This window comes from Lissotriton helveticus, chromosome 1_1, assembly GCF_964261635.1.
Source record: "Lissotriton helveticus chromosome 1_1, aLisHel1.1, whole genome shotgun sequence".
In the NCBI taxonomy this organism is placed as follows: domain Eukaryota; kingdom Metazoa; phylum Chordata; class Amphibia; order Caudata; family Salamandridae; genus Lissotriton; species Lissotriton helveticus.
In genome coordinates this window covers 459,933,332-461,086,764 of record NC_136057.1, presented here as the reverse complement: position 1 = coordinate 461,086,764, position 1,153,433 = coordinate 459,933,332, and the positions used below count along the sequence as shown (strand labels likewise).

General features: G+C 44.3%; 1 protein-coding gene across 2 annotated transcripts; it reads right to left on the bottom strand.

Annotated features, from left to right (window-relative positions):
* Positions 1 to 342,088: 342,088 nt before the first annotated feature.
* SHISAL1 (shisa like 1) lies at positions 342,089 to 1,014,008 on the bottom strand. Of its 2 annotated transcripts, XM_078673855.1 has the most exons (5): positions 1,012,843 to 1,014,008; positions 748,473 to 748,572; positions 716,151 to 716,364; positions 592,973 to 593,260; positions 342,089 to 346,522 (listed from the first exon to the last, which is right to left on the bottom strand). In XM_078673855.1, coding segments are annotated over exons 2-5 (570 nt in total). In that variant the 5' UTR covers positions 748,540 to 748,572; positions 1,012,843 to 1,014,008; the 3' UTR covers positions 342,089 to 346,521. The 2 variants fall into 2 exon arrangements, with proteins under 2 accessions (XP_078529981.1, XP_078529980.1); XM_078673854.1 differs by lacking the exon at positions 342,089 to 346,522 and having other exon boundaries at positions 592,969 to 593,260; positions 1,012,843 to 1,013,981.
* Between the last annotated feature and the right edge of the window lie 139,425 nt (positions 1,014,009 to 1,153,433).

The following is a 1,153,433-nucleotide window of genomic DNA, read 5'->3' as shown; positions in this document are numbered from 1 at the left end:
CTTCCTTGATAAATTAGATTCAACCATTACCAATTATTTTAACGAAAATGGCAATTCGGCCTCTTCTCGCCTAATAGAGTGGGATGCATTTAAATCAATCAGTAATACGTGTCGCAACTATAGGGACGACAGTGGCAGCCCACCAGGAAATACATAAGAACCTCACAGCACTTGAGGCCTCTTTACATGCGCAAGAATGGGAAGCGAGTGACAATCCCTCCAAACAAGAGAAATTACAAGAGGGGTGACTTTGACATGCCAAACTCCTTGAGCACCTTCGTCTCATTGATTATCGGGCATACACCCAACATACACACGCAGAAGCAGACAAATCAGGCACCCTATTGGTGCCACTCTTATGAGACACACACCCCCATATCAATACCGGAAGTGGCATTACCGGATGGCACTATAGTGCATACTCAAGCGGAAGTCAACCGCCCCTTCAGTAATTATTATTTATGAGGCGCAGTACAGTGCCCCCACAGTTGTAAAACCGGAACATATAGAAGCTTTTCTGGATGGCTTGGCTTACCCCAAACTAACAAAGGCCACCCAAGAGGAATTGGACAACCCCATTACTAAGGCTGAAATGAAAGTCGCCATCAGGGACCTTCTCCAAAATAAGACCCCTGGGCTGAATGGACTGCCAGCAGAATTTTATTCTACCTTTGCAGACAACTTGACTCCACACCTCGAATGCTTTTATAACGCAGCACAAGAGGCCCATTCCCTCCCCCAAACTACCATGCAAGCGTTAGTCATCACCCTTCCCAAGCCTAACAGAGACCCATGAGGCATGTCAGGGTACCGCCTGCTCTCCCTGTTGTCCAGTGAATACAAGGTACTTATCAAAATCCAGGCCCACCGTCTCCTCCCTAATCTTTCAAAACTCATTCAGGTTGACCAGTGCAGCTTGTCCCAAGTCGTAACACATCCCTTAATATAAGGCACCTGCACTATGTCATGGAGGCCGCCTCCAAGATCTCCTACAAGACAGGTTGTATCTCTCTTGACCTACAGCAGGCGTTTGACACACTAAATTGGGATTACATGATCACAACCATCAAAATATTTGGCATTCCGCTTGGCTATGTGGCATGGGTCAAACTCTTCTACACAGTCCCTACTGCCCGGGTCCGTGCAGGTACCCACATATCTCATCATTATCCAGTGGCTAGGGGAACGAGACAGGGTTGTCCCCTGTCGCCAATACTATTTGTGTTAGAGCTAGAACCCCTAATCGTTAAACGGTATGCTGAAAACAAAGGGATCTGACTGGGAGGAACAACACATATAGTGTCAACATATGCTGATGACCTCATATTATATATTAAGGACCTAACAGATGACCTGGAACCCATCCCAAATATATTCCGACAATTTGAACATATCTTGGGGCTGGCAATTAATGCTAAGAAATCACACGCGTTCTTTATGCAATATAGAGGAACCCCAGAACCTGTCAACTTTGGTCAATTCACCCTGTTGGTTGAACCACAAAGTTTCAAATTTCTGGGTATACAGAAATATAGAACCCCTCAGGACCTTCTAGAAGGGAACCTGATGAAAACGATTAGATCACAACGGGCCCAGATCTCTTTCTGGACATCATTACCTCTCTCGGTGATAGGTAGAATAGCCATCTCTAAGATGGTGTTGCTCCGAAGATTATTATATTACTTTACTAATTTGCCAATCCTGATTCCTGCCACAGTCTTCCAAACATTAGACTCCCTTCTCACGGAGCTTGTATGGGGAAAGGGACACAGGAGTGTGAGGCTGTAAAAATTACAACTGAGGCCAGAGGAAAGGGGACTAGGGGCTCCCGACTTTCGTGCATACTGCATGGCTAGGCAGCTGCAATGGCTGTCATATTGGCTTGCTGGACACAATCTACACGAAATTGGATAGACGCCACAAAAGTTTGATCAAGGAATGCTACATACACTACTGCTGCCTGACTCCAAAATACCACCCGCCACTCCCCCTTTACTTAAAACAGCCCTTCTGTATTGGGGACAGACATCACAATATACCAAACAGATTCCCCCATATTCACCCAATGTCCCATTACTTGGAATCCCCACTGCAACGGGGCTAATTACCAGACAAAGAATTTCCCAATGGGCACAAGAAGGCGCAACAACGGTAAGAGGCCTGTTTATAGACGGTATATTAGCAGACCATGACAATTTCACCCACACTCAGGGAGTGCCTCATACACTGTTCATATTATACACTACCAAAAATACTGGTCCCTGAACAGGAATGAACCCTCTGCCCATGGAATGGTCCATGCTGTGTATTTGATGGGGGAAGGACATCACCTAATCCGTTGGCTCTACAGAGGTACTAAAATACATGTGGGGGCCTCTCTCGTGCTGGTATCACAAAAAGGAAGAGGGATAAAGATAAATCATAAAAGATTTCTAAGAGTAAATACAGGGAAAAGCACCTTATTTTTAAAACTGCCCTCACACACAGCAAGCTGTGTCATACTTTATCATAGGGCTGCTAACACACCTCCGTGTTCATACAACACTGGATGTGGAGCAATAGGGAGGGGAAGACAATACAACATATAGTGAGTGGTTAGTGAAACCCCAAAAGGTGAGAAAATGGTGCAGAATCAATGGTAATAAAACCTGGTACACGGGGAACCTTACTACAATTTTAATACTAGGTCCCCAGTCCAGAATTTAAAAGGAAATCATGGATGCTAGGTAGAGGAACTTTATTTATGAAATTCCACCTGCTACACTCTGCATAAGTGTCAACATGTTTCAGCCGGCTATTAACAGTGCCCCGGCTTTTTTCAGGACTCTCACCTCTGTGGCCCTGAGTGACTCCCCTTACCCTTCCACCAATTTAGAATTGAAAAAGGGAAATGTCACCTTCTAAAAAAGAGAGCCCTTTGCATTGTGAAGGGGAACCTGTACACATAAAATAATAAAATGACAAAACAAACATATGAAAAAAATGTCAATGGTTCTTATTCATATTCATATATAATAAACCCACTAACTTACTACAGTCTAAAAAGACATATGTCTTTGGTACCAAAATTCACAGTAACCTACATCTATTCTTTGAAACCTTGGGCTGCTCCCGCCCACAATAAATTTCGTGGGACCTGGGTGCTCTTCCAATGTGAAGACCCTCACTTCATGTATTTGATGAAGCTCAACATATTCAAATGATATTGAATTATACCCATCTCCATTAATAATAATAAATTCAAATGAGATCAGGTATAACTATTTTTTGCATAAATATGTGGAGACTCCACTGTCACCCAAAACCAGAGTCCCCTCTGAACCACTTACCGAGTTTATTATAATCAAAAACCCAAAATGGCGGGGGAGGGGGACAACTTCCTATTAACACTCTCTGAAAAGCAAGTAGAAATATTAATTAATACCAGACCCCTTTTGATAACCTGTCAGGGGCTAGTCTTAACATAAATGTTGGCGAATTAGAAAATGTGTCTTCTGCTAGCATCTTCTGTAAACCTTTGACATTCTAGGGTGTAACAAAGCTTTTTATCGTGATCGTATTCAGACCCTCTTTGCCTCTCTCGTGCCCCTGCATGAAAAATGGACAAGGGGCTTTTGTAGAGATATAACGGACAGGGAGTGGGCCTCCTCTTTGGAGCTCCCTAAAAATGTGTCCCGTAATGCTAAATTTAAATATATTCAATACATGATCCTATATGGGGCTTATCTTGCCCCACACCGTCTCAATTGCATATATCCAGATACACACGTTTACTGCCCTAGGTGTCAGACATCGGATGGAGATATATTACACATGTTATGGGAGTGCCCGTGCCTGAAGGGATTCTGGCTTACAGGAAACGATAGGCACCTCTGTTTGGGATACAGCTGATAGCTGCCTACTGGGAATACACCCCGCCCGAAAGGACAGAAAATACAGTATAACTTTGGCTATCCTAATAGCGAAATGTGCCATCACAATGAGGTGGAAATCAGCTTTTACCCCAATGTTACACACCTGGCACACGCAGATGGTCCGGTGGGGTGGGAGGAGAGTGCCATTATTAGAAGAGCCGGAGTATGTGGGTTGCGTAAAACACCCATTTCCATGGAGTGGGATCTGATGCTAGAAACACTAAAGGATATAGACCCATCTGAACCCCCTGGGCCCCACAGAGCGATGTCCCCTCCCCTGTAAAACACTGAGTCTGTGCAGTACTGCACCCTTCATAATGTCCTCAAATAGGAAAATGATTAGTAAACACACCAGACTAAGCACGGTAACCCAATATAGGAATGTGCAACCTTGTCCTGAGATATAAATTATGGGAGTGAGCCAGACAGAAGGGTGGGGGGAGGGAATTCTGGGATTTGGGGTATGTTATCATGTTCTCGAGTAGATTCCCAGATAGCGGAAGTATTAAGATTTATATGAAGGCATGACCACTTACAAGAATGAAACAAAAGGTAAATTCTATTACGTCTTCCCCAGAGCACCCCTCTGCTTCCATTACGTTTAGACGTTGGCTTGACCCCAATTAGGGATATAATTGCGAATCTCCCCCTACTCTTTTGGAGACGTTTTTGGAGCACCCCCGAGCTTATCCACTAGAGGGAGGAATTGAAGGACTTCCTACTAACTCAGGGTGCAGGGAAGATCCCTTGGCTTATGCACATTAAACACCTATGCCACTCACTGAGAAGGGTTGATTTATGGCTTACACCAGAAAAGACATGTCCCTGTATCTCAAAAAAATCTCTTGCACTAACACTGAAGGAATACCATCTGGCCAATCTATTACAGAATAGTGCTACAGGGGTGTTAAGCTCAAGATTCTTGGAGGTTAAGTGCACATATCGTTTTGAACAATTCTTGAACAGTATCCAGCCCCCCTCGCAAAAAAACTTTATGTGCAATTTAGACATGGAACACTTCCAGTAAGGGACCTCACGAACAAGTGGGCAGGTGCAAACTCCCCACCCAAGGGCTGCCCAGGTTGTAACGCCACATTTTACTTTTCTGCCCTTTTTATGCTAAAGCAAGAGCCAAATGGATTATCCAACTCTGTAAAAACCTAGGCATCAGGTACTACCAGGAAGTGTATCGTATTCTAAAATATGATTCCTCCCCCTTACTGGTATTCGTGACCTCCAGGTTTCTATTTTCCATGTGGTGTCACAGACGTGCCAAGCTTAAGGCACTTGATATTGCTCACAGCGCCTAGGTGGTCCTTATTTCTTACAAATAACGAAGGGGGTCGGCAAGCGGCCAGACTTATAGTTTAGTCTTTCTACCTAGCATTTAATGTCCCAATTTAAGTAATAGAACTGCTTGTGATGAATAATTTTTACCAATATTTTAAAACCAATCTTAAGGTATTTTATTTGATATCATGTAGTTTTAACCACAGTGTTGTATACTAAAAACGTTCGTTATTTACTCTTGTATGTCGTGTCCAGTCTAATGTGTTTTATTTATGCATTGCTTTTAGGGTCTATGGCCGATAATAAAGTTTGATGACTGACTAACAAAATGTAAATGCAAATATCAGATGCTTATAGTAATTACACCAAAAAAATGTACAATAATGATGATACTGCTAACCAGCAAACTGTAAAACAAATGATGTCCTCTGCTAAACAAAATACTGCCATAATATGTTGTATTATGTACACAACCAAAATCAATAAAATGATGTTTAAACAAAAAAAGTCAATCCAGTATTGGTGAAAGCAAATTGAGCTGAAATAAACTTTAGATTCAAATATTATCTCTATTATTTGATTGGGCATTTACTGGGCGGTTATACTCATTCAGGTCTCAAACCTCATCTGGTCTCACCTCTGGAGCCAAAACACACCTCCAAAACCCTGGATACTTCCTACAGTGAGTGCCTCAACCTACCTCACGATACTGATGTCTCCCGAGTAACTCCAGGCCTCTCAAATAGGGTGGACCTCGCGTGGCAGGTTTATCAATGGCTTTCAAGGTCTACAGATAGGCGTCCTAAAACCTTGTCGGGGTGCACCCAGTAAGACCTGGAGTGATCCTCCCTCCACAACTAAACTCTTGCTCACCAAGGGGGAAAGGCGATGTTGCTCAGACTACGGATGATACTGAAGGCTCCAAAGAAGTCAGACAAACCCCAAGACACAGCCTGGCCCATAGCTCCTTAGGGACATGGACATATTGCTGCTCAGCTGGCTCTGAATCTCCCACTTATTTTTATTGGGCTTTTATTCCTATATTCTTTTGTGAGATCTTCAGGCAGCTCAGAGAGAGGCCACCAAGGGGAACAGGAGCTAATGTTTCGCTAATGAGTAGGTAACCTCAGTCATGCGTAATATGTCATGTTATATGCCAAGAAGGTGAGGGAGGGTTTACTATCTTAAAGATCAAAAGATCTTGCTTATGGAAATCATTCAGAAAATGAAAGATACGAAAAACATGAAAACGGCTGAGTCACCACTCACATGGCATTCTGCTTCTGGAGATGAACATGCAAGGTCTGTCTTACAGGTGCTGGTAAAACCTTCACTCTGAAAAACGAAAGTAATAGACAGAAGAAATCATATTGAATCTTACCCTATGTTACTTAATATTTGCATAGCACACTCCTACTGTATCCACGCTATTATTATGTACGTATTTTCCTACTACTAGTAACTATCCAGCTCCAATCACAGTACTGAGTCTGTACTTCTGTTGCTCCCAGTCCAGATGTGTTCCTGCCCAGTGAAATTTTGCTAACTTAAACGAATAAGTGAAGTAGAAAACATGGTTCTTTTAACTTATAGTTAAATTGTTCAGCATCAGTGGCCGTATTACAGTAAGAATGCACCATCCATCTCTGCACCGAGGTGCACCTTTAGTTAAGTGTGCAGGGCACACACATGGGTAGTGCACCCTATTAATGATATTGTGTTGCCCCCAGGGCAGCCACAAGCTTGTGTTATCTTACAGGCAGAACAGTAGTGAAAGACTGACCTGTTAATTGAAGCATCAGTCTGCCTTTCACAGTGCTGGCCACCCCCGGCCTAGAATTTTATGGGAGATAGAGATTCCCCTGCAGGTGGTTGCAGTAGGTGAGTGGACCCACCAGCAGGGGCCTGTTTGAGGGGTCACTGGAGAGTCAAATGCAACTCCAACAAAGTGATGGTTGGAATACTTGAATTAGTTGCAACCACTGGCAATCGCTCAGGCCGGATCCCAATCCATCATTTTTCACCCACCATGACACCTCAGTTTGAACCAAGCCTTATGCAAATCAGTCAACCCTATTCCTCATGGGAACAGTCCAGACCAAACAGCCAGGTCAGGTCCTCCCTGAAGCAGAACACAAGTAACATAGGACCAGTTTCGTACTAGTTGTGACTCTTCAGCCACGTATAGCTTGGTTTCAGCGGCACAGTGAGCCCGGGATTCACACCTGGGCATACCCGTTGCACTTAAGGCATCAAATGCAAATAAAAAAATATTAATAATTGATGGATAGAATGTTTGAATTAATTTTAGCCACTTGCAATTGCTTGGTTAGAAATACCAATACATCATTTTCGCCCACCATGCCACCTCAGTTTGAAGCCAGCCCCAGACATATGCAAATTTGCCTTGACACTGTTCCTCGTGGGAACAGTCCAGCCAGAACTGCCAGGCCGGGTCCTCCCTAAACCAGAACACAAGCAACCTAGGACCAGTTTCGTTCTGGTTAGGGCTCATCAGGCAGGTATAGCTTGGTTTCAGGGGCACAGTGAGGTCGGGACCCATGTCTGGGCATACCTGGCACACTTAGGGCGTTAAATGCAAAAAACCAAGGTAATGGATGGAATGCCTGAATTAATCCCAGCCACTGGCAATACCTAGGTCCAAATTGAGGTGGCATGATGTGTAAAATAACGAAGGACTGGGATGCGGCCCCAAGTAATTACCAGCAGCTGAGATCAATTCAAGCATTCCATCCATCACTTTTTGTATAGTTTAGTATGTTTCCCTAAGTGGGATGGGTATGCCAGACTTGGGTCCCATGCACTCTACATCACAGGAACAAAGCTATACCTGTCTGATGAGCCCATAACAAGGGGAAAACTGTCCTGGGTCGCTTGTGCTTCTGTTCAGGGAGGACCTGGCTTGGCAGTTCGAGTTGGACTATTCCCATTGGAGCTGGGTCAAGACTGATTTCCATACAGTTGGGTCCAAACTGAGGTGGCCTGGTGGGCAAAATAACGATGGACTGGGATGTGGCCCTGAGTAATTATCAGTTGCTGAGATTAAGTGAATCATTCCATTCATCACTTTTGTAGACTTTAGTATGAGGTTTACCAGGACCTCTTTTCTCCACTCCAAATGGGCACCCTTTGGGGCGCACTAACTGTGTGCTAATTCTTTGTAGCATACAGTCAGTGTCCCTCCTAATGGCCTCTCTGTGTCTGCTCCCTCGCCATGCACAGTGTTTGCCATCAATGATATTCTATCAGATGTCAGATTGATGTCATAAAACATTTCATGAGTGATGTAATACATGAGGTAATAAACAGTGCATGGTGAGGCCAGGAGTAATAATTACTTCATGTTAACTGTAAGTGGTGATTTTTATTGGTCTTTTAAGTTTAAAATATATCTTTTTAACAGACATTTTCCCATAACCCATAGCCTCACTTTAACCTTTGTTTTTGTGTAAATGTCTTTTTTTATTTGACCCCAAGGGATGTCCTTCTGGGACCCTCCAACCAGGGCCAACAAGAATATGGGTGTTTTTGTGTTTAAAATGTAAAGATTGCCATACCCAATCCTTTACTGGCAGCCAAGCCCCTGCCATGTGCGGCCTCAGCCATGTGCAGTATGAGGTCGGTGGCATGGCCTGGTCTGTGACCGGGTTCCACACCATACCCAGCACCAATCAGGCAGCAACTCAATACAGACACCCACGTCACTTTTTTTATTTTTTATTCTCTTTTTATTTCTCTTGATGGTATCGTGGGAGTTTCACAGGAGAAAGCTTGGCTTCAAGAATCTCATGAGCGACCTGCAAACTCAACCTTCCAGATATCTGTACATTTTAAAATTGAAATCTTCAAAAACTATCGAACAGATTTATACCATCACTTTTTCTGAGTAAAGATCTAGCATTCTGCCAAATGTTGGTGTAATTCTGTTCAGCCATTTTGGCTGTAGTGCTTTTCAAACTTTCCTATGGAAACTGCATGGAGGTTTCGCCTTTTGGGCCCCTCCCTTTTTATTGGCTTCCACTTCACAGATCACACTTACCAGGAATGACCAGATGTGAATGATTTTTTTGGGGGGTGTAGGATTTCAGTAACAATTTGTCAAACTGCACCAAAGTTAGCAAAACAAAGAAGGTGCTTCCTTTGGAAAGTCTGCCTTAACTATAACTACACATTGGTGACTGCTAATCTACACTGAATTCCGTGGCTTCACGGAATCCTTTGCTTGTTCGTGCTTTCAAAATGCGTGTTCATGAGATATTTCTCCCCTAGATCGCAAACAGTGTTCGCAAACAGGAAAAAAGCATTGTGAACGGGGGAAAAAGCAATTCTGTGTGTTCACTGAACTTTTGCGTGCTCACGGAGATTTTCTACCATTTCGCAGAGCTTTGCGGAGCGCGACTACAAAAGGTCCGCCGACCCCTACTCTGCACCCTGTTTTTTCCCTTACTTTTTTTCTCCCCCTGCACACTTCCACTGTGTGATCTCAAACTTTCTCCCCTAACTCCCACCATTTATTCCATTAGGTAGCTTTGGTCTCTATTTCCCTCTCTTTATCCTCCGCTCTGCCCCCCATTTTTCTCTCTCTTTTTCTCTACCTCTGCACTCTTCCACTACTGTGTGATCTTGAACCACCCTCCTTCACCCGCCATTTACTTTATTTAGTGAATATGCTCCCCTTTCTTTGATCTGCTTTCCTTTTTTTCCAGCCTCTATTTCCCTCTGTCTGTTCCCACTTGCTTTCTCTGTCCCCTTGCTTTTTCCTTTCACAGACTCCTTCTGACTACTTGAGTTCTGCTTATCAGCCCAATAGCTGTGTACTCTCAAGATTCTAATCAAACTGCATTTTAGAGCTATATAGCAGCATTTGTATGACAAACTGTGCTTGTGTTAATTATAAAGGTTTGTACATTTTGTGCAATTCTGCCCGCCACTAACAAACTACTGTGCTAGACTGAGTTTTTATCATCTCCCACCTCTCCAGCCATTTCCCTCTTCCTACCAGCTCTCACAGACAGAACTTGTGGATTAGAAAGTGGACCTTCCTCCAGGTCCACTCATTTGGTGGTTTCTGGGCAACCTTTCGGTTGGGCCTATAGGTGAGCCTAAGAGTCTGAGAGATGGCCACATGACCACACCACCAGTCTTGACAAGCCCTCTCCAGGGCATCTCAGCCTGAGTATGGAGGACAAGGGTAGTTACCTCTTTGGGCCTGTTCAAGCTGGCAAGGACTGAGCCCCAGAAATGTTGCTCACTTCACTAACTACGCACTCTCTCCAGAAAACAGCCACAAAGACAGCCATGTGCACAAACTCACAGCAAATACATGCCTCTCTCTACCAATAAACAAGGTGCAGCCATCCACCACACTCTCACCAGCACTATCCACTAATATACCACACTCCTACATTAACCACAACTCTGCTACAACACAATTAAAATCACATGTTGCTTATGTATCAATAATCCACAAACCCTCAACCTCACAAACACTTTTCACAAACACCCACCAGATACAAAGTCATTCCACTACCCTCTGCCTTCTCCTAAAATTGCCTTTGCCACTCCTCTCAAAACTTTCTACCAACAACTATCATACCGCTTCACTACACAACCCTCTCTCCTTGCCACACAAAACCAATGACAACACTCTTTAACTACTCCCCTTCACCAATAAGGCAAAATACTACCCAGTTTACAGCCATCACTCCAAATCCCTGTGTACATACTCTCATGCTAAACAGACACTTTCCTCTTACACCTAATTCCACCCTCTTCTCCTTCAACATATACAGTTCACAAGTCCTTCTCATTACATTCCTATAATGCAAGTCATTACCAAAATTTCACATTACACTACTACACCAAAGCAAGGCCAAAACACGCAAACAAAATCTCACACATTTCAAAATTATCAACCATCCCAAAATATCTATGCACATCCACTTTGATCTGAATACCAATTTTAGTAACACACAGTTAAACTCATCTCTAACTCGCACGTTACAACCAACAAATTTACCAAACACTCAACCCACAGACACATAATACTTACTCGAACGTCTAACATCCAATACTGAATTCAGAACCATAAACATGACGCTCAGGCTCCACCTCCATCACTCGCCCATACATCTTCCACATTCAATACACGTAAAACAAATCTACTTCACTACACTCTTTATCCCCTTGTCAATCACATACCAAGTGTATCTATTGGACACAACTCCTTAGCCCAGTGCCCTCAATTTGAACAAGTCTCACCACCAACCAAACTTGCAGAATCAAAAAATATCTTCTAAAATGATGAGAAACAAAAAACGCTCTATTTATTCTGCTACAGTTAACACCACCAGTTATAGCACACCACCTAAAAACTTCAGAGGACAATACTCACTTGCCTTTTGCATAAACTTACACCACCTCCAAAAAACATCTTTAGGCTGTCTACCTATAAATGCTCATTCTATTAAAAAAAGAAATTTCTACATATTCAACCTATTACCAGAATGTGACCTACTTTTCATAACGGGATCATGGCTAGGGAAAATAGAGTACCAGTAGTGCATGAAGCAGATCCATCAAACTGTGACACAAGGAAACAACAAATCTCACCAAAGCTGATGTTTCTTTACAAGGTTCTGAGGCCCTCCTTGTCAGATGCAACCCTACACCAACCTTTTCATCTTGCAGTCTCCTCCTTTACAGACTACCACCTAGCAATAGAACATTCTCAGACATATTTCTAGACACAAATCCAAACCATCTTACAATATATTCAACCATATGCATCCTAGATGATGGGAACAGACGGTTTGACAAGCGCAATATCTTATTACACAGATCCATCTTCACTGGCCTAGACACATACAACCTACAAGAGCTCATTCTCAATCCCACAAACATCGCAGGACCGACTTTAGATGTCATTTTTGGCAACCCAGAACTAATCATGTTCCAAAGGATTACTCCTGTAACATGGTCATTAAGCATGGGCGGAAAATCCGTTACGCTCGCGGATTTTGCGAATTTTCGGTAAATTCGCGATCCGCGAACTCCCGCGAATTTACCGCGAATTCGCAAATCCGCGAGCGGCGGATTCCGGGGGCAAAAGTTCAAGCCTTGCTGGCCTGTTGTAACTATTTTACGATGGCGCCAGCAAGCTGCCAGCGCCATCCTAAAATAGTTACTAAGTTAGCTTCAACAGGAAGCTCTAATAGATAAAATAAAGCAGGTGCTCGAGCACCTGCTTTATTTTATCTATTAGAGCTTCTTGTTGAAGCTAATTTAGTAACTATTTTAGGATGGCGCTGGCAGCTTGCCGGCGCCATCGTAAAATAGTTACAACAGGCCAGGAAGGTGTGCCTTCTTCCCAAATCTACCGTCGAAAATCAGCTGTGATGCTGGATAGAGAGGCCATTGCATCCTTGACTTTCACGAGCGCAATCCTCGTACTGTTCCTGTGGCCAGGAGCTTCTGTATCTTCATCTGCTGCTCTGATCGGTCTCTGACCTTTTATACACACAAGAGGCATGTGCACTCGCATGGAAGCCCCGTCCGTTTGGCCCCGCCCACACACTCGCGGTGTGCACCGTCTTCCCGCCATTTACCCACTATGATGGACAGCTCACTCAAGGGACACCTGCGCCCTTCGGCGCGATTGCATAGTAACACACACCTGGTCGCTGTAGACAACTCTATGGCACTTTAGGCAGCTGTAGTGTAGTAAAAGCACTATACATCTACCCAACGAGGTAGCACTTACTGATTATCCAGTAGATAGTACTCCAGTTGAGTAGAGGTATGGCACAAAACGGTGGCGTCTTCTTGAATAAATATGAAGGGCAGGGTTCATTCTGGCACGATGGTCCTGGCACAAAAATTAAACCTCAACCGGAGGCACTTACAGATATCAATTAAGCATGTGCCCTAGTTGAAGCAATCGTGGATCCGCAAAATCCGCCCATGCTTAATGGTCATACCACTATCTGGTTCTCACCAGCCAAACTCATCTTACACCCAACACGTATATATTGACCCTGGAACATTTGCACTAACTAAAAACCTGCTTATCTCCATCAAAGATCATAATCTGTCTGAACACTCTGTGGATAGCTCCATGAAACAAATGATCTCTTAATTCTACTGAAAACATCTACACATAACAAAAGAAAATACTCCCTTTTGAATGCATGCAGAATTGAAGAAGATCAAAAAACAATTGCTAAGCTTAACTCAACTGACTCAAAGCGAACAACCCAAGACAAAATATGTCTGCACAGACAGAATATACAAGTCAACAATCAACATTTTTTTTAAAATTTACACTATTCCAGCCGAATCCACAATTTTTAGCAGTACTAATACAGAATTACATAAAATACTCACAGGATTCCATAAGCCAAAATGACCATAATGCACCAATCTAATTTTTCAAGATGTTTGTGACAAACTGGCAAATCATTACACAACTAAAGTCAAACATGTTGATTTTTAAATAACTAACAAAGAAACAACAACATTATCACATTTACAACAAACCCCTTCAGGGGAAACCTAACACAGCCTCTAAGCTCCTTCAAAGAAATACAATCATCTGAATTTCTGATTTTTTTCAGAGCAAGCAAGCCAGGACTGCCCCTCTGACCATTGTCAACTTCAAATCTTCAAAAACATTCTTTTAACAACTTCAACGGCCACCCCAGGCAAAGCACACATCAAAAACTCCTTAACAACAGGTGTTCTCCCAGAAAATGTAAAAAAGGCATACAAATGCCTGTTATTAAAGAAAACTAACCTGGAAACTGAAGATCCTGACAACTACAGACCTATAGCAATCATACTATTCCATGGCAAACTTCTAGAAGTGGCAGCCTTCGCCCAGATGCCAAACTGGATTCCGTCCAGGAAAAGGCACTGAATCAGCCCTATTCTCACTCTGGGATGACCTTAAAATCACAGTAGACAGGATCATAGTTGCTACCCTTCTTTTCTTCTCTTGGACCTCTCAGCAGCCTTAGACACAGTTGATCATGACACACTAATCCAAAGACTTGAGGAAGCCAAATAGAGAGCACAGTTCTCACTGGGATCACATCATATCACTCCAATAAAGCAAATATAAACAAATATAAATAATTCTCCTCCATTTTCTTGAAAACCATACAGCATTAAAGCAAGAGCCCCTCACCTATATGAAAACATTACCAGAACTGATAAATGAGTTTCACTTCACCTGCTATAACTACGCAACCCACACACAGAGAATTCTGAAATTGGAAAGTCCCAAGGACATTGCAACATTCAAAATATTCAGATGCGTTCGGGCCATTGACCAATGGATGACAAGAAGCAATCTCAAATTGAATGTGTCCAAAATAAAAATACTCACCTGCGGTGATTGGAAAACACATGGCCCTCTCTGTGCATGACCTGATGATCTAGGACCACTACCAAAAATATCAAAGGAGGTAAGAAACCTCGTAATTACAAGGGACACAAAGCTGTTAATGAACTCCCACGTAGACAACAAAGCCACATCAAGCTTTCTTACAATTAAAATGCTACTGCACATTTTTCTGCACCTAGAATTCCCCCATAAGTACCAAGAGAATCTCTCTTGTCCTATAAAAACTGATTACGCTAATAGTCTATATTACAGCTCACCTTTATCAACTATATAACCACTGTAAGAAATCTGATTATTTGCTGAAGGGGGAGAGAGCCCACATCAAAGAATACTCACCATTCTTGTCAGGGTGAACTACCAAAGTTACTAAATAAGCCTGTGGCTAGCCCTCTGGTATTTTGGCAAAAAAACACAATTTAACTTAAAGGCAATGTGTAAAGTATTTATGCAGCACTCAAACAGCAATAAAAATAAACAACACAACACCTTGTGTTGCTCTGCATCAGATTAGGAGCTGCGGGGCTCAGTGGGTCTCTGCAGGGTTTTGCATGGGACCCGGTGAAACTTTCAGTTAGGCAGGGAAGAGCACTCTCTAACTCAAGCCAAGGGTCGAGGACTTGAGGACAACATTTGAGGTCAGGACTCACTCCCACAGAGGCCAGTAGAGGGGACCCGGCCAGGTCCAGTTTGGTCTGGTCAGCTGGAAAGCAGGAAAGGCCTCTGGAAACTTGTTGTGTCCCTGTAACTCAAACATGAGGGCCACCAACTGACCCTTGGAGCACTTTTGAGGTCTTGGGTTCAAGACAAGCAGGTGCAGTCTTCCTTTAGAATCTTCAGACAGCAGGGCAATCCTTCTTCTGATCTTATCAGGTCCAGGAGTGTTCTGATTTTAGGTACTTTTAAAAATCGGAGCACTTACTCCCACTCACGCACCACACAAACACCGCAACTCTGGTGTGACGATCTAGACTGCCATCTCGTGAAGGGCGCGCTCTAGTCGTTAGGGGCATTCACCATTTGAACAGGTGTGCAGTATGGATGCGAGTGCCTAGGTGAGAGGAGGAGTTATTCCTGTCTCTCTCGTGCTGAAGTGTGTACCACAGGGCGCGCTTAGAACCAGTTTGGTTTTTATTTTCGCTGCAATTCTTTGTAGACTGATTGCTGTCCCTTGCTCAAAAATATTTGCTGCCACTATTTTTTAAAATTCGGAGCACTTACTCTCACTCACGCACCGCGCAAACATCGGAACTCCGGTGTGACGATCCAGACCGCCATCTTGGGAAGGGCACGCTCTAGTCGTTGGGGGCATTCACCATTAAAAACATGCGCGCTGCACGGATGCGCAGCGGACGCGTGCAGTGGGTGAGCTGCTGGCCCGCCTAAGGCAAGCCCGTCTGCACCTGGAAGCGTCCCGGAAGTACCCAGCGCCAGCGATGCTGCTCGTTTCCTGTTGCGTGACTTTGACACGTAGAGCTTGGAGTGGAGATGAATTGAGGTTGATTGGGGCATCATTGAGTAAGTGCAGCCATGTGTGGGCAGTGCTGGAAAATGTTTGTAGCATTTTCCCAATCTGCAGGTTTCATTTTAATCATAATGCTGATGTGATTTCTACACCTATTTATACTCCCTCTGCCCCTATGTCTGTTATGTTATGTTATGTTATGTTATGTTATGTTTTGTTATGTTTTGTTATGTTATGTTATGTTATGTTATATGATCTTCTATAGCGCACGGCTGCCCCACCAGAGGGGCGTCCCGGCGCTTTCACAGGAAGTAAAAGAGACAGCCACAGCAGATGGAACAGTGGTAAACATATAACGTAGCAGTTTAACAGAAAAGATGGGGTTTAATGGCCTTTCTAAATGACAGAACGTCCTTTAGTCCACGAATCTAGAGAGGAAGGGCGTTCCGGAGGATCCCAAACCACGTAGCAGCAACCTTTTTGGTCAGATGGGTAAAGTTGAGAGAGGAGTCAATCCAGACTCCAAGGTTTTTAACCTCACTTTTGGGCGCAGGTGGGTTGCCGAGAGTTTCGGGCCACCATGTGTCCCCCCATGCCGCAGCCTCCTTACCTACTAGCAAGACATTGGTCTTGCCAGCATTTAGCTGTAGGTAATTTGCTGTCATCCAATTGGTTATAGCCGTAAGGCCCTGCTAGAAGTTCTGCGCGTTCAGTCCCGCTACGTCCCTCAGAGTTACCACTAACTGGGTGTCGTCAGCGTAAGATACTATTGATAGTCCCCATTTTTTGGTGACCTCAGCCAGTGGTTGGACGTATATATTAAATAGCGTTGGGCTGAGCGCAGAGCCCTGAGGCACTCCCTGTTTGATGGAACGTTCTTTAGGAAGGAACGGAGGAGTGGAGACCCGGAAGGATCTTCCAAACAGGAATGCCTTAAACCAATCCAGGGCCTGCCCCATGACTCCTGCTTCCTCTAACCGAAATAGCAGTACCTCGTGTGAGACCGTGTCGAAGGCAGCACTGAGATCAAGTAATAACAGTGCTGCCATCTGGCCGGAATCCATAATGGACCGGAGGTGTTCCGTCACATTCAGGAGTGCCGTTTCGGTGCTGTGGCCCGAACAGAAGCCATGCTGGAATGCGTCCAGAATGGCATTGGACCCAAGGAATTTCATCAGAATGGTATTGACGTGGGACTCGGCCACTTTGGCTGGCCAGGGGAGCAGTGAGATAGGCCTGAAATTCTCAGGCAGAGTGGGGTCCAGCATTGTTTTTTTTATAATGGGGGATACCATTGTCTGCTTCCATCTAGTATGTATTATGGCAGTAGAAAATGTGGAATTTATAATGTCACGGAGGGGGTTGAGTATAAGCATGTCTGCAGCTCTAAATTGCACAGGTTTTAGGGGGTCCGTAGGCGAGCCTGATTTGATTTTTCCACAGAGTTTGAGAAAGTCCTCTTGGCATAGCTCAGGTATGTTAGTAAGTTTGCAAGTTGGCTTAGTGGCTGAGGGATTAAGACATGGTGTAGCTGGGAAGGAGTTGTATATTTTCCGAATTTTGTCAATGAAGAAGGAAGCCAATTTCTCACATAGTATAGGCAAGCTGATCAATGCGTGGTCCATGGCTAAACATGCCTAGGACATCTTTGATATACTGGTCAATAATAAGCTTTATCTGCTATTTATATCTGAGACCTGGCTTAATGGGTGCTCAGCCCCTGTCATTGCCTTGGCCATCCCGACAGGGTATAAAATTACTAGGCTTGACCGCAAATCAGGCAAAGGAGGTGGGGTGGCGGTAGTTTTCAGGGAGAATTGTACTCTCACTTTGGGACAGTCGCAGGATATTAGCGAGGGGGAAGCATTGGATTTCTCCCTAACTATCTCTCCTCACTTTTTATTGGGAGCCACGCTTGTTTATCGCCCGCCCGGGCCTGCGAATGCCTTTTTAAAAGCTTTTGATGAAGTCATTGTGCCCATAGCTCTGCACTTTTCTAATTATCTTTTGCTGGGCGATTTTAATATTCATTTTGATTGTACAGAGGCTTCTGAGACACTTGCTTTCAATGAGTCCATGGATCTTGCTCAGTTGACTCAATGGATTAAATCCCCTTCTCCTAGCGAGGGTCATACCATTGATGGGGTTTGCTCCAACTTCCCATTAGTTATACAGGATCCCCTCCCTGTTGCCTGGTCCGATCATTTTTTCATTACATTTTCTTGGACCATTAAACCACCCTATTTTACCATAAAGACTTTAGCGGCGAGAATGCCTCCTCGCATTGAATCTGATGCATTTGGTAGAGTCTTGGTGAATACCCGCCCTAGTAGGTTAGGGGGTTTGGCGGAGGCAGTTGAGGGATTCAGTAACTGGCTATCTAGTGCAGTGGAGCAGTTCTCTACACCCCTGGGTCACAAAAAAGCGAGACAATCCCGTCCCAACCTTGGTTATCGAAGGATTTAAAAGACCAAAAAAAATCCTGCAAAAAATTAGAACGCTGCTGGAGATTGGCTTAGTGTCTGCTCGCTAAAATTGCACTTAGGAAAGCCCAACACAATTATCATTCTATGATTAAGTTAGCCAAAGGCAACATCTTTGCAGAGCAGAATGTTCAATCAAAAAACAATTCAAAGGAAATCTTTGAAATTGTACAAAGTTTCAAAGTTTCCTGAATCCTTGTGCAGAACAGCTGACCACGCCAGACTCGAATGATTGGTGTGAGCAGCTTTCAGGTTTTTTTATTGATAAAATCCAAGCTATACAGGACAGTTTTGGAACTGTTGCTCATCAGCAGGCGATTTACTCGCTTCAGTCGGCTGCTGCCCCGGATCCTGTGCGTCCATGCCTAATGGCATTTACTCCCATTCCGCTGTCAAATACTCTGGCTATATTACAATCGCTTAAATCAGGTTCCCCTTCGGATCCTTTCGAGCCAGGCTGCTGGCGTCTGTAGCGGAAGTGGTTAACCCCGAAGTTAATGAAATCGTTAATCTGTCTCTTAGGGATGCCACAGTTCCACCGGAGCAGAAACAGGCAAAACCCCTTCCTTTGCTGAAAAAGCCCTCACTCAACCCTGCTACCCCGGCTAGTTACTGTCCAATTTCACTACTTCTGGCTGTGGCTAAGGTATGTGAAAAGGCCTCGCACAGACAGCTTTCGGAGTTTGTGGAAAACTCGGACACTCTTCATCCCGCCCAGTCAGGTTTTAGGGCATCACATAGCACTGAGACGGCACTAGTGGAGGTGTCAGAGGCCATTAGGGAATGCTTGGATGCTGGTGGCAGAGCGGCTCGTATTACTGGACCTCTCTGCCACATTACCAACTGTTGGCTCGGTTGTCTCAAACCGGCATCTCAGGCCAGGCATGGGAGTGGGTTAAATCCTTTTTAACCAATCGAACGCAGAAAGCTTAGTTGCCGCCTTTCGCCTCTTCCCCGCGAAGCCTGATGACAGGGGTTACCCAGGACTCAACATTGAGCCCTCTTTTGTTCAATGTCTATATGATGCCCCTGGTTTACCTGGCATAGGAGCTGATTGCTAAGATCATAGCTTATGCTGATGACACCCAGCTCCTCTTCACATAGAAGAAAACTGATTTCTCCCCGGCTACTGCCAAAAATTGTCTGGCAGAAGTGTTTAAGTGGCTTGCACAGGCTCAATTAAAATACAATGAAGAAAAATTAGAGGTGCTCCCTTACGGATCCTTCCCCCCACGTTTTAGAGAAGATATCTGGCCCGTGGGCTACCTCATTCCTAAATCGACAGGGAGCCCGGCTAAAAATTTGGGGGTATGGTTCAGTGAGGAACTGAGAATTATGCCTCAGATTAACATGCTGGACGGTGCGTGCTTTGGCACATTGAAACAACTCAAGAAGTTTCTGCCACTTTTGCCCAGAGGGGCCAAAGAAATGGTGGCCCGTGCTCTTATCCTGTTGCGGCTGGACTATGCTAATGCCCTGTACATCGGCCTTCCAGAAAATCAGCTACAAAAGCTACAGGTTGTCCAGAATGCAACAGCTAGAGTCTTGTTGGGTATCCCAGGAAGGTCCAGTGCGAGGCAGCCTCTGGTGGATCTGCACTGGCTCCCGGTTGACCAATGCATCCTGTTCAAAGCTCTTACGCTTGTCCATGGTGCGCTCTATAAGTCTAGGCCTCAGTATATCAGATGTTGGTTCTCATTTTCTGTGCCACCCCGGCAGTTGTGTTCCACTGGTCAATGCCTCGCTCATGTTCCCAGGTATCGCCTGGCCAGTATGGGAGGCAGCTCCCTCTCGGTCAGAGCGACCATGGTTTGGAATACTCTGCCCTTTGAACTACGGAACACCGGTGACCTCAGGTTGTTTAAAAAACACCTGAAAACTTGGTTATTTGAGTAATTTGTCAGCCTGGCTGGTCTATATCCGCTCACGCCATTTGGCTATTGCGCTGGGACACTTCCGAGCGCGCTGAAAAAAGTGAATACCATAACATAACGTAACTGGGGATGCCACTTTTATGTCCAGTTCCAGCATGTGGGTGGAGGACACGCCTTTCTCAAAATCTAAAACTGGTTCTGTCTGTTTCTTCCTTTCCCCTGGGTTTGTCACTAGTCTGGCTACAATAACAAAGGAGAGGCAGGCCTAGATGTGGGCTTCATCTGCTAGTGCCATGGTTGGCACTCTCGGAAGTCAGGAGGGGGCTGGGTAGAGCCTCAGACTACCCTTTGAAGTGCAAGCAGGATCTGGGTACAGGAGAGGAACACACCTCCCTACAAACAAAACCCTTTGTCCACTGTCTGGGAGCAATACACATCTCACTACAGGAAAGTCATTAACAGTCTGGTGATCCTGGACACTGGCAAAGCATATTTGGCTTTAGCCAGGAAAATAGCAATTTGATAAAATTGGCGTTTTAAAAATAGTAATTTAAAATGTGACTTAACCATTAGGTTGGATTAATAATTCTTATTACAATGATTCTTGTAGCTAGCCTCAGACTGGAGTTTTGCATTATAAAACGTTATTCTGTAATCCACTGCTTGTCTATGGAAGAGCCAGCCTTGCTGCAGTTTAAAATATAACGACTTTGGAGGTTTTTCACTGCCAGAACATGTAAAACGTAAGTACCTATACAGTACTTTTTAAGTACCATGCACCCCACCCTATGTCTTTTAAGGCCTACCTCAGGAGTGACTTACAAGTAATCAAAAGGAAGGTTTAGGCCTGGCAAAAGGTTACAAGGCTACAAGTGCCGACCTGGGGGCTTATTTTACAGGGCTACATTAATGGGTGGTACAATGAGTGCTGCAGACCATTAGTAGTATTTAATTTAGAGATCCTAGGTTGCAAGAGAGCCGAAAGAGTTTGGCGGAAGGACTACAACCCTTCGGCTAAAGCCAAACTTAAAACTTTGACTAGATATTACCACAAATTGATATGGAATGAAAAAAAACTTCATCTGGAACGTCGTATTGACGACGCGGGAAACACATGCAGGGAAATCTTCAAAATTGTTAAGGACTTTACTGCGCCGTCCCTGAGTACCCTGGCTCAATCCCATTCAAAATCTTGGTTGACTGAACTGGCACACTATTTTGTCAAAAAAATAACGACTATTCAAGATTCCTTGGCCAGTTACTCCAATGGTACTAAGGTGGATCTATCGGGTGCTCTTTCCCTCCCCAACCTAGCTGTGGCTCCCACTCTCTGGGAATTTCCCCCGATAAGTCTTGATTCTTCGTTAGTCCTTCTTACCGGGCTGAAGTCTGGTTCACCTTTGGACCCTTGCCCGGTCTCCTGTCTCAAGAAAATAGCCCCAGCCTTAAATGGTCCCATTAACTCCATTCTTAATTCCTCTCTGTCTTCTGGTGTGGTTCCCCCGGCGTGGAAGTGTGCGCTTATTCTGCCACTCCTAAAAAACCCAGCTTTAGACTCCACTGTTCATGCCAATTATCGGCCTATATCTCTCCTTCCTGCCTTGGCGAAGGTGGCAGAAAGACATGTGCACAGAGCGATCTCTGACTTCATCGAAGGGAACGATCTGTTGCACAACACCCAATCCGGTTTTCGTGCAAACTACAGCACGGAGACCGCATTGCTGGAAGTCACTCTCGCCATCAGAGAGGTGTTGGATGCGGGAGGAAAGGCCATGTTGGTCATGTTGGACCTGTCGGCGGCGTTCGACACCGTTCCCCATGAAACCCTCCTAATACGTCTCTGGGAATGTGGTCTTCGGGGGACGGTGTGGAACTGGCTTAAATCCTTCTTAGCCGACCGCCGACAAACGATCTGGGCGCCTCCTCATTCTGCAGTTATAGCACCTCTGGAAGTAGGGGTCCCTCAGGGGTCTATTCTTAGCCCCCTGCTTTTCAACATCTTTTTGGCCCCCCTTGCAGAGGTAGCGGAGTCCTTCGGCGCCCAGATCGTGTCCTATGCCGACGACACCCAACTCTTGTTTACCCATAACAAGAACGAGGTGTTTGATGGGAGCCGCATCAGAAGCTGTTTAGAGGCGGTTTTCGACTGGTTCAGGGAGCATGGTCTAAAATGCAACTCCGATAAATCGGAGCTGCTTTTTTTTGGATTTGCTTCTAAACCAGTCTGGAAAAGCTGGTGGCCTCAGGATTTGTTTCCACCTGTTAAGGCAAACGCAAAAGCCAAAAATTTGGGAATCATTATTGATAATGATCTTTCTTATGGGCCCCAAATATCTAGCCTTTCGGGGAAATGCTTCGGCATCCTCCGGATGCTTAGAAAATTTTTGCCCCTGATATCTATCAAACACAGACGGATCATTGTTCAGGCACTTGTAGGGTCCAGATTGGACTAGGCGAACGCCCTCTATCTAGGGCTTCCCAAATACCTGGTGAGGCGGCTTCAAGTAGTCCAAAATTCAGCTGCCCGTGCCATCTACGGGCTCCCTAGACGTGCAAGTGCCTCCGTGCTGCTTAAAGAGCTGCATTGGCTTCCCATAACCAAGAGAGTTCAGTTTAAGAGCCTGACGTTCACCTTTAAAGCTCTTCACGCCATCGGTCCCAGATATATTAGGAAACGTCTGGCTCTGTATAAACCCAACAGAGCCTTACGGTCTGCCTCCCTGTCTAAAATGGTAGTCCCGGCCATTAAACGAGCTAGACAGGGCGGTCGCTCTTTTCATCATTTGGCTCCTCGTGCTTGGAATGAGCTTCCGCTTTTTCTCAGACAGATTTCCTGTCTTATGTCCTTTAGAAAGGCTTTAAAAACTTGGCTCTTTACCAGATAGGCTTGCCACTTTCCTCAGCTGTTGTGTTGTGTTGCCGCCTTGAGGGCTTCCTTCGCCAAAGCGCCGGGACACTCCTTCTGGAGTAGCTGTTGCGCTATAGAAGAACCGAAATAACATAACATAACATAGGTGCAAATAGGCCAATGGGTGATTTTTATCATCTTTAGAAGAGAGACAAGCACTTTGCCATAATTCCATAATGGGTTAATAAACACCTGATTGAACAACAGTCATGTTTGTTTATCATTTCAGCGTTACAAAATATGCTGGAAGTAATTTGAAGGCTCAGGTAATTTCCTCTTTTTTGTTGAATTTACGGCCCTACCTGATCCTTGTCCCATCGGCCCAACTCCTTTGTTGTTTGTTAGATTTTTAAAAGTGGCATTTTCAGAATTGTAATTCAAAATTCGACTTCACCATAAGTTAAGATTTTAAGTTGCGATCCAGCAACACCAAAACATTAAGAGGTTACCTGTTCCTGTTTGGAAATTGGAAATTACACTTATAAAATGTAATAAGTTCATTCCAATGTTATCCTATGGGAGTGGTAAACCATGACATAGTGAAAAATGCATTTAAGAGTTCACTACTAGGACATGTAAAACTTAAAAGTACAAGGCCAACTTTTTAAATACACTGCATCCTGCCCTTGGGGCTGTCCAGGGCCTACCCCAGGGAGCACATATGTATTAAAAAGGAAGGTTTGGGTTTGGCAAAAGGTTTATTTTGCCAGGTCGAAATGGCAGTTTAAAACAGTATGTACACAGGCTGCAATGGCAGGCCTGAGATATGTTTAAAATGCTACTTAAGTGGTAGGCACAATCAGAGCTGCAGGCCCATTAGTAGCATTTAATTTACAGGCCCTGGGCATAGATAGTGACGCTATACAATGGACCTAGAAGTAAATTAAAGATGCCAGGGGGATGGATTGCCCTCTTGTACTCTGGACCATCAGCTCAACAGCTCAACAGCCTACTTCATCGTTTGTGGCCCGTGGCAGAAGAGCCCGCTGACACCATTTCTATTTGCACGGGCAGTGCAGCCACTGGCTTCAAGACTCTGGCAGCACCACCGCCATTATGCACTCAGGTATCCCACCAGACATCTATTATTATCATTATATGCTGATGACATCACCATATATCTTGGTAACCCCCAGCAAAATCTGAATGCAGTGCTCAGTGAATTAGTCACTTTGGAAGCCTATCGGGAATCCACATAAACTGTGAACCTCAAATATCTTTCTGCTAACTTACTCCACTCAAAGTTTCAACTGGATTACCCACTAAAATGATGTGACTCAACTCTCAGATATCTGAGTTTAGAGGTGTAGAGAGATAAACATGAACTTATATGGGTGAATTATGACAAGGTCCTGACCAATATACCAGACATTATTACTAGCTGGCTGTCCCTGTCCCTTACGGGGTTAGTTTGAATTATGAAAATGATCCTCCTGCCAAAATGTTTTTATTGGTTTCTTAATATTCCCTACTCGCCGGACCGACACTTCTTTACAATACTTAGAACACAGTTGATACGCCTGGCCGGGCAAACAATCCAGCATGAACTAGGAGATCCTTATGCTGCCCTTCGAAAGGGATGCTTTACTTTCTATGTGCACATGAACATTATGCATTTTATTGGTAGAAACTAAATCCGTACATGCCACAGGGATACATGACCCTGATCCCTGCTACTGCTTATTTAGGGACCTGGGCATGTACGTCTGACCCATCTGACTCTACTGTTGCATGTACTAATGCAGCATGGGACAAACTTGTCAAAAAGGTAAACAAACCACGATTGTATTCAATGTTGCTCTCAATAGTCTATCAGACATCAGCTCCAGTCACTTGCATGTCGAAACATGTTACTCAGGATGGAGATTGCTACCTAGGGAGATGGCTTACTTATAGATCGCGACACTTTGTTCGCTGACAAGCAGCCATCGCCTTTAAATGTTTTTTTATAACTCAGACTGAGACACAAAGTAATAGTTCCAACTACAGATTTTATGCAGACTCCCCCCACCCATAACACGTTACACACACCGCTAAATTCTGAAGGGCCTAGGCGCTTAGTGTCCCTTCTGTATCACATGGCCCAAAGAAAGAGACCTGACATAGGCAGGGGAGCTCGAAGCTGAGATCTGGAGTTGGGGGCTCCCATTACTGATGAACAGTGGCTCTACTGATGCCAGCAGACAGGACAAATAGCATCAAGCAGCAGGCTGCACATCATCCAATATAAATTCTTACATAAGCTTTATCACACACCCTTAAAATTATACCGCTATATTCTCTGACCAGATGAAAGGTGTGCATGGTGTGCCATGGAACGTGCTGACTTCCTGCATCTCACATGGTCATGTCCTCAGGTTTAAACTTATTGGAGGGAGATCGAAGAGGCATTAACACTAATGACTAAACGAATACTCATACTCACACCATTGGTAGCGGTGTTTGGACATGCTGGAGAAGTAGAGCCGCGATATCGAAGATATGTATCACTTTGTCTCCTATTAGCTGAAAGGCGGATTGCATGTCAATGGGTAAGGGGACAGGCACTGAAATTCAAAGATTGGCTACAAGACTTAATATACTGTAAGGATCAGCTACTCACATAGGCAGAAATGCTGTCACCTTGCTGTAGACCCAGGGATATATGGGGGCTGTTAGAAACCTACCTTCTAACCTGGGAGCAAGACAATATTGATGTCCTCACTCTGACACGGTAGCTCAAAAGACAGTCCCTATGAACCTTTATCACAGGTACCTATGTATTCTACTAACCATTGGTATAGTCACTCCATCACTACAACTCTCCGCACGCTTGCATGAAATATTACAATAATCCCAACTCCATAACTATTGTGAGTGTACTGTATATCACACTTTTTCGCAGTTTCGCCTGTGGATGCCCTATTGTCCCTTGGCTGATCTGCTATGGGTGAATGAGGCTTTAATCCATGTCTATTGCACTACGTAATACGATATGATGTTGTACAAGATTGTTCTAAATGTTATTTGTGGATTATCTCTCTTTGTACAAATCCAGTATGACTGTATCTTTTTTTGTGAGTTTAACAAAAACTATAAATAAAGAAATAAAAAAAGATTCCAGTTGGGTATAAGCCAATGTCACCATGTTTTGGGGAAGGAGCACAAACACTTTAGCACTGGTTAGCAGTTGTAAAATGTGCAGAGTCCTGAGACCAGCAAAAAGGAAGTCAGCAAAAACAGGTGAAACGTTAGGGGAAACCACACCAAGGAAGCTAGGTCTAACAGTTACTACGTTTTTAGGGAGTGATCACATGCACTTTTGCACTGGTTAGCAGTGGTAAAGTGCAGGGAGTCCTAATGTCAACAAAAAACAGATCCGCAAAAATAGAGGAGTAAGGCAAAAGGTTTGGGGGAAGACCACCCTAAAGCTGACAGGTCTAACACACCCCTGTCCGGAAATGGAACTGGAGAAATGGCAGCATATCAGCTCGTAAACAGCGCTTGTCTACTATGAGACAAACAGAAAAAAATGATCCGGCTTTTCTCATTTAGACAGGACATGTGCGCTTTTTCCACCTTATGGAATGCTTCCGAGTAGCCATGCGCTATATAAGAACCTTTCAATTCCAATTCCAATTCCAATGGATGCCATTTGTATTAGAAAACCTGGTTGTGCATTTCTACCCCAGAGTATTAGGACACGTGGATAATTAGACTTATCTTGAAAAGGATTCTATGCATGCAGCTGTTCTTGCCCAAATTGTATGCCCCTCCCCCCCCCAAACCAGCAAAAAACTCTGCTTGTTTCCAAAGGATTATGGGAAAACAAAAATGTTGGTCAGAGCCTATTACCAACTTCACTTTAAATGTCTTCTTTCTTGCAGCAGGGGTGGGTGAAAAAGTTCGAGGACAGGAAATATTATTGTTTTTTCATATATATATTTTTTCAAATAGGACAGCAAATAGATTTTAAAACAGATCACCCCAAACTCTGCCCTTTTTAAAACTTTGCTTTAAAATTTGCTGAATGATTTTGCCCACTTTCACTGAGCCCTAACGCCACGCCTGAAAGGAACATATAATGTGGATCGCTGTGCACTTCTGGATATAAGTGGAAAATGTTCTCTTATAACAGTATTTTCTCCACAAAAAGAAAGCAATCTGTCAGCAAATATTTAGGTGGAATTGTGGGTTTCATACACATAATAGAGAAAAAAATGATTGGTTTCCTTACACAATGCTGAAAGCTTTTTCCTTCTGACAAGAGATAAAAGCAACAGAGAAGGTGCCGGTTATGTATAAGGTTATAATTACTGTCTTTCGTTGGTGTTTACACTCAGATCCTCCTGTTAAAACCACATGTTGCAATAGTGAAGCACATGCCCTCGCTGTGAAAGAAAAACTTTTATTTCAACCTGGTATTTTTGAACGTAACTCAAATGGCAAGTCCTTTTATGTTACAAGCCAATGAGGCATGCCATTATGTGCACATTTCAAAGTGTACAATTGTTGTTCGTACATTGATTCTTGTGTGTGGCAGTATATGAAACAATGGCTTAAATGTTATAGGGGAGGGAAGAAAGCTAGGACTCCGCCAAGAAAATTCACTAACAGTGGAAGTGGATTTTTCATACTGTCGAAGGGGTGAGCTTTTTCCTATAGAGTTGCTGGCTTTGCTAGCTATCTGGAGAGAGGTCCAGCTCAGGTGGCCCTGGGCAGGCAGTGCTGGAGGCATGGGCCCAAAAGCTGATGTCTATGAAGCTAGCTGGGAAGAGTGGTAGGCACAAGTTGATTTTTCAACTAGTTGGGTATGAAGGTCCCAGAGGCGCGTATGCCGTGGTTGAGATTTGGAAGTGGTGGGTCAGTTGCCTAGGAAGTGACTCTGTGTATCAGGAATTGATTACAAGTGGCTGGCGGGAGAGTGGGCATCGGGCTCTCAGTACTCTGAGGCATTGAAGAAGCCTGGGTGGACAGCATCAAAGGCTGTACAGTATGTATGCTACAGTGAGGGTAGGTACTTGGCGCTCTTGGGTGGGTGGTATTTGGCAGTTCATAGTTTGGGCTACACTTACTCATACTAGTATATCTCAAGAAAGATGACTGCTTCAAGCTTTGGTGTGTGGTGGAGTATCTGGAGGTTTGCTAGAGGATCACATGCCCGAGATGTTCCTTGAAGCCCTTCAGAAGAAGGGTTGGGAGTAAAGCGCAGTTGGATCAGGTTGGTCTCTTCTGGCGGTACGCCCAGTGTGCAGTAGTGGACAGGACATAATGATGTTGGCACCTATGAGTGGGCAAGTGAGAAAATGTACAGGTATGACCATGCATAGTGACTTTCGTCATGAAATCTGGAGTGGGATAGCATTAATATGTCAAAGAAGCTCAAGGCTGCACATATGGAAGTTCAGCAATATATATTTCCTCTTTATAGAGTCCGTGTATATTCTGAGGAATATTCCTACAAAGTCCTCTCCAATTGGTACAGTCCCATTCTTAAAGTGAGCTACAGCCCCCTTTTAGTTTTAAGGAGTTCTCTCCTCTAGTTTGACTTCACTCTGTGGTCACCATCCTGAGAAGGCATGGGTCAGGTATCTCACTGCCCTTCCAAAATGTATTCCATGCTAGCAATCTGTCTACGGTCAATTTAGGGAAAGACGAGGGGAGTGTATATGAGTAGGCTCTTCCCTGATGCTGGACATGGGTTGGCAAGTGTCTTTCCACTTTCCACTGAAGGCACTCTTGAGGTGTCACTCCTCTAGCTCCACCCCTTTGAAAAATACCCTCCATCCCTCTCTAGCTATATAATATACAGTCAGTGCAAGAAGCACACCAATGTTTGTTTTCCCCTCCTAATAAAATGGTGTGTGCTAAAATTTTACATTTTTTCAATGTTTTCTAAATTTGTACTTGTGTTTACCATAAATAGTTGTACGGCATATGCCAAGTATACAAGTTTTATTCATTCACATTCTGTATGTTGAATTCATGATAGCACTTTGTACAATGTCTATCGTGTCCTTGGTCCCCACAGAGTAAACGAGATACCGGTAAGGGATTACAATACCTTTATTGATTGCTTCTTGTGGAACTTATCACGTACACGTCTGTCCCTCTTTGTCATCCCTCTACAATGCCCATCCCCATACCCCTAACCGGATGTGGTGTCCAGTTTTCCATGTGTCCCCATTGCAGGGTCCTAGTGCCCTTCCTGTTTGCTGCTTGAAAAGGTAGGTTGCTGTGTGCTCCTGTCTCTTCGTTCAGGTTTTCATGTGCATATTTGTTTCAGCCCAACTGGTTCTCATACAATAATTATTTAAAGGTTTGTTTGGGAAACTTCTTATATCAAACAAAGACCTTGCTGCCGGACCCGAGTAGGGTTAGGCTTTCTATTGGAAGTAGGGACTAGGGCTACCTGTACCACTGGCTGCTTGGACTTGGGTTGGGACTAGTGGTAGGGCTAAGGCCTTTATTGGATGTAGAGATCAGGGTTTTTGAACTGATTGAGTGCTTGGACTAGGGTTAAGATTGGCTGCAAGGTCCTGGTCTCCTATTGGTTCTAGATGTTAGGGCTAGTGTTGTGATTGGATAGTGTTAGGGCTAGGGTTCCCATTGGCTGAAGGGGTCACCTGATTACTAGGGCTACAAAAAAGGCCAAGCTTAGGGCGTCTCAGCCCGGGCGTCGAGGCGAAGGGCGGAGAAGACAAGGGTAGTTGCGTGTTTGAGCCTGTTCGAGACTGGTCAGAAATGCTGCCCTTTTTCTCATTTAACAATACCCAGCCCACACCATCCACAACCACAAACAGAGCAACACACTCACACCAAATATACACCACGCACAACACTATGCACAGATTAATGTACCAGCATGCACCACCAACCCAACCAAACCACATCTACACACCCTACTATCCCAACTACCACACATATCCACCATCACCCACAAACAGTACACAACTCTATCCTATACCACTAACCAATACACTCATTACTAACACAACGCCAATCAACACCATACATAACTACATCCCACTCAGACACACTCTCCCTGCTGTAATTACGCCTAACAGTCCACCTTTTATCACTAACAAATATATAATGATCCTTCCATCAGTTGTCCAACAAACACCCTCCTCTCCCTTCTACCATAATAACACTAACACACAACACACACACTGCACACCACCACACTTTGTAACTCTTGAAACAAACCAGTCTGAGATAAAAACTCTCACCTCTACTTCATTCCCTCCTACACACAACATACGCTTTACACATAAACACATCACCACCCCCTCTACGTCAATCCCTCTCTAAAAACAAGCATCACATCTACGACCTTCTCACTGATGCAAAACCAGACCTACTATTCATAATCGAATCATGGTTCAGAGAGGATATGGCTCCAGTCCTGCATGAAGCCATTCCTCTAGGCTATCAAATAATCACCCAAAATCGTATAGCCAAAAAAGGAGGTGGTCTAGCTGTTGTATTCAGGCAAACAATACATATCACTAAAGTTGACAACATCTCCATAAAGAATTGTGAGGCTCTTCTAACAAGATGCAATCCTACACCGTCTTCCACCTGTAACTTCCTTCTCCTTTACAGACCTCCACCTAGCAGGGCAACATTCCCAGACGCACTTCTAGACACAGTTTCAAACCTGATAACAATACACTCCAACCTATGCTTTCTGGGTGACCTTAACATTTGGTTTGATAAAACCAATATGACCCATCCAAAAACAGTAATCACTGGCCTAGACGCATTGAACCTGCATCAGATTGTCCCCAATCCGACACACATCACTGGACATATCCTAGATTTCATTTTTTCTGATACTGAACTAGTTACCTTTCAAACGATAACTCCAGTCACATGGTCAGACCACCACTTGCTTACTTTCCAACATAAAACAACACTAAGCAACTCACCTAAAACTACCTTACATCCATCCACCTATCGACCGTGGAACAAACTCAATTTGGAACACTTGGAAACACAACTAACATCCAGTATAAATCTGGAAACCATAAATTCTGTTCAGAATCTATATGAGTGGCTACAGGAAGCTTTTGACATCCTGATACCACTCAAAACCACACAACAGAACAAAAGAAAAGAGCGCCTTGGAAAAACATAGAAATAAAAGACATAAAACAACAAATTAGAAAGCTGCAACGTACCTGGCTCAAAACAAACACCAAACAAGACACACTTGACCTACAAAAAATTAACAGATTATATAAGTCGGCTATGAAAAAAGCTAAGAAAAGGTACTATTCAGACAGAATTCAAAACGCTAAATATGCAAAGAAAGAATTCTATAAAATACTCAATGAATTTCGAAAACCAAATTGCCTAGAAGGAACTCACCCTGTTACTCAAGATTTCACAGACAAACTGGCAAATCATTACACGGACAAAGTTGGACTTGTACTTACAACAGAAACAAAGCACCAGCACTAACCCTTGTACAAAACAACTATCCAAGAATGCGCTAATCAAGCCTCTCCTTTCCTTCCAACACATCTCACACGATGAATTTATGGACCTGGTCAAAGCAAGCAGGCCTGCCGGCAGCCCTTCTGACCCCTGTCTGCCACAAACTTTCAAGACAATTCTTTTAACAACCTCTGCTGCCATTCCAGTAAGAAGAATCATCAACGATTCCTTAACTACTGGAATATTTCCAGAAGAACTCAAAAAGTCATACATACGCCCTTTACTGAAGAAAACAAACTTGGACCCGCTGAACCCCGACAACTACAGACCCATTAAAAATGGACCTTTTCTGGGCAAACTGATAGAAAGAGCAGCGTTCGCCCAGATGTCACAATTATTGAAGAGAATTACATACTTTCAGATTTCCAAACAGGATTCCGTCCGGGAAGAGGCACTGAATCTGCCCTCCTTGCCATCTGCGATGACCTAAAGAATACAGCTGACCGCAACGGGGTTGCTGCGCTACTCCTCTTAGACCTCTCAGCTGCCTTTGACACGGTTGACCATGACACTCTGAAACAAAGACTTTATGAAGCCGGCATAGAAGGAACTGCTCTAGACTGGATCGCGGCCTACCTTCGAAACAGAACTAATGTCATCCACACCCCACCTTTCTCGTCCAAACCGTACTCCACAAAAGCAGGGGTCCCTCAAGGTTCTATCATCTAGCCCATGCTTTTCAACATCTACATGAAGTCTTTACCAGTACTGATCAATAAAATTCACCTCACGTGCTACAACTATGCAGATGACACGCAACTACTCCTTCAACTGGAATGCCCCAAAGACATTGGAAAATCACCAATTTTCAGCTGTCTCAGAGCTGTGGATCAGTGGATGACTTGAAGCCATCTCAAATTGAATGCTTCAAAAACTGAAATACTCACGTGTGGCGATTGAAAAAATTAACACCCGCATGCCGCATGGCCTGATGAACTCGGATCACTGCCTAAAGTATCGAAGAAAGTAAGGAACCTCAGAATGACCATGGACTCCAAGCTGTCAATGAATGTCCAAGTGAATAAACTAGCAAGATCAAGCTTTGCTACTATAAAAAAACACTAAGACAAATTTTCCCTCATTTGGGATTTCCACACAAGGTCCCAGCTACCATCTCCCTTGTTCTATCCAAACTCGATTACGCCAATAGCCCCTACCACGGATCACCTTTAACGACCATGAAAAGACTATAACGGATTCAGAACTCGGCTGCCAGACTACTCTTGCATATCAAACCACAAGACCACATCTCCTCTGCCTTGAAAGCCCTGCATTGGTTACCGGTTGCCAGAAGATCCACGTTCAAGCTGCTTTGTATTACCCACAAAGCAATACAAGGAATAGGACCACTCTTCATCAGGAATAAAATCACCAAACACATTCAACAAAGGAACCTACGCTCTAAAGGAGCATCTCGCCGTAAAATCCCACCATACAAGAAAAAAAACATGGGTGGCACATCCTTCTCCGTTCAAGCAGGCAACCTATGGAACTCTTTACCCCCAACATAAGATCCACCGACAACCACCTTATCTTCAGAAAACTACGCAAGATCTGGCTCTTCCCCACATTAGCACCATACGGAAATAGAAATTTACAGCATATCCCTCTGTGTATAAGCATTTGTTTTCACTATAGATATGTACCTATCTTTGTGTATTACTTTATAAAACATGTAAAACAATTATGTTGTTGAGAGAAAAAAAAAAGAAATAATAATAATAATAATAATATTCATCAATAAATAAAAATCATCTTTGGTCTACATGTACATACTTCCATTGTACATCCATGTACCTTCCATGTACTTGGATCTGTGTGTCTGTTACTTTTCTCCTGAAAAAGCATATACATGGCACTACCCTATTTCTCATCCTGTGCCTCTATCAATATATTTAATCTAAATATACTTACTTCCTTTATGTATCTATATACTTTCAATGTACTTATGGATCTATATATTTATCACTTTCTTCTAATTTAGCATTTCCAATGCACTAGCCTATTTCTCAGCCTATACTTCGCTCAATATATCTTCTAGCCCAACCTTCTGACTCATCTCAAACTTCTTTCTACTACTCCTTCTAATGCACTACCCTATCTCTCATCCTACAGATCTATCAATATATCCTCTACATCCACTCTCTCATTTATCCCAAACCCCCTACCACTACTATGATCACCAAAATAACCTTTTCTAGACTCTCGCCTGCTCTACCCCTCCTTGCATCATCTGACACCTCTTATTACTACACCGATCCCCTAAAACAAACATTTCTAAACTCTCCTCCCTGACTCCTTCCCTCCAAAACTCCTTTTTACTCAAGTAAATTCCTACTGCTACGACTTAAAAAAATCAAAAAATCAAAAATCCTTCACTCTTTTATCCCTCCACTATCCTTTTTCAATCAAAATTAACAGACTAACATGTTCACTTCTCAAATTCCATATTCCATATTCAACTACACTAATATACTGCCCAAATAACTGAATAACATATCTACTACTCAAATTACTTCATATTTATACTATATTAATTTTCAACACTAATCCTTTATGGGTTCCGGTCCCGGAGTGGCGTGCTACTCGCCAGAAAATCGCTTCAACACTCATCAGGGGTAACAAGTGCTATATGAATGCACATCTTTCTTCCCCTTTTATCCATCCACTATCCTTCTCACTCCAAGTAACAGACTAATATCCACCACTGAAATTACCTCATATTTCACCATATTAATTCACCACTAATCCTTTATAGGCTCACTGAATAGCATGCGTCAACAAGCGAGCGATAAATAAATACAAACCTTTGTCCTACTCTATCCTTCTGCTATCATTCCAAATCCAAATAACTGACTAACCTATCCACCACTTAAAATGTACTTGCATGTTTCACTAGACTAATTCAACACTAATCCTCTATGGGTCCCGGAGTAGCGTGCTACCCGCAGAAAAAGCGCTTTGGCGCCTCGTCAGGGGTAGTAAGTGCTATATAAATGCAATTACAATACAATATTCCTGCTTGAGCCCTCCTGTCTTGAAAGCCAGTTATTATCACACCTTTCAAAACTGGACAAAACGGGTACCAGCATTTAAAAAGTGAGATCAATTTCGCCTATTACAAGTTATGCCCTTTAATATGAGGCACAACATGCTTAATCTGTATTTAACACACAGAATTCCTCATGTTATGCCTTTTTTCATGAGGCAATTCCCCCGATAAATTTCGACTTGTTTGACCCCTTGGAATTTATCAGGGAAAAGCTCAGAGGGTGTGATGATTTTATCACACAACTTGGATTTCCGATCACTATGCATCAGAATTTGGCCCTGCACCTGAAATCAGGGCCTAGGTAGTGAGAAAAAGATCTGGCTTGATAGCCGAGTGGTAGCACCTAGCCTCCTGCGCACGACAATCAACGCATTCACCAGGTTCACAGATTGTCGCCAGGAGACTTGCAGAGATAAATCTTGGCTCCTTGGAGATGAGCATGGGGAAGGGAATATAATTGTGTTTGCAGACTCACATGCCAGATGAGGACTGAGTTGCTGTTTTTCCTACTGACATCCCTCATGAAGGTATTTTTCTCCTGAGATATAATGCCCCTCTCTGGGTTACTAAACCTGTACCAGCTATGAAGTTGCTGTTTCACGGGTAGAGTACCAAGGACTAGAGATTTTTTCTAGTAGAAGCACAAAGTCAAGGATTTCTTATGTAGAGGGTAGGGTCACAGGCAAAAGAGACACATTTGTTGGCTGATTTGATGAGGGGACACACCCAAGATTTTCATGTGAGGGACTGTGAATTGAACCCTGAGTGGGTTGAGTGCTGGATCGTGGACCCAAGATAACTTTTAAGGTTGCTAGGATCTTTGGACAAATGATTAGAACAGGATCAAATAAGGGTGCAGTTCATCACCACCATGGTACAATTTCCTCGCCTCCAAGGTGGATAGAAGGTGTCAAGTCCAGAGTGGCTTGCTGGTAGCAGACAAATAGAGGGATGGACACTGTACAACTTCCTGACAACAATTGGCTAGGCAATAACATTAGCATTTGTTGTGGGACAAAGAAAGACGAATAAGATGATTATTATATTGAAGTCTCACAGGGGTTCTTCATTGAATAGGTCAACAGAGGTCACTGTGGGGCAATCTAATTAGGGTTCATAAAGGCACCTAGGGAAAAGGGGTAACAACCAGGGTCTGAGGGCCTGCCTATAATTTTGGTGAATGGGCTACTCCATCACAAGCATGACGGATATCCCGTCTGCCGTATTGCAAGTTCCTTAGGATATAATGAAACTTGTAATATGGCGGACGGGATATCCGCCACATTTGTGACAGAGTATCCCATTTGCCAACATCATAATCAGGGCCTGAGTTATGGAGTGGGTTTGTGGTTAATGAAAGTTGTAGATGAGATTGTGGTTTGATACTTTGAATGGTTTGTAGAGCCTTTGAAGTTACGGGGCGAGAATCACAAGGAAGATTATTTTGCAGTAGGCACATGAGTCTTTGTTTTCAGCAGTTAGAATGCATTGAGAGGAGAAGCATCTGCACACTAAGCTTCTAAATGCGAGCGTTCTGTTGTCTCCTAATATAGGTTATGTTCATGCTTTGGGAGTCGCTAAAGGGGCTGTCCATTATTAGGATGCCATCTGAATGCCAGTGAAAAATGCTATGGGCTTACTTTTGCTTGACATGGGGTTAGAGAACAATGGGGATCATTACCAGGTGAGGATAGGTGGAATAGGTCATAAGCTGAGTGTGCCAAGTACCTGGAGGTAAAAGGGAATGGGGTGCTTGAATATTTGGATAAGAGGCACATGGATTAAGATTCTTAGTTCAAGGATAGTGGAAGAGATCAGTGGGGGATAGAAGGATACCATGGAAAACCAGCCTACACTCATGGCAACGGGGTGAACTACCAATGTTTGGCAGCAGTTCACCACAATCCCTACTCTTAGTTGTTCACACAAGGTTTTGTGGTTGTCCAGGCCTCCTGCAGCCTGTCTTACCTCAGAGATATCTGGAAGCCCAACTGTCCTGCTCCCTGTACCGACACGCACAGACTCTCAGCAGACCCTCTACCAATCACCTCATCCTCATAGATTTATATCACATTTCCAATGACATGCGCCAATGGCAAACTGATGATAAACACACATTTCTACCATTATGACAGGACTCTACGTGAACAAATAATACCAAGGGGGGAACCTTTACTCGAATCTTGGAGGGCTTGGAGGATGGAGCTCCTCCTCTGACACTGCTGTGCTTGAGCCCACCTGTTTGAGGACTGCTGAGAATCTTATGCGATTGCAGCTGATACGATTGCTGCTACGGAGTTACTAATCTTGGGGTTAAGTTCGGCTGCTGAGGCTGAACTTCGGCATTTTTACTCTTTGACTCTGCTGCTCTCCGGACTGTGTGCTCCGCTGCTCGAGTGATGCAGTCCAAACCGGTTGTTCCTTTTGCTGGTTCACAGCTACCGTGGTCAGCTCCTCAGAGGAGCTAGGGGAGTCGGACATGTAGGCTAGACAAGGTGTAAGGACAAGGTGTACGGGCGGTCTTTTGAGAGTGTGCTTCCCTGCTCCCATTTGCACTATTCAGTTGAAACACCTGATGGAGCAGGGTTTTGCAAAGAAGAAAACCTTCTCGAATTGATACCCCTGTAATATTTACTAACAGTGTGCAATGGAAACTAACGTAGGAATTACATAAATACACGGAAAACCGCTTTGCGCATGCGTGCACTAAAGTGAACTAATGCTTGAACGAACTAGGCCGCATTACGCATCTTGCTTTAAAAATAATCATAAATAATATTGACATGGGATAGTACAATGGTGGGTGGTAACCAGTGAAAATTGCATTTCATGTAATATTAAATGCCTATGTTTTATTCATCATAGTGTGCTGAATGAACCTACATTTCCTAAAATTGACAAGATAGATGGCGGCTGGAGATAAGCATGAATAACCCAATAAATAGACAGAAAAGCTGAGCACTACAGAAGAGTGCGAAAGGTCAAGGTTGATCAGCTATGAAAAAACATGGTTTGTCTGCCAAGAGACGAGACTGGCCATGGGACCAGATGTCAGTGTATAAATGTCTTCCACGGATACAGCAAAAGGACTCATATGAAAGATGAAACTTGTTACATGTTACATGTATCCTGAATGAATAAACAAGTATATACAAGTCAAGGATCACGTAATGAGAACGATGTAAAAACAAAGAAGACTGTAGAATTATGAATGTGATCATGATGGTATGATGGTATGATTGACCACCCTCCAAACCATCCAGTGAGAGACTGAGTTCCAACAATTGTTTCAACTATTGTGGGTTGGACATGTAGGTTTTAGGTTATAACTTGGGTGCCCTGGGGGTGGGGTAAGCATCTACTGCAGGAGAGAGAGAGAGAGAGAGAGAGAGCACATTCGAGAGATGACCTACTTTACTCCTGAGGCGGAAGCCGGGAGCTGTGTTTGTTTATTGTTGTGTAATTTTAACTTTATTTCTGTTGGCAATTTGCTCATCTTTTAATTCTCTGCGCCGCAATCTCCCCACTCAGCCGAGTAGGCGCTGAGTGGATATTTGATCTCAGAGGCAGCCGATAAATTCCAGCGGCCATCTTGGGAAGGTACAGAGGGGGACAGGCTAGTCTTTGTGACGCGCTCGGCAGCACTATAAAGGACGTTACTTGCATGCAGGCAGCAGACCTACTTTACTCCTGAGGCGGAAGCCGGGAGCTGTGTTTGTTTATTGCTGTGTAATTTTAACTTTATTTCTGTTGGCAATTTGCTCACCTTTTAATTCTCTGCGCCACAATCACCCCACTCAGCCGAGTAGGCGCTGAGTGGATATTTGATCTCAGAGGCAGCCGATAAATTCCAGCGGCCATCTTGGGAAGGAACAGAGGGGGACAGGCTAGCCTTTGTGACCCGCTCGGCGTCATTATAAAGGACATTACTTGCACGCAGGCAGCAGACCTACTTTACTCCTGAGGCGGAAGCCGGGAGCTGTGTTTGTTTATTGCTGTGTAATTTTAACTTTATTTCTGTTGGCAATTTGCTCACCTTTAAATTTCCTGCGCCGCAATCACCCCACTCAGCCGAGTAGGCGCTGAGTGGATATTTGATCTCAGAGGCAGCCGATAAATTCCAGTGGCCATCTTGGGAAGGTACAAAGGGGGACAGGCTAGTCTTTGTGACGCGCTCGGCGTCACTATAAAGGACGTTACTTGCACGCAGGCAGCAGACCTACTTTACTCCTGAGGCGGAAGCCGGGAGCTGTGTTTGTTTATTGCTGTGTAATTTTAACTTTATTTCTGTTGGCAATTTGCTCACCTTTTAATTCTATGCGCCGCAATCACCCCACTCAGCCGAGTAGGCACTGAGTGGATATTTGATCTCAGAGGCAGCCGATAAATTCCAGCGGCCATCTTGGGAAGGTACAGAGGGGGACAGGCTAGTCTTTGTGACGTGCTCGGCGTCACTATGAAGGACGTTACTTGCACGCAGGCAGCCGACCTACTTTACTCCTGAGGCGGAAGCCGTGTTTGTTTATTGCTGTGTAATTTTAACTTTATTTCTGTTGACAATTTGCTAACCTTTTAATTCTCTGCACCGCAATCACCCCACTCAGCCGAGTAGGCGCTGAGTGGATTTTTGATCTCAGAGGCAGGTGATAAATTCCAGTGGATATCTTGGGAAGGTACAGAGGGGGACAGGCTAGTCTTTGAGACACGCTCGGCGTCACTATAAAGGATGATGGGCATGCCTCCGCGCAGCGGACGCGATCAGCGGACGTGCCTCCAATGTGCCAAAGGAGCGCCAAAGGAAAGCCCGTCTGCGCCCGTTAGCGTCCCGAAGGCGTCGGGTGCCGGGCGGGTGGATGGATCTTCAACAATTTCCATCGATAACTTGCTCATTTATGAGTCAGAGCACTTAAAAACATTGAGGAACATCATTGGTTGCTGTTGTTTGCTGTCCCCCAATAGTTTTATGGGAGATTTACACTGTTCCAGCTGCGGATGGACACATTCTATTGGTTCACCTAGTAAGGATGTTCCGGGCTCCTTTAATCTCATTGCCCCGGACCAGACCGGGGAAAACCTCCAAAAGAATCTCCCTTGTATACTCCTTAACACGCGGTCCTTGGACAAACATGCTTTAGATCTTTTCAATTTATTAACGGAGTCCAAGCCCGCGTGTCTTTTTTTGACTGAGACTTGGCTGGGAGATTCCTCTTGTCCCGACTTATCTAATGCTCTCCCCCAGAACTACTGTATTTTGAGAAAACACCGGACAAAGGGCAAGGGCGGAGGAGTTGCAATTGTGGTTGATAGCTGCTACACTTGCTCAATTGTCCCTACAGAAGATATTCAGGGGGTGGAGTCCCTCGGCTTCTGTTTGTCTTTCTCACCCCATCACTCTTGTTCTGGGCTACTATTATATAGGCCACCGGGCCAGGCTGGCTCCTTTCACGAGGAACTTCACATGGCTGTCTCCTCATTAGTTATGAAGTTTAAACACTGCTTGCTTCTGGGGGATTTCAACATCCACATGGATGTGCCAGACGCGGCAGATACCATTAAACTCCTCGACGTCACAAATCCACTCGGGTTGATCCCTTATCTTAGTTCAGCCACCCACAATAAAGGCCACACATTGGATCAAATCTTTTCCACTATTCTAATTGCTTTTGCTCCACTTTTACCTGTGGTGTGGTCTGATCACTATTTAGTGAATTTTGATATCCTGCGCGTGCTCAAAACGACCAACAGCGGTCCTAGTCCGCCGTCATCTGCCTCCCGCTCCTACCATCGTGTGTCGTCTGACATGCTAGCTCAATCTCTGGCCTTGCACCCGTGCCAGCTCACAGGTGATCTGGATGCTGATTTAGATCTTTTTCAGACCTGGCTTACGCACCGCCTTGATGAGCTGGCACCTCTTTCCATCGGCCGCAAAAACAACTCCAGTGCCTCTGCTCCTTGGTTTACTCCGGTGCTACATGAAAGTAGAAGGCTCTGTAAGAAAGCTGAGAGAGCGTGGCGCAGAAATTATGATGTGCTACTAAAGGAGGCATATAAGGGCCGCATTAAAATCTATCATAAGGATATCATCCTTGAGAAAAAATCTTATTACGCTAAAAGAATTGAAGCAGCGGCTAACACTAGCAAGGAAATCTTTATTATAGTCAAGGAATTCACCTCCCCTTCAACCTCAATATCCAAATTTTCTCCATCGGAACTTTGGATTAAACAATTGGCCAATTTTTTTGCTAGTAAAATTAAAAACATCCAGGCTTCATTCAGGTTGACATGCCCACCGGGTGATCCCAGCTCCATCTCCCACGCCCCTTCTTCTCTCCCTGAGAGTAATTTGCTCACAAATTTTCCTCCTCTTTCCCCACAAGTATCACTGGAATTTTTTTCCAAATTAAAATCTGGTTCGCTGACGGACCCTTGCCCTGCAAAGTTCCGTGCCAAGATAGCGCACGTCATCAATCCCATAATTAATCCGGTCCTTATTCACTCTCTCAATTCGGGCATTGTCCCTTGCTCCTGGAAAAAGGCGCATATCCTCCCTTTATTGAAAAAACCCAACCTTGACCCCCTCGCCCATGCTAATTATAGACCAATTTCGCTACTTCCGGCCTTTGCTAAGGTCATGGAAAAACATGTCCACTCCTCCCTTTCCAATTTTCTTGAGGCTCATGATATCCTCCACCACACTCAGTCCGGGTTCCAATCTAATATGAGTACGGAAACGGCGTTGCTGGAGGTTACTGAGTCTATTAAGGAGGTTCTGGACAACGGAGGGAAGGCGATGTTGGTCCTGCTCGACCTGTCGGCGGCTTTTGATACCGTCCCTCATAACCGTCTTCTTCTAAGACTCCAGGAGATTGGTTTGAGAGGGACGGTATTCAGTTGGTTTGTGTCTTTTCTATCTGACCGCCAACAAGCAATCTGGGCCCCTCCATTTTCAGCTCCGGTCCCACCTCTTGAGGTGGGAGTCCCACAGGGATCAATTTTGAGTCCTACTCTTTTTAATATATATATGTCCGCCTTGGCAGCACTGGTTGAGTCCTTTGGAGCCCAGATTGTGTCATATGCTGACGACACGCAGCTTCTTTTTATTTGTAATAAAAACACTGCTTTTAACGGCGATAACATCAAGAGCTGCCTCAAGGCCGTTTTCGCTTGGTTCCAAGTGAATCAACTAAAGTGTAACTCTGGCAAATCAGAGGTTCTCTTTTTTGGCTGCCCCCCGAATGCCAACTGGAAATCCTGGTGGCCCGCTGATATGTTCCCTCCATCAGCTGCCACCTCCATGGCGAAAAATCTGGGTGTGAAGGTGGACAATGGGCTCACTCTCAAACCCCAGATCTTGAGTCTAGAGGGACAATGTTTTGGCCTGCTAAAAATTCTCAGGAAATGTCTTCCCGTCCTGTCACTGGCCCATAGGAGGATTACGGTACAGGCCTTGATCGGATCTCGGCTAGACTATGCCAATGTTTTATATCTAGGCCTCCCGGAGTATCTCCTCACCCGTCTACAAACTGTTCAAAATTCAGCCGCGCAAGCAATCTTTGGCCTCAGTCGCAGGTCCAACACTTCTGTTCTTTTAAACTAGCTCCATTGGCTGCCAGTGCGAAGACGCATTCTTTTTAAGACTCTTACCATGGCATTTAAAGCTCTTCATGGCACTGGTGCCTTTTATTTAAGAAAAAGAATATGCTTTTACCATCCCTCCAGATCCCTACGTTCCGCCTCCTTAGCGATGGCTACTGTCCCGGCAATCAGACGAGCGCGCATTGGGGGACTCTCTTACAGACTTTTGGCACCCCAATTGTGGAACAAACTGCCTCTGTCTCTCAGGAAGTCAGATAACCTGCTCTCACCACCCCCTTTTGTACCACTCTTTTAGGAAGGAGCTCAAAACATGGTTGTTTGGACAGTAGCCTTCAGCGATTTACGGTCTTTGTGGCCCGACAGGTCTGATAGCGCCGGGACACTCTGCCTGAGTAGCTGAGCGCTCTACAAGACTCCCCCTAACAAAACATAACAGAGGGCTGAATCGTCGGTTTGCAGAGAGGCCTAACTGATCCTGTCCCTGTCGCATTCCTGTATCCTGAAATCTTTGTTTGCTGACTACCGCCTTGGCCAGGGGGTTAGTATTTCCAAGAGATCTTTGGATTAGTATAGTTTCATGTTTTCCTTCATTTTGCATAATCATTTGCAAATGTATTTTTGTCTCTGAAACGTATGTCTCTTCATCTATCCACTCCTTCATATGCATTACATTCATTTGATGAGTATGACACTGTTTGCATTTTTGTTGATGTTTTTTTTTCTTTTCTCCCTTTTGTGAATTTTCTGTGTTTGCCTTGTAACTTGTATGCAATGAGCATTCTTTCTCTCACATTATTTTGCACTAAACTTTATTAATCTTACCGAGGGTCCATGATTATTCAGCTAACTAGATAGATAGATAGTACTATTATTACCCTCAACTTCTCAACTAATGGTCCATCGACCAGAGGAAAGAGAGTTGACATGCAGGTTAAGTTATGTATTTAGAAATGTCAGATATGAACCTGCAGAAGAAAACAATTGATCACGTCATTGAAACTTGACCCCCAGCGCATAAGGGATTTGGATGAATGTGTAGGGGCCATTTATAAGTGATTTTATAGAGCATTGATCCCTGCTTAGGACTCATGCTGGCTCAGTTTTCTGGTAGGAGAGGATGGTTTAATTATTGATTAGTTTGGTAATAATTATTGAATATATGTTCTTAACATGAAAAGTTAGTGTCCTGTTCTATGTTGTCTAGAAGTACAGGTACGGAGTTACCTGAGAGATCCCGGGATGGAAATTTTGCCTGAAGTAGGCAGAGGAAGAGTCTGGATAGTGAAATCACACTACAGATGTATTTTGACTGTTGTTATAATACTGTACGGTGAAAGGCTATAGGTGTTATTTTTAGGGACAATTTCATATGTGAGTAGAGTGCCTGAAATAGTGAAAGGTCCGCTTACAAAACTCTGGGGCATATTATCAAGGGGGTTTATCTCCGCTTTTTTGGCTTTAAAAGCCAAGAAAGCGGAGATAACATTATCTCCCTATTACCTAGCTGTCGCTAACACCAGTTAGCGACAGCTAGTAGGAGATAGCGACCATCTTGGGCTCCACTTTGCATGTCAGTGATATTTATCACTAATGACATGCAAAGTGGGCGTGCCAAGATGTTAGCGACTGGAAACAGTCGCTAACATCGCTATCTCCTATTACCAACTTTTGGAGATATTCGCGCTAAGCGCGAATATCTCCAAAAGCTAACACCTCCCCTGAGTAGTTCTTAGCCATGTTATCCAATGGGAGGTGGATAACATGGCTAAGAGTATTAGCTCGGTAATGCATGAATATCGCTGACTTTTCAGCGATATTCATGCATTGCGGCCGTTTTTTATCGCATTTGCGATAAACCTTGGTAATACCAAGGTTTATCTGCGGTAAAAATAGCCGCAGCTCAGCGGTAAAAAATTGTCTCTAACCAAGCAATAGCGATAATTATCGCTATTGCTTGGTAATATGCCCCTCTGTCCTTATCCCCAGAGGAGTACCAAGACCTCGTTTACACCAAAAAGTCCTCTTGCAAAACTTTGGACTTATTCGTAGAGGAGTACCAAGTTTACCTGTAGCTTGTTTGGACATAAAATAGCGCTGGTCGTTATTCTTACTTGTAGTGAAAGAATTCTCTTTGAAAAGGTGTAAACTATCTCTTTATTTAGTGGAGCCAACAAAGTAGCATTGTTTTATGTTGTTTCTAACAAGAAATTTTATTTAGAAAACTTAGAAATACATTACCATATTATTCTGTAACGGGAGGGTCAGTAGCAAGAGTAATTCTGATATCACAAAAAGGCCGTGCTGGCATTGGTCAGGCAGCGGGCGTGAAGTAAGTTCGGATTGGCCGGTTGGTGTGAGCAATGCTGGTAGTGGTTGAGATAGTAGATACATAGGGAACTTTGATTAGACGGTTGATGTGAGCCACGCTGGTATAGGACAAAAACTGACAAATAGAAAAAGTCGAATTTCGGAAAGGCTTTCCTTGTTTGACACATTAGCAAAAAGAGTTAGAAAAATGAAGTTGCTTAAGAAAATAAAGAATTTCTTTAAAAAGGACAAACCAATAGTGACAGGAAATTCCTTTTCCAGCTCCAAGAACGCCTGCTTCCTTTACGATGTTGGAGCGAGGATACCATATGTGTACTTGGTTAGAAAATTGGGTGGAATATACAAAGGATGATGGTGGTATAGCTTTTCCACAGCATGGTTCGTTTAATGTAAGGATTTTACAGAATTTGAGAAATCGAATGAATTCACTAGAGCCAAATTCCAGACCTACACAGTATGAAGCGTTAGAGGAATGGGAAGTAGAGGCATTCGAAAGAGAGAAATATTGAGGTGGCAGGAGATATAGAAATATAATTTCTAGATATCCTTTTGAGAAAAGGGAAGGTAAAGAGAAAAGATGGAGGAGAGCTGTGATAACTGAAGGTTTGTTCCCGGTTTTAGTTGCTGAAGATCAGACAGGAGGCAAATGTATAGAGAAAAGGAAAAATATAGAGACTTCGAAATTATGCTATGACCCGAACGAGTCTAATGATGAGTTGTTAGACGACATTTTGACCAAAAGACCTGGGCCATATCATCAAAATACAGGTGACGTGACTCCAAATGCCCCACTAATGAGAACCCCGTTAATTCCACGAGTTCCTACAATAGATAGAGTAGTATGAGAGAGTGAAATGGTTATGTTGAATAAGGCAAGGGAAAAGTTGACTAAATCAGTTGAGTTTGAATGCGGAAGCATTGAAAGTACAGTTAACAATCGGTCCCATAGTTCCATTGTATGCAGCTGCGGGCCGTGGAGGGAGTTACGGTGGGGCAGGGAGGCGGGGAGGGGGAGGGCAGGGTGGAGAGGGCTAAAAACCGGCGTATGGATAATTACAGGTAAGTAAACAATTTAAAAAATAAAACAAACTTCGTAGCGCGCACTACATCGCAAAATGCGATGCAGTGCGCGCTACGAATTTCGTAGCTCGCACTGGATCGCAAAATGCCAGGGGGGGTAGTATTTCCAAGAGATCTGTGGGTTAGTATGGTTTCATGTTTTCCTACATTTTGCATAATCATTTGCAAATGTATTTTTGTCTCTGAAACTTAGGTCTCCTCATCTATTCACTCCTTCATATGCATTTCGTTCATTTTATGAGTATGACACTGTTTACATTTTTGATGTTTTTTTTTCTTTTCTCCCTTTTGTGAATTTTCTGTGTTTGCCCTGTAACTTGTATGCAATGAGCATTCTTTCTCTCACATTATTTTGCGATAAAGTTGACATGCAGGTTCAGTTAAGTATTTAGAAATGTCAGATATGAATCTGTAGAAGAAAATAATTGATCATGTCATTAAAACTATACCCCCAGCGCATCAGGGATTTGGGTGAATGTGTATAGGCCATTTATATGTGATGTTATTGAGTACTGATCCCTGATTAGGTGTCGTGCTGGATCACTCCTGAAGGTTTCGTGTCAGTGGAGGTGGGGCAGCATGGATGAGGAGGTAAGTTTATGAGAGTAATTTATTTTTCCTCCAATTTATTGATCAGTGTCAGTCTTGTGAGTCTCTTGTCCATTTGGACTATTTTGCCCAATTTGGAAACTATTTGGACGTCTGATTTGATCCCAATTGACTTTTGATTCTCATGGCTTAGGGTACAGCTGGGACAGCTATATTTTGACATTTTAATCTGAGACACTCTTGGTTCCATGCTTGGTGTTGAGTGGTAGGTGAATTCGGCACTAGGCACTCTGTGGTGAGTGGAGGTGGCCGGCGTTAGGTTGTTGTGGCTTCTTCACTCAGAGGAGCTTTGTGGAGTCCTCCTGCACCCTAGACCTTAAGGGTTATCTTTTTAAGGTGAGCTGTGGAGGGTTGTAAAGCTTGTAAAAGTCGCCCTGGAAAATCTATAACACCACTGGCTTATCTCTCCCATCATTCACTTGGCATAACATTTTTTTTATTCCCGAACGTTTCAGAAAAGGAATATGACAGCTCAGAAACTTCGCTCAGGCCAGCTGATCCATCTCAGGGCCTGCAAAAAATCACAAATCGAATCCCCTTAGGAATTGAGCTGCACATGCAAACCTAATGCAGAGCCTAAATACTATACTTTCCTTTGTCCAAAAGGAGGCTGTTGACACTGGGGTTGTTAACACAGGGCCGGGGTAGTCCTCTAACAATCTAGAACTAAAAGTTAATATAGATCGTGTCCCCTCCTCCGCCCCTAATGGGTAGGTACAAATACCACAAAATCTGTGGTTGGGGAGGCTTATATTCATCTGGACGATGATTTTAAATATCATGACGAGGATTTTACTGCTCCAGACATTGAAGCAGTTGTGAGAAATCACTCTCTGAATGAGAAAAGCCCCCTGTCAACTTCCCTGGCCTGCCTCAGATTCCACGGCTGAAGTTGTACAGTAGTACCCTACCGAACCCTTCTCAGCAGGCTTGGGAACTTCAGACACCCAGACTTGGAGGCACTCATGAATTCATCTTGTAATCTCCCAGGCCAATATGCGCAAGTCTTTGAATCTCTCAAATGCCTCAAATGAATCGTTGGGTTATAAGAGTGATGAAGCCCCTTTATATCTGCCTGTGCAATGAATGAGTAATGAAAGGGGAAGCCTCCAGCCACTTGATCATACACAGCAGGCAAAGCTTGAAACCAAAGGTTGGGATGTACAAGAAGATATATTGGTGCACGGGGAGGTGACACTCTTGGAGATGAAAGATAAAAATAAAAGCTGTGGTTCCCAAGCGTTCACACATGGAATAACAAACACTCTGTCGGTGGGCCTAGTACACAGAAGAGTGTGTAAAGTGCAATACACTATGTAAAAACTCTTTTTAGTCCAGGCTCCCCGAACCTAGTAGCTTGCATTGATGTCCGACGCTTTCCCAATATTTAGATTTAAAGAGCTGACAAAAATTACCATGGATGAAGCCCCAGAGCCCATGCAGTCCACAGGGAAACCTAAAGTATTGTGTGTGTTGTTTGCGAAAAAGCAAAGGTTTCCAAATAAGGGTCCAGAAAAACCTAGGGCCTCATTTATGAGACTCCTTGCACCTCCGGAAAGTCACTTTTTGTGACGTTCCGTGGCGCAGAAGCCTGCGTGATATTTATCAGGTATCACTAATCCATTTTTTTTGGCTTAATTCTGCCTGATAAATATCAGTCCTTTTAATGCAGTGTCTTTATTTCTCCTTGTTTTTCCTTTTTCTACATGTGCTGCAATCTGCAGCACACATAGAAGGAGGAAAAAGCCTCTTTTTGGTACAGAAAGGTTTCCCTTCCTGTACAAAAATTCCCAATGCAGGCACCCTTGCACCATGGTGCAAAGGTGCCGGCATTGGGGCACAGCAGCCCATTGTGCGCCGGCGCAGGGGAAAGGGACAGGACTGCGTTGTATCTTATAGATATAGCAGCTGTTTCAACCACTATTCCCTCTTTGAAACCTCTGTCAACCAAACTCAACCCAGTTGCGGGACCCTTTTATGTTGAGCCACCGCACAATATAATTTCTATTGGGACCAGAGACCAAGATCCCTCTCTCTCCTCTCTGCCAGTAGCTATAACTACATCAGACTGTGTAGCTTTATTTGATCATGATGTGATTTTGAACTGTTCCCATCTATTATCTTGTTTTTCAGACATTGTAAATTTAAAGATGTTCCAAAGTGGTGACATATCCCTTATAACGATATTGTACTCTTTATTAGTAAGTAAAACAAGAGCACTGTTTTAGTCTAAGATAGTTGCACATTTGGTACTCTGAACAGTGATTCACTCTGATCTAGAGGGATCGACATAATTTCCAGGGCAAAAATTGCAATCAACTTTCTGATAGCACAAATCGTTCTTCTTCATAGTGTCTTTTGGAAACAAATAAATTATTTGGTGAAAATCTTAAGTTCCTACAGATCACAGTAGTGGACGGATGAAGGCATGTAGTTAATCATGGCATTTGGGGGCTTAAATCTGTTCCTTCTATAATGGAAGATGAGTGTTCCAAATGGGGTTGCCTGGCTGGTTCCCTAAACGTTGCCTTTTACAGTGGGACCTCTGTTTAAACCGCATAGTTAACGATAATTTAACAGTGGCTTCCTGGAATGCAGCAGACCTACTGAATATATTGGAGAAACTTGAATTTTTAAATAGTTTGAAGACCGATGTAATCTGCATCCAGGAATCCTGGTGTTCCTCTCACTTCTCTTTTGATGGCTATTATGTACTGAGCGGTAATGAGGTACCATGTAGGAAAGAGCATGCAAAGGGAGGGAAAGCTATTTTGCTAAGCAATACATTCAAATAGAAATATAGCAGCTTCATGGATCCCTCTAATCTATTCCAAGCCATAAAAATGTCTCCTGTTTTGGGTAAGAGCATTTGGAAATCTATCCTAGTGGTAAATTCGTATATCCCACCATACCCACGCTATAATACACTGCTAAATTATACTTTTTCTGTAATAATCGAGTTTTTAGCCCTGGAGGAAGATCTTCATGATGTGTATGTTTGAGATTTAAACACTATTAACCTGTTTGCAGATGTCAAAAAAGAAGAAGCACTACATATTCCTCCGATTCTTTTTACATAAAAAAATGAAAACAAATAAAATCACTCCTCTCTCTTTTAGGGAAGAATGATTGTGTTATCCTAAACTTTAGGTTTGCTCTTGATTCACCTACCTAATATATCTATAATTCCCCACTGGGTTTCACTATAATTGATTACCGCATAGCCTTGTATTCCGCTTGTAAACTCATATCTGATTTGTAAGTTATAAATTCCCCGCTTAGTGAACACAGAACATTATTATTCTTTGTTGATTGCAGTATGACTTTAGTAGGATTGTGGAGATTTAATGGTTCCAAGTCTCAGTTTAATAAGAATATAGAGAGAACGCAATGGTCCCCTTCTAGGATATCTAACTTAAAAGAGTTTTTGGAAAAGGACAGTTAATGTTATAGGCCTTTGGAAAGAGAATATATGTGACCTATTTAGCACACTTTTTAGGCTGATTACTTTGACAGATTCCCATGCTTACTCCAAAGCTCCTCACAAACCTCAATGCTGACTGCTCCTCTCCTTGAGCAAATAAATAAATAAATTGATTCGAACTCAGTTTTCCTCCATCTCAAAAGAAAGAGCCAGATTAATGTATTTGCTTAATAGGAGACAATACCACACAAAGATCGGATTAATAAAACAAAACTGTGATCATAAGTGGATTGATTAAAGAGAAGCTGCACTTAGAAAAAAAGCAAGAAAATTCTGAGAAATCATTACTGATTGAAGTGGGACAAGAGTGAGATCCCTCCCCATTTCCATTAGTGAGGAAATATGGGCCAGGTTTATTAAGGACATATATGGGAACAATCCTGGCGTTGGCTTTTGTGTTGAAGATCACTCCACAGACTCCGAGCTGACGCTGGGTAGCTATGGTCTGCCCTCTTCGAGTGAGATCGAGACCTCGATCAGGTGCAATGGGTCCCGATTAAGCCCTGGTCACAGTCAAAAAAAGGAAAATACAACTTTGGGCACTGATTCTCCTACTGGTCTTTGACTATTGTTATAACAACTCATCTGCCCCCTCCCCCCCCCCCCCCCGGAACAAAAGTGTTATTCTTCCTCTATTTAACAAAGGTAGTAGCAATATACCCATTAACGATTGACAAATCACACTACTACACTACTAGATGCTGTTGGTAAAGTTTTTACTAGATGCCTTTTTAATCACCTTAATGCCTGGCTTGAGGATAATATCTCATTCCTCCCAATCTGGTTTCCGCAGCAATCACACTACCGAATTGCCTGATCACAGCTATCGTTGACATGCGGACTCTCCTCGACTGAGGAAAAACAGGAGCTCTGATCCTCCTCGACATCTCAGCAGCCTTTGACACTCTATCCCACCAAATACTGATTGAAAGATTCCACCACATCGGTATCCAAGGGGATGCACTCAGATGGATCACCTCCTTCCTCACTGGAAGAATCCAGAGGTTCCACCTCCTACCTTTCACCTCCACCTTTCTGTAGGCCATTGGTCTCTGTGCCACTCCCCCTGACTGGCTCCTCGATACCGGGACTCGCCTCCCTGTCCCAGTGACTCTGGTTTGTGCCTGCAGTCCGAACTCACCCACCACCTGAAGGACCTCCACTGGCTTCCAGGTCAGAAGAGATGCCACTTTAAGCTCCTGACCCATGCCTATAAAGCCCTCCATGACCAAGGACCTGTGTACATGCACCACAGCCTGCACTTCCACCTTATACCCAGTAACCTCCACTCCGCATACTTCGCAGAAGTCCCCTACATATGCTGCAGCCACAACAGAGGAAGATCATTCTCCCACCTCGCTTCCAAAGCCTGGAACACCATCCCCCTCAACCTCTGCAATGCACCCTCGCTCACTGACTTCAGGAAGTGGCTCAAGACCTGACTTTTCCAATGTGCCTGGAAGCAAGTCCCTGGATACCCTCATGGGTGACAAGCAGTTCTATGCAAATACTGCTTGATTGATTGTTTTTTTCTCCGAACCCAAGGAGATCACCTGCAGTGTCCCCCAGGGCTCATCCTTCAGCCCCATGCTCTTCAACATATACATGACCCCGCTGGCCAACACTGTCAGATCCCATGGTCTCAACATAATTTCCTATGCAGATGACACCCAATGTATCCTCTCACTCACAGATGACCCCAACACCAGCAGAGCCAACTTACACAGAAGCATGACAGGCATAGTCAACTGGACGAAGTGCAACTACCTGCAGCTGAACACAGACAAGACAGAAGTACTAATCTTTGGCATCAGCAGCAACACATGGAATGACTCCCGGTGGCCATCTTACCTAGGGCCTGCACTTACCCCCTCTGACCATGCCAAAAACCTCAGAATCATCATTGACAACATGCTCACAATGAAATTGAAGATCAACGTGGCCTACTCTGCCTGCTTTTCCACTCTGTACATGCTACGTAAAATCTTCAAGTGGCTACCCCTACACACGAAATGCACTGTGACATAGGCCCTCATCACCAGCCAACTTTACTAAGGCAATGACCTCTATGTAGGGATTGCCACACACCTCCTAAAGAGACTTTAGACCAAACAGAATGCCACAGCCAGACTCATCCTTGGCCTTCCCCGATGAACCCACATCACACCCCACCTCAGGCACTTCACTGGCTCCATGTACAGAAGAGATGCTAATTCAAGTAGCTAACCCATGCACACAAGGCTCTACACAACCAAGGACCTGCCTACATTAACCACCAACAGAACTTCCATCAATTGTCGCAAAGACTACAGTCCGCCTCCCTTTCACTTGTCTATACTTGCCACATATACCGAAGCAGAAGTGAAGGACGCTCCTTCAACCACATCTTAGCAAAGGCCTGGCACAGCCTCCCCATGCAACTCTGGACCATCACCTCACTTCTGGTATTCCAAATGGCCATCAAGACTGGCTGTTTGGATAAGTCTACAGCACCGGCAAGTACTTGGCTAACCTACTGGGTGATTAGCCGTGCTTTATAAATCCTGATTGATTGATAATATGACAATACCATTTCAGAAAAGAGCACTGCACTTTGGATAACTTTGCAATGTATTACGGAAAAATGCGCGACTATCAGGAGCTCCCCTGTTTATGCTGCTTTTATTGGCTGTGACACAGCTTTTGATAAAGTTGATCGTCCCACCCTGTGGAAAAAACTGTATGATCTTGGAAAGCCTAGAAACTTTTTGCGTTTAATTATTGCTCTCCATTCTTCTACCTGGTGCCAGATACTGTTAGGTGGAGATCGGGGACTACCTGCAGTTATCCCCACAAAAAAGGGTTTGAAGCAAGGGTGTCTGCTAGCACCACTGCTCTTTCCCTTTATATATCAGATCTTCCGAGCTTTTTATCTAAAAGCGCAGGTCTCCCACCTAGTATTGTGGTTGCTCAGTGACCTTCCTGGTATATTCAGATGATATTGTGGTCCTTGATTTAACTCCGGATGGCTTAGATTGACACCTAGGTGCTCTACAACAGTAAGCTGGAACAAACTTTTTGAAAATGAACTCTTTCAAAGAAAAATAGGGGGCACCCATTCTAATTATTCGTGGTATCTTGGTACACAAAAATTGGAGACAGTTAAATCCTACACCTTCCTAGGTAAAATTATGTGCAGTACACTAAATGATTCAGAGCACATACACAATTGAGTCCTTAAAGCATAGTCTCAGGACAGGGGGCTCAGCACTATCTATAAGGCTGTGGTGCTAAGGTATTTTTCTCATCTTCTGTGTGTGTATCGGGTTCAAATTCCACCTACCCCTCTTTATGCTGTTGCATTAAATTGCGAGGTAAAATGTAGTTTTTTAGATGAGATTGAATGAAAAATATTTAGGCGATTACTATCAGTCAATACCGCCATACCCACTTCTGCATTAAGGCTGGCACTTGGTCTGAGATGTGGCGGAAGTAGTGCGATGGGGTCATTGCCTCATGAATAGTGATTGTAACTCCCTATGACACCTTATGTTTAAAGGGATTTTAGAAATGAAAAGAGGCAAAGCTTTATGTTTTAGGAATTTTGAACATGCATTAGAGCAGTTTGATCTTGACATAAGTGTGGTCTCATACATGTTCTTGGTACAGCTTAAAGCTCCTCTTAAGCAGGCCTCTCTTAAGTTACGTTTTCATTTAGATTTGGACTATTATCCAGTGTATTATAAGTATAAAGTACATTTTGATTCAGCAATGAACTCTTTTACTTTGAATACATCACAGCCTTACGTGTCATGGCACATGACCCATGGGGTTAGACTCCTCTGGGCCCTGGGCACTAATCCGTTTAAATATTGTTCTGTTAAATGTTGTAACATCTAAATCTAAATCTAAACATCTAAATGGTATGGTACATCAAGCACATGTCACTTTTGTAAAAAAGGAAGACATTTGAAACATGTTCTGATTAAATGACATGCCCTACCGTTATATCGCCTTAAGTGGCTGAAATGTTTTTTATTCATGTTTTTAACTTTTTTAAGTAATTTTTCCTTTGTACTGAATTTAGTTGATGCTGTGCATTCCGGTTTTAAGAGCCTATGTTTTTTGTGTGTGTATTTTATACTTTTGTGTTTAATGTCGACCTCCTTGGAGTCCAAAATCATGAAATAAATTAATTTGAATTTGAATACAATTGAGCTGTTTGGACAATGAGCTTTATTTCTAATAATCAAATACTATATTGCTTGAGAAATGCAATGCCCCAAGCCGAAGCATACATTTGTTTGACATACGATTTATGAATCTATATTTTCTTTGCTGAGTAGATTCTAAAGCCTGGCTCAAAATAGTAAAATATGACTCCTGTTAGAAATTAGGTCTCTAGTTAGCAGTGATTGCATCCTGTCCAAGTGGGGACCCTCACTCTAGTCAGGGTAAGGGAGTCACACAGCTAAAATAATCCATGCTCACCCCCATGGTAGCTTGCAGTAAGGCTTATCTCAGATTCAATGTGTAAATCATTTGTACATGTGGAAAAGTCAGTCCATAACACACCTGATGCCCAGGCTGCTGGCGCAGGACGCCTCTTAGTTCCCATCTTGAACAATTACCAAATAAAGAGACGGGCGCTGGAAGCAGGAAAACAAGAACAGAGTTTTATTTCTCATGAGGAGAGCCTGTCATTTCGGACACTCGCATGGTGTCTTCAGGAGGTGCTCTAACAAGTTTCTCTGAGGCTTCGTCTTTTATACACATGTTTATGATGCACAAACATTCCTTATTACAATAAAGACACTTTGAAGTAGGAAAAAAACATGCTTGGAATCCCAGCTTCAGGCCTATTCCCATACCAGTCGATCAGATGTCATCCTCCCCTCCTGAATGTAACAAGAGATTGTGATCTCTCAGCCGGACATTCCTACAGGACACGAGGGCAGGAGGGGATGATCAAATCAAAGGTTGGGCAGGCGATAAGATCGGGGACTTCGGCTGGTGTATCATGGTTTTGTTATGCTGGGCAGGAAAAAGGGGGGGGGGTGTACATCCACGAGGCTTGGTCGTAGGACTTGGGACCAGGTCAAAAAGGCCAAGTGCAGCTGGAGGGGGCTCGTCAGCTGAGGGGAAGGGTGTTCTTGGGAGGAAATGGGGGGTGAGTCAAGCAGGAGTGCTACTTCTAGAGTAGGGTCACGCAGAGGGAGAGGGTCTTGTGGCCGATGCATGAGCAGTGCGCGCGGGGAGGGGTGCCGGGAACAGATGGGCAGAGAGGCCATGGTGTCTAAAATGGCTGTCGTGTACGTGTGTGCATGGGTCTATGCTGGCGGGATAACACAGTCAGTGTTTAGTGATATCCATTCTGCTTACAACAAGGGGTACAGTGAACACAAATGAACGCCGCTTATGTACATATACATTGCCATTTTCAACATACACACACATAATACCACAGTGAAAACACTACAAAAGAAGTCCATACCAGTTTGGAAACATAGCCAATATGTATCTTAATAAAACAAGACCAAAACAATAAAAATCCAACATACACAAGTCAAAATATCACTTTTAAATGTTTTAGCAAGGCCAGTCCATAGAAATCAATGGATACATTCATTTCAGCACTAAGTGCCTTACATGCGTCAAAAATCAAAGATGGTGCCAGGTGCAGGGGAGGCGAGGGGCCGGAAAACAAAAGTGATACCTCGGTTCCTTACTACATTCTGAATTTTGGGTGGTAGAGGTCCAGTAGTTATACCCCTTTCTGCCTTTGAAGTAGGCAAACTTCAAAGGAAAGTCTTGTAGTGCACAAGACCCTGCCTTTTCCTGACCAGGCTCCAAACACACTACAGGGGGGTGGAGACAGCTTTGTGTGAGGACAGGCACAGCCCTATTCCAGTGTCAGCGACAACTCCACCCACCACTCTAGCTCAGGAAGGCCCATTAGCCCAGTGATGGGCTATCAGCAAATGAAAGGAACGCCTCTGCTCTCTTTGTGAGATGTCTAGAGTGACTGCATAAGAGCACAACTGTCAGCCAACCCAGACGTGTATTAGACAGGGGCACAGAATGGTTGAAGCAAAAAAAATGCCCACTTTGTAAAAGTGGAGTTTTCAAACACGCAATTCAAAAACCAATTTCACCAAAAGATGTGTTTTTAAATGTTGTGTTCAAAGACTTCAAACCTCTATCTGCTCCCAATGGGAAATTACACCTAAAAGTTATTTCAAGGCAATCCCTATGGTACCCTATGGGAAAGACAGTCCTTGCAATAGTGAAAAACAAAATGATCAGTATTTCACTATGAGGACATGTAAAACACACCAGTATATGTCCTACCTTTTGAATACACTGCACCCTGTCCATGGGGCTGCATTTGACCTACCTTACCAGTGACTTACATGTAGTAAAAGGAAAGTTTTGGGCTTAGAAAGTGGGTACACTTGCCAGGTCGAAATTGTAGTTTAAAACTGCACACACAGACACTGCAGTGGCAGGACTGAGACATGTTTGCAGGGCTACTCATGTGGGTGGCACAATCAGTAATGTAGGCTCACTAGTAGCATTTGATGTACAGGCCCTGAGCACACTTGGTGCACTTTACTAGGGACTTATTACCAAATTAAATAGGCCAATCATGGACGACCCAAAAGCAGTCCAAATATGACTTTGGGATCTGCAGAATACTTATTTTCACATCTGCTACACTATCCTGAAGTGTGTGTCTGGAATCTGTAGGCCTTGTGGAAGTCATTTTAGCCATGGGCCCCACATCCCCATAGGGAAATAATAAAGTGAAAACACAATAAGACACACTGACTTTCCCTGGCATGTTCCTTTCCAGTGTATAAAGCCTATTCAATGTCACCACCCAATTCTGCATATGTCCTGCCACACCATTCACTCTGTCAATCAATCAATCAAAGCATTTATATAGCGCACTACTCACCCGGAGGGTCTCAAAGCGCTGGGGGAGGGAGTCCGCTACTGCTCGAACAGCCAGGTCTTGAGCTGCTTCCTGAAGGCGAGGTGGTCTTGGGTCAGGCGGAGGTGGGTCGGAAGGGAGTTCCAAGTCTTGGCGGCCAGGTAGGAGAAGGACCTTCCTCCTGTGGTGGCTCTTCGGATGCGGGGGACGGTGGCGAGGGCGTGGCTGGTCCATCGAAGCTGGCGTTTGGGAGCGTAGAAGTTGAGGCGGCTGTTGAGGTATACTGGGCCTTGGTTGTGTAGGGCTTTGTGTGCGTGGGTGAGGAGCCGGAAGGTGATTCTCTTGTTGACCGGGAGCCAGTGCAGGTCTCTCAGGTGTCCGGAGATGTGGCTGCGGCGGGGGATGTCCAGGATGAGTCGTGCTGAGGTGTTCTGTATCCGCTGGAGTCTCTTCTGGAGTTTGGCGGTGGTTCGGGCGTAGAGGGAGTTGCCGTAGTCCAGACGGCTAGTGACGAGGGCCTGGGTGGTCTTCCTGGTCTCGGTGGGGATCCATCGGAAGATCTTACGTAGCATGCGCAGGACGTTGAAGCACGACGAGGAGACGGCGTTGACTTGTCTGGTCATGGAGAGGGAGGAGTCCAGGATGAAGCCCAGGTTGCGAGCGTGGTCTGTTGGTTTGGGTGCGCTGCCCAGGGCGGGGGGCCACCAGGAGTCGTCCCAGGCGGAGGGTGAGGATCCCAGGATGAGGACTTCCGTCTTGTCCGAGTTCAGTTTCAGGCGGCTGTTCGACATCCACTTGGCTACGTCTGTCATCCCTTCGTGCAGGTTGGCTCTGGCCGTGTCGTTGGTGAGGGAGAGGATCAGCTGGGTGTCGTCGGCGTAGGAGATGATGTTGAGGTTGTGCTGGCGTGCGATGGCTGCGAGGGGGCTCATGTAGACGTTGAAGAGTGTTGGGCTGAGCGAGGAGCCTTGAGGAACGCCGCAGATGACTTCGGTGGCTTCCGATCTGAACGGGGGGAGGCGGACTCTCTGTGTCCTTCCGGCGAGGAAGGAGATGATCCACTCCAGTGCCTTCTCCTGGATTCCGATGTTGCTGAGGCGCTGCACGAGGGTGCGGTGGCAGACGGTGTCGAATGCCGCGGAGAGGTCCAGGAGGATGAGGGCCGCTGTTTCTCCGTTGTCGAGCAGGGCTCGGATGTCATCGGTAGCTGCGATCAGGGCGGTCTCGGTGCTGTGGTTGGCCCGGAAGCCAGACTGCGAGAGGTCGAGGGAACCGTTCGTCTCGAGGAAGGCGGCCAGTTGCTTGTTGACGGTCTTCTCGATGACTTTTGCCGGAAACGGGAGCAGCGAGATGGGGCGGTAGTTCTTGAGGTCGGTGGGGTCGGCTGATGGTTTCTTAAGTAGAGCGCTGAGTTCGGCGTGCTTCCAGCTCTCCGGGAAGGTGGCGGTGTCGAAGGAGGTGTTGATGATGTCCCGCAGGTGGGGTGCGATGACAGCGTCGGCCTTGTTGAAGACGTGGTGACGGCAGGGGTCTGTCGGAGATCCGGAGTGGATGGAGTTCATCGTGCGGATGGTGTCTTCGGTGCTGATCGGGGTCCAGGCGCGGAGGGTGGTGGTGGGGGGCGGAGGTTCGGTCGTGCCGTGCGTCGGTTGAGTGCTGAAGCTGTTGTGTATGTCCGCGATCTTGTTGTGGAAGTAGGAGGCGAGGGAGTTGCAGAGGTCTTGCGAAGGGGTGATGTCGTTGTTTCCGGCGTTGGGGTTGGAGAGCTCTTTCACGATGTTGAAGAGTTCCTTGCTGTTGTGTGCGTTGTTGTCCAGTCGTTCCTTGAATGAGGTTTTCTTGGCGGCGTGGATCAGTTGGTGGTGTTTTCGGGTGGCGAGCTTGAGGGCAGTCATGTTGTCCGGTGTTGGGTCTCTGCGCCAGGTTTTCTCGAGTGCTCTGCAGTTCTTCTTGGAGCTCTTGAGTTCGTCGTTGAACCATGGGGCTTTCTTGCTGCCGGGTCTGCTCGGCGGGGTCTTCAGAGGGGCGAGGTCGTCTGCGCAGTCGCTGATCCATTTCGTGAGGTTGGTGGCCGCTTGGCTGGGGTTCGTTGTGCTGGTGGGAGGGTTCTTGCTCAGGGAAGTAGCGAGCTGGTCGGCAGTGATCTTGTTCCAGCTTCTGCGTGCAGCCTGTTGCTGGTGATGGTGGATCGTGGTCCTTCTGAAGCTGAAGTGGACGCAGCTGTGGTCCGTCCAGTGGTGTCCCGTGGCGTGGCTGAAGGCGATGTCCTTGCTGGATGACAAGACCGGGTCGAGTGTGTGTCCGGCGTAGTGGGTGGGGGTGGTCACCAGTTGCTTGAGTCCGAGGTTGGCGAGGTTGTCCAGCAGGGTGGTGGTGTTGCGGTCGTTGTTGTTCTCCAGGTGGAAGTTGAGGTCCCCGAGGAGGATGTAGTCAGCGGAGGAGAGGGCGTGCGGGCTGACGAAGTCGGCGATGTCCTCGCTGAATTGTGTGCGTGGTCCCGGGGGTCTGTAGATGAGGGTGCCTCTGAGGGTGGTCTTGGGGTTGGTGTGGATCTGGAAGTGCAGGTGCTCGGCGGGTGTGAGGGTGTCGTCGGTGTTGGTCGTGATGCGGATGGTGTTCCTGTGGATGATGGCGATGCCTCCTCCAGTCTGGTTGATGCGGTCCCTCCGGATGATCTTGTAGCCGTCCGGGATGGCGATGGCGATGTTGGGCGCTGAGGAGGCGTTCATCCAGGTTTCCGTGAGGAAGGCGACGTCTGGTGAGGTTGTGTCGAGCAGGTTCCAGAGCTCGACGGCGTGTCTGTGGACGGAGCGGGTGTTGAGCAGGATGCAGTTCAGGTGGGCGCTGCTGGAGTTCGGCTTGGTGGGTGCTGGTGTGTTGTGGGTCCGGTTGCAGGTGAACTTGCAGGAGTGGCAGCTGAAGGGTCCGTGGGTGCGTCTCGGTGTGGCTCGGTAGCATCCCGGGGTTCGGCCGGTGTTGAGAGCGATGAGGTCGGTGGCGTCGTAGGTCCGTCGGGTCGGCTTCCGTCGGTGGGGGCCAGGGGTCCTGGCTCTGGGCTCTGTAGCTGCTCCTGGACTGCGCACGCTAGGAATTTCCCCTGCGCAGCCCCTACACGTTTGTACATGCATGTACACCCTTCTCTCTATGTAACCAGCACGGTGTCCCATACTCCAGCTGCTGCGTAGCGGCCTTGTCAAGCCAGGGGGACACTAGTAAAATCTCCATGCAGTCTCCTTCATTATGAATTTACTGTGGGTGAGTCCCAGATTATGAGGCTCCCCCACAGTAAAAGCTCAACATTTAGGTGCTCAAAAAGTGAACAATCGGGGGGAGGAGCTTGGCGGGCATCCGAGATGGCCGCGTGAGCACAGCGCTCCCCGGACCCCCGCCGCTCCCGGCATAATATCCTGCATGAATCCTGATTTTTCGCGAGGATTTGTATAGAGGAAGTTGGGCTGATCTACCTGGACCTTACAGAAACTGGTTTGGACACCGGGTGCCTGAGTTATGGTGAATTGAACTTTTGGGCTCCGCCCTCGCGGTGCGCCCGGGACTGGGTGAGGTTCGGTGGCCGTCTTGGAGTTGAACAACAACGGCAGGGGGATTGGACTTGTGGGTCCCCTTCTTAAGTTTCGGTTTCGATTCTGCCTCAGACTGGGACGTTGGTGAGAGGGTCGGGCCAGGGCTGCTGCCAGGACACGTGTCGGTGGTCGGGCCTTAGGCAGGACTATTCTCCTAGTTGGCTGCCTCTATCCTAGTGGTGCCCCTCTTGTGGTCCTTGGTCCCGGGGCCTCCATTTCTGGTGCCCGGTCCGTCGACCCTGGTGACTCTACTTGTGACGCATCTCCAAAATGGCGGGCAGAGGGGACGAGAGACGCGCAAGACGAAGACACCTCTGCGCGGGGGTCCGGTTCAATCTAATGTTATGGATCGTTATACCCACTCTAAGGGGTCCCCCGGAGCTGCCCTGCCCGGTCCCACTGCGTCTGACCACGTCGTGGATGCGTCGACGGAGCCCTCCTTGCAGGACATCATGGGCGCCATTTCTGGCATGAGGGAATCCATAGGCCAACAGTACGAAACCTTGGCCCACAAACTTGACACTGTGGCAATTGAGGTGAATTTAATTCGAGCCGATCTCTCCAAGACGAACGAAAAGGTGAAGTCGTTGGATATCAAATCATCCAGCCTCACGACGGACGTCTCTGATATACAGACGGAGATTGGCAATCTCCGTAGGGTGAACGATTTCATGACCCGGCGCTTGGAGGATTTTGAGAACAGGGCACGTCGCTGTAATGTTCGCGTGGTTGGTGTGCCGGAGAATCCGGAACCCCACTCGGTTGATCTCCTGGTTGAAGACCTGATCCAGAACCACCTTTCTCCATCTGGCCTTAGTGAATTTTTCACAGTGGAGCGTGCACATCGTGTTCCGGGGGGCCAGGGCAAGCCAGGCGCCCCGCCGAGGCCTATTGTTGCGAAGCTTTTCCACTATAGAGATCGGGACGCTATCCTGCAGGCTTCGCGGGTGAAGGGCCCGGTGGCCTTTGAGAATGCCACGGTGAACTTTTATCCGGACTTTTCCCAACAGGTCCAGAAGCAGCGTATGGGATTTCGTGGTGCCAAGAAGCGTCTTAGGGACATGGGGATGCGTTACGCTATGCTCTTTCCGACCAGGCTGCGGGTTGAATATAATGACCGAACTTTCTTCTTTGATCGGCCAGAGGCTGTGAATGACTGGCTAGACTCCCTGCCTAGCCGACCTCCTGAGACTGAGTCCGATGCCCACCCGGGCGGTGCTGAAGGTGGTGTAGAGAGCTGAACGTTTCGTCTTTGCCTGATGCCTTGTTTTGTATAACTTCTCCAGGGATGTATGCCTAGGTTCCTCTACTGCTTATGTGTTTTGATATATGTTCTTTTTCTCGTTATTGGTCTTGATCGGGGGGCGGGTGGGACGGAGCCTTTCCTCCTCCGGGGTCTTTGTGTAGAATAGGGGTTCTTGGGCGACAGGCACACTGCAGGTTGGGGTGGCTTTTTAGCTTTTTGCAGGGGTGCAGGGTGGGGGGTGTTTTCTTGTTATTTGGGGGGAGGGTGGTTGGGATGTTTGTTGTTTGTGTGTTCTGTGTTCAAGGCGACTTTATCCTGTATTTGAAAATGTTTCTGTTGTCATGCTCATTGGTGGGGGGTTTTGGCTTTGTCGGGTGGGATGGGGGGTAGCGGGTTGAGATTTGTTTCGTGGAACGTTAACGGTCTGGGAGATCGTATCAAACGAAGTGTGGTGTTGAAATGTATACGACGTTTATCTCCTGATATTGTTTTCCTGCAGGAGACTCATTTGGTAGGCAATGTTTGTCATGCAATGAATAGGTGGGGCTATCGCCTCGTAGCACATTCGGGGTTTACCTCGGGTTCCAGGGGTGTGGGTATCCTTGTTCGGGCTTCCCTCCCCCTGGCTATTGATGATGTGATTCAGGATGACCGGGGGCGGTATGCTGTCCTTGTGGGTCGATATGAGGGCCGTGCCCTCTCCTTACTAACTGTTTATGTGCCCCCTGGCTTGCAGACTTCTACCTTTTCAGATTTGGGCCGTGTCTTGTTGGACCTCCCTGATAGTACTCTCTTTCTGGCTGGTGACTTTAATTCGGTGTTCTCCGGTCTCCACGATCGCCACCCCCCTAGGGATACTCCTGCGGCTCAGCAGTGGTTGGGTGGATTTTTGGATACCTTTGGCTTGGTGGATTGCTGGAGGCTTTTGCATCCTACTCAGCTTCAGTACACCTTTCATTCTGGGGCCCATGGGAGTCTATCTAGGCTGGACTATTTCCTGATGCCTGCAGCTCAGTCCCCAGCGGTGCGTGAGATTGTGCACCTGCCCAGGGGTATCTCTGACCACTCTCCGCTCTGGCTTCGTTTTGAGGTTGGGGTGGAGGCAGTGGGCCGGGTGGCTCCCATTAATCCGTGGTACCTTACCTCCCCCGAGACCCGCAGCCTGTTGCTTAAGTCTTTGGACGCGTATTTTCTGGATAACGAGGGGTCGGTTTCCTCGGCTGTGTCCCTATGGGAGGCTTTTAAGACGGTGATTCGTGGGCAGGCCCTCTCCCTTATTGTTGAGGCTAAGAGGGCGAGGAATAGAGAGGTGGTGGATCTTGAGGGGGAGATTTCTGCATTGGAGGAGGATTTGGAAACTGGTGTCACGTCTGCGAAACTCCATGCCCTGGGTCTGAAACAATTTGCTTATAAGTCCATGGTCACGGATGCTGCCAAAGTGATGTTTCGGGAGCAACAGGGACGTTTGTATGATGTAGGTGACAAAGCGGGTAAGTTGCTGGCATGGCTGGATAAGAAGGAGAGAGCTAATCGTGTGGTACCCGTGATTCAGTCTGCGTGTGGTGTGAGTGTAACGGACCCGATTGGAATAGTTGACCGTTTTGCCGAGTACTTCCGTGTGGTGTATACCCCTGTGTCTGTGAGGGATGTGGCTGACTCTCGCCTTCTGTTGCGTGATATAGCCCTGCCCAGTGTCTCTGATTTAGATCGTGTGGCGTTGGACTCCCCCTTTACTGTTGATGAGATAGCTACTGCCATCCGTTCCCTCCGTTCGGGCAAAGTATTGGGCCCGAACGGGTTGCCAATTGAATTGTACAAGTTGCGTCCCGACAGGGTGGCTCCGTATCTTCGCGCCATGTTTCTGGAGTCCCGGGAACGGGGTATTCTCCCTTATGATCAGCGACTGGCCACGATAGTTGTCATCCCCAAGGATGGTAAACCGCGTGATCTTTGTTCCTCCTATAGGCCCATATCCCTGTTAAATGTTGAACCCAAGGTATTGGCGAAACTCCTGGCATCCCGTCTCTTGACGGTCATTAGTGACTTGGTCCATCCGGATCAATCCGGATTTATCCCGCATCGCAACACGGCTCTGAACCTACGTCGTCTTCACGGCGCGATTGCGAGGGCGGGGCTTCTGACGGAGCCGGCCATTTTGGCATCATTGGATGCCTCCATGGCCTTCGACACGGTGGAGTGGCCTTATCTTTGGGCGGCTCTTGAGAAATTTGGTTTCGGGCCTGAGTTTATTAGTTGGGTCAAGTTACTATACGCGGAACCTCTGGCACAAGTAGTGGTGAATGGTAGGGTCTCGGCTCCTTTCACCCTTGGTAGAGGTACCCGTCAGGGATGCCCCTTGTCTCCGTTACTGTTTGCTCTCGCCATGGAACCATTGGCGGCTTGGCTTCGGTGGGAACCTTCACTCAAGGGGATTCGCTGGTCTCCGGACTTTGAGGACCGCGTTTCGCTTTACGCGGACGATATTCTTTTATATCTCACCTCCCCGCGTAAATCTCTGTCCGTTTTATTTGACGTTCTTGCTTCCTTTGGTGCCAACTCGGGCCTTGTTATTAATTGGACCAAGTCCTGTGTTTATGTTCTTTCGGGTGTTTTGCCCCCATTGCCGAGCAGACTTCCTATCCAGGTGGTCCAGTCTGGTTTCAAATATTTAGGGATTTTCATTACGTTGGACCCATCTCTCCGCTTTGAACGTAATCTCCTCCCCCCGTTGCTTAGATTGCGCTTGGATGTGGCCCGTTGGCGTAAGCTTCCTTTGTCTCCTCTGGGCAGGGCGGCCCTGTTTAAAATGATGTCCTTGCCGCGGTTCCCTTATGCGCTCCAAAACTCCTATGACGCTATCCCTAAGACTTATTTCCGAGAGATCGAGAGTCTTCAACGGCAATTGATTTGGGACGGGCGTCCGCGTATTGCACTCGCGAAGCTCACCATCCCTTGGTACGACGGGGGCATGGCGCTCCCCGATATCAAGCGATATTACTGGGCTTCCCAGTTGTCTGCTATTAATCACGTGATGTTTTCACCGGGTCGTAATCCTGCATTCGAGATGGATAGACTCCAGCTTCCGGGTGGGGACTTTAATAGAGCGCTTTATTCTCGATCGGCCGGGCGCCATCTTGTGGGCCCGTCCAGGATTGCAGTAACTGTGTGGCGAGCCGCGAATGTGAGTCTGGGATGGGAGGATCGACTAACGCTAGCGACGCCGCTTTATGCCTCGGAACGTTTGGGCGGTCTCTGGTCTACCAAGGGTTTCGACCGCTGGGATATGATTGGGATTTGTAAGGTGGGAGATGTGTGCTCGAACGGTTGTGTGAAGTCGTTCCAGGCCCTCCAGGCGGAATATGGTTTGAGTGGTAGGGAATTTTTTCGCTATCTCCAGGTCCGGCACGCCCTCGCCTCAGTTTTGGCTCCTGATGAGGCCCCGCCTGAGTCTTCCCCCCTCGAGGACCGTGTCCTTGATGGGCATCTTCCTGACAGCACTATTTCTCTGATCTATAAAACACTGATCAATAATCGGGCGGACTTATTGGTCCGACTTCGGGAAGCTTGGGTCGGCGATGGGTTGGAACTGGACGACGAGGATTGGCAATCGGCACTCTCTTCTCCCAAGGAGGTAGCCATTCCTGCCCGTCTCCATTTGGTTCAACTTAAGATCCTTCATCGAGTGTATGTCATGGGTCCGCGTCTGGTGACGATGGGCTTTTCCTTGGATGGGTTATGTAAGCGTGGTTGTGGGTCGAGTGCTACCTTTTTGCATATTCTTTGGGAGTGCCCGGCTGTAGCGGCTTACTGGACTGCTGTGCTTGAGGTGATGACTGACGTGACTGGTGTGGCCCTGCGGCCGGAGCCTCGACGATGTCTGTTGAATGTGTGGGAGCCCACTGACTATTCTGTGGCCCAGACCAGATGGGCTACCCTGGGTTACATGGTTGCAAAACGGGATGTTGCGCAACTCTGGGGCGCTTCCAGGCCCCCTGAGGTCTCTAAGTGGGAGGCCAATATGGACTGGTCCATGTTTCGTGAGAAGACGGTTTATGTGGCCAGGGGCAGACCCAGGGCGTGGACGACGATTTGGGGCCAGTGGAATGAATATCGTGGGGGTATCTGCACCCCTCACTGTGGAAAATTAGTACGGTTTGGTGAACATTATCTGCGCCATCTTGCCTTTTCCCCTGATGCCACACTTTTGTCGTGCGCGCCCGCCATTTTAGGTGCCTCGATCAGGACCATCCCTTTTGCATGCCACTGGCCCCCGACATAGCCCTTCGCCCTCACCAAGCCTGCACGCTGACCAACCCCCCCCCCCCTCGCTCGCACATGCCTTTGAGTCATAAACCCCTCTTCAGCGCAGCTCTGCCTCAAGGCCCCATCCTGTTCCCAGCGCGACCCCTCCCTTCATTCTTTTTATAGTCCCCGGCCCTTTGATACAAAAACCCCCTTTTCCTGTGCCCGTTTGTCTTCCTTGCTCCCAGGCCAACACCTAGCTCTGCCGATACTATTCCTCGCCCCTCTCCGTACAGTAGGAAGCTTCCCTCATCAAAGGACCAAAGGACCCCCGAGTTGATCAAAGCCCCCACCCCTCGAGATCCAATCGAACCTCCCACATTCCATGAATCGGCGGAATATCCAGCTGCGCGATAACCATCACCTGTTGTGACCGGGGTGGGGACTTCTACTGTAAATGTGTGTGGGAACGGGCCCGTAGGGGAGATCCCGGGAATGTCTTTCCGTACATCAAAGCATTGCCATGAATATGTAAACTGTAATAAAAGCCATGAAACCTGTATATAAGGGGCCAGGCCTCGGAGGGGAGGTTAGAGCACCTCATGACGATACCTGCTGTCTGTTTTGTTGTGTTCTCCTCCGGAGAGAATAAAACCTTGTTTCCTGCTTTCCAGTCTCCAGCGCCTGCCTCTTCATTGATTAATAATTCGTGGGTTACAGAGGCAATACCGCCGGGCAAATATCGATTGTCCCCGACCCTAGGTTTTACAATTGGCGTCCCAAGCGTGGGGCCCATCAGCGACTCGTGGATCCAGTGGGAGAGGTCCCGACGACAGAGTGAACGACTGCAACGATCGGGAGAGCTCTTGCCCAATAGACCCTCGTCTGGCAGCCGATCATCCGAACTTCACTAGTTCCGAACAGACCTCTCTCGAGTGATCTACGGTCCTGACTGGGAACCATTAGGAGTGCCGTGAGAAATACGAGAAGAAGAGGACGAACGGGCGCTGGATTCGGAAGACAAGAAACTGTCCATACGGTCCGGGTAAGGTCGTGTAAGCACGACAAACTGCAAAATAATTGATTGATCGTTCGGAAAATACTAGTATTACTCTTTGTTAACTTATTTGGAGATTCACTGTCTGCACGCGGAGAAACAGTAGGCTCTTTCCCTTTTGCAAACAGTGAAGGATAGGTAACGCAGCCGTCGTGCCTATTTTTCTCCCCCACTGATTCTATTATTTATTAACGGTTCTCAGGAGATTCCCTCTCCCACACTGATTAACTGGGTTCTTTGACCCCGAACTACTGTTCACGGATTGTCTTCTGGAGATTCTCTGTCTGCAAACAGGAAATAACAGATTCCTCTTTACGGATAGTGAAAGGGTAGAGGACGCAGACTTTTGCGCCCCTGCTTACTCTCCCCATTGATTTTATTCTAGTTATTTATTATTGGTTGTTCTTTATTATCGGTTGTTCTTTATTATTGGTTATTCTTTATTATTGATTGTTCTTTATTATTGGTTGTTCTTTGTTATTGGTTATTCTTTGTTATTGGTTCATGAGGTATTCACTGCCTGCAAACAACGTAGAATAGAAATATTCTGTCTAGTCTTTGCACACAGTGATAAGATAGGCAGTGCTGACTTTTTGTCCCTCGTTGCGAGCCGTCATGTCTGTCTTCTCCCCACTGATTGATAATTGGTTCAGCCCGGACCGTTTATTAGAGGTGGATCATCTAGCTCCGCTGGAAGGTACCCCTAATAAGGACATGTTCATAAACTATGGATTAGTCACCATAGCCTATAATAAATTGTGGCACAGGTATACCAAAGAAAGTCAAGACAAACAGTGGCCACTGGTAGGATCCTTCGACCTTGATAAAATAGAAACGTTAGAAATAGCCCTTCGTAATAATAAGACAACGCCTATTATGCTCGACAGTCTCGGTATGTGGCGAAAAGAGGCAATGCAACGACAGAAAAAAGACGAGGACAGAGCAGGTAGAGGAACATATCAACAGGACAACCCCTGGACACCACGACCCGAAGGTTATCCCCCGACACTACGCACAGGACGGCCAGACTTAGGGCCAGACCAATGTGCTTTTTGTAGATATGTCGGACACTGGAAAGCCCAATGCCCGACTCTACTGAGCGTGAGTAGGGACAGAGGGCCGACAGGAGTAACAGGCCGACAGAAAGGGAAAAGGCGCGAGACAAAGAAGAATCAGACTCACATGGACAGACCAGATAGAACCACCACGTTCGATTATGCCCGATGGCACAGATTTCGCCAGAACAATTTCAGCGACATGTTCGAGTTTTCCTAGGTCGGACAATGTAAAGACGGGAACCCAGCCTAGCTCTAAATTAACAGACGGAAAAAGATAATTATGGCCGATAACTGTTTTTATGCTTGTCTTTGGATCTTGTATGTCATACTTTTACTGTCTCCCCGTCTGAGTTTGTGTGTACGTAATGTATGAATCTGCGTCATCCCACTACACGTGCTTTCGTGTTACATAAACTCCGTTAACAGAAATTTAGCTTGAAACAACCTGGAAAGAAAGGAATGGGAAACGAAATCAGTAAGCCACTGATGAACACGAACTTTTATTTTTAACATAACAAGCAAGAAACAATAACGCTAGAAACAAGAACGGTAAACTGTAGAAAATGAAAGTCAACAGAACATTCGCCCCCCCCCCATTCTGGAACCTTCCAAAATAGGGCAGGGTTATGGCTACGCCCAACCGGCGGCAACCCATATAAGGCGGGCCCTGCTGCCAACACTTGGTCAGGAAATCTTAACGTATGGGGAAGCCGGAGGAGAGGCAGGGGCCAGCGGAGTCCGGCCACAGCGGCCCTGGGTAGTTGCCGGTAGTCCCGCCACATGCCTCCTCGGCCCAGCCGCAGCGGCCCTGGATAATTTTAGGCAGTCCCGCCACATGTCCTCCCGGTCCGGCCACCAATGGCCAGAGACCGGGGCCAACTGAGTCCGGCTGCAGCCGATAACCTAAGGAAGCCCGGTCCAGAGAAGAACGAGACACCTCTTTCTTTTCCCCTCCGTGACAGCCGCAGCAGCTCTGGACGGCGGGACGTCCTGTTCGTACCTCCATGGAATTTAGTCCAAGTTGGGCTGGGAGGGAGAGGCGACGCGGACGAGCCTCTCCCACCTCCATAGATAGGAGGTCTCCCAGCCCCCGGCCCAACGCCGAACTCCCCCAGCCAGGCGGCGGTGCCAATACCTGCGTAGCACCGAACGTACCATGGTGGCGCCCCAGTACTTGCGCAGCACCGAACGTGCAATGGTGCCCATATTTTCGGAGCACTGAATATGCAATGGCTGCACCGATACTTGTGCAGCACCGAATGTGCGCCGCAGGTGGCCATACTCCCACTAAGAAACAAAGGTATGGAGGGTCAAGGGGAATATTTAATGACCTGTCTGCTCGCACCCCTATTGTTGAGACATGAAACACAAAAAAGAGCAGAACAGGTCGGGGAGTGGTGTATGACTAAACCAGTCACTAAGGGCCAGTAGGGTATGAACGCAAACTAGTGTCGTTGAGAGTTATTGGGAAACAAAACGCTAGAACAATTCCCATCAGACCACCCATTCGGTGGAATTCACGTCATGTGGGAGTTGCTGATCAATCCAGAGCACATCCAGCCATATAGTGCCGGTGTAGAACTAGATGTCAGAAAACTAGCATGATGTTTTCCATCAAGTGGACTAACATTAATGTGCAGTGCGAAAATAAAGATAGTGGTGAAGAATAAAATTAACTACACAGATTCCAAGAGAACGTACATATAGAAAGCTGTGTGTTAAAAATTAAAACCACGCCTGGTAGTGAGACTACCTTTTGGCGCTGTGCAAAAAATGGTCAACATGTTTCAGCTCTAGGGGCATTGCCCCAGCTTTCTTCAGGACCTACAGAATAGACCAGCTACTGCAACTATAACTACAATTAGTATGTTAGATGAAAATTTGATTAATTCAACAAAAGTTTACTGTTAGACTGATACATATCTACCAGCAACTTCAAAGTTTGAGCGTCCACTGGGGAGGAAGCATGTCTTCTTCCTGTCAACAAACAAAAATTATTGTACAAACAACACCAATATTACAAACACAACCACCTGAATACAAAGAGGCCGTCTAGTCAAAAACACCTGCATGAATAAATGACATTCTGCATATATATACAAGAAGCATAGTAGCTTAATCACTCAGAGGCATTTCCTCGCAGTGATACTCACCCAGCTTTGTGTGGGTGAAGGCCTCACCTCACCCGGCAACCGCTCGGGATTCTGAGGCCCCGCTCTGCGGTGTAGAAAGAAGGGATACAGTGAGCACAAAACTCTACTATTCCCAAGCCAAATGCTCTACACACATAACCCAACAAACTTGTGATATGTAACCCGTCCTCCAGAGAACAACCACATAGACCATCCCCTGTGACACCTTCAAAAACCGCATGTACTGCGCTGTCAACATGTTACTAAGTAATCTTATGTTAAAGGTGAGATCACCTCTTGTGAACATTAAAAAGTGCTCTTTAATATTCAGTGCGGTGTAAGATCTCATCACTTGTTCACAAATGTGAGCTGCTATAAAACCCAGTCAGTAAACAATGATGACCTGGATTAATAAGTATCAAAAATAATGGGCAACCAAGTCCCCCTTACTTTGTTAAAAAGGCAGTTATGTAAATAGTTGTACCATCAAGGCTAGATCTTATCTAATATTGCCTATAAGTACTAGCAGGAAATGTTTCCCCTGCAAGAAAATACTCAGGGAAGAAAAGTGCCTGCGACCTCACCTGTCCGTCGGTGCCCCCATCTGGATGCCAAGCGGTCGTGGAGGTGACTACCTGGACGCCCCTCGCCCTTATATAAACGCTGATCGAGTGGACACGGGGCATAAAGGGCGTGCCCACAATCTCGGAGCAAGCGCGGAGGTAGACACTACTCCTTCGCGCATGCGCGTATAATGCAAAATGCCGAGAGTCACTTGTAATTTAGGCAAACGAGATCGTTTCTTAAAGCGGTGAGGATGTTAGATCACCTATGTTAGCTCACCTATGTAAACTACAATATTCTGAGCTTTCTACGTGAAGGCTGTAACATATATGAAAGAGCTGGAATCAACCCCCAAATCCACACGCATGCCCAGAGCGGAAGACGCTGCTCACTTGGGCCTGCGCCTGACAGCAAACAATTTGTTTAGCATCAGTGTGAACTGCAATATATTGCGGGTGTTACAGATCCTGATGTACTAAAAAAGAAGTACCCATTGCAGGATGTGAGTATGTTCTGTATTATAGTGGTAGGAAACCTGACCAGTTCATAACGCTGAGATAGCTTTAATTCTAGATAAAAAATTAGTTATCCAATTGGCAACAACTGATGGAGGCGAAGGTACAGGGTATGCCTAGATGTATATTCCAAAGTAGAGACCGACAAACTCAGAGGAGTATGAGCCCTTTCAGGATACATTCTATAGTAGAACGTCATCCACCCTAATGGTGGGTTGACACAAAGTTTTGAGCGCAGAATAATATTGCGCAAATGCAGACTAGAAGTGATATTGCTGGCATCAGGTGTCACAGAAGGAGGGGGATAGTGGTAACTAGGAGGACAAGGGCAACGCACACACTTAAGTTGGGTGAGCTGGAGAGATGCAAACCATTATTGTTCGCATTCATATGAATAGACCCGCAACTAAAAAGTTGCTCAAAATACTAAGAAACAAAGCTATGGAGGGTCAAGGGGAATATTTAATGACCTGTCTGCTCGCACCCCTATTGTTGAGACATGAAACACAAAAAAGAGCAGAACAGGTCGGGGAGTGGTGTATGACTAAACCAGTCACTAAGGGCCAGTAGGGTATGAACGCAAACTAGTGTCGTTGAGAGTTATTGGGAAACAAAACGCTAGAACAATTCCCATCAGACCACCCATTCGGTGGAATTCACGTCATGTGGGAGTTGCTGATCAATCCAGAGCACATCCAGCCATATAGTGCCGGTGTAGAACTAGAAAATATATATTGCAGTTCACACTGATGCTAAACAAATTGTTTGCTGTCAGGCGCAGGCCCAAGTGAGCAGCGTCTTCCGCTCTGGGCATGCGTGTGGATTTGGGGGTTGATTCCAGCTCTTTCATATATGTTACAGCCTTCACGTAGAAAGCTCAGAATAATGTAGTTTACATAGGTGAGCTAACATAGGTGATCTAACATCCTCACCGCTTTAAGAAACGATCTCGTTTGCCTAAATTACAAGTGACTCTCGGCATTTTGCATTATACGCGCATGCGCGAAGGAGTAGTGTCTACCTCCGCGCTTGCTCCGAGATTGTGGGCACGCCCTTTATGCCCCGTGTCCACTCGATCAGCGTTTATATAAGGGCGAGGGGCGTCCAGGTAGTCACCTCCACGACCGCTTGGCATCCAGATGGGGGCACCGAAGGACAGGTGAGGTCGCAGGCACTTTTCTTCCCTGAGTATTTTCTTGCAGGGGAAACATTTCCTGCTAGTACTTATAGGCAATATTAGATAAGATCTAGCCTTGATGGTACAACTATTTACATAACTGCCTTTTTAACAAAGTAAGGGGGACTTGGTTGCCCATTATTTTTGATACTTATTAATCCAGGTCATCATTGTTTACTGACTGGGTTTTATAGCAGCTCACATTTGTGAACAAGTGATGAGATCTTACACCGCACTGAATATTAAAGAGCACTTTTTAATGTTCACAAGAGGTGATCTCACCTTTAACATAAGATTACTTAGTAACATGTTGACAGCGCAGTACATGCGGTTTTTGAAGGTGTCACAGGGGATGGTCTATGTGGTTGTTCTCTGGAGGACGGGTTACATATCACAAGTTTGTTGGGTTATGTGTGTAGAGCATTTGGCTTGGGAATAGTAGAGTTTTGTGCTCACTGTATCCCTTCTTTCTACACCGCAGAGCGGGGCCTCAGAATCCCGAGCGGTTGCCGGGTGAGGTGAGGCCTTCACCCACACAAAGCTGGGTGAGTATCACTGCGAGGAAATGCCTCTGAGTGATTAAGCTACTATGCTTCTTGTATATATATGCAGAATGTCATTTATTCATGCAGGTGTTTTTGACTAGACGGCCTCTTTGTATTCAGGTGGTTGTGTTTGTAATATTGGTGTTGTTTGTACAATAATTTTTGTTTGTTGACAGGAAGAAGACATGCTTCCTCCCCAGTGGACGCTCAAACTTTGAAGTTGCTGGTAGATATGTATCAGTCTAACAGTAAACTTTTGTTGAATTAATCAAATTTTCATCTAACATACTAATTGTAGTTATAGTTGCAGTAGCTGGTCTATTCTGTAGGTCCTGAAGAAAGCTGGGGCAATGCCCCTAGAGCTGAAACATGTTGACCATTTTTTGCACAGCGCCAAAAGGTAGTCTCACTACCAGGCGTGGTTTTAATTTTTAACACACAGCTTTCTATATGTACGTTCTCTTGGAATCTGTGTAGTTAATTTTATTCTTCACCACTATCTTTATTTTCGCACTGCACATTAATGTTAGTCCACTTGATGGAAAACATCATGCTAGTTTTCTGACATCTAGTTCTACACCGGCACTATATGGCTGGATGTGCTCTGGATTGATCAGCAACTCCCACATGACGTGAATTCCACCGAATGGGTGGTCTGATGGGAATTGTTCTAGCGTTTTGTTTCCCAATAACTCTCAACGACACTAGTTTGCGTTCATACCCTACTGGCCCTTAGTGACTGGTTTAGTCATACACCACTCCCCGACCTGTTCTGCTCTTTTTTGTGTTTCAGGCCATACTCCCACAGCACTGAGCACGAGACTTGGGGAGCACCGGATGTGGAGAGACCTTCGTGCAGGCCGATGAAAAAGAGCAGCATGGAGTAAACCAGGAGAAGGAGACGGCGCGAACGAGTCTCCCTCGCCCCCCAGGTGGGGGCATCACAGCCGCACCCCAGCCGAACGTCCCGCTTCCACAACACAGAGTTCCATCCCCTATTTGTCCTCAGAAAGGTCTCTTCCACTCTTGCAGACTCGACGAGAGGGGACTGCTGCAGGGCCTCAAATTGGCGTCTGGGCCCGCTGGAAGGCGGCCCTCGGCCGCTAGAGTAACTTTGAACGGCAATGTAACTCGGTCGCTTGCCCACCGGAGCACGAGCTCCCACCTCCGACAGCATCTCCACAGCCTTGGAGAGTCTACGAAGGTCCCCGGCGGAGCCCTCGGCCCCTGCAGGCTTCCGGTAAGGGACAACTGCCTTGATCACCAACAAAATAAACATGACATTGCCACTCCCTCTGTTAGCATGAATTCTAGAACTGCCGAAAAGGACTCTGGTCCAACCGCCGGTTGTAGGAAACTTTTTCCTGATGCTACTTCCGGACTAACCCGGCCCCGCCCAAAATGGCGCCGGTATCGATAGGAACTTACAAACACCTCGTGGTGTTCCTTTTTACTAATACAAAACTTGATGTTCTAAGACATATATGATCCTTTGTACACTTGACAGGAAGAAAGGAGAGCTCACTCGACGAACATGTAAAAAGGATCCCGTTAAAAATGATGATTACAAATGTACAATGTATTATATTTTTTATGTATATATAGCTGATGTATAACCTCGCTTATGACGCACGCACACGGTATGCATATAGGAAATCCGATTGCAATTAGTCTGACTATGCTTCTAAATTATGAAGTAAATGCCCCCGAACCCCCCAGCCAATTGATAGACGTTTTAGTTTGCTACACATGAATTGATAAAACTTTCTAATGTTTTTATTGCTGCAAAGCAACACCCCCCACCGTACGCACTTTAGCCATTGCCGTGTCCGGCCAAATACGATTGCACCCTCATAAATCCACGTACTGAAATGATTTTGCAAAATAAAGGTTTTCGAAATTATGAACGGGTACTGCATGCTTTATTTAAAAATGTGGGATCGGCGGGAGAGTACTTTTCTGTGCACCCTACTCTGCTCTCTCTTTAAGGTTATTAGAAGATGGTTGCCCAGCCCCGGAGGAAGGATCGGATCTACGACTCGATACTCTGCCTTCGAGGTATGCGACTGACTCATGAACGCTCGCGTGGAGAAAGACCTCGACTTCTGAGGATGGGTAAAACAAAACGGTATAAATGATGGAATGTAAAAGTAGGGTAAAATAAAACGATGTAAATGTTACAAGGTACGACGCTCAAAGGTATTAGGGAACAGAGCGGACCTAAGAACTGAAGAACCTCAGAACGTCACAGCGTTGAAAGAGATTTAAGGACCCCGATAGTTAAATACACCTGCCAACTAGAAACTTCGGGCTAGGTACTTCTGATTCTCTAACGTTTTCCTACTCACAGCCCATAAGGACACACTGCCCCCACCCCCCCCCCCTGGCTCCAGAAACCACAACCTCAGGGATTCTATCCCGAGGAGATAAGACGGGTATGAGGTAAGTAAAGGACCCTTGAATCCATGTATTTGATATGCGCGAATGTTGTCCCCCTCCCTTCCCCTCTTTTCCCTCCCTCTGCAGGTTACATCAGAGATCACAGCCGAGGTGTGGCGAAGATCTGAAGCCTTGCCATGTCTGATACACGAAGCAGACTAGCGCCGCAAGGTGGCACCTAAGCACACCCACAAACTACTCACGTAGCTAACGAGCCCATAAATTTAGTATGATCTGATGAAAAATGATCACCCTTAACCCATGCTGCACGAATGAACCCATGTTACGTATGTTCGAAACTCTGAGAGAATGTGTGTGTGTGACTGAAGCGTTGACTCAACTGGTCGAAGGACCAAGAATGTAAGAAAGTGCGACACAGTGGTACCCTTTTTCCTTTTCTCAAAGCATGTCCCCTCTACCCTGTCTAATGCTCGTCCGCCTCAAACTGCATGCTTTCACGATTCTAACACAGACCCGTAAATACCCTTCACTGTGTAATGCACTAAATAGCCTTTCTTAAATACACTGCCACTCTCCATGTCGCACGTGTACTATTTAGCCTGCTGTAGCACTCTCTCTCTCTCTCTCTCTCTCTCTCTCTCTCTCTTTCTCTCTCTCTCTCTCTCTCTCTCTCCTTCACACTCCCACTCTTCCGAGCGATTAGCACCTAAATTGGCAAAACCGCCGCCCCTAGCACACCACCCAATTGGCTTCAAATACCGCCAGTATTTGCTCAAAACTTGTCTTTAATGCAATCACCCTAACGCTGTGTCACCACCTCTCCTTTCCGAAAAAATATTTCGATGAAACCAAGATTTGGCCATAAAGGAAAGGACAGGTAAGACGACTGAGGTTCCCTAATCTGACCCGTAATAAGGGAACTACATGTCAGCGGCTCCCCTGATGGAATAGAGTGCCCCAGATAACGCGACCTTCCCCGTTCCGAATTGTCGCAATCCCCAAATCGTAAAGGTAATCGAAACCTTCCCATCTTCCCAGGACGCACCCAGTATTGTGTTCAGTTGCCCCAGATAAGAGTTTTTAACTATCCTCCACCCCCGATTGTAAAAGATGAGCCGACTTGCAACTAACGCAGGCCAGCTGTGGTTCCTAGAAGTGATTTTTGATAGGCAAATTTCAGAGTTTGGAATTCGAGAAATACCACTGAACGCTCACCAACTGAACTGTGGCCTTCTGCCGATAGTACCCTTATAACCCAAAAAGTAAGGTGATGTCCCCCCCCCATCGCAGTTTTCCATGTCACTAGCTATTTTCCCATGAGACCCCTGTCTGTTCTAATTTAGTAATCAGGCCGTGAGAGACTGCATAGGAACCAGAATGATGGTTTACAAAGTTAAAGATTAGACCGAAACGAAGAAAATCATTGCAATGAATCTTGTGGAAAGCGAAAATGTTTAGTTGAAAGGCAGGATGCATTGATAAAATGAAAAATGTTTAGCCTATGTTCGTCCCTCAGCGAGATACCTATTAGTACCCTGTTGATAGCTCACAACACCCTTTTTTAAATATGAACCCCTAGAGAACGGTATAGCTTTGTCAGGCTTGTATTACGAAGGTGGGTCTCCATCAGATGAACTGTCGAAACTGTAATAAATAGTTGTAAAGGAAAGTCATAGTAAATCCAATAGGCCCATCACCGGCCATTTATATGTTACTTGTGAATCTTAATATAACGGACGTCTTCATTTCGTGCCTGGAGCTGGAAGAGAAATAGACTTATGTGTTTACCTTCCTCTACCAATTCTCTAAAGACTGTCTTTTCGAACTCATTTAAGGGTACGACTGTCGGAGGAAAGAAGAACCGGATGTGGGAGCACGTGGCCTGACTACAGATCTTGGAACACCTGCGACGTTGGCTGAGGCGAGACCGCGACAGAAAGGAGCTGCAGGACGAGGCACTATTTCCGACAAAGTGAGAGGAAAGGGCTAACCTGATGCCCCTGCCCGATGTTCAAATGTGTGCCGAAAGGTCCCCGCTCCCTAAACTCGGTCATGAGCCCGCCAACCTGAAATTTTCCGTTCCCCTAGTCTGTCCTCGGTCTGGCCTTTGCTCCATCCCCCTTTTTCTCCGACCTACCCTATGGACTATTTTTACACTCTTCTTCCATCTGAACTTTTTGACTATCGACTCCAAAGGACACAGGGCGAAAAGGACCTTTTTGACCAGAAACGCGAGGAAAAGGTCGTGCCCTGCAACACGGGACCTAGAATAGAGCTGGACCCTTAGCTCCACCGCCGGTGCTCCACAGCGCCAACAAAGGACGACAAACAGTACTGAGAACTCATTAACTTCGAACATTGACACCCTCAATCATCGTTTCTGCTACGTCTCGTTTATTTCCCAGCCACCATTGTATTGATTATGCTCTAGCCAAATATATGTGGAGCCCGTATATAATAACCTGTATGCAATGTACTCACTGCTCGCTACAGAATCATTTTTGTATTACATTACTGTGACTTTCCTGCAAACAAGTTTATCAAAGTTTATCAATAGACCCGCCTCCTAAAAACTAGAGATCTTAAATGTAATGTTTACGACTCCTTCACCTGGGTTCCTACTGCTTTTTCTTATGCCCATCATAATAGACTTGAATAGGAAATAGATCAGCAAGATGTCTTGAATATGTTAAAGGGAGGACTGTGGAAAATTAGTACGGTTTGGTGAACATTATCTGCGCCATCTTGCCTTTTCCCCTGATGCCACACTTTTGTCGTGCGCGCCCGCCATTTTAGGTGCCTCGATCAGGACCATCCCTTTTGCATGCCACTGGCCCCCGACATAGCCCTTCGCCCTCACCAAGCCTGCACGCTGACCAACCCCCCCCCCTCGCTCGCACATGCCTTTGAGTCATAAACCCCTCTTCAGCGCAGCTCTGCCTCAAGGCCCCATCCTGTTCCCAGCGCGACCCCTCCCTTCATTCTTTTTATAGTCCCCGGCCCTTTGATACGAAAACCCCCTTTTCCTGTGCCCGTTTGTCTTCCTTGCTCCCAGGCCAACACCTAGCTCTGCCGATACTATTCCTCGCCCCTCTCCGTACAGTAGGAAGCTTCCCTCATCAAAGGACCCCCGAGTTGATCAAAGCCCCCACCCCTCGAGATCCAATCGAACCTCCCACATTCCATGAATCGGCGGAATATCCAGCTGCGCGATAACCATCACCTGTTGTGACCGGGGTGGGGACTTCTACTGTAAATGTGTGTGGGAACGGGCCCGTAGGGGAGATCCCGGGAATGTCTTTCCGTACATCAAAGCATTGCCATGAATATGTAAACTGTAATAAAAGCCATGAAACCTGTATATAAGGGGCCAGGCCTCGGAGGGGAGGTTAGAGCACCTCATGACGATACCTGCTGTCTGTTTTGTTGTGTTCTCCTCCGGAGAGAATAAAACCTTGTTTCCTGCTTTCCAGTCTCCAGCGCCTGCCTCTTCATTGATTAATAATTCGTGGGTTACAGAGGCAATACCGCCGGGCAAATATCGATTGTCCCCGACCCTAGGTTTTACATCCCCTTGTAGGCACTGCTGAGGTTGTCCCATCTCCCTATGCGAGCGTTCCCGGAACCCCTCCATACTGTTTTTTTACATTTCTGGTTCTCCCCGCTGCTCCCCTCCCCCCCGATCTTGTTGGAGCCTCAGGGCTCTGGGTGTGTTCTCCTGATCGTGGACCATCCCCTCCGTTCTTTGGGCTGACCTTATTTACCGTGCAATCGCCTTTTAGTGTTTGTTTTTCTTTTTGTATAGTATAAAATAAAATTCAAATTGTTCTGTGATATGTGGGGAGTAATGCGTTGTGCTCGATTTGTGCCTGACCACGGGTGTACATTTTTTATTCATGCCTTGTGCCTTATTATTAGCGGCCAGCCCGTGAGGTTGTAGGCCCATTCTTGTACTCTTATATGCTTACTCAAATAAAGGTTTTTGGAAAAAAAAAAAAAAAAAAAAAAAAAGTGAACAATCTGGGCGGCCGATAGTGTCAGAACTACCTTCTAACACACGCCATGCCCAGCTAATTCCTACAGGGAAGAAGTAGCCACTCTACATAGGTACACTTCCCGTAGTCAGCGATAACTATTTATAAGGGGTTCTGACCAGACCCCCCTTACTCACCAGTTATCTGCTCAGACCACCTGCTCCTCCCATCCATGAAATCTCCACCCATGACAGGGATCCCAGACTACCCTAAGAACCCTCCAGGCTCTAGGTTAGATACCTAAAACAACACAACAATGGGTCAGAGCTATTTTGTGCCTGCACACTATTCCACTGTATACAGTCTTTTATCTAGTGCTCAGAAACCTGTGCGTATTGGTCGAGGGTGTGACCCGTAAACATCCCCTAAATGGTGATGCAGAACATCACATATAATAAGAAAAACAACGTGACCCGCACAAGGAAAATTATATACAATTTGTGTGTTTTGCTAAATAATGCAATAATATTTTCAAGATATATAACATGAACGCTTTCCAAAGAGAAGTGAAGTCCGAGTCTTGAAGGTTGTATTAGAAGACTTTTTATTCATGAAACAGAAGTTCAGAAAATTGCAAGCTGCCAACGCGTTTCGTCACCAACGTGACTTCTTCAGGGCTCTAAAGTCAGTGGACCTGTAATAGATAGAGCTTGCATCGCTTGGACATAAAAACACATCAAAGAGAGGACATTTAAAGAGAACTGTTTCCTAGTCCCCCTCGTATTCGGTCTGGTTTTTTTAAGATATGTTCTACGTTGTACAGCAGTTTTCAGTATTTTACATGTGCATCACATGAATAATGTCAAGGGTAATCTGATATGTCCCTGGAAATGTCTTGCTTATTTTTGTATCTTTTTAGATCTTGTAGTGTTTTGGGGCCCTTCCGGAATCCTTCAGTAGATAGCGGGCATTTTCAGCGTGCCGCCAACATCGTGTGCATGGTCCCTTCCTAGGTTAGATACCTCCAGGTCTCTCATGGTCTACACAGACTTAGCCTAACTAAGCCCACCTTTGCCCAAAGGCATGCAACACTATGCCTACCCCTTGTCTGGATAAGGGTACAGTGCCTCAGCACTGATGCGGTCTCCTGGGATAGGTCTACATCCCATCCCCGGGTCACTAGCTGGTCTCCCTTCCAGAGTTTGTTCCAACCAGGACCCTCTCTCCGTTTTGGTCCTTGCACCCTAAAGATGCTACCTCTCTGGACCCTCACCCTCCCGCTGAGGTCATTTTCCTGCCACCACCCTTTCGGGATGACTGGCTTCCCTAAAGAAAGCACAACCACTCATGCTTTTCCAACACAGAAAAGCTCCTCTGACCACTATCCTGACTCCAGAAATAGGACCTCAGGCCGATCTCACTACCACACTGGCAGTGCTAGGGAGGAACAATGAGGGTGCCTTGTGAGACCCCCTAGAGCTCATTCCCTCGTCAGTAGCTCCACACGGAAACTACCCCGGGAACCTAGATCCCTTCCTTGTTCTCCGCTGCGAGAACAGGGTCTATGCACCCTTCCCTCCGAAAGGCACTGTTGGAAACCGGCTATTTCTGGTAGGCTAAGGCTTATGCCAAAGCCAGGCATAAACCACCATTCCAGTCAGGGCAAGGAAGTCACACGCCAAGATAACCCCTGCTCGCCCTCTAGGTAGCATGGCGCGGGCAGTCTAGGCTAAACTCGGAGGCGATGTGTAAAGCATTTGCGTCAGCGCACGACAGTAACAACATACTAGGCACACCACAAAAGAGACTCCACACAAGGTTATATTAAAATAACTTTTGTATTGTCAAAACATATCAGATAGAAATCACACATGTACATTGTGCCAACTGGCACGGCAATATTCACAAGGGATTATGTACACAGGACAGGGCCACATAGGCCACTGTCATAATCAGCACTTCTAGAAATAGAAATAATACTTATAGAAATTTGAATAAAAGTATATAAACTTCACTGTAACACAAAGTAACAGTTATAGATCACATCCAGTAACTACTGGGAACAGGTAAGTACCACCTACGCAACCCTAAACTCCTTGGGAGACTGTCACGCAGGGGACCAGGACCTTACTAGGACTACCTGTACTAAGAAAGAAGAACCACCTAAGTATCACACAGCATTTAGGGGTCTAAGAAAGAATACATTACTCATGATGCAATAAACCTACATTCAGAGGAGTAGAAAAGACAACCACCTAAGAATAAACACATTTAGGGGTATAAACCAGAACACCTTACCCATGATGCATGAACACATTCAGAGGAGTAATAAAGAGAGACACATGAGGCCTAAAGCATTCAGAGGTGTTAAGAATAAAGCACATGATGCAATAAAATACATTCAGGGGTGCAGCGCAAGAAGACACATGATGACTAAACATTCAGAGGTGCAGCGCAGGAAAAGTAAGACACATGATGCATAAACCTACACATGCAGAGGGGTCAAGAGTAAAGCGATAGCGCAAGAATCACATGATGTCTAAAAACATTCAGAGGTGTAAGATGAAGGTGCGTAATCATACTAAATGCATTACATTTCCTAGCACCACATCACAATGCGCAAAACTCACATTAGGCAAATACTATCACATGAGCCACTACCTGTGGCAGTCCCTAGGCCAACGGCCTTGTTGGGGCTCAGACGCCCTGAGTCCAAAGTCAGGGTGCCAGTCTCAAAGTACGAAAAGCCTAAACGTGGCAGGTGCCCACAAAGTGCTGGGCACCTGGAGAACAACAAACTTGCGCCCGGGCCCTCACTGGCCCTTAGGCGCCAACTGCGCCACTGATGGAGCCACACAGGCTCTGGGCATATCACACATGCCCCAGACGTTGGAGCCACAAAGGCTCTAAAAGCACCATGCCAACCGTTGGAGCCACACAGGCTCTTAAAACACTGATGCCCCCAGGAGCCTCACCGGACTCTAGCCCTCACACTCGGGGGCAGGAGGGGATGAGCACCGACAATATGCCCCGAAGCCCCCCCCCTCTTGAATATGGCCCTCTCTGGAGCCAAACGGGCTCTACACACCGCTGGGGCGGCCCGATGCCATCTGGGGCCGCCCTGAAGCAGTGCCTCTAACCCGGCACCCACACGAAGCAATGCGGGCCCTCAAGAGCCCCTCGTGGGCTCTTTGCTCACGGTGGGGCGACCCACTGCCATTCGGGGCCGCCCTTCCTTGGTGCCTCTACCGGCACCACGAGAACCCATCTGCTCCCTCACGGAGCAGCAGCATCATGGAGCCCCCGTCTCACCCGGTCCACACGGAGCCCCCCAGCCCTTCAACTCACCGGGCCTCAGGGGCGGCTCCTCCGGGCGGCGGCTCTCTTCGTCTGGCCAGCGCGGGGCTCCTCTTCCACCACGGAGCCCCGCCGGGCCGCTCAGCCGCTCGCGGCCGCTCTCCTCTCGCTGCAGGGCTCCCTCGGCACACGGGAGCCCTGTTAACCGGCCGCCACCTTTCTCGTCTTCCCCATTCTTCCACGGCCTCAGGGGCGGCCCAGCCAATCGCGTCGCGGCTCCTGCGACGAGCCCCTCATGACGCGAGGCCGCCAACCAATGGCAGCGCGGCCTCGCCGATGACGCGACTATCCACCGGCCAACCAGAGCGCGCCCCTCCTCGGGTCTCGTCCAATCCGGTCGCGGCCCCTTCGTGGTTTGTTTTCACCGCGGCAGATCGAGGTGGGCACTCGTAATTGATTAAGTAAATACGGCCAGGAATCCTCAGCGCCTCCAGCGCTATAAGCGAGCACCAAAAGCGCTCCTAAGCACTAGAAAGTCCAGCGACAGCGCTCTCATGCGCTTGGGGGAAATGAAGCGCTCCAAAGTGCTAGACAGCAGGCAGAGCGCTCCCAGGCGCTCAAGGCGAAGCCCAGCGCCTCTAGGCGCTAGAAACCAACTCCAGCGCTCTCCACAGGAAAAAGGCAGCTTCTCCATGCTGCCATGGTCCCAGAACTTCCCCAGGGGCAAAGCCAAGTCCCCCCTTCAGCCCAGGCAGGCAGAAGGGTCCCCCAGGAGTCCAGGAATCCAGGTGTCCAGGGGCTGGGCAGCGCCCAACCCTGGTAGATCCCAGTCAGCCACAAGAGCAAAGACAAGAACCCTTTGGAAGGAGACACCGTCCCTTCTTATACACAGAAATGCCTTTGAAGTACTTTGAAGCTTTCGTGCAAGGGGCCCTGAGTACTGGAATGTTTCTGGTTTACGTCTCCCTGACAGCTTCAGGGCCAGAGGTGACAGTGGGCCGCCAGGATGGAGAGCCAGCAGGGTGGGCGGCAGGCACAGCCCGGCACCACCAGATGCTCTTTCCTCCCATCCCTGACAGCAGAGGGGCCTTTCATCTACCCCCTCCTCCGGGGCCTTGCAGACCCTGCAGACCCTGTTCTACTCAAACCAGACAGTCCATCTACTAACAGGCCCAGGCATGCCTGGGCCAGGCCCATCAGCCAATCACGTGCTAGCAGACTCACTACACAATTATGCCAACTTCTAAAAGTGGCGCTTCTAGACTACACACAGCCATGCCGCATACACCATTCTGCAGCATTCATTCTCACGAGTTCATACATATCAAACTCGCCCCTGCACTCCCCACGCATCAGGAATCTACCATGGGCATACATATTTCCCAGTCATTCCTATGGGAGGACAGGTCACTCACCATCCATACACAGAAAGCACACGCACTTTATACTGTACCACAGTGAAAAAGTGCGCAGAGGCCTACAATCACCAATCCAGGTTCCAAAAACAGGCTAGGAAAAAGCAAAAAGTCACGGGGTAAACCTGCCCAAAGGACCGGGTCCAACACATCCCCCTTCCAGCCAAAACGCAGGGTAGACCAATCACTACACTGATGGTCTTCAATGCTTTGGGCGACAAAACCACGGAGACGGGCCTGCAGGGCAGGGCCACCTTACAGTTTTTCGCCACTCTGAACCCACAGGGATTTCCCTCACAAAAGCTCTCTGACACAACTAGGATACCCCACTGGTACACACTAGTCATCCACAGCCAGGACCAGGCCCTAGGCCACCCAACGATCACAGGTCCTAACCAATCTACAGAGTGGGGGCAGAAGCCCCTGGCACACAATAGCCAATCTCCACTCTCTCTCTCTCAGGGTAGCTACACTACCACTGATCCTACACCCTAGGGACCACACCCTCAGGCTGACTAGAGGTCACAGCAAGAATGCCCGATACGACCTCTACTCCACCAATGTTAGAACTGGGGGTCTCTAGTTGGCAGAGGTAAGTACCTTAGACCAAGTAGGGACCCTCGCTTCCAGTCAGGGTGAAGGAATAACCGTCACAGGGAAGCACTCACCAGAACACAACTCTCCTACCAGACCAGGACATTCCACTTCTGAGGTACAAAGCACACAGCACAGTCCCTCTTCAAGCAGGTGGGGGGACACAGCACACAGCAAAGTCCCCTTTCCTCTACCTTAGTGGAAACAACAAACTGCAGGCGGGCCCCAGAACACACAGCAATGGCCGCCTCCTCAGTCTCTTCAGCTGATCCACCTTAGTAGAGACTCCTCTTGACCTAGAAGTTTCCTAATCTCCCAACCTAGGATTTACACCCTTAAGTTGCACCGGGGTCAGAAGTACACCGTCCTTCTGCACCTCCTTCCAGTTCCACTATCACAGGCACAGTATGTCTCAGGCTAGACAGAGCACACGCCAGCGGCGTAGCAGCGACACACTCCCCTCCAGTACTCCCTATCACAGGGTGATTCTCAGTATGTTCCCGGCTAGACAGAGCACACACCAGCGGCGTATCAGCAACACACTTTCCTCCCACCGGGGTCAGAAGTAAGGACACCGTCCCTCTGCACCCCCCTCCAGAGTTCTGCACCCTCCCACCTGGGAGCGGTACCCCTGGAAGCCAACAACCGGTCAGGACACTAACTCCAGATGCCCTTCCCTCCAGGTCAGGCTGAACCTGAACCTGGTCTCCCCCCTCCTCGGGGAACAACCTCCAGAGGCCCCAAAAAAAAAATGGTCAAGCACTCTAGACTGTCAAATGCTCAGCGAGCCAGGACTTCTGCACCCTCCACTTAGAAGTGGTACTGCCCAACACTAGGACCGCCGGAGTTCTGATTACAGGCACTCCCCGTCCTCTTGACACAGGAAGATCCTCCTCAAATGACTTAGAAGTACAGCCTAGGCCCCTGACCTGGCGCTCCCTTAGGGAACCCTCCAGGCCCTGAGATAAGGTTTCGGGCTAACGTGGGACACACCGTCCCACACTCACTCCGCCTCCACTGAGACAGGACGTGAGCCCCTACACCCCTATCATCCTAATGGGACATAGCTGGGCTACACATGAACCTCTTCACCTACACAGGATCATCAGATACACAAGCCACTACTTTTAGAATCACTTTCTAATGTCTCTGCACGACATCCAGCACACCACCAGAGGTACACCTCACGTGCAAGCTCCTTAAAAAAACTCACACCAACTCCTCCAGTTCAAGACACCACTCATCCACACACTCCCCCTCCAGACTGGTGAGACAGTTCCTCACTGCCTCTGACTCTCAACCTGTCACTCTCTTACTGAGCACCAGGCACCATACTCTGGGAACTGGGAATGGGACTTCACGCACTGGACACATTTAAGCTGCCACCACTGGATCCTACCATACTGGGGAATCCAGACACACACACTACACTCAGGGAATAACCACCCTCCTGAGTAAGCAATTTCTCCTCCACCCTCCCTCTCTTCCATCTACCCACACAGGGACAGGAATAGGGATTGGACACTGGACCCAGCAAGGGATTCCTAACCTATGGGAACCTCCCCTATCTACTGGCGTCCCGCCCTGTCATTTTCTCTCATCTGCCACTTAACATAAAGCGCAGGAACACCATCTGAAAATGACACTTTTGAGGAAAAACAAAATCAGAAACAATAATCCCAAATATGTGACTATCTGAAAAACGCAGAGTTTTTGTAATGTAGCCAGTTGTCGCCATGGCACTAGGCAAACGCAAGTCCAAATCCACACCGCTGACCCACCAATGTTGGAAACCGGCTATTTCTGGTAGGCTAAGGCTTATGCCAAAGCCAGGCAGAAACCACCATTCCAGTCAGGGCAAGGAAGTCACACGCCAAGATAACCCCTGCTCGCCCTCTAGGTAGCATGGCGCGGGCAGTCTAGGCTAAACTCGGAGGCGATGTGTAAAGCATTTGCGTCAGCGCACGACAGTAACAACATACTAGGCACACCACAAAAGAGACTCCACACAAGGTTATATTAAAATAACTTTTGTATTGTCAAAACATATCAGATAGAAATCACACATGTACATTGTGCCAACTGGCACGGCAATATTCACAAGGGATTATGTACACAGGACAGGGCCACATAGGCCACTGTCATAATCAGCACTTCTAGAAATAGAAATAATACTTATAGAAATTTGAATAAAAGTATATAAACTTCACTGTAACACAAAGTAACAGTTATAGATCACATCCAGTAACTACTGGGAACAGGTAAGTACCACCTACGCAACCCTAAACTCCTTGGGAGACTGTCACGCAGGGGACCAGGACCTTACTAGGACTACCTGTACTAAGAAAGAAGAACCACCTAAGTATCACACAGCATTTAGGGGTCTAAGAAAGAATACATTACTCATGATGCAATAAACCTACATTCAGAGGAGTAGAAAAGACAACCACCTAAGAATAAACACATTTAGGGGTATAAACCAGAACACCTTACCCATGATGCATGAACACATTCAGAGGAGTAATAAAGAGAGACACATGAGGCCTAAAGCATTCAGAGGTGTTAAGAATAAAGCACATGATGCAATAAAATACATTCAGGGGTGCAGCGCAAGAAGACACATGATGACTAAACATTCAGAGGTGCAGCGCAGGAAAAGTAAGACACATGATGCATAAACCTACACATTCAGAGGGGTCAAGAGTAAAGCGATAGCGCAAGAATCACATGATGTCTAAAAACATTCAGAGGTGTAAGATCAAGGTGCGTAATCATACTAAATGCATTACATTTCCTAGCACCACATCACAATGCGCAAAACTCACATTAGGCAAATACTATCACATGAGCCACTACCTGTGGCAGTCCCTAGGCCAACGGCCTTGTTGGGGCTCAGACGCCCTGAGTCCAAAGTCAGGGTGCCAGTCTCAAAGTACGAAAAGCCTAAACGTGGCAGGTGCCCACAAAGTGCTGGGCACCTGGAGAACAACAAACTTGCGCCCGGGCCCTCACTGGCCCTTAGGCGCCAACTGCGCCACTGATGGAGCCACACAGGCTCTGGGCATATCACACATGCCCCAGACGTTGGAGCCACAAAGGCTCTAAAAGCACCATGCCAACCGTTGGAGCCACACAGGCTCTTAAAACACTGATGCCCCCAGGAGCCTCACCGGACTCTAGCCCTCACACTCGGGGGCAGGAGGGGACGAGCACCGACAATATGCCCCGAAGCCCCCCCCCTCTTGAATATGGCCCTCTCTGGAGCCAAACGGGCTCTACACACCGCTGGGGCGGCCCGATGCCATCTGGGGCCGCCCTGAAGCAGTGCCTCTAACCCGGCACCCACACGAAGCAATGCGGGCCCTCAAGAGCCCCTCGCGGGCTCTTTGCTCACGGTGGGGCGACCCACTGCCATTCGGGGCCGCCCTTCCTTGGTGCCTCTACCGGCACCACGAGAACCCATCTGCTCCCTCACGGAGCAGCAGCATCATGGAGCCCCCGTCTCACCCGGTCCACACGGAGCCCCCCAGCCCTTCAACTCACCGGGCCTCAGGGGCGGCTCCTCCGGGCGGCGGCTCTCTTCGTCTGGCCAGCGCGGGGCTCCGTGGTGGAAGAGGAGCCCCGCGCTGGCCAGACGAAGAGAGCCGCCGCCCGGAGGAGCCGCCCCTGAGGCCCGGTGAGTTGAAGGGCTGGGGGGCTCCGTGTGGACCGGGTGAGACGGGGGCTCCATGATGCTGCTGCTCCGTGAGGGAGCAGATGGGTTCTCGTGGTGCCGGTAGAGGCACCAAGGAAGGGCGGCCCCGAATGGCAGTGGGTCGCCCCACCGTGAGCAAAGAGCCCGCGAGGGGCTCTTGAGGGCCCGCATTGCTTCGTGTGGGTGCCGGGTTAGAGGCACTGCTTCAGGGCGGCCCCAGATGGCATCGGGCCGCCCCAGCGGTGTGTAGAGCCCGTTTGGCTCCAGAGAGGGCCATATTCAAGAGGGGGGGGGCTTCGGGGCATATTGTCGGTGCTCGTCCCCTCCTGCCCCCGAGTGTGAGGGCTAGAGTCCGGTGAGGCTCCTGGGGGCATCAGTGTTTTAAGAGCCTGTGTGGCTCCAACGGTTGGCATGGTGCTTTTAGAGCCTTTGTGGCTCCAACGTCTGGGGCATGTGTGATATGCCCAGAGCCTGTGTGGCTCCATCAGTGGCGCAGTTGGCGCCTAAGGGCCAGTGAGGGCCCGGGCGCAAGTTTGTTGTTCTCCAGGTGCCCAGCACTTTGTGGGCACCTGCCACGTTTAGGCTTTTCGTACTTTGAGACTGGCACCCTGACTTTGGACTCAGGGCGTCTGAGCCCCAACAAGGCCGTTGGCCTAGGGACTGCCACAGGTAGTGGCTCATGTGATAGTATTTGCCTAATGTGAGTTTTGCGCATTGTGATGTGGTGCTAGGAAATGTAATGCATTTAGTACGATTACGCACCTTGATCTTACACCTCTGAATGTTTTTAGACATCATGTGATTCTTGCGCTATCGCTTTACTCTTGACCCCTCTGAATGTGTAGGTTTATGCATCATGTGTCTTACTTTTCCTGCGCTGCACCTCTGAATGTTTAGTCATCATGTGTCTTCTTGCGCTGCACCCCTGAATGTATTTTATTGCATCATGTGCTTTATTCTTAACACCTCTGAATGCTTTAGGCCTCATGTGTCTCTCTTTATTACTCCTCTGAATGTGTTCATGCATCATGGGTAAGGTGTTCTGGTTTATACCCCTAAATGTGTTTATTCTTAGGTGGTTGTCTTTTCTACTCCTCTGAATGTAGGTTTATTGCATCATGAGTAATGTATTCTTTCTTAGACCCCTAAATGCTGTGTGATACTTAGGTGGTTCTTCTTTCTTAGTACAGGTAGTCCTAGTAAGGTCCTGGTCCCCTGCGTGACAGTCTCCCAAGGAGTTTAGGGTTGCGTAGGTGGTACTTACCTGTTCCCAGTAGTTACTGGATGTGATCTATAACTGTTACTTTGTGTTACAGTGAAGTTTATATACTTTTATTCAAATTTCTATAAGTATTATTTCTATTTCTAGAAGTGCTGATTATGACAGTGGCCTATGTGGCCCTGTCCTGTGTACATAATCCCTTGTGAATATTGCCGTGCCAGTTGGCACAATGTACATGTGTGATTTCTATCTGATATGTTTTGACAATACAAAAGTTATTTTAATATAACCTTGTGTGGAGTCTCTTTTGTGGTGTGCCTAGTATGTTGTTACTGTCGTGCGCTGACGCAAATGCTTTACACATCGCCTCCGAGTTTAGCCTAGACTGCCCGCGCCATGCTACCTAGAGGGCGAGCAGGGGTTATCTTGGCGTGTGACTTCCTTGCCCTGACTGGAATGGTGGTTTCTGCCTGGCTTTGGCATAAGCCTTAGCCTACCAGAAATAGCCGGTTTCCAACAGGCACGCTCTCCTCCCGGAGTACCCTTGGAAAGCCAGTGGGCCCCGGGTTAGCTAGACCCAGGTCCACTTCTCATGACTCTCCCTGGTCTCCCGGCAGTGCCTTGGGAGACCGTCCAGGGGCCTACCTGGTCCCTGGATGGCCTGCACCACCCCTTCTGAAGAGCAGGGTCCCTTCACTTAAGATACCCTGCCCTCAGGGTAGTACTACCACTCTCAGCCAGGGACCCTAAAGATCCCGGCTAGGCCTGCACCACCCCTTCGTGAAACACAGTGTCCCTTCACTAAAGATAGGCCCCACCTTGCAGAAGGACACCTCCTGCCTCAAGCTATGGGAACATCCCCATGCTCCTGGTCCTTGGGTCCAAGTCCCACAGGACCTACCTGACTGGTTACCGGCTAGGCATCGCCCCAGCCACCGCTTCAGGTTCCCTCCACCAGCTCCTGGTCCTGGGGTTCAAGTCCCACAGGAACTACCAGACTGGTCACCGTCAACCACTAACCCTTCACCTGGAAACTAGGGACCACAACCCCCACTCAGTTCTCCACTGGGTCAGTTACTTAGCCCACCTAGGGTACCTAGGGGCTACCACAACACACCATCCATCAAGAACTACCCTCCTTTGGGGCCACCCACTACCAGGAGCTACCCCTGGGTTGCTCACCTCCCCTCCGGTTAACCTGGGGGGGCCTGCCGGACACTCAACTCTACCACACCCTCCTCCCACCGGGGTAAAAGTTTATTGGGGTCGCCCACCATGGGAACCCCTCGGGTGTTATTACCCGGGGTGAAGAAACATCCTGCCCCACTCTTCCCGTGGTTTTGGCCTACGCCAATAGCAAGAACTTTCAGCGGGGGAAGGATATCTGGGGGACCCTTCTGTTGAATCCTTCCCTGCCCTTAAAAAGCGCACAAACCTCCCAGGACCCTTTTTTTTCCTCTCCCCCATGAAGGTCAATCTACCCCTACACCCCCCTCTGTGATGTAGGTATCAGTTGCTGTCCCTATCTCTTGAGGAGACACCCTCCTCATGCAGGTGTAGTGCGTGTAGTGTTAGGGTTCAAAGGTGTACAGTATGGTTTAGAACATTTGTTTGTAATCATTTCCTGGAAAGCACCATCCCGCTAGCACATGATAATCAACATAGCGCGGTCATATCAATACAGTTTTCATTTAAACTATAATATCTTCACATGACACTTATGGGCGCGGGGCTTTCCTTTCCCATAGCTTTGGTTCGCATAACCAAAACTTTGAACCCTTCTCAGAGCCTTGTGCTCTTCCATTTGCTCATTACTGCATAGGTAATGTGTGGCTAATCTGGACTTATCAATTTCTATAAATGCGCACCAGAATGGGATACTATGTTTCCCGCCGCTAGACACCAATGATGGAAAACGAGGCAGCATCTGTGAGGCCTACACAAATAACATGACACATTTGTCCTTCACTGGGAACCAAACACCCTAGGGCAGCGCCTGACTCTCAGAGTGTAGCGTTGCAGTGCAGTCTGAGGCTTACTCAAGGGAGGTGATGTGGGCTACTAATCGCCATTTGCAGGTGCGCAAAAATAACACTCAGTAATTGATTGTCCAGTCTGTACTTTGTTTTGTAAAAGTAAGAGTACATTTATTAAACCCACACACCACTCAATACTATACACCAATTTACAAATATACATAAGCTGATTGCTTTGTGACATTGCATTGCATCTCCACCTCTCCCGCAGGGGGGTGGGGTCTAGTACCACCACTCCCATGTCTGCACATCATCTTGCCCCCAATGCAATTAATTGGACTTAACCTGGAGCTAGGGCCCTGCGGACTGGCACCATCCCAGTGGTGACCCCCCCCCATTACGCGAACCCGCATTAAACAGGATACACCTGCCTTGGTGACACATGACCCTGACTGAGCATCTCCTACTGGCCATAAAGTATGCACCCCTACATCTTAAGGGCTAATAGTCTGGGGTCTTCACCTAAACGCAGCAACAAGAATTCTTGTTTACGCACACTTTAGAATGACCATACTCCTAAAATTTGGATATCACTAGTGATGCATTGCAATTACAGCCCCAAAAGGCATCACAGATGATCACAGGATTAAGTAAATACAGTCAGACACCCTAGCAGGAGTGTCTAGCCACTTAAATCCACTGTGCTTATGACATCACCTTACAAACTGTGAAATTCAGTCCCTCCAAAAGAAATAACCATTAGTAAATGCATTTCAATGTCATTACACCATTTCACCTCCAGGGGATGCCCTTCTCGAGACATCTTCAACTCAGCCCTTTAATCTTTGATGCACTTCTCAATGAACCCCCAGCTGTAGAACAAAAGTTCCTGCCTAGGAGGTGATGCAATCTTCGCCGAGTGTTGAGGGGTTATTCTTTTTAAAGCCTCAAGAAACTTAGGGTGGGACTTAGCTTTGAGCTGGGGGCGAGACTGCGCTTCCCCAGCAGCTCCCCCCAGCACCGATTCACACTCAAGGGTGACCCCTCTCCTCTGGGGCCACCAAAACGCCAAAAACGATCCAATCCCCATGCCTTGCAAGGCATTATGGGGCGCTTCAGCTCCTGCTGCTGAATAATAGAGGAGCGGCTCTCCCGCTGTCCCGGAGGGAGCCGTGCTGGCGCTTTGCCACTTTCAGGGCCTTGGTGGGGGGCCCGGTCCCACCCGGACCCCCAGGTGAGCACATACGGCTCGGGGAGCGCACACCCCGCCGCTCCTCCTCTTTTCTGGGGCCCGGTCCCACCCAGGCAACTCGCACTACTGACGGTCTTCCCTTGGAGCCCTGGTCACACCCAGGACCCCAACGGTCATCCTTTATTGGAGGGCAGCCTGGGGAGCCCACCCCCAGCTGCCCCAGCCAGCTTCCTGTGTGGCCAGTACTCTTCTGTGCTGCCACGGGAGCCGGCCGATCTCTTCTGGTCTGTCTGCTCCGGCAGGTGGGACCTCGGGGGAGTGCGGCGGCACTCTCCCAGCCTCCTCCTCTTGGCTGGGCACGGGGATGGGGTCCTGGACCCCCGGACATCTATGTGGGGCGCGACGGTGCTCCCCTCCATCCTGGACACTTTGGGCCTAGAGATTGGGTCCCGGGCCCCTCCTCCCGCATCTCTTCACAGGGAGCACAACGGCACTCCCCGGGGCAGGATTCAGCGGGGGCCAGGGTGGGCTCCTGGCACCCCATGGGGGCCTCATCACGGGGTGCGCTACGGCACACCTCGGCTTTACTTCTTTGAGGGGCAGCCCCCGGGACCTGACCCACCGCGGGGGCATCTCTGAGACCGGCGGCAGAGCCCCACACTCTTCGTCGTCAGTCTTCTTAGGGGTCAAAGTTCGCCTACCTTCCGCGGGCCATATCTCAGCCCCTGGTGGTCCGATCTGCCCATTTGCGTGTCTTCTCAAAAATACAGACCAATCTCCCTGCCTGCTCCCGTTCCCTGCGAAAGTTATCGAGAAAGCCATCAACAGCCAAATCGCCACATTCATCAAAGAGCACAACATCCTCGACTCCTCCCAATCTGGCTTCAGGAAAAACCACAGTACGGAAACCGCCCTCCTCACCGCAACAGATGACATTTGCACCATACTGGACAAAGGAGAAAAAGCAGCCCTCCTCCTCCTCAACCTCTCAGCGGCTTACGACACAGTCTCCCACCACACCCTAAGACGCAAACTTCACGACGCAGGGATCCAGGACAATGCCCTTGACTGGATCAGCTCCTTCCTCTCTAGCAGAAAGCTGCGGGTCAGACTCCCCCCTTTCCTCTCGAACCCTACACCAACAAACTGCGGAGGCCCTCAGGGGTCCTCCCTCAGCCCGACGCTCTTCAACGTCTACATGGCTCCACTCGCCCCCATCGTCAAAACCCATGGACTCAACAGTGTGTCACATGCAGACGACACACAACTCATTCTCTCCCTATCCAACGAACCCAACACCGCCAGAAACAACTTTTGAGATAGCATGGAAGCAGTCACCAAACGGATGAAAAACAGCTGCCTACAACTTGACCCCAACAAGACGGAAGTAATCATGATGGGCCCAAACCCCGACACTTGGCATAACACCTGGTGGCCCCCTGCCTGTGGAAACCCGCCCACCCCCATGGACCACGCACGCAACCTCATAATCATCCAGGTCTCCGAGCTCAAAATGGACTGCCAGATCAACTAGTCTAGTCCTCCTGCTTCCACACCCTCGCCTCCTACGTAAGACCTTCAAATGGATACCCCTTGAACTCATGCCCTGGTCACCAGCAGACTTGACTACGGAAACGCACTCAATGCCTGAATAAACAAAAACCTCACCCCCAAGCTACGGAACATCCAGAACGCCGCCTCAAGACTGGTCCTCAACCTGCCAAAACACTGTCACACTCCACTGGCTCCCCATTGAGGGAAGAAACACCTTCAAGATGCTCACCCATCCACACAAGGCCCTCCACGACACCCTACCAGCAAACCTGAACAGCCGACTCAAATTCCAAGCACCCCTAAGGACCCTACAATCAGCCCAGCTCTCCTACACTTTGGTCCCACGTACCAGAAAAAACAGATCAGGAGGCTGCTCCTTCCTCGCGGCCAAGGCCCGGAAAGCCCTTACGCTCCACCTCAGACAGACAACATCGCTTTCCATCTTCGTAAGAGACCTCAAGACCTGGCTCTTCGATGGACCCCCTCCTTGATGGACCGGAACCTGCACCCCCCACCCCCACCGCCTTGAGACCCTCACGGGGGAGTAGTCGTGCTCAACAAATGCCTGACTGATTGATTGATTGACCTAAAAAAAAAACTCAAGGGCGCAGCCAGCAATCAACTTTCCCCAGGGCTGGAACTTTTGTTCTGCAGTTGGAGGAGGGCTAGGGGGCGGCCTCAAGGATTGCCTCGATGTGTGGAAGGCTGTGCTGAGGATGTCTGGAAGATGGCATCCCCTGGAGGTGAAGAGGTGTAATTGCCCCAGAAATGCATTTAATAATGTTATTTCTTTTAGAGGGATTGAAAGTCACATGTATTATGCGAGGTACCTGTGTAAGGTGATGTCATAAGCCAAATGGGGTTATGTTGCTGGACATTCCTGCTAGTGTGTTTGGCTGTAAATGCTTAATCCTGTGATCTTACCTGTGATGCCTTGTAGGGGCTTTAATTGCAATGCATTATAATTGTTATCATCTATGATAAGTACCTCATTTAAACTGATTCCCAAACATGTATTCTTGCTACTGCTTTAGGGTAGGAACAACCCAGACTATTAGCCACAAGATGTAGAGGTGCATACTGTATGGTCAGTATGAAATGCTCAGTCAGGGTTATGTGTCCGCAGGGCAGGTCTACCTTTTTTTAATGATTGTGGAGATGATGGGGTGGGTCGCCACTGGAATGGTGCCAGTTGGTAAGGCCCTCGATCCAGGATGTGTCAACCCACTGCATTAGGGGGCAAGATGATGTGCATACCTGGGAGTGGTGGTATTAGAACCCACCCCCCCTGTGGGAGGGGTGGAGATGTTATGCAATGTCACAAAGTAATTCCAACAGCTTATGTATATTTGTAAATTGGTGCATAGTATTAAGTAGTGTGTGTGTTTTATAAATGTACTCTTACTTTTATAAAGCAAAGTACAGACTGGACAATCAATTATTGAGTGTTATTTCTACGCACCTGCAAATGGCGATTACTAGCCCACGCCACCTCCTTTGAGTAAGCCTCAGACTGCTCTGCAACGCTGCCCTCTGAGAGTCAAGCGCTATGATCCAGCGGTCTGATTGAAAAACTGTCTCAAAAACACTACCTATCACTCACCATTAATCATGAAATACATATAAAGGCCCATAATACCAATGAGACAATTTTTGAGCAACGGAATCAGGTGGTCTGATTAATTAAAACTACTCTCATATTATTTACACATTATATACATCTGCAGTTTTATCTATTTTCACCATGGTTTTAAACATTTATCATTTATTAATCAGGCCACTATGGCGATTGGATCAACTGATGGAAACTAGACCATGAATAAACAAGACCAGCTTGTTTTTCAAATCTAATTTTATTAACTTTATTTTTCATAAAGAAGAAGCATTAACGTTTGAAATCTTTATTTTATAAGCAAATAAGAAAGCAGCATTTTAATAAGTAAATGAATTAATGAACTGACATTTTTAAAGCAAGCTCAGAAACATGGATTATTAGCAAAATAACAGTTTCCATTCCCTAAATCTATTTCCCTGTCTATTTCTCACTTCACCTAGAAAAGAAAAATCATTTAAAGTCTGCTGTCCTTACGTGCGCCAAAAGTCCAACAGCATGTCACGTCATTCAGGAATCGAGAGCGAGAAGCACCTTCCTGCTCATAATGTCAGGTTTTATACCTTTCTTTCTAGCTAAACTTTCAACATTTTACATTCTTTTAACCAAATCCGAGCTTCTCGTTGGCTGTCCTGTGGCAGTCCATGATAAAATGTATTAGGTCATCTCTGATTCTTGACCAAGTCCAGGCTTTACATAAGCCCTATTGTCTTTCATTTCCACATCTTTCAGCTTCCTCAAGAAAGTTACTTTTCCTCGAGTTTCGAACATTTACTTCCTAGCCTTGGCAGACACTTTAAGTTCCTGTCCTTAAACCTTTTCTTCATGAGCACGTTCAACACAACCAAAGAACTGCTTTTTCAATTAACGATAACAGTGAGGTAAAAATCTTCACAGCTACGCATATGCAAGGCTTCACTCTGGACAAGCTTTTGCGTCTGCAGCTCTGTCAGCCATGTTTTCTGAACCACCTTTAGTCCTCACTTTGGAATCTATTATTAAACAAACACAAGACATTAATTAATTAAAGAATTGAAACCCATTCTGTTACCCACCCCCTTTACTAATTAATCCTGTTAATTATGTTACCTAGCAAAAGCACAATCAGGCAGCATTATAATTACTTTTCCTTTAGGAACTGCAGGAACTCCATGAGCTTTTGTCACAGAAAAGAAATAACATAAGCACACAAAATAAGCACATGCCATTAGTTAAACAGCCGCATTTAATACTGACAAAGACAATAGACAAGGTTAGTTTATTATTTATTTTTCTTTGCGTTTGCAACATAAAGCAGATTAGGGTATCCCGTGCGTACTGATGTATGTATTCTTAAACTAAGTTGATTAGTAATTTCACCACAAGGTTATTATTTAATTACTGTTATGGGACACTGACTTCACAAGTTTGAACAAAATCTTGTTCTTCACCTTGCTCCATCAGCTACAATAGAGTGTTTGGTTCCCAGTGAAGGACAAATGTGACACCCTTTCACGCTGATCTTGCCCGGAGAAGGAGTAGAGGCTGAACTAAATCACCGCCTGTCTTCCCTGAAGGCTAATAAACTGCTGTGTCTGCTGTAAACGTGGGACACCCTTTCACGCTGATCTTGCCCGGAGAAGGAGGAGAGGCTAAACTAAATCACTGCCTGTCTTCCCTGCTGCTCGCCGGACCCGCTTCGTGGGTCCCGCTTCGCAGAAAGAGGAAGAGAACAGAGTCTGCACCTGAAGCGCCGAGGATTGGGAGAAGAGAGGGCTAGGTCTGAAGCAGGGCTGAGAGCGCTGCCGCAGGGACTCCGACTTCCAGGAGCCCCTGCGCGACCAATTGCCACCACCTGGTCCGCTCTCACTGCCTGCCCCGCCCCCTGTCCACGAAGGCTCATAAACTGCTGTGTCTGCTGTAAACGTGGGACACCCTTTCACGCTGATCTTGCCCGGAGAAGAAGGAGAGGCTGAACTAAATCACCACCTGTCTTCCCTGCTGCTCGCCGGACCCGCTTCGCGGCTCCCGCTTCGCAGAGAGAGGAAGAGAACAGAGTCTGCACCTGAAGCGCTGAGGATTGGGTGAAGTGAGGGCTAGGACTGCAGCAGGGCTGCGAGCGCTGCCGCAGGGACTCCGACTACCAGGAGCCCCTGCGCGACCAATTGCCACCACCTGGTCCGCTCTCCCTGCCTGCCCCGCCCCCTGTCCACGAAGGCTCATTAACTGCTGTGTCTGCTGTAAACGTGGGACACCCTTTCACGCTGATCTTGCCCGGAGAAGGAGGAGAGGCTGAACTAAATCACCACCTGTCTTCCCTGCTGCTCGCCGGACCCGCTTCGCGGGTCCCGCTTCGCAGAGAGAGGAAGAGAACAGAGTCTGCACCTGAAGCGCCGAGGATTGGGTGAAGTGAGGGCTAGGACTGCAGCAGGGCTGCGAGCGCTGCCGCAGGGACTCCGACTTCCAGGAGCCCCTGCGCGACCAATTGCCACCACCTGGTCCGCTCTCCCTGCCTGCCCCGCCCCCTGTCCACGAAGGCTCATTAACTGCTGTGTCTGCTGTAAACGTGGGACACCCTTTCACGCTGATCTTGCCCGGAGAAGGAGGAGAGGCTGAACTAAATCACCGCCTGTCTTCCCTGCTGCTCGCCGGACCCGCTTCGCAGGTCCCGCTTCGCAGAAAGAGGAAGAGAACAGAGTCTGCACCTGAAGCGCCGAGGATTGGGAGAAGAGAGGGCTAGGTCTACAGCAGGGCTGCGAGCGTTGCCGCAGGGACTCCGACTTCCAGGAGCCCCTGCGCGACCAATTGCCACCACCTGGTCCGCTCTCCCTGCCTGCCCCGCCCCCTGTCCACGAAGGCTCATAAACTGCTGTGTCTGCTGTAAACGTGGGACACCCTTTCACGCTGATCTTGCCCGGAGAAGGAGGAGAGGCTGAACTAAATCACCACCTGTCTTCCCTGCTGCTCGCCGGACCCGCTTCGCGGCTCCCGCTTCGCAGAAAGAGGAAGAGAACAGAGTCTGCACCTGAAGCGCCGAGGATTGGGAGAAGAGAGGGCTAGGACTGCAGCAGGGCTGCGAGCGCTGCCGCAGGGACTCCGACTTCCAGGAGCCCCTGCGCGACCAATTGCCACCACCTGGTCCGCTCTCCCTGCCTGCCCCGCCCCCTGTCCACGAAGGCTCATAAACTGCTGTGTCTGCTGTAAACGTGGGACACCCTTTCACGCTGATCTTGCCCGGAGAAGAAGTAGAGGCTGAACTAAATCACCGCCTGTCTTCCGTGCTGCTCGCCTGACCCGCTTCGCGGGTCCCGCTTCGCATAAAGAGGAAGAGAACAGAGTCTGCACCTGAAGCGCCGAGGATTGGGAGAAGAGAGGGCTAGGACTGCAGCAGGGCTGCGAGCGCTGCCGCAGGGACTCCGACTTCCAGGAGCCCCTGTGCGACCAATTGCCACCACCTGGTCCCCTCTCCCTGCCTGCCCCGCCCCCTGTCCACGAAGGCTCATAAACTGCTGTGTCTGCTGTAAACGTGGGACACCCTTTCACGCTGATCTTGCCCGGAGAAGAAGGAGAGGCTGAACTAAATCACCGCCTGTCTTCCCTGCTGCTCGCCTGACCCGCTTCGCGGGTCCCGCTTCGCATAAAGAGGAAGAGAACAGAGTCTGCACCTGAAGCGCCAAGGATTGGGAGAAGAGAGGGCTAGGACTGCAGCAGGGCTGCGAGCGCTGCCGCAGGGACTCCGACTTCCAGGAGCCCCTGCGCGACCAATTGCCACCACCTGGTCCGCTCTCCCTGCCTGCCCCGCCCCCTGTCCACTTCCCACCCTTTATAGTCGGCACAGTTTACCGCTGCGCGGGAGCGTCCCGGGAGAAGCCCGGGCAAAGGGTGGGGCCCTCTGTGGCCCTCAGAGGCCAGAGAAGGTCGGGTCGGGACACTCATCTTGGTCGGTCTCCCGGGACTATTGACATGAACTACGGTATGCCCAATCAGAGACTAACCATCTAGAATGTAACAACGATTGTCCTTGTTTACTGTTATTCAGTACCCTTTTAGTCTACCTAGATACTCACTGGTCCTGTACTAGGTGTGTGTAGCTGGCACCCAAGCTTGTTGCACCATGACCACCAAAGGGCCATCTAAACAAGCCGCCTCTCAAGGAGGGTCACTCAAGGGGACATTGGACCTATATTTAACTAGGGTGTCTTCGGCTTTTGAGACAATTGAACACAGCCTATCCAAAGACACCATATGTTACGAACGATCCCCCCCAATCTTAACCGACTCGCCAAACTCTTTACTTCAGAGGGAATTAAATGCTATTTGCAACACCAGGTATATACCCATAGAACAGGGAACTGAACAAACCGGTTCCCCATCATGCCCTATGGGTATCGGAAGCCCCCAGCCCAGGAATCTGGATCAACCTAATAAAAGCCCAGTGGAGACTCCCGCAGTAATAACAGATAAATTTACCCCTCAGGGGATAGCACATCCTCAGGCCCCTACCCAGAGTACAAAACGCAAGGGTATTAAACTCAAGGGAAAACCAGCTAAATTCCCAAAAATTAACTTAAGCTCCCCTCTGGTTACTGCCACCATCACCCCCGAGACACCCAAAGAATGTCAAATACTGGAAACCCCTATACTCCTTTTACCATCTATTTTGTTGGCCCACTTTGAAGAATTGGTAAAAACCCTATTATCCCCGCTTATTGACAGGATAGAGAGAATTGGGGAAAAGCTCTCAACAATAGATGAAAACACCAAGCCAACCAAGTTAAACAACCAATCCCAGGGAGTAGTTGCCTTAAAAACGTCTGACTCCACTGTACACAGCAAAATTGCTCAGATTAAGCCACCATATCCTGTACCAGCAGTCTCTAAAAATAAGGAGGTAGTCAAAGAACCGACAATGGCCCTTAGCTCTGTCCCCCGAGCTGGGTGGTCGAAAGTAGGCAAACGTTCTGAGGGGTTAGCTGCGGGTAATGAATCCATAAATTTACCACCAGAGGCAGCACCCTACGTGTGTGTCCTCTCGGGAGTCCCTGAGCGAGCTCACTACCGGAAAAATTGAAGGACACCAGGACCTTAAAAACAAAGTCCAGTTTTGGATGACAAAGAACAGACCGCTTACATCCAATATTAACGGGACAATCCTAAATGTGAGAAGGGTGGGGTGGATAGGCTCCCGTCCCAGGAACACAGTGGGAGACCTGGTTATTGTTAACTTCCGGGACAACCAGGTCGTCCCTTATTTGCGAAGCTGGGAGCCACAAAGAGGAGATGGGCCTATAACAACACTTAAACTGTGCGATTTTTACCCTAGATCTGCGTATTCGCCAATTAAAAGGTGGAGTGTGGAGGGATGCCACCGGGGTGTAGAAGGGGGCCTGCATCATTTAGTTACCAGCAGATACCCACCTATAATTACCAGAACCTACTCCCTGGCTCAGATCTATTACTCTGATAGGACAAGGATATCGCTCCCACCAATTCTGTATTGTTTGATTGTAAGGAAAACTGAAGTACTTTTCTTTTAAATTCTACTGTTATTCCAATGTTAATGATTTTTTGTAGTTTGTATGCTTTGATGGTTAATAATTTTAACCGAATAAAGTACTTTTGATTGATTGATATTGATCCTGCATCATGCACTTTAGATTTTGTACCTTCTAAAGCCCGTGTGATTCGATCCCTCGTAATCATAACCATACTATGCTGCTATGAGTCTATTGTTTACTTCTAGAGTTATGTTATAATCTATGCACTTTAAACCGCACTTTGTGAAACTCCGGTGTTACTCTTAACCCTAATTATTAGAAGCTGTAATGTGTTTAATGTTTAGGGAAGTTTTATTGATCATGCACCGTACACTTTAGATCTTGTACCTTCTAAGCCCATGTGATTTGATCCCTTGTAATCATAACCATGCTATGCTGCTATGAGTCTATTGTTTACATCTAGAGTTATGTTATAATCTATGCACTTTAAACTGCACTTTGTAAATCTCTGGTGTTACTCTTAACTCTTATTATGTAAAGCTGCAATGTGTTTAATGTTCACATTAAGAGAACTGATGTAACATAGGACGAATAATGGAAACTTGTAACTGTATGCCCTTTTAACATGTATGTCGATTTATATCAATTTTAAACTGTCATGTGTTATAAATTGTGCTTTTATGGTTGTATGTCCTAACCGTATAAAGCGGTTTTGAATTGAATTGACACGTTATTTGTGCAGGCCTCACAGATACTGCCTTGTTTTCCAACAGGAGCACACAGTCAGAACCAGGAGGTCAGAAGCAAAACGACAGGAGAAAGCACACCAAAAAGATGCCAGGTCGAACAACTACAATAACTGGCGAGGCTGAAATCGGTCTGGGCTTGCTTATTGTTTCTGTTCAGAGGGGAAGTCAAAAGGCAATCCAGGCTGGCCTGTTTCTAGGGCAGCAGGATAAAGTCTGGTTTGCATAACTCAGGTCCTTGTTTATAGCAGCACAGTGGACAGTGCTTTGGAATGCGGTCAAGCGTAATTAATTACCAGTAGCGGAGATTAATTCAAACACTCCACCCAGACATTTTTTGTTTTCCTCAGTTAGAAATAAAAAAAAAAAATGCAATATACTACTGTGAATGTTGCAATCCGGTGTGACTGTTTTTCTCATTTTCCAGCAGTTTCCTTTATTTTTGAACTTCTCGCTCCCGATGCGCCTCTGAAATGAGGTGAGTCATCCAGTCTTCAGTTTTCCACGTTTCCACCTCACAGCTGTCGATTTCTGGCACGATATCAATGTGCTAAGAAGTTTCGTGTCCTCTAATGGTTATCGATGTGCTGCGCGCTAGGCCTCGGCTGCGCAATAAAAGCTGCGGCTAACGCGTAGTTCAGAGAAAGAGCCCCGACTGGGACCCGGGGTGAGACAGCCGGGCGGCTCTCCTCCCATCTGAAGTGATAAATTGGATATCTGGAAATAGCAAGGCTCTTTGAGCGGAGAAGCAGGCCTAACGCGAATCTCTTTTCTGGAGAAACCAACCCAGCGTCGCATGTGCAGCTGCCGCGACTGATTGAGGGAACACTTGGAAGTTTAATCAGATGAAGCCTGTCAGACGGAGCCAGGACACTTCATTTCTATTTAGAAATAGACTTGATAAGCATGGCACGCGCTCGGTGGCAGGAAAATAAAACGAAAAAAATAATAAGGTCGGGTCTGCAAGTATTTGTCATCACCGTCAACTCAAAATACAGAATAAACGCAAGCGAACTTGTCAAAAACATCTAGGCCCCAAGTTATGAAAAGAGGAGTAACTTAGAATTGTAAACTATGTGTAGGTTCGCTTTTAAGTTGCGGCTCCTGTTCCCGAATGTGTAACGCAGCTCAGTGGTATTCACTGCGGATAGTTTTCGTTGTCGTATTTCATTAATATGGGTAAATATATATTTTAGGTTATAGGAAATTTCCACATATTTAAAATAACTCAGAAAATATTTTTTTCGCTCACTTTAAAATATTTCCCCGAATTTACTTAATCTTTCTCCACCCTCCCCTGTGCCTTCTGGGGCCATTGGTGCTTCTTTAAACACTTACTGAAGCAGTTACGTCTTGATTTCCAAATTGTAATTTAAGTTTAAGTGTATAGATAAGTATGGGAAATACACGTAAAATTGTCTGTGAATCTCAAAAAGTTACACCTCAGTGGGCGTGCAAATCATGTTTATTAGATTTCCTTAACCATTCACCACACACAGCCCTAGTAACAACCGCAAGTAACACGATAAAACATTACAGTGCAAAAGTTAAGTGACTTCAGACAGTTTCTAAACATTTGTAAATACCAGATAAATTACTCCCAATTACAGGCGTAAGTCAGATGAAATCCTGCTGAAAATGTTGGTGTAAATCAGACCCTTACTCCACCAACACTAGACAATGTAACCAACATCGGAGGAATAATCCATCACAGAGGTAGAATTCAAACATTACAATATTGGCAAAATATTGAGGTAAAAAGTTAAAGCAGTCAACAAGCTCGGGCGGTTTTAATCACTGAAATAAGTATCATATTGGATTTATAGTTTTCAGAAGCTTTCAATCATAAATATGTCACAGCCTACATTCCTCCCTTCTTTCTATTGATAGTTCTGGTGAAGCCAATGCCTCCAGCATGTCCCCCTCAAAATCAACCTCCTCTATCAACCAATTGTTCCTCATCTATTCTTAATCTGGACGGTATGGTCATCTTGAACGATTGACCAATGTGAATCCAATACGGCATTAAATTAAATCCTAGAAACCAAACTTCATATAGTCTTTTCGATTATATTAAGCAATGCTTTACATCTATAAATGGTGCATTGGTCTGGACGTTAATCCTCCTTGGATATCAAGGTGATCTTGACCTCTATAGTGCGTGTGACTTTGCATCAAATGAGGATTGATTGAGTAAGACAATGTGATCTCAATGTGTGCCAAGATGTTAGAGAACAGGAGTTTGTGCATACGTCGGAATTTCACGAGGCACTCATAAGGCCTTACACTGTGATGCCCATGAGATTCTGAGACAACACAATCTTTTGAAGCAGATGTGTTGGAAAGTGGAAACACAATGACCTTGATATTAGTTCTCTGTATTGTGTAACCCAAATGTCCATAGTTTTAACCTGTTTTGACACTGATTTTTACTTAAATGCAATATGGGTCTCAAAGAGACACAGAAAAATGGGGGAAAGTGATTTTGCACACTGAATCGCCAATTGTCTGTTTTTTTTCTGATTACAAAGACCATTTATATCCCAACTAATACATTTGCGAACATTAAGAAGAGATACATAAGCCAGAGTAATCAGGCTTGGTACTTTATAAAGGCATGAGAAAATGACGAATACTCCTCTTTCTAATTACTTACATCTGTATTCAGTTCAAACAAAACAAGTTCCACAGTTCTACCCATTGCTCTTTCACAGGGAGATCTTCGTTTTTGAACAACATTATTGGAATGGTCTCTTGCTATTGCTGTGCAATGAACTGAACAATGCATTGCCTTGTACTCATCATGGCAGGATGAAGAGCAAAGCTGTGCTGTGCACCAAGGGGCCGGTTTCATGCATAACTAAGGCCCGACTTACAGTGTGGTGGATAGGCTACTCTGTTACAAACGTGACAGAGTATGCTGTCCTCCAAGCCCTCGGTCCACCTGTCCTATTTATAGTTTGGTGGACCACAAGCTTTCTGTCGGTGGTGCCCCCCTTGGCTCCATCAAAGGAAAGCTTACTCAGACTACCTAACGCTGGATGTCAGACAACGTGTTATAAGAGACAACAGTCCCTCTAAAAAGCTTTGAACCAATGTTGTACAGAACTGCATTGAGACCTATGTCATAATCCTCCAAATGGAGAGACAATTAATGTATTAGTTACACACATATGAAACACAATGCAAAAAAATATACAAAGAATTCTGTCGGACGAAAGGTTGGAAATCAGCAGATTTCCAAACCTCCAGCATATACATACATAGTGGCTACGTTGAGTATTACAGATTAGGAACAGTCACAGTACAGGAAAACATCTTATGCTCCCCTTGAATCCGAATGAAACAGCTTGGAGTCAAGATTTGTGAGTTTATGACGTTTTGATCCCAACTAAGAATAGGGGTTCATCATCAGGACCACAGATATATGCCTGAGAAGGGTCTATGCAAGGCAGTGGTTGAATGAGGGGGAAAGGAGGAGAGGGAGAAGAGAGAGGAGAGGTATCCGAGATGGAGGGGAGAGGAAGTGGGTGGAGAAGGTCAGGAAAAGAGGGGAAAAGGAGGAGGAAAAAAAGAAACAGAGGGATTAAATTAATGTTAATTAATTAATGCAGGTAAGGTAACAATTCAAGGGCATATTATCAAGGACCTGGTGTTAAAATTATCGCCGTTTTATCGGCAGAAAACTGGCGATAAAACGGCGATAATGGGCTTGATAATACGCCCTTGTTCATTCCCATAGAAGCCCATATTAACATCAGAACGTGGGCTTCTATGGGAATTAACAAGAGCGTATTATCAAGCCCATTATCGCCGTTTTATCGGCAGTTTCCTGCAATTAAGCTGCAGATGCGGAGCCCTGCAGCTGAGCCCAAATACAGGAGAAGTTCAAGGAAGGTATTGCTGCTAAAAGGAAAATTAAATAAACCAAGAAATAAGCTGTAGGTACAGAGAATGTACGTGTGTCTCAAAAGTGAGCAATTGGTACGAAAATTGTGCGAGTGACACAGGGGTGAGGCAGCATACGGTAGAGGCCCGGCAAAACAGTCATGTGCACTTGGCAGTGCCCACTACCCCTCTCTCTCTCCTCCCTGATGCTGCAGCATCAGTATGGGAGGCCATGTCCCTCCCACGGCACGAAGCCTGCAGGGCTAAAAAGGAAAAGATAATAAAAATGCTTTATTAACATTTTATTTTTGTTCTTTGCCTCTGCTGGCTTTCAGTGGGAGGACGAGGGAGGTGATGCTCCTCTGCATAACTGAGGAGCCGCCCCTGCTGTCACCGCCAGGAAAAATTCAGCAGTGATGAATAGAAACATTAAAATAATAAAAACCCACAACCAGGGAATAAAGACTTTCTGGGTGTGGCGTTAATTAGTTATTGTTTTACTTAAACTCCCAAATTGGGACTTTGTTTTTGGAAGATAAAAAATGTGGTGGATGATTGTATAGTGGTATAGAGATAGACGTTGGGCCGGTTGTGACCTCTAAATATGACCATAAGGGTGACAGATGTAATGTCCTCTGTGACCTTGCCAGAGAGAGCAAAGACAGCAATACCATATATTAGGCCCTAAGGCTCAGCTGGTAGTGACTTTTCCTGCAGTGACTGCCAAACCATTTCATTATCTAATTTGGAAGACTTCTGATAGAGACTTCTGATAACTCCCCTGCAGACATTGTTGGCATTCTGTTTATTGTCTTGGAATATCAGTAGTTGTACGTACTGGGCGACGTGTGATGTAGACTTCTTGGCTTTCTTGATAACTCACATACAGAGTTAGCATTAAATATCAAATATATATTGTTTGGCCGGCTGGGTTAACCTGCAGATGAAACACAAACCGCAAACCTGAAACTAAATTATCATGGAGATAATGGATAAAGTACATGACATTTTAAAAGTAGCAATACACTGACAGGCAGCGGTTCCTCAAAAGTTCCCCAACGGCCAAGTTCAAGAGCAATAAATACCAACGAACAGTAGAGCTAGAGTTTACAAAGTTTTATCACAAGAAACTTCATAAAACTTACATCAACGCTGTTCTAATTTAGTTAAATGCTATGGATTGCAGTACACTATTTTATGTTATTTACATTCACCTCCCGGAAAGATATGTAGGAAGCTGCTGTCCTTTGATGTTAATATGCAATGGTTTTAAGCATGGAACCACCAAGGTGGTCAGGTGGAAGGAAGCAAGATGGCGTCTGGCTGACGGCTCTCGAGAACACTCCCGATGCCGGCGCAACATAATTGGAAAGAAATGGTGCATTAAACTCGCGTACCTTCGATGGAAGCAGTTTGCAGCGGTGGCGACTTCTTGTGGGCAGCGGAAAGGCTGATCGTGGAGCTCCTGACATCAGCGGCAGCGGTGGTAGCAGAGCTACGGGCTTGGCAAATAGAACAGACCTCAGACGGAGTCAACGGAGCTAGCGGAGTGGCGAAAGGCGGATGCAGAGACAGCCGGACTAGCGGAGCCCCGAACGCCAAGACCAGAGCATCTTTGGTGATTTCTGCCGGCGAGAGCGGCTCACTGACTCAAGGATGGCCCCGAAAACAACTAGAAGAGGAAAGGGAAGGGCCCCAGAGATGGAGCAACAAGCAGCAGTGCCCTCAAAGCCCCCAGAGCAGCCAAAAGACCTGGGGAAAGGTGACATGAAGGAAACTGGGAGGGACGCTGATAACACCCCAGGTGAGAATGGCGAAATACAGAAAAAGAATGATGCAGGGACTTGGAGCAATACTAGGGGCAACAAAATAGGGGCTGCGAATACTGGGGCCCATAAAAGTGTCACAGGTTTTTTTTCCCTGCTAGTCAGACCGATCTTGCAAAAAAGAGGGTATTAACACCCGATAAAGCTGTGGTTACCCCCAAAGAGAAGAAAACTATGCAGCAAGGGCCAGGAGAAGTCCCAGGCAGCTCCAACTGCCCCCAAATCACAATGGGGAGAGATAATTGAATCCGGGGAGGCCAGGGAAGACCTAGCATTTAGCACGGGCCAGAGAGAGCCGGATCCAACAGCTTTAGCCCACGAACAGCCAGAAGATCTCCCAGACCAACGGGAGGCGGCGGTGGGGGAAACGGGAGCGGTAAATTCAGTGAACGCTGCAGGCGCAGAGTCGCTAACAACCGACATGCTAGTTCAAGAGGTCACAGCAAGCAGCGGCCCTAGTGGCCCCGAGGATACCCAGGAATTTGGCGATAATTTCTTCTTGGTCACGGACGGGTCGGAAGGCACCCCCTCTGATATCGAAGAGAGCGAAAGAGAGAATGTCTCAGATCCTAGCCTGATCTCCAGTTCAGAGGGGAGTAATCGAGCCTCATCAAAGGAGAAAGATACAGTCATCAGAAGAAAGAGACTGTCAAGGAGACAAAGAGACTCACATTCCCTGGAAAAAGCTAGCAGTGGACAAAGGCGGGCAAGCGGGGTCAACTCAGAAACCGCTTTGAAATGGGATTATTCCGCTACTCGGAACACCTATCCAGAGCAAACATCACAGGGGGGAGCGGATGTGGAAGCTCCCTCACTGCCGCCGATACTCGACTCAATCAAGCAACTACAAGATGAGACAAAGATTGAGGGGAAAAGGAACCGATTGGCAACTAAGAACCTGCAAGGTGCAATTAGAAAAGTGGCAAATATCTGTACAGACACAAACACGAGGGTGACCCAATTGGAGGATCGTACAAGCCTCCTCGAAGATTGCCAAGCCAAAGATTCAGCAAAGCTAAATGGATATGAGAAACAATTTACAGACGTCCAATGGAAGCTGGAAGACCTAGAAAACTGCCAGCGGCGAAATTATCTCCATGATAATTTAGTTTCAGGTTTGCGGTTTGTGTTTCATTATTGTTTGGCCGGCTGGGTTAACCTGCAGATGAAACACAAACCGCAAACCTGAAACTAAATTATCATGGAGATAATGGATAAAGTACATGACATTTTAAAAGTAGCAATACACTGACAGGCAGCGGTTCCTCAAAAGTTCCCCAACGGCCAAGTTCAAGAGCAATAAATACCAACGAACAGTAGAGCTAGAGTTTACAAAGTTTTATCACAAGAAACTTCATAAAACTTACATCAACGCTGTTCTAATTTAGTTAAATGCTATGGATTGCAGTACACTATTTTATATAATTTACATTCACCTCCCGGAAAGATATGTAGGAAGCTGCTGTCCTTTGATGTTAATATGCAATGGTTTTAAGCATGGAACCACCAAGGTGGTCAGGTGGAAGGAAGCAAGATGGCGTCTGGCTGACGGCTCTCGAGAACACTCCCGATGCCGGCGCAACATAATTGGAAAGAAATGGTGCATTAAACTCGCGTACCTTCGATGGAAGCAGTTTGCAGCGGTGGCGACTTCTTGTGGGCAGCGGAAAGGCTGATCGTGGAGCTCCTGACATCAGCGGCAGCGGTGGTAGCAGAGCTACGGGCTTGGCAAATAGAACAGACCTCAGACGGAGTCAACGGAGCTAGCGGAGTGGCGAAAGGCGGATGCAGAGACAGCCGGACTAGCGGAGCCCCGAACGCCAAGACCAGAGCATCTTTGGTGATTTCTGCCGGCGAGAGCGGCTCACTGACTCAAGGATGGCCCCGAAAACAACTAGAAGAGGAAAGGGAAGGGCCCCAGAGATGGAGCAACAAGCAGCAGTGCCCTCAAAGCCCCCAGAGCAGCCAAAAGACCTGGGGAAAGGTGACATGAAGGAAACTGGGAGGGACGCTGATAACACCCCAGGTGAGAATGGCGAAATACAGAAAAAGAATGATGCAGGGACTTGGAGCAATACTAGGGGCAACAAAATAGGGGCTGCGAATACTGGGGCCCATAAAAGTATCACAGGTTTTTTTTACCTGCTAGTCAGACCGATCTTGCAAAAAAGAGGGTATTAACACCCGATAAAGCTGTGGTTACCCCCAAAGAGAAGAAAACTATGCAGCAAGGGCCACGAGAAGTCCCAGGCAGCTCCAACTGCCCCCAAATCACAATGGGGAGAGATAATTGAATCCGGGGAGGCCAGGGAAGACCTAGCATTTAGCACGGGCCAGAGAGAGCCGGATCCAACAGCTTTAGCCCACGAACAGCCAGAAGATCTCCCAGACCAACGGGAGGCGGCGGTGGGGGAAACGGGAGCGGTAAATTCAGTGAACGCTGCAGGCGCAGAGTCGCTAACAACCGACATGCTAGTTCAAGAGGTCACAGCAAGCAGCGGCCCTAGTGGCCCCGAGGATACTCAGGAATTTGGCGATAATTTCTTCTTGGTCACGGACGGGTCGGAAGGCACCCCCTCTGATATCGAAGAGAGCGAAAGAGAGAATGTCTCAGATCCTAGCCTGATCTCCAGTTCAGAGGGGAGTAATCGAGCCTCATCAAAGGAGAAAGATACAGTCATCAGAAGAAAGAGACTGTCAAGGAGACAAAGAGACTCACATTCCCTGGAAAAAGCTAGCAGTGGACAAAGGCGGGCAAGCGGGGTCAACTCAGAAACCGCTTTGAAATGGGATTATTCCGCTACTCGGAACACCTATCCAGAGCAAACATCACAGGGGGGAGCGGATGTGGAAGCTCCCTCACTGCCGCCGATACTCGACTCAATCAAGCAACTACAAGATGAGACAAAGATTGAGGGGAAAAGGAACCGATTGGCAACTAAGAACCTGCAAGGTGCAATTAGAAAAGTGGCAAATATCTGTACAGACACAAACACGAGGGTGACCCAATTGGAGGATCATACAAGCCTCCTCGAAGATTGCCAAGCCAAAGATTCAGCAAAGCTAAATGGATATGAGAAACAATTTACAGACGTCCAATGGAAGCTGGAAGACCTAGAAAACTGCCAGCGGCGAAATTATCTCCATGATAATTTAGTTTCAGGTTTGCGGTTTGTGTTTCATTATTGTTTGGCCGGCTGGGTTAACCTGCAGATGAAACACAAACCGCAAACCTGAAACTAAATTATCATGGAGATAATGGATAAAGTACATGACATTTTAAAAGTAGCAATACACTGACAGGCAGCGGTTCCTCAAAAGTTCCCCAACGGCCAAGTTCAAGAGCAATAAATACCAACGAACAGTAGAGCTAGAGTTTACAAAGTTTTATCACAAGAAACTTCATAAAACTTACATCAACGCTGTTCTAATTTAGTTAAATGCTATGGATTGCAGTACACTATTTTATATAATTTACATTCACCTCCCGGAAAGATATGTAGGAAGCTGCTGTCCTTTGATGTTAATATGCAATGGTTTTAAGCAGGGAACCACCAAGGTGGTCAGGTGGAAGGAAGCAAGATGGCGTCTGGCTGACGGCTCTCGAGAACACTCCAGATGCCGGCGCAACATAATTGGAAAGAAATGGTGCATTAAACTCGCGTACCTTCGATGGAAGCAGTTTGTAGCGGTGGCGACTTCTTGTGGGCAGCGGAAAGGCTGATCGTGGAGCTCCTGACATCAGCGGCAGCGGTGGTAGCAGAGCTACGGGCTTGGCAAATAGAACAGACCTCAGACGGAGTCAGCGGAGCTAGCGGAGTGGCGTAAGGCGGATGCAGAGACAGCCGGACTAGCGGAGCCCCGAACGCCAAGACCAGAGCATCTTTGGTGATTTCTGCCGGCGAGAGCGGCTCACTGACTCAAGGATGGCCCCGAAAACAACTAGAAGAGGAAAGGGAAGGGCCCCAGAGTTGGAGCAACAAGCAGCAGTGCCCTCAAAGCCCCCAGCGCAGCCAAAAGACCTGGGGAAAGGTGACATGAAGGAAACTGGGAGGGACGCTGATAACACCCCAGGTGAGAATGGCGAAATACAGAAAAAGAATGATGCAGGGACTTGGAGCAATACTAGGGGCAACAAATTAGGGGCTGCGAATACTGGGGGTCATAAAAGTATCACAGGTTTTTTTTCCCTGCTAGTCAGACCGATCTTGCAAAAAAGAGGGTATTAACACCCGATAAAGCTGTGGTTACCCCCAAAGAGAAGAAAACTATGCAGCAAGGGCCACGAGAAGTCCCAGCGTCCCAGGCAGCCCCAACTGCCCCCAAATCACAATGGGGAGAGATAATTGAATCCGGGGAGGCCAGGGAAGACCTAGCATTTAGCACGGGCCAGAGAGAGCCGCATCCAACAGCTTTACCCCACGAACAGCCAGAAGATCTCCCAGACCAACGGGAGGCGGCGGTGGGGGAAACGGGAGCGGTAAATTCAGTGAACGCTGCAGGAGCAGTGTCGCTAACAACCGACATGCTAGTTCAAGAGGTCACAGCAAGCAGCGGCCCTAGTGGCCCCGAGGATACCCAGGAATTTGGCGATAATTTCTTCTTGGTCACGGACGGGTCGGAAGGCACCCCCTCTGATATCGAAGAGAGCGAAAGAGAGAATGTCTCAGATCCTAGCCTGATCTCCAGTTCAGAGGGGAGTAATCGAGCCTCATCAAAGGAGAAAGATACAGTCATCAGAAGAAAAAGACTGTCAAGGAGACAAAGAGACTCACATTCCCTGGAAAAAGCTAGCAGTGGACAAAGGCGGGCAAGCGGGGTCAACTCAGAAACCGCTTTGAAATGGGATTATTCCGCTACTCGGAACACCTATCCAGAGCAAACATCACAGGGGGGAGCGGATGTGGAAGTTCCCTCACTGCCGCCGATACTCGACTCAATCAAGCAACTACAAGATGAGACAAAGATTGAGGGGAAAAGGAACCGATTGGCAACTAAGAACCTGCAAGGTGCAATTAGAAAAGTGGCAAATATCTGTACAGACTCAAACACGAGGGTGACCCAATTGGAGGATCGTACAAGCCTCCTCGAAGATTGCCAAGCCAAAGATTCAGCAAAGCTAAATGGATATGAGAAACAATTTACAGACGTCCAATGGAAGCTGGAAGACCTAGAAAACTGCCAGCGGCGAAATAATCTCAGGGTCCTGGGCATTGAGGAAGGAGCTGAAGGCGACGATATAAGAGCCTATGTCCTAAAATTGATGAAAGGAGCGTTTCCAGAGCTAAGCCACTGGGAGTGGGAAAGGGAAATCCAAAGGGCACACCGTTTCCCAATGGCTATGAAGAAGAACCAGCCTAGGGCTCAGGGAGGAACCCCGAGAACAATATTGATATATTTTGGCAATTTTTTGCTGAGGGAGGAGGTATACTCTAAAGCCTGTCCTAATGCCAAACGTTCATTTGAGTCTTAGACCTTTTTCACTACCCCAGATTATTGTCATACGACAGTCGAAAGGCGGTGGAGACTGAGGGAACTGGTGGACCCTTGTCAACAGATGGGCCTACAGGCCTTTCTAATTAATCCAGTGAGGCTGAAGATTATATACAAAAACAGTACCAGAGTCTTCACCTCTGAAATACAAGCTAAAGCATACATGGACACGCTAAAATCAGGAAAGGTGGACACTGCCGCCTGTGACTTTCTTATAAGTATAGCTATATCGGTGCATTTGAACATAAGGATCAGGGTCACGGGAGCAGATCGGGAGGAGGGTGTCAGAGTAAATATGAGTAAATAAGGGGTAGAGGGCAATTGTAACATGTCATGGCCTACCCAACTGGTAGTTCTGGGTGTACGGGTCAATATCGAGGGGCGTATCAATCAATGCACATGAGTGGGGAAAATGCACAAGTCATGCAAAGAACGACAGAGGGAGGCTGACGGCCAGACTTCGTCACAGAGACCTTAAGTCTGCTTGCTTCATTAGGAGGGGTGGAGGGGGGGACAAGGGATGGGAGGGCTTGCAGAGAGGGGGAGGGGTAGGGGGGTGTGGGGGTAAAAGCAGGGATAAAAAAAACATCATCATTAGGGAGTAAAGTAAATCAGAGTTGTGTACACAGGAGAAAGAATTGTGAAATTAAAGAAAACTCATGCGGATAATTACAATTAACATATGTGGGTTAAACGATGCAAAGAAAGGCAGGGATCTGAAAGAATTTTAAGGATAGTGCACGCAGACATCATACGTATGCAGGAAACTCACGTTGAGGTTTCTCGCAAATTCCTATTAGAACAACTGGGATACCAGCTTTTAACATGCACAACACAGGGAATTAGAACACGGGGGGTGGCGATATTGGCACGGGCAAAGATGGTTGCAGTGAAAAAACAGATGGCAGATATGTATGGCCGATGGGTCATGGTTGAATGCCAAATGCAGGGATTTAACTTTATGCTATGCTCCGTCTATGCTCCCACAGTGGATGACCCGGAGATTTTAAATCACATCAATACACAAATGACTAATTGGCCCTTGCCAATAATAATGTGCGGAGACTTGAATATAAATGGCCTAAATGGCCTATGGAAAAATGTCCCCACCAGGTTCACTAGCCAGAAGAAGAAAAGCCATAGAGCTCTGATACAATTAATGCAAGATAATGGATTCGTTGATATGTGGGAGCAGAAAAATGCAGGCGGGGGGGGGCAGCACATACTACTCTGCACCTCACAAGGTTGTAGCACGTTTAGATTAGTTCCTGATATCGCCCTCGTTAATATCTATGTCCAAGATCAAAAAGCTACCGCGGGTCATGTCAGACCACAACCCCCTGATCTTAGAAATTCTAATTCCAAACTCCCAAAAAGAAATAACTAGTTGGACATTCGAGAGAGCTCTACTACAAGATGGTAAATATGTCGCTCATATGGAAGGTTGGCTAGGGAATTTCTTGAGATAAACAGAGGGTCTGCATCACCAGTGGTAGTATGGGATGCCCTGAAGGCTAGTATCAGGGGAGAAACCATCAGCTTTTCTATAAAACGGAACAAGCTGGAGAAAGAGGAGATAGAGGGGAAGATAAGATCAGTCACTATATTAGAAGAGGAGCTGACTAAAGCAATAAGCGCAAAACACGATGCCGCAATGATAGTACAGAACCTGGCTATAGCCAAGGCAGCGGTAGGGGAATTATTCGCCTCTAGGGCAGCTGGAAAATACTTAGCTTGTAAGCATGATCAATATGAGTATAGCGAGCAAATCGGACGTATCCTAGCCATCAGAACTCGGCAGGCCGCAACTAAGGGGGAAATATCAGAGCTTATATCGGAGGTAGGGGTTACAGCTACTACACCAAAAGAGATCTGTTCGATATTTCAGGACTTCTATCAAAAATTGTATAACCCTGATAAGGGGACGGGTAGAGATGAAATAGAGCATTACTTAGAGGCAGCATCAATAGAGAGGTTAACATCAGAGGATAAAAGAACAATGGAAATTGGTTTCCATTTAGAGGAAGTACAGGGAGCAATTAAAGATCTTCCCGCCGGAAAAGCTGTGGGGCCCGATCTCATCCCACTTGAGTTTTATAAAAAATTTCGTCCCATTTTAGAAGAAGATATCAACAAACTCATGGTCTCCACACAAAGGGGAGCGGCACCCCCTCGGTCTAGGGGGGGATACAATGGTGGTATTGCCTAAAAAAACAAATCCCCCACCGATCCTGGGTCTTACAGACCAATAAGTCTCATGAACAGTGATACTAAGATATATTCTAAAATTTTATCAAACCGCTTAAGCTCGATAATTGGCAAGATTATTTCCCTCCGACAGCATGGGTTTATTCCCGGGAGGGGTACCGCAGACCATATATGGAGGGTATGGTTACTATTCGATGGCACGGCAGCCTCACAAGACCCTATGGCTCTAATACTGTTAGATGCAGAGAAAGCGCTTCATAGGGTCTCGTGGGGTTTCCTATGGGACGCATTAGGGAAGGCAAATATCGGGAAAGGTTGCTTAGGGGCCTTGAAAGCTCTATATAAAAACCCGAGGATCAGACTCAGAGTAATGGGTGAGCAGAGCGGGGCAATCAACATCGGACGGGCAACCAGACAAGGGTGCCCCTGCTCCCCGCTACTCTTTGCCTTTTATATCGATTCCTTTATAAGGAGAATAGAGCTAAATCGGAACTTTCTGCCAATAACTCTCAATGGGCACGAAACAAAAATATTAGGGTATGCAGATGACCTAGCAATCACGTCGTCTGATCCTTTCTCAGCATTAATCGAAGTAGAAAAGAGGCAGAAATCTATGGAACATTATCCGGCTATAAATTAAATCAGGGCAAAACACAAATTGTAGTCAATCAAAAGATAACGATGGTAGATCAGAGAGTTACATTGGCAGCCGTTTATCTTGGAATAACCATAACATCAGAATTAACGGAGGTCGTGGAAAAAAACTAGGTTCCAGTAATCAAAAAAGCTAAAAAAGATTTAGACAGAATGAATAACCTACATTTAACAACAATAGGCCGCTGCAACGTAATACATTTTTTATTCTTGCCTAAAGTTTTATACCTATTTCGGACTATTCCCTTAAAATTTAATAATAACTGGTTCAAGGAAATCGAGGGGATCACAAATCGCTTTATATGGGCAAAAGGTAAAACACGAAGGGCTATAAAATTCTTGTCATTATCGAGAGACCGTGGTGGCTTGGCGGTACCAGATTTTAAGGCATATTATTGGGCGGCAGTCCTGCAATACATCAGAGGATTATTGGGTGGGAATACGAACGATAGGTGGAGGGGTAATGAGGATATTCCAGACATTTATGAACTAATAATAGCAGAATACAACAAGTGGTTTCTTTCATTTAACGAAGCGAACTATCACAAAAAAGTAAAATTTAAGACACTAGGGACTGCAATGTCAGTTTGGTCCTTGACTCGGAAAAAAATCAAACTTGGGAGGATGAACTTCTATACTCCTTTATTTAAGAATCCTTCATTACCAGAGGTATTCCATGACCATGTAATGAAACGATGGGACATCCTAGGGGTTAAAACCATGGGGGACCTTATCGACCTCACAGGTTTAATAACTTTTGATAAAGCACAACAGCTATATAACCTAGAGCGCAGAGATTTCTATAAATATCTGCAGATCAGGTCGGTCCTATTAAAAAAACAGGGGGGCAATATGAACTTCAAAAGAGAGGAAGTTATGGAGCAATTGAGAGATGAGGAGGGCTGCTCGATATCACAATTATACGATGAAATGTGCCAGCATAAAGAGGATGATCGTGGGAAAGTTTTTGAGAAATGGAGAATGAAGCGAAACTTACTAGGGAATGAGGCTGAAAAATCGCTTAAACTAGCAAATACAGTACCAAGAGTAGCGAATCTCCAAGTACAACATTATAAGACCTTGTTTGAGCTTTATAGTACACCGCATAGAATAGCTTGGTGGGGCGGAACAAGTGGGACAACATGCCTGAGATGTCAAAGTTCACAGGCAGACACAATTCATATGTTTGCTTCATGCCCCAACTTAGATCCATTTAAACGCTATTTAGAACAGTTCGTGGATGGTGCACTGGGGCTATCTATCAGCCTAACAAATGAAGTTATGGTCTTAGATGTAACAAGAGACAGGATAGAAACACCTCAACATGAATTTATATTCCTGGAAATGACCTTAAGTCTGCTGTGCAACTCTATGGAAAGATCCAACTCCACCAACCTTCCAACAGTGGATGTCACAGTTGGTAGCCGTATACACTATTCTTTTTTTCTTCTTTTCCCTTTTGGTACTCTCCCACTTGTTTTTACATTTATTTATGTCTGTATTTTTAGTCAGCACCCCAAGAGGGAAATTTTTGATCTATTGTATATATTCTGTGTAATAATGAAATGATAAAGTTTAAATCCTGATGATGAATAAAAAATATAAAAAAGAAAAAAAAAGGAACCACCAAGGTGATGATAGTTAAATCATAGGTCATTTTAAACATCGTATTGTATGACTAGTCCCTGTTCCTTAATGCCCCTTGATGTTCAAGTTCAAAAACAAAAACCCAGACCAAAATTATACATTGACACTTACACATGGAACAGCAAAGTGTTTTATCAATGCTTCAAAAAAATTCTAAAATCATAGTAGGGTACACAGCAAACTCTGTTTTTTGTTGTTGATTTTAAATTTTTTAAAAATTTTATTTATTCCAAACAAAATATTACAATGTAATAACTTATATTCCCAGAACAAGAGCCCCCCTCCCCAAGTCCCAAAACAATTGTCAATATATAATACAAGCAGTGGAAATCGATTAATCAAATTAATTAATTATTAATTAGACAAATATATCAAAAAGGAAAAAAACGTAAGGAGAGCCATGAAACACAGAGAGAACCATAACCGGAGACGAATGGGAGAGGAGAGAGAGGATGAATCCAAACAAGTGGGGGAAAAGGCATGAGCGGAAAGGAGGACTAGGAGAGTAGGAAACGAAAGACAAACAGAAAATAAGTACGTAACGAAAACATTATTACACATCACCAAACATTACTACGCCTCCTGTACATTCAATGTGTTGAGCCACCTGGTTAGGGTAGCCCAAATCTCTAATCCCTTTTTTTCCCAGCCCTACCTTTTCTAGCATATATAGCTATCTCAAGATTATAAGTGGCGAGCAATCAAGCCTGCCATTGAGCAAAAAAGGGAGGGTTCGGGTCCTTCCAATATGAGGCAATACAAATCCGAAGGATAGTCATAGCCAAAAACAAGAAGGCTCCCCCTGATTTTATGTTGATCGTGTTGTTTAATCCTAGCATTACAGTAATAGGCTTCAGTTGTATATCTTGTAGAAGAACTCTACTAATGAGCGGTAGCACCCTTTCAAATAATGGGACCAGTTTTGAGCATGTGGCAAACATGTGTACTGAGTCTGCACCATACTCAGAACATCTCGGGCAAGTTGCTCCGCTGCCGGTACCCCATTTGGCCACTCGGCTTGGTGTTATATATAAGAAAAAAATGGTTTTATAAAATTGAGTCTGCAGCTTCGATGACAATAAGTACGTTTGTGCAAGGCTTAGAGCGTGACAAAAGGTATTAGGTGGCACATTCAGTTTCTGCTGCCACTTTTCATCCATTTTACTAATGTCATCCCACCTCCGCTCATTTAACATTATGTAGATACTTTCGATCCGTGGTATACTGGGCTCTAGAATTTTGTCTATAAGGGCTATCTTAGCAAACCATGCTGGACCGCCAGTTTTATTTGTTAAATATCCTGCAATGGCATTATACTGAAATTGCTGACTATTGCCCAGGTTATACCAGGTTTTCAAAGTACTGAAAGGCCAAATGCCTTCTGAAGTAATCACATCTCCCAATTTGGAGAACCCTCTTGATATCACTGTGTTAGATATGCATTTTGAAAAATGAGTGGTAAATTACTATTGCTCCTGGTGGGAGTATAGTAATTTAATTTAGCAAGTCCGAGTACTTTACGTATATTAAAAAATACTCTGTAAGCGTTCATGAGAGACTTAAATCTAACCCGTTTGAAATAACAATAATCCTGCTGACGCCAAAGGCATCCCCTTACCCTTTCCCCTAGTAGTAATGTATATGGGTACGGAAGACCAGAGGGGTTCTCAGTAGGAAAATCATGCAGAAACACAGAGCTATATTGCAGAACAGTCGCACAGTAATATAATTTTATATTAGGGAGAGCCCACCCTCATCTCTCTCTGGGTAATGAAAGACATCTAAAAGCTCTTATTGGTTGTGCATAAGCCCAGATAAACTGTGAAAAAATGTGATTGAATATATGCAACATTATATTATTAAATTCTAACGGGATGGTCCTAACGAAAAATAGCAGTTTGGGAAAAAAGGTCATCTTTAAAACGTTGCTATTGTCAAGTGTATGTTGTTAATCCTTTTAAGTGACTTTTTCATATTGGCTGCAAGCGGGGTCAGATTTTCTTTAACAATTAAATCTAAATTAGAGACTATATCGACCCCAAGGTATTTAGCCTTCTGGGTTACTCTATCATCATCCCAACGTATATATTTGTTTAAAACAATCTGAGTTTTAGTTTTATTGAGGGCATAACTGGATATCTTCCCAAATTCTTAGGCCTCTTGTTCCATAGCCTTAATAGCCCTTTCAGGTTCTGGAGTTACTAAGGCTAGATCAGCGGCATAGGCCATAATCTTCGTGTCAGTGCCAAACCTGCTCACCACTACTGTTTCAAAATTAAGTTTGATTTTTTTAATCGAAGGGTCGATGTACAAAGCAAATAGCAGCGGTGAACAAGGACATCCTTGTCTTGTTCCACGTGTTATCCCTATCTGACGTGTCAGATGTCCATTGATCGAAATTCTAGCCGTGGGGCCGTGATATAAAGCCTGCAATGCTGCAGAATCCTGGGACCGAAACCAATTCGCCTGATAACCCCCCACAAATATTGCCAGGAGACCCAATCGAATGCTTTTTCAGCGTCTAAGAGTATTAGTGCGATCGGGTCTCCTGTTACCTTAGCAGCATCGAATAGGGTGATGGTCCGACAAACATGTTCCGTGGTGCCCTTTTTTGGTATAAATCCATGCTGCTAGTTGGAAACCAAACACTCAATATTTGAGGACAATCTAGATGCGAGAATTTTAGAAAATATCTTAGAGTCGGTGTTAATGAGGGTTATTGGTCTGTATGAGGACATTTCCAGAGAAGGTTTGTCTTTTTTGAGAAATATTACTATTTTTGCCGTAGACTAAGACTGCGGTGGGTATGACCCATTAAAGATGGAAGAGACTACATTTATAAATCGGTCTTTTTTTGTTGCGAAAAGATTTAATAAAATTCAACAGGAATATTGTCATCTCCCGCAGCCTTGCCATCAGGGAGGCTTGCTAAAGCAGTTGCGATTTCCTCCCAAGCTGGGGAGATTTCCATTTGGTCACTACTCTCTCTATTAAGCTCAGCTACCGGAATAGCATTTAGATAGTTATTAATCTACGATTCTCTAAGCTCTCTAGACTTAGTGATTTCTTCTGTGTATAATTTCTCATAGAATTCTCTGAAAGCCTCCCCAATTTTTGGGGATCATTAGTTACCCCTTCAGAGTTTGTTTGGATTGAAGAGATTATATTAGCAGTAATCTGTTGCCTGGTAGATATGGCCAATTGATGGCCGATAAGTTCACTGCATTCGTAAAGCCTTTCCCGGGACAAGACCCATTTTGCAGCAGTTCTTTCTGCTAATATGGTCCCCATCTCTGCCTTAGCAACTGTAACGTTAGTCTGTGCCTCTTTGATTCTGGTTCCCAACTGCACAGCCTGTATTAGTTTTCTTTCAGCTTCTATCATTTGATTGAGTAAAAAATCAGCCCGTGCTTTCACTTTTTTGTTCCTTCTGATTGAAAATCTGAGCGTCTGCCCCCCTTATAACTGCCTTTAGTGTGTCCCAGACAACCATTACCGAGGCTGACCCAAAATTTATCTCTAAGAACTCATTTATCCAGCTTTTCATGTGTTCTCGGTAATCATTATCGTGTAGGAGGGCTTTTCCAAAGGTCCAATTAGAGCTTTACCCACGATTTACCAACCCCTCTATATTAATAATAAGAGGGTTGTGATCTGAAAGAAGTCGAGGAGCAGTGTCAATAGCGCAATCATGAACCAAGGATGTGGAAACAAAAAAAAATAGTCCAGCCAAGCAAATGACAAATGAGGAGCTGAGAAGAAGGTATACCCGTCCTGGCTAGGTTTCAGCTTTGCCCACACGTTTTTCAGGCCATCGGTTCTGATCAAGTTTAACACAGCCTGGAAAACCTTAGGTTTCCTACCCCTGTAATCCCAGGACCCTTCTGAGTTCCAGGTACTAGGCAAATTTAGATTTAAATCACCACATAGTATGATTGGCAATGGCCAATGTACTAGCTCCTCGTTTACTCCATGAATTACCCCTGGATCGTCAAGGTTGCTTCCATAAACAGAGCAGATTGTAAAAGCAGAGTTAGAGGGAAGAGAAGGAATAGAACATCCTGCTATCACCCACTGCCCTAGAGAGTCAGTTTTACCTGGTTAACGACTAAGGTTAATCTTTTTGAGACTAGAATCCCAACACCTTTGAACCTGGCCACTTGGAAGGTTGCCCCGATAACCTTGTGTTCAGCAAAGATTTCTGGGCTCCTTCTACGTGCGTCTGCTGAAGGCAGACAATGTCTGCCCCCATTGTTCTCAAGACTTGAACAGTTTTATGCCTTTTTGCGGAATCATTCAGACCACAGATATTGAGCGAGACAATTCTAAGTTTGTTTAACATATTAGTTGTTAGATTTTATGTACATTAACCCGGTGAAATCATCAGTAAAAATCATACTCCTGCCAACATCTAAACAATAAATGCAAACTAAATAGGCTTTTCCTGTCCTCCACGTCCTCCCTGCCCATCCCCTCCCCTTCCCCAGTCCCACCTCCTGACTCATTGCTACCCACCCAGCCCCCATTCCTATCAGTTTTACCAGTTTTTCCTATCGGTTTTAACCTTCCCAAAAATAACCAGCAAAAAGTTTAAACCAATACAACAATTCTCCTACCACTGCTTATATCCCAGACCCTCAACCCTTCCCTCCTCCCTCCCAAAAACAGGCAGTCAGGAAAAGCCTGAATGATGGTGAGCATGTGTGAGCTCCGTTTGCCAGACCGCACATTATTTTTATCAATTGGTCGGCGGCCTTTTTCTTCCCCTCTTCTTTTCCCCTTTTTTATTCTTTTTTTTTTTGGTGTGGTGCAAACTTGATCAAGCAAGAACCATAATTTCCAAAGAGAGAAAAATAAGTGTATGTGTATAGTATAGTGTGAAGCGTAGAGCATCTATAGCAAATATGAGAGAAAGAAAAGGGAGAGTAGCAAGTAAAGCCCATAATGGGATAGTTCAAATAAGCTTAGTTCAGTCTTTTTCTTCCCACAATGTCTTTCAGATATTCCTCAGCTTTAATCTCCAACAAAAAAAACTGTCTAGTGCCTTCGAATATTATTTTTTAACTTGCCGGGTTCATAAGGTATACTTGGGCACCATGCTGTTGAAAAGGTGTAATCAGTTGACGTAACCTCCATCTGCGTTTAACTTTTGGGTGGCCAAAGTCAGGTTTAGAAAATAATTTTATTCCATTGACTTATTTTTGACAATTCGGAATGGCTTGATCATATTCCAACTGCCGCAAAAGAAAGTTCCCAAAAAAGACCAAGAAAACCCTGGGTTTCTCGTTTCCGGGGCGGCTACATCTCTTCGCAACTTTAAGTTGAACGGAAAACGGTGCGTCCTCTGGACATCTTGGTCCCAGTTCCAGCTGGACTCTGATGGAAAGGCGGCACGGAGCAGTTAAAGAATATACCCTCTGGGGTCGTCACCCTCGACACCTTCCGGGACACCCAGCAGCCTTAGATTGTTTCTCTGCGGTCTGCTTTCCTGCTCCTCCAGCTTGGACATTAGGTCAGATGTGCAAGCCTCATGAGATGAGCCTTGCTCTTTCACATTAGTCATATCAGTTTCCAAAGACTCTGTCTGGCCTTCAACCACTGAGACTCGATCACCAATATCCATACAGATTTTATTCAGTTTCCTGATACCACACTGGAGTTTCTTAGAGGACCCCTTAGTAGCAAGACTGTCAGATCTTGCTTCATTACAAAATTGTTTAATTGAATCCTGTATGGAAGCCAGGGAAGGTTCAACTGGACTCCCAGTGATTGTATTTGGACTCTCCTCAGTCTGGAGATTGGGGGAATCCTCCAGGGGAAATGATCCGTGAGAATCTAAGTAGTCCCATTTCAGCTGACTCCGTCTTCTATTCTTAACTTTCCTTTTTTGCTGAATGGTTCTGGTTGTTGGGTCAGATTCATTGGCCTCTTGTTTGCTACTCTCGGAAGAGCTGAACAGAGCATCTTCATTCTCAGTACCAGATAATGACCCAACAGAGACTGAGAAAAAGTTTTCGGTAGCTAGATCAGAAGTCTGTGGGTCTGTTAGCCCAGGGCAGCCATACCCCTTGAGTTAATCACTACCCACAGTTTCATTCTCCTCCCGGGTGGGGGTCTTACTGCACAGGTGGCGGTGTCTGGAATGACCAGGGTGTAATTTAGTGCCTCTCTAACAACCGGTATATATATATATATATATATTTATATATTTACAACAAGGGGTGGTGATGGACAGAGTCTCTGAATTAAGCAGAATACTCTCACCCAGTCAAGAGATCAGGGCTAAATCCAACACCGTTTTTTAGCTCATTGCACCATCCCAGTTTCAGAACCTGGCTGTATGCAAATTAGTCTGTCCCTGGCCCAGTGCATCATGGGAACAGGGCAGACCTGACTACAAAAGCCAATTCTTACACTGGGAAGGAAACAAGCTTCCGGGGACCGGTTTCTGGCATTTCAGCCGTCTTCGGCCCGGCTTGCTTGAATCCTGATGGTGCAATGAGCAAGGGACTCACATCTGAGTATACCCTTCCACGCTTAGGGTGGACAAAAATATTTACAACAAGGGGTGGTGATGGACAGAGTCTCTGAATTAAGCAGAATACTCTCACCCAGTCAAGAGACCAGGGCTAAATCCAACACCGTTTTTTAGCTCATTGCACCATCCCAGTTTCAGAACCTGGCTGTATGCAAATTAGTCTGTCCCTGGCCCAGTGCATCATGGGAACAGGGCAGACCAGACTACAAAAGCCAATTCTTACACTGGGAAGGAAACAAGCTTCCGGGGACCGGTTTCTGGAATTTCAGCCGTCTTCGGCCCGGCTTGCTTGAATCCTGATGGTGCAATGAGCAAGGGACTCACATCTGAGTATACCCTTCCACGCTTAGGGTGGACAAAAATATTTACAACAAGGGGTGGTGATGGACAGAGTCTCTGAATTAAGCAGAATACTCTAACAACCGGGACAAATTTTAATGCCTCTGGAGCTAGCGTTCAAATAACAAAAGAAAATGCCAATACTGATACGTTTATTCAATGATCAAACTTATCATCCACATCAAGAAGAAAAATTCCAGATCGGGTATTGCTACTTAGTCGCAATTTTATTTTATAGAAATTTCAACCATTATTACAACATTTATCTGTTCTTAAAAGGGAGAAACATAAAGAAAAATTAGGACAATTTGGGACACCTCAAACTACATTCATAAAACACTTCATATATCCAAACACCCCAATCATATCACAGTCACAAGGGACATTCAACACTTTCATACCAAAATCAAACATGACACATCATTCGGGTACACAAAAGGCAAGGATACAAAAATATAAACTATAAATTAGGTCTGCACAAATTAAACAAAGCTTTTTTGTTCAATACTTTGAAACTAGTACATTCCAATGGATTTTTTAAGTTTTACATCATTTTTAAAAAAAAATCAATACAATGCTAAGCAAATGTACAATAGGTGGTCCGGAGTGTAAAATTACTAGTAACTCCTGAACCCTCAAGCAGACCAGTTCAGAATGGCCTACGCATTTCGAATCCCCTTCTATTCCACAGGGATTCTCATCAGGGCCTCAAACACTGCAGATGTGAAGAAACAAAAAACATAAAAAGAATATTTACAATCAGAGAAATTGCGTGTGTAGAAGGTTCAGTTCAGAGAGTTTATATTGAACAAATATTAGGGAGTGCACATCAGAAATCCAACAACTTAGTCCAGCACCTGTCAGAAGTATACACTAAACTGTAGGCAATATAATTATATAGAACGATCTCTGGAAGTACACCCTTAACGCCTGTAGGAGTATGGCATAAAGAAGGGGCTACGGGCAATGCCTCTGCAGAATTCGATATTTAAAAGGGGTTCCTCAGGACATACGAAGTACCTACTTCACATTAGATATTATGATTACTTACCACCCAAAACAATGGACATTGGTCCTGGGGGGTAAGAACAGAATGAGCTTCTCAGGAAAAGCAAAACCTATAAAAAGAGAAAGTAAATTGTAATCGGGTGACATGCGGAGTCATCGTTCTGCTGGGTAGCTAATGTCCGGGTACCTTGAACTAAGCCCTAAACTACAGTGGAAACATTGGCCAACTGGGGAATGAAAAACGCGCCCTCGAGGCCACATAGTAAGTAATGCGTCACAAGGTACAAATTAGCTCTGTGTCAAACGTTATAAACAGCGGTGAACAATGTATAATATACGAGAAAATCACAATACCTAATAAATATTCAGGGGAATATAAGGTCGAGGAGTAGAACCGGACTCTCACGGTGTATAGCGTTTCCCGGCTTAATCAAGGGTGTCAGATGCTATCAGGTTGTTTCTACAAAGGGCGGAAGGATAACAGGGCTTAGTAAGGGAAGGTGGAGTAGAGAAATGGAGGGGTAGAAATTTCTAGAGGTGGTCTCACCTTCAAATACAGACGAGCGTAGTCAACTGTGTGGGATTTCCCTCTGCGGCATTCATGCGATGGGAGAAGAGGAGGGCCATACCCCTTGAGTTAATCACTACCCACGGTTTCATTCTCCTCCCGGGTGGGGGTCTAACTGCACTGGTGGCGGTGTCTGGAATGACCAGGGTGTAATTTAGTGCCTCTCTAACAACCGGGACAAATTTTGATGCCTCTGGAGCTAGCGTTGGCATTAACATACTCTCCCCAGTCCCCTCACTCCTGGCATTGTTTGAGGCATTATCTTAGGCATTGACTGAGGCAGTTTGCAAAGTTTGTGGCATGGCATCCGACTCCTCGATACCCTCGACCAACTGGTTAACCCCACTTGAGTTAATGAGCCCCCTCCCGTCAGGTGTATTAGAGTCCATGAGAGTGTGAAAGTAATCGACCGTGAATACATTGTTATTATTATTATTATTGTTTGGATCAAATTACAAGGTACTTTGTGGGCAATGAAGAGTGGTGCTGACAATGCCATCATTTGCTTTTCCCAAAACTATGCAGGACAATGAGAGTCCCTTGTCAGAGTTGTTAAAGTTTTCCGTGAAGGATGCAGTAGGGTTGCATGTCCTTTCAGGAATCGTTCTGCAAGTACCTGAGGTTGATGCAATGGGAGAGTCAGCTGCACTTATTGATGTTCTTTTAGTTGGTAGCAGACATAGTGGGTGTGATTACTTCTATATAAGCACCGAGGATCGTCTTGCAAGAGACACTCCTGACGAAAAAGAAGTGGCTTGTATTACAAAACCACTGGAAAGGTCAGATATATTAAACTCACTTCTCAGCATTTGCCAGGGAGTGTATGAGTAAAATAGGATAATATAATTAGATGGAAGGGACATTGCACTGGCAAAAACATATGCTCCCAACACAAACCAGGCCCTTTTCGTGCATGAAGTATCAAAGCACCTCATTAAACTCATTCATTATCCAGTAGTGATAGGATGGGAGTTAAATGGTGTTGCACATAATAATCTAGCTAGATCACACCCTCTCCTCCCTGCATCTATGACAACTAATACATCAAAAGCACTGACTATCTGGCTGACACAATGGCACTTGACAGGTTCTTTGAGACTGTGCAATACAGACACTAATCATACATTTAGGCATTCATGATTTAGATACTTTTGTGTGCTCTCATATTGAGTACTGCTAGACCTGAAATCCTTGGCACGGTATTCCCCCAAACAATTTGCCTTCACCCCTCCTGTTTTGCTCAATTTATTTTTGTTGACTTAAGGACATTTTGCACCTTACCACTACTAACCAGTGCTAACGTGCGTGTGCTCTCTTCTTCAAACATGGCAAAACTGGACTACACATAATTGGCACATTTAATTTACTTGAAAATCCCTAGTAAATTGAAGCTGAAGTGAGAATGATGATGGGGTGGAAGAGAAAAGTGAGCCTTTCCCCAATCTCCTATCTTCCAATGAGCATGATGGTTCAGTAGGAGTTGTCCTCTCCCCTACACTGACCCATGACGGACTGTATTCACTTGCTGGGGCAGTTTGTCTGACTATTCTCACTTACCCCAATGCTCACAATATGGTGATATAGTCACCAAGGACAGCATGCCTGTCTAAAACAAAATTTACAGGCTGTCTGACAAAATAAGAGCAAGCATCAATAAGGAAGTCCCCACGATGCTGGGGTTGTAGGTGAGTGAGCACTCCCACAGCCCTTGTAGTCCTTTGGTTATGGTACCAAAGGCCACTTCACCAGGTGGCACACCAGAACTCAGGATCTGCATGGATTACAGAGGGATCAAATGATGAGTCACTAAGATTGATGCTCACCCCATCCCCAGAGCTCATCGACCAGTTGGGGCCTTCCCAGTTCCTAAGCACATTTGACATAACGCCCCGGTACTGAGAGATCGCCTTAACTTAAGGGGCTAAGCAGAGGTCTGCATCCTCCACCCCAGAGGACCACTACCGGTTCTAAAGGGTGCTCATTGGATTAAAGAATACTCCTGGCACCCTTCAGAGTTTGGTCAACCGGGGCCTGGCTGGGATGGAGGCTTTCAGTGCCACCTATCTAGACAGCATTGCAGTCTCTAGCTCCAGCTGGGAAAACCACCTGTTCCACATCAAAGAAGTGCTTCAGCCCCTGCAGAAGGAAGGTGTTGGACTTGGCACTTTCTGCAGGGTCATCCCCAAGCTTTTTGTCTTCCTTGGCCATTTTCTTTTTTGTGAATTCGTTTTTGTTGACCTTAGGCCTCTACACACTTTACCACTGCAAACCGGTGCTAAAGGGCTTTTGCTCTTTGCTTAAAAGATAGGAGACATGTCTTACACCCAATTGGCATATTTAATTTACTTGTAAGTCACTAGTAAAGTGGTACTATATATACACCCAGGGCCAGTAAATTAAGTGCTACTAGGGGGACTGAAGCACTTAGTGTGCCATTCACTTAAGGATCCCTCTAAACATGTCTCAGGCCTGCCATTGAAGATTGTGTGTGCAAATTCAAACTGTCATTTCAACCTGTGAAAATAATCTGTTGCAAGACCCAAACCTTCGTTTTTAATATGTATAATAAGCCCCAACGATAGGCCCTGGACAGCCCAGAGTTCAGGGTGCAGTGCAATTCAGCTGTGGGGGGAACGCAAGTTAAACCTGACATTCCAGTTTTGGTATTCACCCAAACCCGTTGCATTCTCCCCCCATGTTTCACTGAATTTGTTTAGTTACATTAGCGTTAGAACTCTGTACACTTTACCACTGCTAACCAGTGCTAGGGAACTTGTGCCCTCTCCTTCAAAGATGGTAAAATTGGCCGACTCCCAATTGGCCCCTTTGATTTACATGTAAGTCCCTTGTAAACAGTACTACATGAACCCAAGGCCTGAAAATCAAATGCTACTAGTGGGCCTGCAGCACTCGTGACATGCACTAAAGTAGCCTTTCAAAACATGTCTACGGTCTGCTACTGCAGCCTGCAATGCTGTTTTAATCTGCCATTTCTACCAGCAAAATAAGACTTTTGCCAGGCCTAAGCCTTCCATTCTAATACCTATAACTCAACCCTAAGGTAGATCCTTAAGGCTCATAGGGTAGGGTGCATTGCATTTAAAAAGTAGGACATATAGGTTACAAGAAGGAATGTTTAGGCCTGGTAAAATGTTTATTTTGCCAGGTCGAAATGGCAGTTTGAAAATGAACCACAGACTGCAGAGGCAGGCCCGAGACGTTTTGAAAAGGCTGGTTTAGTGGGTGCTGCAGACCCACTAGTAGCATTTTATTTACAGGTGCTGGGTACATGTAGTACCATTTACTAGGGACCTATCAGTAAATTAAATGCAACAATCAAGTATATGCCAATTGTATCATGTTTTAGGGAGAGGGCACAAGCACTTTACCACTTGTTAGCAGGGAAAATCTGCACAGAGTCTCCAAGCCAACACAATGGGTTCAGCACAGAAGGCAAAAATCTGGGGAAGACCCTGCAAAAAGGGCCAGGTCCAACACTACCTACTGAATTTTATGCAGCATAAATAAACCAGCTGGTGCTAGTTTTAGAAGAGTATAAAGAAGCAGGAAATGACTGCACCGTCCACCCCGCCAACTAGAAAACCCATAATTACATCTCTATTGAAGCAATGTTTAGATTAAACGGAAATGGCATCATATAGACTGCTCTCTATACGCAATACTTATAATTAGGTGCTGAGCAAATAATAGGCTGCCAGACTCCTACCATTGATGCAGAGGCTAATACTGTCAGGTCAGAGTGGGTTTATACTGGGTGCAATAAAGCAAAACATATTAGAAGACCCATTCATATACCCAATACATTAGATTACCCTATACTTGTCTTCCGAGCACTCGAAAATGATAATCAGTCTTGGATATGTAATTATTCCAATTTTTAATGTCCAAAACAAATGCACTCCAATCCGAGTTCCATGATATAATTCTATGCAGCCAACACGTGTTTCGTCCAGTCAAATTAGACAAATGACTTCTTCAGGGCTGCAACCCAAATAACATAATAAATAACATTCTAACACTATTAGTTTTATATAAAGTTATCCCAACATTGTTCCATCATATATTAGGAACTGAGAAATTAAAAATAAGAAGGGGACACCCCCAAATTCTTGCCCGAGTCACCACCTAAGACCTATAAAATAATCTGAATGTGTATAAGTACCAAACGTCCCAATTATAAAGTAAATAAGATAGATCATACTATATGTCTATGACAACTAATACATCAAAAGCACTGACTATCTGGCTGACACAATGGCACTTGACAGGTTCTTTGAGACTGTGCAATACAGACACTAATCATACAATTAAGCATTCATGATTTAGATACTTTTGTGTGCTCTCATATTGAGTACTGCTAGACCTGAAATCCTTGGCACGGTATTCCCCCAAACAATTTGCCTTCACCCCTCCTGTTTTGCTCAATTTATTTTTGTTGACTTAAGGACATTTTGCACCTTACCACTACTAACCAGTGCTAACGTGCGTGTGCTCTCTTCTTCAAACATGGCAAAACTGGACTACACGTAATTGGCACATTTAATTTACTTGAAAATCCCTAGTAAATTGAAGCTGAAGTGAGAATGATGATGGGGTGGAAGAGAAAAGTGAGCCTTTCCCCAATCTCCTATCTTCCAATGAGCATGATGGTTCAGTAGGAGTTGTCCTTTCCCCTACACTGACCCATGACGGACTCTATTCACTTGCTCGGGCAGTTTGTCTGACTATTCTCACTTACCCCAATGCTCACAATATGGTGATATAGTCACCAAGGACAGCATGCCTGTCTAAAACAAAATTTACAGGCTGTCTGACAAAATAAGAGCAAGCATCAATAAGGAAGTCCCCACGATGCTGGAGTTGTAGGTGAGTGAGCACTCCCATAGCCCTTGTAGTCCATTGGTTATGGTACCAAAGGCCACTTCACCAGGTGGCACACCAGAACTCAGGATCTGCATGGATTACAGAGGGATCAAATGATGAGTCACTAAGATTGATGCTCACCCCATCCCCAGAGCTCATCGACCAGTTGGGGCCTTCCCAGTTCCTAAGCACATTTGACATAACGCCCCGGTACTGAGAGATCGCCTTAACTTAAGGGGCTAAGCAGAGGTCTGCATCCTCCACCCCAGAGGACCACTACCGGTTCTAAAGGGTGCTCATTGGATTAAAGAATACTCCTGGCACCCTTCAGAGGTTGGTCAACCGGGTCCTGGCTGGGATGGAGGCTTTCAGTGCCACCTATCTAGACAGCATTGCAGTCTTTAGCTCCAGCTGGGAAAACCACCTGTTCCACATCAAAGAAGTGCTTCAGCCCCTGCAGAAGGAAGGTGTTGGACTTGGCACTTTCTGCAGGGTCATCCCCAAGCTTTTTGTCTTCCTTGGCCATTTTCTTTTTTGTGAATTCATTTTTGTTGACCTTAGGCCTCTACACACTTTACCACTGCAAACCAGTGCTAAAGTGCTTTTGCTCTTTGCTTAAAAGATAGGAGACATTTCTTACACCCAATTGGCATATTTAATTTACTTGTAAGTCACTAGTAAAGTGGTACTATATATACACCCAGGGCCAGTAAATTAAGTGCTACTAGGGGGACTGAAGCACTTAGTGTGCCATTCACTTAAGGATCCCTCTAAACATGTCTCAGGCCTGCCATTGAAGATTGTGTGTGCAAATTCAAACTGTCATTTCAACCTGGGAAAATAATCTGTTGCCAGACCCAAACCTTCGTTTTTAATATGTATAATAAGCCCCAAAGATAGGCCCTGGACAGCCCAGAGTTCAGGGTGCAGTGCAATTCAGCTGTGGGGGGAACGCAAGTTAAACCTGACATTCCAGTTTTGGTATTCACCCAAACCCGTTGCATTCTCCCCCCATGTTTCACTGAATTTGTTTAGTTACATTGGCGTTAGAACTCTGTACAATTTACCACTGCTAACCAGTGCTAGGGAACTTGTGCCCTCTCCTTCAAAGATGGTAAAATTGGCCGACTCCCAATTGGCTCCTTTGATTTACATGTAAGTCCCTTGTAAACAGTACTACATGAACCCAAGGCCTGAAAATCAAATGCTACTAGTGGGCCTGCAGCACTCGTGACATGCACTAAAGTAGCCTTTCAAAACATGTCTAAGGTCTGCTACTGCAGCCTGCAATGCTGTTTTAATCTGCCATTTCTACCAGCAAAATAAGACTTTTGCCAGGCCTAAGCCTTCCATTCTAATACCTATAACTCAACCCTAAGGTAGATCCTTAAGGCTCATAGGGTAGGGTGCATTGCATTTAAAAAGTAGGACATATAGGTTACAAGAAGGAATGTTTAGGCCTGGTAAAATGTTTATTTTGCCAGGTCGAAATGGCAGTTTGAAAATGAACCACAGACTGCAGAGGCAGGCCCGAGATGTTTTGAAAAGGCTGGTTTAGTGGGTGCTGCAGACCCACTAGTAGCGTTTTATTTACAGGTGCTGGGTACATGTAGTACCATTTACTAAGGACCTATCAGTAAATTAAATGCAACAATCAAGTATATGCCAATTGTATCATGTTTTAGGGAGAGGGCACAAGCACTTTACCACTTGTTAGCAGGGAAAATCTGCACAGAGTCTCCAAGCCAACACAATGGGTTCAGCACAGAAGGCAAAAATCTGGGGAAGACCCTGCAAAAAGGGCCAGGTCCAACACTACCTACTGAATTTTATGCAGCATAAATAAACCAGCTGGTGCTAGTTTTAGAAGAGTATAAAGAAGCAGGAAATGACTGCACCGTCCACCCCCGCCAACTAGAAAACCCATAATTACATCTCTATTGAAGCAATGTTTAGATTAAACGGAAATGGCATCATATAGACTGCTCTCTATACGCAATACTTATAATTAGGTGCTGAGCAAATAATAGGCTGCCAGACTCCTACCATTGATGCAGAGGCTAATACAGTCAGGTCAGAGTGGGTTTATACTGGGTGCAATAAAGCAAAACATATTAGAAGACCCATTCATATACCCAATACATTAGATTACCCTATACTTGTCTTCCGAGCACTCGAAAATGATAATCAGTCTTGGATATGTAATTCTTCCAATTTTTAATGTCCAAAACAAATGCACTCCAATCCGAGTTCCATGATATAATTCAATGCAGCCAACACGTGTTTCGTCCAGTCAAATTAGACATATGACTTCTTCAGGGCTGCAACCCAAATAACATAATAAATAACATTCTAACACTATTAGTTTTATATAAAGTTATCCCAACATTGTTCCATCATATATTAGGAACTGAGAAATTAAAAATAAGAAGGGGACACCCCCAAATTCGTGCCCGAGTCACCACCTAAGACCTATAAAATAATCCGAATGTGTATAAGTACCAAACGTCCCAATTATAAAGTAAATAAGATAGATCATACTATATGTCAGTATTGATGAGTCAATCAATACCTCTAAGAGTATCAGCATGTGGTTATAGGTGACACCATTACACCCACTTCAATATCTTAATCAAAATGCGAGATCTTATTTCAAATAATTATAACGATCACTCACCAAGTTAATCTTTCTGATGGTTCCACACCATACTTCTTTCCTCGTCAACCCTAATATACAAGGTAAACACCGTCCCTCTGTTACCCATAACCATATTCATTACGTCAAAATATATTCTGTTGATCTAGTTATTTTCAATACGAGCCCTCACCTTATCGAGGCTCCGTGATCAGATTCAAATAATCTCATCTGATGTCAATCAGTCACAAGTTAAAGTGGAGACAGGTTGCGTCCTGCAAGCAGAAGTAAATATACATTACATTACGAATAGCCCCTTTTGAAATCAAAATGAGATAACGAATTTTTGCGAATAGCCCCGTTCGAGATCAGAATTAGAAAATGAGTCTTAACAATAAACGTGAAGTTATATGTAAGTAAGCATGGGCGTATTTTGCGAATCTGGCGTACGCGAATGTGCGTATTTACGGATTCGCAATCCGCAGGATCCGCGAACTCTCGCGAATTTGCGGATTTTTTTTTTGTTCGCAAGGGTTTCTGCCAGTTCGCGAGGGTTGTGTACCAGTTCGCAATTGCGAACTTACTTGTCGTCTCGCAACGGCCGCGACTATGTTGTTTCTACGTCTGGTTCATCATCACAGGTTTGCGAAGTTACCCTAGCGGTCGTACATGGGCGCGGCCATCTTGTTTGCGTGACGTAATTCCGTTTCCGGGCGCAATGTGTAATCTCGCAAAGTGTGCGGCTTGCTAGTACAATTTCGCATGTGCTCGCAAGGAAAATCTCGCGCGAACTTACCCACGCGGTCGTGAACGGGCACGGCCATCTTGTTTCTCATTCATTCCTATGGTTCTGGGCATGCTTTCTGAATCTGTATCCTCTCTGAATGTCTTCCATCCTTTGCTTGTTTGAAGCTTTTTTTAATCTATTTTACTTATTATCTATCCCTCTATTTTTCTCGCTCTATATTTTTGTGTTTTCTGCTACTTTTTGTTAATTTTAAACTACTTTTTTAAACTCTTTTCTTTTCTTCTTCCCTATTCTATTTCTTCTTTATTATTTAGCTTCCTTTCTGCCCAGACCATGGTAAAGGGAGTTGGGAAGCAGCCCGCGAAGGGGAAGGGTCCCGCACCCCGTGCCCGGCTCCCGTGCGGGCGTTTGAGGGGGGAGAATGTCGCGCCCCGGGAGATCTTCAGCGTGGAGGAGGTGGCCGCACTAGTTTTTTATGTTCAGCGCCGCCTCCCCAGGACCATCATGGCAGGCGGCAAGATCGCTAGCGGCTACGGGCTCCGGGAGCACCTGAAGCGGTGGGAGAAGGTGTGCCGGTCCATGTACCAACAATCTCGGGTCCGGCGCACCTACAACCAAGTCACCCACCATTGGACGGATATCCTGGACCGGGAACGCGATCTGCTGGACCTGCTCGGCCTTGAGATCCCCGGGCTTGGTGAGTAGTAGTAGCTATTTCTTTACTACTCTGTTTTCTCCTGCTCTGTGTGTTATTATCTTGCAAATTTTAGTTTTTTACCAAGAGCAATAATGCTGCTGATTACATTGTAGGTAAATTATATTTCAAAATCTTCTGTGCATTTCAGGTGCACTGCTCTCCTTCTCAGTAGCGCTGCTACTATGCTTATTTGTTTTCGATTTTGTGTTCATTTCATTGGCCTGTGAAATTATGCATGAGTGTAGTTTAAAGAACTGTGTAATGCTAGACACTAAGGGTCAGATATTTAATTACTGGCGCATCCCTGCAAAGTAGCAGGGATGCGCCAGTAATTGTGCGCCATGCCACCACCACCCATGGTGCACCGTATTTACAATGCGGCGCACCATGTGCCCAAAACGTCACCGAGGCGTTACGCTTCTGTGCCGTAAAGGCGGCGCATTGCTGGAGTTGCGTCGCAACGATGGTGCAGCTCCAGCAATGCTCTGGGGTGCTCTATCTCCCCAATGCTGCGTCAAGCCGTACGTCTGCTTCAAGCAGGCGCAGGGTTTGAGTCACGCATCATTGTCCTCAAAGTGACCGATTGAAATCTTGTAGATGTCACTCAGCCACTTTTAGGATGCGTTCCTGCGCAGGAACGCCCTCCCTTGCACCGGAACGCCCCCTGATGACACAGGGCTTTACAACGTGATGCATCTCCCATATGCGTCACGTTGTTAATATACGCCGCACCATGGCGCCTCTTTTGTCCTGCCGCTGCGTCACAAAAGTCACGGAACAATGGAGCAAAAGAGCCGCAAGGGGCTTCTAAATCAGCCCCTACAGACTCAAGTTTAGTCCTTCTTTTGTACACATGGCGATAAGAAGAAATAGCGGTGGAGGATTGATAGTTTGAGTATTTTAATGACTGGTTAATGTAGTAGGAAACTTTTTAGTGTTGTCGCTGATCTGCAATCACGATGGACTTTGTCTGTCACTTTGCGTGCTGCGGACTGCTGCCTGCCAGTCCTAGGCTAACCTTTTTAGTAGTTTGTTTAGTGAGTTACATATGAACTTTCCAAGCCGACGGTCAGCAAATCAAGCAATACTAATAACGTAGTAGACCACATGGGATCGGTCAATATATCCCGTGGAATAGTTGTCTATTTGCTATTTCGTCAGAATATTTTGTTATTGTTCTTTTGGAATGTTTGATTTGGTTGACAACAATCATCCATGTTTTAGTTTATTTCTTTCTTTCATGTTGTACATCAGCTCCCCCAGGGGCAAGAGGACAGAGGAGGAGGTGGTTGCTGCTGCTGCTGTAGAAGAGCAGGATCGGCCAGGCGAGGGCTCCATTGCTGGCCCCAGTAAGTTTTCATTTTAATATAGAGTACCTATTTTTTCCTAGCGTTCCTCATTCGATTTTTTCTAAATCGTCTTTGTTCTTCTTGTAGACTGTATCTAAATTCTTATCCTGCCTCAACTATGACTCCCTGTGGTATTACTAGATTATTCTTATTAGTCTGTCTATGTAGCTAACTAAGGTTGCACATTTGGCAATTCCATTGGACTCCCATTCTAGTCAGCAATAGCTCTATGCACTGAGCCTTCCCTGGAAAAAGGAACATTTTTACTTTAGATTAGACAGTCACAAATTATTACATTGTTTTCTGTTTTTTTTTCACATTTCTTTATTCCTAGACCAAATATTATATAGTAGTGAGTGGTGTATTCTAACAATCTTAAATGTACTTTGTAGGTGGAAAATCTGGTGGCAGGGCCAGCGCGGAGGTGGTGGTAGTGGATGAGGAGGACACTTCTGGGGAGGAGGCGGTGCAAGTGCCGGACAACACCAATGTGCCTGTGAGGGTTCACACGGTGGTGGCGGGCAGAGGTAAGCTATATATTCCTTACTTGAGATTGAAGACTGCAGAGTGTGCTTTCTGCACGGGTGTATTATAAATCAACCAGGTAGTAGCCTCCTCTAAATGTACTTCGACTTAGCTGTGAAGTTTTTGGCGAGAAGAATCCCAATCAGATCTGAGATGAACTTGGTGGATGGGATGAACAAAAAGCGAAAGAAGGGTGTAAGTAAGTGTGGAAGGACGAGAAATTTAATGATGACTGGCAAAGAAGAATGATATGTGTTTGCTTGGTCCCCGAGGTGGCTGGGAAGGAAAGAATATGGTATGGTGCATGGCTGGGTGAATGATGAAGCAAGGATGGGTGGAAGGAGAACAGCCTTGGTGGGTGAAACAGAAACTGTATGTGTGCATATACTTTGAATGGATGGATGCCTGGATCATGGTACTATCTGACTCTTAGATAGCATATGTGTATCTAGAGAGAGTAGATGGTCACTGGATGAACAAAGTGTTACTTTGAAGATCATGTAACACCGCACCCGCACGTCCGTTCCAGTGTAGGAAAGGCAAGGAAAAGAAGTTGTAATTTTGTCCAAATACTACCATGAATAGTAGCAGTAGTTTGTATTGCAACTGCAAGCACAGCATATATCCGGTTATTATGGTGGACACTCCCTACCTCCCTTAATAATTTTAGTTTGGTAGTAGTACGTCATTCATGTGTGGGTGTATCACTGTTCACTCAATAAAAAGCAAAGCACCTAAAGTCATCCCATATGTAATCAAATACATCCCATATGAAGTGATAGATAATCAGATTATTTAGTTTCTTCTTTTTCCTTCTCTAGTACTCATTTGCACTGTAGGGTGAAAGTTAAATTAATTAAGCAGTAGCCCTTTTAACAGAGTATTCTCAGTGCCACCTGTAATAGAAAAATATGAGCTTCACCACCTGCATGTACTCTACCAGTACAGTAACGCAAGTCTGTCTCACTCATCATGGTGTGCGTCTGTTTTTCTCGGGTGCAAGTTCACTGCGCTGGCATTATGCCGGCTTGCAGAAGATAACGTACCAATTTTCCTAAACAAGAGAGAAGAAGAAGAATAAGACTGGTGTACTGTCATAGTTGACTGTAATGGAAGTCCATAGTGCTCATAGAATTTGTTTCTTAAACTCCCACTAATGTTAGAGCAAGGATGAAGAAGTGGGAGGTTAGATAGATACCGGCCTCAATAGTTATGTACTGTGCTTTTAAGTTGCTAGTTGTACTGTGACACAACTTTCTGCTCAATCATTTTGTGTTAATCTTAAGAGCATTGGTTACAGACTATGTCTTTCTTTCTTTATATAGTTGCTCCTTCCAAATCCAACAAACCAACAAGGAAGGAGCAGGTTCGAATGGCCCGGCAACGGAGGCTGGATGCCACTGTTGCAGAATATCGGCGGCTGCTGGCCCTGGAGGAGGAGGACACGCAGTCTACTAGTACATCTACTGCGACAGCTGCATCCTCCTCCGGGCCCACACGGGCAGCCAGCCAGCGCAGTGCTCCAGCGGTACGGAGCCGGGCTACCAAAGCCAACCGCCACCGCCGAGCAGCAAAGACATCAGCTGCCCACCACAGGAGTTGCAAGGCCCGCCAGCGCCGCTTATCCCTCAGAGTGTCCTACTTGGAGCAGGAGGTCTTAACTTATAAGAACTTGGTGGAGGGCCTCCGCTCCGACCATGCCACCCTCTGCAAGGAGTATGATGCCCTGGCCGCTACAGTGAACAGCATCCTGCCGTAGTGTCCCTTGCCCCTTTTTTAGAGACTTTTGGGGGGTGGGATTTGGGAGTTGGGTTCTTTTTGGGACTTTTGAAGGACAATCGTTGGGGTTAGGGAGAGTCTTGCGGGAGATTATTTTGTTAGGGCTATACAAATATACTTTTTGAAACTTTATCAGAGCATACCTGTTTTTTACTGCTTTTGAGTCTGGTGGGTGGTGGTTTAACAGTAAGTTTGTTTTCCTGAAACTTAAGTCTGTAATTTTCTTCCTTTAAGTGTAAATGGCTAAATGTTTTCAACACTAAGTGCCTCTAACAGAGTAAGTGATCCCCCCTTTCCCACCATGGATTTTCTTCAAATCACTTCCCACGAGTGCTCTAAGACCCCAGAACTCAGTTGCAAAAATCAAGAACACCCTGAAACACATGCAATCCTGCTGCTAGGGCTAACCCTAACGAACCCTAAGTTACAAAAAGTGCCAAAACCTTTTTCCTCATTTATGTTGTCCAAACCAGTTTTATCCGGTATTAGACCTTCGCAGCAATGGCCCCAGAGCCGTCAACCCAGGCGAAAACAAGTAGAAGACCCCCCAACAGCCAAAAAGCAAAAGTACAAAAATGTGGACGTAGTCACTTTTCTGAACATTTCCAAAATCATTCAACGCACGCTCTGCAGCTAGGCCCTAACTCCCCTCTGCCTCCATGGATTTCCTTCAAGCCTCTTGCTATCTAAACTATCCATACCCAGTAGTGCTCCCAGACCCTGAAACCCACCCACAAACACCAGGAAGCCCCCCAAACAGGCCCCCGAAAACGCTACATTGAGCGAAAAGTCAGAAAATGCAAAACCTTTTTCCTCATGGATGTTGTTTAAACCAGTTTTATCCGGTATTAGACCTTCCCAGCAACGGCCCCAGAGCTGTCAACCCAGGCGAAAACAAGTACAAGACCCCCAAACAGCCAAAAAGCAAAAGTACAGGTGATTAAAGTTTTAATTATATTAACTGTGCAAAACAAAGAAAGACAGAAACACAGGAATAAAAGTGAATAAGTACGAAAAAGAAAATTTCTGAATTCATTGGCTCATTTTCAGGGCTCGGTGTCAGGGAAGAAGAGTTCGTCCTCATACTCTGCAAATTCAGACAGGAGTAAGCATGGGCGGATTTTGCGGATTGGCAATCCGCGAACTTGCGTATTTACGGATTCGCAATCCGCGAAGATCCGCGAACTCTAGCGGATTTGCGGATTTTTCCGGTTTTTGTGTTGGCGCGTGTTCGCGCCGATTTTGGGACAAGTTCGCAATTGCGAACTTACTTTTCGGCTTGCAACGGCCGCGACTATGTTGTTTCTACGTCTGGTTTATCATCACAGGTTCACAGCACCCTCTGTTTCACCACTGCCACCCTCTGGGACACCCATGCCACCCTCTAGTACATCCTCACAGGCACCTATTAGGTTTATTTATTACTGTAGATTATGGTGGTTGAAAAAAGCTAGCACACCTGCCCTTCTTCAACTGCCATCAATTAATTTGTGTTTCATTAATGTGTCAGTAATTTTGAAAGTTCCAGTCTGGCTGGCACCTGCTTCCTTCCTTATCTGTAATTTGCTTTTTGTTGCAGTGAATTTTTTTTTTTACAGGACCTTTATGGTGCTATTCTATGAGCCTGCTGTTTGGGTCATAGCAGGGTCATAGAATTGTTGCAAACTCTGGAGGGGCCCATCAGGAAGCACTACCTTGAATGTTACTAATGTTAAGTTTGAACTTTTGCACCTGCTCATTGCTTTCATTTTAGCTAAAATCGTTTTTTTTGCAATTTCGCGCGTTATTTGGGGCGCGAATCCGTGCGAGATCGATTTCGGAAGCCGCGAATACGTGCGAATACAAAATTGTTTTTGTTGCGACGTGTATGTTCGCGTGATCTTGCGCGTGTTCGCGAGGCGCTTCTAGCTATTCGTTTGCCAAGTTACCCTATCGGTCGTACACGGGCGCGGCCATCTTGTTGGCGTGACGTAATTCCGTTTCCGCCCGCTATGTGTAATCTCGCAAAGTGTGCTGCTCGCGAGTACAATTTTGCGCGTACTCGCAAGGAAAATCTCGCGCGAACTTACCTACGCGGTCGTGAACGGGCGCGGCCATCTTGTTTCTCATTCATTGCTATGGTTCTGGGCATGCTTTCTGTATCCTCTCTCAATCTCTGCCATCCTTTGCTTGTTTGAAGTTTTTTTGATCTAATTTTACTTATTATCTAACCCTCTATTTTTCTAGCTCTATATTTTTGTGTTTTCTGCAGCTTTTATTTACTTTTAAACTACTTTTTTAAACTCTTTTCTTTTCTTCTTCACTATTCTATTTCTTCTTTATCATTTAAGTTTATTTCTGCCCAGACCATGGTAAAGGGAGCCGGGAAGCACCCTGAGAAGGGGAAGGGTCCCGCACCCCGTGCCCGGCTCCCGTGCGGGCGTTTAAGGGGGGAGCAAGTGGTCCCGAGGGAGATCTTCAGCGCGGAGGAAGTGGCGGCACTGATCTTCCATGTCCAGCGCCGCCTCCCCAAGACGATCCTGGGAGGCGGCAAGATCGCGACCGGCTATGGCATCCGGGAGCGCCGCCAGCGGTGGGAGAAGGTGTGCCGGGCCATGTACAAGATCTCTGGGGTCCGGCGCACATATAACCAGGCCACCCACCGCTGGACCGATGTCATGGACCGGGAGCGGGACTTGCTGGACGCGCTCGGCGTAGAGGTCCCCGGGCTTGGTGAGTAGTAGTAGTAGTACATTTACTACTCTGTTTTATCCTGCTCTGTTATTTGCAAATCTTTGTTCTTTACCAAGAGCAATAATGCTGCCGATTACATTGAGGTAAATTATATTTCAAAATCTTCTATGCATTTCATTTTCAGGTGCACTGCTCTCCTTCTCAGTAGCCTTGCTTGCTACTATGCTTCTTTGTTTTGTATGTTGTGTTCAGAAGCATTTCATTGGCCTGAGAAATTATGTATGAGTGTACTGTAAAGAAAAGAACTGCGTAATGCTAGACAGTAAGGGTCATATTTTCAATTACCGGCGCATCCCTGCAAAGTAGCAGGGATGCGGCAGTAATTGTGTGCCATGCCACCACCACCCATTGGCCCAAAACGTCACAGAAGCCTTACGCATCTGTGCCGTAAAGGCAGCGCATTGCTGGAGTTGCGTGCCAACGATGGCGCAGCTCCAGCAATGCTCTGGGGTACCCTATCTCCCCAATGTTGCATCAAGCCGTACGTCGGCTTCAAGCGCGCAGGGTTTGAGTCATGCATCATTGTCCTAAAAATGACTGATTGACATCTTGTAGATTTCCCTCAGCCACTTTTAGGATTCGTTCCTGCGCAGGTACGCCCTCCCTTGCGCCGGAACGCCCCCTGATGGCGCAGGGCTTTACAACGTGATGCATCGCCCATATGCCCATATGTGTTTTTTTTTTTAATATATACGCCGCACCAACACCATGGCGAGTCTTTTGTTCTGCCGCTGCGTCAGAAAAGGCACGCAACAATGGAGGAAAATCAGCCGCAACTTCCGCAAGGGACTTATAAATCAGCCCCAACAGACTGAAGTCCAGTGTCCTTCCTTTAGACAGTCACATGGCTATCAGAAGAAATAGTGGCGGTGGTGGCGGGTGGATTGATAGTTTGAGTATTCACTGATCTGCAAGCAGGATGGACTTTGTCTGTCACGTGTTGCGCACTACTGCCTGCAGTGCCAGGCCTAGGCAAACCTCTTTAGTAGTCTGTTTATTGAGTTACATAGGAACTTTCTAAGTCAACGTTCCGCAAATCAGGCAATACGAATAACGTAGTATACCACATGAGATAGATCCCGTGGAATAGTTGTCTATCTATTTGCTATTTTTCCAAAATATGTTGTTATTGTTCTTTTGAAATGTTTGATTTGGTTGAAAAATCTCATCCATGTTTTATGGTTTTTCTTTCTTTCATGTTGTACATCAGCTCCCCCCAAGGGCAAGAGGACACAGGAGGAGGGTGCTGAGGATGCAGGCCAGGATCGGGCAGGCGAGGGCTCCTTTGCTGGCCCCAGTAAGTTTACATTTTACTAAACAGTACCTATTTTTTCCTAGCGTTCCTCATTCGATTTTTTCTAAATCGTCTTTGATCTTCTTGTAGACTGGATATAAATTCTTATCCTGCCTCGAATATGACTCCCTGTGGTATTACTAGACTATTCTTATTAGTCTGTCTGTGTAGCTAACTAAGATTGGACATTTGGCAATTCCATTGGACTCCCATTATATTCAGCAATACCTCTATGCACTGTCTCCTTACTGACTAGATAGTGTGGCAGAGTCATTCAGCTCCCGAAGTCACCGATTATAGATCCCCAATGATCTCTAGATTATCGTACGCAGGACAAGAGAGTAGTACGGAGTCACAGCACAGTCAAGAAGTGTCAGAGGCACTCATGCTTGCAAAAATTCCAAAACCTTTAGCTCATCCACTCTAGTCTAGAGGAACAAAAACCACAGAGTCTATTTAAGTGTAAAAGCTTTATTAAAAGTAAACACATTTATTAAAATCTACTTTGTCATAAAACTATTTAACTGTAAACGGAAAAGTGGTTAGTGCTGACGATTAATTGGACACATTTCTTGTGGTCGAGCCGAACTCTCACCTAGTTTGAACTTGATCCTGGTCGTGTTCTTAGGACTCAGGAGTCAAGCTTCTGTCTGTTAGGAGAAAAAGTGGTGCGTGTTAAAAATCAAAAGCAAGCATTCATCAGTTGTGCATAAAAGTGCAGCAAGACAACAGCCTTCCCTGGAAAATGCGACATTTTTACTATGGAGTAGACAGTCACAAATTATTACATTGTATTCTGTTTTTTTAACATTTCTCCTAGACCAAATATTATATAGTAGTGAGTGGTGTATTCTAACTTTCTTAAATGTACTTTGTAGGTGTAACATCTGGTGACGGGGCCAGCGCGGAGGTGGCTGTGTTGGACTTGGACTCGGAGGCCTCTGGGGAGGAGGCGGCGTTAGAAGAGCTGGTGGCCGTTCCTGTGGGGGATCAAACGGTGGTGGCGGAAACAGGTAAGCTATATATTCCTTACTTATTGAGATTGAAGACTGCATAGTGTGCTTTCTGCACGGGTGTATTACAATTACAAATCAACCAGGTAGTAGCCTCCTCGAAATGTACTTCGACTTAGCTGTGAAGTTTTTGGTGAGAAGAATCCCAATAAGTTCTTAGACGAACGTGATGGATGGGATGAACGAAAAGCGAAAGAAGGGTGTAAGTAAGTGGGACGCGAACTTGTATGATGGCTGGCAAAGAAGAACGATATGTGTTTGCTTGGACCCAGAGGTGGCTGGGAAGGAAAGAATATGGTATGGTGCATGGCTGGGTCAATGATGAAGCAAGGATGGGTGGAAGGACAGCAGCCTGGGTGGGTGAAACAGAAACTGTATGTGTGCGTATACTTTGAATGAATGGATGCCTGGAGCATGGTATTCTCTGACTCTTACATAGCAAATGTGTATCTAGAGAGAGTAGATGGTCGCCAGGTGAAGTAAGTGTTACCTTGAAGAGCATGTACCACCGCACCCGCACGTCCGTCCCAGTGCAGGGAAGGCAAGGAAAAGAAATTGTAAATGTGTCCAATACTACCATGAATAGTAGCAGTACTTTGTATTGCGTTTGCATTCACAGCATATATCTGGTTATTACGGTGGACACTCCGTACCTCTCTTAATAACTTTAGTTTACTTGTAGTACGTCATTCATGTGTGGGTGTATCACTGTGTTCACTCAATATTAAGCAAAGCACCTAAAGTCATCTCATCTGTCATTAAATACGTCCCATGTGAAGTGATAGATAATCAAATTAGTTAGCTTCTTCAGTTTCCTTTTCTAGTACTCATTTGCACTGTAGGGTGAAAGGTAAATTAATTAAGCAGTAGCCCTTGTAACAGAGTATTCTCAGTGCCACCCGTAATAGAAAAGTAATAGCTTCACCACCTGCATGTACTGGACCGGTACAGTAACGCAAGTCTGTCTCCATCATCATGGTGTGCAACTTTTTTTCTCGGGTGCAACTTCACTGTGCTGTGTCCATGTCATTCTGCCGGCTTGCATAAGATAACGTACCCATTTCCCTAAACAAGAGAGAAGAAGAAGAATAAGACTGGTGTACTGTCATAGTCGACTGTAATGGAAGTCCATAGTGGTCGTAGAATTAGTTCATTAAACTACCACTACTGTTAGAGCAAGGATGCAGAAGTGGGAGGTTACATAGATACTGTCCTCAATAGTTATGTACTGTGCTTTCAATTTGCTACTTGTACTCTGTGACCCAACTTTCGGCTCAATCACTTTGTGTTATTAATAAGGAGCATTGGTTACAGACTATGTCTTTCTTTCTTCATATAGTTGCTCCTTCCAAATCAACAACAAGGAGGGAGCAGGCTAGATTGGCCCGGCAACGGAGGCTGGAGGCCACAGTCGCCGAGTATCGGCGGCTGGTGGCCCTGGAGGAGGAGGAGGACACGCAGTCGAGCGGGGCAACATCTTCGACTGTGACCACTGCATCCTCCTCCGTGACTAAACCAGCGGGACCGAGCCGGGCTAAGAAAGCCGACCGCCACCGCCAAGCACCCGAAATACCAGCTGCACCCCACAGGAGCTGCAAGGAACGCCAACGCCGCCTACGAGTCCGCATGTCCAACCTGGAGCAGGAGGTCCTGAGGTATAAGACCTTGGTTAAGGGCCTCCGCTCCGAGCTTGCCACCCTCCGCAAGGAGTATGATGCCCATGCCGCATCATGCACCAGCACCAGCACCCTCCAGTAGTGGAGTGTCCCTTGCCCTTTTTTTATAGACTTTTGGGGGGTGGGATTTGGGAGTTGGGATCGTTTTGGGACGTTTCAGAGACAATCGTTGGGGTTAGGGTGGGTGAGGGAGATTATTTTGTTAGGGATAAATAAATATATTTTTCAACTTTATCTGACCATACCTGTTTTTTACTGCTTTTCAGTCTGGTGGGTGGGGGGCGGGGGTGTAACAGTAACTTTGTTTTCCTGAACAGTCGTAGGACTTTAGTAGTACAACCGTCAATCTCTTGTCTACTCCGAAATAATACTCCATTATACTACCTCCCACCAAACGCTTATCTTACCTGTAATTTGTGTTAGAAATTAGGGCTAGGCCCAGGGCTGGCTCCAGGTGAAATGGGGATTAACGTTGTCATTCCTGGGCGGGTGACATTTCCTCATTGCGGTGTTACTAGTGGTGTGACACAGTGGCAGTTGCATGCCTATGGAAAAAAAGAAAACGAAACCTTGTTTGTACTCCTTACTGTAGCATTACAACGGTTACGGTACGATCGAGAAAATAGCAGGTGACAGTACACTAGAACAGTGCCATAATGTAGCCTAACAAATGGTAAAGTATTGCAAGTATAACTAGTACTTGCGTTGAATTTATTTGACATTGGCTACTACTACTAGAAGATATAGTACTGAAGCTGAGTAAGTCTAGAAGATATCCTCGTATTCCTTCACCAGCCTGTTGCTGCTATCACCTTATCCTCCCCAGCAAGTGTGTGGAATTATTGATGTCATTTTAGTCAGACATCAAGCAAAACAACACAGCCCGGGGGAAGAGGGTTAGGGTTTGTAAAATGGATGGGAATGGGGGTTTCTTTTTGGGTAGGTTTTGTTGAGAGAAGAAAAAAAAAGCAGAGCATGGACAAACAATAATTGAAGATACAGAGTTTACAGACAATCTTTGGTTACAAACTAAAGGTAAGCACATGCAGTCACACTCATAGAATAAAAGACAACAATGGATACTGTATCTGTATTGCGTATGTTGTTGGAGTTGTCCTGTTGAAATTGGTAAGTAAGTTGCATGCAGCAAACAATTCCTCTTATTGGCGGCACTCCTCCATTCCAGCTGACGCTTCGTCCATCAATGTGGTGGTGACCACTGACAGAAGAGACACCCTGTCCACTGCCTGCCTGGCAGATGTTGACTGAAACCCGGCCTGTAATTATTGAACGGAAAACAGGAAGTGCTATTACAATACCACTGATAAATAAATAAAAGGTATGTACGCTGTGTGGTTCAAAAAGTGACACTTTGATTTCCCTAATAGACAGTACAATATTTTTGAAATTGCGTGCTCTGTCTGAGTCACCTTTTTAAGGATCAATAAGTATGGCCAAAATATTATAGCGGATCTTTCCCCTCAAGGTGGGTGTACTACTGTGTTTTAGAACAAAATTTGACCTTCCCAGCAATGCTCCCACCAAGACCCTTACTAAAGCCAGTCGCAAAAATTTAGAAGAACCCAATCATATCTCCAAAAACGATGCCTAGCAGAAAAATGGTTACAAAACGTACTTTGAAAGTAACAGTAGACCCAAATACAGACCGTGGATTGTATTCAAACCACTTGCCTGCAAGCAAAAGTATCCATAGCCAGCATCGCTCCAACAGTGCTCTACAACAACAGAACCGCGTTGCAATCGAACCCCCCTAAACACATGCAATCCTGCTGCTAGGGCTAACCCTAACGAACCCTAACTTACAAAAAGTGCCAAAACTGGTGTTTCCTTATGGATTTTGTCCAACTAACTTCTAGCCGGTATTAGACCCTCCCAGGAATGCCCCAGGCAAGACCCGCCAACCCACCCGCAAAAAAACACCCGACACAACACCACCAAACAGCGAAAAAGCTAAATCTCATACTTACAATGTCTCTCGGCCTTCGGTCCAAACGCGGCGCTGTGCAGCTAGGTCGTCATCATCATCAATCATCATAACTCCTGTTTTCCACCACGGATTTCCTGAAAAGCAAATGCAATCAAGATTAGACTGTCGCAGCAGTGCTTCGACAGAGACCCCGGCCGCAACCCACCCACGAACAGCAGGAAGCCCCCCAAAACGCTACATTGAGCAAGATGTCTGAAGAAATGGCAAAAAAAAGGCTGTTCCTTATGGATTTTGTCCAAAACACTTGTATCCGGTATTAGACCTTCCCAGGAATGCCCCAGGCAAGACCCGCCGGCGCCAACCCACCCGGAAAAAAACACCCGACACAACACCACCAAACAGCGAAAAAGCTAAATCTCATACTTACAATGTCTCTCGGCCTTCGGTCCAAACGCGGCGCTGTGCAGCTAGGTCGTCATCATCATCAATCATCATAACTCCTGTTTTCCACCACGGATTTCCTGAAAAGCAAATGCAATCAAGATTAGACTGTCGCAGCAGTGCTTCGACAGAGACCCCGGCCGCAACCCACCCACGAACAGCAGGAAGCCCCCCAAAACGCTACATTGAGCAAGATGTCTGAAGAAATGGCAAAAAAAAGGCTGTTCCTTATGGATTTTGTCCAAAACACTTGTATCCGGTATTAGACCTTCCCAGGAATGCCCCAGGCAAGACCCGCCGGCGCCAACCCACCCGGAAAAAAACACCCGACACAACACCACCAAACAGCGAAAAAGCTAAATCTCATACTTACAATGTCTCTCGGCCTTCGGTCCAAACGCGGCGCTGTGCAGCTAGGTCGTCATCATCATCAATCATCATAACTCCTGTTTTCCACCACGGATTTCCTGAAAAGCAAATGCAATCAAGATTAGACTGTCGCAGCAGTGCTTCGACAGAGACCCCGGCCGCAACCCACCCACGAACAGCAGGAAGCCCCCCAAAACGCTACATTGAGCAAGATGTCTGAAGAAATGGCAAAAAAAAGGCTGTTCCTTATGGATTTTGTCCAAAACACTTGTATCCGGTATTAGACCTTCCCAGGAATGCCCCAGGCAAGACCCGCCGGCGCCAACCCACCCGCAAAAAAACACCCGACAACACCCCCAAACAGCGAAAAAGCTAAATCTCATACTTACAAGTTACAATATCTCTCGGCCTTCGTTCCAAATGCCGCGCTGTTCAGCTAGGTCATCATCATCAATCATCATAACTCCTGTTTTCCACCACGGATTTCCTGAAAAGCAAATGCAATCAAGATTAGACTGTCGCAGCAGTGCTTCGACAGACACCAAAAATTACACACAAACCCCCGGAACCCCGCCAAAGAGCACCTCAAAGGCAAGCAAGTCAGCAAAAACGGCAAGAAATTTCCACCTCATATTTGGTCCAAAACACTTTTGTCCATTATTAGAGCTTCACAGCAATGGGCCCAAAACCGTCAACTCACCCGCAAAGAAGTACAACAACCCCACAAGTGCTGAGTCTTTCTTCATTGTGCGTAATCCAGCACTCTGCTTGGAGGTAAATCGCAGTCTGGAGGAGGAGGATAGAGGAGCATGTTCTTCAGAACTTGTGAACCTGAGGAATGTAGACTGCGGCACCTTCAAATCAATAAGCAAACAAGTGAAGACAGTTCTGATGATGGTCTTGTTTTTGGGATTAGGTGATTAAAGTTTGAATTAAATTAACTGTGCAAAACAAAGAAAGAGAGACACAAAGCACACAGGAATAAAAGTGAATAAGGACGAAAAAGAAAGTTCTTGATTGATTGTCTCATTTTCAGGGCTCGGTGTCAGGGAATAAGAACAAGATTTCGTCATCATACTCTGCGAATTCAGGCTGGATGAGGTCAGTGGCACCGAACAGAGAAAAAATCCCCTCATCTACGTTGCTGTCCTCCTCGTCTTCATGTGGCGTGCTTTCTCGCACTTTGTAATCTGGTGGTATGAGGTGCTGATTCATCTTGATCATTGTCAGCCGCTCCACATTTTTGGGCGATAGGCGGCTCCGTTTGGGAGTTACAATGCCACCAGCAGCACTGAAAACACGTTCAGAAGACACACTTGCGAGTGGGCAAGACAAATAGTTTATAGCCAGGTTGTAGAGCTGTGGCCACAATTGTTTTTTGCCATGCCAATACTGCAATGGCTCCTCATTAAGAAAGACCACTGTTGAGTCATTCAGATAGTCCTGCACCATCGACTCAAGGTCATCAACTGTTCCTCCACTTTGCTTACTTTTTGCTGTGCCTGTGACATTTTTTCGAGAACCATACCCCATCAAACTTAGCCAATCCTCCTCCCCAGCCACTGTTAGTGTTGTCATTGTGTGTGGTGCAGATGATCCAGTTGCCGGTGTCTTTAACGGCTGAGAGGTCACTTGTGCCCCAGCCACAGGTGCAGAAGTGGATTCTTGTGACTGCGGATGGCCTGCTGATGCTGATGTACTGGCTTCTCCTTCAATAACCTGCCGTTCTTTTTCAAACCTCTTGGCTGACCAGGCTAACCAATGTTTGTACTTTTGAACATCTGCATCAGCGAAAGGAAAGAATGCGTTGTCTGCCAGCGCCTTTTTGTAGCGTGGATCCAGAATAGTAGCACAAATGTAATGCTGATCTGAGTTGATGTTTTTAAGACGTTCATCACCACGTAGGCGATGTAATAATTTCTCAGACAAAATGAAATGGTTTTTTTTTTTTTCATCTTTTTCAAACTCAGAAGAAACCGCCATCAGTTGGTGCTCCAGTATGCACAACAATGGGATAGCTTTTCCCAAATTACAGTCCTCCTGGCTGACTGCACGCGTGAAGAACTCAAAAGGACGAAGCATGTCTGTCAGGCTTTTAACTATGGCCCATTGCGCCTTACTCATCCGCAGGTCCTCCTTCTGAGATGTAGCCTCTGTCAAGAAATAGTGATCGAGTACCGTATACTGCTCATGCAGACGCTCAAGCATGTAGAAGGTTGAGTTCCAACGTGTTGCCACCTCCTGGATGAGTGCTTTCACTGGCATTCCACGTTGAAGTAGCAGTCTCCGCAGATGCTTCCGGGCCTTAAAAGAATGGCTGAAATGGTTGCACATTTTGCGGCAGGTGGCCATTACCTCGAACGCTGGACTCTCTTTATCACTCAAGAATTTTTGAACTACCAGGTTGATACAGTGCGCCAAACACGGCACTCTAACATGGTCACCCTGTAACATGGCCTTAACTACATTGGCGCCATTATCCGTGGAAACATAACCAATCTTGCGTTTTAGGGGGGATAGCATTGTCAAGACCTTTTTGTTAAACTCTTGCAAAAGGTTTTCTGCTGTGTGACTTTTCTCCAAGCCAAACATGGCTAGTGTTGCATGTTTCCGAGCAGCTTTGAAAACTTGGTCCGGGTCAACACCTGCGTTTAGCTTTGCTATAACACCTGAAAAAGAGACCCAGTGTGCAGTGATGCACATGTAATCATCGCCTGGGCCACTGGTCCACATGTCTGTTGTCAGATGTATTGTGTGAACAGCACTCTTCTGCAAAGCTGCCCCAATCGCCTGCAGCACATCTTCATGTAGTGCTGGAACCGCAACTCTGGCAAAATAGAACCGGCTCGGAACCTTCCATTTAGGGCAGAGCGTTGCAACTAATTCAAGAAAACCCACCGCTTCTACAAAAGAAAAAGGTAGAAGGTCCACAGCTAGCATTTTAGCCAGCTTAGTGTTATACAGACGCGTCAGTGGGTGGTTGCGTTCATATGGCACCTCTGAAGTAAGCATTGTTCTAATGTTGCCCTGGACCAAGCATTTACGGGCTGATAATGACTTCGTTGACCCAATTTTGCTCGCTGGTGAACTTTTGTGCGTTGGTGTCTCACTCGCTCCAACACTCTTAGTGTGCCTCACATTGGGTGTGCTGCTGAGAGGGGTACTGGGTGTAAGGGAAGTGTTTGACACGTCTTCTTCCTGCTCGTCAACATCAGATGAAACATCAACGTTTCCTTGATTTTGGCCTTTCTTGATCGCAGCTAGGTGCGCAAACCATTTGACAGCGTGCTTTCTCTCAAGATGACCACTCTGGCCGCCGGTACCATAGTTGCTACCTGGCTTACCACGACTAACTGCAAGCTTACAAAGGGTACAAATGGCAAACTTTGGATTTTTGGGACAAACAGTAAAGAAGTCCCAAACTGGGGACTTGAAGTGTCTGTGGGACCTGGAGGAGGCGGCGATACTGGTGGTGGTGGTCATGAAGCTAATGCCAGATGAAGTGGAGGATCTGGATTGGCCAACTTTTGTACGTTTTCCACTTTCACCGCCACTAATTAAGGTCGAGGTTGACGCAGGTCTCTTCTTGCCAGAAAGAAATATGGAAGCGGGACGAGTTGGTGTACTACTTAACTCCAATGATTGTGGTGTTTCCACTGCCTCCTCATCGACAACATCATCATCATCATCATCACGCGCAGCAGCTCTTCGGGCTAGGGTCAAAATGTCTGTTTGCTGCATGCCCGCTGGGGCTGCAGTGACCTTTATGATGACTGGGTCGTCGTTGGCAGAGTCTTCATCAGCAGCAGTATCCGCCACTTCTTGTTGAGCCTCATCACACTCCATAAGTCTGAGACTTTGGACGAGCTTCCTTTTACGCTTAAGTACCTTTGTTGGATCATGGTGTGCCTCACTCTCAGACGGCTGTGGTGCTGGTTCCCAAGTTTGATCCGTATCATCAGAAGGAGGTGTGCTTGAAGAAGATGTAGACACCACCCTTGATCTCTTCCTTGCTAGGGGTGTGGAAGACAATGAAGGATCATCAGGAGGAGTGGCTTCCTCAAATGATACCTCGCCTTGATTGTCGATTTCCTGATGTGCCCCTACTTCGGGAGGAACAACTATTGTGGGCACTTGTGACCCTCCATGCACCTCTGCTTGCGCATCTCCTTGCGCTGCCTCTCCTTCCACATGTACTTGGGCTTGTACTTGCACATGTGATTGTTGTTGCGGCTGTGGTTGTTCAACACTCGTCAGATGAGCTACAACAACCTGTGTTGATTGAGGGACATTGCTGCTGCTTTCTTGCGATGAGCCAACATCACTGGTCGATGGTGATTGAAGAACTATACTGGCTGCCTCTGCAGCACTCAAGGGCTTGGACTTAAGTTGGCGTGGTGGTGGCACTGAGCCCAATGGAGCGGGGGTGCTGCTGCCAGCTTGGTCCCCAGCAGATCCCGCTGCTGCTGCAGGCATACTTTTTTTTTTACTCCCAAAAAAAGGGGCGGGCGGCACACCAGTGTCCTTGGTAACTTGCTTCTTCTGCTCCTTACTGGCACCTTTCTTGCTAGAGGAGCTACGGGTTACTTTTTTTGGGGCCATCTTCTTCAGAGCAGGTCAGCAGGCAGCAGTTGCACGAGTTGCAGAGGGTTCTGTGTCCAGACGTGACGTCGCGTGACGTTATGCTGCACACACACACCACTGCAGGACTTCTTCCTGGCACTGGTGGTTCTCTTGAGTCTTCTTGTGCACCTAAAAGCAATGGAAGACAGAGGAACATCAGTTCAGTTATACACCCCAAAAAATCGACAAAACACAGAAAAATGAGCACAATCCCATGCCATCCATGATGTTTACATTGAAGACACCCCACAGAAAGACTACGGACATGCAAGTATGCAACACTCACTACCCCTGGGCATAATGGATGAAAAGTAGGCAAAATAAGTGCAGGCCTCAGACACTGCCTCTCCTCAAAATGGCCCCTTACACCCCAGGCACATGTTGCCTGTACCAGCCAGCACTCAAGATGGCCACCACCACCACCCACATGACCAGTCCACATCAACAGTACACCCCCAAAAAACAGAAAAACAGCCAGAAATCACCACAATCCAACGCCATCCATGATGTTTACATTAAAGAGAGTGAGACCACACCACAGGCACACTCAGTCCATGCACCACCACCCCTGGGCAAAAGGCCACACCAGCAGCCCCCCAAAAACGACAAAAAACAATAAAATAAGCACAATCCCAGCCCATCCATGGCCTCTATTATGTTTAAATTCAAGAAGACACCCCACAGAAAGACTAGGCCCATGCAACACTCACCACCCCTGGGCAAAGGGCCCCACCAGCAGGCCCAAAAAACGACAAAAAACAATAAAATCAGCACAATCCCAGCCCATCCATGGCCTCAATGGTGTTTAAATTCAAGAAGACACCCCTCAGAAACACTAGGCCCATGCAACACTCACTACCCCTGGGCATAATGGATGAAAAGTAGGCAAAATAAGTGCAGGCCTCAGACACTGCCTCTCCTCAAAATGGCCCCTTACACCCCAAGCACATATTGCCTGTAGCAGCCAGCACTCAAGATGGCCACCACCACCACCCACATGACCAGTCCACATCAACAGTACACCCCCAAAAAACAGAAAAACAGCCAGAAATCACCACAATCCAACGCCATCCATGATGTTTACATTAAAGAGAGTGAGACCACACCACAGGCACACTCAGTCCATGCACCACCCACCACCCCTGGGCAAAAGGCCACACCAGCAGCCCCCCAAAAACGACAAAAAACAATAAAATAAGCACAATCCCAGCCCATCCATGGCCTCTATTATGTTTAAATTCAAGAAGACACCCCACAGAAAGACTAGGCCCATGCAACACTCACCACCCCTGGGCAAAGGGCCCCACCAGCAGGCCCAAAAAAACGACAAAAAACAATAAAATCAGCACAATCCCAGCCCATCCATGGCCTCAATGGTGTTTAAATTCAAGAAGACACCCCTCAGAAACACTAGGCCCATGCAACACTCACTACCCCTGGGCATAATGGATGAAAAGTAGGCAAAATAAGTGCAGGCCTCAGACACTGCCTCTCCTCAAAATGGCCCCTTACACCCCAGGCACATGTTGCCTGTACCAGCCAGCACTCAAGATGGCCACCACCACCACCCACATGACCAGTCCACATCAACAGTACACCCCCAAAAAACAGAAAAACAGCCAGAAATCACCACAATCCAATGCCATCCATGATGTTTACATTAAAGAGAGTGAGACCACACCACAGGCACACTCAGTCCATGCACCACCACCCCTGGGCAAAAGGCCACACCAGCAGCCCCCCAAAAACGACAAAAAACAATAAAATAAGCACAATCCCAGCCCATCCATGGCCTCTATTATGTTTAAATTCAAGAAGACACCCCACAGAAAGACTAGGCCCATGCAACACTCACCACCCCTGGGCAAAGGGCCCCACCAGCAGGCCCAAAAAACGACAAAAAACAATAAAATCAGCACAATCCCAGCCCATCCATGGCCTCAATGGTGTTTAAATTCAAGAAGACACCCCTCAGAAACACTAGGCCCATGCAACACTCACTACCCCTGGGCATAATGGATGAAAAGTAGGCAAAATAAGTGCAGGCCTCAGACACTGCCTCTCCTCAAAATGGCCCCTTACACCCCAAGCACATATTGCCTGTAGCAGCCAGCACTCAAGATGGCCACCACCACCACCCACATGACCAGTCCACATCAACAGTACACCCCCAAAAAACAGAAAAACAGCCAGAAATCACCACAATCCAATGCCATCCATGATGTTTACATTAAAGAGAGTGAGACCACACCACAGGCACACTCAGTCCATGCACCACCCACCACCCCTGGGCAAAAGGCCACACCAGCAGCCCCCCAAAAACGACAAAAAACAATAAAATAAGCACAATCCCAGCCCATCCATGGCCTCAATTATGTTTAAATTTAAGAAGACACCCCACAGAAAGACTAGGCCCATGCAACACTCACCACCCCTGGGCAAAGGGCCCCACCAGCAGTCCCAAAAAAAAGACAAAAATCAGCACAATCCCAGCCCATCCATGGCCTCAATGGTGTTTAAATTCAACAAAACAGTTGTATCATGCACCCCTAACCAACCCTGGTCCTACTGGATACTGTGGCTACCCACAATATAATTTATTTAATGTTCTGAAAAAGTTCCAAAATTTTACTTGCAGCAACTGTAATGCCCCAAACAAACTTACTTGTGAAAGTTGATTTCTAATCCAAAAGTGATCCAAAGACAGTCAAAAAGGCCTCAAATCCAAATATCCAGCAGCACCCACAAAAAGTAATCCTTCCAGCTCCAGATCCAAATGAAAGTGACCAGGAGATGGACAAAGCACTGGGAGGAGCCTGCTGGACAGGAACAGGAAGTTGGAGACTGTGGGGCACTTCCTTCCTCCCCCCCCCCAAAATGGACTCCTTGCAAAAAAAAAAAAGCCATGCAAATGTCAACCTGAGGAGTGATTCTGATAAAAATCATAATTTTCTGAAGGTTTATCCTGTTTGCTGGTGATTTTCTTGTGCGAAATTGCAAAATCTCTATTTCGCAAGTGCGAGATTGTTCCTTTCCGCCGCAACTACGTGTTCGCAATTGCGAACTCTCGCGAGGTGTGCTGTGCAAGGTGGCAAGCCGCGAGTACGTATTCGCGGGCGACAAACTCCCGCGGGAACACGCAGCAAGATCTAAAATGGCGCGTCACTCGCAAAGAAAAACAACTCGGCAAACGCTAAAATGACGGAAAGTGAACGCCGTGCACCACGCCGCGCGCCGCAACCAAGCAAAAAATCCGCCGCGAGCGGATTCACGGATTTTCGACAAATTCGCGAGCGTTCGCGGATTGCGGATTTGCCGAAAATCCGAAAAATCCGCGAGCGGAGCGGATTTTACGCCCATGCTTAGACAGGAGTAGGTCAGTGTCACCTAACACAGAAGAAATTCCCTCATCTAAGTTGCTGTACTCCTCGTCTTCTTCCGTCGTGCAATCTGGTACTTTGAAATCTGGTGGTATGAGGTGCTCATTTATCTTGATCATTGTCAATATCTCCACATTTTTGGGCGAGAGGCGGGTCCGTTTGCAAGTTACAATGCCACCAGCAGCACTGAAAACACGTTCAGAAGACACGCTTGCGAGTGGGCAAGACAAGTAATGTATAGCCAGGTTGGTGATCTCTGGCCACAATTCTTTTTTCCCATGCCAATACGCCAATGGGTCAGCATTAACATAGACCTCTGTTGAGTCATTCAAATAGTCCTGCACCATCGACTCAAAGTTCTCCACGGTTCCTCCACTTTGCTGAATTTTTGCTCGGACCTTTTGAGAACCATACCCAATCTCAGCTAGCCAATCCTCTTCATCACCCGATATTTCTGTTGTGTCTGGTGCAGATGATGAGGTTGCCGGTGTCTTTAACGGCTGAGAGGTCACTTCTGCCACAGCCACAGGTGCAGAAGTGGAGTCTTTTGACTGGGGATGGCCTGCTGATGCTGATGTACTGCCTTTTCCTTCAATTTGCTTCTGTTCTCTTTCAAACCTGATGGCTGACAAGGCTAGCCAACGTTTGTACTTTGTAACATCTTCATCACTAAAAGGAAATAATGCACAGCCTGCCAGCGCCTTTTTGTAGCGTGGATGCAGAATAGTAGCACAAATGTAATGCTGTTCTGAGTGGATCTTTTGAAGACGTTCATCGCCAAGTAGGCGCTCTAATAATTTCTCCGCCAAAACAAAAGCTTCTTGCTTTTCTTCATCTTTTTGAAACTTTGAAGACACCGCCTTCAGTTTGTGCTCCAGCATGCGCAACAATGGGATAGCTTTTCCCAAATTACAGTCCTCCCTGCTGACTGCACGCCTGAAGACCTCAAAAGGACGAAGCATGTCTGTCAGGCTTTTAACTAGCTCCCATTCCGCCGCATTTAACCTCAGGTCCTCCTTCACAGCTGTACCCAGTGTTAAGAAATACTGATCGACTACCGCATACTGCTCATACAGACGCTCAAGCATGTAGAAGATTGAGTTCCAACGTGTTGGCAGCTCCTGGATGAGTGCTTTCACTGGCATTCGACGTTCATGTAGCAGGTGCCTCAGATGCTTCCGGGCCTTAAAAGAATGGCTGAAATGGTTGCACATTTTTCGGCAGGTGACCACTAACTGGCATGCTGGACTGTCTTTATCCAAGAATTTTTTAACAACCAGGTTTATACAGTGCGCCAAACACGGCACTCTGAAATAGTCACCCAGTTCCATGGCCTTAACTACATTGGCGCCATTATCCGTGGAAACATAACCAATGCCGCGTTTTTTTGGAGACAGCCAGTGAAAGCCCTTTGTGTTGAACTCATTCAAAATGTTTTGTGCTGTATGACGTTTCTCCAAGCCAAACATGGCTAGTGTTTCATGTTTCCGAGCAGCTTTAAAAACTTGGTCCAGGTCAGCACCTGCGTTTAGCTTTGCTTTAACCCCTGAAAAAGAGACCCAGTGTGCAGTGATGCACATGTAATCAGTGCCTGCGCCACTGGTCCACATGTCTGTTGTCAGATGTATAGTGTGAACAGCACTCTTCTGCAAAGCTGCCCCAATCACCTCCAGCACATCTTCATGTAGTGCTGGAACCGCAACTCGGGCAAAATAGAACCGGCTAGGAACCTTCAGTTTAGGGCACAGCGCTGCCACTAATTCTAGAAAACCAACCCCTTCTACAAAAGAAAAAGGGAGAAGATCCAGCGCTAGCATTTTAGCCAGCTTAGTGTTATACAGACGCACCATTGGGTGGTTGCGTTCATATGGCGCGTCTGAAAACAACATGGTTTTAATGTTAGCCTGGACCATTTTACGGGATGATGATGAGTCTGACTTCTTCGACCCAGTTACGCTCGCTGATGAACTTTTTCGCATTGGTGTCTCACTCTGTCCCACACTCTTAGTGTGGCTCACAGGGGGTGTGCTGACAGGGGTACTGGGTGTAAGTGAAGCGTGTGACGCTTCTTCCTCCTCGTCATCATCAGATGGAACATCAACGTTTTCTCGACTTGCAATTCGGGCTTTCTTGATCTCCTCTAGGTGCGCAAACCATTGGACAGTGTGCTGTCTCTCAAGATTACCTCTCTGGCCTCCAGTCCCATAGGTGGTACCAAGCTTACCATGACTAACTGCAAGCTTACAAATGCTACGAATGGCTCGGTTTTCCTTTTTTGTGCAAATACTAAAGAAGTCCCAAACTGCGGACTTGAAATGTCTGGGGGGGCCGGAGGAGGCGATACTGGTGGTGGTCATGCTGCTAATGCCAGATGAAGTTGAGGATGCGTATTGCTGAACTTTACTACGTTGTGCACTTTGCCCACCACTAAATGAGGTCGAGGTGGATGGAGGTCCCTTCTGGCGAGGAAGAAATATGGAAGCGGTAGGTGGTGGTACTAGTTAACTTCAATGATTGTGGTGTTCCCATTGCCTCCTCGTCGACTTCATCATCACGCTCAGCAGCTTGTCGGGCTAGGGTCAAAATGTCTGTTTGCTGCATGCCCGCTGGGGCTTCAGTGACGTTAGTGATGACTGTGTCGTCGTCGTGAGAGTCTTCAGCAGCAGGAGTATACGCCACTTCTTGTTGAGCATCATCACACTCCATAACTATGAGAGTTTCAACGATCTTCCTTTTACGCTTAGCTACCTTTGTCAGATCATGGTGTGCCTCAGCCTCACTCTCAGACGGCAGTGGTGCTGGTTCCCAAGTAAGATCCATATCATCAGAAGGAGGTGGGCTTGAAGAAGATGTAGACACCACCACCCTTGATCTTTTCCTTGCTCGGGATGTGGAAGACAATGAATGATCATCTTGAGGAGTGGCTTCCTCGAATGATACCTCGACTTGATTGTCGATTTCCAGATGTGCCCCTTACTTCGGGAGGAACAACTATTGTGGGCACTTGTGCCGCTCCATGCACCTCTGCTTGCTCCTCTCCTTGCGCCGCCTCTCCTTCCACATGTACTTGGGCTTGTACTTGCACATGTGGTTGTTGTTGCGGCTGTGGTTGTTCAACACTCGTCAGATGAGTTACAACAACCTGTGTTGATTGAGGGGCATTGCTGCTACTTTCTTGCGATGAGCCAACATCACTGGTCGAAGGTGATTGAACAAGTAGACTGGCTGCCTCTGCAGCACTCAAGGTCTTGGACTTAAGTTGGCGTGGGGGTCGTGGCACTGAGCCCAATGGAGTGGGGGTGCTGCTCCCAGCTTGGTCCCCAGCAGATCCCGCTGCTGCTGCAGGCGTATTTTTTTTTTTATTCCCAAAAATGTGGCGGGCGGCACACCAGTTTGCTTGGTAACTTGCTTCTTCTGCTCCTTTCTGCCATCTTTCTTGCTAGAGGAGCTACGGGGAACTTTTTTTGGGGCCATCTTCTTCAGATGTCACTCAGAACAGCAGACCGCAGTTGCACAAGTTGCAGAGTTGTCTGTGGCCACACGTGACGTTGTGCTGCACACACCGCAGCAGGACTTCTTCCTGGCACTGGTGGTTCTCTTGTGCACCTAAAAGCAATGCAAGACAGAGGAACATCAGTTATACAACCCAAAAAATCGACAAAAAACACAAAATTCAGCACAATCCCAGCCCACCCATGGCCTCAATGATGTTTAAATTCAAGAAGACACCCCACAGAAAGACTAAACCCATGCACCACTCACTACCCCTGGGCATAATGGATAAAAGCTAGGCAAAATGGGTGCACCCCAAGCACATGTTGCCTGTACCAGGACTCAAGATGGCCACCACCACCCACATGGCCAGTCCACATCAACAGTACACCCCCAAAAAAACGAAAAACACACACAAATCACCACAATCCAATGCCATCTAGGATGTTTACATTAAAGAGAGTGAGAGCCCACAGGCAGACTCAGTCCCTGCACCACCCACTACCCCTGGGCAAATGGCCCTACCAGCAGCCCCAAAAAACCAACAAAAAACACAAAATTCCGCACAATCCCAGCCCACCCATGGCCTCAATGATGTTTAAATTCAAGAAGACACCCCACAGAAAGACTACACCCATGCACCACTCACTACCCCTGGGCATAATGGATGAAAGATAGGCAAAATGGGTGCACCCCAAGCGCATGTTGCCTATACCAGCACTCAAGATGGCCACCACCATCCACATGGCCAGTCCACATCAACAGTACACCCCAAAAAAAACGAGAAACACACAAAAATCACCACAATCCAATGCCATCTAGGATGTTTACATTAAAGAGAGTGAGAGCCCACAGGCAGACTCAGTCCCTGCACCACCCACTACCCCTGGGCAAAAGGCCCCACCAGCAGCCCCAAAAATTCGACAAAAACCACAAAATTCAGCACAATCCCAGCCCACCCATGGCCTCAATGATGTTTAAATTCAAGAAGACACCCCACAGAAAGACTACACCCATGCACCACTCACTACCCCTGGGCATAATGGATGAAAGCTAGGCAAAATGGGTGCACCCCAAGCACATGTTGCCTGTACCAGCACTCAAGATGGCCACCACCACCCACATGGCCAGTTCACATCAACAGAACACCCCAAAAAAACGAAAAACACACAAAAATCACCACAATCCAATGCCATCCAGGATGTTTACATTAAAGAGAGTGAGAGCCCACAGGCAGACTCAGTCCATGCACCACTCACTACCCCTGGGCAAAAGGCCCCACCAGCAGCCCCAAGAAATCGACAAAAACCACAAAATTTGGCACAATCCCAGCCCATCCATGGCCTCAATGATGTTTAAATTCAAGAAGACACCCCACAGAAAGACTAGGCCCATGCACCACTCACTACCCCTGGGCAAAAGGCCCCACCAGCAGCCCCAAAAAAATGACAAAAACCACAAAATTCAGCACAATCCCAGCCCATCCATGGCCTCAATGGTGTTTAAATTCAAGAAGACACCCCACAGAAAGACTAGGCCCATGCACCACTCACTACCCCTGGGCAAAAGGCCCCACCAGCAGCCCCAAAAAATCGACAAAAACCACAAAATTCAGCACAATCCCAGCCCACCCATGGCCTCAATGATGTTTAAATTCAAGAAGACACCCCACAGAAAGACTAGGCCCATGCACCACTCACTACCCCTGGGCATAATGGATGAAAGCTAGGCAAAATGGGTGCAGGCCTCAGACACTGCCTGTCTTCAAAATGACCCCTTGAACCCCAAGCACATGTGGAGGGCCTGCCTGTACCAGCACTCAAGATGGCCACCACCACCCACATGGCCAGTCCACATCAACAGAACACCCCAAAAAAACACTAAAAACACACAAAAATCACCACAATCTAATGCCATCCAGGATGTTTACATTAAAGAGCCCCACAGGCAGACTCAGTCCGTGCACCACTCACTACCCCTGGGCAAAAGGTCACAACAGCAGCCCCAAAAAAATCGACAAAAAACACAAAATTCAGCACAATCCCAGCCCATCCATGGCCTCAATGATGTTTAAATTCAACAAAACAGTTGTATCATGCACCCATAACTAACCCTGGTCCTACTGGATACTGTGGCTACCCACAATATATTTTATTTAATGTTCTGAAAAAGTTCCAAAATTGTAGTTGCAGCAACTGTAATGCCCCAAACAAACTTACTTGTGAAAGTTGATTTCTAATCCAAAAGTGATCCAAAGAAAGTCAAAAAGGCCTTAAATCCAAATATCCAGCAGCATCCACAAAGAGTAATCCTTCCAGGTCAAGGTCCAAATGAAAGTGACTAGCACATGAAGAAAGCACTGGGAGGAGCCTGCTGTACAGGAACAGGAAGTTGGAGACTGTGGGGCACTTCCTTCCGAAATGGACTCCTTGCTAAAAAAAAGTGCAGGCAAATGTCAACCTGAGGAGTGATTCTGATAAAAATCATCATTTTCTGAAGGTTTATGCTGTTTGCTGGTGGATTTTTTGTGCGAAATTGCAAAATCTGTATTTTGCGAGTGCGAGATTGTTGCTGCCCGCCGCACCTACGTGTTCGCGAACTCTCGCGATGCATGCTGCTGTGCAAGGTGGCAAGGCGCGATGACGTAATCGCGGTCGACAAACTCCTGCGGTATCCCTCAGCAAGATCCAAAATGGCGCAGCACTAGCAAAATATCGAGAAAAACAACTCGGCAAACGCGGAATGACGGTAAGTGAACGCCGTTCGCAGCAAAATTGTATCACCCAAAAAAAAAATCCGCCGCTTGCGAATTTACGGATTTTCGGCAAATTCGCTAGAGTTCGCGGATTGCGAATTTACTGAAAATCCGCAAATTCCGCGAGCGGAACGGATTTTACGCCCATGCTTATATGTACGATATAGTGAAGACATGAGAGCATCAGCAGTAAGGAACTGCTAAGACTCAATATATTTACTTCTGCTTGCAGGACGCAACCCGTCTCCACTTTAACTTGTGACTGATTGACATCAGATGAGATTATTTGAATCTGATCACGGAGCCTCGATAAGGTGAGGGCTGGTATTGAAAATAACTAGATCAACAGAATATATTTTGACGTAATGAATATGGTTTAGGGTAACAGAGGGACGGTGTTTACCTTGTATATTAGGGTTGACGAGGAAAGAAGTATGGTGTGGAACCATCAGAAAGATTAACTTGGTGAGTGACCGTTATAATTATTTGAAATAAGATCTTGCATTTGGATTAACATATTGAAGTGGGTGTAATGGTGCCACCTATAACCACATCCTGATACTCTTAGAGGTATTGATTGACGCATCAATACTGACATATAGTATGATCTATCTTATTTACTTTATAATTGGGACGTTTGGTACTTATACACATTCGGATTATTTTATAGGTCTTAGGTGGTGACTCGGGCGCGAATTTGGGGGTGTCCCCTTCTTATTTTTAATTTCTCAGTTCCTAATATATGATGGAACAATGTTCGGATAACTTTATATAAAACTAAAAGTGTGAGAATGTTATTTATTATGTTATTTGGGTTGCAGCCCTGAAGAAGTCATATGTCTAATTTTACTGGACGAAACACGTCTTGGCTGCATTGAATTATATCATGGAACTCGGATTGGAGTGCATTTGCTTTGGACATTAAAAATTGGAAGAATTACATATCCAAGACTGATTATCATTTTCGAGTGCTCGGAAGACAAGTATAAAGTTTATTATACCGCTTATGTGGTTTACTATTGGGGGTGTGGTAACCATCCCCGTTCTTCCTGAGCACCACCATACGAACTGTCATTAAACTTTGACCTGGACTTGCTGTGCTCTCGTTTTAACTGTTATCACTGTTTTGGAACATTAGATTACCCCATAGACCCACACACAAATGTGGCAATCATTTCTATTGATGAGGAGAAAGTCTATGGTGGGTATATTTGCAGTGGCGGCCCATGCAGGTAAGGGCGGTGATCGGAGTCAGCAGACACAATAATGAAAATTAAATAAAACCACTTACCTTGCGCTGGCTGCGTTGCTGACTCAGCAATGCGGCAAGCACAAGGTAAGGTGTTTTACTTTTTTTTATTTTCACTATCGTGTCATATGTTGACTTACACCACACCAACTCGGCCCAACCCTTACCTCACCTGCACGGGCCGCCACTGAGTATATATAATCAGTAATGGAAAATATGGGATCGGGAGCAGGTTTCAAAAGGTGGAGGAAATTGTTATTACATGAGTCCCACGGAGCTTGTGCTGATGGGTAAAATAATGTAAAATGCATATACAGTCGGAAAAGTAATACGACAGAGGTGCCTTGTATGACTGTCATATAGCTACTGTTTATCTTTATGATGTGTTAAGTTAGCATGTGCTTATTAGATGTTTAAACGCCATTTTTCCTTTTGCTGCTTCTGCACACGACACTTAATTGTTGATTTAGCTTTCAACCTAGTAGCCCGTTGTGGTTTACATGAGAATAATATGTTATTGCTCTGATATCAGCTTTGCTTAATAAACTATGTCTGTACAGAGAGTGCTGAAGCTTCAGGAATAACACGATACAGAATTGTTATGAGGTCTGATCTCCGCACCTTCATAGACATAACATAAGTGCAGCTTCTGCCAACTTTAGGCTTTAGGCGGGTTTTTATATTGCTTTGCTTGGGGCACAGATACACACTTGATGCGGTTCGCATGCAGAGAGAGCTGGTGGAAGCAGATGTGATCTCTTCATTCTAGGATCTTGAGGTATGGGCCCGCCCTGCTAAAACCCAAAGAGACCTTCTTAGCTATTAATATAATATGTGAGTTAGGGAGGGTGAGAAATAGGTGTTGTTAACCCTTATTCATTACAGCATGTCAACATGCTGTCACCTTTTGCTTTCTATGGACTAGTAACTATGCTGATAACTTTGCTTCTGATAATATGTTTCCTTGTATTATCTAAGATACTGCGTTTGAGAAAACGGTATTAGTAAATAAATATTTCAAATGTGCACGTGTCCTCATTTACTCCACGTTCTGGTTTGAAATGATTGTATAGCGAAAGAGTGCTCATGTGTTCCACGTAACCTGAGGTATTGTAAGTTCATGTTCTGGTTTGTCTAAACATTGGGAGTTTGTTATGACCAATGAGACACTGCAGCTAGCCTGGTAAGGGGTTTTGGGTACTGAGGTGAGTTTTGGGTCACCCTAAGTCACTGAGGTTCCAAATCTCTATGCACAGTTCTGTGGGAGAACGGAAACCCTGCTACATGGCGCCCATACGTTGGTGGTCTTATATCATGACACTCGAGTAGTATATCGTTCAAACCTTAACCCCGTCACTGTCGTTTCCGGAAAACGGTGGTGTCGGAAAAACCTACCTATTTTTGAAATAGGTCTTTTCAAGCTTGAATCTATCTAAAACGGTTTCTTTGAATTACTACCCAGTTGTGCTACAAAGTTTCCTTTGTTTTTCAGTAGTTCCGGTGTTTTCATGGCGCAGGCTGTGAACATCCCGCAGCATAGTCGCATTGCGGTGCGCAACCATTAACAGACTTTCCAGGTCCCAGTGTATGGCTTAGCTGTGATTTTAGTGGTGTGTGCAGATCCGGCGTACCCTTACGAACTGTTTTATTCGTGGGTAACGTTTCCGGCAGTGGACGCAAATTCTGGTGTGTTCTACACCTACACACCCTCACCTGTACCGGCTGAATATACACCGTACAGGGCTCTGGAAATACCTATTGATCATTGGCAGCATCGCGTTTGGTTTGATGGTGCCCTACCCCACTTTTTGTCCCCGGCGAGGTTGGGTCCTTTGTCCATTCCAGGCACAAATTGGCCTGCATTGGGTGGATTCACCCCGCACCCGAATCACGGCGCTTGTCCCCTAGCGGATATTCGCAGACTACAGGTTGTTTTGATTGCCGTGATTCGTGCGTTAGTGCAATACATAGGTCGTCATCTCCCGGGTGGTCCCCCGGGGGGTCCGGCTGTTCAGACGGAACATGGCGGTTTAAAGCTCAATCCGGTTATGGTCAATTTGGTTTTTGGTAAGCGCCCCGATGATAAAGATGAGTTCCCTTTCTGGCTTGCCGAGAAATTTGACCAACTGGAAGCTGTGTTTCTGAATTCTACTCCTGCTGATAAACATAGAATGTTGACGATTACTTTGCCTAAGGATTTAACTCCTGAACTCGTTGACTGTGAAAGTTGGGGGGAAACTTTTGCGGCTGTTTATGCGAGGTGTTTCGGCACCCCATCTATGTACGTACTGCCTACAATCGTTAAACGTGTTCAAGATGATCACGGACCGGAAGCAGCGGTTGAATTGGGTATGCGCCTGTGTGGTTCTTTTGAGATTGTTAGCGATCTCATACTCTCCAATATAACGGGAGATGCGGTGAACTTTCAGGTGTCGAATGCTTTGGCTGCTCTACCCGATGCCGAAAAACCCCGACAGTTGGCTTAGATAGTTGTGGCCGCATATAAAACTATTGGTCGCACAAGTAAAGGTCTGAAGTATTTTGCTATCAAGGAGAAAAAACAACCACAAGGGCAGTCTGCTGAGGCAGATGTCCAGCCCAAGTCCAAAAAACAAAATTGGCCTAAAAAACAGAAACAGGGGAAGCAACAACAGCAGACTCAGGATTCTTATCCTGCGCCACAAGTTTCTGTGCCGACAGAGAGAGTTTATGACTTGCGCGATCGCGCGATGATTAAATCACCTGATAGATTTCAGGTTTCTGATCAACGCTCTCCTCGTTCCTTTCAGGACTCATCGGCCCCGAAGACCGGTGGAGGAGGAGGCGGAAGGGGACGTGGTGGCCAACAAGGACGTGGCCAGCCCCGCCAGACAGACGGCGCAGGGAAGCAGGAGGATTCTACGCCAAAGAGACCGCAGTTTGCGAAAAAGAAAGTCGCAGCCTAAACAGCGCATCGATATGCCACAGATAGTGAGAACGCAGCTTCGGAATCTGACGTGGGCTCTGACCTTGCTGGACAGCGCGGCGGAGATTACCATAGTGAGAGAGGCGCTGCGTCCACTACTGAGGGTGACAGCGACTGATGTCTACGTTGTAATAGAAACAGCCGATACAGGACTTGCTCCCCCTGATAGACTTTATGAAATTGTCCTGTTGATAGAAGGGGACATACAACGTACCATCAAAGGGGTATTTTGGGAAAATCTTTCATCTACGTATGACATTTTGCTTTCGGAGGCTGACTGGCCCCCACCTTTTGTGCTTGCGGCGCCACGAGGGGAGGAGGTGATCCTCCCCAGTTTCGCGAACACTGTCTCGAAAGAGCATGCGCAGCATTTTGCAGAAGAGTGGGCTCGGGCTCTCGCACCGGCTCTGTACCGTAACCAATGTGGTTGGGATAAATTATCCCCATGCCACGAAATACTATTGCGGTCTCAGCCGCAGCCTCAACCTCAATATCCCATTCAGCGTGAAGTCAAGGCTTCCGTCGCGGAAATCCTTGAACAATTGGAATATCAGGGAGTTATTGAAACTTGTGTCTCACCGATGAATAATCCTCTTTTTACTGTGACCAAGCCTGACGGATCGTATCGTTTGGTATTGGATTACCGGCATTTGAACTCGCATTGCCGTAACTGTGCAGTACAGAATACTCACGGCTCTGCCCTGGTGGATAGTCTAGTGCGTAAGCGTTTTAAAACAACGCTTGACATATCCAACGGTTTCTATGCCCACAGATTGGATAGCTTTAGCTCCCAATGGACCAGTTTTACATGCGCTGGGGTCCAAAAACAATTCCGGCGTCTCCCAATGGGCTATAAGAATAGTCCTGGTATCTTTACCGCCCGCATAGTCTCTCTTTTGGAGAGAATCGACCCAGATGCTTGCTCGTATGTGGATGACATATATCTCACGGACGACGAAATTTGGGAGCATCTGTGTTGTGTTAATTCGATTATTTGTACCTTTGCAGACATGGGTTACAAATTGAACTTTGCAAAATCGCACATTGCTGAGTACACAGTGTTGTTCCTGGGCTATGAGCTCAACAATGAGGGTAGAGGTTTGGCTCCTCACTTCTTGGAGAAATGCGCACAGTTGCGCTCCTACAACACTGAAAAAATTACAGTCTTTACTGGGCTTTTTAAATTTCGGGAGAACTTACATTCCGGAATATGCCCAGCGTATCAAGCCTTTGTATGCTTTGATACAACCAACTTTTTCCAAATCATGCTGGCTGCCTGAGCACTCGGCCATCTTGCAATCCTTGCAGGCTGATCTGCTCGCTTCTAAATTCTTACTGACTCGTGATAACCACACCAACCTGGTAATAAGAATAATTCCAGGAACAGTGGGTTTCACGTACCTCACTTTTAATGAAGGATACACAGTACCTATTGCTTACAAGTCACACTTGTACACTTCGGCTGAAATGCGGTTTCCTACTGTGGAAAAGGTTTTAACTGCTGTGCAGATGGTGATTCTTAAGGAACGAGGTCTGTCACAGGGGAAACGCATGTTGGTTGTTACACCCTGTCCTCATTTAGAGGCAGTCACGAAAGCCAGTGTACCAAATTCAAAAGCTTTGCACCCTCGGTGGATTCAATGGGCTGCGTCCTTGACGTCCACAGATGTCACGTTTATTTTTGACGCCTCATTACAGTCGCAAGAGTACTTGCAGTATGAATTCGTTCATCCTGCTCCTCTAGCTATGCGACCTTTGGAGGACTTCCATTGCATCATTTACACTGATGGTTCGGCGCAGGTTGCGCATGGCTCTAAATACGCCTACGTTTCCGCATGCGCCATTGTGGTCGGTGCCATGGTGAACGATGAGTTCCAGTCCAAGGCAGTACACACGCAGCCTCTAGGGGACTGCACCGCACAATTGGCAGAGCTTTGTGCTCTCTTACTAGCGTTGGAGTACGCAGATCCTAGTGTAACTACTCTTATTGTGAGTGATTCTTATTACTGTGTCCAGTCTTACAATGAAAACTTGTTCTTTTGGATTCAGAATGACTTTCGTGATTCCAAGGGTAGCACAATAAAACACAGGATGATCTGGGTTTGAGTGGCGGGGCTTAAGGCTACGTTGCCACTCGTTTTTGTGATTCATACTCTCGGCCATCAGCGTGTAGGAGTCCACGCTGTCGGTAACTCGCTTGCTGATGAAGCAGCGAAATCAGCGGTTTCTACATACTTAGTTGCAGCAGTTACTAGGTCCAAAACTAAAATTGATGGTGACATCTTGGCGGCTGTTGCTGCCACTGAGAAGGGAGGTAAACATCCTACGGGATTCCCTTCGAAGTACACATACCACTTAAGTCCCGAAAAGGTTCCTTTTGTGAAAATTCCTGATGTTGGAGAACGTTTGATTCCTAACTCGGATCGCAGGGCTGACTTGATTACAGCGGCACATGAAGGTGTGGCGTCTGCGCATGCGGGCGTCTCGGCCACTGTAACTCACTTACAACAACGTTTCTGGTGGAGGGGGCTGTACAAACAGACGCGTGATTATGTCCTTCAATGTGACATTTGCCAGCAGATTAAACCTTCGACTGCTGCGCGTCTGCCACAAACACAGTTGTACATTTCTAATAAACCACTGGGTTGTGTTTATTTAGATCACTGCGGTCCTTTTTCCTCTGATACTGTGTATAACTACATCTTGGTAGCAGTTGATTCATGCACACGCTTTGTGTGGGTCTGGCCCCATCGCAGCGCTGATTCACGGACTGTCATTAGAGATTTGCGTATCTTTGTAGGGATTTTTGCCTGTGGTACCTTCCATTCGGATCAGGGTCCGGCTTTCGCCTCTAAGGCGTATAAGGATGCCATGACTTCGATGGGGGTCCAAGTCAAGTTTTCGTCTCCCTACAGACCTGAGGGTAATAGTGTAGTGGAGCGAATGAACCGTGATTTAAAGCAATCTTTGACAGCTCGAGTTATAGGCACTGGCAGAAACTGGCTGGCCCACCTCAATGGCGTGCAGCGTGCTCTTAATAATCTCCCTAGAAGGTCTCTGGGTGGGCGGACCCCATACGAAATGCTCTTTGGCATCAAGATGAACGTCCCTGACCTTGACAGGCTAGACTGCGTGGCTCGCGCCACGACCTTTGACGTAGATGAACATTGCAATGTTTTACAGGATCTACAAAAGACCAGAGACAGTCTTGCGAAGGATCATTTGCCCTCCACATCGGATGTTGCGTTGCAGATCCCGGTAGTCGGCTGGCTACCCCGAGTTGGAGAACTGGTTCGTGAGAAGATCGATAACAAGAAAGAATTTGGTCCTTCCTATCGAGCTCTGGTTCCAGTGCTTGGCGTGAAGGGCACAAGAACAGTCATTTTACCACCACTTCCTGGTCGTAAGGAAAACAGGTTTATCTCAATTGACAATGTCAAGCTACACAGAGTGGCCGATTCTTCTTAGCATGACACCGGCAGTTTCCTGTCCTTCCATTGTGAGAAATTCAGTTTTGCCCACTGCTTCTAATCATGAAACTGAAGTGGCCATCGAATTACCTGCAATTTCCAGTCCTTTATTAAGTACTTTGCCCGGTACAGACCATGATGAAATAGACTATACTTACCCCACTGACTTGTCCATGCCTGACCTGCAAGCACGTTTGGCCACAGAATCCAGATTTTCTTTTGACACTGTTTCCAATGCTTCGAAAAGACCCTCACGTTTTGCAGTTTATGCCAGCTTATTTAAAAAACATATTTTGATTCCCCCTTGGACATATATTTGGCTGGTGCTTTTTTCAATTTACCTTTTTATGTCAATTGGGTTTGTGTTTTATTTTTTCCGAATTATGAATGGACACTATGTCGAGGAAAGAACATGCATTCGACATCTAAATGGAACTTTGGCCCCCCTCTCCTCATCGCATTCTGCACACAGATTGAAAAGAGACTTGACATTTTGTTAACATCACTGCTTGGCCTGTCCTTGATGGGATAGTGTGGGATGCCGTTAGATTTCAAATTCATGGCCCTACCGAGGTTGTTAATGTCCCTAATGTGCTCAGAGTTAACATGGGGGATGTAGTGAAACAAAACATACGTTCTGATGATTGGGATGTTCAGGCTGTAGAGTCTTTGTTTTCTGATTTGAAATACTATGCTGCCTTTGATGCGGAAAATTTGTACTTGAATCTGCTAATTATGGGGATTTGTTTTGCTTTCAACATTTTGGTAATCACTTCTTGCATTAAACAACATCCAGAAGGAATACTGTAAATTATACACAATGGGAGCATTGCCCAGCTCCTAAACAAGGCAGTTCAAGTACTTTTTTGAAAAAGTACACTTATTTTACTGACTTCAATCAGTCTAATCCTGAGTCCTTTTATTTCAAAATGACACAGATGCCTATGTCCAAGGTTAGACTTACCGATACCAAATTATTGTACTCGAAGTCCTTTCTTGATCAGCTGGCTGTTGGCGGCTATGAATTATGGAAGGAAACTATTGACTTAAAATCTGTTTGGGGTTCTAAAAGCTGGCAGGTACAAGGCACTGAGGCTTTGCACCGTGCTTGTCTCACCCCGAATCAAATGTTGTTTTTGAATTCCTCTATTTCACAAACAACATGCTTTGGATTGGCTACTTCTAAAAAATTAAATTCTCCGACCATCCCAGAGTTAGAAGGATATTCTGGCTGGAGTAATTATACTCAGTCTTCGATTAGGGACTTACAGTCCCTATTGCTGAATTAATCCTTTAACATATCCAGTAGGGATCCAAAAGGTTGGCTGATGTGGCACAGAAGTGCTGATTCATGCCAGTGCCGTTTTCTGGGTTTGTCTGATGGCTTTACACAGGTCAGACCTGATCCACGTTTTGAATCTGATCATTCTGTTACGACTTACTCAGTGGGCAACTTATGTCAAAATTGGCTGACACATGCTAAATTGTCTGCAGTAAAATTACATCTTGCGAAGCTACATGATGATGTAGATTTAAATGATTTCATAAAAGGCCCGGCTAGTGGTAGGTCAAAAGGTGGATATATGCTGTTTACAATAAAATCTGGAAGACATCACAGATTGAAGCGGCGACACGCCTTAGAGCTATAGATCAAGCCAATCTAGAAAAAGTGCTTGCTGTGGTAGATAATATTATTAACATGCTTTCTTCCCGCATTTACACGTTAGATAATATTGTGTCTTCTGTAGTGGATAGTGTGCAGGATGAAGTGTCTGTATTGTACCATGGTCAAAATCAATTGCGTTCTATCATGCAATTTGCATGCACCCTTCAAACACTTAAATCTTGCAAGGTGCCATGGACCTACATGAATGTTTCTTCGCTCTTTGCCCCCTTTAATTTAACTGACAAGCAGCGCTTGCTTTCCATGCGAGATGTTTCCTTTTCTATGTTACATATTGAGAGATTAGAGTCCTTGCCTTTTTCTGTGGCAGAGGCCACCGCTGCAACGTGGCTTATCCACGGTTTGATAACATTGCCTTTTGCTTTGTATAAATTTACAAATTGTATGAGATATGTTGCCATAGGTCGCTATGAGCCCTTAGGTAGTGCGTTTCTCCATGAAGTCTGGTCCCTTCCTTTCACTTATAGATGTTTGAAAGACGGACAGGAGGTTTATCTGAATGGGGAGGAGTGTACAGAAACACCAGATCACTCGCTAATGTGTAGGCACATACAATTGCACGGTTCTTGTAACCGGGACCGGCCAAACTTAGCCTGTGTTTTAAAAGGGACTCCAGTTCCTGCAATCACCCCGACTTTTACCTTGCTGGGAAACGGAAGTTATTTACTTTTAAATAATGAAGATTGTTGCGGGTTAATTAAAGGTGTTGCTTATGTGATAACCGTAACTGAGCGTGTAGTTTGCTGCAGAAATGTCCTGTACCCACCCACACATGAAAATAGGGATGTTTCCATCTGGCCACGCATCCCAACCTTGACAGCAGAGTTCAACGGCATGAGCAGAATAAGAGCTCTATTGTCCCAGAAAGAAGTGGCCTTGAGTTCGGCTCGGGAAACTTTCGTGCTTCACATAGCTAACACCCGGACTGAGGTTCAGGCCCTTTTAAATACTGATTTACCGCTGCATTTCAGCGAGATGGTTCATTCTATCTTTAACGCGTCCTCCACAACTAGGCTGGCGCATTTTTTTAAATCTGTTAGCAGCGGTCTTGTAACTTCATTTGAAAAAATATTTGGAGTCATCCCTGCTTTCTTTCATTCCATTTTTTTGAGTTTGTTTGGTGGATTCCCGGTTTTACTGGCACTAGCGGCAGGTGTTCTAGTGGTTGTTTGCTTCCTTAAATATGGATGCCCCACATGTGGAAGGAGCCGCCCAGCCCCTTCTGGCGCTGTTTCGCAACCGGATGCTTGAGTACTATGGCACGCTGTCGCTTGCGATTTTAAGCACGGCATATGGATTATCGTTTCGATTTTCCTAGTTCACCTGTGTCCAGCCTGTGTTTCATTGCCTAAGCTGTGATTTTAACTGGGCTATTGATTTGTGTCTCTGCGGACCGGTTTCTCCTGATGTGGACTTTAATCAGCTGATGGGTCCCGTCGTTACTCACGAGTTGGTTTGTACTGGCGAAAGGATTATGGCCTTGGCAGCGATGCATGGACTAATGGGTCCTTGGAACATTCTCGCAGCAGCGCAAGATTTCTTGGCACTGAGCTTTCTTGAAAACCCACCGAGTTCTCCTCTGATGGTAATAGAGGCTCCGGTACTAGGAGAACATGTATGTTCTTTTCCTCTTTTGAATTGGATGGCTGAACTGTTTTCGGATGAAGACGGTGATTTCATGTTGGAGGCTGTTGCTGCATATTTTGCATATTCGGTCTTGCCTTGAATACCTTTATTGGTTTATGATGATGCCACCTTTTTTCTTTGCATTTTTTCACCTCCCAGTCTTATTGACTTGAGTGCTGTTGGATACTAAAATTGACGTTTTGAATTTTTGCTTTGGTTCATGTAGTTTTTTCCATCGCTTATTATGATTATAACATTGTTCATAGATCTTGAACTCTGCTCTCAAGAAGTTGCCCTTATCTTATCTTATCCGTGCTCGGATCATGGGGGGGTGTCATATAGCTACTGTTTATCTTTATGATGTGTTAAGTTAGCATGTGCTTATTAGATGTTTAAACGCCATTTTTCCTTTTGCTGCTTCTGCACACGACACTTAATTGTTGATTTAGCTTTCAACCTAGTAGCCCGTTGTGGTTTACATGAGAATAATATGTTATTGCTCTGATATCAGCTTTGCTTAATAAACTATGTCTGCACAGAGAGTGCTGAAGCTTCAGGAATAACACGATACAGAATTGTTATGAGGTCTGATCTCCGCACCTTCATAGACATAACATAAGTGCAGCTTCTGCCAACTTTAGGCGGGTTTTTATATTGCTTTGCTTGGGGCACAGATACACACTTGATGCGGTTCGCATGCAGAGAGAGCTGGTGGAAGCAGATGTGATCTCTTCATACTAGGATCTTGAGGTATGGGCCCGCCCTGCTAAAACCCAAAGAGACCTTCTTAGCTATTAATATAATATGTGAGTTAGGGAGGGTGAGAAATAGGTGTTGTTAACCCTTATTCATTACAGCATGTCAACATGCTGTCACCTTTTGCTTTCTATGGACTAGTAACTATGCTGATAACTTTGCTTCTGATAATATGTTTCCTTGTGTTATCTAAGATACTGCGTTTGAGAAAACTATATAAACAGCGAAGAGTTGGCTCCTAATCAGTTAGGCTGAGCACTTGTACACAATAAACCAAAAGATATGCCAGAACTGATATGTGAATTCAACACTAAATTTTACTCATAAGGTAGAAAAACTCATTCCAACCTGAGATGTTGCTAGCAAATAGCAGTTTATTCATTTAGTTTAAGAGAAATTATTTCAAAAAATTGTTTACATTTTATATACAAAACTACACCATTATTTCATACGACACTCATTCAACTGGTCATCCATATCACAATCACACAAAATCAGACATCCATATGTACACCAAATTAAGAAGTTGTCACAAGGAAAAAGAACGTGATAGTAGAAAGAAAGAGGCAAAGGCTGCTCAAACAATACACATCTGTAATATACCATCTATCTATACAAATATGTACACTAAGAAATTATTCATAATTAACTTAGATGATGTAACACACTGTATATATACAGATTAGGGCATTCAAGTTAGCACTTGTTTGAACTTTTAAATTTGGAAGGAGCAGCACTTTGTGAAGGGGCCTAAGCGTTTCGAGTCCTATACAACGAGAGGACTCTCATCAGGGCCAAAGGTAAATATCTGGAAAGAAAAAATATATATCTCCATGTCAGAATTTAGCTCGAGACCTTTTTGAGAAACTTTTTAGCATAAACACCAATTCTCTCGCACAGCTTACCCTACTGGTCTGCAAGGCCACTTAACGGGTGTAGAATGCAGGGACTTTTTGTAAAATGGCGTGGTCACACTAGAAAGTAAAGGGCAACACTTAGCCTCCAGTGTTCACACTAGACAGGTGCGCATTCAAACGTTAAGGAGAGAATCAGGGTCTTACCTCGCTGAGTCTAAGCGGACCCCCGGAGTCAGGGACGGAGTTGTTCTCCACTGTCTAATTCAACAAATGGACACAGACGAGGTCAAAGGGCGGATGGCCTGAAGGGGAACCAAGTGGCAGTGTGTGAGAATTTCAGAAGCCCACCCAGGTGTACTGGCACCCACATGTGAAAGAACAGGGTCAGCTGGTAAGAAAAATCACCTGTGCAAAGTCGGCCTTTGGGCTCAGATGGCAACCGTCCCATACGTATTCTGACGAATGCTGAATTATATGCTTGGCTCCTGCAATAGAGACCAAGGCCTTAGTCACCAAATCCCTTCAACAAAAATAATAACCAGAGAGTAAATAATCACAGCGTTTGTGGCAAAGTGGCACCGCACCTAATGGAAGAAAAGTCCTCGTCTCGTTCGGCGTCTCCTGAGCGCTGATCCTTCGCGCATGCGCCGTGGATAGCGGGCCCGGTATTGGTAGTCAGCTAATGTAGCGCTGTCCACAGAAAACGCTAATCTCTCGCGCAAGCGCGCATGGGTGTGTCCAAAGCTAGTGGCGCCAGGACTAGAGACAAGTCACCGGCGCATGCGCCCTGCAGTCTATGGACAGTCTACTGATTGGGCACCCGGTACTAGTAAGAGTACCTGATTTCATCAAAAATTGAAAAGGTTATAACAAATAGAGGCAGACAGCGTGGATTTGGCTGGCCATAGGCAGGACAGGAAGGTTTAAAGTTTATAAATCTCTGATAGTTCATTCAGGCCAGTGACGGCCGTGTTAAACTTTACAATGAGGAGTGCCTCCCTTTTGGAGAGTCTGGCATCCCAGTCTCCTCCTCTGGGGTCGCACTCCACCTTGGAAATTATGGTCCATTTAAGGTCCTTAATTTGATGGGACAATCTGTTCCAATGGTCTACCAGTGGAGCTGTTTCAACCCGATTTTTTAGTCTGGATTTATGCTGAGAAATCCTTTGTCGGGCCTCCTGATTCGTTTTCCCGATATACAGGAGTCCACATGGGCACAAGATTCCGTACACCACATATTTTGATTTGCAATTGCTGTGGGTGTCGTGTTTCCATGAAATACCTCTGTATTGGAACAGGGATCCCTCTATTGTAGACTCACAGCAAACACAGGTGCCACATTTGTGGTGCCCTGTGATCGGATTTAACCCCATCATTTGTCTGATGGTGGGAGGTGCTTGTCTAGGAGTAGCTGCTCTTACTACAAAATTGGCGATGCTCTTATCTTTTTTGAACGCTAACAGAGGTGGTTCCTTTAAGCATTCTTCAAGGTTCTTCACGAGGTGCCAATTTTGATTTATCACTTTTTTTAGCTGATTGGCATTTGGACAGAACGTTGTGACGCACACCTGACGTTTTAGCTGTGGTTTATTGCGTCGTTCCAGAAGGGTTTCCCTTGGAGTCCAACGTGCCCTTTTCATACAGTTGGAAACCAGTTTCTTCGGGTATCCACGATCACATAGCTTTCTCACTAGGTTACTAGCATGATGCTTATAATCGTTATTCATTGCACAATTCCTTCGGATACGAAGGAATTGCCCTAGCGGTAAGTTCTCTCGCAGACTCCTCGGGTGGTTGCTTGAAAACAAAAGGGCTTTATTCCTGTCTGTTGGTTTAACAAAGAGCGATGTTGATAATTTTCCTTCATTTGGAAAGACTTCCACATCCAAGAAGGGTATTTTTTCTCTTGACGATGATATGCTGAATTTGATATCCATTGTCCGTGCGTTCAGCCAGTTGTAAAAACATTCCAGTTCGTCCTCATTGCCCTTCCACACCATAAAAACATCATCAATGAAGCGTAGCCACGCTCCAATGAGATCTTTAAAGGGGTTATTGTTGTAAACAAAAGTGTCCTCATAGAGAGCCATAAAAAGAACTGCCAATTCTGGGGCGAAGGGACACCCCATCGCTACTCCTTTTATCTGAAAATAGAAGTCCTTCCCAAAACAAAAATAATTCTTTTTTAGGGCAAAGGATGCCAGATCGACCAAAAATTTGGTTGGTACCTGTACCGGTCGTGTTCTTAGCTCCAAACAAACCTCCCGGGAGACCGATTGTAGCAGGCTGTGATTCATTACTCGAGCCCGTCGCTAAATATGTCGACGTGTTCTTGAAGGAATTCATGAGCCTAGTGAAATCGTACCTGCAGGACACGACGGATTTTATTAATAAACTGGATAACATTGAATTCTGTAAGGGTAGGGACATCTTGGTCACCTTGGATGTCAATGCCCTCTATACCCAGATACCACAGGATGAAGCCATAGCAGTCCTTACTTATTTTTTGGAGCTAAGAACACGACCGGTACAGGTACCAACCAAATTTTTGGTCGATCTGGCATCCTTTGCCCTAAAAAAGAATTATTTTTGTTTTGGGAAGGACTTCTATTTTCAGATAAAAGGAGTAGCGATGGGGTGTCCCTTCGCCCCAGAATTGGCAGTTCTTTTTATGGCTCTCTATGAGGACACTTTTGTTTACAACAATAACCCCTTTAAAGATCTCATTGGAGCGTGGCTACGCTTCATTGATGATGTTTTTATGGTGTGGAAGGGCAATGAGGACGAACTGGAATGTTTTTACAACTGGCTGAACGCACGGACAGTGGATATCAAATTCAGCATATCATCGTCAAGAGAAAAAATACCCTTCTTGGATGTGGAAGTCTTTCCAAATGAAGGAAAATTATCAACATCGCTCTTTGTTAAACCAACAGACAGGAATAAAGCCCTTTTGTTTTCAAGCAACCACCCGAGGAGTCTGCGAGAGAACTTACCGCTAGGGCAATTCCTTCGTATCCGAAGGAATTGTGCAATGAATAACGATTATAAGCATCATGCTAGTAACCTAGTGAGAAAGCTATGTGATCGTGGATACCCGAAGAAACTGGTTTCCAACTGTATGAAAAGGGCACGTTGGACTCCAAGGGAAACCCTTCTTGAACGACGCAATAAACCACAGCTAAAACGTCAGGTGTGCGTCACAACGTTCTGTCCAAATGCCAATCAGCTAAAAAAAGTGATAAATCAAAATTGGCACCTCGTGAAGAACCTTGAAGAATGCTTAAAGGAACCACCTCTGTTTGCGTTCAAAAAAGATAAGAGCATCGCCAATTTTGTAGTAAGAGCAGCTACTCCTAGACAAGCACCTCCCACCATCAGACAAATGATGGGGTTAAATCCGATCACAGGGCACCACAAATGTGGCACCTGTGTTTGCTGTGAGTCTACAATAGAGGGATCCCTGTTCCAATACAGAGGTATTTCATGGAAACACGACACCCACAGCAATTGCAAATCAAAATATGTGGTGTACGGAATCTTGTGCCCATGTGGACTCCTGTATATCGGGAAAACGAATCAGGAGGCCCGACAAAGGATTTCTCAGCATAAATCCAGACTAAAAAATCGGGTTGAAACAGCTCCACTGGTAAACCATTGGAACAGATTGTCCCATCAAATTAAGGACCTTAAATGGACCATAATTTCCAAGGTGGAGTGCGACCCCAGAGGAGGAGACTGGGATGCCAGACTCTCCAAAAGGGAGGCACTCCTCATTGTAAAGTTTAACACGGCCGTCACTGGCCTGAATGAACTATCAGAGATTTATAAACTTTAAACCTTCCTGTCCTGCCTATGGCCAGCCAAATCCACGCTGTCTGCCTCTATTTGTTATAACTTTTTCAATTTTTGATGAAATCAGGTACTCTTACTAGTACCGGGTGCCCAATCAGTAGACTGTCCATAGACTGCAGGGCGCATGCGCCGGTGATTTGTCTCCAGTCCTGGCGCCACTAGCTTTGGACACACCCATGCGCGCTTGCGCGAGAGATTAGCGTTTTCTGTGGACAGCGCTACATTAGCTGACTACCAATACCGGGCCCGCTATCCACGGCGCATGCGCGAAGGATCAGCGCTCAGGAGACGCCGAACGAGACGAGGACTTTTCTTCCATTAGGTGCGGTGCCACTTTGCCACAAACGCTGTGATTATTTACTCTCTGGTTATTATTTTTGTTGAAGGGATTTGGTGACTAAGGCCTTGGTCTCAATTGCAGGAGCCAAGCATATAATTCAGCATTCGTCAGAATACGTATGGGACGGTTGCCATCTGAGCCCAAAGGCCGACTTTGCACAGGTGATTTTTCTTACCAGCTGACCCTGTTCTTTCACATGTGGGTGCCAGTACACCTGGGTGGGCTTCTGAAATTCTCACACACTGCCACTTGGTTCCCCTTCAGGCCATCCGCCCTTTGACCTCGTCCGTGTCCATTTGTTGAATTAGACAGTGGAGAACAACTCCGTCCCTGACTCCGGGGGTCCGCTTAGACTCAGCGAGGTAAGACCCTGATTCTCTCCTTAACGTTTGAATGCGCACCTGTCTAGTGTGAACACTGGAGGCTAAGTGTTGCCCTTTACTTTCTAGTGTGACCACGCCATTTTACAAAAAGTCCCTGCATTCTACACCCGTTAAGTGGCCTTGCAGACCAGTAGGGTAAGCTGTGCGAGAGAATTGGTGTTTATGCTAAAAAGTTTCTCAAAAAGGTCTCGAGCTAAATTCTGACATGGAGATATATATTTTTTCTTTCCAGATATTTACCTTTGGCCCTGATGAGAGTCCTCTCATTGTATAGGACTCGAAACGCGTAGGCCCCTTCACAAAGTGCTGCTCCTTCCAAATTTAAAAGTTCAAACAAGTGCTAACTTGAATGCCCTAATCTGTATATATACAGTGTGTTACATCATCTAAGTTAATTATGAATAATTTCTTAGTGTACATATTTGTATAGATAGATGGTATATTACAGATGTGTATTGTTTGAGCAGCCTTTGCCTCTTTCTTTCTACTATCACGTTCTTTTTCCTTGTGACAACTTCTTAATTTGGTGTACATATGGATGTCTGATTTTGTGTGATTGTGATATGGATGACCAGTTGAATGAGTGTCGTATGAAATAATGGTGTAGTTTTGTATATAAAATGTAAACAATTTTTTGAAATAATTTCTCTTAAACTAAATGAATAAACTGCTATTTGCTAGCAACATCTCAGGTTGGAATGAGTTTTTCTACCTTATGAGTAAAATTTAGTGTTGAATTCACATATCAGTTCTGGCATATCTTTTGGTTTATTGCGTTTGAGAAAACGGCATTAGTAAATAAATATTTCAAATGTTCACGTGTCCTCATTTACTCCACGTTCTGGTTTGAAATGATTGTATAGCGAAACAGTGCTCATGTGTTCCACGTAACCTGAGGTATTGTAAGTTCATGTTCTGGTGTGTCTAAACATTGGGAGTTTGTTATGACCAATGAGACACTGTAGCTAGCCTGGTAAGGGGTTTTGGGTACTGAGGTGAGTTTTGGGTCACCCTAAGTCACCGAGGTTCCAAATCTCTATGCACAGTTCTGTGGGAGAACAGTAACCCTGCTATATGACCATTACTGTTTGTCACAGCAATAGCAAACCTATCAAAAACCATTAGATGAGGGGATTACATATATGCATCTCCAATGCATCAGTAACCACCACATTTCATTATATGCAGATGGTATGCTGTTATTCCTAAACAATTTACATGCAGCCAATGAGAGGTCTACGGGTGCTCTGGAAAGAATTGGACAGGTCTTGGGACTATAGGTTAACTGGAACAAGTGTGTAACCTGTACACCATCCATCAGGAGAGGAACAGACCACTAACATAACAGCAAGATCGATGTGGGAACCCGCTACTAAATGACCCCTGGGGTGCAGATCTATAGAACTGAGGGAGGTAGGAACATAAAGTCAGCAATGGAGGAGATAAAAGTAGTATAGCATTCTTGAGAACATTACTGCTTTCTGTTGCAGGAATGGTAGCCCTTTCCAAAATGGTGGTTTTACAACGGTATTGTTTTACTTTTCAACCTCACCTGTCAGAACTGCAAAATAAATATTCCATGATCCTGCCAGGATACTGTTCGACCTAATAGGTGCCACAGGTAAACATAGGATGCTGTTGTCCTACCTTAGGCGCCCAGTAGATAAGGGTGAATTGGCCACACCAAATTTGGAACTCTACTACTTAGCAGCACATATGCAGAATACCACAAGGTGGATGGAGGAGGGAATATCACGCCTTGAGGCGTAAGCTCCTACTTATCTCACTCTGATAGGCTTATTGAAGCTATGACTGAGACCTAAGAAGGAGCCTAGAGATGACAATAAACTACTGAGTTATTACATATAACAAGATGTATGTATGTCTGAATGCATGTGATATGTACGCAAAGGTGTATCAATATTCAAAAGCTTTAAAAATTCACTAGATACACTTGATTTTTATGCAGTACTTTACACACATCTGTGTGTTGCTTATTTCTATCACACACATTGCTCTGAATGCAGGTCATTACTCAGCCTCCTCTAATGGTTGACCAGAACCAAGGCCAGTTCTATGTCCTTCACGAGTGCTATGGTCACTCTTACCTCTTCCATTGCTAGGATTAGATCTAGGGTGAGCCACCTCTAGTTGCGGTTGTTTTTTCAGTTATATTCTTTATTTTATTTCTTTATTTATTTAATGTGATTTTCTATAGCGCAAACATTACCCGAAGGTGTCAGAGCACTTTACAAAAGAACCAGTTGCGATACATAAGGAATTAGGATTACACATGCAAATGTACAAGTTGTAAAGTCACACAGGGAAGAGATACAAATAGAAAACATTGCAAATGTACAAGTTGTAAAGTCACTCAAGGAAGCGATACAAATGGATAAACTCTAAGAATCACATAGGAATGGTAGTGAGTACAAAGGCCTACTACATATACTAGTGGTTAGAGTTATCTCTATATACATATATATACAAATAGTAGATTTTCTCAGGATTACATTTTACCAGTGATTTGGTTTGGACAAGTATATATCACATATTTACAGAGTAAAAAGAGAAATAAAAAATGCTTTACTTTTTTTTTAAATAAAAAGGGGTAGAGAGCGGTATGTGGGGAGAAGACTTGGAGGCTCAGATTGGTGAGAGGAGAGAGGGGGACCTGAGGGGGAGAAAGAGATAAGGCAGTCCAGCGTAAGAGAAATGTCTGAAGGTCAGCAGGATGGAATCCAAGGGGCCAAAGGAAAGGAGAAGAATCAACAAAATGGCGGACTCGGGTCGTGGGCATAGATGGAAACCATCTCAACATGGCAAGATGCACCCAGGGCAAGAGCGACAACAGGAGAGGGTCCCAAAATAGCGGGGCGCACACAAGTTCCAGTCCAAAAGTTACGAGGGCCAAGTCCAAAGAAAACCAGGGAGCCGACCCAACGGAGGAGGAACAAGAGGGGAAAAGGAGCCAGACAGTCAAAAGGAGGAGCATCTTCAGTATTTGCACCTCCTTTCACCACTGCTGAACACACATGATCCCTGGTCTAAATGCTCCCACGCTCCTGTACTGGGCACCACAGTCCACCCGTGTCATTAGCTGGAGGGGTGTTAAAATAAATCCCCAGGTCTCCACCCAGCTTTCATGCTCAACAAAAAGCTGATGTCTATCTTGGCTCTCCCAGGGGGGGAGTTAGCAGCTTCGTCATATGTAGGGGCTGAGCGCTGTAATTAAAATCCTCTCCCGGACGTGTAACCTGTCCCGCCCGTCCGCTGTGGCCACGGGCCCCCATCCACACACTGTGGTCGGGCCACACAGGCGGATTCTCATGCACTCTATTATCTATGTTGTTTTATCTTGGGCTAACGTTGGACTGTCTGGGTCTTACTGTAATGGGAGTAAGTTTCTACATGATACTCCTCCAGATTGTCACCTTTGGGGGTGCGGTTGGAGTTGGAGATCTTTGGGGTGACACGCATAATAGTATTGCTTCATATGTGCTTTTTAATTTCACTTTCACCCTTTTCATTACTTTGCTATTGTGCTTGTATCATCAGTGCAATCTGTTTCCTGGACAGCTTCCGCTGTGCTATATGATACATTTTTCTCACCATACTATGTGAGGCCCTTGGAAGATTTGCTGAAGACTTGCATAAATTATCCTATTTCCTGGAAGCATATATGACTTCCCATTGAAGTATTATAATAATCGATCCTACTGAACTGAAAATAGTGTCATAGTTTCTCTATTTCATTTTTCCACACTTTAGTGGAAATTAGTTAAACCATTTCACTGATTTATCAACACTGATTTAGATTCTAACTTATTCATATTCTTAACTGTATTGAATATTGCATTGTTGAAATCCACACCACTGGTTCCTCTCTGAAAACTTGACTTTGGCATGGTTCATGCACTAAAAGTGTGAGACAAGATGCCTCCAGGTCTGCTCCGGTGGAGATTTTCGTTGAAGGGTATCTAAAATGCAGATACTGGGACTGATTTACAGTTTGGTGAAGAAGGCACTCCGTCACAGAGCCGATCCAAGCCGATGGTACTCCGCCTGCTGAATTCAGAGACATTCATGTTAATTTGTTTATTTATTTATTTAGTGTTTTCTATAGCGTGAACATGAACTAACGTAGGGTACCAGAGCACTTTACAGGAGTGTTTCGACAAAACGAGACATTTAGGAAAAACCGGTCATTACTCTTTTACACTTCAGTATAGCATATAAACATACGTACAGTCAATAGTTAAATTACCATAACGCAGCTAAAGAACAAAGATAAACTTATGTACAATCCCAAGGTTAGCAGAGCCGTGAACACAAGTGAGCAGTTTATAGACAGAAGTTCTGCAATAAAGCTTTATGGGAGACATTTACTCATATAATACGATTTTGCTTCCTTTTTGAATGTTGCCTAGAAGACATCTCTTGCATTAGTAGGAACCACCACCATGGTGGTTCCTGTCAATACGTTGAAAGTTTGATGGACAGCTCTGTCAACATGACAGACCCTTTCCATCTGACTAAAGTTCTGTCCACCTCATTTGGAATCAGGCAGAACTGAAGCATGCCAGAGATGAAGACTACTCCATATCCGCCACTGACATACACCTCTGATGGCCCGACAGAAAGGGCTGTCAGAGGTTTGGGCATTTGACCACTCACCCGATGTAGAGTGGCTGGGCAAATAGCCAGTTTTCACTGTCCATCAACTTCAGGTAAAATCTGGTGGTAAGGGGCAGTAAAAACTTGTAAATTACCCCATGTAATGGGAGAAATCCCCTATAACAGGGGGTATTTTTTTTTAATTGTCAAAAAGGAAATTCTGTCTTGGGATTTTGAGGGATGGCCAAACAGTCATTGCGCACATGGAGTGGGCAAAACACTCCTCTCCAGCTCAGAGAGCAGAGCAGGCCGCCAGCCCCGCAAAGCTGTGGCAAAAAGAACAATTGATGGACAGAATGCTGATCAATGTCAAACATTCACCCCAGTACCGAAATCTGGGCCTAAATCCATTGTTTCTATGCTCCCGATGCCATTCCAGTTTAAGCCCAGCCATACGCAAATCAGTCTTGACCCCGTTCCCCATTGGAACAGTCCAGCCCGAACTGCCAGGCCAGATTCTCCCAGGACCGGAAACAAGCATCCTAGGACCGGTTGCGGGGTTTCACACCTCATCAGCTAGGCTAGCTTGACTCCAGGTTCCCTCCCCTTAGCCAATCACATTGCTGCAATGCAGTGCATTGGTTGGTCTGAGCGCCATGGAACGGTGCACAACCAGGAAATGGGGGCCTAGGCATGTTCTCCACGTAGGCTGTAATGCAGCCTACATGGAGAACATGCCAAGTGAGCATGACTGTTTGACTGGCCAGAGAAGGCCGGCCAGTCATTGCGAACTTGGAGTGGGCAAACCACTCCTCCCCTGCTCTGAGAACAGAGCAGCACCACCTGCCCCGCAAAGCTGTGGAGCAGGAACAAATACAATTAAAGTAACCTCGAGTTATTATCATTTTATTTGTTCTTTCTTTCACAGCTTTGAAGCAGTGGGACGACACCCCATAAGAAAGGAGCCACCACTGCTCACAGAATTGAAAGTGACATGGACACCGGAAATGTGCACAGATTGGAGAAGAATGCGGGACACCAGTAAACATGTCTAGGCACATATCAGTGAGTTTCAAGTGAAATAGCTAAATATAACTAGAAAGACTTTAAAAGGTGGATGGCATCAGCAGTGGTGAGAACTTCCCGGAACGGGTGGCATTAAGTGAACCACAGCATTACAATAGAAGGCATGAAAATATATTGAAGCACATTTTTAAGGTTAATAGGTAGGCAATGGCTAGGATACTGGTTGTTAAAACTGACGGTCTTGACATACTGAACTATACAATTCATAGTGGGATGCAACAGCACAGCCAACTTTCCATGATTGCAGTATAATTTTGGTGCAATCTGTATTGCCTAACTGCTAATGTGGATAGCAACTCATCAGATGTGGGAAGGAGCCTACAAAGTGTGTCCACTATTAGGTGCAACAAAATGAAGAGAAACACTGTCTGGTCACAGGGTTAAGTAGATCTGTGAGGGTGAAGCAGCCCTCCATAGTGCATTGCCACACACCTCTCCAGTTCCCTCACAAGCACTTTGGGAAGAGATATGTGCAAGTCTCTCACAGATGTGGCCATCGAACGGAGTGACACCCTAGAACCAGGCCTGTCAACTTCTAAAAAGTTTTCACCTGGTTAGAGGAGAGGCGGGCTTTGTGTCAAGCACTGCCTGAGAGACACTGTTACCCCAATTTAAAAAAAAGGTTCTGAGGATGTCATCGATGTATTGCAGAGGTTTCAAATCCCATATAGGGCATCAGTTGTGCAGAGCATCCAGCCATGATGTGGAAACCCAACCCGTGCAAGAGTTTCCAGATCTGATTTGGTTACACCGTGTGATATCAGATGGTGACCATGTGAAGTTGGACAAAATTATGTTGAGAAACGGTGGCATCATGTGAGTCAAAACTTAGTGATGGGTCTGACTTTAATAGAAAATCTAAAACTAATTGTGAAACCAGAAGAAGAAGGGTTTTACTGCTGTACCCTTAGATTCCTCCAGAGCTTTGTCTACAGTCTTAATCAGCGGGTAGCCGTAGACCGCTGCTTCCCATCAAATAAACATCATCAGTGCGGGTGTTAGCTGGTTAGTTCAGCTGTGGTCTGTAAGGGCATAATCACACCAGGCTATTTGGTTTACAGACGAAGTTTCTGCTGTGGACTTGTATTCAAAGGTTTGAGAAGAAATGGAGATAGATCTGAATCTCCTTAACAAACAGCTCACTGCTGTGCCATTGGCAATAGCTCCAAAGACATTCATTGCAGCTGAAGGTGGTCATGCCCGAAGCACGTGTTGTACTTAAAGTTGGTGGTATCCGCTCCATACAAAAAAAGGCAGATTGTTATTTGGAGTCAAGCATTGTCGTAGGAACGTTTCTTCGTATGATCAAATATGTTAAGTTCTCCGCCTAAGCTTCCCGACACTCAACTCGGTGAAAGGGGTCCTGCTTGGTACTCTATAAAGCAAATCACACAGCAATTAAAATTGTGCTAAAAATGCAATCTAAGTTGAGGTCTTTCAAACTGTGAACTGTGCATTCTTAAAGCATCTATCCCTATCCCTGCCCTGGACCTAGCTGTTATTACAAGTGATTCTTTTCAGCACCATCTCCACCATTGCGATGTGGTCCAAGAGTGCACAGGTTTGTCACTTGCAGTACAAACCTATGAGTCCTACACCTCAAGAGGTCAAACATTAGAGGGAGACTGTGTGGCAGAACAGTTTTCTGCTCGCCTGCTCCTTCAGATCCCTCGTAGGCAATTTGCGAAACCAGCATTAAGGAGCCTTCACTGGCTCCCTATCATGGCAAGGAAACAGTTTAAGGCCATGTGTTTGGCTCACAAGGCCTTTTAGAGGAATGGCCCGGTCATTACCCACTCCCTCATCACCCCCTACCATCCTTCCAGAAATCTCCGCTCCAGCTTTTCTTTTTTTACCGCCTGCAAAGAATACGAAGAACTAGATTGGCGGGTGCTCCTTCTCTTTCAACGCCACTAACCTCTGGAATACCCTTCCTCCCACTTTGCGGAAGGAGCCTAACCTGTTGGCGTTTCGAAAGCACTTGAAAACCTGCCTCTTCAAGGACTCGCTCTAACTCTCTGCTTCTTGTCCATCTGCGTCTGCCCTCAGCGCAGGGAGGCCTCAGGGTAGCCATGCGCTATATAAATATAAATTAATTCATTCATTCATTCACTCAGATGTCCCCACTTTTCACTTCACCCTGACGCCCATCTATCTCATTAAGTTCTGCATTCTTCAAAGTAACTTACTACAACATGGATGCCTTTATCCCACACTTTGTTTTTCCATAAGGGGTCACGGTGGCTGGGCCAGGTGTTGCTAGTAGCCTACCTGGTGCTTTGATGAGCTCTTTCTTTCTGGCCCTGCAGATTGAGTGTGCTGACATGGGCTGGAAGTGTTGTTCTAAGTTTGTCTCTTCGCATGCCTCTGCAAGCGATACTATGATGTCAAGAGTGGCATGGCCACTTGCGCAGAGCTGCAAAATCTTGCTCTGCACCTGCAAACATTTGCACGCTTTGCCCCACGTGAACGCCGATGACATGTTAGTAAATAAGCCCCTATGAATCTTTAGACTCACCTGCTTCTTCAGTTACCTTGTTGTTGAAGTTCAAAAATAGAGAAAGCCCTTCTGCACATTTAGCTAACAGTAAGGCAAATAAAAGGTTTTTAACATTGCATATAGTTCAATGAAAGCAAAAAAAAATGGCAGTGACACAAAAAATGCAGCCTCATCCATTGAACCTTTTAAGGGCACAATCCGTCCCTTTTTGTGTTGAATATGTCATCATTCTGGATAAAATGTGCGCGTAAGTCTGTTGCGAGTAGACGTGTACCTTTGTTTATTTGTGTGGGGGTGTGTTTGTGTGTGCTGGCAGCAATACAAAGTACTTTTCCCACTGTGCCGAAGTGCAATATGTTTCCACCAAGCAATTTGTGATGTCGGTAGGGAAGGGGGTTTCAGTAGCTATGGAGCATAGAGAACCAAGGTTTAAAATGCAGTTACATTTTGGACCGTAATTGTAAATCTGTTTTTCTTTCAAGTTAGCTCATGTTTGAATTTGGCAGGATGTGAATATTGACTTTTCCGTATTGATGTCAGGCAAAATGCAATCTTTTGAATGCTTGCTCGGTGCACTTGATATTTCCTGCCAGAAGTTATTACAGTGCTTGACTCCAAGCCTTTGAATGTTGGCAGATAAAGTATGTCGAAAACTCTACTCCAAGCTCAATCAGCTAAAGATTACAGAAATCCCCAAACGGGTCTGGTGATGCGCTCCTGTAGACAGAAGGACTTACCTTGTGGTCTAGTAAAATCCCAAATCGAATTAATCGACCCTCTGTAGTTTAATATTGAGAATTGCCTGCTAGACCTCCTCTGCAACTAACTGTTTAACTTATGTGCTCATTGGTCTCAGCACCAACACGCATATCAAGAGCGGGTGCACACTGAATATCGACCCCAGAATATCGTTGGGACAGAATATCAAAAACAAAATATAGAATAAAAAATTATGCCAAGGTAGGTCTTGATTTTGACACATCTATGTAACTTCTCGTATGTAAATGTGGAGTTAGAAACAGTAAATCTATAATTCCCTATAGCACGTACCGTTCGCAATTTTGCCCCTCAATATTCGGTCCTCAATATTCTTTTTTTATTATTGTTTTTATTGTGGTTTACAGCAAAGAAACCATCAACAGTCACGTTTATCCAGACATTTGAAAGGTAATTCTAGTTCCATGTAATGATTAATATCATCTCTTCGCAGCATTAACAAGCCCTCCTCTCTTCCTCCTTTCTCTCCGATCCACTTCTTTCCCAGGCAGTGCAGCCTCAACACAATGTTACGATTGTAAGGTCCAAGTTCTGTCTCCCTGGAAAGTGATGCTTATTCTTTTTTAGCGGTATGACGCTACCTCGAGGTTTGGACCTTTCATGCTTCTATTATGAGCAAGTGTAACCGCCACTAGGTGCAGGGTGAATAAAGGCATCTGTCACATTCAGGGTGCAATCGAAGTAGTGAGTTGTTATCTTGTGACGAAACAGGAGGATGCTGGCTGTCATGCGGCGTGTACATTGCCTGCTCAGTGGTCAGTGTGTTGTTGCTACACGTAGGGAACAAGGATTGACAGGGGTGTTATCGAATTTGTTATGATCATGCAAAAAGATGTTATGGACAGGTTTTAGTGTCGAGCAATCCATGTATTGCCTTCACCATAGTCTGTGTAATTGACTTATTGCATGGGACTAATACTTGTGGTATTTGCTTGGGTCCTGGTCACTGTTCCTTGTAAGGTGCACGCGCACCTCTGCCCCCCAAAGCGTGCTGTGCCTGGTATGAGGCGCGCGCACACAGCACTTCCCGCAAGAGCGTTTGCGCCGTTGCTTTTAAAACACGAGCGGCACAAAAAATATCCATTTTCTGGTTGTGGGAGGCGAGCAAGAGACCATCGTGGAAAGAGAGAACACGAGGGAGCCGCACGTAAGTGTTCATCTTAGGGTAGCCTGTAGGGTTAAGGAGCATGGGCCCGATTCACAGAATGAACTTAAGACTCAATCCTAAACTTACTACTATTTTGGTATTCACATAATGCACTAACTACTTTTGGCATTCACAGAATGCACTTACTACTTTTGGTATTCACAGAATGAACTTACTACTTTTGGTATTCACAGAAGTTAGGATTTTGTCTTAAGTTTGTCTTAAAACAGACTTAAGACAAACTTAAGACAGACTTAAGTTAGGATTTTCTCTTAAGTCGGTCTTAAGTCTGTATTAGGTCTGTCTTAAGTCTGTCTTAAGTTTGTCTTAAGACAAAATCCTAACTTCTGCGAATACCAAAAGTAGTAAGTTAATTCTGTGTATGCCAAAAGTAGTAAGTGCATTCTGTGAATATCAAAATAGTAGTAAGTTTAGGATTGATTCTTAAGTTCATTCTGTGAATCGGGCCCCATGTGTCCAACAGCAAGTGTCTCCTGCACTTGCTGCATTTCTTCACTTAATAAAGCACATCAGGGGTGCTGATTGTGGACCTTTTGAAAATATATTTTTAAAAAACTTTATTCACCAGTTTCTCGAGTACAATATTGAATATGTTAATAAAAAATTGCTTATTTGCATGACACAATGTAAAATCTGGACTTAAAGAAAGTACAGCCCCACCGTCCGTCACATTTGACAACTATTACAAAGTATGATAGCATATCAGCCATTATCCTCCGACCCATCTGCCCTCTCCCCCAAGCCCGTCTCACACTTCGCGGCAGTGCCTGCAAGGTAGTGTCAAGTAACACAGATGCCGTTAAATCATTGGATTAGTCTAACCCCGTGCGTGATCTTGTTCGCCCACACCCACTGGGACAATCCCATGTTCCTCTTGTGAGGTATTTAAGGACTGTGATGTGTCTGCATAGTTTTTGAGGGGACCCCAAATGTCCTTTGGATGGGAAGCCCTGGGTAAGGTCCTGCAAAACATTTAGCTGTTGGTATTGTAATATGTAAGACTACTTAACCAAGTTGGTAATATAGGAGATACCTTTGTCCCCCACCTGAGTGCAATCTCTCCCTTTGTCAACAATCCCAAGGCAATGAATTTTCGGAACCCCTTTGGAAAGTTGACCACATACCCCATTAATTCGACCTCTGGCATGGGTGTAATATCCATTTCTACCATGTTTCCCAAGACTCAAAATATTTCTGCCCAGTATGTTTTAATTTTGCCGCAGTTCCAAGTGAGATGTGCAAAGTCTGCATGCAGGGCCCCGCATTTCAAACAAAAGTGGAGTCTGGTCGGGTCTATCTTATGAAGTTTCTCTGGAGTGACATAGAGCCTACGTAAAAAATTGAAATGGATTAGTTTATGGTGGCTATTCAAGGAAATTTCCTTTGTCTGCATACAGCACACAGTCCATTGGGCGTCTAGGATTGGGTGTCCCAGATCAACCTCCCATTTCTCCCGAACTTTGGTATCATCAATTGGGATGATGTCTGCACATGCTCTATATAGTTTGAAAGTGAGATGTTCTCCCTCTTACACTCAGTAACTGTGGAGAGTGGTACAAATGGGTCTGGCTCAAGTGGGAAATCCGGCAGCAGCGGCCTCATCGCTGAACGTACCCAGTTAAGAATAAACTTGTCCATGAATGTTGCCTCCTTGAATTTCTCTTCTTCTGATATAGAGAAAAATTGCCCGCCAGTGAACAAATCTCCGGCTTTACCATTGTCATATTTGGAGAGCGTTTTTTGCACCAGTAGTTCGCCGGTGATTGGGAACCAATTTGTATTAATTATCGGAAGCCCAGGTGAGCATAGTATGGGGGCCCTCAGAATTCTGATCAGTTTTTTCCAGGCTCAGCTGGTGGTTGAAACAGTTTGCATGTCTTTGGGGTCACGGAGTGAGCCCTGAGGGAGCACTGTGTTTAAGGAGCCTGGGAAGACTAAGTCAGCCTCCGGACGTAGGTATGGGATTCTGGCATCGGGATGAAACCAGGAGGGTGTGTAGCTGCATTGGGCAACTAAATAATATAGCTGAATATTGGGTGCCACAAATCTGCCTATACCATAAGGAAATGTCATAACCTCCCAATGGGTCTGCGTCTCTTGCCACCTCGGCTAAGCCTAATAAGGTGAGTGCGTAATGTCAAGAAGAAACTATTGGGAAGCGGTATTGGGATGTTATTAAACAAATAGAGAAATTTTGGAAGGATAACCATTTTAACATAAAGCCACTCGGCCGGCAATCAACAGGGGGTGTCGCAGCCATTTTTCAACCTGTTCCTCTAGTTTATGCACTGCCTGGCCAAAATTTAGTCGGATTATTTGGTCAGTATCCAGATGTATATATATTCCAAGATATTTTGTCGAATCATCGCACCATTCCAGGGGAAAATTGCAATTCCAGAAGTAAGAGGAAAATTAACTGATTGTGTCAATTTATTCCCAGACCCAAGAAGTGCCCAGACCTAATGATTTCCCTAATCAAAGGTTCAAGGTTTGCCTGTGGGTCCCGAACGTACAAAATGACATTGTCCGCATAAAGGGAGACCAGCAGAGGGCCCGTATGAAACTGGAGTCCTCTCTGCAGATGTTGCTCCTGAAAATGTCAGACCAGAGGGTCCATTGCCAAAATGAACAAAAGTGGTGATAACGGACAGCCTTGCCTGGTGGCTCTCGAGAGGGAGAAGGAGCGAGACACAGTGCTATTGAGACAGATTCTGGCCATCGGGCATCGATACATAAGAGCAGTGTGATTGATAAACCCCTTGGGCGTACGCATCCTGCACATTATAGAAATAAAAAACGGCCATTCTAAGGAATCAAAAGCCTTCTCGGTGTCTAAAAGGATTGCAGCGGCGGGATCTCAGGATTAATTCTGTGCAATACCGCAAATAGCCCCCTTAAATTTAGGGAGTTGAACCAGTTAGGCACAAACCCCGATTGAGCAGGGGAAATTATTTTGTCCAGCAGCAAAGAGAGCCCCAGCGCTATCATCTTCGCTAGGATTTTGTAATCTAAGTTTAATAATGATAGCGGCCTGTAGGATCCACAGAGCAGAGGATTCTTCCCTGGTTTAGGGAGTAGAACTAATAAACACTCTCGGAGAGTGGACGGTGGCTCATTCTGCTCCAGTGCCTCATTGTAAACTTCTAGTAGTCTGGGAGCCAGTAGATCTTTGCAGGATTTGTAAAAGTCGCCAGTGAAACCGTCAAGGCCTGGTGCAGTGAATCCATTTAGTGCTTCGATTGTGCTTATAATCTCATCAGAGGAAAGGGGCTCAGCCAAAAAGTCTTGCATGTATTTTTCTGGGTACACCAGAGCTATCTTTGAGAAATATTCTTTCTGCTCAGCCAGATTGTGGGTGGTTTTGGAAGTATACAGTTTGCTGTAATATGTCAGGAATTCATCCCTAATATCAGCAGTATCAGTGAGGAGTTGTCCCGATAAGGAGTTGAGTTCTGTGATATAGGATTTTCCATAAGGGGGTCTCAACAGACGTGCCGGGGTGCGGCCTGGTCTCTCCCCCTCGCCATAACGGAGGGCGGTAGTGTATTTGCTCATAAAGTGAATTTCCCTATCGGTAGCCTCACAAACATCTGTGAGTAGTGCCAGGCGTCGCTTGGTACTGTCCGGTTGAGGGGAGTGGAGTTGTGCTAGGTTTATGGCATCCAATTGCTGCTCAAGGCAGGCTAGAGTCCTTCTAAGGTCTTTGAACACTCCTGCCGGTTTGGCAATGCTAACTCCACTGATGAACGCCTTAAAGGCCTCTCAAAGTACTGCCCAGGTGTCTACTGATCCGGTGTTTAATTCGAAATATTCAATTATTGCCTCTCTAATCTCAGTGAAAAACAGGTCATCATTCAAGGCCTTTCCCAGGAACCGCCACGGTCTCTCGTGACCTTCGGGCCTAAGGACTCGAGTCTGTAGCACCACAAGGGAATGATCAGAATATGTTCTGGGGAGCGTCGTGGTGGTAGTGTACCATGTGGCTAAGTCCGGGGAGCATAACCAATAGTCCAACCTGATCCATGTATTATGTTGTGCAGAGTAATGCGTGTAAGAGCTAACTGTGGAATTACGGCGTCTCCAAAAGTCAAATAAGTTCAATGAGTCGCACAGTTCTATGAGGGCGCGACGTGCTTGAGGCTTGGTGTCTGGGGCAGCAGAAGAGATGTCTAATGTAGGATGTAATAGTAGATTATAATCTCCACCCATCAATATGAGATCTGAGCCTGTGCGGAGTACTAGAGAATGGAGTTCATGAAAATATTCAGGACTGTCAGTATTTGGATCATATAAGCACACCAATGTGATGGTGTGGTCCATCAGTTTTTCTGTCACTATGGTGTGGTGACCGTCTGCATTGCAGTGGGTGTTGTGTAACTGGAAGGGGAGTCGCTTATGTATCAATATCACTGTGCCACAAGCATATGAGCTATAATTGGAAAAATAGCAGTGTGGGCTCCAGCTAGCTGCACAAGAAATGTTTGTGGATTTCGGGAGGTGGATTTCCTGCAAAAACGCCATGTCTATGTGATGCCTTTGTAGGTATTGGAGAACATGCTTTCCTTTTCTGTTGATATTGAAGCCCCTAACATTCCAGGTGATTAAGGATAGGGAGGTGTGGTTGGCCATGTCAGGTGATGTTGTCATTACCATGATTGATGTGAAAGAGCAGAATGACAGTAATGGAGACGTGTAGCACAATATAGCAACAAGCTTTGTGCAAATTAGAACCGGAGAAATAAATCTGTGAATATCTTCGTCCCCCCCCACCCAACCTCACGTCCATAGACGTAAGGAACCAACCCCATCAAACCATAATCAAATGCATCCAGTAAACATCCTAGTTGTAAATGACATTGTACAGTACGATGCATTACTATTAGGAAACAAAGCAACATGAGAAACACTCAGGGAGGAGGCAACGCCCCAACAGACCCCAGCATTGTAAAGTAATGATCAATGATACGTAATCTGTCAAACATCAATGAAAAGTTCCAGTCTGAAGAGACTGCAGTCATGAACTAGTAGAACACACGATTCCATGGAAAGAGTTCGACTGTTTAGCCCTGCCAGATGGTCTCACCTCGTTCAAGGTGCTATATGGAGAGCCGTATCCCTGTCTCTGAAGTTCATGATTCTAGCAATAATGGGTCTCGGCGGGCAGCCAGGATTTGGATACTGGCCTAAGAAGCGGTGAGCACACTCTACAAGAAACCCAGGTGTAAAAGGATCTTTTTCAAAGAGGTCGGTGAGCAGTGTTTCCACAAAAAGGTCCATGCGGTCAGTGTTTGTGGATTAGGGTACCCAGAGAATGCGTAGATTATTGGGTCTACTACGTGATTCAAGATCCTTGTTGTTGATAGCTATGCCCTTTAGGATTTTTCCATACGTTCCAATTGTTTAGTGGATTGCGCAGCTCCACTTCAAGATTGGACACCCTCCCCTCAACTGTGTCCAGTCGACGGTCATGGGAGTCAATTTTGGCCCCCAAGGTATCTAGTCACTTTTCGAGAGTTTCGAACCGGCCATCCAAGGTTCGGAATCCGGCTCTCAGTTCTGTCAAAAGGGAAGACTGAGTGGCATTTGGATCGGTTGTGGGGACCATGTCTTGAAGCCCTCCGCCATATTGATGTTGAGCTTGCTTGTTCTCTCCACAGGCTTATCAAATGTTAGCAGTCTTTGCTTAGGGTCGTTACGGCCCATTCCTCCCTGGTCGTGGGTGAGGGGGAGTCAGTGCTGGTGTGCAGAGAAAAGTCGGTGGTGCAGCTGGACCAGAAGGGACTCTGTCAGCAACTGGTACGTAAGGCTGAGTAAGTGGTAAAATTAGCGGAAGCTGGTTTGGCAAAGAGCAAATTCTGGGTATAATAGTAGTGCATGGCAGGCAACGGAGCGACCACAGTAAGCAGCGGTAATATTGGGTTTCTCTATCGTGCTGTGTGCAGGGTAATCACGCCAAACTGGGCAGCAGGTGTTGATTTCAGGAGCAAATCAAGGGGAGGTAAAGCCAGTGGTTCTCCCGTGTTGTCCAGTTCTCATAAAATGGCAGCTGTGTTGCACACTTTTCCCATGCTACCCAGGGATCCTCAGTTCGCTGCCCGATACATCCGTGGCAGTCGCAGGGCACCGTGCTCCAGTTCCCACAATGCAGCGTAGAGTCTGCCGGTGGTGGTCCCCAGGGTGCCACATCCCCCCAATAGTGATGCAAAAGCAGCTACGTGGCTGCCTCCCAGGCTTTCCCGCGGTCCATGGCGAAGGCCATGTACGAGGCCACGCTGGGCAATCATGTGCGGCCATGCCCCAGGCTGGAACGGGGCACGAACAGGGATGATTTCTGGTGTTTCTCTGAGGTATCGACCTCCACGAGTCTTCTCCGCCATCTGGGGATCACAGGATCTTGTTCAGGACACAAACCACAGTCATTGTGGATGCGACAGAGAGCATTTGCTGTTTGCGACTGGTGGAGCTTCAGCGCAGCCATCGCGGTCGGCTGCCTGGCCACACCCCTGGCCTTTTGAAAATATTGATGTTATCCACAGCACCCATCATGGGGCTACATTTAATATAAATACTTTCAAGAGGCAAACAATCAGCCCTGCAGCTGCACTCTATTTAGAAAAAGAATGCATCAAGTTTTAAAGCATGAACGTCTGCTTTCCGATTATCCTAAAAGCCCACGTTCGTGCTTTTATTTGATCTTTGAAAGCATTTATGTTAAATGCAAAACACACAAGAGGATCGACGGAATGTTGCACATTGGCAAAACATTCACCCCAGTCACAGATCTGGGTTTAATCCATCGTTATTTTGCTCACCATGCCACCCAAGTTCAGAAATGGCCGTATGCAAATCAGTCTTGACCCTGTGCCTCATGGGAACAGTCCAGCCCAATCTGCCAAGCCATGTCGTCCCTGGACCGGAATCAAGCATCCTAGGACCGGTTTCTGGCTATCAGCCATCATCAGCCAGGATAGCTTGACTCCAGTGACGTAGGGGTCACGGGACCCACATCTGGGCATACCCTTTCCACATAGGGCGAACAGCAAAACACACAAGGTGATGGATGGAATGTTGCACATTGGCAAAACATTCACCCCCAGTCACAGATCTGAGTTTAATCCATAATTATTTTTCTCACCACGCCACCCCAGTTCAAACATGGCCATATGCAAATCAGTCTTGATCCTGCGCCTCATGGGAACAGTCCAGCCTGAACTGCCAAGCCATGCCTTCCCTGTACCGGAATCACGCATCCTAGGACCGGTTTCTGACTATCAGCCATCATCAGCCAGGATAACTTGACTCCGGTGGCGTAGTGAGCATGGGACCCACGTCTGGGCATACCCTTCCCACATAGGGCGAACACCAAAACACACAAGGTGATGGACGGAATGTTGCACATTGGCAAAACATTCACCCCCAGTCACAGATCTGGGTTTAATCCATCGTTAGTTTGCTCACCATGCCACCCCAGTTCAGACATGCAAATCAGTCTTGACCCTGTGCCTCATGGGAACAGTCCAGCCCGAACTGCCAAGCCATGTCTTCCCTGGACCGGAATCAAGCATCCTAGGACCAGTTTCTGGCTATCAGCCAGGATAGCTTGACTCGATGACGGGCACTATGATTAACATCAATACTTTCAAAAGGCCCCCAATCAACCCACAGCCACACTGCATTAAGAAATGCAGCAAGTCTACTAACACAAAGTGTGCTTTCAGGATCACCTCAAAGCACACATGCTTTTAAACTTGATGTATTTATTCTCTTAGAGCACGGCTGCGAGCCTGATTGTGGCTTTTGTGAAAGTATTTATGTTAATCACAGCGCCTGTCATGGGCTGCATTTTACATAAATACTTTCAGAAACACATTGCTAGAACATAGTCAGTTTAGGGTGTGTAGTGAAAATATGTGTCCCCTCTGTGCTGTAATTGACATGGCATGCACCGAAATCTGCCACCTGACTGTTATCACCAGGTGGGCACTTTAGCCAGAATAACATAAAAATAATGATTTTGAAGTGTTGCTTTTCATATTTGGTAGTATTGGTGGTTCGAATGTGAGCCAGTGTACTGAGTTGGTGAAAGTTGAAATTGTCATAGGGTCAAATAGCCACTGATTACTCCTCTCTAGCCATTCACTTATATTTGGGACCAGAGAATAAGTCAGAAATTGGTATATGAGCACAGCTCTAAGTTGAGGCTCTGATCTTTCCTGTAGAGTTCTTGATAGAACTCTTGGAAGGTCTTAAGGATATCTTTGTGTCTCGTGTGGGTTTTGTTATTTGAGTCTGTGATGGATGAGACAGCAAACTGGTTGTGTTTGTGTTTTAGGTAGGAGGCAAGCAGTTGCCCTGCTTTATTGGCCTCGCACAGGTTAAGGGCTTAGTATTTATTAATCCACAGTCCCGCTCTCTCACTTAGGATTTTGTTGTATTCATACTTCTTCTGTGTTAGTTTAGTTAGGAGCTTGCTATCTTGTACAGTCCTTGCATGGGTCAAATCTAGGCCTTTGATCTCCTGCTCAAGCTGTTTTAATCTCAGGTTTGTATTCTTGTTAATTTTTGACTTAATCTCAATTATTGTGACTTTCACTGTCGCCTTCAGGGCATCCCAGAGTGTGTTCATGCTAGTCCCCAGAAAAGGGGGTGGTGATGAACAGAGTGCCTGAATTAAGCAGACCACTCTTACCCAGTCCAAAGATCAGGGCTTGATCCATCACCGTTTTTTAGCTCACTGCACCATCCCAGCTCAGAACTTGGCTATATGCAAATTAGTCTGTTCCAGTCCCAGTGCATGATGGGAACAGGGCAAACCAAACTACCAAGCCAATTCTTATACTGGGAAGGAAACAAGCTTCCGGGGACCGGTTTCTGCCATTTCAGGCGTCGTCGGCCCGGCTTGCTTGAATCCTGATGGTGCAATGAGCAAGGGACTCACATCTGAGTATACCCTTCCACGCTTATGGTGGACAAAATGATTCAGAAAAGAGGGTGGTGATGAACAGAGTGCCTGAATTAAGCAGACCACTCTTACCCAGTCCAAAGATCAGGGCTTGATCCATCACCGTTTTTTAGCTCACTGCACCATCCCAGCTCAGAACTTGGCTATATGCAAATTAGTCTGTTCCTGTCCCAGTGCATGATGGGAACAGGGCAAACCAAACTACCAAGCCAATTCTTATACTGGGAAGGAAACAAGCTTCCGGGGACCGGTTTCTGCCATTTCAGACGTCGTCGGCCCGGCCTGCTTGAATCCTGATGGTGGAATGAGCAAGGGACTCACATCTGAGTATACCCTTCCACGCTTATGGTGGACAAAATGATTCAGAAAAGGGGGTGGTGATGAACAGAGTGCCTGAATTAAGCAGACCACTCTTACCCAGTCCAAAGATCAGGGCTTGATCCATCACCGTTTGTTAGCTCACTGCACCATCTCAGCTCAGAACTTGGCTATATGCAAATTAGTCTGTTCCTGTCCCAGTGCATGATGGGAACAGGGCAAACCAAACTACCAAGCCAATTCTTATACTGGGAAGGAAACAAGCTTCCGGAGACCGGTTTCTGTCATTTCAGGCGTCGTCGGCCCGGCTTGCTTGAATCCTGATGGTGCAATGAGCAAGGGACTCACATCTGAGTATACCCGTCCACGCTTATGGTGGACAAAATGATTCAGAAAAGGGGGTGGTGATGAACAGAGTGCCTGAATTAAGCAGACCACTCTTACCCAGTCCAAAGATCAGGGCTTGATCCATCACTGTTTTATAGCTCACTGCACCATCCCAGCTCAGAACTTGGCTATATGCAAATTAGTCTGTACCTGTCCCAGTGCATGATGGGAACAGGGCAAACCAAACTACCAAGCCAATTCTTATACTGGGAAGGAAACAAGCTTCCGGGGAATCGTTTTTGGCCACTATAGGTGTGGCAGGGTATACTCAGACATGAGTCCCTTGCTCACTGCTCCATCAGGATTCAAGCAAGCCGGGCCGACGAGGCTGAAATGCCAGAAACCGGTCCCCGGTAGCTTGTATCCTTTCTGGTGAAGAATTGGCTTGGTAGTTTGGTCTGCCCTGTTCCCATGATGCACTGGGCCAGGGACAGACTAATTTACATATAGCCAGGTTCTGAGCTGGGATGGGGCAGTGAGCTAAATAACGGTGATGGATCAAGCCCTGATCTTTGGACTGGGTAAGAGTGGTCTGCTTAATTCAGACACTCTGTTCATCACCACCCCCTTTTCTGAATCGTTTTTGGCCACTATAGGTGTGGCAGGGTATACTCAGACATGAGTCCCTTGCTCACTGCTCCATTAGGATTCAAGCAAGCCGGGCCGACGAGGCTGAAATGCCAGAAACCGGTCCCCGGTAGCTTGTATCCTTTCTGGTGAAGAATTGGCTTGGTAGTTTGGTCTGCCCTGTTCCCATGATGCACTGGGCCAGGGACAGACTAATTTGCATATAGCCAGGTTCTGAGCTGGGATGGGGCAGTGACCTAAATAACGGTGATGGATCAAGCCCTGATCTTAGGACTGGGTAAGAGTGGTCTGCTTAATTCAGACACTCTGTTCATCACCACCCCCTTTTCTGAATCGTTTTTGGCCACTATAGGTGTGGCAGGGTATACTCAGACATGAGTCCCTTGCTCACTGCTCCATCAGGATTCAAGCAAGCCGGGCCGACGAGGCTGAAATGCCAGAAACCGGTCCCCGGTAGCTTGTATCCTTTCTGGTGAAGAATTGGCTTGGTAGTTTGGTCTGCCCTGTTCCCATGATGCACTGGGCCAGGGACAGCCTAATTTGCATATAGCCAGGTTCTGAGCTGGGATGGGGCAGTGAGCTAAATAACGGTGTTGGATCAAGCCCTGATCTTTGGACTGGGTAAGAGTGGTCCGCTTAATTCAGACACTCTGTTCATCACCACCCCCTTTTCTGAATCGTTTTTGGCCACTATAGGTGTGGCAGGGTGTACTCAGACATGAGTCCCTTGCTCACTGCTTCATCAGGATTCAAGCAAGCCGGGCCGACCAGGCTGAAATGCCAGAAACCGGTCCCCGGTAGCTTGTATCCTTTCTGGTGAAGAATTGGCTTGGTAGTTTGGTCTGCCCTGTTCCCATGATGCACTGGGCCAGGGACAGACTAATTTGCATATAGCCAGGTTCTGAGCTGGGATGGGGCAGTGAGCTAAATAACGGTGATGGATCAAGCCCTGATCTTTGGACTGGGTAAGAGTGGTCTGCTTAATTCAGACACTCTGTTCATCACCACCACCTTTTCTGAATCGTTTTTGGCCACTATAGGTGTGGCAGGGTATACTCAGACATGAGTCCCTTGCTCACTGCTCCATCAGGATTCAAGCAAGCCGGGCCGACGAGGCTGAAATGCCAGAAACCGGTCCCCGGTAGCTTGTATCTTTTCTGGTGAAGAATTGGCTTGGTAGTTTGGTCTGCCCTGTTCCCATGATGCACTGGGCCAGGGACAGACTAATTTGCATATAGCCAGGTTCTGAGCTGGGATGGGGCAGTGAGCTAAATAACGGTGATGGATCAAGCCCTGATCTTTGGACTGGGTAAGAGTGGTCTGCTTAATTCAGACACTCTGTTCATCACTACCCCCTTTTCTGAATCGTTTTTGGCCACTATAGGTGTGGCAGGGTATACTCAGACATGAGTCCCTTGCTCACTGCTCCATCAGGATTCAAGCAAGCCGGGCCGACGAGGCTGAAATGCCAGAAACCGGTCCCCGGTAGCTTGTATCCTTTCTGGTGAAGAATTGGCTTGGTAGTTTGGTCTGCCCTGTTCCCATGATGCACTGGGCCAGGGACAGACTAATTTGCATATAGCCAGGTTCTGAGCTGGGATGGGGCAGTGAGCTAAATAACGGTGATGGATCAAGCCCTGATCTTTGGACTGGGTAAGAGTGGTCTGCTTAATTCAGACACTCTGTTCATCACCACCCCCTTTTCTGAAACGTTTTTGGCCACTATAGGTGTGGCAGGGTATACTCAGACATGAGTCCCTTGCTCACTGCTCCATCAGGATTCAAGCAAGCCGGGCCGACGAGGCTGAAATGCCAGAAACCGGTACCCGGTAGCTTGTATCCTTTCTGGTGAAGAATTGGCTTGGTAGTTTGGTCTGCCCTGTTCCCATGATGCACTGGGCCAGGGACAGACTAATTTGCATATAGCCAGGTTCTGAGCTGGGATGGGGTAGTGAGCTAAATAACGGTGATGGATCAAGCCCTGATCTTTGGACTGGGTAAGAGTGGTCTGCTTAATTCAGACACTCTGTTCATCACCACCCCCTTTTCTGAATCGTTTTTGGCCACTATAGGTGTGGCAGGGTATACTCAGACATGAGTCCCTTGCTCACTGCTCCATCAGGATTCAAGCAAGCCGGGCCGACAAGGCTGAAATGCCAGAAACCGGTCCCCGGTAACTTGTATCCTTTCTGGTGAAGAATTGGCTTGGTAGTTTGGTCTGCCCTGTTCCCATGATGCACTGGGCCAGGGACAGACTCATTTGCATATAGCCAGGTTCTGAGCTGGGATGGGGCAGTGAGCTAAATAACGGTGATGGATCAAGCCCTGATCTTTGGACTGGGTAAGAGTGGTCTGCTTAATTCAGACACTCTGTTCATCACCACCCCCTTTTCTGAATCGTTTTTGGCCACTATAGGTGTGGCAGGGTATACTCAGACATGAGTCCCTTGCTCACTGCTCCATCAGGATTCAAGCAAGCCGGGCCGACGAGGCTGAAATGCCAGAAACCGGTCCCCGGTAGCTTGTATCCTTTCTGGTGAAGAATTGGCTTGGTAGTTTGGTCTGCCCTGTTCCCATGATGCACTGGGCCAGGGACAGACTAATTTGCATATAGCCAGGTTCTGAGCTGGGATGGGGCAGTGAGCTAAATAACGGTGATGGATCAAGCCCTGATCTTTGGACTGGGTAAGAGTGGTCTGCTTAATTTGTCGTGTATTCCTATAGGTTCTGAATCGATCCCCCTATTCCTGACCCTATTCTGGTTAAACTAACTATCAAGTTAACTAACAGTCAGCCCATGAGGCAAGAACAGCCCCCATGATGCAGATACCGTTATCTGACGCAGTCACACTACGGCACAGGAACGTGTTATCTGATTAGGTCATAACGCTTGAGATCTAATTAGACAAGCGACATTCCTCCAGCCCCTGATAAGGCATACGACGTTCTCATAACAAATCAAACCTATGACAACCTGGAAAATCCGTGCGGCCATTGTTTTGATTTCACAGACAACTTTAGTAAAGAATGTGCTAACGAGCAAGTCGTATGACATCTTTATTGACGTATCTATGTCCATCCTTACGTCAATCTCGGCACCTTTAAGGTATAAATATTGCCGATCTTGCCCTATGCAAACACACGCGTGGTGACAAGACGGAGCAGCCACACTTGCCGAAGCCGAGAGCAGAAGCAGACCCCGCTGGCAGCAGCCCCGCCTTCCTGACGCGCTGAGAGACGCGCTGCTATCTCAAGCCGAGAGACCCAGCACCGGCGTTTCTGGGCAGCCCTCGCAGGCAGCCTGGAATATCGAGAGCAGAGAAAGAGATACCATTCCTCATTCATCCTAACTTCCAGGTACAGAACTGAATAACCCCTCACAGAGAATTCTTTAGTTATTCACTTGACAAAAACAAACTTAACTTAAACTGTAACTTTCTATTCCCGCCCACGCATTAGACTTAGGTCAGGTACACGGGGTAGGCGTATTTAGAAACACCAGTTGAGTACGTTTAGTCAAATGTATATGTGTATGTAAATATATTTTAATCATTTTAAACATCATATGGCTCAGAAACCATATCAATGTTTTTACAGTATTATTTTATACTATTGCTTGTAATGTATGCACTTTACTTAACTATAAGTATTGCAATAATATCGATCCATTTCTCTTGTACGAGAAAAGAGACTGATCAATAAATAACACCTTTTATTGAACACACCCGTCTCTTCCTTTTCTCTACATTCTGATGAGACTAAGAATGCACGTACTGACTGAGTAAAATAATTGCCTTGTGCTCACACGACTGTCGAGATTGACTCTTGATTAGGGGAGAGCAAAGTTGTCATGTTCTATGGTTGTCAGAAACTAAATCCCTTCTTGTCTAATCAGGGAAGTTAATTCCTCCTTGAACATTCGAGAAAGTTTCTAGCGAACTCTGAGCTACGCTGGCAAACCCAAAAATGAAGTCTAGTATCGACAGTAGTAGACCTAGTTAACGTCTGATCTAGGCCTTTACTGCTGTAGGTATTATTCCAATGCGCAGAGCCTATTGGGAAAATAGGAGCTACACTACATGGCGCCCAACGCGTTTGGAAAGGGCGATAAAACTAACGTAAGACATTTAGAGTAACTCAGTCGTGCTTTCTCACTCAGACCCCTTTTCCCAAATACTCCAAAGACGTCTGGAGTGGGTGAAAGGTAATATCCTCCAAAACCTCGCAGGAGGGAACTCCTATGTATGGTTCTTGGTATAGTCAACGTTGAAGGATAAAAACAGTCCCAAAATATTGTGCATCTAATCTCTGTTTCCATAAAGAAACCTGATCTGCAAACAAACATAATACCATCCTGTCTGTAAAATGGCAGAGAGTGATGATGAAAGAGAGACAGTTAGATTAGCAACTGAACTCGCAGATGCTGATGCTACCATGCAAGCAGCAGACCCGAATATAACACTCATTCCGGTCATTAAAAGGAGATCTATAACCTTAAAACTTATAGAAAATGGACTGACACCTAGAGGTGGCACAGTCATATTCGTAATCGAGGCACACGAATATCGGCAGACAGAGGTATACTATTCATGGATACATTTTCCAGCAGCAAATGCTGTAACAAAGTACTTCCACTATTACAAAGTAGAGGAACCTCCTGAAACGTACACTCCTTTCGAGGAGGTGGAAGTACCACTCAAATTCCAAGAGCATTTGCTCTTATTTGATGGCGCCCTAAAACATAACAATCACATTACAAGACTCGGTCCTTTAGGAAGACCAGGAGCAACGTGGCCGGTCTTAGCCGGATACACACCACATCCAGACATCGAAAGAATGCCTGCAGCAAAGCTGTTAATACAGCTAAAACAACTACTAAAAATTCATAGACAATTAGTTCAGTATGTAATGCGGACTTCAACAATTCAGCCAGCGATTAAACTTCCACAGCTGACCCCTCACCAGGGGAACACAAATAAAATTACACCACAGAACATCCAATCCTGCCTAGGTAAAGTTCCAGCTAAACGGGAACAGATACCATTCTGGTTGGCACAGAAAATCACCCAAATAGAGGCGGTGTTTCCTGACACCACCCCATTAGAAAAACACAGGATTCTGACTATATGTCTCCCAATGGGAATCGCACCACACATTGAGGACCGTGACACTTGGGGTACAGTCTTTGCTTCCATCTACACAAAAACGCACGGTGTTCCATCCATTTCGGTAATACCAGATGTGCTAAAACAAATTCAAGATGAATACGGTCCAGAACCTGCTTTAACTCTTGGTATGAAATTACTAAAAGACTTCAAGCAGGTCTCGGCTATATTATTAGCCAACATAAAAGGTGAAGCAGCAAACGTGGCGATCCGCCAGAGGTTAAAAGAGACAGATATAGCAGACCAACCAGCTGAAATTGCCAGAATCATAGAAAAATCCTATGAAGAACTAGGCAGAGATAGTCTAGGTGGAATACCAGTAAAACCGCAACTGACTACAAATCCAGAAAAAATATTTTTTAATAATAATTCACCAAAAAAGAACTGGGATGGAAAAAAACAATCCAATCCTAAAGAAAAGAAATTCCAGTCCCGAGGGAGGTCTCCCAGGCGAAGAGAGAAATCTCCAAACCAAAGACAGAGGTCACCGCAGAGTGACCCCTCTGGGAATAGATATAACCTTAGAAATAGGGATAATATTAAAAAACCTGATAGATATCAAGACATTGATACACGTCCCTCTCAATCTTTTCAGACTTCCTCGCAGAAATCGGAAAGAAGAGGACGATCAGAAGAGCACGCCAAGTCCAAAGACAAGGAACCTGCTCAACTAAAAAAGAAATTACAATTTCCAAAAAAGAAGGTAGCCAGTATCAAGGTAGTTAAAAATGCCGAGAATACTGAGGACACAACTGAAAAACGAGAGTGGGCTCAGACGATGCTAGACAGCGCAGCAGAGGTGAGCATAGCTCGCAAAGTCCTTATGAATCATCTGGAGACAGTGGACACGAATGAATACCTTCAAGTGGAAACTGCAGACACCAGAGTTAGCAAGCCCCACAAGATATACGAGATAACATTACGTATAGAGGGAGATAAGACTAGGAAAATAAGGGGACTATTTTGGGATAACCTCTCAAAGGGTTATGACATCCTTCTAGCTGAAAAAGACTGGCCACCAGAGTTTGTCAGGGAGTGCCCTCATGGCGAAGAAGTAATTATGCCTGCCTTCTCGAATCAAATCCCGATTCATAAAAAATACACACTTGCTAGAAAGTGGGCAGTGGCCTTAGCACCTGCTTTATATAAAAATCATGTAGGATGGGATGAGGACTCCCCTCCTCACAAAATCCAGTTAAAATCACAACCTACTGCACAAAGGCAGTACCCAATTAAGCAAGAAGCTAAAAAACAGGTAAATGAAATACTAGATCAGCTAGAATACCAGGGGGTGATTGAAACTTGCACCTCACAAATGAACAATCCTTTGTTTCCGGTCTCCAAACCAGACAATTCATATCGTCTAGTTTTGGATTACCGACACCTTAACACATGTTGCAAAACCTTTGCAGTGCAAAACTCACACAGTGCTGCACTAATGAATAACATAGTGCGCAAAAAATACAAAACAACCTTGGACATCTCCAATGGATTCTTTTGTCAAAACATAGCACCAGAGAGCAGATACTTAACTGCATTCTCAGTAAATGGCACTCAAAAACAATTCTGTCGGTTAGCCCAGGGGTACAAGAACAGCCCGGGGGTATTCTCAGCGAGAGTAACAGAATTACTACAACTATATGATGATGAAGCATTATCTTATGTCGATGACATTTACTTAACAGATGATGACTTGGAGACTCACTTGAAAAGGGTGAACACCATAATACTTGGGTTCGCTGCAGAGGGTTACAAATTCAACTTTAAAAAGTCCAGAATTGCCCATCTGACGGTCCTATTCTTAGGATATGAGTTATCAAGTGAAGGCAAAAGCTTGGCTGACAATTTCCTAGAGAAATGTGCCGTAATCCAAGCTCCTAAAACACTAAAAAACCTACAGTCGATTCTAGGTTTCCTAAATTTCGGAAGAACATACATTGCAAATTACACAGAAAGGGTCAAACCCCTTTATGATCTAATTAAACCAGACTTTAAAAGATCCAGTTGGACTCAAACACACACAGAAATTTTGAGATCCTTACAAACAGACATGCTAATTAAAACAAAATTAGAAACACGTGATAACACACGCAATCTTGTGATTCGAGTCATCCCAGGGAGATGCGGATTCACATACCTGACTTCTAATGAAGGAGAAAAGGTACCAATTGCATTCAAATCACACTTGTACACAGAAGCTGAACAGAAATTCAGTAATACAGAAAAAATCATTCGTGCAGTTCAAACCGCAATAGCTAGAGAAAAAGACATAGCTGACGGTAGACATATCACAGTCAGAACAGCAGAATCAGCCTTTGAGGCACTAACAACACCTTGTAATTTACCAACAACAACATTGAATCCGGAATGGATACAATGGGTGAATTCAATCACAACGGATAAAGTATACTACTACTTTGATCCAGAACTAGAAGAATTAAAAAATCTAAAATATGAAAAGACGTATCCTCTGCCAATCGACATTCTTCCTCTACGACATTACGCCTGTGTAATCTATACAGACGGACATGCTCAACCCTCCGTTTGGGGAGAACATGCATACAACCCCACATGTGAGATTACAAAAGAAGTGTGGCGCGGAGGTAAACTAAGACCTCTATTAACAAAATCACACTCAGTAGAAACTAATTCAGAACTACAAACTGAAATAATAGCTTTGAAAATGGCGCTAGATAATGCGGATCGCGAATTCCCGACACTTATAGTGTCAGATTCATATTACTGCGTCAAAGCATATAACAAGGATTTGCAGACATGGATTCAGAACGGTTACAAAGATGACACAGATGCACCAATAAAACAGAAACTGCTCTGGGAACAAGTAGCTCTTTTGAAAAAAGAACTACCAAAGACTCACATGACACACTCACTGAGTCATCAGCGTGATGGCGTTCACGTTGTGGGGAATTCATTGGCTGAAGCAGCCGCAGCGGCAGCGGCAGCCACTAAACCGGCTCCCGTAGATCGATAAAAGCGTACATTAAAATACATTGACGGTGAAACAATGCTGGCGGTGAAAACGTCATCAAAAGGCGACTGCTCAGCGTTACCGATCAACTATCCACTCAATTATACATACATAATCGATGCGAATTCCGTCCCTTTTGCTCGAATCCCTGGAGTGGGGGATAGAGTGATTCCAAACATGGACAGGAGAAGCTTGTTAATCGCAGACGCACACATGGGCGAGGGTCACAGACACCTTAAATTAAAAGATTCTCTGGAAGAATTACAATCACGGTACTGGTGGCCAGGCATGAGCCTGCACTACACCATGTTTGTAAAAAACTGCCCAAACTGCAACAGAGATCGCAGTGGGGAGAGAAGCAGTTTAATACCTCGTCGTATAAATGCAGATAATATTACCAGCAAGAAGAATGGCTTGCGATTAACATATACAGGCTAGTTTCCACTTATAATGTAGATCACCAGCACTCGGCTGACGCCAGAACTGTTATAAAAGATTTGCGAGTCTTTATCGGCACATACGCAATTGGCATGCTGCATTCGGACAATGGTCCTGCTTTTAGCTCTCGGGCTTATAAGGAGGACATGGTCAGCATGGGCGTGCAATTGCGGTACTCTTGTCCATTTCACCCTGAGGGGAACGGAATTGTTGAAAGAAAAAACCGTGACATAAAGCAATCTATAACTGCAAAGGTATTAGGTTCGGGAGCTGGGTGGGTCAAACATCTAATAAGTGTCCAACGTAGTCTAAATAACTTGCCAAGAAATTCTCTGAAGGGATTCAGTCCGTACGAATTATTATTTGGAACTAGGATGTTGATCTCTGACCTTGATAATCAGACTTCAGTGGTTAAAGAAAAAAGCTTTGATGTCAAAGACCGTTTGGCTATTTTGCAGGACTTAAACAAAACAAGAAAAGACCTGAGCAACATACAGTTGAAACAACAGCCAACGACCACTGAAGAATCACCACCTGTCCCAGCAAGACCTGTCTGGACTCCAAAAGTCGGGGATCTAGTCAGGGAAAAGATCGCGGTAAAGAAGGAATTTGGGCCTTCCTACAGAAAAGCAGTTCCTGTCTTGTCTGTCAACGGGACAAGATCAGTTGTACTACCGCCACTTGCTGGTAAAAAGGAGAACCGAGTTGTATCCATCGACCTGGTAAAACCACAACATGTGGCCGATAACAAACAGTAGGCCAAGTGGACTCCCAAGTAGCAGAACACCAAGGTTTGCTACCAGCACAGAGGTCCTAACAAAAAGGCTCATCACATTCGAAACGCCTGCAGAAGAACAAGAAGGACTATGCAACAATGCAATAGAACTCAGACCTCTGAAAGCCCAAATAAAGACATTTAGCAGAGACACACCAATCTATACTGAAGTACCAAGTGAAAATGCAAAAAACAGAAATCCTGAACCAATTGGAACAAATGACAGAACTGCATCCGGTTACTTCATCAACTTCGATGATTCCTCTGACGGCTTCAGTGAATCAAAGACACAGCCATCATCAAAATCCTTTAAAGACAAAGCGAAGGAACTTTTGAAACATCTGAAAGAAACATATCTGGTTTCTCCATGGATTGAATTTTGGGTGGGTTTTGGTGCATTTATCCTCATACTTTGGCTCATCATGGTATTTACTTTGGGACGCTTCATTGAGGGAAAATATGCTAAAATGGACACAGCAAGTCAGAACATCAACTTGGTCCTCAAACCACACACATCTTCACACGTCGAGAAAAGAGAACTTTCTTCAGCCAACTTCACAGCCAATCCTATACCTGGTGGGGTAGCCTGGGACAACACCGACTATGAAATTTATGGTCCGGTCGAGATCCTGAAATATCCACACCAAATCAAGATCTCCTTGAGTGACTTTGCAAAACCAAACTCATTTGCTGATGATTGGGACTTCGAAAGTATTAACAACATGATGTCTGACTTAGTAATGTCTGCTAAATTTACAAAACATGATTATTTGCAAGGTTCTACAAATTATGATAGTATGTATTGCTATAACCATTATGGTAACCATTTTTTACATAAATCTGCACAACCTAGAAATGTTTTGAATTACAATCAATGGGAACATTGTGCTACACCTCCAAAAGGGAGCTCAAGAACCGTTTACGACAAATATTCATATTTTTCAGGTTTTAACACAAGTAATGCTGAAACATTTTATTTTAAATTGTCAAACAAGACAGGGATGAAAACCATCATAACCAACACAAAATTGATATATTCAGATTCATTCTTTGAAAAAATGAATACATTTGGATTTGATTATTGGGACAAAAATGTTGATTTGAAAAGTGTTTGGGGTACAAAAGAATGGCAAGTACAGGGTATAGAAGCTTTGTTTAGAGCCTGCATGATCCCAGAACAAATGATATTTTTAAATGACACTGTTCAACAAACCACCTGTCTTGGCTTAGCCAAAATCAAAGATTTAATTAAACCGTCTATTCCAAAGCCAACAATGTTTAGCAATAGCTCTGATACAGATGAAGAGATAGACGTAAACCATATACTAAACCAAAACAGAACACATCCTGATTGGAAACAATGGTTGATCTGGCCCACAGATACAAATAACTGTCAAGATAGATTCCTGAATAAAACACAGGGTTTCAAAATGACCAGGCCAGACCCTAGATATCCCCAAAGACATCACCCAGGGATAATAACAACCTACAGTGTGGGCAAATTATGCCTTCAATGGCTACAAACTTCCACACTGCCTGAAATTAAGCAACACCTAACTTTACTTACTGATGGTGCTGACTTGCGTGATTTCATAATGGGACCACGCAAACAGCGTCAAAAGCGTTTCATAGCAGCCTCTGTATATGCAGCATACAATGAGGCCTGGAAGGTTACTCAAATTGAGACAGCAGAAAGAATACGGGAAATTGACCGTATTAATTTGGAAAAATCACTATCTGTAGTGGACAATGGGTTAATGACTCTGTCCTCCAGAATTTTTTCATTGGACAGCATTGTGTCTTCAGCAATCGATATATTATCGCAAGACTTACTGTTATTACAACATGGTCAGTCACAATTGCGTTCCATTGTACAGCTTGGCTGGACGTTACAAAATCTGCGTTCAGGCTATGTGCCTTGGCGTTTAATCAACACAACGTCACTATTCCAAATCTTTAACCTTACTGATAGACAAATCGGTATGGCGCAAAAGGGTGCTGATTATACAATCTTGAGCATTTAAAAACTAGAAAGATTACCAATGACAATGTCAGAACGACCTGTCAGTGAATGGATAATACACGGAATCATAAATATTCCAATCTCAACCTTCAGGTTTCAATACTGCCAAAAATATATACAGGCTGGCATGTACGAGAAATTGGGAAAGGGGTACCTTAAAACAACTTGGAACCTGCCTTATTCACATGCATGTGTCAGTAATAAAGGACAGAAAGTGTTTCTTAGTGGCAACAATTGTGATATGTCACTAAGCGGCACGCTTCTGTGTAACGGTATTAGTTTGCACGGAGCCTGTGAAGGGAATTCATACAACCTTTCATGTCACCAGCAAGGCGCACCTGCAACTGAAATAGAACCATTCTTTCAAAGACTCTATAATGGGAGTTACATTCTTATTGTAGACCGCAGATGTTGTAGTCTTATGCCCGGGACTCCTTATCTAGTCACTACGACGGCGAAGGTCAAGTGCTGTGGACGTTCTTTATTCCCCAGCTCCTTTCCAGACAGGGAGGCAAGGGCATGGCCCAGTTTGAAAATTACTTCTATTCGAATAGATACTTTAAGCAGAATGAAAACAGTGCTTCTTCAGACGCCTACAAGGCTCACGTCATCAAAAGAAACGTATGATCTACAAGTCGCAAGGACGACTGCAGAGATACATACATTATTATCAACTAATTCCCCCGTACATTTCGCAGAAATCCTGAGCGAAATCTTAAATATTTCTGATACCAATGGGATCTCAGGGGTATTTAAGACAGTATTTTCGATGGCATTAACACCATTCAAAGCCATACTGGGTATTTTTCCAGATTTCGTCCATTCGATTTTTGGCGGACTTCCCCTGATCCTGGGACTAATTGCAGGAATCCTATTCTTAGTCCTTATTTTTCGTTATGGCAACCCATGTCACAGATCAAACTCTCGCGACAATGGAAGATACGATCCTAGCCATTGGATACCGGGACCGGATATCAAAAATCCTGGGACTCTCCCGGCTTAGAGACCTAAACATGACCTGGTTTCTATCATTTCGACCAATGTGGCAAAGGTGTGTTTTACCTGTACTAAGGTGTCTGCTATGCGGAGAAGAATGCGTGTTAGACACCTGTCTGACGCTACAATCGGATGCGCCAGTGGATGCAGATACACTGTTGGTTCCTACCAAGGTTCACGCTTTGTGCTGCCCTCAAAGGCTGCCAATCCTGATGAAGGCATTCCTGGAATCTTCACCACTACGATTGAAGAGTAGTGAAGTTCAAGATGAGAACAGCATTGAACAGGTACGACCTTCTGTCAGCAATGCGAATCAGAATGTCAATGCAGACAATCATGCGCACGAATGCATGGTTACCCCTATTTCCGACTTAGTGGAACTTTCCCATGAAGCTGTTGACAGTTTTTCGAAAGCCTGAATGATATGATGTTCTCTCCAGAACAGAAATAGAGACTTTTGAGCAAGCTCGCACACGGCGTTCCCTGAATTCGACCTTCAACTTTAAAAATAAAGTCACATGAACAATTCTTCCCACCAGTTCACGGACAACAATTTTTTAGCAGCCCCAAATTATTTTTCACAAATTTTTCGGGTCACTTATCTTCTGCTTAAAGTAAGAAACTATTCCTAGAGAACTAAGATTTCTATTTTTAGATACTTTATAAAACTTTAGTTGCCCGCTGGGATGTTCACAAATATTTTATTATGTGATGAGATGGTCTCGAACTTCCTTTCTGTATAGCTATATTAAGAGCCATTTCATGTGTATTTTTCAAATACCAAATTAGCAATAATGCATACAAATGCGTGTTTACTTTTGCATTTAATTCATAGCTTAAGTGCATACAATATATATGACTGCAATTTTTCAGTATATTTGAAAATTTCAAAATGCATTTATGTATTTTGGGGTGGTAAGGTATACACTATTGTCTATAGTATGTTGTACTATGTTATACTATGCATAGATTAGTAAATATGACCATAGTTAGCGTGGAGTGGGTGTCGTGTATTCCTATAGGTTCTGAATCGATCCCCCTATTCCTGACCCTATTCTGGTTAAACTAACTATCAAGTTAACTAACAGTCAGCCCATGAGGCAAGAACAGCCCCCATGATGCAGATACCGTTATCTGACGCAGTCACACTACGGCACAGGAACGTGTTATCTGATTAGGTCATAACGCTTGAGATCTAATTAGACAAGCGACATTCCTCCAGCCCCTGATAAGGCATACGACGTTCTCATAACAAATCAAACCTATGACAACCTGGAAAATCCGTGCGGCCATTGTTTTGATTTCACAGAGAACTTTAGTAAAGAATGTGCTAACGAGCAAGTCGTATGACATCTTTATTGACGTATCTATGTCTATCCTTACGTCAATCTCGGCACCTTTAAGGTATAAATATTGCCGATCTTGCCCTATGCAAACACACGCGTGGTGACAAGACGGAGCAGCCACACTTGCCGAAGCCGAGAGCAGAAGCAGACCCCGCTGGCAGCAGCCCCGCCTTCCTGACGCGCTGAGAGACGCGCTGCTATCTCAAGCCGAGAGACCCAGCACCGGCGTTTCTGGGCAGCCCTCGCAGGCAGCCTGGAATATCGAGAGCAGAGAAAGAGATACCATTCCTCATTCATCCTAACTTCCAGGTACAGAACTGAATAACCCCTCACAGAGAATTCTTTAGTTATTCACTTGGCAAAAACAAACTTAACTTAAACTGTAACTTTCTATTCCCGCCCACGCATTAGACTTAGGTCAGGTACACGGGGTAGGCGTATTTAGAAACACCAGTTGAGTACGTTTAGTCAAATGTATATGTGTATGTAAATATATTTTAATCATTTTAAACATCATATGGCTCAGAAACCATATCAATGTTTTTACAGTATTATTTTATACTATTGCTTGTAATGTATGCACTTTACTTAACTATAAGTATTTCAATAATATCGATCCATTTCTCTTGTACGAGAAAAGAGACTGATCAATAAATAACACCTTTTATTGAACACGCCCGTCTCTTCCTTTTCTCTACATTCTGATGAGACTAAGAATGCACGTACTGACTGAGTAAAATAATTGCCTTGTGCTCACACGACTCTCGAGATTGACTCTTGATTAGGGGAGAGCAAAGTTGTCATGTTCTATGGTTGTCAGAAACTAAATCCCTTCTTGTCTAATCAGGGAAGTTAATTCCTCCTTGAACATTCGAGAAAGTTTCTAGCGAACTCTGAGCTACGCTGGCAAACCCAAAAATTAAGTCTAGTATCGACAGTAGTAGACCTAGTTAACGTCTGATCTAGGCCTTTACTGCTGTAGGTATTATTCCAATGCGCAGAGCCTATTGGGAAAATAGGAGCTACACTACAAATTCAGACACTCTGTTCATCACCACCCCCTTTTCTGAATCGTTTTTGGCCACTATAGGTGTGGCAGGGTACACTCAGACATGAGTCCCTTGCTCACTGCTCCATCAGGATTCAAGCAAGCCGGGCCGACGAGGCTGAAATGCCAGAAACCCGTCCCCGGTAGCTTGTATCCTTTCTGGTGAAGAATTGGCTTGGTAGTTTGGTCTGCCCTGTTCCCATGATGTACTGGGCCAGGGACAGACTAATTTGCATATAGCCAGGTTCTGAGCTGGGATGGGGCAGTGAGCTACATAACGGTGATGGATCAAGCCCTGATCTTTGGACTGGGTAAGAGTGGTCTGCTTAATTCAGACACTCTGTTCATCACCACCCCCTTTTCTGAATCGTTTTTGGCCACTATAGGTGTGGCAGGGTATACTCAGACATGAGTCCCTTGCTCACTGCTCCATCAGGATTCAAGCAAGCCGGGCCGACGAGGCTGAAATGCCAGAAACCGGTCCCCGGTAGCTTGTATCCTTTCTGGTGAAGAATTGGCTTGGTAGTTTGGTCTGCCCTGTTCCCATGATGCACTGGGCCAGGGACAGACTAATTTGCATATAGCCAGGTTCTGAGCTGGGATGGGGCAGTAAGCTAAATAACGGTGATGGATCAAGCCCTGATCTTTGGACTGGGTAAGAGTGGTCTGCTTAATTCAGACACTCTGTTCATCACCACCCCCTTTTCTGAATCGTTTTTGGCCACTATAGGTGTGGCAGGGTATACTCAGACATGAGTCCCTTGCTCACTGCTCCATCAGGATTCAAGCAAGCCGGGCCGACGTGGCTGAAATGCCAGAAACCGGTCCCCAGTAGCCAGGGGCGTAGCTAGAGCTTCTGGCGCCCGGGGCTATCACTCAGATTGGCGCCCCTGATAGGTACTGGGGGGGGGGGGATGCGGGGGAAAAAGGACGACAAGTAGTGGAGGTGGATTGGCAGGATTTCAGACACTCCAGGCTGCTATCTAGGCTTTTCTTTCTGTTCAGTCCAGGAATTCCAGCTAACTGGGTGATTCCTTACAGTTTTCCTGCGAACGATCTGCTCTTGGAAGGGTCCTCCTATTTGATGGAGTTGCCCAATCCATGGGATTGAGGCACACATAAATTACAGCCAGCCAGAGCGGTGTTGTGTGTAAAATGGAATGTCCAGTTATGAGAAAATCCAAACATGGCAGATGCTGACAAACCAAAAGAGGACAGGTTAATGTTTTGACATAGGCAACAAAAGGGGTGTGCAGTTGCATTATTTTTTTTATTAATCTACCATACGTTTTCGCAGGAGGAGCACTTCTTTATCAGTTTCTCAGCTGATGATGGATGTCCCACTAATGTTAAACACAAAAGCCTGGAACAACTATTAAAGTCAGAAAGACTAATGGTAATAATGTGGAAAGTGTCTAGACTAATGGCCATTCAGAAAATGACATTCCCTATTTGCAATGGAGACGTCATGTCATGAGCACAAAGAAAGCTATATATATATGTACTGTAGCACATAAACAGGTAAGCGCTTTCAGCCAAAACAGAGAGAGAATACAAGAGAGCTGCATTTGAGACACAGTGAGTTCAGGTACCTAATGTCTGTGGATTGATGCTGGGCTGCATGAGTTGCCTTAGGTGATAAAATATAATGTTCACTGTTTTAAATCGCTTTCTGAGCATGTATTTGGCAAGAATAACTTTCTGAATAATGTTGCTCAACAACACTAATGTATGTTGCGATTTTCAGTGCTACAGGATGGTGAACGCAAAAGCAGAAGAGCTAATATAACATAATACAGGTTGCGTTTTAAATTGATTTAGGAAGCAGTCAATGTATGGGACATCTAATCAGGAAAAACACAAACCTTTCCCTCCCATAGCTTGAGGTTAGCACCTCTCAGTATGTAAGTCACAGTATCAATTTATGAAAAAAGTGTCTTACCATCATGAAGTATACAAGTCAAGTGCCTGCTGATGAGACCCTAAACACTGTCCATAGCTGCCAAGGTTTCAGATTGCTTATGTGTGACATTTTCATAATTTCAATGTAAATATGAGTGACATTTCAATGCCAATGAGTGACACTTCCGAACAAGCATATTCAAGCAATGAAGATGACTGAAGCATATACATTTAGGAAATTGCACCCATTTGAGCAAGAAGAAACTCTTAAGAAGATCTGAAAACTGCTGCAAATGACGAACCTGTGGCTTTGCTGTTACTCAATATTTGTGATTGCTGTAATTTATATTTGTATGCTCTTTGTCTATCATATATGGCCCAACGCCATTGTGTGGTATCATTTATATGCCTTATATCTTTATTTGTAAAGCACTGTATTATCTTTCAGCCCCTCTCACACATTGTTCATTTGTTCTATAGTGCTGCTCATACCAATGTAGGGTGCCAGAGTAGTTTACATCAGACACACATTACACCAACACAATGATTCTTTCGTAGGTATTCCAGTCTAGCAAAATGTTATTTGTAGCACATGTCCCCTGACAACAGCAGAAGTGGTTTCATAGGTAGTTAATTATGATTATGAAACGGAAGTGATTTGCAGTGTTCACAAGCATTTGGCCTGGTGTACTTCAAGAAATATAGCACACATTTAAAAATAGCAACTGGGGGTACAAAGGTCAATTCAAATGATGTCATCAGTATCCTAATGACCATTCTTAAAACTTCATAAAGCCTTTCTATTGGAAATTTTGAACGTGACAAAAGCGCGCCAGATATCACACACCGGCTGAGAAAGTGTGCCACCTCACAATGATCTCGCTGCCTGACTGCAATCTGCCATTTATTGTGTAAATCAGAGGCTGGTGGCACTTACTTGGGCAGTGGTTGCAGAGTCCTGAGGAGTGTGGCGGTGGCGCTCCGAGAATTTCTTGACGCTCTGTCTTTCAAGGCAGTGGCTGCAGGCTGTAGATTCGGGTTTGCAGACCGCCTCATTTAACAGTCAGCCTCGGGCTAGCAGGCCGTGAGTCCCTGGGCGGACGGGGCCGGCTAGTGACACGCAGGCTATGTCCTGGCGGCCGCTGCCTTCCCCCCTCCGCCACTCACTTGATTTCTCTCCGGTCTGGCATTATTAAATTAGGGGGGGGGGGGGCGTTAAGGAAAATAATACGGCTGGTGATAGCATTCGGCGGGGCCGGTGCGAGTGGCATGCAGCAGGCTCTGGTGACTCTGCAAGTGCAAGCACCACATTTGCGGAGCCCTGCAGCAGGTTGCACGCCGGGACCCCATAACGGCAATTCTGGCCTTGCACTTCTATAATTGAAGCCATCGACTCACTCCGGTCTGCAGAGGTGCAAGCAAGGCAGATTGAGGCCGTGAGTTACAGGGGGCCGCGGCACTTTGAGTTTGCCGCCTGGGTCCGGACCGCCTCCAGTGACAGTCGTACTGCGTGGTGATGGAGCGCGTGACTCATCACTCGTCACGACGGCGCTTCTTTTCAGCGAGGGCTGGCCAAACACACGTTATGCCCAGGGCCGTCATTGGTAGCGCTTTCGCGCGCTAGAAGATTGACGGCCCTGGGACGGAACTCACAAGCCACATTAAACAGGGACAGGTTCGTAGAGCATGCTGCACTTGCAGGCAGCATTTACAAGCAGGTGCGTTTGCCTTGCTCTTTACACGGGGGCAGGCCTTTATAATTTATTTGAGGACACGGACTTCAGTCACTGACGGTGAGTGTCCCACAAGAAATTATAAAGGCTGCCGCCTGCAAAATAGTGCCGCCTGGGGCGGACCGCCCCCCTCGCCCCCCCCCTAGCTACGCTAGTGCCGGTAGCTTGTATCCTTTCTGGTGAAGAATTGGCTTGGTAGTTTGGTGTGCCCTGTTCCCATGATGCACTGGGCCAGGGACAGACTAATTTGCATATAGCCAGGTTCTGAGCTGGGATGGGGCAGTGAGCTAAATAACGGTGATGGATCAAGCCCTGATCTTTGGACTGGGTAAGAGTGGTCTGCTTAATTCAGACACTCTGTTCATCACCACCCCCTTTTCTGAATCGTTTTTGGCCACTATAGGTGTGGCAGGGTATACTCAGACATGAGTCCCTTGCTCACTGCTCCATCAGGATTCAAGCAAGCCGGGCCGACGAGGCTGAAATGCCAGAAACCGGTCCCCGGTAGCTTGTATCCTTTCTGGTGAAGAATTGGCTTGGTAGTTTGGTCTGCCCTGTTCCCATGATGCACTGGGCCAGGGACAGACTAATTTGCATATAGCCAGGTTCTGAGCTGGGATGGATCAAGCCCTGATCTTTGGACTGGGTAAGAGTGGTCTGCTTAATTCAGACACTCTGTTCATCACCACCCCCTTTTCTGAATCATGCTAGTCCCCAGGCAGTCGTTATATATGAGATAGTCTGTTATGGCCTCCTCAATCTTTTTTTTATTCGCGGGGTCTGACAGCACCTCACTGTTAAAAGCCACCATAAAAACAAGACAGGTCAGCGAAACACACCCTGGCACCCCTTTTGTATGCTCCACACTGACAATGGAACTTAACCGGGCCCTACTGGTCTCAGAAAATGTGGTCCTCTTGGGCCCGTATGTGTGCCATCATGTGTAACAACACCCCCACTGCTTTGTCAGATGTAAATAATAAGTAATGTAACTCTTAGTGCCTGCCCTGTATCTCTTCTTTCACCCTTTGCTTTCCTGCCTTTTTCTGTCTTCCTTTCTCTCTTTTTCACCAAGTAACGTCATGTTGGGTTAGCTAAGAATCATAATCTCTCAGGACACTGATGTTTACACAGCGCGTGTTACACCCTATGCTAAACCTGTAACAGAATTGCTAAAGCGTTCCTGTATATAAAATAAATAAAGCACGGGGATTGTATCAATCAGGCTACAGTACGCGCCCTATGATGGCTGCTGCGCGACACCTTCTGGGTCTCGCACTGAGAGGAGCGGCAGTCACAGAGATAGGATTTAACGTCTTAATGAGCGGATCCACGGCCATTTGCCACTAATCATCCGTGTGCCTGAAGTGATCTGCCAGGAAGACTTTTATCCCTTTTGGACCAGCCTCAGATTTCAAATTTCAGTTTTTAAAAAAAAGGCTAATAGTTTATAAACAAACATAACTTAGTATAACCAAGCAGCCAAGAAGGTTTCGCAAGACACTGAATTCAGCAGTGATTCCGCAAAATTCCCGAGAAGGATCAGTCTAAGAGAAACAGTTATTCATATTGCATTTTTGGATACTTGCCCTTTCGACTGAAGGGACCAAATGAAGGAAAAGGAAGAAAACAGTTGTATGTCACATATATGGGATTAAGAATGTTGACCTCCATATACATCAACTTCACAAGGAAAGCGTGCATAGGAACAATATAGATTTACTATTCTTTTTTTTTTTTTTTTTTAAAACCTTTATTTGAAAACAAGGCAGATACAATCACCAGCCGGCAAGAACACGGCCGGCTATTATCGGAAGACGGGCAGTACAAATCAATAAGTCAATCCACATACATCCCGCCCCGAAAAGTCCGGATCAACAACTAGGATACTGTCGCACCCTAACGGCACTAGGATAAGAGAGGTTTGATTTTTACTTTGCAAGGAATCAAAAATAGAACAGGATCCGATGGCAAACAATATAATAACACCAGGGGAAGGGGACGTCACATCAGGATACGCACGATAGGGACCACTGCAGGCGGGGCACATGCTAGAACGCGCATTAAAACAGGATAAACAGTAAACAATACAGTACTCCCCCCCATGCAGCTCCCGCCCCAGGATCCAAAAAAGGAAGGTAGTATAACATCCCCCATACTGGTCGAAGACTTAAGAGTAAACCCCACGCCATGCAGAAACCCATAGAGAAAAGGGAAAGAAAGAAAAGAAAAAGGCAAACAAAACAGAAAAAATAGAGGCCCTAGAAACTGAAAAAGAGAAAGAAAAACGAAGAATACCCCCCACCCTGCAGCCCTGCCTCCAGCTACGGCCCCCCCCTCAGCAGAGTGCCTGTCGCCCCTGTAATGAAACCCGAAATGTAGAAGAAGAGAAAAGAAACTACCACCCACCTAGACTAAAGTCAAGCAAAAAGAAAAGGAAGAAAGAAGGAACCATACAAAGCCCCCAGAAGGGCGAGAAGCGGAGGAGGAGCCCACCATCAGCCCCCCGGCATCACAGTTCCTTTAGTCCAACATAAATCCAGGATGCACAGTCCGGTGAGCAACACCATTACTAACTTACAGAATAAATGTCACAGAAGAGGCACATTGCGGCATACAAAAGTCAATACGCCCCACACCCGGTCTAGAACGAGGAGAACCACAGGACAACGACAAGAAGCGGTCACCCCTGACCCGTCTTCACGCACCCCCAACCCCTAGCAGAAAGAACCCAAACGGGCGTGAACTGTAATCCAAAAAGGAAATTTTGCTGCAAATACACAGGTAAGCCAAGAGCACTGGAGTACATCGGTTCCTTGCTGAGCCAGAAGCATATAACCCTCGAAGCATCCAGCGAATCAGAACCAAAGGAAAAAGTCGCAATGTCCCGTCCCTTCTGGAAGGATCCTCGGGTAGCAGGGGGGAAGACGTGGGGAAAGGATTCCAATCGCGGTCGCGATCCATGTGTCACATCACGATCAAGGCTAACATCGTCCGTCGCGGGGACAGCCACGAATACCGGAACACCATAGCCACCAGCAGTACACGAGGCCGCCATCTTGTATGAATCAGGAGCGGGGCAAGAAGGAACGCAGTGGTCAGGTAGGTCCGCCATTTTGGAGCACCCCCGTGGAATCAATAGTGCGTCAACCTTATTGATCAGGATTCGCGCAGAGTAAACTATGTCATAGTGAAGGGAGACGATAGCCGCCAACAAAACGTCGTATCCCCAAACACCTCCACGGTCTACGTCAGTCGTGACCCACTGCGACACGCATCCTCGATCACACCATGGCCCCCCAAGGCTATGCGCCATTATGTGCCTTGCTGTTTCAAGGAAAGCCCAGCCGATCTGAACGGCCGCCGGCAGTGTTCCAGACGCAGCCGCCCCTGTCGAGATCAGTGGGGCGAAAAATTCGGGAGTCCCCCGCTGGCAGCGGGGCAGCACACAGGCGGGCACTCGGCAAAGTACAGGAAAGGTTGTCACCGTCACAAAAGAACCCCACCGACACTCACCCGGTACAAACAATTCTGCACCAGTAGTCAAGTGGGGCGCGCAGTTCAAAGTCGGCCGCACCCACCATAGAGGGTCCGACCGGAGCAGGAGAGCTGACGATGTCCGATGTTGTTCGCTCCGTGGCCGGTTCCAGCACTAAATTGAGGCCCCGGTCGCATGGTCACTGCGGGCCCCAAACTGCCGCCGAACTTTTCTCCCGGTCGCCAAGGGGCCCGGGCTTCAGGATTTCACCACTGGTCGTCGGAGCATAACCGCCACCGCAATGCGCCTTCAGAATGCAGGATCGCCGGCAGGATAGTCGCGAGGAAGGAGACGGTCCTCGGAGCCGAGGGACTACACGTCCGACCCGGTCGCCATCTTGGCTCCTCCTCCAGATTTACTATTCTTAACACCACTTCTACTTACCTCCACAATATATTGCAGGTTGTTATTTTACTTTTGATATTACAGAAGAAGACCAACAAAATATAAAATTAAATTAAAGTATTAAAAAAAAAATTATGGTATGAAGAAAATAGATTAAAATGGCAACATTTATAATAGACAAATAGAACGTATTCCAGAACACTGTAAGCCTGAGGCACTTCTCACTTCAACTGCAAATGGATCCCACTCTGTAAATCACACTTGAGTAGTCTTGGCAGTCCACTGTCAGATGGTTATTCTTAAGCGGTGTAACCAAAGAGTGCCACTTGTCCACTGATATCACGCCTTGCCATGAGAATGAAGTGCTATATGAAAGCAATTGTAAATCAATACCAAGTGAACACTGAACATCCATTCCTGTTGTAAATAAATACATAAATACCAGAAATTGGTATATGTAGCTACTTCTCGAAATCATCTCGGGGGTTGTGGGGGATGGCAGTTCAATACTCCATTCTACTCTGCATTCAATTTGAAAAGAATGTCGAACCTGAAGAGATCTGTAAAATTGATCGGAGCTTTATGATTCTGTTGCTTTGTTCAGAGATATTAAAAATGCCTGCTATATTTGAAAACATTTATCAAATATCTTGTACTTGACATGTTTGCGAAACTCACCCACGAGATACAATTAAACCAAATAAAACAGCTTGTGTGACATAAATTACAGCCTGCTACTATAATGAAGCGTGAGCATCTACCTTCATTAATTAAATTATTTGCTGGACCACAACAGTCCACTAATAGAACCAGAGACAAGGTAGCGCCCACCCACTTTGCAGGAGGATATGTGGGTATTCCATAGACTGACGAGGTCTCCAATATTTTCAAATTAACATTAAAATGGAAGAATTCAAACGATTAACATTGTTTCTTACATAAATGTAAATGTATTGCAACTTATATAGCGCACGTATCACCCGAAGGCATCAAGGCGCTTGCCTTGGGAACCCGTCCTGGCTTTTCCCTGTGAGATAACCCCTACTGGGTATCCCCAGGGTGAAAGCCAGGCATCCCGCAGCGGGTGGGCCGCCATAGTGGAGATTAAGCAATTATTGCCCAGAGTTGCAGCGTGGGACCCCATGATTAGAATAGGCACCGAGGCAAGAATTATCAAGTCCGTGGACATTTTGGGCTCAGGACCCTGCCGTGTCGGGAATTGAACCCTGGTCCCGGGCCAGACCTCTGCATCAGGGTCTGCCGCTCTAATCAGTGAGCCACACTCCTCCATACAAAAAGTGGCAGTGCTCTGAAAAAAGATAAAAACTTAAGAAGTAAGGTTACTTTATTTTCAGCATCTACATGTATATGCTTTGCTTCCCCCTACACCCACCCTCTAACCAATGCCCCCCCAAACCCTCAGCCCGATTGCACCCCGGTGGTATCAATGCAGCCATCAGTCACATCAAAGACCACAGCTTTTACCCCCTGTGAAAAAATGTTCCAGGCCATCTGCTTTAGGGCCTTCCTTAGAGGTGACTAATATGCTTTTAAAAGGAAGCATTAGGGCTGGCAAAAGGATTATTTTGCCAGGGCGAAATGGTAGTTTAAAACTGCACTACGGGCTGCAATGGCAGTCCTGAAACTTTTAAAGGCTACTTTTAATGGGAGGCTTGATGAGTGCTGCAGTCCCATTAGTAGTGTTTAATTGTTTAATTTAATGGCCATGGTACATATAGTACCACATACTCGGGACTTATAAGTAAATTAAATGTGCCAACAAGGTGTTGGGCAATTGTACCATGTTTTAGGGAGAGAGACCAAGCACTTTAGCACTGGTTAGCAGTGGTAAAGTGCCCAGAGTCCTAATGCCAACAAAAATAAATTCAGAAAACAGGAGGGTTGAAGGCAAAAGGTTTGGAGCTGAACCCGCAGAGAGGGCCCAGCCCAAAAGGTATTAAGAAGACCAGGATGCTTATCTCCTAGAATTATTTTTAAAACTTGATTTTAAATGCAGACATTCACAACATTCAGAGGACACATGAAATTTACTATGAATAAAGATTTAATTTTGTCACATGCATTTTTTTCAGGAACATCTGTATCATCAGAGTTCCATTTATTGTACACCACAGATTTTTTTTCATAAAGCCGTCAAGGACCACCTGTTCAGTTAGGAGATTCATTTGACATATTTTTTCTGCTGTTCTTGTGCCAAGATGCCTGAGGGTAAAGCTGTGCTGACAAATGTCTTGCTTACTTGGTACATCCAATGTCCTTTGCAGAGCAGGGGGAAGCTTTTTGTGAGAGGGGTGGTGTTTTATGGATTGGCTTTGGATAAAAGATAGAATCATCTGAAAGCACACATTGTGCTTCTAGATTTTCTGCATGCCATTTGTTTATAGGGGTGTGGCTCAGGGGCCGATTGTGTGCCCTTTTGAAAGTATTCATGTGCACCGTTGTGTAGAAGCATGACTGGCGCTGTGATTGCATGAGTACTTTTAAAAAGGCACACAATCTGCCCCACAGCCGTGCTCCTGTTAATGAAAGGAATGCAGCCAGTCCAGAACCACGATGGGGGCCCTGGTCCAAATGTATTTTTGGGGCCCTATTTGGAACAGCTTTCATTTTATGATCCAGTTTCAGCTCTTTCATGCCCACTTTGGTCAAATTCTAAATGTGTATACATCTGATATTCAAGGATAGTGATGTGTGTTTTCAGTATTGTAACACATTAGCAGCTCAGTAATATTACTGCAGGTAAACTCTGTGACACCCTCCCATTTCTCATATGTGAGGTCCTGTATCAATATAAAAGAAACTTTTGATACGGATGTTGCATGAAACATGAACACATTTAGGGCCCGATTAGGATCGTGGTGAATCCGCATCCTCCGGGCCGACGGAAGCCACCGCCGGCCCGGAGGATGCGAATTCACCGCTGCGGACACCGAAAAGACCCCTGCCAGATTAGGATGGCAGGGGGGGTCATGTTTCCGTCCGCCGCTTTTTCCGCCGCGGTCGTCTTCCGACCGCGGCGGAAAAGCTCTAATATGGTGGCGGTGTCTATCAGACACCGCCAGCCATATTAGGATGCCGGCGGAGACACGCTTTTCCACGGCGGTGCCTGCCGCTTTGTGCATGAAAATGTAACATATGCAGTTTTAACATTGCGGTGAGTGCTGCTTCAAGCAGCACCCGCCGCAATGTTAAACATCCAGGATGTGACCGCCAGGGTGGCGGTCACATCCTAATTTGCACGGAGGGACCGCCGCTGCCCCTGCGGACGGTCCCTCCACCTCTGGGGTGGCGGACGGACGCAGGTCCGTCCGCCATCCTAATCGGCCCCATAGTCTGCAAAAAAATTTAAAAAAAAGAAAACAAATGCTATTTAGAATAATCTGTTTAAAATTTATTCAAGGTCATCAGGGCAAGACTCTCTACAGAACATAGCTGGCTCTAATAGGGGCCCTCCCGAAAGGCTGGGCCCCTAGGCCAGAGTCCACTTTGTCCATGCCTCAAAACATCTCTGTTACAAGGTATAATTCTTTATATAAAAATCACAATTACGTAGTTCCATAAGATATGGCTGTGGGGCTGCATGTTCTTTGTCAGTCCATCTGCACTATTTCACTGTAGATTTGTAACCTGCTCTTCTCCATTCAGCCACACTACAATTATTAGAACTAAAAGTGCTTAGAAGTCAGCATAGAAGTGAAGTGTTTTTTATATGAGCAGGACAAGCCACCTGTCTTAAATAGTTGAGCTCTATAACATATTCTAGTTCTTGTTGGAGGATTTATACAACCGCCTGTGGTCTGAAGTATCTGGATAACCTTATCTAGAGCTGCATTATTTTTTTCAGTCATGTTCAGTTTGTGGTAAGCATTGTTAATTATGTCTAACTTTCACTGAAGCCTGCCTTCACGCCCTTTGATGTTATGTAATTGTAATTCTGAAGCTTATAAAGCGCATGGTTACACTTACCAGTGTGTCCCTGTGCTGAATAAACCGCTGAGGAACCCGTCCTGGCCTGTTCCTGTGAGGGGCCCAACTCCTGGGCACCCCCCTGGTGAAGCCAGGCATCCTTAGTGATTAGGGCCGGTGTGGAGACTAAGCAAGCTATTGCCCAGAGTTGCAGCGTGGGACCCCATGATTAGAGTAGGCACCGTGCCGAGAATTATCGGGTCCGTGGACATTTGAGCTCAAGACCCTGCCGCGACGGGAATTGAACCCTGGTCCCGGGCCAGACCTCTGCATCAGGGTCTGCCGCTCTAATCAGTGAGCCACACTCCTCCACAAGTATGTTATATCATAGTTGCTGTAAATCTAAGGTCTAAGTAATACGTGAAGATCTGTTGTATAGGACTTTTGCAAGGGGAGAAAGATTTTTTTCTTCTGTTTTTAAATTTGAGGTAAAGCATTTACCAAAAGTTCTAGCGATTTAAAAGAATTTAAAAATAAATAAAAACTCATATCTAGCAACCAGATTTTTTGTGAATACATCATGCTTTGAGTAGGTTGGGAAATTATTGTTCTTCCACTATTTATGTCCTGCGCATGTGATGCCAAACACACAATGGGCAACAAAGTGATATAAAATAATTGCCTAGGATCACCCAGTTTAGTCAAGTGTGGAAGCCAGTATTGATTCCATGTTTTCTGGTACCACATTGTGCAATTTAGTTTAGCCAGTAAATGTACATGCTTCCCTTCCCCAACACCCATCTTAATAACACCTCCCAACTCTTTGACCACCACCCTGCCATCATCAGTGCGGCCCTCGGTCACACCACGTCCAAATATTTTTAGCCCCCAGGAAAATATTTGCGAGTACCCATGGTCTATTGTAACTATGATTACATGGAAACCTGTGTGAATGGGACGCACAGCTGTTAAAACATTGACATGGCAAATGGTAAAGAAAATGCAGGTGAGTGGGTGGATTGTATGGGGGATTAGTGTGGTGAAGGTGATACAAGAAAATAGAAGTGTTTGAAGTGGAATCCCAGGTAACTATTTTGTCGCTTTTCCTATTGGAGTCTGTGGCACAAGCACATACATTGTTTGTAACTCATAGAGCTTTTGCTAATGATCTTGTCTTCGATTGCAGGTTTGCAGTCTGTAAGGTGGAGAAGCGTGGCTCAGTGGTTAGAGGCGGCAGACCCGGAAGCTGAGATCGGCCGTGGACCAGGGTTCGATTCCCCGCCTCGGCGGGTCTCGGGCTCAAAAATTCCACGGACTCGACAATTCTCGCTCCGGTGCCTACTCGACTCACGGGGTCACACTCTGCGACTCTGGGCAATAGCTTGCTTAATCTCCACTACGGCCCCTCGCGGCGGGATGCCTGGCTTTCACCTTGTGGATACCCTGCCGGGGTATCTCACAGGGGAATACCAGGACGGGTTCCCTAAGCAAGCGCCTTGATACCTTCGGGTGATACGTGCGCTATATAAGACGCAATACAATAAGGTATTTGGAATTGAATGGTCAGGCGTGAGTATCCACTAAACAAGGTAATTCTGTTTATGTTCCTGGTTGGATTTGGGGGTTGCTGGGTATATAGATTCACAATCTGCACCCTTTTTCATTTGCAGGTTTCTGAGACTGTACTATGGATACAGCTGCACAGGCAGATGTGAGTACAGGCAGAGCAAACAGGTAATTGTCTGGTAGAGTTAAACTGTACTAGGGAGATACTCAGAAGGTGATGGACAGCGACTGGGGGCAACATTACAATTCTTACTCTGCCAGGTACATATTTCAGGGAAGGTGCTTGACAGTGTCTGCGTGAAAAAATACTATTCAAACTCTGCCAGGTACTTAACTCAGGGAAGATGCTAGACAGTGACTGGAGGGTAAAATAACTAATGTAACTCCACCACACACTTACCTCATTTCCTTTTTCACAGACCTTAAAAGCAAAAACTAAATTGGAAAATCCCATAGAACACAACCAGTAGAAATTCAGCTTCCATCTTTGCAAAACCATTCTACAATAACAGGTGAGCTAAATTATGAATATGAAACACAAAGGAAACAATAACAACACATATAACAGTAATTTCACCACTTTTCTTACTTATATATTTAAACAGAAAATCTACAAACACAAAGTTCCTAACACACCGTAAGACCAAATAAAGCACACCAGCCCATAGCAGACTAGAAAAGAAAAGAATAACGATTTGTCAGCTAAATATTCAGTTGAAACCAATGAATAAACAAATCTAACAACTTTTATCTAACAGGCTCCAGAAAATGATAAATAAGCTTCCCTCATTTTTTACAGGAATAAAAATGTGTTTCCATTACAAACATGTCTCAAATAAGTAAACAAAACTTTGTACAAGGTACATTGTTCACAAACAAAATAAAGCACAGTTTCAGACCATTACATTAAACAAACTTCTCTTTTTTATATATATTAACAGATCACTGAACTGTTGCAAGCAGAAACTGGGCAACTATGAAATAGTCTGCTGAAATATGGTGGTTATTTTTATTGTAAGGAGAGATTAACTGAGACCAGGAGCCAATGGAGGTGTGTGCAGTATTTTTCATACGATTACAAAGGCAGAGCGATTACGCTGGATGACACTGTGGAAAGGATCTCAGAGCATAACCTCTGTGCCAAAACAACGAAAATTTTTATCTGCTGCTAAATTACTTTAAGGACACATGGATTGGCCGTCTAAGCAGGTCAGGTCACATGAGGAAGCCAAGGTTTCCCATTGAGTGGAACTGTTACTCGACCTGCTTAGAGGGAGGTTCAAAGACAAACAATGCGATAAAGGTGTGGCACAATTCCTTCAACAAATCAATTGGCGGACCTCACCCTAACCTTTATCCTTTTTTGGACATTTTAATGAAGGAACAAAGTTTCCAAGAAATGAGAACAGCACAGTCATTTTCAGGTAACCTGATCCCTGATGTTTGAAAAAACAACCTAATGAAATGTTGCGAAAATGTTGGCTAAAATCAATTTTTCATTGATGGGAACTTCAGACTACCAGGACAATACTGCTTACATCCCTCTACTTCTAACTCACACTAACAACTTGTAAAATACTTGCTTGTTTTGACTACACTTTATCATTAAATTGGCATTTTTTAATGCTTTTTTAACACATTACAGGAATTTAGGGATTCCTACCTATAGTTGTCTTCTTTCTTCAACTCTTGGTGATTTTTCATACCAGCTATCACCAACAGTCTTCAGTACTTCAATATTACAAATAGGGAAATGATCATCCAAATAAAACTCAAGAAACATCTTTCTTGAAAAAAAAAACCCTCAAAATCGCGAAATACAAGATTTTTAAAAAAAAGAATCGCAAAAAGAAAATCCATTCTCCAAAACGTAATTTCCAGAAATACCCAGTAGTCATCCATCCACAACAAAAAACAGTAATCTCAAAAATCAAAATCCCACAAAATAAACGTTTTATAAAAATTGCAAAAAAGAAAATCTATTCTCCAATACGAAATTCCAAGAAGAAAATCCAGTAGTAATCCATCCACAAATCCAGATTTTTACCTGCAACAACATGTTCTTTGTCCAGAAAATACACCAAAGTCTTTAAAAAACACTACAACCAAAAATAAAAATGTTCCTTTTAATTTAAATAGGTTTAAAAAGTAATAACCATTTTATAAACCTAATTTGGAGAACAAAAACGTTGTGAGGTTAGCATACAAGCACAACCTGCATGAGGATGTAAAAGTGGTAACCAGCAACGAATATACGAAACTACACTGTACAACTTCTATCTACTTCCCCCACCTCTACTTACATTACATTTAACCACCTATATGTTTTAAAATGTAAAGTAAACTTTCTTACCCTGACCACAGCTCTTTCTTGCATCCGAATTTGACCGTGATGGTCCACCCACTGTAGAGTCAGATGCACAACTGCAAATGTCAGGTCTAAAAGTAAAAAGAAAAAAGAGTACATTTTTGCATTTAAAGTCAAAGGAAAAGCATGGAAAAATACATTTAAAATTATAGTTCTATATGTTATGACGTGTAATAAAAATATGTTATATTTATACAAAGTAAGTTTCATTTGATACTATTTAATAAAATGACATAGCTATTTTTAAATCATTTTAAATACATATTTTAAATAATAAACATCCTATGATTTTTCATCTCAAGGTTTAAAAATATTATAATGCATTTTGTTTCACCAAATATTATTTTAAATATTATTCTGTGTATTAAAAATAATGTAAGCATTTAAAAAATCCTACTATGTTTTTAATTATCTAACATAATATGTAATGAAAATATCTTTAATAATTAAGATTAAGGTATTAAAACACTTCCTCACCATATATACCTGTATCCCTTGCATCCTGTCACTAAAGATTAGTGTGAAAGCCCTTTAAATAAAGTCGGACCAAATGAACTGTGGGGAATAATCCTTTGGGTTGCCGTTGAATTGTCAGAAGCGCAACTTACCTGGGTGTACCAGCCTTTGGGTAACTTTGGTGAAAACAAATTTGTGGCTGACCCGGCCACGGCTCGGCATCACTGCGGATTGAAGCGGGTCTGCCCCCGTCTCTATGGCAGGAGGTCTGCACAGGAGGTGCTCTGTTGAATGTTTTGAAAGCGGCAGGTAAAGTATCGATTCTGTGCCCAGTAAGAACATTGTCGAATGGATTGATGGCAGCTTGTGACCCACTGGGGTATAATTGACACTACTGATCCCATCATGCATTATTGTTGTTCATTGGAACGTGCACTGGTGAAAAAATTGAAATAAAAGAGGGACCTTATTAGTAGTTAACACAGCTGCTGTTATGTTTTTCTAGGTCCATGAGGAAGGGCGATATGCTTGAAACGCGTCGGACCAAATGAACTGTTGGGAATAATCCTTTGGGTTGCCGTTGAATTGTCAGAAGCGCAACTTACCTGGGTGTACCAGCCTTTGGGAAACTTTGGTGAAAACAAATTAGTGGCTGACCCGGCCACGGCTCGGCATCACTGCGGATTGAAGCGGGTCTGCCCCCGTCTCTATGGCAGGAGGGCGGAACAGGAGGTGCTCTGTTGAATGTTTTGAAAGCGGCAGGTAAAGGATCGATTCTGTGCCCAGTAAGAACATTGTCGAATGGATTGATGGCAGCTTGTGACCCACTGGGGTATAATTGACACTACTGATCCCATCATGCATTATTGTTGTTCATTGGAACGTGCATTGGCGAAAAAATGGAAATAAAAGAGGGACCTTATTAGTAGTTAACACAGCTGCTGTCATGTTTTTCTAGGTCCATGAGGAAGGGCGATATGCTTGAAACGCGTCGGACCAAATGAACTGTGGGGAATAATCCTTTGGGTTGCCGTTGAATTGTCAGAAGCGCAACTTACCTGGGTGTACCAGCCTTTGGGTAACTTTGGTGAAAACAAATTAGTGGCTGACCCGGCCACGGCTCGGCATCACTGCGGATTGAAGTGGGTCTGCCCCCGTCTCTATGGCAGGAGGGCGGAACAGGAGGTGCTCTGTCGAATGTTTTGAAAGCGGCAGGTAAAGGATCGATTCTGTGCCCAGTAAGAACATTGTCGAATGGATTGATGGCAGCTTGTGACCCACTGGGGTATAATTGACACGACTGATCCCATCATGCATTATTATTGTTCATTGGAACGTGCATTGGCGAAAAAATGGAAATAAAAGAGGGACCTTATTAGTAGTTAACACAGCTGCTGTCATGTTTTTCTAGGTCCATGAGGAAGGGCGATATGCTTGAAACGCGTCAGACCAAATGAACTGTGGGGAATAATCCTTTGGGTTGCCGTTGAATTGTCAGAAGCGCAACTTACCTAGGTGTACCAGCCTTTGGGAATCTTTGGTGAAAACAAATTAGTGGCTGACCCGGCCACGGCTCGGCATCACTGCGATTGAAGCGGGTCTGCCCCCGTCTCTATGGCAGGAGGGCGGAACAGGAGGTGCTCTGTTGAATGTTTTGAAAGTGGCAGGTAAAGGATCGATTCTGTGCCCAGTAAGAACATTGTCGAATGGATTGATGGCAGCTTGTGACCCACTGGGGTATAATTGACACTACTGATCCCATCATGCATTATTGTTGTTCATTGGAACGTGCATTGGCGAAAAAATGGAAATAAAAGAGGGACCTTATTAGTAGTTAACACAGCTGCTGTCATGTTTTTCTAGGTCCATGAGGAAGGGCGATATGCTTGAAATGCGTCGGACCAAATGAACTGTGGGGAATAATCCTTTGGGTTGCCGTTGAATTGTCAGAAGCGCAACTTACCTGGGTGTACCAGCCTTTGGGTAACTTTGGTGAAAACAAATTAGTGGCTGACCCGGCCACGGCTCGGCATCACTGCGGATTGAAGCGGGTCTGCCCCCGTCTCTATAGCAGGAGGGTGGATAAGGAGGTGCTCTGTTGAATGTTTTGAAAGTTTTGAAAGCGGCAGGTAAAGTATCGATTCTGTGCCCAGTAAGAACATTGTCGAATGGATTGATGGCAGCTTGTGACCCACTGGGGTATAATTGACACTACTGATCCCATCATGCGTTATTGTTGTTCATTGGAACGTGCATTGGCGAAGAAATGGAAATAAAAGAGGGACCTTATTAGTAGTTAACACAGCTGCTGTCATGTTTTTCTAGGTCCATGAGGAAGGGCGATATGCTTGGGTTGCCTTTGAATTGTCAGAAGCGCAACTTACCTGGGTGTACCAGCCTTTGGGTAACTTTGGTGAAAACATATATATATATATAAATTCACTGAAAAAACCATAGGTTATAGACCATATATAGTTAGGAATTAGCATTTAAAAAACCTTATTTTACTCACACAAAACCATTGAAATTCCATATATAGTTAGTTGCACTAACTATATATCGCGCACCCGCAATCCACTGCTGATCATGTCACATATTACATCATTCATGACATGGTCAGTGACATCACTGATGACATCACTGATGACATCTCAAATGACATCACTGATGACATCACTGATGACAACATCCAGTGACTGTATGTTTCTGTAAAGTTAAAATATGTCTTACATATTGAAGAATGAGTGGATGTATAAGTGTCTGGATGAAGGATTTAGTAGGTGCGTGACTGACTGTATGAGTGAGTGATTAAATGTGTCTCACTAAATGCATGGGTTAGTGACTAAACTGTCTTAATTTGTGCATCATAATGTCTGTTGTGATGTAAACTGCTGCATGTGTTGATCATTAGCTATACGAGAGGCTATATGTGTTATTGATTGGTTGCCCAAATATTTGTATGGGAGATTGAGTTTGTGTGGGGGTGGCTGGGAGGTGTGTGACTCTGTGCATAGATGTGTGAGCAGTTGATTCACTAGGTGTATGAGTTCAAGAGTGCATGTGGAAACAGCTACATGGGCAGTTGACTGTCTGCATGAGTGTATTGATGAGTGAATGGATATCTCAATGCTACATGTCATAGTAAGTACATATGTAAAACACAGTACATGTGAGAGTTGGCATATATAAATAACTGTGCATGAGAGCCACTGAATGTGTGAGTGGTTGTATGGATCATTGTGAACTTGTATCAGGGATTGTATAAGAGAGTAAATATGTGTTAGTATATGTTTGAATAAGTAAGGTGTGTATAACTGTATAGTTGAAGAAATGGAGGTGAGATTGTTTATTTGCATGACTGACTAGGTGTGTGAGTAACTCCATGGATGAGTGACAGTGTGTGAGTGTCTGTATACACTGAGTGTATCTAAGGTTATATTAGAGTCTGAAGAGGTTTATCGTATTAGCACAAGAATGATGTCAAATGAGATGTCATCATTGATGTCATCAGTGATGTCATTTGAGATGTCATCAGTGATGTCATCAGTGATGTCACTGACCAGGTCATGAATGATGTAATATGTGACATGATCAGCAGTGGATTGCGGGTGCGCGATATATAGTTAGTGCAACTAACTATATATGGAATTTCAATGGTTTTGTGTGAGTAAAATAAGGTTTTTTAAATGCTAATTCCTAACTATATATGGTCTATAACCTATGTTTTTTTCAGTGAATTTTCAAGGTTTTGTAAATGCTAATTCCTAACTATATATGGTCTATAACCTATGGTTTTTTCAGTGAATTTCAATGGTTTTTTAATAGCAAATATCATACACTGTCGAATGTCAAGTACGTGGTAAGTAAAAACATTTTCGTGTTTATGCACACTGATCTGCTTTGAATGCTGCCCCCCACCCCTCATTTCTATTAGGAGTACTCTCTCTTTGCAGATAGTGAAGGGTAGTTAACGCAGGCCTTTGCCCCCGTTGTAATCCGTCGTGCCTGCTTCTCTCTCCATTTGATTGATTGTTCTCTTTGGTTCATTCTCTATTTACAAACAAGCACAGAGTCGCAATACTCTGTTTAGTCTTTGTAGATAGCGAAAAATCGTGTAAAAAAACAAAAGGAATCGAGCAAAATCAGTAGGCCACTAATGGGATCTCTTTTTGACCTCGCTAAAATAGAAACATTAGGAACAACCTGTTGAAAATAGCAATGTGTATGTACATAAGCGGCGTTCATTTCTGTTCACAGTACCCCTTGTTGATTGTTTGAATCGAGCATTGAATTGTTCGAAGTTGGTTCTCTTAAGGATCTTCTCTGCCTGCAAACGAGGAAGAATAGGAATATTCTCTCTCCCTTTGCAGATAGCGAAGGGTAGGTAACGCAAGCCTTTAACACGTCGTACCTATTTCATTCCTCATTGATTGATTGATTGTCCGAACATTGACTGTTTGGGAATTAGTTCTTTTTGGAGGTATTCCCTGTTTGCAAATAAACGTAGGAAAATCTTTGCAAGTAGTGAAAGGGTACGTAATGCGGACATTTCTCCCCCGTTGTAATCTGTCATGCCTATCTACTCCCCACTGATTGATGCACCTGTTTCACCCAGACCATTTACTAGAGATAGGTCATCTGGCCCGACCAGAGAGCACCCCTAGTGAAAAGGACATATGCAATAATAACGAAGTGATCACTGTATCCTGTTAACAGAAACTTTAGCATGAAACAACCTGGAAAGAAAAGAATAGGAAAACGAAAATCAGTAGGCCACTGATGAACTTTTTATTAAATAACAAACAAAGAAACGATAACAATACGTAATGATAAAACCTATTATTGTCCTAGAAACAAGAAACGTTAGAAGTAAGCCGGTAATAAGAAACCTGAAAACATCGCCCCTCACTGCCCCAAAACGTGTCTGTCCCACCGCCTGCAACGGCCAAATAACGGCAAACTGGGAAAGATAGAAGTCAGCAGACATCCGCCCCATTCTAGAAACTTCCAAAGGGCAACAGGTTTTCGGCTACGCCCAGCCGGAAGCAACACATATAAGGCGGGTCCTGCTGCCACGCCTCGGCCAGGAGATCATCACGTAGGGTGTAGCCGGAGGAGAGGCCGAGGCCAGCGGGACCCGGCCAGGGGGATTGACAACACTGGAGAGTTTCAGGGGGGGGAATGTCCCTCTCCTCGACCCTCCCCTCTCTCTCCCAGTCCGGCCGCGGTGGCTCTTGAGAGTTGCAGGTTGTCCCTCCACACTCTCTCCCGGTCCGGCCACCAACGGCCGGGGGCTGGGGCCGACGGGATCCGGCTGCAGCCGATGAGCCAAGGAACCCGTTCATGGGGCCAGAGCAAAGGGCGTCCGGCCGCCATCCACCGGAGGTGCGGCCCAAAGACGGACGGGACATTTCTTCTTTCTTCAATAATGGCTTTGACAACACTGGGGGGGATGTCTTGCACATGCCTCCGACCCCCACCCCTCGTCCTCATCGCCTGGTCCGGCCATAACAAATGTCAAGCGAGACGCCGTGGGGTGCACTGGGAGGGAGAGACGATGCGAACAGGCCTCTCCCGCCTCCCCAGGTGATGGCTTCCCAGCTGCACCCTCAGCGCTCCAGGCGCCCGGAAAAGGGTTCTTCCACTGTGGCGATGCTGCAACGTCTCGCCCGGCAGGGTGGAGCCCGTCCGCTCATTTGACCCCGCGATCGCCAGTAGCTACCGAACTCTCAAAATGGCGGTCGACCTGGCAAGAGCGGGCCCAGCATAAAGAAATGGCCCGGTCACTGGTTGACTCCACCACCGTAGTCCTCCACGACCTTGAAGATTCTAGAGGAGCCGCGGGAGTCTCCGACCCCCGCAGACACCCCCGATGGGGAATGACTGCCATGATCGCCCGTGGAGTGACGAAACTGTAGCCGCGGGACGTCGGCGCTCCCATGCTGCCACCAGCCTCAGTTTGAATGACTAGAATCCTGCAGACCTCAGTTCCGGTGAAAGCACAGTGTGACCCGGTAGGAAAAATTGTTGCACCCCCTCCCCTTTTTGACTGATAGTTCAAACCACCGATCCTTTCCTTTGCCCTTTTACCGGAACTATGGACTGCCTCCCCCTCTTTTACATTTTCTAGAGAAAACAAAACATTAACCACTACATTAGCATAGCAGTTGACACCAGAACTGTTTTCAAATTGAAAACCAACAACATCTTCAACAGAATCCTTTTTGTTTCTGCTGTGACCCTGCTACAGCACAGGCATTGTCCCCAGCAGTAATTCTGCAATGCCGATAAGTATAGCTGTGGTGCCTACTGGACTCACTCACCCCCGCGGCACCCCACGCCGTTATTTGCTGGGCGGCAACTTACTAGACATCACCTTCGTGACATCCAGATTTCAGCGCGTTCTGCTGCCTTGGAACTATTCGCACAACAGACCGCTACTGACAATCCACCCCCCGGGACGCCCCACGCCGGATACCCAAATCAGTGCGGCACCCAGGCAACATCTTCTGAATTTTCATAATTTGAAAGAACTAGTAACATGTCCTCATCAGGAATTTCCTCATGAAAAGTCTGCAATGATGATTCTTGTAACTCTATGGTCTCCAAACATTCGATAAATTCGCCATCAAGAGATTGATCAAAAAAATCATTCAAGTCATCTCCTCCTTGTGAGAATATTTCATTATTGGTGCTGTCAATTTCAATAAATGTATTGGATAATTCAAAAGAAATTGCCACGGTCTCTTCATTGTGAGCCATTTTATTTTGAAATTGCTTACTGTAAATTGCAGAAAAAAATAATCACTTTCATTTATCGTTTTTAGTAATACATAATATAAAACTAACTTTATCAAGTATTTAGTATAACAGAAGGACTGTAAATAAATAACAGAAAACATTTTTCAAATTATCTTCAAGTGTACAACATAGTTCCCCATACAAATTAACAACTCACCTTTTTAAAAGTAGGAGAAGTGTTAGTACTGTGTAAATCAAACACCAGCAATTGACCACCAAAAATTCCTCACAAATGTACCTCAGACAGTAGTATCACAAAATGGCTGTGGTTTCCTCTCATTTTAGATATATACATAACCAATTAACTTTCATCACACACAAATACAAAACCAAAGTAACATTTTAATTGGTTCTAAATTTCAACACTTTCAAATGTGTTTTCCCCATGCAATTTTCCATAGGACATTTAGATACGTCTACAGCCTGAATGGCTGAACGGAATTACACCAAACTTGGCAAAATGGTACATCAAACCTAAGAGGTCAGGGAGGATCTACTATGCCCCCTTATGGTCATTTGCCCCTTCGCTTTGGCCTCCTCTTGTCTCTCGATCCTACCGAGAGACAAGATGGCGGCCGCTACGGACTGTTTGGAATGTTTACAGACGCCGGAGAACCAATCAGCTTCGCAAAGCTCCGTAACGCGAAAAGTACGCGAAGCGGAGCGCTGTTACAGATATATATCTTTTTTTGAACGTTAATTTCTCAAAATCCACTGGAGCACATATATTGAGACCTAGCAAAGGCACATCGGGCTACCAGTCCCTACAATTTTGCCAAGTTTCGTGCAAATCCATTCAGCCGTTCGATTATTATTATTATTTTTTTTTTTGCCCCGCGGGGCCCTTTTAAAACCTCCACATCAAACCTAGAGGGTCAGGGAGGATCTACTATGCCCCCTTATGGTCATTTGCCCCTTCGCTTTGGCCTCCTCTTGTCTCTCGATCCTACCGAGAGACAAGATGGCGGCCGCTACGGACTGTTTGGAATGTTTACAGACGCCGGAGAACCAATCAGCTTCGCTTCACAAAGCTCCGTAACGCGTAAAGTCCGCGAACCGGAGCGCTGCCTGGTCCGCTGTTACAGATATATATCTTTTTTTGAACGTTAATTTCTCAAAATCCACTGGAACACATATATTGAGACCTAGCAAAGGCACATCGGGCTACCAGTCCCTACAATTTTGCCAAGTTTCGTGCAAATCCATTCAGCCGTTCGGGCTAAAAGTGAGGCCAACCGCCCTATGGAAAACTCAATGTTAAAAACACATTTTGGGACCCCCCTTTTTTCTCGGCCCCCCCTTGACGAACCCCCCCCCCCAAATTTTCAGGGGCTGCTCAGAAACAAAATGTTCCATTTTCCTGAAAATTTCAGCCAATTCCGTCCACAAACGCCAAAGTTATTAGACATAGAATTTTCCAAAATCCCATAGAGAAAAAATCCTAACTATATATACCTACTGGCGACCGCCAGTAGGTAATATATATATATATATATATATCTATATATATATATATATATATATATATATATATATATATATATATATATATATATATGTTAATTAAGTACATTAAATTATCCTTAATAATTAATACTCAGGTATTCAAAGTATTACCCGAGTATTAATACACTCCACCACCCAATGCCCCTATGATCCTTGCATCCAGTCCCTAAAGGTTAGTGTGACAGTCCTGAAATTAATTTACATAATTAACACTATTGTAAATCACATACATTAAATATTTTAAATATTAATACTCGTGTATTAAAAGGTATATATGAGAATTATTGGGCTTCCTCACCAAATACCCCAATATCCCTTGAATCCCGCTCTATAGGTTAGTGTGTCAGACCTGTAAATATTTTAAATAACTAAAAATATATTTACATTATATTTGTTTCATTTTTTGATTATTAATACACAGGATTTAAAATTAGTTCCCAACTATTAAAAGACTTCCTCACCCAATACCCCTATATCCCTTGCATCCCATCCCTGATGGTTAGTGTGACAGTCTTGTAAATAATTTGAATATTTAAAAATCTATATAAATTACATACATTAAAATCCTTATATATATATAATCCTCAGGCATTAAAATTAATTCCTGAGAATTAAAAGCTTCCACACCTAATACCCCAATATCCCTTGCATCCCATCCCTAAAGGTTAGTATGACAGTCCTGTAAATAAGTTAAATATATAAAAATATTTTTAAATTACATACTTTTTAATTTTTAAACATGAATACTCAGTTATTAAAATGAATACCCGAGCATTAAATCACTTTCCCACCCAATACCTCTATATCCCTTGCATCCCCTCACTCAAGTTTTTTTAATAAAATCATTCATATTAATTTATTAAATTATATTTCATATCATTTCATTATATTCAAATATCTTCAATTTAGTAAACCATATATCTAAGTATAGACTTACCTACAAGCTTATCTATATACTTACCAAATGATGGATCATAAAGGCATGCATGATAAGTATATCAGTCAATATTTCATGGTTAAGGCATGCGTGGTAAAGTAATATGCATGGTAGTGGTACGCATGGTAAACATTGATGCATTGTAAAGACTGCGTGGTAAATGTATTGCGTGGTTAAGGCTGCATTGTATTGGCTTTTTCCCATGAAGACACAACATGCACAAAATATCAGAATAGCTCCTATGTTAAAATATTATTTACAACCAATTAAAGATCGCTCTAGTGCTTTAGGGAAATAAAAAATAAAATGAAAACAGTAAAGCAACATAACAACCATTAAAAGCTATGTCCTTATTTATTCCTATAAACGGCTAGATAGTGCCTACATGGGAGCCAAAACAGAGCCAATTCTTTCACCCAATCTGGCGTTCTTCAAAATGCATGCCTGTCAAACGATGGGCAGAAGCAATCGTGCAATATGGCCATGATTTAGAGTTTGGTTGAGAGGGTACTCTGTCTCAACGTTTATGCAGTACTTTTCTGCAAAACTGAAGTTCTCCTCACCTCATTTAGAGCTGGGCAGAACTTCAGTATGTCAGCGACTGAAACTACTTAGTTTTTGCTGCTCAGATACACTTCAAATATTCCAATAGAGTAGAGGCCATCAGAGGTTTGACCATTTGACCACCCGTGTGATTTAGAGTGGGTGGTCAAATGGCCAGTTTCCACTCTCCATGACCATCAAGTAAAACCTGGCGGCAAGGGGAAGTGAATTCTGCAAAATGACCCCCAGACTATGAAGACAACTCCTGTGGCGAGGTGGCCATTAGTTTTTTAATTTTCAAAAACAAAATCCTGCATTGGGAATTTGCTTTTCAAAATAAAAAGAGCAGCTTAAAAGTTTGAAGCAAGGTACCATCATATTGATGGAGCTATCTGTCAAACTTTTGATAAATGTACAAGAAATACTGTGACAGTGATTCCTGCCAATGTAAGAGATGTCTGCTGATGAAGGCGGACATCTCTAGCTTTGGAGGATGAGTACTCCATGAGGGTGATGGAGTATTTTACTCTATCGCTTTGATGGAGTAATGGCAGTCCCCTGTGGTCTAAATTGGTTCCCTAAAGGAAATTCTTTTTCACATTAAGGAGGCAAGCCTGCTCAGCTAACTTTAGATGCTCCTGCAGCCAACCTAGTTAAAGATTATGCCTTGTATGAAGCCTATTGATGTGGCTTTAGTAGGCCCTAGGTTCAGGGTATTAGTGTGCCCTAGTATGAATCCATTTGCAGCTGCTTGTATTATTTCCTGCCATTACTCTGTAAGGTAGGGGAGGATGGGTCTGAATATTTTGATTTTATACAAACATGCTGAAACAATTACAAACACTTGATGTTTCAAACGGTGATCAGCATCCTGGGAGTGGAACAGATATCTCATCTCCGTGGGCCAATATTCACTTCTATTTCACAAAGAGTACTCCCCTGATTATTTAACGTTGTTAAATGGTTACGTTTCTTGGAACAGTTCCTGAACTAACACTTGGTGGAGCATCCTATGTGAATCTATGAATGTTACACCACTACAGAGTGGGAAAGGAGGCATGCCCTTTAGTTTTATATTCTCTCACACACCCTAGTGGTGTCATGCTTCATCATCGGGACACCCTGACGCCTAGAAGTCAGGGTGGGCTCTACCATCTTTCTGGGAGCACTTAGTGAGATGTGTTTGGCCAGGGGATAAAGATTCAACACTGTCAGATCCCAGTTTCCATTTATTCTTGGATCTGACAGGAACATTAAAAATGGAAAAAATGGGTCAGAAGGGATGCTATAGTCCTAAGACCCTATTGCCAACATGTTTCAGTCAGCTGCTGTCCCATGAAGGGTGCTGGACTTTCTTCAGGGCGGGAATTGTTAACCCCTGGAACAAGGAATAGAAAGAGAATTTCCCTATACTATTTTGAATAGGGGCAGATAGCTGCTCCTTAGTTAACTTGGACTTTTGTGTCTAGTTTAATCACTCCATCTGTGGAAGGAAGAGAAAAAGACAAAACAAACAACTGTTGTATTTATGTTAAAAAAAAATCCAATTATCATGCGTTGTGCTGTTACCCCCCATGTTGTGATGTTACGAAGGTGGCAAACGCAGCAATGCGTGTGATATACTTGCATTTGTCTATCACACACTCAAATTTGTTTATTGCTTGTTTTGGTGGTGGCTATTTGCTGCATCCTATTCCTGTCTCCTTTCACTCACTAGTGTGTGTTCAACACTAATGAAACATCAATGTCATTCTCACTAATTCAAACATGTAAACATAAAAACGCTGTGCCTCTCATCACTGTGGTAATTCTTTAAAACAACTCTTTCTATATTCACTAATACACACATTGTCCTTACCCCGTTCTGGCAGAGGTTGCACTCCACGTGGGACCTCACCTTACATTGGGGTAGCCCTGTAGTCAAACACTGTTTGTGCCAGGATAATGTATGTGGGCATGTAAATCAAAGTTTTTCTGCAGCAAGTTAGTGTTCCAGAGTGACAAACCCAAAAGGGAAGAGAGAGAAGGAAGAGAAATGGAAAAAGTGGTGAGTTAAAGATGGGGGAGCCACTCCCGAGTGGGGTGGAGCTCGCTCGTACCTGCCGGCTGTTATTTTGTCCGTAATTACTCACGCCATCAAGGGTCCTGCCCGGCGTTTCGTCCTATTAGGAGAGGATCCCGACCGCTTGGAGCAAGAGGGTTCTGCGGTCATGGTTTAAGAAGGAACTCGTCTCTGATTGAGGACACTTAACCCCGCCCCTTTCCGGGGTCGCGTTTCTCGTGTCATCGCGCCCATCGGTGGTTTCATGGGAAATGAAGTTCCTGCTTCTATTCTCTACGCTTACATGATATTCGGGTTCTCATATTGTACTGCAATATTGCAGGATCTCATAGCGGTGTTAATGGAAAGTGGTAGTTCTTTCAATAAGAAATATTTTCGTCTCTTATGGTGAAAAATGCATGACTCAGCCTACTCTAGGGTGCGTCATGTCATATCTGCAAGGGATGGTGGGAAATGTAGTCCTAGGTGCCCTCTACTTAAAATTTGTGGTATTAGTTTTGGTAACATATTGGTACAAATGGGGAAATGTAATACCTTTGAAAGGGATGTTACTACAGATTCCTTTTAAAAAGTGTGACCTCACTTGGGTCCCTGGTGTTGATGTTGTGGCAACACGCCACAAGAGGGAAGGTGGGGAATGTAATAATGACTGTCTGCCGCCTTTGCTCTTTATTAATATGTGTCATAACCCTGTATCTGTTTTATGGTTGGGGGTCCTGCAGATTTTGTGAACAGGTTGATATGTGCCCTAATAGGTGTTCTGTACACGCGCACCCAATGTAATTATTCTGGAGCATGTGATAATGTGCTGCAATGTATGTTAGAAATTCTTGGGTAAAAAATGAGAGTTAAACAAAAATGATGATGGTTTAGGTGTCTAGTGACTAGCCTTATTTCAGAGTAAATCAATCTTCCGAGTTTGTTTGGTGTGGTGCATGCAATGTCCATCTTTTTACACTTTTGTCAGGTATTGTGTACACCTCCCCTTGCATGAGAATCATATCGATTTTTAAACATATATTCTGCATCCTCTGTTTGTGTTAAGTTGATTCCATGGTATGGAATCATTTAGTCCAGAGATATGGGTTTTTAATCTGTAGACCCATCGTTGTTCACATTCCAGGAGCATTTTTGTAATGTCACCATCCCCCTTGACCATTTCAATTACTGTCCACCATAGGTCTGTGTCTGTATGTTTCTTCTCCATGTAGTCACTTCTCCAGACATACATCCATCACAACCACTGATGGATTTTTTTTATCTTTAACTAATTATACCCATCTAATCCTTGATTGGCCAAAGAATCTCTTGAAATGTGGTTAACAACGATGTGCTGGCCTTCAATTAACAACATTAAGTTTATCTTTTGCATAAAAGTAACAGTGGATGCTCAGATGGAAATGGCACAGGAGATGCATAGATTTTCAATAGGTAAAGTGAGACCACAGAACCCTGGTGCACATTATAAGAAGTGGCAAAGAGTCTAGAGGAAAAGAGGGACATGAAGACATGTGGCATCCAATCAGCAAGAAACAAATCAAAACAGGCAACACAATTCATCCCAATCCTTTGCTTTTTAACTTTCTTTTCAAAATTCCATGATCAAATGTGTCAAAGAAGCTGACATTTCTAATAGTATTGATGTATTAGAACTCCTATCATCAGCTGCCAGACACATCAACACAGCTGACAGATGCCATGCAACCAGAAACATAGGTCTAGACTATCTTTAATCCTTGGACAAGAGCATGCTACTGTCTTACAAGATATGAAAACAAAGGGTAAAGGTCTTCTGATAGATGCTCCATACCCAATTCACACACTACAGCTCGTCAAAACCTAAGACTGCCTCACAACCAGCAATCAAGCAGAAGATATTACACAGAATGTATCTTCAGAGTCAAACTATTAAAAAATGATCACTCTCCGGTCTATTTTTCATCCATACTATTTGAAAAAAACAATCAGACTTCAAACTAACATCTCAAATTCCTTCAAAATATTTAGGATACTGACAAGTAAGGGAGGTGGAAAATTATAGTGGGAGTGGAGCTAAAGTAATGTCTTCTAGCTCGATTGGAAGCTTTGACCGCAGGGCTCCACTATGTGCTTAGACTGAGAGACCTTCCCAGTAGGAGGCTACAAGGTCCATACGTCTGTGTTGGGTGACGTCTGGCTCTCTGGGAAATCAGATGGTGAACAGCCATTAGTACACGTGGCATTACTTTGCAAGCATTACTACGCTTGCGATGTAGCAACGCATACCATTAGTACGCATTCAGTTACATCGCAAGCGTTGTAACAACGCATGCGTTGTAATTGTATGCGCTATCGCCATCGTTATTTTTAAGGCGCATTCGTTTCAAGATGCATCCGTTTCCAGACGAGGACGGAAGCTGGAGCAGAGAGGAACCATGCAAGACGAGAGGGACCACAAGGAGAGAGAGGTAAGTGGGGCTGTGTAGTTTTCAGGGTCGTGCAGGGGGTAGTGCTTAAGGTTGTAGTGTTGTGTTTGTGTAGTGTAGTGTACAGTAGTGTAATTGTGTTTAGGGTGGTGTAGGGGGTTGTGAAGGGTAGTGTTTGAGAGTAGGTAGCGTACAGGAGTGGGGGAAGGGGAAAGGTTGTGCTTAGGGTAGTGTTTTAGGGTTTAGGGTAGTGTTGGGGGTTATGCAGGGTAGTGTTTCAGTGTAGGGGATGGACTGGGGGTAGGAGCATGGCCGTGCTGGGGTAGTGTTTTAGGATGAATGGTAGTGTAGTAGTGTTTGTGTAGTGTAGGGTAGTGCTTTATGGTTGTATTGTGTGGTTGTACAGGGTAGTGTTTCAGTGTTTTGCTGGTCGTGCAGGGTAGTGTTTAAGTGAAGGGGGCGTACTGGGAGTAGGGTCGTGCTGGGGTAGTGTTTAGGGTTTAGGATAGTGTAGTAGTTTTTGTGTAATGTAGGGTAGTGTTTTAGGGTTTAGGGTAGTGTTGGGGGGTTGTGCAGGGTAGTGTTTCAGTGTAGAGGATGGACTAGGGGTAGGGGCATGGTCATGCTGGGTAGTGTTTTAGGATTAAGGGTAGTGTGGTAGTGTTTGTGTAGTGAAGGGTAGAGTTTTAAGGTTTAGGGTAGTGTCAGGGGGCCATGCAGGGTAGTGTTTAAGTGAAGGGGATGGACTGGGAGTGGGGTAGTGTCATGCTGGGGGTAGTGTTTTAGGGTTTAGGGTAGTGTAGTAGTGTTTGTGTAGTGTAGGGTAGTGTTTTAGGTTTTAGGGTAGTGTCAGGGGGTTGTGCAGGGTAGTGATTAAGTGAAGGGGACAGAGTGGGACTAGGGGTAGGGTCATGCTGGGGGTAGTGTTTTAGGGTTTCGGGTAATCTTGTAGTCTTTGTGTGGTGTAGGGTACTGTTGTAGGGTTTAGGGTAGTGTCGGGCGTCATGCAGGGTAGTGTTAGGGAGTAGGGACAGGACTGGGGCTAGGGGGAGTGTTGTGCAGGGGGTAGTGATTTTGTGTTTAGGGTAGTGTAGTGGTGTTTTAATAGTGTAGGGTAGTGTATTTGTGAGGGTTTTGGTATGTTTTTATCTTTGGGTTGTGTAGTGTAGTTTATTTGTATGTAGTGTTTGGTTTTACTATTACTAGGCAAGCTTTTAGTTCGCATACATTAACACTTTCAATGTAATGGTATGCGGACTAAAAACGTGCGTAGTAACAGTTTTTTGCTAAGAAAAAAACGTGTAGCAATGGCATGCAAACTAATTGCATTAACAAAAACGACTCATATTCAATCAGATTGCTTCAGGCAATATTGCAGATAAGCGTGAGGGACGAGCTGAGAATCTGTGCAGAATATGTACAGCTTAGCAGCACAACAGGGAAGTCCAAGCCAACAGAAGAGTGATGGTACCCAGGGACTGTGGGGAGAATGAGCAATAATGAAAAATGTCCTAGCTAACGTTACGGAAAGTTTCAATTCTATTAAGTACTCAGAGGCGAGGATTGTGCCTTCTTTCTCCGCTTTATTGCATAGCAGCAAAGATATAACAAAGACTGCATTTCCCATGGAACAAAGGGAACATGTAGTCCAACAAGAAACAAGAAAAACACCTGGTAACAATCAATCACAGGTGTGACACCAATGTCCAATCAGGGCCCAGGCAGCCCAACATAGTCCTGCAACAGTGTCCTCTCTTCCTCTTTCTGAGCGCGTAGACAGTCTTTCTCCGCTCTTCAGGCGTCTTGTTTGTTGGAATCCAAGCCTGCGGGTAAGAGGAAACACATTACCAGAGGAAGCACTGAGGAATTGCAACAAAAGTCAAACACAGTGCATCAGAAGCAAAAATTCAAAAGCATCAGAATTAACCACATTACTTACTGACATACGGGGAGGGAACTCCTCCAGGAAGCCAGAGCGGGATAATCCTCGCCTCCGAGTCCTTAATAGAATTGAAACTTTCCGTTACGTTAGCTAGGAAATTTTTCATTCTATGTCAGGACTGGAGGCGAGCATTATGCTTGTTCAAAGCTTGCCCACAACCAAATGAGCCATATTCAAAATCGGTTTGTAATAAAACTGCTTGAATGTGGAGTCTGAAGACCAGTCTGCCGCATTGAGAATATCCTCTAGACGCGCCCCTAGACTAAAGGCCTTCGAAGCCATGACACTCCTTGTGGAGTGTGCTCCAAATTGGCTAAGGTTGATGCCTGCTTCCTGCATTGCCCAACGAACCCTTCTGGCAATAGTGGGTGAAGAAACCGCCTTAAAGAGCTTTCGCAATGAAATGAGGAGTTGTCTCTCGCCTGGAGGGCTGAACTCTTCCGTCATCTCCTCATAAGCCTTAAGGCAATGAACCACACCGAACTTCGGGGAATCAGGAAACTGTGGGTAGGAAATTGATCTAGTATGGCACTTAGTGCGTCTAAGCACAGTGAACGTCACTCCCTCAGGAGTAAAAATTCTGCTAGAGATATCCAAAGCATGCACATCCGACACCCGCCTACAAGAGATGAGGCATAAGAGCATGGCCAATTTAGCTGACAATTCTTTCCTGGAGAGCTACCCATTGTGCTGCCAGGATAAAAACAGGTTAAGGACTTGATTAACGTCCCAAAGAGCGGAATAACGCAGCTCCAGGGGTAGTGAAAAGTGAATGCCACGCAACAATCGACAGACCTAGGGGTGTTCACCCACCGGAGCCCCATCCAGAGGGACATGTCCGGAAGAAACAGCCCACCTTAAAGTGTTAATAGTCCGATAGGCGAGACTCTCAGAGACCAGTTGGGCCAAAAAGTTCACTATGTGGACCACATCCGTGACCAAGGGATCAAAACCCCGTCACAAACACCAACGGGTCCATCTGTGTCATCCAGATCTTTACCTCTTGACAGAACTGTCCACCCACCCTTTAGAGAAAAAGGACTCAGTCTCTCGCGAAAGGCCAGGTGTTTCGCATCGACCCCGGATATCTGCCACGCCCTGAGCCTCTGAGAGTTCGTGGACACTAGAGGGTGAGGAGACCCATTCGGACTCAGGAGGAGGGTCAGAAACTGGGGGAGTAGGATTGGAAAAACCCAAGAAAGTTCCAGAAGAACTGGAAACCATACTTGTGACTTCCATAGCGGGGTGATCACCACCAGCTCCTCTGCTTCTCTGTGAACTTGCGCAGTCACCCTCATGATCATTGAAAAGGGCGGGAACGCGTAACCCAGCTCCGCACTCCAATCCTCGAGAAGCACTTGCGTCGCAGCTGCGAGAGGATCTGGTCACCAGCTGAAGAAACGCGGAACCTGGTGATCCAGTCTGGACTCAAATAGGTCCACCGAGAAAGGACCCCAAAGGTTGCTCAGCCTCTCGAACATCGACTGGTCCAAACACCAGAGACTGGAATCCCGGAAGTGGCGAGATTGGAAGTCTGCTTCCAGATTGTCCCGGCCTGGGAGATACTCCACCGTGACTGAGACCTGATTGTCGAGGCAATACTGCCAAAAACTTGCCACCAGAACCGACAGGGCTTTTGACCTGGTGCCCCCCAAATGATTCACATAACGGACCACCGAGATGTTGTCCATCTTCAGGATCACACAAGATTGCACTGAATCTTTTGTCCAGCAATGCACTGCGAAGGATCCTGCCAGAAGTTCTAAACAGTTTATATGTAAATTCTGTTCGTCGGTAGACCACAATCCTCCTGTAGAGAGATCTCCGCATCTGGCCCCCCCAGAGGGGACACGAAGATCGCTCTCCCGTTCACGCCTCCATGTGGTTCAATCACCATTGGATTTTGGACCTTGCTTCTACCGACAAGAAGACTTTGTGAGAATATGGGTACCCTTTGCAAAGGAAGAAACCTTTGAGGCGTTGTAGCGCTCTGTAATGGAGCAGGCCCGGGAAGATTGCTTGTATGGATGCAGACAAAAGTCCCACCTCTCGAGCCGGCTGGTGGAGGGAAATCTGTTGTTTGGACAAAACCTGCCGCAGCTCGTGACGGATTTTGGTCACTTTCCTGCCCGAAAGACTGAGCGTGGATACAGTGGAGTCTATGACTAACCCCAAGAATGTAATGCTCTGGGTCGGTTGCAACAGAGATTTCTTCTCGTTGATCACGAATCCTAGGTCCTGAAGTAGTGACACCGCCGTGCGTAGCTGTTGCAACAGGCGGCCTGGGCAAGCCGCCATCAGGAGAAGATCGTCGAGGTAAATGATCATCCTGACACCCCTGGACTGTAGGAATTCCACTACCGGTTTGAGTACCTTGGTGAAGCACCAAGGGGCCGCTGAGAGGCCGAAAGGGAGAGACGTGAACTCGTAAGTCTGGAGGCCCCAATGGGACTGAAGAAACCATAGGTGGGGCGGGAAGATTGGCACCACCAGGTAGGCATCTTTGAGGTCCAAATGGACCATCCAATCGAGGGGTCGGAGCACGTCTCTGAGAAGATGGATTCCCTCCACCTTGAAATGGCGATAAACAAGCCATTGATTGAAGTCGCTCAGGTTTATCACTGGCCTCTTCCTGCCATCGGTCTTGTCAACCAGGAAAATGTTGCTCAAGAAATCCCGGGCATGCTGTGTAGTGCAGGAAATAGCACCCTTCCGGAGGAGAGAATAAACCTCTTTGTCTACCAGGAGGGCGTCCTGTTGGGAGAACTGGATAGGATGGGGCAGAGACATTTGCACTGGTGTTCCCTCGAACTCTATGTGAAAACCCCTTACAGTCTGTAGAACCCATGCATCGTGCGTGATGGATAACCACACCTGAAAACATTGTGCCAACCGCCCTCCTATGTCTTCTAGGGAAGAAGAGAGAACTATTGAATATGTGATTCCAACTGCCGTTGGAAGCATCCCCTGGCGCTCAACTCTTTGTTGCTGGAATATTCCAGATAAACCAAATATAGAAGTACAAATTCAAAAACGTCTTTGTTTTAAAGTAGTCTTATTTAATTCATGAGTTCATGTTTTATCAAGATAGTTCATCTTCAGAAGAATATTATTAGTTCAAACAATCATCTTTTTAGGTCCAATGCATTTCGGGCTGCGTCGCCCTTCATCTGGGACCTCACCCTGAAAGCGAAGGTAAAATAATCTATTCAGTATTTCATCATACACAGCAACATAACAGTGACTTAAAAATAATCTTTGCATTTGATACTCAAGTAGCAAGTGAAATTGTGACCATTAGGTACACCCAGTGTACATGCTATGGTGAACAAACCACAAAGCGAAACTGTAGAAATATAAATATAAACACTCACATGATTGCTCTCAAAGCGATAATCAATTATGTGAACAGCTGAAATGAAATACGCCGTATTACCAAAAAACGTGACATTCTCAATCAATTATAAGAAAATATATCAGGCTTCCTATTTTCCATTTTGACCATGGTTTTCGAAAGCAACTTACTTTTAGAGACGAGAAGCGTCTTCTATAAGTCCGTTCGAAGATAGATTTCCTTCCGTTGTGAAGCAACCCAGAGTGGGGCCGCCACTGACAACAGAAGTAAAGATCTTCGTGACCGGCTGTCGAGCATCGAGTTGCGTGATTGGTTAGAGTTCCGATCACGTGATCGGAAGTCAGCCAATGGGAACATGGAAGAAGTTAAAGTTGGATACTATGGGAAAACAATGTCTGTTCTTCATGACAACGTGCTGATAAAGTTTTCTTAAGACAAAATGAATGTTGAAAATGAAAAAATGATCAAACTTCTTATATGAAGACAATAATATAAAAAAGACATGGCTCATACAAACGTAACAAATGAAAAGGAAAATTAAAAGAATGATGCTGGTTTGATGTTCAGACCAACCTTAAGTCTTCACAACTTAGAATCAAGGCAATACTGTACCCAAAAGGTTTCAGTTATTTCTAGTCTTACAGGTAACATGTAAATTCCGTGCGGTCATTGAGACCGTGTGGTTTGCTGGAATTCAATCGATAAATCCAGCTGTTTTCTCTTTGAAGCAAGAAGCAGTTATTATTTCTTCCTTCTTGTTTCTCCACAACTTCCAGCACCAAAAACTGTAATGAGAGACATTGTGATGGGCTTCAGTAAAGTGTAAGGCCACTGATGATTTCACATTTGCAAGTCTAATGTTAGATTTGTGCTCATTGAGTCTTGTTTTGATTTTCCGCTCCGTCTTGCCGACGTACACTTTGCCACATGGGCATTTCAGCAGGTAAATCAAATTGGTCGTATCACAAGTAGCATTGACCTTCAACTTTATTTTGTAGCCTTTCATCGGATGAGTTATGTGATTCCCTCTTATAATGTTATTACAATTTCCGCATTGCAGACAAGGACGAGTTCCATGATATATTTTTGGAGGGTTAGTTCTATTTTTCAACAATTCGCCAAGATTTTTGTTTCTAGAAAAAGCAAAGACGGGTGGATTCTCAAATGTTTGTCTGAAATCTGGTTCGGCCTTTAGGATACCCCAGTGTTTTCTGATCACTCTCTTGAAGTCTATGCTTGAAGTGGAGTATTTCGACACTACCGTCATTCTGTTTGCTTGATGCTTGAGTCTTTAAATAATATTTATATTGTTGTCTTCATATAAGAAGTTTGATCGTTTTTTCATATTCAACATTCATTTTGTCTTAAGAAAACTTTATCAGCACATTGTCATGAAGAACAGACATTGTTTTCCCATAGTATCCAACTTTAACTTCTTCCATGTTCCCATTGGCTGACTTTCGATCACAGCCGGTCACGAAGATCTTTACTTCTGTTGTCAGTGGCGGCCCCGCTCTGGGTTGCTTCACAACTGAAGGAAATCTATCTTCGAACGAACTTATAGAAGACACTCCGCGTCTCTAAAAGTAAGTTGCTTTCGAAAACCATGGTCAAAATGGAAAATAGGAAGCCTGATATATTTTCTTATAATTGATTGAGAATGTCACGTTTTTTGGTAATACGGCGTATTTCATTTCAGCTGTTCACATAATTGATTATCGCTTTGAGAGCAATCATGTGAATGTATATATTTATATTTCTACAGTTTCGCTTTGTGGTTTGTTCACCATAGTATGTACACTGGGTGTACCTGATGGTCACAATTTCACTTGCTACTTGAGTATCAAATGCAAAGATTATTTTTAAGTCACTGTTATGTTGCTGTGTATGACGAAATACTGAATAGATTATTTTGCCTTCGCTTTCAGTGTGAGGTCCCAGATGAAGGGCGACGCAGCCCGAAATGCATTGGACCTAAAAAGATGATTGTTTGAACTAATAATATTCTTCTGAAGATGAACTATCTTGATAAAACATGAACTCATGAATTAAATAAGACTACTTTAAAACAAAGACGTTTTTGAATTTGTACTTCTATATTTGGTTTATCTGGAATATTCCAGCAACAAAGAGTTGAGCGCCAGGTGATGCTTCCAACGGCAGTTGGAATCACATATTCAATTGTTCAAAGAGACGCCCTTGACAAGAGACGCCACCCGGGCAGCACCCTCCAAATCAGACTAACTGGCTGAACTTTCAAATCTGACACTTTTGGAAACTTTAGCTGTGCACTTCTCCTTTTGTTTTAAGAAGAGAGAACTCTCACCTGGGCTAGAGGCTGCAGCTCCTCCACGGTACCCTCTCCCTTTACCCCTTTTCCCTTATGTAGGGTAAAGTTCCCAAACCTGGACTGGTCCTGATAGGTTCCGGAGCCTCTCTGGTTGGTCTGGCGTTGTTGGCGACGGGCCGAGCGGCCCCGTCCTTGGCTGGCCCCACGAAAAACACAGGGGAACACCTTTTTTATCATGGATTGAGCACGGTCTAGCGAGGTGAAGGTGTTAACGAATTTGCCGAATTTGCCGAATGTACCTTGACAGCGCCCGCCTTAGAATCCGCCAGGGCTCCCAACTTTGGGTCAATCTTTATAAGAAGGGACCGGCGGCGTTCTGTGGAAAGGGCAAAATTAGCATTGCCCATAAAAATCACGACTCGTTGCCCCCAGCCTGAAAGAGTCTCGGGGGAAATCATAGACCCGGACTCCTTGGCCTGCTCAGCTAAATCCAGGATTTTCGTGATCTGTCCCAGGGCGTCCAGGAGCTTAACCTGGCAGGCCCTCCAGGATCTGTCTATTCCCTTCTTGGGGTCCCTGTTAAATTTTTGGAGGAAGGTGCCCATCCTCGGGTCAATTTCCAGTGTCAAAGCTACTTTCCCGTCAAGGGGGGGGTGATGGCACTCTGCCCGCAAACAATTGCGAGCTTCCTTTTCAAAGTGGCACCGGATATGGGCAGCCACATAAGCCGCCACCTTATCCGCTGGGGTCCATTCAGAGGAAGGCGGGTGGACTATATCGTTGGGGTCCAACATGTCTGCCGTGCATGGTGGCTCTTGGGATGTCCACGGAATCGATTGCGGGGCTGTGACTGGGGCTGTGGACAGGGGAACCTGATTGAGCAGAGAAGACGGTCCTGGAACTGGGGGTGAGGGAGCTGCAGGCCGACTGGCCATAAAGGCCTGTCTAAGGCGGTCAAAAGCATCCCCATCCACACCCGCTTCACGGGAACGCTTAGGTGGAGCAAAGAGAGTCCTGGGACGCTGTCACAGAAGTCTGGGGGGGACGATCTGCTGAGAGAGCTTTGAAAAGGCCTGCTCTATTTGGCATGACAGCCTATCCTCTAAGGGAGAAATGGCCCTGTCGACAGCCCTATAAATAGAGGTATCTACCGCCTCATAAAAGGCGTCTCCCCAGGGCATGTCAGCGAGGCGGTCTTCCTCCTCCTGATACTCGTCATAGTAATCCATGACGCCACATAGCGAGTAAACCTGCAAAAAATTAAATTAAGTGGACTCCCACTGGCCTGCAAACAAGGGATTTGTAAAGGCTGGGTGACAGCCTAACACTTTATCATGCTGGAAACTGTCAATTATTGGGTTCAAGCCCAGGGACAAAAGCTGCCAACAGGTAACTAAAAACCCTTTTTTCTACTGGTCTGGGCAATGTCCCTTTTACTTGTGGCCCCCAAATAATACTAGACCAACAGACGTTTTACAGCTTCAGGCTGTCAATACAGGCTCTGCCCTATTTGAAAAAACTAGTCGAGGCAACAGAGCGTGGGGCCCAAGAATAGCTGTATGAAAGGCTCTGTGAATACCGCAATACACCACACAGGCGTTCTCCTCAGATCAGGGGCTCCCAAACAGACGCGTGTGCACCATTTGAAACACTCTGATGAGAGATCAAGTGGCTCGCCGCGCCCGCACTGCCTCTTGCGCCCTCTATAGGCAGGAGGACCGGGAGCACCGCCAGCAACCAGCCGTGTAAGTATGGGAAACCCGTAGCCGCGGCAACTCCTCTCCACGTAGCACACACGCTGCGGGAGAGGACAACAAAAAATAAACACCGAAGTAGAAACAGGGAAACAAATCACAAGAAAGAAAGGCCACGGCACAGCCACGGGGCATACCAAACGGCATAATATTCAGCCAAATACATCAAAGTAAACACAGCGTGAAGACGCGCTTGTTAAATTAAGTACATCAATGAAAAAACACAGCGTGAAGTCGCACTTGCCAAATAAACATGTTAATTAACCCCAACCGATACAAGTAAAGCATGATGGGTACTTGTCTTGCTGCGTAGCAGCGAAGAAAGAGGAGGAGAGGACACTGTTGAAGGACTATGTTGGGTTGTCTAGGGCTGGGCGTAGTTTGCGAAGTAGCGCTACGCGAAGCTACGCAAAGTGCACATCGCACTACGTGAGCTACGCGTAGCACTACGCGAACTGCGTAGTACCCTGTTTGCACTGTGTAAGATGCCGTTTTCAATGATTGCACAGTGAGGACAAGCATCCGGCACTGTGCAATCATTGAAAACCTGACCTCCCCGTGTTGAGAATCTCGCGGGAGGTTTATTTTCTACTTGATGTTGCTGATCGCGAATGAGGAAAAAGTCTCGCCGGGATGTCATTTTTCTTGCTCGCGGTCGCAAACTTGACGTTGAGGACCGATAGCAAGCAAAAAATGACCACTGCACTACGCTACGCCACGCTAGGCGTGTTTGCACTGTGCTACCTGCAGTTCGCCTAGTGCGAAGTAGCGCAAACTTCACAAACTACGCTAATGTAGTGCTTTGCCCAGGGTTACTGCCTGGTCCCTGATTGGATATTGGTGTCACACCTGTGATTGGTTGTTACCAGGTGTTTTTCTTGTTTCTTGTCGGACTACATCTTCCCTTTGTTCCATGGGAAATGTAGTCTTTGTTACATCTTCGCTGCTATGCAATAAAGTGGAGAAAGTAGGCATACTCTTCGCCTCCAGTCCTGACATAGAATTGAGTAATTATGCCTGTGGAGGGTGGTGGCCCATGGGCATGCACCAGTGGCACAGCTAGTCCCTGCCTTTGCCGGATGAGCAGGGGTATGTGTGCTGGCGATTCCTGCGTTTGCCGCCCTGCGGCGGCCGCATGCAAGAGCAAGGGGAGGCGGCCGCCCCCAAAAACGTGTGCTGCCCGAGGCAGACCCCCCCCCCCCCCTTTGATACACCACTGGCATGAACTCTGCAAATGGAACCCTGCTGTGCTGGTGGCACCTCAGATAGAAGTCTAGGAGTATCTCAGTAGGAAATCCACTGTAATGGGAGACTGAGAGAAGAGAAGGCAATGTTCTTTGCTCCCTGATAAAGATTTTACAGTTCAGCAGAGAGAGTTCCAGGGGTGAAAAAACACATAAAGCACTCATGATCTTTAGCTAGACTACAAATATTCTGACACACAAGATGTCCTTCTGGCCTCCAGGGAGAACAAGATGAAGGTTATGATCAATAAGGTGATGAAAGTGTATGAGGCAGTTCTGTGTCAAGAAATCAAAATTGACATCCTCAAAGAAACCTTGGAGCAAGCAGCTGTTTGAGCTGTGGGGCTGTGCCATGGAAAATGCCTACTATCTGGAAAACTGGACAGAAATACCAAAGAACACGGTGATAGCATCAAACCTGTGGATTACATGGATCCCAATCGAAAGAGGAGGTGAAAAATAGCACACACCTGCAAACCCAGCTGACGCAGTGGAGAATAACCTCAGAACATTGCATGCACAATCTGCTGAAGGAGATCTTGGAGTCCAAGGAAGCACATGATGAAGAATTTGAACTCGTATATGATTTTAGTCAACTGACCTAGAACCATGTGAACATACTGACCAGATGTGGAACAATTCTGGCAATAGCAAGACACTCTGAGAGATGGAACTGACACTGATTGCATAAAAGAGGAATACTATCCTCAGCAGAGTTCTCATTTTCTTCGAACATGAGCACTGAGTTATAAAGCATGAGATGAAGTATTCGAGCAGTGTGAAAAGGGGTGGTAGCAATGGAGTTCAATGCAACCTTACAACATTTAACAAGATTAGGAGGAGTCCAGAGAGAGAGAGACAAACGACTTCTTACTAGTCAAGTCAACACAGTATTATTCTTTTCCAGTTTTTAATTTGATGATTAAACAATTGTTACAAAATTCATTTCGGTGAACTACGAAAGTATAAAGAAATTCTTTCATTATTCACAAATGCCAGATTATTCACAATTCATTCAGCAATTGAAAAAGGAAATACAATTCACAAAACGTGTCCTATTGGCTAATAGTCACTAATTGTTGTCCAGAGTTAGAGTTTTTGCTTAGCAAAAAAATGCAGTGCAGCTTCCGAACAGACAACTGAACGGTGCTTCAATATACGTTCACCCAGTACTCCGATGCATTATACCAGAGGTTTACCCTGAGCAGTACTTTCTCTCCAGCTAGCTCAAATAACTAGTGGGTGCAAAGTCCAAGATGTTATGGGACAGAATTGCATATAGGTCAAACAAAAAAAGGTTTCTGTTTCCAGATACCTAAGAGCCTTGCTAGAAACAGCCAGCACACATTGGGGTTGACTGTGAGAACTATGTTTGAAATGTAAAAAAAGGAAAAATTTTTCCTTTTTTAGGTGTCCCCTCACTCACCGGGGTTGCCCCACGGTGACATGCTTCATCATTGGGGCCATCCCAGTCCTCTACGGGCTGGGGCGTGCTACGACTTGCGAAGTTACGTAGGAGCACTTTAAGGTCTATGTGTGGTGCATGTGTATTTGTGGGGAGTGGACTATGTGATATGGGTTAAAAAACACCTGCCCAGTGGGTTCTCAATAAACTTTATTCTGACCTCTAGGTGGTAACATTAAAAACGGGGTGGGGAGATAGGCTGCCCTAAATTTAATGTGTCCAGATGTACCTATCCACTCCTAAGTCGACATGTTTCGTGCATACCCCAAGCACTTCTTCGGGACTACACAGGGACCAGCCCTGTGTTCGCCACTCCTTAACTCTTTCAATGAGAGTATAGAAATTAGAAATTTACTTTCAACTGCAGCGAACTCTACTAAGTGCATGCAATAATACCTACGTATTTTGTTCCATAGAAACACGTGGTTCCTGAAAGATAAAAAACAACAACAACAAAGACCTAGCTGGGCCCCTCCGACTCCATGGGGCCCAGCTAGGTCTCTTGAAAAGTATGTATGAGTGTGTATGACAGATGAATGCTTGGGTATGTCACTGAGTGAGGTGTGTTTTTTAATCACGTTAAAAATGCACGAAATGAAACACGTTTTTGTGCATGATAACAACCACGGTCAATCAATCCGCTTTCAGATCACAGAAAAACATCACATTTTCTGCCTACAAACTGTGTGTGATAATATAGGGGGTGATACACCCCGTGACTTTTCAAGTTGTTTTTTATCTTTCAGGAACCACGTGTTTCTATGGAACAAAATACGTAGGTATTATTGCATGCACTTAGTAGAGTTCGCTGCAGTTGAAAGTCAATTTCTAATTTCTATACTCTCATTGAAAGAGTTAAGGAGTGGCGAACACAGGGCTGGTCCCTGTGTAGTCCCGAAGAAGTGCTTGGGGTATGCACGAAACATGTCGACTTAGGAGTGGATAGGTACATCTGGACACATTAAGTTTAGGGCAGCCTATCTCCCCACCCCGTTTTTAATGTTACCACCTAGAGGTCAGAATAAAGTTTATTGAGAACCCACTGGGCAGGTATTTTTTAACCCATATCACATAGTCCACTCCCCACAAATACACATGCACCACACATAGTCCTTAAAGTGCTCCTACGTAACTTCGCAAGTCGTAGCACGCCCCAGCCCGTAGAGGACTGGGATGGCCCCAATGATGAAGCATGTCACCGTGGGGCAACCCCGGTGAGTGAGGGGACACCTAAAAAAGGAACAATTTTTCCTTTTTTTACATTTCAAACATAGTTCTCACAGTCAACCCCAGTGTGTGCTGGCTGTTTCTAGCAAGGCTCTTAGGTATCTGGAAACAGAAACCTTTTTTTGTTTGACCTATATCTTGGAGGGCGAGCCTAGCTAATAATCCTCTAACCCCCTTCCTTATTTATTGACAGAATTGCATATAACACTACATTTGCTACAGCAAAAATGAAAGGCCTATAATAGTGTAAAGATGGACCAAATATCCCACTTAATAGGCCACAAACGAATCAGAGAGACCTTTTTAAACAGAGAGGGTATCCAGGCTGGAAATGGAACTCAGTGGCGGCTGTTGACATTTGAAAGTGGTGCGGCGTCTTTTTTTTGCCATACTGCACCGCGGCGAGGGAGCGTAGAAAGCAAGCCTGAACAACCTACGGAGATTTTGGGAAGTCCCAGAGAAAATTTTGGAAAAAAAGTGGATAAATGGTGCATTTTCAAGCAAATTTGAGGAAGCAGGAAGGTTAATAAAGCAATGACAGGCTGCTACAGTTTGTCTCAAACCCTTGCACAAGCTTCTCGAATGGTCACAGAAAGGTGGTCAAAACATGCTGTCCCTCTGCTCTATGACAATCAAATAAGCACAGCTTCTTGTGATCAAGCCAAAGAGGTGGTGTTAAGTTTTGCCTGATTTTGAATTTCGACGACAAATATTGAAGTGTACAATGAGTGGCACCTCTAAAGTTGAACCCCAACACATAATGCATAAAAGCTGTGAAGGAACGGTACATTATTAAGTTCACCCAAAAAAACGTCAGCATGCAAGATGCAATCCATCCAATGTTGTCCTGCCAAACAGAATTGACGCAGATGCATGGTGGATCGATTGGACTATAGCTGACGGCTCATGCAAACAACATCTTCGGACTATGCAATGCCACAGTAGAGCCACTCACACATGGTGTGTTGCAATCTTATAGTATGCTCAACAGTAAAATGGCAATGCTATAAGTGCACAGACCCTTAATTGCCTTCATTCAAGTGTGTTAGACAACATGGGTCTGAGAAGTAAATGTCACTGTATATGTTTCCTGTATGGGTACGCACACCACTATGTCCATGTATTTTGTTCATACTCATCAATTAACTAATTAATCAAAGAGCCCTGCACCACCGGAATTCCACTTTATTAAGTTTCACCCAGTGACTCACACTACTAACAGCAGCTGAAATCTTTCGGTGAAATAGCTTTGGCGTAAGAGAAATTACCAGTGGAATCATACTAGGTATTCCTGAATTCCACGGTAATTCCTCACTTGTCAGTAGAGACCCAGTGTTCCACTTTTACTCCTTGTGAATTCTACATGCCCAGAGTAAGCAGCACCTTATTATCTCTAAACTGAAAGTAGGGCGCAGAGTTACCGGGTGAATTACCATGGCACTTGGAATGTGGCTCCTTGCAGTCTATCTAACGGTCCAGCTTGTGGCGGCAAAGAGTCTGTACTTTTTCAGCAAAGCCTTTTTCCCAACAAGCATTTCGCCTCTGTGAACTTTGAGTTTTCAGGCAGTAATTTCCTTCTTAGAGAATTAAAACTTCACTGAGCTCCATATGCTCTCCCTGGTACATCTAAGTCAGAGCCATTGAAAATGTATACAATTGACGAGCCAGCGGTATAGAGAAAATGTTTTTCAGTATCCATTGACACCACTGATGCAAAACTTCTTAATAAAGCAAGCTAAAGACCATTCTAATATGTACTCCTGTCCTTTCTTCCTCTTTTCATTTCTAAGTGCACTGAGTGCAATATTCAAAATAAGCATCTCTTTCTTCTGTTTTTAAGAACTTACCAGCTATACATATCTCTCCTCCTCCCCCATTAATACGGCACAGAATTTATAACCAACAAACGTCAAAAAATACTGTGCCAGGTTAAAAAAAAATGTAATTTCTAGCAGCTTTGGCTCAAGTGTGTTTTTTTTGTTCTCAGACGCCTCCCTCCCCTGCTGCCTTTTGTGGGCCCCTTCGACCCCCACTTTGGTTTCTTCTACATCCAGCTGCACATTACTCAGTTCATTACCTGTCTCCCTGGTAGCAGTCCTGACTGCTTGTGCTAGACTGCGGCCCTTCGCCCTACCTCTGTAAGCACCGTGGAAAATAATAACTTTTCTTAATACAATGACTGAAAAATGCGTGGGGAGGAAAGGATCAACCAACAACAATCTCACACGAGGCTTAATGTTCGCTCTCTCTCGACACATTTAGGTGTTCTCAGCCTTCGATCAAAAACAGCCAAACAGCTGTGTACTTACCAGACCCATGCAGTGTTGCAAAAATGACATCCAGCTCTCACATATTAGAGTGCTGGGCCTAATGGCATTCTCAGACACCGTGACTGAAATCGAGTCTGCGCAGAATGAAATTCTTGCCTTCCCGCCTGCCACACCCTTTCCTATCTCATCACAGGGTGCGGTTCCACCCACACACTGTAACAAGTTAGGAAAGGGTGGGGATACAATGCTCTTCACTCCCTGATTGATGTGGTGGCTAAGCTCTACGGGGCTTGTATCAAAACATGCCTGGGCCGAATTTTACCTCCACACCATCAGAGGGTGGAGACTGGGCTTTGTTGCTAAGTGTTTGCCGAGCTGATGACCTCACAGGCCTCAGGGCAGTGAGATTGTCAGACAGCCAAATACTTAGACTTAGGGCCTATTCAGAGGAGGGGTTAAAGTGCTCTGTGTAGTGTCGCGGTCTAGTCCTCAGCGAGCGCGTGATGACGCGACACGCTAGGACGAGACAGCGGGAAGTGGTGCGCATGCGCGAGTGGCATAATGCGCATGTGCAGAGCGGCTCGGAGCGCGATATGTGTAAGATGCCTGGCGCTCTTTCTGTGAACTACGAAAATAAAGAAACAAGCTTCATAAAGCTAACCCTGAGTCTGCCTGGTACTTCTGGCCATAGAAAGAAACATTACAGTGGCGACGAGGTCGGGATAATTCCCACAAGAAGCACAAGCTGCTTCACAAAAAACAAAAAAAAGGGAAAGAAGCACACACAAGGGCAGCAGCCATTGGAAGAAGACTGCAGTGCACCGGTCAAAGAAAAAGGCAAAGAAGCACACTGGCAGAGAGTGCAGGAAGAGTGTGGCAGTGGCCCAAATTCGTGAGACACCCCCCACCACGTGCACTAGGGCCAAGAACTGAAGCACACAAGGAAAGGAAGCACGGTAAGAGGGTAGAGACACCCCACTGAGGCCCTGGCGGAACGGGGATAGAGTAGAGAAGGGGGAGAAAGAGAACCCCGAACCAACACGGCACAAGGCGGAAACGCAAGCGCGCCTGGGAGCCCTAGAAATCAAGGGGGAGACCAGGAGGAACAGGCCAAGATGAGTACTCAAGCATCTTCCCTTACAGCGCCAATTCCATTTCTGCCCAAACCAGGGGAACCCCAGATGAAATGGGAAGACTGGAGGGAATACCTCAAGAACTATCTAGAAGCCCTAGAGGATGAAAATGGAGAACCCTTTCCCAACGTAAGGAGAAGAAGGATACTCTTACATAATCTGGGTCCGGAAGGGATAAGAGTTTTCACGAACTTGGTGCCCACGACTAGACCAGCAGCCGATGATGACATTTTCAAGCATGCCCTAGAAGATCTCGATAATCACTACCTACCTGCAGTGATCGTTTTAACTTCCAGCAGAGGAGCAAGAAAGGGGAGAATCAATCGACGACTACGTTGCGGCATTGAGAAGGTTGGCGATTACATGCAAGTATGGGGCACTACAAGACGACTTCATAAAAGACCAAATCGTGATGCACACCATGAATAAGGCGGTACAGGACAAGTTGTGGGCGCACGGAGAGGCAACGCTGAAGGAGGTAATAGCGATGGTAAAGAAGGCGGAACTGTCGAAGCGGTGCGCTGACGCAGCAAAAAGGGAGAACGCACAGAGGCCCATGGTGAACAAGGTGGACGATGCAGGACGAAACAGAATGACGGCTGGGGATAATAAAGGAACAAACAGATGGCCAGGAAAGTCAAGTCAAACGTGGAAACCGTCCCCGGAGAATAAATCCACATGTTACAGGTGCGGAAGTACGAACCACGCGGCCCAAGACAAACGTTGCCCAGCATTCCGGGCGAAATTATGTCACTATGAGAAGGTATGTCGCAGGAAGGGCAAGAAGACAGTCGTGAATTACGTGACACAAGACCGACCGAAGGGTGAAGAAGAGGAACTGGACAATGACGATCTGGTACTGTGCATCGAAGAACAAGTGCTGGGAATAGACAACAGACGCTCGAGTAAGCCACGGGCTGACATGCTGATTGGGGGAGTGAAGATCAGAGTTGCAATAGACTCGGGCTCCCCGTACACCATAGTCCAAAGATCCGTGTGGGAGGAAGAGTTCAGACCCAGCCTGGGTCCCAATTCAGAACCACCAGACATTCGGCCGGTATCATATACCGACACCCCCGATCCCCATGGTGGGTTACCGGATCCTGAAGTTTGAATTCCGGGGAAGAGCGGCAGACTGCAAACTGTATGCTGCGGAGAAGGGCCCGTCGGTGTTGGGATGGAGAGATCAAGGAGACCTGGGGATTAAGCTGGACCCGGGAGGCAGAGAACAAATACTGGTAACAGACTACGAGTGCTGGCCAAATCTGGAGAAGATGAGGAAAGACTTCCCGAAGGTGTTCGGAGGTAAAGTTGGGAAACTTGAGAAATTCACGCACAAAATCCTGCTCAAGGAAAACTCTTGCCCGGTGTCCCACAAAGTCCGGAACGTGCCCATAGCGGCAAGGGAAGCGGTGCAACAAGAACTACGAAGACTGGAAGAACAAGGGATAATTGAGCCCATAGACAGTTCAGAATGGCTATCTCCCTTAGTCGTGGTACGAAAACCCAACGGCAAGGTGCGTTTTTGTGTGGACCTGCGAGAGTTAAATAAATGCCTGATTGTGGAGAAGTTCCCGTTGCCCAGGATTGAAGAAATGCTAGCCAGAACAAGGGGAGTGAAGTGGTTCTCCACCATTGACTGTCATGTAGCTCCTGAATATCTTTATATCGTGTTAAGTTAGCATAGGCTCATTTGAGGTTTAAACGCCATTTTTCTTTTTGCAACTTCTGCACACGACACTTAATTGTTGATTTAGCTTTCAACCTAGTAGTTCATCGCGGTTTACATGAGAATAATATGTTATTGCTTTGCTATCTGCTTTGCTTAATGAACTGTGTCTGTACAGAGAGTGCTGAAGCTTCAAGAACAACACGATACAGAATTGTTGTGAGGTCTGATCTCCACGACTTCATAGTCATAACATAAGTGCAGCCTCTGCCAACTCCGGGCTTGAGGCGGGTTTTATATTGCTTTGCTTGGGGCACAAATAACACACTTGATGTGGTTCGCATGCAGAGAGAGCTGGTGTATGCTGATGTGATTCCTTCAATCTAAGACACTAAGGTATGGGCCCGCCCTAATTCAACCCAAAGAGACCTTCTTAGCAAATAATATAATATGTGTATTAGGGAGGGTGAGATATAAGTGTTGTTAACTCTTATTCATTTACAGCATGGTAACATGCTGTCACCATTCGCTTTTTATGGACTAGTAACTATGCTGGTAATTTTGCTACTGATAATATGTTTACTTGTATTATCTAAGATACTGCGCCTGAGAAGACGGCATTAGTAAATAAACATTTCAAATGCACATGTGTTCTTCTTTACTCCATGTTCTGGTTTGTAATGATTATATAACGAAAGAGTGTTCATGAGTTCCACGTATCCTGAGGTACTGTAAGTTCATGTTCTGGTTTGTCTAAACATTGGGAGTTTGATATGTCCAATGAGACACTGTAGCTAGCTCGGTAAGGGGTTATTTGGGCACTAAGGTGAGTTTTGGGACACCCTAATTCGCCGAGGTTCCAATCCTCTGTGCACAGTTCTGTGTGAGAACAGAAACCCTGCGACATGGCGCCCAACGTTTTCGGTGGTCTTATATCATGACACTCGAGTAGTATATCGTTCAAACCTTAACCCCTTCACTTCCGTTTCCGGAAAACGTGGTGTCGGTGAAACCTGCCTATTTTTTGAGATAGGTCTTTTTCAAGCTTGATTCTTTCTAAAATGGTTTCTTTGACTTACTACCCAGTTGTGCTACAAAGTATTCTTTGTTTTTCCGTATTTCCGGTGAAATCATGGCGGCAGTGGCCATTGCGCAACATAGTCGCATTGCGGTGCGCAACCACTTGCAAACTTATCTTGTCCCATTGGAGGGCATGGCTGTGATTTTTGTGGTGTGTGCCGATCCGGCGTTCCCCTATGAGCTCTTTTACTCCTGGGTTACGTTTCCGGAAGTGGATGCGAATTCTCGCCTGTTCCACCACTACACACCCTCCGTTGTACCGGCTGAATATACTCCGTACTGGGCACTGGAGATACCTATAGATCATTGGCGGCATCGCGTTTGGTTTGATGGCGCCCTCCCCCACTCAATGTCAGCTGCGAGGTTAGGTCCACTCTCAATTCCAGGTACAAATTGGCCTGCTTTAGGTGGATTCACCCCGCACCCGAATCACGGCGCATGTCCCCTTGCGGATGTTCGTAGACTACACGTTGTCGCAATAGCCGTGATTCGTGCTTTAGTGCAATACATAGGTCGTCATCTCCCGGGAGGTCCTGCCGGGGGTGCGGCCACCCAAATTGAACATTGCGGTTTAAAATTAAACCCGGTTATGGTCAATTCGGTTTTTGGCAAATGTCCAGACGATAAGGATGACTTTCCTTTTTGGCTTGCGGAGAAGTTTGACCAACTGGAGGCTGTGTTCCCAAATTCTACTCCTGCTGATAAACATAGAATGTTGACGATTACTTTGCCTAAGGATTTAGCTCCTGAAGTAGTCGACTGTGAAAGCTGGGGAAAAACTTTTGCGGCAGTTTTTACGAGGTGCTTCGGCACCCCGTCGATGACGCAGCTGCCTGAAATCGTGAAACGTGGTAAGGATGATCACGGACCGGAGGCGGCTGTTGAATTGGGTATGCGCCTGTGTGGTTCGTTTGAAATTGTATGCGATCTCATTCTCTCCAATGTTAAAGGAGACGCAGTGAACTTTCAGGTGTCTAATGCTTTGGCAGCCATACCCGATGCCGAGAAACCCCGACAGTTGGCGAAGATTGTAGTGGCCGCTTATAAAACAATCGGTCGCACAAGTAAAGGTTTGAAGTATTTCGCAGTCAAGGATAAGAAACAACCACAAGTACAGTCTGCTGCGGCAGATGTACAACCCAAGTCCAAGAAACAAAATTGGCCTCAAAAACAGAAACGGGGAAGCAACAGCAGCAGACTCAGGTTTCTTATCCTGCAACTCAAGTTCCTGCGCCGACTCAGAAAGTTTATGATTTGCGCGACCGCGCAATGATTAAATCACCTGATCGATTTCAGGTTTCTGATCAACGCTCTCCTCGTTCCTTTCAGGACTCATCGGCCCCGAAGACCTGTGGAGGAGGAGGCGGTAGGGGACGTGGTGGCCAACAAGGACGTGGTCAGTCCCGCCAGACAGAAGGCGCAGGGAAGCAGGAGGAATCTACGCCACAGCGACCGCAGTTTGCGAAGAAGAAAGTCGCCGCCTTAACAGCGCATCGATATGCCACAGATAGTGAGAACGCGGCTTCGGAATCTGACGTGGGCTCTGACCTTGCTGGACAGCGCGGTGGAGATTACCATAGTCAGAGAGACGCTGCGTCCATTACTGAGGGTGACAGCGACTGATGTCTACTTAGTCATTGAAACAGCAGACATGAGACTTGCTCCCCCTGAAAGACTTTATGAAATTGTCCTGTTAATTGAAGGTGACATACAGCGTACCATTAAAGGGGTATTTTGGGAGAATCTTTCTTCAACATATGATATTTTGCTTTCGGAGGCTGACTGGCCCCCACCTTTTGTGCTCGCGGCGCCGCGAGGGGAGGAGGTAATCCTGCCCAGTTTCGCGAACACTGTCTCGAAAGATCATGCGCAGCATTTTGCAGAAGAGTGGGCTCGGGCTCTAGCGCCGGCTCTGTACCGTAACCAATGTGGTTGGGATAAATTGTCACCTAGCCACGAAATTCCTTTACGGTCTCAGCCGCAGCCTCAACCTCAATATCCCATACGGCGAGAAGCAAAGTCTTCCGTCGCGGAAATCCTTGAACAATTGGAATATCAAGGAGTTATTGAAACGTGTGTGTCACCAATGAATAATCCCCTTTTTACTGTGACCAAACCTGACGGAACATATCGTTTGGTATTGGATTACCGGCATTTAAACTCGCATTGCCGTAACTGTGCAGTACAGAATACTCACGGCTCTGCCCTAGTGGATAGTCTAGTGCGTAAGCGTTTCAAAACAACGCTTGACATTTCCAACGTTTTTTTTGCCCATAGATTGGATAGCTTCAGCTCCCAATGGACAAGTTTTACGAGCGCTGGAGTGCAAAAATCCTTCCGGCGTCTTCCAATGGGCTATAAAAATAGTCCCGGTATTTTTACCGCACGCATAGTCTCTCTGTTAGAGAGAATCGACCCAGATGCTTGCTCGTATGTGGATGACATTTATCTCACGGACGACGAAATTTGGATGCATCTGTGTCGTGTAAATTCGATTATTTGTAACTTTGCAGATATGGGTTCCAAATTCAATTTTGCAAAATCGCACATTGCAGAACACACAGTGTTGTTCCTTGGCTATGAGCTGAACAATGAAGGTAGAGGTTTGGCTCCTCACTTCTTGGAGAAATGCGCACAGTTGCGCGCTCCTACAACACTGAAAAAATTACAGTCTTTACTGGGTTATTTAAATTTCGGAAGAACTTACATTCCGGAATATGCCCAGCGTATCAAGCCGTTGTATGCTTTGATACAACCAAATTTCTCAAAACCACGCTGGCTGCCTGAGCATTCAGCCATTTTGAAATCCTTGCAGGCTGATCTGCTCGCTTCTAAATACTTACTGACTCGTGATAACCAAACCAACCTGGTAATAAGAATAATTCCCGGGACGGTGGGTTTCACGTACCTCACTTTTAATGAAGGAGACACAGTACCTATCGCTTACAAGTCACACTTGTACACTTCGGCTGAATTGCGGTTTCCCACTGTGGAAAAGGTTTTAACAGCTGTACAGATGGCGATTCTTAAAGAACGAGCTCTGTCACAGGGTAAACGCATGTTGGTGGTAACACCCTGTCCTCACTTGGAGGCAGTCACGAAAGCCAGTGTACCAAATTCAAAAGCTTTGCACCCTCGGTGGATTCAATGGGCTGCGTCCTTGACGTCCACGGACGTCACGTTTATTTTTGACGCCTCATTACGGTCGCAGGAGTACTTGCAGTATGAATTCGTTCATCCTGCTCCTCTAGCTATGCGGCCCTTGGAGGACTTCCATTGCATCATTTACACTGATGGGTCGGCGCAGGTTGCGCATGGCTCTAAACATGCCTACGTTTCCGCATGCGCCATTGTGGTCGGTGCTATGTTGAACGATGAGTTCATTTCCAGTGAGGTGCACACACTGCCCCTGGGCGATTGCACCGCACAATTGGCAGAGCTTCGTGCTCTTTTACTAGCGTTGGAGTACGCGGATCCAAGTGTTACTACTCTCATTGTAAGTGATTCTTACTACTGTGTCCAGTCTTACAATGAAAACTTGTTCTTTTGGATTCAGAATGAGTTTCGTGATTCCAAGGGTAGCACAATAAAACATAAAATGATCTGGGTTCGAGTGGCGGAACTGAAGGATAAGTTACCACTCAATTACGTAATTCATACTCTTGGCCACCAGCGCGTGGGAGTTCACGCTGTCGGTAATTCGCTTGCTGATGAAGCGGCGAAATCAGCAGTATCTACATACTTAGTTGCGGCAGTTACTAGATCCAAAACCAAGATTGATAGTGACATCTTGGCGGCAGTTGCTGCCTCTGAGAAGGGAAGTAAACATCCTGCGGGGTTCCCTTCGAAGTACAAATACCACTTAAGTCCCGAAAAGGTTCCTTTTGTGACAATTCCTGATGTTGGGGAACGGCTGATTCCCAACTCGGATCGCAGGGCAGACTTGATTACAGCGGCGCATGAAGGTATGGCGTCTGCGCATGCGGGCGTCTCAGCCACTGTAACTCAATTACAACAACGTTTCTGGTGGCGGGGACTGTACAAACAGACGCGTGATTATGTCCTTCTTTGTGACATTTGCCAGCAGATTAAACCTTCAACTGCTACGCGTCCGCCACAGACACAGTTGTACATTTCTAATAAACCACTCGGTTGTGTTTATTTGGATCACTGCGGTCCCTTTTCATCTGATACTGCGTATAAGTACATCTTAGTAGCAGTTGACTCATGCACACGCTTTGTGTGGGTATGGCCCCATCGCAGCGCTGATTCACGGACTGTCATTAAAGATTTGCGTGTCTTTATAGGGATTTTTGCCTGTGGTACCTTCCATTCGGATCAGGGTCCGGCTTTCGCCTCTAAGGCGTACAAGGATGCCATGACTTCAATGGGGGTCCAAGTCAAGTTTTCGTCTCCGTACAGACCTGAGGGTAACAGTGTAGTGGAGCGAATGAACCGTGATTTAAAGCAATCTTTGACAGCTCAAGTTATAGGCACTGGCAGAAACTGGCTTACCCACCTCAATGGCGTGCAGCGTGCTCTTAATAATCTCCCTAGAAGGTCTCTGGGTGGGCGGACCCCATACGAAATGCTCTTTGGCATCAAGATGTACGTCCCTGACCTTGACGGTCTAGACTGTGTGGTTCGCGCCACTTCCTTTGACGCAGATGAACATTGCAATGTTTTACAGAATCTACAAAAGACCAGAGACAGTCTTGCAAAGGAACATTTGCCCTCCACGTTGGATGATGCGTTGCAGATCCCGGTAGTAGGCTGGCTACCCCAAGTTGGAGAACTGGTTTGAGAGAAGATCGATAACAAGAAAGAATTTTGTCCTTCCTATCGAGCTCCGGTTCCAGTCCTTGGAGTGAAGGGCACAAGAACAGTCATTTTACCACCACTTCCTGGTCGTAAGGAAAACAGGTTTATTTCCATTGACAATGTCAAGATACACAGAGTGGCCGATTCTCCTTAGCATGACACCGGCTGTTTCCTGTCCTTCCATTGTGAGAAATTCAGTTATGCCCACTGCTTCTAATATTGAACCTGAAGTGGCCATCGAGTTACCTGCTATTTCCAGTCCTTTGTTAAATACTTACCCGGAACTAATAATGATGAGTTAGACTATACTTACCCAGCTGATTTGTCCATGCCTGACCTGCAAGCACGTTTAGCCACGGAATCCAGATTTTCATTTGACTCTGTTTCCCTTGCCTCGAAGAAACCCTCTCGTTTTGCAGTTTATGCCAGCTTGTTTAAAAAACATTTTTTGATTCCCCCGTGGACATACATCTGGCTGGTCCTTTTTTCAGTTTACCTTTTTATGTCAATTGGTTTTGTGTTTTATTTTTTTCGACTCGTCAATGGACACTATGTCGAGGAAAGAACATGCATTACACATCTAAATGGAACTTTGGCCCCGCTTTCCTCGTCACATTCTACACACAGAGTGAAAAGAGACTTGACTTTGGTTAACATCACAGCATGGCCAATCCTTGATGGAATTGTGTGGGATGCGGTTAGGTTTCAAATTCATGGCCCAACGGAAGTCGTTAATGTTCCTAATATTCTTAGAGTAAATATGGGGGATGTGGTGAAACAAAACATTCGTTCTGATGACTGGGATGTTAATGCAGTAGAAAGTTTATTTTCTGATTTGCAATACTATGCTGCCTTTGATGCTGAAGATTTATATTTAGAATCTGCTAATTATGGTGATTTATTTTGCTACCAACATTATGGCAATCACTTCTTACACAAAACATCTTCCCGAAGGGATACTGTTAATTTTACACAGTGGGAACATTGCCCAGCGCCTATCCAAGGCAGTTCTGAAACATTTCTGAAAAAGTATACCTATTTCACTGATTTTAACCAGTCCAATCCCGAGTCCTTTTATTTTAAATTTCTAAAAAAGCCAATGTCCAAGGTTAGACTTACCGATACTAAATTGTTGTATTCGAAGGCCTTCCTTGATCGATTAGTTACTGGAGGCTACGAGTTATGGAAAGAAACAATAGACCTTAAATCAGTTTGGGGTTCAAGAGCCTGGCAGGTACAAGGCTCCTGAATATCTTTATATCGTGTTAAGTTAGCATAGGCTCATTTGAGGTTTAAACGCCATTTTTCTTTTTGCAACTTCTGCACACGACACTTAATTGTTGATTTAGCTTTCAACCTAGTAGTTCATCGCGGTTTACATGAGAATAATATGTTATTGCTTTGCTATCTGCTTTGCTTAATGAACTGTGTCTGTACAGAGAGTGCTGAAGCTTCAAGAACAACACGATACAGAATTGTTGTGAGGTCTGATCTCCACAACTTCATAGTCATAACATAAGTGCAGCCTCTGCCAACTCCGGGCTTGAGGCGGGTTTTATATTGCTTTGCTTGGGGCACAAATAACACACTTGATGCGGTTCGCATGCAGAGAGAGCTGGTGTATGCTGATGTGATTCCTTCAATCTAAGACACTAAGGTATGGGCCCGCCCTAATTCAACCCAAAGAGACCTTCTTAGCAAATAATATAATATGTGTATTAGGGAGGGTGAGATATAAGTGTTGTTAACTCTTATTCATTTACAGCATGGTAACATGCTGTCACCATTCGCTTTTTATAGACTAGTAACTATGCTGGTAATTTTGCTACTGATAATATGTTTACTTGTATTATCTAAGATACTGCGCCTGAGAAGACGGCATTAGTAAATAAACATTTCAAATGCACATGTGTTCTTCTTTACTCCATGTTCTGGTTTGTAATGATTATATAACGAAAGAGTGTTCATGAGTTCCACGTATCCTGAGGTACTGTAAGTTCATGTTCTGGTTTGTCTAAACATTGGGAGTTTGATATGTCCAATGAGACACTGTAGCTAGCTCGGTAAGGGGTTATTTGGGCACTAAGGTGAGTTTTGGGACACCCTAATTCGCCGAGGTTCCAATCCTCTGTGCACAGTTCTGTGTGAGAACAGAAACCCTGCGACATGACCTAGCATCTGCTTATCATCAGATAGACTTGCATCCATCTAGCCGAAAATTCACGTCCTTCATAACACCGTTTGGATGTTATTAATTTCGCAGAATGCCCTTTGGGCTGGCATCAGCCGCGGCGGTGTTCCAAAAGCTGATGCACCGTCTGTTCAAGGACGTGGACGGCATCCAATATTTCCAGGACGACATCTTGGTGATGGGGCTAGACCGTGAAGACCATGACCGGAAACTGAACAAAGTTCTGAGCGTGCTACAGGAGAAGGGTTTGACAGCTGAATGGGACAAATGTCGGCTAGGAATGACATCTGTCACCTACCTAGGTCACGAAATTGGAGGACACAGGATCACCCCTAAGAGAGAAAATGTGAAGGCGATCTGTGATGCCAGAGCTCCCGTCAGCAAAGAGGAAGTGAGATCATTCCTAGGGATGGCCGAATACTATATTAAGTTCGTTCAGCACTTTGCTACAAAAACACATCAATTGAGACAGCTCATAAGAAACAAGATGACGTTACACTGGGATGAAGAAACACAAAAAGAATTCGAAGTGTTAAAGAAGGACATAAGCCAGGCGGTGCCGTTGCATGGACATGATCCCTGTGGACAGACCATACTGACCACTGATGCCAGTGAAAAGGGACTAGGGGCGGTTCTTGCGCAAGAAAGAGAAAATGGCACTGTGGAGACTCTTAGCTTCGCATCCAGGGCACTATCCCCTACTGAACAAAAGTTCAGTGTGATCGAGAAGGAAATGCTGGCGGTGGTATGGGCCATGGGGAAGTTTAGGCACTTCCTGTGGGGCATGAGATTCCAGCTGCAAACGGACCACAAACCGTTGGTCAAAGTACTCACCTCGAGTGGGCATGCAACTGCCACCCCACGCATAGCCAAAATGACGCTGAAGCTGCTGGAATATAGGTATGACGTGGAGTACATACCGGGGACACGCAACAAGGTGGCTGATTACCTTGGTCGAGCCTCGGCTATGGAAGAGGCGCCAAGTGGGTCGCTGGAATATGAAGAGATGATAGCTGTAATGGAGGATTCTGAAGGAGTAATCAGTGGGCAAGAATGGGCGCAGGCATATGAGGAGGATGAAGACATGAAGAAGGTCAAAGACTGCGTCCTTGGTGGGTGGCCAGAAAAAAGGAGGATGAAGGAAGTTCTCCGGAAATTCTACGAAGTAAGTGATGAACTGTCGATGAGCGACTCTGGAATCTTCCTATATAGAGGTGACAAAGTGGTGCCTCCCAAGAAACTGATCCCGCTCCTGCTGTGCCAGCTACATGAAGGACATCTGGGCATCGTTAAAACAAAATTGCGTGTGAAGCAAATGTATTGGTGGCCGGGACTGGACAGTCAAGTGGAAAGGCACATGAGGGACTGCGACCAGCACCAAGGAGCAGATAAGATATTGAAGCCATTGAGACCTGCGTTAGGAAGGTTTGACCAACCGCGCAACCCATGGGAGGATGTATCGGTTGACATTTTGGGACCCATGTTGGATAATCAAGGGATGCCAAAATACCTGTGTGTCTTGGTGGACAAGTATTCCAAATGGCCAGAGATACATGTGCAGGAAGAGATGGACACAGACACAATCATCAAGTTTCTCACCTCAGTGTTCCTGAGAGAAGGAATCCCGAGGACGATCCTCAGTGACAATGGTCCACAGTTCACGTCGGAGAAGTGGAACAAGTATGCGGAAAGGAATGGAATCAAAGTGAAACACCCATCAGTGTACCACCCGTCGAGCAATGGACAGGTGTAGAGATTTAATAGAGTCCTCATGGGATCCATACAAGCTGCCATCACGAAAGGAAAAGATTGGGAAAAGGAAATACAAAGCATGTTGTGGGCGTATAGGATCACCCCCACCTCCACAGGATACAGTCCTTTCCAGATCCTAAGAGGCAGGCACCCGTTCACGAAGGACAATGTGGTCTGGAGAGAGAAGACCATCACAAGCAAGTGGTCGCCTGCTGTAGTCCAGCACAATCTCGAAAGAGCCCAAAAAGTATATACTGAACAGTATAACCGGAGGAGAAATGTGAAGGAGGCAGCTTTGGAAAAAGGGGAATGGGTGAGAGTCAAGTTGGCAGTGCTAAAAAGGAAAGGAGAAAGCAAGTACAGCCCACCCATGCAAGTGGAGGAAGTACCAAGACCGCATGGCTAAAATCAACAAGATTCTACAATGGCCTGAGGAAAAAGAGAAAAATCAACAAGACCAAGGATTAAGAAGCACAGGAGAGATAAAGATGGAAGAAAGGGAAAGCCAAGAGGAAGGACCGGTGTATGCAGAAAGGATCTGGAAGCTCCGATGGTAGAGGAAGAGAGGGTTGAAAAGGACTTGACACCCCAGGAAAATGAACTGAGTCAAATGAGAAGTGGAATGTTGAGCCCGGTGAGAAATGGTGGCCGAGAAACTTCTACCCCGGTAAGGCGTACACGTGCTGGGAGAGCGGTAGTCTTACCCGCTCGTTTCAGAGACTTTGAATTGGGGGGTTGTTGAAACCGTGGACTTCTAGCATGTTTTGTTGGTTGTAATAAAAGAGGGAGATATGTAGTGTCGCGGTCTAGTCCTCAGCGAGCGCGTGATAACGCGACACGCTAGGACGAGACCGCGGGAAGTGGTGCGCATGCGCGAGCGGCGTAATGCGCATGTGCAGAGCGGCTCGGAGCGCGATATGTGTAAGACGCCCGGCGCTCTTTCTGTGAACTACAAAAATAAAGAAACAAGCTTCATAAAGCTAACCCTGAGTCAGCCTGGTACTTCTGGCCATAGAAAGGAACATTATACTCTGTCAGTCACGTGTCCGCATTTTTATTGTTGAGCATCGCAAAAACACTGCTGGTGTCCGTGAGTGGAGCAGGCAATGCCCCCCGTTTAAACTTACAGCTGGGTATTTTTCTTTTTTTTAATTAAAAAATGTAATTTTCCTTTGATTGTTTTCCTTTCGTTTTTACTGTGAAGATAAAGGGGGTGGAGCTCCGACGCCCGTGCACAGAAACCGCCACTGGGAACAATCCCTGGTAACGTCTCTAGTTTTTTCTTACTTCCAAGCAGAGGATCAAATGCTGTTTACCATTGCAGTTGTTCAATTCTTTGGTTGCCATGTCTATATATTTTTACAGTTCGATAATCCATCCCTTGGATACATGCAGTTATGGCTTTTTCGACTGTGCTTACTTAAATCCTTATAAAGCAGGGCTGTGAAAGCCTTTTGCTCAGATGCAGCAAATAAGGACATATGCAGATAATACACGTCAATGACTCATGGATAACCATAGCCTCTAATGCATTTACGTTGTTTGAGTGGTATTTAGTGTAGAGATAGGACTGGAACAAGAATGAATCTTAATCCAATGAACTTTAATCTAATGGTTTGCCTTCTAGAGGCATGGTCAGATAACGCGGTGGCAACTGATAATATTAATAAGTTCCCTCTAGGCAGCTTTGATGGATAATGATGTAACGGACAAATGATTTTTATTTGTAGGGGTGCATATAATCCTTTGTCATGTTGACATAAAGTGTTAGGACTTTTAAAGGTAACAACAGAAATGTGATGTATTTAGGGTATGGATAGTAAACCTGAAGAGTTAATCTGGAAACCAAAAGTAACGAGCAAAAAACACTAACGAGAAAAATGTGTGTTGTGCAACTGACAAGCATTCATTATTAAATGTGTTTATTAATCGTGTCATTTTATATGTAGGTTGGAATATTAACCCAATGTGCCTTATTTTCCATGCAGTTTCATAAAGTTCATGCTCCATTTCTCTTACTTTAACTGAATCTTGTAGGCCTGAATTGCATTTCCCTGGAAACTTTCGCTTTAAAATTAACAGTTTGAGTTTCATATGTGCAGTGTATTTAGCTCTTTCTCGGTTTTATGTTGATGGTGGAAGAAGCGCCCTTGTTAGTTAAAATAATGTCTTTGTTTTAGGAGTTAGACAAAGAAAGAAGAGAATGCATTGAGTGTTAAGGCCGAAAAGGAGAGCTGTTGTACTTTTACACTGACGAATGCCTGGGAATCAATGTCAATATGTTGCTGTTCAGGCACATCACCTTCCTGTGGAAAAATACTTGTGAGAACGTGGTCAGAGTAGATGGCGTGTCATGAAAGGAATCTTGTAAAGACACCTGTAATATTGGAACGTTGAAAGTAGGGAAAGAGGCCCACTTCTTCTCTGCCTTTAGAGAAAGAGCATCTCAAACGAGCTCTGCTTCGATAGCTTTATGCTATTTGACCCATGCTGGTGGAGATACGTCTTAGGAAGACATGCTGACACATTTCTATCTCTTTTCCGTGAGGATGCTTACGTAGGTATGTCACATTAGCGTTAGTGTTAGTGTAGTGAAAGACTGATGCTTTATATTCATCAACCTTTAATGCAGGGAAATTTGGACTCAATTTGGACTCATGCTTTTTGATCCTCTGCATCCTATACCTTGAGTTAATTGTCTTGTGCATGTTGCACCGACTCAACTGTATTCACAGATTTGGCTTTATGTTGATTCCAATGTATTTCTCCACTCTCATCTTGAGGTGTCTTTATGTCCAGTTATTTTTGGCTTTGTAATAAATTAACCAACCTTACTTAGTGGTCTGTGGTTACTATGTGTCAGAGAATTTCCTTATTGAATTGATTAATTTGATAACAATTGTTTTTCACTCTACGCTCAAATGCTGCAAAAAAGAACCATCGAACTGTGACTCTAGAATTGATCTAGAACTTGCGGGCCCGGCCCTTTCAATAACCAATGGTTTTGCCAAATGAAATGGTGATTTCAGCAATTCGAGACACTTTGAGGTTTTGCCTTGACAGGCTGTGTGCTGTCTCTGCAAGATTTTTGTTTAAATATAGTGGGATTACAGCTCGCCCATAGCGTACCATTTTTTAGTTTCAGCATCGCTCCCATTTGCTTCGCTCCCATTTGTCACGGCATGCGGGCATCATGTCCTCTTCTTGGATTTGGCCCTCCCTTGGAGAATGGACTAAGTAATTGTGTATATCCACTGCTGCCATTTTTTGAGCCACTTTTCTCTTTGTGTTTAAGCACTCCATATGAATGCTTGTGTTTTCATTCCATCTCTCATATCGCCGTCCCTTCTTTTTCCACCCACCCTCTGCCCTGTACTCTTTGCCACTAGACTCCACTCTGTATCACTCTACTCTACGCCACTGTACTCTATGCCACTGCACTTAACTCTGCACCCTACTACTCTATGGCACTGCACTGTACTGTACACCACGTCACTCTACGCCACTCTGCTCTTCTCTGCACCACTCTACTCTATGAACTGCACTCGACTCCATGCCTCTGCAGTCTGCAGCACTATACTCTATCCTGCAACACTTAATGCCACTGCACTTTATGCCACTACACTCTACTCGGCACTACTCTACTCTACACATCACTCTATGCCACCCAACTCTTCTCTTCAGCACTCTACTCTATGTCACTGCATTCTACGCCACTGCACTCTGCTTTGGACCACTCTTCTTTTCGCTATTCTACTCTACTCTACTGAATCTGTGCCAATCTGCTCTACTCTGTACCACGCTACTCTAGGCCACTCTAAGCTACTCTCACCACTCTATTCTACACCCCTGCACTCTACGCCACTGTACTCTATGCCACTCTGCATCACTGCATTCAAGTCACTGCACTCTATGCCACGCCACTGCACTCTACTCCATTCTGTTCTACTTTGCACCACTCTACTCTATGCTACTGTAATGTACACCACTCTACTCTATGGCACTGCACTCTATGCCACTCTACTCTATTGCACTCTATCCCAGTGCACAATACGCCACTCTACTCTGGCCCACTCTATGCCACTCCACTCCACACCACTGTACTCTATGCCACTTCACTTCACTCTGAACCATTCTACTCTATGCTACTGCACCCTACACCACTGTACTCTACACTGTTCCATTCTACTCTACACTACTGTACCCACCACTTCCGCCCTGCCTCTCCACATCGCAGGTTAGCGGTCTAGTGGCTGCAGACTATTTTCCTATTTTAGGCACGACTATTGCACCTTTTCCCTGACAAACGCGGCGAGTGAGGCTGCGGGTGTGTGCTGGTCTCGCGGATCTTTTTAAGCTGATTTTAATAGCTATATGGAAATGTTATTGTAATTGTACAAACTTGCTCTGTGTACTGTGCTAAGGTTACTAGAGCCTCCTTACCTGTTCTTTTATCGCTCTTGACCCCGTTCCAGCCCGGCATTGTGCCGTTTGTGCGGAGGGTCGTCCAGTCGAGCGCCATTTCCTGCTCCAGGACACCACTTCCGCCCTGCCCCTCCACATCGCAGGTTAGCGGTCTAGTGGCTCGCTTCTGGTTAGCATATAATGGTGACCTGGCGGAAGCGCAGTGGACGAGCGCAGCGGGAGCGCCGACTCCACGCCGAAGTTGCGCCTAAGTTAAGCCCGTCTGCGCCCGTCCGCGGCCGACCGGGCCCTGGGGCCAACTATAATGCCCAAATTATCACCTATTCTTCTGCTGACCTCCTAAGGCTCCGCCACGCGGTGCCCCTACAGCCCTGTGCTGTTAGGGCTGCCCATGATTGTGGCATCTCTGTTTCCTTGCACACTCCTGTCCTCGAAAATCCCTCCGTATGCCCTGAGCTGATACTACCTCCCCGCTCTACGTTAACTTCAGGGACCTCCCCATTGACCGTGATATATCTCAATACCCGGTCAATGGTGAAACACCAGCTTGAAATTTTTCAGCTATTAGACGATAGAGCTGTGGATATTCTACTCCTATCAGAAACTTGGCTGACTGAGGACTCAGTCCCTGATATTCTTGCCGCCATCCCTGCCGGCTATTACATCTTGCAATCTAATTGCCCAGCTGGGCAGACCGGGGGCGGGGTAGCAGCTATCATTCGCACTCAGTACACCTTTACAACCTTAGCCTGTGCTGTGATCCCCAAAACAGAAAGCCTCATTATCAAATTCACTTCTACCAGGTCTTCCTTCATCTGCGTCCTTGTGTATAGACCCCCTGACCACATGCCCTCCTTCCCTCTACAGTTTGGTGACCTTATCTCTCAACTCATTATCAACCACGCTAAGGTTATCATTATTGGTGATTTTAACTACTGGCCCTCTGACCCCCGGGAGAGCCGCCTATCGGAGGAATTTTCAGACCTCCTGTCAGGTATGAACTGTCGCCAATTTGTCAAAATACCCACTCACTGCAAAGGCCACATTTTAGATGAAGTGTGGACGGCCAATCTCGAAATTTCGCCTCCTATAGTGACTCCTTGCTCCTGGTCAGATCATTGTTTTCTTTCCTTCTCCCTTAATCTATCCACCCCCACTCGTCCCACAACCAACTTCACTGCCCGGAACTGGAAGAGAGCCAATTTTACGGAACTTCATTCCATATTGGCTTCTACAGTCCCTTCGCCCTCCGCCTCGGTGACTTGACAGGATTCCCTTCTCGAACATCGGCTGTTGTCTGTTAGACAACTACTGAGGTCTTTTAGGAGAACCAGATGGAAATGGGCGCACACCTGAGTGACCGCTAGATATTGACAATCAGAAGTAGATGGTGTAGGCAATGGGGCGAGTGGTAATCCCTCACAACCACTCAGAGCGACCAGAAGGCTGGTCTACAATAAATGAGAAACAACTGTGCCCCTGCACTCACACAATACATAGAACCATGCCAAAGTTTCAGAGTTAAGTTGTATACATTTGATAATAAAGTATAATATCACAATCCAAAAAGGTAGTGGAGCTACGTAATTTAGTGTCCAAGAACAGAGTAAGAGAAATATAAGTAAGTTGGTAGTCAGTTCATAGAGTATCCATTTTCTGTTTATTGTTCCTTTTCATGAGCCAACACGTGTTTCATCGCAGGGAACTACTGCGAATCTTCAGGGCTGGAAGGAGTGGCTCTCAAGCTAGGATAAGCTTATTTGACAAAAACAGACGAAAAAAGGGGCAGGAGAAGACCGGTCAGTGCGACGACTCTAGGTATGTGTCGGGAAATTCAAAAAATAGTGCTTTTGATTTTTCTTGCCAAGGTTTTGGCCACTTTTGGGACGTCGTCGGGAATCCGAATGTAGGATTTTTTCGTACTTAAGGTTTGGAGATAGGATCTCGGTATTTCGTGTGTAGGATGAAAACCGGGAGGAGTCGGGTCTTCGTGGTCTTGGCGGGTACGCTTAAGACCACAGAGGGCTTTGTCGGTATGACGGAGTTCTCCCTCTTGAAATTTCCCGGCGCCGTGTTTCGATGACGGACTGTTGTCTGCCTGTAAAACTGTTGCCCCGCTGAAAACCATAAAAACTATGCGCCCTTACGACGCCCAGGGGTGGTTTACAGATCAACTTAAACTTGATAAATTAGCTCCCTGCCAGGCCGAGCGCCGCTGGCGACGTAACTATGATCAACAACTTAAAATTGAGTTTGTGTGCCGTCTAAAAGCCTACAAAAAATCCATTCTTCTGTCCAAGACAACCTATTTTTCCCATAAAATCATGGAGTCTGCCTCTAAGGCAAAGGACATCTTCTCCATAGTGAATGAGCTCTCACTCCCAGATCGTGTTACCCCCCAACCCCAACCTACACAGGCTTTGTGCGACTTACTCAATACCTATTTTATTGATAAAATTATCACCATTAAAAACAATATCCCCTTGCCCTCATCTCCCTCTCCTCTTCCTTCACCCTCCAGAAATCCTCACTACCTGAATGTCTTTCCCCCTATCTCCCTTATTGAGTTTTATTCGTTATTGCACAAAGTCAGTTCTGGCTCCCCCAGTGACTGCTACCACCCCCCAAATTCTTAAAGAAATCTTTCTTGCCTGTCCTGACCCTCCACTGGCTCTACTCAATAACTCGCTGGCTACCGGAGTGGTCCCGGTCTCCTTTAAACAGGCAGTTGTGATACCGATCCTGAAAAAAAACCAATGCCGATCCTACGGTCCTGAGTAATTATAGGCCCATCTCCCTTCTCCCCTATCTAGGGAAGATGTTGGAGACATATGTCACTCGCTGTCTGAGTACCTTCTTTTCTGGATGCCCAACAAGCCGGTTTCCGCCCACTCCACTCTACTGAGGCGGTCATCGTGGCCGTGATGGACACCCTGAGAAAGGGCGCCGACAATAACATCTCCCAAGCACTTGTCCTTTTGGACTTGTCGGCGGCCTTCGACACGGTCGATCGTGCAATACTGATCGACCGTGTCTACAATGCTGGCATCCAGGGCGTTGCTCTCGATTGGGTTAGATCCTTCCTGGATAAGCGATCCAAGGCCGTACACTTGTCTACCTTCTCTGCTTCCTACTCCCCCCTATCCTGCAGAGTCCCACAGGGCTCCGCCCTATCCCCTTTACTATTTAATTTGTACATGCAGCCCCTAATAGCTTCCCTCCACAAATCCACTGCCACAATCTTTAACTATGCGGATGATTTGCAGTTAATTTTTCCCATTGATCCTTCCCTACCTTCCCGTACCAGCTTTCAATCCACCATGCTGGACATATTGGAATGGATGAATCACAGCCAGCTCAAATTAAATCCCACCAACACTGAGCTTGTGCTAGTGGGCGGGTCAGCCAATCCATGGAATGACAGCTTTTGGCCTTCGTCACTAGGGCTTCCTCCTCGCCCTGTCAACTCTGTGAAAATTCTTGGCTTAGTAATCCCAGGTGATCTATCCATGAGGCCCCAGATTAGTGCTGTCATGTCATCCTGCTTTTTCCACCTGCGTAGGATACGTAAAATCAGTAGATTCCTCACCAGAGACGCACTTATCCTTGTCATCATGGCTCTTGTTATGTCTAGAATTGACTATGCCAACACTCTATACGTTGGTATTCCTGCATACCATCTTCAAAGGTTGCAGCTGGCGCAAAATCAGGCAGCTCGCCTGGTTTACCACCAGCCTAAGCACCAGCACGCCTCGCCACTGTTGCGGAGCCTGCATTGGCTACCGGTGGCTAAACGTTGCGCCTTCAAACTTGGTTGTACGATATTCAAGGCTCTTTCTGACCAAGCGCCTGTCTTCATCTCCTCCAGTCTGAAGCGATACGTAACTACGAGAGACCTTCGCTCCACTTCACACACCCTTTTACTCACTCCGAAAATCAAACGTAAAAAACATGGTGGTCTTTGTTTTTCTTTTCTGGCCCCTAAATTTTGGAACTCCCTTCCGCCTTCTTTCCGACACTGCCCTACCTACGATTGTTTCCATAGGACGTTGAAGACGTTCCTCTTCCAGTCAGCATTTGAGTAACTCCTGTCTTTGCCCTCCGCTTTTGTTATGAGCACCATGAAACCGTTCCGGTGACCGAGCGCGGTACAAATAATTTTAACATAACATAACATAACATAACAGTGCCATTCCTCTATGGTACTCTGCGCCACTCCACTCTATCCTTCTCCACTGTATACAACTACACTCTTCAGAATGCCACTCTACATCACTCTTCCCCACCCCACTCCACACAATGCCCCTCTACTCTATGCCACTCTACTCTAAGCTACTTCAGGCCACTCAGCTCCATAAATCTCTTCTCCACTCCACAGCACTCTACATCATGCCACTCCAGTCTACCCCACTACACACAACTCTACTTTTTGACAATTACTCCACACCACGCTATTCCATTCTATGCCACTCTACTCCACTGGATGCCACTCCACTTTATGCCACTGTACTGTGTTCCATTACACTCTGCTGTACAACATGGCTAAAAGACATTGGCAAAGCCAATAGCACTTGCATTGGCAAAATCTGTTGACTCATGTTAAATAGATTGTACCATTTGTTCATTTTTCATTCCTCCTTTAGTGTCACACGCTAGTTTCAGAAAGAACTGACGAAGGAGAGAATTTAAATAACAATCCTGATAATGATCCATGGCCTAGTCTACAGTGCGAACAAAGCAAACACAGGGAGATGATGGACGGAGTGCTGAAACTTTTCAAACACTCACTCCCAGTCAGAGATCTAGGTTGAAGCCATCATCATTCTTTAGCTCACTTCACCACCCCAGTTCAGACACAGCTATATGCAAATCAGTCTTGACCCTGTGCCTCATGGGAACACTCCAGCCCAAACTGCCAAGTCATGTCTTCCCTGACCGGAAACAAGCATCCTGGGACCGGTTTCAGGGTAACACCTCTCATCAGTCAGCCTAGCTTGAATCCAGTGGCAAAGTGATCAAGAGGCCCATGTATGGGCATAGCCTGCCAACTTAGGGCGAAGAAAGCAAACACAAGGAGATGATGGACAGAGTGCTGAAACTATTAAACACCCCCAGTCACAGATCTGGGCTGAATCCATCATCATTCTTTAGCTCACTTCGCCACCCCAGTTCTGACACAGCTATATGCACGTCAATCTTGACTCTGTGCCTCATGAGAACAGTCCAGCCCGAAATGCCAAGCCATGTCTTCCCTGGACCGGAAACAAGCATCCTACGACTGGTTTTAGGGTAACACCCCATATCAGTCAGACTAACTTGAATCCAGTGGCAAAGTGATCAAGAGACCCACGTATGGGCATACCCTGCCAACTTAGGGCGAACAAAGCAAACACAAGGAGATGATGGATGGAGTGCTGAAACTTTTCAAACACTCAACCCCAGTCACAGATCTGGGCTGAATCCATCCTCATTCTTTAGCTCACTTCGCCAACCCAGTTCAGACACAGCTATATGCAAATCAGCCTTGACCATGTGCCTCATGGGAACAGTCCAGCCCGAACTGCCAAGCCATGTCTTCCCTTGACCGGAAACAAGCATCCTGGGACCGGTTTCGGGGTAACACCCCATATCAGCCAGGCTAGCTTGAATCCAGTGGCAAAGAGAACAAGGGACCCACGTCTGGGCAAACCCGAAACCGGTCCTAGGATGATTGTTTCCAGTCCAGGGAGGACCTGGCCTGGCAGTTCCTCCCATTTGGCACAGGGTCAAGACTGATTTGCATATGGCTGGGTTCAAACTGGAATGGCATGGTGAGCAAAAAACAATCGATTTAGCCCTAGATCTCTGTACTGGGGTGAATGTATGACATTGGTCTGCATCCTGTCCATCAATTGGTTTTTTTGCATTTGTCTCCCCGAATTGGAAGGGTGTGCCCAGATGTGGGTCCCATGCTCTCCATGCCACTGGAGTCAAGATATCCTGGCTGATTAGAGGTAAAACCCAGAAACCAGTCCTAGGATGCTTGTTTCTAGTCCAGGGAGGACCTGGTCTGGCAGGTCGGGCTGGACTGTTCCCATTGAGCACAGGGTCAAGACTGATTTGCATATTGCTGAGTTCAAACTGGAATGGCAAAGTGAGCAAAAAAAATCAATGGATTTAGGCCCAGATATCTGTACTGGGGTGACTGTATGACATTGTTCTGCATTCTGACCATCAATTGTTCTTTTTTCACTAGTCAACAGTGCCCCAAACCTCAAGACGAACCAAGCTGAAGAATGAGCTTTAAAGCCATAAACAGCTTCTTGGCAAAAATACACTTATATGTTCTCCCTTTTGTATACCACTTTACCAGTGTGGCAAACTTTGTTTACACGCTTAGATACCCAGAAGGGCCATCAGTATAGATAATGATTCCTTGTACATTTACATCAGTTTTGCCAGATATTTGTGCTTTCTAGAAATGCTGGTGTGACTGTGAGCCTAGCTAAGGGAAAGGAACTGAAACGAAAAGGATCTGGACATTTAATAGCTTTTTTTAATGTCCTAACCTTAAACAAACACATTTTTTGAAACACATAGAATATACACGTCACGGTTACAGAAAACTGCTATATGTGTGTACCATATCCACACACATTTTCCTTCTGATAAACAAAACTTACACCAGCAGGAAATTTTGGGGGAAACCCCAAACAGGTTTAGCTTACACCTGTGCAAGGTTGTAACATACGCATGTTACACCTGTTTTCATAAGTCGAAATGCAAGCCTTTCTATGCTTCTCTTTGTAGCTCTCAATATTTCATAGTTTTTTTAGTTGCTCAGGTTAGCAAACTAAGCAATTAGCAGTCCTCACTATGAGTATAAGTAAGAGGTATTTTATATACATGCATATTTATAATATTATTCACTCTTAAATTAATATCAACGCATAGTTTACTAACAAAAGCAGCCCAGCCTTCTCACGCTAACGTACAGTGCAATAACAGAAACTGCCCAGAAGCCTACGCTCACATATTAAAATCGAACACTTCAAAGGCAAGTTGTGCATTTGTATAACATGCCTCAATTCCTTTTTAAGAAAAGTTAATAGTTATCATTGATGAAAACATCTGTCATGAATTAAACTATTGTTTCAGTGACATTCTAAAGTAATATAACAAACCACAATCCATGCCTTTTCATAAAAAATAAACGCATGTTTTCAATGTGAAAATAATAATTTTTATTTTACAACTTGATGCAGTGCTCTGAATGCTCTGAGGTTTATTCTTCATCATTATCATAGTTTTGAAAGTACAAGGGTAAGCTCTACTCTGTGAGTGGCATATTAATTTCACAGACTAACTGCATTGATTACCAAAGCTGATTCGACCTGATCTATGGCCAAGATTGATAGAATCTGATCCACAACCAGCACTCATGTCATGAACATCAGAATAATCATCAACACACAGCAAAAAGGGCATGAACGTACAAGTCTACACAGACACTGCACCCTGCTTCCACAGCCTGAAAATGCTGATTAAAATCATCCAATTGATCCCAAGCAACACTAGAAAAACTGTCACTCAAGCCGTAGTCACCAGCAGGTTGGACTACAGGAACACCCTCTGCACCGGGATCACCAACAGCTCACCAGAAGACTACAAACCATCCAGAAATTGACAGCCAGACTCATTCTCAATCTCCCACGTAGAACTCACATCACACCACAAATCAGGGAGCTCTACTGGCTCCCAGTACACAAGCACACTCATTTCAAACTCCTCATACATACATTTACATTTGGCACCACCTACCAGAACAGTCGCATCCCCTTCCACAACCACCCAATCACCTCTGCACCACAGGACTGTACTCCCAGACATCCAACGCATACACATAATTAGATCAGGTGAAAGGGCATTCTCTTACATTGCTTATAAAGCATGGAACAGCCTCCTACTTCATATCAGGGCTTCCTCCTCTCTTCTGGAATTCTGCAATAAGCTGAAGACCTAGGGGCATATTATCAAGGGGGTTTATCTCCGCTTTTTTGGCTTTAAAAGCCAAGAAAGCGGAGATAAAATTATATCCCTATTACCTAGCTGTCGCTAACACCAGTTAGCAACAGCTAGTAGGAGATAGCGACCATCTTGGGCCCCACTTTGCATGTCAGAGATATTTATCACTAATGACATGCAAAGTGGGCGAGCCAATATGTTAGCGACTGGAAACAGTCGCTAACATCGCTATCTCCTATTACCAACTTATGGAGATATTTGCGCTAAGCGCGAATATCTCCAAAAGCTAACACCTGCCCTGAGCAGTTCTTAGCCATGTTATCCAATGGGAGGTGGATAACATGGCTAAGAGCATTAGCTCGATAATGCATGAATATCGCTGACTTTTCAGCGATATTCATGCATTGCGGCCGATTTTTATCGCATTTGCGATAAACCTTGGTAATACCAAGGTTTATTTGCGATAAAAATCGCCGCAGCTCAGCGGTAAAATTTTGTCTCTAACCAAGCAATAGCGATAATTATCGCTATTGCTTGGTAATATGCCCCCTGGATTTTCATTTAACCAACCTACCATAGGCAGGGCCAGCCACACACATTTGCTCAACACCAGGATACTCTTGGTGGTGATAGTATGGTTTACAAATACATATAACATAACATAGTAGGTCTTAGTATGATAAAAAATATGATTACTTAGGGGTCCATTATGAAGTAGGGTGAATCGCCACCACCATGGGAGAGGTGGTGATCCGCCCTACATCATACCCCGCCCGCCTCCTATTTCCTCCTGCCATATTAGTATGAGGGGACCCCAGCAGACGGAAAGACCATCTGACGGTTTTCTGGGTGGAAAAGGGGCCTGATATGGTGGCGGTGTCTGCTAGACACCGCCATCCATATTAGAAAGACAGTGGGAAGCAGCCTTTCCGTGGTGGCATTGCTGCCACGGAAAGGCATGCAGTTTACTGATTTGGGGGCCCGTTGCCAGGCCCCAGGATGTTGGTGGGTGAAGGGGACACAGGAGGGGTACCTATGGTACCCTCTGCATTTGTGTGGACGACGTGGCAGGCACCGCGTGGTGCCTGCCACGTTGTGCTTGCAAATGCACACATGCCTTTTTTGAGTTAAGGCGGTGCTGCTGATAGCACTGCCCACCGCAATACAAAAAATGCGGATGCACCCGCCAGTGTGGCGGGCGCATCCTAATTGTGCAGGTGGGACCGCCGCACCCATAGCAGGTGGTCCCATTTCCCGTGGCGATGGCGGGTGGACAGAGTATGCCCACCATCATAATCGACCCCATAGTGTGGGTATTAATGAGTCTTAACCAATCTCCTCTTTTCCTTGTCACAGTCCATATTTCGCTATTGGGAGTCAGCGACCCTGTAGTCTTACCTTCCTATGTGCTTAGGTTTCTCTGCCACTTTTCCCCTCATATTTTGCCCCCAGTGGAGTCTTCCCTCCCTTTTTCACTACCATTTACAGTTTCTATTTAACAACTTGATTGAAAGTTTGGACCCTTAGGCAACCTCTGTTTCAAAGGGAGGAAAGAGGCCTTAAAGGCTGGAAACATATCCCCAAGTTTCACCAGCAAGCATGCACCAAGTGCACTTTTTGTCTTTCGAGAACATGGTGCTGGAGTGTGTGATGATGTTAACTTTGTTAAAATAAAAATTAAGTTACAAAAAACAAACATCTCAGTTTGACCCATTGTTGGAAATTGGGTTTCTGGTTGGCAGAGATATGCACCCTGTCCAAGCAGGAACCACAAGCCTAGTCAGGGCAAGTCACAAACACACCCTAAATTAACCAAATCTCAACCTCTGGTAGTTTGGGATTAAGAAGTCAGTCTCAACTTAAGAGGCAATATGTAAAGTATTCGTGCACTACTTCGAGCAGGACAACCGGAAATAACGCCACACAAAACAATTCCACACCAAGTTAGAAAAGTAGTTCTCAATTTAATAAATATGTAATGAGTAGAAGTCAAGATATGAATTTTTAAAGTTCATAAGTGAAAACAGTTCTTAGAAATAATAAGTACTTATGCGGTTAATATTTAGCGTTGGACCAGAACAAAGTCGAAAGTTGAAGCCAACCGTGATGGAACTTCTTCTTGGCAGATTGGTTTCAGGTCCAGAAGTGTACTTAGATGGCAGGGTGGGGTTGACTTCAAAGAAGGGTCTTTAAAGTGCACAGAAGCCCTTTCTTCTTGCCCTGGCTCCAGACTCACTTCATGGGGCGCATTGAGCCCTTTGTGTGTGGACAAGACACAGCCAATTCAGTGTGAGGCTGTGCCCAGCTCCTCTCTCCCATCCTCCCAGGAAGATGCATGACATCAGGCTTTCTTTGTGTGGCTGCCAAGAGGGAATATACAAAGTCCAGCACTCACCCAGCCCAGCCACTGATCAGAGAAAGGCAGTAGACACCAAATGGATGAGAGCAGGAAAATGTCTATCTTTCTAAAAGTGCTATTTTCAGAATAGTAACAACAAATCCAAATTTACCATTAAGGAGAATGTATCAATATAATTCCATATGTACTAAACTTGACAACTCCACCTTCTCTCCATTAGGAATCGCAGCATATGAAATGTAATAAGGAATTCCAAATGTTAACCTGTGGGAGGAGTAGGCTTCCAAGGAGAGAAAAAACGGATTTTGGAGTTTTCACTACCATGACATGTAAATCTTAGAAACACATGTCCTATTTTTTAGTCACATACCATCCCTATCTACGTGCTACCTAGGGCATACCTTACGGGTGACTTAAATGTAATAAAGGGGAGTTTAAGGCTTAGAAATGTGTTTTAAATGCCAAGTCGACATGATAGTGTAAACTGCACGCACAGGCTCTGCAATGGCAGGCAGTGACATGTTTAAGTGCTACTTGAGTAGGTGGCACTAGCACTGGCGCAGGCCCACTAGTAGCATTTAATTTACATTCCCTGGGCACATGAAATGCAGTGTACTAGGGACTTATAAGTAAAATAAATATGCCAATTGTGAAGACATCAGTAAAACCATGTTCAGGAGAAAGAGCACATGCACTTTAGAACTGGTTAGCATGGAGTAAAGTGTTCAGAGTTCTAAGCCCACACAAAGAATTGAGCAACAATATGAGGCAAGCAGGCAAAATGCTTGGACAAGACCTTCTTAAGGCTGTCAGGCCTAAAATTCAGAACCTATGTGTTAGAACTGGGGGTCTCTAGTTGGCAGAGGTAGGTACCACTGTCCAAATAGGGACACTTGCTTCTAGTCAGGGTAAGGAGGAAACCCTCTGAGATAACCCCTGCTCACCCCCTTGGAAAGCGATACAAAAGGGGATGATGGACAGAGCACTTGAGCAAATCAAACACTCACCCCCAGTCAACTGATCTGGGTTTAATCCATCACCATTCTTTAGCTCACTCCGCCACCCCAGTTCAGACATGGCCATATGCAAATCAGTCTGACCCTGTGCATCATGGGAACAGTTCAGCCCGAACTGCCAAAGCCATGTCTTCCCTGGACCTGAAACAAGCATCCTGGGACCAGTTTCTGGCATTTCAGCCGTCATCAGCCATGCTAGCTTGAATCCAGTGGCAAAGTGAGCAAGGGACTCACCTCTGAGCATACCCTGCCAACTTAGGGCGAACATAGCGATACAAAAGGGGATGATGGACGGAGCGCTTGAGCAAATCAAACACTCACCCCCAGTCAACTGATCTGGGTTTAATCCATCACCATTCTTTAGCTCACTCCACCACCCCAGTTCAGACATGGCCATATGCAAATCAGTCTGACCCTGTGCCTCATGGGAACAGTCCAGCCCGAACTGCCAAAGCCATGTCTTCCCTGGACCGGAAACAAGCATCCTGGGACCGGTTTCTGGCATTTCAGCCGTCACCAGCCAGGCTAACTTGAATCCAGTGGCAAAGTGAGCAAAGGACTCACGTCTGAGCATACCCTGCCAACTTAGGGCGAACAAAGCGATACAAAAGGGGATGATGGACGGAGCGCTTGAGCAAATCAAACACTCACCCACAGTCCCTTGGTAGCTTGGCACGAGCAGTCAAAGCTTATCAGAGGCAATGTGTAAAGTATTTGTACCAAAACTCACAGTAACACAGTGAAGACACCACAAACTGACTCCACAGCAGTTTAGAAAAATAAAGGTATTTAATCTAAACTACACAAGACCAAAACGACAAAAATCCAACATACACAGTTCAAGAATATGGTTGCAAAAGAGTTCTTAATGTTAGCGTTAAAATAATCCACAGTTGCATGAAAGTTCACAGTAGCGTCAAGTTTAGACAACAGTACCTTTAAATGCCACAAAGTGCCAAAACAGAAGCTGTTGCGGTGGAAAACAAGCGATGCGTTACTCCTGAGACCCTGGGGAGGCGTTAGCAACAATTCCGCTGGCTGTAGCGGCATGTAGCGACGAATCCGATCTGTATGGGGAGGAAGGCGTTGACTTGTATGGATTCCGGTGCGGAGGTTCCGTAGGAAAATGCTCGCAAAGGCACGATGCAATGATTCTCGGAGCTCTGCGACGAATCTCGCAGCGACGTGATGCGGTGATCTCACCCAGCTATGACAGGCTCTGCGATGATGTACGCAGCGGTGGAAATCTTCCTGCTAACGAAGGGTGCGATGTCTTCATGCAGCGGCGACAGGCGCTGCGCGATCTCGGTCTTCGTAGCGACGGGAATTTTCTCGCTCAGCCCGGTTTGTGACAACACTTGCAGAAAGTTCTTTAAAAAACATGGGCCACACACTTCAGGAAGGACAGAACCCTCTCAGTAGAGTTCAGGGAAGCTGGGGGTGAAGTCTTTTTGTTCCCGGGACTTCATAACAGGGAGCCAGCTCTCTCTCAGGCCCTTGGAGATTCCTTCAAGCAAGGGGACACAGCACAGAGCCAAGCCCTTCCCCTCTCCTTGGCAGCAAAGAAACAGCAGGTCAGTCCAGCAGAGCAACAGCAGGACAGTCTTCCTTCTTCAGTTTCAGCTTTCTCCTTGGCAGAGGTTCCTTCTTGATTCCAGGATGATCTAATTTTCTGTTGTCAGTGATCCTGTACTTATACCCCTAAAAGTACTTGTTCTCTTTGTGCAAGTGGGCCCTGAGCTCGGTCTGAACCATTTCTGGGTGTTACTTGAGCAATTTGTTTTCCTAGCTTCTCCTTTCCTTTCAGAGTGAGGGGCAGGGTCGTCTGCTGCCCAGCAGGAGGTGGAGCCAGCATTGTGGAAGGCAGGCACAGCCCTATTCAGGCCCAGGTGCTATCTCCTCCCACCACTCAAGTTGCAAATGCAGTCATTCAGCCCAGGGCTGACCCAGCCAGACTCCTGGGGGCTTCCCAGCCCCTGTCACTCTCAAACCAGACAATCAATTCACAAACAGGCCAAGGCACACAGAAAGGACAGACAAGAGAACAGCTACTTTCTAAAAGTGCTGTTCTCAAACAGAGGATTTAAAAACAACCTTTCCTAAAAGATGTGTTATTAGTCCAGGGACACCAGACTTTTATGTCATATCTTGTTCCTAAGAGAAGATATGCGGGTTGACACTGTAGCCAGCATCCCCCATGATAGCCTATGGAGCAAGATAGCTTTGCAGCAGTGAAAAACGAAAATGGCTGTAATTCACTACCAGAGCATGTCACCTGCACAAGGACATGCTCTACCTTTCACATACACTGCACCCTGCCCAAGGGGATACCTTGGGCCTTCGATAGGGGTGACCAATGTGCACAAAAAGGGAAGGGTTAGGCCTGGTCAGCGGGGACACTGACCAGGAGGACATGGCAGTTCACAGATTGCACATAGGCACTGCATTGGCAGGCCTGAGACACCATTTTAGGGCTACTTATGTGGGTGGCACAATCAGTGCTGCAAGCCGACCAGTAGCATTCGTCATCACCAGCCCTGGCACACCCAGTGCACTTTACTAGGGACTTCTTGGTGATACAAATATGCCAATCATGTATATCCAATCACAATAACAATTTACACAGGGAGCACTTACACTCTGACACTGATCAGCAGTGGCAGAGTGTCCAAAGCATCTAAACCAGCAAAAACGAAATCCAGCACAGCATCAAAAATACTGGAGGTAGAGGCAAAAAGATATGGGAAAACCACGCCAAGGATGCCAGGTCTAACACTATGAGTGTCTTGGATTTTGGGGGGCGTGGCCAAGCCAGCCAAGATGGCGGACGCACTCTTCTAGTGCTCCGGTCGGCCGCCCGTACATCAAAGATATATGCTGCCGAAATGCCCATGAAACACCCCTCACCCCAGTGAGGATTGCCGACACACACCTCCGGCGCTGAAGCGGGGGTCCGCGCGGCCACGGTGAGCCCGGAGTGACCCGCAGCGGCCGCCACCGAGAATCGGTCAAAATGGCGGCGCCCAACTAAAGGAGCCGGAGATCCCGGGAAGCGGGACCCAGCCTCCGGGGGACAGGATCCGCTCTCCCCCGTTGAGCGACGGCTGACGCCTCGGGCGCCCTGCGGGTGCTCCCGCCCCAATTCCAGGTGACGACGAGACCTCCCGGCCCTGGACCCGCCCGGGTGAGCAAGCGGGTGTGGGGCGATTGTGTGGCCGTCGGCGGGGGGAGTGAGCGGACCCCCCGACAGAGAACAGGGATCGCGTACGCCCCGGTGGCTGCCCTTCAAAGTGTTCCTGCAGCCCCCGGGTGAACCTGGAGTGACCGGGGAGTCCCCTCCAAAATGGCGCCACTCAGTTAGGGGCACCGGCGAACCCGAGACGCGGGGCCCGGCCTCCGGGGGGCGGGATCGGCCCTCCAGGGCAATTGCTGACACCCGGGCGCCCAGCAGGCGCTGTTGCCCCCACTTCCGGACGGCGGCTGGGCGTCCCGCTCCCGGATCCGCCGGGTGTGCCAACGGATCGGCGAGGGAGGCCTACTGGACACCGAGGGGGTTGTGCTTGTGGGCGCCCCCGGGAGCGACCATAAGTGAGATCCTACGGCCTCGCGGCCGCGAAGTCCCGGTGGGGCACCTGTGAGGTGACGAGGTGGTGGCCGTGCGGGCCAGTTCGACAACGGCGCCACACAGCTAACGTTGAGGAGGGGCCCGACAGTGGGGCCCTGTGGACCCGCGGATCGGGGGCGGCGACGCCGGAGATCCCGGTTATTGGGCCCCCTTGGAACACTCCGGACACACCGGACGGGCAGCCGGGAGGGCACGCACGCTCCTGACACCGACAGCCCTGTGGCAACTGGGATCCGCCTGAGAAGCTCTCGAGTGTCGCCATCAACACCGAGACCCCCGGCGGCCCGAACGGCAATCGGCGAGCCCCAGGGGACCACCGTGGTCGCCCCCCCCATGCGGAGTGACGGAGCCGAGGGAGGGCACACCGGCGGCGGGCACCCCTGGCCCCCCGACCCACCTAGACAACCCAGAGCACGCCGGGCGACACGCGAGGAGCCAGCGTCGGCCCGGCGACAGCCGGCAGTACGGGTGCAACACTGGAACGGGCCCACGTGGAGATGCGACGGGGGGAGTTCCAGCACGCCTGAATCGATTCACCGGGCAGAGTGAGTGGCCACGGCGCTTATCACTGAGAGGAACTGTGTGACCGGGGTTGAGTGACCCCCCTACCAACGCTGCCACAGGGGGGGAGACCCGCGGGTGTGCGCGGGTCACGGCGCCTTCGGTGAATCATTCCGAGTCGGCGAACTGCTCGCAAAATCAATGGGGAGACCTCAGAGAATACCGAGTACGACGCCGGCCCAGAGGCGCTCGCCCTCCCCGGGCCCCTCGCGCAAGCTAAAGACCGGAGAGCCACCGCAAGAGGCAGATATGTCCGTAAAGCTTGACAGAGTGCTAGCGGCTATTGAACACTCCCGGATGTCCATGGAGACCAAATTTGGAGAACTGGCCACAGACATCTCCCTCCTCAGAGACGACCACAGGAAGTTAGCGGATAGAGTGAGCCAGGAGGGACAAACACTGCACGAACTGCAACCACAAGTCCAGCTTAACCAAAAAGCCATCAAGGATCTACAGGAGAAAGTTAACTTTCTGGAACGCAAGGCGGACGATTTGGAGGGGCGCTCCCGTCGGAGTAACATATGCCTACTCAACCTGCCGGAGGGAGTGGAGGGGACAGACCCCATACAGTACATTGAAGCATGGATAAAAACGTTCACCCGGACCCAAGATCTCACACCATTCTTCTTCGTGGAGAGAGCACATAGGGTTCCGGCCCGGCGACCTACAGTCGGCCTCCCGCCCAGACCCTTTTTGCTAAAACTGTTACACTACCAAGACAGGGACGCGATCCTGCGGGCGGCCAGACAAGCGAAAGTACTCAGGGTGGAGGACAAGAACGTGATGGTGTTCCCTGACTACTCCCAGGTGGTTCAGCACCAACGTGCCACATTCCAGGCGGTGAAGCAAACCCTGCGCCAACGCAAGATACAGTATGCCCTCCTCTTTCCGGCCCGCCTCAAAATCATATATGACGACTCAACACACTTCTTCACCGACCCAGCGGAGGCGAGGCGCTGGTTAGACCATCACAACCAAGATCGGTCGGAGCGAGGGTCTCCGCCGTCGAGCTCCTCATCCAGCAGGCGCAGGCTGCGCTCCAAAAAAGTCACCCTAAAACAAATGAAACGACCTACGACTCCCACCTCTAGAGGGGCCCCAGACCTAGAACAGATCATAGCGGACCGACAGAGGGCCCTACAGGCGGCGACAGAGATCCTGCGGACTGGAGCCGACCCGGAGGAGGATCGGGGCCCCCACATCTTCACGTCTGACGAGGGCGATCAGAGTGACGCCCGCACATCCAGAGACGGTTCGGCTTCTCCGCCATTGGTAACTCCGCAGACGGCGGATACACTCATCTGAGAGCGACGAGCACAGACTGTGGTAAGACCAGGAAACCCAGAGGGGTTAACCAACGGGGGACATCGCGATTCACCGTTTAAGGTAAAAGCGGCAGCGATTACACCCACAGAGACATGATGCTACGGGCGGCCAGACCCTGCATGGCAGTGCAGCAGTCCCGCCCTCCCACATGAAACGAACTAGAGACAGTACAAGATGCACGGTTTGGACTTATTGCACCAAGCATTAGGCCCTTGTTTGTTGGGACTGTTTCCCGGACATTGTTATGGTTCTACCCCCCCCATTACTTCCCGACACCCTAGCGAGAGCGGACGGATGGTCTCTGACTACACACGTGTGGGGACAATATGAAAGCGGGAATGGATCTGGTCCTGGGCAGCTGGCGGCGGGAGGACCGTTCTACACATCCTGCAGCATCACATGACGAAAATCCCTAATACAGACATCACATTCATCACTTTAAATGTTAGAGGTCTACACACGGCAAGTAAACGCTACGCAGTATACACATATTTGAAAAGACAGCAGGCCCACATAGCCCTCCTGCAAGACACCCACTTGACGCCGACAGTAGTTGGAAGACTGCAGAAAAAATGGAGGGGCATAGTATGCGCCTCAGGGTACTCTGCATTCGCCAGGGGGACATTGATTTGGGTCAGACCGGGAGTACCTTTTAGAGAACAGAACAGGGTGGTAGATAAGGAGGGGCGCTATGTACAGTTAGAGGGTCAATTAGATGGTCAGCCAATGCTAGTAGGCAGCATCTACGCCCCTAATATAGAACAACACGTATTTTGGAATCGCCTCACGAAAACGCTGGCACACCACACTCACGCCCCCTGGATACTGGGAGGAGATTATAATTGTGTCTTAGATACGACCCTTGACCATTCCCGGCCCCCGCCGCCGCGCTCACCGCTTCACAAACAAACGGAACTTTTCAATGCATGGGTGCAACACTGGGCATTGACTGACACATGGAGAGCATTGCACCCCACTACAAAACTTTATTCATTCCATTCCATCCCGCACGACCTCCGAGTGCGTCTCGATAGATTCCTCTGTTCGGCAGTTCTGCACACTACAGTACAGCACGCAGACTATCTCGGGAGAGTACTATCAGACCATGATGCTCACGTGCTGACCCTTAGATGGAAACCACCCCACCCCCCAGTGCCGACGTGGAAACTCTCCCAGGAGTGCCTCACAGATCAAATATTCACACACGATCATGGGGAACATCTACAAGAACATTTCACGTTAAACGCACGGTCCGCATCCTCTAGCCTCATAGAGTGGGACGCACACAAAGCGACAGCGAGTGGCCACTGCATACAACAGGTGGTGGGGGTGCGCAAGGTATTAGGACGCACATTACAGGATGCAGAAAGCGCGTTGGCTACCCTGCTAAAGGCGGATGATCGCGGCGCAGCGACCCAGGAGCGCATAGCTGAGGCCAAAACAAAATACGTTGAAACACTGAGGGATTTGCGTAAATACAACTTCCGGAAATATGCAGCCAAGGTACACCGGGAGGGCAACAGGGGGGGGACCCTGCTGGCCTGGTTAGCTAGACAAGAGCCCGACTTGCACCCCATCACGGAACTTATAGACCAGCACGGTCGACTCCAAACCTCCCAACTCGCAATCATGCAAGTCTTCTACACATATTATTCACATATATACCGAGCCCCGAGCCAGCAAAACACCCAAGCCACAAACGGTTTCTGCCTCACGCTCCCAATCCCACAAATCTCGCCAGAAATGCAGAAGGACCTCGATCGGAAAATAACTCCGGCCGAGATCAAAGTAGCGATAGGAGCACTAGCCAGGAATAAGGCCCCAGGGCTGGACGGCTTCTCCATTGAATACTACAGTGCGTTCTCAGCCCTCCTTGCCCCACGATTAGCTACCGTGTTCAATGACGCGCTTGTGGCGGGAACCTTGCCACGATCCCTCAGGGAATCGGTAATAGTCTCATTCCTGAAACCACACAGAGACCCACAGCTCCCGGCGTCCTATAGACCGATTACACTGCTTAACTCGGACTGCAAAATCTTGCTAGCGGAGAGATACGCCCAGGTCGTGCCCCAGTTGGTCCAACCCGACCAGAATGGGTTTGTGCCAAACCGCAACACATCCCACAACCTCCGCAGACTGTTCCATGTTCAAGACATGACGAGTGAACGGTTCCCCAATGCAGCCTGCCTCATATTAGACCTCGAGAAGGCGTTCGATACTCTCCTATGGCCATACCTGTTCGGGGTCCTCGGAAAAAACTATTTTGGCCCACGCCTGACCGCATACACTAGCCTCCTCTACACACAGCTCACGTCCAGAGTCCGGATGGGCAGCTACATATCACAGGAGTTCGGGGTGGAAAGAGGGACCAGACAAGGGTGCCCGTTGTCACCCCTCCTGTTCGCTCTGGCGGTTGAACCCTTAGCGATACGCCTGCGTCGGGAGGGCGAGGACTGGGGTATCCCCCTGGCACACACTAGGCACTGTGTGTCCCTATACGCCGACGACCTTTTAATCTATGTCAGGGACGCTACGGCCGATCTGGCCTGCATTTGGATGACATTGGAAGAGTTTGCGGTCACCTCAGGCCTTAAGGTTAACTGGGGGAAATCCACTCTATACCCGCTGAGCCCCCACATGGCCCCCTTCGAAGCCCAAATAGGCACTCGGGTGCTAGCATGGAATGCTGAAGCCCCCCGGTACCTAGGAGTGCGGTTGTACCACACCCCAGAAGACATGTGAAAAGATGTAAATAAATGTAAAAGAATGATGTAGGTTTAAGCAAGGTTTATTCTTAACACCCTAACCATCAGCTACAAGGCAGCAACTGAATACTGCAGGAATATTCATCATCTTAACATTCTAGGTTCCAAGGTACAGACATACAATAGATATAAAGAGAATACTACACATCCTCTTTCTTATAACAAGATAAAACTTGCAAATGAATACAAACATGACAGCTTCACGAGGAAAGCATCAGTATAACAGAATAAAACAGAATGCAGTACAAAGAATCATAGCATAAGAAAATAAAGAAACTTTCAAGTAGTGTAATCCTTGAGATAAGTTGGAACCTTCTTAAAACGAGTGCTAAATCTAATTGGAGGGACCACAGCGCTATTAGAAGAAACAGAATGATGTACACTAGTATCCATATCAGAATTGCATCTTTTAACAATAGCAACATGATTCAAATTCCATATCTTACCATTTTCCAATTTCACAGAATTACTAAAACATTTGATAACCTTCATGGGAGAAGAGTATTTAGACCAGGTCAAATAACCAACTGGAGCTCTGACCTTTACTACATCCCCAACCGCAACTTTTCCTTCTTTTACCCTTTTTCTTTCATCAAAGCACAACATATTTTTTAAACGCAGTTTAATCTCCATTAGTCTCCAATCACCAATACCATTTTCCTTTACCCCTTTGCCCCAGAACATCCATGCCGGACTTGAACTAGTATTAGGTGTTCTACCTTTAAATAATTCAAATGGAGTTTTCATGGTAGACATCTGAGGAGAAAACCTATGTGCCAGAATACACTTTTGTAATTCTTCCTTCCAATCTAACGCATTAACCCTAGAAAGTTGAATATTTTCCTTTATCACCCTATTAAACCTTTCAACGGTTCCATTGGTCTCTGGGTGATAAACAGATGATCTTTTATGTTGAACGCCACACGATAACAAAAAATCTGACATCATACCTGAGCAAAACTGAGGACCATTATCTGTCAACAGCGATTTCGGAAAACCTTCTCTTTTAAAAATGTCCTTCAAAAAATCTATGACACATGAAGATGTTACCTCTGAAACAGAAGAGATCTCCACCCACTTTGAATAAAGATCAATCACAACAATTAAATAAGGAGTTCGATGTTCACCTGAAAGTGGACCCACAATATCCATAGCTATGTCTTCCCAAGGTCCATTAGGAAGATTACGACAAATCATAGGAGCAGTACGAGAAACTAAGATTTTATCACTTACTTTACATTGCAAACATTCCTTTACCTCCCTTTCAATTTCCAAATCCATCCCTGGCCACCAAAAAGAACAACGAATCCTTTCCTTAGTTTTTATAATTCCCATATGACCTTGATGTGCCTTTTCAATCAGTCTTTTCCTCAAAGAGCTTGGTGGAACCAACTTAGAACCCCTTAAAAGGATACCATTCTCCACAGACAACTCATTTTTAATCAAATGCCACACTTTAGATAAGACTTTGTCAAAATCAGAATTGCTTGTAACTGAAGAAATTACACATTTAATCTCACAATCTTTGCTACACTCCTCCAACCATTCCTCTTCAAGTATGACACCTGAGGTAATTTCACAAACTTTTACCTCACTTTCACAGTCAACTTCCTCATATACAACTCCTTGAGAGACATCAACAAGACGTGAAAGACAATCCGCAGATACATTCTCCACACCTGGTATATAGTCAATGCCAAAACAAAATTCCTGAAGACCAATCACCCATTTTCTGCTTCTTCAAGAAACATTATCCAAACCTTTCACCATGAAAATCTCTCTTAGAGGTTTATGATCGGTACAAACTTTAAATTTCTGACCCCACAGAAAATTCTTGAACTTCCTTAAAGCCCAAAATATAGCCAAGGCTTCTTTCTCAATACCCGAATAATTCAGTTCTGCACCTCTCAAACTCGTTGAAGCACAGGCAATAAGCTTCTCTTGACCATTCCTTCTTTGCTTCAAAATTGCTCCCAAACCCTTTGAACTTGCATCCGTAATTACATACGTCTCTTCAAAAGGAACAAATGCTTGCAAATCTGGAGCAGCAACTAAATCTTCCTTGATATCCTCAAACTCCCTTTGACATTCATCCGACCACTTAAACTCCTTGTTTTTTCCTAAAAGATCTCTTAATCCACCAGATTTACCTGCTAAATTTTTGATGAACTTTCCATAATATTCCACCATACCAAGAAAAGAAACAACCTCCTCCTTATTCTTTGGTGATACCAAATTTTTAATAGTATCAACCAATTCTTTCTTAGGTGAAATACCAACCGCTGATAAACAATGACCTAAATAATTCACCTCAGTAACAGAAAATTTACATTACTCAAATTTTAAAGTCAAACCAGCATTTTCTAATCTTTTAAGAACTGTCCTTAAAATTCTATCATGTTCTTCTTGATTCACACCATAAATCAACAAATCATCTTGATAGCATTTTACAGATTTTATACCTTTCAAAATGGATGCCATGACACGCTGAAAAACCGACGCAGCAGACACAATACCAAACGGCATTCTCTTATACTTGAAAGCACCCATCGGAGTGATAAACGCTGTAAGGTCTTGTGAATCCTGCGTCAACTCAATTTGATGATATGCCTGAGTTAGATCAAGCGTTGTAAAAATTCTAGCATCACCTAAAGATGATAATAATTCATCTATATTAGGCAAAGGAAATTTGTCCACAACAACTTCCTTATTAAGTGACCTCAAATCACAACATAATCTTTTATCGCCATTAGGTTTGTTGGCGACAACAATTGGAGCCAACCATTCAGTTGCCTCAACAGAAGTAATTAGATCTTGCTCTTGCAATTTCCTCAATTCTTGTTCAACTTTTTCCTGAATAGTTATAGGAATCCTCCTAACCTTAGCAACCACAGGAACAGCATCCTTTCTTAACTTTATACAATGTTTATAGCCTTTAAGACAACCCAATTCTGATTGAAAGAGTTTGGGAAACTCTTCCATAAAAGAGTTATTTTTTTGATACAATCTCCTGAATTTAAATTTGAGGATTAGAATTTGGATTCAGTATGACCCCCAACAAACGTTGATGTGGCCACCCAATTAAACAATCACCAACTTTGGAAACATAAACTTTTCCAACAATAATTCTTTCCTTGAATTCAATGCAAGCATTGAAATAACCCATCATGCTTATAGGGGCACCACCGTAACCTCCTGCACTTACATCCATTTTGATAAGTTTGTTTTTCATCTTTAAACATTTTTCATAAAACTCTTTTGATACAATTGTTATGCGTGCACAAGAGTCAAATTTCATTTCAAGTTCAATACCTTAAATTTTAACTATTCCAGTTGGATAATCCTTTTCATCTTTGTCCTTCACTTGACATATTATTTCTTTTATTTCTTTACCAACCATTTTTTTTTCCTTAGATTTGCAAAATTTTACAAAATGACCTTTTTTCCCACACCCATGACAGAGAAAACTCATTGCCGGACAGAACTTTGAATTTGCCTTATGACCAGATTTTCCACATCTATAACATGTTACAGCTGACAAAGAAGCCTCCTCTTTACTTTTATAATTTACCGAGGCCTTACTTTCTTTTACCTCCTTTATCTGCGAAACATCTTCCTTCACTTCTAACTTTTCTACTTTTCCTCAGTCCTCCCTTTGTCATGCTTTAATCCATCAACACATTTGATCATGTGTTCAACCCTCTTGGCTATACTTACAACTTCCTCAAGAGGTGGTTCATCCTTGAGCCACAATTCTTCTCTAATTTTATCCTCTCTACATTTCAACACAAGCTGATCCCTTAAACGTTCCTCGTTGGCAGGACCAAACTTTCAAGTAGAAGATAATTTTCTCAACGCAGTTAAAAATTCCACAACTGACTCGTCTTTACCTTGTTCCCATCTGCCAAAATGATATCTTTCCATTATAGTACTTACAGGTGGTAAATAATGCTTGTCAAGTTGTAACAAACATATCTCATATTCATCCAAACCTCTCTGTTCCTGATGAGACAAAGCAGGCAAATTTTCTAGAACTTCTTGCCCTTCCCCACCAAGACAATGCATTAACAAAGAATATTTTCTTTCCGCACTTAAATTTGCACCACAAACTCTTGCATAATGCGCACATTTTTTTTCCCATTTACTCCACTTTACCTTTGGTTCTCCCGGATCTCTCAAAAAAAACAGAGGTGTTGTTACATTCTGCATTTTTATGAATTCAAATTGGATAACAAGTAAATTCGCAGTACTAGATATCTAATAACTACTTGTCTCAAAATGCCTATAAACTAAATTAAATTGATATCCTCCTTTTCTAAATATACAATATTACACACTAATTCGCATTACATAAACATATTCCTTCACTTTTGAATGAAAAGAAAACAATCAAACTTCCTGGGATAAGAAAACAAAAATAAAATAAAGTAATTATCTTTTTCTCGAGTTACCACAACAATTTTCCTTCGTGGTTTGCTCACATCCGTTAGTGTTCGTCACATTTAAATGAAAGACTGCCACCCAATTGAAAATGAACACGCATAAATGACACGAAAAAAAGTCCAGGCAGTTCAAAGGTGACGTTTCCTTGAAAGCGCGAGGAGAAACAGCCGCTTCAGATCTCACGATGTCTCATGCATGCCCTTCGCCAACTCCCGTTTCACGTTCCACCACGTCATCATTCCTGAAGAAACGCCGACGAAGGAAGAGCTTGTCCCGCAGATTTACAGTTCAAATCAACAAGTAAACGGTAACGGAAACTAAAGTTTCTTCTTCTTTAACCCAACAGCATTTTCTTCTTCACTTTAACGCTGCAAAATTACACCTTCGCTTCCATTCCTTCCCAACACGAACATTCAAACTGCCACAGGAGAAGTCACTATTACGATATCTTAATTAAATAAATAAAAAATTCTCTTTGTACCATCCCGCCGCTGTGGAAGGAATAATATTGAGTTGGCAACAAGAAAATGACCGTTATCTCTCCTTCAACCTTCAGAATGCTTCCTCTGATTTAACCAACTGCCGCTGGGGAAGATCTTTATTCTCCCATTCAAAATTTCAGCCGCTGGGGAAGCTCAAAGTCGATATAGATAATGATAGTAATAATTGTAATTCACCAACTCTTCATGTAAATATAATAAATGTTAATTTACATTCCGATTTCTCACAAAGTCTTAAAATAGCTCAACAAACGTGTCAAACTACTTAGCTTGATGTTAAGGTGTTCTTCTTCTCTTCTTTTCTTTTCTTTCATTCCATCCCATCCTCGTTGCCAATGAAAAGATGTAAATAAATGTAAAAGAATGATGTAGGTATAAGCAAGGTTTAATCTTAACACCCTAACCATCAGCTACAAGGCAGCAACTGAATACTGCAGGAATATTCATCATCTTAACATTCTAGGTTCCAAGGTACAGACATACAATAGATATAAAGAGAATACTACAACATGTATGAGGGAAACCATCGTAAGGCCCTGGCCGGACTACAGTCGGCAGTGAGCTTCTGGAAAACGCTCCCGCTGGCACCTATGGGCCGCATGCCACTGGCAAAAATGGTCATGGTCCCCAGGCTCCTATATCACTTCGTGAACCTTCCGGTGATTCCGCCACGCTCGTTCTTTACAGAACTGAACAGCCTCCTGACAGAACTGGTGTGGGGCGGAGGTCGGAGATGTGTGGCGTTGTCCACTCTTTACCTGCCCGCAGCGGAGGGAGGACTGGGAGCGCCGGCCTACGAGGCTTTCTTTTTGGCGGCCCAACTTCAATGGATGTCCTACTGGACGGCTGGGCGCCACATAGGAGAGACTATCACCACCAGGCCAATGCCACAACCAGCAATCCACCGAATGCTGCTGCCGGGCACTAAGCCTATACGGACTCGACCACTACAATTATCTATAGCCCGCACCTGTATGATGCGTATCCATCGCATGTCCAAGACACAACCGCCATATTCACCCCTGCTGCCATTGGTGGAATTTCCGCAGGGTGATATATATTACACTCACGGAACGCTTCGAGTCTGGACGGAGTTGTCGGTCACGGAGGCGGAGTCTTTGTTTGAGGACGGACAGTTAAATACATTTGCACAAATGATGGAGCAATACGATCTCCCCCCCGGACAATTTCTACTCCATAGGCAACTAATAGACAGTAGTCGTAGATTTTGGAATCCGGATGAAGGGGAACCCAAACCCTATCCAGTGATCCACGCGCTTCTACACATGGGGGTAGGGCGACCCTTAGTATCTTGGCTCTACAAGGCGGTACGGTCACTACTCCTTCCATCCCTCCAACCCCTGCGCCAGAAATGGGAGACGGACATTGGCAGAGTGGTCCACGATAAAGAATGGAGTACCCCAAAAAAGTATCCAGAAACGCCAGATTCCGTAACATACAATTCAACGTCCTCCACAGGGCATATCTCACACCGAGCCGCCTGCAGCGTTTCTTCCCCGACACTCACTTTGAGTGCCCCCGCTGTCATTCCCCAGCAGCGGATTTCAGACACATGTTCTGGGATTGTCCCACACTCCGGGGATTCTGGGACTTGGTCCATCGAACCCTGGTGGAGGTCACGGCCATAACGTCCATGACCACATGGGAGGTATGCACGCTCGGGATCTTCGGCAGAAGGAAAACCGAGAAAGTACAGAACCGATTCCTCTCACTGGCCCTCCTTTTGGCGAAACGGGGAATAGCCATGCACTGGAGGTCCCCCACGGGACCACCGGAAGCGGCATGGATAGGTGCGGTGCATAAGTGGGGGCAAGACAGAGGAGGAGATACTCCAAGAGGAGGAGGTACGGGGACACCGCAAACACCCCATATCCTTAGAGTGGGCTCAATTAATGTACAAATTTACACAGACGACACGACCTGATGCATCACCCATTGCCTCACAGTCCCAGACATACCTAGCCACTCCGGCCCCCACATCCCCATGATACGGCTACGAACCTTACCGGATTGCCACCAGTAGTGGTATCCCCGCAACACTCGTGATCGGACGCGAGTCAATAACTCCTCACGCACAACCAATCTCCGTGATCCAGGGGCGCCGCCATGGTGCCCCCCAAGTTAGCGACCCATTCCCTTCCGCTCACCCCCCCAGGCTCTCCCCCCCTTGTTACCCAGTCCATCCCGAAGTTCTTGGAAGAGTTAATAAGTTTAGATCGGGGGGGCCCCTTTCTCCCCCCCCCACCTTTGGGTTCATTGGGAGGACATACAGATAACAGCGACACGACACCATACACACCTGCGGATCACGCCAGCATAGCCAATACTCGGTGCGACACCCACATAACAACTGTCACATCATGAATCCATCACCTCGCAGACACCAGTAGGTCGCACACCACGGACAGTACTGCCCCCCATATTGGGGACCCCATGAGGGGTTAGAGGTGACCGCTACAGGAACACACGGTGGGATGCGGTCGTGTGTCATGGGCTCCCTGTAGCAGGGAAGCCGCTAAGTGACGATACCTGAGACTATGTAACTATGGTCATGCATTATCTGTATTTCATGATTACTGATATGTTGATTATCAAATGTACACAAAAACCCAATAAACAAATTTAAACAAAAAAAAAATTAGTGTCTTGGATTTCCACAGCTTATCAGTTGACATCTATGCCACAAGAAACTGTGGTCCTAACATTTCTAATTAAATCTCGTGAAAAGGTTGTGGCTGAAAATCAGTAACACTAGAAAAGCCCAGTCAGAGGAAAAGAGCCCCCACAATTTTGTAGAAACTGGGGGACATAGAGAAGACAGAGTAGAAGAAATGAGCTTAAATTAATGCCATAATTTATACTAGACAGTAACATGAAAATCCTTAATAGAATCAAATGTATGAAAAGGTGCTTTTTCTTAAATGTGCGAAATTAAATGGGAGCATGATCTTTACAGTAAGCACTCCTTCCTATTATAATTACACTACTAGGCAGACTAGGACTCTTCCATCTTTCCTTCTTTCAGTGAATATTCTTCTTTAATAAATGATTGATTTTAGAAAATGCTGGACTTTGCAATATGATTTGATAAATGATTCACACTTGACTTGCTTAAACGTGTCATCTCCGTAGAATGTGCTGACTTAAAAAATGTAGTTCTTCTTTTCCTAAGCTACATAGTCTCATCATATTTAGTTCGTTTTCTAGCTGCCGCATATTCACATGCTGAATAGGATATTAAAACAATAATGCTTCATGAAGACTTGAATCTCATGACTTAATCTTGTTGGTTAGAACTAGAATGTTTCTACGGCCTTTATAAGTATTCATTTTTATGCAGAGGAATACTGAATAGCTAATAGTTAAGACTGCAGGGTTCTCATGGAATCTCAGAGTGAAGCTAACGCACATGACTGTTTAGCAACTAAGTTGACACTTGTAGAAAGCACCTTGCCAACTTTGTATGTCTACTGTGGGAATGAAAGAAGAAGCAGCAGACCATCAGACGATCCTTCCTTATTGACTTAAGGTGAACTAACATCAGTATGGATTGTTACGTATGTTTTATGTTTTATAATATATGCGTTACTAGTTGAAATTAAGGCGGTGCAGTCCAGCCCGGTCCAGGTAATTCTTCTGTAACCATCCCTTTTCCCTTAGCACTTCTCACCCTATTCACTGTGAGCTACTGCTGACAGTCATTTTGTTGCCTACTACTTTTTGAATGTCTATTCTCTTTAACGTTTATGGCTACTGCTGTGACTAATTTTCTAGCTTAACGTTGAACAGTTGTTACTGCAACTGTTTGCTGATCCTGATTTGGGAGTTGAGACTCGGAGGAGTTTCTGGAATTACTGCTTCAATCTTATTCTATTTCAATGCTCCTTTAAGTCTTGCTCTTTTCCAAAAGGACTCTTATGGGTTTTGGTAGGTTGAGGTCTGCTTAAAGTAGAAAAAGGATTTATTTCCTTCATGAAACTCACTGGAATTTAAGTGATTGATTGCAACTATGCCATTTCTTAATATTTCTATAACCAGATTTATCTGTTTTACTAATTTGAATAAAAAGACAAAACAAATACTAAACTCTTATTGATAAATAAAGGTTTCCGAACTGATCCAAAACTCTCTTCTTTGACTGAACTAAATTGGTGATGTCTATTGAGATTGTTTTAATTGATGCTCCATTCTAAAAAGGTGGCAAAGATCCATTGCAGAGAAGATGATTTTTTTGCTGAGTTGGAGACCCCTATTGTAAATTGGGGAATTAACTGAAATTATTAAAGAAAAATGTTTCCATCCCAGTAGAGATAGGCAGCTACAACTTTCAATCAGTCAATCCAATAAGGGTCTCATGCCTCACCAAATCATAAATCTAATGGAGGCCACAGACAAAGGGATAAATATATGCTTTAAAGTGGATAGTCAATAAGACTGTTGGACAGTGAAGGCCACTTCCCGTGGTGTGACAGTGCCTCGGAATGCCTAGTTGTTGAGCTTTTAGATCAACAACTGCAGATAGGGGAAGAGGACATGGAAAGATTCCTCACCTGAAATACTGCTATATTATGAAGAGGAGGAAATAATCTGGTCTGGTCTGCAATGGGACTATGACTACAATATTACCGTTTTGTCATACCAAAGAGCTGCTCTTCACCTGAAAATTGGAATTACCCAGGATTCCCTACTTTCTTTTTTGCATAATTTATGTGGCACTACAAGGATATTTCTTTGACATATACTGGGTGCACCCTTATGTCTGGAAAAATCTATGGCTCTCTTACAAGCTCCAACGAGAGTGAAACAGGTGTCGGGGACTTCTTTTATTCTTTACAGATTGGTGTGGATGGCATTTTACTATTCCACAGCTGTAATAATGTTTCTGGAGAGGTAAAACGCATTTGTAATTTTTCAACTCCACATGGAGGGCACTTGCTAATAATGTGCTTAAACACTTTGCTGAAAGAAACATCAAGAGACTCTAGCTCGGTGTGGATGGCACTATGTTAACCTTATGCTTTAAACCTCTGCTAGAAAAACAGACATTTGAGGTGAGCAGTTTTAACGTGTCAGCGATGTTGTAGAGCACTCTATATAACGTAGCTGCTCTCCACCTAAAACTTGTGTGTGTATGTGTATGTAAATACACATTTTATAGATATACATGGCCATGGTACATATAAATGTAGTTAGTTATAGTAAACTTTTACTACATACACTAACATTAACGGTATTCTGGTGGTAGATATACTAAACAGTGCTTTAAATGGGAATAACGAAGTGGAGGTACTCACTATTTGGAGTACGTTTGCTTCTGAGAAAATGATGGTACTCTCCCATTTATGTACTGCAGCAGTGCTGAGAAGATAAGGTACTCTCCCTGTGAAATTGAAGAAGTGCAGATAGTCAGTAGAGTTACAGCGTCCACCCGCACAAGCGCTTTTCTCGCATGAAATGGGCATGCGCAGGCAGCCGCGCATGCGCATTTCGATGGGAGAAGTCGGCGCAAAATAGAAGAGGGAGCCCCGGGACGCCGTGGACCAGGTAAGTGCTTTTATGTACTTTTATTGTTCTTGTTACTTAAAATTATGTATGTAGAAGAGGGCAGGAGGAACCGGGTGGCGCGTAGTGGGGCTACGCGAAGCGTGTGAGCGGGCGTAGCATCATGCCCACTTCACGTAGCTTCGCGTAGCCCCACTACGCATACTATGCCCAGGGTTAGTATTTATCCATTCGGTCCGCGGGTTGGGGATTTCTTGGCACCACCGGATCGGCAATCGCAGAGTAGCTCGTCAGGCTCCTCACTTCCGGCAGGATAGAGGCGGCATCTATCCTTTTCCACAATCCCTGAGGATTCAGGGTTGTCATGTTCAGTGGTTGTCAGAGACTACCTACATCACTGTAGAATACAGGGGGGAGGTAGTGGCACTGTAGAACTAGCTGGTCTAACGGCTGACATATCCTGTGGGGGTGTCTGGAAGCGGGTGGGGCTCCAAGCCCTCAGTTGAGGTCATCCAAAATGCGCAGGTCCTGGGGGTTCCTAGGAACTACATAACAGTCTCTTTGGCTGGCTGTCTCGGGACAGCCAGCCAAACATGCGCATTTTTAAATCCTCTAACCTAGCTATTTTTTACAGCTAGGTTAGAGAAAGCACAGGCCTCCAGTGCTCTTAGGAGTACTGAGAGAGCCTGCACTATCCAATCCTGGTGCTGCTCTCATGCTGTGAGAGCAACACGATGATTGGGTAGTGTTGTTTCCTGCATCCGGAGCTTCCAGAAGACACCAGAGGGAGGTGGTTGGCACGCTGCAAGTTAGGAAGGTAAGTCTATTTGTTATTTTTTGTGCACATGACCCTTGGTACAGCCAGCCGCCACTGTCAGTGTGATTATCCCCCACATCACAATAGTTTTTGTAAATGATAACCCAGGAGCAATTTCAGTGCCCATTTGAGAACTAAAGAAATTGTTTGAAGTTATTTCCCCATGGAGTACAGGTCTGTACTCTGAGCCTGCATGCTGAACATGTTCAGAGGTGACAGACGTTTTAACAGGCAATAATCATCTGTTTGAAAACAATCTCTTGACTTGCCAGCCAGTGAGGACCAAGCCTTGTTATGGGGATGCCAAGCACCACAGTCACTGAGGCCCTGCTTCTCTCCATTTGAAGCGTTTACATCCTTGGCCTGGCAGCTCCTCGTCGATGCCAAAGTGGTTCCTTTCCTCTGCTGCCAGACCACTAGTGAAACATCAGTTATATTTTATTTTTTGCTTACATAACTCTTTTCACCAAGTACCCTCTCACTGTCCCCGGTATGTTATGCCAACTCTCCTAGAGAAGTACCCTAATTCCAAGATTAAACATAGACATATCGCACATACAAAATCAAGTCACTAATTCCAAGATGGAGGATCAATAGTATGTGGGGCCATCATTGATTTGCTTATGAATATTTGACTGAAATGTATAGAACTCTTTCTTCTGTTAATGCATTTGGAGGGAAATGGCCATAGTGTTGTTGGTTTAAAGAGTGGGAGAAATAATTCTCTTATAAGAGTATGATATGTTGTAGGTGCATTTACTTGTTGTTATTGCAGTATGATGTTTCAGTAATCGTCAACAGATGGACTTTGGAGATTTGAGGATTTGAATGACTTGTATTTCAGGCATGAAATGCATATAATGGATGTAAGTAAAAGGGAATTTATTGTATTGGGATACATTTGCTCAGTATGCATGAAGTATATGACATTTTTTCATTCTCTTAACTTGTGATGTTGTTATATAATATTTTTTATATTGTTGTGCTGATAGACCGTATATTAGACTGAGTAACTAGTGATGTATGCGACTATCTTGAGTCTTTGGAATAACCACTGGAGTATTCCTAGTTGGGATATGTGCTCATGTATAAGAAATGTCTGCTGTTTTTGGATTTGCCTAACTGTTTATTAATGGCCCAAGAAAATGTGGATTGGAATGGAAATGAAAGGGGCTAATGTGCAAACGTTCAGCATATTGGGTGATTTTAGGCACTCGCTATTATTAGATGAACAATTGGGTGATGTATATAATTCAGGTTTTTGGATGTTTTTAATTGTAAATAGTTTTTATATATGTCTCTCTGCAGTCCTGATGAAGTCCGAGTGAAGGGACATGACTCGTTTGCTGGGCTAAGATTTGAGTCGTTAAAAAATAGGCAGAAGAATGAAGAACAAACGGAATATAGAATGAATTGTCCTTACACACATTAATGTACTGATTTAGGAATATGTTGTTATTATTACAGATATTGTTAGTGAAATTGAACATATACTGACTGGTAAACAGTGGTACACATTACACAAAGATGTTTGAGTGCTCCTCTCCTATTTTTGAAACATTTTCTATAACTTTGAGGTTGATGTGTGGCAGAACCTCATGGAGTGAGCATCAGAGCAAAACATTTAAGAGAATTTATGATAAGTGCGTTGGAAAATTACCACTACTGCCTTGCTTTTTGCTGGCATGAGAATTCACATGTCACTAATAATGAAGGCCTTAATAATGTGCAACCAAGCTAACATCTTAGTCCAATCAATTGTGTCCAATGACTATAGAGATATCTTTGTTCTGATATCATCTATAGTCATGCATACAAGGAGGGTAGCTCAATAAATAAGTCTGTACAAGCACAGATGAAAGGTGCAGAAAAGATAGTGAGGAGCAGGTTATAGCTTGGCCCACATACAAACCTATGCCACTGAAATTAAAGCCTATGACAAGCTATGTAGGAAAGCTAGAGCCTCCTAGTATGCCTCCACTATTCTAGCAGCAAATAACTCTTATCAGAGATTTATTTTTAGATTGTAAAGGACCTTGCCAATCCAACTCAATCAGTACTATCTGTATCTACATCTCCAGAGTTATGTGACAGGTCTCCTCCTGGTTTGAGGATTAGATCCTGAAGATTTGCCATTCAGTCGGAAATGAGGATACCTGTTTGTCACCTTCTAGTAATCCAGTCAGTAATGAGGAGGCATCTTCTATTTTTTCACATTTTTCAGCCTTTTCAATTTGTTAGCCTTCTAAAATGGGTACATAAGGTGAAATCAATAATCAACCTGTAACTCTATTGCTAGAACTACTTCTCTGTGTGTAATTTCTCATTAGAAGAAACAGTGATTCCTAACTCGTAAAAGGCTGCCATGGTCATCCCCCTACTGAAGAAATCAACTGTGGATCCATCGGATTACCTAATTTTTGAATGATTTTGCTTCTGTCGTACCCTCCCAAAATACTAAAAAGTGGTATTAATCTACGGCTGTCTGATATTATAAAATGCAATAACTTGTGTAAAACTTGAGTGTACTTTCACAATAACTGCAATACAAAGTCCACCCTGTGGTACTGTGCAACCTTCGTCGCTAAAATGGTACATGGTACAATTACATGGTATAGAAGTGGCCTTCTAAAAGTAGCTTTTGATATCAGTTTGATGATGGGTTAAAGGAAGTAGCGCAGCACTTTTGGTACTGACTTGGACACTGGGTCCTATAAGAAGTTATGTGACTGGCTGTTGTTAATAGGGATTTGTGATCAGACTTTGAAGTGATTTTCATCTTTCCTTTGCAGCTACCCCAAAACAGTCATTAAAGGAACCATGCCACTCCAACCTTAAGTCATCTGTTTAAGGAGTACTTTTCCATCACCTGAATTCTTCTGTATTGATACCCCTCTCTAAAGTTCTATCAGCGTTTCTTGCAATGCCAATGTTTCTTCAGATTCATCTAAAGCTTCCTTGACTTCCTATTTCTACAGAAATTCCATCTCTCTGGTTTCAGCAGCACTACTCCATTTCCTTGATGACCCCTGTAGCTTGTGCTTCCCTCCAGGCTCCAGTAGCATTTCCATTCTTACTAGCTTTTGCAGGGTTCCCTTCACTCTTGGTTCCTACAATAGTCCTCCAGTGTTCCTTCACTAGTCCCCTTTTACTAGATTCCTCCAGTTCTTTTCTATGGAGCACGTTAAAGCCATAAGTATTGGCTTTGCCAATAAATATTTTTTTTTATCTCACTGTTAAACACGATTGCCGTTTCCAGAGTTGGAGTTTATTAAAACAGTACAGCAAATGTGATACGTAAAAATCACCTTTACAGCCTCACAGATTGCACGTAACAATTACTTTACACATGGGTACAACGCTCCTAATAGTCAAATGTCTCTTGAGTGTGATTTTACCTTGTTGCCCAGATTTAACCCCTTGACAGGCTCTACTGTGTAATTATAGTTACCTCCGAGTTTCCATAGAAAGCACATTCTTGTTTCACTAATTATTTTAGTGCTGTGTTACGAATATTTGCTAAACATCCCCCCAAAAAAACGTTTGTGAGCCTTTGCTTGCTTGCCTATGGAAAGTTTTCCCTCAAATGGGGAACCTAAACAAAAGGGGGTGGGGAGTCTAAAAACATTGATGTGAAATGAAAATTCTCATAGGAAACTTTGCAATCTGATACAGAAAGAACGGCTAAACAGAATTACACTAACTTTGATAGACAGGACTCATAAAGCATGTTTTTGGTGATCTGGTGTAAAAGTGTTCAACCGTTTGAGAAGATAGGGCGATATGTAGGTAATCTCAATTTACCTATTCTTAAATACCAGATTTTACCGATTCTGTATTTAAGAATAGGTAAATGGGATGTAGTTAATTATTCGGTAAATTTTACCGAATCGGTAAGATTCAGGTAATTAAGAATCGGTATTTACTGATTCGGTAATTCCCATTCATTCGTATGGGCCTGGAGGCCCATAGGAATGAATGGGAAGCCATTCAGTATTACCGAATTGGTAATAGGGGGAACATTTTCAAGGGTGGCAGGGTGTCTCATTGACACCCTGTTACACCCTTGGATAGGGACACCCAGTCCCCTAGCCACTTGTGAGAAGGGTCTCATAGAGACCCCCTCCCAGAGGTTAAAATAATAATACAAAATTGTGTCACAGGTACCGCAGTTCTCCTGCTGGACCCAGCAAAGTTCTCCTACAAACTACCACAGTACTCATTGTGGTACTCACTGTTCAAGCTTTGCCCTCATGGTACCACAGTACCATGTAAGCGAGTAAGGTTGCACAGTACCGCAGTACCACGGGTGCAGTTTGGATTGCGGATATCATGGAAATACAGCAGTACCTCAAAATGTTTTTTTAAAAGAAAACCATAGGGGAATTGTTTGCATGGCTCAGCCCTGCACAGAGGGATGGTAGGTGGCAGCAGCAGGGTTGTGTGCAGGCCCTATGGCTAACCCCAAACTGCACAAAGCCTTTGGCCATGTGCTCTGGGCAGTTGAGCACCTGAGGTAAGATTTGGTGCCCTTCGACTGGAACTCTGCTGTGCAAGACCAGATGCATTAATTATGTCATCAATTATATAATTTAAATTGTCATGAGTGATGTAATATGTGGGGTCATAAGCAGTGCATGGTAGACGCACGTTATAGGTACCACAGTAAATTATAATTTGAATACCTAAATACAACATTTTAAACTTTTTCAGAGAATATATATATAGTCACTGAAAAAAACCACAGGTTACAGGAACGTTATAGTTAGGCTGAGAATTCACACATACAAAACCATTAAAATCCAGAAGTTATAGTTACATGGGCTAACTATAACTTATGTCCCAGCAATGTACTGCATATTTTCAGTGAAATTCTAAGAGTTTTCAAATTCTATTTCCTAACTATGACATCCCTGTAAACTTTGTTTTTTAAGTGAATTTTTATGGTTGCTTAACTAGTAGTAGTGTTTGCGGAGTGGTGGAGAAAGGGGGCAGTACCTCCGATCAGCTCTTAGGAATCCTGCTGTAAGGGACTTACTGGAGGTAACAAGAGGGTTTCTTGTCTCCTAAGGTCTCTCAGCAGCCGAGGGTACTTCATCCTCCAAGCAGTAGTGCACCAGGAGGCGCGTTTGCAGAGTGATGGAGAAAGGGGGTATGGCCTCTAAAGTCCTTACAGCAATCGTACTATGTGGGACTTACTGAAGGTAACAGATGGGGTAGTTGGCACCCAAGGACCCTCTGGAATCAAGAGGACTTAATCTTCCAACCAGCAGTGTGCCAGGAGGGGCATTTGCATAGTGGTGGAGAAAGGGGGCGTGGTCTCCAAAGTCCTTGCAGCAATCCCACTGTGTGGGACTTGCTGGAGGTAACAGGAGGGCTTGTTGAACCCCAAGGACCCTCAGCAGCCAAGGGGACTTCGTCCCCCTATCAGCAGTGCACCAGGAGGCACGTTTGCAGAGTGGTGGAGAAAGGGGGCATGGCCTCAAAAACCTCCCAGCAATCCCACTGTGTGGGACTTGCTGGAGGTAACAGAAGGGCTTGTTGACCCCCAAGGACCCTCTGGATCTAAGGAGGCTTAATACCCCAACTGGCAGTGCACCAGGGGGCGTGTTTGCAGAGTGGTGGTGAAGGGGGCTTGGCATCTGACGATTTAGCAGAGGTTTTTTTAAATAAAATAATTAAGGGAGGGGGGCTGCATGGCCCCCTTGCCTGGGCCATTATCAGACATGGGGAACCCATCTTCCGGGGCCGTGCCTTTTTTCAATGGGGGAGGGAGACCGTGTGTCCCCTCTCCTCAGACCGATTTTGGCCTCTGGGCCCTCATCCGCCAGGACCTGGCCTTTTCTTTTTCTTTTTTTATGATTTAAAGGGAGGGAGGCCAAGCAACCCTCCTCCCGGGCCGATTTCGGCCCAAGGGACCCCATCCCCCAGGGCCAGGCCTCAAATCTGGATACCCTGGTCTCATCCAAGGCACCCATATACTTTGTTGGGGACTGTGGGCAGAGCCTGAAGGCCCCCGCAGTTTCCAACGGCTCCCCACATCCTGCAGCAGCTGGCTCTGCATATGGAGAGAGGGAGCTGCTGAACATGCAGCTCCCTCTGCCCAAAAGCAATTCTGCTCCATTTCTAGTAAGCAAGAGCATTTTAAGCGGAGCAGAGTTTGCTATGGCTTGGTGGGAGCAATAAAGCTCCAGCCAACCCATAGCAAACTGCAATGCCCCAGGGGGGTGGGCAACCTGGGGCACTGCAAGAGTCAGCGCGGGGGGAGTTGGTCCCCTGGGCCATCTTTGGCTCCAGGCAGGGGGGGCCTCCTCCTTTGTTTCATTAATACCCAGGGATGTGGTGGGCCCGGTGGTCCACAACAGACCCCCTGAATTATATTACTCATTGCCTCGGGAGCTGGTGGTTCCTGGGGCTGCTGGGGGCAAGCCCCGGCATTTCTATTTATTATTCATTGACCCAGGGAGGTGGCAGTCCCTGGGACTGCAGAGGGGGCTAGCATGCCCCTGCAATAATACAACATTAACCCTGGTGAGTTGGCTGTCCCCCGGGCTGTGTGGGGGCCATGCAGGCCCACCTGCATCACTTTACTTGTTTGCCCCAGGGAGGTGGCAGTCCTTGGGGCACAGGAGTGCCACATGGGCACCCACCACAAATTAAAAACATACCCCCAGGATTTGGCCCTACCAGGGGCTTCTTATAAAAGAGTGTTTTGTGCCCCTCCTCCCCCACTTGACAGATCACCCCGAAACTTTCAACAGAGCAGCTGAACCAAAAAGGGGGACTTTTTAAAAATTTCATGTAGATACGTCAAGTGGCCCCAAAGTTATTGGTTATTGCCAAAATAAAAAATGCTTTACTTATGGAAACTTTGGAACTAACTATAATTATATATATTTTCTAATGAAATCCATACCTCCATCATTTTCTGTGGAAGGGTGTTGCGGTATCAGTAGTTGGCAGGTCATGTGTTGTGCTGGACTTACTGTTTCTGTTTTGGCAGTAATATTTTACACTTGAAAGTTTGGCTTCACCTCCTGTTTTGAGGGGTGGAGATGGGTAAGTCTGCAGTGTTGATTAAGTTTACACTCAGAATATGTGGATATCCAAGAGTAGTAAAGTTAATTTAATGTGCAAGAGTAAAGTTACCTATGTACTTTAAAATTATACTTTACCTTTGTGAATAGCCCCAATGAAATGTAATATGGGTAATATTCTGCTGTGTGTGTTTGCAGATAAGCAGAATAATGATATGTTATGTCCGGTATTTATAGAATCTCCATACACAAGATTTTCATGGCACTGTGGAAAACGTTCATGTAACCACAGAATGGAGGTTTGCCTAAATCAAAAGAGAATGAAACAGAAAACCCAAGAAATTACAGATAATAAAGGAAAAACTTTCAGCTTCCAATGGAAGACTATCAGCGTAGCCATACAGTGAAACTTAAAAGGCTATGTACTCCACTCTGGAGCTGCCACAGAAATTGCCCTGTCACCGGAGGGGGCCAGGCTCATGCTTGGAATATATACAGCACCACTGTCCTGAAGTGTGTAATGTTCACCCTGGGTCATGGAGCTGAAACTTCAAAACCATTATGAACTAGCAGCATTGATCTTAATGGCACATGCCAGGTAGCCAGTGAAAGTTTTGAAAATAAGAGTAATATGGTCCCTTTGCATGCGTCCAGAAAGAAGGCAGGCCTCAGCATTTTGGACTAGCTGGAGACTTTAGATGTTTATGTCAGAGAGTCCCTGGTACATCAAATTCTTATAGCCAAGACGAGACTGGAACAAGGCTAGGACTACCTTGGATTGGGATTCTGAGGCAATGAAATGTAATTATTTTCTTGACTGCTTGATCTGCTATTGACAGGAGCTGTCCAGCTTTGAATTTGAAATTCCAGGGAAATACTGAAATGTATACAGAGTCCTCAGTTTCCAACCACTGGGGTAGGTGTCAGAGGAGGCCCTCAAGAGAACTTTAAGTGGGGATGATTTGCATGGGGTATACAATCAACATTCCTACAATTACCTCTGACCCAGACAGAGAACCTAGGGCCAACTTCAGATCCGTTAATAAGGAAAATGTATTTAAGATAACCACTTTGCACCAGGAAGTGGTCTCTAACAACTCTCACATTAAATAGAAGCTCCTCAACTGCAGATCTGCAGTATAAAATGCAGCGGATATTTCTGAACTCATCATTTCGCATAATTTGGACCTCTTGATTCTCATTGAAACCTGGCTTAATAATGCCTTCTCTGCATTTCTCAACATCTTAATCCCTACAGATTATGCCATTATCAGATGCGATCGACTTGTTAAAACTGGGGGGGGGGGCATTGCTTGCGTTCATTGTCACAGCCTCACTATAAAGCAATCTCAAAATGTGTTGGTGTCCTCCTGTGAGCAACTAATCACCAACATCTGGAATACTGGCAAGTTTGTCTGTGTGCTCCACACTATTTATCATCCACCTGGAGATAATCTGCTCTTCATCGAAGAAATCACGGAGGCATTAGCTCTTGTTTGGACTAACCCTACCATATCTTCCTTGGAGACTTCATTGGAATTACACAAATGACCCTTTAGTATGCTCCTTTAAGGTTTTCCTCTCCGATCTAAATTTCACTCAGGTCTGTAAAGGACCTACACACAACAAGGGCGCCACCCTCGACCTGATCATAGCTAAAGATAATATCATAAAATTGGTTGACATTCTACCCTGTGACTGGTCGTATCATCATTAAATTTCCTTCCACATCCTGGAAAAGATCTTCCGTAGACAGGGCCAACCTCTTAAAGCTAAACAACTGGCTTGCAATCTGAGAGACAGCGACATTAACATGCTAACTCCCATCACCAAGAACAGGCTTCAGCCACCCCCTAACATGACCAAAATGGACGATCTTTCTGAGCTCTACATTAGCACTTTGGCTAATATTTTCGACACTATTGCACTGAAGCAACTCAAAGGATCCAAACCATGGTTTAATGGTCCCCTTAATGATGAACGTCGCAAACTTAGAGCTTCAGAGAGGCTTTGGAGAAACTTTCCCTCCACTTCAAGGCTCTTTCAATTATATATATATTTCTTTATTCGGTTTTACAAAATAGAAAACCATAAAAGCAGTGTTACAATCAGATAAAAAAGCGTTTTAACAGTTAATACACAATCATTACAGTTTAAAAATAACTTTCCACGCTAGCATTGTGGATCACTATTTGGACAATGATAAAAAATTATCCAATTCATAAATCGTAAAAATACTCTACAGATTTGTTCTGTGTTTAAAAATACATTTCAAAAAATTGACGACGTGATAACAAGTGCATTCAGACTCTAAAAACTGTAGTCGCAACATAGCTGGGCGACGTTGCCTAAAACCCCACTGTTTTAACAGAGGTAACAACCAAAGTCTCCAATGAACATGATAACATTTGCAGAACAGAACAGTGTGTAGCTCTGATGTGTCATCGCAGGGGCAAGGCATGAGAATCAAATCCCAGCTATTTCTCATTGGGAATGCTACTAAACGATGGAAGAGATTTAATCTAAATCTCGTCAAAAGAAGTCGCTCGAATACTTTAAACTCATATGTTAAGTAGGGCTGAATTGACAGGGTGATCTGAACAGCAATTACATGTTGGGCGGAAGGTTTCGTTGCTTCGCTAGCAAGCCTTAAGCTTTCTAGATGGCTCAGTGCCCTTGCTTTCAGGTCCTTCTTCGAGATTTCACCGATCTTCTCAGGTGTTGTATAATAAGACTCAAACTCTAAGTCAGTAAAAAAGTTTTTCACATAGAGGAGCCAACTAATATTCAGTGAGTAGTCTAATTCCATGCAATCTGCCATAATTTTCTTTCTTATTAGGTTCTTTTCAGAAATCCATATTCGTCGCCAAAGTAGAAGTGGTTGGATTTTTACCAAGTCCCCTAAAAATGATATCCCCAATTCCAAATGACAAGCTAATGTGGAAATTCGCTTGGGTGCCGCTAAGAGAAACCTTAAAAAAATATTTTCTGCCACCTGCAAGGAGCTAATGTTAACATGCCCCCACACTCCAGCCCCGTACAGGGCTATTGACTGGCATTTAGCACAAGAGATTTTTAACAGTTCCGCGGGGGGCCTTTTTCCCAACCTTTGTGAGAAGTTTATGAGGGCGGTGATGGCTCTCATAAAAAGGTGTTTTCTTGCCTCAACCGCGGCTTTCCAATTCAATTTCTGGTCTATTATAATGCCCAATTAGGAATAATGGGCCGTTGATGCAAGTTTCTGATTACTGAGCAAAATATCTTTAACCCGTTTTTTCCCTGTGCCTGCTGTCATTACATATGTCTTTTTTGTATTTATATGTAGATCAAGGCTCCCCATGAAGTGTTCATACCTATCCAAGGCCTTCTGCAGTTCGTGTGGGGTACGAGCCAGTATCACGGCGTCGTCTGCATAGAGCAGAGTGGGAATCGGACGCTTTCGTACTTGGGGCAGGTCTTAGGGCCCCCCTCAGCATCTCCACCTCTAGGCCATTTGTGTAGAGGGAGAACAAGAAGGGGGCCAGGACACAACCTTGATGAACGCCACGCTCCACTCCAATTGACGCCGATAGTTCGCCCTTTGTGCCGAAACGTACCCTCGCGGAGGCCTTGGAATATAGCTCCCTCAAAAAATCTACGAGGGGAGCATCTACGCCTATTTGTCTCAGAACAGTCCAAAGCTTTGCATGGGAGACACAGTCAAACGCAGCGGACAAGTCTATGTAAACCATATGTAGCTTGCCCTGTTTTGCCTGAACATATTTCCCCAGCATCATGGAAAGGTTTAAGGCCTGTTCTGTTGTGCCAAAACCCTCCCTAAAACCGAATTGGAGGTCAGAAAGGACCCGCCCGTCCTCAGCCCACGACTGGAGACGCTCGAGCACGACTCTGCCCACTACCTTGCCCAGCATGTCCAGCAGTGAGATAGGGCGGTAGCAGGATACCTCTTGCCGGTCTCCTTTTTTAAAAATTGGAACCATAATAGATTTGGTCCAGGAGTCTAACAGCCCTTTCTCTGTAACTGCATGACACACCCTGGTCAGTATTGGGGCCCAGAGGTCAGTGTTGTGCTTAAAAAGATCCGCAGGTACCCCGTCGGGAAACGGGGCTTTCCCATTCTTACTAGCATTTAGGGCCAGAAGCACCTCAGATATGTCAAATTCTAGGGGAATGGGGTATAAAACTGCAGGGGAGGGAGCGTCTGTGCCTATTAGAACAGAGTTCTTCTGAAATATTTTCGTAAAATGGGACACCCAGACTGATTCCTCAATTGCAACTTCTATTTTGGGGAGGATATCATCTGCTAAATACGGGGATTTCACCACTCTCCAGAAGGCCTTGCTATTTTTCTCTAGGGCGCTTTTGTGTAGTTGATCCCACAGGGCTTGTTTTATTTCTCCCTTTCTCTTTTTCCGCGCAGTAGTGTACTCTTTCCTGAGCCCGCTAATTGCCTGGGGGTCTCAGGTGGTTTTGTTCAGGGCTACTTTTTTAATTTAGTATGGGCCGCCGTACAACTATGGTTAAACCACCCAGCCTTCCTAGATTGATCTGTTTTGAGCTTTGCTGTCAGTAATTCCTTTGTTTTTACTAGAATTACGGCAAATTTACTGAGGACTTCTCGCCTGTGGCTGCTAAATCAAGGCATCTCAGGATATATGGATAGGCTACTCTGATCAGCTTTTCAGTGATTTGCCCGGGGTTTATCTTATCCCATCGTATAGAGAGCCCATTTATCCTATCTATATGTAGAGTGTTCTGACTTAGTGCGTTTGCTATAATCTGTGGGGGTGAGTGTGAATGTATCAGGTGCAATTCAAACCTGAGGGCAGAATGATCACTTAATATATTTGGTAGCACCTCAAAGTTCCTTACTCTATTAACAAGAGAATTTGATACCAAAACATAGTTGACTGTTGTTTCAAACCCCCTCCCTAAATATGTTGGTAACAGCCTGTCCAGGGTTGGTGCAAAATTATTAACTATTGTGAGACCTAAGGCTGACATAACTTCGTTCATGAGGGACCCCATCTAAGTATGGTTAAAATGAACGAGGGGGCTATCATATTCATCCACTAGCCCGCAGATGTTATTGCTGCTAAGTGGGCAATGGTGCAGATTAAAGTCCCCCCCATACGATGTTCACCGTTCCTTGTTGTCCGTGATCCTGACTGAGCTGGGTGAGCTTATCATAAAGGTTAGACACGACCATCAAGACCTGTCCTTCCGCTAGATTGTTATACAAATTAAGCAAGAAGATGGTCTCTTTATTATTGAAAATGAGACGGAGGAGCTGAACGTTAACATCCAATTCTACAACTGTTACTTTTACGTCTTGTATTGTGTTTGTTATGAAAATGGACAGTCCTCCCTTGGGCCTGCCCATAACTCCCGCTAGAGCTGGAGAAAAATAGGTTCTATAACCTAGAAGATGGAGTTCACTCGTAGACCACGTCTCCTGGAGACGAAAAATGTGGTACTTTTCCAGGAAACTCAGGGCACTACCGTCTTCAACCTTAGGGCGAAGGCCCGCAATATTCCAAAAGATGACACTTAGGGCTTGGAAGTCCTTTGTTAAAGTGCCGCTTGATGGAATAGTGGGGTCTGAATTTTCCCCGTGACCCCCTGGGGAATCCTCATCCGGCTCTTTCAATTAAGAAAGTTGAGAAGCACTTAGAACAAACACATTCGCAAGGCCAAAACCTACCATTTCAGGACTCATCTTGACAGCACTAAAAATAGGCCCAGGAAGCTCCTCAAAATCATCAAGCAACAATCTAACCACTCTTCCAACCATAGTGCGACACCCTCGATCCTCCTTCCTCGTGGGGAGGACTTCTCAGTACATTTCTCTGAAAAGGCAAGAAAAATTGAACTGGAGCTTCAACCTGCCACTCCATTCTTACAGCCGCTGAACTACACTGCATCATCAGATGAACACACGAAAACCTCAGTAGGGTCTTTACTATCCTTCCATTTTGGTTGTTCTCCCAAAAACAACGCCTCTTGGAATTCTTTCCTGCTTTCAGATGACTCAGAGCTGCCCCTCTCTATGGCTTCCTTAAAACCTTCCAATCACTTCAGCGATCCCTTCTCTTACCTGCTACTTTTTTTAAGGACCTCAATTTGTCCATTCTCCCTGTTTAGTCCCGGATCATTCGCGAATCTCTTTTGCAGGGGAGGATCCCTGACTGTCTCAAGATGGGTCAAGTCACTACTATCTCTAAAAAGCCTAACACCGATCTAGCTGATCCTAACAACTTACGGCCTATCACCAATATCATGACTCTAGCTAAATTGCTCGAGAAATGCATCCACAGGCAGCTCTGCAACCACACAAAGAAATTTCAACTCCTTGACCTCCACCAGTCGGGTTTCAGAGCTGGGCAGAGCCATCTCCTGTTAAACACTCTCAAAACAGAATTTCTTCTGATTAACCCCCGCAACCACTGTGTACCTACTCTGGACTGGCTTAAACAACTCACTGCTCTTACACTCTGCATTATGTTGACTCTGCTAAATCGTTAGGCATTACCGTAGACAAATACCTAAATATGCAAACACACATTAGCGCAACTACTAGGAGAGTCAATCTTCAGCTCAACATCCTCAAGAAAATCCAGTCTTTCCTTCCGTCTGACGACATCCGGCCGGCAGTACAATCCTTGGTTATCTCTCGGTTGGATTATAGCTTGGTGACCCTTTCAGGGCTTCCTAAAGCTAATTTAGTGCCGCTTAGAGCCACTCTAAATGTATAGGCCGGGCTCATCACAGGCTCCAGAAAACATGACCACATCACGCCAGACCCAATTCAAATAAATTGGCTGTCGATAGAAGCTAGGATACGTTTCAATATAGCTTGCTTGACGCACAAAGCTATCCACCACAACACCCCGATTTACTTGCCTAAAAAGTTTGAAATATCTGGCCTGAGTCGGAACTTAAGAAGCACAGCCAACCTACTTTTGAAACCTTTCAAATTCAAAAATTAAAGAACTTACGATCGAGCTTTCACTGGTCTTGCTCCAAGAATTTGGAATGCTCTTCCTCCAGAGATCAGATCAAACCCATCCATTGAAACTTTAAAAAAACAGGTCAAATGGCTAATCTTGAGTGAACAACAACAATAACCAGACTTACCTTCTCCAGACTCCTCTCTACCAGGAATTGATACTTCTTTTGTACCGTGGGGTTTGAATCTTTGCTTTCTGTTTATTTGTTATCTCGTTCTATGGTCCTACTGAAGCTGTACTGGCTCCTCTGATCGGGCTGACTCTATTCCCCCTTGATCTGATTGTTTCCCCCTCTGTTTGTCTGTGTGATTATTTTACAACCGTATTTGCTCCATTGTGTTGTTTTATTCTTGCTTTCGCCACTCTTTACAGCGCTCTTATACAAATAAGGGTCATGTTTGCGCTTTATAAAACTTTTCAAATAAATAAATGCAGTGATATGATCTAATCTATCATACTGAAACCCTGACACTCAAAAAACAACATATTTTCAATCTGGCTGAGATAATTATATTTTTAGAGGACCTTAGCTGTATCATTTAAATGCTTAATCTTTTGATGACTTGGCTCTCTTTGTTGTTTTCCTGGCTTTCTCAATCTATAAAACATGAATACACCCACACATAAAACGAGGAAAGTAAATATATGATACTCATGTTAGTGAGTCGCCATTAGTGGAGGACATACTGTAGGTGTTTAGATGTTTTTTGCACTAGTGCCTATTAGATTAACTGCTGCAGGCTCTCAAATTTAAGGTGACTTGATACCAGCCATTGTGACACCACTTTCCCTGTTCCGCCCTTAAGTTTTTCTAATCAGTATTATGAGGCTCAGTCCAGTTGGCTCAGTTAAAGAGAACAATGGCAACAAGTCCTGGTATGTACTAATTAGTAAGTGGCATGGAGTAGTCTAGCCACCCTGGCGATCGGCTGAGACCGGAGTGCACGCAATGCTCCTACCAAGCTCCGAAATTCTAATCTAAGAGATCTCGGGATGGAGAGCAAGATGGCGGTCGGCTGAGACCGGAGTGCACGCAATGCTCCTACCAAGCTCCGAAATTCTAATCTAAGAAATGCCGACATATGCTGATATGCCCTCGATGTAGCTATTCTACTGAATAATGAGCTCTCACACTGATCACCTGATCACCCCGATTACCCTGAGGAGGTGGTTACCAAAACTGAAAAGTGAGCCACCATCTATCACAGAGATAAGCATCACGGAAGATAAAAACCAGGAATTGGAAAGGCCGCTATGTAAAAAACTGTCAGTGCTCTCCTCTATCATCGGCCTGGCGGTGCTGCGATTTATCTATCAGTCTATTCCTAAGGCAGCAGTAGAAAAAGTAGGAAGGACCTACCGGACGGAGTGCAGCGTCTTCGAGGAGATGGCGCCCAAGGTAGCAACACCAGCCTCTTCGACAGTGGCGGCTCAAGCTCGTGCGGCAAGACAAGCACACGCGCAGGCACTCCGTGAGAGCCAGGAGCGAGCCGGTAAAGTGGATGGAGCAGATACGGCTGCAACTCCGAAGCATGGAGGAGCAGCAGCAGTAACCCAGAAGGGAATCCCGACCGGCCCGACACTGGCTGATCTCTTACGCAGAGGCCCTGGATTGCTTTCGGAGCGAGGTGGGAGTCCGTGCCAGCAGCAACAGCAGCCTGCGATGTTGGGGAGAGCAGTTCCCGACACAGGGGGAGTACAGAATAAGCCTCAAGAACGAAAGGAGCATCTAGCCCCCAGCCTTGTGGGGAACACGTTACAGTAGATAAACAAGACGGAAAATGAAGGTATGCAATCTCCTCTACATACAACAGGGGATGATGATACTGTCCTGGGGGGTGACGTGGAGACAGGAACACATGATGCTAACATTCTAGAAGCTCAAACATTGCCCCAGGATATTGGTATTAATGATATTATTGGCTTGAAAGGGTCCCGATGTTCCCAGCACTCCCGGCCCATGGCAGTTTGTGCTAGCGATGTGATAAAGGCAACGGATGGTGCTGATCTTGGGGGGGGTGACAGCCACTCAAGGGGCTGGGAACATCAATAACACAACTGACAATGATACTGAAAAAGATCCCAGTGATTTGTATTCTCTCTCCGAGGGAGCAGAATGGTTTGATGATATTACTTCAGAAGTCTCAGATGAGAGTGAAAGTAGCGATAAAACAGAAATGAAAGCCCCGAACTCTAGGGCTAAAACGTCTGTCAGGCGGAAAAAGAAGCGCGCTGAATTAGACTGGGAGTATACACCAACCAATCTACTCCTGAGTCCTACATCTGTGCCTACTCCCGCAAGGCAACCAACTCAATCTGCTCAGGCTGACCCGCCGGCCACAACCCTTGACACAGTTTTACAAGCCATTGCCTCATACCGCGAGGAAACCTCACAAGACAGCCGCAGGGCTCAGGCAGCACTATGCAAAGTTCAAGGGGTGGTTTGAAAATTAACAAAGACATGTAGTACCTTTGGGGATAGACTGACAGAACTGGAATCCAGGATAGTCTCTAATGAGGCAGAGATCACCTCGAACCAACAATGGGTAGAATCCCATGAGTCTGAGCTGGTAGACGTAAGGTGGAAGCTCGAAGAGTTTGAAAATCGACAGCGCAGAAACAACCTGCGCATACTTGGAGTTCCCGAGGCAGTGGAGGGAGACGATATTCGCCTGTTTGTGGCAAAACTTTTTCGAGACTCTCTCCCAGAACTTTCTAATTGGAACTTGGATGCAGAAGTCCAACGTGCCCATCGTATGCCGTTTACACTAAAGATGCCACTAAAACCTGGAGCATACCCTCGCGCTATTTTAGTATTTATCGGCAATTTTTTGCTCCGTCAGGCAATTTTTGAAAGAGCAAGGCCTGAAGCAAAGCGCACTTGTAATGATATTTCCTATTTTGTGCATCCAGACTTCTGTCACTCCACTGTCGAGAGACGGCGGAGGTTACGTCAACTAATTAAGCCTTTTCAGGACAAAAAGGCACAGGCCTACCTCAATAAGCCAGCAAGGCTGAAAGTAATTTTTTAGGGTCAAACGAAGTTCTTTATTTCAGAAATTAAAGCTAAGGAGTATCTAGATGGGCTAGGCTGAGCTAAGCTAGATAGCTAAACTATACTAAACTAAACCTACTTTGATCTTAACCGTAGCTATCTGAGTTATTTGTATAGAGTGACGCTAAAGGCACACTGAACTGAAACTGGAGGGGACAATATCTAATTATCTGTTTAATTATGTTTACGAGGGGTAAACGAGGTGAAACTAAACTGTTGAACCGAGGAGCTACTTAGGCGAAGGGGGGTGTTAGGTAATAGATTAACATTTTCTTTTTTTTTTAAGGATAAATCTGCATTTCGAGTGTTGTTGAAAAATGACTACTAGGTAGGAGCTAGGAGCATGAGTGGCATGCCCATCACTACCAGACTCTAATTGGAGTCTGTTTGCCTCACTAAGGGTGTGGGGGGGAGAAGGCAGGGGGGGTTAGGGTGAGGGAGGGGGGTTGGGGTCGGGGAGGAGGGCAGAGGGGGGGAAACATAAAATAAGCAATAACTCCAATTGGACAATAAGACTGGTACAAAATGTCATTGATATGGTGAAATTAATAAAACACATGCACAAATTTGAGAAGTTTAAAACAGGTTCTTTTGGCCTAAGGAAAATCTTTAGCAGAGTAAAATGGGGAAAATAGCAATTTGTACTTGGAATGTGGCTGGATTAAATGATAGTAATAAACGTGCCAGGCTAGGTGAGATAATTAAACAAAATAAAGCTGACATAATCTGCTTTCAAGAAACTCATCTACCCTGGGACAAGAGAGATTTACTTACATATAGATGTTATAATTTATTGGTCTGTTCCACACAAACATCTAATACCCGTGGTGTAGCTATTCTAGCCAAGACACCCCTGGGGGAACCTAAACGCAAAGCAGCAGATGCACAAGGGAGGTGGGCAATTGTTGAGCTGGTCATGGGGATAACCATATGTATGGTATAGGGTCAAACCAGGATGATCCTTCTGTTTTTGAAACCCTTGAATTAGAACTTGCGTCCTGGCCGGGCTCACTTGTATTATGTGGGGACTTTAATATTTCACTGGGCCCGGCCTTAAGGAAGCAACAAAGGGATTCAGGTCGTAAACCAAGAGTTTTTAAAGCAGTCAGCCAACTTCGAGACAGCTTTGAACTTGTGGATATATGGGATTTTAAAAACCAGCCTGATCCAGGGTATAATTATTACTCACATCCCCTCAATAAGTATGTCAGGATAGACTATATATTAGTCACAAGGGACCTAACCAATCAAGCTGCAATACATAAATAGCCGAAATTAATTTCGGATCACAATGCATTAATCTGTTTTATCAATCTAGCTGGATTCAACAAACAACGATCTAGCTGGACTTTTGACCGGAAACTCTTGGTTAACAGTGAATACATAATTTTCATTACTAAATGTGCGCAAGAATATTTCGATCTTAACCGCTACAGTGCCTCAAGAGTGGCAGTGTGGGATTGCTTCAAGGCCGCACTGAGGGGGGAAACAATTAGCTATGTGGCCAGGACTAAAAAACAACTTGACAATAAAAATCATTTACTAATGACAGAATTAGCTAAAATTGAGGAGGATCATGTAGTATCAATAGCTCGGGGAGAGGATGGGGCAGATACAATGAGACAGATGCTGTTATTAAAAACAGAGCTGAACAGTGGCCTTACACAGAAAGCAGCAGAAACCTATCAAACACATAGAAAGGATGTGTATGAGAACGGAGAGAGGACTGGGAAACAGCTTGCTCTACGTACTAGACAAAAGATCTCCTATAACACCATTACGGCTATAAAATCAGAGGGCCTTGTCTATACTGACCCAACAGACATAGCTGAAGTATTCCAAATATACTATCAGAAACTGTATCATGAAGACAAATCAACTAACAGTGCTGAAACAGGATTATTTCTTAGGGAATTTCTAGCTGATACAGGATGGGACAAGGCCTTAGATAGTACAAGGAGGGAAAAAGAGATAACCCTAGTAGAAGTGCAGAGTGCCCTTTCTGATCTTGCCTCAGTAAAGGCAGCCGGCCCAGATAAAATCCTCTTAGAACTATATAAGATCTTGGGAACTCTAATTAAACCTTTCCTACTCGATCTCTTTATCGGTATACAGTGGAGTGGCATTACGCCAAACTCATGGAAAGAGACCAACATAATTATCTTTTCAAAAAAAGGCAAACCAGCGGACCTTCCATCGTCTTATCACCCAATTTCCTTGATAAACTCTGACTCCAAGTTGTATGCAAAGATCTTGGCTAACCGGCTGGGAGGGGTCATCGAACATCTGGCCTCCCCCTGGCAACATGGCTTTATGCCCGGCAGGTCTACCACCGATCACACTCGTAGAGTGATTTCACTCTTCGATGTCATGGCTGGGACCGGGGGCCAGATGTCGATGATCCTTCTCCATGCCGGGAAAGCCTTCGACAGGGTGTCATGGGAGTTTCTTTGGAGTATATTGGAGCAAAACAACTGTGGCCCTATATTTATTAAGGCTATTAAAGCTATGTATCAAAAATCAACAGCTAAGATCCAGGTCATGGGCATCGAATCTGAGATAGTTAGGATAACAAAAGGAACAAGGCAAGGCTGCCCATGCTCACCGCTATTGTTTGCACTATATATCAACCCATTGATTGTTAAACTCATGCAGACCCCCTTGATTAAACCAATCACCTGTAGTACTTTTGATACTAAAATACTCGCCTATGCAGATGATGTGGCCGTACTAACACCTGACCCTTCTGAAGCAATCACTGAAATCGAGGCTATTATGCATAGGTTTGGAAGCTATTCTGGGTACTCTCTTAATAAAGATAAAACCATCATCTTATGCACCGAGAATATATACATTAGCGATCCCAGAAAAGCAGAACCTGCAGTATATCTCGGGGTTTGTATAAGTACAAAGGTTCAAGATATATGCAAAATAAACTATGAACCTCTACTATTTACAATAAAACAAGATTTAATGCGGGTTAATAGTATACACTTGTCAATAATTGGAAGAGCTAATTATCTTAAAATGAACATACTTCCCAAAATACTATATCTGTTTCGGGCAATACCTTTACTTATTGATGATAAATTAGTAAAAACCCTCAAATCTCAAATGGCTAAATTCATGTGGCAGCACGGTAAAATCAGGAGGTCGATGAAATATTTATCATTACCACAGGAAAGGGGGGGTCTAGCCACTTCAAACATTATGCTCTACCTATGGGCCGCCCTCCTTCAACAAATGGTCCTCATTTTTACCTAAACAGGTTAATGATACTATCGCAAAAAAATGGGAAAATCTAGGAATTATTACAACAGGGGATTTTCTCGCTGTGGATCCTAGTACCAGTTTCCGGAACCTTCAAAGAAATTTTAAAGTTTCTAATTGCGACTATTTTAAATATATTCAACTGAATACAATCCTGAGCTTGAAAAGACCTAAGATTACATTAGATAAGATCCCTCTCCTAGAAACATTAAGCAATTATACGTCTAAAATTCGCACCTTCTATAGTTTACTTCTTGTGAAGCTTCAAGACGATCTCGAACATACCGAAGTCGCATGGGCTGACAAACTGGATAATTCCAATGTGGATATAGATATGAGCCTGCTATTATCATCATGGCTGCTCCTGAGCTCTAATCTCAGGGCTCAGATTTATAAGACTATCTATAATCTCTATTATACCCCGGCTAAACTCTACGCCTGGGGCAAAAGGGCGAATGTTGAGTGTCCCAGGTGTGGAAGAGGCCCGGCCACATTAATTCATATGTTTTATGCATGCAATAAATTAACATCCTTTAAAAGAATGGTGTCTGAATTTTGGGAAGAAGTGTTTGGACATAGACTCGCGGAATCTTCCACGCTGTATCTTCTAGGGCATGTTATCTCTCTAGAGTTAAGTACAGAAGAGGAATCATGTTTATTTATAGGAACAGCAGTATATAGAATTATACTAGCAGCAAGATGGAAAGAGGCTGATCCACCTACTTTTCAAATGTGGTTAGGCCGTTTCCTAGGTGTCTATAACCAGGAAAAAGCTCTCTATGCTACTAGAGGTAGGCATGCTAGAAGTCGTGGGGCTAGGATCTGGTCCCCTATAGATAGATGGAATGTGTCTACTAGGAATGTTTGAACTATACCATATTCTTTATAATTAACTTTTTCAGAAGGCTTATAATGATTGCATGAAATATTTGATCTGTCTATATGATTTTTGTAACTTATTGATGGACTCAAGATCTGTATCTGTCTCGATTATTACATTACTTTCTGTATTTGTATTATTGGATTTGCTTAATAAAATATATTAAAAAAGGAGTAGTCTAGCCACCCTATGTATACTGTTGACATGAGTTTTCTGAGCAGAGTGGGTACCATGGTTTAGGTCAATTGCAGAGCTTTGATGTTACCCAACTTCAGTACCAGTGGCCTCCCTGTTCCAGAAATTTTCTTTGAATTCTAGGAATTGTTGTCCTGGGTGTATAATGCAGTACTGGACTGAATTAAAAGGAAGACTGGGTGTGTATCTGTGTGCAAGTGTAAAGGAGTGTTAGAAATTGGGAACCTAGTTGGCAGATGTATGCACTCTGTCCAAGTGGGGACCACAATCCTAGTCAGGGGAAGTCATATACACACTCTAAATTAACCTGTGCTCACCCTGTGATAACTCTGCACAGAGCAATCAGGCTTAACTGAAGAGGCAATGTGTAAAATATTTGCAACATTTAAAACAGTGAAAAACACCACAAAAAATCTCCAAACCTGCTAAGAAAACTAGAAAATATTTTCTATGAGTAAAATATGGCCAAAATGACAAGAATCTAATAATTATAACCGGAGTTACTCATTTTGAAAGCTGTTTTGTAGTGTTTCAAAACAAAGTGCCAGCCAGGGCTAACTGGTCGCGCTTGTCCGGTTCAAATCCAAAAGTTCAAGCTGACCGTAATGGAGAGTGGGTTGGATACAGGGACCAACTTTGTCCCATGGACAAAGTATCATGGTGACAGTCCTTACAGCAGCACAGTATTCCTTCTTCCTGTCAGAATGTCCTCGGGTCCAGAAGTGTACTGAAGTGATGATGTCTTGGGTCCAATACTTATACCGAGCTGTGCCTTTGAAGTGGGGGAGTCTTCACAGAGAGGCCTTTGAAATACACAGGTCCCTGCCCTGGCTCCAGACTCACTACGGGGGTGTGCAGCTCTTTGTGTGGGGACAGGCACAGCCCATTCAGGTGTAAGTGCCAGCTCCTCCCTCCCATTTTGCCCAGAAAGACATATCATGATGTTGTTGGCCCATCAGTCACACCTAAGCTCTCTTTGTGCGAGGCTGTCTGTATGGAATGAACAAAGCTCTGCTGTCACCCATCCCAGATGTGTCATTAGAAACAGGCAGAAGGCGCAGAATGGTTAAATAAAAAAAATGCCTATTTCTAAAAGTAAAAGTGGCATTTTCAGACTTGCAACTTAAAATCTAACTTTATCATAAGTTTTGATTTTAAATTGTGAGTCCAGGGACACCAAACTAGAAATGTCTATCTTTTCTCGATTGTACATTACACTTATATAATGTAATAAGGTAATCCCAATGTTAACCTATGGGAGAGATAGGCCTTGCAGTAGTTAAAAAATCATGTAATAGTTTTTCCCTACTGCATCATATCAAACTTAAAAGGACATGTCCTACTTAATACACTGCACCCTGCCTTTATGGCTGTCTGAGACCTACCTTAGGTGTGACTTAAATGTATTAAAAAAGCAGAGGTGGGATTGCCAAGAGGGTTAATTTGTCAGGTCGAAATTGCAGTTTAAAACTGTACCCGCAGGCTCTACAACAGCAGAACTGAGACATGTCTAAAGGGCCACAGAAGTGAGTAGCACAATCAGTGCTGCAGGCTCACTAGTAGAATTTAATTTACAGGCCCTAGGCACAGGTAGTGCACTTTACTAGGAACGTATGTGTAAATTAAATATGCCAATTGTGGATAAGCCAATAGTACCATGTTTCTCTGGGAAGAGCACATGCACTTTAGCACTGGTTAGCAGTGGTAAAGTGCCCAGAGTCCTAGAGTCAGCAAAAATGAAGTTAGCAAAACAGGAGGTCAGAAGGCAACATGTCAAGGGAAACCACACAAATGATAGAAGGTCTAATAAGAATGTTGGCTAATTTGATATCCTTTGAGTAGTTTGTACTTGCTCCTCACCTCCACCGTCCTAGTTCTGAACTTATCGGGATGCTTGTTGTTGCTTTCGTACATATAAAGCAATGTCAAAAAATTCGGCAAGGACTGTATGGACTACCACAGGCAGTTGCACCTAATCTCTACTTTTAGAAAGCTACAGCGTTACTAATTAGCCCCACATCGTGGGGCTGACTTTCAGACAGTAATGATTATTCAGTAAACAGTGTAAAGTGTGCTAGGATTTATATGATCACTCATATATAGACTGTGGGTCACCCACTGCATTTTGGTTTCCCTTTCTCCCATGTGACTATTCCAGATGAGCCAAGGTGCATTCCGGGTCACTTCTCTAATCTTAACGTCACCCTGCACATGCAATGGCCAGGACAGAATCGGGCGTTACCCCCTCCATCCAGGGAGCAAGGCAAACTACACTTGTCATTGACAAAACTAAGGCAACCATCCACTGATCATATTCAACCTCTACGTAACATCCCGCCCTCATTCGGTGTTTCACAGATTTTGGAAAAGGTTACAAAAAGTTGTGCACAAAACACTTTTATTTACTGTGTAAGGATTCAGCAACATAACGGTATAGCAGTCTGTTAACCAGACCTATTGTTTCCAATATAGTGAATGGATTTTGGGTCAACCTCTTGCTCATAAATGGATGGCTTAGTCTCTCCTTGATTCAACGGAGTTCCTTCCTATTTTTGTCTTTATCCCATTTAGATGAATTTCAGTCTCAATATTCAGATTGACTGACTTGTATCCTTCCACTGCTGATGTTGCTTAAATGCAGGGAACTACTTTTTTCTTTTCTTTTGTGCACTCCATGGGAATGCATATGTTCTCATGTATCTACCCCTTAATTCTACCCTGGTGTTCACTTTCTCTATGTTTCTTTCCCTCTCCTTCCATTGCCCCTCTATGGCACCCCTACCTCTTACCCTTGTCATAGCCATCCCCTGCCCCGCTTCCTGTTTTTTTAAAATGTTTTGCACTCACTGTACTTTCAGAATGTGTACATCTTAAAACACTATTTTACGTTTTCAAGCTCACTTGCCACAACTCTGCATGTGCCTCGTCTGCACCAAGAAATGGGTTTCTTTTATGGCCACCACAGACATGCTCGCATCCACCGTGGATATCCTCGAATGGGTTTGTTTCAATAATACAAGTGCACTCAAAGATGGCTGGCCTGTATGCAAGTGCGACGTGCTACATTGCTCTACTTGGCATCATTGCTGCGGCATAAGGTTGGAAAAAATGTTTTCCCCAAACGTTTCCAACTTTGCATGTATGCTGCACTATGCAGAACACTTACAAAGTGGTAATATATAGTTAAACTTTATCAAAGCATAATATTTTGTACTGTTAGGGTATCATTCTCATATAAAACCTATGCTTAACATCTCACACACACCTTTGCACTATGGTGCAAGAGTGTGTACATTGGCACAATGCAGCCTCAAATGCAATAGAACTAGTGGAGAGAACAACAGAGCCACATATAAGTAGATATGGTGCTGTTATGCCTCTCCCTTTCACATAAGCACAGCAACAGATAAAGAAAGCGCTCGTTTTTTTAAAACTTCCTTATTTTATGTTGTAATTTGAGAAACTTGATTTGCGCCTTGTGAATATTGTGACTTTTTTAAAATTCACTTTCCCCCTGCACCACACGCCTTACTGACAGTTGCTGGAGCCGCCTCCCTGCATCTCCTCGTAGGGGCACTTCCGGTCGCCCTGCAGGAAGAGCGGTTAGCGCTCTAGTGTTCTACTTCCTGGAGGCTACTTAGCCCTCGCAGTCCCTCGGGTGCGCAGCCCGCCGAAGACCCGCCAAAGAGCTGCCCGTCTGCGCCCGTCCGCGCTAAGGCAGCGCCAGGCGCCAGTCATCTTGGTCTTTTCCTCTGCTGTTTTAGCGGTAAGATGTGCTATTCCAAAGCTGAGCTGTTGGGTCTTCAGCACCCCACCTGCTCCTGTGCTAGACGCAACCCGGCCCATATACGACATCCTCTATTACATCCCTCTCAACTATGCTCCACTATAAAAACTAAACCCAAACCTTCCAAGACCCACACTTTCAGGATAGGTCATCTTAATGTTAGATCTATGCATAAGCACCATTCCGAAATTTCTGACCTTCTTACTGACCACTCTCTCGATGCCCTGTTCATGACTGAGACGTGGCTTCTTGATGAAATGGACTCGGTCTGCAACCTAGCGACCCCCACGGGATATACCATTCACACGGTGAATAGGAGCACGAGAGGGGGGGGGTTGGCGCTTATAATCAAATCCCATCTTGATTGCCAGTTTAGCAAAGTGGACACTAAAGGCAGTGAAAGCGCACGGTTCTCGATCAAAGTTAACCCACAGTTCTGCGCAACTGGCCTTTTGATCTACAGACCTCCTGGCGCAGATACTCCTTTTATTAATTCACTTTTACAGTTTCTGGACACTAACATTCTCAAAACAGCTAATTTTACGATCATAGGGGATCTCAATCTTCATCTTGACAGGGAATCCGAGCCCAAGATTACCACCTTTCTTGCTGATCTTGCGGCCTTCCAACTTAATCAACTTGTGATTGGCCCCACCCATAGAGCGGGACACCTTCTTGACCCCATATTTTCCAACATCACTAGTTGTTCCGTAGGATCGCCAATCCCTACGACCTGGACTGATCACCATCTAGTAACTCTGTTTATCTCTTGTAACCTGAGACCTGTAGCGGTGCCTACCCCATTAGTTCAGAAACGGCCATGGAGAAAACTTCGTCTTGAAGATCTACACAATCTCCTGGTATTAAATCCTCCACCCCCTAGTGATGATCTGGACGTAGGTTATGATCAGTTCTGCCTCTGGGTCACCCAGGCACTGGATACCTTGATCCCGGCCAGATGTACCAAGGTTCGCACCCATACAACCAGCCCTTGGTATAATACCGAACTAGCGACTTTGAAAAAGGAATGCAAAAAGGCAGAGAGGTGTTGGAGGAAAAACTACGATGTTAAACTCAAACAGGATTATGTCCTGCTTCAAAAAACCTATCATCGTAAGGTTTGCAGAACTAGGGCGGCATATTATGCCAATGAAATCAGCAACAGCTCCAACACCTCGAAAGCTGTATTTAAAATCCTGAAAGACCTGACTGCAAAAAAAAACGTTAATACCACTACCATTTCTCCTGACCTTTGTAATAATATGGCTAATTTTTTCACTAATAAAATCAAGAACATTTATGACACCTTTTCTAAATATCCGCAGCCATTGGCTAGCTCTGACCCTACCAGGCCCTCTCTCTCCTCCCTACCTACGCTTGAGCGAGAGAGTTTTCTTAAAATCTGCTAAAAGATTAAATCTGGCTCCCCGGCCGACCCCCTAAAACCGGATACCTTTTGTGAAGCCCACGAATTTATCATCGAATACATCCGAGACATCATCAATATGTCCCTTTTGACCGCTAAAGTTCCTTCCAAATGGAAGCAGGCTTGGGTTTCCCCCATTTTTAAAAAAACCACTTTAGATCCCTCGCTTCCTGAGAACTTCAGACCCATCTCCTTGCTTCCCTGGCCTGCCAAAATCATCGAGGCACATGTCAACAACATTCTATCCGACTTCCTCCTCACCAATAACATCTTGGATGACTCCCAACACGGGTTTAGAGCCGGTCATAGCACCGAGACCGCCTTGCTCAGTGTTTCAGAGGATCTCCGCACCATCCTCGACACCGGCGGTACGGCAGCACTGGTCCTGCTGGACCTTAGTGCTGCCTTCGATACGGTGTCGCACGAGGTCCTCTTGACGAGATTGGAGGAAGTTGGAATTACAGGGACAGCCTTGGGATGGTTTAGAGACTTCCTCACCAACAGGTCTTTCAGAGTCTCTACCCCCCCCTACATCTCTGAGGAACATAGCATTGGACAGGGAGTGCCGCAAGGCTCTTCCCTGAGCCCCACCCTGTTCAATGTATATGTCCGCCCTTTGGCGGAGGTGGCTAAAAGAAACGGTCTTGCACTTGTATCCTATGCAGATGATACCCAGTTGGTGGTGTCACTTAATGACAACAGTGGTCTGGAGGCTCATCACTTTAAACAGACACTCACTGACATCACCAACTGGATGACGGCGAATTTTCTTCAATTAAACGCCGGGAAAACTGAGATACTGCTCTTGGGGAAAAACACTTCGTCCTGGGGTGACAACTGGTGGCCTGATGTCTTAGGCCCACCCCCTATGCCGAAGGAATGCGTCAAAAATTTGGGAGTCTGGGTGGACTGTGCTCTAAAGTTCACTCACCACACTAAAAAAGTAGCTGCCACGTGCTTCGGCATCTTGCGTAACATCAGGCCCATTCTGAAGTTTTTTGACTGCCGCACCCGCCAATTAATTGTCCAGGCAACCATCCTTTCCAGACTGGACTATGCTAGCTCTCTTTTATTGGGGGCAAATCTAGCTGAAATCACTAGATTGCAGAGAGTTCAGAATGCGGCAGCCAGGGCTCTGGGAGGTCTCCCGCGCTATTCTTCGGTATCTGGAGCCTTGAAAAAACTGCACTGGCTCCCGGTGGGCTAAAGGGTCCAGTTTAAGGCATTGTGCCTGGCTTTCAAAATCCTTAAAACCTCCTCTCCCCCAATGCTTCGCCCGCTTCTGTCAGAATACATCCCTAGAAGATCTCTCCGTTCAGAGGGGCAGCATCTTGCGATCATTCCCCGCACCAGACTGGCTAGAGTGGGCGGCCGATCCTTTAGCTTTCTGGCGGCCAAGTTATGGAATAGTCTGCCTGAAGCTATCCGTGGGATACAGGATCTCTTAGCCTTCAGAAAGGCTGTCAAAACTCATCTCTTTCAATAACTGTTCCATTTTAAAACTCATCTCTTCCATAACTGTTCCATTTCTGTGCCTCTCTCCTTCTATAAACTATTTGTTCACAGCGCCGGGACGCCCCTTGGCTGGGGCAGCCGTGCGCTATACAAATCACCATAACATTAACATTAACATTAACATTAACATTAACATTAACTGAGGAGTAAAGTTGTTTGCTGCGCTATGTTTGCATGAGAACATTTATCCCTTGATTTCTCCAATCAAAAAAATTTCTTAAAATATAATACCACCTTTATGAATCCCATGTGACTCCTAAACCTTGTAATTCTGATTGTCTTATGTAATGCCTACCTCCGTGGATCACATGTGACTTCTATACCTCATTGTCTTATGTAACATTTCCTGTATATTATATTTTCACACTTGTATGATTCATTGTCTTTTTATAAAGTATATGTGAGATATGAAGTGCCCTGCCACCCTACATTGGGAATGTAGCACCATAAAAGAAATTAAAATGTGAGAGGGGTGTAAGGAGTGATGAGGGGAACCACTGGAGAGTGGTAGTGAGGGAATCCATGGTGAAGGAGGTCCTAGAGGAGCAAAGGTACATCAACAAAGATTATCACACAGGGCGCCCCCAACTCAAAAGCTGGCACTGGTGAATGGTGTTGTTTCGGTGATAGAAGAATGCGCTGTTCTCGGTGTTTGGTAGTGAAGTGCTGTTTAGTTGTATGATGTTGAAATGTGTGGCTTATGATGAATTTTAAAGTATAAGTAACTTGACATGTGGTATGGTGTGGCGGGGTGTAATGTGATGGTATGTTGTTCAGTGAAGAGCAGTGTTGTGTTTGTTGGCGTGATATGGAGATGTGAGACATATATACTGCAATATGTCTGTGTATATGCACTAATTGTATTAACATATGAAAAATGGTTGACATAAAATAAAGGAAGAAAGATACGTTCAAACTTTTAGAACCAATACGTGAATCCATTGAAATAGATTTTATGGAAGTCTTTGTGACCCCCCCCCCTGTAAAGATAAAAATATAATTATTTTGAAATAAGTACACCGTTTTGAAACATTAACGCAAATTTTATTACCAGGATATTTTCACATGTACACTCTCTCATGAAACCTAAACATCAATCTTTATAAAAACGATAGTATAAAGACAAAAGCAGTGCAAAACACGTTTTTTTTGGTTTTCCTGGCTGTCACTTCAGAGAGACGACATGACTAATTACATGAAGTCAAAGAACACAGCAAAGATAGGACAGGATTCCATCTAGACTCAGACCAGCAAGTCACAGGACAGCTGCAACCTATTGAATTACACATCGACTGGCGTAAAATCGACATTTCACTCGACTTGCTTAAAAAAGAGACCGTACAGTTTTAGACCCTAAAACATGTTGAATATCAACCGCATAAAATGTTCTAAACAACTGTTTAATCGTAATATTAGCAAACATATTTAGCCAATAACCACAACTGAATTCTAAAGGTTCTAGTCACAAAGAGCCTTTTCCAAGGTTGTAGCCGCAAACAGCTGTGGCGAAAGATGGCGGAGTAGTGCCTTAAAGAGCCAGTCCTCACACTTGTGAGTTTCTTTTGTCTTATTGTAAACTAAGGTGTTTTGTTGTCATAAAAGGATTGAATGGCATACAAGCAATTACAAATATGTGAAACCAAAGGGCAGGATAAGCAAACCCATGTCTATGAAATGAAAAAAGGCGAAAGAAATTAAGCGTACCAATAAATGCAGGTCATCATCTGTTTTTATTAGTATTAAATTACTTGTAGTGGTATACAATCTTTACATGCTTAAGAGTTAGTCTGATCCAGATGCTACTCAGACTAAAGAGAGCTGGTCTGTGGCTGCTGCCATCACCTCTCCGAAGCCCTTCACACTTCTCTGTTAGTCTGTCATTCCTTTGATTTCAGTAGTCTTTTTGAACAGTTCTTCAGTGTTTGTATCTTTGTGGGTCAGTACATGCTTTACCTTAGTTTATAACTTCAAGGGTTAGAAGTTGTTAGAGCATTGTAACTTATCGTGTCTATGCTTTGAACAAATGACTATTCATTGATTGCTGTCCTCCAGGCCTGTTGTGAGTAGGGACGTAAGCTAATCTTCGCAGCAAGCCCCAGAGAAGCGCAAACATCCCTGTGTTTGATTGCTTCCTGTGAAGGGAATTTCAGTCATTGGTATAGGCATGGTGTTAGGCTAGGGTGCATATAGTTGGTACTGTCTTGTAAGGGTATCCCAGGGCGCAAACTAGAAACAGAATTTACCTGAGAAGGTCTATACCTTGAACATCAGCCACCCCCCTCTGGCCTTCTAGAAATGGCACTTTAACTTCAGCTCTGAGTTTCCAAATGACACTTATCATAAAAGTTTGAAAATGCCCCATTCCATAAAAAGCTAATCTGTCTCTGAGGCAGAAAATGCTAAATTTAGATAAATGTTCTCCAAAATCAGAGTTGTAAACACATGAAGGACACATTTTCACATTCGCAAATCCCTGCTTTAGCCAGGTAGAAAAAATCTGAACAATCTTCAGATTCAACCTTGAAGGATATTACCTTTACGTCAACCTTTGATCTGTCAAGAAACTTGAGCTGTTGAAAGGTTATCTTTTAGGATATGATCAAGTGTGAAGATGAGATGGCCCGAAACTTTGAGGGGCACGTGCTATTAATGTCCCAAATGCAGAATCATTTCCTGGGCCTTTGTTCCTGAATTGGAATTTCCTATAGGGAACACTTGTTTAGTGTGGCGAAGAACACTATAAGAATAGTTGTTTTTCTGTCAGTATATACCCGTTACAAGTTCAAAAAACTCAATAATACACCAGTAGAGATTCCTTACTTAGACATTAGCACCTATGAAAAACTTAAGGTTAATAATTATTTCCAGACAACAACTGAATAGATGTCATAAAGACCATGTATAATGCTTATCCAAAATATCACCCTCTTTCAAAATCCAATTAGCTTCACAAGTCACGTCACCTCAAATTGTTGGCTGGACACCATGTTCATCAAAGCTCCCACTGGTCAATATCTAAATGTGATGTACATTACTCGTAAAGCTTTTGTCCAAGTGTGGGCATGAGCTAGGGCCAACTGTACAAAAAGAGTGGCCACAAAAAGTGGTTGTACATTGCACACCAGTCTTTAAACTTGGAATAATATGACCTATATACTAATAGGTGGCATCTCAAAATATCCAGTTTCAGAAAGTCACAGAAGGACCCGCCTTATGAATATTAGCAGATCATGGTCCCTGTGTTTGCATTCCCAAATAAGAAACTTCACTTTTTTATTAAAATTAGCCCATGTTACTTAAATTAATTCCCCTCCCTAATTTTGATTTAGAATGTGTTGATAAACTTATTTTGTGAGTCAAAAGTGCTTTTCCAACTAGAAAAATTGGTTTAGTACATGGCAAAAAGCAATTCTGTAATCACAAACCCTTCGATTTTACAAAAATATCTTTGTAAAATGTAATTGTACATTTGGATCTTGCACCTGTAAGTTCAAAATGAATGCTCTAAGAGTAAGTCACAAAGACTAACGGAAACCCATTTGCTAATCAAGCCCATGACCTTGTTTTAGAACACCAGTATGATCCTAATTGGAGCTTTGCAGCAAAATGGTCTTCCTCTGGGCCAGTTCTGTGGAGCACATGTTTCTATCTGCAAACCAAGCTGTGCAATGTTGATGATCTGTGTTTGCACTGAGACCTAAATGGAGGCACATATTCAACCCAATGTGTCCTTCAATTGAAATTAGAATGCTGAGGCGGATAAAGCCTGGCTAAACAACGTACTTATCACTCAATCAGGGTTTTCAGGGGAAGGTTTTGAAAGTAATCTAAGAATACGGATTGCATCCCTTTAAGTATTGGCTCTATGTAAAGCTCTGCATTCAGCAAATTAGGAGCAGCATGTAATTAAGAGCAAATGACTAGTCGTGTTCTACTGCCCTGCATCTGCATAAGATGCCCTCAGTGAAGATAAAGGTATGCCTGAATAGAGGTGTACAATCTGGTTGGCTGTGCAAGAGACCCACGTGCCACATCCATTTAAAATTACACAAACAATATGCAGCAGGGGGTTCTTAGCTTGTCCTGAGAGACCGGACACTTTATAACATTTCATTGCTACACAGTACTTGCCGTCGTTATGCAGCGTGTATTGAGAAGAACAGAAATTCCAAAATGTGTGAATAGCAGGTCTTTGGAAACCGGGTGTTGCAAGTGAGTGGCCAAGCGGGGATATGTTAAGGATGAACGCTGAACGCCAAACTAAGCATTTAATACTGGTGTTAATCCAATTTTCCCGTGCTAGCATTTTGACAGGTAATGCCATCTGATGCAAAGGAGGACAGTGCCTTTGTTGCAACGTTAAGTTACATAGGACCCAATTTAAAAAGCTTTCTTCAATCACTGTGTCCAACTCCTTGAAATGCTTAAGTAAGTTACATCTATGTAAGGAGTAAGGGACTGTAATGTACAGAACACGCTCTGTGAATGGTGTGAATAAATATTTTTTTCTAATAGCCTCCCACTTTTTTATGAAATCTTTATTAACATAAAAGCAGTGTTGCATGCCTACATTACATTCACCCTGCTTGTTGTGGTGTGGTAAACCGGTGCCTAGGATGTTTGTGCATTTATGACCCTGTCTTTCCTAGAAAGGTTTTGCAAATCCATGTATGCAATATTTTGTTCTTGCTAGAGAGGATGACCTTGTGATTCTCATCACTTTTGATTGTACTAGTTTACCGTTATTATAAACAATATTCTGCGCCTATCACTTTTAGGATTACCCTCAATAATGCAAGATCCTGCAATACCCTTCCATACCCAGGTGAGAAAACAGCAACAACATCTAGATAGTCTTCCATTGCAAGATATAAAAAAAAGGGGAAGCAGTATCAGCTTCTTTCTTCTCTTACCCAGTGCTTTATTTGTAAAAGAATGTCAATGCAATGAATGCCAAGGCTGTGGGGCCTTGAATCCACCGCAGTCCTCTATAACCCACTACCAGAGGCCCTCTCCTCTTCATCTCACTCTTGTGGGTTCCCACTTTCTCTCTTTGTAACACATTTTCCATCTTTCTCTTCCTTCTGCTTTCTGTATTGTTATCTTGGGAAATGTCTGAAGAGGAAAAATAAGTGTTGGTGCTCAAAAATGAGTGCTGGGTGGCCACACCAGCTTAAATTAAGAATTGCTCTTGCAGTATATTCAGGGATGGTTCCTCCATTGGGGCAGCTCCTCGGTAGGAGAGGAGGAGCGTTGCCCCACTTAATTGCCCCCGAGCCCCTATCTGGAAAAAAAAAAGGTAATTCATCATTACCATTTTATTTTTCATCCTGGCATCCTCCTGTCCTGAACGAATGTCAGGACATGGTGGGGCCACTGCTGAATGACAGCAGCAGCGACTGGGAGGAAGGTAGGTTGTAAGTGCACTTTTCAAAGTGTGCATGTATTTTTGGCTGACTCTCCTGCGACGGCCAGCGAGACATGCACACTTTGAAACCTCCAACCCAGCTGCCTTAAAACAGCTGGATTATCATAAATGCGGTCCTCCTGAGCGCTGTGGAGCACCGAGCGAGGCCCCTCCCTCCAATCAGGGCGCTGCTCTCATGTTGTGAGAGCAGTACCCGGATTGGTCAATGAGGTTTCCTGGTGGCCGGGCTGCAGTGAGATGAGGTCCACAGTAGCAGGTCCTGTTGTCAGGTAAGTGATTTCTTATATTTTAAGTTTATATTTGCAAGCACTCGTTTTATTTATTTTTATTTTGTTTGCGTGTGCGGCCTCCCACCCCCAGTGATGCCAGCTGCCACTGAGCATACTATGCAGTGCAGTGCAGTGACAGAGGTCCCAGAAGGGAAAGCTTTACCTGCAATGGAAGTGGGCAGTCCAACTGGCAAATAAACCGTTGAATGCCAAATGCAATCAAGTGGCATTTATCCGATTGGACATAAGATCATCTGCAAACACCTCTGGTACCAAAATGCTCGCTGCACCGGACCTGGCACATCAGAGCAGATTTACACGTAAGAGCTCTGAATGGCCCAGTGGCTTCTGAATTTCTGAGCTACTAATCTTGCCACCCAGTGCATTTCGTGTGCACTTCTTGCACAGCTTGCCCCTGAAATACGCCCCCCTGTGCCGCAGACCTACTCCGGTGTCCTAATTGAGGAGCTGACAAATGCACTTTTGCCTCAGTTTTGATTATTATATTTTGAACTTTAAAAAGTACTCTAAATCACAGAACAAAGGAAGCAAAGCAGCACTGTACAACTTAATTCCCTCTGGGCCACCTTTTGTATCTTGGACCACTCTACCATGAAGCAATTTGAGTGGAAGCTGTAACTAGCATTGTTAGCTATTCAATGGCTCGTACTGGTGACTTTCAAATGGATGACAAAAATCATTAGAGTAATAATTAAAATGCTGCCAGTATAACGTATTTTAATGTCAGAATCCCCTTGGCCTTTCTAATCTGAACAGAGCAGAATGTGCTCCGCACGACAGCTTTCCAACTGGGAGAGAGTGAAGGAACGATCGTTCGGTTCTTGCTGTCCCCAACCATTGTGAAGTCATTTGGTATTCATTCAACCCACTTGCAATTAATTCATTTTCAATGCCTGGAATAATCCCTTCGAAGTAAGTACGGCTGCCCTTTGATGCCCTGCTTTGTTTCTCCTGACTTAACATATCTTTGAAATAATGAGTTCAGGTTGGAACTCTCCACATTTCTTTGAGCAATAAGAAAAAAAGGTCAACTACTAAATCACATTGTGCTTTTATAATGTACAAACAATGTTTTGTTGTCACAATGGTTGGGAAAGGCAACTAAGCCATTGCAGCCGGCGGACAATTGCACCCCCTGGAAGCTTGTGGCCATTTGGCAGCCTGAGATGGAAGATATCCATTAGAAATCCTCAGGTGGGGGGGCTTGACAATAAATAATATAGCACGGTTTTAAAGCTACGTAAGCTTATATGTACCTTGTGTCCAATGTTGGTTTGGACTTTGAGGTAACCATAGACGTCTATTCTCTAAAACATCTCGAGTAGTGGAAGTGGCATTGTGTGCCCTTTCAGCATTATTGATATTCCAGGGATTACCCCTCATCTCTCGTAAAAGGGATTATTCCTTATCCCTACCAAAGTCCTTCAATAGCCTTCTATTTAATCCCAAGCAGCTCCAGTTGTACAAGAAGAGCACTCCCTGAGTCCTAAATTAAAGTGGCAACATAAATTTTCTATTCATGCTATTGGCTTCATGATCCCGGGGATTGGGGATAGCAAGAGCCGCGTTTGGGGCAGCAAGTGCTGTCGGTGACCACCTCTATTTTATGCCCATGGTGACAACAGTGATAGAAATAGACTGGAAGATGACTAGTTTACAAATCAAGATGGCGTAAGCCTCAATTAATAATAAAGTAATTTATAAAGTTCCTTGTTACTTATAACAAAGTGTTCCAGCGTTAAGGTTTCACTCTCACATAGAGCCTTGCAGTCCCGCTACAGACAACCTTTGCAACAGAAGCTAGAACTGTGCTTCTGGTTTCCAATAGCTCAATTTCCCCATTATTGAGTGAGAGCAGCAGCCACTTTTTTTAGTTCTGGGTTTTGACTGCACAGCTGTCAAACAAGCTTGCTGCTAACAATTTACATAGAGCTTTGTGTTTGACCCATCTATTAGCTTTCTTCGACCTGCCTCTTTCAACCATTTGGCTTCACACTTTGTCAGTCTATTTTTAGCTCAGTCCAGTGGAGTATAAACCCATCACCTAATACTGTTGGGTTTTTAGGTGTATCCATCCTTCTCCTCGAGTCCTTTCCTTCAACTGTGTAAAGGGCTACTTTACAATTATAACTCCCTGTCTTCACTCCTATTCACTCCCTTCCTTGTGTCACGCTCTAATGTTTTAAGGCTGCACACGAGACTCTGCCCTCCTAGCTTGGTGATGCTTGTTTTCTTTTATTCCAGTACTGGAATCATATTTGTTTAACAGAAACAGCCTAACTGCAAACACTAAAATGCACGGTGAAACCCAGGACTGCATCAGCTATTCACACGACTTGATTTTATTTTGGAGATTTCAGGGTTGTCTTCCTGTCCAGTAGAATATTATTAGCACGTTCAAAGTCTGGTTGTTTTCTTGTTTTAAGAGTATAGGATGGAAGAGGGCATTACCCAGTTTGAATATGTCTCCATTTAACGGATGCTGAAAAGTGAGACATAATGTTTAGCATGGTCGTTTGGCTTCCAGCAGCCGATGCAGATATAGACAATGTCTGATCGGCTAGTCAGGCCTATTAATATCTTTGTTAACCGGTCGTGCACATTGCGTTATTCCTCAGGTCTGATTGAGCAGGCCATAAGAAATGTCACAGGCAGGTCAGACTATTTGTTGATGGAGACACCTTAAGCATGAAGCAGTTTCATAAAGGCTTCGATATGTTTCCCACTGACAGGCAAAGACAATTTAGGGGCTAATTCACAACACTAAGGGGAAAATTACTACATTATGAGCATCATAAATTTTACTGACAAGCTGGATAATGTAATACATCTCCGTGTGACTCTTGCATTGGTGCATAATGTATGCTCTGCAGAATATACTCACAAACGTGTATTATATTCATGTGGAATGAGGCGTACTCACATTTTGTTAACTTTACCTGCGAGTAATAAACGCAATTTGTAGATTATGCACGGGTAGTGTGTGGAATAGTCAACAATAGTCGTTATTTTGAAGTTACTCATTTTTTCTTTGATGACCACCATTCAGACTCAGATCTTATTTAATACTAGATTGGTCTGTGAAGTTTATCCCAATGTCTCAGAACTTGACAGATCCAATTCAAGTGTAAATTGGGTACTTAGATGGGAGTAGCAAGCGCATTCCTTAACATTTGTGAATGCCACAGAAGATACTACTATATGGGTGCAAATTAATTTGCATAATTTGCCATTTTCCAGTCATTTCAGACTCTCTCTCCAGGTGCAACCACTTTACAGTCCCAATTCTGTTATGATCTGCTAAATATTCACACACTTTCGCATGTCAATCTGTCAGCTATTTCTTTTGTCAATTATGCAGGTATACATTGTCATTTTTTCTGGCTTAAGTGTACATTCTGCCAGGAAGAAGCTTAGCGAATGGGCACCCTAGAATTGCTACCGCCTCTGTGTGAGGGACAGCAGCCACGTGGCGACAGAAAACATACACAGGTAGGAAAAGTGCGACCCACTCTCTCATCAGAAAACACGGAAAACGTCATATTCATACAGTGGCATAATTAGGCTCTTGACGACAATGCTCCAAAGGGGGAGGCAAAACAGGTGGTCCACCACAGCTTCATGCTCTTGCCAACCGCGTCTTGACTAACATCTCCCGCGGCACGGCCGACAGTCGCCCATCGTCCTTGACAGCAGACAAGACAGTGCATTTCCCACAGTCTGGAATGTAAAATATTGCTAACAAAGTCCATCCTTCCAGGGGACGTCAGACGCTCTATTGAGCCCAGCTGCTTGTTGTCACGTGGTGGAATGAGGACATTCCGCTACTGCGTCATCCTTCCCGCCGTGTCACTGCCTTCACGCTCTGCCGCGTCAAAGCTGCTCGCGGGGCGCAGCTCCCCCAACTCCAGGCACATTGTTTTGCATTCTGAAAAATACAAGTAGCCAAAATGAGGGTCATTTCCTTGACTGCATTTCAATATATCTTGATTTCATGATACGATCTTAATTGTGCACAAGCAGTTGAAGGAATGCAATCGAAAACATTAATTTGGACACAAACAGAGGCACCGCACACAGTATTATATTTTTCATAGCATCTTAGGACGTTTAGCAATATGACTATCTCTTTCATAGTTGCCATAGAAACTATGGTGTTGAACTGGATACCGTATATGGTTCCTGCCTGTGCCTCGTTTGTAATGTTCTAGTAGTGATTTTTGTTAGTGTCTGCTTTGTATTAAATTTCGCAACCATTCTGGACCCTCAGCTGGATTTGGTCAGATTTATCGGGAAATTTACTTTTTTTCTGTTTCATGGTAACAGTCATTAAAGGATGAATCCCTAAATAATAACATAAAAGAAGGAATATACGGTGTCCTGTCCTCCCACATTAGAGCTCTTTGCAACTGAGGGGACACAGCTAGAGGGGGCAATATCCTCGTAACTGGTATTTAGAGCCTGAAGGAGTCATGTGCACTGCTCACTGTTCGGAATTGAAAAATGTGCAGTATTTTTTTTAGTAATAAATAAACAAACACATAAATAGCGCACAGACCAAAGCATTTCTCAGGAGTCACAAGTCGTGCTGAAAATTGGAGTTGCTGAATACAAATACTGCCTATAGTTGATTCCACCACATGCTTTTTTCCCCACTACACTCTGATTCTTGTCCAGTTATCCCACCCTTACAGATTTTTCGTCATCCTGTCTCCCTTTGTTACTGTTGTCATATCCCTCTCTCCTCTCTTTTCCACATTTGGTCTGAGGATGAAAAATGTGCCCCAGACCCAAAAAATGGAGGCCCGCTGCCTGCAGCCACTCGCACAAATAACGCACTTACTGATATGCATACTGAATGAGACAAGCTTGCGCCGCTCTTCAAACACTGGTTGTATTTCTAGGGGTCCTGGCAATGGGCCGTGCAAGCAAAGGTGGAATTAATAAAGCAAGGCAAATTAAATGGCAACAATGGACCTCTTCTTTCTATAGCCTCCTGTCACCACATACATTTATAGTATCATTAGAAACCCACGAATCCCACAGAGAAAGTCCCTGCTCTCCCTCGATGCCCCTGAAGCTTGGCTTGGACATGGTTTATGGCTACTTAGTGGGTGTCAAAACATGGGCCTGGGCTTGCTTGTACCTGGTCAGCCTGGAATGGTCATGTGACATTGCCTTAGAATGAACACTAGTTCACACTTTCCTGTCTCTTTCACATTCCCAGTTCCTTTACCCCTCAATAATCCCCGAAAGTATAAGTATGTTTGAACACACACACACACACACATATATGTATACACACGCATACATTTAGATATGTATGCGTGTGTATATATATATGTACATACATAGATATATTAGTGAAAGCTCTGGGAAACATTTTTGAATCTAAATCTAACATTCTCAGTTGATTGATTGACTTAATTTTTTCAGGTGTTGTATTGAATAGTGTAGAAGAAAATCGCATTACTAATCCGCATTGCAAGTTGAGTCCTGGCTAATTATGCATTTTGACAAAATGTGCACATTACCCTCCTGCAATGTGCAAAGATGGATATGAAATTGGGAAAAATATACAGTACTGGGTCCAGTAAATGGGTCCCAACAAGTTTTTCCTGTTTCCAGACTAGCAAATTCGTAATGACCTTTGACGGATGATTGGGGTGAAACTTCTGCCCGAGATCGGCCTGTACCTCCCCAGTACCTCCACCTCCCATTACTGGCTGACTTGCAATAGACAAGGCTATGAAAAGTTTCCTGCGAGGTTTCATCAGATGAAAAACAGTACCTGCCTAGTCTTATCCATTACAAGTAATAGTCTACTACATGTAATAAAAGTAGGAACACCATACTTTAATGCCTTACAAAAGTGATTTATAATCTAAAATTCGTAAAAAATCGGGTTCCGTGAGCTTGTCTCACTCTCGGGACTCGAATTATTCCTCATCTTTCATGATTACAATAGGACTAAAGATTCCCTAGAACGGGCACCTTCTAAAATAAAGACACTGTCTGAGCTCTCTATTTCTGCTACTAACTCGCCCTTCTCGTGTATCATGCCCCAATTCTGGATTTTTTTCTTTCTCTTTAATGTCACTTAAGCTACAAAATGTCCTGCCATAAATATTAACATTGTGGGCGACTTTGACTGTGTTTTAAAATGTGTCAAAGAATATTTATTGCAAGCTGTGTTTTAATTTTTTACTTATGGTGGAAACATTCTGTTTACTTGTAATGTTTCACTTGTTCTATTATTGTAATGTTAATAAGAACCGAAATGTCTTAGCATGACAATATACACATGGAAATGAATAAAAACAAACCCACATAAATAAACTTTAATTCTTCTTGCCAAATTATTTTGCCACCAAATAGTTTTTCATCCCACCTCTCCATATTACAATCGCTTAAAAATGCATGCATAAGGGGCATAACATACAGCACTGGTGAAATGTTATGATACAGCATATGAATGACATTAAAAATATTAAAATCTGCCAGGAGTGCAGTATGTAGCACTGGTGGATGGACGCAAGTGTGAGTCACTCTAAGGTTGACAAGGTTCCTCATAGACACCAAAACATGATAGGGGCCCTGTAATTCCTTAAGCAATACTTCCCAAACTTTTTTTACCCACAACCCAATTTTTAGAAAAAAAAACTTTCATGACCCACCTAGCTTTAATGGAGATGAGGTGGCAGCAATTTTATAGTGTAATAGTGGACATGCTTTCAAAATGTTGTGAATTAGCAAAATAACACACACCTCTACTATTTGTTTGTTTCCTCTTTAACAGATATTGTAAATATCACAAACTTGACAATGCCCTTTGATATGTCTTTATCAGACTGTAGCCAAGATATTGATTAGTCCATAAAATTAGCAGATGATGAACTGCACTGGAACTGGGACACTTATCAAAGTGAAGTGCTGGCATGTGTTCACTAAAATCACAAGCCACATATTTAAATCCCCTTTAGCAGCAGAGTTTTGGGGAGTGGGGGATAAGGTCTTGTATCCAATTTTGTGTTAAAACAAGGCCCTGTGGTGCATTTGGCTATGCTTAGGATGAACTTTATCCCATAGATACAGCGTTTTTTGTTTTGCAAATAACTTTGGCGTCGTTTGATTTCTGTACACAAACATTTCAACACTAGTGTACAACTTATTTCAGCTGCTGTCTGGAATGTTTTGGGGTGATTCGTGAGGTGGGGCCGAGAAAAAGGGGGGGTAGGGGGATCTCAAAGGGCCTTTTCCACAAGCAACTACTTCTATGGGGATTTTGCACGGTTTAGAGACAGCTACAGCCTGAACCGCTGAATGTAATTACACAAAATTGGGCAGAAAGCTAGATCTTGCTCCACAGATTGTGCTTTTTGTGATTTGGGGTATATCTGTTTAGTAGTTTGGGAGCTATTAAAGAAATACATTTATAGATATCTAGGGAGGTGGAGACTCTGCAGTACCGCGGGTACCCGTTCCCAAATGGGGAAAAGAAACCTCACCCACTCACACATCATACCTCCACCGGGCACGGCCTAAATCTTGTAAAGGATGGTGTTGGTTGCAGGCCCTGCCATCATCACCCGCCACCTAAAGCCGGACGTGGCAGTGGTTGTATGAACATCCGGTTATTATATATAACTTTACGTTAAAAAAACATAGAAATTCACTGAAATACCCAATGGTTATAGAGCTGTAACTGTAAAGCTGATGTTTTACCCACAAAAACCCATAGAAATTCATCTGTTATAGGTATACTTATAGTTATGCTTATCTGAAGAAACTATAACATGTGCCCTTAAGTAACTTGAAACCACAAGTTAGAGTTTCTTAAGATCAATATAACTATAAGTTAGTAAATTGCTATGGTTTTGTGTGGGTAAAACATCAACCTAACTATAATGTCCCTGTAACCTTTGTTTTTTGTGTGTGAATATATATATATATTCACTTAAAAAACCATAGGTTTCAGGCCTTATATAGTTAGGAATTAGCATTTAAAAAACCATTGAAATTGCTCCTATATAGTTAGTTGTACTAACTTTATTTCGCGCACCCGCAATCCACTGCTGATGATGTCACATATTACATCATTCATGACATGGTCAGTGACATCACTGATGACATCACTGATGACAGCTCAAATGACATCACTGATGACATCACTGTTGACATCTCATTTGACATCACTGATGACATCACTGATGACATCATCCAGTGACTGTGTGTTTCTGTAAAGTTTAAATATGTTTTACATATTGAAGAATGAGTGGATGTATAAGTGTCTGGATGAAGGATGTAGTAGGTGCGTGACTGACTGTATGAGGGAGTGATTAAATGTGCCTTACTAAATGTATGGGTTAGTGTCTAAACTGTTTGAATGTGTGCATCAGTATGTCTGTTGTGTAAGCTGCTGCATGTGTTGATCAGTAGCTATATGAGTGGCTATATGGGTTATTGATTGGTTGCCCAAGTATTTGAATGGGAGACTGAGTGTGTGTGTGGGTGGCTGGGAGGTGTGTGACTCTGTGCATAGATGTGTGAGCAGTTGATTCACTAGGTGTATGAGTTCAAGAGTGCATGTGGAAACAGCTATATGGGCGGTTGACTGTGTGCATGGGTGTGTTGGTGAGTGAATGGATATCTAAGTGCTACATGTGCAAGTAAGTACATATGTAAAACCCAGTGCATGTGAGAGTTGGCTTATATAAATGACTATACATGAGAGCCAGTGAATGTGCGAGTGGCTATATGGATCATTGTGTACTTGTATCAGTGATTGTATAAGAGAGTAAGTATGTGTTAGTATATGTTTGAATAAGTAAGGTGTTGTGTGTATAGTATAGTAGGTAATATATATATATATATATATATATATATATTTGTGTGTGTGTGTGTGTGTGTGTCTATGGACACACACACATATATATATATATATATATGAAAAAAAGCAAAAGGTTAAAGGGACGTTATAGTTTGGAAATAGAATTAAATAAAGTAGATATTCACTGAAAAAAACAAGGTTATAGGGACAATATAGTTAGGCTCAGATTTCACTCATGTAAAACCAGAAAATGTCAGCAGTTATAGTTACCTGATCTAACTATAACGTACGCCACCTGAATGCACTGCTTATGCCCTCACATATTACATCACTCATGACATGGTCAGTGACATCACTGATTACATCATTTGCACCTAATTACATTTACTATATCGCTGGACATACAAAAGACCTGGATACATAATTTGTGTTTTGTGCAGAAATCATAGTTGTATTGTTTTTGTGTCCTCTAATTAGAAGTACATATGGGTTCAATATGTACAGTGATTACTACAGATTGCTGTTTCTTGTGTGAATACATTCTTTTTGCATGGTGCTAATCCCCATACAAGTGATAGACTTTGCCTCACACTGGGGAAATGGAGGGCCCACGATGCTACTTACTGCCAATCCCACTGAAGTGCTGTAGGCAAATACGACACTGTTTGGGACATCCCTGTCCCCCTTCCACAATTGGTCTGGGTCAGATACTACTTGTTCCAAAGGTGCTTCAACTTCGATTACTGTACTCTTCAGGTATGTGTGCTGTATTTGAGAGGCCTAGCATGGGTGGATGCATAGAAAAGTTATACACATCTTCTAAGGAGCCCTCAACCAATCCAAGAAGTGCCCGGAAAACAACGAAAAAAATGAATTTGTGGGGTTGTGATATCAACCCTCTCTCACTGTGTATCCGGCATTGTGTAGTGCAGATCCACATTGAAGCAGTGTGCACCAATGCTCTCAAGCCAGGCATGATTTAAATAATGAGGTATTAAATCAGTGTCTACGGGCCTGTTTATAGGTCAGGAGGAGCAGTATCCCTTGGGTGGAATAGCACTCTGCTGGATCATGTGTCCCAATGTTTCTGCCTCCACAATTATTGGATGTGTGAACATTAGGCCAACATCTACCAGGTGGAAATGCATGCTGATAAGATTGAATGAGTTTGGGCGGCAGTTCTTGACAAGTGCAATTGGTCCCTGCCTTCCCAGCTCCCTAGCCAGCCCCCTGAATTCCCTGTCCACTAACACTCCCCAGCAACCTCCTACCCCACATCGGCATAGGCACCCACAGTCATATTTACCACATGCTCAGAGCAGGTAGTAAATAGGACACATGCATCAGATTTGACCCAGAAATTTCAAGTTCACATGGTTATTCCCCATTGTTGGGAGAAAAAGTCATAATTGCTCTGTTGTAGGGGTACAATTACCCACCTGAATAACTGATTCTAGTTCTGGAAATGTTGGCTGCTAAGTATTGTGCAACTTGTAATAGGAGTCTACTCCCATTTGTTCTTCACTTTACACAGAATTCTATCAGAAACCCTTTCTGTAGTGTACACTTTGCTTTCTCAAATTATCATTTAATTTTATTTTGGCCATTACACAGAATAATGTGTTACAAAAACAATAAGAATGTGTGATTACTGATCCGACATAGCAGGATGATGCAGACGGCCCGAGAGGGGATGTAGGCGAGTGACACTGTACAATTAACTGTTTCCTTTGATCAAAAATAAACAAAGAAAAAAATAAAGAAAAAAAAAACAATAACATTGTTTGTTGGCTTTAAACAGACATAAAAATAAATGTATTGGTGCTTACACTTTTTTTCAGCCACTTAACGCCACTCAAATTGGAGGGACAATACATGAAGGTTGAAAGGTTATGCACAACAAGATGGACATCGTGCTGAAACTTTTCAAACACTCATCCCCAGTCAAGAGATCTGGGTTAAATCCATTGTTCTTTTGTTGTCCATGCCACCTCAATTTGGACCCAGCTAAATGCAAATCAGTCTTGATCATGCTCCCCATAGGAACATTCCAGCCCGAACTGCCAGACCAGGTCCTCTCTGAAACGGAAACAAGCATCTTGGGGATCAATTTCGGGGCTTCACCCCTCATCAGCCAGGCTAATTTGAATCCAGTAGAACAGCGAGCAAGGTACCCACATCTGGTTTGAGGATGCTTGTTTCCAGTCCAGGCAGGAGCTGGATTGTCACTGTCAGTTCGGGTCAGAATGTTCCCATGAGGATCAGCGTCAAGACGAATTTATAAATGGCTGAGTTCAAACTGGGGTGGCATAGTGAGCAAAAGAATGATGAACTCAACCCAGATCTCTTGACTGTTGGTGAGTATTTTAAACGTTTCACCACTCTGTCCATCATTTTGTTGTGGTTGAAAAGTATGGACATTAAATACAAATCAAATTCATATATTTGTGGCAAATTAAAATTGTATTAAAGTACATTACTTTTCCATAAATCCATAAACTTGTTATTCAACTTCCAAAAATCGCTCTTTCAAGTGAAATCTGCATCGATGGTTGTGGATCATTTGGAAAGTTATCTTGTTTCTGCAATCTAACAAAGCAAACTGTGCATTACTGGGCTCTTTAAGAAATCCAATAAACATTTGAAGAGCCAGACTTGAGAACGTAAATGCAAAAGGGTAGTGGAAATGCAAGTACAAATGCAAATACCAACGCAGATCCCGGAGGGCCGGAACTATCACTGATTTTTAGGATAAAAACTTGTTATTCAAATTAGTTTCATTTGATTCATAGGTTGTAAATGTATTTCCTAACTTTCAAAACCCAATGGGCTAATACCACAACTTAATATGCAGCAGTATTGTAATGTTTAAGACGTGTTGGGCACTATAAATGTAAGTAAAAGTCTCTCAATTAAAACATGAAAGTTGCTTGAGGCCTAGGGGAAAGAGGAGACAGCATTTAGAGTGAAAATTTAATAAATCTGTGTGTTAAATACTCCAGTTTGTCAAACCTGGTAATATATTGTTCTTAGGAGGCAGTAAAAAGGATTTCAGATCTGAAAGATATTGAACTTAATGCTTCTATCTTCAATTTAGGTAAGGATATAAGGAGTATTTGCTTATGATACCTAAGGTACAAAGTGAGATATGTAGTTAAAATAAATGTTGCACAAAGCATACGGATGGACTAGAGCATACTTGATAACCAACAACTGGCACCTTTAGAGCTACAATACTGATGTACCTAATCTCATCTGATCTAAGATTTACCCATTGTTTTAGTATTACAGTCAGATTCTTTGAGTAATTTGGTACTGAATACAGTTCTTGGACAGTATCACTAAATGGGATTATTATCCCATACTCTTAAAAAAATGAACACCTATGCATTGATGTATCCTCCAGAGATCGGTCTCTGTCCTTTGAGAAGTGATGAATTCTAAGTGGTTTCCCCAATGAACTCTACAGATCACAAAAGCACACACCTCCAGAATATATTCAGCTCAGATTACAAGTCAGCCATGTTAAAGCTACTTCATATCATTTTTAATGCCATCTTTCTTATAGTAATTTACTCTATCTGCCTCTTCTCAGACCTAGCCATTGACAGTTTCATCTAAAATTGGCAGAAACAAACGTCATTCAGATTGCGGTTGTATTTAGAAACCCCACCATGCTTGATCAAAGTTGATTTGTTTTCATTAAAATTATAGTATATTCAATGAAGTGGTCTTAATGCCAAATACATTTATCATAAAATAAATATTTATTTGAGCATATCTACAGAATAGAAAACTGAAAGATGCCAGCAAGACTATCATGTGATCAATTTTGTATTAGCTGCCAGTCTAAGTTATTGATAAATACTGCTGCAGTCGTTATTTATTTCTAATGTGATCAGAGGCATTTGCATATAAAATGTTTGTTGTCCATAGAATGTGCCTGGGAGTACATTACACTAACACAGTACAGGTTTTGCTTTCTATTAAACCTGGAAGGTTATTTCAGTAAAGTTGTGTCTTTTTTACAGGCGATTCAGAGCCAATCAATACCTTAAGGTCTTTTCCGTTCGAGCGAGTGACAAAGAGGTGGTAATTACCTCAATAACCACAAAGTCATGGAAATGAGTTCCAACATTTTTGTGAGGGTGAATTATTTCTTAGACGGTGAAGACCATGTAAAGCTTCTTCCTTTAAGGGTATAGGCCTCTACTTAGACAAATAAATACATTTTCATTAAAAAAATGGTGGTTTAACAAGAGAGATCACAGGACTTTCACAACTGAGAAGCTTTCAGAAAGACTTCAATTAACAGAAACATATCCATGGATACAGAATACAGTTGTAGGGACAACAGTGATATTTTTGTCGGTCTATTTTAATGAAAATTTGTGATATTGCTTACAAAGGTTATGCATCGCTTTATTTGTAAATGTTTAATGAAGGTTACCCTTTTTGTTGCCCCCCTTCGACCCACTGGGACCACACGTCTGCATAAGATATTCTTCATGGCTGACATGAGTTTTCTGGTTTCATTACTGACCAAAGTGCAACTGAAACAGAGCCTGATGGCTCTCTATCAGTATTGTACAACATACCTTTTGTATCTTTCCTACCCCTGCTGCGCCCCGTACGCCCTCCTGCAGCTTTGACTCGCCGCACACTCCGAATCGAGGAATGTGTCATGCGTTCTTTTACATTGTCCGGCAGCCTGAAACCCCCACGAGGGTGCAGATTCCTTTTAAAATAAAGAAATGAAAAAATCAAGGATACAAATACCTATGCCCTCTTTCATCATCTAAGATGTAGATGGTGGTATTAGTTATACTATTCTTAGATATTGAGCTGCATACTCAACAAAAGTACCAGCAACACTTGAGGGAAGAAAGTAAATGCACTCAAAGATGATATGTCTACAAAATTTTAATCAAAGTAATTGATCAGTTTTATTTTATTTGGCGAAATATCATCATCTGAATGAATGAAGCATGTTCATCAGCTATGCAAATTCATGCTATGCAAATATAATGAGAACAGAAATGAGCTGACGTAGATCACATTTTGCGCAACTCTACCATGAACAAATTGCACTCCTAAGTATTTTGATTCAAAATAGGCATCGGACTGATGAATAGCAGTAACTTCCTGTGAATGTTGTACAGAATCAGAACTAATGACAAGTGGAATTAAAATGCACCTTAATGAACTTGTGATTGGATAGCTGTGTTCAAACTATGCCACGTGTCAACTCAAAGTTTAAAGAATTAGTTTTCAAATAAGAATTGACCAAAATAGGCATGAACATTTTAAAAGACAAATAATTTATCATTGTCAACTGGGAACGTAAAAACTAAATGCAGGAAAATATATGAGGGACAAGGAGTGAATGCTATCAGGTATTCAGTGTGACGGGTATACCCAGATGTGTACCCCATGCTCATCGTACCACTCAAATCAAGATTTACCTGGCTGGTGAGGCCTATTAACGGCAAAACCTGCCCTGGGTTGCTTGTGTTCGAGTTCAGGAAGGACTTAGTCTGGGAGTTTAGGCTGGACTGTTCCCACAAGAGCAGGTTCAAGACTAATTTGCATATGGCTGGGTCCAAACTTAGGTGACATGATCGGCAAAAGACGATGCATTGGGATGCGGCCCGACCAATTGCAAGTAGGTGATATTCATTCGAGAATTCCACCCGTTGTTTTGTTTTTTATTGCCGAAAGATGGAGTTGGTGGCAATTGTGTGCAAGTACATTATTAACCTTACACATGAGATAGGGCTTTTAATTGCATTATGCAACAGTCAAATGTTATTGTGCCCAAACTGGTTACAGTATCAAAAGAGCTGGTGAATTTCCTGTGCACAGCTAATACTTCTAAGTATGTTCAGCCCACCACAAGCCAGAAGAAACATGTTGGTAATTCATTCTGTCAATGAATATCAAGATAACTGTGCACAAACTCTTGTCAACCCCTGGATTTCACCAGGTCTACCTTCGATTAAACTTTCAATACGTTTTAGGTTAAAAAATGCAAGTCAACATAAGTTGTGCTAGTTTGGTGCATATCGTGGGTTGCTGCGGAACAATCATCCCCCTCGCGGAAACCTAACACCAAACTTTGGAGTCTGCTCGATTCATTGGAACTCTGTTATGATCCACCTTAGGTGCACTACCAAGGATCCAACATGCCACTTCCTGGACGCTGCTGCAACATTGAGCATTACTACAAGCCTACATGTTGTCTGCCCGGAATCAAGCAGTTTCTTCAATCCTTATTGCTGCTGCTAGATCTCTCTAGTGCTCTCCCCTTCTCTCTGTCTAACTTCTTCCCCTCTCCTTTTCCTTTTGATTCTGTGTCCTCTTTGTCTTTTTAGTTACCCCCGCTCCATGAAACAGTGACTATATGTATGGATATCTGGGACAACGCTATCTCTGCTACACAATCTTATGGACCGATTGTGTATTTCCCACGAGTGTAATATGACATTAGCATCGTGTTGTTTCGTGCTGACTGCACTAACTGTATTTACCCATGCATTATTCATTGTATCTCTCCCGCGAGCCCATTACTGTATGTTTGCTTTCTATCTCTTTGTAGTCTTTTGTTTTGAACTTTAATAAAAAAAGATTTGAAAAAAAAAAAATGCAAGTCAACAAAACCTTTACAGGCAATTCAACTAATTTACAAAGAATTTACTTTTTGTTGATAAGGCTTTTCATTGACTCTAGAAAGAGGTGAAGGGTCCAAGTTTGAAATGATGAAGTGATACAGTATCATGCAAGTATGAATAATTTGCATAATAAGGGAATTAGGTTTTATCTGTAAATTCGAGCAGCTTTTGGGTGGAATAGAATGGGTCCCAAGAAATAATGAAAATTGGGTGTGTTGGAAACAGTATGGGACTGCATATAAGTCACTGTTAAAAAAGAACATTTGTTTCACGAGAGAGGAAGAGGCAGGGGCATGTTGCATCCAAGACTTGGCACTTATTATTGCTCTGTCTTTTTGAGATATATGTAGGAAAGCAAAAAAAGTATGAGCATCTTATGGATATTAACTCACAGGTTCCAGATCTGGATATTAAGAAGGCGACCTCCTGCTGTGACATTTACAAAGCATTTTCTCTTTATTAAATAGGCCTTTACGTTGGCTGCTTTCAATAAAAAAGCAAATCAATCGTAGGGCCTCGGAAATGAAATGAACCAACTGATTCAGATTTCTCTACAGGGGATTGCAGGCAAAAGTGAAACAGCAGTTCTCTGATGCAAGCTTAAATGGGTTTATATTGCTTGTGAGAGAGAGCCGGGGATGATAACTTCCCATGCTTCCACAGCTCTTAATAAGCTTTCCTATTCAAAGAATTAGTCATTGTCCGTCCATCCCAAGGACGTAGCTAAGACTGGTGCAGCAGGTGCAGCGGCACTGGCCCAAGGCTGTGAGAGGCCCACTGGACCCTAGTAGAGGTTGTGTTTTCTTTCCCAACCAAGGGTGACTGGTTCAATTTTCTATGTTTGTATTAGGGACCCTGGAACTCTTGCTACACTACTCCTCCGTAGAGACGTAAGGTATCAGAGGCGCAACACGAGATAACAGACTGCAATGATGGTCACTGCAGACAGAAAACTGATCTAAATGCACCTGATAAGAGCCAGCAGGTATTAATTTTAAATTCAACTCGCTTAAGTGAGCCAGAGCTAAAACATGCATTTGCAAATGCTTCCCACAGTAAATGATCAAAATAACATTAATGAATTTAAAGATCAAGGAGTGGCGGAAACAGATACATCTGCAGTACCCGCTTAATGGAAAGACCCAAACACTTAACACAGGTGGCCAGCTTACAAAAGAGAGTGGTGAAAGCAGGAGATAAGGGTCACCAGCAGTTGTAGCTACATCACCTCTGGCATCTCTGGATACTGATGTTGTGATCTTGAGATGGCCACTTTTCCAACTTGATTGCCGACCACCTGTATGCAACAGCATCATAAGGGGTCGCCAATGGTTGAGCCCCTTTGCTCTTCCTTGCAAGCCTTTTATTTGCTTCTGTAATAGTTTGAAAATTGTTATTCACTTTACAGCTAAATATAGATTGCGCCACGCCACTGTTTGTGATGTTATTCGAGGGCAAAATGCAGATAATGTCATTTCCCGAGGTATTAACAAGAGATCAGAAAAGTATGAGGTCAATTCAGTTACACATATGATTTAGATTAAATGGCGCCATTATTTTTAATTACGGTTTACTTATATTGTGCATATAGGCTTTTCCTCTGCATCATAGGGTTCATGCACCTTTTTTAATTTTCACTTCCCTTGATCATGCAGTTTAGCCATCTGCTTTAGAATTGGACTGTTGCTTAAGAACATAAATCATTCGAATTATTATTTTCGTGATCCAGCTGTGTGCAGACTTATGCATTGTAATTTGAAAGAGGCCATATAATGCAGCTTTGTGTAAATCTTTCAGCTAATTTGCTAATGCCTGTTATGGGAAAACACAAATAGATTTACAATGCGAACCTAATAGTCCCACATGTGCATTTCCGCAGAGTAATTATTTTTCTATTAGGACCTTCATTTAAATTCACGTTAATCGCATGTTATTATCTTCCAGATATCAGTTTTCTATTTCCCAGATGCAACTAGTGCTGATATTTCCGCTTAGCTAACATAGAGCACAATTAATAAATAAAGCTTAACATTTTCCTCTTTGTGTTTCGAAATGAAATTCTCTTAAATCTGGTTGGATGGCACCACAGTGATGGAAGCCAAAAGGGTGCTTGCCACTCAGAGTAGTTCTCCCTTGGGCCTCGGATCCATGTAGTCTTGCAGGGTGGGAAAAATGAACATGGATCTCGGTGGGGCTCTCATGGACTAACTATGGTGATTACCTTTGGCGAGGACCCACTTCGTATTTAAAGTCAAGACATATGACAACAATATCGTTACTTATCTCTACTGCATGCACCATAACGTAGTGTCTAAAGATAATTGTGTAAAAGCATTTGCATGGTAATTTATTAGTAATTGTTGGACATGGCCCTTTTGCAGGGTTATACCCAAACGTTTTGCTTTCCTCCTACTACTTTGTACGACCTGTGTTTGTTGGTTTTAGGGCTCTGGGCACTTTACCACTGCTGACCAGTGCTAAAGTGCAAAGGCTTCCTGTGTAAAATGTATTGGTGATTGGTGTATCCATGACTGGCATATTTGATTTACTAGTAAGTCCCTAGTTAAGTGCACCTGGTGTGCCCAGCGCCTGTAAACTAAATGATACTAGTGGGCCTACAGCACTGATTCTGCTACCAACATCAGTAGCCCTGTAAACATGTGTCAGGCCTGCCACTACATTGTCTGAGTGCAGTTTTAAACTGCCATTTCGATCCGGCAAGTGCACACACTTCCCAAGCCCAAACCTTCCCTCTCACGACTTGTCAGTCATCTCTAAGGTAGGCCCAATGCAGACCCATGGGCAGGGTGCAGTGTATTTAAAAGGTAGGACATGTACTGATGTGTTTCACATGTCCTGATAGTAAACTACTGGTAATTTAGTTTTTAACAATGCTAAGGCCTATTTCCCCCATATAATTACATGAGGATTGCCTTCAAATATATTTTTACTTTTGATTCTGTCGCCCGCAATTTACTATAGGCTAAGCTATCTGATTGGGGTATCCCAAATCAATTGCTCGACATGATTAAATTACTATATACTAACACATGGGTCTGTGGCCCCTTGTCCAGAAAACGATGCATCACCTCCCTGCCAGTTAGAAACTAACACATCATATCTCTTGCCCAGCAGTAAGGTACCGATCCAACCCCTCCCCTGCCAGTAAGGAACTGATGCTTCACTCTGCTTTTCCAGCGCCTCACCTCCCCTGTGTCTTGCAACACCTTTGACTTTTGACGCATTTTAGCTGCTTTGTGATTAAAAGATAGCGTCTTTTGATTTCTATGGGCTAAACCTGCTTCACATTTAAAAGTGACATTTTCACTTGTGTATGTTGGATTTTTTTCGCTTTGGTCTTGTTTTATTCAGATAAATATTGGATATTTTTCTGAACTTGTGTGGACTCTATTTTATAGTATTTTCACTGTATTACTGTGTGTGTGTGAGTACAAATGCTTTATACATTGCCTCTGAGATGAGTCTGACTGCACGTGCCAAGCTACCAAGGGGGTGTGCAGGTGTAATCTTAGCTGTGCGACTGCCTTATCCTGACTAGATTGCGGGTCCCTACTTGGACAGGGTGCAAACCACAGCCAACTAGAAACCCCATTTCTAACAGTACTGTAAACAAAAAATAGATACTAGCATTTAAATGTGAGAAGTTGGCCTGATATATGATGCTCACTAGTTCTAGTGATCACCTTGTATCAGTCCAAACAACCCTTAAGGTGATTGGTTGTAAGTCAACCTTATAGACCAGCTATCCTAATGGTAGATTGGACAAAGCAGTCTTAGGCTAAACTCTTTTGGCATTTGAAGCCAGCTGTTTTACCACAATATAACCCCTTGAATACCAAGTGAAAGGACACCACACAGGTTGTTATGAAAATAAACAGTATATTTATTAATAACAAAACCTCTGAGCTCTTTATGAGGTCAGAGGGCTAAGCACATGACAATCTCTTACGAAAAACACTACAAGTTGCACAAAATTACAATGGTGCCCTAGGGGCACGACAAACCATATACTAAGTAAGTGTAATATGAAAGTCGATAAAAGGAATGGAGCTGTCCAGAGGCTGTAGGATCGATGGGACCACGCTATACTAACTTCAGGTAAGTAATAGGAGGCCCACGGAACGCGTGTGCAGAGTGTGAACTCACACGCGAGATGCGTAACAACGTCTATGGACAGTACAGTTCAAGTTAAAGGTGAGTACGGACAATCCTGACTAGGTAGGACTAAAACGACTGTGGAACTGGACACTAGGACAGTTAAACTACCCTTGAGCACCGAAATGCTCTTGTTACCTCACCCATGGGCCGCGGGTGCATAGGTGTCAAAGTGCGTCGGGTTCTCGCGTTGAAGTCAATGGAGCCTGAAAGAAAAGATGCTGCAGGCGACCAGGAGGAAGATGTCCGGTGCAATCCAAGGGTGGATTGTTGAAGAAGGAGAACTGAAAGCAGAGGGGACAATGTTCACAGTCACTAGCCAGTGACTGGAGTGGAACCAGGAAGGAACCAGATGTCGTCGTCGCGATCAGGTGAAGAGTGGACGCTTGACTCTGCAGCCACGTGGACCAGGAGGCGTCTTCGACGACCAGGATGGAGGCACGAGCTGTCCCACACAGGCTCTCGCTCTCGGCGGTGTCGGATCCGGGATTGGACTCAACAGGCCTTGGCAAAGGCAACCCAGGCGGTGAAGGGAAAAGGCATCTGGTGCGGACTAGGAGAGTCCGGGGTGCCCCTCTTTTGGAAGGGAGCAAGGGCCAGTCTGGAGCAACCAGACCAGCAGCAAATATTCAAAGGTTCGTCGTCTAGGAGGCCACTAGCCAGCCGGCAAATGACCAGACAACGCGTCGAGCAGCAACAAAGCAGAAGGGCCCCACGCAGATCTCGTGGATGCTGGAGAGCTGATCTTCGGTGCAGGGGCTGCTCGGGGCTGGGGCTTCTCAGTCCCCAAAGCACTTGGTCGAGTTTACCTCGGGAGTCGTGCTGGAAGCGAAGTGCAGGTTCGTTCAAGATAGCCGGTCCCACGTGTCTCGTCACACCCACGGGTCTCAGCTTTGCTGCAGATGTAGGTAGAGGTCGGAGAGGTCTGGGAATCCGGATCTCGTCGGGCTCTGAAGTCTGGATCCTCGAGGGAAGACGACAAAGTGAAGCCGCTGGACGCTTGATGGTGCCTGCAGTTGCAGGGTGGACACTCCTTGTCCACAAGGGAGATTCTTCAGTCTTCTGTGGAGCAGAACGTCGAAGGCCAGAGTTTCTTGTTGTTGAATAGTTCAGGATAATCTAATTTGGAATGGGACCAGCTCCTACCTTTATTCTCCTAAAGGGGGCTGCACTACTGACTAGGTCCCTCCCCTGGGTGGGACCAGGAAGGGGGGTGGTTACACCCCCTATCCTTTGTCCGGTTTCCCGCCAGAGCTGGGGCAGGGATGCCCCAGCAACTGGTTTGAACGGGTGTATGCACAGGGCACCTTGTGTGCCCCAGGCATGTCTCATTCCTTTCAGGCCTCCCTACCTCAATACACAAAATCCTGTCTGGGGTGGTGCTAGCACCTCCCAAGGCAGGAAACCCTTTGTCCAGGCCATCCTCGCTGGAAAGACTCCCAGCAGCAGGAGGTCAGACTTGTGTCTGTGGTGGCAGCATCCATTTTGTGATGCTGAGGCTCGAGTTAACTTTAACCGGGGTTCACAGTTACATACATGTCATGTCCCTCTAGAAGGGTGGAATGCTACCCCCGTCGCCAGAATTGGCGAGGGGGTAGTATTCCAAATTGTATGACACCTTACTCGACATGTTTTGATAATGTTATACCAGAGTTAGCATTTAACCGCGAGGTTGATAATGTACTTAAGAGTATATGGTATAGCGTTATCATGGAACAGCTATTAGGACTTGGTTCCGCAAGCTGCAAACGGGCTCAGCTCATGCCAGAGCACCATTTCACATAATTCCAAGCACTCTGCCTTCAGGATTGATAAGGCCTTCCATAGGAGTGACTGATAGGAATATATGTGTCCATTTTAGGGTTAGATATAGGTATACTATATCTACAGCAAAGGGTGTTTACACCACCTTGCCCCAGCTGTCATGCAGCCAGTTGTGTCAGATTTAGATGGCCAGCCAGGGGTGGCATAATACATGCTTCAGCCCCTGGTAGGCCCTGGATACACCTATGCCCTGGGTACAGGGACTGATAAGGTGTCCCAGTACCAATTGGTAAATGCACCTAAAGTACATGGTTGTCAATTTAGAGAGAGAACAGCTAGGCTGTGGGTCTGATTAGCAGGCCCACAGCCAGGGAAAGTCGTAAACCAGTGAAGCAAAAAGCAAAAATCTGGGGTGACCATAGGATTGCAGACCCCACTCTCCTACATTAAGTAAGTGGCTAAAAAACGTTTTTTTATTATCTGCCTTTCTTTGGAACTCAACTTCAATCCCTGCATTTATTTACACTGACTTTCAGGGAAAAGTATTGCAATTGCGTTGTTTCAGATCCATATTAATGGGCAAAATCACTCATTTCACAAGATCCTGGTCCTCTTTGTCTAGCAGGGAAAACCTAGAGATATCATACAGCGATTCACACAAAAAATGTTAAAACAGTGCTATCAAGCTAGTTATGAGAACGTGGCAAGAAAATAATGCATACAATGAAAACACAACACGTGAACATCACACAGACCTATACAGAGATTATTGGTGATAAATCACTGGTCATAATCCGTGGCAAAAATGGTGACACTCTCAACAGAGGAGTAACATCCTCTGCTTTATGTGATACATTTTGAGAGTGAGATACCAAGAGGTCTTGAAACTTCATCTAAGTACATTATGACTACAGCATCAAGAGGGATACCAAAGATTGAGAATGCTTTCTGGAATGGAGAAGACTTCCTTTTAACTATTATGGGGAGGGCCGCTATGTACAAAATGATTACACTTCCCCAGCTGCTATATGTGTTACAAAACACAAATCATAAGATTCCAGACATGATGCTCTGAATTGCGCTTGCTCCTCTGAGCCGGGCCCTCCACGTGTGGCACTCCAAACTCCACAGAGAAATCCATATAATGGGGGTTTGGCCCTCCCGGACATTAGGGCATACTATAGAGCGTCTCACCTCATAGTTATCAATGACTGGATCCATGCACCAGGAGGTCACTCGACATATCAGCTGGAAAGGTTACAGTTTTGTGAAAGTACACACCTTCACTATATGTATGGGGGCAAGGGAAGTAGGCGCTTATTACAGGTGACCTAGAGATCCTTAGAGGCATGGAAAAGCTCCGAACGACATATGCAGTGGGACCGGAGGTGTACCAGGGAGACACCGCTGTGGGAAGTGAATAGGTTGACCGAGGTGGGGAAGCTAAGCGGCTTTAAGAAATGGGACCTGATAGGCATGTCTAAAATAGGGGATATCTTGGATACGGGTGAGTTGGCCTCTTTTACCACACTCCAGGACAGGTACCAGCTACACGACACTCGGGCATATGCATACCTTCGTCTGAAACACGCGTGTATTCTGGAAGGACTGGAGGGGGAGACACTGCTCAAATACGTCCCGTTAGAAAGTTGACTCCTGCAGGAGGAGATCCAGGCTAAAGCCATCTCATCTACCTATAAGACGTTACTTAACAATATGCCCGACAAATTAGGTCCACTCGGAACAAAATGGGAAACCACCACCAGGGTCCTGGAAGGCATAGATTGGGAGGCTGCTCACATGCATCCACGGGAGGTGGTTATTAAACTACGGTTATGTCTCATTCAATACAAAATCCTCCATCGCACCTACTTTGATCGAACACGATTGCATAAAATAGGGAGGGCGGAAATTCCAGAATGCTTTAGGTGCCATGTAGCAAACACTCTCTGTGGGAATGCACAAGGATCCAGGTATACTGAGGAAAGATTGTGAGGGAGGTTAATAGCATCCTTGAAGTCCAAACAGAATTAGAGCCAGGGTTTCTTCTCCTAGGACTCCCCACAGATATTGATATCCCGAGACTCAAACTTATATTAGCTAATTTTGAGTTAGTGGGGGCCAAACAGGACATAGCAAAATATTGGGGTGCCCAACACATACCGACACTCAAGGAATGAAGGATGAGTCGTGATCTCTATATGGTGGCGGAACTAGTGCTGCATAGGTCTAGGGGCTGTCCGCTGAAATTTCAGAAGATATGGGCACCATGGATAAAATACTATGACCTGGAGGTGGAAGGGGAAGCGGAGGGAGGAGGATTGTTCTCTGGACAACGGGGGAGAAGCCTTGAAAGTTGTACTGTATGTCCCTGCGGTAGGGAAACAAGTGCATTATTGTCTCAAATTGTTCTCCATGCCTGCCCGGCTCGTTCAAACTCGTCAGCAGATTCATTTACAGTGCATTGTGTATTCCTGCCTTGTTCAATGTGCTATTTTTCTGTTCATAACAAAATTAAAATATTTAAAAAAAAATCGAGAATGCTTTATGGCAATATAAAATATGTCGGTAAGCAATGTTGACAAAAGATTATCTTTTTCAGTTACTGTATTACTATATTTATATAGCCTTTCATCCATCTAAGGTCGATAAAATGAGTACCATTGAGTTGGGTAACAATGAACATCTGTTATTCAGCGCCAAGATACCTCTGAGTGAATGTGCGCTTTACAAATACACGATATGTTATGTTATGTTATACTTGAAAAATAATTGCACCTTGGAGAACCATGCTGTAGAGTAAATCAAACAAAATCGTGTTTATGGCATAGTAAGTACTGACTGCAGCTTCAAGGCAAACCAAGGGCCCTACAGTCTTCCTAAACAGATGTTCTTTTTCCTTTAGCTTGATTTGAAGATTGTATACATAATCTCAATAAAAGGCAAGTCACTAAAAGAAACTAGGAAGGCACTGGGGAATGCAACATCATAGAATAAGTAAGATCCTATAAATCACAACTCAATATCAAAGCAAAGTACTACAAATGAATCCTAGAAACAAATTAATCGGAATCAACAAACAATGCTATCGGTAAATGTATTCTTCTAAAATACCTTGCTATAATAATAAGATTTTTCGGTAGCAACCAACTCATATTTGAGAAGACTTTCATCAATGCCACAGTATACTCACAGAACTATATTATTCAAATATCCTCCCAAAGGAAAATGGCATCATAGAAATCAACGCTGACCTTCCAAGAGAATGTGAAGCTTCAAGAACACAGATGTTCAGGCAAAGTCAGCTTACACTGGGTTCTCCCTGTTAAACCTCCTCCACACATATACTCTTGTTCCCTTTCTCGCTCTCCTATTCTTGGTACTAGCACCCCTCCTTGTAAAGTACACCAAAACCCACCAGATGTGAACCGAAAGTCAGTCTGAGGATGTCTAATTTGAAGTAAATATTTAGATTAGGTGAGAAGATTCTGGAACACTTTTTCGATTCAAGGACCACTGGAGAAGCATTTTCTAATTTATGTTGTTAAAACTATTTCCATATAATTATTGTGTCTTGTGATATTATCAACAATCTTCTGATCTTCATTGTCACAGGTTATTTCTTGAGCTAGTGTGATAAGACGTTGTGGAACGAATGAACCTTCTGTCTGACCAATGACTGGAATTGTAGTATGTGATGAAAATCATTGTTTCAGGATGATCAAAGCAGGAATTGAACAGATCATCACAGTAAAATAACTGAATACGATTTCCATGTACATCTTGTAATCTAATTGATCCACAGCCAAGCCGCAGTATGCTACATTATCAAAGTGCAAGTATAAATGTTGTGCAAAAGCATGTTTTTATTTGCGGTTTTCATTAGCTTTCTCGGCTCAAAAAGTGTGTCTTAGAAACATTTAAAGGTTATGAGCTAAACGTTCATTGATGTGTTCGCAGTGCAGAACAGCCCATTCTACTGAATTGCAATTCTCATGTTTGTTTCTAATAAAAATCATTTGCAAGCAGGTGTTTTGCAGATTAACAGTCTTATTGGTTTACTTTGCAAGACACATTTTATTGCTGCCTTTTTACGTAATGCCATGCTATGAAATTGTGTAGGTGTTTCTCTGAAACATTAAAAAATATGTGCCATTTGAGGAAAAGTTTGCTGTTGTACTAGATAGGGATCGACTAAATGATTAATTTGTCATCTGAATATATATACAAACTGATAACTGGAGGGAGCCTAGTAGTGCACATTTTTCAGCAATGGTCTTGGCTGATTATTCTCCTTTTCCTGTGAAATGACGCTCCTTAACTGTAAATGAGTGGAGTGTCAACAGTATCATGGGAAATATAATGACCAGGGCTGGGGATTATGACTGTTCGTGCCTCCTTAAAGGATCTTTGAGCTTCACCCTTTCAAAAAACATTACCAGTGTACTTTCATGTCTGTTATTATTTCTTACTTTCATACTTTGTGAAAGTTGGCTTCCATACCAATAGACCTAGGGAACATGCCACTCTCCATGATCTAATGATCACCAACAGTCCTGTTATGTCAAAGAGTAAATGTCTCTGTGCCAGCCAAAGATTAGAGCTGAACATTTGTCCCACACATCATAATTGTATTGTGCTCTGAATTCCACCAGATCTCACAATGATGTGGCCCAAATGAATGAAACAGAGCAATACTCTTACTTTGTGAGGAATCTGGGAGCATGGAGAGAAATGGAGAATATCCACCGCTGAGAAATTCTGCAGACATCAGCTGAATTTGTGACACATGATGTCTGGATCAATATTGTATGAAGTAAACAGAAAGAATGAAGCTATCATCCCCACAGCACACTTCATCTTAAGTTCAAGACTGCAGAGAAGTTATAGAACCAGCCTATAAATTAGAAGGCAAGTAAGCACACCAGGACGGAATCCACCACCAGGTGACGGATCCAAGGAGGACACTGAAGGGCACCAAAATGTTTAGACTGAATTTTGAGTAAATTGTACTCCTGGGGGCCTCCTTTAAACCAGGAGCACAGAACATGTAAGTTGCTTTTGCATAATAATGCAAATCGGAATGTGGTTCTATATTTTAGAGCAAAATGCATCCTTGCATCCACATTGGACTTCAGGATGCAATATGCAATTAGCTGGTAAATAGATACTGCCTACTGGACCTACCATTGCAGATAAAATAATAAAACTTTAGAAACAACCATGTAATAAAAAATAAAGTGGTAGATTGGCAAATCTGCTCTGCAATTCACCTACTAGATGTGGTGGTAAAGATTTCCAAAGAACCAGATAAATGAAGCACTACCACGAATAAGTGTGTGAGATTCTTAACCCGTTTCGTCTTATACATGCCCCAGCAACTTAGGGTTATGAAAAGTAATTCTAGATATGAAGATATCACCACTGCGGATTTAACTGTTAAAAAAGAAAGGGAGTTGATAGCCTTCTCTTCTTAAATTCCTCTCACTCATCTCAGTGGAATAGGGTGATGGTGTTAAGGTTGTCAACTAGCAAACTAGCATTGGTTAAGGAATACCACAGTACAAGGTTATGAGTGAAAGCTGGTTTCTGTATTAATGTCATCATAACATGTTTGGACCTCTTTGCCAATTTATAGTTTCGACGTCAATCCTGAAATAAAAGCAGAGCTATATCGGGTTGGAACTTAATCTCATGTGATCCTTAAATAGTTAGCATCGCACTGACTGGACCTGCTAGATCATATCATGTGTTTTGCTGTCATGATCCACTGCATAACCAGCTTCAACGGTGATGTTTCAGCTGATTCTCTTGATGTGTTACTGTTCTATTCTCCTAGATTTAAGAAAAAACGTCTCAATTCTTACGGTATCTTTCTCAATGAATACTATATTACTGTGACTCTGTTAAATGGCCTCCGAAAGGCAAAGCAAAAGTTGATCTTCCACTCAAGGCTTTGCAGATATAGAATTATTTGCCACTGTTGTTCCTGGAAGTTATTCAATTGGTAGTGTTCTGATGGCATTCAGGAGGTTTTGCAGTTGTAGCTATTTTTTTTCTCCACTCCTCTTACACATTTGCAGCATGGTATGTGGATAGTTGCATGGGTTGACACCTGGAAGCGAACGATTTCGAAAGAAATCACCTTGGAGCATATTTTGTGATCAAAGCATAAGATACAAAAATGCTGGGATTGGATTTTTGTTGCTCAGCCAAAAACAATAAACTCTTGGTTGTCAGTACTTAGTGATCCAGCAATACATCAGTAGTTCATTAAACAGAGCACATTGTATTCTTTTCATTGTTCCGAAAGTGATGCAATTGAAAATGCACCAAAACACCTAAACACTCGTGCTCTCAGTCATGTGCAACAGATTCTTGGCTAATGCCACCAAAGGTTGTCTCATATTCCACATGTGAAAATTGTGCACTTTACAGAACCTTCAAACAATTTTAAATTACAAAATATGCTTCAAAAATATCTAATGTGCCCTTCTTTCTACAATAATGAAGATTGGAGCTAATTTAATAACAATCATTCAGATGTGCAAATTATTTTGTTTTTTAAATCTCTTTCCATTTACACTGAATGTTCTGTATGATAAACTCCATCACTATAGATGTGACTAAGTTTAATGGGGTTCTTTAAAAATAAAACTCTCCTTTAAGCTTTGGTGATATTCTAAAAAAAAATGTTGGTCAAAGGAAATCTTTCTTTTTAGGAATTTGACTATCAAATACATTTAAATGTAGCACACTATGGTGCTCATTCCGAGTTGGCCAGATTCAGGTATTGCAAACAGAGGGGCCAGAATATTCACTTATCTAATTCTGGGCAATATTCCTGCTCATAAATTTAGCATATATGACGTTTTGTTCCTGGAATGAGGAATAACCATGCAATCCATTGTGTCCCTTTCTTCTGGGCTTAGGGTCACAAGCAGGTGGCTGCAGTCAAAGTTTGCCTTCTTGGGGCTTCTACTCTGCAGAATTCATTTTTCAAATGGTTTTGTCTCTGCTCGCTCCTCAGTACACAAACAAGCATTGGCAAAGCAAAGCCACATGACACAAACACCACTTATTGAGTTTTCTAATGCTTGACTGATGGACTTGACCCTTTTTGCAAGGTCATCCCTTAACTTTTAGCCTTCCTCCTATATTTTTTCTGACCTACTGTTGGCGGTTTTATGACGCTGGGCACGTTTTCACTGCTGGTCAGTGCTAAAGTGCATATTCTCTCTTTTGTAAATTGTGTAATGGATTAGTGACTCCATGATTGGCTATTTGATTTAATTGTCAGACCCTAGTACAGTGCACCATGGGTGCCTAGGGCCTGTAAATCAAATGCTTCTGGTGGGCTTGCAGCACAGGTTGTGCCATCCACAGAAGCAGCTTATAAAATATGGCTCAGGCCTGCCATTGCAGAGCCTGTGTGCAGTCTGGAACTGCCATGTCGACGTTGCAAGTGCACACACTTGCCAGTCCCTAAACCTTCCCTTTTCTAACTGTTAGTCACACCTAAGGTAGTCCCAAGCTACCCCAATGGGAAGGGTGCATTGTATGTGAAAGGTAGGACATGCCTTGATGTGTGTGGCATGTCCAGATAGTGAATTACAGCCAAATTCGTTTTTCACAATTGCAAGGCTACCTGTTCCCAAAGCCCAGAAAGGGCAGTTTGATTATAACATCTTATAATCCTAACTGGCCCAGGGAACAAGGTAGAAATTTGAGTTTAGTATGCCTGAACTCAGAATGTTAAAATACATCTTTGAGTGAGGGGGGTTTTTACATTCTCTGTTTGAAAATACCACTTTTAGAAAGAAGTTATTACTTACCTAATCATCCAGTTGTCTCTGCTGGGTTTGTGTATTCCATGTCTGGTTTGTGAGTGACAGGTGGCTGGAGAGGGCCTTGGCTCCAGCAGTCTGATGGGTCAGGCTGGGGTTAATAGGACCTGCATAGGGTAGAGGTTAGGGGGCAGAGATTTCCTTTCACTGACCTGAGCCCTCACAGATTGGAGAGTAGGGGGGAGGAGATTGCCTTTCAGTTATCTGGGCCTGGTCTGCTCTCAAACAATGCTGTCTCCACCTCCTGCCAGGAAGCTGCACCCAGGAGGACAGAACTGGTTTTGACTAGGTACAGACACTCTCTGCCTTCAGGGAACAAAGGATTTTGCAGTATAAATATCGGGGCCCAGACCCCAGAACTATAGATCACTTCTGGGAATCAAGACAAACCTTTGCCAAGGAGAAGAACCAAGGAAGCTGAAGGAGGAGACTGCCCCTGGGATAGTGACTGTTTGAGATTGGCCTGCAATGGCTACTTTATTGCCAAGGAAAGGAGAAAAGGAACTTTGTTTGTTCTTTAATCATGTTGGAGAATATCTGCAAGGGCTTGAAGTTGAGTTTGCCTCATGTTCTGAAATCTCAGGGCCACAAAGATTTTACCACCAGCTCCCCCTGAATTCTCTAGTTAGGAATCCTACCTGCAGAGAGGTGCCTGCTGTTGTTTGGGCCCTCTGAGAAGACTGCGTGTCACTGGAAGCTGGAAGCGCGACACAATGAGGAGAAGCGTGTCGCCACTGCAGCAGTTGCCGTCGCATCGCCAAAGAAGCATGCCACCGCCACAGCTGGTCACAGTCGCATCGCAGACGAAGCGTGTCGCATCACCGGAGAAGTGTGCCGCAGAGGTTGCCACTGCATCACTGAAGTAGCGTGTCGCAGGCCCTGTCGCGGCTCCAAAGTTCATCTATTTTGCCGCACCACCGTTGGGCATGCATCGCATCCACGTTGTTGCATCGCACCGGACGTCGCATCACATTGAGGTGCCATCTTATCGCACCGGATCACAGTAAGAAACCGGCGCATCACCTCATCTCTGGTAAGGAACCGACGCATCACATCCCCTGCGCTGTAGTAAAGAACCGATGCATCACCTCCCCCGAAGCAAGGAACCAACGCATCACCTTCCCTGCAACACTTTTTTTGTTTTGCGTGACGCATCCAAGGTACTTTAAGAGTAAAGTGTTGCATTTACCACCTACATTAAACTAAGCTATTTCTTCCATTTAAAAGTCATATTTTTGCTTACAGTATTGTGGATTTTTGTCATTTGGTCTTGTGTTAAGTCTTGTAAAGATTACTTATTTTTCTAAACTGATGTGGTGTCCATTTGTAGTGTTTTCACTGTATTACAGTAGGGGTTCACAAATGCTTTACACACTGCCTATGAGATAAGCCTGTCTGCTCTTGCCAAGCTACCAAGGCCGTGAGCAGGGGTTATCTAGGAGTGTATCCCCCCTTTCCCGGACTAGAAGCAAGGGTCCCTATTTGGACAAAGGTACAAACCATTGACAAACAGAGACCCCCATTTCTAACATTGACTCAAACTTCCTGTCTACTCGTAGAATCTTCTATTAAAGCTTTCTTCTTTGGGTTACTTTCTCTATTGTTAGCAATCACTCATCCAAACCTTTTCTGACATACGATTGTCAGAGCCATTCAAAGATGTTCTTTGATATTTCATTCCACTATCACTATGTGAGACATTTCTTAGTTAAGATGTTATTTTCGTTCACCCTCCTACTGCACAATCGTCCCGAAAGACCATATTTCCACTTCCTTTGCCCGCAATAAGAGGCAACTCAAATGGATGACACCTTGTCAGAGTGGACCACCTAATTTTGCCTCCACCCAATAGCTCCACATGCCAGTCAGCTATCTGTATCAATCCTCATAGCCCTTGCACGTATTGCTAACTCTACTCCTCCCTACATGTACCAGCACCCAGGAAATCCCTGCACTGGTGTGGCAATCGTATTAAAGCAGTGATCTAGACTTATTTTTTGCAAGTTGAACTGGTCGGTCCTAAATAGAAAATACAATTTAATTATTTATTTATTTTGAAGGTCTGCATTCATTGTTCAATTAACAACTGATCTCGGATTCACAGGAAGGATTCAGAGCAGGAATGCACCAATGGTAAGACTTCTTTGCGCCTTATGAACCAAACAAAAACAATGTGTGTTAGTGTGGACGCATGAAATGTTCCAAAACGTGCAGGTGCAATGAAGGAATGTTGAAAAGCTATAAATGATGTTTACGTATGCAGTGGTTTCAGTTGGTGTTCCTTGAATGGCCCTAAAGCTGAACAAGGAATCCCTGGTTAGGAATCTGTGAGACCACTTCCTCCATTAATGATAAAAAATATGTTCATCCAGACACCACTGCATTTGGATAAATGTTTACTTAAAACTGAAAACGTAAAGACCAAATCCCCAAGATCACTTTTCCATACAGTTTTAATACCAATGTTAAACACGTTATTGTTAATTCAGCAGTATGCAAATCAGGCAGTGCACAGCAAACAAACCATGGCAATGAGATCCAGCAGAGATTACAGCTGCAATTAAAACGTCGTAAACAGTTTTTAAATTAAAAAGTAGTCTCTTACATCGGAACATAGGGTTAGTTACATAGACAATAAACCGCTCTGCAGCTCACCGAAGTTAATGGTGCAGCTGTGGATTGTAACAGTTCTGACATTTCTGCATGGTAAACGGTGTAGCAAGTGCTCGGTATTTTAGCAAACATGAGGTGTAAAAGAGTGCAGTGCTTATATGCATGTGTAAAGAAGGGGTTAAGCATGTTTGACCTCAGTTTATGAGCTCAGACCTCAGTAATACAGAGTGTAAATTTGATTTCTCATGCGTTGTATTAATTAGGGCATTGGTTCCTGATCCTTATAACTTTTGTGGACTTCCATTGAATCACTACTGGAAGCCGGGGACCAAGAGCTAACCAATGTCTACGAATTGAACTTTAAACATTACACAAAAATACAGAAAGAAGTATAATGTAACATCGCTGTCCACAAGGCATAATATTTCAGAAATTACATGTTCCCTGTAAATAGGCCAAAACATCAGTGTCAGTGGTCAGGCTGTTACTGGTACATGTTAAAAGTCAAATTATTGATTATATACTCAGTCAGTCAATCCACTTTATTCGATTCATTAAAATCATAAAAGTACAAAAGACAAACCACAAACATAGACAATATAACAAATAAATGTGACTTGATAATTAAAATGCACAGACAAGATTTCTGTACACTGAAATAAATACTAAAACAAGATCATACCCCTTGTCCCATAAAATTACAATAAAAATTACAATCTTAGGGAGAAAACATCTTTAGGTTTCTTTGTTTCTTTAGCCTCACAGCAGCTGCCAAAAAAGATGCAATATTAAAAATATCCCCAGGGTTACACAAAGACTGTAGGAAGACCAATGCCGGTCTTACCCGAGTGAAACCCCTGCCTCTCAGGATAGGGACCAGAAATCTCGAATGAATATTGGAATAAAATTCACAAAACATCAATAAGTGCAATGTGTCCTGGGATGAAAAATTATCATATTGGCAGGGTTCGGCATCAAAAGGATTATACCATTCCCGATAGCCCCCCGATGTGAAATGGATCAGATTGAAGCGGAGCCTAGTTAGGAGCCAACGATGGTAAGGTTTATTAACTATTGTTGAACAGGGTTCCAATTTAATTGATGTTTTTAACAGGTAATGGCCCCTAACTAATGGTTTACATAGCTCCTGTTCTTCCCGTTCCAACATCAAAACCTTATTACAATTCAATTTTACCCACAACACATCCTCCTTCCTGATCTTCTCCAGTTCCTCATAAAGTTCTGGCCGTCCTATTTTAATAAACAGGCTTTTAACATACGAGAGCAATTTGATTTTTAGGGACTTATCTAACTTCAAACAGTGCCGTAAAATCACATGATTCAGGGTTAAATCGGAGTTCAGCCAAGTTTTGAGCCAGCAGAGCAACGGAGCTGTGTTCAAAGTATCAGTAACATAGCCTAACCCTAGCTTCTGGTGGATAGCATACGATGGGGTAGATTGTGGAACAGACAGGAGGCTTTGTAGGAATTTGTTTTCAGATATCTCTATCCCAACCCGTTCATTATAGCCCCAGATAGAGGATCCGTATGCCGCAATAGCCAAACACTTGGCTTTATAAACCTTTAAGATAGCCTCTATTGGTCTAGCCCCCAATCGCTTTGCAAACCCTAGAAGAGATGAGGAAGCATGTATAACTGCATTCTTTTTGACTTTTTGTTGCATAACCCAGGAAGACCTGTCATCAAAAAGGACTCCCAGATAAGTAAAGGAGGACACGGAAGAAACTTCCAAACCATTACAATAGAATGTTTTCCTAACTGTGCAACCTACTGTCATAGTATGTGACTTTCCGTTGTTCACAATTAAATCCAAAGAGTTCATAAAAGTCCTGAAGGCGTCTAGAAGCCGCTGGAGGCCCACTGCTGTATGGGCTAAAAGTACTGCGTCATCCGTGTATAGGAGAACAGGAATTAAGCAGTCTCCTACACGCGGAATATCCAAAGCCGCCTCCACAAGCACTTTATCCAGGTCATTAATATCAAGGGTAAACAGCAGGGGTGCAAGAATGCATCCTTGCGGGACACCCCTCCCAGAATCAAATGATCTAGTGCAGTCACCAGCCTGCGTTATCCTAACCGAGGCTGTAAGATCTTGGTGAAGGTTAGCTAAAAAATAGACTAGACAAGGGTCAAGACCCTTTTCCAGCAAAATATTCCAGAGCCTTGACCTGTTAACCAGGTCGAAAGCGCTGGCTATATCCATGAAAGCCATCGCCAAGCACCCCTCCTTGGCCATAGTGTATTTACTTATTAATAAGTGCAAATTTAAACACTGGTCCATCGTACTCCTCCCGCCTCTAAAACCATATTGCATATTAGATATACTCAAATCTATAACTTTTGACCTATACTGGCTACAGACTTAATTCAAAATCTTATTTTTATATTTAATAAAAGTCCATTCTAATGGTAAAGACACATGTCTATTAAATATATAGAGAATGTAACATTTAAAAGGTTACCTTCACTCTTCTTGAAGGTACTGAGGGCTAATTTGCATTAGCTCTCCAGCAACTACGTAGTCTGAATTAAGTGTGAAAAACTGCACCTAGAGCAGAGACAATGGCATGGTCATTACTCTGGTCACACCTCTGGGTGGGCCCACATTCTCTGCACAAGGGGAGAAGAGTTTTATTTGGTTTCATTTTGAACTTTTACCCTGTAGGCCTGGAATGTCCAGCAGTCACAGTTACCCACTTGCTGATGCCACGTGCAAATGTGGCAGCTCAGGGCACCTCCTCAGAACACTTTCTGTGACCTGAGAGGAGTTTGAAGGATTGCATTTGCTCCTTCTTGTACCAAGGTAAAAAAAGTGGACTCTAAGGGTCAGTTGGCTGACCCCCTGTGTGATTATAAGGACACAACAAGCTACAAGAGGCCTTTCACCTGCAAATGCCAAGTTAACCGGAACTGAGACTTTGCTGGCAGTCTCTAAGTGCACTCTCTGAGGTCCTGGGGGGCCTTAGAAGTGTACAGCTTGAGGTGTTTGGGCACAAGTAGAAAGTTTAGAAACTTTCAAAGAGGTTTCCTCCAAAGCTCCAGATCTTCAAGGGGACCTTTGGGAAAAGTACCAGACTAAGAGGTCCATGATGTTGTATTGAATTTCAGCTTCATCCCAGTCAAAGCACCCAGTACCTAAAAAAAAAAGACTAAGTCCCATTCTGCACCCGGACGTGGAAAATGTACAGCAACTACTCTCCAAAGTTCCAGAGCTCCAGTGGAACCAAATGTTGACCTTCGGCTCCAAGGTGGCTGCTACTATGTCAGTAGTGGCCCACTCAGATGGTTCTGGGAAGTTCTTGAGTTGATATCCAGTGCTGTCCTTAACCCTTTTCTCTGGTGTCTCTACCTTCTCCCATTTTTTCACTGGGTATTGCTTTGCTATGTAGTTTGGAACAGGTGGACGTGTATTACTCTTGGTGGACCCCTTTTGATTTAATTACACTTTCTCTCAAAAGCTAACACCATTTATGCTCCTCACCCCACACCATCTTCAAAACCTGCTGCATGCTATACAAAACCCATAAGGTCCAGTACCCTGTCCTATCCGCCTAACAAGCTGACCATCTCCAGTTGCACTTGGCACACCATCAGCAAGTGCTCCACCAGACTGGAGAACTAAAAGTCTGAAAATGAAAAAACAAGGCAACAAGACATCTACATAATACCCCCCCTACCGTGAACGACATTCCAATATCCATAAGGACTACCCAAACCCTGCTCCAATTTAGGAAAGAACTGGAAAAGAGAAACCTGCATCATGATACAGCAACAAGAAATCATCTATACCTCTAATCACTGGTTGACTGTATCTATGCCTTTGACCTGTACAGCGCTCTGCTGGCCTTCAGTTAGATTAATACTGTACATATAACATATAAATACAAATATACAGACACAGGATCAATTGGGAGAGTAACATGCCTATCTTTTAGGTGTAGACATGTCTCAAGGAGCAAAGAATGTGACATTTGATGTAACACTTAATGTATGTAACATTCTGCTGATACAACGACATTCAATGCCTATATAAGATGTTTGTCCACTAACCTGCTATATGTTTCAAGATTGCAATACAATACTTTAGCAAGCTAATCATTCCACAATTGTGGAATTTATTAAATGTGATCTATTTGAACAAGAATTATATTCTGATTAAAAATGTTTTAGTCGTAAAACACAAGACCTGTACTGTTTAGTGGGAAAGGGGGAGGGCTTACCAGGAACAGCTCAACCACTGAAACAAACGTGCATGGTGCTTCCCACACAGAGGCTGAAATGGACTACTTTTAAGAAGCGGAAAGAATACTGGTACTGGTGTGAACAAACCCATCGTGACAGCAACGGTGGTGGCTGGTCATCCAGCACACTCAACATTCACTGGAGTAAGTGGAAATAATACACATTTTTAATCAAAGTTTCCCTTCGAGAGAACTCATGGAGTGCACTTCATAGTCAAACCACTTGAGTCCACCCTAAGGGCCTTATCAGTGCATCATGTGTGATTGTTTAGTTCACAGAGCATCTCGGGAGCTCAGATTCCCACTGACGATCAGAGCGATTGCCAGCAAATTGCAATCCTTGGAATGCTTATAGATAGCTTGATGGTAGGAGAAGCACACACATGTTTCATACACTGAATAAGGTGATTGAGTTAATTTTGTATTCAATTTGAACTGCGGCAGAACACCAAACACTATCATATTTCAGGAGCCTTTTTACACTTTGTTAAATGAACTAGTTAGTAATGAAGAAGGATCTCCAATGAATTGCACAAATCCAGTTTTTCACAGGCACTGCACCATTACTGACACAAGATCATAGGTAAGAGGTCATATTTGAAACTAAGCATGCACAGATCCGCTCAGTACCGAAAAGTGAATGAAATCAAATATCAAAACGAATCAATGAACATGTTCCCCAGCCGATTTGCCAGGATGAAGCCACATTTATTCAAGTAATATTCCAAGAGTAAATATTGTTTCCACTGGATTACTTTCCAACAAATTGAATAGGTTTAAATAAAGGGGACATATGTATTAAAGTGTTTCATTAATGAGGCCAGGCTTGTGGTTTGAGCCCATGATGTCCCAACCTAAGAAACATCATATAAATATAACAGATGCTGAGATTTGCTGATGTAAGTGATGGTGCCTATATTTTCAACATTCAAGATCCAGTAATATCTTTTCACATTTTTTTAACAATAAATTAGTTGTTTAATGGATAGTCTTTGATATTCACTGAGGTCAAAAGAGATATTAATGCATGAAGCCCGCATTTGTAATGCCCCTCCTGTACCCCTTTGGGGGCTGAAGTGTCTTGAGGTCATAAGCAAATTTTCACTCATTTTGTGAATTTTCGGTGGTCTGAGCAGAGCCATTCACTAAATGCTCAAACTAATATCACACCACAGTACTGTCTGTGATCTCCAAGCCATGCCCTAGCGTCTCCAAAAAGGCTTGCCACTCCTAATGCACAGTGTAACAAAAATGAAGAAAGTGTACTGTGGCACATAGTTCTGCTTCTGACATCAATCAAAGCACAAGCGTGGTTGGAGCTCATACTCTCGCAGTGGGGGTGAAGCCTACAGAACTTACAGAAGTGACAGTGAGAAAGGCCAGCTCACCGCCGGATCTGAAGGCATACAATCCTGAGTGCTGCTGGAGGTCCCATGCCCTAAAATGCACTTTTTGATCGCTTGATTCAGAATGAATCGAGTCTGAGTCAACATGCTCAATTCTGAAGCAGCGGGCAGAGAGGCATGAAACTGAACCCTGCAGTGCTGCAGCTTTCAGAAGCGTTTCAGCGGAGAGTCAGCGCTATTGTTACATTAGCCACGAAGAGTGAACTGAGGCACCTATGGTTTGAGATATTAGAGACCTGTTGACTGAGGGCCCTTGAGGTCTTCTGAGCTGTGAGAATTTACGTTTTCCAATATATAGATTTGACTTCGATTGTTTTGTGTTACAGGAATAGCTATCAGTTCTGAAATAGACTGTCCTTTTTTTAATATAATTTTCCCTCCGATTAGTTGCCTTTCTCTTGCAGTAATTTAGTTTATTAGGTTATTTAGGATACCATAGGGCTTCAAATGCTTACCCCAGGCAATAGCTGAGGATGCCAGTAGTTAATGAATAGATCACTTGAATAAGAGATTTTATCTGGATTACAATTAACAAGTAGTCTGACCAAAGGTAGATTGAATAACCTATGTTTTCACACACTTCATTAGAGGATGGTGAGGTTGTACATCAGAACCCATTAGATATAGCACGGTTATTGATCAAAAGCAATAGTAAGCAAGTTGAATAGGGTCCCATCCATGGTATTAAACCAAGGGAGTGAAACACTACAAAGACATGCAAAATGAAATAGCATCACTGGATAGATCTTAGATCCCTTAAACTGCTCTTTAAGAAGGCACTTGGGACAGACACTAACCTGAAAACAAAAATGAATTTGGTTGACCTCTGTGGCATCTCAGAATTGTGGATGTGACCAGCAGAGAGGATGACCTTGTGTTTCATCTGATAGTGGTGGGTGAGAGGAAATACTTAAACCATTCTAGATAGAATTGTCCTAATATCATTCCACGTAGAGGTGTAGATACATTGATACACAACGTCACACTTAAAGACAGGCATGAGCCAATAAACTGGAGGAGGGGAGAGGGAGCAGGGAGAGAGAGAGGAGAAGAAAAAATAGTCCTTCCTGGGGGGAGCAGAGAGAGAGGAGCAGAATAAATAGTCCCTCCTGTACACATGGGTGACAGCAGTGGAAGGCTATGAGACCAGGATCATCCTGGCAGGTCAAAAACCGGAATAGGAAGGAGAACAATTAAACCAGGAGCAGGGGGGTGAGATGGACAACAGAATCATTTAAACATTAGCAAAGACTAGGGCAAGGTATTGGAAACAATAGGCCTGGCAGACAGACAGATAAAGGGGTCTGTAGCTGAAACCTAAAAACTTTTCACCATATCGCTTTTTGAATTGCAAAGGATTACTTTATAATTGCTCGGAGCTTTTAGCGAAAGTTTTGTAGCTACAAGACATGAAGTGCATGAGTGGTTTGTGAAGGCTGTTAAAAGGAATCAGGTGAATGTTGCAGGGACGTTCAGAGACTATGCATGATTAGGTTTGAGAAGCAAAGATCAGAGGCTTGGTGACCTTCTTCTGAGACATCACATTGTACACGGATGTCTTACCCTCACCGCAGCACAACACAGTAATTGGTCCTGTTAACATATTCCCCTGCTAGCCTGATCAAAAGGGTAATGTTCTTGAAATCTGAAGTGTAAATTCAATGCAAGGCAAGAGCACTTTCTTCATATGAAAGTTAGTTTCAAAGACAGTACTGTATTTTTAGCAGTAATACTCGCCCATCCAGATCAGTTCAACTCCCACCGCCCCCACAGCATCCGATCCTCCATCTCACTCTGCACAGGACGGCGAGAGATGTAGCTGTGGTATGAACACAGATTTGTCTTACTGCTGGTCTCGGTTGGTGGTGGTGTGGAAAAAGATTGCAGGGAGGAAAGAAGATGAGTATCAAAAAGGAATACTAAATGGCTCTGCCCTATTTTATGTAATGCGGTTCATGTTTTTTTATAATAATGACTACAATATGCAAAACACATTCAGGTTGAGCTAAATCTAGCATTTGCATGTATATTTATGGAAGATGATTTGATATGATGTTCTCTTTCTGCCGACACTTGAATCGATTGCTGTCAACACGCAAGACCGGCCAGTCACAGAAATGTTTTAGCACAGGTCGGGGTATAGTAAATGTTTGCACTGTTTAGTAGGTGGAAATACCAGAGCAAAGTGAATTTCGAAGTGAAAAAGACATGCAATCCTATCCTTCTAGTCGATTAAAAATTTTCATTAAGACATAAAAAGTAAAAAGCATATCACGCCATTTTATGCCCAGTCCACCAGCACTGTTCATCCATTGACAGGTTGTTGTGTCATAAACATTCACAAATCCTATTGATAAATCAAGATCCACCCCCAAGAAGATTAGAACCATCAACAACTATTGAGAATGCAGAAGGAAAAAAAGACTTGGGTTTTCCCAAACACAGGACCCGACTGATGCTCAGACCATCATGCACAACTGGTCTGCATGTGCTACCTGCGTTCCTATCCTCACATTTTGGTAGTTACAACCACAGGCATAAGATGAAAGTAATGCAGCTGCACCAAGTGTGGGGCAGCCCTCCCCTTTGACACCAAATCTGAACTCAAATTATTTTCACCCCAACAAACACATTTCTCGCATCAATGCACTAGTAACGTAGTCTGTACTCATCTGACAACCTAGAAATTACTGGAGCGCCGACAAGAGGTAATAAACCATTACAGAAATGCTACAATACAATACAAAACCACACACTACCTATTATATGAACACAACCATCAATATACCCCTGAATAGACAACTGCAGAACCACGTTTTGGACCGTGTTACCCACTAACATATTGTCATTCACTTTCCATAAATGATCCCACTCTCACAACCATTCACTCAGGCACAGGATTCACATCTTAGTCTAACAACTTTGTTAGTTACACTAACATACATCGTTGAAACTCATGATTTTCAAAAATACATCTCATTATAATCGTTCTCAATGACTAACAAGGGTGAGAGTTGAGGTTCATTCACTTAATACAGCTGCGTAACTGCAGTACCATTTCCTTCAATTCTTAGGTTGTTCTTGGTTTTTTATTATTTAAAAAAAGTTTGATTATTATTTTTTCAAAAATACAGCATGTAGTAGTAGATACAGAGAGGTTACAATGCAATTGAAGACTGTCAGATTATAACAACATTTTGCATTTGAGTCTGTGAGTAGAAACAGATCTTGAACAAAATCCGGAAAGCAGTAGAACGGCATTCTTTGTATGTCACACAAGAATACACATGTGCATAAGGAAGAAGGGAGAGAAGGGGAGAAAGTAAAAAGAAAAAGAGGAGGAGGGAGACTATAGGGAGATGAATGCTGACTGCTTCGGTTATATGAGAGAATCCTCTTGTTGCGGTTCAGGGCGTGTTAATTGGGTTAATCGTTTGTAGGTATAAGTCCAGTTTGGACCATTAAAGGCAAGAGGACGTTTTGTTAAAAGTGGTCAGCACTGGTGAAATAAACCAAGGACCACCAACTATGGTATGAGATGTTATAGTTTTTCCAATTAGCAAGGATCATTTTAATGCCAAGTGCTAGCAAAATATCAATGAGGAAACAGTCCCAAGAGGGTAGCAAGCTTATTGTGACCAAGTTAAATGCTGCATGAATACCTAAAGAGACTATGGTATGCGATACAGAGAATTTGGAATATTGAATATGTTTGATAGTATAGCTTGAATAGATAGCCAGAAGGTGCAATGCAAAAGTGGAGGCAGCACCAGGGATGAAGTCACAAATTGGTCACTTTTTATGAAACAAGTTCTTTTATTCTTCTTGATACAAACACTTGACAACAGCCAACGCGTTTCGTTCCAATGCAAGGAATATATATATATATACATTATAACAAACATATATAAAAATACATATGGCGCTTTCTGCATCAGTAGAGAGAATTAGGACATCATCTGCATATGCTGCCAGTTTCTGAGAACTGCTTCTGAAAGTAATACCTTTCATTTTTGCATTAGTTCAAATAGAGTGTAGCAGAGGTTCGACTGATAGGAGTAACAATAAAGGACACAAGGGGCAACTTTATCTTGTACCTTGAGCTAAATTAAAAGCTTCAGAAATGTGACAATTAAGCTTAATGTGGGTTATTGGATTACAGAAGATTGCCATGGTCAAGCGAATAAATCTTGAACCTAAATTACATTTTTCCAAAGTGGCTTGTTGGAAGGGCCGGGATACCTTACTGAATGCTTTTTTTGCATCCAGAGCCATAAAAAGTAATTTAGCTGTCTCCAAAATGTGGGGAAAGGTTCTAATGTTATCAGCTGCTGAGCACACTTTTACAAATCCTGTTTGAGATGGATGTGTAATTAGAGGAAGGACTTTCTCAAGTCAGGGTGCAAATATCTTAGTATCAAAATATAGCCGGTATTTAATAATGAGATAGGTCTAAATTTTTATGTGTCGATAAGGTCTTTCCTTTCCTTGGGAATTACAACAATATGTGCCTCTGAGAAGGAGCCTCCAAGTTTACCCATAGAGTAAAATGTATGTATGAGGGTAAGAATATGAGGTGCTTGTAGTTGCTGGTAGGTGCGATGAACGGAAGCAGAAACACCATCTCAGCCTTATTTTTAAGAATTTGATGGCTAAAACATTTTGTTCTTGTGTAATGGGGCTATTAAGGGGTGACAGTTTTAGGATTGTGAGGAGTTGGAGAGGATTTAAAAAGGATTTGCAGGCAGATGCAGAATCGTTATTCCCTGTTTTTTGTAGGATTATATAGTGTGAATAGAATTGCAAAATGTGTCTACGATTTGTGTAGGATCAGTTTGCAGGCAGGCTGTATGATCCTTAATGGCCATGATGTTAGCATTCTTGAGGTTGAGAGGAAGTAGTCTCCCAGCTTTATTGTGCTCTAAAAAAATAGGTTTCTAGTTTGGGTGACATTTGCCTTTTCACTAATATATTTTGTTATATTCATATTTAGGTTGCTTAGTTTTGGAAGTGGTGTTAGACTTGAGGTCTTTAATTCTGTCTTTTTCTAAAAGTTGTATTTCTTTCCCTAGACTATTTAACTTGGTTTTCAACTGACTGTTTTTATTTACCATCAAACCCATCATTTCACCCCTGATCATAGCTTTCATAGCATCCCAATTAGTGTGTTCATCAACTTCTGAAGCATTACTATCCTTGATAAAATTAGTTAATACCTGCACCACTGAATTACTGGAGGCAGGGTCCTCAAGAGTCTCATCATTCATTCTCCAGGATCTCGTTTTAGGAGGAGAATCAGAGAAGCTTAGAGTAATAGTGATGCATGCATGATCCGACACAATATTAGGCTCAATGGTGGGATTAAATATTGACTGAATCAGAGAGTTGCTAATAAAGAAAATCAATTCTGGATAAGGAATTAAGGGTATGAGAGTAGAAGGTAAATGATTCCCAGTCGGATTATGAAGGCGCCAAATATCAGTTACTTCTTTGTCCTCTGTAAGTTTATCAACAGGGTATGTGAATGATTGGGCCTGTATGTATAATTGTGATAATCAGTCCAGGGTGGTGTCAAAGGGTAAGCTAAAGCCATCTCCTAAGATAAGTTTGTTGCTGGGTGTGATTTCAAGGATTCTACAGTTTAGAGATGACCGGAATGTTGGGTCGTTCATCGTCGGGGCATAAATGTTTGTAATGTAAAAGGAGGAGTTATTTTTTGCAATTTTGGAGATAAGCCATCTGTTATGGTAATCTTGGGCAATAGTATCAATCTGACATCCTGCATGTTTCATGGTGAACACACTATTCTTCGTGTGATAAGTAGGTTAGCAAGCGTAGTCAGATATCCAACTATGTTGCATGCTACGAGCATTAGTCTGCCCGGCTCTTGTTTCTTGGAGTAGTAGGATATCACTTTTTAATTCGAGGCAATAGACTAAAATCTTTTTCCTTTAGTTTCAGATGGTTTAAACCTTGATATTAAGGGAGACAATCTTAAGTGATTCCTGAGACATATCTTAAATCTGAGTTGGATTGGACAAGCAGTATGTGGGACGAGAGGGAGACTCCAAAGAAACAGAGGGGAACAGAACGTCCAGAAGGCGAAAGGAAAGAAAAAGCCTAGCACAATGCGAGTATTGTATTATTGTAGTACATGAATTAAGCATTATGTTTAACTGACTTTCAGTGTGGAAAAACAAAACCTCAATATTGACAAAAAGAAAACCACCCGCTTCCACCCATCCCTCCGAGGACTCACCCCTGAAGCAAACAGAGGAGCCATGGAAGCTTTGGAGTGAAGAATAACTGGCGGACATTGGGTCAGACAGGATTATGATGAAATGAACATCTATAATATATCATTTTTAGAACATTTATAGACCATTTGTCCCAAACAGAGAAGAACAAAATATATGTTTCAATTTGTATATTTGAAGGAGCAAGGTAATTAACCACAGATGTGTAGATTTGAAGGAGCAAGGGAATTAATCATAGATTGAGCCTAAAGTGATATAAGAAGCAAGGCTAAACCCAAAAGAGAAACACACAGCATTATATAACCTGTTGTGGGAGAAAACACAGCATTACCTCATTGAGCACAAGAATGGGTGGCTTTGAAGACTAAGATGATATAAACTGAGACACAGAGATACTATGAACGACATACAGTGTGACATAGGATTGTCAATTATTTGGTGTAAGACGGTTTCTTGATCCTTTGGTTTGTCAAACAAACATGGAGAAACCTTAAAAGATGATCCTCAACTTTGCTGGCCCAATAAATGAGAAAGATATGTTGAGAGATCAGATATCTGGTCACAGAGCTAGGAAAATGTTCTTTTGATCCACTGTAGGTCTTGCATAGTTTTGTGCTATGCAATTTAGCGGTCTTTCCAGGCTTTTGATTTTCTTCATTCTGTCTAGGATAATTTCAGTATGCTGGTATGTTAGAGGTCTGAAGATGAGAGCTCTTGTTTCATTTTGGCAGATGGAGGTGATGTGTGTTGGGATCCTGTGGGCCGTTTCAGATTTTAAAAAAAACTTTTTTTATTGGTTTGAAAACAAGTAAGTCACATTTCTTTGTCTGTATACATTTCAGTACAATTACATCTTTCGTACATTTAATAGGAATCAGTAGTAAATCAGTCATTCGTTCCCATAATATTTCCAATATGTTTCCTCATCTCTATCTCCTTAGTAGGTGAGGAACACAGTTCACCTCGGTACACATTCCACTTACTTCATTTTTTATCCCATTTTTGAGGACAACCTCTGGATTTGAACAGCTATTTTTCTGCTGTTATACATCTGTCTAATTCCTTAGCCCAACACTTTATTTATTTATTTATTTGAGAATTTTATAAAGCGCGCAGCGGCCCCAACGGGGCGTCCCGGCGGTGAGAACTCTGAAAGTAGAGGCCACGGGGTTCCAAATTCAGATTTAAGAGGAAAAGAGAAGTGTTTTCAAGGATTTACGGAAAGCAGATTCTGTCTGGCAAGTGCGTAAGGCTAGAGGGAGCTTGTTCCAGCGCTGAGAGGTGCAAACCTCAAAGGTTTTTCCACCTGCCCGCGAACGTTTAAAACGGGGAGTTTCCAGGAAATGAAGTGTGTTGGATCGCAAAGTCCTGGAGTTGGCATAAGGTCGCAGAATGTTTTTTAGGTGTGCCGACCCACTGCCTTTTGATGCTCTGAAGGCCAGTACCATGACCTTGAACACACATCTTTTAGCTATGGCTAACCAGTGCAATTTGCGGCGGTGGGGGGAGATGTGGTGCCTAGCAGGAATATTCTCCACCAGCCGAGCGGCGGCATTCTGGACCGTCTGCAGTTTATGGCAGAGGCCTGCTGTGATACCAAGGTAGAGGGCGTTGGCATAGTCAAGATGGGATATTATCAATGCCTGGATCACAGTCTTACGGCAGTCCGCCGGCACTTTGGCGATGGCTTCTCCTCCAACCACCATGCCATTGCAATTGCGCATTTCACTTGTGTGTATCCCAGAGTGGTCATTTGTTGCTATACATCTGTAAGGTCTGTAGCCTCCCATATATTAAGGAGTCCCAGTTGGGGCTAATCTCTTTTCCTAGCGCTCTCTGCATATGTGTTGTGGCCTTTTCCCATAGAGCTTGTACGTGGGGGCACTCCCAAATTATGTGGTAGAATGTGGCTTCTTGATTGCATTGGCGGAGACACTGCCCATATTGTCTATTTTTGCTAACGTAACCCCGGTAAAATAAGTTCTATACAGGATTTTCAATTGAATAAGGCGAAGCCTAAGGGGAATAGCTGCTTCTCTCAAGGACATCAGTGCTGTCTGTCAATCATCATCTTCAAGTTGCCCTACATAAGCTTGCCCTCTCTCACGAAGAGTATGAAACGGATCTGGCGAGTTATTACATAGTTTCTTATATGTTAAAGATACAGCTTTCTCTAGTATAGGTTCAGAGAGCAGTCAGTCCACCAGAGGGTTTGAGTCCGGTATACTTGCCATGTTTGAGATTGCAGCATGAAGGGCATACTGCACCTGTAGGCAACAGAAGACCTTTCCCTGAGTTAGTTCATATTGCTGCCTTAGTTCCACGAATGTTAGTATCTTTCCCTTTTTCACTAGGTGGCCTATTGTGGAGCTTCCTATAGTATCCCATCTATCAAAGCCAGGTTGGTTACAGAGGGGCCATTTCAATTTTGAAAGTTCAGTCAAAGGGAAGTTTAACACCTTGAATGCTATGGGGATTTTCTCCTGTGCTGGAAGTCCATGAACCCCATTATTCATGACGAGCTGGGCTCGTCATCAGCGTAGCAGGAGGCTACTGCATGACGAGCCCAGCTCGTCATGAGCGTGGAAGGGGTTAGGAACCTGAGGGATCCACGATTCTAGGAAGGAGACTCAAAATATGTCAGAGAGTTCAGTTATTTCTGTTAAGCTGAATATTTTAAGGTTGCCTCCCCTGTTTCTTTCTTCCAAGGATGATATTTCTTTTTCTAGAGAGATTATTTTCCGCTACTTTATCTCCAAAGATTTTGTGATAGAGCACTGATTATCTTAAACTTTACTGATGCAAGATTCTGCTTCCTCCAGCCTGTTAGCCAGTGCTCTTATATCTTGCCTGAGGCTGCCCATTTCTGGTTGAAGGATCCAGTATTTACTATAGTTGACTAAGTGAGATCATAGAGAGCATTGAGTTTCGATAGTATAATGTCCATTCGAGAAGTCATGATTCCCCTTTATTGGGGAACCTGACAATGACGGATCCTGCTTTGATCTCTTTTGGCTGTTTATTGTTCCTTGTGATCCTTATGTTCGTTAGGCCCTTGTGATTCAATTCTATGATATTTCTCTCTTGTGTCTGTCATAATCGTGCAGTCCTGTACACAGAGAAAATAGTTGTAGAAACCCCACTTGTTGCTCGTTGTTTGGAGATATCTGATGTGCAGGGTTGTGGTACTATAACCTGGAGAATGCAACGTGACTTCTGGGTGATATTATAGAAAGCACACAATCTCAGTTAATCATAGGAGAGCAATCAGGAACATAGAGGTGCAAGCAAGATCTTTGCAAACACGCTGTTGATGTAAAACTGTAATGAGCGCTGTTAATATGCATTGCCAGACAGTGATGGAAGCCTATTCCAGAATTATTGTTCAGGGAATGTTTAAATGCAGATAAAAGATTCTTTGTGTAACAGAACCTCCAATAGTGAACGGATGTCAGTACCCCACTCCTACCTGCAAGAGATCTTGATTCCAAGGGAGCGAAGAAGGAACCCTACTCTCCCAAAAGACAGTGCCAAACTGAGTGTAAGGACAACCTCAATTATAACCTACTTTCTCTCGTAAGAGAAGAGACAAGAAAATGGGGCCACTCGAGACAGGAGGCAGCAGCAATACACTCTGCACTGCTAGAACTCGTCAGGATCAAAAACCAAAGTCTGCAGCCACAAGAAAACACAACAAAACAAAAAGCAGAAAAGAATAAACAAACATTAATCAAAAGCTGACTATGATATAAACTATCAATTCAAGCTTTTCTGTTTCCAAGTAAGCGTTCTTTGTGTACTCATATACTTACAAACAAGATATATGTACTCCACGTTAAGACGTGGAAAGCAGCTAGGGGTGGGCGGAATTTGCGTAATCGCGTTACGCAAATCGGGCGGCGAAAACAGACTAGCTCCAACGCTGAGTAAGTTTCTCCCACCCGAGAACCAAAGACGGAGATATCAACAGGAATCGCCAGTAACAGAAACTGAAGGCAACGGAATCAAGAGAAAGGGGCATGGTCCACACCTGATACAAGGAAGCAAGCCAAGCAACGCTCCCTTCTACGAGTTCTCTTTTATGTTCCTGATTCACCACCGGCAGAGTAAATAAAAATACACAAAGAAGGTGCCCTGCTATTCCTGCCTTGCTTTATATCACAGAGGTGCATCTTGGGTATTGTGGTTATACCCAAGTGCACAGGAGACTTAAGGTGTAACAAAGGAGGTCAAAGGAGGGGAAAGTGAATGCAGAAATCCTTTTGGGCTGCATGCAGCCGAGTCTCAGTCACCGAATCACCAAAAACTTTGAGCAGGCACTTAGTTAAAAGTGCAGTACACTTGCAGACAACACTACTTGCCACCACTTGCAGTCACCATTAGATTCCAGTGTGCAGTTATAGAGCAGCAGCTTCTCTGTTATTTTCCCTCTTCTGTTTCTCATCACGATGTTACAAACAAAGCTCTCTCATTCTAAAAGTCTTTTGCCAGAGCACAAAAAACAGAGTAGCTGAATACTATCACAGAACCAGAATCCAAAAATCACTAACTTTGGTGAGTCATGCACACATAACTCCTAAATCGTTTGCCATGATGGGGCACATGAGTGTTACTCACAAATAAACAGTTGATGACATTGGTAGTAGACACTCATGCACAATTCTGCATTTGATTTGAGAAAACCCGGGCCCGATTACGAATGCAGCTAGAAGCATCTGCCCATGTGCATATAGTGCGCGTCGCTTAGAACAAGTGCAAACCGTCCCCTTCCCGAGTTAATGCATTACATTCCCTCCCAATCGCAGCAGGACGGTCACCTTATCTTACCTTCACGTTGGGTTGTCTATGGTGGTGCAGCCCACCAGACTCTAGCCTTCTCTGCCATCTTGGCTGCTGCAAGCTGATGCTGAGAGGAAGCCTCCGGAGACAGCTGTCCTCTCCTACTCTGATTTACTCTGGAAGTCATCTAACGGCAAGGACGCAGATGGCAAGAACTCTGAGAACAACTAGTGTGCATGTCAAACTGCACGCAGGAAGAGCCTGTCCTAAGGAGCTTCCATATTAAGGTTAGGCATAATGCAGTGTGGGGGAGGCGGCACCGGCAAACTCCACACCGCTGTAACTCCGTAAACAACACTGGCGGAGCAGAGTTAACTGTCCACTCTTACTTTTTTCCCTTGTGACACCATACAATTTGTTCAGAATATTCTACATACTACTCTACCACAGACGCTGCTCCAATGGCCTTGCTTTTGTGCAATTACCCATCGTAATGTGTAATATGCAAGTCCATCATTTCATTCTATTATTTAAAAGTAAAATGCCTTTTTGTGCCAAATAAAGACACAAATACACACTTTGTGCTAAAATAGCATGAAAAGCACAACAGCATTCTAGTTCTTTTCTTGTACCCATGCTCCTGCTATATTTTTACCATGACCAGTGGTATAATTCTGTTACTGGCATAATGGTCCAACTTCAGAAATTTCAAATAACAAGGGTAATGCAAAATTACATGAATTACACCAGTGTAATAAAATGTTTTCACTGGCCCAGTGTAAAAACTCAATTTGAGAAGCTCCCTTACGTTTAGCCCAGGACCTCCATTCACACATTAAGAGCGAAAAAACTGATCTATCTAAACCCAGTAACAGGATATTGCAATTTGTCCAGGAGCACCAATACCTTATAAAGAAACTCCACAGTTAGCCTTGTTTTTTTTGCAGAATCATTTTTATTGGCAATTCTTATTTCCACACTGTACATATATTGAATATACTTTGAGAATAATCATCTTACAAATTGTATTTCTTGTCATTTTGTAAAGCCGTACTTCAACATTTGACACCAACATCATTTATTTAATTGTCACTGTTGACATGGTAAAGCATCCCTGTTCGAAGCATATATTTATAGGAAAGTGCCTATGATATGTACTGTGAGCTTAGCGCTAGCCTGCAGCACTAGCACTGTGGTGAACATCTTGTTATGTTTGCAATAACAAACTGAACTCTCCAACCGGGGTGACTTTAACTGAGGTACACTGTATCTGAGGCAATGCCGTGCAATAGGGACCGATAAGCTGGTGTGTTCTAATTTGTGGGGGGGAGGGGCAGGCAGGACTATCAATCTATGGGGACTACATGTGCTGCATATCCTAAGCTTTCAGCCCCTTCTCACTGTACCTCTACTCCGTGGTGGCACTACGTCGGGCAGCTCCGTGACGCACCTCTACAATGGGGGATTTGAATGCTTTGTGACAATAGGGCCTCTATTGTTTCCAGCTTAAAGGAGTGCAGTAGGATGGCCCATTGCAGGGTGATGGGGTGTTTGTGGAAACCCTTTATTTCGTCCGATCGAAGCCCCTTTTCCTCCGAGGCACCCCATTTGTTGACCGCCCTCATCCAGGCCGCTAATGATGGCCTCTCGGGTGCCCTCCAGTGCATTGCTATGCATAGTTTAGCTAAAAGAAGTGCCAGGGACGCGAACCGTGACTCTAATTTTTTGGTGCTGACGGTGTTTGGCGTTGCCAAACGCGCAGGCCTCCCATGTGTTCATATCAGTAAGCCCTGTGACTGTTAGGAGGTTGGCGTGGATCTTGGCCCAGTATGCTCGGAGTGCTAGGCAGTCCCAAAACATATGAAGAGAGGATGCATTGGGTTCTGAGCAGCTTGGACATGTAAATGGGGGTGTCTGGATAGTAATGTCGGAGCTTTTCGGGGGTTAGATAGGCAGGGTGTAAGATGTGCAGTTTTATGTTCTTTTTTTATTTTTATTCTTTTTTGTCCTCATTAAAGCAAAAACAAAAATTGAGTGGTCATAAAGCATTACCATGGCACCTTCCTGGACCCAGTAGAGGAGATATGTAACCCTACAGATCTCCTGCCACCTCCAGATTGTTCTGAAGATGCCGACCGCATGACACTTGGGAATGTCGAAGATGGTATCACGCACATGGTTTATACATAAACCATTTTCCCAAAAACTCACTTACTTCATAATCATTGGAATTTTTATACTTGCTAGAAAGTTGTAGAGTTCAAATTATTAGCCCAATTATCTCAAATCCCCCAGAACCTAGTTCTTCGCTTTGCTCCACAGGCCATATCAAATATATGAATTCTTATAACAGAGGACACCCAATCTAACAACTTTGGAGAATTAGGTGATATCCAATTCAAACAGATTTCTCTTCTTGCCAACAGTATTAAAACAAACAGTAGTGGTACTTGGAGATTTGACAGTTTGATGGTACTACTGTCATCAAGTAAAATTCTGAAAATAATTAATATCAGGCTTACCTGAATTTCTTGACCCATTACTTCGGAGATAATCTTACCAACTTCCCTCCAGAAGACCTGGATCTGAGGACACTGCGCGAACATATGCACATCATCTGCGCATCTCAGGTTACACTTCGCACAGACCTTCTCTCCACCTCCCAGCTTGGAAAGCCTCTTCGGGGTCCAATAGGCTCTGTGAAGTGTGAACAGATGGTTTCTCCTCAACGATGCAGCTTTGACAACCTTCCACAAAGTGCATATAGATACTTGTCAAAAGGATGAAATATCACTGAGCGGCAGTTCTCTTCTCCAGGGCTCCTCCATGGGCAGTGCTGGTGGATCTCCTTTAATCAAAGTCCAGTACCAATTCGCCACTTCTTTTCTTTGGAGGTACGGGACTAGAAACCTGCACTCCAGACCTTCATTACTAATTTCATCTTTCTCCCAATTAGAAACCCAACAGGAGATTTGATCAAATTTAAATCTCGATAGCCTTTGATTTGTTTGAAAATTAAGCTCATCCCATGACAAGAGATTATTTTCTCGCAGTAGTTGGCCCCATTTCTGAAATCCATTTTCCCATAAAGGGGCAGATAGTCTGTCATTTAAACATGATGGAGTACGTGGAAAGTTCCATATAGGAGCACTAAGACAGAAGTATGGAATTTTGAGTAGCTTCCTGAACTGGAACCTTAACTCACAGGCCGACCGTATCACCTTCAATTAGATTTTTTTAAAGTATTTTGGGTGACCAAATTTAAAAAGAAATCCATTGCCCCCCTGCGGTACACTATTGGACATGGCTAAGAGGCAAGGCGCAAAGTAGGTGGAATCAAGAAGCAGAGATCTTGTATTCTTAAAAAGAAATGCCCAGCTGTAAAACCCAAAGTCAGGACTGGCTATTCCCCCTGCTGCTTTCTCGCATCTCAGTTTCTTCCAAGCGATCCCCACCACTTTTTCGGCCCAAAGAAAGCTGTTAATGTCTGATTGCAATTTTCTTAAGGCAGCTGAGCTAAATAGCAGAGGGACTGCATCAAATATAAATGTCATTTTAGGGAGAACCGACATTTTAACAAGGTTAGAACGACCAAGGATTGACAATGGGAGGTTGCTCCAAGACTTCACTGAAGCTCTTATCTCCTTCTTTTTAACCTCTGAATTGATCTGGGCCAACTCATTTATATTCTGTGTGATTTGAATACCTAAATATCTTATTTGATGGTGTACTAGAGACGAGCTATTTTGCTAATTCCATATCATAATCTCTTTTTTTGTTTTGTTAATATGGTAGCCTGATATGTTCCCAAAATCTATGAGTAGTTGTTCTAATTTCAGCAGAATCGCTGGTGATTCTTTTGTAAAAATCATCAGGTCGACGGCATACAGGGCTAATTTCTTTGACCAGCCCCTTAGGGCCCTGACAAAGCAGTCACTGGCCCTAATGAATTGGGCCAGTGGTTCTATATACAGATCAAAAAGAAGAGGGGAGAGGGGACAACCCTGCCTAGTGCCTCGCTCTAAAGTAACCGAGTTACTTAGGTTCCCATTAACTATAATCCTGGCCATTAACTATAATCCTGGCTGTAGGAGTTTTATATATATTCTTAATAGTTCTTAAAATATTTTCTCCTAATCCGGCTTCTTCAACGAGATGGTATAAGCAAACCCATTTCACCCGGACAAAAGCTTTGGCTGCTTCGAATGCAAAGATGGTAAGTGGCAACCTATTAGCTGAAGCGATGTCAATAGCTCCTATCAACTCTTGTGTTAGATCATGCAGTTGGCGTCCTCTAATAAATCCCTTTTGATCGGGTGGATTAATTTTCCCATTATACCGTTCAGTCTCCCTGCTATAATTTGCAGAAAGATTTTATAATCACAATTAAGCAGGGAAATGCGTCTGTACAATTCACATTTTTTAAAATCTTTGTTAGATTTCAGGATCAGGGAAACGGCCGCCTCGTTCCATGAACTAGGAATTGGAGAGTTGGATAAGAAGATACTATCAAACAGTTTCTCTAGGAACGGGGCAAGCATCTCATTAAGAGCAATGTAGAACTCGTTAGGGATCGCATCAAGACCCGCAGCACTACCTCGCTTTAAGTTTTTCATTACAGCTCTGATTTCAGATAGTGAAAGCTTCCTATTAAGTTGTTGAGCCTGGTCTTCAGATAATGACTGTAAGGAGGCTATTGCTAGGTAGTTTTTAATTTGGGCTTCGCTAACTTCCAAATCTTCGGTATGCAGATCTTTGAAAAATAATTTGAATTCATTCTCTATCTTAACCCTGTCTGAAAACATCTCCCCGGTTTCTATAATGCATATCTCTTTGATTAGATTTCTAGATAGGTTGGCTCGAGCTTTCCAGGACAAAAGCTTCCCAAAGCCCTCACCATATTCATAATTCGCCAGTCTGCTAACTTCCCATCTACTTTTAGTGATACTGTCGAGATAATCGGCCATGTCCTGTTGTTTGGATAACAGCTCGGGACTTTCCTCCCTCTGTTCTAAACTCCTTTGACTTGTTGTTTGATTAAGCATGGCTCTAAGAATTTCTGCTTCTAATAGCTTAATTTTTTCTTTTTTTTCCTTATTAATTTTGGCCCAGATACCAATGATTCTGCCTCTGATATACACCTTACAGGCATCCCATATTATCTCCAAAGAGGCAGACTGATCATTTACCTCTAAAAAAAACAAAGTATTGATTTTCAATTGCTCAATCACTGACTCATCTTTAAGAATGACTCTATCAAACGTCCATCCTTTGGTTTCTGGATATCTAGGAAATTTTAGGTTCATCTGGACCGGAGAGTGATCTGATAAATGTTATGGAATGTGGAAGACTAAACTGATCAATTCTATCAAACTAGAGTCTATCAGAAAATAATCTATTCTGGAGTGGTATTTGTCTTATTTATTTTGTAAAGTTTTGGAGGTCAGTTATAGTCTTATTTTTTGCTCTCCAGATATCTACAAGGTTTAAGTCATTCATAATAATTTTAATCAGTGAACCCATTTTCGTAGGAATCGCTTTCCCCCCCGTTGGACCTATCCAGAGCAGGGTTCAAAAGGGCATTAAAGTCTCCACCCATGATAATGGGGAAATTGGTATCTATTAAGTGGTTATAGATTATTCTAAGAGATGACTCATCGTGTGTATTTGGGCCATAGTATCCCACCAAAGTCACCCACTTATTTCGTATTTTTAAATCCATTATGATACACCGCCCCTATTGTCCAACTTAAAAGGGCCCAAAATAGCTTTAGCGGATTTTTTGATCATAATAGCGATGCCTTTAGTACAAACGGGTTGTGTAGTATGAAGTGAATCATCTATCCATCTTTGCTTAGCTACTGCCAGTTCCCACTCCTCAGGTGTAAGGTGAGTATCCTGTAAAATCAAGATGACAAAGTCTGCCTGCCTTAAGTATTGGAAAATCCCTCTACGACTACTTGGAACCCTTAAGCCATTGACATTCCAAGTACAAATCCTAGTTTCAGTCATTTATGTCGGGTCTGCCGTAACCATGGCCCAAGGGGATGCCCTCTGGAGACCTGCCATTCCTATCTGACTAACAACTTTTGTGAAAAAAGTGTGTAACTGAGGAGTTTTTCATTTTTTTCCCCTAATTTGCTCCCCACCCTGTGAAAACTTAAAATTACAATCTTCTTGTGTGTCCCCACTACCCCCTCCCCCAGGAACCCTCCTGAATCTCATGGGGTTTGATTTAAATTGACCCCTATGAGCCCATCTCCCACCCACCCGGCAACCTATATTTGTCGTACAATTTGTGTGCTACCTTATCCCTGAGCTTTAATTTGTTCGATAAAGGCTCCTACCTCCTTAGGGTCCCTGAAGTTAATCATTTTATTTTTCCACATAACCCTGAGTAAAGCAGGGAACCTCAGCTGTACCGTGGCACCCAGAGATCTTAAAATTGGTATGAATTTGCCCAGCTCCCATTGTCGGTCCTGTGTCATTCTTGAGAGATCTGACCTTATCCAGAAAGTCCAGTCCACATTCGTAAAAGTTCCTGCTTTCAAGGCTTCTGATAGTACCTGTTCCTTTGAAGTATACGTTTTAAAGTTGACCTGGATTCTCCGAGGATTTTTCCTATTTGAATTCTTGGAGAAAAGATCTCTGTGGATTCTCTGAATATCTGTTTCTAACTCCTTAACATCTACCGCGGGGATAAATTCTCTTAACACATTTATAATGTAGGTCTTAATATCCTCCCTCTCTAAACCCTGCGGAACATTTATGATTTTAATATTATTCCTTCTGGCATTATTTTCCATTGTTTCCAATTTGTCTAGCATGTCTTTTTCTCCCTTTTTAATGTCTGAATCTCGGTAGAGTTCAGCTCCACTTGCTTATTCAGTGCCTCTATTGAGGCCGCCATTACACAAATGCAGTTTTATGTTCTTAAAACAATAGTTGCGGGACACTTTTTTGGGGAACTCCAGTGCGTGCTCCCACTCTTTGTCTTGGAGTGGTCTCTGGATCTCAGCCTCCCCGGAGTGGCACGAGGGTGGTTGGGTTCAGTGCACGCACAGCCTTGTATATCCAAGTTATCAGATGACGCCCTGGGCCCATTTGTAGTATTGTGTGTATCACCGTCAAGTCAAGTCAAATGTATGTTTATTATGACCGTTGGTCTTTAAACAATGCAGTGAGCATAACGCAATATGGAGTATGTACAATAAAATCATAAACCTATTTTTAAAAGTTAGGCCGTTAAAACAATCCTACACACCATTATCACAAATACAAAATTCAAAGTTCAAAATACAAAATCCCGATAAAAATTCCAGTTACCTTAAAACTTATAATTGTAAAATTAAAACCTATTCACTTTCTTACCACCACAGCTATTTCAGTCGGCTAAAATTCATACAGTACTATATGTTATTCCGTGGTTCTCAGTGCACTCAGGGCCACCTTTATAAATTTCCCGAGGGCAATTGCAATGTCAATAAAGGGGATTTCTGTTAAAAGGCTGGCTGCCTGCGACCTTGTTTTTATATCATATTTTAGAAAGACCGGGCGCAGCCACAGTTTTCTCTGCTCTAGGAGTGACAGACAATCCAACAAGATATGTAGCAGGTCTCCCTTAGTTCCCAACTTACACCTGCAACGACCTTCTTGATCTATCATTTTTGTTTATTAGCCACGGGTTAATCCCAATTCGAAACCTCAGGATCTCTTGCCTGAACCCGCGGTTGGGTAATCTATCAAGGTAGGGGAACCAATTTTCATAGGACCAAGCATTTAGCATATGCGCCACTGATTTTTTCTTTGCTAGATAACCTATGTCAAGCGGTTTAGAAGATTCTTTCCCCCTTTGCTTCAGCTCACCTTTGGTACTTAGAACTTGAAACGTTTCCTGGTCCCAGTCGATCTCTAATGAGTTACAGATTCCCTTCAGTTTTTCCCTACTGACCTTTGCCCATTTTAGCTCACTTCTCAGAATTTCTTTGCGGCACCAGTGTGCTATTTTTTGGCTTTCAGGGTCTTCCAATCTCTTCCAGAATCTAATCACAGCCATCTGGGTTTGTATCGCCCAGGACTTTGTGCCTATTTCAGTTCTGATGGCTTGTATCATAGCAGACTGAGGAAGTGATAGGAGCCTTTTTATGCAATTCCCCTCTATCACGTCCCAGGATCCCTTACCGCTCAAATAAAGGATCTCAGCACCATATAAAACTTGAGAGGGGATCATTGCTTCAAAAGCTCTCAGCAGAGGTCGGTGTGACATCTCTCCATAGTCCCCATTAAATCTTTTTAGGCCACATATGGAAGAGAGTGCCTTTGCTTTTTGAGTTTCCAGGTGGGTATTCCAATTTAAAGCCCTATCGAACCATATACCCAGATATCGGTACTCATTAACTGTCTCCAATTTAAGATCCCCTATATACCAACTGAATCTGCTTATCTTTTTCCCGAAGCATAGGGTTTTAGTTTTATCCAGATTGATAGTTAAGAATTTACTGGCACAGTATGTATTAAAAGCATGAAGCTTTCTTTGGAGGCCCCTCTCAGTCTGATCTACTATTACCAGATCATCCGCGTACAATAGGCAGGGTATCTTATTGCCATCCATTTTCGGACTGGCACTACCCTCCACCTCTAAATGTGCCGGGAGATCTGACAAGAAGATCGAAAATAGCTGTGGGGCCAGCACGCAACCCTGTCTTAATCCATTGACAATCGGTATTTTTGGGGTCAGAGAACCCACCGTATCCTTAATTACTTGCCCCCAGTTTTCCCTGTGTAGTTCTTTTATTATTGTGAGGAGATCTTTAGGAATATTTAACCTCTTTAGTAACTCCCATAGGCAGACCCGATCCACAGAGTCAAAGGCTGCTCTGAAGTCGACGAAACAGCAGCACAATTTGCCGTTCTGTTCCGTCGACTTCCTCGCCATCGCCCATAGAGCAAATCCATGATCTATTGTAGAGTGGCCTGCTCTAAATCCACCCTGTTCTGTGGGTATTATTTGAAACTCGTCTACCCATGCATTCAATTGTTTCAGTACAATTTTAGAAAACACTTTCTCACCTATATCTAGGAGATTAATCAGCCGGTAGTTTTGTGGCGCCTCTTTGCTCCCTTTCTTGTGGATTGGCCTAATTATGGCCCCCTTCCAGGTTGGTGGCATTACACCTTCTCTTAGAACTACCTGAAACATCTTGGCAAGAAATCTTGCCCACCATTTAACCTCGGATTTCAAAATTATAGCAGGGAGATTATCTGGTCCTGCTGCCCGAGTTAGCTTAAGTTCTTTTATTGTAAGCTCAACTTGTTCTTCATTAAATTTAGTAAATAGGTCATCTGAGATTTCTTGCCATATTTTGGTCTCCACCTCCTCTCTGGGAGTCCTTACCCCGTACAGTTCCCTTATGTACCCTTCCCATGCGGCCTCACTCACCACACAGTTTAATTCTCCATCTGATGTTCCCGCTACAGCCTTTACTAGTTTCCAAAATTGCCTTAGATTTTTATTCTCTATGGCTTCTAATAGTTCTATCCAGCATTTTTCTTTATATATTCTTTTAGCATTGGTTACCATTAGCTTGAATTCTTTTTTCTGCTTAACTAGCTGGTCCTGTCTCTCTTGAGTGAAGTTCTTTTTTTGTCTTCTTTGTACTGCTCGTATCTCCTTTTTCTTATTTTGGCACGCCACAGAGAACCCTTTACCTCGGTTTATTTGTTTTACCCTTGTGGTTTTAACCCATTTTAATTTTATCTTTAGACATTGAACCACTTCTGCTAATTTCCCTATGAACCATTCCAATTTTTTATTCTCGCAGTTTTCGGGTGCCATTTTTATTTGCATGGCCTTCAGTTTTTCCATATATTCCTCAGTTAGCCGTGTCGTCACCCGTTTGGGGTACTCGACCTCCTGGGTAATCACCGTTTCTCTCTGAAATTCCCTTCCCCCGATATTATTATGTGTAGGAGTTTGTGATCACTTACTTCTTTTAGTTCTAACCTAAAGTCCCTAATCTGGGTGAAATTCCAGGCCTGCAAGAATATATAGTCAATTGGGCAGTTCTGTTGCCCTTGGGTGAACGTCTTTCCTGCTGGTGAGTCTGTCTCTATTCTCCCATTTACGCAGTGAAAGCCCCTTCCTCCTAAGGTGTATACTAGACCTAGGTCTTGTTTTGAAATTTCCCCAGTTGGGAACTTAGCCGGGTTTATTCCATACACCTCTAACTGTTCCCAATTCCAAAGGTCTGCCTTGTTTGGGTTTAGTTTATGATTAAAATCCCCCATTATTATTATTATATCTGCGGGGTATTTTTCTAGAGTACTGTCTACATCCTCTTTAAAATGCCTCATTTCCCTTTCATACTCCTCCCCAGTATCCCACTGCATGTATACATTCATTAAAATCATCATTTTATGATTCAGTTCCACCGTCATAAGTTCAATTCTACATAATTGTACCCATTTACATTTTGTATTCAACAGTTTTATTTCCCTCATTACTTTTGTTGATACCAATGTCAGCAGCCCCCCCGAGGGCCGTCCATAGTTTTTCTTTATGGCTGGCTGATGTATCTGGACGTATCCATCAAAGGTTGGGGTGTCGTTGCATAGCCAGGTCTCTTGTAGGCAGGCAATGTCCACTTTATTTATAACTTCCTTTATATATTCCCGTTTTTGCTCATTGCCTAGCCCATTTACGTTCCAAGTTAAGAGACCTAGTTCTTGCGACCCCCCTCCATCCTATTCAACATCACTCAAACCACCTTCTTCTTCCGTATCCAACGAATTACTTTCATTACATTCTCCCATGGGATTACTATGCAACGACCAGTTGCCCCATGAGGAGTCATTTCCTGTATTATCTATTACGACATTCAGGCAGCTTAGATCCTCTTCTGTTTCTCTATAGAGATTCACTTGTCTCTTCTGTAGCCCGGCATGCTGTTTTAAGAAGTTGTTATCTTTAGAGGTTTTTATTTCTCTCTCTGGGATAATCCTTATTCCCTGTTGAATTATCTCATTTGAGGCTTTCTGAATTGCCCTTTTTACCAGGTCTGAGTGAAGGGTGATTTTTGTTATTTCCTTTCCATACCTATTTTCTACAAAACCAACCTGCTGGAGGTCTTTAGTGCCGATCCCCCTCAAACTGCCGCATTTTTCAAATGCAGTCAAAATCAGTGCCCTATTTAGTGGTCTGGAATTTCTTGTTGGCTTCTCTTTCCTCCCAGCTGGTACCAGGTCCAGAAATAACCATTTGTTATTGTCTCTCTCATATAGATTCGTGTTTATTACATGCGCCTGTTGACTGGCGATTGTTCTCCCTGTTTGCCGTCCATTCTTTCTCCTATTAGGTTCTTCGTGTACCTGAGGTCTTACTGACCATTGTTCTGTAACTCGTTCATCCATTAGCCTTACTTTCTGTTTCGTCGTACGGATGGAGGGGGGAATCTCAATTGCCTCCTTACATCTCTGCTTTTTCCTTAGTTCTCTCGGGGTCTTTGGGGTCTTTGGGGTCTTCGTAGTTTTTGCCTCTTCGTATGTGGGTCTATGAGTTGTAAAAGTCGGAGCTGAGGCATTTATTCCTGACTGTACCCCCCGTCGTTGTTTCCTTCCCTTTTCTCTTTCCTGCTTGTTTCAATTGCCTAATTTTATGGCATGACACGGAGGCCATATTATGCAAATTCTCCTTTATTACCACAGCTCAGCAGCAATAATAGAATAGAACTTTGTGAACATTCTGAAGAGATGACTACTCCATCTCAGACCAAGTATCTTCCTTCTTTGTTGCTGCTGCTCAGAAAGATAAGTACTCTGCTCTTCAAGCTTAGTAACTTAACCTTAGAATAAGCTTATTTATGACACTTGGTGTCTTGCTGCTTTGTTAAACCGTTTATATAATGCTTAAAACACTTATAATAATTTAATTTTTATATTATAAAATTGTGTCAGCAGTAACTAGATCTTATACTTATTTATATATCTCTTTATAATACTGTCATCCAGGAAGTCACTCTGTGTCTTTCTACCCGTATATCGAACTGTGTTATTGTAGACTTCACTCGCTTTGCACTAGGGGTTTGTCATCTCTATTTTTATCTATCTATCGATCTATATTTCTCTACAGACGAAGACGGCTGAATGTGCGTCGTCCTCGTCCTCATTATTCGAATGATATGTTGAGGAATTAGTATTTTGACATTTTGACAACTTGTCCATTAATCCGACAAGCTTCCGTTACCCGGTGCCTTTTAAATATCTCTCGCGCACACACGCACATGCAATTTGATCCTCGCACGCACGCCTACCTTCTAGTCTAACCTCAACTCTCCCTGCATACTCCTAAGTCCTAGCCTCACACCTTGGTTTCACATTGGGAACGTTTAGTCAAATTTCGGGCACCGGTCCTTATCCTTCCTTGCGATGTAAACAAACACGGGGCAATGACGCGCACGCGCGTTAGAGGAATACCCATTAGCAGAGGCCACGTTCGCGTAGTAACGTGCGTGGCAACCATTTTGTGCCCCTTAACACAACCCTTGTCAACGGACTTCGCGAAGGATCTCCTCACCCTCTCGTGCGTTTCCCCTCACTTTTTTCTCGCGTTTATAATCGGTAACTTTTCCGATTTACTAATAATATTAACAACAGTTTGAAGTTTATTTAGACATAATAAAAAAAAAGGGGAATACCATGTCCACATCCCCATCGACTGACCTAAAATTAGAGGAGCTCGTCAATAAGGCTGTAGAGAAAGCCTTAGGATCAATTGACGATGCCATTAACAAAAAATTAGATTTAATTACTAGCCTTTCCTCCACTCCCTCTACTAGTAAGGTCAATGGGGGTCCAAAAAAGGTAGGAAAAAGAGCTATTCCTGTGCCTAAACCTAATAAAGGGGCGAAGAAGCCCAGAAGCTCCATTACTTCAGGCCCTAGGGGCGCTGACAAGACTGGTGCCTCGGGCACCCCAGATGGGCAAAATAGAGGCCCAGAGCTTCCAATCAATATTAATAGCAGCGATGAAAGCTGCGAGGAGGAAATAGAACTATCCTGTTCATCAGGATTCAATACTGATGTGGAAGACGACCACACCAGGGAAACTGGAAGCCGTGAAGAGGCGTCTAAGGCCTCAGCACCCAACAGTATGCTCCTTGATCCCTTTGGGGAAGAAATGTTCGATCCCCTTCTTATAAAGCATCCTCTGTCCCCAGAGTGGACCCCCTCACAGCACATAGTCGATTACCTGTCTTACTGGCTTAGAAGGGAGATTCCCCAAGAAGTAAGATCCTGACTAAGATCCGAGTGCCCACGCCCGTCCCTGCCAAATAAAATTGCTATGACACCCGAGCTGGACCCCAAAGTGGTGGCATTTATAGCCAAGAACAACAGGGACCCAAGGAAGGGCATTGATAAAGGACTGAAGTCATGCCAGGACAGTCTACTTGACGTTATAGGTCCTTTGTCTAAAATATTTGAAATGACGGAATCTGCCTACGTAGGCAATAATCAAATTGACATCAAGGAGCTCAGAGAATGGGTGCAAAGAGCTATATGCCTTGTAGGCAACGCTAATACCGCCATCTCCACGGAGAGGAGAAAGGGAGTCTTGCTTAAAATAAACCCTAAACTCATTGAACTGGCTAAAAAAGACGGAGGTGCTGATTCTCAAGGTCTCCTGTTTGAGAAGACTTCATTAAAGAAATGGCGAAATATGTCAGCGCTTTTAGCTCCATTCAGAAGTCGCAAAAGGAAATAAAAAAGGTATTCAACGATAGAGTTTTTACCAGGGCCGGGAGAACACGGGGTCGTTTTCCCGGCCGCGGAGCTCAACCTACAAGACCCTTCAACACCCGCGGAGGAAGATTTCATAGCAACTACAACTCCCAATTCTTCCCACAAAGGCAAAGAAATCTTGGTCGCACCTTCAGAGGCGAGAGAAGACAACGTTCCTTTTCTTCAGGTAGGAACCTTCAAAGACCGTTTAGATACCCCTCCAAAGGTGGGAGGGAGATTACGCCAGTTTGCTGGGAACTGGAACTTAATAACTCAAGACAACTGGGTCTTACAAACAGTAAAGGGTTACAAAATAGATTTTCTGGGGATCCCCTTCCAAACACGTTGCCCTCACGAGATCACTTTCTCTCCCAAAGACAGAGATCTGGTCTCCAAGGAAGTACACGCACTTTTAGAGAAAGGGGCTATAATCGAGACCAAAATAAAAGGATTTATCAGCAATGTTTTTCTAGTAGAGAAGAAAAACAAAGAACAGAGGCCTGTAATAAACTTAAAAGATTTAAATCGTTGGGTAGTTTACCAACATTTCAAAATGGAGGGATTCACCTCCTAAGAGACATCTTAAGGAAAGGGGACTGGCTCACCAGGTTGGACCTAAAGGACGCTTACCTCACAATTCCCATTTGGGAACCCCATCAGAAATTCCTCCAGTTCACTTGGTTAGGAAAACTCTACCAATTTTGCAGTCTCCCCTTCGGACTATCGTCTGCCCCTTGGTGCTTTACCAAGGTTCTAAGACCTGTGACCGCTTGGCTCAGGGAAAGAGGGGTAAGACTGATCATATACCTAGACGACATCTTAATAATGGCCCCATCAAAAGAGACTGCCTCTCTTCACACAAACCTTGCAATCCGAATCTTGGAACATCTGGGTTTCATCATAAATTTAAAAAAAATCCTGTACAATACCCAGTCAAGAAACCCAATTCCTAGGCTTTACGGTAGATACTATCAAAGCGGAATTGAAATTACCATCCGAAAAAGTCAGGAAGGTAAGGAAAGAATTGAGGAAAGCTCTTTTGAAGAAAACCTTTCCTCTGAGAGTACTAGCAAGAATAGTGGGACTCTTGTCTTCAACGATCCAAGCTATTTTCCCGGGACCACTCCACTATCGAGCACTTCAAAGACTAAAAGCAAGTGCTCTAAGATCAAACCACTCATACTCCCATATGATCTCTCTAGATCAAGAGTCGAAGACAGAACTCCTCTGGTGGTTGAGGAATGCGGAAGCGTGGAATGGCAGAGCCATTTTCGGGGAACAACCAGATCTGATAATAGAATCAGATGCGAGTTTACAAGGTTGGGGAGCGAGATGTGGGAAGTACTCAACAGGTGGTCGTTGGACCACTCAGGAGAAGAGATTGCATATCAACTGCTTAGAATTACTAGCAGGTTCATTTGCAATTCGTTGCTTTACACCCACAACAGCGAAATGCTGTGTGACACTACGAATGGACAATGTTTCAGCAGTCCGCTACGTCAACAAATTAGGAGGTCCACACTCCAAGGGCCTGACGGACCTTGCGAAGAGTTTTTGGGAATATTGCTTGAACAAAGACATTTCGGTAGTAGCGGAACATATTCCAGGTTTGAGCAATGGTGTAGCAGATTGGTACTCCAGGAATTTCAGGGACTCAAGCAACTGGAGATTAGACAGACACATTTTTCTGACTATCCACTCAATGTGGGGTCCTTTCAGGACAGACCTTTTTGCAGATCGCCTGAACACACAACTGAAGGAATTCTTCAGTTGGAGGCCGGACCCTCTAGCTCGGAAAGTAGATGCCTTTTTACAAGACTGGAGAGGTCTGAAACCTTATGCCTTCCCGCCGTTTGCCTTGCTTCCTCGACTTCTTCTTCATGCTCAACGCTACACCGAGATTATAACCGTAATAACTCCTCTCTGGAGGTCCCAAGCCTGGTTTCCAGTCATCCTGGAAATGAGCATAGACTTTCCAATTCTCTTACCCACGTTCAGAGAAATCCTCTTGGGCCCAGAGGGAGACATCCACCCCCTTGTGGATCAGGGTCTTCTAACCTTGACGGCATGGAGGATTTCAGGAGACAATGGCAAATCCCTGGGCTTTCGCCTAATGCTTTCAGACTCATCTCTGAGTCATGGGCTCAAGGAACAAGGAAGGCATATAGACTGGCTTGGAACAAATGGGTTCGCTGGTGTCTTCAACGAAATTACGATCCAGTTTCAATTGATCTAGTTCAGGTCGTTAACTACCTATCGGAACTATTTACTTCAGGACTTTCTTATAGAACCGTTAATGTCTATAGATCAGCAATTTCTGCAGGCCACTCCCTTATTGATGGTCTATCCGTCGGACAGAACTTACTCACTAGGAAAATTATGAGGAGCATGAGAGTCATCAATCCTCCAACTGCTAAATTTACCGCCCTTTGGGACGTTACTCTGGTACTCAGAACCTTATCTTCTTGGGGAGAAACCTCTTCCCTTTCTCTGAAACGAATCTCTCTCAAACTTACTGTTTTATTATGTCTGGTATCCTTCAGAAGAACCTCAGACGTCAAAGCCCTAGATATTTCTAGCAGATCGTTTCAACCAGAGGGTGTTTGCTTTTATCTTAAAAGAAGAACTAAAACCTTATCCTCCTCTATCTTCTATCCCTTCTTTCCTCAGAATGAAAGACTTTGCGTGGTTAAATGCCTGAAAGAGTATGAAAGGAGGACTGCTAATCTTAGATGTAATGAATCTCAATTATTCATTTCCTTTAGATCCCCGCATAAAGGAGTTTCCTCACCAACTCTAGCTAGGTGGGTGAAAGAAGTTATGTATGAAAGTGGCATCAATACCTCAATTTTTGGAGCTCATTCCCTTAGGGGCGCTTCTGCTTCCAAAGCCTATTTCCTTGGTGGTGGTTTACAAGAAATTCTGAAGGCGGCAGACTGGTCTAACGATAGTATGTTTAGATCTTGTTATTTTAGACCAATCTCTTATGTGATTGATAATGTTCTTAATGCACTTTGAACTTGCATAATATGGCCTCCGTGTCATGCCATAAAATTTAGATTTTTCACAGCCTGCTGAGCAGAAAATCTGGATTTTATTAAGGACACGGAGGCTAATATTATCCCGCCTCTATTCTCATGTATAACCCACCCTTTATTTGATCAATGTTATTTGGAAATGTATTCTTCTTCTTCTTTCAGAATAAGAATCTACTTCTCTCTGGATTACAAGTTGGAAATTTATTTGTTGGAATGCTGTTCCTTTCCTGTTGAACATCTTTCTTCGCAGCCTGACAAGAAGGAAGATACTTGGTCTGAGATGGAGTAGTCATCTCTTCAGAATGTTCACAAAGTTCTATTCTATTATTGCTGCTGAGCTGTGGTAATAAAGGAGAATTTGCATAATATTAGCCTCCGTGTCCTTAATAAAATCCAGATTTTCTGCCCAGCAGGCTGTGAAAAATCTAAATTTTTCCTGTCCTGTTCATGGCCCCAAGAGTGACATACCCCCTGCGCCTTTTTACCAGCATAGGTCTTTTTGATATATATACATTGTCTACAGACTCTTCTTCATCCTTTGCTGTTTGTTCTATGGGTTGGGGAGCTCTTTCCAAAGTTACCATACTTTCTTCTGGTACTATCATGTCACTTTTCTCAATTGGTGGGGCTATATCCGTTGGCATTATCCTACTTGGCATTTTGCTCTTTATTTCTCCTAGCTCTTCTTCAATTTTCTTTAAATGTTGTTTCAGCTTTCATCAGTCCGTTGTTTGAGAGACTTACTTCCAGGATTCCTTGTAATGCCTTCTGAAGTAACAAGATTAAATCCATCAACGAAGATGTAGGAGTTTCAGAGAGCACCGAATCCTGTGTAATGTTTCTGACTGGATTTACTGGGTAACTTGTCCTTATGCTGTCTTGATGTATTGGGGTTTTTTGCTGTGGATGGGACTGCTGGAATTGTTCTGGCGCACCTCCCCAGATAACGCTCTGGTTCTGGCCTTCATTTCCCCTGTTACCTTCGTTCCCTGGTGACAACAGTGAGAACATCTTAGGTGATGATGATAATTGAGGCGCCGAAATTTGGTGATTTTGGCTCTGCAGAGTCAGATTTAAAGATTTGTGGTTCACCCCTTCATCTTCGGTGTCAAGATTGACTTCTTCATGATGCTCTCCCTTATCTAACCGTCTTTGACTTTCGTCCGGTTTGCCTGAATTTTCACCGATTTCTCCGTCAATTTCCACTATTTCTCCATCTATCTCCGATGTTATCGCTGGGTTTAATGATTTATAATGTTTACCCACAAACTCCTTTATGGACTTTGTCGCTACCGTGTTCTCTTTCTGTTTATTAGTTGTTTGGTTGCCACCTCTTTTTGCCTTCTGGGCGTTCTTCGTTGCTCTTTTGACTTTTCTTTTCTTTCTTTTCCCCTTACTATTATCCAAAGATGATACATGACTTTCCTGACTCTCTTCAAGAGATTTTGAGCCCTCCATTGATTTACTCCTCCCTTGTTCGTCCCCTGTACGTAATTTTGTCCCTTTTTTAGGTACCATTTCTAGGTACGAAACTGTTGTTCAATTATGGGTGAGAACTCTTAATTAACAATTTTTAAATGTAAATGTAAATGTAAATGTATAGGCATTTATATAGCGCACTACTTACCCGTAGGGTCCCAAGGCGCTTCGACCGCTGCGAAACCCTTCCTGGCTTCCCTGAGAGATGGTCCCTTAATGGGTATCTCCAGGGTGAGACCAGGCATCCCCGGCGGTCTGGTGGGGCCATTAGTGAAGATGAGGCAAGCTAATGCCCAGAGTTGCCAAGTGTGAACGCTGATCAGAGTGGGCACCGAGGCGAGAGAATTATCGAGTCCGCTGACCCTGGTCCAGAAACCTGCCGCGCCGGGAATCGAACCCTGGTCCCGGGCCGTCCTCTGCTCTCGGGTCTGCCGCCTCTAACCAGTGAGCCACACTACTTCACACATTTTTACTTTATTAATAGTTATTCGCTTACCTCTGTTCTGCCTTAGTTGCCTTCCGCCTGCTTGCCTTGCCACGATTACACTTTCTGTCGTGTTTGATAAGGCTCCGCCTTCTCTGTGGAGCTTAGACTTCTTTGGTCTGGTATTTAAATTACAAAGCTCTCCTTTAGTGCCAACTTGCACATTTAGGGGCCTCCGTTGTTTAACACAGTTTCCCCTTTGCAGACTCTGCTGAATCGCTGATCCAGCTGAATGTCCGAGTCTGCTGAATGGGGCTGACTGGGGGCTGAGTGGGGGCTGGTGGACGTTGGCGTTCTCCGCTCTGGTGCATGCACGCGTATCTCGTGGCGCTCGGCGTCCCTCCGGCTCACGCTTCCTCTCCCCCGAGGGCTCCGCTGTTTTCCGAGGCTGGGGTGAAATTTGCAGCGGTATGCCCGTTTGTCGCTGGTGATTGACCGCGTCCTCGTCCAGCGGTCGTCCGGCGGTCGTTGGCTTACTCCGAGTCCTTCATGCTCCTGCTCCTTACTCCTGCTCGGAGATCGCTGCACTCGGTCTGGCGGGGCGTGGCGTGGCGTGGCTGAGGCTCGGCTAGGCGAACAGGGAAAGCACATTGAGCGACACTCCTCCTGTGTATCACCGGATGTGTGGGGGGCTCAGTGTCTATTGCATGTGTATTGCCCTCTGGGAAGAGCTATGTCATCAGCAAGTTCTGCAAATGTCTATAGTTGTCCATTCGCATAAAGGGCACCCACCTCCGTGACTGAGTGTTCCGTCCACTCCTGTAGCGCCCGCTTTGTATAATGCATGCGACCCACCAGCAGCAGGACGGGAGCTTCACGGTTCATTCTGTGTACACTCTTCAGGCAGGTGCGCACCACCAGTACCTGGAGTGGACACTCTCGGATTGGGCCCACCTCGGGCAAAAGCATGCAGCTTATGGCCGGAGTCAGAATTAACCCAGTATCTGTGACTGTTTCCCATAACAAGCGACCTGCTGTCCATCTCGACACCCATTGAAGCTGAGCAGCAAGAAAGTATGCCTCAAAGGATGGGGCACCAAGCCCCCCTGATCCATGGGCAGCTGCAGTTTGGCGAGGGAAATTCATCTGCACCCAATCCCCAGATAAGGGTTCCAAGAATGGTGTCCACTCCCGGAAGAAGGAGCGTGGGGGGACCACCGGGAGGTTAGCGAAAAAGTATAGTAATCTCGGGACCAATATCAGCTTGGCAACTGCAATTGTTCTAATGGTAGCCAGGGGGAGATCTTTCCAGAATTTCACTGAAGATCTGATACCAGCCATTGCTCTGTTATAATTCCCTTCATACACGTCCTGCGGCGTGTGATACAAGCGAACGCATAGGTATTGTACTGCTTGGGGGCTCCATGATACACTTATCCTGCCTAGTTGCACTGCCCGAGGGGGAAGATTGCCTGTGAGAGGAAATATTGTTGACTTAGACCAATTTACCCTGAGGCCTGCCATTGCTTCGAATTCTTGTAGAGTGTTAAGTATGGGGGTAAGATCCGACGTGATGTCACAGATGTAGATGAGCACATCATCCGTGTATAGCGAAACTACATGCACCTTGTCTGCAATAGGGATACCCCAGCTCTCACCCTCTTTACGGAGACGGATCGCCAGCAGCTCCATCACCACTGCGTAAAGCAGAGGGGAGAGTGGGAAGCCCTGACATGTACCCCTAAGTATTGGGAACGACTGTGACATATGGTGCCCGAATTTAACCCTAGATGTTGGTGTAGAATATATTAACTTAGTGTACGCAAGTAAGCGGGTCTCACTCCCATCCGCTGTATGACCTGAAGTAGGTAGGACCAAAGGAGATTATCAAAGGCCTTCTCCAGGTCCAGGACCAGACATACCGCCCATGGAAAGCGCTCATGGATACGGTCCTGGATGAGGAAAAAGCATCTTATATTATAGGAGGTATATCTGCCCGGCACAAACCCGCACTGGTCGGGGTGAATTAACTTTGGGAGTACTGTGGCATATCTGTACACCAATATTTTCCCATATATTTTATAGTCCGCTGGCAAGAGAGTTATGGGCCGGTATAAACCCACATGCTGTGGATCTCAGTCTGGCTTGAGGAGCAAGAATATTACCAATTCAAACATAGATTGTGGTAGCCCACCCTCGTCTAGAGCTGCCTGGAACTGTTTTACTAATTGGGGAACTAGCTGCACCCTAAAGGTGCGGAAAAATTCTAGCAGAATGCCATCTAGCCCGGGGGCCATACATGTAGCAAATGCCTGCAGCACTTGTTTGGTCTTGGTTGCGGTTTTGGGCTTGTTATTGTTAATTGATATTTATATAGTGCCAAATCACCGACAGGTCTCTTAGCGCTCGGTAGGGGGGGTGGCGTGACTGCATGGACGGTAATTGGGTCAGATATGAAAGAGGGTTAAGCTGTGCTTAGTGCTTCCCTAAACAGAATAGTTTTGACTAGTTTCCGAAAGTGGAGCAGGTTAGGTTCTTTACGGAGATGGTCAGGTAACTTGTTCCAGAGCTGGGGGACAAGTACTGAGAAAGCTCTCCCCACTTTTGAGGAGAGTTTGTACCGAGGACAAGACAAGAGGTGCGCCTCGGAGGATCGCAATGAGCGTCCCGGGGTGTAAACCTCAAGGCGTTCTTTTATGTAGGTAGGAGCTAGGCCATATATAGCTTTGTGGGCGATGCAGAGGTTCTTGAATTTCACTCTTTGTTTTATAGGGAGCCAGTGCAATTTGCGTAGAAGCGGGGTGGCATGGGATCTTCTAGGAAGTCTAAAGATCAATCTGGCTGCATCGTTTAGAACCACCTGTAATTTGTTTGCCAGTATCTGGGGAAGACCAAGGTATAGGGCATTGCCGTAATCTAACCTCGAGATAATGGTAGCTGAAACGATCGTGTGGAGTGTGGAGGTAGAGAGAAGGGGGACCAGTTTACGGAGTTGCCTAATTAGGCCCGTGCAGGTACCAACCACGGAGGAGATTTGGTTGGCCATTGAAAGTTGGACATCATTTTTTAGGGGCCAGAACTGGTCACTCCAGGGGGATTCTGTTGTAGGGATGACCAGGATCTCTGTTTTGTCAGGATTGATTTTTAGTGAGTTAGCTGTCATCCAACTCACGGTGAATCTGAGGATATTTTGTGCCTGGATCTGGGCGGATGCGGTGTTATCGATGCTGAGAAGCAGCTGGGTATCATCTGCATAATTAAAAATGTTGCAGCCCATGTTGGCTAAAGCTGTTACTAGGGGTTGAAAGTAAACATTAAAGAGGAGTGGGGATAGGGCTGAGCCCTGGGGAACTCCATAGTTAAGCGAACCTATATCAGATACTGCATCTCCCAGTTGGATTGTTTAGGGTACTCCTGTCGTTGCACGCTATGCGAGGTAGGGGATACCTATTCAGGAACCTGGTGAGTCACTTTACGTCTACTGGAGCCTGGGCTGCATAGAGCTGTGCATAAAATTGTCGAAAAGTGTCTAGGATGGAGGCTTGCGAATGCACTATAATGCCTGTTTCGGTACGTCTTACCGTTATTGGCGGGGAGGTTGTGTCCCAATTCACCAACCATGCCAGCAGCGCACCCACCCTATCTCCTTCTCTATGCACTCCGGCCGTGTATGCCCTTAAAATTATGTCTGCGAAGATTCGCTAGTGCTTCCGCGTAAGCAGTTTTGGCTTCTGCTACTTGGGCTGGCGTGGCTTAATTTCTGTCTGCTGCTTGTGTCAGGGTGGCCAGTGCACTTTCTGTTTCGTGGATTCTGCGCTTAAGGGTTTTCTGTACTCATATGATGTGTTGTATACATGTGCCGCTACTAACAACATTGAATGCATTCCAATCCGCAGCTCGGGTGGTGGCCGTATATGCATTCTCATGGAAATAGTTGTTCTGCTTGGGTTTGCTTAAATATCAGGTCATCCAGAAATTTCTATTGGAGAGGCTGGGTGGGGGGGATAGGATCTATCCAGCACCATGTTTTTCACACAATTATAGTCCCCTACCAAGATCCATGGTGCGTGAGTGTGTGAGCTTAATGGGAGTGAGAGTGCGTCCCAGAATTTGCTCTGGCCCGTGTTAGGTGCATAAAGGCTGCCTAAGACTATTGGCTGACCATCCAGGAGTCCTTGCATAAGGATGAATCGGCCCTCATGGTCTATAGGTCTGGATAGCTCTTGGAATGGGACCCCTGGACATATGCCAATTCTCCTGTGGTCAGGTGGGTTTCCTGCAGTAGCGCGATTTGTGCATTCTGCCGTTTTATGTAGGCATAGATTGAGTACCGCTTGCGTGCTGTGTGCATACCTCGCACATTTAGCGTGAGGATGGTAATTGTTCCTCTATATGCCATTGGGAATGGAGGGGCTTTTGGGGGGAGGGCGTGGTGGGTTGCAGCACCGAAGTTGATGCTGTCTCCCCCCCACCCCTCCTTTGCTTGCCTGCATCAGCTACGGCCCTATGGTGATGGAGATATGATGGAACTGTGTAGTGTTGTGTAGCAACATGGGGAGGGATAACTGGGATAGGGGTCCACCGTTAGCCTTGTTGCTTTGTATAATCATGGAACTCCTCTGTGGCTTGCAATATCCTTAATATGTACAGCAGGGGATACGTTTTCATTATATCATACTAGCAACAATAGTAAAGATAAAATATGAATTGTACGGCTGAGCTTACATTCTCTAGGCTTAGTAAAATGATTTCTTACTGCAGTACACATTATTGTAACTGCACTCTCTAACTTCCTGAAAAAATTGAAGTTTACTCAGCCTGGAAAAAATGTTTTTTAGTATGTTGTTGAATGGAACATGGTTCGTATCACCAAGATTTATGTTGGTATAATGAGGACATTGGATGGTGTAAATAAACTTTAACGATCTTATCTACAAGCCAGGTTTCTAGTTTATGGATTTTTAGACATTTTGACATTTTAAACAGTTATTTCATTACAGCAGATCTGGTCAGTTTGAACTTCCAGATAAAAGATACAAGTAGAAACTCTTATATTTGGGAGCACAATTAAGCCTAGACTCGTAAAGACTGCTTAAATTGAATCATGCAATTGGGTCACCTATTTTGATTTACATTTATTTCATTTAATCATTTGTGCTCCTCACAAGTTGTGCCCTACTTAACTTTGTGCATTAGGTGACCACCCATCATCTATGTGGAAGGTCCATCACCTGCTTGGAAGAGATTGTTGGGGCACATGGCACCAAATGGAAAAATTTAAAATAAAATGGAATAAAAAGAAACTATGAAATATTTTTCATGAGAAAAATGTGGAGATGGCACGATAAGAGTCCAGACATATTCTGATGAGGAAAAGTATTGGAAAGGTTAGTATTGTTGATTGGATTATGGAAAACACGAGCATGCTTGTAATGAGTTTGAAAGTGAAAATCAAATCTTGCCTCGGAAGTCAATAGAGCTACGACAAAGGTAGCTTGGATAAGGGTTGCTCCTCCCACATTTGGACAGCACAGAGGAACACAGAAACACGATCCCCTAGAACTGCTGTAAACATCTTTTAAATTTTAAAAACATTATTTTGTACGTTTACACTTTCCTGTTTGATTGACAATATTTTCACTAATTTAGTGCAAACAATAATAAAACGAAACTTTATTTTAACAAATAACATTACTGACAATTTTTTTTTAACAATGTTATTTATACTTTATTTGAACATGGATCCAACAAACAGAGTTTTTTAGGTCTGGTTACAGAGAGCTTCAGATTTGGATCAGCCACTAGATTTGACACTGAAATCATAAAATGTACCTTACACACATTGACGAAAAACATCACAATAAAACATCGAATTATCAGCACCGTAAAAGGTTCCTTGATTTTTACAGTAAGAATAATCAAATAGTAATAATAACATGATGTTATGAAGACTAATGAGAAGTTTAGCATTTTTATTGATTTCAATTGCTGAGTTTGTGTTTTTCACAAACTCAGCATTGGTGCAAATCAATGCTGATAAGGGTCGCATGCTTGACATGTTTAGTATATGTACATCACAAAGAGTTTATATTTTTTAAAACAATTTTGTTTTCATGATTTTTAGAATTAGTTGATACTTTTTGAAATTGTATGTGTAGGTCATATTTGGGATCATTTATTTTTAATATAATAATAACTGACAAAACTATTATTTTGTCCAAATATGAAATGTTTGATTTACTTTAATATGTTTTGAATAGTTAATGATGAGTTGAGTCACTAAAAGAAGATAATTTCAATGCATTGAAATTGTCTTGCTTAGGCTGCATTATTTCATGGCCTAGTGAAATGAACTTTGACATGCCTCTTTCAAATTTAGCTTCAACTGTCCCTGCCTAATGTAACAATTTGACTATGAATGAAGCCTTATTCCTTCTGTGTGCGAATTGGTGGAAACCGATCCTTGGATTGTACCCATGAAGGAGCTTCAGATACATTTCTTTTTTTGCAACTAACCGGTGAGGATGGCAAAGACTGTGGTTTCTCATGACTAACTTGAAGACAAAGCTAGAGTAGCAAATAATACCTGACAAATGGAAAATGACTCCCAATGGACAGACCACAGTGGTTCAATCACTGATGTCACAATTGCATCATCTATACTATAAAGACAAACTCTCCAAGGGAGGGAGAGAGGCACATCGAAGAACTCTTACTTTTTGCGCTTTTGCTCGATGACTTGGGAACCTTTTGCAGCTGTTGCTGTAATTACTGATCAATTTGGACTCCTGTCCTTGCCGACAACCTGAAGTCAATGTTTTGATCTTTCTTTCCAATGAACTTGCTTACTGAACTCTTTAGGACTGTTTGGTGAGATACCAAATCTGAAATTTCCCGTTTTTGTTCTTTCCCCATGTTCATGGACTTTTCCCTATAGGACTTTAACTTGACCCATTGTTCCTTTTCCGACTGAGGTTTTTGCTACTTTTTAAACCATCTTCTGTAATCTGTGATGCTTAAACCATCCTCTTTGAAATTATTTGATTAAATATCTGGTTTTAAAATATGTGCTATTGGCATACAACCTAGCTACTTAAAATGGTGCTTGTACGCATTCATTTTGGATCATTAATACAATAACTACAGTTTCTAAATTATCTGTTATTGTGCCCTGGTGTTCATTCTGACTGTGTTATTAGTTTGATTTTAAATGCATAATAGAGATAGCAAAAGCAGACCGTTTGGCTTGTATCATTTTGGTCAGACTAAACATCTTTCGGAGGTTGGGCCTTCCAAATGCAATGCTTTATTTTTACAATATGTTGAACCTCATTTTGAACTTGTGAGTTGCCCACTAATTGATGGTCCTCATTGGGTGGCTAACTGTGGTCTGGACATCCTGAAGTCTCACCCCTCACCGAAAAAGATTAATCAGAGGATGAAGGCCTTAGTGGATATAGTGTAATATCTGTTTTCAGTAGAAATTCACTAAATATAGTCTGATGGGCCCAGTGTGGTACTGAAGTAGGGAAAACATTGCTGCTGAAAGCTTTCTGTATCAAGAGCAGTAAAAAATGGAGCCGTACAAATCGATACAAGATCATACACCGGGACTGCATCAGCTAGAATGGAGGTGGAATAGCCATCATTTACAAAGAATTCCCCCACTGCACAGCCGCCACAGATGACACCACCTCCAACACGGAACACCTCAACTTCCAACTCAACACAGACACCGAGGCACCATCTGAAGCACCCTGGCATAAAGACTGCCAGGGCCGCGCCTCACCTTCTGCGAGTCCATCTCGTTCTTCATTGCCCCTCTGGCCATCAACTCCAAGAACTTCATCTTTCTCTGGGACCTCAGCTTCAATATTAATGACTCCAATGATGCCAACACAGCCTACCTAATCAAGAGCATGAACATCTCTGCCTACAGAACCATAGCAAGTGGGGAGACTGTACATACTGTATCAACTTCTTGTTTGCGAAGACTGCTTTTTGTGATTTGTCCAGTCCTTGGCCATTTTGAATTTGGAGGGAAAGCATAACTCTTCCTTTGTCTGCAGAAGTGGTTCTTCCCCAGCGCAGGGTCTGCTCTGCAAGGCTGTACCCCTTGTCGGACCTGCCACCTGCTGTCAACATGAGGGGAGGTGGTGCTGTTCATAAAACACCAACCTATTCACCTCCTCCTCTGAAAAAAAGTTGCATGTGGTGCAGGGGAGGCTACCAGTAAAAAGATATGGTGGGGTGTGATGGCGGCAAATTCACCATAAATGCTTCCCTTCTTTCTGGTGTTCCACAGACAGGAATGGAAGAACTGCCTTCCTCCTCAGTGTAACACAAATCCAACCAATCCTGGAGCTGTTCTCATCAGCATGAGAGCAGCTCCAGGATTGGTGGGAGAAGGCTAACCCGGTGCTCATTTTGAGGCTGGGGGCCTGTACCAACAATACTCCGGCTGTTTCACGGATGGGGGATTGCTGGGTCTACAGTGCGCATATCGTTCTGGCCGTAGTTAGCCAGCTGGCTAACCTGACATGCACACTGAAAGGTGCAGCAGTAATCCTGCAATAGCAGGATTCAGCATGCCCCCTGTCTCACGCTCTCGCTGTACACAGTGTGAGCTCGAGGCAAAATAAAATTTCATTATTATGCCATTTTATTTATATGTGTTTGCCTACTGTGCTCAAGGAGGTAGGGTGACGCTCCTCTGCTCTTGTGGAGGAGCCGCCGCTGTGCACTAACATCAGGGGGTTGCACCACTGCCTGCTTCAGCTACAGCTGCGTGGTGGGGTATCAAAAATAACCAAAACAGATGGAGAGGGGGAAATTAAAAGTATGGCACAAAGGCATGAAAAATACATACAAAAGTTAAAAAAAGGGAGACGGGCAGTAGTGGGATAAATGTGTCAGATGAGCTGAGGAATAAAGCTCTGAAGTAGCAGGCTAGAGTCAGAAGCACATCCTAATCAAAATGACCGCTCTTATGTGTCACACTTCATTGTCATTTTTGGCATGAGAGACAGGGAGATGCATGCTGTGTAATTACACATAATTTTGCATAATGTTTTTGCAAATTTCATGTAATTTCCCAAATGGTAATTACATGAATTTCAGACTCCCTGCTTATGTTACTGAAGGAGTGTTTAATTTACAAATGGAAACAAAGCCCCCTTACTTATCCTTCCTATGTAGGGTCTGCCCAGGATGGGCTAGTGGACATGCACTGCTGAATGCCGGCAAATTGGTTACGCCTAATTAACTCAAAGCAGAGGGATTACTGATGGGTCAGGTCTAACCCAGCCTTTATTTCTTCAAACCCTGCACTAGTTGGTCAGTTTAAAGAACTGTTAATGAACCGTTAACTTCAACATCATATACTCCTTGTAATATGGTCCTTTAATGCCTTTAATGCCCTTTACAGTCTATGAAAATAAATGACAGATGATCTTTGTAAAGCCCACTCCGGCTCCCTAGCAGAAGCTAACTTAGTGCTGCATCAGCGCCGGTGAGGCTCCTCTTCTTCACACACATTCATAGCCTTCAGTCAGTGTAAAGTAAAGCGGTCAGATTGACATTGAAACTCAGCTTATTGGCCCATATTACAGCCAGTTTTTATGCCTAACAAAGGTTTACATGAGGTGATCAGGCACCTGCACTTCGGGCACAGAACTATCAGGGGACTGTTACATTTTCCCAGATGAACCTGGGAAAGATGTCTATCGCTTAGATCAGGGGTACTCGCAAACATTTTCCTAAGGGCCAGAAAGTGTGGTCTGTGATGTGACTGAGGGTCGCAAGGATGCCAGCAGGGTGGCAATCGGGGGAGGGGGGCTAAAAGGTAGGTATAAGTAGGGCCTGACTGACCATAGCGGGCACCGGCCGCTTCCCCAGTGGGCCACCATGGTGGGTGCCGGTTTTGGACAGCTGGGGGCCATTTTTGTCACCGGGGACCGGTTTTGCAGCATAGCTGCAATATTGGCCCCCTGTAACAAAAACTGCATTGTTTCCAAGCACATCACCCACCCAACCCCTCGTGGCCGCCCAACTCAATTTCAAGGACTGGTTTGCGATCCCAGTCCAGCCCCGGGTATAAGGGAAGCGAAGCACACATCTATTGGATGAATTGCACAATGTGAAACCAGAAAACCTTGGATTATTCCCAGTATCCCCACTTTACCAAATTGTGTGATCCTAGGAAACTATTTTTCCACTTTTCCTCCTTTTTTCATTTATACATATAAGAGGAGCTCGTAATACATGACTTCAGGATGTGTGTAGTACACAACTTTCTGCTGTGTTTGATTGCAATAAACTATAATGTTGTTCATGTAGAAGAGGAACCCAGGCAACCCAAAGAGAGCACATAAGGACTGGCTTGCCTCTTAGTTCACTATTGACATTATTATCAGTGTGGGAGGGAAATAAATGCTTCTAAATTCATATTTGAAAAGTATCACTTTAAAAAAATACTTTTCAATGAACTGATATAATCTGATGTACTGAGTTCGTAGGTTGCACATGTTAATGCAAAGCACATTGTTTGATTTTTTAAGAGACCGTATCCTATTTGTACGCTTTTGCTGCAAGATTTCTATGAAAATAAAGGTGTTCCTAGAGTTAAGTGGTGCAGGACTCCCCACTTACTTACTTTCCTTAACTTAAACAAACCTTTCAAGATAGGCTTTCCTGTTTATTCAACATCTGTTTAATGTTAGTGCCAAGGCAAGTGAACAGCAGCCCTGCGCTGCTCTGACCAGGGGGCCGCATGTGAAGGTCAGGAGGGCCGCCTGCACCCCTCCCTCCCAACTCCCACTTAGATTAACGTCAGCGGCATGGTTAATTACTGTACAATTTATACAACACCACTGTGGAGGCAGGTTGGAGTCTTACGTATATGTCGCTCTTTCCATACACCTCGAGCTGATCCAGTGTCCACTGTGCATTCTGTTCCAAACGGCTTCCGGGACATATGCCCCACAACTGGTTATTTACTTTATATCTTCTAAGCACAGGCAACCTCTCGAAACTAGAGGGTGGAATGGCAGCTCGGGCACCAAAGCATCCAGGTGGCTGGCATAGTGCAGGGCGCTTTAAATCCCGTTGTCTTGGCGCACACAAGTACAACCTCTCCCAAACTTTTAGGAAGGAACCTTGTAACTCCCACATCCACGTTCTCCATCCACAACTCCTGCCTCTCAAGGTTCTTGCTCTGCTTTGAGTCTCGGTTGCTTTTGGGCGATTTTGCAGAGGACAGAATGTAAACTGAAAGAACCCGTTATCCCAGAAGGACCATCTTTTTCCAGCAGAGATGATTCAAACCTCGGGAGACAGCCTAGAATCAGGGTGGGAGTCAGCCAGACTGGGAGGGCTGGCAAGTCTTCGATACAATGGTGTTATGACTATATGTCTCAGATTTTGATATGTATAGCTATATAAAAATGACTTAATTGCTATACGCTGCTCAGTATAACATATTGGCAAATGACTGCATGCAACAAATCTGTCTCCGCTCCCCCGCAAAACGTCAAGTAATATGTATTTAAAGCTCTCGCGCGACGAAATGTTTTAGCTTTCAGTCGCTTGATGGCACAGTTCTGCATTTAGGGCGAGCTCGCTTCCATTTGACGCATTATATTGTTTATCTGAAAGCATATAAATGCATATTTCTGGTGTTCTGATATGCCAGTAAAACGTGTGCCTCGCTTCACATCTGGTGACATTTGCTGTTTGAGAAGGAAGCATTGTGTTGACATTTAGTTGCGAATGTTTCAAAAACTATCTGCTGTAAACAGAAAACAGTTTTAGCTTTCAGCAACATTCCTTTTTATTTCAAATATTTTTATTGAAAATAAATTTTACATATACAAAGCATACAGTTGTCTTGCTTGGCTGCTCTTACAATGTGTACTTTTGGCCTAGTGGTGCCAGAGAGAGAGAAAAGAAAAAGGAGAAAGGAGGGGGGGGGTTCCCGGGTCACTGCTTCAAATAGGCATCTAGGGCCTCCCACATGTCCTCTTTGGCTGTGTGGTTTGCCGCCTTGTGTTTGGCAGTAATGTTGTCTGCCCCTCGAAGGAATGTTACCCAGTTGAACCAGCGTTTGAAGGTGGCTTTGCTGGTGTTCTTCCAGTTTCCCAGGATGGTTTTCACTGCAGCCGTCAATAGCACGTCGACTAGGTCGCGTACTTCTTTGGATTGAAGCTGTGTCTCTAGGAAGCTGGTGGCGATCCCTGCTAGACCTCGTTGTATCTGGCATCCCGTGATTGTGTCTATTAGGTTGTATACTTTGTTCCAGAAAGCTTTAACTTTGGGGCATTCGTATATCATGTGGGCTAGATCACCCCTTGCTTTGTGGCAGTTCCAGCAGGTGCTGCTGCCGCTTGCCCCTACTCTTTCTAGTTTCGCAGGTGTCCAGTGTAGTCTATGTAGTATCCAGTATTTTGTTTGTGCTAACTGTGGTGTGATCTTGTTTTTGGACGCCGATGGCCATAATCTGGCCCTCTCCTTTTCATTTAGTGGTTTCTGTGTGGTCTCTTCCCAGAAGGCTATTGTTTTGTTGTTAAGAGTTGTGGTGCGTGGTGTGATTAGTTTGTAGATCTGCGCTGTTTGGTGGCCTGTCTTGTTTAGATTCTGTGCATGCTGTATGATGGTGGGTTTGAGTTTGGAGAGGTTTGCTTTGGTGATGGCTGCTTTGATTCTTAGGAATTCGTAGAATTCCTTGTCTGGTAGGCTGGTTACCTGTTGCAGTGCCTTGTAAGTGAGTGGGTTGTTTCCTGCTTCTAGTTGTGCTGGCGTTGTGATTCCTCTACTGAGCCATCCTCTGCTGTCTAGTGCTTTGCCTTTGTATGTGATTTTGGTGTTGTGCCATATTGACTCCCATTTGGTGCCTCCGATGCTTACTTCTAATTCCTTGTCTACTCTCAGTATCGCTGTTTTTGTGTTCCGTAGTATTGCGTTTTTGGCTTCTGGGTGTCTGTTTGCCGTGAGAGCCATGATCGGGTCTGCACCTCCTAGAATGCTCCTTTCCAGGTCCAGCCATACTGGCATGTAGTCTGGTATGGGGGCTATCCAGTGTAGTCCCTGCTTGGCGAGGCATGCGGTTTGGAAGGCCTTGTAGTTTGTGAGGTTCAGTCCCCCCTGCTCTCTTTTAAGCCTGAGTTTCGCTAGGCTTATTCTTGGCTTTTTCCCTCCCCATAGGAACGTGTTGATGGCTTTGTCCATGTGTTTATGGAAGTCTATGCTTAAAGTAAGTGGCAGCATGGACAGCAAGTAGTTTAGCATAGGGGTGATCATCATCTTGATTGTCTCAATTCTGCCCCACCAGCTAACGAATTTGGGGCCCCATGTGTCTAGCTTCATCTTGATCTTTTTCAGCATTGCCTCCTCGTTATGTTCTAAGGTTGATCTGAGGTCCTTCCCGAAGAGAAGGGCCAGATATTTTAGGGGTTTTGTTTGCCACGCCAAGCCTGACGTGCCTAGGACTGTTCTGGTGGTGTGGCAGTTCATCGGTTTGCATTCAGATTTCTCCCTATTGAGTTTATACCCTGAGACATGTGCGTATTCCTCTATTGTTTGTACGAGTGCCTCTATTGACTCTTGTGGGTTGCTTGTGGTGATCAGGATGTGGTCCGCGTAAGCCGCAAGTTTGAAGGCTTGACCTTCTACTTGCACTCCTGTGATCCGCGGGTTTGTCCTGATCATGTGGAGAAGAGGCTCTAGTGCCAGCAGGAATAGCCCCGGTGACAGAGGGCATCCTTGTCTAGTCCCTCTGCTTAGGGTGAGTGTTTCTGATGTGGCTGCGTTAACCACCACTCGAGCTCGGGGGTTTTTGTACAGGGACATAATCATGCCTCTGTATCTTTCTCCAAATCCGAATTTGCGCATACATTGGTTTAAGAATGGCCACGAGACTCTGTCAAAGGCTTTTTCCCCATCTAGTGCGATCATTACAGCCTTCTCCGTGCTGTTTGCCGTGCGGTTTATTAGGTGGCAGAGCAGTCTGGTGTTATCCTGTGATAGTCTGTTTTTCAGGTATCCCACTTGTGTTTTGTGTATGAGGACGGGAAGGTATGCATTTATTCTTGTTGCCATTACTTTAGCGTAGATTTTGCAGTCAACGTTTATTAAGGAGATTGGCCTGTAGTTTTGTGGGAACTGGGGGTCCTTCCCTTCTTTGGGGATGACGATAATGTTTGCTTCCGCCATTGAGTCTGTCATGCTCCCCCTCTCTGCGCATGTCTGGAAGACTCTGATTAGTATGTCCTTGAGCATCGGTTGGAATTTTTTGTAAAAAGTCGCTGTGAATCCGTCTTGCCCCGGGGCTTTGTTGGATTTTAGCGAGTCTATGGCCATCCCTACTTCTGCTTTGGTTATGTTTTGGTCTAGCGCCTCACTCTGCTCACTGCTTAGTCTGGGTAGATCTAGTTTCTCTAGAAGGCTAGCCCCCCCGTCTGCCTCCAGTGCTGTGTCTGCGGTGTATAAGTCCTTGTAGAACCTGCTGAAGGTTTCGAGGATATGTTTGTTCGCCGTGTGCGTTATGTTATCTGTATCGGTGATTGCCGCCACTGAGTGTTGCCTCTGTTTGGCTTTTAAGTATCCTGCTAGGGCCTTCCCTGCTTTGTTTGCTGAGCATAAGTTTATGGATTTGTATTTGTTGATCCATGTGGATGCCCTTTCGCTTAGTATGCTGTTGAGTTCGTACTTTTTCTTTGTTAGTGCTGTAAGTGTGTTCCTGTCCTGTATGTTTGCAGTACGGTTGTTTTCTAGTTCCTTTATCTGTTCCTCCAGCTCTCTATTTTTTTTGTTCCTCCCTCTATTCATTCGTGCTTTAATGCTTATGAGTTTCCCTCTTATTTAGGCTTTAAGTGCATCCCATAGTGTCATTGCCTCTATGTCTTTTGTGTCATTGTATTGGAGATATTCTTTGATTGCCTCCTCTATTTCGGTGATGTTGGCGGGGTGCTCTAGTATGTCGCTATTGAGACGCCATCTCCTGCTTGGTGATTCATTGTGTTTCCCGCTTATGGAGAGGGAGATGTGGGCGTGGTCTGCGACTGTTATGGGTCCTATCTCTGTTTTGTCAGTCATGTGTGTGTGTATGTTTGACATGAGGATATAGTCTATTCTGCTGTACGAGTTGTGAGGGGTTGAGTAGAACGTGTATTCTCTGGCGCTGGGGTGCTGTAGTCTCCATGGGTCTGATAATGCAAGTTTGGTGCATAGGTTTTTGAGTGTGTTCTGTTCTTGTGTGGCGTGGCTGGACCTGAGCGGGTGCCTGTCTATGGCATTGTCCATCGCCTGGTTCATGTCTCCTGCCATTATCAGTAGTTCTCCCAGTGGGATCTTGCTGAGTTCACTTTCCACCTCCTCCCAGAACTTTTTGTTTGTAGCGTTCGGCCCGTAGATGTTTGCTATGTGCATGGTTTCCTCGCCTCTTTTGATGCGTGTGACTAACCTTCTACCTTCCGTATCTGCTACGCTGTCCTGAATCCTGAATTTCCCTTTCTTGCTGATGATGGTGATCACCCCTCCCTTTTTGTTGACTGCTGGTGAGCATACCATCTCACTTATCCAGTTTGCCTTAAGCTTGTTTGCGTCCTCTATGGACACTCTCGTTTCTTGGAGGACGTATACATCTGCTTTGAGACTGTTTAGGTAGTCTAATGTCTTCCTCCGCTTGACGGGGTGGTTGAGGCCTTTGACGTTAAGTGATACGATCTTAATGTCAGCGGCTATCTGCGCTAGGCCCTGAGTGTCGTGTGTGGTCATGGTGTCTTTGTTAGATCGCTGCTAACTGGGGTGGAAATTGTGTTTAACTTCTGAAGTCGGTGTATGCCTGCCGCTCGCCACCAGTCTTTGGGCCCCCCCGGGGTGTGGATAAGGATGGGGATGTGTGTGTGAGTAGAAGAAAGAAAGAAAAAAAGAGTAGATAGCCCCACCAAGCTATGATTGTCCGTGCTACATGGCTTCCCCCCTGCCCTCTCCCCCCCTCCACCCTGCCCCCTCCCCCCTGTCAACGTACTGTAAACGTGCGACAGCAACAGTTCTCCGCCCTCCGCCCCCCGGGTACATTAAGTCTTCCCCTGCTCCCTTCCGTGCTGTGCGTTGATAAAAGGATATTTTGCCGATCAGTGATCATGTTCAGAGAGTTCTGTAGTATTGTCTGGTAGTCTTTGGGTCCTTCATAACGTTTTCCCTGAGGTGGGTGTCGTTTTGGAAGTCTCTTCTTTCCATTTATCATGAGGTAGGTATCGTTTCCCAATTGAGGTAGCTAATGTTCGTTTGAGGTAGATGTCCGTCCATTCCTCTGTGGGCATATGACATGACCGGGTCTTTTATCGACGACCTGCTGTTCCTTTTTCTCTTGTCTCTGAGCCATCCGATGAGGCTCTTCTCTTTGCCGTTCCCGAGCTTTTTTGTTCCATCTCTTCCTGATCTGGCTCCTGAAGGTATCTGCGTAGCTCTGCCGGGTCTTCAAACAGTCGTGTGCCTTTCTTGTCTGATATCTTCATTTTTGCCGGTCCTACAAAGCTGCACGTTATCTTGGCCCTCTTCATGGTGTCTCTTAGTGCCAGGAATCCCTTCCTTGTTTATACCGTGCTTTTTGAGAAGTCCTGGGTGATGATTATCTATTTCCCCTTTCAGTTGAGGGTTTGGCCTTTACGTGCGAAGGCGAAGATGGCGTCAGTGTGGTTTGTTCTCAGTGGTTTGCAAATGATCGTTCTCGGGCCTTTCATGTGCAGTTGTCTTGTGGCTGGGACCCTGTACGCTTTGTCGATCTCGAAGGTTCTTTCAAAGTTTAAGCCAGTCAGCTTTGGGTGTCAGTGTTTCGAGTAGCGCTGCGCATGAGCCCGCTTCTTCTTCCCCTTCTTCTGGAACACCTAGGATCCTGATGTTCCCTTTCCTGTTTTTGTCTTTCTGTTCTGCGAGCGTTCTCTGCATATCGCTCGAGATCTTGGAAATGTAGCGTACATCTCTTTCCATGGTGTCTGATTTATCTTCTATTTCACTGATTCTTCTTTCCGTCTCCCCTACTCTGCTGGCTATTTTGTTCTGGTCTGCACGTATGGCTGTAAGCTCTAGCTGGACATTGTCCATGGAGATCTTTAAGGCTTTGGCCAGGTCATTGGCTTCGGTTATTTTTTTGACGAGCAGGTCCATCGCTGTCTCCGTGTTTTGCATGTTCTTCAGTTTGATTGGTGATTCCAGGTCTTTCCTAATTTTTTTGTTGTCACTGGTCGTCATCCTGCCTAAGCCTCTTCTCTCTTGGTATATGGACAGCCTTCCCTTCTTTTGCTGGTCCGCCTGTTGTACACCTTGTGGTGGGCTGTTTTTTATGTTGACCGTGTCCTTGTCAGCCATTGTGGTGCTCCCGAAAGTGAACCTGTTTGGCCACCTTATCGTCCTTGTTCTGGTTTTTCCGGACGCCAGGGCTTCTGTCCCTGAGCGGGGGTGTTCTTCCTAGGTGTGCTCGGTGCCCCCCTTTTGCTTCCTGTATCGCTATGTTTTGGACAGGCTCTTTGGGCTTCTGTCTTGCTGTCCCTTTCCTTCTGCCGTCCCACTTTATGTGCTGCAGGCTCCTTCCTTTGCCGCCACACCCTGCTGCCACCCTTTCTGCTTAGTGCTGGTGTCTTAATGCTGGTAGTTCACCGCCCTCGGCCAGCCTCTTTTAGCGTGTCTGCCTCCTTCCATTTCTGTGGGGCCATCGCCAGTCTCTTCTGGTGCTTCGGGTGGGGGCCGTTGGAGGGGGTTAGCTCTCTAGGACCTTGCTGATGTTTGTTTCGTTCTGTTTTCCGCACACTCCGCTGTTTCTCCGTGAGACTGGTGGCGCTCGATCGTTTTCTGTCGCCACAGGGTGCTGCGACTGTTTCAGGATGGCTTCCGCGCTGTTTACACAGGAGGCTGCTGTACGCTTGGGCGCTTGATCGCGCTACGCTTGACACTCGCACGGCCCAGTTTTGCCTCTTGCTCCTTGCTTCTTGCCCCCTTACTTAGGATGTTTCACTTTGTTGTCTTGACCCGCTGCTGGGAAGCCGCCGTCTGGGTCCAGTAGGGCTCTGGTAGGTGATTGATCGTTTCACTTTCTCTGCTGGCCAGCCGGTGGGTTGCCTCCTCTGTGATGGCCGCCGCCGGTTTGTTCCCCTCTAAGATGGCCGCCACTGTTTGTTAGCGCTGTCGCCTCACGTTGCACCGCGCCTCAGTGTGTGGCTGCTGGTTTCTTGGTTTTCGGGTGCAGCCCACCAGGCGAGTGCTACACTTTTTCGCACTGCGCTTCTGTTGGTTTGTTTGTGCTGTGAGGTGATCACGATATGATAGCCGATGTGTCCCCTTCTAAGATGGCCGCCACTGTTTTGTTCGCACCGTTCCAAGATGGACGCCGCGTTCCTGTTTTTGCGGGCGGCTTCCTTGGTGCTTTTTCGAGTGATGGTCGGCGCTTGCAAAAAAGACAAACAGCGCTTCGTTTTTGCCCAGCCTACCTTGCCTGGTATGCTCGGCTTGGCCTCTTTTGCTCCGTTCTCGCGCTCTGCTTCAGGTGGTTGTCCCGCCGCTTTGCTTTGCGCTTGCTTTGCCTCACTCCTGCTCCTTAGTGTATGGTTACTTCTTTCTTGGTTTTCGGGTGTTAGTACCTCCGGCGAGTGCTTCGCTGGACTGCACTCCGTTCCGTGTGTTTCTCCTCCCGGTTGCACTTCTGCTGGTGCTGTTCATGCAGTAAGATGATTAAGATGGCCGCCTCTGTTTAACTTCGGTTTCATGTCCCTTTCCCTTTGTTTGCGTGGTCTGACCTTTCGCTCGCTTTGGGCTTGTCCTCCGCGAACTCTGCAGACTGCGTCCCACCTTCGCTCATGACCTCAGCGTTGCCCTGGTTCCGGACGAGCCTGGTGTCGTATCCAAAGTCGTTGCGGCTGTTCCGTGAAACTTTTATTGCCCCGCCATCTTGGTCTGCCTTACTTCGTTTCCCCAATCTCGGGGATCTTGGCTTTTTCTGCTCTCTGTCTGTTGTTCCGCTCACTCAGGCTATCTTCTTCTGCTGCTCTGTGTGTTCCCACACCCTTCTTTCTGCTTTTTGTGGGAGTTCGAGGTCTTTCGCCGTTTTTCTCGCCGTTATTTTCCCCCGGGGTCACGGAGCTCTCGAACTTAGGCAACCGCCTGCGTTGCCATCCAAGCCACGCCCCAGCTTTCAGCAACATTCCAATCCGGAAACACCCCATGGGTATCGCATAGGTGCAGGACTCTGCTACAAGAAATTTGATGAAAGCCTGTACTAGCTGGGTACGTAATCGGCAGGAAAATTCAACCAGGGCTTGCTAAACAGGATAATGGTATGGTATGGTATGGTATGGTATGTATGGTATGGTATGGTATGGTATGGTATGGTATGGTATGGATGGATGGATGGATGGATGGATGATAAGGTAGAATGGTCAATCGCTGTATGGATGCAATACAGAATGGGTGGATTTAAACCAGGAAGGATGGTTAGAGGGATTGATGAAAGGAAGGAAGAAGCAAACAACTGACAAAAGAAAGAAGGGACTTGCAATTGTAATGATGGGGCTAATTGAAATATTACTAAAATACATTTTAAATTGATGAAAATACCTTAAAACAAAATATACGATCTACTGAGTAAATTTAGACTGCAGTCTTCTGTGTGCATTCCCTTAGACTATCCAGTTGTTAAAACATACCCCAGTAAACCAGCTCAGCTCAACTGGAAATCAGTGAAAAAGAGACATGTTCTTGCTCTGATTTACCTTTAGACAGTTTGAGCATCACAAAGTACACAAGCTGGAATTTAAGACATTATAGAACCTGCTATTACAATTGGCCACCAAGCTATTGATGAGGGACCCTGGCAGCCGCGGCCGTGGAAGGAGTTACAGTGGGGCAGGAAGGCGGGGCGGGGGACGGGCAGCGTGGAGGAAGCTAAAAACTGGAATTTGGATAATTGGAGGTAAGTAAACTATTTAATTTTGCGATGCAGGACGCGCTTCGAAATTAGTTTTATTAATTAAATTGTTTAATTACCTCCAATTATCCATATTCCGGTTTTTAGAATTCCCCGCCCTGCCCCTTCCCGCCTTCCTGCCCCGCCGTAACTCCTTCTATGGGCCGCGTATGGACCCTGGTGACAATTGCTTGCTCAGGGGGCATACGATCATGTGGTCAGATATGTATTTTTTGATGTAATGGTAAATGTGTTTGTTGAAGGGATAGAAGCTTAAGAACAAGAGATCTTACAGTCACCTCTGGAATCAAAGAGAATTGATTCTTCCTTCTAAACATTTGAATAAAGCACACTCATCAAAGATCAGTTTAGACAAGGGATCATGTAAATGATAAACGAAATAGGGCTCTATTAGGGGGTCCTTTCACGATCCCCACAATCCTCAATGTAAGGGCAGGCAGAGATAGGATCAACAACTAAGACGTGAGATCTTTCTTTCAAAAATGATTTCAACCAATTCAGAACTGGCTTTGGGACCTCAATGAACTCCATCAACTCGACCAACAAAACACCATGGTACACTATATCGAAGGCCATACATTGATTTTGTGAAATCAGAATGTTGAGTTTTTCAGAGTGAACATTACTGAGAGTAGCTTTTTTTAGTCACATCCAATGGACCTGGGTCTTCAACTATTTAAATGGCCATGAAACTAAGCTAGCACTTTGTTCATTAACACATTATCTAGCTAAAGAAAGATGATACTAGAATCATTGTTTCTAGTGCTCACAGATGCAAAAAGTTGTATTTTTCCAGAATCTGGAGTCTATTCTACCTCCAAGGATGTATTATTGACTCTATAAATGTGGAACTAGTGGTTGACTAAGTTATTTCCTAAGCTATACTGACGTAGGATGGGATGTAATTTGGATGGATATTAACTTTCCTAACAGAAACTTTTTAAGGTTCAATACAATTTCCTGAAGTACTCTTGTATACTATTTTAGGACCCTAGTGTAATTTTCCAATTCGTGCCCTTATATAGGTTTAAATCACCATGTCCTTACATAGGCATAGAAATCATAACCATATTTAGACATAGCTCATGCAGTCCAAATATGGCATGGCTACTTCCACTAGTTCCGAAAATCCACAACGATTTCTTGGAAAACTCGGCTTCAGCAGTTAGGGACTTCCCCTTGCTTGAATATTGATTTGTCCAAGAACTCATGGAGATTTCAAAGAACTGAGAATCTTTGATGACGTTATTATGTCCACCTTTATGTCAAACTCGGCAGCTTCACGGTATAAATATGCCCACACTTGCCCAAGCAAACACACAGTGGTTTGGAGCAGTTCGACTATCTACTTGCCCGACACATCTCGCTACAGCAAGTGCCGAAGGAAGCTGACCCTCCAGCAGACTTACTGAGAGAGATGCTGTCTTTTCTCTTGCTGAGAAATCCAGCTCCAGTGTTTCCAAGCTCCCCTTGCGGGGTGTTGGGAAATCGAGTCCTGAGACAGAGAGATACCAGACCTTCTTCATTCTAAACCAAGGTATGGAGCTGATTAGACCCTAAGAGAAATCTTGGATAGATTCTTGGCAAAAGAATACTAAACTTATGCTACACCACACTTACTTCTTCCCTCGTACTAGACTTAGGTTAGGTACATCGGAGTAGGCATATTTTAAAAGCACCAGTTGAGTACTTTTAGTCTTTACTTATTTATGTATGTATTTTATGGCTTAGAAATCCTACCATGCTTTTACAGTATTATTTGATAATACTCTTCTTGCTGTACGCATTATACTTTACAGCCAGTATTACGATTGGAGCAGTTCATTTCTTCTGCATGAGAAAGAAGACTGTTCAATAAATACTTTTATTGAAAACGCCCGTCTCTCTATTTCTCTGCACCTCCCGTGAAACGAAGCATGCACGAATGACTGAGTAAAATATCTATCTATTGTTTCCACGACTCTGAAGATCAGTTTCATCTTGGGGAAACAAAGTTGTCATGTTTATGCGGTTGTCAGAAACGAATCCCTTCTAGTGAATTCGAGAAAGTTTCTAGTGACCTCTGAGCTAGCTGGCACTCACAATTAAGTTTAATATATTCGATAGAGACCTAGTAGACATAAGTCCTGCGTCACATCTATAGGATATATTATTCCAATGTGCAGAGCCTATTGGGACTATAGGAACTACACAACAGTACAAATCGGGCAAAAAACACAAAGGTTCCTGTGCAACTGTAGAGTCAAATAGTGGTTGTACGTTCATGGTGGTATTTAGTTTCTCAGTTACCACAATCCAACTCCCATTTCTTGAATCCTGTTGTGGAATACAATTGATCATGTGGAGCAAAGCTCCTGATTTTCAGGCATTCACTGTGTATGTTTGACTTAGAAGATAGAATGGAATTGGTCTTGCAGATCAGAAAAGAAGAATATCAAAAACTTACATAAGGAGTCAACATGTATTGTTTCTATTGATAATTTAGCAAGGGGAGGCGACAGATGTTTTTGCATCCTTGAAGCTTAGTTCATTCAATACACTGCTTTCCACTCTTCATCAACCTCCCACGTTATCAGGTTTTAGAAAACATTTGAGAAAATGGCTGTGTTATATACAATTCCTTTTTTATGCACTTTATAAACTTAGAAACATTGTGCTAAAACATATATTACATTATTTATTTTTAAGTATTGCTTGAAAAACAGGCTATTTTAATACTTTTCTATGACGACCTTAAAACTGTGTACTTTCTGTTATGTTTATCTTAAAATGAATAGAGGTTGCTATACAATATTTGATTGATGGAAGCAGATAGAAGGGTTATAGATATAGCTATCTCTCCTCTCTCTCTCTCGTTTTCTGGTGATTAAAAGGCTTCCTTGAACCTCCCCTGCTGTGACCTCTGCCTGCTTTCTTTCCCCGAAGGAAGTTCTTGTTTCATATATATATATATATATATATATATATATATATATATATATATATATATATATATATATATATATATATATTTCTCCCTTTCCTGATGGAGGCGAACAATCAGGCACAGACTCTGTGTTCTACTGGCAAAAAGTATTTAATAATCCAAGCAAGGCAAGACGTGTTTCGACGGCGAACCGCCTTGGTATATATATATATATATATATATATATATATATATATATATATATATATATATATATATATATATATATATTCACTGATAAAATCAAAGGTTAAAGGGATGTTAAAGTACGCTTCAGATTTTACACACAAAAAGCCATAGAAATTCAGCAGTTATAGTACCTGAACTATGACTTACACCCCTGCAATACACTACTTATGACCTCACATATTACAGCACTCATGAAATAGTCAGTGACATCACTGATGACAACTCAAATAACATCACTGATGACATCATCGAGTGAGTGTGTTTCGTAAATCCTTTTGAGACTTAAAGATATATACTAAGCCACTGCAAAAGTTAAATTAGTATTCCTTCTGTACTACTGATCAGTGATGCTATTTCTAACATATGTCATCTGATCTATAATCCAGTTTTTAAAGCGGATGTACTATTTATCAGCAAACAAGCCTCTACACTGACACATGTCCCATTCTGATGTAGGTATATGGTAGTGCTTTGCCACAGTCTAAACTAGTCATTGAGACTTCGCTTCACAGTGATGGTTGAGTATAGTTTTGTTTGATGACCTACTCACCAGTCTCCTTAGACCTCTCTCCTTGTGATGAATGACTGTAGTGGTAATTTGCAATAAATTCATTTGTTCGCCAAGAACTTTCTCCTGGGTGATAGTTCAGTGTAGTAGACATTTACACAGACTCACATCAATGCTCACATTTGTCAAGGATGAAGTATAAATTGATTAGAGTGTTGCGACACAATATCCTGTCAAGTAAGACCTCTCTACTGGTTGTATGTTGTAGTGGTTTGTGTTAATCTTACATTTGCTCACCTGTGTATTCGTCTAACTTTTATCAAACATAAATTGAATTTTATTAGGTAAATTGAAGCTTACTGTGCTGGGTGATGTCATCAGTGATGTCATTTGAGATATCATCAGTGATGTCACTGACCATGCCATGAGTGATGTAATATGTGAGAGTCATAAGCAGTGCATTGCAGGGGCGTAAGTTATAGTTAGGTCAGGTAATAACTAGAACTGCTGAATTTCTATGGTTTTGTGTGTGTAAAATCTGAACCTAAACATAACGTCCCCTTAACCTTTGATATTTTCAGTGTATTTCTGAGATTTTTTTAATGCTATTTTCTAACTATAACGTCCCTGTTACATTTATTTTTTCAGTGAATTTGAATGGTTTTTAATGGTATTTCCTATTTATAACGTTCCTGTATCCTTTGGTATTTTTTGTGAATTTCTAAGGCTTTTAACATTTTATTTCGTAACCTGTAACCTTTGAGAGTGTGTGAGTAGCTATATAGGTCGGTGAGTAGGTGTGAGAGTGGATATATGGGTTACTGAGTGGCTGTGAGTAGCTTTGTTGGTATGTTAGTGGCTGTAACTAAGTAGCTTTGTTGGTGTGTGAATGGCTGTATGTGTATGTGAGTGGGTGTGCAAGCGCCTGTATGGGTCTGTGAATAGGTGTGTGAGGGGCAGTAAGGGTCTGTAAGTGGGTGTGTAAGTAGCTGGATGGGTCGGTGAGTGGCTTTGTGGGTGGGTGAATAGGTGTGTGAGTGGTTATGAGAGTGTGTGGGTCTGTGAGTGGGTGATTGCATGACTCTATGGGTGTGGGAGTGGGTTTGCGAGTGGCTGTGTGCATCTGTGCGTGGATGTGAGACTGGATGTATGGATGTGTGAGTGTGTGTCTTTAGTGGCTGTTTGGATGCATCAGTGGCTGTGTGAGTGATTGGGCCAGAATGAAACCTCGCCTGCCCATTTATCCAGAAAGAGTCAACAGTTGTGCACAAAAAGTCTAGCCAACTGGAATACTTTCTACTGTTTCACAGTAAACGTCCCCAGTAACAATCTCTGAGATATCAGTGATGTCCATAAAAACAAAAACACCCTTGTACATCAGGTTGGTGTACAGCAGAATGGAAGTTATCATGTACAATGCCAAAATATAATGTCTGTTTATGCTAAAGGAGCTAAGAGAAATGTACCTAAATCTAACAAGAACAGGATTGAAGTGAAGTGATGATACCAATGCACATCTACCTATCTAGCTAAATTCCTATCCATCTGGCTATACATCTGCATTAAGAGCAAGCCTTGTGTATGTTGGAATACTGGTGTTGTTTATAGATACATGTGCCGATGTTTTCCACTGCCTTCACTCACTGACTTCACTGTGGTGTCATATTTTTAGGAGCTTTCAGGCGCTCGCTCATTTGTCATATGAGGGCCAAGACTGCCTCGGTAGACAGCAATGATCAGACAACGGAATCTAAACCTTTTTAAAAATCTGTGCAATAATCTCACTAGAAGGGAATCTACAACGATTTCTTGGAAAAACTCGCCTTCAGCAGTCAGGGACTTCCCCCAGCATGAATATTAATTTTTCCAAGAACTCATGGAGTTTTCAGAGAATTAAGTGTCTAATGACGTTATTATGTCCAATCTTACGTCAAACTCGGCACCTTCAAGGTATAAATATGCCCACACTTGTCCAAACAAACACACGGTGGTTTGGAGCAGATCGACTATGTACTTGCCCAACGCGCCCTGCTGCATCAAGTGCCGAAGGAAGACGACCCTTCAGCTGACGCACTGAGAGACGCTGTACTTTCTCCAGCCGAGAAATCCAGCTCTGGTGTTTCCAGTCTACCCTTGCGGGTTGCTGGGAAATCGAGTCCTGAGAGAGAGATACCAGACCTTCTACATTCTAAAACCAAGGTACGGAGCTGATTAGACCCTAAGAGTATTCTTGGATTAGATTCTTGGCAAAAGAATACTTAAACTAAGCTACACCTCACTTACTTCTTCCCTTGTACTAGACCTAGGTTAGGTACACCGGGGTAGGCGTATTTTAGAAGCACCAGTTGAGTACTTTTAGTCATTATTTATCAATGTATGTATTTTATGTACTATATGGCTTAGAAACCATATCATGCTTTTACAGTACTATTTTATAATACTCTTCGTACTGTACGCCTTGTACTTTACAACAAGTATTACGATTGTAGCAGTTCACTTCTTATGCTTGAGAAAGAAGACTGTTAAATAAATACCTTTTATTGAAAATGCCCGTCTCTCTATTTCTCTGCACCTCTGGTGAAACGAAGCATACACGATTGACTGAGTGAAATAACTATCTATTGTTTCTGCGACTCTAGAGATATATTTCTTATTCTTGGGGAATAAAGTTGTCATGTTTTAAGCAGTAGTCAGAAACTAATCCCTTCTTGTTCATTTGAGAAAATTTCTAGTGACCTCTGAGCTAGCTGGCACATACACAATTAAGTCTAGTATATTCGGTAGAGACCTAGTCGACCTCAGTCCTACGTCTAAACTACAGGATATACTATTCCAATGCGCAGAGCCTACTGGGAATATAGGAACAACACTACAGTGTCTCCATGGTTACTGGAGAAAGGGGGCCAGTGATGGAAGAGAACCTGCGAACGTTAAGGTGGGAGGGTCATTTACATTTTCCTGATAAACTTGTAGGTCCAAGATATCGGCAGACTGTGTTTGAACGGCTTACATGTTCCTCAATACTCAGCTGACAGTTGCACATTCTTCGTTGCAAATGTTAAATATAATGTTTATGTACATTTACTGAAAGAGTAAAACCAATTTTTCTCTAGAATGGGTGGGGGATCATGGACAATCATAAATGAACCCGTTATGGCTGCTTCAGCCGGACTGTGTATTACTTTCCCAGACTATTAATTTCAGCACAAGTGCAATACCTGCATTCAAGCAAAAACAGAAAGACACTATGCTATATTATCCCCCCCCCCGGGACCTGGCACACCTGGGGGGGGGGAGAGGATTATCAGAACCAACCAAGGTAGCCCATCGTTTTTAAAAGAAAATTCTATTTTACTGCGGTCCCGCAGTAAAATAAAATAAAAAAATGATTTTGGCCCCAGGTGGGATCCCTGTGGGACCCCCACCACCAGACCTAGGGTGTCAGGGTATTACTACCCTGCCCCCTTCTCTTTTTTAACTTTTTTTCATGTGACTCAGCTGAGTCCCAATATGGTTGAAGTGTAGGCAGCCAATCACATCTCACCATGAGATCTGTGCTTAGGCTCCCACCCCGTTATCTCTAAATCTTATTTAATAACTTTAAACCTACTGAACAGATTTACACCAAATTACAAGAAACACTCTTTCTGGACCAAGAGTTAGCTTTCTGCCAAATTTGGCATATTTCCATTCAGCGGTTCAGGCTGTAGTCGTGATCAACATCCTTATTGGAAATTGCATGGGGAGAACATGTTTTGGGACCTCCTGTTTTCTTGGCCCCTGCTTGACTAATCACCCCGAAACTTTCCAGACAGCAACTAAACTGATCAGGACACTACTTTAGAACATTTTGTGATGATTCGTCAAATGGTACTAGAGTTATTTGCAAAACAAAAAACACTTCATCCATGGAAACTGGTTCATAACTATAGCTACCTACTGGCAGAGTCAGAGTCAGCAAGGGTAAAATCTTACGCAACATCTGCAACATTCCAAAACAGCTAGCCATAGTTTTAGTGGCCTGGACTTCCACAGTCAGGCTATCAATTAAGCACATCCCCAGGGTCTTTATAACAGCCTTAGGGATCGGCAGGGAGCCAAGGCCAGTGGGTCAACCTAAGCTTTGTTGGCCCAAAGAGTTATTCCCCAGAATCATTAGTTCCGTCTTAGCTCCACTGAGCTTCAAACAGGACTTGTTCATCCAGCTAGCTACTTGCTCCAGGCAGGACCCTAAATTGGACATAACAGGGTCCAAGCCAAGGGAAAAGGATATCACCAGTTGGGTGTCGTCCGCATAGGAGACTATAGAGACCCCAAAGGGGGCTACAACATCTGCCATGTGTTGAAGGTATATATTGAACAATGTGGGGCTAAGTGAGCACCCATGTGGAACCTCACAAGCCACAGGCAGAGCTTCTGAGGAACAATCCATATCTAAGACCTGGAAGTTTTGTTCCTTTAAGCATGAATTCATCCACTCCTGGGCATTCGCTGCAACTCTGGCTCTGCCAACTCTATCCAAAAGTATAGAGTGGTCGACCGTGTCAAGGCACAATGACCACTGTAACCCCCCTGATCCACTCTCCATTTTGCTTCCTCCACTACTGCCAATAAGGTGGTCTGTGGGCTGTGCTTAGGCTTGAAGCCAGTCTGTGTATGGTGCAGAATTGTGTTTGATTCCAAGAAATCTGACAGACATACATTATCATGTTTTTCTGCCAGCTTACTTAGACATGGAAGCAGGGAAACAGGGCAGACATTTCTAGACAGGAGGGGTCAAGAATATGCTTCTTTATATCCGCTCTAATCATTGCATGTTTCAATGAGGAGGGAACCAATGCCCGTTTCCAGGGAGAGATTAATCAGTTCGAGTGGAGAGGGCAAATATTGTCCGGCTCAAGAGCGAGGATTCTGAAAGGCACAGGGTCATGAGGGGATCCAGATTTATTTTTCCCTGAAGAGCACTGAGAATTCCTTTAGCGAAAGGGGTGGGGGTGCAGGGTATTGGAAAGGATAAATGTGCATCCATTCTCCCTGGCCATTGGTGAGTTGGAGCTATCACTTTGATTTGTCTCTTGACCTGATTACTAGATGGTGGAGTGGTGTGGCTCACTGGTTAGAGGCGGCAGACCCGGAAGCAGAAGTCGGCCCGGGACCAGGGTTCGATTCCCGACGCGGCAGGGTCGTGGACCAGGGTCAGCGGACTCGATAATTCTCGCCTCGGTGCCTACTCTAACTAGGGATCCCACTCGGCAACTCTAGGCATTAGCTTGCCTGATCTCCACAATGACCCCATCAACGCCGGGGATGCCTGGCTCCACCTTGGGGATTCCCAGCAGGGACCATCCCACAGGGAAAGCCAGGACGGGTTCCCCAGCGGTATACAGCGCCAGGACGCCGGCTGGCAACAGTGCACTTCACAAGTATACACATTACATTACATTACATTAGATATTCAGAAGTATTAAAATAGTTAGCCACGACATTGCACCTATCTGTGAAAGCTTCAACCATGGGGGCGTTCGAGGTAGGCCCAACAAAGACTTTGTATTTCTGAATATCTCTCTCAAATAATTTGCAGCATTATGAATTTTTGTCTCATAGAAGGAGACCTGAGCTTGTCGAATTTCCATATGATAAAGCCTCACCTTCTCTCTGTACGAATTATTTTTGTTTTCCTCAAAGTCCTCTCTCCATGCTCTTTCAGCAATTGTATAGTTCTTTTTTAGTATTCAAAAGGTGTGGGGAATACCATGTGGCCAACTTATTTCTAGATTTCTGAGTAATGGTCTTCATAGGAATCGTTTGATCTAAAGAATAAACCAGCCAGTCCGAGAACATGTTGTTAGCTCTTTGTGGGTCACCGGCTTGGCAAAGGGAGTCGCACTCAGAGTACTTCTCCAGCTGTCACTATTGAGCTTGGACCAAAGCTGGTCTTCAACTACCTTCCACCATCTGGGACGGTGTGGATGACACAAATGTTCTAATGTGTGAAATGCTGTCAATCAACATAGAAAGCAGAAATTGAGTACACGGACCACCAAACTTTAACATCAGAAGATAGGCATCCTCCACACACTTCCGAGATACTAACCACCTAGTATCACTCACAGTCACATCAAATGCTCACCTCTGGTTGGTCTTTAGCACTGTGCATGTTCATGCCAGACTTCAAAGCCTTGACCCCTCTTTCTGTTAGCTTGGAATTCAGAATTCCTTATTTTCCTACAACAGCATACCATTTCTGTTAGACCTGGCATCTTTGGCGTGGTTTCCCCTATCTTTTTGCCTCTACCTCCTGTATTTTTGATGCTGTGCTGGATTTCGTTTTTGCTGGTTTAGATGCTTTGGACACTCTGCCACTGCTGACCAGTGCCAGAGTGTAAGTGCTCCCTGTGTAAATTGTTATTCTGATTGAATATACATGTTTGGCATATTTGTATCACCATGAAGTCCCTAGTAAAGTGCACTGGGTGTGCCAGGGCTGGTGATGACAAATGCTACTAGTGGGCCTGCAGCACTGATTGTGCCACCTACATGAGTAGCTCTAAAATGGTGTCTCAGGCCTGCCACTGCAGTGCCTATGGGCAGTTTAGAACTGCCATGTCCTCCTGGTCAGTGTCCCCACTGACCAGGCCTAACCCTTCCCTTTTTGTGCACATCAGTCACCCCTATGGAAGGCCCAAGGTACCCCCCTGGGCAGGGTGCAGTGTATGTAAAAGGTAGAGCATGTACTGGTGCAGGTAACATGTTCTGGTAGTGAGTTACAGCCATTTTCGTTTTTCACTATTGTAAGGCTATCTTGCTCCATAGATTAACATGGGGGATGCTGGCTACAGTGGTTAACAGCATTTCTTCCCATAGGAACAAGATAGGACATAAGTATCTAGTATCCCTGAACTCAGAATTTAATAACACATCTTTTAGGAAAGGTTGTTTTTAAATCCTGTGTTTGAGAACAGCACTTTTAGAAAGTTGCTGTTCTCTTGTCTGAACCTTCTGTGTGCCTGGGCCTGTTTGTGTATTGACTGTCTGGTTTGTGAGTGACAGGGGCTGGGGAACTCCCCGGCAGGATGGATGAGTCAGCACTAGGCTGAATGACTTGAGTGGTGGGAGGAGTTAGCACCTGGGCTGAATAGGGCTGTGCCTGCCTTCCACAATGCTGGCTCCACCCCCCTGCTGGGCGGCTGAGGACCCTGCCCCTCACTCTGAAAGGAAAGATGCAGCCACCAAAACAAAGTGCTCAGGATCCACCCAGAACTGGTTCAGACCGGGCACAGGGCCCACATGCACCAAGAGAACAAAGACTTTAGGGGTATAAGTACAGGACCCCTGACAACAGAAAATTAGATCATCCTGGAAATCAAGAAGGAACCTCTGCCAAGGAGAAAGCTGACTCTGAAGAAGGAAGATTGTCTTGCTGTTGCTCTGCTGGACTGACCTGCTGTTGCTTTGCTGCCAAGGAGAGGGGAAGGACTTTGCTGTGAGCTGTGTCCCCTGTCTTGAAAGGAATCTCCAAGGGCCTGAGAAGAGCTGGCTCCCTGTTTTGAAGTCCCAGGAACAAAAGGACTTCACCCCCAGCTTCCCTGAACTCTGCTGAGTGAGTTCTGTCCCTCCTAGAGTGCTTGATCCAGTTGTGGGGCCTCTGGAGGTTGGACCTGTGCTGGGAAGCTTAAGACTAAAGCTTGAGAGACTTTTGAAATTGAAAAGTGTCGCATCGCTCGCTTGCGGAGCGCATCCCCGACAGTGCGAGAAGTTTCCCGCCGCTACGGAGGTCGAGATCGTCGCAGCGCCTGACGCCGCTGCCAGAGACGCCGCATCCTCCGTTTGCGGGACGCACCAGACCGGTGCGGGAGAATCGAACATCGCTGCGAGTATCGTCGCAGAGCCTGTCGTCGCTGGGTGAGAACGCCGCACCGCTTGCTTGCGGACCGCATCACGTCGCTGCGAGTGTCGTCGCAGAATCATCGCATCGAGGAGCTGCGAGAGAAAGGATCGCCGCTGGACCGCGCATCGTCGCCCCGGAGATCGTCGCAGCACCTACGAGATCGTCGCATCGTGCCTTTGCGAGAACAGACTTCCTACGGAACCTACGCACCGGAATCCATACAAGTGGCCTTCCTCCCCATACAGACCGGATTCGTCGCAACACGCCCGCTGCTGCAGCGGGGCTGTCGCATCGCCTCCCCAGGGTCTCAGGAGCAACGCATCGCTTGTTTTCCACCGCACCAGCTTCTGCTTTTGGAACTTTGTTGCAACTAAAGGTACTGTGAGTAAACGTGACGCAACTGTGAACTTTTCACGCAACTGTGGTTTATTTTTACCGCAACTTGAAGAACTTTAACGCAACCTTAAGAACTCTTTGAAACCATATTCTTGAACCGTGTATGTTGGATTTTTATCGTTTTGGTCTTGTGTAGTTTTAGAATAAATACCTTTATTTTTCTAAACTGTTGTGGAATCAGTTTGTGGTGTTTTCACTGTGTTACTGTGAGTGTTGGTACAAATACTTTACGCATTGCCTCTGATTAGCCTAGACTGCTCAGGCCAAGCTACCTAGAGGGCGAGCAGGGGTTATCTCAGAGAGTTATCTCCTTGTCCTGACTAGAAGCAAGGGTCCCTATTTGGACAGTGGTACCTACCTCTGCCAACTAGAGACCCCCAGATCTAACATTGGTGGTCAGGCGGTGGGATTTGAACTTGTATTTGTACTTGACCCACAGTAATTGGTGTACATCACTAGTGAGTGCAGACCACTACGCCACCGCATACTACTGGTTTTTGGTTTTGATTTTTCTATTTTTGAGTAACTCTTCAACACATCATGTCTGTGCATGGGAAGGCACCCACTAAAGAGGCAGAAGTAGAGATGGAGTTTGCCATTGGAGATTTGTATTCATACAAAGTTGAGCAACTTAGGAAATTCTGCCTTGAGTTTGAGTGCCCCATAAAAAGCGCCTACAGAAAGGAGGAGCTGCAGAAAATCTTGATGGCCCATTGGGAGGCACAAGAGGGAGAAGATGATGTGGATGTAGAAAATGGTTTTCAAATCAAAGATCTGCCAGTGGGCAGAGTAGGCTCAGGAGCTGGCAGCAACCACTCCGGTAGGGGCCTCACCCCAGAAGAGTTACAAGAAAATCAGAGAGTAAGAGAATATGAATTGGAAGTCATGAAAATGAGAATGCAAATGAAGCAATTTGAAATGGATAAAGAGAGAGAAAAGGCGGCGGAGGAGAGCAAAAGTGCCCGCGCCTTAGAAGAGAAGAAATTGCTTTTGGCTCATGAGTTGAGCATGAGAGAACTGGATCTTAAAGCCAAGGAGGTGGATGCCAGTTCTAATGGTGGCAGCGCGCAGCCAGTGCATGGGGGTAAAGTATATATTCCCAAGGACCTGGTACAGAATTACCATAGGGGTGAGGATATTTATGCCTGGTTCACTTCGTATGAAATTGCATTGAAGATGAATGGTGTGCCTGATCAGCATTGGGGGGCGGGCCTGTGGAAACATTTTGAGGCATCTGGGAGGAGTGCTCTAGAGCCCTTAGAATTAGCAGGTGCCATGACCTACCCCAATATGAAGGAGGCCTTATGTCTCAGGTATGGCCTTACCCCAGAGCAGTACAGACTGCAGTTTAGGAACTCCAAGAAGAAAGAGTCTGAGACTTGGATGGAGTGTGTGAATTTGTACTCGCGTGCACTGGAAGGTTGGATGAAGGGCAGTAAAGTAACTGATTTTAAGGGGTTGTTGCATTTAATCAGTTGGGAGCACTTGAGTAGTCTTTGTGTTCCAGAGCTGCGCCAGCATCTTTTAGACAGCAAGCTGACAGACCCCATTGAGCTTGCTAAGGAGGCGGACCGCTGGACCAGTACCAGGGTCCACAGAGGAATTGTGGGTACCACAGCCAAAGGTGGGCAGGGTCCCCAGCAGAAGAGTGGGGGGGACAAGGGTAACCAAAAGGAGTTCTCAGAAGGGCCCCAAAATAGTTCCCAGGGAAAGGAATCCCAAACCCCCAAACCTAAGCAGCCATGGCCCTCTAAGGGCAGGCGGGACAATAAAGACAACAGGGGCCCACCTACCTGCTATCACTGCAATGAGGTGGGCCACATAGCTCCAAAATGTCCCAAGAAGAAGCAAGCACCCACGGGTGCCCCCACCCCAGCGTTAGCTAGTGTAGCTTTGGGAGGGGATTTGGTTTCTAGTGATTGGGGGGAGTTAGCGGTTATGACCCTTGTCTCTCTAGGAGACCAAGAGATGGTCCAGGAAACCTTACTGCCCTCTAACACTAAGAAATATGGGCAGAAGGTGACCATCAATGGGAGGGAGGTTGAGGCTTTGAGAGACACAGGAGCCAGCGTGACATCCGTGAGGTGTCAGTGGGTGTCTGAAGAGCAAATCATCCCTGGTGTACTCCGCCCTGTAGTGGCAGCTGACAGTTCAGTGCGCCTCTGCAAGCTGGCGAAAGTTCCCTTTGCATGGGGAGGAGTCTCTGGTCTTTTGGAGGTAGTTGTCAGTGATGCCTTGCCTGTAGACTGTCTGTTAGGTAACGACCTGGAGAGTTCTCCATGGAAGGATGTAGAACACAGAACTCACTTGGAGATGTTGGGTCTGCCTGCGTGGATCTGTGTGACCACGCGTGCTATGGCAGCCAGTAAGGGTGATTCAGCAGAACTGGAGCCTGAAACAGTGGCCCAGAGACCTGCCAGGAGAGGAAGAGGCCGAGGGCGCGGGAAACCAGCCCCAGCCGTTCCCACGGTCCAGGAAGGAGCAGAACCTGAGGGGGATGCCCTGGAACCTACAGGGGAACAGGTAGCCGAACTGGGAGAATTGCCTGAGCTGACCCATTGGCAGCAAGAAGGTGGTCCCTCCAGGGAGGAATTCTGCCAGGCGCAGAAAGAATGCCCTTCCCTCGAGGGTCTGCGGCAACAGGCTGTAGACCAGGCAGCAGGTGGAGCAGCCAGAGATCACTTTATCTACTGGGAAGATGACTTGTTGTATAGTGAGCCTAAGTTTGCTGAGCCCGGTGCAGCCCGTGTGCTGGTGGTACCCGAGCGCTTCAGAAACTTCCTAATGGGTCTGGCTCATGACGTGCCTCTTGCAGGACATCTGGGGCAAGACAAGACCCTAAACCGGCTTGTCACCCACTTTCACTGGCCCCAGATGAGAAAGCACGTTGGTTCCTTTTGCAGATCTTGCCAAACCTGTCAAGCCAGTGGCAAGACTGGAATGAAGCTGAAGGCCCCCCTTCAGCCCTTCCCAGTGGTGAGCACCCCTTTCGAGCGGGTGGGCATAGACATCGTAGGGCCCCTGGATCCCAAGACAGCCTTAGGCAACAGGTTCATCCTGGTCTTGGTGGACCATGCCACTCGGTACCCGGAAGCAGTCCCTCTCCGGACAATCACAGCACCCGTGGTGGGCCGTGCATTGATGGGGATCTTTTCCCGTGTGGGGTTCCCCAGAGAGGTGGTCTCCGACCGGGGTACCAACTTCATCTCTAGGTATATGAAGTCTCTGTGGGAGGAGTGTGGGGTAACTTATAAGTTCACCACTCCTTACCACCCGCAAGGAAATGGGTTGGTTGAAAGGTTCAACCGGACCCTGAAAGGTATGATTATGGGCCTAGCGGAGCCCATGAGACGTAAGTGGGACGTCTTGTTACCATGCCTGTTGTTTGCCTACAGGGAGGTGCCTCAGAAGTCCTTAGGGTTCAGTCCCTTCGAACTCCTGTATGGCCACCCTGTTAGAGGACCTCTCTCACTGGTGAAGGAGGGTTGGGAAAAGTCCCGTGGGAAAACCCCCCAGGATGTGTTCAGCTATGTGCTGGCCATCCGCAACCAGACACAACGCTTCAGGAAGCTCGCTCAGGCGAACCTGGAAGCAAGCCAGGAAGAAATGAAGAGATGGTATGACCAGAATACCACTCTGGTCGAATTTCAACCTGGGCAGGAAGTGTGGGTGATGGCACCAGTGGAGCCTTGTGCGCTCCAAGACAAGTGGACTGGGCCATATGAGGTGGTGGAAAGGAAGAGCGAGGTAACCTACCTGGTTGACATGAAGACTCCCAGGCAGCCCCTGAGAGTCTTGCACGTGAACCGCCTCAAACCCCACTTTAAGAGGTCTGAAGTAACCATGCTCCTGGCTACAGATGCAGGAATGGAAGAGGATAGTGATCCTCTCCCTGACCTCCTGGCAGTTAAGGAGCAAGATGGGTCAGTGGATGGTGTGGTCCTCTCGCCCACCCTGACCCCAGAACAGCAGAGTGACTGTCGCCAAGTGTTGGGTCAGTTTTCCTCCCTGTTCTCCCTGACCCCAGGAGTCACCAACTGGTGCGTCCATGATGTGGACACTGGAGATAGTCTGCCTGTGAAACAGAAATTTTACAGGGTAGCTGACAAGGTCAGGGCCAGCATCAAGGAAGAGGTTTCCAAGATGTTGGCGCTAGGGGTGATTGAGCCCTCCAGCAGCCCCTGGGCTAGCCCAGTGGTCTTGGTCCCCAAGAAAGCTGCTACCCCCGGTGGCCCCACAGAACTCCGGTTTTGCGTGGACTACCGTGGGCTCAATGCGGTCACGAAGACTGACGCACACCCCATCCCCAGAGCTGATGAGCTCGTGGATCGGTTAGGAGCTGCCCGCTACCTCAGTACATTTGATTTGACTTCGGGGTACTGGCAGATTGCCTTAACTGATGGGGCCAAAGAGAGGTCTGCATTTTCAACGCCAGAGGGGCACTTCCAGTTCCGTGTCATGCCCTTTGGGTTGAAGAATGCCCCTGCCACATTCCAGAGGCTGGTTAACCAGGTACTGACCGGGCTGGAGGAATTCAGCGCCGCATACCTGGATGACATTGCTGTGTTCAGCTCCACGTGGGAGGAACATCTGCAACACCTCTGCGAAGTGTTGAAGGCTCTGCAAAGGGCAGGCCTCACTATCAAGGCCAGCAAGTGCCAGATAGGGCAGGGATCTGTGGTGTATTTGGGACACCAGGTGGGGAGCGGCCAGGTGGCGCCCCTACAGGCCAAGATTGATACCATTCTGGCTTGGGAGCCCCCCAAGACCCAGACAGAGGTGAGAGCCTTTTTAGGACTCACCGGGTATTACAGGCGTTTTGTCAAGGGCTACGGCACCATTGTCGCCCCTTTGACAGAACTCACTTCCAAGAAGTTGCCCAAAAGAGTTGACTGGACTGACGCCTGCCAAACTGCTTTTGAAACCCTGAAAACTGCTATGTGCACAGCGCCGGTGCTCAAGGCACCTGACTTTTCTCGTGAGTTCATAGTTCAGACAGACGCTTCAGAGCATGGTGTGGGAGCAGTACTCTCACAGATCACTGAGGAGGGAGGAGACCAGCCGGTAGCCTTCATTAGCAGGAGACTACTCCCCAGGGAACAGAGGTGGAGTGCGATTGAGAGAGAAGCATTTGCTGTGGTCTGGGCTCTGAAAAAGTTGAGGCCCTACCTGTTTGGGACTCACTTCCGTGTTCAGACCGACCACAGGCCCCTCAGATGGTTAATGCATATGAGGGGTGAGAACCCAAAGCTGTTGAGGTGGTCCATCTCCCTACAGGGAATGGACTTTACGGTGGAACACCGCCCTGGTACGGAACACGCCAACGCTGATGGTCTGTCCAGGTTTTTCCGCCTTAGTGAAGAGAACTCCCAAGAGGGTGGGTAGTTCTCCCCATTTTCAGCTGGAGGGGACACGTGTTAGACCTGGCATCTTTGGCGTGGTTTCCCCTATCTTTTTGCCTCTACCTCCTGTATTTTTGATGCTGTGCTGGATTTCGTTTTTGCTGGTTTAGATGCTTTGGACACTCTGCCACTGCTGACCAGTGCCAGAGTGTAAGTGCTCCCTGTGTAAATTGTTATTCTGATTGAATATACATGTTTGGCATATTTGTATCACCATGAAGTCCCTAGTAAAGTGCACTGGGTGTGCCAGGGCTGGTGATGACAAATGCTACTAGTGGGCCTGCAGCACTGATTGTGCCACCTACATGAGTAGCTCTAAAATGGTGTCTCAGGCCTGCCACTGCAGTGCCTATGGGCAGTTTAGAACTGCCATGTCCTCCTGGTCAGTGTCCCCACTGACCAGGCCTAACCCTTCCCTTTTTGTGCACATCAGTCACCCCTATGGAAGGCCCAAGGTACCCCCCTGGGCAGGGTGCAGTGTATGTAAAAGGTAGAGCATGTACTGGTGCAGGTAACATGTTCTGGTAGTGAGTTACAGCCATTTTCGTTTTTCACTATTGTAAGGCTATCTTGCTCCATAGATTAACATGGGGGATGCTGGCTACAGTGGTTAACAGCATTTCTTCCCATAGGAACAAGATAGGACATAAGTATCTAGTATCCCTGAACTCAGAATTTAATAACACATCTTTTAGGAAAGGTTGTTTTTAAATCCTGTGTTTGAGAACAGCACTTTTAGAAAGTTGCTGTTCTCTTGTCTGAACCTTCTGTGTGCCTGGGCCTGTTTGTGTATTGACTGTCTGGTTTGTGAGTGACAGGGGCTGGGGAACTCCCCGGCAGGATGGATGAGTCAGCACTAGGCTGAATGACTTGAGTGGTGGGAGGAGTTAGCACCTGGGCTGAATAGGGCTGTGCCTGCCTTCCACAATGCTGGCTCCACCCCCCTGCTGGGCGGCTGAGGACCCTGCCCCTCACTCTGAAAGGAAAGATGCAGCCACCAAAACAAAGTGCTCAGGATCCACCTAGAACTGGTTCAGACCGGGCACAGGGCCCACATGCACCAAGAGAACAAAGACTTTAGGGGTATAAGTACAGGACCCCTGACAACAGAAAATTAGATCATCCTGGAAATCAAGAAGGAACCTCTGCCAAGGAGAAAGCTGACTCTGAAGAAGGAAGATTGTCTTGCTGTTGCTCTGCTGGACTGACCTGCTGTTGCTTTGCTGCCAAGGAGAGGGGAAGGACTTTGCTGTGAGCTGTGTCCCCTGTCTTGAAAGGAATCTCCAAGGGCCTGAGAAGAGCTGGCTCCCTGTTTTGAAGTCCCAGGAACAAAAGGACTTCACCCCCAGCTTCCCTGAACTCTGCTGAGTGAGTTCTGTCCCTCCTAGAGTGCTTGATCCAGTTGTGGGGCCTCTGGAGGTTGGACCTGTGCTGGGAAGCTTAAGACTAAAGCTTGAGAGACTTTTGAAATTGAAAAGTGTCGCATCGCTCGCTTGCGGAGCGCATCCCCGACAGTGCGAGAAGTTTCCCGCCGCTACGGAGGTCGAGATCGTCGCAGCGCCTGACGCCGCTGCCAGAGACGCCGCATCCTCCGTTTGCGGGACGCACCAGACCGGTGCGGGAGAATCGAACATCGCTGCGAGTATCGTCGCAGAGCCTGTCGTCGCTGGGTGAGAACGCCGCACCGCTTGCTTGCGGACCGCATCACGTCGCTGCGAGTGTCGTCGCAGAATCATCGCATCGAGGAGCTGCGAGAGAAAGGATCGCCGCTGGACCGCGCATCGTCGCCCCGGAGATCGTCGCAGCACCTACGAGATCGTCGCATCGTGCCTTTGCGAGAACAGACTTCCTACGGAACCTACGCACCGGAATCCATACAAGTGGCCTTCCTCCCCATACAGACCGGATTCGTCGCAACACGCCCGCTGCTGCAGCGGGGCTGTCGCATCGCCTCCCCAGGGTCTCAGGAGCAACGCATCGCTTGTTTTCCACCGCACCAGCTTCTGCTTTTGGAACTTTGTTGCAACTAAAGGTACTGTGAGTAAACGTGACGCAACTGTGAACTTTTCACGCAACTGTGGTTTATTTTTACCGCAACTTGAAGAACTTTAACGCAACCTTAAGAACTCTTTGAAACCATATTCTTGAACCGTGTATGTTGGATTTTTATCGTTTTGGTCTTGTGTAGTTTTAGAATAAATACCTTTATTTTTCTAAACTGTTGTGGAATCAGTTTGTGGTGTTTTCACTGTGTTACTGTGAGTGTTGGTACAAATACTTTACGCATTGCCTCTGATTAGCCTAGACTGCTCAGGCCAAGCTACCTAGAGGGCGAGCAGGGGTTATCTCAGAGAGTTATCTCCTTGTCCTGACTAGAAGCAAGGGTCCCTATTTGGACAGTGGTACCTACCTCTGCCAACTAGAGACCCCCAGATCTAACAATTTCCATAGATAAACAGGAAATGTTTCAAATCTACACAATGGTAGCTTATGCGGTTAGCAAACTAATTCACTGTTATAATTCAAAGTGATTTAAATGATGATTTCAATTGTTCACCTAGTTTCAAATTATTTGAAATGGGATGCTACCTACTACAGTGTCACAAGGGGCAGAAGAGGCACATGTTCAGTTGAAATTGGAGTATGTGGAACATGATTGTCAGCTCATAAGCATTGTACAGAAACTGAAACAAACTTGCAAAGTCATGTGTCTCCTTTTGTTTCCTCTATTGAGCTCTGCCGTCCCTTGCCTGGAAGTATAGCCGAAATAGGGAACAGTAAAAGCCGATCTAAAGAAATATCTTGAACAGCCTGTTATTGGTCTGTTCAAACAACAATGAATATTCAGCTTGCACCTCAGAAAAAGCATCCGAAAAGAAAAAACGAGGAAAATTGATAATATTTAGAGATTATTCCTTTGACTATGTAGTGATGGCAAACACATTTGGTAAGACCATACAATTATACCAGAGTTTGGTGCCATTGATTACAAAATGCTTAATTGAAGTATTTTACGAGCTAACTTGTATGTAAATATGCAATACGGTGTATTTTTCAATCAAATAATTTATTTAGCATTTTTGGTGTAGCATTCCTGTATACACAAAATGCTATTTTAGTAACATAAGAATGACAAATACGTTAATGTATATGCATACTTACTTAGATCATACGCATTTTGTTCTCTTGCAGAATGAGTTTCTTTTTAGTGGGGACACTTTCTTCATTCAGCAAATATTGCCTACTAATTGCTGCTGCTGGGAGTGAACACAATGCACGTGATGCACTCCAATAAGAGCATCCAATAAAAGGTGGAACAACTCACCTTGTAGCGAAAGCCATTACTGTCAGAATGAAAGACTCCTTTTTGTTGAATCCAGATGTGAAGGACACAATTCTAAAGGAGTGACCCTAAGCATCCACCAGCTGAGTGGAGCTGGCACAAAGCCTTCTCCCTTTTAACTCACAAAAGAGCAGCCAGTTATGTGTCACAGCGACAACACTGGAAGGGTAGCTTCCTCGTTTTAAGTTCTATTTCTATGTAGCTTTTTTACTACATAACAAATATTCGTTCATCGAAAAACAAAATGCTACAAATATTGTAGTACAGTTATGTACTTATTTATATCCTACTTCAAGTAACCATTGTCCATTATATGGATTATGTTGCTTTTAGTAGAGTAAGCCTTCCTTTGAAGAAATAGTCACTGCCAGCTGCGGATGCCTCTGAGAATAATGCAGCTAGGCGTTGCAATAGATGCTCTCCTAATGGACTGAAGAAAACACCAATCGGACAGAAGCATAATGCATAGGGGGAAATACTCTCCTGTCATGGGGCAAAATGTGAATGAATTTAAACCAGAAAGTAGCAGGGCCTTTTGCGCAAACTTTTCAAATATTCTCCCACCATCAAACACGAAAGTCTTTATTTTGGTGCTACAAGGAAGAGGGCTACCACTATTACCCACACATATGGACCGGAAGCATCCAGTCTAAAACAATCAAAAGTTATCCTGAGCACCAGAAGGTGTGAGAAGAAAATATATCCAGTTCTTCTTGCTTTCAGGAGAACGGCGTTTGAGAGTGTTGGAAGAGTACTCTCCAGTGTACAAGTGAAATAGTATATACTTGGATTCAAACTGTCCTGGATAAGAGGACGAAAGAATTTGTGAAGATAACATTGTGACGTTTGGACCTTGAGATTGTCTGAAAGCCCTGGTGAAGTCAATGATGCACATACTTCAGAAACACGTGTTAACTGTGGCTATGTGAAGAACGTTTTGTGGTTTCTGAAGACTATGAATGCTGAAGAAATTTTGTCAAAAATAAACCGAATTGAAAGCAAGAAGAACTGGATATATTCTCTTCTCATTCCTTCTGGTGCTCAGGATAACGCTTGACCAAAATGGCAATGACTTGTAGAACCAGCAACTGAAATGAGTTGATCCAGTGCCATTCTCAGTGTACCTGTTGAAATCTAAAGTCCTTGGCTGTGACAGGGCTGAAACAGCATCCAAATTATCTTAAATATAGATTATTGGGAATTGACTTATTTTTTTAAAATGGATACATGTTCTGTGTCTACTTGATAAAATATTTTATCTATTTCTGAAATGTAACATATTGATGTAGTTGTCTATCGATAGTGGTTTCGTAATGTTATTGAGTTGCTACAATTGGTTTCTTAATGTTATTGTGTTGCTACGATAGTAAGTACACACGTTTTATGTGAAATTACCAAAATTACATAATTATTGCTGGCATCAGGACAGCTGTCCTCAGATTCCAGAGTTCAGGCCAAACTACCACAATAGGTTTGCAACAAGGGATGTCATTCAACAAACAATTGGCACAAAGGCTGGCCAACTTGGCGACAACCAACACCTGGCCATAAGAGCTTCAAGGAGCTGTGGTGAAAAGTCCTCTAATAGAGAACCATCACTTTTGCAAGTCCAATCTATTCACTCTTATGACCAGAGGGGCCTGTAACTCAAAGCTATTACACCCACTTCAACCTAATTCCCAGTCACCTTTCGAATACAAGTTCAGCATTGGATTTTGAGGATGTTGTTTATCAGTTGAAATAGCACAATCAACATGCTCTGAAGTCAATTTGTTGAATTAGCTACAGCTTTTCGAGAGGTATGTAGCATTGAGAAGGTTCCCACTCACAAATACCTATTTTTTTTTAATCACTGAAAGCTTCATCAGCTTTTAAAAAAAAATAGCAACACAACAAGATGATGGATGGAATGAAGACACGTTTCCAACACTCATCCCCAGTCACAGATCTGGGTCTAATCCATCGTTCTTTTGCTCACCATGCCACCCCAGTTTGGATCGAGCCATATGCAAATCAGTTTAGACCCTGCTCTCCATGGCAACAGCCCAGGCCGAACTGCCAAGACAGGTCCTCCCTGGACTGGAAACAAGCATCCTAGGACTGGTTTTGGGGTATCGCTCCTCTTCAGCCAGGCTAGCTTGAATCCAGTGGTACAGTGAGCAAGGAACCCATGTCTGGGCATACCCTGGCCACTTTAGGTGGACATAATAACACAACAAGATGATGGACAGAGTGCTGAAACTTTTAAAACACTCACTCCCAGTCACAGATCTGGGATTAATCCATCATTCTTTTGCTCACTATGCCACCTCAGTTTAGACCCAGCCATATGCAAATTAGGCTTGACCCTGCTTCCCATGAGAACAGTTCAGCCCAAACTGCCAAGCCAGGTCCTCAATGGACCAGAAACAAGTATCCTATAACCGGTTTCAGGGTATCACCCTTCATCAGCCAGGCAAATTTGAATCCAGTGGCACAGTGAGCAAGGGACCCACGTCTGGGCATTCCCTGGCCACTTAGGGTGAACATAACACAACAAGATGATGGACGGAGTGCTGAAACCTTTCAAACACTCACCCCCAGTCACAGATCTGGGTTTGATCCATTCATTCCATTCTTTTGCTCAACATGCCACCCCAGTTTCCATGGGGAGCAGAGTCAAGACTGATTTGCATGTGTCTGTGTTTAAACTGGAACGGCATGGAGAGCAAATAAACAATGGATTTAGGCCCAGATCTCTGTACTGGGGTGAATGTTTCACATTGTTCATCATTATGTCCATCAATTGTTCTTTTTGCAATTGTAATCCCGAGTGGGACGGTTATGCCCAGAAGTTGGTTCTGTGCTTTTCATGCCACTGGAATTAAGCTAGAATGGCTTATGAGGGATAACACCCTGAACCCGGTCCAAGGATGCTTGTTTACAGTCCAGTGAGGACCTGGCCTTGCAGTTCATGCTGGACTGTTTCCATGCGGAGCAGAGTCAAGGCTGATTTGCCTATGGCTGGGTTCAAACTGTAATGGCACGAGGAACAAAATAATTATGGATTTAGGTACATATCTCTGTACTGGGGTGAATGTTTGACATTGTTCAGCATTCTGTCCATCAATTGTTCTTTTTTTTTTTTTTAAATAGCACCTTCAGTTACTCTTAGCCACAGTGAGCATTCATTTTCACTGCAGTGAAGAGGTGGACTGCCTGTCCTTTGTTTCTTTGTAAAGTCTTGTGCTGGTTTCTGGCCCCAATAATGCCCCTGCCTGCTCCTCTACAAGTACTCCTAGACCATCTGCCACACACTAGACCGGTCTTATGGTGCCCAGCAGCACAACCTGTCTCTGTTTCGAAGATGCCGCTGGTGTCCCACTGCTCTCTCCTCAACCCACATAATTTATCAAATTGTCAAGTCTCTGACATGCACTACCTACCTGTATGGGGAAGGGTTGCTGCCAGACCACTCAGAATTTCCTGATACAGAATTTTTCACCCAAAGGACACCCAGTACTAGGATTTCTGTTCTGCAGTCAGGTGTGTACGGTTTATCTTTGCCTGTAGAACAGTCAGAATTTTTTGCTGGGTTTTGCCAGAGCATATACTTTCGGTACTCCTAGCCCCATTCTAAAGCGCAAATCAATTCTAATGCTATAAGGGCGGAATTAATGCCCTAATCTACAAAAGAGTTTTACCCATTCTTTGTCTGTGGGTAAATGAGTTGGTACATAAATGCCTAAGCAACTTTAGGTTTAAATATGTAATCTCCTACACTGAAATATTTATAAAGGACTGAAGAAAACTCTTTCAGGTTCTTCACGCGTGCGCAAAAACTGATTTGGGAACAGGGCCATAGCTATGATGGGGTCAAGCGGTCCGGGCCAGCTCATATTTTCTGTGGCTCTCCTAAAATGTACAGGACTTGTTCTTGCCTTTCGTTTGTTTGCCACATTATGATTTTTATTTTTCGTTTGGGACATAGTATTTCTTTCTGGGTATCGAGTAAGGGCCCAGGCTGGGTGGGAACTGGCCACTGACAGTGGAGGAGGGTCAGTGCAATCCGGCATATTTCCTTTTGGGACAAGAATGGATTGAAAACTGATGAGAGGCAGAGGAGGGACTGTGGGGCGTGCCCTTCCGGACCCTTGCTCGACTCTGCCAGCCTGCAGTGATATCATCCTGGGGGTGCAATGCCTGTACACATGTGCTGCAGACCTCAGGGACAGCTTCCATTAGTTTCCCTAGACGACCTAAAGTTGTACTGCTTTTTAATGCACCTGCGGCCTGGTCCACATTTGCAGCACACCACCACCCACCAGCCTGCCCGGGCCAGAGGTCCTTTTCCGTACAGCATGCACCATTCGTGCATTGGTTTCTGCTGGCATAGAGATGCGGAGCTGTCCGGGCCTGAGCCCCTTAAGTGCTACAGGAGTTGGCACTTTAGTAATTGCAGTACCCTGCTCTGCACCTGCATAGTACTGCTTGGAGCTCCAGTGACCTGGGCAGCCACGGGTAGCGAGGGCACTCCAGTCCAACAGAGAATCAGCGTCCAGGCCCTCAGTACTGTATGACCAGTGAGCAAATGTCGTCTGCTGCTCTTCGAGTAAGTCATGAACACATTCCATGAGTAAGGACTCCTTTCTCATAAAAGGTGGCGAGCCAATAAATTAGCAGGAGAAGAGAGCCATGAAAATACCCGCAGCAATGTAAAAATATTATAAATTATCGTGCATTTCTTAAACATGCTGAAAGTGCATCTGTTTCAACTGTACATTATCATATTATATCATTACATTGAGAGGACTTTAATAAAACTCATGGTTTTAAACTTCAAACTAGAAATATCCCTGCGCCCCACCCCGGGAAAGCAATTAGTGAATACTAACCAGCATGTCCATTTTCATGTGTACCCTAGAATATAATTTTATGTGGAGAAACATCATGGCCTATTAAATCAAACGTGAAATTTTTTATAGTACACATCCTAAACTCTCACTTTTTGAAGGTGTTCTCACATGCAATAATGTAGAAAAGAAGGCACGAGGAAATACAATCTTTGCCTAGAATCACACAATTTAGTGTGGCAGCTGGGATTGGTCCAATGGTTTATAGTTTCACATTGAGCAATTTAAATTAGCCACTGGATGGGAATGTCTTTTACTCGTGTTTTTCATCAAAGGTTAATGGTTGGACTTTGATACTTAATAATTCCTGTTATAAATAAATAAATAGCCTGAAATGTCAGATTATATCACTTCATTGAGATGCATTTAGAAAAGCGTGTTAAACTTCAATTTGAAAACATTCCTTCCTCCTCGAACACAAGAATGCCATTAGTGAACTCTAAAAGGCAAATTAGTTGTCATGTGTGCCCTATATTATCAATAGTGGAGTAAAATGATGGTCTATTAAATCTAACACAAGAGGTTTTTGTACAGCGCACAACCTGAACTGACATATTGGGTGGGGGGGTGTTCTCGTATAAGATAATGAAAAATAAAGCGGTACGGGAATTAAAATATTTACTTAGAATCAAACAGTTGGTCAAGAGGCCAAGCTGGGATTGATTTCAGGCTTCATAGTTTTTCATTGTGCAGTTTAGAAGCTGGATGGGCATCTCTTTCTCTCATCAGTCTGTTTCTCATGAATGGTTACTGCTTTGAGTTTTAGTTTTTAATTCTGGAAAGCCGAAGAGATTCCCTTTAAAATATCAAGTTATATCACTGGATTGAGAGGCTTTTATGAAAACTGACCGTTTTTAAACTTCAGTGTAAAAACATTCCTTGCCCAGATGGCAATGCCATTAGTAAACACTAAGAGGGAAGTCAGTGTGCCCTATATCGTTATTGTGTGTCGAGCAGCATTACAGTCTATTCAATCAAACACATTAGCTTTTTTGTACAGCACACATCCTCAGCTCACATATTTGAAGGTGTGTTGTTTTTTAAACTGGTGCATCTTCAAAGTACTCAAAAGCTATTATGTGGTGTGTACAGCTATACACATATAGCTAAATGAATTATTTTACATTAGCTCAATCCAGGACATGATTTGTAAACTAATACGTTCAGGGCCCAAAGTTTTGCTCAGAAGCCCACAGCCGGCATTATCAAAGGTCGGGGTGCTGAAAAAGAAATGCTGTGTAGTCCTGATTGTATCTTATGCCTCTTTGACCCTCCAGCCTACACTCCCTACCTTTCTATCTCATGCTTGTTAGTTCTTTTTATTCTGGCTTTCTACCTTTGTTACTATTCTTCCATCTTTCTCCTCCTCCTTCTTTCACACTTTTGTGGGTTTTTTTCTTGCCCTGGATCAAAATGTATTGAGGAAAAATAAGTGCTGGTCCCCAAAAATGGTGCTGGTGTGCCCAATCTACAACCACTGGCTCAAATTAAGGTGCCTGGTTCATGACTGTTCACTAGCTGAGGTAGAAGTCACAAATGTAGGGTGAGTTTGCCTGCCGCAATCCTGTTATTGCCACTCTCGGGCTAGACCACATTTTATTCCTGCTAATTGTAGGATCATCGTGTTCTTAAAACCAGAACAGGCAGTATGTGTTAGCATAGGATTAGAAAGATGAGTCACTGACAGCACTATGGTATTATACAGCTCCAGAGACACTGCTATTGTTTTTGTGGTAAATAGTAAAATTAAAGGAAATGTTGAGCTGAGCTTTACAATTGCTCACTTCAGCAGCAACATGTGGGGGTATAAGTGAAACTGTGCTATGGGGAGCTGCTGAGCCCGGAATAGTATAATATTAGAGTTGGCTTTCTGTGTGCTAAAATGTAGCAATTTTACCAGCGATCTAACACTCTGTAAACATAGGATGAAACAAAAACATCATTGCAATGGGATTACTGAAAAAGGCATAGACATAAATGTTTAACAGCATCAGCTTTTACCCTTCTTTTGCAGCAATGGTAACAAAAGGCAACAGTTTTGCAGGCCGGAAACACGTTCAAAAATGGCCAGTGCCCGAAGGCAGTGAGGTCCTGATCGGGCCGGGTCAGCCAGGAACAGCAGCACATCATCTGTGTATAACATGATTTTATTCTCCGCTAGGCCGGGCCACCTCCAACCAGTCAAAGAGTGATCACTGCGGATAAGGCAAGTGAGCAGTTCCATTGCCAAAGCAAAAAGTATCAGGGAGAGGGGGCAGCCCTGCCACGTACCCCATCCAATGGGGAAGAGGCTGGATAGAGCTCCATTAACGAGGACCTGTGCCCGGGGACAGTGATAAAGTAGTCTCACCAAGTTGCGGAAGGGAGTGCCAAAACCCATCTGGTCCAGCACCACATCTCAATAGCTCCAGTCAATGGAGTCGAAAGCCTTCTCAAAATCAATGAGGAGAAGGGACAAGTATGGAGTCAGCAGGTGTCAGTTTGCAAGGGCAAGATGAAGGCGTCGGAGACAGTGACTAGTCCCTCGGATAGGCATGAAGCCGCATTGGTCAGGGTGGACAAGCTGGGCTAAATGCGGCCGTATGAGAGTGGCCAATACGGAAGCAAAGATCTTGAGCTCCGCATTGATGAGCGAAATGGGACGATAGTCCGAGCAGCATTGTGAGGGGGGCTGGGCCTTAGGGATCACTACGATGGTAGTGAGATCCGTCTCTGGCCAGAATGAGTCGCACTCCACCGCTTCCTTGTACATCGCTACGAGAGGTGGAAGCAGGGTATCGCGGAAGGACGAATAAAACTCCTGGGGGAGCCCGTCCGGCCCAGGAGTCCTACCAGCTGCCATGCACGAAATGGCATCAGACACTTCTGCAGGAGTGAGCGGAAGGTTCAACGCAGCTGCGTCGGAGCCACTAAGGCGTGAAAGAGGGAACTCCTCCTATTGTAGGAGGTCAGAGAGAGAAAGACCAGACGACCGCGCCGAATAGAGAGTAGCGTATTAGGAGGCAAAGTAATGGGCCACTGCTACCGGGGCGCGGTGGAGCTTACCTTGCGTCTGCCATTTACGGTATGATACAGTTGGCCATAGGGTTGGTGGAGGAGCCTCCCATTTTTGTCTCCCCAGCCGTACACTTGGGCCACAGATGAATGCCAAAGAAGTTTCGCGGCTTCCAGAGAGGTCTGTCTGAGCTCGTCCCGTAGGAACGCCAGTCTCAGTTCCTGGACATCAGATCTATCCTCTGGGTTCAGTGACTCAATCAGAGCGGCTTGTGCTTCCAAATGTGTGAGCTGGGAGTCACGTGCCGCACCCATGAGGGTCAACTGGCCCTTGGCGAATCCCTAAATGGTGGCCTTACCAGCCTCCAAAAGGGTGCGAGAGGAGGACACGAGCCTTGGTTAGTGTTGAAGTAGGTGCAGAGTTCAGCACCAATGCTGTCCTTGAACTCCTCGTCTTGGAGGAACCAGGCGTTGAGTCGCCAAAGCGGTTGGGAGGATGGGGGAAGGGCCCCTCAATGGAGTAGCACTGGGGAGTAGTCCGACAGGCCCTCGGGAGGATAGAGATTGCCTGGAGCGCTCGGCAGTCCAGAACCAGCAGGAAAGCGTAGTCTAGGCGTGCATGGGTGTGGTGAGAGGCAGAAGTATGGGTGTAGTGCCTTTCGGTTGGGTGCCACAGTCTCCAGGCATCTCCGAGACCTAGGCTGGCCGCCCATGAGGAGAAGGGACCGGATTGGACAGTCCTGGAAGGAGGGGATGCAGTGTCAAGGCCAGGATCCATAGTAGCATTGAAGTCCCCCACCACGGTCAGTCCAAGGGTCAAAGCCGCAATCAGCGGGGTAAGTCAGTAGAGTGTAGGGGCCAGCAGAGCAGGAGGGGAATAGACAGACAGCAGATTAAGTGGGCGATCCCCAAAGGTCCCTTCTAAAAGAATAAAGCAGCCCTGAGGGTCATGTGTCACCTTACGCTCCACTAGGGGAAGACTATGATGCACCAGAATCGCCACCACTCTGGACCCCCTATGTACCCCAGAATGCCAGACAGCGCCATAGCCATAGTGGGCAAGGAAAGGACATCGTTGGCCTAGTAGATGGGCTTCCTGAATCAGGAGTATGTCTACCACCTGACGCTGGGCATATCGCAGGACGGCTGCACGCTTGATCTTGTCCAGCGGGCCATTAACATTCCAGGACATTAGGCGGAGCGATAAAAGCGCGCTAGAATCGCCAAGCAGGAGGAGGCCTTGGGGGAGTGGGGCTGCAAGGCGGCATAGCTGGGATACTGGAAGCGTGGTAACGCCCAGAGCTTGTGGATAGGGTAGCGTAGCAGTGCGTGAGATGTGTTCACCCAGGTGTAATGGAACAGAGGTGGTGCAAAAAACATAAAACCTAAAAAACAAAGCAAACTGGAGCAGGAGCTCCAACCTCTCCCAACCCCCACCCAACACTTCAGGAACGGAAGCATCTGTTGCCCAAACAGTAACAGGGAACTGAAACACAAAGCTAAAAATGCTTGGAAATGGGGAAAGTCATGGAGGACCCCTCATCATAGCAGGACGTTCTTGTCCTATAACCATCGGTGAATAATTAGTGACCAAATGGGTTACTGTGTCAGTCTCTGTCACTGGTCTCGGTCGACCCCAACCAGGAATCGAAACATCAAAGGGAAGGCTGACATCGCTATGATGTGCTCAGACCGGCCCGGTGAGAAGTGTCAGGCTGCGGGAAAGATTGGTGTCCAGAAGATCTATCAAGGACGGTCGAGCCGACCCCAGTTCGGTTTCGCAACGGCCTAAGGCGCCAGAGCGCCGCCTGGCCGGAGAAGTCTCCCTGGATGGCCCAGGCGTGTGGTCCTGCAAGGGGCCCATCGGAGAGGCAGAGCGCGCACGTCGCTGGCCCCTGCGCCTCCCGGAGGGTCTGCAGCGTGGGCGAAGTACCGGCATGTCCCGCCAGGCGCTGCCGGTGGCAATAGGTTGAACAGGGTCTTGGGCAGGCATTCGCAGCGAGCGTTCGTCTGTTGCCCATGTCCATGCCTCCTCTGGAGTCTCAAAGAAAATGGATTTGTCCTGAAAGACCACATGCAGCCGTGCCAGGAAGAGGAGCCTATATTGAATGTTAAGCGAGCGCAGCTTCTGTTTGGCCTCACCAAAAGAACGACGTTGAGACTGGACCTCCCGGGTGTAGTCAGGGAAGACCATTATCATCAGGTTTTCGTGCTTGAGAGGTTGTTTCTTCCGGGATTCGGCCAGGATAGCATCTCTGTCCCGGTAGTTGAGGATTCACAGGATGATTGGTCGCGGTGGGGCACCCGGCTGTGGCCGGGGGGCACGCGATCTGTGTGCCCTCTCAATCGTGAACCAGGGGGAGAGCGTGCCCTCGGGCATTCAGGAGCGTATCCAGCACTCCATAAAGTCCACTGTTACACGCCCTTAGAAAATCCAACCAGGCGAAGGTTGTTGCGGCGGGCGCGGTTTTCTGCATCTACAGCCCGCCGGTGGTGCTCCTGTGTGTTGGACTGGAGCCAGTTCACCTGAACCTTGAGTTGCTGGATATCGTCCTCCATGGCAGTCACTCGCGACTCCGCTTCCTTAATCCAGGTGTTAGCGTTGCGAAGGTCCTGTCGGATCAGTGTTATGTCTACACGGACCTCCGCAATCTTGCCCTCAACCGAGGACTGCGACGCCTGGATCGTCTGGAGGATGATGGAAAGGTCGGGCGCGGCAGGGGCACCCGCACCTGCAAGACCACCGGCTGCCCCAGCATCAGTGGTGGTAAACCGATATATCTTGGTTTGGATAGCAGGGGTCTTGGGTATCTTATCTCGGACCATGGTGACCCCCCAGGTAAGACAGAGATGGGCTAACGGCCCCCTGAGGGTAATCCGGCCAGCCGGGAGGCAAGGAGAGAGGATGGAAGACAGGGGCCCAGGGCGCAGCCAGACCTCGCCGCCCTGCACCAATCTGATCAGACTCTGCGAGGGCCCCAGTGGACCACAGAACAGTGCCAGGCTCGCCAGATCACCGAGGATGGATGACGGGGGTGGCGTCGTCCTCCGGGCCTGCAGTGTAGGGGGCCAAGGTCAACCACTAAGGCATGAACAGGGCGTCACAGGCGCAGATGACAGGAGCCAATGGCGGGACCCACAACCAGGACCCCACACCGCCCAAGCCGTGCGGCCGACTTGAAACCCCAGGCAGCGGCCGCTGCCCAGGATCACCGTTCCAGGCGGGTGCGCCGAGCCAGGAGAGCGGGTCCGGGCAGTCCAGACTGCGCCGGGCCCGGCCCAGGCGCAGAAAGAAAGCGGAACTGTAGGGCCAGCCACAGGCCCTCACCGGTAAGCCCAACCGCCACTGCCCGAGATGGCAGTTGAGGAACCACCGACCCTCTGGGATTCTGAGAGCGAGGGGAGGGGGGGAGAAGCCCAGGTGGGCACGGATCAGGCCCAGGGGTTTCACACACTTCCTCCCCTGCCGCCTGATCGACGGGCGATCCCCCACCCAGAGGCCCGCACCCCCAAGCAGTGTGAACACCTCCTCACCTCCAAACCAGTCAGTCGGCGGCCCGCAGACACCAGTGCAACACAGTCCAGGCACCCAGGAGGTCTCAGCAGCCCAACCGTCTCCTCCGAGAGTCACAGCGTGGCGCCACGAGGCTGCCAGCGGGGTCACAGGCAGCAGCTCCCCACACACAGCCCGGCCAGCCCCTGGATTCTCAGCAGCTCAGGGTGTTATGTTATGTTATGTTATGTTACACGTTCTTATATAGCGCGCGGCTGCCCCAGCAAAGGGGCGTCCCGGTGCTTAATCAGAGGAGAGGGGGAATGCGCAGCCGATATAAAAGAACATAACATAACCAGCTACTGACAAAAAAGGTGAGTCTTGATAGCCTTTCTAAAAGCCAGGAGGTCATTTAAACCCCGGATCTGCAGTGGTAAGGCGTTCCAGAGTTTTGCAGCCAGATAGCGGAAGGAACGTCCTCCCATCCGGGCTAACTTTACTAGAGGAATCACAGCCAGACACTGTCCCACAAATCTAAGAGCTCTACGGGGGGAGTACATCGTCATCAAGGGGCAGAGTGAAGTAATTCAATTGACCAGTTACTAGCAAGAACTAGTTTATTCAGAATAGACAGCTTGCACATCCACAAGGTACAGTAGTCCAAGTCTCTCTGGCTAACCTCCACTGTTAGAATACTCAGTGACATAGATATCATAACAATTCCATAATAGTTTTTTAACAGGGAATACTACACACCTTCCCCCTTTTGAAAGGAAAAAAACAATAAAAAAAACAGAGAAAAGAAACCTAAAAAAAAAACTAACGTACGAAATCATGCAATTTGACAGGAGTATGTTTGATGCGAGAACTTTTTCTCAAAACAGGACTATGCAAATGTACATCATTATTTACATCAACATTATCGGAAATGTTACAAGAAATAGGAACATTATTACTGTTTATACTCAAAGGAATAGGTACGTTGGTGTCGAAACATTGTGGGTCACAACCAAAAGTATCCAGCATAGCAGAGGAACTTTCATTTCCTGCAAAGGATCTTGGAGAAGAAATTTGAGGAGGCAGTAAAGATTCCGTAGATTTACATAAAGAAACACGTCTAAGGTTCCATATTTTGCCATCTCCAACTCTCACAGCTTTGCTGAATAATTCTACAACCTTACAAGGATCTGACCATTTCCCCCATTTGTTACCACTAAACTTGCCAAACTTGACTCTTACAAAGTCACCAACCTTGATTTTGGAATTGAGATTGGCTTTCTGTGCAGAAATCCCTCTCATTTTCCCTTGATACTTTGAGACTCTTTCCTGAACCTTAGAGTAAGTAGAAGAATTAGGAGATATTTTAACTTTCATCCACCAAGGTAGAAGTTTTGATCCAGGCTTCCTACCTCGTAACATTTCAAATGGAGAAAGACCAGTGACAGAATTCGGAGAAGTGCGGTAAGACAATAAAGTTGCACGTAAAGCTTTTCTCCAATCCATGTGACTCTTAAGTGCTAATTGTATAGACTCTTTGATAACTCTGTTAAAGCGTTCAATTTGACCATTGGCCTGAGGATTGTAATTAGATACACGCTTATGTATTATGCCACATCTTTCAATAAACGAAGTAAACTCCCTACTAATAAACTGAGGACCATTGTCCAAAACAATTTCAGCAGGAATACCCTCTCTACAAAAAATTTCATCTAAGAATTCAATAACTTGTGTAGAAGTAATTCTCTCAACCACTTTCAACTCCGGCCATTTGGAGTGATAATCAATTAAAACCAGACCAAACACTTCTTTATCAGAAGGTAAATTAAGTGGACCAAGTTTTTTCCAAGGACTTGAAACGAAATCAACAGGAGAAACACTAACATCTAGAGGTTTAACGGATTTATCACTTTTTGCACATGGAGAGCAAGAACTGACCCATTTGTCAACCATTCTATCCACACCTAGCCACCAGTAAAATTCCCTAATGCGTCTTTTGGTGCTAGACATTCCCATGTGTCCTTCGTGAGCCATGGAAATAATCTTTTCTCTTAGTTTGAAAGGAGGCACTATCTTGTCACCTCTAGTAACAAAACCATAATCAAACATAAGTTCTTCCTTGATCTTGTAAAAGGAGGATACCTCACCAGATAGTTTTCTTTCTTCAGGCCAACCATTCTGCAGAAATTTAACAACATCGGACAAAATGTAGTCCTCACTCATAGCATCTCTCCATTCTGCTTCGGATATGGCATTTAAATTACTTTTGAAATTCTCACTATTTATATCTTCAATAGAGAAAACCACATCGGAATCATTATCAATACTGTTAATAATACAGTCGTCCGGCAAAGGTAATCTTAACATGCAATCAGCATGTACATTTAAACGACCAGGAATGTACTCAATAGTACACTGAAATTCCTGCAATTTAGCCGCTAAACGTGCTAGACGAGCAGTCAAAGTACGACCACCTCCAGCTGCCAGCATGTTAATTAACGGCTTGTGGTCAGTTCTTAAACAAACTTTTGTGCCCCACAGAAATTGTCTAAAATGTTGTGCTGCCCATGTATAAGCCAACAGTTCTTTTTCGATGGTAGAGTAGTTGTATTCAGCACCTCTAAGAGTTCTAGAAGCATAAGAGACTACATGTTCTACTCCCATGTTCTTTTGCAACAGTACAGATCCTAATCCAACATGCACATTGTTGTTCTTTGTTCCAAACAAATTTCTCATTTTTCTTCAACAGAAGTCTTAAAGATTTAACTTTTGAGGCATAATCTTTTACAAATTTGCTGTGAAATTCCGTAAGGCCAAAAAATGATACCAATTGTTCTTTTGTTGTTGGAGCAGGAGCATTAGATATGCTTTGTATGTGATTAAATTTGGGTTTGATGCCTTGTGCAGAGATTTCATGGCCCAAATATTCCACACTACTTTGTCTAAATTCGCACTTAGCAAATTTTAAGGTTAAGCCTTTATTCTGTACACAATGCAACACTTTTTCTAAATTCTTGTCATGGTCCTCAACATCTTTTCCAAAGACTAGAATATCATCCTGGAATGCAATAGCACTAGTACAACTTTCCAGAACCTCTTTCATGAGTCTTTGGAAAACAGAGGCCGCACTTGCAAGTCCGAAAGGCAAGCGACGAAATCGAAACATACCCTCAGGAGTTATAAATGTTGTCAAAAACTTTGATTCCTCATGTAAGACTACTTGATGGTAAGTGCTAGCCAAATTGATGGTGGAAAAAACACATGCACCAGATAGTGTAGATATGAGTTTGTGAATGTGTGGTAATGGATGTCTATCAATCCAAATTTCTTTATTAAGACTGCGAAGATCCACACATAAACGAAGCTCACCATTACTCTTAAGAGATAAGACTACTGGCGAAACCCAGGGAGACGATTCAGTAGATTCAATTATGTTTCTAGTTATCAAATCTGAAAGAATTGCTTTCAGTTTGTCACGATAAGCTAATGGTACGTTTCTAACTTTATGTCTAATAGGAGTAGCACCGTCCTTTAAAATTATTTTGTGCTGAAAATTAGTAAATTCACCAAGAGTGTCACTAAAAATAGAAGGAAACTTATTTCTTATTTTGGCTGAGAAATCATTATCTTCACAAGGTACTACATAAACAGGAGGTGATGCATTGGGATCAAGCTTGATGCCTAATTCGTGTTGGTGGGGCCAACCAAGAATAGATGCACCTTTAGTAGAAACATACACTTTCCCTATGGTTTTTCTATTCTTAAATTCGATATCCGACCACATAAAACCATCAAGACTGATTTTATACCCTGTATAGCCACCAGGACTAATATCTGGTGGTAAAAGTTTGGTAGAATTCCAGAATTTGTCAAACACATCTCTGCCAATGATGCTGTACCATGCACATGAATCAATCAGCTTTGAAATTTCCTTTCCATCTATTCAAATTTTATCTTTAGGAAAGCCTTTACATTTATTATCCTCAACACACAGTAAAGTATTAATTTCTGAAACCTGTTCGAAATTTTCTTCTTCCTCACAACTTACTAAATTTACTCTCTTGGAAGATCTGCACATTTTGCTGAAATGACCAGATCTTTTGCATTTAATGCATATCTTGCTCCAAGCAGGACAACCCCTATAGCTGCCTACATGATCAGTACCTCCACATCTGTAACAAACTACTTGGTTTTTCTTACCAAGAAAACGGTTTTCTTTTACAAAACTTTCCTTTTTATTAAAAGTGAATGGAGGTTTCTTAAAATTATGAGGATCTTTTACTAAAGCTACTTCAGGAACAAACTCTTTGTTTTTAGTATCTTTCCCTCTAATTTCACTTGCAAAAATTTCAGATTGTTCAATCCCTTTTGCGATATTTAATACTGCACTAAGGGAGGATTCTGTGCCCATCCATAAACGTTCCTGGATTTTCTTGCTTTTAGTTTTCATCATGATTTGATCTCTCAAAACTTGTTCAAAATTAATTGTTTCAAAAGCACATGAGCCAGCTAAAGTACGAAGAGCAGCTACATAGTTTTCGATGGATTCATCTTCCTTTTGGGCCCGAGAAGAAAATTTAAATCTCTCCATCACTGTATTAATCTTTCTACCAAATCTAGTACTCATTTGTTTAATTACCACTTCAAATATATTAAAATCACCACTCCTTCTATTGCAGGTACATTTTCTAATTCTTTTAAGCCTGCTCCCCCTAAACAATGTTTGAGTAATGCTAATTTCCTTTTTGGGGAACAACCATCTTCTTCAATCACATCAACATACGCCAAAAACATGGGATACCAAAGATCCCATTCCATTTTTGGTTCACCTGCAGAAGGAAGGAAATGAGGTCGCCAAATTTATGAAGTAATTCAATTGACCAGTTACTAGCAAGAACTAGTTTATTCAGAATAGACAGCTTGCACATCCACAAGGTACAGTAGTCCAAGTCTCTCTGGCTAACCTCCACTGTTAGAATACTCAGTGACATAGATATCATAACAATTCCATAATAGTGTTTTAACAGGGAATACTACACAGAGCATGGGGGGAGAATCCATTTTCAGAATTTTAAAAGCAAGACATAAAGTCTTGAAATGGATTCTCTTATCCATAGGAAGCCAGTGTAGCTTTGAGAGCGTGTTAGTCACTGATTTGAACCGGGGAAGTCCAGTCAAGGAACGTGCCACTGCGTTCTGGACGCGTTGTAAAGAACCTTCTCCGTCTGGTTTGCTCCCAGAAACAGAGAGCTTGCGTAATCCAATCGGTAAAGGAGTGTAGACTGCACAACAAGCTGGCGCGTAGGGGGGGTCGAAGAATTTTAGTATTGCCCTCAGGTTCCGCAAAAGCACGTGGCTGCAACTTTCTTTCTGTGGGCAACAAAACTTAACGAGGAGTCGAACCAGACTCCTAGGTTTTTAACTTCGTTTTTAGGTTCTGGGGGGTTGCCAAGAGAGTGTCCGGGCACCATTCCTCACCCCACGCTGCAGCATTTTTGCCAACTACACCTCCGTCTTGTCAGCATTAAGCTGAAGATAATTAGCCGTCATCCATGCTGGTACTGCAGTAAGGCCCTGTTTAAAGTTGTGCGCACAGAAGCGAGGCGGCGGCCCCTCCAGCAGGGAGGCAAGTCCTCAAGCACGCTGGGGGGGCAGCGGGGACAACACAGCTCCCCCCCAGGCCAAGCAGATAGGACTCAAGGGTGAATCAGGGTGGCCCCGGGGCTCGCAAGAGGCGGGGGAGCTCGATGAAGCAGGCGGGCCGTCTCCCAGGCCACCATCACGTCTGCCGCACCAATATAGCGGAGAAGGCAGGTCCACAGTCTCGCCGGCCGGTCACAGAAGGTGGTGGCTCAGCGCTCCGCAGCGACACGGTCAGGGCTCAAGACCGGGCAGGGAGCTGATGGCCGCTGCGGCAGCCGCCATCTTAGAAGAGGCATGAGAAGATTCGGGGATTGAGAGGCATCCACCGTCCCAAGGATCGCAATGCAGCACGTCAGCGGGGCCCTCCGGACCTCCAGGTGAGCGGGTCAAGGATTACAGGGTTCACTAGGGTCTCGATGGCAGACAAATTCAGAGCGGATGACGGAGGGGTCCGGAGCACTCTTAAGGTGCGACCGCCATCTTGACACTCTTGAACACGCCCCCTTTATCACTTTTTAGCACATTGTGGATGGCACTGTGCTAATCCAATGTTTAAAAATCTGTTAGAAAACAGACGATTTAGGTCAGCAGATCCAGAGTGTTATGGTTTTGAAGTGTGCTCCATACAAAGGAGCTGCTCTCCACTCAAAGGTGGGTACTACCCAGAGTTCCTTAATTCTTTTTTTGCACATATGTGGGGTAAATGTGTAATATGGTGCAATATTGGTATTGAGGGGTTCTGGTGAGGAAGGCCGAAGGTTAAATGTTTTAAAACCTGTCATCAGAACCCTGCAGTGGTAAAAAAGGACATTATTAGTCATGTTACCCCATATGTATTTTAGGTAGTTAGTTTGGAAAACCTGTTTAATTCAAAGTGCATATAACAGCAAGCACTGGTTGGAATTTAAAGGCTTAGTTTTACAGCTCATGAAAAAAGACTTAAGACAACTGGAAGGGCAGGTGGATTTTTGCAATTCTGTGTCTGCAGTTTTTACGACATAATTATATATTTACCATTTATGGCACCTAACTTGCTATATACTTTCATGATTTGCATACTTCCCAAGAATTGTTTTTAGCTCAAAGGTTGAAAATAAAATTCCAGAAATGTGCATCATAATTCACCTTTTTTTGCTACATAATTTAGATAACTTTGCCACATAAATCTAGTACCCTGACAATGGTAAAACTTGGAGAGTTGTTTGGTGGCTATCATTAAGATGAACAGATTGATATATAACGGTAGACAGCTAATGATGGATAGACAGATAGCTAAATATAGATACAGGCGCTGACACACAAACCGATATAGACAAAGATATACAGACATATTAGCAAATAAAGATAGGTAGACAGAATATACATAGTAGAATACCTAGATGAAAATATAAATATATGTCTCTTCCAGTTTCTTACTCAATCTCTCTGTTGTATCTCTCCCTCCGCTTCTTTGTCCATACCTTTGACTCTCCCTTTCTCACTTTCTGTCTCTGAAGGCCTCACATTCTGTCTTCATTTGCCTCTTACTTCTGTCTCTGGTTCCATTTTTATTGGCTGTCTTTCTTTCTCTAGTCATCTCTGTCCGACCATTAGGTCTCTTCTATTTCTTCCTCCCCCTTATTGAACTCCACCTTTATCTGTCTCTCCCGATCTTCAACTCTGTCCACGTATTTTTCTCTGCCTCTTCCTTTCACTCTCTCACTTTCTTTATCACACTTTGTCTTCCTGATTTTTTTCTGGCTCTACTGTTTAATGTCTCTTCTGATGGATCTCATCACCTCATCTTCTTTCTGCCTTCGCATAACGAGCAACACAACTTCCGACCTGATCCCTCACTTCCGGGGGTTAGCGCTCCAGTTACCACGGACTCTAGGCTATATCAAGACGCCTTGGCAGAAGCTCTGGCAGCGAATGTGGCGATTTTGGCCGTAAGACGCGCTTAGCGCTCCTGATGTTAATTTGTGTTTAAAAAGAAACTTTGACTTTTAATTTGTGCTGTATGTACTGTATTTTAAAATTACCTGGCAAACTTGATCCCTGACTGCTCCTGACCCCGTTCCGCCGCGGCAAAGTGCCGATTGAGCGGAGGGTCGCATAACGAGCAACACAACTTCCGGCCTGATCCCTCACTTCCGGGGGTTAGCGCTCTTTCCTCCACCCCCTCTTGGGCTATTTTATATGGAGATCAGCAGGAAGCGCAGCGGGCGCGCCGGCGGCACGCCAAAGGCAAGCCCGTCTGCACCCGTCCGCGCCGGGCCGAGACCAGGGGCCAGCTATAACAGCCACCCGACCACCTATACCTCCTTCGATCTCCTCAATTTGCAACATGAGGGAACTATTACCCCTCATGCTAGGATGGCAGCATTCAATTCAGGTATTTTAGTTCCTAGGCTTGCCCCCTCTGGCCTACACACGCAGCAGACTTCTATCTCGCTTTCTGGGATCCCTCACCGTCCCTTTAGACCTGCACCTTCGGTCTCAGCCCCTTTTACCATCACTTACCTAAATACTCGCTCAATGGTGAAACACCAACTCGAGATTTTTCAACTTCTCGACGTCAACAACATCGACATCTTCCTCTTATCAGAAACCTGGCTGACGGATGATTCCGCACCTGACATTCTAGCTGCAATACCCGCCAGGTATTATATACTTCAATCCAACAGATCCCACGGTAAAACGGGTGGCGGAGTTGCAGCTATCATTCATCAAAAGCATACATTTACCATCTTAGAGAGGGTTAGTCTCCCTCGAGTTGATAGCCTCATTTTGAAATTTGCCTCCCCGAAGTACTCCTTTATTTGTACCCTCTTCCACCGCCCCCCTGACCATATGCCTCTGTTTTCTCAGCTCTTCTGAGAATTGGTCTCTCAACTTGCCATTAATCACGCCAGGATCATCATCAGTGGTGATTTTAATTACTGGCCCTCAGATTCCCGTGAAAGTAACTTGTCAGTTGAGTTCTCGGACCTCCTCTACGGCATGAATTTTTCCCTACATGTTCACAAAGCTACTCACATTAAGAGGCACATCTTGGATCAAGTATGGGCCTCTAATACTGCTATCACTCCTCCCAATATTTCCCCCTGTTCTTGGTCTGATCACTTTTTTATTTCCTTCACTATGACTCATATTCCTTCTGTCCCATTGACCCCAGCCAGTAATCTTTTAGCCCGAAACTGGAAGCGGGCCGATCAGGAAGAATTTCATATGCTTCTGGCTACTTCTGCTTCTAAGGAACAGGCCTCTATGTCATGTCAAGCTTCCAACCTTGACAGCTGGCTAGAATTAGCCAGCGATAAGGTCGCCCCCCTGAAAAAAATTAAAACCAAACGCCCCCACGATGCTCAGCGATGGTTCTCTCAGGAACTAAAAAAGGAAAAATTGGCCCTCCGGCAGGCTGAACGCCGTTGGCGGCGTGTGTATGCCCCTGAGGAGAAAACTGCTTTTGTAACCTTATTTAAACATTATAAAAACTCTATTCTCCAGACCAAAACTGCATATTTTTCCCAAAAAATCATTAATTCATTTTCTAAGTCCAAGGACATTTTTCCTATCGTCAATGAGCTCAAACAACCTGACCGGGTACTGGCTAAACCTGTCCCCTCACAACCTTTGTGTGACTCACTGAATGCTTTCTTTAACAATAGAATCATTACTATTAAAAATAATATCTCTCCCCTTACCCCGTCTGCTGCTTCTACTACCACTTGTAAAAACTCAGCTGTATTGGACCACATTCCCTTGATTTCCAAGGCAGAGTTTTTGACTCTCTTGAATAAAGTGGGTTCCGGCTCTCCGAACGATTGCTGCCCTCCCCATATCCTGAAAGAAGCTTTCCTCGCTTGCCCACTTTCACTCCTCAACAACTCTCTAGCTACAGGCATCGTCCTGGACACCTTTAAATGTGCCGCAGTAGTGCCTATCCTGAAAAAACCTGATGCTGACCCCTTGGTGTTGAGCAATTTTCGTCCCATCTCTCTGCTCCCTTACCTCAGTAAAATATTAGAGGCTTATGTGACTAATTGTCTTAGCTCATTTATCAAGCTTTCCCAATTTTTGGACCCTCAGCAGGCAGGTTTCAGCCCGGCACATTCCCAGGCACTGGTGCTGTTGGATTTATCGGCGGCCTTTGACACGGTCGATCATGATCTCTTGATCGACCGTGTCAACAATGCTGGCATCCAAGGTTTGGCTCTCAAGTGGATTAGATCTTTTTTACATTGTCGCTCCTAGGCTGTCCACTTGTCCACCTTCTCAGCTACTCCAATGAAACTGACCTGCGGGGTCCCCCAGGGCTCCGTCCTATCGCCTCTTCTATTTAATCTTTACATGCAACCTTTGATCTGCTTTCTTCGCAATAGCCCGGTCACCATTTTCAACTACGCTGATGACCTTCAACTGGTTTTTAATCTCGACTCCACCCCTGCATCCATCACCAATTTTCAATCCATCATGCTCTCTATTGGCGAATGGATGTGTCAAAGCCAATTGAAACTTAACGCTGACAAAACACAGCTTGTTTTAACTGGAGGGCCCCTCAATCCTTGGAACTCCAGTTTTTGGCCATCTTCCTGGGTCTCTCCTCCCCACCCGCAGACTCTGTGAAGAGTCTTGGGGTTATCATCAGCAAAGATTTGTCAGTAAAACCTCAAATTAACACAGTAACTTCCTCATGCTTTTTCCATCTTCGGAGAATCCGGAAAATCTGCAGGTTCCTGACCACTGTGGCCCTCACACTTGTCATCATGGCCCTGGTTACCTCTCGCCTCGACTATGCCAATGTTCTTTACGTTAATTTACAACAAGGGGTGGTGATGGACAGAGTCTCTGAATTAAGCAGAATACTCTCACCCAGTCAAGAGATCAGGGCTAGATCCAACACCGTTTTTTAGCTCATTGCACCATCCCAGTTTCAGAACCTGGCTGTATGCAAATTAGTCTGTCCCTGGCCCAGTGCATCATGGGAACAGGGCAGACCAGACTACAAAAGCCAATTCTTACACTGGGAAGGAAACAAGCTTCCGGGGACCGGTTTCTGGCATTTCAGCCGTCTTCGGCCCGGCTTGCTTGAATCCTGATGGTGCAATGAGCAAGGGACTCACATCTGAGTATACCCTTCCACGCTTAGGGTGGACAAAATAATTTACAACAAGGGGTGGTGATGGACAGAGTCTCTGAATTAAGCAGAATACTCTCACCCAGTCAAGAGATCAGGGCTAGATCCAACACCGTTTTTTAGCTCATTGCACCATCCCAGTTTCAGAACCTGGCTGTATGCAAATTAGTCTGTCCCTGGCCCAGTGCATCATGGGAACAGGGCAGACCAGACTACAAAAGCCAATTCTTACACTGGGAAGGAAACAAGCTTCCGGGGACCGGTTTCTGGCATTTCAGCCGTCTTCGGCCCGGCTTGCTTGAATCCTGATGGTGCAATGAGCAAGGGACTCACATCTGAGTATACCCTTCCACGCTTAGGGTGGACAAAATAATTTACAACAAGGGGTGGTGATGGACAGAGTCTCTGAATTAAGCAGAATACTCTCACCCAGTCAAGAGATCAGGGCTAGATCCAACACCGTTTTTTAGCTCATTGCACCATCCCAGTTTCAGAACCTGGCTGTATGCAAATTAGTCTGTCCCTGGCCCAGTGCATCATGGGAACAGGGCAGACCAGACTACAAAAGCCAATTCTTACACTGGGAAGGAAACAAGCTTCCGGGGACCGGTTTCTGGCATTTCAGCCGTCTTCGGCCCGGCTTGCTTGAATCCTGATGGTGCAATGAGCAAGGGACTCACATCTGAGTATACCCTTCCACGCTTAGGGTGGACAAAATAATTTACAACAAGGGGTGGTGATGGACAGAGTCTCTGAATTAAGCAGAATACTCTCACCCAGTCAAGAGATCAGGGCTAGATCCAACACCGTTTTTTAGCTCATTGCACCATCCCAGTTTCAGAACCTGGCTGTATGCAAATTAGTCTGTCCCTGGCCCAGTGCATCATGGGAACAGGTTAGACCAGACTACAAAAGCCAATTCTTACACTGGGAAGGAAACAAGCTTCCGGGGACCGGTTTCTGGCATTTCAGCCGTCTTCGGCCCGGCTTGCTTGAATCCTGATGGTGCAATGAGCAAGGGACTCACATCTGAGTATACCCTTCCACGCTTAGAGTGGACAAAATAATTTACAACAAGGGGTGGTGATGGACAGAGTCTCTGAATTAAGCAGAATACTCTCACCCAGTCAAGAGATCAGGGCTAGATCCAACACCGTTTTTTAGCTCATTGCACCATCCCAGTTTCAGAACCTGGCTGTATGCAAATTAGTCTGTCCCTGGCCCAGTGCATCATGGGAACAGGGCAGACCAGACTACAAAAGCCAATTCTTACACTGGGAAGGAAACAAGCTTCCGGGGACCGGTTTCTGGCATTTCAGCCGTCTTCGGCCCGGCTTGCTTGAATCCTGATGGTGCAATGAGCAAGGGACTCACATCTGAGTATACCCTTCCACGCTTAGGGTGGACAAAATAATTTACAACAAGGGGTGGTGATGGACAGAGTCTCTGAATTAAGCAGAATACTCTCACCCAGTCAAGAGATCAGGGCTAGATCCAACACCGTTTTTTAGCTCATTGCACCATCCCAGTTTCAGAACCTGGCTGTATGCAAATTAGTCTGTCCCTGGCCCAGTGCATCATGGGAACAGGGCAGACCAGACTACAAAAGCCAATTCTTACACTGGGAAGGAAACAAGCTTCCGGGGACCGGTTTCTGGCATTTCAGCCGTCTTCGGCCCGGCTTGCTTGAATCCTGATGGTGCAATGAGCAAGGGACTCACATCTGAGTATACCCTTCCGCGCTTAGGGTGGACAAAATAATTTACAACAAGGGGTGGTGATGGACAGAGTCTCTGAATTAAGCAGAATACTCTCACCCAGTCAAGAGATCAGGGCTAGATCCAACACCGTTTTTTAGCTCATTGCACCATCCCAGTTTCAGAACCTGGCTGTATGCAAATTAGTCTGTCCCTGGCCCAGTGCATCATGGGAACAGGGCAGACCAGACTACAAAAGCCAATTCTTACACTGGGAAGGAAACAAGCTTCCGGGGACCGGTTTCTGGCATTTCAGCCTTCTTCGGCCCGGCTTGCTTGAATCCTGATGGTGCAATGAGCAAGGGACTCACATCTGAGTATACCCTTCCACGCTTAGGGTGGACAAAATAATTTACAACAAGGGGTGGTGATGGACAGAGTCTCTGAATTAAGCAGAATACTCTCACCCAGTCAAGAGATCAGGGCTAGATCCAACACCGTTTTTTAGCTCATTGCACCATCCCAGTTTCAGAACCTGGCTGTATGCAAATTAGTCTGTCCCTGGCCCAGTGCATCATGGGAACAGGGCAGATCAGACTACAAATGCCAATTCTTACACTGGGAAGGAAACAAGCTTCCGGGGACCGGTTTCTGGCATTTCAGCCGTCTTCGGCCCGGCTTGCTTGAATCCTGATGGTGCAATGAGCAAGGGACTCACATCTGAGTATACCCTTCCACGCTTAGGGTGGACAAAATAATTTACAACAAGGGGTGGTGATGGACAGAGTCTCTGAATTAAGCAGAATACTCTCACCCAGTCAAGAGATCAGGGCTAGATCCAATACCGTTTTTTAGCTCATTGCACCATCCCAGTTTCAGAACCTGGCTGTATGCAAATTAGTCTGTCCCTGGCCCAGTGCATCATGGGAACAGGGCAGACCAGACTACAAAAGCCAATTCTTACACTGGGAAGGAAACAAGCTTCCGGGGACCGGTTTCTGGCATTTCAGCCGTCTTCGGCCCGGCTTGCTTGAATCCTGATGGTGCAATGAGCAATGGTCTGCCCTGTTCCCATGATGCACTGGGCCAGGGACAGACTAATTTGCATATAGCCAGGTTCTGAACTGCGATGGTGCAGTGAGCTAAAAAACGGTGATGGATCAAGCCCTGATCTGTTGACTGGGTAGGAGTGTTCTGATTAACTCAGATACTCTGTCCATCACCACCCCCTTTTGAAAATATTTTGGCCACCATGAGTGTGGAAGGGTATGCTCAGACATAAGTCCCTTGCTCACTGCACCATCAGGATTCAAGCAAGCCGGGCCGAAGACGGCTGTAATGCCAGAAACCGGTCCCCGGAAGCTTGTTTCCTTTCCAGTGAAGAATTGGCTTCGTAGTTTGGTCTGCCCTGTTCCCATGATGCACTGGGCCAGGGACAGACTAATTTGCATATAGCCAGGTTCTGAACTGGGATGGTACAGTGAGCTAAAAAACGGTGATGGATCAAGCCCTGATCTGTTGACTGGGTAGGAGTGTTCTGATTAACTCAGATACTCTGTCCATCACCACCCCCTTTTGAAAATATTTTGGCCACCATGAGTGTGGAAGGGTATGCTCAGACATGAGTCCCTTGCTCACTGCACCATCCGGATTCAAGCAAGCCGGGCCGAAGACGGCTGTAATGCCAGAAACCGGTCCCCGGAAGCTTGTTTCCTTTCCAGTGAAGAATTGGCTTGGTAGTTTGGTCTGCCCTGTTCCCATGATGCACTGGGCCAGGGACAGACTAATTTGCATATAGCCAGGTTCTGAACTGGGATGGTGCAGTGAGCTAAAAAACGGTGATGGATCATGCCCTGATCTGTTGACTGGGTAGGAGTGTTCTGATTAACTCAGATACTCTGTCCATCACCACCCCCTTTTGAAAATGTTCTTTATGTTGGCATCCCGGCATATCAGCTCCACCAATTACAACTGGTTCAGAACCAAGCAGCGAGACTGATTTTCCATCAACCTAAACATCAACATGTCTCCCCCTTGCTGAAGAACCTTCATTGGCTCCCGGTGACCAAACGCTGTATTTTCAAACTTGGCTGCACCATCTTTAAGTCACTATCTGGTCAGGGCCCTGCCTTTATTACTTCCAGGATTCATCGGTACGTTCCCTCCCGTAACCTTCGCTCTTCCCACCATAACCTTCTTTCCATCCCCTCTTTCAAACGGAAAAAACATGGTGGCCTCAGGTTCTCATTTCTGGCACCCAGGATATGGAATCTCTTCCCACATGAACTTAGGTCAACTTCCAGTTATACCCTATTCAGGAAATCCTTGAAAACTCACCTGTTTCGTCAAGCCTATGAATAACAACTGCACACTGTCTCCCATCATGAAATGAAATGAAATGAAATGAAAGCAGGATTTATATAGCGCATGGCTGCCCGAGAGCGTCCCAGCGCTGAGATTGCATAAACTGCTGAGGGGAGGAGAGGGGGGGGGGTCAAAGGGTAAAAGAAGGAAAGAGAAGTTTTATTGTGGGAAGAGGTGCGTTTTGAGTAATTTTCGGAACTTTATGTAGTTGGGTTCGGCCCGAAGCTGCATTGGTAGGGCGTTCCATAGAGTAGCGGCTGTGACCGAGAAACGGCGTCCTCCAGTGCGGGCTTTCTTTGCTCTGTGGACCGTAGCCAGGTTCCTTTGAGAGGAGCGGAGGGGCCTATTGGGTTTGTATGGGTAGATCATGGTCTTCAGCATCGGTGGCCCTAGGTTTTGCAGGGCCCTATGGGTGGTGCATAGGGCCTTGAATATGACTCTTTCTCAGATCGGCAGCCAATGGAGTGCCTTTAGTGCTGGTTTAGCAGAAGATCTCCGTGGTGTTCCTGTCAGCATCCGAGCAGCGGCATTCTGTGTTCTTTGGAGAACATTAAGGGTGGCTTCTGGGGCTGCCAGGAAGAGGGCGTTACTATAGTCTAACCTCGATAGTATTAGTCCCTGTATAAGCAGTTTTTGAGATTGTGCAGGGAGTAGAGGGAGAATCTTCCTGGCTGAGCGGAGTAGGCCGACACAAGTGCCGGCAGTTTTTTTGGCCTGTGTTTTCATAGATAGATCCTGTTCTAGCCAGAAGCCTAAACTCTTGAGTTCCGTCTTGGGCTGAGGAAGGGGACCTAGGCATGAGGGCCACATGGCGGACGGGAGAGGCGACAATTGGTGACCCAGCAGCATGAGCTCGGTCTTGGAGCCATTGAGTTTCAACCTTGATTTGGACATCCACTCATAGATTCCCTCAAGGCAATCATGAAGGTTTTTTATCTTTTCACCTTCATGGGAAAAGGACACAACCATTTGGGTGTCGTCAGCATATGTTACGGCTTTTATCCCAAAGGGAATTACCACATCCTCCAGGGGGGCCATGTAAGTGTTAAATAGTGTGGGGCTCAATGAAGAGCCCTGTGGAACCCCACACTGGAGGTGGAATGGATCTGATCGTATATTCCCTTCACAGACCTGGAAGGTTCTGTCCTTCAGGAAAGATGAAAGCCAGCTGAGTGCCTTGTCTCTCACTCCCAGGTTGAGTAGTCGCTGGATCAAGATCTTGTGGTCCACCGTGTCAAATGCAGCGCTTAGATCCAGGAGGATCAGTAAAACCGATCCCCCTGAATCCAAGATGCATCTGGCTTCCTCGACTACCTTTACTAGGGCGGTCTCTGTCCCCTGTCCGGGGCGAAAACCTGTTTGTGATGGGCGTAAGAGATTGTTACTTTCAAGAAAGTTAGACAGTTGCTGGTTGACCAGTTTCTCTGCAATCTTACTCATACCTGGTAAGAGAGAGATTGGGCGCAGGTTAGAAAAGTCTGAGGGATCCTGGCCTGGCTTTTTTTGAAGGGCTTTGACAATCGCATGTTTCCAGTTTGGGGGGACTACTCCTTGAGTGAAAGAGGCATTGATAAGATTTGTTGCTAGGTGTGAAATGATAGGACCAATTTGTTTGAGGATACGGATGGGGGCAGGATCGGTGGGTGAGCCACTTTTCATACCTGAAAGAGTTTTCAGGAAGTCTTCGTTGGACAGTAGGTGAAAGCTATCTAAAGTTGGGCCAGTTGTGGAGGGTACCCGTTCCTCAAGGGGTTCATTGTTCGTTATGGGTGGGAGGGTTTGTAAAATATTGGTGATTTTGTTCTGAAAAAAGGATGCTATTTGGTTGCATCTGGAAATTGTGGGTTGCTCAGTGGAGGGTGGGTTAGGGACTTTGAGTAACTCTTTAAAGATTTTATAAGTCTCTCTGGATGAGTTGGATGCATTTTTTATTTTTTCATTGAAGAAGGATGCTTGTGCTGATTTTCGTGCTAATTTGTAGGTTCTCATTGCTTTTTTATATTCATCTTTGATGATGGGGTCCCAGTTTTTCCTCCAGTTCCGCTCTTTGATCTTACAGATTTTTCTACAGTTCTTCAATTCTTGGGAGTACCATGGGGATTTGAAGGTAGTGCTTTTTTTCGTTATGTTTTTTTTGGGGGCAACTATATCAAGAGTAGATGTGAGCCATTTAGTGAAATTTTCGTCTGCTTTTATGGGGTCAGGAAGAGCAGAGGGGGCAGAGCTTATCAATTCTTGGGTCCAACGCTCAAATGAGAGTTTGGACCAGATTCTGTCATGTTCTCTTGATGATGACGTTTGGGGGGTGTTAGGGTCAATTTGCCATGTGAAAGGGATGAGGAAGTGATCCGACCATGGTAATGGGAGAGTTGGTCGTGTTTCTATTTTCGACAGGTTGGAGAAGATAGGGTCTAGAAGATGACCCTTGGTGTGGGTTACCTCCAAATTTAAGAGGTGTAAGTCCAGTGCTTTTAATTCAGAGATGAGGTCCCTTACGGTGCTGTCTGATCTGTCCTCAAAATGGAGGTTCAAGTCTCCCAGCAGGATAAAATTAGAGGTTGAGGTGCAGGAGGAGATCGTGGAGTCAAGAAGTGAGCCGGCAAAATTTCCTAGGTTGCCAGGTGGTCGGTATACGAGGGTACCCGAGAGGGATTTGTTGGGAGTGATTTGGAGGGAAAAGAAGGCGCTTTCGCAGTCATCGATTCCTCCTTCTTGAATCCTGCATGTGAAGGAGTTACGGTAAGCAATCGCTATACCGCCTCCTTTTCCCTTTGGTCTGTTAAGATGTTGTATCAGGTAACCATTTGGTAGCATATTAACCATGTCAGCCTCTGAATGAGGTGTAAACCAGGTTTCCGTAAGGAAAAGTATGTCCAGATTTATATCTTGGATTAAGATTTTAATTTCTAGAGAGTGTTTACAAGCGGATCTACAGTTGAGAAGAGCGAGGCTAACAAGGTAGGGTGAGTGGCAGGTGGATTTCTGTGGGGATTGGCCCGGCGGCGGGGGTAATGGGGTAGAGGTAGGTGTGGCTGTGTCGAATTGTAGGAGGAAGTCCCGGGAATGGACAATTCGATGATTATGGAAATTGGGCATAGTGGATGGCCCTGTGCCCGGCCTGGCCCGGACGGGCCCAGACGGGCTTGCCTCTGGCGCGCCTCCGGCGCGCCAACGGCGCGCCCGCTGCGCCCGCCCGCTGCGCGGACGAGATGAGGGCTTCATTTTGTAGTGGTTGGGGCCAAGTCGCCCAGCCACTAGAGCGCTGTCCAATCCCCCTTCAAAGATGGCGCCCGTGGAGTCTGCGCCTCGAGGGGTGTAGCTATGGGAGACCGGGAGCCCTGAGAAGCTTCAGGTCATGCAATTATTCTGCATGAGGAAGCGGCTCACTACGGTCAGAAGGTGAAATTGACTTCTACCACAATTTTACACAGTATTAGCAGTGACACAATAAGACAAGTGAAAGTATTTTAAAAGGCGCGAAGCGCTATTAAAAGCGGCGCTTGTCCGATTCGAGTTGCACTTTTTGTAATCGTGGGTTTGGCCTCCCGGCTTTCCGCCTCAGGAGAGATGCAATCAGGGAATGGAGAGATGCCGATTGGGAGCTCTTTTGTAGTGGTTGGGGCCAAGTCGCCCAGCCACTAGAGCGCTGTCCAATCCCCCTTCAAAGATGGCGCCCGTGGAGTCTGCGCCTCGAGGGGTGTAGCTCCTCCCGCTTCTAGCGCCATGAAACCGCTTGGTGTCCGTGCGCTGTATAAATAATTTTTACATTACATTTACATTTACATTCTTTCTCTCCAGTCTTTACCTATCTCTTCATCTTTCTGTCTTTTGCTATCTCTATATTTGTTTTTCTCACTCTCCTTTTCACACTATTTTCTCATCTTTTTCTGACTTTCCCTCTTGCATTGTTCTCTTTTTCTCTTATTTTTATTCCTGCCCTCAACCCATCTCTCTCTCGCTTCCTCTTTATCTCTTCCATCTTTCCCTGTCTTTCTCCATCTCCTTCTTCTTAGCCATTTCTAATTTCCTAGATGGGTGTCTTTCACAATCTGGTAAGTAGCTGGGCCAGTTGGATGCATGTCTATTAGGTTTCAAAGAAGCCCTAGTAGATGTGAGAACTGGCGCACTTGCAAGTCTGCAGAATCTATGATATGCAAAACAGAAATACAATATATTGATGTATAGCAGTAGCGAGGTTTTGTGTTTTTTAAAATCTGTATTTGGAATTGGTGCATCATTATACATTATAGACGAAGGTAAGAATAATAAGAGCAATAGATACATGATTGCAGATACAAGTTTAGGACTGCAATCTAAGGATTCATGTCTGCTGTCCTGGCGGGTTCAACATAGTCTCTGATGACATGCGTTAATGGTGGACATTCAACCTGGATTTTCTAATCATATTATGTGGTAGCAGAACATCCTCCTAAAGTAGCTAATCTCAATCTTTATTTTTCTTTCTTTAAACAAGTATTTATTAAAAGTACTTGACACTGCTACAACATATAGGTCATTTGTTTGAGTTCCAGACAAAGGCAACTCTTTTTTTCATGCTCCTGAGGATGGTAATTTGAGTATGGGTAAATGGGGTAATAGCAATACCAGATATTTATAGCACTTTCAATTTGAAACTGCAAAATAGGTGCATATCTACAAATATGAAACAGAACAAAATGTCTACAGGCATCCAGGCACAAACACGCCCAAATGCCAACAAAAAGAAATGCATAAGGACCAGTCACACACATTCATCCATATTCACAGAGGAATAGTTTCCCATATACACATGCCAACTGACAATCAGTCACTGATACACAAAGACCAAGAGACATGTGGTATGATATGTTGTTGGCTTATATGGCACTTCATGAAGGCTGTATAAAAGTGTTAGACCTCACAGGAGAGTGGAAAAATGGAATAAGAGAGAGGGAGGGGGGAATCTACCATAAAAACGGCACAACCTTGCTCTAAGTGGAATAGTAGGTAGTACGCCATTGCTTGTCAGAGAAAGCAGAGAAGTAAAATTGGCAACAGTAGAATAACAGGCATTTGCAATGCAATCACTCTCGCTTTTGGGACCTTAAATGTATTTGGCTATCAGCACATTAGCTTGGGTGCTGAAACATCTAATATTCTTTGATATGGATGGAAAATAGGCACCAAACTGCATGACACACTTGTATGGAAACACATGGGGAGAAATATTGCCTTTCAACGGAAAATGGTATAGTCCAAAGCTCTGTTTTTAATATAAAATCAGGCCTTCAGTGGTCATATCTCTGAAACTACAAGATTTTAAAAAAATATTATTGTCTTTAGGTGCTTGTGGAAGACAATTTCTATGGACTGGAATCTAGAGAAAGCTAAAGTGATTCCGGTATTTTATTGACCTCTGCTGGTCATTTTCTATAAAGAAAGTTAAATAGAGGCAGTTGCCAGAAATATAAAAAAAGCAAAGTCCCTCAGCAGAAAGCAATTCTGGTATGTTACTGTCCTCTGCTGATCGTTTTTCATCAAAACAGTTAGAGGCAGTTGAACAGAAAAAAAAGTCCTTAAGCGGAAGCAGACAAGTCCTAAGGCTGATCTCCAGTGCCCACAAAGTACATAAAGATATAAGTATATACTAAGGTATATAATAAAGTATATTCAAGAGGTCTCAAATGCTCGACCTAAAAATGAGAGCAAAGAAAGCAGAAGGTATAAATCAAGAAAGAGGAAACCAACAGTGTGGGTGTTAGGGGCCGTAACAGATGCTTAGAATCTGTTCTTTTAGAGAGATGCCAGAGAGCTGTGCACAATGTCCAATAACTAGAGCACACATAAGCGCAAACACAATGCACATCCACAGTTCCATACAATCCAGATACATACTGTCAGAGAACAGGCTATTTATTTTTACTTTTGAGGAGTCTCCCCAATTCTCCTGTACAATTGTATTTTAAATATGTCTAGTGTTGGCTTTTGTAAATGCTCCTATAATCTTTGTGATGTATCATCTGCCAATTTATTCAAAACTCCTCTGGTGGCAACGTTGCCTTAAAACATTTTGATAAGGGTTTCTGATTTTATGTGCTATATATGCACCACTGCAGGTTATTAATCCTTAAAAACCCTTGTAAAAAACCTGTCCATCCTGCCTCACTCCCTAAAATTGTGATCTACGATTGTCTTAATTTTCTACTTAACTTGTTTTAAAAGCCATAATTTGTGGCACATTTTTTAACGAACTCCTCGCGAAGTATATACTATAACCAACAATGTGATTAACATACATTATCTGCTGTAAACTCACATTAATACAGCATAATGTTTAAAACAACGTTAAGGCAATACAACCTGTTCAGACCCTTCTGTTGATGTTGTATTTACATGGGCCAGGTACCCCATATCAAATATTCCTGGTTATGGGCCTGTTTAGACGAGGAGATAAAATAGTCCCATAGCCATATCATATAATAATTTATTTTGACAACTTTGCATGCCCATATTCACTCTTTGAGAGTCTCTTGGCATCACCTAAATAGCTTAACTCTTAATTAAAGTACACTAGGTTCACAAATAATTTCAAAGCTGCTCTCCTTTATACCTATCCATCTCTATCCATGTGTCCCTAGTACATCTCTTTTCCCTCCCTATGACTAAAGAAGAAGAATCTCTTACAAAGCCTAATTTTGTTTGGCCAATATCGACAGACGGCTCAGGCAAAATCAAGAAAAATAGGTTCATTTCTGTCAGTGAGTACATTCACTATGCAAGCTGGATGTAAGTGAGTCCGGCAAAATGCTTATTTTAAGTAAACATGCACACAATTAAGAGCATTAAATACAATACATACAGAAACAACCAAGCAATATAAAATCCTACATTCACAATCAATTTAAATGTATTTAAATACTGATACCATAAGGTTGTCTCAAGCAAAATGAATGACTTTGAGATGACTCCCCCACCACCTCTGTTTGTTCGTGAGGTAGATACAAATAGCTGGATAAAACTCTCAGAAAAACAAAACAACAATTCTTAGAGAAATGTATTAATTTAAGATTTAAACTATCAGGTTTAAAACTTCTGCTTCTAAAGCCCCTTTTAAAGGTCAAAGAAAAAGAGTATTGATTTTTTTTTGAATGGGGATGGTGTATATCGACTTATTTGGGTGTTTTCTGGTTATTGGCCATAAGTGTTCATAACAAATAGTACTTTACATACAGGTCAATTTTATTCTATGGGGATTTATTTTATGGGGATAATCAATACCAACTTTTTTGGATGCATACTGGTTATTGGCCAGAAAGGAGAAATATACAGGTCATTTTTTACTGTATACTTTTTCAGATCCTTGAAAATAATTCCTAACCCCTCTGGGCGAAGGAGAGTTATAGCACACACAATGGAGCTGAACATATATTACAGGATGACTTATTTTAGATGTAAGTGGTTTAACTATATGTATACATTGTTTCAGTACCTCCCAGGAATACTGTAGTGACCTTTGGAAATGATGATCTATATTTTCCACAGACTTTTATCAGAGATTTATTTTATTTTTTATTTTAAAGGTTTTATATAGCCCTAGCTTGACCCAGGGAAATTAGAGTTAAGAGCAAGGCAACAATCAATAGAACAGGATTACATATGAAATGGCAAAGGAAGTGAAAGATCAGTACAGATTTTGGAGCAAGGCAATAATCTTAAAATCAATGGTTACATACGCATTAAAAATAAGGAATGTGTAACAGAAAAGGAAAACACAAAATCAGTACAAAGAATGATTTGTAGGGACATGAGGGATGAGGTAGCTTAAAATGAGGTAAAGAAAAATTTATAATTTAGGGGACATAAAGTGTTGGCTCGGCAAGAGCCAGCGGAAACAGAGTGATGAACAGACAAATTACAGAAATGATGTTAGAACAGAAATAAAGGGGGTTAGATTCTGGGGCTCCAGTATTTATTGAGGAGATGGTGTTTCAGGTCTCTTTTGAAGCATGGGTAGGAAGGGTTGCAACAAAGGTTCATTGGGAGGGCATTCCAGATGCTGGGCTCATTTCCTGAGAAGGAGCGAGTCAGGGAGGAGTTATTTTTTAGTAACGGGGGTACAGAAGAAGAGCATTGGAACTTCTCATTGGTCTGGCACATCCTGCTCTTGTGAGTGTGTTGCTTAAGTAGTCAGGGGATTGAGAGTGACGTGCTCTGTTGGTGACACAAGCAGTCTTGTAGATGCATCAACCTTCGATGGGGAGCCAATTGAGGGACTTGAGGGCAGGCGTGATGTGTTCATAGCGTTTGCAGTCAGTTATGAGACGGGCAGCCATGTTGAGTACTGATCTAAGGAGGGGCGAGGTGAATTTTCGGGGTCCCAGTGAGAATAGCATTCCCATAGTCTAGTTTGGATAGGACTAGTGGTTGAACAACCCATTTGAAGAGATATATTTATATACAACTTAGGGCACTTCTAGAGAAGACATATCAGGATGTTGGCGATAATTCACAAGTAAGTGTTGGAGATATACTGGGATACTGTGTAGACTAGAATATTAGAGGTGCAAAAACAACAGTTGATGGACAGAATGTAGAACAATGTCATACATTCACCCCAGTACAGAGATCTGGGCCTAAATCCATTGTTTTTTTGCACTCCACACCACCCCAGTTCAGACATGGCCATATGCAAATCAGCCTTGACCCTGTGCCTCATGGGAACAGTCCAGCCCGAACTGCCAAGTCATGTCTTTCCTGGACCGGAATCAAGCATCCTAGGACCGGTTTCTGGCTATTAGCCGTCTTCAGCCAGGATAGCTTGACTCCAGTGGTGTGGAGAGCAAGGGACTCACGTCTGAGCATACCCATCCCACTCGGGGTAACAAATGCAAAAACAACAGTTGATGGACAGAATGTAGAACAATGTCATACATTCACCCTAGTACAGAGATCTGGGCTTAAATCCATCATTTTTTGCACTCCACACCACCCCAGTTCAGACATGGCCATATGCAAATCAGCCTGGACCCTGTGCCTCATGGGAACAGTCCAGCCCGAACTGCCAAGCCATGTCTTTCCTAGACCGGAATCAAGCATCCTGGGACGGTTTCTGGCTATCAGCCGTCTTCAGCCAGGATAGGTTGACTCCAGTGGTGTGGAGAGCATGGGACTCACGTCTGAGCATACCCATCCCACTCGGGGTAACAAATTCAAAAACAACAGTTGATGGACAGAATGTAGAACAATGTCATACATTCACCCCAGTACAGAGATCTGGGCCTAAATCCATAATTTTTTTGCACTCCACACCACCCCAGTTCAGACATGGCCATATGCAAATCAGTCTGACCTTGTGCCTCATGGGAACAGTCTAGCCCAAACTGCCAAGCGATATCTTCCCTGGACCGGAAACAAGCATTCTGGGACTGGTTTCTGGCTAATCAGCCATCATCAGCCAGGCTAGCTTGAATCCAGCGGCAAAGTGAGCAAGGGACCCACGTCTGGACATACCCTGCCAACTTAGGGCGAACAAAGCAAAACCAAAGGGTATGATGGACAGAGTTTTGAACATTGCAAGCACTCACTCCCAGTCAACTGATCTGGGTTTAATCCTTCATCATTCTTTAACTCACTCCGACACCTGAGTTCAGACATGGCCATATGCAAATCAGTCTGACCCTGTGCCTCATTGGAACAGTCTAGCCCGAACTGCCAAGCTATGTCTTCCCTTGACCGGAAACAAGGATCCGGGAACAAGTTTCTGGCTAATCAGCCATCATCCTCCAGGCTAGCTTGAATCCAGAGGCAAAGTGATCAAGGGTCCCACTTCTGGGCATACCCTGCCAACTTAGGGCGAACAAAGCAAAGCCAAAGGGGATGATGGACGGAGTGTTGAACATTGCAAGCACTCACCCCCAGTCAACTGATCTTGGTTTAATCCATCATCACTCTTTAGCTCACTCCGCCACCCCAGTTCAGACATGGCCATATAAAAATCAGTCTGACCCTGTGCCTCGTGAGACCAGTCCAGCACAAACTGCCAAGCCATGTCTTCCCTGGACCAAAAATGAGCATCCTGGGACCGGTTTCTGACTAATCAGCCGTCATCAGCCAGGCTAGCTTGAATCCAGTGGCAAAGTGAGCAAGGTACCCACGTCTGGGAATACCCTGCCAACTTAGGGTGAACAAAGCAAAACCAAAGAGGATATGGCCATGTCTGAACTGGGGTAGCGGAGTGAGCTAAGGAATGATGCTCAACACTCCGTCCATCATCTCCTTTGGTTTTCCACTGTAACTATGGAAATGAGTAAATTCGAGATAAATGTATGTTAAGACTTTTTCTATGACTTGGATACCATTTTTAAGATCAAACTGATCCACTGTTCATTCTGCAGCTTACTCAAACTGATCACGGCCATTGTACCACATAACTTTTTGACATTTTAATTTAATAGTAGGCAAGTATGCCAAGGCAAAAAAGGACTCTGTGCACTTGGCTTTTATTGATTTTTCAAGTGCATTTGATCTTGTGAATCGTTCTATGTAATGGGATGTGATTGGAAGGATGGGCATGGAAATTAATAAATAATCTGTTAATTTATAGAGCGCCTGGTTACACCTCACTTGTGTCCCCGCGCTAATATCATGACCAGGTTGCCGAAGTCCGTAGACTTGTTTTTAGCATATATGAAAGAATGTGACCTGCCATTAAAATCTACCAAGTCTTACATAATGACTTGTGATCGTCGAAGCACTAATTCCAAGCATTTTTATATGTGGTCACTAACCCTGTAACGGTTAAGAAATTTTGGGCTAGATGTAGGTAAACTACATTTACCGATTGTACAATACCGAATTTTACCGATTCGGTATTTTAGAATTGGTAAATGCTATGTAGGTAATAACTCGGTAAGTATTACCTAATCGGTGCAATTCGGTATTTACCAAATCGGTAAATACAGATTCGGTATATAGGCCCTATAGGCCCATAGGAATGAATGGGAAGTACCGAATCGGTATTTACTGATTCGGTAAAAGGGGGGAAACATTCAAGGGTGGCAGGGTGTCACTTTGACACCCTGTTGCACCCCTGAATTGTGCATGGGTGCACAGGTGGCAGACATACATGCCCTAAGGGCATGTATGTCTGCCACATGGCACTGTTATTAAATGCAAAAAATTGCTTTTTTTTAGGGTTTTCGTAATCTACCACCAACTTGTAGTTGGTGGTAAATAACAAATCCTTACAGGTGAAAAGCACTCACTTGAGTGCTTCCTACATTTCAGATTCGGTAATTTACCGAATCGGTATTTAAGAATTCATTAATTTACAGAATTCTTAAATACCGATTCGGTAAATGATCAATTCTGAAATGTAGCCACCTACATCCCAAATGCCTAATACCGGTCAATAACGGCCGAAATTAGGGTTCCTACATCTGGCCCTATATTAGCTAGGGATTCTTTAACACGAAGAGTGCATTCTTTTAGCAGGAACATCGAAGCCATATTTAGATTTGCCCACAACTTAAAAAACAAACCAATCATAGAAATGCTGAGTCTGTATAGGAGCAAGTTTATGGTGCTGGGGTGTGGGGCTATAGCAGAACTGGCATTCTTCAACTAGCAGAAAACAGCTTCATGCATAGATTACTGTCAGTATTGGGCGGTACAGCTACTTTAATATGCCATGAGTAACTCAGGATGTCCTACTCGGAGGACCTGATTGGATTAGCCACCCTGTTACTCTAGGTCACAATTTGGGGAACACAAGAGGCTGGCCTAACCAGAACCTGCATCGCCGACTGCTTGCTACTTAAGAGGGCAGATAATAGCTTGGCTCTCTTATGTGAGGGAATCTTTTGAGAAACTAGACCTACAGGAACTATATGAAAATACTCTCATAATCAAGCCAAAACAAACTATGTGTTACAGAACATTACCTGGAACATTGCATGAGCTTACGTCAAGATAAATGTCCCGGCTAAAGAAACGATAGTTAAATATGCCCAAGTGTCAACAACACGTAGTGTAGAGGCATATTTAGGCTGGATTATGAATCCTACACACCATTATTGGCTCACACTCCTTAGGCTGGACCTGCTGCACTTTAAATTTGCTTTTTCAACGCCAGGGGCCTGGAAACAGGAACTATCATCATGTGGATTGACAATACTTCAACGCCATGCACTAGTCACTTAATCCTGTTTTGCACCATGTACTGTTTTTTCCTCACAATACTGCACAAGTCAAATTTGAGATATAAACAAGGGTTAATATTTCTGCAGTCTTTTTGCTCCCCAGATATTGGTTATGCGTTATTAAATGTTATAAAAGCAGCCTTTTATATTACAAAAGATATGAACCTAAATAAATAAAAATTAATAGATGTGTTAACATAGAACGTTTGAATGTTAACTTGTCTGATAATTCTGTCTTAAAACTGCACTGTGAGTAAATCAACTTATAGTGTTCCCTGAACCTTAATGTTAAATTTGTCTGTACTTTAATTTTTATTGTTATTTATGTGCTTTTTTTGGTGCCAGTTGAATAGAGATTTGTTTTGTTTTATTGAGCTTTTTGATAGTACAGCATTTATTGTAGAAATGCTCCTGCTATTGATCATAAATAAATAAATACATATCCTGGGAGTTCAGGCTATGTGTTGCCAGTGGAGTGAGTCTTTAGGCCACACCCTAGCCAGTGGCGTCACTAGGGTTGGTGTCACCCGGTGCGGGTAACTCATGGTGTCAGCCCCTCACCACTTACCGCATGGACCTCCTGTGCGATCAGCGGGTTTGCCTTCCAGTCTGCACTCTTATGACTGTTTACCTAGGGGTACCCTGCCCGAGTTTCAGGACGCTCGTCTGCGTGTCCAGCGTTGTCCCCTGTATTTTGCTAGCCTTACCTGCCCTAGCCTGTACCATGGATTTTCTGCTTTTAACTTTTCTCAGTTGGTGTTTCACGCAAAAGCGTTCAGCCGTTCCTTGTGTGAGTGACGTTTCGAAGTTGAACGTCGTCGACGTCCGGACGCTGATGTCATATAGCAGCCTAATAATCAATAATCTTAGCCGGCGGGTAACGGGTTCCTCGCCTTCTGATATGTAGGGAAACGATTATTTAAAGCAGAGGCTCATGGTGTCACCCCGTGTGACGGTGTCACCAGGTGTGGTCCGCACCCCCGCATCCCTCTAGTGACGCCACCGGTGGGAGGTGGAAGAAAGGCAGAAAAGGTGGTGGGCGGTAGATAAGGATGGCAGGTTACGTTTTTTTCATATTGGAGTCGAGAAGGAGAATTCATGGTATGTATGGCTCCCCCATTACTCCCCTGTAACAGATGAAAGCAAAGCAAGGACAGATGATTGGGGGGGTGGGGGGCAATCAAAACACAAAACCTAAAATTATAGATGGAGATGAAGTGGATTATGGGGGTGCTTTTCACCTCAGGGTTCTGAGTGACATAGACAACTCGACCTTCGCTCTTGATGTCTATTCGATGTCACTCAGACCTCCTTTGTGAAAACATCTCCTAGTGACGCCGCTGACCCTAGCAAGTGTCACAGATAATCTAGTACAGACTGAGAAAAATACTTGGCCGTAGATGAGAGGTTTTCACCCCAAGCTCTGTCACCTCAATACCATATCAAAATTAGAAGCCAGCATAGTCGTGATGCAGGAACCATTGCCCATTTTATTATGCCGTACTCTCTGCATGGTTGTGTGCACCAGACACCTTATCCTCCCCCTCACACTATTTTAAGCTCTGCATGTTGCAATATGATTTCGTGGAAACGCAAAGATATAAACAATTTTGCCTAAATAGTTTTATCAAAGATTTTAAGACGAATTAATTTTCCAGTTTAATAGAAATCGTATAAAAGAGTGTACTTTTCCCGCAATTGCTCTGTATATGCCTTCACCTGTGAAGCTTTAAAGTTGGCGCACTAATGGTTTCACTGCAAGTTTAATTGATAATTTTCCCTTAAGAGGTGTAGCGCCGCGGCCAGGGCGACTGACTCCGGAATCTGGTGATCACGGTTCGATCCCCAGTGCCGGCAGCAGATTAGCCCAGCAACAATTCACTCTGGGCAATAGCTTGCTTAATCTTCCCGACGGCCCCCAGCGCCTAGAGATCCTTATGGGTGATTGTTCGCACTTTACAAATGTGGATTAATATTATTATTATTACTTAATCTCCATTCTCTCGCATGTCATGCCTCTGGGTGACGTTTCACTTATTTTCAATTGTTGTTCCCCTCTCATTTTCTTTCTCCCTCCACTTTGGTCTTATATATGTGAGGGTGCCATTTTGCCCCCTGCATTCGTCCCTAACATTTCTCAATCTTTGTCTCCTTACCACTTTTTTCACTTTACCATTAAATAAATGTTCCTTAACCGGATTGTCTACGAGGTCCATGTGTTTTTATTCCAAAAAGTGTTTAGTTCAGGAGACGTAGGTCATGATTAACAAATAGTTAGTGGATTTTTTTACGCATATTTTCAACAAACCTGTTCTTCTACTAATTTCGGGTTCCTGAAACGCGTTTTCCATTATTCGGGTTTTAAGAAATGTTTTATTTTAATTTTTTTGTGCAGTAAATTTACACACTGCAGTATATACTTCTCAAAGTATAGTTGGAGACAGAATCCTTGCATCATGGACAAAGACGCAATTGTATCAATCTCAACAAGAAAACAAATACATTTTACAAATAAATCCATGCCCGGCATAGTGCACCAATACACTAGCCTAATCTTTTCCTGTAGACGAGCGACATTAATGTTAAATTATCATTATCACATTTACAAAGAAAGTTGCATAACATTTAATGTGAATTACAATAAATGTTAGCAAACAATTACATTAGTATTTTTCAAAATGTAAAATCCTATGTAATGTATGTAACAAAATGGCATTAGATAATGGTAAATTAGGCCAGCTAATGTAAAGCATTAAACAACATTTTTTTGTGCAAATAAATGAATTACAACTAACGAAAGAGTGCGTTTACAAATCTGACCCCTCTGAGTATTGCGACCTTTCCAATCTGCTGCCTTCATCAGAGTTGGTCCAAAAAGTATTGAAGGAACAACCCCGGCATGCTGGCCTAGATGATTATTACCATTTTGATGTTCCCACATACTCAATCGGAGAAGTGTGGCTCACTGGTTAGAGGAGGCAGACCCTGAAGCAGGTGTCAGACCTGGGTTCAATTCCCGACGCAGCAGGGTCTTGAGCCCAAATATCCACAGACTCGATAATTCTCGTTTCGGTGCCTACTCGAATCACGGGTTCACACTCTGCAGCTCTGGGCATTAGCTGCTTAATCTCCACTATGGCCCCCCCGCGGCGGGATGCCTGGCTTTCACCTTGGGGATGCCCAGTATGGGTATCTCACAGGGAAAAAGCCAGGACGGGTTCCCAAGGCAAGCGCCGAGATGCCTACGGGTAATAGAGCGCTATATAAGAACGCATAATAATAATAATAATAATAATTATTCATGACTATTAAAACAGACCCTGGCAGTAAAGCATCTTCGAGAGGACTGCCCTGATCGAAATGTGGGTCCACCCACCCAACAAAGCACATCAGTGTCTTTCACTGGTGGATAAAACCTGCTTGCTGATCACATCAATCGGAGTCCTGGACCCATGATTCATGTAAGTTAGAGTGTCAGCAGGCAGTAATTATAGAAAATTCCCAACAGGACCATACCACCCATATAGAAGTGAGAGGGTGTGGCCTGACGATCCAGGCAGCTCAAGGATGAAAACCTTTTTAAATATGTATGGTCACAGTTTAGAGTGGCAGGTTGGGTGAATAACAATGTAATAGAATGTGGATCAGAGAGTGACTCGCAGTAGCTGATATTAGGTTAAGCATTTCTTCCATCACGTTGCTATTTGCTTCATGCAATGATGGTCTTGGATTAGAATATGCATGCCAATGAAAAATATATAAGTGCTATACACAAAGTTTAACATCCTGGTAAATTGCGGCATAAGGAAAATCTGCTACAGCACCCCCGCAACTTGTCAAAAAATATGTAGTTCAAGCTCCCACGAAAAGTTATTTTGTAGCGTTCAGTCACTTGATGGCATGATCCTGCGTTTGGTGTGATCTTTCCTTGCTGTGACGAATTTGCCTATAAATACATATTTTATTTGTTTTCCAATATGTTTCTGAAGCGCCTGCCTGCTTTTACGTCTGGTGACATTTACTGAATAAAAAGAAAATGTTGTGTTGACATTTATGTGAAATGCTACAAAATGTTAAAAATTATATGAAAACGAAATGTTAGAGGCTTCTCTCGGTCTCGAAAGTCAGCATTTCATAAGGTCTGAATTAGTGTAAAATACATCTATATAAAAGTTCATGCACTAATACAAAACAGGGAGATGGCTAATGTGAAGGACACTAGAACAGACAAGAGAACGGGCAATCGAATGCCTGACGCATTACAAACTAACTGGTAAACCAAACATCAAATCTCTTGGCTTAGCCTTGGGAGATTTAGTCTTGCATACCCTGATTATTAGTCTATTTAAGACTGACTTAAATCTACAACTTAAGGTAAATAGCTCAACACTTATACCTTTTGCCATATGAAATCTTAACAAGTAGTAGGAGACCACAATGCAGTTTGATGTCTTAAAAATGTCCACGTATTGGAATTCCACAAATCAGATTTGTTTTTATAGCAAAATAGGTACTTTAAGAAATTGGGTTACTGGTTGAGGGGGGTGAAACCTTTCTCAAGCAGCAAACACAATTCTTCTCAAGGTGAAGTCACAAACAAACCTCAAATAAACCTGAACTCAATCCTAAGGTAGCTTCACACAGAGCAGTCAGGCTTAACTCAGAGGAAATGTGTTGACCATTTTTGTAACGCTTCTAACAGTAACACAGTCAAAAGAAACCACAAAAATCCCACATCAGCTTAGAAAAATAGAACAGACTCCAGACTAACTACAGGGGTATTCAGCCCTTTATGTAGAGAAAGGACACAGCCTATTCAAGTGTAAGTGGGGCTGGGCACAGATCCTCCCTCCCATCCTGCCAGTGATGGCCCATCCAATCACACCTAAGCTTTACATTGTGTGTTACTGCCTAGGAGGAATACAGAAATCCCACTGTCACACAGACCCAGTCATGTAACCAAGAGACATGCTGCAGGCACCAAATGGCTAAGGCAAGCAAAAGCTAAACAGAAGTGGCATTTTCAAAACTGAAATTTAAAACCCAACTTCACCATAAGTTAGGATCACAACAATTTCCAAAGACACCAAATAGGAACAAGTTACCTGGTCTCATTTGGAAATTACAGTGTACTAAATGTAACTCCAATCAATGCTAGTCTATGTGAGAGGTAGTCCTTCCAGTAGTGAAAACTTAATGTAAGAGTTTTTCACTACCAGGACATTTAAAAACTCAAAAATGCATGTCCTACTTTTTAAATACATTTCGCCCTGCCCCCAGGGCTGTTTAGGAAAGTGGTGCACCAATAGCCCACGCAGTCCCCTCAGTGAAGGGGGCCCAATCTCCAGGGGGCCCCCTCCGTGACAGTGCAAAGTCGGCGGGCATCAGGCCTGAGAGCTCCTGACTGGGTCCGGAAGATGAGGGGGGGCCCTCCATGTACTTTTCAGGAGGTGCCCTAAGGTTCTGTCATACCACTGGTTTATGGCCTACCCTAGAGGTGATATATATCTATTAAAAAGGAAGATTTGAGCCTGGCAAAAGGTGTACTTTGCCAGGTAGAAATGGCAGTCTAAACAGCACACAAAGGCTGCAATGGCAGGCCTGAGACTTGTTCAAAGGGCTACTTAAGTGGGTGGCACAATCAGTGCTGCACGCCCACTAGTAGCATTTAATTTACAGGCCCTGGGTACATGTAGTACCACATTACTGCGGATGTATAAGTAAATTAAATATGACAATTGGGCTGAGCCAACGTCACCGTGTTTGAGAGAGGGAGCACATACACTTTACCACTTGTTAGCTGTGGTAAAGTGAGCAGGGTCCCCAGGTCAACATGAACGAGATCAGAAAAAAAGAAAAGAGGAGGAAGGCAAAACATGTGAGAAAAGAGGACTCTAAGACTGACAGGTTTAACAGGTACCTACCACGAATGACTTCCTCCTTGCCCCATAGGAGATTTTTTTTTGACAAAGATATATGAGATAGCAGTGCAGGGAACTAACACAGCCATGTAGGCGGATAATTTTAAGACTTACAGAGTAGATGATAGGCCAACAGGTTAGGGATGAGCAATGAAATCTAGTCGGACATATCTAACAATCATCCTGATCTGTATATCTATCTGCTGAGTTATTTATATTGATTATGATTCTTCCAGTGCATATGATATTATAGGCAAATACTGAAAATTAAAATCATAAGATAAGTGAAATAGTAACACACATTTATCACCACCTGCAGATGAAAGATTCTCTAATAGGTCTGCCTGACTCCTAACACTCCTTGTCTAACAGAGCATATTGGAGGGAGTTACAAGGCACCTTCCAATTCTCCTTTATTCCGAAAATGGTGCATTTCTTTTTGGAGCTGGGAGGAACACAGATTGTTAAGGTAGTATATATTACAGAAATAAGCTGCTGAGGTCACAAGTACCATTCAGACACCTACACACACAACTGCCATTAATACACGATCAAATGCAATTATGGGAAACTGTCCAAATAAATTAAATAAATGCCTTTTCTGGAAGCCAGAAAACTCTATCAGCTAGAATGGTGTATCCCCATTCAACCTCGCAGGATGAACACTGAACAAATGCCTCTGAGTGGGAATGGTACTGAATAAACACCATTGCCAGTCATGTGGAAGTATATTTGCTTCCTTACATAGCACCACCAATGACAAACCCTCAAAAGCTGTATTGCGTGAGATCGTAAAACAATGCAGAAAGAGCAGTAGACCTAGATATGAAATAACAGGTGAGATCGATTCTGTTTCAGAAATTGTTCATAACAATATTGAGAGATTTGCTAAATATGACTATACAGGAAAAAATAAGAAATGGAGTAAAAATGAATACTTCTCAGGATTAGGTATTTTTGGGGAGCAACACAGCAAAAAAACAGAGAAACCCGTGTTAAAATCGAGACTTAAAAATAGAAATAATCAGCAGGAAAAGAAACAAGTAATGCAATGATCCCAAGGCGAGAGTACAAACATCTGGAGTAGATTAAAAAAAAGAAAAGAACATTATTTCATAGAGATGACAAACAAGGGGATATAACCTGATATATAGGAGGGACATTAAGTATTACAGAGAGAGGTCAATTCTCTGATGAACATTAGTCTCATTTTTCAGAGGATCATGGAGTAAAGACACCAGATGCAAGTAGAAGAGCCCATTTGTCCCCCAGGACCTCACGAGGGGGCACACCAGTTAACCGGGAAGAGAAGTCCAAAAGACTTCCAAAATGTCTGCAAAATAAAGTCTTGGATGAATCAAAATTAATATGGATAAACCCGAGGTGCTCAAGTTAGGCAATAATTTAACAGTATGCCATTCCACCCTCTTGCTGATTATTTGGACTAACGGCCTGAACTCCTGACACAGCTAAAGAGCTTGGGAATAAACACTGATGCCTGGCTTAATCTGGAGTCATAAATCTAAACAAACATATCCTTGGGTTTCTTCTTACTGAGAAAGCATAACCTTTCCTAGGTTTACTATCCAAAAGTACTAAAAAGATTGGGTTTATTCATCACTATTAGTGCTAGGCTTGACTACTATAATGATCTTCACTTAGGTATTCCCAAATACCAAATGAAATGCCTACAACTGCTTCACAGCCGAGTTGCATGTTATATAATGCCAGCTCCCCAGTTCTTGAAAGCGACACCACTCCTACCTAAACTACGCAGGCTTCTGATTCATAACAGAGTGTTTTTTAAATCACTTTGTGTTGTCCATAAATACTTATTTGTCCATGCTTCAGACTGTCTTTAAGCCTAGTTTACCTTGTTCACTCTTGGAAGATCATTAATATCTTCCTTGGCCAATCTACATAAGGACATAAAGGTGGGAGTGCCTTCTTGGTCATTTTGGAACCAGTTGACTCTGGAGTTAAGGCAGACTCGCTCTCCTTTGTCTTTTACGAAGAAGCTTAAAACTTCTGTTTTCTAGTTAAATGTCCTTTATCTTCACAGGTTTCAATAGAGCCATGAGACCCTTAAGTGAACAGAGCGCTTACTAAGTTTTTGTCTTTAGGAAGAGTTGGGAATGGCCAGTAGCCATCCTAAACCATGCAGTCGAAATGACAGCACCTAAAGCTCAAGCCCATCTAGAATGTTGAGGGGATCAATTACTTTGTTCAGAGAGAAACACCTGTATGTGTGTTTGACTTAGTTTGCAAAGTTCAGGCTCTAATCAAAGGGGACTTTGAGTGGATCATAGCAATGATTCTCTAAATTAACTTGACCAATTTGTATGATATAATGTTTGCAGAAGGAGGTTGGTTATAATCAATGCTTCTTTAGGGGTGGAAGTTAGAATAGAAGCTTTTTCCACCTTTAGTTCCCCAGCCACTAAAGAGCTGGTATGCCACAAAATGGGCATTTCAATGGATAAAAATGTAGTTCTGCACATAATCCCATTGTGGGATGAGCAGTAAGCTTCAAGCAGTATTCAGTTAAACAAGAGACCAAGCAGAACCTCAAAGGAATTTTGGATGAACTACAATATCTCAGGTAATCATCACTCAAACCCATCAATCATGAACACCCACATTTTCCTGGTATTGAAGCCAGATAGGTCTCCAAGATTAGTACTGAACTTTCACAATTTGAACCAACACTTTACAATTTATACTGCACAAAATGCACAAAGTAATGGATTAGTGACACATGCAACAATTACCAAACCACAATAAAGACAACAAATGGATGTTTTCCCAAAGCATACCCCCTGAATCATATTACTTAACCTCATTTACATTTGGGGGAACAGTTTACAGGCTTTATCAGATTCCCTCAAGGATACAATTAGCCCTGTTGTTTTTTTCAATTATAATTATACTATACATCAGAAGAGAGTTTTCTCCCAAAACAAAGTTCTCACAACAATCCTCACAGCAATCATTAAAGAACAACCTTCCTTGCAAGTCAAGCATACGGAATGCCTATGCTTTACATGACCATTGGGTCTAATGGGCCAGATGACATTAGATGTGCAATTCAAATAGGATCTAATATTGAAACCACAGGAAGTCCTCCCTTATCAGCAAGCCATTCCAAAGACAACATCAGTAAAACCATCAAATGTATAATGTGATATTTGTTATTCTTATGATCAGCGCGTCCAGCACTGGGCACTAAACCGTAGTATTCTTCAGCGTCAGCAGCTGTGCAAGGAGCTTTCAAGGAATTTAAAATAGCACTTATATGTATAAAACTCTTAGCTGACTCAACTTCAAGGCCCTCTCCCATAACTCTTCGGCTCCTACATTAATAGTACCTCCAGTTCTTCCCCTGTTGTGTTGGCTTCATCAAAGGGGTGTAACTATTACCTGTAATCAGGCATCCTATGGCTGAACCAGAATTCACAGTGAAGCAACATCGATTGTTAAACTAAGGTTGGACATCGCTAATATGAGGGGATTGTTGGGTTAGCAATGTCTTTTTATTGATCTTGCATTAATCTTTTCAGTTCCTAAAAATGGATAAATTCCTATTTTCTTTTCCAATTTACAGGATACTATGGTGTGACTCATACCACATATTTTCCGAAGTTATCTTTGCCCCCATTTCAGAAGAAGGTTCATGAGGGCAACGTGTACACTTCATATTGTTTTATTATAAATTGTGGAATTGTGTGAATTGCCACTAAAACCGTGAGCTAGTAAGGCCCTGAATGGCCATATATTAACGCTACTTAAAAACCCTTCATCACATAATAGCTAATCCATGTTGGTTCATTTATTTACAGAGCTATGTTTGTAAGTGTCCTATTACTGGGATAGCAATGTATACTGGAGATTAGGTTTGGGATGCACTTTGAAGAACACATATGAATCTAAGCTTTGGAATAAAAGGGTAGTCTGCATGGCAAACTGAAGTTCTGTGACAAAGAAGCTTGTATTTAGGACCGGGTGCTGGCTCCACGTATTGACAATTTAAGTAACTGGAGAGCTAAAATTGGAACCAGAATGAAAACTAATGTTAATTGTTAGTGACTGAATGACACTAATTATACCGACGAACATTATATGAAATTGATTACAGCAATAAATAATGAGGCACTTACATGGAGTACTGCACATTTAAATTCATGGTATTTTAAACCAGCAAAAGCCTTCACATCCACAATAATTTGTATTTTGCGAGTAGACAGTTAGCAGCTAGGCATTAAATATTGGCACACCCCTAAATACCCTTTCTACGAGGATGAATACAAAAAGAGGCATAGTAGTGTGCCAACTTCTCTAGTACCATATAACTGTCAACTGTTGTGTACACTGTGCTATTTCAGTTTTTGTGCTACCCCATTTAAGCATGTTCTACAATATGCAAAGTACAGTTGATGGCCCTTATTACACTGCATCAGTTTGCAACTGGGTGCCCGTGCCTTAACCGCAGCCCAGGGATGTAGCTAAATTAGTGAGATTCTGGGGTATGAATCTCAAATTTCCCAAGTGATAAAATCAGTAGGCTGGAGGGTGGTTGGGTGAGATGACCAAGGTTCAGGATGGACTGATACCAAGAGGAACAGGGTCACTACTGATCTGCATTAGGTGCCGCTGTCTACTCTAGAGTGGCACAGCGGCCAAAAAAGAAGACTATTTGCATGCATTGGTTCTGTCATCTTTTGAGTGTTGGATTACCAGTAGCATGCCTGGAAACCTGAGATTATCACAGTTTTCCAAGCCTTTTAAAGCCAATGTTTGTGAATTCCAAAAAGTAGCAAGTCACTATAGGAACGTCAGTCGCTCCAGGGCTAGAATATAAGAAATGGAAAGCCACACATAAGTCACGAAAGAATCAAAATGAGAATAAAATATTTCGATTTTATTTTCATTCATTATTTAAATTTTTTCACATTTACACACTCACACTTAAATTGTCACCATTTCCTCATCCTTGATCATGAGCACTTGAACATAAGGCTAGCCACCATATTTGCACTAGAACATCTAAAATCCCCTCAATATAGAATTCCATCTTATAAGACACAAACCTTGTACCCAGGGAGCTCCCAGGAACCACAAGATATAATCTGCAGTAGTTATAGGCACAGATACGTTATGCCAGTGGAATTCCACTATATAGCAGTCTCGAACCCCGTTCACATCCGGCGGGTGAACTACATTGCCCAGCCGTATTACGACCGGTTTCGAGTCTATAAAGGCAGGCCCAGACACGCTTTACCAAATAGCAGTCGTGTACCCCGCCTACATCCGACGGGTAAACTACATTACCCGGTTGGTTTTGCGACTGTTTACGAGTCACATAATACAATGCTAGGGTATTAAATGGAAATCCCAGGCTATATATGAGATCGTAATGGCATAAATTGTAAATATGAGATCTTAGTGTTACAGTCCTAACACAGTAATTGAACATTGCAATTACGCTATTTTGTGTCTGAAATGGTTTTTGAAAGTATGTTTTCTATGTTTATGTTTTTGTCATCAAAGACGGACTTAAATATGTTGAAACACAAAATGGTGGCAACTTGATAAAGGCAAATGCCGAAACGCGTCGTCCTTGTTTCATAAGTGCACAATAAAGGATTTGTACTGGATTTTCCTGGTGTGCCGTTTTCTGTGTCCAGCTATTGGAGGTGGATGGGAAGCAGGTCCGAATAGAGTGTGGTGGCTGCTGCCACCAACGGCGCCAGCGTTGCTAGGCCGAGGATCGTTTTTTGCAGCAACTTGGTGAAACATATATATATATATATATATATCCTTTCGTTTGTGGCTCAATGGCGCCGGAGCCCTGGCGCTTCTCTTGCGTTGCGAGCCTCCACGGCGGAGCCAAGCCGTATAATATTCTTCAAAACTTTCTCTCACCAAGAAGAATGGAGGCGCACTCACGGGCAATTTGCACAATAATCTTCTTTTATTTATAATCCACACGGGTCATCGCACAACCAACGCGTTTCGGTGTTCTCCAACACCTTGATCACGGTTTGATCAAGGTGTCGGAGGACCCCGAAACGGGTGCCTCAGTGTGTGTGTCTGGGTGGGTGGGTGGAAGGTGTGTGACTCTGTGCATAGATGTTTGAGTTCTTTATTAAATGGGTGTATGGGTTCAAAAGTGCATGTGGGTGGGTCAGTGTTTGTATGGGTGTGTTGGTGAGTGAATGGATATCTCAGTGCAACATGTCCAAGTAACTAAATACGTAAAACACAGTGCATGTGAGAGTTGGAGTATATAAATGACTATACGTGAGAGTCAGTGATTCTGAGAGTGGCTGTATGGATGAGTGTGTATTTGTATCAGTGATTATATAAGAGAGTAAGTATATGTTAGTATCTGTATGAATAAGTGAGTGTGTGTGTATAACAGTATAGGAGAGTAAATAGAAGTGTTTTTGATTCTTTGCATGAGTGACTAGATGTGTGAGTAACTCAGGATGAGTGGCGGTGTGTTAATGTTTGTATTGTGTATGAGTGCCTATAGTAGTGTTGTATTGATGAGTCACTGCATGTATGAGTGACTGTATGGGTGAATGAGTGGGTGTGTGTGTAGACCCAGGAATCAGTGAGTGCATACGTAGTAACTAGTAATGGTGTCTCTATTATTTTGAAAATGGCAGTCTATGTTTTAGAGTGGGTTTATCAAAGATTTTATTAAGGTGTGAGGAGGTGCATCAGGTTTTCACATGGATGATGTCATCAGTGATATCATTTGATATGTCATCAGTGATGTCATCAGTGATTTCACTGACCATGTCATGAATGATGTAATATGTGACGTCTTCAGCAGTGCGTTGCGGGGGCGCGAGTTATAGTTAGCTCAACTAACTATAACAGTGGAATTTCTATCGTTTTGTATGAGTGAAATGTCCAACTAACTATAACGTCCCTAAAACCTATGGTTTTTTCTGTGAATTTCCAAGGTTTTTTAATTGCTAATTTCTAATTATAATGTTCATTACACATATCTTTTTTTGTCTGTGTTTTTTAATTATCATCCCATTCTCAACCTGGTGAAAACTGCAAATCTCACCACTCAAAAAACACGAAAACACCACTTCCCCATATTTTCAACAACCAACCAAATCTGCAATGTAATCCAAAAAGCAGCACATAAGCCAACTTACCAGTAACAAATTAAAACAACCTTTAACTGGTGTAAGGAGGTCGACTAGCTACTGCGTGGTGAATTAGACCCAACTCACAGCCACATCTACTGATCATGCACCTCCGTTACCCAACAAGGCCACAACACCCAGTGCTACTAGAACCTCCATCATGGACCACCCCCGCTACTACCACCGAGGCAGCGCAAAACAGGACAACGGACATTCCCAAAATACCATGGCCCCTCAGCCGCACAATAGCTGAATGTTGGGAGATGTGGCAACCAACTATATATGAAGAAGGCAAGTCACCCATCAATAATAATGCACACAATGCCAAGTGTAACGCTGATGTGCTGCACAGACCTCACTATGCAAACCAAAAACCTCTCCATGTGGAGATATAATATTGATACTTGTACTGTAGTGCACAGTGGACTCAACCATGGTACCTCAAACAGTGGGTAAGATCTCGTTCATGTAGCTGTGTTGTCTCCCGCTAGAAGCGGAAGTGGAGTGGGCTGGTCCAACGTACGCCACTCCAGCGTAGGAGTATGAATAAATAGGCCAGGCCCTGGGCGTGGTTCACTTCTGGGAAGACCGAGTCTGCAGAGCAGAGGCACTCACCTTGGCATGTGGCTGCCGCCATGACCGCGGACCTTCTCCGCACAAGCCCCCTGAACCCAGTGGCACAGCACTGCAGACTTATGTCTGCACCGACTACTGCCTTCGATCTACACTGCGGACAGCAGGGTTCATCATTTGAATTCAGCCTTGATTTATTAATTGCACAGAGAATTGTATTCTATGTCCTCGGATTTTGTCAAGAAGTGACAAAAAGCATTCCTCGATGTCTATACTACTACTGCCTTCGATCTATACAGCGGACAGCAGGGCTTGCAATTCACATGCAGTGGCGATTGCAGATGACGCAGTCCAGTACGCAAGACAAGTTGCTCCCAGTGCAGCCCGCTGGGACCACACATCATCGCCGGATGCGCACACGCTGTGTGCTCCAGGTGCTACTAACGCGATGCACAATAAGTCATCTCCACGTGCCCTTATCAAGGCAAGACATTGAACCCAGTGTGGCCCGCCGGGACCACGTATCATTGCAGGGTGCTCCAGGTGCCACTAACTGTGCAGCTCAACTCAGCACCATGTGACTGTGCGCCCATCCTGACCTCTGCCTGCGCCCTACACTGGGGTTACACGGTTCACAATTCAAGATTAGTAGCGAAGTAAATTGTGTAAGAGACTATAATGGGTTAAGAAGTCCAAATGCTCCCAATCTGTGCAGCCCAAGTCAACGTCACCTGCCTGTGAGCCTTTGCTGACCGCCTCTGGTCTACACTGTGGAAGACCGCAACACGTGGTGCCAACTAACTCAAGCCGATCGCACATGTGTAACTGGTTCCTGAGTCCTAAATGGCAGCGACCCCAACTTGGTGGCAGCGCCCACAACACCAGACTCCCTTCAATAAGTGAGGGATATTTGCATATGGGAGGACAGCAACACGTGGTGCCACTGAACCTGTTCTACAGAGGCCGGTGGGGCCCAATGTATGCACATGGCTATGGGCCCTTGCTCAGTGCTACCTCTGACCTACACTGTGGAAGACGGCGACACGTGCTGCACTAACTCTGTTCAACTCAAGCCGATCCCACATGTGTAACTGTGTCCTGAGTCCTGAATAGCAGTGACCCAATTCTGTGAGACAACTACAGCATCAGACTCCCTTCAATCAGTGAGGCATATTGACATATGCAACGGCGGCGACACGTGGTGCCACTAACTTTATTCAACACAAGCCGATCCCACATATGTAACTGTGTCCTGAGTCCTGAATCGCACTGACCCCAAGTCCGTGGCGACGACCACAGCACCACACTCCCTGCGATCAGTGAGGCATATTTCGATATGCAAGGCCAGCAACACGAAATCCCACCAACCCTCTTTAACTCAAGTGTGTCCTGAGTCCTCAATTACAGCGACCCCAATCTCGTGGCGGCGACCACAGCACTTCACTCCCTTCGATTAGTGAGTATTTACAGATTGAAGTCTGCCGACAAGTGATGCCACTGAACCAGCACTACGCAGGCTGGTGGGGCAACCAACATATGCACATGCCTGTGAGTCTTTCCTCATCGCTACCTCTGGTCTACACTATGGTCAGCAGGCCTCACAATTCAGATACAGTCCCGATTCCACATGACACAGTCCAGTAGGCAAGACACATTGCTCCCAGTGCGACCCGTGCACATCAACCATCACAGGCTCATGCAGTCACAATGCTTCTGGTACCACTAACCCTCTTTAACACAAACCAATCCCACATGTGTAACTGTGTCCTGAGTCCTGAACGACAGTGACCCCAACTTCATGGCAGCGACCACAGCACCAAACTCCCTTCAGTCTTATTTGTTGTTCTTTTCTTTAAATCATTTTTTTATATGTAAATCTATACATGACTAAGATTCTTCTTTCTCCAACCGCACAGGGACACTCCTGGGCCCAAGAAGGTTTATTTTATTTTTTATTTTCAAAGTTTTATATAGCGCGAACAAGATCTTCACAGATATCAGAGCGCTTTACATAGAGGGGTACATGAGGGAACATATTCAAACAATAAATCACTAGATCATACAGTACAAATAGGTGGCTACAAAGCCCATCACGAGAGTAATAAGACAGCTCATACAAATCAGTGAATGGGTCAAACATGTAGTACAGATCGGTGCAGGGTGTTAACAGAGTTCGAGATAGTAGATCAAGTGTATTTAGCCATGAGGATAGCTTTTACTTCCTTTTTAAATAGTGTAGTGGAGGAGATAAGCCTGGTTTCGGGAGGGAGTGAGTTCCAAATCCTAGGCGCCAATCCTGAGAAGGAGCGCTTGTATGTTTTTTCCTTCCTGAATCTTCGAGGTTTCAGCAGAAGATTCTTTGTGCCTCTAGTGTTTCTAATACCCCCAGAGATTGTCAGTTTCTGAGCGAGGTAGCCGGGTGAGTTTAGGTGTACCGCCTTGTGTGTCATGCAGGCGATTTTCAGATGTATTCTGGCTTCAAAAGGCAGCCAGTTCAGGGATTTCAAGTCAGGGGTAATATGGGAGTGCTTTTTTGACCCAGTGATGAGTCTCGCTGCAGCATTCAGAGAAGCTCTTAGTGGTGCGGTAGTAGTTAGGGGGAGTCCGCAGAGGGCGGTGCTGCCGTATTCAATACGTGGGATGACTAGCGCTTGTACTGCTGTTTGGAAGTCTTTGGCTGGGAGGTAGGGTTTAAGTTTCCTCAGAGTATTGATCTGGAAGTTCGCTCCCTTTGTTGCCTTGCTGATATGTTGCTGCATGTTGAGGTTGGTGTCAAGTGTTATGCCTAAGGATTTTGCTGAATCCACTATGGTTGGTTTGAGGGAGTCAGGTATGCTTCCTTGTTGGAGAGAGCTGTTGATAATTTTAGTCCAGAGAGGGAGAAGCAAAGGGGTAAAGTCTTTTACTGCGGAGGCAGGGAGGGGGTCCGTGAGGTGATTGGAAGGTTTCAGGGTGCTGAGCAGTTTGCCAATTTCTTCTTCTGAGTATGTGCCAAAGGTTGACCATGTAGCATTGTTTTTTGGTTCAGTGGGTGCTAGGCATTGGGGTTTGGAGTAGAGGCTTGCGTCCATGAGGAGATCGTTTTTTATTTTGTCAGTTTTTTGGATGAAGAAAGCAGCGAAGTCTTCACAGGAGGGTGCCTCATGCCCAGTGTTGAGCGGTTGGGGTTGTTCCTTGGATTGTGTTCTGATTAGCTCAAACAGTTTTCTTGGGCGGTTTTTTGCTTGGTCGAGTTGGAGGCTGAAGAAGTCTGATTTTGAGCGTTTTATTTTCCTGAAGTAGGCGTTTCTCTTTTTCTTCAGCTCTTTTAGGTGCATTGCAGAGGGAGCTGATCTCCAGGTACGCTCTGCCATTCGCATGTCTCGTCTATCCTCATTGAGACTCCCGTCGTACCATGGTTTGGAGATTTTAGTAGAGACTCTTTTCAGCTCCATAGGAGCAGCCTCATTGATTATAGAGGTCATAGTGTTGAGGTAGTGGTCCGTCAGAGTTTGTACGTCTGTAACGCCTGTCGGAGGCAGTAGGAGGTTGCAACTGTTGGGGGGCAAAGAGCCTGGGTTGAGCTTTTTCAAGTCTCTTTTCCAGACGTTGGGCTTGGAGAGTTGAGCCGGGTTAACTTTGACTTTTTCATTGATAAAAAATGTGACAATATGATGATCTGACCAGTCACAGGGTTGGATGGACTCGAGTTGGATAGAGTCCTCTTTGGAGATGATCAGGTCGAGGGTAGAACCTTTCTCATGGGTCGGGCTGTTGCATATTTGGGTGAGGTTAAGGGCATCGAGGAAATTTTTTAGACTATTTACCACTGCGTCGTTGCGATCGTTCCAGTGGAGGTTGAAGTCACCAAGGTATATTTGGGTGAGTTGCCGTCCGGAATTAGTTGAGATCAACTCCATTATTTCTTGGGAGAAGGTTAAGTTGTCCCTGGGTGGGTGGTAAATGCTGTGGAGCGAGCATATCGGCTTGCCCTCACTAATAATGTCAAGGCATATGTATTCCCCGGATGTTGGGGATGTTAGGGAGGAGGAATTGACTTTTTGAACAGAGAGGTTGTTCCTGTAGATGCATGTGATTCCACCACCTATTTTGCCTGTTCTGTCGAGCCTGATAATGTGGTAGTCGGGAGGAACCAAGATGTCCATTATAGGTGTCGAAGATTCAGTTAGCCAGGTTTCAGTCAAGATGATTAGGTCAAGGTCCCGCGATAAGAGGAGGTCAGCAATGGCGGAGGAATGTTTCTTGGCTGATCTGCAGTTGAGAAGAGTGCATTTGAGACGGGGTGTGTTGGGGGTGGTAGATGGTTCCAGAGAGAGAGGGATTTTTCTCAGGTTATTGGGGATGGAGAATCTGCTGTTTAGTGTGGGTGGTCTAAGGGGATTTGATTGTATCGAGGGAATGTTGAGGTGTGGGGTGGTTGTGTTATTTTGGGGGGTTGGGTCATAGGAGCGGAGAAGGGTGAGCGTGTCGAGGTCAGAAGAAGAGTTATTTTGGGGGTTTGGGTCATAGGAGCGGAGAAGGGTGAGTGTGTCGAGGTCAGAAGAAGAGTTGTGGGTGCGGCGAGGGCGGTTGTTGCGATTACGACCAGGGATTGAGGTCGGATTGGGGGATAGCTGAGTGAGAGAGTTAGTCGGAAGGGTGGGGGATAAGTTGGGCGGGGAGGTGTAGTTGCGTGAGACGTTGCGGGGGTGATGCGGGGGCCGAGGGCAGTTGCTGCGCCTATGAGCCCGGTGTGGGGCGTGTTGAGTGCGGGAGTCAGCCGGCGGAGTAGGGGACAGTTTGGGAGGGAATGTTGAGGTGGGTGAGAGGTGTATAGGGTGTGTAGAGAGTAGTTCTTTGATGATGTGTATGTCTTCTTTGATCTGAGTGAGGGTGGCCATGATGTATTCCATCGTGGGGGAGGTGGTGGGGGTGGATGTGGCAGTCAGGAGTGATTGGTTGACAATGGCATTGGTGGTAGGCGGGGGGGTCAGGGTGTAGTCTGTGAGACTGATAGCCGTGGTGGGGGTGTAGAGAGGATAGTGGGGGCTGAGAGTAGGAGGGGAAGCGGCATTGGAGATGGTCCTGTTGACGGGAGGGGGAGTTAAATTATGGGGGGAGGTATGTTCTGCGAAGTTGGTTAGTGGGTAATGGGGACTGAGAGTGGGGGGGGATAAAGGGGGAGATTTGTCGGGGTGCGTGTTCTGGTGCTGGACAAATTTTGGTGTGTTAAGGGTGGGAGCTATGCTGTCAGCGGTGAGCGGGGTGTTAATGCTCGCTGTAGGTGTGATAGGAGTGTTGAAGGTATGTGTGGAGGTCCGCGAGTTGGTAGAAGGGGCGGTGGTGTGAGTGGTGTATGGGGGGAGCGATCTGTGTCTGTGCTTGAGGGCTGAATTGGGATAGTGGGGTTGTGGGTGGGGGATGGGAGGTCAGGGGTGGTAGGTGTGCCCCTGATTGAGGAGTGTGTGGCTGTGAGGTCATGGTTGGTGGGACTGGAGGAGATATGAGTGTTGGTCTGTGGATTGGAGAGGTGTTCTTTGAAAGTGGGGAACAAGTTGTCTAGCAGTTCCAGGTTCCTGTCTGTAGCTTGTGCTAGGACAATCCCGTTATTGTAGATTGTGATGGTGGCTATGCCTGGAAAGACTAGGGATGGTGTGATGGAGAGAGTTAGGCTATGAGGGGATTTTCTGGTGGAGGAGACGGTGAGTAGGATGAGGAATGCTTTTCTCCATTGAGCTCTGCGTGTGGTGTGGAAGATGATATCAGTGTTCAGGGATCCATTGACCGGTGAGAAGTAGGTGTCAACAAAGGGAGTTTCAGGGTGTGACCTAAGGAGGTTGTGTTTAAAGCGTTTGGCGGCTTTTTTGGTGAGTGATGGTGGGTAGTTGATTTTGTATGTGTGTTTGCCGATAGGATCCATGTTGCGGTGATAGATTAGGTGGGTGTGGGGGGAGTGCGCTAATGTCCTATAGTGGTACACATGTGCAGAGAGACAAATGCATACAGTAGGTTACACAGTAGTAAGTTATAAAATACGAAAGTGGCACTAGTGATCAACCAGCCTCACTAGGATATAAGAGTGTGCAATAGAGCAAATACATACGGTAATTACAAAGAACACGGTGTAGGTGTAGGTATAATACTGATAGTATATAAGGGCAGGATATAAATGCAAGCAGCAGTTTACACGAGTCAAAAATCACAAATCAATGTGTCATTAATTAGCAACCAAAGTACAAGGTGTGAGTGTAGGTATAATACTGATAGTATATAAGGGCAGGATACAAATGCAAACAGCAATATACATGAGTCAAAAATCACAAATCAGAGTGACATTAATTAGCAACCAATAAATATGAGGTAGCAATCTGTGCATATTGTATGTGAGGTAGCAGTCGGTGCGTAGCAGGTGAGAAGAGTAGGAGTGGGTGCATGTAGAGGAAATGTGCAGAATAGTGCAGAATACCGGGGAGAGTATAATACTGATGAGAGCAAGATACACATGCCAACCAAAATTTACATGAGTCAAAATCAAAAATCACCATTAGTTAGCATCCAGAATATATGAGGTAGCAGTCCGCGCATTACACAAGTTCAAAAAGGTTGTTGGGGGTATGTTGGTAATGTGGGAAGAGGGTACATTACCTGCTAATGTGGGGCGAGGGAGTGTCAAAGGGGTATCACTCACAGAAATAACTCCGATATGTTTTCACAAATGCCTCGGACAGATGCCAGCTGATGGACTGAAGCACAAAATGGTTTTTCAATACTTATATAGTGTGAGTTAGGAACAGTTCGGACCCAGGCTCGCAAAGGGACAGCTGCGGCCCGTCCGCTCGACTCCCAGATGCAGTACTACGAGTCGTCTGCGTCATTGTATTTATCCCTGCCCTGTTCCATAGTATGCCACGCCACACGACTCCGATTACATTCCAGCATTGGCCCCACATAGCTACCTGTCGCAGGCGTACTCGCTGTTGGGGTGCAGGTCAGTGGTCTAGTTCTCAACATCTCACGGCCACTCACTGAGGGCAGGTTTGCACACACACCACACGGCACATGCGACACAGGCCATGTGACCACGCAAATATAATAGATAGACAATGTCACATCCTTTATTGCCAGTGCTGACTAGCTGGCGAACGCTCCACGGGTCTCAACCATAAAGAGTCCATGAAAAGTTGCACAGAAGGTTAGTCGCACCCTCCCTCAGCTGTATGGACTACCATCCCCTTGGCGCGGACTTCATATGCATAGGGTTAGTGCCACCCCAAACTCATGTGGCCATCAGGAGCCTACAACCACGTGGCACAAACTGGAGTTCCACAGGGTTAGCGGCACCAAACCCTGAGGTGGTCTCGGCCACTGACGTTTCAGGACTCAGCGACATGTGTGAGATCTGACGGGCCGCGGAGAAGCTGTAGTGGTCTCCACCATTCAGCACTCAGCGCCATCTGGGAGATCCGCGAAGAAGCTGATGTGTTCTCCGCCATTCAAGACTCAGCGACATCTGTAAGATCCGCGCAGAATCTGATGTGGTCTCCGCCATTCATAACCCAGGACTCAGCAACATATCTGAGCTCGGCAGAGTTTTGATGGGTACGTGGACTCGGCCCACTGCTGCACATTGCGCTGGCACCAGGTAATTATTTGCTCAAAGATGCAAAGAGGCTACAGTCTCTCCCTCCCTCCCTCTCTCTCTCTCTCTCTCTCTCTCACTTCCCTCTCTTCTCTCTCTCTCACTCTCTTCATTCCTTTCCTTCTATCTCTCCCTCCCTTCTCCCTTTCTCACTCCGTTTCTTTCCTTCCCTCTCTTTTTCTCTCTATTTCTCTCTGGCTTGTTTTTCCTTCTCTGTTTCTCTCTCAGTCCTTTGATATGCGCATTACACACGTCCTTATTTTGAGCTTCATTTTCCAGGGTCTGTCGTCGGCATCCATGGTCCCCACAGCACTCTTCCACCTTGCTCTTTTCTATTATGTTTGTTAGATTTTGTTTATTGGTTTATTTTATATATATATACCTTTTCCGTTGTTATTTTCACTGCTGTGTGACTCTTTCTTGTTCTTATTACTGTTATCTGCTGGTTATCTGCTGGTATCTACCATGGTGTTAAATTCTTGAGAACTTATTGCGGGAATACTGGTTTTCACCAACTTCTGAATACTGTGTTAGATTTATCTCAACTTTAGTTGCATTAAAGTGCTGATAATGAAATGCAGAATAGCCGTCCTATGCAAAAAGTCATGAGGTGCACCTTTGCGATTTATTCAAAATACTAAAATGCTGTATTGAATTGCACATAGGTAGTGCCTCCACTTAGAGTGGACACACAAAATCAATGAAGAAATCTCATTGTATTTATATTGATTAGGAATAGTGCGTCAGGTGCTGCATCTTGACGGGATACAGTGCCCAGTTTGTATATTGTTCTGCACACGAAAAAATGACATCACAACTTTCACAACGGCAATGCGAAATTAAATCCGGTGATAACCCACGTTACCACCAGGAATTTTACACCTGCTTTCTGCTGGTGTTAAGCAGGATGACTACCTGCAGCATGAAAGGAAACACAGCCAAGAGCACAAACAACAGTTGATGGACAGAATGCAGAACAATGTCATACATTCACCCCAGTACAGAGATCTGGGCCTAAATCCATAGTTTTTTTGCTCACCACATCAGCCCAGTTCAGACATGGCCATATGCAAATCAGCCTTGACCCTGTGCCTCATGGGAACAGTCCAGCCCGAACTGCCAAGCAATGCCTTCCCTGGACCGGAATCAAGCATCCTAGGACCAGTTTCTGGCTATCAGCCGTCATCAGCCAGGAAAGCTTGACTCCAGTGGTGTTTAGAACACGGGACTCATGTCTGAGCATACCCCTTCCACTCGGGGTGCCAAATGCAAAAACAAAAGTTGATGGACAGAATGCAGAACAATGTCATACATTCACCCCAGTGCAGAGATCTGGACCTAAATCCATCGTTTTTTTGCTCACCACACCAACCCAGTTCAGACATGGCCATATGCAAATCAGCCTTGACCCTGTGCCTCATGGGACCAGTCCAGCCCGAACTACCAAGCCATGTCTTCCCTGGACCGGAATCAAGCATCCTAGGACCGGTTTCTGGCTATCAGCCATCATCAGTCAGGATAGCTTGACTCAAGTGGTGTGGAGAGCACGGGAATCACGTCTGAGCATACCCGTCCCACTCGGGGTGACAAATGCAAAAACCACATTTGATGGACAGAATGCAGAACAATGTCATACATTCACCCCAGTACAGAGATCTGGGCCTAAATCCATTGTTTTTTTGTTCACCACACCAACCCAGTTCAGACATGGCCATATGCAAATCAGCCTTGACCCATGTGCCTCATGGGAACAGTCCACCCCGAACTGCCAAGCAATGTCTTCCCTGGACCGGAATCAAGCATCATAGGACCGTTTTCTGGCTATCAGCCGTCATCAGCCAGGATAGCTTGACTCCAGTGGTGTTTAGAGCACGGCACTCAAGTCTGAGCATACTCGTCCCACTCGGGGTGACAAATGCAAAAACAACAGTTGATGGACAGAAAGCAGAACAATGTCATACATTCACCCCAGTACAGAGATCTGGGCCTAAATCCATCATTTTCTTGCTCACCACACCAACCCAGTTCAGACATGGCCATATGCAAATCAGCCTTGACCCTGTGCCTCATGGGAACAGTCCACCCCGAACTGCCAAGCAATGTCTTCCCTGGACCGGAATCAAGCATCCTAGGACCGTTTTCTGGCTATGAGCCATCATCAGCCAGGATAGCTTGACTCAAGCCGTGTGGAGAGCAAGGGACTCACGTCTGAGCATACCCGTCCCACTCGGGGTGAAAAATGCAAAAACAACAGTTGATAGACAGAATGCAGAACAATGTCATACATTCACCCCAGTACAGAGATCTGGGCCTAAATCTATCATTTTTATGCTCACTAGAACACCCACACGTGCCATAGAGTCAATGAGCACAATACAGGGATACCCATTAGGGCCAAAAGACTCATTGCAACAACACCTGGACCACCAATGCCCCCCAAATCAGCATCTGAGGAAGTGTGTCCATGTGGTCATTGTGTTAGTATGATAGGCACAGGCCCTGCAACATCACAGTGTGCTGTCTTCCGGAAGGAGCAGCTGTTTGGCAACGGTCTGGGCATCTCATCCATGATGACCATGGTCGCAGACATACCACAACACCCACTACCGGCCTTTCTACACATCCTGTATGAATGCAGCGTGATTTTCACTTCTATGCTCGTTCAGTGGTGTGATATTGCCAGGTTGTGTGACTTATACTGCTTGTTGGTGTGTTTCATTTTGGCCATTCTTTGTCTATACTTGTGCTGTACTTCACTGTACATGTGTGCCATTGTGCCCATCTCCCCAGTCCTCCCACTCCCTGCTTCTTCCTCTTCCTGGTGCTGTTTCTATAATTTTGTTCCTCCACACATAAATGCAAGTAACAAACAAATTAGAATACTTCCATGATTCTTTTACGTTTCAAAACTTCTCTCTATTAGTTTCTTTGTAATTTTCCATATAAACAGTTTTTTTCATATACAACGACACATCGAAGTCAGCACACTTTCTAGAACATTCAACAACATGTGCAGGTTAAACGTTCATCAATTTTTTTAAACATAACGATATTTGTTTGCAACATCTTCTCGAACATTTAACGTCATGTGCAGGTTAAAAGTTCAAGATTGTTTTAAGTTTGAACAGTGCCTTCCAAATGCAAGTTGCAGGTGTGGTTGAGTTGAGCAAATTTTATCCTATAAAATGTACTCCATGTTCAAACTGCTTTTTCTTAACCAATCACAAACATGCTTTTCCACAAAACGAATGTGCACCCTACTTTTAAAAAACAATGCTTTTCATCTCCCAATCAAGTATCGTTTTGTATGTGAAAAAAAACATTTCCCATCTTTAAACATATCTCTTATTCTACGAAGAACCTGCATGAGCTACAGACATCATTCCATACCTTTCAGCCACACCTTCAAAATGCTAGTGTGGATCGTTGGACATAGCTACGTTTTCTGGTGCAAGAGGTATGCAGAACAGAGACGTATTGACTTAGACCTAGGTTTACAAAATGTGGACATTAAATGGTTTCCACAGAGAGGACTGAAGTGGCACCAATTGTTGCCTTTGGTTAAAACTTGTTTGCATCTCCAACACCCTGACCTCAGGATTGTGCACTGTGGTGGAAACGACCTAGGCACATTGACTGGGGTAGGTTTGGAAATGCTTATGAAGGACACCTTTGGACAACTGATGTTACTTTTGCCTCAAACTGTCTTTGTATGTTCCAATTTATGCCAAAGACAGAAGTGGAAATGGTCCAAACAATTTTGTCCTCAGATTGAAAAATCTCTGAAGAAAGACAACAAAGCTGTATCTGCATACCTCTGAGACCGCAAAATGGGCTCCATCTACAACAACAACATATGTTTTCATATGGGAGATATATACAGAAGTGATAGAGTACACTACACAGATCAGGGAAACCGAGTTTTCCTGAATAACTTGAAGCTGTGCATCAGCACTTATATGTATCGCCAACTAATGAACACAAGGGCTGTGCTCTTTTAGAGCCACTCTATAACTTACAACTTAGGCCTGCTATTATAGGGCCAGATAACGGCAACTCCCGGACCATCGCCAAAATGTATTTTCCACACAGCTGTGGCGCAGCGGCCAGACCATCTCACTTTGCAGCACAGACCTCTCGCTTTGATACCCGGCTCTACTCACCCATAAGGGTGAGTAGTTTGCACTTTACAAATACTGTATTGATTTACCTTCCCACTCCCTATACAACACCACTTAAGCACCATATACAAGTTGAACACATGTGGCACACCGCTCAGAGCACATGACTTCACAGCATAGCACACGCAGTTTAGGCTCACGGTTTCATCCCAGAGTTCAGCAGCAGCTCAATTTAACAGCATGACACTCTAAGCAATACCTCACTTAATTTCTCTACCCCTCACTTTCAGACTGGTAGGGGTCAGTAGTTGAACGGCTTTACCCCGAGTCCGCCAGCAGCTCAGCTTACGCCCCCAGCACCAACAGACCCGTAGGAGTGAGTAGTTAGCACTTCACAAATACCAAATTGATTTGATACGTGAGAATTTACCTTTGCACTCCCTCTATAACACCCACTAAGCACCATACACAAGCTACAATGTTTGAAACAAAAGTTCATCAAAGTATCTATAACAACATGCTCACACAACTTGGACAGGTTTGGCACAGTGCCTAGAGCACATGACTTCACAACATAGCCCGCACAGTTTAGGCTCACACTTTCATCCCAGAGTCCGGCAGCAGCTCAGCTTAGCACCATGAGACTCTAGACAATAGCTCACAAATTTTCCGTACCCCAGGACTTTCAGACCAGAATGGGTCAGTAGTTTGTCCTAATAGGTGTAAACACGTGCTGACACTACTTCTACAGGGGTAGTACAGCGGCCACGGCACATGACTTCACAGCATAAGACACACAATTTGAGCTCACGCTTTAACCCCCGAGTCCCGCACCAGCTCACCTTAGTAGCAACAAACTCTAGGCAACAAGCTTCGCACCCCCTCTATAGAATACCCTAAACACCCCACAGAGGTTACAGTGCTCCTACCCTCCTATTTCCCACTATTTTCACCCTTTTTACCCCTTACTTGCTTCAACGGAATCACAAAATGGCGACCAACACTTCCTAGTTGCAACTGCTCGCAGCCAATAAGCAGCAAGCTCGTGCTCGTACCGCCTCAGCCAATCAGATAGCAGAATTCCCAAATATCGATATCTGTAAATTTTGATATTTCTCAAAAACTACTGAACGGATTTACACCAAATAAACAAAAGTGTTCTTTCTAGACCAAGACCCTTCTCCCTGCCAAATTTGGGGTAATTCCGTTCATCCGTTCGATCTGTAGCCTTGTCTAAAGTTTCCTATGGAAATGAACAAGGAGAAAACACGTTTTGGGACCCCCCTTTTTTCTTGGCCCCCCATGACGAATCACCTCCAAACTTTTAATATAGGAGCTGATATCAACAAAGAATTAATTGTGAAAATATCGTGAAGATTCGTCAATCGGCGCCAAAGTTATTGGGAATAGAATGTTGCCATTTTCCTATGGTAACTAGGTCCTAACTATAACTACCTACTGGGGACCGCCAGTAGGTCATATATATATATAATTTACCCCCCCCAATTTTTTATATATATAAATATATATATATATATATATATATATATATATATATATATATATATATATATATATATTAATCTCAGACTACGCCTAACAACATCCAGTTTTCTTGGAAACAGACGAACGTGGAACCAAGAATTTGGTGCAAATGGATTCATTGAATGCCCTGCACCAGCGCCATAACGCTTTTCAGCCTCCCAAAGGCCTTGATCATATGACGTGATGCGGAGTGCCCTCAAACATATATAAATATATTTATTCCCACTCCAAAACTGAACAAGCTAAAAGCTCTTAGTGAAATTGAAACAAGAAGATAGACTGGCGCAGACAAAGCAGACCCAACTATCAATCCAAGAATGCATTTAGAGGGTATCACACCTCAAACACCCACCTGAAGCTATGCCCCTGCCTGTCCAATCTGGGCTTAGTAGTTTTCCCCAGAACTCATGACTGTGGTAATATACAACACAATGGCCTGGAGTCCCTGCCCTGGGATCACTTATTTTAAATTCATTTTCACGGTGCACTTCTCTTTATCTCAGCTACGGGAAGCCTTGATTGTAGAGTATTCAAATTTATGCATGTAGGCAGGGCTCCATGTTTTCAGCAATTGCCTTTTACAAATCATTGTGACTGATGGCCCCATGTACTAAGCATGAGTTGTAAATAGAGGTGGCTCTCGGTCTGTGCATGAGCCAAGCCAATATTTGCCATGTATATTGTGCAACAAACTTAATGCAAAGATATGACACAATCTCTTCAACATTCAAAAAAATGTATTTCTTTAACATGCAAAAGCATTTCACCTTAGTACATCAGATTATATCACTGCATAGACAGACATTTATCAAAAGTGACAGTCTTTAAATATGAACTTAGAAACATTAATGGCTTGCTCGCTAACGACAACACCATTAGTGAACTAATAGGCAAGGCAGTAGTCATGTAAACCCTAGAAGTGGCCTAGATTCTTATTAGAGATGGAACTACATTATAGCCTATTAAATCAAACAAAGGTTGCTCGTGCAGTGCACATCCTGAAATCCAGTATTAAAAGTGCTCTTATATGTGATGGTAAAGAAAAGGGAGGCTCTGTGAAATGGAAAGTTTACCTTGGGTGACACAATTTAGACAAGTAGGGAAGCTGGTATTGATTTCAGGTTATTTGGTTTCACATTTTGAAATTCAGTCAACAGATGTATAACTCCACCTCAATCACTCTACTGTTTTACATCAAAGGTCACTGTTATGTCTTTTATTTTTGGTGCACGATGAGAAAACTCACACAGACATAGAAGACCAGGCCCCAGACCCACCTTCCAAGTCAAGAATGCATTTATTTAAGGGTAGCACACTCCAACTGCCCCACCCCCTGAATCTACCCCCGCCACACCCCTCACTCTGGGTTCAACATCTCTATAAGTGAGATATTGGATAAAGTACTTTATGGAGATAATGCATGTCAATTAGGATTTAGTTTATAGGGTCATGGGACTGAGAAGTGACTTGCAATATCATTTCAGCATACAAGAGAGACCATTTTATTCCTTAACATACATGGTCTCCCTCTTCCTAAAATTCTCTTAAATCCTTGAGACCTTGCTCGTTCGTATGAAAGAGATATTATTATTAAAAAGTAGCTGTAACTCAGAACGAGTAGTAACTGGTAATGAACTGTGTGTAAAACAAACATGTTTCATGTTTCATAAATCCACTTTTTCTGCTCATTTTTGCAAAAACGAATATAAGAACGGAAAGTCAGGTTGCATTTAAATTGCAGCAGCATTGATGCTCCAAGACTTGCCTTTCGCCTTGGCTACTGGGTCTGCCACCATGTGTTACAAATCATCTGCAAAAAGTTATTACTTGAGCAGCTGCTTTATTTTCTTATCACAAGTGTCTAGAGAAGTCACAACTCAACTATAATAATTAAATTAGAGGCACGTTTTATACTCTGATTACAGGTCTCCAGGTAAGATAAATTAATAAGGCTACATCGGTGAGTCAATTAGGATATTCCTTTGTTTTGAACAATTCCTCAATTTCTGCAAGACGTTTTTTTCATAGAGCGTACTGGCTCTATTACGTGTCTTAAATCTCAACTTGTGCCATACTGAACATTGGTGCTCCACGTTGAAGGGAATCCAGGATGCTAGTAGGAATACACGAATGTGAAAGGAAGCTTTTCAATCTTGAATTTGTCACCATCTACTGTGTTAAATGCAAAGCGTTAGAAGCAAGGAGTGAAAGTGTATATAATAATCTGTTGCCTTGTGTACGGGATAAGAATGTGGATGCCACGCTTTCTTCACTAGCAAAACGTATCCCAACTCAAGAATGCGTAATGTTAACTATATCCAGGACTCTAGCCTGTGTTAGAAAAGAAAAGGTAGTCAAAGACTAGGGTCAGTGTATGCTGGTGATCTTATGTGGTGTCTGTATATATGTGGTATTTGTATATATGTGGTATTTGTAAACTGCAAACCTAAACAAAAGGGAGCGGAGTGCTGAACAAAGTCAAAGTCAAAGATGGTTCCTAGCCTGGGCCATATTGGAGACTTAGCTAGGGTCTAAAGAGCAGAAGTGGACTGTTACTGCGTCATTGATGTAGTGAGCCTGAGGAGACATGTCTTCAGTTTTTTCCTAAACTGGAGAAGGGTTAGGGTGATCCGGATGGATAAAGGGATGCGGTTCCAGAAAATTGGTCCATAGATGGAGAATGCCTATTGACTTATGTTTTTCTTTTGTGCACTTTGTTGAATCAATTCTGATGGCGTCCTTGCTGAGGGTGTGCCAAGAGTCACCAGAGATGGTGGCCTCGTCAGCTAGCTAAGCGGGCATTCAATTGATAAAGACTTTGTGTATGATGCAGCTTGTGTTGAAGATAAAGCAGGTCAGCAAAGGGAGCCATTAGACATCCACTTCCAAATATTACAGACATTTCAGATACGTAATGTCACTGCACTCTGTATATAAATCTGCACTTCAGTTTAGTTGACTCAAACTTGGTTTAGTTGTGCTGGCAATTTAAAAGTGAATAAGAATCCTGATCAACAATGTTTGTAGAAATAAAATCACAAGAAAGTTTTGGACACATATTTATTAAATGTGATATTAACAATGGGCTCAACATCTTTTTTTATGAGTAAGTGACTTGCCTAATAGATATTCACTAAATGTTATATTACAGTGATTTATCGATTGACAATAGGACGTATCACATCTTAGCAAATTTTTAATGATGTGTTCCTAATTGATGGAAATTGTATGCATGGGAAAAGGCTATCGGAAAAAAATTGAGAGGCCCTAATTTGATTTTATGTAGAGATTATTTAAATGTTAAACAGACTTATATTGGGTATGGTAAACATTATTTTAACCAATTATTACAAAAAATTATTGATTTATTGACTGACTGATAAACAACAAAGTGCATTTGAAAGTCCTTTCTTTCCAGTCATTTGTCATGTGGAATGCCATATGAGCCCCAGAAAAGCTATATAAGAAGGTCAAGGTCGGTAATTTGGGGGTTAGGTGTAGAACCATGTTGATCTGAGATATCTTGCTCCCAGGGTAAAAACACAACATCAGTGGTCATTGATTGCTAAGACATTCACCGATTAAGTACCATGGTAATTAATCATTCAATGGTCGTAGGCAAAAAGGTAGGGAAAAAATCATACACATATTCCAAGCTAATACATAGATTAATTCAATATTTCCACCTGCAAGGTTACCACTGCCAAGCTAGTTTATATAACAATATTTAATCAGCAAAGCTACATTTTATTTTGTCAATAAAATTGGTGCACATATAGATTAGTACAATATTTTGATGTATTATTTGATTGACAAATTAAAAACAACGTTTTGGTCTAATGTTAGAATTGTTAGTTTAGTTTAGTTTGTTAGAGCACGCTGTCATGCAAAGGTCTCCTGCTACAAGTAGTAGATGCAAGGTAGGAGAGCAGAAGCCATTAGTAACCGGAAAGCAAGGTTATGATGGCCTGTCTGAAGGTAATATAGTTGAGCCAAGTTGGAATTATTTAGAAGGTTTATTCCAGGGCTAAGGCACATTCCGTAAAAGAATGTCCCCCCTATGCAGGCTTTCCTGTACCTGGAGATTTTTAAAAGTGTTAGGTTGGAGGTTCTAAGAGCTCTTTTGAGAGGATATCTTTGCAGAAACAATGTTGGTAGCTTAAACCTCAAGGCGCAAATAACTTTACAAAAGGTTTTAAAAATAACTTGTTGATGGGTTGGAAGCCTATGTAAAGGTTTCCATAAGCCAGAAGTGGGGCTCAAACAAGGAAATGTTACATTTTGAATTACTTGAAGGTTCGAAGAAGAGAAGATTTGATATTCAGAAATAGGCTGTTGCAATAGTCCAGTCTAGATCCTATTACCACTGAGACCGCATAAGTATGCTTGCCAGTGTTAAACAGGGGGGTGGGGCGAATGTCTAAAATGGAATGGGCACAAGAAATCGATAGCTGCCACCTGGTAGTACATATGGTTATATGCACATAGTATTTCTATAACGCCAAAAGGCAACAGACCACTCCCTGTACAGGGTCACAGACAAGCATAAAGGTAATGGGTTATAGGAGAGGTCACTGGGTTATGGATCAGTAATACATTGTGATGTAGTGGTCTATAATGAGAGGCCACGCTTGTTACCCTTACGGTTTTACCCATCTTGGAGGGCTTCTGGCTAGGATTAAAGCTGGAAGTCCAAATGTTCACAGCCACACAGATTGACGATAGTCGGAGGTTAGAGTTTAAGCCAGTAAAATCTCATTCAGTCAAGGACAGCAGTTAGGCAATGTTCTGAATAAGGGGGGCATGTCTTGAGTAAGAACTTAGTTCAAACCATAAATGAGTTGCATTGCCTAAGATTAGAGCTGTATGGACTCATTTATATGTTGGCGGCATGTATAATCCATCTCAATGGCGACAGAGTATACATACCGCCAACATAATGACCTGCCTGGTGAATTTAGATACAAGTAGATCTTTGATTTAATCACGGCAGAGGCTACTCTGTCTCGGGCGTGACTGAACAGATCTGACAAGCATTTGGAGTAAGGGCTGTCGGAGGCTCTAATTCTGCTTATCTAAATTAGGTGAAACCCTGGCAGTAAGGGGCAGTAAAAGCTGCTAAATGATCACCTCGCCATGGGAGAACTCACACGATGAGGGGAGCTTTTCTTTTTTCTTTTCAAAAAAGAAAATCCCACTTCGTTAGCATAAAACATTTTGGTAGAGACCTCCATCATATTGAGGGAGTTCTGCACCAAACTTCAAAAAAGCATTGAAAGAAACTGCCACGATGGCGGTTCTTGACAAAGCTCTAGAAATGACCGCCTGCTTGGTTGTCATGCCTACATCTCCCGGATGGTACCTCCATCAGGGTAATGGAGTAATTTACTCTGTTGTCCTGGCAGAGAAACAGGTCATCAGCCAGGATTCAAATTAGGCCCTTAGACTAAGATCTAGAGCAGTTTTGTGCACATATTCAATAATCCTCTCAGACCCCACAAGTAATGTTCCCACGACGAGGAATAAGAATGTCCCAGCATCACCTACTTAGTCCTATCCGTAAGAAATGGGGTGAACCAAATTTAGAACTGAATCATATATACTTATAGGGTGGTGCTGGTTAAGAGGGATAGTGTAGTGTATAGAATCAAAGGCTGCAGTTAATTGACGCAGGATCAGAGAACTCCTATAGTTGTCACTGACTTTGAAGAAAAGGCTGGCTAGCAGTATAAAGAACCAGTTCAATGCTGCGATTCAGACAGAAACTGACTTGAATATTGGAAACAATGGTCCCTGACGGGGGGAAGTGGTAACTCAAACCTAGTGAGTATCCATTGATAGATTGGTGTTACTGAAAATAATATATTTTGATTACTCACCATTTAGAATCTTATGAAGATTAAATAAAAAGGCAGGTTTTGGTAGTGAGTTACCCTTTTTCTTGAACAAGATCCACTCACCTCAATTTGGGTATGATTGAGATAGCAAAACTGTTAAGTCGATTAATAGTAATTATATAGGGGTTTTTCAACAAATAAATAATGATCAAACCAACAAGAAAGGAATGCATGCAACTTTGAGATGCTTTCCTTGAGCCCAATGATCAAATCTAAGGAATACTGTGTCGAGTGTGTGTTGTAAGTCGTTTTACTAACTGTAGCAAACAAGATCACAACATAGAAGTATGGTTAGCAAGGGCGTCATTAGGATCATCCGTAGGAATAATAAGTTTACTAAGGATAAAAGGAAAGTATCAATCACTAACAGCGTCTTCAATATCTTTTCAGAAATAAAGGAGTATTAGGAGTGCCATAGATTAACATAAGGGTCATTCTGTGAGTGGAATTAGGAAAACCCTAATAGTAAGAACCTCTAAATTGGTGAGTCTAGGTGAGAGAAGTGAAGTCGCTAGAAAAAGAAATGTCAATGCCACCTCAAGGCTTGTCCATGCATACAGACAGAATTTTGTGAGGCCAATTATATTCTGTATTTAATGCCTCCATACCGGTTTTGAGCCAGGTTTCAGTTGCAGAAATGAAATCTAATGAACGTTCATCAAAAGTATCACATCATGGAATAGTATGCTTAAGAATGGGCCTGGCATTGCTAAAACTCACCACTAGCTTATCATTCATGAAGGTCTGTGAATTATGAGAGATTAATTACACCCCCCATTTCAATTAACAGAAAATCAAGGTTAGGCTTCTTAATTGTGCACCAATGCAGGGATAATAATGGACTGTCAGAGTACCAGCCCATTTACCCAAGGTAGCAGTGGCAGATTTTAAAATACTGCTGTCATTGTTGTGCTGAGATCACTATGAATAGAAGTGCTAGTGATAGAGCAAGATTTCGCATCGCGACTTGCTCAATTCAAGAACCTCGAAAATCTATTAAAATCTAGTAACTTAATTGTTCGTTTGACTAATTTTATGTATTTTGGATGTGCGTGGGTATCATAGAGATGCTTGCCTATGTGTTTTACTAATACGATTAATCCGTGTTTCTAAAATGGCCGCTGCTTGACTTTCCTCTTCTGCGCATGCGTCAGTCACACTCACGTGACTTCGTGTAGAGATAGTTTTGGAGGGAAAGGGTGCGCATGCGTAATAAGCAATAAGATGGCTATAACGTGGTGAAGCTTTGTGCTGCTGCTCTTGTAAAATTGTTCGTTGCACTTACCAATAATGCATAGTATATTTTTATAATGATAAACCTGAAATGTGAAATCATGACATGTAATACATTCATTTATTTTTATGTACTAATTTGTTTTCGCTTACTTTTCATGTATCTTCGGCACTGAGGGGTGAATGGGGATGGGGAGTCCATCTTGGAGGGCAGATCGGCGCATGAGCAGATGCAGTGAAACGGCATTGAAACCAAGCCAAAGAAGGTTGTTGGCAGAGCCTGCCTGGGAACGTGCACCTTCACCCAGCCAGAAGCATCTAGATTATGCTATATTGTAATACATTGTATACATTTTCATTGTATTCCATGCGACTTCTCGTGGGAACCCCAATCTTGCTAGGCGGCACCTTAGGATGCAAATTAGGCCTTAGAATAGTCTGTTCTGATTGGTGTGTTAACCAAAGCCTACCTTAGGACCAATCCAAATTGGGGATTCTGACATTTTGCAACATTTGGGGGGTGGTACCCTGTCCTAAAACAGTATAAAAACCTAGGTTTAACTAGAGAAATTGTCCGACTTGTCTGAATAGCTGACCTGTCACTGACCCAACGCACTCAATAGGTGACTTGATACAGAGGTGCTGCGGAGCTCTCTGTCCGAAATCTGACCATAGACTCTGAAGGTTTTACTGAACCTTAAGTGCTGGCGGAGCACTTTGCTGGGGAATTCGCTGACCCAATCGGGGTCCTGACTGATAGCTGCAGAGAGGGTGGAGCGCAGGCGTTGCTTCCGAACTGCGGGTGCTGGTCGTATCCTGGTGGTCCTGTCCTGATCCGAATCTGGGTTTCCTGTCCTGTCCTGGGGTGTCCATTCTGCACCTGCTGTCTCACTGAGGGTTATCCTTCCTTGAGGGTTTTTCCTGTCCTTAACTGACCCGTGGCCAGGGTTGGTTTTCACACCAGTCTAGGTAAATATCGCTCTGAGTTCTTAAACTGCACCTTTCTATTTTTTTTCTGTCTTTGCTTCAATAAAGACATACCTTTGCACGTGAATATTTTTCCATGCTTTCTCCTGCAACCATTGCATTTCATAAAGTCATTTGCATTTGATTTCATAGCGTGTTCCTATGTTACCCTACCTTTTAGAAATCATTTTCTGTATTGCAGTTTGCAACTTCCTGATATGGTCTTGATTTTTCTCTCGAAAACTGACTAAGTAACTCAGATTTATAGCGTGTTCACCTTGCCCCTTATCTTAGTTTTCCTCTCACTTAGCGGGTTCCCTGTCGCACTAGCACTCTTTTGATAAAACTGTATGACTGCCTTTTACTTGAATTTAAGATAAACTTTCAAAACTTCCAGTTGTCCGTGGTCATTTTATGAAAAGTAAAGATATATGGTGAATAGTATATTTTGCTGCCTTTCCTTTTACAGCTAGCTCCCTGACCCATCGAGGTCATAGGTACCCATAACGGTGGATGGTAAGTTGGGTACACTGGAAATAATATCGAAAAGGGAACTCACAATTATTGATAGTAGATTGTGTGGTCACCTGATCAATGTATATGATAAAGTAAAGTATATGGGCCCGAAGCCAGAAGTGGAGACATTATTGGTCGGGTGACCCGCGATCTCTAGCAGTAATTTTCTGGTAGCAGAGGTATGGTTAGGGACTAATTAAAGGATAGGTAGGACTAGTTAGTCTAGCTAAGTCGGATGCTGCTAACAAGAGTAGGCAATTCGGGTGATCTGATCACTCACTTGAAGTGTTTGCTTTGAAAAAATTATGAAATGTTTTAAAATTGTTATTCTTCTTATCATACTGTTATATGTATTAATCCATTCGTACGTAAAACGTCTTGCATGTTGTTAAGAATCCCCGGGGAATTGAATAGCGAGTGGTGAATAGAATCCACTTGCTTTGAGGTCACTGGCCTAAGGAAAGTTGGTGCAGGTTAGGCAGAACTGGAAGCACTAACTAGGGTTTTTCTGAATGTATGATTGAATAAATGTTAGTGACGAGGTTCATTGGCAAAATTCCTACTGTGGCATAACCTAGTGAGGGTCGCACCGGAAAAGTAGCAGGTTCATCGGAGCTTGAGTGAAAGCAAAGGGGTCCGCTAGGGAAACTTTAGGCTCGGATATATCCCGGAAAGGTGGATGAGTCTAGGGGAGTAACAGGTTCTCCAATGCTAGTGTGAAGGGTAGGCAGAAGAGATCTACTCGTAGAGAGTGAAAAGTAAATGGAAGTAGTTTACTTGCAGCAAAACTAATTCTTTCTTGTCTAGACACTTGAGCACAGTGGCGAATGTGTATTCGTTGTAAAATAACCAAGCACTAAGCACTTTAGAAAGAAAGAAAGTTTCCGTTACCTTGTGAAGGAGGGAGTCAGTCGCGAAGCTGCTCTGACGTCACTCCGTGCCGCGCTGGGATTGGTAGACACAGCGGGTTGGTAGCGGAGCTGGAATTGTAAAGGAGGGGCGAGCGCCGGAGCGTGGGAACTGTCTCGCGAAAGGGCCGCGCACCCATTGGTCGAGATTATTTGAACTCGTGCATTTCATTGGTCGCATGAAAATAATAGACGCACTCGGATTGGAAGTGATTTTGTAAACAAAATCACTCGTAAAATCGTATGTGGCATTCGTATAGACCGCATACCAGACCTGATCCACGGCATATGGGATTTGAGAACGATCAGTGGAAAGGAGTTAAAAACGACATTATGTACGGAACTAAGAGAAAAGTATCTCTTGTAAATAAGGTGAAGAATTATTTCAAAAAGGACAAGCCGATTAAAACTAGAGAAGGTGTTGTCATACCGCAACCCAACACTCCCGCATCTTTCATGATGTTCGATAAAGGGTACAACACATGTGTATGGTTGGAGAATTGGGTGAAATACACGAAAGATGACGGAGTGTTGGCTTTTCCGTTAGATGGAACATTTAACAGCAGAATTCTATTTAATTTGAGTACCCGGATGAATGATTTACATCCCAGACCTAGATTAACGCAGTATGAAGCGCTAGAGGAATGGGAAATCGAGGCTTTCGAAAGGGATAAGCCACGGATGGATAAAGGGTTAACAAAATTTTATCCAAAATTGAAACAGGAAGCACGAGCTAAAAAGATGAAACAGTGGAGGCAGAACATGATAGTGGAGGGATTGTTTCCCATGATGCCAGCCGATGATCCTTCTGGGGGACAGAAACGGTTGGAAAAATCTAAACATTGGGTACCCATCGGAGAGTCGGATGATGAATTATTAGATGACCTATGTACGAGAAGTCCGCCTCCTTATAATGAAGGACACCGACCTTTAAGTGCAGGAGATATTTCCCGAGGACCTCCACCACCAGAAGAGATCGGGTCCGCAAGTGTAGGAGGGGGTTACCACATTCCTCCCTATACCGAGAGTCTAGGACCAGTGGATACAAGAACCATTTATCCCAGAATGTCAGCCAGTGGGGAGACAGGATATTCCCGGGAAGGAGATTTTTGTTCTCGACCTCCCTATGGAGGCGAGGTGAGACCGTCAAGTTCAGGAATGCCGTTATTACAGTCACAGTATGAGGAAGAACGAAGATCCCTAGGTACAGGAAGTTTATTCCCAAGACCAAATTATGGTGAAGGACCTAGTGAGACTCATCCTACTGCCCCAAGTTATGCTCCCACACTAACCCCGCAGGTGTTACATGACAAATCCATAGAGAGATTACTGGAAGAAAAGGAGCGGGAGGTTCTAGCAAAACAGAGAACTGAGATCGTTCAGAAAATGACCCAGTTAAATACCGGTCCTGAAGCATTGACAATCCCCGTAACAATCGGACCAGTAGTTTCATTGTACGGGGATCGGCATGAAAGTCCAAAACCGCCAGTTATTACTCCCGTAATAGCACAACCCAGACCAGAACCCTTAATTGTAGATGAACAGACGAGTGAGTGTGAGTCTGACTGATGGATCGGACCATTAGAAATACAGGGAAAAGAATGCAGAAAAGACATAATCCTTTCAATGCGAGGGAGATTCAAATGGAATCGACTTCAGGTACTAGAAGTGTCACTTTGGTCACACCTGAAGAAATTGAAAGATGGAGTCAAGAATTTGAGAAACAAACTTCGCAAACGAAACCTTTAGACCTCTACAAACTGAGAGTAGAAATAGAAGAATTAATGGCAGGAAACGTGGGATTAGACAGATTAAATACCTACTCTGAAGAAGAGCTGTTGTTTATGTGCAAAAGTCTTACCCGCAATGTCCGAGTACTTCATGAAAAATTGACCGATACTGCTGCTAGTATGGGAATAGACATTTCAAAATCGAAACCCTTGCAGAAACCCTACCGAGCAGAATTTTCAGATAAAGATTTGGAAAACCTGAATGTGTCAGGGAAAAAGGCACAGGTCAAGGAACTATTGACAGTATTGCAGAAATGGGGAGACGTGGAAAAATGGAAAGCCAGATGGGCTAGGAAGAAAGATGAGGCCAGGTCTAGGCAGGTAACTCCCGAATTCGCTCTAAGAGAAGCTGAAAAGCCAGAACAGTTATGCCCTATGCATGAAGTACCAGGGGGAAAATATGTACATGTCCCATGGTCCCGTCAGGATATTGTGTCCTTCACAAATGACTTCCAAAAATTACGAGAAAAACCAGTCGACTGGTACCGGCAGGTAGAGAGATTCGTAAAAGTGCAGAAATGCCTATGGAAAGACCTGGATGGGTTCTTCGACATAGTGGTCCCTGTAGATCTGTGGACTGAGTGTAAAATAGCCATCGCCTGGCCTAGTGAGGAATACCCGAGAGATGACAAGACAGGGGAACCATCAAAGGAAGTGATGAGGAAGTATGAACAGGTAATTCAACATTTGAAAATAAAAGTACCTGCAAAGGAAACTGATTGGACCAAGATAGATAGAACCACGCAGGAAAGGGACGAGACAGTGCACTCGTTTTATGAAAGGCTGTTGCAGGTGTTCAAAACATACAGTGGTATAGATAACATCGAGATGAAGGACATGACCCACTTCATTTACAGGTTTGTAAACGGTTTAAGACCCGAAATTTGTCAGTGGATAAAGGATAATAAAATTTGTTGGCATACCAAAATGATAGATGAGGTCCTACGGTACGCCAAGTACTGTGAGGACGAAATGGCAGAAAAGAAAAAGGCCCTGAAGGAGAAGGTGATGTGGGCTCAAGTGAAGCTCGCAGAACAGCAAGAAAAGCAACTGAGTAAATTAAATAAAGTTACTCAGAACCAAGGTCCTGGGGGAGGGAATGGAGGAAAGCCCCGACCTAAAATGAGTAGGGAGGAAGCCAAAAAGAAATTTCCCTGTCATCAGTGCGGAGAAATTGGACATTGGCGAGACGAGTGTCCGTATTTACAAAATGATAATGCCCAAACACCTGATTTAATTCCACAGACGCAGAATGAAAAGCAAAGAAAGGCCCAGCAGCAGGTAAAAATGATTCAAGTGCCACGAGCGCCAAAGCCTATATTTAAAGAGAAGTCACCACAGGGTGATGATGTAGAAGTCTGGGGAGGCAATGAGGATAGAAATACAGCAACCTCGCAGTATTTGTTGAACGACACCTTTTTCTGTGATGACCAATACTGACGGGGCCTGAGAGGGGAGGACGAGGAGTGCGTACTTGGCGCCTCTTTGCCGGTAGACCAGTCAGGGCCATACATTGAAGGAAAGGTTGATGGAAATGATGTCACCTTTCTATTGGACACTGGTGCTACCCGTTCTACTGTGAGAACAGTGGACGTTCCAAACCTACCCCTCTCGGGAGAAGCAATCCATGTAGTAGGAGTATCTAATCAATTAATTAGTACACCTGTTACCGAACCCATGGAGATCTCAATTGGAAACTTTAAACAAATGCACAGATTTGTTGTCTGTGATACCAGTCCGGTAAATTTATTGGGACGTGATTTGCTGTGCAAAATGAATTGTACCATCTTTTGCACACCAAAGGGCGTCGAAATTCAAACCCCAGATGAAGACGGTATCTACAAGCTAATGCTAATTAGACCTGACTCAGAAATAAAACGAATGACTATGCAGGACTTACCTGAAGAACTCCAGCAGACAGTGAAGTCAGAAGTGTGGGACTTTACTGGAAAGGATGTAGGGTTGATGAAAAACGTGGATCCCATACAAATAACAATGAAAGAAAATGCAGTTTACCCTAACACTAAGCCTTACAAAATGAGTGCCGAAGTGAGAGCAGGTGTTGCCATTGAAGTACAGAAATTGGTAGAAGCAAACATCATACAGGAAGTAATGAGTAGCCCGTGTAATTCACCCATTATGGGCATCAAAAAGCCTAATGGCAAGTACAGAGTAGTGCAGGACCTGAGAAAGGTAAACAAAATTGTGGTTCCTTGCTGTCCCATTGTCCCAAACCCAGCAGTCATCCTGTATCAGATTCCCTGGGATGCTGAATGGTTCACTGTGATAGACCTATGTCATGCTTTCTTTTCGATCCCATTGCATCCAGATAGCAAATTTCTTTTCTCATTTGCTTTCAACAGTAACGTGTATGTTTGGAACAGGGTCCCCCAGGGGTACACAGAAAGCCCCTCTATCTTTAATCAGATCTTGAAAAAATGCCTTGAAACTTTAGTCTTACCTGGAAAATCTGTTTTGGTACAGTACATTGACGACCTATTGGTGGCGTCCAAAAGCCATAGGGATTGCGTGGTTGACACCATTGCCCTACTGAATCACCTGAGTGAAAAGGGACATAAAGTGGCCCCTGAGAAATTACAGTTCTGTTCGAAATCAGTGAAATATCTGGGACACCAGATAGAAAAAGGTATCAGAAAAGTCACCTCAGAGAGAGTCAGAATAATTCAGAATATGCAGTTACCCCGTACTCAGAAAGAAATCAGAATGTTCCTCGGAGTTGTAGGTTATTGCAGGCAATGGATTGTGGGATTTGCAGTTCTTGCAAAACCTTTGATACAAATGACAAAGAAAGGAGCAAAGGACCCAGTTGAATGGAATGACGAGAGCCTAACAGCTTTCACACAGTTGCGAAATTGCCTGTGTACAGCCCCTGCTCTGGGAATGCCTGACTACTCCAAGGAGTTTGGCTTATTCTGTGACACTCGTGACAATTGTGCATTGTCAGTCCTGACTCAGGAGCATGGGTTGACCAGAAGGCCTGTGGCATACTTTTCTGCCACTTTGGATCCAGTGGCTGCTGGACTACCTGGATGTCTAAAAGCTGTAGCTGCAACTTGCACCAGTTTAGAACAAAGTGAGTCTATCATTATGGGACATCCTGTAACTGTATATGTTCCACATGCAGTTGTGATCCTATTGACTCGTACAAAAACTCAGTATCTCACCCCTAGTCGGGTGACTAAATATGAGAGGATTCTCATGGGTGCTGCAAATATCGTTATTACCCGATGTAACATTTTAAACCCTGCCACTCTACTCCCTGACTCAATGGTAATGGAAGAGAAGGGAGATAATGAGCATGACTGCATTAACCTGACAGAGTTCAGTACCAAACCTCGCCCAGACATTAAAGAAACTCCTTTGCCTGTGCATGATGTGGAATGGTTCGTCGATGGTTCCTGCTTAAGACATGAACTAGGAGGCCTAAGTGCTGCCTATGCTGTGGTCACGTTAGGCAAAATTGAAGAAGCATCTTATCTATTTGGAGTAAAGTCTGCACAAGTAGCTGAATTGATCGCCCTGATAAGAGCTTGCAAATTGGGAAAAGACAAAAAAGTAACAGTGTATACTGATAGTCAGTACTGTTACGGGGTTGTGCATGACTTTGGCCAATTATGGCTACAAAGAGAATTCCTGACTTCTTCAGGTACCCCCATTCGGAATGGAAAAGTTGTCCAAGACCTTTTAGAGGTAATCCAATTACCAAAAGAATTGGCAGTGGTCAAATGTGTTGCTCATAAGAAGGGCCTTGACCCTGTATCTTTGGGAAATGATTTCGCTGATCGGGTGGCAAAACAATGTGCTAAGGATCGACTGAGAATAAATCCCAATCGGGGTGGGGTTGGAAACAGCTGCCAACTTAGAATGTTTGAAGAAGTGCCTACTTGGGATGAAGTGAGAGAATGGCAGCATGTGACGCCCTGGGAAGAGAAAGAGAAATGGAAAGAACAAGGTTGTAAACCGAGACGTGAGGATGGTGTCATGGTGGGCCCAAATGGTATGCCTGTGTTACCAAGACACCTGCTTGCCCCAATGGCTCGATTGATACATGAGGGATCACACATTGGGAGGGACGCCATGGTTCTGGTATTTCAACAGACTTGGTACAACAAGAAATTCAGGAAGGTAGCAGAGTCCCTTTGCCAGAGGTGCTTGACTAGTCAGCAGTTCAACGCTGGCAAGAAAACAGAAGTTGAACTGATGAAAATTGGGAGATCAGGGGTCCCTTTGTGAGAATACAAATTGATTTCATTACCATGCCTCGTTGTGAGGGAAAAAGGTATGTCCTTGTCATTGTCTGCCTATTTTCAAAATGGGTGGAAGCTTACCCTGCCACACAGAATGATGCCATAACAGTAGCCAAATTGTTACTAAAAGAGTTGATACCTAGATTCGGGGTTCCAGTCTTTATTGACTCAGATAGAGGCGGACATTTTCAGAATGAAATTTTGGCCCAGCTTTGTACAGCATTTGGGATCACACAAAAGCTGCACTGTGCATATCATCCAGAGGCTTCTGGAGTGGTAGAACAGATAAACGGTACAATAAAAAATAGATTGGCAAAAATATGTGATTCTACTGGCTTGAACTGGATAAATGCCTTACCTCTTGTTCTGATGGGACTCAGAAGCATTCCAGATCGAAGAACAGGCCTGAGCCCCCATGAGATATTGATGGGAAGAGTGATGAGACAAGCATGGGTACCAGGATACAAACTGTTAAGCATTTCTGATGATTTGGTACTTGAATACTGCAAGCAACTGGGTGACCAAGTGCGTTCTATCTCTCGCCAGATTGGGGCAGACGCCGTCGCCAACCCGACAACTCCAGTTCACAAATTGGTTCCTGGTGACTGGGTTAAGATAAAGAAGCATACTCGTTCAAGTTGCCTTGCGCCAAGGTGGGGAAAAAAGCGTCAAGTAATCCTGGTAACGACGACAGCAGTGAAGTGTGCAGGCGTTCCCAAGTGGATCCATGCCAGCCATACCCAGAAGGTGATACCAGACGAGGAGCCTGGAGCTGAAGGTTGTCCCGCTGAGGGGTCTACAGACGTTGGTCCTGAAGTAGCTGATATCAGACGGCCGAGCACCAGTCCCGTTGAGGGTCCTTTAGGCGTTGGTCCAGAGGCAGCCGATGACGTATGGCCAAGCACCAGTATTGCCGAGGAGCCCACAGACGTTGGTACGAAAGTAGCTGATGACGAGCTGCAAAGGATTTGGCCAGAGGATTGGATACCCATAATAGATCTTACTGGAGATCCACTGAGAACAAGAGAGCGAATAAGAGAAGATAGAGAGTGGAATAGAGAGGTCGAGCAAGGCACAGGCGAAGACCCTCAGATCATTGAGATTCACATCAAAACTGAGGACGAAGAAGAAGGTCAGACAGGGACAGAACAAGTGATCGATACTCCTCCACAGACTCCTGATATCGAAAAGGGACAGACTAGACATAGTGTAATAGTTCGAGCAGAAGAAAATCAAGGGATCGAAGTGCTCGAGCAGGATCAGACAGAACTAGGAGAACATGTTCAGGACATAGAAACAGAGACAGTTGAAAGCGAAACACAAAAAATACCTAAACCAGGCCAGCTTAGCGACCAGGCAGAAGAAATAGATACAAGACCTGTGACTAGCCAGACAGAAAGGGAGAAGACAGAAATTGAAGTGCCACGAACAAGTGAAAATAAAAGGACATTAGAAGAAAGCCAAATAACAGTGCCAGCTAAAAGACTCAAGAAAAAGAAGCACATTGAGCCAAGGTATATTAAGAGACTAAGATTAAGAATAAAAACAGTCCAAGAGAAACTTGCAGACATAAGAAAAAGTCCCCGAATTGCAGAAATACCTGAAGATAACTCCAAGAGAAGGTGTGAAAGAATAAAAAGACAAAACGAAAAATACAAGGATCCGGAGTGGACCTACTTAATCTTGGAAAACTTTGAGGATCTTGATATTACTGACGAAAGCGACGGAGAACCCATTCCTGATTACTCTGCAGAGGAAGAGGAAGAACCGCCGTGAAATTGCTCAGCAATAAAATTACCTGGGAAGAGCTGCAAAGAGGGGTTAAAATTTCCTTCTGAGCCAAAATGTCTGATACAAACGTGAGTGGTAGACCTAGCCGCAGTTGTTGCAAAACATGCTGCAAAGTGTGTATATGTAGTATAGTTATAGTATTATTAATTTGGATAGGATTAACAGTTTTCATTCCCTTTATGGTTAGCAAAAATACTAATATTGACCCTACTCAGATTACCAACACTGAAGAACTGACAACACGAAGTGTAGAAAGACGTGAGAAAGCACTCAGACAGACAAAACGAGACTTAGAAGCATCAGATGAGGAAGGACTACATTACCACGGAGTTAGAAACAAGACACATTTAAATGTTTTCGCAAATTTGTTAGTGCATTACGTAGAAACTATGGAAATAGAAGATTGTTATGTCTGCATGAAGCTGCCTACTTCTGTGGCTGAAGGCGTGACATATCATCACCTACCTCTGACCTATGGAATCTCCTGTAGTATTTTAGCAAGCTTATTTTACAAAAGAGGACCGTTACAGTACTATTATTCTAGTAATGACGTGATCTTTTCTGAACTTCCCATTCGTGGAAATCTGAATCCTGTACATACCAAAAGTGACGTAATACGATATATGGGAGACTATTTTCTGACTATAGGCAATATAGACATAGCTGAAGCACACAGAGATAACTTGACCTGTACATTACATGAACAAGAAAAGATATTTTTAAACATGGCAGAGAAAAGAAGGGAGAGTTTCCAAAGGAAGGCAAATGACAAAAGGCAGAAAACACCTAAATGGGCTGAGAACATGGAAATCACCTCAAATGGCGGGGCAGGGCCTGCTTTGTTGCTGGATTTCGATAAGAAAGGGAAACTCTGTCTTCATCGCGAGAAGACTAGTTATTATAATAACATTTTCATTGGTTCCAGTCAATGTGAACATAATTACAAGGTAATTGGAGGTTGGGGATTCAAAAATGGGTCAGAGCCTGTGTTTCCTGGAATTTATTATATATGTGGAGACAAGGCTTATTTCAAATTGCCGGATCACTGGTATGGAAGCTGCTATTTTGGCATTGTCTTCCCGAAAATATACCATGTGAATGAAATTTCTGGAAGCAATGAAAATACTAATGGCTTAGTGCGTAGTAAAAGAGAAAGTGTAGGTGAAATAATGGGTAGTATTTTTAGTGCACTGTTACCTGGAGTGGGAGTGGTTCTGAACACTCACAGAATTTGCAAATTATCCACTATAGTGGATGTGTTGTCTACTGACACAGCTCATGGATTTCTGCTGGTCAATACTGAAATGGTTGCGATCAGATCAATGGTTTTGCAGAACAGACTTGCTCTTGACACCTTATTAGCAAAAGAGGGCGGAGTCTGCCGGATGTTGAAAGCGCAACATTGTTGCACTTACATTCCTGACAAGAGCGTACAGCTCAAAAGATATGTGAAAAACATTACTAATTTGGAAAAGGAACTCAAACCACTCGAGGTTGACAGTGCCTGGAAGAGACTGGTTGATGGTCTCTCCAATGTAGGTCATTGGTTTGCTAGTTTAGGTAAAAGCTTATTGTTAAAGGTACTGATGCCAATTGGAGTGATAGGTCTTATCCTATTTCTCATATTCGTCTGTTGCAAATGTCGCAAACACCAAAAGAAATACCAAGTGAATGCAAGAGGAGTGAACCGAAGTGCGGATGAGCTTGAATTAGAAGAAATGAATAATAAAATTTATAAAAAGGTGAAAAATTCTCACCCTACTTTAAATGAGAAAGAAAAATTGAATCGCCTGTTGGAAGAGATAGAGATGTACAAGGTGTGAAAGAAAGTTGGCATCTGGTTCCATTTTTTGTGATGATAGTAAATATCATCAAAGAGGGGATTGATAGAGCAAGATTTCGCATCGCGACTTGCTCAATTCAAGAACCTCGAAAATCTATTATAATCTCGTAACCTAATTGTTTGTTTTACTAATTTTATGTATTTTGGATGTGCGTGGGTATCATAGAGATGCTTGCCTATGTGTTTTACTAATACGATTAATCCGTGTTTCTAAAATGGCCGCTCCTTGACTTTCCTCTTCTGCGCATGCGTCAGTCACACTCACGTGACTTCGTGTAGAGATAGTTTTGGAGGGAAAGGGTGCGCATGCGTAATAAGCAATAAGATGGCTATAACGTGGTGAAGCTTTGTGCTGCTGCTCTTGTGAAATTGTTTGTTGCACTTACCAATAATGCATAGTATATTTTTATAATGATAAACCTGAAATGTGAAATCATGACATGTAATACATTCATTTATTTTTATGTACTAATTTGTTTTCGCTTACTTTTCATGTATCTTCGGCACTGAGGGGTGAATGGGGATGGGGAGTCCATCTTGGAGGGCAGATCGGCGCATGAGCAGATGCAGTGAAACGGCATTGAAATCAAGCCAAAGAAGGTTGTTGGCAGAGCCTGCCTGGGAACGTGCACCTTCACCCAGCCAGAAGCATCTAGATTATGCTATATTGTAATACATTGTATAAATTTTCATTGTATTCCGTGCGACTTCTCGTGGGAACCCCAATCTTGCTAGGCGGCACCTTAGGATGCAAATTAGGCCTTAGAATAGTCTGTTCTGATTGGTGTGTTAACCAAAGCCTACCTTAGGACCAATCCAAATTGGGGATTCTGACATTTTGCAACATTTGGGGGGTGGTACCCTGTCCTAAAACAGTATAACTAGCCTAGGTTTAACTTGAGAAATTGTCCGACTTGTCTGAATAGCTGACCTGTCACTGACCCAACGCACTCAATAGGTGACTTGATACAGAGGTGCTGCGGAGCTCTCTGTCCGAAATCTGACCATAGACTCTGAAGGTTTTACTGAACCTTAAGTGCTGGCGGAGCACTTTGCTGGGGAATTCGCTGACCCAATCGGGGTCCTGACTGATAGCTGCAGAGAGGGTGGAGCGCAGGCGTTGCTTCCGAACTGCGGGTGCTGGTCGTATCCTGGTGGTCCTGTCCTGATCCGAATCTGGGTTTCCTGTACTGTCCTGGGGTGTCCATTCTGCACCTGCTGTCTCACTGAGGGTTATCCTTCCTTGAGGGTTTTTCCTGTCCTTAACTGACCCGTGGCCAGGGTTGGTTTTCACACCAGTCTAGGTAAATATCGCTCTGAGTTCTTAAACTGCACCTTTCTATTTTTTTTCTGTCTTTGCTTCAATAAAGACATACCTTTGCACGTGAACAATTTTCCATGCTTTCTCCTGCAACCATTGCATTTCATAAAGTCATTTGCATTTGATTTCATAGCGTGTTCCTATGTTACCCTACCTTTTAGAAATCATTTTCTGTATTGCAGTTTGCAACTTCCTGATATGGTCTTGGTTTTTCTCTCGAAAACTGACTAAGTAACACAGATTTATAGCGTGTTCACCTTGCCCCTTATCTTAGTTTTCCTCTCACTTAGCGGGTTCCCTGTCGCACTAGCACTCTTTTGATAAAACTGTATGACTGCCTTTTACTTGAATTTAAGATAAACTTTCAAAACTTCCAGTTGTCCGTGGTCATTTTATGAAAAGTAAAGATATATGGTGAATAGTATATTTTGCTGCCTTTCCTTTTACAGCTAGCTCCCTGACCCATCGTGGTCATAGGTACCCATAACGGTGGATGGTAAGTTGGGTACACTGGAAATAATATCGAAAAGGGAACTCACAATTATTGATAGTAGATTGTGTGGTCACCTGATCAATGTATATGATAAAGTAAAGTATATGGGCCCGAAGCCAGAAGTGGCGACATTATTGGTTGGGTGACCCGCGATCTCTAGCACTAGCATCGGCAGCATGTTCAGTCGTGTAATTAATATGAAAGTGTTTAGAGTGGCTAGAGAGAACAGCCACTAAAGCATCAGAGTTGAAAGCTGCTCTACTTAAGGAAAACAGAGATTCGCTATGTTCAGTAAGCATGCCGGATTCCAAATTGTGGCTAGGTAATGAAGGCATATATTAGAAACAGGGGCGTATTAAGGCAAAACCTGGGCAAGATAACCCTATTAGAAACGGGGGCATATTATGACAAAATGTGGACTGGATAATGCAGAATTCTTAAAAATATTTTGTAACTCACCTAGGGTATGGGTAAATTAGCCATTCAAATATCAATCCTCTACACTTTTCTGGGGGAGGTGGACATCGAAAGCACACCTGTAGTGTGGCTGATACCTGGGCTTGGACGGGCTTGTATTTTGCATGCTTTTGCCACCCCCACTGTGTGGCGACACGCTACTAAACACCATATATAGGTCCTCGAGTGCCTGCATATTCTTGGTAGATCTAAAAACAACTAGAACGCTGAGCAACAACTCTGTGTTGGCAGCTGAGGAAAGAGCAAAGAGAAGGAAGTAGCGCCATAGACAAACAACTTACACTGGAAAACAGAAAAGAGTACAAATAAAAGATCTAAAAAGTAGGAGTGTAGAATTTAAGATCTTACATTATTAAGAGGCTACAAAATAGAGAAAATAAAAATACTAGGCAAAAGCGGCTAACTATTCTCCAAATACTCAAATACTACTGTTATATACCGTACAATTGGATGTGTCCTTTTTTCACCACAAGCCCTGGCATTTAATTACAGAAGCTCACACCCAAAAGTCCCTCTCCAAATGTTATGTTATTTCATTTGGCTTCAAGGATGCATACCAAGAATCATATTCCGTGAACAGTGAGCCTCCTCCAAATTGAAAATGTGCATCTGTTTGGCAGAGGTTGGCCAATTTCAGGGTATACTGCTCTCTTTTGCTTTAAAAAAGGGACCTCATGGCAACGTTATAATTACATCAAACAAGCAAGTACGACATAAGGGCCTGCACATTCCCTGAGGTCCACACGGGTATAAATCAAAGAAAGAAGACATTCAAAATTTCGCTACTTCACTGTTTGCGAAAACACAGACTAGGCATGTTATTTCAATAATTTCTCTTAATTTATTTTCTCGTCCTCAGCCATTCTTTTGTTCTGGTGAAATAATCGAGGCATCTTTTTATTAAGAGGAATCACAAGGATTTTGTGATTATAAAGTAAGCTTTATTCATCCTCAAGTCTCAGGCAGGCCAACCCCTGGCAGAATAAAGTATGTTATGTCTGTCCCCGTGTTCTGGAATCCCAACACAAACTCCAGAACACAATGAGACAGCATATACAGGACAACAACCATACTAGGTACATAGCACGTCTCCCTTTCTACATAAAAAAAATATATATCATAGAAAAGAAATAGATACAAGAAACCAGAAAAATATAACATAGCAATAGGTTCTTAACTCAAACTGTATGTCGCTCACAAATTTGCAACACATAATTAAGAATAACTGGAAAAAATAGGAAGAAAATTGCATGAAATACTTACTAATTAAATACTGTAGGTCCTTCATAAATATGCCACACATAAATGAGGACAACTGAGAAAACATATGGCAACAAAGCTCAGGATAGCTTTCATTTCATGAATACACCCACTGCTCATAAATACCATTATGGGCACCATCTGTTGTATATCTTCTACCACCAGATGTTGTACCAGAATTCACACATTCAATATCATTGCACTCCTTGACGTTTCTGGCATTACATTTTTTCCTGCCCTCCGACCAAACAACATTCCCTTTTACTCTGTCCACTTTCTGAGGATGTGACCACCTAGAAGACTTCATCTCACCCAAATTCCTTCTTCATGACAATGAGGATTTTTCTTCAACCTGTCATTGTGTCTGTTTCCATACTTGCTATGATATGCCACCACACACTGCTTAAGTCTATAATTATCCACACAAGAAAGATTCACCCTTTCTATCCAAGCAGACATTACCTCGGTACACACAAATATTTCTTTGGGATGGCATACCGCAGTTCTGTGATGATTAATCCCATTACACTGTAAGAATTCTTGAAATTCCTCTCCCACAAACTGTGGACCATTGTCCAACACCAGCCACTCTGGATATCATTCCCTCTTAAATACTTCATCACAGAACATGACCATGTCAGATGCCCTTATTTCATTTGTACAAACCAACTCCAGCCACTCTACTAGTACATGGCATACTTACCATCCAACCCTCTACAATAAAAATGGCCACATATGTCTATTCTCACCTTTTGCCACGCTCTGGATGGAAACTATGTTGCTTTGAAGGGAGTCTGGATGATATGGAACTTGTCACTCTATACGCATATGAAACAACATCTCAGAAATCTCTCTATCTTCCCGGCCATTCCTGGCCACCAAAAGTCCACTTGTGCTCTCCTCTTCATGATAAACATGCCACCATGCCCTTCATGCATCAACTCCATCAACCCTGAATGCATTGTACTTGGAACCACCAGCCTTCCATATCTCCCGACAACACCATCCACTACCAACAACTTAGCCCAAAACATTTTGTAGATACATAACTATGGCCAATCTACATTGATAGACCTTGCCTGAGACTGACTAGAAATAATCATTTGGAGAATTATGTCAGTTGACACTATTTGCTTCTATTCTTGCTCTGAAATGGCACCTCTGCACAACTTTTCCACATTGGCCACCAGCCAATCCTCATCCTCTGGTTCGTGCACACCCTGAATAGGCAAATGTGACAAATAGTCTGCGTTCACGTTTTTTGTGCCAGGAACATACTTGATCCTAAAGTTATATTTCTGCAGACGGTATAGCCATTGCAGTCCCAATAGTGGAGAACAGCTCTATCAATGGCTTGTGGATGGTACGCAGCTAAAATTCTACCCCCAGACATAAGTTTTAAAATGATGCACACCCCACCAGCAAGTCATCACCTCCTTCTCAATGGTGGAGTATGTTCCTTCAGCTTCTCCTAATGTACATAATCCCTTAATGTACATAATGCAAATCCAACCACCCTTTCCGGGCCTTCCTTCTGCTGCATTAGTACTGCTCCTAGGCCATATGTACTGGCCTCTGCCACCACAATGATCTTGTCTGGTGGGACAAAGGGAATAAATACCACAGCTTTGATGATGGCACCCCTGACAGCCTGAAATGCCAACTGACACTTACTGGTACACTCATACTTTGCACCCTTCTTCATTAGCAGGCATATTACATGAACTTTTACTGAGAACCGTTCTACAAACTTTAAATAGTATTCAGCCAAACCAAGAGAAGAGCGAAGCTGTTCTTAGTTAGTGGGTTGAAAGCGCTTTTCAATAGCCCCCCACCAATTTCATTTTATGCCGACTACTATCACAACATAATATGTGTCCCAAATACTCCACCTTCTGTACACAAAACCAGCATTTTTCTTTGCTCATCACCAATCCTGCTCTCTCTAGTGTCTTCATCAGAATTACATTTAACAGACCATCATGTCCCAATTTATCAGGACCCCATACCAGGATGTTGTCCTGAAAGAACAACACATTAGCCATGCCCTTCAGGATACTCTGAATTACACGTTGAAACACTGCTGATGTGGATTCCAACCCGAAGGGCATGCACACAAATTGGAGAGCCCCCTCGGGTGTAACGAAAGAAGTAAGATGTTTCGAGTAAGGGTGCAATTGCACCTGATGGCATGCGCTAGACAAGTCCAAGGATGAGGAGTACATAGCTTTTCTAATGCTCATGAGCATCTCCTTGATGAATGGTGGAGGATGGCGGTCAACCCAAATTAATTCATTAAGGTCCCTAAGGTCCACGCACAAACTTAATTTCCTGTTGGATTTGGTCACCTACACAACTGGGCTGAGCCACTCAAACGACTCCATATGTTCAATAACCCCTGCTGCACACATCCAATCCAACTCTTTCTTCAACTGAGTTCTAAATGTTAATAGTACATTCCTCATCTTATGTACCTTGAGCAGACATACTCTTTTCAAGACTACGCACCAAGGCTTCAAACACTTTCACAAAGGCAGCACGTCCCAACGCACCCATGAAATACACAATAGGAAGGAAGCAACACAGAGACGGATGGCCCTTTCCACATGATTTGATCTATCAGAGTATATGAAGATCATGTATCAGCTCATATACACAATCCTTTGCCATTTATCTTCACCTCACATTTTAGAGGAAGGTATACCTCCCTAATATCACAAATGACTCACTTCTGCTGGCTTCTGTTGTTCACCACTAATATCTCTGGTTCTCCCTTCTCAGATAAATTCTCATTTGCACCTGAACCACACACTACATCTTGCATCACATTGACATTTTTATTTCCATTACGCACTTCCAACTTGCACATTCTAGATAAGTGACCATTTTTCTTGCAGCTGAAACATTTAGCTTTAGTGGCAGAAAAAGAGTCAAGCTCTGCCAAGTGTCTCATATTCCCACATCGATAACAAGCATGTTTAACAAATTGCCCTCTAGCTGGTAACTTAGCTCCACTATTATCTTTCTGCGAGCTTGACATTTTCAAATATTTTCTGCACCACATGAACATTTTCAGCACTGTTTAATTTCCTTTCTTAGACCCTCATTCAGCTTATCACAATAGCACAACGTGTTCTCCATTCGTCGTGTTATTTTGATAGCTTTATCAAGTGAGGGATTCTTTAATTCTAACCGCTTTTATTGAATCCTGGTGCTAATCATCCTATTTATAAACTGGTCTCTTATAATCTCCTTGTGCAAACCCCTGAACTCGCACGTTACAGTTAGTGCACGAAGACCGAAACATATTGCTCCACATTTTCTCCTGGCAGTTGAGCGTGAGAGAAAAGTGTATGCCTCTCCACCACAGTGCTTACTTTTTTCCGTAATTTCCCTCTAAAGTTCTCATGGCATCATTATACTGATCCACAGGAACTTCACCTGACTCAGAAGCCTCATCATCCACACTCTCATTCTTCACAGAAATAGGTAAAGTTTTCAACTCCTTCCTTCCTTCCACCCCAAGGCAATGTTTCAAAATAGCCAACTTTCGCTTAGAAACAAATGCTTAACCTTCCACCACTTCTACGTACGTCTCAAATGACTCTCGCCAGTCTTCCAATGGCATCCCAAGAAGACCAGGGATTGGCAGAAACTTTGGAGTAAGTGTAATTGATTGCATAGCCATTTTGAAAGTTTAATGTTTCTTTTATTTCTTTCTTTTTTTCTTTAGAGATGCCCCTACCAAACTAACAAACTAAAATAATAATGGTTGTCTCTGTTGTCCTGGACTTAAAACAAAAGTAATTAAAGTCAACATCCTGCTAAGGCTGATATGCTCTGTGATGCCATGGGGCGGGGGAAACTGGGGTATTTTAACGGATTATGTGACTTGCTGCAAATGAATTTCTTTGTGTTGAAAACTTCAATAAAATTTGATTATAAAAAAAAAAAGTCAACATCATCACCTTTACGCTTCTAGACCCAAACAACAAAGTAAAACAATAAATAGTCTCAGCTGTCACCCAACCTTGCCCGGAAAAACAAATAATTAAAATGATAAAAGTAGTCACTGTTGTCACTGTTCCACATTAGCTTTATTTGTTTTATTTCTCTTGCACCCAGAATGTCTCTTTGTACACCAAACTGCAAGTCTTCTGCCACTGAATACTCTTCCTTACCCCAACTCCCAGTCCTCTCTCTCTGTTTATACTTAGAGAGTAACTGGACCCATTCTGTCGTTACAACGTGGTCCATTCTCAGTGCTCATGTAACCGAGAAGAAAAAAATTGAAATGGGCGGAGAAAGGTTGCAGCTCTTTCTTCATTGTCACTGAAACAGCAAATAGCAGTCCACATCAAAACATCTCATATAGGGAAGCCTCAGCCTTTCCCAGCGTGATCCACAACGTAATGTAGAAAACAAATATAGTCGCAATGCGCTCCCTGCCACCGCGAACCACAAGTTAGAAAATGCATGCCAAGGAATATGCTCACTGCACATTACACATCAACTAAAACACTGGAGGTTCTACGCACGTAGGCGCCATCATCCCGAGAAGAGCCATAAGCATCCGCTCGTACGAGGCTCACTCAGTTGCCTTGAGTTAATGTGATGCCGGGGTCCATTGGAGGACTAGCTCTTCGTGTGGCCTTGAGCTGAGTGCTCGCGCAGGACTCATACCTCAAACAGGGTGTATTATTTTAAATCCCTTTGTCTCAAATAATAAAAGTAGCTGCCAAACTTGACTTGTCTCACTGCTGAAATCTAGGGCCGCATGCTGCACACAGAGCAGCGCAGCTTCAGCTCCCGCTCTATTAATTGTTTGTTACCTTCTATGCCCGTCGCTGAACGGTAGTGCCAATTACTTTGCCCCAAAGCAATTCTCAGGATTTGGCACTGCGGGAGCAGGAGGCATCAATGTATTTAATTCTCGTCGCCAATATTAGAAGGAATCACAAACATTATGTGATTATAAAGCAAGCTTTATTCATCCTCAAGTCTCACATCGGTCAACCCCATAACCCTTTTCTGTATGTTCAATGTTCAATATGATTGACCAGTCTGTGACCTGAAACTTTATTCTGTCATTTTCTAAAAGATATGCCAACATGGTTGATGATTTTATTCTGCTGTCATGGCTTTCTTTCTTGGGTACTTAAGTAAGTCTAAATGGGGTGGTAAATGCCAGCCCTGACACTGCTATTTTTTGCCTTTGAAGTTTTTCCTGCTATCCACATTTCTCAGGGATCATAAAGGTAGTGCTAGGGAAAGAAAGTAAACTCCGGGTCTAGGAGCCTTGTTCATTTTAAGCTGCATGCCCTTCCCATAGCACACAGGTTATACTGATGGTCATGAGGTGGAATCAACTCTGTAATATCATGGGAGAGCAAAGTGTGTGCTGTGTCACTTCCACTAACTCTGGCACTGTGTTGAATTGATAACCATGGGCAATTCAGACACCGATCGGGATTCTTTCAATCCTATTTATTCACAAATTCTATATCATTATCAGGGTTACAATCTTCTTTCCTGTCACACCATGGTGTCCCTTAATGCTCATTATCATTCTGTAGGTGACGTCCTACATGGTCTGACAGACACAGTCTTATCTCCTGTCTAATCGCTGGTCTGTCTGTATATGAAGCATCGATTGGGGTCCATTTTTATACGTCCCAATTCATCTAAAAATGTACATTTTATTTTTCCTGCTTCTTCGATCACAAATGTTTCATTGCAAATCCTCCCTCAATATTTAGCTCCATCTTTTTCGGCTCATTATTTGAAATTTATATTTTCCTTGACGTACTGTATAAAAACATACATTTTCACATGTACCCAGATGTAATTTTCAGTCATTTACTATTAGTAACATTTAGTCTATAGTTTCCATTTCTTCTTTGAACCTGCTCCTTCAGCTGATAATGAGATCTCATTCGGTCTACTACTCTTCTCTTTATGCTGGGCTACCCAACTATATTATTGATTTTCTACTGTCTACTTTAAACGACCATATGTATCTTTCAATTATCCTCCCCTGTAATTTTATTTTAATGTTCTACTTTGTGCTTTAGTATATTCTATCACTTACTCCTCAATAGATGTATTATCAATTCCGATATCCTATTGTCCGTTCTTTGTCTCTATCAGCCTATAACATCTGAACATTCAATCTCTATACGTCTTCTTAAAGTTCCACACTGCACTTCTGATTCGTTTCTTTACCCTGCTGGTGTCAAAACTATGAAGGTTTCTTTCCTTGCCTGTTTGTTTTTGATTTTCATGGTCCAACTAAAGGAATTCTTCAAGGGAAATTGAATTTTGTGGCACTGATTAATTAACTATAGATTTATTCAATATTTTCTGTGGGGGAAGTGCTGTGTAAATGAGTATATTTATATTTATGTCCATTGGTTTGACTTATGTTTTCTAGCTAGCTCAATTTATATTCCATTAGCAGCACATGTTGGACCAATAGTGCTCTTCAGGGACATATAGACTGCAGACCATCAAGACAGAGACCGTTGTGTCTGCCCAATATTCAAGGGACATACAGCCTGATTCATCATTCATAAGGAATCGCTATTAAGGACTTGCAAAATGGGATTCATGTAGAAATTGCATAAATAAATGCGATTCCTACACATTCCTTATTTGCGATTAGCAAATTGCTAATCGCAAATAAGGAATAACTCCCCATTCATTCCTATGGGCCTAAAGGAATGAATGGGGAGTTATTCCTTATTTGCGAATAGCAATTTGCTAATCGCAAATAAGATAGCGATTTCAAGGGTGCCGGGGTGTCCAAAGGACACCCTGTAGCACCCCTGAAATGTAATCTACATTGGTGTTGCGCACACACATGTCCAAAGGACATGTGTGTGTGTAACATGCAACTTAGAAAAATGCATTTAAATGCATTTTTCTAAGTTTTCGCTATTTACCACGAGGTTTGACCTCGCGGTAAATAGCGGCCCAAAATAGCGATTTCGGTATTTTAAAATGGTTAATGAATTGCATTTAAGGAATCTCAAATGGAGATTCCTTAAATGCAATTCCTCGCCAATATGCAAATTCTTTAATAGCGAATTTTGCATTTGGGATGATGAATCCCAAATGCTAAATTTGCACTCGCAAAGGGCCAGATTCTCAGAATCTGGCCCTTTGCGAGCGCAATTAAGCTTGTTGAATCAGGCTGTATATGCATTGGACTTCACTTAATTTACTTATTGACTCAGACTACCCTGTGCTCCCTTTTGGGATGACCTGCCCATGGATATTCTCATAGAGTGACTAGTCAAACGGGTACTCTACAAGGGTGTGCATGGTACTGTGCTGTACAGGAGAACATTATTGCAGTATCTACCTGTGCGTACACAGAGAAGTCGTTTCTGTGAAATCCCCTTGGTCTAATGCCCAACAATCATAGATGGAATCTTCTTTCACCCACCATAGGGCACACTATCTATGCCAACAGATATTAAGTATTTGGACTTGTGTCTGAACCGTTTCTTCATTTGGCTGTGGAATAGATCAATCTTGTTGCTTTATTCTATAATTAGTCTGCAAACCTAGTTGATAATTCATCTTTCAGTAAGCTTGAATATGGCTCCTAGGAATTAGGGTCTTTTAAGGGGTCACCAAACATGCCAACACTTGTGTTTGTGTATTGTAACTGTGGCAGATGCCCAAAGATTGCGCAGAAGGGAAATAACATACTCCAGTACAAAACAGAGTCAACATTCACGCCTATCTAGGATGATTTGCCTTATTTAATACAATTAAGATGGGTGATTCATATATGTTTGTATGCAGTTAAATAAGCAATACAAAAAAACAAATATTTGTCATATAGGTTTTGAAAGATAGTGCAACAACTGCTCACTCTATGGCCTCTCTATCCTATATAGCACAAATTATTTGTTTTATTTTTCTTCAATTGAAAATATTCAGTACTGAATTGTATTGACGTTCCATGAAGGCCTATAGACCATATATGTAAAATGCATGGTTCTCGTTGTAAAAATAATGAGGGTGAGGCTAAGAGCATATTTTGTAGACTAAGAAATGCTGTTGTAAATATATACATTGTTCAAAAACCAAATCCAAGAAGCACAGTACAGCAGGCCTGGCTGGTGTGTTGAGACTTGTAGTCTACGTTATCACATTAAAGCCAGACTTATTGGCTTTACAAATGACTGCTTACATTGAAGCAGCTAGACTGTGTGCATTTAGGGATGTGTGTGCATAAACATATATATGTAGATATGTTCATGGGTAAGACACGATTCTGGACACTTTGAGAGTTAGTGTATGTGCAAAGTACATTTTGTTCCAACCACACATTGGAAAACATGTTTTGTTTACAGGTCCAGGCCATGTGCTTTTTTTGCAACTTCTTGTCGTTCAAGTAATTAGGATTCACCCTCTCAGGGATGCTCTTTTTCAGAAGATGACGTGTGAACTGAAGGAAAGTTGGTCGTCGAATGAGCCAGTCTTAAATAACTTGCTGCTAATCAGAGCGTTAAAGGTTTGTGAAGGTGGGAAAGGTGTGGGAAGGGTATTGCAAAAAGGCTTATGCCTGTATAAACCCCGCCCTTCCTGCTGCGATGAAATCCAACTCGCATCAGCAAGTGATGACTCTGGAATAAACACATGTTCAGACACTTAACATAAAAAAGCATTGCTTAACCAATGTGTTTCACAGTTTAGCTATATGTATACCCAGTGTGATTTCCTAGACCAAGGCGATGTGACAAACCAAGAAGTCCTTTTATGGGGACCTAAAAGGGAAATAATCTGTTTTGAACCTTCAGCACATTTGAAAATAAGTTGGGGAACAGTGAGACTTTACCAGGTTTGTGAAAATAAACATATACTATCTGGTTTGGTTCCTTCCACAACAATTAGTTGATTTCTGTAATCTTTAGTCATTCGCTATTTTAGAACGCATTCTGCAAATATTCAATTTCTATTTAAAGTCGGTACATTTTCTTTTTGTCTGGTACCCACGTTACTCAAAGTGATCATCATTTTGTAGTCATTCTTCACACCTTTTATTTTTGTGCTACTACGTTAGATCCTCACACAGCATTTCTTGGCAAACCTAATGGTATGAGATGACTCTAGCAAATTATTTTCTGTGGCCCTGATTATAAGTGGGTCGACGTTCTCCAACCCCTCCTAAACTCCTGTTTGTGCAGGTGTCAGTATTTTGGGTTAGCTGGCATTTGCTGCAGCCTGTAATTTCTGGGTACATTACATTTCTTACACTTTGCTAAATGTCGGTAGGTCATAAATGCCAAAATTTAACATGGGAAATTTGTGTATGGTATTCATAATAGCATGCAAATTGTGCCGTGACAAGGACCAACATATGCATGTTATTCTCCAGCAAAATATGTTATTAATTACACCCGAAAAACAAGATATTCATGCGTGAGCATGCATTGCTCCTGCAGTCACCTTAGAATGACTTTTCTGATCAAAAGAGTTCCATAATGGATACATGTGTCATGATGCACCATCAGCCATCTTGGATTTTACTGGTTAAAAAAAACTTTCAAAGCTTTTTTCTATTAATATACATGCATTGTCATCCTAATACATGGACCACCATTTTGGATTTTTTATTTTTGACAATTCCAGTGGAAAAGCAATGGAAAAGCCAATGGTTCAGGAATCACCTTCACTACTAATAACACTATTAGAAAGTCCTTATATCGAGTGCTGTACCCTGTATCGGAGGACATGTATCCAGAACAACAATGACATTGAAGACAAAGTTCTATCTGTGATAAATAATATTAAGATTGTTATATTGGCTCCTGAAAGATTTACCACATATTTGACCTCATTTTGGACCCTTTATCAGCATTATATTATGTGCATTATACCTGCCTGGAGGTATGGAACCACTATATAATTAGCAAATACAATACAGTAGAATACATGATGTCATAAGAGGGAATTAGGACAACCATTTTTGTACTTTTATGTTCTATCATTTCTCAAAAATAATGACCTGTAATGCCTGAGATTAACCATATTTTAATCATTCTAAGAATATTGAATCTTCTTTGCTACTAACTTTTAAATCCAACGAAATATACTTTAAGACCAAGTTACATATCGTCCCCATCAAAAAGGTCATTTTAAGTGTATTCTATTTAATTTTAGAAACAGCCATGCTGACATGTTATATTAGGATATTGTTGAAACCTAATTTGATAAGAACTGAAGCCATCTACAGTTTTTCTAAATAGAAACAAAGATATAATTTATTTGGTTTCTACTACTTGGAAATTGAATCTTGATACCCTACTCATCATACCTAATCATGGTCTTTGATTACTTTTGCAATGTGCAGTTCATTAAATTATCTGATTAACATAAAAACGCCCCTAGAGGGAATCCTCAAACTTGTAAACTTATTGAATGCTATCTAAATGACATAATTATTTGTAAAGAAACAATAAAGCCTTTGAGGCAGAGGAGACCTAGGGTATACAATACATAACATTGTACGTGACATTGGTCCCTTCAAAAGGGTAATGGACAATGGTACACAGAACCAAAATAGGACCCGTGTTGATATTCTCTAAATAGAGACTCAGTACATTTATTAAATGCAACATCATTTAGAACCATAAAGCATGAACATATAAAAAATGATGTGGGCAAAAGGTTGGAAGTCAACAGATTTCCAGACATCAGGCATTTATCTACATGGTGACTTTAACAATAAATATATATTTACTAAGTCACAATAGAAAAGGAATCTTATGCTCGACAAAAATTCACGAGCCAATTTGGAGTCAAGATACATAATTCGAAGACGTTTCAATCCCAACTAGAATTGGTATAGTGTCTGGCGCGGCTCTATTTTGGAGCCATTAGGATGCTATCTAGATTGCTTTATTAAAGAATCTGTACCCAACACACAATGTTATATTAAGGACACAATGGATATGATCAACATAATAGAACATTTATCCTCTGACTCTGACAATTGCATACTATGTACTTTGGATGTCGAAACACTATACACCAATATCCCGCAGGAGGAAGATATTGATGTTTTTCAAAAGAATTCTTGATTCTAAGACTCACCCACACCTGGTTCCCACACTCTTTATCCTTCATTTGCTAAGGATTTGCCTAACCTTTTTTCCATTCAATGGACAAATCTTCCAGCAAACCAAAGGAATTTCTATGAGAGCAGTCTTTGCTCCAAACTTTGCAATACTGTATATGGATAGGCTTATCAGATGACAACCCCTTTATGACCAACATCATGATGTGGAAGAGATACATCGATGATATTTTGATGATTTGGCAAGACTCTATACTTACTTTAATCAAGTTCCATGACTAGCTTAATGCTAACTGTAATGGTTTAAAATTCACCCTAACACACAGCAAATCCCAAATAGCTTTCCTGGACCTACTTATCAAGCCAGTTGAAGGTGAACTGAATACTACACTATTTCGCAAACCAACTGAGAGAAACACCTTACTCTCTTACACGAGTAATCACCCACGGGCATAAAGGGACTCTCTACCATTCGCTCAATGTCTACGTGTAAGAAGGAATTGTTCCTTCAAACAGGTATATTTCCACAAGGCCAATAATCTGGCCAGTAAACTCATGATCAGGGGCTATCCACTCAAACTTGATAGAAGATCACTGAAAAGAGCATGGTACTTTCCACGAGAAGTATTTTTGACACCTAAGTCTAAAACAGAAAAGGACTGCTTAGTATGTGTGACAATGTTCTCTCCTGTTTCCAATCAGGTCAAGAAATGAATCTTTAGACAATAGGCAATACTCAATGCTTACGATATGACATTAGAACGCCCACTGTTTGCCTTACGCAAAAATTAAAATAATAGAGATTATTTGGTCAAAGCGTGTCTTCCCCCAAAAAGCCGACTCTTACAGACATTTGGGGCCTTGGACCTAGGATTGGCCATTTCAAATGTGGAGGTTGCAGTGTGTGCCAATTGACAATGAAAGTAAGGAGTTTGCATTCAGAAATATCAAAATAACGCTGAGGCAGTTTTCAAACTGTAACACTGCCAATGTTGTATATGCTATCTTTCGTCCCTGTAACCAAATTTACATAGGCCAAACCATCCAAAAGATCAGAATCCGGATCAGCCAGCACTGGAGCCGCCTCAGATGTAAGACATCCAACGCACGACTTATGAAACACTTCATGGACCAAGGACACACAGAGACTGACTTAAAACAGTAAGTCGGCAGCGTGGTCAAACCTCCACCGTGAAGCACAGACATCAGCACCATCCTCAACAAAAAGAAACTGAAATGGATATTTCACACTAAAAGCCTACATACTGGGCCTAACAAAACGGGGGATTGGACTAATTTGATTTAATCTGTGAATCACTCCACTGCATTTATGACTGTTTTCCCATACCATTCAGAATAAATGTTGTACCTATGAGAGAAGTCATAGTACTCCAAGCAGCACATCTATCCCACTATACTATAAGTACCATATTAACTGATCATAAGAACGTAACTTTTTAATTCCTTTACCTAGGTACTTTGGCTTCTCCACACTGTTTGTGAGTACTCCTAAAGATTGTTTATATGTTGCTTCAAACATCTTTTCTTTATATCTAATTGATCATGAGAAAGTAATCTTACCATCACATCATTTCTGATTAAATCTCTCAGGTCCTCTCCAATCTGAATGAGACAGTTAAAATGAATGTTGATACAGTAGCTCAATTGCATGCTTTTTTCATATTTCCTCAGTCTTGTATCATACCCAATGCAGTACATCCTTATCAAATCGCCCCACACTGGATTCTTACTGTAAATCCTTTCAAACAGCATTACCCATGTATCATCCATTTCATCGCCAATCATCCTCACACCATCGTTGTGCCACCTTTTGATATGGCCATCATTTAAAATACATGGGAGGGTTTCATTGCTATATATTGGGGTATAGGTATTGATATGTCCCAGACCAAGCCTTTTCCGGACTGATTGTTTTTTGTAAACTCATATCAAGATTCAACACAGTGGGATATAAAAGTGCAAAATAATCCTTCAGGTTCGATTGCCAGTCCACCTGTTGGGGAAATATGATAATGCACATCTTAAGCCAATGCCCGCCCACTGCTCATGATCCTGTATATTGTTAGTGCACTCTATGTGTCCGACATCCCACTTGATAACCCTGTGGGAATAACAGCCAATGACCCTCCTCCTCACCTCCCCCCTCCTAACTCCCTCTAAACTCCCTCCAAACCAACGCCCTTCCCACCCCCCAGTCATGTCGCTAATACGTCAAAGCATCCGTACTCGGACCTTGGTCAATTGAGTCCGGTATCAGGGGCGCTGTGTCCCATGTGTCCCGTTATTAGCGCCATTGGATGGGATGATTACCATGTCAGCCCGGCCCAGAGATGCTCATAAGGCACCAAGGCAACCCTTGCATCATTTACCTGCTACAAGGTCCACCTCCCCGGGTCATCAACAGTGTAATCAGTCGGGTGTTTCAACAGGTCCACCAATGCCACCCATGCCCGTGTCATCTCCAGCGTTCTCTCATTACCAGTGCGGTTGGTCAACTGCAGTCGGAAGGCCAGCCCACTTCACCATCTCTCTAGTCCAGCATGCCATACTTGTACCGTTTTGCATTTTCCAATGACTAATGAGTTCCTTTTTAGCCAACACTAACCCCAGATCTATGAACCTACTAGTAACTTTATCCCTAGCATTGTGAGGGAACCACTGCAACAAACAACAACCTGGCGACACGGCTACGTCCCCTCCATCACAGCCGCCAGCCCAGTGGTCACCCCCTTCAGAACTCTCCCAAATGTGGACAAACCCAAAACATGTGGAGAAACCCCGCACCCTCTAGATTGCATCTCGGGCATTCAATCTGGGCCCGAAGTATTCATTAATCTTGCCCGGGGTAAGGTATGCCCTGTGGAGGATATAGAATTGAATCAACTGGAAGTGCGCATTCCTAGCGCTCTTCCAGGCCCTTTCCACAAGTCCCCCCCATGGTTTCTCATCAATGGCCTCACCTAGGTCCTCCTCCCATTTGAGGTGCAGTGCTGTTAGGGGCCGACGAAGTCCCTGTGTGATACGCCTGTAGAGGCAAGTGAACGCCTTGATAGTACCCACCGTCATCACCACATATTGGCAGGCCAGGAAGGTCTGGGGTTCCACCATCCCCTCTCGCCAATGTTTTCTAATAGCTGCCATCGGAGTGGCATGTAGGAGGAAATCACCTCTAGGGAGGTCATACCACTCCCGAAGATCATTAAATGGGAGCAAGTTATTGTCCTCGAATAAGTCTACTACAGTGGAGATCCCAACTTCACTCCATAAGCGCAATCTGCTCCAGTCCCCTCCATTGGGCAATGCCTCACAACCAACCAACAGGATCTCAGGCTCATATGGGGCCCGCACCTGCGCTCGTCTAGCTAGTCTGTTCCAACACTGGTGCACCGTTTGTAAGTCCGAGGCGATCATACCCACCCCCATGGGACACAGTACCAACCGGGATGGGAGGTTCAGGCCTGGGTCCGGAGAACAAAGGTCTTCCGTATTTTTTAACTGTCCTGCCATCCATTTCGTGCACAACTGCAACTGCGCTGCATGATAATAGACCTCGAAATCCAGCAACGTGAATCCCCGCTCCGCCCTGGGTCTGATCATAGTGGTGAGAGCCACTCTCTGCCTCCCAGTGCCCCAGAGGACCCCCGTGAGCATTGTGTTGAGTTGAGCAAAAATCCTAGGTGGGATCCAGATTGGGAGTGTCCCGAAGAAATAGAGAAGCCTGAGTAATGTAACCATTTTCACCAATGCCACCCTGCCCGCCACAGCTAATGGGAGGGTCCCCCAGAACTCAAAGTTGCCCTTTGTACTACGCACTGCGCGCCCTATGTTACCCTCCAGTAGATCGACAGGGTCATGGTACATCAGAGTGCCCAGGTAAGGTAAGCATCTAGTTTCTCAGGGCACACCCTCAGCTTCCGTAAATCCGTCTCTACCCGATTTGTGTAGGGAAAAGACACGACTTGGCACAGTTCACCCTAAGCGCAGCAACTCTCCCCAGGACACCTAGCAGCTTCTCGTAGGTCCTCCCTTGAGTTGGCCAGAAACAGTAGGAGGTCATTCGCATATAACGCAATGTGCTGTAACTGTCCCTCTACCACCAGCCCCTGATAGTAACTGCCTGATCTGGCGTGCACGGCCATGGGTTCCATTGCCAGCGCGAACAATAAGGGCGAAAGAGGACAACCCTGAGTCATACCTCTGCCCACTATACAGGCCTCCTAAATCAACACCCCATCCGGACTCTGTCAGTGGAAGATTTGTACGAAACGGTCCCCCAGGACAAATGTTCTCAAAACCCTCAAGAGATACTGCCATTCTAGGCTGTCAAAAGCCTTTCTTAATGTCAACCGTAAAAATGCATGCTTCCTCCTTGCAATAGGTGTCTGCCCCCAATATGCGCAGCAGCCTACGAAAATGTATTGCTGTGTTCCTGGATGGGATAAAGCCTGCCTGGATTACATGGATAAGCGTCGGCATGTGGGCTAATAGCCGACTTGCCAATATACAGCTTAATGTTTTATAGGTTAAGTTAAGCATGGCTAGGGGCCTATACGCACTTCGGTCTTTAGGTAGTTTACCAGGTTTAAACAGTGGGACAATTATCCCTTCCTCGTTGAAGCAGAAAGACAACACTCCTGTTTCGCCTTGTACAGTGTCACTAGCCGTGGGTCCAATACATCTATGTATGCAGAGTAAAACTCCACCGGGAGCTCATCCGTCCCCGGGATCTTATTCCTAGCCATATGTTTGATGGCACTACGAGCTTCCCCAATCTCCACCTCCCTGCCCAGTTCCTCTGCCGCCTCAGCATCAACTGTAGGAAGCTCCACACCAACCAAGAAACCCGTCTAGTCCTCAGCCCCTGGGTCGAGCCTACTCTGGTAGAGGGAAGCATAATACTCCAAAAACCGAGCATTAGTATCTTGTTGACTGTAAAATACCTCGTCCCCTTGTTCCCTCAGCTTCAGGATCGTCCTTCCTCTATGTGCAGGATTAGCCAGCCAGGCCAACAGTGCCCCAGATTTGTCACGTTCCCAATGGGCTCGGATGATGTATGCCTTATAATTGAAGCAGCGCAGCTTTTCTACTTGCGTAGCGAGGATCACTCGGTCTGCGAGGAGATCAGGCTGCCTATCTATTCACTCCGGTCTCTCTTTCTCCAATACCCGGAGCCTACGCTCTGCAGTTTGCACTTCCCGTAGCAGCACCCTCCTCACTCCAACCACTTCTCCAATGCAGCGACTCCTGACAACAGTTTTAAAGGCATCCCATTCAATAAGTGGACTCGTCGCTGTCTCGGCATTATCTAGAAAGTAATCATCGATAACGGAACCTATTGTGGCCTGAAACACTGGATCTTCCAATGCTTCCGGGCGCAGATGTCAACTAGGTATAGTAGGTCTAAGCGGTAGCCATGTGGAAACTTGGCAGGGATCACTGTTAGCATGAGCTGAAGCCATTTTGTTTTTGGCATCCATTTTAGTTAGCCATGTGTTTGCCATGTGCTTCCCCGTCTTCGCTGTTGCCTGCTTCTCTATTACGCCTGAGTCATCATCTATAGTTAGCTCCTGCAGCACTGAGCACTGCGCATGCTTAGAGAGGCCTTAGCTATTAGGATGCACCTGTCATGTATTTAACTGTCAGGCTATTTTTACTGATGTCAGCAGTTCTGTAACTCTTCCCATTGTGTTGACTAAGCAATTCTGATGTATCCTTGTATGTAACTGACTATTTGTGTGTACACTTGTACCGCCTCTTTTTGAACCTCCATGCTTACACTGCACTTACTTCAGTATATAAGGCCCATGGTTTCTGTACTCCATGTGCTGCCTCATACCTTGCCTAAGGGTTCTGTATCGATGTAGTTCCACTCATGAGTCCTAATAAACTTTTTTCTTGATATTACAACTTCCATTCCAATCTCTACTTTGTCAATCTAAAAGACCAGTACGCAAAAGGGCGAACCCCTGCACCAGGTGAGCCCCTGAAAAAGCTCACCCCACAAATTGACCACCGTTAAATCGCGAGAAATGCACATGCGCGGGCGGCCGCGCATGCACATTGGTTAGCAGACGGCGGCGTGAACGAGCAGAGGGAGCCCCGGGAAGCCGCGGACAAGGTAAGTGCCGTTTATTTATTTTTATGTGCCCATTTACCAAAAGTAGGTATGTTCGGGAGGGCAGGAGGGAGGCAGGTGGCGGGCAACTTCGCTACACCTAAGGAGTGGGCGTAGTGTTGCCTGCTTCGCCTACTTTGCAGAGGGCGAAGTAGGCAACACTACGCTCACTTCGTGGGCGTAGCGAAGTTATTCGCCCAGTGTTAAAATATACTAGGAAGGATCCTGATTTACGATTGCCAATACATGGGTCATCCAATATTAGAAAAATTCAGTACATGGAACAGTGTGTGTTTAAGCGCAAAAGTAGACCAGATATGTTTGACTGTGTACGAATGTGGGTGAAAGAAGCGCATGAGTGAGTGAGGAAAGAGCAAGCTTTAGCAGACAAAGAACAGCGCAAAAACATTTATCTGAAAGCACAAAAAATTACAAATAAAGAAATGAAGGAAATAAAAGAGAGAGCGGATAGGGAGCGTTGTCTACAGGTAAATGGCCAATACCCTGTCCGGCGCCCTCTCTATACTCTACTTAACACCTTCGACGCTCATGACGAGCTCAGCTCGCCATGAGGTACACCTCTCGTACGCTCATGACGAGCTGAGCTTGTCATGAACGCATAGGTTTCCGTTTAGCGTTAGCGCACAGCGGAAATATGCGCCGCATCGATGCGGTTAATAAACCGCAGGACGATTCAATTTTGTTAGATCGATCTCTACGACCATATACTTTTCCCTCTGCCCCCGAGGATGATTCTGATGATGACAAATCTTCCCCAGGTCAGACAGGGGCAGAGTTAGACCCTAAACAGCATACTCACTCTTTTTTGACCGCTGACCGTGCAGCCACTCTCAGATCTCATGCCTCTGCTCCAGACATTATAGCAAATGTTCGGCAATGGCCGGAGTCAGAGCAGTTATATTTTACAGAGTTGTTTACTGGAGAAGTAATTGCTAATTTTAGGAAACATGCCACAGACTTAGAGCCTGTTGATATAAAAAATTGAGTGACGTGTGGTTAAACTACAAACTGATGCGTTCCGTTTGCGAGAGGATAAAAAAGGCAGCTGCTGCAGCGGAACAAACAGCTCAGACCCCGTGCCACAGGCGGAAGTTCCGGGGACAGATAAGGATACTGTAGTTCATGGGAAACCAATACGTGAAGCTGCGCCTTTATATGTTTCTCCTAGGGGTGTGGGAACAAGTGACAATAAACATTCAACTGATGCGAAGGGATATTTTGTTCACAGTTAGGTTTATACTCCTTGGAGTAGAGTGGATGTCATGGCGCTTAAAGCTGCTTTGCCTGACCTGCGACAAAATAAGGCTGCATTTTATGAAGAAGTTGAAGGGGCTATTAGTTCTTGCACTATGACTTTGCCTGATATTGACATGTCTTTTGGGCTTAATTTACCCCCTGATATGTGGAGATTGATTCGGAAAGTAGATGATCGGACAACTTTTGGAGATATTTGGACAGAAATAGGGAGAAAAGATGCAGAAAGGGCACACGTGCAAAAAACCGCAATAAGAGATTTTAGACCTTCCAAAGGCTATCATAATTAAGTTGAAGACCCTTATACCTCCTAAAAAGATAGACTGGACTATGTTAGCATCCTGTAAGCAAAAGGCAGATAAGTCAGTTTCTGATTTCTTTACACGAGGAGACATTTCATGACTTTAGTGGGCAGTCATTGACAGATGACATGGGCAAGCATATGTTCGTTGACAAATTTGTCGGAAACACGTTGCCAGGAATAGCTAGTCGCCTAAAATTCACCGAAAGTTCATGGACTACGTCTTCCCCAGGTTCCCTTTTGACTATGGCCCAGTACTATGAATGACAGGAATTAGAGGAAAAAGGCAAGGAGGATAAAAAGGCTAAGGATTTAAAAACAAAGGTGATGTTAGCTCAGGTTTTTTGCCCACAGAGGTGGTAGTAGAGGTGGACGTGCAATGTATCGACCTAGTGCACCCTCTTTCCCTCGAGCTACTTTGTCTTCTGATCAGTGTACTAATTGTAAGGAGATAGGACATTGGCACTCTGAGTGCCCACTTTTGCAAGGTCAGCAGTATCCGCGTAGTAGAGAACAAATGAGAAGCTGCCCAGGTAACTCAGGAAATAGGGGAGGAATGGATAATCGCACTAGGTTTGAGGCAGTAGGCATACTCAAAATTCTTCTAATACTTTTGACAGATGAAATCAGTATCAGATGTCCGATTATTGGTCTGATGATTTAAAGGATTCTAATTATGCACAGGAATGCCTAGGATGGGGTAAGGAACCAGTTGAACTCCCAGTAGATCAGAAGGATCCCTATGTTAATGCAAATGTTTTGGGTTCTACTGATCGGTTTTTGGTTGGCCAAGGAGCTTCTCGTAGTGCCCTGTCTAAACAGTTGGTTCCTAGGGCTCGCCTGTCTGGCTTAACAATAACATTGTTATTGGAAAAGTGTGGCTCACCGATTAGAGCGGCAGACCCTGAGGCAGAGGTCTGGCCCGGGACCAGGGTTCGATTCCCGACGCGGCAGGGTCTTGGGCTCAATGTCCACGGACTCGATAATTCTCGCCTAGGTGCCTACTCTAATCATGGGTCCCACTCTGCAACTCTGGGCAATAGCTTGCTTAATCTCCACAACGGCCCCGAAAGCGCTAGGATGCCTGGCCTCACCTTAGAGGTGCCCAGTAAGGGGGCATCTCACAGGGAAAGCCAGGAAGGGTTCCACAGCGGTATACAGCGCCAAGATACCTTTCAAGTGAGAGTGCGCATTACAAGTATACACACACACATTTACACATTGTTAGGATTCAATAGAACACCTTCCCTTAGTCAACTGTCACAACCACTTGCATTTCAGGTTGATAAATTCACTGCTGCATGTCCATTCCTGCTTTCCCCTAACACCTGATAATATTGTGGGCCTCGATATGCTCAAACATTTTCGTGCTACAATACGATGTTCCCCAGAAGGTGTGTGTGTTATTTTAAATGACAACTATCCTATGGCTGAGAGGTCTTATCGCATTAAAGAAAATATTGCTTTGACATCCCTACCTAGTACTTTGTGGGCCACATAAGATGCCGATGTGGGGCAAATGGTTATTCCCCCAGTTCATATTCAAGTGAAGGAGGGCGCTTCATTGCCTCGACTTCCTCAATAAAAAATATCTCGAGATGGTGAAGAGGCACTAATACGTATTGTTCAAGATCTGATTACAGTAGGAGTTGTGGAAGAAGTCCTTAACACCATTTGTAATATGCCTATCCTTCCCATTTTGAAAAAGATACTGATACTAAAATATACAGGTTTATCATACACTTGCGAGAGGTTAACAAGATTGTAGTGCCCCAATATCCAGTTGTCTCTGACAGCAGGGCACTTCTTACTATGGTTCCCCCCGACTGCCACTACATTTAGTTTAATTGATTTGAAGAACGCTTTCTTCTCGATACCTATTCATCCTGATAGTCGTTATTTGTTCGGCTTCACTTTGAATAATCAATCCTTCAGATTTTGCAGAGCTCCACAGGGGAATACACAGAGTCCTAGTATTTACAGTCAAGCATTGAAAAGACAGATTGATTCTTTCCCTGTGCCAAAAGGGGTGGCTCTCATACAATATGTCGATGACATCTTGTTGGCAGCAGATACCCCTGAACAGTGTGAAGAAGGAACACTGTAATTGCTCTCCTTTCTTGCATTTCACCATCACAAGGTTTCCAGGAAGAAATTGCAATATTGCAGACAGCAGGTTACCTATTTAGGTCACCTCTTGTCTAAGGAGGGACGTGCACTCACACCGGATCGCATTCAAGCTATTTTAGACACGCCTGTGCCTCATACTCAGAAGGATGTTTGTGCACTGATTGGCCTTACTTCTTTCTGTAGGCAGTGGATCCCTAGCTTTTCTCACATTGTTAAATCCTTGTTGGCCCTGTCGACTAAAGACACTCCAATGCCCCTCACATGGACTACTGAATGCCAGAATGCTTTTCAACAATTGTGTCAAGCTCTATGTTCTGCACCAGTATTAGGTACTCCAGACTACACTAAGGCCTTCACACTTAATGTACACGAGAGGGACGGTGTGCGCTCTCGGTCTTAACCAAGATACACAGTGATAAGCAGCAGCCTGGTGCATTTTTTTCAGCTGTCCTTGATCCAGTCGCTCGTGCATTGCCTGGGTGTTTATAGTTCTGTGGCAGCGGCAGCTGTGTCTATAAGTCAGAGTGAGGGAATAGTTTTGTCACATACACTGCTTGTGTTAGTGCCCCATGCAGTTGATGCCCTTTTGAAGCAAACCAAAACGCAGTATTTAACTAGTGCCCGCTTGACAGGATATGAATTAACACTTTTGGCCCCTCATATCACCTTGAAAAAATGTTCGACTCTTAATCCGGTTACTCTATTGCCATTCCCAGCAACTCAGTCCCAGTCACAGGAGTCTCATGACTGTATATTCCTAACTGAGGAACAGACAAAGGGTCGTGTTGACCTTCAAGATACATCTCTTTCAAGTGTTGATGGGGAATTGTGGGTTGATGGGTCTTGTTTGAAATACTAGATGGCACGACATCAGCTGCATACGCAATTACAATACTTCAGACGGTAGTTGAGACAGCTCGCATCCCTCAGACAGGCCGTTGAGTTAATAGCATTAACGAGGGCATGTAAACTTAGCACTGACTGGTCTGTTAACGTCTACACCGATAGCCGATATGCCTTTGGAGTGGCTCACGATTTTGGGCTACTCTGGAAGGAAAGAGGCTTTCTTACATCTCATGGGACACAAATAGTACATGGAGAATTAGTGCAAACTTTCCTTACTGCTTTGACATATCCTAAGAAAATAGCGATTGTAAAATGTACTGCACACAAGAAAGTGACTGATAAAATAGGACAGGGCAATGCCTTTGCAGCCCGTGAGACTGCAATGCAGCGAAGCCCCACATCTATGTATATGATGATGTCACTGGCTGAACGTTGGCATGATGTCAGGCAAGAAGTGCTAGACATGCAGCGATCTGCCTCTGCTGAAGAATTAGACCTATGATCTAAGGAGGGAACATTGGATGGTGAGGGCTGTTGGAGAAATAAAGACATGACCAATGACATGACCATAGCCTATTTGCACCCTATGATTCACATGGCATATGGGCTGGCACATGTTGGAGCATCCTCAATAGTGAAGCTACTTATGCAAGTGTGAGATCATCCAGAAATTGCGGGCACAGCTAAAAAGATAGTTCAGAATTGTCTGATTTGTCTCCAGTATAATCATGGAAAGGAGACACGAACTCCAATAGAAGGGATTGCCACACCGACTGCACCATTTGAGGTTCTGCAAATGGATTACATCCAGCTAGAACGCTGTAATAACTTGAAGTATGTCCTAGTAGTGGTATGTGCCTTTAGTAAGTGGATTGAGGCATACGCTACAAGAGATAATACAGCTCTTACTACAGCAAAGGTGCTTCTAAAGGCGTTCTTCCCTCGATTCAGCATTTGTCGAGTCCTGTGGAGTGACAATGGACCTCATTTCATTGGGCAAGTTGTTGAGTATGTTCTGAAAGGATTAGGAATCAAGCAGAAGTTCCCTGCTGCTTTCCACCTACAATTAGCAGGATTAGTGGAACAATACAATTCTACTCTCAAGCTTAAGTTGGCTAAAGTCCAGGCTTCCACATCTCTGAAATGGCCTCATGGCTACCCCTTGCCCTGCTTTCCATTAGATCAGTGCCACATACACGATCTGGCCTCACACCTTATGAGGTGGCAACCATGAACATTTGGGGGATTCCTAAGCCACGCCCTATACATGAGGATGTATGACATTACAACGCATGCTTTTACCACGCATGCTGTTACGACGCAGTTTTTACAACGCATGCTGTTACCACGCATAGCGCTTTGGGGTGCTGGATAGTGAATAGTTTAATTTACTATTCCAACTCCAGTCCCCGTGGATAGTAGGGAAGGTGTTGGATAGTAAATTAAATCTATTCCCTATCCTAGAGCGCCCCCCAGCGCAATGCGTTGTAATGACATGCGTTGTAATGGTTGCATCGTAAAGGCACTGCGTGGTAAAAGTTGCGTTGTAAAGGATGTTTCCCATACATGAGGTACCTTGTGTCCTGATGAGTGACTACCTGTCTCAGTTGAGTGACAGCTTGCTTTCTATTCATCAACAGGTTCGATAAGCTCTTCCTGACAGGTCGTAGGGTGATGGCCATGATCTACGGCCTGGAGATCAGGTTATGTGATAACCTTCCAGAGGTCAAATAGCCTGGAAACGAGGTGGCGCGGCCCTGAGCAGGTGCTTCTGTCGAACAGAACTGCAGTCCGAGTGACCAATCGGAAGAACTGGATCCACTCCACGCACTGCAAGAAAGTGCCGTCTGCCCTGGTGGAACCCTCTGCACCTACCGACCATCGAGATATCCTGAACACAGACAGAGGCAAAGCCATATCACCTGAAGGACCTACGGAAGTCTTCCCGGACCACGCGATCCCTGGTGCATATCGATATCAGGTGCGACCAGGGAGAGAAACTGCATTGCTGAAAAAGACTGGTTGAGCAACCGTCCTGGGTTAGTGAAAGGCTGAGCTGAGGAGGGGATGATCTTTCTCCTAGTGACACACGTCTAAACTCTCAGTGAAGAAACCAATGGCTGCACAGGACTTTAGAGCTCCATCTGCAGTTTTTTGGTTCAAAAGTAGAGATAAACATGCCTATGGAAAAGACATCGACTGCTGCGAGAATCTGCAACAAGAAGACTATGTTCATTGCTGGTTTTACTTTCATCGTGATTATTATGGCAGTAATAGTTTGGGTTGTATAGGAAGTAACTCCTGTTTGACAAGCGCTGAATGACACTACTCCAGCCTCCATTGAGCACCATTATTTCTCCCTTCCCTATCATGAGCAGTAGCACAGAATGTCCTACCTCAATAATACGTTCATTCAGATGTTGCATCACACCCATAATGCTACGAACGTCACCAACTGTTGGCTGTGTGGAATGATGCCAGCTCATTAGAAAAAGGGAGGAACACCTTTCATTCCTCTGCCGTTTTCACACAATGGTTCTTGTAAGGCTTGGTTCGCATTGTTGTGGGCTTCTGAAGTTGCTAATATCACCTATACTGATGTAGGGAGACTGAATTTTCAGCTAAATAAAGTGTGTTACCCTGATGAGGAAGGAGATCCGCAGGCAAAAGGAACTGTATGGGAGTTGGAGGAGTATCTCCGAGAAAACTGCTCCATGCACTATGTTTTTCCAAACACTCGAACATCCAAGGGTAATGGATAGAGGTGGGCGGAATTTGCGTAATCGCGTTACGCAAATCTCCACGAAATGGTAAAAAAATCTCAGCAAACACGCAGAAATTCTGCGGACAAGCGAATTGCTTGTTCGCGATGCTTTTTTCCTGTTAGCAATCGCTGCTTGCGTGCTCGGAGGAAATTTCTCGCGAACACGCATTTTGAGAACGCGAACAAGCAAAAATTTCACGAAGTCGCGGAATGCAGAATTTTGAGCAATTTCGCGTTCTCCACGGAACACGAAATTTCCCAAATTCCGGAAATTCCGCAAACGGAATTTACCGCCCAGGCATAGTAATGGACCTCCTGTTATAGCTGTTACTAGAGCCCGAGCAGACTTATGTGTGAACAGTGTTGGAAATATTCCCGTGGGTAAGAGAGACTGTACCCTGGTACTGAACATTACTGGGGGTACTGAACATTACTGGGGTGAATAACACCAACTTTATGTCATCCCACAATATTTTCTTCATCTGTGGGAATAAAGGATACTATCTACCCATTGCATGGTCAGGAACCTGCTATGTGTCCTTTTTGTTGCCACCTGTGTTTTTGGTTCCTGCATCCTATCACAGGGACTATAGACTGTTAATGACATTTTCAAGAACCGATATAAGAGGACAATAAATCATGATGAGGTGGATCAGACTGACACTGCACTGCAGCAATATGTTGACTTTAATTTGGGATTGTTCTTCTTTGTAGGTGCCGCTTTGAACAGCAGGTTAATCAGACGCTTGACACGTGTTCTAGAGGCTGTAACCAACCAGGCAGCTATGGCACTTGGAAAAATCACAGAAGAACTGCAAAGTGCAAGGATTGTGGTGCTCCAAAATAGAATGGTCCTTGATGTTGTATTGGCTGATCGAGGTGGTGCATGTCGCATCATCGGGAGCAGTTGTTGTGTTTATATCCCTGATCACGCCCCTTCAGATTTTGATGCAATCTCTAAACTGCATTAAATCGCTGCTGAGATTAACCCTTAGCCCGGAAAGTGGACTTTAACCGGTTGGCTATGAACACTATTTGTTACCTGGGGCTGGAAACTATTGACAATTCTATGTATCTTCTTTGCGATCCTACTGTTATGTTGCTTATGTCTACAATGCGGTCCAATGCTTTGTTCCCTCTGTATCACTGTTTGTATACCTACCAAACGCAATGTTAAGAATGTAAACGCCCAATATATACAAGAAGTTAATGAGATGATGCAAATAGACATGCAAGATGTTTTCTTTGTTCCTTCTACATCTTAAATGTCTTCAGCTAATGCTAAAAGGGGTGTCTGTGGAAACTTGGCAGAGATCCCTGTTAGCATGAGCTGAAGCCATTTTGTTTTTGGCATCCATTTTAGTTAGCCATGTGTTTGCTATGTGCTACCCCATCTTCGCTGTTGCCTGCTTCTCTATTACGCCTGAGTCATCATCTATAGTTAGCTCCTGCAGCACTGAGCCTGAGCACTGCGCATGCTTAGAGAGGCCTTAGCTGTTAGGATGCACCTGTCATGTATTTAACTGTCAGGCTATTTTTACTGATGTCAGCAGTACTGTAACTCCTCCCTTTTTGTTGTCTAAGCAATTCTGATGTATCCTTGTATGTAACTGACTATTTGTGTGTGCACTTGTACCGCTTCTTTTTGAACCTCCATGCTTACACTGCACTTACTAGTCACGTCTGATTGCTGCAAGCCCATGTAGTGGAGCATCTGGGAGTGGTGGATGAGATCGGTCCAGGTCAACGTCAGTAATACTGTTAAAGTCCCCCTCCAACAGTATCGACCCTGTCAGCATGGTCGCCAGCTTCCTTGTGAGATGTGCAAAGAATGTAGATTGGTCCACGTTGGGTGCATAAAGACTCCCTATCACTATATCCCTGCTGTCTAACCACCCGATACACCACATATCTGTCATTGAGATCTACCAGTTGCCTGGTACTCTGAAAAGGAACTCCTGCCCACACCCAGATCAATGTGTCTCTGGCATAGGCCAAATACGTGTTGCAAAATACCTGCCCCTCCATCTTTTCTGCAATGCGATCCCTTCCTTCTGCGTCAAATGAGTTTCCTGTAACAGGGCAATCTGCACCCCTCTCCGCACTAGGTACGCGTGTATTTTATGATGACACAACATCGTGTGCATCCACCTGACATTCTAGGACATGCATTTAATGCCTACGGGGGATCCCATTGCTCGAATGGTGTCAGTCCTCCTTCGTACCTCCCCATAGCGACATCCCTGGCCCCAAACAAAACACTCTCAACAACCAAACCCCCCCAATGCCCCCTCCCCAAGGCAGGTTCCAACCAACAAGTCCCCATCCAAACTGGTGTGATGAACTAAAAGTCACAAAAAAGTAGAGAAGCGTAGGCTAGCTCTGTGGGACTCAGAACCCCCCCCCCGGCTAACCCCCACCCCGTAATGCAGGTGGTGGCCCCATCAGTTGTTCTGGTGCCAGTAAGCTGTTGCCACATCATGGTAGACTCTCCAACAGTCAGCCCCTATCGTCACATCTTGCAGCTTGGTGTGCAACCGTCAGACAATTCCATCTGCTGCTTAGGGTGTGACATCTGGTAATTCCATCTCCGAGTCTCCATTTGTGCTACTGGGACAGGAGCTTTCAGAACTGTTCATGCAATGCTCACTGATCATCTAGTTTGGACTAGCCTCCCCCTGGCTAATCTCCGCAACGGCCTGCATGGCCTTGTGCCTCTCAAGTTGGTGACCTGTCGGTTTAGGAGCCCTCGGAGACCATGGGGGGTGCCCGATGTCTGTCAGGCACTTCTTGGCGGCAAAGTACTTGCTACACGTGTCTGTCATGCCTCCAGCCAGTGCCAGGCTTCTTGCGGTGCAGTGAAGAAGTGAGTCTCAGCATTTTCAACCAGCCAGAGACATGCCAGGAATAACAAGGCATAGGGAGTTTGCAACTGGCGCAGCTTCCGCTTGAAAGTCTGGAAGGACGCACGTTGCCTCTGCACCTCCCTGGTGAAGTCCGGAAAGATCATCACCCTGGTATTCCCAATTCGCAAATTCTATTTCTCTCGGGATTGCTGCAAAATTCGATCCCTATCTCGGTAATGAAGCAGCCGCACCACCATCGGCCGAGGAGGGGCCCCAGGGTTGAGTGGTCTAGTCAGAACCCTGTGGGCTAGCTCGAGTGCATAGAAGGAGGAGAGCCCCTCAGGAGCCAATTCCGTTTTAATCCAGTGTTCCATAAACTGCACTGCATCATCCCCTTTCTCTTGTTCTGGGACCCCTACAATGCGCAGATTATTCTGGCGGGAGCGGCTACGTTGTCCTCCACTCTCACTTCCAGCACCCTGACCTTGGCCTCCAGGAGCTTCAGCGAACACTGTAGTGCTGTGCCTGCCTCTGGGACCTCCTCCAAGGCTTTCTCGTTAAGCTTCACTCGCTCCTTAAGCTTATGATGGTCATCCTTCAGGACATTGAGGTCTGCCCCTACGGAATCCATCTTTGTCTCCAGAGCTTCTCTCGAAGAAGTGCTGGCCTGTATGATGTCAACCAGAGTGGGACCCTCCAGGACGGCATCCTTCCGCCTCACCGGCACCTCATCCTCATCATCCGTGTGCAGCTCCGTGTCTTCCATTTGCAATGCAGCGAACCCTTTCTTTCTGGACACTCTCCTCATTGTTAGCGGCTATATAGGTTCTCAGGGGTCTTTGGGGCGGTATCAGCAAGTATCTCCAAGCGTAGGTGCCGAATTCGGCTGTAGGGCGGGCGAGTCTGCACCGTCAGACCACCATACCTGTGTGCGACGATCACATCCATGCCCACAAGCTGGTAGCATTTAGTTCCTTTTCCAAGGGCCTCTCCCGTGTACACAAGCTGTCGGCGTGAGACACCAACGCGGGGAATCACCCCTCCACAGGTACCACCAGCCGGCACCGTCAGCCTCAGCGGAACTCTCAAACAATGCAGCACCGTCCCACTGTATCAATGTCCTCCTCACAGTGCTCAACCAGCTCCCAAGCTTGCCAAGTGAGCTCTCACCCTCCCGGTATCAGCCGTTCTTCTCCCTGCTACAGTCCTGGTCAGGGGCCTACACGGCACAGGCCCAGCACAGTGCCGCCCACTGCTACTTTGCCACCACAGTGCAGTATTCAGGGTGGTCCCCCCAGTCCTTCTCAAGCCACCAAGTAATGTCGTGCTGTCACCTTCATGCCGTGGGCCCACAATTCGCCCCTTACTGCCGCCTCCGTCAGCGCTCGACATCGCTGGCAACTGCCGCCATTTTGTGGAGGTGTTTCATCTCCTCGGCCAGGGGTGCACGCTCAGCTCTCCACAGACAGCAGGGTTCTGCTCTTCCCCAATGCCGGTTTCACAATTGCCAAGCGGCCCCAAATGCAGAGTGGTACTCACTGCGAGCTTGGAATCACCCCATTGGTGCGCTGTAAAAGTTGTTGCATCAGCGCCCAGCCGCCATCTTGATTCCTCAGCACTCAGAGCTCTTGGGTTTATAATCAGCATTTTCACCGCTTGTAAAGCATCGCCGCCACTCTGCGGCCACTCACCGCCGGCACCAGTGTGTCCACCACGGGTTTCACAGCAAGGGGCACCTCTATGACATCAAGATCTTTACGGGCGAGGCGATGCCACGGACGGAACTCTGGAGTATGCTTCCCCTCACATCTGCACCTAGCCACGCCCCCAGGCCCTGTTAAAAGCACAGATCAAGGTCTTAAATGTCACCCTTTTGTTGTAGTTGATTTCTGTATGCCGCAGAAGACACCCACTGGCCTTTTTCCCTAATACCAGCTCAAAAATTGATGCTGGGGCAGCAACCTGTAACATATCCATTTCTCCATTGAGTAAGATACCCATTTTGTGTAATACTGAAGTCCAATGGTATAGCTGGAGATTGGGTACAGACCACCCACCTCTAACTCTTGGCTAGGGGTGGGTGGAATTTGCGAAATTTACTTTCGCAAACTATTGCAAAATTGCGCAAAATCTCTGAGAGCATGCGGAACTTTCGCGAAGATGCGGAGATTGCTTTTCCAACCTGTTCGCCATTTGTTTTTGCGTGCTCGCGTGGAAATTTACCTCTAACTTGCCCATGCGGTCGCTAATGGGCATGGCCATCTTGCTCGTGATGCTTATTTCCTGTTCCGGGTCGAATGACGTGTTCGCAATCGCAAACGCGAGCGGGATAGCGCGACCAGTTACCAACAATCCAACATCTTGTGGCGCACGCGAACAGATAGGAAAACTCGTCGGCGAATGCAGGGACCCGGTAAGTCACTACCACGTGCGCGAGAACGCATTTTTAAAGCGGGAACAAGGAAAAACGTCCGTTTCACAGCAGATTGCAAAAGTTTTTACATTTTCTCGCTCTCTGCGGGTTGCAAATTCTGCGAGCGGAAAGAAATTTAACGCCCAGGCCTACTCTTGTCAGCGTTGGAAATGTAAGTGCTCTTCGAGGACGACAGCCCAAATAAACCTAGAAAGCATCTGATTCATGGAGTTAAACCAGGAACTATCAATGGTCAAAGGATTAGCCCTAAAGAGGTATAAAATCTTTGTCAAAACAAAATCTTAATGATATTGCATCTCCCTACTAGCGTAAGTTTAAGGTTATCCAATCGATTAAAATCGGTTTAAAATTTTCAGAGTAATGGACAGAGATTAGTTTCAGCAATCTTAGACATGTCTGCCATTAATCTAACCCCTAGATACGTTACCTTCTGTACTACTCATGGATCATTCAGCTGTATCCCTTTACTAACCACAACTTGGGTCTTATTTTAAGACAATAGCCTGAAATATATCCAAAGGTATCCGCTTCCCTTTCAATTGCGTCTAATGCGCCCAGAAGACTAGAAGTGACTAGATTGTCGGCAAAAGCCAAGATCTTGGTGCTCCTCCTGTTACTATGTATTGCTAGAAACCGGTTATTACACCTGATCTTTCTAACTAGCGGGTAAATATACAAAGCAAACAATAAAGGGGAGCACGGAGAGCCCTTGCGAGTCCCACTGCTGATCAAAACTGGATCCAACATCTCCCTCATTATTGCTACTCTAGCCACAGGGTTGGTATACATTATTGTGGTAGCCTTGATAAAGCTTTCACCAAGCGTTCTGCTCTTTAGAGTTGACCATAAAAAAGGCCAGGAGACCCTATCGAAGGCTTTCTATGCACCTAGCAAAATCAGTCCCATAGGGTCTCCGGCAAACCCCGTGGCATCAAAAAGAGCGATATCCCACTGAATATGGTCTATGGTGCTTTGGCCGTGGACAAACCCATGTTGGGTTGGGGAGACCAATTTCTTTATAACCGCCGCCAGTCGGTTAGCCAAGATCTTAGCATATACCTTAACATCACTATTTATTAACGTGATAGGGCGAAAGGACCCCCAGCTCCTTGACCGGCTTGCTTTTTTTGGAGAAGTACCACAATATTGGCTGATCTCCAGGAATCGGGAGCCCCTGGCCAGATTGAACCTCCAGAAAAACATCCTTCATTAATTCCTGAAGGCAGGTAGCAAATATTTTATCAAATTCGCCCGGAATAAAATCTGTTCCTACTGCCTTCACATTTACCAGGGATCTGATTGTGCCACCAATTTCATCTGCCGTAATGGGTGCCTCCAGTGCTTCCCTTTCTTCTAGTGATAACTTCTCGCATGGTAGCCCAGCTATGTAATCGTGAATTTCTTTTTTCCCACCATTGGCTTCTGCAGTATAAAGCTGCTGATAATATCGTTGAAAGGCAACCTGTTTGTCCAAAGGCTCAGAGACTAAACCAACCAGAGGATCGTCAATTTCCTGTATACCCCCCTGTGTTGTTCGTTGTCTAGTGCGTAACGCTAACAGGTGTCCCACTCTCCACTACATTCATACATTTTAGACTGCCAGGCTAAATATTTTCCTGCTGCTTTTCTTGCCCACACTCGGCAGAAGGCGGTGTGAGATGTCGGAAAATTTGCCGAACCAACAATTGCGGGACTTCAACTTCCTGAACTGGTGTTCCTTCGTTGGACGCTCCCGATGCCAACTTTTAAATATATACACTCGACCTTCAGATACGAGATAAACTGCGGTGTGAAAGTGACATATAGTCAACATCTAAAGAATATGAGCACCTGATGGAGCTACGTGGTCCTGATGAGATTTCCCTCTAATTAAGGGATTTCGAAACGCGTAGACCCTGGTTTTCACAGCGTTAGGAGTACCTTTGTGACAACAAAAAGTGTATAGAACTTGAAATTATCCCCAATGCTGTGTTGTTGTAATATGTTTGTAAATAATATTGTATAATAACTGTGAAAAATATTTTTATGTTGTGTATGTCGTGTATGGATGATTGAATGGGTGAAATGTGGCTGAACCTGTGATTTTTATTAAGTTTGGAATAAAGTAAGCTATGTTCTAAAAATCATGTGACTTTTCCTAAATATGTGTTGTTGAAATATAAAATAAAAATAATTGATTTATTCAGGAAAACAAATTAGTCCTGCGACTTACTGTTTAGTTCAGTTAGCCACGAGGCAAAAAATAGCCCCTTGTTGAATAAGTTGGCAATATTGGTGCTCGTATTGGTTTTTCTTGGAAGTGAGGCTTGTCCTTATTGCCGGTGAGCCCAGACCTAGTTTTGGTTTTGGCTTTTCTTGCCACGACATCCTATATTGTAGATTTTCCTAAAGCCACTTTTATTTGTGCTTGCTCCTCTTCGCCTCTATTCGTAAGCGCCTCTACCAACCAAGTTTCTGTTTGAAGCAACTTTCTATTAAGTTCCTGCATATAATGTTTTTCCTTCCTCTGAGATGTCCACCCATACCTTGAGGTTTCCCCTCTTATCTCTGCTTTTAGAGAATCCCATACTACCTTAACTGCGTGCTACACCTATTCTCAGCTATAAACGTAGGGATCTAGTTCCTAGTGTGTTCAATAAACTCTTCATCATATAGGAGTACTCTATTAAAAGTCCAGTGTGATATTGGGAGCTTCGATGTATGCAATGAATTTTGTAGGACTAGCGGATTGTGAACAGTCATCACACAAGGAAATTTAGCAATGCAGCACATTGTCAACAACCCCTGGGACACAAGAAAAAGTCTAGCCTAGCGTGTGACTAGTGTGGGGCAGAATGAAAAGTATACCCTATGTCTTGGGGTTCCTGCGTGGCCCAGACATCTGTACGTCCATGTGTCATACATAAATTAGCTAGGGACTTGAAGACTTTAGGCATACGGCCATGGTATGACATTTCACCTAGCTTGGTGTTGTTACCACTCATATTAATATTAAGGTCCCCACAGACTATAACAGGCAGCGGCCAGCCGACTAGCTCCATATTCAGCCAGCTGAACAAGGCAGGGTCATCAAATACTGAGCCATACACAGAGCATAGCGTAAAAGAATAGTTATCCGCATAGCATTGAGTAATGATCCATCTGCCCAGTTGATCTGATTTAGAGCATGGAAATCTAAATGCTGTTTTACGAGCCATAATAGCAACCCCTCTTGTACGTGTTCCCCGAGTTGTGGTAGAAACCAACTGGTATCCTGCTAGTTCTGCCATTTTCTGTCTGCCAACTTCTATATGTGTCTCTTGCAGAGATACTATGTCTGCCTTCAAATATTAAATGACTCTTTTAACACTGCGCTTTTAAGGGGGTTATGTAGACCACAGATATTGACAGAGGCAAGTCTTAATTTATCCATTCCCATTTGTGGTATACAACGATTCTAGTCCGTTCCAAATCACTAACGATACTGTCTCATCAAATTCAACCTGCTGGACTAGCCCCCCTTCAGATCCTCCCCCAACACCCTCCCCCCAAGAGCCAGCCTCCCCCCCCTCCCTCACCCCATCCCTAGGCAAGAAAGGTCCGAAGACACTTGTGATGCCTCCTGCATAATGCTGTTTCCCACCACCACCCATTTATCTTCACCAAAAATAAATGTGAAAGACCACTTATTCATGGGAAGTCATCATCACCCCTCAGGTTCCTTCTCATTTCTAGTCTCCGAGATTTCTTGTAAGAAGTCTTGTGCCTGTATTTCAGAGGAGAATACTTTAGTGGTTCCCCTATGTATGACTTTAAGCCGAGCCGGACTTAGTAAATAGACCTCGCACCCTATGCTTTGAAAAGGCATATTTAGTTCCCGGAGCCTCCACCTTCTTTCCATCGTAGTATGGCAAAAACCCGTCCTGACAAAGAAGGTGTCACCCCCAGCCGAACATCGTGCTTCTGGCAAAGCCTTATCAAACAGCTTGCCGCAGGAGAAAATTCCACAAAAATATTAAAATGGCTCTAGGCTTTTTATTCATACCATTCCGCCCCTTCCTCTTTTTAAGAATGAGTGGGAAATGATGTACAAGCTGCACTTCTGAATCCTAATTCAAATGTGCTAATTCGGGGAGACCACCTTTCAAAATGCGCAAGACAAATCCTCTAATTTCCTCTCTTTCTGCATTTTACGGTATGAAATGAAATGAAAAGTAAATTTATAAAGCGCGGTTGCTGCCCAGAGGCGTCCAAGCACTAGAGGCCAGAGAGGACTTGCTTGACAGAGAAAAAAGAGGAAAAAAAAGAAAACAAAAAGGCAGGAATTTAATGAGGGGCATTAAACAAAAAAGTCTTCAACTGTTTACGAAAGGAGAAGAGGTTGGAGTTGGACCTAAGATGAAGAGGAAGTGCGTTCCATGTCTTGGCGGCATTGTGGGCGAACGTTCTGCCGCCAGCTCTTACCTTTTTTATTCTGGGAACTATGGCCATACATGCCTGGCGAGAACGAAGGTTTCTGCTAGGATGGTATTGTTTTACTAGGTCCCGGACAATCATAGGTCCTGTGTCCCAAAAGGCCTGGTGAGAAATACACATGGCCTTGAAGGTGATTCTTTGTCGCACTGGTAGCCAATGCAGCCTGTTCAGACCAGGTTTGGCTGACTGTCTGCGCGGCAGCTGGAGCAAAATGCGAGCCGCGCAATTCTGAACTATCTGTAGTTTGCGCAAGGTGTATTCCGGGGCACCGAGATAAAGGACATTGTTGAAGTCTAAACGGGACTGAAGCAGGCCTTGAATGGCCACCTGCTTTGCCTCCATAGGTAGAAGAGGGAGGACTTTCTTCAACATCCTAAGAAGTCCGAAGCAGGTAGCCGAGAGTTTTGTGGCCTGGGTGTTGAAAGAGAGGGTTTTGTCAAGCCAGACCCCAAGGTTCTTAACATTGTCCTTTGGTATAGGGGGAACACCTAAGCAAGGGTGCCACAAGGAGTTAAAAAGGGTGGGATTTGAGGGACCCAGGAGCATCAGCTCAGTTTTGTCCCCATTAAGCTTAAGGGAAGAGGAGGTCATCCATCCCTTTACCTCCTCTAAGCATTTTATTAGCCCACCTGAGGATGACAGACCAGCCTCCTGCGCCCAAAAGTCTCGGATTGTTACGACGTTGGCGGTTTTCAAAGTCTTCCAACTTCCACATGATATCCATCATCCGAGAATTGTTTGCTGTGGCTTGCCGAACAGAGCTCTCAGCCCCAGCCTCTAATGCTACCACTCGCCCTTCCTGTGCCGTAGTTCTCTCTGCAATTTCAGTGCACGTCTTGCACCTTGTAGCTTCTTCATTGCAAGGTGGGTCCTCTTGTGTTCCTGTCTAGCTTCCACCTGCATCTGTTTGAGAGTGCAGTATATCAAACCCATTGAAGGAGAGGATTCCATCGCAGTCTTGGGCTCAGCAAGCAACTTATTTAACCCCTGCATGGTATCCGCTCCATCGGGCCAGCCGTCCTCAGTAAAAAAAGGAGTGGTTGAATAGTCCCATTTTAGTTGGCTAGAACAGCTATGGTCTGATTCTGATTGCCTGGCATCAAGCTCCCTTCCACCTTTATTTCTCTTTCTTCTCCCTTCCACCTTTATTTTTCTTTCTTCTTGTTTGGGAGGAAAGCCACTTTTGAGTACTGGGGTTAGTAGATGAGCTGTCCGATTCCATCTCTGAGTTGTCCAACTCTGATACCTCACCTCCACTGGGATTAGATAGCTCTGAGTCTTCATTAAGGAAAAAATAAAAATCCCTGTCTTCTGGGGTACCACCAACCTTGCACTGAATATGTAAGAGCTTAGGGTTGCTTGCCAAACTGCCATTGTAAGCCTTCTCCTCACTTCCTTGCTTATCTGTCATACTGCTATCATACCCCTCTGCTCCCCCCTGCAAAGGCTCCCCAGTACCCAGATTGCCAGTCCCGTACTCACTCTGTCCACAGGAGGAGGATTGGTGTTACCGGCAGATCATGCCAGCAGGATCCCGCCATCTGTAAGTAACTGCAGTATCTCTCTTCTCTTCTACCTTCCTGCGGCCAGCAAACAACCCTGGAATCACTCGTTGCTTGGTGGGACCCGCCTCCTCGCTGAGATGCTGGTCTTTACCTGTTGCTTTACCCGCCTCCATCTCCTTGTTTTCTGCTGTGGGAGTTGTGTCTCCTGCCTTCCTCTTGATCAGCGTCTACCGTACTGCAAGGGAGCCACGTAGGTTCCCTGTGGCCCCAGCTCTCGTAGCATTGCTCTCCACGCGGTCTCGAGGGGGTTTCAGTTGTTTAGGAGGCATGATGTAGAGCTGGGCCGAATAGCGCCTTCAACACAGCACGCATCACCAGGTGAGTAAATCCGGCAATTCTCTCTGTGTTCTCCTTCCTTGCTGCCTCCGTCTGCCCTTGGAGGGTGATCATTGAGGTAGTTTCAGGCAAGCTTAAGGATTAGCCATGGAGCGGCAGATGGGTGGCTTCCGCAGCAATTACACAGCCACCATCTTGCCTTCTTAAATGAAAAATGCTAAATACGTCAAGAAACAGCCACCGGCTCATGTAAATTTCTGTGGAGCATAAGATGCCTTTTCTATTGTGACTGGCTGAATATGTATTTATTGTTAACGTCACACTATATATAAATGCCTGCGGTCTGGAAATCCGTTGACTTCCAACATTTTGCCCACATATTATTTATATGTCCCTGCTTTTTGGTTCCAAAACTATTTTGTATTTGATAAATGTTCTGAGTCTCCATTTGGAGAATATCAATACAGGTCCTATTGTGGTTCTATGTACCATTATCCTTTTGAAGGGACCAATGTCGCTTACAATGTTATTTAAGTGACATAAATTATGCTTTTCCTTTTAGTTAAAGCTTCAAATATTTTAAGATGTAATCAATATGACTCAGTGTTGGTTTTATTTTTTGATACGTCAACATAAGAATATATTCATACTTTTTGTAGATAAGTCATTTACTTCTTTCACCACCTCTATTTTTTCTCATACGATTTAGAATGTATTTTAATTATCTTTGGTAAAAGATAATTGTTATTCTTATTATCTGTGTATCTTCCAGTACAAAGTTCTTGAACAAAAAAGAAATTAATTGAATTCAAATCATATGAAGCTTTTTCAAGCATATTAACACTTGTTTTTTTATTATACCACTACTAAAGAAGTGAGGACTTTTCTTAAGTAAGATCCTTTAATGTTTTCATTACTTGGCAACTTGTTATTTACAGGCTCATAACACCGTAAGGAGGTGATAAGTATTTAATTACAAATGTCAATATTGTATACACATATAAGTATAGCAAACCGTTTTTTGAGTGATCATTAATTATTATATATATTCATGTTATTTAGGATAAGTCAATTGCTTTCTCCTAACCTGTTTTTCGTCTCATATACGATCTAGAATATATTTAATTGGCGATCATGTTCTTGGTATTGGTATTATTTGTCTATCTTTTACTATGAAGGCCTTGAACAAAAAAATTGAATGAATGGAGTTCAACTCACACAAGTCTTTTCTTCAAGCCGTTGTTCTTTTACTATACCACTACTAAAGAAATGAGAATGTTCCTTTGATTAAGTTTTTAACATTTTTATTACTTAGGAACTTGTTATTTCCAGGCCCACAAAACTACAAGATTATGTTAACAAATATTACATTAAAAACATCAAAAGAATCTACATTGAAAAGCTGACTAAAAAGAATTTGATCTGCACACACTACCAACCAGCTGCTAATAATTGTTTAGATCCAGTTAAGTAGAATCCAGTTAAGTAGACTCATTAAGGCACCCCAGGTTGTAATCCTCACATTTTACAATCTAAAGTCATTATCATATAGTTTTTCTCTATTCTCAATTCTTTACTGGTGTTTAAACACATTCCAAGTTCAAGGTCTGTGATAGTATACACAATCAAAGCACGAGGGGGATGAGCAAAATTTTGGAGACAACAGGGAGAGGTGTGGGAGATGGTGGGGGTGTAACCAGGGAAAATATGGCATCTTGATCCGGACTAACATTTTTCACTTGTGCAAAAGAGAAAACTGTTGGTCAACAATTATAACTGCTGATAAAAATATGTATTATGTGATTATGTAGAATCCCTAAGTCGGAAGGGTCCAGGAGAAGTAACGCCCAACGGTAGTATATCAGGGAAAACTAAAGGGTGGGGAACACCAAAAGACACAGTCGCAGATTCGCAGTATTGGCAGCCCAAGTTATATAGGGAGTTGAGGATAGAGAAATTGGACTAATGTATGAACAGGCCCCACTCTTCTTCCAACTGTTGTAGATGGTTTTCCAATTTATAGGTGACCTTCTCATACAATTCTACAGTATACATGTTGTTCAACCAATGACTGTAAAGTAGGATGATAAGTGGCCATAGCAAAACGCCTATACATGTAATGTGGCATCAATAAGATTGATGAGTCATATGTTAATGTTAATGTTAACTGCATTTGTAAAGCACAGCTGCTACCCAAAGGTGTCCTGGCGCTGAAGTGAAGTCATACCGGAGGTTTGAGAAAGTGTGTATTGCAAGCTAGTTGTTAAAGAGCCAGGTTTTTAACGCTTTCCTGAAGGCCATAAGATTGGTCCTGCTTCTTATATGTAGAGGAAGCGTGTTCCACGCCTTGGCTGCATTGGTAGTGAAGCTTCTACCCCCCCCAGTTAGCTTTTTTTTACTAGTGGTGTTATTACAAGTTTGGCATCTGCTGACCGAAATGTTTTTTTTATATACCAGCGAAGTTGTTGCCTTCGAAAGTCCGGCCCTGATCCCTGCAGGGCCTTAAACACCAGGCAAAGGGCCTTACATTGGGTGCGCTTTTTGACTGGTAACCAATTGAGGTTTTTTTATAGATGTTGAGATAGATGCGTACTTAGGGATAAATGTAAGGAGTCTAGCTGCTGCATTTTGTGCATGGAGCCTTCTTGCAACTTAGGGTAGAGACCATTGCAATAGTCCAGCCTGGACAATACCAGTTCCGGTACTACCGTTTTTTGTGCGTCTTTAGGAAGTAAGGGCATTATTTTTCTACAGGTTCTGAGAATAAATGAGGTGGTAGATGTCACTGAGTTAACCTGGTCTTTAAAGCTTAGGGTATCATCAATCCAGACTCCCAGGTTCTTCACCTTCTTGGTCGGGGGTGGTAGTGGGCCTAGGGTAGTCGGCCTGCAGTTTGGGGTCCAAAAGGAGGGGTTATTGCCAAAAAGTACCATCTCCGTTTTGCTGGAGTTTGGCTTTAGGCATTTCCGTGCCATCCAGTCACTCACCGTGTACATACAGTCCTGTAGCCTGGAGGCAGTGTCACCTTGCTTATCGGGTCGAATATTGACCACGATTTGGGTGTCATCGCCGTATGGCATGAGATTAAAACCAGAAGACTCAATAATCGGGGCTAGAGAAGACACGTTAATATTAAAAAGAGTGTGGCTTCCCCTACCCTGTGGAACTCCTCAGGGTAGGGAAAAAGCTTCTGCCTCAAAATTATCTAGTTTGACAGTTTGAGTTCTTTCAGAGAGAAAGGATTTGAGGAGTGCTTGTGCCACTCATTTGACACCTATCTCCTCCAAACGGTCCACCAGCAAGGTGTGGTGGACTGTATCAAATGCCGCAGAGAGGTCCAGCAAGATCAGTGCGGCACGGCCTCCCTGATCAATAATGGCCCTGATTTCTTCCGTGGATTTGATGAGTGCTGTTTCCATACTATGCCCCTCTCTACACCCATATTGGGTGGGATCTAGTGTCTGGGAACAGTTTAAAAATTGGTTAAGTTGGGCATTCATGTTTTTCTCGATATCTTCGCAGGGAGGGGCAATCTAGAGATCGGTCTAAAATTGTTAGGATCGTTGGCGTCTAAGTTGGGTTTCTTTAAAAGTGGTAGAATGGATGCCTGTTTCCAATCCTTTTGGGAAGTATCCTTCCTTGTACCTTACAATAAAAATGGATGTGAGTTTGCCTGCCACTGTCATTGCCGCTAGCTTTACAGTTTCGATAGGGCAAGGATCGTAAGGGGATCCTGACTTCACCTGAGTGAGGATTTTATAGGTGTCTTCGTCTGTAAGGGGATTTAAATAGTTAAATTCTATGTTGTTTTTAGAGTCTTTTGTTATAGTAGAGGGTGCAGTTGGTAGGTTTCTTTTTGATGTGTTTGAAAAAGCTGAGAAGATGGCATTAACTTCATTGAAAAAGAACTTGGCTATGTTGTTACACAGGTCTTGACTTGGGAGGATGGGTGGAGTGACGGGATGACCTAGGTATTTGACTATTTTAAAAAGTGTTTTAGGCTGGCTTTTAGCCTCCTTAATTGTTTTGGTAAAGTAATGCTGTTTGGTGCTATGTAGTAGCTGTCTATACTGGGCTAAACCCAGTTTGTATACTTTTTTCTTTTTTCATTGAACGCTCCAGCTCCTTTCCTGATGCTTGCACAGCAACTTTTGGTCCTTAAGTTCTAGAGAGTACCAGGGAGCTGAAGGGCTAACAAGGGCTAACTCATCTCCTGCCTTTGCTAGCCAATTAGTATAACAATGTGTTGCCTGGTCAAGGTTGGTAGGGAGCGGGAAACTATTTGAAGCAAAGAATTTATGTTTTTCCACAGCCTTTTTTCGAGGTATTTTTTGGAGAGTTTAGGGCCTGAGAGGCGGGATGTGGTGAGTTTGAAAAGAACAGCCGAGTGGTCAGACCATGTAAGGGGGTGAAGGCCTGTAAATGATATCTGAGGGTAGTTAGAGAAAATGCCATCCAGGGTGTTCCCTGCTTGATGAGTGGGTCCTGTGACCAGCTGTTCTAAGTTCCCTGACGTCATGAGATCCAGCAGGCTAGCTGTATCTAGATCTGAATTTGATTCCAAATAGAAATTAAAGTCTCCTAAGATGGTATATACAGTTGAATGTAGTCCTATTTCTAATAGGATGCCAGCTTGATCTATGAAGCGTTTCCTCGGCCCAGGGGGTCTGTGGATAAGTGAGCCTCTAAAAGAGTCATGGTGAGTGAGGTATATACAGAAATCTAGCGCTTCACATTCCTCATTTTTCAATGGATGAAAGGATGATGTGATGGAGTTATGGTGTATCACTGTTACACCACCCCCTCTCTTCTGTGGTCTATTTAGTAAGAAGCAGAGGTAGTCAGATGGCGTTGCTTTCACTAAATCTGGACCCGAGGCGTCATCCGTCCAGGTCTCCGTGATGAAGGCGATTATTATCCCCATATCTTCTAGAAAGGAGGCACATTCCGTGCTGTGCTTAACCAGGGATCTCACGTTAATAAGGGCGCAATTCCAAGCCGTATTTGGGGTTATGTTACAGCTGTTAGTCTGTTTTTCCCTATAAGCAGCCACAGGTTGAGCGATAATATCTGCTAAAGATATATAACACCAAGGGCAGGTCCTTCCTGTTTGGTTGGGTTTGTCTAGATGAAGTTTGTGACAGTTTTGGGCCCCCTTGGAGCCATTAAGGGCTATTAGATCACTGCTCGAGTAGGCGAAAAAGTTGGTATTCCCTGATGTAATTTGAGCAGGGGGGCTAGCGCTGAGCGCAGAGCTGTAACGGATGGGTGTAGACGGCCTTGCCTTTGGCACGCCCGCTGCGTGCTCGCGTCTGCATCTGCTTATGTACCGGTAGGGTCTCGAGAGCTAGACCACTGACCGGAATCCTACTAAGATAACTGCAGGTGAATAGACAACTGTGGACTATCAGCAGATAGGTCCACATAGTGAAAATGCGCAATTTAAAATCACTCTAGCAAGTCTTCAGACCAGTAAAAACACCCAAATCGTATTTTGCAACTAGTCTAAAAGATGCCCCAGATCGGACCCTAAAAGCAGCAAATGCGGGATTTAAAAACAAACAGTGCAAATAACAGCAAATACTAGAACAGTAAGTATTGTCTCTCCCGGCTGTGCATCAGGAGGACTTCACCTGAAAAGTATAATATTTAAAAGTGCGATCCTACTCATCAAAGGGGGATGGAGCCCAGGGCCGTGGTGATCGAGTTCCACACCTCGCTCCAATATGTCCATAGCTGCAAACAATCTCAGAACAAATGGACAATATCTCTGTCTGGGACACAACATCTCCAGCAGGCGGGCGTCATGTTTCATGTGAGCTTTAAAAGGTTTTGCTGGACACAATACCATTTGTGTAGTATTTTATAAAAGTTTAGTTTAAGAAAGGCTTCTTCCTTCATCCTTGAAATCCGTTCCCAGCCTAGCCGACCATCAATCACTTAGTAAGAGGGTCTTCAGCTCATGTACTTTTTCTCAATATGCAGGTCTCCCAAACTATTTCTGGAGTAACTTTCTCTAGTGTGATCCTGAAACATTCATATGGTAAATACATTTTTGCCAAACCAAACAATGAATTACATATATTGTATAACTTTTCTCATTTACAGTTCACGTAGCTTAGTAAAGAATGTGTCCGTTCTTTCTTTAATAGGGTGTGAAAAGAATGTGTCTGTTCTTTCTTTAATAGGGTGAGAAATGTTATTCATGCCTGCGCATTCTTTTTATTCGTGTTCCATCTCACTCTCTATAAGTCATGAAATTAAGCTGCAAAAATTGCTAGCATCTTTGCAATTAACTACATTTATATTTCCTGAGCACAAATGTTGTGATTTTGTCATCACATTCTCTGTGTGTGTTGTAAGCATTGTTACCTTAACACAACGATTCCTAGATTATGCTGACGAGACAAGAGTGGCGCCTTAGTTATCGGAATGAGATGCTACTATTACTTGTCGGGCTCTACATCAGGAGTCATCACATTGCAGGTAAGTTTTTAAGTATTTTGCTTTTGCGGGTTTTCACTTTGCTGGTAAGTTTTTTTTAAGTCATCGAACATTAATATGATAAGTGCATATTAGAGGCCTAAGGTTGAGTGGTTTATTAATGTCTTCTGAACCTCCAGCCTGAAACTGCTGATATATGCCTATTAGTGTTTTGAAAATGTGCGTTTCTGTTGGGGATAATATGCTAATATTTAAAAGCAAAAGGAGCAATTGATGAATGGAATGCTGAACAATGCAAACATTCACCCCAGTCACAAAGATCTGGATTTAATTCATCGTTCTTTTGCTCACCACGCCACCCCAGTTTGGACCCAGCCATATGCAAATCAGTCTTGACCCTGTTCCTCATGGGAACTGTCCAGCACGAACTGTCATGCCCGGTCCTCCCTGGACCTGAAACAAGCATCCTGGAACCAGTTTCAGGGCATCGCCCCATATCAGCCAGGCTAGCTTGAATCCAGTGGAGAAGTGAGCACAGGACCCACGTCTGTGCATACCCTTCCCATTTAGGGCGACAAACGCAAAAGGAGCAATTGATGGATGGAATGCTGAACAATGCAAACATTCACCCCCAGTCACAAAGATCTGTGTTTACTCCATCAATCTTTTGCTCAACACGCCACCCCAGTTTGAACCCATCCATATGCAAATCAGTCTTGACTCTGTCCCTCATGGGAACAGTCCAGCCCGAAATGCCAAGCCAGCTCTTCCCTGGACCGGAAACAAGCATCCTTTTTATTGCAACAATGTGAATTCTTGTAAGAGAGCAGAATAGGTAAATAAAAATTATGCATTGTTAAATGTGATTTTCTATTGTAGAACATTGAAATTATAGAGCAGGTTAATTAAGACATATATAAGGACAGAAAGTAAAATGCAATGTGAGACACTAACTTTTTACAGACAAGGTTCCATATTTCTAATTTTTTTTCAGACATTGGTGAGGATTCATTGATAGATGTTTGCATCAAGGATAGGTCTGCAAGGGTGAACCTATCAAGTGTGCTGATTAATGTTCTGAGGGCATTGTCATTGTCAAGCATTTGTCTTCTATCACCACTTAAAGAAAGACAAGATGCTGCAATAACCAACTATTATATTTTATTTGTTAGGGAAACTAAATATCCTACAGATGAATTCAGTAATGTAAAATATAGGAGGTATTTCATAGTAGACTCCTTTTCTGTGAAATATAAGCTTTCAAACCACTGGTAAACCTTCAATAAGAAGGCTTACCCGCTAGAAATTGATATCTGTGTTCACACACAAACATACATGCAGTTAGGGATTAGTGAATTTCATTTGTAATAATTATAATTAGAAGATAAAATGTGTTTAACTTTTCATAAATAAACGTAAGGTTAACCATATTTAAAGTAGATTGGAATATAAATAGGAGTATTTAATCTTTTAATTCTGATTCAATTTTTATTATTATTCTGTGGAGCAAGTCCTCGTACCAGCTCCCCCCTTTGCTTCACGCCGCTCGCCCCAGCTGCCTGGTTGCTCCTCATTTTACACTGCTGTTTATCATACTACTCCTTCCAATGCACTACCCTATCTCTCATCCTATACATCTATCAATCTATCTTCTACATCCACTCTCTCATTTATCCCAAACCCCATACCACTATGATTGCCAAAATAACCCTTTCTAGACTCTCTCCTACTCTACCCCTTCTTGCATCATCTGACACCTCTTTTACTATACCGATCGCCTAAAACAAACCTTTCTAAACTCCTCCCTCTGAGTCCTCCCCTCCAAAATTCCTTTTTACTCATCCAAAAGCCTCCTCCTACTGCAAAGACCTATTAAAAAAAATCCTTCACTCTTTTATCCCTCCACTATCCTTTTCAATCGAAATTAACAGACTAACATGTTCACTTCTCAAATTCCATATTAAACTATACTAAAATACTACCCAAATAACTGAATAACATATCCTCTACTCAAATTACTTCATATTTGCTATATGAATGCAAATCTTTCTTCTCCTTTTATCCCTCCGCTATCCTTCTCACTCCAAGTAACTAATATCCACCACTGAAATTACTTCATATTTCACCATATTAATTCACCACTAATCCTTTGTAGGCTTCCTGAATAGCGTGTGTCAACAAGCGCTATATAAATACAAACCTTTGTCCTCCTCTATCCTTCTGCTATCATTCCAAATCCAATTAACTGACTAACCTATCCACCACTGAAAATGTACTTGCATGTTTCAGTATACTAATTCAACACTAATCCTATATGGGTCCTGGAGTAGCGTGCTACTTGCCGAAAAAGCGCTTTCACACCTCGTCAGGGGTAGTAAGCGCTATATAAATGCAATTACAATACAATACAATACAATATTCATAGCCTTTTTACATTGCTTTTTAAAGTTTTCTAATTAGCCTTTTTACACTGCCTTTTTACACTGCTGTTTATTGTTTTCATAGCCGCTTTACACTGCTGTTCATCCTTTTCATAACCTTTTGGTACTGATGTTATTGTTTTATAATCTTCTTACACTGTCATCATCCTCGTATTCCTTGTGCATAGCTGTTTCGTGTTTGGAGGAGGACGCCAGTACCGTGAGGGACTGCAAGTCCCAGGGAGCCTGCTGTTGATTGCCCGCAACTGAGCCTGTCAGCGGGACACTATTTCACTGCTTGCCGCTCCGGCTTTGCGGGAGCCGCTTCGTGTTTGGAGGAAGACACCTGTACCGTGAGGGACTGCAAGTCCCAGGGAGCCTGCTGTTGATTGCCCGCACCTGAGCCTGTCAGCAGGACACTATTTCACTGCTCGCCTCTCCCGCTTCGCGGGACGTGTACGGTTGCGTGCCGGGTGAAACCCGGGCCAAGGTTGGGCCCGTTTGAGCCCGGATCAGGCTGGGCCGGGCCCATTCTCTGAGCTCGATATCATTGCAAGGTCAGTCCGACTTAACATACTGTTTGCTCCGGGAGAGGAGCTACTAATTGGGAAGTTTGATCTCCCTAAACTCTTAATTCCATCTTTTATTACATCAAAAGTACAGTGAGGATGAATTTGCGTGAGGGTAAGGGGAGAATTGAGCAGCTGTCTAGTAGCGTGGTGGGGACTTTGGACCAATTTTTAATCAGAGCTAGCTCGGTCCTCCCTCATGAGATAGCACTGACAGAGCGCCGCCTATCTCTAGATCCACATACGACCAAACGATCATCTTTGGGCGCCCTAGCATCTGCTCGCATTCCTAACTGTTCCTTGGTTGCAGATACCGACCCTTCTGATAAGGCAAGCGACTCTGGACAGTCCATAAATTAATCATTGGAAACACAAGTCATACTGGGAACTCATAATAACCCACCATCTTTTGAGCTGGTACAGGTGGATGCGGCAAACACCCGAAGCAGCCCACCCCCACGTATTGCTACAAGATCTGCGCCTCACGGCATAACCAAATTCTCTGCTTCAATCCCAGATCCACCACAAAAGAGGAAGCGGAGATGGGGCCCGCAGAAACCTGCAAAAGCCAAATGGACAAATAAAAATGGAGGAACTGCATCACTGCCAACACCAACGATGGGGGACCCACTATCAAGTATGCCTGGTGACCCGATTTCAGATCTCCTAGGCGATCCCTCTCCCAAAGCCAATGAGGCCATGTGGACCAAACTGGGTAATCTAATTGCATCATCTTTGACCCCTATCATCGACAGACTGTCAAAAATCGAGGAGAGTCTAACTAACTTCGAACTGAAGGTTATGACAAACCTTTGCAATGTAGAGGGTTCTCTAGTTCCTAGTAACAGGTTAACAGCCAATACATCTAAAGAGTTGAGTAATGCGGTATATGGAAATCCCATGCCCCCCAAACCCCCAGCGGCTAGGCAAATGTCATCAATGCACTAGTACCTGGGAGGAATGGGGAAGTTGTTAGTATTCATGATGCTGGTTCAGCGAATGTGGGAGGTAAAGTGGGTGAGCAGGGGACTATGCCTAGTGGTCCTGCTCAGGCCAGCATTTGTATTCAGGGAGGGTAGGAAAGTAGATCATGTGCAGGGTTAGTGGGTGACAAAGAAAACTCTCCTTCTACTCGTGCCTTAGCAAATCTACCCAGTTTGATACCGGGGCCTTATGGCCGAGAACCCCTACAGATGCATGAGGGATAGGACCACAGCTCAGCTTTGGAGGGCTCCCAGGTTTTGTACCTCCCTCCAGCCGCTGCATCCTTGGTAGTGGCCCTGAGCAATGTCCCAGTATTGCAGGATGGACAGATTGAAAGAAATCGAAGAGTTGATGGCTAAAACTATGCATTGGCTTACAACTCAATTGAAGTATGTTGGGGTTTGGCGATTGGGATATCTGTAATCAGATGATCATGGCCAGACGCACAGCTTGGATAGGATACTCTAGGAAGGATGGAGAGGGGATTGTGTAGTTGCTAATTTTAATAACGAGCAGGTTGTGAGATTTCTGCTAGACCATTTATGAAGCAGTAATTCAGAGCAATATTCCAGCAAAATCTCCCTTCTGCCATTAGGGTTCTTTTATAGACCCTGTCATTTTCCTCTGATAGGGTGGTCAATGCCCCGTGTACAGAACCACCTGGGGGCACTGCAGAGAATCACACAGAGACCATTTGATTTAAATCTAGTCAATAGATTTGCCTCTCTGTCCGGTCTAGATGGTTGTGACTGACTACAATCTGCAAGCCCGTCTCAGTTAGACAACACCATTGCCCGGTCTGTTTCATCCCCTGTGACTGACTTGACTATCCAGCCGGATGCCCTAAAATATCCAGGGAGGAGTATGAATCAGTTATCCACAGTTAGGGAGGTTAGCACTGCTTCCCCCCATTAAGCTTAATATCTTAGAATATTGCTGGCCTTCAAATAAAAATTATCTCCCCTGAGTGCTCATACTTCGTAGAGAACCACAATATTGTTATTTTTTCAGGAGACTTGGTCAGTGAATATGATTTTCCGCCCTGAGTACTTGGCATTTGGTAAACCATCAATTGCCAGCCATAAAGGGAGACCTTGTTGGGGTCTGCTAATCTGGGCAAGACAGCAGGCAGGTTTTAGGTAGAAGAGATAATGATAGATAATCCTGATATCCTAGCTATTGAAATCTGCTCTGAACATGAGCTAGATCTCACAGTGATTAACATTTATGCAAGAGGGCTAGTGGGTGGGAAAGCCTCCCCTACCATCTCAAATCTCGAAGCCTTTCTTAAACCACTAAAGGGACAAATCACCTGGTATTTGCGGGTGATTTCAATTGTACCTTTGAGCCCCTTGGCTTAGAAGATGGAAGTCTAACCCGGGACGAGGATGCGATCTGGGGCATAGCACTTTTAGAGCTTTCCCCAGTCAACAAATGGTCTGAGGTAGTGCTCCAGTTAAAAAGTTTATCCCTGGAAATGGGCCTTAGGGCCGTCAACGGTAGGTCAAAATCTGACAGCAAGGGTACCCACACCTTCAATAATGGGAGAAGAAGTAGTAGAATTTAGTACTTCCTTATTAATTTAGAATCATGCGCAAGGTTAGAGGACATGAAGGTCCAGAGTAGAGTTGAGAGTGACCACGATCCCTTAATTTTAACCTTAAAAATAAATGGCCTATCCATGGCAAGGGTAGGTAGTGAAATAGTCACGGCTGATGTTATTATGTCACAAGGTTGCCGTAGTCTAAAATGGGCATTGCTCTCAGAAGATTAGGGTACTCTGGATTTGATAAAGTCATCCCTGGAAGACACCTTACTAGCTCTCTCACACCTCTTCCTGCCTTTACAAAGGCTCATGAGGAGCTATTTGAAAAGTTGAAAACCTTCTTTAAAAAAAAAAAAAAAAAAGGAATACCAAGCAGGCCATTCAGAAATCAGCTAAATGGTATGATGGGGCATATAGGGCCGCTTTCAGACATCTCTCCCAAGCTATTAGGCTGGGACTGCCGCATAAAGTTAGGGAAGCAACGGCTGCATATAAGGAAATCCAACGACGGGCAAAGAAGATCTTTGATGAGATAAGATGGTGGGATTTATTAAATGCAAGCAATGGGAAAAACTGGGTGCGGTTCTGGCAGACAATTAAATGGGGAAGTGGTGATATAGGTCCCACACCATTTAATAATGTCCCACCAGAAGCCTGGGTCATGCACTATCAGACCCAGTTTGCTTCTATGACTAGTAGCCCAAGCCAATATCCACAAGTAATGTGTGACACATTGCTAACCTTTGATATTGGGGAAATTGAGAGAGTTTTTGATGGTGTGGCAGCAGGTAGGGCTCCGGGACCGGAATGTATCCCGGTGGATGTTTTTTAAATCCGATAAGCAAAATTGGCTCAAATATATTCATACTATAGCTAATGGTCTGGCAAGAGGCACTCCCTTGTCAGAATTGTGGCGTGGGGCTGAAATCATCCCTATGTGTAAAAAAGGGGACCGCGCAGCCCAAGTAACTATAGGACCATAAGTCCTATAGACACTATGCAAAGATTGTGGCCAGACTGGTGTTAAGTAGGGTAAACATGTGGATAGATGATCAAGAAATACTGTCCACCTTTCAAGCTGTCTTCCGTCTTCATGTCAGTACTATTGACCAAGTTTTCAGATTCATGATGATGTATTGGAATACTGTGGTTTTAGCAGGGGGGACACTCTATGTTGCATTTATAGATCTTAAGGCAGCATTTGATTTGGTGCCCCGTTTCAAGTTATGGTACACTCTTAAGAAAGTAGGGTTGCCACCCCGAGATTTTATCTTTTATTATTAAGCTTCATGAGTCTAATTATGGCCGGGTCTGGTGGGGTCATCAGGGTGAGATAACTGATCGGTTTCCTGTGACTAAGGGGATACAGCAGGGCTGTGTTTTGGCCCCCACCCTCTTCTCGCTCTCTATAAATAATGTTATCTCATATTATTCTGAGTATCCAACTGACGCCCCTACTCTTGGTGGTAGAAGGGTATCACTTTTAATGTTTGCAGACGACACCATAATTTTATCCAAAACTCAATCTGGTCTGCAACGAGTCCTTTACAGATTCACCTCATTTTGCAAGGACCATGAACCAGTAGTCAATGTTGATAAGACTAAGTTCATGGTGCTGCACAAACATAAAATAGTGAGAGGCAGTGTATTAATGAAAAACACGCTTTTTGAGCAAACGGATAGCTTCACGTACCTGGGTGTAATGATGGGCAAGAGGATGAACTGGAAGCCTCAGATAGATCTTTTAGTTCTTAGGCACAACCAACTGGCAGAGGCCCTTTTAAAAGAGCACCGGCTGTCTTATACCAAACCGGTAGGCTCAGCTTTAGCCATCTATAATGGGAAAATTAGGGCTCGATTATTTATGGTGCAGAACTCTGGGGTTTCGAACATCTAGGTCCCTCAGTCCTTGCCCAAAATAGGTTTCTGAGATCACTTACTGGCCTCCCCCATTCGACCCCCCTCAAACTCCTATTTTTAGATCTGGGATGTATTTAATTTGAGGAGGCAGCAGGTTTTAGACCCCTAGTGTATTGGAGGCGGCTATGGACCACCCCTGAGTTAGCACCCTATGCTAAAGCAGTTAAGCATATTAGAGAAGCCGATACCTCTTCAAAAATCAAATGTTGCAAAAGATTAGGGGCCTACTTCTTGATATCAGTCTCAGGCATTTGTGGGAGGACCCGGTAGGGAACCAGTTCCCAACCAAAAATTATTTTAAATCTCTATACAGGGACATGGTCTGGCTAAAGTCTTTGTCATTGGTGGTCGGTGCCTCCTTGACAGGCCTCTTTTTAGATCTCAAGTATGAATATAGGCTGGAGGCAAAATGGAGTGATGGAGATACAAAATGCATTACGTGTTCATCTCATGAGGAGTCTATATCACATGTATTGTTTGAATGCCCAGCCTACAAGTGCCCCCGCAATAAATGGCTCAAGCCGATCTGTCTAAATACTGGCACAAGATCATGCCAAACAGCATTGCGTATTTTAAAGACAGATACGGGGGAACTTGTAGCCACAGCCATGGCAAAATTCTTGAGCTGGACATGGGCCCTTAGAAGGAGTGGCCTGGCTACCAATGTAGGCCTCTCTTTGCACTAATTAAGTGGTCATGATTATGTTATCAAGTGCCATTTTCTTCTCATGGCTACTGCAGGTATATTGTTTTATGCAGCTCCTTTCTGATACAACTTGTCTCGATGCGAATGTAAATTTTATTCTTTTACTATAAGTAATTTTAACTATAATTGTATTTTATAAGTGTGGCACACTTGTTTTATATATGTGTACTTTTTATATGTGTCTTTTATGATTGAAAAATATCAAATAAAGACGAAATTGATTGAATTGATTGATTGCATAGCCATTCCTCCTGCTGTAACATTGTATCTTGTAATACTGTTATCTATCTGTGAACTCGGTTTCTCCTTCTCCACAGCCTTTAATTTTATAGCCCAACTGTACTCTTTATTTATCTTACCATTTTCACTGTTTGCTCAGCATTTTCAGTGTTTTTGGCTTTTACAAATGTTCCCCTGCCGCCACTTGCTTTTCTCACCATTTGTTTACTTTCCTCCCAGTGCCCCTCCCAGAACCTACTAAATGGAGGCGGGCGACCTGCGGGCACACCAAAGGGAAGCCCATCTTTGCCCATGCACGCCTGGACCACACCCACTGCCTGGAACCCTGGTGCTCCTGCCACCTGAAGGTACACCGCCTCCGAGCTCTGTACATTGTACACTGCAACAACAACTACTGCTGCACCTCAATTTATGCTAGGACCTTTCGCCTGCTGGCACTGCTTTCTCACCTGCTTACCCGGGGCACCCGCTCAATACACAATCTCTCTGCAAACATGCCACTGAGATCTGGGACACCCTTGCCCCTCTCACCCCCTAATATCATCTTGCTCACGAGACCTGGCTCAAACCCGCATCAGCGCTTATCATTGCCTCAGCAGCGCCCAATGGCTATAAGATAACATATCGAGACCGCGTCAACAAACACAGAGGTGGGATCACCATAATTCACAAGGAACCCATAGAGTGCACCACTACCGCGGATGATGCCACCCCGATCATGAAGCATCTCAACTTCCAACTCTGAAGGGGAAACCACCATCAAAGGCATGCTCACTCACAGACCTCCAGAACTTCGCCCCAACTTCTGTGATGCCATCCAAGACTTCATTGCACCGCTCTTCATTGACTCCAAGCACTACATCTTCTTCATAGACCTCAATTTCCACCTCGACGAACCTGACGACATGAACACCACCAACCTCCTTGAAAGCATAAACATGCTGAACGAGTCACCAATCCCACGCACAGCGCCCACGCACAGCGCAGGACACACACTCAACCCCATTTTCACAGCCAGACTCAAGTACAGCCACATCAATGAACTCACCTTGACAGACCACACCATCGCCCCATCATGATCACTGGTCCTACCAGCACAACCACCGCCCTGCACCCCTCACCGCGCTGTGCCCAGCAACAGATGGACTTGGTAGGTAGATAGTTTCCCCTGAACGATGTGCATTTTTGTAAAAAAAGGTATTGAAAGAGTATGCTGCATCCAGAGTTTTGCAAGTTAATTCCTCTTGCAGCAGCAGAACGCTTAGTCTTTCTTCAAGGACTGACAGTGCAGGCACCCAGAGGCAGGAATTGTCCATGAGCTTAGTGCTTATAATGGCTTCCACTGTTCCAGTTAATCTTTTCCGGTTTTGAACTAAATATTATGGTGTAGCTTACAAACAGAAGAGTTCCATTAAACATTTGGAGTCAACGAATAAGGCAGTTATTTGTGGATGTAACTTTACATCGTCGCACGGGACATGAGGTGCAAAGTTAATATCAACCACATCTTGGTGACGTCACGTTAGCATATAATTCCAACGTGTTATTCTAAAATGCACTGAGAGAATTATTAACAAGAGATTCCGCACATCACTCAGGAATGAGACACTTAGTTGGTTTTATTTTGTAGACATTGTAGTTAGTGGCCGCACATTCTTAGTAATGTGTTATTCTTAATTGTGTATAATTACTAACGTCTACAGGGTGGAAAGTTGGCAGACCTTCCCTCTAAGCAGCTGCGTGTTTTCCCTTTTGTAGTCATGCTCTGCAAGGCAAACACAAGCTGAGCACACTTCCACAGCACTCCTGGCCTAGTGACAGGCTTTAGGCAGGCACTGAATGCATAATTGCACTTTAGCTGAGAATGCCAAGTCTTTCGGGAATCTATGAGGAGCGAGCCAGTGAAGACTTTGGGCAATCAAACTTGGCTGTGTTATTCTTATTTTTCAGCACCCTATGTTTACATCTTTTACCGGGGGTCTGTCCAATAGGCTTAAAAGCACAAGGTCACGTGCACATTATAAACCGTATAACGCTACGCAAGATATGTGTTCCTCTTATTAAGGGCTTATGGTTACTCCAATCAAATGTAATAAAACACCGCCCTTGTGAAAAATAGACACCATCTATTTGATTTATTTTATGGTTGTTTTATATTTTGTGGAAATTACTCTAGCGCGTTACAAGTAAAAACGTAAAAAAATATATAAAGCAAATGCAGACATTTTGATCCGATTACTCGAGTCATGATGTCAGCTATGAATAGGGTGGGTACAAATAAGATTAAATGTCTGTTGGTTGGGTGGTAAAAGAACACTCATATAAACTTCAGATTTAAGGTGTTCAAGACATTGAAGGAAAATAATCTATAAAGAAATGCATGTAATATTATGAAACATAATATGAGAACGTGGAATGTAGCCAATCATTCAATTCCAGTGAAACCGGAATATTGTATGTATGTGTCATTTTTCAGAAACACAATAGCAAAATATACTGGATAATGCAAAACAAGATGTTGATTGCAGCACGGATTCCGAGTGAAAATCCTTATATCTATTTCTGTCTGTTTTAGTTACTTGCAAAACGAATCTGTCTCCGTTTCCCACACGAGGAGAAGGGTGTCGTGGTTTCAGGTATTTCTTGGCTCATCTGTCACCCGCAGTTGCTTCGCCCTCTTGTGTAAGGTCCAAACGTGCATATTTTGGCATACGGTATTGTTTATAATATTTTGGGATACCTGAGGACAATTCAATATTTCAGTGTTTAATCGAGATACAGGTTATATAGCTGGGCGTGTAGTTTCCATCGCCACGTAAACATTGTTTTCATAAGGGCTGTTGTAAGTATGAGTTTTGAGGGCTTTATGTATTTGCAGTTTTAGAGAGCACAAACCAGATGTGCTGGTTGCACAGCAAAAGCAAGTAGCTCACGGGTGTAAGTCACTGATTTTTGGGGGGAGAAAATGCCGGTGTATCAAGTGGCACCACTCAGACAAAACTACCACCAAGCAATGGAGGCCCTTTGATTAATGGCTGCTGACAGGAGACAAGTGCAGATGCCAGGAAGAATTCAAAAACTGTTGCAGTCTCAGGGCTGAGGAGGTTAGGGACACAAGCATGCAGTCTGTAAATGTTGAATGGACTACTCCAAAGCCGAAAAAAATAGCACATGCAAATCCGCAAAGGCAACCTATATCTGACATTATCTCACTCATAAGCACGAGATAGTGGTGCAACACACTGTGAAGGTTCTACTTACGGGAAGTAGGCACGCGAAACAGTAGGACAGCACAGAAAATAAAATATCCTTGAGAGGCAAGATTTCAAAGGAGCAAGAAGAACAGAGTCTTACCAGGCAGTTGAAGTTTGAAAAGACATCAGCGGTGAGCTCACAGCATCTCCTTTTAATGTATGCACGGCCTGTGAACTTTGAGAACGAGTCTGTACTTGGCACGTGTCCCGAGAAGGGCTGTTCCACTGGCCTTGTCCCTGCTGCAGCCACTTTCCCTGGATGCCCCACCGTGCCAGATAATACTTGCACCAGTCATAGTTCCTTACTGCGTAATACAGAAAGTCCAACACCAACAACATGACAACAAAAAATCCATAGATCCACACGCCGACCAGTGCGCTGTAATTGCTGGAATAAATAAAACAGAAATAAAAAATGAATATTCAGCAATACGTTATGTATATGAGCTTGAACTTGCAATGGAAGAACATATGAAGTATGAAATAGGCATCATATTCTAATAATTAGAATAGGTATTTTTAAAATCTAGAGCAAAATATATAATATATTCAGTTTAATTGATCATTTCATTTGAAAATGCACTGAAACTGTGAATGATACAGCAAAGGTCCTATAAAGGCTGTTAATCGACAAACACCGTCAACAATCAAAGATTATGTTTAATGCACTGGATAGATGTTTAATGAGGATCTATAGGCACTCGGGGATTGATAGTTTTGGAAGTTATCATATGGAATGCACTCCAATTTCAATTCACTGTGCGAGCTAACACACGAAGCAAACCACTGTTGGTAATAAGATTTTCAACCTATCGCCTCCTCCCTCTGCCCAGACTAGGTTTGCCGCTCTGGAGCACTGTGGCAGTGCTGACATTTCCCCACCTTGTGTGTCTTGATGTGGCTTCATCCACCTACTAGAAACTGAAGAGATGACAAGTCAAGGCAGCAGAGGAAAGTCATTTCGATCATCAATCAGATATGATCAGCCGACTGTCCTGAACAATTCCTCCTCTCTATTATCCAGGAAGCCACAAAACATCTCTCAGATCAGGAACCATCCCCTCCCCCTCCCCGTAAGCATGTCATATTCATCACTCCTCTAAAGAAGCCGAATGCAAACCCTAGGAGTTTAGCAAACTAGAGTACTAATGCTAACCTCCGTTTTAGAGACAAGATCCTGTCGGAGGCGATAAGATAAGTGGAAATGAACTACATCCAGCATGACCATCAACCTGAGTTTAGACCCAGGGAAGGTACTAGGACAGTAGCAGCAGATATAAAAGGAGGAACTGCTCCACTCTGAATAAGAATACAAAAGCAGCCTTCTCACTACTCATCCTTTCTGCAGCCTATCACACTGTTGATCACACTATACTGCTACAGACAGTAGTAAATTCGAGATAGAATACGGGACTTGCCTTATCCTGGATTCATTCCTTCTCTAAATGCTGCCAAGAAGTGAGGAACAAGAGAACAGCTGAATTAGCCGCACATCTGATATCCTGTGTACAGTGCCTTCAAGCATCAAGCCTTCTATCACGACTCTCGTTTAATATTTTTGTACTCTCTCTAGCACATTATCTTGAGCACAATCAAGTGATCTTACATATGTTAATGATGAGACTCTTAACTTTTTCCGATTGAATAAGAACCCAAAAAATACTACCAATATCACCACATGCCTAGACCATGCCCTCCAGTGGCTGAGGAAGAGGTTCCCAAGAATGAATGGGACGAAGACTTAGATGACTGTACTGGGAGAGTTGAATCTCTATCATTACCCTTCAAATGGCCCACAAGGCATTGGGACCACTCCAAAAGCCAAGATCCAGGGCAAACTCTTAAATGTCCTTCACTTCACAAATCAATTCAGTGACAAAGGGATCAACTTCCAGCCCTCCCCAATCTGTTCCATTTTTGCACCACTCCAAACCAAATGAGACCCTTCATCAATTGCCTCCCCGAGCACGCATTGCTAGGTTACAAAGATTGTATAACAGGCAGTCAGAAAGTGCTTTAACTTTAAAAATAAATTAAAAACGCGACAGCATCAAACTTGCTTTGAATGTCCTCCAGTGGCTATGGATCAAAGTTAGAAATAAATTCAAGATTCTCAGTGGCTCCCACAAAGCTTTCTTTGAAGACTGTCCCAAGTACCTATAGAAACTAGAACTACCACACATTCCAGCTAAAACCTCTGCTCATCAGCTGCCAATCTTCTCCAGCAATGGCAGTACAAATGAATGAACCACAGAAGAAGAACCTTAGGAGTGCAAGGCCCAAGACTGTGAAAAATGGCAGACTTAGCTGAAATCTGAAACAAACCGTATAGACTTATTGGAAACTTTTTCAACTCATTCTGATGGAACTAGCCTATTACCAAGGACCTTTGATCGCAGAACCTCATCTAAGGGCACCTCCCCTTCCTGACTGGATGTCTTCTCCTCCACATGTGTTTTTTTCTGATATATTTTGTTCTATCTTTCACTATAAAATCACTGAAAGGTTACGGACAGAGCTCTATAAAACTCCGAAATAGATAACAAAAGTAAATAAATGCATCATTGATGCTTTGCTCATTTGTTTAGCCCTTCTCACTTTACGAGCCTGTACATCCGGAGCTCCAGAAGAGCATTTTTTAGCCTGTACTAGACTGCCGTGCAGTGGAGCAAGGTCTCTCTGAATTCCTCCATATGGCTGGCTAATGGTTTAATGCTGGGCCCCCTACCTACAGTTTCTGCCTTATTTTTCCTGCTGGCTAACCTTTCCTTTTTTCGAGGACAGAGGCAATACAACGTTTGTAGATTTGTAATTCCAACAAAGTTGTTCATGTGGTGGATGGAGGTCCATAGGTGTTTCTTTGTGGCTTACGTCTTACTCAGAGGCCCAGACAAACAGCTTGTCATTTTCAGCAATTCACTCCTTTACTTAGGTCCCCAGATCGTGGTATCAGAACTTCTTTGTTCTCTTCCTTCCTCTATAATCTTTATCCTCCAGCTACTAGTAATGTCTGCAGACACTGTTCACCTCCTGCACTCTATCTACTGTAAGTGTACTTCCTGGTTCTGTGATGTCATCAGTGGCCGCTAATGAAACAGCCACAAATTACGACTGGATATGAATTGCAATTTGTGACTGGTTGTGAATGCGATTCTTACTGATTTGCTATTCCTCACACACCTCTGTACTTACATACAGTTTACCGACTCCCACTTTATTTGCACCTGGGCCAAAGTTTACAATAAATCTGCATTTTCATGCTTCGATATTTCACAGGTAAATCAGTCTGCAAAATCTATGGAACTTATCAGCTATACCATCCTCACATAGTCTATAAAAAATAAATATATTTCATAGATGACTTCAGAGCAGACATTTATATTTTGTTGGCCCTAAATCGTGTTCAAGTAACAGCCCCAGTGCTGTTGCGACTCCCCTTTCTCAGCGGGCCAGTCAGCAGCGGTAAGCAAAGCACCGAATTGGAGACTACATCACATAGTTTACACTAGTAAATTCTTTACATGTTTTGTAGTGTTTGTTGTGCATTATAGATTTGTATGTGAGGTAGAAAATACATTACGAGGGTCCAGAAGAGGGCACCCTAAGTTATGACTCAATAAAGACAATTTATGCAGTTATAAGTGCTGAGCTTAGGACATTAATTTAGGGCTCTGCTTTAAAAAGAGTTTCCCATTTTTTTTTATAAGTAAGGGATGATGCTCTTGAAGGCAGGGATCTTATTGATCTGACCGTGGTGGGCTGTTTTGTCAAAATGTGCGTGGGCGAGGAGTCCTAGCACCTTATCAATTATGGCGGTTATGCTTAATGGTCTAGAAAATTCCTGAATCTATTTCATGTTCTCCCTGCAGACTTTGCAGTCTTCCAAAAGCGTGCGACAGCAGAGCCTACATGCGCAGCAGCATTACAGGTTCACACTACAAAGGCATGTTTTTTAAAACAGGAAGGAAGTCATTGCTTTCTCCAAGCCAATCCATCACTGAAGAATTGCGACGTGTCACTTTTTAAGAGAGGACACCGTTTGAGATAGGAATCCTTTTTGGATATTAGGCAAGCAACCAATGCTGGGGATGGGCGAGAAATGGATTTCCATAAATTTCAATACATCAAAATGAATGTTTATGCCAGAAGCGGGTCTGCATGAATCATTTTATGTAAATATGTAGTGAACTGAGTGTCTCGGATTAGCATTATGGCACAGGAAATATCAAAAGCAACCAAGGTATTAGAATTCTGAGCACGAACTACGAACTTACAAACAATTATAGTTTATCAGAGTTTATCCGCCTTGCCGCACGCCATGGGAACCAGAGACACCTGGGTACACGAGGGGTTTCTTCTGCTCAGCAGTTCATCAAAGCTTCAGAGAAGCATTTGTCGGCTCAGTGCTAATCTGACCCACGCAAAGTGCATCGATTGTGTGATCTTGAACTTTACTATCATGTTTCCATTTCAAAGAGATGATCTGGAGATTATTTTGCAATATCTTCTTGTGATTTGTGTATTATTTTATTTTGTTTGTACATCATGGGGCTGATGCTAAAAAAAAATAGTGATTCATGAACTTGTTCTAATGAGCAGACAGATTAACAAATGTGCCATCCAAAGGAAATCATTAGATTTGCTGGACATACAGAAAAGAAAGCTAAGAAGCACTTGACCATATAAATTTTCGAAGGCTCTTCGGTATTTGACATATCTGTATTTGTTATTGTTTTAATGTTAGTTTGTGTACCCTTGCAGTATTTAAAGGAGGACAAACGCAATGGGGATAAAAAAGAAGGAAACGGATAAAGCAGTGTACAAATATTGCTGGTGTGGAAAAGATATAATAGCATTGAAGACCAAATATCACGAACACTGACAAAACCAATAGGCCAGGCTGTAATGTGAAAACGCATGTTAACACACCCATTCATTAATGCTGTTTACATGCATGGCATGCTCACATGCTTTTTATCAAATGAAATGCCTGTCCTATTGGCTAAGCCACATGTAGGGACAATGTAGCAAAAAATATAGTTTTCTGCATGGAATGCATATAGAAGATAAAGAAAACGACTAAATGCATTTCTCATATGTTAAATAGTATCATCATTCCAAAGGCAACACTACTGAAAGATTAAAGGTTAAAATAATTGGTACATAGCATGAAGTGAGAAAGTACTCCCCTCCCCCTGCTCCTCCTGATGGCGCTAAAGTTCACTCTGTGTATATTTTGATGAACTGGTACCGTAGCATTATGTCTTACAAACAGCTTTTCTGACAAACCAGGCCTAAAAAGAGATTAGTGTATAAAAACAAGCATTTGCAATGCAATACGTCTCGCATTTACGAGCATTTACGCTTTTGGCATTGTAAATGAAAATGCCTTTTATTTATGTCTTGCTTTTAAAACTCATAAATAAAAGGCATTGTCATTTACAATGCCAATAGCTTAAACTTTCACAAATGCGAGACTTACTGCATTGCAAATGGGTTTGTGCTATAACTCTTTCTTTAAAGCATAAGGAGATAGCTTGTCCTGCCAGGCAGGACAAAGCTATTTCTAGAAAATAGTGCTCTGAGGCAGTAATTAAAGCCTACTGAGTAACAACACACGTAACAGGGGGTGTCACTATGCAGGGTTACAAAATGAGACAAGGCGGTACTAAGGAGGGACTACTAAGCCTATTGACCAATGAATAGCCACAGTTTACAGTGGACAATGACACAAGCCAATGAAAAATATGGGGGAGAGTGGGTGGAGCTTCAAGACATACCTGAATACAGCATACTTTGCAGAGCAGCGCATACACTGCCCAGGCTCGACCTAAAAACAAGTTATTGTAAATTTAAAGAATGCTGTCCTTTTCGAAAGGTATTAATAGAACTCCTGTAAACATCTGGGACCGTATTGCAGACATTGACCCAGGCTCATAATGGGCATGTGTGCCTGATTTTTGCCCCCCTTAGGCACTTTGGTATTACAAAAAGGGTGCAGACGTTTGTGTGACCCCTTTTGCAATACAGATTACGCTGGTGCACATGTTGCACCAGCGCTATGTCAAGAGGGCGTTACCTCATGTGCATGGGGGCTTTTCCCCACGCAAATGAGGGAATCTCTTTTTATCTGCACCCGTGCTGTATTACGGATGCAGGAACAAAAGCAAAGAAACTGTCAGGAGGCGCACTGAAACTGCGCCACAAAAAGGTGGCGCACCCTGAGGGCAGCCCTCTCGTGAATGAAAAGGGGTCCCATGGATCCCCGGACATCCCTCTCGCAGGAGGATGCAGTCACTCACTTCACCCCCTGACAAGGGGATCTCTAATCCCCTTTGAAAGTGCAGGCGGGTAACGCCTGCACTGCGAATCACGGAGCAGCTTTGAAGTAGTCACTCAGTATCTTGATTGTGCTGCCCTGAGGGCAACGCATTAAACATATTAGGGCACACTTTCCTTAACAATGCACGGCACACCAGTTTGAAGGTGTGCCATGGTGCAAACAGGAAAAGTGTACCATATATGTGATAGGGCCCCTAGTGTCAATGAGTTCGTTTGTTTTTCCATTTGAGAGCATGTTTTATTTCTTCCCCCTGCACAACACATCAACTGTCCAGTCCCAGTTCAGTAATTTTTATACAAATAAAAGACTTGAGCTGGACAAACTATTAACTTTTTAGAATGTACTAGTAAGAATACATTATAATCCTATTTGTTGATTGTCATTTGTGTTCTTCTTATTCCTATTTTGTATTGCAAGTGTTTTAAACCTTTTAATGCTGAGGATGGAACGGTTTAGTCCTCAGCTCCGGTGGGCATGTGCTTAGGACGGAACCGTTCCGTCCTCGTACCTACCTATGAGGGTAGCGTTGGGCTCCCCCCATGGGCTGCCCTTTTCTACCTCCCCCCACCAGGGATGGCAGCGGAAGCACTTCGGCTGCCATCTCCAACTCACTCCGGCGATCTGATGACGATGGCGCAATCATTAGGAAAATTAGATTTTTAAGCTAAATTTGAGGTTTGCAGGGGATTCTGGGTCAGAGAACATTGGAGGATCCATGCAAGCCACACCTCCCTGGACCACCCCAGGTGTCTAGTTTTCAGAAATGTCTGGGGTTGGTAGTTTTCCCTAGATGGCACCCAACCCCAGAACCAAAAAAGGCAAGTTCCCCTTTTGCAAAAACAGGCTGTTTTGTGGTAGATAATTTTGATGTCTCCATAATGAGTTTTGGGCCCTTCCCTGTCACAGGCCCTTCGCCCACCCACACAAGTGAGATAGGATTCTTATCGGAAGACCTGGGGGAATGCTGGCTGGTAGGAAATTTATGCCGGCCCAATGATCCCACAACTTTACCGCACAGAAATGTGAGGAAAATGTGATTTTATTTTAGGTAAAGAGATTCTGGGTAAGAGAACTTTGGGGAATCCATGCAAGCCACACCTCTCTGGACTCCCCCAGGGCTCGTGAGAGGAACGGACTAAAGTAATCCAGCGAAAAATAGGGGGCCCGTCGGCGAACGGACGGCGGACTCATCTAGAGATAATTCAGCCTGGAGGCAGAACCCGGCGCCCTCAGCGCGTTCCACAAACACACACACGCACACATCGGGAAGCTTCGGCCCGCTTCTCCCACCTACGTACTGCGGCGCAGGCCCCGTCTGGCCAGCGGCAGGAGTGATGTACCGGAGAGTACTTTCCCTCACTCCATGAGATGGCTCTTGACATCTCATGGTCTCTGCCACGGCCCCAAGCCCACCTCGACGTTGGTGGCATAACAAACATTTGTCCCGGGCACTTCCGCAGTGTGAACGCCCTCATAACTCCTGTATTGCTCAGAGTAAAGGGTTGCAGTGCTCCTGGCTAACACGCAGCACCATTTCAACCTGCTTTTCAGTCAGGAGGAGCTCAGGAGTTTTTTTCAATGTAAAGTGCGTGAGAATCGATGGTTCACCTGAGTCTAACCACTACTTACTTTATTCTGACGCTGGACACTTAAGACTTGAGATCTGTGAGTAAGAACGCTTCGTGGTGCAAGGCAGGGTGTTGGGGGCTTGCCTCTGAGAACTACGTGTCCCAGGAGTCATCTCAGCCCTCCCTTTCCGCCGGTGCACCTGAAATACATCTCGCGCCTCCTGCTTCGCGGGAGACGCTTCGTGGTGCGAGGCAGGGTGTTGGGGGCTTGCCTCTGAGAACTACGTGCCCAGGAGTCATCTGCTCTGTCCAGCACCTGCTGCAGCCCTCCCTTTCCGCCCGGTGCACCTGAAATACATCTCGCGCCTCCCGCTTCGCGGGAGATGCTTCGTGGTGCGAGGCAGGGTGTTGGGGGCTTGCCTCTGAGAGCTACGTGCCCCAGGAGCGACCGAAGCTCCGCCCCCTTATTGTCACTTCCTTAAAGGTACTAATCCTCTCCTGCCTCGCGGGACGCGTGCGGGCGGCGCCGGGCTACGCCCGGGCAAAGGGTGGGCCCTCTGTGGCCCTCAGAGGCCTGAGGAGACTGGGCTGGGCCACAGACCCTGGTATGGACTTGAATATTATTTCTGTGATTATTGTGAGACTTTGGTGTTAGGTGTTTAATGTTTTTTTTAAAAACGTGTAAGGTGCCTTAACTTGTCGGTTATATTATTACTATATATAATTTTAATTGTGCAAGGACAAGGGTGTGTAATGTCTAAATCCAAACCAGATAAGCCAGCCTCTGGTGTGGGCACTATGGATAACTTCCTGGTTAAAAAAGTGAATCAAATCAATAATGAAAGAAGGGCCTCTCTGGGCCTGGTAAGCCCACCTCGGTTACTAGACGTGGTTCTGTCTCCGTCCGGGGTCTCTTTATTGGGGAACAGCGATGTTGCAAGTGACCGGGCTACTATAGCTACAGTAGCACAGGTACACAGGGAGACTCCGGACGTCCTGTCTGATACCTCCTTGGAAGAATCAGAGCAGACATTACCACCTACTAGACCTGTGAGACTATGCAGAAAACTGCAATCTAAACGTGGGGGGAAGAATAGTAATAAGAGAGCTGATCCTCCATGTTCTGCTTGTAATGCCCCTATTCCTGGTTCCTGCCCTGAGAATGGTTATAAAGAGGGGGGTACGCTTATAGATTTGGAACAATTTACCCTACTTATGAGTTTAACAGTAGCAAAAATAGAGGCTAAAATAGTAGAGATGCTGAGACCACTTACCACCAAGCTGGACGCTGTGTCGCTTGAAGTGGATAGATTGGGTGGATTAGTTTCAGCATTTCTGACTACTGCAACAGCTGTTCCACCCAAGGCAGCGGATAAGGGCCAGAGTGTTGTGAGAGAGAAAGTGCAGCAGATCAGTCATCAAATACCTGCTAATGAAACTGCGTCCTTTGCCCAACCTCTAGCAACTGAACAGCCTAGACAACCCATAGTAGAGTCTGATGGTAGGCCCGACTCTATTCAAACAAGGAAAAGTCGTTACATTAACTTGCCACTTGATTGTGCTCCCTATGTGGTGGTTCTAACGAATGTTCCGCCTATTGATGACTTTTCTGCCCAGCCATATGGGGAGTCTCATGATTCTCTAAAAAATAAAACAGTTGCGTGGTTGAGTCAAAATTGTGGCTTTCCACCTAAATTCTCTGATCAAATCCTTTCAACGCGTAGGGTGAACTGGATCGGGCCGTCTAGTAAGGCCACTAGCGGGGACTGTATTGTGGTTAACTTTAGGCACCTGCAACATGTGGCAACAGTACTATTAAGGGCGGCCTCTCTACTGTATAATACGAACAGTGTTTGCGTTCGGCCTCTTGGTCATTTTTATGCCCATCTGAATGTAGTTCACTCAGCTTCTAGGAAAATTAGATCACAGTCTCAGTCCCTGATACCGGCAGCTAAGACTCCATATCAGTATAATGTTAATGCACACAGAAGGATTGTCCCTAATGTGGAATCATTCACTAGTCATAATGCTGGTATTCTGTGTGGGAATGGTTTCAATGTGGACACTCGAAACAGATTTGATCTGCTCTCTGGCTTGGAGTCGTGTGACTGACGTAAGGGGTGTGTGGGGCAGGATAATGATCAAGTGGCAGATGAAGGACATGTAGGGACTCTTGTGGACACAAGGAATGGTAGTAATGTAATTTGCTGGGATATCGCGGGCTTAGCCTCAAAGATGGGAGACTGTAACTTGATCAGTTTCATCAAACAATATCAGATCATTTGTCTTCAAGAGACCTGGTCAACTGAATGTGACTTCTACCTTGAAGGCTATAAATCATTCTATGTTCCTGCGTCTCCATCTAGCAGGGGTAGACCAAAGGGGGGTTTAGTCACATTTATTTCTGTTGATTTACCTTGTAATATACGTAGAGTTCAAACGGATAATCCAGGCCTTATTGGTCTGATGCTAACTAAGGGTGGGCGTAGTGGGCGTAGTGGGGCTCCGCGGAGCTACGCGGAGAGGGCGAGAAGCTACGCCCACTCCCGCACTCCGCGTAGCCCCACTACGCACCTCCCTCCCGCTCTCCCCCGCATACATTATTTAAGCAATTAGCCTTATTAAAACAATATTAAAGCACTTACCTTGTCCGGGGCTCGTCCGGGGCTCCCTCTTGAATAGCGTCCTTTTCCTGGATACCAATGCGCATGCGCGGGCGGCCGCGCATGCGCATTTCGCGGGCGCATTGGTATCCAGGAAAAGAACGCTATTCAAGAGGGAGCCCCGGACGAGCCCCGGACAAGGTAAGTGCTTTAATATTGTTTTAATAAGGCTAATTGCTCAAATAATGTATCTAGGGGAGGGCGGGAGGGAGGCGGGTGGCGGCCGACTCGGCTACGCACACGGAGTGGGCGTAGTGTTGCCGGCTACGCTGTCTACGCAAAATGCGTAGACGGCAACACTATGCCTACTCCGTGGGCGTAGCCGAATCGGGCGCCCAGGGTTAATGCTAACTAAAGATAACTGTTTGGCAGGTCTGGTCAATTTTTATAATGGTATAAACTCATGCTCAGCTCGGAGCCAAGTAGCGGCACTAAATGCTTTTATCTCAGCTTCTATGTATGAATGTATTCACAACCTTTTGATTATGGGCGACTTTAATGTTCACCCCTGTGGTGATCTTCTGCTAAAACGTATCTCGGATATGCAATGTATACGTTCACAGGGTTTACATATGGAACACACTACTGAAGGGGATCTATTTAATGACTTTTTGAATGATCTAAATCTAACAGTAGCTATGGAACTGAGGGACCCTACCAAGTGTTTTGATATCCCCACTTTTAAAGGGCATGGACGAGGAACTTTTATTGACTATATGCTACTTACATTGTCAATGCAGTCCTTTGTGGATTCGTTTTCCATTAGCAACAATGAATTTAGTGATCATAATCCCCTTACCATCCGGTTGAATGGCCCCTGGGTAGCTAAGGAAACACGGAAGGGTGTCCCTGGTAGGCTTAGCACAACCGACGGAAGACGTCGCCTTAGATGGTCGATGATCGACGTCGAGCGGCTGTACAATAACATAACAGACACTTGCACAGATGAAATCCAGATTTGTACTGTAGCTGGGAATGAATCAACTAGAGTCCTGGGTGCATTTCATAATTTGTCGCATAAAGTTTCTCAGCTGCTGACGGCCCCTGCCAAAAAGGTAGATGACAGGGGTCCTAGATGGTTTAACCAGGACTGCTCTAAAGCAGCGCACGATTTAAGGTTGGCTCTGGGAGCTAATCCCAGAGTTAAATCGACTGTGCAAGAATGTAGGAAAAATTATAAATCGGTTATTGCCACACGCAAGGATACCCTAAGACAAGAAGCTTGGTCCGAGATCCTTGACCCTGATACCTTAAAGTGTAGTTCCAGATTTTTGGGCACTGGTAAAGAAACCTTTTCTGGTACAGGTCCCTGGGGGTGGCTTGGAATGCTGCATAACTGAGGATGAATGGGTAAACCATTTTAAAAAGCCTATATAGTTGCACGTCGTCAGAAATCCCCAATTATCCACCCTGCGAAAGGGATATTATTATTAAGTTTGAAAGATGTGAGATTCTGGACGGAATATCTGGACTGACAGGTGGGAAAGCGCCGGGTCCGGATGGGATTCCCCCTGATTTGTATAGATCGGATCCTAGTTTCTGGGCACCCATCTTGGAGGCGGTCTTTAATGCGGCTGCGTCAGCTGGCTGCCCGTACTCATGGGGGGTTTCCACAATTGTCCCGGTCTTCAAGAAAGGGGATAGGGGCAGCCCACTCTGCTATAGGCCAATTTCATTAATAGATTCTATGGGCAAAATAGCAGGGAGAATAATACTGCAGAGATTGTCCGACTGGGCAATTACAAATAACATCATGTCTATTGCTCAGTATGGCTTCTGCGGGGGGCGTTCAACTATAACACAGTCCCTTAATCTCTTCCTAATTTTAAGCAAGTATACTGTAGTAAGGAGGGGTACAATTCACCTTGCCTTCATGGATTTGTCATCCGCCTTCGACTGTGTTAACAGGGGAAGGCTCTGGCAGTCCATGAGGGAAAAGGGGGTTGATATTGGGATTGTTAACTTCCTTGAAGACCTACATAGTAATACTAGTGCCAATGTAAGGTATTCTCAGGATCTGGGCGTAACCAGTAACTTTGCTATTAGAAAGGGTGTGCGTCAAGGCTGTATCCTTGCCCCCTTTCTTTTTAATTTTTACATTAATGATTTAGACAGTGATCTGCAGAACATACATGCGGACTGTCCTAGAGTTGTTCTTTTATACGCAGATGATGCGGTTCTAATCTCTAGAACTGAGAGGGGACTGCAAACTTTACTTAATGCTTTTAAAATGTTTATGTCTGACAGAGATTTACTAATCAACATTCTAAATCATTTATAATGCAAGTTGGTCAAAAGCCAAGCAGAAATTTCCTGTTTAAGTTAGATGATCTAGTGATCCCGGTAACGAAATCATTCAGGTATCTTGGGGTTACTTTTGACAACAAACTTAGTTGGGGAGCTCCTCTTGCCAAGAAGAAAGGTGAATTGGCTAGGGTGAATGCCTCCATTTTTAACTTTGCGGCCAAATTAGGAAAAATACCTACTAGTGCCATGATGAAATTATATAATGCAGAATCAGTGGCCACTGCTGTCTATGGCAGTGAACTGTGGGGAAATGTCAGTGGGGTGCAGTTGCAGACTGCTGAAAATACTTTTATGTAGCGCTTACTGTGTGTCCCAGCTGGTACCTCAAACTATGCTGTACATGAAGAGTTGAGGGCACAATACTTAAGTGACATTTTTTCCCTACGACCTCTGACATGTTGGCTAAACTTGTGGCTAAATGAGGAAATACCACTGACTCATCTGATTATGAAAGACTTTTTATCTCAGGATAAGGCACTGGATACTCCATGGTTAAAGTATTTGAAATCTAGTTTCTTCCGGCTCGGTCGTCTGGAACTGTTTGATTCCCCAAGCAAGATTGTTAAAGGGGATGTGAAAGCGATCAAACAGGCTTTCTTTACGGACAGGAGTTCACATAGGGAATGTGTGGAGCTCCAAAAACCAACTGTAAGAAAATCTGTCATGCTTAAAACATGTGAATCAATTGAGCCATATTTGTCTGGCTCACTGTCCTCTCATGAGAAATATCTGTTAACCAGATTTAGGTTGAACTTGTTTCATCATCTGCTTATTAGACCAAAAAGTGATATTTTTAACAAATCTGCAGCGCCCTGTGGCTGAGACGGAAAGTCTCCACAGGATTTGCTGCATTTTATATTTTTATGTAGTTTTTATGAATACCCTCGCAAACGCTATCTGGGTGCTCTTTTAAAAAGACTTAATTTTAATCAGATCAGACCAGCCCTTATGTACTTACAGCTTTTGCATAAGGACAGTATCCTTCAAGTTACCGAATTCTTAAAACTTTGTATAAAGCTGCGAAATTGTTTGGATCAGTGATGCTCCCATGATGATTTATATCTCTCATGATTTCTCTTTTTTACTGTATGTATATATTTGACCCTTGCACTATTGGCACTTTGCTATTGTTTTACAATGTATTTCCTAAATGCTATATTGTATGTACTTTTATGGTTTGAATCAAAACCGAAATAAAGTCTCCATTGATTGATTGACTCCCCCAGGTATCTAGTTTTCGAAAATATGCTGGTTTGGTAGGTTTCCCTAGTCGTCGGCTGAGCTGGGGCTCAAAATCCACATCTACCCACATTATTTTTCGGTGGGATAATGCGATGAGTCCATGTTGTGTTTTGGGCTGTTTTTCGTTGTGGGGACTAGGCTTACTCACACAACCGAGGAACCATTTTTATCGGAAATCTTGGGGTTATGCCGGGTGGATGGAAGTTGGTGGATCCCTGCAGATTCCAGAACATTCCATCACAGAAATGTGAGGAAAATGTTTGAGGTTTGCAAGGGATTATAGGTAACAAAATGTGGTGAGAGCCATGCAAGTCAGCCCACCCTGGATACACCTAGGGGTCTAGTTTTCATAAATGTACAGTTTGGCTAATTTTACATGGATGCCAGCTGAGCTACGGTCCAAGACCTAGAGCTGCCCACATTGGAAAAAAAGCTCAGTTTTAGGTGTAAAAATGCGATGTACCCATGTCACATTTTGGGCTATTTCGTGCCACAAGCACTAGGCCTACCCACACAAGTGAGTTACCATTTTTATCGGGAGACTTGCGGGAATGCTAGATGGATGGAAGTTTGTGGCTCCTCTCAGATTCCCGAAATTTCCAGCACAGAATTGAGGAAAATCTGTTTTTTACACACATTTTGAGGTTAGCAAAGGATTCTGGGTAACAGAACCTGGTGAGAGCCACACAAATCACCCAATCATGGATTTTGTTAAGTTTCTAGTTTTCACATATGTACTGGTTTGCTAGGTTTCCTTAGGTTCCGGCTGAGCTAGGGCCCAAAATCCACAGCTAGGCACATTGCAACAAAAGGGTCAGTTTTCAGTGGAAATTCTTATGTATCCTTGTTGCATTTTGGAACCATCTCTGTCACGGGAACAAGGCCTACCCAAAAAGTGAGGTACCACTTTTATTGGGAGACTTGGGGGAATACAGTATAGTAAAACAAGTCTTATTACCAATCGTCTTTCTCTGCATTCGACCTTTCAAATGTAATACAGTGTGTAAGAAAGAAGTAATTTTGAGAAATCCCTGTAATTCACATGTTAGTATGGGTACTCACATTTCAAAGATGTGCAAATAACCACTGCTTCTAAGTTCTATATCTTGTGCCCATTTTGGAAATACATAGGTTCCCTTGATACCTATTGTTGACTCTTTCTAATAAACCTGTTACACAATGAAAAAACATTCCAAGGTGCAGCTGGGCATTGGCTCTGGTTACCTCTGATTCTTGGAGAACCTACAAGCCCTATATGTCCTCGCAACCAGAAGGGTCCAGCAAACATAATGGCATATTGCTTATGAAAATCTGTCATACTTAGTAGAATTTGCGGAAAAAACGTAAGCACAAATGGCTCAAATTTCATATTTTTTTATTTCAACTGTTACTGTCTATAGGAACACCTTGAAGGATGTACGTAAATGACCCCTTGCTGAATTACAAATGTTGTCTACTTTCTATAAAAGTGTTACTTTCCTGGATCCACCATTGGTTTCACACCCCTTTCTACCACTAACTGGAAGGAGGTTGATCATTAAGTTGTCAACCAGTTGGCCAAACAGAACAGTAAAGGTCTACATCCTATTATCAACAGATGTCTTTAACTGAAATGTATCTTTGCTTGATGTCATGAACACACTGATTTTCTTTTACTACTTAAGTGTCTTACTTTGAGGGGATCCTTCCTGGCTATATATTTCTAGCAATAATATTACAAAGTTTTTAATTGTAACCTGTTGTCATTTAAAATGACTAAAAGACAACTATTACACCTGACCACCTTATGGTGGTCTTCGCCCCACCTATTGCCTTCCTCTTTCATTTTTCAATCTCATTTTTGTTGGCTTTAGGAGTCTGAACGTTACCACTGCTAACCGGTGCTAAAGTGCTTGTGCTTTCTCCCATTAACATGGTAATATTGGCTAATCCCAATTGCTTTATTTCATTTACTTATAAACCCCTAGTAAAGTACACTACATGTGCCCAGGGCCTGTAAATTAAATGCTACTAGTGAGCCTGTAGCATTCATGGTGCCATCCACTTAAGTAGCCCTCTAACCATGACTCAGGCCTGCCATTGCAGAGACTGTAGGTGCAGTTTAAACTTCGATTTTGACATGGCAAGATAAAACCTCTTGCCAGGCCTAAACTTTCCCTTTTTATACATATGTCACCCCGAGGTATGGACTGGGTAACCCACAGGGCAGGGTGTCATGTATTTAAAGGACACGATATGTACTCTTAAGATTTACATGCCCTGGTAGTGAAAAAAGTCCAAATTTGTTTTTCACTACTGCAAGGCCTATCTCTCCCATAGGATAACATTGGGATTACCGTATTACATCTTTTAAGTGTAATTTCCAATTGTGAAGAGATAGACCTTTCAAGTTTGGTGTCTCTGGACTCACAATTAAAAATCACAACTTATGGTGAAGTTGGATTTGAAATTGTCAGTCTGAAAATTCCACTTTTAGAAAGATGGCATTTTCTTACCGAATATGTCAAAAACTGGAGCCTCATCAGTTTTCCTAAACAAGATGCACAGCCATATGTATGAATGAATCCGAAATCTTCAACCAGTTTTTTCATATTTTCATTTTTATTCCAAAAGTTCTCCATTTTTAAACCAAATGTTTTCATGCTGCCTCAATTTTTAATCACAATGTATTCAGAGATGCCAATCCAGGCTTTTCTCAGCGGTACATGGGGTTCAACATTCCTCATGAAATAGAGTCTAAAATATGTATATAATGCATTTCGGAATAATATTCTTCTTCAGGGGTAACTAAAACACAAGGTGGTAAAAAAGAAGCCATTAGCACAACAAATGAATATTAAAATAGAAAAATGAATGCATCATACAACATACCACAATTGCGCCTAATGCAGTATAGTTTTTTTTACATCAAAACGAAAAATTACAACACTGCCCATGACCACTCATTCATAACCCACACCGAAAACCACAAATTCAATCATAAAACCTATTTAAAACAATGGAAAAGAGCACGTAAAACTCCCCAAACAAAAGTGGCACGGTGGAGGGAAATCCAGCAAAATCAAATCAAATCTATGTGCTGTGCATATACATAACGTATACATGAAACCTGTGATAACTAAAAATGACATTACATGCTTTCTAATGAAACACCGCTCAACCAAGAATAAGCAATGAAATATGGCAATGAAACCAGATATGCTTACCAAATATATAGCACATAATCGTGTATGACTCAAGAGAGAACCGGTACATCAATTACACATTTGTGTTGGCTGTGGCCAAATATTAAAGCCCATCAAACAACAAAGGATTTGAAGGGAATCCTCCAGGTCTCCTTATGGTATAATTTTCAAACAATAGAAGGAGTATACCCTGAAGACACAACGATGTCTCCGTGGTATACTGAGAGGTGTACAAAAAATGAGAGAATTCTCCTTTTTAAGAAGATCCCTCACTCACCAAGCTCGTTGGTGACATGCTTCATCATAGGGGCCCCACCCGAATAGCTGAGTGCTATCTGGGTGTGCTTTAACACCTGATTACAGTGGAGCAGGCTTTTTTTCAGTGTTGCAAGTGAGTGAAAAAAGTGAATTAAAAATGGGCCAGATTTAACTCTCTAAAAGACTTTAATCTGGAGCAACTGGACAATGTTAAAAGTTAAGTAAGATGCCGTGCTTGGTTAGATTGACCTCCGGTATCTTGATGGTGATGAAAAGTGGTCTACATGTTTCAACCTGATGGCGATATTACCAGGTTTTCGTCAGGACCAAGTGACGTGACCCGAGTGGTCTACACACGCTAAGGTGTACCCAACCCATGGTCACTCAGAGATCAAACCGTGTACTCACAGTCTTCAATTGTAGAAAGGGAAATTCTGAAAGACAAACAAACAATCACACGCAAAACAAGTAAAATACGTGTTTTGTGCCTCAGAAATTATTATAGGTGCTCCTCTCATCCAAGATCCAGTATATTTATTGTTAAAATACACACACTGTGTCCAGTGACTAATAAATATCACACGCGGTGTGCACCACGTAATGCAAGGCACCTGTGAGTGACATTTGCCAGTCGCACAATCATTCAGGGCTCTAAGTCAGCCCATTTCTTTATATATCAACCCACATTCAGCATTCCTTTATAGTGGGTGTCTACGCACTCAATCCAGTGGTGAGAGCATACAATCATGGTGAAGCACTCCAGTTAAAAAAGCATACATGCTTATTAGGAGCTTGAACAGGAACCTCCACTTCAAAGGCACAACTGGGTAGAAGTACTGAACCTCTGAAATCACCACTTCAGTACACTTGTGGACCTGTATAGACTCTACCAGGAAGGAAGAGCTGCTTTGCTGCTGAAGGGTTGCCACTTTGCTGGAATCCTGCCTTGCTGTGCTGGCCTACTGCTTGCTGTTCCTTTGCCTGGGGGAGAAGGATGGACCTGCATTACTTCAACCCAAAGTGACTCCAAGGGCTTTCTGACTAGCCTTCTAATTGAAGTCTCATGGATATAAAAGACTTCCAACTTACCTGAATCTGTACTTAGACTCTCCCATCCGTGAGTCTGTCCTGCCAAGTGTTGCCACCCCAGTACTGGATCCTGGGAAGTGAGGCCTAAGGTGCTTCTTCAGTCAACCCATGCATCGGCTTCAGAACCAGCTCATCTTTGCTGTTGCATGGATTGGAACCAACACATCCTTGCATTTGCATGGAGCAGACCTGGTGGATCGCCTTCTAAATCAGCGCATTGCCTTGGGAATAGACGCATCCTCTGCTACAGGAGCAGAACTGACGCATTGCCTTCGGAACCAGCACTTCGCTCTCAAAACCGATGCATCGCCTCCTTTGCATGGAGAAAATCGATGCGTACCCCTATACTGCGGGATCAACTCTAATGCAGTGGCTGTACCATGCATCCTTTTCAATGCAACCAGGATCAAGGTACTTTAGCTACGCTGGCCTAATTGGGTCACTGTATCCGGCCCACGCTCCATCACGGTCAGCCTAAACCTTTGTCTTTGCCTCTGTCCAAATAGACGTTTATCGCTTCTAAGCGCTATTTTGCAGTATATGCTTTAAAAAAAATTATATCGCAAGTTCTACTTATTGGATGTTTGTCGTTTTGGTCTTTTTTCATTTAATACATTAGGAGCTATTCCTCGAACCATGTGTGGAATGTTTTTGTGTTGTATTTTTACTGTTTTACTGTTGGAAGAGTTGCACAAATAATTTACAAATTGCCTCTAAAGTTAAGCCTGACTGCTCTGTACCAAGCAACCAGAGGGTGAGCACAGGTTACTTTAGAGTTTGTGACTTAACCTGATTAGGATTGGGGTTCCTGCTTGGACAGGGTGCATACCTCTGCCAACCAGAAACCTAATTTCTAACAACTACTAACCGTACATGCTGGGAGATTATGCCTAACAAATAGGAAGGAGAAAGATATATGAGGGGTTTTGATAGTAAAATTTCATTAGGCAAATGATAGAGTATCCATGTGAACCAATGCTCTCTAGGAAGGTCGTCAACATGCTACAGTATGGTGGTATGAAGCACTAGATGGAAATCAAGGATAGTTAGGGACCAACTGTTGCCCATATGCCAGAACAGTAGAAAGTAACTTTGCCTTCATACAAATTAAATAAAGCCTCTACTGATAATTATTCTTGGAACATTTTATCTCTGGGGGTACACATATTAATAAAATATCTGTATGTTACACACTCAATTGCAATTTACAGTGGATTTGAATTGCTGGGAAAAGAAGTTCCAGGAGACTTCGAAAGTGTCTCATAATTTGGAAGCTTTGCACAGACCACCAGAATCTTTGTTTTCTTTCTACGTGAAGTAAAAATATAATAGTTCTAACTGAATATTAAGACTCTTTTGGCATGTGATGAAATCAATATCCAATAAAATAGGTAGATAAGCCAAAAAGAAGCAAACATGAACCCTGTTATTAACCATTCCCGGGAGAGAAGGCAGGTGAAGAACCCTGAAAATGGATTTGCCAGGTGATGATTGGTACGCCCTCTTATTACTTTGGCCTCCCTAAGTAGTCACATCTTTCTAGACTTAAGGAATCCTCTAGTCTGTGGCATGATCTATGGGAGGCCAAAACTTCAGGATTTCTCATTTTCTTTGGAGAAGAGCTCAACTGATGCCACACCAAGGGACCTGAGGGGCGCCTCTTGGGAGACAGGGACTCACTCCAATAGACGCCAGCAGGGTTCAAACAAGTTCAGTTGCAAATCCAGTTGTAGGTCCAGGCCGTAGGTCAGCTGGGCAGTTCAAGGAAGTCTCTGGAGCTTGTTATGTACCTGTAGCTCATAACAGGATATCAGTTTGCCGACCGTTGGAGTTACTTTAGTCTTGAATGAATTTGCAGGTCCAGCCTTCCTTCTCAGCAAGCAAGGCAACAGGCCAAAGAGCAGCAGAGTGGCAGTGTTTCTGGCAGCATAGCAGTCCTTTCGCAGTATCCATATGCCCAGGAGTTCACTGAAGAGTAGGCTCAGAGACTGAGTCATGGGAAGGCTAAGAGCCTAAAAAAGGCAGTGGCAGGGATGTGAAGATTGGCCCCTCTGCCCCACCATTGCGGCTGAGAAGTAGAGCCATCTGACATGGTGCCTTTCAAGGACTGAGGGAGAATTTTGGCTTGAGACCCGCACTGATTGCAGGCCTGCTCTGAGGTAGACTGAAGCTTTGGGAATATCGGCAGCATGCAACTGACCACCTTGTTTCTGTGGATATGTGTCAGGTGGCAGCTCTCTCTATGGTGGGTTGTGTTGTGGTAGCTTCTACTGAAAGCTGGAATGGAGGGGGCGAGATCGAGTGGCTGAGCTGAAAACGAGTCACAAATCTCCAAGACACTTTGATCCACCTCAAGAGGCTAAGCAATTAAGCTGACTGTTTGAATAGGCATCAGATTAATTCCATAGTGATCAACAAGACCCTCTGCTTTGAGCCCATCAAACAAATCTGTTGGTTTGCTTAGTGTTGATGTAAGGACTAACTTTAACGAGAAAGCTTGAGCATCTTCAATCCGAACTTCCCTTCAATCTGCTCATTAACATACTCAGGCAAAAGAAATGTCAAGGTGTAAGGAACAGGCAGAAATGTTGATGTGTGAGGATCCGTATGCATGATAGCACCAGCATGGTAAAGACGAGATTTCATTGCCCATTCCACATGCAGAATTGACGAATGGTGGTTCCACAAGATGGGCTGAACTATTTCCTAACTTCATCTCAACAGAAGATAATTAGGGTGCAAGTAGAGATGTACATTGATACTCCATCTGTGCATGCAGATTTACAAAGAAGGCATGCTCTGGGATCCACAACAGGGGCATCAGATGAAATACACATGTGATATGTGACTTTGTGCTGTGGTCAAGTAGCTCCAGTTTTGTCTTGGAAATATTTAAGTTTAGTGTGCTCCTTTATTCAAGCCTGTTTACTTCCTCAGCTGGAAGGTTTTCCTCCTTTTCTTTCGCGCCTGCCTTACTGTGCCAATCATATCCAGCCCAATTGATCCAGTACTTCTACATTTGCCGAATTAGCATAGCCAAGGCTGCCAAAATGCAGGTTAAAGGCATTTTGTTCATGTTTGGTTCAGCTACAAGATTTTTGGACTTCTTCCTCAAAGTCGTTGTACTCTGTATCATCACTATTCCTGTAGGGGTGATGGAGCGAGATAGAAAACAAAATTTTGTTTAAACTCGCGAAGTCACATTTCCATAACATGAATAATAATATTAATGATTTGTGATATGTCGTGCTAATACAACTTAGATTAAACTTTACACATGGGGGGACTAACATGTGTGCTCATAAACGTGCATAATTGTTGCATCTTTTTGTTCGTGTAAAATAATAAAATAATTTATTGTTTTCGTTTTTGTCATTACTAACTGCTGCAAACTTAAAAGAAGCATGTGCTTGTTTTGCTTTTCCTTGTCTGTGTGATGTCATTTCTACTATTCTAGGTGCATATGAGTCTCATGGAATAACGGAGACTGGTAGATATAAACGCTGCTTTATTTGTTTGCAATGGCTAGGTAACATTTTGATTAATCGGGAGGGTTAATTAATTAGTAAATCTTGGGGTGGATACAGAATCTACATTATTTCTTACATTAATACTTTTCTTGTGTTTGTTTTATACTAGAAATCATAAGTTGCCTGCTTTTGGGCCTAGTCACTTGAGTCGCAGAAAAGAGCTGACTTGTAATTCTGCAAAAGTCACGAGACGCCCATTCTGAATTAAAGCGTTTATCAAAGCTGCGTTCACAAAGCAAAAACTAATGTGCTGTCATCATTCTGTCGGACATGGCCAAGGTCGAAAGTGAACATTTTGTCAGCATTAACTTGGCATCCGCGGAAGTTGCTTGGACGTAGTGAGAACAAATTTGAACATTTGTTGCAAACTCAGGAAGCTCCTGGTTTCACGTGGAAGAGACAATGGTCTTTATGAAACATGATTTAATGGAACTTTTTCAAAAGTGGGTGACATGTCACTTGTCACTCTCAGCCAATGGGACGTCGAAGATTTCTGAAAACTTTCCTTTGCGTAGTTTAGTTAGCGTAGAAAGGTATAAAAAGTCATGCCCCTAGGGATGGGCTGGCTGCTGCTTTCTGACTTTCCGATGAGGGTGATGTGCTGTCGGACTTTGCGTGGAGCACGTAAGAATCCTCAAAGAACCTTTCTTTAATTTCTATCTATTTAGCTCAGTTAGGGAATTAGGTTTTAGAAATGCTAAACTTTAAATATTCATTTTGATTTTGATTCACTTGCTTAAATTGTATTTTTCTCATATTTCTTTACAATCATGCTTGCTTTATTGCAATTAAAATTCATTTATAAAACTATCAACTTATATACCATAATTTAGTAAATAAAATCTTACTTTTGACAAACAAGCTGGTCTTGGTTTTTCAGAAGTGTAGGTTACTATTAGCTAGATCACGTCGCCAATGGTGGTCATCTAAATGGTTAAGTTTTATTCTAATGACAATATTCCTTTCGCAGATGTATAAAATGTATATAGTTTGTAGATAATGTGTATATAGATTTAATCTGACCACCTGATTCAGTAGGCCCAAAATATGTCAGGTTTATAAATGGGTCCATATTTAGTATAGAATTTTGTTTATAGGTTATGAAGTTGGGTAGCGTTGTTTATGATATATTTTCTATAGGCCGCTGGATCAATTCTCTGGTAGCAGAAATTGATGGTTGCTAAGGGTAACCAAGGTAATATGTTGGTTGCTAAGGGTTACTAAAGTATTATGGTATGGAAATAGGATCGATGTTTTAACACATGTTGAGTTCGTTTTTCGTGCTATCTGTAAGCTATACCGGTATAGATTGTGTGGCGAGAAATTAGTCACGCAAGCCATCTGTTCTGTTTGTAGTGATATCGCCGAGTATCACAAGAGGTATCGCCGTGTACCATAGTGTTGTCGCCGAGCAGCACAGTTTTAGGGCTAGGTCTAAATCTTGTATAGTGAGGGTTTTCTAAGAAATTAGAGCAGCATGAGAATAGGGACAAAGTGCCTTCCATAAAACTCACTGTGATAAGAGTATTAGTTATATCCGAGCTTGAGTGAAGGGTAAATTAGCGTCGGTGCATGATTATCTATAAACAGGTTAGAGTCCTGTACGGGTACATGTTTCATATCTATAAACAGGTGAGAGCCCTGTACGGATAACGTCGTTATTTTGCTAACGGTGCATGATTTCTATAAACAGGTGAGAGTCCTGTACGGATTTCATGTGTGTTTGAAATTAGGGAAATTTCAGTGTGAAAGTGCGAGTTTGAATTGTATTTTATGTTCAAGTGGAACTCTTAGAACTTTCACTTCGCGGTGGGTTCAGAGCAAAGCGAGTTCATAATTATACGTGTTAGAAGGGTGGGGTAAGGTTACTCTACTAACAATTGAATATTATCCTTAGTGTGAATAGCGCCGTCTATTCCGAAGTGTGGATACTTGAATGTATGTAAACTATCCTAAATAGTGAAACGAACAGATGTTGTCTTTATAGTCATTGTTAAGAATTAATTTACACTGAAAAGTGTTCTTAAAATGGCGCTGTGAAAAGATTTTGTGAAGGAGGGGTAAGCGCCAGGAGTGAGAAACGAGAAACCGCAGCTGCTGTGTACGTCACAGAGCCGCGCTGGGATTGGGTGACCTACGTCACAAGCTATATTCTGATTGGCTCTTGAGTCTCTGACGGCCTGTGAGCTGATTAGTCCTTCAGAAAAACTCCAAATTTATTGGTTGAGCAGAAAAGTGACGTAGCTCAACTGTCATTGGCTTGTTGGTGTGTTTCGCGCACGGATTGGTTGTTTTACGGAACATCCCGGAAATATTTTACGAACGATTTCGTGAATTAGATTTAACTCTTAAAAATGAGTTATCATTTTAAACATGTTGAGAAAAAGCCAACATTATTTCAGAAGTTTAAGAATTTATTTTCACCTGACAAGAAAATTGAAACGCGAGGTGGTAAACTACTTCATAAGTATAAAACACCTGCAGCGTATATGGAAGGTGAATATGGATATCATACTGTCTTATGGTTCGATAGTTGGAAACGCTATACTAAAAACGACGGTGTTTTAACTTGGCCTGATGATGGTTCATTTAATGTAAAAGTTTTAAGAAATTTACGAGAGAAAATGAATGCTCTTGTTCCGAAACCGAGACCAACTCAATTTGAAGCTTTAGTTGAGTGGGAAGACGAGATGTATCAGTTACAAAGGGAAGCTAGTGGAATTAAAAGACCTTCTAAAAATCCACCTTGGAGAAGAGAAACTCATGAAGATAGATTGCGAATGTGGAGACAGGGAAACATGAGTGAAGGATTGTATTTAATTCATGAAATGGTAATGGGTACTCCTACAGGGAAATCTATGGAAAGTGAATCTGAGGATGCAGTTATGGAAGAAATATATACAACTGCTAGAAAGAATCAGCCTTTGAGACCTCCTAGATCATGGTCTACTCCGGTGGTTTCTACTGAAACTTCACCGAGTGCACCTCCAATTAATGAAGCTCCTAAACTTTATCCAAATAATTGTGAAATCATTGAAACTCCTAGAAGACCAGAATTCGAGAATGCTCGAAATGAAGGTAGACATTTTACAATGGCTCCAAGAGCAAGAGAACCTCCAAAAGATTATACAAGAGAGGCAAGAAATTTTGAAGATGTTGATTATAATGAATATTTAAGATCAAAAGAAGAATTAATAAAAAGAATGACAAAGGGCATGGAAGCTGTGACAGTTCCAGTAACAATTGGTCCTGTTCAGCCCGTATTTGATCAAAAGGAAACAAACAAAACTGGATTAACTATTCCTTTAAATACAGAAATTCAAAAGGCTGCTGAAAAATTTTATTCAGACTTATCCGAAATAAACTCTTCTAAATCGAGAATGCCTGATTTAACCTTTAATGAGGATTTATCTCCAAAAACACCAATGGGTGCTATATCAGATATAGGGAGTCCTGAAGTCAGGATAACCACACCAAAACTTGATGTGGCCAAATTAAAAGCGAATATCGAAGAATTAATAATTGGAACAATTGGTCCAGATAGTTTAAATTACTATCGAGATGATGAACTACTGTTCATTTGCAAAAGCATCCAGTGGAAAACGAAAAACAAATATGATCAACTAGAGGATCTAGCAGCAGAACTTGAAATCGATGTGAGTAAACAAAAGAATTTTGCGAAACATTACAGATTAGACTTTTCAGAAAGTGACATCGAGAGTTTAAACTCAATGGGAAGAATAGTTCATATTAAAGATTTGATTGTCTATATCAAAAAGCTAGGAGAACTGAACAAATGGAGAGTAAAGTGGACGAAAAAGAAGGAAGATGAAAGATTGGAAAAATTGTCAAAACAATTTCCAATGAGAGAAATTGCAGGTGGAGGATATGTTCATGTCCCTTGGTCGAGACAGGACATTCTGTTATTTACAAATGACTTTCCGAAATTGAGGGAAAAACCAGTTGAGTGGTACAGGCAAGTCGATAGATTTATCAAAGTGTCAAAGGTTCTGTGGATTGATTTAGATGGATTTTTTGACATTGTCGTTCCATCTGATCTTTGGACAGAATGCAAGATATCGATTAGTTGGCCAAAAACAGAACCTGAGCGAATCAAAGAAACAGGTGCTCCAAATCCACTTGTAATGGATTTTTATGAAAAAGTAATTGTTTGGATGAAAAACAAAATTCCACCCAAAGAAGTCGATTGGGTTAAAATAGAAAGAACAGAACAGGAAACAAAAGAATCAGTCCATTCTTTTTATGAAAGACTACTGTTAATTTTTAAACAATACAGTGGTTATGAAAAATTAGATGAAAAAGACATGAGCCATTTTGTCTATAGATTTGTTTATGGACTAAAACCTGAAATTGGAGAAATTATCAGAAATAGTATTGTCGGATGGCAATCACTATCTGTAGATGATATTCTAAGAAAAGCAAAGTATTGTAGCGATGAAATAGAAGTAAAACAGAAGAAGCTGAAGGAGAAAGCCATGTGGGCTCAGGTAAAGGTGGCTGAGCAACAGATTGCCAGCATGGGTAATAAGAACACTAATTTTGTTCAAACTGGAAATACAAACCAGATACAAGGAAAGTTTAAAGGTAATAATTTCCCAAAGAAATTTAGCCCAAAGATTGAGGAGTTGAAACAAAGATTACCTTGTTTTAATTGTGGCGAAATTGGACATTGGAGAGACGAGTGTCCTCATCCTCCTAAAAACTTAAAGAATCCCTTATTGAATCCACAGATGCAGAATGGTGTTGACCTGCAGCGACAGCTACAGATACAACAGGGGTTAAACGAATTTAATATTCAGCGACAGTTACAGCAACAGCAACAACAACAGGTGAATAATCGTCAAGACCAATTGCCACAACCACCTTTTCCGAATTGTGGGGGAGTTCAAAAATATAATCCAAACGTGGGATTTCAGGGAAGTGAACAGGTAATAAAACCACAAAAACAACAAAAGCAGCAAAGGGTTCAAATGCAAAATGCTTCACAACAATTTTTATTAGCAGAAAGTCAAGACAGCGATTCTGATGATTATTGTTGACGGTGCCCGAGAGAGGAGGAAGAGTGTGTTGTTGGAGCCACTCTTGAGGTTGACCAGTCTGGTCCTTTTGTAAACGGGAAAGTTAATGATGTAGACATCACTTTTCTAGTGGACACTGGTGCTACCCGTTCTACTGTTAGATCAGTGGAAATTGAAAACCTACCTCTCTCTGGGGATACCATCCAAGTTGTCGGAGTAAGTAATCAACAAATTAAAACTGACTTAACTGATCCAGTACCAGTTGAAATTGGAAATTACAGAGACAAACACAGATTTGTAGTTTGTAATAGTAGTCCAGTAAATCTATTGGGCAGAGACATCCTATGTAAAATGAATTGTAGAATATATTGTTCTCCTGATGGAGTTGAGTTACAAACAATGGAGGAAGATGGTTTATACAGAATGACAATGATGATGATGGAAGCAGAAGAAACAAAATTGTTTCCTGCATTTGAAGAAAAAGATTTACCTGAAGAACTCAAAGAAACAGTGAAATCTGAAATATGGGATTTTAATGGAAATGAGATGGGTCTGATGAAAAATGTAGATCCAGTAAAAATTACATTGAAACAAGGAATAGAATTTCCAAACACTCCACAATATAAAATGAAAACAGAAACAATTGAAGGTATTACACCTATAATCGAAAAATTAATCAAGCAAGGTGTATTAAAAGAAATGGAGAGTAGCTCTTGTAATTCACCAATTATGGGAGTTAAAAAGTCTAATGGAACATTTAGAATCGTACAAGATTTGAGAAAGGTTAATCAAATTGTCGTTCCATGTTGTCCTGTGGTTCCAAATCCAGCAGTAATTCTATTTCAGATTCCACATGATGCTGAATGGTATACAGTCATTGACCTTTGCAATGCATTCTTTACTGTTCCCTTACATCCAGACAGTTATGAAATCTTTGCTTTCAGATTCCAAGGTAAGACCCTCGGATGGTCAAGAATCCCTCAGGGCTATACAGAAAGTCCTTCAATTTTTAACGAACTGTTAAAAAGATCATTAGAAGACCTAGACTTACCTGGTAGGTCTACGCTAGTGCAGTATATTGATGATTTGTTAATAGCTGCAAAGACAAGAGAAAATTGTGTAACAGACACAATAATTCTGTTAAATCGCCTTGCAGAAGAAGGACATAAAGTGTCCCCAGCAAAACTACAGTTTTGCAAACAAGAAGTAAAATATCTTGGTCACAGAATTGCAAAGGGAAAAAGACAAGTAACAATAGAGAGAATAAAAATGATTCAAGCAATGTTACCACCAAGAACACAAAGACAGGTCAGAATGTTCTTGGGAATGGTTGGTTACTGTCGACAATGGATAAGTGGATTTTCAGTAATTGCAAAACCACTACAAAGACTGACAAAGTCAGATGTAAAGGATCCAATTATTCTCAATGATGCTGAGATGGACTCTTTTGAGAACCTGAAAAAGAGCTTATGCCAAGCTCCTGCTTTAGGTATGCCAAATTATGAGAAAGATTTCGAACTGTATTGCAGTGAGAGAGAAGGATGTGCATTATCTGTGTTAATTCAGAGACACGGAAATTTAAAGAAACCTATTGCATACTTCTCTGCAGTTCTTGATCCAATTGCAAAAGCATTACCAGGTTGTTTGAAAGCAGTTGCAGCTACAAGTATCAGCCTCGAACAAAGTGAGGGGATCATTATGGGATTTCCTGTGAAAGTTTTTGTGCCTCATTCAGTTGAAATATTACTGACAAGAGGTAAGACTCAACATTTAACAAGTAGCAGATTGACAAAGTATGAGAAAATCATACTGGGAGCAGATAATGTTTCGATTTCAAGATGTTTAAATCTGAATCCTTCTACATTACTGCCTGATTCTGAAATTGTTGATGACATTGAAACAGAACAAGAATGTTTAGATGTCATGGAATTCTGTACTAAACCAAGAAAAGACATCAAAGACAGACCTTTGTCTGAATCGGATTTTGTCTACTTTGTAGATGGGTCATGCTTAAGATCCGAAGGAGGTGTCTTAAAAGCTTCATATTCAGTTTGTACAGTCGTAGATGTTGAAGAAGCATCATGTCTTGAAGGAGTTCGTTCAGCACAAGTGGCTGAATTGATTGCTTTAATTCGTGCATGTGAAATATCAAAAGATATAAGAGTTACCATCATTACTGATAGTCAGTATGGGTACGGGGTTGTGCATGATTATGGACAACTCTGGTCACAGAGAGGATACATGACATCAGCAGGATCACCAATTAAAAATGCAGTTTTCATTAGGAGATTAATTGAAGCAATACAATTGCCAAAAGAAATTGCCATTGTTAAGTGTGCAGCGCACACTAGAGGAACTGATTATATTTCCAAGGGAAATGCCTTCGCAGATGAAACAGCTAAATACTGCGCAAGGAAAAATTATTCATACAATCGGGAGAGGAGTAAAGAAACTGATTCAAATTCATTAATGCTAACAACTGTTGTAGAAACATGGCATGAAATTAGAGATTTACAAAATGAAGCAGAAGATGAAGAAAAAGACTTATGGTTAAGATCAGATTGTAGACCACGTGAAGAAGATGGAGTGTGGATTTACAAAGATGGCAGAGTAGTCTTACCAAATTGTTTGATTGCTGATATGGCCAGATTATATCATGGTCCAGCACATTTAGGAAGAGATTCTATGGTTAGACTTTTCAGAGAAACATGGTTCAATACCAAGTTTAGAACTATTGCTGAATCTTTTTGTCAAAGGTGTTTATCATGCCAACAAATGAATCCAAACAGAAAATCAGTGGTGGGGACAGGAATAATTGGTCGAGAAGGTGGTCCCTTTACCAGGTTACAAATGGATTTCATCGAAATGCCATTACACAATTGTTTGAAATATGTGCTTGTAATTGTATGCTTATTTTCAAGATGGGTAGAGGCTTTCCCTACACGACATTGTGATTCAATTACAGTGGCAAAACTAATGCTCAGAGAAATCATCCCAAGGTATGGTTTTCCAGTCACTATTGAGAGTGATGGAGGAAGCCATTTTGATAACAAACTGATGAAGTTAATTTGCGAAGCTTTGAGCATTGAGCAGAAAATACACTGTGCATACAGACCAGAGGCATCAGGAGTAGTTGAACAAATAAATGGAACAATTAAAAACAGAATTGGAAAAATGTGTCTTGAAACAGGTATAAAGTGGACTGATGCTCTTCCACTTGTTTTGATGTCATTAAGAAGTACACCAGATAAAAAGACAGGTTTGAGTCCTCATGAAATTTTAATGGGAAGAGTTATGAGGCAAGCTTTTGTACCTGTAGGTAAACTGTTGAGCATAAATAACAGTGCAATTTTGGATTACTGTAAAAGGTTATCTGATATGGTAACTTCTGTGTCTAATCAGGTGGGAACTGAAGCTCAATCAGATGAAAAGGTTTTGACACATGATCTGAGACCTGGCGATTGGGTCAGAACGAAAGTACATCGGAGAAGGAATTGTCTAGCTCCTAGATGGCAGAAACCTAGGCAGATAATTTTGATCACTACTAATACTGTAAAGTGCAGAGGATTGAAACGTTGGATTCATCCTAGTCATACTATTCCAGTACCAACTCCTGAGAGTTCTGATGTTGAAAGTGATACTACAAACGATTCTGATTCTGAAGCAGAAGGCGAAACAGAAGGTGAAATAATTCCAGATTCTGAAGATCGACAAGAAAGTCGACATCTGGAAACTGTGCCAGTGAATGGAAATTTGACAAGAAAAGACTTGGAAATAATTGAAATAGATTCTGAAGGTGAAGAGAATCTGTTAAAAGGAAAGATAACTGAAGATTCGATTGTCTCCATTGAAGACAAAGAAGCTGAACAAAAAGAAGTTTCAGACCAGGAGAGTATCGAAAGGCAGAGAACAAACTCTGAAGTAAGGAACAAAAATCCGAAATCTGGGAAGTTGGAGGTAATTGAGGAAGAAGAGGAGAACGAATTACCGAGTACCAGTGATGGAAGACAAAGTGAAGTTCCTGAAGGAGTGAAATTGCCGAATAGAGAAGTTCCTGAGTCAATTGAAATTTCAGACTACGAAACTGAAGAAAGTGACGTGGAAGGTGAAAGTGAAAACAGAAAGAAAAGGACTTGGAAGTCAGAATCAAATAATTCTGAACCAAAGAAGAAGTACGTGAGAAAAGCAGACTACTGGCCAGGTGGAAGATTGAGAGTCAGATTGATCAAAAAGCCAAAAGAACAAGTTGAAGAAATCAGTAGTCAAAAGAGTCCTGGAAAAGAAGTTGGAGTTGGAAGAAAAATTGAAGTGATATCGAGAAAAGGGAAGAGAATAATAAGACCAAACCAAAAATACAAGTCTCCTGAGTGGACTTACTTAGTAATTCCACCTGTTATTGACATATATGATAGTAGTGAAGAAGAAAACGAAATCCAAGAAATTAGTGACAATGATTGAAGTACAGAAATATTAAATTGGCAAAAGGCTGAAGAAAATTTGTTAGTTGACACAAGGTCGAAGAAAAACTGTTTAGTTGAAGAAAACTTATGTATGACATAAGGTCGAAGAAATCTTGTTTAGGGTTTTAAAAAAAAAAAAAAAAAAAAAAAATATATATATTTTAAAAGGGGGGTGTAAATATAAATTTAGAATTTTAAAATTTATTTTTATTTTTGAGGCTAAAATTAACCAAGAATGCCTTATGTTAAGGAGAGCACTTCAAAGTGTTCTGTTTTTAAAAGATGCTGTAAGATGACTCTGGTGTGTCTGCTCATTTTAGTTCTGCTCTGGTTGGTTCTAGCTGTAATTATCCCTTTGGAGATGAATAGAGAATTACACAAAGTTAACATAACAAGCAAAGCTCTGGTTAGCCAAACTAAACATAGTGCGTCTGCAAAAGTTATTGATCATCAGCCTAACATTCATCAAGATAAATCAATTGGTGATTTTTCAAGTAATACATTCACAAAGCTATTGAGTGAATATGTTAAGGTAATGGATGCAAAAGACTGTTACGTCTGCGTTAAGTTACCTGCTTCTGTTTCTGAGGGAGTAACATATAATATGCTTCCTCTCACTTATGCTGTAACATGTAGTGTATTAACTAGTTTATTTTATCAAACTGGACGTTTAGAATATTACTATTCAAATTATGATGAAATTTTTGCAAATATAAAGATTGATAATGCTTTAAATAAGCATAAGAAAGCAAAACAAATGAGAGAATTTTTCCTTGTTACTAATGAACTCACTTACGAGTATGCTTACAAGAATAATCTAACATGTAAATTAAGTGCTGAAGGAAATAAATTTTTGAACATGGTTGAGGAGAGAAGAGCAATTTATAAGAGGAATGAATTAGTCAAGCAGACTAAGTCAAGCTTCTGGCAGAGAGAGGATGAGAAATTAAATGGTAAAATGCTTGAAAATATTGCAATTCACATAGACAAACCAGTTAGTGGAAAACTTTGCATTAGAAGAGATAATACACTTTTTGATAATTACTTTGTAAGTGCAAGTAACTGTGAAGATACTTATCAGATTTTGGGAGGTTGGGGATTTAAAGGTGGAAAGGATCCAATCTTTCCTGGGATTTATTTTGTTTGTGGTGACAAAGCCTACTACAACCTTCCAGACCACTGGTATGGAACTTGTTATGTGGGAATTGTTTTTCCTAAAGTGTTTCATGTTGACAGAGATTCAGAAGGATTGTTTAAAATTCATAATTATGTAAATAGAGTTAAAAGAGAAACTTTTACTGAAGTTCTGGGAGATATTTTTCAAGCTGTAATACCTTTTGTTGGTATAACCCTAAATGCAGGGAGAATCAGAAAATTGTCCACTATAGTTGATAGATTATCAACTGATACAGCTGATGGATTTCAATTAGTAAATGTTGAAGTTATTGCAATTAGATCTATGGTAATTCAAGACCGCCTTGCTTTAGACATACTCCTAGCAAAAGAGGGAGGAGTCTGTGGCATTTTACATGTACAACATTGTTGTACATATATACCTGATGAAAGTAAGAATATTGAAATGTATATTAAGAATATTACGCAAATGCATTCAGAGATAATTCCTTTAGAAGAAGATGATTTTACAGGGAAACTTTCAAAAAGGTTTCAAGCAATTAAAAACTGGTTTCATAATATCGGAAGTTCAATTCTTGGCAAGATTCTGGCACCTTTGATTATAATAGTATTCATTTTTATTTTGACCAAAATAGGTTGTTTGTTACATAAAAGAAAGAAACAGTTGAAAGAAAAGAAAAGAATCTATAAACTCAGAAAAGAAGAAGAAAGGGAAATCGAATTACAGGAGTTACATAGAGAGCGTTATGCTAATTCCAAAGATTATGCAGAAACAGACTTTTAGGTTTACTGATACAAATGAATTTGAATCGATTTCTTAGAAATTTAAATTATCAAAATTTTGAGTGCTGGTGTGGTGATTTGTTAATCACCAGATGAGGGAGTTGATGGAGCGAGATAGAAAACAAAATTTTGTTTAAACTCGCGAAGTCACATTTCCATAACATGAATAATAATATTAATGATTTGTGATATGTCGTGCTAATACAACTTAGATTAAACTTTACACATGGGGGGACTAACATGTGTGCTCATAAACGTGCATAATTGTTGCATCTTTTTGTTCGTGTAAAATAATAAAATAATTTATTGTTTTCGTTTTTGTCATTACTAACTGCTGCAAACTTAAAAGAAGCATGTGCTTGTTTTGCTTTTCCTTGTCTGTGTGATGTCATTTCTACTATTCTAGGTGCATATGAGTCTCATGGAATAACGGAGACTGGTAGATATAAACGCGGCTTTATTTGTTTGCAATGGCTAGGTAACATTTTGATTAATCGGGAGGGTTAATTAATTAGTAAATCTTGGGGTGGATACAGAATCTACATTATTTCTTACATTAATACTTTTCTTGTGTTTGTTTTATACTAGAAATCATAAGTTGCCTGCTTTTGGGCCTAGTCACTTGAGTCGCAGAAAAGAGCTGACTTGTAATTCTGCAAAAGTCACGAGACGCCCATTCTGAATTAAAGCGTTTATCAAAGCTGCGTTCACAAAGCAAAAACTAATGTGCTGTCATCATTCTGTCGGACATGGCCAAGGTCGAAAGTGAACATTTTGTCAGCATTAACTTGGCATCCGCGGAAGTTGCTTGGACGTAGTGAGAACAAATTTGAACATTTGTTGCAAACTCAGGAAGCTCCTGGTTTCACGTGGAAGAGACAATGGTCTTTATGAAACATGATTTAATGGAACTTTTTCAAAAGTGGGTGACATGTCACTTGTCACTCTCAGCCAATGGGACGTCGAAGATTTCTGAAAACTTTCCTTTGCGTAGTTTAGTTAGCGTAGAAAGGTATAAAAAGTCATGCCCCTAGGGATGGGCTGGCTGCTGCTTTCTGACTTTCCGATGAGGGTGATGTGCTGTCGGACTTTGCGTGGAGCACGTAAGAATCCTCAAAGAACCTTTCTTTAATTTCTATCTATTTAGCTCAGTTAGGGAATTAGGTTTTAGAAATGCTAAACTTTAAATATTCATTTTGATTTTGATTCACTTGCTTAAATTGTATTTTTCTCATATTTCTTTACAATCATGCTTGCTTTATTGCAATTAAAATTCATTTATAAAACTATCAACTTATATACCATAATTTAGTAAATAAAATCTTACTTTTGACAAACAAGCTGGTCTTGGTTATTCAGAAGTGTAGGTTACTATTAGCTAGATCACGTCGCCAATGGTGGTCATCTAAATGGTTAAGTTTTATTCTAATGACAATATTCCTTTCGCAGATGTATAAAATGTATATAGTTTGTAGATAATGTGTATATAGATTTAATCTGACCACCTGATTCAGTAGGCCCAAAATATGTCAGGTTTATAAATGGGTCCATATTTAGTATAGAATTTTGTTTATAGGTTATGAAGTTGGGTAGCGTTGTTTATGATATATTTTCTATAGGCCGCTGGATCAGGGGGTAGACACCCCACTAGCAGGTGTGCCCTTTTCCCTGTCTCCTAGACCTGACAGTGAAGTATGTTCTCAGGCTACAGCGGACTGGACTCAATATGGATCTGCTGGAGTTCCACATTACTGGGATCTATTTGCCTCTGTTTCTACCACTGCCACAGGTGTGTTCCAATCAATGTGAAGATTCTTCAAATGTAGCTAAGTGGCAGAGTGTAGAGCTTGTTTACCCTGACAATACGATTTATAGGGAAGCCTAACAGCCTGTGATGCTGTGTGGGAGCCTAATAAAATGCCTAGGAGGGAGGCAAAAATGCATCAGCATCCAAAGAGTATGCAAGGGTGCTACCATTACCTTCATGTGAATGTACAGCATGTGGCAGAGCATCCCCAAAGGCCTGAATAGGTTGGGGTCCTTGAAAAAAGTAGGCAAAAGCTGAGATCAGGATGTGTTGAATAAGAAAGACCTAAACATTCCTAAGACAGCTACATTTTGAAATTCTGACTGGAGACATAGCCTGACAGCCAAAAATAAACATAGCAGCCTCATGAAAGAAGATTTTACAAAGGGAATGGCAAGTTTATCTTCAACAATAACACTCGAAAGTAAAAAAAAGAAAAATAATCATTCCAGTACCTGCTTGTCTGAGATAAAGAATTGAAAGATCCATTTAAATTTGTGGATATTCAGGTGAAGGCATTGCAATTAAAGTGTGCAACAACCATAATACTTGACAGGGTGAACCACAAAAAGTCACAAAATTAACCTCTGAGTAACCCACTGGCAGCTTGGCACAAAAGCAGTCAAGCTCAATTTAGAGGCAAAGTGTAAAGTATTTATGCAGTACTCAATCATAAACAAAGTGAAACCACAACACAAAAAAACTCACATTCATCTAGTAAAATAGAGTAAATTTTAATAAATAAGATGATGCTAGACTGACATCAATTTCATTCTTAGATAAAATCAGCGCCAAAAAGCGCAAGGGATCAAATTAGGTTATATAGTTGCACTGGACCGGGACAAAGTCCTAATTCAAGCAGATCATGATGGAGTGCGGGCTAGGTACAAGACTGAGTTTAGCCTACTATGCAATATAGCTGGATGTACTTGGACTGAGATATGAGGTCCAGCATCGAGTTGCAGCGGTTCTGATGCACCCTTTGATGAGCAGCTGCGAGGTGCTACATCAAGTTGTATTGCGCTGTGTCAGTTCCAATGAGGCAGCTTATCAGGAGCTGTGAAATGATACAATGCACAGTTCCACATCAAGATGCATCACGGTGCTCCACACTGCCTCAGTTCTGCGGGAACCCACAGCTGGACCAGGAGGAGTACACTCTTATGCCAGCCAAGTGTCCAAGACCTGGGGAATACTGCTTGGGGATCAGGACTCTCGACTACAGAGGGCAACAGCAAGGTACAGGCATGTCCTGTTGAGTCTGGGCAGCGGGGTAGATGCAGGACAGGGCTCAGGAGCTTATTATGTCCCTGTAGCGTAGAACAGGAAATCAGTTCAGTAGCCCTTGGAGTCACTCTGGTGGTCCTGGGTTCAAGAAGCAGATCCAAGCTTCCTTCTTCAAGCTCCAGGGCATCCATTCTTAAAGCAGGGCAGCAGGACAGTCTTCCTGTCGCAGGGCAGCTGAGCAGTCCTTCTTCTGAGTCTTCAACAGGTCCAGAAGTGAGCTGAAGAGTTGGTCTGACTGTCCAATATTTATACCTGGGGCCAGCTTTGAAGTAGGAGCAGCTTCTAGACGTCCCCCCACATCTGGTCCTGGAATTTTCTTCCTTTCCCTGTCCTGGCATTGTGGGGTCTGGGGTGGCAATATACTAAAGTGAAGTCTTCTGTGAGTGTACTAAGGAAGCCCCTTTGAAGTGCACTTGTGGTAGGTGAAAGCCCATCATTTGGTAAGGATGACAGATCCTGACAACACTAAGTCCCCCTCTGTCATGTTGACTGGGAGGAATACCTAAAAGGAAAACTGCAAGGCAAACCTAGTCACATAACCCAGGATACAACCTGTGGGAAGCAAATGGTTAGCAAAAGAAATGCCAACATTCTAAAAGTGGAATCTTTAGAATTGTGACTTAAAATCCAACTTTCTCATTAAAGAGGGTTTTAATTCATTTAAAGATTAAACTTGACATTTCTACATGCTCCAAATCAATTATTATCACTTATTAAATGTAATGAGGTATCCTGATGTTATCCAAAAGAGAGATACGCCTTGCAGTAGTGAAATACGGATTCAAGAGTTTTTCACTACCAGGACACGTAAAACTTGAAAGTACATGTTCCACTTTTTAAATACTCTGTACCCTGCCATATGGGCTGTTTAGGGCCTACCCAGGGGGTATATGTATTGAAAAGCAAGGTTTAGGCCTAGCAAAAAGTTTATTTTGCCAGGTCGAAATGGCAGACAAAACAGCACACAGGCTGCAATGGCTGGCCTGAGACATGTTTAAAAAGCCTACTTAAAGGGGTGGCACGATAAAAGCTGCAAGCTCACTAGTAGCATTCAATTTACGGGTCCTGGGTAAAAGCAGTACCACTTTACTGTGTATTTATAAGTAAATTAAAGGTGCCAATTGGTTGTAAGCCATTTGTACCATGTTTTAGGGAGAGAACACACTCTCTTTTGCTGACCACATCAGCTGTGAGGGGAACGGCCGCACCAGGGGGAGGCCACAACGCCGTGAGGGAAACGGCAGGCAGAACTACATCCCCCAGGTGCCCCGGCGGCGCACACCTGACGCCACCAACAGCGCGCCCGGAGGCGCTTGATAACGAAGGAGCGCCGAGCGCTCAGGGGGGTTCTTTTGCTGACCACATCAGCCGTGAGGGGAACGGCCGCACCGGGGGGAGTCCACAATGCTGTGAGGGAAACGGCAGGCAGAACTACATCCCCCAGGTGCCCCGGCGGCGCACACCTGACGCCACCAACAGCGCGCCCGGAGGCGCTTGATAACGAAGGAGCGCCGAGCGCTCAGGGGGGCTCTTTTGCTGACCACATCAGCCGTGAGGGGAACGGCCGCACCGGGGGGAGTCCACAACGCCGTGAGGGAAACGGCAGGCAGAACTACATCCCCCAGGTGCCCCGGCGGCGCACACCTGACGCCACCAACAGCGCGCCCGGAGGCGCTTGATAACGAAGGAACGCCTCCTGCAGTCGCGGGACGCGCGCGGGCAGGCGCCGGGCAAAGGGCGGGCCCTCTACGGCCCTCAGCGGCACGAGGAGGACGGGGACGGGCCACCCCCCTTGTCATCCCCATAAGAGAAGGTATAGTGTCTATTTGTACTCGTAGAACACTCATGAACTTGCTGTTTCGCCAACATAGTCACATCACATAAATCATGACATCTAAGGGGGCCTACCCAATTTTCATGCAAAAACGATGCCCGGGCCAGGAAATGGACACGTACTCTCAAAAGCATAGAACCCTTAGCACTATTAGCGAAACAAATAGCGATGCATGGCGTCAACTTCTAGATCCAATTCAAACCCTCCCACAAACCCCTGTCAGACCGGAAAAAATGTCTTACTGGGAGGAACTAAATGCTTTGTGTGGGACTTCTTTTCTTCCTGTTATAGCCCCTTCCCCTGAAAAAGGCTTTACTATCGATCGTCGCACAGATATTCCTTGCGATCCACGCCTATCACCCAAGGAGGATAGCAGCCAAGCTACTGGACTGTCACATGGCCAAAGTGCGAAAAGGAAGCACGAAGGGATTAACGAACACGAAACAGAAGTTAAAATACACAAACTCTGTACTGATCTATCATCACCTGCCATAAATTCAATTTTTCCCAAAATGCACACTGAAACTCTGGATGACGAAGTAGTATCCTCTCATCTGCAACTATTGCCCCAGTTTGAACTGATGATAAGATCTGTAATAGCACCCCTGCTTGACCAAATCAACATCTTAGGGGCTAGGTTGACAAGCTTAGAGACTATCATTAAAGCCAATTCTTTACCTCCCGCAAAGATTGATAGATCTAATTGCTTTACTCTCCCTACTGCTCCCAAAGTGCTTCACACTACAAAAACTGTTCCAACTGTAAGTAAACCTCCCAACTGCCCACCTCACATCGCTACCAAAATTGCCCATACATTTGTGAGCAATACCAGAAAAAGTGTCTCTACCGATAGACAACCTCCCAAGAGACAACCTCCAACTGCCACCAAAACTGCTCGTAAACATGTGTTATCTAACTACTCTGCTACTAGAGCAGAACTTAACAGAGTAGATTGTATAGATTTGCCTCCAGAAGCCGCCCCCTTTGTGCTCGTTCTTGCAGGAGTACCTGCACCCATTCACGGGAAACCTGAAAGACACCAGGACCTATTGCACAAGGTCCTGTTTTGGTTATCCAAAAATAGACCCCTTCCACCCAACAAAGACGGTGGTATCTTGAGCGTTAGAAGGGTGGGCTGGTTAGGGTCATCTTCTAAAGAAATTCCCGGGGACCTAGTTCTAGTCAAATTTAGGGACAGACACACAGTCCCCTATTTACGGTCCTCCCTGCCCCATGAAAATGATAACTCCATCTCCGTTTGGGATCTGTATGATTTTTATTCGAGTACCCCACCTATCCCCCCACCAAGATTAACAGTCTTAGGTAAGGGTACTATCAATTCTCCTACCCTTTTTAGATCAGCGCTTGCTTTTAGATACCCATATTGAATGTTTTATGAAAATCAGCAAATGTTTATGTAAATATGTATCGTGGTTTTATTGTAGCTGGGGTTTTATATTGATGTATACTTTTATGATTTCTTTGTGAAATCGAAATAAAGTTATGAAATGAGAATGAGAGAACAAACTCACTTTAGCCTGATTAGCCCTAAAGTAAAAGAACTAACAAATTCAGCCATACAGCAGGGTTGAAGGCAAAACATTTGCGTGTGACCCTGCAGAGGTCCAACAGGATTCTCTTGGACTCACCAGTGTTGAATGTAGTTTTAGACTGATGCGCAGATTCACCCTGTCTGGACAAGAACAGGATTCTGCATACCACAGCAAACCAATATTCAAAAGCACTGGCAAAAGCAGCAGGCTATGAAGTGAGGCCTCTGAAAGGAAAGAGAGAAGAACTGACACCAGTACCAGTGGTGTGCTGTAATTTGTATACCCGCAGAATGCAAGCAGGGAAACTACATCAGGGACTTCTAGTGGATAATCGCATAAGCACCCTAACCCCAACCTCATGAGCTGACTTCAGAGAAGTACATTGTTGTAGTTAAGTAAGGGAGGACTGGCGAAAATGAATAGGTATGTCCACAAGGAATATATATGGAAGCAGCGTTTGGCTTTGAACTCAGTAATCGAATAGATTTGTTGCTGGGGATATCGTTCCATAGACCATCTCTTCAGGGCCGAGTCAAGGTCAACAATGGAGTTGGCCAGTTTACAGTCTCTGCAGTTTCTCTGTGGTTAGAGCTCACAGAGACCATTAGTGGTGAACAGATTTGCTTTACCTTTTATGAATTTTAAGATAAATTGAGATTTTTGGATTGAGTGATGGTGGGTCATGTGAGCATGAAGTGGCAAACTCTGTAGAAGAGGTACATACTTTTATGTGTAGAACTCAAGGTTCTTTCATTGAACATAAACACGCTTAATCCCCCTTCTAAAAGATTAAAGCTGAAATTGTGCTACTGCTGAAGACTTTCGTGAAATAATGCCAGGCAAAGATATTTTGATCTTCATTTTATAGGACACAAAACAGTCCTCAACTTCCCCCTTAAAACAAGTGGGGAAGGGCAACTGCTTCTGAACCACTTCAGTCTTAGAGTACAGAAGACAACGTTTGATAGCAAAGGTAAATATGTTCAGAATTAGCATTAGCTCACACCTGATCTTATGGCTATTCCACATTATTTTTCAACTATTCAGTACTAAAATGCTTTTATGGGCAAGTTTGTGTGTAAAATAACCACTTTGGTAGAGTGGACCCCATATTTTAATGTGGCCGTGCAGGGCTGGATCAATAGGTCCACAGTTTCAAGAGAATCACTGGGAGAACAGTCAAAGAATACTATGGGAGGTTTAAATGATTTTGGTCTAGGGGACATTTGGTGGGCAATGCATCAAGGGGTTAAGGAGTACTCCTTCTACTCTTTAGTTTATCACTCGGTCACAAGCACACATGAGATTATCACGCCTATTGGCCAGTAGGAGCAAGGGAATGGAAGCAGGGACTAATTCAGTTTCACCTTGTCCAAAACATTCTGGATATGTCGGGTTGTCAAAACCAAATATGGTTAGGGGATGGAGCCTGGGTCACTGTCTAGAACAAGAAATGGAGAGTAGAGCAAAGATACTCAAAGCGATTGATGGGTATTTAACAGACAAAGATAACAATGATCGTCTCACCATGTGGTATGGAATGTCGTAAAGGCTCTGCTTAAGGGAAGGTTATTGCCCTTGCTACTACCCACAAGAGGGATAGTCTTCGAACATAAATGCTCCTTAAAAATGTCAGGATAAAGACAAACCAACAAGGGCTAAGTCTAAGAGTACTAAAATAAAAAAAAAGATGGTGCTTCATGCTCTTAAAATGCATATCTATGAAACCAGAGAAAAGGCCCATAAGCTGTTGGTGAATAAACTGAAGGGCATATGAAAAATGAAAGGCACGAGGGGCAAGTGCACAGGTTAAATACACACAGGGAGTGGGTTTTTTTTTTTGATGGTGAAAGAAAAGCATAGCAGCTTTTTTCTTTTCTTGTATGGCACATTGTTGGAAAAGTTGGAAATAGAAGAAGAAAAGAGAAAGAAGACGTCTTTTGTGCAGCCTAAAACCCTGTTTTGTTAATAAATGTGGTCGTTAAAGTTTGCATGAAAGTCCTGGCACAGAGACTTTCTATAGTATTGTTATTGCTCAGACATAAAGATCGGGCAGAGTATCTATCTCTTAGGGTGACATACATTTGACAATGTCAAACCACTAGCTCACCTAGTCAAAAAAGACTAATTAGAAAAAAGTGTGCTTGCCTTGATAGCCCCTGATGTCTTGAAGGCCTTTGAGAACGTCTTTTATGGAGCTAGTTGTGATCAGATTTCCATTGGGAGAAAGATTAATTAGTGCAGTCTATAGAGAGACAAAAGCTAGAATTTACATAAAGGACTAGGTACTCCATGATCTCCACTTCTGCTGACCAAATTCAGATATTAATTTATTTCCATCTTGTAATTTGCAATACAACAATATCTTTACTGCAGTCATATACATTGAGCGGTAACTGCAAACACAACAATGATGGACAGAATGTGGATCAATGTCACACATTCACCCCAGTCCAAAGATCTGGGCCCAAATCCATCGTTTTTCCACTCCACACCACCCTGGGTTAGACAATGGCGATATGCAAATCAGCGCTGACCCTGTGCCCCATGGGAACAGTCCAGTCCGAACTACAAAAGCCATGTCCTTCCCAGAACGGAAACAAGCATCCGAGGACCGGCCCGGTTTCGAGGTAACACCTCTCTTCAGCCCGGCTACCTTGATTCCAGTGGTGTGGAGTGCCTGGGACTCACGTCTGAGCATCCCCAGTACACTTAGAGCGGTAACTGCAAACACAACAATGATGGACAGAATGTGGATCAATGTCACACATTCACCCCAGTCCAAAGATCTGGGCCCAAATCCATTGTTTTTCCACTCCACACCACCCTGGGTTAGACAATGGCGATATGCAAATCAGCGCTGACCCTGTGCCCCATGGGAACAGTCCAGTCCGAACTACAAAAGCCATGTCCTTCCCAGAACGGAAACAAGCATCCGAGGACCGGCCCGGTTTCGAGGTAACACCTCTCTTCAGCCCGGCTAGCTTGATTCCAGTGGTGTGGAGTGCCTGGGACTCACGTCTGAGTATCCCCAGTACACTTAGAGCGGTAACTGCAAACACAACAATGATGGACAGAATGTGGATCAATGTCACACATTCACCCCAGTCCAAAGATCTGGGCCCAAATCCATCGTTTTTCCACTCCACACCACCCTGGGTTAGACAATGGCGATATGCAAATCAGCGCTGACCCTGTGCCCCATGGGAACAGTCCAGTCCGAACTACAAAAGCCATGTCCTTCCCAGAACGGAAACAAGCATCCGAGGACCGGCCCAGTTTCGAGGTAACACCTCTCTTCAGCCCGGCTAGCTTGATTCCAGTGGTGTGGAGTGCCTGGGACTCACGTCTGAGCATCCCCAGTACACTTAGAGCGGTAACTGCAAACACAACAATGATGGACAGAATGTGGATCAATGTCACACATTCACCCCAGTCCAAAGATCTGGGCCCAAATCCATCGTTTTTCCACTCCACACCACCCTGGGTTAGACAATGGCGATATGCAAATCAGCGCTGACCCTGTGCCCCATGGGAACAGTCCAGTCCGAACTACAAAAGCCATGTCCTTCCCAGAACGGAAACAAGCATCCGAGGACCGGCCCGGTTTCGAGGTAACACCTCTCTTCAGCCCGGCTAGCTTGATTCCAGTGGTGTAGAGTGCCTGGGACTCACGTCTGAGCATCCCCAGTACACTTAGAGCGGTAACTGCAAACACAACAATGATGGACAGAATGTGGATCAATGTCACACATTCACCCCAGTCCAAAGATCTGGGCCCAAATCCATCGTTTTTCCACTCCACACACCCTGGGTTAGACAATGGCGATATGCAAATCAGCGCTGACCCTGTGCCCCATGGGAACAGTCCAGTCCGAACTACAAAAGCCATGTCCTTCCCAGAACGGAAACAAGCATCCGAGGACCGGTCCGGTTTCGAGGTAACACCTCTCTTCAGCCCGGCTAGCTTGATTCCAGTGGTGTGGAGTGCCTGGGACTCACGTCTGAGCATCCCCAGTACACTTAGAGCGGTAACTGCAAACACAACAATGATGGACAGAATGTGGATCAATGTCACACATTCACCCCAGTCCAAAGATCTGGGCCCAAATCCATCGTTTTTCCACTCCACACCACCCTGGGTTAGACAATGGCGATATGCAAATCAGCGCTGACCCTGTGCCCCATGGGAACAGTCCAGTCCGAACTACAAAAGCCATGTCCTTCCCAGAACGGAAACAAGCATCCGAGGACCGGCCCGGTTTCGAGGTAACACCTCTCTTCAGCCCGGCTAGCTTGATTCCAGTGGTGTGGAGTGCCTGGGGCTCACGTCTGAGCATCCCCAGTACACTTAGAGCGGTAACTGCAAACACAACAATGATGGACAGAATGTGGATCAATGTCACACATTCACCCCAGTCCAAAGATCTGGGCCCAAATCCATCGTTTTTCCACTCCACACCACCATCAACTGTGTTTTTTGCAATTTTCACCCCGAGTGGGCTGGGTATGCTCAGACGTGAGTCCCAGGCTCTCCACACCACTGGAGTCAAGCTATCCAGGCTGATGAAGGCTGATAGCCAGAAACCGGTCCTTGGATGCTTGATTCCGGTCTGGGAAAGACATGGCTTGGTAGTTCGGACTGGACTGTTCCCATGAGGCACAGGGTCAGAGCTGATTTGCATATAGCCAGTGTCTAACCCAGGGTGGTGTGGAGTGCAAAAAAACGATGGATTTAGGCCCAGATCCTTGTACTGGGGTGAATGTATGACATTGTTCTACATTCTGTCCATCAACTGTGTTTTTTGCAATTTTCACCCCGAGTGGGCTGGGTATGCTCAGACGTGAGTCCCAGGCTCTCCACACCACTGGAGTCAAGCTATCCAGGCTGATGAAGGCTGATAGCCAGAAACCGGTCCTTGGATGCTTGATTCCGGTCTGGGAAAGACATGGCTTGGTAGTTCGGACTGGACTGTTCCCATGAGGCACAGGGTCAGAGCTGATTTGCATATAGCCAGTGTCTAACCCAGGGTGGTGTGGAGTGCAAAAAAAACGATGGATTTAGGCCCAGATCCTTGTACTGGGGTGAATGTATGACATTGTTCTACATTCTGTCCATCAACTGTGTTTTTTGCAATTTTCACCCCGAGTGGGCTGGGTATGCTCAGACGTGAGTCCAGGCTCTCCACACCACTGGAGTCAAGCTATCCAGGCTGATGAAGGCTGATAGCCAGAAACCGGTCCTTGGATGCTTGATTTCGGTCTGGGAAAGACATGGCTTGGTAGTTCGGACTGGACTGTTCCCATGAGGCACAGGGTCAGAGCTGATTTGCATATAGCCAGTGTCTAACCCAGGGTGGTGTGGAGTGCAAAAAAACGATGGATTTAGGCCCAGATCCTTGTACTGGGGTGAATGTATGACATTTTTCTACATTCTGTCCATCAACTGTGTTTTTTGCAATTTTCACCCCGAGTGGGCTGGGTATGCTCAGACTTGAGTCCCAGGCTCTCCACACCACTGGAGTCAAGCTATCCAGGCTGATGAAGGCTGATAGCCAGAAACCGGTCCTTGGATGCTTGATTCCGGTCTGGGAAAGACATGGCTTGGTAGTTCGGACTGGACTGTTCCCATGAGGCACAGGGTCAGAGCTGATTTGCATATAGCCAGTGTCTAACCCAGGGTGGTGTGGAGTGCAAAAAAACGATGGATTTAGGCCCAGATCCTTGTACTGGGGTGAATGTATGACATTGTTCTACACTCTGTCCATCAACTGTGTTTTTTGCAATTTTCACCCCGAGTGGGCTGGGTATGCTTAGACGTGAGTCCCAGGCTCTCCACACCACTGGAGTCAAGCTATCCAGGCTGATGAAGGCTGATAGCCAGAAACCGGTCCTTGGATGCTTGATTCCGGTCTGGGAAAGACATGGCTTGGTAGTTCGGACTGGACTGTTCCCATGAGGCACAGGGTCAGAGCTGATTTGCATATAGCCAGTGTCTAACCCAGGGTGGTGTGGAGTGCAAAAAACCGATGGATTTAGGCCCAGATCCTTGTACTGGGGTGAATGTATGACATTGTTCTACATTCTGTCCATCAACTGTGTTTTTTGCAGTTTTCACCCCGAGTGGGCTGGGTATGCTCAGACGTGAGTCCCAGGCTCTCCACACCACTGGAGTCAAGCTATCCAGGCTGATGAAGGCTGATAGCCAGAAACCGGTCCTTGGATGCTTGATTCCGGTCTGGGAAAGACATGGCTTGGTAGTTCGGACTGGACTGTTCCCATCAGGCACAGGGTCAGAGCTAATTTGCATATAGCCAGTGTCTAACCCAGGGTGGTGTGGAGTGCAAAAAAACGATGGATTTAGGCCCAGATCCTTGTACTGGGGTGAATGTATGACATTGTTCTACATTCTGTCCATCAACTGTGTTTTTTGCAATTTTCACCCCGAGTGGGCTGGGTATGCTCAGACGTGAGTCCCAGGCTCTCCACACCACTGGAGTCAAGCTATCCAGGCTGATGAAGGCTGATTGCCAGAAACCGGTCCTTGGATGCTTGATTCCGGTCTGGGAAAGACATGGCTTGGTAGTTCGGACTGGACTGTTCCCATGAGGCACAGGGTCAGAGCTAATTTGCATATAGTCAGTGTCTAACCCAGGGTGGTGTGGAGTGCAAAGAAACGATGGATTTAGGCCCAGATCCTTGTACTGGGGTGAATGTATGACATTGTTCTACATTCTGTCCATCAACTGTGTTTTTTGCAAGTCATATACATTGAGGCAGAAAATGATTCGAAAATATTTTTTTCTCAAATATTCGAATCGGGCTTGCTTTTAAGAGTCCAGCTTGTTTTTCAGAGGCAACCTTTTTAGTTCCCATCTAAGCCACTGTACTTTAAAAAAAACGATTACGTTATGTAAGTGCATTTATCACCAAGAAAACATCACGGCATAGATGCACAAGGACAGAACATCAGTAGTTGTACATGCAAGTCCTACTGTCAGCAGGAGTGGGGGTTTCATGTCCTCATTTAAAGTACTACAATGGCATGCAAAATCATATTCCATTTTGAAATGTGTATTACAAATGCTTTATTAATTCAGCAACCTCTATTACTATTGTCATTGTACTGAACTCTACATTAATAGCGTAGCTTAAAGTCTTATCTTACTGGTTTTAGCTTGCATTTGCTTAAAAACAAAGGGAAAAACGTTTTATTTGTGGTAAAACCAGCCAGTGAGTTGTTGTGCATTAGATTTCATCAATATCTGTGTCACTTGAATTCAGAACAATTAATTTCGCGAAGTTCACGTTTACTATTTTAATTACTGCGTGGGAGGACAGGTCCTTTTCACATCTCTTTTAGCATTTGTGTGTGAACCTCGCTGTGTACAGAAACAGTGGCATGCAAAACACTGCTGGGAAAGAGTCGACAATGGATCGAGACCATCTTGGAACGTCTCTTTAATAAGGCATTGCTTATTCCAGTACATTTTAATATCTACAATATATCATCAGCTTAGTGAAACAAAGAAGGCTGCCCTGGTGCATTCACAGTGTGTTTATCATTATAGAATCTTAAAGGAATTTCTTGATGTAATACTCGTCATTTCTATACATGCATCAATATACTGAGAACCTTAACATCTCAAATGGGTCTCCAGCTCATTTGCACCCCAATAATGAACATCATTAAAATGACCTCATCAAAACTCTATTGCATTTGATAAGGTATCCAGACAATAACTACAGTACTTTATAAAATAATTCTGATCAGTAGCACCTGCGATGTGGTGAATTAGCTTAAATAAGTTATTAACGGCCTACTTTGGATTTGACGCTGATAGGAATTGAGATTAGATAACTTATAAAATGGTGGCACAAACGTTTAAACTCTATTATAAACGAAAAGCTCAAAATGAGTTGTACATTTTGATAATCAGAAATCAATGCGAACTTGAGACCTCAAACTGCTTTTGTTCTACGGTGTTATCTTGTGCAGATGGGTGTAATAATATGCACAACCATTTTGGGCAAAGGTTATGCCTAGTATCACTAGGAATGACTGCCCTCTTGAAACTGGTAACATTGTTAAAGAGTTTTGCCAGTAGAGTTGTGTTTTTTCATTGCTTGTTGAATCTAAGGCTTAGCCATTCCTTTTAGTCCTGGATGAATCAAATTAACTAATTGTCCTGGTGACGTGTGTTTACATCCTTGATTACAGGAAGTCCTGCCACTCTGATGCTCTTTATCATATAAATCATGAATGAATATTATAATCATCCCTTACATCAGACATCCAGTTACTGTTAAATCTGTCAGAGAATGTGTAATTTACTTGGGAAGGGGGGACCTCCCATCAATGTAAAAAACACACCGTTTGAAAACCAATGTCAGTGAAACTCTGCTCATTCACTGATAACATTGGTGCAATCAGCAGGCGATTCTCTAGAGAAATGTGTGTTTAAGCAGTACGAGAAATGTTGAAGTCAGGAAAAAAAAACACATTAAAACCTCAAAAAATTTAGAATAGAGAAACACCTAATAAGGTAAGCAACACCATCATTATTTAAATCAGAGAAGGTGACAAGCGATATTAATATAAAGAAAATTGGGGCAAAAAGCAAATAGAAAAATAAAGTGTCAATGAAAAATGTCGGTTTGCATCTGTTTGGACCCTAGGCACATCTTTAGGTCAACTGTGATATAGGTCATCCTGGTTAATGGTTTTATGGGTGGACTTTTTTCTGGCAGCCAAAGTCTTCCAGTGGGGTGAGGTCCAAAGCTGAAGCCAGCAAGGGTCATTCAAAGTCAGATTGGAAGTTGTCAAGCTCCCTTTGAAGCTTTATCTTTGTGCCAAAAGCTCCAAATGGGACAAGGCTGGATGTTTTAACCACACGGGTCGCTTCGCCACTGCCATGGATTTGCCACCTTATCCAGGTCAACAGATTTACCTTTGGACCTAGTCACCTTTTTGGTTCTTAAAATACTCATACAGGGCAATACTGAAAGCTGTAGCCAGACAGGAGTGCACAAAGGTGCACCTGGATATGTGAGAATACTTTTTACATATAAATGAAGTATCTGGACGTTTGAAGGATTCTTGGGCATGACAGTAACGTACAGATGAGGGACCACAGGGAAGATGTGGGTGTACCTAGGGATGCTGGGTTGTAGCTGAGCACTGGAGGCTACGTTTTACATACAATGGACGTGTCTGGGTTTTAGAAATATGCTGGGGCATGTGGTGGATGTATGTGTCATGTAATGTCTGTACTTATGCCCATGCATCTGCACTGAATGATTGCTCTTAGTGCATGACAGCTGCCCCTCTGGTATTTCATGAACATAGTTGGCAACTTAAATATGTTTCCTTATCAATTGTAGTAAATTACGATAAAATAATGGCAGTTCTAGTGATGCCATGCAGAGTTCAAAAAGGCATGTGTCACTTCCAAAAAATGTATAACTTTTGTGAATGATCAGCACTAAACTTACCAACCGAACTTCCCAATCTGCGAATATTTTCAAGGTTACCAATCATCATACCACAATGGTTGGAGAGTGCAATGAAAGAAACAATAGAAATAGTATTTTGATGTGTTGACCACATTGGGTTAGACCACAAACAAGTAGCAAGGAATTTGGGAGTTTTCCCAAATAAATCTACCCTGGAGTAAACACTGTGGATACAAACAAAACACGGTAAGCCAATGCTAGTTGTTATTGTGAGAACTGCCTAGTACTGTTTGTTGAAGGATGTATTCCTGATGATAAACAAATAGATATCACTTAAACTAACGATGCTCTCCTTTAAACAACAGAAAAGGTAATTGTAATTCTGAAGCTTATAAAGCGCATGGTTACACTTACCAGTGTGTCCCCGCGCTGAATAAACCGCTGAGGAACCCGTCCTGGCCTGTTCCTGTGAGGTGTCCAACTCCTGGGCACCCCCTTGGTAAAGCCAGGCATCCTTAGCGATTAGGGCCGGTGTGGAGACTAAGCAAGCTATTGCCCAGAGTTGCAGCGTGGGACCCCATGATTAGAGTAGGCACCGTGCAGAAAATTATCGGGTCCGCGGACATTTGAGATCAAGACCTTGCCGCGACGGGAATTGAACCCTGGTCCCGGGCCAGACCTCTGCATCAGGGTCTGCCTCTCTAATCAGTGAGCCACACTGTTAACATGCATATGTAGCCAGCCTTTTTTCTCCCTTCCTTCCCTCACTCCCTACAACACTCCTTCCATTTCTTCCTAAATCCTTACATCTCCCCTCTCTCTTCTCCCTCCTCCTTAGTCTTTTACTCTCTCTCACTTAGTTTGTGTTTCTTGTCTTCTTGCTTTTTCTCTACTCATTTGCTCACACCTCTTCCCTCTCCCTTCATCACTCGTAACTATATATTTTATCTCTTCATCCTTCATAATTTCGTCTCTCTCATACCTACTATAACTTCACCTTTCCTAAAGTACTTGATCGCTCTACAGATGGAGAAAAAGAGAGTTGTATTCATTTTGTTGATTTGTTGTGTGATTATTTGCTGTAAAAATAATTTGCTAGGAAATCATTAATTTAGGCAGGCTTCAGCTACCATAAGTGGTATTAGCACTTTTCTTATGCAAATTAAAGAACAATAAAGCCATTCTCTGGCTGGACCACGAGCAGTGTTAGTCCCCCAAAGATTTTGGTGCTCCACAGATAAGCCTGATCAACAAATCAACACATAGCAAATTCAACAAGATGATGTACGGTGTGCTGATACTTTTCAACCACTCACCCCCTGTCAAGAGATCTGGATTTAATCCATCGGTTTTTTTGCTCACTATGCCACCCCAGTTTAGGCCCAGCCACATGCAAATCAGACCATGCTTCTCAAGGGAACAGTCCAGCCAGACCTGCCAGGTCAAGTCCTCCCTGGACCCGAAACATGCATCAAATTCAAAATGCTGTGAAGCACATTAGGTGCCACAAAACAGACAGATAATATTTTAGTATCAAACCATGAAGGTTTATTAAAAGTTAACAATTTACATAAGGCAAAAAATCGTGTTAGTAACAATTTATAATCAGAATGTGCATGCTTCAATTAATAAGCAATCAATGATATCAAATCTTAAAAAGCAGAAGAAAAAACACCATTTGGTCACCTCAAAAGAGAAGGACAGAGGAAAAGGTCTCTCTAAGAAAGCACTCTAAAATCTCCTGCTCCATTCTACTCTGATCTGCTCTAAATTCACACATAAACAGTATTATTTGACACACCTTCTTCACGCAGTTCAAGAAGATTATCCAATCAGGTTAAAGCAAAGCAATAGCTGGTGGTAAAAAATCTGGGGGTATTGATGGATTCAACCTCAGTTTCCAAGCTCAATCAAAGAAAGTAGCAGGGACCTGTTTTGGTCTACTAGGGGAGCTAAAAACCCTGCTGGGGTTCTTTGATCCACCCACTCAGCAATTCATCATCCAGGCTTCAATCTTGTCGAGACTGGACTATGCCAGTTCTCTCTATTTAGGAACCAACAAGGCAGAGATTATGCGACTGTAGAGGTCCAAAAGACAGCTGCCCGAACCCTGCTCCGTCTCCCCAGAAGGTTCTCTACAACCTAGGCTATCCGCCGGCTACACTGGTTGCCAGTGGCCAAGCAGATAGAGTGTAAGGCCCTCTGCATAGCCTTTAAAATGCCGAACTTCTCTTCTCCAGGCATTCTGGCAAACCTGCTCTTGACCTATGTTCCTACATGCCACCTTCGCTCTATGGGGCAGTGCCTGGTGTCTTTCCCCCGGGTGAAGAGGTTGCGGGCTGGTGGGCGTTCTCTTCGCACCCTGGCGGCAAAGCTTTGGAATTCCCTTCCCTTACAGATTCGCTGTCTGACCAACTATCTGGCCTTCGGGAAGGCAATTAAAACCCATCTCTTCCCTCCGCTGTGAGCCCTAGCTCCTTTCTGTGGCGTTTTTTCTGCTGTCAGCGCCGGGATGCCCTGTTGCTGGGGCAGCTGTGCGCTTTATAAGCCTATATAACATGACATAACATAACATAACATAACAATACAATTACATACTGAAAAGCTTCTCAAGGTTTGTCACAAAACAAGCTTCTCTCTGCGGCCTTCAAACGTACACTATCTAACAAGATAAGATACATGGACTAATCTGCACACTACTGGTGTCTCTCGAAAGCACTGTTAATTAAAAAAAATTCTATTATAATTGCAAAGAAAACATGTCTTCACATAGGAAAGATGGAAAAGAACATTGCAATATCAACAATATTAGAACTCAAGCTTGCTTAGAAGTAAAATGCTCATGTGTCACAAAGCAAAGGTGACAATCAACATGAACTCATTTTGAAAAATGAATAAACAATTTCTTATTACATTACCATGACTATGCATTAATGTCATAATAATGTAAAAGATTTAATTAGGAACACTTAAACGCCGCACCAAGCCGCATAGACAATCATTTATGAAATGCTGCAGAAAAGTGCATGTATATTTTAGGTGTACGAGCATTCCACTTGCATGTGTGTCTCTGTTTCAGAAACAAATCTACGAAAATGAGCTGCAGGCATGGTCTGTCATATTTCAAGTGTATTATATTTCTTCCAAGGGAAGGATATTTCTACTACAAGTTCAAGGTTACTTAGCCAAGCTCCAGTGTAGCTGAAGAAGCTATTGTTTTCCTGCGTGTCATGATGTATAATTTAATCTCCTTAATTAAATATGAACAGCTTTACCCAATAAGATGCCTTACGAAGTAGGAGTTACTATAGCTGTGTTGCCTACTAATAGATTGATTGGTGGTTATACATGAAACAGTTTTAATCCAACCCTTCTGCGTAATGCCATGCTATGAAAATATGTGTGCCTTCTGTCCCTAATATATTGAAAAGAAGTATTATTTAGGAGACAAGCCAGCAATCTTTGGGCTTTTCTTTAGAAACAGATTCTTCGTCAGTTTATTTGCAGATCTATTTAGGTACTCATGATTATGCTAATTCTTTAGATTAATTAACTGGCTATGTTTTGCTTTCTGTAATGAATTTATTTTTCAATAAACCCAAGAGGTTGATAACTTTAGAATGTTGTTGTGTGCAGTTTTTATTTATAACCTTCAACTAAGTCTTTAAGAGACTTTGCTAGTCCCAATCTCCCCAGTGACACTCTAAATTTTCTATTTAGAGCATAAATAGGTCCAAAACACATACTGGAAAGAGGTGTGGTGCAGCGGCCAGGGTGGCTGACTCCGGAACACAGGGGCTCATGGTTCGATCACCGACGCTGGTGGCAGGTTAGCCCAGCAGCATGTGACTCTGGGCAATAGCTCGCCTAATCTTCCAAACGGCACCGAGTGGTGGGACACCTCTCCGCAGGTAGCTGTGCGATATACAAATGCTGGTATTTATTTCATTACTGTGGGTGCACTGGGACAAAACCATCATAAGTTACTTACTGGTGCGTTTCTTGGCTTTAGGAGGCCAAGACATTCCATAATTTGGGATGCAGTATTTTGCCCATATGCTTTTCTATATGGCTGAAGTTATCAGATTTGACCTGCCACCAGTGTGTGGCCAAGGATGTTGTGGAGTGTCTGTGACATTGGGAGTTGGTGCAAATATTTCAGGGCCATAGTGATGTGAGGTAGGGAAGTCATTCTTTTTCCCCTGATCACCCCCATTGTTTGACTGATGCTTGGGGTTACTGACTCTGAAAGTGGCCTAGGCTCTGCAGGCTAGTTTTAAAATAAAAGAGTGTCCAAATTCGACTTCCAACGTCCAAAACTACCTTTTTATTGCTTATAAATTACCCCTAAAGTCTACCCTAGGTGTTCCAAGAACAGTGTGCCTTGCTATAAAAAGCAGGGACATTATAACATATGTTTTTTATGCCCTAGTTGGGGAAAACAGCCAAAGTTGTTTTTACCCATAATAGTGCTGTTAGAGCCACCAGCTAACATGGAAAGGAGTTATTAAACTTTGATAAAGTCTAACCTAGCAACATAATTCAATGTATCAAAATAAGAGTGACAATAAATCCAAGAAGATGCCATGGTCGGATTTATTATAACTATTACTGGAAAGTAATTTTTGAACTTACTATCATGAAGTTACCTAAAGCAGCCCTGTAGCAACCGCTTGTGATTGACAAGCCTCTGACAGCCTGAACCAAGCTGCTCCCTCGGTAGGTCTGAAGAGGCCTGGGGCTGAAATTATACAGCTATTTGGTGGGAGGAGATTTGTTTCCTGTAGAGGCCTCAGGCCAGGGACAGGGAGGGATTTGGGGAGATAAACTGGACTTCAAAGGTAGATGCACAAATTTCACTAGACCAAAGCCTGCCCCCTCTTCCTTGATCCCCAGCCAAATGGGAGCTCCCTAATTAGATTAGGAGATGGGTTGGAAGGGGAGTGTAGGAAAAGGTCAGTCACACCTGTGGGTTGGATTAGCCAGACCTAAACTCCAAAGAAAGAGTTTCTTCATTTTCATTTTTTGTGCATTGTGGGTAAAACATATGCCACTCTTCAAAGGAAGTGGTCATAGAAAAGAGGGTGGCAACTCTAACCCATTTGGTTGGGGTGTCCCCTCTTGCCAGCCCAGAATGGGTTCCAAGCACACACAACAGAAGTGTTTAAATTGTTATATTGCATGAATATTTAGAGTACATTTTAAGGTGGTGTATTAAACTTTAATAGATGGTGAACATGGACAACACAACTGGGGGTTTAATTCATGGAGTCAATCAGAACTATAAACCCATGTTTGCAGACTGGGGTTTGTGATCTCAGATTCCCACAAAAGGATAAATGTTTATACTACTGCATGGATCTCCACCATAAATGCTTAGAAATAAGTTGCAGTAAATGACACAGGAGGGCCCGGGCGATAAAACACTAGGACCTGCTTTGCCTAGTCTGTTTGGGAATGTCTATATACTCGAATATACCCTTACACACCCTGGAAACAATCAGTGTTTTAATCCAGCAAATGCCTGGAGTGAGATTGCTTCCAGGGTAGAAAGGGCAATGGATCAACCCCACACTGTATGGGGTGTAGAGGAATGAGGTTCTCCCTGGGGAGAAAATGAAGCCCCCACAGAGGAAAAGGTAAAAAAGATATACATTTGCACATCGGGCTGTCTTTCAACGGTGTAAATTGTACACGATGCACAATTATGCTTTGGGGAAATGTCAGCTTTTGCAAGCATTACAGGGCACAGTCGGTCGTGCCGTTTCCCAGGCAGAATACTGCTGAGTTTTATGAATAAGAGAAAAACTATTAATCTTCACCAATAAGGAATGGAACTTCAGTGAACGCACGGTTCCCTTTGAGAATAGACTATAAGCATTTTGATAAACATTGCAGCAGGAAGCATCAAGGGAACCAGCCAAACTAATGATGTAGCCCCTGCACCACACATGCTGCTCTGGAAGGTAAATAGGCTGTTACTCCCATTTGAGGATGAGGCAGCCACAAATGCCCGATTACAATTTTCTGAAAACAGTAGTTTTTTACAGTATTCTTTCTAAGTAGTGGATTACATCGCCTAGAGTCCTTCTCTTAAGAATAATATGTGCTATTCTTATTCTGGTGCATCAAGTCAGGGCATGTTTTAATCATTATGATTCAAGACCGCCCCCAAAACAAACTCCACTTCCAAATAGAAGTCATTGCTACCCCAGAATTAGATCATCAATTTTGTGAAAAGAATCCACACGCGATCTCTGTGTTTAATATTGTGTGATTTGTGAATAACAGAGTTTCCATGGGCACTTAAACAAATCTTCTGGGCTTAAACTCAGTCCTTGGATAAAGAAAAAACGCCCTTCTGTATATTTCAGTAAAGAGCTTCATACACTTGGCTTGGGTGCTCTCAGAAGACTGCCAGCTTTGCACATTTTGTGGTTAAAATAACTTTTTGCCTCTGTACAGCTCTGGACATAGAAAACGAAATAATGCTGTAAACTTCTCGGTTTATGGACTCATGCAATGTGTGTGTTTATTATGTCATCCAGGCATGGACAAGAATTACCAGTGTGTGAGAAAGAGGCCTAAAGACTCTTGCTGACTGCTTGCAGCCTGGCACTAGAAGTGATTTCCAAGGGTCTGCTGGATAACCTCATATTGAATATAAATTTGGTAGGTGCGGTGCACAGCTGGGTTGAATTTGTGTTTTTAAATGGTAGGTTGAGTTTTACTTGTTTAAGGGTGCTCCTGCAGGCGGCGTAACCGTCCGTTTACGCTGGTGAGTAATTCTTGAAATAAGTGTGTGCATAAATTATGCACATATCCCTGCTGTGGGCACTCCACTCAGGTTCATCAAAGACCGACTCCACTATATTTTGAAGTATATTTATTTAAAGTTCATCAGAATTTCATTTAAATTTCCTTTTCCATTGTTTTTAACAATATGGATTTTTCACAATGATGCTCCGATGCATTTCGGGCAACAATCGCCCTTTCTCAAGGAGCCATAATCTTTGAATTCTGTGTATTCAACGAAGTGAAATTCTTGCGATTATTCGGCTTTCCTTCATCAGATTTAGGCAGGTTTCAAGAACGTAGACCGGCTTCTGGGTGTCCGGAACAGGTTTGGCGCGGTAGAGTGATCTAAAGTCCTTCAATTATTTTAGATCACTCTACCGCGCCAAACCTGTTCCGGACACCCGGAAGCCGGTCTACGTTCTTGAAACCTGCCTAAATCTGATGAAGGAAAGCCAAATAATCGCAAGAATTTCACTTCGTTGAATACACAGAATTCAAAGATTATGGCTCCTTGAGAAAGGGCGATTGTTGCCCGAAATGCATCGGAGCATCATTGTGAAAAATCCATATTGTTAAAAACAATGGAAAAGGAAATTTAAATGAAATTCTGATGAACTTTAAATAAATATACTTCAAAATATAGTGGAGTCGGTCTTTGACGAACCTGAGTGGAGTGCCCACAGCAGGGATGTGTGCATAACCTCATATTGACTCATGTAGGATTACCTACATGGAAAATAAACACAAATAAATACTCAATCATATTTCTGTATTACATATTTGATGATTAATATTAGCTTATTCGACAATCCAAACTCAGCACCTGTTAAAGTTGGAAGAAGATTCATGTATGATGTAAAACACTCCACTGTACTACTTCAGTGGTAATCTCACTATTACGACAGATCAATTCCTTATGCCCAGGTAAATTGCGCCAGGATCCCAGATGTACACACATTGTACTCTTTGGTCATATCAACCTTTTTCCTTTCTCAAAAACTATAATAAAACCAATTTATTTGGCATACATCCATTAATATTCGGCCCCCTCAAAGGGTGGAGAGGAGCTAGAGGGGTAATTGTTTCCCAAGCTTCTTGCTTTTTGATGGCACTCAGACAGGAAACATTTAAACATTTTAAAGCAAAACTGCCTTCTTTATTGATGACTAAGCAGCTAACACAGCAAATCCCATTAGTTGCCATCAGATGCTGGATCTGCTGCATTTCTACTTTCCATAGAGCATATTTAGTCGGAACTTACAAAAAGGCCCTCCTCCGATCAAGGGGCCTGTATCAATTTGCTGGCCGCGGCCCCACAAAATCTTCTGATGTTCCTGCTGCTATTGCACATAAATGTGATTTAAAACATTCTTGTTCCAAATGTTGCAATACTTATTTATAAGATGCTTTATATAGCAGGGACAAGATGGCCTTACAGATGAATGGGTTCATGCTATTCAATGTAAAAATATAATCAAAAACCTACCACAAGATATAGTCAAAAATAGCATGCAATAATATAATAAGGTAGAATATAAAGTATTAATATATAGAAACAGCTGGTAAAATATAATTTATTATAAAATGGGAACAAAACAAATAGCAAAATACATATTATATACTATTCTGAAAGACATGGCTTTCACAGCTGGAAGCATTGCTGAAAAAGTAGGCTTTTTGGCTCTTATTTAAGATGAGCAAAGGAAGGAATGGTTTTGATGCGAGGTGGGATGGAGTTCCTCACCCTAGGTGCACTTCCAGAGAAGGATTATTTCAGAATGTATGGCTTCTTGCTCCTACTGTCTCAAGGAGGAAGTTGTCCTCTGCTCTGATGGGTGCATTGATTTGACATCTCAAGATGACTTTCTTGGCAAGGTGATTAGGCAATACCAAAGGCTCTATGTGTGATGTGAGCTAGTTTTAGGACATTCCTCACTTCCATCAGGAGCCACTTCAAAGAAAAAAAGTGAAATGTGATCAACCTTTGTATGCAAGAGCCTTGCTACTGCATGAAAGGCTACTCTAAGAGGAGCTAAATGAAATATGGGAACAACAATAAACAGGGACGTATCATATCATATCAGTCATGGCTGGCACAGATAAGAGGAGTGGGGCGGGGTTTTAAAAAAACTAAAGTCACTTACCTTGCGCTCGCCTCATCGCCGAATCAGCGAAGCGGCGAGCGCAAGGTAAGTGGTTTTATTTTATTTATTAATTTACCTTACCACGTCGTATGTCGACTTCCCTGACCCCCCCGCCCCGCCCCACCGATCTTACCTGTTCCAGCTGCGACTGTATTATATACCAGTCTTCATACTGCAAGAGATTGTATAAAAAGCTTAAAGTCTGGATCTAGGATCAAATATTTCATTCCATAGAGGATTCTGAATTTTAGTTAAACCCTTTGTTTCAGTCCAAGATGTGTGCTTGGAGCTTACGTTTTGATCAAGTAGAAACTTAAGATTCCATGATTTAAACTTTACAGCTTAGCACCATGAATCATGTCACTGGAATAGATCAGGTTGATAGGGACCCTATGAGGAACACAGTTTTAAATATATTTGGGTAGTACTGTGACATCAGATTTGGATTGCCATAAGCAGTACTTAGTTTGAGTGGGTGGTTTCCGGTGCTCTGCACTGACACTTAATTGGTTTCCGGTGCTCAGAATCGGCACTTAATGGTCAACACCACAGGTAGGACAGTCTGCCACATGCCACATCTCATTTAGAGATGAGCAGAACAACGGTTGTTTATGAATACAATATACATGAAAAATTACTAATACCTGCCTCCCCAGCCATTCCTTTAGCTTTGGGGAAAAATCTGAACTGTTGCACTTGCATGCGAGAGAGATGGTTAGTTGTTGTTTTGGCAGTGATGACAGGGGCAATGGGTGGTGCAAGCTGCTGTGGCCTCCTGGTCAGAGCCCTGGCATTTATTATTTTACAAAGTATGCACTGCCCACAAGAATATTAGCCACAGGTCCAACATTTTAGGGGAAAACATTTTCAGATAGAATTGGGTATCAATTGTTTAAATGTGATATGAGATATTACAGCAGGTGATAGTAGAGTTTACAAGTTTCATGTGAAGGTGAAGAATGGTAGAATAAAGAACAGAACATTGTGGCACCCCTTGCTAGACAGTTGAAAGGTGTACATAGATGTTGGCCATTTTTATACATTGATTCTTTTTTTTAGAATGATGAGAAACAACTGAGAACTGCACCCCAATTCTCTCTTTGAGTATTTTAAAGACAGCAGCATAAGTCACAGTGTCATTATTTGCTCATACGACAAGTAGGCTAAGGACCCATCATCTACCTTTATGTAGGATACAGAGGGCATTGGCAAATATTTTTAAAATTGCAGTCCCTGTGCGATATCCACAGTTCAAGCAGGACTGAGTTTGGCACATATTTTGTTTTCTACAGTGAAATATTATTTGAGCTCAGCCTCCATTCACCTTTAAACAACGTAGGCTAGGGATGAAAGATGTGAGAGTGGACACAAGTTATTCAGATCTATGGGTTCTGCTACAATGTGACCTATTATTAAGCATTATGAATCTGTTCCTTCTGATAAAGAAGAGCTGATCAGTTTGACCCACAAAGGTATCACAGATGAGCTGATTTCCTTGAGGTGTGTGGTGGAGATAACTTTGTTGAAGTGATCTGAAATTTTAGTCATATCCATTTGCTTTGAGCAGTTATAGCACGGAGATTCCTCTGAAGGAGCACAATGTGGGATGTTGTTGTAGGGTTTAGGCATCATGGGCTGAATGAAGAATGCTGATGAGTCCTCACATATTTCTTTGGATATGTTGGTGGCACCTTCTGGCTTGAAGATAGAGGATTGTTTCACAATATTGAAGTACTTTTTATGCAATTTGGGTTATCTGTCTCACTTTTCGTATTGGTAGACTTAGTTTTGAAGATTATGCTTTTATATATAGCTGTAAGAAATACATTGCCTATTCAAAATCTCCATCTCGAAGATACTAAAGATAATCAGATGGAAAATCTGGTGCATAAGCAGCATTTTCAGGAAACATATAAAATAATGACTGGACCATAAAATATGAACCCAGTCTAAAGCACTAGAACAACTGATTTGGCATACATGCTTTCAAGAAACCTAGGCTCAGCAACAGTGACAGCTCAGTGGATACTACGCCAATGCTGATACTAAAAAGAAAACAGACAGGAGTTCAGGAAGACTCCAAATTGCCTAACTGCTTTACTCTTGCCAAACATTCCAATATCACAACATTAAAGAAGGTGACATCATCCTACCACAAGTGCAATAACAACAAGGTGATGGATGGAATGCGTGAATTAATCTCAGCCACTAGCAATGGCTTGGCCCGCATCCCAACCCATCATTTTACACCCACCATGCCACCTCAGTTTCAACCCAGCCATATGCAAATTAGTCTTGACCCTGCACCACTGGGAACAGTCTAGCACGAACTGCCAAGCCAGGTCCTCCATGAACTGGAATGTAAGCAACCCAGGACTGGGTTCGCCCTAAGAAGGGCTCATAAACCAGTATAGCTTGATTCTAGTAGGACAGTGAGCACAAGACCCACATCTGGGAGTACCTGTTGCACTTAGGGCATCAATTACAACAAAGTGACAAATGGAATGTTTGACTCCATCTCAACAACTGGCAATCGCTCAGGACGCATCCCAGTCCATTGTTTTAGGCTCACCATGCCACCTCAGTTTGAACCCAGCCACATTCCAATCAGTCTTGACCCTGCTCTAATAGGAACAGGCCTGCCTGCACTGTCAAGCCATGTCCTCCCTGAACCAGAATACAAGAAACCTAGATCCGTTTTTGCCCTGGTAAGGGCTCATCAGCCAGGTATAGCTTCATTTCACTGGCACAGTAAGCATGGGACCCATGTCTGGGCATACCTGTCGCACTTAATGCATCAACTGCAATGACAACAAGGTGATGGATGGAATGCATGAATTAATCTCTGCTGTTGGCAAACGCCCAGGCTGCATCCCAATCCATTGTTTTAGACCACCCACCATGCTACCTTAGTTTGAAACCAGCCATATGCAACTCATTCTTGACCCTGCTCCAATGGAATCAGTCCAGCTGAACTGCCAAGCCAGGCACTCCCTGAACCAGAAGTATCCTAGGACCGGTTTTGCCCCGATAAGGGCGCATAAGCCATGTACAACTTGATTTCAGTGGCACAGTGAGCACAGGACACACGTCTTGGCATACCTGTCGCAATTAGGGCGTCAACAACATCAAGGCAATGGATGGAATGCTTGAATTAATATGCGCCACTTGCAATCACTAGGGCGACAGAAGGCTTTTAGATGTCACTATATTGAGGACAACAATATTGACTTACAAAAATATCACATCCATTGTATCCCTTATTGGTATATCATGATATATGTATTTATATATATATATATATATATATATATATATATAAGAGCAAACGGCCCTTCTGGAAGGAGCAGCAAACAGCTGGTGCCGGCCGCGAGGCAGAGACAAGCCTCGCAATGTTTTGTTTAGAGCAAAGTTCCACAAATTACGCCGCACTCTCTTTGGCTGATTTCAACACATGTTTATTTCACTCTTCTTCCTCCTTTACCTACGCGTTTCGAACTTACAACAGTTCCTGATCACGGTAGTAACCATATATACATATATATATATATATATATCACTCAGCACTCCCCGACTCCAGGAAAGACAACACGGACACCTTGCTTGGTTTGCAGTAAGTTTAATCGAATATCCGACTGCACAGCAACGCGTTTCACCTTTCGGCTTGGTCACGCTACAGAAGCATAACACTGCACACATTTAAATATACGTCATTAAGTAAACAAAAAGGAAGGACTCCACCCTAGTGATAATAACTAAATAGTGATTCCGCCATTTTGACCTAGTCATTAGAAACAGCACAAGATAGTTTCTATGTTAATACGTTTAGAAAATAAATGCAGTTATTAGATACAACTAATCGTGAATTAATAATTTCGATTTCAAAGTACAAACTGAAAATTATAGGCAACAAATAACCGTCAAAATCGACATTTCATTAAACTGCATAAAGTGCATTGCTAAGTTTGGTGACACAAAGCCTGGTAACGCCCCAGTGGGCACAAATAATATCACCCAGTCATATAATGTGGCTTAAACTTGTAAGTACATACATCATAGCAAACATTCGGTTATTAAGTACCGCTAAACATCGGATCCACTTAGATTCAATGGTCAAAAATTATTATTGTGAAAGTGACACATAACCGCCCCAGTGGGCATTACAATGGGTTATTTCAATTACGAAGCGTGCCACATGTTTATGAACCAAAGCCTGATAACGCCCAAGTGGGCACAAACATAAACATAAACAAGGTGTGCTGAGTCAAAAGTTTGTTCGGTCTCGAATGGTTCAGTTGGCATATATCACCATCACCCAAAATGTGCATACACCTGAAAATAAATAATAAAAGTATCAAAAAATCGTTCCAGAAGGCAGCAATTACAACAGTGCAGATGATGTGTTTATGCAAGAGGCTACTAATGAGTTTATGAGATTCCCTGACGGAGTTCATTAAGCTACATTGCATATGTACACCACTACAGATAATATCTCTTAATGCAGATGAATTGACAATTCTTCGCTCGAGTTAAGGCCCTGTGGTATCATGGTTTCCATATCGATTATATATTTGGACTCAAGTTTACGAAGTGCCAATTTGCGGTCCCCCCCACGGATGTTAATAGGGATCTCATCAATGACAACCATTCTCAACAGTTTCTCATTTTGGAAGTGTTGTTCGTAGAAGTGTCGGGCAACAGGGTACTGTTTGTTATTGTGTCTGATAGCTCTTATATGCTCGAGAACTCTGTTTTTAGCACATTTAATCGTGCTGCCTATGTAGGCCTTGTTACATGGACACAGAAGGACATACACACAATACATGGTATTACAGTTTAGTTTCTTTCTGATAGTTAGTTTCTTGTCTGTACCTGCAATCGACAAGATTTTACAATCAGAGCTATTCCTGCAAGCCTTACATTTCCTGCACCTAGTAAAGCCTCCCACAGTCGTATTGCCCTTCGTTTGTTTGGTAGTAATTAGACTAGGGCTTAATTCGTCTCTGAGAGAATTACATTTCTGGAATGTGATCTGTGGTGTAATATTGAGGTGTTTCTCCAAGTTTACATCAGTTAGTAATACGTGCCAATGTTTGTGTAGTATCTTGCGTAGTTGTGATGCCTGCCCTGAGAATTTTGTTATAAACCGCAAGGTATTTTTCGCTGGAATGTTTCTGTCAGGGTGGAGTAGTTTGGTTCTATTCACCACATCCACTTTGGCACAGGCTTCTCGGATAGTCTTTTTGCTGTACCCTCTTTCTAGTAAACAAAAAAATGTGCACGTGCTGCTATAAATTCTTACTGTCTGAGCCCTTTTGGCTAAAACATCTGACTTTGAACCAATGTTTTTTGTGCAAATAATCACTTTTTATTTGACTTTTCTTTGAGTCTATTATTCAATTTAGACTTTTTTTGGAAAACTACTTAAACCAACATTCTCATTTTTAGACCTTATGTACCACGTAAAAAGACATATATTTACAATATTGTGTAACAACTTTTCACCATTCAAACAACATGCTTACTACATTCATCCAACACTATATACAACACTTGAAAAACAAACAAACGACGAAGAAAATATATTACTTATTTTCGGTTGAAACAAATGAAATGTTACAAAAAAGCCATATAACAATTATATACAATTATATACATTGATCGTAATTTGTACAAGTTTTCTCGCTTTTGGCTTTTGCAGTCTACGCGTTTCGAACTCGTGTTTCTAGCGAGTTTTATAGCAGCACGTGCACATTTTTTTGTTTACCAGTAGCTTGTGGCAAGCTGTGCTGTTGGGTGCCCAGACCCAGTGGTGATACTAGTAGTACCCTCTTTCTAGGAATCGACCAATCATGGTCTCTTTCTCTAGTTGATAGTTCTCTTCTGAGCTACAGTTCCGTCTGGCCCTAAATAGCTCACCATAAGGGATGCTATACACCAGTTGTCTTGGATGAGAACTGGCAGCATACAGGATACTGTTCCCCGCTGTACTTTTACGGAATAGTTTCGTTTGCATGGTGTTATCTACAATCTCAACTAAGACATCTAAAAATTCAATTTTGGTGTCACTCATGTGTTCGGTGAATCTTAGATTGTAATCATTGTCATTCAGACATTTGACAAAGTTATGGGCAGATTCCAAATCCCCATCCCAGATCAAAAAAATATCATCTATGTATCTGAGCCACAGAACACAGCGATCATGATCTTCCAACTGGGCGGCCACCCGCTCCTCCCACCAGCCCATCGCCAGGTTGGCGTAGCTGGGGGCAAAGCAGGTGCCCATCGCTGTGCCCTGTGACTGCCGATACACCACCTCATCAAAAAGAAAAAAATTGTTTTCTAGACAGAATTTCATCATGTCAAGAATCATTTTGGAATGGGACATAAACGCCACCGAGTGTCTCTTCAGAAAGTATTCCACCGCCTTGAGTCCAAATTCATGTTTTATGGACGTGTACAGGCTGCACACGTCCAGGGTAACCATGATGTAATTAGTTTCCCAATGTATTCCCTCAATGATGGTAAGGAAGTGGGTGGTGTCTTTGAGGTAGGCGGGCAGACTTACGACATATGGCCTCAGGTAATGGTCAATGAACCTAGATGTCATTTCTAGGAGCGACCCAATGGATGACACAATGGGTCTCCCTGGTGGATTAGTGGGGTCTTTGTGGACTTTAGGTAGTAGGTATAGGACAGGGATACGGGGGTGTGGACATTTCAGATAGTTCAGTTCCTCCCATTCTAATAACCCCTGTGCTTGCCACTCATTGAGCATTTCCCCATAGATCCTATTCGATTCATTGACATCTGATCTCCTAGATATCGTATAGCAGGCGTTGGACAGACTTAAATTAGACACCTCTATTGTGATAAGGCCATCTGATAAGGGAGGCAATGTTGTGGTTCTCGATAAAGAGGCATACTTAAGGGAAGTACTTAGACAACTATCAGACACTACCTGCTATACGATATCTAGGAGATCAGATGTCAATGAATAGTTCTGATTGTAAAATCTTGTCGATTGCAGGTACAGACAAGAAACTAACTATCAGAAAGAAACTAAACTGTAATACCATGTATTGTGTGTATGTCCTTCTGTGTCCATGTAACAAGGCCTACATAGGCAGCACGATTAAATGTGCTAAAAACAGAGTTCTCAAGCATATAAGAGCTATCAGACACAATAACAAACAGTACCCTGTTGCCCGACACTTCTACGAACAACACTTCCAAAATGAGAAACTGTTGAGAATGGTTGTCATTGATGAGATCCCTATTAACATCCGTGGGGGGGACCGCAAATTGGCACTTCGTAAACTTGAGTCCAAATATATAATCGATATGGAAACCATGATACCACAGGGCCTTAACTCGAGCGAAGAATTGTCAATTCATCTGCATTAAGAGATATTATCTGTAGTGGTGTACATATGCAATGTAGCTTAATGAACTCCGTCAGGGAATCTCATAAACTCATTAGTAGCCTCTTGCATAAACACATCATCTGCACTGTTGTAATTGCTGCCTTCTGGAACGATTTTTTGATACTTTTATTATTTATTTTCAGGTGTATGCACATTTTGGGTGATGGTGATATATGCCAACTGAACCATTCGAGACCGAACAAACTTTTGACTCAGCACACCTTGTTTATGTTTATGTTTGTGCCCACTTGGGCGTTATCAGGCTTTGGTTCATAAACATGTGGCACGCTTCGTAATTGAAATAACCCATTGTAATGCCCACTGGGGCGGTTATGTGTCACTTTCACAATAATAATTTTTGACCATTGAATCTAAGTGGATCCGATGTTTAGCGGTACTTAATAACCGAATGTTTTGCTATGATGTATGTACTTACAAGTTTAAGCTACATTATATGACTGGGTGATATTATTTGTGCCCACTGGGGCGTTACCAGGCTTTGTGTCACCAAACTTAGCAATGCACTTTATGCAGTTTAATGAAATGTCGATTTTGACGGTTATTTGTTGCCTATAATTTTCAGTTTGTACTTTGAAATCGAAATTATTAATTCACGATTAGTTGTATCTAATAACTGCATTTATTTTCTAAACGTATTAACATAGAAACTATCTTGTGCTGTTTCTAATGACTAGGTCAAAATGGCGGAATCACTATTTAGTTATTATCACTAGGGTGGAGTCCTTCCTTTTTGTTTACTTAATGACGTATATTTAAATGTGTGCAGTGTTATGCTTCTGTAGCGTGACCAAGCCGAAAGGTGAAACGCGTTGCTGTGCAGTCAGATATTCGATTAAACTTACTGCAAACCAAGCAAGGTGTCCGTGTTGTCTTTCCTGGAGTCGGGGAGTGCTGAGTGATAGTACACAGGGCTGCCGGTGCCCTGAACACGGACCGCCCGGCTAGACGGCTTCCTTCAATACTGGAGTTTGTGGTCTCTCATAGCCACATACTGACCCTGCTCCCAACCATTTGGTGCAAAACAGACAAACGGAACAAAGCCTTTGGAATAAACTATGAAGAATAGACTACAACTACATAAACTTGCGGAGGACGAGGATAATGGGGCAGAGAAGATCCATAATATAAGTAAATTAAAGCAACTGTCTCATCACCCAAACTTGAACATGCATTTTTATATTGGGCTATTATCTAATCAATTCAATGTATGAGGTATCAAACGTCAGATGAATGTGAAAAGGAAAGTTGAGAGTTGGGTGGAAAATTTCACAGCAGTCAGTTACACAATTCTGTAATAACTTCGAGTTCCTTGTATGTTTTTTCTGACTAAACCGTAAATAACTTTATCTCTCGGGGTCAAACGTTTCTCATAAAATACCTCACCGACAGGGTCTAATGCAGTTAATAATTTATTATGAGGCAGATGCGATGATGTAATCACATGCTGTTCCCAAATGGCATGTGCTTCACACCATCCTTTCATCACTTCCCCTTACACATGCTTTAATTCATACTTGCATGTTTAATAAACAGACAATGAGCACATCCACTGTTTTCAGATGTATTTATGTCCACAATGATCAGTTACACCAAATCCAGATTAAAAAAAATACTTATTTAACAAGACATGTTTGTAACACATGGCCTATAGGCATCACTGTATTAATGTATGTGACAAGGCTCAGCACAAATGCAGAAATAAAATGGGGGGATAGCATTTTGCCATATAAGTATTCTTTAAAGGAGCTACGCATTTGGCAGAGGATATGCTATGAGTATTTATTATGTAACACAGACAAATCTATATATTGATGGCATCAAGGGAAGCTGCCACACTCAACATCCCTCCACATCAAAAAGCTGTTCTTCAAAGGATATATTCAGTTATTCTTCCTTGACAACGAGAAAGACAAAAAGTATGAAAAGCCATCAAAGGATTTTCAGAAAAACAAGTTTCTTGCAGCCGACCTTTCCCAATAATGTGCTGCACATCATGCAATTACACTACTGAAAACGGTCTGTGCTATTTTTATACTGGAGCCTTAGTCCGAGCAAGTTTTCGTCATTATGATTCCAGACTGCCTCAAACAACCTCAAGTTCCAAATAAATGTCCGTTTTAATCCAGAATTATATCATCAATTCTGTGAAAACATTCCACAGCATAACCTCTGTTTAATTTTATGGGCTCTTTAAATAACAAGAAGAGCTCTCAACAGCACTGCCAAGAAAGTTCAAGCATAGTTTCCTGACAAAAGAGAAAGCACGCTGTAGACGATTGTACCAAAGATTGCACAGCCCTTTTTTGTATAAACAGAAGTAACACATACAGTAAACACACACTCAAAACCTGACCATCAGGCCTAACGGTTGTCCAGTCACAAACATTGCCATGTCTGCCAAGTCACACGGTGGTGACACACGATATTGGCTCCCATCACACAGTCTCCCGGGGAGGAGCCGATATCACATGGGGGCAGGGAAAACGAGCTGAAAACCACTGTAAATTGTGGTTTTCCAGCTCGTTTTCCGAGGCTTTGAACAGCCGACATCCATTAAGGGGTGCAAAAACACCCCAGGACATCGACACCAGCCTCAGCAAAAAAAAAAGAATTTTGGGCGGAGGGGGCTCAAAAGTGCTTTGTAGGTACTTCTCTGCATGAACCCCCCCAACCCCCACCTCACAAAGTGAGATTGTTCTTCAAGTTGGCAGGTATGCAGGGCTTTAAGTGGGATGAAGAAGCTTAAGACCACCATAGCTAACAATCTGTGTTTAGCATAGTGTGCTGCCTGACTTGTATTTTGCTCTTTGACATTGCATCCAGATATATGATACTAAAAGTAACATCATACATACAACAAGTCAGGACTATTGGCATTGTAAATGATTGTTAGTTGCATTTGATAAATAAGCAGAAACTATTCTTGTATATAATATTGAAAAAGCTTTCACTTAAAGCACTGGTGACACCACGACAATGTTGCTGCTCCTGAGTTTCAAAAAGAGAAGGGAAATCCAGAGAGAAAATGCCTCTCTTTAAAGAATTTCCCTTCCCCACAACACTCACCTGGCATGAGGTCAAGCTGTAACTTCTCCACTAGTGAGAAGTGAGCAGTGTGAGCAGCGTACATCATGTGCCTGCTATCACTACAGTCTGGAAAAAACGGACCGCCTATGCCAGGGCACAAAACAGAGCCCATAGAGACATGTTTCGAGGCACCCTTTAAAAAACAGACGGTGCTCAGCACCTGTAAGACCCAGCCCACTTAAACCCCTGCAGGTATGCATTGTACCAATGAGGCCTGCAGATCAGAGCTATTGTCAGAATAACAGGTGTAGGGTGGGGCAGGACATATCTGTTATGATTCTTGGATTTGTTTTGGGGCAGAGGGTGATGGGCCAGGTATATGGTGCAACAACGTGGTGATGTGTGATTGTCCAGGGTACACCACAACTACGCGCCTTGTTCTGTGAGAGAGCACTTAAACGCATAGAATTAACTCAGAATTTGTCTGAGTGTACGTGCTGCACATGGCACATCTCAGAAACTGAAAGAGGAAATCACTGCTCACTGTTTCCTGGCTGTGATGTTCGATGCACTTGCTCTAATTCGATTACATTTAAGCGTGTGCTTTAGAACATACAAGTGCATATAAACAGACGCAGAGCTGTGGCCTGTACGAATGCACGCCTTCATGATACAGCCTCTGGTGGGTGTCATGTGGGGGCACATGTAGGAATAAAACTTAATTTTATGACGCGGAAGAAGCTTCATAGTAGTGGTGACCTGAATCCTAAAATCACACTTTAGAGAAATATTTAACAGAGACTGACCATGGCAAAGCAAGATGTAACAAACTGAGGAACACGTTCTGACACCAATTTAATTTGGGGGAAACCAATGAGAGAATGCCTGGTGATTTTTTTTAGCGACATGTGAAAAGTCCAAGGGAAACATTTCTAAAGAAAGATATATATTCTGTAGAGGTACGCCAGGGCTGTGCATCAGATTACGCATTTGCAACATTCATTAAATGCATTAAAAAAAAAAACCAAGGCTCTACCAGGAAACAGACCATAACTCTGCGAGGGAAGAAAACATACCAGATACTTATAATAGTGAATTCTATTTATTTTATAAATAATCGTCTGTCAGACAATATACGGCCGCGGTTCTTAACTAATTTTTCATCACAGCCTGGAACACATTACAGAAGTGGCGTGCACTGGCAACCACAGCAGTCATTTTCAAATGCTGATGCGAGCGTGGTGGCATGGGGATCAGACATTTGAAACTGGGGTAGCAGAAGATGTTCTTAAGGACTGTGGGACAAGCTGTCTAAGGCCAGAAATGCAGCTGCATGACGCAGAATGATGGCACCCCTGCCGAATGTGAGGAGGGAGCCCCCGAGTCTCCCACATCTCCTCTTGGGGGATGCCTGAAGGGTTGGGGTCTGCAGTGCCCCCATGCAGAAACGCAATATGGCGTTGAAGAGCAGAACGCCCCAAATTCCATGTCAAAACAGCTTTCCACACTTCCAGGAACCATCTAAAGAGATTTTGAGGATGGCAATCACGACAATGTTTCAATGTATGTTTTTGCACCAAGGGCAATGCTGCAAGCTCTTTATGGCACCTCTGGTGCATATTCAAACCCACCCACACACAGATCTGGGAGATGAAAGTGATGTAATCCAGAAGAAGTCCTTAGGTAGCCGGTAGCCATGAAGTAGGTTGTAGGTAAGAGGTTTATGAAGCTTAGTTACAGGATGGTAAGTAGGATAATAGGTTCAGTAGTTCAGCCCCACCAGGAGCAGCATCCTTGCTGCTCAGCCCACACACTCCAATTGTCTCTCGGTCAACCTCACCAGGCACTCCAGCCTTCCACTACCTCATCAAGCATTCCAACATTCCACACACATCACATTCATACTGGCTGAGCAGCAGGGAACAAATAAATAAGGGAAAGGATGGAAAGTAACATTACAAGTTACAACTGAAAGCAAGTGGATTCTACTAACCAGACAGATCACTATCTCGAGAATGTGTTGCCAGTATGTCGGCCACAAAACTCTGGGCTGAAAATAATTTCAGAATCCTAAAACAAAACATGTTGCTGCAACAATTGAATCCTATGTCACCACCGTCACTAGGACAACACAAAGTATGTCATAACCAACATACCCAGTGTAAATTATACCAAGTACACTTGCGTGTCACAATAATGTGGAGTGTGCTGTGTATGTGTATGCATGCATGTGAGATTTCTGTAGTGTACCCCTAGCTAAAGGCAGTGGAGTGATGTACATTGTTCAGACAAGTGTAAAGTCAACAAATGATATGATGGATAGCTAGTTTGTGGACTGTTTTTTTGTTTTGGTTTTTTTAAACTCTTTTTATTGAAAATAAAGATCAAACAGTGGCCATCGTGGATACACAGAGGGTTACATAGGCGTACAGTAGGGCACAGATTGGGTACAGTTTAAAGCAAAAGCATGGCAACAAGACTGGATTCTGTAGAGACAATTAGGCGTTTACCTCAAGCACTGAGTTTGTGGACTGTTAAGGCACTGTGATGTGTTCTCCAAAAAGGTGCATATTCAACTCTCTCTTAAATTGAAACAGTGTTGGGGTGGTCTTGATAGATATGGGGATGTTGCTCAGATTGTGAAGGCATTGATAGAAAAGGCATGCTAACTTGATTCACTTTTTACTTCCCGTCCAAATAAACCTACCGCAGTGCACATTTAGGAAGTGCCATTTTCTCACCTGCATTGACTGTCCCCTGAGGAAAGCTTGTTCCCAACGTTAGTAACTAATTTAAGCTGGCCCATAACAATGGCTCATTTTGCAGCTGATTGACAATAGCTAAATGCCTTTACATATATCTGGATAAGGGAAGACAATAATGAGCCAAGCCAAATGTTTATATATGCTTATTTTTCTCATGAATATGAAACTGCATCTGCATTTTTCTAGAGGTCATCCCAATGATTACATTAAAAGTGATCACAAATGCCAACTTAATTAACATTTTCACATTTAAGCAGAGTATTGTCATCAGAGGCCGAAACTGGACATCGGTAAAAGAAGACAAATTCTTTCCACGTTTTGAACAATGTTTGTTGGGATGGACTACAACTAGAATTCTTCCTTTAATTTATTTTTGCTTTAATTGTGCTGGGAAGAGCATTCTCTTACTAGGTTGTAATTATATGTAAACAATGCCTTTTGTGATTTTGTTCATGTGTACTTTTTTTTTCTTAAAGTTTATCATGAAATCCAACAAGAAAGTCTCAGAATCAAATCCACAACGCTTTAAAATAGCATAGCACACTGCTAAGCAGCTAAATATGAATGTGACTATACTTGATTAGAGATCACAGGTGAGGAATACATTACAGGTATGAGTTATCGTCACTAGGCATGTCAAGGAACAGATAACAATATAACGGAGGAATCAACAATAACCTGGTCATGAGTCAACCTTGGGAGGTACAGGATGACACTACTCCACCTAAGAGGTGCGAATCTGAACCATCCTAGGGGGTCAGCAGAGGACAAAGGACATTTTATTTTTCAGGTTTTAACTCAACTCCATTCTTTTAAGGTGGATCGAATAGGTTGCATTGAGTTAGGTAGAAACAACCTACTACTTAAATGCCAAAAATTAAATTAGCTGTCTTCGTATCCTATGCTTTTGTCTGTGTGTGATGCTGGAATGGCTGCCAGCATAATTTCTAACCAGAGAAACTCCTGCACTTCCAGCGATGGCCGAGCTATTACTTCAAGGTAGTGAAGGCATCCATTTGCATTAAGAGTATGAGTGTGCCCCCACTGCATCGGGTGACTGCAACACCGTTCAGGTGTTGCTGTAGATAAATCCACAGAGGATCAAATTTAGGGTGCCCACTTCCGTCACATCATTTTGGACACTGTTTCAAACGCTAGCTTTTGTGTGATAGCCTAAAGGATAGTGGTTGTTGTAGTCCTATTTTGCCTCAATTGAACTATTTAGACTATCACCATTGAAATCAATGATTAATAGGTGAATCAATGATTAGTAGGTGAAAAGTTTCAGGACTGGAGGCAGTTTCTGTAATTACCTGGAGTAAGGTGGTCACCCTAATGCAGTGCTTTCAATAGGCCAGTATTCACCGGTACTGCTCACTAGAACTTTTTCATTTTCTCCCCTTGAGTACCGGCACTTTTCCTAGGACGAAGAGAGTACTGGTACTCATGGGGACCTGGCTTTGACCCCGGCAGTGCGTCCTCCATGACTTAACTGATAAGAGGGCAGCACCTTTAAAAAGCAATGCACGGAATTAATCACAGCCGCTCGTCACCAGGACACAGCGTGAGCTGCTTTGGAAGTCATCAGGGCAGGGGTATGTCTGCAGTGTTATTAGCTCAGTCATTGATCTTTCACAGTGGGGCTGAACGTGGGCTGTAAAATCGAATGGGTGGAGGTGGGATGTACTGTTCATGATAGAATATTTCATTGCCAGAAGAAAAGAACGTTTGCTAATGCTTTCACCTTCGCCACACATCTGAATTGCGTACTTGCATATGTAAATGAGAAGGGATCTTGTTAACAAACTCGCTGATCCTGATTTTATCCACATTGGACAGATGGTAAGTCCATTTAAAAATGTGAAATGCTCTTTAAACAGAAATGTTTGCAGCCAGTGTTAAACTACCTGGGCCTACATGCCACATGGATGTACACTGCTGTATTCATCAAAAAACAGTAAATGTGTTGCATGGCCAGGTATGTGTTATTCATAGTCATGGTTGCAATTTATTGCACACTGTGAGCGAAATCCAAAAGCAGGAAAACGTACATTTTTCATTTATTTTGCACTCCCAGGTGGTCGTCTGTACTAGTTACGGGGTACAATCACAGAAAAGATATTTCATTAGTACTAAAAGGCCCATCTCCTAACCAGAACTTCATGTCATTGTTAGAAATGGGGGTCTCTAGGTGGCAGATTTAGGTACCTTTGTCCAATTAGGGACCCTTGATTCTAATCAGGGTAAGGGTGACACACACTTTAGATAACCCCCTGCTCACCCCCTTGGTAGCTTGGCATGAGCAGACAGGCTTATTCCAAAGGCAATGTGTAAAGTATATGTACCAACACTCACAGTAACACAGAGATAACACCACAAATGGACATCACACCAGTTTAGAAAAATAAAGTATCTTTATCTAAACTACACAACAAAAATACAACATATACAGTTATGAATATGACTTTCAAAAGGTTTAAAAAATGTGTACCATGGAAAACTATGAATGCGTGACTTTTCACCAAAGTACCTGTAGATGCGTCAAACTTCCAAAAGCCAAACAACCGAAGAGTCAGAAAACAAAGAGATACAAGACTCCTGAGACCGTTGGGAGGTGATGCGACAGTACTGTAACAGGCAGAGGACGAGTTGCGTCAAATCCGGCCTGTATGGGGAGCGATGCGTCGATTCTTCGTAACAGTTCTGGTTCGCAGGTGATGCATCGGGAAACCGTGCCGCACTGGTACAATGTGTGAAAATCTGGGATGCGTCGGCGATCGATGCGGTGACGGCGAGCGGTGCTGCGTCGTTCCTCTTCAGCCACGATCGCTCGATGCATCGATTCTTGCAGCAGTGACAGGCACTGTAACGGTTTTCGCAGCGGCACAGCGATGCCTGGAAATTCTTCTCGCGCCGTGGAGATGCATCGAGAAAACAGCTGAAGAAGAGGGATGCATCGATTTTAGCAGTTCTTCACGTTTCTTCTTTCTTCCAGCTCCAAAACAGCAGCAACATCCTCCAGAGGCCCAAAACTGGTGCAGGCACCTCTTGGCAGGCTAGAACTCACAGCAGCAGAGTTCAGGGGAGATGGGGGTGAAGTCTTTGTGTCCCTGAGACTTCTGAACAGGATGACAGCTCACGTAAGGCCCTTGGAGATCTCCTTCAAGCAGGGGACCCAGCACACAGCAAAGGCCTTTTCCTTTCCTTGGCAGAAATAGCAACTGCAGGCCAATCCCCAGATACACAGCAAGTGCAGTACTTCTCCTCAGTCTCTCCAGCTCTTCTCCTTGTCAAAGGTTCCTCTTGAATTCCAGGAATGATCTAAAGTCTCGGGTTTTGGGTCTGATACTTATACCCCAAAATGTCCTTGTTCTCTTTGTGTGAGGGGCCCTGAACCCAGTTCAAACCAATTCTGTGGAGCACTCTGCAAGTTTGCAACATCATCCATTGTCTGTGTGAGCCTTGGCTGAAGACGCACCACTGGGGGCAGACCCAACATTGTGGAAGGCAGTCACAGCCCTATTCAGGTACAGGTGCTACTCCTCCCACCACTCTAAATGCAGATCAGGCCTATTCAGCCTAGTGCTGACTCGTCCAGACTCCTGGAGCCCCTGTCACTCCCAAGCCAGACAGTCAATCCACAAACAGGCAGAGGCACACAAGATGGTTGAACAAGAAAACAGCCACTTTCTAAAAGTGGTATTTTCACACAATTTAAAAACCATCATTACTAAAAGATGTGTTATTAAATCCTGAGTTCAGGGATACCAAACTCCATTTTCCTATCATATCCCTATGGGAAGATATACTTGAAAAATGTTACAAAGCGTTCCCCATTCTGTCCTATGGGCCAAGATAGGCTTTCGAAGGAGAAAAACTAAATTGGCAGTATTTCATTATCAGGACATGTTACACACACCAGTACATGTCCTACCTTTCACATGCACTGCACCCTGCCCAGGGGGTTCCTTGGGCCTACCATCGGGGTGTCCTATGTATAAGAAAAGGGAAGGTTAGAGCTTGGCGGTGGCAGGCCTGAGACATCTTTTCGGGGCTACTCTTGTGGGTGGCACAATCAGTGCTGAAGGCCCACTAGTAGCATTTGATTTACCAGCCCTGGCACACTCAGTGCATTTTACTAGGGACCTGCTGGTAAAACAAATATGCCAATCATACTTGACCAATCACAATAACAATTTACACAGAGAGCACATGCACTTTAGCACTGATCAGCAGTGGTGCCCGGAGTACTATAGTCAACAAACACAGGTCAGGAAAAAATAGGAGGAAAAAGCAAAACGTTTGGGGATAACGCTGCAAAAAGGGCCATTTCCAACAGTCATAGGTCATATTTCGATTCAGAGAGACCATCTTGCCATTTATAATGTGATTTGAAAGCCTGTTCCTTTTCTTTTTAATATTTATTTCAATAACAAATGCAAATGCCAGAATGCATTTGACATTTAGTTTAGTAAGTGTATAGGGCATATAAGATTAATTACTGGTTGATTTAACACACATGGGATTATGGTATATATTTTCATTACAAATAGTGCAGCCAGATTAGCCCAGTAGAAACTTTATTCTTTCAGATATCACGTCTGCAGCGGGGTTACTCCTTCCACCACTCCTTTTCAACACCATAAAATGAAATGTTGAAAGGCTGAGGCACCAACAGCAATATCGCTAGTGTCTGTGTGTCAGCATTTCTCATCCAGTGGCAGGGCGAGATAGAGAGAGAGACAATATGCTGCTCACTAAAGTTATACAAAATATGTCTCTTTGAAAGCAACTCTGGTTTCCAGGTTTTACAGAAACACCTCGTAGTGGTGAGAATGAAAAGAGTGCCCGATGAACTCCTTGCTTTTTGCAGGTGCGCATTCACTAATCGTGAGAACCAGAAAACGGAGGTCTTTCCCATAAGTATGTGATCTCGGGGTATCATAAGTAACAATAATATGAATAACTCTGGAGGTTAATGCACTAGCTAGACAGATGTGTGTACATTCTAATCAAAGGTTCAACTTACCATAAAATTGCACAGAGGATCAATATATCTGCCAGAAAGCACGGCATACAACATGTAAATGACAGATTAGGTTTTTTATGTAGATAGTTTAGTTGATTACTGTTTTTGTTGCATAGAGCCTTGTGTTACCTGCAGGTCAGAAGTTAAGATCCTAGTAATAAAGCTTAGTGAGTTATGACCCTGCAGCAAGGATCTGCCTTCAAACAAAAAGGCATATATTTAGAACCTATCTGTTTTTTACTCAATCTTTTCTTATTTTAAGGTTGCAACTACTTTGGGTAGTAATGAACACTTATTAGTGAGTGCCATATATATAGTTAATAATGAGATAATTAATGGAGAGATACATCCGACATTCTAACAATGCTTGTAAATTTTGTGCATACACACCTTGGCAAGGTCAAAAAGCTAAACCCGCCCCTTTTTCCACTTAGCACCGCCCTTGTGCCTGCCCTAAACACTCCACACTCCACCCATTGCTTTTTTTGAGGAGTACCTACACTTATTTTTTTCCATTTAAAGTATTGCCCTAATCCAATGACCTCTCGTTCATTTCTTGAAAGAGCCACTAAAATAAAAATAGAATGCTCAAGTTGTGCTAAAGTGCCAAAACGCCAAAGCTCAGATTTGTAAACATTTTTAATGTCGTTATTATTGTGCGCTACATGGAGATTGATATTTAATTTTATGACTTGTGGCATTTTTCATAGGAAATGGGTCTAAAAACATGCCTTTGCTTTTGAAAGCATAGATTAAAGAAAAACAAATGAAAACTAGAAATGCACCAAGGACATGGAAAGGAATGAACAATGTGCTCATAAAATACAAACCGAATGATACAAATAACCCTACAGTTTGTAATCTACCACCATAACATAATTCTCTCTCATATCTACACCGGCATCTGAAGACTCCACATTATTTGACAGCCGTTGAACAGGGCTGTGGGAAATTAAACACAACTAAATGTCATCGAGGATTCACTTAATGGAGCAGAAAAATGATAAACTTGAGGGATAGACCAACATCCCTGCCTTAATCCGAAGTAATCGAGGCTAGATATATGGGAACGTAGCTGATGAAATGCCCTAGCGGGTACAGACACCTTTCATAGAAATCGCCGTTTAATAGCTTGAAGGAACTATACATAATGTGTGGCATCTTATTTTGTGCAGTTTAAATCATTGGGCCAGATTACACGGATTTCCCCCCAGTGGTGCTCTTTTTTGGTCAGGGAGAACTGCAAGCGGGTGCTCTTTAGATCAATAGCACAAGCATTTTGTAATACTTTCATCCAGTTCGTTTTCCAGCAGTCAGTGCAGCTTTGCAGCAAACCACTTATAAATACGCGAAATTGTCACAGAGTGTGCCATGGGAGAGAAGGGAAGTCAGAAAGGCTTTCTCTATTATAAAAAGTAAATTCATCTTAATTGAGTGCTAGTTCAAACATTATTTATCACATTTACTAATGGCAGGTGACTCCACTGGGCACTTGCATGACTGATGGCCCAAAAATGTTTAATGCATCTTGAACTTCAGTGATGCACCGCTGAAAGTACACCTTCAAAAGAGTCTATGGTTTTACATGTTAGCAGCCAAGTCCTAACAATACATACATCCATTGACAACACACGCACATTTCTCTTTGTCATCAATCAATACACAGTCGATCCAGCCAGCATCCAGAAGCCTTGTATGAAAATTAAGGCCATACTTACTGCTTCTATATCAGTTAAGAAGGTAATCATAATGAAGTGCACATGATTACTTGATGATCAGCAGGTGCTACTACATGTGTATAAAATCAGAATCTTGTCAGTTCGGTCTCAAGTACTTAGGTTTGTGGTATCATCTCCTGGTCAAAAGGCATTTGATTGGCAGATCGAATTGCTATTCATCAGTCTGGGGAGGGTTAAAAAGCCAATTTTAAACAACATGAAGCCCATCATTGCATAGAGAGAAACATATTTTCAAATGAAGAACGCTCCAGGCTGTGGCTATACTCAGAAGTGGGCATCACAGCAAAATAACCCCAAGATCAGACTGTATGATGTTCCTAAAAATGCAGAGTCGTACAAAACAACTTAATTCAGGATCTCCAAGATTCTTTCAAGGCTGTAAAAACTCGAGTTCATGATTCTATTGTATGTAAAGAATGAATACATACAGCGATTGGGGAGAGGTAGCCAAGTGAAAACTCTAGCTCTAGAAACAGAACACTGCTGCATGAATTAAGTTTGCAAAACAGAACCTGATTGAACCACAAGATATCTAGAATAGTGTCCTGTGGACAGATAAGACTAAAGTGGAGTTTTTTGTTGTGATGCACGACAACATGATTGGTGAAAATCAAACACTGCATATCATCACAAGAACCTTATTCTAACCATCAAGTATGGAGTTGGAGTGGTGGTGATTTGGGCTAGCATTGAGTCCACATTAAATTCCTCTATATGTCAGCACATTGTGTAGGAAATTATGAGAACATCTGTTCAACAGATGTATCTTATAACAGCACACAAGATGAAGAATTGGCATTGCAAATCACAAGCACACATCATGCATATCTTGTGGTATATTGTGACAATTCCATGCATTCTCACACAATTTTCTCGCTTAGGACTTACCCTACTTAGGGCTGTCATTCACCTCAATAATATTGAATTGAAGTGTCACTTCCTCATCGCGTGCTGTTATGAGAATTGCGCTTACCACAATGCTACCATCAGAGCATGACAACTGGTGGCAACAATTATGTTGTCGTTTTTGTGCCCTACGTTGACAGTCTACATCAGGAAACATAGGAAATGTGTGTCTTACATGGTGTCATTTATTAATTTACAGATTTTTCTACTGATAACCCTGAAGAATGTCCCTGACCAGCTGCATGCCACTTGTGAGGGCAGAAACATGGCGGCAGATTTGAAGGATGGTAGAGTAATTACACCCCAAAACATCAATGTATTCAATCAATCAATCAATCAGAGCATTTATATAGCGCACTACTCACCCAGAGGGTCTCAAGGCGCTAGGGGAGGGGGGTCCGCTACTGCTCGAACAGCCAGGTCTTGAGTTGCTTCCTGAAGGCGAGGTGGTCCTGGGTCAGGCGGAGGTGGGTCGGGAGGGAGTTCCATGTCTTGGCGGCGAGGTAGGAGAAGGACCGTCCCCCTGTGGTGGCTCTTCGGATGCGGGGGATGGCGGCGAGGGCGTGGCCGGTCGATCGGAGCTGGCGTTTGGGAGCGTAGAAGTTGAGGCGACTGTTGAGGTACCCTGGGCCTTGGTTGTGTAGGGCTTTGTGTGCGTGGGTGAGGAGACGGAAGGTGATTCTCTTGTTGACCGGGAGCCAGTGCAGGTCTCTCAGGTGTCCGGAGATGTGGCTGCGACGGGGGATGTCCAGGATGAGTCGTGCTGAGGCGTTCTGGATCCGCTGGAGTCTCTTCTGTAGTTTGGCGGTGGTTCCGGCGTAGAGGGAGTTGCCGTAGTCCAGGCGGCTGGTGACGAGGGCCTGGGTGACCGTGTTCCTGGTCTCGGTGGGGATCCACCGGAAGATCTTACGTAGCATGCGCAGGATGTTGAAGCACGACGAGGAGACGGCGTTGACTTGTCTGGTCATGGAGAGGGAGGAGTCCAGGATGAATCCCAGGTTGCGTGCGTGGTCTGTTGGTTTGGGTGCGCTGCCTAGGGCGGGGGGCCACCAGGAGTCGTCCCAGGCGGAGGGTGAGGATCCTAGGATGAGGACTTCCGTCTTGTCCGAGTTCAGTTTCAGGCGGCTGTTCTTCATCCATTCGGCTACCTCTTTCATCCCTTCATGAAGGTTGGCTCTGGCGGCGGCGGGGTCGTTGGTGAGGGAGAGGATCAGCTGGGTGTCATCGGCATAGGAGATGATGTTGAGGTTGTGCTGGCGTGCGATGGCTGCGAGGGGGCTCATGTAGACGTCGAAGAGGGTTGGGCTGAGCGAGGAGCCTTGGGGAACGCCGCAGATGACTTCGGTGGCTTCAGATCTGAACGGGGGGAGGCGGACTCTCTGTGTCCTTCCGGCGAGGAAGGAGGTGATCCACTCCAGTGCCTTCTCCTGGATTCCGACGTTGCTGAGACGCTGTACTAGTGTACGGTGGCAGACAGTGTCGAAGGCCGCGGAGAGGTCTAGGAGGATGAGGGCTGCTGTTTCTCCGTTGTCAAGCAGTGCTCGGATGTCATCGGTGGCTGCGATCAGGGCGGTCTCGGTGCTGTGGTTGGCCCGGAATCCAGACTGTGAGAGGTCGAGGGATCCGTTCGTCTCGAGGAAGGCGGCCAGCTGCTTGTTGACGGTCTTCTCGATGACTTTTGCAGGGAACGGGAGGAGCGAGATGGGGCGGTAGTTCTTGAGGTCGGTGGGGTCAGCTGATGGCTTCTTGAGAAGAGCGCTGAGTTCGGCGTGCTTCCAGCTCTCCGGGAAGGTAGCGGTGTCGAAGGAGGTATTGATGATGTCCCGCAGGTGGGGTGCGATGACAGCGTCGGCCTTGTTGAAGACGTGGTGGGGAAAGGGGGTCGGTCGGAGATCCGGAGTGGATGGGGTTCATCGTGCGGACGGTGTCTTCGGTGCTGATCGGGGTCCAGGCGCGGACCTTTTTAGGTACCACCTAACTACCCAGAACACTCCTGTGATATTCCTTGAGCCTTTTTCAACTTTATCTGGATTGCTGCTTTATCCAGGTGAATAGTAAATCTCTAAAACGTTCTCATTTGTTGGGGTCAAGTCCATCTACATATTGTCACTCAAATGTAGAATTACTTAGAGAAAATCTTAGGCCCAGGGACATTGGGATAGGATGGTGAATATCCTTCCTGTATTAAGTACTTACCGTACAATTTATTTTCAAAAACCTTAATAAATGGGAAGGCTATGATCCGAACTTAATTTCTAGTTTGGTCTTTGGGCTACAAAAGGACACACAGGTTTTACACAAGAATGGGTATTCAAATATCATGAATAGTGGGAAAAAAGATGTGTTATGGATAAACATACCTATAAAGAACAAAGTCTTACATTACTACACATAGGGATGGAATGATAGGTTATTTAGACTTAATCAAATTTGCTGGAGAAAAGTCAGATGAAGTCCACAATGATGTTTAATGTTAAACACTAGTTTCTTAGAGCCCTGTTAATCAGACCAAATTTGTGACATTCCTGTAGCCACGGACTATAGCAATGCAGTGTTTGGTGCTGGCCATTCATACATTTATTCCCCTCTTCAGCAGTATAAAGTCTGATGCCATACCTATGCCAGGGCCCTAATTTGGCGCTTAGCGGTGTCAACAAGTTGTTCAGAAAAGCCTCGCGAGACTCTCTTGTTGAAAGCTTGTCAACATTTAATGATAAAAACTAGTTACCTGAGACCAGTACACAAATGTTCTTGTTGATAACCTGAGGAATTGATCATTTTTCTTGAAAGAAAAACTATCAGGATTTTTTGTTAGATTCTTTTACTTTCTGGGGGTGCCAGAGAACCAGATTCCGATATGGGTGCATATTGAAGCCACTGAAATCGTTGGGTGCTTAATCTGACATTCTGGATAGCATTAAGATGGATTTCACGACAGGAAGTAGTAAATAGAAGTTGGTGGACCTGAGCAGCATGCCCAGCGGGTCAGAGTGCAGTCTGGCTGGTAGGGGGAGCATTGGAGCCCTGCGACTCCTGAAAAGTGGGGTGGCTGCAACTGTGGTGGAGTGGACTGCTGTCCCGAGGATAGGAGACCAATGCATGGCCTTGGAGGCCACAGCATAGGCCGGGGAAATTGGTGTACTCTGAACTGCCATGTCAGAGAGAGAAGCCTGAAAAAACACAGAGGTGAGTTGAGGGCTTTCCTTGGCTGCCATTTTATGCATGGTGAAAATCATCAGCCCAATGAAAGGGTTTGAATATACAGGCGATGGGAGATACGCAGAGCATGATAATCAATAAACAATACATAGTGCTACATGACTTGAATGAAACATAGCACAGAATGGGTTGTGTAATGAAACAAATAGCTCTTGTGTGCCCACAGCTGCCCACAAAAGGCACAGAACTTGACTGCCCTTTGGCCAACTTTCAATACATCTGCTCATCCTGTTCTTGCGGTAAAGGTAGGGGCAGACATGATCGATGCTATCTGCTAATGGAGGGCACGTTGAGTAAATGAACATCAGCTTGCCAAGCATAATTTAGTTTGGTATGAAGAGACCCTTCCAGGCAGCTAAATTAAACAAACAAAGGGCAGGCAGCAATCAGCAATATTGCACCAGCGATCGTTGGAGATCAGCTTGCATGGAAAAACCCTAGAAAGCCAACAGAGTGAAACTGTAGACCCATTCATTAAAAAAATATACACGCCCTGTGGGGCATTGCTGCAGTACTCACTCCTGACCTGAAAGGGGCAATAATCTGTGACATGGAAAGACCCCCATTGTGTGCCACATTACAATTGGCAGAGCTGACATCAAACACCCCCGCCTGACTTTTGAGTCACGGCCACTTCTAGACTGGCTGGCTCTGAACAGCAGGTTAAAAGCATGAGCACACAAAGCTGCCAGGTGGCACAAGAATCACTTGATTTGACAGGTGTCTTGCACGCAATGCAAAAAAGCTGATCTTCAATAGGCAACAGAATTGATGTGATTACCAAGAGGATGGAGCTAATGTTGGCCGAGATGGACAAACAAGACCAACTACTGACAACACATTTGAAAATGGACATCGGATATCAAAGATGGTACACAGGAAAAAATGAGTTTACTCCTGAATATGGAAAACGTATTGTCAGTCATGAAGGTGAAGAATGCCACACCCAACACGATGAGTCCCTTTTTATAGCTTCTTTAATAGCTAAATCCCTTATATTACAGTCCTGGAAAACAGACCTTGTCCCATCTTTCCAAGCATGGAAGATAAAATTACTCCGAATCCAGGATGGGGAAAGAACATACGCTTTAAGATCAGGGGCTCTGAAAAAATATGATACATTTTGGAGTGTGTTTGATCCTTAAATTTGCCTTGCTACTATTTATTCGGATTTAAAATTGGTTTATTAGGTTCGTTATGTATATGCACGATGCACTCTATAAATCTAGCTATGAAAAATTAACTGAGAAATCTCACAGGGAATTTAAAGTTCCTATATTATTTTTAACTCTAACAAAATCTTTTGAATATTAGTGAAAGTCTATTGCCTGTTTGCTCTTACACAATTTTGCACTTTATAATTTAAATGTTATAACTAAAAATTGTATGGTTGTTTTCAATATTCTTTTTTTCTAGACTGTATTAATTGGATCTCAAATATGTCATGTCTCTTGTACTGTATTGTTATATATGAACTCTCAATAAAAAAAAAAATTAAAAAAAAAATGAAGGTGAAGAATGAAGGTTTGGATCCCGCAAAACAAAATTTACAAATTCTGGGAGTCCCAGAGTCCACAAACACCAGCAAACATGAGAACTACACTGAAAGCATGCTGAACAACCTGTTTGGCACAGACAGTTTCTATTTTCTGTTGTGGGTGGAAAGGGCACATCGATCCCTGGCTCCACATCCTCCATTTGGGAAACCAGCCAATCCAATTATACCTCAGCTGTCCTCCTCTTGGCCAGAGAAAAATCTGTCATGAACTATAATGGCCTTGCAATGAAATTCTTCCCTAATTTTAGTATGGCAGTGCAGGAAGCTGGGCAGGAATTCCTGCCATTTAAGACGAACCTGCAGCAAGTCGGAGTAGAGCATGACATCTTAAATTCTGCTAGACTTACTGACATTTCTGGACAGGCATAAAGTGGAGATTGCCTTTCTGTAAGAAACCCATGTAACAAAGAGAACTGAGGAGAAGGTAGCAAAAAAGTATGCTGATAGATTTGCCGCATACTCTTCTTATTCCCAGAAATCATGATCCTTATTATCAAAGGAGTGCTTTTTTGGACCCTGTGTTTTGTTGATTTTATGACTCTGGGCACTTTACCACTGCTGATCAGTGCTAAAGTGCATATGATCTCCCTGTAAATTGTGTTTATTGTTTGGTGATTCCTTGATTGGCATGTTTGATTTACTGGTAAGTCCCTAGTACAGTGCACTGTGTGTGCACAGGGCCTGTAAATCAAATGATTATAGTGGGCCTGCAGCACTGATTGTGCCACCCAAATGAGCAGCCTGTAAATGTAATCCAGATCTGCCACTGCAGTGTCTGTGGGCAGTCTACTACTGCCATGTCACCCTGGCAAGTGCACCCACTTGCCAGGCCTTAACCTGCCCTTTTTTTACATGTGAGGCACCCCTAAGGTCGGCCCAAGGTAGCCCCGTGAGCAGGGTGCAGAGTGTGTGAAAGGTAGGACATATCCTGATGTGTGTGGCCTGTCTAAATAGTGAAATTCTGCCTATTTAGTTTTTTCACTATGGAAAGCCTATTTATCCCATAGGATCGAATGGGAGTTTATTTATAACATATCATAAATATAACTTTCCATTGGGATAAGATGGGAAGATAAAGTTTAGAATGCCTGAACCCAGAATAAAAAGATGCATCTTTTAGGAAGGATGATTTTTAGATTCTGTGTTTGAAAATACCACTTTTAGAAAGAGGGTATGTTTTTTACTTAGCAATCCTGTATGCCTATGCTGGTTTGTGGATTGACTGGCTTTTGAATGACAGGGGCTGGGGATGTGCATTCTCTCAAATGGCCACGGGAGTGGGAGGGTTGTTGAAAATGGCAATGTAGGTGTACATAAGCGGCGTTCATTTGTGTTCACTATACCCCTTGTTGTAAGCAGAACAAATAATTACGAAACACTGACTGTGTTATCCCGCCAGCATAAGACCCATGCACACATGTACACGACAGCTATTTTAGGCACCGTGGCCTCTCTGACCGTTTGCTAAACCCCCGACACCCCTCCCCGCGCGTACTGCTCATGCATCGACCACAAGACCCTCTCCCTCTGCGTGACCCTGCTCTAAAAGTAGCACTCCTGCTTTACCCACACCCCCCATTTCCTCCCAAGAACACCCTTCCCCTCAGCTGACAACCCCCCCGGCTGCACTTGACCTATCGACCCGGTCCCAAGTCCTAAGACCAAGCCTCGTGGATATACATCCCCCTTTTTCTCTGCCCAGCATAACAAAACCTGTGATACACCAACCGAAGTGTCCGACCTTACCACCTGACCAACCTTTGACCTGATCATCCCCTCCTGCCCTCGTGTCCTGTAGGAATGTCCAGCTGAGAGATCACAATCTCTTGTTACATTCAGGAGGGGAGGATGACATCTGAGCGATTGGTATGGGAATAGGCCTGAAGCGGGGATTCCAAGCATGTTTTTCCTACTTCAAAGCGTCTTTATTATAATAAGGAATGTTTGTGAATCGTAAACCTGTGTATAAAAGACGAAGCCTCAGAGAAACTTGTTAGAGCACCTCCTGAAGACACTATGCGAGTGTCCGAAATGACAGGCTCTCCTCATGAGAAACAAAACTCTATTCTTGTATTCCTGCTTCCAGCGCCCGTCTCTTTATTTGGTAATCGTTCAAGATGGGAACTAAGAGGCGTCCTGCGCCAGCAGCCTGGGCATCAGGTGTGTTATGGGCTGACTTTTCCTCAATTGGCGTCCCAACGCAGGGTCCATCAGCGACATAAGGTCCGGTAAGAGAGGTCCAGACGATGGGGTGAACATCTAAACGATTGGAGTATACCTGCCTTGAGAGGGCCCTCGTCCGGCTGCCGATTGAACGAACTTCACCGATTCTGAACGGACCTCTCTCAAGTGACCTACTGTCCTGACTGGAACCCCACAGGAATGCTGCGATAAAAACATGGAGAAATGAGGCGCTGGAGGAAGGAAGGCGAAGAATTGCCCACATGGTCCGGTCCGGGTAAGGTTAAGTAGGACGTCTTTACGTCTGATTGGTAGGATGGCTTATCCATCTGATTGATTGATTGATTGTTTTGAAATCAGTATTTAAAATACTGGTATTGTTCATTGATTGGTTCATTTAGCCTCGGTTGCTACTTGAAGTATTGGTTCTCTTGGAGACATTCTCTGTTTGCAAACGGCGACGAATAGGAACGTTCCTCTCTCTTTGCAAATAGTGAAGGATAGGTAATGCGGACTTTTGTCCCCCGTTGTAATCCGTCATGCCTATTTTTCTCCCCACTGATTGATTGGTTGCTCTGTTGCTCTTTGAGACATTCGCTGTCTGCAAACGGGGAAGAATAGGAATATTCTGTCTCCCTTTGCAGATAGTGAAGGGTAGGTAATGCAGACTTTTGTCCCCGTTGTAATCCGTCATGCCTGTTTTTTTCTCCCCACTGATTGATTGATTGTCTGAACATTTATTGTTCAAGGAATAGTTCTTTTGAGGCATTCTCTGTTTGCAAATAACGTGGAATAGAAATGTTCTGTCTAGTCTTTGCAAGTAAGGAAGGGTAGGTAATGCGGACCTTTGTCCCCCGTTGTAATCTGTCATGCCTATCTACTCCCCACTGATTGGTAAACCAGTTCCACCCGGACCATTTATTGGAGGTAGGTCATCTGGCTCGACCAGGAGGGTACCCCTAATACAAAAGGACAAATATAAAAATGCGGATTAGCCGCTGTATCGTGCTAGCAAATAAAAGAGAAAAATATATATATAAAAATCGTTAGGGAAAAGAAAAGGAATAGAGTGAAATCAGTAGGCCACTGATGAGATGTCTTTTCAACCTCGCTGAAATGGAAACATAGGGAACAACCCCTCAGGAAATATGAAACTGGTGAGGAAAGCCGAACTTAACGCTATAACTTCGAGACAGCTTGGCTCCACCACCCACCCCGCCCAATTAACGACAAAACTTAGGCGAATAATAGAAAAATATATAACACTCTAGCGAAGTAACAGGTAAACACGTTTTATTTTTTAACAAACAAGAAAAAACATTTAAGCAACTATTTACATGACAAACTGCTGCAACGACAAACGAAACCCACAATGCATTTCGCCGTCTGCCTGACGCCGTTCCAGCCCTTCCTTCCCCAAAGTAGCAATGTTGGTCTACTTTGGGCTACTTTCTAGTAGTTTTTGGGCGTTTTAAAGTCTACAAAAACTGTCGAGGGCGGTGGGGTGGAAGGACCACTACGCGAATAGCCCGAAGGCGGCGCCACATGCCAAGGCCTGTCCCCCGGATGAACCAAGGGACCCGTTCCTGGGGCCGTGGCGAAGAGCGTCCGGCCGCCATCAACCGGAGGCCCGGCCCGAAACGTACTAGGCGCCACTTCTTTAATAATGGCTGCGACAACACTGGGGGGGGGATGTCTTGCACATGCCTCCGACCCCCCCCTCGTCCTCAACGCCTGGTCCGGCCATAACAAATGTCAAGCGAGACGCCGTGGGGTGCACCGGGAGGGAGAGGCGGCGCGAACGAGCCTCTCCCACCTCCCCAGGTGGAGGCCCCCCAGCTGCACCCCCAACGCTCCTCGCACCCGGCAAAGGGTTCATCCACTGTGGCGATGCTGCGACACCTCGCCCGGCAGGTTGGAGCCCGTCTGCTCATTTGACCCCGCGATTGCCGGTAGCTGCCGAACTCTCAAAATGGCGGTCGACCTTGTAAGAGCGGGCCCAGCATGAAGGAATGGCCCAGTTGCTTGTTGATTCCACCATCATAAAAGTTCTCCTCGACCTTGAAGATTCTTGAGGAGCCGCGGGAGTCCCCGACTCCCGCAGATACCCCCGATGGGGAATGACTGCCATAACTGCCCGTGGAACGATGAAAATGTAGCCGCAGGACGTCGGCGCTCCCATGCTGACGCCAGCCTCAATTTGAATGACTAAAATCCTGCAGACTACAGTTCAGAACAGTTCCGGTGAAAAACCCAGTATGACCCGGTAGGGAAAATTGTTGCCTCCCTCCCCCTTTTGACTGACTGTTCATACTGCCGATCCCTTTCTGTTGCCCTTCAACTGAACTTTTGGACTGCCAAAAAGAGGCTCTGGGCCAACCACGAGTTAGTGGAGATTTAGACTATGCCTGGATCTGCCTGGCCGCACCCAAAATGGCGCCGGTACAAATGAAACTTTCAACTCCTTGTTGTACTCCGATTGCTCAGCCTTGGTGTCATGGGATATGTATGTAGTTTTTAAACATATGGATTGATATAGGATGTGTACTGATTATATGTTCGGACAATGGATTGATATAGGATGTATACTGTCAGTTTGGACAATGAATTGATATAGGATGGGTACTGATTATGTGTTCGAACAATGAAGGACAATGAATTGACATGAGATGGGTATCGATTGAACATTCGGACAATGAATTGTTGTTAAGTTTTGGCGCCTCATGATTATTGCAAGTTCGAATTTTAACACTCCATTAGGTTTTTCACTAATAAAGTATCCCCACATCTACAGTTCCAGCCTGCTCCGTGGCCGGCCCACGGGGTTGTAGACCCGTATTTGTGCACCGACATTCTTATTAAAGATTTTTGGAGAAAAACGTACGTAGTTGTCACGTGTGAATTGGTAAGTCTCGAATAACTGACCACTGTTTCGATATAGCTGAATTGCAGGTGAAATGGCTCAGCTCGATTAGTTAAGAGTTAAAAAGTATAATACGCAGAAATATTGCAAATATGAATGGTCCAGGTTTTTGTTGTATGTACTTTGCACATTTTTGTACGGCCTAAAGTAACCGCTAAAAGACCCTGGAATCCAGTCTATACTTTATATGCTACCTGTATCAGGAAAATTGTGCTAAAATGCCCCTAAGTCGCCCCGAAGGAGTGCCACCTGGCCTCCCTACATACGGTCTGTAATACCACACTTGGGTGACCTATGCTATCCACCGGCTTCCGATAATCATCTCTCCCACACTAAAAGGTCCATCTGGGCTTAAATGCCGAGTTGGCAAGAACTGCGTTCCTTGGAGATAGACCGAGTATGTAGTAAGTAAAAGCCTTTTCGGGTTTATGCGCGCTGATGTGTTTTCAAATGCTGCCCCCGCCCCCTTCTTTTTTCCCTCTTTTCTGCAGGTCACTCTGGAACATCGATTAAAAATGCGAGAAAAAAAAAAAAAGAAAAAGGCGATCTAACGGACGAAGAGACGGGAAAAAGGCGTTCGATTATGGTACCCACGCACCCCGAATAATACAACCAAAAATAATGTGCACACATGATTAAGCACTTCACACTTAACTAAATAGGGAAAGGTTTAAAGAATATTCTGAGGTGAAGTTTAAACTCTAGTACACTCCGCTTGGAGGACTAGGAATGTTATCAGTGTATAGAAATTACTGCGTCCTTTCCACACCCTCATGGACCGGAAACTCAGAGCTGCCCTATTGTTCTCCCAACTGACACCAACTGTTGTCTCAGCCTGGAAACACATTTACTAAAATGACTCGAAAATACCACCGTGAGCATTAGCCCAACGAGGTTAGTTCATGACCAATTGCCAAAGGCGTAAGTGTGTAAAACAGCAAAGACCAGTAAAGGCAGCCGACAATAAAAGGAAAGAAAGGGGTAAAAAGAGCTTAGGATGCTAAGGATACGCAGCATACAGGAAGAGATCATTATGGCCAATAACGGTTATATGTCTTGTCTTGGATTTTTGTATATAATACATGTACTGTCTCCCTCACCTGAGTATGTATGTACGTAATGTGTGGATCTACGTCATCCCTCTGCCTGTGTTTCCGTATTACTTAACCCCTCTTAACCCCTGTTGTTCTGTGTTGTGCGCGCACTGAATGACCCATTATTGTACACGTCTCTCTCTCTCTCTCTCTCTCTCTCTCTCTCTCTCTCTCTCTCTCTCTCTTTCTCTCTCCATGTCATACGTGTACTGAATGGACCATTAAGAGTGCTCTCTCTCTCTCTCTCTCTCTCTCACTCTCTTTCTCTCTCTCTCTTTCCAAAAGCCCCCTGTTCCCTCTTTCCTTGTATGGTGACGTTGTGCCCCCCCCGGCACAAAACTTAATTGGGTCTCCTCGAACACAAAAGTGTTCGGCAAAATTGACAGGAACTAAAACGATTGTGACTTGCCATATTACTACCTCTCCTTTCTGCAAAACGATAGAACCCGAGTTGGTAATGAAGGAAAGGACAGGTAAGACGACGGATGTCCCCTGATCTGGCCTTTTATAGGGGGACTATAACGTCAATGGCCTTCTGTTTTCCAGTTCGCTAGAAATACAATTCCCAATGCACCGATCACTTCACCCCTCCGCACTTAAGTGCGAATGTCCAGAGTACCCCACTTCTCCCGATTGACCCCAGCTCCCTGTCCAAAGCGTCCCCGTTTTCCCCCTATTAACCCCAGCTTCATGTCAGCTACCCTCGAAGCGTAATTGATGACCTTGATTAACGGTCGCTCCCCAAGAAAAGCATGTTTTACATCTGCCCCCTCCCCCTTCTTCATGATGATAACGCCCCTGCTTACAAGAGTTAGCCGACCTCGGAGGGAAATGTAAGATTGTCGATACTTGGGTTAAAGGGAAGAACGAGCCTCTACATAAGGACTCGATTTTGGGTTTTGATGTAATGCACTGTGTATAAAGGTCAAATTTCTCTCCACATACGTCACGAATGAACGCCAAACAGGTTTTATGAATTCAATGGTAATGCCCTCCTACATACTCCATAAATGATGACTTCTGACTGTGACCGATGAACTTATTCCCCACCTACATAGGATTGGGGACGGAATTGAGATGTATAAATGTCTTCTCCTGCCAGTTTTTCTAAAACTTATTTTGTACCCATTCAAAGATACAATCACCGGAGGAGAGGAGCTGGACGTGACGCACAGCCTGGCCACAGATCATGAAGCACGTGTGACCGCGACCAAAGGTGGAGCCACCGAGCAATGAGACGCGGGACGAGGCAGCACTCTCAAACTCGGCAGATTAAGGAATACAGGGCTGCCTTGAAGCCCTCGATTTGCTGCCCCACTCGTGCCTGAAGTCCCCGTCCTTTTTGAGCCCGACCGATGGGCCTGCCTGCTCGATTATCCTTTGCTCCTTTTGGTCCCTTGATGTGCTCAAAGATCTGATCCCACTCCGCCCTCTCTTCCCTTGATTATTCAACAACATCACCCTTTCGCATAAACTTTTGACTATGGAATGAGGTTTTGCCACGGAAAAAGAAAGACACGCAGGTGCCCAGCATGAGGCACCCCTAAGAAAATCAGTTAAGAAACAGGACTGTGATCTAACAGCAGAGGACTGATCGCACCCTGCAACGTGTAAGGATGAATCCGAGCTGGACCTATAGCTCCACCGCCGGTGCTCAACAGCGCCAACAAAAGAAGACGGACTCCGTTAAAAAGACATTGTGACGAAAACCCCCTTCCTGAACTTTCTACTTACCCCCTTGACCAAATTGCTTGTATCAACTTGAACTCCTCCCTCAGCCATTTTTTTGCTTTCTAAAATGTTTCATCGATCACCCATGTATCTAGTTTTCCAACAGTTTCTTATAGCACTGATAAGACCCGAAGGTATCAGAGTACTCTTACTGTATGTTGATGTCACCGAAGAGAAAGTCTGAACTTGATTCTATAATGTTTCGGAACCTCTTTTCTTGATTGACTCCGACTAAGTATTATGCCGATCTCTAGACTTGTATGAAGAACCCAACCAATGTAAATTAACATGTATTGCATTCTGCCTATCGCATCGATTATATAGAAATTGAACTTGCTTATGTAAAAAAGCGGCGACTGTTGAAAATGGCAATGTAGGTGTACATAAGCGGCGTTCATTTGTGTTCACTGTACCCCTTGTTGTAAGCAGAACAAATAATTACGAAACACTGACTGTGTTATCCCGCCAGCATAAGACCCATGCACACATGTACACAACAGCTATTTTAGGCACCGTGGCCTCTCTGACCGTTTGCTAAACCCCCGACACCCCTCCCCGCGCGCACTGCTCATGCATCGACCACAAGACCCTCTCCCTCTGCGTGACCCTGCTCTAAAAGTAGCACTCCTGCTTGACCCACACCCCCCATTTCCTCCCAAGAACACCCTTCCCCTCAGCTGACAACCCCTCCGGCTGCACTTGACCTATCGACCCGGTCCCAAGTCCTAAGACCAAGCCTCGTGGATATACATCCCCCTTTTTCTCTGCCCAGCATAACAAAACCTGTGATACACCAACCGAAGTGTCCGACCTTACCACCTGACCAACCTTTGACCTGATCATCCCCTCCTGCCCTCGTGTCCTGTAGGAATGTCCAGCTGAGAGATCACAATCTCTTGTTACATTCAGGAGGGGAGGATGACATCTGAGCGATTGGTATGGGAATAGGCCTGAAGCGGGGATTCCAAGCATGTTTTTCCTACTTCAAAGCGTCTTTATTATAATAAGGAATGTTTGTGAATCGTAAACCTGTGTATAAAAGACGAAGCCTCAGAGAAACTTGTTAGAGCACCTCCTGAAGACACTATGCGAGTGTCCGAAATGACAGGCTCTCCTCATGAGAAATAAAACTCTATTCTTGTATTCCTGCTTCCAGCGCCCGTCTCTTTATTTGGTAATCGTTCAAGATGGGAACTAAGAGGCGTCCTGCGCCAGCAGCCTGGGCATCATGTGTGTTATGGGCTGACTTTTCCTCAGGGTGTGATGTGTGTCCTGCCTTTCCTAGATGAGTCAGGGCTGGGCTGAATAGATCTGGCCTGAATTTAGATTAGAAGGAGGAGATTACTTTCACACCTGAATGTGTCTGGTCTGCCTGGAACAATGCTGGCTCCACCTCATGCCGGGCAGCTGCACGAGAGAGGACAGAACTGGGTTTGGCTTGGCAAAGAGCTTTTCTGCCACCAGAGAACAAATGAATTTGTGCAGTAAAAAGTGAGGCCTAGACCCCTGAACTTTAGATTACTGCTGAACTAAGGAAATTGCCAGGAAGAAGAACCGGGAAAGCTGGAGAAGGAGTACTGCTCCGTGGCTGTGTGCTGTTCGGGATGGCCTGCAGTGGTTGCTACCGTCTTGGGCAGGGAAAGGACTGGACTGTGCTTTCATCAACCTGCTATTAGAGTTTCTCCAAGGGCTTGAAGTGGAGCTTGCCTCCTGTTGGAAGTCTCAGGGATAGAAAAGACTTAAAAGATTACTTCTGGGATTCAGGAGGAACCTTTGCCAAGGAGAAGAGCTGGAGAAACTGAGGAGAAGTATTGCCCCTTTGCTATGTGCTGTCTGGGGTTGGAATGCAGTGGCTGTTTTTGCCAAGGAAAGGACAAGTACTTTGCTATATGGTGTGCCCCCTGCTTGAGGAAGATCTCCAAGGGCTTGAAGTAAAGCTTGTCATCTGTTTTGAAGTCCAAGGGATACAAAGACTTTACCCCCAACTCCCCTGAACTTCCCTGCTGGGAATTCTGACCTGCTAAGAGGTGCCTGCAGCTGTTTTGGGACTCTGGAGGTTCTTCTTGCTGTTGGGATCTGGAAAAGTAACGCAACAATGAGAATTACAATGCATTCGCACCTGTTTCCTATGCATTGCCGAAGAAACCGACACAGCGCCTCTCTGCGGCTGGAAAATCATCTCACACCACATCGAGTGCACCGTTCTACGAAGTCCAAGATCACTGCACCAATTCCGATGCAAGCCCTGCTGTGGGGCTGTAAGCACCAATGTTTTGTGGGACTGCGGCTGGAGAAAAGAACGCAGCGACATTGCCGCATCAAGAATCGACACGCCCCTGATCCTCACGCATCTGGGCACCAAGCCTGCAAGAACACTGGGGCCACCTCCAATTCACCTCCAATTCAGTCGAAACCTACGCATCACCAACCCTGAATTAAGGAACCAACCAATCACCTTCCCTGGGCGTAAGGAACAGACGCATCCCCTTCCCTGCAACAGTTTTTGTTTGTGAGCGTGACGCTTCCAAGGTACTTTGTGTGAAAAGTGTTGCATCTGCAATTTGCTTTGAACAGAACTGTTTCTACCTTTTGAAAGTCATATTTTTATTACTGTGTTGTGGATATTTGTCGTTTTGGTCTTGTTTGATTTAGATAAAGATTACTTATTTTTCTAAACTTGTGTGGTGTCTATTTGTAGTGTTTTCACTGTATTCCTGTATGTGTAAACAAATGTTTTACACACTGCCTTTGAGATAAGCCTATCTGCTCCTGCCAAGCTACAAAAGGGGGTGAGCAAGGGTTATTTTAGAAGTGTACCACCCTAGGAAGAAGGGTCCCTACTTGGACAAAGGTGCAAACCATTGCCAACTACAGACCCCCATTTCTAACACTATCCCCATCAGGATTAGAAGTAATGCGTTCTGAGTTTTTCACATGATCACTACACTACCTAGTAAAAATCTGTTTTAAGTAGAGGAACACATGGAGAAGCAATGACTATGCAAAGCTCTTGTTCATGAACTCATAAATGGGGCTAATCAGGTTCTGGGAATTACAGGCCAAAATTCCACCCAGTCGTCATGGTACCTTAAATGTGTGCCACGATTTCACTCTGGAATTCAAGAGTTTGAGTCTAACTGGATGTTGGAATGCAGAAAGGTTGCCTGCATAGCTATCCAGAGTGTGCACTCCTGTCTCAACTTCACCTTAGAAAGCTTTAGCTTTCTGGCCCCTGCCCCAGAAAATTACTATCATGTTTATGTGCTGGAAAAACCCTATGTGACATGGATGAAGGTCCAGAGCAGGACTCGGTGATCTGCGTGCCACCCTCTCCTGGATGAGCATGACTACTTTGAGCTCATTGGACGGTAGAGGGCATACGGTTGTAGTAGTGATGAGGATCCCAGTAGCTGGACATGGCTTCTTACCGGTCACCTGTTAGAGCGAGTGGCCTATCGGCCTCTCCAGTATTTCTAGATTGGTCAGCAATTCTCCTATAATTGAGTCCTTCATCCATGTGGGACATGGATGTCACATGCACATACTGTGTAGTATCTGTAGAGGGTGTGCTTATGGAGCCTGTGTAAAAGAGGGGGCCAAACTACATTTGAATCCATTTTGTATTTGCTACATTATAGTGATACCTAAGATGGAGGGCTGGAGCGAGTGTGCAGATGACAGATGCAAATTGCAGGACTTCCCCTAAATATTCCAGGGATCCTTTGTTGTGAGTCATAATGTGGAGTGTTAAACAAAGGAAAAGGAGGGCTTCTTTGAAGCTAGGCTGCATCCACAAACACTTTTGTGGCCTATTTTTCTTTTAAAGGGTTATCCCACCAACCCCCACAGTCATTAATGGGGCAAGCCTCCATTGCCTTTGTGTCCTAGTTGTGGGTTTTGCTTAAAGCCGCACAATTCCACCCCATCATTCTAAAAGCCTGACTGGACCAGTCTGAGTAGGATAAGTAAAGGGGCAGAACTGCCCAGAACCAAACACAAAGCTGAGCACTGGAATACACAACTACTGTCGGCAACTTTAATATATATTTGGGACATAAATGTACAGCCCTACCCTTATATAAACAGCTATGTGCCAGCCTAGAAAGGGGGCGGACATGATGCTAACACTTCTGTGCATGTCAAAAACGTCACACTTTCTCTTAAAAATAGATAAAAGAGTCTGCAGACACACTCACAGTAAACATAGAAAATTACTCTGCAGGTCTGAACACAATTTTCATGACAAACCCAGAATGGATGCTACTGTATTCCATTAGTACCACTTATGACTGCCCTAACGATTATACAAAGTGGCTATATTTTCTCTTTGTAATAAAGTACTTTTCATTTCTAAACTAAAGAGTGGCTTTGATTTACTAACTTCTGTCAGATATTCTATTGAGTTCTAAATCTCTACTCTACCATGAGAAAGCATTGGACTATGTGGCTTCATTACCCCAAGAGTTAAAGGGCAGGGGTGGCTCCTCCGCAGAGGAGAGTCGCCCCACTGCCTGGCTTAGAGCTGGCAAATGAAAAATAAAAGAATGTCATCCTTTTATTTTTATTTTTCCGGCTCTGAGGCAGATGGCACATGGAGGGGCAGGGCATGGGGAGGAGGAGTGCTATGTGCACTCCCAAAATACGCATATGTGTTTGGCTAGCTGACCAAAACACACATGTGTATTTAGGTTTCTTCAGCTCGGCTGTGTTGAACAGCTGGGCTGGAAAAACCTCTGGACTGAGCAGAGCGTCTTTTAAGTCCGCTCAGACCAATCCCGATGCTGCTCTCACATGGGAGCAGTACGGGGATTGCAGAGAATCTGTGACGTGGCCCCAGTGCTTGCTGGGACCAGGAAGGATGAGGTGCGATGAAAGAGATGAGCGGCAACAACAGGTAAGTGTTTTTTTATTTATTATTAAACCCCTCCCGCACGCTCCCAGCGTCCCCTTCACCCGCCCCCACCAACTCTTTATTGTGGCGGCCACCACTGCTAAAGGGGAGTATTTGGTGATCATTTTTGGCACAAATAGTAACGTTAACTGCCAGGACACTATGGATAATGGGCCTGGGTTGACATAATCCCCACAGCCCAGTAATACCAGATCACACTGGGACTAAAAATGTTCCCCACAGTTGGTCATATGTTTTCCGTGGCAGCAAGAGATAAAATGAACTGCAAGGAGCTTAAGATGTGATGGTCTATGACACAGCCTATAAAGGATTCGTTTGCTGAGGATCTACAGACTGCATTCTGTATGAGATGAGGGAAAAGTTAATGGATACATCAGCAGCTAGCTCATTTCCACACGAGAGATTGCGGAGATTATTGAACTTGCAAAATACTTGCCTTTATGATGAAAACTCACATTGGACAGGAATATGATTAGCATCATCATCATCAAAGCTTTCATCGAATATGATTAGCACAAGCTCAAAAGGCGGAGCCATATGCTAAAGAAGAAGATGGGGAAGAAGACGGAGTAAAGCCAAAACATCTGGTAAGTAATATAGGCTATTTTTAATAGAGGGAAAGAATATATGTAAACAAAGAAATTTAGTGTGTAAAAATTTGCCACTGCAATGCACAGGAGATATGCAAAGAAGCAAGGAACATTTATTATGTTTCCAAGCCCGATGAAACAAACCAATTTTGGACAATTATCATCCACTACAAATCACACTTTTACGTTTTTACGTGGTGGGATTATCACTAACATTCAATCAGTTCCTCCAATATCTCACTTTATTAGTAGATATTCCGATAAAAACCTTGCTGACACATATGTCGTGGTGATGAACAGTATACCGTTCCAACAGCCCTTCACTCGAGTTGAAGCCCTTCAGCCAACATGAAAATGCAAGGTGACCTTTTCTCCAGGTATAAGCATATTGTTTTTACTCTGACCACTGGTTGATAATGGAAAATGTAGCGAGGGATTTTCCTCGTCCACTGCACTCATTTATGTCATTTACGAGATTCCTATAACATTTTCATCAGAGCACTATTCTCTCATTTAATGACATGCTACAAAAATATATGCAAATTCGCAAATACTAGAACAGATAAAAGACAGAACCAGTACAAAATCATGAAAAAAAGAAAAGACAATTGTAACATGCATATGGTAAACATGTGGCAGTCCAACAAAATTAATTAAAGGAAAGAATCACAGTGTCAATTTCCATTTCTGTCATTAGATATAAGCTACAACTCACGGATGAGGGCCAACAAGCCTGAAAATAATATGGAGTTGTGGTGTTCCCATCCAGATGGAACATAGAAAAGCAGCTGGGGCTACACTGTTCCTACTGCACAGCTGGTTTGCCTATGATTGTTTCCTGTTTTTGTAAAAAACAACAACGAGGTGATGGAAGAAATGCTTGAATTAATCGAAGCCACAGGTGATTGCTTGGGGATGCAGTCCAGATGTAAATTGTTCACCCACTCTGCCATTCTAGACAGAGACCTGCCTTATGCATACCAGTCTTGGCCATTCTGCAATAGGAATAGTATAGCCCGAACTACCAGACCAGTGCCCCTCCAAATAGGAACACAACCAACCAGAGAACGGGTTCAGCCTGATTCAGTGTCATCAGTGATGTATAGTCCTTGTCCTATTGCACACAGATCACGGGACCCACGTCTGAGCATACCTGTCATGCTTACTGTGTATATTGCAATAAACAAGGTGATGGAAGGAATGCTTGAATTAATCTCAGCCGCTGGCAATTGCTCGGGCCTCATTCCAGATGATCACTTTTTCACCCAGGTTCAGAGAGGACTTGGCTGGTAGTCTCGACTGCTCCTTATGCATATGTCTGGGCCATATCGAAGGTGGCCTAGTGGGCAGAAAAACGATGGGTGGAATGCAATCCTGAGCGATTGCCAGCGGTTAGAAAATTTGCAAACATTCCTCTCCCCTTTTGCACGTTCCTACTATTAAGTGACACAATGGGCACGAATGATAGGACCAGGATGGTATAGTGAGTAATTACCAATTACTTTATTTTCTCAATGAGACAACTTAAGTGTGAAAGGTATGCTTACCTGTGAGTCCAGTGCTCATAGTTCCACAATACTCAATCTACACCTTGCTGATGAGGCCCAACAAGTCTAAAAACCTTCTGATATTGCTTGTGTTTACATTCATAGGGCATACAGCCTAGCAGTCTGCATTGAAATAATCATAGTAGAGTATAGCTACAACTGATTTGCATATAGTTGCTCCATGCATGTAGTAACACCGTGAACAAATGAATTTATAGAGTGGACTATAACTCAATGCAATTACTAGTGTCTTAAATGAATTCAAATATTCCATCCATGGTTGTATTGATTACTCAATCAGGCACCATAAGTGCAAAGAGTATGCCCAGATATACTCACAATGCCTCACCTCACTGATGAGGCCCAACAATGCCAAAACAATTCAGGAGCTGCTTGTGTTCCCATTCAGAGGGGATGTAACACCGTGAACAAATGAATTTATAGAGTGGACTATAACTCAATGCAATTACTAGTGTCTTAAATGAATTCAAATATTCCATCCATGGTTGTATTGATTACTCAATCAGGCACCATAAGTGCAAAGAGTATGCCCAGATATACTCACAATGCCTCACCTCACTGATGAGGCCCAACAATGCCAAAACAATTCAGGAGCTGCTTGTGTTCCCATTCAGAGGGGATGTGGCCTAGTGTTAGACCTGGCATCTGTTGATGTGATTTTGCTTGTCATTTTGCTTATGACCTCCTGTTTTTTGACTGTGTGCAGCATTTCGTTTTTGCTGGTTTTAGTACCCTGGGCACTTTACCACTATTGCTAAGTGCTCCCTGTGTAAAATGTATTGGTGATTGTTTTATCCATGATTGGCATAACTGATTTACTAGTAAATCCCCAGTAAAGTGCACCAGGTGTGCCCAGGGCCTGTAAATCATGTGGCATCCACATGGGTAGCCCTGCAAACTTGTCTCAGGCCTATCACTGCAGTGTGTGTGTAGGTTTAAACTGCTATTTTGACCTGGCAAGCGCACATACTTGCCAGGCCCAAACCTTCTCTTTTACTCCATGCAAGTCACCCCTAAGGTAGGCCCATGCCAGCCCCACAGGTAGGGTGCAGTACATTTAAAAGGTATTACATGTAATGGTGAGTTTTTCATGTCTTAATAGTGAAATACTGATAATTTCGTGTTTCACTATTGCAAGGCTATCCCCCTAATTGAGTAACATGGGGACTGCCTTGAAATATCTTTTAAGTGTAATTTCCCATTGGAAACAAATAGAGATTTGGAGTTTGGTGTCTCTGAATTCACAATTTAAAAATAGATCTTTTGGTGAAGTTGGTTTTTGAATTGCATGTTTGAAAATGCCACTTTTAGAAAGTATTTACAACAAGGGGTGGTGATGGACAGAGTCTCTGAATTAAGCAGAGTACTCTCACCCAGTCAAGAGATCAGGGCTAGATCCAACACCGTTTTTTAGCTCATTGCACCATCCCAGTTTCAGAACCTGGCTGTATGCAAATTAGTCTGTCCCTGGCCCAGTGCATCATGGGAACAGGGCAGACCAGACTACAAAAGCCAATTCTTACACTGGGAAGGAAACAAGCTTCCGGGGACCGGTTTCTGCCATTTCAGGCATCTTCGGCCTGGCTTGCTTGAATCCTGATGGTGCAATGAGCAAGGGACTCACATCTGAGTATACCCTTCCACGCTTAGGGTGGACAAAATTATTTACAACAAGGGATGGTGATGGACAGAGTCTCTGAATTAAGCAGAGTACTCTCACCCAGTCAAGAGATCAGGGCTAGATCCAACACCGTTTTTTAGCTCTTTGCACCATCCCAGTTTCAGAACCTGGCTGTATGCAAATTAGTCTGTCCCTGGCCCAGTGCATCATGGGAACAGGGCAGACCAGACTACAAAAGCCAATTCTTACACTGGGAAGGAAACAAGCTTCCGGGGACCGGTTTCTGCCATTTCAGGCGTCTTCGGCCCGGCTTGTTTGAATCCTGATGGTGCAATGAGCAAGGGACTCACATCTGAGTATACCCTTCCACGCTTAGGGTGGACAAAATTATTTACAACAAGGGGTGGTGATGGACAGAGTCTCTGAATTAAGCAGAGTACTCTCACCCAGTCAAGAGATCAGGGCTAGATCCAACACCGTTTTTTAGCTCATTGCACCATCCCAGTTTCAGAACCTGGCTGTATGCAAATTAGTCTGTCCCTGGCCCAGTGCATCATGGGAACAGGGCAGACCAGACTACAAAAGCCAATTCTTACACTGGGAAGGAAACAAGCTTCCGGGGACCGGTTTCTGCCATTTCAGGCACTTCGGCCCGGCTTGCTTGAATCCTGATGGTGCAATGAGCAAGGGACTCACATCTGAGTATACCCTTCCATGCTTAGGGTGGACAAAATTATTTACAACAAGGGGTGATGATGGACAGAGTCTCTGAATTAAGCAGAGTACTCTCACCCAGTCAAGAGATCAGGGCTAGATCCAACACCGTTTTTTAGCTCATTGCACCATCCCAGTTTCAGAACCTGGCTGTATGCAAATTAGTCTGTCCCTGGCCCAGTGCATCATGGGAACAGGGCAGACCAGACTACAAAAGCCAATTCTTACACTGGGAAGGAAACAATCTTCCGGGGACCGGTTTCTGCCATTTCAGGCGTCTTCGGCCCGGCTTGCTTGAATCCTGATGGTGCAATGAGCAAGGGACTCACATTTGAGTATACCCTTCCACGCTTAGGGTGGACAAAAATATTTACAACAAGGGGTGGTGATGGACAGAGTCTCTGAATTAAGCAGAGTACTCTCACCCAGTCAAGAGATCAGGGCTAGATCCAACACCGTTTTTTAGCTCATTGCACCATCCCAGTTTCAGAACCTGGCTGTATGCAAATTAGTCTGTCCCTGGCCCAGTGCATCATGGGAACAGGGCAGACCAGACTACAAAAGCCAATTCTTACACTGGGAAGGAAACAAGCTTTTGTAGTTTGGTTTGCCCTGTTCCCATCATGCACTGGGACAGGAACAGACTAATTTGCATACAGCCAGGTTCTGAAACTGGGATGGTGCAATGAGCTAAAAAACGGTGTTGGATCTAGCCCTGATCTTTTGACTGGGTGAGAGTATTCTGCTTAATACAGATACCCTGTCCCTCACCACTCCTTGTTGTAAATATTTTTGTCCACCCTAAGCGTGGAAGGGTATACTCAGACATGAGTCCCTTGCTCATTGCACCATCAGGATTCAAGCAAGCCGGGCCGAAGATGGCTGTAATGCCAGAAACCGGTCCCCGGAAGCTTGTTTCCTTCCCAGTTTAAGAATTGTCTTTTGCAGTTTGGTTTGCCCTGTTCCCATCATGCACTGGGACAGGAACAGACTAATTTGCATACAGCCAGGTTCTGAAACTGGGATGGTGCAATGAGCTAAAAAACGGTGTTGGATCTAGCCCTGATCTTTTGACTGGGTGAGAGTATTCAGCTTAATTCAGAGACTCTGTCCCTCACCACCCCTTGTTGTAAATATTTTTGTCCACCCTAAGCGTGGAAGGGTATACTCAGACATCAGTCCCTTGCTCATTGCACCATCAGGATTCAAGCAAGCCGGGCCGAAGACGGCTGTAATGCCAGAAACCGGTCCCCGGAAGCTTGTTTCCTTCCCAGTGTAAGAATTGGCTTTTGTAGTTTGGTTTGCCCTGTTCCCATCATGCACTGGGACAGGAACAGACTAATTTGCATACAGCCAGGTTCTGAAACTGGGATGGTGCAATGAGCTAAAAAACGGTGTTGGATCTAGCCCTGATCTTTTGACTGGGTGAGAGTATTCTGCTTAAGTCAGAGACTCTGTCCCTCACCACCCCTTGTTGTAAATATTTTTGTCCACCCTAAGCGTGGAAGGGTATACTCAGACATGAGTCCCTTGCTCATTGCACCATCAGGATTCAAGCAAGCCGGGCCGAAGACGGCTGTAATGCCAGAAACCGGTCCCCGGAAGCTTGTTTCCTTCCCAGTGTAAGAATTGGCTTTTGTAGTTTGGTTTGCCCTGTTCCCATCATGCACTGGGACAGGAACAGACTAATTTGCATACAGCCAGGTTCTGAAACTGGGATGGTGCAATGAGCTAAAAAACGGTGTTGGATCTAGCCCTGATCTTTTGACTGGGTGAGAGTATTCTGCTTAAGTCAGAGAGACTGTCCCTCACCACCCCTTGTTGTAAATATTTTTGTCCACCCTAAGCGTGGAAGGGTATACTCAGACATGAGTCCCTTGCTCATTGCAAAATCAGGATTCAAGCAAGCCGGGCCGAAGACGGCTGTAATGCCAGAAACCGGTCCCCGGAAGCTTGTTTCCTTCCCAGTGTAAGAATTGGCTTTTGTAGTTTGGTTTGCCCTGTTCCCATCATGCACTGGGACAGGAACAGACTAATTTGCATACAGCCAGGTTCTGAAACTGGGATGGTGCAATGAGCTAAAAAACGGTGTTGGATCTAGCCCTGATCTTTTGACTGGGTGAGAGTATTCTGCTTAATTCAGAGACTCTGTCCCTCACCACCCCTTGTTGTAAATATTTTTGTCCACCCTAAGCGTGGAAGGGTATACTCAGACATGAGTCCCTTGCTCATTGCACCATCAGGATTCAAGCAAGCCGGGCCGAAGACGGCTGTAATGCCAGAAACCAGTCCCCGGAAGCTTGTTTCCTTCCCAGTGTAAGAATTGGCTTTTGTAGTTTGGTTTGCCCTGTTCCCATCATGCACTGGGACAGGAACAGACTAATTTGCATACAGCCAGGTTCTGAAACTGGGATGGTGCAATGAGCTAAAAAACGGTGTTGGATCTAGCCCTGATCTTTTGACTGGGTGAGAGTATTCTGCTTAATTCAGAGACTCTGTCCCTCACCACCCCTTGTTGTAAATATTTTTGTCCACCCTAAGCGTGGAAGGGTATACTCAGACATGAGTCCCTTGCTCATTGCACCATCAGGATTCAAGCAAGCCGGGCCGAAGACGGCTGTAATGCCAGAAACCGGTCCCCGGAAGCTTGTTTCCTTCCCAGTGTAAGAATTGGCTTTTGTAGTTTGGTTTGCCCTGTTCCCATCATGCACTGGGACAGGAACAGACTAATTTGCATACAGCCAGGTTCTGAAACTGGGATGGTGCAATGAGCTAAAAAACGGTGTTGGATCTAGCCCTGATCTTTTGACTGGGTGAGAGTATTCTGCTTAATACAGATACTCTGTCCCTCACCACTCCTTGTTGTAAATATTTTTGTCCACCCTAAGCGTGGAAGGGTATACTCAGACATGAGTCCCTTGCTCATTGCACCATCAGGATTCAAGCAAGCCGGGCCGAAGATGGCTGTAATGCCAGAAACCGGTCCCCGGAAGCTTGTTTCCTTCCCAGTTTAAGAATTGTCTTTTGCAGTTTGGTTTGCCCTGTTCCCATCATGCACTGGGACAGGAACAGACTAATTTGCATACAGCCAGGTTCTGAAACTGGGATGGTGCAATGAGCTAAAAAACGGTGTTGGATCTAGCCCTGATCTTTTGACTGGGTGAGAGTATTCAGCTTAATTCAGAGACTCTGTCCCTCACCACCCCTTGTTGTAAATATTTTTGTCCACCCTAAGCGTGGAAGGGTATACTCAGACATGAGTCCCTTGCTCATTGCACCATCAGGATTCAAGCAAGCCGGGCCGAAGACGGCTGTAATGCCAGAAACCGGTCCCCGGAAGCTTGTTTCCTTCCCAGTGTAAGAATTGGCTTTTGTAGTTTGGTTTGCCCTGTTCCCATCATGCACTGGGACAGGAACAGACTAATTTGCATACAGCCAGGTTCTGAAACTGGGATGGTGCAATGAGCTAAAAAACGGTGTTGGATCTAGCCCTGATCTTTTGACTGGGTGAGAGTATTCTGCTTAAGTCAGAGACTCTGTCCCTCACCACCCCTTGTTGTAAATATTTTTGTCCACCCTAAGCGTGGAAGGGTATACTCAGACATGAGTCCCTTGCTCATTGCACCATCAGGATTCAAGCAAGCCGGGCCGAAGACGGCTGTAATGCCAGAAACCGGTCCCCGGAAGCTTGTTTCCTTCCCAGTGTAAGAATTGGCTTTTGTAGTTTGGTTTGCCCTGTTCCCATCATGCACTGGGACAGGAACAGACTAATTTGCATACAGCCAGGTTCTGAAACTGGGATGGTGCAATGAGCTAAAAAACGGTGTTGGATCTAGCCCTGATCTTTTGACTGGGTGAGAGTATTCTGCTTAAGTCAGAGAGACTGTCCCTCACCACCCCTTTTTGTAAATATTTTTGTCCACCCTAAGCGTGGAAGGGTATACTCAGACATGAGTCCCTTGCTCATTGCAAAATCAGGATTCAAGCAAGCCGGGCCAAAGACGGCTGTAATGCCAGAAACCGGTCCCCGGAAGCTTGTTTCCTTCCCAGTGTAAGAATTGGCTTTTGTAGTTTGGTTTGCCCTGTTCCCATCATGCACTGGGACAGGAACAGACTAATTTGCACACAGCCAGGTTCTGAAACTGGGATGGTGCAATGAGCTAAAAAACGGTGTTGGATCTAGCCCTGATCTTTTGACTGGGTGAGAGTATTCTGCTTAATTCAGAGACTCTGTCCCTCACCACCCCTTGTTGTAAATATTTTTGTCCACCCTAAGCGTGGAAGGGTATACTCAGACATGAGTCCCTTGCTCATTGCACCATCAGGATTCAAGCAAGCCGGGCCGAAGACGGCTGTAATGCCAGAAACCGGTCCCCGGAAGCTTGTTTCCTTCCCAGTGTAAGAATTGGCTTTTGTAGTTTGGTTTGCCCTGTTCCCATCATGCACTGGGACAGGAACAGACTAATTTGCATACAGCCAGGTTCTGAAACTGGGATGGTGCAATGAGCTAAAAAACGGTGTTGGATCTAGCCCTGATCTTTTGACTGGGTGAGAGTATTCTGCTTAATTCAGAGACTCTGTTCCTCACCACCCCTTGTTGTAAATATTTTTGTCCACCCTAAGCGTGGAAGGGTATACTCAGACATGAGTCCCTTGCTCATTGCACCATCAGGATTCAAGCAAGCCGGGCCGAAGACGGCTGTAATGCCAGAAACCGGTCCCCGGAAGCTTGTTTCCTTCCCAGTGTAAGAATTGGCTTTTGTAGTTTGGTTTGCCCTGTTCCCATCATGCACTGGGACAGGAACAGACTAATTTGCATACAGCCAGGTTCTGAAACTGGGATGGTGCAATGAGCTACAAAACGGTGTTGGATCTAGCCCTGATCTTTTGACTGGGTGAGAGTATTCTGCTTAATTCAGAGACTCTGTCCCTCACCACCCCTTGTTGTAAATATTTTTGTCCACCCTAAGCGTGGAAGGGTATACTCAGACATGAGTCCCTTGCTCATTGCACCATCAGGATTTAAGCAAGCCGGGCCGAAGACGGCTGTAATGCCAGAAACCGGTCCCCGGAAGCTTGTTTCCTTCCCAGTGTAAGAATTGGCTTTTGTAGTTTGGTTTGCCCTGTTCCCATCATGCACTGGGACAGGAACAGACTAATTTGCATACAGCCAGGTTCTGAAACTGGGATGGTGCAATGAGCTAAAAAACGGTGTTGGATCTAGCCCTGATCTTTTGACTGGGTGAGAGTATTCTGCTTAAGTCAGAGAGACTGTCCCTCACCACCCCTTTTTGTAAATATTTTTGTCCACCCTAAGCGTGGAAGGGTATACTCAGACATGAGTCCCTTGCTCATTGCAAAATCAGGATTCAAGCAAGCCGGGCCGAAGACGGTTGTAATGCCAGAAACCGGTCCCCGGAAGCTTGTTTCCTTCCCAGTGTAAGAATTGGCTTTTGTAGTTTGGTTTGCCCTGTTCCCATCATGCACTGGGACAGGAACAGACTAATTTGCACACAGCCAGGTTCTGAAACTGGGATGGTGCAATGAGCTAAAAAACGGTGTTGGATCTAGCCCTGATCTTTTGACTGGGTGAGAGTATTCTGCTTAATTCAGAGACTCTGTCCCTCACCACCCCTTGTTGTAAATATTTTTGTCCACCCTAAGCGTGGAAGGGTATACTCAGACATGAGTCCCTTGCTCATTGCACCATCAGGATTCAAGCAAGCCGGGCCGAAGACGGCTGTAATGCCAGAAACCGGTCCCCGGAAGCTTGTTTCCTTCCCAGTGTAAGAATTGGCTTTTGTAGTTTGGTTTGCCCTGTTCCCATCATGCACTGGGACAGGAACAGACTAATTTGCATACAGCCAGGTTCTGAAACTGGGATGGTGCAATGAGCTAAAAAACGGTGTTGGATCTAGCCCTGATCTTTTGACTGGGTGAGAGTATTCTGCTTAATTCAGAGACTCTGTCCCTCACCACCCCTTGTTGTAAATATTTTTGTCCACCCTAAGCGTGGAAGGGTATACTCAGACATGAGTCCCTTGCTCATTGCACCATCAGGATTCAAGCAAGCCGGGCCGCAGACGGCTGTAATGCCAGAAACCGGTCCCCGGAAGCTTGTTTCCTTCCCAGTGTAAGAATTGGCTTTTGTAGTTTGGTTTGCCCTGTTCCCATCATGCACTGGGACAGGAACAGACTAATTTGCATACAGCCAGGTTCTGAAACTGGGATGGTGCAATGAGCTACAAAACGGTGTTGGATCTAGCCCTGATCTTTTGACTGGGTGAGAGTATTCTGCTTAATTCAGAGACTCTGTCCCTCACCACCCCTTGTTGTAAATATTTTTGTCCACCCTAAGCGTGGAAGGGTATACTCAGACATGAGTCCCTTGCTCATTGCACCATCAGGATTCAAGCAAGCCGGGCCGAAGACGGCTGTAATGCCAGAAACCGGTCCCCGGAAGCTTGTTTCCTTCCCAGTGTAAGAATTGGCTTTTGTAGTTTGGTTTGCCCTGTTCCCATCATGCACTGGGACAGAAACAGACTAATTTGCATACAGCCAGGTTCTGAAACTGGGATGGTGCAATGAGCTAAAAAACGGTGTTGGATCTAGCCCTGATCTTTTGACTGGGTGAGAGTATTCTGCTTAATTCAGAGACTCTGTCCCTCACCACCCCTTGTTGTAAATACTTTTAGAAAGTAGGCATTTTATCGTTTAACCATTCTGTGCCTCTGCCTGCCTGTAGTATACATGTCCGGGTTGGCTGAGAGCCGACTCTTATGCATTCACTCTAGACAGTCACACAAAGAAATCTGAAGTATGTCTTGTATATCCTGATGGCCCATCATCAGGCTGATGCGTCTTCCTGAGCTAGCGTGGTAGGAGGAGCTGTGCCTTACATCTGAATAGAGCTGGGCCTGTCCTCACCCCCTGTAGTGCAGTTTGCCTACTTCAAAGGCAACAGGGGTATACGTATAGGACATCTGACACCCCAAAATCATAACACTTCTGAACTGAGAACATTCTGCCAGGAAGAAGAACTGGATCATGTAAGAGAGGCTGGCACTTTGCCTGTTGCTTTGTTGTGCTGGCCTGCTGTTTGCTGCTTTTGTCCTGGGAGTGAAGGGAGTGAAAGGAGTGAACTTTGCTTCCTGTATCCTGCTTCAAAGTTTCTCCAAGGGCTTGTACGTGCTTGCCTCCTGTTGAGAAGTCTCAGGGCCATCAAATACTTCACCTACCAGAGCCAGGGCTCTCCTGCTGAGAGTCTTGACTTGCCAAGTAGTGCCAAAACCAGTTCCTGTGCCCTTGGAAGCGTAAGCTGGTAATCTTAAAGAGAAAATCCACGCATCAATTTCCAGCGACTCTTTTCTCGACGCACTGCTGCAAAAGATCGACACATTACCACTGCCTGCACCGAAACGTGGTTTCTGCTGAAAGCATCGACCATAGCAAACAAAAGGATATGATGGACCGAGCGCTGAATCTTTTCAGACAGACACTCACCTCCAGTCACAGATGTGGGTTGAATCCATCACCTCTCTTTTGCTCCCTTCACCACCCCAGTTCAGACCCAGACATATGCAAATAAGTCTTCAGGGAACAGTCTAGCCAGCATAGCCAAGGCAGGACTTCCCTGGACCAGAAACAAGAATCCTGGGACCGGTTTCGGAGTAATACCCCTCAAGGTCCAAGCTCGTTTGAATCCAGTGGCAAAGTGAGCAAGGGACCCACGTCTGGGCAATCACTGTCAAGTTAGGGCTAACAAAGCAAACACAAGGAGATGATGGACAGGGCTCTGGAACTTTTCAGACACTCAACCCCAGTCACAGATCTGGCTTGAATACATCATCGTTCTTTAGCTCACTTCACCACGCCAGTTCAGACCAAGCCATATGCAAATCCGTCTGGACCCTATTCCTCATGGGAACAGTCCAGCCCAAACTGCCAAGCCACGTCTTCCTTGGACTGGAAACAAGAATCCTGGGACCAATTTCGGGGTAGCACACGTCTGGGGAAGAAGTGAGCTAAAGAACGATGATGGGTCCACAAAGATCTGTGACTGGAAGTGAGTCTCTGAAAAGTTGCAGCGCTCCGTCCATCATCATCATTAGGAATTTTTTTCTTTGAGTGCTCATATCATCCTCATTCATGCCAGTAAACTGTTGTTTGATCTGCTTTTGTTTTAAATAATAACACCAACAATATGTTATGTTATGTTATGTTAATATGAATTTATAAAGCGCATTATCACCCAGAGGTATCTGTTAATAATAACAATTCAACAATAGTAGAATAGTTCAATTGTTTGTAGACCAGTTTAGTGACCTCAAAACTGTGTTACAATGCAACCCGTAAGGAAACCTTTGAAGATTTTATTACATAGTTGTTAAGGTAACATATATATTGTGTAGTGCAGTCCTATCTGCATTATGCAGAAGAGCACTTTACAGATAACAGATGTATTGCAACAGCCAAAGTAAGGTACACTAGGCAGAAGTGAGTGAGCATATGAGTGTGTATTTATGACAAAATCATGGTAAATCTGAATGCCAACCTGATGGAATCAAAGCTGTAAAACTTCAAGCTTTCCGTTTAGAAATGAAAAGAATGAATGGGTCTGTTTTGTTATAAGAAGATTATGGTCAGTGCCCTTGAAAACGAATATTAAAACGTGTTCTATGAGTGCTCAAATATATTCCTCCTTGGTGCCATTAAACCATTCATACATGCAGACTGAAACATGCCTGTACTAGGCCAGGGCAACATTTTAATTAGGCTGCCATAATTCATTTACATTTGGGGACTTTGTGTTATTCTAATTATGCAAAAATGCTAAAATTAAGTTATTACGTCACTTTGCATAATTACAAGCAATGATTGGTACAAATTGACGCAAATGGCACCATTTGTGGGAAGAATTTACTGAGAGTGCTCTCTAACAACAGAACCTTATTGGCTGTTTGCTCTGCTTTGGTTTAAATTCATATTGCAAAGAACATTGGTCCCTATATAGAAGTAATATACACAGAGCACAATAATCATACACTTGATAAGTCGTATGTCTTCTGTCCGTCCGGACAGGGTTTTTTTTTCTTTTCTATTTAAGTTTAAATTTTTCGAGTTTCTTGGAAATGTCAAGCGGGCACAGCCGTGACCTTTTACATACAAGAGACAACAACAAGAAGATGTGAAAAGCAGGAGATCTGTCTGTGCACTTGTATTTCAGTGAAACAGACTTAGGATATTTAAACAAACCACACCATTGCATTATTCAGTGTTTACATAGAAAGTTTTGCATATGGGGTTAAGAGTCGACGTTTCGATGCCTTTCTTAGAATATAGGCATCATCATCGGGTGGTTCAAGCGGTTCAAGGAAAAATAAATATCACTTGGGCAGATATTCTGCAAAACCGGGTTTCAATTATACACTTGTCCGGTTACGCGAGCATACGTATACAATGATACGTGGGGAGCACAATGGCTATTATGAGAACGGCTCAGCGTTGCCACGGGTCTGGCGGTCTGGTTAGTCACCATTATTTTTCCTTGAACCGCTAATCCAAGCGAGTTCTCTATACCACCAAATGTGAAAATTTTAATCTTGCCGACAATAATGTCATTCAATGTCCTGATGATGATGCCTATATTCTAAGAAAGGCATCGAAACGTCGACTCTTAACCCCATATGCAAAACTTTCTATGTAAACACTGAATAATGCAATGGTGTGGTTTGTTTAAATATCCTAAGTCTGTTTCACTGAAATACAAGTGCACAGACAGATCTCCTGCTTTTCACATCTTCTTGTTGTTGTCTCTTGTATGTTAAAGGTCACGGCTGTGCCCGCTTGACATTTCCAAGAAACTCGAAAAATTTAAACTTAAATAGAAAATAAAAAAAACCCTGTCCGGACGGACAGAAGACATACGACTTATCAAGTGTATGATTATTGTGCTCTGTGTATATTACTTCTATATAGGGACCAATGTTCTTTGCAATATGTAATGCCCAAGGTCCCTATGCTATACCTTAAGGGTTCCCTTGTTTTGTTGAAACATTGGTTTAAATTCAGGCTTTTGTGTAAATATGTCCTCATGCCAAAATGTTATGCTAGAACGCATTTAGTACTAAAATATGGTAAGAAATGACAAAACAAAAATGAATAGATTTGGCTAAGGAAAGTCGGAATGTTTCTCGTATTATTTTACAGTTCACCCCTAAGCAGCTCTGAAATGAGTTAAGTGAGTAGAAGGGGTACGTGCAACATCGAAGAAAATGAGCAATCAACTGGTGCGCCTTAATTATCTTCCGAATTATCTCCCAAAGCCAAGTAGGCTCCTTACGGGAGGGGTTTCAATTTGATGACTCTCCACATATAACATAAAGCCTACTTTAAATAGGATTAAGGATTTACAAGAGGAGATTAAACGGGTGAATTCAGGATAAAAATCATGCATGCAAAATGTTTCTAGTTATTCAACTAAATGCATTCATGCATCTTTTAAAAAATGAACTGCCACAAATTCTATCCAGTTCAGGCAATACTTCTTTTACTCCGACCCCTACTACATACTGCCCTTATTTTAAAACTGGTAACTATTGTAATTTTTATTAGCAGAAATAGAGAACACTTGAAAGTACTGGGGACCACAGTCCTAATTATGTGCATCTTAAATTTGCTCTTGTTATTTAAGTACCTTTCTCACAGTTACCAAGATAACTATAAGTAAGCATGGACATCTGTGCAACTCATATTTCCAAGCATAACGCTCCTTCATACAATATATTCAGGGGAGACATAGGAGTAAGCTCGGCGGAAATGAATACAAATTTATGTATTTTACTTTATCTTCATCTTGAATCTATTTATTAATTTTTGAAGTTTTACATGATGCAAGTGGCAACGCAAACGTTTGCGAATACTCCTGTTGCTTAAACATGAGATACATTGAAAAAACAAGAGGCATTTGGCAAAACAGGAACGGTTTGTTTAATTAAACAATGCGGATCGCCTTTAAGACCTTGACTCTGACTTACAAAGCGCTTCATGTGATGGGGGCTAAGTATCTCCAGAGGAGAATCACCTTTTACCAACCGGCGCGCTCCCTGAGGTCAGAATCCTTACTTCTGGCGACCGTTCCACGAGTGAAGCGAGCACGCCTGGGAGGCCGCTCCTTTGGTTTGCTGGCGCCCCAACTGTGGAACTCTTTGCCCCTATCACTTCGGGGAGCCTCTAGTTTATTAGCCTTCAGAAAGGACCTTAAAACGTGGTTATTTTCCCAGTAGGCCCCCTGTGTTTTGTTTCGTTATTTTGTATCTGTAATTCTTTTTTTTTAATGTGTTATGTTAGTTTTACTGCAGCCTCGTTAATTAAAAGCGCCGGGACACTCTTTTTGAGTAGCCGTGCGCTCAACAAAAGCCACTATAACATAACATAACATAACAGCCTGGAATACAGTCACAGGCTTAGGGTCTGAGAACTGTCTCAATTTACAATCTGTCGAACAGACTTTTATACAGTTTATTGAATGCGAAAAAATAGTTCTGGTGATCCTATTTTGGTAAGGAATGTGTACCTCTGTCTTTGGAGCCATAAATTAATGTATTGGATGAAGAATTCAGGTAGGCCTTGACCCTGCATGGACACAATGCGACTAGTGGCTAATGTGTCCAGATGTAAGGCATGGGTAACGAGGGATCACTGCGTGTGCTGTGTACTGATTGACTATGTGTTACTTCATGTGGCATCTAACTTTATTGTGTTTTGAGAACTCGTGCACTCCTTTGGCCATGTGTGCTTACTTTGGGCCATTGTTCCTGGACTATTGTGGACTCGCTGTGCCAATCTGTGGGACTGAGGAGACGAAAAGGGGTGTTAATTCTCACAGGGTATGAAGTGGCACTCGCCTAGTGTTGTGGATTTAGCAAGAAGAAGGTTATCGATGCGGTGAAACAGGTAGGGGAAAACCCCTAATCCCTCAATTCTGGACACAGGTCCGTATATATATATATATATATATATATATATATATATATATATATATATATATATATATATATATATATATATATATATATATATATATATATATATATATATATATAACAGCAAGTCCCTTGCACACCCACATGAGTAAATACAATAATAAAGGTAAACGTTATTTAAGAATGATGACAAAAGTTTCTTTCTTGAAATATAGATTTATTGGCTTGTTCCTTCACAGGCTAGCCAACACATGTTTCATCATCGGGTGTATAACCCTTGACTTCTTCAGGGCTCACATAGAGTATTGCAAGTCTTTGGACCTTTCAACTGGTGATAATTCCGACCCAGCAGTTCCTAACAATCACTTCTATGAGTACGTTCTCCTCTTTTAGTACTTCTGTCAATCTCTAAAGTAAAGCATTAATATTCAACTTCTGTCGATGAGTCACATTCCTGGCCGTGTATGCTGCATTTATATCCTTGAAAGTTAAATGCCATTATGCCTCATTAGGCAAGATAAAAGTAACGCGGCACCAACCGCTATTGGAAAAGGCTTTGGCGAGTACGCCCTGTACCTCCCGACTCCGGGACTGTGTTTCACCGGAAACTGTTTGTCTGCCGGCTACGTGCCACCCCATATGTGATCTGTCAATCAGTGGCCTCGGGCCTGGGTCTCAGGGCCTGCCTTACTACTTATTTCTGAGTCAGGGTTGACGTCAAGTTCACAACCGGCAAATTTGGTAATAAAGATGCAATTGTGTTTTTATACATGAATGTATTGTTATTCATATTGACAACAACTTTTTCAATATTAACATTCCCCCCTCTAGGTGAATTTTCGACTACACTATCTAACCCATACCTTGTGAAAATTACTTTTTTGGGGGGCTGTTGTTTTTCGGTTTTGACAATTACTACTCACCTAATTACTTGTATTTTACCCAATTTGAGGACTAAGTTTTTACAGCAGGAAATCCTCAAATGTATGGAACCACACAAAAACAAGTACATAGTAAAAACTGGCAGCAATGAAGAGCAAAGACTAGAAAGCCACCAGGAGATCCGCGCGAACACATTTGAGAATCCCTCCTGCTCAGGGGCACCTCCCTCCTCAATTCTCTTTGTAAACGGGGCAGTGCTTGGATGGCAAGAGTCAATGTCATATTATCCAAGTCTTTTCCTGGGATAAATGTGCAGCAATATGCTCCAATCTTGGCACACACCCCTACCTCCATCGTAGTCATAAAGTCTAGCATGTACCAATGCTGCAACACCATGAAGCAGATTGCTCTCAGTTATTCCTTGATCGAATTAAAGCTCAGCTCAGTGATGGTTATCATATTAAGCATTTCCCATCTGGTTGATTTGGAGCTAGTGAGCATTGGCTTTCGTCTGCATGGTGAAGAAGGGTATGAACCCACCCGTCGATACTTGTGAGTCAGAGAACAGTCTAAATTCTTCTGGATTGTCCTTGTACTGAGCCCAGCCAAAATAATTTGCATTTCTTTTTTCATGAGCTTGATGCAGAAAGGTTGACTTTTTCCTTAGTGGGTGCTCATACAAGTCCGATAGTTCTTCTCCAGTAAAGACCAGGGTAGGGGTGTGTATGGTTACCATAAAACAGAGTCTGCGCCATCCAGGGATGAGCTGAGTGTAGGCAAACTCGCTGCACTGCCAGTACATATCCATCAGCGTGGAGGTACTCCATTGCATGTCCGGAATGTGCAGAAGCATTCCGCCATTTTATTCGCACCCAGTGGAAGCGTTCCTTTACCTCCAAAACATAAGAAATGCAATGTTAGTTTCCGAGCAATTAAGGGTTGCACCTTTCCTTCTACCCACCTTGGTATCCCAGATTTTCTGACATGGGGTGTCGATGCTTTCGTTCAACCCTCCCCTACAAGACCCATTTTCCTTCATATCATCGAGCTAGATGGCCCTACACATGACCTCCATTACAGGGGTTCACTTGTTATTAAAGAAGAAAGTTCCAGATACACTATGAGCAACCCTTGGAGCACAAATGGAGGCAGGAGTAGATGTGTTTGTGTATTGAGTTGGAAGTTTTGCTACCTCCAAGAATCTCTTCTCTGGGAAGTCTTGGGGCCAAACAGTGTCCCCCCTATTGTGCCCTTTCTGGGTATCCTGTCCAGCTCAATTTGGATATCACTAGGCTCGGTGAAAAGGTATTAAGCAGTTGCGTTGGTCTGATAACAGGTCAGATTCACCATTACTCTGTGGGGTTCTACCTTGTTAGTTTGGATTATGGCCCTGATTATGCATAGGTATAAGTGGAGAAAGCATTTTGTTTTTTAGGGGCTACCTCTTGGTACAAGTAAAGTATAACTGCACCTGCTGCATGCGGTATCAGCGAACACACGTAACACGACCTGGCTGATGTCTTAGAACCCACGGTGGTCATGTGCTGATACCACATGTTATGTAAAATGCGCTGTGTAGTGCATTTGGAATGCTAGTATTTGGGTTGGTGTAATTATAATTGACATAGGAGAGATCCCTATGCAAGCACTGTGATTTTTCTGAACAGAATAGGAGAGATCTCTATGCAATCACTGTGCAAAAACAGATTCCATGTGGCCAGTCAGTTCTTTAGCAGTGAACAGGTGCAACAGAAGGTACAAAAATACATAATTAGCAATTGAACATTGCAGGTCTTTGATATTGGTCCAATGGAGAGGTCTGTGGTCCTCTGGTTTTCGGGTGTTTTTGTTCAAGAGTTCGATCAAAACATTCACAGTGGAGTTCGTAAGATTGATTCACCCACTTTAGATATGTGTTGGGGTGATGTGGAAGCTGAAAAGGTTTACAGACCTGTTGCATAAGCCCTTGGTTCATTTGATAATTCAGAAAAACATTGCATGTATGCCGTTGTTAATGATCTTTTTTTCGTGGTTCTTGTATTTCCCTCAGGGATGTGTTCCTCACACTCCATTTATGCAATTTTTTAGTGAGGCACTAGAAGGTGGTCCCTATTGTAGTATTTCTTGATGGTTAAAGCTGAAATGTGGGTTATGGGTAATCAGGTGAATAAATCTAATTTATGAGCCCATGTACCGAACTAGGTGTTTGGATAAGTGCAAGATATTTATGGAGTAGTCTTGTGTTCATAGGGATGAATCATATCCGTTTTTATCTAGGATTTTATGAGCACTGCCAGTTTACCAACACCCTGTCTCTCCTGGTGTGTCCATGGGGGCACCATTGGTGTGGGTTGCTTTCAACGTACACATGCGCTAGACTATGCAAGGAAGGAGCGTGTCATTGTTAGGTGGTGTTGGTGGTAGCAATGTTCCCCGAAATTACATGTATGTTTCTTCTCAGCTCTTGGCATGAGGCATGCAACATGGCCCTCCTTTGTGGCACCAAATATCTACACTCTATCTCTTCTCTAGACACTTCTTTTTGGGCTAACTTTGAGTTCCTTTTGTTGGTTTTTAGGTGCTTCGTAGATTTTGCGTGAACTGCTATTTCACTTATCATGAGGTGGAGGGGGTCGTAAAGTCCTTCCGTGGGCCCCATGAACCCCTGATTGTGCTGTTTTGTGTTGTCCGAGGTCGGGGCTTACTGCTTTCTTCAGATGGTGTATGTGAGGTCTGATGTATTGGTTAATTGATAGGCTTAAGGCGGGGGTAAGCGGATTCTGCGTTCTACTCTCGCTTGGAGTGCTGATGTACTTTGCATCCTCTCCTCTTCCAGGCATCTCGCTCTCCCTCAGACCACATTTCGATCCGCAGTTTCTGGCTGGTGGATAGGGATTTCTAACTTGCAGGCATGCTCCTGTCGCTATTCTGGGGGTATAGCATGGCGATAAAATCGAAGGAAAGAACGAAAGGAATACATCGCAGAGATCCTAAGAATGTGGAAAGTCCAAGGCCAAGAACCATCGCCGAATTTTGCCAAGGCATGATGACAGGATGGGACTACCTTGCATCTCCAGCATGTCTCGCTAACCTGACAAACCTCTTGACAGAATGGGTGCCATGCATCTAATTGGCTCTTGAGCGCATGCTGTGGAGGTTATGAGATCTTCACTATCCCAGGCAAATGGGAATCCAGGTTCCCATCACTTGAGGACAGCTTTGTTTTAGAACTGAAAAGGGGCCTCCATTTGGATAGAGGCTTCTAGTTTTTGGGGGCACTGTTGTAACCTCACACCATGAAGGAAACATGGGCCCCAGGGCGAATGCCAGAGAATGGGGACCTTTTGATTTAGTGATCGGAACCTATGTTTATTGACTTTCGATGAGGGACCTGGGTGCCTGTTTTTTAAGTACATAGTCTGGGGGCCACCCTGCCCCCTCATCAGACTGCCTTCCCCCAAGGTGTGGTCAGCCAACCCTGCCTTGGAGGAATCAGCCACAGAGTGGGGTTTTGGCTCCCCCAGGCGCCCTTAATGGCGATCTTTGGTGAGGATACCCAATCAACAGAACACATAGAGCAGCCCTGAATCCCCAGATGCAAGTAAAAGTTTGTAATGCCAATGTTGTCTCATTGGTCCTTCTTTTGATTTTAGTACAGTTAATTCTTGGTGAATAGGTGGTATTTTACTCTAGGGTTTTATCTTACTGCTCATTTGGATTCTGCGGAGGCTGTGGCCCCAGTCCCTGTTGGTTTGAGTTTCCAGTCTGTGGTTGCTGTGCCACATATTTGTCTAACTACCTGATCCCTGATGCAGGAGCGTGACAGCTGTCCTATTTCCCTGTGGCTGAATGTAAGGTGTATTCAGGTTTCCCTGGACTTGGTTCTGTAGATGAGGACTTTGTGGTGGCTGGCGCTGGCCCATCGATTGCTGTCCAGGGTATGCTTTTAACTGTCTGCCAGGTGGCCAATCCAGTAGCATTAGTATAATTCCCTGCAGTCTGCTTGCTGCCAACCTCCATGGCCTCTGCTGCCATAGCCAGGTTGAAACCCTCTGGGGTTTTGCACTTGAGCTCCCTTAAGACTAGTACCATTTGCATGCTTGCGGCAAACTTGCCCCCTCAAGGGCTGTCTTCTTCAATTTGTGATTATGCAATATATAGAGTTGTATCTCCCGCCAGGGATCAGTGTCTAAACCAACCACGCTGTCCAATCCACTTTATATCTTGGTGGGCAGCCCCTTCCTGAGAATATTGTAAAATAATGTGACTTGTGGGCCTGTATCAGTCCACGGCTGTCCTGTCTCTTGTCCCCATAGTTCCTTCATCCTATCCAGATAATCGGTTATTGTCTCCCCTGGCTTCATAGTCTTGGCCATAAGCCCTCCTACATCAGGGAACATCTCTCTCAGGGCTATCCATATTCGTTGCCTCTATGAATTGAATGCGCCATGCTCCATGTTTGCCAGCGTAATTGCTGGGTTCCGAGCTTGGGAGAACACAGTGTCAATCTCCTATCCGATAAGACTACTTAGCAGACTTTTGATATTGCCTATTGCTAGGCTTATTCCCAGTGTGTTCTTCTCAAAGCATGAGATCCATTTCAGACAGCCAGGACCAGGCTGAAAGGGATCCTTGTGCACTTCAGAGAGCTGCTTTGAAGCCACCCCTACATAAAGGCCCTTTTGGGTATAAGTACTGGGTCTCTGACCCCAAAAATCAGACACTTCTAGATCCTGAACTGTCAGAAGGACTGCTGTGCTGCTTAAATGACTCAACTAGACTGCTTTTCTGGGAGGACTGCTTTTCTGCTTGTTGCCTTGCTTCTCCCTGACTTTGCTGAAAGATAGGTGGCCTCTGCCTTCCATCCAAGTGATCTCCAAGGGCTTGCTGGCTTGCCTATAGTTTTCTTAAATCTCAGGAATACAAAAGTCGTGCTGCAATTCTGCTGGTACGGTGGGTCTCTGCCTTCCAGGAGTGCTACCCTTGGCAGGAACTTTGGAGTAATCAATCAATGACAAACTGGACTTGAACATGAAAAGCAAGATCAATTCAGTCTCATCCACCTGCTTCCTCACTCTTTGCATGCGCCGGAAAATCTTCAAATGGATCCCAGTCAACACCACACAAACTGCCACTCAAGCCCTAGTCAGCAGCCGGCATTATATATAGGAATCATCACTCACCTCCTGGAGAACTGCAGACCATACAGAACTCCGTAGCCACACTCATCTTTACCCTCCCCAAATGGACCCACATCACCCCCACCTCAAGAAGCTCCACAGGTTCCACATTCAGAAGAGATATCAGTTTAAGATGCTGAGCCATACCTACAAAGTCCTTAACAACCAAGAACCAGTATACATTAACCACTGCATGAACTTTCACCAACCCTCCAGACACCTGTGCTCTTTCTCCCTTCCCCTCATGCACACACCCTGCATCTGCCAAAGCAACAGTGGATGAATTTCCTTCTGCTACCTTGCTGCTAAGTCCTGGAAGGACCTCCCTCTTTACCTCCCGACCTCGTCATCTCTTCTAAAATTCAGGAAAGGACTCAAGACCTGGCTGTTCAAATGAACCCTCTCAAAGCAGCAAGGCCCTCAGCGCCTGGATACCCTCAAGGGTAATTAGCAGCGAATTACAAATCCTTATTGAGTGACCGCACAAGTCAAAGCCTTCACTAAATCCTGCTTCCACACCCAGCAGATGCTAAGGAAGATTGTCAAGTGCTCTCCAGCGCCATTAGAACAACTGTCATTCACACTCTAGGCACCAGTAAGTTGCCCTGATGGAACACCCGCTATGCCGGGATCATCAAGCAACTCACTAAAAGACTGCACACCATCCAGAACTTGGCAGTTAGACTCATTCTCAACCTACCACACAGAATTCACATCATACCACACTTCAGGAAACTATACTGGTTCCTGATATACAAACCTACTCAATGTAAACTCCTCACACAGACAGTCAAGACACTACATAACGGAGGCCCCACCTCCCTGAACAGTTGCATCTCCTTCCATCAACCCCCAAGATACTTCTGCTCCGCAGGACTCTTATTCGCACATATCCAACCATACAAAGAACCAGATCAGGAGAAAGGGTGTTCTCTTACATCGCTCCTAAAGCATAGAACAACCTCCTACTTCTTCTCAGTGGAGGGGCACATAAAGGAACAGAGTGGGAATAAAGTGGTGTTCTCCGCTAAGCTTGGATGGTTGCTATTAGGAAGGGGCCTATGTTCTCAGAGAAATGAGTAGGCAATAGGTTCCCTGCTGCAAATGTATATTTTCTTAAAAGGCAGTGCTGCTGATTTTTAAATCCGATCTTTGGAAAGGCTCGTCCTTCTTTACATTACCTGCAAGATTAATGGATCATCCCAAATCCAGAAAAAGATTAAGCCAATATGTTTAGCTTTTCATAGAGTAACATTTTAGTTTGATGGTCTTAAAGTCTCTGACATTTAGTTATTTTATAGTTTTGTGTGCAGCTTTGCATTTTAGGCATTGTGCTTCAGTTTCCATTTCACTTCCCCTTTCTGCTACAGCCGCTTCTTGCACTCATACCAGTGTATTTCCCTACCACGTATCCCATTGAAGGTCTTCATTATGAGATGATAGGAGGAGGAAACAATTATATCTCTTAGATAAAGTCCCACCCCACAGGGGTTAAAATTTTACCTACTTCAAAAACAGGGCCTTTCAAAAGCAGTTCCCTGATAATCCTATATTGCTCAGAAGACTAAAGGAGATTGTTCCAAGAAATTCGGTCTTACAGTGGGTGACGAGCTTTTTATCAACCCACTCCCAGACCATCAATTTAGGCCTGTATCGTTCAGCACCTACAGAACTGTCCAAGGGAGTACCGCAGGGATCATGTTTGAGCCCTACATTGTTTAACATCTATATTGCTCCCTTGGCCAATCTCCTGAGGATGTATGAGTTCACCCCTATATCCTATGCCGACGAAACTCAGTTGCTCTTTCCATTTGACAAATTTACTCCATCTGTGCAGTCGGCCTTTTCTACCGGTATGAGACCTATTTCACACTGGATGAAGAGTGATTTCCTCCAGTGCAATGTGGAGAAAACAGGGATCCTGCTCTTCGGAGAAGCCCCTTCCCTATGGACGCCAGAATGGTGGCAGATTGATCTGGGTCCCCATCCTGCCCCCAAGTTGACGGTTAAGAACTTGGGTATCCATTTGGATCAAGGCCTTACTTTGAAGGAGCATGCTGCTCAGACAGCTGGCTCCCGTTTCTACACAATGGGCCTGCTCCCTCTGCTTTTTGACTCAACCCGGAAAGCTTTAACTCAGGCACTTGTATTAAGCCATCTGGACTACTGTAACGGCATGCTGATTTCCACCAATGAGGCCTCGCTCAGCCGACTGCAGGTAGTCCAGAATACGGCGGCGCGATTGGTCCTCAATGCTCCTCATAGGACTGCCTCCCGCTCTCTTTTTATCCAGCTGCATTGGCTTCCTATCCGCCAACGGGTAAGATTCAAAATCTGCTGCATTATCCACAAATCGCTGTTTAATTTAGGCGCCTCTTACCTTTCGTAGAAATTTACACCGTATCTACCTTACAGATCTCTTTGCTCGAGATTCCAAACATCTTCTCGTGGTGCCTCGAGTAAGGAAGTCTAGATTAGGGAGAAGAGCCCAATCTTACCTTGGTCCCCATAATTTTGAGACAATGCATTGATCATCTACAATTCAGTAAGTTGCTTAAGACCACTCTTTTTTGCGCCTGATTCAGCTGAAGCTGCAACACATCCTCACTGTCCGTCCTAAGCGCAGAGATACCCCTTCGGGGTTCGATTCAAGCGCTATATAAGTATATATAAATAAAAAATAAATAAATAATGGGGAATAACATAGATTTTGGTGCTTGCTTTAACACATTCTCCATGTTCAGTAATTAACAGGCATCCCCCGACCCCCATCAAATTCCAAGAGGTTGATCCTGTTGAAATGTAATATTGTGAACTTTATCCCACCCAATATTTACTAGGTGCTATAACATTGATTCATTAATAATTCCGACTTCTCCTTCACAAACCGCAATTTACTCAGGGGTTGAAAGCATAGGACCACTTGCAGTAAGGGCCTTAGTGATCCCAGTACAATCAATTTCTAGGTCCTCTTTGATCCTGGCTATTTTACATGACCTGTAGAAAGTCCAAAATTGAAACAGCAATACCAGAAGGTTATCACACTCAAACAAATATACTAAATAGTCATTGTAATCAGCTAACTAATGATTACACTCTTGGACTTTTAGTCGATGTTAATTTTTTAACCAGTCTAGCTTCAGAACTAGAGGAGGGACTTAACTAAAAACCTTCAGTCCCTACCCTGGCCTAATTGTCAACCCACACTCCCTAATGGTTCACTCTGGTCTCGGACCACTGGAGGTCCCATTCCCTCTCCCAGCATCCAATGGCGTAACGAACCTTGAGGGGGCCCCCTGCAGGGTACGTGAAGGGGCCCCCTCCGGACTCAATCTAGAGCTCCCCAGCAGAAGTGCGGTGCTGACGGGGCCCCCTGGAGGGTGCGGGCCCCCCCGCACCGAGGGGGCTGCAGGGGCCTGTGTTACGCACCTGCCAGCATCCTCCGCACCCACACTCCCTAATGGTTCACTCTGGTCTCTGACCATTGAGGTCCCATTCCTACTCCCAGCATCCTCCTCACCCACACTCCCTAATGATTCATTCTGGTCTCGACCACTGAGGCCAAATTTTCGCACCCAGCATTCTCCTCTCTCCCAGTTACAACCTCGTCCTCCGGTCAGTAACACAGCGTCCCCTGTAACCCCCGGTCCTATGAATAAGACTTGCCAATCCTGCTCCTGGGTGGGGACTCCTCTCACAAGATGCAGGGCTGAGCCCTGTGACTTACTTGTGCATGTATCCATCGGGACCCATTGTGAGATTCATCTGCATGACGCTCTGAAATTCTGTCTCATTGCAGCAGTACTTGAAGACCGTGTTGTTATGGTGACAGCACAGGATGTAGGATTTGTTATCGGAAAGACGAGGACAGTGAAATCCAAAGTGATAGCGGCCTTTGTGGTCTGTGTAAGGCTCACAGACCCGGAATTGGGCTGATAAAACTGCAAAATAAAACAATGTTGGTTAGTCAACCCCACAGTAATTAGAGGTAATGTTCTTCTTACAAATGTTGAATATTCGTGAGGCATTGAACATGTTTTTTTTCACAATTGCAGTCAACAGTAAGACCGGGACAACACAGCAATTAATAGCCATTCGCCTTCTTTCCCTTGGAGTTTATAATCATTTTTGTTGGACCAACTGAAACTATGCAGACACGCTGTGGATGATCTATCGGGTAAGCACCAAAATTATTTTCTGAATTAGGTCAAGGATCCTACTATGTTTATTTGCTTGTTTCCTGTCCACTGAACTATGTTTATGAGAGCAAGTACACATCTTGAAATCACCTATCTACTTCTACTACATTTATACATACAGAGAGCTTAAGGGTCATATGAAAAAAACAAATGCATGTGTACCCTCTGGCGAATGATTCAAAGAGGACACTTGTAAACACTGCGCCTATGGCAAGGATTCCTAAAAAAACACAGTTCCTGCAAATGACATCCAATCTTGAAAAATAACCAAGAGGATACAATGTACTTACAAGCCAGAGAAATTGAAAGTGACAGTTTAGGCAACTTAATGTTTTAGCTTATTAAGTGGCACTACTAAAATGCTTCTCTTCTTTCTTGCAGAGAAGCACCCTTCTTATAACTTTTCATGTATAAAAAACAAGTATTTTGTGAAAGACTGACCTAATGCATGTATGACACATGCATTTATAATGTATCCACTTCTGTCTCTTAATTTGTAATATGTCAACGTATTAACTGTGTGCCTCAGCAGTGGCACGGAGTCAGTGGCATGCACCTCAGCGAGGGGTCAGTGCACCCCACCGAGGGTGTCCTGTAGGGTAGAGATATGGGGGCCCAGGGATCCCCCAGATATCCCTCCTTCACTATCCTGGTCTGTGTCTGGATCACCCACTTGAGGGTAAGCCACAGAGCAGGACAGTGAGCTCGCTCTATAATGTTGCTACAGCAGTTGTTAGAGGGGCTCAGAGTGCTGCATCTGTATTTTAAAATGACTCTATGGGGTTGATTAATTTAGAGCCCTACTCCCGCCCACCTACTTTTTCAGCATCTGTGCCTCAAAGTGGTCAGTAAGCCTACATGTGATCCTGGGATTTCCATTTATCTGTGACCCCTGCAGCTACTCTGTTGTCCTTTCGCATGCTGGAATTGATTGGCCCTTCTGGCAAGTTTCATGAGAGAAGCCTCAGCATCGTGTTCTCTGTTAGTATTGCTTATAATATGCTACCTACCACTGCTTCTTTGATAGCGTAGAGCTGTGGGGTGCTCCTTGAATGCCTGTTAACTGATCTGTGGAGGCTTGATCGGCTGCTGATGTTGCTGTCCATTTGCATGACTGGTTCCTTAGGCGGTGAAACAGGTTATCCTTTCAATGGACTTTTGATCCACCTGGCACCATTTATTGCTTCTCTATGTCAGGTTGCAGCCTTTCGGGATCTAAAGCGTGTGCTGTACATGTACAATTCCAATCAATTTCCCAACATTAGGTAATGTCCAAGGAATTGCTTAATTTTAAATGTATGATACATTTTCAAATGTAGCATTAAGTTATATATAGTGACTTCTCAATACACATTTGCATAATATGTGATTCCTTCAACACCATTAATTAATTAATTATTTAATTGAATTGCAAATTAAATTCTACAAATATATTTCGAAGTAACCAGTGCTGGGAAAGTGATAGAAAACTTGTATATGTGCAGCCAGGACTGGTTGGAGAAGGCTACAACAGGGAATTGAGTAGTCATTGAGAACACTAGTTTGGAGGCAGGAAACGGAGCAGGATATATAATTAAATGTTGATTAAACAAGGAGTTCAGAGTACTGTATCCACTAGGCAGTGTGAGAAATTTGCCTTTTCTACATAGTCACCTGGTGGCTTTCTCCTTTATTTGGACCCTGTTTACACAGGTATTATAATTCTTTGCCCTGTGAGCCAGTATTGAGTTCCACCCTTGGTGTTCTCTGTCCCTAATATGGTACAGTCGAAATTGGTTTCACCCGGAAAGCCATTTTAGAAAGCACAGAGATTGCATCAGTGGGGTGGAAGTTAAATCCAATATATGGGATGCAGTGCTCTTTTGCAATACCCACATGCAAGACAAAAATATATAGCTCGAGCTGGGCTATAGTTTAAAAACACTGCAGTAGCATATGGAAAGGAAAAGTGCATTTGCCATATAAACAAACCCTATTTAGGTCTGGCTTGTCAGCACATCTGTCACCAGGCCTTATGTGTTCAACAGAAATTGAGTTTTCAGAAGTAGTGAGGGGTTTAGGCTCCACCCAAATGTAATTTTTTCTTGAGCACAAAATTAGATTTGGCACAGGTTGTGTGCTTGCACAGAAAAAGGAAAAAGAGTTATCGCATTGCACATTTTCATTGTGAGAAAGTTTGTGATCAATGAAGCAGTACTGAGTGGGTTATGGTGGAACAGCAATGATAAAGGCAAGGGGCTTCATCTGTTCATTATGAAAAGTTACCATTAATGCAGTACACCCGACATATTTATTGTGAAAAGCATATGTTAAGGGCAATATTTATTTAACGGTGGATGCTTAGTATAGGTACTAAGACTGAAGGAAGGCATTTTATTAAATGGACCCTCACAGGTTAAAACGTAGGTCACAGGTTTGGTGTTGGTTACCCTTTCTAAAAAAACACATTGATAAAAGATCTTCACTGTGATAATCCTTGTTAGGGCCTTTTAGAAGAGATAATACGTTTTTTTGCCAACTGTAATTTTGCATACATTTGTAATTTCATGACTGTATTGGGAATTGTTCCATTCAGGACAGTAGGCCTTGGTTCGTTCTTGTGACAAGTCAGTGATACAAGCAATAGGCCTGATTAGTTCACTTTGAAAACTTATTTCTGACGGCATAGGTCAGATCTGCTTATTATGGGAAGTTATGACAAAGGCATGTTTTTTTTTAATTGTGAAATGCATTTGTTAAAGCTAATAGACCTTTAACAGTAAATTGTTATCACACTGTAGTACAGGCTGGAGACAGGTATTTTGTCACAAGTGTTTTAGTGTTGATCAACCCCCCTGACTAATCCTGGGGGGTGAAGATTTTCAATCTGATAATCCTTGTTAGACTATTTTGAGAAAGCTGCAGATTGTTTTGCCAAAAAGTAATTTTGTACAGATTTGTAAATTTATAACTGCATGCTTAGAGGTTGCCGGTGTATGCACACTTCTGTAGGTCGGTGGGTTATGGTGTCAAGCGGATTGTAAAGGCTATAGTCCTAATTCACTGACACACGTTATGTCACAGTATACAAGGTTGATCTGTTTATTATGAAAAGTTATGCTAAAGCAAGTAGTCTAGACTTACTTCTTGTGAAAAGCATGTCTGAAAGGCAATACGCTTTTCAGAGTGGATTGTTATTACACTTGGTTAAAGCCTGTAGGTATGTATTTTGTGCACCTAATCTCACAGACTACCTTAATAGCCAAGAGTTTAGGTGTTTGTAACCCACTCAAATTGTGCGGACAGCTGATTTGCACTATCATAATCCCTGTCAGGCTCTTTTAGAAGGGATTTTATATTGTTGTAACAGCTACAATTTTGTACATGTTTGAAATGTTATTGGGATATACCTATTAGTTGCCTTTGAGTGGAGTATTTTCACGTCTCTTTTCTTCTTTTTTGGTCAGCCCTATTCAGCTATTAGCCTGTATAAGTGCCATTTACACTCTGCTACCATCCTTGAAAACCTAGAGCATAAGGAAGTGGGTCAATCAACTTCAACCATTGGCTATTTTGCCCTGTTAGTGATGACATTGGTCTGATAACATGTGAAAATCGAACTGAAAATGACTGTGCTCCCAGTGACAGGACTTGTAGACCTGTCCTGTAATTGTTGCCCTTTAAAGGTCTCCTTTCATTTCTTTCATTCTGCTCTTTTTTTTCATTTTTAGAGCATACTACAAATCCCCAGGAAGTGCTAATAGGACACTTGCTGGCCACTTACTGCTGCTGCAGTGCACTGCGTCCCACACAATTCCATTGCAAGACTGCACAAGGTGGTTTGTTTTATTTTCTTTCTTATTGAAATAACATGCCCACTATGTTTAGGCAGCAGCATGTTTTCTATTTTCGACTCTTATTCTCTCAATTTATCTTGCATTCGTTGTTGTGCTTGTATGTGTGTTTATTGTGGTTGTGTAAGTGGGTGAATGCAAGAGTGAGCCAGTGAGAGGATGATGCATGCTAAATGCTAAATGTGTACTCCTACTCCTTGTACACTCTGCCACTGATGATGACCATGTTATTTAACTTAATTCATGCCACAACTCGTCCCTTTCTGCTCATATGTTTTAATTGTGTCAAGTTTATGCATATTTGAGAGGTGATCCTGTTGACTCAATATTGCATCTGAGACTCTTGGTCTTTTTTCTAATCCCATGTTTGTTTATGTTATATAAATGTAATCATTATATAATTTAATCATTTCTCTCGGTCCCCGATCCCTGGGTGCTGTGTTTAGACCAGGTCCCGGGCTCGATCCCGTTTTGGCGGCCATCTTAGGTGGGGTCACATTCGCCGAGCGGTCTAGTTGCCCTATAAAAACAGTCCCTTATGGCTCCGCGCAGCGGACGCGAGCAGCGAACGCGCCGGACTTGCGCCGGAGTTTCGCCAGAGTCAAGCCCGTCTGTGCCCGTCCGGGCCCAGACGGGCCAAGGGCCAGGAGTTATGCCCGACTCAAGCCCTCATCAAGCTACTTTGATCAGGTACACGAAGGATGAGCTTTTATCCCATAGAACTCCGAAGTATGCCACATGCTGCTATATTGCTAAGGGGGGCAAACGTTTTAGAGGATGCAGAGTCTGCCAACCAGATTTTGGAGAAACCATCCCCACTTCCCTGCGTCGTCTTGCCCTGCTGAATTGCAGATCCCTTCCCTGCCACGCTACGGAGATTAACTCCCTACTCCTGGACCACAAGGTTGATGCCTTGTTTCTTACTGAGACCTGGCTATCTGACACCTCGGGTCCGGATGTGGTTACAGCGTTGGCGCCGGGATATTTGATCTACAATCTTGACAGAGGCGCAGGGAGGGGGGGGGGCGTGGCCATTATCTATAGGGAGTCACTGTGCTGCAAAGCTCGGGAGGCAGGGGTGAAAGATTGTGAGAGCTGCCAATTCTCCCTTAAATTCTCCCCTACCTGCACGCTGACTGGCCTCCTAGTCTATCGCCCACCTGGGAGTGTGGGTGAGTTTACATCTTCACTTATGGAAACTACCACTCTCCTGGCCTCGGCTTCGTCCAACTTTATGCTGTTGGGAGACCTCAACTGCCATTTCGATGAAGCAACTGATCCAATGGCAACTAATCTGATGAGCGAGTTGAGCGCTCTGCAGATAAACTTGATAAATACCGGGCCCACACATGTTAAAGGGCACCTTTTAGACCCCTTTTTTACGAATATGGTGGGTTTATCAGCTATGCCCCCTCTCGTTCTTCCCTGGTCCGACCACTCACTGATCATGGCAAACTGGGAGGTAAAGGATGATGACACCCCCCCACCCAGGAAATTTAGAATGGACAGGGCATGGTCAAGGCTTCCGGTAGAGGCTTGGAAAGCCCGGTTGGAGGGCTCCCAGCCTGAGAAAGGTCAGGATCCGGTGACTGCAGACGCTATGATGAGGAACTGCTAGCAGTAGTAGAGGAGGCCAGGAGCACTTTGGATTCAGGGGGGTCAGTGGCAGTGATCCTCCTGGACCTAAGTGCGGCCTTCGATACTGTTAATCATGGAGTGCTGATACAACGCTTAGCAGAGTCAGGTGTCACAGGAGTGGCCCTGTAATGGTTGGCCTCTTTTCTGGAGGGGCGTACCTTCGAGGTTTGGGAAGGTAACGCGAAATCTCCTCCCCTCCCACTTCACCGTGGGGTGCCCCAGGGCTCATCCCTGAGCCCCACGTTATTTAACGTGTATATGGCACCCTTGGAGGGAGTGGTGTCTCCGTTTGGCTTTAAGACCATAAGCTATGCTGATGATACTCAGCTAGTGGTGGGTCTGACACAGCTGGAGAAACAGCCTGAGACGCTCCACTCATGCCTAAGAGAGGTGTTTGACTGGATGTCCAGGTCATCGCTCAAATTGAACGGCTCAAAAACGGAGCTGATGATCTTGGGCCACTCAAATTTTGCCCTCTCGCCGAGCAGCTGGCCCAACTGCATGGGCACCCCGCCTGACCCAAAGAAGGAGATAAAGAGCCTGGGGGTCTGGCTGGAGCCTGATCTGTCCTTTAGGACACACGCCAAGAAGACCGCTGGCGTGTGTTATGGACTGCTCCGATCGGCCCGTAAGGTTCTACCCCTCTTACCTGAACCCTCCCGGAAGCTGTTAGTCCAAGGTCTAATCATCTCACGCTTGGACTACAGTAATGCACTCTTTTTCGGAGCACCGGAGTCAACGTTCAAGATCCTGCAACAAGTGCAGAACGCAGCAGCGAGGCTGTTGCGGAACGTTCCGGCCAGGCAGTCAGCTAGACCTGCTTTAAAGGCACTCCATTGGCTTCCTGTCAAAGAGAGAGTGACCTTTAAGGCCCTCTGTATTGCTCATAAGAGCATACAGGGGAAAGGACCAGCTATTCTGAAGGACATGATTCGGCCCTATAAGTCCACTAGAGCTTTACGCTCCGACAACAAACACCTCCTTCAGATAAAGAGAATCAGGAGAGCCCGTTCAGGTGGCAGGAGTTTTTCTATCCATACTGCTTACGCCTGGAACTCTCTCCCACTCTCATTACGATCTGAACCAAACTTGCTTAGGTTCCGGAAACTTCTCAAAACTCACCTATTCCCAGAATAATTTCAGCTTCTGTTCCGCCCCATACAGGCTGCTTGCTCTGATTCTCTATTAGCGCTGGGATGCCCCTGGGTAACCGTGCGCGGTACAAAATTCTTTAATAATAAATAATAATAATAAATGTACATTCTGTTACTGATTGTTACTGTGTTATGTACCGTGTTATTTAACCTTCATCCTTCCTGACAACTATTAAGATTACTTAGTACGTGCATCACACGGTATTGCAATATTAGAAATACTCATTAATTTTTGATTTACGCATAAGAGTGCACTTCACATTTTGACACACAATAACCATGCGCAGTCTTCACTGACGCATCTTCAATACCCTTGAAGTCTTTCTTCTCTGGTAAACCACGCCCCCACGTCATGCCGTTTTCCGAGCGTGCACGCCTGAAGCGTTACCTTTTCCTTCATTTATCAGCGGCCCTCGCAACAACGGCGGCCTCAGTGGACGCTATTCTGATAAGCTTCAGGTAAGCCAGCTTGAATGCAGGATCCCCTATTCATCAAATAGACACCCGATGGCGCCCCAGCCCCACATTGTATTTATTTGCACAGCCCCATTTTACCGGAGGCTGGTGGATGGCTTTTTCATGCGATTTGTTGATAATGGATACGTTAGTCTGCTCGGGCGTTTTTTAAGTGATAAGACTACTTGTCAAACCCAGATGACAGCCCGGTTTCGTTTTTTTGTGGTATTTTGCCCATATGCTTGTTACGTCTATGTACCCCTTGCCACCTGTTCATATACTAACAGCGTATACCTAGTTGCTCCAATTCAATCCCAGTAAGGGCGTCCTGGTTACAATTTAATCGCGGGATCTGGTGAACATCTTAGCATGTTTACTTTGTGACAGATTTCAACTCTAAACCATTGGGTAGTCGCAACACGAGGTGTGATCCACCTCTCTCATTACTTTAATATCTACGTATTTCTGAGATCCCCATGACCTTTTGACAAGCACAGGCTGTCGGTTCTAGTCCCTTTAAGCGCGCCTACAAGCTGATTATTAATTGTCCTTCAATATTGATGCCACCAGCATCTGTTGGATGTTTCACTCAGTGTTCTTGCACATGCTGCATCATTTTGAGTTTTAATATACAGGATATTCTTTGACTGGTTGTTTGCTCCTCTTCAGATTAATTCTGGCCGTAACCTTGGATTTAGTTCGGTCCAAAATACTTCCCCCAATGAAAGATTTGACGGTCCAATTAAGAAGGACCCTCCACTTCGCCATTGCCACGTTGCTCTTTTCAGTTGTACTAACAGTAAGTGCACCAGGGCAAAACATTATCTTTTTCTACTAAACGCCTCTGTCCCTGGCTAATAGACACCTTTATCCTTTAGGTGACGTTTCCTCTTTACCTACCAGAAACTTTGGAGAGCCCTGGAGCCCCCCTTCTCCTAACAGTTGGACTGTGAGAGTTGCCCTTCCCCGCCGCTGCACTCATGGTAAACATTAAATAGTTCTGCCCAGCTCCCTGGGATTTTGTTTTAACTCTTTGGCCTCAAGTTTGTTTTTTAAACACCACCCTTTCTTTTTAGGTGCCCACCTCCCCTCTCACACTACACTAGTCCTGATGAAGACCCCAACAGTAAGAGTACAAACACCTACGGACAAGGGGTCGAAACGTTGACTTTAGAAAATCTGCCATCGTCCGTTCAACAGTGAACTATTAACTGTGACTTTATGTTGGTTAAATGGCTTTATGTTTCTAGTACTTAGAGGTTACCTTGGTGGTATATAAGCATTTCTATACCAGAATTGCCTGTGATTCATTATCACTACTTCCCAAATACCCTACCCATCACTAATTACCTTGCACTTTCCCCCCCACTTGGGCACCGCCTATGCGAGTAATTATGAGATGGTCTCATGCAAAGTCATATATGTAAATAAGTACATTCTCCAATGTGATTAAATAACATTGGTTGAAATAAAATTTCTCCTTTCATCTCTTTGAAGTTTTGTTATAAATTGTTATGATTTAACGTTTTCTTCCCTACGTGAATTTAAATATCTCTAGTACAATGGGATCCTTCTTTTGCATACTTCCACACATTCAGGCACTGGCTGCACAGCAGGACGGGCATCCACTTTTTATATTGGCAGAGGGAAGGTTACATCTTCTGTTAGAAATTACCATCTTTTGCAAAGTATTAATCCAGATTTCTGCCTTCTGTTGCTGAACCCATTTTTGTTGGCCATAGGACTTTGTGCACTATACCCTTAAAGTGCTTGTGCCTCCCTCTCAAACCTGTTAAAATTGGTATTCACCTGATTGGCGCATTTAATTTACTTGTAAGTTCCTCGTATATGGTGCCACCTGTATCCAGGGTCCGCATATTAAATACTACTAGTAGGCTCCTGCACTTATTGTACCACTCACTTCAGTAGTGCTGTAAATCTCCAGGCCTGCAGCCACTGCAACCTGGGTGTACAGTTATAAACTGCCAGTTGGCCTTGGCAAAATAAACTTTTGCAAGGACTTTCTTTTTAAGATTATAAGAAACCCCTACTGTAGACCTTAAAATCCCATACTGCAGGGTGCATTGTATTTAACATGTAGGACATGTATAGTTAAGGTTTTACATGTCCTGGCAGTGAAAAACCTCCCTAGTTGTTTACACTTTGGCAAAGCTGCCCCTCCCATAGGCTAAAACTGGTTTATACTATTATATTTAATACAAGCTAAAGTCAGTTTGGGAGTAGCTAAAAAATGGTTCAAGGACTCATTTTAATAGTAATGAAAAATCTAACTAATATTTAAGTCAGATTTTGCCATTTTGGAAATGAGAACTTTTAGACAGTTGTAATTTAACTACCTAAAACAAAAATACTTTTCCGCGCCAGTGTCTAGATGTCACCTTACCCCTGATTACTACTTGTGGTGAGATGTGTAATGCTACCAAACAGTGGATAAAGGCTCTGGGTTTGGTATTTGCCTGAGCTTCAAAGGGAGCCTAGATTGTCACTGGCTGGCAGATAAAGTGCACACCTAGGCCTTCATTCCATTTGTCTCTCTAATCAAGCTTACCCCAAGCCCAGTAGAAGGGGAAGAACTGACCAGAGCTGAGCTGGATTGGAGTTGGACAAAGGCATACTCTCTACTCATATGATGGTATTGGGCATAAACATTGACCCCACAGACCTCTCCACAGAACACTCCTGGACCTGTGGAGAATCAGAAAGAGAACTGTCCTGCTGTGTGAAGACCCTGAGAAAGACTGGACCTGCTTCTCATTATCACAGCACCTCAGAAGAGACTCCAAGGGTCCGTCGCACTTGCTGTTTGAGCTACAGGGACAAAAAAACTTCTGGAGGCTTGTTTCTGCAACTGTCCAGCTAACTAGTACCAACTAGAATTGCCATGGACCCTGCTGCTGGCCTCTGCTGCAGTAGGTCCTAAACCCCAAGTGGCCTGGATCAAGTGTGCCTCCCCTGTGCCCAAATTACAAGAAGTGGGACATAGACACTTTTTGTCAACTTTCTGCCTGGATAATCAATGGAGCCGTTGGAGCCACTGAATGAAATCCGACATCAAGAAATGTTTCTAAGCTTGAACATAGAGGGATTCACGGGGCGCAATGCACCTCAACACAACCTTCTCATAACATGCCAACGTCTGGGAACACTATACCTGAAGAATAAGGCCTTGCTGGAAGAAGAAGATTCAAGGACTTCGGTCTACCGCTGGCACTCAGAGACATGAATTATTCTCCATGGGTCAGGAACCTGACCTCCTGTTTGCCTGCTCCAGAGAAAATAAAACTAGAGGGGCTCTTGACTACAAGATTCAGCTGTCCCAGATCCAGCTGAACACAGAGCAACAGTTGAGTGGATCCGTTAGGTAACCCTTAGTCGTTTTTATCATTTTGCTCATTAATTAATTTTTTCTCTTTATTTCAAAGGAATTGCATTGTGTTGTTCTTGACTTCAAATTCGTTGGTACTGAGTGAACTTAACAAGCTCTTTTCTGTGGACTTACTGCTGCTTGCGCTATAGCGACTGAGTCTGAGGACCTATTCTCTAATGACTATTTCTGGCCTATCCAGATTGTGGTTATTACGTTGTTAAGGTTCCCCCGTCCCAAATTAATAACCCAATTTGTGGCAGGGAGCATTATTATTTCTTCCCAAAATATCCTTTAAAGTAGGTAAATATTTTATTTATTTTATTTTATTTTAAAAGTTTTATATAGCGTTTGCTAGAACCAGAGGTACCAGAGCCCTTTACATGAGAAGATAATATAAAGCAAACATGGCATACAAGTAGATAAAAAGATAATGAAACAACATGTGAAATATACAAATCAAAGTAGATATACAGGTGCAAGAGCTATACACTTCAAGTAATTAGGTAGATGATGTTCAGGAAATGGACAAATATTGCTGGACAAATATAACATGGTGATTGGGGATCAGGTGCAGGTGATAGTTTAGGACCCCCAATAATAATTGGGCCAAACATGGCATGCAAGTAGATAAACGATAATGAAAACAACATGCGAAATATAAAAATCAAATAGATAAACAGGGTCAAGAGCTATACATATAAAGTAATTTGGTAGATGACGCTCGGGAAATGGAGAAATATTACTGGACGAATATAACATGGTGAATTGGAGATCAAGTGCAGGTCACAGTTTAAGATCCCCAATAATTATTGAGAAGGTGGATTTTGCAGTCTTTTTTGAAGCTGAAATAGGGGGGGGTTACAGCGTAGGTTTTTTGGGAGGGCATTCCAGATGACAGGGGCATTACTAAAAAAGGAGCGTGATTGTGTGGCTTTCTTTTTATGCTGTGGTAGGATTAGGAGGAGGGAGTTTGTGCTTCTCAGAGGTCGAGTGGTGCCCGAATGAGGGGTTTCTTGGAGAGGTACTGCGGAGTGTTTTGGTGGAGAACTTTATGAGTAATGCAGGCAGTTTTGTAGGCAGATCTGCCTTCAATAGGGAGCCATTTAAGAGATTTGAGAGCTGGGGATATATGATCGAAGCGTTTGCAGTCTGTGATGAGCCTGGCTGCAAGGTTGAGCACAGCTTTGATTGGAGCAAGGTGGACCTTGGGGATTCCGTTGAGGATGGCGTTGCCATAATCAATACGGGAAAGAACAAGTGACTTAACTACAAGTTTAAAGTCATGGTTAGGTATAAAGGGTTTGATTTTCTTGAGGTGACGGAGAGTGAAGAGGGCTCCTTCAGCAGAGTTTTTGATGTGGACATTAAGGGTTAGGGTGTTGTCGATAGAAATACCAAGAGATTTGACAGAGTTGGATAGGGTGAGTGAGCAGTTGAGTGTGTTAAGGTCAGAGATCCAGGATTAAACGGGGAGAGAGTTATTTTTAGGGGAGAAGAGAATGATTTTGGTTTTATTAGAGTCAAGTTTGAGATGATTGGAATGGAACCAGGTTTGGATCTTGGTGAGGGTGTTGTTCAGGTGTAACATGTCAGCATGACTTTTAGTCTTGTAATAGATTTGGGTATCATCGGCGTATAGGTGGTAGTTGATGCCTGCTTGTTTAGGAATGAGGGTGAGGGGTTCCATAAAGAGGTTATAGACGGCGGGAGAGAGAATAGATCCTTGGGGGACTCCAAGGGAAACAGGAGTGGGGTTAGAAATCTAGTTTTGAATTTTGATTTGCTGAGTTCGGTGTTGTAGGTAAGGGACAAACCATTTGTAGGCAGTACCATTAATGCCGAAACGGGTCCTAAGCACATTAAGTAGGGCTGAATAGTTGACTGTATCAAATGCTGCGGAGAGATCAAGGAGGTTAAGAAGGCAGGTCTCACCATTATCAAGTGAGTGGTGGATGTCATCGATGACATTGAGCATTGCCGTTTCAGTGCTGCAGCCTTTCCTGAAGCCGGATTGAAAGGGGTCGAGTAGGTAGAAGTTTTTGATGTGTTTGTCTAGTTGTAGTAGGACACGTTTTTCAAGGACCTTTGAGAGAAGGGGGAGGTTAATGATGGGGTGGAGATTGTGTAGGTCATTGGGGTCAGCATTGGGGTTTTTGATTATGGGAGAGATTTGTCCAAGTTGAAGGCAGGTGGGAACACAGCCAGTGGAGAGAGAGGTGTTGATGATTGTGGTCCAGTATTGGGTGATGATGTGCTTAAGGGTATGGACAAGGTTAGAGGGTATAGGAGGACGGTTTAAGATTACCAATTATTTTAAGGACTTCTGGCTCCGTTACGGGGAGGAAGTTGGGCAAGGAGGTATTGTTCTTTAATTAAGAGTTAGGTGACTTGGTTTCCGGAGATGTGGTAGAGGGTAGGTGTGGGGAGTAGTTAGGGGGTGAGGAAGTAGGTGAGTGAGGAGAGTCGCTGGGGAGCGGTAGAAAAGTGAGCAGAAGGGAGAAGTGGTCAACTGGTCGAGGGGATGTGGAGTAGGCATTAGAGGTGAGGATGGGTTTGCATTGGGAGTTGGACGGGAGCTGTGTGGAAAGGAAGGAATGATCAATTTTGGCTATTTTTCACCACAAGAAGTGGGAAATTTCTTCACATCTGGCTGAGGAGGCAATCAGATTTGGAGGTGCGGGGGAAGTTTGGTTTTGAATGATTTTGAAGAGTTCCCTAGGTCTGTTTTAGGCACGATCAAGTTGAGTGTGGAAGAAGAATGCCTTTTATTTGAAGATGTGTATTTTGTACGTGGATCTAGCATGTCTGAGGAGTGCATGATGGGAGGGGGATGGATGGTGTTTCCAGGGTCTTTCCGACAGTCTGAGTGACCGTCTTTCGTTATTAAGCTCGGTATTAAACCAAGAGTTGGAGGTGGTGTTTCTTTGGTTTTTGAGTTTAGGCGGGGCCAATTGGTCAAGAATACCGGTGACAGTATTGTTAAAGTGTTCAGTGAGCTCATTAGCATTTTGTGAGGGGGGAATGAGAAGAAGTTGAGCTTGGAGTTTAGACTCAACAACACCCGGGAGATACGTTTTAGATTTCAGGTCAATTTCTTAGGTCTCTTAATTTTGGAGGTGGTGAGATTTGCAGTGGTAGCAATGGTGAACAGTATAAGGTGATGGTCAGACCAGTCAATGGGGACGATATTGGTCACAGAGGCCAGATCTTCTTTTGAAAGAATTTCGTCAAAGATGGCTCCTTTAGTGTGTGACAGGGACAGGCATAGTTGTGTGAGTTCATTGATCTCAAGTAGATTAGTGAGGAGGGAGATAGTGGGATCATCATTATCGTTCCAATGGAGGTTAAGATCCCCAAGAACCAGTTTTTTTGAGTTGGATAATGAGGATTGTGTCAAGGGGCTCAGATAAGTCCTCGATAAAGGGCTGGGGGGGGGGCCCTGAGGGGTGTTAGATGTTGTGTAGATTAATTGGGTGGGAATTTTGAGTTGTCAGTCCCACTTCCAGGTATTCGCAGGAGGAGTAGCCAGAATTATTGACAAGGGATAGCTGAAGTTCATTTTTAAAGATAATTGCTAAACCACCCACAACTCTGTCAGGTCTATCTTTTCTAAAAATAGAGTATCCCAGGGGGAGAGTGGGTCAAGTATGCTTGTTGAGTGGTCATTGAGCCAGTATTCTGAGAGGAATGCAATGTCAATGGATTCACTCAGGATAGTTTCTGAAATTTCCGTGGCATGTTGGACTGCGGAGCGACAGTTGACAAGCATACATGTAAGTGGTGTGGGGTTGCATATGGTGGGTGGGCAAGAGTGGATCGGCAGGAGTTGGGGCGGTGGTCTGGGGGAAGCGGGGGAGGAGGGGATTCTATTAGTCCCATGGATAACAGGGATGTGGGAGTAGGGGAGTGGAGGATTGGTGGTTTGTAAACTAGGAAGGTAAGAGTTGCATAGGTCGGAGAGGTCGGACGGGGAGAGATGGTTCGAGGTGCGGTGAGGTCTATGTGTGCGGCAGCCAAGAGAAGTCGATCTCCAATGACTGGGTTTGGCGTTAGGGATTTTTGGAGCGGGTGGGGGAAATTTTATGGTGAGGGAGGGAGATAAAGTCTTTCTTGAATTGAGAAATTTCAGTAATCAAATTAGATAGGTCAAGTTCAATGTTGTGTAGGCTCTGGGCAATTAAGGTGAAGGGAGGTACAGAGGGGCGTGGTCTGGGTTAGTTGCCAAGGGTGGACTGTTGTGTGAGGGGGGAGATAGCGGAGTGGGTGTAGAGTGAGTGGTGACGGGCTGTTAGGTGTGAGGTGTTCGGTAATCAAACTGGATACGTCAAGTTCAGTGTTGTGTAGGCTCGTGGCAATTGGGGTAAAAGGGGGGTACTGAAGGGGCATGGGCGAGGGTAGGGAATGGTCGGGTTAGTTGCAGAGGGTGGACTGGTGTGTGAGGGGGGAGATAGGTTAGTGGGAGTGGAGTGAGGGGTGAAGGGGCTGTTAGGTGAGAGGGGTTCAGTAATCAAATTAGATAGATTGAGTCCAATGTTGTGAAGGCTCGGGCAATTAGAGTAAAGGGAGGTACTGAAGGGGCGTGGGAGGGGGGAAAGGAATGATCTGGGGCAGGGAATGGTCTGGGTTAGTTGCGGAGGGTGGACTGATGTGTGAGGGAGGAGATAGGGTAGTGGGTGTGGAGTGAGGGGTGTTGGGCTGTTAGGTTTGAGGGGTTGGGCTAGGTTAGACAGGAGGTTAAGAACTTCAGAAGATGTGGGTCAGAGAGGATAAAATGGCATAGAGCGAGTGGAGAACGGATATATTGGGGTGGAGGGGTTTTGTATTTATCGGGGTTGGAATAAAGGATTGGGAGGTGGAGTTAGGAGGGCCTGAAGGGGTAGGATAGGGGGATGGGGAGGAGAAGGCGGTGTTCAGGATGGGTAAGAGGAGGGGGGTGAGGAGTTGTGTTAGAGGATTGAAGGGAAAGGACGGTGGAGTATGTGAGTATTTGGGTAGGGGGAGAGAGGTTGGGGGTCAGGAAGAGGGGGGATCATGGGAGGGGAATGATAAGTAGATGGCAGGGATTGGGGGCTACCGTTTTTAGTGTAGGGGTCAGAGGAGTGTAAGTTCCAGAAGTTAGGGAGAGAGAGGGAAATTAGAGGGGGATGAGAAACAGGTAACGGAGGTTGGGGGATGTCGTTTGCTGTGGGGAGGTCCAGGGAGGGTGATGGTGAAGTCAATTGTTGGAGGATGGTGTTAGCTGGATGGTTGAGGGTTGGGAGTGGAGGTGGAGCGATGGGGAAGGTGGGAGGGAGAGGTTGGAGGGGTGTTATTCAGTTGGGAGAAGGAGAGTTGGGTGCAGAGTGGTCAAGGAAGAGAGACATAATGCTGAAGTGGTGTTCGAAGATGGAAAAGTCAGATACCGTGGCATGAATGAGGATGTTACCTCTTTTGAAGATGGAGATATCAAGATCTCCATGAAAGGCTGGGATGGGAGCAGTGGATATTTTGAATACATATGGTTGTTTAGTTGATTTAGAGATTGGGAGGTGTTGTAGGAAGATGCTTTTCCATTTGGAAGGACGTTTGGAGTAAAAGGTGTAGTTGGTTATAATGGGGGAGGTGAGGCTGAGGTAGTTATCAACAATGAATGTTTAAGGGCTACGGATAAGGAGTTTATGTTTGAAGTTTTTCTTTGCATGTGTTGAGAGATTGGAGGGGTAGAGAATGGTCCATGAGTTGGGGCCATGTTTGGAGAGAGTAGGGTCCTGGGGGTGATGGTCAATGCTGTGAGGGGGCATGTCGAGTAGACGTGAGATGAAGAAAGTGGAGAGAGGGAAGTTAAGGAAATGGGGAAATCACGCTATGGGATTTTTTTTGTTGAAGGAATATCATCAAGTTAAATGTTCGCCATTTGGCTAACATGTTTGATGGGGCTGCCCGTTCAGTTTTTAATTCACTGACGGGACCCACTACGATGCTGGTTCCTGCCAATGATTAGAATTGTCCAATGGGCGGGCAGTTGGACAACTCTAAATTCAGAGGATGGGCACTCCTTCAGGGCGACAGAGTGTTTTTCTTCGTCGCTCTTACAGAGTAAATAAAATCTTTTGAACTCAAAATTAGATGTAAGTTAGGGAAAAAATATAACCTATATGCAACTATAGCATTACCTTGGAAACATACTGTGCACCTTGTTTTATGCCTTCAAGCTACTGGTAAAGCGGTCAGTGTAAATAGGTGGTGCGTTAAGTTAGGTGAAGCCGGGCCAAAGGTTAGTGGCAGGGCCAAAGGATGACTATATATTTATGTGTGGTGTTGGCCAAGATTGTTTAATTTCTCTCAAATTATATGAATAATATACTTACTTAACAGGGCTTTTGCCAGCTGTCTTCATTCACAGCTCTGTTTTCTCAGGTACCTCCCACAGTGATTTTACATTTTTATTTAGCGCTGCCTTTGCCTTTAGAGACTGATGTGATAACAGGACATCTTCTATGTACTCTTCTTTTTTTTGATCCACGCATAGAACACATTCCAGCTTTATTAGAAGCTGTCTTCTGCTAAGCACTTGTGCTGTGCTTGTGAAATCTCTTGTATTTACTATTTCTTAAACGGGGGCTCTTTTTAATTCCCATAGCCAAATTACTGTGTTCATTCCCTTTTGTGTGTAACCTTTTTTGTTAACTTCCCCTGGCTGCACGCATTTACAATACTTCTACTAAAGCAGTTCACACTGTTTAAACCCCATTCATTGTCATGATCAGATCTCCTCTCACAGAAATGACAGTCAGATTCTAACAGTATGCTAGAATGCTTGCTTTTTGTTACATAGCTGTGCCTTAGAACATTTGTGGCATTTCCTATTCATGCTTCAGTACTTTTCTTTGCACTTTGTATGCATTATCAGATTGATTTTTTCAATTGAATCTATTTGGTCATTATGACCAAATTCCAAATGTTGTAATAAACATGGCACGTTAAAAAAAAATTAATATCTAAGAGCTATGCTATATTTTACTGATAAACCTACAGCCACAAGTGCAGTTACCTTGCAGACTACAGGGTCAGGATTTAAATGATGCAGCAGGTGTAGTGGCACCGGGCCCAAATGTTGTCATAACTCCACTAAACACCAAAAATTGCTACATTTTACTACTAAATAGGCAGTCATAAGTGCAGTTATCAAGCAAGCATGAGGGTCATGATTTCAATAGTGTAGCAGCAACGGGAACAAAAGCTCCAGGCACCCCACTAAACACCTAATATTGCTATATGTTACTACTAAACAGGCAACCACCAGTGCAGTTACCTTGCAGACAACAGTGTCATGATTTGAATGGTGCAGCAGGTGCAGTAGCACTGGGCCCAAAAGTTTTCAGAACTTCTCTAAACACATAATTTTGCAATATTTGACTACTAAACAGACAGTCGCAACTGCTGTTACCTTGCAATTAAAAGGGACTTAACTTGAATGGTGCTGCAGGTACAGTGGCACTGAGGTCAAAAGCTCTAGGGACCCCACTAAACCAAGATTATTGCTAAATAGTCCTACGAAACAAGACAATCACAAGTGCATTTATCTAGCAGGTATAGAGTCATGATTGCAATGGTGCAGCATGTGCAGTAGCAACAGGACCAAAAGCACCCCAAAACACCTAATATTGCTTTACTACTAAACAGGCAGTCACAAGTGCAGTTACCTTGCAGGCAACAGGGTCATGATTTGAATGGTGTAGCAGGTGCAGTGCACCGTGCCCAAAATTTGTCTTGACCACCTCAAAACCTAATATTGCTATATTTCACTACTATACAGGCAGACACAATTGTAGTTATCTTTGTGGTTAGAGGGGCCTGACTTGAATGGTGCAGCTGGTGCAGTGACACAGGGGCCAAAAGCTCTGAGGACCCCACTAAACGCAGAATATTGCTAAACTCTACTACTAAACAGGCAGTCACACGGGCAGTTATCTAGAAGGCAATAGGGCCATGATTTCAATAGTCCAGCAGGTGCAGTCGCAACAGGGCCAAAGTTGTCAGAACTCCTCTAAACTCCCTATATTGCTATATTTAACTGCTACATAAGCAGGCACAAGTGTAGTTACCTTGTAGGCACTAGGGTTATGATTTCAATAGTGCAACAGTAGAAGTGACACCGGGGCCCAAAGCTCTAGGAACCCCTTAAAAAATACCAAGTAATGCAATATTTAACTACTAAACAGGCAGTCACAAGTGCAGTTACCTTATAGGCAATAGGGTCATGATTTGTATGGTGCAGCGGCACCAGGCCCAAAAGTTGTCATAACTCCTCTAAACACATAATATTACTATTACCTCAATACATGCAATTATTTCTCTCTTTCATTTTATTCTTCCAAATTTTGCTATTACGTACCAGCAATATACTATACCACTAGTAAACAGCACTATATATTGCCTATTTGTACATAAACAAGTCTTAACACTTTAACAAACTTACTGCAACTTATAGTGTACAACTACTCAGCAAGCTATAACTTAAAAAAAAACTTAATTATAATCACATAGGTGAAACCTAATGCATTTAACCAATGCTTATTTTGACTGCTGCCATTTCACAGTACACTAGATTGAGTCCATTTCAAACTGTTCTTTCCAAAGTTAGTCTCTTTCAGGATGCACACAATACCTTTATTATTAATACATTTATAACTGGTCTCCTGTATATCATGCTGGTATGTATTTTAATTGAGGTTTACAATTACACTTGTAGACTAATTTATTTTGTATGTCCTGCTTGTACGACTTTCTGGTTTGTTTTCAGTACTTTTGTATGCTGTGGTTATGTAGACATTTAGCTGTGCTGTTTATTCCAATTTCCTCTATCTATCTATCTATCTATCTATCTATCTATCTATCTATCTATCTATATGCACACAACACGATCTGCATCATGGGGCAATGGCTTAGCGCACTTCAACCATTGAATAACTGCACTGAGTGTTACGGCATGCTGTCCTTTCACAAAAAGCCCATCCACACACAATATAGTTTCCTTTTGAATTAAGAATTGCTGAGTAATGAGTGCTTTATTGAGGCCCCAAAAATATGTGTACCTATAGGCAATCTTTTCTTTTTTGTAGGTTGATGAGCGTCTGGCAGATTCCCTAACAATAACATTTTGCAAAATCCATGACAACGCGAGAAATACCAAAGCGAAAGGCTGGTGTTTGTGGAAGTGCTTGTGCATTGTATTCTTTATTTTAATTGAGCGCGTTTACCAACATGAAGAATGTGGTTCTACACTCCACATGACGGTATCCCCTAAGAAACGTTTTGATACAACTTGTTAAAATTATTTTTCTTCACGTACGCTAAGAAGGCCTCAAAGCCATCTGGTTTAAAATGGATGTAACATTCACTGTATATTATTTCTGCTGCACACAACCAAGCAAAGTCATGTTTATTTATTTCCTATTGACATTGTTCTTGAAGAAAGCTCTCTGGAATGAGCTCAGTATGTATCTGTCTAAAAGGTCCTTCTGCTTGCAGCCGGTATTGCATTCATTCATATGAATATGTGAACACTGCATAATTTACAGTGTCCCGCATAACCACAAAAATGTCATCGCACTGTTTGGAAATGAAACACATTGCATGTAATTTCCAATGGGTGGTCCTTGAACACACTAGAGATACTCTAAATTCACAACAGCGACTTTTTAAACAAGAAAAATGCTGGGTGTTCAAATTTAAAACTCAGGTCAAAGGTCTGAATGACAACATCCCATGGGGCCATTTCATTCAGTAATAACCACCCTCCAGGCTGTTACAACAAGTGGAAAAGAGTAGCAATCTGAGGACCACTGACCTTTCTTGGTCCTGCCAAACATCTGTTAACATTGATTATGCTCACCCTTCACAGTCTTCTCTTAATAAAACAATAATAAAAGACTGCAACAAAACCCACTTCCTTCCCTCTCTCCCGCTCATTGTTTTTTCAAAAAAAGAACAAGAATGTATACAATACATAGACTTCTCAGTAAAAAATCTATACATGTATCTGATGTATATCTTTCTATTTTTATTTGTATAAAACTTTAAACACAAATCTTATTCAAAATGGGCAATTTATATTGAGCCATTTATACTGAGATTCCTTGCTCGTCTTTGTGCCTTTTCTGACCACAGAAATGGAACCGGAAGATGGTTCCATTTCAGACTGCCATTTGGAATATGGTCAGCGGTCTAGCTTTTTTCAGAGGCATGTGGCCGCAACGTCCGCAAGATGCCGATTAACATTTAACCCTCTGTTTTGAGCCGCCGTGTCAATATATGGTTCCCGGAGGGATTTCCCAAAATAGAAGCAAACAGCAGAGGCGTCGCCTTGATGCTGTAAGAGCGGCTCGACCGCACTTAATGGGTTTTGTCAGCCACAAAGTATGATGATATAATGTATGCAATTTTGGCAACAGGCAGCCTGCATTGCAAAATACATTGTGGGTCTATTGTTGAAGTCATCAACTCATACCACAGCTTTCCGTCCCTTTCCCCCCTTTTCTGTATTTACAGAGTGTGACAACAGGTACCCTCTCCCCCGGGAGAAATCATGAACCAATGCTAAAACCTTTTAAATGTATATTACAATTCATGTAATTACACACGTTGTTGTTTCTCTTTATACATTTCTTTAAATTATAGATGTATGTGGGTTATTTTCAAAATACAGTACAGTATCTTTTTTTCTTTTTTACTCAACTTTCACTAGATGTGCTCACATTGCAGTGTATACCTCACAGGGAGGTGCTCACAACAATATAATGTCAATATACAGAGCAATAATTATGAAGCAAGTGTTTAGAGAATCTAACTCTTCATTTTATGTCCCAACAGATAATCAGTGATCAAAACTAGGTGGTAAATGTATATTTTCTCAACTTTTTTGGCATGCAAATAGTGTGTACAAAATTAAAAAACAATAGGATTGGAACCAGGGAACTTGTTTCCCTAGGTCCTGAAGAAACGCCTAATTAGGGGTTATGGCTTGAAACAGGTTGACCTGTAGGAAATAAGTATCATCACTTACTTTTTTCCTACACCTCCCCCTGTCTTTTTAACCATACTGACTGGAGGTAGGAATACAATATGGTATACCTACCACCCAGGTATTTTTCAAAAACTACATCACCACCCCTGCTTCCCCCTCATTAAGCACCATCCTTTATCATTGGAAAAGAATATAGTGCTCCCACACAATTCGCCGGTCGCAGCAAGCGCGATCTGTAGCGGATCGGGATGGACCCTATTTTCGACCGCCTGGCCACCTGTAATCGCTCATTCACTACCCGGTAGTACCCAGCATGTAGACTGCCTTAACCTTGTTAGCGCACCAGCGCACACGTTTCACGCACCTCTCGCCTTAATACTCTGGCAGAGCATACGGGTTTACCTTACCCGCCACGTTATAATTCACACGGATACCGCCATCATAGCGCCTCACCCCACGCCTCCAACACTCCGTCAGAGCGCACGGGTTAACCTTACCCGCCACGTCAATTTCACTACAAATAATTCACACGGATACCGGTTTCCATAGCGCACAATCGACCACTCTTTATCTATTCATTTTTCTCGAATTAGCCCGAGGTACTGCTCTTTCTGACACTGTTAAAACGGGATTTGAAACTTAACTGCATCCATGCCACTCGGCATGGTACCTAGGAACTTCACGAATTCACCGCGCCTGTATAGTATGTTCACTTTAAGTCACTTGATATTTTTAATGGATATAATTTGAAAATGTACATATGCCAATTCTTTTCTTCTTCCTCTTCCTAGGCATTTAGAGGCTTAAAAACACTAAGGCATTATTTTATGTCCTGATGATGGTCCCCATGATCTAAGTAGTGGGACCGAAACGCCGTCGACCTGCCTCGCACCTTATACATAACTTGATTTATATGTAATGTATTTGTAAATGGTGCATCTTGATTTTTCTGTACATAAGAATTTCTGGAACAGAAAACTTTAATTTTGCCTTAAAAAAGCCTTTTTCCTTTCTGTATGGGAGTGTCTGGGTACAGGCTTGTGCCCCGCACTGGTGAATGTTGAAGGTATTTCTTCTGGTTGTAATTTATTACGTATTGAGTAAACTTGAAGACCTCTGTCCGGCTGGACATGTCGCTCCTAATATAGAATTGATTCTGTCTATATTCATTATTTCGCACTATTTTGTATGCATGGGACCGTTCAGGGCCGTTTCTAGGCATTTTGCTGCCCTAGGCGAGAATTAAAAAGTGCATTTGATTAGCGTGACCTCTGTCTCGTAAACTGCAGGCTAGATAAGAGCTTCAATTAGTGGCAGGGCATCTTGTTGCAATTTTAGGCCTCACTGTTGCCAACACTGCTCAGAGAACAACATGACGGACAACAAAACCCACGTAACTCCCGCTTTCCTTGCAAGCAAATAAAGCAAACATGTGTAACGCTGCAATACCTTCGTCTCCACCAGTTCCAGCGCCAGGCGGCTCACCGTGCCAAAGTTGGCCTTGTTGCGATGCAGCGTGATGGATTCCCGCATGGGGTGGGGCGGTCCTCTCCGTTGTGCAAACTGCACTGGCCTAGCGCCCACGCCGACCACCTCTGCACTTATGGGAACGGGAGGAACCGTGGCACTAGCCTGGTCACCCACTGCACAACTGCTCACTTGCCTCGCTTGGTCGCCTTATTCTCCGCACACGCAGCCTCCACTCGTTGATGCGGGGCCCAGCTACTCCGACTCCTGGCCTCTGGGTCTCCAGGTCTCCGTGGCTTCCGCTGTGGCTCGTCACTTCCGCACTTCCGAAAACTGCCTAGACTCAGAGAGAGACCTGACGGAGTGCACTTTAAGCTCTTCCAGTTGTTCCCATTTGCAGGGCCCAATGTGATGTAGGTAATGGACGCAGCACCCAGAGAAGAAAATCCCATATACCATATACCAAATCTTTATATTGACCAACATTTAAATGTGTTTTCTTTTCTCTTCGAATGCAGAAGAGATGCTACCAGTCTCTGCTGGCTACATCCGGCATTATTTTTTATTTAGTCACTAGAACTTGCCTTTTTAGTTCCGCTGTCCATAGGTAATCTATGTCTGAAACAGCCACGCTCCACCTCTGGATCTGTTAGAAGCCGTTTAAAACTGGTCACCTGCGATTTCTGACCGAGAACACACAGACAAACATTTCTGACAATAATTAATGTGCCTAAAACTAAACTTAATAATTAATGTGCTCAAAACGGAACTTCCTCAGTGAAAGCTTAACACAAAACGAAGATATATTTTGGATCAAAATGAAATGTGACAAATGTAGAACTTACAAAAGGCAACATTAATGAGATTGTAAAATCGTAGCTGCTACTCCAGTGTTATTTCACATAACTGGAGCCAAGGGGATTCCCAAACTCTGGTTTTTTGCCGCTCTCCTCCTTTTGCCGCCCTAGGCAGCCGCCCTAGGCAGCCGCCTAGTCTTGCCTAATGGTAGAAACGGCCCTGGGACCGTTGTTGTTCTCAAAAGTATCTCCCCGAGGTCCTGTGCTGACTGAATTGGGGTCCCTTGTTGTTCCTAACAGGACCCTATGATGAAACATGCCACCAAGTTGTAACCCTGCTGGGTGAGGGATTTACAAGAAAATCACAGTTTTTATATTTTCTATTGGAGTGTTACTTTTTGTGTTCATAACAGGACTCGGTTTCTCTATTTTTTAATACCATACTGTCAAAGATTGCAGGGATTTGTTAGCATGAGCTGAAAGCCATTTTGTATTTGGCAGCCATTTTAGGTAGCCATGTGCTCGCCATGTGCTGTTTCCCTCTTCAGAGCCTTGCACATGCTTAGAAGGGCCTAGCTAGTAGAATGCACCTGCTTCTCTTTTACAATTGTCAGGCTATTTTTGCTGCTGTATGGAGAAGTAACTCTCCTCCCACTTTGTTGGGCAAGTAGATCTTGCATGCCCATATTAGGCATGTTGCATGCTTACAGGAGCCAGGACTGCCCCTTGGTCTTATGCTGACTATGTAACTATAAGCATATATAAGGCTCCTGTTTTCTGTACTCCTTAGACTGCCTCATTCATTTGCTAAGGCTTCTAAGTGACGTAGACTCCTTCGTTTGAGGTTATTAAAGATGTTACTTTTTTATTACAGCTTTTGTGCCAATTTCTTCTTTGTTGGTTTAAAAGGACCAAGTATCAGTGAGACCCCTAAGAAGGTTTCTATTTTCTTCAATACTTGTAGAGAAGGTTGAACCTCGCTTACCCTCTCCCACCCCCTTTTTTTTTAAATTGAGTCTCATAATCAATCACATTGAAATATGCTATACAGATTATCTTGCTGCTCTCATGTTTCGCTTATTTAGTGATAGTGTCCTGTGAGGTTGGGTTAAGTGTTTACTAGAATCAGAACATCTCACCCATTACATATCTTCTGCTCTAGTATCACTATGTACAAAGATGATATTTTTATAGAACAATCCTTGCAAAATGACAGCAAAACACTGTACAGGATTAAGGGCAAAGACAAAGTCAACAAATCTTTGAAGAGGAAGCAGAGTTATGTGACCCTGTGTGTTGATATGTGATTGTTTTTTCTTGCCACACTACTAGCCAGTAGGAGGCAGTGTGTGAGGAGTAGATGGGTTCTGAAATAATGTATGACATTAGAGAAAACTGAACACTCAGGGGAATCCAGGGTGGTGTAACTTATGTGGATCCAACCCACTCTGTGAACCTCAAACTTTGGCTAAAATCACACAACTTCCTCATATTTCGGTGCCGTACACTTCTGGAATCTCTTGGAATCACAACATTTCTACCACTCAGCATTCCCACACCTCTCCTGATATATACATGCCACTTGTGTGGCTCAGTCTAGCAGCTGTGACACAAAAGGGCACAATATGCAACCAAGAGAGACATCAGCATTTCCTGTAAAAAGAAATGACCTATTTTGGGGACAGCTTAGCTGCAATATTTAGGCTTAACTCCCACCCAGGGAAACCTACCAAACTGAGACATTTGAAAACTGGACACTCCAGGAAGTCGAGGGTAGTGGACCTTGCGCCTATCACTAAATGTTTTCTTACCCATAATTACCTGCAAACCTCAAACTTTGCCAAAAACCAAGCATTTGTCCTCGCATTTCTGTAATGGAAAGTTCCCAGAAACTGTGGCGTTCAACAAACTTCTTAGCATCCAGCTTTTTCATGATCAAATTGCTATCCCATGTGTGTAGCTCAGGAAAGCACTTTCTTCCGTTTTTGCAACAAAAAAATAACATCTTGCTACAGTTTCCATTTTCATGTTTTGTTCCGGGAAAATCCAGTCCCTGGGTACTTTTGGAATCCCCAAGATGTGGGGCAAAAAGGAAGCACAGTTTGATGGGGATACCTTTTGTTTAAAAAACTAACGAAGGCTTAAGTGAGCACTGCCACAAGCAAACAAAACACGATTGGCTTTAAAGGAATATTGTATGGTAATGTGAAGTAAATAGCATGGGAAAAGATATGTATGTTTGTGGAAGCAAAGAACTGCAGAATAATACGGATTGGGTTAAAAGGTCAAGTGATACTTTCACTATCAAGCTAGATCTAAAACAAAAGACTGCTTCCTCCAATCTGTGCTTCTGCCAGAAAAAAAACATACTTTAATAGCATTCCTATGTAATGTGTGGGCCCCTGAAATTTCAAGTTTAGGCAGCTGGATAAACAAAATGATCACAGCTGCATGGAGCACACGCACTTTTTGAAGTACACAACGTCTGCCCCATCAAAACATTTGTTCTTGCCACCCAACATGTGTGTGAAGCGAAAGCCCACGCAAGTGATGCTCATATAATTGTGTGGCTACAGCTGCACTGTCAAGCCAGACCACAATAAAGGGGTTAGCGGTGGAGGGGGAGAAGCTTAAGGTTAGGTCTAGCAGCCGGTCATAAAGCAGCAGAGAAACTACAGTAGTTGACTCATTTACCGGAGCTAAAATACACAAGTAAGCTCTTTTAGAGTTGCTACCGAACTTTCAAATGCAGCAGAATGTACTTTAGACCTCAGCAGAAACTCCTAATTACTATCTGTAGCGCTGACAACTTCCAAACCGTAAGCCAAGCACATCAAAATGGCGTTCATTGGGGCTCTACAGGTAAAAGGGTAGATCATTTGACAGAATTGCGCTTTTAGCGAACCTTAATAGCTGCTTTCATGAGTGCAATCCATTGTAATCCCTCGATGTCGCCATGATTAATATTTCATGGCAGTCGTTGAGCGAATGGAGCGCTTTGCAGATAAATATGGAACAAAGCAGCCCGGATACTTGTGAATACAGATGAACATTACGAGCACTAATGAAAAACTAGCATTCCTCATGGCTCGGTACACACGTCCGTACACATGTCACGTTAGAATAATTGGGTAAATTAGAGAGGATTTCCTGCACTTCAGCAGTAGGCGCAGTTCTTGCCATCCGTTTGGTTCAAAGGGCTGGGGTTTTTCATCATTTCTCAAAATGTAGCTTTAAGTTCAGAATAAATAGCATTCACTATGTGCTATTTATGTCGTAATATAAAGTTCCACGTACTGTATCATGGATCAGGGATACGTCTGGATATGCAATCTGAATGATGAGACAGCATTTGTCTAATAACTAAGTGCAAAGGAGCACTCCGTCACTGCTTTTGTTGTGACACACGTATGTGCCTGGACTGGGGCTGTGTGGGGTATTGCATGCGTGAATCTCCCATCTGCCTTAACCATGCATATGCGCAGTAAAGGCAGAAACAGGTCGAGTGTCTGGATGAGCGGGGAGAGCAACAGGAAGCGTCAGAACACGAAGCTCTGGGTGCGGACAGGTAAGTTGGGCTGGAGCCAGGTTGGGAGGGTAGTTTTTAGAGGTGGGGCTAAGTTTTAGAGTTCAGGGCGGGGGGATCAGGGGAGAGAGGGTTCGGGTAGTTTTCATTAAAGAGGGCAGGGTTTTAGGCCTCAGGCTGGGAAAGAGTTAGGGGTTGTTTTAAGGGCACACAGGTCGGTTCTAGGGCTCAGGGCGGAGGAGGTGAAATAGGGGGATAGTATTTCAGTGCTTCGGGCAGGCGGGCAGGGTAGTGGTAATCTACCACACCCATCCCTTTACCAAACATGCCTTTACAACGAAATTAGCTTTAAAGGCATGCATAATACATGCATGCATGTTAAAGGAATGCATGGTTAAGATGCATTTATCGTTGGGATGGCGCTATAGAGGTAAGCGCGGTTCAGCCATGTGTGCTTCTGTCATACAACCCTCTATTAATGAAGTACTGTTTATACCACCATAATGATGTGCACAATGAACGACATTACCCACAGGTTATCACCTGACAATGACCTGCAAAAAGAGCCATTGCCAGTATTATAGAATTGCACATTATGTACCCAGTAGTACTGGGGCAGGAGTACCTGTTCCTTGGTTCTGAAGAACTATCCAAACATACCTCATTTGCATGGAACATTCCCCGTGAAACTTTTGTCACTCACTATTCCCCAGTGGTAAATCTGTATACCATTGGATTATGCAAATTAATGGCATTGCATAGACCCAGCCTTAACACTATTGATATATATTCATTGAATAGTCATTTGCATGATGCTAATTCAATTGGCAGATAAAACTCCAAACCCACATCAGCCTTCATATGAGCTCTGGACTGCAGAATTTCAAATGTTCAGATGTCTACAAGCTTCCATTGGATAAGAAAAAGACCTAGTTGCTCCAACCATGAGGGAAAAAAACTTTCTAGGAAATCTATTTGGCGTCCTGGGGGCCACAAGTGTCTGACCTGACGCATGTGGGAAGAACAAGAGCCTAAAGCTGCTGCAAGTGCTGAAATACTCTGGGTAACGATATGCTCCAGGGTATTAATGAGTCCCATTACAAGTAGATAAGGTAAACTAGAACTGGTAATATGAAATCCTGCTTCATCGGCTGAGAAGCACAGCCATAATAATTCCCTTCATATTTTGTTCATAGTGGTATTTATGTAATAGCGCATGACCAATTATACATCATGAGCTCAGTTATGGCTCATTTTCAATCTCAAACAACATACAGAAGGTAGACCACATTATATTATTTGTGGAAGAATATTTTTTAACTTGTCACCTTAAAAAGAAAAAAATACATTGAAACAGAAACTGTACTTCACTATAGACTAGTCTGCTCTATGCCACTCTATCACTCAACTCCAGTCCACTCCACACACTCTTCTCCACTTTCCTCTACACCACACCACCAAAGTTTATCCATGCTGAACATCATTCGATCTGATGTACAAGACATTGGCAAAACCATTTGCCGTCACATAGGCGAGATCTATTGGCTTTGCCAACGCTTGTTTGATATGTTGCATTGATATGGTACCTGGGTTGGTAACTGTCAGGAATGAGCAAGTGACAGAGTTTGACACTCGTAGTTGATAGATCATGGAATCAATCTCCTTTAAGATTGCGGCACAGTGACCTTTTGAGGTTGTGGTGCTGTCGACATATAGATACACGAAGGTTAAGGGGTGTGGCTTCCAGGATGAGGCAAGCAGTTGCACTATTTAAATGCCAGGTAGGCAAATAGACACTGCCTGAGAACTTTCCATGTTGCAGCGGCTTTCCGCCAGATGGAGAGTTTGTTCACCATCTCGTCCCATACATTGTTTTTATTTTCCTCCTGCTCGGTTCCCTCAATATTTCAGACCTTAAAAATGTTTACTTAAATTTGGCTCTTGGACTTTGATTTGGCTTTGTTGCATTTCTGGTTCTCTTTGCTCTGTTACTTTCCCTTTCACAGTTTTCTTGGCTTCCTTGCCTGTCGTGTTACTGGTTACCCCAGTCAGGTTTAGGAATATAGTGGCCTGCCATTATGAAGATGATAATTGTTTGTGGGAACTAACATCTTAGCAAGTTTCATATGTTTACTACTACTACTAAATTCACATATGCTCTGTCCTTGCATGTATAGACAGCCCCTTACCAGAGTGAACTGATCATTAACATCGCTGTGATAGCAGACGTGACATAACACGTTGGTGTGTTATTTGTTTCTCTCCCTCTCTTCATCCCATTCACTCTGGTATTTAGTTCAGCTGGAACTTTCTCTTTGATTCTGGCAGTCGTACATTCTGAGTAAGTGGGCGAATTGCCATGAGAACCTGTCAGACATCATCTGGAAATTCTGACATAATCACAGCTTTCATTTGCTTAATGGCCCCATTTGAAAATGGGCCCTGGGGTTTGGTCGTAATCCCTTCCAGGAACAATAGGCTGGAGCACTTGTCAACATTTTCTTGGTGTTTTGCCAGCTTGTAGAATGTTGTCTTTCAGTTCAAAGACTAGTGAGTTAAGCTATATTCTTCAGAATTATTGTTAAAGACCAGTGTGCACACTATATTGATTCAAGTAGTAATTAGTTGCATAATCCTAACTCCGTTTTAGTCCATCTTGGCGTTAGGGTCTCTTTTTATGAATCTGCAGTACCTTGTGCCCAGCACTTTGATCTGTGAGTCTTCACTTCCCTGTGAAAGAATTGTAGATTTAATCACACTGTCAGGAAAAATATGTTTTCTCTTTTGTTCCTGATTTTAATTTGAAGGTGCTCCAACTATATTTCCAGGGGGGTTTACCACATAGGGGAAGCCATATCTAAAGGGGATTTTGTGTTTTTTTAAACATTTTTAATCTAAAAAATGTTTGAGCTAATATTGCAATGGTGTCTAGATTTTGTAGATTATATTAAACGGGTCTTAAAACTCCTGTACATTTGCTATTCAAGTATTCTGGTCTGGATAGACCAACAAGCACCACTATAGTTCTTTATTAGCCCATTTAGAGCTTCATCAGTGATCAAATATCGCACAATTTTAGAGCCTTCATGATTTTGGAGAACACTGCTGATTATTCTTTCGTAAGATGGATTACCATAGCACTCAATGCTTGTGAAGCTTTTGATGGGGAGTAATCAATATATATGGCATTGTGTGCTAAAGAATACCTCACATTCCACAACATAATTTTGTCTTGCCCAATTGCTGGACCTTAGCTCTCTAAACAGGTGTGACTTTAGCACTATATTTTGACTGTATCTTTAGCCACTGGTTAAAATAAGAGTGTGCAATAGATCAATTTACTATAACATATATTGTGGCTTTAATTGAAACTACCTTGCAGCCTGTTTGCTTTGTGTGAAGGGTTTTATGTTACTTATGGCTGTACCTGCTGTATGCTAGTTGCTAGTTGTCATATTGGCTTTATATGGCGAGTCTTTCAATTTGTTTGTATGATCTGTCACTGTACCTTTTATTGTGGCCTTGATTTAAACTTCCTTGTGGTCTATTTGCTTTGTCTGTTTGTGAGGTCTGGTTTTATTTATAGCTTCCTCTGTTGTATGCTAGGTATTCCTACTGGTTTCCTTATAGTTACTTATTAACTTTGCTTACAATATCTGTCAGTATACGTGTATGGCAATATGTTTATTATAATTCTTATTTATTTGGTTATAAGATTTTGTAAACCTTTTATAAACTAGTAACTGAAATAAAACTTATAAAGTGTAAATAAACCAAAGTAAAAATATCTATATATAACAATTTTGATCTCGTATGAATACATAATCCAACTAATGTAACTTCACATGATCGCTGTATCTGAGCTAAATTAACATTCTAACTACAGCTCTATAGTATTTTCTAGGCTAGTCCTTTGGAGGTGGGATGAGGTGGATGTTGACCTTTTCTTTGTAGATAATTTTGTATGTTTGTCTTTATTTTTTAGTCTATTTTTGCCATCAACTTTTGTAGTCTATTTTTCCAAAGGCTAACATATCACCAATAAGAACCTCCCCGTGTCCCCAAGTAATTTTTATCTATTGTAAATACAGTTGGCCAATATGTACTGTAAAACCTAAAGCTCTGAAAAGATACTTTAGAGAAGCGTGGCTGTTAAAGTTTCACCGACCGACACAAATGTCCAAAATATCTTCGGAGTCTATAATCATTTTCAAAAAATGATTCTAGAATCAATGCTACTTAGTTGAACGAATGGCTCTTTTCAAGGCTTTGTCAGGACAGTTGGGTCTCAGAAAACTTCCATGAGGTCATCAATAAGACACATTTGACATTCTTCCAATGTGCGTAACCTTTATAACTGCCCTTGTTATTCTGTTTCTGGCTTCTCATTTCTCCCTTCCTCCACATCAAGGGCTTGCATACTTACTTAGTTTGTCAAATATATTTACATAGTGTCACATTTAAGCATATTATATTTGTTAATTTTGTGTGTCATAACTTTTTTGAATCCTTGTAAACAACAATTAAGAACACTCTGAGTATAAGCTTCAACAATGCGTACAAATATTTAGATAGAAAATGCTTACCTGTTGATGACAGAAACAAGAAAGCAAAGGTTAGCACGTTGAAGGATTGTCGGGCACAACTAGTCATCGTTTTGCTTTCTTTCGGCCATTAGAGAATTACCTGTTGAAATAAACACAATAACTTTGTTTGAGGTCATCCTCTCATACAAGTTAAATGTATCCTGGAAAGTAGAGAGCTCATACGTTATTTAAGGCACACTCTATTTTAATCAGCATCACTTGAGATTAAAAATACTTATATACCCCAGGTCAGCCCGATGCAAAGGTGGGGTCCAAATTGCAATTTTTTCTCGCATGGGGAAGTGTACATAAATATTTATAAATGGGGTGAATTATATGAAGTATTCTGGACTATGTGAAAACTTTAGGCAAGGTATGTTTCCTTATATAAAGATCACACAAGAAACACAAAGTATTTTCCATAGTTTCTAAAGTCATAAAGCAGCATTACTTGTAAAGAATTTTAGGCTGCCGCACACATGCCATTTCACAGTTTTCAAATACCTTTTCGGCTCATCCCACTTGACCTAGACCGAAAAAAAAAAACTACACAAAACAATACAGAAAAGAAAAAAAACATTTTTACAAAACCGATCATTGGAATCGGAGATTTTGAATTATTCACCAGAGAGTGGAATACCGAACTAGGTTAATAAGACAGAATTTTGTTATGTCAAAATACAATTCACTGGAAAATAATTGCTTAACCCTTGATACCCTTAGGTAAATGCATAATCGCTTCAAGCAGTACGCAACAACATTACTGCCAAGAACACAATATGGGTCCCAAACCAAGTTAGAAAAAGAAATAAATACTAGGCAAAATCACACAATAAATGGTAAAAATCAAATTGAGGGAACTGGAGATTTGACTTGTCCAAGTTTTAAGGCAAAAATCACTTAAACACAAAACAATGCCAATTAAAGTCACAGCTTGCAGTTGATTGGGGCCAAGGCATTATTTAAATGGCATTGTGATGGAGTGAGGTTGGGTAAGTCTTGTAGGTTGCATTGGTCAAAGGTTTTACTTTGGAATTTAGGGCCCGATTTAGAGTCTGGTGGATGGGTACTTGACCGATATCCTATTCACCTTATGAGAAGTGATTTAGACCATAATACACTTCTAATAAAGTGAACTTATAGCTTTCACTTTTTGATGGAGTACTCACTTGTTGTCTGCAAAACTCTAAATCAGGCCCTTAGGGTTTGTTATGGAAGTGAGACTTGTTCAGCATAGTTGGATATATTGAGCCTGGGCTCCTGCTAAAGCTTTCGGTTTGGGAACTAAAAGCTCAAGCATGCCATAGCTACACTCTGCAGCAAATAGTGAAGCTCTGCTGGTTTTTAATGTGGCACCAAAAGCTGAATTGGCGAAGAAGCTGTAGTATGTAGCTGTTAATTTCACTTCTAATCTAGTGAATTTGCCAGTTAATCACAATTCCAAGTCTCACTTCTAAGGCAGGAGAGTGTTGCTAGTGTGGGCTCCACACGGGCAGATAGTTCTTTTTGGTAGCCTTGCAATTTGCAGGTAAAAGCTCAGAGTAGGACAATCTAACTAGTCAGATAGGTTTCTTAGGGAGATTTAAAGTCTTGTCTCCTCCAATTTCAGTTACTGGAAAAGATCATTGTGATCTCACCTACAGATACAAGGCATTGCAGGAAGGCTCCTAGCATCCAGTCTTGTGCAGTCTACCTCCAACTTGGCAGATCGTTCATACACACAATCGTTCTTCAGGCTTTTGAGTCCACGAGGCAGAATAAGCCAGCTGAGACCCTTGCACTCTAGTCCCTTGGAACAAGTGAAGAGCATGATACACTTCTGTCAGACCCCAGTGGCGAGGGCTACTGTGCTTCAAGTGTGGTGGTTGAGTGCTTATACCACCAACACTGGATTCCTGGGTCTGTGCTACAATTGTACTTGGTTAATTTTCTGGGTGCTCAACACACTTGGAACACACTGGACTTTTTCTTGACAATACCTCTTCCTTCAGGGCCAGACACACACTTCCCCCCTCTCTGCAGGCAGCAGTCTGTGGCACTAAGCAGACCCTGAGCTTCAGGTAATGTACTCTCACCAGAAGGAGACTGGCTGTCATGCAGACACCAGCCTTAGGTACACAACAGTTCTTTGAGTTCTCTGCAGAGCAATCCCAGTGATCCTGGGACTGGCACAAAATCTTCATAGAATATCTATAGGTAGCCCCATCACCATCTTTTTTACTTCAGTTGTCAGGATCTCCATTCTACAACCACAGGGATTGAAGCTGTCCTCACCTTCTGCCTAGTGCAATGCTGCACTAGGGGCTTCCAAAGTGGATCCCATTGGCTTGATTGCTCTACTCATATGCCCATAGAACTTTACTACTACACATGTACAGCATACGTACAACACACACTTGATAGGCTTGGAATGTCTGCATTAGGTTCTGCAGTAAGTATAGTAGCAGAACTTTTTACAAGAGTGGTCAGTGGACCACAATCTCATTGATACAGATAACATGATCTTGTCATTTTAAAGATTTACATAGCAAGGTACACTGTCACCACAGCTTTATTTTTTCTAAAAATGGTTTATTAGGGGTTTCATAGTTCCATGCACAAATCCAAGCTGTGCTACTGAATGCAGGAGGTGCTCATGCGGCAGTATAGCTTGTTGAATATTTAACAGTGATTTTGTACAGTTTATTAATTCTAAAGGAAAATAAAAAAAGTGTTCATTGTCACATATTTGGCAATTTGGATAACTGCTGTGTCATAGAAGGAAGACTCTAATCAATGAAACGGCCATTTATAGGCATATAGTGTAAACATGCTTGTAGCAGTCGGGCTGCATAAAAGAGTACTGACCGGGCACTTTTAAGGTTGGGGCAGTATCCGAGCAGAGGAGCTCAAATCTTATTTAATATTTCTATAGTATCATAACGTGTTAATTATTCTCTCATATTAAGCAAAGCGGCATAGTTTCATCAACTATTCTTCATGTGTGGGAGCCTTATTGCTTTTCTATAGGGTAGTATACATATTTTGCCCACTGTGAGAATGGACTTTCAGGAATATCTGATAAGTCATGAAGCAGTCTTCATGTCATAGAGGGGCATAAAGGTATTGAGCTGTGTTTTTCCATTATATCCCATATCTCTGTCTAGTCGTTCAATAGTAGTGAACATGACCAAAGAATATGGCAGTGTGCCCTCATCTTGACTGCCTCTCAACCAGCAAGAGCTGCAGCTTAGACCCAATTTAGCTAAACATGATGGTGTCCAGAACCAACTGTGTAGTATATTATAGTATGAGAATATCAGCCTTGATTCTGTCTGCTGCTATCTGTGTGTGTCCATTAAGCCAGACCAATGTTCTTCAGTGTATCTATTCAGTTGTTGTTCTGACAGGTAATAAGTAGCATTTATGTCATGGGAAGAGAGTTTAGTGACTAAAGTATTGTACAATCCTATAATAGTGCTCTTGTGTTATATCTGTTAATACATGCATATCTGTTTTCCAACATTGGGTATATTCTGTTTGACAGTACATGAAGCCCCCGATGAAGGGCTAAATGCCCGAAATGCATTGGGCCACGAATACTGATGTGTAAAATAAAGCTATTGTCGTGAATATAACATCAAGAAAAATTGGAAGAATTGAAAGAATATTCAAATAAAACTTTATTTAAAGGAATCAGGAACAAAAATAGTTGAAATCAATTTCTTTTTTAATGCATTTGGGGATGTTACTCAGGTTTGGAATAACGAGACAGGATCAGTTACTTCTTTCCTTTTACTCAGAAGGAATTACCAAATAGCACCTACTTACCCTCAATCGAACAGCATTACTTTCACAAACGTAAAATCAGGAGTGCGATCATTCTTCATTTGGTAGTCACTCTTGTGCCTGCCCCATAATGTGATGTATTTGTCAATAGTTGATACAGTCAGAAGATTTGCCAGTGTACCTAACAGGTGGGAAACGTAGTGTTCTATTTGTCAGTATTACCACTCTGCATCCACACCCAAAAAAGTGTATCACTTCTCCAAATGTAAGAATTTAATTATCATTGGATAGTTGTCGGATAGTAAGACTCCCCTCTGTCCTCTCCACCAACAGATGGCCCATCCACCTATCTTTATTTTGCCATAATCCCAAAGTTGGTAATCTGAATGGAGGATGGGATCTACCTTGATCGACCTATGGGTGTATACCAAGCTACGAGTAATAACCTTATCATCAGGTTTAGGCTCCATAGAAGGGGCTTATTTACAATGTGTAAATCTTCAAAACCAGTGTGTTGTACTAAGCAATCTCTAAGTGAACCCAGATAGGGAAATTGGTTGAGTTATAGAGGAGGTGCGTAACTTGAGATAGATGTTGGATGCCATGGCATGTCACAATGAATGGAAGGCTAAGATCCCCTTCTGTTATGTGTGAGTAAAACTTTGCATTCTTCATATGGGATCCGTACCTTCCATAGAAAGAATGTGATGTCCCAGTATATTTGGCTTGGATTAGATAAGGGGAGTGTGAGAAGGAGCATTCTCAGGACATAATGGTAGCACGTGGCAATCATCATTTTAATTACTTGTACCCAATCCAAAATTAGAGGTCCAGCAGCTTCCACCATTGAAAATCTATATTCATTTGGCGTGTTAGGACAGATATGATCAGTGATCCCTTTTTATAAAAGTTTTCCCAAATATTATAGGTTATGTGTGACCCATTTACCAATCTTTTGGTATAAATGGGCATAAGGAGTGGTTTACACTATTACTCTATTGTGCAAGACCTGGCATTCTCTGATAGAGCAACCCTCAAACCCTCCCCTTCCCAGACCCTCTGTGATTCACTTAATAGCTACTTCTCAGATAAAATCTTAGCTATTAGGTCTAACGTTATCCCCCCCCTTACTTGGATCCACAGCCCTTTTCTCCTCAGATATACCTTGAATACTTCCCTCCCCTGACTACAGAAGCCTTCCTGTCTCTCGTCTCGACGGTTAAGTCAGGCTCTCCATCTGACACTTGCCCCGCACACATTTTAAAACAAATTTATTCCGCCAGTCCCTCCCCTTCGCTCACTTTTCTCAATAATTCTCTGGCTCATGGTACTGTTCCCCAGTCTCACAAATCGGCAATCATCATCCCTATTTTAAAAAAGCCGGGTTCCAACCCATCTTCACTTGCTAACTACCGCCCTATTTCCCTCCTCCCTTTCCTTGGCAAAATTCTGGAGCGTCACATCACTAGAACGCTCAGTATTTTTGTGGAGGAGAACGGCTGCCTAGCCTCTTGTCAGGCTGGGTTCCGCCCGGCGCACTCCACAGAGTCCGCTGTCCTCTCTGTGATGGACAACCTCAGAGAGGGCATGGATGCTGGCCGGCCCCAGGCTTTGGTCCTCCTTGATTTATCCGCCGCCTTCGACACGGTGGATCATTGCATCCTTCTTTCCCGTGTCGAGGCGGCCGGCATCAGAGGGTCCGCCCTGGCCTGGCTAGCATCCTTTTTAAAGGACCGCACTCAGGCCGTCCATCTGGCCAATTTCTCTGCTCCCCCTCAATTGGTCCACTGCGGAGTGCCACAAGGTTCTGTCTCCTTTGTTGTTCAATTTGTACTTTTCCCCTCTTATTTTTGCACTTCAGCAGATGGACGTCATCATCTACAACTATGCTGATGATCTCCAATTGGTTTTTAATTTATCTTTTTCCCCTGAGTCCATTCACAACTTTCACTCTATTATGTTGTTTATTAGGGACTAGATGAGCTTTAACCATCTGAAGCTTAACACCGACAAAACCGAGCTGGTGCTGACGGGAGGCTCCTCCAGTCCCTGGTCCCCTCTCTTTTGGCCTTCTTCCCTGGGTCCCCCCCCATACCTTCTTTTTCGGCTAAAACCTTAGGGATTAAACTCAATGCGCACCTCACATTGCACTCCCAGATTAGTTCAGTTGTTTCCTCCTGTTTTCTCGCTCTTCGCACTATCCGTAAGGTGTCCCGTTTCTTTTCTTTTTGTGCCCTCAAACTCATTCTGTCTGCGATGGTGATCTCCCGCTTGGACTATGGCAACGCCTTGTATAATGGTCTCCCCGCTTACCATCTTCGGAGTCTCCAACTGGTGCAGAATCAGGCAGCTCGACTTGTCTACAATCTGTCCAAGTCCCATCATGTTACCCCGCTGCTCAAAGCTCTGCACTGGTTGCCTATCTGGGAGCGTGCCTTGTTTAAGATGGGTTGTATCACCTTCCAGGCTAGGGCAGGGACAGCCCCTCACTTTATTTCCTCTGAGATCAAGGCATACTGTCCTAGGAGAGAGCTGCGATCCTCTTCACAATCCCTTCTGGTTGTCCCTCGTTTTAAGAAGAGGTCAGGTGGCGCAAAATTTTCTACGCTTGCGCCTACCTTTTGGAATGCCCTTCCTCCTTCCCTCAGATTCTCTACCCATTATTCAGAACTTCGCAAATCCTTAAAAACATTTTTGTTTACACAAGCTTTCCCACGTTAGTCGTCCGGTTCTTCACTCCCCCTTGGTCTGGTGTCCTAGCGCCAAGAAACCGCGTGGTGTATGTGCGCTTTATAAATATTTTAATTTTAATTTCAATTACACTACGTCCAAGTTATCTTGTACCCCAAAAATAATGGGAATGTGTCTATCTGGGTCATAAAAGAAAGTAGAGGTTTGGGGATTAGTCAGTGTGAGCAAGATATCATCGGGCTTGAAGTTTGCTTTGATTTCCCCATCCTGCGTTTCCTGATATGCAAGCACTAACGGTTCAAGGGAAAATAGAAATAATAGAGGTGAGGAGTCATCCCTGACTCGTAACTCTCAATATCAGAAATAAGTCTGATAAGAACCCTCCACATGTTACTTGCCCTGAGGGGAGTCTTCATATAGCCACTTACTTTTGAGATTAAGTTGTCTCCTACATCAAAGCTTTTTAGAGTTCTAAACAATACATCCACTCCCTTGATCAAAGGCTTTGTGTGCATTAAGGGAGATGGATAAAGTCTGATCTCCACAACAAGTGGAAGAGGGTTCTACGGTGGTGTCTAGAATGCTTCACAGGGACAAAGCCAACCTACGATTCGCGGATCAATGAAGAAATGTCTTTACCCAGTCTATTTCCCAGTATGTTAGCTAATATTTTGAGGTCAACGGTGATCAATAAAATGGGGATGTAATTAGTGCAGCTCAAGTGACCCTTGTGTGGTTTAGGGATCACTGTTATGAGAGGTTTGCAGAAGAGAGAATTAAGTGAGCAAGTATCTTCGGGTTCTTCAAAAGCAGTAGACAGCATTGTAGTTATATGGCTGCTCCTTATTGCCTAGAAATCTGCAGGGTAGCCATCTTCACCAGGATATTTCTTGTGTGAAGGACAGAAAAGACCTCTTATTTGTTCCAGAGATATCTCACCATCAAATGGGTCTTTCCATGCGTCTTAAATCTTGGGGTATTGAAACATGTAGAAGAACACTCTTCAATTGTTATAGTTTAATTTTCCCTTTCTCGTTTGTATAGTCTTGCTGGGAATTTAGCAAAGACCTTAAACATATCTTGTGGGTGAGTGGATGTCTGCCCTCATCATCTTGCAGTGCATTAACTGAAAATTGTGACTCCCCTTGTTTTAATTGAAATGCTAGGAGTTCGTCCATTTAATCACAACATTCAAAACTAACATAGCATAGTTTTGGCTGCTACTGTCTGCTACTCTGGCGCCGAGAGATCCCCCCGGGGATGATTCAATTGCGCCCTACAAATGCAAATAATAATAATAATAATAATAATAAAATAATAATAATAGGCAATGCATAGTCTGCTTTGTATTTGAAACGGGAGTTCAATGCCAGTTTCTCCTTTTTCAGTTGACATCTTATGCAGATTCAAAAAGTGCACTGTCACCTGGGTGGGTATCCTGGTGTTAAGCCTAGGCGAACTTAGGGCCTAATGGGAAAGGATAATTTTTGTATTGTTGCTGGTGATTCTTAATTGACAATTCCTGATCACATTTTTTATTTTAGTCCTCTTGTGTGCTACTGTGCATTCCCTCATTAGAGAACCACTACTGGGTTTGCCAATTGCCTATGAGAGTTGAGCCCAGGTGACCGACCACTCGTTGTTGTCTATGTACTGCTTCAGATGCATGGATATTTGTTTTATTTTCTTCCATTAAACTGTAATCTGTATTCATTTGCCAGATGGGAAATGGTGGAGATATGCTTCCAGTGTCTACTTCTGGTAGTGTTGGGGCATAACTGGACAGTCCCTGCTACAGAAATTCACATTTTAGTACCCTGAAAGAGAGTGAGCCTCCAGTCAAAATGTAGTTGATCAAGAGCTTGTGCCATGTACACCCGAGAGCAGAAGAAGGCATTTATTTATAAGGGAGTAGTACTGTAAAAAATCAGCTACTAATGCTCTGCGGATCAACATATTCCTGTTTGGGGGCCCCATTCTATCCAGAATAGAATACAGAGCTAGAATCCATTGATCTCCATTGATTAACTTGGTTCTACCAAACTCTAAGTAGGCGGTCAATGGTTGTGAGCAAGTGGGTTTGTAACAAGTTTGTTGCATTTAATGATCCAATAATCAATACTTCTTTTACAATGTTCACCTTAGCAAAAACATAGTAACCATGTGGGTCTATCTAACTTATTAATATTTGGAGCGTTGTGTGTTTTTTTAGAGAGGATCTTACCCCTCAAAATTTTGCCATGTTGTAAATGGATGGTTGAGTTTTCTCTTCCTATTCTGTGTAATTACTACTAACAACCCATCTCACCCAGTTTCAATTAATTTATTTTGGAGTCATGCATGTTTCCTACCATAGAGCGATATCTGCATGTAAGTAGCCATATAATGTAGTATCTATTCCCTCTTCATGTAATGCAATACCTCTCTACATTTAGAGATAGAATCTGTAAAGATTTGGTTTGTTACATCATAGTTATGGGGGTGTTGACCAAGTCATTTTTTGAACAGTGAGGATGATAGTATAAGTAATTAAATGGATGCATGTATGCAGATGCAGGTCTATGTCATTTCTATAGCCAAAAGGCACCAGCGTACTGTAAATGATCAATGGCAAGCTTAAAGTCAAAGAGCAATAAGAGAGGGAGAGGAGTTGTGGATGGTTAATGTAGTGTTCTTTAAAGAGGTGAGTCTTCAGCTCTTTCCTAAATTGGAGCAGCATGGAAGAGGTTATGTTGGTTACCTGATTCTTGTTCAAGATGGTGCATATATGGAAAATCATTGAGAATGTGTAAAGTGCTGCTTATCACCCGTGAGGGTATTCAGGTCCAGGGGGTAGCTGCTGCTGGGCGTTGTCAGTCAAATAGCAGGTTTTTAGGCTGCTTCTGAAACTCTTCAGAGTGGGGAGGGTCCGAAGGTGGAGGGGGAAGCAGTTTCAGGTCTTGGTGGCTAGGTAGGAGAAAGAGCGATGGCCACTCCTCCTTTGGAGCTCATGAGGAGTGTGGGCGAGAAAGAGGACGGCGGAGCACAGACTTCTGACAGGTTGGTATACATTTAGTCTGTGGTTTAGTTAGGTTGGTCCTTCATTATGTAGGGCCTTGTAGGCAATTGGAACGGGCATCTTTTGTATACAGGAAGCCAGTGGAGTGTTCTGAGGTGGGGGATGATGAGGGCTCACCTTGGGAGGTCGACAATGAGCCTGGCTGCTGTGTTCTGGATGGTCTGTACTCTGTTTGGTAGTTGAGTGGTGATTCCAATGTACAGAGTGTTGCCGTAGTCCAGGCAGCTGGTGATGAGGGCTTGGGTGACAGAGTCTGGTACTGATGGGGATCCACTTGAAGATTTTCCAGGGCACACGGAGCTTGAGGAAGCAGGCTGAGGATTCTGCTTAATCTGGTTCTTCATGGTGAGCCTATTGTTGAGTATGAAGCCAAGGTTCCTTGTTTGGTCCGAGGGTGTGGGAATGAGGTCCAGTTCTGCTGGCCACCAGGTTTCGTTCCAGGGATTGGCATTGTTCTCAAAGATGAGCACCTCCGTTTTGTCAGTGTTGAACTTGAGGCTTCTGTTTTACATCCAGCTGGCGATGCTGGTCCTACACATGTGGAAGTTAGCTTTGGTATTAGTGGGTACAGTGAATAGGGAGAGTATGAGCTGGGTGTTGTCAGCATATGATAGGATGTCCATATCATGGGCTCTGACCAGGGTGGCCAGATGGGCTATGTATGTGCTGAACACTGTGGGACTAAGTGAGGAACCTTGGGGGTTGCCACAAATGATGTTCTTAGGGTCCGAGGTGTTAGGTGGGAGGTAGACGTTTGGAGTTCTTCCAGTGAGGAAATATGCGATCCAGTTGAGGGCATCCCCATATTTTTTGATCTAGTGGAGTCTATTTAGGAGGGTGTGACAGGCCACTGTATCGAATGCTGCTGAGATGTTGAGGAGGATCTGGGCTGTGGTGTCCCTCTGATCTTGGAAAGACCAGATATCCTTGGTGGCTGCGATTAGGGCAGTTTCTGTGCTCTGGTGTGAGCGGAACACATATTTGGAAGTGTCCAGGAGGTTATTCCAGGGGGTTGGTGAGTGGTAATTGATGTCTTTTTCCAGAACTTTTGTCAGGAAGGGCAGCAGTGAGATGTGTTGGTAGTTTTTAAGTTCTTCTTTGGAGGGTTTTTTGAGGAGGTGCATGATTTCCGCAGGTTTCAATTTAATTGAGAAGGAAGCTGTGGTTATGGAGATGTTGACGATTGAGGTGAGCTCTTTGTTGATGGTATTGTTTCTCAGGTTGAACATGTGGTGGGTCCCTGGGTACTCCTGAGTCGATGGAACTCATGATGGTGGTGGTGGTCTGCATGGTGAGAGGGTCCCATGCTGTGAACCTTGGCATTGAGGTGATGTCGGTGAGGTTGAGTAGGTTGTCGATGTTGGAGATTGGTGGTCGAAGTGTTCATAGGTCGATGCGATTTTGTCGAGGAAGAAATATGCAAGAGTTTTGCATAGAGTCTGGGAGGGGGTGATGGCGTTCTCGAATGCTTGAGGGGTTGGAAAACTGTCTGACGATGCCGAAGAGTTCTTTGCTGTGGTAAGGGCTGGCTTCAAGGGGGACAGTCAGGAAGTAGTTTTTTGCTTTTTGCAGGTGTAGATGGTAATGGCTTAGAGACAGAGTGCCAAATCCTTTCTAGTCATTTGCATGTGCTTTTGATGGCTTTGAGTTCTGGGGTGAAGCAGGCGGTGTACTTGGTGGGTCTACCTGGTCTGTCCGTGAGGGTGACTCTGTCGGAGCACTCGTAGATCCAAGTGTTGATGTTTTTACCGGCCACCTCGAGATTGGGGGTGGTGTTTAGGGTGGAAGTGCGAAGGGTGCCAGTCCAGAGGTTCTTGGTTACCTTGTTCCAGCTCCACTGATAGGAGCTGGTCATCACATGGTAGTTAATAGCTTGAATAAGATTAACCTAATGTGCAGCAATATTAAAAACATTTCAGATTGGAAAAGTTAATTTAAATAAATAATAAGTAGCATAAAAATACATCAACATGTAGTTTCAGAACGACATCTCTTTTTTTTCCAGGAAAGGGGTTATGAGCGCCGACTTATGCGCTGGGCTCCAAATTGTTATGAAAAGCCACGTGTGCCATTTTGTGATAATTACCCTAGACCCTCACTGACATGGATAGCTGTAATTTACAACTCCTCGAGAAGGGCAGCATGCCTATAGCAGGGTCTCTTTGCAATCGCTCATTATCGTGGATTCGTGTTTTCTTTCAGAGACGGAGACTTTTCTTGAGGAATAAATGAGTCAGTGTGAAGTCAGGCGAGCAAAACTGATTTACGCACACCACTGCCCTAAAACACGATGACCGGACTTTAAACCTATCTGAAAATGAAAGTTGTGACATTTACAGCCCAATCCCTGCTACACTCCTGAGTATAACAAACCATCTTCTTAAGATCGCAATTTTTGTTTTGTTCTATTAGGTCACATTGGCTACGAAGCATCCCATAAAACATTAGTGCTGGTAACTGTGCTGTTCCACAGAAATCAACAGCAATGGTTTCATCCTGACTTCTTCAAATGACAAAAAAGTCATTCAACAAAGTACTTTCTGTACCTGGGCACTGATACACTTGCATGTACACATCCAGGATACATGGATATTGTCTTTATTGTACTGTCACAACTTTAAACTAGCATTGGCAAAGACAATACTTGTGGCTTGAATGTGCTAACAGAATGTGCTTGCTAATGTATGCAAACACAGGTAAGAATACATGTTCATAGGCTATTCGTGCTGTGTGTCTGTGCAACCGGACTATTTCTGTCTTTTTAGTGTATTTTTTTATTAATGAAAATCAGGTCGAGGGTAGACTCCTTGTTGTGAGTAGGGAAAGCATAATACCAGTAGCATACCATTAGATGCATCAGCGTGGAGAGGACTCCCGTCTCACAGTGCCTAATCTCGCTGCTAATTGTTTGAAGGACGTTTAATTGCTGCTAAATTGTTTTTTGTTAAAACCACACTCCCCTTTTAATATTGATTTTACTTGCCTACTTGCACATATCTGTTCCCCGGTTTTGTCCTCGGTCCGCCGCAGCTATTCGCGCTGATTGATCGGAGGGACGAAACCCCTCCTCAAGGGCTGCATTCACTTCTGGTTGGGAGGGTGCTCAGCTGGTCCCTACTTAACTTGCATGCTCCACTGAACGCGCAGCGGACGCGCCGCCGGTGTGCCAAAGGCAAGCCCGCCTGCTCCTGTCCACGCCTGGACCGCACCCAGCGTCATAGACGCTGCCCAACATTTTAGCCATATTGCTGACGTTATCACCTACTCAAGCACCGACTTGCCACTACTAAATAACATGCAATATGCTAACATTGGAAACTGCTCACGCTTTTTCTCACAAAGGCCACACACAAATAGGCCATTAAAATGTACTAATTGTGGCTACTTGCTCCAGGGTAGCCTAACTACCCATAAACAGACTCCCAACAATCTACCTCGCAGAAACAACAACTCCAAACCCAAACTGATACCTCAAGCGGCACACATAAACGCCAGATCTTTGCCCAAACACAAATTGGATATTGCGGAGTTACTAGATGCCCAGGACCTAGATCTGCTTTTCATTACTGAAACATGGGCCGACCAAACATCAGGACCGGATTTCTGCATGGCGGTACCTCCTGGCTACACAGTTTTTAGACAAGACAGGAGACAAAAAAAAGGGGTGGTCTTGCTATTATATATAAAGATAATCTCTCGGCCTCCTTTGAGTCCGTCCGTTCCCAGGCCTGTGAGGCCTTATCCTTTAGCTTTAAAATAGCCAACTGTCTTGTATTCAAAGGTATATTGATTTATCGCCTGCCAGGGGATAATAAAAATTTGCTCCTGGCTTTCCTGAGCACACTACTTGAAACGTGTGCGCTGGAAAACAATTTCACAATATTAGGTGACTTTAATTTTCATCTAGATGTTGATACGGACCCAAACACGATTTCATTACTTGATACCATGACACTTTCTGGGCTAAATCAAAGGGTCAAAGGCCCCACACATCTGGCCAGCCACACTTTGAATGGAGTTTTCTCCAATCATAAGGCACTCGAGATCAAGCTAACTCTACCATTAAGTTGGACTGATCATAGCGCTATTATTTTCGAGCTAGGTGAATCGATCAAAGTCCAGCCTAGGATACCCAACCAGGCAGCAGAAGCATATCGTAATTGGAAACAGGCAGATAACAACCAACTTAATTCCCAGCTCACTCAATTATATACTGAAGGACCACCAGAACCAGAACCAGAACAGGCCTCTATCCACTTCAATAACTGACTTACAAAAACTGCAAATCGGATAGCCCCTTTAAAAATATCCTCCAGGAACAGGACCACTCTATCTGCCCCCTGGTTCTCGGACACTCTTAGACTAAAAAAACAAGAGTGCAGAAGACAGGAGAGATGCTGGAGAATAATTTATGATGAACAGGAATTGGTAAAATACAAAACACTTTTAGCAGATTATAAAAAATTAATCCTGTCAGAAAAGGCTGAAAATTCTTCCACAGAGCTCTTTCGGGTGGTAACCAAACTTTCTTCACCCCCCGAAAGAGAAGGTAGAGATAATTCTCAGGAATTCTGTGAAGCCCTCGCACAGTATTTCCAACACAAAGTGGAGCAAATCTTCACCACTTTTGGCCATGTCGCAAGCTCGCATAATCACAACTTATCAAGTGTCTCACATTTAACTGCCCCCACTCTGGCAGAATTCACAGCAGTAACTGCTGAGGAGACAGCTGGGCTTATTTCCAAAATAAGATCAGGATCCCCCCGTGATCCATTCCCTCCATTGATATTTAAACAAGCCCCCGAAATCCTTGGAATTAGCCTTACGGCCATTTTCAATTCCATGTTCTCCAGAGGGGGTCTTCCCATCCATATGGAAGAGAGCCTCAATTCTACCCCATTTGGAAAACAACAACCTGGCTGCACTAGACCTAGGCAACTATAGGCCCATATCTCGCCTCCCAGTACCAGCCAAATTGGCCGAAAAGGTTATGAACAACCAGCTTGCTTCATTTTTGCGTGAACACAACTTACTGGATGAAGCACAATTTGGATTCAGGGCAGAACATAGCACTGAAACAGCACTAATAAAGGCAACAGATGAAATATGAACATTATTAGACATGGGAGGGCACTGCGGCACTTGCCCTGCTTGACCTGCCGGTGGCCTTCGACACGGTAGACCGCAAAACTCTGTTAAAAATGTTAAATTCCTTTGGTATCTCCGGAAAGGCACTGGCATTGGTCTCTTCCTTTTTATCGGATAGGACTCAATCGGTCGCATTGGCTAATTTTACTTCCCCCGTCTTTTACACTACCATGTGGGTTACCACAGGGCTCCTCTTTAAGTCCTACACTTTTTAAATATTTATATCTCAGAATTGGCAGCTCTGATCAGATCTTTTGGAATGGCTCTAACGTCATACGCAGATGACACCCAAATTGTGGTAGCCATCAGCAAAAATACAGTACCACCAGCAAATAGATTTAGGGACTGTATGTCAGCAGTTAGCACGTGGATGAGCTTGCATTGCCCCAAGCTAAATTCTGGTAAAGCAGAGGTGATTCTGTTCGGTAACTTTTCCAACTCCTGGTCCCAGATTTGGTGGCCAGATGACCTGGGAACAGAACCTATCCTAGTCTCTAAAGCAAAAAACTTGGGTGTGATGATAGACCAGAGACTGGATTTTGAATCTCAAGTTAAGGCAGTCTCGACATCTTGTTTTTTTCTGCTTAAAACAATTAAGAAAATCCTACCTCTAATTCCCGTAGAAAGTAGGAAAACTTCCCTAATCTTTTCTAAACAGGACTACTGTAATGGGTTATACCTTGGTATGCCCATGAAGCAATTACGAAAGCTCCAGATGATCCAAAATGCGGCCGCAAGGCTTCTCCTGGGTATCCTGAAATTCCAGTCGGTGGGAACTCGCCTACAGTGGCTGCCAATCAAAAGTCGGATCAGTTTTAAAACTCTGTGCATTACCTATAAAGCACTACACTGGACTGGCCCCCAGTTCCTGAAACACTCACTGCACTGGTACTCTCCAAACAGATGCCTGAGATCACAAGAGGCAAAAGTGATACTCTCTCAGAGATTCCGCAAGGCACGTTGCGGTGGAAAGAGTTTTGTGGTGGGAGCAACAAGGCTTTAGAACTCCCTCCCGTTTAACATCAGAAATCTATCTTCCCTAACGCTTTTCAGGAAAGCCATAAAGACTTGGCTTTTAATGAATGATGCTTCTGTCGGATTCTCGGTTTGATAGCGCCAAGACACCACTGGTATTCGTGCGCTGTATAAATTATTTAACATAATATTACATACCATATAATGTAGTAGGTTGGTGTCTGACAGGAAGGATTTGAGGAAGTGTGTCCCTATTTTCATCATTCTCTTGGTGGGGGTTTATATTGCCCAGGAAAAATTCGTTGTGACATGATGAACTCCACACAAAAATAAAATACTTCTCTAAAATTAATTTTGCTACCAATTTGTCTGTATAAATGTTTAGCTTCAGCTTATTAGTTGTTTCCATAATGAGGCACATGAATGCTAAGGAATTTATTCAGGGGATTAGTTTACATTTAAGGGACTTCTGTTGGATAAGATCAACATCTCCCAGTTGTTTCTGCTCTTTCGGTGTGGAGGATGCAAGGTGGCAGTAGTGTGGAAGATGAGCAGAACCAGATTTGCATAAGGGCTGTAATGTCAATGTCAAAGTCTTTCATGAGGTAATAAGTCAGTTAAAATATTGACCACAGACCTGCAGTGCAGTAAAGCAGATTTAATGTCTTGTGTAGATTGGTCACTAAGATGTCGATTATGATGGCGGACGGACCTGCGTCCGTCCGCCACCCCCGAGGTGGAGGGACCGTCCGCAGGGGCAGCGGCGTTTTCTCCATATCAATTAGGATGTGACCGCCACCCTGGCGGTCACATCCCGTATCTTTAACATTGCGGCGGGTGCTGCTTCAAGCAGCACCCGCCGCGAGGTTAAAAAGTACATGCTTTGCATTTGCATGCACAAAGCGGCAGGCACCGCGCTGTGCCTGCCGCTTTGTGCATGCAAATGCAGGGGAGTACCATAGGTACCCCCCATGTGCACCCCCACCGCCCCTTCACCCTGGGGGCCAGCAAGGGGCCCCCAGAAGCAAAGGTCCACAAGCTTTTCCACGGCGGAAAAGCATGTTTACACCCACAGCCTAATTTGGTTGATGGTGTCTTGCAGACACCGCCACCAAATTGCGGTCAACACCCCGGTCCGCCGCTGTTCCCACCACCATTCTAATCTGGCGGTGGGTGTTTTCTCGGAACGCGGCGGTGAATCTGCATCCTCCGGTCCGGCGGTGGCTTCCACCGGACCGGAAGATGCGGATTCACCGCAATCATAATCGACCCCTTATTGTGGTTCTTCTGAGCTGCTTGGTCGGATTGATATTTGGATGACGGCCTAAATACCTTTTATTCTGTGGAAATTCAATGTACTATGGGGCCAGTGTATTCAGATGTGGCGAGTGAATTATACGAAATATGCACTGAGTAATGTTCTGTTGCACTGGGGTTGGTGTGTGTGCTGGGCTGTTCATGAGTAGGTTTAAAGAGTTATTATCCAGCTTACATTTGATGGTAAGCTGATCATTTGGTGGGTGGATAAAAGATTTGTGCTCAGATCAATACTAAGTGACTAATGAATTATGGCGAAATTAGCTAATCATGACTATGGATGGTCAAGTCCTTCAGTGTCGAGTCAGTTGACGAGCTGTTGTTTTGGTGAAGCTAGATAGAACTGGGACGTTGGTTGACCTAATGATTCTATATGAAGGGACAGTAGTAACTTCAAGGAGGTCTACAAGCTTGGTCCTTGACAGTATTGTGGCCTGTGTCACTGTAGTAGCATATTTGTTTCAAGTTATGGCACTGATTACCTTGATTTATGCTGGCATTATGCTGTTTGTTTTTTCCCTAAGAGATGTGTGGATGATAATGGTGATATGCTGGATTTGCGAAGGTTGAGCTAGTGGTACCAGGGTCAGTAGACATAGTATGAATGATGTCAATGTTACTACCTCTACCCATTGTAGATGTTTTGGGGCCTGTAGACCATGGGTACTCGCAAATGTTCCCAGGAGCCAAAACGTTAGGTCTGTGATGTGACTGAGGGCCGTATTGATGATACCGCGGTGCATTTAGGCCGGTGGTGGGGGCCGAGGGGGTGGGCATTGGCAGCAAGGTGGGTGTAAGAGAGGCAAAGCATATACATCTAGTTGCTGAACTGCACAATGTGAAACCAGAAAACCTGGGATTAATCCCAGCTTCCCCACTTTACACATAGTGTGATCATAGGCAATAGTTTTTTTCACTTTCCCTCCTTTTTGCAGCGAGAGACTTCATGTAGGGGCTTCAGAAAGCTGACCACACACTTGTGCGTGTGGTTTTGTTTTCGTCAGCTGCTATTGGCTTTTGCGTGCGTCTTTGTAAAAAAGGCAGCACGCCATTGGTGAAAGGTGTATGCATGTCCCAGCTTCTTTAGAAATGTAACCACCCATGTCCTATTGGTGTCTGTTACGCACAGCAGCAGCATCTGAGACCTAATAATAAATATGTGTTTCTAATTAGCGCACTTTCGCTTGCCTGCTGCACTCCCTCATCCCCGCTCATCTGTGGTGTGTGCGCACCACTGGTTTCGATTCCCACCCCGCTCCTCTGTGGTGCGTGCACACCATTGGTTTCCAATTGTGTTGTACAAGTTTCCTAGCTCCTGGCCCGCCCCATGTCCCCCCTTTTTGCTTTTGCTACCTTCTAACATCTGGGCAGCTTGAGAACTGAGGCGACCTCATGGCGCGCACTCCTGCTGCTTTACCGTGAAGTGCTTCCTTCTGTGACTCAAGCACTGTATGTGTGTATTTCTTTTGGGTAAGATTTCGCACTCAAGCAAGGTGTTTTCTGTGCAGAATCAGCTTTAAAATCAGAAGATAATGCTATGTATTTGCACAACTTTCTGGGCCACATGCTCTGCACGGTATCAGCGGTGCCTGGGCAAGATGGTGGCCAAGCAGGAGGGGGTTATCAGTGCACTATTCTCCCCCTTGCCCATCTGCGCTGCCTGCTCTCTTGCGGCCATGCAAATGCAGTGTGTGTCTTTCTGTTCTGACAGTTGCTGAGGCCCAAGACCCTTATGAGGAGTTCATCCGGGAATGTTGACTGTTTGTGGCATCCCCGGTGCTACCAAGCATGGATCCAGAGCATGTGATACTCATCTCCGGTACTTATGAACAACTGTGTTTTTGGGCATGTTTCGTGTGAGTTGCGGAGCGGGTGGAGGTGGGGTGGTGTCAGGGCTCTTATCAGCTCCCCGCCGCAGCTGTCAGAGGGCATGGGCCATCTCTTGGAACAGTAAGTTTACATCAAGTTTTTGAGGGGATGAGGGGGCTTACCATGTCCCCGGGAAACTCGGGCCGGCATCAGTGTTTTGGGCAGGGCAGCCTAGTACACAAGATTTCAGTCTGCCTGGATCGATGGGTTTTCAGGTAGACTGTTCGCCTAGTTTGCATTGCTTTCTATACAATCCCTCGGTATAGAATGCACCTTGAGGCCAATGCATGACGTCTCTTCTGCCTTGTTGTGAATGTACTTCAGGGCCGCAGCTGCCTCAGAGCCCCGCCAGCGCTGCAGAAGAATGGGCATAGTGTGCAAACCACACTAGGCCTGCCATACTGTTTGTTGTGTTTGTATGCACTGCTCCCCGCTCTACTTCTGGATAAGCCGCCGCAACCTCAGAGCCCTGCCAGTACCGCAGTGGCGTGGGTACAGAGTGCCATGCACACTCGACCCGATTTGCTCAGGGTTCTCCTTCACAATCAGGGACAGACCCTGCTAACATGGTGCAGCATGACTTTGGGTGCATAAAAGCCTCTGCAGACCCTGCTAACGCGGCGCACTACAACTTCCTGTGCACTTCATGGGCCGCGGCACACATAGGTTCTATTTACATAGCTGCCACGCTTTGTTTTATCACAGCGCACGCTTGTTCTTTACTGCTTCCTAATTCATTAATGCAGGCAAGGCATCAATTCCGGGTTCTTCTCCAGCACATGGACCAAGCACAGATTAATTGAGCTTCGTTAGTGTATCTGCTCTGCTTGCGCTGTGTTTCATGTACTTCTAGGTCTCGCTCCTAGCGGTGCAGTACGCAGCATCACAGCGCACGCTTGTTCTTTACTGCTTCCTAATTCATTAATGCAGGCAAGGCTTCAATTCCGGGTTCTTCTCCAGCACATGGACCAAGCACAGATTAATTGAGCTTCGTTAGTGTATCTCCTCTGCTTGCGCTGTGTTTCATGTACTTCTAGGTCTCGCTCCTAGCGGTGCAGTACGCAGCACTGCACACGCAGCGCGAGACTTTTTGTAGGGGAGTTTGAAAACGGGTCTAGGAATCTCACACGCTCATGCGTGTGTAATTCCTTTTGGGCCACGCTATTGGCCTTTGCGTGTGTCTTTTTATGAAAGACTGCATGCAATTTACTAAAGGCGGGTGCATTGCTCACCTATTGGTGTCTATTACGCGCACCACGGTCATGTGGTTTCAATTATCGTGCCCAGACACCGGTGCGATAATTGCAACCACATGTCTGGCTGTGACGCTGGCGCGCACCACTCCCGGGCATGTTTGTTTCGGATCCATTTCACAGGGAAGCAACTAAATGCAACTAACATTTTCTGTTTTTTAAATGTATCGCACTGTGGCCTATTTACATTTCGAAAATGATTCGCAATATTAATCTGTCCGCGAACTCTACATTGTGAATGATATCTAACCAAAATCTCCAGCATGTACTCAATCCTCGGGTGCCGGAGCCGATGTTTTTCATTTTTCCATAATTTAGCTAGGGTTTTATTGGGCCCTATCAGGTGAAATAGAAGATGCCCGCCTTTTACTATAATGGCATGTGCCACTCTCCGGTGCCATTTCTAATGTGAGTCAGTTTTTCCCATGTGTGATTACTATATCAACATACCTATAACATAGTAAATAGTTATAAAACTGGCGTGCATTCAACTTGTAAGAGTGTGGGAGTTGTACCAAATATATTTGAGTGATGAAATAAAATTCCCCGTTTTCCAGCACATCACACAGCACAAAGCAGTTCCAAAGTCTCGAAAAATCAACATTTTCTTATTTACGCCTACAAATTCACACATGTGCAGTGGAAGTTAATTATCTTGCTTTCCCCAAATTTCCTTCATGTTTTCTTGACAATAGGGCCCTTATTATGAGTCATTTATGCACAGATCCTTCGGGCGCTATTCTTGGTTTACTTATGAAAATGAGAACATATCCACTGGTTTCTTGTTTCAGTAGCATTTCGAATGATTCAGCCACGTAGTCGATTATTCCTGGGATGAGGGGGATAAATACCCCCAAAGGATCAGTCCGTCTGAATGAACCAACCAGGCACACCCACTTCTATTAACAGTACAGGCGCTGTAAATCACACTGCTCGCCTTTATTGGGCAATAATTGACTGCACTATTTTATGAACCAGAAGAGAGTGAAGGGCTCCAGGTGCGCGCTGTTTTCAAAGGCCATAAACCACACGACTATCAGCAGGATGATCCAGATTTAAATGCTCACCACTGATATTTACTATTACCTGGAGGTAACTACTTCGAATCACGCAAAAGGCCTTTTCTGCCGTTCGTCCTTATATAGGGAAGCTATAAGCTGCCAAACAGTTGGAGTTAAGGAACACTTATAGTTTACAGTGCTTGGAGACATCACGTTTTTAATTTGAAGCACTGTATAAAACAAGTTATTTTCAATAAAAACCCCAACCCACTCTACGTACACACACACTCCTCATTCACAGGTGTCTTGGAAGAGATGGTGACCCCTGGGTCTGTGAATCAATGATCCTGAACGTGGGCAGACAAGGTGTCACTTTCACGCATTGGGAGTGGAGGGGGCCCGTTGAGGTTGTTAAAATTCATATTATGGGCTAGGGACCCAGAGGGTCGCCTGAGAGGCGAGCGGGGTTTATATATTTTCCTGATGGAGAGTAGGAGGGTGGCAGAGACTGGTCTGGGTGTTTGCAGACTTTTTCTTTTTTTGATGCGGGTGTAGGGAAGGTGGGGGTGATATATTTTGGAGGCGAAGTGTTCATTGCATACATCTGAAGTGAGGTTCTGAGGCAGACTAGAGGGTAAGTGACAGCCTGCATTTTATAGACATTTTTGACAGGTTCCATACACATGCCACATCTATGTCAGTGTGCAGATGACGGGGGTGTTGTGTGGGGGTGGTTCATCTAATTAAGGTCACTGCCACTGTACGAAAGGGGGGCATTAATCCCTGCAGCTGCAAGTGGCCTGGAAGCCTTCAATACATGCCCGTAATGCCAGGATGATGGCGCTGGTGATGGGAGTAGGGACCTACCTTCCAGAGGAAGGGGGTAGTTCTGCCCAGTTCCTGGTCGCGTCATTCTGGGCACAGCTCCTGGGAGACACGCCATTCGCTGGGGCACGTAAGAGGGTGAGAATTCTTGGGGCGCAGTCCCCAATGCCGACCAGCACAGGAAAGGCACCAGCACAGAAAAGGCAGACAGCGCCCCTCAAACCCGAAGCAGACCCCTGGCGGAGGGAGCAGAGGTGCGCCGAGTGGCCCTTGGCAGGGGTTGGAAAGATGTTGGCAGAGAGTGGGCACACTATCCGGGAGGATCAGGGCTTCCTCGCTGCAGGAGGCTCCGCTGCTCCTGGAGGCGCGGGGGAGGATGCATAATGTCAGCTGAAAGCTTTGCAAGTTGTTATAGTGAGCAACATCAGGCAGGAGAGGAGGGGCACGAGGAGGGGGCCTGGACCGATCTGATTGGCTGAGAACTTCTATTATTTCAGGAGGAGCAAGGAGGCGATGCTGAGCGCTGAGAACCAATCATAGCCCACTCCCCTTCCAGTGAGTACCCCCTCCTTTGGCGCAGGCTGGGTCCCTCTCCCACCCCTCCACCATCAGCAGAGACTTCGGCGAGTGCCCCCTTTCCCTTGGATCACTAAAGTACAGAGGGACAGGCTGGGGCCAGACTCTTGACAGGCTGGATGCAGCGAGTGAACCCCTACACTCTGGGGTGCTTGTCCCTTCGGAACCCGAGGAGTTACTCCCATTGGTCCTCTAGCACTGGACAGGCTGACTTTAACCTGCCCAGTCCAGTATTGGGACAGGCTGAGTTTAATTTCTCTCCAGCAGTGGAACAGGCTGAGTTCAATTTCCCTCCACTATCTAATGCTGGGACAGGCGGCTGATGTCAACCCCTCTCCAGGACCAGAGCAGGCTGGATTCAGAGCCCCTCCAGCACTGGCACAGGCTGGGTCTAGTGCCCACACCATACTCCCCACCCTCTTGAAAAAAGACGGGCTCGGTGCAAAGCTTCTATAGCAGGGGCCTCTTAAGGATTTTGGGGGCCCTTGGCCAAACATATTTTGCGGGCATGTGTTCGGAACAGCTTCGAATTCATGATACAATTTCTACTCTCGTGCCCTCTTTGGCCACATCACTGACAGTGTATAGGCACACTCATACACATTTTAAATGTGTTTACATCTAATATTCAGGTTTAGTAAGTAACGTGTGTTTTAAATATTGTAACACAGCAGGGTCTCTCTCATATTACTGCAAATAATCACTGTTACCCCTCCCATTTGTCATTTGCGAGGTCCTGTTTGGATGTAAAAGAAACTTTTTTTATGGATGTTGCATCAAACATAAACACAACATTTCTCAGCAAAATGTCTGCAATAGACTCTCACACATCACCCACATTAAACATAAATTAAAGGAAAACGGTATTTAAAATAATCTGTTGAAGAATATCAGTGCAAGGTAGGCTTTAATTACAGCCTCCGAGCACTATTTACTCAATGAGCTTTGTCCTGCCTGCTCTTGCCGGCAGGAGAGGCAGGACATGCTCTCTCCTAATGTATTTTCAATGCTATAGGTCTTGTGTTTGCGAAAGTTCATGCTATTGGCATTGTAAATAACAATGCATTTTATTTACCTGTTTTAAAAAAAAATCATAAATAAAAGGCATTGTCGTTTACAATGCCAATAGCTCAAACTCTAGTAAATGTGAGACCTATTGAATTGCAAATGCTTGTTTGACTATGTTCCTTTTTTCACCTCCCTCTCATCACTTCCCCTTGCTGCTTACACCCCTTTCCCTACCCTCCCCGTCATCCACACATGTTTACCGGGTAGGCAGCTTTCTTGGGCCATCTTTTTGCAGTGTTTACAACGTATATCTCCGTGGCAGGGAGAAACATGCAAGTCCCTTCACTGTACACCTTCTGTAGATGTACTGTACTTTTCAACAATAATTTTCCTTCTATGGCTGGCTCCTTCATGTTTCCGCCTGCTCTTTTTGCTTGCTTGACGTTTTATAATCCTTGGAACCAAACCCCCCCCCAGAATTTCTTATCACACTCCAATTTCATCTCTTGACTCCGTCCGAAAATAAACAATCTCGCCCCCAAATACACATAGACTATTTCTTTTATGGCACGATGAGCAATCTCTGCAGTTTTTGTTTTCCATAATACTGCAGACATCATGTTTTGTCAAAATAACGTGGCTTGTGAGCATCTACCCTAGGTTTTATCTATCGTACGTTCTGTTTACTCTGGTCTTTTCCTCCCTTTCACTATTCCTATACCACATCTCTTCCTCTACCTCTCCCTATGTTCCTATTCCACTCTCTCCCATCATCTTGCTCCCTCCATTGCTTGCTATTTATCTGTCCTCTCTTTAAATAGGAAATTAACATTCCGGTTGAAAACAAGCATTTGCAATGCAATAGGTCTTGCATAACTGAAAATTAGAGTTATTGGTACTGCATTATTATTTGCAACGCCAAAAGCTCAATCTTTTACTAATGCTAGACCTATTGCATTGCAAATGCTTATCTTCTTTATCATTATCGCATATACGAGGACCTAGAAATACATGACTTTAGGATGTGTGCTGTAGAAAACCTTGCTCTGCGTTTGATTTAATAAAATGTAATGTTTTACATGTATATTAGGAACCCAGGTCACTCAAAAAGTGCACATAACAACTAACTTGCCTCTTTAGTTCACTATTAGCATTGTTGTCAGGGTGGAGAGGGGGAAGGAGAATTAATGTTTCTAAATTCATGTTTGAAAAACATCCATTTTAAAATAATACTTCTAAACAGACTGATATAATCTGATGTACTGAAGTGAAAAGGTTCTGCATGTTAATTAAATACACTTTTTGAATTTTGAAGAGACTATCATATTTTTGCTTTAAAAATAAAATGAAGGTGCACCTTTCTCTGACACAAATTAACCTTTAAATAAATGCTTGCCTGTTTAACATATTTTCATTCTTTGCATCTCTCTAGTAAACAGCAGTGGAGTGCTGCTTTCAGGGGGCCCTATTGTAAAGTTCAGCAGGGTTGCATGTGACCCACTGACCTGAGTATCAATGCTGTAGTGCATAAACAATATGTGGTAAAAGTATGGAGGTTGATATCGATGATTAGATAATTAACTTTACATTTACGACATGGTGATGTGTTGCTGACATTCCTGTGTATGGAACTTTATTCCCCTAGGGTCAAAGTAATGCAGGATTGTGTTTTCACATTTAGGAGCACAAATCACATTAGAAAAAAACATACTTTGGTACAAAATCAAATTAAGTTGAAAACTCCCTTGGTGCAACATCATTAGATATGTGGGAATGCTTTTAGGTAAATCACACGATGGTGGAAACACATTTAGGTGCAAAACAGTCCTGGGGACAAAACGAATAGGATGTTGAGGACACTTTTGGTGCAAATAGACTTTTAGGAGCAAAATTAAATTTAAGTTCACAAACACATTTAGGTGCTAAATCTCCTCGGTGCAACATCAACAAGAATGTAGAAAATATTTAGGAGCACAAATCTTACTTGAAATCCAAATACCATTTAGGTACAGAATCACAGTTAGTGCAAAAGTGAGCATGTTTGTGGTATCCAATTTAGGAGCACATATCACTCTTAGGCAAAAGACATTATGGTAGAAAAACAAATGTAGGTGTAAACTGAACTTTGGTGCTATAGCAGTAGGCTTGAGAAGTCCATTTTTAGTGCAAAAATACATTGAGGAGCAGACATTGTATTTAGGTGCACAAACACATTAATGAGTAGAATCACCCTTGCTGCAGTTATCTGAGCTCTAAAAAAGTGACTATGCCCGAATGTGGAAATTTTCACTGGATGAAGGGGCCAAAAGAATTTCACTGGCCGTGGACCATGATTGTGTCTGTAGACCTGGAAAAACCTTTTGATACCATGAGAAGGCACTTTCTTGAGGAGGTTATGCTCTGTTTGGGGCTGGGAAGGCAAGGGCTCAAATGGGTACGGCTAATGCATGCAAGCCCCACTGCCAGGGTCAAAACAGGTTGCACGATCTCTGACTTATATGAAAAACACCAGGGAACGAGACAGGAGTGCCCTTTGTCTTCTCTCCTGTTTTCTATCTCAATTGAGCCACTGGTGGAGATGATCAGGTTGGCAAGCAAGGGCAGAGGCCTCATAGTGGAGGGGTGCGAACATATAATCTACCTCTAGGACTAACTTTGTCCCAACTAGTTAAAGGCCCTACCCATACAGCCGGTCATACTCTTGACCTAATATTTACTAACCATCCTGGCATTTCCTCCCTCCCCTCTTTGCCCCTTACCTGGTCGGACCACTTTCCTCTTCCTTTTGATCTCTCTGCCCCTACGCCGCCCTCATACTCTGCTCTGAAGGGTGAGACGGGGAGAAAATGGCACAAAATTACCTGCGATGTTTCTCCTATCCTATCAATTTGATTCGACTAGGGACCTTAACGAAGAAGTTGCTAAATATAATTCTGCTTTATTAGCTGCTATCGATACCATCTCCCCTCCTAACCCCATCACCTCCTCTAGATCCAGACCCTCTGCCCCCTGGTTTTCCCCTGCTCTGCGAGAGGAAAAAACCCGATGTAAACAATTGGAGCGTAAATGGCGGCAGACTTACGATGCCAAGTCCAAAGCTACATATAAGTTGGCGTTGAATACATTTCAAAAACTAAAACGCTCCACAATGAGAGGTTACTTCTCACAGTTAATTAAGAACGCTGAGAACTCTACCAAATCCCTCTTTAAAATAGTGAAGGATTTCGTCAACCCCCCTGCCTTGTCTACTCTGTGCCCCCCTAGTCAGGCGCTGTGTGACGGGCTCTCTGATTTTTTTCAGGAAAAAATTACTAAATTAATCGCCCCTTTTGAACCAGTCTTGTCTCCCCCCCGACTCAGTGACACCGAGCCTCAGACAGGTCTATTTAATTCTTTTGAAGAGCTTAGACTTGAGATGGCCACCAAGCTATTTATCCAAGGCAAATCCGGGTCTCCCTTAGATCCTGTTCCCGCAAAGGTGATGGGCAACCTTGCCCCTGTCTTGATTAACTGGCTCCTTTCCATCTGGAATTCCTCGCTAAATTCGGGTTTTTTCCCCTTGGCATGGAAACAGGCTATGCTGGTTCCCATTCTGAAAAAAACAGATGCTGATCCTTTACAACTCTATAATTACCGTCCAATTTCCCTTCTGCCTAAGCCAGCAAAGATCCTGGAAAAGACGGCTCAATATCAACTGGCTAGCTATTTGGAAGCCAAACAGCTGCTCCACGATTCGCAGTCGGGTTTTAGAGCCGGCTATAGTACTGAGACCGCGCTTCTTGAGGTGTCGGAGACCATTCGTGAGTGTGTGGACAGGGGCGAGGAGGCCATGTTGGTTCTCCTCGACCTGTCCGCTGCTTTCGACACTGTGTCCCACGAAATACTCCTAGACCGCTTACGGCAGTTGGGAATCAGCGGCAAGGCATTGACTTGGATCAGATCATTTATTACTGGCCGGACACAGAAGGTTTTTCTCCGGCCCTTTGAATCTGAGGGCAAACCTCTGCAGTGTGGAGTGCCTCAGGGCTCTGCTTTGAGCCCTCTATTTTTCAACGTCTATCTAGGCCCTCTTGCTGGGGTGGTGGAATCTTGGGGGATCAGAGTGATCTCCTACGCTGACGATACTCAGCTGATATTTTCTTTCCGAGATCACTCTGACACTAACTTCTCCAATTTTCTGAACTGTCTCCGCAACATCTGCACTTGGATGGCCGCTAACCACCTTGTTTTAAACACTGACCAAACTGAGGTCTTGTTTTTTAACCAAAAAACGTCACTTCCCAGTTCCTTGTGGTGGCCATCTGTTATGAATCCCCCCCTATCCCCGCCCAGACGGTACGCAACCTTGGTTTTCAATTTGACACAACCCTATCCTGCAAAGCCCAGATCAATAAAGTTTCATCAGCCTGCTTTGGCAAACTCCGCATGATTAGGAAAATCTTTCCTTACCTCCCTATGGATTCTCGTAAGACCGTTGTCCACGCTCTGATTACGTCGCATTTAGACTATGCTAATAGTCTCTATGCCGGCGCTCCCCTTTACCTTACAGAGCGTCTACAAATTGTACAAAACGCCGCGGCTAGACTGATTGGAAATATCCCGTTTCGCAACTCGGTATCTTCATACTGGAGAAAACTTCATTGGCTTCCTATTTCCCACCGCATTCAGTTTAAGGCTCTTATCCTGGCCTTCCGTGCCCTCAACAGTGCAGGCCCAGTTTACTTGCAAAAGAGACTTAAACTCTCTCATTCAGTCAGAACGTTGAGATCAAATAGCCTCCGCCTCCTGGTTGTACCTAGATTTCGCCGTTCCAGGAGTGGGGGCAGAGCCTTCGGAGTAGTTACGGCAAAACTCTGGAACAGTCTTCCATTGGACCTGAGGTTTACTGAGACTGAGCCTCTGTTTCGACGCAAACTAAAAACTTGGTTGTTCACCTCCCTCTAACTGTACTCACTCTTCTAGCTTGCAATCTGTTAGCGCCGGGACACCCCAGTCATGGGGGTAGCTGTGCGCTTTATAAGCTTCTTAAATAAATAAATAAATATGCGAATGATCTGCTGATTTACTTGGCGAACAAAGAAGCGGACATAGGCTACATGTTACAGCACCTTGAAGAGTGCTGGATCTGCTCTGGGTGAACCCGATGAAGACCTGTGCGTTTCCGGTGGTCTGCGGCGCACCGCAGCCAACAGGTTTTCCATCTGACATACTTTGGGCACCACATACCTTAGGTAATAAGGTCTCCAGTCTTGTGCTTTTATTTAAGACATCAGCGCATTGTTGTAGTCTTAGTTTGAAAATTCAATTGAACAAATTGTGATTAAACGCAATAACCATTGTTTGAGGAAAGCCCAGAACTTAAATTCAATTGGGCACACCAAGCACCCTAATACAGATCTGTTTAAGCACTCTATAAACGTAATGGTTGGCAAGTGTATTTAAGGTGATAAAACAATCATACACACTTTTCCAAAATGCAAATAGGAGCATGACGCCCCCGTCGCATTCCTCCTATTTGCAATTCTGATTGTATTTGTTAAGCCTTCTTAAAAGTTAGAAACACTTTCCCAACATCTAAGTGAGCTTTTGTAAATTGCAATACTAAGAGGGGGTAAACATAAAGGAGCTGCTGGGAAAGAGGGAGGTAGCGGGAGGAGAAGACACCGACACTCTGAGATTGCATGTCCAAAAATAAAAATATTTGCAGTATCCAGCAGCCAGTTGAGGGACACTGGTCACAAACCGGCAGACATACTAGGTCCATGCTCCCACTGCAGAAACAACGCTAAAGCCCTTGGAGAAGGCAGGAAGGAGCGGGAGCAACTGACCAATCAGAAAGAAGGAAACGAGGGTGACGTGGAAGCCAGCCAGTGGTAAGTAATGGGTGGTGTTTGAGCCCATTTTTAAGTTTTGCTTGTTAACAATAGCTGTAGTTGACAGGCTGCTGAAGGCGAAACCTTAAAAAGATATCCACATGCCCATTGTAAACACTGGTGTAATGAAATTTGAGGGGGCCCCGCTCCAGATATAGGGCCTCATTATGATTGCGGTGTATCCGCATACTCCGGGCCGGCGGAAGCCACCGCCGGCCCGGAGTATGCGGATTCACCGCCGCAGCCACCTAGAACACCCACCGCCAGATTAGGATGGCGGTGGGATTGCGGTTGGACCAGCGGCGAACGGCAGGTCCGTCCGCCGCTGATCCGCGGGGTGGGGAGGGCTATTTGGTGACGATGTCTGCAAGACACCGTCAGCCAAATTAGGATTTGCACGGAGACATGCTTTTCCGCGGCGGCTTTTCCGCCGTGGAAAAGCATGTGGAATTTGGCTTTTGGGGGCCCGTTGCGGGCCCCCAGGGTGTCGGGGGTGGGGGGTGCACATGGGGGGTACCTATGGTACCCCCCAACATTTACATGCACAAAGTTTGTGCATGTAAATGTAATACATGCATTTTTAACATTGCGGTGGGTGCTGCTTGAAGCAGCACCCGCCGCAATGTTATTAATACAGGATGTTACCGCCACCCTGGCGGTCACATCGTAATTTGCACGGAGGGACCGTCGCTGCCCCTGCGGACGGTCCCTCCTACTCTATGGTGGCGGACGGACTCAGGTCCGTCCGCCATCATAATCGGCCCCTTAATCAGGAGCTTTCAGGCCAAGGTACTGATGGAGCACGATTTTTGTAAATACAATCTGATCAATGCATCCACTCTAATGCATGTTTTTTTTTATGTGTGAACTACTAATATATAATACGAGAGAGCACAACATTTAAAATGTGCAGAGGGCACGATAGTTGATTTTCTTAGTCAACATGATGAAAACAATGTTAATTGAATGTTATTCTGTCTTCCTAACTGCAGAAAATAAACGACAAACGAATCTGCATTTATTCTCCGTGAACGTAGTGTAGGCGTTTACAAATTATTCTCTGTTTTGTTAAAATATTGTAGGCCTCAAGAAAATGTTAAGGGATGTGCTTCCGTGCTCTTGTGCTCCCATCCCTCAGAATGTATCAATTGTTCCCTTAGATTTTATGTTCTTTAGAATGTTTCAAATACTCCCTAAGAGTGCAAGTTTTTTGCCTATTTCTGAATAAAACGTCTAGGTGAGGGTTGTAGATTACATGAATGTAACAATTGCTAGATTTAGTATACAAATGTATCTAGGTTCTTCCTTCCTTCTCTCTTGGAAGCTGTACAATTTTTAGACAAAGAGCATTTAGAAAATAGTAGGAAAATCACTGCCAGTAGATGGTCATACCATCTCAAATAACCAATAGAGAGGCTTTCTGATGCGCACTATAAAGATTCCTGTGGGAAAGTATTCCTCTAGTTCACAAGAATCGTGACCTTTCCTATGTTCGTGGTATGCTGCATGCCGTGCTGATTCCTGATTCTCTGGCTTGCAGGTCCTGCTTTACCTGAGAGACTTTCCTGGTGGCTTTGCACATCATCGGCTAGTGATGCTGCCTTTGCTATACTCTAACGGCCGTGGAGTTAGCTTTTCAGACTAATTGCACGCTGTGCATTAGTATTTAATCTTGTAAGTTAATCTTTGTTTCACTGATGTTTTCTCTCTCTCTCACTCCTCTATACCTGAAATCTGATGTTTTTGTAAATGTTTTGTAGTGATTGTTGTGAATATATTCTGTATTTGTGACCTGAATTATGACATTCTAACTTGTATTTGTGCTTGACCATTCATATTATGAAAGAACAAGAAAAACTCATAGAAAATAATAGTGTTTGTCTTCATGACTGAGTGACTGAGTTATTTGGATATGTTTAAAATAACCAATGTTTAGTGTATTTCTTCACTGTAGGTCTTCATGGAGAAATAGAATACTTGATACTTATTTAGTCCCTTTTAGCTCTACTAAGTACTCATCAGAGGACCTTTGATATTTCTAACTGTGCGATAAAGACTTTTGGGCCTGTCATTAGAGTAACGCTTCAAAGTATTGAATTGTGGTTGGTGTGAACAGGTAAGCTGATAAAAATTCCACTACCCTTCCGCTGCTTCAGTACTGTGCTGAGGAGGCCCCCTGCAGCTTGGGCCCCCCGAATCATGGGGGCTGAGGGGACTTGTGTTATGCCACTGATTATAAACATAATAGAAACCTGTGACCCTCCCAGATGACTTACAGCCACACCCTTCCCTAAATATAAAACAAATCTAGGTGTACTGCAACCTCCTCCCACTATCCTCTGCATTTTCCTTCCCTGCAAAAAGGTAATATTCAACCCTTTCAAAGGAAGAGTAGAAAGCGGGCACTGTGACGACATGTGTTCTGGTAGGACTGCTGCTAGTGAAAACTGAACTTTCCTAACACTTGTAGGTCTGGATAGAGGAGACCACGATTGGAAGCACCGAGTTTCACCTGTATTCCATCACCTCCCTCGAATCTGCAGCGGTCCAGGAGTGGCAGAGGAGGAAGGAAGATAAACCACCAAATCAGTTGTCATTTCACTTTCCCCATGGTATGAGGGAACCATTGTAACGCCGTCTACCAGAGTAATGACAAGACTTGTTTTTAGTGCTTTTACATCAGAGCAGTGAATAAGTGCCGGTGCCCAAAGCTTTGTTTAGATGCCGACGATCAACGCTGTCAAAGGTCGGGTGCTGATTACCAAGGTTGCATAGTCTTAATTCCATCCCATACCTCTTTTATCCAACACCAGGCACTCCCTCGATCTGTATCTTAATCTTGCAAGTTCTGTTTCAGCCCTGCATTCTCCATCTGCCACTGTTTTTACATCTTTCTTTTTCTCCTTTTACCCTTATGTGTCTTCCTCTTTCTTGGTGAAAGTCTGTTGAGCAAAAATACTATTGGTTCCCAAAAATAAGTGCCGGTGGGTTCACCCTGCAAGAACCGGCACAAATAAGACCAAAATACTCTCTGTGAGCATATTTCGTAGCCTAACATAGAAATCTGCCTGTTTTGGGGAGATTCCACCCTCTTCCTCAGCCTGTAATAGATCCAGCGCCCCATCTTGAAATTAACACCTTGCCTGTGGCGCCGATTCTCCCCCGTGCTGAATATTCCAATCGCAGGTGTGGTCATGATGGAACGGTTCCGTCATGAGCACAGTGTGACCAATGCTCATGACGGAACCGTTCCGTCATGAGCATCGAAGGGGTTAAAGCTTGGTCCACTGGCAAAGAAAGATTGACTGGCAGTTTCAAACAACAACTACGTCATTCACTTATGAGCTATCGCAGTGTAGACACAAACTGTCAGAGCTCGTGCCTTTGCAGGCAACAGCACAGTGCAAAGCAAATCTTTTTTTTAAATTGTCTGCCCTATCCCCACCTGAGATGTAATAGACAGGGCTCAAGTCCTAAAAAAATGAAGTGGGCAGGACTCACCAAATTAGGCATAATGGGTGTGAAATCACCACATGTGACATCACAGAAGTAACATCACGGCGGATGACATTGCATGTGGCACACAGAAAGTGGAATCATAACCTGTTACCTCACAGGATGTGAGATCATAAGACCTCACATTTGTTTAAAAGGTCTATCATGAGTACATTTGAGCACTTTACAATATTTAACAAATTCGATTTTGCATCGGGGTTGTGTCAAAATATTGTCACAACCCCCAAGCAAAGACTTCAGCCTCAACTTATACTTTTCTTTAACCCTACCACTTAGAAATTGGCAACAAGGCGAAATATCCCAGGAAACCTGTTCTGCTCAATTGGATGCAATATCTGTATTTTAAAATATCTTACGGGGTAACGACACCTGCTGCAGAGATCTTTGTGTGCCAGCTAACTCTCAGGGAATAATAATAATGGTACAATAACTCTGAAGGATAATAAATTTGCTGGAGAGATGTGTGTGTTGCCTAGTCCTTGTTTTGAGTCAAAGTAGCAGAGAGGGTTAATATGTCTATGGCAAAGCACATTATGTAACACTCAGATGACAGATTTTTATTATTTTATGTAAATGGTTAAGTAGGTTAATACTTTTAAAACAGAGATTTTTTTTGTTGTTACTTGTAGTTCATAAACTGGAATCCTTCTAATATAGCATTGTTAGGTATGAAGGACATGTGGTTCGTACACCGTGAATTACTAACTGTGTGCTTCATGTCCTGGATGGCAAAGCTTCTGGAATGGCCTGTGCTAGGCTTTTACCTTGGAGATTGGGCAAACTTATGGCCACAGAGAGAAAACATTCTGTCATCCAAACTTATGCTGTTTGTTCCCATTTAGCACTCTTTCTTTCTTTGTCTACTTCCTTTGCTCCTATCCCTTTTCCCCATAATCTCTCCCCTTGCCTGCTACACCACCTAGCCCCCTGCCCTTTTGTGCCCTTTAACTAAGCACTCCTTCTCCCCTTGTTGGGAAAGATCCAATATTTATACTCTGGAGTCTCCGCTAACCCACTGAGAGAGTCCACAGCGCCAACGGAGCCACTCACAGTTGAGGTATGGTATGGCACCACTTGCCAAAGCAGTCCCTCTCCCCTTTTTGGGGAATTTTATTTATTTATTTTATTTTTTACATTTATATGGCGCACAGCTACCCAAAAAGGGTTTCCCGGCGCCGACAACATGTTGCTGGACGAAGTTACGCAGGAAGGCTTGCAGAGAATTATTTATTGAAAAGCCAGGTCTTAATATTCTTTCTAAATCTGGCATAGTTTTCCTCTGTCCTGATATTGGCTGGGAGGGAATTCCAAAGATTGGGCCCCAGAACGGAGAAAGATCTTCCCCCCATTCTTGCTAATTTGTATCTGGGGATCACAAAAAATGCTCCTGAGTGGGAGCGCAGCATCCTTCCAGGAGTGTAAGGGGTGACAAGTGCTTGCAGATATTTGGGGGCCGTGAAATTTTTAATTTTGAACATATAGGTGAGAGCTTTGAACCTAATGCGTTGCTCAATCCTGAGCCAATGTAAATCCTTCAGATGTTTGGATATACTGGTGAATTTGGGGATATTATAAAGAAGTCTTGCCGCTGAGTTTTGAGCAAGCTGCAGCCTTTTGATCACGGCCTGGTTTGATCCCATGTACAGAATGTTTCCGTAGTCAAGACGCGATGTTATCAGTGCGTTTACTACAGTCTTTTGGGTTGCAGGGGGCAGCATCCAAAGGATCTTCCTCAACCATTTCATTATGGTGAAGCAAAGGCCAACTACTTTGTTGGCCTGTTGCCTCATGGATAGAGTGTCGTCAAGGCAGACACCCAGATTTCTTGCATGGTCAACTGGGGTTGGGATGATCCCTAACTCGGCTGGCCAGTGGGAAGGGTTCCACAGATGTTTGTTTTTCCCTAAGAGTATGACCTCCGTTTTATCTCCATTTAATTTCAGTTGGTTGTTGGACATCCAACTGAAGATGTTCAGGAGCCCCTGTCTGAGGAGAGAAGGGGCTGGGGATTTTGGCTCGGACAAAGAAAAGATGATTTGAGAATCATCAGCATAGGTCATAAGGGTAAGACCAGACCTGTCCGCTAAGTCGGCCAATGGCCGAAGGTAGATGTTGAAGAACAGGGGGCTTAAAATGGAGCCCTGCGGGACTCCATGTGGTGCACTGAAGGTGTCGGAACAGGCAAGGGATGAGGTGATTTGAAAGGTCCTATGCATTAGAAAAGACCTGATCCATTCAAGTGCTGCACCTCGAATGCCATTTCTATCTAATGTGGTCAGCAGTTTGGCATGTGAGATGGTATCAAACGCCGCACTCAAATCCAACAGTATGAGTGCGACAGTTTGGCCCCCATCTAGGTGCTTCCTAATGCCTTCCGTAACACCTAATAAAGCAGTTTCAGTTGAGAAACGGGCACGAAAACCGGACTGTGATGGATGGAGGAGGGCGTTGTTTTCGGTAAATAGGGTGAGAACAGAGTGAATATGTCTCTCAAGATGCTTAGAGCAAGCTGGTAGAAGGGATATAGGGCGATAATTTGCCAGCACCTCTGGGTTTGCCGAGGGTTTCTTCAATAAGGGACTGACCATAGCGTGCTTCCACAGTGAAGGTACCGTGGAAAGAGTAAGGGAGGAGTTGAGAGTGTTGGCAACAATAGTCAGGGCTGGGTCGTCATGGGTTTTTAAAACACCTACCGGGAGGGGGTCTCGGGGGGAGCCGGATTTGATGGACCTAAGAGAGGACTTAAGTGAGTCCAAGGTGATTTCAGGCCAATATTTGAGAATATTTTTAGCCGGTGGGCTTGGTGGCAGAAAGACTGGAAGGTCATTGGGAGAGGTTGAGAGTTAGTGACATGAATAATGCTTTCAATTTTGTCAGTGAAAAACGACGCTAAGTCTTGGCATTGTTTGATGTCCAACGGGAGGGCGTTGGCAGTTGTGTTGGCACCTGTGAGTACTTTAACAGTATTAAAAAGTGTTTTTGCCTTGTTCGATGCGGAATTGATGGTATTGGCAACGTGGAGGGCGTGAGCTTTGGTACATGCAGAATGGTATTTATTTCTAGCGATTTGATATTCCCTCTTTTTATCAGTAGAATAATACTTCCTCCATTGCCTCTCAAGGTGTTTACACCTTGATTTTTCCATCCTCAGGCATTCAGTAAACCAGGGGGCTGGGGGTCGATGTACATTTTTTTTTGTTTGAGCAGGGGGGAGACAGGTAACAACGGCCTTTTCCAACCAGAATTGCATTGCATTGGCTATACCTTCCATGTCCGAGGCAGGAGCCGGAGGACTGATGGCCAGAAATTCGTTAAGTCTGCTAACATCTAGTTGTTTCCAATTTCGCATGGACGAAACCGGCCATACAGAGTTTGTTAGAGTAGGTGTAGGTAATGTTAGGTCGAAATGTATAAGGTGGTGATCTGACCAGCAAACTGGAGTCGTGGTCTTCCATCTAAGTTCAGGGATGTTTGAGATGATGGGATCTAGTAAATGTCCCGCCTTGTGAGTGGGGCCAGAGTTTAGTAGTCTTAGTTGCAGTACTGCTAAGTCTTCCAGTAAATTGGAGCAGGCTGTGTTAGGGTCATCAAATTGCATATTAAAATCACCGAGCAAGGTGAGATTTTTAGAAGTGAGGTGAAGGGGGGTGATAAAACTGGCCAAATCGGCTGCCCAATTGTTAAGATTCCCGGAGGGGGGCCTGTATACCAGGACACCGGAGAATGTAAAGTTAGGATTTAGTGTAATCTTAAATATTGCAGCTTCACAGTCCGGGATACTAATTGGTTCCAGACTGCAGGTAAACAATCTACGAAAGATAACAGCAATGCCCCCACCTATTTTTCCCTCTCTGTCTCTCTTAACGATGGCGTAGTCAGGTGGGAGGGCTAGTGCTATATCAGGCCCTGAACACTCTGTTAGCCAAGTTTTGGTGAGAAACATGGCACTGAGTTTGTTATCCAACAGAACATTCAGAATATCCAATTTATGTTGAGGAAGCGATCTGCAGTTTATACTATAGAAAGTAAAGGTAGTGTCTACCTGCTTTGGTCGCTTTCTATAACAGGCGTTGGTGTTGTCAGGGTCGGGGTACGGTTGATAATTCATGAGGGCAAAGTGGCAGTTTGGGCAGCTACTTTCGTCTCTCTGCGATGGCGCCAATGTACTACATTTTATGTGTGCCTTCGGTCGCAGGGACATAAGCAGCTGGGAAGACATACCTGGGCGTCGTAGGGCCGGTGAGGCATAGGTTCCTGGCCCTAGTCCCGGTCTGGCCCGGACGGGCCCAGACGGGCAGGTCTTAGGCATGTCTTTGGCGCGGTCGCAGCGCGTATTTGCTTCGCGTCTTAGAGGCCATTTGGCTTATGTAGAGGACGGGCTAGTGCTCAGCACCGCCTCTACATACTCGCCCAATGAGAGCCTGCCTCAGGGGGAAGCCGGAAGTAAGTACCGCCCTGCACCCGCCACAACTAACAAGCCAAGTGCTTGCGGTGGATCGGGTTGCAGAGGAACAAAGGTACATGCAATTTACACAGTGTAATGTTTAAAATGATCAGTCGCCGCAGTGCACAATAAAACAGAATTAAAACGTTACCGCTTCTCTGAGACTGTGATCGAGATGAACACAGCTCAATGCGGGCAGTATAGCAGGTGAGGACTAAGCTAATATTAGTGAATGGCAATTCCGCTTTTGTATAACCCCCCACACAGCGTAAGTCAATATTCCTCTATAAGCGCTTTAGCGTTCAAGTCGCGGTCAGCATATGTCGTCAGGAGGAATGAAAAATGAATAGTGGGCTTATGTAGAGGACGGGCTAGTGCTCAGCACCGCCTCTACATACTCGCCCAATGAGAGCGTGCCTCAGGGGGAAGCCGGAAGTAAGTACCGCCTTGCACCCGCCACAACTAACAAGCCAAGTGCTTGCGGTGGATCGGGTTGCAGAGGAACAAAGGTACATGCAATTTACACAGTGTAATGTTTAAAATGATCAGTCGCCGCAGTGCACAATAAAACAGAATTAAAACGTTACCGCTTCTCTGAGACTGTGATCGAGATTAACACAGCTCAATGCGGGCAGTATAGCAGGTGAGGACTAAGCTAATATTAGTGAATTGCAATTCCGCTTATGTATAACCCCCCACACAGCGTAAGTCAATATTCCTCTATAAGCGCTTTAGCGTTCAAGTCGCGGTCAGCATATGTCGTCAGGAGGAATGAAAAATGAATAGTGGGCTTATGTAGAGGACGTGCTAGTGCTCAGCACCGCCTCTACATACTCGCCCAATGAGAGCCTGCCTCAGGGGGAAGCCGGAAGTAAGTACCGCCCTGCACCCGCCACAACTAACAAGCCAAGTGCTTGCGGTGGATCGGGTTGCAGAGGAACAATGGTACATACAATTTACACAGTGTAATGTTTAAAATGATCAGTCGCCGCAGTGCACAATAAAACAGAATTAAAACGTTACCGCTTCTCTGAGACTGTGATCGAGATTAACACAGCTCAATGCGGGCAGTATAGCAGGTGAGGACTAAGCTAATATTAGTGAACCCCTTTGAGAGAGTCAACTGTGTATAGGGAGCCTCTCTCAACAGAGATGGGGAAATGATACCACTTCCCCTGGGATCACAGCTTACTGGACTTTGAATGCTGCTTTGTCTCGTCTACCGGTTTGTGTCCCCATCACCCTCCCCCTCATCTTTCCATGCTGTGTCTTTCACCCTCCCCTCCTCTTTCCCTCCTTCATTCTCTGTCTACTTCCACTGCTCCTACTCCCTCCCCATAATTTCTCCCCTTGCCTGCTTTTCCCTTACGTATATGTCCTTCTTGTTTGTCTCTACCTTACATGTAACTATGTTGCCATGCTCTAGTAACTGTGTAACCTTTGTAACGATGTAACCTTCAACTATGGTCTGATACTCATGTAAAGCGCTCTGATACCTTTGGGTCTAGCCAGCGCTATATAAAACCTTTAAAATAAATAAATAAATAAAACCCGAACTGCCAAGCCAGGTCCTCCCTGGACTGGAAACAAGCATCCTAGGACCGGTTTCAGGGTATCAGCCCTCTTCAGCCAGGATAGCTTGATTCCAGTGGCATGGAGAGCACGGGACCCAGGTCAGGGCATACCCGTCCCACTTGGGGTGACAAACGCAAAAACAACAGTTGATAGACAGAATGCAGAACAATGTCATACATTCACCCCAGTACAGAGATCTGGGCCTAAATCCATTGTTTTCCGTCCATTAATTTGTGTCTTTTGCTTTCTCCCTTAAGTGTGCCAGGTATGCCCAGACGTGGGTCCCGGGCTCACTGTTCCAATGAGGCACAGTGTCAAGACTGATTTGCATATGGCCAAGTCCAAACTGGGGTGGCATGGTGAGCAAAAGAATGATGGATTTACAATACATTACAAAGGCCTTTGAGCCCGTTACCAAATTATTTTTTGCAGTGTAAGAACTCTCACATACAGTACGTACAATCCCAAGAGTCTTGGATGGACGTTATATCCAGATTATGCTTTAGAAAAGGCACAACCTCTTTAATGTATTTCATACAATCCGTACAAAGACAATACCTTACAAATGAACTTTGTGAAGCTTCTAAGTAAATTTATTTTCTAGGACTCTGAAGCTTTGATTCTACTGTTGTGCGTCTACAAAAATTCTACTAATGGCAAACGTAACAACTTTTGGCCCCTGCAACTCCTTCTACTTACAGCTATGTGCAGACAGGCTAGGTTTTTGGTAGCAGAAGGAACAGCTTATTGCCACTCCTTCAATGGAGGGGAGTTGCAACTCCTGTACCTAGAGCCTTCTTAACACTCTATTAAGTGGAATCTAATGTAGCACGATTTCCTAATTGTATTTATATAGCACTAACTACCCCATATGAGGCGTCTAGGTGCTTTTCGGCGAGTAGCATGCTACTCCAGAACCCAAAAGGATTAGTGGTGGATTAGTTAATGGAAATATGAGTTGATTTGAGTGGTGGACATGTGAGTCTGTTAGCTGGATTGAATAGGATAAGGGAGGGATAGCAGAGTCTAGAGTGTTATTTGGGAGATTATAGTAGTAAGGTGAGGGTTGGGATGAGTAAAAAGTAGAGATGGAGGAGAAAAGAGTCTCTAGAAAGCGATTAAGGAGATCATAGTAGTAAAAAGAGGTTTGGGGTGAGTCAGGAGGAGTAGAGGCGGAAAGAGTCTATAAAGTGTTATTTTGGAGAAGATAGTAGTAGAATGAAGTTCAGGATTAGTCAGAGTGGAGGTAGAAAATGTATTGAAAGAGGTATAGGATGAGATAGAGTAGTGCATAGGGGAGAGTGAACGTTTTCCTTTTCTTTCTTTCTTTGCGTATGGGCAAGCCTCGTATATAAGCAAAGGGTCAGCAGGGCACAGGCACTGGTAACACTGTCATTATTTAGAGATGGACATATATAGGGGCAGAGGTTTCCTTATGCCTCCTTTGACTAACACAACCGTATACTTTTACTTTTTAACTGAAATGATGTAGTAAGTGGTATATTTATGAGTGCAGTAAAGCTAGAACAGGTTGCAGGGGAGCTGGCACGAGGACCAGTGACCTGCAGCCTATACATTTATGGTTGCAGTCAGTATAGTAATCTCTGAACTATTTCTCCAGGGTTAGAGTCATAAGGCAGTAGACTGCACACACTACTCTGCATTAGGTACATCTGGCCCTGCTTGTATCTCACTCATACCTTACCTGTAGCACACAAGGATTCTGCATTTTTCCTATTTCTTTTTATGTTCATTAGTTTCACTTTTCTCTCCCTTTCTGCCCTTTGTTTCAAGCTACTTCCTTTTGGCTGCAGCCTCTCCCTTCACCTTCCCCTTTGTTGCTATCTTTAGCTGAATCCTCTCATTCCTTCCCTTATACTGTGGTATGTTCTTTTCCACCCATTTAGCATTGTCCACTATGTTCCATATTCTTTATCACATTCCACTCTGTATTTTTTTCTGCTTTGTTATTTCTCTTCATTCTTCTCATCTTTTCTCCAAGTCTTTTTTACTCAGTTCTTTTCCTCGTTTTACTTTTTATCAGGTTTGCCATCCCAATGTCTCTCTTCAAAATTGCTTGCTCCATCACTTTTATCCTTCATCCTCGTTCCTGTTTCACCTCCTCTTACATGTTTACTTCCTTTTCTCTCCACCTTCCTTTCTGCCTTCTGTGCATTGGTCACATTGAAGAAAGCAGCTGAATGACCTTCATGAATGGAGCAGCTGATTGTGAACCTGTGGTGAAAGGACTCCCTTTACAAATCCAATGAACATTTTTGTTAGCAAATGGCTGCTTGTTAGACTTCTTAAAACTCTGCCATTTTTGTAGATGCTATGGGTGAGTATGGGTAGAGCTGCAGTTTGAAAGGGACCATTTAGGTGAGGCCAAGCTATGGAATGTATATTATCAGTGAAGAACTGTGTGTACACACAGCCCGTACTAATCTACTAAAATAATTCTGCTATTGCAATTGCTAGCATAGACTGTGCACAGCCAAACTCAAATATATATATATCTGGTAAACACTGGAACAATACATATACATGTGTGCGCGTTACAATGGCAGTAACATATAGCCGCTAGAAACAGAATAATACTGACTTCCTTTCCCAGCAAACCTCACAGCAAAGATAAAAATGCGCCATTCTACTTTCTTTGAATCTTTCATTACAAAAATGCGTTACTGGCACAAAAAACATTTGTCCTTACAATGCTGGTAACTTGAAAGTCCATAGACTACCACAGTGCTGGTGTATGTCTCTGAATAGGCCAGGGAATCATACACCATTCGTATTATGCTCTGAAGTTGAAATTTGTTTTCCTCCTGCATCAAGTAGGGTGACCACATTTTGAAATTTACAAATTGGCAAATGCCATAAAGATAGAAGTAGGACTACAAGTTTGCATTAATAGAGGGGGATATAATGACTTAATTAACAGCGCTCACCAACTTAGAAAGCACAGATAAAAAGGCACTAAGTAATATTTAAAAGCAACATTTACACACAGTGTCGTCTGTGTTAATTAAATTGATTTATAGCAAGGGCTCGTAATTAATCCTACATGGAACACATGAAAAACCACCGTCCCCTGTTCTCAGTTGACCCACTCTTAAAATGGGGACATAGGCTAAATTGACAAAAATTATCAGAGAGAAATGGGGAAAAACTGAGACTTTCCTAGCAAATCTGGGACGCCAGGCCAACTTACGGTCATAAACTAAAAGATTTTTATTTTTAAAAAGAGAGAGAGAGCGAGAAAGACAGAGTAATCTTCTGCTCACTCCAGACTCCAATAGCCTGTTTGGGAAGACCTTTGAATGCCAGTTTTGTACGTCAAACACCCAGCTCATCCAGTCATCTGGCAGAACCAACAGAACCCCATTTTAAGCTGAGAAGTTTTACTGGACCCAGCAGGAGATTCGGATGGAGACATACAATGAATATCATAGGCAGCAACGTTGCTGGAGGCAGAGGTTTAATGAATGGATGTAAAAGAGGACTCCCTCCCACAAAAGAAACTCCTAGCACTTCAATAGAAGCAAGCCAACCCCAAGCTTCAGTAAAGTCATTGATGGCAGAGTGCTGGACTAAACAAGGTCCCTGCCAAACCTAAATCCAATGCTTCCTGCAGGAGATGTTTCATCCTTGGCACCAGAGATAGTGTTGAACCGTGATATGCATACGCTTTCCTCCTGGATGGCTTTCAGATGTCAAAATTGACATAGGCACATACCAAGAGAAAGCTACACCCGGAATCCCAGCTATTTCAACTGCCTGACCAACTATCCCGATTACTAGTCCGATAGCATATATCAACATCATCATAATACTTTATTCAGAATCCAAGGATCTATAAAAGCATTCAATACAACAATAAAACATAATAAGAAATATTTCATCACAGTTAAAACAAAACAACCGCCAACTTAACCTTGCACAGGTGCTGGTAATGTAAACATTATACACAATACAAAAAAATGTGCCCCCCTCTAAGTTCATGCAGGGTACTTTAAGTGTACATTAGAGTTAGCAAAAAAACAACTAAAACAATAACATAAGTATACTAAACGTGAAAGAAACTGAGCTATGAAGACAGAAGTCGCATCCACAGGGAATAACTTTCGCTAAAACTACCCTTGAGTGAAGATGTTACCTGCCCATCTATCCACTGTAGTCTACATGAGATATCTATTCCAATCACTTTTCTGATTTTAACAGTCTCCCTTAAGAAACACACAGTAGAAGCGCATTAAAACTCATCCTTTGACAATTGCAGAAACAGTAGGGCTGGTGAAAGTTGATGACAACCTGGACCTTACAGTGATAATGTATTATAAAGGCTGCAGGAGTGCTTATAGAACTCACAAAGCATGGTAAATTGGGTCGTATCCTGGACTGATGTAGTTTCAAAGCGACAAGGGCCAAACTCACTAACTTGAGACCACCCTTTTGGAACTACCCACAAGCAATTTAACACATTGGACAAAAACCGAATCAACAGATGCCAGTGCTCATTATTCGTTGCAAAGGTTAAATAGGGCTTGATGGTGGGTATCGTCTTAAGAAGTATAAACCTGTGAATGCTCAGTTTCACAAGCTCAGAGGGCTCTGTTTCTAGAGCTTTAACCATACAAAAATACATTTAACTCAAGCAATATCATTTTCTATAAGGAAGCTGGACTATCAAACAAACATGTTCGGGCGGCTTAGTGCATTGAAGACTGATTTTAGATATCTAAACCAAGGAATCTTCACAGCCCTGTCAAGACTTAAACAGTCACTCAATATTTCTCTGTTGAGGGCCATTTCGACTTTAGTCCATATCTGTATCCATCTAATCAGAGGGCTGAGAGCCAAAATATCGGTAAGATAAAGTAAACCCACTTCTTCATGGGTAATAAATGCTGCGGCAGAGGTTGCTAAATTTAACACCCGTCTAGTTAATTGCTTCTCAACTAATTAGAGTGAAGTAAGATCCCTGTATCCTCAGAGATCACTATCAAAAGAGATCAGAAAAACACTTATCCTGATAGACCTGTAACATAGCTTTATTCGGCTTATTGTCAGTCTTCAAAGCAATTCAAAAACCAAAGCTACAGACCTCAGCATAAGGTACTTTTAAGCTGTTACCAATGGAGCCCAGGAGCCTACTCGATCAAACAGAATGCCTAGATAAGAAAAATAATCAACCCTGGACGGAGCCTGCCATGAACATGGAACAACCTGGGCTTTTTGGATCTAGGTCCTGCCACCATTCCAGAAGACTTAAATTAGTAGTGAATTCCAAAGAGTCTGAACAGTTATTTAACTGACTCTGCAGCCACAAGAACTGTTCTAGCCACAAGAACTGCATCATCCGCATATATCAGAGGGCATGAATGAGACGATTACCTACATGAGGAATATCTACCCTGGTATTAAGTCAATCTGATTCTGATAAATAAACATGGCGATAAAATATATCCCTATCAGACACCTCTTCTAATAGGAATAGCCTTAGTACAGGAGCAGTCGGCCTTACATCTTACCTTAGCAGACATAGTAGAATAGAAGTCCCTGAGAAAATGTACAATGTCTGGGTCAATGTCCAGTGACATTAGGATTCTCCAGAGTTTATCCTGATTTACTCTGTCAAATGCTGAAGAGAGGTCCCTATATAGCGAGCCTGATTTACAAACAACCTATTCATGTATGATAAGGTATAGGTTCAGGATCTGTTCGATGTTATTCCATTCAGGCCTAAGTCCAAATTTTAAACCGAAAACAATGCTATTATCAGAAGGCCAGGAACCTAACATATTGAAAAATAATGTGCCAAATAACATTCACTAAGGAATCAATCAAAGAAATCAATCTATACCAAGTCGGACTCGACCTGTCCCCATTTTTTGAAGGCAGGAATGATGATGGATTCAATTCTATGTCAGGACGGAGGCGAGGATTATGCAGTCCTTTCTTCTCTTTATTATAATAGCAGATTCAAAGAAAAAACATAAAACATTCTGGAACTACAACTCCCATGAGCCCATGGGGCACAGTGTCCATAGTAACCGCCAGCCAATGGTGATGGAGTCCTTGGTATAACTGGCTGTGACGTCCCTTCCGCTTCCTCTTTCTTCTCTGCTCGTCAGATAAGTCACTTTCATACCTTTCTGACTTGTGTGGTATTTTTTGTTGTTTGAGATTCTTAAGCGATCTGACCTGAGCTTTTATGCTATGCTTCTTGATGTGTGCTTACTAGCCCTGTTGAGCTTCACTATCGTTCTGACTTGTGTGGTATTTTTATTGATGAGTTTAGCTAGGCGATTGTCCTAGGCTTTTTTACTTTGTTCTATTGTTGAGATTAGTTAGGCGATCGTCATAGGCTTTATACTGTGTTTGAAGTGCGCTTATTAGCGCTGTCGAGCCGGCAGAGTGACGCGCGCCAGGCGCTGCTTGCGCCGTTCCTGCCGCTTCCATCGCGGACCGTGTGAGGCGCGCCCTCACGCTTTCCCCGGCTCTGTGGGGCGCCGTAGTGTGCGGAGAAGCTGCGCTCGCGGTCTTCTTCCATCCTTGCGGCGTGCTGAGGCGGTCTTCCTTTCGCCTCACCAAGCCTCGCCTGACACCCTCTGTGGTGATCTTCGACTGCGCGTTGCGCGCGACACCATCTGGTGGCGGAAGCAGGTACTGCACCAGCATTTTGAGCACATAGGCTGCAAGAGCATCGGCGAGGGGGCTGCCCTAGTGTATTTTAGGATAAGGGCGTTTGGTGCTCACACCCTCACAATTTACAGCCTCAGTGCAGGCTAAACCCCGTTCAGGAGACAAAGAATGTATGCTTCTTCCAACCCTTGCCGCCGGCGGTGGGTCGCGCGTTTCACGGACCCTGTCACGGTGCTGACGCCCTGGCGGGAAGGAGTGGACACTATTGACCATTATTTTCCCGGGGTGTCTGGTACCGCAGGGCATGTCGTTCGCGGACCTAGAGGCGCGCAGGGTGGGGGCAGGAGTCTGCTAAACGTCACGCGGGGCACCTGGGGGGGGAGTTGACCGCTTGCGGGACTCCTCCAGTAAGAGTGCGCGGACGCTAGCACATTTACCCTACCGGGAGGGGTTCTTCCCCGGAGAAGATGGCGACGAGGTCGCCCCGGAAACGGACCATGAGGATGGTTTCCCCTTGGAGGGAGAGGGTGTTATAGAGGAGGACTCCCCGGAGAATGTGGAGGAGCTTTTTCCGACGGCCTCTGGGGGCCAGAGAGGGGGATAAGTTTACCACCCTCGTGTGTAGGAATGGATCCTGGATCCTAAGCTGGCGACGTATGTCGCGGGTAACGTTCGCCAACCTCTGGGCCGGGAGGTTTAGACACGCCTGCGGGGGGCGCATGCCCTCGCCCAAAATGGGGGACAGATTGGCTGCCACCCCGGATGTGACCAGCAAGGCGAAATGTTCTGCGCATTCTTTGCGGAGTTCCTTGCGGCTCCTGAGAAGGGCATAGTTCGCTTTTGGCTTGACTGTCAGTATGAGCTCCGGGACGCGGCGGGCCCCGGGACTCAGATCATCCAGTTGGCCGTGGGGGCCAGGGAACCGGGGAGGCCATGTCCACGGAGGTCGTGGCAGGCTGGGCAGCGCGAGCCCTGTGCTTCTTGGGTACGGCGAACTGTGCATTGGCGGAGGCGCAGAGGAGGTCTCTCCTCATTACAATAGATTCTAGGCTTGGGGACCGGGCCTACTCAACTGTAGGGCCTTTTGCAGGAGGCAAGTTGTCTGGCGAACCTTTTTAATGGAATTGGACAAACCCGTCCTCACTTTCTCCGCTCTGGCCAGAGCACGGACATCAGCTACAACGATATCCTCGGATGGGTTTCTGCTGGGACCGTAAGAGGCCCTAATGCTAACAGTACCAGCAGGGTCGTACAACATAGGGCCTTCCGTGGCGGAGCCGACGCACCAGGAGGTTCCCCCCCCTGTTTTTCCTCCGGACACCCTGGGAGGGGGGGGGGGGAGGCCTCCAAGCAGCCCGGGTTTCCGGACAGAGTTCTACGGTTCACCCCGACGGGGTGCAATCCCTCGCCCTCTAGTTTCCCTCCGAGGGCGGGGTTTCTGCTCCACAACGAAACTACATTTTGGTCCGGAAGGACAAAGGAATTCGCCCGGTTCTGACCCTGCTGCACTTCGTCAAATGGCCGGTCTACCGCCACTTCAAGGGAGGGGATTCATTTCCCCGAGCGGTACCTTCCTCGGAAGGGGGAGTGGAGGATACGTCTGGACCTGACAGACGCCTACCGCTCAATCCTCTTCCTCCCGCCTCATCTGCGTTTTTCGCTCCCCTTCGGCCTCCCCTCGGCCCCTTGGTGCTTTACCAAGCTCCTGTGTTCAGTGGTGTGGACACTGCGCGAGTGGGGCGTACAATGGATTGTACATTTCACCGATATACTACTTCTCGATCATTTGCGGAATCGATTGCGCTGCACCTTGTCTATTTCTCGCCCCAGGAGCTGGGTGGGTAGTGACTTCCCTGAAGTCGGTCCTAATTTCGATGAGACAATTCTCTTTCTGGGGTTCCACATGGCCTCGGGGTCAGCCTCCCTCCTCATAGGGGCGCGGTCTCGCGGGAGCCCTCCCAGGTCCTACGGGAAGACGGAACCTCCCTTCGACGGCTAGCTAGACTCAGTAGCCTCCTTCCAGGCTCTTTTCAGTAGCAAGATAGATGGCTCACTGGCAGTTCAGGGGACTGTGAGTGCTCTTTCGCTGTGGCGATACAACGATGGGGGCCGCTGGTCGGAGGAGGAATTCCAGCTTCACGTCTACTGCTGGACGCTTCCAGCTTCTCATCACTCGCTTTGAATCCCTACCGGGTTTCCGCGCAAGGACGTCCGCCTCAGAAGCAGATATAGGGCTGCTTCTTGCCGCGCATAGACTGGGTGTCAGAGGGACTGTACATCCATCGCCAGGGCGAGCCTCGGCCTCGGGCCTTGGCGGACCTGACATAGGACTTCGGACACTATTGTTCGAAGAGGCGGATTTTGGTCGGCGGAGTATATTCCGGGCACTCGGAATTCGATTGCGGATTGGCATTCCCAGAACTTCCGCGACTTCAACACCGGGCGACTGCTCGGGCAGTATTCCAGGCCTTGATGGACTGGCGGTCGCCGTGCCCGGCGGACTTTCACGTCCCGCCTCAACCGTCGGCTCCCGAGGCTTGTGCATTGGAGGCCGGATCCGGAGGCAGCAGCAGTTCATGCGTTCTGCATGACGGTTCTCCGGTCAGGACTTCTGCGTCCCCCCTTTTCTCATGGTCTCTCGAGGGGCGGCTCCAGTTCGCCGACAACAAGCGTCCCGGATCCTAGTGATCCTTTTTCTGGCGGGCCCTGGCCCGGTTCCCTCTATTTGGAACTGTCGCGAGTCTGCCTGATTCCGCTGCCCTGTTCCCTCTATTGCTACCGGGCTCTTCTGGAAGAGCCTCTCCCGTGGGTGCTTCCGATGTTCTTGCACCTCCTGACTTGGTGGTTTTCGGGGGACGTTCGGAAGGCGGACGCCTTTCGACGGAGACTGTGGACCTCGTCGATAGAGCCTGGGCTCCGGGTCCTGTCAAGAGGTGCCGCTAATCTTAGCAACGGTGGCGTAATTGGGGTCGGGGTAGGCACGCAGGTCCTGTGGGGCAGGCGTTAGCCACTTCCTGTTTTCTGGCCGTATGGGCCTTCTCTGGACTAGCCTACCGGACTACTAAGTTGGTCAGGTCCGCCATGTCGGTGGGACATGCCCACATTGACGGTAACACGGCGGGGAGCACCCTTGGGTATGCACACTTAGGTGGGGTCCAGACCCTCTAAGCCCCGGACCCAGGTACGAGTCCCTTCGGGGCGTCAATTCCGTACTACGGTTCCTTGCTACTGGCGGGATAATCAAGACCTTACCAGGAAGGAGCCGGCGATCTAACCGGCGATCCTGCTGTGTCTGGTTTCGTGTGCACGCTTCTCGGATGTGAGGGCACTGGTTGCTATGGCACGTATTCTCACCTTAGGTGGATTCACCGACGCAGGCTGTGTGTGGGGCGTTGCCTCAGGCGTCTGTGGATATGACGGCGGAATGTCGCCCCGGGAGAGAGTCAGCTCCTTATTGCTCTGCGGAACCCTTTAGGGCCGTCTCGGCTCCATCCATCGCCAGGTGGGTCGGTTGGACCAGGACGGAGGCTGGGGCGGATGTCACCAGGTTCGATGTTCACTCCGTGACTGGAGCAGGCCTCCATGACCGTGCAGGTGGGCGGCCGTTGGGAGGATATTATGTCTATGGCGGACTAGTCCTCCGAGTCCACACTCCAGTACTTTACTTAAGCCCGTCTGGTGCGGCGGAACTGTTGGTGGATAAGCTTTAAACCTGCATAATCCTCGCCTCCGTCCTGACATAGAATGAAAAATTTCCTAGCTTACGTAACGGAAAGTTTCGATTCTATTAAGGACTAGGAGGCGAGGATTATCCCTCCCGAGACTCCTGGTCTCGACCCACCCGTGATCCTCGTATTTCGGTAAGTAGTGCCTTAATGTTTACTGTAATGTATTATAAAGTAGTAACTCAACGTTACTTTAATATGCTATGTAAGTAGTGCCTTAATGTTTACTTTAATGTATTATAAAGTAGTAACTCAACGTTACTTTGATATGCTATGTAAGTAGTGCCTTAATGTTTACTTTAATGTGTTATAAAGTAGTAACTCTACGTTACTTTAATGTGTTGTGCTGCTGTCTGAGCTACGTTGGCATACAGTTACTGTTGTTCAAATGGATTGTGTTCTCCCGACCTGGTTTTCCATGGGGGAGGATGGATTCTTGGAGGTGCAGTAGACTGCCTTTATATGCTTTCTTCCACGGAAGAAGAACAGGATAACGGTTGTCTTGTGTTGATTTAGGACAAGAACAGTCGGATTGATGAACGTTCCCGGGAGTTTTCCTCACAGAGAAGAAGAGGAAGCGGAAGGGACGTCACAGCCAGTTATACCAAGGACTCCATCACCATTGGCTGGCGGTTACTATGGACACTGTGCCCCATGGGCTCATGGGAGTTGTAGTTCCAGAATGTTTTATGTTTTTTCTTTGAATCTGCTATTATAATAAAGAGAAGAAAGGACTGCATAATCCTCGCCTCCTAGTCCTTAATAGAATCGAAACTTTCCGTTACGTAAGCTAGGAAATTTTTCATTTAGGTGTAAGGAAGTGCCGTTAGGGTCTCTAGGCGCTGGGGGCCGTCGGGAAGATTAAGCAAGCTATTGCCCAGAGTCACATGGTGCTAGGCTAATCTGACGCCGGCCCCGGGGATCGAACCGTGATCCCCAGATTCCAGAGTCAGTCACCCTGGCCGCGGCGCCACACCTCTCCCTCAGGATGAATATGTAAGGAGGGGTTTGATCCGGCCCCTGCTTTTTTCCTTGAGAGTCAGGACCTCGCCTCTGAAACCTCCCCTAACAAAAGTAATATTGGAAGCTCCTTCAATCCATTCTGCTTCAACACAATATGCCTCTTTGCCCTTGTCCTCATACACAGAGGCAAAGTGCTGGACCCACCCATAGTATAAATTATTGCAAGGACGTGACAAACACTGGCAGCAACAACTCTGGAGCAGTTGCTAACTGCAGCAGGATCAGAAACAACCCTGTTCATGGCTAAAAGGAAGGCCCTACTATGACTTGAGCTACCTCTACACACATCTGACATAACAGTCTGAAGAAAGAATAAAAAGGCAAAAGTATTTGAGTCAGCCATGCAAACAGAAGGGCGTCAACCTCTTAAAAAACCTACTGTGAAAGTCTCAAAAAGAGCAATGGGAGACGTGCGTTGACCGATTCCATAAGAGGTACTCTTGATGATCTGATTCACAAAGAGATACTTTTTTATGGCTGTATAAACACCTAATGGATAAGCAAAAATTCTGGGAGGATGCACACACTTTTACTGACTACGCACCTAAAGGTACTGCTGCCACTGTAAGTATGCTTTTTTCTACTTCGGGGCTGTGTGGAAAATAAGGAGAGGACTTCCAGAAAATCAGCTCTTGGTCTTCTTCAAAACAATTTCTCTGGCTCAGGCAGTGTCAGAAACTACCCCCTTAGTTATGCAAATTTCTTAGTGATACCAGTAAAGTCCCTATGCAGTCAAGCCAGAAGAAAAAAAGTGATGATGGGATCAAAGGGCCAATGATGTTTTTCAGCTCTCCAGCCCATTAAAACAGATAGAGTTAAGCTGCATCCAATGCAGCACGTACGTACTTTATGAAGTTTATCACTTGGTAGTGAACTATTTTACTGCTTCCAAACTAGCCTTCAGGTTACTGGTCAAAGAGGACATGTAAGAATTGAAGCATATCAGTGGGTTTAATGACTGCCAGATAACTCTGCATTTATGTCTTTGCGGGATGACATTGTTAAGAAAGGTAAAAAGCATTGGCAAAGCCAATAGGGCTCAGCAGTAACAGGCTCATGAATTGGTTTAAGCTTGTTTGCATGGGCATTACCTAATAACAAAATGGTCTGGTAAATAGAGGTGAACCTTGTAGCTTATCTTGGCCCTCGCAGTGTTCTCTAGAACAAGCTGGCCAAAATTCCCAGCCCTCAAACAGCTCATAATATTTCACACAGTCTCATCTGGAAGGTCCCCTGTTCAGGGCATCAGGTGGGTGACTCATGGTCTTGGTTTTCCTTATATCCACAGCGTTCCATGCTGGCTGGTTGCTTCTCATTCTTTGTTGTCGTCAGTGGCCCCTCATACTGCCCCTCATGGCCAAGGAGTCTGTTTGACCATTTACGCTCCATCTCACAGAACTCTCCTTCTCTATGTCCCTCTTCATTATTTTTGCAGACTTTCTAGTCTGTAACATAGTCTGTTGATTAGGAATAATCAAAAAAAACACACCACAGATGATCTTATTGCTCTCATTTCCTCTATGATCCATCTGAAGCAAGCTCTTCTCTGTAAAGTTGATTTTGATAGGTCCCGAATGAGGGAGCAGGAACGTCCCGTGAAGGATACTATATTATCAAGATTCCTGGCGGCTCAAAGCACCTCCTCTTTCACAAGAAAGAAATGGAACTTTGCCACCACTTCGCATGGCCATGCATCCCATATGAAGTTGGCTGGGCTCACCTTGTGGCCCTGTCTGATTAGACCTTTGAATGACCCAGATCAAGTAGTGATGTGAAGATACATGTCAAGAATAAGACCACATCTCTGCCATCCGCTCCTTCCTCCAGATTTCTACTTCTAATGATGTTAGACCTGCCAGCCTTAGAGTGGTCTTCCCCAAACGTGTTGCCATACTCTAGTTTTTGCTGAACTCATTTTTGTTGGCCTTAGGATTCTGCACCCTTTGTTGACCAGTGCTAAGATGGCATTCACACAAAATTCCAGAAACAAAAATATTGTGGGCCAAAATATTATGCTAAGAATATTGAGGAAAAAATATTGAGAAGGTAAATTCAATAGGTAAACAAAGTTGTATTATATACAACTCCACATGTATGTATCTTAACGGTAGACATAGCTATATATATATATATATATATATATTTGTTTTTTATGTAGATGTTTAGTTAAGAATAGCAAATCTATCCTTACCTATTTGCACTTACCTTCTCGATATTTTGGTCCTCGATATGTTTGACACAATATTCTTTTTTAACAACAAAAGGAGAGGTAGGGAGAATGAGGCACTCTCTTAGTCCCCGGTTAGTTATGCAAAAACAAGAAAAGAGAGGTCAGATCAAACACTTGATCAATCTAAGCGTAATCTATACAGACCACAATTCAAGGAGTCAACACAAGATTATCACATCCGATTTGGGTGATAAAGAAAGCCCTCACACACTGACCTAGTCAGTGTCATGCTTCATCATTGGGCCCCACCGAAAGAGGCCGAATGCCTCTTCGGTGTGCTACGACGCCAGAAAGACTGCGGAGCTGGTTTTGTGTGTGGAGGGCGTGCTCTTGTTTACAGTGAAATATTAAAAGTGCCTAAAAAGGGTATCAAAAAAAATTATTTTAATAAATGATCCCTGAGGCACAAAGTAAAGAGTATTACGTGTCTGTATTTACATGCCAAGGTTCAAGATTGGTAAAATACAGAATATACTCAGTTTCTTTTAGTCAACATGTTTCAGCCATAAGGGTGGTATATTACCGTGGCATTCTTCAGGACTATACCCCGGCGGTATGGGCTCTCTAATCACCCACCCTGACCTGGGGACGTGAAAGTGAAAATAAAGAGTGAAAAAAGTGCATAAAAATATTGGAAGAGTAAAATACTCGATTCCCAAAAAATACTCCGTAAATTTGGAGTGTCACTGCACTTTCAAAAGGGGCGCTACTAGCACCATGGGTCTCGGGAGTGGTTGTGGCCTCAAATCCGGACCCCGAGGAGGCCACAACCAGGTTTATCAGCGGGTCGAGAGCGCTGAGGGCGATGTGCCAGGTCGCTCCGACCCCCTCCCGAGACCCATGGTGCTAGTAGCGCCCCTTTTGAAAGTGCAGTGACACTCCAAATTTACGGAGTATTTTTTTGGAATCGAGTATTTTACTCTTCCAATATTTTTATGCACTTTTTTCACTCTTTATTTTCACTTTCACGTCCCCAGGTCAGGGTGGGTGATTAGAGAGCCCATACCGCCGGGGTATAGTCCTGAAGAATGCCACGGTAATATACCACCCTTATGGCTGAAACATGTTGACTAAAAGAAACTGAGTATATTCTGTATTTTACCAATCTTGAACCTTGGCATGTAAATACAGACACGTAATACTCTTTACTTTGTGCCTCAGGGATCATTTATTAAAATTATTTTTTTTTTTTATACCCTTTTTAGGCACTTTTAATATTTCACTGTAAACAAGAGCACGCCCTCCACACACAAAACCAGCTCCGCAGTCTTTCTGGCGTCGTAGCACACCGAAGAGGCATTCGGCCTCTTTCGGTGGGGCCCGATGATGAAGCATGACACTGACTAGGTCAGTGTGTGAGGGCTTTCTTTATCACCCAAATCGGATGTGATAATCTTGTGTTGACTCCTTGAATTGTGGTCTGTATAGATTACGCTTAGATTGATCAAGTGTTTGATCTGACCTCTCTTTTCTTGTTTTTGCATGACACAATATTCTGTCAACATAATATTTGTGTTTCTGATATTTTGTCAGTGATCTGCTAATGTCCGTGTGCTGTTCCTTTTAAACATAATGATATCGGCTTACATCCGATTGCCGCATTTAATTTACTTGTAAGTTCCTAGTAAAGTGGGCCTCTTACATGCTACTGGTGGGCCAGCAGACCTAATTGCGCCACCCACATGTCTAAGGCCTTCCATTACAGCCAGTATATGCAGTTTTAAACTGCCATTTCCATTAAACTGCTATTTCCTTTTGCCTGCCCTTAACCTTCCTTTTTAATTCAAGTAAGTTACCCTGAGGGTACACCCTCAACAGCTCACGGAGCAGGGTCCAAAGTGACCAGTTGAAACGTAGCGCCTTTTGGTGCTCCTTTTACCTAAATATTTAAAATTCAGTATCTCCAGTTCTACACATTTGACTTTTATCATTAAGCGTCATTTTAATAGATTTTACTTAATTTTTTTTAATTAGTGTGAGATTTTTTCTTCTGGTGTGTTTTCTCTGTATTACTGTTTGTATGCTGCATACATACTTTACTAATTGCCTCTAAGTTAAGCCTGATGGCTTCTGTACCAAGTAACCAGAAGGTTAAGTATAGGTTACTTCAGTGTTTTGTTGTGGTTCACACTCACCAGGAATGTGACTGTTGTTTCAGAAAGGCTCACACCCCCCTCAACCAAGAACCCAATTTCTCACAAACATTTTCCCTCCTCGCTCTATTTCCAATCTCCTCACTCTTTAGCTTGGCTGTTTGCATTTGCCCCTCCAGGTCTCACACCCTCTGTAGCGCACAGCCAGGTTGTCGTCTCACTTCAAAATTTCCATTTGTCCACCCATTGCAAGCATCTATTTGACCAGTGCTATCAATTCATCTAGTAGCGCTTAGAGGAATGCTCTCCTGCTCCCGCCACAACCAATTACTGCCAACCTATTTACATCCAAGGTAGCTTGAATCTTTGCATACTGCTTCCCTTCTGCTTTGCTACCTTTGTTTCTCACAAGGCATCTGAGCTGTGCAGAGTGACAGAGCTCCAGTACGGTTTTCAGAATGGCGCTTCCTTTACGGTGCATTTTTCATGCACAGAATAGTCCTATGTACTATTCTTCCCTTAATATATGGAACAGTGTACCTTCGTTACCCGTATTCTTTACATGGTGCAACTTACTATGGCTTAATTTTCCTATTTATTATTTAGTGCAGCTTTCCATACAAATGAAATTTACCTTCATATATTATTTTGCAGCATGTTCCTACACATAGATCTACTGGTAATGTACAATTTTTCCTGAGAAGATTTTGAAGTATTTATTGAGCATCTTATCTTGCTCTCACTGCAGACATACAAGTGTATTGCAAACATGTTCAAAGGATAAGTGCTCACTAGATGCATGATTAGCTGAAATCTTTATAATAAATAAATGCATATTTAGCGGATTTATGTTCAGTGTATGGACTTTCCTTAGACTTGTGTTAGCACATAAATGACCATACACTCTTTATCTTTGTGTGAACATGTAAAGCACGCCTAGGCGCTGATTTGAGGACTATTGAGGTTTTCTTTCTGCCCACCCATTGAAAATGGTGTCTATAATGTGATGTGTCTACTTGTTTTGAATTCATGCAGCCCCATGGCCGCTTCAAAGTGAAGTTTGTCTATGCTCCATTAAGCAGTTGCTTTCCATCTCTTTTAGCTGCTATGATGGTTGCTGTTTTAATCATTCAAGACCTGAGAAATCTTTACTTCACGTTGAGTTTGTTTTTGTAAACCACACACTGGCTAAAAAGTGCTTGGCCTTACTATATGCAAATAGAATTACAGCAAGAACATTCACCGTCTCATGCTACAGAACCGGTTTGGGTTGTTTCTCCTTCAAGCGTTCACCTGAAGCTGCTCTCAAGACACGGCCTTTGTGTAAAGTGATGTCCTATTACGTATGGTAATCTTCATTACTCCGGGTGCCGTAGTCCTCGACACCTTCGTTAACTAGTGAGATTTACATATCTCCCGACAGAAAAAAAAGAAAGAAGGAATGCTGGACCTACCCCCACCCCCCTCCCGCCGGGAGTACAAAAGGGTACAAGTCCCAGCATTCCCTCTGAAATACCAAGCCCAAGATGAAGGCCGGCACACAAAGGGAGGGAGGGAAGTCACGAAGGTGTCGAGGACTACGGGACCCGGAGTAATGAAGATTACCATACGTAATAGGACATTACCCCCAGGTTCCTCCGTCCTCGACACCTTCGTTAACTAGTGAGACATACCAAGCAGCAACCCGGCATTCATCCACAAGAAAAAACACAACAAACCACCAGGACAGCAAAGAAAACCCAGAGATTTATTGCAGAACACAGAAATCAAGGGCGAACACAACCCAACACCCCCAAAGCAAAACCGCCCTCCTCACCCAGCAAATTGGGAAGGCGATAATGCCGGATGAAAGATTTGGGAGAAGCCCAAGTGGCCGCCCTACAGATCTCAGAGAGAGGAACACCCCGGATCTCAGCCCAAGACGCCGCCACCCCTCTGGTAGAACGACCCTGGACACCCACCGGAGGAGGGGAACCAGAAAGCGAGTAGGCCAAAGAAATGACTTGCTTCAGCCAGCGCCCAATCAAGACAGAAGAAGCCTTACGCCCCCGGGAAGCAGCCCCAAAGGAGACAAAAAGGGAATCAGAAACACGAAACCCAGAAGTGCGCTCCAGATACACACGCAGAGCCCTGCACACATTCAGCAAGGACCAACAAGGACCCCCCAGGGAATCAAAACCAGGGCCCAACTCAGGCAACACCAACTCCTGGGACCGGTGAAACTGAGACGCGACCTTAGGAACAAAGGAGGAGTCAAGGCGAAGAACCACCCCATCCTCCGAAAAGGACAAGAAGGGCTCACGCGCCATCAAGGCCCCCAACTCACCAAGGCGCCTGGCAGAGGTGATGGCCACCAGAAACACAACCTTCAAGGTGACAAACTTCAAGTCCACGTCCGACAAGGGCTCAAAAGGAGGATCAAGTAAAACCCGAAGGACCAAAGGCAAATCCCACATAGGAAAATAAGACCTGGACACAGGACGAGAAAGGGAAAAACCACGCAGAAGACGAGAAACCAAGTCCTCATCATCCGACAGGGTACCCCAAGGGGAACGGAACGCCCTCACAGCCGCCCACTGCGCACGCAAAGTGGACACAGCCCAACCCTTCTCGAAACCATCCCACAAAAACTGAAGCACAGCCTGTAAGGGACATAACAAAGGGGAAAGGCCCAGCCCCGCACACCAACGAGAGAAAGTACCCCAATGACGATCATAAGACCGGAGGGTAGAACGCCGACGGGAACCCTGAAGAGCCACAGCTAAATGCTCAGGGAAGCCACGTCGCCACCACCCCTGCCTCTCAACCTCCACACCGACAGACGCAACCGGAGAAGAGACAGGGACGGGGACGAACGCAGGGGAGAAGGGGACAGAGGGAGAAACCAAGGACCCTGGACCGCCAACAGACGAACCGTTGGAAACCAAGACCTCCGAGGCCAAAACGGCAGAACCACAATCACATCCAGAGACTCTAGACACAGGCGGGACAGAAACCGAGGGATCAGAGCCAGGGGAGGAAAGGCATAAAGCAGGCGAGGCGGCCAAGGAACCGACAGGGCATCCACGCCCCAACAACCCTCCTGCCGGAACCGGGAGCAGAAGAGAGGCAGCTGCGCATTCTGCCGGGAGGCAAAGAGGTCCAGATAGGGACGCCCAAACCTCACGCACACAAGCCGAAACGCAACCCGGGTGAGAGACAACTCCAACATCCCCGGAAAGCAACGACTCAGGGCATCCGCCACAAAGTTGTCGACACCCCGAATGTGAACCCCCGTCAGAGACAGAAGATGACCCTCCGCCCAACAGAACAGGGGAACCACCACAGCATTCAGAGAGGCCGAACTGACCCCCCCTTGATGGTTCAGATACGCCACAGCCACCATATTGTCGGAACGGACCAGAACGTTCCGACCCAGGAGCAGGGAACGAAACACCATCACAGCCCGACAAACCGCCATCAGCTCCCTCCAGTTGGAGGAACGGCGATACTCCAGGACGGACCAACGACCCTGAAGGGAGCGAGACCCCAAGGTCGCCCCCCACCCCAGGGAGCTCGCATCCGTAGTCAGGACCAGAGAAGGGGAAGGCAGCAGAGGGAGACCCCGAAAGAAGAGTCGGGAGGACCACAGGAGAAACAGGGAGAAGGAACTCCAAATTCCCAGACAACGGATTCCAGTGGGACAGAAGATAACCCCACAGGGGGCGCAGGTGGAACCGAGCCCAAGCCACCGTAAACACCGTCGCTGCCATCAGACCCATAAAACGCAACCAGAGGCGTACAGGGAAACAACCCCCAGCCCGAAACAGCCGAGCCAGGGACACAAGGGTCAGGACACGAGGGACAGGCAGGAACACACGATTGAGGTCCGTACGAAACCGGGCCCCAATGAACACCAAGTCCTGAGACGGGGACAACTGACATTTCGGGAAATTGATCAGGAACCCGTGCCGACTCAACGCAGAGCAAACCACCTCCCTGGCCTCCAACAACAGGTCCCGGAATGGAGCATGGATTAACCAATCGTCCAGGTAGGGATACACCATCACCCCCTGGAGATGAAGCAAAGCGACCGAAGGGGCCACCATCTTCGTAAAGACCCTCGGGGCATACCTCAGACCGAAGGGCAACACACGGAACTGGAAGTGACGCCCCTGAACACAAAACCGCAGGAAGCGACGGGACCGAGGATGCACCGGGACGTGGTAGTAGGCATCCTGCAAATCCAGGGTACACATGAAGTGACCTGGAAGCACCAAAGGAATCACCCGCTGCAGAGTTTCCATGCGAAAGGGAAGTCTTAGAACCCACCGGTTCATAACTCTCAAATCCAGAACCAGGCGGTAACCCCCCGTAACCTTGGGCACAAGAAAGATCAGGGAATAAAAGCCCGACCCCACCTCCTTCGGAGGGACCTCCTGAATGGCCCCCTTCAGAAGAAGAGCCCCCACCCCTTGAGAGAGATGACACCTTTTGGACCGGCAAGCAGGCAAGGGAGTTGGGCGGACACCGGAGTCTGGAGGGGGAACTGAGAACTCCACCACATAACCCTCGCGCAGGACGTCCAACACCCAAGCGTCGGAACAGGACTGAATCCAGGAAGAAGCGCAGCCGCCCTCCTACCAACAACCCAGGAACCACAGCCAAAGAGTCAGGAATGAGGCTTAGCAGGAGGAGGGGACCTAGCCTTACAATCCCGACCCCGACCAGAAGCAAACCTTCCCTGGCCCTTCCGAAACTGCCTACGAGAGGAAGGGCGGAAGAAAGGCTTAGGCTTAAAGGGAGCCGGAGCAGCAGGAGAAGCCTTAAAATAAGAAGAGTGCTTCTTTTCCTTAAACAGTTTGTGCAACTTGTCCTCCAACTCCCCCCCAAACAGCATAGAACCCTGGAAGGGCAAACGCAAAGCACAAGCTTTCTGCGCAGAGTCCGTCTTCCAGTCCTTCAGCACAAGACTGCGACGAGCCGCCACACAAGCACCGCCAGAGAGGGCAGCCGCCCGCACAACGTCAAAAGAGACGTCCGAAAGGAGCTCCACCTGACGCTCAATCAGCCCAAGAAGAGCAGAACAGTCCGTGGCATCATCCATCGACTGATAGAGGGACTTAATGTCAGAAAGGAGCGACTGCGAAACATAAGTATCATATACACCAGCCCGCAAGGCTAGATGGGAGCCAGAATACACCTTCCTGAGAGCCCCGTCGGCCTTCTTGTCAACTGGATCTTTCGGCACAGAGTCCTCCGACAAGGAAGTGCGACCCACCAAACTGGCCACAAAAGAGTCAATGGGGATTGAATCAGGGAGCTCCGTAGCCATATCCTGCAGGGGGTAAAGGCGGGCCATAAATCGTGGAACCAGAATACGATCCGGATCAGTCCACTCACGCTTCAGAACATCCTTAATAAAAGGATGCACCGGGATATCCACTGTGGCCGAGCTCTGAAATTGTCGCAGCAAAGAACCACCAGAAGTACTGGGAGTCGTCACAGCCGTGAAACCCATGTTCTCCTTGACATGCTGCAAAATCTCAGGCAGAGCGTCCTTGTCAATATACTTGCCCTTGAGGTCAGAGTCCCCGGCCACCGCAGACTCATCACCAGAGGATTCAGAAGACATAGGAGCAGAAACAGCCCCCTTGCTGCGAGCTCTGCCAGCACCCATCTCAGTGATGGTCTCCCGAATCAAGAACTTCAAGCGCGCATCGTCACCCCCACCACGGTGCCGGGACCTGGCAGGAGAAGGAGAACGAGATGAACTGGACGAAGAGGAAGAAGACCTCTCCCTATGGCGTCGTTTCTTCGAACATTTGCCCATCTCCACAAAAGCAAAAATACACCCACAGCACGAAAGAAGAACCAAACAGCAGCAAGAAACAGCAAAAACCGCTATGCGGTACTTACCACTGCCCCGAGTTTTAAACCTCGAAAAAAAAACGCTGGGACAGCACCGCCTGACCGCCTCCAGGACGGAAGTCAGGCAGCGGAAACCGGAAGGCATCATCAGCCAGCAGCCAATCCGGAAACACACAGGAGGCCACGCCCCCCAGTAAGCCCGGCAGACCAGGAGGGGCGGCCATCGGGCCAGCGCCAAGCCCACGCGGTGCAGACACCCACGCGCGGCCAAAGAAGCGCAGGAGAACAGCCCCCGCCACTCCCCCCAAGCCCGGCAGGGGGGGAGAGGCCAAAGATCCACGAAGAATCCAAAGAAGGTAAGTCCAGCGCGGGAGCGTCGTCTAGCTCCTCGCGCTCCAATCCTTCCTGTCAGAATGACAGAAAAAAAGAACAGAGGGAATGCTGGGACTTGTACCCTTTTGTACTCCCGGCGGGAGGGGGGGTGGGGGTAGGTCCAGCATTCCTTCTTTCTTTTTTTTCTGTCGGGAGATATGTAAATCTCACTAGTTAACGAAGGTGTCGAGGACGGAGAGACCTGGGGGTAATACTTCTCAGAGTAGGTAGAATCAGAGCTATCTTCAAGCAAGAATACCGACGACGTGGACACAATTTAGCATAAGATCTGTGCACCTGACTGTCATCAACCAACCTGAAGCAGCAATTAGGGACAGACAGAAAGTCTTCATATTTAACAACATAAACTACAGTTACTCTCACCCACACAATCCGCGAAATGGCAGTGCTCAGGAAGTCTGCTCCTCCCATGTAGACATCCACATACAGACATCAACAGCTGCTGCATTACATACAATTAATGTATATTCTTGGAAACATGCATCATGAGAGGAGAGAGGGCATAAAATAACAGAAGTGTGTACTGGAAGTTTTGACTTAGCCTGCCTTCTTAGAACACACCATCAAACCACGCCGTTTACGTTCTGTTGTCTGACTACAGAGCTTTTTTATTATTCACCAAATGCTCTGTTGTCAACTTACTCCAACTTCTCCTCACTTTTTGGAGAGGCTAATCGAGCAACTGACACCGGCCAGAACATGCACAATGTAGGATATTAAAATCATGAAAATATGTCTTGATATTTATTTGTAGCATTACCACATGCACTCGGCAGAACAGCAAAAGGATTCTACCAAAAGTAGGGGTAACTTGAATGTGATTGTCCTGAAATCAAACAGATAACACAGACAGCACCATTTTAATAAACATATTACACATATTCAATTTTAGTTTAAAAAAAAATACATAAACAGGAAACCCTATGAGTTCGTTTGCAGGAAATTAAGCGTTTATTGCCAGTCTTGCTCAAAAATACATTTTGGATTTTTTTAAATATATTCAAATGGCAATTATGGAAATGGTGGTTTAGATTTAATACATTCTTCTTAAAGAGTTTCTAAAAAGATGGTGCATGGAGATAAAATGATTTACAAGTACAATCGTAGTACATACATTGCAGAGACATTTTTTTTTTGCCCTGTGAGTGGTTCTCAGATCTCTACGAGCAGGAGCCTAATGAGAATCTGCCGTGCACACACAGCACATGCTGTCCTTCAAGAGACCTCCCTGAGAGCGATTTCTTGTCTTCCAAGAACAGTGAGATGCGGATATTATCGCTCCGTCACAGCTGCTCATAGCTGGTAGTGATGGTATCTGTGTTCCGTGTAAAACAAATTCTCGAACATTCTCCTCTGAGATGATTAAAGCCCCTCGGTTGTCCTTGAATACTCTTGCTCACCTACCAAATTTTGCCCCAAAGGGATGTTGTTGTTTGCAAACTTTGAAGTGCCCTGGCTCACAATTTTTGCAGACTTCAAGGGTGCGCGGAAAGTTTAAGGTCTACAGTCTTAGCACGGTTCAACTTAAAATCAAATTCTTTCTACATGTTGATATTAAAAAAAACTCTGCTCTTGGGTGTATCCACATTAAGAGAACCTAATAACGGGGCCATCATCGGTTGCAGTGGTGTAAAATCCAATTACCCAAACAATCCTGTTGGCACATTAAATTAATGTCGGAATTCTAGGCACTAGGGAAGTGCAGCTAATGAGACCTAGTTCATTTCACTCAAATCTTGATGCACACACTCCTAATACAGGTTTGGGAGTGCCTCGGAAATCACCCTGCACATACACCATCACTCTCATAATTCCGTTCATCTTTGTCTTCTTGGTGTCCTTGTAGCACTAGTAGGTGGAATAGGGTGGAGAATGGAAATAATCATGGGCGGAAACAAGCTGCATAAATCGTACAACTGGAGCAGTGCATACCCAATAGCAATATCAGATAAATACCCGAGTTTCATCTGGACTGTCAAATGTCCACGTTTGGCTAGTGATTGAAGTTTAAATAAGCTCACACACATCACCATAATTACCAACTTTTCTCCTTGATTAGCTGGAAAAATTCGCTCATGCACCAATAACATGCTTATTGTATCCTCAAAAGCTGAGCTTACAACCGGATTGGATAAACCAACCTTTCTTCAAAGATCTGTAACTTGCAAAGAAGTACCTGCCTGTCTACCAGTATCTCTCCAAAATAAACTGTGAGTAATTCCTGCTTGTGCTAGACATTCTGGAAGTCATCAAGGTAAAAACTGCTCTACAGGCACGATCTTGCTGCACTACAAAACTGTGATATTCATTTCATTACATCTCTTTCAAGAAAATTCATGGTCTAAGGACACACCGCTTTAAAGAACACTACATCAAAACACTTTAACAATGCACGTCCATTCTCAGAATCAGGCTCCCCCAACAATCGGACATTTATTTTTTTCTTTATAAAGTTTTATATAGCGCGAATAAGATCCCAAAGGATATCAGAACGCTTTACAAAAATGATGGAAGGAAGGACATAAGAGCAATGATAACATTGACATTGATTGTATATTCACTTTTGAACCTGTTCATTGCTCCATTACCTTTCACCTAAGGTTGCACTGTATAAATTGATTCCACATACATAGATGTGGGCATTTGACAATCCTGATCACAACTTGCCTTCTACAAAATGCTAAAGTTTCACTTTTTATTAAGACTGTCAAAGGATCTGACAACTGTGTCATCTAACTCAGTGACTTTGTTGATCTACTAGTTTTCCATCGGTTAACTCTATTATTTCCCCAGTTATGTGTGCAGTCCTTCATCTTATTGATAATGCTGCATTCTATAGATGGTTAATAAACAAAAGCTGATGTACAAAAAGACAGCTCACAAATAGTGGTGGCAAATTCTGCACTATTTGAGACCTGTGTTTGATTTTGCAAAACGACCTAGGGAAATTACTTACTACGGTGACAGACTCAACTAGAGCTCCTACAGACAAACAAAAGTCCTTGTAAAAGCTAACAAAGTTCTATCAAAAGCAGGACGACTAGCCGAAAAAAAGAAGTAAATAGAGTATGAAGAGGCCTAGGAAAGAACCCTAGCTGAGTAGAAATTGCCCAATTTCACCGTTTGTGTCCGATCTCTAAGAAAGGAAGCAAGGAGCCCCAGAGCCGAACCACTGATCCCTATTTCCCTGAGACGGTGCACCAGTCTCAGTGGAGATATGTGTACATACATTTTGTAATTCCACTAACAGAGTGTGACTACAGGACCTTCCCTAGGCCGCCCCCTGACAAGTAACTCTTGCCGAAGATTGGGATAAGTCAAAAACATATATAATGGGCAGCACAAGCTAAAATATACTTTTAAGTATCAGCACAGTGAATCTGGAGTATGTACCGGTTTTGTGCACGATTGGCACTAGGAATATATATAAATTCCATTTTATATTCCTCTATATATATATATATAGTTACTAAGCATTCAAAATGTCACTCACTACCATAGGTATTACGAAGTACCTATGTAAATCACATGGGTACTATGCTTCTGATACTTTTAATATGCAGATGTATGTATGTACAATTATTATTATTTGTTTTTAAAGCAAGTTGAACTATGAATGAACTTATTACCGGGGTAACCTGCAATCATGTACCTAAAAGATAATCATGGCATGAATGGGACCTCGGTCTCTTACTAAGATTCCGAAATTTCAGATGTATAATATTAGTAGTTGGTACGCTTATTACAGAATATGTAGATGACAAGCAGGCTTATGTGAAATGTGAAAATGCTAGTACTGACATTTCAGCTACCTGAGAGAGTGTAAATTGTGAGAATTAAGAGTGTGAAGTTTAAACTGATGATCTTTCCGCCTTTTTTTAATAAAACTTCTGTTCACAGGATATTCACCCAAGGAATAGCAAGTACTATCTTTTTATCACCAAAAATCTGCACTGACAGATTTGATCTCGCCGGGGCAAACACTCCGGCTCTGCATGCTCACGTGTGGAAATATCAGAAGTTGATGCTACTGGGGGATTGCTTCTCTAGCAACACCCTGACGAATGCCCCAGCCCCATAAGGGACAATAGAGTAGGGCAGAAACATCATCGAGTTCACCCTGACTCCTAAAGGTCATAGGACCACAACATCCTGATTGCCCCTCTCCTTTTCTGTTTTACCATCCCCGTTCACCCCAATAATAAAGGAATACCAGGGGTGAACTAGGGAGTCTTAATGATAAAAAAGCCAAGACTACCAGTTTTTTAAGTGCTCCCTGGAATCTGGTTGAGCCCACTCTGACCTTTAGGAGTCAGGGTGAACCCGATGATGAAGCATGCTACTATTAGAGTGGGTGAGGGTTATACATAAAAAAAGAGGCTCTCTCCTATTCCAGCCACTTTTAGGCGGTAAGAAATAAGTTACTTACTGTCCAGATCTTTCCAGAATTTTAAAATTTCAGTGAGTGGATACCCATTTCATGTATTCAAGTTATGTCATTTGGGGTTTATATCCCCTCTCCTTTCATTTAGGAAGGATCTCTCACCCCTTCACGGGGCATTTGGTTCCCTCCAAATCCCCACTCTGTTTTTAAGTACTCAAGGGAGTAGCCAGAAAAGTAAAGTACCTCCCACTTTGAAAATGAAAGCTCTGGTGGCAAAAAGCAAACAAAGCTAGTGAGTGACCACTCAGAGCTCCCCCCGGTCTTGGCCATCCAGACATTCATCCTTTCACCCTTCCGTCCACCCAATGATATCCACAATTGCACCTTTACTTTCTTACATCAATTCCTTTTTTCATGCATCATTCACTCTTTACCCATTCCAACAATCCGTCCACTGTGCCATCCACTAGTCCATCCTTCCACTCTGCCATCCATCCATCCATCTTGCCATCCATCCATCTATCGATCGATCCACTCTGCCATTCTTCCATCTATCCATTCACCATGCCATCGATCATCATCCTTCCATTCTCTCTGCCATCCTTTCACTCCGCCATCCATTTGATCATCCTTTCTCCCTCTCATTCATCCAAACCTTTTATTCTACCATCCTGACACAACTCTATTCACCTTTCCATTCACTTATTTCACCCTTTCATCCATCTACCTACACATTCATTTGCCTACTCATCCCTAGATTCTTCCCTTCACCCTTCCTTCTATTCAATATTCCGTCCTTCTTTCCCTTTTCTATTTACTATCTTTTATTTTTTCTTACTCTCGCATGCTCTTCTATTGACATTGAATTCCTCCATCGTGTTACTGATGAGATTTTGTCTGCCGAGCTGCACACAGAAGAAAGAGGACAACAGAGTGCCAAAAGCACGGGGGTGGGAGGGCGGTTCACGACGCCCCTGTTTTTAGTGCTTATAGAAATAAAATTACACTTCAAATGGAAGAAACAAAAAACTCATAAGCACAAAAATGTTAATACATTAAACATGTTCAATCTTGCTGTATTAAGTACGTTTTGGGCCACTTTAAGTCAAGGTCTATATGGGTCCTGAACACAATTTAGTTGCTCGGTTACAAACACATGCCCAGTCCTTTACTGGCTTTATCGTTCTGTTCTGATTCTATGTTACTAAAATGCAGTGTCTTAAATCTTACACAAAGGTCTTAACATGGAATAGCTCAAGTCCATTACTGTCTCATTGCAGCATCGCCGTCGTTGCCCTAAAACTAAACATGTGCATGTAATAGAGATGCTTCTGAGCCAGCGGGACACAGGTGACGCTGCAGTGAAGCTTGCAGCAGAAGCTCACAGAGGGGACTATTGTTAGAGAGCAGGGCGGGAAAACGAGAAGAAAGCTGGGAATAGTTAACGCTGCAACTCTGAACCTTGTTAAATGTACAGGTCCCATGAGCCCTGTCCTCAGGATTTATGCCACTCTTTGCAACCGTTCATGACAGCTTATTTAGTTACAGTCCACTGGTTTATGTTTTCGTCCTTGTATAGAAACAGCCTCTTATTCAAGGGTAAGTGGGTCTTTCTCTCCCAATGCCTACCCTTACATTTGTTACTTTTCTTTGCATCTTATCAGGAAGCAGTCAGTTCTTTCATATGATGAAGTCCCAGCCTCAAGGGACTGACATTTTGTGAGGTCCACTGAAGTTTACGTTGCAACCTCCTGCTAGCTCCCTGTTGCCACACACCAACTCCTCACGCTCAACAAACAACTTGGCACTAGTGTGCTGTAGCTAAGCTGTGGGTGAATCAGATGACTTAGGAAAGGTGCAGAGATGTGTGTTCAGAGGTTAGTCTACATTCTGATGTAATCAGACAGGGGTTGACCTGTGAGCAAAAAAGGGGTCACCTCACTTTATTCACCAGCAACTTGAGGGGGTTTCCCTGCAAAGTACATGGGGGGGCCCCCCCAAACGCACAACCAGTCAGTAGGACTCAACCAGGGGCTTGCCACCCGTGCACAGTGCCGGAGGGGCCCCTTGGAGCTCAGGGGCTCCCCCACACAATTGGGGCTGCGAGGGGCCAAGCTATGCAACTGCAGCAGGCTTGTCAAATTTCTTCCCTCACAGGGCACTCTCCGAGCAAGGTCTGGCGCTGGCTGTCCTGACTGTGTAGCAGGCAGCGGCGGTGCCTCCATGAGAGAGGAGAAGCGTCGCCCCTCTGCTGGAGAGCAGGTAACATGAAAAATAAAATAGCAATAAAACACATTTATTACCATTCTATATATCATGCTGGGAGCAGCCAAGTCTCAGGGTGGGGGTAGCAGCAGAGAAGAATGTTGTGCACTTAGTTTAAAGTGTGCATGTCACTGTGATCAGCCGTCATGCGAGGGCTAGCCTGACATGTGCACTTTAAACACTCCAACCCAAGTAGACTTAGACAGCTGGATGGAGAGCAAGCACAGAGCCCCAGTGCTTTAACAACGTTGCACCAGCGCGCTCCAGCCAATCCTGGTGCTTCTCTTATTCTGCTGAGAGAAGCATCTGGTCTGGTAGAGGGGAGTTGCTGGCCTTAGCTCTGGGATCCTGTGCTGACAAGATGAAGAGGAGCACCCAGCACGAGGCAACAGGTAAGTAAATCTTTTTTTAAATTTATTTTTTATATATATGAAGTTGTTTTAATTCACTGACAGGCACTGTGAGAAACGTGCAGTACCTTCAGTCTCAGCTCTCAATCGTGGCCTGTTATAAACACAATTTAAAACTGATTCAGAGCTTTGGGACTAAGGTCACTGCTGTTTTTATTAGTACCCGTCAGTGTGCCTGTCGCCCCATCTGTGTTAAATGCAGTTGGCCGCCACTAGTAGCTGAAGAAGTGTGTCGCTCCCTTCTCCGCTGCACAGCCCATTATGGTCTTCACTTGCCTGCTGCAAGTCAACACACGTTATAATGTCCCGGGGGATGACCAGCATGAGTTTGTAATACTCAAACACGGCGGATGGGCACAGCGCTCAGGCTGGAATAGTGCCAACTCGCAAGTGTATGCCAAACTTATGCAGGTCTGTGAGGCAGGGGTGGTGGCCTCATGCTCTCATGGGTGCATTAGGTAAAGCAAATAAATATGAACGTAACTGGGTGCATTGCAGATTCAGGTCATGTATGCAACCACCGCCATTGTATGCCACTCTAAGAGAGAATATAGTCCATCCTGTTTGCGCTGAATATTTCGCAAATTTACTTCTATCTTGTATATTGATGCCTTGTATTCAAATTCAGCTCTCCTCACCATAGCAAAGTCAACTTACAGCAAAAAGTATTCATGTAGTGAAAAAACTGCGATCATATGCATGGTTACTAGAGAAAATCCCTAGCGCTGCTAAAGACGCAAGTCATCAAGGATACAATTACAAATGATTTACCTCTTTTTTGTTTTACAGCTTTATTTAGTATTTTATGCTTACATAATCGACTTTATGCAAAAAAAACACAGCAACAATGAGTTAACAACATTATACTTTAGACTGCAGAGCAATACAGCTTGCACTTCCACTTAATAGCAGTCAGCGGAACACCATGCATACACGTAGTTGTACATTACCTATAATTTAGGGAGGAAGTTAATTAAGCAACATGTCTTTATTGGCCAAGTCCAATATTGTATGCAGTGAAATCACATTTGACCCCAATCTATTGGATAATCTCTACACTGTCACTGGCCATGGAGCCTACCGTCTCTGCACTCTCCTTCTGTGTCTTTGACATGGATATCCCTGGGGTGTGAGGGTCAAAGTGGTAGTAAGGTATATGTCTAATTATTATCGTTACATTACATCAAGTCCTGTTTCAGGCACGGTCAGGTCCCACCTCATGGTCACTCTTTGCTTCACTAATAAGGGTGCTATTGCAACATATGTTCGGACTGGCTTTGGCAGATCTTTAATACTTCCCATCAAAGGCAATTGAGGGGATGTGGTGACTTCCTTTTAACAATTTCCTACCCCACTGATAAGATTTTAACCCAATAAGCTAATATCATTGGGAATATCCATGACCTGCAAGAAATCTGCCACTGGGTGACTACAGTAAACGTGCCTGAAATCTACTGCTAAACTAATGGACTTAAATTTAACTGGTGTGCAAAACAGCCTGTACAACAATTTATGCCATAAAATCTATATTTGCCATTCTTCTATATTTCTTTAGATTGCATACGTCTGTATTGTTGAACCAATATAACACTACCATCTGACCCATGGCTCCCATCTCTTTAAAGGTTAAGGCATAGACAAGTCCTAGTATTTTTTGTTGTTTTTTAATTAGGTTGTTATTGAAACCGAGTGCCAGTAAATAGCATGTTTTAGGAGTAATGTCAGTTGTATTATATATCTGGATGCAATAACAGAAAGGGACATCCAAGCAGTCGGGTGGCACACTAAAGCACAGATTTTTAACTTTCATGTCTAAGCCATGCCCTTAAGTGGGCCACGCCTCTTTGAGAGACCCCCTAGTTTTTTCACTTCACTTAAAACACTTAACAACTCGAGAAACATGGCTTGCATGGGACTAAAAGCAACCTAGTGTGGAATCTGCAGAACCCATCACATTACGCATGACATGAAAGACATAACACTTGAGTGTTATCATCATAAACATAAGTGCTTGATGGAAAATAAACCCTGTTATCACTTTGTACCAGCAGGAGCGCGAGAAGAGCTGTCTGGGCATGTTATGTAACTAGGTAATCCCTCAAGTCCTGTAAAGTATGGGGCAAGACTAACGAGCTAATCGCTATCACAGTGTTGGATGTAAATGAATCCATAACGAGGCACCACATATCCCATATCTGTCTCCAGTCGCACCTCATAACCACTTCTACATGTATCCAGTGCCAATTTAATAACTATTCATATGGAATTATCAGAGCCATCCTGTCCAGCACCCCCACTTAACTTGCAAACCAGCTCTCCATCTCTGGTGATTCGATGCACACCCGCATCCAAGACACAACCCACTGCAGAGTAAGAAGTGAAAAGATTTCTTGAAAAGCAGCAGATCTTTTCCATTTATGCACTCATGAACAGCATCCCTGCATTAATCAGGATCTCCCCAAAGATGCTTCACTTTAGGAAAGAGTACAGATTCACCTCTTTAAAGAGCACCAGATCACAATGCTTCAATCATCCACAATCCAGCTTCCACTCCTATTACTCATTGACATTTTCAATGTTATTTACAATAGAGTCATTTTTGTTACTCATTATCAACCCTTGTTAGCTAGGTAAGATAAATGAGTAACAAAAATGACTCTATTGTAAATAACATTGAAAATGCTCCAATTTTGCAAGTATGAGACTGTGAAATAATAAACACCCCATTGTATTGTACAGTATTGCATTTTTATTTTTTTGCAGAGTTTTATATAGTGCGAACTAGACCCGAACCGAAACGGGTATCAGAGCGCTTTACATAGCACCAGTTACGTTACATGAGGACACACATTCATTTTTTGTTAGGCACGGGGAGATTAAGTGATTTGCAGAATCACAGGATGTTTGGCGTCGTTACCGAGACTCAAACCCAGTTCCTCCAGGTCCGAGGTCGAGCGCCCTAGCCGTTAGGCCAACTCCTCTCCCCATTGCGACATTTGTATTTGTATGAGAAGGTATTGAAGCACTTTACATTGGGCAACATACTTAACACCACAAAGCCCTTCAGCATCAGAATCAAGGTACGTGAAGGTCTGGCTCTTCCACAACCTATTATCCCTGACCCAATGCATGACTGTGCTCCAGCCCAGGAAAATCCATAAGGATGTCAGTCATGCGACTGCCTTCACCACAGCCCATGGAGACATCAGCCTGACAGGGGACTGACTCTTCCCCAGTTCATGAAGCCCCATGGAGGCATCAGCCTGACACGGGGCAGACTCAGTCCCAGCCCATGAAGCCAGAAGGAGACAGCAGCCTCACACGTGTCTTATACTGCCCTGGCTCTAACGCTCTTCCAAAGCACAGGCATGTCTTGAAGGTTCCCGTTTGCCCAAGTTTCAGGCTATCATGCAGTCACCTGCAGAGCAGACAGAAGGAACCCTCTTGCACTCATGAGCAAAACTTCACTTGCCCGAGTGAAATCCCTGGGGCACCCGAGGTTCATCTTTTTGTAAAACACGCACAATCCATTGCCTGTTCCACCTCCACTTATTATTGGATATTTTTTATTTTTAATGATCTCCTCTACTCTTTCCACGGCCCATTTGTTAGTGTAAACTTTTGAACGGAGTCTGTGGTTGCCAATAATAAACATCAAGAGCATGCCTTGCGCGAGCCCCTGCTTGGGGAAGGTATGAGGTTTGTTTCTCTGGGCACAGAGAGAGCGAGCAGCCTGAGGCTTTTCTTCAGGGACCACACCAAAGGACACCTTTGATTAAATAAATAGCCATCAGAAAAAATAAAGTACAATAACAGTAGATCACTTGTTTGTCTTCACACCCTCTGGTGGGCAATGTCAGTTTATGTGCAATTGTCTCTAATTTTGATACTTCCCATTTCTTGTTTGTCCCTTCTACTTGATTATTACCTTATTTTTCTGTTTGTTTTTTCACTGGAGGATAAATATTGAATTATCGAAAAAGAATGTAGTAATCAAGAAAAAGAATGAAAATAAATTCAGCAATGAATTTAAAATAAATAAAAACTGTGATCACTGGAAGAATAAAAGTATTCCAACCAAAGGAACAGAAGCTTTACTGGTGTCATGGACTTACAGTTTATTTCTTTACTGGCTGAGAGAATTGTGAGTTCTCCTAGTAGCCATGACGCTGCCCTGCACAATAGTATACACGTGAAGGGTATAAAGTGGTCCAAGTTAGGAAAATACACGAAGGGAATAAAATTGTCCCAGGCAATAATTCCTGATTATAGATGATATTTATTGTGGAATTTGAAGTGAAAGGTATGAAAATCATCATAAAATTAGGGCTGAGAAAGATACCAGCTTGAAATCAGTCAGAAGAGAGAATCCCAAAGCAGTCCTGCTACAGAACAAGTAAAATTCCAGTGATAAAATGGTAACAGAGAGCTACGATTGTGATAAAAACAACAGGTAACAAATGCGTTGTAAAACATCATTCTGAAGCCCCAAATTCCTTGTATGTAAACTAGACAGGCATGATGTCTTAGGAAAAGAGGCGAATGCCATATTGTATTGGGAAGTTCAGGCAGCAAACACTGGAGAGGTGAACAGCTTGGATAGATATAGATGTAAGGTTATTCGCGCCTGCTGTGACAGCAGAATGGCATTTCCCTAAAAATTACAGAGGAAGGAAGAAAAAACTGACATTTAACATCCCTTGTACCTCTGTACTTTGTCAACTGCCTCCTGCATCCAGCACTTCACAAAACCTGCGTTAACACCCCACCCAGCAGCCATGATCGCAGAGATGCCAATGCTGGCCAGGTGGAGGAAACCTTTCTGCAGATTGCCGAGTACAAGAATCAAGGAGCACTAGCTTCCCTTTGCAGGACTTGAGACCAGGGATCACACCGCTGATGGTGAGGCCTGTCCTGAGAGGCAACAGCTATAAAGGTTTGAGAGGAGTTCTTAACTGATGCCCTAGTGACTGTCTATAAGTTATTAAATAACAAGACGCAAAAGACACATACAAAGTGATTGTGAAGACATTGTCTGGGCCGCTATCTCCAGGCTTTGCAACCCACAATCAACCTTCTGATAAGACAAATGCACTTGCCCCATGGAGGTGATACGTTTCATTACCAGAACGTCTCACACTAGAGACCTCTTTCAATGACTCTTACAAAGAACAGAGGGGCAGTCAAAACACCACTGACCCCTCCAGTACATCTGATACTGCAAAGAGAAGAGTGGCCACAGGAAGCTCGAACAGGGATTTACTGCTCTTGGCCGCACTTCCCAGCAGTCATCTGGCCTTCAGTCCTAGAAATTCACGGTTCATTTATACTTGTTGTGCTCCATACTTTCATATATTTAAGACATATTTTCTGCTCCATTGAATTTTAACAGTCCTGATGACGACCCATGAGACGGTTGATGTTGAAACGGCATGGCCATATAGGACAAATGGATACTATGTGATTATACTAATTTCCTGACTCATAATTGAATGGACCGAAGACAGCATCGAATATTTAATTCTTGGTTCCTTTACCTGATTTTTTCTGTACACTACACTGTGTAAATACTCACAAACACTTTCTGTGCAGCAGTAAAACGTTGGATATTTGCACAACATAGGTCTCTTTGTTTTATTGATTAAACTATTTAAAGGAATTTGTCAAAATGATCTTTTTAATTGGATACATATAATTGAAAATCACAAGTAGGAGGGTACAGTCCTTTGATGCCCCTCCTTAAAGTCATTTCAAACGAGTTACAAAATCCCTTTTGCAAATCAAATGGGCATTTCCTATTTGCAAATGTTGTTTAGGATTTAGTTCAAACAATTCTGTGATTTTGCGAATCACTGATTTTGCAAGTCCAAAAGCACTTTGTACATCATACCCTTTATTCTTTTGTGTTCCCTTTTGTCAAAACAGTAGTTCTGACAATCAGTAAAACGCCTTAGATGAACATAATAAGGAAACATCGCAATAGTGGCAAAGTTGACTTTGCTCGAGGAATGAACTAAAAATAAAGTAGCGCCTGTTCTATTTGTTCCTAGTATATCAGAATTTTTAAAACTAATGCAATTTAACAAAAGGTTTACAGTAAATTGAAATAGGATGCCACTTTGCTCCCTTCAGATGGAACTGCTGATTTGCCAGAAGAGTAAAGTTGGCAGAGGGCCACCTCGTGCTACTGCACAGGCTGTTGTTACCAGCCTACATTGTATGGGCATTTGACAGCTCAGGGGCGTCCTTGAAACCCCAACACATTCTTACAGGCCTTCTTGGATTCTAAAAATGGATCTTATTGCAAACATGATAATAAAAGCCTTGAAGCGAAATTAAAGTCAATACTGAACAGAGGCACCGCTTATCACCACAGGTTAAAATAAAATCTGCCACAAAATAGCAAATGAGAAGCCCGCATACAGAAGAGGTGATTCGCTTGACTGAAGGGAATATTAATTGATTGCCACAGTAAGGGTGCCTGGTGTTTTTTCTGTTCATATTGTTTGCATGCTTCTCTTCTTGCAGTATGTTGAGAAAGGCCAACATTTATCTATTGACGATTACGAGTCATGAATTATGGTTTGATGTTAATGCCCGTCAGTATTGTCTCTTGTCACTTTAGGGTCTGAAGGTGCACAAACTGCAGATTTCGGATGGACCAGCAGCCCATGCTCAGCCCTTGAGAAAATGACAGTTTGTGGTTTTACAGTGTTATTGTGTGGAAATGTACCCAAAAGTGAGCACACTGGTGCAGGGTCTCGCTCTCGTCCATGGGTCTAAAGACTAACAAAAAGAGATCGCCACCAGAGTTGAAGTAAAACAACAAGTTTATTTATCACTCATGAGCGGGACCACGTTCACACAACACTCTCAAGTATTGTAGGAGGAAGTACACTGAACTCACAAACCATTGTCCTTATATAAAGTTTTGTTGCAATGTAAGCATATGGACAGAAAGGGAAAGAACAAGTTTAGACACAGAAATAGCTATTGGCAAACAAGGGCAGATGGATGACCACTTGGTCAGCAAATAGGGAGGGGGAGCAGGAATGCTTATGGCATCAATAAATGATCTATAGATAGCCTCTAACACCAGGTGCACTAGCAGCTACAAACCCCCCAGCACGGACATTGCTGAGCCATGTCGAAAGAGGTCCACTAAAGTTGATGACACAAGCAGAGTGAAAAGGTGAACAGCAGAGAACAAAAGAATTACGAAGGAAACTAAATGGATGCCACAGCAAAAATGGCTGTTGCTTATGCTAATTTTTGAAACACTTTATTCATGACTGTATCAGGTATTACAATGCACAGGTTATCATCATACATCGTGTCAGTCTTTTCCATTTTCTTTAACTAAACTGTGGCATATCATTTCTGCTATTCATGTATTTATCAGGCCTCATAACAGTCCCAAAATCACTGTAATACAACTCATATTTCGCATCCGTAAAATATTGTATTGCCTCAACAATTCCCCTCCCTCCCATCTCCCCCCTCCCTCTTCCCGTCTCCTGGCAGTCCCCGTGCCCAACGCCCATAAGGTGGACATACCAGTTTTAAACCGTGTGAATGAACATTACATTGGATAGGCGTGGCTACCGGTGTAAGCAGGCTAGGTAGCCCCGTACATAGACACTCCACACCCCAAGCATGCTGTCAAACAATATGTATCAGTCACAGTTCTGGGTCATCGTCCTCCAGTTCTAATAACATACGGTCCCAGTCCTGTGCAATGGGGTATTTACGGTGGCCCTTCTGTTCCTCCCTGCGTAGCTCCGCAGCCTCTGCCCTTCCCCATTTCAGCATGTCCGACCTCCATATCTCTACATCTGGGGGTCTAGGTGACTTCCATCTCATGGTGAGGGTACGGAGCGCCAACAAGAGAGCCAAGTCTATGAATTTCAATTGTGCCTTACAGGCCTTAGATCTCTTCCTGTGGCCTATCAGGCAGGGCAAGGCACCCTCAGGGATCTGTAGAACAGTTATAGTGAACAGTGTATTCCTAATCGTCACCCAGTAATTACGTATTTTCGGGCATGTCCAAAGCATGTGAATAATATTAGCATCATCTTCCCAGCACCTAGGGCAGTTGTGAGGGGTGTTAGGAAATTATGCTAATGTAAAATATTACATGTTTCCACAACTGGACAGTGATCTGTCAGAGAGCAGGGACTAAAATAGCAGTCCACTCAGCTACAACAGAAGTCCAAGGCATTGGGGCTTTGACCCAAAAAAATCATCTGTTAGTCAAGTTGACAAATAGATGGGTTTTCCTTGTTGGGTAAAATCGCTCTTGACGTGCTTTCACTTTAATGTTGGCTGCGCACCTTTCTTTAGACGCAGCGCGTCTAAAGAAAAGAATGCAGCCTTCATGTATGTGAAAGTGCTGCATGGGCACTAGCAAAAAAAAAAGCACATAAAAAATTAATAATTCAGTAAGAGCGGACACTATACTTAAAGCGGACAGCACTGCTAAAATAGAAAAATTAAACGTTGTGAATGCGCCCGCCAATAGTAAATAAAATCAAAATGGCCGGCGAGCTGTGAGTTAGTGGGTGGAAAAGGGCCAACTGATTTAATAAAATAGTGCTCACAGCCAAGATAAAGCAGACTGTGTAACAAGAGAAGTAAAAGGGCCAGTCATTATGAGAGGTAACAAATGCAGACAAGGCTGTACTAAAGAGGGACTAACAAGCCTAATCATGAATCGCAAGACAACGTTTAGGAACGACAATGACACAAGCCAATTAAAAATATGGGCGGAGAGTGGGCGGGGTGTCAAGTCCATACTCCAATACTGCATGCCTCGCGGCAGCGCATGCAATACCCAGGCTCGACCTAAAAAAATCTAATAAAAAAACATAAAGGGAGTAAACGCCACCGGAAGCATTTTCAATCCAAGCTCCACAGCAAGGGTGAAGATGTGATGCCGAGGAGGAAGCTGAAGAAAGGTGGAGGAGCTGACCAACAGAAAGAAACAACCAATGGTAAATAAAGGTATGTAGTGGGCGGGCTATTAGCCCTTTTTAAGATTTTTACTAAAGATTTGCAAGCACGACACAAGCACAGTGTAGGTGAAACCTAACAAGCATGGGGCAAGCACTGTGTAGGCAAAACCTAAAAATAGTGGCAGTATTTCATACACCTGAGTCTACCTCATCTTGAACTTGACATTTGGAGCTGGATTGACTGCACCTCATCACTCAGCGCCTTCTTATTTTAGCACGCTGCTTACGTTCTTACATTTGATTAATGGGAGCTGACCATTTCTTCTTTTGGATTGCTTTATCACTATAATGTATCTGTTATGTCAATCAGTGAATTTTTATTATGTGTAATAAGTAGTCTCTTTCACATTGAAGTCATTTTGTATGTTTATTTTTTTTAACTCTGGAATAAACACAATTGGTCGTTTGTTTGAAACTGTTTGTGCAATTAATCCATACTCTGTATTGCCAACCCTTTTGACAGAAGGCAATATCTTTTTTATGTGAGCATTTCACAGAAAGTCACAAGCCCAACATTCACTGCCCCTCATTGCTTAAGTGACTGCTTCTAAATACTCAGGCCTATCCTTTAACTTCTGATTATAGATTGAGTGGAAATATGCAAGGATTTCCACATGATTGCTTAAATACCTTTTTCTACAATGTGTAAGCCCCTGCAACCTTCAATATGATCATACTGATGTAGGTTAATTGGATTTTTAATAGCCTCATATATGTGTCCGAACAGTTTATCCCTGATGTTCTCTTTGTCCTTATAAATATCTGTACCTGACAAGTTATGTGTAATCACACACTCATTTAGAGAGTGCTATCGAAAACAACCATTTGCAAAGATGATGGCATATTTGGAAGATGCTAACTCTCAAGTGAAGACATCATCTTATAACTGCATACCCTACAACAATTTTCTTTAAAAGGTGTGCTTGAATTAGCCCTTTTTTCAGGGTTCTCTGCAAACATTTTGGTTCTTCCTCTTATTTTTCCTGACCCATTTCTGTTGGCTTTAAGACTCTAGGCACTTTACCACTGCTAAAGTGTGATGGAGCAGGGTTTTGCGTAAATAAAACCTGCTCGGATTGAACCCTCAACAGCATACATCAACAGTGTGCTGTGAAGGTTTATTTTTGCTCATAAATGCTAAAACAGGGGGAAATGCTTTTGCGCATGTGTACAAAAAAACATGGGTACTAAGCATTCTGCTTATGGCTTTGAATAAAATAAAAGACGAATACTGTTTGCTTTTGTGCAAGTTAATAATATTCTGCTAGGAATAACACAGGTTTTTGCATGGGCTAGTGCAATGCTGGGATGGTGGCCAATGAAAATACATTTCATGAAAATAATAAATGTTCTGTTTGATTCTTGTAGAAAAGCAAAGCATGGGCCTATTTCCCTGCATGCCAGTTTGGGGTTAACCTTTATCGAATGAAAATAAAAGAAAATCAAATCGAGTTCTGGTTGAGGAGAGAACGCAAAGAATGAAATTTGTCCTTCATGGTGTGCTGACTGAAGTTTCGGAAGACATTTTGATAAACAAGTGGAAGCGATGCAACTTCCTTATGAGATGGCAGAAATAAACAAAGAGAGAGTGAAGGACTTGATACTTTTGATACATGTATTGCTCTTCAGTAAATATGTGTTGTAATTGTGTTCAAAATTGTTTCCTGGGTAGGGACTAACGTAACGCTAAATGTTCAGGACAATGGTAATTTAATGAACTTGCCATGATGAAAGTGGTGTGACAGAGACACCCCCGTTCTTAGCCAATGAGAGTTCGAAATTTTACGAACATTGAAAGAAATGTGGGTTGGACTTTTAGCTTTTAGTGTATAACTGAGGTGCCCTGAGGGTGTGGTTGTTGGGGATTCGGCTGATGTTAGTTAGAGGGAGATTGTCCCTGCCGTCGGTTTGCTGTTTCCAGATAGAGGCCTACCTGTTTCCTGTATTTCCTGACTTAATCTTTGCTACTTATTTTCTTCTCGAGTGGCCTACTGCCCTTAGGCCTGACAGTAGATTTCCCAGTTTCCTTACTTGGGTTAGTATAGATAATCTCCTGAAATTGCATAATCATTTGCAAATGTATTTTGTCTCTGAAACTTTTCTCTCTTCGTCTATCCACTCCTTCAATGCATATGTTGATTGAGATAAGTTTGTTCTTATACACTGCTTTTGTTTTTTTTCTGTGACAATTTATGATTTGCATTTCTGTAATTGTACTTGATGAGCATTACATTTTGCATTATTTACAATAAATATTCATACAATTATATACCGAGTCTGTTGATCTTTTGTAGTATAGATGAGTAAATAATTATTACCATCAACTTCTCAACTATAGGTCCGTTGCCACAAATTGTATGAGAAGAAATGCAGGTTTTGTAATGTACTTTGGTAAGTTCGGTTTAAAACAATGCATCACACTGAACCCCAGCGTAAAGGGATTAGTTGGGAAGTGTAAATGGGCCTATGTTGTTGAAATATTATCGATCCCTGAGCCCTGGATCAAGTGAATATGCTCTGTGGGTAAATTGTAAGGATGATTGGTTATCCATGAGTGCCATATTCGGTTCACTGGTAAGACCATAGTAAAGTGCCCTGAGACTGCCAGGGTCTGTACATCAAATTCTACTAGTGAGCTTGCAGCACTGATTGTGCCACCCACATGAGCAGCCCTGTAAATCTGTCTTAGACCTGCCACTGCAGTGTCTGCACTCGCAGTTTTCAACTGCCATGTTGACCTGGTAAGTGCAGGTCCAAAACGTTTCATTTTCTTACATGCAAGGCACCCCCTCAGGTAGGCCAAGGTACCCCGATGTACACGGTGTATTCACTATTGAAAGGCTATCTGCCCCAATGTTAGCATGGGAGCTGCTCTGGACCATCTTACAAGTGTAACTCTCGAAGGGGACAAGATAGTAAATTCTGAGTTCAGCAAGACTAAAATGTATTTCTCTAACACATCTTTTAGTGAAGATGGTTTTTAAATCATGTATTTGAAAATGCCACTTTTAGAAATTGGGCATTTTCTTGTTTAACTATTCTGTGTGCCTCTGCCTGTTTGTGTATTCACTGTCGTGTTTTGGAGTGACAGGAGCTTTGGATATGCATTCACCCTATACAGTCCGAGACGGAGGGGGGGTTTAGGTGTATCCTGCCTTTCCTGGATGACTCTTAGTTGGGCTGAAGAATAGACCTGGGCTTCATTTAGAGTAGTGGGAGAGGTTTCACCAGTGGCGGCCACATGGCTCACTGGGGAAGAGGTGGTCGTGCAAGAATGTGCATAATTAAAGAAAAATAATATTTAACTCTCCTCAGGAAGCACAGCCAGACGCCCCTGACCAATCACAATGCTGCAATGCAGCGTTGTAATTGGTTTTGAGCTTCCTGGTTTGATGCTCAGCCAGGGAATAGGGGTCTGGGCAAGTTCTCCTTGCAGGCTGTAATGCAGCCTGCATGGAGAATTGGGAAAGTGTATGTGACTGGTTTGGGCGGCCCAGAGCACCGACCAAACAGTTCTTGTGCACTTAGGAGTGGGCAAACCACTCCTCCACTGCCCTGCTCCAAGAGCACGGCTTGAAAGCAGTGGGGCGATGCTTCTCTGCCATAGCAGAGGAGCCGTCACTGGGCTTCACTAGTATCTGAATAGGCTGTGTCTCCCTTTGCACTAGGCTTTCGCCACCTCCAGTAGGGAAGCTGAGCCACAAAGGACAGAATTGGTTTGGACTGGGCTCAGAGACTTATGACACAAGAAGAACAAAGAGAAACTTGGCTATAAGTATTGGACCTTAAACCCCAGGAAATTAGATCACTTCTGGACTCAAGAGGAACCTCTGCCTAGAAGAAGAGCTGGAGATCTGTAAGGAGGACTACTGCCCCTGTGCTGGGTTGACCTGCAGTTGCTGCATTTGCCAAAGAGAGGACAAAGACTGGAATTTTGCTGTGAACCTGCTTGAAGAAGAATCTCCAAGGGCTTGTGTGTGCTTGCTTTCTGTTCTGAAGTCTCAGAGCCACAAAGACTTGTTCACCCACTGACCAGCACCTGGACACCTCTGTGGACTCCTGTATTCAAAAGGGTGGCAATTTTAATTCTAATTCCTGGGCACTGAGAATTGTGGGGTTGGTGCTGCAAAGCAAGAAGAACAACTCTGGTGCCATTAGTTGCTGCCGCCAGTGATACCGCGACTTGGACCGAGGTCCAGGGCACCGCTCGTTAAGTGTCCGATGCCCCTCGATGCCTGCTGATGCCTACTGACGCCTACAGTCATCGGTCTTCCCTATGCCAGCGCTTGCACCTATGTCATCATCGGCAATATTATGTTATCGTACAGCAGATAACCAATGAGGGTGACTTTGCGGACTCTTTGACGTTACATCGCCTCACCGGAACTGGCACCTCATTGCCGACGTCACCAAACTTTCCCAGTCCTGGAATCGACACCTCTTCTCATCACGGACTCGGCGCCTCACCTCCCCGTGGCAGTAAGGAACTGGCTTCACCTCGGCACTAAGCCTCACCACGATGACACTGTGCATCGTCTGCTGACTTATTTTCAAGCTATTGTTTGGGGGTCGATTGACTCCGTGCCCAGCCTAAGTACCTCACGGTTGGCACCGTACTTTGGATTTGTGCCCGTCACGACATCGTGGTAGCCCCTGTTGGAACTATTTTGTTTCTACAGTTCTATTTTTGCAGTAACCAGTTTAAAATTGATATCTTAGCCTCTTCCATTCGTCAGACGGCCCCGGCTGCCTGACGTCACAGTGGGCATGTGCGTCGGATGGCTGGGGGCCGTCTGATTTGTGCACGCTTAGAATTCACCCGCACAGTGGGGAAATGTATGCAGCAACTAAGAGGCTGATACATGCATGTGGGATTTTTATCATTTGGTCTCGTTTTGTTTAGCTAAAGGTACTTTATTTTTCTAAACTGGTGTGGTGTCCATTTGTGGCGTTTTCACTGGGTTACTGTGTGTTTGGGGTACAAATACTTTATGCTTTGCCTTTGGGATAAACCTGTCTGCGATTGCCTAGATACCAAGGGAGTGAGCAGGTGTTCTCTAAAGTGTGTAACTCCCGTACCATGACTAGAAGGAGGGGTCCCTACTTGGACAAAGGTGCATACCTCTGCCAGTTAGAGACTGCCAGTTAGAGACCCCCATTTCTAGCCAGGTGTATCAGTATAGACCCTGCATGACTGTACATCAGAGCCTCGTCAGCAGACTTCCTAAAGAGCTGAAAAAAATCTTTTATTTCACTAGTTCAAACATAGGGTGACTTTCTCCTCAGAAAGATATGAAGTAGACTCTTTTTCTGTTTACAATAATTCTTTAGAACATATAGCACTTGGATTGGAGAGTAGTGAATAACTATGATATGCAGTGTCGCTGGTGTTCTTTGTAAGTTGTGAAGCTTAAAAACTTGTGTCAAATTCTAGCAAACAAAAGAAGAGTTGGAGGGTCCCCCAAGAGTATTTTAAAGCAATGAAGACACAGTTTAAGTATAATTTCGACATATTACGTTCATGGTGAGTCAATGAATTGTGATGCACTCAAGGAGCTGATGTCAAGCACCACCACTCTCGAAAGACCACTACATTTACAAGGGGGCACAATATGGGCGCAACAAGAGCAGATAGCATTAGCAGTTGTTGTAAGTAACTTTTGCTTCTCTGCTACTTGATACAGATATAAGTATCATGGAAAAAATATAAACTAGGACTGGGCGTTGATTTTTTCCTCTTTCAGAATGGAAGACACTCATTTGTATACCTTATGTTACTAAGAGATCCTACTTCCAATACAATATGGTGGCCGTAATATCAGTTTTCCGTTGGATGTTATGAAAACTTGCTACCTCAAGCGAAAGGATTTATGACTGGATTTTGTTGTAAGAAATCTATAGAAAGACTTGATTTCTAAATAACTTAAACCCCACAACAGTTTGTGCTGCAAAGATCCTATGGAAGTCTGGAGTATTTCAGTATTACGGAATTGCAATGAGGATACAGCCATAAACCTTTTTACACAGACAGTTGTTGGCTTTGGGTATTGTTTTAACATGCTAACTTCTGTAAATCTGATCATGTATTTGATTTATTTGTGTAAAGGATATTGTTTCAGATATGTAAGACTCACGCACATATATATAGCTTCACAGAGAAGGCTAGTTGAAGCTATGGTGACCCTATGAATTCATTTATGGTATTGACTAGAGAACTGTCTTACCATTCTTGCCAATCACCTACTAAATATCTCCTTTCTATTATAGGAAGCGTCTTCTCAATACTCAAAAGCCCCAAAGCTCAGAAAAAAAGGGTACCATTCAGCAGATTCCCTTCCTATTCCCCCTCCTATCCCCCTAATGATTTCTCTTAAATTTTGGTGGATGAGCCAGAGTATCAGCTATTACCAGGACATCTCTGCAGAGGTATTAAAGATTCAACAGTGGAGCTATTTTTAGTTTTAAAATGTGCTAATGGTGCCCCCTATTGATCAATAATTTCCTCCAGTGTGCCAGAGGCAGCATTTTGGCATCAGTGCCATCCCTATGCCATGGGATGCTCATATGTCAAAACTTAGCCCCAGTATTTTAGGGACAGGATATGGTCATGGTCGTCTCCCCCTAAGGTTTCAGGACTGTTGTCCTTTATGACAAGAATTGCCCCAGTATGGCAGCACCAGGATTTTGCCAAAAGTGCCCGGTATGCCAAAAATGGTCAGGAAATATGCCAATGTCGGCTTGTTGGCTGTGGTGGACCATATGCTGTGAAAACATTTCTGTAAGCCAGGGTCTTCTTTTTGACAAGGCTGCCCTCTAGTTCGAGAATTACCTCCAGGAAGCTAGACATTTGGTCTATGGGCAAATAGAGCAAAGCAAACACAAGGAGATGATGGATTGAGGACTGAAACTTTTCAGACACTCACCACCAGTCACAGATCTGGGTTGAATCCATCATCGTTCTTTAGATCACTCTGCCACCCCAGTTCAGGCAGCAATATGCAAATCAGTTTTAACCCTGTGCATCATGGGAACAGTCCAGCCTGAATTGCCAAGCCATGTCTTCCCTGGACCAGAAACAAGCATCCTGGGACTGGTTTTGGGCTAACAGCCCACATCAGCCAGGCTAGTTTGAATCCAGTGGCAAAGTGAGCAAGGGACCCACGTCTGGTCATACCCTGCCAACTTAGGGAGAACAAAGCAAACATAAGGAGATGATGGATGGAGCACTCTAACTTTTCAGACATTCACCCCCAGTCACAGATTTGGGTTGAGTCCATCATCGTTCTTTAGCTAATTTCGCCACACCAGTTCAGGCAGCAATATGCAAATCAGTCTTGACCCTGTAGATCATGGGAACCGTCCAGCCCGAATTGACAAGCCATGTCTTACCCGGACCAGAAACAAGCATCCTGGGACCGGTTTCGGGCTAACAGCTCTCATCAGCCAGACTAGCTTGAATCCAGTGGCAAAGTGAGCAAGGGACCCATGTCTGGGCATACCCTGCCAACTTAGGGTGAACAAAGCAAACACAAGGAGTTGATGGAAGGAGCGCTGAAAGTTTTCAGACACTCAACCACAGTCACAGATCTGGGTTGAATCCATCATCGTTCTTTAGGTCACTTTGCCACTATGGGCAAATTGGCCAGGACCTGCATTATGGCACAGGTGACCAAAGTGTCAAGAATGACCTCCAATATGTCAAGGTCTTTAATTTGCCAAGAGGATGACTTCTCTTGTTACAATATTTACTTCAAGTAGCTAGAGCCACAGGTGACTTGCAAGCATAACACATTCATACCACACACTATCCCTCACTATTATTCACCCACATGGTCCCCAATGATATGTATTTTTTCTATTGCCCACAGCTGGTTAGTGTTTGTACAGGTCTCCCTTTAAAGTCTTACATTTTAAGCCAGGACACACAATGTAGTTGCTCCACATTTGTTCACGTTACTTATTAGTGAAGCATGAAGTTCCATGAACCTGTAAATGTTTCCAGAAGTTGTGCAGAGCAGACCAACAGCAGGGCCATGCGTTTGAACAGCAGGAGAGCCAACCCACTGAACAATCAGGGCATCTTCTAGTGAGAGATTCACAGGTGTTATGGGTATACCCAATCCAGGAGTCCTCTTTTAAGGGAAGTTACTCTTTTAATTACTAGACTGTTTTGCAATGGAGACAGATGTTCCTACCTGAGAAACTAACTACTATTTTTTTTATTTTTTTTTGGGATCAAAAACTTTTATTGCATCTTTCAATTACACTGCGGAACGCCTACAACCCGTTGGGCCGGCCGCTATTATTCAGTCAAGTCGTCAGTGCTACGTTACATACACTTCAAAGAAATATCCAACAAAATTTTTTAGCATGACAACCTTTTCAAGCACAGGTCGTGGCATTTCAAGCAGTTAGCCAGTAAGTAATGGTTGTTGATTTCCCAGTTTTATAACCAAACAAACAAACAGAATAACCTTTAGGAACAAGATTGTGGTCAAGTGTAGTGTACTATTGATCAATTACAAGTAACCCACGTAGGCGTCCCATGACAGAGCCTTCTAAAGTGTCGTCCCATCCCTTAAGAGTTAGGTCTACTACTAAGCCTGTGGGCCTGTGATGTGTAATACCATGCATTCCTGGCCCTATATCCCCGCGAGGTATAGGAGCGCGTGTCTCCCCTCCAGTGTTCGTCCCCCTCGCTCTCACACATTGCTTATGCAACTATCCCTCCTCCCCTTCTCCATCTGAATCGTCCAGATCATCCTCCGGCAACGGGTCACATATCTCACCTCTGTACGTATTCCATTTTGACCAGATTTTATTCCATTTCCCCGGGCAGGCGCGGTTAGAGTATACCGCTCTTTCCGTCACCATTGTCTTGTCCATGTTCAAACACCATTGTGACTTGGTCGGTGCTTCTGGAACCCCCCAGCGCTGCGCGACATCTCTCTTTGCTACCATTAATCCCACCGTGACCCAGATTCGTCCATGCCGTGAGAGATCTGTAGGTTCCCATATATTGAGGAGGCACCTCCTCGGTCAGGTAACAGTGTCAATTCTAGTGTTTGCGAGATTGTTCGTAATATCTGTTTCCAATATTCTTGAATTCGGGGGCAGTCCCATATGGTGTGGAAGAATGTACCCTCCTCCCTGCACCCACGAAGGCAGTAAGGGTGTTCTATTCTGTGAATACGATGTAGCATCGTTCTAGTGTAGTATACCCTATGTACTATCTTCAATTGCACTAGCCGTAGTCTCGAGGAGATGCCGACCTCCCTAGGTGACGCCAGTGCTTCACTCCATTCACGTTCGTCCATCCCACCAGTGTCCCCCTCCCACTTCACCTTCAAAGTCAGTGTCGGGTCTGGTGAATTGTTAAGTAGTTTGCGATAGACAAGGGATGTTGCACGTTCTATCATAAATTCAGTAAGAAGACGATCCTCTAGCGGGGAGGACTCCGGCAGGTCGGTGTCCACAGGCAGCACTGCCAGTATTGCGTGTCTTATCTGGATGTACCGGTAGAGTTCCCTTTCACTGAGGTCATACAGGTCCTGCAACCTACTGAAGGGTATCACCCCCCCTCTGTCCCAAAGATCTCCCACTGTGGAGATCCCTATTGTGTCCCAATGCGAAAACCCTTTGCTGTTTCTCATGTGACCGAGGATTCGGGAGTCCCACAGTGGAGTCAGCCTGGTGATTATCCCTTTCCATCCTAGTGCAGCTGTCGCTGCGTGCCATACCGCGACTGTCAATTTGGTGGGTCCCACTAAGGAGCGAAGTTTGCGGTGATCGTATAGCGGAGCCAACATGCTATCAGAGCCCAGTTGTCCCCTGTCGGTTCGGAAAGCCGGCTCACCCTGTGGAGCATGTAGCCATTGGTTGATGGGTTTAAGGTGCGCTGCCCAGTAGTATAATTTTAAGTTGGGTAGGGCGATACCCCCATCAAACCAACCTCTATGCAATTTTGATTGGGCGATACGAGCAGGGTGGGTTCCCCACAGGAGGCTGGAGACCAATGCCGCCACCGTTTGAAAGAATTTGGGGGCTATCGGTTATGGCGTGTTTTCGAGAACATATAGGAACCTGGGCAGAGCCATCATTTTGTAAAGTGCGGCCCGTCCCAAGAGCGTCAGCGGAAGGGCTGACCAGAACTTGACGTCTCGTCTGAGTCTATCTACGTGGGGTTTCAAATTTTTTTCAGTGAATTCCGTAGGGTCCCTGGTGACATGGATGCCTAAGTATTTGAACGATGAGCTCGCCACCCGTAGGGGGCAGCTCGGGTCAAGGGCTGGAGGTTGCCCCCACAGAACATATAGTTCCGATTTATTCCAGTTCAACGTATATCCCGAGATCCTGCCATGGGCATCACAAAGCTGTAACAGGGCCGGAATTCCGTCGGTAGGATTAGTTAAGTAGACCAGCATGTCGTCTGCGTAGAGGGACAGCCGGTCCTCCCAACCCTCCCTCCAGCAGATGCCCTTAAGCAGGGGCGAGGTTCTGATGAGCGTGGCGAGGGGCTCCAGCGAGATCGCAAATGGCAAGGGAGAGAGGGGACACCCTTGTCTTGTACCTCTGCCCAGTGAAAATTTCCGTGAGATATGGCCATTGGCTATCATTCTAGCTTCCGGGTCCGTATAGAGCAACCTGACCCACGCAATGAAGCGGGGCCCAAATCCCAGGCGTGACAGCGCCTCAAACAAATACGCCCATTCCACCAGGTCAAACGCCATCCTGGCATCGAGTGCTAATATTACTGCCTGGGACATCACCGAGTCTGCCCTGGCCAGCACGCCATGTAGGCGTCGTAGGTTCAATGCCGTATTCCTGTGTGGCATAAACCCGGACTGGTCCGGGTGTATCAGAGAAGCTAAGTGGGGCAAGAGTCGCGTCGCCAGGAGTTTGGCTAGTATCTTTGCTTCCACGTTGAGCAGTGAGATAGGGCGGTAAGAGGAACAGTCTTCAGGTGGTTTGCCCGGTTTGGGGATGGTCACTTTAGTTGCTATTCTTTGGTCAGGCGGGAGTGTGCCCTTCTCCTGACATTCTTTAAACATGTCTAGCAGATGCAAACCAAGGACCTCAGGCATTGCTTGATACCACTCTACCGGTATCCCGTTAGGCCCCATGGCCTTACCCGGGTTCAAGGCATAAATAGCTAAGTGTATTTCCTCAGCGGTGATGTCCATCTCCAGTTCCCCTGATGCTTCCGGGGATAATGTTTGGACCTCGATCGGTGCTAGCACGTCTCTGGCCATTTCCGAGGTGACCACCCGGACAGGGGTGTACACCTGTTCAAAGTGGTCCGCAAGGAGATCCACAATACGCTCCGGGTTAGTATGCAGCGCGCCACCTCTGTCCCTCAAACGCGGGATTCCTCTAGAATTCCCTTCCCGTTTATCGAGCCATGCCAGCAGTTTCCCGGCCTTATCCCCCACCTCGTAGACCCTATTCTGGGTGTCTGTCAGATGACCCTTGACATGCATGCGCAGATGGTCGCTATAGATCTGTTGTTGCAGTGTCAGTGCGTGCAGGGCGGAGGGAGTGGGGCACTGTTCGTGCGTCTTCGCTAAGTCCTGCAAGGTCAGGTCTATACTATCCAACTCTCGGGAGCGTTCACGCCTGTATCCTGTGATGGTGTTTATGGCTTCCCCTCTCAGGACTGTCTTATAAGCCTCCCACAGTATCTCGGAGGAGTGCACTGAGTGTATATTTTCAGTAAAATACTGCGACGTCACCTTTTTGAGTGCTTTACGGACCTGGGGAATCTTGAGATAAGCGGCCTGTATGGGGAACCGTCGCCTACGTGTTCGTGTCTGTGAGGAGAGTGTGAGTGTAAGTGGAGAGTTATCCGAGATCCCTCGAGGGTGAATCGTCATTGCTTCCGCGAGTTGGAGACCGTCCCCCAGGGTTAAAAAGAGGTCAATTCTCGACAAACTTCCATGTACGGAGGAGTGAAAGGTGTATCGGTTAGTGCTAGGGTAGAGGTGTCTCCAAATATCAGTTAGGCCCATGGCAGTTAAGAATCGTTGGAGGCGGGGGATCCCTCCCGCGGGGATCTGCGTAGGGAACCTATTGAGTTGTGTGCCAAGAATTGCGTTGAAGTCCCCTCCAAGGATAATCTCACCCTCAGGGAGAGTCAGGATGAACTCACCCAATTTGGGGAGGTGTACTGAGTGTAATGCCGGGGGAATGTATACCGAAACCAGGTTGAGAAGCTTCCCCTCCCACTGTCCCTGCAGGGCTGCGAAGCATCCTTGATCGTCAGTTTTCGTGAGTAGGGGGATAAACCGTGTGTTTTTCTGTATCAGGATTCCGGTGCCTCTGGATCCGGACGTAAAGTCCGAGTGGACTACCATCTTGTATCCCCGTCTATCTAAGGCTTTGACCGCCCCCCCTGTTAAATGCGTTTCCTGCAGTAGTGTTATCATGGGTTTCTGTCTCCTGATCGCGGTAAGGACCAAACCTCGTTTAACCTTGTCCCCCAGCCCTCTCACGTTCCAGGACATGACACGCAAGGCCGGGCATTGTGTCTCAACATCCACCCCTTCCCTCACGGGACCTGAAATATCCGCCATTGGGTATTCTGGGGTCGGTAGTGTAGTGATGGGGAAGTGTTACCCGGGTACCGGGTGCGCTGCTGCCCACTGAGGATCAAGAGGACCCCACGGGGGGCACCCCCCCGTCCTCCCCCCCTACCTGGGGTTGAACCACTGTCAAAGGCTCTGCTGGGAGCTGCGTCTCCCTGTACGTCTCTCTCGTCTTGCTTAAATACATATGGAAGCCTAGTTACTTTCCTTGACCATGCATGTACGTTCCTAACTTTAACAAAACCCGCCCCTCCCAAATGTCCCCTCCCTGCATCCCTGCCTAACGGACCTTCAACTGCCCGCCTCCCCAACTGAGCAGAGCGCTTTACCCATCCCACAACCAGAGTACTTGCGTGTAAGGGGGGAGAGTGTCTCCCTGAGCAGGCGGCATCCCTGCGTGCTTCTGGGGTAGTGTCGCCAGAGTGCAAAAACAGCTGCTAAATGATTTGACGACGATCAGTAGTTGTCATCGTAGCCATCGTCCGTTTAGGAGTCATTCTTCACCGCCATTTCCTGCAAGTCCATGTGAGTGCGATCCCTCTGCTCCACTTCGGCCGGACGATTGTGAGCCTGTCCCGTTGTGCCCTCCGCGGTCGTGATGTTGTCTAGGTGGTTTTCGCTGTCGGTCCACAGTATGCCATCCCTCCAACCAGTCCTGTGCGGCGTCCGGGGTGTCAAAGAACCACACCTTCTTGTCTGCTACCACACGCAGTCGGGCTGGAAACTGCATCGAGTATTGTAGTTCTTTTTCCCGCAATGTTTTTTTGACTTCCAAGAATGTCCTCCTTCTCCTGGCGACCTCCGCCGTGTAGTCCGGGAAGAACGCTATTCTCGAGTTTTGGATCTGGATGGCCGGCGCCACTCTTGCGGCCTGCAGGATGGCGTCACGGTCTCTGAAATTGAATAGTCTTGCCAATATTGGCCGAGGTGGCCCTCCAGTCTTAGGCTTCCCCCCCGGCACCCTGTGCGCCCGTTCCACCGAGAAGAAGTTTGATAGTCCCTTAGGCTGGAGCCTGGTCCTTATCAACTCCTCCACGTAGAGGTCCATGGCTCCCGTGTTTTCCGATTCCGGCACTCCCAAAATTCGGACGTTGTTGCGCCTAGAGCGCCCTTCCTGGTCATCCAACTTGTCACGAAGCAGTTTGTTATCCGTCTGTAGTTGTTCCATTGCCGTCTGCAATTCCGATACATCTTCGACCATGGATTTGGTGACAACCTCCATTTGTTTGACCTTTTCAGACATTTTGTGGAGGTCTGCCCGGATTAGCGTGACCTCAGTAGCTGTAGCACCCACTGTTGCCTGCACCTGCGGCAATGCCGCCAGGACGTCCTCGATAGTGGCCTTCTTGGCGCCTTCCGTCTCCATCATTTTCCCCCCCGTCTTGCGTTGGTCTTGGGGTGGGGAGTGTTTGTCATATGCAAATTTGTCCAGCCTGGCCTGGGTGGCATTTTGTCTGGGGCCTCTTTGTGACATATCAGACACCCTCTGAAGCGTAAGGTCCGTCGTGAGGGCGGATGGTCACTCTGCTCGTGCACGCGATGGTAGGTCTTGAGCACAGTCGTGACAGCAGGGGACGTAGGGTGCCGTGGCCCCAAATGGCAAACGATGTAGTGTCTCCCCCACCACTGGTCAGGCCGCGTTGTACACCGTTCTCCCAGTCAGCTTGGTGTTGTAGGTCCAAATAGGTTTGCAGGCGCAGCCCCGTTGCCGTCAATACGGGGCTGCCTTCCAGGCGTGGGTAATCTGATGTCCTCTCTCCCTCGTTAAATGCCGCCTCCGCAAGGCGAGGAGGGGGGGGAAAGAGAATCGCGCCCCCGGTGTCCACCCCGCCCAGGGCGAAATCAAGGAGGTCGCGGAGCCCCTTCTAGGTATCCGGGGCCCCGGTCCAACCACCGCCAAGCAGGGGCCGCTACTGTAGGGACGCGACGCGCGTCCGGCGCCAAAGATGGCGGCACCTCTTTCCCGATGTGCGGCGTATTGTGAGGCCTCGAGTTATGTCCACGGCCCCCTTTTGTTGCTGCCGGGGGTCGCGGAGCTCCGCCCGTGTCACCAGGCTCCCGGGGAGAGGAGGGATCACCGCCGCTTGAGCAACTTCAAAGACTAGCCGGCACTTCCGGCCAAGCGTGACCGCCGGGAGTCGGCTTCCGGTTGGGCTCAGGGGCTACTGTGGCTCCGTTGCTTTCCAGCTGTTGACAGGCCTCACCGGTTCTCGGGCCTCGTCGATCGCTCAGGGGTCGCAGATTTGCCGAATCAGCCCCAAACTTGCAACGCTGAACGCTGCTTGGATTCCGGTTCTCTACCACCCCGTCTGGCACTGGTAGGTATCGGATGAATACGTCGGATGATCGCGGGAAGCCTTCACCGCTCCGGAGCCTCTCTAAGTTTCAGCCGCCATCGATGGCCGCTAGCCACGCCCCCTCAACTAACTAACTACTATTTAAGCTCATCCTTATTTATTTTATTAATGAACTCAACAGTTTCACTCTAAAGGCTTGCACACCAAATCCAGTGCTAGTGAGCTCACCTCTGCTGTGACAGAGGCAATAAAAAAAATACAGAAATTATATCATAGGTGAAATGACATTAGTATTAACACTATCAACAGTTTGGCAGTATACATAGTATTAATTATCATTTTATTATGTCTTGTTATTTAATTTTGCAGCACTTACCATAAAAGGTGAATTTCAAATGCTTTTGGACAGTGGTGTAGTAAGGGGGTGAGGGTTGGCAGACCGCCCTGGGCCGCATAAGTTTTGGAGGTGGCCCGCTCTTACCTGTCATCTTGGGGCAGCAATCACCACCTCCCCGCTCTACAATGCGGCATAACTGTACTTTAACCGCGGTTTCGTAACTGAGTTTCCGGGGTGTATTTAAATGCCTGAGAAGATCTTAAGCATAACTTTGCTTTCACTTTAGGTTTCATTGAACTTCTGGTATTATGGATGATATTCTGTAAAAACCAAACCAACACTGAAATCCACCAGTTATGGTTAGCTCCACAACTCATACCTCCAACAACAGCAACAAAAGCCATAACTTTCACATCAAATGCAATGCCTATGTCCTCATAAAATTGATATACATACGTATCGACATCTAAAAACACAACTGTATAAGAATAGAATATTACAGGGATGATTTTTGATACAATGACACATATGGGCACATCCTGTTTAACTACAGCCACAAGGTAAGACTTTCATGGCTTGTATCTCCATCTTATTGTCAACACAGTACATGCCCAATTAATCTCCTGTTATGTTATGTTATAAAGAATTTCTACAGCACACGTACACTGGATGGTTTCATGGCGCTAGCTCTAGAGTGTGTCAGACCAAAGGGGCGAAGTTACTCATGAGACTGCCCAAACAACCATGTCTTGGGCATTTTCCTGAAGCTCACAAGGTTGTTACAAGACCGGATCTCCAGTGGAAAGGAGTTCCACAATTTGGGGGCAAGAAAGTAAACCTGCACCCTCCCTGGACTTCCCTCTTTCCGAACCAGATTTTTTAAGTGCCCCAGAAACCTTATAACAGGAATTTCTTGTCCTTCATTTATAAATGTTTATTATTTGCAAATTACACTTATTTACTTCTCAAAGTGCGTAACAGCTTACCTAATGTACCTTTAGGACTTTCCTGTTTTCTTACATAATATTTTTAAAAACTCTTCTACTCTCTTAATAGGAGAAAGTAGCCACCAAAGGTTCTGCTGAATTTATTCAAACAGGATGATTGGGTTACTCAATCAAAATTCTGTTATGGTTTTTTTCTCTAATTTCAGTATTCTCCAGATAGCCTTGATGATAGTTTATGAAATCACCCCACGTGGTCACAAAGTTGAAAGATGTATGTGGACTTTTGAGTTCTCATCTCTTACTTGATCCGATCATCAAAAATAATGATTTTTATTATCCCTTGCATATACCTCGTCAACACTTGAAAATATTTCTCCATGCAATAGCACTACTATTTTTTCTTGCATAGCACTTCTTTTGAGCATGACACGATTACTTATGAAATTGATATCTGACATTTTTATTTTTACCAATACGGATGTATTGTTGTATTTCGCTTTGATGGAAAGTATTCCAATGAGACTTAATTATCTTAATTAAGATTTTATGATGAAAGTATCCCAATGTTTATCCCTAATCTTACTGCTGTTGGTCTGACAAACCATTGTTTTTTGTTATACACAAGGGTTCTAAGATCATTCAGCTGACCCCCAACCTGTGGTGCAGAAGCCAGGAACTCTACTGACCTGCCAGATGTGCCACACGCCACATCTTAAATGAGACCTGAAGTTTCAAGGTAGAACCTTTTACCAGTGCCACCCTCTAGGATTGCCAACCCCAGAACCATTGCAGTTGACCTGAAAGTGTGCGTTGATTACAGTCAATAACTACCATTGACTTATATTAGTGTTTTGTGACTTTTTAAGAATGCATATCTCCAGTCAGTAAATCCTGTTCACTGTTTGTTTTCCATTCATTCTTCTTTAGTAAATTGCTGTGGGGCACCTACTGTATTGTAACTTTAATTTTCGTGTGTGCTGCTGCTGCTGTATTGCCTAACAGACATTTTCTGTAGAAGTCTGCTGGTTTGTTCCATAGCTATCAGTCGTTAAGCTGTTTTTTCCGTGAATTGGGCTTTTACCAAGCAATATACTGTATTATTAAGTTGTTGAGATCCCTCCTCACAAAATGATATTTCCAAATTGCACTCTCCATGTGAGTTATTGTGGATTTTCAAAAAATTCTATGCCATATTTATCTTTCATTAAATTATGTTTTCTTTATTATTACCTCACCACAAACTATGCCATAAATAGTTGAGAAGGCATGGCTATATTTGCTATGTAAAACTGAATTATTGGCAATATGTTTATAAGGCAAACACTACCCACAATTTGACAAGAAAAAGCTATATTTGTTGTCAAAGATGACATGTGGTGAAACTGGATTTGCATGGGCAAACCCCTATGCTAACGCAGACCTATCTGCTGGTATTTTCACCTTTCAGAGCTTCAGTGCTTCTGCCCATGACAGCTGGCAATTGCATAATGGCTGCAAAAAAGTAATATACTGAAATTTGACAATTAATAGAAGAACAGGTAATTAATTACTCTGGATCATTCCAGACCATTTTCAGCTCATTTTTGCTATTTCAGAAAGGTATTCTTTCAAGTTAGCCCTGGTCCTGCTCAATTAGGAATTGTCTAGCCCAAGCGGCTAGCAATTACCTAAGCAATCCTAGACCATGTTTGGTCTAGTTGAGCATCTTTAGTGAGGTGCAGCTTCAGCCCCATAGACTGTGCCAGGGATAACACTTAGTGTGTCTGACTTACACAGAAAAAATGATGGATGGAAATGCTTGAAATAATGTGAACTACTGATAATGACTGTATGTGCCTAGAATAATAGGAAGTCAGTATTGTCTGTGTTAGTCGTGGCTAATATTGGGGGGTGGGGGAGGTTGGAGATGACATGTACAGAGCTCCATCCAAAGGATCCCAAAACAGTCCCATTCCATCATCTTTATGTTCACCGAAATCTAGATCCACATAGTAGTCACACTGCATGATGAAATCACCTTAGCTTGCCAGCCAGCGAGCCTGCCAATGCACTGTACCAGATCATCAAAAGCAGGTACTGCCAGTCTGAAGTTCACCATCTTGAAAAAGGTACCTCATTTTTATCTGTCTTGCATGCTATTACATTGCCTAGTCTCGATTAAGCTCAGAGTTTTATTCTACTCAATTTATGTACATACCATTCTATTTTAATAAACGTGCTATTTTTAAATGAATTTAACATTGCCTTGCATTGTTTTACTTCTTATCTGTCAGAGTGCCATGGTTGGCTAAACGTGTTCAGTCCTCACTTCTGATGGGAGGCACTGTGCTTGGTCAACTATAAGATATTGAGCCAGCGAAACCCCTTGTTGCCTTCTAGTGTGGGGTTATCCAAGCCTTATTTGAGCAACAATCCGTTTAAGAATACATCCTTACATGTGACGTTTCTTCTATAGGTGATGGTGAAGAAATGTCCCCTCAACCTTAAAGTGTGCTGCTCCGTATGCAAATAAACTAGGATAGCAACACTAGTTAACGTTATAAATGAATGTGTCTAGAAAAAATAGGTATACAAAAGATTGATTTGGTGATTCACGTTTGGATGAATATGTATCTAACGAATAACAAACTAGTTTAAATTACTGCTCTTTCCCCACTATATTATTTCCATCGTTCTCGGTCTCTTTTTCATCAACACGCGCACTTTCCCCGTCATGATAGAGAAATGGAAGGGCCCTGGGAAGTCAGGGTGATCAATTCCAATCCACCTTTCCCTCTGTAAAGCACAGAAAACTAGATTGCATTTGAACTGGCACAGCGTGTGTTAGTATATATTCAAGCCGCATCCTATTGAAGAATTGGGTCAGCTCTGGAGCTGGAAGGCATTACAAAGACAGAACAAGAAAATCATCTACAGAGGCCATCTAAGAACAAAGAATATGGTCTTATCTGAGGTCTACGAATTCTGAAAAGCTCACATCAAGTACTGGAAGGCTGTGTCGAGTTTACAAGAAAGGGTCATTTCAAGAGTTACACACCCGGACCCTTAAGCAGGATTTATGCTGCCACAAAACGCCACCGGCGTATATTTGCAAAGAAACAGAACTCTGCAGCACTGAACTGACCCTGCATGCTTGACCATTTGGCAACAAATATAATACAAGATCTGTACGAATTGGCTGCACTGTTAGTGCTTTAAGTGGGGGGCGGGGGTGAAAGAGGGATCTATGAAACATTAAGAGGAATCCTTTCCAAGAGGTCTGGAAGATATAATTAAAGGTGTCGCCTAAAACATGGATATTAAAACCCTGAGCTTTACAGAGCGTGCCATCTGGCCAGAATGTTGGTACCTTTTGTCAGTTTTCTCTTATTACCTCCAGACCTATCATGTGGGAAATATGCACCTGAAGCAAGGGAGACCAATTGGTTTTGCCAGTGCTTTTTAGATGTATCTGATAGATGGGAATTAAGTAAACAAAAATGCATAGGCATTTCTATGGTCAGTAAAATACATGCAGGTCTTCGGAGTGTCTCAATAACCCCCTTTCCCTAATTCACACCACACTTACCTGCAGTCTCTCACTGTATTGAATACGTATGCCCTTTGTGCCCCCACATCATTCTAAAATCCTGTATCAGCATACCCAGCACATCTCTTTCCTCTTCTGCACCGCCTTCTCTTTCCCTTCTTCATCAAGTACTTCCGTTCCCCTCATCCACAGCCTCATTCCATTCACACACACAACTGACCCTCTCACCTTAATCACTGCATTTAATTGTCCTTAGTACTGTCACTGTTTCAACAGCTGTGAACCGTCTTCATACTTTCTTGTAGAATTACAGTTACAATTGCCACATATGTGATCATTGGTCTGTGTGCTCTGAAGAGAGGCCAAGGATTGGATATGTATAGAGTTTGAACACCTTTATGGTTCACTGACAGACTGTGAGAGATTCAAACAGGGATATGTTGCATGATAAAACTACGAAACACAACATCTAGAAGCAACAAATACTCTTAGTGAATGCAAAGTGATGTAAAACATATGAATTGCTAACACAGACTGCACTGTTGGCATAGTTTGCCTTACGGGGCTTCGTAGTCATTGATGAGGGTTCAAACAATGGTTTTGCCTGTAATGTAAGAACATAAATAGAGTACCCTGTTTCAAAGTCAGAAGTTAATGACTGACAGGTTTTAGGCAAGTCAAATCAATGGAAGAAAATGTTTATTTATGCTTTTCTACTTTTCTTTGGCTGATTGAGCTTTCCTTAGCAAATGCAAAGGGAGGTGCCCAAACAGCCATCTTTGAATAGGCTGTGCTTGAAAGGGGACTGAGGAAATGCAGCAGAATAATGAAGGCATTTTTTCACCCCAACATTGAGTTGTGAGGTGGCCCATGCTCCCTAGTTCTCTTTATTTACATACAGCAAAAAAGGGGTGGAAGTCATTAATATGGCTTCAGTCTGTAACACATGGGCTACACCAGAATTACTTAAAACCAGAGAATGTAGTAAAATGGGCCACATTTCAATAAAAAGAGAGTCAACAATTGAATTTGACTGGGACTACTGAATCCGTTTGAAGCTATTTAATACATTGATATGCAAAGAAAATTATATATTGTTGGACTAGGCACTTTTTGCAGGGTCATCCATGACATTTTTTGCCTTCCTCCTGGTATTTTTTCTGACAGGTGTTGGTGGTTTTAGGACTCTGGGCAAGTTATCACTGCTGTCCAGTGTAAAGTGCATGTGCTCTATGGTAAACGTGGTAAGATTGGTCCACACTTCTCATAGAAATGCATTGGGAATTCCCTGATATGCGTTTCAGTGGTAATTACCGATATGAGAGGAGTAGCGTGATCAAGTTTGGTAAGTTTGGAATAGTGGTAACAAGTGCTGCGTAATGGTCTACGCAGATTTATTATCACTATTTTAGAAATGCCACTTTTAGAAGTGGCCATTTCTGTGTACTGTGTGTCTTTGTGCCGGTCTGTTGTGTATTGCAGGTCTGGCTCTAGATGACACAGGCTGGGGAGGTGCAGTGGCTCCAGAGGTGCTGGGTGAGTCAACGCTAGGCTGAAAAGGCCTATCTGCATTTGGAGTAGTGGGAGGAGTAGCGACCTGGACGCGAATAGGACTGTGTCTGCCTTACACAATGCTGGCTCCGCCCCCCTGTGGTGTGTCTGGGGCCAGAGCCTTCACTGACAATTGGGAGTGTTGTGCACTTGTTAAATGCCCCCCAGAACTGGATTGGACTAGGTCCCAAGCCCTGTGCCAGGGCTGAACAAAGAACATAAGTGGTAGAAATATTGGGGCTGTGACCCCATGTAAAGTACTGTCTGCTTACTGGGAACTTGCGGCCAGCTGGCTGCTGGACTGCCAGGAGGAACTGCCACTGGGGACGGACCTGCTGTCTGCTGGGAGGGGAAACTTAAAGGACTTACCCTCTGCTGAGGGACCCGGTGAGCTGGTCTACCTGTGCGCTTTTGTATCCAGCGCGTGGTGAGTGCTGGAAATGCACCTTGCTCTCCCCAAGTGCATGTGGATCACTGCACAGGGTATGGAGAGCTCTTCCCCCTGCTGACCATCTTTTATATGGGGAAAGAGAGTGCAGAGCATTCTGGTGGTGATTGACAGAAAACGCAGGGTGAGCGCTCTATCTTGTATTGGGCAGAGTGCCCGGAGCACCGTGCGGCCATGCAGCACGTGTTAGGCTGCACTACCTGGGCCAAGACGTTGCGGAGACTTCGCTCCGTAACTAGGGATCGGGAGCGGCTGTGCTGGAATCCTGAGAGCAGCCCGCAAAGGAGCCTGACTGTGGGCAGGCCGGCCTGAAGAAGCAGAGACGGAGCCCGAAGTCAGGCGAATGATGCCTCTTTGTGGGCGGGGCTCCGGTGGTGTCGAGGAAAGCCCTGCACACTGCCTGAGCCTGCTACCAGGAGAAGGCCAGTGGAGAAGAAGAGGTCCCACTGCACAAAGGGGGCTGTCGGAGGCAAGAGGAGAGCCTCCCGAGTTCGAGAAGACCAGAAAAGCTGCGCGCAGCCCCTGGTGAGGGGCTCTGTCGCCTGCGTCTGCCCCGGTGCATCACGGGCCTCATTCCACAACTTCCCGCCTCTCCCGACTGATAGAGGGAGAGGCAGGCCGCCCGCAGCAGACAGACTCTCAGTTCTGTGGTACCTGGGGGGGAGCCTCCCGCGAAGGGGGCAGGGATGCCCGACGTTGGGCCCGTATCTGCGGGCCGAGGTCCCATCACGGACCTGTAGGGGCATTGTTTGTGTTACTTCTGCAGCTCGGGGGCTACTTGAAAGCGTCATGTCTGCAGAAGGGACTGGCCATTGGGAGAGCCCTGACTTTTGGGAAGGTAGCTGTGCAGGGCGAGCCCAGGAAGGGGGCCCCCACTTAGGGCTTGTGACACGAAGGGAGGTGATTAGGGCCTTCTGCCAAGTCTAGGCATGATGTGGGCACCTTACTAAGCATATGTGCACTGCAGATTATATGTATGCTTAATGTTTTATGCTATGGTGGTAATGGGTACAGTGGCGCACTGTTGCTTATGCTAATTCCTAATACATTTTGCTAAGTGTACCTTCACTGGTAGTTACTGGTGGCTTTTGCTAACAGTGAATTGTAATGGTTATGACAGTGGCCTGATCTTCCCTGTCCTGTATATTATCCCTGTAAAGTCATACCAAGTGCCAGGTGGCACAGTGTTTATATGTGATTACATTCTAATGTGTTTTACGAGTAATAATACACAATACAAACCTTGTGAGGAGTTTCTTTTGTGGTGCGACTAGTGTGTCGCTGCTGTGTGAGTGTGTTGCGAAAACGCTTTACACGTTGCCTCTGGGAGAAGCCTGACTGCTCTGCCATGCTACCATGGGGGTGAGCAGGTATTATCTTCAGCGTCTAACTCCCTTGCCCTGACTAGAGCGGTAATTTCTGCCTGGCTTAGGCGCTTGCCTTAGCCAACCACAAATCGTTAAGGATTCTACTAATTTTCTGTTGGTCAAAGCTTCAGTAGATACATCCAGCATAATGTTACCGTGATGTCCAAACTTTATATGGGAATATCGAACATGAGGAACCTTGGTATGCTTTAGTAAGTTTATTATCACTTTCATGTTTAATTATGGAAGGAAATCTTTCTTATTTAAACTTACTGTACCCTAGTAAATCTAATTATGAAACAAATACTATCTTAGGAACCTTGGTATGGTTATGGGGAGGAATATAGTGCCCACATGCACCAGCTATATGCATACTTTCAAACATAAGTCAATCTAGCACAATTCAATTTGGGAGGATAAAGTCACCATATCGTGGTAGGATAGAGGTGATATTGTGAAACAAATGTCTGGTACCTAGCTAGAAACACAATTTAATTAATCTTACATTTGACAAAGGCAAGTCAAGTATTCATGTCTTCAATGTGAATACTGGAATTCAAAGCAATCAGCTTTCAACTGTTGTGATCATAACACAGATAGTAACAAATCTTGGTAACAAGCTTTCATTAAAAAAGCATCAAATGGGGATTAGTATGGAATCAGCCTTTCAGAATCACATTTATAACTACCAAAGAGGACCTTTATTTAGCAAGGGCAGATGAGATATTGCAAGGATTATATACAAAATGGACAGATTTTATCTGTGTCTGTAGAAACCACTAAATATATTGCAAATAATGATACACTACCTGTCTAAATATATAGGTAGGAGGATTAATTAAATTCTATGCCTTTCAATTATCAGCCAAATCATGACTATATATATATATTTTTTTTTCCAAACAATGCTCCGTCGAGACTGCTGATGGCCCCGTGGGAGGTGGCGCATGCACCGGCCGAGCACGCCGGTTAGCCAAAGTTCCAAAAGATTAAAAAATCCAATTCAATGCTCTCTCAGACAGCGAGAATAAGCCAGATAAGCCAAAGTTCCAAGGGTGTTTATTCCACCTACTACATGTTTCGGCTTACGAAAAGCCTTGTTCACGTGAATATATGTATATATATATATATATATATATATATATATATATATAATTAAATCAATTGGCTATATTTAGTAACAATCTTATTTTGTAGATATTCAGCGATACATATTTTTGTATACACAAGAAGAATTTGAGGGCTTTAATGATCAAAATGAAAGTAAATATTTTTGACTCATACAGTTAAAGACACACAATTATGCCTTGGATGTCATAACTGAAACAATAATCGAGATTTTGATGGACCAGATGGTTGCAGTAAAGTGTGTTAGAACTAAAGATATATAGAATGCCATTCATCTCATGAAATATCCTGGGGGCAAACTTTATGTAGGTCAGATATAAAGGAAAATGAAATTGAGGATTAATAAATATATGGTGAATGAACATCAATCAGTAAACAACACAACATACAGTAAATCAAAGTTAGCAACACACACTTCTGAGAATAAACATTTTGTTTTAAAATTATGACTCCAAATATGTGAAGTGTACAGAAACAATCAGGCAGAGGTTACTTGAATAAAACAATTGTTAAAAATTGAATCCGGATGGAGTCATTACTTACATTCATAACAACCACATTGTTTAAATTGCAATCAAGACTACAGTGTTTTCTGGGGTGAAAAAAGGACTAGAGTTTCATAGTTGAAACAGAGTTAACATGATCACCATGACATCTTGATAGAAGGAAACTGAAATGCACACTATAACAGCCGAAACATGTGACCTCCATTGTGAGAACAGAAGTGAAAGATGTTTAGCAAACCGAGAATGAAATACCACATCGTTAATAGAGGGTATCTCCATACATTGTGTGCCAAAGTCAATGTGGACAATATTTGCATTAGAGACAGAAGTAATCTGACAATTGATCTAAATAAATCAGGAATTCGTATCATAGGTGCTACTTGCTTGACTTGTATGTTTTATTTAATATTTATGAACACTAAATCATTCTCCTACAAAAAGGTACTTATGCTGGTTCAAAATACAGCAAGAAGATATCAGTGTATGTAATATAAAAACATTTAAAAAATATGATGGAACATTCACTCAAATAACTGTATTGATTAAAGAATGATAATGAACTACGATAAAAATATATCCGAGTGAATTTTCTTACTTTGGGCTAAGATTTAGTTGGACTTCTTAATACAATGTGATAAACAAAGTTTTCACATCAGTGGAGCAAGGACTGCCACTTTCAGAGGTCACTGCCATAGCTCTTGGGGTGGATGTTACCAAGGTGGCTTCTGCTAATCTGATACAACTTTCATTTGGGCAAAACCTCTGTAGCAACATTTAAGTCCAGTGCTCTTATAGCAATGTGGAAAAGCCACCAACACGTACGTACAAAAAATCTAACCTCACTTTGGATATGATATCAGTGGCATCATGGCCAGACTGAGAACAAAAACTAGCCCTGCCAATTCTGCTCGACTGGCCCCAGGGTAGGGGTCTACTCAGAAGTGTCGGCTGGGGGGTGGGAGGGGGAGTGATGCTAGTGTCAAGCACTGCTGTCGCTTTTGTCACAGGGCGCCAAAATATTGCAGCACTGCTGAGAAAACGTCCCCCGTAACAAAACGGGTCAAAAATCGGCACCCACCCTTCCGGCTCACCGGGGAAAGCCCGGTGCCCATTAAGGCCAGTCCGGCTCTGAGTGGCACCCATTGCCTCTGTCCCTACCATGACAAGAGTTTGCCTTCAGGATGTCAAACACACCTTAAGGCTGTTCTGGTACAATTAATGGAATGTACTGCACTGTACCCTGTATTTATTGCATATTCAATCAAATGTATCATAATGCAAACAGAAGACAGCCAACAAATAAACAATATGGAATCACTGCAATCAACAGCTGCAGGACAGTAACAAACAATTGGGTATAAGTTATATTTGGATATTTCTACTTAAGTTTAGAAAATAAGATGGCCATTTAAAATATGACGATAGCCAAATGTTTTCCAGATTATATTCTTGAAGAACAAAGGCAATGCCTAGCTTTTCGACTATTCGTCTATTGATGTTCTGTAAATCCTTTGGGTGTATCCTAAAACAGATGTGCCACTAAGACCACCTTCCCCTAACAGGAAAACCTCACCGCGTCATTAAAAATGCACCTGCCCTTCAACCCCACTAGTCCCATTATAAGGCTTAAGGTCCACATGTACGGATCATAAATCGTGTGCCAAGAATGCTCAAACAACCCTTGTTTCAAGAAAGAGAAAGGTCTGTTTTTCATGTTAATAATACTTCCCTATGTATGTCAAAACAATGAACAGATATTGGGAACAGATTGTATTAATCTCAGAGCAATACAAGTTTTGATTTTTTGAGCAAGGTACAAGCGTTTGATAAAATACAAACACTGCAATCTGTTGGGAAGGCCTTGCAGAAATGCGGCTATACAAGAGACTTTGCTGTTATTTTGGAATATTATTCTCTCCTTTAATATAAAACATCTGTTTCAAATTTCTTAAGTTAAATAATGTATTTTAACGATGTCGGAAGGAAATCACTTATTTGTTTTTAGTGTAGAGGAGCCTTGGGCGCAAGATATTATTAAAAGTCGGCAATGTATCATTCATTTTCACTGACCCTTTAATTGATCACAATTTGACTCATACTCTGTTTAAAGCGGTCGAAGAGCAGAGCTGTTTGCACAGTTTTTTGACGTGCCCAGTTTATTGCTGTCCCAACAACAAACAAAAGGGTTTAGTCCAGTAGGGCAAGCATACATAAACTAGGTACCTCATTGGATCCATTAATGGCTTCGTAGGTGCTGTCAATCATTGATACATTTCCTTTCAAACTACAATGAGGGGGCACGACCACTTTCTGCTACATCTTCACTTCAAACTCACAAGGAGTAACATTGTATAAATAGGAAATAACAAATGAAACATTGTGAAATATCTTTGCACAGTGTTACATTAAGAAAAACAAAGCTGCTTCACACAACTGTATCATTTAGTCGCATTCCAGTTATGTCACTAATGATTTTTGTGATGCATTTATGTTGCAATTTTAAGAATGTAACTTCTTTCAGTATTTTCAAGATGTTTGAGGTCAATAAAGTTGTTTGCACGACTCAGTGTGCCGCGGTTTAAGTGGGCCGGGTCCTGCCGTTGCTCAGCAGTTCTGAGTTAAAAGCAGGTGCCGAGATGGGCCCCTATCGGGCTCTCCATTTTCGTCCTCCCTCACAGAATTGGAAATAAATCTTATCTCTGCTGCAGTTGACTATTTTTGATGTAACTTTAATTTTTTTGCAGTTCTATATTGGAAAACTCGTAGTGCTTTACATGTGCACCAACAAGGACATATTCATTTATTTTTTTGGTAGGCACAGGCGATTAAGTGATTTGCCCAGAAACACAGAATGTTGAGCCAACGCTGAGACTTACACCTGCTTCCTCAGCTCCAAAGTTGTTAGCTCTAGCCATTATGCCACAACCTCACAAGAACTAAAGCATTTTCAATATTACATACAACGAAGCCATAGTTGAATGTATGCATGTAGTATATTTATCTTATCCAAATAACAACCTTTGTCAAAGCTAATATTTCTGGCTTGTTGTAGGTGTAATATAAGTCGGGCGGCACATTATGCTGAGCATATATTTGTAGCATAAATTTGTTTAAGCCACGCCCTTAATTATATCGTCCACACCCCGTTGAGACGCCCCATTTTTTTCATCACACCTAAAGCCCTGTCAGTATGTCAGAAAGTGGGTTTTTAATTTGGGAGCAGGTGACCCCAACCAACTTAATAAACACGTTCTGGTCAGGTCAACACACATTCGTGAGAAACCTCTACTTGGCTCTTTGTAGTTTGCAGAAGCTTTGTATAAATCAAGGGTTTAACCCGGTACTCCTCAAATTCTGAGTTCACAATAGTTCTATGTAATACAATGAATCTGTGGGAGAGTTCTAGGGAAACAGTTTGGTAGTCTTTAAGAGGTCTACAGAGATCCTTCTCATAATCATTAATAGAAACATATAAACGCACACACACACCAATCACAATTATTTATGAAAATGAATCAGTTTTTTTCTAAAGGCAAGTATAACATGTCTCAATTTCAAACAGAAAAGTGTTCCAAAATGTAAGAAAGTTAGGTGAAGCAGTGCATAGAAGTGAAAGAAAAAAAATACAGGGTACAGACAACACAAGCAGATAGCCTGTTAAAAAATTACACACTCCGGAAGGCAAACATTCAGACCAACGTTTTGCCGAAATAGTAATAAACAGAATAGGTATCAAATTATGTTAGTGTCTGTTAGACCTGGCATTTCTTGGAGTGATTACCTTTGACTTTTTGCCTCTACCTCCTCTTTTTTTGATGCTGTAATAGATGCTTTGGGTACTTTGCCACTATTGAACAGTGTCAAAGTGCAAGTGCTCCCCGTATAAAGTGTAATGGTAATTGGTTGTCCATGATTGGTATGTTTGCCTTACTATTAAAGCCCCTAGTAAAGTGCACTAGATGTGCCAGGGCTGGTAATGCAAATGCTACTAGTGGGCCTGCAGCACTAATTGTGCCACCCACACAAGTAGCTTTAAAAAGGGAACTCGGGCCTGCCATTTCAGTGCCTGCGCGCGATTTGTTAAACTGCCATGTTGTTCTGACAAGTGCACTCACTTGCCAGACCTTACCCTTCTCTTTCTATGCACATCAGACACCCCTGTGGTAGGTCCAGGGTACCCCCTGGGCAGGGTGCAGTGAATGTGAAAGGTAGGACATGTACTGAGGTGTGTAACATGTCCTGACAGTGAAATAATCTCCATTTCGTTTTTCAATGTTGAAAGGCCATATTGCCCATAGGACAGAATGAGGAGGTTGTGTAATATGTTTTCCAGCCTATTTTCCTAAAGGCTTAAGATGGAGAGGTGACGTTTAGTATGCCTGAGCTCACCATGTAATAACACATCCTTCTATGAAGGTGGTTTTTGCATTGTGTTTTTATAAGCCACTCTTTTAGAAGTGGCTGGATTTTTGTGCTCTAACATTTCTGTGCATCTCTGGTTATGGATTGACTGTCTGGATTTGAAAGCGATAGGATCTGGGGAATGTCTTGATCCCGGGGAGACAGCAACAGGCTGACCTGCATCTGGAGTGTAGGGGGAGTAGTAACACCTAGAGGTGAAGAGGCCTGGGTTGTTGCTATAAAACAATGGTCCCATCTCCTGCTGAGTGATTGAGAATCCAGACCCCAGCTAATCACAGGAAGAAGATGTCACTGGCAGGGAGGCACCCAGAACTGGTTTGAACAGGGATCAGTGCCCCCTGAGTACAAAGACTCTAAAGCCATTGAGTGGTATAACTAGGTGAGCTGAAGCCCCTGAACTTTGGAGAATGGTCTGCAGTTTGCAGTTTTAACCAAGGAAAGGCTAAAGGGACTTTGTTGTGTGCAGTGTCCCCCTGCTTGAAAGGACTTTGCTGTGCCCTGAAGTAACTTATCCCCACGGGCCTGAGGTGAGCTGGTTTCCTGTTGCGGAAACTAAGGAACACAAAAGTTTCCAGGAGAGTCTCAGTGGAGCTGCGTGTGCATGCTTGTTGCAGCCTGAGACCCTCGTAATCAGTGCCCTGTGATGATGGGCACCTGGAGTCCAAGCAAGGATCAGCGACTCTGTGTGTGCATCTGCTTTTAGCAGCCTGAACACTTTGTGAGGATTGTCCAGTTATTGTGTGCACCGGAATCCAAGTGAGTTTCATCAACGGTGTGCGTGTGCTTTGTGCAGCGTGAGGCCTTTGTGAGGATTGCCTTGTCATCGTGCACACCCGGAATCCAAGTGAGTCTCATGAACGCTGGGTGTGTGTGCTTTGTGCAGCGTAAGACCTTTGTGAGGATTGCCTTGTTATCGTGCATCCGGAGTCCAAGTGAGTCTCGTCGACGCTGTGTGCGTGTGCTTTGTGCAGCGGGGGACCTTTGTGAGGATTGCCTTGTTAATGTGCATCTGGAGTTAAAGTGAGTCTCAGCGACACTGTGTGCATGTTCTTCGTGCAGACTGAGACCTTCGTCTGGAGTGCCCGATGATCGTGCACCCAAATCTCAAGGGAGTCTCAGCGAAGCTGTGTGCATGTGCCCTGTGGCAGCCTGAGATCTTCCTAGCAGTAGTGGCCCAGACCGGCAGCCCCGGTGGAGCTGAGACGCCGGCCCGAGCCCGCCGTTGCCACTTCACAAAGATTGCATCGGAGGCCCAAGTCACTGGACGAGGAGAGGAGAGTGAGTTTGCACCCCCCAGGTAACGTGTGTCGATTCCTGAGGCGAGGGGCGGGCTCGGAGGGTGACGCTCTTGGCCTCTCTCTCATTCTGGCAGCGCGAGCCTTTGCTTCAACTCGTATCGTGGTCTGTATTGCCAAGGGAGTGGCAGTACCGGGGCCGGAGTGTGGCGCTGCACTTTTTGTTACACCATACCCGTGTTGGGGGCAACTGTTGACAGTGAAAGTAACTACACAGGAGATAAAAAAAACTAAAACGGGAAATAACTATGATCCTTAGGAAACTCCGTAAACAACCAAACAATGTCCCCTTGCATGAGGAGCTGCGATCCCTAAAGACTCGGCTCAACAAGTCAATCTGGGAAAGGAAAAGGAAAATTAACGAGGACCTCTGGGCGAAAATTGTACACGACTCAAAACAGAACAACAGCGCCAGGTTCTGGAAAACAATACAAAGCCTCCAACGTCCAATCCACAAAGGAATAAATTCCCATGTATCCGAACCCGAATGGGCCCACTATTTATCAACACACTTCAATGACAAAACTCCTGAGATGGGCTTACCTAGACGAAAAAATCTAACTATGAGGACCATAAAGAGCAATATGAAAACGACACTCAATCATCGAACAAATGTAAACGAAAACAAAGACACAATTCCGGTGAAGACATCATGCAACTCTGCAACGCTGGAGATAGACGGAACATCAAGCTTTAGACCACCTTCAGGCAGCGAGGATAAAAAATATACAATAACAGCAGCCAGGATTAAGAAACAAATCTCCAAAGGGAAACCGGAAGGAGCTCCTGGGCCCAATGGAGTCCCACCAATAATGTATAAGCACGAAGCCAACTTCTGGAGCGAGACACTGGTGCCACTCTTCCAGGAAGTTAGGGAAACAGTGACGTGCCCTTCAACCTGGAGCGGATCAATACTTAGTCCGATCCACAAACAAGGTGATAGGAGCACTCCAAGTAATTATCGCCTCATCGCCCTAATTGATACAGAGGCAAAGTACTACGCGGGCCTCCTCCTGGAGGAACTAACATCGTGGGCAACCCTAAAACACATCATTCCCATTAACCAAACGGGATTCTGCAGAGGACAGGGCACAATCACAAATATCACGGCGCTAACCCTACTGACAGACGCTGCCAAGACAACCAAGAGCTCACTATTTCTATGTTTTATAGATTATAGTGCAGCGTTTGATCATGTTGACCGAACCAAACTCTGGTTGAAACTAGATAAGTGGGGAATACCGGGGCCATTACTGCAGCAGCTGATACTACTCCATACCAACACCTGGGTCAAGATCAAACTTGGTAGCGGGACGCACCTTTCCAGGCAAATCAACACCACTAAAGGTCTAAAACAAGGATGCGTCCTTGCTCCCATGTTGTTTAATCTTTTTCTCGCAGACTTGCCTGGAGAACTGGACAAAACCAATTCACACGCGCCAAGGCTGGGAGACATCTCGCTATCAAACCTTCTTTATGCCGATCACCTAGTCTTGGTAAGCCGCTCCCCAATTGGACTGCAACATCTCCTGGACACTACCAATCAATTTTCAATAAAAAATGCTTTGAAGATTAACTTAAACAAGACTAAAGTCATGTCAGTGAATTACAACAAATTAAAGAAATTGGCATGGTCATTGGATGGTCAAAGGCTGGATCAAGTTACCAACTATAAATACCTTGGCGTATTACTAGACAGTAGAGGCTTGTTCAAACCCCAGCTAGAGGCTATAGCACGGAAGGGAACTATCTTTCATTTCTCAATGAATCTGCTACAAAAAGTTCTCCCTGAACGATCATTTGGCCCCCTCCTACAGGTGATTAATGCACGCCTCCAGCCTATGCTCACATACGGTAGCGAACCCATGCAAGGGAAGGACGCTAATGCCCTAGACAAAATAATCAGCAGAGCATACAGGGCAATCTTCCGTCTGCCAAATTATGTCTCTCCTGCCCAAATCCATCTCGAATTTGGCATCCAAAAACAAACGGTAGAGAGAAGAGGCGCCTACATAAAATGCTGGTGCAAAATCAAAGGCTCGGAACGAGGAACACTAAACGCTCACCTATGGACAGAACTGTCAATACGATCAAACTCACCCGCTAAGAAAAACCTTTTAAACTCTTTGGAATATCTGGACCTAACCAGCCTTTGGGAGTCATCAGCTGACAACAACAGTTTCAAAAAGGTGGTAACAAAAGTTACTAAATTAATATCATCTATCGAAGATAAAGACACCCTGGCCAAGAGGGCACATGGATGGGTTGTGCGGAAAGATTACAATGCCCTGCAACCGCATAAATATCTCAAAATGGGCCTCACGCGGAAGACAAAAGAAAAATGTCTAAACCTGCGCTTTGGAACTCTACCAATTCTACCTCACTTGGCACCATGGAAAATTAGGCCAGACGAACATCTTTGCCGTCTTTGCAATTCAGGGAATGAGGATCTAATCCACATAATCTGTATCTGCCCTAACCTGATAGACATAAGGCGCGCCTTATTTCGACCACTTTGGAATCAAAAAGGTGTAAAAAGCTGCAGGCAAGCCGTGATGATATGCTTCAACCCAGAAGAGGTCCAGTTAAATTGCAGACTGACGAAGTTTTTTGACATTGTATCCACAAGACTCACTCAACTACACGGCACATTGATCAACGCCATCTAACAATCTCGCCAATCAAGAAATAGTCTGCCAAGGTCCTGCCAAGCCAAAGCAAGCTGTGAACATTGACTCACACTTTTAATTTTCACAAGTGGGTTAGAGACACTGTAATCGAGAACGATAACTCAATACGGTTTTATATACCTTTTTTCCTTTAACAACACATGCGCTTTCAAGCTTATAACGATTTTAATGATGTACGTTTTATATTGTGAGTTTTAATTAAATGTACACTAAAGTAAACTAAACTAAACTGTTGACAGAGGCTGAATGCGATTCAGAAGGAGTGGCGGAGAGACGGCCCAAGGCACCGTGATCGGTGCCGGAGTGTATTACGCATTATCTTATTGCTGCATAACGGAGTACCTGATTGTCGTATTACACATTGCATCATTTCTGCATAACGGAGTACCTGATTAGTGTATTACACATTGCATTATTCCTGCATAACGAACTACCTTTTTAGTGTATGACGCATGGGATTATTTCTGCATAACAAACTACCGGATTGTCGTATGGCACATTGCATTGTTTCTGCATAACAAACTACCTGATTAGCGTACTGCGCATTGCATTATTCCTGCATAACGATGTACCTGGTGGTTGTATTACGCATTGCATTACTTTTACATTGCCAAGTACCTGGTTGTTTCGTTACGCATTGCATTATTTTTACATTGCAAAGTGCCTGATTCTAGCATTACGAACTGCATAACATGGTATTAGGATTACAGTGGAATGTTTAGACGTGCTCATTATTATCGCCAGAGCTGACAAGGGCTGGCTGGCCTAACAACCAGCCAGGAGAAATATTACACATACTCGTATGTTGGATTTATATCGTGTGGTCTTATCGTATACCTATTTATATAAAATGTATAAAAAAATGTATAAAACTCGTGTGGAGTCTATTTGTGGTGTCATCATTGGGTTGCTGTGAGCGTGGTTGGACAATACTTTACACATTTGCCTTGAAGATAAGCCTGGCTGCTCGTGCCAAACTACCAAGGGGGTGAGCTGGGGCTATCTCAGAAGGTGACCTTCCTTTCCCTGACATTGAATTTGGCCTATGGTACCTACCTCAGCCAACCAGGGATCCCGGGTCTAACAGCATCATTGTTTCTACCTGTTTGCATTAGTGTCAATATCAGCTCAGATTTATTTCACACACGAGAAAAAGAGAAGGTCCATGCAACCCAGATACCAACTGTTCTGTTGAGCACCTGCACCAGCCACTAGACAGATTCTCCTGAGTTGGTGAAGTCTGAACCCTGGCCTCCCTGGCCTTCCACTCCTCAGGGCCTCCAATTTTGTTAAATGCTTTAGGCTTAATCTGCAAGTGAGTAAGAAGGAATAAGAATGAGTGTGTGAGGGAGTAAAAGTTAGGAGTGAGAATAAGCATTAGCGAGTGACAGTGAGTAGTAAAGTATGAATGACTGAAATTAAGAATGACTGATTGCATGTAAGTAAATGAGTGTGAAGGAGTGGGGATGAGTGAGTGCTGATCAGTGAGTGAGGATGAGTCAGACTAATGGAGTTAGAGTAAAAAAAGAGTGCAAGAATGTATGACAATGCGAAAAGATTGAGAGGGTGTGATTGGGAATAAATGTAAGCAAGTGTAAGTGAAAATGTGGTGTTATGCTTGCAAATCATCCGTTGGCACAGAAACACCCTTAGCAAAATGCTGGTACAGGCATATTGTAAGCACTTCTTAGCATAATAGGCACCTGCGATCAAATACTGGCACTGGCACGCTCTATTAATACTGCCAAATGGCACAACTATGGCACTATGAAGATACTCCTTGGCATAAGGCAGGACAATTGTCTCTTATGGGAAGGGGTCGACCATGATAAATTGCTGACTCTAACATGCTAGAGATATTGCTTGGCATCAAGTCTACCAATTGTATTTGGACAGCATCAATGGCAAAATTCTGGCAGGCCATCTTGTATGTATTTTTTGGCACTAGAAGCAAAACATTTGTTTGATGCTCAAGTTAATTTCTTATGTGTGATTTGATGTTGTTTTAATGATAGAGTTCAGAGTTATCACTCCCTCCCCCTTTTCATTACTAGGTATGTTGCAAGTGTTCTTGTTAAAGCATTTTTTAAAAGAAATATTCATTATTTTACCGATTTGTTAAAAAGATTCTATGACTAACAAAAATCTAGAAAAGGTTTGGAAAATATTTTCCCATTTTTCCTTATTGGTCTTTGGTGGCTCCTTTGTTGTCCTTAGAAGTGGAATGCAGCGATGAATGGCCATGTGCGGGGCTCGACGTACGCCAAGGTTTAGCTGGGAGTCGATTGAGCCTGTTTGCCTCTAATACAGCTGGAGTGACTTTTAGAAGTGTATTTTATGAATAGCAGTTGTCTTACACGTGTGTGGGTGTGCATTTGTATTTACATATCTCTCTCTAAACACCTACGATTTTGCAGTAAGAATTCCCCATTTCCCAGCCACTTCTCCTGGTCTCACCCACATTTACTACAAAAAATGTATACATAGGTTTGTGAATATCTCCATGCATGTGGGAGAGATATCCACACAAAAAAGATAGAGGAGGCAAAGGTGGAGGTATCAAACCATAGCTGTGTGAATATAATTTTCTAATACAGAAGTATTACTACTGCAGTACTACCTCATGCATTACTAAATGCAATTTGTGAATCTGTCTCACTGTATGCAGCCAAAAAGTAGAAGGGCAGTGTGTGAATAGAAAGGAGAGTATGTGTGCAGAGGCAGCAGAACACAGTGTGCGAGCACAAGGAGCTGGAGCTGAGAGGGCAATGTATTAGCAGAAGAGAAAGGAAGCAAAAGAAGGACCAGAGAGGGCAGGGTGTGAGCATAAGAGACAGAGGAGAGTAAAAAGAAAGGGCAGTGTCTGAGCAGAAGTGGCAAAGAGGGACGTGTGTGAGTAGAAGGAGCAGGGAGCAAAGAGGGCGGTGTCTGAGAAGAGGGAAAGGAGCAGGGGAATGTGAGTGCATGGAGGAGTCAGTGTCTGAGCATAAGAAGCAAAGAAGGTAGAAGTTGCAGAGGAGACGGGTGGAGAGAGGGATGTGTGTGAAAAAAAGGGGCAGGATGCAGAGGGGGCTTCAAGGCTCACACTAAAAACAATGGACACTGCTCACTAAGGAAGAAGGGAAGTGGAGTAGAGCAGAGCATAGCCAGATGATTTGGTTACAAATTAGGTAAGACAAATGGAAAAAGGTGTGAGGAGGGGGGAAAGCTCATGGGTGATAGTAAAGTAGGAAAGAGAGCTGGGCAGAATCATCAGCACAAAAGAGCAAGTGGTCGGAGGAAAGGGAGGCAAGGGTGGATGAAACAGGCAGAATCATAGAGAAGGGAAGAGGTTGGGAGAGAGCAGTAGTGGAGCAAGGATGCCATGGGCCCTGGTGAAAGGAAGGAAAACAGAACCCTTTGACTGATTTTGAGGTTGCGAAATACAGCAATTATCAGGGCACCAGGGGCCCATTAAGACCCTGGTGCCACTGAACCTGCTACACCAATGGTAGATCCATCCCTGGAAGAGAGAGGAAATGAAGGACATAGCATGCAAAAGAGAGGTATGTAAGAGGGACAGAACCTGCTCAAAAAGGTATGAGGATTGGGGAGTGCAGAAGGGGAGAGGTGGATATAAAGGAGGAGAAGAGGCGAAGTGAGGTCAGAGGCTGGGGTAGAAAAGTGTTGAAGATCAGCACATGGAGGGGAGAAGTGGACGTTATTGGGTCAGAACCAGCGAGAGGATGGTACAGTGAGGAGAGATGAAATATGAAGAGAAGAGCATAGAGGGGAGAGGTGTATGTAAGAAGGACAGAACAAGCAAAAGGAGGGTAGAGGCAGGGAACAGATGAAACAAAGACTAGAACATTGTGGGAAGATGTGATGGAAAGGGGCAGAGCCAGCAAATGTTTTATGTATGGCCTAGATTATTTTTATACATGGAGCGATATTATAGTCCATTAAATCAAACACAAGACATTTTTGTATATTACACAACTTCAACTCACTTCATTAGAGGTGCTTCCATTTGACACAATGATGGAGAATTGGTAAAATAGAATATTTGCCTAGGATCAAAGTTTGAAGTGGGGAATCAGGGATTGATTCCAGGTTTTCTGGTTCCATATAGGGTGGATTAGTCACTAGAAGGGCATTACTTGCTCTCTCCCAATTTACATCAAGGATTAATGATTTGTCTTTAATTCTTGGTGCATGATTTTACAGCTTGGATGGCAAGCAGAAGTCACATGAAAGCTTGGCTTCTTTTCGGCTGTAGAGTCAAAAAGGACCTTGATCTGAGCCAGATCCTGCCATCTGACTTGAACGTTCATTAACTCACCCACCTCCAGTATTGGTGAGTTAAGAGCAAATTCACAGCTGGTTTCTGTCCCTTTTTAGGAAAGACTTTTATTAATTCAAAGCACATCTTTGGAGAGATCAGCAGCCTTTACACCGTTGGGCATGACTACCACTTCAGGGAGGAGCTATGGGGCAGGCATACATCTCGCTGTAGGAGCATACTGTGTGTTGTAAAACCCTAGTGCATGCAGTGTAACAGGTTCCCAGTGGTGTTTACAGCCAGCCCGTATGGTACACTGTTTTTATCTCCAAACATGATTAACTAATACGTTCGGAATTCATCTCCAGGAATAGAAAAGGGTTTTGCAGATAATCATTTAGCTGACCACTCACACATACAGACTGCCTAAACTCAAGCAGTATCTTAATTGGGGATGTGCATATCTGGCCTCTTGTCAGAGTAAATATGCTAGCTTGGCGGGTTTAGCATTTGTTGCAGCAGTACAGCGTGGCGAATAGGACAGAGGTGAATAAAACTAAATATTTACAGCTGAGTTTAGTAAGACTAAAACCAGTCTGTAAATGACAAGGGATATATAGTCTGTGGTTTGCAATGTGTTACTCATGAGTGATATAACTTTGAATGTGCTTGTTGGAGATACTCCTTACCCACACATTCCCTCCTTCCATTTCACACCATTATTGTTGTTGTTGAAAGCTTTATTCGATATAAAACATATCATAAAAGCAACATATTACAACAATAGTAAAAACAATTTAAGAATACAATACACAGTAAAAAAGCCTTCATAATCAGAGTGACATTAAAAGAGTGAATTATGGCCAAATTTTATGAACCGATGCAAGCAAAAGCACATTACTGTATCAACAGTTTCTTTTCAGTTCTTATCCGCCAGGCCCAGCCCAGGAATTTTGCCATACAGCAGGCAAAGAAGGGTCGGGCATCTGAACGCAATATACATAAGGCTTCCACATGTGATCTAGTGCCCAAGCTCCTACACAAAGGCTTCAACCATCTCAACCTGGGCACCGCGTAAGCATAGCACTCAAACAACAGATGAGCAATAGTCTCAACCCTTGAGTCACAGAATGGGCAATATGGTACAGTTTGAAATGGTGGTTTCCAGGTGGAAGTAAACAACTATAAGGGAAGTACTCCCACTCTGAATTTAAAGTACAGTGATCTATCGCCCGAGTTATGAATTACGTCCAGATACGGTTCTCTATAGGGAAGCTCCTTAACTAACAAGAACTGGGCAACAGATTTACAATGGTTAGGATTTCACAATCTCTCGCTGTCCACCCATGACCAATATGCCTTCTTTAGCATTTGTTTAGAAGGTGCTGTTCTGTTGGCCCAAGCGTCTCCTAGACCCAACTCATAAAGGAGCCGCTTAACCTCCCTGAGCCAGATTACCTTATGCCAGCCTGGTAGGGATAAGAGTTCACTTAGGGCATCTGCATAACTGCACAATTCTGGGACGTTCCATATCCTGGCCCATAATAAAAGGGGGCGTAGCCTAGCTTGCTCGGATATTGGGCGTGTGCCTGCATCGAGCAAGAGGGGGATTGTAGGGGTACTGTGGGGTAACTTCATGAGATCTTTATGGAAGTTATTTTCGAGGTGAGTTAAGGTGTCAACTCTCTGTACGCCCCACAGTTCCGCGCCATACAGTGCTGCGCTCACCACCCTTGCCCTATAGATGTCTAATAGTGCCCCAATAGGTTTTAAAGATGAGGCACGTTGTTCTTTGAGCAGGGCCCCTGCAACCCTCTTATGGGTCAGAAACACCTTTTGATGGTGTGCCTTCCAACTCATAGTGTCACAAAGTCGGATGCCCAGGTAGTCAAATTCTTTGACTCTTTCGAGTGGAACAAAGTCTAGAGCAGGAGGGACAACAGATTTCCTGGGGGGGTTAAGGACAAGGAATTTGGTCTTGCTTATATTTATAGACAGGCCCTTGATGTCACAGAAGGCCTTAAAACTAGAAAGCAACTTTTGGATACCTGCTGGTGTTTTTGAGATTAGAAGGGTGTCATCCGCAAATAGGAGCGTCGGAACTTTCCTACCAGCCAGGGACGGTGCATCTGATGGGTGTTGAAGAAGATGCTCCACCACTCCGTTAACGTAAAGAGAGAACAGAGTGGGGGCGAGCACACACCCCTGGCGGACGCCCCTATCTACAGGGATACGAGATGTTTTTTCCCCCTGGGCACCCCATTTAATCTGGGCAAAGTTGCTTTCATGGAATTTTATAAGCAAAGCCAACAAGTAAGGGGGTATACCCAACCCGTCGAGGACATTCCACAATTGGGCTCGTGGGACCAGGTCGAAGGCAGTTCGCAAGTCTATAAAGACTAAATACAAACTGCCCCCCCCCAGCACAACCACTTTCCAATATAATCAAGAAAAGGCGAAATGTCTGCTCGATGGTGCCTGTCCCTATTCTAAAACCTGCCTGGAAATCTGACAGAACCTGGTTTTCTTCAACCCACTGCAAGATCCTACCTAGTACCACTTTGCCCGCAACCTTTTGTGTTGAGTCAAGCAGGCTGATAGGGCGATAGTTGGCTGGGTCGTCCCGGCAACCTTTCTTAAAAATAGGGACGACCTCAGCGCCCCTCCATGAGTCAGGGAGGGAACCTCCCAGCAAAGCCTCATTCAAGAGTGAAGCAATTAATCTGCTCCAGAATAATGGGTATTTCTTTAACAGGTCACCCGGAATTCCATCAGGGCCTGCAGCCTTATTGGTTACAATACTCCTGATTGCCCTTTCAACTTCCTCACTGCAGAAGAGGCGGTCATTAAATGTAGTATCAGATGGGGGACTGGTCAAAAGACCCATGCTTGGTTGAGGTACCCCCAGTGGAACAGAATACAACTTTGAGAAGTGGGCAAACCAGACATCACCAGGGATATTACAGGTAAGCTGTAGGTCAAGTGGCTTGTCCCTGGCTCTCAGCAGATCCCAGAACCCTTTGGAATCTTTCCTAGTACTTGCCTCCACTAACTCCCTCCAAAAAGTGTGTTCATGAGCCTCCTTTGCCTCAGCCACAGTTTTTTTGTACAATTTTCTTGCAAGTCTGATATTGCCTGGGTCCTTATTCTTCACTGCGGAAATGAGTTCCCCCTTAGCAACCCGACATTTGGAGGAATACCACTTATCTCTTGCCTTGGAAGCACCTTTCACTACAGCCCTCGCACTGGATTGGGGAATGGTAAACAGTTCACTTAGTGCCACAATAGTTCCTGTGAATATTAGTAAAACAACTTGGCTGGTGACACTTAAGGCATCGAGGCGCGGCCCCACCACTGACATGATGGTCCCTGCTTGAGCCATCCTTTCTTCGTCTGCTGCTACTTTTGCCCACTTTAGGCACCTGCCACAGTTTGAGGGTACAAGTTCATGGGAGGTTTTCCACTTATGGGCAGACTTGGCTAGGTTCCCAACCTGCCAAGGCGGAGTGAGGGATAAGGAAAGAGGATTATGGTCACTATCACAAGACGCTATGACCTCCATGTCTTGATGAAATGACCAAAGATTATAGTTCAGCATGATATAGTCTATTCTGGAGGTGTGTCCCATCCTGTTATAAGTATGCGCACCCATAGAATCCGATCCATTAGTTGGTCTCAGGTCGTGTTCCATGCAGAGTGCATTGATGTCTATCGCACTCTGCGTCCATTTAAGAATCGGATCTAGGGTCAGGGTGGGAATACCTCTCCTTGTATCCTCATCCCAAGTATCCAAAATGTCCTCCCTAGCCAACGGCTCAAAGCAGCAGTTGAAATCGCCTGCGAGAAGAACATAAGAATCAATACTGCAGGCGGCTAAATCGCTGTTTAATCCTGTAGAGGATAGTGATGATGCCCCACCCCTGGCCCCCCTTAGATAAAGATTAAAGACTTCTAGCTTCCTTCCCCCTTGACAGTGTATAGTTATCCTCTGTAGGTCAGGAGAGTGAGTGGTCTTTTGGCTTACACTTAAACCTAGTGCGATACTGACCCATATAAGAAGGCCGCCAGAAGGGCGACCTTTGCATCCAAGATGTTGGGAGGCTGGGACGAAGTAGGTTGTGAAGCCTACTCTGTGCCTGGGTTCTAAGCACCAGGTTTCCTGCAAAAGGCAGATGTTATAAGGGTCCAAAAAAGCGTTCCATTCAGGGATTTCAAGGTTACGGGCAAGCCCTGCCACATTCCAGCTTACAATCTTCAAGAGAGGTTCACCTGTAGGGACCCGCCTTGAAGAATAAACAGGTTTGGCCGAATTAGGCTCAGGGCCTGACACCCCTGTAGACGCTCTTTTTAGCCTTTGCAGTGGCTCAATCTGATGATGGTTAAGAGCCATTGCTACACCTGTCAGCTTCCTGTCTATTGGGACAATCTGAATGAGTGGCAAAGGGAACATACGAGGTGAGGCCGGCAGTTCCACTACATCTTGGGAAGCTATAGTGCATGAAGTATTCAATCCCCCCTCTATAGGTAAAGCATGTAGCATTCCTTCTGGACCTGGGGGGCTAACAGCACTAGGTTCAATCAACACGGAAATAGCTAACGTGATCCCTAGGGCCTGAGGTGAAGGAGCTTTTTCCGCTGCTTGAGAAGCAAGTTGCCTTGGAAGTCAATCTACCTCCTCAAGACCACCAAACCTATTCGAGGTTGGGAGGCCATTCCAGTATAAAGGGAGATCTTGGTGGTTATTAGGGTGACTCCTCCATGTGTGGTGATGTACTAGTGACCAGTCATCTTCCCGTGTATGTCTAGGACGAGGTGGATAAAAGAAGGACAATGGCCTAGGTATAACAAGAGAACCTTCGCCGATGGGCCAAGAGCAAATGTGGTGTGCCGTGTATGGGTCATCAAAGGTCACCACTATACAGTCCCCGGGACTGGTTTTCCTTGTGGCGCCCACCCAGGGAATTCTACGTACCGTCAGAACTTTGCTTCTCCGGCCATTGGGGATTGGTCTATTCACGTTAAGCCAATGCATTATCTTATTCTTCAAAGACCATTGGTTCTCGTATTGACCATTTCCAATCTGGGGGATGCCCGTCAACACCACCACATAATCGTTAGCCTCTGGAGGAAGATCGATGTAGCCCCCTCTAAAAATATTCTTGACAGGGGGACCCAGGGTGGATTGGTGAGCCACTTCACGGGAAAGGGGTCCAAGAGGGACGCCTACATTAGGGTTTACTGAAGGATGAGGGATGGGGCGCTTGGGAGCCTTAGGTTTGGGGGTGGTGGTAATATGATCCACAACCACGGTCCGTGGTTTAGGAACCGGCCGTATGGAAGCTGGTACTGGAGGGGGAGGATGGGGGACTTGTGGTGATGGGTCAACTACGGGAAGGCCTTGATTTTCTAGACTTCTCAGGCCAAGAGTGGCCAAGGCAATAATGCTCTTTTCCATATCGAGCAAATTATTTTCGATGCGTGAGAGTCTGAGATCAAGGGGGGAAAGAAGTTTCTTAAGGGTTTCCCAAACTAAACCTATAAATTCCCCATCGTTCCTTCCCAGACCCTCTACGTGTAAGCCCTCAGCCTCTGCAATAGTAGTGGAAGAAGCAGTGGCTGTCCCCTCTTTAGCTCCCTCTCGTTGTGGCTGTTCCCTGGGGATACACCCTCCTATTGTGTTAGATACCGGGAGACCAGTCAATTTCAGATGTTGCGCTACCGCAATTTTGGCCTTCTTACGAGAGTAAGCAGACCGAGAATTGCATTTTCTTTTGGGCTGTTTGCCACTATTAATATTACACTAAGATGAGTTAAAAATCACAGGGGTGGGGGAATTAGAACTATCAACCTGCTTGAGAGAAACGGCAGGTATATTAACTTCGCCTATCTGGGTTGGTGACTCTAATGCCGGGGAAAAGGGGGGAAGAATCGGGATCTGGTGAACATCAACCTGCGTGACTACACCATGAGGAATAGCTGGACGTTCCGGTGTAACCACGGTGGCTATGTGTCCGAGGGAAGATTTCTTAGAGAGTGCAATGACCTGGGACAATCTTCTAGCGGCTGCCAGTTCCAGGGAGACGCGAGACTGAAGTTTAGAAATTTCTTGGTCTATGGCTAGATTAGTACGGGTAATAAAATCATCCATAGGACCATTAATAGGTGGGCCACCCTTAACGGCCTTACTCCGTGTTAACCTAGTGCACATAACTTTAGCAACGCCAAGGGCAATCCCCCTACTTAGCAGTGGAGTTACGCTGATGGACTGGTTTGCCTATTTAGGCTTAGTCGATGTAATGACGGGGAAAGAGCGAAGGAGGGTGGCCCAGTCCAGTCCTTGCAGACCTCGAACGGCCTCAAACGGCCCGCTCTTAGCCCGGTTTTGTCCCGGGCTGCGTCCTGTGCTGCGGGAGAACAAACACTGTTTATAGTAGTTGGAAAGGGCGGGGGGGTGGAGCTACAGGGAGAGCGGACCGGAGGGTGGGCTCGGTCTCGCAGGGACACCTGGGTCAGGTAGTCCCTGCACGCTCGCAGCCCTGTAGCGTTCCTGGTCCCGAGGTCCAATCAGGGGTGCCCCAACAGGAAACAAGCAGAGTCAATGCGCAGACCCACGACGAAGCGGCACCCGCGGAGCGGGTGCGGCGAGCTCCAAAGTGCTGATAGGCAGGTGAGCGCAAGTCCAGCAATGCGCTTTAACAGCAAATAAAGTGTCCCATGGGTCCGGGGCTGGGCCAGCTGATTTTAACGGCCCTCCGATGGGCGGGGGGTGGAGCTACAGGGAGAGCGGACCGGAGGGTGGGCTCGGTCTCGCAGGGACACCTGGGTCAGGTAGTCCCTGCATGCTCGCAGCCCTGTAGCGTTGCTGGTCCCGAGGTCCAATCAGGGGTGCCCCGACAGGAAACAAGCAGAGTCAATGCACAGACCCACGACGAAGCGGCACCCGCGGAGCGGGTGCGGCGAGCTCCAAAGTGCTGATAGGCAGGTGAGCGCAAGTCCAGCAATGCGCTTTAACAGCAAACAAAGTGTCACACCATTATTATGTTTGTACTCTGGGTGTTAAAGAATAATCCAAGGTACATTTTGTGGGAAGAAAACTTTTTTTCATATGTTTGCATTATTGGTTTTGGAGTTAGTAAAAGAAAGAGGGATTCATAAATTGGGCCTTGAGAATGCACTTATTCGCCTAAAAGCAGTATTAAAATGAAATAAGGGATACAATCAAGTGCTAATTAGAAGTTATAGTAGGTTTTCGTTGTGCTAAAAGCTTTTGGGTGAAACCAATATACATGGGTGCAACTAGGGCTTGGGGGGGGGGCGGCTGACCAGCGTGAGGCCTGCTACCCCCGGGGGGTTTTGGGGCCAGGGGAAGGGGGGAGATTGGCCAGCACCGTATGAGGGCTGGTTTTGGGCTGGCGGTAGTTTTTGGGCTGTTGTTGGGCTGTGTTGGGCTGGCAGATTTAAAACCGACCATTTTAGGTCACAAGCCACCATTTTGGTGGCAGTGACACAGCAGCCGGGCGGAGTATTTTCGGAGGGGCTCAAATTAATTTTAAATTAATTTCCCAAATTGATTTCAGTTTGTTTGGGCTGCGGGTACTCTGCGGCTGTGGTGCACCTGGTCCTGGGATTGCGTTTGGCCTGTCGTGTTAGATCCAGTGCACGGTGAGTCGGGCTCTTGGGACCGGACTTTGCGTGCTTTTCGTGGTGAGTGGTCGCTCGGTGCGGAGCGAGCGGTGCAGGCAGTAGACTTACCTGGTGATGGCTCGCCTGGAGGATCCACGCATGTTGGAGGCCCTGCGATTGTTGGAGGAGGCAGGCCGCATGGACATAGTGCGGCCAGGCATAAAGGTGAGACCGCCGTGGCTCGCTGTCAGTGATGCAACAGCAGCTGTCTTGGCCCCAGAGCCACCACGAGCACGCCCACGGCGGGTGAGGGGTGGCGGGGCCGGAAGGCCGGGGAGGGAGGGTTGCACAGTCACGCTGCGGTGCACGCACGAGGCAGGAGACAGAGGGCCGTAGGGAGGCGGGTCGCGGCTGGCAGGCTGCCACTGGAATTTACGGGGGCGGGCGGGGGAGCAAGGGGATGATGCTGCATCGCGGGGGGTTAGAGCAGGATGCGGAGTGGGGGGCGGGGACGGGTGATGCCTGGGTCTGTTGCAGGTGGGGAGTCGGTGGGGGAGGGGGGGCTGGCATGGGGGGAGGAGGGAGAGGAGTCACCGCTGCTCATCGAGGAATCGGAAATGGAGGGGAAGGAGTACATGGTATGCTGGGGGGGATGGGCAGGGCGGTGGAGGTGGCAGGGTGGGGGCCGGGGGAGCGGGGTTCAGCAGGGGTTCAGGGGTGGGGAGCCGAACGGGGGCCTGATCGGGGCTGGGTTGGGGTGCGGGGCTTGTGGGGGGGAGGGTCAGTTCGGGGGGAGTCGTTGGAGTGGGGCGTGGGGGAGAGGAGGGTCACAGGTGGGTAGTTGAGAGTGGGGGTTGGTCGGGCCTGGGGGATGTGGGGTGGCGGGGGAGGGGCGGGGGACCATCCGGCGTGGAGGAGTGGTCATTCAGTGGGCTGGGGTAGGGGCACGTGTGGGGTCATTCGAGGGAGTAGGGGGGCGGGGCATGTTTTTTCCCCGGCATGCGGGACTCGACCTCTTTTTCTCAGCAGGAACGTTTGGCTAGATGCTCGGGAGAGCAGCATGCGGCTCCACTCCACCGAGGAGATGGGCCGGCTCTGACTTGTACGGGCGGTCATGCTCCACCGAGGGACCACTCAAGGGAGCACACTGGGAGGCGGGCGGTAGGTCCCCACCAGCCCCACCCCGAAGGGTCGAGACAGCCGCTGGGGGACGGGGATGGAGGCCGGATTCCGTGGATCAGGCTGGGGAGTCATATATGGTGGAGGAGGGGAGGGAGAGTTTGGATCTGGGGGACTTGATGCAGGCATGTGGAGAGAAGGTGCGGTTGAGCCGGCTGGAGCCCCTAGGGGACGGCCAGGAGGTAGGGTGGAAGGAAGTGCCCAGTGTTGTTCAGGGGGAGATGGTGCAACTGGACAATGAGGAGGATTCTTCAGAGAAGGGGGAAATTCAGGAGGGAGAAATTCGGGAGGGGGTGGGGTGGTTGGGGGTAAGCGGAGTAATAATGTTGGTAGTGTGTTACAGGCAAGCTCATGGCAAGGAGTGCCGAGAGTGACAGCCCCCCTGGCTCCACTGGTTAGGCGGCAGGATCCAGCGCGGACGTCGGCCTCGATGCCAGGTAAGGATGGTGGCGGAGCGGGAGTGGTTTAGGCAAGCCTCGTTGTGTGCATGTGTTGGTGGGTACGAATGCTCGAGGGGGGGTTTGGGGGTGCACCTTCTAAAGGGGCGATATGTGAAGGACACGGGAGTGGGCCTGGATGGGGCTTTGGCAGAGAACGTCAGGGGGTCTGGGCGTGTTGGGGCGAGCGGCGGTGTCGGGGGTGCTGGTACGGGGGAAGCGAAAGTGGGCGAGGGAGCCGTCTGAGACAAAGGGGGTAAAGAGAGTTGGGATGTCCCGGTGCGCAACTAAGGAGAAGATATGGAAGGGGGAGTATGTGGAGATCTTGAAGCTCCTTTACAGGGAGCTGACAGCGAAAGAAGGGTCGAAGGAAGAGGAGCAGGAGTTGGCTAGGCGACCCAAAGTTCCCCTGACTATTGGCAACTGGTCATCGGCTTTTCTGATATACACCAGCGTGTATTGCGAGAAATACCCGGACAGGGCCATAGCTCTTTTCAAATACATGGATGTGATCATGCGGGCGCAGGTTACATATGGAGGTTATGCCTGGTCGCATTATGACGAGAAGTTCCGGGCACGGATTCGGAGGCAAATTGGTATGAGATTGATTCAGACTTGTACCACCAGAGTATGGGCGGGGCGAAGTTTGGCAGGATGATTTATACTGCCAGCGGTCTACCGCTCTCGCTGTCCCCCTTTTCGGCCCACCCCACCCGAGGGGGGGTGGGGCAGGGAGAAAGCGCTGCACATGCCACGTTCGGAGCATGTTGGGATTTCAATGAAGGTGCGTGCGGCAGGCAAGGTTGCTGTTTTCGGCATGAGTGCTCCAAGTGCGGGAAGAGACACCCAGTGGTGCGGTGCTGGGGAGTCGGGGGGTACACAGGGGCAGCAGCCCGCGGTGGCTGGGACGCAGGCAGGGCGGCGGGGAGGTAGTAAAGGGGGGTCAGGAACTATGGTCAAAGGCTCATACACTGGTTAGGCTGGACCGTCTCGAGCCCCTCTTGGCGTCTTATCCGCGGAGGGAGGATGCGGCCACGTTGTGATGGGGTTTCCAAGAGGGTTTTCGGCTGGGGTGTTAGGGTCCGCGGATTGCCAGGTGGGCAGAGAATTTGAAGTCAGTCAAAACGCACAAAGGGGTAGTGCGGGAGAAGTTGTTCAAGGAGATCAGTGAGGGCCAGATGGTGGGACCCTTTCCAGAGCCGCCCGTGCGATCATTTCCCCTATTGGTGTGGTGCCCAAGAAGGAGCCCGGTCAATTTCGCTTGATACAACAATTGTCGTTGCTGGAAGGGGCATCAGTAAACGACTATATTTCGGCTGAACTCACGTCGGTGTCGTACTCATCTATGGATGTGGCGCGGAGGCTCGTGGCGGCGCTGAGAACGGGCGCCCTCATGGCAAAATGCGACGTTAAGTCGGCGTTCAGGCTGCTTCTGGTTCATCCGGAGGATCACCAGTTGTTGGGGATCCAGTTTGACTGGGGCATTTTTGTGGACAAAGCACTGCCCATGGGGTGCTCGATTTCATGTGCTCTGTTTGAGCGGTTCAGTTCCTTTTTGCAGTGGGCTTTTTCCTGGCGCACAGGCTCGGAGATGGTGACACACTATCTAGAGGACTTCTTCTTGGTGGGATGGCCGGGTTCAACGGACTGCCAGCAGCAGCTGGACGGTTTTACAGACCTCATGGGTTACTTGGGTGTGCCCCTGGCGCCAGAGAAGACACACGGTCCCAGTACGGAGCTGTCATTTCTTGGTATAGAGCTCGACTCGGTGGCCATGGAAGCATGCCTGCCATAGAACAAGAGGACGGCAATATTGGCTTTGGTGTGCGACATGTTGGACAAGCGGAAAGTGACCGTCCGGGAGGTTCAGGTGTTGTTGGGGCATTTGAACTTTGCGTGCCGCATCATGAGGGCGGGATGTACGTTCTGCCGGTGACTAGGTCTGGAGCTGCCGGTTTGACGCTGCCACATCATCATCGGCGGTTGACGGCGGGGCAAAAGGAGGACTTGTGTATGTGGCAGGCTTTTTTGGGGCACTTCAATAGTGTGCCCATGGCACCCTCGGAGGACTGGGAATGGGATGTTACGTTATCGTCTGATGCGGCGGGGGTTGGCGGTTTCGGGCTCTACTGGGCAGGGAGATGGTGCGCGGAGCAGTGGCCGCAGCATTGGCAAGGTTGAGGGCGGAACATTGCCTTCTTAGAATTGTTTCCACTGGTGGTGGCCATTTCGGTGTGGGCGCTGGAGCTGGCGCACAAACGGGTGCTGTTCATGCCAGTGGTGCAGGTGGTCAATAGGCAGTCGGCCAGGGATCCACAGGTGTTGAAATTGATGAGAGTTTTCGTGCTGCGCTGCTTGGAGCATGATATCTTATTTCAAGCTCGACATGTGCCGGGGGTGGACAATGACATTGTGGATGCTTTGTCTCGGTCACAGTGGCAGAGGTTCCATGGGCTAGCCAAGGAGGCGGACGAGCACAAGACGCCGGTGCCAGCGGACTTGTGGTCATGGGAGACACCGGGTCGTTCAACTGGTAAGAGCGTCGGTGGCAGCGTCTACATGGAAGGCTTATGAGCAGGCATGGGAGGAGTTTTGGCGGTGTGGAGCGGTAAGACAGGAGGACCGGTGGCATCGGGAAGAGCAGGTGGTGCACTTCATGCTGAGTTTGATGGGCAAAGGGTTGTCGAGGGTGACGATTGCGGGTAAGCTGTCGGCGGTAGCCTTCATGGGGAAGTTGTGGTGGGGTTACTCACCGTCGGCGGGGGAATTGGGATGCGTCTTTAGGAAGGCTGGACGAGGGAAATGAGGGCCAGGGTGAGTCAGCAGCGGCCCATTAGTGAGGGCATACTCGCGGGTCTGTTCTAGACGTTGCCATTGATTTGCCGTGACCGGGGGGAGGCTATTTTGTTTGCCACGCTGATGTCGGGGATGTTTTTCGGAGCCTTTAGGGTTTCGGAATTGGTAGGACTGAAGGGGGGACAAGGAGTGCTTTGGGGAGAGGTGGACTTGAGAGATCAGGAGGTGGCGGTGCTGCTCTGTCGTTCTAAGACCGACCAGCGGGGTGAGGGCACTCGGGTGTTGTTGGGTCTGGTGAGGTCCAAGGCGGTTTGCCCGGCAGTGTGGGGACGGCGGCTAGCGTCTGGATGGTAGGTGTTGTCAGGGGAGGTTTTTGGCCGGGAGGGGACAGGCAGGGTGACTGCGGCTCAGGTGTTGTGGGTCCTGCGGCACACCCTACGGGTTATGGGTGAGGACTCGAAGGCTTTCGGGATGCATTCGTTCTGGATCGGGCGGCGACAGAGGCAGCGCGACAGGGATGAGGGAAGGAGGACATCAAGCGTCTCGGGCGTTGGAAGTCGGACTGCTACAGGACGTATGTCAGGATGAGGGGGGGTGGAGCACTGAAATGAAGGAGGTTTTTCCCGCTCTCTTACATGTGTGTCTTTGCAGGTGCAGTGGCAGGGCCATCTGCGGCGGCACAGGAGATATACATTGTAGGACATTCCTTTGTAAGGCGAGCGGAGAGGGCAGAGTGGGAAAAGCACCGGAGTCTGAACCTGGAATTGGACCCGAGGTTGTTTCACTGTCAGTGTCAAGGAAAAGGGGGGCATGCGCTGGCATGAATTATTGCCGGCTTTGAATAAAGTGGTCAAGGGGGGAGTGTGTCCGGATGTAGTGGTCATCCACTTGGGAGAGAATGATTTGGTCCAGTGCAAAGGGTTAGCGTTGGTCAAACAGATGAAGAGGGACCTGTTGGAGATACGGAGCAGGTGGGCTGGGTGCCATGTGATCTGGTCAGAGTTAGTTCCTAGGCGGGTTTGGAGGTGGGCAGAGAGGCCGGCGGTCATAGATAAGACTCAGAGGAAAATTAACAGGGAGATGAAGGTCTTTTGTGAGAAGGAGGGATTAGGTAGGATGGAGCACCCGGAGCTCAGGTATGGGGCAGTGTATTTATTTCGGGAGATGGTGTCCACCTGTCTAGGTATGGGATGGAGTTCTATATTGTTCAGTTGAAGAAGGCACTGGATCAGGCTATTGGGGTGCGCAGGTATCGGAAGGTTCAGGCGCCCTGGGGGGGCGAAAGTTGTTAGTACATCTTTCGAGTGGCGGTTCTTTCTAAGTTATGGGGGAATTTCAGGAGGTCTGGGGTGATTATCGGGAACTTAAGTACAACAAGTTATTTAGCTAGGTAGAGAGGCAAGTTGAAGTTTGCAAATTTTATCATTTTTGTTTTCCGGGGGGGGAACCATTTTAGGGGAGGGGGTGGGGGGTTGTTAAGAAAATTATATATTTAGTGAGGTTTAGTTTTGTATGGCACAGGCCAATGGTTTTTGTATGTGTAAGGTGCACCTGCTTCCAATAAAGCGGCCTTTGACACACCATAAAATGAGTCTGTGGTCGTTGCTACCTCCCCCCTCCCCGTTGGGCCCCATTATCTTTGTGTTTGCTTATTGGTTGGCAGAGGACAATGGACTGGGTGTCTGATTTGTTGTGGCAAAGGTATTCTACCTTTACTACGCGGTCATAACTTCGTATTACCATTACTACGCATATTTTAGTTCGCAGATGCCATAACGTAGCATGCATTTACTATGCATGTTCCATTACTTAGCATGCACTTACTACGCATAATGGAGTTACTGTGCAAATTAAAGTTTTGGGGTACAGGGGTATTTTTAGGGGTCAGGGTGGGTTAGGGTTTTGGGCTGAAGGGGGTATTTTTAGCGTTCATGGTGCATTTAAGGTTTTGGGGTGCTGGGGTATTTTTGGGGTTCAGGGTGTGTTTAGGTTTTGGGGTGCTGGGGTAATTTTAGGGGTCAGGGTGGTTTAGGGTTTTGGGGTGTCGGGGGCTATTTTAAGGTTCAGGGTGCTTTTAGGATTTGGGGTACCAGGGTATTTTTAGGGGTCAGAGTGGGCTAGGGTTTTGGGGTGCATTGAGTATTTTGAGGGTTCAGGGTATGTTTAAGGTTTTGGGGTGCTGGGGTATATTTTGGGTTCAGGGTGTGTTTAGGATTTGGGGTACAGGGGTATTTTTAGGGGTCAGGGTGGGTTAGGGTTTGGGGTGTAGGGGGTATTTTTAGGGTTCAGGGTGCGTTTAAGGTTTTGGGGTATTTTATGGGTTGAGGGTGCGTTTAGGTTTTGGGGTGCTGGGATATTTTTAGGGGGCAGGGTGAGATAGGGGTTTGGGGTGTAGGGGGTATTGTTAGGGTTCAGGGTGCATGCCAGGGGATAGGTAACTATTACGATTAGTTTTTTGTTTTAAAGTACCAATAACGCGTTGTAACGGTATGTGTAATAAATAACTGCGAAGTAAAAGCATTTTTAATGTATTTGTATATATTTGGGAAGTAATAGCATGCGCACTAATATCATGCGTAGTAATGGTATTTGCAAAGTAAAAACTTTGAAGTAAATACCTGCGGAGTAACGGTATGCTAAGTAACATCATATATTCGTGTCAAAGGATGGTTAGGCAGGAAGTGTTAGTCTTTTTAGAATTTAGTGGAGCATTTTTGTAAAGAGGGAGCTCCTCAGTTTTCTTGGGGAAGGGAAGCTGGCGCTTAATATTTGTGAGTAGGGGGGACATGGCAAGCAGGCTTACACTATGCCTCCGCGGAGTAGGGATGTGCAGCGTCCATGATGGGTTTGGATCAGGGTCGGACTGGGCGTTGCGGGCACAGTGCAATCCCCCGGTGCGCCGCAAGGGTGGGGGCCTGTTTTGGGCCCTGGGGGCCGTTTTTGTCATAGGGCTGTTTTTGCAGCATAGCTGCAAAATCGGCCCTGTGACAAAATCGGCCGAAAAGCGGCCCCGGCAAAGAGCTCGGTCGCACCCCCAATGGGGTGGGGGGGGGGGGGGGAGGGTCGAGCACTTTGCCACTTTGACAGGGCCGGTTTATGTACCCAGTCCGGCCCTGGTTTGGATCAGACAAATTACCGTAGATTAATGAGTGAGGACATGAAGACATGAAAGACACTGAACCTGCTGTCTGCAGATAGGCAGGCAGGAATGAACATGGTGTTATGTTTTTGACTACGTTTCACCAAAGACTATTTATGCCAGACTACGTCCCAGGAAGGCTGTAATGTGCTCTAAATTCAGGTATTCTGGCAACCAGCTCAGGTTCTTGGGTACAGCATGTACACATCTACCATATGCTGGGTTATTTCAATCCTTTGTGTATAATCCTGAAGAGTGGTCCAACTGTGAGAGAATGGCGATGCATACAAAGACTTGCACATGTACATAAACATGCAATCGAGCAATCAGGCTCCAACAGCCACCAAAACTGAGGCCTTTTCTTCTAAACCTTCATACCTTTTGGCAAGGAGTCCCTTCTCTCTAATGTTGGCTGCTTAGCACATGACAGGCCTTGTACACACACTACCTCTGTGGTTAACAGCACAGGCTTGAAATGTGGCAAATCACCATGAAACGGCCCCTGCATGGCCACTGGATTTTACAGTCTCTGTGCTGTCAATCACCCTATCTGCCATTGGCTTTGGAGCAAGAATGTATAGCACAATGCAAAAGAGCTGAGGGCACCAATTTGATTACATTTATCCTACCTATCTGTACTGAACTATCTACACCTATAGTTCTGTCACTTTCTCTTACTCCAAATCCATGTATACATATCTCTCTGTTCCTCTCTCTCCCCTCTCTCCCTTTCTCTCTCCTTTCTTTCTGTCCCTCGTGTTTTCTCTCCCTTTCTTTTTCCTCCTCCCTCCGGGCTCTGTCCATCTTTATATCCATAAATCCCACTCTCTGTGTCCACTTTCATTTCTTTGTCTCTGTCCCCCTATGTGACAATGCCCCTCTCTCCACATCTGCCCCTCTATCACTCCCCCACTTACTTCCCTTCTCTTTCCACTTCCGCTGAGCCACCTCAGTCTCTCTCAATCTGAAAGTGTTTAAATCACAACCTGTTCCAGTATCTATGGGAATAATAGTGGGCTTTGCTCCCAATCTGTTGTAGCATCATTCTGTGGGAACTGGAGTGAATTCTTGGCATAAGCTGACCCAGACTACAATAACAACATTCCTCTTTATTTGTAGGTAGCCCCAGCTTGCACTATGATGTGCAATGGAAACATCAATACAATAAAAGTAAATTATTTTTAAAAAGGCGGTATTCCATCTTGCAGATAACCAAAAACGTATAAAGCAAACCTCATAACGTCACTGCCAGATTAAAAACCTGAATTTTAAAGTGTATGATCTAAGTGCACCTTATGCAATTGTGAGAATAACTGAGCATGTCGTCATATTTTAACTATCCCATGTGAGGATTAGGGACTGGAACATTTGAAATAGTTATTAATAAGTGCACACACATAGCTGTCAAGTCACATGGGACACCTTCAGCCAGCCATAGCTTTTCCCTATACGTTCTGGTGTAGTATAGCATTTTAGTACCCTAGTGTAATTGTCCTGATTCATGCCCTTATCTATACTACTATAATATTATTATTATACTATTATAAAGAGAGAACACACACCTTTGAGCCAGGTAAACTCGGGAACCGCAGCGCCAATCCACACACCCGATACATTGTAGAAATTGTCAGGGTGTGCAGATGGACATAGGCTATAATTTTTTTTTTTTTAACGTAAATTTAAAAATATAACTTTTAAAAAAAAGTAGTGCCCTGAAAGTAGCGCCGGCCGGGACGCTGCGCTGGCTGCGACGTAGCGCTGGCCGCGACGTGCGTGATGACGAGGTGGAGCGGCGGACATGGAGTGGCGGTGAAGTGAGGAGCGCGGGGAGAAGCGGCGGCTCAGGTGCGTCATGAAGAGGAGGAGCGGCGGACATGGAGCGGCGGTGAAGTGAGGAGCGTGGGGAGAAGCGGCGGCTCAGGTGCGTCATGAAGAGGAGGAGCGGCGGACATGGAGCGGCGATGAAGTGAGGAGCGCGGGAAGGAGCGGCGGCTCAGGTAAGGTAAAGGCACATTGGAGTCGGGGCGGGAGGGGGTCGGAGCGGGTGCGCACAGAGGGACGGGCGGGAGCCCTTAGTGCACATTAGTGCAAATCCTGCCCCCCGCCCCTTTCTGCCCCGGGCAACGCTGGGGCGGGCTGCTAGTATAGTATAAATTACCTTGTCCTTTTATAGGCATAGAAATCATAACCATATTTAGACATTTTTTTATAATCAATAAGATTCTATCAATTTTTTAGGTTTTTAAATTAAATAAATGGTGAAAAGACAGTGGTGTTGCTAAACCTTATTGATGAAAAGGGGAAGCAATATGTGTTTTTAAAATACCCCTCACACACTATGAATCCGATAGTGTCATGCTTTATCATGGGGGTCTTCCCGTCCCTCTATGGGGCGGGGCGTGCTTCTACCTGCGAACTATGTGGGAGCACTTGTTGTTTATGGAGTCAGGCTATGTGTGTTGTGAAAAAAGTGAGTGGTAGGGGGTGAAGATATGTTAAAGAATTAAGATGTTTAAAAATTCCCTGGCTAGTAGAAAAAACAATTTATTCACTTCTCTAGCTGAGAATGTTAAAATGGGGTTGTGGTAGGGATATTTACTATACCCTGCTTGGTCGACATGTTTCGTAAGCAGTCCCTACTACTTTACTCATCAGGACCTATGTTGATCCCTGCTACACTCTAGAAAAAATAATAAATCTATGTATCATATGCCTACTTTCCTAAAATAGGCTAGCAAAAATCGGCTAGTCTGTTTGTTTTCAAGGCTTGAATGAGTCCTTCTGTGAAAAAATAACCAAATGTGGTCTATTTATTATGCGTGATAGAGCCCCATGAGCTTGGCATCAGAGGTGCACTTTCTCAGACGGTCAATTACCACAGGTACAAACGCTCCCTTATTGAGCCTCCGTGCCGCTCCGTCAGATTTGCAGTTTTGGTTATTTTTTCACAGAAGGGATCATTCAAGCCTTGAAAACAAACAGACCAGTTGACCTAAGTCCTACGTCACATCTATAGGATATATTATTCCAATGCGCAGAGCCTATTGGGAATATAGGAACTACACTACATGGCGCCCAACGTTTGGTAAGGCGCTAATTTAATGCAAGATACTAGAGTAACTCAGTTGTGCTTTTCACAGAGACCCCTTTTTTCCCGTAAAATACTTCAATAGACGTCTGGAGTGGGTTAAAGGATAAAATATCCGCCATAATTGAGTAGGACGAAAATCCTATGTATTAGTTTTTGGTATGTTCAACGTTGAAGGATACAGTGATCCAAAATATTGTGCACCTAATCTTTGATTCCTTGAAACTTGCTCTGCAAACTTTTAGTCAACAAAATGTCGAATAGTGACAAAGAAAATGGTGGAGATGCAGTAAATGCAAACCAACCGGGTTTAAACCTTACAGGTTTCCAAGAAACCGATGCGGATGCTATAATCATCCCGGAAAACGTACGGAAAACCATCGCTATAAAGCTTATACAAAATGGCCTATCATCAAGAGGTGGTTGGGTCATTTTTGTCATAGAGGCACACGAATATCGGCAGACAGAGGTATTCTATTCATGGATTATCTTTCCTGAAGCAAATCCAAGAACACATGTGTTCCACTTCTACAAGATAGAGGAACCTCCAACGGAATACACTCCTTTCGAGGACATTGAAATTCCATTAACATACCAAGAGCATGCGCTCTGGTTTAAAGGCGCCCTACAACATCAAAATCACATTATCAGGCTCGGTCCACTAGGTAGACCAGGAGCAACATGGCCGGTACTAGCCAGCTATACACCACATCCTGACATTGAAAGAATGACAGATGTAGAACTAGTAGCTCAGCTAAAACAATTAATTAAAATACATAGACAATTGGTTCAATATGTCATGCAGACTCTAACAGTCCAACCTGCTATAAGGATTCCACAGCACACCCCTCATCAGGGGAACACAAACAAAATTACACCACAGACTATACAATTGGTCATTGGTAAATTACCCACAAAATGGGAACAAATTACATTCTGGTTAGCTCAAAAAATTACTCAAATCGAGGCAGTATTCCCCGATAGTACACCTCATGAGAAACACAGGATTCTAACAATCTGTTTACCAATGGGGTTCGCGTCACACCTGGTGGACTGTGATACGGGGGGTACAGTCTTTGCTGCAATCTACACAAAAACACATGGTGCTTGGTCCATGGTGGTAATACCAAACGTCCTGAAACAGATTCAAAATGAATACGGGGCAGAGCCTGCTTTAAATCTGGTATGAAGTTACTGAAGGATTTCAACCAGGTCTCAGCTATAATATTAGCTAATATTAAAGGTGAAGCAGCATCCGTGGCGATCCGCCAAAAACTAAAAGAACTTGATGTAACTGAGCAACTGTATGAACTGGCCATAATAATAGAAAAATCCTATGAAGAACTAGGTAGAGATAGTTTGGGTGGGAAACCAGTGAAGCCCGATCTAACAGAAAATCCTGAAAAAGTTTTTATTGAAAGACACTCACTACTCCTAAAAAGAAGTGTTAAAATACTAGACAGACACTTCCTAAAGAGAAGCGTTCTCAATCCAGAGGTACGTCTCCTCAAAAGGAGCCCTCTGACAAGAGGTATATCCTCAGAAACAGGGATAATTTGAGAAAACCTGATAGATATCAAGATACTGATACATGTTCCTCTCGTACTTTTCAGACTTCCTCACAGAAATCGGAAAGAAGAGGACGATCAGAACACAAGGAAGAACGCGTGAAGTCCAAAGGCGATCAACACGTTCCTAAAAATAAGAAAACCCAATTCACAAAGAAGAAGGTAGCAGGTCTAAAAATCAGACATGCCGAGGATCTTGAGGACACAACTCAAGAACGGGGAGTGGGGCCAGACAATGCTGGACTGCGCAGCAGAAGTTACCATAGCTCGCAAGATCCTGAAGGATCATCTGGAGACAGTGGACTTGAATAAATACATTCAAGTTGAAACTGCCGATACCAGGGTTAGTGTACCCCATAAGTTATATGAAGTAACACTCCGGATAGAGAGGGACATAACTAGAAAAATAAGAGCACTCTTTTGGGAAAAACTGTCTAAAGGTTATGACATCCTTCTGGCTGAAAAAGACTGGCCACCTGAATTTGTCTGAATTTTGGAAGAACTTACATTCTAAATTACGCAAAAAGGGTTAAACCTCTCTATGAACTAATCAAACCTGATTTGAAATCAACTAATTGGACTCAAAAACACACACACAGAAAATTTGCGTTCAGTGCAAACAGACATGTTAGCAATAACCCATTTACAGACACGCGTAAACATACGCAACCTTGAAATCCAAATCATCCCAGGAAGATGCGGATTCATGTACTTAACCTTTAATGAAGGTGAAAAGGTACCAATAGCTTATAAATCACACTTGTACACACAAGTTGAAATGATATTCACTTCGGCAGAAAAAATTCTGACAGCGGTTGAAACTGCAGTAGCAAAAGAGAGAGCCCTGGTACAGGGAAAACGCATAACGGTTGTTACGCCTGTACCTGCCTTAGAGGTAGTGACAAAAGCGAGCATTCCTAATGCAAAAGCTTTACATCCGAGATGGATACAATGGGTTAATTCTCTTGCTGCAACAGACGTTGAATACGTTTTTGACCCCTACTTGAAAACTCAAGAATTTCTACAATACGAACAAGAATATTCTCTGCCCACTGAGATTCTGCCTCTAGAACATTACGGATGTATAATTTATACAGAAGGATCAGCACAGTCCGCAATTGGGGGAAAATAAGCTAATAGTGCAGCGTGCACGATTGTTAAAGGTCGCTGGCGCAATGGTAAAGTCCGACCTATGGTCACAAAAACTCAATCTCTAGGAGACTGTACAGCTCAGCGAGCTGAACTACAAGCTTTCAAGATGGCGCTGGAAAATGCTGATCACGAATTCCCCACACTCATAGTGTGCGATTCGTATTACTGTGTCCAATCCTACAATGAATACTTGCAGAACTGGGTTCAAAACGTTTTCAAAGATGCAAAAGGTGGCACAATTAAGCATAAAATGCTTTGGGAACAAGTAGTTTAATTACAGGAAGAATTACAAAGACTCACGTGATCCATACACTGAGTCATCAGCGTGATGGCGTTCACGTTGCAGAGAATTCATTGGCTGATGGAGCTGTGAAGGCAGCTGTGCAAACAGCTTCCGTAGCTGTAATCACTCTTTCAAAAACAAAATTAAACCGCAAAACGAGGCTAGCTGTCAATGCCACAAGCAAAGACAGTGGTGCAGCGTTACCTCTAAACTATCCACTCGAATATTCATACATAATTGATGCAAACTCCGTTTCTTTTGCTCGAATCCTTGGAGTGGGGGATAGGGTGATTCCAAACAGGAAACATAGAGGTGCCTTGATACAAGAAGCACATATGGGAGAGGGTCTGATACATCAAGGAATCTCAAAATCTCTACTAGAATTAAAAGAGACAAACTGGTGGCCAGGGATGAATGCCCACATTTAGGAATTTGCAATTAATTGTGATGTCTGCTACGGAGATCTCAGCATATAAAGGCCCTAGATACCTGACTACAGTGTAGCCAGCCCAGTACAGACACCATTGTTAGACAGCACTAGACTTTCTACACGCAAACGCCACTATGGACAAATGCGGTCCCAACAACTATTAGGATAAGATTCATTTGGATGTGGCCTTAGCGCTCGGCTGACGCCCGAACTGTTATACAAGATTTGCGAGTCTTTATCGGCACATATGCAATCGGCACGCTACATTCTGACCAGGATCCTGCGTTTAGCTCCAAAGCTTACAAATAGACCATGGCCAGCTTGGGCGTTGCATTGCTGGGCTCAAGTCCAATCCATCCTGAGGGAAATTCGGTTGTGGAAAGAAAAAACCGTGACATAAAGCAATCTATAACAGCAAGGGTATTAGGCTCGGGTGACGGCTGGGTCAAACATCTAATAAGTGTCCAACGTAGTCTTAACAATCTGCCAAGAAATTCTCTGGGTGGAATCACTCCATATGAAATCCTTTTTGGTACTAAAATGATTGTCGAAGACCTCGATCGTCTTACTTCAGTGGTAGAACAAAAACCCTTTGACATCAAAGACCGTTTGGCTGTTTTACAGGACTTAAATGAAACAAGAAGAAGTCTAAGCAACACATTACAGAAGCCAACGACCACTGAAGAAAAACCACCGGTCCCAGCAAGGCCTGTCTGGATTCCAAAGATTGGGGATCTGGTCAGAGAAAAAATAGCAGATAAGAAGGAATTTGGGCCTTCTTACAGAAAACAAGTACCTGTGCTAGCAATCCATGGATCAAGAACAGTGTTACTGCCGCCCCTTGCTGGAAGAAAGGAGAACCGGTTTGTGTCCATTGACCTGGTAAAACCACATCATGTGGCCGATAATAAGTAGTAGGCCCAGTGGACTCCAAAGGTGTAGCAGATGATCAAATCTCGCTACTATCTTTGTAGAATCTGCAGTGAGAAAAGAAGGACTATGCAACAAAGCCATGGAACTTGTGCCTCTTGAAACCCAAATAACTGTTCGTCAAGAAACTCCCGTCTACAATGATGTAGCATCTGACTATACTAATAAGTTAAGGGACCAAGCAGCCCCAGCGTTTTCAAATAATCCGGATGCAATACCAACAATTGACAGAACTACCTCTGGCTATTTCCTCAATTTTGATGCATTTTCTGAGGATCCCAGTGAGCCCGAAACAACACCAACAAATAAAACTTTCAAGGAACAAGTAACAGAACTTTGTCACCAGCTTGCAAATACATATTTGGTTTCACCATGGGTTGAATTTTGGAATGTGTTAGGTGTACTTTTTCTCTTACTATAGCTCATTCTCGTTTTAAGTTTGGGAAAGCTGATCGATGGAAAATATAGTAAAATGGACACAGCAAGTAAGAACATCAACTTGCTCCTGAAGCCACACAAATCATCTCATTGTGAACAAAGAGACCTGTCATCAGTGACCATCACAGACGTTCCTATGCCTAGTGGTATAGCATGGGACAGAACTGATTATGACATTTTATGGTCCTGTAGAGCTGTTGAAGATTCCACACCAATTTAAGGTTTCCTTGAGTGACTTTGTTTCACCCAGCACATTTTCTGATGATTGGGACTTTGAGACTGTTAATAACATGATGGCAGACTTAGAAATGTCAGCAAAATTTACAAACCATGAATGCATAGAAGGTTCAACAGATTATGAACAAATGTATTGTTTTATTCATTGTCATTATTTGCAAAAATCGCCAAACCCTAGACATGTTTTTACTTATAATCAATGGGAACATTGTCCGACTCCACCAAAGGGTAGCTCAAAAACATGTTATGAAAAATGTCCATACTTCTCAGGTTTTAATGTCACAAATCCAGAAACATTTTACTTTAAAAATGTTAATAAGACAGGAATGAAAAGTATGTTGACTAATTGTAAGTACAGTTATTCTACGGCCTTTTATGCTCAATTGTCCACATTAGGTTTTGACTTTTGGAGAGACAACATTTTGACAAAAACTGTCTGGGGCACAAACGACTGGCAGGTGCAAGGTTTAGAAGCCTTATTCAGCGCCTGCATCATCCCAGAACAAATAATGTTCTGAAATGAAACTGTTCAGCAGACATCTTGTCTTGGCCTGGCAAAGATAAAAGACCGTCCATACCTAATCCCACACCTGATAGTAATGGAACTACAGATGAGGAGGTCGACGTGAAATATATTTTACAACAGAACTAATCCTGATTGGAAGAAAGGGTTAATCTGGCCCACAGGCACGGATAACTGTCAAGATAGATTCCTGAATAAGACACAAGGGTTTACAGTAACAAGGCCAGATCCAAGATATGTCCAGAGACAACATCCAGGGATAATCACAACATACAGTGTAGGAAAACTGTGCCTTGAGTGGCTACAAAGATCTGCACTCCCAGATATAAAAAAACACTTAACTTTACTTAAAGATGGCGTTGATTTGAGAGACTTCTTACAAGGACCTCGTAAGCCACGTCATAAACGTTTCATATACGCCGGTATTCATGCTGCTTATAATGAAGCATGGAAAGTCATGCAAATGGAAACTGCAGAACGAATACGAGAAATTGATCGCATTAATTTAGAGAAAGCTCTCTCTGTAGTTGACAATGGGTTAATGACTCTGTCATCCAGAATTTATTCTTTGGACAGCATTGCATCCTCTGCCATAGACATAAAGGAACAGGACTTGCTCATGTTACAACATGGACAGTCTCAATTGCGTTCTATAATGCTGCTAGGCTGGACGTTACAAAATCTTCATTCAGGCTATGTGCCTTGGCGTCTAATCGACACCACGTCATTGTTTACTGGATTTAACCTTACAGATAAACAAATCTCTTTGGCACAAAGGGGAGCAGACTATACGGTGCTGATCATAGAAAAACTGGAAAGATTACCATTAAGCGTTTCTGAGAAACCAGCCGTGGAATGGATAATACATGGCACCATCACGATGCCAGTGACGATTTTCCAGTTTCAGTATTGCTTGAAACACATACCAGCAGGCCTGTGTCAAAGGTTGGGTAAATAATACATAAGTCGACCTGTGATTTACCATACACACACAAATGTTGTAGTGGGGATAAGGAGGTATTTCTTAGTGGCAAAAGCACACTGAGCGGTACACTTTTATGTCAGGGTATTAATTTACATGGAGCCTGTGATGGTTCTTCGACCAACTTATCCTGCCACATGCAAGGTTCTCCGGCAGCAGTGATAGATCCAATTTTTAGGTAGCTATCCAATGGGAGCTACATAATGTTGAATGAGCACAGCTGTTGTGGAATGATGCCAGGAATAGCCTATCTCGTTAGTGTGTCAGCCAGGGTCACTTGCTGTATGCAAGAATTGTTTCCTAAAACTAAGACAGACGGGGAGTCGCTGCTATGGCCTTCACTGAACATCTCTTCTATATGGATTGATACTTTAAGCAGAATGAAAGCCATTCTTTTACAAAAAACTACGCCACTGACTTCATCCAAAGAGACGTATGATCTGCAAGTTGCAAGGTCCTCTGCAGAGATACATGACCTATTATCAACAAACTGCCCCATACATTTCGCAGAAATGTTAGGTCGTATCTTAAACATGTCTGATACCAATGGTATTGTACATGTATTTAAGAAGATTTTTTCGGAACTGTTAGCACCCTGTGAAGCAGTCCTAGGCATTTTTCCAAACTTCGTGCACTCTGTTTCCGGCGGCCTGTCTCTTATTTTGGGACTCGTAGCAGGGATACTATTTTTGTTCCTTCTGCTCCAATATGGCAAGTCCATTCACCAGCAATACCCAGATTGCCATGGAGAACACTCTTCTGGCAATGCAGTATCGTGAGCGCATAACACAGATTCTTGGCTTGGCTCATTTGAGAGATCTGAATACCAAGTGGTTCCTATAGTTCAGACCAATCTGGCAAGATTGCATCTTACCTGTTCTATGATGCCTGCTTTGTGGAGAGGAATGAGTGTTGGATATTTGTCTGACACTTCCATCAGCACTGCCAACGGATGTTGACACTTTGCTTGGTTCGGTAACGGCTCATGCATTGTGTTGTCCCCAGCAGCTACCAATCCTGATGACGGCATTCATTGGCGTCTCACCAGAAATTCCAGCTGAAGGTGAGATACGTGGACCAACAGGCACACAGGTACCATCTACTGCGAACATTGCTAATACGACTGACGCTGACGGTGATGCTTCTCATCTGTGTACGATTGATCTACTTAATGAAGTGGTTCAACTTTCACCTACTATGGTAGACAATTTCTTTGCCAGCTTAGAATATTTAGGGCCAGATGTAGGTAGCCCAATACTGGTCGGTAACAGCGGAAATTACAGAATTTCAGCCTTTACCGACCGGTATTAGGCATTTGAGATGTAGGGGCCTAATTTAAGGATTTGGTAATTTACAGAATCCGTAATTTAAGGAATCTGTAAATTACCAAATTCTTAAATACCGATTCTGTAAATTATCGAATCCGTAATGTAGGGAGCACACAAGTGAGTGCATTTGTCATTTCAGGATTCGTTATTTACCACCAACTACAAGTTGGTGGTAAATATCAAAAACATGTGAAAAAACAAATTTGTGCTTTTCCAAAAGTGCCATGTGGCATACATACATGCCCTTAGGGCATGTATGTGTGCCACATGTGCACCCATGCACTATTCAGGGGTGCAACAGGGTGTCAATGTGACCCCCTGCCACCCTTGTAAGTCTTCCCTCTATTACCGATTCGGTATTTACTGAATCGGTAATTCCCATTCATTCCTATGAGCCTCCAGGCCCATAGGAATGAATGGGGAATACCGAATCTGTAAATACTGAATCGTTATTTACCGAATTTTACCGATTTGGTAAAAATTACTGAATCAATACCTACATACCATTTACCGATTCTAAAATACCGAATCGGTAAAATTCCGTATTTTAGAATCTATAAATAGTATTTACCTACATATGACCCTTAATAATTTCTCCTGACACCGAGAATAACTTTTTAAATGAGCACACAGCGTTCTATCAAATTTGAATTCGACCTTCATTTTTCAAAACAAAAACTTCTACAAATTGATTTGACTTTTCCAAAACTGACCTTTGGCACAAAGTAATCTGCTTAAAGTAGAACTATTCTTAGAGAACAAGATTTCTTTGAATGCTTCCTAGAAACAATATTGACCTTATCCACAAATCAAACCAGTTATATATTCTGCAATGGGATGGTCTCGACCTTTTTTCTTCTGTATTTGAGAGCCATTTCATAAATTTAATTTTCATGATTCATTCAGTTAGCATTACCAATATCATAATATATGCTTAAAATGAAATCAATGCTTACACATGCGTACAGTACTAATGCTCATTTTTCGTGTACAACCATTTTAAATGCATTTTAATGTATTTTTTGGAGCGATTGTAAACACATGCTTTAGCTATGTTTTAGTGCTTGAATTTAGGAATGTCGAACATAATAAAGTGGAGTGGGTGTTGTATAGCATTTTAGGACCCTAGTGTAATTTTCCTGATTCATGCCCTTATATAGGTATAAATCACCTTGTCCTTATATAGGCATAGAAATCATAACCATATTTAGACATAGTCCATGCAGTCCAAATACATGGATGGATACTTCCACTAGTTCCGAAAAGCCACAACGATTGCTGGGAAAACTCGGCTTCAGCAGTTAGAATTGAATATTGATTTGTCCAAGAACTCATGGAGTTTTTAAAGAACTGCGACTCTTTGATGACATTATTATGTCCACCTTACGTCAAACTCAGCACCTTCAAGGTATAAATATGCCCACACTTGCTCTAGCAGACACACAGTGGTTTGGAGCAGTTTGACTATCTACTTGCCCGACGCATCTCGCTACAGCAAGTGCCGAAGTCTATTTATTTATGTACGTATTTTATGGCTTAGAAACCATACCATGCTTTTAAAGTATTATCTTGTAATACTCTTCTTGCTGATGCATTATACTTTACAGCCAGTATTACAATTGTAGCAGTTCATTTCTTCTGCATGAGAAAGAAGACTGTTCAATAAATACTTCTATTGAACACGCCCGTCTCTCTATTTTTCTGCACCTCTGGTGAAACGAAGCATGCACGAATGACTGAGTGAAATATCTATATATTGTTTCCACGACTCTGAAGATACGTTTTATCTTGGGGAAACAAAGCTGTCATGTTCATGCGGTTGTCAGAAACTAATCCCTTCTTGTTTATTCGAGAAAGTTTCTAGTGACCTCTGAGCTAACTGGCACTCACAATTAAGTCTAATATATTCGAAAGAGACCTAGTCGACCTAAGTCCTACGTCACATCTATAGGATATATTATTCCAATGCGCAGAGCCTATTGGGAATATAGGAACTACACTACACTTGGGCGTGTACCTTTGTTTTTATCTTTCTAACTTAAGGTTTAGAAATCCCTGTTTGGACAGTGTTTTTGTATAGATTAGTAAAAATGCCAAATAAGAATGAAAATCCAACCACGACATGGTGCCATTTAGAACTGTGCACATCTATCTGTTCACTACTGTGGTGGGTGCATGGAACCCCTAAAATTGTACTCCCCAAAATATTATCTCATCGACACGCCCACTGATGGATGAGTCGGAAACAGTGATAAGCCTCAGTTCAGGGTGCAATGAGTCCCCAAAACAAAGCACCTTACAGCATTACAAAATAATGTCAATTAAGTAAGTGCTGACTCAGTCTGAGTTCTAGATAAGGAACAGGAATTTCAAAGATGTATTACAAAAATTTGCAAGGTGCGGTACAGAAATTATACGATGCAAATGCATGAAGAGTCAGTGCCATCAAGGCTCTTGGTAAAAAGGACAATTCACAATAATATGCACAATCAGAAATATTCAAAGTACAGGGTGAGCAGCACAATCAATAAGAAATTGAACAGCATCCCTAGTGGCATCGGAAAGCCTCACCACCAAAATCTGGGACTTATATACAGTAATCAGAATCATCACGGTGTGAGCAAAAGAATTGGATTCTCAGCAAATCATAGCACGATTTTTTGAAGCGTCATACTGTGGCGGCTGCTCCCGGGCAGCAGTGGTGGGTTGGGGGTTAAAAAAAACGCTGCTCTGCCTTAGCAGAGGACCCACCCCTTTCATCAAATTGCCTTAACATCTAAGAAGCACTATCCCACTAGATGAATATTTATTCTGCTCACTCTGCAGTAATGTCATCCGGAGATAGCAGGACAGACTAGTTACAGCAGCAAACCATTGTCAATGAGAATGGTACAGTGAGCTAGTTGAATGGACTTGGAAAAGTGCAGCATTAGTGTGACTATGCAAAAAATACTCAATGGAAATGGACATGTATTGTTATCATAATAGAGGAAAACACACTTTAACAAGACATAAAAAAAAATTCAAGTACAATAGCACCATGTCAGTAAGTACATGTAAATCTATGTTCTGCAAGTTGTAAATAATACACTGTTGGAAAATGGCCCTCTCTAAAGGGTCAATCTTTTTTCCTTCCTCCTATTTTACTGACCTCGTTTTTCTTGTCTTTAGCACAGTGAGCTCTTTACCATGTGCTTCTCTTCGAAAACATGGTGACGTTGGTATATTCCTGATTTACAAGTTTAGTTTATCTATAAATCCCTTGTAAAGTGGAGCCCTGATGGTGCCACCCACACAGTAGTCTTTCAAACCTATCTCAGGCCTGCCATTGCATGGCCTGTGTGCGCGGTTTACTGCCACTTTGACTTGCCATTTAAAACCACTTGCCAAGTCTTAAAATCACCTTTTATTACACACCGGTCACGCTTAAGGTAGGCCCTAGGTAAGTCTTTGGGCAGGGTGCTGTGTAACTAAAAGGCAGCACATGTACTTTTAAGATTTATATTTTCTGGTAGCGACAAACAGCTTAATTAGTTTTCTACTACTGTGAAGCCCATTCTTCTCATAGGATAGAACTGAAAATGTCTTAAAACACTTTTAAAGCTGTCATTCCTGGTTAGAAAGGAGAAGCTATATCATTACTATTTTAGAAATCCTACTTTATGAAAGTAGACATTTCTCTGCTCCAAAACTTTGCTCTGTATGCCTTACCCCCTGTCTCCAATACATGTGTGGGTTGGGTGACAGCTACACCTTGTGCATTCTCTCAACACAGCCACAAACACAGCACGTCGAGGCTCATCTGCTTCCTGGGCTGGGAGAAATGGGAGGGGTCGACACTTACACTTCAATAGGTAGTGTCCTGTCAACACACAAAGCACAAATATACCCCCAGGGCTAGCATGGCAGACAGATATTGGTTGCAAGAGAACCTTGTGCACTTCAGAGAGATGCTTAGGTACTTTTGAATATAAATACTGGGTCTCTGAACCCCCTAAAATCAGACACTTGTGGATCTTAAACGGAACCTCTGCCAGAACGACTGCTGTGCTGCTTAAAGGACTCAACTGGACTTATTTTCTGCTTGTTGTGTGTCTGCCTCCTGCTCCCTGACTCTGTTGGAAGGACTCTGCCTTCCCTGCAACTGATCTCCAAGGGCTTGCTGGCTTGCCTCCTGTGCTTCTGCAGTATCAGCGACACAAAATAATTCCTACAGTTCTGCTGGTCTCTGCCTTCTGTGAGTCCTAGCCTTGCCTGAGGTGCCCCCCTCCAAGCTCTGGGCCTCAGAAGTTGGTTTTCCCACAATTTTCATAAAAAATCGGTGCATTGTATCGACTGCATGACAAATTCTGCTGCATCGCCCTTCGAAGCAGACACAGAGGTTGCCCGATGACAGCAGTTCCACTGCCTGCAAGGCTCGACGCCACCGCATTGCATTCACTTCAACTTAGCTAGACAACAACATGGGACTCCCACTTTGTGTGGCTTGGCGACACAGTAGACTCTCGGCATTGACAAAAGCTTCATCCAAGGTATTTCTTCAGTGAGACCTGTCTGAGTCCTGTAGCTGGCCTGTCGTCAAACTCGGTCAGCCTGAACTTTGGATTTGCACCGGTCCCTTGTGACCTCAAGTAACCTTTTGACCACTAGTGACATCTAAGCATTATTTTTGATGTAATCTTTAAAACGTCATAACTCGACTTCTACTTATTGTGTTTTTGTCATTTTGGTCTTATTGTGCTCAGGTAAATATTCTCTATTATTCTAAACCTGTGTGGAGTCTTTTTGTGGTGCATTCATTGTGTTACTTTGTGTTGTGTGTGTTGCACAAATACTTTAAACTTTGCCTCTTTAGATAAGCCTGACTTCTCTGTGCCAACCTACCAGAGGGTGAGCACAGGTTCTCTTATCGTGTATCTAGCTTACCATGATTAGAGTGGTGGTTCCTGACTGGCCTGGGTGCATACCTCAACCAACCAGAAATCCCATTTCTAGCAAACATATGGAATGCACAAAAACATTTACACTGCCCATACTCTACCTGTTTTGTTAGGTAAGCTTACTTTGGTGCTGTGATATTCTACATGATTTAGAGAGAGGCGTCCACAGCTAGGGCCGAGTGAGAAGCATCATGCTACCCGGGTTGGTTGTCTGTCATGGTGGCTTGGCCTGGATGCCCCTCAAATGAATAGGACTGGATATCCTTGAGTGGACTCAAAATAATGACCCTACAAGGTGTAAACCTGAAGTATGAAGAAGTGTCTGCAAGAGTCAAAATTTCTTTTGACTAGAAAAGAGGCACTGCAGGAAACAAGTGCCTTGCTAAATGCAGCTTTAGGAGTCATTTTATCTTTAGAGATGTTACTAAGGGGGAGGGTGGGGAATGTATGTATTGTGAATACGTGGTCTGTAGTGGTTCTGAGGCCAGGAAGAGAGCAGCTCTAATCCAGCAGGGAAGTGGCACCTAAGTCTATAAGATAGACAGGCCCTGCTTACATTCACCCTATTCTGAAAATAGGGTGCCAGCCCCTGTGCTTAGCTATTGCCCATGTTCCCTGGTTTGTGAAGGACCTTTACACTGTTCCTCGATTTGTGTGCTGATTCAGCTGAAGGTGAAAGGCAGGAAACAGAAATAGTGAGAAAACTAGAGATGGTGACGGATAGGAGAGTATAAGATTTGATAGAGGGAGAAAACAATGTTAATGAAAGATAGAGCTTGTTTACCTATATGAAGTTTAATATAGCATGGAGCACATCAATGTTGACATTTGAGTGTTATTAATTTGCAGCCCATTAAAGCAAAGGTCCCTACATACATAAATAGAACACATATGTGTTCATATTACTTGGCTTCTCCAAGGTGCTTCTTAACACCAGGATTATCAAGAAGAATAAGTACTACCCTTAGCTTTCACAATGTTCATTCTAGTTAAACTAGTGAAAGTAAGCGTATACTAGAGAATTGTTACCACATCAAGTGTTTAACGGGACATCTTTCATCCCTTTAGGATACAAGGGAGGAATAAGAGGGAGATGGGAAGATGTTGTTATAAACTGTATTGATGCATTGCAAATTCACTTTCAACTTTGCTCAACAGAGCATACTCTCCTCTGCACCAGGGTGCAATGCCATGTGTTGTACAAGGCAGTCTTATTAGAGTGCCAGCACTGGGGACTACAACAGAAGTGGCCTTTATGAGATATAGCTCTGCACAGTTTTCTTACCTTGTGCAAAGCAGCGCAACATATGTGCTCGTTTCGCAGCACTGCATGAAACAACTGTATATCAATATACCACATGTGGACTATTGTTTAAACAAGTACAATGCAGAACCGGGCACTAAACGTTTTTTAACTGCAGGTTGAAGTAGCGATGCTGAAAGTTTAGTCTTTACTCTCACTGTTTTTGATGCATTTTAAATACATCAGCATAATCCTACCAACGTGTCGCTATGAAGACTCTTTTGATAAGGGCTACAATGAGTTAACGGTCTTTGAGACCAGGTAAAGACACAGTCCATCAACCCTAATTTTGTAAATCATGTTTATGTATTACCTGCTGTCTCTATGACAGGAAGGCAGGCGTATGTCATTGAGACTAATTATCATTTAAACTCCTGCAACCAGGTTATTTTGGAGAAGAAATGAAATGTATCCGGTGGAAGTTTGATAGTATATGGGGGCCGGGGGCTAACTGTGTCTTGCAGGGGCCCGTAAGGTTTTGCTATGCCAATGAATTAGCAAATATATTTAATTGGTGCTAACTGAGTAACAGTGGGGTCAGTCATCCTAAAAGAGGCAGTCAATGTAACCTCAAGGAACTAGCCAAAAGTGGGACACATTACTGTGCAAATATAGGGCTGAGGGTGGGAGCAGAATCACTCCTGTTGCATCCGTCAGTGGTCCATTCCCTTTATCCATTACATGGCGCAATCTTAAAAAGTTAGTCGCTATCCCCATTTCACCAATAACACCATCACAGGGGACATCCAGTGCCATTCATTGGTTGTTAACGTATGCAGTCACCACAGCCCCTTACATTTCTTTTGTATTCACTGCATTTTAAGTAACTTAGATATTTTATGAGGTGCAAGTACCACAGATGTTTTAAAGTCATTGGGGCAGATGCAATAAAGCTGGTACACGAGTGCACAAGCAGAGGTCTGTGCTATTACATACTGGGGATTTGGCACTGGCACGGTGAGAGCACGAGGCTCTGTGCTCTGTGAACCAAGGGCCTTCCAATGACTGTGCAAGGGCTGGGCACACTCCCAGCTCTAGCACATTAATTGGTCCTCTGTGAAAGGGTGTGACCTGCTGAAGCCGGCATGCCTCAGTTCCTCCAAGGATGGTGAAAGGATTGTATAGCCCTTAACAATCTTCTACCTCTGTCTGAATACATTTTTCCACCAATTTAAAGTATGAACATTTATTATTATGGTACCCTGAAATCTTTCAGTTGCTGTAAATGTTTGAACTCGTGGGAAGTACAGTGGGAATGGGCGAGAAGGGGTGGATGGAGCGCAGACCATTGTGATACAATGTTTCACTGAGATGTGTTGCAACTGTTGCCCAACTCCGGGGCAGCTTCTGAGACAAATGTATTTCCCGTGCACCCTATCTGTACAAGAGCAGCTCTCCTGTCAATTTGCCAAACTAAGGGCATTTTCACAGCACTCACTTGAATTATGCTCCTTCTTAATCGAGCGATTCCATATGAGACATTTTTCAGAACCCCTTTTTTCAAGTTTAATATTACTTAATGGGAAAAGTTTCATGCTTCTATGCTGCAACACAACCCTGGGAACACACACTGGGAACCCAGTGACATCAATTTTCATGCATTTTACGTCTTGTCTATAACTTGTGTGCAATAGATTTGTACATTAACTGTTCTTTAACCAATGCACATCCTCAACATATTTACATATATTGGTACTTCAGGGGCTAATAAGGAGAACACTGGTTATTCCTAGCAGACCTCTAATTTTACTCTGTCACCCCACCTTTGCACGACCCTCTCAGTCCTTTAGCACCAAGATGTCTCCGGGCCTTCGTTGCGCTTTATAAATCTAAAAATCAAATCAAATCAAGTCACTGCACCAAAGGCAAAATACTAATGTTGCCTATGGAATGCTGAAGATATCTACAGAAAAGATACATTCCTATTCTGCATTGACTACATTAGAACGGTTGTTTGGAATATCATTACAGAGGGAGATGGGACTTGCAGGGTATACAACCTTTACCACGCAACTTTTACCACGACCTATCTTTACCACGCAACTTTTACAACGCAGGACCCTTTACCACGCATACCATTACAACGCTGGTATTTACAACGCAGGTACTTTTACAACGCATACCATTACAACGTAAGTATTGGTAAGTATATAATTTTATTTAAAATATTTTAGGTTTGGGTTTTGGGTAAATGGGTATTTTTAGGGTTCAGGGTCAGTTTTCAGTTTTTGGGTAAATGGGTATTTTTAGGGTTCAGGGTCAGTTTTCAGTTTTTGGGTAAATGGGTATTTTTAGGGTTTAGGGTCAGTTTTCAGTTTTTGGGTAAAGGGGTATTTTTAGGGTTCAGGGTCAGTTTTCAGTTTTTGGGGTACAGGGGTATTTTTAGGGTTCAGGGTCAGTTTTCAGTTTTTGGGGTACAGGGGTATTTTTAGGGTTCAGGGTCAGTTTTCAGTTTTTGGGGTACAGGGGTATTTTTAGGGTTCAGGGCTGGGTTTGGGTTTTGGGGTTCAGGGGTATTTTTAGGTTTTAGGGCTGGGTTTGGGTTTTGGGGTACAGGGGTATTTTTAACATATATATTTAAATATTAATAAATAAATATTAATATAAATAATTAAAATATTAAATATTAAAATAATAATTTATTAATTTAAAAAAATATTATTAATAATTACATTATTTTACCATATTATTTACTTACCTATACTTACGTTGTAATGGTATGCGTTGTAATAGTACCTGGGTTGTAAATACCAGCGTTGTAATGGTATGCGTGGTAAAGGGTCCTGCGTTGTAAAAAATGCGTGGTAATGGTCTGCGTGGTAAAAGAACGCGTGGTAACGTCATATATCGGACTTGCAGCAGAGGAACCATTCACGAATCCCAATGAGTGCCTTAAACAATGTTTATTTTAATTTACACATTGACATTTTCATACATTTTGACACAAGGAAGTTCAGGACATACTAGGAAGCTCTTGGAGCCTGTATATATTCCGAAATCTCTAAAGTCCAGATATTAATACTAATAAGCCCAGGTACGGCTCCTCCATTAGGGCAGAGGAGCGTTGCCCCACTAACTAAAATGCCTCAGAAAAGCCCCAGAGATTAAAAATAAAATGGTAATAGAGTAAATTCATAACCATTTTATTTTTCATCAACCCATCCCGAACTGTGTCAGGACGGGGTGGGATCATTGCTGCTGAGTAGCAGCAGAAGGGAGGAGTGATGTGCTGTGCACTTAAGTTTAAAGTGTGCGTGTCACTTTGACCATCTGTCCAGCAACGCTCAGCTAGACATGCGCACTTTCAACCTCTCTAAGCCAGCTGGGTTTAGAGTAGGCACAGGCCTCCAGTGCCTTTAAGAGCACTGAGACAGGCTACTCCCTCCAATCCTGGCCTTCTCTTATGTTGGTTAATTGCATGAGAGCAGCACCAGGTTTGGTTAAGGGAGGTGGCTTGGGCCTGTGCTAGAGCCTGTAAAAGAGAACACCATCAGACCAGAACTGGGAGGACGTATCACGCAGCAAGCAAGGTAAGTGACTTTATTTTATAATATAGGTGCCTTACACGTAAGTGCACCTGCATGCACCCACCCACTTGCCTACCCCACCACTCACCGTAGTTGCCAGCTCTGACTGCATATGTCTCTCCATGTCTGTTTGCCATTAGCCAATTCCAAGACTCCGCTGAACCTCTAGTTGTTGCATCAGCAAGAACGGGATCCCTTTCTGCACTTTGTTCTCAACTTCAATCAGACTTTGCTATATCAGTACAATTTCAAGCAAAATGTAGCAGCTGAAATTCATCTCTTTGGTTTGGGACAAACCTAAGTGTAGCATAGGGAGGGTAAAATCTTGACTGGACCCATGAAACTTCATAATACATGCAGGTTAAAATAAAGAAACAATTGTAATTTAGAAATCAACAAGTGGGAGTACAACAAATGCAAACACCACTCTCTCCATAAAACACAGGCTTCAATCAACAGCAGACGCTCAAAAATGCCTTTGTTTTCGCTTAGAGTTGATTTTTCATGTCAATATGGAATGCCACATAGTGTTCCAACCAGTTTGTGCACATTGTGATGAAATTACAATTAGGATTGTACCATATGGCAACTAGGTGGAGCCCAGGAAAGCCCTTTAGGGCTCCTGTGTTTATCCGTGAATAGGATTATATATACTTCTACATATTGCATTCCAATATCCACTTCATATTGCAGTCCAGGCTTTGGCACTACCTTCCTGTTCCATCCTGGTCCCTGCAATCTTTCGGTCCCCAAACCCTGCCTCAATCACACCCTAGTCATGGTGCTCTATTCTCCCTCTTTCTCCCTCTTCATTTCTGGATCTCAAAGCCTTTCTGATGTCTTGATACCTTCTTTCTGGGCTTTTCATGCTCTTGGCTCTGACCCATGAACAGGTTCCGTCTTTCCTGTGTCCTGTATTGTGTCTGCTTGTTTTCATGGCCTTCGCCTTTCCGAGTCCTAGTTCTGCCTTCCCTTCATTGGTGAAGCACCTGGTTGATTCCTTGCACATAGCTTGATCCCTGCACCTGAGGATGCACCCTCAAGCTTCCTACTTTTTCAGTCCTGTATGCAGTTGCTCACAACTGATCTTGCTGCAGAGTCTCTGTGTGCTCTTTTTGATCCGGATACTATATTCCAGGTTTGCCTTTTGATTTCTATTTTCATTATTTAATTCCATATTCATGTTCTAATGAGTTATTCGTGTTGGCAGCATCCTTGTTCCTGTATAGGCCTTATTCTAGTTCTGCTTGCGCACATCATTCATGACCTGTCTTGTATAGTGTAATTGTATTTATACAGTGCTCACTACCCCCGCATTGAAGCACTTTTCAGGGAGTAGCACTCTACTCCGGGACCCAAAGGTGGAATAGTTGTAGATTAGTATAGGAAAATATACATTAGTTATTAGGAGCGGTGGGAGTAGTAGACATGCAAGTCTGTTAGTTGGAATAATAGGATGAAGGTTGGATAGAGGAGGGACGCGTTTAGAAAGGATAATTTAGGAGTTCATAGTAGTAAAAGAGGTTTGGGATGATTCAGATAGCTGAGGTAGACATTTGAGTCGGTTAGTTGGGTGAATAGGATAAAGACTGGAGATAGGAGGGAAGAGATTGGAAAGAGTAGTTTGGGAGTTCATAGAAGTAAAATAGGTTTAGGGTGATTCAATGAGTGGAAGTAGGGGATATTCTGGAAAAGAAATAGGATGAATCAGAGTGGTGATTTGATGAGGTTTGGGAATATTATTTACCTTTTTTCCCTTTGTTTCTTTTTTCCCCTGCATTAGGAGGAAAATATATAAATTTGTAGAAACATGATCAAACATGAGAAGTATACATACATAGAGATTTTAATATGATACGTATATAGAAAAAAATGGAGATTTATAGTAGATAAATGGTCCAGTTTTTGCTGTAAATTTTGTTTGTTTTATTTATTTACATTTTCTTTTTATATTTGTCCCCAATATTTCAATAGTGAAATCCTTATAGATACAATTGATATCATTATATTTACACATTGTTACAGATGTGTTAAAATAAGAAAATAAACCCATAATTACTCTCATTTCGTACGTTATTGATTTATTGATCTACTTATATATGGATTTAATTATAAAGTTATGAATAGATGTATGTATATAATATACATATTTTTAAAGAAAATGTATTTATTTTCTTGGTTAGTGTAAAATTTAGGGGCAAGTGCATAAAATTAGGCATGGGCGTTCTATTTCATTTCGCCTGTGAGTTTGGCAGAACTCAGTGTTACTCTTGTAATGACTATGGCCAAAGTCTGTAGGCAGTCACATGAGAGGGCTGCTTTTTTAGTAGATTTACTACTCTAGCATCAGCAAACTGAACTTGAAGGGATGTGCACTCTTGTGCACAACATGGTGCCATTCGCACTGTTTTTTCAGCACTGCTCACCCTACTGCCACTAAATTGCAATGCGACACACATATTTTTGCCCGTTGGCATAACTCCATGGAATCTCGCAGAGTTTTTATGTAACCTCACAGAATTCGGCATAGTGAAACTGTGAGTTTCACCCACCCCTAAAAAATATATATATATATTGAGAGATACTCATTATTTTTGTTTTTTCCAATAATTAATTAGTATAATTTGTTTTTATTATTTAATTATTTCGAGTTATGTATTAAGGATTTTTTAAAGTGGTAAGTATATTGAATAGTTAACATTTACATATACTTTCCGTATAAAAACCAAAGATTTATATGTTGTGATAGGAGTGAGCATAATAAATAGAGATCCATAAGCATGTAGTCAAACACTATTATATTATTTATGAAATGACCGATATAAATTTTAATAATAAATATATGGGCATATATTTTAACTGTAAGTAATGTATACATTTGAACATCTGTTGAGCATAAATATAAGAAAGTGTATATATTTTTATTCATTAGTAATATGTGCATTTGTACAAAGATGCACATATATGAATACATACATATAAGCAAAGTATACATGAAAATGCATGTGTACCTTTGGTGTTTTGTAAATTCCGATTCCTTGTCTTGTATTCTTGTTCTGAATGCATATTCCTGTCCAACTTAGTGCGTAGATTTCGAGTATTCAAAGTACTGTGTATTTGAGTGAAGTCCCTTAAGCCACTCCAGCTTTTCTCTGAGCTGGTTCCTGTTTCAGTGTAACTTCCACTGTTTCACTTTGTTTTCTTGCATTTTTATATTTTTATCCAGATTGTGATCTTACCCTAAGGTAGCAGTTAGACTCCAAAGTGTATGCCTTTGGCACAAAGAACCACCCAGCGCTTCTTCTCCATATGAGCTGGTGGAAGTATTTCTCAACTCTGTGAGATGAATCTATTTGCCTTCATGTACGATCCTTTTCATCTTGAATAAAGATCTTTTCTAAGGAGCAAACACACTGTTATTTACAATAGTTTGCATATTGTTTCTCTTCTTTTACTTTCCTGTTAATTGAACTTGCATTATCTTCATAATCTCTGCTTCAGATGTTCAATTTCACTATTCACTGCCTGTTCCAAGCTGCTGCAGTCCCCTCTGCTGCCCTGCATTACTCTCAGCCTTCAGGCACTCTCTGGTTTAAGGTTCTGTGGAAAGCCCTTGCTCCTGCAGTGAGCAAGCACTCCTTGGTTATCTTTTCTTCTTCTGAACTCAACCATTATGCCGAACATTGTTAGATCTCGAACACCTACAGGGGTCTTCAAATGAAAGTTCCCTGAACACAAACATATGTTATTTTCAGTTATTTATTCAAGTTGTTTCTCATTTGTTCTTGGATGTCCACTGAAACACCACCAAGAAGGTGCTAATATTTGAGGCATAATGAGCAGTGATGATCTTGGTACTTCATCCTGTACAAGTCAGCCTGACTCAGACATGGCAAATTGCCAAATAATGTTTTATCAAAAAGAAAACTGGCCCTTGTAGTGTTTCAGTGCCCATGAAACTTCTGATTTGCCTTCAGATAGGGTAAATGCCCACAGTAAAACTAGCCAGTATTGCTATATATCAAAGTAATTTCCAATTAACATAAAAGGAGAGCTAGGGAGAACATGTGATTGATGGTTACACTCTAAAAACATAATTGAACCATGTTGAGATATTTTGGCTCTAAATGCCCCTGGATTTTAATTTTTTACCAGGCTCCACCCTCTGCCCTTCATCTAATTCATATTTTCTACCAACAAAGGGCCTTTGTCAGACCTTTTCCAGTAGGTTAACTGTTCCAGTTGTTGGACTTGGACAACCTTGACATGCTCCACTCATCATCTGATGGCAACAAAACATTCTTCCTGACCTTCTCTATTTGAGAGGACCCATTTACACATGCTGACCTGTGCTCAGAAACCTGTTTATTTATTTTTTGAGAAATATTACTCCTAGACTTCCCTTAGCTTCACTATCAAACACTGGCTTGGTTTGCACATCTATCTGTCCTCGCCAACCATCACCCCGTCTTTCTTATACTAATTGCGGAACCATGTGTCGAGTGAGGAGTAAGCTTGGAATTTACCAATCTTCATATCAGGTACACATAAGGTAACATCAGAGTCACACTGTTGAGTTAAAAACTGTTGTCACTTCTGTTAAAAATTGGATTAGTGGTTGACTGAGGCATGAATCCTAGGCAAGCAAGCAACAACCACTATCCTAATCAGGATAAATGGCAGGCAAACCCTAAATTACTTTGTGCTCACCCTCTGGTAGCTTGGCCTGGAGCAGTCAGGCTTAACTTTAGAGGCAATTTGTAAAGTATTTGCGCAGCACTTCAAACCATAAAACAGTGAAAACAGCACACAAAAAGATTTCACACCAGATTAAAAAAATAGACTTTGATGTAATAAATTAAACAAGACCAAAACCACAAAATTCCAATAGGTAGAACTTAAGATTTTGAATTTAAAATGTTATAGTGAAAAATAGTGCTTATAAGTAAAAAGCACAATTGGGGATATCTGGTCACACCAGACCAAGACAAAGTCAAAAGCTCAGGCCTGTAGCGATGGAGTGTGGGCCAGCTACAGAGACCCAGTTAGGGCAGCTGAACCAAAGTATCTTAATCCTGGTTGTGGAGGGCTTGCAGGGATATGCATCTGCGTCAAAGATGCATCACGCACCAGAGTCAATGTGTCAGTTCCAAAATGAGACAAGGCTGCGGTGCGAGGTCCTGATGAGCTGATGTTGAGAATCCTGTCAACAGGGCTTGCAATGCACAGGCTGGTGTTGAGGATGTGAGGTGCACTGAAGATGATGCATCGATTCCGCTGAGTGGTGAAGCTGCGATGCGGAGGTTCTGCTGCAGCATCTAGGCTGCGGTCGATGAGAGAAGCGAGGAGCTTACGCTGGGAAAAGCATTACACAGTGTTGGTTGCGGGGGCGATGCATCGGACCCACATGCGGAATGCAGCAGTGATGCGAGTCTTTTGCTTCAATGCTCTGTTCAACCCAAGAGATACATCAGTTCGACTCGGGGATGCATTGCTCAACAGAGGATGCATTGGTTCTGCTGGAGAAACACCTTAGGCCCGCTTCCTAGGGGTCAACACTGTGGTGCCACCACTTGGGAGGGCAGACTTATGAATGGCAGAGTCCAGGAACAAGGTGATTGGAAGTCATTTATGCCCCTGAGACTTCATATCAGGAGGCCAGCAAGCTAACCCTTGGAGTCCCTCTGGGTTTAAGTGATGCAGTTCTAGTCCCCTAACCCAGGCAAGAGTGCTGCAGGCAGCAGGTCAGAATGGCAAGGCAGGAGTTCAGCAAAACAGCAGTTCAGCAGAGTGGCAGTCCTTTCAGCAGCATAGCAATCCTGTCTGGCAGAGTCTGCTCAGGTCCAGAACTGTACTGAAGTGGTGGTATCAGAGGTCCAGTACTTCTACCAAGATGGGCCTTTGAAGTGGGGGAGACTCCAAAGACAGCTGTGGAATTGTACATAGGCCCAGGAAGAGGTGTGGCGCCGCGGCCAGGGCAACTGACTCCAGAATCTGGGGATCACGGTTCGATCCCCGGCACCGGCGGCAGATTAGCCCAGCACCATGTGACTCTGGGCAATAGCTTGCTTAATCTTCCTGACGGCCCCCAGCGCCTAGAGACCCTTACGGGTGATTGTGCGCTTTACAAATGTGGATTTACTTACCCTCCCTGGCTGCAGAATCACTATGGGGTAGAGGGGAGGAGGAGTATGAAGCCCCTTGTGTGGGGAAAGGACTCTACCTATTCAGGTGTAAATGAGGCTGGGTTCAGTTCCTCCCTCCCATCCTGTCTGGATGGCCCATCAAGTCGCACCTATGCTCCATGTGTTAGTGGCTGTCTAGGAGTAATACCTAAAGCCCAACTGTCACCTTCCCCAGACATGTGATCAGAGACAGCAAGCAAGCACCAAATGGCTAAAGTAAGAAAAGGCCAACGTTATAAAAGTGACATTTTCAGATTTGTGATTTAAAATCTGACTTCACCATAAGTCGGGATTTAAAATTAGTATTCCAGTGACACTAGGACATCTATAGGTTACAAGTACATGTCTCCTTTTTAGGTACATTGCACACTGCCCTCTGAGTTGTCTAGTGTCCTAACCTAGGGGTGACGTACATGTATAAAAAGGGAAGGTTTGGGACTGGCAAAGGGTTTATTTTCCAGGTGGACATGCAGTGCAAACTGCACACACTGACTCTTCAAATTGCAGGCCTGAGTAATGGTTTAAGAGCTACTTGAGCGGGTGGCACAATCAATGCTGGAGGCCCAGTAGTGTTACAGCAAAGAGATGATGTCAATGGCAATGTCAAAAGTTTTTATAGTACAAAAGGGGTGGTTGGTCTGAGTTTTCAAATATAACATACAATTCAAAATAGACACACGGTCACCATTAGATTTGAAACAAGTCAGAAGAATCGATCAACTTATTCATTTCATTCATTTTGGCATTTTATTCATTTATAGCCAAAGTTATGAGTTAGCGATTCAAAGTATGTACATGTAATTGTAACATCATTACACTCGATATTCGGAATAGGTGCTCTCTGTGAAAAGGGATGGGTAAGTGAATAAGTGAAGGGGACAGGGTAAAGGTGTTGTGACATAAATTGTTACATCCAGATAAAAATTGAAAAACCTCTACAGTCAAGTTAATGGGCAAAGGTTCCCAAATATCACATCACACATAGATAACGAGAATACATCTCTTATTATGCTCCTATGGTGTGTCAAAATGGAGGCGTAGTTCTACGTTTTGACCCCTGCTACGCTAAAGGGCAATTCGCTGCCTCATGTTGGGGTCTTCATCAGGAAGAAATGGAGAGCATCATCAAACGGTCATCGTATGTACCGTCCGCAGGAGGGGCTTCCTCAAGCTCCGATGAATATTCGCGTGCTGGTAGTCACACAGCCAATGGGCACAGGTAGGTCGATCCTCAAGGGGTATGTTTAACTTTCAAGAGCGAACGCACCGTCGCGCTGTTGCTCCGTCGGCGTACTGCATCCGAGTGTGCTCGCGGTGCAGGGTTTTTTTACTTTCAAACTGGAACGCACAGTAGCGCTGTGTCTCAGTCGGCGTCCTGCATCCGAGTGTGGGCCCTTAACAGCTTGACCCTTTTTAGAAGGGCCATCAAAACCCACTTGTTCATCTCTGTAGGCTAATATCTCCCTCTGTTAGCTCTGATCTGTTGTGTTGTTGCATATGATCGGGCGCCAGGACGCCCCTTCGCTGGGGCAGCTGTTGCGCCTGATAAATGTTATTAACATAACATAACATAACATGATGTTACAATTACATGTACATACTTTGAATCGCTAACTCATAACTTTGGCTATAAATGAATAAAATGCCAAAATGAATGAAATGAATAAGTTGATCGATTCTTCTGACTGGTTTCAAATCTAATGGTGACCGTGTGTCTATTTTGAATTGTATGTTATATTTGAAAACTCAGACCAACCACCCCTTTTGTACTGACCCACGGACCCAGGTCCTGAGTTCTAAGGGCCCCCCCCCTTTTATACTCACAAAAGTTTTTATAGAGCGCCATTATCACCGCAAGGTCTCAAGGCGCTAGCAGCATAAGAACCGGGGGGAAGAGACAAACACTGAAAGGGCATCATAGCAGAGAGAGACAGGCCGCATGCTAGGGAAAAAAGCCAAGTTTTCAAGCTTTCGAAATTGCTGATGCTCCTTAATTGAAAGAAGGTAGGGAGGTAGCTTATTCCAAAGGGCAGGTGCAAGGAATGAAAAAGAGCGTTGCCCGTACCTGGAAGTTCGCACCCGAGGTTGCATTAGCAGAGACTTGAGGCTAGATCTTAAGACCCTCTTGGGGGCGTACCAGTTCCGCTTTTTTTTAAGATACCGGGCCCCTTTTTTTACAATGCGTTATGGGTCAAACATAAGATCTGAAATTGACTTCTTTGCCGTATGGGCAGCCAATGTAGTTGTTTCAAACATGGAGCTGACGCTGTTCTAGGTGGCAGATCCAGCACCAATCTTGCCGCCGTGTTCTGCAAAGTTTGTAATTTTGACAACTGTTCCTCATTCAAGCCGTGGTACATGGCATTACCGTAATCAAAATGGCTAATGATCAGGCCCTGAACCAACGGCTTTCTGGCTTCAAACGGAAGCCATCTAAAGATCTTTCTAAGGCCACGCATTATACCATAGCAGGTGCCCGTCACCTTGGCTACATGATTTTTCAAGGACAGAGCACTGTCCATAATGATTCCCAGATTCCGGACTACCGGCTTAGGGGCCGGACAGGCTCCCAGCTCGGATGGCCACCATTCTGGCGTCCAATATCTGTCAGCTTTACCAAACAAAATAATTTCGGTCTTGCCCGCATTAAGTTGGAGTTTATTCGCTCGTATCCAGCTACTGATCTCAACCATGCATTTTTTAAAGCGCAAGCAGGTGTCAGCAGGATCAACGCCGCATGTGATCAGCAGCTGCGTGTCATCTGCATATGACACCGTTCCAAAGCCATAAGATTTAATTATTTTAGCCAAGGGTGTCAAATACAGATTAAAAAGCAGCGGGCTCAAAATCGAGCCTTGAGCTACGCCTACCGTAGCCGAGCGGCTCTGGGCTGCCAGGGAGTCGACTCGAACGGTGGTGAGGCAGCCAGTGAGATAATCTTCGATCCAGCCCAGTGCCCCTCCACGGACACCAATCTCCCACAGCCGATGTTTCAAAATACCGTGGGAGATGGTGTCAAATGCTGCGGAGAGGTCAAGGAGGATGAGTACAGCTGAATCGCCCCTATCCACCGTGAGTCTGATGTTGTCCACAATCTCCACCACAGCGGTCTCCGTGCTGTGTGCGGCCCGAAAGCCAGACTGGGAGGGATCAAGGGCTCCACTGGCTTCTATATAGGCTGTCAGTCGGTTATTCACAAGGAGTTCCAACACCTTCCCAAAGAAAGGCAGCAACGATATTGGCCGGTAGTGAGAAGGTGAGGCTGGATCGTCAGATGGCTTCTTCAAGATAGGCTTTACTTGGGCCTGCTTCCACTTGGACGGAACCTCGGCTTGCTCCAAGGAGGCGTTAAAAATAGCTGTAAGGGGCTCAGCTAGCAAGGGCATAATTTTTGTACAAAGTCGTGGCGGGAAAGGGTCCATTGGGCAGCCCGACTTTATTCTACTAAGACCTTCGAGAGTCTCCTTGACCGGGATCGGCGTAAATTTTGTCAAGTGGAGACCTTGACTGTCAATCATCTCAGATTGCTGCGTCACCAAGTAACCTTCTGGGATCGGATGCAAGGAATGCTGACAATACAAACATTCTCCCCCAGTCATCTGGGTTAAATCTATCGTTCTTTTGCCCACTATGCCACCCCAGTTTGGACGCAGCCATATGCAACTGATTCTAGTAGCATTTAATTCACAGGCCATGGTACTGGGATTCCGACTTATAAGTAAATTAAATATGCCAAATCAGAACAAACCAATATTACCATATTTAGGGAAGACAGCACAAGCACTTTAGTATTGGTTAGCCGTGTTAAAGTGCACCAAGTCCTACAAATAGAAACCCCTGAGACTGTCCGGTCTAACATCCTCTTTAAGAGAAAGACTGAAATCCAACACCTTATTCTCACAAGGTTTGATCATTCTTGCCATGTGCTTTTCTATGCTTTAGCCTGTAGGGCTTAAAGAGCAGTATTCTAGTGGTCACTGTATAAACATTGTGAAAATGTATTTAGAAAGGTACTGCACGCCATTGTCTGTTACAATAGTCGCAAAGTCATCTTTAAGGAATTCGAGAAACACCATAGGACTGACAAAATACTCCAATGTGTTACTTCTCACATCAAACCATTCAACCATTATCCATTAACATTACATATCTTCCAAACCGTGCAACAACTCAAAAGTATGGGTGTGCAAAACTTGCCCATTTCACTATACTTTAATTACGCAAAATTACCTCAAAATTATGTGAAATTATGCATTAATTAGTCATCATTGCCTCACCTCATTCAACAATATCAAGAGAATTCGCATTGCCTCATAAGATTGGAGAGCTTATCGTCCATCACTTCCAGCTCCACCAGCAACTTTGATTGACAGTCTGTGTCACAGTTGTTTATTTCAAAACATTGAATTCTTGCAGTCCTGCTTTCCCCTGGTTGTCAACCAAAGGAAAAACTTCAAATGATATATGGCCCACAAGCAGGGTAGTGCCTCCTGTTGCACCATAGAATAGTGAAATTCCACTCCCTAAAGGGCATGGGGGAAAAAGGCTTTTTTCCACTGTACCACCCGGAAAAGATACTGCTTTCAAACCATTCAGACTGGCATCCAATTAACCCATGGTCTTCTGAGGGACATCAAAGTGCCCTAGTGCAGGCATCTTGTTCATCGCCACCACCTTGCAGAAGGCCATCTCAAATTCTGAAGTCAATAGATACTTGGAACCCTGCTGCAAAAGCAACCTCATAGGTTGGACAAAGCTGGCAAAGTCGTGAATGAACTTGAAGTAAAACTGCCCCACCCAGAGGATTCATCGGACTTGACCCTTATCACTCAGTATTGGTGCCTTAATGATGGCTTCTGCTAGCATACATTTTGGGCTAATCCCTTCTCCCGCCTATGACACACATCTTACCATACACCTGCACTTCTGTTTCCAAATTACCAAACCAATGTGTTCCAGTTTCTCCAACACCTGCATGATAATGCTGTTGTGGTCAGCCTTGTCCTTCTTGTATACCAGACTATCACCCTAGAAGAACATAAATTGACTTGTTCCATCCAGCACTCTCTTACTGTCTGGGTAGAAGGCACAGTGGATGGGAGGCCAAAAGCCTTCCACTTAACTCAGAATGCTCCTAGAGTTGTAAGAAACAATGCTATCGCCAAAATTTCTCATGTAAAGAAACCTGTTAATATGCTACAGAGAGGTTTGTCACCCTAAACACTTTTGCCGCACCCCACATTACGAAGGTCTCTGCAATATTGGGCAGCAGCAGAATGTCAATCCAAATATTTCTATTAATATCTTGCAAATCTACACAATTGTGAATCTTTCTACCCCATTCAAGGTCAGAATAACTGGTGCTAGCCACTCAATTACCTTCATGTCTAACAACCTGTCCAAGTCCTTCTTATGTGGTGCCATCATCACGTTGGGAACTCTTATCACTGCCAGTTTAGCATTCTTTTTTAACACTATCTTGTAATCTAAATCTTTCAACAAGCCAGGTCTATCCTCAAAACACCTGGGGAAACCTCTGGAACAAATACGCATCTTCCCATAACTAGCCACCAACTTATTCGGGTGAACTTGGATGAAGTGTGATATCCCATCTCGCTGGTTTCGCTAACTCAATAGGGTATCATCCTACTTGGTAAGGTACTCTTTTCCAACAGTTTCCCTATCAGACTAGACTATTAATTACAAAATATCCTAGTAAATTAGTTCTTGAGCTACCATACTCCTTAACACCCAGCTAAAGAGGCATTAACTTTGTTTCCTTCCCCAAACATAATTTCCCAGTTCTTGTCACAAATCAGATTTCAAGGCATGTTTACCTCACATTCTGCCATTATTACTTTGCCACTGTCGACACCACTATCAGTTTTTCTCACCTGAAGGAAATGTTTTTTTTAACACCCACTCACTTACACCCTGTTCACTTCCTCACTACAGCATATCCTCATCTAGAGCTCCCACTTTCTTCAACCATTACATACTTCATTCCTGGCAAAACAATTTCCACCACAATTCCCACCATTTGACATATGGTTTGGGTTGCAACACACATCATTGGCTTTGGTCTCTTTACCCACAACTTCTTTTCTTCCAAATAATGACACACTGTTTGCCTGTTCTGCTCCCTCCATACTTCCTCCATACTTCCATTCTTCTGCAACAATTATTTCATTGACACCCTAGACAGCAAACAGCACAGGCGCAGTATTCTTCCTAAGTTTCTCCAGTTCTTCTCCTTGGCAAAGGCTCCTCTTGATTTCCCAAAAGTGATCTAAAAGTCGGGGGTCTGGGCCTCTCTTTTTCTAATCCAAAATCTGTTGTTAACTGTGGCAGCCAAAAGCAGTTCGGTCCTCTCTGGTGCAGCTTCCTGGCAGGAGGTGGAGACAGCATTATCCTTGGCAGACCAGGCCCATTCAGGTGTAAAATAAATCTCCCCCTACTCTGAAAGCAGCCCAATTCTATTCAGCAGAGCCCTGACTCAACTCGGAAAGGCACGACACACCTTAACCCCTCAAGTGTCTGTCTGAACAGAATGCACATCCCCAGCCCCAGACACTCCAAAGCCAGACAGTCAATACACAACCTAGCAGAGGCACACTGGATGATTAGGCAAGAAAATACCTAATTTCTAAAATTAGTATTTTCAAACCCAGAATGTGAAAAACACCCTCACTAAAGGATGCATCTTAACATTATGAGTTCAGGCATATCAAACTTTATTTTCCTATCTTGTTCCATGGGCACTAATACTCATAACATGTTATGCGCAAACTCCCCATTCTATCCTATGGGGACAGATAGCCTTATAATAGTGAAAAAACTAAATTGGCAGTATTTCACTATCAGCACATGCCACACACATCAGGACATACCATACCTTGCAAATACACTGCACCCTGCCCACAGAGGTACCTTGGGCCTACCTTAGGGGTGATTAACGTAAGAAAAAAGTAAGTTAGGGCCTGGCAAGTGGGTGCACTTGCCAGGTCGACATGGCAGTACTAGACTGCACACAGGCACCACAACGTCAGGCCTGAGACCTTGTGCAAGGCTGCTTGCGTAGGTGGCACAATCACTGCTGCATGCCTACTAGCAGCATTGGGTTTACAGGCCCTGGGCAACACAGTGCACTGTTCTAGGGACTTAAAAGTAGGCTGTCTTCATCTATTCTCGAGTACAGTGATGGCGGGGGTCAGTACATGTTACGTGAAAGGGAAGGTGCACCAGAGCATAGTCATTAAGCTCCAAGTTTATCCAAAATATCTTTATTGTCGTTGAAGTTAAAATTTGGACATCAGCCAACACGTTTCGTTCCACAGCTGGAACTTCATCAGGGCTAGGCTATTTCAATCCAGGCACAATCCGCCTGTGTACTTTAAACAAGGTTCTCTTAGGCCATATAAGCTAGAAGATATCCTACGATCTCAATAATAATTACAGTGTGCATGCAAATTCTACAGCTTTGATCAGTAAATGTGCTGGCAGGGTCCAAGAGGTTGCTTAGAAAGAAAAAAAGTGTTTTGCATTTTTACTTTCATATAAGAGGGTAAAAAATAATGCACCAACAGCTTAGCAATAGGTCTCGCGAGGAGTTGGCCTAACGGCTAGGGCGCTCGACCTCGGACCTGGGGATCTGAGTTCGAGTCTCGGTAACGACGCCAAAAACTCCTGTGATTCTGGGCAAATCACTTAATCTCCCCGTGCCTAAAATGAAAGTGTAAATGTAACGTAACTGGAAAATATGTAAAGCGCTCTGATACCTGATTCGGTTCGGGTCTAGTTCGCGCTATATAAAACTCTGCAAAAAAAAAAAATAATAAATAAACCAATCATGGAAACATCAATCCACAACAGCAATTGATAAAGGGAGCACTTGCACTTCGGCACTGAACAGCAGTGCCCAAAGCATCTAGACCAGCAAATCTAAGTCCAACACACAGTAAAAACACAGGAGGCAAAGGCAAAAATACAGGGGAAACACACACCAGTGATGTCAGGTCTAACACAAGCCAACTGGTAAATAGTTGGTCCGATTATAGGATGTCAATGTCTGGGAGGGCACCAAGTCCGCAAGGCTGCGGAGTTGCGTGTAATCTTCAGGTTGAAAGTGGATAGTGGGCATTTGGACAGGCATCACCAATTTTAATTATGAAGGTTCTAGTGTTAACATACTGCCAATACAAAACCGTCACCGATATTAACAATATAAAATCTAGGAGTAGACTATGGTAACAGTCGTCATCGCAAGAGGTGGCAGTGGGGGAGAAAATCCAAGTCTAACAGTCTAAGAGGCAGGAAAGCCTACCAGCGGCATTCAATTGGAAAATCATCAAAGGGAGAAAGAATTACAGTGAGTAAAATATAATAGACTAAACAAACAATATTAACACAGGATGAACTGCACACAGATTGTACAATGAAATTGACATATAATATTAACAATACATACCATGTAGGTATGTCACGGACAGTAACTGTGGTACAGACAAGGTATTGTTTTCAGGAATTGCGTTCAAAGTACATTTTGTCAGTCATCAGTGAAATAAATTTACATCATTCTCTCATGGTGTTTAGGCCATTCCATATAGAGTCACATTTGTCTATCCATTTAAATTCAAGTATTTGGAGCGTGTAGGTGATGTCCCAAATTCTCGGGGTGGTATTGCTTTCTCAATGACTTGTCACCTGATGTTGTTCGCTGTATGTGGTTTCTCCAAGAAGTGAGCTACCATGGGGGTGGTGATAATCGAACAGCGAATTCTGCTTCTGTGTAAATAAATTCTTTCTCTGAATTGTTGATACGTCGGGTCAATATAGATTAGACCACAAGGGTAGCACACGCAATAAATCACATTGGTAGATGCACATTTTGTATGTTGTTGTGAAGTAGTCTGGACGTGGCCATGTGTGAAAAATTTGGTATTTGTTGTATATTGACATGAGATACAACTTCAACCGTTGGAATGACCTTTGATGGGTTCCAGGCCCCAGGCAGACACAATAGTGTTTGCGTGTTTGGCAATTTCTGGAGAAGCTAGTCTTTGATATTTTTGCCCTTTCAGTGGGAAAAAAGGGGCCGTTCGCTGAAGGAGTCCATTGTTGTGAGTGTTGGCCAATGTTTTTTAATGACTTTTACTATCTTGTTTCTGCCTGTGTCTGGGCAGAAAGTAGTGGTGCATGCAATTTTGTTGATTTGGGGTTTAGTATTGGCTAGTAAAATCTGTTCTCTTGTGCTGTAGCAAGCCATCTTCTTAGAGTTTTTCACGAGGCATTCAGGGTACCCTCTTTCTTTGGATTTTGTGCTCAAAATGGTGACCTCTCTAAAGAAATCCTCCTTAAGGGTGCAGTTTCTGCATAATCTTAGGAACTGCCCATATGGGAGACCATCTTTCATGGCTCTAGGATTGATGCTCTTATATTCAAGTAGAGTGTTGTATTCAGTTGATTTACAATAAAGTGAGACAATGAGATGGCTTTCTTTGTGTTTTATGTCTAAGTCTGGGAAGGGAAGGCTGTGGTTGCTGCAATTGGAAGTTAATTTAAGGAACGATTGGCTGTTGTTGAGGTATATTATGAACATCAAAAGGTCCGATTGGGAACCTCAACAAATTACAACGATATCGTCAATGTACCTCTTCCATCACGGAATATTTGCCCGGAAGGGGTTCTGGTCGAGAGTGACAAATTCTTCCTCAAATTGGCCCACATACAACAGGGAACTGCCAAATTGAGGATCATTTATTTTGCGGGGAAGCGAGGAATATGACGGATTTGTAACAGAATGAAGGATTATTAGCAGGTAAGTCAGAGCGACGGAGGAAAACAGAGATATGTTAACAAAAGAGCAGGAAGGTAGAGTTTGATAATGGGAAAAGTATCGGTAGGACTCAGTGGAGAGTAGTGACGGTAGTGACTGATATACATGTTAATGGAAAAGATGTAGGGGAGAGAGGGAGTATAGGAGCATAAACCATTTTGCAAGGAAGGTTTCCGCACGAATATAGTTGAGCTAATGGGGATGATTTAAAGGGGTGCGACATTTCGAGGCAAACGCAAAGCAAATATTTGGTTGCCACATGTTAATGAATCTGTTAGTAGCACAGTGTAATGAAATAAATGTACATTGTTGAGTTGATGCATATGTAATAGGAGGATGTTACACTAACATTTATGTATATTATAATTTTCAGTTACCCCTGACGAAGAGCCAGATTGGCTTGAAATACATTGGGTGTGACTAAACTGCTTTTCAAAAACTTGGCTTTAGTACGTGTTTTAGAAAAAGGTTCGGAAGGCCCATCTTTAACATAAGAAACTTTGGAAATTGCCTCTTACCTCACATGCTGATTGCAACAAAACAAGTGTACATGTTTACTTGGATAAAACTACGAAAAAGGTGAAATAAAAAATTAAGCAAAAGGACAAAAAGCAAAGATAAAACAGACTGCTAATTGCAGCATTTTGCTGTGCCACTGGTTTGGGACACTGAGTTGTTCCATTTAGGATGCCACATACAAATTTGCCAAATTTGGAGATAAAACTGTTCCCATGGATGTCCATGGTCCATTGTTGAGGATCTGTTTAACTACCTCAATGCTTTCTCTTGGTTGGATGTTTGTATAAATGGACTATGTCTAGAGTCACTAATATCCAGGGGTGTGGAATGTAATCAAATATCTACTTGTCCATGGGGCAGGTTGCTTCATAAATCTTTTTGTCCTGTAAAAAAACTCCACTTGTCCCTTTGATGCCATGTAGTGCAGTGACAAATTATGACAGCACTCTCATTATATAAGAGCTCTGATATAGCCTCTCTGATTATGTCAGGGCACATACCATAGCAGTGTATGAATACTTGCAATCCTCTTATGTTGCCATGTTTCTGCAGATCTACATACTGGGGCTGGAGGTAGTGGTAAGCAATAGTTCCAGGGTGAGAATGCCCTTTTGAGTCTGTGTAAACCTACTAACTTGCATGTTTTAAGGGTTTTCAACAACTCTTCTCTAATCTTTTCCCATACTGAGAAGTGTTGGAAATTTACTCCTGACAATAGCAGACGTAAACCTTCTTTCAGAGTTAGGAGAAAAGTGGTTGGACGGAAAGTGAACTTGCAAACACTCAGATTTTTGCATGAGCAAATCCACACATGCATACTTGCTCATGTTAAAATGCAATTCACAAATATTTTCTAGGAGTTCTATTTCTTGTCCTACTTCTGTAAATTTTTGGGAATTCACGATAGCCATATAGATGCATTTAATGCAAGGACATATCCCATGGGTCCCTTCTTGAGACTTTCTTTAATAATTGGGCCACTAATTTGGTCTGGTGTTGACCATGACCTTTTGTGTTTATTAAAATTCTGTCTCTCTGTATCGACTGACTTCACTGTGAGTGACAGCATTCTGCTCTTTCATAAGGAGCATATCATCACACACAGTAGTTTTGTTCCATGCCACTAACTACTGTGGCAGTGTGTGCTTTTTGAGACCAATAGCAATAATTGCTTTTGCCAATGTTTGTTATAATGGTTAGGACCCGGCAACTCCGACATCAATAAGGTTTTACAAAAAACATGCCAAAATAAGTCACACATTGACAAAACTAAAAAGCTGGCCACCAATTTCAGATGAATAGGACACTTAACCCTGCATTTTTTACATGGCTTTACCCAGCATTTTTTTACCCCAGAATAACTTTTACAAAGCAGGGCTTTACAACACAATTTGTTACAATGCATTCCCCATTCCAGCGCAATTACTATTCTAACTCCAGGGGGTATTACTCTGGGGAATGTGTTGTAACAGTTTTGCGGTGTAAAACCCTGTGCTGTAAAAGTTATTGCAGAGTAAAATTTGCGGGGTAAATGACGTTTCCCTACTGCCTTTGCCAATGCTTGTTTCTTTTTGTTTCCCATAATCCTATTGAAACTTGTTACACTGATTTTCAATTTTGAATATTTTTGGGAAATACTAGCATGCATCAACACGTTACGAAATGATGCTGCAAAGAAATTGTACCTGAAATTTTACAGTCGTTTAGCTAAATGGTTTTTTCATGCTTTCATTTTTTTATGAACATTTTATTTTGAAAGCAAATAATCATTAGTCTTGCTTTCAAGCTTCTTCAAATATTTGCATCTAATCATAGAGCATTCTGGGAGCATTATACATAGCCTCATATTGCTAAAATTTGAAAACGTGTGCACACATTTTTATTCTGGAACCACTGTCAGAAGTGCAGTCAGAGCTTACAACATTTACTTAGAGTGCTCACGCTAATAATAAAACCTTTCAATTATTGAACCATGAATACAAGTTTAAACAGCATTAACATATGAACAAAAATATTACCTGAACTGCAAACAGTGCCATTCCCTGATCCATAATGTGGTACTGCAAACTGGCAGCCAAAGGATTTGTGCTGCAAGAGGGTTGGGCCTACTTGTCCCAAGGACAAAATACACATGAAAACTGGTTTCCCTTGACCCCAAACAATATTTCTTGGGTGTTGGGCTATAGGAACTCCTCATCCCTATAATATCTCCTGAGTGGGGTCAAAGTTAAGTCCTTCAATGAGATTAATCCTGAAGGTGCTGGCAAGTACATATGTGTCAAGGCGGGGAACAAACTCTGATAAAAATATCAATGTATTCCCCGAGAGGTTCCAGGAGAGAATCACAACCTGAAATCGGTTAAACGTTTGTGAATTTTGTGTAGTGTATATTGTACCAGGGAACTTGCGGGAAATTTATTAAGAAAGTCAAATTATTCTTTTCTCTGGCATGCATGGTCATGCCTCTTCTTGGGTTTAACCCTCCCACAGAGCAAGGACCAAGTAGTTGTATCCATACACTGCTCTCATTTTTACTATCATTTTAGGACCTACTTTTTTCAGCAATCTACGCACTGCTCATGCTTTTACCAGCTCCGTCTCCTCCCACCGGCCCTCATACCCTGTCTAGAGATCCCCCCTTGACGGTCACTGCTTTTCCCTTTGTTGCTGCTTTCAGTTTCGCCCACCTCCTGTCTCCAGCATCTGCTTACTCCCTCAAACCTCCCAGGGTTTGCCCCGTCCACAAATCCCCAACCCCATCACTGCTTTTAACCCCCATTTTAGTCTGTTTTCTTCTAGTGAGTGGTGGTGTTCTGCTTTTAATGTACTATCAGTGTATAGATGACGTGCTGATTAAGGCATGTGTGCACGGCTGCTCTTACTTGGCACGCGCGTAGTCTCGGTTTAATTTTCGCACGTGTGGATAGTAGATATGTGCACTCGTTTACCCCATATGTGGTTGTTCGGCAATGGTGTTTATAGCTGGAAAATCAGACCTCAAGTGAATCAGGTATGCGTTATAACGAGGCATGTCAGAGGTTCTAATTTACCTGTGGCTTCTGCTGTTATTGCATAGCCACATTTCTCTTGTGCAAAATGATTAAACTGTTTGTCTCTCACCATGTTGCTTCTCATTTCATAGGGTAGGACTCTTTTTCTTCAAATTTCTCCCATCGGGACACTTTCTAACTTTTTCTGCAACCACTGGTGAAGGGTTCTCATATGCCATTGTTGCTTAATTTAATTTCTCTTCAAAGGAGCCAGACTGAGTCTTGACATCATCAAGATCTGCATGCACCTCAGTGTCAATGGTAAAAGCAGTTATTTTAATGTGGTTGCTGATGCGATGTATCTCCCTCATATGTGGTACTGTAAACCAGCCTAACACTGATTTTTTCTGGATTTTTTTGTTCTCTCCCAAAGGGGCGCCACATTGTCTCCCTAGCTTCAGCCTCCTTTCCACATTTTGTGATTTGGGCCAAATCACTTAATCTGCCAGTGGTAGCCCGCATGTGCTGTTGGTTGCCCACTCACCTCCCGCCCGTTGCTGCTTACCCCACTTTACTACATTGCACATATCCCCTCCTCCCCTGACTCTGCTTTTCACATTTGTTTATTTTTTTTTTGCAGTTTTATGTAGTGCCGACACCACCAGAAGGTATTGGAGTACTTTACATAAGTATCAGTTACTTTACACAAGGCCACATTCATTTTTGTAGGCACGGGGAGATTAAGTGATTTGCCCAGAATCAAGGATGTTAAGCCGAAACCGAAATTGAAACCTGGTTTCCCAGCTCCAGTCGGCATCTCAGGCCCTTACACCACATCCTGACCCAAAAGGACACCACTTAGTCTCCCTAGCCTCAGCCTCAGTTCCACATTTTGTGATTACGGGCAATTCACTTAATCTACTTGTGGCTGCCTCCAATTTGTGTTGGTTACCTGATAACCTCCGGCCCTTCGCTACCTGCCCACTCTTAACTCTGTTGCACAGAGCCCCTTCTCCACTAACTCTGTTTTTCAATTTCTTTGGTGCATTAGCACCAGTTACTTTTTTGTGCCCTTTTTTATAGCCCCAATAGCACCCAAAGGTATTGGAATGCTTTACAATAGAACCAGTTACTTTACACAAGGACACATTTGTTTTTGTTGGCACAGCAGGATTAAGTGATTTGCCCGAACTATGGATAAATCACTTCATTTTCTGGTTACTAAATACAACAAGCACTGGCAAGGCCAGTAGGTTTTGGCTGTTCGAAATCTATAGTTTTTAGGTATCAGCTGGACAGTGCATGCACAGCTCAGTTAACAGTGCATGTGCAGTCTCCAACAAACGTGTTGTTTTCTATGGGCTGACAGGCCACCCACTGCCTACCATGACAAACTGCAGCGTTGCTCTCATTTTCTTTGATGACATTCGTCATGGCATGCAACCATCACACCCTCTCCTTGTGTTTGGCTCCCCCATAATGCATGGACCAAGTACGTCTCCTAACACTTCTCCTGGTTTGCACAGGTATTTTTTATTTGTTTTCCAGCACTCCATAGGAGTACTTCTATTTTCAGGCAGTTTCCCTTGTACACATACTACTAAATTGCATGCATGTGTACATAAACCAATGCATGCATTTCTTAAATAGTTGGTAAAACACGAACAGCACTTGTTAATTTATTGTTTTGCATGATCTGATGGTATTGAGGCACTCACTCCGTCCTTTATCTTGTCATAGTGTGAACAGAAGTCAATAATATTGGAGCCCTTTAAGTGCTCATGTTACATTCCTCAAAGGCACATTCATTTACGTTGCTGATCATGCTTCAGTTAAGGCATCTTTTACCCCTGCATTGTTGCTTCCTCCCAACTTCTCCCTTCATTGCTTGCCCATCTCCCCATCCATTTCTGCTTCCCTGCTTGACGGGTCCCCCTGCTAATCCCCTAGTCGCAGCTGCTTTTTAATTTGTTTTGCACAAATCAATTGTATTGAAGCCCTTGTTCCACCCTCCATCTTGCCATTAAGATAACACCGCTGATGGTATTGGAGAGCTTTAATTGTTCACCAGTTACATTACACATGGATACATTAGGACACACACAGGGGGTAGTCTAATTGATTTGCCCAGGATCACAAACTGTTCAGGTAGCTGACCCAGAGAAAAACCTGGTTCCCCATTTCCTCGGTCGGCAGCTCCGACCATTATGCCACATCATCGCTTCACTTCAAAGCTCAACTGTTCCTCATTACCACTTCCACATTTGTTCAGCAAGACCACGTCAACAACGAACAAGCATTGGAAAAGACAATAGATCTCTGCAATGCCCAAGCTTTTGGCCTTGTCAATTTTAGCAGCACATCTACCATTCAGGATGGCAGAATGTCACTGAAAAAAGTGCTATGATGCAGCCAGCAGAGGCCACGTCACAGCGCTTTTTTGTGTTAGGAGGGGCAGGACAATCAACTTAACAATGGGCAAAGAGACTTGACTCAACCTTCTGTGATTCTGGGCTTTAAGTGACTTTCAGCCATGTCGAACAGCCGATATGCGGACAGACAACATGCTAAAAGAAATTCATATTGAGATGGCCAATAGCTCAGGCATTGTCAAGACCTATCGCCTTTGCCATTTCTTTCTTTCAGTATGGTAGAGTTCTGTTTGTTTGTGGTAAGTTCCTTGACACTGGGTTCGCTGTTAGCCTACAAAGCCACTGATTATCATACTCAACTTCAATGGATGATTTCAGAGATGGTTCCCTTGGAAGCTACCTATGCAAATAAAAATCTGATCAGTTCTAACAAATGATCTGCATGCTGCACACTAAACTCAACAGTACATGCTTAACGCACTAATTTTTAGAAGAAGCATATTGTACCAGCCTTTACACATTTATGGCTTTATCTGCCTATTGTTGCCCTTTCAGTTTTGTTTCTTGACTGTACCCTCATTTTGATTGTCTACTGTGGAGTGGCTTTCTCACCTTGAAATACATTTAAAGCCTATACTATTCTATTTTGGGGACTACCTTGTATTTATACTCTGATGTATGAATGTAATTGTGTGGACAGGATCTTACAACTGACACCAGTGCAGCTGTTTAGTTGATTGTTCACTGTATCTAAAATACACGAGACGAGGATTGACCCAAATATGGGGCCTCAAAGGCTCACAAGAGTACGTACATTTCTCTTACAGTGAGTGCTAGTCTTTCCCTCAAGTTTACAAAACAGGTAATCTAGTTTTGGTTAGAAAATACACCTGAAGAGTTACTAAAACCACAATGCTATTATCTAACACACAGCATGTTAAAATCTTAGAAAATATACAAAATTGGTCCTAAAGAACTACATGAATGCAAAAAAGCATTTTCCTAATGTATTTGACATTCTTAATACAGTACTAACGCACATGGTGTTTGCTACAGTAGATGTTGCAAGTCTTTTTGATTTCAAAGTATTGTAAACAGAAACTTTTCAAAATGCAATTTTCCCAATTGTTTTCACCCCGGAGGGATGAACGGTTAAATCCGTGACCGGCAGTTTCCACACAGGTTTCTGTAGAGTAGTTTCTAACCCCAGGGGTCAAAAACTCTGTAAGAGGTGTGAAGTCATCAGCAGCGGATTCTCCACTATGGTGAAGAAGGGTCGCCTCCCTCCCATTGCCAGCAGCCAAAAAAATGAAAAATAAAACAATAATAAATGCTTTTTTATTGTTTTGGCTGTCGGAGCCGAGGCTTGGGGATGGAGAGAGAAATGACAGGCTGGTGGAGGAAGGTTTTGCACTGTAATCAGTGCGCCTGACGGTTTGTCCAGCTGTCTCAGGAGGGTCAAACAGTCATGCACACTGAAGTTCTCTCCAACCCCAGTTGTGTTGCCGGGTGAGAGAAAGCAGGCACATGTTCAAGGTATATGTGGGATCACAAATCCATTGTTCTCATGTCAATCGTGATGCTGCTTTCATGCTGCATCAGGATTGGCAGCACGGAATCTGGGAGCCTGTTCCTGCAGTGCACAGAGCCAGATGGGAGGGTCGGAGCCAGATCAGAGCATGGACACAGGTAAGTTATTACTTTTTTTGTTGGCCCTGGTTCCCCCTCCTCCTGCCACTGTGCCCAGATACCGTCCCCTACTAGAAGTTATTGCTTAATTGATCAATTGCCCAAATACTTTTTTTGCACTTTTCAACCAAGGAGCTCTGCGCAGGTCTCTCTACAGGTACATTAAAAAGCATGAGAAGTGAGAAAGTCTCGATTTCCACTCATTTAAAAGTCTTCAGTGCTAGGAGCTGTGCTTGTAGTACAGCTCTGTCAGAATTGGGGGTCTCTTGTTGGCAGAAGTAGGTACTTTTGACCAAATAGGGACCCTTGTGTCTAGTCAGGGTAAGGGGGTGCACTCCTAAAATAACCCCTGCTCGCCCCCTTGGTAGCTTGGCACGAGCAGACAGGCTTATCTCAGAGGCAGTGTGGAAAGCATTTGTGAACAAATACAGTAACCCAGTGACAACACTACAGATGGACACCACGCAAGTTGTAGTATAAAAATAAGTATTTTTATATAGACTTAACACAAGACCCCAAACGATAAAAATCCTCAATACTGTACTTTAAAGTGGCATTAATAGCTTAGTTCTCTTTAGATGTAAAATGCGACACTTTGAGTTCAATGTACCTTTGGATGTGTAACGCTATACAATGAAAGTGTTGCAGGGAAGGTGATGCGTCGGTTCCTACACGCAAGAACATTGATGCGTCGGGTCTCTTTTGCTGCGTATTGGAAGCTTTGGTTCTTCTCCGCGTGGAGAGGTGATGCTTCAGTTTCTTATTGCACTTCCATGGCAATGCACCAGCAGCGCGGTGATGCGATGAAGATCCGGTGCAATGAAACAAAATGGCGTCTTCTTCTTGATACAACGATGCATGCATGCCCAACGGCTGTGCGGCGACTCAACGATTCTTCTGAGACGCGACAGGCCCTGAGACACGCTTCTCCTGTGATGCGACGGCGTCTGCTGTACCGGCTACGCTCTTCTCCGGTGATGCAAGGCGCTTCAGGTGATGCGATGACGACAGTGGCAGCGGAGGCACGCTTCTCCGGTGATGCGACGGCATCTGCTGCGACAGCGACGCACTTCTCCGGTGATGCGACGACGACGGCTGCAGCGGCGACACGCTTCTTAGTCTTGAGTCACACTTCCACCTCCCAGGGACACGAAGTCTCTCAGAAGGCCCAGCACAACAGCAGGCACTTCAATTCCCAGCAAGTGAAGGCAGGGGAGGTGGTTGGTGAAGTCTGTTGTCCCTGAGACTTCAGCAGGAGGCAAGCTCTATCTCAAGCCTGTGGAGCTCCTTCACAAGTTGATTTGAAAGTAGCACAAAGTCCATTTTCCTTTTTTTGGCAGTCAGGAAACCACTGCAGGCCAATCCCCCAAATAGCACTCAGCTTAGGGATAGTCTCCTCCACAGTTTCTCTGGTTCCTCTCCTCAGCAAAGGTTCTCCTTGTTTCCAAAAAGTGATCTAAAGTTCTTGGATCTGGGTCCCAATATTTATACTCGCAAATCTCCTTGTCCTCTGAAGGCAGAAGGTCCTGTACCCAGTCCAAACCAGTTCTGTGGAGTCCTGGAGCACTTCGTTGACAAGACTCCTTCTTTCCTTTGACAGTGTTGGCCAGGGACATCAGACACACCAGAGGAGGTGGAGCCAGCATTGTGGAGGGAAGGCACAGCCCTATTCAGGTCCCAGGTGCAATTCTTCCCACCCATCTACATGCCAATAGCTCTATTCAGCCCTGTGCTGACTCACCTTGTCTCCTTGAGTCCCACAGCTGCTGTCACTCAAACTCCAGACAAGGAATGCACAACCTGGCAGAGGTAGGCTTGGATAGTTAGGAAAGAAAATAATAAGCCTGGGCGTAGTTTGCGTAGCAGTACTACACGTAGCTTCACGTAGTATACTTTAAACTTCGCGTAGAACACATAGTATGCGTAGCATAGCTGATGACACTGTGTACTTGTCTGTACTGTGCAAAAATTGCAAAATAATTGCAAAAAGCTTCCAGTACATGACCAGATATGATAAAATAAGTATTTCTATCTTTATATGCTAAAGTGCATATAGTTCTTTAACAATGGTGAAACTGAAAAATTAGCAAGCAGTGGGAGATGTGATGATTTTGGGATCCTCCCTAACCTAGGGAGAGTACGAAACAGATGCCTTGAAAACAAAAAAGCACATCTTATTGAACGATTTAGTTGTGGTCCCATTCTCTTAGGACAAACCCAAACACAGTTATTGGCAAAAAAACATTCCCAACCAAAGGCCCTGCAAAGCATTATGGGATGAGATTAGCAGTGAGCAGTGAATATTATATAGTATACAATATCAAAAGAATTCTACAAAGAGCTGCAGTTCAACTGGTGGTTACTAGATGTCCCTCACGAGTCAAATGCAAATGCTTGATGAAAGGGTCTCAAAGGTTTTGCATTTGGCTCATGAGGGACATCTAGGGACGACCAGTGGAACTGCATCTTGATGTTCTTGATAATGATATTTTCAGGTGATTTTTGCTTGGAGACTATGCAGACGTCAGCAAAGTGGTGATGCAGGCTCATTTAATTGGGTAGTGGTGCTAGTTGTTCTGTTTTGGATTATACTGACCTGGGCAATCAGATGTTTAGCTCTATTATGTAAGTATTACTGCGATAATCTAATTTTGTTGTAGCTGTAGCCAAGGCGACTGTTGCAAGGTGATGATTGGACAAGGCTGAGTGTGTTTTAATCTGTGATTTGTCTGCCACCTTATGTTTTTTTATAAATGCAAATGCCATAAAGCAAATGACCAGTCGATCATCTATGGAGGAGTCCCACTGATAGTGCAGCTGACGTGTATGCATGAAAAGATAACACAGCGTATACAGTGTATTGATTCATGTTTCAGACCTCTCTGCTTCAGTTATGCATTTACCTCACACTGAGGAGCGGTAATAATGTGGGACAGATTTGAAACAAGCTGAAACATTAGCACTTCCTCATATAACAAAATGACAAAATAATTTATAGGGTTTTCTTTGTTAATAAAATAATGCTGCTGCTGACAATATGTACAATGTCTCTAAACTGTGCACTGGTAAAGCATCTGGGTAACTTCGAACGCTCATTTTAAATAACTAATATGCCTCAATGTCTAAAATGTGTGCAAGTGTTTTACTTGATTGCGTTGTTTATTTTGATAAAGTGCACGAACCCGGTTCTAGTTTGCCTAATTAATCTATGTGAATAAAACACACTCCTTGTTGATTGGATAAATATTTGACCACATTATAAAATGCCATGTGACAGAACAGCAATAAACACACAATGCACAGACGTGATGCACGAGCCATCCAATGCGATACTGTTCTTAATTGGCGCAGCTGATTAAAGCCCTGCATCCCTGTACACCAGTGATCCCTGGATCTTGAGCAGCGCTTCCCCCGGTCCAAGCAAAAAATAATTGACCTCGGCGTTGTCCAAACCTGGAGAGGAGAGGCCATGTTTGAGTTTCAGCTTCCAATAGTGTATTTTGAGATACACAGATCTTCAGCTTTCTTGCATAATACAAAGCCGAACACGGAAAAATAACGATGGAGCCTCGGGTCTCGTTGTCATGGAAGCATTCATATTCTAATGAGCTTCCTGAAACAGCAATTAATTAGCCTTAAAAGCCAAAATAAAATTTGATCGCATTGGAAAAATATTCTTGACGTAAAGTTGCTAAGGAAATATGTATAAACACAATGTGCTGCCTGGGACTGACTTTGGAGGTTTCATTTAGAGAGCTGGATGGTGTTTTTTCTTCCTCCCTCTCAGTACCACCAAGACCCCCTGTTCCAGATATCATTTGTGAACAGGTTTAGCGGGCGCGTGCTGGCTAGCTCCCTTAAGAGGGCCTTGAAAAGTACTTCTTTCACTACATTGTGCCCCCCTTTCATTAGAAACATCTCAAAGGCATCTTTCAGTCCATGTTGCATGCTGAACAAAAAAGAAGCGTGAAAAATAAACTTAAAAAGAGAACTTGAGCGCCTGAACATCTCTGTGGCCGTGGATCAGGGCTGCCATTAAAGGTGGGGGTAGCTAGCTTACCTGTTTTTTCATTTATTTTTCGAGTTTTATATAGCACAACCTTAACCCGAATCGGGTCTCAGAGCGCTTTACATAGCACCAGTTACGTTACATGAGGACACGCATTCATTTTTGTTAGGCACGGGGAGATTAAGTGATTTGCTTAATTTGAAAAAGGGGGACCCCTATATGTCTAATAGACTTGCTACACTTAGGGAAGATAACCGATTTAGGTAAAGGTCTATAGCTAGGCCAGTCAACATTGGACCAAATAACAAACTAATTACTAAAATAGAAGAAATTATGATATTTTGTATCCCACATAGATAAAAACTAGTCACACATAAGTGATAGAAAATATATTCATTTTATGTATTAGTGATTTTTTTGTATACCTTTAAGTTTATTATGGGTCATGGATGTTTGTATTGACCTCATACTGTACATAAATGTGATTTCAAAAATTTATATTTGGTATAAACATTCATATATAGATTTCAAACATATTAAAAACAAACAAATAACCATAGACGCTTTTAGATGGAGGCAATGTGGTAGATAAGAACTACGCGTGTTTGGGCATGTGGGCCCTCATCAGGTTACCGTCTATTGCACTGAAACTGAAAGAAGATATATCGCGGTCAGATAGTATACTCTTAGTAGGATTAAGGATTGATTAAAATGAAGAGGGAACATCAGTCAAACCGAACGATGAGACAGTATCACCTAGTTGGGTAGCTGGTTGAGAATATAAATATGTCCACGTGTTTAGAAATGATTCCAGAGGTGAAGAGATGGAGATGCCAACGAAGTATAAGGCCCTGCATGTCGAACGAAAATGGGGCGCTATACAATAAAACTGTTAGTATCCACTTCAGGACGGGCTGTGTAAAACCAGTGAGCATCCCGTAGGATTAGCCTGAGTATAAATGGGAAGGCACACTATGGAGAAATCTGTCCACGTTCGCCTCAGAGTAGGCTGAATAAGTCCGCCGATATGCAAGAAGATAAATATCTGAGAATGATTGAGAAAACACAGTAACAGGGGTTCTGTCGGCGTAAACCACGAGGCTGGTGTTCATGGGGCCGCCATAAGTCAGATTAAGTGATTTGCCCAGAATCACAGGATGTTCAGGGTCATTGCCGAAACTCGAACCCAGTTCCCCAGATTCGAGGTCGACCGCCCAAGCCGTTAGGCCAACTCCTCTCCCTCTGTTGGGTCATGGAACCCCTTTTGTGTTTCAGAGGCAGCCATTCACACTGAAACAGTAACTAGGTGTGTTGATCTGTCTGCCTCCAGCTTCTAAGGCAGAACAGTGATGCAGCCACAGTGGCAGAACGGACACTGCTTGCAAGTGTCTGCAGTAGTAGGTCAGTTCTTCTGTCTTTGCCGCAAAGGCAGAGGAGAGATGCAGCCACAGTGGTATAAAGGACACCGCTTGCACATGTGTCTGTGGTGGTGGGTCAGTGCTTCCGCTTCCTGCCTTTAATCCAGAACAGAGATGCAACCTCAGTGGTGGAAAGGACTCTGCTTGCAAGTGTCTGAGGTGGTGGGTCAGTGCTTCTGCCTCCTGCTTCTAAGGCAGAGCAGAGATGCAGCCACAGTGGTGGTGGGTTTGTGCTTCTGCCTCCTGCTTCTAAGGCAGAGCAGAGATGCAGCCACAGTGGTAGAAAGGACACTGCTTGAACAAGTGTCTGTGGAGGTGGATCAGTGCTTTTGCCTCCTGCTTCTAAGGCAGAGCAGAGAGGCAGCCACAGTGGTGGTGGGTCTGTGCTTCTGCCTCCTGCTTCTAAGGCACAGCAGAGATGCATACACAGTGGTAGAAAGGACACTGCTTGAACAAGTGTCTGTTGAGGTGGATCAGTGCTTTTGCCTCCTGCTTCTAATGCAGAGGAGAGATGCAGCCACAGGGGTAGAAAGGACACGGCTTGCACAAGTGTCTGTGGTGGCGGGTCAGTGCTTCTGCCTCCTGCTTCTAAGGCAGAGGAGGGATGCAGCCACAGTGGTAGGTGGGTCAGTTCTTATGGCAGCAATGGGGGTTAGTGGCTTGTGCATATTTCCACAGCACAGCTGTGATACAGGGCATCAGTTACACGTCCAAACAGTTCTTAGTTTACACTAAAACGTTTAGATAAAGTCTAAAAATATTTCTCTTCTTCCTGGGACTTGTGCCAGAGACTCTATAAAGTGTGTTTAGGCACCTTGCAAATTGGCTTGACTTGACTTGAATATTGCTTAATCATATGGGCGCAGACTTGCCCCAAGGTGCTAGAACTAAACCTGTGCTACCCTGTAATGAGGTTAATGAGGTAGAACAACCACTGCAGAACATTGTATGAAGAGGAGTTCCATCGGGTTCATCCTCACTATGCTGTAGATGTTTCATCAAACAAATTGCATGCGAGGAGGCATGACAATTTAGAAGATTTATTGTCCCACTTATGAATGCATTCCATGGCTAAACATAGTCAAAAAATGTTCAGCCCAACACAGTGCGTTGACTGACCAGCTATGGTGTACTGCCCAAAGTATGCAAAAGAATGCTTATGTCTTGGGAGAGACCTAAGATGACTGAAACAAGGTTCGTAAGGAGTAGCTTTGTTGGATGCTGTGGCGTAGGAAGGGGGGTGCGGTGGGTGCGGGCCGCCCGTGTATCATCACTGAGGGAGTTGACAAAATGGCAAAAATATGTGTTTTAAACACAAATTTTTGCCATTTTGTCAAGCTCCGCACAGGGTACCACACCACTGGTTGGACGCAAGGCAAATACTAGTGTGTTAACCATGCAAGTTTAGGGTTACAATTCTACAATAGTATGAGAACATGCTTATCCTACCAGTAGCTTGTGAGTTACTGGTAGTTTCTGAAGGAGGGATCTTGTCAGGAAACTGAAATCTACTGAGGAGGAGAGGATGGGACTCTGCTACTTTGTGCACAAGGATTCTGGAGATTCTCTGTCTGCGCAGCCCGGTATATTTCTGATCTTCCTGATTTTGATCCTCCACATGATGTCACTCCTGACTGAGAACCTTTTTGGCGTGAGTATTCTAAAAAAGACCGTTAGGTCATGTAGAACTTGACAGTTAGAATTTGGATAACCTTTTGATTAGTAAGAATAAGAAGTACAAGTGGGTCGCTCCCACGACTTTGTTTGGTTTCTTGGTTTTGATTTGGTTATTGCAATTACCAAAGCCGAGGGGCTGGTATATTTGCGAGTGTATTGGTAGAGATAACCCCTTGAAGTTTGAAGCTAGATTAGTGAGCTATAAGATGCCTAATCTTAGCAAATTTGGGACTGTAGCTTTGGAACTTTGGAATTTGTGTTGGCCAACTTTGGATTTGTATAGGTTTGGATATGCGAATTGCAATTTGTGTAGGCAGGTAATGAGGAGATATTTCTCCATTTGGTTTAGTTGAACGGTGCACGTACGAAAAGTACCTTAAGCACCACTTTGATTATAATACTTGCGTATTCGGCAGTATTTTTGGCATGCCTGTTTGTAAGCTCACATGGAAAAATGTGTTGCTTTTTTGGAAGGTACCATAGTGTGATGTGAAGTAAATTAGCCGCCCACCCCTAAAGGGAATATCTAAATAGGTTTAGTTTACAAACATATTTCTTCCTTGGTGATTTTGTATCCCCAGGGAATTAAAATATGACATAATACAAAACAAGGATCCTTTGTTCTACGCAGTTTTATGAATGAAGATATGCAGAACGATTTTGTTTGGTGTTCTGCTAGCCAAAGCTAGTGAATTGAGTATATTTTCACTTCTTGGACATACTTCAATCTGTTGAGCTGTTTTTGCAGTCTTTTGAAACACAATTGAGAAGCGTTTCTTGTAAATAGGACTTACAACTAGTATTTACAAATGGTTTGGTTTATATACAGTCTGTGGGCTGTCCTTGGTTTCTGTCCTGAGTATTGATTTGTGGTTTAAATGTGTGTTTAAATGTCTATGTGGGTTTCCCATTAGTGCAACTTCTGTAAGTACATAGTGATGGCGCTATTCACGAGATGCATGGCTAAAGCGCGCTGTATTGTGTGTCCTGAGTGTTTTGACCCTTTTCTGTTTATGTCTGAAATGAGCTCAATGTCTGTTCATGGTTTTTCTTGATGTTTTCAGTCTATTAAGCAACATTTTGTAAGCATATTCTTGGGTCTGTTGCTAAATAAAATTGTCCTTTTTAGAAAGAAAAATGTAGCGCCAAATTTTGTCATGTTTCAAGTTAGGCTTCTGTGCTTAGGCTTATAAATGAATGCGTCTAAAATGATAGGCAAGGGTTGCAGCTTGCTTTTATATGTGAAATTAGCAAAAATGATTGGGTATATTAAAAAAATGATTAATTATGAAAAATAATTATTAAAAATAAGTGCTACAAAATTCGTTTTTTACTATTCATGAAGCTTAATGCTCATACTATGACATCCTAGCATTAAAATTTAATTTAAGTTGTGCTATACCGCATAATGAGAACATTAGCATATGGAATTTCACTTAGCGCAGGCGTACAAAACTCATTTTTCTAAAGATTTACATGGGATATGTCTAATTAAAAATCTCTGTAATTTGTAAAGAACATTCTGAGGATGATTAATATGTATCACAAGTATAGGATATTTATTTTTAAGTGCCCCAAACATCAAAGTCGAATTTGGGTAAAATAGACCATTTAAAACAGCATTCTTGCCATTTATGATAGCTTTAAAGTGCTTTAGGCTTCAGTAAATGCATACATTTAGGTGTAATACAAATTTGCAGACTGTCCCCATTTGGGGTTTGCTTTTAAATGACCCAGTGAGATCCATTTAAGGTTGATGAAATGAGTACCATTGCAACAAGCATTTGTTCTAAAACTGGTATGTGTGTTATTAGGTTCGGTGAATTATTCACAGTAACTGTTGTTTAATAATCTGTGAATAGAGATAATTTTTAGCGCCTAAAAAGGAGAAATTATTTTTCAAAATAGAGTGAATTATTGCAGGTTTGGAGGAATTAGGAAGGCCTTTCGCCTTTGTCAGCCTCAGAATGAGCAGAAGCTGTGGGCTAGGAGAACAGGCTGTTCAAGTTGCGCTAAGATGCTATCTTTCGTTTTCCTGTAAACAATGGAGGAGGCTGTCATGTTGACATTTGTAACCTTTTAAATTAGGGACTTGTCTCTGTGAAATGCAGAATGACCTTGCTAAACAGGCCTCTAAAAGGAAGGGTTTCTGGTTTCTCCACAAAATTAAAGAACTTAATTCCAAAGGGAAAAACGAAGTGGTGCATTAAGTCTTAGACAAAAAAAAAGACAAAGCCCTTTACTAAAATTTTGAAGACTACATGCCTAAGTGAGGACGATTTGCCAATTAAGAATTATTTTTCACAGTGGGAAATTGTAGGTGCCAAATTAATATGGAGTGTCAGTGTAACAATTTTACTTTTAGGAAGGCAAAACTAAGGTGGCTTGATATTGCAAGCTGCCTGACAAGATGGTAACAGTTAAGTAATGGAAATTTATTTTTGTGTCTGTTAATGTGTATTATGTTTTGTCTTCTGATTAAAAGTTATAATTGGTGTCTGTTTGCCATGAGAAATGTCTCTCTTTTGTGTGTTGTGTATTTTTTCTTTTTGCTTCTGCTCACAGATCATTCATGGATTGTTCTGGGTGATTTTAAGGCTGACAAGACACGTGAGTTTGGTTGGTTGAAAAGAGATGTGTTTTTGCGTAATTTCTTTGAAAAGAAATGTTTGTGCGTTTTACATATTCTTGCATTTTATCCTTTTATGAATTGTTCCTGCTGGTCCTGTGTGTCAGAAGTGACACACAGTAAGTTGCATTTGACAGCCAAATCTCCACTACCTGGTAATTTGCTGTCAAAAGGAGGGTGAGGATTTTAAACCTGACAAATTAAGCAGGCCCGAATATTGTTAGTACATGACCTGGTGTTGTGCGTCACCACTCATTTATATATGCTATTGTTTTGTCTATGCTTTTTGTGCTTGATATACAGCAAGTATATCTGATGGCTTGACATGTCCGTTTTGTGCGTTTTTTTGCATGTTTTTGTTTTATGTTGCTGCTTATTATACGATTACAAGTTTACCTGTGTTGTGAAGGGATATACATGACGATGTGTATCCTGTACAACAGCTGGGTGAATTCGCGCTAAATTTCACAGATATGATATTTTTTCATCCTGTGAGCAAGACAGACAACACTTCACCAGTGCATGTCAAATTTGGCTATAATGGTATTTGAACAAAAATAAAAAAGATATACAGGAAACAAGGTTTCACCTACAGTCACGTTACTGCCCCCTTTCCTATAAGGAACAGGCAGCCCTAAAATGATGTATCCTGAATTGGACGTAAGGATAAATTATAGATCTGTGACTTTTGTGCATGGTGACCTAATTTTTATATTACATTTGTCAGTTTTGTTCTGCTTCCTGAATAGTGTATGGCTTTGTACTATAAAGGAAACAAGGTTTCATTTTTCCCTGAAGAAGGAATTGGAACATTAGCTGAGATTACCGTATATGGTGTAGCGGCCAGCGGTAGAGTTTAAATTTGTGTACTATTTTGACTTTTTGTGTATCACCCGTACTCTTGGTATTGTGTCACAAACTTGACTATCACCTGAGTAATTTCTTGTTCTTCCTATAGATTTTTCTTTTGACATTTCTCCCCTGATTGATGTCACATTGTGCCTAGTAATTGGGGATTTTAGCTGTGTCCTAGTCCCATTTTCCCTTTTCCATATTCTTTTCACCAGTTAGCCCATTTCTTTATTGTTGGTGAATTATTCAGGTTCACACTTTCAGATTGCAGTAATGTACCATGGACCCCCATCTTATGTATAATTCCCTTTTGTATAACCAGACTATTTTCCCTGATAATCTGTATTATGCGATTTTTCTTTTGAAATGTTCTAGATAAGGAATTTAGGAACACCTATACGTAATCATTGAGATAAAATGTGTTTACCCCATTAGACGATGCCACTATGTGTGAGGACATCCATTCAGATAGAATTCCCAAGTCGCTATCTACCCTTAGATGGTAGAGGATATGCTCTCACATGGAAACCCAATTGAAGAAATTAGAGGCACTGTTTTGCTTATTGCCTTTGTCTTTGTATTCTATGAGAATGACAGTGTATTTTAGATCACACTAGTTCCATGGCGTATAGCCACTCCTTTGAAGATTGCAGTCCACCTGTTTGCAGTCCCTTTGTTAAATGAACTGTTTTTGTACTAAATTGAAGGAAAATAACTAATGGGTCCCATTTCCTACATCACTAGGTTCTGCGGGATTAAGTCATAATATCCTGCGGACCTTTGATGAAAAGCTAATTCCCATCAGTGACAGTCCCAGCACCCAGAGAGCGATCGCCAACGTGTCATCAGTGGTATCTCCAACGTTTTGTACTTGCTTCATCAGAAGGCGTTGAACATCAGAAAAGAAGGAGGAGCTGGTTTTGCCACAGAACCAGAGTTTCAGTGCAAAAGAGCGAAAGAGAAGGATTCCAGTTATTTTAAGTTTTTAGTTTTCTCACCTGTCATGTGCTGGTAACCTCTGTCAGTAGGCAGTTCATTGAGCCTCTTGGCCTGAGTTTTGGCCACACCCCCCCCCTTTTCCTTTGCTCCAACGGAAGTGCAGTGCACCAGAGGATCCAAGATTGGCAAAAGGCACTCCATTCTGGTGCCCATGAAAGAGCAGCCTGAGCGTCCTCTGACACTGAATGATGAGTGTTGGAGTCTGAGAATGGTCCCGGGTCTGCACGAGATGATTTGTGCTCATGATCAATGAAGATCATGCTATCTGTAGTGTCTGCTGCAGAGGAGAGATACTGGTGCACTGCCTTGAGACATTGAGACTTTCGAATGAGCTATGAGTGTTTGCCAGGAGGGCACTCCAACGGATACTGAGAAGCACCATTTACATGAAAGGCTTGAATGAAGAGGCCCATGCGGAAGAAAACAACAAAAGAAGATTTGATGGACAATAGAAGCCTGCCAGAGAGACTTTTGAACGGACTCTGGGCATAGTTGGTTTCACAAGTGGTTTCCGTGCGATTGCATATAATGGGTGTTAGGAGACTGATTCTTATTATTTTGCTGGCATTGTTTTAAAGTAGTATTCTGTTTAGTAAAGGCAGAATAAAGTCCATTCCCTGTGGAAGAGTAGCCCTTTTCACCTCAGAGCATTGATGAGGATCACCACTGTTTCACCTGAACATATAATAAGTTACTGAAATGCGTAGGAGCCATAAAAAAAGTTACTAGATAATTTTAGGATTTGCTTTCTGCTTAGAGTTGTGAAAAACAATAAATTTTGTTTGTAATAGTGGTCATTACTTTCTCCTGTTGTCTATATGTTCTTAAAACGTGTTTTCTAGTGTTTTTAAGCATGATGTTGTCTCTGATGGGTGGGATTGTTTTTGCTACCCAGTTGACATCTGTACCCACCTCCCAACCTATGTCTCTTCCTACTACTACTTCTTTGCATTCTTTCCATACTTTACCTGAACATGAACTGGTTAGGAGGTCAGAGTTTACTAATAATTCCTTTGTACAGCTTCTGCATCAACACCAGTTAGTAATGAACACCACAAATTGTTGGGTGTGTGGTTTTATGCCACATACTACAGATAGAGGTATTCCCTATTTGGTTCTGTCATTTAGTTACAATGGGTCTGTATGGGCATATCAGACGATGTTTATTTATGCCAACAAAGTCTATCCCTTGTGTTCCATGAAAGATAACTTGAGTAATAGTGCCTTAGTGAAGGGAATAACGGATAATAATGATATCTATTCAGATACAGACTGAGTGATTGCCTATGTAAGGGCAAAAGGAGGGTCTGAGGTTCTGTGAATTCTGAACCCATGGGTTCCATTTTGTGTATGGCAGCCATTTTGTGGTTGCCCTCACATAGGCCATGATTGTGGCTGAAACCAGTCTTTTAAGGACATGTAGACCTTAGCTCGAGTTCATGCTGACTCCTGTTTGACCTGAGTGAACTGACCCTTTTGCCTGAAGCTGACTTTGTTAAACCAGTTCCTGCCCTTTAGCTGATCAAGATTGAGGATCAAAGCACAGGACATTGTAGAGTTTGGTATGCACACACACACACACCCCTTATACTGCTTCTTATCTGTTTTCTGTTCCTTCTTTTATGGTCTGTTTATGATGTGGGATGTGGTCCTTTTATTATGGGTTTGTCCGGCTTGTGTAAGAAGGAATGTTAGGCATTTTACATGCTTGCAAAAGCTAGGACTGTCCCTTACTTGTATGCTGAAGTTTGTAACCCTAGCATATAAAAGGCCTCTATTCTCTGTATTCCTCAGACTACCTCATTCAGTTGCTACGGCTTCTGTGTGACGTGGCCTCACTTATTAAATTTAATAAAGATGTCTTTTCATATTTTCAGCTTCTGTGCCAAGTTCTTTTTATTAGTAAGTATTCGCTGAGAATGAAGATTTCAGTTCTTCACTATAGCTACCAGTGAGCAGCTCTCCTATGTGCCGCCCAATGAACTAGACCAGGAACTTGTACTTGGTTGAATAAATAGGTGTATACCAAAATTGAAAAGTGTGTATTTGAGGTGAAAATGTATGACTTTTCAGAACCCATAATTTCAACAACAAAAAAATTAAGCTGATATTTGAATGATAAAACACGTAGCATTGGGACACTTAATACTAATATTATTCCCCTTGAGCCGGGGGTATTGCAGCTGTGGCAGTTATATATTACTTTTGTAGAGGTATTGCAAACAGACTAAGCCTTTTTTACATTACTGCTAGCAATCCTGCACCGAGGTGATCACAGCTGGTGATCTTACATAGGGTGAACACTAATGCACTCTTGTCTTAAGTGTACAACTAATAATTTTGGTAGCTCTGGATGATTTTCGTTGAACAAAAGTAGCTCTCATAAGTGAAAAGATTGGCGACTGCTGTATTAGAAGAAATCGGTAAACCAGAGCTTTGGTAAGAGCAAAGGTATACAGGAGAACAAATTGCAATCATTAACCTGAAACTCTGTACCATGAAAAATATGACTCTTCCTTCATTCTGAACACACACACCATTGAATAACCCATTAATTAGGCCCGGGCGGTAAATTCTGTTCCACTTGCGGAATTTGGGTAATTTTGCGTTCCGCATAGAACGCGGAATTGCCAAATATTCCGCAATCCGCGGCTATGCAGACTTTTTTGCTTGTTCGCGCGCGCTTTCAAAATGCATGTTCGCAAGATATTTCTCCCCGAGCACGCAAACAGCCTTCACGAACAGGGAAAAAGCATCGCAAACGGGTGGAACAAGCAATTCCGCGTGTTCGCTGAACTTTTGCGTGTTCGCGGAGATTTTTCACAGTTTCGCGGAGCTTTGCGAAGCACGACTACCCAAATTCCTCCCACCCCTACCATTAATCAGACCACCATCAGCTATTCATCATTTTGCAAATCGAGCAATTACCACAAAATCAGCTGATGTATGTGATACTTGGAATTTCAAGTCCGGGGCACACAAAATAAAAGAAAGTACAAATGTTTCATGTTGCTTTGGGTATTTCCTTTTCCATTAAGGCTGCTCATGGGCTCTGCATACAGCGTGATATGACGTGACTCTACATGACCTAAAGACAGGAGAGCTACGTATCTTTTTGCTACCTTCTAGGCTGAAGAAATAATAATAATAATAATAATAATAATAATACAGATGCTTGTATAGCGCGAACAGCTACCTCAGATGAGGTGTCCCGGCGCTAGCGAGTCCAACGGCCCAGGGCGAGTAGACAGGGGGAGTTCAAGATTATTGCATAAAGAGCCAGGTTTTTAGAAGCTTCCTAAAGCTAGCTTCTGTAGTGGCAGATTGGATGGCAGGGGGTAAAATATTCCATAGTTTAGCAGTGCCGACAGAGAAGGACCTGCCTCCAAGTCTAGCTTTCCTCACGCTGGAGTGGTTAGCTTGAGCAGGGAGTTTGAGCGGAGCTCTCGTTTTTGGTGGTAACGGGGAAGTCGAAGTTTAAGGTAGTTGGGACAGGTGCCTTTTAGTGCTCTGAAAGCCAGGGTAAGCACCTTGAACTTAATTCTGCTTGCTACTGGCAGCCAATGCAGCTCGTGCAGATGCGGAGAGATATGCTGCCTAAAAGGGATATGTTTTATCAATCTCGCAGCCGCATTCTGCACGATCTGTAAGCGTTGTACCGCATAACTGGGCAGACCGATAAAGAGGCCATTGGAATAGTCAAGGCGAGATGTGATTGTTGCATGAACAACCGTTTTTCGACACTCGACTGGTAGCAGGGGCAAAAATTTACGTAAATTTCTGAGCTTGTGCAGGCAACCAGCGGTAAGCTGTTGTATGTGCGGCAAGAAAGACAGATTCTCATCCCAACTTACTCCTAGGTTTTTTGCATGCGTCCCCGGAGATGGGGCAGAGCCCATTTCCGTTGGCCACCAAAGGTCCGGAGGGGGGTGTTTGAGTTTTCCAAAGAATAACACCTCTGTTTTGCTCGCGTTCATTTTGAGTTTATTAGTGTTCATCCATTTGGCCACGTCTCGAAGACAGCCCTTGATTTTACTAAAAGCTATCTCTGACGTGTCTGAATAGGGGAAGACCAATTGAGTGTCATCCGCGTATGATATAGCCTTGACCCCCCATTTAGCAATCAAGGTGAAGAGCGGGGCCAGATAAACATTGAACAGCAGAGCCGACCCCTGTGGGACACCACACCTGAGGCTTTTAGGTTCAGAGGAGAAGGGGCCCAGAGCCACTTTCTGGGACCGATCTGTAAGGTAGGAGTGTAGCCAGTTAAGTGCTTTGTCTCCAAGGCCAATGTCCTTAAGTCGAATCAGCAGTCTGCTGTGATCTACAGTGTCAAAAGCGGCGGATAGATCCAGGAGCACCAGCATAGCTGATGCCCCTGAATCTAAGGACCACCTGATTGACTCGGCCACCTCAATGAGGGCCGTCTCGGTGCTAAAGCCGGCCCTAAAGCCGGATTGAGTTTCGTGTAGGGCACCGCTTTCTTCAACAAAGCTGTTAAGCTGCCGTTGGATTCGTTTTTCGAGCATTTTGCCAGGGGCTGCCAAAAGGGAGATGGGTCGGAGATTGCTCAGGTCATCCGGCGCACCTTGGGGGTTTTTTTTAGCGGGAGAAGAGTGGCCTGTTTCCAGCAGTCCGGGAACATGCCAGAAGTGATGGACGTGTTCCAAATATGTAAGAGGGGAACTGCGATTTCGTTAGACATTAATTTCCACAGTTTAGGTGGGCAGGGATCATCAGGTGCCCCCGATTTGCATTTTTTTATTTCATTCAATGCCTCGGAGAGGGTGATGGGCTGAAATCGATTTAAGGAGGAAGCGGATGGCTCGGAGACTCCGGGCTCAGCCATGAATGTCGGCTCGGGGTTAGTAAAGGCGTCATATACTTTTAATATTTTGGTGTCAAAGAAATCGGAGATGGTATCACAGAGTCTTGCGGATGGGATAATATCCGTTTCGATGGCTCTTGGCTTAAAAAAAGATTTAACAATCTTAAAAACCTCTTTACTCGATTGTTCCGCCTGCTGGATGGAGGTTGCAAAAAAGATTTTTTTAGCTTTTTTTATAGATAAATGCAAGGCATGGAGGGCCTTTTTATAGCTAGCTTTGGCTGTATCGCCATAATTCGCTCGCCAAAGGCGCTCCAGTTTTTTGCATTTACTTTTTTCGGCCATCAGCTCAGGGGAGAACCACGGGGCAGAGGGAGATTCTCTGCGTGACGTAACGATTCTGGCCGGAGCGATAGAGTCTACTACATTGCCAATCCACGCGTTCAATGATACAGCATCGGAATTAGCATCCGAGGTAAGGGGTAGGGGGTTAGCTCGAAGTGCCTGGCAAAGAGTGTCCGTTGTTAAATTATCCCATTTTCTTCGCACATAGGTGCGTTTCCCTAAGATCTGAGACTGGGAGGAGATTGAAATGGACAGAGTGATTAAGTAGTGATCCGACCAAAGCAGTGGTATCGGCGAATTAGCTTTTGTGTTTGATATGTTGGAGAAGAAGAGGTCCAGCATATGCCCCGCCGGATGCGTAGGGGCTACAATAGCTTGAGTTAGATTGCAGGGTAGAAATTAGGTGAGTGGCCTGTGGACAGTCAAGGTTGTCAGCGTGAAGATTAAAATCACCGGCTACGATAAAATGCGGGTGGGCTAGGGAGTTTAGGACTATAAAGTCTATAAGCTCACTCAGAGAAGATGCCGGACAGTCCGGGGGTCTATAAATAATTAGGCCTGTAAGAGACAGTTGGGGAGTAATTTGAAGGCAAAAGTGTAACCCCTCTGTACCTGGGAAAGTAGTAGGAGTGGAAGACAGCAATGTGTATTTTTCGTTGTAGATGAAAGCCACTCCTCCACCTCTACGGCCCTCCTTTCTATTAGAGAAGCTCAATTTAAAGCCTGGTGGGATTGCTAGTGCAATGGATGCCATGTTGTCCTCATTAAGCCAAGTCTCCGTAAGGCACAAGGCGTCCCAATTAGAATCCGCTATAAGTAGACATAAATCATCAGCATGCTTGGGAAGGGATCTGCAGTTCAGTAGGCCGATCCTAAGTTGGATAGAGGAGGTAATGCAAGATGGTTTACTTGTTTTTTTGAGAGGTGGCACTATTTGGGGAGAGACAGTGCCAAGCGACTTTAGGCAGTGCAGGCAATGAGGCGGAAGATCCTGAGTCATCAGATTGAGCTCAGGCAATTGACAAGGAGTGGCGGCGTTCAGAGACTGTAGCTCCGCACTAGACCAGATAATCCTGTGATTGTGTGAATGGACACGGACAGCATGGCTGGCGCTGGACGCGAACCGGTCGCGGACGGGCGCAGACGGGCTTGCCTTAGGCGCGCCTTCGGCGCGCAAACGGCGCGCCCGCTGCACCCGTCCGCTGTGCCTCCGAGGGAAGCACATGTTTTTATGTTGGGAGGGGGGGTGTGGCCTGGAGGGGGTGGGCGTGGCCGCAGTCTTCCCCTCACCCAGCGCCGGTGTGTCAAGATCCCTCCTGAGCGCCCAGTCGGCTCGTAGGGAAAGTGCCCATAATAACAGCAAGGTATTTGTTAAAAGCACAAAGATTTTACACACAAAGCTCTAAAATACAGTTTTAAAAACCTCCCGGCTTTTCGCCTCAGGAGTTGCAGGAACCGTGACCGCGCTAGTGAGTCAGCGCGCACTTATATAGCAGCGGGAAAAAGGGGGCGTGGCCTGGAGGGGGTGGGCGTGGCCGCAGTCTTCCCCTCACCCAGCGCCGGTGTGTTAAGATCCCTCCTGAGCGCCCAGTCGGCTCGTAGGGAAAGTGCCCGTAATAACAGCAAGGTATTTGTTAAAAGCACAAAGATTTTACACACAAAGCTCTAAAATACAGTTTTAAAAACCTCCCGGCTTTTCGCCTCAGGAGTTGCAAGAACCGTGACCGCGCTAGTGAGTCAGCGCGCACTTATATAGCAGCGGGAAAAGGGGGCGTGGCCTGGAGGGGTGGGCGTGGCCGCAGACTTCCCCTCACCCAGCGCCGGTGTCTCAAGATCCCTCCTGAGCGCCCAGTCGGCTCGTAGGGAAAGTGCCCGTAATAACAGCAAGGTATTTGTTAAAAGCACAAAGATTTTACACACAAAGCACTAAAATACAGTTTTAAAAACCTCCCGGCTTTTCGCCTCAGGAGTTGCAGGAACCGAAATTACTCCAATCATTGCCATATGTTAAAATATTAATGTTGCCGTCCCAGCTCCTCCGGCTTCTCACTGTTTTGTGCAGCCACGGCCCGTGCAGGTAAAAGCGGTGGGCCCGGTGGGGGGGATTTCCAAAGACCATGACCGGGCCCAAACACCCCACCGTTCTTACCTGCACAGGCCGCGGCTGGTTTTGGGATATGCATCGGGAAGTGAGGAATGGGGAGAAGCCTGGCATGCAACTGTTTTATTAAAACTGCTAAGTGTCAATCAATCAATCAGGGGTTTGTTAAAGCGCGACTACTCACCCGTAAGGGTCTCAAGGCGCTAGGGGTGGGGGGAGCTGCAGGTTCCATTCCATCAAGGAGGGGGTCTGTCGAAGAGCCAGGTTTTGAGGTTTCTTGCGAAGATGGGGAGCGATGTTGTCTGTCTGAGGTGGAGCGGAAGGGCGTTCCATGCTTTGGCCGCGAGGAAGGAGAAGAGCGGCCTCCCGATCTGGTCTTTCTGGTGCGGGGGACCACGGGGTAGGAGTGTCCAGAAGACAGCACAGCTTTGCACCTTTTGGCTGCTGTGCTCTTTTACTTGTGTAAATATATGGGCAATAAAACATTGCCTCAGGGAGTGGAGAGAATGAGGACACCACACATTCATAATCTATGATACTGCAGTTGTTTCTAGAGACTGCCTGGATTACAGTGCTTGAAGCGCATAAAATAGTACAGGAACTGTGCGTCTGAGTGTCACCGGGTAGATGGGGTCAGCAAGTGTGGATAAAAGGCATGGGTAAAAAAAAAAAATCTATAAACATTATAATGTATGGAACCAACATGAGGTCGCTGTATATAAAAACAAGCATTTGCAAAGCCAATAGGTCTCATCTATGCAAAATGTTAGCTTAGGCAATATATTTTTACCCATATTGTACAGCTGCATGCCTGTGCAGGGTTGAAAGTTGTTTTATTTTTCAAGCACTATGGCACAGCCAGAGCTGGCCACGTCAAAACACTTGTTAGGTCCCGCCTACGCAGCGCGCATGCGCTGAATAGGAAAAGACCTTTACAATCGCTTCAGCTTTGCTGCCAAAAACGTGCACGCATTGCATTGCTTTGAATGCAACCCGTGCACGTTTGGCGATTCCCTTGTGGGAGCAAGCTTTCAAACCATGTGTTAATTACAAACATTTGGTTCCTGCTCGCTCCCACAAGGGTAACCGGCTCAGGCCCCCTCCTCTCTCCCGTCCCCCTGCTGCCTCCTCCTCTCCTCGTCCTTTTTTTCCCCTTCAGAGCGAGGCGCGCGCCTGTTCTTTTTTGGATCCATTTCACAGGGAAGCAACTAAATGAAAGAAAGAAAGAGAGGTTGTGAACTATTTCTTCAAGTCACGGTTTTCAGTAAGTGAGGAGCAAGACAGAAAGAGAGGGAATGATAGGAAGGGGGGAGGGGCAGCTGCCAGCACAGAAAAGAAGAGGACATTGTTTGCGTCTTCTCTGGGCAGTAAGGAAGAGACAGAGTCCTTTTCCTTCTCTGTCCGTCCCCAAACGTCCACGAATGCAAGCCGAGCCTTATCTGAATGCCTTTTCTATTTCTGCCGTCCTGGGACACAGTTTTGAAAAGAAAAAGTATGGGAACGGAATCGTTTTAATAAAAGAAGTAGGGGCACGCCGTGCCCTTCCGATCCTGCCCACTTCGACCACTGGTTGAGATGATCTCCATGCACGGAACTGACTTAGCAGTTTGACTCCATTACATTTTTAAGAGTGCAGGGGTATTATGACCCGCAAAATGTGCTAGAGTGAAACTTGGGGAAGGCAGTGACAGTGGTTTGCTGCTCCCTCCCCTTCTGGACCAGGCTGCCCTTGTCCCCTATGAGCAGGATAACCATCACCAAAATGCTTGTCCTGTCACAGCTCTTCAGTTTATTTGTGGCCCTTCCGTTGATTATGCGGAAAACCTTCTGCACAGACCTACGGAGCATGCTGATGGACTTGATTTGGGTTGAAGGGTGAACTTGTGTTGCTCATCATAAGCTGTTTACCCCTTTGGACGAAGGAGGCTTCTGTGCCCATGATTACGAACAATATTAAGCTGCAACACAAATGCAGTGTTAAATGCGGTGGCTTGTAGGAGCGACGTCCCTTGAATATGCAGGCATTCTAGATGATCTTGCGGGAAGACCGTTGTTGCACAGGCTCTTTGACAGCGCCCCCCTCAACATACTGATAGCGTGTTATGAATGGTGTCATATATCTGGAGGTGCTTCGCAGGTGACTGGTGGCGTCTTACGCTCTATGCACCCAGTCTTCTGCTCTTGGCCATACCGGAATGTGCAGGCTTGAGGGCAGCGCATCGAGTACAAAACTGGGAAGAAGCAGTAGTCACAACCTGGGCGGACGTGGTGACTGAAGAGGGATTCTGTGCAGGTTTGAAGGGGGGGGGGACTACCACAAAGGCCCTTACACACCTATACCCCACTTTACAGGGCAGACCGGCTGGAGAACATGCAAAGCTACTTGATTGTTGGAAATTTACACTTGGGACTGATATCACAGATAAACAGTGGGACTAATGCCTGCAATCGGTCAAACAGATAACTCGGAAAGTGTGATTTCACCTCATTCAGTTCCAATACCTGCACTATGCATATCTCACACCACAAAGGATCAGCAGGAGTTTTCCCCCGGAGCCCCTAACACATGCCTGAGGTGCAGGTCATGTGAAGCTGGCTTCCTTCACATGGTGTGGGTGTGCACGCTGATATGTTCCTTTTGGGAACAGGTGACACAACTGGTGTTAGAAGCGATGACTTGTTCTTTTCCCTGCCGTTACTGCTTTGGTGCTTACTTGGTACAGGGCATATAATTAAAAACAAGCATAGGCATAGCCAATAGGTCTCACTTATGGGACCTTATAAGTATTTTGTTATGCAGTACAATATCCTTAATGCAACATCAACTGTTGCATGGCTAAACACTTATAAGGTACCAAAGGTGAGACATTGGCCATGCCAATGCTTGTTTCTTTTAGCATCCCGAGAGAAAGGGTGGGGCGTGAGGAAACACAGAGGTCGGTGGGGAAAAAAAGAGTTATGACAGTGTCAATATCAAAGTGCTTTTTTATGTGAAGGAAGTTGGGTGGGAAACATGAACGACAAAGGGGGTGGACGGAAGGGTGGTTGGAGCAACACGGACTATGGAAGGAGGGGGTAGGGAGAAGTGTTATTCAGCAACCTGCAGTGCACACATCGTATCGCTTTTTTTGTTATATGGCAGGCAACTTGAATGGAGGGAGAATGGACAGGTTGGAGGAGCAGCATGGATAATGGAGGAAAGGAGATTAAAAGATCGCCGAGTTAGGGCTAGCTGTTCCCACGTCAGAGTGCTTTTTTTGTTATATCAGCAAGAGCAGAGGGAGAGTGAGGGCAAGGCAGCACGGAGATCAGGAGGGAGGGTGGGGGCAAGGCAGCATGGAGGTCGGGAGGGGGCAAGGCAGCACGACATCGGGAGGGTGGATGGGGCAAGGCAGCACAGACATAGGGAGGGAGGGTGGGTAGCAAGGCAGCACGGATGTCAGGAGGGAGGGTGGGGGCAAGGCAGCACGGACGGCGGGAGGGAGGGTGGGGTAAGGCAGCTCGGACAGCGGGAGGGAGAGTGAGGGCAAGGCAACACGGACATCAGCAGGGTAGGGGCAAGGCAGCATGGATGAGAGGAGGGAGGACGGGGGCAAGTCATCACAGACTTCGAGAGGCAGGGTGGGTGTAAGGCAGCACGAATATTGGGAGGGAGGGTGAGAGGTAAGGCAGCATGGAAATCGGGAGAGATGGTGGGATGGTAAGGCAGCAGAGACATCTGGGAGGGTGGGGGTAAGGCAACACGGATGTTGAGAGGGAGGGTGGGGTAAGGCAGCACAGATGTCAGGATGGAGAGGGTTAGGCAGCATGGACATCGGGAGGGAGGGTGGGGGTAAGGCAGCACGGACATAGGGAGAGAGGGTGGGGGTAAGCCAGCAAAGACGTCGGAAGGGAGGTTGAGGGTAAGGCAGCAAAGACGTCAGGAGGGAGGGTTGGAGTAAGGCTGCACGGATGTCGGGGGAGGGTGGGGGTAAAGCGGCACGGACATCAGGAGGGAGGGTGGGGGTAAGGTGGGAGGTAGGGCAGAACATGGCAGTGTGGATGCCTGGTGGGAGCATGGCATTGCACTTGTCAGATGAGGGCAAGTCAGCGTGGACGCCGGGAGGGAGGGTGGGAGCAAGGCAGCATGGATAGCAGAGAGAGGGCATGTAGCAAGCCAACATGGATAGGAAAGAAACACTGAAGGGGAGAAGTCATGAGGGAGCCAGGTGAAAAGATGCACTCTGGTAGCCTGCTTGAACACAAAGGAAAACATACTGCCTAAAAAAGTGAGCCATGAAGGACACAAGTAAGGCGGCAATGCTGTGGGGTAGGGAAAAACACACGAGAAAGGAAGCCTACAGCAGCTGACCAGTAAGAAGTGAGCACATGAGAGTGACAATTAAGCCAACCAATGGTAAGCTCTGAGCAGTCAATGATAGAAAAAAAATGTCTTGAAGAGGCAGTTCATAGGCTGTCTAGTCTAGACCTAAAACCACTTTTTTTCCCCGATTGCAGTCCCCTTGACAAGAAAGCCTATTGCTTATACTTTTTTATTTACAAAAGCTTCTCATTGGAAGTGAGTGCTAGTGAGGGTCAATTGAAGAATTGGCATTTCTCCAGTCCATAATCAATTTAAAACGAAACCCTCCAGCTGTCACATCTGCATATAGACTACTGGTGGGAAATTCTCCTAAAATGTAGTGTACTTGAATGTGTTGTAATACCATTGTGGTTGTTAATTACCATCACCTGTTTCATTGCGATTACAAGTGAACTCATAATAAGACCCTTAAGGTAAAACTAAGCTATCAAATTTAAAAGATGTATAAAAGATGACCATCTTTTGGGGGATAGGGGCTTGTGCTTCCTAAAAAGGATGCCTCTGATAACCTCAATAGGTCCTATTGCCTACATAGGGTGATAAGGACCATCAGTACAGAAATGCACACCTATTGGTTGCCTTTTGCAACTACCAAAAACCGTTGGTTAAAATAACATAACAATTGTTTATGTCAGATTGACATAAAAATAATAAAGGTTTTGGTCTTTTATTATAGCAGCTCACAATTTTATTTTTAGATGGTCGGGTCGGAAAAGTATGAACAACGACATATGTAAATATCAGGTAAAACACAAAATAGTCAACCTATACAATGCCTTGTCATTATTTTATTGTTTTCTAATTTAAAAAAAAGGAAAACTTGAAAACCTTAGACTGGTGGCCAAACCACCACAACTGATGGGGCTGTGTCCGTCACTCATGGCAGTAGTCCCCATTTACAGGGATAAAACTCCCAATATGTCAGAGTCACTGATTATTGCTTTTGCACAATTAAACATTTACTTTGGGGATGTGTTTCTGTAGAACCATATAAATCCTGACTGGCCTGCAAGATGGTCGGTTGGTGTTACTTTTCCCCAAAAGTGCGTCTGCCACTTCAGCAGGTCATCTTTTGACAAAACAATCCATACCAAACCAGTGGGGATCTGTACATTTGATGTTCCCTCTTCTCCTTGGCCAGCAGCATGAGGCCTCCGACGCACCACCTGTATTGCAGGCTGTCCATTAAACATCAAATGACCATATTACATCAAAAATTCTCTCTTTGAATAATTTTATTGTACAATTAGTTACTTGCCGATTCAGCACCAATTGTTATACAGTCATGCCTGCCAGCAAACAAATTCAGTGCATTACATGGTGTTATGAATATCATTGGCCATTTGCTCAAATGTCTCGTGCACAGGTTCTACAGAATGCATTTTGTAAATGGAGAAAGAACGCTGTCATTGAAACAAATATCAAAAACAATGCAAACTGTATTTTAGACATAGGAGATATGAGACACCAAGTGTAGTTAGACATAAGCATGGCAAACTCCTATGAGGTCAAGGAAAAACGCCTTCTCCCACGGGGAATAAGACATGTATCTTAATTACTCCACGCTTTCATTTCTGACTTGTCGTCTGTCTAGTCCGCATGGCAACGCAGTTTCTTCAGTAATAACAAAATAGATGCGGACAGCCCATCTGTAATCATTTAACTCGATTGTTTCACTAAAATGATAGACTTGGTCCGGTAGGGACATGACTCTGGCAACCATGCCCCCACCACTTGTGAGTAGCATGATGTGAGCCATAAAAGTGTTGTACGAAAACTCTGTCTTGGGGTCTAACCCCAGACAAAACCAAGAGATCTTCATCTGTCCCCAGTCGCCTACCACCGAAAAGGTTCGCAGCTTACAATGATAATTGTAATGCGATTTCACAGGGATCTTCCAGTTCGATTTAAATCACCTTCCAGACTAATACCACATAATCACAGTAGCACTCTTCTTTTTTCTCTTCAATTTCTCTCTTTCTGAGCACTCGACTGTAAAACTGCAATAAGGGGGCTTGCAAGTGAGGACCACTGCTTACCAAATGTCTCTTCCCTGCGTTCTCAGACTGGTTCATGTTAACGACACTGTATCAAAATGTGAAAGCTGATGAACAGCGTCTGATGGTACACTGACCTGGCACACTTTGGTACTACTTCTGGAAATGCAATGGCTTGTTCTAGGGCCCTCATTAAATTTAAAAGGAACTATGTGGGTCTTTCTTGACTAGCATCAATATTGGCCTACATAGGAAAATAATAAACAGTAGCCGCCTTGACAGAATCTAAACCAAGCAGATTAAGTAATGTGGAACCTTAACTGGGGTCAGGAATGTATTCTGATAAAGTGTTATCAATTGGAACTTTATCTTTCCAGTGTAAAGTTCTTGCTAACTTGTCAGTTTTATTTTGGTAGGATTTATCTTGTGATTCAAATAATTCTCTTAATATTTAAATCTTAAAGGTAAGCTTGGAAGTATTGATTAAATTCTTTTCATTAGGTTATTATGACATTAATTCAGTCTAGAGGGCCTACACTGAAGTTATATCCTTTTTTTAAAAGCTGCATGGAAAATGAATTTCAAACACTGTATTGAAATTACTTTTTTGGAAGGATTATGGTCCGGGGAATTCAAAAGGAAACTGGGCCCATCTCTGTTATATGTCAATATGGGAATGACTAAAAGATATGTGTCTCAAGTTCTTTTTCCAAAGATTTGGCGCGCATTGATCATAATCAGATTTCACCAAGTATCTATAAAGCTGGTAACTGTTGCTTGATAGAAGATGTCTGTTGAGAAAATTAACTGTTGTTTTTGGGATGCAGTTCATTTTCACTGACCCATCAATGAGTGAAGGTGTTAATAAAACGGCTGTTGCCAATGCAATTGATGATTATGAGGAAGCGAGGTGTCTGAGGGATATGGAGGACAAAACTAGTTTTGTCCAATATCTTGATTTGAGGGAATTTGACTGTCCCGCCGATTACATCAGTCTGGCTCATGCCCAGTGGAACTGGTCTTTGTTGTTCCGATTTAAATCTGGAACTATGAAATACCTGCTTTAGGCTATGCATCCAATCTCGAATCCAAGCCCTGTCCCTGTGATTATCTGGCCAATCTATGATCCATTTTATGTTTTTCTGTAAACTTTATGTTAAGTATACTGATTGTTTTTTATTACAATTTTAAAGAAACATTGTTTTAATACTGCTCAAGGTAGACCTGCTTTAAGATTTTTATTGTTGCTTTTAAATGAGGAAGCTGTTTTGTATGTTGGTTCCTTCTTAAAACATGGTGTTCGTGCACAAAGGACTGCTGCTCTAAAACCACGAGCATCATGTTAATATGTAATTGTGCTTTGTTTTTTAATGGCTATATGTGCTCTTTTACTGTGTATACTTTTATAGATGTTAGAACGCAACTGAATAAAGTTTTTATGGATTGATTGTACTATTGTTTTTGTTAAGCTGTATTTGAAATGGTGGAACTTATATATATTTTTTTAATTCTTTACTGCTTTACGGTATAGTCCCTTGCAAATTGCATAAGATCTTCAACACACTCTTGAGGTGTTGAAATCTACTTGTATTATGTGAAGTAATGTGTCTGAAGTTGGCATCAAATCAGCGCATGTTAGAAAAGACTACTGGGCACTGTATGCATTTGTGTACTTGAATTTTAGAACAAATGCCTATGAGTAGCTTCCAGTTACATTTTGTTGTTTACTCTGAAGATTTAAAGACATGGTTTAAATGACCTGATGGAACAGTTGTATGTGTATGTACATGGCTGTATTTTAGTTTACTTTTTTGTGCTCCGCATTACAATAAATAGCAAATGGTTACAGTGAGGTTGAAATAAAACAACAGGTACAACTTTTGAAGAATTATTGAAAATATGTATAAATTGCCAGTAAAGGTCTTTAAATTTGGTGGACTTGCAACTCTACCTTGAAACACCTTTCTTTTATGGCACCCTCACACTCTGCCTCTGATTTTCTAGACTTGATGCATGAATGTCAGTGAACGTCTTAATGCTCAATGTCCAAAAGGCTGAGCTCCTCCCAAGTACCATGAAATACAAAAACAAATCTGAACCCTTACTGGTTATCAAACTTCAAATCAATGGCTTCTCACCGTTCATATCTTCTCAAGTCAAATCCCTGGGTTCCAATCTGACTTCTACTCTGTCACTCATCCTTAATAGTGGTTGCATATGTAAAGCTGCTAATCTTCAGTTCTTCAAGAATATGAAATCTGTCATCTCACTACTTTGCCGCAGACGTTATCCATCTACTGGTCTTTGATAACATCAAGCTAGCCAGTACATAGAAATTCTCACTTGGTCTTCCCAGAAGCCAGACTCCTGCTTTCCAAAAGGACATTCAACAATGTTTCACCAATATGGATTGTTTCCAATCAAACTGTGCAGATTACATAATGAGTACTAAATGAGAATTCCTGTGTATCTGATTATTCATACTTAAGCGTTCCAATGACATGATAAAGTAAAAGATAGATTTATTTTTGATGATTAAGGAAAGGATATTATATGTATTTTGTTTTATACCACTCAGTAGCCCAGTAAAGAGTGCAGTGCTGGTATACTGCTCCACTCTTTCTAATTTTGGATATGTAAATTATTGAGCTGTAGCTGAATGTAAGAGGGTTACTGAAATTAGCAGCAACGCTGGAAGTGAAATAGAAAGACCAAGAACAAATGTGTTGGGTAATGTTAAGACATCGAAAGGCTTTATGAGGTGCTGTTACATTTGAAAGGTTACATATTAATGAAGGGTCACATTCTTCAATGCATGTATTCAATAGAAATGTCAGTCAATCTCCAATGTAGGAGCATGTCCCACTACATGGCAGTTCAAGACCAAATTACATTTGCATAATCATACTGAAATGTACGGAGATTGTCAATGACTGACAGACAAAAATAAATGTATCGTCAAGCACTTCTACAAATTGCTCTACTTGACAGAGAGGCAACGTACTATGCAAAAATATTTTAATCGGATCTCAAGTCCTGGGATGACTGAAATAATCTAATTTCAATGACACAAACTGGGTACAGAGCAGAGAGCAATTCGATCAATAATATCCTTGCCTTATCCATGCTAATCAACGAGGCGGTTAAGGTTAAAAATACTAATTGTGGAGTGTTTTACTGGTTATTGCACAGTTTTCAATGGTGTAGTTCATGTTATACTTTGATAAACATCATGGTGGGGCATATCACAGTCATTACTGAGGGCCATCTAGTCTTTGTAATAGAACACCTGAGTTCAGGGTAAAATGGAACAAAAAGTCTGCATTTCAAGAAAATGTATTGCTAACAGAGGTTTAGGTCTGAGCAATACTGCTGTTTAGTTTATACATAGCTGATCTACCAAACGCTGCTTGGGTACACAGATGCCCTGGGAATAGATATCTCTGCATCTAGTGTCTCCAATATGCAGCAGTCAATGCTAATAACGCTATGGACCTGGTTTTCACCAACAAGCGATGTAAATGAAAAGGCTGGCTTATTAGAGACACTATTACTGAGAGACAGAGGGAATTTTACTATTTGGGGGTTTTGCAGGATGACCATGGCTCTCTGAATAAACACTGTGCTTACTACAAATCAAATGTTTAAGAAAGACAAGGGAACCCAAAAGGTATGCCATAGGGACCTTGGGCAGTATCATGTTACAAAAAACAGTGGTCCCTACTCGTGGACACAATGGTATACTGAGCTGATAATCACACACCTGATAAGGGTTATGTCTTTTGTCCAGCCGGACAAGGAATTTATTTAACAATTTTCTTAATAAAAACGGAATGAACACATTAATATCAAGTGGGCACAGCCGTGACCCACAACATTCAGACAAAACAACGAACAGAATGGTAAAAGGAGCAAAGCAAAAATATGTCTGTGTACTTGTAGTCAGTGTTACAGACAGAGATTGTTATAACCACACCATTGCATTTCACAATATTTTAAATGTCATATTGCATACGGGGTTTTTTGGTCGACGACGTTTCGATGCCTAAGTTAAATGAGGAGCATCATCATCAGGACAAAATTATAGTCATTGTTGTCTTTAAATATTACACTGCCTTTTAACGCAATTGCGTATCGCATCAGGCAATTCAACGGATCAGCAGATACCATGAACTATGGAGGAATCGGTACTGCAGTTTCCAGCGTGGAAAGTCGTCTGCATTGGGAGCATAATAGCTCGATATGCAGAAGGCAGCAGCGCTGTTGCGCCACAGCCCTGCCGCCTTCTGCATATCAAGCTATTATGTTCATGGTATCTGCTGATCTTCAATACACTTTTGCACATTTTTATTTTTTAATGTTCTGCTCAAAGGTGGGCACCCACCATCTTGATATGGAAAATTCAAAGTAAAAATAAATAAATAGCTGCAACAGTGTCATGACGTATATGTGCATATGTGTGGTGCGGGGTTTGCTCACGGTTTGCTTTATTGTCCTTCTGAGCGCTGGTTAAACCCTTATGGATAATTGATTATTACATTTGTGGCAAATGCTGCCATTTTCAAATTTCCCAATAATATGATGTTCGTCAAAGGTAAAGATTCAGAAAAATGTTAGGTTGTGGCGGATGTGACACTAGGCAACCCTTTACCCCAGTGACATCACAAGGCTAACCGTTTTTACATAAGCCTACCAGCTGCTTTCTGAGGGGCAAGTCCCGAAAACTACAGAACGTAAACAGATATTTCAAAGCCCCGTTTACTATTTTTCATACGGTTTACTTCTTGACTGAAGAGTCCAGTGGAGTGCCAGGAGAGCTAAATGGCATGACAGGCTAGCATATGTCACCTCTGGCTACCCCCGTTTGACGTGAATGCAGATAACGACTAAGGCTTTTGTGACAATGTTTTGTATTTTCAAACAGAAAAAAACATTTAGTATGCATTAAGATTGCTAGAACTGCTCTTTTTAAGGCTTATAAAGGAGTTGTGTTTTTAAGGCTTATAAAGGATTTGTGTATATAATTCCTCCTGTAATTTCTTGTGTGGTATAAAAAATGTGAAAATGTGGCCGAGGATTGTACTAAGAAAGTCTAGTATATCCGTACTTCGCCCTGTGAATGAATAAGCTTCTGTGAGCTGCATAAATACCTTTACAGTAGCTGACTTTTGTCTGTACCTTTGAGTTGAAAGAGTCAGCAAATGCTCCTTAATGGAAATCTGCAAGTTACTATTTCTGAAGTTTGCACGCGCTACCAGATAGCGTAAATGGGATTGCTTGAGGTACCAGATGTTTGGACTGGGATTCAGTTGCCATGGAAACAGTTTAGTGCGTAATCTAGGTACGGAATATAGTTGGCAAAACGTCAAATGTACTGAAACTACAAGATAATCTATTTTGCATATAAATAGGTGTTGTCACTCAACATTGCAAAATCTGTGCTGTAACCGTGGGATTTTTTTATCCTACCGCATACAAAAAAAAGTTTTACACGTCCCGGACTTCCCGCAGTGTCCCTGCCAGAATGGATCTGTGTGGGCATGTCCTACAGACATCAAGCAATGCCTTGGTCCTTGCAAAACTAAATCAGAATACCTCAAATGATCGCACTTTAAAGACACATACCGGGTGTTGCACCTGAAAGCTCTTGCCGGACTAAACCAGATTCATGGTGTTGCCAAGAATATCGTAATGTTCATGGGATCAGAATTACAAGGCCACTTTTAATGAGGGTCTTATGCACTAGAAATCAGATTATGCGCTGATCACACATCTTCCCGATATTAAATACACAGACATCATCTGGAAAATTTGCAAGAAAATGGTTAATTGACAACACAGTGCAGGCATCTGAAGATGAAACACGAAGTATATGTTGTCTGCGCTTGTTCGGTGATAGGTTCAAGGATAGATGCCTTGTGTTTGTTGTGGTGACTTGGGAAGGGCATGCATTGTAAGCAGGGACACACAAGAGGATGTACCCAATGTGTGAGGGTACTTAAGAGGGACTGTGGGTGCATACGAAGAATACTTGAGAGGGACCCTAGATGTAAGAGAAGGGTATGTAAGCAGGGACACTGTATGTTGGTAATGAAAGCATCAAAGGGATAAATAATGGATGCAACTGATGGGCATATATGAGGACGATGATGAAGCATGCCACTTCTAGAGTGGGTGAGGGTCATATATAAAGAAAATAATTGTTTTCTTTCTCACAAAATCTCTTATTATTCTGCCTAAGAGAAGAAGTTTGATACCTCTCGGTATATCTCCTGTTTTCCCAGGATAGCTACTGTTTGTATGTAATGGGTGTAAATGAACAGTACTAGGTATATGTGATGGCTATACATGAAGCACACAATCAGCATGCTGGTTTTGCATTGCATGGAAGTGACAGATACTAAGAAAGAGTACTGGATGCATGTGAAAGATATTACAAACATTTTAAAGAGAGGGTCCAAGGGAGAGTTTAAAGACCATATACAATCACATTCCCCAAATGAACTGTGAATCCATCATGAGTGATTGTAGGTCTAATAAAAGTGTTGTTAGATTGCGCCTGACTGTCAAAGAAAAATATTTACACATGAAAGAAAAATCAATCAAGTGCCCAAGGATATCTCCACTGTTGTAAAGGTACCCATCAGTTGTCGATCGGTTCCGCCCTGTTCATCATTTGGGACTCCCCACACCACGGAGAGTAACCTACAACCACTTGATGTTGAAATAGTGGTTGCCTTAGTGTGTCATTGGATATAAGGCTGTTGACCGTGACAACTGAATAAAGCAGTGCAGTGAATGAAATTAGTGGTGTAAAAGTAGTGAAGGAATATAAAATTGGAGAAAAAGGAGAGAGAAAATTGTTTATTGAGTATCCCCTAGTTTTCCAAAGCTAAAAGGTGTGCAAAAATATAGTAGAATAACAAATAACTACTAATAATGTTTTTGAAAGGTCGACATGTTTCAGCAGACTGTGGACCCACCTAGGTGCCCTGCTGCATTCTTCAGGACCGTTTATTTTTGCTACTGTTTGTGCCCCCCAAAAAAAGAGATTGGAGGTGTGTTTAGGTACACTTGATTTTTCTTTCATGTGTAAATATTTTTCTTTGACAGTCAGGCGTAATCTAACAACACTTTTATTAGACCTACAATCACTCAGGGTGCATGTGAAAGATGCCTAGGAAGGATAAAGGATGAACATGATGGGACAGGTGGGACATAATGTGCAAGTGAAGGGTACAGAGGAGGGACAAAGTGCAAAAAAAGGACCAACCCGTTGGTGGGGAAGCTGGATGTAAGTAATAGACGTGCACTATGGACATTAGTAATGAGCACTTTAAAGACTTTTGTCCACTCAAAACCTTGGGTGTTTCTGGTGGGGAGTAGGAAACACTGGCGTTTGAGAGGCACGCCTCTGGATATACAATTGCAGTAATGGCAAATTACCAACTGGATGTTACTCTAGTTTATTTTTCCTCAGTTTAGGTTCAGCAACAATAGTGAGGTTTATAAGGTCACATTAGAAACACAAAACACATGAGACCTTATTCCAATTACATGACAGCATGAGCAATAAATATTACAACTCCTGGCAGCATCACCAGAATGACATCACATGGACCCTTATTTGGAAATTGCCAAAAAGAAGGGATAGTGGTACTGGGGCCACAGACACCAATCGTGACCAGCATTTCCAACTATAATTCCAGGTATCATGAGTAAATGTCCTTCGTATGGGCAATAGCCTGGGAGACCAATTATTATCTGAATCTCTTAATGCATGTTTTCCCCTTTTCTAGATGTAATTTTTTTTTACACATTTACCACATGTCCTTAATACATGCTTAATAAGGGTTGAGACCCTAATAGTTTACAGTGAGAGGGTCGAGGGATGAGGAGGTTGCCAGTGGGCAAGAACCATGGATGCCAGGGCACACTGACACTGACATGCTCCTCTGGTGCTGTGGAAGGAGTTTATTGCGAGCCAACCCGAGTTTCTGCTCAATGCCTTTGACCCAAAGCCACAGTAGTTTTACAAGATATGTTTTTATGCTCTCTAAAATTAGGCCTGGTATCCCTGCACCTGGCAATTTCAGATGCAGGATCACTATAAAGCCATGGTGGTAACTCTAATGGTCTGTGATTTTGGAAGTTATGAACTAGAATCAACACAATTTGTGGTTTAAAGTTACACTTCCTTGTCTGAGATTTACTCATTTCCCAACACAGAATAGAAAAAGGAAAATTCGCGTTGTACCCACCCTCTCACCATCCACACGCGTGAGCACCACAATGTACAAATAAGTCACAACAAAGAGGACACACAGAAGTCAGGGCGCCCGATCTTGTCAAACTTGCACGGAAATTAACAATCCCTTGAGCTACCCACCAGCATTGTCTCCACTGATTCGCGAGTTGCAATCGGAACAGCCCACAGTAGCCTGTAACAGGTATGAAATCTAGCATCTTTTGCAGAAATGTCCAGAAATAGCCTCCTTTGATTTTCAAATTTCTGCCAAGTATCCACAACATTATGGGAAACATTTTCCATCCACAAAACGTGCCACAGCGTATGCTACCAATCGTTGGAACCCTAGTTTACCCCATCTGCTCAGGAGTTTCTGCATGGCTGTAACCAGCAACATCAAAACCTGTAAGGATATGAATTATTATTTGGTGTGAGCCATCACCCACCTCAAGAAATAATAACACTAACTCGTCAGATTGAACTCTAAAGTTATTTAATTGCCCTGAGCTCAACCCCCCTGGTAGCTATGGCACAGAGCAGACAGACAACTTAAATGTTTTCTTCATGCCAATGCAGAATGAGACTTTGTCACTTTCTGAAAAGAAAAATCTTCCATGAGAGTGAAGCTGTTGAAACTGTTGCAATCGCAATGGAACTGAAGGCAAAAAACCCAAAACAGGTTGTTTTTCAAAAGTTTCTAAACTTTCTTTTGGAGCCCAAACAACCACAGGGGTGAATTTAAAGACTGTCAGGGTGCGAGGTCGAGGCCAAAGCTTAGTCCACTCCAGGTCCAGTTGCCACTGGTCAGCTGGGCACTTCAGAGAAAAGCCCTCTTGCAGTTTGTTGTGTCCTTGTTTCCATACAGGAGGTTAGCCAAATGACCATGGAAGTCCACTTGTTTGCCCTGAATGCAAAGGGGGGCAGGTCCAGTCTTTCACTGCTGTTCTCAGGTCACAAACAACAAGTCCGGTCCCCTTCTGCTCTTCCTAGGTACATAAAGTGTTCTGAGGATGGTGCTTTGGGGTGCCAGATACATGCCTATGGTACCAGCTAGTGTTTTCGGGTGACTCATGGCTTTTCCATAACTAATGGGGTATAAGTTGCAAGGGGTAGTAGCCTTGCCACTTTTGCAGCAGTTCTTGCTTTCCCTACTGCAACAATCCCACATTGCACCTTATTCCCAAAAGCAAAGATGCAAAAACCCTTCCCTTGTGCAGAGCTTGTTGGCCCACCCAAAGGTGTGGTCAGGTGGTAGACCTATCCGCCTTATAGTGGCCTTTCCCCAAACGTTTTGCCTTCTCTCCTCCCGTTTTGCTGAATTTGTTATTGTTGGCCTTAGTACTTGTGCTTTTGGCCAAAGTGCATGTGCTCACTCCCTAAAACAGGGTAAAATTGGCTTACATCTAGTTGACATATTTCATTTACTTAAATGTCCCTAGTAAAGGGATATATATATACCCTAGCCTGGTCAATTAAATACTAATAGTGGGCCCCAGCACTTATTTTACAACCAACTTAAGTATCCCCTTAAAACAAGTCTCAGGCCTACCATTGCAGCCTGTTTGCCGTTTTAAATTGCCACTATTAGGGCTTTACACTGGTTGCCGATTCAAGCTAGAATCCAGTTTAAGACTCTCTGTTTGGCATTCAAAATTTTGAATGGTACCAGCCCGGAGCTACTCCGCCCTCTTTTAACTCTGTATAATACTCAGCGTAACTTGCGCTCCTTGGGCCAACATTTGGTAAATATTCCCAAATTCAGACTTTGTCATATAGGAGGTCGTGCCTTCTGACTGCTTGCGGCCAAACTGTGGAACTCTTTGCCTGTATTCATTTGTAGTATTGATGAACTACTCCCATTTCGGAAAGCCATTAAGACCTTTCTTTTCCCTCTGATCTAAGGCTTCTTTCCTCTCAGTCTCACCATTTCCGGTACAATTATACAGTCAGCGCCGGGACGCCCCTTAGCTGGGGCAGCTATGCGCTCTAACAAAACCTTAACATAACATAACAACTCGTCTAGAAAAATAAACCTGTTACCAGGCCTAAAAGTCAATTTTTAACACATTTAAATCACCCCTCAGGAAGTCCCTAAACAGCCCATAAGGCAAGGTACATTGTTTTTAAAAAGCTGGACATCTACTTTTAAGTTCTACATTTCCTGCTAAAGAAAAACTCACAAATTTGTTTTTAATTACTGTGAGGCATGCCTCTCCCATAGGATGACATCGGGTTAACTTATTACGTTTAATAAGTAAGAACATTTGCTTTAGAAAAGGTGGCAATGCCATGCATGGGGTCCAAGGAATAGTAATTTTAAATCTTTTTAGATGGTAAAGTCAAATTTTAAAATCACAATTCTGAAAATGGTAGTGTTAGAAAGTTGGCAGTTTCTTTCCCTAACCATTTGGTACCTTCAGTCTGTTTCCTGGGTCACATGACATGGGGTAGTTGACAGATAGCCTTTGTGTAGTTCTCCCAGAGAGCCACATAATAGGGGGACTGGGTGTTGGCAAGATGAGTCATCCTGGCAGGATGGGGGGCAGAGCTGTGCACAGTTCTACTTGCACTTCAAAGACCCTGCCACAACACACACACAAAGCATTTTGTGTCCCCAGACATCCTGGGGGCAGAGCAAGGAGGAAGCAAATTCCAACACCATTTGTGAGGGAACTATAAAAGTTTCTTCCATCTCAAAGCCGGCACCAGGTATAAAATGAGGACCCTCAGACCCACTCTTCAGTTCCCTTCTGGACCTGTGGAAGGACTGCCATGCTGCCTTTGTCCAGCTGTAAACTTCATAGGACTGCCCTGCTGCTCCAAAAGGACTGCTCTGCTGCTTGAGTTCTGCTTCTCTGCTTGAACCAAGAACTTCCAGTGTGACTCAAAGGGCTAGTTGACTGGACTCCTGATGAGAGCCTCAGGGAGAAAAAGAGCTCAACTATCTTGAACCCACAACTGGACCGAGCCTGAGTGTGTTCTGAACCTCTAAGTGGCATCCCTTCCATTGAGGACCTAGAGGAGACCAGGGCCTACCTGCTTGCAGATCCGCCCAAGGTTCACCGCTGGTCGGTCTGACTTTGCACAGCTCCTGCTATATTCTTATCCGCAGCAGCAAATCCTGTTCGGTGGCTCCTCGCGGAAGGAGTATCCAGCCCCATGGAACCCCTGTCAGCTACAGCCTGCAAATTTGTCCCACTGAAGATTTTCAACTTCCAAAAAATAGTGAATGAGCCTGATGGTAGAAATCTTCATTGCGACTGTTTTAGCGGCTCCAGACAAGGACGCTTCCTCCTCAGACACAAGGGGCTGCCTTGCCTCTCTGACTTTTACCTTCACAGACATTTTTTCTCAAACGTTTTTCTAAGCCCATAGGTAAGCGGAGACCAGCCCCAATTCACTGCATGTATCCAAACGATGCTCCATCGCAGCCTGCCATAATTTTCAACTTTGCCCCAGTCTTTGCACAACTAGATGTCCATGGTTGGTAATTTGATCTTTTAGGAGCTATTTTTCACCTTAAACTTTAAAAAATCATAATGGCGGTTCAACTAATTGGATTATTGGCATTTTGGTGTCAAATAATTTATTAAAATGTACTTTCTTTTTCTAAATTGGTGTGGAACATTTATTGTGTTGTGGTTTCACTTTATTACTGTTTACATGCTGCTTAAAACTTTACACATTGTCTCCAAGTTAAGACTGACTGCTTTTGTGCCATCCTACGCAACAGTTAAGCACAGGCTAATTTAGTTCCTTTTTTTGTGGTTCGCCTGACAAGGATTGTGGCTGTTGCTTGAGAAGGTCTCACGCCCCCTCCCCTCAACAAACAACCCACTTTCTAACATTGGAGTAATGAGCAGTCTCCTACCCAGTGGTCACTCAAAACTGGCTCTGGGGTAAACTTCCTTCCCACTGGGTTTGGTGACAACCTCACTATTGGTATAAAATGCTGCTTCCTCCAGTTCTTCCTTACATATACTTGTGAAAGAGCATGACCTTTTCTATTAATGAAATTCCTGGGTCGAGCCTAACTGGTATGCTGCATGGAAAGAAAAACACCTCCCCAAACCCAGGCAATTGTCTCTGCTCTCAGAGCAATTTTCCCCTCATTCTGGCCAAGTGCAGGCTAGGCAGTTACTGGGGAGCTAATGCAAACTCGTCACCAGAAGCTGCAGGCAGGGTAAAGGCAACTTTCTAAAAGTTACATTTCCAATAAAGTAATAAAATGTCAACTTCACCATTAGATTGTGTATTCATTAAATATATAAATATTTGAATGGAGTCTGTAGCTGTCACACATGTTCCTCTCTCAAACAATAGGCATCCTACCTTGTGGGCAGCAAGTGTGCTTAGCAGCAACTTATTTATTATTTGAAATTATGCTTTCTTACTTGTCAAAAGGGTGATTTTGACATGTCCGTGCAGCATAGTTAAAGCTGCTGTCATGAAATGAAAAACATATTTATAAAGCGCTAGCAGTTGCCCTGAGGCATCCAGGCGCTAAAAAATTACCATCAGTGCTCAACAGAAAAGGGGAGGGAGTCAGCAACTAATTAAACAGAAAAGTTTTGAGCTTCTTACGAAAACTCAGGAGGTTAGGTTCTGATCTGAGATAAAGTGGCAGAGTATTCCAAATCTTCGGGGCATTATATGCAAAGGAGCGACCTCCAGCCCTTGCTCTATGGATTCTTGGAAGTTGAGCTAAAAAAGCATGTGAGGATCGAAGAGCTTTAGACGGTTCATATGGAGATACCAGCGAGTGATTGATCTCTGGGCCTGATTTCCAGTACGCCTGATGTGCAATGCATAGAGATTTGAACTTGACTCTCTCCCTAATGGGGAGCCAATGTAGTGTTCTTAAGCCAGGTTTTATTGAGGTTCTCCTAGGAATACCAAGTAGGGTACGGGCCGCACAGTTCTGGATACATTGTAGTTTTTTTTAAGTGTATTCCGGCGCCCCAAGGTACAGAGCATTGCTAAAATCTAGGCGAGATTGAATTAAGCCCTGAATAACTATCTGCTTTGCCTCGAAGGGAAGAAGGGGCAAGATTTTTTTTGCCATCCTTAGGAGGCCAAAGCAGGTCGCAGAGACTTTTGTTGCCTGCATGTCGAAGGTCAGCGATTTATCTAACCACACCCCCAGGCTTTTGATGTGATCTCTGGGGGTGGGAGCTGTGCCCATGCTCAGAGGCCACAACACCTCCAAAGTGGAGAGAGTTGTGGGGCCTAGGGGCATCAGCTCAGTTTTATCATCGTTGAGCTTCAGGCATGATTTAGTCATCCAACTCTTAACTTGCTCGAGACAGATTGTTAAAGTGGACTGTGATAGTGGGGTACTCTTTTGTGCGAGAGAGACCACTAGCTGGGTATCATCCGCATAGGTGATGATGTCAATGCCATGCGGACGTACTATGCCAGCTAGCGGTCTCATGTAGGCATTAAAGAGCGTCGGGCTCAAAGAGGAGCCCTGCGGCACCCCACATCCCAGCGGCTTCTTCAAGGAGACCGATGTTCCTTCAAAGACCTGGAAGGTTCGGTCAGATAGAAAAGACCTGAACCACTCCAGGGCTTCTCCCGAGATTCCCATATCGAGGCGGCGGTCCAGAAGTATGTTGTGGTTGACAGTATCAAAGGCGGCACTCAGATCAAGGAGGATCACGGCCACTGACCCTCCCTGATCGAGTATCCGCCTAGTCACTTCTGTTACTGCCAATAGAGCTGTCTCCGTGCCGTGTTTTGGGCGAAAGCCAGTCTGGGAGATATCGAGCAGCTGGTTATGCTCAAAGAACTGAGTCACACTGATGTTAATGTGTTTCTCTAAGATCTTAGTAGCCCAAGGCAGAAGTGAAATCGGGCGATAGTTGTTAAAGTTAGTTGGATCAAGATTGTTTTTTTCAGCAATGCTCGGACCATTGCGTGTTTCCAGGGCAGTGGGACCGTCCTACTTGTGATAGAAGAATTCAACAGCTTCAATAGATTGGGAAGAATTGCTTTATTTGCAAGGGCCAGCATCTCCGGGGGGGCAGGGGTCACATGGAGAGCCTGATTTAATTTGGTTTGTTAAGGCCTCAAGAGTGTCAAGATGCAGCATTGGGAGGCGATCCAGAGAATTATTAAGGGGGGCGCCCACTGATGTGGTCAGCGGATTAGGTTTTTGTGGAGACAAATCAGTTTCTGGGTCAGAGAAGGAAAGATAGATTGTGTTTATTTTTGAGAAAAAAACACTGGCCAGTTCCTCACATCGAGAAGATGAGTTATCATTAGTGGGTGGCGGTGATGGCAACCTGGTCAGTGTTTTCACAATCTGATACATTTCCTTAGGTTTAGATTTTGCCAGTTTAATCTTTTCCGCAAACTATATGGCTTGTTTATCTCTGATCTCGTTTTTATAATTCTTGATAGCCTCTCTGTAGGACACTTTATCCGCAGGCTCATAGGATGAGCGCCACTTCCTCTCTAGTCTTCTACAAAGGTGTTTTTCCCCCCTAAGATCTTCCGAGTACCAGGGAGCGGTTTTTTGTTTCCTTCTAGTACCGGAAGTTCGATGGGGAAGTGTAGAGTCCAAGGAATTAGTTATCCAATCATTGAACAACTCATTGTTGGCCCAGGGATCAAGGGAGAATAACGGATTGGTAATGGCCAGATTGCTCATCCATTCATCTGTGTTGAGCTTTGCCCAGTTTCGAGTGGCATGAGGAGTGGGAGTCGGCAGTAATGTTTTAGGAGTGGACCAAATTAAAGAGATTAGAAAATGATCAGACCAGGGAAGATGGCTGATGTTGTCGACCTTTAAAGTTCTGCTGTTGCTGAATACTGGGTCTAAAAGATGGCCCTTATTGTGTGTAGGTCCAGACACCAGTTGATCTAGTTGTAGGGCAGCTAAGCTGGTTGTAATGCCCTTAGCAGTAGGGTCTAGCAAATTGTCAAAATGAATATTAAAATCTCCCAATAAGGTGAGATTAGAGGGGAGATAATTGATTCTGCTACGACATTTGGTAGGTCGTCCGAAAAATTCTTAATAGGGCCTGGGGGACGGTAAATAAGGAAGCCGGAAAAGCTATCATTAGGTGTAAATTCGATGACAAAAGGAAGGCTTTCGCAGTCTGCAATGGCCTCCGTTAAGCTGCGACATGTGTATATGTCTTTGTAGATGATAGCTAGCCCTCCCCCCTTGCCCTGTGGTCGATCTAACCTACATGCTACAAGGGGTACGCCTGAAACCATGTTTTCACTGCCACTGTAGTGGATAGTATAAAAGGTGCTGTAGTCAACAGTCAAGGATCAACAAAGGGCCTTGACTCTACAGTAAAGCTGAGTCAATATCAAATAAACCAGAACAGATGCCAGTACTGAAACTCATTCGTAAATTATTCCATCAACGGTACCAAAGCTGATTTGTCAAAGGTGCCACGGAACATTACTTTCTCAAGAATTTTTATTTTTCAAGCTTTTGCTTATTTTTCAGTAGATATATGAAAATACAAACAGATAATAACATGACATAGATATCACCCCAACAAAATTAAGTTAAATTCTTCATTACTAGCACAACTTCTCATAAAAGACACCACAAACATACTAACTTTTCTTTCATCCAATCATTCATTCCTGAAACATAACCAGCTCCACACACTCACAAGATTTACCAGTGGGCCACTATTCACCAATGGTTTGACCCACAAAAGAGCAATGCGCGTGTAGCCTTCTAAACAGAGTAATCTATAAATAGTTAAGCAAAAAATAATCTCCAGAAGACAATTAACATAATTATATCAGTGCAAAAAACATTTAGAACAGCAACTTAATTATACAATAGTCAATTTGGCTACACATTGCGTGAGGTCGACACATTTCGAACCCTATTAGTTAGCAGGGTTCTCCTCAGAACCAACACAATCTTGCTCCAAAGAGAGATAGACTGTCCTATTCCTTGTCTATCCTAAGTGTCTTTTATGTGCTCCTCAATCATTGTGAATGATCTCCAAATATTCATATTGATGGATCTTCATTAAATGACAGTGTGAGGACGCCAATATATGAATGAATGCAGCCCTCGCGGCCGTTCCCCGCAGCGGTGAGACCCTTGTTCACCGTAGAATTGCGGTTCATCAAAGTCCTAAACCGGCGTGTTTTGCTTCTCTGCCCGGCGTCGCTCAGCGCAAGAATCCCGCAAAGGATTGTGGGTGAGTAGTCAACAGTGGCATTTAATTTTACATGACAGGAGTGTATTTGTGCACTATGTACTCAGGGCCCCTGTATTTATGAGATTGTGCGGCCTCAGCTTATTTATATAATTATGACTAGCTGCTAATCCATCAACAGTTGTGTTTCTAATACAAACGGTTCTCAAGTTACTATAAAAGTAGTAGCACGTGTTGTTGTGCAATAGAAGGTCCTTAGCAAAGGTTGACTGTTCACCTTTCTGTTACTTATTATTATATTTGGGTGTTAAACTGGCCCCAATGTGGGCAATCGATGCCCAGACAGTGTTAACAAGTGTTGAAATGACAAAATAATGATGTGATGCTATCATAAAAGGCTCTGCATTATGCTTCATAATTTGGCTCTCCTCTGCTGCATAATTCCAGTAGCACAGCATGTACTATGACCTTATCTGAAATTTAATTGTGCCAATCAGGTTTAAGACAATTTCTAAATGTTTAAAGGGGTAACACAGGCACTTCACTCCTGTTTGGCAGGTTTACAGTGAACAGAGCTCTAATGCCAGCAAAACAGATAGGGCAAAAATTGGGCAGGAACCAAGTGAAACATTTCTGATCTCCGTTTTCAGTGACCACTTAGCATTAAGCAGCCATCCCAATAAACTACAAGGAGATGAGGGGCCACCCTAAATCCCATAATATATAATATGTCCTCCAGGGACCTGCTCAGAAACTTACGCTTTGTCAAAATGTCCACAAACCGACCCCCCCATGTTTACTCCAGGAGTCCCTGTGCTCACTGTGCAGCTGGAAAAAAACTATACCTGGCTGATACGCTCTAATCGGGGTGAAACTGGTCCTGAGCAGTTTATGCCATGGTTTGGGGAAGACCTAGCCTGGAGTTTCAGGCGGAGCTGTTTCGTTTGGAGCAGGGTCGAGACTGATTGACATATGGCTGGGTCCAAACTGAGGTGTCATGGCGAGCAATTGCCAGTGGCTGAGATTAATTCAAGCATTACTCTTTTGAATATTTCGGTATAACTGAACGTTGCACCGACTGTGACAGATAGGTGAAAATACAATGGGTGTGCATAGAGTAGCTTTATTTTCAAGTGCAGTTCTTGTGTGCTATTGTTTGCAGCATTTTTGTGTACATGTTCTCTGAGGTTGTCAGTGGCACTGTATACCTCTTCCGTGTAATATCAGCTGACTGAAGTATACATTGAGAATATGTGAGTCTACTGGCACTGTGATTGCGTTAGCTAGCATACGCGAATGGTGGGATTATTCAACAGCAATTTTTCCAAGATCCTCTGGATGAGTGAAGATTGGTTACAAAATGTGCATCTCACACAAGAGATACGTTGACCAAATAGAAAACATGATTCAAGCAGCTAAAGCGTGCATATAGGTTATAGTAGTAGTCACCCCTGTCTTAAAGAAGGCAAACGCAGACCCGCTTCTGCCTGAGAACTATCGCCCCATATCTCTTCTCCCCTGGACGGCTAAAGTCACAGAGGCTCATGTCAATTCCATCTTGACTGACCATCTAGCTCATAATCATATTCTAGATTCGAGTCAGAATGGCTTTCGACCGGGACATAGCACTGAGACTGCCTTGCTCTACATGATCGAGCATTTGCGTCTGGTGCTTGACTCTGGGCGGACGGCGGCGCTTCTTTTATTAGACCTAAGCGCCGCATTCGATACGGTGTCTCACCGTATCCTGATCCAGCGCCTAGAGGAAGCTGGAGTAGCAGGTTCTGCTCTTCAGTGGTTCCGTTCGTTCCTTACTGATCGTTTCTTTAAGGTGGCTATACCACCATGCCAGTCCACTTTCCATCCATTGAACCTGGGGGTCCCACAGGGATCCTCATTAAGCCCAACTTTGTTCAATCTCTATGTGAAACCGCTAGCTGCGATCGTCAAACAGTGGGGTCTGACGATGACCTCATATGCAGACGATACGCAGCTGGCGGTGACACTCAGCGGAGACCCAGAAGTGGATGCACCCAGATTCCGCGCAGGACTCTTGGCAGTGGCAAATTGGCTAAAAACCAATTGTCTACAACTTAATGCCAAGAAAACTGAAGTTATGGTTCTGGGGAAACATGCGGAGCTTTGGGGAGATCAGTGGTGGCCTTCAGAATTGGGCGTCACCCCCATTCCTACTTCAGAAGTAAAGAACTTAGGAGTATGGTTGGATCCGGCTCTCACTTTTACGGGCCATACGAAGAAGGTTGCTGCCACCTGCTATGGTATTCTGCGAGTTATATGGCCAATCCTCAAATTTTTTGATCCCCCCACCCGGCAGCTCGTGGTCCAAGCCTCAATCCTGTCTCGGCTGGATTACGGTAGCGCGCTGTTGTTGGGGGTAAACCAGGCTGAGGCATCTAGGCTGCAAAGGGTACAGAATGCTGCGGCGCGGGCCATTGTTGGCCTTCCCAGGCACTGTTCGACCTCTAGCACTATCTCTGCCCTTCACTGGTTACCGGTAAGGCAGAGAATTAAGTTTAAGGCGCTCTGTCTGGCCTTTAAAATTTTGAAGCTCTCCTCGCCGCCGGCACTGGCCAATTTACTCATCCCTTATGTGCCTTCAAGGTCTTTGAGATCGGAGACCCTTCAACTCACGGTCTGCCCCCGCTTTAAACTTAACAGGATGGGTGGCCGCTCTTACCGAGTACTTGTCGCTGGTTTATGGAACTCCCTCCCGTTGCATATCCGAGCTCTGAACAATCTGGCCGCCTTTAGGCGTGCAATTAAAACTTTCCTGTTTCCTGTTTAGTTGACTGTTCTCTTTTTATGTGTGTTATGTTTGGTACTTGTTCAAGCGCCAGGACGCCCCTTTGCTGGGGCAGCTGCGCGCTGTATAAATAAAATTAACATAACATAACATAACATATTCAGTCTTACATGTGGGACATCGTTTCTGGTGGTGGCCAGGGCTGTAAATGGGCCGGGACTGTCCGGTATTGAGTACCAGCACTTTGGTAGTTTGAGAAGGAGTGTACCGGCACTTCTCAAGAGAAATGTAATACTTTTCAGTGGAGAGTATCGGCACTGCTCATTAACAAGCAGGTACTCTGATAGAGAAAACATGCACTTGTATTTTCCGATTTCAAGCACTGGTGGTGGCTGTGAGAGTTTTTTCCAGCTTGTATGGGTCCTCAACATCATTTTGTCTACAATGAATCAAACAAGACGAGGAAGGCAGCAGAATTTCAGTTTCTCTCTAGTATTCATTCACATTAGCAGTAAACCTAATCTGACTTTTGTGCGGGTAGAGTGTGCTTCCCGGTGTCAATGGTATAGGGTAAGGAGGCAGAAGTGTGCACTGGCATTGATAATATGATCTATACGCCAAGCAATTAGAATCTGAGTAATTGAAAGTAAATTTTAATTTCTTTATATTATGATCAAATCTCCCCTTTATTTTTTAGATGCGTGTATTGTCAAAAAGTGTCTTAAGTTATATATATGTTTGTTTTATTTTGCAATGATGTGTGTTCATAGTTATTGATATTTGCCACGTAATTTTGACTTTTTTTCAAATTCCATTCGTCACAGCTGGAGTCACTGAATGCTCTAACAATAAGACTCCTGCAAAAAATGTAATATGTTGATGTAACCACCACGCTTGCATTTCTAAAATCATTACAAATAAGCACTGGCAATGCCAATTGGTCTGACTTAGAAACAAAAGTTCTTCTCCAGTCGTTCGCAGGTTTATGCGCTCAATAAATCATTATACACACACACACAAACTGTTTCTCATCCTTCCACTCATGAATCCATTTGCCCACCTACTGGCTTATTCTTGCATTCACCCTCTCAAAAACCACAATAAAACACGCACACAAACTAAACATGTGCATTGTAAGCATATGCTAACAACAGCAAATAAAATTAAACATAGCAGTGGCTGTCTTGCAATGCAATTGTTTTTTTTATTTTTCATTTTTATTTAGTGCATTTTTATAAAGCCCGGACAATACCCAAAGGTGTCAGAGCGCTGTGCAATAGAGCCAGTTACGTTAAAAGAGAACAGTGGAACACAATAAAACATTACAAAGAAAAACAGGAGACTAAAAATGAAGGTTACATAGACACAAAATCCAACAAGGCACGCAGGAGTGAGGAATGTACAGGAAAAAAAATACAAATTTACTATGAGGAGTGAACTTCCAAGAGGGGCTTGAGCATGAAAGTATTAGTTCCTAAAGTGTCTTTGAAAGAGGAGAGATTTGAGATCAGCTTTGAAGATCCGGGTAGAGGAGGTGGCATGGAGCAATGGGGGAAGTGAGTTCCAGATTCTCACCGCATTGCCTGAGAAGGATTGTGCCATCGATCTTTCCCTTTTGAAGACAGGGGGCTAAAGCAGAAGCTTTTCGGCATTGAGCGAGGGTCGCGAGTCTTCGGACAATTTCAGTTTGTCTGCCAGGTAATGAGGGGAGAACGTGTTATGCGTGATGCAGGCAGTTTTGTAGATAGATCTTGCCTCGATCGGAAGCAATCGAAGAGAGGACAGGATAGGAGTGACGTGCTCACTTCGTTTAGACCCTGTCATGAAGCAAGCTGCTGAATGGAGGATGGATTTGAGAGGGGAGAGGTGAGATTTAGGTATGCCCATCAGGAGAGAATTGCAATAATCCAGTCATGAGAAAATCAGCGATTGTACCAAGGTTTTTAAGTCTTTCTCCTGGAAAAATCGACGGATCCCCCACAGAAGGCGCAACTGGTATCGTGCGTTCTTAGCAATCGAGTTGATGTGGGAGATTAGGTTGAGTCTTTTGTCAAGTATGACACCAAGGGATTTAGCGCTGTCAACAATGATGGGTTTGTTGTGGAGTAAGTTCAGCTGATCCATTCACAATTGAATGGGAGGAGGTGAGAGAGAGAGGTAGAAAGGAGGAGAAATTCAGTTTTGGAGGGATTTAGAATGAGTTGGTGAGCTATCAACCAGTTGTGAATGGAGTTGAGAGTAGAGTTGAGTAGCGAGAGATCGTGTGCGGAAGACACCTTGAGGTAGATTTGAGTGTCATCCGCATAAAGATGGTAATGGATCCCAGATTTGCTTAGGAGGTTCCCCAATGGTTTCAGGTAGAGATTAAACAAGGTGGGTGCCAGGACAGAACCTTGAGGGACGCCTTGACATACAGCCAATGGAGATGAAAGAATGTTCGCTGTCTTAATCATTTGGGATCTGTCAGAGGGGAAAGAGGCAAACCATTTCAGCACTGTGCCATCCAATCCCATTCTCTGTTGAAGAGTGTTAAGGAGGATGCTATGATTAACAGTGTCAAAGGCTGCAGAGAGGTCTAGAAGAATCAGAAGACACGATTCCCCAGAGTCGAGTATATGCAGCGCATCATCAATCACTTGCAGCAGGGCTGTTTCAGTGCTGCCATTTTGGATGAACCAGATTGGAAAACGTCAAGGAGATTATTGTCCATAATAAAGTTCCAGCATGGCCGCCATGTTTAAAACCAGCATGATGGGGATCAGACACACTATGGACAATGCTATTCCTTAATGGTCACCTGGTCTAGGGGCATTTGTCGCAAGGGATTCAGCACACCGCAGATTGAATGATCGCAAGCAAGCAACCTGTTAGCTTAGTGAACTTTTTCTTGGCAGATTACCTGACACCGACCTTATCTGATCAACATTAAAAAAGATTTAGTAATCACAACAGAGAGACACATTGAGTACCTTTACAGCATTTGCTTGGACAGAATATGTGTTCTGCTGAGGAAAAGGAACGGTGGTATAGCAATCTATGCCTTGTTAGCATGCTTAAACTCAGTAAAGTAGGCCTAAATACGTGTTTCAGCCTGAGCCAGTGACACCCCCACTGCTCATGTTTTCCCGCTCACTGTTCTGCCCGCCAACAGAAGCCCCGACCATCCCAGGACCTACTTAATGCACACTGCAGGGCGTCCATGCAGCAGGCACGCCAAAGGCAAGACCTGCGCCCGTCTGTGCCCAGCACCATGACCCTTGGCCTTGCTACCCCCTGCAGATAGACCATTGCAGAGCTTTACACATTTGACCGCAGACACCGCAACCAACACTGGCACCACACCGACCTATGCTAGGACCTTTGACCTGCACCCACTGCACTTCACCTACCACAGCACACACACCTGCTAACCAGAGAGACACACAACAGACACCACTTGAATAAAACACCAACTCGTGTGCACCCTTCGCAATACACGTTCACTGTGCAAACACACCACCGATATCTGGGACCTCATCTCCATCCTCACACCTCATGTCCTCTTTCTCACTGAGACCTGGCTCAACAACACTTTTGCGCCCGACATAGCTACCGCACTACCTGAAAAATACAAGATTCCCCACTACAACAACATCAACAAGCCTGGTGGAGGGATCACCATCAAACATAAGGAATCCATCCAATGCACCACTAAAAATGATGGCTTCACCCCAGCTATGGAACACCTCAACTTCCGACTACAAACAATCAACAAAACCACCATTAAGGACATCCTCCTCTACCATCCTCCAGGACAACGTTCAGCCTTCTTTAACTTCCTCACCGACTTCACTGCCTCCCACGCCATTGACTCCAATAACTAAATTTTCCTATGTGACCTCAACTTCCATCTTGAAAAGCACAATGACACACTACAAACCTCCTCGACAGCTTGAACATCATCTGACTCACCCAACTTGTGTACTGCCCCATGCACACTGCAGGCCATACACTAGACCCCATCTTCTCCTCCAGCGACTGCATAAGGTACAGCCACACCACGGAACTCACCTGGACTGACCACTCCAATGCCCACTTCAGCATCACCAGCTCGCGGACCTCCGCTCCCAGTCTGCGAAACTGGAAATAAGATGGTACACCAGCAAGGAAACGACCAACAACATAATTTTAACGACAACCCTCAACCTCTACCACAGACAGTTGAAACACTAGATAAAAAAGACCTTAGCCTCTAACTTTTCATGATTGTCAAAGAATTCTCTAACCCCTCAGCTGCAACAAACATTACTTTCTCACAGGAACTCTGCGGCAACCTTGCAAAACTTCCTCGTTATACATCTAGAGAAACTTCAAACCCCAGCTCAAGGCCACTGACTTCTTCAAGCAACACAAAGACCCTGCTACCACCATAGACATCCGACTAACCGAATTGAGCGAGCTCGTCCCACAGGACACCACCTCTATCATAAACTCAGTCCACCGAGGGACCCCATCCGAACCATGCCTCCACCATATCTTCAACCTAGGTGAAGCCAGAATCAGTGACGTTCTCACCACTGTTTTCAACACCTCAATTGCCACTGCCTCCTTCCCTGGGGACTGGAAACATGCAGAAGTCAACATCCTACTAAAGAAATTATCAGCAGATGCCAGCAAACTCAACTACCGACCTATCTCCCTGCTCCCGTTCCTGGCCAAAGTATTAGAACCTCCTACATGACTCCTCCCAATCCGGATTCTGCAGCAACCACACTACAGAAACAGCCCTCATCTCTGCTACCAATCACATCCTAGCCCCTCTCGACTGAGCAGAGAGCGTGGCTCCGATCCTCCTAGAACTCCAGGCAGCCTTCGATACGGTCTCCCCCCACACACTCATCACAAGGCTGCACAACATAAGCAGCCAAGGAGTTGCTGTCAGACAGATAATCTCTTTCCTGACCATAATAATGCAAAAAGTCTGCTTTTCCCCTCTTCACCTCCTCACTCAGCCCCATCCTATTCAACACTTAAAGGAAACCTCTGGGCAGCATCGCCCAAACCCACGGACTCATCATATCCTACGCTGGCGACACAACTCATCCTTTCCCTCTCCGAAGACACCACCTAGACCAATCTTCACAACTGCATGACAAATGTCACCAACTGCATGAAGCACAGCTGTTTGAAGCTCAACACAGACTAGACAGAGGTACTGATTTTCAGAAACAAAAGCTCGCCATGGGACGCATCCTGCTGGCCCTCAGAACTTGGACCTACTCCTACCACTAAGCATTATTCTGTACAACATGCCAACTATGATGACTTAGGTCAACTCAGTCTCCTCCTCCTGCTTCTTCATCCTCATGCATGCTTCATTAGTTATTCAAAAGACTACCCCAAAGCTCAAGAAGCTCCATCACTCAGTCCCTCATCCCAAGCTGACCAGACCATGGCAACTCTCTCTATTTAAGGATCACAGCTCTCCTCCTCCGACGACTACAGACCATACAGAAGACCGCAGCCAATCTCATTTTGAATCTCCCTAGACAAACCCACATCACCTCCTACCATAGGGAACTCCACTGGCTTCCTGTAGAGAAAATATGCCAGTTCAAGCTCCTGACCCATACATACAAGGCCTTATTTGAACCACTGCCTGAACTTCCATAAGCCCACCAGACACCTTCAATCCACATCTCTTTCTTGAACGCTCACCCCGACATCACACCTAGCAGATACGGAAGTTGCTCCTTCTCTTACTTTGCAGCAAAGACATGGAACAAACTACCCTTTCATCTACAGTCCTCCCCATCTCTTCCAGAGTTCTGAAAGTACCTGAAGACCTGGCTATTCAGCTGATCAGCTGGACCCTACCAGTGCCTGGATACCCTCATGGGTGACAAGAAGAGCTCCACAAATCTGATTGATCGGTTTAAATTGGTTAAGGTGGCAAGCCAATAATGCCATAGGTATGAGGTGTTAAACATGAAATATAAGACAAAGGCAGAGGGCCTGGGTTTAAAATTGTGAAAAGCATATCCTAGAGCCAATAGGCCTTCATGGGGAGTTATTGTACCGTGGTAAAGGCTGTACATGGGCGTTTTTTTTCATCAAATATTGGATTATTATAGTCAGGCGGATTTCAGGGCTGGCAATCCTTCTGACAAGGGTAAAAGATTTCCCTTGTGATCATCCTTGGTGAGCCCCATTGGAGGGGTTATATATTGTTAGCTGTAATTCTGTATTTTTTTAATGTTATTACTAGGTGCCTATTGTTTGTCTTGTCGTAAAGTGTATGCACAATACAGTAGACCCGAGTAGGTTATGGTGACAAGCCAATGATAGGATGTATGTATTTACTGGGTAAAGTTAGGACAGATGCAATAGGTCTTTTCTGTTTATTTTGAAATGTTATGCCTGTTAGACATGTCAGCCTTAGGGTAGTCTTCCCCCAAACCTTTTGTCTTCACCGCTCCTATTTTTCTGAATTAGTTTTTGTTGGCCATAGGACTCTGTGCAAGTTTCCCCTGCTAACCAGTGCTAAAGTGCTTGTGCTCACTCCCCAACACCTGGTAACATTGGCTTACATTGGATTGGCCTATTTAACTCATTAATAAGTCCTTAGTAAAGTGGTATACTATATACTTAGGGCCTGTAAGTTAAATGCTACTAGTGGACCTGGGGCACATTGTGCCACCCACTCAAGTAGTCCTTTAAACAATATCTCTTGCCTGGCATTGTCACCTGTCAGAAGTTTTAAAGTGCCAAAATAACCCATTTACCATGCCTAAAACTCCCTTTTTAATACATATAAGTCACACCTGAGGTGGGCCATAAACAGTAGATAGAGCAGGGGGCAGTTTATGTAAAACGGACATAAGCTTTAATGTTTTACATGTCCTAGTACAGCAAAACTCCTGTATTTGTTTTTCACTACTGTGAGGCCAACCTCACCCATAGAATAACATTTGTTACCTTATTACATGTAATAAGTGATAACTGGATAACTTTCGATTGGGAGCAGGTGGGAAAGTCATGTTTGGTGTCTGAAGAATTGTACTCTAAAATCCTTTTTAATGGTAAAGTTGTGCTTCAAGTCCCAATTCTGAAAATGCCACTTTAGCAAGTTGGCATTTTTCTGCCCTAACCATTTGCTGCCTGCAGCATGTTCCTAGATCACATGACAAGGTGTAAGTGGCAATTGGCCTCTGGATATTCCGCCCAGACAGCCACACAATAGAGAAACTAGGTGTGGCTGAATGGGCCATTCCAGACAAGATGGGGGTGGATAAATAACTGTTGGCATGCAAGTCTTTACAATGCAAGACTTTACCACACATTTGAACAGTAGGCGGCAGTGTTTCTCTCAGTACAGAATACAAGGGGTATAGGGGCACTGGGTGTTTCAGTATGGTAGGATTCATTGTGTGTATTAATTGAAAACCAAATTATGTGCAGATATTAAAACGATACATTGTCAGGATGGGGTGCAGGAGGTTTAGGGGCTATGGATGGGTAACTGTTTTAAAACTTATGCATAACTAAATAACAGACTATCTACTTAGCAATTAATAAATGATACAACCAGAACGGGATGCAAACGGTTCAGGGGTAGTGGCTGGGTAATTACGTTAATCCTTTTTCGCTTTCCATGAATAATCCGGGACATACATGGTTGAGCGTCTTTTTAGAGAAGATAGAGCACATCGGAGTAGGATGGATGAACGGATCATAGAGTGCTGCGTACAGGTAAGTTTAATTTGCATTTTTTTATAAAAACAATACATTTACAGCAAAGAGGGAGGGAGGTTAAATTGCGTTCTAAGTAAGTATGCTTTTGCAATTATACATGTGCCATGTCACAAACAATTCCATTACAGGTGGAATGTGTGTCGGTTGCAGATTATGGAAAGAAAACAGATTTATAAGTACAATCTTCAGGTTACAAATGTAAAGCCAAATTTAATGATATGCATGGTGAATGACTGCATGAAACAAAATCAATCAGAGAGCAAGGGTTTTCTGGGGCGCGTCCTGTACCCAAGGGTAATGTATAGAAACAATGTGGACTAGCTCACTATGTGTATGTGTTTATTCTTAGTCACTTGTATTGGTGGCCTAGAGACTGGACCCATTGGGTGTTGTTAAAAGACCCCTCACACACCAACCTGGTTGGTGTCATGCTTCATCATCGGGGTCCCAACCAGGCGGCCGAGTGCCACCTGGTTGTGCTTCGACGCCTGACTACAGCAGAGCGGGAGTCGTGCAACAGTGTGATGTGAGTGAAGGTGAGCTAAAAAATACTTCTGGGAATCCTTACCTAATGTTTTATTCCTGGCGGCCCAGGGTATTTGTTAAAACTATGTGAGATGCAACTACAAATGAAACTCTATTCCTATGTGTTGGCTTAGGTGTGGCGGTCTACATGTTTCAGTCCCCTCTAGGTAGTATAATTTTGAGAATTTTTGCTTAACAAAATTTTGCTCGGTCCTAGTTTTGGTCAACAAAACATCAGATTTTAACAACTATACCGAAAAAATGGTAGAATGAAAAGAAAAAGAGAAAAATGAAAAATAAGAGGGGGCGGGATGGTATCATCTGAATTAAGTAACCAAACTCTCCACTCTCCTGGGAGAGGTGTGGCGCCGCGGCCAGGGCGACTGACGTTGGAATCTGGGGATCAGGGTTCGATCCCCGGCCCCGGCGGAAGGTTAGCCCAGCACCATGCGACTCTGGGCAATAGCTTGCTTAATCTTCCCGACGGCCCCCAGCGCCTAGAGACCCTAACGGGTGATTGTGCGCTATACAAATGTGGATTATTATTATTATTATTGCAGCTCGGTACAACTCCTGTATTTTGTCAAAGAATGTCACAATACCAAGATGGATATACTTCAACATCTACATGACGTATTAGTGGAGACCGAGACGGGTCTTTCTAAGTACCAAGATGCCTGACGTCTCCATACTGAAATATCAGGGAATCAACAGCTGTCTTTTACGCTCGGCAGTCATCAATTGAGCATCAAAATATGGATAGATATACCAGCGATTTGCCCTAGAAGTGGAAACTAAAATCATCATAAGAAAACAGAATCTCAAAACGTAGAGTAGTGTTTTAAATGGCAACTTATTGCGCGGTTGTCTGGGACTCCAAATCAATAAAATAGCTACACCACGCTTGGTGGCACCAAAAATAATCTAGAAATTGAGGATTTCACTCTATTTGGCGCATGAAGTTTTCTTCAGCCAACCAGATAAACAATCAGCAGTCCCAAAGAAAATGCATGTCTACTACATTCAGAGAAAGAGTTTTAGTTTTGAACATGCTTTTTATACTTCTCTCCTATCATAATTCATCATGTGTGTTAAACCCATGAAACTCACTGCACAGTTAAAAAGTGAATTACTTGCAAGTTTTTGGCCTAATGTGTATTCTAAAAATCGTGGATTTCAAGGAGCCAATCAGTGTGGAGGGTTCCCTTTATCGAGTATTACATCTCCAACAATTCTTAAAATTGGCATTCTACAATTTTGCTTTGTTTGATGGTGTACGCATGGGTTTTGAAAAGTGTCGAATTGGGGCAGAAAATAGGGCCGGGAACCAAAATAAAATTAGCTTCAGTTAGTGAATCAAATATCTTAAAAATCGCCTACATTTGCAAATTGGAGCAGTTTTGAAATTGTAAAGATATTCTGTGTAGGTTATTTGCAAGGTATGGTAGACTGTTTGCATGTATGCTTGTTGCAGGCAATGTTTGTGGTAATATCAGGGAAATCATCAGTAAAAAAAGCGACCCGCCATGCTATAAAACGGGTCACAAACAGTAAAAAAAAACAGCCCACACATGACATGTCAGACCAGCCCTTCTGGCACTGCCAGGTTGCCCTATAGGTCAGTCCAACCCTGGTTTTGAAATCTATTGTGACATCACTCACCGGATGGCCCCTTTAAGTGTGCATCAACCCAACTAAGCTTTGCGAAAATTGATTTGAACTTTACGTGGACTAACATTCGCTCTATGAAGTTTACTGTTGGGTACAAATTACACTAGAAATTAGGTTGCTTAAATGTATTGCAGTAGCAACCCAGTGACGGTCCTCTCAGGCTAGGCAGCTGCACCCAGCTGACATCTGGAATCTCCTCACTGGGAGAAATAGAATAAAGCAAAGATAAACATTCTAGACTGACAAAGTCATAACATTTACAGTGGCTAAAGTACAATTTTCACTTATTTGCCTGGACTATCTGAAACTCTGTGTGAACTTAATACGTAACAGTATCTCAGGTTTAAGGTATTACGTGAACTTTCATGAGTAAAACACTTGTATATGTGGGAAGGACAACATTCCCAGCACTTTTGTGTGACCTGGAAGATGTGCAGAGGTTTATGCATGTGTGGTATCTTTATATTGTGATATCTTTATTACTAACATTTAGAATTACTTCGTATGCAGAAGATTTACATGAGTATTCTAAGAATGTAGACTGTACTGTGGAATGACCACAGGGGTCAGTTGGTGGCTGGATTATGTAGTGGCTGGGACATTTCCTACAACCAGATGAACTTCATTGAACTACAGTGTAAACCTCAACTATCCTAAGTGTAGCCGTCTTCATCACATTGGCAATGAAATGGACCATCATCACACACCGCTTGAAAAACCACTCTGGTCTTATATCAAGCTCAGAAAAGTTGCCATCAACAGAGAGAAGAGGAAAAAATAAATGCCTCAACACCGGAACTTTTAGATCATATTAAAGGTACAGTCTTTATTTTAATGCATTTAGTGAAACATTTTGCTCGAATGTTGCCTGTTAAGGCTGCAGCATTTAGCAGTGCATGGATGTGGAGGTGCGTGTGACAGTGGCGATTGCAGTACAAAACTTCACCTGCAGGACAAGTTGATACCTTGAAAGTAGAAGCTGGTGAGCACCTCGCATGCACCTACCCCGGTGCGTACATATTCCAGCTTGCGACATCCATAGCCCCTCTTCTTTTCTTTTGAAGACTTTAAAACATCGGCTGCATCATTCCTCTCATGGCACTTCTTTCTCAGCAAGTTGCATGTCATGCTGCCGACACCTGCAAGCTGTACGTCACACTGCACTAGTTACTCACAGAAGATTGGACATTTCACACAGTGCATTCCCATTGTTTCTCTACATTGTTTTGCCATCGCTGGTCTTGCGATACTCAACTGGTTATCGTAGCAACTAGCAGCGTTGAGACTGCGTCCACTGGTGTAGTGAAGTATAATGGAATACGAAGCAGAAGACATGAATTCTTCTTGTCCACTGTTTATTAGCCACAAATTCAGACGTCCACAGACAACTGACAAATCTTGTATGCTGTACAACCAATATCAATAGTAACATTCTATATTCCAGAGATGAAATCCTGGAATGCAGGAGAAATGAGATCACAACTTCTCCCTTTCTACAACAGAAACAAAAGAAGAATCATCTAGCAATGAAACATGTTAAAAGTGCGAGGAAAAGTAGAGAACATAAACAGCACAAAAACATGAAAGAAGAAATGGAAATTGACACAGTAGGACTTCTCACTACTTGTGTACTAATGGAGAAGTAAAGAACTTTGCGAGACCAACAAGGTTAAGTGAAAGAGATGATCAATCTCAATCACAAAACCTTAGAGGCTTAACGATATTTCTAGCACTGCTCCTTCATTCAGAAACAGGATAAGAGGAAGAACTCGACTCAGAAACGTCAGAAGAAGAAGATGGAGCCGGAACAAATCCAGCATGCATAGAAGAATTAAATGGAGCCGGAAAGACGCGAGGATGCACCTTCACAACTCTTCGCTAGTTCAGCCATTCATTCCTGCTTGTTCTCACTGCATTTCTGGTCACAACTTCAATTCTGACTGTAGGCTTGAATTTCGACATGACTTTGGCATCATGATTAGGGTCTTTAACACAGACCCACTCACCTAAACGGAAAACTCTTTCTGTAGATTTGACTCTATGTACTGTGTCATAGTGACTTTTCATTTTAGCTTGGAATCTTTCAACACTGGGCCTGACAAGTTTATCCACACTTAACATGCGATCACTCTTGGTCTGACACTCCCTCAACCAAGCAGGACATAACTTGGAAGCAGGGGGGCGTTCACGCATAATTTCAACCATGGAAAGACCAGAAATAGCATTAGAACACGAACTGTGAGACCACAACATTTCCTCAACAGCTTAACACTGATCAATCTTGTTTTGAACAGCCCACTGTATACATTCCACTAAAGTGCGGTTAATTTTTTCTACGGGGCCATTGGCTTGTGGATGATATAAAGCAAAACATTTGTGTTTTATGGCATTGTTACCAGAAAACATTTAATTTCCCTTGAGACGACTGGACCCCAATGTCAGAAACAATCTCTTTGGGGTAACCTTCTCTCAGAAACAAATTGTTTGGAAACTTGATGACTCCAGAAGTTTTAGGTTCTTCTACAAACTTAACTTCCCACCATTTACTGTAGTAATCTACGACAACAATAGCACATTTGAACTTGCCCTGCAAAATACTAAAAGGGCCTATGAAATCAATGGCCAGTTTGGACTACACAGACACAGGTAAGCTGACAGGTTGGATTGGAATCGCTTCGGTGTTAAGTCCTTTATCACTGGTGGCACAAATGACACATGCTTGGACGCTATCAATGATAGCAGAGTCCATGCCAGGCCACCAATTACTGTCTCAGATCTTTCTTTTAGTTGTGGTCTGACCTAAGAGACCATCATGGTCATATGTGATAATTCTGTCTCTCAAACAAACAGGTGGAATGAATTTATCCCCCTGTAACAACATCCCATTTTCTTCAATCAACAGCTCATCAGAGACCTTAAAGTAAGCTTGCAAGGCCTGAGGTAGCGCCTTCTCTTTAGGCCACCCGCTCATCACAAATTTCCTTACGCTCTCGGGTTCCACATCTTTTTGAGATTCAGTGTTCCACTCTTGTTCAGTGAAAGTGGTGTCGTGTATAACCTAAAACGAAACCATATGAAACAGACGAGGCCGGACGGGGAAACAAAGTGCACCGAAGTGAAGCAGTAAACCACCTATACCCGCGGCCAGAACCCATGTGAACCGAAAAGGAATCAAACCATAAAGGAAGGACCCTTAAATCAAGAAGTGGCCCAGAATCCCAGTGGAAAGAAAAACAGTTCAGCATCCACAGATATGACATAAGGAACATTTATTCCAGAAAATTGGGGATTGAAGGTTTAATAAGAAAACACCCCCAGGGACCAGAAAAAAGGAAAAAAAGAAAAATGTTAAAACCTAAAGACAGGGTCCTCTATACAGAAAGAAGAGGAAACCCATGACCAGTTCTTGACACATAGGTGCGAAAATATGGGTAATGCTGATTGAAAAGGAGAAGTAACATTAAATTGTCCTGAGGAAGGTGGTTAAAATAATTCAAATACCGCCGAAACGCGTCGACGCCTTATTGCAAGTTAAATTTAGAGTGGTCAACATACATGAGGAGATGAGGAAATGTTGCCAAACCTTTTGTTGAACCAACTGTTTATAAATTAACTGAACATAAGACAGATTTTATTGTCTTTTGCTTTGATTTCTCCTGTACCACTGTATGTTTCGTCGTATTACTATTTTGTTTATTGACTTGTTGTACACTTAATTTTGTATTCAAATATGTGTTTTTAAACTTTTTAATAAACAATATATATATATATATATATATATATATATATATATATATATATATATATATATATATATATATATATATATATATATCTTTTTTTTTCAACTAACTTTTTGATAACCTAATCTTTTTGTGAAATTTTCACTGTAGAGCATCAGGGTGTATGATTGAAATCGAATGATTCATGGCTAAGTGTGTTGATAGGACCTTATGATACAAGTCTTCGTACCCAAAGGGATAAATTTGTGTTTACTGAACGTCTGACCTAAGAGACCATCATGGTCATATGTGATAATTCTGTCTCTCAAACAAACAGGTGGAATGAATTTATCCCCCTGTAACAACATCCCATTTTCTTCAATCAACGGCTCATCAGAGACCTTAAAGTAAGCTTGCAAGGCCTGAGGTAGCGCCTTCTCTTTAGGCCACCCGTTCATCACAAATTTCCTTACGCTCTCGGGTTCCACATCTTTTTGAGATTCAGTGTTCCAATCTTGTTCAGTGAAAGTGGTGTCGTGACAGACATCAACACTTGCGATGAGACATTCTTCATCATTTTAGTCAGCATTCTCAGGATAGTCAGTAAAGCTTAAAGGTGAGCGAGACAAATAATTTGCCCTAATGTTCTTACCACCAGGAATATGTTCAACAGTGAAATTGTATTGTGAAAGCTTTGAACTTAATCTGACTATCCTGGGTGTGTGATCTTTAATGACAGAACCAATTAAAATACTTAGTAAAGGTTTGTGGTCAGTCTTAAGAATGAATTTCCTCCCCCAAATAAAACATTTAAAATGTTCAACTGCACAACTGCACCCCAAAAGTTATTTTCCAATGACGGAGAATACTTTTTCATTTAACTTTAAAGACCTAGAGGCAAAACCAATAGTCACCTCAGTTGGACCCTTCATCTAGGCAATGGTCGCACCCAAACCATCATTACTCGCATCTACAGTGATGATGTACTCTTTGGGAGAATAGAAAGGTGCAAGAACACCGGCCGATATAATGCCGATTTTCAATTTTTCAAATTCTTCTTGACAATTTTCCTCCCACACAAACGCTTTTCTTTCTTTAACAGTTCTCTTAACATGACAGTTTTAGCTAAAAAAAACTGTATACATTTCGAATAGAACTCACAAAGACCCAAAAAGGATGCAACATTCTCTTTACTCTTGGGAGTTGGAACTCGGGTAATTGCATCTACAAAACCAGGTCTAGGTTCAATCCCCTTCTCAGAAATAACATGACCCAGATACTCAATTGTACTTTTGGCAAACTCACTTTTCCCGAGATTGGCAACAACCCCAAACTTTTGTAACCTCTCCTAAACAGCACACATGCGTTTGTCGCGGGTGCAAAGATCTTCACCCGCGATTAAGATGCCGTCTTGGAAGGTTACGACACCCTCAATTTCTTCCAAAAGTTTTTCTAGAACACGCAGAAAAACAGATGCCACCAACGCAATGCTGAAAGGCATCCTCTTGAACTGAAAAGTGCCCATTGGAGAAACAAAAGCTGTAAGGTGTCTTGATGACTCATCACCTGATGGTCGGCGGATGCTAAGTCGATCTTGGAGAAAAAGTTAGCACCTGAGAATGTATTAATGATATCATCAATTGTAGGTAGGGGGTGAAAGTCAATCCATATTGCTTTGTTAAGGCTTCTAAGGTCAACACAGACTCTTAGTTGCCCATTCTTCTTCCTAGCAATAACTGAAGGGGATAACCATAAAGAAGACTCGATGGGTTCTATCACACCATCGGTACACATCTTCTTCAGAATCTGGCGAAGTCTTCACGGACACTGAAGGGTACATTTCTCAACTTGTGTTTCACTGGCATGACATCACTTTGAACTTTAATCTTGTGCTTCAACCCTTTAATTCTACCCGGTTTGTCATCAAAAACTGAAGAAAATATCCCAGTCCACTTTGAAGCGTTAACAACGGTATCCGGAGAACTATCATTTTGGTCAGGTACCAATGAATTCTGGATATCCTTACCAGGACTGAGAGTCATGCCAGAAAGGCTTTGGTGGTACAACCCAAGAATGTTAAGATCCTTCTTGGCAACATACACTTTGCCGAAAATGGTTCGAGTATTAAACTTGAGATGATACTCAAAATACCCAGTTCGATCATTTCCGTTCATTGGAACATGTCTATTATAAATATTAGAGGTACATAAGAAATTCTATTACATAGAGACCCTTATAGTAGCTCTGATATCAGTGATCTCATGGACTGCCTAGGCAGACATTTAGCACAGTTCTGCAGAATGATCACACTGCCACCTTTCTTCGTTTTCTCTCCAAGGTGGGCTACTACCAGGTAGGCCAAGTGGAAAAAGGTGCTCACTCATTATGCCCGCATCTGTGAGGAAAGCCTCTCTGCTTATCCTGTGGCCGGAGATCCTACCTGCTGGTCTGGACACTTGCTCCTGGGTCCCATACGCTGTGCTCTGGTCGCTGCTGTTCCGCGCCATCTCGCGGCTGGAGACTACAGCTCCCAGGGAGCTTTGCGGGCACTTCCTGCTTCCTGCCCTCAGCGCGCCTGGAGGCGCTACTTAACGCAGACGCTCCCTTGGTGGAGCGGGGGGCCATTCAGCTTATCCTGTGGCCGGAGATCCTACCTGCTGGTCTGGACACTTGCTCCTGGGTCCCATACGCTGTGGTCTCGCGGCTGCTGTTCCGCGCCATCTCGCGGCTGGAGACTACAGCTCCCAGGGAGCTTAGCGGGCACTTCCTGCTTCCTGCCCTCAGTGCGCCCGGAGGCGCTACTTAACGCAGACGCTCCCTCCGCGTCGCGGGACGCGCGCGGGCGATCGCAGGGCTAAGCCCAGGCAAAGGGCGGGCCCTCTTAGGCCCTCAGAGGCCAGAAGAGGCTGGGCTGGGCCACCCACCTAAGTCATTGTAAACAGGTGAGGCCGATCTACTAACACCCACAATGGTGAAACGTAATATCAACAATGCGGCACAAGTTCCTGAAAGACCCTTAGTTCTTCAACCTTCTCTGGAAAGCATGTTGGAAAACGCTTTCAATATGGTAACTAACGAAATTGCGTATACCGAGAGGAGAATGTCAATGGGTCTCGCAGGTACACACCTTGAGTCACCATTGGCAAACCCCAATAAAGCCCCCCCCCGCTTTCACCTGTGGTTATAGTTACGAAACCATCCTTACCTGCTAACTCTTTGGAACTTTTGCCAGGGGGCAGCAGCTCCACCATTACTATTGACTCCCTACCAGATCCAGTTGTGCATACTGTAATTGTCCCCCTGACCTCGAGTAACAAGCCTGGAGGTGAGAAAAGGAAAAGAGGCGCCTCCAAACTAACAGTCAACAAGAGGAAGCAACCTCTTCGTAATAAGAGCCAGCCAACTCCACAGAGTATGTGGACCAAAGGGAATAAAGATCTATCGGGGGGTGGCGCTGACACGATCGAGCCTACACTACATGACGACGTGGCTCTTGCTGCATCCCCAACAATCCCTGCAAATGATGGCCACACCTCTGCTTGTACACAGACTGAGTCATTACTCGACAGCATCAGCCAACCAAAGACCAATGGGAATCTCATTGAGACTATTGTAGACACTATTTTTAAACAGATGGAAAGTCAAATGATCAAGCAATTTAATACTATTTTTAAAAGACTGGACAGGTTGGAAAATCTTGTAAAAAAGGAAGACGTAAAAAGGAAGGGGTTGATTAGTCTAGACCTATTGAGGGGAGATCGTTTATTGAAAGATATAGAGTCTGCCTGTAAGGTTAACATGGGTGAAGGGCCGAAGACTCCCAGTTGTAGCATACCTACACCTATTGCTGCACCCAGGAGTAATACTGCAGGGAAAATCCCAACTGCTACAAAACCACAGCACACCCCGGCTGTGACAGCCGGGACCTCCAGTACCCCCAGTACGGTTAGCGGCATGTCCACTCCAGCTATCCCCAAATCAGGGGCATTAACTACCACTGCCCCTGACAAGGGGCCCGCTGCGACAATAAGGCCCATAAAATCTCAGGGACCAGCCCTGCACCTACCACCGGATGCATGCCCATACGTCTTAGTCTTAGCAGGCGCCCCACCGCATAAAGAAGGTCAAGGTGAGTCGTGGGTCCAGTTAAACAACAAATGTATAGACTGGCTATGCAAACACAAAGGGGTAGGCCATGACATTTCCAATGAAATCTTGTCAGCACGCCGAGTAAGTTGGGTTGGTCTCTTATTTAAGAACATTAACGGCGACTGCCTTGTGATTAATTTCCGCAACCCTGGCACAGCCAAATACATTCTTAACAACAATAATTACCCTGGACCATCAACTGTTATAACTCCACTTTCACTGGGCTATTTTTATAGGCCCCCCCAGAGATCATTTAATCAAGCCCCACCACTTTACCCCCAGTTTAATAGATTTAGTGTTTTATCTGAGTTGAGTAGTTTTGAATGACCACTATCATCTACCCTCCTTGATATAACACCTAATGACCAGCCATACATAATTGATTCCATAGCTGAACCGCCAATTTGCCTTAATGCAATGGCGCCCAATGATTCAGGAGTACCCACATCACCAATTACACATCTAACATCTTCCCAGGGCATCAATACTCCCACATCCACTGATGACCTGACCAGCCTGAGCTGGACCATTGCTGGTCTTAAAGCTAAAACATAAATTAAGGAGTGGACAGAGTGGGTTATTAATTTCGATGTCCTGATGTTCCAGGAGACCTGGTGTATTAGTCCCCTACTTCAGGGAGGGTACAGCTGTTATAATCAGATTGTACCCACCTTGGGCCGCCCAAGTGGGGGACTATGGACTTGGGTCGGCGGACTTGATAATTCTCGCTTCGGTGCTTACTCTAATCAGGGGTTCCACTCGGCAACTCTGGGCATTAGCTTGCCTAATCTCCACAACGGCCCCATCAATTCCGGGGATGCCTGGCTCCACCTTGGGGACTCCCAGCAGGGACCATCCCACAGGGAAAGCCAGGACGGGTTCCCCAGAGTTATACAGCGCCAGGAAACCCCTGACGGGTAGCAGTGCGCTTTACAAGCTCAAATACATTTACATTACATTTACTATCTATTTGGGCCAAGATTACGGCAGGAGTCAAAATTGAAACATTACCTGTTAATGATAACAATTTTCAGGCGTTGATATACATTAGTAGGATAAAGCTATGCCTAATCAACTTTTATAACAATGATTTCACAACTCCTCCCAACGCCAATTTTATAAGATTATTTGATTTTATTGACGAAATTGTTGATGGTCACAAATATGGCAATTTTGATGCCATTTGTATAGGGGGTGATTTTAATGCTCATATTTACCCAAGAACCCCTAGCTGCAAAAGAGGAGCAGAACTGCTTGACCATTTAGCTTTACGTGATTTAGTTAATGCTATGGAGATGGTAAATATTACTGGGACTGAAGAACCTGTGGCAACTTATGTAGGGCGAGGATGTTCAACTACAATTGACTATGTATTCATATCCTCTCTCCTAGAAGACCTTTTATTAAAGGCTAAGGTTGTCAACGTTCCCTATAGTGATCACTATGCGATTTTAATTAGCCTTAAATCCATCAAAAGACAGGGCAGGGGAACAAGAGAGAAATTGGGGCCCAAAACTTAGCGGCATCCACAGACAAACTTAGGGTGGTCTGGCGGGGGGTTGATAACAAGGGAGTCTTAACTCGCACCATTCAAAAGCACCCCCAACTAGTGTCAGTCTGTCTATCCACCGACAGTCCAGAACATGTTATCATCGAGGCCTTTACGGGCCTCTGTAAGGCTATAAAAAAGAAGCTCTCTAAACCAACCATACACAACCGAGGTGGTTCGACTCCTTATGTTCTAAAGCCAACCGGGAACTAAGGGCTGCCCTCGCAGCGGTCCCACAAGATTAGTCTGCTGTGAGGAGACTGAGGGCTAGTTATAAGCATACTCTTAAAATAAGATCAGAGGAGTTACTAAGAGATCATTGGGACTCTCTTGTGCGTGTTGCGTCTCTGAGGGACGTCACTGGGTTCTGGAGCGAAGTTAAGAGTCTAAGATCACTAGGAACAAATATCACCCCCATAAATTGTAATATTCCAGGGGATGTGTGGGTGGATCACTTCTCGAAAATTTATGAGGCCCCATCTAACCCCACGGGCATTGCCCCTCCGTTAACTACACTGAATATTACTCTAATGGGGTGAAAGACACCATTTCAGAAAGCGCTGGGAACAAAGCCCCTGGGCCCGACGGTCTATCCATTGACCAAATTAAATCGGAACCTGACTTTTGGGCACCATTACTGTGTAACATCTTCAACCACTTATCCCACACCTCACCCCCAGTAACCTGGTCAAATAGCACTATCGTGCCTATCTTTAAAAAAGGCAACAGATCGGACCCTGCCTGCTATCGTCCGATATCTTTAATAGACAACACCTTGAAGATTTTAGGTAGGGTCCTTTTTAACAGGATTAGAGTTTGGGCAGAAGATAATTCTATCCTACACCCATGCCAGCTAGGCTTCAGAAGCCACATGGGTACTGTGGAGCAATGCCTAAACTTAAATCTATTAATGGCAAAGTACACTATTGCAAAAAAAATCCCCCCTTTATTTAGGTTTTATGGATTTAAGTTCTGCTTTTGATTTTGTTAATCGCTCTCGTTTATGGTCAGTTTTGTTGAATTATGGTTTAGATGAATCTTTGATTTATTTTTTGGCCCACCTGCATAGTGATTTTAGAGCCCGCGTTCGTTTGAATACCCTCGGGGAAGTCTCCAGTGATATTTTTATTGGCAGGGGGGTCAGACAGGGCTGTGTCCTGGCCCCCCTGCTTTTTATTTTGTATATAAATGAACTAAGCAGTTTTGCGTGTAAACTAACAACTGATGTCCCGCAAGTCAATGGTAGACCACTTCCCGCCCTCCTCTACGCGGATGATGCGGTCCTTATGGCCCGCACACCGAATGCACTGCGAATTTTAATTTCTGGCTTTGTTTCGTACATGGCAGACCTTGGTCATTGCACAAATTTTAACAAATCATTCATAATGTGCTGTGGCCCAAAAAAACACAAGATTAATCAAATTTTGACAGGGAATAATGTTTTAAAAAGCACAAGCTCTTTCCCATATCTAGGCCTGCTGTTTGCTGACTCTGGCTCATGGCAACCCCATGTTGCCCTGGGGAGAAACAAATTGGGCAAAGCCATAAACTCTGTAACCTCTCTTCGCCAACCCCTACACGCTGAGGTTATCACATCATTGTTGCAAATTTATAAGACTCAATGCTTACCTACAGGAACCTACGGCGCTGAGGTGTGGGGCTACACGAATTGCACCAATATACAGACGGTGGAGAATAGGTTCTGTAGAAAGATCTTGGGGGGGACTATTTCTGCCCCAACTTTTGTGTGCCACCGAGAACTGAGCCTTAAGTATACAGAGGATTTTATAAGATCTAGACCCGCTCTGTTCTGGTTGAAAATATGGATGAACCCAGCTGCGTCACTGACCCGTGACATCATTATGGATTGTCTCAAATGTGAGCGTGCCAGTCATATACCATGGCTCGGGCAGTGGAAAAAAGTCTAGTGAGTGTGGAGCAGGGTCATTTATTTACATCCCCCCACACAATAGACCGTACACACAAGAACTTAGTAAAAAAGGCTCTGTATAATCTTTATAACACCGAGAGGGAAAAGAAAGAGCTCGTAAAACCTGCCACTGTAAGGTACATAACCATCTTGGTATCTAGTGACAGGCCTTATGACCTGCCCCAAGGCTACCTGTGTAGAAAGATGAGTAAATGGAACAGGAGCCTGTTGTTTCGGTTCAGGGATGGTAGCATCAAAAACCAATTATGCTTCCCAATAGGCTTTAACAGAAATTTAGAAAACTTAAACTGTCCCTGTAACCATGGCGGGAAACAAAGCCTTTTACATTTTATGCTTTTTTGTGGCTTTTATGTAAAATATACTAAACATTTTTGAAAGCCATATTTTCGTAAGACTGCCCAGCTGGATTTTAATTTAGCCCTTGGTGATCTACTGAGGTTGGGCTCTGACGAAGTAATTTTTAGAGTCAGTTGTTTTCTCAAAGCTGCTGTCCGCTCAAGAGTGTCATTGAACATGGCGTGAAAGGTTTTGCACTACCATTTGCTTAGTTTGCACATTGCTCATTTTGCACAAGTAGCTGTTTTTTGCACATATTACTGACATTTCTGCACTGTTCTTAATTGTTGTGTATATTATTGTGTGCCCTAATATTATTGATATATTTATCTATGCAGACCCTCCAGCTTATCGCGATTTCGCGATTTGCAAAAAAATCGCGAAATCGCGCGATCTCTGCAAATGCCGCGATATTTGGCATAAAGCCCGCGAAATTTGCCGTTTCCCGTTACCGCACCCATTTTCCATTTGATTTGCGGCTTGCGCGGCGAGAAGAGAAGGAGCCAGGAGGTCGAGGACGCGCGAGGGAGAAGACCACGGCGGCCGAGAGAGGGAGAAGACCACGGCGGCCGAGAGAGGGAGAAGACCACGGCGGCCGAGAGAGGGAGAAGACCACGGCGGCCGAGAGAGGGAGAAGACCAGCACCACACCAGCAAGAGGGGGAGAGAGCACGAAGCGGCAGCGACACACAGGAAGACTCTTCCTCATTCCTCAGAGACTCGCAGCAGGAGGAAAGCCGGCCGGCGGCGAACAGAACACTGACAGGTACCGTCCGTAGGCAAGTTTAAAAGCAGCTGCGTTAAGAAGCGCTGCCCGGGTGGGAGGGGGGCAGGGGAGATGTGGAAGAGGAGAGAGGGAAAATCTTTTATTGCAGGCCTCGTCCGGCCTTGGGTAAAGTTTTTATTATTTATTTATTTATATTTATGCATTTTTATATAGCGCGGACTTTACCTGAAGGCGTCAGAGCGCTTCACATTAGGAACAGAGATGAAACATAATGAGAAACATTACAAAAGGACAGATTGCAAAAACATACGTTACTTACATAAGGTAATAGTGACATTTGTGAGCAAACAAAATACATGAGGTAGTAAAAACTGTGAGCAACCAAAAATACATGAGGTAGTAAAGGTAATAGTGACAATCGTGAGCAAACAAAATACTTGAGTAAAAATTGTGAGCAACCAAAAATACATGAGGTAGTAAAGGTAATAGTGACAATCGTGAGCAAACAAAATACTTGAGTAAAAATTGTGAGCAACCAAAAATACATGAGGTAGTAAAGGTAATAGTGACAATCGTGAGCAAACAAAATACTTGAGTAAAAATTGTGAGCAACCAAAAATACATGAGGTAGTAAAGGTAATAGTGACAACCGTGAACAAACAAAATACTTGAGTAAAAATTGTGAGCAACCAAAAATGCATGAGGTAGTCAAAAGTGCACAAGAGGAGATGAAAGTGACAAGTGTGCAGTTATAAGAGAAAACAGAGTATAATTTGAGGTATAGTACTGCAATAAGTGCTAGACACTCAGGCACAGGAACAAGCGTTACGTGGGCAAGGTCAAACAGTAAGATATCTGTGTTTGGTGTTGCAAAAACCCCAAAATAAAATGCCGCTAAATGCCGCTAAATTTCCATTTTTGTGCCGCTAAATTTTCATTTTTGTGCCGCTAAATTTGCCAATCCATGCCGCTATATCCTGGGGGGTCTGTCTATGGAGTTATTTGTACTTCTTCAAACATATATCATGGCGAATTATGTGATTTTATTATGTGATTTTAGATTGTGATACTATGTGTTGTGGATGATTGTTGTGATTTTATGTACTTTTATGGATGTTACCTAAATCCGAATAAAGATCTTTGACTTGACTTGACTTGAAAGCCTCTCTGCTTCTTCACTGTTTGGGCTTCAAAGGCTAAGACGTTTTTGAACATCTTCCTGAGATTGAGGGTGGTGAAGCAGAAGAGTTAAATGACTTTGAATTATGCATTAGAAAACTAGACAACCACTATCTTCCTAAAGTGAGAACAATATTGGAGAGCTACCGCTTTGAAAGGAGACTACAAAAACCACAGGAGTCAGTGGTGAATTAGGTCATAAGTCTGCGTGAATTAGGGGCCATGTGCAAATTCGACGGTAGCCTGGAAGAACGCATCCACAACCAGTTCATGTTGGGTTGTAACATTAAAAAAGTCAAAGATGAACTGTAGCAAAAAGATGAACATAAACTAGATAAGGTGTTGTTAATTGCTATATAATTGCTATAAAAAGAAATGTAGCAATCTCGTGCTTGTGTAGATATAATAAAGAAGGAAAATGGTCTTGCTTCACTAGAGAAAGTGCACAGCGTAAGCAAGGTACAAGCAAAACATGTGAACAGTATAAATGCTATCAAGACTTTCAATAGCAAATGCTTTAGGTGTGGTGCTTTAGTTCATTTAGCAAATGACAAGAGTTGTCCTGCTATATTGGCCAAATTTCGGATTTGCAGCAAAATAGGACACTTTGCCAAGTGCTGCAGGTCTCAAAGCAAGACTAAAACTAAGAAAGTAAAAGAGGTGATGTTAGAGAATGAATTAGAGCACGAATATGATGAACTACATCGCAGGGAGGTGGTACCTCAATTAGGACAACAAAAAGATAAAGGACCTGTAGATGGGGTCAAAGTGAATGGTCAAATAATAGATATGCTGTTTGATTTTTGTGATAAAATATCGTTAATCCCCAGAGAATTTTATACAAAAAACTTGATGGGAAATGTCAAAATGTGTAAACCTGATGTTAGATCCCTAGCCTATGGGGTCAATCTATAAAATTACTATGGTATTTCATGGGAGATACAGAATAATTGAGGCGTTTAACAGCTTGAAAAATGTATGTTTCTTGCAAAGGTGACAGTATCGTCAGCTGGCTCCATCAAAGAGACTTGAATGTCATGTTGGACCCTAACATCAATCCTTGTATTGTTTTAAAAAATGTATCTTCTACTGTGGAGTCAGTACATGACAAGGTCCCTAGAGTGTCTGACAACACACTAGTCTAGTATGAGAATGGCTGTATTCATGAGTTGCGCCAGGAATTTAAGGAAGTCTTTAACGAAAAGACGGCTTGTTTATTACACCCACAAAACAGTTCTGAAGAATAATGCTTCTCCAGTGGTGTGAAAATTGCGAGGTGTACCATTAGCATTGAAACAAACCATGCTCACTGAGATTAACAAGTTAGATAAAGATTGTAAATGTAAATGTAAATTGATACTTGTATAGCGCACTACTCACCCGCAAGGGTCTCAAGGCGCTTGTACGAATACCGCTGTGGAACCCATCCTGGCTTTCCCTGTGAGGTGTCCACTCCTAGTCACCCCCAAGGTGGAGGCCAGGCATCCTTGGCGTTGTGGGGGCGGTTGTGGAGATTAAGCAAGCTATTGCCCAGAGTTGCAGAGTGGGACTCCATGATTGGAATAGGCACCGAGGCAAGAATTATCAGGTCCGTGGAATTTTGAGCCCAAGACCCGCCGAGGCGGGGCATTGAACCCTGGTCCCGGGCTAGACCTCTGCATCAGGGTCTGCCGCTCTAACCATTGAGCCACACTTCTCCACTGTAAAAACTGAATCAACTGAAAAGCTTGCTCCTGTGGTACTCGCTTGCAAGTCTTCAGAAGTAAGATTGTGTATGGGCTTGAGGAGATTGAACAGGGCAGTGGTTGTAGACAGGTATCCCCTTCCCAACATCCCAGATGCTTGCCCAGCTGGAAGGTGCTGTTGTTTTCTCTATCTTGGACCTCAAAGCGGCGTACCTCCAGATTAAATTAGACTATAACTCTATGGATCAGACATCATTCATCACCGTTTGGATTGTTCAAGTCACCAGAATGCCCTTTGGACTTAATTATGCTGCCTCGGTCTTCCAAAGGGTGATGGAGGATGCTTTGAAGAATAAAGATGAGGTAAAGATTTACCAAGATGACGTGTTGATTTATGGCTCAACACAAGGATCAATCAATTAGGGGATTGTAGGCGCGCTACCCACCAGTGAGGGCCTCAAGGCGCTGGGGGGAGTCTGCAGAACTTCTTAACAGAAGAGCCAGGTCTTGAGGGTTTTCCTGAAGGTGCTCAGGGAGGGGGCGCATCAGATGTCTCCCGGGAGCTCGTTCCAGGTCTAGGCCGCAATGTGAGAGAAGGATCTTCCACCTTCCCTGGCTCTGTGGATGCGCGGGGTATCAGCTAGTGAGAAGTTGGAGGATCGGAGGTTTCTTTTGGGTACGTGGAAGTTGATTCTGTGGTTGAGGTATTTGGGTCCGGTGTTGTGTAGGCATTTGCAGGCATGGGGGTGGATTTTGAAGGTGACTCTTTTCTTCACGGAGAAACAGTGGAGTCTTTGTAGATGTTGGCTGATGTGTTCGTGCCGAGGGATGCCCAGGACGAACACAATAGTAGGTTAAGATTAGTCCTAGAAAGGTTCAGATCGAGAGGCCTTACACTAAGAGAAACCAAATATAAACTTAACAAATCTGAAATAGATTATTTGGGACATAGGCTGACTAAAGGGGGAGTTCAACCAAAGAACACAGTAAGTAAAATCCATTGCCTGTTCCGGATAGTTAGGACAATCTAGTAACATTACTGGGAATAGCAGAGTGCTATAATCAATTGTTACCATGCTTTACCAGCCGAACACACAGTTTAAGAGCACTACTAGAAAAGGGAGTGAGGTTTGCATGGTCTTCACAATGCAATATTAAATTTCAAGATGTAAAAAATGCCCTATGCAATGCCCCTTCATTGCAGTTTGGACACCATGGTATGTTCCCTTTTGGTTACTGCCACTAGCTCAAAAGGGTTAAGCGCAGTACTTAAGCATGTAAAGGGGGTGAGGAGAAGACCATCGTGTTCATTTCCAGGGCTCTGGTTGGCCCTGAAAATAGATATTCTGTTATTGAGAGAGCAGCGCTATTGAATTAATTGGTCTATTAAGAAATTGAAGAAATTCCTGTTGGGAATGGATTTTGTTGTGAGGACTGACCATAAGCCCCTCCATGATGTATTTTGTAAAACTAATTTGGATGCTCTTTCTATCAGAATTTGTAAATGGGTTGCAGCTCTACAAAATTATAATTTGAATGTGTAGTACATCCCAGGGACGGAAACAAAGTGGCGGATTGTTTGTCACGTTTGGTTTCAGAACAGAATGAAAATGAAACGGAGGATGACCCATGGGACTTGGGGGAATTCAAGGTGTGTGAGTACACCATCAGTGAGGGTGAGTGGAGGTCACTATTGAGAGAGGATCTGGTGTCACAAGAAGTAGCTAGGTTGATCAGTTAGGGTTGGAACTCAAAGGGAGGTGTTGAGTGAGGTCGGACTAAAGTATTGGAATGTGAGAGACTAATTGTCTGAGCGTGAGGATTTGTTGTGGAGAGGCACTAAATTAGTGCCTCCCAGTAAAATCATAGTGAAGCTCTTTTGGCTGGGTCACTACAGACACCTGGGAATTTCAAAATCTAAGGAAAGAATCAGATTACATTTCTGATGGCCTGGAATTGATGCTTGGGTAGAGAGAGTTGTGTATTTAGTAAAGTTTAAGTAATACTGTTTGAGAAACAAGGGTACAGCCTATGCTAGTGAGAGACGCCACGGATAGAGTTTGGCAAGAGGTAGCTTTGGGCATTTTGGGCACAGTCACAGGCAAAGCAGGCCAATCTTATGTGTTGGAACTAACTGATGTGTTCTTGCGCTGGCCATAGATACCCCTCAGACAGAATATAGAAACTGGCTGTGTGACTGGATTCCTAAAAGACATTTTTAGCAAAGAAGGACTTCAAGATTATATCTTAACAGATGAAGGGGTACAGTTAGTTGTTCCAAAGAGGGAGAAAAATTCGCTCTACCATCCCAAAACCAATCTCATGGTAGAGAGATTTAACAACGTATTAAAAGAACCTATTCAGATCGCAAAAACTCAAAACGATTGGAGAAAAGAGATTCTTGAGATGGTGAAGATTTATCTTTTGATGCCTCCTTCTGTCACAGTTAACGTGCCCTTTGACTTATTTAGAGGCCCTTTGACTTATTTAGAAGCAGGAAGCCTAATACGGTAATTAATCCATTTTGGATGAAGCGTAAATCCATGAGAGTGTCACTAGACAAAGATGAGTAGAGGAATGTAAAGTGAGAGAGGATTTAGAGAAGAAAACAAAACTTTAACAAAAGCTATGCAACTCACCACACTAATGTGAACGTGGGTGATATGATGAGAGTACAACTTCCCGACAGACGTAGGACAACTACATTTTCCTCTCCATTTAAGGTTGCTGTTTCCGAACTCTACAAAACTTAACGACAACCGTATATATATGGAACTTGAGTACGGTTGCGGCTGTACACCAGAATTCTATTGGTGACATCAACCATACAGACATGAGTGAAGAGGGTGAACCTAGAAGAAGTAAACAAGTTGTTGTTCCCACCTAAATATTTGAAGAACTATGTATAACACGTCAGTCATTGAATATTTTATTCTTGTTTCTTTAGTCGCTTTGTTTTATTTTTGTTCTCCTTTTCGCATTTTACATTAAAAAAACAAGAGGGAGGATGTGTGATATCATTTTATAGTTGCATCTTTATTATTAACATGTAGTATTTCTTAGTATGCAGAACGTTTACATCAATATTCTGAGAATGTAGGATGTACTGGGAAATTAAAACTGCGGTCAGTTGGTGTCTGGCTGAGGTGGTGGCTGGGATGTTTCTTGTAACCTGATGAACTTCATTAAGCTATTGTTTAAACCTCAACTATCTTGAGTTTGGCCATCTTCATCACAGCAAGCTATCTTTGTTTTGCAGTGAACTTAGTGTGGCTCTGACATTTTTTCTGGGTTTTCTGAGCAATGTGATGTTTGTAGAAGGTTCTGTGAGATACTGTGTCTGAAAATTGCAGTTGTTTTTTGAGAAATGTGCATGTGGTGTGTGTACTGAAGAGTCAAGTGGCCTGTGAGCTTTCTGAAGCCTCTAGTGGGGTGTTTGAGCTACCAGAAGTGTGCATTGGTTGGGATACGGTTTTTGAAGTTTGCAGTGATTTCCTGAGCTGTCTGCATGCTTACAGATTATATAGTTTCTTTGTGTAGAGGCAGAAGGTACCTGTCTAGCTTTGACACAGTTGGTTAGTAGAAATAATTGGGGTAAACTATTGAATTGGTACTACATGTGCATTGAATGTCACAGAATGTGACGGTTTACAGTTCTGCCTCTTCAAAAGAGTGTATGAAGCTATTCAACATGCCACAGTGCATATTGCTGTAAGTGTGCGGTGTTGATTCTGTTCTATGCCTGTTGATGACTATCAATAAAACATTAAAAGCTTTGCTCGGGCATTCTTGTAGCATAAGTAAGCTTTCAGAAAAAAGACAGTAGCACACATCAATCAGTCTCAAATATACAAGCAAACGGCATTTGTGAATGTACTACTTCAAAGATACACATGCAACTAGCTTCAGACTCCCACCTAACATAATGGAAAGGGTTGGCACAATATTTTCTTTTTGTTTTTGCTGACTTGCTTGTTGGTATATGCTCAAAAAGAAATGGGTTATTGGTCTATCCATACTCTATCTATTTTAGCTATTTTATATCATTCTATGATCCTGATTTTTTATTTCTTTTGCAGTCTTTTGGTTTATTTTTCTGAATGGGGATACTTGTGTGTATACATCACCCCCTCATCAAACGGAGTAGAACACTGTTCATTCCCCACCCAACCTTCTGTGTTTTCTGTCTCCACAGGACAGATCTAAGTGCATGCAGGTATGGTGTGATCTTTGATTTGTAGTTATTTTGTTTTCTTATAAAATAATATTGGAGCAGTGTAACATAGGCTTCACCCTTACACGTCACAGAAGTACAATTATAGATGTTCACCCTACATTATATTTACTGTGTGCCTTAATAATATTAATGTGTGACACATTTAAATGTGCTACTGAAATGTATTAACTGTAGAACTTAGAGATTTATAAACGTGAGCACTAATGTTCAATATAACAATGAATCAGGTAATCTTTACTTATATTTTACATGTATACTTCAAGTTCTATTTACATAAGTAAACATGTATTCTTTTGCTCATATTTTGCAGTTTATTAGAATTTACACGTGTGCACATGTAACCATATAAACGAAATGCACGTTAAATGCTCATTTAAATTTAGCCTGACAAAAGGCCTTGCTTTTGAAATGTATTTTGCTCGGATAGCGTATTCTTTCTTTCTCAGGTATGTTCTCAAGGTTTCCTTAGTTAGAGAAAGCAGTATTGTTGTTTGTATTAGTTTCTTAATAGAAAGGTCTGATAAGAGAAATCCTGGCAGGAAAAATGTAGACCTATTGAAGAGTTGAAGCTTCCTATTCATTGTGTATCAGGAATGGAGGCATGTTCAAGGTTGCATTAACTGTCCAAGTTCTATGGATGGGAAATTCTGGTAATGCTGCAACGCACAACCTGAGGATTGAAATATTTTGTTCCTGGAGTGGTGGGAAAGAGCTACGACTCATACTGATGTTTTTGCATGCTTTAATTAATATTCACACTGTTAGGAATTAAGGCAGATTTTCTTAGACTTTGAGGGGTACAAACCTCTCTACTTCCTTTAATCTCGCAAGTGTGAAGCTTTAGGCTAAACAATTATTCCCATTTTGGAAGACTCCTACTGGAGTCTTCACCATGCTGGCACCTTCTCACATTTTTTAATTTCCTTGAGACTCCACTCTAGAAACCAACCTTATTCTAAACTTAGAACCTTAATTAGATGACTATAGAATGTATTCATGTTTAGGAGAGAGAACTGGAATTTCTTTAAGGAACACCTGGTTCTAATTCTTTAGTTCCTGTATTACTGTGGTTGTGAATAATTTGTATCTTATTCAACTGAGACTGAACCAATTGCGATATTTCAGCTTGCCAGCTGTAATCTTGTTTCTTTCTAGCATTATCTTGACATGCATGTATATTGGATTGACTATTAATTGGAAATAAACTTCCTTAACTTCTTTTACTGATTCTTGGTCCCTATTGTGTGGCCAAATAGGCTTCACGAAGAAAAAGAATAAATTGTTTTATTATTGACAACGCCCTTGTCATCTCAGTCAAGTCAACATAAATAGAACCATCAGAGGAGAGATTTTAAATCACACACTAGCGCGGTGTCAATATCGGCATACCATTGTATGTGCAATTCTTCTAACAACTGGCGTGCTCCCCGTCCATTTGCTGGGCTGGGGAGCTCTAGTAGTGTCAATGGTCAGTCATATTGGGAGTCGGAACAAGCAAATACGACATAACAGCCTTGCGTCAGGTGGATATGTGTGTGTGGCAAGTATGGAGAGGCAAAGAGCGCTGCATCTTTGTGATAGTGAGCCTTCAAGAGAAAATCCCCTATTTAAGAAACAATGCTTTTAGCGCATCCTAGTTATTGGAGCAGCAGCGTTACGAGCGCTAACTGGGTGCGGTGACGCTTCCTTTACCAGCAAAGAGAGTGGCACAGCTCCCTCTAAGCAGAATTTTTATGAACCATGGCATGATGATGAAGAGGTTTTAAAAATTTCCAGAGCAGACTTGAATCCATGGTACAAGGGACAGTTTATTCAACCTTGGTGGAGCCTCAGGCATAACAATTAAGGAAAGATCAAGATGATGAGAAGGAGACTGATGGGGTGGAGTATGTTCAAGGCAGACAATTTTGCGATCTGCTTATACAGATCAGAGAAATACTTGGCTTTGACAACAAATCCCAATGGGAAGCAGGTTTCTATTACCAATACAGTACAAAACAGCTCTATGAGCTCTCTTGCATGATGTAATAAAATAAAGATTCTCCATAAAGAGTGGAAGGACACCGACAAGATGTCGATTCCGTGAATCATTTTAAAAAAGATTCTGCCTAGAGGATTTTGCTACAAACTTTCCACAAACGCCAAACGTCAACACTATTCGAGCCTCAATGGGCTCAGCTTCCTCCTTGGTGTGGTCGATGGAAAAGTGAATCAACCCTTTAAATATCATTTGCAGCATCAAACTTTGCTATTCAAGCTAATACCTACTCTGCCTACGCAACTCAAGTCTTCCTTAAGGACTTCCAGCTCCTCCATTATTGTCCACAAGAGAATGGAGACCCTACTGCAAATTTTATTTTAATGGAGCTTATTTAAAAATGTCTGTCCGATGTCTCTTTCAATGGACTATGTCCAGCTTCAGCTTTGGCTGCAGCAGCCACTGCAGGAAGGCAATTGTGAATGAAATTCTGGAAGCATGACCCACTCTCAGAGGTCTCCAACAGAAAAGCTGCCTTTTTCAGGTTCAAAACTCTTTGGTGAGGAATTAGATACCATGGTTTAGAAAGCAGCGGACAATAAAAAGATCTTCAAACATTCCAAGCTGTTTTCAGGGGGAAATCCTTCATTTCAAAACAACTGCCTTAGAGGGCAGGAGACAAATGTCCCTTTTATGGCCGAGCCTAGGGTCGGGCACTGCGTTTGCTGAAAAATTCCAACCAGTCAACCCCCTCCTACCCCAACAAGATAAAGGACAATCACAAATCTGACAATGCCAAGGTTGGGGCGAGACTCAATCAATTTGCCCACGATTTAGGGGAGGGAGGTGCATTTCTGACACTTGCTTCATAAATATAATCAACCAGGGGTACGTCATTCTGTTTTGTCAGACTCCTCCAAAACGGCAATTTGTGCCTAGTTCCTTACCAAAGGCGATGTAAGGAAACTGGCCACGCTACTAGGAGTCCCAGCACTTCTGGAGAAAGGAGCATTGATCCCTGTACCGGAATATCAAAAGGGAAAAGGTCCTTTTCTATTCTTTTTTTTAAGTGCACAAAGTACTCTGCAGATATTGGACTATACTGGACTTAAAAACTTTGAACAAATATGTCCTAGTAGAAAGGTTCTGCATGATATCCATACAGTCAACCATTCCTTTGATTACAGAAGGACATTTTCTAATGTATCTCTCAAGATACTCATTTCCAGGTCCCGATTCATCCGGACAGCCATGCCTTCCTTTTGATTTGCTGTGGGGGACCATCATCTACAGCAGAGGTCTTCAAACGTTTTTGCTTTGAGCCCCTCTAAATAAAATGTTTTGAGGGTTGGCCTCCCTTCAAAACTCTATGTATAGATTGAGGGATATGGCTGCATGCAGAGAGTAGGTCCCCCCCACAAACAATCACAGAGCTAAATAAACCATCTTTACAATACGTGTGCCTCAGTAGGTACTGGCACTCCAACAACAATGGCACTCCTAGGTACCATTAAAAAAAAATTAAAAGAGCTAATTAGCCAACACATGCAATTAATGCTGTCCACATTGAGTTACAAATATATCCTCTATATGTGCTTCTGAGAAAATGTATCAATTTCCTTAGTGCACAATTACAGACACATAGAACACTCGATTCACGGAACATAATACAAAATTTGCAAAGTGTCCCCACTGAAACAATACCACCAAGAAAAGAAAACAAAATATTTTGATGTCTGCAACTTTAACAAGCCAACTAACAATGTGGTGACATTGAAACTAACGATTAAAGATAATTTATTGTAGTTGTTCGCTATGAGAAACACACATGTAGTGGAGTATGCTGCATGGAAATCTATCTGCATGTTCCCCACATTCTTTCATTTATTCCCCTGTTGCCCTCCTAGTGTACATCTGACATACCTTCCCGATCATCTCACATTTCTGATTTCCATAACCTCTTGCAATTTTCTATTTGCCTTTTCCATCCATAGCAGGTTCAATTCATCTTACTATTCTAACTCACGCCTCACATTTTTCCACCTAAACCTTTGTCAGCCTTCCTCCTCTTCCTGTCTTCATTCCCTCCACCTCCTTAATGCCAGAAGTAATTCTAATAAAATAGTATTGCGTGCACTTATTTAGTTAAATAATCATTCCACTACAAACCCCCAAAAATAAATAACAAACATTACAATTCGTGGCGCCAGTAGCTTTAACTTTTTTTTTTTTTTTTTTTTTTTTTTGCAGAGTTTTATATAGCGCGAACTAGACCCGAACCGAATCAGGTATCAGAGCGCTTTACATATTTTCCAGTTACGTTACATTTACACTTTCATTTTAGGCACGGGGAGATTAAGTGATTTGCCCAGAATCACAGGAGGTTTTGGCGTCGTTACCGAGACTCGAACTCAGATCCCCAGGTCCGAGGTCGAGCGCCCTAGCCGTTAGGCCAACTCCTCGCGAGACCTATTGCTAAGCTGATGGTGCATTATTTTTTACCCTCTTATATGAAAGTAAAAATGCAAAACACTTTTTTTCTTTCTAAGCAACCTCTTGGACCCTGCCAGCACATTTACTGATCAAAGCTGTAGAATTTGCATGCACACTGTAATTATTATTGAGATCGTAGGATATCTTCTAGCTTATATGGCCTAAGAGAACCTTGTTTAAAGTACACAGGCGGATTGTGCCTGGATTGAAATAGCCTAGCCCTGATGAAGTTCCAGCTGTGGAACGAAACGTGTTGGCTGATGTCCAAATTTTAACTTCAACGACAATAAAGATATTTTGGATAAACTTGGAGCTTAATGACTATGCTCTGGTGCACCTTCCCTTTCACGTAACATGTACTGACCCCCGCCATCACTGTACTCGAGAATAGATGAAGACAGCCTGGAAATATGGCAAATAAACATCACTGCACTTCCAGGCCATCTTCATTTACATGCACCTGCAGATGCATTTGTGCCCCCCTGGGATTCCATCCACGGCCCCCCAGTGGGGATGCCCCCCAGTTTGAAGACTTCTGATCTACAGCTTCAAGCTCTTCCCTCTGGTCTAGCAACATCTCTGCGAATATTTACAAAAAGTACTAGCCCCAGTCGTCGGGTATCTTCAATTGGGAGGTTTATCAATATTTCCATAACTGGATGACTGTATGTTATCTGATTCTTCTCTTTCAAAGGCCCAGCGAGATCTCCAGGCAGGGACAGGGGTGCTGTAATGATTGATTTTTATGATCAACTCGAGCCTTCAACCTGTGCAGATCAAGACTTTTAATCAGGCCGAATTCAAAATGGAACTGGAAAGAGTTTTCCTTCCACACTACAGTATTGTAGCAATTTCAAGTCTTACTTACCTGTTCCTGTCAATGTCAATCTTTTCATGGATATGCTTCCCTTCATACATTACATGGAGTCATTTGGTGTTCTGCTCACAGCATCAACATTTACCAACATACTGATAATAAACAATTGTACTTGTCTCCTCTGCTTCAGACATCCAATGCCTTAAACACCGATTGCACATCATCCAGGTTTTGATGTCCAGCACCTACTTGAAGCTCTACTCAACCAAGACATAATTTCTGCTATTTGCCAAGAACAACAAACAAGATACAGTACAAACCTCACTCAATGACATGACCCTCAAGTGTTTTGAACCCACCTCTCACTGAATGCCAAGCTATTTGCATTCACCCTGGGCACCAACCTCACCGTCAAGGAACATATTGCCACACAAAGGTGCCCTAGTATGACCTCTCTCTTCTAAAGAAAGTCAAACTTTTTATTCCAAACAGTGACTTAAGAACTGCTGCTCAAGCTCTCATACACTCTCATCTGGATGGTGGCATTGCCTTACTCTACTGCCTCTCAGACTCCACACCGGCACCCCTTCGGGCATTGTTCAGGTCACAGTACCTCTAATCTAGAGTCTGAGAAATATGATCACATCACTCCCATCATGATGACCTTCATTGCCTCCCTTGACAGCCTGCACCATCTTCAAAACCAGCTACATCATTTACGGAGCTATCACAAGAACCACCCCCACTTAACTTGCAGACAATATCACCAACTCTGATGGTCCTTCATAAACTGACAGTAAGGACACTATCATACTGCAGACTAATAAGAGTAAAAGAAAAACAAGGGAACAGACCTTTTCCATCTGGTATCCAGGATCTCCAACAAACATCCCTGTATCCATCAAGACTGCCACAACTCTGTTACTGTTTAGGAAAGAGTTGAAGGCTCACCTCTGTAAAGAGCACTACCTTGAAATGCATTAAACACCCACAACCCAGACTCCTCCCCTGTTCCCACAGACCTAAAGTGTGTCATTGACCATGTACAGCACTCCGTTCCATTTTGGGTAGGTTCACCCAATAGATATATGCACACACATCACTTCCTTAATCCCTGGTTGTCCAGTCAGTCACTTTGGGGAAGTGGGAGGGGGGATATTTATACAGCGCAAACTTGACTCGAAGATATCAGAGAGCTTTACATGAGTACCGGTTACAGATGTACACAATACATTCATTTTTTTGATAGGCACAGAGAGATTATGGGATTAGTCCAGATTCACAGGATGTTGAGACTCAAACCCGGTTCCCCAACTAAGAGGTTGACTGCTCTAGCTGTTAGGCCACATCCTCTTGACACTGATGCTGGTTTTAAAGGTTCCAAGGCCCAGACAAGGTCCTTGCTAGTGCCGCACCTAATACACTTCACAATATAAAAGCTCGATATATTGGCTATGATAATTTTGGTTCCTCTCCGCAAGCAGCGGTTCTTTATACAATGTCTTGATGCAGAGGTTTCTTCAAACGTGAGAGGGCAGAAGTCCCATTGGATATATGTGCAGTAAAGGGCTGCTTTAATGAGTGTTTGAGTGGAGTTTTGTACAAATAGATGTTTATTTATTTATTTAGGAATTAAATAAAGCGCTTAGTTACGCTTACCGGCGTGTCCCTGCGCTGGATTGCTTAATGAGTAAAGGGGATTGAGGGAAGAGGAGCTAGGGCAGTGCTAGGCGAAATAGGTGTGTTTTGAGGGCTCTTCGGAATTTGGACTCGGAGGGTTCCAGACGTAGTTCGGTCGGTAGTGAGTTCCAATTCTTGGCCGCAAGAAAACGGAATGATCTTCCGCCCATGCGGGCTCTGCGGATTTTGGGAACATTGACCAGGCCAGTGTCGGAGGATCTAAGCGTCCGCTCTGGTCTGTAGGGGGTAATGAGACCATTCAAAGGGACGGGTGCCCTGCCTCCCAGGATCCGATGGCAAACACAGAGGGCTTTATATTTGATCCTTTCACAGACCGGTAGCCAATGGAGAGATTTTAAGGCTGCTTTGGAAGAGGTGCGTCTCGGAAGCCTTAGCACCAGCCTGGCCGCTGCATTCTGCAGCACCTGGAGACGATTGATGCTGCTGACCGTACTACCCAGGTACAGTAGATTTGCATAATCTAGTCTCGAAGTTACTAAGGCATGTACAAGGGTCTGTATGTCTGTCTCCAACAGGGAGCATATCAAGGACCCTGCGTAGGGTTTTAAGTACTCCAAAACACATTCCCACAACCCGGTTGATCTGTGGCGTAAATGATAGCTCGGAATCAAATAGAACCCCTAGATTTTTGGCCTGTTGTACTGGCATAGGTGTAGGGCCCAAGCAATTTGGCCACCATGCTGAGGACCACACAGACGGGCCACTCCCCACCACGAGCACCTCAGTCTTGGAGCCGTTCAACTTCAGGCAGTTGTTAGACATCCAGGAGGCTAGCTCCTGCATGCAGGCACTGAAGTTGGCGGCTGATAGGGAGATGGCCAGCTGCGTGTCGTCAGCATAGGATACGAGTTGGATATCGTATTTCTCCACAATCGTGGCTACAGGATATGCATACAAGTTAAACAGGGTGGGGCTAAGAGCAGAGCCCTGGGGAACTCCTTGATCGAGATGGAATTGCTTGGAGTAGCATTCACCCTGTCTGACCTGGAAGCCTCTTTCCATCATAAAAGATTGTAGCCATCTAAGTGCCTTCCCATTAATTCCTCCCTTGTTGAGACACTGTAGCAAGATGGAATGTGCTACAGTGTCAAAGGCGGCACTGAGGTCAAGCAAGATGAGTGCCATAGTTTGACCCTCATCAACTCCTTGTCTGACAGTCTCGGTGGCCATAAGCAGTGCAGACTCTGTCGAGTGACGAGGGCGGAATCCGAACTGCGTAGGGTGGAGAAGATTGGATTCATCCACAAAGGTCATAATTTGAGAGTTGACCACCTTTTCTGCCACCTTGGCCATATAGGGAAGAAGGGAGATGGGTCTCAGGTTGTCCAGCCTGTCCCAGCTAAGGTTTGGTTTTTTTTTTGGAGCGGGAGAACAATTGCTTGCTTCCATTTTTTGGGTACCGTGCAAGTTTTGAAGGAGATGTCAAGAACATCTCTAATAAAAGGTTCTAAGGTTTCGATGCTTTGGCCGAGAAGTTTCGGTGATGCTGGGTCATAAGGGGACCCGGATTTAATCGAGCGACAAATCCGCTGCAACTCATTAGATGAGGGGATCACAAAATTGCACAAACTATCTGTGCCTGCACCTAAGTTAGGAGATTCCCTAAACTCAGTTGCCTTGCCCTTTCCCCCTGCAAAGGTAGAGTAGATATTGGCCACTTTGTCGGAGAAGTAGGTAGCAATACGTTTGCAAGATTCAACTGAGCTAAGTGAAGGATCAGAAGAGGAGCTATACATGGAAATTTCCTTGTAGATTTTAAATAGCTCCTTGGTGGAATTTTGGGCTTCTCCAATCCTGTCTGAAAAGTGCTTAGTTTTGGCGCGTCTAATGAGAGTGTGATATTCCCTGCTTCTGGTTTTATATTTCAGTTTGGCTTGCTCTAGATAGGCAACTCTCCATTGACGTTCTAATTTCTTACATTCAGCTTTCACTAAGCGGAGTTCTTCAGTAAACCAAGGGGCCGATTAGTGCAATCTACTATGGGGTGACTTTTGACAGATTGGAGCGGTGTCGTTCAAGGCCATAGTAATACGCTCATCCAGTCTGTCTGAAGCAGTGTCCGCATCTTCCCCCCCTGGTCTGCCACCTATAGTAAGGGCCGACTCAAATTTCTCTTGAGAAAAAGTAGTCCATTTCCGACTAAGATATTTAGTGGTTTAGGTGTATTAGCAGCTGGAATAGATAGTGTGAATGGAACAACAAAATGGTCGGACCAGACCACAGGGATAGGAGAATGTATATTTACACCATCCCAGTTGGCAAATATTGGATCCAATAAGTGGCCTTTTGAGTGAGTGGGGGCTTTGGATTCAGTGTATAGTTGGAGGGAAGAAAGCTGGTGGTAGAAATCGTTGACTGCTTTATCAGCTGGATTATCTAGGTGAATATTAAGATCACCTAGGAGCAAGAACTTATCTCTACGTAAGGCAGTTTCTGTAATACTGTCAATGAGGCGAGTAGTGAACTGGGTTGAAGGACCCGGGGGACGGTAGATTAGTAAGCCATTCACCGTATTCCCCTTGTTCATTTTAATGGTGAAGGCTCCTATCTCACCTTCAGCTATGGGGAAGGGCTCAAGTTGGCATGTCAGTGGTTGTTTAAAAATGACAGCTATCCCCCCGCCCCTACCCTCAGTCCTATCCAGATGAGCTATGCTATATTCCGTGGGGAGTGAGGCCACTATATCAGGGCCAGAGTTAGAATCCAACCAGGTTTCTGTAAGAAACAATAAGTCGAGTTTCATTTCTAATAGTAGGTCATGAATATCCAGGCAGTGCTTCCTCATAGATCTGGTATTAAGTGGCCCACATAGGAGCCTGGTGTGCTCTTCTCTGGGGGGGGGGGTCTAGTCTGCCACGTATAATGGCAGACTTTGCAGCTATTGGTTTCCTCTACATTAAGACTGTGAAAACAGCCTTTGGCCAGACCGGGGCGTATATCTCGAAGTTGCTGAGAAGTCCAGCATATTCTGGTTGTAATTTGACCGCCCTCCTCCTTCCCCAATATGGCGACCCTCGAAGCCTGTCAGCCTCAACCTCGGCTGCACCGGTCTAGAATGGAGACAAGGGGCCTCGGAGCAACGTAAATCTTGCCCCGTGGGGACCGAAATGCAGAGGTAAAAATGCACTATTAAAATATTTGACAAGGTTAAAATATTTGCTGTCTTTAAAATTTATCACTCCACAAATTATCCACAAATTATCGTCAGGGACTGCCCATGAGCAAAGGGAAAGTAGAGAGAACCCCCGGCTTTCCGCCTCAGGGGTGAGAGTAAGCAATTCTGAAACCTGCCTAGAGTACCGGGATTAAATACCTGGTCTGGGCGGGCGGGCGGGAAGCGTCCAACGACTGGACCGCCGCCCTCCTCCTTCCCCAATATGGCGACCCTCGAAGCCTGCCGGCGTCAGCCTCAACCTCGGCTGCACCGGTCTAGAATGGAGACAAGGGACCTCGGAGCAACGTAAATCTTGCCCCGTGGGGACCGAAATGCAGAGGTAAAAAGGCGCTATTAAAATATTTTACAAGGTTAAAATATTTGCTGTCTTTAAAATTTATCACTCCACAAATTATCCACAAATTATCGTCAGGGACTGTCCATGAGCAAAGGGAAAGTAGAGAGAACCCCCGGCTTTCCACCTCAGGGGTGAGAGTAAGCAATTTTGAAACCTGCCTAGAGTACCGGGATTTTTGGATATTTGCAATCAATTGTTCCCTTCATGTATGTAGGAGGGGTTCTATTCAGCATGTGTTCAGGCACAACACCATTTCTTCATTTTCACAGCGTAGGTTCTTGTGTTCATATAGGCATGCAAATTTCTAACGACTGTAGCAAATGTTCCTGCATTTACCAATGCTTCTTCCTCGTCTGCTTCTCTTACCAGTTTCCCACCTCTGAAACACTGTTAACATCGACTTTGATGGAACTATATCTTCATAAAGTTTAGCCTTTTCCTATTGCAGCATGTTTAAATAACAATTTATCACCCGGAGAGATTAAGTGATTTGCATAGAATCACAGGATGTTGTACAGCGCTTCCTAGATTCAAACTGGGATCCCCCACTCGCAAGTCAGCAGCTTTGGCCGCTGCAATACATCCTCTCTACTCCTGTATTATCTGTCACTGAGCTCTTTCCTTCTACCGGTCGATGATTGATGAAAACAGCTCTTTATTCATTACATAGACAAAACCCATGCATTACCAATGCTTGTTAATATGAGCGCAGGTAAATACATCCCATTATGCAGGTGTAGAATCAATTTACAAAAAGGTCACCTCTGCCACAGGTGAGTATGTAAGGTGCTCATTTATGTGCGTTAGTCTATGACTGAAATCCTAGTGTTGGTGGAAAGTGGCTCACACCCAGTGTTTGGAGCTCATGTTCCGGTGGTCAATATCCCGGTGAATAGTCAGTGCATCAACAATTCGCTTCCCAGCATGTGCAATCATTGCCTCAGATGTACACCGTTTGTGAAGTTAGTGCCTCATTGGTTCAGTTATCCATGTCTACGTGTCAGTGAGTCACATCCAAGTGTGTGCAATCTAGGTTTCACTTTCCTGTGTGCTGTTTATAGTTCACCTCCACATGTGTACAACCAGTACCTCAGTGGTTCACCGCCCGGTTTGTGCAGTCAAGTATTCACTTTCCTGAGTGTACAGTCATTTCCTCAGTATGACACTTCCAAGTGTGTGTGGACAACGATTCACTTGACGTTGTGGTTAGGCGGTGCCTTGCTGTGCCACTTCCCAGTCTGTGTCGACAGTGGTACATTTATTTGTGTGTGCATTTAGTGCTTTCATGGTTCCCACACCTGAGGATGCAGTCAGTAGTGCAACAATTTTGATCTCTACGTGCAAAGTCACTACCTTGGTAGTATTGAGAAGCAGCTGGGAGCGAACTTTACAATTATTGCTACATATGATACATATATAGGGGCATAACCAGAAATACAGTTGCAAAGAGTAATACAATGTCATCTTAAGGATTTTTGAGACCCTGGACAAGGCATATTTTTCGGGGCCCCTACTTGAAACAACTTCGAATTTTATTACCATTTTGTTTTTGCTAATTGAAGCCTGAATGATGCCTAACAAACTTTAATCAACGGGATTGCAAAAAACAATGTTAAATATGTGCTTTGTCCCTTCTCCCCTACAGCAAATCTTTAAGATGACACATGGCAATAAAGGATAAAGGTAGCGGTAGGAGAAGTTGATAAGGAACTATATAGAGGACTTATCGAGTGTCCACATATTCTAATGGGCCTCCTAGGCAATGCCCGCTTTGCCCATGCCTTAAAACATCTCTGGGGAAAGCAAGCATTGGCAAAGCAAATAGGTCTCACCTTTGGTGCCTAATGGCTTTGCCCAGTGCTAAATTTCAGCCAGCGGTTGCAGGTGGGGTCAATTGGCAATCATTTTTGGGGACCTAAAGTTATTTTTCCTCATCACACATTCACCCAGAGCAAGCAAGAGAAAAAATGCAAGGGGTGAAAGAAGGAAGTAGAGAAATATGCAAAAGATTATATAGAATCTACAAGAGTGATATAAAGTGGGAGGGAGTGTCTGGTGGTGTATTAAAGAGGCATGAGGTGGAATCAAGAGTATGCAGCTTTGATATTCGGCATGCCAACATTGAGTAGCGCCAGATGAGAGCTTCTGAGGAAACTTTTGGCCCCAGCACTTATTCTTTTACAAATTAAGCACTGGATTTGCCAATACCTTCTGTCATGACCCAATGTGTGGAGGCACGTAAGTGTCATGGCGCTAATAGCAGCTTTGCCATTCAGTAGGCGTGTGCATTGTGAAAGGATATTCTCCAGGGAAGAGATAAACAGAAGAAGAGGAAACAAAGCCATTGAATAAGAAGGAAATAAGAGTGCCAATTAATCCAACCAATGGAAGCAATAGGTGGACTCTAAGCCCACTGTAAGTTGTTAGTATGGTCAAAAAGAGGCCAAAGAGCCATCTTGGGCAAGTTGAAGTGCGGCCCACTTTATCACTGCTCTATGCTGCCTTTGATAGAAGATTACAAAGTGTGACAAAGTGTGCAAGTTTCACAGAACCTTCTGCTTTGTCACGGTAATCTAGCATAGTTCTCATCCTAAAGTATAAAGAATACAAATGTTGTGAACAAGTTCTTCGAAAGGTATCTTGACAATGCTTGTGTCTCACTCAACAAGCTCAAAACGAACCAGTAGCTTGCACAATGGGTAAACTAAGTCTTAAAGGATCCATTTAAGTCATCAAGCCCTTTTCTAAGGCAGTGAGCACTCCTACAGAGGAACAAAAACTGCACAGTTTTGAGGGTGGTGTATATCGATCCACAACATCAGGCCCCTTGATAAAGCAAAGGTCGATTATCGTGATGCACAGGGAGCTGCTTGCCAGCCCGTCATTACTGACTCACTGGTTAATTTCCCTGCGTGTGCATTCAGTGCCTCACTTGCCTATGTGTGTGACAAGGGCCTCAAAGGCTCTCTGCCCGTCTTCTTATGTATGCACGTAGTGCCTTAGTTGTTCTCTTCCTGCTGTGCTGCAACTGATGTATTTCCAGTCCGTGCATCAGTGGTTCGCGTCCCATTTTATGTTCAGTGGTTCACTTACCTGGATGTGCAATCAGTGCCTCGGTGGTTCGCTCCTACGTATGGGAAGTCAGTCGGTCAGTGGTCCCCCAGCCTTCCCCATATGTTCAGTCATTGCCTCATTGGTTCAGTTCTGGCTGCGTTAAGTGGTTCATTTCCTCAATGTGCATGTTCATTGTTTTCATTTCCAGTTGCGGGTGGCTAGTATTTCACTTACAACTGTGGGTGGTTAGCGACTAGCTTCGTAATGTGCATGTGTGGCCAGTAGTTCTGTTTCCTGTGTGTGCAGTCAGTGCATCAGTGCATTACCTGCCCATCTGCTCCGTCAGTGCATCAGTGTGGCTCGCTTATGTGTACGCACGGCCACAGCTTGTGTGGTTCAAACTCCTGCGTGTACAGTTCGTGCCTCGGATCAGTTTATATTAGGTCTGGGCTAGTAATGCGCGAAGCGCGTTCTCGCCAGAGAACTATAGTCGGCGTTTCAGCAAAAAAACGCGACGAAGGGGAGACAAGAGCTGGCCGCGCGCCCAGCATTCCCTATGGCGGCGGCGGATTCCGACGCGCGCCTTCGGATCGGGTCGCGCGCGTGAGCTTCTACCGTAGACAGCTCACGTGACGTCGCGCGGCCCAATCCGAAGGCGCGCGTCGGAATCGTCTCTCGCAGTGCCCCCCCCCCCCTTCTCGCCGGCTGTATTGGGACTCTCACAGTGTCTCTGTTTTTTTTTCCTCGGTGGCTGTGCACCAAGTTTATACGAAAACAACAATTGCAGCACCCGCGCTTTACCTTTAACCATGTTAAAGTACAGCGCAGGTGCTGCGACCCCGTACCTCCTACTGCCCGGGTTGTGCATTTTTCACACCCCTTTTCCCAGGCTCCAGTAACTGCCAAAAGCAGCGCTCTTCCTCGCCCGGGGAAGAGTTCATTCCTGTGCGGGGGCGACTGTGAGTGTCCGCAGTGTCTATGTCTCTTGTTTTATTGCCCATTCATTCCTGCGCCAGTGCCTGCATCTCTCTGCCCCAGTGTCTCTATCTTCCTGGCCCAATGCCTGCATCCCCCTGTCCCTGTGCCTCTCAGTCCCCGTGTCCTTGTATCCCTCTCTCTGTGTTTCCCTTTCCTAGTGCCCGTGTATCTCTGTCCTATTGCCATTGTATCCCTGACGCAGTGCATTTATCTCGCTGTCCCTATATCTCCCTCTGCCTGTATCTCCCTGACCCTGTGCTTGTATCTTCCTGTGCCTGTCCCGGAATCTACATCTTGGCGGCAGGGTGTCCAAGTCTCCAATCTCTAGAGACTCCCTATGCCAGCGTCTCCTTGCCACGGCATACCCACAGTCCATGCGCCCATCCCAACTACTCTTCCTTCCAATGTTTCACACCATCCCGTTTTCCTCACACCGCGCATTTATGGGTGAGAACCATGCATTATGCGGGCAAGTTTACCTCTCAACCTTCTGAAGCCTCTGAGGAGGTTGGGAAACAAGTAAGGTCCCATTAAAATCAATAAACAGGAATACTTTGTATAGGGTGGGGGCAGTTTCAAAAAGGATGATAGTGCTCTGTGTCTGGGGTGTGAAAATGAGCCAACAATGGGTGACGCCTTCCAAAACAGGGTGAGTACCGTGCATTATGCGGCACCGGTTTACTGGTAACTTTCAACAGCATCATCCTGAAGTTAGCATATTCTTGTTGGAAAAAATAAAACAGACACGTTTCTGGTGAACTTTAACAGCCTCTCTCAGCCAAACTGACCCTCTAGTGCTTTCTGCCAGTGCCCCTAGGGCACTTTACACGCAGTTACACTTGTCAGGTGTCTGCTTCAGGTGGGAGAGTGAAGGCGTGCGCCAACCAGCAATTCTCCCTTCTACGAAAGGCTAAAAGGAGCAAACACCACTTTCAAATCCTGCAGATTGCTGCCTAGTATCCCTTCTTAGGTGGCCCGCCCTGTGCAATCAAACAGTGTCGCCCTCACCCCTCCTCTCCACACAGCTGTCCCACGCTGCTCCACACTGCTGGATGCTTTTCACGGGGGCTTGTCCCTGTTGGTTCCTTCGCGTGGACAGGAATTTGCGGAGGGGACTAAATAGGTAAACAGAAAGGGAAACAAGCATTTGCAATGCAATAAGTCTCGCATTTACGCGAGTTTGAGATATCAACATTGTAAATGGCAATGCCTTTTATTATTATTTTTGATTTTGAAGCATAAATAAAAGGCATTGCCGTTTACAATGGCAATAGCTTAAACCCACGTAAATCCGAGACCTATTGCAATGCAAATGCTTGTTAGTGTTTGCAGTCAGTGGTTCACTTTCCAGTGTTTGGGGTCAGTGTGTGCTAGCAGGGGGTGTAATTCTCCACATGAGCTAGGGTGGCAGGCGGCTCCTTTGAGAGGAACCGCTTCACTCACATTTACTGCCTGCGTAGCATAGGGTGACCAGGCGCCCGGGGGTGTCACCGTCTGTCCCTGCAAATTTCACTAAATTGCGTGCATGCCTGGTCAGTTGTCGTGATCACTGAACAATGTATTTCAGAATATTGTGTGTGTGCGTAATGATTTTATGACCCACAGTGTCTGTGTTTTCTGATTGTTTTGTATTCTGTTTGTAGTTTTATATAGCGAAAGCTTGGCCCGAAGGCATTTACACGAGCAGCAGTAACAAAGGTCGCATGTGTTTTTTCGGCAGTAAGTAATGTACTTCAAATTACAGGATGTTCAGTCGACGCCGATACTAGAATCTAGTTTACGAGTTCCAAGGTCGGCAGCCCTGGCTTTCTGCAAGTCTTTCAATGCTCCTCGGTCCGTTAAACATTGTAGTCCTGCGTCTATGTTTGTATAATGCCCATTTTGTTTTGTGTCCTAAAGCTGCCCACCCACGAGGAGAACTAGAAGCATTACTCTCACCGCCACCTGTATACAACTTAAAAAAGTTTTATGGTGGCTATGGTCTGCAACGTGATATTCTTCCACAAGACACGTCAATTCTTAAAAATCATCAACATTAGAAGTTACTGACTTTCTAAAAGCCGGTAACTTTGGAGCCGTACCGGAATCGCACATAATACAAGACTGTACTGGATGCGAATGTGTGTCCCTGAAATGTCCCCCTGGGAGAGGATGTGTGAAAGTGCGCGCGTGGACGCTCGCCGTGACGTGCCGTCATTAGAAACACGCGGCTCACCTGAGACTATGTACCGGGTGGTTCCTCTTCCACGGCTCCAGCTCGCTCAGTGAAAACATCGCCGGCCAGCCCGGCAGCAGCTCCCCTCCACGCCAGGTGAGGCCGGTCCCTCCACGCCAGGTAAGACCGGTCCCTCCACACCTCGAGTCAAATCCGTGCACCGGGCGGAGGAAGAGAATCCATAGAAAAGAGATTTAGATTGTTTCCCAAAAAGTAATACCCCTGCGCAGCAGGTGCACCAGGCCCAGCACACCACGAGAGCCGTGCCACTCCACATTGAGGGGGGAGCTCCTCCCAGACAGGGTCTGTGTCCCTCGCACTACGGGAGTTCGATCCTCCAGATCAAGAGACACATCCTTCCACTGGACAAATCATATTGCTGCCCAAAAAAAAGTAATGCTGATCCACACAACCAAAAGTCGCGCCCCACCTTACCAGCAAACCTGTCACTTCACCCAGCGAGCAGGGTTCGTTCCCACCACGAAAAACATGCCGACTTCAAGCGCAAAGAGGACGCCCCCGCGCTAGAAACGTCGGGTCACTCCGCAGCGAGTCAGTGTTTCCCACAATAAGATGAATTTCTCCAACCAGAAGAACTAAAGTCTCTTACATCTGAAGGGTCGGGTCTGACACTCTGTGCCCGGCTCGCCTAGCCAGCAGGCAGGTGCCCCCACATGGATAGGGTGAAATCTCCTCACAGCTCGCGACGACTCTCTCCTCCGCGGCTGCAGGTGCCTCCACCGCCGTGATGAGGGGCGGATCTCTCCGAAGTCCTGTATCTCCACCCGTTAGATCTCTCCTCACACACACGCGACGGAACTCTCTCCCCGCTCCTTCCACGTCACAGACAGCACTGACAGGTGTGTTCCCTGTAGCACACTGAAGCAGCAGGGTCCTTCAAAGTGAGCTAGTGAAGTTCGCGGTTCCTCCTCCAGCTATAGTGATGAATAATTCATCTGTGCGCGCCGGGAGGGGCCGCCCGTGTGCTCGCTGCCGGGCACTTGCAGCGTGGAGACAAGGCGCAGCTCCCGAGGAAGAGGAAGAGAGAGAAAGGCTGCCAGAAGGACAGACGCACAGAGCAGACACAGCGTGCCTAGCCGCGCTCGGTTCCCACAGTCAGGAGGGGTGTGTGCCCGCCCGTTCCTCCCCCACCACCTTCCATGAGTGAGGAGTTCCGGCGTCCGCCGCTTCTTTCTCAAACTCGGCGCTAGTGTGCGCGCGTGAGGAGGTCCGCCACAGAGACGCTTCTCGACTCGTGCCTTCTGCCCTCCCCGTGCCACCTCCCCTCCTCTGCAGGGATAGGCTTTCAGCTACTCTTGTGCCCGCTCCCCGCCGAAATCTGTCCTCCTGCACCGTTCCTACACTTTCTTGCTGCAGCAGGGACGATTCACACTGCTTGCTACCTTACCCTACCTACTTCTGCAGGGCAGTCTTCCCACTCACCACAACAGGCAATGAATTAACAATGTGCCGCCCCGTCTTCCAAAACCACCCACACCCGTCTCTACTTCCTCGCACCCACAAAATACTTTCCCTCACCCCTGTGAATTCTTTACCACCATTTGATGGCACCCTGCCGCCTTTGTCGTCTGTCCTCTCCACTCGGAAATATCTGGCTACAGTTGTATTGTTTCGGGGCTGAGTCTCTTTTTTTTATCCCTCTGCCCCCCACACATCTTCCTTCATATAGGAAAAATAACCTCATGCCATAATTGCCCTTGCCTTCAGACCTTCTGCAAACACCTAAACAAGTAACCACCCTTCCCACAGGCTGTCTGCCCGCACTATCAGTTGTTCAAGTGGACTCCACCAACACTGCTTCTGTAATAAATCCCATGGCATGCCACATCACTTTCAACATACAGGTTTTATCCCGAAACACACGTTCACAGCAATTGACTTTATACTTATTTATAAAGCATCTCTTACTATTTACAGCAGACACAATCACCCCCTCCTTATTTCTTCTACGTACATTCGACCTAAAACACTCCCTTAATATTCACAGCCTGGCGCCAACACTTCATCACACAAACCTTTTACCGATGCCCACTAGCGTGCTACACTTGTGTGGTAGTTCTGGCGGGCGCAAATACATCTTGTATCTGTGGGACTGTGCCAACTCGACAGGTGGAAACTAGCTTGGAGTTATTTATTTCAAAGGTTTTATATACCGCTACTGGACCCAAGAGTATCAGAACGCTTTACAAGGATGGTGAACATAATGAGATATAATTAACAATTAAGCGAAAAAGAGTTACAGTATGATAATGCGTTCAACAGGGCTAAGGGGGCAAAGAAACACCGAGATAAAATTAAGTGGAAAATGAATATTAAAAGTTAGGAGAGAGAGGGGGAGTGAGAAAATGAAGGGATTGAGAGGGGGTGGGAAGAGGAGTGGACAAGGGAAGAGAAAGGAGTGAACATGTTCAGAGTCAGTAAACATTAGATACCCCAATACTTGTTGAGAAGAAGTACTTTGAGTTCCTTTTTGAAGAGAGGGTAAGAGGGGTTGCAGCGAAGATCCTTAGGGAGAGAGTTTTAAATTGTAGGAGCGTTACCAGAGAACGCACGGGATTGGGTCTTTTGACATTTGAGTCTGGGTGGGATCAAGACAAGGGAGTTTGTGCTCCTCAGGGACCTGGAGCAACCTGCTTTGTGCAGTTTAGTTGTAAGGTAAGAAGGGGTGTTTTGGTGAAGAGCTTTGTGAGTGATGCAGGCAATCTTGTAGGTGGATCTGCCTTCTATTGGGAGCCAATTGAGATTTTTGAGGACGGGGGAGATATGATAACATTTTTTACAATCAGAGACGAGTCTCGCAGCTAGATTGAGGACAGATTTAATCGGTGCAAGATGGATTTTAGGGGTGCCAGCCAAAGTGGCGTTGCCATAGTCAATCCTGGAAAGGACAAGCGATTGGACAACAAGTTTGAAATCGTCTGCTGGAATAAATGGTTTAAGTTTCTTAAGGTGGCGAAGGGTGAAAAGCGCACTTTTGGATGCATTTATAATGTGGGGGATAAGATTTAGATTCTGGTCGATACTGATGCCTAGGGATTTGACAGAATTAGAGGTGGAGAGTGGGCAGTTAAGAGCTTTGATGTCATTTATCCAGAGTTGAATGGGAAGGGAGTTGTTTTTGGGGGAGAAAAGGATGATTTCAGTTTTATTCGGGTTCAGTTTGAGATGGTTCCGATGGAACCAGGTTTGAATTCTGGTCAAGGTCTCATTGAGGTAGAGAATGTCTTTATGGGATTTGATCTTGTAATATAATTGGGTGTCATCGGCATAGAGGTGGTAACTGATATTAGCTTGTTTAAGGATGAGGGTGAGTGGTTCCATGAACAGATTGAATAGGGTTGGGGAGAGGATGGATCCTTGAGGGACGCCGAGTGAGACAGGTTGAGGTTTAGAGAGAAAGTGGCTGAGCTTAATTTGCTGTGATCTGTTTTGAAGGAATGAGGAGAACCATTTGAATACGTTGCCATCTAAGCCGAACCGGTCTTTGAGAGTGTTGAGAAGGGTGGGGTGGTGGACGGTATCAAATGCAGCTGAGAGGTCGAGGAGGCTTAGTAATGAGGATTCCCCTTTGTCTAGGGAGCGAGGAATGTCGTCAGTGATATTAAGCATAGCAGTTTCTGTACTGCATCCCTTTCTAAAGCCGGATTGGAAAACATCAAGGAGTTTGAAGGAGGCGATATGTTTCTCTAATTGCAATAGGACACATTTTTTGAGGGCTTTAGAGAGGAATGGAAGGTTAGAGATGGGGCGGAGGTTGTTAAGGTCATTGGGGTCAGCAGTGGTGTTTTTGAGAATGGGTGAGATTTGACCAAGCTGAAGGGAGGTGGGGACACAGCCAGTGGAAAGAGAGGAGTTGATGATTTTGGTCCATATAGGGGCAATGATAAATGTAAGTTCTTGCACCAAAGGGGCGGGAAGAGGATCTTTGGAGTGGGAGGAAGGTTTTAGTTTGGCAATGATATTAGTGATCATAGATTCTGATACTGGACTAAAATCACTCCATGACGCATTGTTTTTAGCAGGGGGGCTTATTTTCGGAAAGGTATCTTGTTGGGGGAGAGCAGGGAGGGGATGAGAAGGATCGAGAGGTATGGAAAAAGTGGACGGAGGAGAGTTAAGAGTGTTGGGGAGGGTGTATAGGATGGGGGTAGGTTGTAGTGAGAGTGGGAGGGAAGAGGAGGATAGTTCAATCTTGTTGATTTTGTTCGTAAAGAAACTGGCAATTTCTTCACATCTGTCAATAGAGGCTAATATTTTAGGAGGGCCAGTGGAGGTTTGTTTATTAACAATGTTAAAGAGTTCTCTAGGGCGGTTTCTGGCCTGATCAAGTTCTGATCGTAGAAAGAAGGCTTTCTCATTAAAGCTATGTTTTTTGTACTGGGCTCTAGCAATTCTAAGGAGAGCCAGATTGTCAACGGTTAGATGATTCCTCCAAACCCGTTCAGAATGTCTAAGGGTCCGTCTTTTGTTATTAAGTTCAGAATTGAACCAAGACTTAGGAGGGTTGCTTTTTTGTTGTTTGAGTTTGATTGGAGCAATTTGGTCGAGGGCTTCAAGAATAGAATTGTTATAATGGTTAGTGAGGTCGGTGGTGCTGTCAGAGAGAGGGGGGAGAAGTAAGTGGGCCTTAATTGTGGATTCCAATTCACCAGGAGGAATAAGGTGAAGGTTGCGTGTGGATTTCTTAGGTAAAGAGCTGATGGGGGCGGGGCGAGTCATGGAGCTATTCATGGTGAAGAGGATAAGGTAGTGGTCAGACCAGTCTACCGGAAGTATATTTGAGAGGGAGGCCAGATCGTTGCTAGTCATAATAGCATCAAGGGTGGCACCTTTGTTATGGGTGGGAGAATGGCAGAGTTGGGTCATATTGGTGATGTCCATGGTATCATTAAATATGATGACAGCAGGATCATCACTTTTGTTCCAATGGATATTGTAGTCACAGAGGAAGAGATTTTTAGAATGTGAGAGTGATGATTGTATAATAAGATCAGTCAACTCTTCCGTAAAGGGGATGTTATTTCCAGGGGGATGGTAGATAGTGTGCAACCTGGTGGTAGGGGAGTCAGGCATAATGAGATCAGCGCAAAGGTATTCAAAGGATGAAGGGTCTTGTAAATGAACGAGCGAGATGTTAAGTTCAATTTTTAAAATTATGGCAAGTCCTCCTCCTGTTTGTTCGATTCTATCTTTTTTAATGATAGAGTAACCAGGGGGATAAGCAAGTAGAGGATGGAAGTGGAGTGGGATGTGAGCCAGGTATCAGTTGGGAATGCAATGTCGATGTTTTCACTAAGAATGGTTTCAGCAATCTCAGTAGCGTGGCAGGAGGCGGATCAGCAATTAATCAGCATGCAACAGAGGGGAGTGGGGTCGGGCGATTTGGAGGGGGGCAATGGGGGATCGGTCTAAGTTGTTGGGGTGGTCTAGGGGAGGTCGGAGGAAGGGGGAGTCTGCTTATTCCTAAGAGAACTGGAATGGTGGACAGTTGAGTAGGAGGGATAGTGGACGAAGGTGGTGAAGGAGAGGTAGTTAAGTTAGTGGAACTGTTAGCTTCAGAGGTTATTGGGCGAGTACCAAGTTGTGGCGGTGTGGGTATGTAGGTATTGCAGGGAGTGACGATTAGGGAAGGTTGAGTGGGTAAGGTGCTGGTTGTGTAGTTGCTAGAAATGAAGTTAGTGGAACTGTTAGCTTCAGAGGTTATTGGGCGAGTAGTGGGGGACAAGGGTGGATAGGTCTGAGTTGTTGGGGTGGTCTAGGGGAGGTCGGAGGAAGGGGGAGTCTGCTTGTTCCTAAGAGAACTGGGATGGTAGACAGTTGAGTAGGGGGGATAGTGGACAAGGGTGGTGAGGGAGAGATAGTTTAGTAAGTGGAACTGTTATCGTCAGAGGTTATTGGGCGAATAACAAGTTGTGGCGGTGTGGGTATGTTGGTAGTGTAGGGAGGGATGATTAAGGTAGGTTGAGTGGGTAAGGTGCTGGTTGTGTAGTTGCTAGAAGTTAAGTTAGTGGAACTGTTAGCGTCAGAGGTTATTGGGCGAGTACCAAGTTGTGGCGGTGTGGTTATGTTGGTATTGTAGGGAGGGACGATTAAGGAAGGTTGAGTGGGTAAGGTGCTGGTTGTGTAGTTGCTAGAAGGAGGAGTGTTTCTGTTGGTGATAGAGTTTGGCGGACAATATGTGAATGTGTTGAGGAGAGTGTCATTGTGCGAGGAGATGGTTTTAGTAAGGAATGAGATATCGCTTCTGAATGAGGAGAGTTCTAAGATGAGGGACGTAAGGACAAGTTCAATGGTAGGGGAAGCCAGTGTGTGTGTTGATGAGTGCGGTGGATACATATTTATTGGGCTGTTGGTCGAGTTAGGGTTGTTTAGGGGGGGGATAACGTGTGAAGGATGAGGAGGAAAGCCTGGAGGGGGGTGAGATTATAATGAGGATGAGGATCATTTTTGGAGAGCGGAGGAGAACAAGAGGAGGATGTAGGAAAGGTATTCATTTCGGACAGACAGTTCGGTGAAAGTGGCATAGAGGAAGTAGGAAGTGGTGTATTTGTTGGAATATGAGTTGTTGAAGAAAGCAGGGAGGTGTTGGCGGGTGATTGTGGGGGATATGTGGGCGCAGTTAAGGGGGAGTGGAGAAGTGAGTCAGAGATAAATGTGGTAAGGGAGTTATGGTGAGGGAGGAGCATAGAAGAGAGTGTTTAGTTGTAACGGGGGTACTATGGGGTAAGTGGCAGAGGGAGAATTGATGAGGGAGTCAGGCGGAGGAAGGAGTATATAAGAGTGTATTATTGGAACAGGGGGGAATCTGGGGATAAGTGGCAGAGGGGTAAGGGATGTGGGAGTCAAGGGGGGGAGGGGCATAGAAAAAAGTGTATTAATGGGACATGGGGGTCCCAGGAGGTAAGAGGCAGAGGGAGAAGCGGGAAGGGAGTCGAGTGGAGGGAGGAGCGTTGAGTAGAGTGTGTTTTTGGAATCAGGGGAGATCATCTGGTAAGTGGGGGTACATGGGGTATCGTTGTGTAGATGTATGATGTGGTGCAAGGAGGGGGGATGTTGGAGAGGAGGTTGAAAGGAGAGGCGCTTGTACCAGAGCATAACAAATTAGGAAGAGGCGATAAGGGGGAGGGAGAAGTGAAGGGAGATGAAGACAATAAGAATTGGGGAAGGTCAGAGAGACGAGGTAAGGGAGACGGGGATGATAGGGGGGTGATGAATCTAGGGGTAGAGGGGGTGAGAGGGCAGGGTTCGGGGATTGTGTGAGGCTTTGGGATAAAGTGCTAAAGTGTTGTTCATTGGGAGTAGGAGAGGGAGGGGAAAAATCAGGAAGAGGAGATAGGGGGAGGGAGAGGTGAAGGGAGAAGAAGGCAATAAAAGTTGGGGTAGGTCATGGAGACGAGATAATGGTATAGGGGATGAGAGGGGGGGTGATGAGTTTAGGGGTGTGGGTGCGTGCGTGTGTAGATGCAGAAATTCCTAGTACGTTTTTCCTTCTAGTTCTACTGACCTCAGCCCCTTCAGCACTATGTCTGGGAATCACTCTCTATGTACAGTCCATTATCGGGCCCCACTGCTCTCTGGATCCTAATGGAAAGTTTATTTCTGGAAGAGCCACCACAAGCAAGCGGGCTCTTCTCAACTCCTCAGAACTCGAGCCTCTTGCAGACAGTCTGCCCAGCAGGCAATTCTTTTTAAGACTGGCTACGATATGCATGTTGATCCCAATGAAGGAAATGGGCAGTATGAGTTTTGGAGAAGATGGCTGGAAGCATAAGTTCAAGTCCGAGCCGGACACTCCTCTCCAGTACTCACACATTCAGGAATGCTTCAGTGGAACAAACAGGGATATTTTCCGTTGTTATTCAGATCTAGGCAATGTCTCTTCTGCGAGTAGTCTAAACAGGGTCTTTTAAATGCTAAGCCAGTCATTCTTTACTTTAGAGCAATATCCAATACTACAACGTCATTTCCTGTTGACACCTGTGACAGCCATAAAACTAGTCCAGAGATCAATGCACTTAAAATCAACATGACGATTGCCTTCCTTTTCTCTGTGAAACTCTTTCTTGGTATTCAGCCACATTCTTGGTCCTCCAAATTCAGGTCATTGTACTTCGGAGGAAAGATCTTCCCCCTCAGCCTCACTTGATGAAGGCCTCCTGTCGTGCCTTGTTCTGTTGCCCTGGATGGACCAATTTGAATGGGAAAGCGTGGCAAGCTGCATTTTGCTTTTATAGATTTGAGTTCTGCTTTTGACTCTGTCAATACGTTTAAATTGTTAAGTATCATGACCGACGTGGGGGTTGACCTATATATTGTTAATTTCGTTAGAGAATTGCACAATGATGTTACAGCCAGTGTAAGGTACGGCACGGGGGGACAGGGAGGACGACGTTAACTTTCAGCCTGGCAAGGGGCGTGCACAAGGGCCGTGTCTTGGCCCCTTTCCTCTTTTCCATTTATATTAGCCTGGAGGATAAACTGGTGAACCTTAGGGCAGATTGCCCTTGTGTAGGTGATTGTGGTATTCCCACATTAATTTATGCAGATGACACTGGCCCAAATTGCCAGGACTGCAAACGGCTTGCAACGCAAGCTGGACTGTTTCTGTGAGTTTATGGACAGTTTAAATCTTATGGTCAACCAAAATAAGACTCACATAATGATATTTTGGGGAAGGCAGAAGGACAATGTATCTTTTGTAGTAAACCTCAGAAGAAAAGCGGATTTGCTCTAATTGATCAGCACATCATTCAATGTCTCTTTGCGTATACATAAGCAATATCATACATCTTAGTTATCGAGTGCAACTCCGGTGTACAATGCTTATCCGCTTCAAGCATTAACTTTAGACAGTCTGCCCGCCATTGGTGATGCAGCGTGTCTATCCAAATAAATCACAAGACACCAGCGCACATCTAATTCAGTCGCTATAATCCTTGCGCATTTAGCACCAAAATTCCAATCCAAGGATTTTTTTCTCCTTTCTCCGCACAATCACTCCTTTTCAATCCAATGGAGCCTCGTAGTGTAGACAAACTTAAGACTTTATTTAATTAAAATCAAGTGCTTCACAGCCAATGCGCGTTTCGCCCCCTACGGGCTTCCTTAAGGCAGATTTTCAATATGATCAACAGGGCATAGTCAGCATCTAAGTATTCGATAATCCTTTTAGTAACTTTGTCTTCCCTTAAAAAAAAAACAGCCGAATGTCACAGACAATATCCTTTTATTTCTGTACCAGAGCCATGATAAATTCCATCGAGAAACGCCGGGGTTTAGTCCTGCGCGTACTTTTGCGGCCGAGTTTCCTCCGTTTTTCTTTTCGTATCTAATTTCCTTAGAAAATTGCACAATGATGTTACAGCCAGTGTAAGATACAGGGGGGATGACATTAGCTTTCAGCCTGGCAAGGGGCGTGCACAAGGGCCGTGTCTTGGCCCCTTTCCTCTTTTCCATTTATATTAGCCTGGAGGATAAATTGGTGAACCTTAGGGCCGATTGCCCTTGTGTAGGTGATTGTGGTATTCCCACATTAATTTATGCAGATGACACTGGCCCAAATTGCCAGGACTGCAAACGGTTTGCAACGCATGCTGGACTGTTTCTGTGAGTTTATGGACAGTTTAGATCTTATTGTCAACCAAAATAAGACTCACATAATGATATTTTGGGGAAGGCAAAAGGACAATGTATCTTTTGTAGTTAACAGCAAGAAAGTTGGCTCTGTTCCTACGTTTTCCTACCTAGGCATTCCCTTTCATACACATCTCTCATGGGGACATTTGAAGACCAGCAGAGATGCTGCCTTCTCCAAATCAGAGGAGGTCGTTCTCAATTTTGCCTGTAAACTTGGCCAGAAACCCATTAAGGAACTCTCGGCTGTCTATAAAGCCGAATGCTACACTATTGCTTCATGTGGGGCAGGGGCATTGAAGATCAAGGGGGCCTAAAAAAAAATGAGAATGTCTTCATCAAGATATTGCTAGCTGTCCCTCAAAGCACTAGCTTCTTCATCTGCCACACTTAGGCAGGGATTGGCTACATAAGCGATCACATTAAAATTCAACATCTCCTTCGGTAGCTCAGAATTTGGATCAAAAGCCAGACTTCTTTTAACAAGTCTGTTCTTGCAGACTGCTTAAAACTCGACCACTGTCTGAGTTTTCCTTGGATAAAATATATTCAAAATATTTGTCGAAGTATGGGAAGGGAGGACTTGTTTACCTCTACCAGCAATGCATTAGTCAGCTCTATTATGACTTTGAAGTATGCGTTTCTCGAGGGATGGTTGGAGGATAGAATGCGGAGCACTGCAGATAAACCAACGGTTCTGACCTATATGGAGATTTGTCTGAGTGCTAGTCCTGCGCCCTGCTTAGTATGGGTGGGAAATATGCATCACAAACTTTTATTGATTAGACTTAGGTTATGTACGGTGCACTCTCTTGCTGCCTTTCCGTCACAAGGTCTGTATTTTTAACAATTTTCCTTGTGACGATCAATCAACCCAAACCTCCTTACACTTTATGCTATACCTTACACTTTATGCTATTCTGTAAATTGTATTTGTTGTTGAGAAAACGCGACTTGCTGCCCATTATCAGGGAAGCAAATATCTGCTCCTGCAGAGCTGCTTTTATTTACCTGTTAGCCTTGCCCACTATCAAGATTTGCTTTTTTTGCTGATATATATATTGAACGTGCCATTAAGCAGATGGCTACTGTTTTCATGGGATGTTTTATGAATTTTAGGTGAATATTCAATGGATTTTTAGATATTGATTACTTTTATCTATGTATTTGTTTAAAAACAAATACTTTTATTGTCTAATTAGACCTAATAAAGATATTTGATGATGATGATGATGAGGAATGGGGAAGTAGCAGCAAAGACTTATTCAAACACACATGTCGTAGTGATCTGCCCAAGAGTCTTCCTTCCTCCCTTCCTGGGTGCTTCTAGACCAGCTTTTTGAAGTTCACCTGGCAGGGCCAGCTTCAAAAAGTGTGAGTGTCATCTGTTCTAAAAGATGAAAGTCTGAGTGGACCTGCTGGTATTGGAACCTGTGCCCATGAGGTCAAACACAGATCCCTTGAGTGGATGCATTACTCCATTGAGCCACTCAGTGCTTAATTTGTAAGCAAGTGCCAAGGCGCTCATTGGTAGGCCACTGCAACTTGCACCACACATCGCCCCTGCTATGCTGCCAATGATGGTAATGTTGAAAATGGCAATGTATGTGTACATAAGCAGCGTTCATTTGTGTTCACAGTACCCCTTGTTGTAAGCAGAACGGATATCGCTAAAACACTGACTGTGTTATCCCGCTAGCATAGACCCATGCACACACGTACACGACAGCCATTTTAGGTATCATGGTCTCCCTGTTCACGATCGATCGTCGGCACACTTCCCTGACCCTGCAAGCATTCCCCACGCACCCTGGCTGCCCCCCCCGCTCTCACATGCACAAGTCATGAGCCCTCCCCTCCCGCATGACTCTGTCTCTGAGAATCACACCCCGCGCCTGACCAACACCTCCTTTCCTTCCATGAATACCCCTCCCATTCTGATAAACCCTTTTCTCTACGCTCGATTTTCCACACTGATCCTTCCTTTCATGAATATCTCTCCTTTGATGACCTCTTCCTCTGAACCTAATTGTCTACAATCAATCAATCAATCAAGTCATTTGTATAGCGCACTACTCACCCGTAGGGTCTCAAGGCGCTGGGAGGGGGGGGGTGCCGTTACTGCTCGAACAGCCAGGTCTTGAGCTTCTTCCTGAAGGAGAGGTGGTCTTGGGTCAGGCGCAGGTCGGACGGGAGTGAGTTCCAGGTCTTGGCAGCCAGGTGGGAGAAGGACCTTCCTCCTGTTGTCGCTCTTCGGATGCGGGGGACGGCGGCGAGGGCGTGGCTGGTTGATCTGAGGAGGCGCGTGGGAGTGTAGAAGTTGATCCTGTTGTTGAGGTAGCTCGGGCCTTGGTCGTGTAGGGCTTTGTGCGCGTGGGTGAGGAGGCGGAAGGTGATCCTCTTGTTGACCGGGAGCCAGTGCAGGTCTCTCAGGTGTCCGGAGATGTGGCTGTTTCGTGGGATGTCGAGGATGAGTCTGGCTGAGGCGTTCTGGATCCGCTGGAGTCTCTTCTGGAGCTTGGCGGTGGTTCCGGCGTAGAGGGCGTTGCCGTAGTCCAGTCGGCTAGTGACGAGGGCCTGGGTGACAGTCTTCCTGGTCTCGGTGGGGATCCACCGGAAGATCTTCCGTAGCATGCGCAGGATGTTGAAGCATGACGAGGAGACGGCGTTGACTTGTCTGGTCATGGAGAGGGAGGAGTCCAGGATGAAGCCCAGGTTGCGTGCGTGGTCCGTCGGTATGGGTGCGGTGCCCAGGGCGGGGGGCCACCAGGAGTCGTCCCAGGCGGAGGGCGAGGAGCCCAGGATGAGGACCTCCGTCTTGTCTGCGTTCAGTTTCAGGCGGCTGGTCGTCATCCATTCGGCTACCTCTCTCATCCCTTCGTGCAGGTTGGCTCTGGCGGCGTCGGGGTCGTTGGTCAGGGAGAGGATCAGCTGGGTGTCATCGGCGTAGGAGATGATGTTCAGGTTGTGTTGGCGTGCGATGGTCGCGAGGGGGCTCATGTAGACGTTGAAGAGGGTTGGGCTCAGCGAGGATCCCTGGGGTACGCCGCAGATGACTTCGGTGGCCTCTGACTTGTAAGGTGGTAGACGGACTCTCTGCGTTCTTCCGTCGAGGAAGGAGGTGATCCATTCCAGTGCCTTGTCCTGGATTCCGATGTTGCCGAGGCGCTGTACTAGGGTGCGGTGGCAGACAGTGTCGAAAGCCGCGGAGAGGTCCAGGAGGATGAGGGCCGCTGTTTCCCCGTTGTCCATCAGAGTCCGAAGGTCATCGGTGGCGGCGATGAGGGCGGTCTCGGTGCTGTGGTTCGCTCGGAAGCCAGACTGTGAGGGGTCGAGGGATCCATTCGTCTCGAGGAAGGCGGCCAGTTGTTTGTTGACGGTCTTCTCGATGACTTTGGCCGGGAACGGGAGGAGCGAGATGGGACGGTAGTTCTTGAGGTCGGTGGGGTCTGCTGTGGGTTTCTTGAGAAGGGCGCTGAGTTCGGCGTGCTTCCAGCTCTCCGGGAAGGTGGCGGTGCTGAAGGAGGTGTTGATGATGTCCCGCAGGTGGGGTGCGATGACAGCGTCGGCCTTGTTGAAGACGTGGTGAGGGCAGGGGTCGGTCGGAGATCCGGAGTGGATGGAGTTCATTGTGCGGATGGTGTCTTCGGTGCTGATCGGAGTCCAGGTGCGGAGGGTGGTGGTGGGTGGCGTTGTTGCGGTTGTGGCTTCCGTTGGTTGGTTGCTGAAGCTGTTGTGTATGTCCGCGATCTTGTTGTGGAAGTAGGACGCGAGGGAGTTGCAGAGGTCTTGCGACGGGGTGATGTCGTTATTTGCGGCGTTAGGGTTGGAGAGCTCTTTCACGATGTTGAAGAGTTCCTTGCAGTTGTGTGCGTTGTTGTCCAGCCGGTCCTTGTAAGTATTTTTCTTGGTGGACCGCTGGTCATTCCTTAGCCTGAGGATACAGTTTATTGCCCACTACTGTATGCACTCGCCTCTCTTGAAAGGGGCTACTATTGATCAAGACCTCCCCACCCTCTGGGATTCGGTCAGGCGCACACATTCCAAAGGAATCAGCAGAACACTCAGCTGCGTGACAGCCCCCTCCTATTGTATGGAGGATCAGGGCCCCTACTGTAGCCACGTGCTGGAATATCTTCATACTTCACAAAGTCTTGATTGTAATGAAGAATGTCTGAGTGCCATAGACCTGTGTATAAAAGACGAAGCCTCAGAGAAACTTGTTAGAGCACCTCCTGAAGACACTATGCAAGTGTCCGAAATGACAGGCTCTCCTCATGAGAAATAAAACTCTATTCTTGTATTCCTGCTTCCAGCGCCCGTCTCTTTATTTGGTAATCGTTCAAGATGGGAACTAAGAGGCGTCCTGCGCCAGCAGCCTGGGCATCCGGTGTGTTATGGGCTGACTTTTCCACAATTGGCGCCCAACGTGGGGCCCATCAGCGACATAGGGTCCGGTAAGAGAGGTCCAGACGATGGGGTGAACATCTAAACGATTGGAGTATACCTGCCTTGAGAGGGCCCTCGTCCGGCTGCCGATTGAACGAACTTCACCGATTCTGAACGGACCTCTCTCAAGTGACCTACTGTCCTGACTGGAACCCCACAGGAATGCTGCGATAAAAACATAGAGAAAAGAGGCGCTGGAGGAAGGAAGGCGAAGAATTGCCCACATGGTCCGGTCCGGGTAAGGTTAAGTAGGACGTCTTTACGTCTGATTGGTAGGATGGCTTATCCATCTGATTGATTGATTGATTGTTTTGAAATCAGTATTTAAAATACTGGTATTGTTCATTGATTGGTTCATTTAGCCTCGGTTGCTACTTGAAGTATTGGTTCTCTTGGAGAAATTCTCTGTTTGCAAACAGCGACGAATAGGAACGTTCCTCTCTCTTTGCAAATAGTGAAGGATAGGTAATGCGGACTTTTGTCCCCCGTTGTAATCCGTCATGCCTATTTTTTCTCCCCACTGATTGATTGGTTGCTCTGTTGCTCTTTGAGACATTCTCTGTCTGCAAACGGGGAAGAATAGGAATATTCTGTCTCCCTTTGCAGATAGTGAAGGGTAGGTAATGCAGACTTTTGTCCCCGTTGTAATCCGTCATGCCTATCTTTTCTCCGCAATTGATTGTTTGTTATCGATTTTTATCGATTATTGCTCTTTGAGATATTCCCTGTCTACAAACGGGGAAGAATAGGAATATTCTGCCTCCCTTTGCAGATAGTGAAGGATAGGTAATGCAGACTTTTGTCCCCGCTGTAATCCGTCATGCCTGTTTTTTTCTCCCCACTGATTAATTGATTGTCTGATTATTTATTGTTCAAGGAATAGTTCTTTCGAGGCATTCTCTGTTTGCAAATAACGTGGAATAGAAATGTTCTGTCTAGTCTTTGCAAGTAAGGAAGGGTAGGTAATGCGGACCTTTGTCCCCCGTTGTAATCTGTCATGCCTATCTACTCCCCACTGATTGGTAAACCAGTTCCACCCGGACCATTTATTGGAGGTAGGTCATCTGGCTCGGCCAGGAGGGTACCCCTAATTCAAAAGGACAAATATAAAAATGCGGATTAGCCGCTGTATCATGCTAGCAAATAAAAGAGAAAAATATATATATAAAAATCGTTAGGGAAAAGAAAAGGAATAGAGTGAAATCAGTAGGCCGCTGATGAGATCTCTTTTCAACCTCGCTGAAATGGAAACATAGGGAACAACCCCTCAGGAAATATGAAACTGGCGAGGAAAGCCGAACTTAACGCTATGACTTCGAGACAGCTTGGCTCCACCACCCACCCCGCCCAATTAACGACAAAACTTAGGCGAATAATAGAAAAATATATAACACTCTAGCGAAGTAACTGGTGAACACGTTTTATTTTTTTTAACAAACAAAAAAAAAAACATTTAAGCAACTATTTACATGACAAACTGCTGCAACGACAAACGAAACCCACAATGCATTTCGCCGTCTGCCTGACGCCGTTCCAGTCCTTCCCTCCCCAAAGTAGCAATGTTGGGCTACTTTGGGCTACTTTCTAGTAGTTTTTGGGCGTTTTAAAGTCTACAAAAACCGTCAGGGGCGGTGGGGTGGAAGGACCACTACGCGAATAGCCCGAAGGCGGCGCCACACGCCAAGGCCTGTCCCCCGGATGAACCAAGGGACCCGTTCCTGGGGCCAGGGCGAAGAAGCGTCCGGCCGCCATCGGCTGTGGGCCCGGCCCGAAACCTGCCATGCGTCCCCACTTCTTTAATAATAGCTGCGACAACACTGGGGGGGGGATGTCTTGCACATGCCTCCGACCCCCCCCCCTCGTCCTCATCGCCTGGTCCGGCCATAACAAATGTCAAGCAAGACGCCGTGGGGTGCACCGGGAGGGAGAGTCGGCGCGAACGAGCCTCTCCCACCTCCCCAGGTGGAGGCTCCCCAGCTGCACCCTCGACGCTCCACGCACCCGGCAAAGGGTTCATCCACTGTGGCGATGCTGCGACACCTCGCCCGGCAGGTTGGAGCCCGTCTGCTCATTTGACCCCGCGATTGCCGGTAGCTGCCGAACTCTCAAAATGGCGGTCGACCTTGCAAGAGCGGGCCCAGCATGAAGGAATGGCCCGGTTGCTTGTTGATTCCACCATCATAAAAGTTCTCCTCGACCTTGAAGATTCTAGAGGAGCCGCGGGAGTCCCCGACTCCCGCAGATACCCCCGATGGGGAATGACTGCCATAACTGCCCGTGGAACGATGAAAATGTAGCCGCAGGACGTCGGCGCTCCCATGCTGACGCCAGCCTCAATTTGAATGACTAAAATCCTGCAGACTACAGTTCGGAACAGTTCCGGTGAAAAACCCAGTATGACCCGGTAGGGAAAATTGTTGCCTCCCTCCCCCTTTTGACTGATGGTTCATACTGCCGATCCCTTTCTGTTGCCCTTCAACGGAACTTTTTGGACTGCCGAAAGAGGTTCTGGGCCAACCACGAGTTAGTGGAGATTTAGACTATGCCTGGATCTGCCTGGCCGCACCCAAAATGGCTCTGGTACAAATGAAACTTTCAACTCCTTGTTGTACCCCGATTGCTCAACTTTGGTGTCAATGAAATATGCATACAGTTTTAAAAAAAACAATGAATTGATATGGGATGGGTACTGATTATGTGTTCGGACAATGAATTGAAGTGAGATGGGTGCTGATTGAACATTCGGACAATGAATTGTTGTTAAGTTTGGCGCATCATGATTATTGAAAGTTCGAATTTCAACACTTATGATACTCGCTCACACTGAAATTTCGATATGATTTTATTGCACTTGTTGCACTCTCATTATGAAATCAACGATCACCGACTCCATTAGGTTTTCCACTAATAAGTATCCCCACATGTACAGTTCTGGCCGGCCCACTGGGTTGTAGGCCCGTATTTATGCACCGACATTTTTTTTTTAATTAAAGATTTTTGGAAAAAACGTATGTAGTTGTCACGTGTAAATTGGTACGTTTCGAATAAATGACCACTGTTTCCGATATAACTGAATTACAGGTGAAATGGCTCAGCTCGATTAGTTAAGGGTTAAAAAGTATAATACGCAGAAATACTGCAAATATGAATGGTCTAGGTTTTTGTTGTATGTACTTTGCACATTTTTGTACAGCCCAAAGCAACCGCTAAAAAGACGCTGGAATTCAGCCTATACTTTATATGCTACCCGTATCAGGAAAATTGTGCTAAAATGCCCCTAAATCGCCCCGAAGGAATGCCACTTGGCCTCCCTACATACGGTGTGTAATACCACACTTGGGTGACCTATGCTATCCACCGGCTTCCGATAAACATCTCTCCCACACTAAAAGGTCCATCTGGGCTTAAATGCCGAGATGGCAAGAACTGCGTTCCGTGGAGATAGACCGAGTATGTAGTAAGTAAAAGCCTTTTCGGGTTTATGCGCGCTGATGTGTTTTTAAATGCTGCCCCCGCCCCCTTCTTTTTCCCTCTTTCTGCAGGTCACTCTGGAACATCGATTAAAAATGCGATAAAAAAAAAGAAAAAGGTGATCTAACGGACGAAGAGACGGGAAAAAGGCGTTCGATTATGGTACCCACGCACCCCGAATAATACAACCAAAAATAATGTGCACACATGATTAAGCACTTCACACTTAACTAAATAGGGAAAGGTTTAAAGAATATTCTGAGGTGAGGTTTAAACTCTAGTACACTCCGCTTGGAGGACTAGGAATGTTATCAGTGTATAGAAATTACTGCGTCCTTTCCACACCCTCATGGACCGGAAACTCAGAGCTGCCCTATTGTTCTCCCAACTGACACCAACTGTTGTCTCAGCCTGGAAACACATTTACTAAAATGACTCGAAAATACCACCGTGAGCATTAGCCCAACCAGGTTAGTTCATGACCAATTGCCAAAGGCGTAAGTGTGTAAAACAGCAAAGACCAGTAAAGGCAGCCGACAATAAAAGGAAAGAAAGGGGTAAAAAGAGCTTAGGATGCTAAAGATACGCAGCATACAGGAAGAGATCATTATGGCCAATAACGGTTATATGTCTTGTCTTGGATTTTTGTATATAATACATGTACTGTCTCCCTCACCTGAGTATGTATGTACGTAATGTGTGGATCTACGTCATCCCTCTGCCTGTGTTTTCGTATTACTTAACCCCTGTTGTTCTGTGTTGTGCGTGCACTGAATGACCCATTATTGTACACGTCTCTCTCTCTCTCTCTCTCTCTCTCTCTTTCTCTCTCCATGTCATACGTGTACCGAATGGACCATTAAGAGTGCTCTCTCTCTCACTCACTCTCTCACTCTCTCACTCACTCACTCACTCACTCACTCACTCACTCACTCACTCTCTCTCTCTCTCTCCAAAAGCCCCCTGTTCCCTCTTTCCTTGTATGGTGACGTTGTGCCCCCCCGGCACAAAACTTAATTGGGTCTCCTCGAACACAAAAGTGTTCGGCAAAATTGACAGGAACTAAAACGATTGTGACTTGCCATATTACTACCTCTCCTTTCTGCAAAACGATAGAACCCGAGTTGGTAATGAAGGAAAGGACAGGTAAGACGACGGATGTCCCCTAATCTGGCCTTTTATAGGGGGACTATAACGTCAATGGCCTTCTGTTTTTCGGTTCGCTAAAAATGCAATTCCCAATGCACAGATTACTTCGCTCCTCTGCACTTAAGTGCGGATGTCCAGAGTACCCCACTTCTCCCGATCGACCCCAGCTCCCTGTCCAAAGCGTCCCCGTTTCCCCCGATCAACCCCAGCTTCATGTCAGCTACCCTCGAAGCGTAATTGATGACCTTGATTAACGGTCGCTCCCCAAGAAAAGCATGTTTAACATCTGCCCCCTCCCCCTTCTTCATGACGATAACGCCCCTGCTTACAAGAGTTAGCCGACCCCGAAGGGATATGTAAGATTGTTGATACTTGGGTTAAAGGGAAGGGCGAGTCTCTACATAAGGACTTGATTTTGAGTTTTGATATAATACACTGTGTATAAAGGTCCAATTTCGCTCCACATACGTCACGAATGAACGCCAAACAGGTTTTATGAATTCAATGGTAATGCCCTCCTACATACTCCATAAGTGATGACTTCTGACTGTGACCGATGAACTTATCCCCCACCTACATAGGATTAGGGGACGGAATTGAGATGTATAAATGTCTTCTCCTGCCAGTTTTTCTAAAACTTATTTTTTACCCATTCAAAGATACAATCACCGGAGGAGAGGAGCTGGACGTGACGCACAGCCTGGCCACAGATCATGAAGCACGTGTGACCGCGACCAAAGGTGGAGCCACCGAGCAACGAGACGCGGGACGAGGCACCACTCTCAAACTCGGCAGATTAAGGAATGAAGGGCTGCCTTGAAGCCCTCGATTTGCTGCCCCACTCGTGCCTGAAGTCCCCGTCCCTTTTTTGAGCCCGACTAATGGGCCTGCCTGCTCGTCATCCTTTGCTCCTTTTGGTCCCTTGGTGTGCTCAGAGATCTGATCCCACTCCTCCCTCTCTTCCCTTGATTATTCAACAACATCACCCTTTTCACATAAACTTTTGACTATGGAATGAGGTTTTGCCACGGAAAAAGAAAGACACGCAGGTGCCCAGCATGAGGCACCCCTAAGAAAATGAGTTAAGAAACAGGACTGTGATCTAACAGCAGATGACTGATCGCACCCTGCAACGTGTAAAGATGAATCCGAGCTGGACCTATAGCTCCACCGCCGGTGCTCAACAGCGCCAACAAAAGAAGACGGACTCTGTTAAAAAGACATTGTGACGAAAACCCCCCTTCCTGAACTTTCTACTCACCCCCTTGACCAAATTGCTTGTATCAACCTGAACTCCTCCCTCAGCCATTTTGTATTGCTTTCTAAAATGTTTCATCGGTCACCCATGTATCTAGTTTTCCAAAGCACTGATAAGACCCGAAGGTATCAGATTACTCTTACTGTATGTTGATGTCACCGGAGAGAAAGTCTGAACTTGATTCTATAATGTTTCGAAACCTCTTTCCTTGATTGACTCCGACTAAGTATTATGCCGATCTCTAGACTTGTATGAAGAACCCAACCAATGTAAATTAACATGTATTGCATTCTGCCTATCGCATCGACTATGTAGAAATTGAACTTGCTTATGTAAAAAAGCGGCGACTGTTGAAAATGGCAATGTATGTGTACATAAGCGGCGTTCATTTGTGTTCACAGTACCCCTTGTTGTAAGCAGAACGGATATCGCTAAAACACTGACTGTGTTATCCCGCTAGCATAGACCCATGCACACACGTACACGACAGCCATTTTAGGTATCATGGTCTCCCTGTTCACGATCGATCGTCGGCACACTTCCCTGACCCTGCAAGCATTCCCCACGCACCCTGGCTGCCCCCCCCGCTCTCACATGCACAAGTCATGAGCCCTCCCCTCCCGCATGACTCTGTCTCTGAGAATCACACCCCGCGCCTGACCAACACCTCCTTTCCTTCCATGAATACCCCTCCCCTTCTGATAAACCCTTTTCTCTACGCTCGATTTTCCACACTGATCCTTCCTTTCATGAATATCCCTCCTTTGATGACCTCTTCCTCTGAACCTAATTGTCTACATGGACCGCTGGTCATTCCTTAGCCTGAGGATACAGTTTATTGCCCACTACTGTATGCACTCGCCTCTCTTGAAAGGGGCTACTATTGATCAAGACCTCCCCACCCTCTGGGATTCGATCAGGCGCACACATTCCAAAGGAATCAGCAGAACACTCAGCTGCGTGACAGCCCCCTCCTATTGTATGGAGGATCAGGGCCCCTACTGTAGCCACGTGCTGGAATATCTTCATACTTCACAAAGTCTTGATTGTAATGAAGAATGTCTGAGTGCCATAGACCTGTGTATAAAAGACGAAGCCTCAGAGAAACTTGTTAGAGCACCTCCTGAAGACACTATGCAAGTGTACGAAATGACAGGCTCTCCTCATGAGAAATAAAACTCTATTCTTGTATTCCTGCTTCCAGCGCCCGTCTCTTTATTTGGTAATCGTTCAAGATGGGAACTAAGAGGCGTCCTGCGCCAGCAGCCTGGGCATCCGGTGTGTTATGGGCTGACTTTTCCACAGTAACAACACAACTACTATCCATCGCACTTTTACATGTCTGACAATTCGGACTACTTCAGGCCTCCAAAGCTATATGATTAGCTTGGGCGGCAGGTAATAGAAATGTAACCCTACCATCAATCTTTTCAGTCCAGAAAATCTATATGCTACAAGGACATTTCTTTAAATGTTTATAGGTTTAATCACATTTTATACAGTATGATTATGTTTACAGCAGAGGCTACTGGTGGAAAACAAGGCATCTGAAATCACATGATATGTTGATGAGTAAGTGGACTTTATATATCCTTCATTACTATTCTCCATACCTGTACTTTGTGCTACTGTGCAAGGAAGATGTACACAGATGGCTTGCTTCTCAAAATAGCAGATATTTATTTATTTAGTTGATGGTTTTGTTAAGAGCTGCTTTACTAGATTTTGCTAACCTCAGAGCGTCTTGGTGGAAAGAATACACAAAACTGCAGAAGCTTAGTTGTCCTGAAAGGGCAGGTACCAATCAACCAGTCCTCTGTAGGAGTGAGTTCCGCCGGCGATAACACTCATACATGAATGATAAAGTAATAGTCATAACGCCTTAGACGAAAGCCAACAAAGTTAAGATAGCTTGGAGGAAAAACCAATAGCTGGTCTAGAGGCCAGGCAGTAATGAAAATTTCAAAATAAAAAACAACAGTCCTTTTAAAAAAGGGATATGTGGTTGGCCTTCTTTAGCAAGCAACTGCTGAGATTAAAACATCAGATGGCCATAACAAAGCTCAGCAAAAATATGAATTCCCATACAGCGGCACACTCTTACAAAATGTTACCTCCAACATGTTGCTGCATTTGCTGTTTTATCATACACATGCCATTTAGTTACTGCCATCAAACTAAACTTTCTTACTGGCCTAAGGCATTCCCCTTAGTCATAATCATCAATGATACTTTCTCTACCTCAACATGTGCTGAGGTGCACCCTGTAAGAAACTGAATTATTAGCTGAGAAGGGTGAAAGCCTTACTCCAATAATAAACACAATTCTTGACAGCATAAACCACAAGAGTTACTAAATAACCCTGTAATTAACCCTCTGGTGGCTTGGCACATACGCAGTAACGCTTAATCTAGTGGCATTGTGCAAAGTATTTAAGCAGCGCTCAAACAGTTATAAGAAAAACACGACACAAATCCCAACCCAATTTCGAAAATGTAGTAAAATTGAATACATTAAAATGACTCCAAAACAACAAAAATCAAATCAGTAGAAAGAGAGTTATGTATCAGTTTTTAAAGTTTTAGGTGAAAATGATGCCAAAAGGTGCAAAACACCACTCACTTGTATCTGATCAAAGTCACAAGTTCAGGCTTATTGTGATGGGGCACGGGTGGGATAAAGGAAGCAGGTTTGCCCCTGTGAAGAGTTTATTAGAGCAAGGAGGAGATCGGGCATAGCAGCCAGTTGATGCTGTCGTGCAAAGAGCTGGTTATTGCTGGAGTTTCGTGTTCTTGGTCAACACGGACTGTAGCTGCTGACGCAGACTGTTGTGGTTGATGTGAAGAGCAGGCATTGCTGGAGATCTGCATCTGAAGGCATCACAGTTGATCGTACTAAGAGGAACCGTTCTCAGCTGTGAAGAGCCCACAACTTCTGGATTTTTACCAGGAGTTCAGGGGGAGTACATTCAGATGCCAGCCAAGGGTCCAGGCTGTGTGGGCAGTAACTCTTGAGGATCAGGACTCACTTCAGCAAATGCCAGCTCCAGGCAGGTCTAGGGGGCGCCGGTCAGTTGGGCAGTTGCCAGAGCGGCCTCTGGAAATTTGTTGTGTACATGTAGCTCAAACAGGCGGTCAGCCAATTGACCCTTTGGAGTCACTTCTGGGAAGAATGGGTTCAAGGCACACAGGTCCAGTCTTCCTTCTTCAGACAGCAGGGCAGGCAGTCTTCTGAATCTTTCACAAGTCCAGTAGTGTTCTTATAAGAGGTTCTTTGGAGGGGTGGAGGGTGGGGGGGGGGGGGGATCCCTACCTACTCCCATCCTGAGTTTGGTCAGTCCTGGCCCATCCCTTGGGTTTGGCCCTTAGCCGCCTAGGGGGACAGAGGCAAGGACAGGTCTGGTGTCAGTTTCCTTTTGGTGTGCTGCAGGCAGGGTCATTTGAAGTGTAATCAGGTCAAGATACAATTCCTCCCATCCCCAGCCATCCTGTCCGGAAGACCCTCTCTCTTCACACTCAGGCTACCATTGTCCCCATGTCTAGAAGAAATGCACAGCACACCTCAGGAGAGCCATTCAGCCATGTCATCCTAGACACTGGCAGGAAGGCACAGTTGGTTTAGGCAGAAAAAAGTAAACTTTCTAAAAGTGGCATTTTCAGACTAGTAACATCAAATCTGACTTCACAAATAAGAAGAAGATCAAATTGCAAATCAAATGAGGGTAAGAAGTATTTCTGTATCAGTTCCCAATCCGAAGTTATCACTTATGAAGTGTAATAAGGTAACCCAGAGTTAATATATGGGAGAGATAGCCCTTCATCAGCAAAAAACAAAAACAACTTTAGATACTTTTCACTGGCAGAATATGTAAAACTTAAGTACACGTCCTATTTTTTAAATGCCATGCACCCTGGAAACTGCTCCTGATATTACTTTGTTAGTGTATAAGAGGAGGAGGACCATGCCAGTGATATTTGTGGCTCAAAAAGTAAACATAACAAAGGTTGTGTTATAAAATGTACATACATACATAAGCCAATGTTGTGGTGGAGGTTGCTATTAGTTTAGAGGAGCTGAGGCATCTATATGCTTACTCCATTGCTCGTACCTTGATGTGTTTTCTTTATTTCCCCTAGTTTTCATAGGAGGGCGGGAGTGGAGGGGGGGGGGGGTTGTATCTGATGTTCCTAGGTGCAGTATATGCATTTCAATACCCAGTCCTCGCAGGGAGGTTTGTGGAAGGGTATATTTGTCTGAAGCACACCACTTGGCATAAAGTACCATGTAGTTGGTTTTGGGTGTTTGGTTATAGCTGTAAACTAAAATACAACGAGCTGCTGCTAACTAACTGAAAAGAGGGTCATTTGCGTGCATTCAACTAGAGCAGACAAAGGCCCTGGCGCAGCAAAGGGGTTTACCATTCCTGTATTTATGGGGAAGTGCACTCATAAATAATTGTCAACGATACATGGTCGCTAGGGCGCCGAGGAGTTCAATTCAAGGCGCAGAGTGAGGGCAGATCTCCGGTACTGGGACAAGTGTGCGTCCTCTGCAGGAGCGAACATGCATACCACCTGGTCGTGCACTTTAATGTCGTGTGATGCCAATGATATATATTTTAATGAAAGTATATTTTCAAAATACAGAATCCCACACGTGCCATGCTTAAAAGATGTTCAAATTCACGAAAATGTCCAACCAGTCACAAATTGCAAACGCCGAGATCAAAAACAAAAGTTCCTTTGATTTCCTGGTTTGATTTTGCTTTAGAAAACTGGCAGGCAGTGATTTAGCTGAGCTGTTTCCCATCAAGGATGAAAAATACCCAATGAAAAGAAGACTCGACTTGTCATAACAGACCTCGCCGAGGATGGATATTGCCAGAATTTAATGCCGTCGGTACTGCTGGTCTTCAAGCATTTCAGCTCGCGACCAGCTTCCACCTTCCGAGGGGATTATAAAGCGGGAGGGGGAGGGGAGGTGGTGCACGCCATGGAGCGTCTTTATAACGTCAGGGGGCTACTTCTTCTGAGGATGTTGTAGGCTCTTAACAAATCTAGGTTAAATCCCTCTGGAAAAATATATCGCCCTGCAGATTGTGGCAATAAAAATAAACAGTTCCTTGCTGACTGTCAGTAAGGCAGGATCTTCCGTTCCAAAATGATCGGCAAACCGCTAATGGTGTTCATGAATATTTGTATTGGTAACCCACCAGATCACATCCTTGTGGTACAACGTTTTCTGTGCAAAGCCTTTGCAAACCCCTCAAATATCTCAACAAAGTTACAGTCCAGGGTTTCTTTTTTTCGTTTTTTGTGCGTTAGTTTCCGGTGTGAGGTGAGCTCAATTAGTTAGTCTAATAATCTATTTTTGTTGCTCCTTGCGCAATTTACTACAGACTAAATTGCTAATGAAGACACGGTTACTATGGCAAAGTGTGTGACTGCGTGCGCTATGACCAGACTTCAATTAGTGCTTAAACGGAGCTCTTCGCGCGCGCATGCGTCGCATCTGAGGAGACGCCCGGGCAAGCATCTCCTAGGAGCTGATGACGCAGATGTCTGCTCCCCGCCCCACACCCGCTGCCCCGCGTGGTGACAGCACAGTGCGCGCGCCCTGCCATTTTAGGCGAGATTAAGGGCACGCAGGTCACTGGAAGGCTAGGGACTATACCCTCGACGGGGTCTAAAACTGATAGCTGTAACACCGGTCGTGCGTTCATATGAACGGTCTTCACTCTAAGGCTGCTCGTGGAAGAGGTGCTCTTTCACTTACTGCTTTATGGGTTTGAAACTTACACACCCCTTCTACTTACCAAACGTACGTCCAGAAATATGTAATTGGACGGTGTAAGTCTGTCAATGTACCTGTTTGTCTACCTGTCCTGTGTACACGTCTATCTATGGAGTGTCTGCGTTGTTATGTATACATATTTGCAGAAATGTATGTATCATGTTATATGTCGAAAAACATATGTATTTTCTGAAACGTAAGACTTGAGCAAGACAGGTCACCCTGTGAACAAAAACAGCTGTCTGTGAGAAAAATATACACATACTATATAAAACACTAGCAAAGTGGGTCCGGTCACCCACCCTATTTCCAAAACTATTTCTGTGTGAGAAAAATAGACACTCTGTACTGTATAACGCAAGCAAGGCGGGTAACTTATTTACGAAAACAGTTCTTGTGGGAAATGGCACATTCTGTCATTGCTGAAGGCAAGTATGTAAAGTGTGTGTTTCTCTAAACACTTTTTCTGGAGGCATTTGATGTTATTCTCATGACCCCAGTGCCCGATTCCTTGACGCAGAGGGTAGACCGTAGATTCTCCATACAGTGTAAAAAAAATCATAAACAAACAATAACAAACTCCCACCACAGTCCCTTGTTGTGTTCTGTTGAAGGGCAGCCAGAGCTGAACAGCGGGATGAGGCTTATCCGATGACTCACGCTTTCCCGCACAATGTGTGTTTCACAAGTTCATTTGGGGTTTTGGGAACTTTTATGCAATATATGTTTAATAAAGATACAAATAATACAGCGTTAATCCTGGGTTTGTTATATTTCCAATTTTCCGAGAAATTATATGTGCACCACTGCACAATTATTACGTGTTTCTCATTTATTTTTCAAGCGCACTTGGACCGCCAGAAGTCTGCTTGTGCTCACAAGGGCGTTTTACAGTCCAGAAAATCACTGTGCCACATATAGATTTTTAAGTAGTGCGACAAATAGACGTAGTGTAATTTGTAGCTTAGCAACACAGATGCCTTTGAAGGCTGAACGTAACAGTGTATTCTTTAATTTCCCTCCTTTTCTTCATTTTTAGGTTTAGGGTTTGACAGCACAACCTTCTCTGTTTGCTCCAACTGGCTCCCTGTCTAGTATCTTTCCACTGAGCAAACGCGCATGCGTTAACCTGTTATTCCCTGACCAATTGACTTTGCCAATGTTTTTTTTCAGATCTGAGACCGCAAGAAGTCACTTTCTTATCCTTATTAACACGAGGCAGAGGAACAACTAAAGTGAAATTTCTCGGTGGGGGGGGGGGGGTCTGATGCCCGTTGAGCCTAATGGGCGTTGCACGCCTGACATGAGACGTGGGCAGCTCCTATCTAGTCAGAAAGGTAGAATGGGTGCGTTTGTGTATGTATGTGAAAAATTGTGGTGAAATCCCACTGACACCTCCCTATACAAGACTGAAAGCACTTTTACCCAACCATTTACCAGAAAATACCTTTATTAGGGGTTATAACACCAAACCCCCACGCGCTAAGACCATCCCTGACCACAGCAGCGCTGCTTGTGTCTGCCTGCAATACACTCCCCACTGTACCCTCACCGGATGATGGCACATTGCTCCCAGGCCTAGTGCTGGACATGGGCCAGAGAAAGGGAATGTGGCCTCAAGCTAGTGCTGCTAGATAGGATGTGCAACCGGTTTATGCTTGGCTCTCTATTTCCTTCTTACCTCTCCTACCACTCTTTGTATATGCGAGCTGTGAAGGGCTGCTGTTAGCTGCCTGTAATTTTTTAGGACCTGTGGTGACCACTTCGTTTATGTCCTGTACTTTCATGGGCCTGTGTGTCTGTTCCGTGCCTGCTGTTGGTAGCCCACAGAAGATCGTGGTGGGGCCAGAATAGTTGTGCTACTTCTCCCAGTTCCCAGTAGAGCAGTGCAGGGTGACAGGATGCTGCACATGTGGGGTGCTGCATTCCCTAGCAGTGATTGTGGTCCAGACCAGTGCTTTCAAATGGTTTTAGAATCTCCACCCACGCTTTTACATGACAACCATTCGCGATCCGCCTAGTTTCAATGGAGATGAGGTGGGCAATTTTTTAATGCAATTAAAAGCGTACTGTGGTAGGGCGCTGTCATTTACAGACATCACATTTTGCAATAAAATCGTCACTAAATTTGCAGACATGCAGTTTTACTGATAAAACTATATTGCACGCAAATGATTATGTATGGAAACCGAGTTTCAGTGAATATGTATCATTTTGGCATCACCAAGAATAAGTGCCTTTTATTTAAATCCTATTATTTGTTTCCATCACACTTCGGAATTACCTACACATGTGCTTCATTATTTCTTTCCAAACTGCTCAATGTGTACAGTTCTTTTGCAGGTATTTACATTGTGTTGTGTTTTATAACTAAGGAGCAGTCTGTAAACCAATGACTCATGCTAAAAACCCCAAAACAAAACATAAGCAGCAGATTGTCAGAAGACACAGCCTGACATTGGACCTCTGTCATTGAAGCATAGCAAATGCATCTTTATTTATTGTTTAGACTTTCACAACCCACCAAAAAACATCTCCTGACCCACCCACAGTTTTGGCAAAAGTGCTCTAGACCGTTTAAGCGATAGGATAGGCCGTGCCACTTCTCTGAAGGTTGGCTCCCATTGGACAATGATTCAACAAGACTTGCCTGGGCACAGTTGTGGCTTGGGTTTCTGTGCTTGTGCATCAGTGCATTCTAATTAGTGGTTTGCGTTACCCCTCTATGCTGTTAAATCTGTTTGCAATTGATTGAAGAGGTTTTTTTGAGCCACAGCCCTGTATAACGCTTTTCTTGAAGGTGTTACGTTGTGGCATCACTTGGGTCCATATGTTTTCAGGACAGAAAGGAACATGGGCAGCGTTATCCCACGCCTTTCATCAGTTGTACCTCAAGAAGTGTCCTGTCTAGCAGAGACCTGAAGGCACTTCTGAAGAAGACTCTTGTTGAAAGCTTAGAGGAAAAGTTTTTTGTGAAGCATGACATGAAGCAAATACATGCCAATTTGTCTGCTCCCTCCCCACCTTTTTGATTCCTCTTCTTTGCTGTGCTCCCTGCATTGGGCTTCCTTGAATATGACATGGAAAAGAATGAGAAGTCTGAGTATCTCGAACATGATTTTAAGAGCAGGTACATTAAGCATGAGGAGTTTGCTCCCCTGTTGTCCTGCTCCTCGTCTTTTGGTGCTGATCCCAGCAGGCCTGTTTTGAATGAATGAATGAATCTGCATTTCTAAAGCACAGGGCTACCAGAAGGCCTCCCAGCGCTAGGAGCAGTGACAAACCGAACAGTTTTTAGAAGTTTTCGAAAAGTCAAATAGTTATCCTCAAGACGAATATAATTGGGTAGCTGGTTCCACAACTTCGCAACATTATAAGAGAACAGACGGCTACCACTCCGGGACGTTTTTATCATGGGAACTACTGCCTAGTGCTTATTCCCTGAGTGCAAGGACCTATTGGGACACTAGGGAGAGATGATAGACCGGATGATAGATGGCCCCTTGGATGACACAGTCTTATGAGCAATGCACAATGCTTTAAACTGGACTCTTTCCGCAACCGGGAGCCAATGAAGGGTGGTAATCGTAGGCCTTGCAGATTCCTGATTAGGGGCCTGCATAAGGAGGTGTGAAGCACAATTTTGTACAGTTTGAAGTTTTTTGATAGTTGAACACAGAGATCATAGATATAGAGCATTGGCGTAATCAAGTTAAGAAAAAATCAACGCTTGAACCAACAGTCTCCTGGCATTGAAAGGCAGCAGGGGGAGGATTTTCCTTATCATCTTCAAAATCACATAACAACTACCTGCCACATTCCGTGCCTGCTCCTTGAAGTTTAAATTGTGGTCCAGCCAAACACCAAGGCTCTTGATCTGTTCTTTTGGAGGGAGCATTGGGCCCAAACAACTGGGCCAGAATGAGCTAACCTCCAGGGGGGGAGTTTATTAAACTTTTTCTCAGTTTAATAAACTTCTTTGGGTGACTCCCCAAACATACAGAGATAAGGAGACTGATTTGAATAAATGGAGTGCTCAGGGCACAGTGAAATTGATGATTAGAGCAACTATATCACTGTCACGCGGGCCTAAACTTTACGCTGCAGCCTGGCACCTGTGCCACTTAAATGAAAAATGCAAATTTCTCTTGGTAGAGTCAGAAAATTCACAATAACTGCTAGTATTCTCAAAATATCTCTTATACGACACACATCACCATCTATACATACTCAATCCAAAGGCCCCGGACCCTATTGACCAATTATACTGCATGTAATGTGACAGGAAATGCATTAAAAAAGTTTTTATTAAAAAATTGTTTTACTAAGTTCTTTTGGTGTTAGTGGAATAATCCACTATTTCACAATACATTAAAAACACAATGTTATATACAAATAATAATAATGAGAGACACACAGACAAACGAAAGTGCAAACTATTAGTTACATCTAATTTTGGTTGTTACCTATGGAATTAGTTCTATTGTTTGTTAAAATGTTCATAGCACATCTCCTCTATTGGACATAAACAAGTTCCTTGGATGCAACCATATGTAAAAACCCAAAGGCGTCGACGCGTTTTGGTGGTGTTTTTCTTGATGTGGACCACCTTCTTCAAGACAAAATATATATACCACTATATGTAGAACTTGGTTACCTCTCTCTTCCAAAAACAAACGAAATTCTTCCCCCTTTGGTATTTTGTGTATAAACTTGTGTATGTCCATTTTGGATAAACCATTTGAAGGATACTAAGTACAAACACATGTAACAACTATAAAGATGATGTGTTTATCATGGTCTTATGTTTTAGCTATTCTTAGAAGTAATATTGTCTCGCAGTCTGATAGATCTTTTTCTAATCTCTCTTCTTTCTTATATTTGCGTTTTAAACGTGTGTTTTTGTAAATAAATTTGCAAATGCTATAGTTGATTTGTAAATAGGTATTATATGTGTGTTTTACAATTTTTCCTATGATGTGTGTATATATATATATATATATATTATTTACAGCCCTGAAGAAGCCCGTGTTGCGCGAAACGCGTAGGCTGTGGATTTTATGAAATACAATAAAAGCATTTTTAAAATCACGTCATCGTTTGGAAGATTCATCACTCCTGTCATCTATTTATGTTTAAATGTATGGCATCTGAAGCCGTGAATATTTATTGATACACTTTGCCTCTCCACATCTGTGTAAAAAAGTTTATATGTGAAGGTAAAGACCAACATTGGTGGCTGGTCTTAGGAGGTGGGCAATAGTGGAAACCGTAGCTGGAACCTAGGAACGGTTGTTACAACTGTCTGTTAGTGCAGCAAGAGTACCTGCCACCATTTTCTGTGCTGTAATTATTATTTAAGGGTGCTAGCACACTGACAGTTTAAATTTCAATTACTGAGTAAGATGTCGTTTGATGATGACAGAGAGGAGATGGCTAGGGATGTCTTTACTGGGAAAATAGACCACTCCAATCAGGATTCCACAACAAAAAGTAGTACGGAAGGTATGAAAGCAGAATTTGAGAAATTAGAGAGATTAAAAAGGAGTGAATTGTCAAAGTGGTGAGACGGAGTCACGTTGAAAAAGTATTTGGACAACAAAAATACCCAGGGGATTACGTCTACTGACATTTCCCAACTTCGATGACTTAGACCCTGACCTACTGACCAATTGGGAGGAAAATCTCCTGGGGTCTTCATGTACTATGATGAAGATTCTAATAGAACACTCAGAAAGAAAATGCGTGACACTAAGAGAGGAAATTAAAAAGTTAGAAGAAGAAATACAGCAGATGGGACAAAAGGATGTCTCTGATAAGAACTATGTAGTACTAAAAGAACAAATAGGTAAACATCAACGGGCCATTAGAGACCGAAAACTATCCAAAATCAGAAGGGACGACAGGGATTACGCTACAGGGAGAATCTATACATTTGCGAAACGATTCGACAACATTGTAGTTACCAAACCCCAAGAGAAAACGATCTCAGAAACACCCAGCATATCCAGTGCTGCAAGTAGCTCTAGTCTCTCCTCTATCGGGGAGCCGGAACCTAGCACCAGTTCTGAGACAAGGGGGCAACTGAACAATTCAGCAACTTTTTTAGACGAGGTACGCCGGTTCAGAATAGGGAACAGACAGAAAACAGAAAGACCAGACGGGGGGGCAGGCGAAAAAAAAACGTTGCAAAGGTAGGAGTTCAGACCCGGTACCAAAGAAAGCAAATGAACAAACACTAACAATGAATATAGGGGAGAATGATGCACATGACAAGGTTATGCAGGAAGAGGTCAATCTGGTGGTAAGCTTGTCTAACTATGTACTAAATCAAGATGAACTGTCTGCTATGAATAAGGGCCTAAGTTGTTGTCCTGTAAATAGAAGCAATTTTTCAGTCATCCACGTTGATCTGTTCAAATTTTCAAGATTGGCGAAATTAAAATGCCACTTTGCATTGAATAATGTGAATAAAAATGTTGAACAAAGATCTATGGTCTCTTCAGATTTATCTGTATCAGCTGTGGAAAATGTGTCTTTGTTACTGTCCATCACGGAGGGGGACTCTCAGACTATTGAACAGACTATGAAAGACATGGGTATAGAACAGGACTACACATTGGATAGTGGTCTACACCCCAGTAGTAAATTTATTTCACAGAGGGCACATCTTAATAGTATTGATGTCTGTTTGTTAGAAATTGCTTATTTCTAACAAACGCTATAGGTATGAAAATCTTAACAGAAGAGAAAGAATATCACTAGAAAAGATCAGGAATAACAAAGATTTAATAATCCGTGAGGCAGATAAAGGAGGAAACATTGTCCTTATGAACAGGAAAGATTATGAGTCGGAAATACATAGACAACTATTTGTTGAAATATGCTATAAAAAACTGACATCTAACCCGTATGGAAGTGCCTCTGCATTAATCAAAGATCAGCTAAGCCATTGGAAAGAGATTGGCCTCCTCTCGGATACTGAATACAGATATCTACGGGTGGAATATCCTAGATATCCATGTATATACTTATTACCCAAGATCCATAAAAAGGCAATCTTTCCTCCTGGACGTCCTATAATTGCAGGCATTGGATCCTTAACAGAACCAATTGCCCAATTTGTGGACTCATTCCTGCAGCCCCTGGTGCACAATCTTCCGGCTTATATCAAAGACACTATGGACCTATTAAACAAACTAGATGGATTACCGTGGGATGATTCATTTTGGCTATGCACATTAGATGTGGAATCCCTTTATACTTGTATAAGGGAGGACCTAGGTGTAAGAGCCGTGGAACACTTTCTTTCCTCACGCCAAGCCCAATATTACGATCATAACCAAATGCTCTTGGAAATGTTACATCTAATTTTAGATAACAACTTTTTCCTATATGATACTACCTGGTACAAACAACTACAAGGGACCGCAATGGGGTCTAAGGTGGCACCATCATACGCTAATTTGTTTATGGGGTGGGTAGAAGCAAAACATGTATGGGCCCACACAGCATCTCAGTGGACAGAACATATACATATCTGGGGACGTAATATCGACGACGTCATTGTCATTTGGTCGGGATCAAAAGATAGTTTGAAAGCGTACTTCAACTATCTAAATGACAACACCATGAATGTAAAATTCACTATGAACATGTCACAGGCCAGAATTGAATTTCTTGACATCACATTGTATGTGATGAATAACATCTTACGGAGTACCCTACATAGAAAAGAAACCTCAGTGAATAGTCTTTTACATTATGAGAGTTCACATCCAACTAGCACCAAAAATGCCATCCCTTTTGGTGAGCTAGTAAGAATTAAAAGAAACTGCAGTGAGACAGCAGAATTTGAAAGACATAGCTTGGATCTGGTACAACGTCTGAGACAAAGGGGATATAAGAGAGAAACTTTGAAACAGGCAGTAGACAAAGCAAAAAAATTGGATTGAGGAGCGACCCTAAAACCCAGAGCTAAAACCCCAAAGGAGAGACTATCATTTATAAGTACCAACTCCAATCTCAATCAAGAAATATATAAAATATTAGGAAAACACTGGCATCTGTTACAAGGTGCCCCAGGCATTGGTAATTTGGTTCAGAACAAACCTAATGTAGTCTTCAGGAGATGTAAAACCCTAAGGGAGACCTTATGTCCAAGCTATACCCGACCGGCACGAGATAGACAAAAACTGTGGCTGAGCCCCAAAACGGGCTTCTTTATCTGTGGGTGTTGCAATATGTGTGCACAAGCAAGCCGGATGGCCAGCTTCAAATACAACACAGACAAAACCTATGACATTAGATTCTTCATCAACTGTTTGACTCAGTTTGTGGTATATGTTCTTATTTGCGAGTGCAAAAAAAATCTATGTAGGGAGTACAGCCAGGACACTTAAAACACGCATACAGGAACATAAACGGGCCTGTATAAACCAAGACCTGTCCTATGCGTTGGTATCACATCAATGCACAAGCACGGGTGACAGATCCAATTTCAAGTTTCATGCAATTGATCACTTACCGACATTAGAAAGGGGAGGTGATAGAAAACTACAACTTCGCCAACTAGAAGCTAAGTGGATCTGTAGACAATGTGCCATCTTAAAAGGTGTAAATATTGATTCAGAGATGCATCATTTTCTACAGTAATATATACAATGATATGATACAAAGCAGTACCAGGAAGAGGTATTCATTTATTCCTTCTGTTCTCAATTTTTTGTTAATTTCCTATTGGAAGAGCGAGGTACCGATTTGCATTATTTTTGAACTTCCATATCCAGCATAGTATCCTTTCCCCGTATGATGGTGTTGAGCCATGAATTACCGAACCCATATTGTGACTTTTATAAATAATATTCTTTAATTCAGGTTACACGTCTGGTATAGCGCCACTAAATCAGTATAGTGCTTATGACCTTGAAGACTTACAATATTACAAATAGCGTTATTACAGATTTTGGTTTTTGTCCGCCCTCATATAGCATTTTTTGTAACATCGAGATAAACAAGAAATAACAAAATGAATCTTTCATTTTTTATGAAAATGTGATGCTAAGGGCACTCAATTGCTACAGGGACCTACTGTAGTAAACAGTTAAATATGGAATTTGTTATGACTTAAATCTATACCCAGGGTAAGCAACATATCAACTATGTTGTCTGTTTAACTTACATATTCAATTTTCCGCTTAATCATATTTAGAAGAAATTCATAATGGAATAATAATCTACACATAAATTGGGATTTCAATTAATAGGTTGGAAATTAAGGTCACCATCTCATGTGGGTCTAGCACTACGGGTTACGGTTAGGACTATTTATACATGACGTATTAGGGGTTCGAATCAGCTCCCAGTTCCTTTTTTTTCTAATATAGTCCTATGACGATCTCTGAGACTATATAATACACAGTATGTAATAGCGACCTCATTCAAAACTGCCCGACGGCATCTCATTCCTAAATTAATTGTGAAGACTCATCTTGGTTAAGGTTGCGCTAATTGTCTTTCTCTCTCTTGAAAAACGGAATTCCAGAATGGTCAGAAACACTAACTTCACCCTTAGCCTTCGGTTTCTTTACTTTAGCTCCTGTGTTTACCCAGGCTTTAACTGGAAGTGGAGATAGCACTAACGGTACAGACGTGGGATACCTAACCTGAGGCATAGGGGGTTTGCGCCAGCACACAGCGATAAACCCCATTTTTTCATTGAAATGTAGTATGAGCATTCCGGTGTCAGGAATTTAACCAGTAATAGTAAGAGATTTTTTTAAACTTTTATTTTTGTTGTATTTATTTTTCGTTCTCAGCAAAAATAATTACTCCTGTGAATACACAGATGTCGGTCTCCATTTGCCGCTCGTTTCCATTAAATCCTGCAATCCAGTACGTGTTTTTTAGGACATCGGGTGAGTCTTTGCGCGGGACACAGGTGATAGGAATATACTATTTGGACACAGTATAAAAACGGGCTAGGATAGTCCTTGTTTCTTTACACACACCTTCCGGAACGAAGGCTGGAGGAGAAGGGCTCCGACATAGGAGGTAAGGGTACTCGCGGTAACGGAGTCTATTTAGGCAAGAAGTCACCGGCACAGTAGGATAGATGTCAGTCTTATTTGGGGCTAACAGAGTTTGCTTTTAGATCAACTGTATCTATACTCGTTTTTATCTGTTTTGGCTCTTGTTTACAGACGGAGCTGTATGATTCTTGAATAACATTGGGATGTAACTAGATATGGGCATTAGGCTTACGTTTGTTATTTGGCAGAAAAACGATATTTCTTTGACCTCCAGGGTGAGCTGTGGATAAAGAGATTCTCCCTATATCGTTAGTACTGGTAACCGAAGTAGCAAATGCGAGGATTGTTTTTATGGGACTATAGGAATGAGAAAATAGTTTTTTCTTGTGACAAGTAATTTTTTAACTCTTAAAAAGACCAAGGATCAGCAGTATCAGGAGTGGAATAGGCTAACACTCATCTTTACCTTATAATTACAGATAGTACATTGTGCCTTAATCGGCATGTGATAGCGACACGGCTATGACACAAGTTTTCCCTTCACCCTAAGAAGCAAGGACTCCAATAACATAGGAGGGGTAAGCGTGTGTGGGGCTTATCTTCTGAAAAAAGATAATATTAGGAACTCTCCACCCAAATACCCGATGACTTAGGTTAAATTGGGTGGCACTTCGTTACTCATAGACATTTTGTGTAATTTACACCCTTTAAACTTCCAACAGGTAACAATAGATCTTGTTTAAACTCGGTGATATAATGTATTCACAGATTACGAGATAATACCTAACTACTTAACGAATGAGTGACTTTATGAATTGGGATATACTCGCTCATGTTGGACAAAATCAACGAAGACACCCCAATTTGGAGACGGTTCAGTATCAGGATACAAAGATAAGGTACATTCAGTGGACACCCTCTTATTCTTCACCTTATGTGTATTATTAGAGCCACAATCTCCCTTACTAATAGCCTTTACTTCATAGTTAGTTTGACTTCAGTGCCTTAATACTATCAGAATTTAAGTTTTTCTCTTCTGCCCCTGGACTTAGTTGATATACCACTTTATGTAGAACTTGGTTACCTCTCTCTTCCAAAAACAAACGAAATTCTTCCCCCTTTGGTATTTTGTGTATAAACTTGTGTATGTCCATTTTGGATAAACCATTTGAAGGATACTAATTACAAACACATGTAACAACTATAAAGATGATGTGTTTATCATGGTCTTATGTTTTAGCTATTCTTAGAAGTAATATTGTCTCGCAGTCTGATAGATCTTTTTCTAATCTCTCTTCTTTCTTGAATTTGCGTTTTAAACGTGTGTTTTTGTAAATAAATTTGCAAATGCTATAGTTGATTTGTAAATAGGTACATGTGTGTTTTACAATTTTTTTATGATGTGTGTATATATATATTATTTACAGCTCTGAAGAAGCCCGTGTTGGGCGAAACGCGTAGGCTGTGGATTTTATGAAATACAATAAAAGCATTTTGAAAATCACGTCATCGTTTGGAAGATTCATCACTCCTGTCATTTATTTATAATTAAATGTATGGCACCTGAAGCCGTGAATATTTATTGATACACTTTGCCTCTCCACATCTGTATTAAAACATGAGAAAGTCCTATTAAAACATAAATATACATATCAACAACCTGTTATGCAAATCCCTTTATACTGCCCTATCTTGCATAATTACAGTGAAAAATTAATCTAAACACGATTACAATGCATTTCACTAGTGGTCTATATAGTATTTGTTATAGAAATAGACAATTATATTCATATACATTAACAATTGGCAATGGACAATAACAACTTGTTCCCAAATGTATACAGTCCATTTTAATATTGGCAATACTTATACAGACTTCAGTGTCTAAACACTGGGACCCTCTATATAATTGTCCCCTAGGGTCTACCTATACACATCCATACTAATTCAATCACACTCATCCAAAAGGGGAGCTCTTTGTGTCCCCTGCATGATTGAACCACATGGATATATTTATTTTGAGTATTTAACCCATCATTTCAATTCCAGCGATGGATTAGAGACTTATGTCCTTCGAATGACATACGCAGGGTTCCTTAGGGCTCCAAATGCAAAATCTATACGGTCTCTTTAAATAAAAGACAAGTCTTACTGTGATACCCAATTTTTCCAAAAAATATATATGAGCACATAGCCCTGAATAGATCCCCTAGTATTGTAAGGAAACCTACCTAAATCGTGGGTAGAATACTCCTCTTCAACTGTCTAATAGACAGAGGTCTGCCCAGACGCCCCCTTCAAACTTGATACTATTCAAGATTCCAATAGATATAATTACAATGATAAAAACGGGGCGATCAATGCATATATTCCCTATCATATTCTTATAGTCACATAAATCAACCGTGGCACTCACCAGAATTTCTTTTGGATATGAAAGACTACGGTGTTACTAGGGAAGACGTGAAGACGTGTCCTGCTACTTACCTAAACTACTTACAACATTTTGGCGACATTCTGGGCTGACCAGACCAGAGGAGCAGACCAGAGAACAAGAGCTGAAGAACAGCGCAGCACGAGCAAGACCTCACAACCAAGAACCCACCTAACTGCGGCCTGTAACAAGAAGAAAAGCAACTATTAGGTAGGTAGCAGGACACGTCTTCAGGTTATTAAGATAGATTTATTAAGTTAGACAAGATAGAACAGCAGAGCAGTAAACCTCACAGCTGACCAGGCCATCAACTGCCAAGGCTGGAATCTTCACATATTAGATAGAACACTCTTAGGTACTATGGGAGATTGGTAAGATGGGAACACTAAGAAAGGACTACCAACACCAAGTAGCCATATTGTAGTAAGTATAAATATACAACATATCTTCTCCCTTTACAGATAAAACAAAAATGAAAGACTCAAACACATAGTAAGAGTTAAAGACTCAAACACATAGTAAGAGTTAAAGCATGGAGAAACACGAAGAAGAAAACATATAACACGTAGGAGGTCAGCGACCTCAAGGACTTCCAGAACATGAAGGAAGAGAATCAGGATTAGTGTTCCTATCTTACCAATCTCCCATAGTACCTAAGAGTGTTCTATCTAGTATGTGAAGATTCCAGCCTTGGCAGTTGATGGTCTGGTCAGCTGTGAAGTTTACTGCTCTGCTGTTCTATCTTGTCTAACTTAATAAATCTATCTTATTAACCTCAAGACGTGTCCTGCTACCTACCTAAACTACTTACAACATATAGCTCGTAAGAACCATATCTCCCTCTCATGTTTTAATAATATACATATCCCTACTTCGATTGGTGCATCTATTCTATGACTCATTGAGTCCTTGCTCCCCCATACACCTTATTATGGAATAAAAACGATATAATGAATATACTGGTGGGGACTATGTCTCCCTCTCGTTTTTCGATGGTATGCATATCCCTACTCGTGCTTATATAGCTATTCTATACCTCATTAGATGTTCGCCTCACCCTGTAACTTATTAAACTGAAATATAAAATTAAAACAATATAATCGAAAATGTTTGTATAAATATAAGTATCAAAACTCCATTTTGACCACCCCGGGGTTCTGAACTAAAGCAGGTCACTAAGCGGGGAGTAAGTAAGTTAATCCTCTATCCTCTATATATCTCTAACATTACATTCGTCAAATGCGGGCTTACCTTACTGTTCTTAGTCACGTGTGCTGTACCTCCCGTCATCAATGATAAAATCCATAAACGGAAGCCCCGCACGCCGTCTGCCTTAAGTAGGGTGGCGCATTGACAACACCTGTGATGTTCTTAGCGACGTCCCCCATTGTGTGATCGCCGTGAACCCGTAAGTCTTTCCGGTTCACTCCTCGATCACCAAAGCCCAAGCATGAATTAAAAGGGCAATGCTAGACCAATGTAGATCGTGCCTCATTCCTGTGGTTAAATGGGCAACGGTTTCACTGATCTATTATGTGGGCCCCATTTATCACTATATAATAACAGAACTACTTTTATTCAACAAGATATTTGCATATCCGTTGTGTATCGTTTTTAGGGTGACCAATATTCTTAAGATATATTTTTTTACTATTTTGCTATAACTTTCTCTTTTTTGTTCAATACTCTCCTTAAGCAGAAATTTAATATGTGTTATTTTCTTTATTATAATCTCCGTTCAAGTGCATGGCATTATCCGCAAATTGTATATTTTGCATAGTGATGACTGACCATGTATGATATTATCATGCATCAAATATCAATCTAAAAACTGTACTCCCAAACTTAGGGGTCGATTAGGATGGCGGCCGGAAACGGGTACCGTCCGCCATGAGCGCGGAAAAATCACTCCCGCCCGCACCGCAGAGAATCCGCGGTTGCGATTAGGATATCCATGTCAAGAAACTCCGACCGCGGCGGACGGATCACATCAAACACCGTCCGCGGCGGACAGAACACATCTAACACCGTCCGCGGCGGACGGAACCAAAAGAACACCCACCGCCGCGGACGGACATGACCGCGGGAACAGGCCCAACCGCCTCCATACCTACGGAGTGTCCGTCCGCGCGATTATGATAATGCCGCCATTGCAACGGAACTCACCGCCGTCTTCCACCGTCGCAGAAACAATACCTCCGAAAACTGTACATGACTGCGGAAGGACCACACAAACACCATCCCTGGTGTCAAACCAATTACAAAATGACAGACGGAAGAAAATAGAAAATACATTAAACCGAACACCCAACCACCAGAAACACCCACCCCCAGCAACTACACGCCCCAATGACACCCCCCCAGGTCCGAAAAATGCACATAAATCACCACACCCACAGAACACCTGATTGCCTACAACCATTGGGACACCACCACCACACAGAGTATAAAAAGATACCCTCCCACTACCACAGTCCTTTGCATCACAGCACCATCCCTACACACCACACACCTGCACATCCCACCCCACCACACCATCACCTTGCACATCACACACCATGGCACCCAAGAAAAATCCTAAATTCACTGACACTGAGTTGAAGGTCATGGTGGATGAAATCATCCGTGTCAAACCACAGCTCTTCGGCAACCTAGTCCAGCAGACAACCTTGGCAACCAAAAACCACATGTGGGACAGGATAGTAACCAGAGTGAATGCGTCAGGGACCGTGCCACGCACCAAACACGACATCCAGAGGCGGTGGCATGACCTCAAGGCAAGGGTGAAAGGCATCAGGGCGAAGAACCACATGCGGGCAAACCACACTGGCGGCGGCACTCCCCCGGAGCCCTTACCATTTGCTGAATGGGAGGAGAAGGTGCTGGGCATACTGCACCCTGAGAGCCTGGAAGGAATCGAGGAGGGAGAAGAGGCTGGTAAGTGCAAACAAATGACCACGATCACACTGCCATGGTCTGCCATGCACAACTGACAAGACTCATCTCCCTGGCCCCAATCCATGCATGTGGACCACACAGTCACCCAAATGTGAAGTCCTCCGCTCAAATGCACCCACCATGACCAACCACAAATGTTGCCTCCTACTTTCCCATGCTTGCATGTTGTCAGAGCAACCAACACCACAACTTCCAACAGGCCCCCATGTCCACAGAGAGGGTGGTGGTGGGTGGGGTGTGTGAGAGAGGTGTGTGGGGTGTGTGGGAGACCAGCACTACAACTCCCAACAGGCCCCCATGTCCACAGGGAGGGTGGTGGTGGGTGGGGGTAAGAGAGACCAGCAATACAACTCCCAACAGGCCCCCATGTCCACAGGGAGGGATGGCGGTGGGTGGGGGGTGAGAGAGCACAGCACTACAACTCCCAACAGGCCCCCATGTCCACAGGGAGGGTGGTGGTGGGTGGGGGGTGTGAGAGAGGTGTGCGGGGTGTGTGGGAGACCAGCACTACAACTCCCAACAGGCCCTCATGTCCACAGGGAGGGTGGTGGTGGGTGGGGGGTGTGAGAGAGGTATGTGGGGTATGTGGGAGACCAGCACTACAACTCCCAACAGGCCCCCATGTCCACAGGGAGGGTGGTGGTGGGTGGGGTGTGAGAGAGACCAGCACTACAACTCCCAACAGGCCCCCATGTCCACAGGGAGGGATGGCGGTGGGTGGGGTGTGAGAGAGACCAGCACTTCAACTCCCAACAGGCCCCCATGTCCACAGGGAGGGTGGTGGTGGGTGGTGGGTGAGAGAGACCAGCACTACAACTCCCAACAGGCCCCCATGTCCACAGGGAGGGTGGTGGTGGGTGGGGGGGTGTGAGAGAGGTGTGTGGGGTGTGTGGGATACCAGCACTACAACTCCCAACAGGCCCCCATGTCCACAGGGAGGGATGGCGGTGGGGTGGTGGTGTGAGAGACGTAATTGATTAGTAATGTTGTTACCAAAACCATGTCATGTCCACAGCATTGATCATGATAATCTTGTCCCTCAGGTGATCGTAACTTGACTGGCACAAGCACCAACTGCCAGCACCAGTCGCCCCCTCACAGAACGGACTCTCTGGGGATGAGCCCATTGCCAGCTCAGACGCAGAGGACGAAGCGGGACCAAGCAGACTTCCAGGGGCATCAGGCTCACAGGACATCACTGCCTCCACCACCAGGGCCTGTGTCACCACACCATCACCTGCCATAGTGAGCTGTGCAGCCACCACCACCACTCCTGCCTGTGCTGTTGAAAATTAGTACGGTTTGGTGAACATTATCTGCGCCATCTTGCCTCTTCCCCTGATGCCACACTTTTGTCGTGCGCACCCGCCATTTTAAGATGCCCTGATCAGAACGAACCCTTTTGCATGCCGCTGGCCCCTGACATAGCCCTTCGCCCTCACTAAGCCTGCACGCTGATCAACCCCCTGCTTGCACCTGTCTTGAATCATAAACCCCTCTTCGGCGCTGCTCTGCCCCAGGCCCTCATCCTGTTCCCAGCGCGACACCTCCCTTCTTCCCTTTCATGATCCCCGGCCCTTAGACGCAAACCCCCCTTTTCCCCGTGTGCCCGTTTGTCTTCCCCGTTCCCAGGCCGACACCCAGCTCTGCCGATACCATTCCTTGCCCCTCCCCGTACAATAGAAAGCTTCCCCCATCAAAGGATCCCCGGGTTGATCAAAGCCCCCACTCCATGAGATCCGATCAAACCCCCCACATTCCGTGAATCGGCGGAATATCCAGCTGCGCGATACTCATCACCTGTTGTGACTAGGGTGGGGACTTCAACTGTAAATGTGTGTGGGAACGGGCCCAAAGGGGAGTTCCGGGAATGTCTTTTCCATACATCAAAGCTTTAACATGAATATGTAATCTGCAATAAAGTCATAAAACAGTGTATAAGAGGCCAGGCCTCAGAAATATAGCTAGAGCACCTCAGAACGATACCTTCTGCCCGTTTTGTTGTGTTCTCCTCCGGAGAGAATAAAAAACCTTGTTTCCTGCTTTCCAGTCTCCAGCGCCTGCCTCTTCATTGATTAAATAACTAGAGGGCCACAGAGGCAATACCGCCGGGCAAATACCGATTGTCCCCGACCCGTCTCAGGTTTAACAATTGGCGTCCCAAGCGTGGGGCCCATCAGCGACTCGTGGATCCAGTGGGAGAGGTCCCGACGACAGAGTGAACGACTGCAACGATCGGGAGAGCTCTTGCCCAATAGACCCTCGTCTGGCAGCCGATCATCCGAACTTCACTAGTTCCGAACAGACCTCTCTCGAGTGATCTACGGTCCTGACTGGGAACCATTAGGAGTGCCGTGAGAAATACGAGAAAAAGAGGACGAACGGGCGCTGGATTCGGAAGACAAGAAACTGTCCACATGGTCCGGGTAAGGTCGTGTAATCACGACAAGTTGCGAAATGATTGCTTGATTGTTTGATTGCTTGATTATTTATAAAATACTAGTATTACTCTTTGTTTGACCTATTTGGAGATTCACTGTCTGCACACGGAGAAACAGTAGGCTCCTTCTCTTTTGCAAACGGTGAAGGATAGGTAACGTAACCGTCGCGCCTATCTTTCTCCCCCACTGACTCTATTATTTCTTAACGGTTTTTGGGAGACTCCCCACTCCCTCACTGATTAACTGGGTTCTTTAACCCCGAACTACTGTTCACAGATTGTCTTCTGGAGATTCTCTGTCTGCAAACCGGAAACAACAGCTTCCTCTTTGCGGCTAGTGAAAGGGTAGAGGACGCAGACTTTTGCGCCCTACTTACTCTCCCCATTGTCCTTTTTCTATCCTATTTATTTATTTTTTAATTGCTTGATTGTTCCGCGCTCTTGGTTACTCTTTTTTATTTTTGTTCATGAGGTATTCACTGCCTGCAAACAACGTAGAATAGGAATATTCTGTCTAGTCTTTGCACCTAGTGATAAGATAGGCACTGCTGACTTATTAGTCCCTCGTTACGAGCCGTCATGTCTGTCTTCTCCCCATTGATTGATAATTGGTTCAGCCCGGACCGTGTATTAGAGGTGGACCATATAGCTCCACTAGAAGGCACCCCTAATAAGGACATGTTCATAAACTATGGATTAGTTACCATAGCCTATAATAAATTGTGGCACAGGTATACCAAAGAAAGTCAAGACAAACAGTGGCCACTGGCAGGATCCTTTGACCTTGATAAAATAGAAACGTTAGAAATAGCCCTTCGAAATAATAAGACAACGCCTATTATGCTCGACAGTCTCGGTATGTGGCGCAGAGAGGCTATGCAACGACAGAGAAAAGACGAGGACAAACCAAGTAGAGAAATATACCGACAGGACAACCCCAGGACACCGCTACCCACAAGTTATCCCCCGACACTACGCAAAAGACGACCAGACTTAGGGCCAGACCAATGCGCTTTTTGTAGATATGTCGGACACTGGAAAGCCCAATGCCCGACTCTACTGAGCGTGAGTAAAGGCAAAGGGCCGACAGGAACGACAGATTGGCAGTATGAGAAAAAGCGCGAGACAAAGAAGAACCCGACTTACATAGACAGACCAGATAGAACCACCACGTTTGATTATGCCCGATGGCACAGATTTCGCCAGGACAATTTCAGCGGCATGCTCAAGTTCTCCTAGGTCGGGCAACGTCAAGACGGGAACCCAGCCTCGTTTTAAATTCACAGACGGAAAGAGATAATTATGACCAATAACTGTTTTATATTCGTCTTGGGTCTTCGTATGTCGTACTTGTACTGTCCCCCGTCTGAGTTTGTGTGTATGTAATATACGAATCTGCGTCATCCCTCTACACGTGTTTCCGTGTTGCTCAACCTCTGTTAGCAGAAACTTAGCATAAAAGCAACCTGGAAAGAAAGAAATGGTAAAACAAAATCCGTAGACCATTGATGAACTTGAACTTTTAATTTAACACAACAAACAAGAAATAATAACGGTAAACTGTAGAAAATGAAAGTCAAACAGAACATTCGCCCCCCCCCCATTCTGGAACCTTCCAAAGTAGGGCAGGGTTACGGCTACGCCCAACCAACGGCAACCCATATAAGGCGGGCCCGGCTGCCAACTCTTGGTCAGGAAATCTTAACGTATGGGGGAGCCGGAGGAGAGGCAGGAGCCAGCAGCCTGGGCAGTTGTAGGTAGTCCCGCCACATGTCTCCTCGGCCAGCCGCAACGGGCCTGGATAGACTTAAGTAGTCCCGCCACATGTCCAGAGAAGAACGAGGCACCTCTTCCTTTTCCCTTCCGTAACAGCCGCAGCAGCTCTGGACGGCGGGATGTCCTGCACGTACCTCCACAACAATTTGTCCAAGTTGGGCTGGGAGGGAGAGGCGACGCGGACGAGCCTCTCCCACCTCCACCGATAGGAGGTCTCCCAGCCCCCGGCCCAACGCCGAACACCCCCAGTCAGGCGATGGTGCCCATACTTGCACAGCACCGAACACACCATGGTGGCACCCCAGTATTTGCGCAGCACCGAACGTGCAATGGTGGCCATATTTTCGGAACACCGAACCTGCAATGACTGCACCGATACTCGTGCCGCGCCGAATGCACGCCACAGGTGGCCATACTCCCACAGCACTGAGCACAAGACTTGGGGAACACCGGATGTGGAGAGACCTTCATGCGGGGCGATGAAAAAGAGCAGCATGGAGTGCACCGGGAGAAGGAGACGGCGCGAACGAGTCTCCCTCGCCCCCCCCAGGTGGGGGCATCACAGCTGCACCCCAGCCGAACGTCCCGCTTTCACACAACAGGGACCTCTTCCTTTCACTCCGAAGGATCTCTTCCACTCTTGCAAACTCGACGAGAGTGGCCCCTGTAGGGCCTCAAAATGGCGTCTGGGTCCGCTGGAAGGCGGGCCCCGGCCACTAGAGTAACTTTGACCAGCAATATAACTCGGACATTTGCCCACTGGGGCACGAGCCCCCATCTCCGACAGCATCTCCGCAGCCTTGAAGATCCTACAAAAGTCCCCGGCGGAACCTTCGGCCTCTGCAGGTTTCCGGTAAGGGACGGCTGCCTTGACCGCCAACGAAATAAACATGACATTGCCACTCCTTCTGTTAGCATGAATTCTAGAACTGCCGAAAAGGACTCTGGTCCAAACTGCCAGTAATGGGAAACATTTCCCCTTGATGCTACTTCCGGACTGAGCCAGCCCCGCCCAAAATGGCGCCGGTATCAAGAGGGACTTGCGAACACCTCGTGGTGTTCCTTCGCACTAATATAAACTTGATGTTCTGAGACTTTATATGATCCTTTGTACACTTGGCTAGAAAAGACAAGGAGAGCTCACTCGACGAACAGTATGAAAGGATCCCGTTAAAAATGTTGATTGCAAATGTACGGTATTATATTTTTTTTATAGCTGATGTATAACCTCATCTATGACGCACGCATACGGTATGCATATAGGAAATCTAATTGCAATTATTCTGATTATGCTTCTAAATTATGAAATAAATGCCCCCGAACCCCCAGCCAATTAATAGACGTTTTAGTTTCTTACAAATGAATGAATAAAAACTTTCCAATGTATTTATTGCCGCAAGACGACACTCCCACTATACGCGCTTTAGCCATTGCCATGTCCGACAAAATACGACTGCACCCTCATCATCCACGTACTGAAATGATTCTGAGAAATAAAGGTTTTCGAAACTATGGACGGGTATTGCATGCTTTATTTTTAAAATGTGGGATCGATGGGAAAGTTCTTTTCTGTGCACCCTACTCTGCTCTCTCTTTAAGGTTGAAAGAAGATGGTTGCCCAGCCCTGGAGGACGGATCGGATCGGATCGACAACACGACACTCTGCCTTCAAAGTACGCGACTGACTCATGAACTCTCGCGTGGAGGAAGACCTTGACTTCCAAGGATGGGTAAAACGAACGGTGTAAATGAGGGAATGTAAAAGAAGGGTGAAATGAAATGATGTAAATGTTATAAAGTACAACGTTCCAAGGTATTAGGGAACGGAGCTGACCCAAGAACCGAAGAACCTTAGAACGCCACAGCGTTGAAGGAGGTTTAAGGATCCCGATAGTGAGATACGTCCTTTGACTAGATACCTCGCACTAGGCACCCCTGGTTTCCTTTTCACGTTCCCCGCACACGACCTATAAGGGCACACTGCCCCTCTCCCCTCCCGACCCCAGAAACCATACCCTCGGGACTCTGCCCCGAGGAGGAAAGACGAGTAAGAGGTAAGTAAAGGACTTATGAACCCATGTATTTGAATATGCGCGAATGCTGTCTCCCCCCCCCACCCCCCTTTTTTCCCTCCCTCTGCAGGTTACATCAGAGATTACAGCCGAGGTGTGGCGAAGACCTGAAGCCTGGCTATGTCTAATGCACGAAACAGACCAACGCTGTAAGGTGGCACCTAAGCACGCCTGCAAACTACTCACGTAGCAAACAAGCTTGTAGAACTAGTATGATCTGATGAAAAGTGATCACTCTTAACCCAGGCTGCACGAATGAACCTATGTCACGGATGAATCAACACTATGAGAGAATGTGTGTGTGCGACTGAGGCGTTGACCCAACTGGTCGAAGGACCGAGAATGCGAGAAAGTGCGACAAAATGGTACCTCCTTTCTTCTTTCCTTTTTCTCAAGGCACGTCCCCTCTACCCTGACTAATGCTCAAACTACATGATTACAAGATTCTAACGCAGACCCGTGAATGTCCTTTACTGTGTAATGCACTAAATAGCCTTTCTTGAATACACTGCCACCCTCTCTGTTGCACGTGTACTATTTAGCCTGCCGTTGCACTCTCTCTCTCTCTCTCTCTCTCTCTCTCTCTCTCTCTCTCTCTCTCCTTCTACTTTTGCACTCCCACTCTTCCGAGCGACTAGCCCCGAAATTGGCAGAGTGCCACCCCTAGCACACCACCTAATTGGCTTCAAATACCGTCAGTATTTGCACAAAAACTTGTCTTTAATACAATCACCCTGAGACCGTGTCATTACCTCTCCTTTTCCGCTGGAAGTCAATGAACCAAGGTTGGGCTATAAGGGAAAGGACAGGTAAGACGACCGAGGTTCCCTAATCTGACCCATAATAAGGGAACTGCATGTCACCGGCTCCTGTGTTATAATAAAGCCCTCAGAATACTCGACCTTCCCCGCCCGAATTGTCGCAATGTCCATATAGTAAAAATGATCGAAACATCCTCATGTTCCATGAACACCCCTGTCCCCGTACCAGCCGCTCCAAACGGGAGTTATGAAACTGCCCCCCATCCCCGGTGGTAAGAGATGGGTCGATTTTATGCCCTTACCACAAGTTTCCTATGTCCCTGGTTGTTTCCCATAAAACCTCTGTCCTTTCTAATTAAGTAATCAGGCCGTAAGAGGTTACGTAGGATCCAGAATGATGTTTTACAAGGTTAACAGGCTAGTCCAAGGTGAAGAAATCATCGAAATGAACCCGTAGTAGTTGAAAAACAGGATGCATCGATAGAAAAGAAATGTTTAGCCATGTTCGTCTCTCAGCAAAATGCCTGTTTAGTACCATGTTGACAACTCACAGTACCCTTTGTAAATGTAAAACTCTAGAGAACGGCATATCTTTGCCAGGCTCGTCTCACGAAGGTGGGTCACCATCAGATGAACTGTCGTGACTGTAATAAATAATTGTGAAGGAAAGTCATAGTAAATCCAACAGGCCCGTCACCGGTCATTCATATGCCAGTTGTGAACACTAATATAACGGACATCTTCATTCTTTGCCTGGAGTTGGGAGAGAAATAGACTTTTTTGATTATCTTCATCTGCAAATTCTCTAAAGACTGTCTTTTCAAACTTGTTTAAGGGTACTGCTGTTGGAGGAGAGAAGGACCGGATGTGGGAGCACGAGGCCTGACTGCAGACTAGGGAACACCTGCGGCATTAGCCAAGGCGAGACCACGACAGAAAAGAGCTGCAGGACGAGGCACTGTTTTCGACAACATGAGAAGAAAGGGCCGACCTGATGCCCCTGCTCGATGTCCAGTGTTTGCCGACAAGTCCCCGCTCTCTGAATTCCGTCACACGCCCGCCTATCTGAAGTCTCTCGTTCCCCTAGTTTGTTCCTAATTTGGCCTTGCTCCATCCCCCTTTTCCTCCGACCTACCCTATGGACTCTTTTGTACACTGTTCTTCCACCTGAACTTTTGACTATTGATCCCAAAAGGACGCCAGGCGAGAAAAGACCCTTTTTTTCTGACCAGAAACGCGAGGAAAAGGGTCGTGCCCTGCAACGCAGAACTTAGAATAGAGCTGGACTTATAGCTCCACCGCCGGTGCTCCTCAGCGCCAACGAAAGACAACGAAGAACAATGGGAACTCGTTAACTTCGAACATTTGACATCCTCAATCACCGTTTCTGCTATGCCTCATTTCTCTCCCAGCCGCCATTGTATTGATTATGCTCCAATCCGAATCCGATATATGTAATAACTTACCAGTTCACATCACGAAATGTACTCGCTGCTCACGCTACAGAATCGTTTTTGTATTGCATTACTATGACTTTCCTGCTGAACAAGTTAATCAAAGTTTATCAAATAGGTCCGCCTCCTAAAACTGGAAATCTTAAAATGTATTGTTTACAACTCTTTTTCATCTAGGGTTCCTACCGTTTTCTTTCTCATGCCCACCACAATAGAACCGAGTAGAACATGAACCAGCAAGATGTCTTGAATATGTTAAAGGGAGGACTGTTGAAAATTAGTACGGTTTGGTGAACATTATCTGCGCCATCTTGCCTCTTCCCCTGATGCCACACTTTTGTCGTGCGCACCCGCCATTTTAAGATGCCCTGATCAGAACGAACCCTTTTGCATGCCGCTGGCCCCTGACATAGCCCTTCGCCCTCACTAAGCCTGCACGCTGATCAACCCCCTGCTTGCACCTGTCTTGAATCATAAACCCCTCTTCGGCGCTGCTCTGCCCCAGGCCCTCATCCTGTTCCCAGCGCGACACCTCCCTTCTTCCCTTTCATGATCCCCGGCCCTTAGACGCAAACCCCCCTTTTCCCCGTGTGCCCGTTTGTCTTCCCCGTTCCCAGGCCGACACCCAGCTCTGCCGATACCATTCCTTGCCCCTCCCCGTACAATAGAAAGCTTCCCCCATCAAAGGATCCCGGGTTGATCAAAGCCCCCACTCCATGAGATCCGATCAAACCCCCCACATTCCGTGAATCGGCGGAATATCCAGCTGCGCGATACTCATCACCTGTTGTGACTAGGGTGGGGACTTCAACTGTAAATGTGTGTGGGAACGGGCCCAAAGGGGAGTTCCGGGAATGTCTTTTCCATACATCAAAGCTTTAACATGAATATGTAATCTGCAATAAAGTCATAAAACAGTGTATAAGAGGCCAGGCCTCAGAAATATAGCTAGAGCACCTCAGAACGATACCTTCTGCCCGTTTTGTTGTGTTTTCCTCCGGAGAGAATAAAAAACCTTGTTTCCTGCTTTCCAGTCTCCAGCGCCTGCCTCTTAATTGATTAAATAACTAGAGGGCCACAGAGGCAATACCGCCGGGCAAATACCGATTGTCCCCGACCCGTCTCAGGTTTAACAGTGCCACCCTGCCTGACCCATCAGCCGATGATGGGCCATCTACATCTAAGGCAAGCAGGGAGAGTGGACGTGAGAGGACACAGGTGAGGGCACAGCACACAACCAGGAGTGCAGTAGTCCGGCGAGGTGGGGAAGGACACCCACCCCATCCTGCCGCCGAAACCCGGAAACCATTGCAAGAGTCAATGCCTCCTATCAGCGGGCGCAGGAACAGTCTGAACGGGCCCACCAAGACTCACAGGAGAACAGCAATCTGTTGCAGTCCATAGATACGCGCATAGGGCAAATTGTGGACATCATGGGCCAAGCAACTGCTCTGTGGAGGGACTGGCTATCCCGCGCACCACCACCCCCTCACCCTAGTGCCCAGCGGGATCGCTCCCCAACACCACCGCCACCCACACCTGAGCCCACGGACATGGAGGTGGCCCCTGACCAACCTGCCCCCACAGCTATCTCCGCTCCGGCTCCAAGACGGAGGGGCCGTCCGAGGCAGGATGCAGATGAGAACAGTGGTGTTGCCCCATCTACCCGCTCTAAGAGGGGGCGCCAATGACTTCACCCTTGTCTGAGCCTGCCATTCACCCTGAAAACTATCCTGTCCCACAATGCCAACCATTGCCACACGTCTGTTGGACTAGCTGGACATCACACATTGTGGTGTCCCCACGGTGATTTCATCTGCCATGACCTTCAACTCTCACTCCCCCACCAACACTTCTTTGTAAATATGCACCAACAACAATCCTCAACCTGTAAATAAACATCACGTAGACACTCAATGATGTGTTGCCTCCATGTTTTATTCACATGAATGTCTTAGAATCTAACGTTACCAGGTGCAGGGATCAATGTTGTTGAGAATCATGCCTCTGTGGGAGTGACCTAGGGATAATGAGAGAACAACAAACACAGGTCAGGAAAGAGATTCACACCCATCCCAACACACTGTACAGTAACATCCCACAAACCACACTCATCACCAATTAAGTGGATCACAGGACACACATCAGGGAGCATACCATGTACCCCATCTAACACCCACATTTGCAAACAGAACATACCAGAACAGGCTGCATAGACACACCACATCCACACTCCACCACCAAACATACATCACGCATTGTCTGGCTGTACAAGCGGTAGTTACTCACATTCAAGGGAAATAGCGATCAATGAGCCGACGCCTCTGGTCCACACCTTCTTCCTCACCACTATCCTCATCAGTCGACATGGGTGGGATGGGAGGCCGAGCAACCTGTTGGTCTTCAGGGTCCATGATCAGTTCTATGTTATTGCGCAAGGCCAGGTTGTATGTATAGGCATTTATAGGCATTTATATAGCGCACTACTTACCCGTAAGGTTGTGGAGCATGCAGCAGGCAATCACGATTTTGCATACTTTGCCTGGTGAGTATGGCAGGGCCCCTCCGGTTTTATCCAGGCAGCGAAACCTAGACTTCAGCAGCCCAAATGTACGTTCTATCACTCGTCGTGTCCTCCCATGGGCATCATTATAACGCAATTCACCAGGGGTAGTAGGATTCCTGATGGGGCTCAGCAGCCACGGCCTGTTTGGGTACGCCGAGTCGCCTAGGTGGTGTGATGACAGACACAAATGTCATTACCATGAATTGTGGAAACACCATGACACACATACAACACAATTGTCCTCACAACACACTGACAACACAATTGTCCTTCCAGCACACTCACCAACAAGCCACGCACATTCTGGACGCAGATTAGCCATCAGTTGGGGGACAATGCTGCTCCGCATGATGTGTGAGTCATGGGCGGAACCGGGAAATCTGGTACACACATGCAAGATGATGTTGTCAGCCAGGCACACCACTTGCACGTTGATCGAATGGTAGTGCTTCCGATTCCTATATACAGCTTCACGTGCCTGGGGTGGTATGAGACCAATATGTGTCCCATCAATTGAACCCACCACGTGTGATAACTGGGCCAGGGCATAGAAGTCCCCTTTGACTGCTGCCAACTGTGCCTGACGTGGAAAATGGATGTAATCATCCTTGTAATGCATCATGGCATTCAGGACATCCCGCAGAACCATGCTGAACATGGATTGTGACATCTCTCCCGCATGACCAACGGTGTACTGGAAAGTGCCAGTCGCAAAGAAATGTAGTGCCGCCATCACCTTTGCTGTGGGTGTGAAAGCTCCAGGATATGTCCTGCGTGGCTGTAGATGAGGTGACAATTGTGTGACAAGCTCCTGCAATCTCAGTCGGTCAAGCCGGTATTTGCGGATCACCTCCTCGTCAACCATGTCCTCCAGCACAGTGTATGGTCGATGCACATTTGGAGCCCTCCTGTGTGGGAGTAGATGGCAGCAGATGTCAAATGACCAACAACGCATAGCTGTTCAACACTATCATATCTTGAGCACCACAATGCTAATAATACATGTTGCAGACAGTCATGATATGTGTGACCGCCACAATATATCAGGAAATAGAGCTGACTACACACAATGTACAGCCACAAAGAACATCCTGTGTGCTAACATGTACAATGTAACGTGCACACATGTTAAAACATCTTGCAACAACACATGATTGAGGGCCTATATGTGGACAAGCGTCCACACAGACACACATGTACGTGCACAAACAACATGAAATTGGAAGACACCCTACTTGTGTTCATGCACCCATGAACACACAGACAATGCCCCCTCAGCTGACATGCATGGGCACACAACAACAGACATGCATACACAGAATGCATGTACACACACATCATTGTTACTTGCACACACACAAAATACACTCACAACAGATAATGAATGTGTGTACACACCCTTGCGGTACTGTGTAGATGTGTAGAGATGAACACGTGCATCCACAAGACCAAAACGTCAACACGTCGCAATGCACATCTGATGCTACTTTGGCCCACAACACTAGCCTTTGTTAACCACTGGCAAGGTCTACAGTCTGAGCACACATGCAAAAATTGGCCATGAATGTCGCACGTGGACATGGTCCATAGACTACACATCAAAAGTCTTACAGCATTCCGGACATGTCCTGACACACTCGTACAACTAAGAAGATTACATGTGTGCGGAGACATGCAGTGTGTGTACATATGCCATCTGGGGATGCCTTCCACCAACACAGGAGATGACCGATTACACAGCAAATATGCATGACATATGCTGTATGGTCAATGACCATCCCGATTGCACCCCGCTAAATGCATGTGTGCACTACCGCGGCGGTGCATCATTTGAAATCTATCACTCACTGGCGCCGCTATGGCGGTGCACGCCTTCCGCGGTGGCGGTGCGGGCAAACACATACATTTAATGACGCAATCTGAAATGGCAGTTGAAACAACCCCTTACAGTGTCATTGTCTCACCCACCGCCAGTCCAGGCCGGTCACCCACCTCCAGTCCAGGCCGGTCACCCACCGCCAGTCCAGGCCGGTCACCCACCGCCAGGACTGGGCGGTGCCTGGACTGGCGGTGGGTGACCGGATCCGAGATGACACACACGCAGACTGACACTGAAGAGGGCAGCTACGGAGAGGGGGACAGAACCGTCCCTGAGGACTCACATGTGGAGACACCATCGCCCTCATCCTCAGAAAGTGTTGGTGAGTCAGCACTGTTGTCACAGACAGGGAGTGGGCAATCGACACCTTCAGTCGGGACACAGCACACAGGGCCCACACTGCCACCCACTGCAACATGTACTGCTCGTGCTCGCCAGAGGAGGGGGAGCAGAGTTGCCTTCGGTGCAGGAACCGCTGCCCCTGCACCTGTGACACAAAGTGCACTTTGTGCAGAGGCTGTTGATCTGCTGCGACAGCTGTGTGTAGGGCAGACCAACATGATCAATGCATTCCAAGACCACGATAGGAAGTTGGGGCAGGTGGTGGCATTCATGGAAGGGATGCATGGCGATGTTGCTGGTCTCCACAGAACAGTTCAGTCATTGGCAAACACTGTGTCCTCAGCCATTGTACAGTCGCATAGACAGGGTGCTACTTCTGTACCACCATCCACACAACTTGATGTTACAGGGGAGAGTGAGTCATCAGACCAGGCCTCTTATTCAGGTTATTACACTAGGAGCAGCCACAGGCAGCAAGGCAGGGCACGGAGGGCACAGACACCATCCCCTATGACTGTGATATCTTTCTCCGAAGACGACGTGAGCAACACTGGAGTTGACACACAGGATCATCAAGGGGTGTTGGTGGAAATGGATTCACATGCTACACAGGCATCCCCCACAAAAGGGACTCCCAAGCCAAGGCCACCTCCCAAGAGCAGCGACACTCCCAAGGATAAGGACATTACCAAGGAAAGGTCACCTCCCAAGAGCAGGGACACTCCCAGGACAAGGACAGTAGCAAGGAAAGGGCACCTCCCAAGAGCAGGGACACTCCCAAGGACAAGGAGAGTACCAAGGAAAGGGCACCTCCCAAGAGCAGGGACACTCCCAAGGACAAGGACAGTAGCAAGGAAAGGGCACCTCCCAAGAGCAGGGACACTCCCAAGGACAAGGACAGTACCAAGGAAAGGGCACCTCCCAAGAGCAGGGACACTCCCAAGGGCAAGGACAGTACCAAGGAAAGGGCGCCTCCCAAGAGCAGGGACACTCCCAAGGACAAGGACAGTACCAAGGAAAGGGCACCTCCCAAGAGCAGGGGCACTCCCAAGGGCAAGGACAGTACCAAGGAAAGGGCACCTCCCAAGAGCAGGGACACTCCCAAGGACAAGGACAGTGCCAAGGAAAGGGCACCTCCCAAGAGCAGGACACTCCCAAGGGCAGGGTAGCTTCAAAGGAGAGGGACACTACAATGGACAAGTCTGCACCCAGGGACAGGGCACCGGCAAGGGATCAGGGACATTCCAGGGACAGGAAACCTCCTACGTCCAAGGCACATCCCATGGGCAAGGGTTCTCCCATGGACACGAGCACCATCAAGGACAGGCATATATCACCCCTGGCTGCACTGAGGATGATGTTTAAGGAACGTACAACACATGTGTCAGCAGTGGAGTCCCCCCAAACCTCTTCTCCCATCCACGCCCCGCAGAAGCAGGAAGGAGTACACTGTTGTTGCATCCCCCATTACACATGATGCAGAGGGCAGAAGGCAGGCCCACAGCAAACGGCAGGCAGGGTCCATCACGTCCCCAGGGAGCAGACCACCACAAGCACATGATACACCTTTGATGTCTGATGATGCCACTCCACTTACCAGTCCAGTCATGTCCGGGGTGCCCCTACGTTTCACAAAGAAACAGAGACACACACCAGTGAGACCTGACCACCCCAATGTCGCTCCCGTACAGCTGTCCCCAGCTCCCAGAGCCACCCTGCCTCCTGGCCCATACAGCCCTGTGGCTCATCATTTCAGTGGTCCTAGTGGCTCATCTGCAGTTCACTCTCATGTGTCAGATAGTGGCACTGTGTCTATTGTTCGCTGTCATGCATCATGTAGTAGCACTGTGTCAGTTGTGCCCTCTCCTGTTGCAGGTACTGGCACTGTGTGTGTCCACCACTCTCATGTGTCAGATGCAGGCCTGGTATTTGTTGGTCAGTGTACAGGGACATGTCCTGGCAGTGTGTCTGGGTCTATGGCTCATGTGTCAGTCAGTAGATCTGTGGCTGTGTCTCACACTCCTGTTTCTGGTGCTGGTGGTGTGTCTGGGTCTAGGGCTCATGTGTCAGTCACTACAGCTGTGGCTGTGTCTCACACTCCTGTTGCTGGTGCTGGCGGTGTGTCTGGGTCTATGGCTCATGTGTCAGTCAGTAGATCGGTGGCTGTGTCTCACACTCCGGTTGCTGGTGCTGGCGGTGTGTCTGGGTCTATGGCTCATGTGTCAGTCAGTAGATCGGTGGCTGTGTCTCACACTCCGGTTGCTGGTGCTGGCGGTGTGTCTGGGTCTATGGCTCATGTGTCAGTCAGTAGATCGGTGGCTGTGTCTCACACTCCGGTTGCTGGTGCTGGCGGTATGTCTGGGTCTATGGCTCATGTGTCAGTCAGTAGATCGGTGGCTGTGTCTCACACTCCTGTCGCTGGTGCTGGCGGTGTGTCTGAGGCGAGTAGTTCAAGCAGTCCACCAGATTCTGTGGTGTGAGGTTTAGTTGCCATCACTCACATGTCATTTAACTTTGTGTGTAGATTGACGAATGTAACCACCTAGATATTATTATTGTCCATGTCACGAGTCGCTTGACACACGTACTTGGGTTGCCTCTGATGTTCCTGCTGTGTTGTAAAAACTGCCCTGTTGCTGTTCTGATACTGCATTGTGCACTCTCATATGCTGCCTCTGATGTAGCTGTTCTGTGCAATGGACTGTTGATGCACTTACCCCCTCTCATGTGCTGCCAATGATGTAGCTGTTGTGTGCAATGGACTGTTGATGCACTTGGCCCCTCTCATGTGATACCAATGATGCAGCTGTTCTGTGCAATGGACTGTTGATGCCTTAGGCCCTCTCATATGCTGCCAATGATGTAGCTGTTCTGTGCAATGGACTGTTGATGCACTTAGCCCCTCTCATATACTGCCAATGATGTAGCTGTTCTGTGCAATTGACTGTTGATGCACTTGGCCCCTCTCATGTGATGCCAATGATGTAGCTGTTCTGTGCAATGGACTGTTGATGCACTTACCCCCTCTCATGTGCTGCCAATGATGTCGCTGTTCTGTGCAATGGACTGTTGATGCACGTACCCCCTCTCATGTGCTGCCAATGATGTCGCTGTTCTGTGCAATGGAATGTTGATGCACTTACCCCCTCTCGTGTGCTGCCAATGATGTCGCTGTTCTGTGCAATGGACTGTTGATGCACTTACCCCCTCTCATGTGCTGCCAATGATGTAGCTGTTCTGTGCAATGGACTGTTGATGCACTTACCCCCTCTCATGTGCTGCCAATGATGTCGCTGTTCTGTGCAATGGACTGTTGATGCACTTGGCCCCTCTCATATGCTGCCTCTGATGTAGCTGTTCTGTGCAATGGACTGTTGATGCACTTACCCCCTCTCATGTGCTGCCAATGATGTCGCTGTTCTGTGCAATGGACTGTTGATGCACTTGGCCCCTCTCATATGCTGTCTCTGATGTAGCTGTTCTGTGCAATGGACTGCTGATGCACTTACCCACTCTCACGTGCTGCCAGTGATGTACATGATCTGTTGTACCCAATGCCCATGCTCTTGGATATTCTGATATTATGCACATATTATGTTGAATAAAGCTAATAAATCATGTTTTGTGGTTTGTCGTTGTAATTCCTGGTTGTGTACTTCAATTGTGTATGTTTTGGTGCGATCGTCAATGTATTTCCTGTGACATGACACTCCCCCTTCCAACGTCACAGCCCTGCCAGGTACTCCCCTTCCGTCAGCAATTGGTGAGTTGGCGTACCTGCGTCGTCGTCGATGATGGTCCATGACTTGCTGGTGGTGGAGCACGAAGAGTATCGGAAATGCGTGCAGCGCTGGGTCCATGACGGCGATCTGCTTGTGGTCTGTATCTCCGCTGTGGTGGTTCCGCCGTGTTCAGGCAGGTTGTTTTTCCGCAGGGAACTTATGTGTGTTTTCCGCCATCGTGATTTGGAGGACGTTCGGAGACGTCATTCCGTACGGCGGTGTGTCTGGATTGGGTGCGTCCGCTGCGGGGTCGGGTGTACTTCCGCGGCGGTGCGTGCTCTTCCGCCGCGTACGGAAATTTGACAGTGTTTCCCATCCTAATATGGCGGACGGAGTGTCAGCGGCAGGCGGATGGAAAAAAGGCTTTTTCCACCTACTCCAGGACGGCGGTCGTCCTTCCGTCCGCCATCCTAATGAGCCCCTTATTTGGCAAGTAATTATTGCATATTTTTCAGAACCCATAACTGGTTGCATGGTGAATACAAGGGAGCCCGCGTCCGGTGATGAATGATCGGCCGGTTCGTACATATCATCAACCTGTGGCTAGGGCCCACCAGGAATCACCCCTCAAAACTTACAATGACCTACTATTTGTACTCTTGATTCATCAAACATAACTATCAGTGCTATCAGTTAGCCTTCTATTATGCGCATCCAATCTTCTTTTGTATTCAGGTTTTCTCTGATGGTATTAAGAATGGAAATGTACCACTGTTCACGATTTTTTCTTTTGACAGTGGGATCACCTCCCCTTCTATTACCCATCATACATTCAATAATGAACCATTTAAAGTCTGAAAGGAAATGTCCTTTCTCTTTAAAATTGTCTACCAGGGGGGCATTAGGCTTTAGATTTTTGATGGCTGACCTGTGCTCCAGTAATCAAACGCGAACTTCTCTTCCTGCCTCGCCAACATAACCTAAGTTACATGGACATATGACCAAAAACACAACGTTTTTGGTCCTGCAATTATTTAATGTCCTGGGTCTGAGTGTGTGCCTGTTATGGATATACTACTTGCCCTGAATACATTGATTGCATAGAAGGCAACTATTACACTTATAGTTGCCTGTCGCTATGTTGCCTGCGATTGTCAATTGATGTTGTTTGGGGCCTTCTCTGTAAGTATGCACTAAATCTCGTCTTAAGTTATTCTTTCTTTTGAAGGTGAATAATGGTTTTTCCAATTTTTCCAAGCTGGTATCATTAAGGAGACTCCAGGTAGAACTAATAACATTCTTGATCTTATTACTAAGATTTTAGTACTGACTAACAAAGACTATTCTTTTAGTTTCATTAATATTTTTATTGATTGTACCTGTTTAGCTCTGAGTCAGCATACTTTCCCTATTGAAGAACCTAGCTCTCTTAAATGAGTTAGAGATTAATTTTTTGGGGAAACCTCTATCTTTTAATTTGATTTTCATGATTTCAGAATGTTTATAAAAATCCTCCAAAGTTGAGCAGTTCCTGCATAGCCACAGTAACTGCCCAAAGGAAATATTATCTTTCTGGGCCTTGGGGTGGAAGCTGGAATAGTGCAATAAGGTGTTCTTATCGGTTGGGTTGCAAAAAAGTTCAACTCCCAGCTTCCCACCCAGGTCTTTGATGTTAAGATCCAGAAAGTGTTCATTCTTCCTGCTATATTCTGATGTAAGCCTCAGATTGGCATCACCAAGGTTGAGCCACTCCAAAAATTCATGTAGAAGTTCCTCTGTTCCTTCCCATACGAAGAAAATGTCATCCATGAATCTGCTCCAGGTGGTAACGTTCTCATAAAAGGGAGCAGATTAATTGAACACATATATCCCTTCGAAGTACCCCTCATATAAGCAGGCCAGACTGGGCGCACAAGTGGCCCCCATGCTGGTCCCCTTGCACTGTAAGAAAAGTTGGTCCCTAAAAAGAAATACATTTCGTTTTAATACTAATTCAGTGCAAGACATGATAAAATCAACATTAGCACCTCTACAGTCTGTATGTCCCAGGATGCGCCGAATGGTGTTAATGGTAACATCCTGGGGTATATTTGTGTAGAGGGCTTCAATGTCGAGTGTAACTAATATTTGGGTTTTACAGTTATATGCTTTATCTTCTATTGTACTAATCATATGAGATGAGTCTTTGATGTACGAGCTAAGATCCTGGACTAATGGTTTGAGGAACGTATCCATGTACCGACTCAATGGTTACAAAGGTGAGTTGATGCAGCTGACAATGGGTCTAAGGAGTGGGTTCTTAACATTTTTATGAACTTTTGGAAGACCATAAATTGCAGGGATAATCGCCTTCTCATTGAGTAAATATCTATATTCTTTTTCAGACACCCACCCGTTTTGTTATGCAAGAAAAAGGAGGGCTCCAATTTATTTTTTCAATATATCCCACTGTGACATAGGCACCTTCCGGTGGTGTTCTTCAGTATTCAGTAGTTCCATGACCTGCCTCTCATAGTCTACAGTGTCAAATATAACAACCCACCCCCTTATCAGCGGGTTTGATTGTTATATTGGAATCATTTCTAAGGTCAGGAATGGCCTCTTTTTGTCTCCTACTTTGATTGTGTGAAACTGGGGGTTGGTGTTCCCCCAGATTGGTAATCTTGGCTTCCACTGCCTGTTCAGATATTTCCACTCCTTTGTCAATTTGACTGATATGCGTGTAAAAGTAGATTTGGGTTTAAGGCCAGATGCACTGCTTACCTCCATATATTCTTTACCTTCAAAAAACCTGGCCAATCTAATTTTCCTGAAGAAGGACTTAAGATCCTTTTCCAATAAAAATGTGTTTACATAACTTGTTGGAACAAATGTGAAATCCTTTTCCAATACCTGCAGTTCTACATTTGAGAATGTACGTTTGGACAGATTGATTATGGGAAATTTATTGGAAGTTACCTCCAGTATTGACGCATCCTGGTCTGAAGATATTCCTCCTGAGGTTGACGCCTCACAGCCTGGCCTCTCCCAAACCCTTGATTCGTACTCTGTCCCCTTCTGGGGCCTAGATCTAAAAAAGAGGAAGTGGAGGGGATGGCAGCAAGGTGACTGTTCTTAGAAGTAATAATGACAAGTGGGGTAAAATTCTTAATTTGAAAAAGAAGCTAACCCGAACAGAAACGCATGCTGAATTCCTAATACAATATGTAAAGGCTGGGGTTATCCCTGTGGGCCTACAAATTAGGAATGAACCTGGGCTATTCGTGGAACATAGAACATTTTTAGAAACCTGGACCCACATAGCGAACAGATGCAGTAGGGATTGGCTCCTATTAATTATTGAAACTGCACAGGAGATTATTATTTTAGAAAAACAAGAAACAGAACAGTTGATTAAAGAGATTCAAGACAACTCAGCCTTAGAGGAGGCCAAGAAAAGACTAGAAGAGTTTGAGACAGACATCAATGGGTATAGGGATTACTTGATAAATGAAAAAACTGACAAAGGACATTGAGAAATGTAGTGTGGAAAATAACTACCCCTACCTTGAGAAAGATTATTATCCACAACTGAGGGAACAGACTTGGGAGCGGCCATACAACCAAAGGCCTGCTTACAAAAGGGGAGGGAGAAAAAGGATTACTTTCTCAGAATCTTCAGGATCAGGGAGTGATGAGGAACCTAACATGAGAGGTGATCAAGGCAGAAACGTCCGTGGAGGTGAGCATGGACCCGGACCCATGGGCCCTATTGGTCCATCTATTACAACATCCCCCTCCACTTCCTCTTTTTTAGATCTAGGCCCCAGAAGGGGACAGAGTACGAACCAAGGGTTTGGGAGAGGCCAGGCTGCGAGGCGTCAACCTCAGGAGGAATATCTTCAGACCAGGATGCGTCAATACTGGAGGTAACTTCCAATAAATTTCCCATAATCAATTTGTCCAAACGTACATTCTGAAATGTAGAACTGCAGGTATTGGAAACGGGTTTCATATTTGTTCCAACAAGTTATGTAAACACATTTTTATTGGAAAAGGATCTTAAATTTAAGTGTGGGCGCAAAATCCGTTCTTCTCGCGGAATATGCGGATTTTCGGCAATTTCGCGATACGCGAATCTCGCAAAATTGCCGAAAAATCTGCAAATCCGCCCACGGGTGGATTTACATTCTGGCAGGATGCTCCTGCAGAGTTAAGGCAGGTAATGGCGCCGGCAAGCTGCCAGAGTTCAAGTTGCTTACTTGTTGCAACTATTCTCTGACCCTGTCCTGACCCTAAACAGCCGGATGCCCGAGGCAGGGTCAGAGAATAGTTACAACTAAGCAGGTGCCCGAGTTGAAGCTCAAATTCAGTAATGCATTCATCAGCCCAAAAACAATTTTGAGCTTTGTCGAGGCTGGGCAGGTGTGCTTTCTCCCCATATCTACCGTCGAAAATTAGCTGTGATGCTGGATAGAGGGCTCTGCATCCTTCACTTTCACAAGCGCAATCCCTGTGCAGTTCATGTGTCCAGGAGCTTCTTTCTCCTCATCTGCTGCTCTGATCGGTCTCTGACCTTTTTTACACACAAGAGGCATGTGAACTCGCATAGAAGCCCCGCCCACACATCAGTGGTGTGCACGTTTTCCCACCCTGACCCACTATGATGGAAAGCTCACTCAAGGGACCCCGGCGCTGGGCAGGTGTGCTTTCTCCCCATATCTACCGTCAAAAATTAGCTGTGATGCTGAATAGAGGCCTCTGCATCCTTCTCTTTCACGAGCGCAATCCCCGTGCAGTTCCTCTGTCCAGGAGCTTCTTTCTTCTCATCTGCTGCTCTGATCGGTCTCTGATTTTTTTACGCACAAGAGGCATGTGAAGTCGCATAGAAGCCCCGGTCACACATTAGTGGTGTGCATCGTTTTCCCGCCCTGACCCACTATGATGGACAGCTCACTCAAGGGACCCCGGCGTTGGGCAGGTGTGCTTTCTCCCCATACCTACCGTCGAAAATTAGCTGTGATGCTAGATAGAGGCCTCTGCATCCTTCACTTTCACGAGCGCAATCCCCGTGCAGTTCCTGTGTCCAGGAGCTTCTTTCTCCTCATCTGCTGCTCTGATCGGTTTCTCACCTTTTTTACGCACAAGAGGCATGTGAACTCGCATAGAAGCCCCGGTCACACACTAGTGGTGTGCACCGTTTTCCCGCCCTAACCCACTATGATGGACAGCTCACTCAAGGGACCTCGGCACTGGGCAGGTGTGCTCTCTCCCCATATCTACCGTCGAGAATTAGCTGTGATGCTGGATAGAGGCCTCTGCATCCTTCACTTTCACAAGCGCAATCCCCGTGCAGTTCCTGTGTCCAGGAGCTTCTTTCTCCTCATCTGCTGCTCTGATCGGTCTCTGATCTTTTTTACGCACAAGAGGCATGTGAAGTCGCATAGAAGCCCCGGTCACACATTAGTGGTGTGCATCGTTTTCCCGCCCTGACCCACTATGATGGACAGCTCACTCAAGGGACCCCGGCGCTGGGCAGGTGTGCTTTCTCCCCATATCTACCGTCGAAAATTAGCTGTGATGCTGGATAGAGGCCTCTGCATCCTTCACTTTCACAAGCGCAATCCCCATGCAGTTCCTGTGTCCAGGAGCTTCTTTCTCCTCATCTGCTGCTCTGATCGGTCTCTGACCTTTTTTACACAGAAGAGGCATGTGAACTCGCATAGAAGCCCCCCCGTTTGGCCTCGCTCACATACTAGCGGTGTGCACCGTCTGCCCGCCATTTACCCACTAGGATGGACAGCTGAGCTCACTCAAGGGACCCTTGCGCCCTTCGGCGCGATGGCATAGTAACACACACATGGTCACTGAAGATAACTCTTCTGGCACTTTAAGCAGCTGTAGTGTAGAAAAGCACTATACATTTACCCAACGAGTTAGCACTTACTGGATTAGTCAGTAGAAAGTAGTCCAGTGCAAATCGCAAAGAAATCCGCGAGTTCGCCGTAAAATCCACGAACTCGCGGATTTGTTTGCAATTTTGCACAAATTCGTGGACCGCGAATCTGCAAAATTCGCCCATACTTACTTAAATCCTTCTTCAGGAAAATTAGATTGGCCAGGTTTTTCGAAGGTAAAGAATATATAGAGGAAAGCAGTGCATCTGGCCTTAAACCCAAATCTACTTTAACACCTCATATCAGTAAAATTGACAAAGCCCATTCAACGGCCAGCCCCAGCAGCAGTAGGACGTCCCAATCTGCTCGGCTTCAGGCACCCATTCACTGCTCTTTCACCTTCAAAAGAAATTGATGGAGCCCAGGCGGATCAATGTACTGCCCAGCTGCTCATACTAAACACATGACTGAATTCTTTAAACTAATTCATTACGTTTTTGACTCGTGCCTCGGGACGCTGCTGCGGGGCTTCGCGGGCTCAGGCTGCAAACTTACCGGAGCAGTGAGGGCAATGGCTGGGCGCTTCACCTCTCTTCCCTACGCCGTCTGGGCAATGGCCAGCGACCTGGTGAGAACTACGTTACCCAGCAGCCCCGGGGACCTCTGGTGCACTCGTGACGCTCCTGCCTGCGCCTGGAGGTGCTAGAAAATCGCAGAGCGCCACTGGCAGTGCGGGAAGGCTACAAACTTACCGGAGCCGTGAGGGCAACGGCTGGGTGCTTCACTTTTCTTCCCTACGCCGTGAGGGCAACGGCCAGCGACCTGGGGAGAACTATGTTACCTAGCAGCCCCGGGGGCCTCTGGCGCACTCGTGACGCTCCTGCCTGCGCCCAGAGGTGCTAGAAAATCACAGAGCGCCACTGGCAGTGCGGGAAGGCTGCAAACTTACTGGAGCCGTGAGGGCAACGGCTGGGCGCTTCACCTCTCTTCCCTACGCCGTGAGGGCAACGGCCAGCGACCTGGGGAGAACTATGTTACCCAGCAGTCTCGGGGACCTCTGGCGCACTCGTGATGCTCCTGCCTGCACCCGGAGGTGCTAGAAAATCGCGGAGCATCTCCCGCCACGCGGGACACGCCCGGGCGAAGTCCAGGCCAAGGGCGGGCCCGTCTTAGGCCGTCAGAGGCCGGCTTGGCCACCCCCCTAAAATCTTTGAAATTTTTGGTTTGACTGGTTGTGGACATTGGAAAGAATGAAATTATGTTGTTGGGGTAAGGCCTACTGTTGATTGTTTTATTGGTTCCTCGGTTCGATATAACCCAGGGCTGTTTTCCATGCTTAAAGTTTTTACATTGCGTATGAGTACTGTTCACTGCCAATAATGGCAAGGAGACGTGCAAAACCACTGATGGAAAATACGTGCAATACTATAGATACATATTTAGTAAAAGCAGTCAGCGCTCTTAGTGAGGAAATTGATCGCACTGAAAGGCGCCTTTCTAGGGGGGCAAGTATCGTGTTAGGTGATCAGGTCAGCATACGCGAAGTGTCTATTCTTAATAGTGAAGATAGACCAGATAGATCTGTGCTAGCTGACACCTTTACAGAAGCAATTGGTTTAACTGATGGTGCAATTAATATTGATGAAGAGCACTCCCGTATTTAATTTCAAAAAGCTTTTATTCGATTTGTACATACAAATCATACAAGCATAATAAGATACATAGTTAAGATTTTAAAATCGCCATATGAACACAGATAAGAAAGGAGGTAGGAAGATGTGCAAAGGCTAGTGTGCAACAATTAAAAGGTAATCTTGCCTTTTTAAATCAACAGACTGTTACAGAAATACAAGACATTCATAAATGAACAGACAGGAAATCGGTAGGGTTTACTTGATAAACATTTCCTGGCAGCTGTACATTTCAATTTAGATAATCATAGCATACTGTGGACATCAACAGGTAAAAATAATACCTTAATTACAAAAATTAGTATAAAACTTGGAAACATATATATATATATATACAGACAGGAGTGTAAAAGGTAATAGCAGCATAATACAATTCCTGGCAGCTGTATAACATAAGTACAGACAGGTAAGTGTAAAAGATATTATAATACAATACTTTTCCTGGCAGCTGTACACTTTAAAATAAAAGTAGCCAGAAAGAAGCAGATCTCCTCATTCTCCAATGAGGATAAAAGTATCAGTGCGGTTTCTGTGGTACGAATATTATACTTTATAAAAATCGGTTTAAGGTATTTTAACCTAAGAAAATGAAAAAATTTACAGAAGAGTAAAAAATGGCAACTACTCTGGCGGGAAGTATTGTCGCACGGGCAGGGTGTCTCTGATCTGGCTCTCGCGTTTGGAAATGCAACCAAATGGTGAACAATACCCAATCTGACACGTGTTAAAACATACTGATGAGAGGGACGGGTCACGTACACAAGGTAGGGTTGGAGCCCCGAAATTAAATTCAGGTCTTTATAAAATTTCGCGGTAATTAGATTACCAGAAATTTTATCTCGCTCTGCCTTTTGAAAATTTAGAAACGTTGTCTTAATTTCTTTTTTTGGAATAGAAACAACCTCTTCTGGCTCACGGAACACATCAATATTAAAAAGAAGGAGATACCAGCGAAGAATGGTACAAACCTATACAGTCAAGAATAATATCTTGAGTGAATCGAGTCTCTGGCTTAGCCCAAATAGAGCGCCACAATAAAAGTGGCCGCACTGCTGCTAAGTCAGAAATAAACTCGACCCCGACCTCTTCATGGATCAGTTGAACAGAGGCAGAAGGGGGAACACATAACAACCTCCTTAGAAACTTATTTTCCTCCTTCTGCAGGGATGTGCCCTCGCTGTGGCCCCATACACCTGCCCCATACAGTGCAGAAGAGACACAACAAACATTGTATATGTTCATCATGTCTGGAATGCTTCGTGTGCCAAGTTTAGAGGCAAATCGAAAAATACTGCTGGTGGACCGCAGCATTTTTAATCTATGGAATCAAATTCGGAGGTCCAAGTCCCTCTATTATTGAATGTAATTCCCAGATAACAAAAGGATTTAACATGAGTCAGTTTTTCTTTATCCAGGAAAAAGGTATGCTTTGACTGCTTTGCTGCCTGACCGCATGACATAACATACGTCTTGGTTTTGTTCACTCGGAGCCTCCTAACTTGGATAAACTGCATAAAATTATCAATTAAGCGCTGGAGGCCAATCTGTGTTCGAGATATAAGAACAGCGTCATCCGCATAAAGTAACAGCGGGACAGATTTACCTCCAATCAGGGGAGCGTCTGCTGGGATGTCAACCAAGGAACGGTCGACATCATTGATAAAAAGGGAAAATAAAAGCGGGGCCAAAACACATCCCTGGCGTATGCCCCGTGACACTTTAAAAAACGGGGTGCATTCGCCTAGGGTGCCATAGCGGACCTTACAGGAGAGTTTTTCATAAAGTCTAGCTAAGAAGTGGACGATTTCCCTCGGTGCCCCTGCATCAAGCAAAACCTCCCAAAGAATAGCGTGGTTAACCAAATCAAAAGCGCTACTCAAATCAGCAAAACATAAAAAGAGGTTGCCATTTTTAGCCACAGTATATTTATTGATTAAAAGGTCCAAATTTACGCATTGATCCAATGTGCCCAAACCTTTCCGGAAGCCGTATTGGACTCTAGTTAAAATATTCGAATCAGTTGCCCAATTTTCTAGCCTTTTGAGCAAAATCCTACTCATTACCTTTACAGAGGCGTCCAACAAGGAAATTGGCCGATAATTGGAGGCCTCTGATTTATTACCTTTCTTATGTCAGGGGATGATAACTGATTGACCCCAGGTAGAAGGGAAATTAGTTTCTGCCGCACAATTAAATATCCTCACCAGGATGGGAGCCCACAGATCTGGTTCATCTTTGTATAAATCCAGCGGGACCCCATCAGGGCCAGGGGCCTTGCCTCCCTTGCTAATAGAAATTCCTTCATGGCTTTCCTCTAATGTTATTCCCAACGGGAGGGGTAGCCAAGGGGTAGACTCAGGGGACAGTGACTCAAGGAATAACCCTTCCGGATTAAAAATTTTAGAAAAGTGACTGACCCAATCGCTGCATGCCACATATGATGTTAGTTCTGGAACATCTTCTTTATTGAGAAAAGGACTGTTAATTGTTTCCCAATAAAGTTTGCAGTTTTTGGTCTCGGCTGCTTCTTTCAATTTGTCCCACGCCTGAGTCTGTAATACCCTTTTCCTATTGTTAATTGCTATTTTATATCTAGCCCTGAGATATTGTATATCCTCCTTATCACGTGGTTTGGTACCTAGAGCGTTCTTGAGTTCTCGGAGGGCGACTATACAGGTCTTATCGAACCACCCCTGCTTCGGACCACTATTGGATGACGGGGCTTTAGTAAAAATACCATCAATAATACTATTCATGGAGACAAAGTGAACTAATAAGCAACCTGGGTCACAGTCATTATCTAGACAGGAACTAATTTGGTTCTTACAGCTAGTAAGAACCTCCTTCTGCTTGGCCTTAGAATTAATTCCAGTCCATTTAATCCTTAGACCCTTCGGTCTTATAGGTACTAGGTCAGTAGAGCATTTTTCACCTGAAACTGTCGGGGTACCATGCCCTAGGAGGGTAACACGAATGCTGTTATGGTCACTGAGACTTTCTTCATTTACATACAAATCGGTAAAGTCTCCACTGCTAGACAAAAGAATATGATCTATAAATGATCCTGCGTCTCTCCCTGTAAATGTGGGGCATGTTATTGCCTGATTATTTGTGTTACAGTTTAACAGGGTCAAGTCAAATGTGACTAGCATGTTATTTAATGTAGAACCGTAACTGCAGTGTTGGAAGTGAGGAAAATCCTCCCTCACTCCCGGACCCCCCCAGTGACTACTCATAGCCGCTCCGAAACCACAGATATTCCCATTAGACAAGTGGCAGGGCTGCAAATTAAAATCCCCTGCCCAAACAACCTCAGCCTTTCTTTTCGAAATGCCCAAGGCCTTGGCAATTTCCTTTTCTAGAGGCGGTAAAATATCTCCTCTGGTGGCATCAAAGATGTTGTTGTAGAAATTTACTACAACTAGATCAATACTCTTCCTACACTCCACCCTTATAACTTGACTATGGGTCCCAACTGTCGTACTACTTTTGACTGTACAATCACACAGCTTGGTGGACAAAAGCATCAAAAGACCCCCCTTGGCCCTGCCCGAGCTAGATTTGGTGGCTTTAAGGCAGTGAGATGCATACCCTTCGATATTAATAAGGTCCAGACACCACGTTTCCTGCAGAAGGATTAGGTCCAATCCCTCCCCAATAAATCTGGTCCAGAAGGGTGAACCTATTTTACTGGCAAGGCCAGCAATGTTCCAGGAAATAAGAGAGAGTCCTGCTGGCTTACCAGTGTCGCCAACAATAGTCGACTCTGGCTGGATTACACGTGGTGGAATAGAACCATCTTCCTGGAGGTTGGTATCTAGGCCTAATCTGGGGGTAACGGTAGGTGTACATGCATCAAGGCTATCCCTATTTAACATATGCGAGAGGGGTATTAGCGATGGCACTATTGGGAATTCAGGAGGTGTAGCGAAAGGTATGGCTGGAAGATCACTCTCCATATCTATTTTAGACGTAGAGATGTTTGAGTCTGAAGCTTTAATAAAGCTGAGTCAATCTACCTCGTCTAACACAGCATATCTGTTAGGATGGGCGAATTGTGAGTACGAGGGATCTAGGGAAGGAGGCATGTCCTGCCATATTTGTTGCCGCTGTGGTTTAACTGGTTGTAGGGGATGAAAAGGTTGCTGCCACTGATGAGCAAACTGATATGAAGGTGGTGGATAATGGGGAGGTTGTTGCCACTGAGGACTAACATGGTGTGGGGGAAAAGATAAGGGATGTGATGGCTGCTGCTGAAAACTAGCATAATGTGGAAAAAAAGAAGAAAGGTGTGGTGGTTGCTGCCAAGGTTTAGTGATATGTTGCGGGGGATACTCAGATCCCCTATTACTAGGAAAAGTAGAACGAGGAGGATTTGGTCTTGATGGCATGGGAAGAAAATAGGACAAAGGAAGTGGATTGATTTGAGTAGCAGGACCACTGTTGGGTGCATTACATATGTAACTAGCTGCTCCTATATCCCTAAAATTAACTGTAATTACATCCCCTACTATTGTTTTCTTACTTCTGCCCACCCAGTCCCCTCTACGCACAGTAAGAATTTCACCATTCATATTATTAGGTAGAGGTTTATGTAAGTGGAGCCACTGAGCGCATTTATTTCTTAACTCAACAAAAGTTTCTTTTGCTCCCTCCTTCAGTGGGGGAACTGCTGTCAACACGACCACAAAAGGGGAGACTTCTGGTGGCAGGCTAATTGTCTTAAAACGCGCCTGCTTTGGCTTAAAACCTTCAGTCTAATTTGTAGGGGGAGGTACTAAAGGGGTGCTAGATTTTCCTACAACATCTTTTACTTGAGGAGTGGTGGTTTTGTTTCCAACGACAGAGTGTTGATGAGTCGGAATAGAACCCACCGCCTTCGGAGTGGGTAAAACTGTGGATTGGACAGAATTATTCCCTGTTTGAGACAGATGAAATAAAGCTGAATTCCCGGGGACTATAGTTACTTGTGCGTTATTTGATGCATCTTTAGGAAGCTGGACACAGGATGAGCATTTAGGGGCTGCTTCTGTGATCCCTTGTGGCTGAACAGGCCCTGGCCCGTTCGTCTTATTAGGCCACTTCGAGTGCATTAAAGACGTGAGCCTGTCAAGTTTGGAAATTAAAGGCTTAATTTGTGCTGCTATTGTGGCCTCAAGGTCCAATTTAAGATCTATTACCATATTTTGCACCCAGCAGGGTATACCTGGTGCCAGTTGCGGGGTAGGTGATATCAGGTTATGGTTCCTAACTGCAACTTTTGGTTTTTCCTTGTTCTTACTCTTGGACGTAACTTTCGGAGGAATAATAACCCTTCCCCCAGAATCTATAAGTACAGGAGCTGTTTCCACATCAATTAGCCCATCCAGACTCGGTTCCGCTTTGCCAGGTGACTGACAGGCTTCTAGGTCTGGGGTGGCCTCCAGATCGACAAAAGACGGATCCGAGTCTGATAGGGCGACCGATAAATCAACAGCATTCGGTACAGTCAATGCGCTAATAGTAGGCAGGGTTAAGGGTAAAGAACAATTGTTCAGTAACTGCTGGGCGGGTGATTTAGCATTTGCAAGAGAACCCAAAGACGAGCGCTTTGCGTTCGCAAGATCCAAGGAGACTCTTTTTTCCAATAAAACAATGCTTTTGTCGATAGTCTCATTCACCCGTGAAATAAAAAGATCTATGGGTCCAGTCACCTGTGCTACCGCCGTAGCTTTTTTTGTACAACTTCTAGTTCTATTGCGCATGGCCGACATCTGTAGCGCAAGGACAATAGAAGATGATGATATAGCTGGAGGGCGGCCGCCGGTGTTTCAATACAAAAATAAAAGACACAGTTCCGCCTACCTTAGCAATTGTTTGTGGGCAATAAGACAGGGGTTCAGGGCCAGGGCCGTCCTCTGCCGTCCTTGAACGGCCTTAAACGGCCCGCTCTTTGCCCGGTCTTCGCCCCGGCCGTTGCCCCGCGCGCGTCCCGCGAGCGCGTTGCTATAGCTGCTTATCAAAGAGTGAAGGAGGTGGAGGGGGGCGGGAAGAGGACCAGCTGCGGCCGATCAGCGCCGCTGAGCACGCTGGTCCTCGCAGTCCCGCCTCTGTTCCTGGGGTCAGCTGCAAAGTCCCTCGGTGCGCGTTGGTGCCCTGGGGCACGAGTAGAAGCCCAGGAGTTGGCTCTTGGCAAAGTCTCAAGCCTACGAGCGGCTCCCGCGAAGCGGGGGCCGCGAGGCGTGGCAAAGTGGCCAGACAGGCGAACAGGAAAGCTGGCGATACACCCACAACAAGGTCAGTGGTGAGTCCCAGGAATGACTCTCTCCGTGCTGGTTTTACTGGAGGAGGGGGCGGGAAGAGGACCAGCTGCGGCCGATCAGCGCCGCTGAGCACGCTGGTCCTCGCAGTCCCGCCTCTGTTCCTGGGGTCAGCTGCAAAGTCCCTCGGTGCGCGTTGGTGCCCTGGGGCACGAGTAGAAGCCCAGGAGTTGGCTCTTGGCAAAGTCTCAAGCCTACGAGCGGCACCCGCGAAGCGGGGGCCGCGAGGCGTGGCAAAGTGGCCAGACAGGCGAACAGGAAAGCTGGCGATACACCCACAACAAGGTCAGTGGTGAGTCCCCGTATTTATAATACACCTAGACTATCTACATTGGCCCTTCCCCCTCACTCTATACCTGCTTCCCCAACTAAAGTTAAGGGATATAAAAAAAAAACCAACAGGGCAAGGAAACTCAAAGGCAAAAAAAGATAAAAGAATTCCTACACAGGGGAATATGGTTGCTACAAGATCTAAACAAAATTCAGATGCAGCCCATGGGATACTAAATATAGAAGCTATCTGTGACAGTGACAAACTAACTGAGCTGCTTAAGCCACTTCATGATAGGGTTGATAATTTAGCTAGAGAAGTTCATCAGCATGTTCTGGCAAAGTGGCCAGACAGGCGAACAGGAAAGCTGGCGATACACCCTCAACAAGGTCAGTGGTGAGTCCCCGTATTTATAATACACCTAGACTATCTACATTGGCCCTTCCCCCTCACTCTATACCTGCTTCCCCAACTAAAGTTAAGGGATATAAAAAAAAAAACAACAGGGCAAGGAAACTCAAAGGCAAAAAAAGATAAAAGAATTCCTACACAGGGGAATATGGTTGCTACAAGATCTAAACAAAATTCAGATGCAGCCCATGGGATACTAAATATAGAAGCTATCTGTGACAGTGACAAACTAACTGAGCTGCTTAAGCCACTTCATGATAGGGTTGATAATTTAGCTAGAGAAGTTCATCAGCTCAGCGGTAACCTGGAAAAAATTAGCATGAGGATTCAGCAAGACAGGCCTAGGTTAGCCGCAATAAGCGACAAAAACAGTGACGCAATTACTCTGGATGGTAGCAGTACCTTATCGGTACCTAAAATGAGTAACATTCCTACAGGGAGGCCACTAACTGAACATCTATAACCAAAGGTAATACTTAAGGAACACTCTACGTTAAATAGGAAAATACCAATTACTGAATCCAACCCTGTTTCGAATGAAAGGGACAAATTAATTCCAAAGGAAGTTATTAAGTCAGGCCACTTAGATCTTATGCATCCCACTATAAATAAGACTCCAGCAGTTATAAACCTACCGCCTGAATGTTGTGCCTATGTAGCGGTCCTTGTGAATGTGCCAAAATTACGAAGTGAACAGCTTGAAAACCACGAAACACTTAAGAATACAACTTTACACTGGTTGTCTAACAACTGTGGTTTTCCAATGGGTGGAGCAAATCAAGTAATGTTGACTCAAAGGGTGGGGTGGATTGGTCCCCTCAAGAAAAATTTTGAGAGTGACTGTTTAATTATTAACTTTAGATCTCCGGGATGGGCTCGGAACACACTAGCAAATGCACCTTCCCCGTCACAATGGGAGTACAATACAACGCTTTTGCCCTTAGGGTATTTTTATAGACACCTGATGGAGACAAAAAGCTATGATAGCTTAAATTACAATTCTAATTTTAATTCTAACAAAATGCCATCACGATTAATGCCACTACCTTGTGTTTCTGTTCCAATTTACAATATATTCCAGGCACTAGATTCTCTAGAAGATAATGCCTGACTTAACCCAGAAGTATAATTTACCTGAGACTTTACAGAAGGATGCAGATGGGATAACATCCAAAGTTTGTTTATCTTCGCCCACGTTGTTACAAGAGGATAGGAAACCTTACTTAGCTGTGGCCACTATTAACATTGGTGATACAAATAGCATATTTCCAAGAGGGGTAACAAAAACCCCGATAAAAACAACTGGGGAAATGTTTGTTACTACCCAACAGGAGAGCTCAGCAATCCGTCCGTGTAATTGATAACTCAAATGATGGTTACACTATTGTAACATGGAATATTGCAGGTCTTAGTAGAACATTAGATACACCATTTTGGAGGGATTTTATCACCTCAGATTACGATATTATCTGCCTACAAGAAACCTGCTGTAGAGAGCCGATTTTCACAGAGGGTTACACCTCGCACTGGCTAAATGCTGTTGACTCTGTGACAGGTAGAGCAAAGGGTGGCCTCTTAATTCTTGTATCCAATAAATTAACAATATGTAAAATTAAATGTTGTACAACTGTGGGTCCCCATAGCCAGGTGATGGGGCTTGAGTTTTATAGGGGCAAAGACTTGGTCTTAATTAATTATTACAATAATATTTTTGATAGCAGGGGGCTTATCGTGCAGGCATTAGGGAAAGAAATCAAAAGGGTGTTGACATTGTCAAGTAAGCAAGCTATCACCCTTTGGGTCGGCGATTTCAATATCCAAGCATGCCCATTGTCCCAAACTAAGACATGTGGATTTATGAAGGAATCTGGTGTTGATGGTAACACTGATTATATGCACTTCCTCCAATGCGAATATGGCACAGCCTTAAATACCTTAATTGCAGAATTTGATCTGGAACTCCTAAGTTGTTCCATGAAAAGGGGAAACATTAAACGTCCGACCTTCACCAGTAGGAATGCTGCCACCAACATTGACCACATCCTGATTTCTTGTAATAGTGACTATTCTAACTTATGGATTACAGAACTGGCCATACATGATCACAACAGTATTTCTATATCACTGTTATGTTGGGGAAACAAACAACCCAACAAAAGTGTTTGTATTTCCAATATTGCCCGAATAAGACCTAATGGCATGAGGATAAAATGGACTGGTGTTGATCCCCAGAAGATACAAAGGGATGTGGTAAAAAAATGTAGTAGTGAAATAGATTACTGTCTTGGCGATGATGCTAATATAAATACACTGATTTCTAGCTTTTTTAAGATAAACAAAATAATAGAAGGTCTATTAACTAAAAATAATGGTGTAACTAAACAGGTGCAGGCTGTTCAATTGTGCAGCATTGGGTCAATTCCTGTCGTCCAGTCACTAATTATTCCCCTTTTTAAAAAAGCTTTGAAATCAGAAACATGTAACTACCGTCCAATATCATTGTTGGATTCGTCTATCAAGGTTATGAGCAGGATTCTGTTAAAAAGGCTAGAAACCTGGGCCTCCGATAATGACATCTTATCGCAAGCACAATACGGTATCAGAAAGGGCCTAGGAACCCTGGAACAGTGCGTTAATCTTGACCTTCTCATTACTAAGTATACATCTGTGAAAGAGTTAATTTTTTTATGTTTTGCAGACTTAAGTAGCGCTTTTGACCTTGTGGACCACTCAATTTTGTGGTCGACACTACTTGACTCTGGTGCCCCTAAGGAAATTATATACTTTTTAGCAAGAGTTTATGAGAGGTTATCTAGTAAAGTGCGATATGGGCCTGCTGGCGAATGTACTCCCTTTTTTATTGTAAAGAGAGGCATTCGCCAGGGTTGCGTTTTGGCCCCGCTTTTATTTTCATTAATTATCAACCAAGTAGACGCAACACTAAAGAAAGATTCCCGCAGATGCCCATTGATAGACGGAAAAGTTGTACCAATTTTGCTATATGCAGATGATACTGTTTTTTATCACGTACCCCAATTGACCTCCAGCGACTTATTAATAATTTTGTATAATTTATTAATGGGAGAAAACTTTTAATGAACAAATCGAAGACCTTTGTTATGACATGTGGAAAGAAAGCCAAGTCAACTAGGACCTTTTCATGTAGACAACACTAAAGTGCAATCGGTAAAAATGTTTTGCTATTTAGGCATAACATTTGCAGGGAATGAGAAATGGTCACATGAATATGAAAATGTTCGCTATAAAATGAATAGGAATACCAATAGTATTTTTAGATTTTCTACAAAACTGGGGGACCAAAGAATAAAAGATATGGTCGCCGTTTATAATGCTAGGTGTGTATCCTCTGCATTATATGCGGCAGGAGTCTGGGGTCATTATAGTGAAAAAACACTCCAGCATGATGAAAATACTTTTCTTAAACAACTGCTGAGTGTACCAATATCGGCTTCCATTGAACTAACACATCTGAGAATTAACTATTTCAGACTTAGCTGCCCTACGCCCATTGTTACTACGGCGATCTATTTGGTCCAAAAACGAAACCTTATTTGCGCAGTCCATTATTAGAGACTGCTTGAAGTTGGACCATTGCTCCCGTATCCCCTGGCTAAGATTTATTCACTATTGGTACAGCCTCTTGTTTAATTGCAACATTTTTATGGAGCCAGAGTACGCAGCCTCGATATCAAGAAAGGAGTTAAAAGCAAATTTTTTTGACACACAAAAGGGAGGCTCGAGGGAGACTGATTGGAGAACAACCCACTTTTGTATTTTATCAGCAATTAAATCTTAGCAATGGCTTTCAGGCGTGCCTTACTGAAGTGACAAGAACCTCCCATCGTTTCGTATTAACACGACTTAGGTTAGGAATTGTTCACCATCTCGTGGCTTTTCCGACTATGAAAAAGGGTACTAATTCTGTATGTCCATGTGATAACATATCCAAACAAAGTTGCTGTTATTTTTTATGTTTTGTAAATTTTACAAGGAAGTTTTATCTGAAACCTATCTTTTTAAAATATAATGTTCGATCCACTAAAAATGCTATGAAGTTAATGTTTTCTCTGGAAGGCCCAGATATTTGTTTTTATGTTGCCTCCTATATTTTATAATGCATAGCTGCTAGGAAATCTATTGTTCCCTGAGTTTATATGCTCTTTTCTAAACAACAAGATAGTACGTTAGTCTGAAATGTATACCGTTGGCATATGGCACTTTATTCCGTAATTTGCACATAATGTATTAATTGTTAGCACTTGGCACTTTGGAAAACTTGTATGGAACAGAAATTAGCATACAAGTTAGTGTATTGTGACATTTGTACATTACGTAATGTAGAGAGCATATGGCACTTATTTGCGATTTTGCACCAATTTTCTTTCTCAGTTTGCCTAAAAATATATATATATTTGTGAATTTAATGACACTTTTTGCGAAATTTGCACACAATGCATATAGTTGGCATATGGCACTTTATTGCGAAATTTGCACTTAATGTATCTACTGTGTGCACTTTCGAAAATTTTGGAATACTTGTATGGAAGTTGATTTAAGTTGATTTAAGTTGATAATAATATTTCTGTATTTTAATGATTGCTTATATGGTTGTGCTTTACAAACCGAATAAAGCTTTGACTGACTGACTGACAAAGGAGTGGAAATATTTGAACAGGTAGTGGAAGCCAAGATTCGCAATCTGGGGGAACACCAACCCCCAGTTTCACACAATCTAAGTAGGAGACAAAAAGAGGCAATTAGTGACCTTAGAAATGATTTCAATATAACAGTCAAACCCGCTGATAAGGGGGATGGGGTTGTTATATTTGACACTGTAGACTATGAGAGGCGGGTCATGGAACTACTGAATATTGAAGAACACTACCGGAAGGTGCCTATAGCACAGTGGGATATATTGAAAAAATAAATGGGAACCCTCCTATTTCTTGCAAAACAAAATCGGTGGGTGTCTGAAAAAGAATATAGCTTTTTACTCAATGAGAAGGCGATTAGCCCTGCAAATTATGGGCTTCCAAAAGTTCATCAAAATGTTAAGAACCCACCCCTTAGATCCACTGTCAGCTGCATCAACTCACCTTTGGAACCACTGAGTCAGTACGTGGATACGTTCCTCAAACCATTAGTCGAGGATCTTAGATCGTACATCAAAGACTCATCTCATATGATTAGTACAATAGAAGGTAAAGAATATAACTGTAAAACCCAAATATTAGTTACACTCGACATTGAAGCCCTCTACACGAATATACCCCAGGAGGATGCTACCATTAACACCATTCGGAGCATCCTGGGACATACAGACTGTAGAGGTGCTAATGTTGATTTTATCATGTCTTGCACTGAATTAGTATTGAAACAAAATGTATTTCTTTTTAAGGACCAACTTTTCTTACAGTGCAAGGGGACCAGCATGGGGCCACTTGTGCCCCCAGTCTGGTCTGCCTATATGTGGGGTACTTTGAAGGGATACATGTGTTTTCATGAATCTGCTCCCTTTTATGAGAACGTTACCACCTGGAGCAGATTAATTGACGACATTTTCTTCATATGGGAAGGAACAGAGGAACTTCTACATGAATTTTTGGAGTCGCTCAACCTTGGTGATGCCAATCTGAAGTTTACATCAGAATATAGCAGGAAGAATGTACACATTCTGGACCTTAACATCAAAGACGTGGGTGGGAAGCTGGGAGTTGAACTTTTTTGCAAACCAACCGATAAGAACACCTTATTGCACTATTCCAGCTTCCACCCCAAGGCCCATAAAGATAATATTCTTTTTGGGCAGTTCCTGTGGCTACGCAGGAACTGCTCAACTTTGGAGGATTTTTATAAACATTCTGAAAACCTCAAAATCAAAATAAAAGATAGAGATTACCCCAAAAAATGAATCTCTAACTCATTTAAGAGAGCTAGGTTCTTCAATAGGGAAAGTATGCTGACTCAGAGAGAAACAGGTACAATCAATAAAAATATTATTGAAACTAAAAAAATTGACTTTTTTTAGTCAGTACTCCAATCTTAGTAATAAGATCAAGGATGTTATTAATTCTACCTGGAGTCTCCTTAATGATAACAGCTTGGAAAAAATGGAAAAACCATTATTCGCCTTCGAATGAAACTATAAATTAAGACAAGATTTAGTGCATACATATAGAGAAGGCCCCAAACAACATCAATTGACAATCGCAGGCAACATAGCGACAGGCAACTATAAGTGTAATAGTTGCCTTATATGCGATCAATGTATTTAGGGCAAGGAGTATCTCCATAACGGGCACACACTCAGACCCAGGACATTAAATAATTGCAGGACCCAAACATTTGTGTATTTGGTCATATGTCCATGCAACTTAGGTTATATTGGCGAGACAGCAAGAGAAGTTCGTGTTAGATTAATGGAGCACAGGTCAGCCATCAAAAATCTAAAGCCTAATGCCCCCCTGGCAGACCATTTTAAAGAGAAAGGACATTCCCTTTCAGACTTTAAATGGTTCATTATTGAACGTATGGAGGGTAATAGAAGGGGAGGTGATCCCACTGTCAAAAGAAAACATTGTGAACAGTGGTACATTTCCATTCTTAATACCATCAGAGAAGACCTGAATACAAAAGAAGATTGGATGCGCATAATAGAAGGCTAACTGATAGCACTGATAGTTATGTTTGATGAATCAAGGGTACAAATAGTAGGTCGTTGTAAGTTTTGAGGGGTGATTCCTGGGGGGCCCTAGCCACAGGTTGATGATATGTACGAACCGGCCGTTCATTCATCACCGGACGCGGGTTCCCTTGTATTCACCCTTCAACCAGTTATGGCTTCTGAAAAATATGCAATAATTACTTGCCAAATAAGTGTGGGAGTACAGTTTTTAGATTGATATTTGATGCATGATTATATCATACATGGGTAGTCATCACTATGCAAAATATACAATTTGTGTATGATGCCATGTACTTGAAAGGAGATTATAATAAAGAAAATAACACATATAAAATTTCGGCTAAAGGAGACTATTGAACAAAAAAGAGAAAGTTATAGCATGATAAAAATATATATTTTAAGAATATTGGTCACCCTAAAAACCATACACAATGGATATGCAAATATCTAGTTGAATAAAAGTAGTTCTGTCATTATATAGTGATAGGTGGGGCCCACATAATAGATCAGTAAAACTGTTGCCCTTTTAACCACAGGAATGAGGCACGATCTACATTGGTCTAGCATTGCCCTTTTAATTCATGCTTGGGCTTTGGTGATCGAGGAGTGAACCGGAAAGACTTACGGGTTCACAACGATCACAAAATGGGGGACGACGCTAAGAACATCACAGGTGATGTCAATGCGCCACCTTACTTAAGGCAGACGGAGTGCGGGTCCTCCGTCTATACATTTTATCATTGATGACGGGAGGTCCCGCACACGTGACTAAGAACAGTAAGGTAAGCCCGCATTTGACGAATGTACGAATGTAATGTTAGTGATATAAAGAGGATGGAGGATTAACTTACTCCCTGCTTAGTGACCTGGTTTAGTTCAGAACCCTGGGGTGTATAAATTGATTTTGATACTTATATTTATACAAACATTTTCGATTATATTGTTTTAATTTTATATTTTAGTTTAATAAGTTACAGGGGGAAGCAAACATCTAGGGCCCGATGTAGGTAAATCTTTTTTTACCACTTCTTAAATACCGATTCATACCGAATCGGTATTTAAGAAGTGGTAAAAAAGAGGAGGGGAGATGTAGGTATTTCAGATTCGGTAAATACTGAATCGTTAAGATTCGGTATTTACCGATTCTGTAAATACCGAATCGGTAATGCCCATTGATTCCTATGGGCATTGAAGCCCATAGGAATCAATGGGCATTACCGAATCGGTATTTACCGATTCGGTAAATACCGATTTTTGCAAGGGTGCAGGGGGTGTCACTTTGACACCCTCTGGCACCCCGAATTCAGGCATGTGTGCCATGTGGCACACAGACATGCCCTAAGAGCATGTCTGTCTGTCACATGGCACAGGTGTGCATGCACACATGTGCATGCACACCTGGATTCGGTATTTTACCACCCAATTGGTTTGGGTGGTAAAATACCGAATCTGTAAGGCCATAGGGACTGTGAAGAGTCCCACCTACATCCCGAATTTACCGATTCGGTAAAATTACCGAATCGGTAAAATATGGCCCCTACATGCCAATTCTTCAATACCGGTCGGTAACGGCCGAAATCTGCCGTTACCGACCGGTATTTTGGCTCCTACATCTGGCCCCTAATGAGCTATAGAATAGCTATATCAGCACGAGTAGGGATATGCATACCATCGAAACACGAGAGGGAGACATGGTCCCCACCAGTATATTCGTTATATCATTTTTATTCCATAATAAGGTGTATGGGGGAGCAAGGACTCAATGAGTCATAGAATAGACACACCAATAGAAGTAGGGTTTTGTATATTATTAAAACATGAGAGGGAGATATGGTTCTTACTTGCTGTATAAACGAGGGTTCATATATCACTTGTAAAATGGGGTGATCAACAACATTCTGGTCCAATCAGGCATGGTAGCTCCACATGATTAGGATATATATACCAGGGGTTTTCTAGTATTCCCACCTTGTATAGTAGTTAGAATAGTCATGGGAGGTAAAGATTTGTGGGTCACTTATGTTTAGCTCGATATGAGGTTATATGAAATAAACATCATATAAATAGGCTATTGCACTGCTTTTTTGTACATCTATAGGTCACACTATAAGCAGAATAAACTTCCAATTAATAGGTGATTGTTTTGTTTATTTGTATATTTATAGGTCCCACCATAAGTGGAAGAAATTGGGGATCCTATGTATGTGAATAAACCAATTCACGGATCCACGGATCCTTAGTAACACGGTAGTCTTTCATATCCAAAAGAAATTCTGGTGAGTGCCACGGTTGATTTATGTGACTATAAGAATATGATAGGGAATATATGTATTGATCACCCTGCTTTTATCATTGTAATTATATCTATAGGAATCTTGAATAGGACCAAGTTTGAAGGGGGCATCTGAGCAGACCTCCGTCTATTAGACAGTTGAAGAGGAATATTCTACCCAAGATTTAGGTAGGTTTCCTTACAATACTAGGGGATGTATTCAGGGCTATGTGCTCATATATATTTTTGGGATCTCACAGTAAGACTTGTCTTTTATTTAAAGAGACCGTATATATTTAGACATAAGTCACTAATCCATCCCTGGAATTGAAAAGGTAGGTTAAATACTCAAAATAAATATATCGGTGTGGTGTTAATAATTCTGGGGACACAAAGAGCTCCCCTTTTGGATGAGTGATTGAACTGTATAAGTATTGCCAATATTAACCCCACCGCTGCTGCCGACGTTCAGCAGACGTCGCGTGCACTACCTCGGTAGTGCTGCGCAAGTCCGTTGAACGTCGCGGCCCCGCCCGCGCAATAGAACGTTCCGCTCTAGCGCAGAACGTTCAGCGCAGGCAAGGGGTTTAAAATGGGCTGTATACATTTGGGAACAACTTGTTATTGTGCATTGCCAATTGTTAATGTATATGAATATAATTGTCTATTTCTAGAACAAATACCATATAGACCACTAGTAAAATGCATTGTAATTGTGTTTAGATTAGTTTTGCACTGTAATTATGCAAGATAGGGCAGTATAAAGGGATTTGCTTAACAGGTTGTTGATATGCATATTTATGATTTTAATAGAACTTTCTCGTGTTTTAATACAAGAGAGACCAGTGTATAACTTTTGTCTTGAAGAAGGTGGTCCACATCAAGAAAAACACCACCGAAACACGTTGACGCCTTTGGGTTTTTACATATGGTTGCATCCAAGGAACATGTTTATGTCCAATAGAGGAGATGGGCTATGGACATTTTGACAAACAATAGAACGAATTCCATAGGGAACAACCAAAATTAGATGTAACTAATAGTTTGCACTTTCATTTGTTTGTGTGTCTCTCATTCTTATTATTTGTATATAACATTGTGTTTTTAATGTATTGTGAAATAGTGGATTATTCCACTAACACCAAGAGAACTTAGTAAAACAAATCTTTTTAATAAAAACTTTTTTAATCCATTTTCCTGTCGCATTACATGACGTATAATTGGTCAATAGGATCCGGAGCCTTTGGATTGAGTGTGTATAGATGGTGATGGGTGTCGTATAAGAGATATTGTGAGAATACTAGCAGTTTTTGGGAATTTTCTGACTCTCCCAAGAGAATTTCGCATTTCTAATTTACCTGTGGTACCCTTCTCTTGGTAAGTGGGGTCGCTCCCTCATCTTCAAGTAACCTGTGCCACTTACACATCCGCAGTCTGTTGTCAAGAAATCCAGTAGACTTTCCACATTAGGCAGGGATTAAGTTGACTGCACAGATTTCATGCATTCCAAGGAAAATGTAACTTGATGATCTTCATTCCTTTGTTCTGGCTGCTAGCAATTTGGTAGTGGCCTGTCACTAGGCCTAGACTCAGGAATAGAAGGTTTAAAGGGATCGAGAAGGCTCACTTTATTAATTGCCCTGACATGTTGCACCAGCTATTTAGTGTGTGTAAACATTTGCTGCCTTTTCTGGGCAAGGAGATGCATGCACTTCTTTCTTCTGTTTCAATTAAGCTTTTTTCCTCTTCCAGCCACCAAGACTCCTCTCTTTCACATCATTGCCGTTCTAGCAAGTCTGTCTGTAGCTTTAAGAATCAGTTTTACCTGTAGGGTGTGGGTAAGTGCCATTCTGCTCCTTCTTCCAAGTCACAATTGCAATACTGACATTTTCTATGACTTTGCTTCTAAGACATTGCTCCTGGTGCATGTTTGGTTCTGGTTCTTCAAGGATGTGTGGTAGACTTCTGTCAGAAGATAGTATAATTGAGGTGATCCCCTCGGGCCAGCGGATGGAGATGATCCACTTAAGCCAGAAAATGGAGCTGAGTCTCCACCCACTTTCAGTTTTGTGATCATTAGACAGAAGACCTGATTTTGATTGATTTGATTTTATATCTTGTAAAGCGCAGCGTATGCCCAAGGGCGTCTTGGCGCTGGAACAACCTAGAAGCTAAAATTCCAAACTGATTTGATTTTATCTGAACTTATTAGTTTTTAAACAGTTAGGTTTTCAGCAGACTTCTGAACAGCATCAGGGAGTTACTATTTTTAATCTCCAAGGGAAGGGAGTTCCATACCTTAGCAGTTCCAACAATAAAACTCCTCCCCCCCAGCGTACCTGCTTGAACCTCGGGACTACCAATAAATGTGACTGTGCTGATCTTAAGTTTCTAAAAGGAGAGTATTTCCTGAGATGTGTTCTCAGATAAAGAGGCCCTTTCCCCTGTAGTGCCTTAAATGCAAGACACTGAGCCTTAAAAATAGTTCTCTTCCCCACTGGCAACCAGTGGAGATTCCTCAATCGATTTGTTACTGGTTCATGTTTAGGGATATCCAGGATTAATCTTGCCGCTGCCTTCTGCATCCGTTGTAATCTAAGTAGGAGCTGTGCCTGAAGTCCCACGTACAGAGCGTTTCCGTAGTCCAATCGAGATATGGCCAAAGCGGTGACCACCGTTTTTAAAGTATCCACAGGGATAAACAGACGGATCTTCCTGATAATTTTTAAGATGCCCCAGAAGGTGGAGGTAAGCTTGTTAATTTGACCTTCAAATGTCAATCTTTCGTCAAATATTACCCCCAGGTTTCTAACCTTTGAGACTGGTGCTGGACAGTCGCCCAGATCAGCCGGCCACCGCCTTTGACCTCTGACCTCTTTGTCAGTATCAGGCCCTCCCCTCGCTCAGCTCTTCCGCAAGTCTCCTGCCACTTGTGCTGCCATCCGATGTTCGAGGCCCATGTGCCTCGGTGTTGCCCCTCATGCTCTTGCTGGTTCTGCTGTGCTGTGCTCTGTTTTGCCTGTTTTCCGCTCTGTTTCTTTATTTTCCCTGCTTCACTTTTCTGGTGACCTCTCTTATTTCTTGCCCCTGTCACTCTCTCTTTCGCTGCTTTTAATTTATTTTTATTCCCTTTATTTCCCTATTCCCTTTATTTTATTTCTATTCCCTTTTCACTCCTGCCTCCTTTTTCCGCTGCTGCTGCCCCGCACCCCTCCCAATTTCGCTCCCACCTCCCAGCTGTCTCGCCCTCCCAACCCCTCCTTAGTGGCAGCGGCTGTGCCGCTGGCAGGCTGAAGGCACACCAAAGACGGGCCCGTCTGCACCGCGACCAGCGCCAGGAACCATGAATACTGGCCACTGGGATTACGGGGCCTGCAGTTTGGACATGAAACACATAAAAATGGGAGTAAAATAAAGTGGTAGCTTAAAATGTTAGGTAACTCTCCATTTCAACAGCTGTCCACTTAAACGAATTCAGTAATGTATTTTTGCACACACCTCCAAATTTTTGTTTACAAGGAAATGTTTTTATGACAGATTTACATCAGTGCTTCAGGTGTTTGTCCCTGTGACTCAGCCGCAGCCTGGGCCGTGATTCCAACTGAGCACTGCTCATTGTCAGGTCATGCTATCTGCAGCCTGATGATCATGATGTCAAATGATAACAGCCTTTCCTTAACTTTTATATGAAAAAATTACCTTGTGCCCATCTAATAACTGAACTGCACTCAAGGCTGTGTGCTACTCTGAAAGGGTCTGAGAGCTACTGGTAGCTCTCAATCAAGTGTTTCGAGCCCCTGAACTAGACTGAGTGATTAGTGGGACAATACACAGAGCTGACATAATTTTCCTTTGTGTGTACAGAATATGTATATATGTACAGTTGTAAAGACTATATAATGTGCTTTCTAATTTATGTGACATGAAATTGCTACATTTCACTTGTAATTCAAACATATACATAGATATATCTCTACATACACACCAAATAGAATCTAGGGCTTTAAACACACAACACACATACTAATGTTGTTGCTTTTTAACATTTTGAAGTGCTTACAATTGCCCAACATCTTTGTCCTATATTAGGAACAAAATATATGACACCACATCAATCGCTACACTTCACTCAGGAACTCAAAGGGACATTGTAGCCTGTGTTTATGGAAAACAAACAGTTAGACAGATTCACATATACATTTCAAACATGTAGCTGTTCCTCTGGTGAGCAATAGAGCTGCCCATGAAATGGAGAGGACCTCCTATGCCAGAAAATCCACATCCACTGATGAGAAGGGAAGAGCCTATCACTTGATCGACCTGACATTGTTGCTCCCATAGGTCACAAAGAGCAGCAAAAGTGGATTAGGTCTTGACGGCTGCAGTGTTAAGAGGCAAGGCTTTCGAACTGCAGCGTACATGTACGCGATCTTCAGCGGAGATGAACACAGCCATTGTCCCTCAAATGTTGCTTTCACACATGTTAGCCTATGGCTGTGTACATTGTGGAGTTGAACATTTACTACGTGGTCAACTTCCGCCACGAGCATCTCATTACAAATGTCCTGACGGCAAGGTCAGGCGCACACCCTTTTTGAAGGTCAAAAAGTGTGTTTGTGACTGTTAAGAGCATCCCCACCACTCAAAATAGTGGCTACTTTGTTTACATATGCAAAGGTCAAAGGACTCTCCTCATGTTAAAAAAATATATATATGTAGTGCATTACTGTGGTTAAATGTGATATTTGTGCGCTGTTGTGTATACCTCCATTGATTGTATTAAGGTTGAAAAAAATAGGAATATTTAAATAATAAATTAGAAATATATTATTTACACATTCTTTCATATTTATAATATTGAAGCCATAAAATTACATTTGTGAAGTAAAAATGAACCAAACAATGTTAGCTTGAAATGTTGTGAAACCATGTATATTTCTAGCACAATATAACATTTGTGTTAATGATCAAAATAAGTTATGTGGAAAATGTCCACAGTTTCTCCAATACAGACATCTGAATCCTGGGAGAGTGAGGAGACGGCAGCCTCAAGTCTACCGCCCATTATCCCTACCTTGTCACCATGGATGAACAGGATATTATCATAAAGTTCAGATGGAATAAGCAAACAATACTGGATTTATGTCATCTGTTGGAGTCAGATCTTTTGCCTCACATCAGAATTCCTACATCGATTACTCCAATTGTCAAACTCATGCAGAACTTTATTTTCTGGCCACAGGATCATTCCAGTATACTATGGCAGTATCTGGTGGAATGTCTCAACCAACTTTAAGTGGTGTGCTACAAGAATTTCTTTCATCAATGAAAAGACACATTAATAGCTTCATCGACTTCCCACAACTTGTGAATTTTGCGAATGTGAAGGGCGATTTCTATGGTTTGGGTCACCTACCACATGTGGTTGTCGCAATTGATGGCAAACATATTGCCTTAGTGCCACCACATGCCAGGGAACAAGTCTACTGGAATCGGAAGCACTTCCACTCAATCAATATGCAAGTTGTTTGCTTAGCTGATTTGTACATCACATGTGTCTGCACGTGTTAGCCTGGATCAGCCCACGATTGCTTTGTACTACGGAACAGCAGCATGCCCCTGCAAATGTGACAACTTGGATGTGAGAGGGTCTGGCTTGTTGGTAAGTACAATATAACATAATATTGTTTGGGTAATGTCAAGGTGAATCAGCTGAAAGGGTGTAGCATATCTTGGCTCTTCTGTTTTTTTCCATTTAGGAGACTCAGCTTATCCTAACTGACTATGGTTGTTGGCACCCCGGAGGAATCCAGCGAACACCAGGGAAAGTCCCCTTCAATGAGGCCCATGGAAGAACATGAAGGCCAGTGGAGTGAGCTTTCTGACTTCTAAAGGCCAGATTTCGCTGTCAAGACAAGAATGGTGGAGTTGGCCTCTACTCACCCGATAAGGCGTGCCAAATCACCATGGCATTCTGCACAACATGGCTCTGCGACACAACATCCCTTACATCGCAGAGATGGAGACCATGAAGAGCCACCGAGTGAGGATCCTGCAATGCCAAATGAAGTTGATAGTGGTAAGTAGGAAGGAGTTGACTTATTTCAGGATGTCAGTGACAACTTCTTCACATGAGTGTAAGTATCTCTTTACATATTTTCACATTAATTGTTAAAAAAACAACTATTGATGTAATGAGGAAAAAAGTATGTGCTGGACATTTTTTAGGAAGGGTAAGTACATGGAAATCAAGGCCACAAAAAATAACCTGAAATCAGTGACTACATTTCGCCATTCAAATGTCGTGGTGCTGTGGAATGGCAAAGGATCATGATCTGAAATGTGTTTTATAGTGTGGTATGCAGGTGCAAGCAATTAGCAAAAACACATCAGGTGTGTGACGCTAGCATCTACCCTACAGAGACAGAAATATTCCAATTTTGACTTCGTCCCATGACGGATTCACTATGTAAGCACCTCGCCACTAGAACACCAACAGTAAAACTGTGAAATCTAAATCAGTGTGTGGCAATCCTGCCGCTCTGACAGCAACAGAGTACTATTAGCCAGCATTGGAGTCCACCTACTCGGCAGCGGTGAATCGCATACATGATGGTAAACACTCTGTCAGCCATACAGTCAGCCACCATACAACTAAATAGGGTGCGCGGTCTGCCATCAGATTGACAGACTACTTGTGATTGCGGCAGGATTGGGGTAGTACAGCCAAGATCTAATGAGGCCCTTAGTTTTTTCTAGTGTTGGAAAAATCAATTTTTTAACCCTTTTGCTGCTAAGTCTATTACCACTAGAATACTAAACCCTCTTTTTGTTATTTGGGGTACTGGATGTACAATGTCACAGCTTTTTTTCACATGAACAAAGTGTATAAAAAAAGAAAACTTTGGTGTTTGTTGTCCGAACTTAATTTGCTTCAAATAGTTAGATGTATTGCTTTTTATTTTTTTTTGTCCTCATATATGCCACCAGAATTCGTATGCTCTAGATGGGTCTCGCTGTTGCCTCTTATACTGGTGTTTTCGAGTCCGCCCTGGTAACAGTATCATAGCAAACAGGGATGTCCCAGAGGTAGGCTGTTTTCCTTATCCCACTCCCCCTGGCCCATGTTGGAAGCCCAAAACCAGGGGGAGGACAGGACCGACACAACCTCTGGCATAATCATCGGACCATTTACTTGTTTGACCAGACCACCAGTTTGGACCAGACATTCTCGATATTCTCATTACGTCCAACCATGTCCATCTTGCATACTTCCATTATATGTTTTAAACATACTGCAAATCTGGGGGGAACTGTTGACTTCCACTCCATACATATTTGTCTCCTAGCCAAGAATACTACATAAAAAATAAACTGAGTATCAAAGCTATTTAAGTTATAGTCGTTCAATAAACCAAAAAAAAACAATCTGGGTGAACATGTAATAGTTATTGACAATACGACGCCCAAAAAATCAATTATCGCTCTCCAGTAATCCTGAATTGCAGGGCAATTCAAAAAAATATGGATATCGTCTGCTGCATTATGGTTACATCGGGGACAGTAATAGTTATTCTGTGTTATCTTATGCAGTTTGGCCGGGGTCCAATATACTCTATAGACAGTAAAAAGATGGTTACGTCTTAAATTGGCTGGTTTAATTAGCCTCTGGGAAAGAAGGAAGGAGTCTGACCATATTTTACTAACTTCTTCCGGAGGTTCGGCAATGTTATTTTCCCATAATTTTATCAGCTCCAAGTGTAGTTTGTTCTCCTCGTCCTTGATTATCGACTTATACCAGAATGAAACTTCTTTTATCCATTTCCCCCCTCTGCAAACGGCATCAAGAATAGCTGTTTTTTTTTCGGATTGCAGATTCTGACTTGACCACCAAGCTGATAATTGATAATATTTAAACCTAGTAAGGTGTCCATTTGTAAGATGTATTAAAGCATTCCAGTCCAAGAGACCTGAATCTACCCATAAATCTCCCCATTTTCGTAGTCCAGCTGTTTTCAAGGGTTGTGAAAGCTGATCTTGGAGACATGAAGGCGTACCCGGGGAATCCCAGATTGGAGTGTGAGTATGGTAGTAAGGAATATTGAACGTCTTCCGGATGAGCCCCCAATTTTTTAGTGCAGTCTGCAATATCTTAAGACGAATTTTTTTTTTAAATTTCTGGTCTCCAAACTTGAATAAGAAATATTCATGGTCATAAGGTAAATCATTTAATAAAGCTTGAAACAAACGGCCCTATGATGATGCTTCTAACTTATTCGCAAGTAGCCTAAAATTTTTAAAGTGAAACGCATGACAGTATGATAGTAAGTCTGGAAGGGCTAAACCACCAATTTTTAAGCCCCTTCTCAACTTTCTCCATGCTATTCTAGGTGACTTGCAGGCCCATATAAATGATCCGATCTTACCCTGCAAAGTATTAATATCTTTTGAAGAAAATGATAAAGGGATGCAATTATATAGAAAGGTCAGTTTCGGGAGAATTGTCATTTTAATAAGGTTAACACGGCCATATATATTTAGAGGCAGGTTCCCCCATCTTGATAGAGTTTTATTAATATCTTTAACCACAGTCTGCCAACTAAATGATGTTATGTTTTTTAACGCTTGGGTTAAATAAATTCCCAAGTATCTCATTTTATGTTTTACGCCCTGTATATGTATGTTATTATTCCACCCCATTATCTCCGTTTTCTCCTTATTAATCTGGTAGCCTGACAATTTTCCAAATTCTTCTGATAAAGAAAATAGCCTAGGTATTGCCACTGAGTGATTAGAGGTATACAGGAGAAGGTCATCTGCATACAAAGCAGTTTTTAATGACATATTACCAAGCTGAAAAGGTTGTATTATATTATCATCCCTGATTCCGCAAACAAAAGGCTCCATATAAACATCAAACAGAAGAGGGGATAAAGGGCAACCCTGTCTAGTGCCTCGGGATATATCAAACCAGTCAGATAGTATTCCGTTAACTAAAACTTTTGCCTTTGGGTTATAATATAAAGATTTAACCGTCCTAATAAAGGTTAGAGGAAACCCAAATGCTGACATTGTCGTCCATAAATACTTCCAGTTGACCTGATCGAAGGCCTTAGCAGCGTCTATCGCAACCAAGGCCAACGGGAGATTTGTATCGATGGCATAATCAATGGCCCCTATCGCTTGAAATTTTAATTCGTTTAACTGCCTCCCTGGAATAAAACCTCTTTGATCAGGGTGGATTATAGATTTTATGATCTTTGATAATCTGGTGGCTACAATTCCGGAGAAAATCTTCATATCCGAATTTAAGAGTGAGATTGGTCGATACGACTCTATTCTCTTTGGATCTTTATTAGGTTTTACTATGAGCGTTATAATGGCTTCTGCCCAGGAGGGGGGAACCGAATAACTATGAGTTAGTAAGAGGTTAAAAAGTTCCCTGAGTGTAGGTACTAACTGATCTTTATTATCCATATAAATCTCGACTGGCAGCCCATCTGAACCTGCAGCTTTTCCCCGTTTCATTCTCTTCAATTGGTTTAATATTTCCCCTTCTGTAATCTCACTTTCCAGATATATTTTGTCCGGTTCAGAAATTTTAGGTAAATTTTTTGATAACAACCAAGTTACTAAGTCATCCCCTTTGGGGTCTTTATCTTCCGTGTAGAGGCTTCTCATAAAAGACCGCGCTTCCTCTCTAATCTCTGCATCTGTCTCTATCAAGTCCCCTGTCTGCCTTTGTAATAAGGTTTTAATATTGTTCCTCGTTCTCTCTTCTCTAGCTTTCCAAGCTAAGAGGGCTCCACATTTTTCTCCATATTCAAAAATCTACTGGTCTCCCACTTTTCGTTAAGAATTTTCTCATCCGAGATTTTAAGCTGAAGTTGTAATTCAGTAAGTTCCTTCTCTATCGAATGAGTTCTTCTGGAGTTAATTAAGATTGCGTTTTGTAACTCAAGATCCTTTCTTATTATTGCTGCCAGGTCTTCCCTTCTTTTTGCTTTCAAACTCTTTCTCTTATAAGTCATCAAAGAGCTTAAGACTCCTCTCAAAAAGGCCTTATATGTCTCCCATACTACCTGAGGAGTAGAAGTGCCTGCATTTAATATGAAAAATTCTACCGTTTTATCCGTAACTTCTATTTTTACTTGATTATCTAATAGGAGTGATCTCTCTAGGGTCCATCTGGTTTTTAAAGGAGTTAAATTCAATGTAATTTCCATTTCCAGTACTGCATGGTCTGACATCCCTGTCGGTGTAAAGGAAAGGTAATTGATGTCTGTGAGAAAGTGCTAATCGACTAAAAAGTGGTCAATTCTGGAATAATTCTTGTATTTTTTACTGTAATGAGTAAACCCTAGTGTGGTCCTGTATTTTTTTCTCCATACGTCTAAGAGACTAAAATTCTTCATTATTGCGTCTAGGGTAGCAAGTGATTTCGAGGGGGCGTGATATTTAGCTTTAGAAGTTCTATCTAGTTTTTGGTCAAAGACCAAATTAAAGTCGCCTCCCAAGATTACTGGGCCATTTGACCCTAATAATGCTATCTCTAACTTAGATAATGGGCCCGGGTTATCATCATTCGGACCATAGTACACTGCCAGTGTAAACAGGATATTTTGAATATTTATTACTGCTACCAACCATCTTCCTGATTGATCTGTCTCGTATTTTTTTAGACTTATCCCTCTATTCGCTCGGATCATGATGGAGACTCCTCTTGTGGTACCAGATTGCCTGGAACAAATTATTTCCTGGACCCAGCTTAATTTCTTAAAGAGAGAACTACAGATATCTACCTCTAAATGGGTTTCTTGTAACATTATAATATGCGCGTCTGAATTTTTTAAGAAGTCACAAATTCTATTCTGTTTCGTTTTTTCCCCCAGGCCGTTAATATTCCAAGACAGGACTTTAAGCTTATATGAATTATTCATAAGTCTACTATCTTCTCGTACCCATCCATAGCTATGTGCAAGATGTATTCATCTATATATTCACTGAAAAAACCATAGGTTATAGACCATATATAGTTAGGAATTTGCATTTACAAAACCTTGAAAATTCACTGAAAAAACCATAGGTTAGAGACCATATATAGTTAGCTGGACATTTTATTGACATAAAACCAATGAAATTCCATATATAGTTAGTTGCACTAACTATATATCGCGCACCTGCAATCCACTGCTGATGATGTCACATATTACATCATTCATGACATGGTCAGTGACATCACTGATGACATCACTGATGACATCTCAAATGACATCACTGATGACATCACTGATGACATCTCAAATGACATCACTGATGACATCATCTAGTGTCTGTGTGTTTTTGTAAAGTTTAAATATGTTTTACATATTGAAGAATGAGTGGATGTATGGAAGACTGAGTGTGTGTGTGGCTGGCTGGGAGGTGTGTGACTGTGCATATCAATGTGTACTTGTATCAGTGATTGTATAAGAGAGTAAGTATGTGTTAGTATATGTGTGAAAAGTATGGTGTTCTGTGTTTAACTGTATAGATGAGGAAATCGAAGTGTGATTGACTCTTCACAGGACTGACTAGGTGTATGAGTGCATATGATAGTGTTGTAATAATGAGTGACTGTATGTATGAGTGATTGTATGGGTGAATGAGTGAATGTGTGTGTAGACGTAGGAATCAGTGAGTGCGTATGTAGTAACTGGTATTGGTGTGTCATGATGTCATCAGTGATGTCATTTGAGATGTCATCAGTGATGTCATTTGAGATGTCATCAGTGATGTCATCAGTGATGTCACTGAAGTATGGTGTTCTGTGTTTAACTGTATAGATGAGGAAATGGAAGTGTGATTGATTCTTTACAGGACTGACTAGGTGTGTGAGTAACTCCATGGATGAGTGGCAGTGTGTGAGTGTCTGCATAGGTGTATGAGTGCATATGATAGTGTTGTAATAATGAGTGACTGTATGTATGAGTGATTGTATGGGTGAATGAGTGAATGTGTGTGTAGACGTAGGAATCAGTGAGTGCGTATGTAGTAACTGGTATTGGTGTGTCATGATGTCATCAGTGATGTCATTTGAGATGTCATCAGTGATGTCATCAGTGATGTCATTTGAGATGTCATCAGTGATGTCATCAGTGATGTCACTGACCATGTCATGAATGATGTAATATGTGACATCATCAGCAGTGGATTGCGGGTGCGCGATATATAGTTAGTGCAACTAACTATATATGGAATTTCATTGGTTTTATGTCAATAAAATGTCCAGCTAACTATATATGGTCTCTAACCTATGGTTTTTTCAGTGAATTTTCAAGGTTTTGTAAATGCAAATTCCTAACTATATATGGTCTATAACCTATGGTTTTTTCAGTGAATTTCATTGGTTTTTTAAAAGCTAATATCTATAGCTGTAAAATATATTCTTTATTACGTGACGTATCACGTAGCCACGTGAGACGCCTCATGACGCGTCGCATAACCGTGACGTATCGGCTCTGCAGCGCAAACAAAACCCGTAACGTAAGCGTGCCGGAGCACGCTTACAGATATATATATTTTTTTTAACCTTAATTAGACAAAATCCACAAGTGCACATATCTTGAGGCCTTGCAAAGGCACATCAAACAAACAGTCCCTACAATTTTGCCAAGTTTGCTGGAAATCTATTCCCTTAATTTTTTTTTTACTGTTTCTCTTGGTTTTCCCCTTGTTGCGCTTACCGGGACGCTACCCGGTACGCGAACCGGACGCTCCAAAAACACAAGATGGCGGACTCCCGTTACGCTGCCGGTTAGCTGCCCGGTTCGCGTACCGGGAAGCGCCTCTACCGCGAAAAATCGCGGGGGACTTTAATATCCCCCTCATCAATCCTAGGGGGTCAGGAGGGGTTTACCTTGCCCCCTTTCCTTCATTTCCCCCTTCTTTTTTCACCACATCTTGTCTCTCGAACCTACCGAGAGACAAGATGGCGGCCGCTCCGGACTGTTTACAATGTTGATAGCTACGCTGCCGGTTAGCTGCCCGGTTAGCTGCCCGGTGAGCTGCCCGGTGAGCTGCCCGGTTCGCGTACCGGGACGCGCCTCTACGGGGTAAAATCGCAAAAAACATTTATTTTTTATTTGTTGCCCCGCGGGGCACTTTAATATCCCCCTCATCAATCCTAGGGGGTCAGGAGTGGTCTACCTTGCCCCCTTTCCTTCATTTCCCCCTTCGTTTCTCACCACATCTTGTCTCTCGATCGTACCGAGAGACAAGATGGCGGCCGCTCCGGACTGTTTAGAATGTTGACAGACACCGGAGAGCCAATCAGCTTCGCTTCGCGAAGTTCCGTTACGCGTCAGGTACGCGAACCGGGGCGCTAACCGGAGCGCTGTCACAGATATATATATTTTTTTAAACGTTAATTTCTCAAAATCCACTGGAGCACATATATTGAGACATAGCAAAGGCACGTCTGGCAAACCATATCTACAATTTTGCCAAGTTTCATGTAAATCTATTCAGCCGTTCGAGCTAAAAGTGAGTCCAACCGCCCTATGGAAAAATGAATGGGAAAAACGCGTTTTGGGACCCCCCTTTTTTCTCGGCCCCCCCTTGACAAAACCCCCCCAAATTTTCAGGCGCTGCTCGGAAACAAAATGTGCCATTTTCCTGAACATTTCAGCCAATTCCGTCCACAAACGCCAAAGTTATTAGACATAGAATTTTCAGAAATCCCATAGAGAAAAAATCCTAACTATATATACCCACTGGCTATCGCCAGTAGGTAATATACATATATAAACATATATAATCTGCATATCTATATAAATATAATTGCATGCATACATATACATATATGCATACATATGCATGTTATTTACATGAAAGTTTTAAAAACACTAATAAAAGCAAAGCTAAAAAGCCACCTCATTACAAACAGAATGGCTTTAACTTAAACGAGGGCGAGATCTATTGCATTTTCAATGCTTGTTTACTTTGGTTCTATCAAGAAGGCATTCAGATGTGTCACACATTTGCCATAAATTCTGAATGTTAGCACTCTAGTTGCTCATTAGATCACTGTAGTAAAGCTAGTGCTCACCAGGGAAGTCTGCTGCTAATCATGGTTTGCAGCCATTTTCCCGCATTTTTTATCCCGCAGACTTTCAGTCCGCATACCATTATCCCGCAAGGTCATTGACCTCGCATACCATTATCCCGCATTTTTTCAAAACGCATGTGCATTTATCGCGCCTGCCTTTACAAAGAATTATGTTTTAAAGGCATGTATGGTAAATGCATTTGCGTTGTGAAAACCACGATGACGAGAGGGGTAAGTGGGTTTGTGTTAATTTTTTCGTGGGTTAGTGATTGTGTAGTGTAGTGTAGTGTTGTGTAGTGTAGTGTTGTGTTAGTGTAGTGTAGAGTTGTGGTGGTTGTTTAGTGTAGGGTCATGCTGGGGGTAGTGTTTTAGGGTTTAGGGTTGTGTTGTAGTGTTTGCGTAGTGTAGGGTCATGCTGGGGGTAGTGTTTTAGGGTTTAGGGTAGTGTTGCAGTGTTTGCGTAGTGTAGGGTCATGCTGGGGGTAGTGTTTTAGGGTTTAGGGTTGTGTTGTAGTGTTTGCGTAGTGTAGAGTCATGCTGGGGCTAGTGTTTTAGGGTTTAGGGTAGTGTTGTAGTGTTTGCGTAGTGTAGGGTCATGCTGGGCGTAGTGTTTTAGGGTTTAGGATAGTGTTGTAGTGTTTGCGTAGTGTAGGGTCATGCTGGGGGATGTGTTTTAGGTTTTGGGTAGTGTTGTAGTGTTTGCGTAGTGTAGGGTCATGCTGGGGTGTAGTATTTTTGGGTTTAGGGTAGTGTTGTAGTGTTTGCGTAGTGTAGGGTCATGCTGGGGGTAGTGTTTTAGGGTTTTGGGTAGTGTTGTAGTGTTTGCGTAGTGTAGGGTCATGCTGGGGTGTAGTGTTTTAGGGTTTTGGGTAGTGTTGTAGTGTTTGCGTAGTGTAGGGTCATGCTGGGGGTAGTGTTTTAGGGTTTTGGGTAGTGTTGTAGTGTTTGCGTAGTGTAGGGTCATGCTGGGGGTAGTGTTTTAGGGTTTTGGGTAGTGTTGTAGTGTTTGCGTAGTGTAGGGTCATGCTGGGGGGTAGTGTTTTAGGGTTTTGGGAAGTGTTGTAGTGTTTGCGTAGTGTAGGGTCATGCTGGGGGTAGTGTTTTAGGGTTTAGGGTAGTGTTTTAGTGTTTGCGTAGTGTAGGGTCATGCTGGGGGTAGTGTTTTAGGGTTTTGGGTAGTGTTGTAGTGTTTGCGTAGTGTAGGGTCATGCTGGGGGTAGTGTTTTAGGGTTTTGGGTAGTGTTGTAGTGTTTGCGTAGTGTAGGGTCATGCTGGGGTGTAGTGTTTTAGGGTTTTGGGTAGTGTTGTAGTGTTTGCGTAGTGTAGGGTCATGCTGGGGGTAGTGTTTTAGGGTTTTGGGTAGTGTTGTAGTGTTTGCGTAGTGTAGGGTCATGCTGGGGGTAGTGTTTTAGGGTTTTGGGTAGTGTTGTAGTGTTTGCGTAGTGTAGGGTCATGCTGGGGGTAGTGTTTTAGGGTTTTGGGTAGTGTTGTAGTGTTTGCGTAGTGTAGGGTCATGCTGGGGGTAGTGTTTTAGGGTTTTGGGTAGTGTTGTAGTGTTTGCGTAGTGTAGGGTCATGCTGGGGGTAGTATTTTAGGGTTTTGGGTAGTGTTGTAGTGTTTGCGTAGTGTAGGGTCATGCTGGGGGGTAGTGTTTTAGGGTTTTGGGTAGTGTTGTAGTGTTTGCGTAGTGTAGGGTCATGTTGGGGGTAGTGTTTTAGGGTTTTGGGTAGTGTTGTAGTGTTTGCGTAGTGTAGGGTCATGCTGGGGGTAGTGTTTTAGGGTTTAGGGTAGTGTTGTAGTGTTTGCGTAGTGTAGGGTCATGCTGGGGGTAGTGTTTTAGGGTTTAGGGTAGTGTTGTAGTGTTTGCGTAGTGTAGGGTCATGCTGGGGGTAGTGTTTTAGGGTTTTGGGTAGTGTTGTAGTGTTTGCGTAGTGTAGGGTCATGCTGGGGGTAGTGTTTTAGGGTTTAGGGTAGTGTTGTAGTGTTTGCGTAGTGTAGGGTCATGCTGGGGTGTAGTGTTTTAGGGTTTTGGGTAGTGTTGTAGTGTTTGCGTAGTGTAGGGTCATGCTGGGGGTAGTGTTTTAGGGTTTAGGGTAGTGTTGTAGTGTTTGCGTAGTGTAGGGTCATGCTGGGGGTAGTGTTTTAGGGTTTAGGGTTGTGTTGTAGTGTTTGCGTAGTGTAGGGTCATGCTGGGGGTAGTGGTTTAGGGTTTAGGGTTGTGTTGTAGTGTTTGCGTAGTGTAGGGTCATGCTGGGGGTAGTGTTTTAGGGTTTAGGGTAGTGTTGTAGTGTTTGCGTAGTGTAGGGTCATGCTGGGGTGTAGTGTTTTAGGGTTTTGGGTAGTGTTGTAGTGTTTGCATAGTGTAGGGTCATGCTGGGGGTAGTGTTTTAGGGTTTAGGGTAGTGTTGTAGTGTTTGCGTAGTGTAGGGTCATGCTGGGGGTAGTGTTTTAGGGTTTAGGGTAGTGTTGTAGTGTTTGCGTAGTGTAGGGTCATGCTGGGGGTAGTGTTTTAGGGTTTAGGATAGTTTAGTTGTTTAGTGTATGCAAAGGCATATTCGTTCTAAAAGTTTTCGTTATTTTAATTTGCGGCCTAATAGTACATGCGGGATTTTTTTTGCGGACTGATGGTATGCGGGATTTCGTCATATATTCGCTAATCATACTTTCTATGGCAAAATGAACCCCCTCATTTTGTTCCTTTTTAAATTAAATGTTTTAAGAGTTACCACTTTATTCCAATCAAGATGGCTTCAGGTGTGCCATACCTTTGTAATAAGTAGGACTGTTAGCACTCTAGTTGTTCTTTAGAACACTCTGGGACATTCTGTCATTGGGCTATAGTTGGGCTACATCTGGCTGATATTTGGGCTACATTTGTTTTTTTTGTCTCTGGTGGCCATCTTTGGGCTACATTGGGCTACATTGGGCTACATTTGGGCTCCAACATATATATAGCCCAATGTAGCCCAATATATATTTTTCAAAGTTAATTTTCGTAAAAACCACTGGAGCCTATATCTTGAGACATAGCAAAGGCACATCGGGCTACCAGTCCCTACAATTTTGCCAAGTTTGGTGTAAATCCATTCAGCCATTCAGGCTAAAAGTGAGGCCAACCGCCCTATGGAAAATTGCATGGGAAAAACACGTTTTGGGACCCCCCTTTTTTCTCGGCCCCCCCTTGACGAAACCCCCCCAAATTTTCAGGGGCTGCTCAGAAACAAAATGTTCCATTTTCCTGAAAATTTCAGCCAATTCTGTCCTCAAACGCCAAAGTTTTTCGACATAGAATTTTCAAAAATCCCATAGGAAAAAAATCCTAACTATATATACCTACTGGCTATCGCCAGTAGGTAATGAGGTTTTTGTATTTTTTATCTTTTCCCCTTTGCTCCCACCACCCAGTGAACACCCTCCCCCCTGAGGAACCCCCCCAACATACCAGACGATGGCTTCGCCTTTCGAAGCACCCAGGTGAATCCCCAGACTAAATCAAATATGTTATAGCGAGTGAAAAGTAAATCATTAAATAAATCATGTCCCCTGTGCCAAATTTTATCCCTGATATATATATATATATATGTTTTGTTTTTTTTTGAAGATATTTTTCGAGGCTGTGACCAGATTTGCCCATTATTAATCATCCTGATCATTTCTCATTCGGCCTAAAAGATTATCGACCTCTTCTGGCTGTGAAAAGCTATAGGTCTTATTCTTCCACATGATCCTGAGCAAAGCAGGAAACCTCATCTGCACGTGCGCCCCCAATGACCTCAAGTCTGGCATTCTGGTGCCCAGCTCCCATTGTCTCTGTGCAGTTCTTGCACCTATGTCAGACCTGATAAGATAGGGACTGGACCTATAACGAAGATCAGCTTTTGACAGGCATCTCCCCAGAATGAGCTCCTTGATGCTATACGTTAGAAAGTTTACTAATATTTTTCTCGGTGCTTTCCTTTCTGTGCGTCTCTTAAAAGGGTCTCTATGCACCCTTTGAATTTCAGCTTCCAAGTCTATGTCTGGGCGATCTTTTAAAACACCTTCTCTCAGTAGTTTGTAGACAAAGCCCTTTATGTCCTCCAGCTCTTCCCCCTCGGGTATTTTCAGGATCCTCAGGTTATTTCTTCGTGCTTGGGTCTCCAATCTCTCAATGTCCATAGCCAACGCTCTATTTTGTACCTTCAAAGTATCTATATCTTTTAAGTTTCCATTAGCGATTTTGTTCAATGCAGCTACTTCTGTTTCCAACTTTCCTGTTCGAAGAGTGACCTCCTCTAACTTAGATTCCAAAAGATCAAATCTGTCATATATTATTTTTTGATTATTCTCTGATATCTCGAATTTTGACATCATGTCACTTCTCAATGATTGGAAAAGATCCCCCAGGCGATCCTTCACTTACTCACCAGAGTCTTCAGATCCTCTCCTCGTTCCAATAAGAGCTGGTGCCGGGTCCGGTGCCGGGTCTGAATGAATGGCCTCATTAAGATCCTGACTCCTGATTCCCTCACCAGCCCCTTTAGAGCTACTTTGTGCGGGTATGGCTGTTACCGGCTGATTCTTAGGTCTAGTGTCCTGCTTTCCTTGCGCTTTATCACCAGAGGGAGCTTTGTTTAGGTTAGCCGATGTAGGTAGTGCAGGGGGTATACCTGGACTCTTAAACTCAGGAGGATTCGACTGAGCCTGTTGCTGCTCTACACCAGCTAGTTTCGAAGTCCCAGCACCCCCCTCTTCCTCACCCGACACTCCGTCATTCAGGGAGACCAAGGAGCCATTTTCCATGTTACCCAAGTTCTGCAAGGACCCAAAACGATTTTTTAGGGATATAGTGCTTGTACTACCCTCCTTTAGCGATATAGAGCTCCTAGCCTGATCTAGAGCTTTAAAGTAGGATTTAAGAGAAGGGGTACTCTTCACCACCTGGTTTTCAAGGGTTGCTCCCTTAGATTACTAAAGTAGTTTTTTTATTTTTTCTTTTACAAGGGGTTAAGGGCATAGGTCTTTCCCTCTCTTCAAATTCAAGTTCTAAGGCACCTCTCTCTTTAAGCTCTACCCTGGATCTCAGCTGATACCTATTCCGTTTTACTGGAGGGGTGTTCCTTTTTCTTACTATATTAGAAGTTATGTTTACAGTGGCAGGCTGAACTGCAAAAATTAGAGCGGTTTCTGTTGGCTTTTCTGTTGACTCAGCAGGTTTCAGTAGAGCCGGCTCCTGCTCTAATCCTATATTCAAATGTACAGGATTGATTTTGACAATTGGAGCCCCAATCTGCGATTGATCCATACACCCCTGCCTCCCAAAGGAAAACACGCGATTTGCCACTTGACCCCCTTTCTCACCGCACCTTACCGCGAGTAAATAGAGCTTCTTTCCAGTCTCCGTTTTGCAGGGTTGCTGTGTATATACATTAAACGCTGGACCTCTTAATTTGATGTTAAGCAGGACGGAGCGAAGTCTGCTCCACAAACACTGCCGGCGTTCTTCCAGCGTGAGTGAAAATGCAGGCGGGCGCGGATCCGTGCAGGTCCTAGCGCCGTCTCTTTCCAGCCATACCCTCGGAACAAACAAAGAGGAAAGCAATGCGAGATCGATTAGGACGTGTGCGGGACCTTCTCGCGCTGCAAAGCTCACATCTCACCTCAAAGCAGGGGGCATGATGCTTCAGAATCTCCTCTCGCACAAGACTCGTTCTCTCTCCATACAGTCTAAGGGGGCCCCCAGGTGCGTTCACGACCGGCTCTCAGCCCGCCGCCATGTTCCTCCCGTCCCGACTCCTCCCAGGTTAGATGTATTGCTAAGAAAATATGACTAATGCACATTTACCAGATTTAGTCGAACAATTGATTCCTCTCAGGAATACTAGACGTATTCATGCATCTCCTAAACTCTTGCATGGCTACACAAGTCCACTCTCCTTAACCAATCTCCGAAAAGAACATTGAAAAATGAAAACCACTGAAAACCGCCACTACCTAGGACACCTGCAGAGTATATTCCAGGTCATCCTATTGGAATAACAAACAGTCCCTCCCACAGTCCCACAGGAAGGCAACCCAAATGCTCCAATGTAATAGAAGATCACAACAATCAGATGTGCTCCATTAGTGTATGTCAGGTGAAAGCACCCACAAAGCAAACCATACTGGAGGAAATTACCAAGATGTCAGAATTTACCAAGGAAGAAATGTAAGGCTGCTCTCTTTATTCTGACGGTGATGGATTAAACCCAGATCTTTTGACTGGGTGTGAGTGTTTGATTGGTTCAGATGCTCCGTCCATCACCACCCCCTTATGTACCACTTTGTTCGCCATAAGTTGGCAGGGTATGCTCAGGCGTGAGTCCCTTGCTCACTTTGCCACTGAATTCAAGCAAGCCTGGCTGAAGACGGCTGAAATGCCAGGAACCGGTCCTAGGAAGCTTGTTTCCGGTCCAGGGAAGGCATGGTTTGGCTGTTCGGGCTGGACTGCTCCCATGAGGCAAAGGGTCACACTGATTTGCATATGGCCATGTCTGAACTGTGGTGGCAGAGTGGGCTAAAAAACGGTGATGGATTAAACCCAGATCTTTTTACTGGGTGTGAGTGTTTGATTGGTTCAGATGCTCCGTCCATCACCACCCCCTTTTGTACCAAAAGGTGGGCGATCCTAGAGAAGAGAGCCGATAAGGTATGCCGACAACAGCGTTCGTTTCGGTAACAACATAATAAGATGATGCGATTGTTTAGGGAGCAGTTTGTGATAAAAGGTGTTTTGCTTCCTGTTGTAGATTTGGTCTGGTACTAATAAAGAGACAAACAAGTCCATGCTAATAGCTGCCTCTGCACTTCCTAACAATAAATGAGCTATGTAGATTAAAACAATACGTTAATAGAAAGAAATTTGTAATTGCTTCTGGGGTTGCTTCAATGGAATTTCTGTTTAAATAGGTTTGGTCACAGTCAGCCCATCTTTAAATCCAGAGAGCTGCCTAGCAATTCAGAATTATTCAAAATCAAACAACGGCAGGTACTATGATTATACGAGTGCAAGACACAATAAGTACGAAGAAAGGTGTAGGTTCAAGAGTGATTCTTTTAATTTTTTTTTTTTTTTAGATTATTCCAATGTGTTAAAACTAAGAAGCCCTGATGAGAACCCCTTGAGAATCCCTCTGGCTTAAAACGCATTGGCAATTACAGTTAAGATGGCAATTATATGGCAAACATAAACATAATGCAAGTATATATGAGACACGTATAATTCAGGAAATAATTGAGCGGATTTTTGGAACCATCAAGGAAACCTAGTGGTGTCGTTTTGATTGTATAAGATACATTGGTTTTGTGTTATATTCACGTTTTTAAAAAATTGTGTTATATTGATGTTTGTAAAAATTGTTGGTATTGTAAAATGTGGTAAATGTGGTGTAAATTGTAAATGTATGTAAATATGCAAATGTCATTAGATATGTGTTCAACTAGAAGGATGTGAAGTCCTTATATGATTCCAAAAAAAGAGTTGGTTAAAAAGCAGGGTAAATAAATAACCCACTCACCAAAAGAATATAGTGTGGTTGTTGCAATAAATAAATTGCTAGAATTAATTAGGATACCAGGGTACCCCCTTTTTCTTGCATTTATAAATGGCCCTATCTGAATCCTGTCTTATGGGCCTGACCCCCCTGGTTATTCAACTTTTTAAAAGTGGCATTTTCAGAATTGTGTCTTAAAATCTGACTTTACCATTAAAGAGGGTTTTAAATCACAATTGTTTAGACACCAAACTCGACATTTCCACCTGCTCCCAATTGAAAGTTATCACTTATTAAATGAAATACATGATCAAATGTTATCCTATGGGAGAAGCAGGCGTTAAAATAGGGAAAAAGGAACTTGGATGTTTTTCACTACCAGGACATGTAAAAGCTGAAAGTGCATGTCCAAACTTTTAAATACACTGCACCCTTCCATATGGGCTGTTTATGGGTTACTCTGAGGGGCTTATATGCATAAAAAAGGAAAGTTTAGACCTTAGAAAAGGTTTATTCTGCCAGGTCGAAGTGGCAGTTTAAATCGTGCACATGAACTTCAGTGGCAGGATTAGGACCTGTTTAAAGGACTACTAAAGTGGGTGGCACAATCAGTGCTGCTGGCCCACTAACAGCAATTACGTTACAGGCCCTGGGCACGTGTAGTATCACTTTACTAGGAACCTACAAGTGAATTAAATGTGGCAATTGGGTGTAAGCCAATTTCACCACGTTTAAAGGAGAGCGCACAAGCACTTAAGTACTAGTGGTAAAGGTAAAGAATGCAGAGTCCTAAAAGCCAACAAAAGTGAATTCAGAAAACAGTAGGGTGAAGGCAAAACGTTTGGGGGATGACCCTGCGGAAAGGACCAAGCTAAGCAACAATCCTGCAGAAAGTAGTATATAACAAATTTGTCACAACTAAAGGTAACTTACTGCCATATAAAATTTCCGTTGAAGGGGCAGTTTCTTAAGAAACACTTGCTACTGGGCTAGCTTTACAGACCTCCAGTCATGTGACAGCATAGAAGATTGTAATACTTTGCATTACACTGGCAAAAGATTAAGCTGTAACTACTCACTGGACAGCAGATTCATTTTGGAGCACGCCATTCTGTGACATTTTAGGGGCATACTGAATAGGGTGTGATTAGTAAAGTAGTAAAGATCTCTGCTTCTCAACTGGATTCATGTAAGAATATCCTCTCCCACCCTTCAACTAGTAAATATGGAAGAAGCTATGCCTACATCTATGCTTCTCTACAGCATAACACAGGCTGTGATGGCACACTAGTTTGTCAATGTGGTTGGTACTGTACTGAAAACAATTCTGTGGTTCATTGCATACAAGTGATGTCTGACAGTTCTAACTGCAAAATCGAGACAATCAATTCACCTCCTTTGAGCTGCTTTTCCATTTCCTTCAGTGATGACAACAGGGAGACCAGCACCTATCACCCTTTACCACAAGGGAGCAATGGGGAAACGTTAAAGGTACAGCAGTCGATGACTGCAAGAATACAAGTTTGCAGGATGTTCAGGTTTAAACTTTCACGACTCTATATGCAACATTACAATTTTTTCAACCCTGGCATCGTCTTTTATGGCTTAGGAACTGGGCATCCTATTCAGTTCTCTGACCAGGCACATCCCTCACCGATGGGAATGTGCACCACATTCCTGAAGGATTGGCTGGCATTGTACTCTCAATGGGCCATATGTAGGCGGCTCAAATACCAGTCGGTAATGGTGAAAATTGGTAAATTTCACCGTTACAGACCGGTATATAGGCATGAGCGATATAGGGAAGGAATCAGTAATAAGGAATCGATAAATACCGGTTCCTTAGTACTGATTTATGATTTACTGAATCGGAATTACCGAACACCCAAATACCGAATCGGTAAATAAGAAATGGTAAAAACTATAAAAGAGATGTAGGAAAATTCGGTAATATCGAATATCATGAAATTCGGTATTTAGGATTTGGTAAATAACACTGACTGAAAGCAGGTGGTAATCAGGTGCAGTGTATATAAGCAGTCCCAAAATGCAACAGTCTGATCACTATGGCGGCCTTCTATGTAATTGCAAGGCGGCTACGGCTACAGGCAGCAGGAGTGAGGATCTGGAGACGGGATGAGCACGTTTACAGACAACGCATCACACTCTTCCAACTGACTGAGGCTGAGATCCATGAAAGGTACAGGATACACCCCCACACCATCCTGGACCTGATAAGGGACCTGCACCCACTCCTGGAGCATCCAACACCAAGAGCGCATGCCATACCACCACATGTGCAGGTGCTCTGTAGCCTACACCTACTTGCATCTGGCAGTTACCAGGGGGTGATAGCTGTGGTAGGTGGGGTGTCACAGAGTTGCCTGTCCTGTTTCTTCAAGAAGTTCCTGGATGCCATGATGCAGAGAATGCATCACTACATAAGCTTCCCAAACACACAGGCGGAACTGCTGAAAACCAAGACAGACTTTTACCAAATGGCACAGTTCCCGCATGTCATAGGGTGCATTGATGGGACACACATTTCAATCTGCCCACCTGCAGCCACTGAGTATATCTACAGAAACAGAAAATCTACCCACTCCATACATGTGCAGGTAATCTGAGATGCAGCCAACATAATCACCGACATTGTGGCCAAATTTCCAGGGAGCACCCATGACATTTTTCAGAACAGTGGGATCTACACACGCCTGGCTGTGGGAGAATTTAGAGAAGGATACCTGCTAGGTAAATCACTGTGACACACCCTGATGGGTACTGCACGTAGGTGATAGCGCTTATGCTGTGCGGTCATTCATCCTCACTCCTTACCTAAGCCCATCAACCCCAAGTGGGAGACGATACAATGTGGCACATAAATCAACACGCAATGTTGTGGAGCGCACGTTTGGACTATTGAAAAGCAGGTTCCGCTGCCTCCACAAAAGCGGAGGCGCCAGTCAGTACACACCCATCATCTGCTGCAAAATCATTGCAACTTGTGCTATGCTGCACAACCTTGCCACTAAGAAAAGTACAGAAGTTGAATTAAAAGGCTCTGAGGACGATGATGATGAATTTGCTGAGCCAGAGCCCAACGCAGCAGGAGTGGCGCCAGCACCAGATGGGAGACAAAGACTGGCAGAGATCACACGCAACTATTTTTGAGTAAGTAAGGAGACACAGCCAGTTGTTGCATTTGAATGACGTAGTTTAATATTTGGGCACTACGCCACTACACAAAGGGCTGAACTTGCCAGTCCTATTTGTGACAACCCTAAGAGGATATCATGGGTTAAGTCACCCAATTAAGTACACAAAGTGTGGGCTGCATTAACGCCTGCGGCCACGCACTGCTGGATTTCCTCAGCAGACTGTCTTCACTGGCAATGGATCCAGTGCCAGCCCCATGACATCTGCTGCTCCTCCGGGTCTCAGTTGCAGGGGGAGTTATGCTGCTGCAACTGGTCGTCTCCTCACTGTCCCCCACATCACCAGCACCAGTATTGGCAGCCTGAGTTGTTAGGAGCACTTCAAGTGCAGTTGTGACTTTGACAAGCCCCCTAGAGAAATCACAGCTGCAGTGTGCCATCCCTTCCTGCATGGCCACGGAGTGCTTGCAGAGCAGAGAAGTGGCAGTTGAGAGGCGGTTCCATATCTGCCTATCCCTGCGCTGTGCCATCCGGTCCTCATCAAGTTTGCTGCACAGCAGCATCACCGACTGGGACATGTCCATCATGCCCTCAGCCATCTCCTTCATGCCCTCAGCCAGCGTGGAGGTCATAGTGCTGATGCCCTTCTCAATGTTCACCATGTTAGTGTTTAGGTGTCTCACTTGCCGCTGTATAGACTGCATTGCCTTACCTTGCAGGTGCTGAACCTTGACCATGTTTGCCTCCAGCCCTGCAAAGACACCATGCTCCTCACCCTGCAAAGGTGGACTTAGTTCCCTAGCCCTGCAGCGTCTGGCACCTGTGGGCGATCTCTCTGAGTAGGACTGGGACCCTGCATTACTGCCATCCACTGGCACAGCGGAGATTTCTCCACCCCTGGCGTCTTCCAAGGACGACTCCATCTCTTGGAGTGTGGCAACTGCATGCCTTCTGGGTCTTGCCACTGCCGGTGGTGTTGCTGCTGGTGATGCTGGCAGTGGTGGTGATGCTAACAGTAGTGGTGATGCTGGCAGTGGTGGTGATGCTGGCAGTGGTGGTGATGCTAGCAGTAGTGGTGATGCTGGGAGTGGTGTTGATGCTGACAGTGATGGTGATGCTGGTGGTGGTGGTGTGATGTGCCCTGCACTTGCACTGGCCTCCTCCGATCTTCCCTTCCAGGCTGCCCTTCCAGGCTTCCCTTCCTGCCTTGTCTTGTCCAGACCTGCGCGATGTCTCGCCTGTGGACACAAATTATACATTAGCTCACTAGTCTGGCAGCCCTATGTAGCAATAATACATTTTCGTTTCTGGCACACTATCTTTCTGTCCTCTGCTTGCTTATCACTGATGTGTGTCACATGCCTTGGTGTTCAGTGTGATGACTGTCATGATACGTGTTACACTGACTACATCTCCCATAATGCATTGCTGGTGTTTAGTAAAACCTGTACTGGAGTTGGATTCATACAGCCTCATTGGGGAATGGGGATAGGGAATGGGGGGCGCAGATTGGTGTGCATTCTTCTTACCTTGTTTGTTGGCAGCTCTGGCTGAGCTGTCTGCATCCCCGATTCCGCAGACACTTTCAGGCTCTATGGTGGACTCCACAAGCTGTTCAAGTGCAGTCAGTGAATGCGCCCTGTTTATTCCTCCTCCTGTCTGTTTGGCTTGTTTTTTTATCTCAGTCATCTTCTTTTTTGTGAGGCTAGTGACATCATACCACCTTTCTTTAAGTATTTCAATTTCCCGGGGTCACTCCTATGGCATTCACTTGTGCCTGTATTCCCAGCCAGATCTTCCTTTTCTCTGATTCTGGCACTTACAAGGACTGTTTCCCAAACAGCTTTGTATGTTGTTTGACCACATCCTCAATCAGGACCTGAAGCTCCCTTTTGCTGAATTTGAACTTTCTCTTCCTTTCAGCAACTTCTGTGGATGCACAGGATTGGCTGTTTCCTCAAGTGTTGGTGTTTTGAATTACCGATTCGGTATTTACCGATTCGGTAATACAGATTCGGTAATACCGATCGGTATTAAGGAATCAGTAATGTTTTTTCCGATTTTTACCGATTCGGTGAAAATTACTGAATTTTTACCTACATCGGAGATTATGAATTCTTAATATCGAATCGGTAAAATTCGGTAATAAGAATTCGGAATTTCACTTTTACTTACATATGGCCCAATATCTTTTAACATGAGTGAAGCTTAACAAAATTGAATGTCTGCTCCATCCTCAAATGTTATGTCAGATAAAGGAAAGACACATCAGCCATGCCTATGGCCATATATATTCCTTGCTGGCCTGATCCCACCCTATTATGAGTTGTCAAAGCCTGGGATGTTATGGTGTCAGGTCCTGATGGACGTTTAACCCCTGGCTCTCTAAGGTGAAGTGCCCGTGAGATAACTTTAAAAAACATTATCAGTGGGTGGAGTTCAGCACATAATCTCATGGCTTAGCCGGCTGATGACCTCACAGACATCAGGGCTCTGAGCTTGTCTTCCTGGCAAGTGCTGATTCATACCAGCCTGCCTGTTAATTGCTACTTTTTTGAGTGCTCACCAAAAGACCGGAAAAAAAAGCAAATAGGGCAGTTAGTGTTTTTCTGAACTTCTATGATCTTTCACATGTGCAGCTATTAGAAATATCTTTGGAGTTAACTTTACAAGGGAGCATGAAAGGAGTGCTTTGAAGGGCTGTCACTGCATCAAGTCATGCAAAGCTGTATTAGGACCGTGACTCTCCATAGAGAGATTCATTCACGGGCTCCAAACTGTCCCGGAACCCACTATATGGTCCTGTGAGCACCAAAACAGGCAGAAAATTCAGCAGCAGCCGATAACCAGAGCAGTCAGGGAAGAGAATGAGGAATCACTAAGGGAGAAAACAAGTCAACATGCTTAGGGTAAGTAAACCTTTAGCCATGGGGAATTGGAAAGGATATTTAATAATAGAAAGGTAATAGATTGTAAATCTGTGTGCATACTTCAGCATTGTGGAAAACCAATACAACTTGCAACAACTTGCCAGTTATCTGCTACATGCCACTTTCCTGAGCTGCTGTTCTTCCTAGCTGATGCAAATTGGATTACTGGTTGAGGCATGTGAAAACCTACTCAAGCAACAACCATAATCTCTGCCAGGGTGAAACACAAGTAACCCCATATTAACCTGTGCTTAACCCTCTTGTGGCTTGACACGGAGCAATCAGGCTTAACTTAGAGTCCATGTGTAAAGCATTGATGCAGCACTTCAAACAGTAGAAAGTGAAAACACAACACTAGAAATATCCCAGACCAATTTAGAAAAATATAGTAAAATGCAATACATTATTTGACACCAAAATGACAAAAATTCAATTAGAAGAACCAGAGATATGCAGTTTTAAAGATTTATGTGAAGATAGTGCCTAGAAGCACTTAGCGCCAACTGTGGTCATGCCGTACCCGAACAAAGTCACAAGTTTAGACTAACCGCGATGGAGGTCAGGCTAGATACTGGGACCCAGTTAGGCCCACTGAACAAAGTTCCTTAAATCCTGGTTTGTGGAGTGTTGAGAGATTCCACGTCAAGGACGCATCGTGCAGCGCCAGTTGAGAGGAACTGCAAGGCTGTGATTTAGAGTTCTGCATCCTTGTTGAGGATGCTGTTGTGGGGATTTCAGTTTAAAGGCCTGTGTCAAGAATGCATTGCACAGCGGTGAATCCGCTGAGGCTGCTATGCACTCTCTTTTGTTGGGTATGTGTTGCGCTGTTGCAGTTCTGATGCAGCTGTGAAAAGATGTATTGTGCTGTATCAGGTCGACTTATGTGACCACAGCTGGGCTGGCAGAGCACCTTTAGGCCGACTCCCAAGGGTCTCGGACTGGGATTGGCACAACTTGGAGAGCAAGACTCACAACTGGTAGAATCTAGGTGCTGTTAAGGTGGTTGGGGCCTTTTCTATCCCTAAGGCTCTAATCAGGAGGCTAGCCAACTAGCCCTTGGAGTCACTCTGGTGGTCCTGGACTCAAGAATCAAGTCCAGTCCTTCGTACTCAGGCAATAGAGCAGCTGTGTAGCAGTCATTCTTGCAGAGTTGGGTGTCTGGTCCACAATTTCTACTTGGTGCCCACTTTGAAGTAAGAGAAGTTTCTGGAGAATCCAACCCACAGTTGTGTTTGGAATTCTCTGCCATCCTTTCCTGGCCCCAACTTATCTGGAGTCACAGAAGACTACTGTCAAATCATTTGTTAGTGCGCTCAGGGAGAGACTTTGTGATGTGCAAGTGTGGTATGTGACAGCTCTTCCCCTTATCAAGTCTGAGACGGCTCTACCTGTCAACACCTATTCTTCCTGTGTCAAGCAATACCACATGAACAAGAAGGGGTTTCTAAAAGTGGCATTTTTAGAATTGTAATATAAAATCCGACTTTAAAATTAAAGAGGGCTTTAAGTTAAAATGCTTTAGACACCAAACTCGACATTCTTACCTGCTCCCAATTGACAGTTATTAATTATTAAATGTAATAAGTTAATGCAATGTTATCCTATGGGAGAGGTAGGCCTCACAGTATTTAAAAATACATTTAGGAGTTTTACTCTTCCAGGACATGTAAAACTTAAAAGTATGTGCCCAACCTTTTAAATACACTGCACCCTCCCCCTGGGCTGTAAAGGGCTTACCTTAGGGGTGACATTTATGTAACAAAAATGGGAAGTTTGGGTCTGGCAAGAGGTGTATCTTGTCAGGTTGAAATGGCAGTTTAAGACTGTACATACAGGCTGCATTGGCAGGGCTGCAACATGTATAGTGGGCTACTTAAGTGTGTGGCACAATAAGTGCTGCAGGCCCACTGGTAGCATTGAATTTACGGGCCATGGGTACATATAGTAACACTATACTAGGGACATGCAAGTAAATTAAATGTGCCAATTGGGCCTAAGCCAATGTTGCCATATTATAAGAAGAGGGCACATGCAGGTTAGCACTGGTTAGCAGTGGTACGGTTTGAAGAGTCCCAAGGCCAGCAAAGAAGAAGACAACAAAAACAGGAGTGAAAGCAAAAATATGGCGGAAAACCACTTCAAGGATGTAAGTTTCAACATTGATATTTGATATTTGATATTTATGGGAATTTGTATAGCGCAGCTATCGCTCCGGAAGGAGCATCTTGGCGCTGAGCGTACAGAAAATAAAAACGTAGTGATAAGAAGGATCATATGGCTGCTAGGACCGAGGTATCGGATAGCTGGAACACCCAGGTTTTCAGAAGTTTCCTGAAATGGCTCTCAGTTTCGACTAACCTGAGATTAACAGGGAGGCTGTTCCTGGCTCTGGCAGCTAGGAAAGAGAAAGTTTCCCCCCCCCTAGTTTTTAACTTGAATCTTGGGATTATGACAAGATTTGTTCCTGAGGATCTTAGGCAGCGTGTGGGATTGTAATGCATAAAACGCTTGGTAAAGTAGAGGGGGCCTGTTTTTCTAGTGGCTTTAAATACAGTGAGCAAAAGTTTAAACAAAATTCTTTTGTGGAGCGGTAACCAGTGAAGAGCGTTAAGGGCTGCTGAGGCAGAAGACCTTCTGGGGAGTTTAAGCACGAGTCTAGCCGCGGCGTGTTGAACACTTTGTAGTTTCCTGAGGGTAGACTTCTTCACTCCTGCCATTAGTCCGTTGCAATAGTCAAGTCGGGAGAGAATTAAAGCAACCGCGACTGATTTTCTGGCTGCAATGGGGAGAAAGTCAAAGAATTTCTTCAGTGATCTAATAATGCTAAAACAGCATCCTGCAGTAATGCGGACGTGATCATCGAAGGTGAGGGATGCGTCAAATTGAACGCCCAGGTTACGTGCCGAGGAGACAGCGCTCGGAGGGGCTTCTGAATTTTTAGGCCACCAGTCTTTTGGGCAAAAGGACATATCTTTCCCTAGGGGTATTATTTCAGTCTTAGCGCTGTTGCATCTGAGATGATTTTTGTTCAGCCATAAGAAGACCTCAGAGAGACAGTTCTGGAATCTAAGGTCTGCATCCGTACATTTTTTATCAATGGTGACGACAAGCTGAGTGTCGTCAGCGTACGATGTGACGAGGATTCCGTGATATTCTATCACTGCAAGGAGGGGGGCCATGTAAATATTAAAAAAGAGAGGACTAAGTATGGACCCCTGGGGGACTCCTGATGTGATTGATCTTTCGCTGGATAGGTAAGGGCCTAATGATATTGTTTGAGATCTCTTGGACAGGAATGAAGTTATCCATGTCAACACTGTGTTTGCCACACCAATCTCGCGCATTCTATTAATGAGAATGGCGTGCGAGATGGTGTCGAACGCTGCTGTGAGGTCGAGCAGGATGAGTACAACCTGTCTCCCCTCATCCTGCAAGAACTTAATAGAGTCTGATAACTCTATCAAGGCAGTTTCGGTGGAGTGGCCGGGGCGGAACCCTGATTGTTGTGGGTGCAGAATATGGTTGTTCTCTACTAAGGTTTTTAACTCCCCATAAACTAATTGCTCCGTGATTTTACCTAAGGCAGGTAATAAAGAAATCGGACGCATATTAGTGAGGTCAGTAGGGGATTTATTCTGCTTCTTCATTAGGGGCTTTACAATGGCCTTTTTCCAGTCATCGGGTACAATACCTGAGCCAAGAGATTCATTAATGATGGCATTAATTGTGGGATTTACAGCCTCGATAAGGTGGTGAAGAATGCTAGGAGGGCATGAGTCCGTAGGAGCTCCCGATTTGTAGGCCAGGATTGCCTTCTGAGTTTGTTGAAGGGAGACTGGTGAGAAACTGCCCAGGGTGAATGGATTTGTAACGGCTTCATAAGTACCTAATGTGACATTAGTCTGGGACAAGTGTCTAGTTATCACCATGACCATGTCAAGGTCAAATAAGAGCCAAGATAGACAAATAGTCAGAACAGTGTAGTCTGACTTTATGTCCATTTACCTTTTAATACAATCAGGAAATGTCTGGGACATACACCTTAAAGCACATAATCTAAGTCAGACACTCCTGAACCTAAGTCAGAAGTTGCAACCAAATAGTCATAGAAACAGGGGGAATAGTCCCTTATCTTGCATGTTGACATATTATATGTTGGTGTACGTCCTGACTGAGACTGGGGACAGACTAACCTTGAAATATAGATTTCAAGGCAATACAGTGTAGTTCTGATGAACGTCAGGGATCCATTGGCCTGAAACATCACTCCCCAATAGCACCTCAGGCTTAACTTTTTAACCATCTAAGGAACATCCATTTATTAATGGGATACCTGGCTGTTACAAGGCATTTTTATTTCCTAGAAGACCCCAGAAGGACATTATCTAAAGTCCTTCCTGAAATATGGTTGAGCCCATCCTTTTTTTAAGGGTCAAGAAAGATGATTAAGCATGCCACTAATAGAGTGGGTGAGGGTCTAACAATAAACCTAATATGTTCCCGGTGGGTCAAGCATTTCTTTTTGTGACCAGACTGACTTGCCTTATCTTGGCAATAGAGGCTGTAGGATACCTTTTGTGTATACGAAGTTCATTGATATTATCCTTATTGAATATGGATGTTTGAATCCAGTGCTAAATCTGCAGCCTAAATTTCTTCTGTTCCCTTCTCCACCAACTCTTCTTGAAGTTTCAATTATGTTTGATAGTAAGGCGGAGCAACATATCCATCAGGAGGGGGGGGGGTTCTCAAAGGTTCTCTGTAGTAGCAAAGTTAATTGTTTCCTGCTTCATTTAGTTTCCAGTTTTAGATTTTGTCTCCATCCCCTTTGTTTTCTTCCTTTTTGATATGTATACTTCTTCCATGGTTTAGCTTTCTGTGTCAATAGTGCTCAGGCTAAAGTCATCTTTTGTACAATACTTGGTACACGATGTGTTGTTATGGCCAGAACTACAGACTTTGGAACGGGTAAGTAGACCAAGGAAAGAAGGCCGTCTTGATACTATTAGATCTGTCGGTGGCCTTCGACACGGTCTCACATGTTATCTTAATAGACCGGCTAATAACATCTGGCATCTCAGGCATGGCCCTGGAGTGGATAAGAAACTTTCTAAGTGACAGGAGACAAGTGGTGACCTTGGGGGATTTCCGTTCCAGTGAGAAGTCACTGTCGACGGGAGTACCTCAAGGTTCCAGCTTGAGCCCGACATTATTCAATGTCTACACCGCACCCCTGATAAAGCTGATAAAGCTGATATCGTCATTTGGCATAGATGTAATAGCATATGCCGACGATACTCAACTTATCCTGGTAATGGATAAAGATAACCAGGTCTGGGAGGAAAAGCTCAAATGTTGCCTAACGGCCACCTTTGATTGGATGCGGAGAAACCATCTAAAATGTAACACAGGCAAAACTGAGATCATGCCTATAGGCCCAAAAAATGATTTCATTCCCAGACTATGGTGGCCCGAGAAGGCAGAAATACCGCCTCACACCACCTCCTCAGCCCGTAATCTTGGGGTACACTTTGACGCCGACTTATCTTTTAAACATCAGGCGTCAAAAGTGGCAGGCACCTGTTTTGGGGTGATAAAGGGACTCAGGAAGTTCTTTGACTTGCTGCCCTTTGAAGCGAGGAAAACAGTTACCGTTGCATTAGTTACATCACGCATTGACTATTGTAACAGCCTGTATGCTGGAACCAATAAGGCGGTTACTCATAAACTCCAGATGGTACAGCATGCGGCAGCAAGGCTGGTCTTAAAATGGCCGAGAAAATCCTAGGCAACCAAAGCACTCAATGCACTACACTGGTTGCCCATAACAAAAAGGGTCCTGTACAAAGTGCTGATAATTACCTTTTGAGCTGTCCACGACCTAGGCCCTTTATACCTAAGAAAAAAATTTGTAAGATACTGTCCAACCCGAGCACTGCGATCCTCCAACGCCAATTTATTGACCGTCCCAGGGTTTAGACTTAAAACCCGTGGGGGCAAATCCCTGGCGGTATTAGGTGCAAAAGCCTGGAATGCCCTTCCCCCGCACCTAAGAGCACTGGCTAAGGAATCAGAATTCCGCAAACAACTAAAAACCTGGATCTACAACCTTCCAGACATAGCTGCCAGAGCACTAGTGTGATTCCGGTCCTGTTCATTCCAAGCAGTAATGGCAACTTTGACATCAGGTTGACCGCATATTGGCGCCGAGATGCTCCTTGGAGCGATTGTTGCGCGGTATAAATGGGCAATTACATTACATTACATTACATTACATAAGTAGGTTTGAGTCTCTGCGTTTAATCTCACCACTGGTCTCTTCAGAGTGAGGTGTATGTGTGCTACACCTTCTATTTCAAATATACAACTAAATCCTGCCTGTTTACTGTTCACCCTAGTGAGTACCTTGTAGCTCATTTCTTTCAGCTTTGCAGTTCAGCTGGGATCCATCATTAACAACGTGACCAGGGCAGCATGGGCCATAATTAAATGGGTAAACCAGATACCTTTCATCCACAGTGATATATGTGTGCTTCATCTTTTCACTGTCAGTGGAAGTGCAGCATTTATATTCCATATAATGGGGGTAAGTGTCTCTAATATTTGTCAGTAAAACTGTAGTCATTTATCTCAATGTAATCTTTTCAAGAGTGGGTGACGTCGAAGCGAAATTACAGTGTTTCATCTTCAGGTTATATCTGTGAGGACATTTGGTAACTGTCACTGAAAGTGTATCTGTTAGCCTATTTGTAATCTCGCAGAGATCATCATTTGCTGTGAGTAAAAATGTAGCTTTTTTTATCCTATATAATCTCTATTATAACACATTTCAGATATAGATGTTGTGAGTGCTTATTTTAATTTTATAAAAATAACGTGCCATATTTGAAATGCTACTAATACTGAACCATGCTTACGTCTTCCATCTTGTTTAAATGTCATCCTATGGCATGTGATATTGTTGATTCTGTTTCTAAAATAAACCTTAAGAGTTTCGCACAAATTAGCAGAAAGCATTGTCAGAGAAAGCTTCCTGTATGTACCAAGTCAAGGGCAAACACTGCTCATCATACTACTATTAACATTGTATCAACTAAACTGTATAACAAAGACTGTGAGAACACTCAACACCATCAATAGTGTATTGATGGTGTGAAAATCACCCATGTATTTTATGTAGAACTGTTTCCTTTCAACTGTTTCCTATTTTGTTAAACTTTCTAAATCATGTATTCCCACCGAATGTATGACCCTCATTGTTCAAAACCCTATATAAAAGTGTGCATTTCTCTCACAAAATAGACCCCCTACTCCCATGGCAAATGTATGCTGGATCACTTACTGAAACTATGATTTATATTCTATGCTGCTTATTTACTGATGTGATGCACCAACAAATGATGGACTGAATGGTAATCAAACATTCACCACCAGTCAAGAGATCTGCGTTAAATCCATCATTCTTTTGCTCACTATGCCACTCCAGTTTGGATCCATCATTTGTTGCTGCACTGTTAATTTACTGATGACATATTTTGTATTTTTAATTTAATTCAAACATAAAGCATTTAAAAAGATCTATTTTCGGTCGTTCTTATGAGAATGTTTCAGAAATATTATGTGGGCCTTTCTTGATTTAAAGTGACAATCGGAGAGCACCAAAGTCCAAACTAGAGGAACTACACTGCTCCGAAGGGTGAAACTGCAGCACTGAAACTATATTGCTGTAATTAAGAGTCTTGAAATGGTTCTTTTGCGTCAACAGATCTTGGTAGTTTATAAAGTGCCAACCGATCTTGGAAGCACAGGACTGTTCTGATTGGAGTTGACCTTTTCCTCATTATTAATTGGATGTAGAACTGGGTACAGTATCTTCATGGTCCATATGGTTGGCACTGAAATTTAAATTGACCCCTCTAACCCGATTCTGCTGTCAGAGAGATGAGAGGTGGTTGTCAAAAGATGAACAATGATGTGAGTAACAATAGGGGCTGCATGAAGTAAGCAGCGTATTGCGTGTAGGGAGTTGTAGTTTGGGTTGATAGAGAGAGGCATGCCATGGGAAATAATTGAGGATAAATATTGGATGGGTTTGATGTTTGGTCTTATTAGAGGTATAGTTATTGTGATTTTGATGATGTTTTTTGAATTTTAGATGAGATGTACCTCCAGTTACAATTTGGATTGGCAATCCTGCCTGCAAGGAGGTGTACTGTGAAGCGCTATCAGTCACTCGAGGTTTGAAGCATAATTTTTCTTGAGTGAATTTATTAACAGGACTCTGTAGTCTTTTGCTCTTGAGTGCACAAAGGGTGGACATGCTGAGTGGTGACTATCGCCAGTGCAGAGTTCACAGTAGTGTGAGAGTAATTAGAAATTCTTTCTTGGTAGAAAAACTTTGAGATGTCAGAATATGCAAATAAAGTAGAATTGGAAGACATTGAAGGGAGTAAGGTGTTGTGTCATCGTTGTGCCATGCTGTGATTGGAGTGATTGTAATGTTGCGTCATTGCTGTGCCACGCTGTGATTCGCTGAGTAGTGAAGCTGCGCTGTGATAGGGTGACCTTTGACAGAGACACGCTATGATTGGTAGATAAGTTGCAGAGAATGTCAGTACAGAATGGTTGAAATTATGAGTTTTAATTACTTACGATTGTATTTAAAATGGAAAATCCTTTGTTGAAAAGAGAAGTAAATGAGGAAGAGAAGTTTCCCCCAGAAGGTACCCCTTTGAGGGAAATGGCAGTGAAGAAAGGGTTAGATACAGACATAGGGCTTACCCAGTGGCACGAATATACATCAAGGGATGGGGAATTACGATTTTCCACATCCGACAAATAGAGACTTTGAGAGGAAAAATGTACGAGCTAAAACTGCAACCTAGACCTACTTAATTTGAAACTTTAAATCTTTATGAGTACCTTCCACTTAAATGAACCATGTCATTTAGAAGGAGAAATACCTACGAATGTGCTAGGGAATACTTTACACACTTTTGATGAATTAAGAGAACTTCAGCATGCTGCCCCTAAAATAGAAAAAGCCAAATGGGAAAAATTAGATGTATAAAGAATGCCAGTGATATTTGGGTATCCAATGAAGGAAAGTTTGTGCTACCAGATTCCCTATTGCCAGCTATGGTGCGAAATATGCATGGCCTAACAATTGTAAAAAGGGATGGAATGGTGTTTACCTGGTATACTCCTTGCTTCAGATTAATGGCAGAGGATTATTGCTCAAAGTACATGATTTGTCACAAACAATAGTGGGCAAGAGAGTAGCAGTAATAATGTGTCACATTCGAAAATCGGATGGTCCCTTTTATCATCTCCAAATACACTTCCTGGAACTGCCTTGATGTAATCAACAGAGGTATATTCTTATGACACTCTGGCTATTTTTGCATTGGGTGGAGGCTTATTCCACCCAAAGATGCGACAGTCTAATAGTTGCTAAACTACTTCTGCGGAAGTTAATACCATGCTTGGAATACCAGCTTATCTTAAATCTGATCAAGGTACCCACTTTAAAAGTGAGATTATGCAGTAGATATGTACAGCTTTATGGATTGGTCAAAGATTTCACTGTAGCTATATACTGGAAGCATTTGGAGTTGTAGAAAAACTGAATGAAACTATCATAGCTAAGTTAGCAAAAGCTTGTGCTGCTACATCACTCAAAGGAGTATTCGAAGTACCCCATGCAAAAGAACTGGATTGTCGCCATCAAATATTGATGGGGAGAGTTATGTGTTTACTCTCTGTACCAGCAGCAGTCCTGTTGATTATCACAGATTACATGGTTCTCGAGCACTGCACAGGATTGTTTGATGTGGTGCGTTCTATCGCTCATCAGGTTGACCATTCTACTCCAGCAGTATGAGATTCCCCATGGCACAATCTGAACCCTGGTGATTGGATCCACATCAAGAACCAAGTCTGCAAATTCTGCCTGGAAGCGAGGTGGCATGGACCCTACCAGGTGTTTCTGGTTACAAACACAGCTGTCAAGTGTGCTTGTCTTTTGACCTGGATACACGTCTAACATACCTATAGGGCAAGACACGAAAAGGCAGACGTCGATTCAACCTCTGCCATCTCTCCTAGGCACCAAGGTTTGAGGTGTACGAGGCTTCAGAAGAAGATTAGGAAGACCAGACTGGAAATCCATCTTCTCCATGGAACGAACATACTGCTAAATCAGAAACTGATCTGGAGGTTGCAAACTCATCGACTTCTTTGATACCACCCACAGGGCTGAGAATAGGCATATACCAAGGCAGTGAAAATATGTGGAAAGTTGAAACTAATCTGCCACAACAACCTTTTCAGAAAATCAGATTCCGAAACTGAACAAAAAGACTCAACTGTGGAAAGTGAACAAGTAACATCTGAATAAAGAATCTCGAGCACTTCAAGAGAAAAGTGGCCAAATACAACGACTTTTACAAAAGAGCAATTAAAACATAAGACAAGATCAGAAACGATTAGGGAATATACAGCCAGATTCATGAAGCCAAATTGCGATCGCAATAGCTGCGAATTAGCAATTGCGATCGCAATTTGAAAAAAGCAATTCTTGATGGTGAAAACTCTAAAATTGCGAATTTGCTAAAGAAAATTTGCGATTTCGCAAAGTAATTCGCAGAATCCAGGAAGAAGGCCATTAGCGAATCGGAAATTGCGAGAAACCATGGATTCTGCGAATTAATTTGCGAAATTGCTAAATAATCGCTATCGCTATTCAAGTAAAATCGCAAAATGGGAAAAACCCGAAATTCGCTATTAGCGACGCGCAATTTAAGGAGAACCCAAACCAGGTGGTAACCAGTAAGGAAAAAAAAAATACTTTAACAAACTACCAACAGGTGCAGGCTTGACCAAACACACTTAAGGATACGCAGCTGGAGCATGAGGACTCTCACAATGCCAGGACTCTACATGGGGGTCAGGCGGCGAAGGCTACAGCGAGCAGCAGGGAACAGACGCAGTATCCAGGAGCGAATATTCCGCCAGCGGGTCACCCTTCTGGGCCAAACTGATGAGCAAATTTACTCTAAGTACCGCCTGAATGGGGCAATGATCATCAAGGCGATCCGGCACAGTGGCATGCACACACGACTGGCCAGGGAAGACTTTGACGAAGGACACCTACTAGGTAAGTACACATGCCCCCAAATATTACACTGTGATCATGTTTCTGCGCAGAACAGGCACTCACCCTGTGCTTCTTTCCTTCAGGTGACAGCGCCTACGGTCTCCATGAGTACCTCCTCACCCCATACCTCAACCCTGCCACACCACAGCAACGGCGTTACAATGCTGCACACATACGCACAAGAAATTGCATTGAGAGGACATTTGGGCTTTTGAAGAGCCGTTTCCGCATACTTCACAAGACTGGTGGGGCCATCAAATACACGCCTGAGGTCTGCTGTCGCATCGTGGCCGTGTGTGCAATACTCCACAACATTGCTACCAAGTGCAGCATACCAGTGGAGATATCTGGCAGTGAGTCGGAAGGGGACAACCGCCCACCTCCACATGTGCGTCATGCACGCGGGAAAAATCCTGCAGAAGGACACAGGCATTGCAACCACATCACTATTAACTGTTTCTAATACACCCATTCCCCTCACACAACACTGCATTCATGCATGAGAAATGTAATAATGACATGAGTTGGAGTTAAGTGAGACCATAAATTTGTATTGTTAATTCACAATAATGTGGCTTTTGTTTTCCTTGGTGTCACATGAGGACAGTATTGCTTCATACCTCCCCATGCAGGGGTAGAGGGCTTGCTTAGGTGTCCAGCATGGCCCTACAGACAGTGTTCAAGGTGTCACTGGCGCCTACGTCCAGACGCACCGATTCGTCTCTCAGGGTCCTGAGGGACGGTGTTGGCCCGTGATCCTGCTGCGGCGGCGTTCAGGCACCGGCGGCAAGGACATGCTGCTGTTGGTCGACACGACCTCACTGACATCGTCACCCCCCCTCCTGGTTCACCATGGGCAGTGGGCTGCATGCTGAGCACTGCTGCTGTCAGCTGTTCAAGTGACGTGGCCACATCCAGGCAACACTGTACCATTTGCCCCTGCATCGCAAGTGATCTGCACGAAAGTTGCGATGTAGCATTGCCTACTATGTGGTTGGACCTGGTGTAGGCCGACAGGCGGGCCAGTAGTTAGCGGTGGCGGCGGCGGATCATGTCCTGCTGGGCTACCAGCAGCAGACTATTTTCACGGACAGCTGCTGTCATCTGTCCGACATTGTGGGAAGTCTTCTGCAGCTGAAGATGTATCGCTGCCAGGTGACGCGCCTGTGTTTGGTGTACCGCCAGCATGCGGCGTTCAATGGCCAGGCCAGGATCAGGTAGATGGAGTGCCCTGCCGGTGCCTGTTGAGGCTTGACGCTGCTGGCGCCTCAGTCCGCTGGACAGGGATCTTGCTCCGGCTGTGCGCCTCGTCTGCCTCCTGGCCGCTCGTGGTGTGGCCTGTACAACTGCCCTGGGTGTCTGTTGGGGCGGTGGCTGGACACCTGTGGCTGCAGGGGTGGCCCTGTCCACACGGGGTAGTGGTGGTGGAATCACTGCAGGTGGCTGGGATGGACCTGGTTGTTGCTCAGATTGGCCCTCACCCTCGGTGTCCTCCGGTAACTCCTCGATATGTAGGGCCTCGCTGTCAGTGCTGGGTTGGTCGGCAGCACCTGTGATGTAAAAGGGTGCATGATTAATGATATGTATCTTGCACATGAGATGTTGCTACATGCATGCAGGCTTGCTTTCCCTGACTGGCTTTTGGAATTACTTTGATTTGACAGGTCTGGCTGTGTTGGGCTATCTGGGGAATTACGATTACACTACAACTACCACAATGCATTGGGGCATTTCAGGTGTGCATGGCCTGCATTACTGGGGATGTCATATTGCTAGCTCAAGAGTCATGGGCATTCTTAGGGGACGGGGTCGCAGTCGCATGGCACTTACCTTGTGATTGTTGGCTGGGTCGGGACGAGTCCAGCTGAGTAACACCCATGCAGGCTTCTGGTGTGAGGGTGTCCTCGACAAGGTCCTCCAATGGAGTGCTGGGTGTGGCAATTGGATCCCCTCCACCGGTGGCAACTCGCTCCCCAAGCCTCTCCGCAATGCGCTCCTTTGCACGACCTCTCAGGTCGTACCATCGCTTCTTCAAGTCGTCGATTGACCGCTGGGTCACCCCGACTGCATTTACTTTTGCGCGGATGCGCAGCCAGATACGGCACTTGTCTGCCTCTGGCACCCTCCGGGAGTCCTTGCCGAAGAGGCGTCCATGGTCCTTACAGACCCCCTCAATGAGGTACTCAAGTTCTTGTTCAGAGAACTTTATTTTTCTCTTCCTTCCTTGGCCACTGCTCCCTGGTGTTTCCTGGGACATGTTGGTGGTATGTGTCCTGCTGGGGTGCTGCAAAATCACTGTTGTGAAGCTCTTCAAAATGCTGCTTCCACTGTCTGGCTCAGTGATCTGTTTGTGGGAGGGAAAAGCCTACTTCCTGGTTGTGATGTCATCAATGGGCTCAAAACGCGACTTCCCGTTTTTGCGATCTCGCAGTTAGCGAGATCGCAAATTGCGAATTCGCTATTTGCGAAATCGCAATTTCAACGTGGAAAATGGGAGATTCTGCGAAATTTAAGCGATTGTGGCACAATCGCAATCGGAAATTGCGCCGATTGCGATTCTCATTTTTCAATCGCATTTCTTCATGAATGCCATTCTGCGATTTTCAAATTGCGATTCGCTATTTTTCGCTATTAGAAATTCGCAGAATGGCACTTTGATGAATCTATATGATAGTGAGATAGATGAACAAGAACAATCGCACATACTTGACTTTGGTTTAGAATCAACTAATGTAAAAAGACCAAAGAGAGAGAGAAAGGTGAATCAAAGGTACACTGTTCCAGACTAGACATACAATGCAAAATTTAAGTTTGATTGAGATGATTGTTTTACCGGTTCAGATGAACCTCCCTGAAACAAAACAAAAGAAAAACTAAAAAGCTGGAAATAATTTGTATACTGATATCTGGCAAATGTTAAAAGGACGAGTAGATAGTTAGGGTAACAGTTACAGCACAATAGCTGCTTAAGGCTTCCTGCTGATTCAGAATACATGATCCTAATAGTTTAGGAGATAGGGTAGAGATAATAGGTTAACCATTTAAGGACTAATTTATGTTCATTTCGAGGTTTCCTTGAGTAGATTTGAGTTGATCATGGTGCATGCACACTGCAAATGAATAGTCTTAAGTATTGCAGTTGGCACTTCTATAGCTCTCTTTGGACGGCTGTTGGATGTTTATTTGCTCGGGGAGATGACCTTCCTAATCCACATAATATTACGGTTGTGTCTGTGACCAGAAATTCATCACACAAAATAAATATTGCATACCTCCCACAGATGAGAATGTGTATAGCTATAACGTGTATTGTTGAATGTGATTATGAACATGTAAAGGTCAGGCAAGTTGAAAACTGTTTTGTTTCTTATCCGCCTGCTTCTGCAGCTGAAGGAGCAGCTTATTTTCATCTTTCTTTGTCATATTAATTTTCTAGTTCTGTTTTTCTTAATCTATGTCATCAACAAAACTCAAACTGTTTTATTCAGGCTTTGATAATTATTCAGAAGATGCACATATTGTAATTGAAGATTAATATTTGTGGCTACTAAACATTTTTCTCTTTTTTAAAAAGGGTTAAAATCAATGAATTGTAGATGACGAAATTCTTTATTCCTGTAACTGTCAAAAGCATTACTCATCATTATATACATGATGTTACGTGTAAAATTAATGCAGATGAAATAATTTTCATAAATAAATTGAATGAAAGTATAAGAATAGATGAGGAGAAAGGGGAACAAAAAACAAATGCTGTCCATGATATTGGGAAAGGTGAGAAGCTTTTAAAGGCACTTCCTCCTAAATTGAGCCTAGAAGTGAATAAGAAAGGAGCATTATGCATGTTACAAAACCGAGGGAGTCGAGATAGTCAAGAAATTAGGATGGAGTGTGTGAGACACAGTTATTTAGTGAAGGGAATTACTTTTTCAAATAGCATAAAAGGCATATATTATGTATGTGGTAAAACAGCTTATTTCCAGTTACCACATAAATGGGTAGGTAGTTGCTATGTTGCACTAGTTTGTCATCAAATATATTATGCAAATAAGCAAGATCTGCCTCTCTAAAATTATATCAGGTGAAGTAGATGAAGATTCTAGCAGATTTGTGGATATATTTTTGGAGCACTTATACCAGGGGTTTCCAAACTTTTCGTTTTGGTGACACACTTTTTAGACATGCATCATTTTGCGACACAGTAATTCAGTTGCATATAACAGATAAGGACAAATACATAAGTCATAGAAATAGTAAATAATGAAATGTATGGGGAAGCAAAATATCTCATAAAAACCTTTCATTGCTATTTTTAAAAATATATGATTTGTACTAATGCTATCTGTGGAACAAAGCCAAACTTCTTGCAAGAAGTTACAAGATGCGTCCCACTTAGTATGCAATCCATATATTGATTGCATGTGTTTCTGGAGTGTAATGATTTCATCTCTCTTGAACACTATATCACTTTATTATACATAATGGGATGTGTTTCGTATTGCCTAGTTGCTTGGCTGGTTGACTTGGACCAAATAAAGATGAATTGGCCACATATTTGTTTTACATGTTTCTAAACATTCCACAGTCAACATGAATGAGTCATAATGGACAATGCCGTGCTTCTGACCACTTTCTTTTTGGCGATATATGTGACGCCTGCTGATTTTACTTTTCCTAATTCTTTTACCGCCTAGGCACATACAACTCTACTGCGGATGCCGTTTCATTATTGCTGTTCAAGATTAAACTCGAAATGTTTCCTTGAAGTTCTAAATTTGAGCGCAGTTCTGGATAAACTCAGTTTTGAGCTAAGATCTCCCAAGAAATGACACAAAAACAAGGACAATTCACAGCAATAAAACATAACATGCAGCACAAATCTGCCATGTTTCAAACCTAAGAGAAGCTGGTTTCTGGGGAGTCATGCGCTAACTCAACACTTCACGAACGTCTTGCACATATGAATGACAATCAATACAATGTTCTATTCACAGTTTACTGGTAGGGCAAATGCAAGGCTAGAATGGCAAAGCAAGGCTGTGCATTCATACTATCCCCTGATGTTCTACCACCTTCACGCCGCAGTATATTACTCACCGCCAGGCCCGCGGAAGAACAGCAGTGCGATGCTCCTCCTGTACACCCTTCGCAGGAACAGGTACTGCGTCAACAGGTGCAGTACTGTCCTGCTTGATGAATAGGCCACATCTCGCGGTTGTCGCACTGCACACCCACACATGGCAGGCGACACAGTACTGTGTCGCGACACAGAGTTTGGAAAGCTCTGACTTATACCATCTGTAGGAGTAGCACTGAATGATGTAAAGATTAGAACATTGTCTACCTTAGTTGACAGGCTTGCTACTGATACCGCAAGCATCTTGACTGTGATTAATGTAGAAAATGCTTGCAATGCGAGCTATGATTATGCGAAACCATCTTTTTTAAAATGTTTTATTTATTGGCATTTGCAAAGACATACAGTGTCAAACTATAATGAACATACAGATCGTTGCACAACAGCACCCATCGTCCAGATACGACTATACAGTGTAATCCATTAATACAATTAATATTAGTACGGCTTAAATAACCAGTTATTCAACTTCATGCGTGTTCAGGTTCAGGTATCCTTTTAAGTATTTCCAATAATCTTTTGGTCTCGAACCTGCAGATAATTCTTCTTCATATGTTTGCAGAGTGTCTTTGCAGTACACTAGATCTTGAATCCAATGCTTGACCGTTGGAGCCTTCTTGCCACCCCAATTCAAAGATACTCTACGCTTGGCCATTAATAAAGCAATGGTGCAAAATTTGCATTTTACACGTACATCTGGCACCAGACCCAAGAGACATGTACGAACATCACATGCAATTACAGTTTTCACCTTTTTCCCCAACATTTGCATGATCTGCGCCCAATAGTTTGCCACCGCTACACAATGCCACGCAAGATGTATAAAATCTGCATTATCAACATTGCATCGTGGACACCTGGAGTCCATGCGTAATCCATATCGGCATAGCCGCTCTGGTGTATTGTATGTCTGATGTAGGTATTTAAAATGCAATATACACAGGTTTCCATTGGGTGTCAGTAAGCTTGTTAGTGCACAGGTTGCAGCCCATTCTTCCTCTGATAAAGGGGTATCTAAGCATACATTCCACTTCTCCCGTGCCCTATGCATAGTGTCCGCTATGTCTTCCTGTAAGGTAACATACAGTTTAGAGACCATGTGATTAGGCATGGGCTTAGTGAGTAATAGTTGCAGTGATGTCAATTGTTGTGGTTCTGCAGGAAAGGTTGGGTAGAGCTTCTTTATCGCCCCCTGTTGTCTGTGATACGTGAACCTAAGCATTAGTGTTTGATTGCTAATGAAGGAAAGGTCATCTGTCGATTTAAACACACCGTTGCTGTATAGATCCCCCATGGTGTCAATGCCAACCTGTTTGAGTAACCCCATACCCACCTCCTCCTGAGTAACTGATATGGCGGGATGATGATGTAGTGGGAGTACTGGAGCATATAGTGGAGTCTTTTGTGCCTTACAGGCCATTGTGCGCCAAGCAGCGTTCGCGGTGTCTATGATATTAATGTCTCGATTGTGTAGCGGGGGCCTGTGGTGTGTTATAGCTGCTGTTAGTGGATTCGGTAGTGCATCACCCTCTTCAATTGCAACATGAGTGAGGAAGGGAACTTTGTGATACCAGAAGTGTGCAAATTGTGCTTGCACACATAAGTAATACAACAAAAAATCCGGGACTTTAAACCCACCTCGCGAGTAAGGTAACGTTAATGCACGCATTTCTATCCAGGCCTGTTTACCCGCCCATATCAGACGGAGCACCATATTGTTTATCCTGCGGAACACCTCCGTGGGTGGCTTAATGGGAACGTTAGTAAATAAATAAAGGAATTTAGGCAGAATAACCATTTTCACAATGTCCAAACAATCAGCTAGGGACAGTGGCAGCTGGATCCATCTCTCAATCTTGTCTTCCAGCGTACTAACCACCCTGCTATAGTTTGTACGAATGACTACGTCTGGGTCTCTATGAAACCAGACACCCAAGTATTTCACTGGTTCCAATTGCCATTCTAATGGGTAATCAGTTGGATGTGGGTGAGTGGTATTATTAGTGATTTGGACCCGTTAATTTTTAGTCCTGACCGTTGCCCAAATTTGATATACTCCCTCAATAAAGGGTTGAGATGCTGCGCTGGGTCCCTGACATACAACATCATGTCATCTGCATATAGTGATATATGCAAGGGCTGTTGCGGGAATTGAAGCGCCGAATAGTGGTGTCCCTGTCTGATTTTACAGGCTAGTGGCTCAAGCGCAATTGCAAATAACAGGGGGGACAGAGGTCATCCCTGCCGTGTCCCCCGTGTTATAGGTATGGCGTCGGATAAGTATTTGTTGATCTTGATACGCACCACTGGGGCCGAATACAATACTTGAATCCATTGTAAAAAAATTGGGGGAAATCCCATACAACGCAAGACCATATGCAAATATGGCCATTCTATCGAATCAAAGGCTTTAGCCGCGTCTAACAGTATCAAAGCAGCTTTGGTGCTAGGGATTAAATAATGGGATAACGCGAAGAGTGTTCAAGTATTATGAGCAGTTGATCTTGATGGGATAAAACCTGATTGATCGGGCAAGATCAGGTTGGGCATCAGTGGCTGTAACCGGGTGGCGAGTAGTTTGGACAAAATCTTTGTGTATACGTTAATTAGGGACAGAGGTCTGTTAGAGTCACAGTACTCTGGATCTTTATTGGGCTTCAAAAGGGCTATTAACATGGCTTCTCTTAATGTCTGTGGCAGTAACAGTTTATCATGTGCATCTCTATACATTTCCACCAGGGGTTGAGCCAACTGGTCAGCAAATGATTTATAAAATTCACAGGTAAATCCGCCAGGGCCCGGAGCTTTCCCATTGGGAAGGGATTTAATAATCTCAGTAACCTCTTCCACCGTTATCAGTAGCGACAGATATTCTCGTTGTGCATCGGATAGCCACGCTATTGATACGTCTTCCAGATAGTGTACGATTTCCTCCGGGGAAGCAGTGGGTTGCGAGGTGTATAACTCACCATAAGTGGACATGAATTATTTTAGGATACGTTTGGCATCTCGGTGCAGGACTCCCCTCCCATCCCTAACCACCTGTATCACATTTGGTGAGCGTCCAGCACATATTTTGTCTGGCAGTGCCTTTCCGGGCCTACCGCCTTCGCCGTAAGATCTTGCTATCTTACGTTTTGTAACATATTTAAGTTTGTCTTCAGCGTGTATTTGATATTCTGATAGCACCGACCTGATATCCCCTAAAATTTTCGCATCTTGTGTACGTTCATACTCACGTTCTAAAGTATGAAGCCTATCTTTGCGAAGGGATAGCTGATGCCGAATATCTCTTAAAATACCAGCTGTAGTGCTTATGCAGACCCCCCTAAACGTGGATTTAAAAGCTTCCCATAGTAGACCTGGATCATGAGTAGTGGATGTATTTAACTCAAAATATTCAGTAATGGCTTTACTAACGGTGTCAGTGTAGACTGGGTCAAGTGGTGCTTTCGCATTGAACCTTCAGCTGTATGGGGACGGTACATAGTGCGGTACGATTAGTGTGAGTAATACCGGGATATGATCAGACAATGTCCTGGGTACATGAGACACAGACCTTGTCCAGTGTGACACGTCACTAATGCCCAGCCAATAGTCTATCCGAGACCAGCTGTTATGTACGGCCGACATATGCGTTGCCTCCATGACTGTGGGGTGTCGTGCTCTCCAAAGGTCCACAAGCCGCATGTCTGCCACTATATTGTTCAGTTTGCTCAGTGCTCTTTTGTGGGGTTCTGTTGACACTCCAGATCTATCCAGGGTGTCATTTAGTGCCATATTAAAATCCCCTCCCCAAATCAATGGGATGTCAGGTAGGTCAAGGGTTTTAAGCCAGATATTATGGTAGAAGGTGGGGTCGTTGATATTGGGACCGTATATATTTATTAAAGATAGCCTATGTCCTCTCAGAATTCCTATCACTATGACATCCCGGCCCTCGACATCCGTAACTGTATCTTCTACTTGGAAATTCAAGCCCTTCGGGAACAGTATGAGGAACCCCCTGGAATAAGAGGAATACGCAGAGCCATGTACGGATTCCGCCCACCGGTGGCCAATACGATTATTTGCAGCAGGGGCAATGTGTGTCTCCTGTAAGAAGGCTATATCAATCTGCAGCCTATCAAAGTAAGCTAGGATTTGCCATCTTTTTTGGGTTCTTGAAACTTCTGACATTCCAAGTCAGTAGATATAAATGTCTAGGTAGTGGTTTCTCAGTGGACATGTCTAATTTGAGATACCTGTTGCAATCTGGTGTACCATTTGTCGCATGCACACAACATATCTACTATGGAGTATAATAATGATGCATATTGGAATGTTCCTCTGGACTACAGCGGTGCGTCTTAAGTGCATGATCCGTAAAAACAATTCCCAACTCCCACCACCGACTTCAGCATCCCAATTGTGCCAAAGACATAACCCCAAAGCAATAAAGAACATAATTAAACCCCTGTCGAGAAACTCCAGTGTGGGGGTCCACCAAATGCACACGTCTGCATTCAACATAGTGGATGTGGACAGGTGTACAATAGGTATGCAGACTAAGACAAAATCAGAACCACCCGTGAAACATAAGTGATACATCGAACTTGGCAGGTAGTATTTGCAGAACACCTCGACCGGGACCACCCTGAATAACCTACCATAAATTACATTCAGGCAGTGTTTTAAACAATAACAGTGAACACAAGTATGTAAACAAGTCATGGTGCAGTGCTTCAGACACACAGGGCAATATACCCTCCCTCATGAAACATCTCAAAAGGGATGTCTCTATGAGTCACATGCCAACTTCAATGGAGTGTCTCGCAATCACAGTAACATATGCATGCAAAAGATAGTGTAGCCGCACAGCAGTACGTCGTCTGGATGGACAACATGTAGGCGTACAGTACCCGCTAATTCCAGGCCCTGTTGTCTCCTGCAGGCTACCTCCTCTGGGCTAAAATCAGTAAGTATTGCCAAAGATGGATTAGAACAACTACCAGACGTTCATGGGAGTGCCCTCTTAAACACATTGCACAGTGGTCGTGTAGTCCCTGGGGACTCAGTCTTCCCCCCAAATGATTGAATCAGCAATGCCACACATACCATAGCTGTAAAGTCCCCTCCAGCAATACGTCGCCCAATTGCCTGTTGGCTTACCAGTTTATGACGATCAGAGAGACAAATGTCCTATCCTCTTGAGCAGTTTTCAGTCCGAGTCCTGATTCTGCTCAGCACGTTCCTGCTCTCGCAGCCTTTGATGCAATTTCTTTAGAAAGTCTTGTGCGGCTTTCGGAGTAGGAAGGATCGTGGAGTGGCTATCAGGAGTTACCTTCAGCCGAGCTGAGTAGAGCATAGCGTACTTCACACCCGGCTCCTGCAGGTTCTTTTTAGCCGGATTGAACTCTTTGCGCGCTAGTTGAACTGTCATAGTGAATTCCGGGTAGAACTCCAGCGCGTTACCATGATAATTTATTTGCTGATTCTTGCTGGCCATCTTCAAAATCACATCACAGTCTCTATAATTAAGAAGGCGGGCGATGATTGGTCGCGGAGGTGCCCCTGGTTTTGGTCTCGGAGCCAGGGATCTGTGGGCGCGCTCCACCAGCAACACTGAGGAAAGATGTTCGCTTCCAAAGATGTTGCAGATTAGTTCCTCCACGTAGGTTTCCAACTTCCCTGTGTTTGTGGATTCTGGAATACCTGCGATCCTGATGTTACTACGGCGAGACCTCGCCTCCAAATCTTCTGCTTTGTTTTTTATAACATCCAAGAGTTTTTCCATTTCCTCGCATTTCTTAGTTGTAGTATGTGACTCATCCTCCACTGCAGATATTCGGGTTTCCGCTTCAACGAGTCTTTTCCCATGTTTATCTAATTTTGCCGCCATGCTGTCAACTCTTTGGGTAATGGTGCCTAACTTTCCGTTTATATCATGTAAGCTTTGTTGAATGGCTTTTAGCACTGCCTCCATGCCATTAGACGCCACTGTTTTGCCATCAGGTTCATTATCGGATTGTGCAGTTGCTCCCTTAGTGTACTTCTTTGCTTCAAACGTGAGCTTGGCCTGTTGCTTATCCGGTTTTCCCATTTTGCCCGCGTAGTGGTGCCACCAGCACAGAGAAGGAGAACAGGAGCATCCACCTCAATAGAATGTTTAGTGACGTAAGGTAAACACACTCCGGCCCTTACCCTCCACTGTTTGCGAGTCCGTGCAACTTCCAAAGATCAACAATGCACACGTGGAGTCCGGGATATGGGCAACTCCACACATGTAGCCGGTTGTGACAGCAATTAGGGCCCCCATGCCACAGAGGCAAGGCACACGACACCCTGGGGGTCCAAGCAGCAAAGGGAAACCACCATCCAAGTGTTAGCTCCTCTTATGTATCTGCACTGAAAGCCACAAACGCTCAAAGTGGGGCCCCTCCACTTGGCAATAACAACTGATGCGGGTCGCTCCCTTCGCAGGTATATAGTTGGACAGACAAAATGAACTACACCGCTCACAGTCCCAGATGCACAGCCGCAGCCACACCGATGGATGATCCGCCGCAAACACACCACCTCAGCCTTCCAGCCACAACCGCATAAGTGCCCGGGCAGGAGAAATCCAGACAATGCAGGGCAGCAAAGCGCAGACACACATCCCCCGTTCAGGGCAACATCTTCAGCAAAGTTTACTTGTATGAGGAACACCACTTTATAAGGAGATGTTACCGGCACTTGAAGCAGGGGGCACGCATTATTGCTTATGGCAGAAGCAGGTCCACGCTGTGTCAGATACAATAGGAATGGCCACCGTGAGAAGCAGCTGCCACTCTACATTGGATTCTCGCAGCTCACCCTGTAAGCGATGAACGCCGCTGCAGACCTGCCCACATCTCGGGCCTCCAAGGATTCATACAGTGCCAGTGCTCATGCGGTCGCGATCAGTAACTCACCGCCGCACCGACACTGAAAGCACCTAGTCAGAGGCAGTCCCTGCCATGCACGGAGCAACAGGACCAACAATGCAGGCAGGCACCGACCGTCCGCCACATACGCCACAAGTATCTGCAATCGACGGGAGATCTGCAATTAGGCCACCATCGCTGCTGCAGCCACCATTTTGTATGGAGGAGCCATCGTCACACCGCTTGAAATCGGCACACTGTCACTCCCACCGATGTCCAATCCGCTATATGCCCCTCCTGGCACCGTAGGTCATCCTAATCACTCGCCTGTGCCTCTGCAGTAAAAGCATATAGTGTCTCACACGCTCCAGTTCAGGAGCAACACAGAACACCGCCGTTATACTCGACACTGCTGAGCCTTGCCCCCAGAGCTGGCTCGCAATGTTGCAGGTACCCCTACATTGCACTGTATCACCTTCTCACCTCCCGCGAGGATCACGGATCTTCTGCTACTCACAGTTGGGGCTGATTGCTGTGATCGCCACCATCGCGGGCGGCCGAGAGCAGCTCCTTAACACTGCAACACTGTGGCTGTGATCTAGGGAGCCGCCATTTTGCGCGCCTCCGGCTTACCGCGTCCGCGGAGCTATCTTCCGACAAGGACTCTGCCCCTGCAGTCAGCGATGTCACTTTCCCTCGTAGCTCGGGCTACTACGATGGTCCCGTGTGCTGGACTTGATTATCTACAGGGCTGAAGCTAATATGCCGTCAGCGGAGCGCACCGATCTTCCGTGACTCTGGCTGCCGTCATGTTGCGCTACCGTGATCCTTTAACGCCAGGCAGCCACTCGTGATTTCTCCACCACAATAACCGCTTCAGGGCTCCTACGTTGCTCAGTTTATTGGCAAGTTGTTCCGATGTACATGTCTGCCAATTTTACTCGGATCCGCGGCTGCAATTCCGAGTTTTTCGACGATAACTGCACCTGTCCGGCGGAGCTGTCTCAACAGGCAGCCATTCTGCTGTGCGCCCTCTAGCGCCCCCTATGCAAAACCATCTTGGTTTGGATTTGCGGATTTGCCCCTCACAAAGGAATGCAGAGTTGGCAAAGTCATTAAGGCTCAAGAGTTCTGTGCTTATATTCCTCACATAAAAGACCAGCTTCATGGCTATATTACTAACATCACAAACATAATGCATAAATTAACTGAACTATAAGAGACAGGTGGCTAGGAAGGATTTGGATGCATTTTTCAGATCAATTGGTAATTGCTTCATAAAAGTAGACAAGTGTTTGGGTAGCGGAGATGGAGGAATTATGAAATTGCTATTAATACCAATTTTTGTCATATCATTTGGCAAACCATTTTTGCTTATTTTCTTGAAATGTTACAAAGGAATTTCATCGTACAAGGAATCAACTTATAGGCATAAAAAGAATTCAGCCATGAGAAGAAGAAAACGAAAAAGATTTGATGTCAAAATCAAGGAGATGTAAAGTGTTATTTTTGACAACATGAAGGATCCTGAAGATGCCAAACAGAAGTATCTAAAGTTAGTGAATGATGTACTGTAATAAAGAATTAAAGTCATTAAAGGGGAGAAGTGTGATCGCTAATTTTCTGTTAATAAAAGTAATACACTATATTTTAAATGCTGCTAACACTGCGCCATGTTCACATCGTCTGCCATCTTGTTTAAACATCATCTTATATCACATGATATTATTGTTGATTCCCTTTTCTAAACAAAAACCTTAAACATTTTACACAAGTCAGCAAACCTTTCTCAAGAAAACTTTCTGAATGCAGCAGGTCAAGGACAAACTCTGCTTACCTTAGTACTGTTAACATTGTAGCAACTAAAGTGTACAACTAAGATTCAGAGAACGCTTGACGGTGCGAACATCACCTAAAATATTTAATGTAGAAATGTTTCCTTTAGACTGTTTCCTATTTTGTTAAAGTGCATAAATCAAGTGTTTCCACCAAACGTATAAACCTCAGTGTTCAAAGCCCTATATGAGAGTGTGCATTTCTCCCACAAAAGAGACCTCCTACTCCCATGCTTTGAAGATGAATCCATGCCTGATCACCTACTGAACCTATGATTTATATTCTATGCTGATACTTTACTGTTGGCATATGTTATATTTTGACTTCAATACTTACATAAAGCATTTAAAAACATCTATTGTCTGTCATTCTTATCAGAATGTTTCAGAACTATTATGTGGGATCTTGTTGTGACACTTCTAATTGGGGAGCACCAAAGTCTGAGCTACAGAGACTACACCTCTCCGAAGGTTGAAACTGCGGCATTGAAATGCTTGTAAGCGTAAAAAGCCCCAACAAAGTCTTTGAGGTCATTTCTTGTCTGTTGCAATGAAATTGCAACATTTCATCTATCTAACATATTATGAGGGACACCTCACTGATGTCATCTGTGAGGACATGAGCTGTACATTGGGGATTCGCTTGTGGTTGTGTATTCATACCTGGCTTACTTCTTTTATTGTACTGTGAGGCTTCTACTATTCGGGTTTGTTTAATTACTGTATAGTGGGCCTTTCTACTCAAGTTATTTCAGGAAATGTCTGTGTTCCTATTTCTTTTCAAACCATAAGGAACATTACCCATTAATTATTTTTTATATAATACAAACTGTGGCATACACCTTTCGCAGGTAAATTATGGCCTTTTTAAACAAAGTAAATGTTATCTTAGCACCCTAAGATGGATTCAGTGATATTCTATTTGGTTCTCTTTGTAGAAAGAATATAAAAATATTCATGTATGTTAGTCAGTGGGTTGTTGTGAATATATTGTAGCTATTTACAAGCCTATTTGCATGCATTAATGAGCGGATTTTCAGCTAATTATTGCAATGTTGGACAAACAGTGAACCACACATTACTTGGAATGCTTTGGTATTTATGTTTTGAGGGTACATGCTAATTTAACAAATGCTAACTTAATATTGTGGTTTAATAAAACCACAATATTTGTTTGATATATTTCAAATTATGTTCATGCGGAGAGACTAATTTAATAAGGGGTAAATCAAGCTGAGGAACAATTTTTCTAAATGACTCATTGTAAATAGTTCACAGGTAGGACATCATTAATATTTTAGGATTGAAACACTGCAGTTGGTGCAACAGCAAAGGTAACCGAAAAATGTATAACCTTGACAAACCATGGACTATACTTACACATAGTCACAGATTAAGCCTTTTTTGCACGCGGGTCTCACGTAGATTGTATTAATTTTGTGAAATATTTATGCATTTTCGTGAATGTGTACTGTTAGACCTGTCAGCCTTAAGGTGGTTATCCCCCAAACATTTTGCCTGTGTAGCCACACCTTTTACTCATCTATTTTTGTTGGCCTTAGTACTCAAGGCACTTTACCACTGCTAACGAGTGCTAAAGTGCATGTGCTCACTCCCCTAAGCACCGGTAATATTGGTTTATGCACAATTGGCCTATGTCATTAATTTATAATCCCTAGTAAAGTAGGCTATATGTGCCCAGGGACTGTACATTTAATGCTATTAGTGGGCCTGCAGCACCGATTGTGCCACCCACTTAAGTAGCTCATTAAACATGTCTCATTCCAGCTGCTGCATAGCCTGTATGTGCAGTTTTACTGCCATGTCGACTTGGCATTTAAAACCCCTTGCTTAGCCTTAAACTCCCTTTTTCTTACACATAGATCACCCCTAAGGTAGGCCCCAGATAGCCCATAGGGCAAGATGCATTGTAAGTAAAAGGCAGGACGTGTACTTATTAGTTTTACATTTCCTGTTAGTGGAAAAACTCCCAAATTTGTTTTTCATTACTGTGAGGTCTACCCCGCTCATAGGTTAGCATTGGTAATCCCTTATTACCTTTCATAAGTATAATTTCTGATTGAGAAGGAGTAGAACTATCATGTTTTGTGTAGGAAAGTAGGATCTGCTTCAATGGTTACCCCCACTTTTTGCTTGATGTAATGCTGTTTATGACTAGTCTGACTGGGATCCTGCTAACCAGACCCCTGTCTCTCTGCTTTCTCCCCTAAATTGTCATGGTAAGTACTCAGGTACATCCCAGACTGAATACTGGGATACCCTTATCAGTCTGTAGTATGTGGTACTAAGGTACCTAGGGCATAGGTACCCCAGAGGTCCCCCTTACGCTGAAGCATGTATTATGCCACCTATGAGAGACCATTCAAACTATCTCTAAAGATCTGCCACTGAAGCCTGTGTAAGCTGGTGCTAGCACCACTTACGAAAGATACAGGTTTCCCTATATCTTAGGTCACTGCACTTAAAGCCTATAAGTCACCGCTACGGCAGGCCTTTTCAATCCTAAAGGCAGGGTGCTTGGTTCTAAGTGTGAGGGTTGCCCTGTATGAGCAGGACCTCCCTACAGCTTCTGGTATCCATTCTCCCGGGTTGTAAGTGAGACAGCCATTTAACATATAGAGGGGCACCGTGCCATTATGTGATGACCATCTCGAAACTGGCTGTTATGTACCCTGTCATGTGTGGTATCAAACATGTTGGAATCATACCTCACACACCGTAAACAGAACAGTGTGGGAGGTATGATTCCAAGCACTGTAAGAGCCCTCCGTTAGACTCTTAGTGCTCCTGGTACCAGTCTTTTAGACCTAGACAGCACAACTTGGCTGCTGCCGACCAGAGACACGATTCTGCCCTCCTGCTGATGAGCCAAGCTCAAGCAGGGGAAGGCAGAACAATAGGCATCCTGTCACAGGGAGGTGTGACCACATCCCAGACAGGGTTTAGTGTATTGGGGCCGGGTGGGAGTGCTTGCCAGTGCTACATAGTCTATGTGCAGGGTACATTTGGTGCCCTCCATGCATAGTCCAGCTCACACCAGTTCAGGTAGCTATTGGCTCCCGCCCTGGTGCGCAACTGGACAAAGAACAGGGGAGTTTCCTCTCCCTTGTCCAGCCCCTCCTTAGGGATGGGCCCTTGTAGCATCCCAACGCTTTCCTTAGGGTACATAAGGGCTTACCTGTGGGTGGGTCCCTAGATTCATTGAGGGACACGATAAAATCCAGACACCACTTCAACTTCAATCATCTGGGCACTCTGGACTTCGCTCTGTTCATCAAGCTGCAACCGGGAAGACTCCTGCTCTCCTGATCTATTCGTCTTGCTCGTCTGCTGCAACATCCTTGCCTGTGCTCCATACAGAAACCTGGTCAAGGCCTGTGTCGCATTCCAAGACACCTGAAAGGATCTCCCTGGAAGTGAAGGAGTCACTTCCCTGCATCTGCAGGCACTGCAACCAAGCTGACTGGTCTACTGACCCTGGGCTCCTTCAGACTCTGAAAGGCTCAGCAATGCAGGTGGTTGTTCCCATCCCTCAAAGCCTGTCCTCGCACCAAGTTTCAGGCCAGTATCCCTTGGAGCTGCAGGAACTGTACCCCTGTGCAGAGTGTCGACTTGCAGTTGCAAAGGCTTGTTGGCTTCCTTCCACCAAGATCTTCGGGCTCCACGTAGCTCCCACCTCAAGCATCTCCAGCAACCATCCTCATCACATCATTTGCACCATGGGCCTGCATCTTTGGTGAGCTGCTCGAGGTCCTCTGTGACTCCAGTGCCTTCGGCCTGTGGGTCCTCTTGAGGGTTAGTTTTGAATTCTTTTGGGCTCACCTAATTGCTCGGGTCTACCCTGACTCCCCTGCTTGTGGTGAGTCTCCTGGATATTGCTGATCCCAACATTGAACCGTCTTCTACTTCTACATTGTTTGTAGTTTCCAAGGCTTGATGGTGCTCCCGCTGGACACCGACTCCTCAGCTCTCAACATCCGACGTGGGACAGCTAATGCAATGCTTCTGGTCTTCCACAGCATCGCCTGGTCCTCCCAGCTGTGGTTCCAAGGGCACCACCAACTTTCTTACAACACCCGACATTAGTGAGCATTTGTCTTCTGTGACTCCTTGCCACTTCCAATTGGCATAGACTCTGTCCCCTCTGCTTTCAGGTGCTTCTTGACTTGAATCCACCTTTGTGTTCCACTGGACACTTTCACCTTCTCCAGCAGCAGCATCTTACTGTAGTCCTCTATTGGGTTTGACGGCGCTTTTCGATGTCTCTTCACACCTATGCACCCGGCTCCCCTGGGGCAGGTATCCTGGTTCCTAAGGTATCCACGGGTGGGGTCTCTCTCCAATCTTCTGTCTTCCATGGGATTTCTTCAAGGTCCATTGGAAAGAGTCCTTCTTCTTTAAAATTGCAACCACAACTTACACGTTGATTTGTACAGAGAACGCGGTCATGTCCTCACACTGTGTGGGGCTCCTAGATACTCACCTTGGGTGGTTCCTTGGGTCCCCAACACTTCTACGTCCTTTGACTATTGTCTTGACTCGAGTCGTGGTTTGCATACCACTATTTTAGTATATGGTTTGGTTTCCCCCCTAGTGACCACTGTGTATTCTGTGCTACTTACCTGTTTATATTGCAAATTATTGTGTGCATTGAGTATATCTCTGGCTAGGAGATATCTGATGTGTTAGTGTCTTATAATAAATACATATTTTTATAAATACACCGTGTGGTTCTTTTTCACTTAATCTATACCTATAAGATTGTGTTCTGCTTTCCACTGCCTGTAGTCTAAGACTGAAGGCTGCTCTCCACAGCTACCACTTAGAGAGCTTTATGAGGTTGTCTAAGACCACTAAAATCACCATAAGGGTTGCCTGGATCAGTTCAAGGTGTCCACTTACATAAGTGTACATCATATACTAAGACAGCCTCTCACAATTTTTACTATGGACCTGTAATAATAAACCTTCTTTAATGGTAAAGTTGGATTTAGTATTACAACTTTAAAAATGCCACTTTTAGAAAGTTGCCATTTTTCTGCTCTTAAGCTCTGTGTGCCTGCTTCCTGTCTCCAATACACATCTGTGGTCTGTGATAGCTGGTCTTTGTGCATTTTGTCTAGACAGCCACACACACAGGAAGCTTAGGTGTATCTGATAGGTCATTCACATGCTAATAAGTCATCGTGGGCAAGATGGGAAGGAGGAGCTGCCAACCTAGATGGGTTGTGTCTTGCTCACACACGAAGGACTGCTTAACACCATGTAGTGAGTCTGGAGCCAGGGCACCAAGGATCTCTGTGCACTTCAAAGCCCTTTGAAGTCTCCCTCACTTCAAAGCCATCACTGGATATAAGAACTGGACTTCTGACCCTACTGATTCAGTACACTGCCAGTAAGAAGGACTGCTGTGCTGTTGAAGGACTGCCACTCTGCTGGACTGCTGCTCTGGGAGAACTGCTTTTCTGACCTGCCTGCTGCCCTCTTTGCCTGGGTGAGAAGGACTGGATGTATCTCACCTGTTCAATACTGCTTGTCTGCTTGCCTCCTGTTCTGAAGTTGCAGGGACATCAAAGTTTTCAGCAACCCTCCAACAGAACCTGGACTCAATTTGACTCAACTGTGAGTCCTAATCTTTCAAGTGGTGCCAATCCAGTCCTGGGCCCTTGCAAGTTGGGTTTCTGTGCTGCATCGTCGAAATCCATGCATCGCCGTTGTTGCGTCGGTCGAAACCGATGCATCTCCTTTGGTGCCGATGAATTGCCTGCCTTGAGGACATCGCATCACCGGCTGTGCAGCTTGATGATGATGCATCACCTACATCTAGTGCTGCTCGGCGCATCTCCAAGTTCGCGGCTTGACAGTGACGCATCACCTGCGAATCTTAAGGATCCTAAGGTTGGAAACGAACACATCGCCTCCCTGCTCCTTGCACTCAACCTCGACGCATCCTCCAACCAAGCTACTTTTACCAAAAATATCCTTATTACGAAATCTGGGGCTTCGCACTATAAGTCCCACAATCCTTAGGTGTGTCACTTATGCGGAAGGGTGGTGCCCATTAATTGTCTGCCTTAGAGAGACTCGTGATTTTTAACTATATCATGCACCATACAGTAAAGTGATACCGCC

Excerpts from the sequence above, each read along its gene's own strand:
- SHISAL1 (XM_078673854.1), bottom strand. The coding sequence starts at position 748,539 with ATGACTAGTTGTGCCCGACAATCCTTCAACGTGCTAACCTTTGCTTTC. Across the intron at positions 716,365-748,472 it reads CTTGTTTCTGTCATCAACAG|TTTTATCAGCCCAATTCCGG; the intron begins GTAAGCATTTTC and ends TTTATTTTGCAG. Across the intron at positions 593,261-716,150 it reads CCCGATGGATACATGCACAA|CAATTACAGCGCACTGGTCG; the intron begins GTAAGTCACAGG and ends TATTTATTCCAG.